Source organism: Ambystoma mexicanum, chromosome 10, assembly GCF_040938575.1.
Source record: "Ambystoma mexicanum isolate Mex_15411 chromosome 10, UKY_AmexF1_1, whole genome shotgun sequence".
NCBI classification, from domain to species: domain Eukaryota; kingdom Metazoa; phylum Chordata; class Amphibia; order Caudata; family Ambystomatidae; genus Ambystoma; species Ambystoma mexicanum.
Genome location: NC_090932.1, coordinates 846,041,279 through 846,968,153, shown reverse-complemented (window position 1 = coordinate 846,968,153; position 926,875 = coordinate 846,041,279). Strand labels below are relative to the sequence as shown.

General features: G+C 45.4%; 3 protein-coding genes across 4 annotated transcripts; 2 read left to right on the top strand and 1 right to left on the bottom strand.

The window, feature by feature from the left end:
• The first annotated feature begins 41,526 nt into the window (after positions 1–41,526).
• LOC138491789 (transient receptor potential cation channel subfamily V member 6-like) lies at positions 41,527–641,228 on the top strand. Its single transcript, XM_069618497.1, has 15 exons — positions 41,527–41,869; positions 122,547–122,638; positions 149,206–149,328; positions 189,890–190,030; positions 301,692–301,790; positions 316,984–317,156; positions 356,290–356,436; positions 388,572–388,775; positions 392,582–392,668; positions 396,945–397,021; positions 405,736–405,901; positions 553,284–553,350; positions 575,460–575,728; positions 619,220–619,329; positions 635,359–641,228. The coding sequence occupies exons 1-15, from the start codon at positions 41,730–41,732 to the stop codon at positions 635,510–635,512; spliced, it is 2,049 nt and encodes a 682-aa protein (XP_069474598.1). The 5' UTR covers positions 41,527–41,729; the 3' UTR covers positions 635,513–641,228.
• A 7,184-nt stretch (positions 641,229–648,412) lies between these two features.
• On the top strand, positions 648,413–650,985 carry LOC138492939 (uncharacterized). The gene is made up of 2 exons (XM_069620229.1): positions 648,413–649,093; positions 649,289–650,985. The coding sequence occupies exons 1-2, from the start codon at positions 648,934–648,936 to the stop codon at positions 650,983–650,985; spliced, it is 1,857 nt and encodes a 618-aa protein (XP_069476330.1). The 5' UTR covers positions 648,413–648,933.
• Positions 650,986–677,690: 26,705 nt separating this feature from the next.
• On the bottom strand, positions 677,691–926,625 carry SERPINI1 (serpin family I member 1). 2 transcript variants are annotated; one of them, XM_069618495.1, is made up of 9 exons: positions 926,344–926,625; positions 779,845–780,103; positions 743,645–743,875; positions 723,781–723,975; positions 704,709–704,913; positions 702,718–702,815; positions 685,612–685,698; positions 682,001–682,090; positions 677,691–678,000 (listed from the first exon to the last, which is right to left on the bottom strand). In XM_069618495.1, exons 2-9 carry the CDS (start codon positions 780,092–780,094, stop codon positions 677,924–677,926), a joined length of 1,233 nt encoding a protein of 410 aa, XP_069474596.1. In that variant the 5' UTR covers positions 780,095–780,103; positions 926,344–926,625; the 3' UTR covers positions 677,691–677,923. The 2 variants fall into 2 exon arrangements, with proteins under 2 accessions (XP_069474596.1, XP_069474597.1); XM_069618496.1 differs by lacking the exon at positions 926,344–926,625 and adding an exon at positions 840,138–840,230.
• Between the last annotated feature and the right edge of the window lie 250 nt (positions 926,626–926,875).

The following is a 926,875-nucleotide window of genomic DNA, read 5'->3' as shown; positions in this document are numbered from 1 at the left end:
AAACGGCAACAAAGATATAAGCCATCTAAAAATGTTGAGACCCCCTTCTAATTGTGCCCCCCTCTTGACAAAATCCCACCAAACTTTGCAAAAACATTGATATCTAGATCTAAAATCTTTTTGCAAACCTTTCTGCAGATTCATCAAATGGCACCACATTTATAAGCCTTTACAATATTTTGGGACCGCCCTCTAATTTTTTTCCCTCTTGTCAAAACAGCACCACACTTTGCAAAGCCATTCAGGTCTAGAACTAAATCCCCAAATTTCATGCAGTTTCATTGAGTGGCACCAAAGATATAAGCCATCCAAAAACTGCTTTTCACCAACCCTGTAATGCAGAAATTAGCATAGATGCCCCTGAACATTTCAGATGTTCGAGAACATCACAGGACAGCCCCGGGCATCAGGACTGTTTGCGGACGTCGGTGAAGAAAAACGCTAGTTTTTTGGCTTTTTATGGCCATATCCCATCCCATCCTCATCACCCCTCACCTCCAGAGAGATTGTTTCATTAGTTTGACAAGTGCAATGTGTTTTTTAATATGTTTTTACCATGATGTTCACGGACAACGGGTGCTGTCCGCGAATCCAAAATGGTGGGCATTTCCAAAAATCTGATGCACCTCACGCTTTTCACCATCCAGTTAGTGGGGGGCGCATCTGATGCCCGCAGACATCACACCGCCCTCTGGACCAATCGGTCTGCGGATTGAATAGGGAAGTGATTTCGCCGACTGAACCCAGATATCACAAATTATTTTTACCTACTTTTTGGTCATTTAAAAAAAAAAGACGACTAGACGGATTTACACCAAATGTACAAAAGCATGCTTTCGGGACCAAGTCGCCGCTCCTGAAGCAAATTTGGTCAGAATCCGTCCATCGGTTTGGGCTGTAGGCGTGAGCAAAATCTTTTTCCATTGCGTCTATGGGAAAAACCACACATTTTGGGACTCCTTTATAACCCCACCTTAACGAAATCGCATCAAACTTCGCAGAATTAATTTGACCGGGAAATATACTTATTTTGCAAAGTTTTGTGAGGATTGGTGCAGGAGGGGCGGAGTAATAAACTGCCCAAAAAGGGCTCTTCCTGAGCAACTTAACCATAATTACAGGGCCGCTACTACAGGCCCTGTAATATATGTGTGTATTTTCCATTTATTTGTTTGGAACATTATATTTTCAAGGGGATTTTTTCTATATCAACAGAGGCTGTTTTGGGTGAATAGTTCTTCAGTGCTGTGTATCGATTACCAACAGGTTTGTGAAGCTTTGGCTTACTGTAAGGAGTTTGGGAATGTATAACTAAACATTGAACTGAGCTCCCATCAGAGGTGCCAGCGTGAAGAGCTGGAGAAGCTGTATGTCCGGCCGGCAGTGTCGCTTGAAGATTCACTTGGCTCATTTCCCAGCCATGGAGTTGGGAGGGCAGGTCAGCCGGCAACAGAGATGCTCAGCCAAAAAATCCTCTGCTACTGCAGAGGGTAACAGGGTGTAACACAATGCTCAAAAAGCCATGCAAAAGCAATGGCGGTATATAAAAAGGGGGAGAGAACAAAATGTATCATTGCAGTTTTTTTAATGTACCTACATTTTTTTTCCCCAAAAGCCGTCTGCAATATTAAAATAATAACAAAAGCTCCCAAAATGCAAATCACTTGAGCTATTTAAAAAAAGATTATACTGACATGATTCAATGTATCATTTTATGTGGAAGATGCATGGTATCTTTCCAAGATGGATGCTCGTTTTGGCTTGTTTTCCAGAGAGCTTCCTTAGAGCCAGCAATCAAAGATGGCTGCCTCCAAGGAAGATCTCAAAGAGCTCAAAAAGTTCAGAGATGGCAGGAATGGGTGGGATTAGCCATAGGGATTACATTAGCTAGGGGCAGAGAATGTAAGGGATTACAACTGTGTTTCTCTCCTCAAATATCATTGCCAGTGGAAAAGCATTACAGACGCTCATTCAAAGCCCATCTTTGAAACTCTTATGTTAATGACACTAGTTTTGGCTTAAAGGTAGCGCTTTCAGCAGCACCTAATAGCCGAAACTAAAAATGGGTTGAAATCGTGCATTTTATAGCCCAGAATTCTAACACGTGGCTGAAACACCATACAAATTACGATCAGGTCCATCATGAAAAGAAAGGCACTCTATAACACATTTTCGTGTGTCTCTTTTTATTACATGCCCAACATATGCCAGAATTGCCCATTACAAATACATTTCATGATACCTGTGCCCAAATCAGAGAATGTGGGTGGTCAACATTCTAGGCCAGTGCTACCCCACTTTTAAGCTGGTTGTTTCCCCAGAAAATCACAACAAAGCATGTTAATAACATATGCCAGCTTTGCACTGCAAAACATGTTTGTTTTTGTTGGAAGTGCCCTACAATAGGCCGCCATTGCTCTGCAAAACACATTTTCTTGATGAAAGTGCCCAACAATGTGTTAGCATAGGCCCACAAAACACATGTTTATGCTGAAAGTGCTGAACAATATGCTAGCATAGCCATTGTAAAACACATTTTCATGCTGAAAGTGCCCAACAAAACATGTTGCCATATATTGCATGCTTTTGGTGTCCCAAAGGTTAAGATACATGCCTGCTGTGCATCAATTCGCCTGTAGTGACAGTGGCCCTACAGGCCTTTTATGTGGAATGGCACCCCCCTGCAGGAACAAAGTGGCAATATCATGCACCATACCCCCCATCACAGGTTTACTGATGGGGACTGCTGTGAATAACAGAAGTGCAGTGATGCCCCATATATAATGGGAGGGTTGCACACTGTCACTCATAAAAAGAGGCGGTCTCTGAGGACATATCAGGCTGGATTAGATTTAAGGAACAGTGGAATACCCTGAGCACATACACACAGCCACATCTACAAAACCAGTGTATGTGCACACACAGACACACACAAACCAACACACAAAGTCAAACACTCTGCGCTGTTAGATCATGAAATTACCCACAACCTGTCTGGACACCAGGGAGGAAATTTCTCTACAGCTTTTGGATCTACTCTGTTGGAGTACTTAAGGTTATTCTAATCTTTCTACACTTTATGAAGGTGATGTCTCAGTGAGTTTCTGCAGGTGTCCACCTAGGTTGCCACAGCCTTTACTGCATGAATGCAGATATTCCTAGGTCATCTCCATTGTACCCGCGTACTTGCACCGTCAACCTGCAATGCATGCTGCCATTGTTATGTTATGTTATTTGGCATTTATATAGCACTCTATATTTCATTGGTATGACCTCAAAGCGCTGTAGGTTGAACAACCTCGGGGACCCTAGTCCAGGTCAGTTGAGGCAATAAGGTATGAAAGGGTGCTTGGGTGCACCTATTATGTGCGCAGCTGATGCGATTGCTTGATGGAGCTGCATCCTAGCATTAGGTGTGGTGGTGTTTCATATCAGTTGAATGTGTGCAGTCTGGAGGATGGTCACCAAGACTGGGTTCTGGCTGCGTTAGGCCTATGTAGGACGCTTATGTGTGCAGCTAAACCGATTTCCGTGGGTATAGCTGCGTTCTAGCAGGGTGTTGAGGTGCTCATGGATTATTGTTCGTATGTCAGCAGCTAGGCCAAAATTGATCGAGGGGTGTAGTTGCGCTCTAATTGTGTGTTGGAGTAGAGAGTGAGCATAGTGATAGGAGAGGTGAGTGTCTGGGTGGGGGTTTTGATCTAACGAGCTTGCAATTCCGGATTTCCGGGTGTGATTGTGATTGCTGCGTTCAGAGTAAGCTTATTAGGGGCTTAATAGGTGCATTTAGTGGTGTCATTGCTCAGGATCTCATGAACATTTGTTTATCAGGTTGCAAGGTCACAGCAGCCTTTAGATGGTCTTAGTTGTCAAGTTGGAAAGAGACATGTTTTTAGAGCTTTGTGGAAAGCCATGTAGTCTTGGGTGAGTCGAATATGTGAGGGGAGGGGGTTCCACAGAGTTGGGGGCAAGGTTGAGAAGGCAGATCCTCCGATCCTGACAGAAGTGTAGGTTGGAATCACTAGAAAGAGGGCAGTGCTTCTTACAGTGCGAGATGGGAGGTAGGGTTTTATCTTCTCTTGTAGGTACGTTGGGCCAGTCTTGTGCATTGCTTGGTGGGCAATGCATAGGGTATTGAAGGGTTTGGAGAGCAGGGGAGATGTGGTCTCTGTGTCCGAGGGCAAGGAGGAGTTTGGTGGCAGCATTTTGGACTCTTTGGAGTTTGTTGAGATGGTATGCCGGTGCTCCCATGTATAAGGAGTTGGCATAGTCCAGTCTTGACATAACCACCATAACAGCGGCGAGTCTGTTGGGGTAGGAGAGGTAAGGAAAAATGTGTCTAAGAAGTTTGAGGTGGCATTTTAAAACATTATTGATCTGGCGGGAGAGGGTTAGGCCTGAGTCCATAGTGTAACCTAGGTTTTTGACTGTAGTGGATGGAGGGGGTGGTGGGCGGAGGGAGGCGGGCCATGGGAGCGGTTGCGGGAGAAGGGAAATATTGCCACACACCATGATTTTTGTTTAATCAGAGTTCAGAAGCAGGTGGTTGTCATCCATCGGTCAATATCACGGAGACAGCCTTCTAGGTCGGGACGTAGGTTGGGGCTGGTTTTGGGGATTTTTAGGATAATCAACATTGATCAACAAAGATTGTGGCACACTTACGTGAAGGTATCCATTCTCTGGAGATTGGAATGGCGATCCCAGCAACACCAGAACCACTTATGGAAATTATAGTTCAGTATTTCCGCACTTTATTCCCATGACACCAACATTCAGAGCGGACAGCTGTGGGGTAAAACCACAGAAAGCCAGTTTCCACGCTTTTCACTCAGACCCACAAGAAGAAGGGGGGACATAGATACGTCACAGGCAGCAGAAGTGTATGTTTCGTTCAAACACAGAAGCAGTGCAGCAAGGGCAGCTGTAGTGCAGCCTTCACTTGCACTCACTCTATGGGTACTGCATTAACAACAGAAGAGACCGCTCCTCTACCAGAAGCAAATAGCACAGACGGCATTAACATTGCTTAGCGCGCAGCAGCAGTGCAGGCTTCCCTCAGATGCAAAGAAATGCAGGTAGGCAGCATGGTTGAATCATTCCGCTCACACGCAGAACCGCAACAAATATTGACAGCACCTGTTACAGGTACTGGGTGCAAGAAGGCCACGGAGATAGGTCTCTATTCTTCAATCTTTATTCTTAACTAAACTCCTTACGCTGTCGCTCCTCCTCTTCCTGTCACATGGGTATCCCCCTTTAAAGGGCCAGTGCTACACATGACATTGGTCCAGAACAGCACCATTGCAATTTCTTTCAGATAAAGTAAATCGTATAGCAGAGTCAGCAACAGGGTAAGCTTCCCATATACGGAGAGCACGCGCAGCAAGAGACAGCAGCCATTCAAATAGCACTCACACACAGAGCAGACACAGCAGGGAGGGGAGCTGATTGAGCCTCACTTACACACCAATGGTTTGATTTGATGTGAGCAGATGCATAACGCGCAAATAACGCGCAAATCATATAGCACTACATCTGGGCGCAGTGTTAAAGAGATACAGAGATGGTGAAGTGTTCAAGAGATACACGCAGCACTCCGAACTGCACTCGCATATGGGAATGGGTCTGCACAGGGCAGGCTACAGAAATAGAAGCTTCCAGTACACAGAAACAGAACGTAGCAATGAACGTTCTGTCTGACACATAGGAGAGGTACAGCAGGAGCAACGCCAGTGTCATTTCTCTAAAATGCACAGCACAGGCACGGAACAGAAACAGCAATGCGCGATATGCTCCCATTAAGCAGGTGCATCACAGATATCAGCAATCTGCCCTGCACTGAAAGAAAGCCTGGCCATCCGCAAAGCAAGTTTTCCTCAGACAAATAAGAACATGCAACACTGGCTCCACAAATAAGGGCTTATTTCACACACATAGAACATGTACAGAATGAGGGTCAGCCATGCAATCTGCCTTCACACGGAGAACAAGTTCAACATGGCCAGAAACAAAGCAATCGTTCCCCCACCTCCAATCCCCATCTTAGCTGCGTCTCCCTCCCATGAAACCTAACCTCCGGAGGCTGTCTCCTATGTTGCTTTCCAGCTAGGGTTGAGCTGTGTTAACCCCATGCATACATATATACATACTTGCATACACACATACAAAGGAGGTACAGAACAATCAACAGCACTACACTCTTTCCTTGCACAAAAAAAAACAGGTACAGTGTGGGCAGCCCACGCTTCGCTTGCACACAAATCGGGGCAGTATAAGCCGCAGCATTACACACTTGCATCTTGCACAAAACAGGTACATCATGGCCAACAGCAATACACGCTTCCCTCACCCACAAATGAGGTACAACAGTCATCAGTATCGCGTGATTCTAATACACACTAAGCCGCACCAGCAGCACAAGCAACGGCATTGCCCGCTTCCCTTACACACAGAATTGGCACAGCGCCGGCAATAGCACTACATGCTTGCCTCAAATACAGGTACAGCCTGGACAAGGATTTTTACAATCATTTTAATAGGTATTTGTATTTTATTTATTTACATAGCGTGCCTGGCCCAAAGGCATCTGGGCGCATTGCTTAGGTTACAGAAACATAGTATGCAGCAAAACAGGAAAGCAAAGACAGCATATACTTTCAAAGTACTTACAAAATAATGACACAATAATTACAAGGTGTTTAGACAGAGTGGCGAGGCGTAGCATCGCAAGGCAAAAGAAAAGCAGTATAGGTTATTATGGCTAGTGGGATAGGTGAAGGCTTTAGGTGTCCTGTGCTATGAGCCACAATTTAGCTTTATTCTTGAAGGAATGGAAGGAGGGTTCAGATCTGTGTGGATTTGGTAGCAAGTTCCACAATTTGGTGGCAAGGACAGGGAAACTGCCCCCCCCCCCAGCTTTCTGAAGCTTGAACCTTGGTAGAGAACGATAGTGGGCTTGGGCTACTCTATGTGAGCGGCTAGAGTTGTGGGGTGGGAAGTGGTTCGCCAGGTATTTTAGAGCCTGGTTGGCCAGACATTTGTACGTGAGTGCAAGGGTTTTCAGGGAGATTCTTTGGGAAACCGAGAGCCAATGTAGGCTACATCTGGTGTCAGAGATGTGCTGGTTCCTTGGAAAATTTAGTGCGGCTCTGATAGCATTGATTTGGATTACCTGTAGCTTGCTTAGGTTCCGTTGACTGGTCCCCAGATAAAGTGCATTTTAATAAAGTGTTTTCCTTGAAGTTCAATGGTTTTTGATTCCATAGATTTATTTCCTCACATGGCCAGTGGCCACTGCCTACGGCTGTGCCCACTGTATTTTTTAGAACACTAACACACCACTAGACATGGCCATGGCCGGTGGGCAAGGCCACTCTATATTTTAAAACACTTGCGTACCATCACTCAAAGATGTTCATCAATCACAAACTGATTTTGACCTGTTGTGACCTGTTTTGACAGTGGTATTGTTATGTATAAAATGTTGCAGGCTTTGAGAACTCACAATGTTTTTAGGCAATGCACAGTGAGATAAAATTATTTGCTGTGGAGCTCTCACTTTGGTTAAGTAGTGTGCTTCAAGCCCCTTGTTTTATGGACGGTCTCTTGGTGACTGTTGTGATACATCGCACAACCCCAACAAACCACATTTAAGCAGCACTGAAAAGGTAAAAAAATGACCGACTGCAAGAATAACACATGCCCAGGTACTTTTGCCCCCATAGCGAAAAAATTAAAAGCTGGCACTCATGAAGTTACGTACAGTAAGTGAACATATATATTAAAGTGAAATATACAAATGTAGTTCATTATACCTTATGCTTAGAAGATAGTGTGCAAGACAAAATAGAATTGGACTTTTAAAAAGTAATGAACACCAGAAAAATTACTTGAGAGAGGAAATGTTCCAATAAATATGCTGGCAAAGTAAAAAAGGTGCTCAACTTTTAAGCCCAGCAATCTGTCGTGAAATATTTCCAGGAATACAAAATCCCAATACGAAACAAGTGCTTGTGGTCTTGTGAGTAAGTGTCTGCACTGGGAACATAACAACCTGAGTAAAATCCTGATAGTCTTGAGCAAGCTTTCCAACTTCAAAAAAACCAGAGGGGTTGTGTCCTCCCTCTGATAAAAAGTTGCACTGTCCGCCTACATGTGTCCTTTACTTGTGCCCTGAAAGGCAGCCACAATCAGGGGAAAATAACTGCCCCAGTGTCCAGGATTACAAACTCTCTTGCCACATCGTGGGCAAATACTCATGACTTACTTGCCCTCTGGTCATTTCCCCGCCTCACTCCCATGTCTGGCTTTCAACAATACTGCTTTATAAAGATAACTTGAAAAGTACACATACCATAGTCTCACTCAAATATATGAATCCTTATAGAACTATGTTGGGCAAAAAGTGTACAATTGTGGCATTATTCCCCCATCTTGACTGGGAGACTACAAATTCCAGAATGCAATTCAGCAAAAGGCAAAGCATTGTCTCTCAGTGTAAAACCTTTAAGGATTGACAGTAGCACGGTCTAAAGCATAATTTGGATGCCGTGTGTAGTGAGATATTTAAAACTATGAAAATATATGACATTCAGGACTTTGGACTGTCTCCCATCCATCCAGTAAACAGGACCCCAGCTTAGTTTCAAAGCAAGGATGGATCTGGCTCTCTCAGGCCATGTTGCTCTCAGTGGTCTTGTAGCATAGGCTTGTTTTTTAGGCAAAATTTCCTGAGCGGTCTGGCCCCTTTCTCGCTTTTAAGCTAAGCAGGGTCTGTCCCGGTTACTGCACTGTAGCTGTGAAAATATCAATTTTTTAAATTATGTATAAAAGATTGCATGCTTTGGGAAATCACAATGTTTTTAGGCAATGCGCAGTGAGATTAAATTTCTGAGGGTCATACACTTTGGTTAAGCAGCGTGCTACAAGACACTTGTTTTATGGCTGGTCTCATGGTGACTGTTGTGATACACCATACAACCCCCAACTAACTGCATTTAAGCAACATGTAAAAAGGACAAAAATTACCAGCTGCAAGAATAACATATGCCCAGGTACTTTTGCGCCCATAGCGAAAATCAAAAGCTGGCAACCTTGAATACACACACAATAAGTGAACATATATTTTAAAGTGAAATATACAAGTGTAGTTCAATTGACCTTCTCCTTAGAAGAAAAGCGTGCAAGACAAAATAGCATTCGACTTTAAAACGAAATGATGAACACCAGAAAAGTAACCTGAGAGAGGAAATCTTCCAATATATATGCTGGCAAAGTATAAAATGTGCGCATGTTTTAAACCCAGCAATCTCTCCTGAATTATTCCTTGGAAAACAAAATCCCAATACGAAACAAGTGCTTGTGGTCTTGTGGATAAGCGTCTGGACTAGGAACATGACAACCTGAGTAAAATCCTGGTAGCCAAATACTTACGCAAACTTGCCAACCTTCAAAAAATCCAAGGGGTTGCGCCTGCCCTCTGAAAAAACGTTATGCTGTCCACCCAGATGTGTCCTTTACTTGTGCCCTGAAAATCAGCCGCAGTCAGCGGAAATTAACTACACCAGTGTCCAGGATTGCAAACTCTCTTGCCACATTGTGGGGAAATACGCAGGACGTACTTGCCCCCTCATCATTTCCCCTCCTCACCCCCATTTCTGGCTTTCATCAATACTCTGCTTTATAAAAATAACTTGAAAAGCCCACATACTGTGTTAGGCAAAAAGTGTGCAGTTGTGGAATTATTCCCCCCATCTTGACCGGGAGACTACAAATACCAGAATGCAATTCAGCAAAAGGCAAAAAAAAATCTCTGAGTGCAAAGTTTTCAAGGATTGACAGTAGCATGTTTAAAACAAAATTATTTGGATGCCTATTCCTTCGTTCGCCTATCCATGCAGTAACTGGGACTGATCCTGCTTAGCTTCAAAGCGGGACTGGCCCTGCTTAGCTTCAAAGTCAGGAAAGGGCCGGACACCTAAAGCCATGTTTCTCTAAGTGGTCTTGTGACATTGACTTATTTGTTGGGTAACATGGCCTGAGGGGGCTGATCTCTTCCCGACTTTGGAGCTAAGCAGAGTCTGTCCTGGTTACTGTATGGATGTGACCCCTGCATTGCTATTGTATCACTGACCATAGGCAGTGATTTTTCAACCCTGACATCACTATAGCTGTAAAAACATATTTAAAAGAAAACTATAACCGTGGTTATGGAACTACAGATAGCCACGGCTCTCTGTACTTTCATAGCTGAGAATATCGGAACAATTGACTCGGAAATGCTTTCTTTCCCCCCCAGAAGTGCCCCCATCATCTGTGCCAGCTCTCCCCAGTCCCCAGATGGCCTCCTCAACTCCCCTGCCACCTCCCTCTCCCCCCACAAAACACTCAGATGTCGGCTATTCGTGCATGTAGCTGAGGTTACACAAAAGCTTTGTGTTGCAAACTCAGTCCCTAGTCCCCCTTCAACTGCCAAATTTCACTTGGGGCCTGATTCGGAGCCTGAGCTCGTGCTTATTATAGTGTGGAAAGCCGACATTCTCCCCTCCAGTTTCCAGCACCACCATTCTGCGGTGAGGGGAAATGTCATACTTTCCAGCAGCAAAAGCTGCCTACATTGATCGTTCACACAGTGGCACTGCAAGCATTTTCCAAAAGACTGACACTTTTCAAAAAGTTTTCTTAATCTTTCATTAAACTAGAAAAGTGGTACTGCAGTCTCAGAAATGCCATTTTTATAAAGGAAAAATTGTAAAGCACTTTTATCTCCTCTTATTGATGTGCTAAAGTTGTGCTCTTGCGAGCAACATCCCCTTGCAGTGGCAACCTTGCATTTCTCATGGTTGCTAAGGCTGTTGACAAGCAATAAATCAGGAGCATACTAAAGTCATGGCTTTGATGCCAAACCGCCACATTTATCAGAATATGGTGCTTTTAAAGAAATCGTTCATCCTTCATGGATGAACACTTTCTTGTTTTTGCATGCACCTCAGAATCGGGCCCTAGGTGCCCTCTAGCCAGCACCTCCCCCCCATTACCAGACTGATGGCATTTGCATTTTTTTTTAACCTTGAAATTGCTTTTTTTCTGTGTCTATTTTCCAATATCCTAGGCTATAGCCGTGGCTATCTCTCGCATTGAGAGGAAAAAGACTCCAAGAAAAGGCTGGGCCTGTATAGAACTGTAAAACTGTTTACAGGCACTGGTTAGGAACGGGCTCGTACTGGCTTATACGGAACTAGGGCCATCCCTAAACCAAAAAGGTCAAAATGCTTGTGTTGGCCCGTTCTTTTGGCCAGTGTGGGCCAGTTTCATAAGTTACTTCATCATGCTGCTAGTAGTTTTGACAAGAGTTACTGAAAAAAGATTCTTTAAAATGCACCATTTGCATAGCATTTTATCAAAAGAAACTCCCCTTGGGTAAATGGCCTGTCACAAAAGGAATGTATTGCCAATTGCAACTGTGGGCCACTTTTTCATTGGTGTCCGAGACAATTGTATGCCCCAGTCCTACCCTAGTTAGATAGCTGCGGTCAACCTTTTCTCTGCTTGCATCGTTTTATTTTTTTTAAGTTTAATGACGGTAGCCATCCAGGGCAATAAATTGGTTTTCTGGAGTGGACGTGTGCGCCATCTCATCTGAAGCAGAAACATCCGCCCAGGGTCGCAGCATTTCACACCGAAATGCTCGATTTAGACACTAGGCTACTCTTTAAGTAACAGACCTGTGCAGGATAATTAGCTTTTGCTCCCCAATGTAATAAACACATTGAAAGGGCGGGTGAATGTCTGTTCTGTAGTGACAGCTCTTCCACTGGACTCTTCTCTTTGCTGGAGTACAATGGCTTGAAGTTCTCCGTGATATTTGGAAGCTTAGGAATGTATCCTCTGCATTCCAAAACCTCTCGTTCTTATGCTCTCTCTGTCTCCCTTTTCTAGCATTCTCTACTCTTCTTTCTTCCAGAGTGCAACTTCTATTTTGTACTTTTCCCCACACTAAGGTGCTTGCTTGTGTTGTGCTTTTTTGTTATTGTGTATTTTAGTTTTTTTTACAAACGTTTAAACACATAATACATACATTATACCATATATAAAACACACAATCCCTACACAATTTCCTTAACAATCACTGTAACTAGTTCATTTATTAAAAGAAAATAATCCATTCATATTCCATCACAATGCTCTACTTTTTAAAAATAATTACCAGATATAAAAGGCTGCTGTTATTATATGTTCACTAGAAAAGATTATCACCCAAAATTGATCAGTCTCAATATCCTCCAATTTGTAAACAAAGGCACTATAGCAACGTTTATAAATCAATAAAAGTATCAGGCAGCTGGTAAGGATATGTCTAATAGTTTAACCACTAATTTTACACAATCTACAAAGTCTGGCTCCTGGGGGAATACCCTTCTGAGCCCCCAAAACCACATGAGCAGACAGTTCGTTTAACCGCATGCATAATATAAAATCTCCGATCTTTTTACTCTTACAATTTAAAATATACTTAAATGGGTTGGGAAAATAATAACCTTGCTCCACATATTCTGAAAAGTTGGACCTCGATGATAAATGCTGTAAGTGATGACCCCTATCCCAAAACTTAATTTTATTTTTTATTTTTTAAATCGCTTATAGCTACAGTTCGAATAAATGGCTTGTCCAGTTTAAAATCATTTTCATTATAAAAATCATAGATTTCCATTTCCCAATATCTAAAAATGAATCTGTTAATCATCTCTCCCTTAGCCAGGGAAAAATATTTGAATAAGCTCTCAGCATTTGTATTCAGGTCCAACAACTTAAACTTATGATAAAACAACCCACGATTCAATTTCCAGGATGATAAAAGCCTAAGTAAGACCCAGTTCACAGTTTATTGTTTCAACCAGGACACATTTCAGTAAACCAAGAAAATATTTCAAAATCTTTCCTTCCAGCCCGTGTAGCCAATACATTTCTTTTTTCATATATGACTCAAGGTCATATAGTATATCAGGGATAATGGAACTTTTATATAATTTAATTAACCCACCAAATGAATGTGCACCTCTATGTGTGACATAGGTCTTAATAACCCTTATTTTCTTAAGATTTTTCTTCTCAATGTATTTTCCTACACTTCTACATTCCACTGTGGAGTAATAGGTATCCCCAAGTACATATATTCTTTAATAACTTCTATCCGGGAATCATCAAGTCTCCAAACAAATGTATGATCCTTCCTCCTATTCTCTCTAACTATCATTTTTATTTTATGGACATTAATAGTTGGTCCCAAGATCCTGGATGCTACGCTGTAAACCTACCGCAGTCCTATCCAACAACAGCGTCTCATCAGCGTAGCAGAGCAAGGCCAGAGGTCTATAACCAAGCTTCGGAGGAAATAAGAGCACTCTTTCAATTTTGATTGCACACCTGATACAAATAAATCATAAAGAAGGGGTGCTAAAATGCACACGTGTTTAATTCCATGATTCATTTCAGCATCTGAGGATCTAGCACTTAATATTAACTACAGTATCCTCATATAATTGACTAATGCTTTCCAACATAGAATAATCATAACCCATCTGAAGTAATTATTGTCATAATAAATCTGGAGGGATAGAATGAAATGCTTTGCTGTAATCTACATAGCAGAGATATATCAGATGTAGAGTCTACAGCATTTAAGCTCTTTAGTAGCTCTCATCAAATACACCATTGGGAAGATATTATAGATCTTCCCCATTCCTTTCCGGAACCCTGTGTGACAAATATATCGAGTACTATTGATTGGACGAGACTAAGAGATAACCACAAGGACTCACCAGAAGATTTCTTCCTTTCCTCTCGGGTTGTTCGTAGAGAATTTCCGAAGGATAAGTAGAAAATAAGACCCTCCCTGAGTCCCCTCCTCCACTTCCTCTGGCAAAAGCTTAGAAGAGAAGAGGGGCCTCAGGGAAACCCTATGGGGAAGAAAACCTTGTGTCGTCGTCTGCCGGACTGAAGTCTTCAGATGGAAGGTGCAGCGAAACGGTTGTGTAGTTGTTGCAGAAAGGAGTCTGACCAGAAGGTAAGAGAGAGAGGTAAGTAAGTTGCAATTAATATTGAATAGAATAAAGAATTGGACAGAGGTTATAGTTACCCTTAAAAAGGACGTGGGTGATCTACTGTTCGAAGAGAGATAGTTTGGCACATTTCCTAATAAGTGAAGATTTTATTACAATAGTGAAAGAGGCAGAAACTAGGTAAATACCGGTAGACAGGATCTTTACCTGGGTAGGTGAACGTTATGACAACGGGAGACCTATGGCGGGTTTGTCACCAGAGCGGAGAGATAATGCAGTAAGTACGTCAATCCCCTTCAAAAAGTATAAACAAAAAACTATGTCAATTGAGGGCTTCGTCAGAGGCGTCTTTCAATGTACCACCCACTATCTCCTTTCCTCGTACCCGGCTCTCGGACTGGGTCCGCTCAATAAGTTCCCGACTGAAATCTGCATATGTGTGTGTGTTTGAAGAAGGGACCAAGCTGCCTTCAAGGGGAAGGATTCGGTCTTCGAGGTTGGGTCTGGACATAGCAACAAATGGAATAGAGGTTAGGAAAAAGGATGTAGGTTAGGTAAGGAAAGTAACGAAGAAGCGTACTATGTTCGAACTCACAAAGCACTGTAAACTTGGAGTAGCAACGCGTCCGCGCATTGTTGTCAGGAACAGATATGCCGGAAACCAAACAAGAGGGCGTGGCATGCCCCATACTCGAGGCAGCATCAACTAGTCCAACACCTTCAGGTACGGCCGCCATCTTGGAAGAAAAAATGGACGACACCCGTCCAGGGGACCAACGATGCAACAGGGACCAACGCTTTCGGAAGGGCATGACACCCTGTCTGTTGGTAAGATGGCAGCTCATTTGCATTAGTCCAAGAATTACATTTTTCCAGTATTCATGTCGAGAACATTTTGGATGGCAACAAACGATAAGTGCAGGGGTCCGTATGTGAACCCTTTTTAAAAATAGGAATTATATTCGCTTTTTTCTAAGAGGAGGGAGTTACACCCGTATTTACTATATCTAGGAAAAATCTATACAAAGTCTGTGCCCACATTTCCGGTTGTGCTTTAATTACCGCATTTGGAATGCCGCCTGGGCGCATTGCTTTCGATGATTTAGATTTTATTATAATTCTTAGTATATCCTCGATGTCGAATGTAAACCAATTATTTCAAAAAAGGTAGCAGGCGCTCCTCTCCAGAAAGAACATGGCATGATAACCTGTTCTGTGTTTTTTTCCCACTTTGAGATGAGAGTTTGCTGCCATGCTTTTTGCTCACTGTACCTTTCACAGATGGGAAATATCCATTTGCATATCAGTCTTTGTCCCGCCCACATGGGCAGTCCAGCACCGAAATGCTATGGCAATTGCCCTCTGAACAAGAGCAGCAACAGCAACCCCATATACGTGTTTCAGCCTTATTGGTCCTCATCAGTGAGGAGGAGCTGTGCCTTTCTGAGCACAGTGAGCAGGGAGTCCACGTCTGGTTTCCCCCAGGTAACTCAGCGTGACAAACCCCAACAAGTATTTCAAAAAAGGTAGCAGGCGCTTCTCTCCAGAGCGAACATGGCATGATAACCTGTTCTGTGGTTTTATTCCCACTTTGAGATGAGAGTTTGCTGCCATCGCTTTTTGATCACTGCACCTTTCACAGATGGGAAATACCCATTTGCATATCAGTCTTTGTCCCGTAGTCCAGCACCGAAATGCTATGACTATGGTCGATGGCTGTTGGTACTCTTGTTCAGAAAGGAATTGCCATAGCATTTCGGTGCTGGACTGCCCATGTGGGTGGGACAAAGACCGTCTGTGAAAGGTACAGTGAGCAAAAAGCAGATGGCTGCGAACTCTCATAGTGGGTAAAAAACACTGAACAGGTTATCATGCCGTGTTCTTTCTGGAGAGGGGCGCCTGCTACCATTTATGAAAAACTTAAACCAATTATGATCATATGAGTGATTTATTGTCATTAGGGTAGTTTCTTTTATAGCATTCATGGCACTCTGTTTTCCTCTATAAAAAAGGTCCTTAACATGACGCTTCCATACTTCTTCAGTAATGAGATGAGCAATATCATTGTGAGCTTTATTCATATATTTATTAGCGTAGTGCCAACATTTCATATTAGCTTTAGAATTTATGAGTTCTTGCATAATCGACCAGTGCATATTAAAATTAGACTGTTTATACTCTTTTATGTAATTTTTATGTTTTGTTTTACAAATTCGCAAATGTCTTCTTCATAGCTATTTTATCACGTATTAGGTATTTCTTAATTCTCCTTATTGGAGACTGATTTAGCCTCCTTTTATTAACTATTTGGACATCATAAACGTTATTTTTCCTATTACATGGGGGAACACATATTTTGCTGTTGGAGCACACAACCTCCTGAGCTTAGTTTATTTAATTCATAATGGAACTCATTTGATCTTTATGATATGATGTGATATGATATGGCATTTATAACGCACCTATACACAGGTGTTTCAAGGCGGGGCGAGGTAAGGGGGGGAACAGAGGGAAGAAAGAGACAACAATCTTACTAGGCCAGGTGACATTGCGATCGCGCCAGTGCAGGGTAAGGGGGAATGGGAAAAGTGCACGGGGAAAGGGGTAGGGGTCAGTGCAGTACATGGGATCAACAATAAAATAATAAATAGAATAAATGAAAGCAGTGCAGGTGTGCAACTGGTGGGGGAGGTACCTGGGCCCAAGATCAGAGGGTGGCCAGGTGACCAGTGCAGTAGCAGTTTCAGCCAGGAGATCAGCAGGGGAGAGGACGAGAGAAAGCAGAAGCAAAGAGGACGGTTTTGAGGGGCTTCCAGAACCACAGATGGTTCTCCTCAAGTTTCAGGGAGGCAGGGAGGCTGTACCAGATGGAGGCCCCAGCCGGAGAAAGAGATGTACCACCAACTCATTGCTTGGAGAAGCGACTGACCCTGTGGCAATTGGAGGCAGATGAGCGAAGAGCTCGAGAAGGAAGATATTTAGGAAGGTAGAGTTGAAGGTATTGAGGCCCCAGGCCACAGAAGGCCTTGTGGATGATGCAGAGGGATTTGAACTTAATCCTTGCAGCCACTGAGAGCCAGTGCAGAGATTTCAGTCCTGGAGAGATACGATCATTGGGCTTGAGGCCAAGGACAAGTCTCGGAGTCCTGTTCTGGACGAGTTACATAGGGCGGAGAGAAGAAGCAGGCAGATTTTGAAAGAGGCTGTTGCAGTAGTCCAGCCTAGAGAGAAGCAGAGATCTGGAGAGAGTGAGCTTCTGGGGGAAGGAGAGGAAAGGAAGAATACCTCTAAGGAGGTGTAGCTGGTAGTGTGACTGGTTAGAGATGTCAGAGATGTGAGGAGAGAAGGAGAGTGTGGAGTCAAAGATGACCCCAAGGTTTTTAGCCTCACCGGTGGGAGCAGGAAGGGAGCCAAGAGAGGCCGGCCAGAGAGCGACAGGAAAGGAGGGATCAGGTGTGCTGATGAGGAGAATCTCAGTCTTACTGGCATTAAGGCAGAGATCATTGGCGGCACACCACCCCTGGATAACAGACAGGCAATCACATATGAGTGAGGAAGAAGAAGTGGCAGAAGGGAGCCTGAAAATTAGTTGAGTATCATCTGCATAGCACTGAATGTTGGGGCAACAAGCGTCAATACGGTGGGAAAGAAGTGCCTGGTTTTGGTTGAACAGCTAGGGAGAGAGGTTAGACCCTGGGGGGACACCACAGGTAGAGATAGAGATAGAGGAGTGGATGGGCCCAGGTTGGACCTGGGAGGGTCGATCGGTGAGAAAAGAGGTCAGCCAAGCCAGGGCCTGTTCGGCAACACCCAGGTTATCACAGAGACCGTTGAGCAGGATGGCATGGTTGACAGTGTTAAAGGCAGAAGAAAGATCAAGTAAGATGAGGACAACAGGGGGTGTTGGAATCAAAGTTGGAGAGCAGGTCTTCACAGATGTTCAGGAGAGCAGTTTCCGTGCTTCTGGCAGCTCTGAAGCCAGAGTGATGATCATAGAGAAAACCAACAGATTCAGTGTGAAGATTAAGCTGGGAGATGGCCAGCTTTTCCAGGAGTTTGCCCAGGAAAGGAGTGATGGAGATTGGGCGATAGTTAGCCAGGCAGGATGGGCCGGCGGAGGGTTTCTTAAGAAGAGGGTGCACAAGGGAATGCTTCAGGGGGAAGGGAAGACCCCAGTGGCGAAGGAGTGGTTGCAGAAGTCAGCCAGAGCAGGGGCCAAGGTGTCTATGTGGTCCTTGATGGTTTTGGAGGAACAGGGGTGAACCTGTTTTGACAAGACTTTCATATATCGGACTTGTCTAGAAACCTTGGGCCTGATCACGACTTTGGCGGTAACACCGGCGGTATTACCACTGGCGGTATTAGCCCTACAGCCGAACTCCCCGGCGCTAATAGCGCCGGATCACGAGTTTGGCGGTAATGTAATTCCCCATTCCCCATTGAGCTAATTCGGGAATGCCCCATTCGCCATTGGGCTCAATGGGGAAAATTTGCGCTCTTACCGCCGGCGGATTTCCCTCCGGCGGTAATAGCGCAAATTTTCGGCGTATTTCCCCCAGCCAAGAGCTGGGGCGAAATCCGCCGAAGTCCTGATTTGGCGGACCCTTAAATCCGGCGGTAAAAGCGTGACTGCCGGATTTAAGGGTTACCGCCAAAGTCGTGATGAGGCCCCTTGTCTGGGGAGAACAGGGGAAAGTAAGAGAAGGAGGGAGGAGAGAGGGCCAAAGAAGGGCCAGAGGAAGAGCAGGGAGTAGAGAGGGAAAGGGGGTAGGAAGAGAGAGAGGACAGGATGTCCTGAGTTTTAGAGATGAAATGAGAAGCCAGGTGTAACGCTCACCTGATTCCCACGGAGGCGCGACCTGTTCTGGACTGCTATGACCTCTTCTAAGGTGATACCCAGGACTCGGAAGACGGACTGGACCGGACCCCCAAACCTCGCCTGTCTGGCCCGTAGAAGAATCCTTCTGTAGATGGAAAAGGGGATTAACTGTCTGCTGGATAATGTGTCGGATTCCCCCCTTCCCCCTCTCACACTCCTCGAACCCCCTCCGCGATTCCCCGTAGAGTCTCACCTTAGAGTCTGAAAGGACGAGCTCTCCATCCTGCTTCCGATGCAGGGGCGCGTTGATTTCTAGTTACTTCACTGGATCTCGGGTTTGGTGAGTATTCAACTCCGCTTGACTTTTCCGATATGAGGCCGTAAGTATTCAGTTGCAAAAGTTCAAGCCTTAATTGTCCGTTGTCCTTTTCTCTATTTCAGATGTAGGATGAAGAATCCGCGTAGAGGAATGGATTCGCCAAAAGTAAACTCTTGTGAGTCTTTTTGATGGATGATTCCCTTAGTGATCTTGCTTTCACCCACTAATGCGTGTGTCTTTTTCCCCGTAGGGGCCAGGGTACGGAAGTGCCAAAGAAGCGGCGCCGACCCGAGGTGAGGAAAGATTGTCCCAACAATAATCAGGTAAGTCTTAAGGTGGAAGAATCAGGCCTTCCTCAATCTGTTCCTTCGTTCACCTTTGTTTTGTCTCTTTTTCTCCTTAGGCGCTGAAAGGCGACGGATGGTGCCAATGGTCGCTGAAGAGCCTGAGGGCGCCTCGTGAAGGTGAGTGGAACGCGGCGCTGCAGCGAGCGATGCGATGTGCTTCTAAAAATAATAAATGTCTTTTCTCAGGATCGTCGGAGTGATGGTTCCGGACTCCGGATGGAGGTAGGTAAAGTTCAATTATTCACCTTTCTCTCCTTTCCTTCCTTTTCAGGTGTTCCAGGTTGCAGGCAGGCGTGGCTGGAGCCAGGATGCAGGAGCAGACACGGTGAGTGTCCAGCTGCTAGATACAGAACAACGCGAAGCGTGAGCTGCTGTCTGGGCGTGGTTTAAATAGCCCCCAAAGTAGTTCCAGGTAAGTGTACTTCCTCGGCCACGCCCGAGTGGTAAAATAGTCCCATAGGTAAAATAGTCCCTTTCAGACCTCAAGGAGGTCTGGATCCGGCAGCATGGTCTGCATCAGGTCAGTCCATCCAAGCACTCCCATAATGAACCTGGCGCCTGTGGTGCCAGGACTGATGCCTTCTATGAGCCTGGCGCCAAAGGCGCCAGGACCATGTCCAAAGAGCCCCTATAAGGGGTTGCTGGGTCCCTTCCTGGGGACATGATGTCTGCTTTCGGGGACACTGGGCCTGAACTGGCTTCCCGGGAGTAGGCATCATGACACCAGGGCCGTACAGAGGGCCTGGGAGGGGACAGGAGAGTTAGAAACTGCAGCAGGATTGGCCAGCTCCTTGCAGATTTTAATGAGTTTGGCCGAGTTGTTGGATGCTGCAAAGACGCAGACTTGGATGTGGACTCTCTTCTTGGTGTGGACAAATGTTTATCATGCTGAACATTGCTATCAATATATTGGAGCAATAGATAGTTACATTCTTCCACATGTTTCCCTAACCATTGTAGCCGCTTCATTTGGGTGTTGCAATTGACTTCTCCTAATAATACATTTTCTCTATGCCTGTAGTTGATATTTATTACCAAGCTTGGACAACAATGGTCTATACCCATTAAATATATTTTGGAAAGCCTGGGAAATGAAGATATAATCAATCCTTGATTTCTGTTTATTTCTTTTCCAAGTAAAAAGGCTCTCGAACCCCCCCACCCCCGGCCCCCATCCTGCAGGTCCGCCCTAGGGTTCAGAAACTTCATATGCCATACATCAAGGAATGTTGACCAAGTCACTTTGCTACTAAATACTCTAATGGACAGCTCTCAATAATCACCATCCATCTCGTAGCATGTGGAATTAAATTCTTCAACGATCAAATAAAGCTGCCCATTCTCATAATCAGCCCAAGTATTTAGAATGGCATCAATATATTTTTTCATTATTTTAGTTCTGAAGCCACCGGGTGGATTATACAAATTAACCACAATTATTTTAGATTGCTGTTTAAATCCTAATCCAGTTAAAATAAAGGCCAACACAATTTTGTTTTTACCATGGGGAGAGTATTACTTTACATTCAAATCAGCTTGTGCCCTATTTATGAATCCACCAGATGGCCTGCCCACCGGGTACTTGGTTGGCATTCTCTGCACTAATGTATAGCCGTCAATATAGCATGGATTTGATACCCAGGTTTCCTGTAGGCAATATGTATCAGAACTGATGATACATATTTGATTCCTTCAGATATCAATGCCCCATGGAAATAGCGTCTGTTCAATTCCTCATGGACACCCCTTCAGATGGTAGCTTCCAATTATTTTGATTCAAGGCTGTCTTAAAGGCATATCGTTTATTTTCCAATTTTTTAACCTTGCGCCCAAGATCAGATTTCACAATCCTGATCTACAATCAACAGAGGGCCCATATTGCAGTGTTCTCTTTGTAGTTGCTGGCATTTGAAGCCTTTGGCTTTTTAGAAGAACTTGCACACCAGTGTTATTCTAAGAATTATTCTGCAGGCGGCCTCAGGTTCAGACTCCAATTACGCACTGCATCAAGTAAATCATATTGCTCGACAAGTTCAAGATCTATGCAATGCAATGATGCAGGGTCGGGCGGGAGCCGGGACAACTGAATTTGTCATTTGATTTGTGTTCCCCTTGTTACATTGTTGTCTCCAATTCCCATGGTTAGTGGTTGCACTGCAGTCTTTGTAAATCAGTAATACATTTTTATAGGGCCAAACAAAACACATCGGACACTTGAAAATTGCCTTCCACAGCTCTGCCTTCAATGAATTCATAATGCAAAATACTGCTTTCAAAAAAGCTTGTTAAGACCGCACAAGCTCCTCTGGCCTTCACATCCCAGTACGGCTGCCACCGGCAGGTGATTTGTTGGGTTGTTGTCTATACATGGACCATGTTGCTGCACACACAGTGACACAGCCGCCCGCTAATCACTGGCAGAAACCTGATTATGCAGTTTTCTGGCTGCTCAGCATTGGCAATGTCACAGATTTTTTATTTTTTATTTTTTGCTTTTGTAGAGCGCATTACAGCCCGCGGCCATCGAGGATCTATAAACCGAATGTAAGAAGGCTTAATTCGGGGTTACAGGAAATCAGATGATGAAAATATCCACCTAAAATCAGAGGTCGAAGTGGGCAGGAGCGGTGCTCCTATACTTTCAATTTTTAGGTCTCACTGTTCCTATACTTTTATTTTAAAAAGAAACCGTTCTGGAATGGTTAAGTTTTAAAATAAAAGTTTAGAAAGAAGTTGAAGCTTGCACTTCAGTGCACTGCACTGAACATTACATTAAATAGCAGGTGTGGGTTTGAATTGTGTGTACGAGGGGACGGAGCGATGGGGTTTGTGTAGAGCGGGGGGAGACCAGCAGGGAACGTAGTTCCACTACTTCTTTTCATACATTTCGACCACTGCCTAAAACTACTAGAAAGAAACATGGAACTTGTACAAGCAAGAGGCGACAGGCCTATCACGGGAGGGGATACATTACAAGAAAGCTCTCCATTTAATGATGCACTGAGTGACATTGGGCTGAACCCTGGTCACAGGTTCGAGAAAACGCCACTATGAGCCCTTGTCCACAACATGCGGGTACTTTTTTGTTACCTAGGCTTGACTTTCATTTAGAATGGAATTCTTTTGCTGCTGAATAGGATGCTTGCCTTTCCCTAAAATAGAACTTCCTGTTGTGGGGCCTGGGCCGTAAAAGATGTGGACCCCCTAATTAGCATAAATGTTGACATCAGAGTCTTTAGTACCCAAAAGTATCATGGAAAGTTAAATCATGTTGCCATGCCTAAGGTAGTTGACAAATACACTGCGATGTCCAATATATGAATTGACAATATTAATATTTACCTATATGGCAATATCAGGAGTGAGGCATTTTTTTGAAGTAGGAGAGAGCTGAATACGTGTACATATTTCTAATTTTGGCAGATAAGATAATGGCCCTCATTACAAGTCAGGCGGTGGACCATAGTGCTATTAGCACCATGGTCCATGCCGGATTCCGCCATGGTGGATGGCGGAATTACCGCCCCATTCCAAGGTGAGTGGGGCAGTAATTCCCCATTCACCATTTGCCCTTCCCCATTCCCATTTTTGCCCCATAGGGCATAATGGGGATGGGGAAGGCGCTAATTACGGCACCGTAAATTACGGTGCTGTAATTAGCACCAAGGTCGCTTAGCGCCTTGGACTTTAACGCCTGCAAAAAGCAGGCGTTAAAGTGTGAATCAGGCCTTAACGCCTGACTTGTAATTGCCTGGGAGCACTCACTTTGGTTATGTGGCGAAGCCCGGATTTGAGAGCTGTCTGCAATTCAGGAACTTGAACACATCTCTTCCCAGATGTAATTGGTAGAAATACTGTTTACATAAGAGGAAGGAAGGAAGGAAGGAAGGAAGGAAGGAAGGAAGGAAGGAAGGAAGGAAGGAAGGAAGGAAGGAAGGAAGGAAGGAAGGAAGGAAGGAAGGAAGGAAGGAAGGAAGGAAGGAAGGAAGGAAGGAAGGAAGGAAGGAAGGAAGGAAGGAAGGAAGGAAGGAAGGAAGGAAGGAAGGACTCACTCCTATCTTTCTCTAGTAATATAGATCAGCAGGTTGAGTAGTCGCTGCTGCGATCTACGTGTTATCTGCAGGTGGCAGGTTCAAACCTGGCAAAGCCAACTCAGCCTTTTATTAATCTGAGATTGATAAATGAGTACCATTGGACTCCATGGAGAATTACCGGCAATGTTTGCTGGTAAGGTGCCTGAACTACCTCCAGCTATTAGCTGGAGGTAATTCAGGCAGTACCTCACCAGCAAACATGTAGTTGTTCGGTGTGGAAATGTGCTAGTATGTGTTAATACCTGCATGTTAATTTTGCACCGGCCAACCTATAATGAGCCCTAGAGTCTTGTTTCATGATGTAGGACTTTCAGCGTTGGTTTCCACATGCAGAAGAGAGGATGACTGCATTCCCAGAGATACTCTGGAGGCTTGGTGCCCCAACCTCGTCACAATGATTGCCGGCTCTCTGGCCGCAAATTCTAAGGCAGCCTACAAGAACACTTTCAGGGAGTTTAGGGTGTTCTTCCCAGGGCAAGGTTTGGGGTCCATCTTGCACAGTGATGCTCTTATTCGTTATTTGGAAGATGTGCCCATCCATGGGACGTCTGGTGGAACTGCATGTCATAAGGTGGCAGCAGTGCAGTTTTTTTGCTGGTTTTCAGGGGATTGTGTGACCATCAGCAAATTCTACTGTGTGCAGGGCTGTGTCCGGATGGGGGAGGTTGGATGTGATACAGAAAGATGTAAGGAGGCCTGTGGACCCTCTGAAGGTGGGTCTCTTAGTACAGAGCTTGGAGCAGATCTGTAGAAACAGATATGAGGCTATCTTGTTTAGGGCAGCGTTTGTGACCACCCTTTTGGGGCTTTTCAGATAGGGGTACTAGTAGGGACATCTACGAGGGACAGCACCAGGAGGTTAGTGCGCAAGGAAGTAGTGATTTCTGTGGGATCAGCAGTGCAAATGTGGGTGAAACAGTCTAAAACAGATCAGGTGGGAAAGGGGGTCCGAGTGTCTTTACACATGCATAGTGATGCTCTGATATGCCCCATTAGGGCCATGGCTGACATGCTTGCAGCAAATGGAGAGGTGGTGGCCCCTCCATTTCTCCACTAGGGTGGGTCCAGTGTGTCACGTTTCCAATTTACAAAAGTGCTCGAAAGGGTCCTTGCGGTGGCAGGACTGGAAGGGCTAGAGTCTGCCCTACATTTCTTCCAGATAGGAGTGGCTACCAGAGCTGTAGGCATTGGTCTGGAAGGGTAGCACATTATGAGGATAGGGCGGTGGAAGTCTAATACCTTTAAAGGTTACATTAGACACTACTTACCATGTTGATGGTAACACAGTGGAGTGGAAAAGGGGAGGGGGGTGGTGAGGGGCACTTCACATGTGCTGTGTTAGGGACCAACTCTGATCCGTGTGTTTATGTTTGTTCCTTAACGTTTTAATTCTTGTCACCATAAAGGATGCTGCTGGGGAGAGTGGTGTGTATTATTGGGTACTCATTCATTAAGAGGATGGAGCGAAGTATAGTGGAGCAGATGTACATATCCTTTGGAGATCCTACCCCCCTAACTCCCCTGTATTGGAGCCATGAGACTGTGCCCTGTCTAACATCAGCTCATGTACCAATACCGCAGTGAGTGTATGGAAGACGGTATCCATTAAGACAACCATATCGAATGTACTCTCGAATTGATGACAGTTTACAGGAGGTACTCCCTGAAGGAATATGAGAAAGAGCTAAGAAAATGAACTGGTGACGTCATAAGAAAGTGTGCACAACATCCATAAATACTGAATGAAGACAATGGGCCTCATTATAACTCGTCCGGTATGGAAACAACGGTGGTGGTAAAACCGCCGCCACTGTTGTTTCCATGCCGGGCGATCACAACTCCTGCAGGCGGACGAGGAAACACCGGCACCATCACGAGATGGTGCCGGTGTTTCCATGATGCCCATCCCCAATGAGTCCTACGGGACTCAATGGGAATGGGGATTAACACCATTCCGCCTCTGGAATTCCTGGGACACCGGGGTTTTAATGCCCCGGTAATTCCGGGAGTCATGGAGGTGGAATGGTAATACGAGTCCAGCGGTAACCAGGCAGTTTTCCTGCCTCGGTTACCGCCGGACTCGTAATGAGGCCCAATGTATGGATCCTTGAGGAGAAATGACGAAGTAAAGAATCAAGTGAACCTTAAAGGTTCCTAGTGATAGCCTCGACATTAAAAGCATCGACAAACCATAGCATAGAAGAAAATGCATTAAAAAAAACATCTAATGCATTTTTATTAAGGGGTGGTTCCCCCCAAACCCCTTTTTTAATGGTTTAAAAAACATTTTTAGTAAACTAAACCCTTTACTATCGAAAAAAATGCATGAAATGGTGTTTTTTTTAATGCATTTTTTTCAGTGCTATGGTTTGTCGATGCTTTGTTTTAGATGTAATGACCGGATACGAACCTTACAGTGTAAAAGAACATTACACAGTAAAATCTACTGCAGAAATCAGAAGTATAAAGAGTGTACATACGCTGAAACACATGATAGATCAAGTCATTGCATCGGCTAGCTACAAGTAGTGAATAGAATGCAGGCGGAGCCACCTTTGTACAGAAACTGGACATTGGTCTCATGAAATATGTAAGCCAAAGAACCATGGAGAAAGAATGAAAGGTTGTGTCGCAGTAAAATAACAGATTGATTGGAGCTGCGTTGGGAGGTTGTCTGGCCAGAAGTCAAAACTGAGAAGTTGAGGTCAGCTATCTATGCTGAATAGGAACATGTGTGCGGAGGATGAATCCTCTCACGTTAAGGTGCAAGAAAGAACACAAAGGATGCAAAGTCTTAATTAATTTAAAGCACTTCAAAGCTTGCAGAATGAAAAGAATCATGGTCTCTGGTCACGTGAGTCAAAGATGGGAATAGGGCTTCAACTTGGAGTTCCAGGCACGATAGCGAGTGCCCTCACTCCTGTTGCATTCCCAGGACAAGAATACTCTGCAAGGCCAAGTACAAAGAGAATTTCATGGCAGAAGACATGGGTAGTGAGAGATGTTGGGATAATTGGGTTATAGGGCAGCCTCATGTCCTATCTACTTGCACGTGGGTCTTGGCTAACGTGCTGCTAATTGAACCGAATGTTCCAGACATGGGACAAGCGTGCCTAACCAATTGTATTAGTCCGTATAACGAAGGACCTTATAGCTTGAGAAACCAATGAAACACTGTGTAACTGATTTTTCTTAAATTACACGTCTGAAGGGGTAGGCATTTGTTGTCCATCTGATATCAGACAGCCAATAACAAACCTAGCTCCTAGCCGATTCCATATCTAGATGTGTGCCTCACTTAACCAATCCCAACACTTGATAGGTTTTTCAATATTGCCAAGAAGTATATAATTGTATTTTTTGTGGAAATCGCAGAGAGAATGAGCATACGTCCGTTGATGTACATTGTATACTCCCTGTTTTAGATAATTGGTAATAAAACAGCAACTTGCCACCTTCTTGAATTTGTCCGGTTATTTGGACTCAGAATTATTCTGATGTAATCCCATCCAATAAAGATGCATGTTCCAAGGGCCATAAGCTCAGAAGAGTGTAAGAGTGTTCCAGTCTACTGAAGTGTCCCGGGCTCCCTGTGTGATGGATCAGAATGGGTGGCTTGCAGATTCAGCAGGTCCAACAGATCATTACAAAGGAGAGCCTGAGGTGGTGGCTGTCAGACCCAGATCTGATTATTCTGCACACCAGGGGCAACAACTTAGGTCCCTTGGGGAGGAGGGAGCTAAGGGAGGGGTTTGTGTCACTCTTCTCCTGGGTGTGCAGGCAATAATTGCATGGTCACAGGTCATACCACGGACGAGTTGGGGATGGGCCCGGTTGGCACGCCACTGGAACATCTTGGCGAGGAAACTAAACAATGAACTGGCATGTGTGGCATTCTGCCACAGGCGATTTCAGACTGTGGCCAATGGGCTAGTGAGAGGTCCTATATACTTTCACCAGGAGGGAGTACACCTGTCCGATCAGGGTACCGATCTTTTGTGTAAGAACCTTGTGGCTTTCATTCTCACAGCATGGGATGGAGAGTTTGTTTGTTTGTTTGTTTGTTTGTTTGTTTTTATTATTTGCATAGTACACCAAACCCGTGGGTAGCAGGGCGCAAGCAACAAGAGGAGTGTACAACTTAAGTTACAGAGCACGCAGTAAATGAATCCAACTAGGTTACAGTGTTGGAAGCATCAAACATTTGGACCAATACATCAAAGTATAAATTATAGGTGAATATGCAGAGTGTACAAGTTGTGGACATATCTAAGCATAGAGGTGAGAGGATATACAATTTATACACAATTTACAATAGGCGCGGCAGTGGAGGTGATTAGAGGTGTCATGTTCCTTCATCCAGCGGATGGTATTAGATCTGAATTGTGTGTAGGGAAGGTCTTCCCTAAGGGATGGTGGTAAGGAATTCCAAAATTGTGCTGCTTTGACAGGACAGCTATTTCCGCCAGACATAGTACGTTTGCATCTTGGGACATGGAGGAGGTTTCAGGTGGCCTTTCTAGAGGGGCGGCAGGAAGTCGGTCTGGTGAATCTCGTTATCAAATATTGAGGGGCCGCTTGGTGTAGGCATTTGTAGGTCAGAGAGACCGATTTAAGAAAAAATTTATCTTTTGTAGAAAGCCAGTGTTGACACAGATTCTTCGATGATTCCACACTCCACCCACTTTGACGTGTAATCAACCAATACTATAATATATATTTTCAGTGGCTGTAGGACTTCATAGAGACCAGCTATATCAATGGCCAGCTTTGTCCAGACCGAATCTGGTACAGTTATTGGTTGTAGTGGTGTAACTCTAGTTACCTTGCCCTTTTCACTCACCGCACAGGCGGAGCATTCCTTGACTAATGATTCTAATTCACCCCACATGTTGGGCCACCAATATGTCTCTCTGACTCTTCTCTTTGTCAAACTCCTGCCTACATGTCCTTCATGGGCAATGTCCATGATTCTCTTTCTCAATGCTGCAGGAGGAACAATGCGATCCCCTCGATAGACACATGCCTCATCACATGACATTTTGTCTTTAATCTTTTCCCAAAAATTGATCTCAGTCTGGACATCCTTCCAACCACTTTCAACCGCTTTCCACAATTGATTTTGTTCAGGATCTAGTTTTGTGGCCGTAATCCATTCATCTTTTCCAAAGCTAGGATGTATTTTTGCAATGATAAAATCTAAGTCTTGACCTTCTACCAGATTTTCACCACTTAATTGGTCATTACCCTCGCCAGCGCACGGCAGACGGGAAAAGCAATCAGCAACTATGTTTGTTCTGCCAGGAGTGTACTTTATGACCACATTATAACAGACTCACCACAGACTCTCACCACAGACTCTCCACAACAGCCAGTTGTACGATCTTCTAGTCTCTGAGATATGTGCTTTCCTCGGGAGGCTTAGGGCTGCTCTTAAGGCATTGTTTTGCAGGGTTTGAATTTTATTTGTAATGTATTTGTTACTGCCTACGTAGAGCGCATTGCAATAATCAAACTTGGATAGGATCAATGCTCTGGCTAGAGTGATGCAGTTGTTTGGTGAGAGGAATGGTTTGGATGCCCTAATGAGTTTACATGTATAAGATGTAGCGGAAGCCATTGCATTGACTTGTTTTTTGAAGGTGAGCGTTGAGTCTAAATAGAATCCTAAGGTTTTAACCTCCTTAGCTACAGTGATGATATTATTGTCAATGACAAAGGAGGAGTAGTTTTGACCTAATTTATTAAGGTTGGGTGCAGTGCCTAGGATAAGGAGTGCCCGGACCGATAGGCCCAGGTCCCTGTGGCAGTCCCTGTGGCAGTTGCTGGAGGGAGATATGGACAGTGATTTACCTGTTCAGGGCCAGTCATGGGGGTTATCTGCCTCTCACTGGGGAAGGAGGGTTTTCGGGCCGGTGGGGGTATCAGGGGCTGAGGAGCAGGGTCAGGAGGCAGTCGGTATAGGCATGAAGGATGGGGCCTCCTGATACCGCCCCCAAAGAGGGCATGGCTGGGAGGACAGAGGGAGGGGCTCACCGCCAAGCAGCACCCAGGGGGTAAGAGGGGACAACCTGTCTGAATAAATGTAAATCATTTGCTGGTGTTGTTTTCAGATTGTAATGTTGACATGTCACATTTGAAGGTTTGGTTTTTCTACTGTGAAAAAAATAAATGTGGCCATACAATTCCAAAGAATTGGTATTAGGTGTTCTTTCGCCTTTGCGCGCTGCCACCTGCTGAGCCCAGCTAGATGAAAGGGCGTTCTTGTGCTAATCTTCTACTGGGGGAAACCAAGCTATGAGTCGACATCTGCACCATTCATACCATCAGAAGGCAGTGGTCTCCCCTGCCTCTCACTCTCATCAGTTGTAAGCATAAGATGCACATCATTGAAGAAATCACTAAATGGTTCTTAGTGATAGCCTCGTCATCCAAAGCATCAAAGCCTCGAAAAGAAATGCATCGAAAAAATGTATTTTTAAAAAAAAGAAATGTATGGGGGTTCCCCCTACAAACCCTGTTTTTTTTACCCCTTAAAAGCCATTTTAATTTTTTTTTAAACTTTACCTATAAAAGAAATCCATTTTTTCAAGGCTTTTGCATTCAATGCTTTTGCATTCAATGCTTTGTATTCTAGGGAATCACTGGATACCTCACTAAATGCCTAATTTCCTAGAATGATTGGTCTGGTTAGGGACCAGAACCCTCTTTTTTATTAACCTTGACAACCCTCCGATCCAGGTTACCCATAGCAAAGGCATAGCTCACACAAGGGCCATAAAAGCTCTGGATCCAGACATTGGTGCTCATTGCAAATTTGCCGGTATCCTGGCTATAAATCTACCAGGATACCGGAAAACAGAAACACTGATACAGGTATTTGGCCCAGCGGTATTACCACCGGATTACGAGTGCCGGTGTCAGGTGTAAATCCCCAATGAATAGAGCCCCGTTGTTCTTCTGCCAGTGTTATTGGTGCTGGTGCCGGTAATGCAGGTGATTTTCTTACAGTAAGGTGCCGGAATTACCTCCAGCTGCACAAATTGGTCTATGCTACTTTTCGAAGAAGCCAAATTCAAATTGACCCATTTCACTCTCACATCAATTCCCTTTCCTCAGGAGTCAAATTGGAAGTGACATTCTCACCCCATACCCTGAAACAAATACTATTTTCCTCTAGAGCCGCATCTAAAACACCATTACCTTTTTTACACTGAAAAATAGAGCATACTTTTCTGACTCCTTCAAAGTATCTTTGTTGGCAGGCAGTACACATTCGGCTATCTAACTCAAGAGCCCTGCAGAAAGACACCACCCACTACGTACATTGTAGCAAATCCGGCCTCAGTAACCTATATTGTGGGACCGGCCCGATTCCGATTGGTCTCTTCCATGGACTTGTCACAACCATGCCATGCTCTCTCCATTGTTTCCAACACTCACATTTTTGATTTTGGCGTACTTCTGGGACACTTGTGCCACAAGGTTGCAGAACCCATTGTTGCAGAAGAGAGAGCGAGGTAATGGGGGTTCTTAACTGAGAATATCTGGTTGGCATAGCAACGGGCAATGCCATTGTATCAAACTGCCAAATAACTCAAATCTCTTTTCCAAACTCCTCCGCCATACTAATCAATGAGAATTTCCCTAACACTATTTGCTCCATTCAGCAGCTTTGTAGGAAGCAAGTCGGGTACCTGCCTTTCCATTTCCCAACTGTGCAGTGATTTCACATTGGGCTACTTTGGGCTGTTTTCGCAGACCATTTGGCTATTTTTGGGTGACTTTTAACAGCAGATGTCTTTTTTGTCCTCTTGAGGCTGCCTTTCTACAAACACTCACACAGCCAAAACCCACTCTCTTCACCCCCCACCACTCTCTCTACCCCATCCACCTCCCCCCCAAGTCACTCTACCCCCACCCACCCACCCACCCAACCATTTTGTAAGCTGGTTGGGTTTTGTTGGGCTATTTTGGATTACTTTGAACAAGTCTTCCTGAGGCTGCCATGTTCTTCATATTTTTTGTCCCCAACCAACTTCCATCACCCACCCTACCCACACTCTCTCTAGGGGAACATGGAGGGGCACACTGTAAACATAACAACATGGACACAAGGGAACCTGCTGCATATGCGCAAGTAAAGTGAAAATCACAGGTAAGCGCACTCTTGGGGATGCTGTAAATGGGCCTTTCACATCATGCCAGTTAGAACACACTATGAACACGGAGCGGCTGTGGGCTGGGGGAGCTGAATTATGGCTGTTTGTCTCAGGCAGACCGCCATCACTGGGAACAGCACCGGGTGATACAATCAAGGTCGGCGAGCCAGGCCCACGGCAACTCATGGCAGCTGGGGAAATCCACCATATCCGGGGAGGCACACGCATAGTACCAATGGCAGTTTCAAATCACCCTTTAGCCAGTGGGTATGGGAACAAGGATGTGGAATGAAGAGGTGCTCCGAAAGGAGCCAATCAAACGGTACGTTTTGGTGTCCGTGAAAAACAACAAGTACACAGTGTGCCTCATTACAAGCACGGCGGTAACCCTGCCGGTGCTACCGGCGGGTTGCTGCCGGATTTGCAAGATTTACCGGCGCCTGGATTGCCGGTAACACCAGGGTATTACAACCCCTGCGTTCTGGGAAGTCAGGCGCCGGTAAATTGTAAATCCCCATTCCCATTGGTCTCAATAGGAATGGGGACCACGGAAGCACCGGCACCGTTAACAATGGTGGCGGTGCTTCCGTGAAACTCTGCGGGCGGGTGCCGTTCCACCCGCCGGGTCTGACCCTAGTGGGCGGACGGCACCCGCTCGCAGAGTGGTACTGTGCCGGTCAGGTAACAACGGTGCCGGTAAGCTTAACGGCACCATTGTTACCGGACCGGCACAGTCATAATGAGGCGCAGCGTGTCCATAACAATGTTTGCAAGGTTTCCCATTGGAAAGGTGCAGTGTGAATGCCTCCCTTCCCACCAGTTCAGGGTGTCTCGTGTTCCTCCTTTTCTGGTGCAGATTGATGGCAGACAAATAAAGATCCGGCGGTCAGCACAATCATGTAATTACTAATGGCGAATAGTTCGCGTGGTGGAGCAGGAGGTAATGTGGCACCACACTGGGAGGGGCAGGTCTATTTTGCTCCAGAAATGGTCATCACCCAGTTCTGTTTCACTGTGTTATTTGATTTGTGTTTGCCCAGCTGTAAAAAACAGTGTTGCTTCTTGCCTGGTGTACACTCCTTTTTGGACTACTACTGGTAACTCATTGATTACGTTCCCCTAGAGGACTATACATTTTGGAGATCCCCGCAAGATTCGCAGTTCCCTCAGTCAACTGAGGGTATTTCAGCCACCCTCCCTGGGGGGTGCAGGTCCAGTGACCGCAGACCAGTTCCATGTGCAACACAGAAGAGGCCCTGCAGACACCGAGTTCACAAAGGTTTGCCTGGTCTCGAGCGCCGCCCACACTCGGAGGGAGGAGTGAGCCTGCATGGAAGGCTCGGTGCAGAGAGGACTCGTTGATCTTTAGGACATGTGATTGTATCCGTGCAAGAACACGCGGTATCATGGTTGCATGCCCACGGAGGAGGGAGGGACTGTATTTTATGGTGTTTAGGATGCATCCTCAAGGAGTGAGGACGATCGGCCGTAGTGGTAGACTCTAATGCACGCCACCCCGTAGCGAGTAGACGTGTATGTGTGCACACCTGAATTAGAGCAGGATAGGTTCTTAGTGAGAGGTGAACCCTGTTAGATGGGAGTTGTACTTAGTGCCAGTGATTGTATAGTTGCGTCATTTGGGAGAGACAGGTGTTATTTTACCATGCAGATGTTGAAGCAATGTTTGGAAGGAGCAGAGAGGGACGTGCATGTGTTAGTAAGTGCTGTTCGTATTGCTTTTGTGGTACTGAACAAGGTGGAAGGGTCACTGCCGACAGGTACCTGGTGTATAATAGTGCGCTTGCCATGCTAGATGTGAGCAAGAGAGGAGAGGTGGTTTGGTGCCTACCTACACTAACATAGGGAGAGGTGAGTCTGTGGGGAGGACCGTTGCATTACTAACCTGGAGTGAGCAAAGGTGCCTGGGTTGAAGGCCAATGTGTCAGATGAGAGTGCGTAGGCAGGCCTGGGGAGAAGGCTAGAGCGAAAAGGAGAAATAAGGGGAAGACGGGTGAGTGAGAGTGGTTGTTTTTGGAAGATGGGTATAAAAGGGAAAGGGGAAATAAATAAGGGGAAAAGGAAGAAGTGGGAGGAGGGGCCTAAGGTAATTAGGGTATAGAGGAGGGACAACTAAAAGGGGAGAGATAATCGCCTATCAAGACAGCCCCCTCGACCATGTGTGTGAAACATTACCCGAATATTGTGATAAAATACTAAAGTATAACTTCCTGTGGGTCCAAGAGACTGCAGGTCAGTGTTTCCATGCATTGTCCGGGAGGGAACGTTCAATAGTAAAATGTTCTCGGATTTATTAACAAGATATAAAGGCTCCAAGTTAAAGAACCAGCAGAATATATTGGGGCTCTGGAGACTGAATGAGGAGAAGAAGGGGGAGCCCACAAAGAAAGAAGGGGCTGAGGAAGGGGACCGGCCAAGTGCTCCGCCCCTCTTTATGGTGCCTATCCGACGTTGTGCACCATGACAGGGTATACAAACCTGCAGCAGTAGTGCCCAGAGGGGTAAGGGGGGGTGACAGGGATAAAGAAGGATAGAAACACCCGACGGGATGATACACACAAAAAGAGAGAGAGGACATACTCAGCAAACATTGAAAAGAGCACACGACAAAAGGTGGATGCATTATTTAGTAAGGCGGAGAGAGTGATTGAAGAGTAGGTATGGAAGAAGAACAGACAGAGAGGGGAAAAGGGGGATGGGAAGGAATAATTGTCAGGAAGGATCAAATTCAGGCTGGACGATGAGGAACAAGAAGAGGGAGAGGAGGAGGCAGAAGGAGAAGACAAGGATAGTATAGTGTCAGATGAAGAAGTAGGAGAGGATTTAGGTGATGGAGAAGATGAACAGTGGACCCCCGACCGGGAAAGGAGATGGGTAGGAAAGCAAAGGAGACGGGGAGAATTCAAGGTGCCCAGGAGGGACTGGACGTCCTCCCTTTGTAGCAGAAAGGAGAAGGTAAAATTAGGGCTGGCACATGCAACAAAGAGAGGAGGGGAGACAGGACCCTGGATGACACAGATGCCGTTATTAGAGAAGGGGAGAGGAGACACGCACTATGTACCAAGGCAGAAAATGGACCGAGACAACCTAATATGTAACCTACCCTTCCTTGTGGCTGTGGCCAGCACGTGGAAGAAAGAGACAGCCGGGGTGACGTTGGCAATAGGGACATGACAAGCTTATTTGTGGCCATAATAGGAGAGCGAGGGGATAAAATATGGGAGCAGGCAGGGTACAGGGGGGTGAAACTGAGTACCAATGCACCCTATGGGGCTCTGCTCAACAACTGCTGAGTGCACGTGTGGAAGGTCTTGGAAAGCATGAACCCAGATAGTTCAGACTTAGGGGCAGTCATGGCGCTCAAGATGGAGCCTGATGAAGACCCAGTACAGTATATCGAACAGGTCCAAAAACTTTGCACGTTGGAAACGTGGAAAGCCCTGGGATAAATGCATACCCTTGTTCTACCACATATTGGTCAATGGATTGCCAGCGGATGTCCAGGTGCCTCTGGGCAAGATTTTAGAAATAGAAGCAAAGGGATGGCCGGAGACACAGGTGACGGTAGTGCACTATTGTAAAAGGAAGCAAGAGAGCGAGAGGCAGGTGGCAGAAAATGCTACAGGGTCAGAAAACAGACTGGTACAAAAGAAATTGGCATGGTACACAATGGAGGGGACAATGTTCATACACGACACTGCCGCTGTGGCACCCGGCCAACAGGGAGGAATTCCTGTGGGGAACATTCTCCTGCAAGGGGGGAATGTGCCGCCCATGCATGCACCACAATGGGGCGCTCCGCAGCAGGGGAATTGCATGCAGTGGGGGTTCTTTCCAGGGCTCAAGTCGAGGGTACACGCGGGGGGATGGAGTCCACCCACTTTTTACAGAGGGTGGACTCAGTCCCCTCGAGCTCAAATGAGAAACACTGAATGTCCTCTTTGAATTTATGAATTACAGCTTGAACCGCAGACGTCAGGTTTGCAGGCTGGACACTTCACCACTGCACTATATAACCTGATGAAAAATAAAAACAACTAAAGGTGAAATGTCCCATTCCAGTACTGCAAGTTCCAAGGAAAACATTTGCATCGGTTCTTAGAGTTTAAAACATGCACACTTTTTAACTTTTCAAAAACACTATTAGAAGAAAATATTCTGTCTTGGTTTTGTGTGTTTGTTAAATTTATGAAAGGCAAATGTCATTCGTCCTGTGCAATTTGGGTGGTTATGCAAAGCCAATTTAATGAAATGTGCATATTTCACCTTGATATGCTCATTTCTGGCCACGTCACATCCCATTGCGTTTGTTGGTGAGTCCCCCCGCTATAATTTTTAGGACTTGACCCATGGTTCTTTCCAATGGGGAGACGGTACCCGCCGCAAGGAAGAGGAGCATACAGGGGAGTAGGTTTCAGGCTGTTCGGGCCATGCTTTATATGTGGGAACATGGGCATTTGGCGTGCACTGGCTCGTTTGGGCAACAAGCTCAGCCCCAGGCAAGAGAAATGCCACAGCAGCAGGGGTTTGTCGCAGCACAGCAGCAGTTGCAGCAGTAGTGCAGTTCCACCGGGCACAATTGCAGCAGGGGCACCAGGCCCTGCCCCAGGTGCTGCATCAAGCCCAAGGTGGCCCGACAGATGGCAGGATGGCACTTCTGAGTATCACACAAACTCCAGCGCCAGCGGTGGGAGGTACAGTTTGTGTTAGGGCAGAACGTGATACTTCACTATTCTTTCTGGGGTGAACATTTTCGGAGAAAACCCTTTTCCACCCCCCCTGCAGAGTAACCTCCAACAAGAAGGGGGGCCACAAAGAGTTTGAGTGTGTCTTGTCCTAGCGGTTTGCATTTTATGCTAAGTAAACAATTCCTTCTCATTGTTTATGAAACTATAGCGTTATGAAATATTAATAATAGTCTCCATTCATATATCGCTTACCACGAAGTTGTCTTAGTTTGCACAGGAAAACGTCTTTTAATGATACTACCGATGACGCCCTAGACAGGAAATACAGCTTTGTAGCAATTATGTGTGCACACCAAAAAAGTGCACATTTCTAATACCTTAATGTGCCGCAACATTTTTTAAATGCTTCTAAATGGCACAAAATATAGTATTTTACCAATCTGCCACTTATTCTAATTAGTCTGATTGGCAAATCTATGTCAATTTTTAATACTCAGCACCCACAGCACCAGCGGGTCTCAAGACTTTCACATCATTGATAGGAAGGAACTCCCTTTGTGGGTGATGCAGGCACAGTAAGGACATTGGACATGGAATCCTACAGGTTTTAGTAGATAGAGTACACATGTGTCACCATTGTTCCTTTTCCTCGCTGCAAAATTTGGAAATCAATGCCATGATATACTGGGGGCGTGTCTGCCTGGGCCACTGGTATTCAGACGTTTTTATGCCGAGTTCCGCCTTGAGTAAAAATGTTGTTCCAGAGCCCCCTTGAGTCCCCTTGAGAAAAGATAGTGTTGCTGGGCCCCCCAGATGCCTTATCTGCTTATATTTTCTATTAAAAGCAGTCACTGTAGTCACATTTGGAAGATATCCGCCTCCCTCACCACCACGCCCCTACACACGCTTTGTGGGTCACTCCCCCACCCACCAAGGGGGGGGGGGGGCAGCCCCACAATTGGAAGACCACTTGCCTAGGGTATCAAAGACTGATGGCATTTCTTGTAATGCTATTTTCGGTGACGTCACGTCTGAAGATGTCAATAGATTTTGAAATTGAGGCACCCGCACGACCGTTTCTGCACAGGGCCTTCTAGTCCCCAAGACAGGCGCCTGAGAGACATCCGCCAGGGCTGTGTTTTGTTGCCATGTAACCATAACAGTCCTGTGGTGTTACTTTGTATGATGTGCGTATGTTAAGTGCGTGTTGACACTAGTATTACCATCAAAGTGGGTCACAAATGAATGATGACGTGTGCCTCAAATAGCATCTGGTGCGCCTGCGCACCTAAAGTCTCCCATCAAACTGTTTTTTTTTTTTTTTAAGTTGGTCACCCAAGCTAATAGTGTGCCTTTAAACGTGTTTTCTTGGATAGGACACTGTGTGCGACGCACAGCACCACATCGAAGAAAGAATGTGCCCTGTTGAAGATGGGGAAGCGGAACGGGGAAGCTGTAAAGAGTCCTTTTCATTTTCTGTGGGGGCCGGAATGAAAATTAGCCAGATATGAGAGAGTGGAAGTTGGCGCGTTTGGGCGGAAGTGGAGGCATTGAGTGTGGAGGTACGGGTTGCCTTGCGGAAGTTGAGGAAATGGAGTGTGGGCAACCGTCCCGCATTTTGAGTCACTCATTGTCCCGGTTTTTTGGGCAGCCTCCCACGTCCTTCCCACACCTTGTCCAGTTCTGGGAAAAGACCTGACTGTGCTTACCGATCCGCAGTCTGAGAGCTCTCCCAATGCCCAGAGCAGACCCTTGTGTGTGACATTCTCCCCTGCGGGCTTGAACACCTCGCTCTCCGTCAGCAGAGGATTGCAATGGACGCAATTGGAGGTCGGTGACCGAGACAAATGATTGGTCCATTGAGGAGGGGAACTGTTGTCTCTTAAGAGCTAAAACAAAAACAAAGAGGTGATGGCTGAGAGGTTTAGAATGAATCTTAACCACTGGCATTGCTCTGGGCACCCTCCAGACCATCGTTCTTCGCCTGCCAAGCCATTACAGAAGGGGAAAGACCATATGCAAATCAGGCTTGGTCCCACCTCAAAAGGGGCAAGCCAGCCCGAACTGCTAGGTTACATCCCTTCTGCACGAGACCACAAGCATCCCCAAACATGTTTCGGCCTTGTTTGGCCTCATCAGTGAGGAGTAGCTTGGGTCTCTAGGCCCAGCAGGCACGGGACCCACGTCTGGGCATACCCGTCCCACTCGGGGTGACAAAGCAAAAACAAAGAGGTGATGGCTGGAAGGTTTAGAATGAATCTTAACCACTGGCATTGCTCTGGGCAACCCTCCAGACCATCGTTCTTCGCCTGCCAAGCCATTACAGAAGGGGAAAGACCATATGCAAATCAGGCTTGGTCCCACCCCAAAAGGGGCAGCCCAGCTCGAACTGCTAGGTCACATCCCTTCTGCACTAGACCACAAGCATCCCCAAACATGTTTCGGCCTTGTTTGGCCTCATCAGTGAGGAGTAGCTTGGGTCTCTAGGCTACCAATGATGGGAATTATGAAACAGCAGGGCTGCACCATGCTGCCGGCTGTTTTCAGACCTGAAAGCTTTGTGTAGGCTCACAATACTTTGCATGATGATACTGCAATCTTCATTCCGAATAGGGAAAATGGAGCGGTAAACATATTCTTTTTGCTCCATGCGTTAGTATGATTATTATATATTGTCGGGTTAGTTTGTACGTAAATTGTGTGCCCTTCAAAGCATGCTTTAAAATTGAATATTAGTAAAACTCATGAACGCCAAACGTAACAAATATTTATATGAACTAAAGTTGGGAAGATATTTGCTCAAGTGCTTGAATCGCAGACTGGGCCCTAATCGTGGCTTCATCACTCGACCAAAGCACATGATCCTGGGCAACTTCTTAAATCTCTCTCTGTCTTACCTAAATCCCTGTAAGTGGTTCAGTTTGCATCTATTGCTATTAGTAAAAGCCTCACTCATACTTTACTGGACTAATATTGACCATTCACATATTGCACACCACAGCGTTATTAGTCTCTTGGTTTACTTGTGGCAACTTCTTGTAATGGCATTTCCCGGGATGCCTTTATATGTGATGATACTCCCTGTAAGATCCTTTTTCTATGACGTCACTTCAGAAGATGTCAAGACATATGCAAATTAGGAGATTTGCATGTCTTTTGCTGCCTGTGTCTGAGAAATCAAGAGACTGGCCCTGGGGTCAACACTAACATGTCAGTGTCCTATATGCTTACTGGTCCTATGTTTTTTTTGTGTGTGTTGTATGTTTAAAATGTCATATGTGAAAAATGTTATGAAAAAAGTGTATAAGGGCGAGAGGGGTGTGAATGGCGGTGCTTTACACCGCCCTCATGCCGACTGCTTCTGTTATACCGCAGACTCTAAAGTTACACTTGAAAGCCATTTTTTGTTTGGACTATTAGGCGTCACTGTGCCACCTATAAGCCAAAATGATTGCTTTGCAGTACAGCTAGGGAGAACTGGCATATGGGGAGGGATACAAAGCTTGTAGGTGTTATTTGTCAATGTACCCACCCATTGGCTGTCCATTGCCGCCACGCCAATCCCAATAACCATTCCCACCCACAACACATAACTTGTTATCTGGATTTATTTAGATAGCCCTTTTACCCACTGCACCTTACATAGAACATTTTTATATACTATTATTATTACCCAATCGAAATTGGTATCAACCTCGGAAGGATAAAAGGCTGAGCTGACTGCGCCTGACTTTGAACCTGCGACCTGCAGATCGCGCAAAGATTGTGGCAGTGAGCACTTAACCCACTGAGCTATCCTACCAGCTATCACATCCTCCGGGGATCTCCTTCAGCTACATTTATTAAGCACCACCAAAGGTTGTGCTTGAAGTGCCTGCCAGCGTTTTATTTCAAAGCAGTCTTCTGAGAGTTAATTACTTAATTGGAGCAGTAAACACAGTCAGTGTAATAAAAATGTCAACCAGGTGTGCCTTTAGCGTCTTCATATTTAAGTACTACACATGTCCTTCAATGAAGTCCTGTTAAAAAAAAGCAGTGGCAAGGCCTATAGTTTTGGCTTTTGTATAAGTATTAGACAGTGTGTTCTCACTCACTGTTCCAGCCACCTGATTGCCTGAGTGCACTTGCCAGGGTGCGAATACATTATCTATATTGGTCGTCATGGAAGATACGGCCTTGTAAATCACTGCCAACGGACCAATGCTGACCTTGCAAGAAGACTAGTGGAGTGACTGCTGACATGCTTTGCCTTCTTAGCGCCGTTGAAGTCTTTTGGAATGAAGTACTACACCACATAGATATAATATCGAGCCTCTCTCCTTTCCAAGATCCCCTAGTTGTTGTGTGTTAGGCCTGATGCCACAAATCCCAGGGTTGGATGTTTATATATGAAATGGGTGTACGAGGCACCCATTGTAGCCAAAATAACAGATTTTAAGACTGTGCAACAGACCAATTAGACCTTCCTTTGAAGATTGGATTAAAAGTTTGATTACACTTTCTGCAAGGGAAAACGTATCCGTGCAAAGGAAAGTTAGGTCAGATGAATATGGAGAAATGTGTAATGTTTCTAATGAACTGTATGGATGATGTTCTCGAACAAAAACATGCTTTTCCTCCTTTCTTTGTTTCTCCCTTTCCTCCTTTCTTTGTTTCTACCTTTATTTCTTTCTTTGTTTCTATCTTTCTTTTCCCTTTATGTATGTTTCTAATACTATGTTATAATTATGTGTAAAATTGAAAAAAAAGTTAGAGAATACGTCCAGTTTGCTAATGTTTTTTATACATTCAAAGTCACCTTTATATTTTAAAAACATGAAATGGCCTTGCCATTTTTTTTCGGGAGCATGGGTCGTGTGCCGTGGCTCCGTGCTTCTAGCAGACCTTGCTACTGAGTCACCTGGGGCGGGAACCCCCGCAACCCTCCCCTAACCGCCGGCGTGTTGTTGTGTCAGGCAGATGGCGTGACACGCGCGCCCGTCTTGACTAAGTGCTTGTTTTTGGTCAATAAGACAGCGACCGTCCGTAACGAGTGCTTTTCTGTTTTGGGTACTTTAGTGGAACAAGCGACTTCCGGCGAAGGATGTGTTGGCAGGAATGCGGCAGAGCAGCGCAGGATACGCTATTCGCGGTTAGCAAGCACTGCTGCCTCGCGGATATGTGTGGCGGAATTGGACGGAGTAGCACGATATATTCCGTCACGCTTTTGTTAAAGGCCGATAATGAGTTCTTTCTTTGAAATGTTTCGAATATCCACAGCTTCGTCAAATTCCAGCACCAGGTTTTTAATGGGGTCCGACCAACTCTCAACTGTGAGTAGCAAAGTGTCAGTTCGCGACATCCTGGATAATAAAAGCAAAGAGTAAGTAACACCTCTTTATATAAATAATATATGTGTTCCTTTATTCAGTTATAAGTAACAAGTGTGTGTATGTGTGTATTGTAATTGGTTTGATTTCTTTATATTTCAATTTTGGTATTTGAGCAGGGATGGTGCCAGGGCCTTTTAACCTTAAAAGGGACCCCCACAATTGCCCCCATATTGCCAGCAGTCTACTGACACTGCAATATAAAAAAAATATATATTTTACACGTTCTGTGGCTTACAGTGTGCGCTTTGCAGTGCTCGTCTTACAAGTTGTGTTTGCTGGTGCCCTTCAAGCCATCTCTACCATTGGGGAAAACAGAAGTGTTATCACATCATTGGATTTTGGAGTCTGCCACTTAAGGATTGCGCCACATATTCAAAATCACAGAGCCCTTTATTCCTGGTTTACACGTGTTTCGGCTGCTCAGGAGCCTTTCTCAAAACAAAAAGGGCAACAGCAAAAATGTCATAATCCGTCTTATTTGCAATAGTCCCGGGTAGATCCCTCAAATGTTCTAACTTCAAAGTTCCTCGCGTCGGCTTGGCAACAATAGTGATCATTGCCTTTCAAGACTTGTTCCTCCACGTCAGCCACTTGATTACAAAGAAGGAATCATAGCTATTCAGCAGGCATTCGGTGCTTCAGCTCCCTGCCGTCTCGCCCACTCTGATAATTGGTGGCTATTAAAACTATCTTTATGCCCACCATGGGTGCTTCAGATTGCTTTCCGCTCTAAGCAAGGGGGCTCCCCCAACCTTCATGTTGAAATGGTCCCCCACACATCTTCAGCCAGTCCTATCTCCGTTCTACATGGAGTTGAGTGGGGATGGCATATTTCTAAAACACAGGGAGTGTGGCAGGCACTTTACAGTTTACAGATCATTTACAAGGACCAGGGGATAGGAGCATAGGGGGGACGGATAGAGAGAAGGTGGCACGGGATCAGAGCTAAGTGGCAAGCCTGGGTGGGTGATGATATGATATGATATGGCATTTATAACGTGCCTGTACACAAGTGTATCAATGCGTGACGAAGCAAGGGAGGGGGAACAGAGGGAAGACAGACAACGATCCTACAAGGCCGGGTGTCATTCAGATCGCGCAAGTACATGGGAAGGGGGCCAGGGGGAATGGTGATGGTTTATTCCAGTTGATATGCTGTTGGATAGACTCACAACGTATACTAGGAAGGTTCGTCTCTAGGTTTTTTCTCTTTTAGAGTTCAGTAGTAGCCGTAGTATGGTGAGAGACTGGCCTATTCATTTGGTGGTAAACAACTGCAACAACTGTACCATATTCTACGCTGCAACTATTACAAGAGAAATTGGTGGCCAAGCAAGATACTCAACACTTGCAACACTAAAGGTCCCCATGGGAAAAGCTGTAGGACTGTACATAGCCATCAAGGGTCGACTAGAGCGACCAATTTCCCAAAATGTGTTTGCAAGACACTTTAGACGTGGTGGTGCATCAGAAGCAGACGGTGGTGCGCCTGCTTTCCCACAGCCTCATTGCTCCCCCTCTTTTCCCCATATCCCTATTTCAAAGTGTTAAATGGAATTTTAACATATATTGTACACAAAATAAAATGGTGGGACTGTTACTAATGCAGGGCGCTGACCGGTAAGACGTCTCACCAGGGCCTCTCCTGGTATTTCTGAGACCCTGGGAAGCAAAAGTCATGCAGACCACTTAATTTGTATATGTGTTGACATCAATCGGAAGTCACAGATAAGGACATGATAAGGAATTTCATTGGTCTTGGTTACTTGCCATGATTAAGTCAAGAAACTAGTAACTTTGTAATATGCAATACATGAATGTTCACCATTATTATATATGAAGCAACTCTATAGTCTAATGGGAAACCGGGAGCCAGGCTTTTATAAAAGCAAAACCTGCAAACTATATCACTTCTAGGGGCTACCAATTTTGGCAGGTAACTAACTGTCAGTGAAACTGGGTGATCTGCCCAGCATCACAAACTTTGGTTACGGAGTGAAGCCCCGATTTGAGTCCAGTCTTTGATCAGGCACTTGACCACCTATCCACCCAGCTTTATGTTACCCAAATATTTCTTACGGTTTGGGTTTCAATAGCTTAAATAATAACACGTTTTATAGAGATGCCTAAAAACACACAAATCACATAACACACTAACTGGCAACATACAAAACTGGCAGAGAAACATGTTGAGCAAATAGCGTACGGTTACAGATTTATTTTTCCCCCATCCTGTTTAGAAGAATAGAGTAGCAGCAGGCAAAGTCACCTGAGTCTAAACAAATGTCCCTTTGACTGTAAAACTTGATTTTCAAGGCTTAAAAAGACACAAAAGAATGACATTAGTTCAGCTCCTTGTATGTATTGTGTCATTCAGCATGCCACATTATGTCACCCTCCCATTTCTTTTCACCCCACACTTGCACTTCTTAAGGGACAATGGAGCCTCCCCAATGGTCCCCTCATTGCCTGGTCTCTGCCATTGCACCAGCCACTAAATGTTACCCTTGAAATGGTGTACTGACCCACAGCAAGAGCTCAAGGAGAGCTACTGAGCTGCCCAGTGATTGGAATACCACATGCAAAGAGGTGTTAGCTCTGGTCATTTGCAAAGCCCGGAAAAGCTGATCCTGTGGCCGGCAACTAAAGTGGGAACTTTTCCCTGTCCCCGACAGGCTCTGGTCTCATGGCTTTTTTGTAATAACAAATACGCGGCTGTTAAATTTGTGGAGCAGTTGACAGTTGTCTCTGACCCCTCCCTAATGGAGCTGGGTGCAACTGCACTAACAGTGATGGATGGTGCAGCAGGACCGGGGCAGTCAGTGTCGGCAGTAGCTCACCATTGACAGACAGATCCTTGAACCCCCTACTCTTTTCAAAATGATCTGCACCACTCTTGAGAACATCGAGTTCACTCAGGTGTAACATTTGGTTTTAGTTATGGGTTGCAACAAACCCCCGATCTAAGTCTCTGAGCGCTATATCAGGTGGATCCTGAAACTTGGCTAATCCAGTCCCAGGGTTTGTATTCCGTAAGTTGTGCCACTTCCAGCACAGTTAAATGTAACAGTTGTGACCTTTCTCTAACACCTAATGGTTTGATCAATAATTTCTATGCACCACACCAATGTATGGTGTTCTCAGAGCATACGCACTACAAGAATGTACCTTCCATCACCTCCCAAGACTCACACTGCTAAAGTGTATCCATGCAGTTTATGGCTGTGATATTATTAAACATGACTGGCCTTGGCATTCAGGGCCTGCTAAAGATTTGGGACTGTGGGACGTTTCCTAGATAATAATGAAGAGATAAAGGAATGGAGGGAGAGAGTGAGTATCTCCAGATTATTAAATGTTAAATGTTAAAGGTATTTGTACAGCGCACCGTCACCAACAGAGTTTGTCCTCAGGCGCTCTGGCGGATCTGTAAACGATAAGGTGTGATGGGTCAGTAAGGTGAAGAGGGGTAGGATATTGAGAGGAGTGGTGTTCTGTTGGCAGCGTCAACTCGGTATACACTGGGTGCTGAGCTTTGGTGCGAGCATTGGATCGGTGTCAGTCCCCGTGTGCTGTTGGTGCGGTTTATATGTTGTTGCAGTGTTGTGAAGTGCGTGCGGCTTGTGTGAGAGATGGTTATGTGAGTTTTTTGAGTGAGATAAGTATGCAGAGAGTTTGAGTTTACATTGGTTAGTGGGTTGCCTGACATTGAACATGCTAACATTCACAGTTCTATCTAAGTGTGGGCATGCTAACATTCAAGTATCATCTAAGTGCGGCGTTTGCTGACCTTGACAAGTATATTAGTATGTGATGCAAGGCAACATCTACAATCCTGTCATGAATATGTTCAGTCTGGTGGTCACAAATCTTTCTAAGTATGCGTAGTGTGAGTCTATGGCAGTCTAGGTTGTGGGAAGGTAAGATAGAGTGGCTGGGGTTTTCTGGAGTAGAGTAATTGCTCTACTCCCCACCCATGCCACACTTACAGTTTTTGTTGGTGTCTGTTGACTGCTGCCTTCGCTGGCTTCCCCTGCTGACACCTGCAGACACTCTCTGGAGCCGCCACTGTAAGAGCCGCCCTTGGCCTTGGGCCCCTTAGCCGCAGGGGCTGCCAGGCAGAGGGCTGCCTGGGGGGGTCAATTAAGACCAGTGTGTGAACCAACCATGGGTGGGGAAAGGACCGGGAGGCAGGCGGAGGGAGGGGAAGAGGAAGGGGGGGTAGGGAAACAGAGGCTGCATGCGGGCCAATGGGCACATGGAGACACGGCCCAGAAATGGAAATAGGCCGTAAAAGGGTCGGGGGGTACTACAGCTCACCTGGGAATGCCACGTTTGAAATGGCGTCCCACGGTGCAGCTGACTCCTGCAAACATTGCTGTCCCTGGAGGACCAATCACGGGTGGGAAAGGACCAGGAGGCGGGCAGAGGGAGGGGAAGAGGAAGGGGGTAGGGAAATAGAGGCTGCAGGCGGGTCGATGGGCACATGGAGACACGGCCCAGGATTGGAAATGGGCCCGTAAAGGGTCGGGGGGCACTACAGCTCATCTGGGAATGCCGCGTTTGAAATGGCGTTGTCCCACGGTGCAGCTGACTCCTGCAAACATTGCTGGCCCTGGAGGACCACTCACGGGTGGGGAAAGGACCGGGAGACGGGCGGAGGGAGGGGAAGAGGAAGGGGGGGTAGGGAAACAGGCTTCACGCGGGCCTATGGGCACATGGAGGCATGGCCCAGAAATGGAAATGGGCCCGAAAAGGGTCGGGGGCACTACAGCTCACCTGTGAACGCCGCGTTTGAAATGGCATTGTCCCACGGTGCAGGAGATGTTTATTGGCCTGTGCACAGAACTAAGAAAAGCAGCCAGCAGGGACCTGAAACACTAATGGCCTGATTCATGAAGCATTTTCCAATGGGATTGCGCCATTCTAAAATGCTTCTGTGAAGCAGGCCCTGAAATGTCCACTAAAAACCTATTAAGCTCTCCTTGACAGCAAGGAGCGAATCTACTCGAAACCGGAGTAAAAAGGCAATGAGGTGACAAGATTGCTGCCGGATACTGCAAGGCCCAAGGGAGTTGATGTCCTGAGGGCACCAGCATAGGCAGCGTGTAACAGATCCGTGTGATTTTTCCATTGCGGAAACGTCCCAGACGGGAAGGTTCACATGAGAAATGTGCGCACCACCAAAGGTTCATAAATTTCCCATGCGAACATAATTTTAAAAACCCTACAAAACCCACACCCCCACCCACACCCACAACACACACCCTTGCACACCCTACTTACCTTTTAAACGCTCTTGTCGCAACAGCGCCAGTTCCCTTTCACTTCCATGGTCGGGAACCGGCGCCGCAGGGTCCTTTTGTTTTTGGGGCAGCTGCAGGGGTTTCCCCCCACAACCCCGCTCACTATACTGTGTAGTATAGTGAGTGGGGTGTTGCGGGGGACACCCCTGCAACACCCGTTTTTTTGATTTATTATTATTTTTTTTCTAGGGAGTGCTGCGGGTGTGTCCCCCATACCCACGCAGCCCCTGTTTTATTGCTAATTTTTATCTTTGGGTGTGCTGTGGGGGTGTCCCTATATAGTATTGTGAGTGGGGTGTTGCGGGGGACAGCCCCACAGTGTTTTTTTTAAATGCATGCCACCAAAGGTTCGAACTTTTGGTGTGCAACAGGGGGCATGAAGTTAAGGTGGCTTTAGCAGAATTTCAGGGGTTTCGTTGCTTTAAGTTCTCACCTTAACCTCCCTGCAACTAAAGTTTTTTCCTTTAATTTCAACGTTTTTTTTTACAATGTACTGCTCACCTTAACATCCCTGCAACTAATTATTTTTCTATATATATGATAGTGTTACGGGCTGGAATGTATTGGACGTTATTGTGGATGGACCTATACATTGGACTGAGAGAACTGCTTACATGCAGATTAAGGGTACCCAGTATTCTTACTTTGATGGCCTTTATGGGGATGTGCCTAGTGCATAGGAAACTGGACGGTCCTGGGTTTGGGTGCATACTTACACCTAAAAAAACAAATGGTCCTAAATATTGCCTGCCGTTTCTTTGCATGGCAAGCAGCGTTTACATGATGTCCTGAGGAATCCACAGGAATCCGAAGCATCCCGCCCTCCATGAACAATTGTGTGCACAGATTCTTTCGAATTTGTTTCATGGAGTGGATTTGAGGAAAGCAAAATCGGTCCTTCTGATCTGCTCTGAGAAACAAATCAATGAAAATCACATCTCGTTACAAGTTTGGAGGTATTCCGGTGGTAAATCTGCCGAAATAGCACAAAACATAATTACCATTACCGCCATTTTGTGCAGTGGGTTTACCCCAGGATTACAAGTAAGGCTCCCAGTTTTCCAGTATAAAGATTGATTTTATCTCAGTTTATGGTAGTGTGCTGCACTCGGTAGAAAGGTTTGTCTTGTCACATTCTGATCGCATTGATTATCCAATGACCTGCTCTTTCTCTTCATGCAGGCCTTTTGAGAGAAACCATAGGAGAGAGTCGACCAAATATCACAGGCTCTAGCAACGTCTGCTTAATTGATTCAAACACAGTTTGCCCTTTTCTACAGTTTCAAAGGTTTTTCTTCACACCATGAATATCAATCTTTAAGCCTGCGTCAAACAATTACTACAGGCCGGTAAACGTATCACAAATGTTCTTTCACTGAGTGTGTTTGTATTTTTGAAGTGGACAAACCAGATGAGTTATTTTAGTTTCACATTATATGTCTTTCTCATATTTGTAGTGTTTCCATTTATGATGGAGAAATTAAAGCTACAATAATTCTCCTTTTGCACAGACTCTGAAATATTTTGGTTTATCATTTGGTGTGTGTAATTTCCAAGTATGGTGTACAAAATATAGTAGATATAACTATTAGGAGGAGGGCTTCTGGAGCGGTCATTATCCATCCGACAACGAGCGCAGCAGAGCACTGTCAGAGCGGCTGTCAGGCAGGCTGTTGTCCTGCTAATGCGGAGGTGGAGGGGCGCTGGAGCGGTCATTATCCCGCTGACACTGATTGCAGCAGAGCACTGTTAGAACGGCTGTGGGGTGGGCTGTTGCCCTGCTGCTCCTCTGCGGTTTTCTTGGGCCTCTTTGGCTTCCATTTTCTATTTTATGAACTCGAGCACTGAACAAGGAACAAGGAGCCTGAAGACCAAAGCTGAACACTGCAAGGCTGAAAGGTTGGTCATGCTGCTGCCTGCATATTTCCTCACTGCACTATTTGTTCTAAATGGCTCTCTCCTTCCTCCCTCCTCCCTACCGTTATATATCTATGTAGCTACTTGAGGCTTGGATATTGGCACCAGGGAGCTAGTCTGGTGCTTCTATATCGATTATTACCGGCCAAAGGGGGTACAGTCAGTGGTTTACGGTCAACACAGATTTCTCTTTTCAGAAGCCTTGGAATGTTTAGTGGTTGAGTCTATTCTAATCTGTATGCCCCCATTACCTTCTGTACGCCCATGGGGCAGACTGTTGTTAAGACCAGGACTCTGGACTTTGTATTCCTGATCCCCCAGGGTGTTGTTTGGTTGAGGTTAGTGACTGCGGGTCTGGCCTTATAGCTACTCCACCTCTTACCAATTCTTATTTACCTTTACCTATTTATTCAATCCTATTTACTCCCACGTTTAAAAGTCTGGAGAAAACTGTTGGTGACTACTCTTAACCTTATAACCCAGTTGGCTTTTATGCTGTGTGGTGTCTGCAGAGATTTCCCTGATCGACCAAATCTATACTCTTACACTCTAGACCCATGTGCTATGAGCCACGGGGAAATGAAAAGGGACAATCATGCAGGAGGGAGCGGCGGGAAAAAAGCCCTTGAAAGCCTACTGCAAACACCCCACGCCCCACAATCAGCACTCACTGCACTCCTTCCTCAAGGAAGTTTCCGGCAAGTTGGAGGAAAAGATTCTACATGTAGAAAGAGCTCTTTCAGAGACCTTACGTGACTCCTGCCTTCAAGAGGGAGTTCTCCCTGTCCGAGTGTTTTTTTACTTGAAGGTACAGTTCAACCTGAAGGAGGCACTAGCTCGACATCTCCAGGTGGTCCAACTGACAACCCAATGAAAACGGGCTCATCTCAGTTGCCTACTATGCTAATACTAAGCTTCAGGCCAAAGCCTAGGCACCAGTAATTCTGCTGGAACTGGAACAGAATACTTTTACCTTCCCCTACTGATTTTAAAGGGCAAATAAATTAAGTGCATAATGGAGTTTTTAATTAATTTTAAGAAATCCATTTTTAATTAATTCTGTTTGATAATTGATGCTATGTTAAGGGGACTGAAAAACAAGGTTTTATTGCTTTACCATATGTTTAAAACCAAACTGTAAAATATTTCTAATCCTTTAATAACCTCTTGTAGAGGAGGACCCAAATAACGCCTGCACTCCAGTCGCCCATTTTGAAGTACCAGGAACGTTCACACCAAGATATGTGAAGTATGATGAGCAAATAAACCAGCAGAGAGCCGCAGTAGGGCTCTGCCCAGTGCCTATTTGGAGAACAACACCTGTTGAAGTACCGATACATAGAAAACCATGGACAGTAAGGTATCCATTGTGAAAACCCTACCAGCAAGTAAGACGAAATGAAGATAGCCTAAATACCGTCCCGGAAGAAACCACAAAGGCCTTAATTGAAGAAGAATGGTGACCTCACGAAGGCCCGGACAGATGATAAGATGACCCAAAGATAACACAAGAGGCAAAATGTCATGAATAAGGATATCATTAACCTAGAAGAAGAAACGATGTTGAAATATAAAGAAACTTAAGCTGTAAAGCAGGATGAAGTCAATAATCTGGGGTCCTATAGATAGTAGAACCAATGGGACGTCGTACTCTTAGTGACGTCTACAAGAGTAATGTTAGAAGGAAGGGCTTAGCCGCCCACCTGAAAGTGTTTAACCAATCCTCTCACTCCATTACCATATACAGATATAGTACGTATAGTAAAGTTACCTTTCCCTAACCAATAGAATTGCATGTTAACTTTTGAGCGTTACACGTCAATGATGACGAGTTTTGGGTATAAATGTTACTGTTTGTATGAAGTTCGCGGGAGTTGAAGCGAGACGGACTATCGCATCACTGTTGATTTCCATTTTTCCTCGTTTTTTGTACTTGTCATTAAACTGACTCCCCTTTGACAAACCATTGAGTTGTCCTTATTCATTGGTGTTGGATTAATATACCTGCACCCCCATCCATCTCAAAGGTGCAGCTATCTCGTCTTAAAGTACTGCAGAGCAAACCCCGACTCTATGGGCCAGCCGGTGGTCTCCCCAATACACTTAGTAGCAGAGGATGGTTATCGACTATCGATTATTTGACTAAAGTAAGACACCTATTGACCGTCGACATAAAGTAACTCTAGGTCTTCGGCAATATCGCAAGTCCTTTGCCATTCGGCTGAATAGACCGTGAAGCTCCCCGTAGACAATGGTAGCTTAAGCAAGAGTCTGCAGAAAGGGCCTAAAGGGACCCGTTTTCCCACACTTCCCTTCCCATTCCTACAGGCAGCTGAGCAAGCGAAAAGCTGAAGAAGGCAGTAACAAAGGCAGTGATCCCGAGGGTCCAGAGAGGAACCATGCGAACGGTGAGTGAAGCAAAAAATGTAATGCTTTGGCAAATAGTGAATGCCTTAGAACAAGTAAAGGGAAAAGGTAACGGAGGGTGGAGGGAAAACAAAATACAGTTAGAAGTAGAGAAGACTGTATATATATATATGGAGATAATGACTCGAGAGTAATAAAAGGTAAATGAGAGGGTACCGGGGTAGACACCCAAGAAGAGAGAGGGTACTGGGGTAGACACCCGAGAAGAGAGAGGTTACCGGGGTAGAAACCAGAGAAGAGAGAGGATTCGCCTTATTCCTGCACTTTAATATAGCGGCTAGAAGAAACGTGTACCCAAAGTCCCACATAATGGGAAATGAATAGGCTACCACAACATTTAAAGACGTCATGAAAGGGGTACATTTACACTTCATGAAGGGGTAATGATTAGAGGCAGAGATATTTGTGTCCATCTGGTGTCTGTCTAGTCTGTTAAGTGTCTGTCATATATGTTTCTTTGCTGTGACGTCATATGTACTGAATTTTTTTAAAGAGAACTGTTTTAAAATTTTTGCGATTTAATAGCTGAGATAAAATCACACACGAATTGTTGAGTTTTGAGTAGATTAGATTATATAACATTTTGAGAAAATTTGGGTTGGAGCTTGCAGTGGTTGGTGCTCGCTCATATTGTCAGAAGTTGTTTAAACCACACGAAAACATTGACAAGTGTTGTATAAGAGGAAGTGGAACAGATTTAAGCATGGAGGACATGACTCCATTAGCACACTTATGCAAGCAATTGCCAAAACACGCACCCAAGCTAAAGAAATATAGTACAGAGTGGGTTAGAGGTACCACCCACAAGATGTTTATGCCATGGCCACAAAACGGGTCTTTATCCAAAGCCATCTTACAGCATATGACGACATATTTGCACGCCACATATACAGGAAAGAAGTTAGAAAAACGCCTTGCTGTTCTCGAGTTGTGGAAAATGTATGAACAGGTAAAGGAGGACGAGCCGCCAACAGATTGGATACTTAATGTATTCACAGAAGGGGGTGAGATGCCTACTGCGCCACCTGCCCCGCCCAAAACGAAAATCGAAGAAAGTAAGGATGAGGGATTATACCCGTTAAGGGAATTTAAAGCAGCCATGGGGTACAGCAACCCCGCATATGAGTCACCTACACATTGTAGTGACAAGAATCAAGGGAGAGATAAGGAAAAGAATATCACCTCTGCAGTCCCAAGGGACAAGGGGAGACGCGATGATGAAAGGAAAGATCAGGCACAGACAAGTGCATCTCTCGACAAGGAGAGAGAAGGAAATAGATGGTAAGGGAGTGAAGACAGAACTGATAAGATAGCATTCACAAAAGACGAATTGATGGGAGGACACATTTTATTGAAACTTGATGGAAAAGGCATTGATGACGCGAGACAAAAGAAGAGGTTAGATGAGACACAGAGGAAGGAGAAAGAAAAAGAGTTAAGAGACAATAGGATGAGAAGGAAAGACAGACAAAGGCGAGAACAGCTATATCACGAAGAGCAAGAAAAACAGCTTGAATGCAACCCAAGAGCGGCCTACGATCAAGACAGACAGAAACAGCAAAGGTTAGAAGAAGAGCAAAGGATACGTGAGAAAAGAATAAGGAGATGAAGAGATGAGGAAATTAGAAAGGCAGATGAACATAGAAATGAAAAGAGAAAGGAAGAAGATAGGGTCCGAGAAGAGGCGAGGAAGCGCAAAGAATTTGATGACGACGTAGAACGTAAGCGAAGACAGAGAGCACGCAATCTTGAATATCTGGGGAGAGAGGTTAAAAAACCTGCTCCAGTAGTAGACTGGGAAGACATCGAAGAATTCTTTCCTGCGTACAATTCAGTACCAGGCACATCTAGGGCAAACATTGATGATGACTTCAGAAGCATCAGGGAAACGATCGATAGAATATATGATGAAATGGGGCTAGAACAAATACCCCAAGGTGGGGGGAAGACGAGCGCCTGGAAAGCACTCGGCTGTATGACACTGAGGAGCACACTCGAAGTAGTGGGAATAGAGAGCTATCCCTGGATAGATTAGAAATAAGCAGGAACAAGGAGATTATGAGAAGTTGCGTGAATTGGGGACAGACAGTCTCTGACTCCGAAAGGGAAGTGCGCAAAGAAAACGAGAAGGGAGGTAAAGTGAAAGGTGACTCCCAAGGGAAAAAGAAATAAAATGGTCAGACGTTAGTGAGTCTGCACCAAGAGCGTCAGAGTCCGCCACGCAGCCTGACCGATATGAAGAAGTATCTCACGGTCAGAGGGGGGTGTCTTTGCGGCGATGCAGGAATATTACCCCTGCAATAGACAGAAGAACAATGAGAGAAGAGAAAGAGGACTACGCATTCCAATTTCCGCCACTAGAGAAGGGGGGGGTAAGACCACAATATATTCCATGGCCACACATGGATAGAGAACATTTGAAAAACAAGCTTCCAATGCTGACATCGGGAGCCGGAAAATGGATACGTGAGTTAGAAAAAATGACAGGAGGCAACACGCTAGCTATAGGGGACATCAAAGGTCTCCTGATCGCCATACTTGGTGAGAGAGCAGACGATGTGTGGGCACGAGCAGGCTACCCTGGTGTAACCATAATTAATATCTCGCATGACAGAGCTCCATTTAACAATTGTAGAGCCGCAGTATGGAAAGCGCTATGAGTACTTTACCCAGATACTTCCGATATGGGAGCCATAATGACTCGAAAAGGAGTCAGAAGATCCGTTTATTTACATACAGAATTTCCAAGAGTGTGGGTGCTCGAAACGCATGAATCTTGGACGAAATCTATACCTGTGTTTTACCATATACTGTGCCAAGAGTTGCCAGAAGCGGTGCAAAAACAGCTCAAGAAATTGGTGGGAATCGAAGCCAAACTTTGGGCAGAAATACAGTTGACCATCGCACATTATTGTAGGCTATTGTAAGAAAAGAATTGCAAAAAGGAAGCGACTCGTAAGGGTGAGGGAGCGAAGTTGGTACAAAAGAAAGTGTCAAAGTATTCTCTTGAGGGAGCCAGATAACTAGCACAGCTGAATCAGGCATGCAGCAGGTGGCTAATCCACAGCAAAATAATCAGGGCAATACGGGATTCTATCCCAGGGGATGAGCATTTAGGGGAAGAGGATGGCAGAGCAATCAGGGAGGTTTCCAAAATACTCAAGGAGGCTTTCAAAATATGCAAAATGGTAACCAAGATACGTCAAATGGGCAAATAATCCGACCACCGCCAGTTTGTTGGCTGTGTGGAATGACAGGGCATTTGGCGCTCACATGCACAAGTCAAGGCATGATGCAGAATGGCCAAGGAACTGGAGCAGGCATGACACATCCACCTGCAGGTTTGCAGCAGGGTGGTGTACAGAATCACATGGTGCAACAACAGGCACAAGGAGCACAGCAAGGGGTGCAACCACAAAGCATGGGGAATTTTCCACAAGGACAATCCCAACAGGCACTGCTGCACCTATCACAGTCCATGAACCCTGGAATGGGAGGTAACAATGGGAATGGGGGAAATCCACCGGCATACGGTGGGCCGAACTTATATATAAGTTAGTACAGCTCACTGGGAACCCTGATGTGCTCTATCCTATCAGTGACAACAGACCCTCATAGGGAACCTAGGGTGGATGTCGTTATAGGGGGTAAAGAATATTCCTTCCTAGTTGACACGGGTGCGACACGCTCCTGCATACGTGAAGGCAGGTTTTCCTTGTCCGGCGAGGCCATAGATACTCAGAGTTTTACAGGAGCTAACAGTCAAGTTCCCTTTACAAACGCACTCCCAGTCTCCATAAGAGAGTGCGAAATGAATGTAACTTTATTATATTAACGTCAGACCCCAGTAAATATTTTGGGTCGAGACTTAATGACAAAGTTGAACATGACAATCTCGTTCACGGAGGAGGGCATAGTATGCTCTGATCCAGGAATGCACTATTCAAATGTATCCAAAATGGTTAGAGCATACTCAGGACACATAGCCATGAGGGCCATACCATTAGAGCCAGAAATCTTTGCATATGGCATGTGTGTGCTTATGGCGGGATTGCCAGGCTTTGCAGACAGGATCATAAGAACCCCTGATGAGTTTTTATTCAGACCAAGAATACCTATGCATGAGGAGGAGGGACAAGTATTTCCCTTGATGATACACACAGCTGCAGTGCGAGGGAAAGTAGTTTTGGTTGACGGTTACAATGACAAGGGCAGACAATGGTGCACGATAATTGCCATTGAAGAAGGATATCAAGTGACTGACGTCACTGATGATGATCTGTTTGAACAACAAGCAGAAATGGGAGAGACAATGGTGGAAGTAAGTCTCACCTTTTGGCTAAAGATGATTAAAAGAGAAGTACCTAAGAGAATGATGTTGGCACTAAAACGTCCTGAATATTTTGATAACGATATAGCTAAAGTGCCTGCCTCAGTATGTACTACCGGACCCTATGACGTGGGTCTCTTGAAGGGGGTTGGAGAAGTAAGGATTAAACTGAAACCAGGAGCAATTCTACCAAGAGCCCGACAATATCCCATGTCCAGTGAGGCAGATGAGGGGATTTTTAAGACAATTTCTGCCATGATGGACCAGGGCATCTTAGTGACGTCAGTGCCACCATGTAATACGTCAGTATATCCTGTCAAAAAATCAAAGGGAGGGTCTTGGCGTTTAATTCAGGATTTACGCCCAATAAATGATCTTGTTGAGGCCCAATTCCCTTTAGTCAGTAACCCGGCTACAATTCTATGTAATATACCTGTTGAGGCAAAATATTTGACAGTGATTGACTTGAAAAATGCATTTTTCTCTATCCCGTTGCACTGTGACTCACAAAATCTGACGTCATTCACATTCAGACAAATGCATATGAAAAGCATGAGGCTGCCACAGGGGTACTGTGAGTCCCCTTCTATTTTCAACAGAGTCCTGCAGATGGACTTTAGCAATATTGCATTAAAAAGTGTTGTCCTGCAGTATGTGGGTGACATCCTAATCTACATCACAACAGAAGAGCAATGCAGGCACGATTCTATTCAAGTATTGACTATACTGGCTGAGAAAGGATATAAGGTTGACAAGGAAAAATTACAATATTGTCAACAGGAAGTGCTGTACATAGGTCAGCTGATCTCACATGAAGGAAAGAAAGTGACCCCAGAAAGGGCTGAAGCCATATTGAACACGGCTAAACCGCACACGATAAAGAAGATGCAGAACTTTTTAGGCCTATGCAACTATGTCAGGGCATGGGTCTTCGACTACAGCTCTTACACTAAGCCTTTACTTCAGGCCTTAAAGAAGGCCCAAGTGACGAAAGGAAAGATCGAATGGTCTGAGACCATGGAGAAAGGGTTTGCCGAACTCAAAGAGCTATTTGCACAGCTCCAGTTCTAGGGATCCCCAATTATGCAGAGGAATTTTACCTGTTCTCACACACAAATGGCAGCGTCATGACGGCAGTGCTCACTCAAAGAACCTCGTTAGGGTACAAGCCCCTGGCATATTACAGTGGGAATCTGGACACAGTAATGAGAGGCCACTTCCCATGCGAACAAAGTTTAGCTGCCGCAGCGTTCGCCATCGAGAAGGCTACAACCATTGTAATGGGATGCTCAATTACATTGTACGTCGAGCACTCATTATTTGCCATTCTAGAGAAACCAAAGGGCACATTGAAATCTCAGAGAGCTTCAGCTTACGAAGTGATCATATCAATCCCATCGATTAAAATAGTCCGATGTAAGATAGTAAACACAACTATGTTCATAGCAGAGCCAATCACTGAGGGAGAGCGACACATGACTGTGGAAATTATGAAGAATTCTATGATGAAATCCCCAGGGTGAAAGAAAATGCCTTGGCAGGAGGAGAGATCGTCTTTATTGACAGGTCTTCTAGAATCGACCAAGGTGATGGGCAAAGATACACAGGCTTTGCTGTAGTGAAGCACACAGCAAATGGAGAATTTCGAGTGCTTCTTAGTGCACAAATACAATCTCATTACTCAGCACAGGCGGCAGAATTATTGGCGTTGATGCTCGCCATTCAGAATCACGCAGACCAGGAAGTAAATGTGTACAGTGACTCTGCCTATGTGATGTCAACAGTGCACGCAGGCTTAGCGCGCAGGAAAAGGAGGGGCTACCTCTGAGCAGACGGCACACCCGTGCAGCACGCAGCCTTATTGGACAGGCTGATTAAGGCACTACAGCTCCCAGTGGGCATAGTGGTCGTGAAATGCGCTGCCCACAGCAAGGGGACAGATTTTGTCTCACGTGGAAACCAAGCAGCAGACACGGAAGCCAAGCGTATGGTATTCAAAAGTAAAACGATTATGGAAGTGGAAGTTGCCTGTACCAATGAAAGAAAGTTGGTTGCATGAACAACACCTGAAGCCTATAACAGTCTTGGGCAAACGCAGTTAATGGAACTCCAAGGGGAGGCACCACAGGAAGAGAAAAACCTGTGGAAACGTTGAGGGTGTTCTTTAAACCTCTCTGACAGCTTGTGGCAACAAGACAGCACTGGTAAACCAGTAATGCCTGTAGCCCTACTAAAAATAGTGCTGGATCAGTTACATTACCGGCGCATATGACAAAGGAAAATCTAGCACCAACGCTCGCGGAAGACTGGTTCATACCGAATTTAGCTGACCATGTTTCATTCTTTGTGGTGAACTTCATGATCTGCCAGCAATTCACCGCTGTGCACACATTACAAGTTATGAGAGGAGTCATCCCTAGGCCAAATGGGCCTTTTCAGCACTTGCATGTCGATTACGTCGACATGATTCGGGTACAGATACTTAATTGTTGTGGTGTGTCCATTCTCTAGATGGATAGAGGCAGGTCCATGTACACACCCAAATGCTACCTGTGCGGCAACATTTTTAATGAGGGAAGTGTTCCCAACGTGGGGGGTATGCAAAGTCATGAGATCAGATAATGGCCCTCACTTTGTTAATACAGTATTTGAAAAGATTAAATTGCTGCTTGGGATAAAGCACAAGTTCTCGTCGGCTTATCATCCACAATGTAATGGGATCTGTGAGAAGCTCAACGGCTTGTTGAAAGAGAGAATAGCCAAGTTGAAGCTTACTCTAAAGAGGGGATGGTTGCACTGCCTTCCACTAGCACTGTATGCACTTCGGAACCAACCAGGCTCCGACTTCATCTTATGCCACATGAGATAGCCACAGGAAGAAGAATGAAAACTCCCCTAAGACCCCGAGATAGAGCTAGATGTGATACCCAGTCAACAGGAGAGGTTTTAGGGTCTGAAATGCAAAACTATCTGAACTACATGACATCTTGCCTTACTGTAATTTCAGACCAGCTGCAGCGACGACGAAAAGGGTGCAGCACAGGACACAGAAGGAGACACTGCAATAGACCCATTTCAAGGTCTACGTGTTCCACTCGTCTTCCCTGCAGACGCCGTCTGTGTGAAAAACCATACAAGGAAAAGGTGGGACGAGCCAAGATTCAAAGGTCCTTTCCCGTAGAGGACTGCACTCCATCCACTGTGAACCTACAGGGCAGGACAGGATGGACTTTTCTCTGTGATATCAAACCCTACATCGGAGAAGGTCCCCTGCCTGCACCCCAACGAGAGGAATCGACGAGCGATGGGGAAGAACCACAGCACGTGCAGACGAGATCCATGACGAGGAAGATGGACGCATGACCAGCTAAACAAAGACAAGGAACTTTTTACAAGTTGTGGCTAAACTTGGACACTTCCTCTAAGCAAAAAAGGGGATAAGGACATAAAAACGGACACTCTGTGCATCCTAGTGGCAGGGTGAAGAAGAAAATTGCACGTATAAGCTACAACTTATTCTGTTGATTTGAACCTTGAACTGAGGCACACTTAAGCCTTGATGAGAAAAAGACTATGCCAAATTTTGACCGAGGATATTTACATTGGAAGCAAATACAGTATCCCAATTCACTCAGTACCAAGACCCTATTTGGAATCACTTATGATGTCCCACAGTAGAGACATCACAAAGGACATGGTCACCTATTTCAACCTAGTGCTAAAATCATACCCGTCACTGGTAGGGAGGCTCACCAGTATCACAGACTTTTTACAAGATCCTGAGAACGAAAAGGCAATAAGGCAACTCCTCACTGTCATTGCCGAACAACTCATCCTACTCCTTGAGTACAGTGAGAAAGAATCAAATGTTCCCAACACAGGTGGAAATAAATGAACCTGTCAACACACTGTTCTTTCGCATAATCCAAGACTGTCCAACTCTTATTGGAAGAATGACAGGCACACTCACGTTTCTTCGAGACCCAGCAAACACTGAACATTTAAGTCATCTTTTAAATAAGATTGTCATGTTAGTCGCACTCCATGCGACCAGACAGTGCAGACATTGTTTACATCAGGGAATAAACATATGATCCTGAACCCAGCAAGACAGGACAGATGTCCCTGTCACAAGAAGACAGCAGATTGGCACACAATGTCCTCACCTTCATCAGAGATCCAGCTAATGTCGCACAGATGGGAATGCTCCTGCATGGAATCATACTCCAAGTGGAACTTTCCAATCATCAGAGAGATTATCTGAGGAGATTTAAAAAAAAACTTCTGCCGAGGGATAGATCGAACGAGCAGATTCAAGAACATCACTTGTTATACTTGTTATTTTTTCCATATTTCTTCATATTGATCAGTGTCCAATATGTCCTTAGGACTGAAGCAGATTTGAGGAGTGGACTGGGAGCTTACCTACTTCGAACATACATAGTAAAGGGACTTACTGAAGTATTAGTTTATTTGATTTTTTCCCCATAGTCTAGCAAAGGAACTGCATCCTGAAATAAAAGTCAATTTTTCATTCACAAGAAGGGGGACACTTGTGAAGCGCCTGACATTCATAACGATAAAATCTGAAAGACGATATTGGTTAAGGGAATATAATAAATTTGACATTTTGGCAAATGATCGAGATGGGGGTCCAGAGAAGCAACCTGGTCCTCCCACAAGCAGAGAGGCACCCTTGCTTCTCTGGAAGGAAATGCTGTGGCCTAACACATAGAACCATAATGGACTTATGTATCATACTTGTCATTATTTTTCTGTCATTAATGATCAGAACTGTATTCTTTATTGGTGCACACAGCGTTCCAATTTCAGTGCACCCACCTGATGATACACGCATGAAACCCACAAAAGCACCCAGACCTTACATAGTCATTCCAGCCCCTAGAAAATCTGATGGTAGAGTAAATGAACTTGAAATGAACGTGATTGATAGTGATATACACACACTTATGGTAACGAATGAGCAGGAAAGCCGGAGACAGGGTCGGCACAAAATGAATGAAGAAAAAACACTGACAACTACACACACACACACACTGCATGCACACGAAACAGGGCTAGTATCAATGACCGCAGAACCACAAACTAAAGCAGCAGAGAAGATGAGACTGCCTGCCATAAAAACCTTCTCAGAAGATAGTGTGAGAAAACAAGAAGAATTAAGAGAAAGACCAACAGAAGCAGTCATATCATAAACTCTTGAGAGAACAAAAGCCAACTCGGAAAAACTCTCTGCACGGACACAAATGATAGTAGACTTATTATTCCCGCACATAACCAAAGCAAGGAAACTACAAGAGGAAATGAAGAACAAAACAGCAGAGAATGTATTGACAAGCACACATGTTCTAACACAAGGGAGAAGTACCATGTCTACGGACCAGTGTCAGGCTGGTTGGCATGGGCATTTGCATGCAGCAGAGAAAAGATGCATGAGGACCAGGAAAGAGCTGCCAGACTCCTACCCACTCAAATGGCGCAGATTAAGAGACCTGCACCATGGACCAGGCTACCTGAGGATCCTCCTGCAAGAAAAAGCCATATAAAAGCATTCAGAGATGTAGTTATAGCGAACCACAGGAAAACCGTAAGAATCAAGAGTAGCATGCATGAAGATGACAATGAACTAAATGACTACGTGGACAGCACAGCACACCTGGGAAACAACTTTTGGTACCAGCACATGAAATAAATTGGAAGACGAAATTCAGAAGGTGAATGCTTTGTTTGTGCACTTCTACCGTACAGCATGGGGAAGTCCAAGATCTTCGTGGCTGTAGAAATCGATGTCCCAACAGCACACTATCTCTCACACATAGCAATGTGTAATACCAGAGGCCAGTTCATGGGAAGTGATGCCTCATTGATATGGGCAACTGAGACAGTTTATGCCGATGAAGATGATTATGTTCAGGACATTAAGACGAGAACCAGAGCTCACACTAGCAATCATGTGATCAGGTACGAGAAGCCTGCAGTTAAAGGAGCATGAATAAGATGGGAAGTGAACCCAAAACTAAATGTCCAAGGAAAAACTCCAGAAGAGGCTCAAAATTGGAAAAACAGAGGCTAAATGCAGATTTGGGGAACAGTGCTTTCACCAAACGGATGAGAGCAAGGAGTAGTGATATGCCGAGCATGGATGGTCCTGCAAGGAGGCAATCGAGAACTCACAAAGACTGTGGAAACCACTATGGCCTAAACTTACAAAATTACTAACATGGGTCAAAGACAGAGGAGGACCCTTGCAGATAGTGCCACTAGAAAGTCTGAAATTGTGCTTCAGGAACAATGGCATAAGAAAAATGGGGGAGAATCAAAACTGCAGAAACATTTTTGAGGCTCCAGGAATTACTCATGGGACTGCAGTGATCATGGATCATTATTGGGCATGTGGACCCAAAGCATACATCAGACTGCACAAATTGAAGGAAACTAGGCAGATTCATGGTGTGAGCAGTACTTGACCATCCGAGCAAGAAGAAGCATGGGTTCACACCTATGCCTGGCTGTCGCCCAGACAGAGATATCATAACTTTTTCTGACAAGAAGATACAGTTTCGAGGCCAACCACAGCCAACTAATAGACACATAGCCACTAGAGTAATGATTGATTGAAGGGAGGCCGGGTGAATCTTGGGGCACCCTGCACCTGGCTGACTATTCTGCATGCTGCTAAGTAAAGTGGAGATTATGCATTGGGTTGAAGCCAAACCAATCACCATGGACCAAATAATCTAGGGTCCTATAGATAGTAGAACCAATGGGACGTCGTACTCTTAGTGACCTCTACAAAAGTAATGTTAGAAGGAAGGGCTTAGACGCCCACCTGATAGTGTTTATCCAATCCTCTCACTCTGTTACCATATACAGATATAGTACCTATAGTAAAGTTACCTTTTCCTAACCAAAAGAATTGCATGTTAACTTTTGAGCGTTACAAGTCAATGATGACGAGCTTTGGGTATAAATGTTATTGTTTGTATGAAGTTTGCAGGAGTTGAAGCGAGACAGACTATCGCATCTCTGTTGATTTCCATGTTTCCACGTTTTTTGTACTTGTCAGTAAACTGACTCCCCTTTGCCAAACCATTGAGTTGTCCTTATTGATTGGTGTTGGAGTATATACCTGCACCCCCATCCATCTCAAAGGTGCAGCTATCTCGTCTTAAAATACTGCAGAGAAAACCCCGACTCTATGGGCCGGCTCGGGGTCTCCGCAGTACACTCTGATCAATATGTAACCCTGGATAAGCCTGGTAATGACCGGACATATAATACGCAGGTGAAGCCACCTTTCACTCAGGGTGGTGAAGGTGGGAATAGACCTAAGAGCTTCTCTATACATATCCTGGTAATCCTACATCAATTGTACCCATAACCCCCTCCTATTTTGTATAACTTGAACCCTCATCTGAGGAATGGCAGCTTAGCTGTCTATCCTCCATTTACCGCCAGCAGCATTACCATTAGTCTGTGTTGTAGTAGGGGTCAAACTTCTAATGAAAAAGGCTTGTTTGGATCATCAGTGTCCCTCGTCTACAAGTTAGCGCACTGGATAAACATCAGAAGGGGTGGCCCCAGTTCTGAACCGAACATCAAATTGATGGCCCATCGTGTAAACTGGGTGGGGTAATAGACAAAATCATTAAAGGAGATTGTATTGTGGTAACCTTTTTAAAACCCTTTATTGCTTACCACATCATTCATTCCTCTTTAGTAGTCTGTACATTAAGAAATCGATTGAAAATCATGCCATTCTATTTTTACCCGCCAAAACTGCTCCCAACAAACAGACTACTACAGAAGTCTATCTCACATTTGCAGATAGATCTCTAGAGGTTCACTCAAATCGCTGTATTGCGAGTAGTAAACCTATGAGAAGGGCCACAGACCCTCAGATTGCAGAGTTGTCCCCCTCTATCCAAAACAACACTGTAGCCCAGAATGATATCCTAGCTGCTCCCAATAGATATGAGTGTCTGTCCAACATAGAAGAAATCGATTGGCCGTCAATGCATCAGATTTCTCAATCTAATGCTGTCCTTTTTCATATGATTCTTGTAGAGTAACTCCTCAACGCTCACAATAGAAAAAATATAACACACTAGGGAAAAAGGCCCAGCACACCTCTTGCAAGGAGAACAAGTTTTATTTTCACAAAAGTGAGTGCCACCAAAAAACTCTGCTGCCATGAAGCGCTCTGTATAAAACAGCATAAACAATGGGTTATAAAGGTACACAGCATCACAAGTGACGTACATCTCATAGGTTACAAATCCAAGAAGCTGGTTGGTGTGACCCTATACACATATAGCCTGCTCCATACGGGATGCCAGGCAATTGCTCCCAGCGTCTTCTGTCCATCTTCTTCCACGTGGGGATCTTGTTCTTCTGTCATCGGGTACAAAGGCTCTAATTGGCAATTTAGATACACAATTCATTATTTCATAGCTTCTACAGTGCACCTGGTACCAAGGACATGATCGAGGCAGATACTTTCAAGGTTGTGATAACTTCTCAGAACTACGCGAACCCCCGCTCCAATTCCAGACACGCCAGGGCCTCCACACCTTTCCCACCCACGGCTTAAATGTATTACCTTTCCCCTGGCACCTAGCAGCACAAAGTACATGAACCAATGGTGGGGACAGCATGTGACCGCTCTCTGATCTTCTTGATCAATCGACCAATGTAGTGTTTTATGGCAAAGGGTCTTGTGCTCGTCAATGCACTCAAATGCATGTGTCCTGGCTCGGGCGTCCCTGGGACTTCTGCCTCAGCTCCCCAAGATTCGCCCTTTCATTAATTCTATATTAACAAACTCCCTTGCCATACTCTCAGCCTCCTCATACCACCATGTTCCTTTCTTGGGCACCCACACACTACTGAGCACAAACTTTCGAACACTTGAGCATACTGATCCGGGGTGCAAGCAAGATATATACAGCCCCCATATCCTTCTAAATCAACCCAGTGTTCCTCATAGATTTGAGGATCTGGTGGGGATTTAGTAACTCTTCCATGGGGAATCAATTATTTGCTCTTTACTCACAATGTGGGGCATATTTGGGTCATCCGTTTGTACCTGCCCATCTTTTGTACCGCGAGGTGACTGCTTATCCCAATTGAAACCATCAGCAGACCCAGGCAGCAGGCCCAAGTGAAAGGGGCCCCTAGGGGTCCCTCGTGATATGGAAACAAGGCAATAACCATACACGAAAAGATGCGCCAGACACGAGGTTCAAATTCCCAATGCTAGGGTTTATTGCAAGCAAAAATAGCCCCAATTGGCCAATTCTGGTCTCACGCCCCGCGACGTGAGTTTCCTAGACCTCGAGGGACGCAAGAGAGCGAATTACGTACATCAGTTACATATATACAAAATGCATATCATACAATCAGCTATGTCATGTTTAACACCCTCCTTTATTAAGTTTCTTTGAACTCGGGATGACGATCGACATTTCCGACGGGTATGACAATTATGACACTTTCGATGTCTATTCTAGTAACAATGTGAAATTTAGAAAGTGCGGAGGCATCTTTTAGTTGTTGAACAGAACACGGTGGTTCTGTTCTTGGAAGCAAACTGCACACGGGGGAAGAGCCACATTCCATGCTTTGCTACCTATGAGGTGCTATTCGTGTCCTGGGAGCCGACACGCTCTACAGGGTTTTGCGAAGGGGGGCCGCAGGAAGAGCATAATTCAAGCCTTTAGCTGTTTTATTCTAACATATTCTACCACAGTACAAGACTGGCTGGCAGCTGTGAAGTGATTAAATGCCCTGCAGCTCTCCCTCAAGGCTACAGAGAGGGAGCGTGGGCATTCCTTTCTGGGCTACTCATGAGGAGTTTTCAACGAACTCCTCAGTCCCGCGACCTTGCCCTTTCATATTCAGACAACAATGTTAACAGTTGAGCAGAGTAAGCAGAATCCGCAAGAATTGCACGCTTCAAAGCAGTTTTAGACAGAAAGCAATGAGCAATGGTTAACAAGCAAAATGGCGATTCTTGCTACGTTTCAAATGGCCGCTTGTTGGTCAAGCATAGCAGTCTATATTTCTATAATTCGGTGCATAAAACGGTTGACCTACGGCCATCAAGTTACGTCTGTCATTCAAATGAAGGGTATTCACTTTTCCAGATTGACACAGGGGGTGGCGTAGAGGTAATCAAGCTCACTGGTCTCATAATTAGCTATGCCTCAGGGACCATGAGGAGAGCTGAGTGCAACATGGACAGCGAGCATATGTCCCTCCATGATTGTGGGAGGTGCAGAAACACCTGCTGTACACAGACCCAGTACATGTCCATTACTGCTGCTGTTCATTTGTTGAGATCTGGAATGTTTCATGTCACATTGTACTTGTCATGGGTGCCTACAGAGATATCACCTGCATTGTAGAAGCACAGTTGATATTCTTCTTGTTTCTTCAGCTTCACTGGCTTCTCCTTTGCTTCAGTTCATGTTAGCTTTCCCATGTGCTGCCCCCATTACTCTTGACATGCTTCGTTTACCTCTGAATCACTTATTTTCTGTGTCCAATAAGTCTGCCTGCCATACAGCTTATCACAGTCTTTTCACTCCGATTGGCCACGAACCTCACTCCTTCTAGCTGCATGTATGGTCTTTGTAAGCAGTGCAGGCTTCTGGCATTATGGCACATCGCTGTTCACCTAGATCCATCAGCACAAGGTGTATGCTGTGCACTTGCTCCGCAACGTACATCGTGCTAGATGGACAAGACATTGAGCATCCAAAAGCAGAACCTCTTGCAGAATTAGTACCTTAGGGGCTCCCGATGCGTGTGGTATTAAGGAGTGTATATAGCACCTCCCATTTACTCTCTGAGCTCATGTCCACATACCAACTGTTACTCATTTCTGAATGGTGCACGTACTCTATCATGTTGAAACCTAATCCTCGAAATTCACATAGAGATAAACTAACTCCAATTTCTTTCAAGGTATTTATAAATGGGCCTTTAACATCTGTCACCTTGGGTATAAATACCTTGAAAGGAATTGGAGTTAGACTCCAATCCCTCTATTAACAAACTCGATTGTTAGAGAAAATCACAGAAGAATTAATAGTCACACACTATTTTTACTACGTGTTTATATAGTATGTCAACTTGGATGTGTTAATTGTTGTTTCAGGTTGTGTTTTAATACTATGTCTTATTAAATAAAGAGCTATGCATTTTTTCTAAATATTGTATGAATCTTTGAGCTGTCAGATTCTATCTACCTCTATACTTGATACTAAATAGTCACCTGCTTGTCATCATTATGTGACACATGTTAGCATTTGGTAATATGCAGTACACACACATTTGTAAATCTGCCAGAGGTCTTACATTCCTTTAAATGGACGGCCGATCGGGGCCGCCTGCTTGGATCAGAGTTGGGAATACCATAGATTTGACTGGGCTTTATTTGTTGTTGTTTTACTAACAAAGTCTTTCTGCAGAGGCTCCCAGTGCTATCCTTTATGGTTCGGGACTCCCGGTGGGAAAGAGCTCTTAATATGGATTTGAAACTGGCGTGGATACTTGTCCATTGTAGCATGAACATCCAACAACATGTAGTCAGAGAAGGGAAATACTTTGCGAAGATTTGTTTTCCTGTGCCCAAGCTTCATTTGCATACATTAAAGGCACAGAAATTGGTGACATGATTTTATGTAATCTACTGGGGTAAACTGAACTGCAGACAGACCCCTTGTGTAGTTAGTTCTTGGGTGGTTCATGTATCCACTGGTCTGTCCTCTTTTCTCTGTGAGTTTCTGTCTGATCCTTTCAAGTCAAGGCCATCTTAATGTGTTTTGGAAACCAGGCACAGATAACGATTTGGTTCCCCGGAACCAAAGGAATGAATGGACCCCATGACTAGTTCCCCTCTCCCTCCCTCACTACGCTGTCACAATTACAACCCATATCTTAAAATATTGCCTCCCTAGTCATTAAAATAAGTCAGGTAACTCCACCATCGCAGTTCCATGACTTGGCCCTCCATGCTAGATTGCGAATATAAAAAAAAGGGGGCATTACAAAAGCAACATTAGCTGTCCACAATGAGGGTATTTGTTTTCTAGCGTAGGCAATGGACACATTTTAACATTAACAGCCACAGGAAAGGCATACAGGCTGTATAAGATGCAGAATATGGATCAATATCATATGACAGAGGTGCACATGCCTGAGCAAAGGTGGAGAGCTCCAACTAGCATCCTAACAGATTGAACAACTGCTGAAGCATGGATGAAGGAGAAAGATTGGAAGCAGCAACTAATGTAGACATATCACAGCATAGCGAGTGGATGCATGCACCTAATCATAGAACACAAGGACATAGGCTACCCCACCTGTTTGACACTGGCCGGCAGTGTTTATAACACAATATGACCGATTATATCATTAGATCTGTACATGAAATAGAGAGCACCAAGTATACATTTACACATTTAACACATTTTATTTTCTGTTATGGGCCCTCATCACAACACCGGCGCTAAACCATGGCACTATTACTACCATGGTTGGTGCCGGTGTTGTAACGAGTCCGCCATGGTGAAATGGGGAAATACCGCCCCATTCCAAGGTTGGTGGGGCGGTATTTCCCCATTTCCCCATGGCCCTTCCCCATTCCCATTTTTGCCCCATAGGGCTCAATGGGAATGGGGAAGGGGACAATTATGGTACCGCAAATTGCGGTACCGTAATTGCCTGCGAGGCCCCTTTGCGGGCCCCTACTTTAACGGCTGGTCTAGACCAGCCGCCCAGGTCAGGTCCCGCAAAGGGACCTCGTAGTAAGGCGCTAAGTGGTTAACGGCGCCACAGCCCTTTAAGGCGCCGTTAACCACTCAGCGCCAGGGTCGTAATGACCCCCATGGTCTAAAAAGCCTGGTGAGGCCATTATACAAACAAGATCAATTTTGAACCCATCATTCATGGGAGTTTATACACATTGTATCATATTCAATATTCATATAATACACGGTTTGCAGTTTGCACTGTGGGGGTTAGTACTAGGCGTGACTTAGAATGTGGTTGTTATAACCAAAACATCTGTCGAGGCTGATGTTTTGGTTATAACAAACTAACCAGGCTTTTTAGACCATAACAGAAAATAAAATCTGTTAAATGTGTAAATGTATACTTGGTGCTCTCTATTTAATGTACAGATCTAATGATATGATAGGTCATATTGTGCTATAAACACTACCGGCCTGTGTCAAACAGGCGGGGTAGCCTATGTCCTTGTGTTCTATAAAATGTTACATACCCTCATGACAACGACCTCCCATATTAAAAAAGAGGGTCCTTACCTCTTAGATTTTGGAAATGTACCTAATCATAGACTGAGATTAGAAGAGGTAGTAGTGCTGCCAGGGGTGTGCTAAGAAGCAAACTCTGGTGTGCAATATACCAATGCCACTATCATTATATATGATGCATGGCTATAGACAGTTAAACCGGGAGTCTGTATTTTTTCAGACAGTGAATCCTGAGAAATAAATGACTGCTAGGAGCTGAAACTTTTAAAATAGTAAGGACTGGCAATTTTTACTTGTCAGTCATTATAAAACTGAATGAGTGACCCAGGATCACACACTTTAGGCCGAGTCTGGAATTTTGGCACTTAAATTCACTTTTCCCAATTGTTGTCAAACATTAAGTTTCAATTATTTGTCATAAAATAAAAAAAAAGAATCAGTGAGTAATATTTTATTTCGGTGAGTTTGCCATAAGAGATTGCAAACCAGAAAAAAACAGGTTTAAAACAAACAGACAATAAAAGGTAGAAGATAAAATGATGATTGTACATTTCTAGACTGATGATCAAATGCCAATGTCTTATCTACACCAAAGTAAAACTACAATGCATAATAAATCATTCACAAATAAGATTTACTTTATCGAAGTGCCATTAGGTCATTTCTACCTTTAACAGCATGTTTAAAATAGGTTTGCATGGTCCATCCAACCAATGGCATATCCACCATCAATACATAAAAGAGCAATTCGACAGATGAGGAATCACTGTTGCTGCTCATTAACTGCATCAGATCCTCCTTAGCAGCCTCGCAAAGTAAGCATGAATTGTCAGCAGCAGCACCGGACCACATGGCTGTGAACCCTCTAAGAGGTAGGCAATTGAATCTCGCTCCAGTTAACTGAGAGCGTTCATAATTATCATCAGACCTGGTTAAGTACTGCTATATGGTGGTGGAGAATATAGCTGTGGGTCTCTGGTTGAAGGTTTTCGCTAATTCGATGGATTCTCGTACAACCTTTGAGTAGAGCCGGAATTGATTTCATAAGTTAGTTATCATTGAATTGTTTAGAAGGTCAGTTGACCTAAAGCGTTGCTGTGCATTTATTTTTGTGAGCATTTTTTTTAACGTGCTTATATCATGGCATTGCCATTCGGGAGCTGTTATCTAGCAATGCGCTGATGCTAGAATTAGTTAAGGTTACTTTGGGGTTAATCCAATATCGCAGCCAGTGCAGCATGGGTTGTAACATTAAATCATCCTCAATAAAGTTGATGCACCACATAATTAGATGTGGAGTCTGGGAGCCCTAACATTTTCCTCCACAGAAAATTCCATATTATACAATTGGATTCTATGGGGGCGGCTCATTTCCAGTCTGGCTAAGAGATCCACAGTTGGGCACTTCTATGGTGTCTAAGGAATATATTTCATTATAAAGATTCGAAAAATTATTCACACAGGCAGAATCCTCAATGGAGGAAGCAGCACCATTATAGGTTTGATTGTAAAAAGGACCCTTCTTAACAATGTCTCAAAATGTTTGTCAGTCCTTTGTGGAGACGGCCACAAGCAGTGAGTTCCAGGCTTCCTTATCTAGCTACTTCTTCCTGGTCAGGATAGCATTTTTATATTGAGCATGTGCCGTTATTATATCCAATTCACTGGAGGATGGGCTTTTTAGAGTGAATATCAAGTGTTGGGTGTTTCCTCCTGGGCCCCTGACCTGGGTTCCCTTGGGTTGGGGGACCTTCCTCCATCAAGATTCTCTTGGCCCTTTTCCTTGTTCCTTGTTCTCCCCTCATTCTGGTTTCCTTTGGTATCCCATCCTGGTTCTCAGGCCCTTGTTCCCTTGCTTCTGGATCTCAGTTCCTTAGTTCACCTTTGGTCCTATGTCATTACCTAGTGTCAAGTCTTGGTTTGGGTACCTTGCCACCGAAGACTGACATCAGCTTACAGAGATCCAAGCTAGCCTCCTGAAACCAGCACCCTGTCTTTGGAGTCCTGTGTACTACATCTACTGGACATCAATTGGCCTTCCCTGCCAGTGCTTGCACTGTCCAGACCTCACGCTAATCAGGGAAGCGCCACCTCGTGACGTTGGGAGCCAGTCCACTCCCGACCTATTATTCCATCAGGTGGGTGTTGGGCTGGTTCCTCGCGTTACCGTTTCCTCACTTCAGCATTTAAAGACAGACTGGCTAACCCTATGCGTCCATCACCAGGAAGCTCATGTACGCAGCGCTCATGTGACACTTTTTTAACAGACATTAATGAAAGAGGGGAAGGGATTGAAGAGTATGAGAAAGTGAGGTCGGTTGGAGACACAAAAAGGGAGTTGCGGGAGGAAGACTGGGACACAGTGGATGAGTTAGAGGATGAATAGGAGATGCCTGTAATTACCCCATAGGTAGACAGCTTGTAGGATCCACAGTTGAGGAACAGATTTAGGCGGGCAGCAGTGGCAAGGAAAAAGGCGAGTGACAGGAAAAAGGGGACAGGGGGAGTAGGGACACAAGTGCTATTGTTGCACAAAGGCCCCAGGAAGGCGCAGTATGTACCTTGGGTTCAGATGGACAAAAACAACCTGATTAAGGGGCTCACACCCCTCGCTACAGTGGCTGGGAAATTGATATATGTGTTTGAAAAACAAACAGCTGGTATCCCTTTAGAAGTATGAGATATAAAAAGCTTGCTTGTAGCAATTGTGGGGGGTTCAGGCAGGAGACATTTGGGTTAAGGTTGGATACCCAGGAGTTAAAAAAGATGATGATGCACATGATGGGGTGCACTTTAACAACATCAGAGCGCAGGTGTGGGCTGCACTTTGGCGGGCGTAACCTGATACGCTGGACTTACAGTCCATAATGCAGTGTATGATGGGAGATAATGAAAACCCTGCTCAATACATTTTGAAAGCACAGTAGATGTGGAGGGCAGAGATGGTAGAGCAGTGGGATCGGTTGGTTCTGCTTTTCTATTTTGTAAATAAAAGGGGATTATCCAAGAAATTACAGAAAGATCTTGATAAGATTGTGGGTATTTAGGCGAAAGGCTGGGCTGAAATACAGACTATAATTATGCATCACTGTAAGCAGATCAAAGAAAGAGAGCAGGAAATTGCACAAAGGTTTTTTTTGTATAAATTTTGCAGTCCTTTGCGGCTTTGGTTTCCTAAATTGGCGATTTCTAACTGTGCAGTAATAAATGATTTGTTTGTTACCTGGATGCTGCACCTGTTGAAGTGTATATTGCGGCTGCTGCAATATAGAACACACTATTCTTTTTATTAGTACGCTTCCTTAGAGTGCGCTTCCGGTATTCCTTTCCAAAATTTTTTAAATCAAACAGAGAAACATCTTTGATCGATTAAACACATCTTTGTTTTTTTAATTTCCTTTCAAACAAAATTATCTTCTTCAAATAATTATATCCATTCAGTCTCTCAAACAAAATTATCTTCTTCAAATAATTATATCCATTCAGTCTCTCAACACATGTTTCTCCACGTTTAACGCACGTGGTTCATCAGGAGAGTTTTCTATTTACAAAACAACAAAAAGAAAAACATTTTTTTCTTAGCTATATAAACTACAATGTATTGTTTGTATATAACAAGTTTGGTGGTCGAGGCAAGCCACCAATATACATTTATCATACTCACCAGTTATTACAATTTTTTCTTTCCCTTTAGTTTAATAAACAATTGTCCTTTCTTAACTTCCAAACCAATTTTTTGGGATTCCTATAAAAACCAGAAGTAAAATAATATTTTTTAGGCTATGGTTAAGTTTAAGTAAACCCTATTTTTCCGGTGACATACAGTATCCCTTAGTTTACTCTCCTCACCTGGCATAGGTTCATTAACAGAAAGAGTTTCCCAATATATAGATCTACATCTTCAACCTCTAACAACTAATTTGTCATCATACTTGAGAGACAGTAAAACTCTCGACACGCAAAGCTTCTCTGGGGCTGTGGCAACAGTTCCGTTCACAGAAGGTGTATCCACCAAAATAGTAGACAAAGTGGTGCATGCACCTTTATTACATTCAGAAACCTCCCCATTAAATTTGTTAGGGCTTGATATCCTCAGGAAACCTAATTTGACCATTTCTTTTACAGATCTTGGAATAGTATTTGTTACCCCATGAATGTTTGCTGGGAGGGCAATGCCAGAGGAGGGGAGGTGGTGGTTCATGGCATTCCTGTTCACCCTGATATGTTGTTATGTTGGTATATGGAATTACAGTTTTACTTGACGCAGTGCCCCAGATCGGAAAAGTGTGTTGGCAGATACCATCTGATTTTATTTTATGACACGTTGTGACCCCAGAGCTTGTGGCAGGCAAATACCTTCACTGGAACTGCAGGGGTTGGTGGTGTCAGAGAAAAGGATTGTGGTAATTGGGACATATCCAAATGGGTGTGAGTGGTGAACTGCATTGTGTATTGAGCCAAAAATACTCCTGAAGGAAGTAACAGGTGCAGAATTGTTTGAGGATCGTGTTGATGATGCAGAGATATTGCTGGCTATTTGCATACCCTGTGAGATAGTGGTCAAATATCATAAAGTACAGTGTTCTACGATGGTCCTTATAACAGCGCCCCCTTTCACTGAAGACAATATAGCACAGGTCCCTGAGAGGTTATGGACAACAAACACCCGCAAATTGGCCTCTTACAGGGAGTGGTACCTGTTTGAATCACACTTAAACCAGGTACAGTGTTACCCCTGGTGAAACAATATCCACTGTCTAAAGAAGCAGATGGGGGATAAGAGATACAATTTCTGCACTTCTAAATGAAAGAATTATCATGTCCTCCGGCTCCCCATGCAATACGGCTATATAATCTAATAAAAAAAGGCAAAGGGATTAAGTTGGAGAATGATGCAAGATCTCTGCCCCTTGAATGACATTGTACAGGCCGAATTTCCAGTAGTTCCTAATCCTGCGACCATTCTGTGTGGCATACCAAAACAAGCAACACATTTTACTGTTGTAGATTTGAAAAATGCCTTCTTTTCCATACCTCTACACCAAGAATCTCCATATCTCACCATGATTATGCATGGTGGAAAGTGGTACAATCACACGAGATTTCCACAAGGGTATTGTGAATCCCCTAGTATTGACACCAGAATACTACATGCAGATTTTGTAAATATTTAGATACCCAGCACTATCATTCAATATGTGGACGACATGCTAGTATGCAGTGACAATGAGCAACAGTGCTGAAGGGACTCTGTCACACTATTACAGCTGTTAGCACATAAGGGATACAAAGTAGATAAGGCCAAGTTACAGTATTGTCTACATGAGGTTCTTTATTTCGGCCAATTAAAATCCGTCCATGGGAAGAACATAATACAAGAACGTGCTGCATCAGTGTGCAGTGCTCCCCAACTAAAAACTGTCATGGGAATGCAGAGGTTCCTCAGACTGTGTATTTACTACAGAGCGTGGATCCTACATTACACTGTTTACACTGGGAAGTTGTTGCAAGGCATTTATAGAGGAAAGTGCAAGCAATGGTCAACTTCTTGGGGAATCTTATCTTTTATTTTATTTATTTACCTGTCAGCAATAATGTCCTAGTATTGTGTCTGCCCAATACTAATAAATTATGTAGTTGCTCAGAGGGATGGTTTATAGTCATAATTTCGAAATCAAAAATTTCGAAAGTCAAAAAGTCGAAAAAAAATGTCGAAAAAAATAATGTCGAATTTATTTTTTATGATGTTTTTTTTCGAAATGGGGGGGATCCCCCCAACCCCTGTTTTTTCTTTTTTTTTTGTTTTTGCCTATTTCTTTTATATAAACTAGAGCCCAAAAAAAATATCGAAAAAAAAAATAATTCGACATTTTTTTTTCAACATTTTTGATTCGACTTTTTTGCCATTCGAAATTTTGTATTCGATATTATGACTGGACACCCAGAGGGATCATTTGTTGTTGCACCAGCTTTCAAACTTAAATAAACACTTGAAGTCAAAATTGTGATACAGGAATTTTCATCCAAATTTTGTGTCTCATTGGTCATGGCTGTGAAACGAATTTCTGAACCTCTCAAGACTTGTTAATCAAAACTTAAATATTTATATGGATGAAAGTAAAATAGAAAGACACTGATTACAAATTAGATTTGGTCTTAAGCTCACAAGCACACTTATTTTATCTTTTATCACTGGGTAGTTTGCATGTTTGTATCTATTGTTCTAACTCACCCTTATTGGTTTTCTGGTGCAAATAATCTTGCAAGTTAATATTCTGTCTTTTTCTCCCCAATATTTCTCCTTGTATTTATGGAGTTGTCTAAACATAATAGAAATACATATTGTAGAAAATGCCTCAATGATTCTTATTATAGGCTCATGCTAATGATGCATAAAAATTAAGTTATTTCTAAAATAAATGTTTCCAAAGGAAGAAGTTTTTGCTTGAATACATTATCAATAATAGTGCTCAAAGAGTCCGTTTTCCTCGTGGTTTGGAAACGCCGACCCACGGAATGGACCAGCATTTCAAAATGGCTGCAATGTATTTACTTACGTGATGATGTCATCATGTTGTTCTTTGTGATGACATCATCATGTTCAGTCTTGCCGCAGCCATCCCGCATTGAAGGTCTTTGATGCTGTTCCATAACAGCATACAAGAGACCCTGTTTTGAAACTCAAATTAGTCAATCATACCAGATCTACACTAGTACAATGTCAGTTCTCGTGCCAAATCTTTACAATAATTTGTAAGTATTATACATAAGGAAAAGGGATGATTTTTCCCATAAAAAAGATAAATGTTTCTGCCAAGAATGTGTAAACATGTGTATACATGCATGAGGAATTGCACAAAGGAAAGACATTTTTCCCAATAATATATGATGAAATCAGTACAATAAAACATTACCAGATTTATTGAGATGCTGGTGATATGATCTGTGTTGTGATTACTAGATAGCTATTTTGACAAAAATTGCACATTTTTGTCTTTTTAGTCGTGTCAGTCAATTTGTAATATATGTTTAAAGGAAATTTGACATTTCACTGTCCTAGTTTAAAACGGTTGCACATGTGTCCAATGAATTAATCGATCTGGCTTCTTTTCTTCTTGTAGCTGTTCTTTGTTTCCACCTATAGGTGGTGGATCCACTTTTTCTATACCGAAAAATGTAATTCCTTCTATTATTTCAGTAGGTTGTTCCATGTAGCAATGATTGGCCAATGGATACTTTGAGTCTTTATATTTTATGGCTCTGAGGTGTTCCATTATTCTTCATTTTAGAGCACGTATTGTGCTGCCATTATAAAGTTTGTTGCATAGGCATTGTATTCCATAGACAAGTTTCGTATTGCAGTTGATGAATTGCTTGATTTTCATAGTTTGGCCATTTGGTAGTTGAATGCTATCTTTTCCATTCTTTGAGGACATATTCCACAGCTACCACATTTTTGGTTGCGCAAGATTGGTTCGAGATTCCACATAGTTCATAGGTCCTTTGATTCTTGTGTAGGTTTGAAAAAGCTTGGGCTTATTTGATTTTTCGATGGTGGGTGCCTTACGATATGTAATTCCTGGTTCCTCATCTATGTATTTGATCAGATCTTGGTCTGATTTGAGAATGTTCCCATTCTTGCTCAGGATTTTTTGCATCACATGTGTGTCCGAGCTGCAGGTTGTGATTAGTCTTGATTTTCGTGTTGAATCTTTTAACTGCTTTTTGTTTGATTGCCTACAAGATCCGTTCTTTCTCTCATGTTGACCTTGGTCATTGCTTTGTTTCGAATGTTTTGATCATAGCCTCTTTGTTTAAAGGTTTCCTTTGTCATCCCTGCATGTCTCAAGAAATCCTCATTGTTGCTACAATTTCTCTTAATTAGAAGCAGTTCTCAATATGGGATATTTCTTATGATATGTCTGGGGTGATTGCTATTGGCATGTAGTATGCTGTTGCCTCCTTTTGGTTTTGTATATAAGGTAGTCTGAATGGTGTTGTTCTAAGAAATCAATCCTCTCAGTACGTTCATTCATGATCAAGTGAATGTTGTAACATATTTAAGAAGGGACCCTTTGTATCAGTCTCATATCATGAGGATGTCATCAATATAGCGTCCCCAAAAGAAAATATTCCGTTTTTCTGTGAATGCTGTAGGTCTCCATGCATGCCGTATTTCAAATGACCCCCCATAAAGAGGTTTGCATAGACCCCCCCATAAAGAGGTTTGCATAGTGCGGGGTGCTTTTGCACCCATAGCTGTTCCTTGTTGCTGTTGATAAATCTGATCATTGAAGCAAAACATATTGTTGTTGTCTGTAAATTTCAGCATAGATATGAGCATGTTGTTTTGAGTATGATATGAAATTGATTTAGATTTAAGGAAGTATTCTGTTGTCTGGATTCCCATTGGATGCTGAATGCTTGTGTAAAGAGATGTTACATCAAGTTTTACCAATATGTAGTTTGTTTCTCAGGAGATACATTTTAGCTGCTGAGTGACGTGTTTTGTATCTTTTATAAGTGAAGCAAGCGGTTGTAGATATAAGTCAATATTTTATTAAATTATTTCGGTTAATGGTCCTATCCCATTGATTATTGATTGATTATTGGTCTGCCAGGTGGGAATTTCATAATTCTTTTGTGGATTTTTGGAATAAGGTATGTGGTTGCCACGATTGGGAATTGTATATTCATTTATTGATATTCATCGTCTGATGGAAGTCCTCCTTCACACCAGGTTCTACTCATCAATTTACATTCATTAGTGAAGTCTGGGAGTGGATTCTCTTTACATGTTTTGTAACATTTAGTATCATTTAGATGATGTTCTGCTGCTCGTATATTGTCCTCCCTTTCCATAATGACTATATTTCCTGCTTTGTCTGCCATTTATTTTATTCATTCTGGATTGTTTCTCAGATCTTGGAGGGCTATTTTTTCCTTATTGGTCAGATTTTTCTGTATTTTCAATTTTTGTTGGATAGATAATCTTTAGTAACCACTTTTTGGAAAAGATCAGTTACATTATCCATTGGTAATATTGGAGTAAAACCGGAGCGGGGCTTCAGAGCTGTCTCCTCTGAGAGGGTCATGTCAATGCCTTGTTCTTCCATAAATCTTTGGACTTTAAATTCTTTCTCCATATCTTGTAGGTTCAATAATGTTATACTATCTTCAGTGTGATTGCTGGAAATGCTTTTTGAGGCACATGGCCTCCTAGTCCTTGTCCTACCACTTCTCTGTGTGTGTTTGCTCTATGTTTTCTGCCACTGAGGCCCAGCCTGGACCTCTGGCAGTGCAGCTCTTCATGTTTTCCTTTTGGTGAACAACACTCATTGCATACCGTTATGACACCCATGGGTGGGGGTACAGCCTTGTACCCCTTATGTGGGTTTCTGGGCACCAGGGTGTTGCCCAGAGAGCAGGGATGGGCTGGGAGCAGCTTCGCGCTGACTTGGCAGTGGCTCTGAGTGTTCTTCATTTTTGGGACCCCCAGGCACTGCTATAGGAATCAGTGGATTCATGATAGAAAGCAAGATGGCCACTGGGGACTCTTGGTTTCTATTGTCTTTTAACTTGTTTTCCCAGAGTCCTGGGAATCCCTGACTCTGTCCCCTCTTTCCGATTGGCTGTTGGGTGGAAATACCATATATGGTTCCGGGGCTGCCTCCTGTCCGTTTGACTGGAGCCTTCCCAGGGGCTGTGTGTTATGGGTACAGCCTTTCGGTGGGACCTGTGTGAATGGAGTCTGAATTGAACTCACATTCTGTGTTTTGGGTGTCTGGCTTCTGTGTGTCATACAATGGCTGAGACAGCTCTGACTGAAACTGACATGAATGCAGTGTAGTATGCTGAAAGAATGGGTGCTTACCCCAATCCACATTCTTTGTTATGAGTGTCTGGGTGGAGTGAATGTCCCGAATGCCTGTGAGCCTGATTGGTTGCCTGCCTGCATGAATGCCCTTCTGTGTGATTGGTTGACTGAGCCTGGCTCAGCCTGAGTGAATGGGGACCAAATGTGTATAACAGGGGACCTCTCACTCACTCACCAATTTGTTCAGAAGCTGAGCTTGACACTGAAGCTGTTCAGAAGCTGAAGTCGAAGCTGAAGCAAAAAGAAGCAGAAGCATTTTAGACACACGCAGAAACCTTGGAGTCGTTATCTCCTGTGTTTTCCCAATAATAAGGCTCGGGCAACCTACATGAGATTTCGACTCGGCTTACTCCATACAGGCTTCTGAATTTTCAAATGGCTTAGCTACAAAACATTTGATCTTGGATACAAATGCCGCTTTTGCGCAAATTGAAATGAAACGGAACCTTTGCAGCATTTAGATGTTTAGATGATAAGACCTCTAATTAACTTATATGAGTATGTTGAAGAAGGAGGGCACAACGAACAAAGGTGTGAGAGCAGAGTGCAAATGCAGGCAGCGAAGTTTCCCTGGACGTGTAACACCTGACGGAGGCGAAGCGAAAGAGAGACGCTGAGCCCGCTATGAGCAGGCCAGCTCTGAATGGCAGAAGGAGTTGCTGGAAGCCCAACATGTGCGAGAAGAGCGAAACAAGGTTGACGGGAGCCCAAACCTCGGTGGTCGTGTAACCATGAGGAGTTTGTGGTGGGTAGACGGTCCAGATGTGCTGCTAGGTCTGGAAAAGACCTGGGGCTACGCTGATGTCGGAACTGTCGGGATTGGGGGCTAGCTAGCCTTTTGGTTGTAGCACCTGAGACTCTCTCCGGGGCTACAACCAAAAGACCAGGGGCTATAGCCCCATTAGTACCCCCTAGCAACGCCTCTAGGTAGACCACCGTCCAACTACACTAACACCACCATGCACAAACCACAGCAAATGGTCTGTTTAGTCGCAGAGGTACTGAGGCCCTGTGAAGGAGAAAGAGAACCGCAAGACGAGTAGGGCGGCAAAACCAACTGGACCGTGCAGAGGAACAAAAGAGACAGTGCCAAGCCAATACAGACCCCGGAGATGTTCCCCTGGAGCACTGAAGGTAACTGGAGAATGGGAAGACCGGGAGGCCACAAGAGATGCGTTATGTAAGCAGGGATAGTCGTCCCGGTATAAGTGCCAAACACTTGAAACAAAAGCTAATGAACTTGAACTGTGTTAACGTGAGAAAAAGAATCACAGAAGATCCTGGGAGGAAAACCAGTAGTTCTTGGGGTCCCATTATTCAACAAGGAAAGAGTGGAATGTAACGAGGAGAAAACACTGTGAACTGAAAGACAGAGAAACCCCTAAGATAAATAATATACAGAACAGACCAGGCTGGAAAGAGCTGAACTATAATTGTCCAGAGAGCAAGAAAGAGTGCAATATAACAGATCAAAAACGCTGAAAACTGAAAGACAAAGAAACCCCGAAGATAAATGATATAAAAAAAGAAACCAGGTTGGAAAGAGCTGAACTATAATTGTCCAGAGAGCAAGAAAGAGTGTAATATAACAGAGTGAAACACTGTGAACTGAAAGACAGAGAAACCACTATGATAATAATACACAAAAGAGGTTGGAAAGAGCTGAACTATAATTCTCCCGAGAGCAAGACCAACACAGAGAAATATACTTTACAAGGACTCAAAGCCCATTCACCCAGATCCAAAGGTCAACAAAGGTTGAAGAAAGATATATCTAATGAGGAGAGAAAAGCGAACAATCTCTTGAGAGAACTACGAGAAATGAAAAAAAAGTAACGAGAGACTATTTAAAAATTGCATATTATTAAGAGAAAGAATGAAGACAACTGCCAGAAGCAACCATCAGGAGATGGCTGTCATTCTCCTGGACTTAGTTTGGGTAGAACATTGGTATGGTCAGTTTGGGTTAGTTTTGGACAGAGGACTTATTCCTTTTGGACTGACGAGCACCTTAGTTAGTAAAATAGGTTGGAAACACCCCGTAGTCATAGGGAAAGATAGGCCTTATTCTTTGTTCAAATTGGAGTGTCGGTGTCCTTTGTCTGATCCGCCACATATCGTAAAACAATATTGTAAATTGAGTGGCTTTTTACCTAATTTTTCAACATTTCACCCATTATTTTTAAACTTTTCTTAGTGAGACAACTTGCAAACCCTCCTTGGTTGTTTTGGGTTCTCTTATATTCATGGGAAACATTTATGCTCCTCCAGTTACAAAATTCACCAGCTTCCACTGGCCTGCCCTAAGATCACAAGGGCACTTAAAGTGCATATGCTGGAAGAACTTTGGAGCTTACTTGCACTGAGGACAAAGAGACCAGGACTCCTGGGAACCTAAAGGGAGTCAAAGGGCCTGAAGGTGCCTCAGTGTACTTCATCGTTCAAGGAAGGTGGAGAAGAGAGTGTCATATCTGCATGGTTCACTAGAGTAGAGCCCCAGAAGCATCCTGAAAGTCCATATGCATTACCTTTTCAACATTGCCTTTTGAGCCCTGAGCTATCGTTAGGTATGTTGAGCTGCCCAATACAGCTGGTTGAGGTAGCTGGTTTAAAGATCTTTATGCTGCAATGGAACATCTTTAAGACAGTTAACAACTTCAAGAAATCTAAACTGAACCTTCCACTTCAGGTCAAGTCTGTTGGAAGCTCCTGTAAGATCAGCTTGATAGCAGCACTTGTCGACTGGGTATCATTTTGAGGCATCCTAGGCACATTATCCCAAAAGACTGCTTACACTTGCACATCCCTACCTTATATAAAGTGCATTTTATTACGTTTTCCTTTTTAGACCTGTACGGGAGGGGGAGTGACCTCTGACCGGCCCATAGAATCAGAGCTCACCCTCGAGTACTTTAAGATGAGATAACTGCACCTTGAGATGTATGGGGTGCAGGATTCTCTTACTCCAACACCAATCAATAAGGACAACTCAATGGTTTGGCAAAGGGGAGTCCGTTTAATGACAAGTACAAAAAACGGGGAAACATGGAGATCAACAATGATGCGATGGTCCGTCTTGCTTCAACTCCCAACAATCTTCATTCAAACAGCAATAGTTATAGTAAAAATCTGTCATCATTTACGTGTAATACTCCAAAATTTGTCATGCAGTTCTATTGGTTGGAAAAAGTAACTTAAGTATAGGTGCTATATCTGTATATGGTAACAGGGAGAGGGGATTGGATAACTCTTATCGGGTGAGCGTCTATACCCTTCCCTCTACATTACTCATGCAAAACATCACTAAAAGTATGACGTCTCATTGGTTCTACTATCTACAGGACCTTAGATTATTTGGCCCACTGGGATTGGGCTGGCTACAACCCTAAGCATACATCTCCACTTTAATTAGCAGCATGCAGAATGGTCACCCAGATGCAGTATGCCCCAAGATTCACCCTGCCTCCCTTCCATCAATCAGTACTTTAGGGCTATGTGTCAATTACATGGCTGAGGTTGGCCTCAAAACTGTTGCTTCTTGTCAGGAAAAGTTATGGTATCTCCTGCTTTTTGGGTGTCATCAGACGTTGGTACCTGTTCGCGCCTGGCTGGTCACATGTTAGCACACCGTGAATCGGCTTTGTTTTCCTTCAATTTGTGCATTTAATTCTCCTTTTCGGCCACCACCTGCCTGGGCCCCCTTATCTCGACCTTCACGGGGCAGGCTGCTCTGCTCTTAAGTTTCGATTCTCCGTAGTTACTGTCTGTCTCCCTCTCTTGGTTTGACCTCGATTTCGCAGGCACGGCCTGCTCCTTGCTGAGTTTCGATTCCGCCATCTCTCCTGGCTTGCTCTAGCATACGAATCCTGGCCTGTTCGACCCTTAGTAACCAGTGTTAATTCTGCTTTTGTATAAAGTGGATTCACACTTATATAATGTGCTTCGTTGAGGTAGATATATAGTTGGCGCTTGCCGCTCTAGTCTTCTACTAAGCATAGCAAGCCGCATTGTTTTCTTAGCTTCTTGCGTTACAGGCCTATGTACAGGCGTTTAGCTGGTTGAATACTTTCATCCTGTTTTACAGTTACATTTCTTTATATTTCAGCATCGTCTCTTCTTTTAAGTTCATTGCATCCTTATTCATATCATTTCGTCTTGGTGTGTCGCCTTTTGGTTGTCGTTTCGTTCATCTGAACGTCTGTTCGGGCCTTTGTGTCATCACCATTCGTGTTCAATTAAGGCCTTTTGAGTTTCTTCTGGGATAGTGTTTGAACAGTCTTCATTTCGTGTCATTTGCTGGTATGGTTGTCTCAATGGATATCTCACTGCCCATGGTTGTCTGGTTATTGGCGCTTCAATAGGTATTGCTCTTCTGATTGGTACTGGACAGAGCCCTAGTGCGGCTCTCTGCTGGTTGGTTTGCTCATCGTACAACACATATCTCGGTGTGAATGTTCCTGGTACTTCAAAATGGGCGACTGGTGTGCAGGCCATATTTAGGACCTCCTTTACACTCCCCACTCTGGTTGGATCATCAACCACTTCTGCTTCCTCCTTTGGATTCGTCTTACTTGGCTCTTCTGTATCCATTTCTTCGTCTTCTGGTTTTGTACTTGATTGTGTGTAGGAATGTCTCTTTGGAGTCCATATTTTTATCACTCCTTTCAAGTTTCCTACTGTTTTCACATGTTCATCTTTATTCCAGGTCATTAGCTGACATTGTCCATTTGGGCTGCAATAGATCCATTTTCCTTCATACTTTCTTTTATTTCTTCGTCAGTTAGGACTCTGGGCTTTCATCCTGGTTCGACATCGATCATGATCTTCATCCCTATGGCTCTCTTTGCAGTTTTCTGGCATTGCAAGATTATTATCTTGATAACACAAAATCCTAATAGTATCCTCAATAGCAGGGCTCCCAGGAACTTCAATATGTCTGCCATACATTGTGGGACCCATGAGAATAGTGATCCAAACCAGCTGCCATCATCAACTTCATCAGTTTCATTGATCATCTGGTACTGTAAGTTTGTCAGTATAGCTGTGGCTTCTGTTAAAATTCCATTTTGCACATCGTGAGAAGGTATAAATGTGTAACACAATTCTCCTATTTTTGCACAAACACCTCCATCCATCACTGTGATCATATCAAGTACATATCTGTTCTGGAGAGTCATCAGCCGTATTGCTCTTAACTCTTCTTTAATCGCATTGAATCCTTTTATGGTCGTGTTGATGGTCTGCAATAATTCCCATCTGGTTATTTGCAACCATTTAGTATTTACTCCAACTTGGATCCTTGGCATGAAAATCATTGTGAATACTGATGAGATTAGGCTGTGTTCATATAGGATTGCATGAAATGCTCTTCTGATTTGGCAGAAAAGTAATTCTCTCTCTTCATTAGGGATACCAGCTCCACAGATCTCCTTTTCCTCGGGTGAGCAGCTTTTGGGAAACTGTCAATATTAAGGTCACTTTTCGGGATCACTAATGCTGGAACGTGGACATTCACTATTGTGCATATGCCTCCCCAGTTCTTTGGCAGTCTGATGTATGCTTTGGATCAACATGCCCAATAATGATCCATGACCACTGCAGTCCCATGCGTCGTCCTAGAGCTTCAAAAATTCGTCCACAGTTCTGATTCTCTCCCATCTTCCTTGTGCCATTGTTCCTGAAGCACAATTTCGGGTTTTCCAGTGGCACTATCTGCAGGGGTCCTCCTCTGTCTTCGACCCATGTCAGTAATTTTGTGAGTCTCGGCCATAGAGGTTTACACAACCTCTGTGAGTTTTCATTTGCTTCCTTGCAGGCTCCAAGGACCATCCATGCTTGGCAGATCACCACTCCTTCTTCCCATCCGTTGGGTGAAAGCACTGTTCCCCAAATCTGCATTTGGCCTCTGTTCTTACAAATTTCATCCGCTTCTGGAGTTTTCCCTTGGACGTTCAGTCTCTGGTTTATTTCCCATCTTGTTCCTGTCCCTTAACTTCAGGCTTTTCATACCTGATCACGTGATTCCTAGTATGAGCCCTATTTCTCGTCTTAATGTCCTGGACATAATCATCTTCAACGGGGTAATCTGTTTCAGTTGCCCATATCAACGAGGCATCCCTCCCCATGAACTGGCCTCTGGTGTTGCACATTGCTATATGTGACAGACAATGTTCTGTTGGGACATCAATTTCTACAGCCACAAAGATCTTGGATTTCCTCATGCTGTACGGTAGAAGTGCACAAACGAAGCACTCTCCTTCCGAACTTGGTCTTCCAACTTCTTTCCTCTGCTGGTACCAAATGTTGTTCCGTAGATGTGCAATGCTGTCCAGGTTGTCGTTCAGTTCATTGTTATCTTCATGTAGGCTTCTCTTGATTCGTAGTGTCTTCCTGTAGTTTGCTATAATTACATCCCTGAATGCATCTGTGTGGTTTTTCCTTGCTGGAGGATTCTCAGGCATCCTGGTCCACGGTGCAGGTCTCTTCATCTGCGCCATTTGAGTGGACAAGAGTCTGGCTGCTCTTTCCTGGTCCTCATGCATCTTTTCTCTGCTGCGTGCAAGTGCCCATGCTAACCAGCCTAACACTGGTCCGGTGTATGGCTGTATGGTATGCCTGGTACTTGTCCCTTGTGTTCAATATGCGTGCTGGATAGTACAGCATCTGTTGTTTTGCTCTTCAGTTCCTCTTGCAGTTTTCTTACTCTGGCTATATTTGGTAGTAGAAGATCTACAAACATTTGTGTCCTTGCAGAGAGTCCTGCTGCGGCCGCTTCTGTTTTCCGCAGTGCGTCTGTCAGTACTGCTTCTGTTGACTCTGCTCTTGTTTCATCTCATTTTTTCTCACCATCTCCTGTGAAGGCCTTCTGGATAGGCAGTCTCGTCTTTTCTGTAGCTTTTGTTTGAGGTTCTGTTTTCATCGACACTAGGCCTGATTCTTGTGCATTCAGTGTGTGCGCGTGTGGGTGTCAGTGCTTTGTTTTCATGCCTTTCGTGCTGACCCTGTCTCCGGCTTTCCTGCTCATTCGTTACCTCAAGTGTGTATGTATCACTGCTAATTACATTCATTTTCATTTCATTTACTTTACCATCAGACCTTCTCTGTACTGGAATGACAATATAGGGTCTGGGTGGCTTTGTGGGCTTCATGCGTACATCATCAGTTGGGTGCACTGAAACTGGAATGGTTCGGGCACCAATAAAAAATGCCGTTCTGATCATTAATGACAGTAAAATAATTATAAACACAATGCATAAGTACATTATAGTTCAGTAAGTAAGTCGGCAGCATTTTCTTCCAGAGAAGCGGGGGTGCCCCTCCGCTTGTGGGAGGACCAGGTTACTGTTCTCGGCCCCAACTCGATCATTTACCAAATGTCAATGTTATTGTTTTCCCCCACTCAATAATGTTCCTTGAACAGTTTGTGTCATAAAGTGTCAAGTGCTTCAAAAGTGTCCCCCCTCTTGCAGAAGGTAATTGTCTCTTGATGCGGGATGCAGTTCCCTCGCTAGACTATGGAAAAAAATAGATTAGACTAACTCTTCAGTGAGTCACTTTTACTGTGCATGTTCAATGTACGTGAGTTCCCAGTCCACTCCTCTAATCTGCTTCAGTCTACATGTTGGACATTGGTCAGTATGAGAAAATATGAGAAAAATGACTGCAAATACAACAAATAAGGTTCTTGACTCTGCTCCCTCGATCCGTCCCTCGGGGGAGAGTTTCTTCAGAATCTCCGCAGATAGTCTCTTTGATGATTGGAAAGTTCCACTTGGAGGATTATTCCATGCAGGAGCATTCCCAATTGTGCAATATTTGCTGGATTTCGGATGAATGTGGGGGCGTCAATTTCGATAAGCCTCCCCACTACTTCAGGGAAGTCAGCCACTATGCGGAAAAAGACGCTGTGCTCCAGTCTGCTGTCTTCTAGTGAAAGGGACATTCGTCCTGTCTTGCTGGGTTCAGGATTATACGTTCTTTCCCTGACGTGAACAATGTTTGTACTGTCCGGACGCATGGAGTACAACCAGTATGCTGATTTTGTTTAACAAATTGCTCAAATGTTCGGTGTTTGCTGGATCTCGAATAAAAGTCAACGTGTCTGTGGTTGTTCCGACAATAGATGGGCACTTTTCGATTATGCGAAAGAAAAGTGTATTGATGAGTTCATCTAGTATCACCTGTGGTGGAAGCAATTATGTCCTTATCACTGTACTCTGGGAATACGATGAAGGATTCCGTAATGACAGTAAGCAGGTGTCTGATTACTTTTTCGTTCTCAGGATCTTGTAGAAAGTCTGTGACACTGGTGACCCTCCCTGCCAGTGACAGAAATGATACTAATACTAAGTGGAAGTAAGTAAGCACGTCCTTTGTGATGTCTCTGCTGGGGGACACCATAGTGCTGCCAAACAAAGTCTTGGTACTGGATGTATCAGGATACTGTATCTGCTTACAATGTAAAGGTCCTCGATAAAAGTTTGTTATAGTCTTTTCCTCGACAAAGCTTAAGTGTGACTTGGTTCAAAAGTTTGTGTCAACAAAACGTGCTGTGGGTTATATGCGCAATTTTCTTCTTCACCCTGCAACTAGGATGCACAGAGTGTTGTTTATTTTTTTTTCCTTATCCCCTTTTTTGCTTAGGGGAAATGTCCAATTTAAGACACAATTTGCAAAAAGGGTTCTTTGTCTTGTTTTACTGCTCATGCGTCCTTCTTCCTCGTCATGGATCTCGTCTGCATGTGCTGTGGTTCTTCCCCGTTGTCTGTAGTCTCTTCGCGGTGGGGTGCAGGCAGGGGGCTCTCACCGATATATTGCTTAATGTCATTTTGAAAAATCCATGCTCTCCTGCCCTTTAGCTTCACAGCTGACAGAGTGCAGTCTTCCACAATGGAAGGACCATTGAATCTTGGCTCGTCCCACCTTTTCCTCGTGTGGTTCTTCACCAGCACACTATCTCCAGGGAACACAAGTGGAACACGTAGACCTTGAACGGAGTCTGTTGCAGTGCCCCCCTCGGTGTTCTGTGCTGCGCTGCACCCTTTTCGTCGTCGTTGCAGCTGGTCTGAAATTACAGTAAGGCTGGATGTCATGCAGTTCAAGTACTTTTGCATTCCGGATCATAGGACCTGTCGGGTTGGCTGAGCATCACATCTAGCTCTGTCTCGTGGGGTAAGAGGGGTCCTCATCCTCCTTCCTGTGACTATCTCGTGTGGCGTAAGATGATGGTCGGAGCCTGGTTGGTTCCGAAGAGCATACAATGCCAATGAAAGGCAGTGCAACCATCCCTTCCTTAGAGTAAGCTTCAACTTGGCTATCCTTTCCTTTAACAAGCCATTGAGCCTCTCACAAACCCCATTACCTACTGGATGATACGCCGATGAGAACTTGTGCTTTATACCAAGCAACAAGCTAATCTGCTCAAAGACTGCATTTACAAAATGAGCCCCATTATCTGATCTCATTACTTCACACACCCTCCACCTAGGGAACACTTCCCTCACTAGGAATTTGGCGGCACAGGTAGAGTTTGGGTGTGTGCATGGACCTGCTTCTATCCATCTAGAGAATGGACACACCACGACAATTAAGTATCTGTACCCGTTGCATACTTGAATCGTGTCGACATAATCGAGATGCAGATGCTGAAAAGGCCCATTTGGCTGGGGGATGATTCCTCTCATTACTTTTAACGTGTGCCCAGCGGTGAATTGCTGCCAGATTATGCAGTTCACCATAAAGAATGCAACATGCTTCGCTAAATTTGGTATAAACCAGTCTTCCGCGAGTGTTGCTGCTAGATTCTCTTTTTTTAGGTGCATCGGGTAATGCAATTGCTCCAGTGCGGATTCCAGAATGGTGGCCAAGGTGAAAGCAGCTTAAGCCTTCAGCTCCTGGCCTCTTCCCTGAAGACATTTATTGCTGATATGAATTCCAAGAAAAAGATACTGGAACCTGAGAATCCTACTTCTAAAAAACAGAAACAGATTGCAGAAAATGTTCAAGGGCAGGCCTGTTTATGTGTTCCCAGATTGCCCTAAGGAGGTGATGGAGGCAAGGAAGATCTTTAAAGGAATGAAAGAGCATGCCAAATCTCTGCAGATAAAGACTTTCCTGATCAGATTTAACAATCTGACTTTGGTTTTGCCTGATGGTAACAGATCCACTTCTGTCCCTCGGGAAGCCTCTTCATGGAAGATACATGCTCCTGATAATAATAATATTGCTGACTAAAATGGGAGGCTGCCTTTATTTTGTTTCATTTTATTGACGTTGTCAGTATAAAACTGTGTTTTTCTATTATTTATATTGGTTAAAATGGCAGCCATTAGTAATTTGAGTTAATGTTGCTTTGTTCGTGTATGGAATTTTCGTTTTGATGTGGCTTCATAAGATGCAGCTTCGAGTAAAGTACCTGAATGCAGTCCGGATCAGCTGACGTGCTCTGTTTAGCATTATGATCCTTTCCTGTTCCGGGTGTTGCTTTGTGCGTATGGAGCGGAGCTGATTGGGCAAGTTCGGGCCGCGTCTGTATCCGGAAATGGTGCTGCAGATCTGCAGAGTGAGGGCTGGAAGTCTTTTTGTGGCACACGGACCCCGCTGGAACTGGGGCTGACATGAGGGACAGTGAAGCAGTGCGTGTGGCTTGCACGCGGTCATGATGGTGCGGTGAGCTGGTGGAAATATAAACATCGGTGCAGGATCAGGCTCCGTGACTTTTGGGATGCGGAGGGGGAGGTGATGGGCTTTGTATGGCGCTGGGGGCTGGTGTCTGTCTTCAGCTGTCCCATTGGGCTTTACGTCGTGTTTTCTGGTGCCTCTTTAATGTTGCTTGGCGTCTCATTTTTGTTGGGATTGGCAACTTCCACGCTGCTTTTGCGGCCCGCATCGTTGTTTGGGATTCAACCTGCTGGTGCCTACATAGACGCCTCCACCTTCCGCCTGGCCGTCCTCATGATCCTGATGTTGGCATGTGAGTGGGGGTCGGATGCTAGCAAGGCATTATTTGGACTTCGGAATTTTTACTGCTTATTACCAGATGCAACGTTTAAATGTTGCCTCTTCTCTTCCATATGTCCTGTCCAGTGACCTACCATCACTGCGGCTGGGTAGACACAATTCATGTGTTAGGATCCTGACTTCTGTTCACTTCTCCATACGAGTGGGTGACTGGCTGAGCAAATGTTTGTAACTGGTGTATGGAGCCCCCTTTTATTTAGAGCAGACGTGTGTGATCATTGTGGATCACCACTGTGGCACAGCAGTTGTTTTTCGGGCACACGCTCTGAGGACATTTGGAATTGTGGACATTTCTTCGTTTGCTCAAGCTGCGCCACTGGCTCTCATGTCAATACTATGCTCATTGGAAACTTCAAATGCACTTACTTGCATGTTGCTATTGTTTATGCCAATGCTAATAGACAGATGTTGCTGTTTTTAATTGTTTAGTAGTGTGTTAGGGCTTGACAATTCTTTTACTTTTATTATTTCATATTGAGATGTTGCTTATCCATCCTGCTATGTTTGGAATTTGCTTGGGGTTTTATGCTGTTGCATTTGACTGCATGCTCACTTTTAGTACCTACTCCTAATGTGGCTGTATTGGGATTTTGGGATATTGCGGGACTGAAGGACTATGTGCGCATTTTGGTTCTTCTGGATGGGATGGGGAGGCTTGTGGGGACAGTGGTTATTTAGGAGGGGTTGTAACTCTTTTCATTTTGTATGGGATGTATGTTCTATGCACTTTTGTGGTACCAGCTTCTACTATGTACACTTTTTGGCTGGGCGGGGCAAGGGTGGGTTATGTCTTTTGTTAGGAGTGGTTTTGTTGGGGTTGTGATTCTAGTTTCTTCCTGTTTGATGTATTACCCATGTTTTGCTGACGGGTTTGTCATGGGATTCAGCGCTATGGAGTTTTCTTTTTCTTTGGGAGGTGTGCCGGGGGTGTTGGGTTGGTTTTTTCTTTGCACTTTTCAGCGTTGGTGTCCTTTTTCTGTTTTGAGGGGGTATAGGTTGGGTTTTTTTGTTGCTTTCTGTGTTTTTTTAGTTGGGGTCTTTTTTAGACTTTCTTCAATCTTTTGGCATGTCTGACATTGGAGGGTCTCGTCTTTTGGTCTCTTCTTGGAATGTCAATGAAATGAATAATCCTGTCAAACGGCAGAACATTTTGAACAGTTTAGAAGATATGCAGTGTGATGTTTATTTTTTACAGAAAACTACCCTTTTGTTAGAGGACATTGGGGTATTGCGTAGGAAATGGCTGGGTGATGTTGGTGCTTCCTGCTATTCCTCTAAGGGTAGGGGGGTTGTGATCCTGTTACGTAGGGGCTCTCCTATTAGAGTCCTGAAGACTAGTTGTGATCGGGAGGGAAGAGCTGTGGCTCTCCTGGTGGAAATTCAAGGTGTTCGACATGTGTTGTGCAATGTTTATGCTCCCTCTGTGGACAGTGGTTCTTTCTTTGGGAATGTGTCGCAACTGTTACTTGATTTGAACTCCCCCAATATCATTCTTGGTGGTGACTTTAATCTGGTTGATGATCCTTCGGTGGACTGTACTGGGCATAAAGCCATACAGAGAAAGGATACACATTTTTGCTCGTTTCGGACGTTGGTTAGGGATTTCGATCTGAAAGATTGTTGGAGGTTGTACCAAGGAGTATATGTTTTTTTCTGGGTCTCACAATTCATACTCAAGGATTGATGTGTTTTACACAGATGGTGTGGCGACTGCAAATCCTTTGCGTAGTCGGATAGGTTGCATTGCTGTCACGGACCATGCACCCATATTTCTGAATTTGTCTTTGAATTTTGAATGCTGTAGAACCTTTCAGTGGAGGATGAACACCTCTATTCTTCAAGATGAGGTTACTTTGGATAAAATCAGAACAGAGGCTGAATGCTTTGAGAGAGAAAATTGTTCTGATGAGCTTGGTAAAAGTATTACTTGGGAGGCGTTCAAATGTACGATGAGGGGTATTACTTTAGGCTTGTCGTGTGGCAGGAGTAAGAAACTGGCGAAGGTGTGTTTGGAGACTGAAACCCTTATTGCCGAGGTGATAAATGGTTTGGTGCGTGATCCAGATGACGCTGTTAAGAGAAGGGAGTTGAAGAAATTGTAAAAGGACTTAAATGACATTTTGAGTGCTAGAGCTGAAAAGGATTTGTATAGGATCAAATGTGCCTATTTTGAGAAGGGAGAAATGTATGACAGGTGGCTCGCCAACAGATTACGGCAACAGGCTTCGGAAGGGGCCATTACATCTATTAAAGATATGAATGGGATGGTCACTTTTGATCCGTGTGAGATTAATACTGTTTTCAAGGATTTTTACATGAACCTGTATGAGAATGAATCTGGTATTACTAGTTGCGGTGATTGCTTCTTTGATAATTTGAATGTTCCAAACATTTCTGATGAGGAGATGACTGGTCTGAGTTGGCCGGTGACTTTGGATGAGATTAGGACTGCTATTACCTGTTTAACTTCTGGGAAAACACCAGGGCCTGATGGCTTACCGCCTGAGTTCTATTAGGTTCTTCCTGAAGCGGCACTGGGGCTTTTGAGGGATATGTATATTGAGTCTAAGGAGGTGGGTTTGCTTCCAGAATCAACCAATCATGCTACCATTTCTGTATTTCTGAAAAAGGAAAGGCTAGTCTCTTAACTTGCAGCTATCAGCCAATAAGTTTCATAAATACAGATAACAAGATCATGGCTAAAGTACTTGCTTTGCGCATTGAGGATGTGATTCAAAGACTTATTCACACGGATCAGTCTGGTTTTGTCAAATTGGATGAGGACGTGGCTGTGTTCTCTCTCGACGCTGAGAAAGCGTTTGATCGTGCTAATTGGCAATGTATGTTTACAGTGCTGAGAGCAATGAATTTGGGTGATGAATACATTTCCTGGGTTTCCCTTTTGTATGCTCGTCCCATGGCAGATGTTAAAATGAATGGCTTGGTGTCTGGAACTTTCAGTCTTTGGAGGGGCACCAGACAAGGATGTCCGCTTTCACCTTTATTATTTGTGCTAGCCATTGAACCACTCGCTATTGCTTTACAGGGTGATTTGTGCTTGAAAGGTGTGTCCTTCAATAGGGTTGAGCAGAAAATATGGTTTTATGCAGATTACCTTTTATTAGTTCTATGGGATCTGGAGACTTCTTTGCCATCTTTGATGAACATCCTGGATCGTTTCCATGCGGTGGCTGGATATAATATAAACTGGTCAAAGTCTGAGGTTTTGCCAATTACTGGGAGTTGTGCTAAATCATTGGTGACTGGTTATGGATTTCAATGGTGTCTACGCAAAATGAAATACTTGGGGATTTGGTTGACTCCAGTGGTGAGTGATATGGTGGCGGTGAACTTGGGGGAGGCCGGTCTGAAGGGGCCCCTGAGGGACCCTCGCGTATGGAAACAAGGCACAATCACCACACACAAACTGATACGCCAGACACGAGGTTGTATTCCCAAAATCTAGGGTTTATTGCAAAGCAAATGGTTTCAGTTGGCAAATTGGGTCCCACGCCCCGCGACGTGTATCTACCAGACCTCGGGGGATGCAAGAGAGTGAAGATCGTACAACAGTTACATATATACAAAACAAACATCTTGTAATCAGTAGTGACAAGTTCAATACCGCCCCTAATACATTTCCTTTGAACTAGGCACGTTGATTGACAATGGTGACGAGTATGACACCTTCTAATATTCATTTTAGCAACAGTTTACAATTAAGTGAGCCCACAGACACAAGTCTTTGTTTTAAAGAACACAATGTTTCTGTTCCTGCAAGCAAGCTGCGTGTAGGGGAGAGACACATTGCAGGCCCTGTTATCTCCGGGTTTCTATTTGTGTGCTGGGGGTCAACTTGCTCTCCGGGGCTCTACAGGGCTCAGGAAAGGGGGGCCGCAAAGAAGAGCATAATTCAAGTCATTTAATGTTCGCTTGTAGCATTTCTACTGTGTTACCGAGACTAGCTGGCACCTGCTATACTGATTAGAATGCCTTGCTGCTTACTTTCCAAGGATATGTGAGGGAGGAGACTGGGCATATTCTGTCTGGGTTACTGCGTTATGTTTCAACATGTCTCTCGTAGCCTTGCGTTATGCATCAGTGAAGCAGAATAACATTTCAGCAAAGCAGTTTTAACATGGAGCAAAAGGCAACGTTAGAGAAAACAAAATGGCGATTTCAGTTACCTTAAAATGGCCGCACTTTAGTTAAGCTTATGGCTACATCTTTCTAATACTAAACACATGAGGCGGTTGGTCTTCGGCCAAGAAAGTACATTGCCTTACGATCGAGAGGTTGTCTATTTTTTCTGGACTGACATGTCGCGAGTTGAAATCTTCTACGCAGAGATGGTCAGTTTTGCGTTTGTCGTTGTGGGGCAAGGTCAACGCCTTGCAGATGGTTGCAGCCCCGAAACTCAATTATGTTTTGAGTATGCTCCCTTTGAAGATTAGTCCATATTACTGGAAATTAATTGATGTGACTTTACAGTCCTTCCTTTGGGACGGGAAACCTCCTATGCTTAAATTGTGGAAGCTGCCGTTACCTGTTGAGAAGGGGGGGCTTGGGGTCCCCAATTTAAGGCTGTATCATTTAGTCTTCTCTTACCAGTTTTTGCTTCCTTTTCTGAGTGATTCTATGAATGCTTGGGCAGTGGCAGAGGCGAGCTCATTGGGCCCCCTTGCCCCGCAAGCTGTGCTTACGACAGTTAGCAAGCGTGGTAGGAGATCTCCTTTGACTGAGTTTCTGCGGGATGTGTGGAAAGGCTTTCATGATATGTGTGGTTCAAGTGTTTTGAAATCACTGTCAGCCTCACTTTGGCATAATAAAGCGATCACAGAGGGTGGCAGACCTATATTTTGGCCGGATTGGTTGTTGGTGGAGTTCATTGGGTTAGTGATGTTTACAGAGATGGGGAGTGGGTTGATTTTGATGTGTTATGCGCAAATTTCATGATTGAAAATTTTTCGGTTGCAGATTACAGGAAATTAAAGAGATGCATTGGCGAGGTTGATGGAAACGAGTCTGTGAGCTTGGAATTCTTCACGGTGGCTTGTCAGTCTATTGCGAGCAAAGTGTATTGCCGGATTGTTGCTGGCTACAAATGGAATGTTGGTCTATTAGATGAGTGGAGTAGAAGGCTGGGTTGCGAGATCACTGCGGATTCGTGGCTTGAGATGTGTGCAAATTTGAGGCTCTGCTCGATCAATTTGTGTGAGCGCTCTAGGCAAATTAAAATTCTCATCCGGGTTTATTGGTGCCTGGAGAGGCTCAAGGGCAGAGGTATGACTGATTCTGATGTGTGTTGGTGTTGTGATGTGGAGGTTGGCACTCTTGAACATTTACTATGGGATTGTGCCCGGGTCAGGGGTTTTTGGCAGGAGGTTTGTACTATGTGTCTACAGGTCTTGGATTGCAGTATTGATTTGGATTTTAGGACAATGGTTTTGGGCAGTGGTGTCTTACTTGAGGATTTATCCATGTCTGAGAAAAAGTTCTTGTTTAGGGGTGCGTCAATTGCCAAGAAAATGATCTTGAGGGGGTGAAGCCCCGTGTCCCGCCTAACTCAGATGCTTGGGTTGATGAGATGGTTTCTTTGGCGGCTATTGAAAAGATGATTGAAAAGATGACAGAAGGCAGGGGAAAGTACACTTACATGCTAAGGTCTGGGATTTTTTTTTTAATATGTACTAGGGTTATTTTTTTTTTAATTCTCTTCTTCACCTGCAGTTAGTATCAGTTTCCTTTGGATGCAATGTTGGGTGATTGCACTATTTTAACTGATTTATGTGAGTTATGTGTTCTTGCGTAGCAAAATGTAAATAAATAATAATTTTTAAAAAAGCAATTGCTCCAGTGCTATCTTTAGTAGGGCTACAGGCATCACTGGTTTACCAGTGCTGTATTTTCGCCACAAGCTGTCAGAGGGGTTTAACGAACACCCTCAATGTTTACACAGGTTTTTCTCCTCCTGCGGTGCCTCCTCCTGGAGTTCCATTAGTTGCATTTGCCCAAGATCACTATAGGCTTCTGGTGTGTTTCGTGCGACCATCATTCTCTCATGGGTGCACGCCACTTCCATAACCGTCTCACTTTTGGATGCCATACTCTTCCGTGTCTGATGCGTGATTTCCGCGTGACACAAAATCTGTCCCTTTTGTGTGGGCGGCACATTTCACGACCGCTATGCCCACTGGGAGCTGTAGGGCCTTGATCAGCCTGTCCAATAAGGATGCGTGCTGCACTGGCGTGCCATCCGCTCGGAGGTAGCCCCTCCTTTCCAGCATGCTAGTCCTGCCTGCACTGTTGACATCATATAGGCAGAGTCACTGTACACCGTTACTTCCTGGTCTGCGTGATTCTCAATGGCGAGTATCAACGCCAATAATTCTGCAGCCTGCGCTGAGTAATGAGATGGTATTTGTGCACTGACGAGTACTCGAAATTCTCCATTCGCTATGTGTTTCATCACAGCGACGCCTGTATATCTTTGTCCATCACTTTGTTCGATTCTCGAAGACCCGTCAATAAAGACGATCTCTCCTCCCGCCAAGGCATTTTCTTTTACCCTGGGGATTTCATCATAGAATTCTTCATAATTTGCACAGTCATGTGTCGGCTCTCCTTCGGTTACTGGCTCTGCTATGAACGTAGCTGGGTTCACTATATTACATCGGATTATTTTGATCAATGGGTTTGATATGATCACTTCATAAGCAGAAGCTCTCTGAGATGTCAATGTGCCCTTTGGTTTCTCTAAAATGGCAAATAATGAGTGCTCGACGTATAACGTCATTGAACATCCCATTACAATGGTTGTCGCCTTCTCTATGCCGAACGCTGCGGCAGCTAAACTTTGTTCGCATGGGAATTGACCTTTCATTACTGGGTCCAGGTTCCCACTGTAATATGCCAGTTGTACCCCAACGAGATTCTTTGAGTGAGCACTGTCGTCATGACGCTGCCATTTGTGTGCGAAAACAGGTAGAATTCCTCTACATAGTTAGGAATTCCGAGAACTGGAGCCGTACAAATCGCTCTCTTGAGTTCAGTAAACCCTTTTTCCATCGCCTCAGACCATTCAATATTTTCCTTATTCACCTGGGCCTTCTTTAGGGCCTGGAGTAAAGGCTTGGTATACGAGCTGTAATCCAAAACCCATGCCCTAACATAGTTGGACAGGCCTAGAAAGCTCTGCATTTGCTTTATCGTGTGCGGCTTAGCTGTGTTCAATATTGCTTCAGCCCTCTCTGGGGTCACCTTCTTCCCTTCATGAGAGATCAGCACTTCCTGTTGACAATATTGTAGCTTTTCCTTGTCAACCTTATATCCTTTCTCAGCCAGTATAGTTAATAACTGAATGGAGTCGTGTCTGCACTGTTCTTCTGTGGTGCTGCGGATTAGAATGTCATCCACATACTGCAAGACGACACTTTCTAATGCAACATTGCTTAGGTCCATCTTTAGGACTCTATTGAAAATGGACGGGGACTCACAGTACCCCTGTTGCAGCCTTGTGCTTTTCAGATGCATTTGTTTGAACGTGAATGATCTCAGATCTAGTGAGTCACGGTGCAACAGGATTGAGAAAAAAGTATTTTTCAAGTCAATCACTGTGAAATATTTTGCCTCAACGGGTATATTACATAGAATTGTAGATGGATTAGGGACTAAAGGGAACTCGGCTTCAACAATATAGTTTATTGCTCGTAAATCCTGGATTAAACGCCAAGACCCTCCATTTGATTTTTTGACAGGATAAACCGCCGTATTACATGGTGACTCTGACGTCACTAAGATGCCCTGGTCCATCATGGCAGAGTTCGTCTTAATAATCCCTTTGTCGGCCTCTCTGGACATGGGATATTTCGGACTCTCTGCAAAATTGCTCCTTGCTTTAGTTTAATTTTCTCTTCTCCCACCCCTTTCAAGAGGCCTACGTCATATGGTCCTGTAGTCCATACTGAAACAGGTACTTTAGCTATATCCTCATCGAAATATTCCGGACACTTCAGCGCCAACATGATTTTCTGTGGCACCTCTCTCCTGATCATTTTTACCCAAAAGATGAGACTCACTTCAACCCTTGTGTCTTCCGAGTCTGGTTGTTCTCCAAACAGATCGTCATCGGTGACGTCAGTCACTCTATACCCTTCTTCAATAGCGATGATTGCGCACCATTGTCTGCCTTCATCATCGTATTCGTCGACCAATGCTACTTTTCCTCGCACCGCAGCTGTGTGTATCATCAAGGGAATTACTTGTCCCTACTCTTCATGCATAGGTATTCTTGGTCTGAATAAAAACTCATCAGGGGTTCTCATAGCTCTATCTGCGATGCATGGCAATCCTGCCATAAGCACCCGCATGCCATATGCGAAAACTTCGGGTTCCAGCGGTATAGCTCGCATGGCTATGTGTCCTGAGTATGCTCTAATCATTTCGCATACATTTGAATAATGCATTCCTGGAGTGGAGCATACTATGCTCTCCTCCGTGAATGAAATCGTCATGTTCAATTTTGTCATTAAGTCTCGACCTAAAATGTTTACTGGGGTCTGACGTGAATACAACAAGGGTACATTCATTTCGCACTCTCCTACAGAGACTGGGAGTGCGTCTGTAAAGGGAACTCAACTGTGAGCTCCTGTAAGACTATGAGTATCTATGGCCTCGCGGGACAAGGAAAACTTGCCTTCTCGCATGTACGAGCGTGTTGCACCTGTGTCAACTAGAAAGGAATATTCTTTACCCCCTATAACGACATTCACCGTAGGTTCCCTATGAGGGTCTGGTGTCACTGATAGGATAGAGCACACGGGGTTCCCAGTGAGCTGTCCTAGTGTATATATAAGTTTGGCCTATGGTGCCCTTGCGGATTTCCCCCATCCCCAGTGTTGCTTCCCCTTCCAGGGCTCTGGGTCTGTGACAGTTGTGGTGGTGCCTGTTGGGTTTGTCCTTGTGGAAAATTCCCTATATTCTGGGGTTGCACCCCTTGCTGCGCTCCTTGCGCTAGCTGCTGCCCCGTGTGACTCTGTGCAATGCCCTGTTGTGGGAATGCAGATGGATTTGCCATGCCTGCTCCCATTCCTTGGCTATTCTGCCACATGATTCCACACAGCCAACATACTGGCGGTGGTTGGATTATTTGTCCGCCTGACATATCTGAATTACCATTTTGCATGTTTTGAAAGCCTCCTTGATTACCTTGGAAACCTCCCTGGTTGCTCTGCCATCCTCTTCCTCTAAACCCTCTTCCCCTTGAGTAAAATCCTAGATTACCCTGGTTGTTCTGTTGTGGGTTACCCACCTGTTGCATGTTTTGTTCAGCTGGGTGAGTTAGCATGGCTCCTTCGAGAGCATACTTTGATAATTTATTTTGCACCAGCTGCGCTTCCTCACCCTTTCGAGTCGCCTCCTTTTTTCAATTCTTTTCTTGTAACAATCTACAGTAATGTGTGATAGTTAACTGTATTTCAGCCCAAGGTTTAGCCTCAACTCCTACCCATTTCTTGAGCTATTTCTGTACTGGTTCTGGCAACCCTTGGCACAATATGTGGTAAGACACAGGTATTGATTTTGTCCAAGATTCATGCGTTTTGAGCACCCATACGTCTGGATAATTCTGGATATAAAGTAGCGGATCTTCCAACTCCTTCATTTTACGAGTCATAATAGCTCCCATATCGGAAGTGTATGGGTAAAGCACTCGTAGTGCTTTCCATACTGCTGCTCTGCAATTGTTAAACGGCGCTCCGTTGTGCACAGTGTTAATTGTGGTTACACCGGGGTAGCCTGCCCGTGTCCACACATCGTCTGCTCTCTCACCAAGTATGGCAATCAAGTACCTTTCTGTCTATCGCAGGGGTAATATTCCTGCATCGCCGTGGGCCTGGCAATGTCCTCAGTCTGTCTACATAGGCTGGTGACGACACCCCCCTCTGACCATGGGGTGTCCCTTCATGCCAGTCAGACTGTGTGGCTTACTCTGATGTCCTTGGTGCGCACTCGCTAGCGTCGGACCATCGTACCCCTTTGTCCCTCGGGAGCCCTCTTTCGCGCCATCTCCCTTCTTCATTTGCCTCGCGCTCCTCCTCTTCGGAGTCGGACATTGGCTGTTCCCAATTCACGCAACTCCTTGTGTCATCATCGTTTCTACTGATTTCTAATCTGTCAAGGGACATTTTCCTACTCCCACTACTTCGGGTGACATCCTCAGTGTCGTACAGCTGAGTGCTTTCCAAGCGCTCGTCTTCCCCCTCCCCTTGGGATATTTGTTCTAGTCCCATTTCATCATTTATTTTATCGATCGTTTCCCCGATGCTTCTGCTGTCGAAGTCATCTTCAATATTTTGCTCTAGACGTGCCTGGTACTGAGTCGTACGCAGGAAAGAATTCTTCAATGTCTTCCCAATCTACTACTGGATTGGGTTTTTTGACCTCTCTCTCCAAATATTCGAGATCGCGTGCCCTCTGTCTACGCTTACACTCATTATCATCATCGAATTCTTTGCGCTTCCTCGCCTCTTCTCTGACTCTATCTTCTTCCCTTCTCTTTTCATTTCTACGTTCATCTGCCTTTCGTATCTCCTCATCTCTTCATCTCCTTATCCTTTTTTCACGTACCCTTTGCTCTTCTTCCAACCTTTGCTGTTTCTGTCTGTCCTGATCATAGGCTGCTCTCTGTTTGCGATCAAGCTGTTTTTCTTGCTCTTCGCAATGTAGCTGTTCTCGCCTCAGCCTATCTTTCCTTCTTATCCTTCCGTCCCTTAACTCCTTCTCTTTCTCCTTTCTCTGTGCCTCGTCTAACCTCTCCTTAGGTCTCACATCATCACTTCCTTTCCCATCGAATTTCAATAAGATTTGTCCTCCCATCCATTTGTCTTTTGCGAATGCTATCTCATCCGTTCTGTCTTCACTTCCTTTCCACTTCTCTCCCTCTCTCTCCTTATCGAGAGATGCACTTGTCTGTGCCTGATCCTTTCTGTCATCATCGCATCTCTCCTTGTCCTTCGGGACTGCCGAGGTGAGATTCTTGTCCTTATCCTTCCCTTGATTTTCGTCACTACTGTAGGTGACTCATATGCGGGGTTGCTGTACCCTGTGGCTGCTTTAAGCTCCCTTAACGGGTAGAGTCCCTCAGGCTTACTTCTCTCGGTTTCTGTTTCAGGCAGGGCTGGTGGCACAGTAGGTGTCTCAACCCCCTCCGTGCATGCATTTAATATTCAGTCTGCAGGTGGCTCTTCCTCCTTTGACTGTTCAAACATTTTCCAGAGTTCTAGAACAGCAAGGCTTTTCTCTAGCTTCTTGCCTGTATATGTGGCATGCAAGTAAGTCGTCATATGCTGTAAAACGGCTTTAGATAAAGACCCATTTTGTGGATTGAGTAATGTCTTGCATGCTTAAATCTGTTCTCTTTTCCTTTTATACAACATTTTTCAATGCTTTCCTACAACCTTAATACTTCAAACAATATGAGCAAGCACCAAACACTGCAAGCTCCAATCCAATTTTTTTAAAATCTTTAATCTCACCAATTTACTCAAAAACATCAATTCGTGTGCGATTCTATCACAACTATTGAATCGCGTAAAATCCTAATCAGTTCTGAACAACACAAAAAAGGGATTCCTTACATGTGACACACAATAGAACATGTACGACAGACGTTGAACATACTAGTCAGACACCAGCTGGACAATAATATCTCTGCCTCTAATTATTACCCCTACATGGAGTTTAAACTAACCCCTTTCACGACTTCTTTAAATGTGGTGTAGCCTAGTCGTCCCCTATTATGTGGGGCTCTGAGTTCACGTTTCTTCTGACCGCTATATTAAAGCGCAGGAATAAGGCGTATCCTTTATCTTCTCAAGTGTCCGTCCTGGTATTCTATCTCTTCTCAGGTGTCCGCTCTGGTATTCTTCATTCATTCACTTATTCTCGAGTCATTAATCCCTTATATATTTACAGTCTTCTCTACTTCTGATTACTTTGCTTTTCCACCTCCCTCTGTTACCTTTTTCCTTACTTGTTCTAATGCCTATGAGATTTGCCAAAGCACTCCATTTTTTATTTCACTCACCGTTCGCATCGTTTTTCTCTGGACCCTTGGGATCACCGCCTCCGTTACCACCTCCTTCAGATTTTCGCCTGATCCACTGCCCGTAGGAATGGGAAGGGTTATGGTTTTTTAAAACAGGTCCCTTCAGGCCCCACTGCAGTTTTGGATTAGTTACTCTACCATTGTCCACGGGAAGCTTCACAGTCTACTCAGCTGAATGGCGAAGGACTTGTGATATTGCTGAAGACCTAGAGTTACTTTGTGTCGACGGTCAATAGGTGTCTTATCAATAATCAATAATCGATGGTTTCCAACCATCCTCTGCTACCAAGTGTGCGGGAGGGGGAGTCACCTCTGACCGGCCCATAGAATCAGAGCTCACCCTCGAGTACTTTAAGACGAGATAGCTGCACCTTGAGGTGGATGGGGTGCAGGATTCTCTCACTCCAACACCAATCAATAAGGACAACTCAATGGTTTGGCAAAGGGGAGTCTGTTTAATGACGAGTACAAAAAACGGGGAAACATGGAGATCAACAATGATGCGATGGTCCGTCTCGCTTCAACTCCCAACAATCTTCATTCAAACAGCAATAGTTATAGTAAAAATGTGTCATCATTGACGTGTACACTCCAAAATGTGTCATGCAGTTCTATTGGTTGGAAAAGGTAACTTAAGTATAGGTGCTATATCTGTATATGGTAACGGAGAGAGGGGATTGGATGACTCTTATCGGGTGGGCGTTTACGCTCTTCCCTCTACATTACTCATGCAAAACGTCACTAAAAGTATGACGTCGCATTGGTTCTACTATCTATAGGACCTTAGATTATTTGGCCCACTGTGATTGGGCTGGCTACAACCCTAAGCATAAATCTCCACTTTAATTAGCAGCATGCAGAATGGTCACCCAGATGCAGTATGCCCCAAGATTCACCCTGCCTCCCTTCCATCAATCAGTACTTTAGGGCTATGCGTCAATTAGTAGGCTGAGGTTGACCTCGAAACTGTTGCTTCTTGTCAGGAAAAGTTATGGTATCTTCTGCTTTTTGGGTGACATCAGACGTTGGTACCTCTTTGCGCCTGGCTGGTCACGTGTTAGCACACTATGAATAGGCTTTGTTTTCCTTCTATTTGTGCATTTAATTCTCCTTTTCGGCCGCCACCTGCCTGGGCCCTCCCTTATCTCGACCTTCACAGGGCAGGCTGCTCTGCTCTTAAGTTTCGATTCTCTGTAGTTACTGTCCATCTCCCTCTCTTTGTTTGACCTTGATTTCCCAGGCACGGACTGCTCCTTGCTGAGTTTTGATTCCGCCGTCTCTCCTGGCTTGCGCTGGCATACGAATCCTGGCCTGTTCAACCCTTAGTAACCTGGGTTAATTCTGCTTTTGTATAAAGTGGATTCGCACTTATACAATGTGCTTAGTTGAGGTAGATATATAGTTGGCGCTTGCCGCTCTATTCTTCTAATAAGCATAGCAAGCCGCACTGTTTTCTTAGCTTCTTGCGTTACAAGCCTATGTACAGGCGTTTAGCTGGTTGAATACTTTCATCCTGTTTTGCAGTTATGTTTCTTTATATTTCAGCATCGTCTCTTCTTCTAAGTTCATTGCATCCTTATTCATATCATTTCGTCTTTGTGTGTCGTCTTTTGGTTGTCATTTTGTTCATCTGAACGTCTGTCCGGCCCTTGTGTCGTCACCATTCGTCTTCAATTAAGGCCTTTTGAGTTTCTTCTGGGATAGTGTTTAAACAGTCTTCATTTCGTGTCATTTGCTGGTATGGTTGTCTCAATGGATATCTCACTGCCCATGGTTGTCTGGTTATTGGCGCATCAACAGGTATTGCTCTTCTGATTGGCACTGGACAGAGCCCTAGTGCGGATCTCTGCTGGTTTATTTGCTCATCGTACGACACATATCTCGGTGTGAATGTTCTTGGTACTTCAAAATGGGCGGCTGGAGTGCAGACCATATTTAGGACCTCCTTTACAAACCATTTGCCTCTTTTTCCCTCATGCAGTACAGTTCCTATAGTATTTAGCCTGCAAATTCTTATTTATTTCCTGACAGGATTTCCCGTGTGCGTTCTGGTGCATAGGTGAGTTCTTAGTGTTTGTAATTAAGCTTTATATACCTAGCCAGAGGGCTTTATGGGGGGGTTATGCTCGAGTCTTTAACTTGGTGTTCAGGGCCCATAACTCCCCACATGGCCTGAGGGCATGATCTATAACGCTATTATGTGCTAAGGTGTCGGGAAAAAGAAATCAAAGGAAATCTGTCTGGAGTAGTTGCTGTAATCGCCTAGTTTCCACCAACCACGTACAATGTAATAAAGGAAAGAGGGGAATTAAATCCCAGCCGGGTCACTTCTGGTGGCGCAGCCTTGGAAGGCAAGTGAGTGGGGGTAAAACTGTAGAAGCCAGGCCGTGTCTGCCAGGTGCGACCCAGCAAAGCTTTAGGGGACTGAGTCAATCACCCCCCAGTTGGATTAAGGTAAGGTGGGGCAGGGGATTCAGAGTGCCTAGGGTACAGCTGCTAGGTGCAGCCTGGGCAATGTAGGGAGCAGCACTGGAGCTAGGGTGCTCAGCTTGCGCTTCTGTGATGAGAAAAGGAGCTCTTCACTGAGAGCCATGCTCTGCTAGCAGGGCTCTCAGTGCGTTGCTCCCTCTCAACATGGGAGCGGCACACAGAGAGCCCTGCAGCCAGTGCTGTGACACTAGGAGAATGACATAGCTTCCACCTAATTGGCCAATTTCCGGACCATGCAGAATTTCGGAGCAATACCGGCTCATATGGCCTGGAAATTGGTCCATTGGGCAGTGCAATGTTACTCCCTCAATATAGAATCTTTGACAGTGTTTGCTTAAAGACTGTAGTTTTATGGTACCTTGCTTGGACTTTATTTTGGTACTTACCATACTTATGTTGGGTTTTCGTTGCTGATCCACATCTTTGCAGATTGCAGCTTGCCCTCAGCTCATACTACTAAAATAGAGGCAAACTAGTATACTAGCTACTTATTCTGCTCTCTAACCCACCCGAATGAACCACGAGCTGAATTGTAGTACAGGTTTTGGCATAGCTCACTGAAGCCTTTGACACTGCTCCCTATTGTACTTATTCTGGCCAGAATAGGAATATTTCACAGAAGGGCTATTGGTTAATATGCTTTTTATGGGTATGGAAATGAAATCATTATATGATTAATGTGTATCCACCTTTCGATTATGATCATTTTTTCTCGGTGGTGTTGAAAATCACTTGCCTTGCAGAAATGAGCACAATTGGTCCAATTGGAGAATTTTAATGTCTCATCTAAAAGTATTCTTGTTTTATGCTTAAATTGTTTAGGTATTTATGGAGCAGTAACCGAGCATCTGAAAGCAGCAGTGGGCTGCAAGCAGAAGGGGAGATTCAGTTTTATAAATCAAACTAAGAGAGCTGGTATGGTTCCCAATACTTTCATAGAACACACACTGAATGCAAAGTGAACGGGCTAAAGCTCATAGCGGTTTAAATTCAAATATGATGTATTAAGTTTGAGGAGGAGAGGTTCAGGAAGTTAGTGCACACATCTTAAGTCATCATGGAAAAAGAATTGATCAAAAAGGTTTGCTGTTGTCTCCTTTCTGAATTAGAGGACGGTAGGTGGGTCTGGGTTGTAGGGCACTCTTATAGCAACGGGCCGCTCACATCTAGGGGCAGACATGGCTGGTAATGGCCTGCCAGCTGGAGTCTAAGCTGGTCCTGAACAAAGCGTGGGCCTTGGTAATGGCTTAAATCCGGCCTGCCCCCAAAAGCAGGGTTGTTAGCGATTAGCATTCCTAGTCTTGCGCTCAGGTGCTAATAGTTCTTTTGTCCTTTTTGTTTAAGAAATAGTTTATGTTCATTGTATTGTAGATGGGCCTAATTCCGATAAGGATGTACAAACCCAAAATGGCTGCCGGGAAAGGAGAAAAGGAACACTGTCCTTTTTCTTTTTCCACACTGTTCAGCGGGGATGCAGAGCCATAGAGGGAGGTATTGCAAGTCAGGTAAGTGTGATTAGGTTTGGGGGCGTGGAAGGGGCATTTTGTGAGTGAGGGAGAAAGGAGGGCCATGGCTAACGGCAAGAAGAAGATGGCTGAGGGGGAAGAAGCATTGATTGGCCATGGAGGAACATGGGCAGTTGTTGTGTTTACATACATATGTGTTATTAGGTAAACATGCATTGAACAAGTATTAACAAGGCAATATAGTTCTGAGTGTGGAATTGACCAATCACAATGTTCTGTTCATGTTTTCTATTTAGTGTTCCACTTAAGTCATGTGCATTCTTAGAGTGTTATTATTTGAGAGTTCTCTATGGAGTTCTGGATGTGTTCAGTTGGGTCCTGCCTTGTAAGGTGGTGCCTGCTGTCGCTTGAACTAGACTTGAATGAACAAGTCTTTAAACATCACATTGCCTCCAGTCTACTTTTTAACATTGGCGACGAGGATTTGTTCACGGACTCGGACGCTGATCCCAGCTACTCGATCTCGGTAATTACTGAGTTGCCGGCACTGGCTCGTCTCTGCCCTGCATCAGTGACAGCAGGCGAGGCAGACCTTGGGCGGAGAAGAAAGGAAGAAGCAGGCGAGGCCATCCAGGCAAGTCCGCTCGAAAAAAAAAAAAAAGGAGCCGTGAGGGAGCCGCGCACAGCTACCAGAGAGCAGGCCTGCTGTCCACTCCCTGCGTCGACTACGAGGAACATCGCGGAAGAAGAAACCGAACAGGCAAGTCCATATATTGGGGGGAGAGCAGCGGGGGAGTAGCGCGAGCCGTACTTGAGCTGCGCGAGAAGCTGCTGCTTCAGAGCAGGCCCCGCGAGCCGAGAGCGAGTTCCCCGCGAGCCCGCGAGCGAGGCTCCAACAGCTGTCTGAGCACTAGCTCCACCCCCCGCCGCCTCGCACTAGCGCATGCAGTCTCCAGATGACCTAGGCGCGCAGACACGCGCTACAGCACACGCAGTAGAGGGAGTGTCAAAGTGAGCCCCGGTCTCTATTGTGACACCAGTTGCCCAGCAACGACTCGGCACCATCTTCAAGACCCCGGTCTCCATTGTGACGTCAGAAAGAAAAAAAAGGGAACGCTGCTGTTACAACAAAGAAAAGATTTCGTTCCAGAAAAATTAATCATATAAAAGGAACTCAGTAGTCCTTACATTTCACACAGTGAACAAGGTTGACAGCCACCACAGCCACTTCCCACACACTCATAGCTATCCAGTTTTCTCATCATGGCAGCATCAATTCCTCCACCTACTTCATTCCTCAATGAACCTGGCCGTCCCCCCCTCAGGTGGGACAAGTGGAAGGACACATTTGAGAATTACTTGGTGGCAATGGGCGGTGATAGATTTTCTTCAGCTCGCAAAAAAGCTCTGTTAGTTCACAATTTGGGCACAGAAGGACGCAGGATTTTCGATGGGCTGACTGGAGACCAGATGTTGGAGGCGGGTGATGTGGATGAATATGCATTGGCCCTTAAAAAACTACAGGACCATTTTGAGCCCAGGAAAAATGTCAGTTTTGAAAGACATAAATTCTTCCAGAGAGTACAAGAACAGTCAGAGTCAGTTGAATCATATGTCGCCTGCTTGAGGTCATTAAGCTACTCATGTGAATTTGAGCATCTGACTGATTCTCTAATCAGGGATCAATTACTTAGGTGCACCAATAACGCCAGAATCCAAGAGAAGCTACTGGCCAAAGATATGAAACTGGATGAGGCACTCAAATTAGCCAGGAGCATCGAACAGACATCATTATATGTTAAGGAGCTAAAGGGTGACAAACAAAATCCGACCACCATGTCAGTCTGTGCATTAGACCAGAAGAAGAGGCCAAACATTCCCACTGTAAAGAAAGGAAATTGGAATACGAGAAATGCGTGCACTAGATGTGGTAACCCCAGACATGGTGCAAACTTTCCGTCGTGCCCTGCCAAATTTGCCGAATGCTTTAAGTGCAAGAATAGAGGACACTTTGCAAATGTATGCAAAGCTACTTCCATAAATTTCATCGAACCCAGAGTAGAGAACAGAGCCAGCATTGAGGAATCGGTCAGGAGAAATTACAACATTCAAGAAGTATCAGCCACCCAGGAACCAAGTGCCAAGTTTGTTTTCGAAATTTCAGCTATCTCAGGCGAGGCTAAAGGACCGGCAGACACTTTTCTGATTGATGGGCGCAGTTTAGTCATGAAAGTAGACACTTGTTCTCCTTGGACCATAATTTCAAGGGACACTTTGGTAAATATATTGAAGAAGGGTGAAGGGGCAATTAAACCCACTGATGTTAGAGCCTGTGGATATGGAGAATCTACAATAGAAATCTTGGGGGAATTTGCTGCATTCGTCAGTTACAAAGGAAAAGAATGCCAGGCAAACATTCTGGTAGCAAACAAGGGAGCCTCTTTATTAGGATGGGAAGAACAAAAGAACTTGGGTGTAAGAATACAGGCAAATGCTCCCCAGCCAATATCTATTGCTGAAGTGGAAGGTGACGTCTGGACTAAAGAGTTCCCTGAAGTGTTTTCTGAGAAATTAGGGAAACTTAGAAACTTTGAACACCATATCTGTAACGCTCACCTGATTCCCGTAGAGGCGCCGGTCTTGACTGGGCGTATACCGTATCTTCAAAGGTGATGTGTAACACACGGCTGGCTCTTTGGGCTGGACCTCTGTGCACTGTATGTCTGACTCGAAGGGTAAGATGTCTGCAGATAGAAAATATGGGATTAAGGAACTGGGTTATTGAATGTCTCTCTCTTCTTCCCTTTCTCTTCTCCTGTAGAACCCCAAAGGTTAACGCTCTCTCCTTAGGTAAGTGAACGCCGTGCTCTCCATCTGCCTCGGGGCAGGGTGCTGTAACCAGTTTCTTCACTGGATAAGGGGAGCAGGCCTCTTGACTTCAGAGGACTGCTGTCCATCGTTTACTGCATGAACGGTAAGTTTCGAGTAATTCTAATGTCTTTAAAGTCTTTAGTAATGATGTTTCTTGTTTTGCAGGGTTCCGGCGATGGCGGATGACGGGCTGAAGTGAGTTGAAGATGGAGCCCGTGTGATGAATAGAAGCGCCTGGAAGCACGTAAGTAAGCGCTTGTTGCCTGCTTCACGATGCGCTCTAACTGTCTTTTTATTTTGCAGGTACAAGTTCGGAGCGGCTGCAGGGTGCCGGAATACCCACTGGGTTAGATGTGGAAAGGAGTAATGGCACGTGAGTATTAAAGTTCCCCAATGTCTTTAAACGCACCTTGTTTTGTCTTTCAGATGCGGGATGCAGCGCCGAAGGCCTCCGGAGCGTGCGAACAGTTGGTAAGCTTTTGTCTTTCAGATGCCGGAATGCAGTGTGAAGACCTCCGGAGTGCACGAAGAGTAGGTAAGCCTTTGTCTTTCAGATGCCGGAATGCAGCGCGAGGCGTTGGTGACAGCCGATGGACCAGGTAAGTGAAGAGCTGTCACTGAAGACCGTAATGCTAACCTGTTCTTTCTTGTCTTTATAGGTGTTGCTGAAGACTGGATTCAGGATGGTAAGCCTTTTTCCTTAGGCCCAGGATCAGATGCAGAAGACACGATGAGCGTTCTGCTGCAGAGGATGCAGAATAACTCAAAGCAAGATTCATCCATCGGGTGTGGTTTAAATAGCCTCCTGTAGTGCTTAGGTGTCTCCTTCCACAGCCACGCCTAGGTAAGAAAAGAGTTCCTGCTTTCCAGAAGAGTTCCAGTGTTCTGAATCTAGGGAGTGGCTCCTGCCCCACCCAACAGGAAAAGTAGTTCCAAACAGAAGAGGATCAGAGGCTCAACTGGCAGGCAAGTAAGCAGCATGGTCTGCTGCAGGTAAATCCACCCAAGCATTATGAGCCCGGCGCTTCCAGCGCTGGGACTGGGCATATTTATGAGCCTGGTGCCACTGGCGCCAGGACTGGGTCCAAAAGGTCCCAATTGGGACTAGTTGGCACTCGGAACCTGGGTTATGGATCTGCTTCCAAGGGAGTTGGGAAAACCCTGACCTTTTGGAAGCAGAGATCATGACAGTACCCCCCCTCAAGGCCCCTCCCAAACCGGGCTTCTCCGGGGGTTTTGGCTTGTCAGGAAATGTTCGGTGAAATCTTTTGATTAGGTGAGGAGCGTGGACATATTCAGCAGGTTCCCAGGATCTCTCTTGGGGGCCGTAGCCTTTCCAGTTAATTAGGTAAAATAGTTTAGATTTGGAGATCTTGGAGTCCAGAATGCTTTTGACTTCAAACTCGAGTTCTCCATCAACTAGGATAGGTTTTGGAGATTTAGTTAGTCGGGTTTGAGGTTGCACGGGTTTTAATAGAGAGACGTGGAAGACCGGATGTATCTTCATGTGCGGGGGCAAGTCCAACTTGACCGCAACTGGGTTTACTATGGTAGTGATGGAATAGGGACCAAGGTATCTTGGGTTGAATGTGCGTGGCCCTTTTAGAGGTAGATATTTGGTGGATAACCAGACTTGATCCCCTACTTGATATTGAGGGGCTTCCTTCCGATTTTGATCTGCTCCTTTCTTGTATTGTTCTTTAGCCCTTTGAAGGTGAGAAACAGCTTCCTTAAAGGCTTGGGTGATTGTGGAATGCAGGTAGTCTACTGCTGGTGTTTCAAGATCTTGGAGGGGATCCAACTCCGAGGTTCGAGGGTGACTGCCGTACAAAAGAAAAAACAGGGTTTTCCCAGTTCCCGAATGGACAGAGTTATTGTAGGCATATTCGGCTATCCAAAGGATGTCTTTCCAAGTTTTTTCAGTTTGTTGCAGCATGCAGCGTAAATACTGTTCCAGAGTTTGATTGGTCCTCTCGGTTTGTCCGTCGGTCTGAGGGTGGTGACTGGTCGATAGTCTCACATCAATTTGAGCCGACCGACAGCAACTTCGCCAAAAATGAGAAATAAATTGACTACCTCGATCCGAAATTAGAACCGAAGGAAAACCGTGCAGTCGGACGATGTTTTCGAGAAATTCTTGGGCCAGAGTTGCTGCTGTTGGCAAGCCTTTGAGCGGAATGAAATGCGCCATCTTGGAGAATAAGTCCACGATTACTAGAATCGTATTGTATCCGGAGCATGGAGGTAGATCGGTGATGAAGTCCATAGAAAGCGTATGCCAAGGGCGAGGTGGGATGTCAATAGGGCGTAAGAGGCCTGCTGGTCTTTCCTTTTGACTCTTGTTTTGGGCGCATACTCCACAGGACATTATAAAGTCTCTGTTATCTTTTTTCCAAGACGGCCACCAGAAGTAGCGCTTGATCTTTTCTGAGGTCTTGGCCATACCGGGATGTCCTTCCATTAAAGAATTGTGATAAGAAGAGATTTCTTTTTTCTGTAAATCTGTGCTGGGTAGGTATAATCGTTCTTGGAAATACAATAAGTTGTCCTTTACTGCAAAGTCCTTTCCCTGCAGATGCCAATTCTGTATGTCTGCTGGAGTTACACGTTGCCTGGCTTTATCCTTAACTTCCTCTATGGATTCTGTGGCGATTACACCCAGAATTCTTTGTTCGGGAATGATTGGTACAGGGTTAGGGTTGATCAAGTGTTCTTCCACTCCCATCCGAGAAAGGGCATCAGCTTTACCGTTCTTTGTACCAGGTCGATAGGTAATTATGAAGTCAAACTCGGCAAAGAATAATGCCCAACGGAGTTGTCTAGAGGATTGGGCTTTTGCGGTTTTCAAATATTGCAGGTTTCGGTGATCCGTAATCACAGTAACGGTGTGTCGGGCCCCCAGCAGATAATGCCGCCAAGCCTTAAAGGCAGACTTGATAGCCAGAAGTTCCTTGTCAGTAATCGTGTAATTGATTTCAGGAGGCGAGAATTTGCGGGACCAAAATGCCACGGGATGCAACTGATTGGTTACCGGGTCCTTTTGTGATAGAACTGCCCCCATGGCAAGGCTTGAAGCATCAGTTTCCACGATGTAGGGGAGTTCGGGGCGAGGGTGTTTTAAGATTGGTGCAGAGATAAATTTAGTCTTCAAATCCTGGAAAGATTGTTCCGCCTCGGTAGACCATTCAAAACGTTTGTTTTTCTTTAACAAGGCAGTGATGGGCTGGACTATTCGAGAGAATTCGGGGATAAACCTGCGGTAAAAGTTAGCGAAGCCTAACATGCTTTGCACACCTTTTACGGAGGATGGTGATGGCCATTTGAGAACTGCATCGACCTTCTTTGAATCCATACGCACTCCGCCAGGTGATAATATGAATCCCAAGAATTCAACTTCAGTCACGTTGAAAACACATTTTTCCAACTTAGCGAAAAGTTTGTGTTGACGCAATCTTTCGAGGACCATTTTCACGTGTTTCCGATGTTCAGATTCCGATGAAGAATAAACGAGGATGTCGTCAATGTAAACAACAACACACACATCTATGAGCTCTCTGAGGACATTGTTCATAAAATATTGAAAGGCGGCCGGGGCATTGCAAAGTCCGAAGGGCATGACCTGATATTCAAATAGCCCATACTTAGTGCGGAAGGCCGTCTTCCATTCATCGCCCTCTTTTACTCGTACCAAGTGGTAAGCTCCTCTAAGATCCAGCTTTGTATATATGCATGCTTTTCTGACTTGGTCCAGGAGTTCAGGGATCAAAGGTAACGGATATCTATTCTTAACGGTGATCTGGTTCAGGGAGCGATAATCTATACAAGTTCTAAGGTCTCCTTCCTTTTTTGGAACGAAGAACAAAGCTGAAGAAGCAGGGGACTTGGAAGGACGAATAAACCCATTTGCCAGGTATTGATCCAGGTATTGTCGAAGGTGAAGGTTCTCAGGCTCGGTGAGGGCATAAATTCTACTACAAGGAGGAGTAGATCCAGGTATCAGGTCTATCTGGCAGTCATAAGACCTATGAGGAGGCAGAGAGTTAGCCTGATCCTTCCGGAAAACATCTTGATATTCTAGGTATTCGGGAGGTAACTGGGGAGTCTCTGAAGAAATTGCTGCCAGTGCAACACCAGGTGGAGGGTGACAAGTAGAGACACATTCTGGAAACTGGACCGTTCTTGCTCGCCAATCGATCAGAGGATTGTGTTTCTCTAACCAAGGTATTCCTAGAATAATCTGAAACTGAGGGGCCTCAATCACATCGAACACGATCTTCTCATGGTGTCCATCTTGACTTACTAGCGTCACCTCTTGAGTGGTATGCGTTACTGGCCCGGAGGCTATCTCCGTACCATTCACCGTAGTAATGACGTCCTTTACAGCCTTGGGACAAAGAGTTAGATTCATCCTCAAAACCATTTCATGATCCACATAATTGCCGATGGCACCGCTGTCGACGTAAGCTTCAATTGCATGTAATCGATCCGGATTATCAGGGCTAATGAGGACCATAGGTATCACGAAATGCGAGGTCACGGAACTGGTTTTCACGCTCGGCAAGAGGACCTCTATTCTTGTCGGGCGAGGTCGTTTCCCTGCTCAGAGTTTGTAACTTTGGTAACTGCAGCTCCTACTGCCTTCTTGGCAGGTTTCACCGGACAGTCTCAAAGAAAGTGCCCTGAGTTTCCGCAATAGAGGCATAATTGCAACTGTTTTCTCCTTTCCCGCTCCTTTTGTGTTAGAGGACCTTTCAGACCCCCTATTTGCATGGGTTCCCCGGAGTCTACTCCTTTGGAAGGAGTTGGCGGTTTGGAAAATACTCGAGCATCAAACTTGGAACGATCGGCCTTCCTGTTCTGCAGTCTGTGATCTATTTGAACGACTAAGTCTATATAGTCCGAACAATCTTGTGGGGGATTCACTACTTGGGCTAACACATCTTTGAGCTCTCCACGTAGACCTCTATAAAACAGCGTAATCCTTTTGTCCTCAGGCCATTGAGTTTCCACTATCAGTCTGTTGAAAGACGCAATATAAGACAAAAGGTCTTGATTACCTTGTCGCAACGAAAGAAGCTCATTGTCCAAGGCCTGCCCCTGTGAATGTCTTGCGAACAGTTTTTCCATACTGAACTGAAAAGCTTGAAAATCATGGAGGACCGGATCATCTTGATTTACTAGAGGGATCGACCAGCCTGCCGCATTGCCACTAAGGTACGAAAGCACGAAAGCTACTTTAGCTTGATCAGTTGGAAAGGCTGCTGGCCGGCATAAGAAATGCAACCGGCACTGATTGATAAATACTGCAAACCTCTTTGGGTCACCAGAAAATCGTTCGGGCGGAGCCAGAGGTACATTCCCAGGTAGGTTGATCTGCACTGGATTCATAGAGGATGTAGAAGGAAGATTTCCCCCAGATGCGGGTAACGGGGTCTGTCCGGCTTGTGACTGTAGCAATTGTCTAGCGAGATCATCTGTTCGCTCCTTGGAAATAATCAGTTCCCTTCTTAGAGCGTTCGTTTCCTGACGGGCTGCATGCACTTCTGCCCTTAGTTCCCCAAGTGACTGGGCTAGCTGGTCGGTATCCGAGGTTTCCATAGCGCCTGGATGGGAGTTATGTGGTAGGCTTTGCGTTCTGTAACGCTCACCTGATTCCCGTAGAGGCGCCGGTCTTGACTGGGCGTATACCGTATCTTCAAAGGTGATGTGTAACACACGGCTGGCTCTTTGGGCTGGACCTCTGTGCACTGTATGTCTGACTCGAAGGGTAAGATGTCTGCAGATAGAAAATATGGGATTAAGGAACTGGGTTATTGAATGTCTCTCTCTTCTTCCCTTTCTCTTCTCCTGTAGAACCCCAAAGGTTAACGCTCTCACCTTAGGTAAGTGAACGCCGTGCTCTCCATCTGCCTCGGGGCAGGGTGCTGTAACCAGTTTCTTCACTGGATAAGGGGAGGAGGCCTCTTGACTTCAGAGGACTGCTCTCCGTCGTTTACTGCACGAACGGTAAGTTTCGAGTAATTCTAATGTCTTTAAAGTCTTTAGTAATGATGTTTCTTGTTTTGCAGGGTTCCGGCGATGGCGGATGACGGGCTGAAGTGAGTTGAAGATGGAGCCCGTGTGATGAATAGAAGCGCCTGGAAGCACGTAAGTAAGCGCTTGTTGCCTGCTTCACGATGCGCTCTAACTGTCTTTTTATTTTGCAGGTACAAGTTCGGAGCGGCTGCAGGGTGCCGGAATACCCACTGGGTTAGATGTGGAAAGGAGTAATGGCACGTGAGTATTAAAGTTCCCCAATGTCTTTAAACGCACCTTGTTTTGTCTTTCAGATGCGGGATGCAGCGCCGAAGGCCTCCGGAGCGTGCAAAGAGTTGGTAAGCTTTTGTCTTTCAGATGCCGGAATGCAGTGTGAAGACCTCCGGAGCGCACGAAGAGTAGGTAAGCCTTTGTCTTTCAGATGCCGGAATGCAGCGCTAGGCGTTGGTGACAGCCGATGGACCAGGTAAGTGAAGAGCTGTCACTGAAGACCGTAATGCTAACCTGTTCTTTCTTGTCTTTATAGGTGTTGCTGAAGACTGGATTCAGGATGGTAAGCCTTTTTCCTTAGGCCCAGGATCAGATGCAGAAGACACGATGAGCGTTCTGCTGCAGAGGATGCAGAATAACGCAAAGCAAGATTCATCCATCGGGTGTGGTTTAAATAGCCTCCTGTAGTGCTTAGGTGTCTCCTTCCACAGCCACGCCTAGGTAAGAAAAGAGTTCCTGCTTTCCAGAAGAGTTCCAGTGTTCTGAATCTAGGGAGTGGCTCCTGCCCCACCCAACAGGAAAAGTAGTTCCAAACAGAAGAGGATCAGAGGCTCAACTGGCAGGCAAGTAAGCAGCATGGTCTGCTGCAGGTAAGTCCACCCAAGCATTATGAGCCCGGCGCTTCCAGCGCTGGGACTGGGCATATTTATGAGCCTGGTGCCACTGGCGCCAGGACTGGGTCCAAAAGGTCCCAATTGGGACTGGTTGGCACTCGGAACCTGGGTTATGGATCTGCTTCCAAGGGAGTTGGGAAAACCCTGACCTTTTGGAAGCAGAGATCATGACAATATCAAACTAAAGAACAATGCGCAACCGGTGATACACAAGGTTAGACAAGTGCCATTGAAGATGAGAAGTAAGCTTCGTGTAGAATTGAATGACTTGGTGGACAAAGGAGTAATTGAGCCCATAACAGCAACAGAATGGTTATCGCCGGTGGTACTAGTAGCCAAGGCAAATGGAAATCTGAGACTATGTGTAGATTTACGCAGCCTCAATCGGAACATTGTTGTAGAGAGACATCCTCTTCCTAACATATCGGAGACTCTCTCCACCCTGGGGGAACCGAAGGTATTTTCCATCATTGACTTGTCAGCGGCATATCATCAGGTTCCGTTGTCCAAAGGTTGCCAGCATCTCACAGCATTCATCACTCCTGAGGGAGTGTTCAAATACAATCGCATGCCTTTTGGTTTAGCCTCTGCTGCTTCTTTTTTTCAAAGCGTGATGGAGGAAGTGCTTAGAGGGCTAAGGAAAGTAACAGTATTTCAGGATGACATACTAGTGTTTGCTGAAAATGAAGAGGAACATAATGAGATTTTGAGGGCTGTCCTAGTGAGACTTAAAGAATCCGGTTTGACTGTGCAAAGGAAAAAATGCAAGATTGCTGTTAGAGAAGTAGACTATTTAGGTCATAGAATTTCTGGCGATGGTATTGCTCCAAAAAAGTCTCTTATTGATAGCATCAGCAGTGCTCCCCAGCCACGTGACAAAGATCAGTTACGTTCATTCATGGGGCTGGCGGAGTACTATCACAAATTTGTAAATGGTTTTGCCACCATCTCCACTCCGTTAAGAGAGTTGTTGAGAAAGAATGTGAAGTTTGTGTGGTCGGGTGAATGCCATGAAGCTTTTAGGAAAATAAAAGAGTGCATAGTACAAGCACCCTCCCTGGGAGGTTTTGTGTCGGGAAGAAAAACTGTGTTATCGGTTGATGCAAGCAATATGGGTCTAGGTGCAGCGTTGTCTCAGGTGGACTCTGGTAAGACTGAACATATAATTGCGTTTGCCTCAAGGCCATTGAAAGGAGCGGAAGAAAACTACTCTGTAATTGAGAGGGAGGCATTGGCGGTCTCGTGGGCTGTAGCACATTTCAAATTCTATTTATGGGGTCAAACCTTTACGGTAAAAACTGACCACAAACCTTTAGTCCAACTACTAGGTAGTGTGGAGTGGGCAAAAGGATCACCCAGAATTTCTAGATGGATGATTGAACTCCTAGCCTATGACTTCAAGATGGTGTACATAGCTGGTAGAGACAATGTAGTAGCAGACTGTTTGTCTAGGTTACCGGTGGAGGGCAAGGATTCAGAGGAAGCGTTGTTAGAGCAGGGCATGAGTATTGCTGAGGTTGAATACAATGCCATAAGTAGAGATGAATGGGAGATTGCTGATAGTGAAGATTCTATATTGAATCAAGTCAAGGTGTGGACCAGGACAGGGTGGCCCCACAAAAACAAGGTAGAAAAACAATTTGAATGCTTTTACTGCATAAAAGATGAGCTAAATTTATCAGAAGACGGCATAAAGCTCAGGAAGGGTACCAAAGTGATTCCACCCAGCAATGTCAGATCCAAGCTAGTGGGTATAGCTCACCAAGGCCATTTAGGGATGGGAGGAACCAAAAGATACATCAGAGAATTTTATTGGTGGCCGGCAGTTGACAGTGAAGTAGAGAAGTGTGTGAAAAACTGCAGAGAGTGTGAGAGGAGTGATAAAAGTAAGGTGGTGAGGGAAGCACCCATTAGACCTGTTAGTGTTCCGGGTGAACCCTGGAAAAAGGTGGCTGTGGACCTGATGGGCCCACTACAGAATTTGGGAGGGAATCTCACATACTTAATAGTGTTAGTAGACTATCACTCAAAGTGGATAGAGTGGAAGGCAATTAGTGAAGCAACCACGGCCCAAATGATATCATTTTTTGAAGAAACATTTTACAGGGAAGGCTTTCCCACGGAATTAATTTCAGATAATGGCGTCCAATTTTGTTCTGACAAGATGGTGGAGTTTTTCAAAAGGTTTGGTATAAGGCATAACAGAACAGCACTCTATCAACCCAGGGCTAATGGGCTGGTAGAGAGGGCAAACAGATTTGTAAAGGGAGGCTTGCAGTTAGCTATGGCGGCAGGCTTAGAGTGGCAGAAAGTGTTGAGGGAAATGGTTTGGAACTACTGCACGACGCCCCACACTGTTACTAAAGTCTCACCATTTATGTCTCTCAAGGGCAGGCAGCCGGGTACCAAACTCTGTCCAGGGTGGCTTGACTTGGCCAAGAGTGTGAATATCGATAGGAATAAAATTGTGACACTTATCAAAGAGGCCCAAAATGCATACAAGGAAAGGTTTGACACAGAAAAGAAATCCAAGAGTTTGGTATGGAGAGAAAGTGAAATTGTATATGTAAAAAATCCCAGGTTGTCCCCTAAATGTATCGAGAGCAAATTTATTGGGCCTAAGAAAATAGCGGTAGTAAGAGGGAATGTGGTCATAATGGAAGGTGGGGAATGTTGGTCCATGTCCAAATTGGTGAAATGTAATAACAATGGTCAAGCAGTAGAGGATGGAGAAAATAGTGATGGAGATGATAATGACAATGAGTTAGTGCATGAATCTGGAGAAATTAATAAGAGTGTTCAACAGGATACAAATATTAGTACCAGCACAGAAAGAAGAAGAGGTAAACCTCTTTGGTTGCGAGATTATGTACTAGAGTAAACCAGTGTTATTGAAAGGGGGAAGGTGTGATGTGTTTACATACATATGTGTTATTAGGTAAACATGCATTGAACAAGTATTAACAAGGCAATATAGTTCTGAGTGTGGAATTGACCATTCACAATGTTCTGTTCATGTTTTCTATTTAGTGTTCCACTTAAGTCATGTGCATTCTTAGAGTGTTATTATTTGAGAGTTCTCTATGGAGTTCTGGATGTGTTCAGTTGGGTCCTGCCTTGTAAGGTGGTGCCTGCTGTCGCCTGAACTAGACTTGAATAAACAAGTCTTTAAATATCACATTGCCTCCAGTCTACTTTTTAACAGCAGTCACTGTGGATTTCCACGGATGTTCCAGGCAATCTGATTGTCTGACACCTTTCCCCTGAATGCTATTGAATGGGTTGTGCATGCCTGTAACACTGTGATTGAGACAACCAATTTCTTCAATCATTCCTGGGTTTCCATGTCATTCAGTGTGTGCTCGGCATTGATGAAGAAGCATCCTGAGGGGGCTGAACGAAGAGCTGTTGGGTGAGGCTTTCAAACAAAACAAATTGAACACACTTCATTTTGTTGTTTTTAAGAGAATGCAATGAATTGTATGCATTCACCTATTCTCAGATACTATATTCCACGAAGAACAGAAATAACGAGGCACAAATGCATATCATGGAAAATAGTAATAGGGCAGTGAGGGTGATGGTCAGGCAGCAGGATGTGGAAGAACCGAGACAGCGTGTTGCCTCCAAGAATTCTCTGGATGCTTTTAGACAGACTTAAATGTAATTTGATTTATTTTGATGTCATTGAGAGTCTAGCTTGGTCGCGTTTGTAATTTGAAAGATGTGTTATGTTTGTTAGAGGTCTATGCACCTTTAAGTGAGAGACCAGGACTCCAGGTGGGAAGCAGGAGCGAGGAAAAGGAATGGGAGGAGCTAAAGACGGAAACGTTAGTTCCAGTGAGGTGTTTGAATAAAGAAGAGGTATTATCCCTCACATCTCTGGTGTTGCGTCCTTCTTCCATTGTGTGAGTCGATTAACAATGTTGTTCTGGGGCTTGAGTCTTTGTGGTCGTCCCTGATTTCAGTTTGACTAGTTCCATCTTGGGGATGGTTTCGTAGAATCAGTTTATAAAACATGTTTTTCCTTGTTGTTTTTTAAAAGGATCAATATATTGCATTTTAGTGGCAGCTATTGTTGTTATATTTCCTCTGTGTGTATGGTATGCCGGCCACTAAAGGCTGAAACATATGATGCTTTTCAAAGTTTTTTTGCTTTTGGTTTTATTAATTTCACACTCATGAGGGGAATGCCAGGCGGCCTTTATAAGATCTCTTATTGCCCTCAACTCAAGGCAATAAGGCTTAGTTGGGTATTGGTTTGGTATTTGTTTAAAATTCTAATTAAGACCTTGAATGGAAAGTTCTCTTCAGCTCAGCCAATCAGGATGCATAATTGTGGGCAAATTCTCATCACTATCCTCCAGTAGTTGTTTGTAATCCTTCTTTCCTCACAACAGGGGCGAACAGAACGCTTCATCAGAGCAGTAGTGTGAAAAAAGGGCCTGCTCAGCTGCCCTTCCGTGTCCCTCAACTCTCCTTTACTCCTCGGCAATTCCACTCCCTACCTCGATGTCGCCAGCTCACACTTCCTTCTTCCCTTAATGCACACAGTGCCGGTGCATCTGTCCTCCCCATTCCCATTGAGTCCAATGGGACTCGAAAGGGAATTGGGAGTAATTTTTCCCGGTGCCCGGCAAGGGGGAATTACTGGGACGGCCGGGCCTGTAATGCCCAGGTAAGTCCCCATTGCCGGGCCGCGGAAAAAAATTACTCTGGCGGCAGCCGTGACGTTTTTACTGGCACGGCTATCGATGGAGTCATAATGAGGCCCAATGTCTTTAACTTCTGTAAAGGCAGAAAAGAGCACATGCAGCAGAACCAACACACTGGGCCTCATTACGAGGTTGGAGGTAGCCATGCCATTCATACCGGCATGGCTACTGCCCAACTCGGGTCCGGCTCTGAGTCCCATGAAAGGGCAATTACTGGGCCATTCCGACCTCGGCGGGCCTGGTAATTCCGCTTGTGCGGGACCCGGAGCCGGTACATCCCCATTCCCATTTGAGCCCCCATAGGGCTCAATGGGAATGGGGAGGATGGTAGCAGCGGTACCGTTAATAACGATACCGTTGCTACCATCCTGTTCTGCTCACGGGTGCCGCTCTGCATGCCTGGTCTGACCAGGCGTGCAGAGCGGCATCCGCGAGCAGAACTCGTAATTGGAGGCATGGTAACAACGGTGCCGGTAGCACTACCGGCACCGTTGTTGCCTTATCACCACAATCGTACTGTTTAGTTTGTTGTTACTACTTCCATTTTTATTAAATTAACATTCCCAGTTACCTATGTGTGCTTACTTAATCCCCAAAATAAAAACACTTTTAGTGTAATGTGGCCTCATCATGGGTTTGGTGGTAATTTGGCTGTAAATCTCTGAATTACCACCAAACTCAATTACTGTTGCCACCACTTGGACCATGGCTTTACCTCAGGATTACAAGTGGGGGTAGGGCAGTGTAATTCCCCATTTATGGAGCCCATATGACTCCATGAGGATTTTTGGCAGAGTTACCACCAGTAAATTTACTATGTGGTAAATCCACCGATTTTTTGAGAAATGGGCCTCATTACGGGTCTGTTGGTAACCGGGCCGGTGCTACAGGCTGGTTACCTTCGGACCCGTAATATTTTACTGGTGCCTGATTTTCCAGTGGCACCGGCTCATTACAAGTCCGGCGGCCGTGAAGTCAGGCGCCAGCAAAGTGTTAAGTCCCCATTCCCATAGAGTGCCATGGGACTCTATGGGAGTGGGGACACGGAAGCCCTGGCACCATTAGCAACGGTACGGGTGCTTCCATGAACAGTCTGCCTACCGTGGCCACAGCACCCGGCAGGGTCATACCTGTCGTGCACAACGGCCACAGTGAGCAGACTCGATCCGGAAACAAGGGTGCCAGTGAGCTTAGCGGCACAGTTGTTACCAGACCGGCAAACTTGTAATGAAGCCCATGTGTCAGATTTACCTCCACCTTGTTGTTGGAGGTAAATCCTCCACTTTACCTCCACATTTTTCATTCGTTGGTTGGGTAAAAGTCACAGTATTTCTTTTACCACCAAAAAAAGTGTCGTAACGCAATTACTACCACTTTTTTCCTGTGCAGTCGAACTTGTAATGAGGCGCAATTATCGCTTGGGATAATGCCGTTTCCCCAATTTACAGCCACCATCTTCACAGCAGGAAAACACATGGGGTTGAGTCATTATTCAGTGATAAAGACCCCTCGTTTGGTCTATAAGGCTAAAATACATACTTACATAACATTTCAGAAGTCCTGAGTCATAGCCATTGTGTGAATTCGAGGCTTTTATACTGTTCGCAAGATTCTTGAGAGTTTCTCTTTTTGAATGATGGATTTTTCTTGAACTTGCTATTATAATTCATGAATCGGCTAAAATGCTTCCAGTTCAATTCAAATGTCGGTCGCTGGGCGGTTGGGCCAATATAATGCACAAAACATTGCTTGCACAGTCAGTTATGCATTACACCATGTGGTGAATGGATAGTGTGAACAAACACACAGCAATGATGCTTTGACAGATCGACTGGTTTCTAAAGTGTTATATAATATGTTATCCGAGAGTAAACATGGTGTACACCACCCTTGCATCAACACTCTTTTTTTTATTATAGAAAAGGAAGTATTTTATTCAAGGCGGCAAAAGAAAACAATGTTCAACTTTTGAAGAGGTTAATTGGAGAAGATATTGATCCATCCATCAAAGGTAAGAACAATATTGTGGCCAATCTTTCAAAAAGAAGATTTGTTCTACATAGCAATATTTTATATTTAAAATGCATTTGCAAAATATGCATAGTCAGCGCCTTGATGCTTAAGGGCTTAGTGCGCTCTACAAAGGTTAAAATAAATAAATAAAGAGAGGAAAGGATTGTTAGCCATTTCTTTTAATCTTTCGAGCAAAACAATTGTGTCTTGATTTGTGCCGACGAGATGCAGAATTGGTCAAAACATGCTAACCACTTGTAGTGAAGGTTTAAGTGAGGAACAGAAAGCTACACCTGACACATATATAATGTTTAAAATCATTCAGCAGATCTACACTGGCTAATCTCAGTAAGTCACAGTTTGCCCACCATCACATCTTGCCAGTCTTGCTTTTGAAATCAGTTTTCGATATTCAGAAGGGCTATAACTGAAAAAGCATTATTTTTTCCTGGTGTACAATATCATATAATACTAGATGCTAATATCAAGTCCAACAATATCCACTATGTCCTCTTTTTGTAACCGCCATATCTATTTTCGCATTATGATATCAGAGTCCATTGCACAGCACGGCGGTGCTGCTTAGCTAAATGCATACTTTACAATAATGAATCATGGCCAGCAGCAGTTCTGATTGGATCTAACACATGTTAGCGCTCACATATGAGACATCGGGATCCAATCCTGCGCCATAATTTTTTCTAAAATATGCCTCTTTGAAAGCATGAAGATTCGGTGATAGCAAAGGTGCGCTGCAAAGCGGACACCAGGTCAGTCTTCATGGTACACAGCTGGCAAACTGTCGGCCCTCTAGTGTGGAAGACTCGAAATGTCCGGTGGGGTGCTGGCCTGACTCATCCAGCCACTTGGAGTTCTGGAGGAGTGGAGGCATACTTTAGCTGACGGTGTGTGAGATGCTTTGATCCCAGTTGGTTCTTAGTAGGTGCAGGAGAGGATTAGGAAGCTAAGTCATTCCAGCCAACAAGTCAGTGGTCCGGTGCAGTCCCCCTGGTGCTCTGTGTGTCCCAGGCCTTGAGTCCCTCTACATCTAGAGCTCATGTCATCTTAAAAGTGCATAGTTCCCAGTTCAACAATCAAGGGCTGTGTCACTTAATCATTGAATAAAGAGGTTCACCAGAAATACACACCTGAAAGATATGCACAGCTGCTAGTCTACTGTACCCAGAGTGTAATTTCAATCCTAAATAATGTAATCTCCCTCTACCACATCACAGGGCCAATTACCCAAATCAGATCTCCAAAAAAGTCTTAATGATTTTCAAGAAATGTTGTCATCTACATTAACCACTCAATTTGATTTTTTCAAAGAAGATATTACCAAATCAATGGTGGATGTTTGTGCTGAACTGAGACTGTTGGATGATGGGTAGACACTAATGAGACCACTCTCCAGAGTTTAATGATACAATAGGAGAAGACGTTAGACAGATTGAGAGAACTGAATGGCAAGGCAGCTGAACTTGACTTAATATGGGAAGATTTGGAAAATCACTCTAGAAGAGATTTATCAGGATGAAGAATCTGAAAGAGGGAATGGAAGGAAACGATATGTTCAACTGCATGCGGAAGCTATTTTGAGAATTTCTGGATTCCTTGAATACTGAGGAAGTTGTCCTGGATGATGCTCACAGAGTTGAAAGATTGAATAAAAACATACTGCTAAACTCAGAGATAGTTTTCAATAAACATCTTTTTGGCATAAGGAAAGAATATTTTTCGAGGCTTCAAGCAAACACACTTCTGGTTTGTGAGTTCTGAGGTACAACTGCTACCAGATGTTACCCTGTTTACACTGCTCAAACATCAAGGCTTTCAGGTAACAATCAGCAAATAAAAAATAATAGGTTGTTTCTGTTCAGAATCCAGTTCACTCTCCAGGGCGACCTGAATTCACTGTTTTTTTATTTTTTTTAATTTGTTCTTGATTCTATTACAACATAACAGAACCTTTACAAAAAATGACATTGGGCCTCATTACACGGTAGGTGGTAAGGGTTTACCGGTACCGGTATTTTACCGGTACCGGTAAATCCTTACTGCCTTACTACGAGGTCCCTTTGCAGGTTGGGGAATTTAACGCCTGCTTTTTGCAGGCGTTAAAAACCAACCCGCAAAGGGACCAGTGGAGCTAATTACAGTACCGAAATTTGCGGTACCGTAATTAGCGCCTTCCCCATTACCATAGAGCCCTATGGGGCAAAAATGGGAATGGGGAAGGGCAATGGTAGAAGGGGGAATTACCGCCCTGCCAACCTTGGAATAGGGCGGTAATTCCCCTTTCCACCAAGGCAGTGCCGGTATTTTACTGGCATGAACCATGGCGCTAATAGCGCCATGGTTTACCGCCTACCGTGTAATGAGGCCCATAGTATCACATATTCATAACAGTACAATGATTATATATCATCTCAAAAGAAACAAAAACATCATTACGATCAAAGTTATTAAAAGCTTCTTAAAAACACTTATTATCATAAAAGATATTGGGCCTCATTAGGACCCAGGCGGATTTCGCGGTGCTAAATGCACCGCGAAGCACGGCGGAAAGCCGTCGATAGCGCCATGGGGGTTGGCGGATTTACCGCCCCATTCCGACCTCGGCGGAGCGGTAAATCCCCAATCCCCATTCTGCCCTTCCCCATTCCCATTCTTGCCCCATAGGGTATAATGGGAGTGGGGAAGGAGTTAATTACGCCACCGTAAAATACGGTGGCGTAATTAACAACGAGGTCCCGTAGCGCCATGGTTTTCTCCGCCTGGTAAAACCAGGCGGAGAAAACCTCCATGGCGCTAAGGGAACTCGTAGTACGGCGGACGGGTCCGCCGCGATTAGCGCTGGCGGAAACCCACTCCGCCTGGGTCCTAATGAGGCCCATTGTAATTCATAACGGTTATTTCGACATATAGAATTTCATAAGGAATCGGAAAGATATAACAGCATGGCACATAATTCCTTATATTTGTTAGGCATATTGCGTAAGGCTTTACAATAGGTCCCAAGAACCATGCTCAAGATGAAATAGACACAGCTATGATGTGTCAATTTGGCACTACCTGAAACTAACATGATAGTGTATTTAGTTAGACTTTCAGGCACTGGCATATGTGGCTAGTTCTTTTTCTGTCAATTTGCCGAACCTCACTAAGGGATAAATAAGAGGTTTGTGAGTGCCTTGCATCATTCTAGCCCATAAGAATATTAAACAGTCAGCATAGTTAACATTTACAAATTCCAAAAGTAGTGTGGTTCTTGTGTGCTTAAAGTGTGGACAATATAAAATCAGATGCTTAAGTGTTTCAATGGGTTCTACAATGCTTACTCTCAGATTTGGTATTGTTCTCGGCCAAGTTCGAAATCCTTTCTTTGGTGTAATACAAGTTTAGTTTAAACCATAAGTAAGCTTTTCACGTATGATTACAATGAAATAGGATTATGTGATCGTATCTAGGCATACGCTTCTTGGGAAATAAATAATATTCCTTGTGCAATTTGTATTTCCCTATTTGTTCAATAGTTGTGCACCAATCCAGTTCAAATAGCTTTTTTTTTGCATAATCTGGTCTAATGTGAACATCATCCACTGTGATATGGGCCTCATTCAGAATGGCCTGTAATTTGGCCTGGTATTGAACGAGAGATGCCGAGGACATTGATTCTATGGTTTTCCTCATGTCGACAAATAATGAATTAGTGCGGGGGTAGATTATTTTTGCGAAGTTAGTGAGGTGCCTCCATTTCCAGCGGGTGGATAATGCTATTAGACCTAGCTCATGTTTTAGCACAGCATTGGGCAAAGACATTGGAAAACACATAGTGCTTTTCAAAGATGTACCTTGTAATTGGTCTAAGGTCGGACCCATTTCACAAAAGCAAATAACTAGCGAATATAGAATAACAGTTTCGATTTTTAGGGTTAAGAACTCGTTAACAGGAGTTAAGGAAAATTTGCAGTATTTCGCATGGATTAGTTTTAGTTGTGATAGAAGCGGTCTGATCTTGTTTTTTAGTAGGTCCGTCCACATTTTGATAGAGTTTTTCTCCGATAGGTAATAGCCTAGATAAATCGTATCTGTAATGCAGGGGATGGTTGTTCCCATTCATAACTGCTGTTTTAGCAGGATTAGGGGTTAGATTATGTGCCGGAGCAAACTCTTCAAATAATCCTAGTTTGAGTTGTAGGCCTTCCAGAGTGGGGTCGAATATAATAATGTCATCGGCAAAAGCGATCCATTGAAGTTGGATGGAGCCAATTTTTACAGAGAACATGTTTTTTTCGTCCCAATGTTTGTTGAGGTCTGCAAGATACAGATCAAAAAAGGTAGCAGCAAGGTTGCAGCCTTGTTTCAAACCTAATCCAGTACTAATCGGTTTTGTAGTTCGACCCTCAGGTGTAATTTTGATTTTGTAAGAGTTGTTGGTATGTAGTGCTATGAACCAATATATTAGAACTTTCGGAATTCCCATATATATAAGTTTGGTCCATAATAGGTTACGTACTACACTGTCAAAAGCTGATGACATATCAATAAGAGCAATATAGACTGGATTTGCAGATGTTTTCTTTGCTCCTGCAATGGTAAGAGCCATTATAATAGCGTTTAACGTGGTACTCATCATCCCTTTCAGGAACCCTGATTGATATTTGGAGTATAAGGAATTATTTTCAATATATTTTTCCAAATCGCAGAGCAGGAGAATTGCAAAATGTTTTGCCTCAGTGTCTATTAGGGCAATAGGGCGATAGTTCTGTGGGAGAGAGGGATCGCCTTTTTTATATATTGGTATGATATTAGCGGATAACCAGGAGGCAGGGATAATACCCAGAATGAGAATGGCCTGAAATTTGGTCTTTAAGATCATGGCCCATAGGTCTGGGTCTGCTTTGTACAAGCAAGGGGGGAAGCCATCTGGACCAGCTGATTTAGAGTAGTGGAGTTTAGAAATGGCCCACTTGATATCTGTAATTGACCAAGTCAGGCGAGGAAGCTCATGGTATGATAGAAAAATGGGAGAAGTATTGTTGAATTTGTAAGGAAGCTGATATTTGTTTGTAATGTAGGTGTTCCAAACAGATTCTGATATGGAATTAGGCGTTGATGACAGTATTTGATTCTGATTGCTCTTAATTGTTCGCTATATAGTTTGTGTGTCATGTTCTGTTGTAGCTCTGATAAGTTTGCAGTTAGCTTCATTATATCTTAGTATCCTTGTGTGTTTTAAATTTTGTTTATATGCAACCAAGATCCGATTCCGCTGTGTTTGATACATTTCACTGGGTAATTTGATTTTTTTCAGCTGTCTCAGAGCCTTGTATTTTTCGCCTTACTGAGCTTTGCAGAGTGGGTCATATGAATGTGCGTGAGTAGAGTTAAGCACTTTTTTGCTAAAGTGTATTAACGCAGCATGGATAAGTTCAGCATATATTTTCTCCATTTCAACAGTCGGGTTCCCTTAGTAATGTTGCGGTGGCAATACTCAACGCTACTTATTTAACAAATTGCTTGCATACGCCTTGGCTCCATCTGAGAGAAATTTGCAAACAATCCATTTCTACCAACGCTGTAGAATAGTCAACTGCAAATAGAGGACAGTTGAGTTTCACCTCGCCCAGGATTTGTGCATGGTCTCCGTAGGTCATCTGGTTGATTATTAACGGGGATGATGTTAGAAGCAGGTTGTGTGAAGCAAATATAAAATCGATCGTTGAGGACTTTGAGTCCCTTGACCATGTCGACCAATGGGACTTTTGATTAGCTGTAATAATATCTAAGTCCCAATCACTTAGGAAGTTCCTCCATATCATTCCTCTGAGCTTGGATAGTGCATTTCTTTTGGAGCCTCTTAACTAATAATTTTTTCTGCAGTCACAACTGAAGTCTCCTCCTAATATTATTTCGACATCTTGATATTCGTAAGTTGTGAATTCCAAACAATTGTCGACTGTGTCGATCATATCTTCGGTCGAGGTGTGTGCAGGATTCCAGTAGATCGTAATTAAGATGAGTTGGCGATACTTAGGGATGTTTGTGTTTAGTAATATCGCTAGCAGGTTGTTTGCTTTCCAAATGATTTTTTAGCTGAAGATTAAAGCATTATCTACTGCTATCAGAACGCCTCCGGATGGACGGCCAAGAGCGGATCGTATGGCCAGTATGGAGTGAGTAGTATAGTTAGGCAGCGTGAGGGATTTTTCCCAAGAATTTCACGATTGCCTTCGAATCCTAGAAGATGGTGCTTTTCAGTTTTAATTTCTTGCTTCTTGTCAGGAGGTTGGTCCAAAGATTTTGTTGGAGGCTCAAAGGTATTTATATTGGACAGAACTCGATTTTCAGAGCATGTCGAATTTAAAGTTAGTGATTTGTTATCCAAATCTGCTTTCGTAGATCCGTTGTGGAGTTCTTTCTGCAAAATTTCTAAAATATCATGATCATTTAGCACTGGGGCGTTTTGGGCTTCCAGGATAGATTTACAAGGAGCGAGGCCGTGTACCGATATGCGATTGTTGACTGGAGAAGATGGTACATTGGTGAGGGTCGGCTCCTGATTTCTCAGTTGCGGGGGTGTTAGTTCAAGGAGAGTCAATGCTGTTAAAGTTCTTTCTTTCCCCTGTCCGTTCACTACTATCATTGGATGTATTGCGTCAGAGGGATAAATTTTTTTGGCAGTAGTTAAAGAGCCATTTGGTTCATTTGTACAAACTTCACTGTAGCTTTTCTTCGTTGTTGTAATGGAAGATTCCATGAGGGGCATGTCATCAAGTCGGGTGGTACGGCTTCTGGCACATGTTGGAAAGTAGTTATCCAAGTTCATTTTAGTTCCAATCAATTGTGTCGATAACTGAATGTTCAGAGACTTTGAGGGCATGGTCAGTGTTTTTGCTGGCACATTGGCTTTTTGATTTTCCGCCTTGGTTGTTGTTGTCGTATTCATAGACTCAGACCGGTTCATTTCTGTCTGTTTTGTGTTGGAATTGACAGATTGGATGTCATTATCATATTTGGCGTGTCAATCAGATTGGGTATTTTTTTCGTTTTTGTTGTTTTTTGAGGTTTTTTAGGAATGGGCTTTGTCGTTGGAATTAAAGCTTCTTGGCTTTCTTTGGAAAGTTGCTGAAGGTCAATATGGTCTTCGTCAGAAATTATATCAGTGGTAGTTGATGTTGGTGGTTTGATTAGATCGGTTTGATGTTTGGAGCCTTTTAGCAATGCGTCCTTGCGTCTTTTAGCATATCTTTTGACAGCTTTTAGGTGTAACTTTTTTGCTCTCCGTGACATGAAGCAGGAAATTTCATCAGTTGGTAATTCTTCATTGTATTCTGGTTTCATTTGTTCTAGTGCTTTAAGAAATTCAGTAGGACTATCAGCACAGTCATTAGACCGAGTGGATTTTGAGACATAATGCGCTATAGTGGAATTCATTTCTTCAATTGCTGCTTTTAGTTCTTTCAGCTCATTTTGACAATAACGCAGTTAGGTTAGAGGATGCCTCTGGAGGATTTAGGACAGACATTGAGGTTACATCAAGGCAGCATTGAATATTTTTATTTTTAAAGGTTGCCTGAATCGCAGGTTTCTGATTTAGACCTAGATCTTCTTTGAGATTTTTTAGAGTGTCGCTGCCACGATTAACCCTTCTATACGGTCCATTTTTGAGGACATATGTAAGAGCATTGCTTTGGTCTCCTTCAGTTCTAAATGGGTCAGATCATGCCCTTTGTCGAGAAGATCCAAGATTCGGATGATCACCGGAAAGGAGAGTGTTGCGCAGCGTCTTCCATTTCACTCGAATCAGCAGATGTTTTTGGCTGAGAGGCTTTAGCATGCATTTCATCAGTTTCCGGGGAATAGATGATTTGAGACGGACGAGGCTCTTAATTTATATAGTCGACAAGTTTGATGCTCGTGTCCAAAAAGCTTTGGGAATGCCTGGGCAAATGTGATTGAAATGACATGCGCTTTTCTACCTAGTTAAATACCACGGGAGTTAGAGTGCCAATGAAGCGGCACACAGCTTGGTCTAGAGCTTCCATTTTCTCCATGGTTAGGTCAAATTGCCTTTTGTCACTTTCAAAAAACAGAGGCGATTCTGAGCAGCTTCTAAAGTCATCGATGGCTTTGCGCACTTCAGGACTGATGGAACTAGTAGGTGCAGTAGGCTCAGAAAGTATTAGTGATGGGATACAATTGTGGACTTGAAGATTTCCCTGGACGTGAATTTGAGCGGCATGAGAAACAAGTTGGGGAGTAGGCGTTTCTTCTTTTGAAGTATTCACCACAGGGAATTCTGGAGCAACCGACTCAATGTATGAAGTTCTTCCGTGACATATTAGAGAATCGATGCTCGTTGAGGATAGTCGGAGGGCAGCGATCAGGTTTCCTTTTGCGCTTCTCAGTCCGCTTGCCATATTTGCTTTGCAGGGGGGCAACGCGGTTGCTTTTGTAAGAAGATTAGTACGGCTTGATTGGTACGTTTTTTGATTTAAAATCAAGGCCACTCTGGAAATTGGCTTGCAAGTGAATTTAATAGATGAGCTTGTGAAAGATGTCTAGAGCAATGGTAGGACACAGATTAGAAATACAAAAAAGCATACAATATAAACATAGATTTCTCCCTTTTTGTTTAATATTAAGTTGTTAGGGCAACTTGCAACCAGCTAGCCAGCTAAGAGCAAACAGCGCTACTTATAGCGCGTACTTAATGTGCACGCACAAATGCGCGCAGGGAGCAGTTTTTAAACACTTCCAGGTGTTTAAGGGGCGGGGCCAGCTATAATGATGAAAAAGAGAGAGAATATATAAGTAATAAATACTTATATTAAATTATAAAGTGTCAGTAGTAGCAGTATAGTATATACCAGTGTCCAGGCAATGTCCAGGCAATCAATGGAGTCTTCAGGTATTCTTGCACTCGCAGGGTAGCGGGACGGACCAGCAAACAGCGCTACTTATAGCGCGTACTTAATGCGCGCGCGCAAATGCACGCAGGAAGCAGTTTTTAAACACTTCCGGGTGTTTAAGGGGCAGGGCCAGCAGTGTCCAGGCAATGTCCAGGCAATCAATGGAGTCTTCAGGTATTCTTGCACTCACAGGGCAGCGGGACGGACCAGCAAACAGCGCTACTTATAGCGCGTACTTCATTCACTGGTTAAAAAGGAGGATGACTGTTGCAGTTTGGGTCTGAGTTTAACCTCAGATGTGACAGACACCTTACCAGCAGAGTCTGGCAGACACAGACGTAGAAGTGTAGAAAAGTGAGAATAAAGGAACAAAGAGTTAGAGACAGAGTCCCTGTGGCTACCTGATCATATATTATTTATGTATTTATTTATGAATATGTAGAGCACACAAAACACTCAGGGAAGGTAGGCACAGGGGCTCTCACCTGGGTTTGAGTAGTGGGAATCTCCCAGTCCTGTACATCCTGTACCTTACTGGGGAGAGGTTGGATTTGACCCCCTCCTACCTCATGACCAAGATACGTGACTTTCCCCTGAGCTATCTGGCACTTGGTGGCCTTGATAATGAGGTTAGCCCTTTTTAAGGCCTGCAACACTCTACCCAGATGTGTCAAGTGCTCTTCCCAAGTGGAACTGTAGACGGCAATGTCGTCTAAATAAGCCACACAAAAGGCTTTCAGCCCACTGAGAGCATGATTGACCAATCTCTGGAAGGTGGCAGGGGCATTCTTCAACCCAAAAGGCATGACCCTAAACTGGTAGAGTCCCTCTGGTGTTGAGAACGCCGTCTTTTCCTTGGCATGATCCGTCAGAGCTATTTGCCAATAGCCTGAGGTGAGGTCAAAGGTGCTCACAAATTTGGCAGCACCTATGGTGTCCACGAGCTCATCAGCCCTGGACAATGGGTGCGCGTCAGTTTTGGTGACGGCATTGACTCCTCGGTAGTCCACACAGAACCTCCAATCCTTGGTACCTGCCTGGGAACTTGCCTTGGGGACAAGGACCATGGGACTGGACCAGGGACTGGTTGAGGGTTCAATAACACCCAGATCCAACATCTTGGCGACCTCAGCCTGGATATGGTTCTTAACCGTATCTGACATTCGATAGCTCCTGCTCTTGACAGGCACGCTGTCACCAGTGTCAATCTCGTGCTTACACCAGGGTGTAAGGCCTGGCGTCAGTGAAAACAGAGAGGCATACTGCTGGAGCAAAGTCCTGCAGGCCCTCTGCTGCTCGGTTGTCAAATCTGGAGAGAGCTGCACTCCCTCCACGGAGCCATCCAGAGGGTTGGTATGCAGCAAATCAGGAAGGGGCTCACTCTCATCCTCTTCTTGCTCTGAAGCTAGCAAGAGACATGAGACTTCTGCTCGCCGTTGGAAAGGCTTGAGCCTATTGACATGGAATACCTGAGGGGCTACCCCTGAGACTCCCATGTCAACCAGATAGTTGACTTCGCCCATCTTGGAGATTATCCGGAAGGGACCAGTCCATTTATCTGCCAATGCCCGAGGCTTGGTAGGCTCCATCACGAGGACCTCCTGTCCCGGAGTCCAATCCACTTGCGATGCTTTAAGGTCGTGCCAGTATTTGTTCAATTCCTGGCTAGCCTTGAGATTCGCTGTTGCTTGACCCATCATCTGTGTCCTCCTCCGTCGGAGGCCTAACACATAGTCCTCCACTTGCTTGGTGGGACCGGGCGGGGTGGCTTCCAAATCTTCTCTGATCAAGGCAAGGGGCCCCCTCACGGGATGTCCAAAGAGTAACTCAAAGAGGCTGAAACCAACACCCTCTTGAGGTACCTCTCTGTAAGAAAACAGCAGGCATGGCAGGAGGAGATCCCATTTCCTCCTTAGGGGCTCTTCCAAAGCACCTAGCATGCCCTTGAGAGTTTTATTAAATCTCTCAACCAGACCATTGGTCTGAGGGTGGTAAGAAGTGGAGAACTTGTAGGTTACCCCGCACTCTTTCCACATGGTTTTCATGTAACTAGACATGAAGTTGGATCCTCGGTCAGAGACAACCTGCTTGGGGACTTCAACATGGGTGAAAATGCCCAGGAGTTCCCAGGCAACCACCTTGGCAGTAACAGTCTAAAGGGGTATAGCCTCAGGGTACCTGGTGGCATGATCTACCAAAAACAGGATGAACCGATGTCCACCTGACGTGGGAGGGTCAAGGGGACCAACAATGTCGATGCCCACCCTCTCAAACGGTGTGCCAACCACTGGCAATGGCTGCAGTGGGGCAATGACACTGCCTCCAGTCTTGCCAGACAACTGACAAGTTGGGCAGGTCCTCCACTTCTACTCCCATTCGAGGCCAGTAGAAATGGCCAGAGAGCCTCTGCTTAGTCTTCTTGGTACCAAGATGACCAGCCAAGGGCACCTCATGCGCCAACTGCAGTAGGAAGGGCCGGTAAACCTGGGGTACCACCAACCTCTTGAGGGCACCAGGTTCAGGCTTAGTGGGCTCACTAACAAGGAGCTCACCCTCCCAATAAATCCGGAAAGTCCTAGGCACCTCTCCTTGTGCCTGGGACAGGGCCTGTTTCCTCAGACCCTCGAGAGAGGGACACTCTCTCTGTTCTTTACAGAAGTCTGCCCGGGAGGGTCCCCCTTCAGCTAACAAGCATTGAAGATCGGGATGATCCTCCGGGTTGAGAACCTCTCCCACAGGAGAGTCTTCTGGCTCTTCTCCCACAGGAGTTGAGACGGGGTTTACCACTGGACCCAGCCCGTCCGGAGCATGGATCCCAATGGGTGCTGTAGGAACAGCAAGAAGAGAAGGAGCTCCCTCTACAGAGGTGGCCTTCTTGCTCTTCCTTTGTCGTGCCTTAGGCCGCGCCTTTGGCTTGGGTACCTGACTCACAGCCAGACCCGTTGTCACCTGTGATCTAGTGACCGCAGCAGCAGTCATGGGAAAACCATCCGCGATCAATCCCAACTCGACTAGATCGTTACCTAACAGAATGTTAGCAGGGACGTTGTCCTGAACCAGGACAGGAAGCTTTGCTGTCTTGTCTCCAATTACGAGTGTGAATCGGGCTACAGGCGATAATTTGGGAGGCCCACCAGCTAACCTGGTGGTTCTCAGAGGAACATCTACATAGTCCTCTGGCTTGAGCAGGGTCCTGTCCACCACTGTCATGCTTGCCCCAGTGTCTCTCAAACCAGTAGAAGGCTGGCCATTCAGAAGGACACTTCTCAAAAATCTATGGGTGTTCTGTGGGATAGTCGCCAGCACTTCCGCGTACTGGTCCCAGGCCCCAAGGGACACTAAGGAAATCTCTACGGGAGCACCAAAAGTGATTCCTGTAGAGGAGGGGAGGACAGTGGCCTCCACCTCAGACATGGGTTAAGGGTAGGTCAGGCTGACAGCCTGTACTCTGAGTGCCTTACCTTTACACTTGGAGTCACCCCTTTTGTGATCCAGAGCCCCACAGTCCCAACAAGTGTCGGGAGTGCGGGGTACGGTCTGGAACCACCGGGAGCCTGCTTTGCAGCAGGTGGACCACTACTCTTATTCCCACCCACAGATGACTTATCCCCACTAGATTTCTGGGTTTTAGGAGAGGAGGGTTTAGGTTTATTCGACTGTGACTGCTTTTGGGACTCCTCAGCTTTCCTGAGAGGCCCCCTTTTCTTTGTCCTTGTCCTTCCCACTGGAGTCCTTAGGGGACACCCGATGGGAGACCCACTTGTCAGCCAGCCTAGCCAGCTTAAGGGGATCCAAAATGTTCTGGTCAGCAACATACTGACGCAGCTCTGGTGAACAGGCTTCCGAAAAATGCTAAAAAAACAACAGGTGGGACAATTCAACAAAGGTTTTCACCTTGTAACCATCAATCCACCCCATCATATTCATGTGCGCAGCACTCACCCAGTCAACCCAATACACATTCTCTCTTTTCTTAAAATCCCTGAACCTTTTAAGGTATTGGGTGGGCGTCTTGCCAAACTTGGCAATCAAAGCAGATTTCATACACTCATACTGACCCCTTTCTTCCACACTCAGCTTCAGAATACAGTCATATCCAGTTTGAGGCACTCTGCTTAGCAAACACTTAGCCCAATCTCTTTTGTCAACATCATGAATTGCACACGCCATTTCAAACGCTTCAATCCATTGGAGGATATCAGAACCCTCCGAAAACACACCAACCAAATCCTTCATAAATTTAGTTGCTGGGGACCTGAAAATCGCTGAAGTCTCCACTCGAGCTTTCTCTAGCTGGGTTCTCTGACATTCAGTGTCCTTTTCTTTGAGTTCAAGATCCCTATTCTTGAGTTCAACTTGTTGAGCCAGCTCCTCTTTCTTAAGCTCAGCATCTATTTCCAACTTGCGATATTCAAAGGCCAATTTCATCATTAATAACTCAAGTTCCAAGGAATTGCTGCGGTTCGGAACAGAGGCCGCAGGAATGGCAGCATTCCCAGAAACAGATTCAGTAGAAACCCCAGGGGCAGAGTCCTCATTGGTTGCACCCCCCCTCATCAAGAGTTTCACCATCGGTCTGGTAGTCCACCAGGGCAGCTATCAGCTCAGCCCTAGACTTATCCACAAAGTCTAACTCCCTGGCTTCACAAGCACTCTGGAGAGCCTCTAAGCTCATCCGAGTCAATTTACCATTCGCAATAGACTCCATTGCTTGTAATGCATTTATTTGGTACCCACCAAACCTTAATCTAATAAAGTGCAGATATTTTGTAAGTGGCATGGTTTATACACTGATTCTTAAAACCATAAGCATCCCACCGCTGCCACCAGTGTAAAGACTGGTAGGGGGTGTCTGTAATTCTGCTCTCTATATGGTAGAGGAGAGGCACAGAAGACCCCAGCCAAGATTCTCTATAAGGTAGCAATGGACGAGCAATCAAGGCCTAGCTTCTCAGGAGGTGATGCAGGCTGGTTCTTAAGTACAGTGTAGTCCCTGAACCTCCACAAAGGAATGTCCACACACTGTATTACTGAAAACACAGTCTTTATATAATTAATATTCAAAGGTATGTACACGATCACAATAACGCACTTTGTACTAGAAAGTCAAAAATGATAAATATATACAATTCTAAAGTGGTACCACTAATGTTATCCAATCTCATTAAAGTGCATCAACTGTACGGTTAAAATGTCACACAGATTAATAACGAGGAAACCAGCAATAGAGATAGGCAGGAACGTAAGATGGTTGAAACAATAGGCAGAAAACTGGCCCCGTACCCTAGACACAGTTCTGTGTGGAGATCCCACAACCTGGGCAACCTGTAAAATGAGGATCTATCGCACAAGCCCAGTCCATATGTTCAGTAGTCTCACTTCTTCCTATTAAGGTTTTACCCCCCCAATGTACCTGGTGGAGTAGAGTTCTCCGACGATGCGTCGACCGATCCTTCTTGAGTGCCTCCCTTTCAGGCGGGAGCCACGGATCGTCGAGAGGTGTCGGGGAACTTGGCGTTCGGTGTCGGGGAATCAACGGCCCTTCTTGAGTGCCCTCCCTTTAAGGCGGGAGTCATGGGTCGTCGAACGTCCGACGGTTAACAGGGTGAACTACGTAGGGAAGTGGCAGCTTCGTTCCTAGCGGTGCTCGTCGACGACAGAGCGTTGGCGTCCTGCAAGGAAGAGGCATGCGGGGCACCTCGGTAACGATAGTTCTGGACCGCAAAGAGATTGATGAAGAACTGTGGCCCAGCAAGGGCGTCGAGTCGTCGGCGTCTCTGCGGTCTTTAGGTGGCGGGAAACCCACCGGAGGATGGCGGTCGTTGACAGTGGCGGACAACAGTCTGGGTGCTTCTCCTTGGAGTTCTGCAGCAGACCCCGTATCGGGTCGGCAGCCTGTCGAAGGTCTGTCTACCAGGGAGGTTGGCAAAGATCAGCTGTGCACAATGGTCCCTCGTAGCTCGGCAAGAGGGCGCCTTACCAGGTCCTCTCTGGGTCAGTCCTTGGAAACACATCAGCCTTCAGATTGCGAGGGAGAGCCACAGCACTCCTTCTCGTCCAGCGGGGGTTTCAAGGTCAAGCGTCAGTTACTCCAGTTACTCGTCGTAGTGGATTTCAGCTTCTGAACTCGATTCCTAGCAGTGAGAGGTCCACAGATATACTGTTGATCTCCCATTCCGCTGGGTCACACTCAAGCATCCAATCACGACTACGGGCATTCATGCAGGCAGGCAGCCAATCAGGCACACGAAGTATTCAGGCCATTCACTTCTCTCCAGACACTCACAACACGTTATGTGTATTGGGACAAGTACCGAGCCATTCAACACTCCAAGCTGCATTCATACCGGTTTCGGGCATGGTTGTATCAGTTATTGTGTCAACCACCAGATACTAGACACCCACAACACAGAATGCATATTCGTCACACACTCTATTCAGCCAGATCGCACCCACAGGAGGTACCCACAACATACATCTCCGGGAAGGCTCCAGCTAGTCTGGCCGGGCCTTCACAACAACACCATATACGGTATTTCCACCCAACAGCCAGTCAGGGGGAAGGGACAGAGTCAGGGCTTCCCAGGAGTTTTGGAAAACAAGGTATTGGGGAATAGAAAGCAAGAGGGCACAGGGGCCATCTTGTTTTCCATCAGGAATCAACAGATCCCAATGGCAGGGCCGGGGTATCCCAAAATGGAGGATACGCCGCACACCTGTCACATTCAGTATGGAGCTGCCACCAGCCCATACCCTGCTCTGCGTGCCACCCACAGGTGCCCAAAAACATACACTAGGGGCACAGGGTTGTACCCCCACCCATGGGTGCCATAAGGGTATCCCACGGGTCCGTTCACCAAACCAAAAGAAAGAGAGCTGCACCGCCAGGAGTCCCACATGAACTCCTGTGCGGAAAACATGACAGAACACACGATAAAAAGCAGTAAAGGACAAGGATACGGAGGCCCTGTCCCTCTGATGCATTTCCAGCATCACAGTGGGGAGGTAGGCTGTTCTACAGGTGTGCAGCAATAACTTGGAAGCTAGAACCTCAAGCTCTAGTGTGCTTGACCCTCTCTTGTTCCTTAGACATTTTGCAGCTTGGCTGGAATCTGTATGGTAAAAGTCCTGAAGTGTTGGTGTACCCCTATCAATGACAGTAGGTATATAATTAATGCAGTATTCATAAGTTGTTCAAATGTTGCAGGGAGGGATACCAGTGGCAATGAAGGGAGCAGATGGGCGAATATATCGATGTTGCTTTGCTGGCAAAGTTGTTGACCTATCACGGCACATTTATTGTCAGTAATCCCGAGTTGATCAAAATGCATATGTTTGTAAAATTAGTTTAGTGTGGTTGGGGTTAACAGAGTTTGAGAAATGAGTTCTCCTTTTTTCAGCTGCATTTTGGGTGGGAAACAGTGGACCTTTTCTATTTCTGGTTGGTGCAGGAGTTCTTAGGCTCTTCCTTATGGAAGTATTTTATTCCTAAAATTGCTTTCGATATATGCATGTCTGCATGCCACATTTCATGCACTGATATTATTGATTGTTTGGTTTTTACGTTGCTATTGATATTATTCTACAAATGAATGTCAGGTTCTTGATTCCCTTCTTACTAGAGCAAACAACTGATGGTTTATACTGTGGAAGGAACCCGATATCCTCAGTTTCTGGCAAACTTATTTGTTGTGAAGGGAGACACTTTATATATAAGAAGAAGCATTATTCTCAACATGATCATCTCTCGGAGTAAAGAAAAGCCTGTGAAAAGGTGTTAGTTTTTATAAGGGCGTGACTTACATGCTGTCGAAGGAAGGTATCTCCATGAGGGTTGAAAGAAAACAGCAATTGTGCCTCACTGAGGATATATTACACAGTGAATTAAGAACCTGTGAATAGGAACATGAGCAAAATTGCTGCCAGGCAGGTCTGAGAACATTGAAACTAGTGAGAGCCAGTTTAACATCCTTCTAGAACTGAGTGGCAGCTCCGCTATATTAATAAAAATGTTTATGAGAAAGGAAGATTGATAAACTATTAGGAACTAAGTTAAGAGGTATATGAGCTAGAAGATGCACAGAGATCATGCTGCCAAATGGGTAACTGATGAAGGGATGAAGAGATCCTGATTAAGACCGTTTTATCAAAATGTATAGGATTCAGAGGAGTCCTCCCTCCTTCTTATTTCGACAGTGGCGGTTGTTTAGAAGGTTTACGTGGCATCTCCCGATCTGTCAACCTACTACAGGTTCCATGTTCTAATCCCAGGCATATAGCTTGGCACAGTTAAGTGCCTCAGTGAGTCTGTTTGCTGATCCCATTCTTGCCACTTGCCAGACCTTTGTCAGCAAATGACCCCTGCAGTGAATACGTCTGTTGAAGTGTTAGTTGCCAAGGATATTTCTGTTTTCTGTCTCTGGCTCCTACCACTTCTCTATCTATACACACCAGGGACCCCAGTAATTGTCACCAGGCATAAACATTTTTTTACAGAATACTTCTGGAACCTCCTTAACCAATCAGTAGCAACTGGAAATGTGCCATGAACCTTCAAATCGGCATACACCAAGCCAGTCCTCAAAGGTCCCATCGGGAAACACGGATGACCTAACCAATTACAGAGCCATTTCAAACATCGTGTACCTGGAAGAAATCCTAGCGGATACTACCTTTCTTCACCTTCCCACATAGAACACTTGCCGTCATCTCCATTGTCATGTCAAGAATAGACTACGCCAACAGCATCTCTCTTGGAGTGCCTGACTACCTTACCAAAAAACTACAGTGAATATAGAAAGCAGAAGCAAGACTACGCCTCAGACTCACTAAGAGAGAACACATCACAAAAGTGCCTAGAACCATACGTTGGCTGCCAGCCCAAAGAAAGAAGCTTCTTTAAAACACTCTGCATAACCAACACAGCAATTCATGGCCAAGAAGTGGAATTAATACAGGGAAAAGTCTCCATCTACAAACCAAACCGAACACTAAGGCCCAGCAACAGTATTTGCCTCAAATCAAAACAATACTTGAAGCGGAAATTTGGTAGATCAGCATTCTCCTGCATCTTGGCAAAACTTTGGAATTCACTCCGAAGGAAATACGAACAACAAAAGACCACTTAAAATGCAGAAAACTGCTAAGAACATGACTTTCTAACTCACTGAGCTAAACAGGAAACACAGTCGAAGGAAAACAGCCAACAAAACACAGGAGAAACATTCAAAACAACCAAAATCTAATGATCTGAAACTTGGATACCTCAACAAAATAAAGCATTTTAACCCAAACCACCATAGAAGAAAATGGACCCTGCCAGGCCAACTTAACCATTGCATAGAAGGGCCAACTACTAACATCAATAACTAACTCTACTAAAAATGCATACTCACCCTGAAAAGCCAAACAAAACACACACATAACTCTACAACAGCTGAAGCCTAAAACCACCACAAAATGCACACAATCAGCAACACCCAACTAAACACAGCCCACTACAGAAAACGAAACTAATTACACACAAATGATCCCAGATGCACACATACAGCAAGCACCACCTAAACCTTAACAATGAAAAACAACCCCAGCACACAGTGACCGGTTTTTCCGAACTGAAGCTACCAACAGCACATCAAAGCTTTCTAGCACTTTCCCTCTTTATCTCACTAATTAAACTCTGCTTCCTTTTCAGATCCACCTGAGCATCTGGAGACCATGAAAATGGCAGTGCTGCACAGTATAAATCACAAGAATATAACATAACATCACTAATCCGATCTGCCAAGGTTCCTTCTCAAACTGAATAAAATATGCTAAATTGTGTGAGCCCATATATTGAGATGGATACAGCATTGTTCTTTGGGATGGTTCCCACTCAGGAGGGTCTCCAACCATGTTTTAACCCACTGTATCTTCCACAAAGGAGAAATATAAATTTGCAAATCAGTCTGATCCTGCCACAAGGGCTGTCAAGCACCAGCATTCTAGGCAATTCTCCTCTGAACAAGAGTACTAACAGCAGACACAAATATGTGTTTCTGCCTTTTTGGGCCTCTTCAGTGAGGTGCACCTCTGTCTCTCTGGCCATGTTAATTCTCAGTGGTTGGGCAGCCAACATTTTGCACATTTTAAATAGCTTTTGTTTCATGCAACCGAGAGCATGGAGGAGCAGGAAAAATTCCCCCGCAGGGAATTGAAAGTAAGAGAAGAGTGCTTTTAATCATTCAAGCACAAACAAAATACTTGATTTTATGGTACGGTATGGAAAATTATTTATTAAGCACGAATATTCACCTTACATAAGGCATTACAGCGTAAAACAAGCGGCTACAGATGAACCCAGCACCACGATAGACAGAACCCTCATTTACACATTGGTAACAAATCTCTAAGTTCTTCTAAATTTTCAGCTCAAGAATAGGACTGCATTAAAAAAAGATTAAAAAAGATTAAAAGATTTGTCAAAAACATTGGGACCAAGCCCTCCGGTAAAGGCAGCGGGATAGTGATACAAGATTACTCTGGTGACAATAAAGAAAATCGAAGGCACTATATGACAAACACACATTGTAAATTAAGCAGAGATCCGACTTTTAAAACTTAAAGAGCCTTGGAAACCACCCAAAATGTATTTTAAAACAATGTACAAGTGAACTATGGGGGGGGGGGGGTGGAAGCTCTGAAAAGTGTCAATCACTGCGCTTTTCCATGGGGTTCACTATTGCGTCCTGCAGCAGGCGAGTGGTTCCAGAAAAGATGGGGCCCTGGTGTCTTAAGTAGAGTTCAATTAGGTTGGACGTGGGAACTGAACTCAAGCCATGTGCTGGCACTTTGCTGTATCTGGACTCATATCTAAAATTAGAGCCGAGTATTGCGTAGAGGTTACATTCTAAGTGCTTTTATTAGCTACTTGTGCCGACACGTGTTTCGACCCAACAGGGGTCTTTTTCAAGACTGTCGTGATCGTGCGGTGTAGTTGTGTAGTGTGGAGCATCAAGGCCCCATGTGAAGGAACCCAGCGTACTTATTACAAGTTGGACAAGAGTGGCATTTGTGAATAGACACCCACATGGTGTCAAAACAATGGCGTTTAAACACGTTGCCACAGTTGGCAGTGATCGTGACCAATGGCAATTGATGATGATCAGAAATTGGTGTATTCAGATCTGGGAAAGAAGAATTTGTGTTCACCAACATGTTGCATACAGTAATGAAGTGGGTGAACGGCGACGATACGGATCACAATGTGAGTATGATTCATACCATGACATATTACTAAAACAAATTTGAAATTCAGAAACATTTAGGAAGTAAGGGGGGAGAAAAGGAGAAAAAATAATAAAAAGAATGAGGTCAGAGAGTTGGGAACAGAGATGTAAGACACAACTGTGCTAGTGATCATAGTGATTCGAGCATGCGTAGTAGTATGGTCTTACCATAGAACAGTAGGCAGTGATAGTAATAGTGAGCCAATTAATCAGGGCTCGGCTGTTTAACCTGTGGGATTGGGAAGGAATTAGATGGGAAGATATTGTCAGTTGGGTGGAGAAGAAGTGCCGTGCTTGGAGGCAGGATCAAGTGTACCTCCCGGACAATGTTTTGACAATGAGAGCGGGTGCAGAGCAATGTACCGTGCATGTGACCTGGCGGGTGTGCAATAATGAAGGCAGTGCCAGTGCTGGAGAACTAGTGTAGGAAAACGAGTGATGAGCCTGGGCGCTAAGAAGGCACATGCAGTGAGAAGTGCGAGTGTACAGGCTGGGTGGCAATAGGCAAGAAGCTCCAAAGTGGGAAGTCCTGGGTGGATCAGTGGGTTGCCCAGGCGCTACATGTGAGTCAAACTAGTTGGCTGGTCCGGTGGAGATGTGGTGGGTACCATGGTGACAGTATAGCTACAGGGACAGTGCATGAAAGTTGGTGGCCTCTGCATGCCAGGACCTGGCTTGTGAAGATAATCATGAAGTCCCTGGTAGGGAGACATACATGCGTGGGACATTCCTCTAGAGGTTGTAAGGTGACTAATTACTGCATACAAAAACCATATAGAGACGTGGAGCCAAATTAACGACGTGGTGACCAGGCTCCTCACACAACAATGAAGGACACTCATACAACAAAAGATCACCTCACGTCTTTGGTTACCCCTTAAGGTGTCCCCTAGGCCAGAGATACCTCGTGCTTTATAGCTAACAGATACTAAATTGACACATTATTTATATATCACTATTTTATTAAATCAACATCACATATCTTTATAACATTTTATAAAACACCTTTTCTAAAAATACAATAATTCCTAAAAATCCTATTACAAACATGTCTCATAAGAACCATACCCATAAATAAAGCAACCTGTGTTGTGCTTAATTCTGTGACATCCTACCTATACAAAGCTAAGTGTTGTATAATATTTTGAAGGAGAACACTCTGCCTCTAGACACACAATGGTCGGTAGCTATCTGGTTCCTTATAAGTAAAGGAGACCACCGATAACATCTAGCATTGGTTCTATACAATTCTACCCCAACTAGTGCTACCCGGGGGTGAAGACCAAATAAATTTATACTTTTTGTATTGTATCGTCACAAAATCACAATACCATAATTGCCCAACATGTTTCGTTCAACAATCCTGTTCACCACAATGTTAAAGAACTTCGTCAGGGGGACCATCTGTACCCTTCAACCTTCTCACTTCTTTTTATGGTTGGTTCAATCCTGCCCAACCCTTCGCTATAAAGGATGCTCTCAAGCTATAGCTTATTTTACAATATTTCTTTCTTAACCTGGAGACACACAAAACAAATAAAGGGGAATATAAACCAAAAATCAACAGTCAATAATGAGAAACATTCTTTGTTGTTGATCAACTTAGTCAGTGTCTAAGTTCACTATACTAAGGCTTACCGTGTTGTGCTTTCACAGAGTCACTCGACACCGGTATATTCAAGGGGAGGGTCCAAGCAATTATGCGGGACTACTCAATTTCTGAAAAACACAAAAAACAGGGCACTCGATCGGTGTATATCCAGAGTGAAAGTTGCACACTCTTACAAAAACAGTCAACATATCGACCATGGTTTATTCATAATGTCTCTAGTACCATCTCAGAGGATACCCAGGTCAACACTATTAGTCCATCTCAACCGTGTACAGTAACCTTAGTCTGAGTTACCTACTGTTACCTCTCTTCACTGACCAAAGATTATATGTCAACAACTGTAGCAGCATCACTCTTAACTTACTCTGTGGGGTCCATAGTAAAGTGTGCTACCACCAACACCCATATGCTAAACGCTGGGCAATGTCATTACCTGATGTCTGTATACTGTATACTGACAAGGAGTTCGCAAAAAACTGATGTCAGTGCGGCACCGCTCTTATTTGTAACTATTTCCTTAGTTCACGAAGCTGGCTTCCTTGCTTCTGCATTCGGGGTCGGACTCCCTCGAGCTCACTTCGGCATAGACACTATAACGTTCCGTTTTTATCGTCCTGTGTTACGCTCAAAAAGAGAGTCCCTAAAATTAAAGAGAAAAGTTCACAGGTGGAGAGTCAGAACAATCTATATCTATTTTACGCCTCAGTCACACACTTGCTGTTTCTATTTGTCCCACTCCTACCTAAATGGTATGAAGTAGACTTACGTTATCTGTAGCTTGTGGCAATCCTCTCGCTGTCCTGCTACAACATAGCTAACTCTATTATTCCCGGCACATCGCTTTAACCTTGTTAGCTAGAGTCACATGAATACTCTCCGTATCACGTGTCTTGCAGGCCATCTCGTACCACGTCGTTTTCCACGTCTCGTGTGTCACGTGTGCAACTTTTTTTGCCTTTGACGCTCCACAGCCTCTACACCTATGTGACCAGTCCCGAACGTCAATACAATCAATACTAACACGGGCGGCCTAAACTACCAACTAATTCATGGTCGGTAAGTATAGGCGTTGTATATTCGAGCCTTCGTGCCTAATATTCCGAGTATTGACCGCAACGCTAACAGTTATGGGACATTGTCTCGTGCACAGCTAGTTAATCCACTTGTTCCTTGACTGGCACTTGACTCTAGATTAGCAAAAGTAGTCTTCTGGGTTTCTCCCTGTCCGGGTTCTTCACACACATACATTTTTATAAGGTGTGTTTCCGGCTTGTTGACTAGTATGTATATATACCACATCATTGTGGGTGTGTAAATGGGTGTGAGTACCTCAGAGTGCAAGACACAAACCAAGTACCGTATATGTTGTTATCTAAGGTTGTTGTCACTCCGCATACTGACTCATCTAAGTATCGCAATGTTGACTTGGTCAAGGAGGAACAATCAATGTTTCCAACTCTCAAATTCATTGAGTCCTTTAGTGACTGAATCTGTGAGAACAATCAACCATTGTTCCTTATACTGCAATTTCCTTATATCTGCATCAGGGTTGCTTGTTCTATTTAGTTTCCACAAGACTGTCCATTTCAATTCATCTGCATCATGGTTCAGAATCATAAAATGATTTACCATTGGGGCTACTGTGTTGTGGTTGCGAATGCAACTCCTGTGTTCTCCTATGCGTGTGGTCACTTTACGTTCAGTCATGCCAATATAAATCTTTTGGCATGGGCACCATACTGCATATATCACATGTGTTGAGTTACAATTGGTGAATGTCGTTTGATTCCACAATTGTGGGAGTCCCAAATCCACCTCTTTTGTTCTGCTGGTAAATTTGCAGTTGACACATTTACCACAGGGGGCATGCCCTACTAATGTCGGTAGACCCCATGCTTGTGTGATGCTCAGTTGTTCTTTAGGTCTTTGAGAAATATCATTTCTAGTTATTAATTCCTTCAAATTAGGTGCTCTCTTGTACGCGCATAGTGGGCTCTCCAATGGACTTTCTCCACCTGTAAGTACGTGCCAATTCTTTTTGATAATCTTGATGACTTCATTTGTTTTTTCATTATAAGTACTCACAAACACAATATCATTTCTATTCTGATTTTTGGGACGATACTCTAATAGAGCCTCCCGATGGTTATTAGTGGATCTTTTGTATGCTCTTTTAACAATTTTTTTGGGGTAATCTCTATTCAACAGTTTGAATTTCAATTGTTCAGCTTCTACATGGAACGTCGAATTCAGCGTGCTGTTTCTTTTCAGCCGAATGAATTGTCCAAATGGCAGATTCTCTCGTGTATGTTTTGGGTGAAAACTATTGAAACTTAACAGGGCATTCTTGTCTGTTAACTTATGAAAAGGTTTAACTTGTAATTTATTCTGTGTTTTGTCAACCCAGATCGTTATATCTAAGAAGTCAATTTTCTCTGAGCTCTGTGTACAAGTAAACTTTAAATATCGATTCAGTTGGTTGATCCATTCAAAAAATTCCAGAAAAGAACTCACCGTACCATCCCATATTATCAAAATGTCATCGATAAATCTCCGCCATAAGGAAATCTTCGAGAAGAAGGGATTGGTTGTTTGATAGATATGTTCTATTTCGAAATTCTCTACATACAAATTCGCAGCCGTAGGTGCCACAGGGGAGCCCATGGCTGTGCCATGTATTTGATGGTATAATTCATTATTGAACATGAAGTAACTCTCTGTTAGAGCCATTTCTGCACACCACAGAATAAAACTATTGGGTGTGATTCCTGAGCTTCTTTTAGTGTATAATACATTCTCCAATACTTCGAGTGTATCTTGTTGGGGAATGCATGTATACAACGCCACAACATCCAGGCTAACTAACAATTGAGTTTCAGGATCAAAATTCACATGTTCCACGCTGTTTATAACATCAGTGGTATCTTGTAGATATGAAAACATATTGAGGACAAACGGTTTCAAAAATTTGTCAGCAAATTTTGCTAGTGGTTCCAACAATGACCCTATTCCAGAAACGATTGGACGTCCTGGTGGATTGAGCAAGGATTTATGAATTTTAGGCAAAGTATAAAACTTTGGAACCGAAGGTCTGGACACTATAAGATAATCATATTCCTGTTTACAGATCCAGTCTCTCGACAAAGCTTTATCGACTTTTTCTCTGATAAGGATGGATAGTTTTTCTGTAGGATCGTCAGTTAGACTGCGGTAGTAAGAGATATCACTAAGTTGTCGTTCACATTCACCAATGTAAGCTACCCTATCCTGGATCACCACTGCACCTCCTTTGTCTGCTTTGCGTATAATGATACTGTTATTTTTGGCCAAAGATGTTATAGCTCTCCTTTCAACAGTGCTTAGATTTTGAAATTTACGAGGAGTATGTTCTCTCTCTAAACAGGTAAGGTCATGCCATACTCTTTTGGTAAATACTACGGCCTCTGGGGTATAACTTGCTACCGGAGGATCGAAATCTGATTTTTTCTTTAATCCACTTTCATTCACAGTTTTTGCGAACTCCTTGTCCATAAAATACTGTTTCAAGTGAATCTTCCGGAGTAGCTGTTCTATCTCTATCCTCATTTGGAATTTATTATAGTGAGTGGTCGGAACAAAGCCCAACCCAAGGTTCAGAACTTTGTTTTCAACTGCACTTGGACTATAACTGGATAGATTAACTAATAGGGGTGATTGCTGCGGGTTCTGCGTTCCTCTGTTCCCCATTGATTCACATCCTCTCGCTCTTCCAAAAAAGAAACTGAAGATGTGGAGGCTTGTTGTTGTTGTGGCGGTGGGCCTGAGAAGTATTGATTGTATTATTGACTAATTACTGCATGTCTGCAAGAGGCAGAGGGTTGGGAGAGGGGTTGGTGCTGGTCAGTTGGCAGAAGGGGGAGGTGAGAGGCACGTATGCTTGCACGCATAAGGTGAGTTTCACATCAGTGGCGAACCGGTTGACAAAATGCCTGCGTTGGCTATGGCGCAAGGCAAGGTGGGTGCTGGGGAGGAGGCAGAGTCTCTGTGGGCCTTGGTTGGGTGAAGCTTACCTGTTTGGCCAGGGCAGCCACTGGCAGGTCACAGGGATCTTTTGATTCCCGGCCGCCATCTTGTGCTCCTGTTTTAGTAGCAAACTCAAGCATTGTAAAATATTTCTAAGGGCGGGTGGGCGTGTACTGAATTGCTTAGTTATGCAGAATTAAAGATGTTCCTCTTCGTTGGGGGGCTTTAAAAATATGTATCCTCAGCCTTTACAAAGTCAGGCCTATTGGCCTTGCCAATGCTTGTTTGAATCCAGGACAGCCAATGCTTGTTTGAATTCGGGACACCCTCAGTGGAAGAGTGTCAGTGCTTGAAGACGTGTGGGTCTGTTTAAGGCTTTTTTTTAGTTTAGTGTTATCACTCGCAGAGGAATGCTTAACAATAATATGTAGCTAAAAACGTTTGTCTTTATGTAATTCAGGATCTTTTGTTATTATATGAATGCACTTTGTTTTACCATGGAGTGGTCTTTTTTTTTTTTTTGAATGACTAAAAGGGGAATAATCTGCTCACAGTAAATGTGTTGAATTGAAAACTACATCAGCTTCTTTTTAACTCCCTAATCTGGAAACCAGAAATGGGATTTAAAAAATGTAATCGCATCTCTCCTACACATGTGGATCACTGTCCGGAAAGTCTGTACCAAATAAACAATGTCAGTCTTTATGGTAAAGATAATGGTAGCACACCATATATTACATTAAATTATGTATTTCTGTCCTAGGTGCACTAGGGGAAAATGTGTTGCATGTTGCAGCTCTTTACAACAACAAGCATGCACTAGTTACACTCTTGGACACTTTCCCATTCCTGATCAACACACCGATGGAGTCTGAAATGTACAGAGGTAATGTACACCCGAGCTGTAAGTATACATAATGCGTTAGATATAGAAAAGTAATATCCAAGGTGAAATAACATGCATTGTCTATTTGACTAAATAATAAAGCAACTGACACGTGGCTTAATTTTTTATTTGACAAACAATCTGGACTCTTTACATGTACATTCATGAATATGCTCACAGCCAGACGTGCAGACTTCCATTTGAACTAGGACATGCAATCAAAAAAGCCCAAAATGGAACCAAACTTGCAAAGACCTGCTTCAATATGTCTTCATTGTTCGCCCACAACATAGGCTCATATCACAGAGGCATTCTAGTTGTTAGGGTCCTCTTTGCAACAAAATGTCCTCCAAATCCTAACCATCCTCTTCTTCCAAGAAGGACAGCATGACCCAGGGGTATACTGTGCATGGAGAATGTATATTCTTGCAAAGCAAAGTCAAAATAATATTCCTAATTGACAGTCATCTTCCCCACCTCTTCCAAATCTCCAAGTCTTTGATGACATTGTTCTTTCACTTTTTCAGTAGTTGCAGACACTGCTTAAGTTATTCAGGCCCTGGCTGTCACAATTCGTTTGTGTTTGGGGCAGTGCCCAACAGCCACACCATGTATGCCTGCTCCCTCTACTGTGGCCCACAGAGATGATACAGGTATTGTCCCCACTAAAAAGCATCTATCCACTTGGCATTTACCCCTATTCTTCGTGCGGGGCACATTTATTTTTTTGCAGCAAGCTCTTACATTACCCTTAGGAGCCCATGTTCAGGTCACAGGGCTGTCATCGCTGACACTGTGACATATATGGTCCAGAGATGCGCTTGCATCAACTAAAGTTTGAATGCAGCGCTCAAGTGCCACTGGATTTAATTAGAGGTCCAATGCACACAGTCCAGCAATGCACAGTATTATCAAATGCACTTTATCAAAGCCCCCTGCAGGTTTGTGCTTGGCTTAGCATCCACTATAACCCCCATGTTACTCATGGTAAGTATAACTAAACGCATTGCCGGGTTAGGAATATTCTTTCCTGATAGGTGTTTGAAGAAAGGGAAATCAAAGATGCGTGTGACACAATCCTTTCTCTTGGGGTGTACTTTATTAATAAAAGGAAGGCGTTTTTTATTGAGTTATATATGTTGCTGCTCGGTACTTGGCAAGCGTGATGACGTGGCCACTTCACTGATATGTGATCGGAAACCGAATGTATCCTTCGATCCGGGTTGACTTCCTATGAACTATGGTTTCATTCTGGCTCAGTGGGCCACAGACCACTAATTCAGGGCAAGGGGCAAGACCGTCCCTGGCGAATGGGTAGAGGCTGAGGTTTTATTTAGAGGGGGTGTGTTGTTTTGCTGTATTCGATACACTTAAGTTGACAGTGGACAGAACGTTTGTGTGCGTTAGGTTGGATTACTTTTATGATGAAGATCTCTCGTCAGAGGACTGTTTTTAATTCCTTTTTGGAGATCATCAGGTTAGGTACTGACTATAGTCGAGGGCAAAAAGAAGCGCAGAAGAGATGGCTGTATAGCCTGTATTCCTTTTTAGTTTTGGCTATTAGGTGGATCTGTCACTGCTGCATATGGGCCAAAACTATAATCATGGGCAGTCAAAATAGGAGAGTGATGGGATGCGAGGGGGGATACACAACCTGTAAGCGTTGTTTTGATTTACCCAACGTTTGATGGCTACTCCCACCCACTACCAGCCCATTCCTGCCCAAAACACTTCCCACCCCTTTGATTTCTTTGAGCTAACCCTTTAGTATTAGAGAGATGCCAATGTTATTTCCATGCTGTCTTCTGAAGGGTAATGGCTAAATTGCAGCTATGAAGCAGCTTCTGGTGTAATAAAAATGTCTCTGCCAAGTGCGACATAATCCATTTGATTTATTAACAATAAGTGTGCCCTTGCATTTGTTCCTTGCACTAGATTCCTATTAAAACAAGCATTGACAAAGCAAACTGTTTTGGCTGTTATAGAAGTACTACATAGGAATTTGCCAGATACATCCAAAGTATGCCCAGGTTCTAACACCACGGTCCAATATTTGGCATCATCTAATAGCCAGGAAATGCCTGTTCTAAGCCTACACAAAAGCCAGACCAGTTGTCTTTGCTAATTCTTGTTTTCTTTTTCCCTGTATTTGGCATTCTAACTTGCCAGATTGACCTGCCCAGATGCAGTTAAACCTGCCCAAACATGTGCGCTATAAATAAATCAACTCAAATCAAATCTGTACCGAGTATTAGCAAATGTGTCAGAACATCATGTGATTCTAGTGTTTGCAGGTTGTTTGGCACTTTGCCCGAACACGCCTCAAACATTGCATTTGATATGCTGAGCCACTTGCAGCCAGTGGACGGATTTCATGGTGGGTTTGTCATCTAGTAGGTTTTCTTCAGATTTCGACAAAGGCTTTCTTCCTGTTTCTAAATTCGCTGCAGCGTTTGAGCTATGGTGCAGCAACAAACACTATGTTACAGAAATCTAAGCGGACAAGCTCGTTTTAGTTCAATTCAAAGTTTGTTTGGAGGAGTGGAAGGTCCCTTTTTAGCACCATTAGTGCTTATCTGAGATAAGAAGAAAATATCCCGGTCCCCCTAGATTATTTACTTTCTTTACCAAGTAATGTGTCATTGCGGGTGTTGCCACTTAACCCCTTAAGTGCCAGGCTATTATGCAAGTATATGCGAAAAGGACGAGCATACGAACGTATACAGGCATGATGAATGCATCATTTGTTTCAGCAGTCACCCTGGGACGCTGCAGGAGGAGGAGGATGGCCAAGGGCTGGATCTTCCACCCAAGGACCAGCCTTGTTGGGATGCCTAATGATCAGGTCTATGCCAAGTATAGGTTCTTCCCCCATATCATCCAGACCTGGTCATGGAGTGGGTAGATTACCTCATATCACCCACCCTGTGCTCCCAAGCACTGAGCCGCTTGCAAAAGGTGCTCACTGTACAGCATTTTTGGCTACTGGCTCATTCCAGCAGACCACCACCATAGTTGGTGGAATTATACAGGCCACGCAGTCTGCTGCCTTGTAAGTGATTTCAACCCGGCACTCCACCTAAGTCAATGCCTAGCGTGTGATGCACAGCTGGAACCCTTAATTATTTATTTTTGTCTATAAGTTCTTTTATTTCTGAATGATGTACCCTTATATCACGCCCCTCTCTTTGAATCCCCCCCAGTCTCACTGAACCAGGAAGCAGGCTGTTTGGCAAAGTTAAAATATTTATGGATTTCACAATATATATATCACACTATTTAATATTTATACAAGGATCACCAATGGGGTGATGTTACAATTAACAATCTCTTTAATCAGAAGGAGTATGGATAGGAAAAATAATGCAGCATAGAATAATACTTTGTGTGGGTTCAGTCAAACGCAATGTCACTCTTTCCCCCTTCACCCTCAATCCCCCCCAATATGCAAGATAAAGAGATGAAAGGAGAGAAAACAGGTTCCAGGGATACAAACTCAACAAATACAGTTTCAATCCCAATTTCCCCCAGCAAACTCAGAGAGAAACAGGAATTATTGCAAACAGGACAAATGCTTTTGAATGTGGCTTTGAATGAATGGGTAAAAACACTGAAAGATGGATTTAATTCACTAAATTGGAGTCAAAACTAGTGGGAGCCGCTTTGTATAGTTTCATATAAACACTTGTAATGATTATTGAATAACTTGTAGATGGAACACTTAATTCTAAGGTTGAATGCAAAGAACAGCTGTTTTACACGTGATGAAATTGAGCCAAACGAAAATTTGCAGCAAACCTTTCTGCACGCGGGAGCGAGATTGCGGAAAAATTAGAAGGAGTTGGAATGCGGTTTTGGATTCGTTGGAAAGCTGAGGATGTTAGCTTCAATTTGACACTTAATTTCATTTCTAGCATGCACGGTACGGAAGTTATGAAGGTTTTAGTAGTGGTCGGTTTTTCTCAGAAAGAGTCAAAATTTGTAAACAAGGTTGCGCTTTTTAAAATCTTTGAAACAAGTTTCTTATACTAGGGATTCTATGAAGATACAAGATACCCAACGGTACAGCCACCAGATCAGTGCTGCCTCTGTCTGGCTTTTGCCCGCTGAGACACTTGTCTTTCATCAGCAAATATATTAGCGCAAAGATGATTTTATCACTACCATTACCAAAGGACTATAGGAATGAGAGAAAGATTCAGGAAAGACAAAATATTTTCTTCAATGCAGTTCTGGATATGATAGAATGGGTTTGGATAGGATTACTTAAGGGTAAGATACTTGCTAGTGACAATTATATGCTATAGATATTCACAACTACTATTTGGAATGGACCCGTCAGGGATCTGGTCAAAGATTTCTGGACTGGAATTCTGTTAGCCCACTGGATAGGATTCAGGGCGCTCAGGTTCTGCACTCAGCAAGGCACTCTGGACACTGCACGGCACTCTGGACTGGATCTGACGGGTTGGTTCTGGGTTATAGCTATCTGGTTACAGCTCTGCTCTACTGTTTTAGATCTCTGGATTCTAGCAAGAGTTCTTGGCAAGAAAGCAGAAACAGCACAGCCAGGCTGTTCTTCTTGGTGTTCCCCTTGGAAGTCTGGGGTAAAACCTGGTTTCAGGATTTTAAAAGGCCAAGCTGAGAAGGGTTCAGCTTTGGAATTGGGCCTCTCTGCTTTCAAAGTTATGGAGCCTTGGATATGGGTTTCTCCTGCAAAGTGCTTTGCCAGCAATCAGTTGATGGGTGAATGTGTGTGTCTATCTAGGTCCTAAGCTGTCTCCATGTATGTATTTCCCAAAGGGATGTGTAGTCTGAATCATACTAGGCACAGCCTCTAGGAATCCTATTGGTTAGGGTGTGTCCTCTCTCCTGATTTGAGAAGAAATTCTGGCATCATGATGATGCTGTATTTTACAACCCAGGGAGAACCTCCCCTTTGTTTTTGCACAGTAAATCTCTTTTTCATATAAAGCATATTTACAATATTACCAACTTGCTAGCAATAACATATTTACATCACAGATTTAGTGGAGAAAGTATTCCTCTGAGTTCCATCTCAGTGAGAGCTTCGGTTCAGATTTGACAGTTTTTCGCGCTTTTGGTTGGGTACCTAATGTCAGATTTGTCCACATTTTTATACATATATGCGCATGGCATCTGGGCATAATCCTGTGAAGTTTCATATTTCTAGCATCATCACAATTGCTACAAAATCACAATTTATGTAGTCATGTCTCTGAACATAGCACAGAGTTCTGAGTAGTTTCAAAATGTGACCAGGATTTTCATGTTAACAACACTATATTTTACAGATGTTTACAATTTTGCACAGTTCTCTGTGAGACTTTTTCAAAAAGATGCTTTCTTGTGGTTTAAGGATACACATATCTGTCTGGCCCGCTGTCATGATTCCTGCCCCTCATGTCCCCAGCCCTCCAAGATGTCAGCCTGGAGCCAGGCCACGATCACCTACATGGCCCTCAAGGGCCTCTTCATCCCTCCAAAGACCGACTTGGAGTCAGACTTGGCGCTTGTGGCACCAGGCTCACTCACTCCCATAGGATGACATTGGGGATTGGACTTGTAGTGCAATGATGGGGACAAGATGGATGCCCCCACATATTTTGGTTCCCGGAACTGCATGTGCAGTCTAGTCTTTTGGGTGTGGTTCAGCCCAGAGACATCGGGGATACCCAGAGACTATTTAAGCCATGCCCAGGCTGAGAAACATGCTTTGAGTTTTCTGCACCTGCAGCGTGACACTCACTGTGTTCCGATCGGTCTCCAGTAGGCCTGCATCTTTCTTCTGCGCTCAGCTCCTGCAAGAACAAAAACACAGTTAGGAACAGCCGTACCTTGCGGCACTTCTGCCCATCATTCATCGCTCCTTCTGTTCTGCGGGAATCTTCGGCGGTGTCATTCCCATCCCGGCACGCTGCTTCCTAAGGAAAAGGGAAAAGAACAGAAAAAAGGCATTAGTAAGCATTCAGCAAATCTTCGCTTATTTTTAAAGACTGTACGAGCTTCAAACGCTTATCTGAATCCCAGCCGCTCTGGGGGAACTCTGTCTCCGGAACTTCTCATCCATCTGCAAGAGGGAAAAGACACTCCAGGTTAGCGTGGAAACATCTAGAGGCGCTGCATACCACGCTTACTCACTGCATTTCTTCTTCATAACCGGCATCCACACTGAAAACGTTGCGGCACCTAAAAGACACAGAAAAATAACTCAGTTCAATACAAATACGAAAGGGTCGCATCGCACATCGTGCTCTCACTCACCTTCAGTGCTACTCATCTCAGCAGCATGTTGCCATCCCCGGACGCCAGCCATCATCTAAGGAAGGAAAGGAACGAAGTTAGAGAACTGTTCAAAAGACTCATTATACTTACCTGTCGGACTCTTGCCAGTGAAGTAACTAGGCAGCAACGAGCCCACATCAATCAACGCGCCCCTGCATTGAAAGCAGGACAGAGAGCACACTTTCCAAGAAAACAAGGTGAGCTGTGGATCAAAGGGAGGGGTTGGACCCCGGGGAAGAAGGGGTTCAAGCACACATAGACAATAGGGAGTTAAACTCTACCAATCCTGTGTTTTAGGCCCAGTCTCCAGTCGAGTAGACTCCAGGGAAGGGTTTGAGGTCGTAAGAGGACAGAACAGGCTGAGTGACATCCCAATGGATACCAGGTGAGCGTTACACCCGCCCCCAAAGTTTTGCTGGGCCAAGAGCAATCCAGGCCTCTATTCCTGCTGGCAGGAGTTCTTGTTGACACTTGAATTTGCATTCCCTTTCAATCCAGGAAGTCTATTGTCTCTCCCCAGAGAAGCAGTGCAAAATCTCCTCCCCCTTCATTAACATCCAACTGAGTGTTCCTGGGGCAGAGAGCAAAGGAAGGTACCTTTTGGTGGGAAGGAGAAGGGTGGTGTGTTTCACAGTGGGGGAAGCTTCTTTGAAGTTTTGCTGAATCAAGTTACTTTAAGGCAAATTGTTACATTGTTCTCTGTTGAAATTAAAGTTATAATTTTAAAAACAGGCAAACATATCTCCAATTCCAGTCTTTTTCAACATAGAAATTAAATAGTGGCAACCTATATTGCTTTTTATGGCAAGTCACTTCTTTTCAACAGTTTCACTTTAATGTACAAGTTTAAACTGCCAGTGTATTTTAATGACAGCTTTGATACAGGCGGCCAGCGGTACTGCGCCCATATTCTGACAGATTTCCACCAACAAGCAAACACACTTTTTAATGTGGATATTCTCTGATAGATTATGCTTTGCCTGACATAGTGCGCTTATGTGGATTCCTTAAATAAGGTGATGGTTAACACCCAGTAAGGATGTGGATCTTTTCTGATGTTTGGGAACCATTATTTTGCAATTTTAACAGCCAAGGAAAAATGGAGTTTAGAGCACTTCTGGGTTTCCTTGCAATGAAGCACTGTCTTTTCAGGTAGTTCCATTTCCCTCTGTAGGCAGCCCAATGACTGGTTTTGGCAGTGTGGTCTCCTGCGCCACCACTGACACAGGCAAAGTGGATTGGCAGCCAACTTTTCCGATTTCACTGCGCAATTCTTCAGAGGTTTTTAGCGCGTATAGGATGTTTTGCGGCCATTCTGTTGGTTCTGGTGAAAACAGCACACAGTGATGTCGCAGGGCAGAGCCTAGTGGGTCAATACATCCCACAGCCTACACCAGGTGTTGGCAATAATAATTGAATGTCCTTCTGTCCGCCAGCATATCTACATGCCCAGAACACCTGCAGAAAGGCAAGCAGCAGTCCAGGATTTGTATCGGGTTGCGCACTTCCCAAAAATGCTAGGTGCTATTGATTGCATCCATGTTGCTCTACGTCCACCTAGAGCAACAGAGCACATCCACCGCAACCGGAAACACTGGCACTTCCTTAATGTTCAGGTTGTGTGTGATACAATTACAGAAAGAAGCAGGAAGACTCTGTTCTCTGGACCAGAGTATTACTGTAAATCACAAACCTGAAAAAATGTGTCCAGAGAGTGAATTATGTTAATCACAAAATTGTATCAAATTTTATTCACCATGATACAGACATTTTTTCAAAAAGGTCAGTTAATTACATATTAATTTACAGTTCATCATTATATCACATAACTAGACAGCAAGGATATACATAAAAACTGGCTAAAAATAGTCCACCACAATAAACATTCATAGTGCAGCATTCAGACCATACACAACACTCAGTGACATTGAACCATGTAACAATTGTTAAAAGGCATAACAAAATTGATTGACAATAGGGAGTGGGAAAAACTTTCCTCACATCCCATCTGGTTATTTTAATTTTTGAAATTTTACAAAAGCAGCAATAGAAATGATTAAAAACAATCTATCGCAAGGGTGGATCTAGGAAGAAGAATATTATGTAGACCACATCCCTGGAAAGTAGGCTGAACCGGTTGCGATGTAGAATGTACTTTGAACAACATTTTCATCAGGAGAAGGATGTCATAAAAGCTGCAAGGGAAGAGCAACACTGCATGAATTTGTAGCAGTGCCCTATCCCAAACCTAACTCTGTGAACAAGAGTGTCTACACCACGTGCTACCTGTTACTGTCCATGTGTTGAATAAAAGTTACATTCAATTGGGGAGTCAAAAGAAAGTCAAAGACAACTCCAACTACAGAGTTTTTAAATCCAGAGCAAGAGAGTGAAGCCCATAGAGCTGTGCTGGAAATAACAAGTGGGTTGCACCACAGAGAGATAATGGGGGTCATTACGAATATGGCTGTAAGGCCGACAAAGAACAAAATGAAACATAGTGCAGCTAACACATACATGCCGCAAAAAACTGAGATTCACGGGCACCCCTCAGTGACATACAACTCAAGGAAACAACTCATAAGACAACCATCAACATGTATCCCAGCACACACGCACAAACACCTGCACACTGCATGCAAAACAAACACACAAAACACACACACTGACAAACAACAACAGCCCCCACACTGCCTGTTCCCCTCAGTGACATGCAGCAATTGTGCATCTCACATATCCCCAATCACTAGACAATGGCACATACACAATGCACACATCAGTCAACATGCTGCATGAAAATGTGAAGACATCACATATGCAAATAACTGAGCCCACAAAAAAGCTGGTACCCCTGGAAGACTACCAATGGCACGTTAAGGCATGCCATCACCTGCATAGTATTGGGACAGTGCACTGCACAAAGTCATGGGAACACATATTACTAAACTCATGCATTGGTCATTTGTCAGGCACTTATACAAGTACCCCAAATGTTTCTAAGTGCACACAGGGCAACAGGTTGGGGTCAGGGGAAGGTAGCCAATGAAATACCAACAGAGATAAATAATAGGATCTATATCACAAACAAATCTTGACAATGGACCTCATTACGACCCGAGCGGTAACTATGGCGCTAGTAGCGTCTTGGTTGCCGCCTGTATTTTACTGATTCCGCCATGGTGAATGGCGGAATTACCGCCCCATTCCAAGGTTGGCGGGGCGATAATTCCCCATTCACCATTGGCCCTTCCCCATTCCCATTTTTGCCCCCATAGGGCTCAATGGAAATGGGGAAGGTGGTAGTTACGGTAATGCAAATTGTGGTACCGTAATTACCTCCAAGATCCCTTTGCGGGTCCAATCCTTAACGCAAAGGGACCTCGTAATTAGGCGGTAAGGGGTTAACGGCGCCGCCACCTTTTACGGCGCCGTTAACCCCTTACCGTCTGGGTCGTAATGAGGCCCAATGACCCTCATTACAACTTTGCCAGTCCGTAAACAATGGTGCCGGTAAGCTTACCTGCAATGTTGTTTCCAGACCAGCAAAGTACAAGTCTGGTGGGCAGGTGCCCGTGCTTCCCTGTTCCCTATTCCCATTGAGTCGTATGGGACTTAAATGGGAATGGGGAACAACATGTTACCGATGCCTGAATTACCAGCCTCCGCGGTTGTAATACCACGGTGTTACCCGCAAGTCAGGTGCCAGTAACTGTTTATGGGTCTGGCGGCTACCTGCAGTTTTACCGGCACGGTTACTGCCAGACCCGTCATGAGGGCTAATAACTGTGAGGGGAGGCACACCCACTACACCTTGTGAGTGTTCCCAAAGTGTGTGATCCTGGGCTACCAACAAGGCATACATTCATGCAACATAGAATTAAAAAGTCACTGACCTGTAACAGAGGCAGCAGGTATGAGATCGTGAGAATCTACCTAGTAACTCTCTCCTCCCCTGTGACAAAACCAGAGCAGGGAAGAGTTTGCAGGGAAACCCTCTCGGAAAGAAAACCCTGAGTCTTGATGGAATGGAAATCACATTCTCTGGCCTGTAGATTCAAGAAATGCTCTCTATGTTGTTATCGGGAGCTGGGTCTTCAAAGTATGCTGTAAACAGAAAGCCAGAAATTAATAGGGCTTTCAATCTGCCTACAAAGTGTTCTTATGAGAGAAATAGGTATACCTTTTGCAAGTGATACCAATGGAATAGCTGTGTAAGGATGTTGGTTTGCACCTCCGAACGTACTTCTCAGATATGGAAACCCTCGCACTGAGGAGGTAAGGCAAAAGGTGGAGCGCGAGGGTAGGGCGAGCAGAGGAAAGAGAAGAGAGAAGAGAAGGAACAAGACCCCACCTATTGGGAGAGATCCATATGGAATGCTGACGCATTTTAGCGGTTGCGATGGTAACGGTGAGACTGAGAGTCTCGATAACCGCTGGGAGGCGACTCGGCTGCCGCGGAAGAAGGGCGGAACAGGATAGTGTCTGTGAAATGGGGAGAGAGTTGTTACAGGTGCTGTGAGCAATGGATTGCTAGAGTATTGGAAGACTGGGGTGAAACTGGAATGGAACGTATCGAGGAAGGAGGAGTCTCCCGGATTTCTAGACAGGAAGCGGGTCCGAAGTAAGCAGGGTGAGTGTTGTGGGAAATGGAGGGGGTTCTGAGAAAGAGAAAGGAAAACACAGACGAGATGAACAAGCTCCTAAGAAAGGATGAGCTACGAAATACTTGGACTAGTCACAGACTAACAGACTGCAGCTATTGAAGCAGTAGCAACGCGACTCTGCACCAGTGGAGACCTCAGATAAATTTCCTCCAACGCCAGCGAGGAGTCACTCCTGCAGGACTCTCAGAGAAGCTTGCAATGCTGCACAACCTCTGTGGCGCCATCTTGGGAGAAACACAAAAGCGCACACCAATGCACTTCCATCTGCCCCACTTCGACCACCTCTGCCTACAGGGCATGACAACGTGCAAGTGTACAGGGGAGGGTGGGAAGGGAAAAGGTTCTGATTTGTTCATGGAGAACAGCTCGGGGTGAAGTGCTAAGAAAATAAAAGATAAACGTAAGTGAAATCTCCCATGGTGATGCTGAGCGTGAGCAAGTGCAGTATATACACAGTTGCTTTGATGATACATATGGGGGGTCAGGGCCCCAAGGACACATAAGAGCCCTGCACATCAGGCACACTACTATATGTTTAGTGTGGAAGAGAGAGGGAGAAGAGAAAGGACTTGAGGATTATTGTGAATTTAAGGAGGTCCTGCTCAAGTCGCAGACAGAGAGCGAGGCTATTACACAGAAGGCAGCACACAGGAAATGGATCCACCAACAGCCCTTTCTATACGAAAGTGCCTCACACACAGGGAGTTGTTGCCAGAGGAACATAGGCGTCTAGAAAGGGAGTATTTGATCAGGAAGCATTGAAGATAGAGTGGTACCCGGCCCCAGATAGCCCTCTGGATGATACTCAGGGATTACAATGTAATCTGTGCTGAGACTGTGAGCCACCAAAGGCTTTGTAGTGCAGGAGAGATGCAGCCCCTCGTCCTGAGGCCAATGATAAGTCTTGCTGCCCTAATCTGGGTAAGCTGGTGGGGTCGCAGAGTGGACCAAGGAACAATAAAGAGTAGGCTGTTGCATTAGTGTAGCCTAGAGAGAACCAGAGCACAGATAACATTGTGTCTCTGGGGGAAGGTGTGGAATGGTACAGTTACTTTGAGAAAGAAGAGCTGAAAGTGGGACTTCTTGACAATGTCCAGAATATGAGGGATGAAGGAAAGGGGGAGTTGAAGATGACTCCAAGATTCCTGGCTTTGGATGGGGGGGTGGTGGGTGAGCCCATGGAAGAAGGTTCAGAGTACATAGAAGAAGTAGGCTGCAGGGGATCCAATAGGGAGACTCTCGGTTTGGATGGTGCATAAACTGAGGTCATTGGCAGTGCACCAGGCCAGGATGGTGGAGAGGCAGTCAGGGTGAATGAAGGTGCAAGTGTGTCAGTAGGAACTTTGCTGAAGAGTTGTGTGTCATCAGCATAGCACTGGAATTTGTGGGTGAATGAGGCAATGAAGCGTTGCAGCAGGGAAATGTATATGTTAAAGACGCATGAAAAAAAATGTAGACCTGTAGGATGCCACAGGTGGAGAAGGAAGTAGGGTAGAGGAAGGGCACAGAATGATTTTGTAGGAATGGCTGGTTAGGAATGAGCTAAGCCAATCCACTGGCTGCTCATGGAGCATTTTAATGAGGATGGAATGCTTTACTGTGTCAAATGCAGATGAGATATCAAGGAGGATGAGGACAGAAGGGGATTATGAATTGAGGGATGCTAGCAGTTCTTGATGGGTGTTCAGGAGAGCAGTGTCTGTGGCTTAGGCAGGTTGGAATCCACACTGGTGTACATTTACACCATCAACAAGTACGTCATGGGCGTCCATTTGGGGGAGGGCAAACCTCTCAAGCAGTTTCCCCAGGAAGGTGGTGATTGAAATTGGGTGGTAGTTGGCTAAGCAGGAAGGCTCTGCAGATCATATTCTATGGTAGGGCGCACAAGGGAGTGCTTGAGGGAGGATGGAAACTAAACAGCAGCCAAGGAGTGGTTGCAGAGATCAGCAAGAGCAGGAGGAGATGTTGCCCTTGATGGTTCTGGATGAGCATGGGCCCACCTGTTTGGATGATACCTTTATGGAGTTGACAACTATGATCACTTCTTCTTGCTCACTGTTCTTAGAGAGGCACAGCTCCACCTCACTGACGAGGCCCAACCAGGCCAAAACACACGTCATGGGTTGCTGTTGATACTCTTGTTCAGAAGAGAATTGCCAGGCATTTTGGTACTGGACTGCCCTAGGGCAGGACAAAGACTGATATGTAGTGGACATTTCCTAAGAGGGGGAGGGTCAGGGTGCATGTCAACTTCCACATGGGTGGATGTAAAACAAAATAATAATAATAGCCCTCCATGGTCTCATGTATCGCACGGCTATGGTGGACCAGCAGGCATGTCTCTGCTGGTACCACCATCCTGGGTTGAATCAGAAGGTGGTAGTGGTGCTTGAGGCTGACCACGCAGTGCCCTGGCCTGGTGCTCAGTGGCAGCGGCCATGTGTGCCACTGATGAATGCACCAGCACACTGAGGGCTTGGAGGTCACCATGCATAGAGTTTGGTCAAACATGAAAATATTATGATGTAATGTAAATGCGAGACATTCCTTCAACATTAGAACTAACTTCATGAATGAGGCTGATTTGTAATGAAAAAAAGTACTCTATAGTAGCTAGAGCTAATTGATGATCTATAGACGTATATAATGCCTTGACATCCATTGTAGCCGAAATAAGATTTGCATTCCATTTGATCCCTTTCAGTATCTTAAATACATGCATCGTGTACCTCACATATGATTTCAATTTCAGAACTTCTGGTCTTAACAAAATATCTATGTATTTAGACATACTTTCTGTTAGCTAGGATGGCTTAGAAATCAGCCTCATTCATGAAGTCAGTTCTAATGTTGAAAGAATTTCTTGCATTTACGTTGCATCATAATATTGTCTTGTTTGACCAAACTCTATACAAACAGATTGAAGGTGTGGGGGGGGCTAACAACCTCTTTATGGGTGAATTTGAATATACTCATTTTAAGAACTGTCCGGATGTGGGTAACAAAGTATATAGCTGGATCAGGTGAATAGATGATATTCTGCTGATTTGGAATGGAACTGAAGAGGAACTTACTGAATTTAACAATTATTTGAATGACAACAGCTTTGGTATCAAGCTCACTCTTGAAATGAGCAGACAAAAGGTGACTTTTTTGGATTTGTACATCATAACAGATGGAAATACCCTACATACTCAAACCTTCAGAAAAGAAACTTAGGAGAATTTGATCCTTCAAATTCACCTCAGTGAACTGCCACAAGAAAAGTGTCATTGATAATATTCCCAAAAGGGAGTTTCTAAGTGCCAAAAGAAATTGCAGTAAAAATCGTGATTATACAGTAGAGACATTGGTTATGGAGGATAGATCTTTACAAAGAGGTTGCAATAAGGACGTTATCAATCAGGCCAAGATTAAGGCAGAAAAAACAAATAGAAATCTGCTACTAACATCTAAACCAAAAATATCAGATTAAGAAACTAAGATCAGAATGATCACCCAGTATTACCAAGACAATGCAAGTATCTACAACATTTAAAAAAAATATTGGCCAATCTTGCAATTAGATGAAGTACTGTGCCAATATATTGTTACAAAACCGGATTTTGTCTATACTAGAGCACCAACGCTCAAAACTATTTTGAGTCCCAGTTATATGGCAATCAATGTAGACTATACACAGAGAGGGGCATCAAGTGTCATGCCTGTGAAAGTACTTTATAAATGCATGAATTGTACCATGTGCAAATATGCCTTAAATAATGTGCAAAAATATGTGACACCGGACAAACAGAATATTAAGATCAGAGACTTAATTGTAGAACCAAATATGTAATTTATATTATTATCCATGTCTGCAACAAGATGTATGTTGGTTCAATCATTAGAGTGCTTCGCTTCCACATCAGAGAGCATTTAAACATGTCAGTTACAACAGGGAGAAGGTTACCCTTACATGAACACTGGGACAAGTTTCACCAGATGGACAACAGGGAGGAAATGAAGTTTATTGGCGTCAAACAGAAGAATCCTCAGGCAGGAAGAATCCAGACTGATCTGCAGATTGCACAGTAACATTATTGATTTGAATAAGGACACTGAGATGGACATTTTTCTTTAAGATATGTACATTTTAAGATATTATGAGAATGTGTAACTTAATAATGAAGGAGATCAAAATCATGTGTAAGGGTCTGGGGTGCCCTGTGTCCGGTACCATTGCACGGCATTCAGACAGTGGTTGATTTTACTCATCAAATTTGTCATTAAGATTCACCAAATCAAGTTCCTGAATTTCAGGACTAATGCAATATACCATAATGGACAATTACTAAGGACTGATTATATGTAGGAAAGATAATTAAGATATACACAATATTATGAATACACTAACTTGTAAGGTTCCTGGATATACGGACCAGATTTGAACTGTGACTCATGACCAGGTCGTGATTAGGATTCAAGGGCTTTTGACAAAATCTAATTATATTCCAGATCTGATTAGAACAGTTTCCAATCATTATTTTGAGATTATGATTTTTTTGACTCATGGTATTTTGGAATTGTGTACTTTATGAAATGTGATTATGTTTTTTGGCTTGTAAATTAAATTTGGTTTACAATTTGTGAATCGCTCAGGTTTTTGATAAACATGTATGGTATTTGAATTTCTCGCAAGATCGCTGTAATTTGGCTAGCCCTTTTTCCCTATATAATCAATCCAAAGCGCATAGGCTTCTGGGTCCACCCTTTCATACTAGACGCGTGTATGCGCAGAGGCGAATCCCCCACCAAAATAAGAAGTTTGTACGGTCCCTGAAGTGAACGAATTGCGTGGCACCCCAAAAATCACAGTATTCCATTCGTCCATCTACTCCCCTTTGCATGTACAGTCGGAGTTGCTTCTACACGTACTTATGTATCCCCGAACCTGGCGTGCTTAACACCAGCAAGCAGTGCGTGTCACGTAAGTTACGCGCTGAGTGCCTTTTTTTGGATTTCACATGTCCACGCAAATTGTTTCCGCACAAAGTCCTGTCACTCTGTTTTTCGGCTGGCTGTGGATTAATACCCGGAAGACCCACGCTCCTGCCTCAGAGCCATTTTCCCTGCCTCCTACTGCCCTGATCTGCCTCCTACCTAGCCATCTGCTGCTGCCTGTCCAGTGTGTGTGCCTGCTGCTCACCTGCACTGCGTTTCGAGTACCTGCTGTCCAGCCATTGCCAGTACTCCTGTTCTTGGCCCTGTGACCACCTCAGCTGCTTCATCAGACTCTCACCATGCCATACCACCACCACTGCTCCACAGCCCAGCTCCAGGACCACACTGCCCACCCACACCCGGCGCTACATCCAGGCCTGTGCCACTGCAGAGGTGCACCGTGCGCGCAGGTGCCGGCTGTCCCGTACCAGCATGCAGATCCTGGAGAAGGTTTACCCGGTGCTGCACACCCAGGTCTGCGAGTTGCATCAACATCTGGAGTCAACTGGTGATTATCCATGTAATGCTATGGTCTACGGTGCATGTGCCTGTTGCTGCATGTTGGCAGTGAGCCCCTTAAGCTTGCAACAAGTATGTTTCTGAGACAGATGTCTTCGTGCATGCCCCAGCCATTGTTCTCATGTGTGCATTGGACAATATGTATTTTGAATGAGATATCACTTGCATTGTGTGGTGTACTGCTGCCTTTAATACATGCACATGTTTTGTTACTTGTGTCTGAGACGTGCCCGTGTGACAAGTGTGACAGTTGAGGTAGTGTTGCTTGTGGCATGTGCATGCATGATGTTCATGTGTATCTGCTAAAGATGGGGATGTGTGACTGCCCATCACTCACGACTGGAAGCAACACATGCATTTGGATGTCTAACGTAGTCATGTAGAGGGATTACAGTTAACAGGACTCTGATGTGATTGCTCATCACACTGTTGATGTGTGTGCATGACATGTGTATGTGCTTGTTGCTGTGGCATGCCAACATGTGAATGTGCAAATGATGCATGTGTGTGCAGCATATGCTATTGATTCGTCGTGACAGTGGCAAGTAGCCTGATGTAAATGTCTGGAAGTATGGTCAGACATGTATATCCACATGGACATGGATGTGGATTGCATGTCCATGTGTGTGGGGGCGGAGATTGATGGTTGTTCCTTTGACTAGTCATGATCATGTAAATGTTGGTATTGCCAAGCACACATTTGTGCAGTACACTGATGTTCCTTTTCTGTGTCTCCTTTTCCACAGATGCATCTGATGAAGAGGGCAGAAGCAGTGCTGTGGAGCATGGCAGCAGGGATGCCTCCATCAGGCAGAGGCGCAAGGCCCAGGCACGCCCCCTTGAAAGCACTTATTTTGGGAGCGATGTGGCTTTAGCCGCGCTGGTGACATCAGGCAATGCTGCTGGGGGTACGTTCAAGAAGGTCAAGGTGGGAGTGAACTCCACACCAGCGGGGGGACAGGTGAAGCCACACAGGGGCCATCAATGGCAGAAGATGTCCCGGATTCATCCAGGTTGGCAGGGGTACAGGGGAGGAGGTGGCCATTGAAGCCCAGTCCATGGGGTCAGGTGGGGGTGTTGAGGTGGCCGTGCCTACTGCAGTCCTGAGCCTGGGGCATGTGGCTGTGCAGGCTGCCCTGGAGGTGCCTGTGCACATTCTTGTACCTGGGCCATTGAATGCAGCTAAATGCGCCGGTGGGAATGCCTCCACCCAGCCCCAGCCCCTGGTGTCATCTGTATCCACAAAGAGCAACACCCCTTTACCATCTGCTGTTGCCATCCGGGACTATGTGCTACCACTGCAGGCCGAGGTGGCGAGGCGTACAGCCATCATCCGTGATGATGTGCAGGCTACACATAGTCTGCTTGCACATAACCACAGTGAGGCATGCCGCCTCATCACCTGGCTTGCAACATGCCCGTTCCGTGTTGTGCTCCAAGGGCTGTTCACTGATACAACTCCCTCCTCATCTTCCTCCTCTGTGCGCCAGTCATCCTCCGGTGCCTTCCAGCCCAGATACCACCAGGGCCTCACCTGTGCATCAGACTCACCCACATTGCCCAGTCTGGTGGAGCCAACATCCCTGCCCGAGTTGGGAGTTCAAGGTCAATCAGCTGAGGTGGTCACCATGCCTACCCACACACCGACAGGGTCACCAGCAATGGAGGGACAGCAGGCACCTAGAAGCAGGGCACAGGCCGTACAAATCCAGCTATCGTCATCAGTCCAGAGGGCGTACACACAAAGCTGGCACCAGGCACTGTGGCAGCAGTTGGTAATCAGGAGCAGGCTACAATTCTCAGGGCACAACATCCAAAGGGGGCAGGTGCACAATGTGAGGCGGGAGGAACACGTGGACCTGAGGGACAGGATGTCTTCTGTGTTCCAGAGATATGGGCAGCAGAGTGGAGCAGAGAGGCAGCGGGATCAGGAAGCGAGGATTGCGTTGGCCAGGGTTGTGATTGCGCTGTGTCGGCCGAGGAGGCGGGCTGCCATCCTGGAGGCCACTTGCAGGGAAGCCGAGGTGATAGAGACACAGAGGCTGGAGACCCTGCAAGCTCTCAGTCAAGAACGGAGGCCTGCCTGAGGAGTGAGGATGTGGCGTTGGACTCAGCCCTGGTAGAGAGCCTGAGTGAGATTGGCAAGGAGGAGTTGGACTAGCTTGCTGCCTGTGTGAATAGTTATTTAGATGTAGGTTTCCTTTCTTTCTTTATTACTGTACCCAGACTTTTCAGACATTCCTTCCCCGTTTTTACTGTATATACTTCTTTAGGCCTAAGGATTTTAATTTTGTATATATTTTACATGGACAACTTTTATCTTCATTTGAAGATTTCTTCTGTACATATTTCTTCAATGTATGTTAAATGCCACGCTTTGTGCATTTCATTTGTCTGCCTGCCTGTTTGCTAGTTCTATTTTGAGCCAGTGCATCTCTCCATTGCAAGTCATGTGTCTTGTTGCGTGCATGCTTGTGTATTGCTGTTGCTGGAATGGTTGTGGATGGCAGGATGCACATGAGCCTGACATTTGGTGCTATGTCCATGAGACGAATTGGTGTGCACTGTAGATTTGGATTTGCATTGACCTGTGCTGCATCACTCTGTGTTTGGCATCAGTGTGGTTGGGGTGGAGGGAGGTGGGCTCACTGTGGGAGTGTTCCATGGTCACGTTCATAGCACATTACTTTTTTATTGTTGTGTTAAACACATGTCTTGCATACACCTTCACCAGCAAGTGCAGTCACACAATGCCTTCTCGTATGTGTTGGTTAACCCCTACCACTGGAATGCAGTAGTGGCACATATTTGATCTTCCTGAGTGGCTGCACAATTCACCAGTCTCTGCGAGTCATGTTCTCTCTGACTGCCCTAGCATCACCCATGCATGGACCGGCCATGTGATAGTTGCCTGACAGGTATTTTGCCACCCAGCTCACTCATGTTCAGGCTGTGACACGCCTGGCAATTGTTTGTGGATTTTGCAACAACTTTGGGTATGTTTGCTTCTGTCATGGGCACACATTCTGTCACTGTGCTGTGATGCTTTGGCAATGTGGCATGGGTGTCCAGTCTAGAGGGGACTGCCTGTGGGGGGTGTCACAGGTGAGGGGCATTGGGGTGTTGTGTTCCATCTGGAGGGGGCTGCCTGTTGGGGCTGTCCCCTCTGGAGGGGGCTGCCTCTGTTGGTGTCACAGGTAAGGGGGCTGGGTAGTGGTGTCCTGTATGGAGGGGGCTGGGTAGTGGTGTCCTTTATGGAGGGGGCTGCCTGTGGGGGGTGTCACAGGTGAATGGCTGGGGGTGGTGTCCCATCTGGAAGGGGCTGCCTGTTGGGGGTGTCCCATCTGGAGTGGGCTGCCTGTGGGCGGTGTCACTGGTGAGAGGGGTAGGGAACGGTGTCCCATCTGGAGGGGGCTGCCTGTGGAGGGAGTCTCATCTGGAGAGGGCTGCCTGTGGGGGCTGTCACAGGTGAAGGGGGTAGGGGGTTTTATCCAATCTGGAGGGGGCTGCCTGTGGGGGGTGTCCAGTCTGGAGGGAGCTGCCTGTGGGGGGTGTCCCATCTGGAGGGGGCTGCTGCTGGGGGGTGTCCCGTCTTGAGGGGGCTGCCTGTGGGGAGTGTCACAGTTCAGAGGGGCTGGGGGTTGTTGTCCTGTTTGGAGGTGGCTGCCTGTGGGGGGTATCACACATGAGGGGGCCTGGGGGATGGTGTCCCATCTGGAGGGGGCTGCCTGTGGGGTTGTCACAGGTGAGAGAGTGTGGGGGGTGTGTGCAGTCTGGAGGGGGCTGCCTGTGGGGGTGTCCCGCCTGGAGGAGGCTGTCTGTGGGAGTGTCCCATCTGGAGGGGGCTGCCTGTGGGGAGTGTCCAGTCTGGAGGGGGCTGCCTGTGGGGGGTGTCATGGGTGAGGGGGTCTGGGAGGTGGTGTCCATCTGGAGGGGGCTGCCTGTGGTGGGTGTCGCAGGTGAGGGGGTTTGGGGGTGGTGTCCCATCTGGAGGGGGTTGCCTGTGGGGAGTGTCACAGGTGAGGGGGGCTAGGGGGCGGGTGTCCCATCAAGAGGGGGCTGCCTGTGGGGTGTGTCACAGGAGAGGGGGGCTGGGGAGTGGTGTGTGGACTACAGTCATTCATGTGCAGTAGGGGGATGTGTGGACAGGATAGTTGCTGAGGGTATAGGAGGGAACTCACTTTTATGTAAGGGGTGTGGCCTACCCTTACGAGGGGGCGCACCAATTTGCTGAGGTACGGGCTGGTCTTGCGAGGGAGGGCATGTGTTTTCTTTGGGGTGTGGCCTTGGATTGCGAGGTGAGGCACACGATTTTGCTGGGGTATGGGCTGGGCTTGCGAGGGAGGGCAGGCGTTTTCTCTGGGGTGTGGCCTGGGATTGCGAGGTGAGGCACATGATTTTGCTGGGGTACGGATGTTAGGGAGAATTCTCAGAAATATGCTGATTTTCTCCACCTTAGAGATCCCCAGCAACTTTACTGGATTTTGAGGACTTGATTTTTTTATCTGGAGAGGTGAGACCCTTTTTTTCCAACTCTCTCATGTATTTTAAAATGATTTCTGAGCTTTGTGTTTCTTTTGGTTATGGAGCATGACAAACTCCATAGGCATCATCTTTTACATTGTGTCACGCAGCACCTTCAGTGCAGTCGCACATGGAAGTCTTTCAGATTTCCTAAAGGTTTAAATACCTTCTCTGGGATAAACTACTGTTTCCCAGAGCAGTAAAGTAAAATTGACTTTACTTACATTGTAACTTTCTAGACCCAGCACACACTATCTTACCATAGGGTGCTGGAGGAGTTACTTAGTATCCCCTTTGTCTAGCTTCTCATGTAACATTTTGATGTTACCCTTTCCTCACTGAATGGCTGATGGCAGTGGTTTAATTTTAACTACTTTGGTGTGCCTTTACAGCGGGCTGCGTTCACAGCTGCAGTAAAGCACCCAAGGGTGCCATTTTTGTCAAAATGGCCCAGTCTTCTTTTTCGCCATTTTTTGTTGAAAGGTCCTTCTTGAGATTTACTCTGCACGCCAAACCAGGTTTGGTCCCTTTGTTTGCTTTGCCTTTGGCGGGATTCATGAGTAAAGCCCGCCTCTGGCTCCAGGGAGTCTGGGCTGGGCAGAAAGTGAGGGAGATGCCCAAAACTCCCTGTGCTTAGTTCCCTAGGAGACCCAAATGCACTCACATTGGTTTTCCCGGTGAAGCCCTGCTGCTGTGCTGAAACTCCAAATTCATATTGACAGAGAAGCCCCTGCAAGGACGACTTCTCCCCTTGAGTTGGTGGGACCAATCAACTCCAAAGTAAGCCACCTGGACATTCTCTCAGTGCTGGTTGCTTTTCCACAGAGTTGCGGCTGGAAACCAAATAGCCAGGGAGAGGAACACCAGATAGTGTGCATTGCTTTTAAGTTGGCCAAGAGCTCCAGGAAGATCTTCCAGGCTCCCACGAAGCAGGACTGACCGAGCCTGAGCCCCCTCAACTGATTGCTGGTTGTGAGCGGTGACCATCCCATTGCAGTGCAGGAGTCCCCAGAAGTCCTCCCTCTTGTCCCCACGACTGAGGCCCAGGAACAGTGAGATCTGCAGAGCCGCTCAGGAACAGAAGTGATCTGCTGCACTTCTTCACTACAAACGTACTGTAAAAGTCTGAGAGAACTTACCTCATGTTGTAGAGTTTCTTGCATCTTCTACTACTCACAAGTCTTAACAGCTTGTGACCCTACATTCATTCTTCTTTTCTTCAAAGAATTCTAAAAACATTGTGAAAGACCTTTCCTACTTACCTACCAGAAGTGCTTCAGCCCATATAAGACTTCTTCCCCATTGACTTTGGCTTAGCCTGTTATAACTGAATGACTCTGCTTAGTGGGTCAAAAAGTATTTGCCTGCTTAAGAATATTTGTGATCTCTTGTTTGTTCTAATTACCTTTTCCTTTAACCAATTTCTAAAAGTATTCTAAATGCATCAGTAAGATATTAATGTCCCCAGCATCCTAGCTATTGAAGTCACCTGAGGGTGTAGGTTGTGACTGTGGGCCATCCCAAAAGGGACTTCATTGATTTTAGAAAATTAAGAGTGTGTTTTGAAGTGTATTTGAGTGTTACTTTTAGATTGCTCCCTTCTGGAGAAGGCTTACTCTAACTGACTGATAAATACATTAATAATTGTTTATTCAAGAAACATTGGGCCTCATTACGAGTCCGGCGGTAACCTGCTGGTTTTTCCGGCTTGGTTACCACCGGACTTGTATTACCATTCTGCCTCCGTGATTCCCGGAATTACCTGGGCATTACAACCCCGGTGACCCAGGAATTCCGGAGGCAGAATTCGGTAAATCCCCATTCCCATTGAGTCCCATGTGACTCAATGGGAATGGGGACCATGGAAACACCAGCACCATCTCGTGATGGTGCCGGTGTTTCCACGTCCACCTGCAGGCGAGCAGTGTTAAAACCGCCAGGTCAGACCTGACGGGAATGACACCTCCGCCTGCAGGACACCGAATCACCGGTATGGAAACAACGGTGGTGGCGGGTTTACTGCCACCGTTATTTCCAAACCGGGTGACTCATAATGAGGCCCATTGTGTGTAAGTGTTTATTTGAATACTTGTCACTTTGCATCTCTGTGTAACTCCCCTACAGCTCACATTGACCCCTCTTGAAATAAGCCTGGCTGCTCAGCCACACTACCAACTTGTGTAGTACAGACCTATACCAGAGGTTGGGTTCCTATAGCCAGGAGGTCAGGGTTGTTGTAGTGCACCCAAAGGGTACTGCATACAATCTTGCCTAACACAGGCTGCGCTTGCACGGGAGGGCACGTGTTTTCTCTGGGGTGCGGCTTGGGATTGCAAGATGAGGCATGCGATTTCGCTGGGGTACGGGCTGGGCTTGCGAGGGAGGACACACGTTTTCTCTGGGTTGCGGCATGGGGTTGCGAGGTGAGTCGCGCAATTTCGCTGGGGTACTAGATGCTGGGCCAGGGGTGGTGCTGAGGTTTGCGCCATGTTAGTCCTTTGACTTGCTTTTTGGTGTGCGTGGGGGGTGTTGTAGGCGTTCCTCATGCAGCTTGTTGTGACTTGCGTGATGGCTAGTAATGTGTCTTGGAATCCATTAATACGTATGGCGCGCAATATTTTCTCTGCGCCACAGCTTTTGCAGGCGCCTTTTCTGCGCGCGGCCCTTGCACCATTTCTGCACCAGATTCCATGAATCGGGCCCTAGGTCTGTCTCTGAGATAGCTTGGTTGAAATCGACATGAGCCTGTGCCCATTTTTCTATCATGGCCATCCTTGCCACTTTATATATTCCTCTATAGCTAGCTTCTATGTGTCTAATCTATCTTGTGATACTGCGTATTTACAGATATAAACCAGTAAGTTACTTCATTCTTCTTTATATCCATGATTACTTTAGCTTTATGTATATATTTCTCTTGGTGCTTCAGTTACATCGTCACTCTTAAGTATTTTCATATTGTTTCAGCATATGTTCATATATCTTCTTTATGACATCATTCTGCCCTGGTCAGATTTCACTTAATGCTCCATGATGTCCATGGTGCGTGCTGACATCCTTCCATGCGGCATCCTTCCACATTTTCAGTGCAAGGGTACATTCTATATGGCTATCTGAATGCATGTCTCTCATACACTTGATGCAGTAGTGGGATTACACAAGGGGTCCCAGCAATAGCCCTTCATCTGCTGTTCCAATATGTCGGTGGTGAGGGGGCAGGAACTAGTGAGAAAGCATTTACTTGCTCCTCTACATTCCCCCCTCTGGTCGAATCTTTGACCAAATTCTCTTCCTCAGCTTCCTTCCTTTTGTCTTGAAACTGTAATTTCTTTTGGATCCATATCTTTGTCACCCCCTCATGTGACCTGCATTTTTTATATGTTCATCCACACTCCAAGTCATTTGGCAGCAATCTCCATATGGTGGACAGAATACGCAATGTCCTACATATTTTGTACGATCCTTGTGGTAGTAGAACTTTGTTCCTGGAGGTACAAGAGTACTTTCTTTATATTCTCAGGGGTACTGGCTTCATTCTGCAATTGCTCTCCAGTTTCAGTATCTATATCAATCATTATCTTGTTTCCAAAAGATTTCTTAGTTGTATTCTGGCATGCCCCACAATGATATTTATAAGACAAAATCCTAGCAATACAAACACTAAGATTGCTAAGTCGCTTGAAGACATTCGCTAACTAGTTGGGAAACCACGAAAACAGAGATGTAAACCAATCATCCTCCTCTGTCTCATCTACTTCATCCACCATCTTTGTGTGCAGGGTTGACAACATCATTATTGCTTCTGTCAGGGTCCCATTTTCTTTATCATGCGCAAGTATAACATGTACGGCAAGAAGGCCCAATCTTGGAACACACGCCGCCTTCCATTGCTGTCATTAAGCCCAGGACTTACCTGTTCTGGATGGCCATAAGTCTGATTGCCCTCATCTCTGATTTCATTCAATCCTTTTATTGTCGTATTGATCGTCTGCAGAAGCTCCCATCGGGTGATCTGCAACCACTTGGCATTCAACGTAATCTGAATTACTAGGATGAAGATAGCTGTAAATATCACTGATGTTCTGCTGAACAGTTTATGCTCATCTGGAATATCATGATATGCTTCTACTGATTTTGCTGAGAAGTAATTCTGCTGTCTGCCGAACAATCTTTTCTTCCTTAGGTGTGTATCCATCTTTGGAAAATGTGTTATCTGCCAGTCACTTTGTGGTACTACCAAGGCTGTCATGCTTATCAGTACCAATGAACACACTCCTCCTCATTTGGGTGGTAATTTCATATATGCTTTTGTTCCACAGGCCCAATAGTGGTCCATCTAAACTGCTGTTCCTCCCTTCATGCCTGATACGTCAAAAACTTGGCCACATTTGAGATTTTATTTTCTCCAAATTTGATTGTGCCATTATTTCTGAAACATAAGGATGCATTCTTCAGGGGTGGTATGTTCAGGGGTAGTATTTGCAAGGGTCCCCGCTCATTGTCAACCCATGTTATTAATCGTGCAGTCTTAAACCATTAATCTTTGCATTCTTTCTCTGCCTTCATCACAGCTTCCTCCCATTGTTCAGTTACTGCTAGTGTTTTACACACAACCAATCCATCAACCCATCCTTCAGGCATGAGCATTGCTCCTTTAATTCATAGCTGGTCTCTTTCCTAGCATTCTCGTCTTACCTCCCCAGTCTTGTCTTCACATTGGAGCATCATATTTTCTTCTATCTTGATTCCTGCTCTATTTTTAACAGGCTGCTCATATTTTATTATTCAATGCTGAGATGCCTTTTTATTTACTCATGGTATGGATGCTGTTCTGCCTTGGAATTGTCCTCTTGTCAGACATAGTGCAAGGTGCACCAGACAATGTGCCTTTTTCACTGATACTTCTGTTGCTATGAATATGTAAGATATTCCCAAAGCACAAGGTATAAGGGAGCACACATAACAGATTTCATCTGACATTCTGCTCCCCATCTTTTTCATGTGCTGATATCATCGATGATTCTTTAAATGAGACGAATTGTCAAAATGCGTAGTAATATTTCCATGGTTTTCCTTAACATCCCTTTTAATTCGAGACCATAGATCTTTAGTTATATTATAGAAAAAGCTGTCTGTGCCTTTAGTGGGAACAATAGTAGTTCCTTCATTACCATCCTCCATATCTGTATTGTCCTTTTTGATATCTCTAAACATCATCATAATAAGGAGGAAAACACAAATCATAGGAAAAACAACATACAAGAGTGTGTGTAAAGTGTCTACAAAGGTATCATGAAAGATGAAATGTGCTTCTTTTCTTCTCGTGCCAGTTCTTCTGTCCCATTGTTCCCTGACCCTATCTAGAAAAGAAAAAAAAGTTCTCTTGCTTCAATGCGGGCAACTGCTGGAGGTGTCAGTGTTTCTCCTTTGTATGGCTTGATATCATGTAAATGCAGCCAAGCTCACCATCCTTTTAACTCTACTGCAGTGGGACTAACTTTCTCCACCTCGTAGGGACCTTCAAAACCAGGTGTGCTCTAGGTGCGCATGAATTTCCATACCAGCATGTGGTCTTCTGGATACAAAACAGGTGGCTGCAGAAAATCCCCTAAATCCTTGAGTTGATTGTCTTTGTCGCTTCTTTTTGACCCCTCCCTTCTGTTTTTGACCTGTTGAGACATGAAAGAAGTACTTGCAGTCATTGTTTTAGGTAATTGTGCATCTGATTACCTAATGCCTTCACTACACTGTGGGCATCAGTTCTTACCCAAGGTGGAGGAGCAAGTGGGGTTCTCATACAGCGTCCAGTCACCAACTCATGAGGAGCTAGACGGTGATCCGAACCAGGCTGATTTCTCAGAGCATATAGGGCAAGCGGTAGGAAATGTAGTAATCCTTTTAAGGTAATTTTCACCATTTGCCTGTGGGTGATAAGCAGTAGAAAACTTGTGGGGGAACACTTTGCGCACAAGGAACTTGGCTGCACGTGAGGCATCAGGGTGTGTTCATGGACCTGCCTCGATCCATCTAGAAAAGGGACATACTACTACCAGCATATATCTGTAGCCGTTGCATGTCTGTAACATATCCACATAGTCTATATGTAGATGCTAGAATGGACCATTGGGTCTTAGGAATTGCTCCTCTTACTGTTCGCAAAGTGTGCCCTGCAGTACATTTCTGGCACATGATGCGATTTACAATGAACTGTGCCATATGTTCTAACAGACTGGGCGAGAACCATTCCTCTGCAATTGTAGCAGCAAGACTCTCTCAATTCGTGTATGCTGGGTAGTGAAGCTGCTCCAGCTCTACTCTCAATAATGCTAGAGGCATAACAGGCTTTCCAGTGCTATCCTGTCTCCAAATTGCTTCAGTGGGGTATAAAGAACATCCCTGCTTTCTCTGTAAATCCTGTTCTTCTTGTGGGGCTTAATATGTATATCAATTAACTGGACAATAGATAGCATGTTAAACCCCTACTTTGCTAACATGCATCGTCCTGTCATCTGTTTAACATCTTCTACTTCAAGACTAGATATGGGTGGATAATAGGCTGCTTTTCAGGCCTCTGAATCTGCGGATTTGTTTCCGCAGGAGATTAAATCTGCTCTTTTGGAATTCGCTGCGCATTTTACAACTGCTAGAGTCAATGGAAGACTGAATGCTTCTATAAGCTTATTCAACTTGGCTGAATGTTGCACTGGAGTGACGTCTGCATGGAGGAAGCCCCTCTTTTTCCAACGTGACAAACCTACGTGTACAGTTGACGTCACGTAGGCGGAGTCAGAGTACACCATCACTTCCTCGTCTTCAAATCTCTTCAGGGCTTCGATGAGTGCCACTAATTCTGTAGCCTGTGCTGAATAATCCAAAGACAAACTCATACTTGTCACTACCTCGAATTGACCTTCTCGATTCAGCTTTACTACAGCTTTTCAAGTATGCCTTTCCCCAGTTGTCTGGACAATTCTTGACGACCCATCAATAAAAGCAACTTCCCCCTCCGAGGGCATTTTCTCTAGCCTGGGGAATATCATTATTACATTCAGTATACGTTGTGCAATCATGTACATAGTCATCATCTCCTGCTGGTTCTGCTATAAATGTTGATGGATTTACAGTCTTACATCTAACAATTTTAATGGCAGGGTTGGAAATAAGCACCTCATACCCAGACTCCCTTTGTGTAGTCAATGTACTTTTGGGTTTCTCTAAATTGCAAATAATGCATGGTCTACAAGTAATGTTATTGGGCACCCCGTTGTTATGCTTGAAGCCTTTTCAATTGCGAATGCAGCAGCAGCTAAAGATTGCTCACAGGGATCATGTCCCTTCATAACTGGATCTAAAATCCCACTGTAATAAGCCAACAGCTTATGTCCATGTCCTAATGTTGTTGTTTGTGTGAGAACTGCTGTCATAACTTTTCCATTTGAATGGGAAAAGAAATACAATTATTCATTATAATCTGGGATCCCAAACAAGGGGATGTACTGATTGCCTTTTTTCAATTCTTCAAATCCTTCAGTCTTCTAATCTGTCCATGATATTGTGCTCTTGTCCACCTGTGCTTCCTTTAAGTCCTTTTAATAGTGGTTAAATATATGTACTGTAATTGAAAACCCAGGCTCTGCAGTAGTTACATAAGCCTAGAAACTGTTGCATTTCCCTCACTGTTTTAGGTGCTATGGCTTTCATGATTGCTTCTGCTCTCTCAGGTGTCACTTTTCTTCCTGCATGTGAGATTAACTGTGCTATGTACAATACCTCTTCCTGACAGTATTTTAACTTATCTTTGTCTATCTTGTATCCTTTCTCTGAGAGTATAGTCATGGTTTCACTGAGTCTTCGCTACATATTTCTTGTGCCTCACTGCATACCAAAATGTCATCCACCTACTGGATTATTGCACTTTCAAGTTGGACATTACCCAGGTGCATCGGGAGGACTATGTTAAAGATCGAAGGAGACTCACAGTGTACCTGGAGCAAATGAGTATGTTTCAGGCGGGTATTTCTATATAAAAAGGAAGTCAAATCTTGTGAGTCTTCTTGAAGGGGAATCGAAAAGAATGCATTTTTTAAATCTATAAATGTGAAATATTTGGCCTTACATGGGATGTTACACAGTATTGTCGCAGGATTTGTAACTAAAGGAAACTCAGCTTCGACTATATTGTTTAGGAAGCAAATGCCCTGTATAAATCTCCACAACCCCCCTTTCATTTCTTTACGGGGTACACAGCCATGTTACATGATGAATCGGATGGCACTATTGTGCCTTGCTTCATTAAATTGGAAATTGTCTTAAATATACCTTCATCAGCTTCTCTGGACATGGGGTATATCTTTGCTCATGACAAAAGGGCTCCTGGTTTTAGTTTGATTTTAACTGCTCCTATTCCTTTTAATAGACCCACATCATATGGGATCATGGTCCATACAATCTTTGGCACTTTCTCTAAGTCTTCCTGGAAGAATTATGTTCTTCTTTTTACCAGCACCATTCTCTGTGATATTTCTATATTCTCTACTTTATTCTAATGAGTGAGACTTAGAGAAAACAATAGTTCATCATCTGAGTACTCATCTCTTAATAGTTCTTAGTCTCTCAAATCTGTCAACCTGTATCCTTCACTGAGGTCTATCACTGTTCTCCATCCTCTTCCTTCATCATCTGTCCCATGAAGCATCTCCCGCTCTTCTCTGACCACTGCTGCTTCTAATTCTAAGGGGATAATCTGCCCTTGTTCATCGTCCAATGGAATCTCTGGTCTAAACAAGAATTCATCAGGTATTCTCCATATTTTATCTACCATTCTGGGTAACCATGCGAATAAAACAGTCACTCGATACAAAAATACCTCTGGATCTAAAGGAACTCCTCGAAATGCCTTCTAGCCTGTAAAGGCTGATATAAACTCTCCCACATTCATAGAGCGTATCTCTGGAGTAGAACACACTATTCCTTTGTCGGTGAAGTATATCATCATGTTAAGCTTTGTCATCAAGTAACGTCCTAATATGGCGTCTGCCTAGAATATAGTAATGGCATTGACATATCATGTTCTCCTATAGAGATTGGTAATTCATCTGTAAAAGGAACTAAACTCATCACCCCAGATAATCCCTGTGCATTCATGGCAGTACCTGACATTGCGTATTTTCCCTCATGTACACAGGAACGAGTGGCTCCAGTGTCCACAAGAAATTAAAATGTCTTTCCTCCTATCGTTACCCTGACCCTTGGTTCCTCTTGGGGGTCTGGTGTTACCGATTGTACAGAAAACATCAGGTCACTCTGTGGGCTGTCCTATTGTGGGTATAAATTCATCCCCATACCTGTGAAAGGATTTACTCCTTTCACAGTCACACTCCCCAATTTGGGTGTGGGTGCTTGTTGGACCCCTGGGGTCATGTTCCATTGTGGTACTATAGCCTGTTGTGTCTGTGCCTCCTGGGTTGTACCTGCTGTACTTGCATGGGTGCTTGCTGTGGTTGCCCATGTAGCAATTGCATTTACAAAGGCGCTTGCTGCATGTGTTGGGGTTGCGGCGCATATGTCTGAGCCTACGTGTGATCTTGGGCATAATATTCCTGTGGTTCTGTATTATATTGTGGCGCATAACCCAACCCCCTCTTGGAGCTAGCCAATTCTGTTGCATGCCTCCTCTGCTTCTGCATGTTCTGGCTATGTGTTCTATTCTTCCGCAATTCCAACATTGTTGTGGCTGTCACCATTAAATCCTCCTCTTCCCTGATGGTTCTGAATCCTCGTCCTCCTCTCTTGCTCCATTCCCTCTTCCTTGTGGCCATATATTGTACCTGCCCTAATCTATGGGGTACACTATGTTGTTTGGCTGTGCTGGTTGTATATCCTGTATCACCACACCCTTGTTACTTGTCAATACCGATCGCTCTATAGCGAGTTTAGATAACTTTTTCTGGACTGACTTTGACTCTTCTTGCTTTCTGCCACCGGCTTTCATTTTTATTCTTCTCCAGTAACAATCGGCAGTGATGCACAATCATCAATTGCATTTCTGGCCATGGCTTTGCTTCCATTCTGACCTGTTTCTTTAATTGATATAATATAAAGGGTACCAGGTATGGTCTCCGTCCCCCCGGTAGAGAACTGGTATAAACAGAAAAATGGACCCCACACATGTGCACTTTTTCAATTTTACTGCGTACGCCTTCCTTTACTATTTTTTGTAAATGTATCTCTAATGTGTAACTCTACTCCATTTTGGAGTTTGGTATGCACTACTCTGTGGGTCTTGCCTCAGGAATCCTTAACACCCCTATTTGGAGTCTTTACTCTAGTGTATACCCTTCTGCCCCCCCTTGGAACCAGGAATCGAGGTATATACTTCTTCTCTTTAAAATATCCCAAAAAATCCTGTTACTTTTGTATGTATTATTCACAACACAATACCTCCCCTTATTTTTGCCACCTTTGTTTATTTATTTATTCATTTTTGTTAAGCGCGCAGCAACCCGGAGGCATCGTGGCGCTGGTTACAGACATCTTACTTAGTTACAGAATTGAAGAAAAATAATTGCAGCCATATATACAAACATATAAGGGGCATGCAAGGGTCAGATGAAGAAGAGGGTCTTGAGTGTTTTGCGGAAGGTGAGTAGTGAGTTTTCTGATCTGATGTCTGTAGGTAGGGTGTTGCAGAGCTTAGGGGCTATGTAAGGGAAGCCTACTCCTCCCGCTTTGGCTCTGTTGATGTGCAGAGTTTGTAGGAGATTGGTATAGTGTGTCCTGGTGGGTTTGGAGTGGGTGGGTTTGGATAAGGTTTGTGCAAGATATGAGGATGCTGATAGGGAGAGGCATTTGTGTGTGAGGGTGAGGATTTTGAAGCTGATACGTCCTTTAACAGGGAGCCAGTGGGCTGCTTGTCTGGCCTGGGAGATGTGTTCCCTTTTGGGAAGGCTTAATGCTGCACTGAGTGCGTTATTTTGAGCATTTTGAAGTCTATTTAGTTTTTTTTTTTTGAGGTGCTTGCTAGGAGTGTGTTACCATAGTCAAGTTTGGCGCCAATAGTGGCTCTGGAAATTGCAAGCCAGTTGGGCTTGGATAAGTGTGGTTTTACTGCGTTAATTAGTTTGGTAGTGAGTGCTGCGGTGGAGGTGATGGCGCTAAACTGTCTGGTCATGGACAGGGTGGAGTCTAGGTAGACGCCAAGGGTATTTACCGAAGTGGAGATGGGGATGATGGTGCTGTCTATGATGAAGTTAGAGTACAGGTTATCTAGCTTTGCTAATGTTGTTTTGAGTCCTAAAATGATGATTTCGGTCTTTTCTCCATTGAGGCCGAGGCTGTTGGCTGCCATCCAGGCCTGTATGGTGGTGTATATTGAGTGAAGTGCTTGGGCATCTCTGGTGTAGGAGCCTGTGAGTGGTAAAAGTACTTGAATATCATCTGCGTAGTTCGTACACGCGATACCTAGGGTGTTGAGCTTGTCGAAGATAGGCTTTGTGAACAAGTTTTATAGAGTAGGTGCAGTGCATGAGCCCTGTGGCACTCCACAGTGGATGGTGGTGGGGGCACCATGGGCTGTGTCTGCTAATACTTTCATTGCTACCCTCCAAGAAGGAGGTGATCCATTGCACAGCTTCTATGTAGAAGTTGGCTGAGTGGGTGAGGTGTGATGTGAGGTGTGATGATTGTTGTTCTACTTACATCCGTGACTCAGCTCGAGTCCCTCGGCATCAACTCTCCCTCAACCCACCAGTTTGCCTTTCATCCAAGGGCCACCTTCGGGGACCGGACAAGAATTTCATCAAAGGGGGATCTGCCAACCATATCTTCTTGCATGTGACTCTGCGCACCGATCTCCACAGGAAGCTCTGCGGTCTTCTGGCTAATGGCGGTAGCGGGCAAGCATCTGGGGGTCTGGATCTGACCTAGGTCGATTAGACCGCAACCATCCTCACAGCTACCAAAATGTGCTCTAGCACCTTGAAGCGTCTCGTGTGTTAGATAGAAGTACAAATACAGATCTCAGACCAAATAACCGTACAGACTCAAGGAATACAGCAAAGTACTACTTTATTCTATTTTTATAAAGCAGGGAGAAATGACAGGCATTGGATTGATGCATGCACACTCACACACAGAGGTCTTATACCCCAACATGCGTCATCTATGATGTCATCCTACGTGGCAAATAATAAAAACCAACTGAAGGGAGGGATTGGCTAGGGTGAATATGGGCCTCATTATGGGTCCGGTGGTAACCATGCCCATGCTACCGGCAGGTTACTGCCAGACCCGTAATTATTTACTTGCACCTGACTTCCTGGTAACACCAGGGGATTACCACTCTGGCAGTCTGGGAAGTCAGGCCCCGGCAAATTGTAAGTCCCCATTCCAATAGAGTCCTATTGGATTCTATGGGAATGAGGACCATGGAAGCACCGGCACCGTTGTTAACAGTGCTGCTGCTTCCGTAACGGCTTTGCCTACCGTGACCGATGTGCCCGGCAGGGTCAGATCTGTCGGGCACAGCGTCTCTGGCAGGCATACCCATAGTGTGCATGTCCGGAAACAATGGTGCCAGTAAGCTTACTGGCACCATTGTTTCTGGACTGGCACACTTATAATGAGGCCCTATATCTACTTATAGAACATATAAGAATGAATGCATCATTGGCTGCGCCATATCGGTAGGACACGCCTTGAACTACCTCTAAATACGTATAGTACTGGTTATAGCGGACAAAATTGCAGCGGATTGGTCTACGTAACATTGTATGTTATGTTGCCCCTTAGACCCACTGATTGGTTGGCATACTATCCCAACCTTGGGCTTTCGGCTCTTTAGCAACATGTACGTGAAACGAAACCTAGGTGCTTTGAACTGCCTCAGATTACTCCCAATTAATCAATTATCCCTCATCGGTCAGTCATAAACCAAGGTCTTCCATCTGTAGTTGACCTTGTAGCCTGCTCACTGTCCTGGAACATTTGAGGGAGTGTGAGCACACCACTATCTTTGTCTGAGGCTCCAATGAATAGCCCTTGTCTTTGACTTCTGAGTCACATGTGAAGAGACCACAAATGTGTCCTTTTTCAGCCTCCTATTTACTGCTATTTGATTCAATTATGCGGAGTGTTTTTGCTCCTCTTGGCCTCTAGAGACTTGCTCACTCTACCTTGCAGAGACTACATACTCTTTTAATTGTCCAATACTTTGGCTGTTGCAGATGTTTTCTTCTTCCTTAATCTAAGAGGAATGTCTCACATTCAGGGCTTATCCGTATAACTCCCCTTGTACCTTGCAATTATTCCTTAAAATGGTATCCTTGATCCTAGGCCAACCTCAACTCATCGCTGTTTTGCACACTAACTGTATTTTCAATGTTTCCTGATTCTGCACTCTTGATCTGTCTCTGAGGTAGCTTGGTTAAATTCGACATGAGCCAGCGTGCATTTTACTATCATGGCCGTCCTTGCAACATTATATATTCCTCTATTCCTCTATAGAAAGCTTCTATATGTGTCATCTATCATGCATTACTGCATAATTACAGTTATCAACCAGTAAGTTACCTTATTCTTCTTTATATCCATGATTACATTAGCTTTAGGTACATATTTCTCTTGGGGCTTTAATTACATTGTCACTCTTAAGTATTTTCATATTGTTTCAGCATAGGATCATTTATCATCTTTATGACATCACTTTGCCCATGTCAGATTTCACTTAACACTCCATGATGTCCATAGGTGCATGCTGACATCCTTCCATGCAGCATCCTTCCACATTTTCAGTGCAAGGGTACATTCTATGTGGCTGACTGAGTGCATAATGTCTCTCATACACTCGATGCAGTAGTGGGATTACACAAGGCGTCCCAGCAATAGCCCTTCGTCTGTTGTTCCAATATGTCGGTGGTGAAGGGACGGGAACTAGTGAGAAAGCATTCACCTGCTCCTCTACATTTTCTTGTGAACAGTTCTGATTCTTATCAGCTCAGAACACTGTGCATTCAGCCTTGATAGAATTTGAAAATGTATTTATTAAAATATTCACCTTAAACCTTCACAAGTGTAAGGGCAACTCATTAACTCAGAGGCCTGGTCCAGGTGGCCCATTGTTCTGTTAACTCAATGTGTTTTCGTGATAAAGACAAACAAAGCTATTCACTACACATTCCCAAGACAAGTCTCCTAGGACACCCAACCCATCCCCCATTTGATCATGCATGCAGGGCGAAAACTGAAGACATGAGCTTTCCAGACGTTTCACATTTAAAATCTAACAAAACAAGCATGTGCCCAGTCATGTTAGAAACCCATTTTTTAATACATTTAAACAGTAATGTATTCCCTATTTAAAAATTGTGCATGTACAAATCATTGTTTAATCACAACAGGCTTCTGCAGGCATTTGAAAAAGTATCACTTTTGTATTTAAAAAATAATAATTATAGATATATATTTTAAAGAATAAGCCGAGGTTTCAATTGCTGTTTACATTGGAAAATGTTTGACACACTTAGGCCCTTTCATATTTTTGGATATGCAGTTCCATGATTTATAGGGAATAATGTTAATATAAATTAAACCGATAGCGACTGTTCTTGTTTGCAGATCCCAATAATATACGTTGTATCAGTTCAACAAGCGCACAGTTTGTGATGACTGCAGAGTTTCATTTTGAACGGCGGCATTCAGCATTTTCTGTCGCCATTTAAAAGTTGGTAACATCCCAGTCATTTCCTCATGGGGGTAGGTAACTACCTGCATCCCATAGGATCACCCATTTTTATGATAGTTGGTGAGAAGCAGAAATCATGAATGAAGCAATTGATTATTTTGGCGCCTTTTTTCACCTTGCACACACCCCTACACCATGCCTACACATACTATGCATGTACATACACACACACACACACACACACACACACACACACTGTACATACACGCACACAGAGTACATGCACCCTCATACTGCACATGCATTACAAACTTCTCATACCTACTCAGGTACACTCTACTTCATGCCCACACTGCACATACACACTCATATGGCACACATGCCAAAAACGCAGACACATGCACACACACGTACGCACACACAATCACAATGCACATTCACCCACATTTTAACAAATTAACCCACACTTTGTACTATGGGTTTAGGCAAGCCAAAGCTGTTGTTTTTGTCAATCCTTGTTTGGTATTTTCTGGCATTGTGTGGAGTCCTGTCTCCATGGTGGAGGCTTACTCTCATTTATCTGGGAGTGTGACAAGCAAGAACTTTGTTTGGTGTAAGGAAGATTACCAATAAGTAATCCAACCATTGCTAAAGGGAGAAACCCCAATTGTCCCCTTATTTATTCATTTATTCATATTCAGGAGGAACAATGCTCTTTTGATCACAGAGGAACATACAATCCATAGTAAATCAGATTTGAGGGCAGCAATGAGCTTCTTACAATGGGGTGAGTTTGAGGAACATTCTTACCAGGTTGTGGAGGGACGTAAATGAAACAGTCACCAGGGGCAATACATAAGTGGACATACATAGATTATGGACAGTCCACATTGGATACTTTTCATTGTAGGTAGGAGCCACGGCCAGCTTTGCCTGGGATGTGGCCATGATGAGTGAAGCGCTAGAGTGGAGGCAGAGGCAGTGAGGGACAGAGGAATTTTAAAGCCCAGGCAGATAGGGTAGGTTAAGAGAGTAACTCAGAGATGAGAAGGTAGGTTTTTAGTTTGGTTTTGAACACATCTGTGTGGACTGTTTCTTTGATGTCCGGGGGAAGCAAATTCCATGCAAGTGGAGCAAGAAGAGAGAAAGAGCGGAAGTGAGAGAAAGCACAGGGAGGGCGAGGAGCCACAAGGGTAGTCGATGAAGCAGAGCGTAGATTACGAGAAGGCTTGTAGAATTAGATAGAGGAGCATAGATGCAATGGTTCCTTAACGTGGATAGATTTGTGAACCAGGAGAGGAAATTTAAATGGGGCCCAGTTTTTCGTTGTCAGCCATCCAGCCTGGTGACGGCACAAGGAAGTAGCTGTGAAGTGGGGGAGGTCAAAGAGAGTCCTAGCAGCAAAGTTAATGATCTTGGCGAGAGGACAGAAAGCATAGTTAGGGAGACCAGAAAGGATGCTGGCAGAGTAGTCCAGTTTAGAGAAGATAAGAGTGGTTAAGAGATGCTTGGTGGTGTTGAAAGGAAGGAGGTGCCTGATTTTCCTACTATTTAGGAGGTTGAGGCGAGCTGCTGTTCCACTTTTGGAGATGAAAGTAGAGAAGGCGAGAGAAGGGTAATAGATGTAGCCAAGGTTTCTAGCTTGAACAAGAGGCAGATGTACCAGGAGAGCTTCAGTCCATGTACGCACGTCACAAAGGTTCCTGACATCAAATTATTATGTAAAACTACACATGCCCATTAATTTTCTGCTTGCGATTTACTCCTCATGACACAGCTATTTTTATAGAATGTTTATTGAATGGCGCGTGCCGTCTGGGGTAGGCCCCAGACGGAACACAGGGGTGGATTTCGGCCCTCCCCCAGGCCCTATGACTATTGGTGTAAATTAGGAGGTGTATGAAATTGGAGTATGTCACTATTGACGTGGAATGTGGCCAGAGGCAAAACAAGGTTGGCCTGCATGGAGGCACAGTTCCTACTCAGAGAGATGGATGTTGTCTTGTTACAGGAGACCTCGTCCCAGGAAGAAATGAATGTGGACAGTTTCATCTCATACCTGGAGCAGGAGGAGAGAAATAAATGGGGGTTTGTGTGTTTTGGTTCAATCACATTTGTAGAGTGAGCAGGTGGCATTAAATACCCCAGTCCCTTTTATATTAATGGTTAAGATCCATAGACCATGCCTGTCAGACTAGTTGGTTGCCAACCTCTAACAGTCCTCACAAACAGTATGACAATAACTGTTTGGGTGTTCTAGCCGCAGTTCTGGAGGAGTTCGTCCCCCGGATAACCGTGTCAAATATGTGCCTGGTGCTGGGTGTTTATTTTAATGCAACATTGGGGGATGGGCCTGGTGATCTGCTATATGATGACCCAGAAGATGAGGTGGCGGGGATTCCCTCACCCATTATGATGGATCCCAGGCTCTGTGTGGAGGGGCAGCGCCTATGGCACTACCTATATGAGACAGGATTGTGTACCATAAATGGCCGATTTAGTGCAGACATCCCAGGTAGGGTAACCTTTTCCTCCTCTGTGGGAAGTTCGACAATTGATTATTTTTGTGTCCCAGTCAAGTTCTGGGATCACCTAGTGGGTTATGGCGTGGTAGATAACATCTGTAGTGACCACTTCCCCATAAAGCTTGATATTTGCTTGCCACCAAAAACTGTTTTGCCTAGTCAGGTGTATCCTTTGGAGGTGTCTCTGAATACCTTACGATGAAGACTTAAATGGAAACATGACATGCAGGAGGACTTATTGAAAAAGGCAATCCAATCCAGCCTGCATGAACTGGAGAAGTTGTCAGGTACCTTGGATCATGCAAACATATTAAAAGAGTTTGGTTCAATATTGACCAAGCTTTCCTGTGTTCTCCTGTGTCCCTGGTAAGCGAACGGGGCCTGCGAGGGTGGACTGGTTTGACTCTGAGTTTATTAAAGCCAAGTCGAACCTTCTTTCCACTCTGCGATGCCCAGTGGGCTCAACAAATGCTATTATTAGTGCCAGGTCCCATTATAAGAGGGTTCTGGCTACTTGGAAAAGGGCCATTGCTCTCTTTTCAAAATCCTGGGTCAAGCAATTTTGGGCTGCCTCGATGAATGGGTCACCAGTAGTGGGGTTCTTTCTCAGGTTCAGCTTTGATTTCGGCCGAGTTTGGTAATGGAAGAGCAGGTCCTTAATCTCCATCTGGTGGCTGCATACTCACTTTATGCACGGGAAGAGCCTATATACTTGGCATTCATGGACCTGAGCAAGGCTTTTGACAAGGTGAATCCTACAGGTGAATCGTACAAAGGTGTGGGATGTGCTCAGGTCCATGAATTGCCCTCCGGCTCTGGTGAGTCTTTTGGCCAGACTGCATGATTCTAACGAAGGCGAGTGTCGGGAGTGGTGCCAATGGACACTGTGCAGGTTTCTTTGCAGTTGAACTTGGAGTGTGCCAGGGTTGTAGGGTTGTGTCCTGGTACCTCTCCTTTTCGGCTTGTATATTAATGGCTTCTACAAACACTTCCAAAACTCTTATCCTGATGTATCTAGGATAGGTGGTCGGTCTATCCCGGTTCTTGTATACACAGGTGACTCTGTGTTGATGGCACGTACCCCGGGAGCCCTGCAGTCCCTTATTTCGGTTACATTTAGTCGGCAGTGATGGTCTGTTGGAAGGCAAGGCACATGGTCAAATTCAGGGCCATGCATTTTAAAAGTAGCGTGATCCCCCGGGCCGATCATTTCAACTACCTGAGGTCAGATTTCCAGCCATCTTCTATGCCACTGCCCAAACAACAAAGCAGAATGTGCAGTTTAAGCAGGCTCTGGATGGGGTTACCAGGGCTATGACCATGTTTAGAGCCAGACCAATTGATTTACTGCTGAATTACTGCATTAGTTACACTAATGTTAATGCTGTTGAAATAGTGGAGAATCATTTCTTTAAGAATCTGTTGGGCCTGCCATTGTCGAAGCCGAACTTTCGAGTATACATGGAACTGGGCTGTAGGCCAGTCGGGCATGTAGTCTCCTTGCAACCCGCCCTGCATTGGCTTAGGCTTTGGAGCAATGAAAGAGCTATTCTTACAACTGACCTGATCACCTCTATGATTGCCAAAGATGTTGGTGACAAGGTCCTATGGTTGTGCCATGTTACGGAACAACTGAGAGCAATTAATATTCCACATCTATTCCCTCCCCACAATGTGTTCTCCCGAGGTGAGATAAAAGTGTGGACTGCCCACTTTTACGAGTATGTGAGTATCAATAGAGTAAGTGTGGAGCTGTTGAAACCCTAGAAAAGAAGGCTAATGACCATCATGTCCCCTGGCGTTCAGAAATATCTGTTGTGGGCAGAATTTCCAACAGACTCTGTGCTTATAACTAGCGCACGTGTTTGATTGTGTCCCGTTACAAGCAGTGGTGGCGGTTTGGTCTGGGGGGGATGCCAATCTGTCTTGCCTTTGTGTGATGTGCAACATGAAGACTTTGCACATCTGCTAATTTTCTGTCCCGCATATGTGCAAGTGAGAGGCTCTGTTCTGCGGCCCTTATTGTTTGAAATGGATTTTATGCAATATCAGCCTGCCTTAACATACCTATTCTGGGCTGACTCACCTCATGTGGGTTGGTCCCTGCTCACACTCTTAAAATCAGCACTCTATCTGAGGAAAAGCCTGCTTAGAAGTATGACATGAAAAGAGAAAAGAGAATTAGTATGGCCATTAAAGTGTCAGGATGCACATTTCTATGGGCTTTTTATAGATTGTATAGATGTTATCCTTATTGTATTTTTTTTTATGGTATGTAATGTGCATTTCCAAAAATAAACATGATGATGATGAGAATGTTTCCTTTAAACAGAGCAATTTTGACTTTTTGTTTCTTTATTCAGGAGAAACTGCATTGCACATTGCTGTTGTAAATCAGAACGTTGCAATGGTGAAAGAATTATTGGCTCGCAAAGCGGACACAGAGAATGCTTGCGCCAATGGTAAATTCTTCTCACCAGGAAAAACTAGGAATTTTTATTACGGTAAGTGAATACTGAATTTAGTATGATCATTCAATATTTACATGCTGGACATGGACCAAAAAATATATTGTGGCACATTCCAAAATAGTGAATCTTAATCACTCTGTACAGGAATAGCTCTTAACCCTACGTACATACATTCAGTGGATTTTGGTGCTACCTGTTTATGTCCCACAGAAATCAAGCTACCCTTGACTCCCACGTAAACCACAGATCTCTAACCTAATGAAGATATCACCATCTTGGGTTTTACCAAGGTAAATAGGATGACGTCGTGGCTCGTTAGGCAGACAGGGACCCTCGAGAAGATTGAAGCGGAATTAAAAACCAGAGCCTGGCTCGAGGGAAATGCCCCATGCCAAGAAACTGAGGAGTCCAGAAATGTGACAAATTACTGCTTTCATTGATCCAAAGCAGGTAAAAGCACATAGATTTCTGCAGTGTCCAAATGCACTCTTAGCTCTTTAGAGGCAGGCAGTGAGGTTTTAAATTTATATGACCTCACAAACAAAAGTTACATTCATGGGCTCTAGGCGAAATGGGTTTGTTTAGGTGAAGAGTATAGGCATAATTACAGCCTATAGAGGACAAATAATCTGATTGTTCTGGCCACATCTGGCGGCCCTGCCTAGCACCACCCACAGGAGGTCAGTGCAAGCCTTCTGATTTTAGGAAATGTACCAGAATGTGAACAGAAATGATGGGTGGGGAGAATAGCCTCAGAGCACCGCCTGTTTCCCACTCATGTTGCCACCTCTCTCAATTCTCTGGCCTTCAGCAAGGACAATCTAGTCTCCACCTGCATGCTGTGGTACATATTTGCATCTTCTGCCTTCAGTTTGATTGGAACAACAGTTCCTGTCTGCCTCAAATGAATGGGCCTTGTTCCCCCAGCTTCAGATCACAAGTTCGGGGACCATAAAATCGATTTCCCTGCCTGCATTTATGAAGAATTTCAGCCTTCTGCCCTTGCATATGTTTCATCATTTATGCTGACTCGAACTCTCTCTCCATCAGTGTCCTTGGCAAGGCTGGGCATGAGGACTGCACTGTCAGTCTTAAAATCAGTGTGTCAGTCCCCCCTGTGTTGTAAGTCTTCCCAATTAATTTCAATGCAGCTCTGTTTTCCATTTTATTTTCATGGCTGTTCATAGTAATTGCTTTTAAGTGTCAGCAAGCAGTTCATGTGTGTTCGTTTGCACCTGGCTAATGTCTCTACGAGTGTGTTCAGCCATGTCGCCTCTTCATGATTACTTTGGTGATGTCATCCAGTTATGGTCTATGGAGCTGCTTCAGTTTGTGGCATCCATCATCTTGGGGGTGTGCTGGGGAGAGTTTGAGGCCCCCTCAACAAGATAATCTGAGACGGATATCTTCTGTTTGGTATTGCGCGGGATACATTTTGTTACGTATCTGTACATATATATCAAACACTGCTATAACGAAACACAACACCACTAAAATAAATACTGCATTAGAACCTATTTATTCCACACCTAAACAGTTCTCTGGATTAGCAATAACTTGAATCTCTGGATGAGATTTGCATTTTATTTCGAATTAAAAGTTTCTCTGTTTGCACATTATATGAGAACGCTGATGAAGATTTGAACTTTATTCCTAGATATACACATGAGGGAAATGTATGGAAGTTAAACATGAATAATGCTTTCTATCAGGCTGGTCTATTACTTCAAGGTTGGGGGAAAGCCCAGCTGTTTCCCAGACCTCTGTGTGAGGTTTACACAGACTATTTACACACAGGTATGAGAGGTCTGATAGGCCTTTATGCAAGCGCCTCAATGACTTTTGTTACTGAAACATTGTTTTACTCACAATTGTATGTTTGGTGCTGCTTTTTTAATTTTGGAAAAGTGATCATTGTTACTTCTTCAATCACTAATGCCAGTACACGGTATATTCAATTTCTCCAATATATTCTATTAGCTACAACATATTCTATTTAACTTCATTCATTAATAACAACGCACAGTATGTACAGTTTAGCCGACTTCATGGCCATGGGTTTCGCCCACAGGACTTTTTCAGGGCTAGTTCATTGAACTGCTACACAAGTCCTTTATGTATGTATGTATATATATAAATATATATATATATGTATATATATATATATATATATATATATATATATATATATATATATATATATATATATATATATATATATATATATTTGCAGAAGGAGAAAAAGATTCCATTTCTCCCAAGGGGGATAGCACTCACAGCAGTGCAGAGAACGTCAATGAGGGACACTTCCTTTGTGAGAACCAAGATTAATGCAGCATCAAGTCTGTTTGGTTTCCAGTTTTATTAGGCATCTGCCAACAATTAAAAGAGCACGGTACAACGCGTTTCACTTCTAGCTCGCAGCTTGTTCACATACAAGTGAGTGCTTAACCATCCGTGTATATATACAAACATTTGGCCAGTCTCTATGGTCCGTAATACACATTCTCCTTTTTCGCTTTCTAGTTTTGCCATGCAGATAGCTTAGGTGAGTTTTAGGTACAACACGGTGGCCATTTTGAAGATCGCCAGGGTTCCAATATTACAATGTTAAACTGGCCTTTGACACTGTAAAATTCATACCGCCCAGGAAAATAGACATGTAGTTGACACGTAATTTAAATTCTAAAAATGCAGCTAGTTCCCAAATATATAATACTTATATCCGAGTAAACCCGGGTAGGTATTAAATAAACCACAGAATACATTGAAGTGAGGATTGCACACTCCACTCTGCTAGAAATCATGCTTGCGGTGTAAAATGCAAAAATAATGCTTTAAATAGCCAATGCAAACCCTGAGTCAACCTAAGTACAAAATGCTATTAGGTATATTGTACCGATAAAATCGGAGGCGGACCTCAGTAATAAACTACTCATTACTAGAAGATTGCCTAATCAGCCATGTTCTAGAATGCATGTTAGTAACTAACAGAGTATAAGCAGAGGAATTAAGGTGCATAGTGCTCTAAAGTGATGAGTGCTAAAGTGCATCTTTGGCTATATAAAGCAATGAGATAAAGTGCATAGTGCATTAAAGTGCATGGTTATGTTAAAAACCATCTTATGCTATCAACTCTAAAATACGTATAGTTCTAGAACATTACTTCTTGTTGTAAAATGCAACGTTATATCTGCACATCCTCTTTCTAAAATGGGAAATAAAATCTTACACATGTATTGGCTGCCAATAATCCTCTAGGTTAGGGAGAAAGAAGGAGAAAGGAACCAACTATATCGTAAAAGCAACTCCACAAGCGTTTGTTTGTGACGGACAACCATAAATATGAGACTGGCCAATAGATCTCACCCAAGTGAATTAAAATATAACAAATATATAAACACAAATGACAAGTTACAATTTAAAACATTTTGGCAAGTAGACTTCATGTGATGACATCGCACGTACTATTGCACAAAATATATAACTGTTCAGCTGACTATGTAGAACCTTCTTTGTATAAACATCTGAATAATAAGGTTTCTACCAATTAATGAAAATTATATGAAGAACAGTATTGACAATAGCAGCTGACCAGAGACTAGAAGAGAACAATATATAATCGTTTGTCCCATAGCTTAAGTTCCTAGATACGTGTACAACTCCTCATCAAGATTATGTCCTTTGGGCTTTTTTGATTCAGAATCCAGAATGTATTTAGTCTCTTTTTGGTGCAGATCAGGTTCTCTGTTGCCCCCCCGTGGATTGGCTGTAATGTGGTGTAGGCCTAAAAATCTCAAACAATCCAATTTGCCCTGATGTGCATCCTTAAAGTGAACTGCCATTGGATAGGATGGGTCAGAGTTTTTTTATGGCTCGCATATGTTGTAAAATTCTCAGTTTAAGTTTGCCGATGTTACTTCCAATGTACCAAAGGTTGCAAGGGCCTAAGAGTCCATAGACCACAAACTCAATATATATATGATGAAAAAAACAACTTGATTAGCCTATGAGTGCTCAGTCTTCATGTAGCTGGTGCTTTAAGGTACTGAAAGCTGGCTTGCTTTCTAAATATACAAAAGAAAGTCAAGTCAAAGAGGAAAGAAGAACCAAGTCGACCAAGACTGGAGAAATATCACAATTTACTGAAAGAGATCTGACAGGACTCTTGTGTCTGGTTGATTTGGATCAACCAGCTGCATCAGACTATGATGAGAAAAGGCAGTAGACAATGAAACACCTAAAGAACAGTTTGGAATACAGACAGACATGACTTGCCCTACTCAATTTAGACCTAAATCAGTATTCTGCCCCAACATAACATGTGATGCTGTTGACACCTTTGAAGAATTGGTCATGACAGACTTACGTCAATTATCTACGAAAATCCTGTCCGCGAATAGAAACTTGAACTTTGCACAATACAGGGCCTTGGAAGCATTGAAACAGGACGATACCATCACTATCTGCCCATCTGACAAAGGAGGTGGGATAGTAGTTATGGACAGAATCAAGTATGAAGCAGAAGCAAGGAGACAGCTGGATGATATCAACAATTATGCCATGGTAGAATCTGCCATATTGAAAGACACTAACTTGCTTTACCATGAAAAGCTTCGAAACTGGTGTGTCTTGGGCCTCATTAGTGATGATGAATACTTTTTTCTAAACAACAGATATCCAGTCACACCTGTGATATATTTCAATCCTAAAGTACACAAGACCCTCATTGACCCTCCAGGCCGTCCAATAGTCTCTTCTATTGGTGGTTTATTAGAAAATACTGCCAAATATTTAGATTATTTTCTTCAGCCTTTTGGTCTGAGCTGCAGTTCTTTCTTACGAGATACCTCAGACTTACTAACCAAAATGTATAATATTAATTGGGAAGCCAATTATATTCTTGTCTCCTTAGATGTATTATCCCTGTATACTTCAATCAAACATACAGCAGGGATCGCTGCATGTAAGTTTTTCCTAGCTTTCAAGAACACAATATCATGCTTATTGAGATGTTAAGATTTTGTTTGGCACATAATCACTTTTTGTATGGTAATCAAATGTACACACAGGCCCAGCGTACAGCGATGGGGTCTTGAATGGCCCCAACCTATGAGAATTTATATATGGGTTGGTCGGAGACACAATGAGCTTGGACAGAAGAGTTGGAGCAATTCACACAACATGTCATTACATAGTACTGTTTCATTGATGATTTGTTCATCATATGGGATTGCACCATGTTGGAGTTAAATGAATATGTTGATATTTTGAATGACAATTAACTTAATTTGAAGTTGACCATAGTATCCAGTAGAACTGAATTGGTATTTCAGGATGTTGAGTTTAGGGTGATAAATAACAAACTGATGTCCACATTATTTAGAAATAAAACTAGTTCCAACTCAACTCTTAATGCTATGAGTCACCACCCTATCTCGCTTATTAAATCGATACCTTATGGAGAATTTTTAAGAGCCAAAAGAGCATGCAGTGATGAGTCTGACTATCAATCAGAAGCTAGACATATAAGTCAGAGATTCACTGCTTGAGGGTACAAAAGACAAACTGTGACAGAGAGTTATCAAAAAGCCCAAAAGGTTGACAGATTGACCTTGTTAACTCCTAGGAAAACCAAAAATGATAATGTCATCAGATTTGTCATGGGTTTTAATCATCAAGCAAAAAACATCCAGAGTATAATGAAAAAACACTGGAATATATTGCATACTGATCTGGATCTGTCACAAGTACTAGAACATAAACCCAGTATTACATATCGGAGAGCCCCTACTCTAAGAAATACCCTATCACCAAGCATGGTCAGTTTGGATGACAATGTTTTACATGGTTTCTTTAAGCAAACAATGAAAGTGGGATTTCATAAATGTGCTAATTGTAAAATGTGCAACTTCATATCACTGAAGCTGTTCACTAGTTGTAATGACTGACATGGAAATACAAGCACAATATAACATGTCTAACGAGATTTGTGGTTTATGTGATCACCTGTACATGCAAGCTTCATTACATAGGTTCCACTATATGACCACTGAAGCTGCAGATCTTGCAACATTACAGGGCCATCAAAAATTTAGATTTGACTTACCCTCTTACAGGACACTTTCTGGAAAAGCATCAGGGTAACATTAAGGAAATGTAATTTTTTGTTCTGGCTCATGTTCCCCAGCACAAGAGGTTGGGCAACAGAGAGTTAAAGTTGAGACAATTGGAAGCCTCTCTTATCTGCAAATACGACACTCTGAGACCAAAGGGCCTCAATATTGATTCAGAAATGTATGTGTTTTTACAATAATGTGCATTACTGTGCTCACATCAATACATCGTTACATTACAAAATGGAAGGTCATTTTACAAGATGTGAGGTGCAGAAATTGCACTTTTAGAAGCACTGGCACTTTAGACACTGATGCACTTTCATAGCACTTGCACTTTAATTATAGGTATTAAGAATTAAGATGCATTGGCATTCCACTCAAAGGCATTTGCACTTTATCCTTGATGCATTTGCACTTTATGTAATATGTGTTTAGATGGGAAATGCTGAATGTTAATGTTAATGTTAATGTTAAAGGATATTTGTACCGCACACTATCACCACCGAAGTGGTCCCCTGGCGCTCTGAATGGTCAAAGGTACTGCTCTTCAGTATACAAACATGCACATTTTCTGAATCACAGATGAGTACATCATAATTGTAATAATTGCAGAGCATATTCTGGCAGTTTAATGGTTATCTATGGTGAACTGTCTGAGTATAGCAATGAGGCTGGTTTTTTCGACTGCTGTGTTCTTATTTTATTGAACTGCCTAGTAGTAATGGGCATATTGTGCTGGACACCAGTACTAAAAGAAATTGGTTTTAGCTATATGTTCATTTGCGTGCTTCAGGATGCTGAGGTAACTGCATTGGAAGCGGCAAACAATTGAGAAGTGGCACTTGCCCATAATGATAGAAGGATATGGCAATCCGCTAATCAGGCTTCAGTAAGTGTCCCCTCCGGGACGTAAGGACGCATCTGCAACATTTTGTTTTCAGAATGCGATCTGATTTGAAAACAAAGCGCATTGGTGCGCGAACGAAAACATATTTTTTCTTAATTTAGAATTGTATGAAGTAGCAGTGGATCATTGCAGTGATGCGGACTCCTCCACTTTAATGATTGCAGGTTTATAAACAGTACCATTAGCGGGCAATATGCTTTTTTTATTAAGCAAATGGTACATGCACTAATAGTGACTTCTGGCTTAATGCCTAATGATCACGTGATCAGACATTTTTGGCAATTCAAGGGAGGAGTTAGCCTCATCTGCATATGAAACCGTTTACTTCAAAGAGTGAATGTTTGTTCTCACAAATGGATGTTGTATAGCCTGAGGAAGCCCAAGAAGTGGGCGGAACGCGTGGCATCAATCAACCCAGGAGGGTGTTAGACTTACTTTTCATCTGGTCTGTCATGTGAACAAGTGCTTTATGTTTTGCTCGTTTTACTGTGTTTGCACAACGTGGTTAAAATAAAGATTTTGAAATTCTAACACATTTGGTAGCATGGTCATGTGTGCTGGTACATTTTTATGCATTACTTGCTGTGGTTTTTTGTAGTGCTACAACCACAGAGAGAATGTTTTTTTTTTTATATATATATATATATATATATATATATATATATTTATTCGCATAAAACGCAACTGTTCCCAACTTGAAACCTTCGACAAAGAATGTGGAAGTATGGCCCTTAAGTTCCTACAAAGAGGTTACCCCAAAAAAGTGCTGGAAAGAGAGTATAATAAGGCATGAGAGAAAGATCGCTCTATTTTGTTGAGGTCCAAAGTCCCAATAGTAACCAGTTTGGAAACAGGAGATACCAGATTAGTTTTAACATACAGTAAAGCTTCCAATAATATACGTCATATAATGCATAAACATTGGCATATATTGAAACAAGATGAACACTTGCGAAGCATTCTGGGTAATAACATCAATATCAACTTCAGACGCTCTGCCTCATTTAGGGATAACCTTGTATCCAGTTATATGAGTCCCAAAATTGTCTCAACAGGCCAAAGCTGGCTGTGCAGACGGTTTCCAGAAATGTATGAAATGTAAAGCGTGTACATTTGCCAACAATACAAAAAACTACCTTCATCCAATATTACACAAAAACATGATCATTAAATCTCACATCACCTGTGAAACTGAGTATGTTGTGTATGTGCTCACTTGCTCTTGTGACAAGTGGTACGTTGGTAGTACTATTGGCAAATTGAAACTGAGGATACTGCAACACATAAGAGCCATCAAGAATATTGATCCTACGTATCCGATGGCTCTTCATTTTCAGGAAAAACATGGAGGCAACCTTCAAGGCTTCGCCTACTTTGGGATACATGCTATTCCAAAGGCACCTAGAGGAGGAAACCGTGAATTGCTCCTTAGACAAACTGAGACTAAATACATACTAGATTTAGAAACTAAGAAACCCAAGGGACACAATCTGGATGAGGAACTTTATACTTTTCTTGGGACCTAAACTTATTATCTGTATTTGTTTCATGTATTTTGAGGTTTTTCTTTTCATTTCCCCCCTTTTTTCCTTCCCCCCCGCCCTTTTTCTTTTACCTTCTCTACCTTGTTTGATGATGAGGAGATATTGTATTTAGTCCTGAATGTTTACTTTGAGACCCTCCCGTGTCACCTCTTTGCATTTTTTTGAAACTCTCTGGGACACGTCTAACATAATTTGTAGTTCCATTAGCTAGACCGATATCTATGGGATTACTTTATGTTATTTATTTCAATTGAACACAGGTCTTTATGCTATATTGTTTGTTGACACCACCGTTATTTCTCACATTAGCCTGTAGGCTTTAGAGTCTATCAATTCAATTTTTTAATGACAGTAATTGAATGAATTTTAGATTCCTTTTACCTCTAGCTATCTAATTTTAATGTTTTCTTTCTTATTTCTTATGAAGGGTGAGCTGTGTTATTTAGGAACTTTAGTTTAACCCGTAGTTATATTCTATTCGAGTGATTCTTAACGTGTCCCCCTCTTTTAATGCACATAATATTAGTTATTATTTTTTTGGTGTGATTTTCTAATTAGGGCTTTATCTTTCGTTGCAGTCTTGTATTTTAATTGTATCATCATTCACATGGTTGTGTGTATATATTTTGTTGATCCAACATTAAGGCTATGAATGCACTAAGCACTTTATATACCTTTGTATAGGATTTTTATGCTGCTATATTGCTATTTGCACACTACCCGTTGGGGTTAGCTACTGCGATTTTGCACATGCACTTGCACTTTATGCATCTCTACATGTGGTATATGTAAAAAGTAGCCCGTGATGCACTAAGGCACTTGCACTTTCATCAGATAGCCTATTAACAATATGATGTAAGGTAATCTTCTACATATGCTACAAGTTATATTGACACATAGCTTTTTGCAATTCGTTTTCAAATTGCAGGAATAAAAATTGCTAGACAGCCAGGACTGCGAACAGTTAACACTTTGAAATACATTGGTATTTTGTCTGCGTATTTTTGACATCAGAAAAACGTGCTTTAGATTAATAAATAAACACGATATACGCAGCATCACACATATATACACACCTAATAAAATGCACATCCAAAAAAACACACCAAAAATGTAACATGTGCAATTGGAGGACATTTTAAAGTTTAATATGTGTGGTTTACATGTTGAGAAAAGTGATATATCGCCATCCAATTTGATATGCCTAACAAATGTATTGTATGCAATTTAATGTTTTTAACGTAACCCACTGTGGTTTCAAACACTCTTAAACATGGCGGATTTCGTGTGAGAAAATGGCTATCATTGTGCAGGACACTCTATCCTTGTACACCATAGAGAATATACGGGTTTAAATATACTTCTTTTATTTATGCACCCTCATCGTGATCAAGCGGCCTGCTTTGCCGGCGAAACGCGTCGTCCGCATTTTTCTCTTGTCCTTGGCATTTCATTAAAGAACATTTTGGACGTTTGGATGACTGCTGGTCTTTTGCAACTCTGGGTCCAGTGTGGAATTACCACGTGGGTTCGTTTTCTGGAGTGCACTCCGTCAGCCTTATACTGTGGTACAAGGCAATTGTACACACATATATATATATATATATATATATATATATATATATGTACATATATATATATTACACGACCACGGTAGTGGCCGTGTAGTTATGGTTAAGTTGCTGTTTCCATAGGAAGAGCACTTTTTGGCCGGCTTATAACTCAGCTCCCCCTGGACGAATCCTCACCAGACTTTGCAAAAAAAGTATATGCGCCACTCTGAATTTTTTTCCAAAGTTCGGTGATGTTTGGTCCAGGGGGGAAAAGTTATAGGGGGGTTCCAAAACGTCTTTTTTCCCATAGACTGAATGGGGGGAAAACTTTGCGCACGGCTACAGATCAAACCGCTGGATGGATTTTCACGAAATTTGCGGCAGGTATAGGGGCTTGGTCCAGAAAGCGTGCTTTTGTAAATTTGGTGATAATCCGTGCAGTATTTTTCTTTAAAACGACCAAAAAGTATGTCTTAAAATAATGAGTGATATCTATGTCCGCTCCGCGGTCACACTTCCCTGTTCGCTCCGCGGACAAGATAACGATTGGCTAATCGGTTCACGTCATGAACGCGGACACGCAACGTCTCTGTCGATTGGCTGCTGTGGGACGTGTTCTGTGTCAGATTGTTTGGCTGCGCCCGACATCTTGGATCCGCCGATAGCGGAGCAACAACCAGCGTACACATGCTATATTTATAAAATTCGTTTGCTGTGTCACAGAGCGTTGGGACAGGTTCAGACAGTAAGACATGGGTGATCAATGCATTTGTTTTGGGGGTTGGCCTTCACGATGTATTTTCTATGGCCACCTTGTACGCACAGAAAATGAGGGGTGTAATAACGGTAGAATTTCAGTCCATGCAGTGCACAGGAAACTTTTTACTGTTGTAAGGAGACGCGTAGTGGTAGCGAACATTGAAAATGACAACATGCCATATTTGCAATAGTTTTTCTTATGGGTATTATTATATTCATTAGTACGCCGCCATGGGTGTGACATGCTACAGTGGTTGTGGCCAGGGCCTAGAGTTGTAAATTCTGGACGTGCAAGGCACTGCACACCCATCCCATGTAATATCTATGGACATACAGCTAGGAGTGAAGCCTCTGGCCAGACCATATCACAGCTATTGCTGCACTTGAACTATGCAACATCATTAAGATGGTTGTGGGGAGGGCGTAGCATTTTAGGAGCATGGCCAAAGGCCATGCTCCCAAAACCAACTTTGTATATAGTTAAATGAGAAGGCACAATGGTTCCGATATGATGTGGTGTTTCTGGCCAGGACCCAGAGTCTTGACTGCATGCCCAAAGGCCATGCACCCAAGACTGAAGTCATAAGCAGTGGAGTTATAAGTGAATATGGGAGTGGTATAATGCGTTAGTTGTGTGCACGCCCTAATGTCTTGGTTGCATGGCTGCAGACGATAGTCTCAACAGTAAATTTATAAGTAGCTAATTTACAAGGAACATGGTTTGGATATGCAGCACTGATTGTGGCTAGGAAGTATACTGTTTGTACTTTGGTCATAGGTTAGACACTGAAGATGCAAGGGCCAGCCTCCAGCCATTGCAGCATACTACTACCATAGATTAGACGTGTACATTCGCATGTGTAGAAAATGACTGCCAATATACTTACTCCTTACTTTGTTCAGAATCCACTTATATTTTTTAAATGCTTTTCGTACTTGGCAGAAGTATCCCTTTTTTAATTTCTGTTATAAAAGAAAAAGGTATGTTAGTCTTTGCATTTTATGAAAACATACTACATTGCATAATAGACAATTTACCTTTTTCTTTACCCTCATATTTAGTTCACAAACCAGTGTACTGTGCATTGTGCTCAGTTTCTGTGTTTGCTTTTCTGATCCTTGGGTCTGGGGAAAAAAATCCTTGTCGGATTTAAAAAAAAACTTCTTTTCCTATGGTAATAACTACTTCCTTGTTTCCTTTGAGTGTTTCCTTCATCTTTCTGATTAATGATATGTTTGTTGCATTCCTTCCGATTTCTAACAACAGTTACATACCAGTAGGCATATTGTAACTGTGCATTTGTTCCTACAGATCTGTGACATTCATTTATTTGTTGTGACATTCATTTATTTGTGTTGTTGTTACATACTGTTCCCTTCATCTTTCTGATTAATGTTATGTTTGTTGCCTTACTTCAGATTTTTAACAACAGTTAGAGCATTTGTTCCTACAAATCTGTGCTATCCATTTATTTGTGTCATTGTTATATCCTCTTGGTCCGTTAGATACCTATTGGCGTATTCTAACTGTTTGTCGTCTTTCCCATAATTTTTTGTCAATCTTGAAGTACAGATTATTTGTTACATTTTGCCTTTAAGAACATTAAATACGCATTTGTAAGATTAGCTTGCAATCTTTGCTTTAGAGTAATGGTGCTATCATTACATTCGAACCATCCACATTTCTTTTTAATGTAGGCAGTGTAGTGACCTGCATTGGTTGTAGTTCCTGCATGGTAGATTATACCTATTGTTGTAAAGGTTTTCTTTCCAAGTGATACTCAACCGTGTGTGAATCCAGTCAGTTTGCAGTTGTTTTTGGTACCATCTGCATTATAACGTAGAAACATAAGTATTATGTAGGCACTATGTCATTGTATCAGTAAGGTGGAGAGATTGTCTGAATTGCAAACTGTACATAATCTGCCATGGTTTGCATTCTGTACAAGTTGCTGAAATGGAATGCTTTCACAATTTGGTATGGAACCATACACTAATCGCTCATTTGGGATTTCTTCTTGTATCACATTGCTACAGAGAGTGCATGTATGTTTCCACATGTACGAAATCTGGAAGATTTCATTTACAGGTATGGTTTTGTTTTCCAATACTAATAGTCAGTACATTAGACATTCTTGTGGATCTTCTTGTGAGTTCAGAGTGAATCTCACCATTCCAGCACAGTCGTCCAATTATTGCCGTATTCCATGAACACTGTATGTGTTGTCAGGGTTGCTTGTTGCATTTCTATGAAGCACTAACATTTGCAAACACAATTGGTCTGTACTGTGCAAGTAAATATTGTTAACAATTGGTGGCAATTGAAATAGAATATTCATTGCTAAATTTGTATAGCAATTTACCCCACTTTCTTTTGTAAATTTGAATGTACTAGCTAGTTCTGTATCTGAGCGCATTTTTGGGAATTTCTGTTCCTTCTTTGCCGATGGCCCTGGTTTACATTCCCTAATAGGTTCTTGTTTGTTTGTGGTAATTGCTGAAACTTTAGCTTCTTTTCTTTTATTTGAGGAATTTGCTGTTGGATTCTGTTGCATTGCTGTTTCATTTACTTTTCTTTTACCACATTTTTACTTTATCTGGAACAGGATATTGTTTCAGATGAGGGGTGTACAGTGAACACAGTCTATTGTATTCTAGAACGCAAGGAATATCTGCTTTCACTTTCCTTGCATCAAAGTTCATTAGCAATAGACCGTCAAGTGTACGTAAGCGTGATAATGCTACATAGCTCATGCCTTCCTTAAAGACTGTATTTCCTATATCTGTCAATGCTTTGTCTAGGGTAAGACCTTGGGATTTATGAATGGTAACTACATATGCAAGAGTTAGAGAAAATTGCTCTCTACGTACATACATGTCTTTAAAGAGAAGAAATCGAGCAATTGAGCGGCCTATCCTTTTCACTTCTGAAATTTTATCAAAGCGAATATTGACAAACTGAATGTTGCTGTCACGTGGGTATGATTGAAAGCCAACAACTGTATCTAGTGCTCCATTAACTAGCCCATGCTCGACATCAAGGTTACGTTTAAGCATTACTCTACAATTTAAGGATAATTTTAATATTTTTTCCAACCCAGCTGTTTTGGAGATTGAATTTTCTAAACTATTTAGTCATGTTGTGGCTTGTTCACACATGGGTACTGTCATACCATGTACGTCTAGTTTGTCTGTGACGCTAATTTCCATTATTGGTTGCATTTCTTTATTTAACATTGTTTCATTGAATTTGAAACAGCTTGCAAGAGTTGGCATTAAGGCCATACAATTGACATTTTTGTGCCCTATTTGTTCCATAACATCAGTTGCACATGCATTATCACCATAAAGTGCATGAATGTGCTGGTTTTTCAATACAACTTGCGCTTCTTGCGATAGTACACCAACTCTAATACTTTTTAAGATGTTGGCATAAGTGAGATCTGCAGATTGCCGCATGTTCTCAGTTAATTCTCTGTATTGGAAATGTTGCCAAAGGTTGACATTACCTATGCTACCAACAGATCTCCGGCAGAGTTTGTGGCCTAAGGTTTTAAAAATAGGTTCACCTTTTACTGGTGTTAATTGTAAAAGATCTCTGAAAACAATAATGTGTTTCCCTGCAAAGAGTTCTTCGTTGTTACTTTTAAGTACTTCTTGCAATCTGAGGTGAATCAAAGCCACATTAGGTTGGAGACCATGCTCACTTCATCTATTAGTAGCATTTTCATTTGTTTTAATACTCTGCGTAATTCCATTGCATCTTCTGCAGAAAGTTTGTAATAGTCTAATTTATTTTGATGCTCTACCGGTAGCAGTAGTAATCGGTGTAAAGTGACACCGCCTATGTTGTAGGCAGCTAAACCTGTCGGGGCCATTACAACAGCTGACAGTTTGTTGTTTGTCAATTGTTGAAGGAAGTTGCTGATGATTTTTATTAAGAATGTTTTCCCTGATCCAGCTTCACCACTCACGTACAGCAGTATAGGTTTGTAATTTTGGCAGGTACATTATTTATTTTCGTGTTGTACACCATGTACAATTTGTTTTGTTACGTCTTCAAAAATGGTGCGCTGATCTTTGTTAAGTTTTGCTTGTTGTACATTTAAGTCTTCTGTATCTTCTTGATACTGATACATGGCGTTTTCTACTTCTGCCATAGCTACTTCAGCCTCATTTGCTATTAGTGGTTGTCCTAGTGGTTCTTGACTTCCTGTTACAGAAGGTTGACTACTGTCGGAAGAGTCCTTATCTAGTTGGGCCTGAAGTTCTTCTTCTTGTTGCTGCTCATTGTGTAACATTGTTTTGCACTGCGTAAAGTTCACATCAGTGATAGCGCTTTCATGTGCTTTGAAAGCATCTTCATAGCAGTCATAGTTTTCTAGTATGTCTTCCTCTTTTCTCCATGGTTTGAAAAGTTATAACAGAGACATCCAATATAGTCCTTTCTGTTGAGGAGTTTTTAATGACAATTTTACATGATTAATTAAGCTTTGTTTGGTAAGTTTCACTAAGTTCCTTCACAATCGGTCACTCTATATCTACGTTTGCTTTCATCGGGTTTTACAATATTTTTGTATGCAAGGTTTTGAGCTATGTGGTATAGACACTTGCTTTCCAAAGTGCTACTCCTGTTCGGATAGTATGTGTCCAGTAAATTGTTTTTTTAGAATGTCTTGGCTGTTGGGATCATTTCTGCCAATTGTTTCTATGTCCTCATATGATTTCAGCACTCTTTTTCTACATTTTGCAGGACCAAGACTTAGCCATACTATGTTGTCTGACTTACCATACAAAGCAGTACCGGTTATACGATCTGCTCCTTCGTAGGCGCCACGTTCTCTATGAGAGAGCATTTTTATGCCTAGGCTGTAAAATATCTGTGATAATCTTTTGTCTGATGCTAGGTCATCCCAGAGGTCTTGAAGCTCTGTTTTTTCTGCTTTTGTTAAGTAGGCTGTAACATATCGTGCAACAGCAGTTGAATTGTCTGCAATGAACTGCACATCTATGTTTGCATTCCATAAGAGGGCAATGATTGCATTGTAATCATTGAGATATTTTGATTCTTCCCTTCTTTTTATGTAATACGTGTTCTTAGGTGATTTACCTTTAACACTATGTCGAACTGAAGACATGAAGTTGTTTACTTCACCTGTTTCTGTAACTGGTCTAGGGATACCAAAGCAGCATTTGGTGTAGTATTTACCTTTGTTTTCGTATTTGCGGCGACAATATTTGCCACATTTGTGTCTTTGACATTGTAAAATCTGCCCATGCAGCTCACTATGTGTCTGTTGTGAAGGGAGTTCACAAGTGACATATTTTTGGATAAACTGCAAAACAGTGCTATCATTGTCGTGACCAAATTTCGGTGCACCTTTAATCCATAACAGCATGTGAACATGTGGTGCTCCTCTCGCTTGATATTCTTTTCTCCAAAAGAAGTGATGCACTTCTCCAAGGGGAGGAACAGTTTTATTGCAAATAAAGTGTAGCATGGCAATGAAACGATGATGGAAATATCTTGACACATTAACTGGATCTAGAGAGCAAAGTTCCCCAGGTGTTAATATATCTATGTTGTTTTTGTTGCTGTTTGCTATGAGTAGGAACTCATGTAAATCTTCTGATGCATATTCTGCACAACTTAGTGTAACAAACCAAGTCGGTGGTCCAAGGTTTCTGATCATACAACGCACGTTTCCGTGCCGTCGGAACCAGTATTCCTTTGTACCACGCATGTTTACAAACAAATTTGTTATACTTGATTGTAAAACCTCATCTTTTTCTTGTACTTTTTGTATTAACTGTGTAGCTGACATATTTTGAAAGTGGGTTCCAGATTTCAAAATATGTGCAACTCCGTAACATAGTGTTGCTAATTCACTTTCATACAGTAGGTGCAATACGTATTCCACATTTTGTCTAAATCTGGGATCTTGCGAATATATTCGGAAAGAGCGGTATTCTGATACCCCAATCTGAGTGGGTCTGTCATCGTATCTTCCACCTTTGCCAGTAGGAAATAGAAGTGGAAAAGCATGTGCTTCTATACTTTTTTCCCATTTACTCATTGGTGACCCTTTGGTTTGTCGCATTTGGTAAGTTTCTAGTGCATCATCTATGCTTTCATTGGAATGCAATGGATGAATTGTGTAATGGTCCAAAAGAGTGGATACTGTAGCAGGATCCAGAAGTTTAAATTATCCAGTTTCTGATGACTCTTGAATTATTTCAGTTGTTTCCTTTAAGCTTTCATCAATATTTGTTTCCTTGTAGTACTCGTTATTGTCTTTTAGATATTGCAATGCTTGTCTAACTTTATGTAAGTCCACCAGTTGTTGCCAAATTTTGTTGTCCTTTGTTGGTACACCATTTACCAAGACTATTAAAGAATGCTCTATTGAACGTTGCACTCCTAGAATGTGTACATTTTCCATTAGATCTAATGGCAAATAAACTACTTTGCCACAAATGCCTTTCACCAATTCAGAGGAAGGTAATTTTGCTGTTTTTGGATGAAGACGTATAATTGCTTGAAATGGGTGAACTGTTTGAATTATTATGCTCTCATACAAATTGAGTTGTTGCAGGATTTTTGGTAGTGAGAACAATTCCAAATTATTTGTAATAGCACGTGAAGGAGTGTGGTTGTTGTCTAAATTTGTAGTACAGTAACTGCAACATATTAGGTGTTCAGTTAGTTCATATTTAGTTTTCTGCTAAAAGGTAGGGAGCTAATTCAAACCATTTAGAGTCTTCATTGGGCCTCATTACGACCCAGGCAGTAAGGGGTTTACGGCGCCGTAAACAGCGCCGACCCTTACCGCCTGAGTACGAGGTCCCTTAGCGCCATGGCGAATTTAACACCTGCTTTTAGCAGGTGTTAAAATCCATGGCGCTAAGGGACCATGGAGTTAATTACGCCACCGTAATTTACGGTGGCGTAATTAACGCCTTCCCCACTCCCATTATGCCCTATGGGGCAAAAATGGGAATGGGGAAGGGTAAATGGGGATTGGGGACTTACCGCCCCGCCAAGGTCGGAATGGGGCGGTAAGTCCGCCAACCACCATGGCGTAAACGCAGTTTACGCCATGGTGGTAAAGTCACAGCCCAGGCGGTAACTTACCGCCTGGGTCGTAATGAGGCCCATTGTCTTGTATTCTGTATGCTATGTCTACATTTTTTGTGTTGCTTTTGTAAAACGTTCTGCGGCAACACACACATACATGGTTTGGTACTTCAGCCGATGACCTTTTAAATTTTACTATTTCTTTTCTGTATGTGTGTAATAGAAGGTTGCTATGTGCAGAATTGTTACTACTATGTTCTAAAACTATTGCATTTTGTAAGTGGCTTTCACTTTCAAAATACTTTCTCTGAATATGGTCAATTTCTTCTTGTAAGTGTTTGGGGGTACCATGTTATTTAAATTGCCTAATTCTGAAGCTGGAGTTTTTGCATAGTATATTTTATACACTAGATTTCTTACACTTGAATGATGTATTGATATCCTTTTGATATCATGGAAGGTGCTTTTGCAAATAGTCCCAGAAATGCAGGCTAATGAATGTCCTTGTAGTCCTGTGTATTTGCACACTGGACAAATATCCATATTTTGCAGCAGTTTCATTTTACTTTTGTCTTTACCTTTTATATACTGATTGAGGAACTGACGTAAAGATTTGAAAGCTTTGTTTGGAATGGCACACATTGATGTGCATGGCCATTTGTATACTGGACGGTGTAGTTCTGCTGAATCGAGAGGTAATTCTGAGTTTACAGAGGATACTTTTGTAAGCAGTGTTTCTTCTTCCATGGTGGTAGTATTGATTTTCTCATACCCTCGTCCACTGCTATGGATGGCAATTGTGTTTGTTTGATTTTGTTTGTATGCTTCTTCATTAAAATATGGTTCTGTGGTTGTTGTGTGACTCCATTCACCATCACAAACATTAAAGAAATTATTTTTGTTCACATTCCGTTTATTGCTGAGTTTCTTTTGTAGTTTGGTACTTAGTTTTGTTAGTGCTTTCATCCTATTTAACACTAATATAAACAACTTCCTTTTCAGAAGGATTGCACTGTTCACGAGAGCTTGTAGGATTAACTTTCTACGGTAGGTTTTAAGGGGTGAGGATGATTTCGGTCCTCTTCTTAGTAGATTCTGAAGGACTCTGTGATGAAACATTTTTGATAAAATACTTTTTTTTACTATGGGTTCTTGTTACACTATCAGGATTAGTAAGAGCATTGTTAGCTGTACTGGTAGCCGATTTTTTGCCAACATTTTTGTGTTTTGTGACAAATTTTGATGGAGGACGTAAAGTTTCGGTAGTTGAAGCTTCTTTTGTTTTGCTAACCGACTGCATTAGCTGGTTTCTTCCAACATTCTCTACAAACTCTACAACAGATGGATGCTTAGATTGGACACTTTTATTTTTATTTGCTCGACTTCTGCGTTCCTTTCTACTTAGTTGCTTTTTGGTAGGCATTCTTTGGTGTCTGTTGAAAAAAAGAAGCCATACTTTGGCCTGTTGTGTAATGTATGTGTGCTGTGTGCATGCGTGCATGAGTCTGTTATGGTGTGTGAATGTGAATTGGACTCTTGCAATGATTTCGGAAGGCTATTTTACTGTTTGCATACTACTACAATGTGCTTCAGATGAGAGTAGAAAGTGGGCTAGTGGTGACGAGAAGCATCACTAATAAACGAAATGCTATAAACTTGCAACAGCAACTACTTTTCTAAATCTAACCTTGTAAGGATTACATACGTTATTTGAGTTCCAAACACACAGGGATTTGTGCGCCATTCTGCCTGTTATTCTTTGTTCAATAAATGGATATTTGTAGGTAGAATGGATCACAAATCAATGTTTGCTTTGGTTCACAAATTAAACAAATAACCCATGCAGACTCTTTGAGGAGTAGTTACAATATGAAGGTAGTACTGTACTTACTTTCTTTTGCAAAATGACCAGGTTTCTTCGGATATGTCGTCTGCAGTGTAGATGCTGTTGATTCTTAGGAGAGTAGTCTTCACTGCAATTCAAAAAAACTAAATTAATTACTTTGTGTGTTGATAGCAGTGCTGATACTGCACACATACATTGTGCATCGTTCGTCAGAGCATTCTCCTTTCATATTTGAGCCCAGTGCATGTGCGCATTTCACTTCACTCTGTGCAGGCTTTGCATGGTATTTGGAGTATGTTACTTACAAGTCCTTCAAAATTGCTAACATTTTTAAGGTTATGAAAATGCCTTGTTTTTTACAAGGTGCCCTATCAATAGGAGAGAGGTTTGTAAGCGATAGGGCATGGTAGTAGATGGGAAAACATTTTCTACTTGCAATTTAAAAGCACGATGCCGAAAAATCGGGAGACCCTCAGAGGGAGATGTCACCACAGCAATCGGGGGCGCTTACTTTTGACATACCATTACATTGCAAGTAGCATTACTGTGGGCCGTACACAGTATACAACTCCAACATTTTCTAATACAAAATAGAGTTTTGCCGTAAATAGGCATCCTTGCATCGTTTGTATAGGTTATGCGAAACACAGTAAGAAGTTGTGCGGTTTGTGAATGATATATCAGACATCTTGCACTTAAAAGGGTGAGCATTGGTATGTATTGCCTATGCACATTAAGCAGCATTTTTTGTTTTAAATTAAATCATAAAGGTTGCACATGTTCTCCGATTGAAATATACATACCTGTACTCTATACTCATGCATGTGCGCATGCATGGAGCTGTACGTAGAAATTTGCAACAGTTGCACAGTAGCTTCTGAAGTAGGTGCTTTGCAATGATATGCCACTTCGATTCAGAATTATCGACAGCAATTTTAAAGTGCGCAATGTTGATGACGGAGTTACATTTAGCGATTTCCAGTGTGATTGGTGGATGGTTGTGTGACTGCTTAGTTGTGTCCAATGAGGCACTGGATTTGCTACCGCTATGGAAAGAGTGAAAGGACTGGGTAAGAGTTGCATGCCGCACGTGGGCAACGCTTGTCTGCGGGTAGGGCATGTCACCTGCGGGTTTCTACAGCAAATCCTGCATGGAAAGGGGACTGTAGGCATCAGCCAATCAGATATTCATATTACTCTTTTGTGTCAAAAGACGGTGCGTACACTGAAGATGGCAGAGGTGGAGAGGGTCAGGGTTTTGGTGCTTGGAGACATTTTTCTCCATGGCTTACAACATTATGCAGAGAGTAGGCATGTGGCACACCATTTCGATGTGAGAGGAGTGGAGGTGGCGTGGAACGCTGAGACTGATGCCAATGTTGCGGGAATTCTGCAAGTTTGCAGACACATACGTATGATGACCTCTCCTCATGTGGTAATTTTGCACCACGTTGCTTGCCATTTGGGCTAGGTGACTGCACGTACTTTGTTGGCAGATTTGGGACAGTTGGTTGAAGCACTCATGAACATCTTTCCAACTGCGAAAGTAATTTTTTCTGGTTTACTCCCTAGAGTACAATGGCACAACTGCCCAGATCAAAGTATTGGGAGGTGTTACATTAATCGCGGCATGCGTGCGTTTATTTTACGTGCTGGTATGTTTTTCTGCAGCCACGAAAACATTGTTCCAAGTAATACGGATTATTTTGAAGCAGATGGTGTGTGCTATCTTCTTTGGGAAATGCGATGTTCTTTTGGAACATAAGGCTTGCTTTAGAGAATGTTTTGTAATGGTTGTAGGAGTAAAGTAAGGACAAAAAATACAAAAAAATACACAAAATAACAGATGCCTGTAAGGTATCTGCCCAAAAATTAAAATAAACGGCTCTTTCCAGAGCCCACCTTAAAGGGGAAAAAGGGAAATGATATTTTAATGTACCGTCATCACGCTCTGATCCTATACATCAAATATGACATCACAAATATCATTGATGACATCACTGGTGACATCACATGTGAAAATAATGTTGACCTAAAGTCCCTGCCTACAAGGGGTAATTTCTATTATGTTGGTAGTAAGATGTGAGGGGTGATTGTGTAATGTTAAATATGTAATAACTACCTAACAATACAAGACTTAATACACACTTGTGCTGGTACAAACAATACATATGAAGACCCAATGAATATAAATCATAGGCACATACAGGGAAACTCAAGTAGGGAAGAAAGAAACAGCATCATGAGAAGGTTTATCTTCCTGCATACAAATTCATTGTGAGTTTGAGGCCTGCTATTGCCCCATGCATGTGCATCATGAGCTGAGACCAGACCCTAAGGAAAGTACTTTAACAACACACGGCAAGGTTACCGTTTTGATATACAACACCTTTTCAATTTTTATATTGTGCTTGTCACTGAATAAAACCACCTGGCCTACATTTTTCAATGCACCAAAATAAGTGAGGCAGACATGTGATGTCATCAGTGATGTCATCAATGATATTTGTGATGTCATATTTGATGTCCTGGGTGTTAGTCTTAGCAATGCAAGTAGATGCTGCGAGTTATGGTTGCGCTGAGCTTACCATAATGGGGGAATGTGCAGTGTTTTTTGGTTTCACTGTGAAGTCTAACATCCCTTTAACAAAGTTTATTTTACTGAATGTACATATATATATGTGGCAGGGAACGAAAACAAAGGGGCTAAGCATGTGATGTCATCAGTGATATGCAAATTGACAAGGGGGTGCTGGGAGTCCCTCTGCCAGACATTAGTCCTGGTTACGAGGGACTTACCCAGAGTCTTTAGCTCACTATATTTCACAGAGAAGAAATATCCCAAACATATCAGTCTTTATCCTGCCCTGGGGCAGTCCAGCACTGAAATGCTAGGCGATTCTCCTCTGAACAAGAGTACCAACAGCATCCCCAGACACGTGTTTCGGTCTGGTTGGACCTCATCAGTAGGGAGGAGCTGTGCCTCTCTAAGAATAGTGAGCAAGGGGTCCACTTCTGGATTCCCCGAGTAACTTAGGGTGAGACCCAAAGTTACTTAAATATGCAAATTTACAAGGGGGGTCCTGGGAGTCCCTCTGCCAGACATTAGTCCTGGTTACGAGGGACTTACCCAGAGTCTTTAGCTAACTATCTTTCACAGAGAAGAAATATCCCAAAGATATCAGTCTTTGTCCTGCCCTGGGGCAGTCCAGCACTGAAATGCTAGGCAATTCTCCTCTGAACAAGAGTTCCAACAGCATCCCCAGACACGTGTTTCGGTCTGGTTGGACCTCATCAGTAGGGAGGAGCTGTGCCTCTCTAAGAATAGTGAGCAAGGGGTCCACGTCTGGATTCCCCCGAGTAACTTAGGGTGAGACCCAAAGTTACTTAATATGCAAATTGACAAGGGGGGTCCTGGGAGTCCCTCTGCCAGACATTAGTCCTGGTTACGAGGGACTTACCCAGAGTCTTCAGCTCACTATCTTTCACAGAGAAGAAATATCCCAAACATATCAGTCTTTGTCCTGCCCTAGGGCAGTCCAGCACTGAAATGCTGGGCAATTCTCCTCTGAACAAGAGTCCCAACAGCATCCCCAGACAAGTGTTTCGGTCTGGTTGGACCTCATCAGTAGGGAGGAGCTGTGCCTCTCTAAGAATAGTGAGAAAGTCATCAGTGATTTCATCAATAACATTTGTGATGCCATCTTTCATGTTCTGGGTGTTAGTGTTAGCAGTGCACAGTGGTGATGGCAGGTATGGGGGCTTAGTTTACCATAACTGGCGAATTTCAGGGGTTTTTCAGTTTTAATTTGAACCATAATGGGGAGGTAGTTTTTCTTTTTAATGAAGTACACAGGTTTTTGGTAGGGCAACTTAACCATAACGTCCCCTCAACAAAGATGACAACAAAGAAATTCAGGAGACATATCCTAAACTGTTCCCTCCACAATGAATTATAATTATGTCTGGATGATGATCTGTCTCCAAACTAGCACAGAGAGGTACCAAGTCCAGCCACTTCATTCCACGCACTCCATGCCAATGCACTTCCACATGAGGGAATCCAAGATATGAAGCTACTCTACAGCGTTCTGCATGCACCTCCAACCAATGTATCCATGAGTCTCCCAAAATCCATGTAATCTGTTTTCTGAAACACACAGCCATAGCTATCTGTTCTTCTCTCAGAAAAAAGACTTTCTGACAAACTCTCTCCTTACACAACACACCCAGTAAACTTTACTGACCAATCCCTTGCTTTTCTTTCTCATTTGAATGCCTTTCCACCCCAAAATCCCTGTATGTAATACGCGATGTCCATGGACTACCGCCATACATATCGAAAAATCTGAGTGCGGTGTATTTAAATTTAAATAGTGTGCCCCATTTCCTCTTTGAGGTTGGCTCTGAAAAGAGCTGTTTTATTATAATTTTTTTTGCAGATGTTTGACAGACACCTTGGACAGCCCTTCTACCCTTTCTACTTCACTCTCTGTGCCATTTCCTCATTGGATACAGCTAAGCAGTCACACAACCATCCACCAATCACATCCAAGACCTCTACATCTAACTCCATCATCAGAGTTCAGGACTTCAAATGTATTGTTGATCACTCTGAGTACAAGTTTCATATCATTGGAAAGCAGCTACTACAAAAAACTACTGTACACGTCTCCAATATTTCTACTTGCAGCTACAGGCATATCCACATGCAAGAATACAAACTACAGGTATGCATATTTTCTGCACAGTACATGAACAACTCTTGTGAATGCAGATAAACAGAGTAACTGCCACTTAACCTGTATAGCCTATAAAAAAACTTACTGTCACTTTTCCCATCTGCTATAATCAACTCTCATTTCCAAACCTGTCTGCTATCTAATTTTTTTTTTACACACACTGCTATCTAAAAAATTATAATATTAAAAGATGGGAGAAATAACAGTATAATTATAGAAAAACACTTAGTAGTGTATTATAAAATGACACACAGTCGGGATAAGATTATGTATCTTCATACACTCACACAGACAGTATCATTGAAAATCTCCCAGCTGAAATAACACCACTGCTTATAAATCAAATTCTTCTACTTTATTACTCATACCTTCACAAATGCATACATTCCATGCTTCTCTATACAATTTCTACCATTTACCTTATAAAAATTGCAAAGTGAGTGTCATACACTTAGTATTCTACTCATTTGCAAAGCATATTGAAGTAACATATTGTAAAATATAAAGCCTGCACATAGTCAAAGGAAACTGCATTCACACACTATGTTCTCTTATCAAACAAGAATACTACTACAAAAACATACAAATAAACGTCTAAATTAACCTCAATGCTATAAACACACAAAATTACTAACTTCTTTCTTTTACAATTGCAGTGAAGACCACTCTCCTGAAAAGCAGCAACATCTGAAGTACAAAAAACAACTCAGAAGAAACCAAACAAAAAAAGTAAGTACAATACTACCATAATATTCTTACTGTTACTCAAACTCACTGTGCAGTTGATTCATTGAATTTGTGTGCCAAAAAACAGAGATACGTACACCATTCTGCTCACAAATCCCCATTTGTTAAACAGGGATAAACAGGCAGAATAGCACACAAATCCCTGTTTTTCGATACAAAAATAAAATAACTCAGCCCCTAGAATGTTACTATTACAGAACAAAGATGTCATCTGAACCCAAGTATAGTAACACACAAGTACAAGAACAGACTTCCCAACTAGTTGTAGCTGCCCAATGCACAATCACACACCACCACATACATCTTTATCATACTCACACACTCATGCACACAGCACACATACATTGCACAAAAGCCCAACCCATACCTTCTTTTTTTATCAACAGACCCCAAAGAATGCCTACCAAGAACCAAGTCCGTAGAAAGCAACGCAGAAGTAGAGCAAATGAAAATAAAAGTGTCCAAAATAAGCATCCATCTCTAGCAGAATTTGTACAAAAAGTTAAAACAAAAGATCTAATAGAGTCATTAAGCGAAACAAAACAAGCTTCCAGTACAAAAACGTTCCCTTCTCTTTCAAAATGTAAAACAAAACAAAAAGTGATTTACAACAATTCAGCTACCACTACTGCTAACACTGCTCCTATAAATCTTGATGTAGTGGCAAGTAACCATATCAAAACAAGTATATTAGAAAAAATGTTCTGCCACAGAGTCCTTCAAAATCTTATAAAAACATGACAGAAATCATGCACAACCCTTAAAACCTACCGTAGAAAATAAATTTTAGAAGCTTTGATAGGCAGTGCAATCCTTCTCAAAAGTAAGTTATTTATTTTAGTGTTAAACAGAATGAAACCACTAACAAAACTAACTACTAAATTACAAAAAAGACTTCTGAATAAACAGAATGTCAACAAAAATAACTTCTTAAATATCTGTGCAGGTGAATGGAGTCACACCACCAGAACAGAACCATATTTCAATGAAGATGCATACAAACAAAAGCAAACAAACATAGTTGCCATACATAGCAGTGGAAGAGGCTATGAAAGACTTAATAATACCATTATGGAACAAGAAATACTGCTTCCAAAAATGTCCCCAGAAAATTCAGTATCACCTCTCCATTCAACTGAACCAGAACGTCCAGTATACAAATGGCCGTGCACATCAATGTGTAACATTGCCAAAAAATCTTTCAAATGTTTACACCAGTTCCTCAATCAGTATGTGAAAGGCAAAGACAAAATAAAAATGAAACTACTACAAAATATGTATAGCTGTCCAGTGCGCAAACACACAGGACTACAAGGACATTCATTAGCCTGCATTTCAGGACCTATTTGCAAAAGCACCTTCCATCATTTCAAAATTATATCAACACATCATTCAACTATAAGAAATCTAGCCTATAAACTCTACTATGCTAAAAGTCCTGCTTTAGCACTAGCCAATTTAAATGACAATCTTCTACATGGTACAGCTAAAGATCTACTAGAAGAAACAGAGCATATCCAGAGAAAATATTTTGGAAGTGAAAGGCACTTACAAAATGCAACACCTTTACTAGCAACAATTGTACAGATGCCAACCTTCTACTACACACATACAAAAATGAAATACGAAATTTAAAAGTACATCTGCTGAAATACCAAACCATGTGTGTGTGTGTTGCCGCAGACATTTTTATAAAAGTAACACAAAAACTGTAGACCTAACATACAAAATAGAAGACAATTTATTTATTTATTTATTTATTTATTTGGATTTGTAGAGCGCACATCTGCCCGGGGGCATCGTGGCGCTAAGAATTCTTACTTGTTACAGGCATACATGGTGAGTATACAGATATACAGATTAGCATAGACGCGTTTTTTCATACATTTGCTGTTATTTCCATAATTACAGTGGTGAGAATACAGGTGAGGCGGGGTTAGTGGAACAGCGTGGTTTTGAGTAGTCTACGGAAGGCATGGTATGATTTTTCGCTTCTTAAGGCGGTGGGGAGTGCGTTCCAATTTTTGGGCGCTAGGTGTTGGAAGCTGGACCCTCCGGCTTTGCTTCTTTTGAAGGTGGGTACATATGTTTGGTTGGTCAGGTGTGACCTGGTAGGTCTAGAGGAGGTATGGAGGGTGATCCTTTCAGAAAGATAGGGTGGGGCATTAGCAGAGAGGCATCTGTGTGTGATGGCCAGGGATTTAAATAGTATGCGTTCTTTTATAGGTAGCCAATGTGCTTCTTTTCTGGCTTGGGAGATGTGCTCCCTTTTTGGAATGCTTAGGGCTGCTCTTAGAGCATTGTTTTGTGTGACTTGCATTTTTTTAATGTTTTGTGCAGATGTGCCCAGGAAGAGGGCGTTGCAGTAGTCCAATTTGGTACCTACTGTGGCTCTGGCTACATTCAGGCAGTTTTTAGGGGATAGGAAGGGTTTAACGGCGTTGATTATCTTAGTGGTTAATGCAGCAGAGGAGGCTACGGCATTGACTTGCCGTGTCATGGAGAGAGTGGAGTCTAGGTAAACTCCTAGCGTTTTTACCGCAGTGGAGACTGTGATGGTGCAGTTATCGACGTTAAAGGATTTGTATAGAGGCGGGAGTTTATTTAGTGTTTCTTTGGTGCCAACTAGTAGGATCTCTGTTTTGTCCCCGTTAAGGCAGAGTCCGTTGGCTGCCATCCAGGTTTGAATGGCTGTGTATATTTTAGTTAGTGCTGCGGCGTCTTGTTCATATAAGCCAGTAAGGGGGAGCAGGACTTGGGTGTCGTCAGCATAGTTGGTGTAAGCTATGTGGTGATGGTCGAGGTCATTGAACAGAGGGAGGGTGAAAATGTTGTATAGGGTGGGTGCAGTGCAGGATCCTTGTGGGACGCCACAGTGGATGGTGGTTGGGGTAGCGTTTGCAGATTCAGAAAAGACTTTCATAAGTCGACCCTCTAGGAAGGATTTGACCCAGGAGACGGCTTCCGGCGAGAAGTGAGCTTCATTTTTAAGTTGTGTGCCTAGAATGTCATGATTGACCAAGTCGAAGGCAGCAGATAGGTCTAATAGTAGGAGGAGAGCCGGTTTGCCTTTGTCCATGATGTCATTAAGTTGAATTTTAAGGTCTAGAAGGGCAGATTCGGTCCCATGCCCCGGGCGGAAGCCCGATTGCCTTTTGCCTAAGATGTGGTTTTCTTCAAGGTAGTGCTGTATTTGTGAGTAGGCGACTTTGTCGAGGATCTTGAGCAGGAAGGGAACTGTTGTAATGGGTCTATAGTTGTTGGCGTTTTCTGGATCTAGAGTGGGTTTCTTGAGAAGGGGGCGCACCCAGGCTTCTTTTAGGCTGGTTGGGACTGAGTTAGAGTTGAAGGATGCATTAATGAAGGATTTGAGGAATGGTGCTAGTGTCTCAACACAGTCTTTGACTAGTTTGGCAGGGCAAGCGTCGCCTTTGCAGTTGGAGGGTTTGATTCTGTTAACGATATCGATTACCTCTTTTTCTGAGACTTCTCTAAATTTAAAGGGTGTGATGTGACTTATCTTTTTGTTCTCAATCACTGTTTCCTTAGGGGATGCAGCTAAGATTTGCTGAGTGAGATTTTTGTGATGGTTTAGGATTTTGGCTTGGAGGAGTTCGATTTTTTTTAGAAGGGCGGTTTGTATGGTATTACACCAGGCTTGGTCCTTGACAATCTCTTGTGACTTAGTGGCCGGTGTGGAGAGTTCCTTGAAGATGGCGAAGAGCTCTTTGGATTCTGAGGTGGCGTTGGAGATTCTTTCATTATATGATGCAGATTTGGCTGCTATGGTGCTTTTTTTGTATTGGGTGGCCAGTGATTTGTAGGACGATAGTGAGGAGGCATTGGGTGCTTTTTGCCATACGTTGAGGGCTTTGCGTTTTTTAGTTCGTAATTCTTTTAGTTCTGTTGAGAACCACGTATTGGAGTGTTTGGAGTTTTTGGATTTTTTCTTTTGTAGGGGGGCGATGATGTCAATGGCAGTGCTAATGGTGGTTTTGTAGATATCTGCCAGTGCAGCTGGGTCAGATGAGGCAGGGAGGTTGTTCGTGAGAGGAGCTAGGTAGGGTGTGATGCTTTCTTTGGTGAGGTTCTTGGCGCTCCTGGCCATGGCTGGAATGAAGAGTCCAAATGGTTTGAATTAGCTCTGTACCTAATAGAAGAAAACAAATATGCGATAAATGACCCCTTAATACTTTGCACTTACTGCACTACAAAACTTGACAACCAAACTCCTTCACGTGCTATCACAAATAACTAGGAATTATTCCCACTACCAAAACCCCTGCAACAACTCAATTTATATGAGAGCATTATAATTCAAACAGTGCACCCATTTCAAGCAATTATACACCTTCAACCACAAACAGCAAAATTACCTCCCTCTGAATTAGTGAAAGGCATTTGTGGCAAAGTTGTTTATTTACCATTAGATCTGCAACGTTCAATAGAGTAATCTTTAATTGTCTTAGTAAATGGTGTACCTACAAAAGACAAAAAAAATGTGGTGCAACAACTGGTAGACTTACATAAAGTTAGACAAGCCTTGCAATATCTAAAAGACAATAATGAATACTACAAAAAAATTAATATTGAAGAAAACTTGAAGGAAACCACTAAAATAATTCAAGAGTCACCAGAAAGTGGTCAATTTGAACTTCTAGATCCTGCTACAGTATCCAATATTTTATATCATTATACAATTCATCCATTACACTCTAGTGACACCATAGATGATGTACTAGAAACATACCAAATGCGACAAACCAAAGGATCACCAATCAGCATATGGGGAAAAAAAGTATAGAAGCATGTGCTTTTCCTTTACTCTTTCCTAATGGAAAAGTAGGAAGGTACGATGATAGACCCATTCAGATAACAGCATCAGAATACCGCTCGTTACGAATGTATTCTGAAGATCCCAGATTTAGACAAAATGTGGAATACATATTCTAGCTACTCTTTGAAAGTGAACTAGCAACTCTATGCTATGGAGTTGCATACACATTAAAATCAGGTACCCAATTTCAAAATATGTCAGCTACGCAATTACTACAAAAAGTACAAGAAAAAGATGAGGTTCTACAATCAAGCATAACAAATCTGTTAGCAAACATGCGTGGTACTAAAGAGTACTGGTTCAGACGTCACGGATATTTACGTTGTATGATAAGTAACCTTGGCCCGCCCACTTGGTTTGTTACATTAAGTTGTGCAGAATATGTATGGGAAGACTTACATGATTTCCTACACATAGCAAACAAAAACAAAACAAACATAGATATACTAACACCTGGAGAACTTTTCTCTCTAGATCCTGTTATTGTTTCAAGATATTTCCATCATTGCTTCAATGCTATGCTACACTTTATTTGTAATAAAACTGTTCCTCCCCTCGGAGAAGTGCAAAACTTCTTTTGGAGAAAAGAATACCAAGCCAGAGGAGTACCACATATCCACATGCTTTTATGGATTAAAGATGCTCCTAAATTTGGTCAAGACAGTGATGCCATTGTTTTACAGTTTATCAAAAAATATGTCTCTTGTGAAATTCCATCAGAAGCAACAAATAGTGATCTTTATGCACAAATCGTACAATTTCAAAAACACAAATGTGGGAAATATTGTCGTCGCAAATACAAAAACAAAGGGAAATACTACACCAAATGCTGCTTTGGTTTCCCTAGACCAGTTACAGAAACAGGTGAAGTGAACAACTTCATGTCTTCAGTTAGACATAGTGTTAAAGGTAAATCACCTAAGAACACATATTACATAAAAACAACAGAAGAAGCAAAATATATCAATGATTACAATGCAAGCATTGCCCTCTTATGGAATGCAAACATAGATGTGCAGTACATTGCAGACAATTCCACTGCAGTTGCACGGTATGTTACAGCCTACTTAAGCAAAGCTGAAAAAACAGAGCTGCAAGACGTCTGGAATGAGCTATCATCAGACAAAACACTGTCTCAGAAATTGTACAGCTTATGCATAAAAATGCTCTCACATAGAGAATGTGGCTGCTATGAAGCTGCAGATCTTTTAACCGGTACTGCTTTGTATGGAAATTCTGAAAATATAATATGGCTAAGTCATTGTCCTGCTAAATCTAGACAAGGAGTTCTCAAATTATACGATGACATAGAAACAATAGCCAAAAATGATCCCAACAGCCAAGACATTTTAAAAAATAATTTAATGGACACGTACTACCCAAACAGAAGTACCACTTTGGAAACCATGTGTCTATACCACATAGCCCAAAACTTCACATACAAAAATAATATAAAACCTGATGAAAACAAAGGTAGATACAGAGTGACAAATTGTGAAGGCAGCTTAGTGAAATTTACCAAAAGAAATGTAATTAATCATATAAAATTGTCATTAAAAACTCCTCAACATAAAGAACTATATTACATGTCTACAACTTTTTAAACCATGGAGAAAAGAAGAAGAAATACTAGATAAGTATGACTCCTACGAAGACGCTTTCAAAGCAAATGAAAACACTATAACCGATGTAAACTTTACACAGTACAAAACAATGTTTCACAATGAACAGCAACACGAAGCAGAACTCCAGGCCCATCTAAATAAGGACACTCCTGACAGTAGTCAACCTTCTGTAACAGGAAGCCAATATCCACTGGGAGAGCCACTAACAACAAATGAGGCAGAATTAGCTATGATGGAAGTAGAAAACAACATGTGTCAGTATGAAGATAAAGAAGACTTAACTATACTACAATCAAAACTAAACCATGAGCAACGTAGCCTTTTTTAAGAAGTAACAAAAGAAATTGCACATGGTATACAACATGAAAACAAAGAATGCACCTGCCAAAATTACAAACCTATACTACTGTACGTCAGTGGTGAAGCTGGTTCTGGCAAAACATTCTTAATCAAAATCATGAGTATATTCCTTCAACAATTGACAAACAACAAACTGTCAGCTGTTGTCACTGCCCCCACAGGTTTAGCTGCCTACAACATAGGCGGTGTCACTATACAATGATTACTACTCCTGCCAGTAGAACACCAAAATAAATTAGACTATTACAAACTTTCTACAGAAGCTGCAATGGAACTACGCAGAGTATTAAAACAAATGAAAATGCTGCTAATAGATGAGGTGAGCATGGTCTCCAATCTAATGTTGGCTTTGATTCACCTCAGATTACAAGAAGTACTCAAAACAAATTACGAAGAGCTCTTTGGAGGAAAACACATTATTGTTTTCTGAGAACTTCTTCAATTGACACCAGTGAAAGGTGAACCTATTTTTAAAACCTTAGGACACAAACTCTGCCGTAAAACTGTTGGCAGCATAGGAAATGTTAACCTTTGGCAACATTTTCAATACAGAGAATTAACAGAAAACATGCGCCAGTCTACAGACCTCACCTACGCCAACATTTTAAAAAGTATTAGAGTTGGTGTACTATCTCAAGAAGCACAAGCAATATTAAAAACCCGGCACATCCATGCACTTTATGGCCATAACTCATGTGCTACTGATGTCATGGAACAATTAGCACACACAAATGTCACTTGGATGTCCTTGATGCCAACTCTTGCAAGCTGTTCCAAGTTCAATGAAACAATGTTGAAAAAAGAAATGCAACCAATAATTGAAATTTGCTCCACAGACAAACTGGACGCACATGGTATGACACTACCCAACACAGCTGGTTAAGAAAAAATAATAAAATTATCTTTAAACTGTAGAGTAATGCTTAAACGTAACCTTGACATGGAGCAAGGACTAGTTAATGGAGCACTTGGTACAGTTGTTGCCTTTCAAACATACCCACGTGACAACAACATTTAGTTTGTCAATATTCTCTTTGACAAACTATCAGAAGTAAAAAGAATAGTATGTACTCAGAGACCAATGTTCTCTAACTCTAGCATACGCAGTCACCATTCACAAATCACAAGGTCTTACCCTAGATAAAGCATTGACAGATATCGGGAACACAGTCTTTAAAGAAGGCATGAGCTACGTAGCACTATCACGCTTATGTACACTTGACGGTCTATTTCTAATCAACTTTGATGCAAGTAAAGTAAATGCTGATATTCCTTGCATTTTAGAATACAATAGACTACGTTCACTATACACCCCCATCTAAAAACCTATCCTGTTCCACAAAAAGCAAAACGTTGTATAAGAAACCTACTTCAAACAGAAATGCAAAAGGATCACAATGCAAATCCTCCAAAGAGAGTAAAAGAACCTAATACTTGATCAATTACTACAACCAAAGAAGAATGTACTACTGAAAGTAACTCAGATACTTCTTCAAAGAAGCAACACACACTCCGAAGAAATGACTTGGACACAGAACTATCTGGTCCATTCAAGTTTTCAAATGTAACTGGTGTAAATTGCTACTCAAATGTAGCAATAAATATTCTATTCCAATTGCCACCATTTAATAACAACATTTACTTACACAATACTGACCAATTGTGTTTGCAAATGTTAGTCCTTAATAGAAATGCAACCAACAATCCTGACAACACTTACAGTGTTCATGGAATGAGACAAGAATTGGACTACTGTGCTGGAATGGTGAAATTCACTATAAACTCACAAGAAGATCCACAAGAATTTCTAATGTACTTACTACAAGTACTAGGAAACAGAAATATACCTATAAATGAAATCTTCCAGATTTCATACATGTGGAAACATACATGCACTCTCTACAATAATGTGGCACAGGAACAAATCCCTAATGAACACTTTGTGTATGTATCCATACCTAACTGTGAATCCGTTCCATTTCAGCAACTTGTACAAAATGCAAATCATGGCAGATTATGTACTACCTGCAATTCAGATAATCGCTCCACCTTACAAATACAAACACATAGTAAATACTTAATATTAATGCTTCTACGTTACAATACAGATGGTACCAAAAACAAATGCAAGCTGACTGGATTCACACATGGTCAAGTATCACTTGGTAAGAAAACCTTCACAGCAGTAGGTATAATCTACCATGCAGGAGCCACAACCAATGCAGGTCACTACACTGCATATATAAAAAAGAATTCTGGGTGGTTTGAATGTAATGATAATACCATTACTCTAAAGCAAAGATTACCAGCAAATCTTATAAACGCTTATTTAATATTCTTAAAACCAAAATGTAATAATTTAATCTGTGCATAAACATTAATAAAACTTCAATTAGAATACTACAAACAGTTACAATACACCAACAGGAATCTAACTGCCTCAAAATTCTGCAACAACCAAACAGATAAATCAACACCACTAAATTATAAAAAGAAATACAGAGTTAGAATACGCCAACAGGCATCTTACTGCCCCATGATTTTGCAACAAACGAACAGATAAATCAATACCAATAAAATAATACAAAAAATAAACAGTTAGAATATGCCAACAGGTATCTAACTGCCCCAAGATTTTACAACATCCAAACAAATAAATCAACACCACTAAAATATAACAAAAAAATAAACAGTTGGAATACGCCAACAGGTATCTAACTGCCCTAAAATTCTGCAACAACCAACAGATAAATCAACACCACTAAATTATAACAAGAAATAAACAGTTAGAATACGCCAACAGATATCTAACTGCCCCAAGAATTTGCAACAACAGAACAGTTATATTAGCAATGTTAATAATATAAATAAAAAACTATAATCAGTTACAATTCAACATCACGTATCTAACAATCTGCAACAACCAATAGATAGAACATTAGCCAGAAACAAGTAAACACTAAAAACAAACAAAAAAATGTACCATACCATAACAAGAAAAGTTTTTTTTTAATCCAACATGGATTTTTTTTCCCACAGACCCAATGATTAAAGCAACAAACACAGAAACTGAGCAAATTGCACAGTACACTGGTTTGTAAACTACTAAATATGAGGGTCGAAATAAAGTAGAAATGTCTATTATGCAATGTAATAAGTCTTTATAAACTACCTACAATAACATGATATTTTGTTTTATCACAGAGATTGAAAAAGAATATCTGCTCCAATTACCCACGTCATGAAAAAATATATCCAATCACAAAAAATCAAACAGTATGTATATTATAATAAATTCAACTCATAAATACTGCTCCATAACACAACCATTGAAGCAAACATCTAACCATACTGCACAATACAAAGGGGGTAGTTCATAGTATTCAGTGCACAAGTGGCGCACGCGGCTGGCGCACAGTGTGCGAGTGCAGCAGTCTGCGCGAGCTGCGTGCGCCAAAATCTATTTTCGCACACAGCGTATTCATGGATTTTAACATCCAAAACCAGCCGTGGCGCCGAGCGGCGCAGCGACCCTGCAGCAGCGCCAGTTATACCCCCAACCCCTCCCCGTGCACCATGAACAGCGCACAAAACCCATACATGGCGCACAGGCCAGTGGACCAGCATAAAGCCCCCCAACCACGAAAAAGTCTGTAAAAATCCCTGCGCACCCCTTCGGATAGACATACCGCGCTGTGTGGGAAATTTTACACGCAATTGGCCCTGTGCGAGCAGGCTACATGCATTTCGGGGGTGCGCAGGAAGTTTCACACACGATTGGCCCTCTGCGAGCGGGGTACGTGTATTTCGGGGGTGCGTGGGAAGTTTCACATGCGATTGGCCCTCTGTGAGCGGGGTACGTGTATTTCCGGGGTGCGCAGGAAGTTTCACATGCGATTGGCCCTCTGCGAGTGGGGTATGTGTATTTCGGGGGAGCGCAGGAAGTTTCACATGCGATTGGCCCTCTGCGAGCAGGGTACGTGTATTTTGGCGGTGCGCGGGAAGTTTCACACGCGATTGATCCTCTGCGAGCGGGGTACGTGTATTTCTGGGGTGCGCGGGAAGTTTCACACGTGATTGGCCCTGTGCGAGCGGGATACATGTATTTCTGGGTGCGCGGGAAGTTTCAAATGCGATTGGACCTCTGCAAGTGGGGTATGTGTATTTCGGGGGTGCGCGGTAAGTTTCACACACGATTGGGTCTCTGTAAGCAAGCGGGGTACGTGTATTTTGGGGGTGCGCGGGAAGTTTCACACGCGATTGGCCCTGTGCCAGCGGGGTACGTGTATTTCTGGGGTGCGCGGGAAGTTTCACACGCGATTGGCCCTGTGCAAGCGGGGTACGTGTATTTCGGAGGTGCCCCAATGAATTGGCAGTGTGTGTCCTCACAGGTGTGCACTCTCCCCCCTCCCCAGGGCCTGCAGTCAGACCCCAACACAGGGGTACACACTGCACCCCTGGCCATGCCCCACAGGCAGCCCATCCACCCTGCTGAAGCCCCCCAGCCAGCCCACATGTCACCATGCACAAGTGAGCACTGACTTATGTCCCCCAGCAACCCCATCCACCCAGCATTGAGGGGCACCTGCCAGCAGGCCCCGACTCATGTCCCCCAGCACCCCCATCCACCCAGCATTGAGGGGCACCTGCCAGCAGGCCCCGACTCATGTCCCCCAGCACCCCATCCACCCAGCATTGAGGGGCACCTGCCAGCAGGCCCCGACTCATGTCCCCCAGCTCCCCTATCCACCCAGCATTGAGGGGCACCTGCCAGCAGGCCCCGACTCATGTCTGCAATGTACTGAACATCTATGTTTGCATTCCATAAGTGGGCAATATGGGCATGCGCCACGCACGATTTTAGCACACATCCCAGGATTTACACGTGCACGGACTTCCATGAATCGATGTGCACGGCTTCCGCACGCTTGCGCTGCGATTTTCATGCTTGCGCTGCGATTCGCACGCTTTCGCACACTTGTCCACGGATTTCAGCGGATCCAAGATGGCGGACGCATCAAAACAATACGATGCACCTCACCTCACGATGCACCTCACGCTTCATTCCAGCCAATCAGCGAACACGTCGCATGTTGGCGGACATGACGCAAGCTGATTAGCCAATCGGTGTCCTGTCCGTGAAGCGAACAGGGAAATGTGTCCGTGGAGCGGACATAGATATCACACATTTTTTGTGACTTACTTTTTGGTCGTCTAAAAAAAACTAGTGGATGGATTTTCACCAAATTTACAAAAGCACGCTTTCGGGACCAAGCCGCTGCTCCTGCCACAAATTTAGTGAAAATCCATCCAACGGTTTGGTTAGTAGGCGTGAGCAAAGTTTTTTCCCCATTCAGTCTATGGAGAAAAAAAGAAATTTTGGGACTCCCCCTTATAACTTTGCCCCCCCGGACCAAACCTCACTAAACTTTACAAGAGTGGGCCATATACTTTTTTTTGCAAATTTTGGTGAGGATTCGTCCAGGGGGAGCGAAGTTATAAGCCGCCCAAAAAGTGCTCTTCCGATGGGATTAGCAATTTAACCATAACTACACAGCCACTACCATGGCTGTGTAATATATATATATATAAATATATATGAGAAAGAAAGCAAACACGGACCGCATGGTCCTGTCTCTTAGGAAGCTGCACTCCCATCACCAACGAAATCCAAAAAATATCCTGCAGCAATAGCTTGTCCAAAGATTCAACCAGGGAAGGCCAACAACGAACGACTGCACTGCAACAGTTTGCTTTTTTTTAAAAATTCAAATTTTAATTCAATACATTTTACAATAAAAAACAGCTTCCCAGTAGCAGGGAGGCTAGCTAACGCATTTCGCCACACACCTGTGGCTTGTTCACAGTAACAGTAACAGTTCCCTGTTCTGGGAGTTCTTTTAACCCATGACACATCAATGAACACAGAAAAGGTGACTTACACAGATGCTAGTATTTACATTCCGCCATCTTAGAAAGTGCAAAGTGCAAAATATTTCATACTGCCCTCTTGGATAGTATTCATATGGACCTCTATTACAATTTGGAAGAGAATCTCTAGCTGATATGCAATGTACGTTGGATTACAATTTCATCAAAGAGATATTTTTTGATAATTTAAAATTGCCATGCGGCTAACATGAATAATTCAAGCAATGATATTTACGTCATAGTGACGCTACACATTATGGTATAGACATAAATAAAATCCTATAACCATTGCATCAAGAAAAAAGGCAATTATGTGACGTTTTATAGTCCTATATGCAGAAACAATTTTCTAATAAAGTATATATATATATATATATATACATACTTTGTTAAAGGGACGTTATGGTTAAGTTGCTCTACTAAAAACCTATGAAATTCAGTAAAAAAACTTTGTTAAAGGGATGTTATGGTTGGGTTGTGCTACTAAAAATCTATGCAATTCAGTGAAAAAACTTTGTTGAAGGGGCGTTATGGTTCCAAGTAAAACCTAAAAACCCCTGAAATTCACCAGTTATAGTAAGCTAAGCAACCATAACTCGTGCCACCACCGTACACTGCTAAGACTAACACCCAGGACATCAAAGATGAGATCAATTTTGCGTGGTCCAATGTCCACGGACCACGCAAAAGTCTGCAAATTTTTCTGACCAATCAGAGGCCAGTCCGTGGACCGAACAGGGAAGTGAGTCTGCGCAGTAGCCACAAATATCCCACATTTTTTTGCCTTACGTTTTGGTCATTTAAAAAAAAAACGACTGATGGATTTACACCAAATTAACAAAATCACGCTTTCGGGACCAAACTGCCGCTCCTGTCGCACATTTGGTGAAAATCCATCCAGCGGTTTGGGCTGTAGGCGCAACAGATATGTTTCCCCATTATGTCTATGGGAAAAAACGAAATTTTGGGACCCCCCCATAATTTTCTCCCCCTGGACCAAACCTCACCAAACTTTGCAATTCAGAGTGGGCCATATACTATTTTTGCAAAGTTTGGTGAGGATTCATCCAGGGGGAGAAAAGTTATAAGCCATCCAAAAAGTGCTCTTCCTATGGGTTTAGCAACTTAACCATAACTTTAAAAAAAATGCACTCCAAGCATGAGGTACTAAGGGTCCCAGAAAAATAACAAACTCGAATCAAGGTAAAGAGACGAGTTTAATGATTACGAAAAAATAAGGCAAAACACACACAGCAAACAAAGCAGGACGCCAAGGAAGGGTCCTGAATGACGCGTTTCGTGCTTCCCTGAGCGCTTGGTCACGTTAGGGGACCGGGAAAACAATCACTATACATATTGCAGTGTAGTCCCTCTCCCATTTTGCCTATCTCCACAGGTCAGCAGCTATGCCGTAAATCCAGGGCGGCCATATTGGACTGGAGTGAAATCCCACATATGCCAATTGTAGAGTAAGTTGGGGATTGCAGTATAGTACATTGCACATTTAAAAATAATTCAAGAAACATGTTTAAGATGTTGAAAAATGAATGCATCACTGTCAAAGAGAGTTTGAAGTCCATAGCTGCAGCATAAAGTGCAAGTGTATTTCTATGTAAACATATTGACATAGCAGCAAAGAAATGCAGCCCATAGCTACAACATAAAGTGCAAGTGCATTACTGAGTAAACATATTGACATAGCAGCAATATACAGTTAGACAGATCCATATATGTAGTGGTACTTTCAATGAAGAGCCATAAAGTGCAAATGCAAGAATGGAAGATCTCATAAGAAAAGCAACCCATAACTACAGCATAAAGTGAAAATGCATATCTATGTAAACATATCAGCATAGCAGCAATAAATACTCAGAAGGATAATAATCATAAAGTGCAAGTGCATATAAAATCCGGTATCTTCCTATCATAGGAATCCATATATAAATATGGATATCTGCTCGGGTGTGAATAAGAGCATTATACACCCTAAGGTCTAACATACAATCTAGACGTTGCTGAACCTTATAGAATAACATATACGGAGAAAAGGCAAAAAATGGGGTGAGGAATGCAATATCTATAGGAAAAATAAAAAAAGGGTGAGTTTAAGATAAACACATCATGTTATGATCACAAAATCACGTTCCCCTAATACTTCAGGAAGGCAAGACAGCCATAAAACCAGAGAGAAAATATATCAGGTAGAATAACAAAGATAACACAATTAAAATAGATAGGGCATTACCAGGCCAGGGCAGTGTATCTTATTGATATCTGAGAAAAGTAGTATTGGATATCCAGAATCCAAATCAAATAAACAGAAAGGGGAAAAAGGTAAGCAAAAAGGAGCAAGATAATCAGATTCCCATAAAGTGGGCGGAACGCGGGGCGTAAATGCAGCTCCTCATCAACATTGTGACCATTGGGGTATTTGGTATCAAAGTCCAAAATGAGCCTGGTTTCCCATTGTCTCAGTTTCAGGGTTCGGTCACCTCCTCTCATGCGAATCGGGACAAGGGCCACAGCGAAGTACGTAATAAAATGAACATCACTGTCATGTTCCTGCCTGAAATGTTTAGCCATAGGGTACGTAGTGTCAAAGTTCTTAATAGCTCTGAGATCCTGCAAAATTCTGAGCTTCAATATACATGTGGTAGACCCTACGTACCATTTCCAGCAGGGACATGCAAGGACACACACTACAAAAGGGGTGTCGCAGTTGATAAAATGTTTAATCCTAAATTCAATGCCTGTAATAGGATGTATAAAAGTTTTGCAGGCAGTATCATGCGGGCAGGCTTTACATTTTTGGCACTTAGTGAAGCCTTTTGGTAAGCCTCGTAACCAATTGGTCATGGTAGGATTTTTTTGAACAGGAGATAGGTAACTCGAAACCAGTCTGTCCTTTAGCGACGGTGCTTGTTTGTAGGTTAATATAGGACATTTGGGTAGTACTGGACCAAGATCTTTGTCGAGCATTGTAGAGGAGGTGCCGGATATGGCCTGCACCCCATCCCCTCAGCTCGAGGCACCAGGAGCATACTCGCCAAGGTATGTGACGTATGAGGAGCAAATGAATCAACAAAGAGCTGCACTGGGACTCTGCCCAGTATACATCAGAAGATCCATACCTGTTGAAGCGCCCATAACCAGACAACCCTGGGCAGCACGGTACCCCATCAGACAGCCGTACCAGCCGCTGATACGAAACGAAGAGTACCTACAGACGGTCCATGAAGAGACCCAAAGAGCCCTAATGGAAGGCCAGTGAAAATGACGCAAGGGCCTGAACAGACTTGTGAATGAACAAAAGCGGCTATCAAAGACAAGCACGCCAGTGCGAGTAACTACGAAAATTAATGGAATGGACACAGAGAAGAGACGATGTTAAAACGTGAGGAGACGTTGCTATGAGACAAAATGGAAGCAACCAACCTGTTAAACGTGTGTAAATAGGCTTGAAACGCAAGAGGCTAAAGAAACAATACTGCTTGCAATGCTTAGTAGAAGATTAGAGCAGCAAGCGCCAACTATATATCTACCTCAATAAGGCACATTCTACAAGTGCGACTCCATTTTGTAAAAGCAGAAATGTACCCAGGTTGCCAGAGGCCTGACAGACCAAGTTTCGTAACCCAGCCAGAGGCAAGAGAAGGAGCGGAATCGAAACTCAACAAAGAGCGGCTCATGCCTAGGAAATCGAGGTCATCTAGAGGAAGGGAGGAGAGCATCAGCTAACAAGACTCAAACTTCAGAGCATACCAGCCTGCCCCATGAAGGTCAAGATAAGGGGGGCCCATGCAGGTGGCAAGGCTGAAACAGAATTAAATGCACTAAAAGCTGGAAACTGAAGCAGATTCATGGTGAACTAACACGTGACCAGCCAGGCGCAAAGAAGTACCACCGCCTGATGTCATCCAGGATCGGGGATGCCATAACTTTTCCCGATAAGAGGCTACAGTTTCGAGGCCATACCCAGCCAACTAATTGACACATAGCCCTAAGATACTGATTGATGGAAGGGAAGCAGGGTGAAACTTGTGACACAAGGCACATGGGTGTCCATTCTGCATGCTGTTAATTAAAATGGGGATTTATGTCTAGGGGTGTAACCTACCCAATCACAATGGACCAAGTTCTCTGGAGTCCTATAGATAGTAGAACCAATAGGATGTCGTACTCATAGTGACGTCAATCACGTGTGATGTAGTGGGAAGGGCGTAGACGCCCACCCAATAAGAGTTATCCAATCCGCATGCTCTATTATCATGTACAGATATAGCACCTATACTTAAGTTACCTTTCCTAACCAATTGTATTGCATGTCGAGTTTTGTAGAATTAGATATCAATGATGACGAGTTTTGCCTATAACTATTGCTGTTCGACTGAAGTTCGAGGAAGTCGGAGCGAGACGGGTGGTCGCAACAATGCTGACTCCTAACTGCTTCCTTGTTTGATGTACTTGTCATTAAACGGACTTCCCTTTGCCAACCTACTGAGTCCTCATTATTGAGTCGTGTTGGAGTAAGTGAATCCTGCACCCCCAGTCCTCACATTGTGCAGCTATCTTGTCTTACAAGTACTAGAGGGTGCGCACTGATCTATGGGCCTGTCAGTGGAACCCCGCTTCTCTGTACACTTGGTAGCGTGAGGATGGTTTCGGCCATTAAATATTGAATATATAATACTAAGACACCTTAGACCGACGGCACAAAGTAACTTCGGGCCTTCGGCAATATCACGAGACCTTTTGCCATTCCGGCTGATTAGACTGAGAAGCTTCCCGTGGACAATGATAGAGTAAAATTTCAAAAACTGCAGTGGGTCTGAAGGAACCTGCCTTCCAAGCATAACCCTTCTCATTCCCACGGGCAACTAATCAGACGAAAAACCCTTTAAATGTTGGATGAGAAAGGGGCGGTGATCCCGAAAAGATGCGATTGGTGAGTGAAACAACAAACTCGCTACTTTGGCAAATGTCTTGTAGGCATTAGAGCAAGTAAGGGAAAGGTAACGGTGAGTGGCGGAGAAAAAATTAAAATAGTTAGAGGTAGAGAAGACTATATATATATAGGGGGTAATGACTCGAGCATAAGAAAAACAAGGGGTACCAAGGGACACCTGAGTTAAAAACGAAGGATTACCAGGGGGACACCCAAGAGAAAAACAAGGGGTACCAGGGGGACAGCTGAGATAAAAATGAAGGATTACCAGGGGGCACCTGAGATAAAAACGTAAGGATTCGCCTTGTTCCTGCACTTTAATACAGCGGTCAGAAGAAAAGTGAACTCATAGCCCATATAATAAGGGACACATAGTCTACGGTGACGTTTAAAGATGCATCAAAGGAGTTTGTTTAAACTCCATGACGGGGTATTGATTAGAAGGCAGGTATATATATGACCAGTTGGTGTCCGTCTAGTCTGTCAAGTGTCTATCATATGTGTTTTGGTGTACGTCGAATGTAAAACAATTGTATTATTGATTGTGTGAAATGTCAATTGGCTTTACGCGGTTCTGTAACTAAGAGGGAATCGCCAATGAATTGATAGTTTTCTGAACAAATTGATATTATAAATTTTGACGGGAAAAGATTGGATCGGAGCTTGCGTATTTGGTGCTTGCTCATACTATCGGAAGGATAAAATACTGTATAAACATTGTTGGTGACGAAATCAAAATGGAGGAAGTTACTCCACTTGCACATTTGTGCAAGCAGCTACCCAAGCATGCACCAAAACTCAAGAAGTATAGCACAGAGTGGGTTAAGGGTACCGCCCACAAAATGTTCATGCCTTGGCCACAGAATGGGTCACTTTCTAAGGCAGTTTTACAGCATATGATGACCTTCCTGCACGCCACATATACAGGCAAGAAGCTAGAGAAACGTCTTGCTGTTCTAGAATTGTGGAAGATGTTTGAAGAAACGAAGGTGGAAGAACCACCCACAGACTGGATACTAAATGTATGTACAGAGGTGGGTGAGACGCCTACCGTGCCATCAGCCTTGCCTGAGCCAGTCATTGAAGGGAGTAAAACAGAGGGGCTTTACCCGCTAAGAGAACTTAAGGCAGCCACGGGGTATAGCAAGCCTACATACAGTAGTGACGACAATAAGGGAAGGGAACAGGAAAACAGTATTTCCTCCGCGGTCCCGAGGGACAAGGAGAGACACGAAGATGAAGGAAAAGATTGGGCATGGAGTTGTGCACCTCCAGATAAGGAGAAAGAGGGAAATAACCGTAAGGGAAATGAAGGTAGAGTTGATCAGGTAGCATTCGTGAAAGACGAATGGATGGGAGGTCAGATATTACTGAAGTTGGATGGAATAGGAAGTGATGATATGAGGCCGAGGGAGAGGTCTGATGAGACGCAAAGGAGAGAGAGAGAGAAAGAGATGGAAGTAAGGGATGAAAGGACAAGAAAGAAAGATAGGCTAAGGCGAGAACAACTATATCGCGAAGAGCAAGAGAAACAGCTTGATCGCAGACAAGAGTTAGCCTGCAACCGATACAAACAGACTAAGCAAAGTATGGAAGAAGAGCAAAGGGTATGTGAGAAGAGAGCGAAGAGGTGAGAAGAGGAGGAAATTAGAAGGGCAAAGGAACGTAGAAACGAAAGTATGTGGGAGGTAGACAAAGCTAGAGAAGAAGCAAGCAACCGCAAGGAAGTTGATTAGGAAACAGAACGGAAGCGCAGACAGAGGGCACGGAATCTTGAATATCTGGAGCGGGAAGTTAAAAAAACCCAATCCTGTTGTAGAATTGGAAGACGTAGAAGAATTATTTCCTGGGAGCAGCTCGGTGCAAGGTATAAGTGGGACAAATATTGAAGATGACTTCGACACCAGAAGCATTGGGGAAACGATTGATAAAATATACGATGATATGGGGCTAGAACAGATATCCGATGGGGGAAGGGAAGATGAGCGCTTGGAGAGCACTCAGCTATATGACACTGAGGATGTCACTTGAAGTAGTGGGAGCAGGGGACTGTCCCTAGACAAGCTGGAGATTGGGCAGAACGAAGAAGATGCAAGGAGTTGTGTAAACTGGGAGTATTCAGGATCTGACTCCGGTGGGGAAATGGAGTATGTGGCACACAAGGAAGGGAGACGGTGCGAAAAATGGCACCCAGGAGACCGAGGGGTATGATGGTCAGACGCTAGCGAGTCCACAAGTAGGACACCAAAGTCTGCCACGCAGTCCGGCCGACATGAAGGAACACCCCACGGTCAGAGGGGGGTGTCAGCACCTACTTCTGCAGACAGATTAAGGGCATTGCCAGGGAGATGGCAAGGTGGGAATGCCACCCCCGCGGTAGACAGAGGAGCTATGGTGAAGGAAAAGGAAGACTGCACATTCCAATTCCCGTTGCTAGAAAAGGGGGGAGCAAGACCACAATATATTCCATGGCCACACATGGACCGAGAGAACCTAAAAAATAAGCTTCCAATGCTGACATCGGGAGCCGGGAAGTGGGTACATGAGTTAGAGAAAATGACGGGGGTGTCCCCTTAGCTGTAAGGGACATTAAGGGCCTCCTAATCGCCATACTTGGTGAAAGAGCAGACAATGTATGGAAACGGGCAGACTACCCTAGGGTAACCATAATCGACACTTCCCATGATGGAGCACCATTTAACAATTGTAGAGCAGCGGTGTGGAAAGCGCTGCGAACGCTATATCCAGACACTTCAGATATGGGAGCTATTATGACTCGGAAAATGAAAGAGTCAGAGGATCTGTTGATTTATATCCAGAATTTCCAAGACGCGTGGGTGCTCGAAACCAATGAGTCTTGGACGAAATCTATCCCTGTATTCTACCATATATTATGCCAAGGGTTGCCTTAACCGGTGCAGAAGCAGCTCAAAAAATTGGTAGGAGTAGAAGCAAAACCATGGGCCGAAATACAGTTGACAATTGCACACTACTGCAGATTGTTGCAAGAAAAGAACCGGAAGAAGGAAGCAACTCATAAGGGTGAGGAAGCAAAGTTGGTGCAAAAGAAACTCTCAAAGTATGCTCTCGAGGGAGCCATGCTGACAAGCCCAGCTGAACCAAGCATGCAATCAGTAGCTAACCCATCCCAGAATAACCAAGGTAGCGCAGGATTTTACTCGAGGGGAAGGGGTTTTGGAGGAATAGGATGGCAGAGTAATCAGGGTGGGTTTCGATGTAACCAGGGAGGCTTTCAGAATACTCAAAGTGGCTTTCAGAACACGCAGATGGGCAGTCCAGCTATGCCAGATGGACAGATGGCCCGACCACCGTCAGTGTGTTGGCTGTGTAGAATGACAGGACATGTGGCGCGTGTGTGCAGAAGCCAAGGCATGTGGCAAAATAGCCAAGGGATGGGGGCAGGCATGGTGAATCAGCCTGCCATCCCGCAGCAGGGCAGTGCACAAAATCACACAGTGCAGCAGCAGGCGCCAGGCCTGCAGCAAGGTGCACAGCAAGTGGTTCAACCCCTTGGGGCACATGGGGAACATACCGCAGGGGCAAACCCAGCAGACACCACCGCAAATGTCAGAGGGCACTAGCTCCGGAGGTGAGTCAACCCTGGGGTTGGGTGAAATCAACAAGTATACAGTGGGCCGAACTTATATATGAAATAGGACAGCTCACGGAGGACTCTGATGTGTTCTATCCTATCAGTGACACCAGACCCTAATAGGGAACCTAGGGTGAATGTCGTCATATGGGGTAAAGAATATTTCTTCTTAGTTGACACGGGTGCGATGCGCTCGTGCATACGAGAAGGCAAATTTTCCTTGTCCGGCGAGCCCATAGATTCTCAGAGTTTCACAGGAGCACACAGTAGAGTTCCCTTTACAGACGCACTCCCTGTCTCTGTGGGAGAGTGCGAAATGAATGTACCCTTATTATATTCACGTCAGAACGCAGTAAACATCCTACGTTGGGACTTAATGACTAAGTTGAATATGACAATCTCGTTTACAGAGAACGGTATAGTGTGCTCCACTCCAGGAATGCATTATTCGAACGTGTGCAAAATGATCAGGGCATACTCAGGGCGCATAGCCATGAGAGCTATACCGTTAGAGCCAGAAGTCTTTGCATATGGGGTGCGGGTGCTCATGGCAGGTTTGCCAGGCCTCGCAGATAGAACTATGAGGACACCTGATGAGTTTCTATTCAGACCCAGAATACCTATGCACGAAGAGGAGGGACAAGTATTTCCCTTAACGATACAATCTGCCGCAGTGCGAGGGAAAGTGGTATTGGTCGAAGGATATGATGACGAAGGCAGACAATGGTGTGCGATTATCGCCATCGAAGAAGGGTATCGAGTGACTGACATCACCGATGACGATCTGTTCGAAGAACACCCTGACCTGGAAGAGACGAGGGTGGAAGTAAGTCTCATATTTTGGGTCAAAATGATCAAACGAGAGGTGCCACAGAAAATGATGTTGGCGCTGATACGTCCAGAATACTTTGGTGATGACATGGCCCAAGTGCCCGCCGCGGTATGGACTACAGGGCCATATGACGTAGGCCTCCTGAGGGGGGCAGGTGAAGTGAAAATTAAACTGAAACCAGGAGCAATTTTATCAACAGCACGACAATATGCTATGTCCAGAGAGGCAGATGAAGGAATCGCGAAGACAATTTCCGCCATGGTGGAGCAGGGCATTCTAGTGACGTCAGAATCACCTTGCAATACAGTGATTTACCCTGTCAAGAAATCAAAGGGAGGGTTTTGGCATTTAATCAAAGATTTACGAGCATTAAACGATATCGTTGAAGCCAAATTCCCTCTAGTCCCTAATCCATCCCCAATTCTGTGCATCATACCAAATGAGGCAAAATATTTCACAGTGATTGACCTGAAAAATGCGTTTTTCTCAATCCCGTTGCACCATCACTCTCAAGACCTGATGTCATTTACTTTCAGACTAATGCGCCTGAAAAGCACGAGGTTGCCACAGGGGTACCGTGAGTCTCCATCCATTTTCAACAGAGTCGGCAGATGGACCTAAACAATATTGCAGTAGACAGTGTTGTTTTGCAGTATGTGGATGACATTCTGATCTGCAGCATCACTGAGGAACAATGCAGGCATGACTCTGTCCAGCTATTGACTATCCTGGCTGAGAAAGGATATAAAGTTAATAAGGAAAAGTTACAATACTGTCAGCGAGAGGTGCTGTACACAGGCCAGCTAATCTCTCATGAAGAGAAAAAGGTAACCCCAGAAAGGGCTGAAGCTATCATGAACACGGCCAAACCGCTCATGATTAAACAAATGCAAAGCTTCTTAGGCCTGTGCAACTATGTCAGAGCATGGGTCTTCGACTACAGCTCGTATACCAAGCCCTTGCTTCAGGCACTAAGGAAGGCCCAGACGACAGGGGAAAAAATCGAATGGACTGAGGCAATGGAAAAGGGGTTTGCAGAACTCAAGGGGCGATTTGTAAGGCCCCAGTTTTCGGGATTCCTAATTATGCAGAGGAATTCTACCTGTTCTCACACACCGATGGCAATTTTATGACGGCAGTGCTCGTGCAGCGAACCTCGCTGGGGTACAAGCCCCTAGCATATTACAGCGGGAGTCTGGACCCGGTCATGAAGGGCCACTTCCCATGCGAACAAAATCTAGCTGCTGCCGCGTTCGCCATTGCAAAGGCGTCATCTATTGTGATGGGGTGCTCCATGACATTGTACGTCGAGCACTCATTATTCGCCATACTAGAGAAGCCATATGGCACGCTGACATCACAGAGAACATCTGCCTATGAGGTGATTATCTCCAACCCATCGATCAAAATAGTTTGATATAAAACTGTAAACCCTGCTACGTTCATAGCTGAGCCAGTCAAAGAAGGAGAACCTATACACGACTGTGTGAATTATGAGGAATTCTATGATGAAATACCCAGGGTAAAGGAAAACGCCCTGGCGAGTGATGAAATCGTGTTCATTGACAGTTCATCAAGAATCGACCAAGACGATGGACAATGATACACGGGCGTGGCCGTAGTGAAACACCTGGCGAATGGAGAGTTTCAGGTACTCATTAGTATGCGAATACCATCTCTCTATTCAGCTCAAGCTGCAGAACTAGTGGCGCTGATACTCGCCATTGAGAATCATGCAGACCAGGAAGAAATGGGGTACAGCGACTCTTCCTATGTGACATCTACCGTGCATGCAGGCTTAGTACGCTGGAAAAGGAGGGGCTACCTCCGAGCGGACGGCCCGCCAGTGCAACATGCAGCCTTATTGGATAGTCTGATAAAAGCACTACAGCTCCCAGTGGGCATAGCGGTCGTGAAATGCGCCGCCCACACTAAGGGGACAGATTTCGTGTCATGTGGTAACCATGAAGTGGACACGGAAGCCAAGCACATGGCATCTACAATGAAACAATCATGGACGTGGAGGTGGCACGCACCCATGAGAGGATGATGGTAGCGCGAGCCACACCTGAGGCCTGTAGTAACATGGTGCAGACTCAGCTAATGGGGACTCCAAGGGGAGGCACCTCAGGAGGAGAACATTTTGTGGAAGCGTTGAGGGTGTTCTTTAAATCCCTCTGACGGGTTGTGGAGGCAAGACAGCACTGGTAAAGCAGTAATGCCTGTCTCCCTGCTAAAAGTAGCATTAGAACAACTACACCACCCTATACACATGTCTAAGGAAAATATTGCTGCAATGCTCGCAGAAGACTGGTTTACACCGAATTTAGCAGAGCACGTTGCGTTCTTCATGGTGAACTGCATAATCTGCCAGCAATTCACCGCTGAGCACATATTAAAAGTAATGAGAGTTATCTCCCGGCCAAATGGCCCATTCCAGCACTTGCATTTCGACTATGTCGACATGATTCAAGTATGCAACGGGTACAGGTATTTCATTGTGGTGGTGTGTCCATTCTCTAGATGGATAGAATCAGGTCCCTGTACACACCCAGACGCTACCTGTGCTGCCAAATTTGTAGTGAGGGAAGTGTTTCCTAGATGGGGGTGTGCGGGGTAATGAGATCAGACATAGGGGCTCACTTTGTTTCAGCTTATTACTTGGTATAAAGCACAAGTTCTCGTCGGCGTATCACCCGGAGGGAAATGGGAGATGTGAGCGGCTCAACGGCCTGTTAAAGGAGAGGATAGCCAAGTTGAAGCTCACATTAAGAAAGGGATGGCTGCACTGTCTACCACTGGCATTGTATGCACTTCGGAACCAACCCGACTCCGACCATCATTTTACGCCGCACAAGATAGTTACAGGCAGAAGGATGAGGACCCCTCTCACCCACCTAGATAGAGCTAGATGTGATGCCCAGCCAACTAGAGAGGTTCTGGGAACAGAGATGCAGGAGTACCTTAACTGTATAACATCCAGCGTCTCTGTCATTTCAGGCCAGCTGCAGCGACGGCGAAAAGGGGACAGTGCAGCACAAAACACATCAGGAAGTGCTGAAGCTGACCCCGCACAAGGTCTACATGCGCTCCTCGTCTTCCCTGGAGACAACGTGCTTGTGACGAACTTTACCAGGAAGAGGTGGGATGAGCCACGATTCAATGGCCCTTTCATCGTAGAGGACTGCACCCCTTCCGCCGTCAAGCTCCAGGGCAGAAGGGCATGGATCTTCATAAATGACATTAAACCTTATATAGGGGAGAGCCCTCCTGCTGCATCCAACTGCGAAGAAACCACAGACAACGGGGATGCACCTCAGCACGTGCAGACAAGATCCATGGCGAGGAAGAAGGACGCATGAGCTGCACAATAAAGGCAAAAGGAACACTGATTTAAACTGTGGCTTATAAACAAGACATTTTCTCAAAACAGTGAAAGATAATAAAGGTCATAAAACAAACACTCTGTGCGTCCCAGTTGCAGGGTAAAGAGAAGCGCATCCAAAGCCACAACAACATTGATAAAACAAACTTTTGAAAGCACGTCATGCCCAAGTAATACAAAGAATCAAGACTCTGATAGACTACAAACAAAATATTTTTGAGAGTGTAACACAGTATCCTGAAGCAACCAGTATCGAGACTTTGTTCACAGAATTTATGGTACATTCCAGCAGAAATCTCAAGTGGGATGTACTCACCTATTTTCAACTTGTGGTGTTATCTTATCCGTCACTCATAGGGAGAGAAGCCAGTGTCACAGACTTTATTCAAGATCCAGCCAACAAAAATTGATCAGGCGACTGCTTACTGTCATCACAGAAGCCTTCGCCGAGCTACCCGAGCACAGCGAGGAGGACACAAATGCTTCCACCGCCAGTAGACATTGATGAACTCACATTTAATTTGTTCTTTCAAGTAATTGAGAAATGCCCAGGACTTGTCGGGAGAACAACTGACACACGCACTTTCATCAGAGACCCAAGAAATCTAGCTAAGTTGAATCAGCTGTGGACTAAACGAAATCACCTTGTGGTAGTCCACGCAACAGGAAGGTGCAGAGACTGTGCGAATCAAAAGAAAAGCCCATGACCAGGACCCAGCCCAACATGACAAATGTCCCTATCCCCCTAGGACACCCGATTGGCGCACAATGTCCTGCTTAGACTAGTCACAGACTATCCGGAAATGGTGGGGAGGCCTGCAGATGTTGACGTCATCACCTTTCTTAGAGATCCGGCCAACACCCCACACATGGGCACACTCCTCCAAGGCATAATGCTCCAGGTGGAGCTATCCAACTTCCAGCGAGAGTACCCTAGCAGATTCCAGTAAGACTTTCCACCGTGGAACAAACCAAGGACAGAGACACAGTTCTTCAATTTTCAGTCGCAGGACGCATCGAGGAGAGCAAAAGACAAGAACTACATCATCCTATTTTTCTTTGTACTTATCTACTACTTTTCCTTATTTTATTTTTTTATTTTTATTTTTATTTTTTCAGGTTCGCTTTTGTTTTTATTTTTACTTTTATTTTTACAACATTTTATTTTTGTGTGATTTTTAGCAGTTCCATCTTTTCATTCCTTCGCATTGAACAGGTTCCATCAGGTCCTCAGGACCAAAACAAATTCGAGGAGTGCACAGGGACCTTTCCTACTATAGATATGCATAAGGAATGTGTTGTACCAAAGTGCTAGCCTAACCCTTTTCCATAGTCTAGCACAGGAACTGTACTGCATACCCAGAGACTACCGTCATCACCCACAAGAGGGGGGACATTTGGAAAGCACTCGTCACTTTAATAGTAATGAACTCTCGAACTACGAGATCAGAGCAAGAGAAGGAATAAATAACTGACTATGAACTCATTCGAAATGGGGGCCCAGAACATTAACTTGGTTTTACCCCTAGCAGAAGGGCGCCCCCTCTTCCCTGGAAGAAAATGTTGCAAATTGTCGTTCCGAAAGATTATGTGTATATGTATAATTATTATTGATAAGCAGGGCCGACTGACTGACAGTCCAAAAATAGCAGCACCACTCAGGCAATGAAAGATGACACCAAGGCAAATCCCAGATGGGAAAATCCGCTGCAAAACAGTCCTTTATTTTTCATATATCCATGGACAGAAGGGCAGCAGAAAATGCAAAGCAAATGACAACGCGTTTCACCCTTGCGGGCTTTGTCGGGTCTAACATAATAGAAAGAGGACTTGAGTATTTATGTGGTGAAAAGGTATGTAGTCCTGCTTTTATGTTGTGTTGGAGAAAGCTACTGCCTTTTCGTGCCACATAATCGCCATCTTGGAACATAGTGCAAAAAGACATCAATGTATTTGACAAACATGCATTTCATGGTTGCTAAAAAGCACATTAGAATTAGCACATGTATAATTATTATTATTGTTTTTCTGTCATTAACAATCAGAACTGCTTTCTTTATTGGTGAATGAAGTGTCCCAAGTTTAGTGCATCCATCAGATAATGAACGTCTGGGGCCTACGAAAGCACCCAGACCCTATATAGTCATTCCAGTCCCAAGAAAACCTGATGGTAAAATTAACGAACTAAAATTAAATGCAATTAGCAGTAATTTAGACACATTTGAGGTAACAAATGAAGAGAAACGCTGGAGACAGGGTCAGCACGGAATGAATGAAACCGCAGCACTGACCACTGCACACACCCACACACAGGATGCACGCAGACAAGGGCAAGTGTCAATGGCTACAGGGCCTCCAACGAAGGCTGCAGAAAAGGGGAGACAGCCTGCCGAGCAATCGTTTCCAGAAAATAGTGGAAGTGACCAAGAGAAGTCAAGTAAGAAACCCAAGAGAGAGGGCATAGCAAAATCCCTCGAAAGAACAGAAGTAGCCACAAAGGAACTCACAGAGAAAACACAAACGCTGATAGATTATTTGTTCCCACTCATAGTCAGAGCAAAGAAACTGCATGAGGAGCTGAAACATAGAACTGCAGAGACTATAACGACGAGCACGTCAGCTTGAACACTGCAAACAAGCACCAGATCTACGACTTAGCCACACGTTGAGGAGATGGTGAGCCAATGGCGGCCAGAGAACCTCGATGAAAAACTACAAGAGGAGAGGAAGAGAAACAAAAAACCTTTTCCTACTACAGCAATGCAGCAAAAGGACCCTGCTCCACGAAGACGCACAGAGTGGAAAAGCAGCACAGATGCATTGAGAGATATAGTCATAGCAAACTATAGAAAAACGCTGAGAATCAAGAGAAGCCCGTACGAAGATGACAATGAGCTCAATGATTACCTGTACAGCACAGCCCATCTCGGAAATAACATATGGTACCAGCACATGAAGGAAGTAGGACGAAGGCAATCAGAAGGAGAATGCTTCGTCTGTGCACTCCTACCATACAGTATGGGAAAATCAAAGTTCTTTGTGGCTGTAGAAATTGATGTCCAGACAGCACACTGCATGTCACATGTAGCAATGTGGAACACCAGAGGACAATTTATGGGGAGAGACGCCTAAATGATATATATGGGCCAACGAAAAGAACTATCTGGACGAAGACAGCTACGTCCAGGACATTAAGACAAGAAACAGGGCTGACACAAGGAATCACGCGATAAGATATAAGAACCCTGGCGTCAAAGGATCATGGATAAAATGGGAAATAAACCCAAGACTGAACATTCAAGGAAAAACTGCAGACAAATCTCAAATCTGGAAGAACAGAGGCCAAATGCAGATTTGGGGAACAGTGGTTTCCCCAAATGGATGGGAAGAAGGAGTAGTAATCTGCCAAGCTTGGATGGTCTTTGGAGCCTGCAGAGAAGCAATAGAGAATTCGCAGAAATTGTGCAAACCCCTATGGCCAAAGCTAGTAAAGTTACTAACATGGGTCAAAGATAGAGGGGGACCCCTGCAGATAGTGCCACTGGAGAACCTGAAACTATGCTTCAGAAACAATGGCACAAGGAAGATGGGAGAGAATCTAAACTGCGGACGAATCTTTGAAGCCCCAGGAATGACACAAGGAACCGCAGTTATTATGGACCATTACTGGGCGTGCGGATCCAAGGCATACAGAAGGCTGGCGAAAAACTGGGGAGGCATATGCACACTTGTGAACGTCCACATTTCCGTGCTAGTGATCCCTAGGAATGACCTGAAGTTGGACAGTTTCCTGAGAGCAGATGCTCATCTAAGAAGAAGGAGATCTGTGGAACTGGTATCCAGAATGAAGAGAGAAAATTACTTTTCTACCAAATCAGAAGAGGAATTCCATGCAATCCCATACAAACACAGGCTGTTCAGCCTCACCTCAACAGTATTCACCACAATACTCTTGCCACACAACCAAATCGGAGGGAATGCTACATGGTTGCAGATAACCAGATGGGAGTTATTGCAGACCATCAATACCACTATGAAAGGATTTAACGCGATCAAGGAAGAGCTGAGAGCAATCAGACTAATGACCCTCCAGAACAGACATGTGCTTGACATGATCACAGCAATGGATGGAGGTGTTTGTGAAAAAATTGGAGAATCATGTTGCATATTTACACCATCACACGATGCAGAAAATGGAACCTTAACAGAAGCCATAAGTATGTTGACAAACTTGAAAAACCAGATGAGCGATGAAAGTGATGAAGTGGACGATGACAGCTGGTTTGGAGACCTATTCTCATGGGTCACACAATGGATGGCAGACGTATTCAAGTTTCTGGGAGCCCTACTAGCAATGGTGTTGCTAGGATCCTGTGTTATCAAGATAATCGTCACACAATGCCAGAAATTGGCAAAGAAATCCATAGGGATGAAAATAATGGTTGATGTCGAACCAGGGTGGAAGCCCAGAGACCTGACTGATGAAGAAATAATAGACTTTGTGAAGGCCAGCAAATTTGTGCCAGAAGGAACAAAGTTCACATATCCTAAGAAACGAAAACGATATGAAGGAAAATGGATCTACTGCAGTCGAAATGGACAATGGGCCTCATTACGACCATGGTGCGAATGGGTTAATGGCGCCGTAAAAGGCTGCAGCGCCGTTAACCCATTAGCGCCTAATTACGAGGTCCCTTTGCGGGACCTGACCTTAACGGCTGGTCTAGACCAGCCGTTAAAGTAGGGACCCACAAAGGGACCTTCGTGGCAAGTATGGTACCGCAATTTGCGGTACCGTACTTAGGGCCTTCGCCATCCCCATTATGCCCTATGGGGCAAAAATGGGAATGGGGAAGGGCCATGGAGAAATGGGCAAATACCGCCCCGCCAACCTTGGAATGCGGCAGTATTTCCCCATTTCACTATGGCGGACACGTTACGATACGGCACCAACCATGGTGCTAATAGCGCCATGGTTTAGCGCCGGTATCGTAATGAGGGCCAATGTCAGCTAATGACATGGAACAAAGATGAACATGTGAACACAGCAGGGAGTTTGAAAGGGTGATAAAAATATGGACTCCAAAGAATCACACATTCACACCATCATATACAAACCCTGATGACGATGAACATGACACTGAAGAACCAAAGGAAATAAGTGCAAAAGAGATCGCAGAAGTGGTCGATGAACCGACCAGAGGGGGGAGTGTAGAGGAGATCCCGGGTATGGCCTGCACCCATCCCCTCACCTCGAGATACCAGGAGCATACTTGCCAAGGTATGTGACGTATGAGGAGCAAATGAATCAACATAGAGCTGCACTAGGACTCTGCCCAGTATACATCAGAAGATCCATACCTGTTGAAGCGTCCATAACCAGACAACCCTGGGCAGCACGGTACCCCATCAGACAGCCGTACCAGCCGATGATACGAAACGAAGAGTACCTACAGACGGTCCATGAAGACACCCAAAGAGCCCTAATGGAAGGCCAGTGGAAATGACACAAGGGCCTGAACAGACTTGTGAATGAACAAAAGCAGCTATCAAAGCAAGCACGTCAGTGCGAGTAACTATGAAAATAAATGTAATGGACACAGAGAAGAGACGATGTTAAAACGTGAGGAGACGTTGCTACGAGACAAGATGGAAGCAACCGACCTGTTAAACGTGTGTAAATAGGCTTGAAACGCAAGAGGCTAAAGAAACGATACTGGTTGCAATGCTTAGTAGAAGATTAGAGCGGCAAGCGCCAACTATATATCTACCTCAATAAGGCACATTCTACAAGTGCGACTCCATTTTGTAAAAGCAGAAATGTACCCAGGTTGCCAGAGGCCTGACAGACCAAGTTTCCTAACCCAGCCAGAGGCAAGAGAAGGAGCGGAATCGAAACTCAACAAAGAGCGGCTCATGCCTAGGAAATCGAGGTCATGCAGAGGAAGGGAGAAGAGCGTCAGCTAACAAGACTCAAACTTCAGAGCATATCAGCCTGCCCCATGAAGGTCACGATAAGGGGGGCCCATGCAGGTGGCGAGGCTGAAACAGAATTAAATGCACTAAAAGCTGGAAACTGAAGCAGATTCATGGTGAACTAACACGTGACCAGCCAGGCGCAAAGGAGTATCACCGCCTGATGTCATCCAGGACCCGAGGATGCCATAACTTTTCCCGATAAAAGGCTACAGTTTCGAGGCCATACCCAGCCAACTAATTGACACATAGCCCTAAGATACTGATTGATGGAAGGGAAGCAGGGTGAAACTTGCGACACCAGGCACATGGGTGTCCATTCTGCATGCTGCTAATTAAAATGGGGATTTATGTCTAGGGGTGTAACCTACCCAATCACAATGGACCAAGTTCTCTGGAGTCCTATAGATAGTAGAACCAATAGGATGTTGTACTCGTAGTGACATCAATCACGTGTGATGTAGTGGGAAGGGCATAGACGCCCACCCGATAAGAGTTATCCAATCCGCATGCTCTAGTATCATGTACAGATATAGCACCTATACTTAAGTTACCTTTCCTAACCAATTGTATTGCATGTCGAGTTTTGTAGAATTAGACGTCAGTGATGACGAGTTTTGCCTATAACTATTGCTGTTTGACTGAAGTTCGAGGAAGTCGGAGCGAGACGGGTGGTCGCAACAATGCTGATTCCTAACTGCTTTCCTGTTTGATGTACTTGTCATTAAACGGACTTCCCTTTGCCAACCTACTGAGTCCTCATTATTGAGTCGTGTTGGAGTAAGTGAATCCTGCACCCCCAGTCCTCACATGGTGCAGCTATCTTGTCTTCAAGTACTAGAGGGTGCGCACTGATCTATGGGTCCGTCAGTGGAACCCCGTTCCTCTGTACAGCATAATATATATATACAGTCATTTCATCATTACGTCCTGTAGTTGAGGTACATTGATATCAAGTTTATATATTGAATGCCTGACATGTTAATCACATTGCAATTTGAATACAATACAAATTCATGATATTCAGGGCAAGAAGGCAAGTAGAACAGAAAAAGGGAGAGAAAAGCATTAGGGCAAATTAGTGACACCCAGACAAAATGCCTTTTTCCTTTAACTGTTCCCCTCCAGACTCAACAAGATGCTGCCTCCTTAGCTGGTCTCCAGGGCTCAAAGCCGCAGAACATTGTACAACAATGCGATAGAATAACACTGATACAACTGGAAACCCAGAATATCAATGGAACTGTTAGAAGTGTTTGTATTTCTTTTAGAACAGGCTGTCATATTATAGAGAAAGGACTTGCAAAGTGGACAATAACAGAGCGAGGCGGGCTTTGTGAAAGGCGTCTTTACATAAGAGCATTGTCATTGTTGGATTGTATGACTTATATGAGGTGGTCAAGGGGTAAGAGCAGGAACATATTTCATGATTAGGGACTGCAGGGCATACCAACAATAATAGCATTGACAACCTGAGGCCAGTATTTATATATTTACAAATTACATAGAGTGAGTCTGAAGCCAGAATGCAGGAGAGGTGGGTCAGAAATACTTAGTTTGAATAGGAGGCTGGGGCCAGGGGATTATGGGTCTCCTTCCATTGCTAGCAGGTGGAGCTTTAGCCTCATTTCGAAGAATGCCACTGAGGGGATAGCTTGGAAAGCCAGAGGGAGAGCATTACATTGGAGTGGCGTAAGTGGGAATAGAATGTGTGCCGCTGACTCCTCCATTCCTCTGCGACGCTGGTTCCTTTGACTTACGTGCATGGAAACCAGGGCTGCAGGGTCCTTTTTTAAAAACGTTTAGTGTTTAGGTCACGAGGGACACCCCCACTACCCCTGATGCGATTGTAGTGAACAAGGGTGCGGGGGACATCCCTGCTCCCATTGTTCACTATAATGGCACCAATTGGGATATTTATTCAAAATGTTTGGCTGTTGGTAATTTTTGTACAGCTGAAATTCGAATAAATATTGCATTCGTTTTTTTTGTATTCAGTTATTTCTACGTATTCCTCCACAGTCACCTATGCTCTAGGACCATGGAGCACGGTAGAAGGTACTTTCTTGCGTCTTTCGCTTCCCCAATGCAACGCCTGTGGGCCCACGTGTAACCTGTTCTCAGACTGCCCCTGTAACTGCACCAAATTCGGCAAAGAAGAGTGGTGTTGAGCCATTTGCAGCACTGTTTTGGATCATGGTGGAATTGAGATAGATGGGACATTACAGTGCATGTTGAGCCAACCGTTTGGACACAATGCCTTGGCTTGGCTGCCTCAAGCATGGCACTGTGAAAGCTGCAACACACCAGGACTTCGGGTCTATGCTGGTGCAGGACACAACTTTGTTGTTGCCTTAGAACCACCTTCTCTCCTTGGTTGTTTTCGGATTTGCTTGATGACCTGCTTTATTTTTTAGGCTGTTAGGGCAGGTTTAGGTATGCAGGTCCACATGTGAGGTGTTGCTTGAAGCCCTGTGTCTAGCATTGTTCTGGGTCAGGGGCCAAGCTCAGTTGTAACTTTACTTTGGGGGATGTTTCTGTTTATTACACCTCAAATAGTTGTATTTGTGGTCTAGAGCCACACTTTGAGTACAGGCGTAGTGTGGAGTTTGGAGTTGCAAACTTACATATTCTATGGGGTACATGTTGGTTACTCTTGACTTTAAACACATTTTAATTTTCGAGTTACATGTTTGGGCATTTCCCGTACTGTCCCAGGAAGTACCTTACCCCTGTTGGAGGTTTATTGCACCAATGGTGTGGTGTCAGGTGACATGGCTGCATGTTTTCCATTTGCCAGCTGGGTTGATGAACGTCCAGTGCTACTGCATGTCTAGTGTTATGTGGTTATGTTTCTGGTGGCTCATGGTGTTTGGTGACGGGGTTGTTTGTGTGTGTTTACGGTTTCATGAGGATCTCCCGGATTGTTTGGTCCGTGTGTGTTGGTCACTGAGTTGAGCTATTGTCCAATATATCTGCTGCCAGGTGTACGGGTGTTCCCTTCCGTCGTGAGTGGGTGTGCGTGTTTTGGTTGTCGTGGTGAATAGTGGGAGGCTGTCTGAGATAACATGCCTTGAGTCACACTGGCGCATAGGTGTGACATCACTGGGAGGCTGGTAATATTGTTTCAGCACAGGGCTGTCTTGGCCAGTACACTCGGCTCGGTACCTATGGATGTGTGCATCGTAGTCTCTTTTGCCGACTAGTTGCAGGTGTGTGTGTTATCTGGTGACTGAGATGAATGTGTGAAAAGACGGATTTGTTTTTGTTTTTTGCCTGTAAGGAGGGGAGATGTAATGCCTGGCTGAATGTTGCTATGTCCTGCTGACCATCCATGAATGTTGATAGAATGTTGTTGCGGGTTCACGGCTGACAGCAAATGATCATGTTGATAAATGCTTGTTGTGCAAATGTTGTGAATGTATTAGTTGGGGCCTGAGTTGGAATGCATGAAAATGCTAGGTGGGTGGAAAAGCCCCACACATATACTATCCCTGGACTGCAGCCCAACCTATCTGATTGGGCCACTTTGAGAAGATTCCTAGCATGTACTCACGTGCTGATTAATTGACAGGTTCACAGTGGGAATCGCCCTTGACTAACGTGTACCTCCAAGCAGTTCCCATGACCATGTTTACCCATGGTCCTTCTTTCTGAATCAGTGTAACTCTTCTTTCACCCATCCCTCTGAATCTGTCATGAGTTGTGTTCCCTCTATTTAGAGCAAGCCCGAACACTGACATCACAGATCATTTCTGGGATCCTTAAATGTACAGCTGGGGCAGCCTGGTCAGCTAATGATATTTCATATGTGTGTGTTTTAGCTGATCTTTTGCTACTGAATTTTCTGCGCCCGAACCAAGCACTTGCAATCATGCTACCCAAAATGGTGCTCCAGGCAGCGACTTTCTCCCTTCTCTGTTTCCTGATCCTCCAAAATTGAGTACTACGCAAGGTTGTTTACATTCCCCCAAACATGGGGCAAAAATGGGAATGGGGAAGGGCCATGGAGGAAGGGGGAATTACCGCCCCGCCAACCTTGTAATGGGGTGGTAATTCCCCCTTTCTCCATGGCGGAGTCGGTAAGTTACCGGCATGGACCATGGTGCTAGTAGCACCATGGTTTTCCGTCTGGGTCGTAATGAGGCCATAGTGTTGAAAAGCAGGCTACCTCTGTCCTCCCTCCCTCAGTAAACACTGATGTAGGACTATGCCCACTGAGCGTCGATCCAGCCCTTGCCACTACTGCATTGACTGAATTCCTTCTGACTGTAGTGCTTTTGAGTTGCACAACTCTGGACGCTCTGATTTCACATCAATTCACCGACTATTAGTCGAATGCGGATGATTCGGTCAGAGAGGAGTCAACCCAAGTGAGTAAAGTCAATAGTTGGATGGTTCATGGTAGATATTGGATTGGCAAGTTTGTAGCTATGAACAATGTTTGCTTCAGGAAGCCTAGGTTAGCTTTCCTCTCTGGAGACAAAATAATGCACTCTATTTTAATTGCCCCGCCACCCCATGTCTCTCTTCTTTTTTCTCCAAATGCATGAATTTAGAATATTGGTAAAAGAGGCTCGTAATATTTGCTATAAAGATGAAACCATGTTTTAGAAGAATATTAAAATAAGGATGCACTATTCCCTTAATTTGATAATGGGGTTTATTTATATAGCACCTTAATCCAAAGCGCTTTACATAGTACATATGTACATACTATATCACCCAACCGAAATTGGTACTCATTTATCGACCTCAGAAGGATGAAAGGCTGAGTTGGCCTTGCCGGGATTTGAACCTGTGACCTGCAGATCATAGCAGCGAACGCTCAACCTGCTGAGCTATCTTACTTATCTTACCAAAACTTGTTTTTGGAAACTGATAGTGAATTTAACTAGGCTATACTAATTATGCGAGCACTTTTATTGTGTGAAGATGATGTATCAGTATTGTGGTGTTGATGTATTACACAACGCCAATACATGTGAAATAACTTTTATTGCTGAAGGGGAAATAGAAAGCATATTAGTGTTATGCATCTTGAGCTTTATCGCTCGGTCCGTCCCATTTCCAGTGCATATAGTTATGAAAGTGGAGGGAAAGATAGCTCGAAAGCGGATTGGCTCATATAATATTGAGCAACTCAAAGGAGTACATAACTTCCTTCTTGGGTAGCCCTCACCAGCAGCCAAACGTGATGTGGGGGGAGGAGCAACGATTCACTCATAAGCACATTGACAGACCAAAAAAGCACAAAACAAATTCAGGGTCAGCCAAAATATCGACTTCAGAAAAGAGACTCCCGCCCCCGTGTCAATGTTATCTCCCCGAGAAGACTCGTGACAGTGAAAATGCTTCGCACGCATTATAATAGTTTACGAAATCTTAACAAATGTGACATTAGTTTCTCTAGCCTTCAAAAACCTGCAATGAAAGCAGTTTTTAAATGCTCTTGCGCGGATGTATCTTTCACTAGTTGCAACAAGATACATTTCACCTTGTGGGCAGCCAACTGTTGCAGCACAATAAAAAGCAAGTTGCATGTGTGTGAGGACGCGAGAGCGAGGGGAGGATCTGGGCCAGTGCTCTAACATGGCCCATCAGAAATCAATGGGAAGTCCGCACTAACGAGAAAAAGACTTTTAGGGAATTTTCGAAAGTCCAAGAATAAAGTATTGTCAGTGGGATGGACCACGCACAGTCCAGCCTAAAAGTGTCTTTGCCTCAGTAGGAATCCGAGGGGAATCGAGGGGCTGGTGCCCTGAGACAGCAGTGTGATGTGAATGCAGACTGCTCCATCTCCTCTTTCTGTAGTTGCCCTTGTGAGATCTCAAGGGTGATGTAAACACCAGAAAGCTTACATCATGAATCTGGGTCATCTGATCATGCTCAGTGATGGGGGCAGTTTTTGGAGACAGGCAGGGGCACCTCCGTAATAAATGATTCAATGTCTGTGGTGCCAGGTATGTTTGTTTCATTGGTGTTGTGTTGATATATCCCCTGTATCAGTGTGAGTATCCCAGGGTTAGTATGGTGCATTTCACGATACATATGTATTTTTTAGAAACATTGGATACAAATAGCTTCAGTTATTCAGGGTAACAAATGAAAAGAATCCAAAAGAGGGGTGCCATGCCAGGTGACTTACAGCACACAAGACAACTGCACAACATTTTCAAGAGGCATCTGCTGAAAATAAATGCCAGCATTGATAATGTAAACCATTTTCATGAATGGTGCCCCCAAGATATACCAGCACTGCCTCTGGAAATCTTCTGTTCATGATGTTGAATACCCGCGTCTGCAACATATGCCAGCAATGCCCTAAAGAAAATATTTGTATGCTGCCGTTCCCAAATACATGCCATTGACACTGTATAACACTTTGATAGTAGAACCGCCACTGTAAAATACAATGGGGATCATTACAAGTATGGCGGTGCGGGCGAAAACTGGTGGTAACATAATTGCTGGCACTTTCCCCCCACTGCCATACTACGAGTATGGCACTGGAGTGGGGGATTTACCTCCAGCATGATGCTGGAGGTAAATTCTCCCACTTTCTGCCCAAAATCGGCAAAAGCGGTGGAATTACTGTGTCGGTAATTCCACTGGTGGTAATTCTGCCAAAAATGTCCCATAGAGTCCTATGGACTCTCAAAAAATGGAGATTAACTCTGCACTTGTAATCCGGTGATAATTCCTCTGGACCAAGAGGCGCTAACGGTAATTTCATTGGGCGGTATTCCAGTAGATTTTCTGCCAGAATACCGCTCAACTGGTGATGAGGCTCACGCTCAAGGTACTTCTTTTTCAGTGGTCGAAGTGGGTGGGAGCAGTTGGGAGTGGTGCCCCTTTACTTTTACTGTTCCTATACTTTTATTTTAAAAAGAAACTGTTCCGTGATTGTATCGTTTTAAAATAAAAGTGTAGGAAGCAGTTCAAACATGCACTTCCATGCACTGCACTGAACGTTCACTTAAACAGCAGGCACATTTGTTTGGGGATGTGTATTGTGTATGGTATGGGCGTGGTTCTGGAGTTTGTGGGTAGCAGGGCAGGCCAGCAGGGCACATAATTACACTACTTATTTTCATACACTTCGATCACTGTTCTGTTCAGAATATAAAACAGAATGGCCTGTAAAACACTTGGTCATACTAGAGGTTTTCACATATATGTCAATATTTCCATATTAAACTAGTGTCCCCAATATATGCCAGCACTGCCACTGTAAAGTACACGGTCATGATTCCTCTGTCCAAATTATAAAAAAAAACATGGCCTGTAAAACACTTGGTCATGCTGGTTGTGCCCAAATATATTCCAATATTGACACTGTAAACCCCTTTTATGATGGTACTCAGAGTTTATGCTAACAATACCACTTAGAAAGTAATACTTGTGCTGCCAGTGTAGCCATCTAACCACCCCACCTGCATTAAACCAACACCCATTACATTCACACACTCAGGGGTGGACTGGCCTATAGGGAACTCTGGAGATTTCCCGGTGGGCCTCTGCACCCTGGGCCTCTTTTGTGTGGCATTTCCAAATTTTCTCATAGGAAAAGCATTGGGCTTGCTGAAAATGTGTCATATGGGGCCACTTTGAACATTATTTCCAGGGCCTCTTTTGGTCCCCAGTAATTATTTCCAGGGCCTCTTTTAGTTCCCAGTCCACCCCTGCACACACTCACTCCATAACTCATTTACACACACATGCCGGGTAGTGACCAGGTAGTACAAATTAATCAAAAATCACAGGTAATTGAACCACATAGGTTTATTGACTTCTTCAGGTTATAGGCTCAAGGTTTAAATAACAGGATCAGCGCATAGGGAAGGCAGACACACCCAGCACCCCATTTAATTTAGCCCCGAGGTACAAACTGACACTCTCAAAACACTCAACAGGCAACACTCTCAAAACTGCACTCAGCTCCATGCAGGCCTGTCATACATTCCAGGTGCACTCATTCACAAGATGCAACAGCTCCCTACTTTCCACACAAAAACACAATACATGGGACCAAATGCAATACCTGTCTCTATTACACACACACACTACCACGTATACAGCCTTGATTAGATTGACACTCACTCACCCTATGAACACAAGGGAAACTAGCAGAAGGCTTGCACAGATTTCTGACTGTATAAAATAAGTTGAAATATGGAATAGAAATCAATATGAATTTCATACAGTTCAACCACAGGTCTGACTAATGTCGCTGGGTGGGTCAATTGAACACAAACCATAGAATTATGATGAAAACACAAGTAGGAGACCACTCATCCCTGCACCCGGTGGGGTGTATTTATCTGGCTGGTTATGAGGTACAGAATGTAGGGAATTACACTCTGTAACTGCTCAGGCCCTGTGCAATCAGATTTACTTTTCTCTAAAAGACATTCAGTAACAAGATAAACGGATGGAATGGAAACATTGGGTGGAATTACATTAATCTGAAGGACACCTCTCAAGAGCATGAGGTGGAATGGACTTGCAACTTTGAACACCAATTAGGAGGAGAAACCTGTAACTCTTCCTTCTAAAATGACTATTCAGCTACCATAACTATGATGGAATGGGGTTGTATTTCTCAAGGAAACGCCAAAACCTTGGAATTCTCTGGAATGGGATCACATTTTGTCCTAAAGCATCACTCAGCTCTACTGTAATAAAACACAGGTGGACATTTTATTTAACAATGTGAAAAACTGTGTTCTTGAATGCTCATTACAGACACAAACACACATTCGGAAAACTTTTCTTCATGGAAGGCACTATTATCCCTGCTTTAAATATGAAGTTGTCAATTTTATTTATTTGGGGAAAATACTTTCAACATATCTTAAGTCATAAAATGTGGTATGGCAACCGCACTTCCAAATAAGGAAACACTATGCTTCCATTAATGAGCATTCCTTAATCCATCCTTTGCTCGCCGATCCTTCCAAAAGAAATCGTCGCAATACCCAAATGTCCTGGTGTCCTCCCCATCTTGGGAGCTTGAGAATGGTGGGTGCTTCACCTGGTCCTTCGGGAGACCATGTCTATCCCATTTCTTGCATGGTCAGCTGTGAACTCTCCTCCACACTTCAACTGAAGTTGCCAAGTTTTCTTATTTTGGAGGCCACGGCATCCATGGCTCATTGTAAGAATGAGCTCTTGATGTCACCAAGTGATCAAAGCTTTCCTCTAGACTTCACGCTAAGCCGCATGGTTGACAAGGGTGAAAAAAGCTTTGTGATCATTTGACCGGCTACTGCGTGCGGCACACTTGCCTCATGCAGGCCTCTTTTAAAAAATGCACTGATCAGTCTGGAGACGAAGATGGGTCCTTGCGGTCTCAAGCGTTGTAGTGCTGCAAGGCACTGTGACTATGGGGGGAATAGAAGCAATGTTGGCTAGCCCCCATTTTTTCTTCCCACTCGACAATCTGTGAAGGCCTGTATACACATAGTTAACTGTTTAAATCTTGCATTGTAGTCTGTAGTAGTGGTTCTGGTAGAACCAGAACAGAGAACACTATGATGTAATTGTCGACTATAAAATGTGTGCAGGGTTCTAACCTTCAGTTGGTTCAGGTGGTCAATGCTGTCTGGTGCTCCATGGGGTCCTACTTATAAAGCTTGCTCTCCCTCTACCTCTAGTGTCCAGCCTCCTTACTTCACTGGTGATGAGTGGTCGAGAATGGTCACCATGAGTGGATGACCCACGGGAGGACATTTCAGCAGCAGGCCCATCACCTTCCTGGCCCATTGTAACCAGCAGCCCGTCAGCCAGCAGCACAACTGCACGGACAAGGGGTGACTGACACAGCTTTTCTCCAGCCACCCTTTGCCACGCAGTAAGTGGTCAAGGGGGGTTTTGGTCTGAAAAGTGGTCGAAGGGGGCACGTGCATCGCACCGTGTTGCCAACGGTTAGTGCGCAAGGATATTGGAGCGGCAGCACAGGAAGAGGCCTGCGTTCCCGTACGTCACATTAGAGGAAAGTACCTATGTACGGCTGCAGGCGTCAAGGGGTTGCCTTGTTGACCTTAGTTTCAGAGCGGCATCGGGACAGCTGGAACGCTCCAGTTTAGGGGACAGTGCTGCCACCGTTTCACTACAGAAAGGCAGTAAAACAGAAAGAAAAACAAAAGAAGGAAAGAAGGAGACATGTGTTGGGACAAACTCCCAGGTATACTGGAGGTCCACTAGGAGTTTGCGGACTCTTGGAAGGCCCAACACCTTCCCCCAAAAGGAACGTAGACCCAGACATACAGCAAGTTCAAACTGCGGTTTATTACAGAAAAACCAACAGGGATCAGTACAAAGATAGAAGAAATCCGAGGACCACACAACGTCTTCTGGCTAGCAGGCCAGTTTTGTCCTAAAGTTTTGTCATAGTGATGGTACAACCTGGGCCCCTCTCCAGGAAACCTATCACACTACTGGATTGGGTACTGAGTAATAGTACACCTATAGTGGACACTGTACATGTTAATCCATTGGCTCTTGCATGTCAGGTGGCTGGCCTGGTCCATCCCCAAATTGCTATCTCTAACAATGTTGCAGCGTGAGGGTCTTACCTTTGGTTCTTGCCTGTTGCTACCCACCCCTAGGAGCCTGAACTGTGATTGGCTAGAGCTGACCTCCCCAGGCCTGGGACCCACCCAGGTTCTCAGCTCATAGTGTACCTTCTCAAGGTAAAAAGAACCACTATGGGCCTCATTACAAGTATGGAGGTAGCCATGCCACTTTTAGCGGTATGGCTACCCCCATACCGGGTACCGGGTCGGGTTCCTTGAATGGGGAAATACTAGCCCATTCCGACCTTGGAGGGCCCGGTATTTCCCCATTCAAGGAACCCAGACCCAGTACATCCCCATTCCCATTTGAGCCCCTTAGGGCTCAATGGGAAGGGAGAGGATGCTAACAATGTGCCTGTTAATGACGGGGCTGTTGTTAGCATCCTGGTCTGCTCGCGGGACCCGCTAAGGACACCTGGTCGAACCAGGCGTCCTTTACGGGTCCCGCGAGCAGACCTCATAATGAGGCGGTAGGGGGTTAATGGCGCCGGCAGCTCTACCGGCGCGTTAATCTCCTACCGCCTTCCTCGTAATGAGGCCCAATGTGTCTGTATTGTAACTTGTGTGAACCACCTTAGACTATGAGAGTGCTTGTTCATCTCATGCAACACTTGTCCCATATTGCAAACATCTTTGTTGCAAGCTTCTGTCTGGCGGCGTGAGATCAGCTTTCTTTTAAAGCTCTGGTTTCTGTCCATTGTCTGAGCCGGCCAGATCACGTGTTCGGAGACCATGATTTGGAGCTATGCCACTCTGAATTATGAAGAATTATTCGCATTTATTGCAGCTTGTTTTACTGAAGTTCAGGGAATGGAATGTCACTCCTATCTGGTTGCCTTGGCAGCAGGTCCTATCTCACATGTTTGCGCTTGTCCAGCCTGAATTCAACTCAGCTCAGCTCTTGCTGAGAGGCTTGTGACCTGGTGTAATTTTCCTAGACCATTATATGGTTCCTACAGTGTCCATGCTATTCCATATTCTCCATATGTTAGTCACACTTGGCTCTGTCAGGTCCCATAGTTGCTCCTGCAGTTCCTTTCGTTTTTTTGCATATGAGCTTCTGCAAGCTTTACTCGCGATCTCTTGCTTCTTGCTGTTTCTGCGTTGCTGCGTTAAGTTAATGGCAAAATAATAAAAGCAATAGCAATATGTATATGTATATATCCTCTAATTATACAACTGAACACTTGTGTTCTTTATGTATTCGAAAGTGTGGTTGTGTCCCGAAGTGCAGATGGCATGTGTGCTTCCTGTCGAACTCTGCTAAGTCGTGGTGTCTCTAATGATGTCAGCAACATGGCTTCTCTGCGCTTTAGTCAATATTGTTAATTGAGGTCTCCGAGGAAGATTTGCACTGCTTCTGGTCTGTAGGGCTGGCTGAGTGGCTACCTCTCCACATACTTTTTGATCATTGGAGCACTAGGAATTGGTCTGAAATAGTACGGGCGTTCTGTGTCATATACCTTTTAGGAAGAGGAGGAGGGGGCACATGTGTCCATCCCTCTTCACATGGATGAGATACAAGGTAGCACATTTTAGCTGTCAATACTAAAAAAAGAAAAGCAGGGGAGACACTAGGATTAACGTGCATCATGCAGCAGAGCAATGTTAAGTCCCCTCGTGTGTTCTTAGCAAGCCATGCAGTGTGAGACCTGTAGGTAGACGCCTTTAAAGTGTACCTGATGGCTATTGGTGGTGCAACTTACACCGATGGCCAGAAGGAGGCAGCATTGCTAAATTCTTTAGGCACAGAGGGGCTCAGAGTATTCTGACATTTACCTGCTGAAGATGTAAGGATTTCGACTTCAGGAGGTGGAGAAGGGGAGACAGTCATAAGTCTGTATGAAACTGCATTGAAAAGGTTGGAGGTGCATTTGGTAAAAGACCTAATGTTGTACCGGAAAGGTATCATTTCTTTTCAAGAGCGCAAAGGATGCCTACGTCACTGCATTGCAATCCCTTCTAGATACTTGCAAGTTTGTTGGAGTACAGGAACAGTAAATAAGGGATCAAATAATGATGAAGGCTAGTAACACCAAAGTTAGGGAGAGGCAATGGAACGACAAAGACCTTCCTTCGGACAAAGTTGTGGCGATAGCAAGAGCCATCGAGGAGTCCAGTGCCAGCGTACAGATGGTAACTGAGAAAAGCACACAGGGAGATGCAGTGCTGACCAACAGAAAGGCTGTCAATGAACAAAGGGGAAAGGCAGAGGGACCAGCGAGACCAGAGGTACAGTCAGGCAGAATCTACAGAGACATGGAAGGAGCTTATGGGAAGCAACTTTGTAGGAAGTGTGGGTGGTCGAGACACGTGACAGGAGCAACGGCTTGTCCAGCTCTGGCAGCAGAGTGCAGACTCCTCAATGGGAAGGGCTATTTTGTCTGAATGTGTAGACTAAATGGGGGAAGCGGAGAAATAGGGGGAAATTACTACAGACAGTGTGTCAGGATGATCAAACCGGAAGAGAATGTGAACACCAGAGTTGGGGAAGGGGCATTGTTGCAAATACAAGGGGTGGAAAGTAAGGGGCCGTGGGACATGTTAACGGTGAACAGGGTCCAGGCTCAGGCTCACTGTATACTATGATTTCACCGGAAGTATGTGCGGAATGTTATGGCAAGGGCGTGGCTGACCTTAAGGCACCTGATATAAACGCCAGTGCGTACAGCCAGGTGCCAGTAGGAGTTCTGGGTTATGAGTGGGCAAAAATGTAATTCAAAGGTTGGTGTACAAAGGAGAAGCTGCACATTGCGCATAAAGGGGAAAGCATCCTAGCGTGGGACGAGCAAGGTACAATAGACATACATATTTGTCCTGGCAGGAGAGTATTTGTGCTGTGCGTCAGTGAAGGGGACAGTGATCAGCCCATGACAGGTATGTCTGTGGAATATTTAAAAGGCATGTATCCTTCAATGTTTGCAGAGAAATTGGGCATGTTGCATGTTTTTCTCATTAAATTATACTAAAAAGTTCAGAAATTACCCGGTGTTAGCAAGAGAAGCACTCAAGGAGGAGCTCTGAAAATTGAAGGATGCTGGTATAATTGAGGAAATTAGGTCATCAGAATGGTTGTCACCTGTAGTTTTGGCCTGGAAACAGGATGGTGGTTTGAGAATGTGTGTGGATTTGAGAGAGTTAAATGGCAGAACTTGGATGGACAGGCCTCCTTTGGCGAACATTAATGAGTTGTTGTCAAGCATGGGACAAGCGGCATGGTTTTCAACTTTCATCAGCATCTCACCAAATAGACCTACATATAGAATCACACCCTCTTATATAATTTGTTATGCCTTTCAAGGCCTATAGATTTTGCCAGATGCCTTTCAGTTTGGCATCTGCTTCTGTTGTGTTTCAGCGGTTGATGTAGGCATTGTTTGGGGACGTACCTGGAGTTACCTACTTTCAAGATGATATCTCAGTGTGGGGATAGAATGTATAGGAGTACAAAGTGAGAGTGCACAAGGTATTGAAGCTGCGAGAGATGGGGTTTGACCATTAAACTGGTGAAGTTTCAGGTGGGTGTGCAATGCATGACATACTTGGGGCACACCATAGACGCTGATGGTATAAAACCCAAAGAGAATTTGGCAAGGGTAATGAGGGAAGCACTGGCACCTGCTAACAAAGAGCAACTTAAGAAATGTTTAGATATGACCGAATACTACGTAAAGTTTATTCCTTCATATGCTGATAGGATCGTCAGCATGCGAGCACTATTGAAGAAGAATGCTGTTTTTATGTGGTCCTTAAAGTATCTGGAGGAATATGAAAGGATCAAGGAGGATGTCGACAAGGCTCTGTCAGTGAGTTCTTTCAATGCCAAGTTCTCGACACACCGTTAATGCGAGTGATGTGGGTCTGGGGGCTTTGTTGGTGCAATGGCAAGGAGGTCAGTATCGGTCCATCACGGTGCTTTTCTCTAAGGGATGCTGAGAAGCAATATGCTGTAATTGAGAAGGAAGCAGTGGCTGCTTGTTCAGCGTCCAAGCATTTCAGGACATTTTAGTAGAGTATTCCATATGTGATCAAGACGGATCACAAGCCTTTGACTTACGTTTGAACAATGAAAGGGTTGGAGTCAGTGTCCCACAGGATTGCTAAGTGGATAGTAGATCTTCAAGAGTATAAATTTGTAGTGCAGTTCATTCCAGGGAGCAATAATTTGGTGGCCGATTGCCTGTCGAGATTACCTTCCCGTTCTGTTGATAATGGTGAAGTCTTGGAGAGTGTGATTGGGACGCAGGTAGTGTGTGTGATGCCCCCTTTGGATAAGAGCCTATGGTAGAAGGAATGTGAGGAGGATGCCGAGTTGAGTTGAATCAGAGCAGGTTTGCAGAGAGGCTGGGAGTGTAGAGACATCACTAATGTGGGAAAAAGTTACATGAATATGGTGGGTGAGTTGCTGGATTCTCTCGGGAGGATAGCTCAGGGGCAACACGCTTGCCTTGAAAGCAAGACGACGTGGAGCAACACAGGTCCGATCCCTGGGTCTGCGCTTAGAAACCTCTAGATATTAAGTGCATTATAACTATAAAATTATATATATATATATATATGGGCCTTGGGGTATAACCAGAGGTGATAGATTGGTGCTGCCCACAAATTTGAGGGCACGGTTGGTGGGGTTGGCACATGAGTGCCATCGCAATACATCGTTGATGAAGAGGAGGCTTTGAGAAGAGTATTGGTGGCCCGGCATGGATGAGGGGGTAGATCCATTAGTTAAGGATTGTGCTATGTGTGCCACAAGTGACAAGAGCAAGGTTGTTTGGACACAACCCATGTTTCTGGGTTAAGGTACCAGGTGAGGTGTGGTCGAAGGTGGATTTTGACATCAGGGGTCCTATGGATGAATTAGGAGGAGGGTTCAGATTCATAGTAGTTTTGATTGATTACACTTCAAGGTGGGTATAAGCAACCACCATGGAGTCTGTGACAATGCACAAGGAGTTTTTGACAAAGGTGTTTGACAGAGAGGGTGTTCCTGGTAGCATGGTGACATATAATGGACTACAATTTATCTCACACCTCATGGCAGAGTTTCTCACCGAGTTTGGTATTAGTGATGACAGGGCAGCGTTGTGCAATCCTTCAGCAAATGGTTTGGTGGAGAGGATGAGCATATTCATTAAGGGGGCAACTCAACTGACTATTGCAAATGGTCTATGTTGGCAGAGCATGGTTTTGAAAGCCTTGAAGACATATTGACACAGCCGTCTACTTTAACGGGGCACTCTCTCCGTTCGAACTCAGGAGAGGCAGGAAGGCAGGTCGAAGCTCAGACTTGTGGCACTTGGAGGCGGGTCACTTACCGATGTGGACATGTTTGAGGTGTTGGAAAGGGTATGCCTTCACCAGGAGCAGATGAGGCTGAAGTGTGGTGTGAAGAGTCTCAATAATTTGAAGGTCGACGATGTGGTAAGGCTAAATAACCAGAGGTTTGTGTCTAAGGGATGTGCAGCATGGTGAAGGTTGGTACGGGTAATGTTGGTTTGGATGATGGTTCACGATGGACCAATAAAAGCATTGCGGTTCATGAGGGTGCACAGAGTAGGGAGTGCGATGAGTCAGTGTGCTGGGCATTGGAGAGCAGACTAGGTCATTGGTGTGTGGCAGTGGTTGCGAGGGCATTGGTAGAGAAGAGATGACTGGGTTGCAAGAGTGTGCGAGAGAGGAGGAGGGTGAGCAGACATGTGCAAGGGTAGTTTACAATGCAGCATTGTGCAGGGGAGAAGAAACCTATTTGGGATAGCAAGGGTGCAGAGGTGTGCACATTCAGGTCCAGGATGCCTCCTTTCAGGTTGAGGGATTGTGTGTGGAAGAGCTTTTAGGTTGCATGAGGAATGTTGGGTTTTCTGTGTGTGTTTTTCCCATGTGCAATGTTAGGTCGTGTGAATGTTGTTGTTTGTTCTTTGCATTTCCTAGTTGTTTCTCCCCATGTGTTGTTGAGCCTGTGTGTTCCGACCAGTTTGTTCATTGGGGAGGAAGAAGTGTAGTAGTGGTTCTGATAGAACCAGAGCATAGAGCACTGTGATGTAATTGTTGACTATGAAATGTGTGCAGGGTTCTAATCTGCAGTTGGTTCAGGTGGTCCCTGGTGGCTGGTGCTCCCTGGAGTCTGTTCTAATAAAGCTTGTTCTCCCCCCACTCCAGTGTCCAACCTCCTCACTTCATAGTCCTCTAAGCATATGAATTGTTGGGGTAGCTTAGTGAAGTGCTCCCACACTTTAGGATAACGAACAATCCAGGTTTTGCCCCCAAAAGCTTATACAATTTTTCTTCCCCCTAACTGCATATAAAGGTACTCACACAATAGAGGATGCCTAATTCCCCTCATGTAACACACAGAATGGGCATCGAGAAACTTCATTCAACAATTTTTGCATATATTTGAACACAAAGATCATAACAATACATCAATGAAAGAGTCATCAATTCAACAAATGTAAAACAATTATTAGAAGACACAAAATTCATGATAAGTAAAAAAGGGGACAAGACACATCACAATAAACATTATTAGGTGAAGACATTTAATTTCATTTCATTTAAAGTGAAAGACCAAATAACCAGACAAACTAAGAAATATTGCAAAGTACTACTTTATTCTCAATTTAATAAAGCAGGGTAAACTGGCAGACATCGGACTGATGCTTGCACACAAACAAACTTGATTACACAGAGGTCTTATACCACAATATGCATCATCTATGACATCATCCTATGTGGCAATCTGTAAAACCTATTAATGGGAGGGATTGGGTAGGCGAACATATCTATTTATAGAATACATATGGGTTAGTGCTTCATTGGCTGCCCCTTATTTGTAGGGCACACTTTGAATTACATCTAAATACATAGAATACTGATTATAGTGGACAAAATGGCAGTGGCTTGGTCTGTGCAACTTTGTATAGCTGGTTACCCAATAGACCCAGTGATTGGTTGGCATTCCCACCCAACCTTTGGACTTTCAGCTCGGCTAGCAGCACATAAGCAAACCAAAACCCAGGTGCTTGAGACATCAGATTACTGCCCACTTTCCCAATTAGTCCATCATCTCTTATCAGTCTAACCATAAGCCAAGGTTTTCCATCTGTAGTTGACCTTGTAGTCTTCTCTCTGTTCTGGGACACTCAATGGAGTAGGAGCACATCACTATCTTCATCTAGAGTTTAATGAATAGCCCTTGTTTTTGACTTCTGAATCACGAGTGAGGAGACCGCACATTTTTCAATTTTGACCTCCTATTTACTGCTATTTACGTCAATAATGATGGGTGTTATTACTCCTCTTGGCTTCTAGAGACTTGCTCACTCCATCTTGTATAGACTGTATCCATTAAGAATTGACCCATACTTGGCTCTTGTAAAGGTTTTCTTCTTCTTTAATCTAAGAGAAATATATCTCACGTTCATAGCTTATCTGTCTGCCTCCCTTTGTGCTTTGCAGCTATTCCTTGAAATAGCATCCTTGATCCCATGCCAACCTAAACTCCTCTTTGTTCTGAACACAAAGCTGTTTTCCAGCGTCTCCTGATTCTACGACCCGGGTCTGTTTTTGAGGTAGTTAGAATGAATCTTTACATGACCAACGTCCATTTTCCTATCTGGCTGTCCTTGCCACTTAATATTTTTTTATATAGCAAGTTTCTCTATGTCTCATCTACCTTGCGTTGCTGAGTATTTACACATATTTGTCAGCAAGTTACTTTATCTTTCTTTGCATACATGATTATTTTATCATTTTGCACAAGTTTCTCTTGTTGCTTCAGTTCATTGTCACTCTTACGTATTTTCATATCGTTTCAGTATGTCCTCATATATCTTCTTCATCACCTCAATCTGCCCTCATCAGATGTGACTCTGCACTACATGATTTCCAATGGTGCGTGCAGACATCCTTCCACTCTTTCAGTGCAAGGGTATATTTGATATGGTTGTCTGAGTGCATATCATCTCTCTGCCTCTTCATGCGGTATAGGGACAACCCAGAGGGTCCCACATGTAGCTCTTCTCCTGCTGTTCCAGTATGATGGTGTTGAGGGGGCGGGAGTTAGGGTATATGCATCTAACTCCTCCTCTTCATACCTGCTCTGGAGGGTCATCAGCCTGATGGCACTCAATTCTTCTCTGATTGCATTAAATCATTGTAATGTTGCATTGATCATCTGTAGCAGCTCACATCTGGTAATTTGCTGCCACTTTGTATTTACTGTAGTCTGGAGTCCTGGAATAAATATAGATGTCATTATCATTGCTGTCTTGCTGAAAAGTTTATGTTAATCTGATATGTTTTTATAGGCCTTTATTGATTTTGATGAGAAGTAGTTCTCACTTTATAGTGGGCGAAGAGTAAACAACCTCTTCCTTCTCTGGTGTTCATTAATATTTGGAAATTCATCAATATTGCTTTCACTCTGGGGAATCACTAATGCTGGAACATGCATTAATACAATGGAACATACTCCTCCCCAATTGTTAGGCAACTACATGTAAGCTCTGTATCCAGAGGTCCAATATCAGTCCATCAATACTGCAGTTCCTCCATTCATTCCTGGACTTTGAGCACCTGTTTGCATCCTTTATTGTCTCCAACAGAACTGAGCCTCCATTCCTAAAGCATGTTGTTGCATTCTTCAATGGTATTATGGATACTGGTCATGCTTCGTTGTCGACCCATGTTAGTAACTTGGAATACTTGGCCCAGGATGCTAAGCATCTGTCATTCACTAGTTGTACTATGCCTACTGGTTCTTTCTTCAATAACTATGCGGGCAAGATAATAGTCCATCTTCCCATTCGGTATTGGTGGCAACACACCCATAGACCAATAGCCAAGGTCTCTCCCAACATCCTGGTTCTCCTGATCTTTCAGTAATATCTCAACAATCCATCCTCTTCATCTCAGCAGTTTGTATTCGTTCTCCAATCTGGGATAGATACATATGTTTTTTGCTTGTCCACCCACCCTATTTTCCATCCTTTTTGTCTCGACATATGTATCTTCATATGGAAATGTTCCTCTTGATCGCTATCGTAAAGTTGCCCATTTTCCTTCGAATTGCCCTCTGGCTATACACGCTGCTAGGTGACATATGGCATCATCTGCAGGAATCTCTTTGGAAAATACTGTCTTTGCTGCATTCATGGCATATGGTATTAAGCAACAGACATCATCATTCATCTGACATTCTCTGACCAACCTCTTTCGTGTGCTGATACCGTAGGTTATTTTTTTAAATGAGCCAAATTATCACCGTATGTGTTTATATCTTCATGATCTTCCCCAACATTTGTTTTAAATCAAAATATATGCCTAGTAAGATTATAAGGGATACTGTTTGTGCTTTCAACAGGGACAATAGCAACAGTTTCATTGTTCCCGATTGTGTCTCACTTGTTTTTTGTAACATGTCTAAATGCCATAATAATCAGGAGGAACACACAAATCATACCACAAAATGATATCACAATTATTATTCCATGAAAGCTCATTTTTTTGATGGCAATGAGCCTCTTATGTTCTGGAGCCTCCTCATATTGTTTTCATTCCAAATATGTAACACTGTAATTCTTTATGGGTCAAACCTTTTAAATCAAGAACTGCAATATGATTGCTATAATTATTCTGAAAATAATATAATTATATTTTGAATTACCAAAAACGTTACTACATTCACATATCTTCTTACTAAAGCTGGATAAGACTGTAATATATATGTAAAAACAGCAAATAAGAATGTGTGTATCATTATTATATTTGGTAACATAAGATGAAAAGTTCTTCTCTTCTTTCAGCTCTGGAACACTAGAAACATTGTTCCTTTAACCTATCTGAAAGGTTCCAGGATGACTCAATCTAATTATTCCTTATTGAATGTTGAAAAATATTGGTCTCTATTTTTAGGTGCTGCTGTGGTCTTAATTTTCCTTGTCTTTACTGGTGTCCATTGAACGTGTCTGCATGTGCAGAACCTCTTCTCTAGCTTCACCATCGGTAGTTGCAGGATGGGTTTGATTTTCTCCTCTATATGAATTGATGTCATGCAAATGCAGCCAAGCTCTCCTTCCTTTTATCTTGGCAGCTGTGGTGGTAACTTCTGCCACCTCATATGTTCCCTCAAAGCCGGGTGTGCTCCAAGTGCATACACACTTTCGTACCAGCACCTGGTCCCCTGGGTATAGGCTTGGTTGTTTTATCAAATCTTCTGCTTCAATGGATTGTTTGTCTTTGTCGCTTCTCTTTGACTCCTTCCTTCTATTTTGACCTGTTGAGACATGAAAGAAACACTTGGGGCCTCATTACGACCCTTGCGCTCCCGTAATGAAGGGGGCCGGTACAGGACTGGCCCCCTTCATTATGGGAGCGCCGATTACGAGGTTCCCTTTGCGGGACCCTGTAAGGACGCCTGGTAAAACCAGGCGTCCTTTCCGGGTCACGCAAGGGGAAGAGGGAGGTAATAACGGGCCAGTTGTTATGTGCCTGTTATTACCTCCCTCCCCATTCCCATTGAGTTCTATGGGGGCTCAAATGGGAATGGGGAATTTTTCCTGCAAGGAGGAATTACCGGGTCCTCCTATGTCGGAATGACCCGGTAAGTCCTCATTGCAGGAACCCGGTAATGGAGCCCGGTTTGGAGGCAACCATGGTGTTAATAGCACCATGGCTACCTCCAAACTCGTAATGAGGCCCTTGCAGTCATTGTTGTTAGGTAATCATGCATCTCGTCACCTAGTACCTTCACTATGCTATGGGCATTCGTTTTTAACCTAGTAGGACGAGCAAGGGGGGGTTCTCATACAGCATCCAGTCACTAACTCATGAGAAGTTAGATGGTGATCTGAGCCAGTCTGGTTTCATAGGGAGTAAAAGGCAATAGGTAGGCAATGTAGCATCCCTTTTTTAGAGTCATTTTATCTTTGCATCCTTTCGTTCAATAACCCATTTAATCGTTCTCAGACATCATTCACCTGTGGGTGATAGGCAGAGGTAAATCTATGCTTAATGCCTATTAGGAGAATTATTTGTTCAAAAAGTTCATTTGAAAAATGTGGTCCATTGTCAGACCACAAAATCTCACACACACCCATCTTGGAAACACCTCATGTACAAGGAACTTGGCAGCGAACGTGGCATCAGAGTGTGTGCATGGGCCTGCCTCGATCAATCTAGAAAAAGAACATACCATTACCAGCATATATTTGTAACCGTTGCATGTCTGCAGCATATCTACATAATCTATATGTAGGTGCTGAAATGGGCCATTGGGTCTAGGAATTGCTCCTCCCACTGTTCGTAAAGTAAGCCCTGCAGTAAATTTCAAGCATCTGATGCAATCTACAATAAAATGTGCCACATGCTCTAACAGATTTGGCGAGAACCACTCTTCTGCAATTATAGAAACTGCAGCTAGACTCTCTCGAGTCATATGCGCAGAGTAGTGGAGTTGATCCAATGCTACCCCCAATAATGCTTGAGGCAATAATGCTTGATGCATAACTGCCTTTCCAGTGCTATCCTGTCTCCAAATTGCCTCAGTGGGGATAAAGAACACCCCCGATTCTTCCATAAAACCTTCTCTTCGTGTGGTGCTCGACCTTGTATGTCAATTAACTGGACAATAGACAGTGGGCCTCATTAGAAGGTTGGAGGTAACCATGCTGCTTTTAGCGGCATGATTGCCTCCATAACGCAATCCGGGCCCGGGTTCCTCGAATGAGGAATTACCGGGCCATCGCAACCTTGGCGGACCCGGTAATTCCCCGTCCGAGGAACCCGGACCCGGTCCATCCCCATTCCCATTCAAGCCCCCATAGGGCTCAATGGGGATGGAGCTAACAACGGGCCCGTTAATGACGGGCCCGTTGTTAGCTCCCTGGTCCCCTCGCGGGACCGAGTAAGGACGCCTGGTTTTTCCAGGCGCCCATTGCGGGTCCTGCGAGGAGACCTCGTAATAGGGCGGATCGGGTTTACCGGCACAGGCAGCTTTACTGGTGCCGGTAAACCCATTCCGCCACCCTTATAGTGAGGGCCAGTATGTTAAAGCCCTCCTTCAGCAATATGCATTGTCATGTCATCCGTTTAACACCTTCTATTTCCAAATTAGAAATGGTTGGGAAAAAGGCTGCCTTTTTTGCTTCTAAGTCTGCAGTTTTGTTTCCGCAGGAAATTATTTCTTCTCTTTTAGTGTGGGTTGCGCATTTTACGACTGCGAGCATCATTGGGAGTGCTAATGCTTCAATAAGATTATCCAATAGAGCCGCATGTTGCACTGGAGTGCTGTCTGCGCAGATTTAACCCCTCCTTTTCCAGCACGACAAACCTGCATGTACAGTTGATGTCACATAGGCGGAGTCAGAGTACACTGTCCCTTCTTCATCTTTGAATCTCTGAAGCGCTGCGATAAACACCACTAATTCTGCAGCCTCTGTTGAGTAATGCAAAGCCAATCTCACGCTTGTCACAACCTCAAATTCACCCTCTCGGTTTAGCTTTAATACTGCTGGACCAGTATGCCTTTCGCCAGTCATTTGGTCAATTTCTGAAGAACCATCAATAAAAACAACTTCTCCTCTGCCGAGAGCATTTTCTCTGACTTGGGGAATTTCATTTTAGTTTTCAATTTACGTTGTGCAATCATGTACATAATCATCCTCCCCTACTGGTTCAGCTACGAACTTTGCTGCGTTCGCTGTCTTGCATCTAACAATTTTAATCACAGGATTCAATATAATTATCTTGTATCCTGATGCTCTTTGTGTAGTCAATGTACTTTTAGGTTTCTCTAGAACCGCAAATCATGCATGCCCTACAAATAATGTTACTGAACACCCCATTGTTATACTTGAAGCTTTTTCAATCGCAAATGCAGCAGTGGCTAAAACTGCTCACAGGGATAATGCCCTTTCATAACAGGATCTAAAATCCCACTATAATAGGCCAATGGTTTGTGTTCATGTCCTAATGTCGTTTTCTGTGTAAGAACTGCTGTCATGACTTCTCCATTTGAATGACAAAATAAGAAAACTTTCATGATAATCTTGAATAACTAACTTATTGCCTTTTTTAATTCTTCAAATCCTTCAGTCATCTCATCTGTCCACCTTATTTTACTCTTACCCACAAGTGCTTCTTTACACCCTTTTCAAAAGTGTTCAAATATATGTACTGTAATCGAAAACCCAGGCTCTACAAGCTACATAGGCCTATAAATTGTTGCATTTCCCTCACTGTTTTAGGTTCTGAGGTATTCATAATTGTTTCTGCTCTCTGAGGTGTCATTTTCCTCCCCTCATGAGAAATCAACTGTCCTATATACAAAACTTCTTTCTGGCAATATTGCAGCTTCTCTTTGTCCACCTTATACCCTTTCTCTGAGAGTATGGTCATGAGCGTAACTGAATCTTCTCAACATCTTTCTTTTGTCTCACTACACACCAAAATGTCATCCACATATTGAACTAGTTCACTTTCGAGCTGGACATTACCCAGGTCCATCTGAAGGACTCTTTTAAAGAATGCAGGGGACTCAAAATACCCATGGGGCAAACAAGTATGTTTCAGGTGAATATGTCTGTTCAAAAAGGAAGCCAAATCTTGGGAGTCTTCATGAAGGGGAATTGAAAAGAATGTTTTTTTTAAGTCTATAGCTGTAAAATATTGGCCTTGGATGGGATGTTAGACAATATTGTTGAAGGGTTGGAACTAAAGGAAATTCAGCTTTGACTATATTTTTTAGGTGGCAAAGGTCCTTTAAAAACCTCCACACCCCTCCTTTTGAGTTTCTGAATGGGTACATAGCTGTGTTACATGGGGAATCGGATGGTACTTGCTTCATTAAAGAGGAAATGGTCTCAAATGTATCTTCATCCTCCTCTCTGGACATGTGCTATTGCTTTACATGTGGCAGAAGGGCACCTGGGTTAAGCTTTATTTTAACTGCTCATACTCCTCTTAATAGACCAAAAGCATATGGACTTGCAGCCCATAAAATATTTGGTAATTTCTCTAAATCTTCCTGGAGAAATAACAGTGTCTTTTTTACCATCACCATTCTCTGTGGTATTTTTTTATTCTCTACTTTAATCCAGTAAGTGAGACTTATGAAGAATACTAACTCATCATCTGAGTATTCATCCTTAAAGCACCCCTCGTCTGTCAAATCTGTCAGCCTGTATCCTTCACTGAGGGTTATCACTGTTCTCCATCCTCTTTCCTCATCATCTGTCCCACCCTTTCCTCTCTGACCACTGCTGCTTCTAACTCCAAGGGGATAACCTGCCCTTCATCATCATCCATAGGGATTTCTGATCTGAACAAAAACTCATAATGTATTCTTAATAGCGTATCTATCAATCTGCGTAACCACAATAATGAAACAGTCAGTCCATACAAGAATACTTCTGTATCTAAGGGAACTCCTCGTAATGCCTTCTGGCTTGTTATCAGGACTGGCTCTATGGGCTACGGGACCCGCTAGATGATCAGCTATGTCTTCGTCTTCACTCGAGTTATAACTTTTCCCAATCACCTCCTCCTCACCTGAATAGTCCAGTTTCTTCCGGCGGGTAAGTCCTATGTAAGGCTTCTTCTTTTTTTGAAGATAAGGTCTACCTCGGAAGGAAGCCACCGTGACTCCAAGACAGAGAAAAACCCACGGGGAATCCCCTCCGCGACAGCCAGAGGGGAAAAAGCCACTGGATGGCAAAAAAACCCTGGATCCGAGGTAGTCGTGAAGGCTATTGAAGTCGTCTGATCAGTAGTAGGTTGAATTGGTGCTCCGCCGATGCCCAGGAACCGTGAGGTCGGTGTGTCTCTGCAGACCGATTTGTTGGAGGAAGCGGGATACCGGTAAGTACCCCTCAGGGTGGAGGACAAGCGAGAACGGGAGAACCAGGGAGGCTGAGAGAATACAAGAGCGAAGAATGGCAGCAGGGAAACAGCACGGGAACCACAAGGGAGAAGGCAAGTGGGAAACAAAGAGAAGGGGGGGAGCCTAGCGGAAACAGGAAGAGGAGGAGTAAAAGGCGTAAATAGCAGGACAAGAACTGTCAGAGGGAAAAAACTAGCGCAAGCAACGGGGCGAGAATGAACACAGTTGCAACGCGCCGAGCCGCCGGCAGCCGAGTGAGATAAACAAACGGCGGCGGCCATCTTGGAAACAACTAGACCGTGTCTGGTGGACGGAGAAGGAACGTAACGGAACACTTCAATGGCGTCCCTGTTTCCACCTTCGCCACAAACGCCAGTCGCCGGCGGCAGTGACAGTATGCCCCCTCCGAAGGCTTCTCCCTCCCGGCCTTTCAGGATGCAGTCGGTGGAACTTGTGTAATAGTTGAGGAGAGTGAATGTGGAAATGGGGTTCCCAAGTATCTTCTGAGGAGGGATACCCTTTCCAATGTACGAGATACTCAAGACGTCCCCGATGATAACGGGAGTCACGTATCTGAGAAACTTCATACTCCTCAAAGGCTGGAACAGGCAAAGTCCATAACTTGGGGGATGCTTGTTTCCGGGTATTTGACACAAAGGGACGTAAGAGAGATGAGTGAAACACAGGGTGAATCCGCCTGAGTCCCCTAGGCAACTTGAGGCGGTAAGCCACAGGATTGATCTTTGAAGTTATCTCGAAGGGTCCAATGTAGCGGGGTGACAGCTTAGAAGGCCGAACCCATCGAGGAAGGAACTTTGTGGACAGCATGATCTTAGAGCTTTTGTCCCAGGCAGGAACTTGTTTCCGGTGTTTGTCAGATTGCTCCTTGTAATGCCTACTAGCCTTAAAGAGGCTCTGACGGGCCGTATTGTGGGCCTCCTTGATCTGCACGAGGGTGGTCTCCAATGAAGGGATGTTAGTTTCCTCCCAGAAGCCCGAAACTATGGACTGCGGGTTGAATCCGTAGGTACAGAAGAAGGGGCTAATCCCTGTAGCAGTGTGGACAGCGTTATTGTATGCAAATTCTGCTGTGGGGAGCAGGTCCACCCAATTGTCTTGCTGCTTATTTATGAAACACCTTAAGTACTGCTCTAAGGTTCCATTTAACCTTTCGGTCTGTCCATTTGTCTGGGGGTGAAACCCCGACGAAAGAGCTCTCTCCACGCCCAACGAATTACACAATGCTGCCCAGAATCTGGAGGTATACTGACTGCCCCTGTCAGAAATTATCTTTTGGGGAAGCCCATGTAGTCTGAAAATGTCCTTGAGGAATACGTCAGCCATGACCGAGGCGGACGGGATCTTTGCCAAAGGAGAAAAATGTGCAAGTTTCCAGAACGTGTCCACGGTTACCATTATGCAGGTACAGCCTCGGGAAACCGGTAACTCCACAATAAAATCCGTAGAAATGCATTTCCAGGGACCATGTGGGACTGGTTCCTGTTGTAACAGCCTCAACGGTTTCGAGGTGGTATATTTGCTTTGTAAGCACACCATACAGGATTGAACATAGGCTTGAGTATCGGCCTTCATGTTGGGCCAGATGAAAGCCCTTTGAAGAAGTTCCAGAGTGCCTCGTACTCCTCGATGACCTGCTGTCTTGGAATCGTGGCACCACTGAGTGACCCGTCGCCTGAGATTAATCGATGGAATGAACAGTCTTCCGTGGATAAAGTGCAACCCGTCCTTAGTGGTGACTGGTTGATTACCCACTTTGAGAGTAGGTTCGTGGATGTAGGCTCCTCGTACTTCCTCCAAAAAGCTAGACACTGTAGATATGATCCGAGTACGAGGAAACATAAGCTCCTTGCTGTAAGGGAAATTAACATCATCTCTGCGAGAGAGAGCATTGCGACTAGATTTTGAGAGCCAGGGATGAATGTGATGACAAAATCAAACTGGGCGAATAAATGAGCCCATCTGGCCTGACGGGTGTTATAACACTCTTGCTGCTTGAGTATTTGCAGATTTTTATGGTCTGTTCGTATCTGGAACGGGTGTAGGCTCCCTTGGAGCAAATGCCTCCACTCCACACAAGCCAGCTTCATAGCAAGTAGTTCCTTTTCTATGACAGAGTAGTTGCGTTGGCTGGGATTCAAAGTCTTGGAGAAGTAAGCCACCGGATGCTCGAGGTTCTTGACTCTCTGAAGAAGAACGGCACCCACGGCTGCTGCAGAAGCGTTGGTCTCCAGAATAAAGGGTAGTAGTTGATCTGGTTGGTTCAAGATGGGAGCTGTACAGAACTTGTGTTTTAAGCTGAGGAAGCTTTCTTCAGCCTCATTTGACCAGATGAAAGGACCCGTGGATTTCTTGAGAAGGGATGTAATGGGAAGAGTGAGTAAGGAAAACCTCGGAATGAACTTCCGATAGAAATTTGCCAGCCCCAAAAAACGTTGAATATCCTTAACCGAAGAAGGCGACGGCCATGACAAGATGGCATCCACCTTCCTTGGGTCCATAGTAACCCCTTTGTCGGATAGGATGAATCCCAAGTAAGACAACGAGGATTGAGCAAATGCACATTTCTCAGGTTTTACCAGAAGACTGTGATGTTGTAATCTGCGCAAAACATCCTGGACATGCTGAGTATGTTCCTTCTGGCTCAGTGAGAAGACTAAAATGTCATCCAGGTAAACCACTGTGTTAAGGTTCAGAAGGTCTGAAAATAATCGGTCCATGAATCTTTGGAAAATGGAAGGTGCATTGACTAGGCCAAACGGCATAACTTGATATTCAAACAACACATAGGGCGTGCGAAACGCCGTCTTCCACTCATCTCCTGTTCTTATGCGGAGTAGATGATAAGCATTCCGTAGATCAAGTTTAGTAAACACAACAGAGCCTTGAACAGCCTCTAGAATCTCTGAGATGATGGGCATAGGGTACCGATCCTTTATGGTCACTCTGTTTAACCCCCGATAGTCGATACAGGGCCGCAGTTCCTTAGTATCCCGTTTGGGTATGAAAAACAGAGAGGCCCCTGCGGGGGATTTGGAAGGTCTTATGAGTCCATTTGCTAAATTATCATCAAGGTAACTTCGTAGCACAGCCTTTTCCGATACAGAGAGGGGATACATCCTCCCAAAGGGGACCAACGCCTGCGGCACAAGGTCGATACCACAATCCTCTGGGCGATGTGGAGGAAGTTTGATGGGGGTCTGCACCTGAAAGACTTCTGCGTATTCGGAAAGAAGTTCCGGTATGCAATGGATGGAACTACTTTCAACAGCGGACATGGTTTTAACGATTTCGAATGTTGGTTCCGGAAGGCATTCTCATAGACAGAAAGCGGAATGAAAACTTAGTAGATTCTTAGACCAATCCACTGTTGGGTTGTGTTTCCGGAGCCAGCCTATTCCTAAGATGACCGGGAAGTGGGCCACCCGTATAATGTCAAATCTTATGGTTTCAGAATGCTGGTGAATGGATACCTGAATCTCCTCGGTGGTGTGAGTAATGAGTCCCGAACATAGGGGTGTACCATCCACTCCTTCAACCTTTTGGTCCTCTTTTTTCTCAATCCTAAGCAAACCCACCTTATCAGCCCAAAAGGTGTCAAGGAAGTTTCCAGCCGCCCCACAATCCAGTAGTGCCTGCGTCTCTACTTCTCTCTTCCGGAAGCGGAGTTTGATGGCTATAACCATGAGACGCAAATCTTCGCTCATCTGAGATGAAGCCACAGAAAGAGTAGTGTAGGAACAAGGTGCAGCCCCTCGATAGTCTGTTCCACTGACTATCGAGGGCGGTCGTTTCCCGATCTCCTTGGGGGCACATCAGGGCAATCTCTCAGCAGATGGTTGGCAGCTCCACAATATAAACAAAGATTTCCTTCACGCCTCCTCTTCTTTTCTTCGGCAGTCAACGGAGATCTGGTGGTTCCGACCTGCATGGGTTCATCTCTGGCGGGACGCGATGCAGGTGAGGAGGCTGACGGGGCGTATCCAAGAAAGGATGAGGACCTCGAGCCTTCTTCTTTTCGTTTTTTCATTCCGTCAGACGGAAATCGATTCTTAGAACTGCAGATCTAAAAAGGTTTCTGGGTGAGGAATCCGGGCAAGCTCATCCTTGAGCTCCTCTCGCAAGCCCCTGCGGAATATGGCGTACTGGGCCTGCTCTTGCCAACCGGCCTCTGCAGCGAGCTTCTTGAAGGTGGAGATATAGGATAGTAAGTCAGTACTCCCTTGACGCACATCCAGCAGGTCTTCGCTAGCTACGTGTGAGCTTTCGGTTCGCAAAAAGGTGTGTATCAGTAGTTCCTTAAAGGCCGCATAGTCCTGCAGAACTGGGTCAGATAGGGATACCAATGGAGTAGCCCATGCCAAGGCGTTTCCCGTCATGTGCGTGATCATGAAACCCACCTTGGAATGATCTGTGGAAAATGCATTCCAGCGGAAAGTGAAATGGATATTACAGGCTTCCAGAAATTCCTTAACTTTTCTTTCCGAGCCGTCGAATTTACCCGACACCAGGGGTAGTGGGGGTAAATCAGATGTCTGTTGTTCTCTTGCAGCTACTCTTTGCTGGAGCGCCACGTTGTCAGCCTTGAGTGTTTGGACTTCTGCGTTGAGGGTTTGGACAGCTGTCACTAGCTCTTGCAGTTGTTGTGGCGTAGCCATAACTTCTTCTTGGCGTTGCAAGCTATCAGGACTGGCTCTATGGGCTACGGGACCCGCTAGATGATCAACTATGTCTTCGTCTTCACTCGAGTTATAACTTTTCCCAATCACCTCCTCCTCACCTGAATAGTCCAGTTTCTTCCCGTGGGTAAGTCCTATGTAACGCTTCTTCTTTTTTTGAAGATAAGGTCTACCTCGGAAGGAAGCCACCGTGACTCCAAGACAGAGAAAAACCCACGGGGACTCCCCTCCGTGACAGCCAGAGGGGAAAAAGCCACTGGATGGCAAAAAACCCCTGGATCCGAGGTAGTCGTGAAGGCTATTTAAGTCGTCTGATCAGTAATAGGTTGAATTGGTCCTCCGCCGATACCCAGGAACCGTGAGGTCGGCGTGTCTCTGCAGACCGATTTGTTGGAGGAAGCAGGATACCGGTAAGTACCCCTCAGGGTGGAGGACAAGCGAGAACAGGAGAACCAGGGAGGCTGAGAGAATCCAAGAGCGAAGAATGGCAGCAGGGAAACAGCACGGGAACCACAAGGGAGAAGGCAAGCGGGAAACAAAGAGAAGGGGGGGGAGCCTAGCGGAAACAGGAGGAGGAGGAGTACAAGGCGTAAATAGCAGGACAAGAACTGTCAGAGGGAAAAAACTAGCGCAAGCAACGGGGCGAGAATGAACACAGTTGCAACGCACCGAGCCGCCGGCAGCCGAGTGAGATAAACAAACGGCGGCGGCCATCTTGGAAACAACTAGACCGTGTCTGGTAGACGGAGAAGGAACGTAACGGAACACTTCAATGGCGTCCCTGTTTCCACCTTCGCCACAAACGCCAGTCGCCAGCGGCAGTGACACTTGTAAAGGCTAATATAAGCTCTCACATGTTCATATAGTGTATCCCTGGGGTGGAACACACTATTCCTTCATCAGTAAAAGATATCGTCATGTTACGTTTCATCATTAAGTCATGTTAACTGGCGTCTGCCTGGAATACAATAATGACATCGACCTATCATTTTCTTCTATAGAGATTTGTAATTCGTCTGTAAAAGGAACTAAGCTCATCACCCCAGAGAATCCCTGCACATTCATGGCAATACCTGACATTGGATATTTTCCATCACAGACGTAAGAACGAGTTGCTCCAGTGTCTACAAGAAATGAAAATGTCTTGCCTCCTATCGTCACCTTGACCCTTGGTTCCTCTTGGGGGTCTGGTGTCACTGATAGTACAGAACACATCAGTTCACTCTGTGGGTCGTCCTATTGTTGATATAAATTCATCCCTCTGTCTGTGAAAGGATTTCCTCCTATCAAAGTCACGCTCCTTAATTTGGGTGCGGATGCTTGCTGAACTCCTGTGTTCATATTCCATTGTGGTACCATGGCCTATTGTGTCTCCGATTGCTGAGTTTGTACCTGTTGTGTTTGCATTGGTACTTGCAGCAATTGCCCTTGTGGCAGCTGCATTTGCAATGGCGCTTGCTGTATTTGTTGTGGTTGCAGCGCATATGTCTGAGTGTGCATGTGATCTTGGGCATAATACTCCTGTGGTTTAGTATTATATTGCAGAACATAGCCCCTCCCCTCTCTTGGAGCTTGCCAATTTTACTGCATGCCTCCTCTGCGTTTACATGTTCTGGCTATGTGTCCCATTTTCCCACAATTCCAACATTATTGCGGCTGTCCACCATTAAATTCTCCTGTTCCATGACGGTTTTGAAATCCACCTCGTCCTACTCTAGGCCCATTGCCTCTTCCTCTTGGCCAAACATTTTACCCATCTGGTCTGTGGGATACACTATGTTGTTCTGCTGTGCTGGTTGCATCTCCTGTGTCACCCCACCTTCATTACTCGTCAATACCTCTCCCTGTATGGCTATTTTTGATAATCTTTTCTGAACTAACTTCGCCTCTTCCTGCTTTCTACTTTCAGCTTTCTTCTTATTTTTCTCCCACATTAATCGGCAGTGATGCACAATCATCAACTGTATTTCTGGCCATGGTTTTGCTTCTATTCCCACCTGTTTCTTCATCTGCCGTTGCACTGGTTCTGGCAGTCCCTGACACAAAATGTGATAAAATAATGCCACTGTTTTATCCCATGGTACACGTATTATCAAGGCTCCATCTCTCTTGAATATCTTGAATATAGGCGACAGGGTCCTCATCCTCCCCTATTTTCATAGTCATAATCGCAGCCATTTCTGATGTATCGGGATACTGTACTCTGAGCACCCGCCAACCATCTGCTCTTCAATTATTAAATGCTGCTCCATCATGTGTCGTGTTCTGTGCAGTCCCACCTGCATATCCTGCTCGCTTCCAAATGTTGTCAGCTCTAATTCCTATGATGGCTGCTAACATGCCTTTTATGTCACTTATGGCTAACGTCATTCCTGATGTCATTCTCTCTATTTCATAAATCCATTTTGCTGTACCGGAAGTTAAACCTAGTAATTTACATCTTAAATTGTCTTTATCTATTTGTGGCCATGGAATATATTATGCTGGTCCTCCACTCCTTGTTTTCCAGACGGGGCTAGTCTTGCCTCTGTCTTCGTCCTGGTAGTGCCCTTAATCTACTCACATCCCCTGTACTTTGCGATCGTGCTTGTGGTCGCTCAGTATATGGTGTAGATTCTGGTGTTCTCTTTGAGGGTCCTATAAATCTGACATTTTTGCCCGTTCTTCATCACTTGATTCTTTTGAAACTCTGCATGCACCATGCCTTTGAACTCTCTCATTTTCTTCCCTTTCTTTGTCTGAAATTATTATGCCCCAACTTGTATGGCTATTATCCTTTTCCACATCATCAAGATCTAGTCTGCTTAAAGACAGCGTTCTGTGCTCATCTATTATGTCTTCATCTGACCTTCCTCTCATTTCCCTCATTAGAGATCCTTCTACGTTCTCTTGGGTTTTATACCCTTCTTTATCCCTCATTTGCTATTTAAATCCACAACAGTTTTCTCTACGCCTTGTGTATCACGCGCATAAGCCCATGTTGGTATTCTTGGTATCCCTTGCAGCTCCCTGCAGGGCTGTTGTGACCTTCTTTCTTCCTCAAGTCATTCTCATGCTTTGATCAGCACTATGCTTCTATGACATAGATCTATCTTGTCATCTTTTAGTCCACTGTTTCTGTTCCTTTCTTGTTCCCTTCTCCTCATCCCCCTCTCGCCTTCTTTGCAACCTATGTACTTTCATTCTTTACGCTTGTACCTCCTCTTGTGTCTTCTCTTCTAGCCTTTCCTTTTCCTTCTTTGCCACGTACCTTCTTCATTATTCCCTTTGCTTGCATTCTCTTTCATTCTCTTCCTTGTATGCTCTGTCTTCTTCCTTTTCTTTCTTTTCCCACTCATCTCTTTCTTCTCTTTCTCAGACCCCATCAATGCCCTTATTATCAAGCTTGAGTAATATTTGTCCTCTGATCCATTCATTCTGTACTGTTTTTATTCTGTTAGCTTTTCCCTTTATTTCCTCCTGTTGTTTGCCTCTTCCTTTATCTCCATCAGTCTATCTTGCCTATCTTTTCTCTCATCTATCCTTTCTCTCATCACGATGTTTACTTTCATTGTATGTCAATATATATTTGGGTTCTCTACTTTTGCTCTCTTCCACATTATCCTCACTACTGTAAATGGGGGGCTCATACCTCGGATTAACATACCCCGCCGCTGCTTTCAATTCCTTTAAGTGATCAAATCCCTTCTCTTCGGTGTCTACACCCTTTTTTCCAAAGGCGTTACAACCTCCCCCTTATGCTGATTTAGCATCCACTCCTTTTCAGCTGGATCTTCGTTCTCGCTCTGATACATTTTCCATAAATCTAAAATAGCCAACCTTTTCTGTAACTTCTTTAACTTGTATGTGGCATGCAAATATGTTGTCATTCGGCGCAATAATGTTTTTGATGACAAACCCTCCTGAGGTCACGACATAAGTGTCTTATTGGTCGTGCCTTCAACCCACCCTGAATGGAACTTCGTTATCTTAGATGTGTATCTTGGCAATGTCCTGTCCTGCATAGGTGTAGAAGTGGAGTGTCCCCCATCACTCTGAGCGGGCACCATCAAAAGCTGCTTATTTGTCCGAACATCCAAATATGTTATCCCCTTTTTAAAATAATTCTATGCAACAATGTTCGTTGTGTTCCTTCGTTTACACTTTCCATCCACTAGTGTCTCATTGTTCTATCACTGATTCTATTACTGATATTTTAAGCGTCCCTTATTTATTTATGTATTAATTTCCTTCGATTTTTATCCTCCTGATTGATGTCAATCTCTTGAATAAAAAATCTGATAATCACCTTAATTTTTACTATTGTTTGATATCTTTTAGTTTAAAAATGACAAAAGCTTTACACTAGCATATTAATAACCCCACACATGTGCATTTCAATAAATATTCCCTGCGTATGGCTTCCTTTACTATCTTTAGTAAATGTATCTCATCTCATTTTACTTCATCTTGGAGTTTGATAAGCACTCTTCTTGATGGCTTTGCCTCGGGTATCCTTAACACCCCTATTTGGAGTCTTTTTAGCGTGAATCCTTCCGTCCCCTTGGAACCAGGAATCAAGGTATCTACTACTCTTCTTTGTAATCCCCAAAAATCCTGTTACTTTTATATATTTATATTATTTACAATACAGTCCATCCCCCTTATTTTTGTCACTTCCAATGATATGATATGATATGATATGGTATTTGTAACGCGCCTATACACAAGTGTTTCAAGGCGCGACGAGGCAGGGAGGGAGGGAAACAAGGGGAAGACAGACAAACTATCCTACTAGGCCAGGTGTCATTCAGATCGCGCAAGTGCAGAGGTAAGGGGAAAAGGAGAAAGTGCAGGGGGAGGAGGTGGGGGGAAAGTGCAGTACAAGGTAAGTAGCGTAATAAAAAATAAATAATAAATGATAAATAAAAAGGGCCAGCTGGTGGCAAGTGCGAGGTAAGTGCAGAGCAAGTGCTGGGAAGTGCTGGGAAGGGGGATACAGTGGGTTACAGTAGGGATACAGTGACAGTCCCACAGTGCAGGGGGAGCCAGGGAGGCAGTGCAAGTGGAGAGTGGCTGGGCCCTGGACCGAGGTCGCTGAGAGTGGCCCAGATGCAGGTTTAGTGCAGAATTCAGTGGGGAGTTAAGAAGGTTTAGCAGGGGAGAGGGAGAGAGAAGGCAGAAGCGAAGAGGAAGGTTTTGAGGTGCTTCCGGAACCGGAGATGGTTCTCCTCAAGTTTCAGGGAGGCAGGAAGGCTGTTCCAGAGGGAGGCCCCTGCTGCGGAGAGAGATCTACCCCCAGCTCGTTGCTTAGAGAAGCGGCTGACCATGAGGGAGTTGGAGACGGATGAGCGAAGGGCTTGTGAAGGAAGATATTTAGGAAGAGAGAGTTGAAGGTATTTAGGCCCCAGGCCCCAGAAGGCCTTGTGGACAATGCAGAGGGTTTTGAACTTAATCCTCGCAGCCACTGGGAGCCAGTGAAGAGATTTCAGTCCTGGAGAGATACGGTCCCTGGGCTTGAGGCCAAGGACAAGTCTCGCAGTTCTGTTCTGGATAAGTTGCAGAGGGCGGAGAGTGGAGGCAGGCAGATTAAGATAGAGGCTGTTGCAGTAGTCCAGCCTTGAGAGAACCAGGGCTCGGGAGACAGTGAGCTTCTGGGGGAAGGAGAGGAAGGGAAGAATACCTCTGAGGAGGTGCAGCTGGTAGTGTGACTTCTTAGAGACGTCAGATATATGAGGAGAGAAGGAGAGTGTGAAGTCGAAGATGACCCCGAGGTTTTTAGCCTTGCAGGTAGGGGCCGGAAGGGGGCCAAGGGAGGCCGGCCAGAGAGCTGCAGGGAAGGAGGGAGTGGGTGCGCCGATGAGTAGAATCTCAGTCTTACTGGCGTTAAGGCAGAGGTCATTGGCGGCACACCATTCCTGGATAGCAGACAGACAGTCAGAGATGAGGGAAGGAGAGGAGGAGGCCGAGGGTAGCCTGAAAATGAGCTGGGTATCGTCCGCATAGCACTGGAAGTGGGGGCAGAGAGCGGCGATGCGGTGGGCAAGGAGTGCCTGATACTGGTTGAAAAGCCAGGGAGAGAGGTTGGATCCCTGGGTGACACCACAGGTGGAGAAAAAGATGTCAGAGAGGAAGGAGCCCATTTGGACCTGGGAGGGTCGACCGGAAAGGAAAGAGGTCAGCCATGCCAGAGCCTGACCAGTGATACCCAGGTTATCACGGAGACGGTTGAGCAGGATGGCATGGTTGACAGTGTCAAAGGCAGAGGAGAGATCGAGCAGAATGAGAACACAGGGAGTGTTGGAATCGAGGTTCAGGAGCAGGTCCTCACGGATGTTCAGGAGAGCAGTTTCCGTGCTTCTGGCCGCTCTGAAGCCGGATTGATGGTCATGAAGATTACCAACAGATTCAGCATGGAGGTTAAGCTGGGAGATGGCCAGTTTCTCCAGGAGCTTGCCCAGGAAGGGAGTAATGGAGATTGGGCGATAGTTGGCCGGGCAGGAGGGGTCGGAAGAGGGTTTCTTGAGGAGGGGGTGCACAAGGGAGTGCTTGAGGGGGGATGGGAAGACTCCAGAGGCGAATGAGTGGTTGCAAAAGTCAGCCAGGGCAGGAGCCAGGGAGTCGATGTGGTCCTTGATGGTTTTGGAGGAACAGGGGTGAACCTGTTTAGACGAGGCTTTCATAGATCGGACAATGTTCTACTTACATGCGTGGCTCAGCTCAAGTCCCTTGGCATCAACTTTTCCTCAACTGACAAGTTCGCCTTCTGTCCACAGGGCACCTGCGGGGACCGGCAAGAATTTCATCAAAGGGGGACCTGTCAACCGTATCTTCTTGCACATGCTTTTGCATACCGTCCTCCACAGGAAGCTCTGCAGTCTTCTGGCTAATGGCAGGAGCAGTCGCGCATCCGGAGGTCTGGATCTGGGCCCAGGTCGATTAGACCTGAACTATCCTCACTGCTAACAAAATGTGCTCTAGCACCTTAAAGTGTCTCTTGTGCTGGATGGAATTACCAATAAAGATCTCAGAACAAATAACCAGGCAGACACAAAGAATATGGCCAAGTACTACTTTATTCTCAATGTAATAAAGCGGGGGAAACCGGCAGACATCAGACTGATGCTCGCACACTCACAAACAAACTTCATTACACAGAGGTCTTATACCTCAATATGCATCATCTATGACATCATCCTACGTGGCAAACTGTAAAACCTATTGAAGGGAGGGATTGGGTAGGGGAACATATGAATTTATAGAATATATATGGGCTAGTACTTCATTGGCTGCCCCCTATCTGTAGGGCACGTCTTGAACTACTCCCAAATACGTATAATACTGATTTTAGCAGACAAAATAGCAGTGGATTGGTCTCTGCAACATTGTATAGCAGGCTGCCCCATAGACCCATTGATTGGTTGGCATTCCCACCCAATCTTGGATATTCGGCGTTCGGCTAGCATCATGCAAGGAAACCAATACCCAGGTGCTTGAGTCACTTCTGATTACTCTGCACATTCCCAATTAGTCCATTATCTTTATCAGTTTAACCATAAGCCAAGTTTCCAATTTGTAGTTGACCTTGTAGTCTTCTCTCTGTTCTGGGACATTCAAGGGAATATGAGCACATCACTGTCTTCATCCACAGTTTACTGAATAAGCCTTGTTTTCGACTTCTTAATCACATGTGAGGAGACCACAAATGTGTCCATTTCAACCTCCTATTTGCTGCTATTTGATTCAATTATGCTGGGTGTTATTGCTCCTCTTGGCCTGTAGAGATTTGCTTACTCCATCTTGTAGAAGCCTTAGCAACTATTCCTTGATCCCAGGATAACCTAAACCCCTATGTCTTATGCACAGTAAGCTGTTTTCCACGGTCTCCTGACTCTGCACCCCTGGTCTGTTTCTGAGGTAGCGGGAATTAATCCTTAGAAGAGCCGACATCCATTTTCCTATCATGGCCATCCTTGCCATGCTATACTTTCCTCTATAGCAAGCTTCTATATTTCCCATCTACCTTGTGTTGCTGCTTATTTACACTTATTGGTCTTCATTTGCATGCAGGATTACTTTATCATTTTGTACATGTTTCTCTTGTTGCTTCAGTTACATTGTCATTCTTACATATTTTCATATTGTTTCAGTATGTCCTCGTATATCTTACATGATATCCAATTGTGCATGTAGACATCCTTCCACACTTTCAGTGTGAGGCTACATTCAATACGGTTGTCTAAGTACATATCGTCTCTCGTACACTCGAAGCGGTATAGGGACAACACAAGGGGTCTCACATGCAGTACTTCAGCTGTATGAGTATGACGGTGGTGAGGGGGCGAGAGTTGGGGCTTACACGTCTACGCGCTCTTCTACAGTTCTCCCGTGTGTCTCTCTGACATTATCAAAATGGAGGATTACACTTGTCTACCCAATATAGATGTGAGTTTGCCTAGGTCTTCTGAGAGTTATTCTATCGCCACATCATTTTAAATGCCAACTTATGTTTCGAGTTAGACGACCTCCAACTTTACATGGTCAGCCTTCCTCGACCATTTTCTTGTTTTGTGACTTTCAGTATTTGTTGTGTAAATGTGTCAGAGCATCAATTTCTTGGTACATGTTTAGTTTTCGTGTTCTTTTTTGTGGGTTTGCTTAAGGTAGTCGCAAGACCACACACATGCCAACGAAGGCTTGTGCAGGCTTTCTTTCACTTAAAATTAAATTAAATGTCTTCGTGTTATCATAATTATCTTGATTATTGTGATGTTTCATGTCCCCTTTTTTAGTTATCATGAATTTTGTATCCACTAATAATTGTTTTACATTTGATGAATCGTTGACTCTTTCATTGATGAATTATTGTGATATGTCAGTTCAAATTTATACAAAAATGGTAGACTTAATTGGTTGATCTATTTAGTATCAATAAGTCACTCAATGATCATCCTATACTGTGTGCTATATTTACCCAGTACATTCCATTATTCAAACTGGAATATTCCTGTAAGACTAAAACTGATGCTATTGTAAAGGATGGTGCACCATGATCCAGAAGGTCATGCTTGGGAAATTGGATAAAATAAAAAGGTCCATAGAGAATTATCAGAAAGTCTGCATGTCAATAGTGAGCTCTCGTGAGGACTCTATTTCAGTCCATTGACTATCATGACCTTCAATTTAATCTGAGTCCTATATCAGAATGTGATCTAGCAGTGATCATTGCAAATTTAAAACTGACGAATTGTAAAGAAGATTCCTGTCCAATTTTGGTGATTAAAGAGTGTGCCCCCCTACTGCTTAGCACTCTCTGCAATTTTCTGAATGCATCACTTCCAGAGAATCATGTCCCCATAGAACTTAAGGATGCCTGGATCACCCCCTTGCTTAAGAAAACTGAATTGTGTTCTGCTACTCCTGCAATTTATAGGCCAATAATCAACACACCAGTTCTCTTGAAGATTTTGGACCGGGTGGCTTACCTACAGCTATCGGCCTTCCTGAACAACCATGATATCCTGAATAAATGGCAATCGGGTTTCAGGCAGGGTCATGGTACTGAGACAGTCCTGCTGGATCTTAAATCCAGATTGCTACAGTATATGGACAAAAGACAGACAATAATGTCGATGCTGTTGGATCTATCTGCCATCTTTGACCTGGTGGAGCATGGGAAGCTGGTTACAAGGTTAAGGGAGGTAGCAGTTTTTTCAGACAATGCTGCGCAGTGGATTGGAGCTTTTCTGAGCATCCGGTCGTGTAGAGCTCTAACTGAAGTCCCCTTAGCACGCTTGAATTGTGGCATGCCCAGGGAGTGTTTTTGTTGCGCCCTTAAGCCTCTGGGTCCCCTGGTGCACATTAAGTAATGTAAAGTAAAGATGGCATCTCCTAGACCAACAAACAGAATCATTTCCTGTATGAAGGAACTCCCGTCCCCTGCACACTATCAATAGCCCCTCTAAAAGAGCCAAACAGTTAAGGTATAACTTGTGTTCGCCCAATGGGTGAGGTGTGTTCATTCAATAATGTGTAGTTTCAACAGTTAGGTAGACAGTACATTTAGGATTTCTTAATGACAAGCATCAAGACAACGTTCTTTGACTTCTTCATATGTTGTTTTATTTTTCAAAAATAGCCCAACGTGTTACGAGAAAAACATCTCTTCTTCAGGGGTATATATATTCAAAATTTCAATCCAATCTATGAATAAATTTCAGAAAACATAGAGTTACTATTGCTGTATGAAACTTTGCTAATACAATGAAGATTCTCAAAAACTACTATTTTTATGTGTAGGTATGGACACCATCATAAGTCTTCTTAAACATACCCTGTGTACAATTATATATTGCATGCACACATTAGTGTCACTTTTTCAAATGTATACAATCGTTAACAAATAGTTCACCAAGAAGAAGTATAGTATTATACATTGTGACTTGTCTACATAATAAAAACAGGTACTCAAGTGAGGACCTTTAGAAGAACAGGAAGTTACCCCTATTCAGGTACAGATATTCAACAGTGCAAGTTATTGCCTCTAATATCTCAATTGTCTCTATGGTTAAATGATGTCAAAGTATGACATGTGGGACTCTAAAGAAGGGTGAATATTACTGCGTAGGGTAAGAGTGGGATCATACAACGTGTTATGGGAGGTAATGAATCTGGATTAAGTCAGGTTGGTGTTAAGGATTGTAGGGGCCAAGCTGCTATCAAATTTACTTAAAAGGGTAAGAACTTTTACCAAGTAAAGTAAGTAAAAGTCCCAGTCCTCTGATATGGTTGATGCAGGCTGGCTGCGCGGATAGGCTTCCGGAGAGTAGATCCCTCTTAGTGAATATCTCTGAACAGATGTCAGTATCTAGAGATAGAAAATGAGGTATTTTAAATGTGAGTCAAGGGGCTCGAGTAGGATGTAGACTTTTTAGTCTATGATAAAGGGGAGGGACCTAGGTCCATAGGTTGCTTACCCCAAGTGAGTGGGGCTGTATCCTTTAGGGACGTAGAAGTTTCTTGTACTAAAGGTTGTAGAGCCTTGTCCAAGCAGATGGCCAGTGGTTGAAAGATACTTTCAGTACCCGCTACTATTGGTCAGAATGGTGGATTTCTGAGGTTCTTATGGACCTTTGGGAGCACATAGAAGACCAGAGTTATCGGGAATTTTTTTATTAGGAAGTCTGTTGTGTGTTCCGATATCCAATCTGAATCATAAGCTTTCTCAATTGTCTCCTTTATTAAGGTACTGATAGACATGATAGGATCTTTGTCTAGTTTAAGGTATGTTCGTTGGTCCTCAAGTAGTTTAAGACATCCTTCATTGTAGAAGTCGATGTCCATTAGGACTAGAGCTCCCCCTTTGTCCGCCGGTTTGAGTGTTACTGTGATGTCCTGGGATAGTTCTTTAATCAATTTAAGCTGATGGTTCCTGATGTTCATTTTCTTGAAGTTACTGTACTTCAACCGTTTCAGATCTTTTTTTGTTTTTAAATTGAAAATATTTATAACAGGATGATTAATCTGAGGGTGGAATGTGCTTTTGTTTCTCATTTCTAGACAGTCTGTTTTCGGTCGTTGTTCACCTAGATCCATGAGACCATCAAAGAATACTTTAAGTTCCATCTTTCTGATGAGTTTGAAAAGGTTAACCTCTTCTTCGAAGTTGCTGGTGTTGTTTGTAGATATAAAGGAGATGCCTAGATTCAAATTATCCATCTGACTCTTCGTGAGTGTCTTTTTAGAAATATTCAGAATTATAGAGCCAGTTACTTGTGCTTCTGTTTTTGTTTCCTTTTTCCCTCTAAGAGTCTGTCTCCTCCTAAAAAAGGCACCTCAAGTAGGTTTGTGGTCGAAGGACCTGGTTGTGTTGGTATTGTTATTCCTTCTGTTGCTACTGGTCTCGCTAGACTCCCGTCTGTGGTTCTATCAACGTTATCTCTTTCACCACTTGTTGGATCGCTGCTATCTGAGCTATTCGTAGGTCCTTGTGGTTTTGTTGGTCTAGATGTGTAAGGTCTTGAGTTTTGATAAAATTCCTGCCACGAGTATACTATATCCCTCGCGTAGTCCAAGGTGTCTCTACAAAACCTCCTTATCTTCCGTTGTTCTATAACTTTTTTATATGAATCCAATTTGTTATTGGTGTCTTCCAATATGGTCTTCAGTTGTTCTCCTGTTTTTAATTTCAACAGTTGTAGTTTAACTTCCTCAATTTCCTGATTGATTGTTAATAAAGATTTTGATAGTTCTTCGATGGTCAGCAATATCAGGTCTAGCGAGCATTTATTAAGTATTTGCTCCCATCTTTTAACGCATGCTTGATTTTCCTTGCAGAGTGTCGGTCTTAGATATATCCGTAGACCTCTTAGTATGCGTTTGCTCTTGTAGTATTGTGCCAATGTTGAGGCATGGAGTTTTTGGGAAATCTCCCTTCGAATACGTTTTTCCAATTTAAATATTAGTCTCTCGGGATTGTCGTCACCCGTGCTCTCTTTATCTGTGTCTTTAATTAGGCCAAGGATCCGATTTGCCTTCTCTTCGCTAAAGGCTAGCATGGTAGCTGACTTGTCCGTTAGGGTGTTGATTTTAGAGAAGGACATCTCCTTGTTGTTATATTGAGGCTGTTATCTCCCCTGCACCTTAAACATATCTAAAAGTCTGTTTCCCAGAATAATCTATCTAAATAGTAATAACTATTAACCCTAGGTGTGCATGGTGAAAAAACTACATCTCCTAGACCTCACAATTTATTTGTGGGGAGAATGTCCTCAGTTCCTCATAACATAGAGAATGTCTTCCTTCGAATCGTAAATAGTAGTTGGCTCGGTGCACCCAGTATGGGCACTTCCATGGCTCTCACACCTCGGCCGGTGCGCCTTACAGTGCTGTGCACCATTCCCTCCCTCCTGCTGCACTCGCCTGCGGGCTGGCCCACAGCTGAGTGGACTCTCCCCTGGTCCTCTTTGGGGGCAGCACTGCAGCACGAGTAGGTGCCCGCAAACACATTGATGCTGTGGTCTAGAGCTTGATGCAGAAGCTGGATGGCACTTCTCTAGATGCAGTGATTTTCTGCAGGGGCGGTGTGTCTCACTGGCGATCCTCCCACAGCGATGCTCTGTTTCCAAGCAAACCCGCCCCCAATTGAAGTGACCTGGTAGTACAAATGAGTCAGGAGTCCCTGCTACTTGATCTATGTATGTTTATTGAGGTCTTTAAATTCCAGGTTCAAGATCTAGACATCAAGATGAGTGCACTGGGCATTTCAACTCATCCAGCTAAAGGCACCCCCTGACTCTTTCAGAACACATATACCGGCAACACTCTCAACATTCCATTCAGACTCATGCAGGCCTGTCGTACATTCCACATGCACACATTTACAGCATGCTTCTTCTGCTACAGTGTTAAGCAGCTTTCTTTCTTTCCTTCTGAATTGGCTTCACCGTGGATTGCAAAACGATATCTACTTTCTATGTTTTTTATTGATTCCATTGATGGAATTTTGTGTAGGGTGTTCTTGGTAAGTCTGTTTCGCACGATGTCGCTTGTGTCCCTTTCGGAGTGCCCCATCAACTCGGGAGAAACTCCCAAATCCCTCAATGATTACATTTTCTCAATTATGCTGGAAATACTGGCTGGCTTCTGTGACTTGGCTACTATTTTGGAAGAAGGGTGTGTCCGCCACCAGCCTGTACTCATTCCAAGCCGTCCAGCCACCGGAGGACTCTAACAAAATGGATGCTGTATAATGAATGCGACACAGCATTTGAATGCAGGAAGCAATGTCTGGTAAGGTGACTCATATCCATCATGGCAGCCAGTGCAAGGTCCTCTTTCGTTATGGGGGTATGGCCAAAGCAGTTGCATAGCAATAAGGGTTTTGTCCAGGGGCGTTGCTAGGGGGGGCTAAGGGGGCTATAGCCCCTGATCTTTTGGTTGTAGCCCCGGATAGAATCTCAGGAGCTACAGCCAAAAGACTAGCTAGCCCCCAGTCCCAACAGTTCTGACATCAGCGTAGCCCCAGGTCTTTTCCAGACCTAGCAACTCCCCTGGTTTTGTCTATGGCTCTCTATACGCGAAGGTGAGGGAACACGAATAGCCATCACCCTGAAGTCCGACACAACACACCTCTCTCTCCTGCTGCACAGGGTCCTGGCAATGTTGAAAGACGCAGCCTTTACTCAAGTGAAGTCATGCTGAAATACGTAGCACTTGGGATGAGTCTTGCAAGGCAACTGGCCTATCCAGTCTTGGTGCAAAGCTTTCCTAATTCTCACACAGCCAACAAGCAAGCTCTAAACCCAGTTCAGAGCCTTATATTCACACAGGTGGAAGGTGAGGTGAAATGGGGAGGCTTTTCAGGATCCACAGTAAGTGCATCAGCAGATCTAATCCCTACATATAGACAACCATTCTTCCACACACGTGCTGTTATCCTTTCAATTCCTAGCACAACAGGCTTAACCCTTTCACTGTCATGACCTCAGTGATTTCCTGTCAGTAGTGAAAGGGTTAAGCTACCAGTATAATGCTAGACATGCATCCAGGGTGGGCAAATAGATCCTGACTTGAATCCAGAAAAAGAGGCACCAACACAATGCTGAGGATGCAAATATACCCACACAATTCTGCAAGGTTATTCAAGATTTTAAACAATGACAGTCAAACATTAACTGCAATAAATCACTTTGCTGCAGTGCACAAGTATAATTCACAAATAGACTTTTAGAAGAAATCAACTGAGTTCCCTATTCTGCACAGGTTACTTGTGCTGCTTGTTTACATTTTGAAGGTTTTCCCACTTATATTGTCAGTCTCTCTATCAGGTATGATTTTATTGAACGGTACTTTCTCAGTAAAAATGGTTTCTCTTCTCCTTCGATTGGGTTCTCTCACTAGTTTTGACATTGCGATATTTCCGTGTGCCCACCCCCACACCCTGCTGCTCAGCATACCAGTATACCATCATTGATTGACATACTCTGGCAAAACACCCAGTTTATGACTAACAAATGGATTCAGCTTGATTTAGTCGCTGGAATATGGGCAGTGGTATAGTCACAACCTAGGACCAGCCATGCCCTACGCATATGTTAGGTATCAAATTATACAAGTCCCAGGGCTCTTTTTCTATCCCACCACACCATGGTGTCCCTCCCCATTCTGTGGCTCAAGATGTCTACTAATAACGCTGGTCATGGAGCAGGTTTACATGCACTAGTGTTGTTCACCAACAAAAGGCTGAAGATCAACCTGGAGAGATGCTGTGCTGGCATAATGATGTCATGCCTGGGCTGGCTCTGCTCTGCTGACTCCGTGGCTGAGTACTGCACACAGGTCTCTGGCAACTGTGCCGAAAACGTGCAGCTGCCCACGATCAGGGGATGGATTCTAATCCCAAATGTCAAGTACACCTGTCCTCACCTGCAGTTAATCGGCATCCACCTGCTATCAATCAAGTAGAAGCCCGGCGCTAGCTACCCAGTATACAAGAAGCTGCTCCACATTCGCAAAGACTCATTCCTTGGCTTTAAAAGCTGCACTTGGATCATCCCTTGTCCTTGGTTCATCCCTCTCTTTTCCTGACCTCCTACTGGATTATCCTTATGGTATCTGGTCATTGCATCGAATGCAATACAATCTGCCATACCATCGAAACAATTGCATCGAAAAAAAAGCATTGAATTCATTTTTTTTAAAGGTAAAGGGTTTAGTTAAAATGGGTTTTAAAGGTTAAAAAAGGGGGGTTTGGGGAAGAGACCTCCATTTAAAAACAAATAAAAAAATGCTTTCGATGCAATTTTTTTCGATGGAATGGTATGTCGCTGGTAGGAATTCGATGCAACGACTAGGAACCATCCTTATCTGTATGTGTTTATTGATTACTCTCTGAGCCATTTCTGGTATTATCCTGTTCTGTCTGGTATGGAACCTATTGCCACAAATTATTTCAGGATTGTCCTAATGTAGCCGGTGCACCTTGTTTTATTAAGCAAAAACAGTTTGGGGCATGTGTTTTGCTTTTGTGGTTTATCCCGCCAGCTCCTCAAGCTTCTAATACTTGTAGATTTTAAATCCAAGGCAGTGAGAATCCCGGACATGACACGAGGTCTGTTATTATATTCCACCAGCTGCGAGCTATGGGTGTAGTGTCCTCGTTCCTGTTAATCTTTCTATAGGTGATTTGAGGAGATCCCCAGTACACCCAGGTGATAGAGGTTGACAAAGCTGTATTGACTTGGTGTTATTACAATGGGGGTCATTACGACCCAGGCGGTAAGTACGCCAACTTTACCACCATGGTGTAAACTACGTTTACACCATGGTGGATGGCGGATTTACCGCCCCATTCCAAGGTGAGTGGAACGGTAAATCCCCATTTCCCATTTTACCCTTCCCCATTCCCATTTTTGCCCCATAGGGCATAATGGGAGTGGGGAAGGCGCTAATTACACCAAGGCGGTTTAGCGCCATGGATTTTAACGGCTGCTAGAAGCAGCCGTTAAAATCGGAATCAGGCGTTAAGGGTTAACGACGGCGTTAACCCTTAACGCCTGAGTTGTAATGAGGCCCAATGTGTCTATTGCTTCTGTGGGCCCAGAAACTGTTGACAACTCCATTTGTATCCTGGAACAGGTACTTAGTGTCTCATTGTGTCTAGTAATTTCTGTTGGTATTTTGTTTAACCAGTAGAATTAAATGTTTAGGACTAACTAGAAAGAGATTTATCTCTCATACAGAGCTCTTCCACCAGGGGACCGATGACAACCTGTTGCACCGTGATGCAGAAAATTGTGAGATGATGAAAGCTGTTAGAGTTTATGCCATTTACTTTTAATCTAGTGCAACTGTGTACATTGGAAATATAGTAGCAGCATGTTGCTTTTAAGTGCTTCTTTTGTTCAAATGATACGTAGTACATTGATATTTTTCCGCATCTGTCCTGCATTTTATATTTTTGGTCGTTATTGTTGCTATGTGTGCTGCTTGGTGCATAGATTGTTTCCTCCTTTGTCCTGCAGTATATTTTCTATGTAGTTATTGTTGCTATGTGTGCTGCTTGGCACATTCATTGTTTCCTCTTTTCTCCTGCAGTATATGTCTTCGCTAATTATGGTTGCTATGTGTGCTGCTTGGTACATAGTGTTTCCTCTTTTGTCCTGCAGTATATTTTTTCGATCGTTATTGTTGCTATGTGTGCTGCTTGGCATATTCATTGTTTCCTCTTTTGCCCTGCAGTATATTTTCTCTGTAGTTATTGTTGCTATGTGTGCTGCTTGGCACATTGATTGTTTCCTCTTTTGTCCTGCATTATATGTATTCACTAGTTATGGTTGCTATGTATGCTGCTTGGTACATAGTGTTTCCTCTTTTGTCCTGCAGTATATTTTTTCAGTCGTTATTGTTGCTATGTGTGCTGCTTGGTGCATAGATTGTTTCCTCCTTTGTCCTGCAGTATATTTTCTCTGTAGTTATTGTTGCTATGTGTGCTGCTTGGCACATTCATTGTTTCCTCTTTTGTCCTGCAGTATATTATTTTGGTAGTTATTGTTGCTATGTGTGCTGCTTGGCATATTCATTGTTTTCTCTTTTGTCCTGCAGTATATTTTCTCTGTAGTTATTGTTCCTATGTGTGCTGCTTGGCACATTCATTGTTTCCTCTTTTGTCAAGCACTATATTATTTCGGTAGTTATTGTTGCTATGTGTGCTGCTTGGCATATTCATTGTTTCCTCTTTTGTCCTGCAGTATATTATTTCGGTAGTTATTGTTGCTGTGTGTGCTGCTTGGCATATTCATTGTTTCCTCCTTTGTCCTGCAGTATATTTTCTCTGTAGTTATTGTTCCTATGTGTGCTGCTTGGCACATTCATTGTTTTCCCTTTTGTCCTGCACTATATTATTTCGGTAGTTATTGTTGCTATGTGTGCTGTTTGGCATATTCATTGTTTCCTCTTTTGTACTGCAGTATATTGTTTCGGTAGTTATTGTTGCTATGTGTGCTGCTTGGCATATTCATTGTTTCCTCTTTTGTCCTGCAGTATATTATTTCGGTAGTTGTTGTTGCTATGTGTGCTGCTTGGCATATTCATTGTTTCCTCCTTTGTCCTGCAGTATATTTTCTCTGAAGTTATTGTTGCTATGTGTGCTGCTTGGCACATTGATTGTTTCCTCTTTTGTCCTGCATTATATTTTTTCACTAGTTATGGTTGCTATGTATGCTGCTTGGTGCATAGTGTTTCCTCTTTTGTCCTGCATTATATTTTTTCTGTAGTCATTGTTGCTATGGGTGCTGCTTGGCATATTGATTGTTTACACGTTTCTCCTGCAGTATGTTTCTTTAGTAGCTATTGTTGCTATGTGGCGCATAGATTGTTTCCACTTTGCCATGCATTATATTTTTTCTATAATGATTGTTCTTATGTATGCTGCTTGGAACATTGTCTCCACTTGTGTGCTGCTTTTCTTTTTCGTTGTATTGTTACAGCTACTCCCTTGTCCAGGGCTTTTACTTGTAGCATGGTTAAAGAGAGCAATTATGAGGCTCGTAAATCATAAATAAATAGCAGTTCCATTCAGTGTCGGATTGGCCCGTCGGCCGATCGGCCCGTGGCCGATACAAAATCCTTAGAGGCCGGCGAGGGGCCGGGTTTCAAGCCCATGCCTGGGCCGGTCTCGCGCTGGCTCAGGGCTGCCTGCAGTGCTGATCTGCTCTGCATGATCAGGGCCTGCGGGCAGCAAGTCGGCGCGAGACTGACACCATGGCGCTGCTGCTAGGTGATTGTGAAGGAAGTGTTACTTTTTTACAAAACACTGGTAGTGGGTCGGGCTGGCCTCAGCCCGGCCTGCTACCAGTGTTTTGTAAAAAAGTAACAGATTCCTGCAACTGCTCGTCCTTGAAGGACCTGGGGCAGCAGCAGACAGTCTGATGGAGGAGCCTGGAGGCCGCCTGCAGGGCTGGGCTTGGCCAGAGGCACGATAAGTTGCTTTCAACTTTGCAGGAAGCAAGTTACACATTTGTTGCACGCCACTTTGCAAAGTTGAAAGCAACTAATATTGGCCATGGCCAATGGAAATGCGGCGAGACTCCGTGCCGCCACCACCCCTCACTCCCAGCCCAGGTCAGGATTGGAGCTGTAGCCTGCAGGAAGCTGCGCACAAATGAGGACCTTACCAGTGCCATGGGCGAGGTCGAGGCCCCTGTCTCCACACCACAGCAAGAGTCCCTCGACTCGTCTCTAGCAGTGCAGCAGAGGCCAGCCCAGGAGGGCACACAGGCACTCGGGCACGGGCGACCCCCCCGATCCTCCCTGCCCACACAGTCACCACCCCACAGCGTCAGCGGAGATGGAGAGACACCCTTGGCTGAGCTGAGGAGGTAAGAGTCACCGGCCGTAAATGTGGTTATGGGCGGTAAAATAGCTCAGCGGGTTGAGCGCTCACTGCTGCAATCTGAGCGTGATCTGCAGGTCGCAGGTTTGAATCCCGGCAAGGCCAACTCAGCCTTTCATCCTTCCGAGGTCGATAAATGAGTACCAGTTTTGGTTGGTTGATATTGTATGTAAGTATGTAAAGCGCTTTGGATTAAGGCGCTATATAAATAACACATCATTATCTTAATGCCCCCCCACCTGTCTCACTTTGTATCTCTTAGCTCCACACCCTGATAACCAAAGCTCCATTCTTTGTTGCCCTTCCATTTTCTCCCACTGCCTCCCCTTCACCCTTTTTGATCACTACTCTTACAACTCTCTCTCCACCAGTGCCCACCACAGCATCATTAGATCCCAGGAGCAGCAAGCTATGCTGTTGGGGTGAAAGAGGAACATTCCTGCCATGCATGTGGGGCAAAAACATAAGATAGCAACCCGCAGGGCATGCTCCTACTCACTGCTTGCCATGATTGGGCGTTGCTGTGGAGAGTTGTGACTGGCAGCTAGGAGCAAGGAAAGACTACTATGGTTGGCCTCTAAATCTGGTTAATGGACAATGCAGATGAAATCGGATGTTTTTGTTTTTGATGATTTAGGCACATTGAAGTCTATGGAGGGGTCTTGGGTTTGACGTGAGGGTGTAAATTGTCCAGGGCTGGTGACACCCACCCAAAGAGAGGGAATGGAGGTATGCACCACAGGGCATCGCAACTCTGCGTGATAAGTAGAGCGACAGACTGTGGCATGTTTTCCACACTGCATTCCACACTCTACTCTGCATGATTGTGGAGACGGGCACTTCCTTTTTTTTATGCTCAGACTCGAGCCCCATGTATCTGCAGTGCTGGATGGCAGTAGCTGCCGGTCTACGAGGTGGCTCATAAACTTCGCAGACCCCTCCAATTGATGATGGCCTGCAATGGAAAAACATCTAGCGTGGTCTACATCATACACACGAGGGAATGCTTGGGATAATTAGCAGTGGACTGGGGGTGGGGCCATTTACATCTCAAAGCAAATGTTCCATGTTGCTTTGGCACACCTTTGCTTGCTCATGTTGACTGTTTAGTAGTTTATTAAAAAAATACTCTTATCACAAATTTCGCCGTACTTGGAAAGCACCTGTGTGTGAACTCATTTCCAGAAAATGTTTTGGGTCATTGGCTGTCAGGCTGTCCCATAAAAGGGCAAAGCTGACAGGACCACTGCGGTCACATACATTCATGTTTGTTGTTTGACGGGGTGGATTTGCACCGCGCAGGCACAAAGGGGGCCAGTGTGTTGCTGTTGGGTGGAGGGAGGGGGCTACCTACGCTCTAGTCTGAGTGTAACATTAGGAGACACTCCTGGATTTTCCTTACTGGGGGTTGTTGTGTTCGAAGCCTAAGGTGCCCTTCATTGTTATTTTTTGCAACACCCTGGCAGCTCTGCCTTCTTTGGTGTTCGTTCGCTCGCCAGGGTGGACGGTCAGTGGGTTTCTGTGTGTGTCATCCATAAAAAGTGTGATTTATTACAAAGGCTCCTGAGTCCTCTCCCTTTCTCCTCCCTGTTGCTTCCACAGACAAGCTCCAGTTTCCTGATTTTTACATCCACTTAACACTAACACGAGACGCAGAGAGGAGTTGCTGAATGCATCATTGAGGGCACACATGTGTCCAACAGATGAGCTCTTCATGTATGTGGTTTGTGAACTATAAATAGTAAACACACTCCAGTATAATTGGGCCCAAGCAAGAAACATACCTTTTGAAAAAGAGCTCACATTTTTGCAAAAAACAGGCATTTTACATAATATTTTAAATTAGTGAATGTAATGATAACTGACGGCATACAGTATACATCATACGGACTACATGAGGGCCTGCTGCAGTGTTACGGATTGCTGCCCAACTGCCACTGCTAAAATGTGCCAATTTTTCAGTAATCATGCCATGGTAGCTATTAACTAACCAAAAAAAAGTTCCATCCCAGTCAGTGTGGGGGATGGGAATGGAAGTAGCACATCGTACTATTTAGAATAATGCACAGTCAGATTTGTAATGCAGTATCACTGCAAACCATATTCCCCGCAATAGCCTATGAGGGGAATACCTGATGCTTGGTAATCAAGCAGTCAGTAACAAGAAAGCACTGCCTCTTTAGCTGTAGTCCCGTGAAGCCATGATGCCTGAGTTCATACTCCAGCTTACATGTCAGTGTGATTGAACCTATGCAAAACACTTTGCTTCCATTGCCCCATTACTGAAAGAATAAAAAAAAAGGTGCAACGGATGCACCTTCTTTAAATGTTGCCTGCCTCTTGGAAATGTGGAAATCCTTGTGCCTAAAAGCTTGTGCTCAGTGTAGAAATATTTGACCATGCACATCAAGTGGCCATTGACTAGTCTTCATTGTGCCGCAATGAATGCCGTGTTGTAATGTGTCTATCTTTCCTATCTGCATAGCATGCTGTTCAGGATGTTTGTTTGCATGTATGAGGTAACGAGTGCTCAGAGTATGGAATGTCCTGTGAGGGTGCTGCTTTCCCTATTTTGCCAACCTCTGATCTGAAGCCCGAAAAGTAGATGCACGCAGTCTTGAAATGCGGCCAAATTTGCACAGACTTGCAGATGAACTTAACTGGTCTGCTATTAAATCTCAGTTACCAGTTTAATGGTATCCACTACATAACAATTGCTCAGTTTACTATTGCTGATTTGATAGCTCAGTGGGTTGAGTGCTTGCTTCTGCGATGTGTGTGTGTGATTTGCAGGTTCGAATCCCAGCAAGGCCATCTCAGACTTTCATCCTTCTGAGGTTGATAAATGAGTACCAACACAGGTTGGGTGATATTGTATGCATATTTGTTCTATAAAAAAGAGCTTAAGAGTAGATGCTATACAATAACATATTATCATTTGGCCTTGCACGTCTGCTTGCATTGATGATGGTTTGAGGGCCACTTTTCTTGATGCAAGGGGTGGGCCACTTTTTGAGGTGACCTTGAAGGCTGGGCCACTTTTTTGAGGCGAGGGAGGGCCACTTTTTTTTGGGTGTCCGGGCCTATTTCTTGTTCCAGTCCGACCCTGGTTCCATTAGGCACAGAATACTTTTAATTATCCCATTGAATCTTAATTAAAGTAGTGTTTCATGTGTGCAAGGGAATGCCTGACAATATTGCTGATTAGTTGTTTGTGTCTACTGTATGATAATGTTTCTATTTAGTGTGAATTTTGCTTGTGTGTTACAATTTTGGGTTCTATGTGAAAAGACCTAATTTTAAAGCTCTCAAGAGAAAAGGACCGATTTACAATGACCGATTTTCTATTGATTGAACAACCAGCATATTTGTATATTCAGAGAGTTCCACCCACCTAGCCACCCATTGATCCTCCATGCCTCTGACCACCCTCAGCCCTACCCCCACCCTCTCCCGCGGGATTTCCTTGAAATCAGGTGTTTTGCCACCCAAACCCCATCTCTCAGCCCCCACCCACTCGAGACTCGCCCAAACCAAAACACAGCCAAACGCACAGACTCAATTACCCGTTCTCCTCGTCCTGCGCGTCCAGGTCCCGCTGAACCTGTCAGCCACTGCGCAAACTCGTGTGCCGCAGGGGCGTGACAGTTCCATTTAGAAAGACTGCTCCATGCGGTCACGGAGCAGTCTTTCTAACTTGATTTAGTCTCCATTTGAAAAAAATAAAAGGTTGTTTGACCTAGAACGTATTTTTGAGCTGCGGCATGTAATGTAAAAACACATTATGGTGAGTGAATGCCTCCATTATAAAGGAACCATTTTGCTCACAAAATAGTGGTATTGGAAGACAGTGTAATTGTTTCCATGATGTTTTAGAAAGCTGCTTAGGTTTGTGGCACTCAGTATTATTTTAAAGCAGCAGCTAATATTTTGTGTCACTGCATTTCACTGCACACGTTTTGTAGAATGAATAGATGTACTATTTCTAAAAATGTTAAAAATAGTGTGACCGTTTTGTTTCCAACACCGTCGATCTGATCAACTTTGTCCCATGAGCTCTTTTGAGGGTCACTTTCTTCAAAGCGTAAATTCCACGGAAGGGACATGTTATGTTTGCACATATGTGCAAAACGGTCCAGTCATTTACTTTTCATCATTTACACTACAAAGTGCAAAAAAGAGTACACATAGCCAAAACCACCTGTACACCTTTTTTGCAGTTCCTAGAGCAAATAGTGTAAATGCATATTGCATGAATACATGGCAGGCAGCATTTACCATGGATTCCCTAGCCCTCCAATGCATTAACGCCAGCATCAACTTCAGATTCCGACCGTAATTCCGGTGGATTGGTACGTTAGTGCTGGAAGTGGTAATTCCACTTCATGCCTCTGCCCAGCCGTTCAAATGCATGCTTTTTACGACATGCCAGAAGGAAAAGTAGCCATTTCTGTTTTTCAGGATGGGGAACATTGATGTGACAAGTTGAGGTGCTGCTTAAATGAAAAATATGTGCTTCTCCAGGCAGTCTTGAATAGGAATAAAGTGGGGTGGGCTTAATGTCAAGGGGGGCAGACTTCTAGAGGTGGGGAGAAAGAGTGAACATGAGAGATAGCACAGTGAGGTCAGGGAACAGATAAGGTGAGGAGGGCTGGAGATCCCAGGACGAGAGGGCATGAGTATGATACGATAGGTTGTTTATAGCACGCGCAGACCCGGGGATCGAACCGTGGTGTTCGGTGTAGTCTTGCTTGCAAGGTGAGCACGTTGCTCCTGAGCTATTCTGCCGAGTAGCGAGAGATAGAGCTTGCGAGCCAAGGAGTAGCTAATCAGGGACTGACTTGTAGACAAAAAGAATCTCTTTTAGAGCGAGTGACTGATGGTGGGGAGCCACCCCACATGGAGGCGGTACCCATAGGTGGGTGAGAATCAAGAGAGGTTAGAAAAAATACCCTGGACATTTACAAAGCCAGACCTCTTGCCTTTTCCAATGCTGGAAATGTAGCAATTCAAATGTCCGAAACTCCATTTGCAGCCACTGGATACACAGAGATCATGGTCACCTGAGTTTATAGAAGGGTGACCCAGTTGATATGTATATTCAGTGGAAAAGGAATGAGGCGGTTGACAGGGCTGGTTTGAAAGAAAAGCAACGAGGAGGAGAAAGCAAGGAAAATAGGAAAGCAGAGACAGGCGAGAGCTTGATTTGAAAATACTGCACTAAACACAATATTCATGAATATGTAAAATAAAAGAAACGCATAGAATGACTCATCAATGAGTTCATTTCCACTCCCTCATCGGATTGCTTGTGTAATCGATGCTTTCTTTGCCAAATGCATTAGTAACTCAGTGTGTTCCATTGCAGGGGAATACGTGCTGTCCTTTGCTGCCTGCATTGGAAACGAGACGATTCTGCAACTCTTAGTGGAAAGTGGGGCTCCGTTGCACTCAAGAGACAAACAAGGTGAAGCAGATAAAAAGGAACGACAACATAATGTTATTGCATGGCCACCTTTTCCTGGTACCACTACAGTGCTACTACACATCTCAAATTTCACTCTGAAGAGGAGAACACATTTTACTGTTTGTTATGCGCATTGATGCTGTGTTTGCTTTACTTTTCCCTTGTACTTTGTCATGGTTTTGCCATGAAGGGGCAGCGGATGGGTTAATTATTCAGCGCTTGAAACCTTGTAGTTTCCATTTAAGCAAATGTGCAAAGCCAGACCTTTCCTTTCTTGGGCTGAAACTCATTGTACTTTAGCTTTGCTTATGCACTTTTGCCTTTCCCTTGGCTGCCTTCTCCCTATAGCAACCAAGGACACACTGCACATTCTCCTCACAGGCTGTGTTTGACTGCTGTTGCATAGACTAGCCTACTGGAGGGCATTGATATATGTGCTTTACTCGGGTCAGTAAGTTAGGGATGGGGGTTTTCTGAGCTGCAAACACGTTCTTGACCTGTTTACTGGTTTAGAAATGGCGGTAGGGCATTGTAAATCCCATTGCATTTACAGCTTCCTCCTCAGCCCAGACACGCCATGAATATATTGGCGCCATGTTTATAATGCATGGGGAATCTGCAAGAGTTGAGCAGGAATCTCCAAAGGCTTTACTCTTAGATGGTCATCTAAGAAGGTTCAATGAATGAGGAAGACCAAGGGGCGGCCTCATTACGATTTCGGCGGTATCCCGAATGAGATACTGCCCAACTATATTTGCGTTACCGCCCAACCCGGTAACTGTAATTCCCCATTGCACCCGACAATTGGAATTATTCCGGCGTGTTTACACAATGCTTTTAGCTTGGGGTAAATTCTCTCAGACTCATGTTTGAGCAGACCGTTAAATGCGGCGGTAATAGCGTTAGCGCCGCATTTAAGGGCTACCCCCCAACTCGTGATTAGGCTGGAAGTGTAAAAAAAGAATTAGAGGTACCCCAAACCTGTGCTAAGGAGTGGGGGAGGAAAAGGCGAGGCTAGGAAAGGTCTAATTGTGATTTTGTTGGCAGCCTTCATTGGACAAAACAGATTAACAGATTCCTTGGCATAATTGTTGGGAGAGCAGGCATGCATTTGATTATTAAAAATCACAGATAAGCTTTCGCCCCCCCCCCATTCCCCATTTTAGGGTTTATAGTTCTACGTACAGAGCATAGCAGTATATACTGGCAACAGAACATGCTGTACACGTTAGCAACTCCAACCTGTAATTCCAATGACCAAATAAGGTTAATTTATTGAGATAAGGAAAAACACAATTGAGAGCATGCACTCATAGGAGCTCATTTTGAACCCATCGTACATGGGCCGTGGTGGGTATGTACACCCTAAAAGCCTTGTGTAAAGCTTTTACGCAGTAGATATCCATCATGGCACATTTTCATGGTTTTGTATGGCAGAGAGGAGGGGTGGTAAGTGACTTGTGTTTCTGCCGCCGCCCTGCCTCTCTGTCATACAAATAAACCAGCACTTGCGCCCGCATGCATTGACATGCCGGGGCAAATACTGGGGATCCCTATGGAGTCCGCCGACTTTTTGCACTGGCAAAAAGCTGCCAGACTCAATATGAATTAATTGAAAATGCTGCCTGACATGCGTACATGTAGAACAGGATGATGCAAGCAAATCCCATGGGATCCAGGGCAAGCACCCAAGAAACAGCGTAGGGTACTTGCAATAAATGTGTCAGGCTGGGTTCGCTCCATGTGGTTCAAGGTCCTAAGTATGGTAAAGCTGATCTCCCCTAAGATTCTCTAATATACAGGCTCAGTGATACAGAACCCAACATGCTTCTTGGTTGCAGATTACACTCTAAGGGCTATGGCTTGCAGCGCGGTTCTTGATTCTACAGACTCAGGGTTATAGTGCCCATCTCTGTTCATCACTTCACAGTTTAAGGATTCTAGCACTCAGCTCACTTGTTAATGTGTTGCTTGCCCCTTGCCTAGGGCTTTCTTTGCCAGGCTGTGTTATTGTAGCCCAACAACTAATGGCCGCCCTCCTACGCAAAGGTCTCTCTCTTCTCTGGGATATAGCCCACAGAAGGCTGTTGGCTTTCTCTACTTCGCTGTGTGAACTTTCTGCCATTGTCCGAATAGCCCTTAGCAGGCTCTTTGGTTTCTCCTTCTATACTCTTAAGTCTTTGCTCTGCCAGAGTCTGATATACAGCACTCAGCAGGCTCTGGGTTATCTCTTCCTGTGTGGGTCTGGTGCCGTCACTCCTCTCTCTACTCCCAAGCCAGTGGCCTGGCCTGTGTCTCTAAAGGGTGAACCTTGGGCTCTTTACAGGGCTTCTGATTGATTTGATTCCATAGTTTTTCTTCTGATAGGCGGATCCCTCTTCTCCCATGTCTCACTGCCTGTGATTGGCTAGTCATCCTTTACAGAATTTCGCTGGCCAGAGTCTTCTCTGAATTATAAAGTCTTCCAAGTTGGAGTCGGTTAAGCATCTTCTTTTTGTAGTCAGTGTCCTTGCAGTAGGTCACGGTGGCGGCTGAGGGATTACAGGGTCACACCACCATTCTGCGGTCAGGCAGAGGCAGCATTCCAGGTATGCAACTCTGCGGTGTGATCCAGATTCTCTTGGTGACCCTGATAGCAGTGCCAACCACTCATGCATGCTGAGAGTTGGTTTATAGGCTGCATTCTGGCTGGCAAGCACCGCCCCAGTATTCAGCTGCTCTGCCATCATGTGAACATTCTTCCTGAAGGAAGATCCCTTACTCCAATGGCACACCTGTTTACCCCAGAACTGCACTATAAGAGGATGTTGGAGGCAGCTGGAATGAGGGGACACCCTCTAGAAATGCCCCACTTAGGCTTGACCAGAAACCGCTGCACAGACTCTATTCCCATGAAGGGGAGGCAGGTTAACCCGGGCATACAGTCTCACTAGAAAATGGTTGTGCGCTTTGGGTCAACTACAGAGCATTTCTCTCTGAGGCTCTAACACAGGATAGACACGGTGCAGAGGAGGGTCCTTTCCTTACCACAGCTGACTGGACAGAATTCCTATCATTCTCTATGCGCGGTTTGGTTCATGATACGCACGTGTGATGAGAAGTTTAATCTGCTATGACTTGGTCCAGGTCCTATATGGGAGATTGTGAATCTGATCCACCCCTGTGTGGGTCCCTACTATGTGAGAAGGATTGAGATAATTGTCAATAGCAAGCACCTTAACTGAAGAAAGCGATAGGTACGGGGTTCCTGGAGGAACGGTCTACCGCCCCTAGAAGCAACCCTGTCTACAGATGAGGTGCAACTGATGAGCCCCAGGTGTCCAAGTAGAGGAAAAAACCCAACAGGGAAAAACCTCTTGGTCCAGCAGAATTTTGAAAGGGGGTAATAGTTCTCCAGGCAAAGAAAATGGTTACGTCCTTTCCAGAAGCAGGTAGAGTAAGGGCAGGGGGAAGGGTCCCACGGAAGAGGAGCGGAAGAACAAATGAGGCAGAAGAGATGACTTGGAAGGAACAAAGCAAGATAAGGAACCAGAAGCAAAGGAAATGGGGAGGCACAGGGCAGAAAGAGACTATTGGAAGAATAAAGAGCCTAGAAACAAGCGTCCCAGTCGCAACACACCCGAGCAGTTGCTCGGATCGCAGATATCCGTGTTCCCTTCTGCGAACTCAGAGACTCGGGCAAAACCACCTTAAAAAAGTTCTAGACCATGTAAGGAGATACCCATACCCGGCAAGTGCCATGTTTTAGTGAACATCGTTCTGTTGGGCACCAGAATTTCCACAGACACCAGGAGCGCTGGTGCACAGGACACAGAACAATAACGGTCGATCCCTGTTGGGGCCCAATGGAGGGTTTGGAGAGGCTATGGGGCATCCCCCGTATTCCAGGTCCAAGCAGCTCTTCACACAGCTGGTGGGCATCCCTAGTGCCCATTGCCCCTCGGATCTCAACTAGCAGTGGATTCCACGTGACCTCTTCACAACGGCTGTCACCAGACTTTACACTCTGTGGCTGGAATGGGGAACAGCAGCCCTGGTATGTACGTCATAGTACACATCAGCGGGAGATGGTGACATCCAGTGCCATTTAACAGGGCGCATATAAGTGATTTTGATATATTTATATATGTATGCATATGTGGCATATGTGTTAAATTATGTGTATGTGTGAACATCTGTAATATCTAGCGTGTTTTTATTTGTCAGGTGTGATGTATTTATGTACCAGTTTATTTGATGTCTATGGCATACATTTCAATGCTAGTAAGTGAACATTGCAGTTATGTATCAGGCATGCAAAGCTTTTGTGGCCCAGCTGGGTAGGATAACATGGAGCAGTCGCACCCCACCAGACAGCCTGTTTGCATCACGATTGCTACCGACGGAACAACCTGTTGCTATGATGTGTTGTGATGCACCGCAGACATGGCGGAAATGGCACAGGTCCTTTGCATGGGACACTTTCCCATGTCTTCGAAAGAAATGTGAAACGAAGAAGCATCATAAGCAGAGGCTGCACTGCAAACAGAGGTGAAGGCTCCAGTTCATTCAAATCAGTATTGAAAGGATGGGCCTCATTACGAGTCCGGCAGTAACCCTCGTCACGTTTCACCGGCACCTAGCTTCCCGGTGCCGACAGGATATTACAAGTCCCGGAGGACCAGGAAGCTAGGTGCCGGTAAATGTTAGTCTCCATTCCCGTGGAGTCCCATAGTACTCCCTGGGAATGGGTTCACGGAAGCATCGCCACCATTGCTAACGCTGCCAGTGCTTCAGTGACGTCTCTGCCTACAGTGGCTGCTGCACCCGGCAGGGCTAGACCTGTCGGCGAAGCGGCTCCGGCAGGCAGACTCGGAGTGTGGCCGATGTATAGTTTTAGTGGATTACAAATTGTAATAGGAGGTGACCTTAATATAGTCCTAAATGCAAAGTTGGACAGGTGCATACATGCACGTCCCTCAAGAAAAAAGCAAACAAAGCAGCTCCAAACAATGATCAAACACATGAGTCTTTTGACGACCACTCTAATTGCAAGCAATGCACCCGTTCCCCACTGTCCACTCGTCCCATTACTAAATAGTTGTTTTCCCCAATACGAGGGTTAACTTGATAGTGTATCAATTGCTGATACTATTTGGGTGATACTATTGTGTTGCACCGCACATGTATTCAATCAAGAAAGATGTCATAGATGGTTTCGCGCATGGCTCCTCATTTGAGATTTATTGCCTTGTTACTGTTGGATGAGAAGATATCTTCAAGGTTTGGGGTGCTGCAAAAGTATACATTTGAGGAGCAGCATTTAGCTCCACTGCCCACAAGACAGCAGTACTTCAAGCAGAACAGATCTAGTAGGAAAAAGACCTCAAGGAAAGCCTTTGCAAGATCACCTACAGGCGATCATTTGCACCAGCTGCAAAGGGCACACAAAGACCTGAATTGTCATGTATGTTCTCAGGCTGTGTTCGCTGGAGAGACGGTTAGCGTGGTGAAAGCCTGAGCTTCTACCTGCAGGGACATTGACAAAAGCAATGGATCCAAGGAAGATTCCCTCAATTGTAAAAAAAGAAAAGCATTGGCACACTATTACTTGATATATTTAGGTAAATAAAGGCTTTGCACAGAATTATGAAGAGCTATAACAGGCAAGGATTCAAAAGTCTGTGCATACATTCGATGCACGCTACCAAGGTTGATGCATCCGTCACTAGGGTTAGAAGGCTAAAAGGCATTGGAAGAATTCATCAACTTGGAAGTGATTTACTTCAAGTGCTCGGATGGGATTTGGGAGCTCAGCTGTGGCAGATGATTTTCAATTCAATTTTCCCAAAAGCGCATGGATCCAATTCCTCAAACTCTACGCTCCTTCTTTAAGGAGCTGCTGGTACGTTAGGATCTACCCTTGCTTCACAGCCCCTATCCTCGCTTCACAGCTCCTATGCTTTTAACCAGAATGAATCCTACTGGAAGGCATTGCAAACCTCAACCCTACTATTAATTGATGGTGAAGAGACAGGGCAACCCCATACACCGCAATACATGTGGTAAAAAGCATGAGTACTTTTGTCTCAAAATCAATGTCATGAAGGACATTCTCCTGTTAGAGCAAATCACTTTCCTCACGGCTCACAGTGACTTAATCCTTTGACTGCTTTTGGGAGATAGATATATTGATTGGTAAAGAGTTATCTGTTCACCGCCAAGCCCCAGGGTCCACGAACAAACCCTTGTTTTTGGCTGCAGCTGTCTGGGTAAGCAGCAAAAGGTTTAAGGGTGTTTCCTTCTATGTCTCCTTTTACTAGTTTCGTGCTCCAGGGACTGACTGAAAACGTCTTGTCCCCCTGCTGCTGTAATATCAACTCTGCTTCTTACGGGGACATCCTCCTTCATTTCTTTCATTACAGAAGCATGAGTGTTCTGCTGCCCAAACCTTGGCACAATGGGACTCATTAGAAGTTTGCCGGTCCAGGACTAACGTGCCGTAATTCAATATACCACCACGTTTCCGTACCGGCAAAGTTGGGGTGACCTGGTTTAACTCCAGCCAAGAGCTGGAGGTGAATCAGACACCCCTCTGGCAAGCAACATCCAGCATTTCTGGCACCGGTATCACTGGTGCCGGTAATACCGGCAATCGCCAAGTGGAGTCCTATGAACTCCATGAAATGATGTTGTCTACCGTTGCCGGCACCTGTAACGTACTGGTAATCCTGGAAGATCAGGTGCTGGTAACGGTATTACTGTTTGCCGGTATCTTGGCAGTATTACCGCCAGGATACTGGCAAACTTAATGAGGGCCAATGTCTCAAGTGGAATCCTGTCAGAGTGGAACTTTAGCAGGTAGACTCCTCTGTCACCTGAGGGATTTCTTTCATCTGGAGGAAAACTTGCTTCCGTTATAATGACCCATCAGCTAACAGCTTGCTGTTAGGCTTCCTGCAACTTGCGACCGTGCCCAGTGCCCTAGAACAGGCAGTTGTGCAACATGATGGGGGCTCCAATGGGCTGCTTAGGCATAAGCAGTATTCCAACTGAATCCCATTCCCCCCGGAAAGCTTTACCTCAGACATGTGGATGGGGGTTTGGATTAGATATATAGAAGGGAGGGTGGCGGGATAGCAGAGTTGTGGGTGGTCTCCCTTCGTATTTTTGCAGTAAAAAGCAGTTTTAAAAAATATGAAACAGGATTCGGCGAAATGGGATGCGAGTAACTTTCATACATCCGGCTATAGCTAGATGCATCCAGGGAACATGCTTTGGCCATATTGCGGCAGGATGGAAGACGTCCCACAGTTGCCAGGGGCAACCACGCCGTAAGAACTGCCTAACAGCTCTGCCTCCTCAGTTCTCTCACAGAAACTGCCAACAAGAGAACAAGCATAACAAACAAGCAGAAACATAGATGTTTGGTTTGTGCATGAGTACATTCATACGCGCGCAACGGTCCCACAAGTCCAACACACATACCTATGTCTAATCACTAAGCCCTAGACAAGATCTTAGGACAGCTCTTGAGCATTATAATCTGAATTTCATACAAAGACCTGGCACAAGGGACCCCCCAACATCGGGTCTACGTAAAACACGACGTACTGTGACGTGCAAAGATCACTTCATCCATTGTCTGGTGTGCTTGCTATACACTAGTACTTCAGCATTATACATGCATTGTGGTAAATATTCTAGAGTTTATAGTACTTCCAGCCCCATCCTTTTGCCAAATGGCTGATCAGGCCGATGGAACAAAGGCCCCAGTCTTTAAATTAAAGAGATATACATGCATTACATGAAAGCTCTAAAACTCACTTCCCAGATGTGTCCTCTAAAAAGAAATGCAACCTTTCCAGATGTTGCGTGCTTGTAATATCCTCCTTCAGTCATGCCTTCACATTAAACCCTGATACTAAATATGATCATGAGTGGCAATAGCAAAAATGGGCCTCATTAAGAGTTGTGTGATATCTGGTTGGTAAATCCGCAGACTGCATTAGCGTTGCCGCCACTTGGTCCGCTAGTATTAACGCTGGATTACAAGTAGCGGTGGTGGTGCAAGTCTCCATTTGTTTTGAGTCCGTAGGACTCAATGGGGCATTTCCGGTGGAATCACTGCAGCGGAATTGGACGTAACATCAGCCGATTTACCTCCAGCTCAGAGCTGGAAGTGAATCCTCCAACTTTCTGCCCAACTCATAGTTGGGGGGTGTAATAATGCAGCGGTATACGGTAATACTGTCGCATTTAACCTGCACGGCCCAAATCATAATTAGGCCCAATATCTGTAAGGCTAATGAAGTGTTCATTAATGCACATTTAATAATATATTAGATATTTGATCATTCTTACTGGCAGATACCAAGCACTGTAATTAAACTACCCACCTTATTGCTGCTCAATGTAATGGCCTCAAAAGGATGGTAATTGAAACTGCCCGGATTCCAGTGCGTGGCTTCAGATTTGTCTTGGGGGGATAGCTCACGAGCAACGTGCTCGCCTTGGAATAAATCACATATCATTGAGGAAAGGCCTGTGAAGCGAGAGCTTTGTATGATAGACTCTGGTGCAAGAATTGTTGAGATATTCTAAAGCAGCCAAGCAGGTGCCATTGTTGTGAATTAATTGCATATATATAATCTAATGTACCAATGATATTGATGTAAACGTCAAGTAAACGTCAACCGTCTTTACATTGTACCGGTTACCACTATAGTGGCCACCCAGCACTGAGGCTTGCCCCCGCGGTTTGGCAAATTATGCCGCCACCATGGGTATCCTGATGGGAAACCGGGGAATAGAGGAGCAGGGAAGGGTGGCGTAGAACGGCGAATATTGACAATGAAATTGCAAGTGTCGTTGTTTGTGCTGTATGTGCTGGGATTTGTCTAGCGTGAATCTTGCTGTGAAGAAACATGGATTAAATTAAAAGGATAGGTTTAGGGAGATAAAAAGAGAGAGAAAGATTTAGGAATGGAGGAGGCACCCTAGTAACGGGGGCATGATCCTCTCCTCCCTCCGCCTTGGGTAAGGGGGAGGTTTACAGGAGGCAGGCCTGAAGGGTGGGAAGCCAACGAAAGCAAGGAAATGCCTGCGAAAGAAACAATAGGAAGGGGCGTGCCAGGCGGCATATAAGCTGCCGGCTTCCTTCTGCAGGAGACTCCAACTCGATCAGAAGGACGACCGCCGCATCGAAGGACCTGTCGTTTTCTCAATTTTTTTCCCAGCTCGAAGAACCTGTTTCCAGCCACCTGATCTGGAAAGAAGACGATGGAGATGCGGTACCTGAAGCAGTTGAGTCCCTGCCCAGAAGAAGCGCCACGGTGCATGAGCCTTGGAGGTTCCCTCGAGGTAGCAGTGTCGCGGGAATGAGGAGAAGCAGTCCGGAGCAGTGGCAGAGTCAGCGGCAGGTTCCACTGAGGGACGAGTGGTGAGGATGGTGCAGCGGTGAAGACAGCGGGTGCGCCAGCATCAAGATGGTGAGCGAGCGAGCAGGAGGGGCTGGAGGCGCACTCCTCCACCGTGTGGCAAATTACTTTGTTTTCCCGGGCCGCCGCTGGGTGAGATAATTGTTGAATCGACCTGCTGACATTGAAGCTGCAGACTCAGGCCGCATTTGAGGGTAAAACTGTAGTGCATAGTAGCAAGCGGCTCCGTCACACTGGGAGTCTTGACTCGCGGGTCCGGCAAACTGAATTATTGAACTCTCCGGCCTGGGCCGCATCTGGGTCAAAGTTGGGACAAAGTGTGCGCATTAGCAATTTTTGCCATGCATTACAGCAACACTGGTGACTTTCTTTCTTCTGCTTCTTATCAGTCAGTCGTATTTGGTAGCTGGGCCACCTGAAGGGGGAAAGCAAATTGATTAATGACACAGTGACTGAGGGATACATGGATGGAGAGGTCACTAACCTCCAAAGCAGCAGAAAAAGCGCACAGGGGGAATTCAGCTCACGTTTTATATACACTCTTGTTATAATGCTTTATGTGCAGTGCATGTGCCTGGAGAATACTGCCAGACACAAGGTATTGCTGTGCTGCTGCATCAAGTCAGGGACCACCATAGCAATCATTTGCTTGAAATCAAGGACACAGCATGTCAAAGTAATCAGAGCATCACCTTTGCAGTGCATGTGCCGGGAGGCTGCTGCTTAAGACTCTGAATGAGCCGTGGGAAAGCCGGAAGGATCTTCGCTCTTCTCAGGACCAGAGCTTCTTGGCGGCCTAAGCGGCAGGGGCGCTGTAGGTAGCAATGAGGGCTCAGCTTCCCTTGACTAAACGGCACTCCCTCAGCCCAGAAACACCTGCAAGGGTTGGTGGGGCTCAGACAAGAATGGATGAGGGGGTTTTGACCTACGGTGGACTTGGTTGGGAAAGGGGGAAGCAAGGTTTGGACAAGGAGCAGTCGCCGCACCTTCAGAACTATTTTCACAAAGTTTGTTTGCAGTGTTTTGAGTTTATTATATGGTGAAAATACATCAGCAACCTGTTTTATGCCAACAAAGAAAACATGTCTCATTCTGCACCTTCCCTGGGGGGGATATCAAAAGGAGCTAATAGAATGAGCAAATATGTTGGCACAAGGATGGACAAATGCCCAGGCTATGGTTCTGGGATTGGATTGGGATGTGTTTAAGTAATCTCTGGATGGATGGAGGCTTGTTTGGAGTTGGAAGGGGATATCACCCTCCACTCCAGCCCCATTGGGTTCTTTCTGGACAGCCTAGGCTGTCATTGAGGACAGTGTGAAGAGGGGACCGAGTTGAAAGGCAAATGCAGGAGGTTGAGAGCCGGACAGATGAATGTGGTGGCGGGGCACAGACCCTTCCTGCCAAACCTACTTGGCCAGCTTCTTAAATAAGACTGATCCTTTGGGGTGGTGTGTAGATGTAGCAGTGAGTCGCTGGACAGCGAATGCTCTGTGTGGCAGGGACTGCAGACTTGCAGCAAATGGGAGAGAAGCAGGACAGTCATCAGGCCCAAATGGAAGAACATTGAAGTCAAACACAAATGATTTTCATTCAAAACAGGCTGCCAGACAAGCAATCTTTCTCGCGGGCAACAAAAAACCAAGGATTAAGGCAGCAGGTGCTATTGCAAACCCAACACAAACTCAAACACGACCCAACGTAAACAATCTTAAGCACAGTCACTGCTGCATTACAGCCTATAAGAACGGATGATACCGTGCTGCACAGCAGACTCCCAGAATGGCCACGTTCTCAGCAGCAATAGAATGTGAGTTCAAGGCAGCAGATATGCGTGGAATTCCTTTACACACCTTTCAAAAGCACATCAGACTTGTGGAAATACAAAACATGTTGTTTCAAAACTGTCTCTCGAGCGAGGCACGTTCCACAACTGGAGGACAGGGGATATGTTGTGTAACAAGGCCGTTGTGCAGCGCTTAACGTTGTTCTGCCACGAGATGCGGAGGCAGACTTGATCGAAATCAGCAGAAAATAAAAGTTAGTATGAAGAATAATGTATTATGAGCCTGGGTGGGATGGGCTGCATAGTGCCTACGCTCAAGATATGTTGTTTGGGTGAGTGAGGAGCTGGAAATGAGCATCAGCCATTCAGTCAATGTAGTGATGCGGCTTGGACAAGGGCAGTTTGCATCGCATTGCATTTGATTGCAGCGGCAGGCTCTGCAAAATAGAGCAATGTCATTGAGTTCATTCAAATGATTTCGAAATAGCATTTCCATTTAGAGATGTCATACAAGTGCCAGGATCATCACATGCACGTCTGTGTCGTTGGTAGTTGGAGAAAGCAAAAGGAGGTTGAAATGCTGCCTCCCCAACCCATCCCCGGCTCCCCAACACATACACACACCTTAAATACAACATGTGCCTCAGGCGTGAGTGCACTTTTCATTTTAAAGTGCTCAGTTCCTACTTGAAAGAGAACTATTGCAAGGTCATATGGTGGTCAATGTGCCACTCTTAAGGATGCTGAACTGTCGATTTACCCTGAGATTGGCAATTTCAACATGCTAAGGGGGAAGGGAATACAGGGAGGGGAGGAGAAGAAAAGGATACAGAAAAAGAGGATTTGGAGCAACACAGTGTTATGCAGGTTATGGTTCTTAGACTGTCTCAACGCACTGGGGTTCAAAAGGAGAGTCAAGTGGGAATAGGGGCACACAAAACATCAGGGTCAAGGTCAAAGGTGTTTGCACACGGCACAACTTCCATTAGTGCGACCCCTTGTCTGAGTGTGTAGTCACTGCACAGCTCGGGGGTCCTGTCCAGGGAACTGTGTAAGATATGCTAGTTGCCTGTAAGATATCCTGGTTGCCTGTAAGATATGCTGGTTGCTTGAGTGGTGCTCTACTTCACTGTAAGCTTGTCTCACGGTGCTGAGTGTGGGGAAGCGCAGCAAGGGAGTCGCTGATGACAAAGCCATCAGTAGCACCAATGCCATAAGGTTTGCACTGGAGGGTCCCAAATGAACGCAGATGGCATGTACAAAGTTAGCCAAAAAAAAATGGTGTCTTAAAATAGTGATGCATGCAAACAGGTGAGATACATGTTATATGCTAATAGAGGCAGAACAATGTTAACAAACAATAATGTTAGCTGCATGAAATGAAACGATCACAAAAATAGAGACAATTCTATACTTACCTAATTCTTAACAGGCTTAAGAAAATAATGACATATTCGGAACATAAAAAGCAACATGATACAAAATATCTCAACCACACAGTGTGTTTGTTGTTGTCTTACGCAATGCACGTGATGTCATAAGTGCACAGACTAATACACCTTTGTACAGCAGTGTGATTTAGCTATTAAGTAGTTCTGTAAACATGGGCATTTTTTGGAATGCAAGTTGTATACATTTCATGATTGAGGTTGTTAAATGTTTTTATTTTTCATGTTTTTTGAATACACAGAACATGTAACACATTTTTTTAACACTGTTGAAAATTTTGTTGGAATAAAATGATCTCTATTTTTGTGACCGAGTCGTTCTCTTTTATAAAGCTAGCATTATTGTTTTTAACGCTGTTCCTCCTCTACTACTATATATTGTACATTTCCGGGATTAGAAGGATCCAGTGTTTTCCTGGGTTTCCTAGATAAGTTGGAGCCTCAAAATAGTGAAAATACTGTACATTAAAAAGGATGTAATGTGTGCTGCAAACATGTATCTGTTATTGACATGTGGTATCAGATGTCCTCTAGCACCCTCCAACACTGCACATACTAAGGCAACAATGACTTCCCGCGGGTGATACCGGGTGGTCTCTGCCTGCAATCCTAGTTACTAGGCCTTAGTGGAGCAAGTGCCTGTAACAAGGGTGGCGGACTGTTACTGTCACACGGCCCAGTAGGGAAGGGGTTACTCCCATTAGTATACCGTGTTGACTTTATATTAAACCACAAATGCCCTTGCGCAACCCGTTCACTCCTGCAAAACTAAAAACTACAGGTAAGATGGCCACCGTGGAAAAGCCATACAGGGGCTCCAGGAGGAGACCCTCTTCCATGTCCATGGCTGCTAAAGAAAAGATGCAGAAGAGCAGGAGGCAGGAGCGCAGGGGGCGTAGGAGGCAGTGGCATCAAGGGAAGTTTTTTCTAATAGTAGAGTAAACATTGTATGAAGGTAGTGCGGAACGGGGGACGGTGCAAGGGGCACCAACTTGCCCAGAGCATGGGTTTATGGGCTTACATCTTTTGATGAAGCCTGTGCGGGCTAATGTGATATACTGCTTTTTTAGCGTTAGCTATTAGGTGGCGCACCTATAAGCCACAACTATTACATTGGAGTACACCTAGGGATAATGGCATCTGAGGAAGGATACACAGCTTGTAGGTGTTGTTTGATTATTTCCCACCCATTGACTGCCCATGACCATGCTAATCCTGATGTCCATTCCCACCCACTTCCCACCCAAAACACATCCTCCTGAGATCTCTTTGAGGTACCTTTACCAAGCCGTATCATCAAACATTGTGCTCAAAGTGCCTGCCAGTGTTCATTCAAAACAGTCTTCTGAGATTCAATGACTTCATAAGAGCTGAAAAATGTACTACTGGTGTAATAAAAATGTCTTAACCAGGTCTGCCTTCAACCACTCGATTTATGAGCATCATGCGTGCTATTCAAATTAGGAATTGATAAAGCCAACAGTTTTGGCTTGCGTTTAAGTACTAGGCATTTTCCAGGCACTGTCATAGTGGTATTAACTGGCCATCAATGGTAGCATATAAGAGCAGTGCCTCGCAAATGCCTTTCCCATACCTACACCAATGCCAAAACTGTTGGCATTGCCAATGCTTGTTTGAAGTGCTGTTGCAGTGCACACAGTTAATCACACTCTTCAGATACATTGGGGGTCATTCTGAGTACGGCGGTAGGGGGTTAACGGCACTGGTAAGGATGCCGGTGCCGTTAACCCCCTACTGCCGCATTCCGAGGTCCCTTAGCAGGTCCCACTAGGGCCGGCTGGTTTTACCAGCCGCCCTTAGCGGGACCCGTTAAGGGACAATGGGCCTCATCACGACCCAGGTGCTAATGGGTTAACGGCGCCGTAAAAGGCTGCAGTGCCGTTAACCTATTAGCGCCTAATTACAAGGTCCCTTTGCGGGACCCGACCTTAACGGCTGGTTTTACCAGCCGTTAAAGTAGGGACCCGCAAAGGGACCTTGGTGCTAAGTACGGTGCCGCAATTTGCGGCACCGTACTTAGCGCCTTCCCCATTCCCATTGAGCCCTATGGGGCAAAAATGGGAATGGGGAAGGGCCATGGCGGCATGGGGAATTACCGCCCCGCCAACCTTGGAATGGGGTGGTAATTCCCCATTCCCGCCATGGCGGACACCGGCATGGACCATGGTGCTAATAGCACCATGGTCCTCCGCCTGGGTCGTAATGAGGCCCAATGGAGCTAATAACGGGCCCGTTATTAGCTCCTTCCCCATTCCCTTTGAGCCCTATGGGGGCTCGAAAGGGAATGGGGAATGGTTTTCGAAATGGGGATTTACCGGGTCTGCATAGGTCGGAATGTCCTGGTAAGTCGCCATTCCGACACCACAGACCCAGACACGGGTTTGGAGGCAGCCATGGTGCTATTTGCACCATGGCTACCTCCAAACTCGTAATGACCCCCATTGAGTTTACAAAAATGCGAGAAGACTGAGCAATACTTCAACTAATGCAGATTTTATTGTTTTTGTATTTTATTTCAGGAAACACTGCTTTACACATGCTGGCACTGCATCCCAATAGAAACATGGCTTGTAAAATCTATGAACTTCTGATTTCCCTAATTCCAAGCGAACAGGTGGCATATTTGGAAAGCATTGTGAATAATCGTGGGCTCACACCTTTGAAACTAGCTGCAGATGAAGGAAACCTAAAGGTAGGTGCACTGTGAGCTACCTTTAGTTTATTTCACTAAGTTACTTTCAACTGGATCCAGAGTGGTTTCATTCAGATTGGCACTGCCCTGCAAATCTTCCAACACTATCTAGGGTGGATCAAATGTTCACCACTTCTGGTGACCGTCCTGATTGTCACCAGTGAAATCATCCCCGTTCCTGGTTGGTGGGCTAGCGTCCTCAAGTTGAACACCTTTCCTTTTTTCCCAGGCCACCAAAAAAGTGGAGCATGCCATGTCTCTGACCTCATTCGAAAGGCTAAGTGATACGAGGAACAGAAGTACATGCAATGCCTGCATCTAGGGCTACATATTAGGTTGTGAGGTGGCAGAGGGTCGTAATGACTGGTAGTTATCATTCAAAGGCTTGGGCGAAATTGTTGATTGTAGTCAGTGGTTGAAGTGTAAACAAAATGTCGCTGAATGATGTTCCCTCTGCTGCACTCGTCTTTCTGCTCTGCCCACTTTTCTGTTCCCTCCACTCCCCCATATTCAGCGTCACTCCCAAGCACCCCATTCAAACTCCCTACCTGGTTCATTCCTTTGCTCCAACGCTATGTTTCTTGCAAGACTGAAGAAAAAGCCTGATTCATGGAATTGTTAGCATAGTTCAAAGTGACTTTGCACTGCTGAAAAGTGTCTTTGCACCGCAGACACAAACCCTGACTCATGGAACTGCGCAAAGAGAATTTTTGCAGTGCACAATGACTTTGCACTGACTTTACACTGCATTAGAAACATTCAAAATTGATTGATCCAGTTCCAGATTTTTCCAGTGGCTCAGAGTAACATGTCTACGAAGATGTAATTTCTGTCTGAAGGTTGAAAAATGCAAATTCCGATTGCAGGTCTTCCACTGGCTCAGGGCTGTGCATTGTGGGAGATGTAGTTTTATCAGGACAGTTGGACTATGCAGATTCTCTTTGTTTTTTTTAAATAGCTCACAATAGTGAGCTGTGGTAAGTTAAGTGTGATCATCTTGTGCATGCTACATTGCACTGATTAATGATAAAAACTTCTGAAGAGCAATTGCCACAACTGCCCATTACTGATTCCACAAACCCTAATGGCCCCAGTTGCTCACAGCATACTTCCTGACAATACTCATGTGCGCATTAATGAGCTGGACTGGGACGTTGGAGACAAAAGAAATAATTTAAAATGGCAAGAGATTTCTGTTGACTTTTTCGGAGAGAGCTTGTGGAACTGTGTGCTGTTCTACTGAATAGGTAGGTCAATACAAATTTTAAAGCATATTTATTTAACCAGGGTTATAGCACCATTAATTTCTGAAAAAACGGCAATGCCCACTACCAGACTTGGGGCCTGATTCATGGAATTATTTGCGTGGGAAATAGGGAACCTGCGCGCCAAACTGCGTGCAAAATCCTGTTTGCGATTCATGGAATCGATTGCCCAGGACTTCACCAGGACTTGCGTGGAGTTTGCACAGGCTCGGCACGTCTCTGCGAGCTGTCGAACACCTTGCACGAGACACCATGCACAGTGTGGGCGTGGCTTGCGCAGAGGGCTTGGAAGGGGGCAAAACACATAAAATGCGGAAGAACACGCGAAAAAGTGGGTACTACGAGGGACAGCCCGCAGCCAGTCCATCGCACACCCACAATTGCGGCAAACGATATGAATTCATGGAACCACCTGTGCAGCCCCTTGACAGGGAAATGGCCACGCAAATCCCTCGATCTCTACGCCACCCGAAGTCAGGCGTAAAGACACTTGCACATAGGAATCGCAGCAGTGCGTGTACGCAACCGGGGTTCAGATCTAACTTAGCGGAACGTGTATACAGTGTAGTGGGGTGCAGGAACGGTTTACGGTGGTTCGCACGCAGATTTTCGGAGTTTAACCCGAGTTACAAAGTATCATAGCATGTTGTCAGGGTGCCGACAACAGTTACGGGGGACCCTGCGCAGGGTCGCCAAGATGCACTCACTGTTTGAAGGGTGTGTGCATTTGTGCCCGTGGGATCACACAAAAGTAGCTGTTCTGGCTGGTTCTGCTTTGCGTGGGGGCATGTTGGGGGTTTTCCGGGTGCGAATTTCGAATTCAGTTACCTTGCGCAGTAAATTCCATGAATACACAGGGTGCGCATTTTTTATTCTGCATGCAGGCTCGAGCAGTGTCGTTCTTGGCGCGTGGCAAATGCGGGAGAAATGCACACATTTCCATGAATCGGGCCTACGCTTGGCTCTGGAAGTATTTGCAATTAATGATTTCAGATCTGCAGCATCTGGAAGTGCAGCATGGTGAATATTGGGAGATGTAGTTTCGGGTATTGCGGTATCCAGCATCAGAAAGTTTGACAAGAGCTAATTCCAAATGTAGGTCTTCCAGCAGCACACCTCACTGATGAATCCCAACAAGGCTGAAACACGTGTATGGGGTTGCTGTTTGTACTCTTGTTCAGAAGGGAATTGCCATATCATTTTGGTGCTGGACTGCCCATGTGGGCCGACAAAGACTGATATGCAAATGGATTTTGCCATCTGTGATAAGTACAGGGAGCAAAAAGCAATGGCTGTGAACTCTTAAAGTGGGATAAAACCACAGAACAGGTTATCATCCCATGTTCTTTCTGGAGAGGGGGGGGCTACTATCTTTTTTTAATTTGTTTTGCAAGGAACTTGGGGTTGGTCACCCTGAGTTACCTGGGGGAACCTAGACGGGGACTCCCTGCTCACTGTGCCCAGAGAGGAACAGCTCCACCTCACTGATGAGTACCAACAAGCCTGAAACATGTGTATAGGGTTGCTGTTGGTACACTTGTTCAGAAGGGAATTGCCATAGCATTTCGGTGCTGGACTTCCCATGTGGGCGGGACAAAGACTGATCTGCAAATGGATATTTCCCATCTGTGAAAGGTACAGTGGGCAAAAAACGATGGCTGCGAACTCTCAAAGTGGGAAAAAAAACACAGAACAGGTTATCATGCCATGTTCTTTCTGGAGAGGGGCACCTGCTACCTTTTTTGAAGAACTTCTAGCAGCACAGTACAGCCCATCTTGGAATTTAATATGCAGTATCTAGCTCAATGCCACCTAACAGAACATAATCAGGAAGGTCAAAACAGGCTGATTCCGGTCTAGGCCCACCCAGAGCTCCAAATTGTGCGAGATGTAGTACTTTTACTTTTGTTTACCACATGACTACTGGTAAAATGGCGGTACTCACAGCACGAATACACCTCCCATAATGTGCTAAGGGTGGCTGGGAGTACTGTGAATGTGAGCTGTTAATTGAGTTTGTCCTACAACCTTCCCAGCCACCAACCGAGTCTTCAATCACTTGAGTTCCGTGGCCCCAAGTTAAAAAGGGAAGAAAAACACGTTTTCACGTGAGTTGTGGTTGCTCACATAAGAGAACCATGCATAAACCCCTTCTTTCTTTCATAAGATGTATGCTTGCTTTGGACGCTGCACAGCACATTTTTAGAGATTTAGGGCCCGATTCATGGAAATGTGCGCAGAAATCGCGCAAGCGCAGGGTGCCGAGAAGGACACTACGCGAGCCTGCGTACAGAATAAAAAATGTGCACCCTGCGTATTCATGGAATTAACTGCACTAAGTAACCATTTTCGCAAGTCACGCCCGGAATGTCCCCAACACGCCCACAAGCAAAGCATAAACAACCAAACAGCTACTTTTGTGTGCTCCACCGGGTGCGAATACACGTACCCTTCAAACAGTGTGTGCAGTCCCCGCAAGCAGGCATTGATCTCAGGGACCCTGCGCAGGGTCCCCCGTAACTGTTGCCGGCATCCCGACAACATGCACATGGAAAATCGTAACTCAGTCTAAACACAGAAAATCTGTGTGCAAACCCCCATAAACCGTTCCTGCACCCAGCTGCACTGCTATGCGCACCCCTATGTTAGATCGGAACCCCCGGTTGCATAAGCGCACCCCTAATTCTGACATGCAAACCCACTTCCACGCTGCATATCCTATGAGCAAATGTACTTACGCCTGCCTTTGGGTGGCATAGTGATTGGGGGATTTTCGTGGCCATTCCTATGCCGAGAGGCTGCGCGAGTGATTCCAAATATATGTGTCATTTGACGCAAATGCAGGCGTGTGAGGGACTGCCTGTGGGCCGTCCCTCGTAACACCTACTTTTTCGCATGTTTCATACTCATTTTCTGAGTTCCCCCTTCTTCCGAGCCCTCTGCGCATGCCACTTCCACTCTCTGCGTAGTCTATCGCGAAAGGCGCTCGACGGCCGGCAGAGACATGCCAAGCTTGCGTGATGTCCACGCAAGTCCTGGAAAAGTCCTGTGCAGTCGATTGCTTGAATCGATGAACAGCGATTTGCGTGCTGAATGGCACGCAAATCCCTTATTTTCCAAACAAATAATTCCATGAATCGGTCCCTGCTTCCAAACCACTACGTGTTCCCTGTTTCGTGGAGTTTAATTTACAGCCTTTTTAGATAAGACAGCCGTTTCCAGACCCACATTGCATGCATTCCGTTCCCTCAGCCAGTAACATTTTAAAATGCTACTTTTGTTGCCTTCATTTTGTGAACAAACTGCACTGTGGCTTTCTTTTTACGAATCATTTCACACGGCACCATATGATCAAGAGATGGGACTTTGTGAGCTAAAACTTTGTTCCATCTCTGCAGAATATTTTCAGCCAGTCCAATAGAATATATCTGCATCTCGTGTTCTTGCTTTCAAAAAAGCCAAAAACACATCAATCTGCACAGGAACCCAGAATCTCCTTCAAATATTAAACGGTCCTCACCAAGAAAGCATGAAATTAATTGATAATAGTACGCTTGCAAATCCCTTACAGCCTATAAACCGAGGGGTGAGGGAGGTGGGGGGTCATTATTAAAGGATAGTAACCCACACCTAAATTATGCCCAGAGACAAACCCCCGGGGCTATAAATCGTGGAAGGGTTATTATCCTAAGCGTGGGTTGTAATGCTATTAGTACATAGTGATAAAAGCAATACATGTTTTGGTGGGGAGGTGAAAAAAAGTTAATTGGATAGTCTGTAAAGTATATATACACATGGATTAGTACATTAAATGTGATTATATGTTGTAGTATTTAAATAGGCGTGTCTTCATAAGTTTTAATTGCAAACGTGAATTAACTGGCAGTGGTTTATCGTGAGCATGCATTAGGTGTAAAGTAAAAATAAGAAGTGTGTCCGTAAGAAAGTGAATGCGTGTTTCCATGTTTTAGCTTCGTGTTAGTGTGGTCATTTGAATTTGCAATGAAAAGGAAAGAAAATGAGTGTCTTGTTAAAATAAATCTTGCCTGGGAATTGCATTGGTTTTTGCTTGTCTGCTTTTGAAGTTAGAATATTCAGAATGTAGCCAAAACCAGTAGCTACTTACTGCACTCCAAACATTGTGATTGCCTGAGAAGTGTCAATAATGATATCAATGTGCTAGTAAAAACTCGGTCAATGTGAGGAACCTCTATTATACAAATACTTTGATAAAAGTCAAATAAAGTCATATATGCTGTGGCATGCCCACCATAGGGTTCCAATAGTACCTTAACGCCCTCTGAAGAATGTCATTTTACTGACATTACATGTTATGTTCCCTGTTCCATCTCTTCACGCCACATACATATCTTTACTGATTATGTTGGAAAATCATTGCCTCTTGATGTATCAGGTAGTATTTCATCAACATTAAGCAAGCTACTGAATTCTGTAACCAATGCAATCGATAAGTAGATGTAGATCACCAGAACGGGCACAACCTCTAGTCAGGACAGGTGTATTATGATTGAATTCTTTCATGACGTCATAATCACAGTGTAACTAAGGTATGAACTGTAAACGTGAATAAAATAAATGGTGCCTCTTGGACGTATGTATGCACTATTGTGAATGTTCCAAATGCATTGTCAGTGTCTTCAAATAGTGGCAAGTTTCAGATAGCCCAGCCAGTAGAGCGCTCGCTTTGACATCCTTTAGAGCCTGCTGATGCAGGTTCGAATCCCAGCAGGGCCAAACTCATCCTTTCATCCTTCCGAGGTTGATAAACGAGCACCACACACTGTGGGTAATAATAAGCTGTGCTCAAATGCACAAGGGTTCGTAAATGCAAATTATTATTAGATATAGAGAAAACCTTGTCATCTAGTAAACATTTCATTGAACCTTAGCAACAGTGGTATAAAACAGCATTCAGCAATCATCTTGTATGTAGATTTGTAAGGATGAGTTCAGCGTCAGTAAATGAATCAAGCAACGGCAAATCCCAATTAAGATCACAATCAGAGTGACTAGAACTACATTCATTAGAGACATCAGAGTTGAGCATGAAATGGTGCAGACAAATAGTGTCTAATAGAAAAGCCATCACTGGACTTTTATATGGAATATTCTCTCGCAATAGGTATTGCCTTATATGCCTGATGCTCTGTATGGTTAGACGTTTAGATGTGGGCCTTGATAAAAGGAAGCAGACTTTCTCAGTAAGTGTCAATACGAAATATTCAGGAAATAATGTGCTTGTGCAAAGGCTGTGAATGAAAACCAGCCTGAAGATGCACATGGAACCTCTTGCTGAATGTGGCTATGTGGTTTGAATGCAGAGGTTGGGGGATTTATACTAAGGGGCCAATGTCAGCCGAGCGGCGCCTAAGTGGCATGTCACCAACCTGTATACCCCTTGTGGGTCCATATCCTCCAGATCCAGATAAAGGATTTAAAGGCAAATCAACGCAAGATATGTGTTTTTATATCAGGAAGAATATCTTCTCAAAAGTGCTCAAAGTCTTCCCAAATGCAGAACGCTTTTTCTGAGATGCTTAGTCCCAGCACCATATTGTGAGTCCAGCTGACTCTAAAGCTCAGAGCACACAGCATGTAGCCCTGAGGTGGAGCAGGCAATTGTTATAGTGAGTTCTCATGCTTGATTTGCTCAGACACGCGCAGCTTCTATTGAAAGGATCCAGCTCCCCTTTGGAAATTAGAAAGCATAAAGGTACCTTTTGAATTTGAGAAGAGGAGCACTCCTTTCCCCGGGGAGCAGGTTAGAAAGTTGCCTGGAGCTCTGGGGATTTTGGATTGCCTAAACATTTCTAGTTAAATGGAGTTTGATAACTACTGGCGGGATTCTAATCCGGAGTGCTTGGAATACATGAAGAATCCTAGGCAGGAACTGCATTATGACTACATATACTCGCTCCATCCAAGAGATTCTGATGTTGGCCATTGGTCGAGAGCAGGGAATAATCAGAGGGAAGCCCCAGAATAGTAGGTTGCTATAACCTATGACGGGACATAGTATGGACGTTCGGCTCAAATGAACCTTACTGCCAGGAAACATTTTCCTAATGGTATTCACCATTCGCCTAGGACGAGAAATCTCGTCCTTGGCACTTAAAGAGTTAAAGACAGACAGTGGTTGTATTTGTTTGTGTGTAACAAAAGTGAAGGGTTGTGCTTGAATACTTGATTTAAAAAATCATATAATCGGCAATGACTGCTAATTTGTGTTAAGAGGGAGCACCAAAGGGTCCTTCAATGAGCTCTTTCGGGCTGATTCTCCGGCCGGTGTTTCGACTGAGAGGGAAAAATTAAAGGAGATTGGGGTGGCCCGGTCTTGTTCCTCTATGAATCCGAATGCTCAGTGAAAGAAGGCTACTTGTCATAATTAGCCCCAAACCCACACTCAGTTAGGACCACCCTCAACACAGACCAATCAATACAGCTGAATGTTTTTTCTGCATGTGAAGTTAAAAGACAAACGTGTATCTTCAACGGCTTACACAGTTCAATTGCATTACTAAGTCTTCTTAGAATGTCATGAGTGTGCCTCTCAATTTTGGTGATATTGGTGCCAATCTGTTAGCATGGACATATGAGTACATTCTACCATTGTAATTTAGGGCATGGCATGATGTACATCATGGGTGTCCAACTCCAGGCCTCGAGGCATGTAAACATGTCAGATTTTCAGGATAACCCTTATTAATATTCAAGAGGCAAATCATGATTATTAATTAGTTGGATCCTGAAGATCCACCAGGATTCCGGCCCTGCAGGCCTGCAGTTGGACAACAACGATGTACATCATGCCACCCCCTTGAGGTCCTTAATTACAACAGTAGAATGCACTCATAAATCTTCAAGAGATTGAAAAGCAAGTTCTAGTCATTTGGGTGATTCCCTTCCAGAGCGGCAATCCTTCAGTGCCGCTTGGTCATACATATGGGATGGAAACGTGCACATCTAATAACTATAAGGCATTGATAACTTAGCCTGCTCTGTTGTATGTGTAGTCCCCAGCTTGTCTCTTACATTACTGATCCAATGATGGCACTGTTAAGCCACTGGTTTGTAGATCAATAACCAGTTGCCGCTATTTGAATTCAAGAAATAATACTGATTGGTTTTTGTTAGTCTGAACGTGGTGCCAGTTGCCCAGAGGAATGCCAATACCCTTTTCCCGTGCTTAATTGGCTGCTGATATTATCAGACCCGGTGACTTTGCTTTGTGTTTCTTTTTCAACTTAAATTTGACAAAATCCCACCATGGAGATCAGCAACACTAGCATAGTCCTTATGTACTTGTGAGTAGTTCATATAATTGCTTGAATTTAGGTGATGGTGAAATAGGAGATAGCATTTAATAATGTGATGTTACAGGACTTCTAACAATGATGTTAGCTTCAGATCTGTCCATGAATGAATGAATGAGGTCCAGCGCCTAACCACAGGAATGTTGCATGGGGACACAGGCTGCCAAGAAAATGCAGTCAGTCAAGCTATCATGGCTCAAAATGTTGCTTGCCTAAGGTTTAGGCCCGGTCTGCTCGCCACATGCGTATACACCATCATACTTTGAGGTTAATGTAACGAATGAAGTTCCATGGACATACAGCACGAAGCTATATAAACATGTGACATTGGGCCTCATTACACGGATGGCGGTGTACCATGGCGCTATTAGCGCCATGGTTCATGCCGGTAAAATACCGGCACTGCCTTGGTGGAAAGGGGAATTACCGCCCCATTCCAAGGTTGGCGGGGCAGTAATTCCCCCTTCCACCATTGCCCTTCCCCATTCCCATTTTTGCCCCATAGGGCTCAATGAGAATGGGGAAGGCGCTAATTACGGTACCGCAAATTGCGGTACCGTAATTAGCTCCCTCGGTCCCTTTGCGGGTTGGTTTTTAACGCTTGCAAAAAGCAGGCGTTAAATCCCCCAACCCGCAAAGGGACCTCGTAGTGAGGCAGTAAGGATTTACCGGTACCGGTATTTTACCGGTACCGGTAAATCCTTACCGCCATCCGTGTAATGAGGCCCATTATATTATCAACAAGCGCCCGGGGCACTTGAGGCAGCAGAGCACTCATGACCTGAACATATGGAAACCGAGGCAATGCCGCATTGAGATACAGCTTCAGAAGATAGTGTCTGAATGCTGGGAAGACTCGAGCAGGCAGACAGCAGAGGGAGAAGCAGCAACTGAGAAATCCCCTGGGGAAACACATGTGCGATCCTACAGAGGAGAACAACAAGCCTCACAAAGTAATCCCCAGACAAATAAGGACGATGCAAGTCCTTGAAGAGGTTCACATGTAAGAACATAACTCATTGGAACTGGTAAAAAAGAATGGCCAGGAGAGGATGAAGGCTTTTCACACCTGAAAAGCAAGGAGGTGAAGTTCGGGAACATTTATTTCTGGAGAGAAGGAGCCCAAAAAGCAACACAGCTGGCAGAGAGGATCCCTATCCAAGGAAAAGGAAGGATTCAGATGGGGGACTCCACCCGGAGGTCAAACTAAGCGGGAACTAACAGGTACTGAGTAACACTGTTTTTTTCTGTTAAATCGTGCCACTTCTTTTATAGCTATTTTTAAAGTCAGAATACTTTTCTTTTCGCCATTAAACACCTTTGTGAGGCAGAGGAGTAGGAGTAACTTCGTTCCTTAACATACAAGACGTTCCCTCCTGGCATTCAATATAGATTTATGGGAAAATGTGGATTTTGTTGTAGAACTTACTTACATTTTATCACATGTCCACCATCTGATGCAGAAGTCTGTGGAACTTTGAAAGCTTATACATCTTACAAAATCATAATAATAATTAATAAATCAACTAAAAGGTATATATAAAACCTTGGATTTTCTGCGATTTTAAAACTGGACTAACACAAAGTCATACCTTTTCTTTGCGCATGAACTATGGCACAAACCTGTAAAATACCGTAACAGTGGTGGTAATGTCACAGTAGTTTATGAAATGACCAAAGCAAAATGTGCACAAATTGCCAACATGCTTGTTCAATAATTTGTACATGTACCAATGGGAACACACGTGTTCCCCGCCCCCTTTCTACCACCTCAGTTGGTTGGAGAACCACTGCTTTTTTATCTTATAATTCAACCTGTCACCACTTCCCACAACTTCTACTCTAAAAAGCTGCCAGAGACCAAGGAACTTGCAAGTATACATAAAACAAAATGTATGAAAGAAAACACATTCGTGGCAAAAGCCTTCCAGCAACTGCCATAAAGACTGGTACAAGACTGTAAGAAGGAAGATTGACATAATATCCAGGAGACTCAATACCAGGTACATTCACAAAAGAATGGCGATTGGCCTGCTTCATGGCAGATGAACAACCAGATCATCCTTTGGCAAATGTGATGCCTGGGCTGTTGTGGGGTTCACCTAAAACTTCCAGGCCTTTAGGGCCACCGTGCCTCCCGAGGGACTGACTGATAACAATACGGCCCCCAATAGGTGCTAGGGTCCACACGGAAAATGGAATGTCCTTATCCACTGAGCCGTGCAATGATTTCTACACTCAGGGTATGTGGCATCCTCCAAAAAATTATTTCTTTTATACCAGGTCTGTAGGACTGAAGAAGGCTACTCGTTACACGTGTAACAATCTCTCTATATACATAAAAGGCAAAATGTGTGTGTCTGTTCAAAATGTTCAGCATACTTCCTAACATGCTACAAACCTGTGATTTGGCATGTGGGTAGGTCCCATGGTGTAGATAATGTAAAAAGTATAAAAGGTAAGCGGTCTGCAATCCTTACCTCTGCCATATGTGGAAATGTGTGTGTGTGTGTCTGTTCAAAATGTTCAGCATACTTCCTAACATGCTACAAACCTGTGATTTGGCATGTGGGTAGGTCCCATGGTGTAGATAATGTAAAAAGTATAAAAGGTAAGCGGTCTGCAATCCTTACCTCTGCCATATGTGGAAATGTGTGTGTGTGTGTCTGTTCAAAATGTTCAGCATACTTCCTAACATGCTACAAACCTGTGATTTGGCATGTGGGTAGGTCCCATGGTGTAGATAATGTAAAAAGTATAAAAGGTAAGCGGTCTGCAATCCTTACCTCTGCCATATGTGGAAATGTGTGTGTGTGTGGCTGTTCAAAATGTTCAACATACTTCCCAACATGCTACAAACCTGGCATTGGCATGTGGGTAGGTTCAATGGAGTAGATAATGTTAAAAGTATTGAATATAAATGTTTCTCTTTTTTTTAAGAGGTTTGCAATGTTACCCCTGCCATATTTACCCCTGCCATATGGGCCATATTTTCCCCTGCCATATGGGTCTCTGTGCCGTAGTTCTGCCACAGTTCTACGTAAACTTCAGCTGTTCATTGTTCATAAACTTTCCACACTATCAGTATTTTAGCTGACATTAGCTTCTGAAGTCATGCGGGTGACACAAAACAGTATTTCTGTAGTGATGCGGGTGACAGTGTGAAGGATTCTAACCGGGCGTCACACACCAGACCAGGACTTCTCCCTCAGCCTTAGATGTTGCGCGCAATTAGAATGCTTTTTCTTTCATTTCAAGGAATTCGAATTGAGCCGATACCCGACCCGTCTCACACCCCCTTTTACAGATACCCCGGGTCACAATGGACCATGAACCAGGCCGGTGGGTGGTAACACAATATTTATTTTAATTTCAAAGAAAATCACACAATTTTTATATTGGGCAGCAATCACCAATGGGGTGATAATTACAATGAAAACCACTGAAATACACTTAGGTAACCTTCTACAAGAACATATCCAAAGCACAAATGAATAGGAGCACTTTTTCAATTAGGATAGATAGCATCAGAGTTACAATTTCCCACTGCAATGTTCCCTCAACCCACAATTAATCTAATTCAAAATCCGACCTTCCCTCACAAATTAAGAGGCAACAATGGATTTTAAACCCTTTGCAATTGCCTAAAATGATACTCGGATTTCAACAAATAATTAATTATATATGTAATTAATTAATGATGTACATATGTTTTATCCCAGTCTCAGGGATGTCATATCACTAGCAACTATAAATTAAGGTATCACCAAAGGCATACAGTTCACAAAGCAGGTTGAAATTGAAAACACAGTGCAGTCAAACCAACATGGAAAAAGTTGGATTTCTTCTAGTTTGCAGTTTTAAATGTCAAAAACGTTTTTTCAGAAAAACGGATGAAATACTCTGAATTGGAATGCGGTTTTTGGGCTGGGAGATAGAGGCACATCGCAGGGACAATATAGAAGTGAAAGGATGGCTATGGGTGAAGAATTGAATGAGATTTTCAAGGTGGAATAAGGTTTTATTTTAGGAAAATAAAGCAGGTAAAAACGAAAATCAGTTTGGAGGGAAAGGAAAAGTTTTACTTACACCAGATTGAATGGCTAGAAAAGAGGAACGCCATGCGTGAATATAAAGGTTACGCTGCAGTTGTAACCCTTCACGCAGTGCACCCCTTTTCTTTAGGGAAAATTATTTTTTGTAATCAAAATATTGCTAAGGAGTTACAAGATGGGGTGAATGAAAGAATGGCGCTAACACTAGAAAAACAAGGACAGGGTGCACAGAGAATTAGAACAGTTTAGACAAGTTATCAAGGTATGGATAGGATTACTTAGAAAATAGGGCAAAGACAAAGGGGTCAAGATGGGGTATGCTATGTGTTGTTATGGGATGGGGAAATACTCACAGTTAGTGCTGGAGTTTGGAATTTGGGACAGCCAACCGAATTCTGTACTCTAAAGGTTCTGGTCACTGGATAGCGGGCTCTCCTGGCAAATGATAGCTGGGCAAAGGTCTTGTCATGGCACAGTGACGCCTCAGCTGGATGGAGCGGGTAAGCAGGGCAAACAGGCGCCACTGGAGAATCCCAAAGCGGGCTCAGCCACCTTTCCCCTTTCTCCCTGAATTTAGTGGGATTTTGTTATGGGGTTTTAGTGCTGAAGGGTGGTTCTGCCTGGATAGGAAGGCCTGGGTCAACTATCCCTTTTCTGGCAGCGGGGTCTGGAATCTTGCAGAGTGAAGGTGGAATATCTGGATACGCAGGCGCTGGAAAATTCAGGAGAGAGTGTCCTGGTCCTGTGAGCTCCCACCCTTGATATAAAAGCAGGTGACATTGCCGGTTTATTGTTGGGCAGAACTGAGTTAGGTCTACCACCAAGTCCCGGATAGGTCAGCCAATGTTGGTTGCCTCCTCTAGAGGCGACTCAGTTTATGGGGTTTTACTTTATGATGTACACAGCATTCCCATAGTCCTTTTTGCCAAAAATCAATCTGGACATAATTTACACATTTGTACAGTTGTGTCAATTTAACAAATTACATAGGCAGATTACATATTTTACGCAGAGTATAGCAGTCCAATTCTCACGGTTGCAGGACTTTGTTTCGTCCATCTAATAGTTTTTCGCATTTTTCAGTGATAAATATTTGACCTAAAATTCTATAACTTTATACATGGGTATAGATTATAATAAGACATGTAAGTATTGACTTTCACAGTGGCATCATGTACACTTCTCTCAGAATATCCAATTCTGTTCCCGATATGGCAGTGACACCTACCTAGTCGGGTCTAACAGCCACAAAAATTACATTTACACTGTTAACTTTTTACATTTCTGCGAAGTCCTGTTGCAGAGATAAAAGTCTTAAAATGTATTAATAAAATAGTCTTTGAGGCCAATGATCAGCATTGTTCACCATATACGGACATAGCTTACAAGGCTGCTCTTGAGTCAGCTTTGAAGCTCCCAGTAGAAGTTGGGGGGACGTGTGGTTTCCTATTTCACATGTACGTGTCACAGAATCTCTATTGTAAGAGGCCTCAGCCCAGCCAAAAGTCTGATGAGCCTGGGGTGTTTAGTGCTTTTGGTCCATTCAAAGTTTTCAAAGGTGGCAATTAACAGGCATATGTCCCAGCAGGTTATGGTGGCTCCTTTTGCGGGAATGCCTCAGTTTAGCCAGCAGAAAAACCTGTTCTGGAGCTGCCAAAGCAGCCAGCTAATGCATTTAATTCTTGATTTTATTTTATTTGTTCTGAATCAGAAGCAAGCCTGTTAAAATAAAACATCCCACATATGTTTCCCAGCACAAACCCCTTTACATTGTTAGAAGAGGGTAGGGCCTTATCCAACATACACTTTTAAAACAGGTATTTTTCCACCTCGCCCAATAGGTGTTTGGCAAGATGGTGCAGCCATCCTTTTGTTGCTGCAAAATGCAGTCTTGATGCAATGGTGCTCCAAATAGCCAGCACAGCCATTTGCTGTTGACTGCAGAAGCGCAGCTTGGTTATGGATGGGAATTCTGCTGAGTGGGTCAATGTAGCCCACAAATGGAAACAGTGCATCTCTCTTCATTAGTGTCAGCAATGACATTGTCTGTCACATCGTGGCAGATCTCTCATGATAATTACAGGAACTTAATTTCCCATGGGAGTTGATGAATGTATGCCATCTCAACAGTACAGCGCTTACAGCACTTCAAGCTTACACACTTCAGCCCTACACGTACAGAACTTATGTTGAGATCACAATTCTCAAACACAGTAATAGTCAGAAGGGACTGCCGGTACAAATCAAACTCACCATAACGGACAGCGCGTGGTCACCTCCATGTGTTGTTATACAGGTAATGCAAACAACCATGCAACATCATTATCTATACTCGGTCATTGAACAGACTTCGAACTAGGACAGAAGTAGGAATTACTGTGCGAAGCACGGGTACACCTCGAATTCTAAATACAACAGCTCTAAATTTACATTATTGCAGCTCTGCTTTACACTCACTTACCCAGCCAACCCGTTCCTGGTCTATTCCTAATGCACACAGGGATAAATGAGATCATGCAACAGAGTATGCATACATATAACATATACTTCATTCACTCAATATTAAGTAATTAATTAACACACCCCTTGCTGCCCCTCAGGACATTAAGAGAAAAATGAGTCAGTGTATATAGAAATAGGATTTATTGCAATATCATCTCCTAATACAATCTCACAAAATGTGACTCCTCACAGTCATATCACTATTCACCAATAAGACTTTTAGCAAAACACCCACTTGTGGGGTTGGACTGGGACAAGAAATAGGCCCAGTCACCCAAAAAAAAGTGGCCCACCCCTTGCCTAAAAAATGTGGCCCACCCCTCGCCTCACGACTCTTGACCTCTGATGTCATCACCGGAAGTGATGTCATTTGTCCCCACCCCAAAGTGTCATCCCGGGAAGCAATGCAACACGACCTTTCACCCCTTGACAAAACAGGAAGTGACATCAAACAGCACTGTTCCTAAGTACACTAAATTACTGTGAATCCAATCCGAGGTCCAAGGCCAAATGATAATATGTTATTGTATAGCACTTATGCTTAAACTCTTTTTTATAGAACAAATATGCATACAATATCACACAACCTGTGTTGGTACTCATTTATCGACCTAAGAAGGATGAAAGGCTTTTTGGAAAAAAAGAAACATTTGAAAAAAAAAAAAGTTTTTTCAATTTTCTTTTCTCCAAACCGGCCCAGGCATGGCCAGAAACTGGCCCCCACTCCCCAGGGACGAGTTGGGCCCAGCCACAGCCCGAAAGGCCGAGGGGCCAATCCGACCCTGCCCACTTGTTGTGGTGGACTTTCTTAAACCACAATAGAAAATAACCTATCTAATCAAAGCATGGGTCACCAATACAATATCAGAATTGTCTCTCAATTATTTGCATCTAAACACCTGCAATGGTGCAACCTCAGTCTAAATGCAACACCCGAATTGGTGCAAAGCTCTTTCACAATGCAATGCACCCAGAATGGTGCAAACTCTGTATCAATACATTTCAACACAATTTCATGGGACACGGTCCCCTGTATGTCAAGGCACTCTGTAACCTCTTATAGGAGTAATGCATCTCTTCTTAACACTATCTATGCATATGGGACTAAGGCACAATCATAAATAATAATTCACACTTGCTAGAAGCTAAAGCAATTCGTAAATCAAAATGCATGGCAAGAATAGGATTAAACATAAAATTGTGTTGCCGTGGCACTTAAAGATTACCCGTCTGTTTTGCTAAAGCAGTGCATAAACCACACATTAAGAAAGGCCTTCAGACCCTAAATGTCTGAATAACCAAATCACACTCTTCTGTGTGAGGGGACCCCTTAGTGTATATCCTCCAGCACTGTGGTGCTCTGGCTATGCCCCAGCCCACCGGGCTTTGGGCAGCATGCATGTCCCTCTGCAATCAATGCCAGCTCCATTCTGCTGATAAGCAGGTGTTTTTATAGAGGCCTACATAATCGACTTCCAATGGAGAGCTCGAAGCCAGTCCGAAATTTAAGGGAGTAGGCTTCTCCACGTTGTAAACAAAAACAAAGAGATTTTGTTTAAAATATACAAAATCTTTATACCTCTCCCGGAAGGTCTCACATACGTTTGCAGTGCCTTCCCTCTGCACATCAGGGTGTCCTCTGCTATAGCATAGTGCTTATTCAGCCTTATTTACAAAGAGCAATGGGCACGCGAGTTTGTCAACAAAGGCTCTAAGCTGCTCATAACATAAGCAAAAGCAAGTGTCTTCTCCATTTCAAAACATCTTTAGTTATGCCTCGAGAATCCGTTACAAACGTTTTCTTTGCACGCGCAACCTGCTGAGCCTGGCTTTTCTTGTTAAAGACGAAGTTACACACTGCTCATATATAATGTATGCAAAATAAGAATTTATATATGTTTCAGGTTATATAGGACCTTACTCCACAATTCTAGAAGCAATATAAATTAATAGCTAAGCTAGTTCAGAAAATACTTCACTTTTAAAAGCATTCTCATTTTAGATGAGGCGCTATGCATCTAGTGCCTTGTCCTAGGGCAAGTTACATGTCTTCTAAGCGCTGCTAAGCGCTGCAAGCTGAAAATGACATCAACTAACTCATTCTACAGGGCCTCAGCCCAGAATGCTTTTTCTACACCTGCTGCTTGATGGTCTGTCCCAAGTGGGGTGGTCTGGGCAAAGATACATGTCAGGGCCTTGTGCCCAACAGATTCGAGACCTTGAATATTACTAGAAGGAAGAGAACAAGGGCATTATTCAAGTTACTCACAATCAGTTGCCTTCCTGGAAACGTGTATGACCAGTCACACTCAGAACCAGATGAATCCCTGGGGGAGGATTTATTTATTTATTTATTTATATAGCGCCGACTGCCCATAGGCATCAGGGCGCTTATATATAGACATGGACAAGACTCAGAGGGAGCCTAAAAAGATGAGACGGGACAAAAATACATAAAGTACTGGTTGCCTAATTCAGGTAGGTCTAGACGGAGGGCTACTTGAAAAGTACAGTTTTGAGTTTTTTGCGGAACGTCAAGAGATTAGGCTCCAATCTAAGGTGCTTCAGCAATTTGTTCCAATTAACAGCCGCACGGTTGGGGAAAGCTCTGCCCATGCCGAGTTCCTTCTTGTGTTTCTGGGGAGTCATAAGCTCTTTTGCTTCTGATCTTAAATTCCTGGGAGGATGGTAGAAAGTAAGTTTGGACTTCAAGTAGGCTGGTGCCTCGCCGTATAGACACTTGTGAGTTAAGCACAAGGAGTTAAATAGAATGCGATCCTCTATTCTCAGCCAGTGGAGGTCCCGTCTAGCTTCATTGATGTGTTCGCTTCTTGCTTTCTTTTTGACCATTCTGATTGCATTATTTTGGACCAGCTGGAGTGTTTGGATGCTTTGCTTACTAGCTCCTGCCAGGAGGGCATTACCATATATATATATGAATACAGCCTATAATGTTCCTGGACAAGTTCAATCAAAGGATCAAGACCTGCAATACTGGGGGTCTGGCAGCAAAGATCTCTTCGGGGGGAAAGGGTACCCAGTCATTTTCCCGAAAATAAATCAGAGTGGTAAGTTTTACTGAAAGCCCAAATACTGAAAAAATACTGAAAACTGTAATTAAATTTATGTATGGTAGTGGGGTAAGTGGTTAAAAAGGGTGGGGATGGGGTTGGGTTGGGGTTTAAAGGAAAGACAAACAGGGGGATTGTAGGTAATCCCCCGAAATAAAAAAAAAAACATTTGGTACTTTTTCGGTATTTTGACCACTCTGAAAAGTTAAAACTCTGATTTTACCTTTTGTAAAATCACATATAACCGCGGGGAAAGAGATGATGCAGCTGTCATAAAAACTGAACGCAAGTTAAAAGCTCCAACATTTTACAAATCACTCCCGAGAAGGAACATGCCCCATGATTTGACAAATACAGTGGTGAGCTAGAGGACCCTGATCTGATTGCATGACTTTCCTTGATTGTCCATAAGGTAGAGCAATTCTATCACACTGGCTACACTCAAGTGACCAAAGATATAGAGGTATCCAGAGAACCTTGTGAAGAGAACGGGAACACTGCAGGAAGCATTATGGAAACTAGGGACATGAGAAAAAGGGAAGTTAGGTTTGTACTAAATCTTCTGAGATATATTTATTCATCAATTGAAAAACAACAGATTGTATGTTTCACAATAATCTACACCGGGTGTATACCTAATTGGAGGTTTAACAATCCTTTACACCTGTCGCATAGTGAGTAACACAAGCAGCTTTGCCTGCAAGGAATGAAGTGGCATCAAGGTGTGTTCCCCTGGTCTTGATTCTGCAATCCTCCTCTGCTAAAACCATATCTTGGAAAAGAGGTATAGCATCTTCATAAATTGATCATGTGTTTATCTCCCCAAACCTATGCACACACTGTTCTCCCTTAAATATCAATGTTAATGTCTCTGGAACCATGCTACAATTTCATTCAGGATTGAGTATTCCCTCCTGGAGCTCCCACTCCAACCTCTCCTGGTTTTTGTTACACCTCAAAGGGAGGGGTTTTGCGTAAGATGGCATACCAGACTTAGGAAGATATTTACTAACATGTTAGCTGTGCTGTTCAATAATAATATGATAGTCAATTGTGGACACTTGTTTAGGTTTGAGGTACTTCATGACACTGTGTATAAGTGTTTGACAAAAATAACGAGGAAAGGTTTATGTCCCACCCTCAAAGCCCAAACTCATGTATATAATTTTAGGATTGCCAAAGCAAAAAAAAGGAAGAGGAGCCAAACTAGACAACTTGTGACGGTGCATTGTCTTGGCAATCATTCCCTTATGATACCCAAGAAAATGATCTGCCAGCAATAGAGGAACTTTTGTAAAATGCTGACGGAAGAACTTGGCACAGCGGACAGCCCAAAAATTCTTCATTATTTGAAACGGAAAAATGCATCTTTGTTTTGGGAGCTTACGAATAGTGTAACCCAGGACAACCAGTCTGCCCATATTAATTTGATCAAGGAATCTGTATCGGTTTCCCTTTACAATAAAATGTATCAATCAAAGAACAGACAACATGCTCCAAGATTGATAGTGCCAAATTAAACAGATGGGAGGGAGGCTTTTCCTCGGATGATATCCTAGACACCATTCTTAAATCAAAGGCATCAAAAGCGCCAGGTCTAGACCATTGGGCACCCATTACTATCAAATATAATCCTGGGCTATAGACAGACATTTTGGCTAAACATTTTGACAATATCATTGAAAGAGACATCCGTCCCCCATCTTGGGACTTGTCCTACATAATTCCCTTGTTTAAAAAAGGAGTACACAGAATCCTGCCAATTATAGAACCATCGCTTTACTGAATGCTTGGAGACACATTTTTGCATCCTTTTTATTGAAAGAATTGGAATTTTGGATCAATAAATTTAACTTGCTTATTAAATTCCAAGTGGGGTTCTGCATGATATTAGGTGCATGGTTAAACAGTACTATCTTTGCACATCTCCATAAATCGTTGCAAGAGAATTATAGGAAAACCATTAATGCTGCCGGCATTGACATGGCTAATGCTTTTGTTCTAGTTAACAGAGAGAGATTATGGGTAGAACTACGTAGTTGGGGCATTCCAGAAGGTGTACTGGGTCTTATCATATTGTTACATGAGAAAACCCAAGACAAGATTAGGCTGAACATAGAATGCCTACTTTCCCTGATTATCAACTCTTACACTGGGTGAAGACAAGACGGCGTTCTCGCACCAATGCTCTTTAATTTGTACATAGCAGACATTAACAACTTGAGGGACACTCTCAATTGCTTTACTGCAAAATTGGGCTCTACAACCCTGCCTTGGCTTGCGTCGCCGATGAGTTGCTATTTGTTTACCCAACTCCAATTACCCAGCAAAGAAAGTTGGTTGTCTATACTTAGTATGCCATAGACAATAACCTTTTGGTTAACAGCAATAGGTCCAAGATTATTATCTATATGATCAAACCATCACCAAAACCATGTACTCGAGAGTCAGTGACTTTCAATTGGAAAGGATTACCTCTGTGAAATATTTGGGCGTCACCACTACAAATTCCTCTTTAATTCAATCACTTAAGGACACCATGCGAGCAAGGAGGTGCCCTTTGTCTGCTCAATTAAAAAGAATTTGCCTAAGCTTATGCACATTGTCTTTATTACCTCTTTTGAAGTTCTATTCTATGAAAATAATTCTGACATTAAATTATGGACAAGATACTGTTCTGTTTGACGTGGGTCATCCAAATCTTTCTCGAATGTATCATGTGGACACAAACCTAGGTTTAGCCTTATCTATGAATTAGAGACTCATTTCCCAGGAACTAATAGATGCATGCAGGAAGCTATTACTGTATGCTAAAATGATTAGACCACTGCCTAACTCTCTTTTTATTGACTTCCAGAAGGCTCTAGATGATCATTCTATTCCCTTGTTAATCAAATTTACATGCAACTGAATGACATTGGCTCAGACATGGGGGAGTTGACCAACCACCCTATAAAACCAGGAAGCAACAACACGAGAGAGACTGGAGACTTACAGTTGAGCACTTCAGTTCCTACTCCTTGTATCATGAATATTCAAAGTTCATTTGGAATAGGACGAGACTATTGAAATATATACACCCATGTTCATGCAACACCACTAGCGCCTACTACATAAGATTCAAGTTGAATCAGGTTCCTACCCTTGAATGTCTTGGGCCAAGAATAGGCTTAAGCACGGAAAGATGGAATGTGCAGTTCATGTGGGGTGGTTGAGGAACATTAGACAATAAAACACTTAGTCATATATTGCCCCCAAACAATACATTTGAGACTTAAGTGCTTAGAAGGATTCTTGGATTCCACCTTCATTCATGCAGGAGAGTGACTGTGGAATAGTCTAATGGATGGAGAACATATTTCCTTGATAATTTCACTTCATAGTTTTTTTTTTAAATGGTATAATTAGATTCTGTGTATTGTCAATGAAGCATATATCTATATAAGAATATCTTTTTATATGTGTATATAACATAATGTGATTTGAATTAACTGATGTTTTGTTTACCATGTTCTTTCTTTGTGTAAGGTTTTTCTTAAAACCAAATCACAATAATAAAAAAATAAAAAAAATATTAAGTAATTCAGAGGTTCTCAAGGTGATAACTTTTGCTTCAGAAATGTGCATGAATTCAGGCCATTTTCACCTGGGACTTGATTAACTTGCATTAACCATTGGTTCTGCTTTTGTCCAATACTTTGTTTGACCATGTATCCTTTTTTGGAGATTCCATATGAAAGCATTTTCAGGGGCGAGATTCACTATTAAGTCACTTCAAGAGGGGGAAAAACTAAGGTAAGAAGCAGGAGAAAAGACAATGTGATCCTTTATAGCTTGGGATCAGTTAAGTGCAAGGGATGAGAAGGGAGGAAGGTGTACAATCCAAGAGACACAGCATTACAGAGCAGGAAGTGCTAGAAGTGCCGCTGCAAGTCAAGTATCCTGGGACACGCAAAGCCCACCAACTATAAATAGCCCGCATTTATCCCTATAAATTCTGCATAAACTGCCTACCAATGTCACCAGTACAACAGCAGCAGGACTCACAAACAACAGTAAAGGATTATCCAGAGATCTCAATGTGTGGGGAGGAGGTGCCATAAGAAGGCCTCCCAATGTTCAATAATCCGCCCCAAATGTGTGAAAGATTTTGTCAATTGTAAGACCACGGAAGTGCAGTGCTTGATGAGCCTCTATCTGATGTAACACATCCCAGCTCCACAATAGGCTCAGTGAATGATGCACAATATTTTGAAGGAGATCCACTTATCCACTAGGCATCAGTGCAGGAATTTGAAGGCCAGTGTGATGTGGTTGGTCTTTGGGTCTCAGATCTAGGATCAGCCGAGTCTAGACTCGAATTACATGGTTTGAAAGAATTTTGGTTGTCATCAATACAAATTTGGAAAGAAGCAGAAAAGGAATGCAGGAGTTCTGTCAGTGGCTCGAGACAGGGCTTTGTAGGAGCCCACACACTATGATATTCAACTTGGAGAGGAAATAACCTGACCTCACTAACATCTTTCCATCTTGGAAAAGAGGCAATCATGTAGAGCACCAGCAACGGTGCCAAAGTAGTTCCTAGGTGACTGAGGCGGGTAGTATGATTTAATGTGTGAAATGCTGGCAACAGATCAAGCAAGATGAGGTTCACAAGGATGCCATTGGGGTGTATGTGTTGAGAGAGTTCAACAGTTCCTCCCTCATAAATCACAAGGCATTGTCGGTCCCTCTGGTAGGCTGAAAGCCAGACTTGTGGTTGTGTAACAAGATGTCCAGTTCACTGTAGCATAACATCTGTTGGGTGGCCATTTTCTAAATGATTTTCCCCATGGCATGGCTGTTGGCTAGTGGCCGGTGGTTGGGCAGGCTCATCAGATGCCTTCTTTAAGAAGTTGGTATTGTGGGTTGTCTTCAAACCCTGGTGAAACAACCAAAGCTAAGAGAGCTGTTGACTAATGCCACCAAGCGGGGTTCCAGAGAAACAACATTCTCCTTTATCATAGTTGACAGGCAGGGGTGAAACTTTTCTGAAGAAACCTTCAATTTATTTACCATTCTTGATGATTTCCAGCAGGTTCACATTGTTGAAAGAGGAGAAAATAGATTCACCGGAGGAGTGTAACAAAGAAGGAGGCTTGCATTGTTAGATTGTATCTTTCCTCTGAAAAAAGGATAACATTGGGGGGATAAGCGTGGCATAAAGAAAAATATGCAGAAGTGATCCTTGTTGCTCCCCAGGACCCACAACTCTCAGTTCACCTGAGTCCTCTTAAAATCCCAGATTTGCTTCAAATTAATGGAAGAGCAAGAGCTTTCCTAAGTTCCCCTGCAGAGGTGTGCCAGGTGAAGTGAACTGCAACAGAACTTTGGCAGCATGAGCCATAAATCCAACCTTTGTCACCAAGATGGTGCTTAGCATGGTCCTCTGCATGCCACCAACTTCAGCGCAAGAGCCCCGGGTGTACCTGATCTCCCTAAGCAAGCTGTCTCCGGGAGTTCAATGAATCCTACTTGTGGCTAAAGGTGTCTGCACAAACCCTCTGCTGTATGCCAAGTGGGATTGGGGACAGTGCCCCATCCCTGAGTGAGATGATGGTAGATCCAGGGGTGGAGCCACAGCACTGAAGAAGTGCTGTCCGGGCAAGTTAAGCAGATGAAGGGACACATCCACCTTGACAGGCGTTGTCTGCATGACCCAAGCAAAGAGAGACCAAGATAACCCTGTGGATTGATGCCCCTCACTTGAGAGACACTGTTACTCTATCTTGGCATCCTCTGGGACACTGAAAATGTGTATATTTTCTCACCACTGATAACTGTGCACACTTACAAGTGGCACATCTCAACCTTTCTTCTAGGCAAACATACAGTGTTGGTCCCTGCTGGTGAATTGTGGTAAAGCTTCTCTTTTGGGAGAATGGTCCCTCTACCTTGGGAGTTAACATTGAAATTCGATCACAGATTCTTCTATGGCTGTGAGATTTCTGGGGCCCTGATGCTTCCCCATCTACCCACTGAGTTTGTAATCCATTCCTTCGGCGGTCGAGCCTGAGTACTGGTACAATTTCATATACAGGTTTATGTGTGCTGGCTTTAGCGGGTCTCAGATTTTTCACCAGCTGTTCAAGTGCTTTAAGGGAGCACATTTCAGATCCTAACTTCCACATTGGGAAGTGGTGTGAATCCCGACACTTTTACAGATCTGATAGAGGGCATTCCTCTTACAGATAAAATCTCCATTGCACCCTTTCACTTCATTAGAGGCCCCACTGGGCGAGAGCCTTCATGAAGCAGAAGAACTCTGCATCAGCGCACATCAAATCTATGATGCTTGCAAAGGAAGAAGCAAGGCTGAAAAATAAGCTTGTTAGAACACAGGTTCATGCAGTTCCTGAAGGCAAGGATGTAGAGGAAGCATGAGCTCCTAAGTATGACCTGCACCGCTTGCTCTTAAACTTGACTAAAGAAATTATAGGAAGTGCTGCAGAACTTTCCAAATCTATCTAATACTTGAACAAGCATATCTATGGAGTCTTGTCTTAGGGAGGTGGAAGATGTTCTGTGGGAATAAGGTTATGAACATGAGTACCTTGATCATCAAGTGGACATACCGGAGTCTAAGTAGGAGGCAATTCTCTCTAATCAAGAGGACACTGAAAACAGATCTTGCCGTAACAACACCCAGGCCCATTGTATACCTAAACCGGTCCAAGATACTAAGTTGGAAGATTTTGTACAGAGCCTCTTCTGAAGCATCTTAAAGGGATGGTCTAGTAAAAATGTTTATTTAAAAAATAGATAGGCCACATAAAAAAAAATATGCTAGCATCCTCCATTTTAAAACTTCCTATGTAGAATTTTGAGCTATTCAAGCTCAAAATTCGAAAAAGCAAGCACAGGGGCGCAGCCATTTTGTGAAATGGAGGCCCTCCTGTGCTGGCTTTTGCTTTTGCGGCACTAATGAAGGAAAAGCCAGCCAGCTGTAGTAAACAAAGTCTACCGCTGGGTGGCTTTCCCTTCATTAGTGCCGGGACTCGGAGGACGCGGACCGGAGACCAGAGCAGGAAAGCTGCAGCTGAATCTCGGTAAGTGCTATTTATTTTTTTTACAAAAAATAAGCACTAGCTGCAGTTTTTTTTCTAAGTTTTCCGGGCTGGAGGAGCCCGGAAAACTTAGAAATAAAACCGCAGCTTTAAAAACATTGTATTTATGTTTGCGGTCGCTTTTGAAGCGACCGCAAACATAAATATAACGTTATTGTGTTGGAAAACGCTGCGGTTTTAAAACCGCAGCGTTTTCCAACACAAGCGCGTTGTGTCTGCCTGAATCTGCTTTCCCATTTGGGGCTCTCGGGCTCCCCACGGGGAGACAACGGAGCATTTAGCATTTCCCATTTGGGGCCCCAAATTGGAAATCAGCTGCAGGTAGAAACACTACGCGGCATGTAAACATAACTGCATGTGTTTCTGCCTGCTGTGGCTTTCACTTTGGGTCTCCGGTGCTCCTGGGAGCACCGGAGACCCAAAGTGATAGCCACAGCAGGCAGAAACACACGCGGTTGTGTTGGAAAACGCTGCAGTTTTAAAACCGCAGTGTTTTCCAACACAATAACGTTGTATTTATGTTTGCGGTTGCTTCAAAAGCGACCGCAAACATAAATACAACGTTTTTAAAGCTGCGGTTTTATTTCTAAGTTTTCCGGGCTCCTCCAGCCCGGAAATCTTAGAAAAAAAAACGCAGCTAGTGCTTTTTTTTGTAAAAAAAATAAATAGCACTTACTGAGATTCAGCTGCAGCTTTCCTGCTCTGGTCTCCGGTCCGCGTCCTCCGAGTCCCGGCACTAATGAAGGGAAAGCCACCCAGCGGTAGACTTTGTTTACTACAGCTGGCTGGATTTTCCTTCATTAGTGCCGCAAAAGCAAAAGCCAGCACAGGAGGGCCTCCATTTCACAAAATGGCTGCGCCCCTGTGCTTGCTTTTTCGAATTTTGAGCTTGAATAGCTCAAAATTTTACATAGGAAGTTTTAAAACGGAGGATGCTAGTATTTTTTTTATGTGGCCTATCTATTTTTTAAATAAAAATTTTTACTAGACCATCCCTTTAATACTTCTGTATGAAGCTGAAATGGAGCTCGATAAACAGCAAAAAATGTACTCGGTTTACGAGCAGTCTAAGAACTTCATGTAAGCCAACATGAGTGCAATACTTCCAACTGAAAGAGAAAACCACGCTAGCTGCAAGGCAAATGAAAGAAACCTTGTATGGCGATGCCAAAAATATGCTATTCCAAGGTTTGGCCCAAATGGCTTTGATGCAAAGGAAAGATCTTAGGATAAATACAATTTGGCTCAGAGACAAGCACATCCACAATAGATGGGACCACCCACGCAAGCTCTTGTTCACCTTCGACACGGCTCATATGCCTTCGCCAAGGAAGAGGAGGCATCCTTACTAATGCACTCTGAGTCAGACAACCCTCCACTAACATCTAGTTATCTGAAGCCACAGTGCAAGAAGGCAGAGAAAGGGAAAGGAGACATTCTGGTCGGAAGGTGGAAGCCGACAAGGGAAGCCATCACGGGAGTATGGACCCAGCCGTCTGCTGCTCAAGAAGTTACTTAATTGCCTTCTCTTATGGTTTATCCTCTATGTTTGTCTTCTGGAGACCTGGAGTAAATAACAAAATTTCTCTAAACCACAGAATATTTGATTATAATGTTTTTTTTTTAGCTGTCCAACTTGGTTTTCTTATGATCACTTATGGGGTGGAATGAGGGTCCTGAGTGGGTGAAGAAGGTTTCCACAGGGCAGGAATTTATAGAGTATATACATTGGCTCTGACCTAATTGCTAATACCCAAATGACAACCCTAAATGTTCAAGGCCTTAATTTACCATCCAGCCATGAATCCATACTCCAAAGACTAGCAGACACGAAAGCGTCAATAGAGTATTTACATGAGACACAACTGCAGCAACAGCACGATATGCAATTATCCCGCAGCTATTATATGAGTCACGATCCTGTTCAATCGGAAAACCTGTTTCATTAACAGCTCTGCCTGTAGAGACCCGTTGGGCAGGTGACTGATGGTTAAAGGTTCCCTAAATTAGCAAATGTTTTCGTTTATAGCAGTGCATGCATATAAAAAAACAAGACCAATTCTTCCTAGATTTTCTCCCCATGTCAGTGATCTTTTGTGATACAGAAATAATCATGGGGGAATTTCAACTCTACAGGTAGATAGGACTCTTCCTCCTACTTCGGCAATGACTTGTGATTGCCAAAATTCATAGGGACCTCTCATTAATGGAGACTTGATATTTCTTCAATGAAAAAGAGAGAGACTATGAGCCTCTTTACGAGTAAACCGGCAAGGACACAATGCCAGTAAAATGGCCAGTAGTTCTGACTCCAGCATTCTTTCTGGACTGAGTTACTCCGAGTCTGCCTGTAGGGGCAGTCAACTACTGGCAGGCATGACCTGCGGATAATTCAGGTCACTACCAACATACAAATAACTGAAGCACCAGCACCATTAACAATGGTGCCAGTGCTTCGGTGGTTCCCATTGCATGGAAACTTACCGCTACTGCTGGCACCCGTAATATCCCAGTAACATCACGATATCAAGCACCAGTAATGGTAAGTCGAGACTGTTAGTCCGGTGGGTTACTGGCAGTCTCATAATGAGGGCCTATATGTTGTAGTCTTATAAGCAAAATGGATAGTCTAGAATTGATGCGCTACGTGTGCCCTCCTAGAATTTCAGATATAGTGATTGGTCGAAGGTTTATATCTTACCACGAACCTGTCTCCAGATCTACACTCGTGGCCTGCCTCAAAACAAGGGGAGGCCATGGAAATAAAATGGCATGAACCTCTACGAGGCAGCAATACACACACGCACACACATTGCAGAAGCCTTGACCCGATATTTCGAGGAGAATGACTCCAGCGAGGTGCACCATAACACAATCTGTAAAACTGGGAAGGTTGTCATGAGGGGGAATTCATTAAAAAGTCAGCAGCCTTTCTAAAAGCAAAAGAATCATTCCGAAAGTCTTTGGGGGAAGCAGACAATTGAAATTTCAGCATAAAAAAGCAGGGTCCCAGAAAGCCTCTGTGCTCTGAGATTTGCTCAGAATGAGGTCGAGGCCCATTTGGCAGAGCGCTGTGCACAACCAATGCGAACAGCTAGCTGATCTTATAGCTCAAAAGGGCCACAAACCCAACAGTTTTTTAGCGGCTAAGCTAAAGAGTCAAAGATCACACAATTTCATTCTGAAATTATTTCACCAAGAGAGTCATAAAAGGTTCAGGGAAGGCGGCAAATTCATTGATAGAAACATGTTACAGAATCCTTATGTGCGGAGAGATGTTAGACACTTCATTGCGACCCAAATACCTACCCTCACTTTCTCTCCATTAAATTGCACAAAGTGGAAATAGAACGTCCCATCATAGCAGAGGAAACTGAACTAGGGATACAGTCCCTTCCGAGAAACAAAGCGTCCGGCACAGACGGCTTTACCAATTCCTTTCATAAGGCTTTTAAGACATGTTAACTCCCCAATTGGCTTACCTGTCTTGCTCAATTCTGAAGTCGGCCCAGCAACACAGTCAATGACCAAATTACTAACTATTCTAGTGTTGAAGTAGGGCAAAGATCCATCTGATTATGCAACCTACATTCATATCCCTCTTCTAAATTGCGATTGGGCAAAATTGGGCCATTTTTGCTTTACCGGCAGAAACTTCGCCCACATCTGCTCATCACTGACTTACCAGGCTGGCAAGGATGTTTGCAGGACTGGACAGAAAAGCATTTGCGAGAGTAAAATAGCTAATGTCAAAGAAGCGCTCTGATGTCCCTGGGTGTGTGGCGCTATACAAACAACCAAATAGAAATAGAATAGAACAAACATAGATATTTATTATAAAATTATAGATATTTCCTATTTTTTGAACATTTCGCAAGACCCGATATTGTATGGATGCTCCAGATCATGAAGCAATTATCTCTGCATCAGAATAGGAGACTTTTTCATGTAGCCAGAGACAGGGCTGCATTGTTTTAGATATATGACCCAATGCTAGTTGTGTCCCCTAAATGGAATCCATATAACCGCTGACAGTAGATGTGTTGGCATGCTTCTCAAGCAAGGTTCCTTTGATTTCTAATGGTGGTATTCACCAGCTTTTCAGATTTGGCTGATGGCAGACTGATAGGCCGGTGCCATTCCATTGACCATTACAAATGAAGACTTTGATCAATATCCTTGAAAATGTTTCTTTTTTGTAAAGGTAAGACAAAACAGGTTTTATGTTTGTCATAACACACCACTCCGAACATCTAAGAAGACTGAAAATCCTCCGGTGTTGTAGGGTAGCACGTCCTTTGCATTGTGGGCTTTGCCGTGTATTTTGCGGGTAGCAGACTGGTATGGTTATGGTTATTTTCAATCAGACAGAAATTCTATTTTTCAAGGCATTTCGAATGAATGTATGCCTGACCACGTTCCTCCATGTATCAAACCAGACTGGGAGGAGTGGTATGAAAGGGTAGCTGAAGAAATAATTTACAGAAACTTAACTACCACAACCTCCTATGTAAGGGTTTGCAGACAAACTCCGTATAGTAGGTGTGTGATTCAAGTAGTCTTTGGCTCACCTTAGAGAGACGAGCTGTGTTCAAATGCCTCATCTTCAAAAGAGGTGCTGGTGGGATGCAAGAGTAACTAGTTCTAATTGTGTGATGGTTAAGCATTAATGAACCTAATGTCGAAACCAAAATGTACTGCTAATATTATGAATTATTCTCCGATAACATCTATACATTTTCAGAATTAAAACAAAGAGGAAAGGAAAAACAATACATTTTGACCATTCGTTTCCTTAATAAAATCAATGTGATCCAATACTGTAACATGGGTAGATGGAGACCCATGTAAGGGAAGGGATCATTGAAAAATGACTTAAAATGTTTTCAGAGCAGTTAAGGTTCTATTTAGCAGCCCGAGTGGAAAGTGTTGGCTTTGTGTAGCTCCCATTTGAATACACTACTTAAGGTTCAGCTGGACCTGAACTTTCCTTTGAACACTGCGGTACAGTAGGCCAATTCAGGGGAGTTGCTAGGTCTGGGAAAGACCCGGGGGCTACGCTGATGTCGGAACTGTTGGGACTGGGGGCTAGCTAGTCTTTTGGCTGTAGCTCCTGAGATTCTATCCGGGGCTACAACCAAAAGATCAGGGGCTATAGAACCATTAGCCCCCCCCTAGCAACGCCCCTGGCCCAATTCATGAGTGAAATGGACCAGCCTGCGTTTAGGGGCATAGACCCGCTGGCAAAGGTTACCTTAAGTCTACTGTCTGAAGTTCAAAGCAGGCATGCATTACCTGCTGCTAGAAAAAGGTCAAAAAAGGCTCCATGGCTTCAGATCGATCAAGCCATAGAGCTTTCTCAAAACAACTTTTAAGGCTGAGAAGCCCCAGGTCAGGAGAAGGCCTCTGCTCAGTCCAATGCAAGATATTATGGCAATGGACAAATACCCCAGCTTCTCTCACTCAGTTCTTGGAATATTATAGCCATGGGGCTCAGGGGTTTTCCACGGGGGATGGTCATCTGTGGTGGTACAGGGGTGTTCCCAAATGTTGGATAGGCCCCAGGGCAACAGGAGTTTGTGGGCCTTTTTAGGGTAAAGTCTTTTAACGCTTGGAATATCTCCTAGTGGGAGCTAGCACTCGCAGTGGCCGAGAAGGATCCACCTTCGGCAGATTGGTGAGGCAGGTTGCTTCAGTTGGATTTCAGTTAAAAATCCAAACAAAAAAGGAAGTATTTTAGATGCGGTCACAAATCCACACATCTTTTCCGTACTGAACTGGGGGCAGCTTCAGCCAGCATTGGTTCTCCTCCTGTATAGGTACGCACAGGTATGGGAGCAGAGCACTGCAAGGCACCAAGAGCCTTTGCAAGCCCACAAACCGCTTTGATTCAGTTTCCTCTTAATGTCTTATGTGAACCAGGCACCTCGGAGCATGTATAAGGTTCCCATGCATTTTACCCCCAATTATTTCATCTCAAATATTTCATTGTTTAATGTTCACCTTTTTAAATTCAGAGCAGCAGCAAAATGTGAATATCTGTACATTTGTTATATTATATATTGCCTGCGAATTTATTGTTGATGAATATTATGCACTGAAAATGTGTGCTTTGAATATTCTGCAATGAAATCACTGGGTACCATTATAAGGAATCATGGCACATGCAGACGTCCTTTAACTGATCCTGGAAGGGTAGATGTGGATGGAATACATCTTTCTTTCTAGCAAGTGAAGGACAGCACATCATGCCTCGGCAAGGAAAATGGTTCATCTCACTATGCCTCTTGTGTGACAGAATGCAATCTATGAGTGTTTTTTTTATTTGTATTTAACAGCTTTGCAGATCAAACCCCCTCCTAAAGAGTATAGTGTGCACACGTGACCCTGCTACGAAAAGTCTGCTGAAAACCCCCAGCAATTGCTCTTTGAAGTGGTAACTGGTCAGGCCAAAGGTCACATGTTCATTCCTGAATGCAGCTTGTTGGAGCTGAATGTTTCAGAAGGTGGGGAGAGGAGTGGTTGCCTTTCTAATCAAAGGAACCCCCTTGCCCAAATCATAACGGTATGCTTTGAGGTCCCGATGGCACATTCATCTCTAAAAATAAGCCCTGCCTGTTTTGGCAGGGTGGCTACTGAGATTACACAGTTATACAACCACAAGCCTTGGATTTCATTTAAATTTTCAGTCTGTCGACTTGGCCTTGGCATGGCTTTGTGTGGATTCAGATCATCTGGGCTATGTTTCACCCATAATAAAACATTTGGATCTAGCACAAAGCGTTCTCTTTGATGCTCCTGAGAACGTATGTCACCTGCCTCTGGAGAACAAGAATCCTCTGTGAGGTTGGATGTGTGCTGGGCATTAAAAGGCAGCCAGCCAAGATGCAATGGGTAGCCCTCATCAGGCAGCTGATTAACACAGATTCTTTGGAGTATGCAGACAGAGGATGGGGTGGAGTAGCTTTGGAGAGATGTACAATCAACAGAAGGGTTCTAACATCTTGGATCTTGCTGGGCCTTTGCAAACGTCCTGCCCTCTCTCCTCTTCCTTACAGGAGGCTAGAAGGAAAACAATCAACCATGGCATTTTGCCTATATAAGGGCGGAGACAGGATCACTAGGAGTATAATCTATTCCAAAATCTTTTGCCAGAGAAATGAATACAAAAGTCTTCCAAAGAAGAAACAAGCTCTTCTTCCTACCCATCCCAAGGGGTCATTTTGGGTGATCTGCTGGCTGTGGACTAAGGCATCTCTGCTGCCTGATCACTGGAACTAGTATCCTGTTCACTGGAGGTGAAGGGTAATTAAGGTGCCCTGAGCCAAATTACCTGGCATGGGAGTGCAGAGAAAATGACTCACTTGGTCCCTGGAGACAATAGAGAGGGCCTCCCAGCAACCCATAAGTTGATGTACCACCCTGGGTCCTGATTCCTGCCCCAGTCCACTTGTGAGCTACATTGACTCGGACATCGCTTGCCTGTCCCAAGGTTTTTCCCACCATGTGGGATTGCTGCATGTGCACCGCACTGTGTGTTTTACCCGATCATCCAGCTCACAAACCCGATGCTGAATCACCACCTCAGAAAGCGCCTTGAAGCACAGCTTGATGCTGTTGAACCACAAGAACAAGAATTAAAGGTATTTGCAATGGTCCTGTGCCATGAACCCGCTTTGGAGCACCTTAATGACTTTTAAGACCCCACTCTGTAGCTTATTCCAAAGACATACTCTTCATTGAGAAATTTTTCTAGAACTTTGGTTGGACATTGTTTTATTTTGGGTCATTGAACTATTGTTGTTTGGGTCGCTACTGTGCCAGCTCAAATCCTCTTCTGAGAGCATAACCTGTCCTCAGTCTGTGCTAACCAAAGAGGCTAAAGAGGTATGCTGTTGTGTTGTGCCTTGCTCAGCTTTATGATTGCAATCATTGCTGGGTTGTTGGTAGTGTGAGGTGTCACGATTTTATTACATGGCACACTCCAGCCAGGGACTCCTTCCCCAACAATGAATGTGGTGTACAATAAAGCGCTTTTTATTTTTAATAAACCACAGGTTCTTTTGTTTAAGTAGGCCTCTGGAAGGCAGTGGCAAAGAGTAAGGACGCCTGCTAAGGTAGTGAAAACCCATTTTTGGAGCAAAATGGCAGAATCGGATTTTGATTATTACTCACACGGTTACTCACGACTGCTATGGGACAGGATAAAAGGAAATTCGTGTTGCTACACTTGAGGAGATAGGTAAGCTTAGAGACTACTAATCAGCACACCAGGCCAATGTGGAAATAAAGTAATAAAGTAGGAAAACCGATTTTGGGGAGAAAGCAAATGCAAAAAGAAAAATACAAACAGCAAATGGAAATTTGTTTTACACTGCATTTACAATGACAGGCAGCTCAGGGAAGGGGTATAGCTCAGAATAGGAAAATTGGTTTTCATTGACATGGACAGATACATATGGCAGATAGATTTGTAGGCAAAAGGGATTGCTTTCAATGGGACTATGGTTTGGGGTTTTCAATGGCACAGATACAAATAGAAATGTGTGGGGCAATGCACACAATACATGGGCAAATTCGGTGTTCAGTTACAAGGAGACTAATTCTTTTGAGGCAACACTTTAATGACTATGATTATTAAAGAAAGACACTAGGGACAAGGGGGTTAATTTCGAATTTTAACCAACTTGTACCGTGAATTTCAATGGGGGATTAATTGATTTACTTAAGCATATGCTAAGGATTTACACAGGTACTGAGAGGTTTACCAAAGGAAATATGCTAACATATACAGGCTAAACACAGATTCTTCTATGGGAAGGTGACTGAATTACACTAGCAATGTGAGGTTTTCAATGTGGTTTTCAATGGGTGCAATGCTACAAAAAAGAAGCGCTTATGCAATTTAGGGCTGGGGTTATTTGCTACTTGCAAAACGGTCAGCTGGATCTCAGGACCCTCTGGACAGCAAGGCAAGGGGTCTGGTCACAGCACTCTCCTTGGTATGGTTCAGCTGCCTCCTCTACGTCCTCCTTCTCCTGTCTACCCGGATTCTTGTGTGTCCTGACTTAGTACAGTCCCCCTTACATAGCCCAAATGACATCAGTCACTTTGTAATCTAGGGGGAGGTCTCTATAATTACCTCAACCCCTCAGATAGGACAGTTTTACCATTCCTCTCTCCGTCCCCTGGCATGATTGGTCCAAGGTAAGAGAGCACCATCTGCCTATTGGCATTTTATTACCCTTCTTTGTTCTCTTGGCAACTTTTTAAGAAAACCCGTTATGTCTCATAACTTCATATTTCTACTAGCCCCTAATACTTGCATTAGATATGCGGTTTGAGGGGGTCATAGGGAATTAGGTAATCCGATCGCCAACCCTGTACATGGTAGTATGGCACTTTGGCACATTTTTGTAATTTCCTTAAGATATATAATAGTTATGACTTTACAAATGATCAAGCATATTCCCAATTTCATCTTCCATCTTTCCATCAACTCTCATACTTGTCACATCTTCCGAGCAGCCAGAAACAAGTCTTCACTGGCCATTTCAGTCCACAAAGTCCTAGGAAAATGCACTATAGCTCTTAAAAACCACCTGGAAATTACATAAAAACATAGCATAATACGAAATTATTTCTCATTCTAATTGTTACAAAAATGCCTAAAAATGGACTCAGTCCTTTAATGTCAATTTGGAAGATCTGTCCCCCTCTGTGGGAGGAGTGCTTTAGCCCCCACAGCCGGTGACCAGAGATTTTAATTACCCCTTTGAAGTTGTCAGTTTGTCCTTGGTAGTGGGTGCAGGAGGAACTCACACCTTACACTTGGTTTTCTTGAAGTCCCCGAGCCCCTGCCTTCAAGTCTGTCAGAGCAGGGAGTTATAATGTACCCAGTACATCACATGTCAATGCTGGCTGATTCACTAGTAGTTGCGACTTTCAGTGGAGAGTGGGGCTTTAAATTGAGAGGTTCCTGCCTGAGCCCAAAAACAGTTTTATTCCTGTATTGTGAGCCTCTTCCAAGGTGATTGAAGTCTTGTGGGTGGGACATAATGTACATTGTTTTGTCAACCCCCTCCCCACAGCATTTTTCACTGACATTTCTGTGCAAGCAAAGCTATCCATTCACAGTGGCTTTTTAAAATATATATATATATTTTTACATGTGTGCAAGCTGTTTCTGCATCTGATGTTTGAACTCCTATCTTGTATGTCACAGGATTCTTTAATTTGTCCTTTTTGAGTGAGTTGGCATTTGCTGTTGGTACATTGACAATGAGGGGTAGGCCCCCTTCCACTGGGTTCTTTGATTTGACAATGAATAAAAGAAAAAGCCAAGCCGTTTTTCATTTGCAATGTTTTAAAGGCCAGATATTCAAGTGAAATGAAAAGCAAAAGCTGTGTCTGGCTGTAGGATTGCAATTCTTGCCCCTCATGTGAATGAAACGTACAATAAGGCCCCTTTGATGCAGTGCATAACTTCTTGTAATTCAAGTGAAACAATGCAGTGCAGGGCCATTTTTGGATTGCAGGGCTCAACTGCTTGCCACTCATGTGAATGAACAGTCCAATAAGGGCGTTTTTGATGGAGTGCATGACTTCATGTGACAGGGAAAGCAAAGGGTTTTTGGTGCAGAGTTTCAATGCAGTTTTTCAAATGAAAGAGTTTTCTTTTTAAGGCCTGTAAATGCACCCCACAGAGGCTAAGTATGCACTTTCGTCACTACTCTTTCTTGTACTCCTGCGGTGCAGTTGTCATTTCCTCTCAACTTGTCGCTATCCTGCATTAACAGATATATTTTAGTGACTGGTAAAAGCAACACTTTTTATAACTACTATATGGTTGAAAAAGATATTAATATAAAATTGTAAATTCCAAAGTTCTCTAGCAGTGTATGTATGTTGTGAAGTGTCAATTTGCTCCATAGAAAATGCTCTGACATCATGAAGTTAGAGATTTCTTTATATTGTAGGACCTATATTGTATTCAGCACAGCTCAGTGGCTGCTCATCTGTAAGGGTGGGGCATCTCCCTCGCTTGAGTGGCAGGCAACACAGTCCACCGGGGTACTTTATGTACACAGGAGACCGTGGTGTCTGCGTCTGACCAGCGACACATGGCCCAGCTAGGCATTTTGTTTTTGTTTTGCAATTCAGAGCCCTTTGGGTTCCATAAAGTACATAGGCCACAATAATGAGAGGCCAGCGAGGCATAGGAAGTCTGCCCCCACCATCTCTCATTATTGCGTTACCAGTGTAGATATGCTGACTGACATCAGAGGGTCCTCTCCTGTCAGTCACTGTGCTCAAGTGGAGAAGAGAGGCAGGCCATCCAGATCTGTGTGGCATCAGCAGCAGTGTGCAGACTGTGGAGGGTGTGAAAAGGTAAATGAAGTATGAGTTTTATGTGTGTGTTATATGTTTGTATGTATGTGCTCTTGTATGTTTATTTGTGTGTTTATGTGTCATTTTGCATACAAGGAGTTATCTGTATTTTGTATGAATGCATGTGAATGAACGGTTGTGTGCCTGCTTATTGAAGTAGAGGTGGGCCTCTAAATTTGTGGGTGGGGCTCTAGGGGAATGGTTTGCTTTATGCTTGATACAGAGTAAAGAATTCCATGTAGCATGAAGTTTTTTACTGTGCATCAAGGGAAAAGCACACATGATAAGTGTTATTACATGGCATAACTTACCTAATTTGGTGGCACCAGTCTGCATGTACTTTTTTGCTGTGGCATGGTTTTTATTGCTCGGAATCAAGTGTAACGCAGACAGGATACGTTAATTGGGTGTGCCAGTCTGCATATATTTTACTACTGTTTCATGACATTTTTATTGGCCATCAATGGTAAAGCAATCATGATAAGTGTTATTATGAGCCTTCACTGGCCTATATTGGTGGCACCATTCTGCATGAACTTTACTAATGTGGCATATCATTTTTTACTGGGTATCAAGCATAACACAAATATTATGTGTTTTTACATGGCTAGTCTGGCTTACTTTGGTGACACCAGTTTGCATATACATTGTTATTGTGGTATGGCACTTTTTGCTAGGTATTAAAGGGAAAGCAAACAGGATACATGTTGTTATGTGGCTACAGTGGCCAATATTGGTGGCATCATTCTTCATGTACTTTCTTATTTTGGCATGTCATTTTTTACTGGGCGCCAAGTGTAACACAAATATAAATGTTTGTACATGGCTGGACAGGCCTAGTTTCATAGTGTTAGTCTGCATATACATTCTTAATGTGGCATAGCCTACTTTATTGGGCTTCAAGGCTAAAGCAAACATGATAACTCTTATTACGTAGCTAGACCAGCCTACATTGGTGGTGTTAGTCTGAACCACTTGCTTACTGTGGCATGGCATTCTTTACAGGACATCAAGTGTAGAGCAAACAGCTAGACTGGCCTCCATTTGTACAGACAGTCGCATACACTTTCTTGCTCTGGCATGGCATTTTAACTGTCTGGAAAAACCAGCAGGAATAGGTTCTTACATGGTAACATTTGCATATATTGGTGCAGCCTGCAGGGACATGTAAAGATATGTTTTATACTGGTATATATTGTGGGAAAAGGCATTATGAAAATGTGTTGGAAAATTCTTGTGCAGACTGTTCCTGACTTACATATATTGTATTTTTTCATGTGCTACCATACAAAACCAATTGCACTCTGAATGGCTTTGTACCCAATTGTTCACAGAAAGTGTGCTACAATACATACCATTTTAAGCCATTATTTTTCAAATGTTTCCAGTGGGAGAATCCCCCCAAAACCTCAATATGTTAGTTGAGGCTCCCTTGCTGTGCTCAGTCACTCCCTCATATTCGGGGCAACATTTTTATATTAATTCCCCTAAAATTAAAAAAATCAACAGCCGCCACTTGGCAATGTTAGTAGGTTTCTGTGTCTTTGTGTAGAACATATCTAATTTTAAAGAGAAACATGCCGGCACTGGGGAAGAGGTTTTACATCCTTTCCCACTGTTGTTAAAAGTAACTGCTGAGGGCAATGTTTAGACTGTGCCTTTGTTACAAAAAACAGGCTTCCACAAGCAGGTGCTTTTATAGAAATGCCCAATACAGTTTTGAAAACAGCCATGCCTTGATTATTATGGATTACAGCTGTTGGGGGGAGAGGGGTTGGAACACCATTGTTCAGTAGCCCCTGAGGGTGGGAGAAAAACATAGACGGTGGGCATCAGTGGATGAAAAAAGCAGCATGCAAGAATCCCAAACAACCTGTGGGTTCTCCAAGGAAGCTGGAGCTCCTAACATACGCCCTAGAGATGTAAGGGTGTTGTTATCTTTAAAGGTGCAAGGTATGACAACAAGCATTGTTATCTGGCACTTTATAATCCGGAACGCTCTATTTTGTTAGCCAGAAATATTTTGTTATACAACACCCTTGATTGTCGGTCAACACAGCTTTTGCTGTAGTTAGTGGATTGTTAGAAAAAGGACAGCTCGCAGTTATGTATGCCTGCCATGTTGTAAACTCTGCATAGCATCATGCAATTCCAAGTATACAACATTTCAGCAAAATAAAGTTTCCTATTGGCTTTATTCCGCCTAAAAAAAAATGCTGCACTCTCTGGAAACTCGTAAATAATGAAGGAGTGTAAGAAAGCACCCAGGCCCCTTCTGGCATACATCACAGTCACTTCTAGGACACAGAGAAGGATGGTTTAGTTGTGGATGAGCCATATAACACTCTTACTCTTGAGGATTATTCCGGTTTATCGTCATTTTCACTGGGTGTTTGATTTATTTTACAGATGTTTGAGTATTTCATGGAGAGGCGGAAGAAACCCTACTGCGTGTTCGGGCCCGTGTCGTCCAGCCTCTACGACCTCACCGGGATTGATTCCTACGATGACAGACTATCCGTTTTGGATATAATATGTGGCAGCAAAAACAATGACGTGAGTTATTTTGTTCTGTTGTGCGGCGTGGGCTGCATTCGTCATCCTGTCCTCTTTCTGCTGCCTGCATGTAGCTCTCCCCCCCACTTCAGTTCGTGTGAAGCAGGCAGCGGGCGCAGCTCCTCTGGTGTCGGTCGATGACTCTCCTCTGGGATTCCTGCTGTTAATGGATATCAAAAGTGGACATCAAAGGCGCTAATTAGCGCCGAGGCTGAGCTGCATACAGAGAGACCTAGAATAAGCGGGGGATGAAAAGACAGCCGTAACCAGATGAAGAACATTGAAAAGCATTGGCAAAGCCAACAGTTTGGGCTTTTGTGTACGTGGGATCTGCATTTAGATGGAGTGCTTGCCAAATGCCTATCTCACCCCTTTGCAAGAGCCAAAACGGTGGGCTTGGCCAATGCTTGTTAGTTTTGGCTATTTAGGTGGCACTGTGAGCGCAGCCAATAAGCCAAAACTGTTGCCATGGGAAGTGAAGATAGGAAAGGGATGAGCTGGGTCAACAGACACACAGCTGCAGGCAGGGGCAGCCTTAGGGCAGGGCAGGCCGGTTGACCGGCCGTAGCGCCATGCCCCCGAGGGCGCCATTAGCCCCCTGCCACGCAAGCTCGGGGGAGTCTTTCAAGGGCTCCCCCCTAGCTAGCATAGTGGGAGAAGGCACGGCATGCGCCTTTTGTTATTAAATGCGCCCGTGGCGGTGGGGCGCATTTAATAACAATAACCATCAGCACACTATTCACATGATTACCTCCGACGCGGGAGCCAGGCGGTTTTCATTGGAATAGGGCACTCATGCATTAGCTTGATCATCCTATTCCAGTGATTAGCTCCCTGCGAGGCTCCGCAGCGAGTAGGTATTAAACAAAAAGTGGTGCATCCTGCCCCTCACTAACCTCCTGTTTTCCCAAGGGGCGTCAATTTGCCCAGGGCGCTGTTGCCGCAAAGGGCGCCCCTGGTTGCAGGTGTTGTTTGGGTTACCCTATTTGGTCGCTCATCCACCTCTGTCATTCACGTAGCCTAATGAACACATCCTGATTAGGGTGCTCAGGCTATGTGTGATCCCTATGGAAGGCTACGTATTACTGTACTTTGATAGCCTACTTCCAAGCAAGCCACCATCCTGTCTCGCCATGAACTGAAATAAAGTCTAACACAACTTGACATGGAACAAGATCTTAATAATAACCTTTCTGACATCAAGGTGCCAGGTCTGTTTTTAATTTGACCACTCCATCTCCTCACCTTCTGTTAGCAACAGCATTCACCTTTCCACACTGTCTTTCCTTGACTGTGCTGCTCTTGGCTCTGGCTTCTCTGTCACGGCATTAACATTTTGGAGTCTGACCTGGCGTACAAAGCATAGATATGCCTAGGCTAATGAGCCACCAATCTTCCAGGACTGCCCGAGCACACTCTCAGCCACTGATGCATCCATTATTCCATTGTGTACTAATTTCTACAGTTCTACAAAAGTGCCTTGGAAACACAACCAAATAATCTTTACCACATCTGCTTCCTCCCTTTTGCAGAGCCACAGTCGACCTAACAAGACTGACAAGCACCCATGCTATCACAAAGCATTCTTCCCCCGCTGCATCCTTTCCTCTATGTGTTCATAGTATCTACCTTCCACTTTCCATCCTTCTATCGTCCCCTGGCTCATTTTCTTTTCTCCAGAAGACTAAGGTCTGGATACTCCCGGAGAGGGCAAAGTCTGCCACTCCACGAACAGGCCTAGATGCTCGGAGGCTACTAAGGAGGTACAATGGCACATTACAAAAGCCTATTAACATACCACTACATGACATTTACCCACCCATTGACTGTCCATGGCCTTGCTAGTCACTATGGCCATTCCCACACACTACCTGCCCCTCACTGCCCAAAGCATATCCCTTTGAGCTAGCTGTGTGATTTCTGAGCAGCCTTCTGAAAGGTAATGTCTTTATTTGAGCTGTCATCTGGCATCTGGAGTAATACCAATGGCTTAACCAAGTGTGCCTTCAGCCACTTGATATATAAGCAGTATGTGCATCCTTGCATCTGTTGCTCGCACTGAATAATGGGCAAACACCCATATGCTGCATGTATTCTCTTCCCATCACAATAGTTTTGGCTTATAAGCAGCGCTTACAGCACCACATAATGGGCAAAACTATTTAATTTCTTTTTTGGGCTTCCTGTGTTTTGACAGATCATTCTTTTCTTGGAGTTTGCTATTAAGACATGCTTTGAACCCATGTCAGAAGTATTCCGCATCGCAATTTGAGGGTGAGGGAAACATCCATACTACAATGGAAAAGGAGATCGAAATGCAAAGTGGGGCATGAATGGAACAATGGGCAAGATCTGGGTGTTGCAATTTGAGGACGATAATTTCCTTCTTATGACATCAGGGCTTCTAAAGAGGTGCACTCCCACATGCACAGGAGTGCAAGCAATATGCCCCTAATCACATTAAGGGGGCTCCTGCTCCTCATCAAATTCATAAACAACTAGTCATTGAAGGTCTCCAAAGCCGGGAATAATCCCAGAAGGAAGTTTAAATACATGGCAGCAAGTGCCTGGTTGTTTTTATTTTACATGCACATTGAGTACCATTAAATTGGGTAATAATTACACCTGTAAGAAATGTGCTAAGAAATGGGGGTAATCGGGCCTGAAGTATTTACGTTCATCCTGATAACTTGTACATGGGAACAAGTAAGATTCCATCCTAAAGCATTATGGGAGGATAGCTCAGAGGCAATGCGCTCGCCTTGAAAGCAAGACGACGCAGAGCAACACAGGTTTGATCCTCGGGTCCACGCTTAGAAACATATTAAGCATGTTATAAATAACCAAATATTATGTTGGACAGGAATCTTTTTGGGCAGGTAGTGCTTAATAAAAAAGAATGCCCATTGTGAAGCAGCCTTTATACAAACGCGCTGTCTTTCTTTCATGTGCATAGGAGGCTCTTTTCTGTAGCACACTGGGACCTTATTTCCACTTCCGGCATTAGTGTTATGAATAAACAGATGAGGTAAAGCTTAGCTTTTCAGAAGGATGTTTTTTTCTTTAACTATGGTCCCTCCTACTAGACAATGAAATCCAGATGTATCCAGGGTCAGGTCAGTTTGACCCGTTTAGAAATGGTTCCATGTCATTTCATCGTCAGGCATTTAAAAGCCTGCAATTTAAACGTGTTTGACAGTTCATCGAACCCCCACCCCCCGCCCCCGTCCTGCACCTATTTTTAACTATACCCAACCCCCACAACCACTTATCTGCCCTTTCACACCCCCACCGTCAAGAATTTGATAAACTGTCAAACACGTTTAAACTGCAGGCTTTGAAATGCCGGACGATGAAAGAACGTTGTACCTTTAGAAACATACCCAGATAACAACAGAGGTATCCAAGCTTCTTCATTTTATGAGAAGCCAGGTTTCCTCAGTAAACTTCTACAGTGCCTAGTGCTGTCCATAGGCTGCTTCAGGGTGCTTATGCACCAGAGAAAAGCAAATGAAGTCAGAAATAGTGGAGGGAAAATGGGCACATGTTCGGCAGCAGGTTACGGGTAAGCAAGTATGAACAGGTGTGTCTTGTGGATGTACTGATTTTGTGCAACTTGCTTTAGTGATGAGGTGAAACTCCAGCAGAATCCAGATACCCCATGGGGCTCTTTTTGAGGCGGACGCACTGGAACCGCAATGCGTAAAAGCCGTGTGAAAGGCTTTTATGCATTGGTTTTCTGGTACACACCATTTTAATTGTATGACGGAGGGATGGGGCTAATCTAACTTACGGTTCCGACACTCCCTTCCTCTCCGCCATACAAATACCCCAGCATTTATGCAAGCATACATTTCTGTGCCGGTGCAAACGCTGAGTTATTCCTATGGAGTCTGTTGACTTTTTGTACCAGCAAAAAGCAGGCAGTCTCCATAGGGATACTTTATAACTGCTGCCGACATGGCAGGCAGCATTTACTCAATTTTCACAGAAGAGTGCGGGAGGGCAAAAGGCAGCATAAATGCTTGTATGCAGCCTTTTGCCCTTTCCTTTTGTGCTCTGCCATGCAAATAATGAACATATAGCAGCAGGGACCTGGCCAAGTTAAGGTGTAAACGTAACAGGTCCCCACCGTCAAATACAGTAGATCTCGCATATGAGCTCCTCATGTTCTCTTCTTTCAGGATGAAGGTACCACAGATATCAGCCATAGCTAGGACTCAGTGGCCTATTCGGCAGATATCTGATGATTCTGCTTGCGATAAAATCAATGTTTTGGACTCGGTTTTAACAGGCTGAAAGAAGAAGTTATGGTGAACAGGTTTAAGCAGATCACTTTGAAATAGATCCACTGTGGAGTGTCCTGAACTATTTTGTTGTAGTTCTTTCTGAATTAATTTGTGTGGTGGTCCCAAGTAGACGGCAAGTGGGAAGTTAAGCCTTCTGATGATAATGGCTCTGATTAGTACTTAGGGATGGGAAGCTGACTAAAATGGGATGATCTTCCGGGCCAGTGACAAGGGAGGCCCAGCAAATTAAGTCCAGAAATAGGTTGAGAAAAAAGGAATTGTACTTACATTGCTGCACCTAAGATGGTGAATGGTTAAGCACCCGGACAATAGGGGAGGGCTTTTCCCACTCTCCAATCCCTAAACCCTCTTACCCCCAATCAATGGAAGAGCTAAGCGACCATCGTTTTCTTCCTGCCATCAAACCACAGATCACTGGAACGATCACTATAACACCAGACTGATGCACCAGGCCATTTTTGGGGCATCTAGAAACACCTTGTTAGGGAGATTTCTGGGGCCGGCAGAGTCCCAGCTCACAGAAGGCCCTAACTCCTTCCCTGGTCCCAAGAATCCAAGGTCCACACAAGGAGCAAGGATCACTGTGGTTTATTTCATGAAACACACAGGGCGTACATGCATGAATGAAACTCAGGCATCTCTCGCCAATGCTCTGGCTCGCAGGCCAGTTTTTTGTACTCATGATGTGCTAACTGTCATCTAGAAACTGTCCCACAAAAACCTATCGGGCACAGGATTGGTTCCCTGAGTAGTAGGGTTAGTATGGGATCCTGTAGAGTGACTGATCATAGGATGTTACTGTGTCAGGTGGTAGACTTGGGGACATCCCTGAAAGTTGCTACTTTACAAAAGTTACAGTAAGGAAGCCTAGTGATTGGTTGGCACCTTGTGCTTTCTCCCCCGGTGTCCGGATTGGTCAGGCGGCGGGCCCCCAAGCCTGGACGACCTTCGTTCCCAGCCTGCAAGACACCTGCTCCCGGTACAGGTCCCAGTGAATGGCAACTATGTGTCTGCGTATTACAATAGTGTGGACGGCTAATGCCATGGAGCGTTCCATTCCTATAATACAAGGTGTCTGGAGGTAACCAATATGTTGCAGGTTGCCGCCTAGTCATGGAGCGGCTGCTTGTTCCCAGTCCTCGGAACTTGTCCCGTCCTCAGCTCAGTCGGGTCACGTGATTGGAGATCGCTCTCGCATGCTGAGTTGTCTCAGATGAGTGTATATTTGCACATAATATTCCTTGCTGCAACCAGTGTCATTTTGGCTCGAATTGTGGAATGTCGCTTTGCAACATGGTGGCCTTGGCAGCCTGCTGCTCACGTCTGGGTTTGTTCTGCTAGAACAGCACTTTGTAGCATGAGGTGTCTCTGGGTCCATTGCAGCCTGCTGTATTCATCTGGGGCCTACTATGGCTTGCTTAAGGAGTCCTCATAGCATCCATGAATTAGTGGGAGTCTTAGGTTGGTCACGTCCCTAGAGTGCCTTCTGTCCTTCCATAGGGTTAGTGGCATATACGCATCTGCAAGCATATTAAACAAGCTCTTCTTTGCTTCTTGCGTTTCTGAGGTGCTGCAGAAAACCTAATGATAACATAATAAACGTGCTAATGGTGTGTACGTGTCACCATCCTCTATCTCATCGAACTTTACATGTTCTTCATGTAGGTTGGTGTGTGTGGGTGTGTGTCAGTTGCGCTGGCTGCGCGTGTGCTTCATGTCTAACAGGACAATGTCGTCAGTGTGTCTCTAACGACTAGCAGCATAGCGGCTTTTGGCTTGATGCTGCCAGTCAAGTTTGTCCATGCGGTTGTTTCCAGGTTGGTCCAGTGTCTCTTCGTCCACTCCAGGCAATGTTGTGGCATGACAGGAACATATGGTCAGCCGGTAGGTTATCTTTCATGGTAGTTGTTCACAGCTGGAGCAGTCGGAATCAGCATAAGCTTGTAGGATCGACATCCATTTATTTATTTATTTATTCGGATTTATTTAAAGCGCACGTCAGCCCGGGGGCATCGTGGCGCTGTTACATGAATACATACATAGTCTGGTTACAATGGAAAGAAGATGGTTACAAAGCAATTTTCATTACAGGAAGCATTTCGTGTCGAACACTTTTCGTATCAGATGTGTGCGAGCTGAAGTGGGTGAAGGGAAGGTGGAGTTAGTTGAATAGCGTGGTTTTGAGGGATTTGCGAAAGAGATACAGAGATGGTTCTGCTCTGAGCGAGTTGGGGAGGGCATTCCAGAGCTTAGGTGCTATGTGAGGGAAGCCAATGCCGCCGGCTTTGGCTCTTTTTACAGTGATGTACTTGGAGTTGGTTGGCGTGATGACTTCTTCTGGGGCGGATGGAGGAGTTCTTGGTTATAGTTTCAGATAGGTAGGGGGGTGCTGTGTGGTTGATGCATTTGTGTGTGAGGGTGAGGATTTTAAAGTTGATCCTTTCCTTGACTGGGAGCCAGTGGACGCGTCTTCTGGCCTGTGAGATATGGTCAATTTTGGGAATGTGTAGTGCAGCACGGAGGGCATTGTTTTGCACTATTTGGAGCCTGTTTAGGTTTTTTGACGAGGTGCCTGCCAGGAGGGCGTTACAGTAGTCCAATCTGGCTCCTATAGTAGCTCTGGCTATGGAGAGGCAGTTGGGCGTGGTGAGGTAGGGTTTTATGGCGTAGATGAGTTTGGTAGTCAGAGCAGAAGCTGAGGCAATGGCGCTGGTTTGTCTTGTCATTGAGAGTGTCGCGTCAATGTAGACTCCTAAGGTCTTGACGGCAGAGGAGACAGGAATGCTAATACTGTCGATGATCATGTGCGAATAATCGGGGCTGAGTTTGGTTAGAGTTTCGTTAGGGGCTAGGATGATGATTTCGGTTTTGTCTCCGTTTAGGCAGAGACCATTGATAGCCATCCATGTTTGGATAGTCGAGTAGATTTTGAGGAGGGCTTCTGAGTCAAGGTCGTAGTCTCCAGAGAGGGGGAGGAGGACCTGCGTGTCATCAGCGTAGTTGGTGTACGCTATGTTGAGGGAGTCCAGTAAGTCAAAGAGGGGTTTGGTGAATAGGTTGTAGAGGGTCGGTGCGGTGCAGGACCCTTGTGGGACTCCACAATTGATAGTGGTGGGGGGGGCGCTATCCTGGTCAGAGTACACTTTCATGGCCCTGCCTTCAAAGAAGGATGTGATCCATGTGGTAGCCTTGTGAGAGAAGTGTGCAGCATTGGAGAGGTGCGATGTGAGAATGCTGTGGTCGACCAGATCGAATGCTGCAGAAAGGTCGAGTAGGAGGAGGAGGGCAGTTTTGCCTGTGTCCATTATTTTAGTAATTTGATTTTTTAAATCTAGAAGAGCAGATTCAGTCCCATGGCCTTTGCGGAAACCTGACTGTCTTTTGCCTAGGATGGTGTTGGTTTCCAGGTAGTGTTGGATTTGATTGTGTGCGGCTTTGTCTAGGATTTTAAGGAGAAAGGGGACGGTGGTGATGGGGCGATAGTTGTTAGGGGAGGAAGGATCGAGAGAGGGTTTTTTTAGGAGCGGGCGGACCCAGGCTTCTTTTAGGCATTGTGGTACACTTCCAGATGCGAAAGAGGCATTGATAAAAGCCGTGATGATGGGGGTGAGGTATTCTGCGCACTCTTTGATTACGGAGGGTGGGCAGATATCCCCTTTGCATGTGGAGGGTTTGATTTTTTTAAGGAGGTCCTTGACTTCCGTCTCTGAGACTTCTCTGAAGGCAAAAAGGGGTGTTTGTGAAGGAGAGTTGTAGGTGAGAGGTATGGGCGGGCAGGTGGGGGTGTTGAGAGCTTTGCGTTGGGAGGCTATTTTGTCTTGGAGTAATTTAACTTTGTTGAGGAGAGCAGCCTGGATGCCTGTACACCATGCTTTATCCTTGATGATTTCGTCTGGGCTGGAGGCTGGTGTGGTGAGTTCTTTGAATATGGAGAAAATTTCTCTTGATTTGGAACTGGCATTAGTGATTCTCTGGTTGTAGGATTCGGATTTAGCAAGGAATATGGCTTTTTTGTAGGTCAGAGAGATCTCTTTAAAGTCATTAAGCGAGGATTGGTTAGGCGCTGCTTGCCACCTGGATAGGGCTTTGCGTTTCTTAGTGCGTAGGACGGATAGTTCTTCAGTGAACCAGGAATTGCAGTGTATTGATTTTTTCCCTTTTTTTTCTTCTAGCGGGGCAATGAAATCGATGGCTTGAGTGAGTGTGCTGGAGTAGATGTTGGCTAGAGATGTAGGGTCAAGGGGGAATGGATGCTTGAGTTGCGGGGTATCAAGGAGAGGGGCGAGGTGGTGCTGTTGGTACTTCTTCCGGTTGGGGGGTCATCCGGGACTGAGGTTGAGTCCGAGGTTTCCCTTTTCAGTCCCCCCTCTGGTCGACTTGTCGACCACAACATCGTGGTGTCCTCTGTCAGCCATCAAATGCCAAACTTTGCTTATTCCGGCCAAATATCCATAGTGGTTGACATGGTCTTCGAACGACCAGTACATGTATACGCAGCCACATCCAGGCTTGCAATACACCCACTTCCCTACGTACTTTCTTGCATTGCGCAGGTTTTCTAATTTTATCGTAGGAGGGTACATATCTGCCTCTGTAATCTGCTGTCTCAATCTTTCTCATTCTCTCAGTACATCATCCATATGCTCGTCACTAGCCATTGCCATCAGCAGCTTCATTCCTACTGCTTCTTCAGTAGTTTCATGCATCTGGCTATACAGAACTTCACGCCAAAAAAAGATGTTAGTCCCATTACTAATCCTCCTGCTAACACCGTTAGGCCGTCAGATAGCCAGGATGGCACCCAAGACCAGAGGTATGAGAACCAACTGCTATCTTTCTTTGTGCCCTTTGATTCTTCTTCCATCTTCGAGTGCATCTGTGCCAACTGTGCTACTGCTACAAATAGAGTTCCATTGTATTTGTCATTTGCCGGTATGAATGTGCAGCAGGAACTTCCTATTTTGGCGTAAACTCCTCCTTCTGTTGCTGTGAAGAGATTCAGGGCATATCTGTTTTGCAGTGCCACCAACTGTATTGCTCTGTGCTCTTCTTTTAGTGCATTGAACCCATTCACAGTTCAATTTATGGTCATCATCAGCTCCCAGCGCGTTATCTTGAGCCATTTTGCTTTGGCATATGTTTGAAACCTTGGGTGTATCAATGCTGAGAAAAACATTGCATTTCTGCTAAATAGCCTGTGTGCCGGCAGTTTCGCGTCTAGTGCCAACTTCAGATCGTCCCCAAAGGTAGGTCCACCTTCTAACACTCCTAAGTGTCTTCTTCTTAGCTGTAGCATCAACTCTGGGGTCAGGCGTGGCTGTCAACGATCGCTTCTTCCTGCTTCCACCTTCATCCATGTTAGGGAAATTGTTTATGTTCACATGTGTTTACGGGTACCACCAAGGAGGGTATGTTGACGTGTGCCAAAGCATATTCCACCCCAATTCGGTAGTAGCTTCTCATATGCCTTAGATCCACAGGCCCAATAGTGGTCCATTAGCACTGCCGTCCCTGTCACCATCTGCAGGAATTTCTCTATTCTTCTGCATCCTCCGTTTTGTCCCACTTCATCTGTGCCATTGTGCTGGTAGCATAAGGCAGGAGTGGTCAGCGGAATGATTGTTAGCGGCCCATCTTCCTTATCCACCCATGTCAGCAAGCTCGCACTCTTGGCCCATTCCTTGAGGCACTTGTCGTTTTCTTCTTGCAGCCTTTGTTAATGTCTGCGCCTTGCTTCCAACTACTCCATCCTCCCATCCATCCTTCGTGTATACCTTCCCATATATCAATACTTGCGGCCGTTATCAGCAGACAGGTTCTCCACCAATTTCTTTTGCTCCCCATTTGCACGGCAGGTATTGAAGCATCACTTCCTTCCTTTCTCCTTTGTCTGACACGTCAGTGATGTAACGGAGGGCCTGTGCGTGCTGCCAGTAATTGTCCATAATAGTTAATGTCTTGACAAAGTTGTCCTCATAGGGAAAAGTTTCTTTAGACCTCCATCTTAAAATCGCTATCTTTCCCTGGAATCTTCCTCTTGTTTGGAACATTGCGAAGTACAAGAGGCATTGCGCCGTGGCTGCTCAGACCTCTGTCGCTACATAGGTCCTGGATGCTCCCATGGCATACGGTATCAGTGAGCAGACATAACAGCTCTCCCTCGTTGTGTCCTTACCAATTTTTGACATGTGTTTATACCACATGTTGTTAGCTATGTGTGTAGCATCAGTGAGGAAAGTATCTACTCCATTTGTATCAATAGCCACGCTACGTTTACCCCTCCTTACCTTATCACCAGTGTTGTCCATACCACCTGACACCGTTGTCCTTGCTGCTTGGGTTGGGGATATGTTAGTACTTGGTGCAGTGGAAACATGCAAAGCGTCATATATATACCAAATGATAGCTGCTAAAATGCCCACCACTAATAATGACCCCACAGCTTTTATCACAATTTTTATTATCTTTATCATTTTACCTGTTTCTCTGCCGACGTTGTAGCTGAAGAGATGATATAGTTGCCCGCCTTAAAATTGCGATAAAAAGCGTTATTGCTTTATTGTTAGTAATGTTGATATGCTTTAAGCTCTGCGCACCAAATAATCATTTAGTGCCCATATGAAAATGCCCTCCCATATCTTTCGTATAGATCTGTGTCTAAGAATCGGTATTATGTGGTGAAGATGTGTATATGTTTGTGCTAGGTACTCAAGAAATGCATAGTAATACATTCTGGGTGGTCTTGGCCTAGTGTGAGTGTGTCTCCTTATGTCATAAATATATTGGTGCGACAATGCTTCGGGGTAGTCAGTAGAGGGTAGCATCTACTATCCTGTAACCTTTATCCTAACTTATGTACACATCAACAATCGCAGTCGCAACAACCTGCATGTGCGAGAAAAGAGAACATAGAAATAGTGTTAACACAGTGTATTCCTAATGACACTGTGCGTGTTCTATGGTTAATTCTATCTTGACATTTTCAATCACTTCTGGCAGCGATCCTTGGCACACACAGGGAAGAATATTGTACGTTCTCTGGTATTCGTGGTCTTTTAACACTGGGACAATGTTCGTCTACTCGCCTATCTGCATCAAAGTGTCATGGGGGTTTTCAGAGGCTTGTTAGCATCTCACCAAGCGATGGGTGGCACGCCCTTTGTTTTCTGGACCTAGGGGGTCATCAGTACTAGTGGTATTTGGAATCGGGGCGCTGCCAATATCTGGGACGTTTCTTATCTCCGTAATATTTGCACTGCCAGTTTCTTTGAGGGCATTCTGGGGCTCAGTTAAGGCCTTGTAGCATTTGATATCCTGCAGGTGGTGCCAAACTGGCCGCCCCTCAATCTTCACTGCTATATCTGTGACAGCCTCGAATGTGTGGGGTCCTGTAAAGCAGGGCGCATTCCAGCGCCAGATGTAATTCTTCAATAACACTTTATCCCCCACTTTAAGAGGGAACTCTTTTGTTGGATCTATGGTGCTGTAGTCCTCTTGTGCCCCGTCCTCCGCCTTCCCTTGTGTCAGTTGGATCTGTTGAGAAATAAAAGAGGCACTAGAAACAAGTGAATTTACATAGTCAAACATTTAATTCCCGAAAATTTCTGCTGCACCTTCACAATCCTTTATTGCCCTGGTAGGAGGTGTTAGTGGGAGGCAAGTGCGGCGTCCTGTCACCATCTCATGGGGTGTGAGGTAGTGATCAGAGCCAGGCTTATTCCTTAATTCGAACAAAGCCAGGGGTAAGCAGTGCAGCCAGTTCCTCTTGGTACTTTGCTGTATTTTAGCTATACTTTCCTTCAGTAATCCGTTGAGGTGTTCACACATGCCATTGCCTTGTGGATGGTATGCACAGGCAAACTTATGTTTGATCCCTAACAGGGAGGTTACGTGCTGGAACATTTGGTTAGCAAAATGGGGGCCATTGTCCAACCGTAGGACCTCACAGATGCCCCATCTGGGGAATACTTCTTGTGCTAGGAATTTAGCAGCTCTAAGGGCATCAGCATGGGAGCATGGCACCACCTCGATCCACCTTGAGAAGGGGCAAACCACTACTATCATATATCGGTAACCTTGACATACATTGATCATGTCAACATAGTCAATGTGGAGGTGTAGGAATGGGCTTTCAGCACGGGGAATTGCACCTATTATTTCTCTTAGGGTGTGACCAGCTGTGAACTGTTGGCACGTCAGACAGTTACTGATAAAATTGGAAACATGTGCGTTTTAGTCGGGGCAAAACCATGACTCTCCAATGCATGCTGTAATGACCTCTTTCCGTGTGCGTGGGATGGTGCAGTTGTGTGAGGGCCACCTCCAGTAGTGCATAAGGCATTACTACCTTCACAGTGTTATTTTGCCACCATAAGGCATCAGTAGGGGACATTGAACACCTGTTTTTTACCCAGAGTTCCTTCTCGTCCATTGGCACGGCTGTCTGTAGTTCCATAATTTGAGTTTCTGGTAAATGGTTCTACCCCTCTTTCATTAGCATTTGCCTCACCCCTCCCCTCTCTTTTTGTTTTTCTTGCAGGTCCCATAGTTCTCCAAAATATGATGCATACTTTGCGTGGTAGTCTGCTGCCTCGTTCCCTTTTGATTTTGGGTCATCCCCATGTGTGTGTGTGCCTGGCATTTCCCTAGTGCTAGTTGCGCTGTGTATATGATGGCCTCTATTAATTCCCCTAGGAGGAGGGTGTGATGTACGGGTGTTCAATCTGCTCTCCTAAACCCTTTTCTCAGCCACCTCGCTAGTCCAGAATGCACTGTTGAGGTGACGTAGGCGCTGTCTGAATAGATAGTTACTCTTTTGTCGTCACATTCTCTAAGTGCTAAAATCAGTGCTACAAGTTCTGCCGCTTGGGCTGAATAATGCAGGGGTAGTCGGACATTATTAACTACTTCACTCATCGAGTCTTCCTTCAATCTGACCCCCGCTGCAACGGTTCTCCTGATACCGTCGCCTTCATCTATTGTGGAAGAACCGTCAATGTACATCACGTCTCCCCCCTCAAGTGCGTCCTCCTCTACTTTCCGTGTTCCTGTGTAAATTTCAATGGCCTGTGTGCAATCATGTGCGCATTCGTTCTCCTCATATTTTTCTTCTAGGAATTGTGCTGGGTTAACTGTTTTGCACCTTACTATCTTCAATTCTGGTCGGGACAGTATTATTTCATAACCCGTCGCTCGCTGTGTTGTGAGAGTGCTCTTTGGTTTTCGCAGTATCACAAAGAGGGCATGTTCGACATTTAGTGTAGTGGAGAACCCCATAGTTATTGGTGATGCCTTTTCTACAGAGAATCCTGCGGCAGCCAAGTGTTGTTCACATGGGAAATGTCCTAGCATTACTGGGTCCAGCTACCCCCTATAGTATGTAATTTGCTTGTATCCCATGCTGGTCTTTTGTGTCAGTACCGCGTTCATGACCAGCCCATCGGAGTGTGAAAATATAAAGAATTCCCTTTTATAATCTGTCGTCCCTAAAATGGGAGCCATAGATATCACTTTCTTGAGCTCAATAAAAGCCTCTGTCATTTCTCTTGTCCAGTGCAACTGTTTGTTGTTTCTCTGTGCTTCCTTCAATGCGTGGAGGAGAGGACATGTATATGTGCTGTAGTCAAAAACCCATGCCCTGCTATAGTTACATAACCCGAGGAATCGTTGCAGTTCACTCACTGTCTTTGGTTGAGGTGTATCTAATATTGATTGGGCCCTGTTTGGTGCTATGCTCTTCCTGTGTTGTGAGATGACCTGGCCGAGGTACAGTACTTCCTTTTGGCAGTACTGTAGCTTGGCCCTATCCACATTGTATCCCTTTTCTGCTAGCGCGGTGAGCATGTGTATGGAGTCTTTCCTGCACTCCTCTTCTGTGATACTGCAAATGAGAATGTCATCTACATATTGCAGTACTGTCCCTTTTGTTTGTACATTGGCCAAGTCCATCTGTATTATTCTGTTGAAAATGGAGGGTGACTCACAATATCCTTGTGGTAGCCTGGTGTGTTTCCAATTCTGGTTGCGGTACATGAAGCTCATTAAATCTTGTGAATCGGGGTGTAGTGGTATTGAGAAAAATTAGTTTCTAATGTCTATTACCATGAAACATGTAGCTTCAGCTGGGATGCCACATAATATTGTTGCAGGGTCCTGCTACTGGGTACTCTGCTTCCACAATGTTTTTTAAAGGGTGCAATTCTTGTATGAAATGCCATGACCCTCTATTCGCCTTGCGAACTGGGTACACCACAGTGTTGTACGGTGACTCTGATGGTACCAGAATACCTCTGTCTATCAGAGCGCTGATTGTTTCGTAGATGCCTTCGTCTGCTTCCTTAGTCAGGGGGTATTGCTTAATCCTTGGTAGGATAGCTCCTGGCTTCAGTTTTATCTGTACCCCTCCTATGCTTTTTATACATCCAACGTCATACGGACTGGTGGTCCATAGCGTCTCAGGTAATTTTGCTAGGTCTTCCTCACAGAAGAAAGGCAGAACTTCTAAGGCCATTGCCATTTTCTGTGCCACCTCCCTGTAAGTTATGCATAGCCAAACGTACATGCTCATTCCAAACATCATCTCATTTTTCCCCTTTGCTTGGGAGAACAGTTCCTCGACAGATACATGTGTTAGCCGACACCCTTCTGATAGTGCTTTATCTCTGGCTATGTAATCTGGGTATTCCATTTTCAGGAAATACCGCACCTCTCAGAGAGCTGGGGCGTGGCCCTCATTGCCAGGGAAACCTTGGCCATTAGGGAAGTTGAAGGACTGCTGGACAACAATAGCGACTACCTCCTATTAAAAATAACAGTCTCCCCCAACTGCACCATAACCATGCACATTGTTTACAGACCCCCAGGCCCATGCATCGACTTCCAGGACACCCTTATTTCTGCACTGTCTAACAATATCAAAAAGACATCACAAGTCATACTCTTGGGAGACCTCAACCTAGGGCTCAGCGACCCTAAGGATACCCCTGCCAAATCCCTCAAGAACGCGCTATCCAACCTGGCTTTAACATAATCTATATCTGACCCTACTCATATTAAAGGGCGCACCCTCGACTGGATCAGTCATCACAACTGCTCCATACTCATCACCGCCAACACCCCCATCCCTTGTTCCGACCACCACTACATCCAATTCAACATTGCAACCAAGAAAGCACCCCTCTCACCTCCACACCTTGCCCGGCCACCTACGCAAGGAGTTCACGTCTACTCACAGTTGAGAACTTAGCACCCTACCTTCTCAACCCTGCCTTGCAGGCCCCGTCTTCCAATAACCCGGAAACCCTAGCTAACACTTTCAAGGATGTCATCACCTCAGCCGTGGATGCCATCGCTCCACTGACCCTTAAAAAAGCCAAAAATGCCAAAAAAGCCAAACACGCTAACTCATGGTTCTCCAAAGAACTTCTTGACCAACGCGCGCAAAAGAGGATTGCCCTCTCCACATGGAAAGCCAACCCCTCCGAAGCCACCAAACAGAAATTTAAAGCCATCTCGAAATCCTACAAAACTAACATCACCTTAGCCAAAGCTGCCTCCTTCAACGCCAGGATTTATGATGCCAAGTCCGGATCTAAGGAGCTATTCACCATCTTTAGGGAACTGGAAAAACCATCTGCTCCCCCCCCATCAGTCATCAAATGCGACAAGTGGTGTAATAGTATTCAATCTGCCATGCTAGAGAAGCTTACCACTCTCCAAACTAAAATTTGCGGCCACCAAAAAGCCCTTTCCAGCCTCATTGCGAACTTGCACGCTGAACCACCCACCAAGACCACCGCCTCCCCACTATTTGACTTCAAAGATATCACTGAGCCAGAGGTCATCGCCCTGCTCAAGTCCATCAAACCATCCAACTGCAAGGGTGATGCCTGCCCAGCCAGCCTCATCAAAGACTCGGCATCTACCCTAGCCCCCTTCCTAACAGCCTTTATTAACTCCTCTTTCCAGTCAGGCCATGTTCCATCTGGACTCAAGGAAGCATGGGTATGCCCTCTCCTTAAAAAACCTTCGCTCGACCCATCAGTCCCTGGGAATTACAGACCCATCACCACTGTACCATTTCTGCTCAAAATCTTGCACAAAGCAGCATACCTGCAAGTCCAACAGTTCCTGGAAGATAACCGTCTCCTCGGCCTGCGGCAGTCTGGCTTCCACCCACGACACGGCACCGAAACGGCCCTCCTAGACTTAAAGAACCAAATGGACAATCTTAGAGACGCAGGCAAACCTGCTCTCCTATTGCTCCTGGATCTTTCCGCTGCCTTTGACCTGGTGGACCACAACACTCTGTGCCACCATCTAGCCACCCGAGCTAATTTCTCCACCAAAGCTTGTCAACGGATCACCTCCTTTCTCCAAGAAAGGGCAATGAAAGTCTTTTCTGACTCAGCCTCCGCCACTCCCATCCTCATCACCTGTGGCGTTCCTCAGGGATCCTGTATTGCGCCCACGCTATACAACCTCTTTACGAGGCCCCTGTTCAGCATCCTCGACTCCCTAGGCATCTCATATACTAATTATGTGGATGACACGCAGGTACTTATCCCTCTCACGGGCGATTACCTAACAGATACCATAACCCTCACCACCATTTACTCTACCATCCAGTCATGGATGGCAGAGAATTGGCTCTGCCTGAACAGTGAGAAAACTGAACTACTTCTCATCGGGTCACCCTTCACACTGGGCAACCTCGGAGATCAGTACGCCTCCTTCACCATCGACAACATTCCCATCAAGGTCTCCAACCACGTTAAGACACTCAGAGTCTACCTGGACTCTGATTTGTCCATGGACAGACAGGTCAATGCCATCGCCGCATCCTCAGCCTACTACTCCAAAGTCCTTAATGCTGCCAGGCCCTTCCTGTCCCACCTTAACTGCCTCACCATTGCTAGGGCAATTATCGGGTCATGGCTAGACTACTGCAATGCCCTTCTCGTTGGGACCTCCAACAAAAACATTGCTAAATTGCAGCTAGTCCAAAATAATGCACTGAGGGCAGCCACAGGTACCGCAAGAAGAGACCATATCTCCGAAATCAGAAGACAGGCACACTGGCTCCCTGTCAAAGAGAGAATTGTCTTCAAAACTCTCGCCCTCACCCATAAATGCCTTCACGAACTTGCCCCTCCATACCTGACACACAGAATCACCAAGCACACTGCCACAAGACCCTTAAGAGCGCGCCACGCCAATACGATTGTCACGCGAACAACGCGCAAGGTGCGCGCTGGTGGTTCCAGCTTCCCCACCCAGGCAGCCATGCACTGGAACGCGCTCCCACCCCATTTAAGATTGATTGAGTCACACCAAGCTTTTCGCAAAGCCATCAAAACCAGGCTCTTTGTTTAAATTGCCTCTCGCTCCACTATGAATATGCAAATGTCAGTTCCTGCATCTGTGCTTGTTCCTGTGCAACTATGAGACCTTCGGTCACCTATCTGTAAATCATAAGTCCTTCATTTTCTGTAACAGCGCCTCGATGCCTTATGGGCTGCAAGCGCGCTTTACAAATGCAAATAAATAAATAAAAATACATAAATAGTGCTATTGCGGCCCTCCAGGCTTTTTCCTCATCATCTAATGCATGCACGGCAACCCAATCGTCTTTTGCCACAATCCCTCCTATGTTAAATTGATACAGAGGCCCCTTCCTTTTCATCTGCTGGTGTCTCTGGGCTGAAGAGGTACTCACTTGGCCTCCTCCATACCTTTCCTGCAATTCTGGGCAGCCATGCGAGGGCCATGCCTGTCCTGTACTGGAAAATCTATGGGTTAACTGGCTCCCACCTCTGTACAGTCTGCCCACAGTATGCTTGGAGTATATTCCTGGCCATGAGCATGTTAATACCTGGTGTAGAGCACACTATGCCCTTGTCTGTGAAGGAGATGGTCATGTTCAGTCTGCTCATTATGTCTCGTCCCAATATGTTCACAGGTGCTTGTTTAGAATAAAGTAAGGGTAAGGATAAGTCATGATCCCCTCCAGATAAGGAGATGTTATCAGTAAAAGGAACCACTTCCCGAGCCCCAGAGAATCTGTAAATGTTCATGGCATCGCCTTTATATTTCCCCTCCTGCATACACGACCTAGTCGCCCCGGTGTCAACCAGAAAGGAAAAAGTTTTGTCACCAATAGCCACCTGTATGCAATGTTCCTCCGCAGGATTAGGTGTGACTGATAGGATGGGAAACAGCAGGTTTGTCTGTGGGCTGTCCCATTGTGGGTACAATGACTGTCCGTTTCCTGTGTAGGGGTTATGCCCTACTAGCGTCACCCTACCTATCCGTGTTACTGGCATCAGTGTCATTGGGCCTCATTACACGGTAGGCAGTAAACCATGGCGCTATTAGCGCCATGATTCATGCCGGTAATTTACCGGTACCGCCTTGGAGGAAAGGGGAATTACCGCCCTATTCCAAGGTTGGGAAGGCGGTAATTCCTCCTTCCTCCATTGCCCTTCCCCATTCCCATTTTTGCCCCATAGGGCACAATGGGAATGGGGAAGGCACTAATTACGGTACCGCAAATTGCGGTACCGTAATTAGCTCCCTGGGTCCCTTTGCGGGTTGGTTTTTAACGCCTGTAAAAAGCAGGCGTTAAATTCCCCAACCCGCAAAGGGACCTCGTAGTAAGGCGGTAAGGATTTACCGGTACCGGTAAAATACCGGTACCGGTAAACCCTTACTGCCATCCGTGTAATGAGGCCCATTGTATCCGTGCATTGTGGGGGGTTGTCCTGCATCTGTGTCAACTGCTGTACTGGTTGTACGTTTTGGGGCCGCTGTGCTGTCATTTGTTGTGCCTGTTGCTGGGGTACTTGCTGCTGTATGTGTTGCAGTACTGGCATGGTTTGTTGTTGCATCTGGGGTTGGGGCATGTTGTGCTAGGGCACGTTTTGTGGCTGTCCCGTCTGTTGGGTACTTTGCGGGTAATATCTGTTCTGTCCACCCTGGTGGGCCTGCTTTTCTTGCTAACCCCATCCTGGTTGCATCCCTCTCATTCTGCACGTGTTGGAGATATGTCCTAGTTGCCCGCAGGTCCAACATTGGGGTGGCTCTCATGCCTGAATCGGGAACCCCATTCCTCCCTCGCCTTGCCTCTGTGGAAATTCCCTAGACCACCCTCCTGGATGGTACGATTGTGGTCCAAATCGCTGTCCTCTGTGAAACCCTCCCCTTCCTCTGTAATTAATTTGGTAGCTGCCTATTCCCATCTGTTGTACGAATTGCTGCATATTAGTGTACTTTTGTGCCTGTTGAGGTTGGGTTTAGGGGTTGTGATGTTGCTGTCTGGGTTTGTGTAGCTGGGCTTTTTATAAGCGCTCCCTCTAGAGCATATTTGGACAATTTCTTTTGAACTAGTTTTGCCTCATCTGCTTTTCTATCTTCCGCCTTTTGCTTCATCTTTTCCTCCCACAGCCTACAATGATGTACTATTGTTAGTTGTATTTTTGACCACGCCTTTGCCTCCATCCCCACCAGCTTCTTCAAATGTCTCTGTACTGGCTCTTGTAATCCTTGTATCAAGATGTGATAAAATATTGCTATCATTTTATCCCACGGCTCTCAAGCTCTTGGATCTCCTGAATGTAGCTAATGGGATCTTCATCGTCACGCATCTTGCGTGACGTGATCGCCCCTATGTCTGATGTGTCGGGGTATTGTGTGCACAATGCCTACCATACTGCATGTCTGCAAATAGCAAATAGTGCTCTGTCATGTGCTTTGTGTGGCTGGTCACTCCCGGGAGCCCTGCCCTCATTCAAATGTCCTCTGCTGCGTCACCTAATATGGAGACCAGCAACCCCTTACTGTCGCCCACCGCCAACCTTTGTTCCCGCTGTCAGCTTCTCCATTTCATATATCCATTTCCCCGCCCCTCCACCTAGGGAGGTTAGCCGTAATCCAATATTCTCCCTCTCGGTGTGCTTCAAGGGTATGTACTGTGGCCTTGTCTCACCCCTCTCTAATAGGGACATCTGTGAAAAAACAGCCCTCTCTTCTGGCGTGCGTTTATGCTGCCGTAATTGAATCGGCCCTTCCTCATCCTCTCCTTCTGTACCTATGTCTGTTATCTGGACTGCCTGTGAGTCGTTCAGGGCGCTTTGTCTCCTGGAGAGCCTACCCAGTGAACATGAGTGCCCCTGAGCTTGTGCTATCGTTGTCCCATCCCTCCTGCACCCTGGGAGGTCCCTAAGCCTGTTCGTGTAAGGCATCTGTGGGACCGCTCCTTTGATTGTCTCTTGGTGTGCTCTCACCGCGTGTTTTTCCCTGTTCCTCCCTTCCTGTGTTTTACATTCCCATGACATTCCCATGCCTGTTCATGTTATGTAGAGTTTACTAGGTCCTTTGCTTCTGTCAACCCTGTCCTCTTCTTCCTCCTCGCTACAAAACCCATCAGAGAATGTCAGGATGCGTGCATGAGGGTAGCGTACTGTTTCAAGATCAGTATTCACAGTTTTGCATGCATCCTCCTCCTCCCGTACCCCTGAGCGTATTACCTCCGCGTCTACCACGTGTGTTCCGGCTGTACTCGCGCCACCCATTAGTGGGCCTATCATGTTCCTCTCAGCGTTGTTCTTCATTGCGTTTCTTTCTGTCCAGCTCCTCTTTTATAGCTTCTCTTACCCTTTTTAGTGCCCTCTCCTCCTCGTCACATTCCCTTGTGGTCTGTGCCAGTCTTAGCTCCTTTAATTTCCCCTCTTCATACTTACGTGTCTGCTGCAACAATATATTTTTCCTCCAGGATGCCATTTCTCGCTCTGTGTCCTCCCTTTCCTTTCTCACTGTGTCCCCTTCTTCTTCTTCTATCGCCACTACTTGCTTTGTCCCTTGCACATGTCCCTTCCCGCTCCTTACCCATCTCTGTTTATCTCTCTTTCTGTTCCAGCCCCTGCTGCTGTAACTCCCTTAGTATTACTTCCTTTTGTACCTTCGCCTCCTCCTCCATCCTTTGCTCCGCACCTCCCTGCTGCTGTGCTGTACTTATCACATGCTTTGTCTTCCCTCTGCACCCCGGTCCCAATTCCAACTCCTCTATTGTCTTTGCCGCACAAACTGCCTCCCCCTCCCCTATTGTGACCCCTTGCAATTTCAATAGCAGCTTTTCCGCCACCCACTCATCCGAGCCTATCCCTGCAAATACTGTTTTTGCACACTGCAGCCTTTCTTCATCGATGCCTAAGTTGTTGGTCCCTTCTCCCTTCCCTTGCTGCAGGGTGTTTGGGGCATACAGGGGTGGTTTATACGTGGGCTTGGAATATCCTTCCGCTGCCTTTAACTCTCATGGCTCCTTCACCCTGTCTAGGTCCCGTAGCAGATAGAAGCCCCATTCCTCCTCCTCTTCTGCGTCGTCGAAGTCGACACGGGGTGGTGCCGGAGGAGGCGTGGACGAATCCGCGCCTTACTCCTCCACCCACTGCACGCTCATTATACATGATCTGTCCGCCTGGAACATACGCCATAAATTGTATATCTCCATGCGGTTAGCTAACCTTTCCCCCCTTGTATGTGCTCTGTAAATGGGTCAGTAGTGATTGCAGCACGTCTGAAGAGAAACTGCTGTTAGGTGGCCACAGTCTTAGTCCCTTCCCTTCTGTACCTTTCCACCATAGTACACTATATTTGATGATGTTATCCTTATAGAGGGGCAGGGTTGTGCACATATGTTGTACAGGCGGTACCATTATCCCTGCTCTGTTATACATTTTCACCCCATCACCTTCCCGTGAGGCAGTACCAGTCAGCATTTTACCTGACCTCGAATTGAGTATTTCGACACTCCGCTGTCAATACAAATAGGAAGAAATGTGTTGGTTAGGGAATACAGTATATGTAATTGTCTCTTTTATTTTTCCTTCTAAGAGCTTCGGGGGCTCTGTACCTTATGCGGCAGACTCTCGTACTGCCCTGCCTTCACCAAAGCCGCTACCTCAATCATGCTCAGGCGCCGCCCACGCACTGCCATCTGTTCACCTGTCTAGCAATCCAAAAATACCAGCTTACTAGTGCTCCACCAACTGACAACACATGGTCCTATGGATTGGCCTATAGGTGACGTCACCAAGCTAATATTTGCATTAATGAAATGTGCTATTTCAACCCCATCCCACAACCCACAATGTTCCACAGCTGTCTTCCCACCTCCCAAGAGTGGAGTATACCCATTAAGTCTTTATCAACTCAATGTGATTGGACTGCACCCACTGCGTTGCCTGACGAATGAAACACCTCTCACCGGGGAGACTTAACCAGCCAAGTCACCTTCTGCACTAGATAGCTTCTGCTAATCTTCACGGGAAAACATCATCTACTTGCCGAACTAAAATGTCCAATTTATAGGAATCCGTTATATCTGCACGTACATTCAAAATCCAAGCTGGTCAGCGACTGACCCTACTTAATACAGGGACCTGTTGCTCCGCAACCTTAATACACATTAGACACAAAGAAGGGACTTAACACCTCCGCTCCGATCCCTACACTTTGGCACCTGTGCTCATTTTCCCTTTTCATCCTTTTAGGTTGCCACAGGGTTATCAAGAATCAAATTCAGATGCAAATGACATCAACACAATTGCATTGAAAACAATTTCAAAATGAGATCTGCCCCAACACTGTAAGTACCACGGTCTAAATGGTATTGAAAAAAATGACATCTGTAATGTAAGTCAATGGCTATATATTTATACATAGGTTAGCTCAGTTTCATTTCTCCATTTCCTTGAAACCATGCTGTCCAGAGCATCTCCATTGTCTGGACTGAATGTGGATTTAGCATGCAATAAACTGATTAATCACTCTTGTGAAGTCAAAAGCTGAGCTAAGGAATACTGCAGAGATTGTATCTCTGTCAACAGATGGTCTCCAACATCATGAGGCCATGCTGGCATTTGCCATGTTGTCCTTGTAATCTGCAGTTGACCACAATTCCGATCTAATAGTGTATATGTTTAAGCATTTCACCCATCCAGGCTGGCTCTGTGTTGATCTGGCCCGTCGTGAATAGCTGGTATGCTTGAGCCTCAAAGAGATCTCCCTTCCAGATAAGGAGCCCAACAGACCTGCAATGGGGGAACACATGAGAAATCTGCCCAGCAACCCACATGGCTCTTTCTTGGGCTCATTGGTGATTTACATGTTGCATCTGAAAATAAAATAGCCTTTTCCATTATTTAATTCGTTTTCACTGTGCAGTCTTTATTCCTTTTAACCATTTGCAAATCTCTGTAATTGTTCGATACATTTTTGAAACAGTGTATTTTCTTCTTGCTTTGCACAGCATTGATTTATTAATGGGGCAACATAAAATGAAAGGCTGCTGTTCATTTTGTCATTTAGAATGTGTATTTTCATCCTTAGCAACATTTTAAACTCCATACATTTGTGACTTCAGCTGTGAAATGCACACGCCTTCCCAGTCAACATGATGTCCATTTCTGTGTTGCTTAATTTTCAGGGTTAACAGATGTGTGGAAGTTTCAATGAAAAATGCCACTTTTTGTCTCTCAGCCACCAATGTGCCCATTCCATCTTCACATATTCCTTGTGTCAACTGCAGAAATACCTGTAATTGGATTTGCTAGGCACATTTAGCAGTATTGAAGTTTTAAGTAAACAAAGAAAATGGGGTCACGCGGGACAAACCACTAGAAAAATCAAGCAAGGTAAGTAACCATCAGTATGAGAGCCCAATGAGGGGATAGGCCAGGTCAAGGATAATGTAAAATCAAATTATCTTCATTATTCACATATTAAATCCATAACACATAGTACTGAATCCATGATAAAACAGCACAAAAACAGACAATAAATATTGAATATATACAGGTAAAGTGCATGACAGCCAAACATCCACCCTGCAATACAGGATGGACACAAAGTGCAGCCGTCGCCCCCCCCAAAAAGGAAGAAAAACAGTTATAAGAGGGGCGAAAACAAAAGAGCAAAAGAGAGAGACATAGGGGAAAAAGGGCCTAAAAAAGGAAAAGGATCCCCTGTGGGGTCCTGTTCTAATCCCCAGTCTCAAACTACATGCACTGGCCAAAAATCAATTATAAGTCCAGCTGGAGTAATTCAATCAATTTAGAATAAAAATTAGAAAATAAGAAAATGCAAAGTGCAAAATTACAACAACTCTCCAGCCTCTTATTCTGGAGTGGCATAATACATGGAAAAATTAAATTTAAAAATTATCAGACAGGCTTGCAGTGCAGAAATGATAGAAAATGCAATCTACAGAACTTGTCACCATTTCGACCTAAGCAGTCAACCACCGGTACCTAGTGTAGCTTCCACCATTCTCATGTGCTACACTGGTATCACTAAGTAGGTAGTTTCGACGACCTCAAGAAATGTCTAAGGAGTCTGTCTCTTTAGAAAAAGAGAGAGAAGGCTTCACAGTCGTCTTCCTCAGGACAGGACAGAAATGGTTATAGATTGTTGGAACAGCAATGGATTTATACAGTCAATGGGTGGACATCTTTATATTATTCCCTGTGTCCTTCCATAGCCTGAATCTTCTTCTGTGTGTGTGAATAATCCTTGCGTTCCTTCTTTATCCAATTCATCACTAAAGTGCATCAAAAAGTTGAAAAAAGGAAAAGAAAAAAGAAAAAACAGACATGTGACAAAGTTAAAATTGCACAGTTAAAAATCCTTGGCCTATCCTAGCAACCCCACAGTTACTCAATACAAATCATTACAGTATGGTTCTCATCAAGAATCCAAAAAGTACAATAATAGCTCAACTAAGAGTCATATTGTAGGACCCAGAATGGGATGGGGGATGTAGAAGTATATTACATCCCAATAGACCCGAGTGGATATTCAATTCGATAAATCCGACACACCCGGTGGCCAGGAAGGGAGAACCTGAATTAATAAGGAAACTCACTACAATCCCAGTGGCAAATGCATGAACCACCGGATTAGCACACTTAATCAGTCAAACATACAACAGAAAAGTCCAAACGTTCAGAAAAGGAAAAAGCCAGTTCCTCCTTGGTGAAGCCACAGGAAAAAGAAGACCCCTCGGTTCTGGGGCTAAAATCTCCTAGTAGGGTGAAGTTCACTTCATATGTTGAGGAACTCAGTGTTGAATTTCGCCAGATAAATTTCTGCGGGCTGAAGAAAAAAGAGAAAAGAGAAGGAAACAGATTGGAGCGCAACCAAAAGAGATGGAGTAGGAAGAGGCACATTACATCAATGGGTCATAAATCTATATTTAGGCCACCTCAATACATGTGTACATGTATCCCAGCCCTCATTATGTGTGCTACTAATCAGCTGTAACCAGCAAACCATAGTGGTGAAGGGTCATTGTGCATAGCGTCAATCACTTAAGGAAAAATAGAGGTTACCTGTGCCTCGTCATAATGTATCAGGCCAAACCTAAAATAGGCTAAAACCGGGTCTCACCAGAATGGATATAATTCATGGTTAACAAGCTAGCTGTTTAAGTGAATAAAGCTGTATCAAGTCAATTCACCCCCACCAAAAGTATCCCTGGTGGTAGAGTGTAAGATACACTAAATCACCAGTCATGATCCGGCCGTATAGTACAAGCCTACAACTATAAAAATATATGTCAAAAATTTCAGGTGCATGACGTCATAGGTGCGTGTCATTATATGGCCCAGGAAGAAGGTGCAGTTCCTTCCAGCACCATATGGATGTTAGTGTAAGGCACTACATAATAATCCCAGGCAACAAGAAGACACTGGGGCAAAAGAAGAAAGGAGGAAGGTGGCCATATCCATACCTGAAGACAGAAGAATTATCAATACACACTGCGTGGCATTCAATTTGGCGTTCGTCCTTGCCAAGATCTGAAGGAACTGTCGGATCAGCGTCCTAACGTCTCGGACGGCCCACACGTTCAACTGAGATATTCGGAAAGTGGACTATCTCCTACATCCGCTTCCTGAAATAGCGGACCCCTTTGATCACGTGGTCGCGGGTAACGGTCACGTGACAGAGAGTCCAAAAATGGCTCTTAAAGGGGCAAAGTCCTTTTAGTACAAATCCACAGGTGTACTGCAATGAAATCCAATAGCATCAGAGCCGAAGGGGGACCCCTGATCCGGAGCTCATTCAATTGCTCGGATGGACTTTAGTGCAACAGTCCATATGTGTATAAATGTATGTTTTCTACAATTGGACTAAAAACACAGGTATCCATAGACCGCATAACAGAAATCAGCAATGTAATATGCGAGGCGGAGAGGAGAGAGGAGGGAAAAAGAAAGAGAGTGATCCATGATGAATGCCGACCTAGATAAGGGTATTACAAATTCAATACCAATCAAGATATAGCCGTTGAAGCATAATGCATGCAGGGCTATGCGACATTACTCCATAAATTAGACTACATAATGCAAATGTTGCAACTTTACCATAATATAGGCATGAGCCAGCACGCACATTGGGTAAAAGGACATCAGTCAGCCTTCAAGTAATGCAGTGAAGCCACTCTTCTTGATGGTTCAAGCCAATGTGGTAGCTATCCGTCTGATACATCCACCACTGTTCCCGTTGGGAGAGTCTAGCTGCGGTGTTAAGTCGATCTGTCCCTACAACACGTTCCAGTGCCCACCATTGGAGGTCATCACACTTATGACCAAATTCCAAAAAGTGGGACACTAGCGGAGCATTGATGGTATTGGTGCGAATTCTCGATTTGTGTTCTGAAATCCTAGTTTTAATAGGTCTTGCTGTTTTTCCTATATATGATTTCTTACAGGGACAGATGATGACATAGATTACATTAGTTGAGTTGCACATGGTGTGTTGCTTGTGGGACCATACTCTCTCATTGATGGTAACTGTGGTGCAAGCCGTGGTGGATTTGCAGGCATTACAAAATCCATATGGAAAGTGTCCCAATATTGGTTGAAAACCCCATTGCGACTGAATGGTCGATTGCTGAGGGGTAGATTTTGCTTGATCTGTTTGTGAGAGCCAGTTTTTAAGATTTCTACCCTTTTTAAAGCAAACAATGGCGCTCTAGATCTGGGTTATTCAGGTGAAGGAGATGCCAGTGTTTATTGATCATTTTTTAAAACTCTTTATGATGAGAGTTGAAGGTGGTTGTGCACACAATACTTTGGGTGGTGATGTCGGCATACTCTGCCTGGTAAGTAGTGTATCACGATGTTGATATCTGGCTCTCTTACCGACCTGTTTCAGTAAGTATGGGGGGGTAACCTCTGACCGCCAGTCTGTTGGAAATAATGCCAGCCTGTGTGGAATAATCACTGGTTCTAGTACAGTTACGCCTGCCTCTCAAAAACTGCCCGTAGGGAATGCTCTCCCTAAGGGCTTGAGGATGAAAGCTGTCGAATCGTAGAATGGTATTACGGTCTGTTTCTTTGTCAAAATAGATCTACGAAAATGTGGTCTGTATCAGTCTTATTAGCCAGATCCAAAAATAGAAGCGAGATATTACTAGTCGACATAGTGAACTTCAGATGGGGATTTAAATTATTAATCCAGGGGAAAAAAGCAGTATAGTCCCCCTTAGTTGTGTCCCAAACAATTATTATGTCGTCTATATACCTCTTATAAAGAAGTATGGCTGCAGAGAAGGGGTTGGAATCATGTAAAATAAGAGACTTCTCGAATTGCCACATATACAGGATTGCGTAATTGGGGTGAAAGCCCCCCCCATCGCCGTGCCTTTTACCTGTAAATAATATGTATTCTTAAATCGAAAATAGTTCTTAGTAAGAGCTATCTCCAAAAACTGAATCAAAAATTCACTAGGAATATGTTGGATCTCTGGTGGGCTATCCAGGAAGCTCTTAATTATCTGTAGAGACTCAGATTGGGGTATATTCGAGTAAAGGGACTCTACATCCAAGGTTATCAACATCTCATATTACGGATTGAATGGTAAATATTCGAGATTTTTAATGACATCTGTAGTGTCCGATATATATGTGTCAGTGTTGGCTGCCAGAGGTTTCAGAAAGTAATCCAAAAATTGGTCCAATGGTTCTAGTATAGAACTAAACAAAGAGACTATTGGGCGATCCGGAGGTTTCATGGGATCTTTATGTATTTTTGGTAATACATAAAACAACAGGACCCTGGTCCCTTTGGCTGACAGGAATAGAAATTCCTTTTCACTGATAATTTCGGCCTCATGTGCGGCCGTACAGATGACACTTATTTCTTTACTGATCCCTTCAGTCGGGTCTCCACTTAGTTTATGATAAAATACAGGATTATCAAGTTGTCGCATAAGCTCTTGAGCATATTGGACAGCATCAAGTACAACAATACCACCCCCTTATCTGCCTGCTTAATTATGATAGTATAGGCTGCTTTGAGTTTTCTGAGGCAATCCCATTCTTTTTTGGAGAAATTAAAACTGGGTGTTCGTGGATGACTATCAGAACGTTTATACATCAAGTTGAAATCTCTAAGTACTGCCTTCTCAAAGATGGCTGTCTCTTCAGAGACCATATTAATACTTGGCGTGAAGGTAGATTTGCATCTAAAGGGAGTATTAGAGTCCACATCAGTTTGTTCTCTTTCATTCGTGCCAAAGCAGTCTCTCAGTCTAATTCTGCGAAACAGACTACGTAATTCAATTTCCGTGTCCAAGGCAGGCTTTTCATTCACCAGTGTGCCATGCCATAAGAACAATATATTTCAAATTAGATGCCTAAGGCCTTCCCTTTTGTGTGCTGAGGCTGACATTAAACCACATAGACATATCTAGACTGGCAGCGCTTACTTTACCATAGCTGCCCAGAAAAACATACAATTCCACAATAAGGACTGGCTTCACCAAAATGCCTGTCTAGCCAGTTAATTACACTTATCATGATTGCATTATCAGAGATGCCCAGTACAAAATATCAAGCTGCAGTAAAACATGGCTAATTTAGCTGCAGCAAAATGCTATTCTAGACACATAATAACACATATGATGCTTACTTCATTATAGATCCCCAGATAACTATTCAAAGATGAAGTAAGGCATGGTTAGACTGGCTGCACCCAAATGTCAGTCTAGACAGGTAATAACATAATAACATGTACCATACTTTATTAGAGATGCCCTGTAAAAATGTCATGCCACAGTAAGAAATTACTAGACTAGCTGCACCCAAATGCCACTCTAAACAGGTCATAAACAATTACCATGCTTACTTTATTATAGATGCCTTGTAAAAATGTCATACCACATAAAGAAATGGCTATACTGGCTGAACCCAAAGGCCATTCTAGACAGGTAATTACAATTATCATGCTTACTTTATCATAGATGCCCTGTACAAATGCCATGCCACATTAAGAATGGACTAGACTCACTGTACCAAAATGTGAATCTAGACACTAATAACACATCTCATGCCTACTATCACATATGCCCATTACGTGATAGTGTGCCCCCCACCTGTCCCATCCTCCTGACATGTCCCCTACCTCTCCAATCCTCCTCCTCCAACCCCAAAATCATCCCCTTGGCCCAGCATTGCCTCCATGTCCCTCCTTCTCATCCCAGTGCTACGTATGGGGCAAGGTACTTCATAGGCAAGTACTGGGACGAGGAAGAGGAGGACTAGAAATAATGACGATTACAGGTAAGTAATCTAGGTATTGAACACAAGCACACCATTCACATGCTCATTTACACTGCACCAATCCCCCATCCACTTACACTCACAGCCACCCATATATTATGGACATACTCACACACATTACATAATATACATATGCATACACACACACACACACACACCCTTTCATGCACGCACATTTACAAAAAAACACTTTCGTACCTTTTCCAAATCCATTTCTGCTCCGACAAGGAACTCGTCTGCAGACAGGCCTGTCTCCATGCTCCACGCACGCAAGAAACCAGCTCTGGTTATTGTCATTCGTGTAGCAAGGGAAAGGGAGCCTTCCATGTCCTGCAGGGTGCGGGGAAGGGGAGGGTTCTTTTTGAAGTCTAACTTCAAAAAGAAATTAAAACCGTAAGGGAAATAATGTATTTTTGTAGTTAGACTGACTTTCAAAAGAAATTAATCTGAAGAAGGCTCTCATATGACTGATAAGACTTCAATGTGTATATTCGCAATGTATTAAAGGCCAGACTACTTGCAGAGATTAATATACTTTAAAGCTCGTTTTCATGCTAGCCACATTGTGTCCACTTGCCACGAGGTTGCTGTCTGTTTCCTTTTAAATTCCCAAAAGGCAACAGGATGTTGTGCTTAATGGTGTTGAGAAGAGTAATAATCATTGGAAGGATTGCACCTTTTCTTTATCTCTTGTCAAAGCTCCTAAAACAGGGTTAAGCCACAAAACTGTTCAAATATATTGAAATGAATGTCAAGGGTACCCAGGCAATCTTTCCTCACATGTGGATCAAGGGTGTTGTGTGAGCTTGAGCAGGGAGTTTTAAACATTGTTTTACCACGTTTACTCTAACAGCTGCTTTCTCACAAAGATGAGATTGTTCCTGTCCCAAAACTGTGGCAATCTGGAGAGGGCCTATGTAGAAAAGTGCATTTGGGCAGATAAAGTGGACTTGCCTAAATAAAGCTCGCAGCCTTGTTATTGCTAACAAGATACTATATTGTCAATTTGTAAAGCATCTGTGCTGCTAAGACACCCGGCGTGTGTCCATGGTGCAGTCAGCTCCTTACGCAGGAGAGCCACACAGGTGCAACCTCTCTCTCTCCCGCGCTCCACACTGTGCCCCGCGCAGCGTGCCCTTGTGACGCAGGACAGAGCAACGCGAGCGTCACAGGGAGTCTCACTACAGCCTGCTACACAATAATGAACCTGGTCCATCATGCAGTACTGGCAATAGTTGTTCATGGAATTATTTGCGCGGTTCAAAGTGACTTTGCACTGACGACACACACTCTGATTCATGGAACTGTGCAAAGAGTATTTTTGCAGTGCAAAGTCAGTGCAAAGTTCATTTTGTACTGCAAAAATGACCACTTGCACTGACTTTGCACTGCTAAAATGCACTTTGCCCAGTTTTATAAATAAGGATTTGTGTCGGCAGTGCAAAGTTGCTTTTCAGTAGTGCCAAAGTGGTTTGGGGCTATTTGACCTAAAACATTTGACCTAATTACACCTGATGAATATATTTGAACTTTTTTCAGTCTAAAATGCGGGGGGAGACCACCCGCAACACTCCCCCCACTTCCCCTCAACCTAATCTATACCCTTACCCACCTCATATATATATTTAATTGAATTTGAGCGAATAAAAGGTCAAAAGATTTCGATCAAATGTTTTAGGTCAAATGTTTTTAGGTCAGTTATGGTAATACTGTGCTAAGTCACTTTGAACCGTGCAAAAAAGATGCCATGGATCGGGTATGTCCAAAGTCAGCTGTACTCTCGCATTGCCAAGCAGGCTGCATACTTTCCGACTCTTAACAAATGTAGACTTTTTAACACCTTTGCCTCGCTGTAGTGATCAGGTTGGCCCTTTGCCAAGCAAAGAGGCAACTCAAGGCTTGAATTTGATGCAGGAAAAGAAAACACACAATGTGGCGTTCTCAAGCTCTCAGCAACCTCAACAGTGAAATTGGCGAGACTTAGGGCTGTCTGGGTAGGCGGTGAAAATGGACGAGACTAGGTTGTGATGTATGTTGAGGTGTTCGGTTTATTTTCACTGTTTAAAATAGATCGATACGTTATTTTCTGTGACAAATTTCCTTGAGAAACTTTGTATTGATTCTGCATTAAGAAGCGCTGAACATTTTTGTATGTCTGATGCTCTTTATTGACAATTTCCTCAATGTGTCTTTATTTATCAAGGCAAGAATGCTACTGGAAATGACCCCTCTTAAGGAGCTAATGCATTATAAATGGACAAAGTACGGTTCTAAGTTCTTCCTACTCTGGACATTACTGTATATAACATACACAGTCATTCTGACAGTCTGCTGTATAAATCGTCCTCTGAAACCAACGAACGTTGAACTGGGCCAAGTAACCGTCATGGTCTCCAAAACCTTGGATGTAAGATTTATTTTTCAATTCATTGATAAAGATAATACCTGTGTCTTTTTTCAGTTGTCTTTTTGTTTTATATGTCCATACGTCTCCAAAATGTTTGCTTCTGCTTTGCATACAGATTTGAAATCAATGGATATTGTATTTCCGCATGCAGCTCAATTTTTTGAGCAATGTAATTTGAAGAGCCGGGGCCTGATTACAGAAACGTTTCACCGGTCCAAGTGCAAAGTTGCACGGTATTAGCACTCCGGCAAAGTTTGCCAATAAAACAAAAACAAAAAACAATGGGACATATTAGAAAACCGTTGCACCATGACAAGTGCAGTTTGGCATGTTGCAAGCAGCAAAGATATATTTTCACTGCATATTTGCACCAGTGCAAAGTTTGCCCTAGTGCTAATATGCAACGGTATTAGCACTAGGGCAAAGTTTGTCCTTGTTAAAAAATGCATCAAAATGTATCTTTTTGCAGTAGAACAATGACGAGAACTTTCACTATCATCCCTGGCGGCAATAGTAACTAGGGCAACTTTAATGCTTTATCAGAAGATTAAGGATCCATCTTCTCCAATGATTTTTTCCCTGGTCCAAGAAGAGCTGAATTCAGGAAAATGCAAACTCCTGGCCACTTGGGAGAATAGATGTAAATTAAACCTAGAAGCCTGTGGAAGTTCCATTGAAAAATTAGTTTTGAATCCTACCAAAACAAAAAAACGCTTAGAAGAAAGAGACTGGATTGATACGCTAGAGAAAGCAGCCACCTACAAACTGACCCAGCATCTACCCACAACGGTCAGAAAACTGAACGAAATACAACCGTTCCTCATTAGGCACCCAAGTAGGAAAACAAGATCTACACTTCTTCGTGCCAGGCTGAATTTACTGCCTACAAATAAGATTCTGCAGATAAGTGGAGCTTCCGTGACTAACAGCTGTCGTTTTTGCAAAGCAAACCAACCAATTGAAACACTACGGCACCTTCTTTTGCTAACATGCCCGGGCACAAATACATACAGATTCTCTTAATTCTACACCACTTGGAGAAAGCTTATTTAACGGAAGAAGAGCTGTGGTGGGAGCGATTAAGAGGGGGCCTTAGACCTTCATGGGCGATCGCTGCTACGAACATTTTGGATCTAATTTTTAAGGACAAAGTAACGGAGCTCCTGCCAGAAGCTTAGACCCCCTTTCTCTGTTTAAACAGCATATCTTACAACCTATAGAGGGTGTCGTTTTGATACTAACTTTGATATACTGTATTTCGAATTGGCACTTAATCTACCTCGGCTTCTGTTTCTTCAATTGATTTTACTACTTGCTTGTAAAAATCCCTTCGGTGATTATAACTCGTAAATAAAAAAATAAAAAAAGAACAATGTTTGCCCTAGTGCTTGTAACATGATAAACTGCACTTCTCCCGGTGCAAAGGTTTTCTACTGTGTCCCAGTGTTTTGTTAAAAATAGGGCAAACTTTTCCCTAGTACTGATACCGTGCAACTTTGCACTTGCACTGGTGCAAAGTTTCTGTAATCTGGCCCCCGGTGTTTAATAATTCATCATCCTTGAAAACATGTTGTATATTAGACATAACGTACCTTTTGCGTGTGGGAAATGGAGGACAAATTCGACATGATAATTAAGCTCTCACTCCAGTCCCGAAGTGCGAAACCCTTCCATCCATATTCCCTGATCACCTCTGCACACATTGCTGATCCCATTGTGACTTACTGCTACATTTATTTTCTTTTACTCATTTACCCGCCAACAACTATATCTATCCACATGGTTAGTACCGTACATGAATACACATCAATTTTAAATAAAACATTCCAGCCTAAAAGTCCATTTGAGGCACCCTCATCAAATCTAACATACCACAGAATCTTCTCCAGGGTCATTGTGACTGCCTCCTATATTTATTTTCTATTTGTCACTTACAGATAAATAAATAAATAAAGTACAGGCCATATTATACCTATTCACACTATGTAAAAATAGTTGTCTATCACAGTACAGTATACATTTAATTTTGCAAATTGCAAAATAGAGTACTCCAACCCAAAACTCCATTTGAAATAGCTTATATCCAATCTTATTGGAGATGCAATATTTGTCTTTACTTATCAACTGCTTTATATCACTGAGGCAGTGTCTGAAGACTAGAGAAATGCGTAATTGATGTTGGATAACCTGAGCAGGTGGGGCTAAGAAGTCAAGCACTACCTGTCTGGCTTTCCTGCTTTCAAAGTTATGTTTGTGGCATCTGGGCGAAGGACAGAAAATAGGTCCTTGGGCAAGTACCGCATGTCAGGTTCCTATACCTGCCTCCTTCCAATCTCCTGCTTTCCCTCCCGCTCCCCTCCGCTCCCGCATCATCCAGCAGTCTGCCTACTGCCACATGCCTCCCTCCCTGTACTCTAGTGCCATCGCCCCTCATCATTATCCCATCATTTCAATGCAGATCTCCATAAACTGCAGGCCCTGTTATTGATCTTCTGATAGGGATATGTGTTATTTATGATATGGGTACAGTATGGTACACAGTATTCAAATGAGATGACATGTCCAGACACACCAAGACAATCACATGGTGCCGACACTCCGTATTGCTGGCCATTGACCAAAATATGCAAAGTAGGATAGGTGACAAAATAATGATAGCACAAGGCAAATACGACCAACTTCGAAAATGTAGGCAAAGAAGCATTGTTAGAAAGTGGAGCTCATTCTCCGGCAAGAGAGGTGTGCCACGGGAGGGTAAATACAAGTCTGGCTTTCCACCTACTAGAGTGAAAACGGTCCCTTTTTAACTTAATTCATTTTACAGGTGCAGTTGCCTTCACTTCCAAACATTTTTGAAATTCAAACTAGCTAAATGAGAACTCATAAAATGACTTGAAGAATAATAGCTTCCGCTAAAATGGGTAGTTTAATTAATAGGCTGGGCAAATCAAGAAGTGTCTTATGAGCGTTCACTTAATTTAGAACACAGTAATCAAGCACACTTTAATCTGAATAGTGTATTACCATTAATTCTATCATCATCTAAATAGTTTACTTGACTGAGCATGTGGCGAAACGTTTTCCAATCCGTGCTCCAGTCAATCTATGACTTAACAGTAGTCAACTTGGATCAGCTGGTTTAACTAAGCCTCTCAGACTTTACTATGTAATATTAATTTTAAGTAGATGACAACAGAATTTTCAATATTTTATGTTACTATTATCAACCACGGTGTGAAAAACCATCAGGTTACTTGGATCGCAGGCTGAATCCCACAATCTCAGCCCAAATTCTGAGCAGCCAGATGGCTGCTTCCACCACCCAACATCTTCTGCCCACTCTCTCCTCCCTTCCCCAGGTGTCTCGGTTCCTTCCCACCCCCAAGCCCCACATACATGATTTGTTCAACGGCAACGGTGGTGTCACCACGGCTACCACTCTGTGTCCCTGTTGGCTGGCCCTGGAAATGGAAGAGGAGCTATCTATGGAGCCCCACTTTCTAGGTCCATGGCGGCCACCTTAGGTAAGTATTATGTTTGAATGAACGGTACATCTCAAGGCATCCCTTTCATTCAAACAAAATACATTGCTGTCAGCACTCCGGATTTCTCTTCAACTTTCTTTCAGCAGGCTTATGTTGAACCATAGAAATTTGATTGGTGTGTTTGTGTATGTGTGTGCGTGTAAGCGCACATGCATTTGATCTGCTACCGCATGCTGCTTTATTATAGTCCAGTCACTAATGACTAACATGTTTTACTTCACTATTCACTACGACAAACACAAGTATTTTTAACCATTTCAGGAAGCCTATTCTACACCAATGGACTTTCTAAGGATGAGTGGCGAAATCCTTGTTGTCCTTGGAGCTTTCTTTATTATCCTCACTGAGGTATGTTTTCCTTTTCTAATACCTGTATTATCTTTTCCTTAAGGCATACTTGTTAAGGCATCTTTGCACCTGGCAGGGGGGAGTCCAGGGGCCTGGCAGCCAATCAGGAATGTCGGCTTTACCTCATAGTATTGCCCGCATTCCGGGCCTCCTCAGAAGCTGGAGGCCACCATCTTCCCCGACTGGCAACAGTAAATCAGCCTGCGCCCACTCACCCCACACCACTAAAATTCCACCTCCCTACCTCACGTATCTGCAGCTACCCTTGCTGAGTCCCGGACCACTCTGTATTCGGCAATGTGGCAATGGCAACTATGGACATGGAAAAGGCGCTACATATAGCTACCAACTCCCTTGTCCATGGTAGAAATGTTTTATTTTTATTTTTTCTGCCATATCTCAACTTAAACAAATCTACTAGCAGCCTGGAAAACATGCCAGGATGCTAAAAGCAATAAACCCCTGACGGCGGGGCATTATTGGGTCGGTAATGCACCAGGACTCATGTTAATGCCCAAGTGAAGTGAGGGCCTGTAAACGTAGGCAAGGGCATTACCTGACCCAGGAAAGCCCCCCCCCCATCTCAGAGTTTATTGCTTTAGTGAAATTTCATCACAGAATGCCATTGGCTGTGCATAGCAGGGATCTACTGATCCTATCAGTATTCTCAATACCATGCATTTTGCATCAAATATGTATTTCTCAAAATGTTCCTCGATTGTGGAATCGTTTTTAAATGTATTTCACACAACCCAACGACCTATAAATAATTCAAACTCATATTGCTGACACAGTCACATGTTTCTCCTTAGTTACTGTCAGTAAACCAAAACAGCAGTCCTGCTATTGTGTGCATGCCCACTATTTAAGGCCACCACAGCAATTGTGCTCAAAGGTGCCAAGGTGGTGTTGGGTCACGTTGTGAAGTCATAGGGTCAATGCATATCAAGTTTCGGGAAGGTGTCCTACACTTTATTCCGCGTGGAGATGCCGGATGGAGGTTCCTTGCACCCACCACACCCATCGCAGACTTCACCTTGCAAGTCCTGTACGTGAATCTGCAAGCGTAGAGGTGCCAAGGTGCCATGGTAAAGAGCTCAAGTATCAGTGCGCCCAAAGATTGGGAATTCCTCTTGCTTTGGGATCTAAACCATTTCCTGTTTATATTTTGTGTGTCGACAATGCAGTTTATTAGCTTCAAACACACTTTTGGAAACAGCATTCAGCTGCCACTTCCTCCAGTTGTTCCTGGGAGAAGGTCTACATGGAAGGTTACACCAAGATAATTGTGTGATTGTGGATCTCCACTCCTACATTTCTCCTTATATGCAGATGTAATGAATGCCTACCAATGCCAAGAGACAAATCAGTTTCCAGCTAAAAGAAAACCTTATTTGCATCAGATGCACAGTCTTATGGCACAGTACAGTTTTCTTTTCAACCATCATTGGTTACGTCTCACGATTGTTTGATTATCACACTGATATCAATTCCAATAGTGATAACACCCAAGCACGATCGGACAGAGACACAAAATTGGCCCGCGCACGAATGAACAACTGCACCACACTAGCAGGTTGCACCTGCACTTTGAGCATTGCCGTATTGCCCGGTAGGCCAGTCCCGGAGCGTGTAGGCCAGTTTCTCTTATTCTGTGAGATATGTTCATTCCAGAGGAAGATATGCCTAATCAACTGGTAAGCCTCTGGGCGTAGGCAATAACAGCTCGAAGGGTGGGAAAGCCTGAGTTATATTCCCAAACCACAGGCGCGAATGGATAAGAAGGGCCAAGGGCTCTAGGAACAGGTGTGGCCCGTGGCCAAAGGCTATATCACCTTAGACACACCATGGGGTGGATACAGGTGTCATGTTTGGACACCGTAATGTATCTTTGTGCACCAAAAGCAAAGAGTGTAATAGTGTGAACATGCAAGAAAGTGTTCATACCTACCAAAAACTGTCAAAATGGCTGCTATGCAAATGATGGCAAGCACTTCTGGAAAGGTATCACCTATCAGTTTAAAAAGAAAAAAAAGCGACACAACGGATGAGGCAGTAGTCCCTGCGGCAAAAGCCAGACCAGTCACCAGGAAGGCATGTATTTCCAGCACTAGCGTGAGGGGAGGTGGTGGGGGGCTGGAGAAAAGGCGAGGCGGGGGTGTTGCAACCATATAAAGTGCCTTCTAACTAGGAAACCCAGCTCTGTGGGTGCAAAGGAAGAAAAAACGAGAGGTGGGGGCAGCGCACATATTTAAAAAAGAAAATCCCATACCGCCGTCCCGGGGCCTCGCCTATAGCACACTGTGGGCGAAAGACATCCGTGATCCAGGAGCTGTCTGGCTGCTGTGAAGGGCTTTAAAAGATCTGCCATGCCCACAAGATAGCCAGTCACATTCCTTTTTAGTTTTGACTCTTAAGTGGTGCTTTGGTGTGTGAGAGAAGGGCATGGAGGACGGCACAGCAGGGTGGTACTAAACATTCCCCAACATGGAATGCTGGGTTCTTTACAGGTATAAGCGTAATATTTAAGGCCACACAGTAACAGATGATTCAAGAATGAATGGCTTAATAGGTGATGAATAAAGGCCACACCCCTGGCATTATAGATAAGAAGGACACCTTTTCACTGCAGGCTCTGTGAAGGTAGATGTTATAAAGCAAACTGCTGAACACTGTATAGCTTAAGCACAAAACCTTTGGTAAGTACTTCTGTCTTCATTTATAAATCGAATTGACTTAACAGCACTCCAAACGTCAACGAATGATGGAAAATTCTGAGGGTTGTAAATGTAATTACTTGCAAGATTATTTTGTTGCAAACAGGTATGCTAATTAGCTGCCTCAGATCCCAGAACTATGCTTGCATTTTATTTACTGGGTGGGGGGGTTGGGGGGGACGTGTAAGGGGTGTGTGGGGGGGTGCTAAAGTGTCATTTCAACAAAATCATAGGGGCTTTACCTGGAAATTGCATGAGATGCCTTTTGAGTCCCAAGGAAGGATTGTTATGAAGCAACCTTCAGTGAAAGCTTGAGGCTCCAGTATACTCATAGGTATACTCATAAGCAGTGATCCGTGAAAGACGCATATAGCCCACTAGTAACACCAAGAACAGCACAAGGAGGTGTCCTAGTGTCAAAGGATCAGTGATCTGATTGCTTAAACACTGGGATTGCAAAGAAGATCAAAGTGGTGGAGGTCAACAGCATACACTTAGCTTCCTAAATTCCACCTCTCTAATGAACCCTGCAGATGGAAAACAGAGGAATCCCCTAATAAAATATAAAACAAATATTACGGTTTGATAAATTTGCAAACTGCCACCTGAACATGATGACTCGCCTTACAGGACTCGCCTTAAAGAGTATATAGCTGTGCTCCCAGGCTCACGCAATTAACAATCTACCATACAGTTGATAAATCCATATACACAGTGGCATATGGTGGTTGTGCATATATCGCTCTGTGGATGTGGGTGTTGCTGTTGCGTACTCCAAGCTTACATGCAGGAAATGCAGGAAAGCGATGCCACTGACCAGTGAGCATTACTACTGTAGTGTCTTCCAGAGCGCATTGCTGACTACCAGGCAGGTGCACCCAGGGATGATCTCCGCTTGCAGGCCAGTTGCATCATGGAGGGCACAATACAGACAGATATCTTCACTGACCACGATATGACCTGCCATGCCAAAATGCAAACATTTGTGTACTGCGCACGCCTTTCTGTGCCATTTGGTTTACATCCTCACCCATGCAATAGGGATGGAAATACAGGACCTGCAGACATACGGGTACCACTGGACCATGCACATCTGGATGCTGGGTGCATGCCACACAACCACATATGCAATCAGGCTGGGCTGTGAGACACTTCCAGCCCAGCCCTCATAATTCAAACTAGCTCCACTGGTCCAAGGGTGTAAAGATCAGTTTGCTGATCACATACTGCCGCCAGTGATTTTGTCAATTACCTCCGATCGAGTGACCTAACAGCGTAAAACATCTGGTAACCCTGTTTTATGATGGAATAACCTTCTTACACCACGTATTTTATCTGCCCTTTGAGGGTAACACTATAATCATGACTGGGAACATTTTACCAAGCGTAACCCACTTTACTCTCTGCTGCTGCCTAGATTTGGGGAATAATATCTCTGAATTCCAATGAATAAGCAAGCAGAATGGATTTCACATCACCATTTACATAGAATGGGCGTTTGGCGGAAGTGTAAAACGTGGCGTAAAATTCTAATCTGAACGTATTTCTCTTGTTTTTAGAGTCCACACATTTTCCGGAAAGGACTGACGCATTTATTTGGAAACACGATATCCGGGGGTCCATTCCATGCAATGATGTAAGTTAACTTTCATGTTAATATTCCATCTCCCTTTGAAGTGTCCTGTATCTGCACCTGCCAAAAAATACTATCAGACCTTTATAAATAGAGGCACTACTCAATGTCTGGTCAGATCCACCAGGATTAGCACAAAGGGAGAGCACAGACACAACCCCAAGGATGCATGTTAATCCTCACTAAGCCTTTTAAATAATTAAGTCATATAATTAAGCAATATTACCCTGCAGCTTTGGGCAGAGAGGGCTCTTATTAGCCCAAAGGGAGCTGGGGAGAAGGTAGAGGATCAGTGGGCGCCAAGGGTGTAGATGGCGGGTAAGGTAGGGGTAAGTTTCAGGTCGGCTGGGTGAAAGGGTACCGGCCCCAGAGAGGACACTGAATTAATTACTGTCCTCAAGAACAGAGCAGAGTTCTAGTCTGCACCAGTCCTCGCTGTGAGATGACGTGCTTCATTGCTTCTCTGCTGTGTTCATCGTTTTGCAGTGGTGTGCACCTTTAAGAAGTACAAGACCCACCACCTTTAAAAACTCCTTTTCAGTGCAGAGCGCGCGCGGAGTTCCGAGCAGAGTTCCAGTCTGCACCAGTCCGCGGCAGGAGGCGGGGAGTGGAGGCTTTTCGCCTGGCGCTTCGCGCTCTGTGCGGCCACTGCCCGATACTGAGGTAGGCTGCCAGCTCCTACTGCTACATCTGGCCTGAACTTTGTGAACACTCTAGAACATTTGGCCCGAATACCTGAGATCCTTGAGCAAACACTACCTATACAAGTCACACTGTCTTCTGTCACAAAGCGCCCCCCCTCCCTCCCTCCCGAGCCTCCCCCCCACCTACTGCCCCTGTCCCGTGCCCTTGGACAATGGAGGAAGACTCTGATCAATGACTTTTAAGAAGCCACGTGAAAAAAACCTTCTGCTCTCAAACTCAAACTCACCCCTGACTCCAAATACCCCTTCCCCACGGCCACGATGAAAAGTCCACTGAGAAGTCCAGTGGTCACGCTTGATTCTGCCTCCTCCCGAGGTGTTCCACTCCCCCGCAGAAAAGCGGCAACAAGGGACACACTCCGCCCACCTCTTTGCCCACCTCCTCGCCTGCCAGATCTGTACAAAAGAACTTAAACCCCCTACCGGCTTTAGGCAGTTCCAAGGAGCCACTTCCATCGCTGCCAACGGCCCTTTCTGCGATCCGCTGGCTGAGCCACCGGCCTTGGGAGGTGGAGTCTCCGGATCTGTTGCTGGTTCGCATTCAGACCCGCTAGCCAACGCCAACCGCCCCGTTACCGCTTCGGTCAGCGGCCCGTCCTGCGCGGGGATCGGAGGGTCCCCGACCAGGGGTCTGAAGGTGGAGGCGCAGGCAACCGGAGTTGTCCTGTCGCCCCAACAGCCATCATCTTTTGTTTCTACGCATGGCATTTGAGACATCCAGTCTCCACATGCCCTTTCAAACTCTTTGGAGACGTTGTCAGTGGCACAGTCCCACCTGGAGGCCTTGTCCCTCGGTCAGCGCAACAATCCGTCCAACGGCCGAGAGTTTCACGCAGACCTTCAAGAGAGACCTGCCCAGTGGACTATCACAGCTATGATGCATTCCGTCCCGGAGGACACAGCCGCAAAGTCCATCGATGCAGAAATCACACTTTCGGCGATTTATTAGTTTCATCTGCACCAGCACCTACATCCAGTAAGCCCTCGCTATGGACTACACCACACCTTGCTGTTGATGCTACAATGCCGACTCCCCATTCAGATCTAGCCACGGAGGATAACCCGGGCTCTGACCCTCACCTGGTACTGCAAAATCAAAGTGCACCTTCAAAACTCACCTCAGAGTCAGACTCTGAATCAGATTCCGATCACTGTTCCATAACTTCGGATAACTGCAGTCAAAAATCAAATCTCCACACAAACAAGAAAAGACCACTGTATAAAAAAAAGGCAAGCCAAAACTGAAAATTCCCACGACCCAAGGTCCAAGCACTAAACAACTCACTACAAAAAAAAAAATATACAAAATCAAGAGGAACGTAATGAAAAAAAACAGCAGACAGACCAAAAACACTGGTACTCAACCAGTACTCAAAAAACGGGGCCCTGGGAAAACCTCCTTACCAACCCCGCTTCTATCAAATGCCTTACAGAATTTTTTCAAGACGCAAGGGAAAAGGAAATTAGCAAATGATTCCGAACTTTCGGATGCAGAAATCCTGGAAGCTCTGGAAGAGACTCCACCTGTATTCAAATGCAAAAAAAACTATCGTCGCCCAAGACACTCACCCACCTGCTGCTGCGAGAGACTCTATTCAAGTCCCGCCCAGCCACGGAATTTCCACGCTGGAACTTCAATGCTCAGACAACACTAATCCAAGACAATTAATAGATTTGCAAGTGGGGAAAGTGTTAGCGCCTGACCAGAGGCCGGTGGACAGTTCATTACAACCTCCATCCATTGATGCCCGGACGAACCACCATGGAGTCTCAGACATTCTGGATCTTCTGCAGCCAAAAGCCTACCCAGCCCAAAGAGGGACTAGCCCCCACCCATGGACCAAGGTCCATTTAACTACCGCGAAACCCGCCTCCACAGCGCAAGACCCTTCAGTACACCCGTTCCTCTTAGGAGGCTCCGATACAAGTACACACATCTCCTCCCCAAGGCCATTCAACCCACTGGAGGCGGCCGGAACCAACTCCAGATGCAGGCACTCACTTGCGAACCCAACACTCACAGAATATAGGGACACACCCTTGAAGAACGGAAGACCCAATGACTTTCCTTCACCTGTCCATAAAGAGTCACCAAACAACAGGAAAGACATGAGCACGGTCATGTCAGCAAAACTATTGCAATGGCTCCTTTCTGCAAACTCTACAAAACACTAGGTGACGCTTCAAGAGACAATACGGCAACTTTAGCTATCATCCAGTCCAAGTTAACCTTTTTGGAAGGCTACATATCCACCATAGATGTGAAATACGATATTCCACAAAGAAAAAGGGACACGTCGGACCCAACCATGAACAACTCTTCGGCGTGCACTTGTCGCAAAGGCATGCCTCCCGAGTCTGTGGACCACAAATAAACACAGACTCCTATGACCAAACGGAACGACGAAATCGCTCCATTATTCCTTAACAAATCCAAATCAGCAATACCTGTAACCACGACATAATTGACCACTAACCCAGTACTTTCAAATAGCGCCGGACAGAATCAATACGTGGGCCAAGGGAAAAAGGCATTAAATTGGCCAGGAGGACCAACCGGAGCTTCCAACTGATCACTTCACATACCGTGAACCTGATCTGACTGTGCTGGCCTCTCAGTCGCACAAACCCACCGTTAATCCAGACTGAGCCATCAACCCGGCGGTCTCTGTGACTGACTTAACTCAGTCACCCAAATCAACGGCCGAATTTATGGACTCAAGCCTTCTATCTACTATGTCTCTCCATCTTGACCGAGAGTCACCTCCTAAAGGTAGTAACTCTAACGAATTGCAGAACATTTCCAACCCCTCCAACAGGTCAGTAGCCATACCTCATCCAACGACTGAGATGTTGGTCCAAAGACCTTGGTTGGACGAACTTCCGATAGCTCCTTCGAGATCATCGCCAGACCCACGGCGCAGACCTATTGCTAGAACCTATTCAAATGGATCCCCGCCTACTCGGTGCCTCATCCCTTATAAATTAACAGAAAACAGAGTGGCAGACTCGAACAGGGACAAACATACCCGTCTTTTTAAAATTGAGCAAATCTCCAGCAAAGCCAAATATATGATCTTGAACCGAAGAACAGTTTTGAAAATAACATCTTCTATAACTGGCCTAAAGAAATTGAAATCGGACGACTTCAAGCAGATCGAGCCTTACCACAGAGACAGTAAGGACAAAGCCTATCTGCATATCTACGTAACCGCAATCCAAGATCTGTCCCGACAAGCTGGAGATGAATTAAAATTATCAGGTCTTCTTCTGTCTGAAATAAAAACTTCAGCACATAAAAGTCACACTGGGGAGGAACACCCCACAAATAGAAGAAACCACGATCGTGGCCCCGTACGCCAACACTCCGCTCGAAGAGAAGAACTAAAGGCCCATTTCACAGACCCATTAGAGACGACCAAGGATCGTCGTGGATCAGACAAGTACCCCACTCGAACTGCAGCCTGCGACCTTGACTCGGGTCGTCCTACATATAAATACGATCGCACTAATGCGGCCGACTCATTAGACGCACTTCCCACTCGAGGCCGACAAGAGACAAGCAAGTACAGTCCGGCCAAGCGACCAACGTGCAAGTATCCTCCATACCAAAGAAGACAAAGTCTGAGAGCCCATTCCATTCACAGAAGACCACACAATCACAGAACCTACCGGCAGGACTCGCCTACTACGAAACCCTTAGATACAGCGGCTGCTCCAAAAAAAGCTTTGACCTCAGGCGGACCGTGGGACTGGATAAAAGGAGCCCTAAGCTCAAATCGAACCAGATAGCAATCACCAACTGAAGCCAATGAACCCTGTTATCAAAAGACTCTGACGTGGCCTCGTGGAACACTAGAGGACATGCCCACATAGCCGACCACAACGGTGTAGATCTGGGTCAGTTCGACATTTTCTGTCTCCAAGAGACTTGGCTTCAGGTGAAATCGTCAATGGACGGTTTTAAAATTGTGATCTCTCCAGCCGCCAAAGGTCTGCTAGGCCGTCCCTCTGCAGGCCTTCTAATCGCTGTATGGTCAGGGCAGAACCTAAAAATCATCCAGACAACAACTAGATCCTACGGGGTGCTAGCTGTTCTCATTGAGTGGAACCGTTTTGTTGAAAACACAAATCCGCGCACAAAGACATGCTCAACGCCTCCTCTCGCGCTGATCACCACATACTGGAACCCGCAAAGTACGACGATAACAGACTTCTGCCAATCTATGGCCGAAAGCATTGACGCCATCCTTATTGAATGGAACACCCCGTTTGTAATAATTTGCGGGGACCTCAATGCAAAGTGCACTCATCCGAAAGATCAATCTCTAGTCCGTGCCTTGTTCATGCAATCTGAATTTAGAGGACAAACCTGGATGAATCTAATGTCAACAAGAAAGCTACACAATGCTGTATGGATTTTGGACGGGCATCAACATATTCCGACCTGGGAAAGAGGTCAGTCTGCTGCCACCCTGGACTACATCTTCGCTTCACACCCATTGTGCTCAGAAATTAAAAACTACCAGGTGGTCAAAACAGCGGCGAGTGACCACAATATGCTAACACTAGCATGGTCCTCTACTGCCCAGGTGTCCAATCGCTACTCTCCCTTGATCGAGACCAACCCCCAACAAACTCGGCTCCGTCTCACAGCAGCCAATGTTAGAACAATGACCCAGCAGTACGCCGCAGAAGCTGAGGTTCGGCCCACTTCTGACACGGCGTCGAGACCGAACTACTACCTGCCTCTGTTGATCAAACACAAGAAACATCAGACAACTGGAAAGGTCATTCCTACTACCTATTGCCACAACTATGACAAATTGATAGCAGAAAAAAAAAGGCGCTAAGAAAACAAAAATGCAGCGCAAAAGCTGAAAATACTCAAGTGGCATGGGAATTGTGGAAAAAAGACCATAAAATCTACAAATCATGGATCAGGTCGCGTAGGGCGGCCTTATACCAAAACGACGCGGAAATAATGTTGAGAGCCCTCACGACTAAAAAAACAGCCGACTTTTGGGCCTTGATAAACAATTCCCAAGGCAACACAGGTACAAACATGATTAACTCAGTTACGGAATCAGTCTGGGTCGAATTCTTCACTGACCTCTTCGCCAGTCCGAGAGCATCCTCGAACCTTCGCCTGGAGACGACGCTAGCGCCCTGGGTTGACCTCTCTGCAAAAGCAGATATAAGTGCGGCCATTCAGAAGCTAAAACCATCAAGAGCTCCGGGCCCTTACGGTGTTACCAACATTGACTTAAAAAAACACATCAACGAATGGACAACCTTTGTCAGCCTCTTGTTCGAACACTGTAGAGCCAGCAGACAGATCCCACTATCATGGTCCAAAGCTACTGTTATTCCAGTCTTCAAGAAAGGAAGCCGGGAAGACCCGGCAATTATCGCCCAATAGCTCTTTTGGACATTATGGGCAAACTGTTTGCAACTCTCCTCCTGGACCACTTTCAACGCTGGGCGAAATCGGCCCCCAGCAGTGACCCCTTAAAGCTGGGCTTCAAGAAGAACGGTAGTACCACGGTGAATATTTTTATACTCAACATCTTAAAGGCAAAAATAAAACAGGGTGCCCCGACAGTCTATGCAGCATTTATCGATCTCTCGCAGGCGTTCGAAAAAGTTGACAGAATGCTTGTATGGGGAAAGCTGAAACACTGGAGCTGTCCGGAAGCTATTCTAAACCCCATAATTGTGCTTCACACCAACACTACACTCACTGTCCGGTTGAATAGACAAGGGACTCTCTCCAAGGAAATCCAAGCAAACAGAGCAGTCAAACAAGGCTGTCCGCTGGCCCCCGCACTCTTCGTTGCCTTTTTGGGGGACTTTAAAGACTCAGAAGCCACCGTTCGATGCTTCCCCACGAAGTTTGGAAACACACAGCTGTCCCGCATTCTTTATGCTGACGATATGATCCTTCTTGACCAGACGCCCATTGGCCTACAACGTCAGTTGGACAATCTGGCAGAGTACATGGACACCAATAACCTGTCCATAAACAAGACCAAAACTAAAATCATGATCTTCGCCAAAAACCAACATTGACTGAAAAACATCAGCTCTTGGTCAGTGAATGAAACCAAAATTGAAGTTGTTCCTCACTTCAAATACCTTGGAGTTATCATCGACGGGATGCCTCAAGAGTCCAAAATGCAAGAACATCTCTGGGCCAAAGCCAAAAATTTGACATCTCAATTGAGAATGATCGATCGAAAGTTTGGAAAATTTTCGCTGATTCCTGCTATTAATTTCTACAAGGGCAAATGGACGCTACGATCACCATGCCAAACTGGTTTTGGCCGAAACTGGAGGGATACATTTGGAAAACAGTCCTAGGCCTTCCAAACTCCATCTCCATCATGGCTGTCAGAAGAGAGCTGGGGCTCTTATCGCTGAATGCCACCGTCAGCGCTTCCTCACTGGCCCTCTTCACGAAGACTCTCTTGCAAGATGGCCTCCCTATTTTTAACATCATCGCTCAGGAGTTGGCCTCAACGAATTGCAAGGTACTTCAAAACTGGATACATCATCAAAAAAACAAACTTCAAGACCTAGCATGTTCAACAGAGGACCTAATTGCCAACCCACAAAGAGTAATCAAAAAATTGAAAATTCAAGACTGGATAACTACTAACGAACAATCATCAGCAATCAAGCTGCTGAAACACTTGCCACCTACGTACAATAAGTTAAAAACTCCTTTGGCGTATTGCACAAAATTTCCGGATAAAAAGCTACGTACCATTTGCTTAAGAGCTCGACTCAATCCCCTGCATACCAGAGAAATCCTGGGGATAAGAAGTCAATCCACTGCAAAATCCTGTAGACTGTAAAATCCCAGATTCTATTGAGAAAGTTTGTCACCTCTTGTTAAACTGTCCATCTCTAAACCAAGAACGCAGAGCCTTTCTGGCACCTCTATGGGTGGACTCCGTCTTGATAGAAGAAGACACGGGGTGGTGTCGCCTTATCTCAGGGGAAAAAACTTGTTGGGCCCTAGCCACGTCAAAATTAATGGAAGCTGCCTTCACCAAAATTAATGCCATTGGGCATCCTCCTACCACAACTGAATCTTCAACCTAATCGTACTCCATATCTGAGTGGCCTTGCTTGTCTTGTGGGCGCGGTCTTCCACAGTCATCCCTCTAATACGTGACGACCGGTACGAAAACCCGTCAAAGACTCCCGCCTGTTGGGCAACTGAATTAGCTCGATTCACCATTTGTTTAACACAAGGTGCAATCTTGCGAACTTGAAACTTTATAAACAAAGACTTGTACACTTCATGACTTCCTTCTTGTAAAAATCATTTCTTTGATTATTCACAAGTAAATAAAAAAAATAAAAAAATTGAAAAAATTACCATATCAGCGATAAGTGTCCGATGGCTCTCATTTCTGGTTGGCCGAGAAGAAGCCAATGTTCCACTTCGGGTGCTAATTATTGTAAACAGGCTCTGTTGAGAATAATTATATATGAAACGGGTTATAGATTACATTTCATGTTCTCTTCCTTTGTCTCTCCCCACTGCTCTCTGCAGCTGTTTTATTATTAACGGACCTGCTTAGTCTGGAACAGGTAAACTAGAGCAAGGGTCTCTCAGTCAGGTCCTCGCAAGCCCTAACCACACCAGTTGTTCAGCATAACCACTGAGTAACTGTCATTTAGATTGAAAATATTCAAATATATTTTGCGTTGATACCTTGAAGACAAGAAGTGGATTTGGTTCTTGAGGACTGGACTTGAAGACCTTTGGACTAGCATCTTCGAATTTGCAAACAAAGAGTCATATTGGGTAGGGAACCATGTAGGAAGTTGTAATGATTGAGGTAATGCAGTCTTCCCGAATCCACCTGAATCTTAGGATTTGCTGGTGGTCTGCTCCTCATATCAAACTTCCAACTCCTCATTTTGGGTTAAGTGACTTGGTGTGCTGAGTACGAGACGCAATGTAAGGTTCTCAATGTTTGTTTGTGTGTATTTTAGGATACTCTATGCGTGCTTCGTTGTGATCATCTTCATACTGAGGATTTTCAGCAGTGACGGCGAGAGCGTGGTCATGCCCATGGCTCTTGTATGTGCGTGGTGCAACGTCATCTATTTCGCTCGGGGTTCCAAGCGCCTGGGCCCGCTGTGCATTATGATTCAAAAGGTAGGTCCTTCAGAATCCTTAGCATGCTGAATGTGTACAGACCATCACTCACCTTCTTAGATGAAATACATGATTTGCCCTGAACATGTCAAGACCATCTCAGTGTCGTCCCTTTGCGGGGATGCCAATAACCTTGCATTTTTGCATGATGGATGTAGCATGCCAAGCATGCACCGCTCCCTGTGAAATTATTCATGCACTTGACAACACCTGAATCATATCCCAACCCATCGCCTCTCCCTTCTAGAACCCATTTAATTGTTTTGTGAACTTGGATGGACAAAACACACAATTCCAATCACTTATATCCCACAAGAAATCAGGCATGCAATGCAGCGGAAAACATCTTCAGATACAAATCTTCCTGGGCCCTGCTGTACGACTCATTCACTAAGGGGAACTGTGGTCATTTGGGCGATGAGCACACAATAGGAACATCATCACAGCCCAGAGCAATGTATGCTGATAAACAGGAAGTGCAATGTGTCCCTTGCTCACGCAGGTCTCATTTAGCAGAAGCAGACATGCACCCAACGTGGATATGTAGCATTTTACTGAACCGTTGTCAGACAGAATGTCAGTTGTCGGTAACTTAGAAAATGCAGATGTGTTTGTGTCTGTGAAACCGTGTAAACAGGTCTTCACTGAAGTTGCTGCTGGGAAAAAGCAAGACAAGCATTGAAACAGCCCATAGGTTTCGTATTAGATGTGGATTGGTATCCTGTCTCTGAGTACTCACACCTTTCACCAGCTATTGCCATCATAGGCCTTGGGAGTACCATCATTTCTCAAGTAGCGACATAATATACTCCGGTACCCATATGCCCGATATTTAAATGGCCCTATTTCAAGGTTGTTGGTATGAAATTCCCTAGGTCTCAGACCATTGCCCTCAAAACACAAGTATATGCACCATTGCTCTTCAATTGCCTGGTGCTGAAACCATTGCCAAGAATATATGTAGCTGGCAGACCAATGCCAGGTACCACTAAGTCCAGGTAGCATAGCAGTACCCAATTCTTGTATGTCCACTTAGCTAAGTGCCAGTATCAACTATGCCCAGCTAGCTTAGCACAGCCAGGTTCCAAGCCCAATTAGGGCATTAATGCTATGTTCGATTTTACCCAGTACCGTTAAATATCACTCTGACCATTTACAACAGTAGTTCCAGATTGCATTGACCCTAGTTAGCAACTTAAGGGCACAAGCCAGTGTTATCACAGTGAAGCCGGTTAACATTATGTCCAGAAAACCTACCAATGCCAGATCCCTGTATACCCAATTAACACTTCAAGACCAGAATCTATTGTGGCTGCGTGTGTGTTTCTAGGGCAGTGCGGGTACTGTGCTGTTCAGTGTGTGTGCATTGTACGGGATTGTGTCTGTAATTCTGGGGATGGTGCGTGCACGTGCAGTTCTGTAGGCAGTGTGTTTGTAGTGCTTAAGTGATGTGTATGCAGTGCTGAGGCACTGCATTTCAGTATGTGTGTGTATGAGTGTGTGTGTGTGTGTGTGTGTGTGTGTGTGTGTGTGTGTGTGTGTGTGTGTGTGTGCAGAGTTGAACTTATCAGTATGTGTGTGTGTGATACAGTGTGGTGCTGCAGTGGTGCATATAGAGTGTGGTACTGGGGATCTGTGTCTGTGCGTGTTTGCAGTGATTGTGGTGCTGTTGTATGAGTCTGTGTGTGTGTGTGTGTGCGTGTGTGTGTGCGTGTGTGGGTGGGTGGGTGTGTGTGTGTGGAGCTCAATTTAGGATTGTGTGTGTGTGTGTGTGTGTGTGTGATTGTGTTTCTCTGTCTGTGCCTGCCATGCTAGGGCGGTGCATATGCAATGTGGTTCTTGGGTCGGATAGAGAGAGAGAGGGTGTGTGTGTGTGTGTGTGAGAGAGAGAGAGACAGAGAGAGAGAGAGAGACAGACCGACAGACAGACAGAAAGGGGGAGAGATAGACAGAGAGAGAGAGAGATCGAGAGAGAGAGGTTAGCTAGAGGCAGCACGCAAACATTGGTAAGTAATCATACATTCCTTCCCAGCTTTGAGGCCTTCTTTCAAAGTTTTTATTAATTCACTGCATCCTTACATATTTGCAAGCCTATGTTCCATTTTTAAAAAATCATGTACAAAAGCCATGCTTAGGCTTGACAAGCTCTGTATGCCCTGGATCCAAAACGTTGGGAGTCATTGGGATTTGGGAGGAAGTGCTAAAATGTTTGTATTTAACAATCACCTCTGTTCATACTACCTTCACACAGGTGATTTGGGAAATACCTCCGGCGATTGTCCCATGGAATACCAATAAAGGACTTTTGAGGTGGGTTTTCCAAAATGGAAATCGGACGATTTTTACCTCCAGCCCACAGGTAGAGGTAAATATTTGAAAATGTCCCTGAAAGTATACACACTACACTCTACACAGAAGGCAAGCGCCGGCAAAAGAACATGTTTTAATGGGGCCAGTTCAAGGGGGAGAAGGTGGGCAACCATGAAGCCCCACACGCACCATTTTACACAAGTAATGCATAAAGAGTACGAAATGACACTTCTGTGCATTACCAAATGGATAGTGGTGGTATCTTCACCTCCTGTTCCTTATCTATTGCCAGCATCAATATGATGGTGAGAATGGACGAAATTACTTTAAAAAAGAAAATATTACTGGAATGCCAGTGGTAGTTATCCAGCAATACCATTACCACTACGGCCAGTGATAGCATTGAATTGGGGGGATTTTTCAGAATACCACTGGTGCAAGTGGTATTTTCCTCTGGTGCTACTCCCACTATAAAGTCCACCCAACTCATGATAAACCCTTTGTCATCTACTTGTTCTTCTGCTTCTTCGTGGATCCTGGTGTACATATTATTATTGTTCTCTATGAAGGTCTCATAGAGGGTATGGTGATGAAACTGAAAAAATGTGTGGGCCTCACTACGAGTTTGGTAGTATCTCAGTGGCAAATCCACTGTTATACCACCAGATGGAATTACCGTTACCACCACTTAGTCCTGTGGATTTACCATGGGGTTAAAAGTGGTGGCAAGTGGTGTAAACCCCCATTTTCTGCAGTCCATAGAACTCCATTGGGGATTTTTGCAGAATTACCACTGGTGGAATTACAATTATGCTGCTTTTTGGGGGATAAGTGAAGACCTTACCTCCAGCAACGAGCTAGGGGTTGATCCTACACTTTTCCTCCAAAAACAAAAAACGGTGGAATTACAACTATGTAATTCTGCCATTGGTAATTCTGACAAAGCAGGAAAAATTGAGGTAATGGAATTACCTCCAATTTTTTCCCACACTGCCAAACTCGTGATGAGGCCCCTGAAGGACATTTCGATTTTTTTTTTACTGCAAGCATCTCTTTCTCTCATACCCCATGTCATCCACGTCCCACACAACCTCAACTAATAATTAGGTAGTATTTTGAAGAAGCAGGAATTTAACATACCACATTTTTTACCATTATCAACATACCGATAATGAGCACCTGAGTGTTTGTGCCATCCACATTGAAAACGCTGCAACGCTGAACCATCCTCTGCTACCAACCTGTTGGGGTAGTTTTCCCAGGTATACCAGAGGTCGTCTGGGGGTCCATCCGACTCTCAAGGGCCCAACACCCTTCCCTAGAGTAAACGAAGGACTCAGCCAATGGCAAGTTAGAACTGGGAGTACTTCTCAATATTCCATGGTGTGTGTTACAGTTTTGTAGCGATCTTACCTCATCTCTGGGCCCTGACCCAAAAAACCTATCACCATACATGATTGGGTATTGAGAGTGGTAATGCCTATGGAAGCCTCCTATAGAGGTTATTCTAGTGGTCCTTACATGTCAGGTGGCTGGCCTGTCCAGTCCCCAAGAAACGATCTATTACATTGTTGCAGAGTAATGGGCTTACCATTGGTTCTTGCCCCTTGCAATCCACCCCTGGCTTTCTATGCAGTGATTGGTTAGAGCTGATCCCCCAGGTCTGGGACTCGATTCGGTTCTCAGCCCTCTGTGCACCTCTTCAAGGTGATGTGAATGATTATGTGTCTGTATTGTAAATAGTAGTGTACCACCTTTGCCTATGAGAGTGCACTCCTACGTTGCAACACTTGTTGCCTTCCTCATCTGGCTTGCTGGGATCGGCTCTGCTTTCCCACCACGGGTGAATGCCCATTGTCTGGCTCGGCTGCATCAAGTGATTGGAGACCACAAAATCGAGCTCTTGAGTTTGCGTTTATGAGGATTTATTAAGTTTCTCTGCAGCTGGTCCCTTGTCATCGAACATTTGGAATGTGACCATGTATCGCTGACTTTGGCTGTGAGCCTTCTTTGCACTCCGTGCAGCCTGAATCAGCTCTTCTCGTCTCGTACTCTGTGGCTCGAGGCCTTCTGTTATTTTCCTTAGACTTATAATATGATTTCTACATTCTCGTGTTATGCTAGGTAACCTATAAATTAGTCACACATGGTTCTACCAGGTTCCATATATACTTGTGTAGTCCCACAGGGTTAATTGCTTTAATCCTCTGCAAGCTTGCTCACAATCTCTTATTGCCTTGCATTTCTGCGTTACTGTATTTGGCTAATGAGAAAAATAATAAAAGCTTTGACAGTATGTATATGTGTCCGTTCTCTAGCTATAGAACTGTGTAAGCAAATGTGTGTTGCAGTGCCGGAGTGCGAGTGTGCTTCATGACTAACGCTGCTATGTCGTGGTGTCAAATGACGTCAGCATTGTGGCTTCTTGGTGTTTAATCGAGACTGTCCACAATCTCTGTTGTTTTCCCTATACCTGTACGAATGTGCACTGGATTGGGTCTGTATGGTTGATTGTGGGGATATCTTTCCATGTATGTGTAAGCAAAGAGTGCACTTGGGTTTCGTCCGGAATAAGATCGGTGACTACAAGCTTTCCTGGCTCGTCGTTCTGTCATGTTTCTGGGGATGAGGAGGGGCCTTCTTGGACCCTCTCTTGACATGTTTTCTGCACACGATGTAAACCACGCTGTGTGCAGGTGAATTATTCTTGGATTGAGAAGCTTTCATTCATTGATAGCTTGTATTTTGTGTCATACTGGTCAAACTTTGTGACAGTTTTGGAAGGTTAGAATGCACAGTCCTGTTGAAGGTCCAGTTTTGAGAGCATTTGTTTGTAGAGTGAAGTCCTTGGGACTTCTTCCCACAGTCTTTCCTCTCCCAGGAGTGGTGGCTGCAGATCGGTTGTTTCTGTGGGTTCCTGCGACTTAGTGCATCTGCTCATTCTCACTCCACTGGCTGTGACCTCCAGAGCACAATTGTTTTTGGTTGGGATTTGCAGTTTCAAAGCATTTTCTACTGTACAGTATTGCTTGGATGAAAATGCATGCATGCATTATGCGTTTCGGGTGCAAGCTTTCCGTTTGTAGTTAGTAGTTATGAGCTGTCCCTTTTGCAGCTCATGGTGGTCAAAACAGACTTTTTACGGGGATTGTGTTAGTTTAAAGATGATAATTGGATGGAATGTGCTGAAGTTTTTCTGAAAAAGGAATAGCAGTAAAAATAATATCGGTTTATTTTTTGTGCGTCATGGTGGACCCCTCAAGCTTCCGAGCGTTGTAATGCATGCTGTTATCATTATTACCTAATTTAACGCTACTCACTCATCTACATCAGAAGGATGAAGGGGCAAATCTGCCCTGCCAGGATTCGAACTTGCGAAGTGAAGTGCAGGTTGGCGCCATGTCGGGGGAGTGCTTACAAGCACGTAGTATGGATGTATGTAGCAGAGGTAATTTAGTGGACTGGTGTGACAGATGCCAGTAGCGGGTTTCCAGTTCTTTACTTTACGAATGTATATTGCGTAAACCATGGACCTGTAGGATTGAGGGCGCAACAACAACAAAAAAGACTGACAACAATTCAAAATCATAGAGACCATAAACCTCGGCGAGGATCAGACCATAGTTCTACCCTAAATATTTTGCCACCATTTCCACATATTGTATATTGTTACTTATGCACGCTTTCACCATAATAAATTTCTCTTCACTACAAACTGCCCAAGTTATGTTATGTTAAACGGAGGGCCGGCTTTAGGTATGTGCCACCCCGGGCGATCGCCTCGGGCGTCACATGGCGCGGTGGGTAAAGGCACAGCAGACGTCACATTAAAGTGAAATGCACCTGGAGCCGGGCGCTCCAGCACGGGAGCGGGGTGCTTTTTATTACTGGTAAACCAGCTTTTGGCAGCCTTGAAAGCCTTGAAAGGCTGCCCCATGCTGGTTTGGCAGTGGCGTTCTATTGAAGTGATGAACTTCCTGCTCCAGCTCGGGAGCAGGGAGTTAATCACTTAATTTAATAGAGCACCACTGCAGCTGGTTTTGCAGCAGCACTCTATTTAGCAGAGCAACAGCCAATGTGCAGGCACCTGGGGAGTGCCAAAGTTGAGAGGGTGCCACATTTTGTTTACTCGCCCCAGGCGCCACCAGCGCTAAGGCCGGCACTGGTTAAACAGTATTTGCACAGTGCAATGTTTGCCATTTCCATGGCTTCTTGGCACTGACTTTGTGTGAAAACTGTCTGACGAAGGAACATGGTCCTTCATGAAAGTTTGTAAACAAATTATGCAGGTTTACTAAAGGCTCCTAAAGGGATCAGGCTTTCAGGATTTATCACTGCATGATTGTTTCTTATGAAAAACAAATGTCACTTTCATCTGAGTGCTACAGTCCTCTCGCTGAAATTCTTTGACTAACCGTTATGCAGACCATTAGTTAAAGCCACTCCGGCTGAGAGAAAACCTCCATTTTGTACCTGACCTGAGACAGCAGCACCTGTACTGTGTTCATTTCATCTGCCTATGCCAAAAGGATATAGTAAAAACGTCTGCACCATAGGTGCTATCCGGGATCTACATGGGTTAGGGGATAATCACAGCTATGGGTGGAAATCGGTCGCCTTTCGTGGGGGGGTAAGTTACTGGTGGATGGGGGAGCTCTGCGATGGGTTGGGGCACTAGCTTTAACAGGTGGTGGTCTGTTATTCACCAGTTGTCTTCATTTTCAGAGGAATGGCTCCTCAGCGGGTGGTGTGGATTGTAGGCCGAGTTTTTATCGGGAAGGCTGGAGATGTGACGCAGACGTTTTGACCTCGAAGAGATCGATTTCAGTGTCGGACGTGTCCACGTGGTGGATCAGCACTGGAGGGGGGAGAGGGTCTGCGGGTCAGGCAGGTGAGAAGCACCATGATCAAGGAGAAGGGGAGGAGACACTTCCGCATCTGGACTTGGTAATCCTTCACAATGGTGGCAACAACCTTTCTGCACAGGGCCACGCGGCATAACGGGAGAGCTTGATCTCCTTGTTCTTGTGGATTGGTACATTTTGCCCTGGGGTGACTGTGGCCTGGTGGAAGCTATGGGCTAAGGGGTTGTCCGCCTGCCCACTTTACACGTCTGCACGAACATTGAACAATGAATTGGCCTGGCAGGCATGCGGCCATAGGCATTACAGGCTGATCTCCCATGGACTTGTGAAAGGCCGGGCCATTTTACACCTGGATGGGGTCCATCTGTCGCAGCAAGGGACAATGTTGTTGGTGCAGGACTTTATGGCATTTATCAGTGTGGCATGGTTGAGTGGGGAGTGCCCCAGACCCGTAGGTCCAGGTACCTGTGGCAGATGAGAATGAATGGAAATTTGGCCTTAGGGGGCCCCAGGTTCTCCGGGTCGGCTAGTGGGGTATTCAGACCAACCCACACCAGAGGGTTTTGGGCCAGTAGGGGCCCCAGGGGCCATGAGAGTGGGTCCGGGAGACATTCGATTTAGGTGCAGGGATACGGTCTCCTGGTGTGTTGTACTTCTTGGCAGCTTTGGCCCCTGCGGTACCTATTGCCCAAGAAGACTGGCGGAATAGCCAGGGTGACTAGTTTGGGGAGGCGGGCCAGGCCAGAAAGGAAGAGGGGACTGAACCATCTCCTGGGCGTGGGAGCAGAGGTAGAGAGCAGGGTTGCAGGGTTGCATTTTCGTAGGCTTCGTGGATCTGGGGGGCAGGCATGGCGGGTTCCACTGCAGAAATGGGTGCATAAAGGGATCATCCAAGTGGTGGATGCTACCTTGCTGTTTCCTGCTGTGGACCTGCTGACCGCTCGCTCCCCTGACCACGCACATTGGGGATCTTTCCCACCCATCCACCCTGTTCTCTAGGGGTGAGTTCATACTGGTTCTCGGAGGCAGTGGCAGTTGAGGACAGACTCTTGGGATAGAATGTTGGCCCTAGGTGGGCCCTGGTGCCCGGGAGGCCAGTGGGGTAGTCAAACGGGCACGCACGCAAGGACTTTGAGCTGGTAGGGGCCCAAGGGGCCGGTGGGATGAGGAGACACTTGATACAGGTGCAGGGGGTCCGGTCTCCAGGCAACACTCCTAGTTGGTTAAGAGCTTGGGAAATGGAATTTGTTTGGTGCTACGGGATGTTTTTTTTAAATGTCATTGATTGCTCACTATTCTTAGAGAGGCACAGCTCCACCCTACTGATGAGGCCTGACTAGGCCGAAATACGTGTCTGGGGTTGCTGCTGGTACTCTTGTTCAGAGGAGAATTGCCTGGCATTTCATTGCTGGACTGCCCCAGGGTAGGACAAAAGTCTGGGAAAGATAGTGAGCTAAAGAATCTGTGTGAGGCTCTAGCAACCGGGACTAATGTCTGGCAGAGGGAATCCCAGCACCCCCCTTGTTTTTTGATTGATTGTGTGTTGTTCTTGTCGGTGGCTTTGGCCCCTGCGCTACCCATTGAAATAGAAGCAGCAGATAAGAAAGCAATCACATGTGACTGGACATAGCTCTCAAGCGGCCCGGGTCATGAGTGGTAGTGTGAGTTAGTCCTTGTTGGGCTTGGATTTGGTCTTTTTGGGCATTCGTCCTGGGGCTGGGAAGAAGTAGGCCTGTTTTCCAGCCAATGAGTGGGCCGTTGTGCATTTTCCCCATTGCATTAAAATCGTTACATTAAAATCAATGTAGTGCAACGTGCCAAGCTTGCATTTAGCGTTTGGTGGGCATGAATGCACTTAATTTGTTTAATGACGCTAAACCTGTAACCCAGCTCATTGATATGCATGAGCTGAGCTGCGCATGACAACCTGAAAGCCTATTGGTCATGCTGGATGACTCACTGCTGTTTGTCTCTTGAGCACATGCTGGGAAGGTAACATCTGGACTGGACAAAGCACTTGCAGAATTGCGGATTATTAGAGCCAGCATTATCCTTGAGTCCTGGTCATAATAATGGGACTGGCTGCTGGCAGTAGTACAATGTAGGCCGGAATGCGTAGGGCAGCCTCCTGCAACCTGTGGCTCTCCAGATGTGTTCGTCTCCAACTCTATATATAAACAAGGTGCTCCCACACCATTGACTATGCTGGGTGTGAGTGATGGGAATTGTAGTCCAAAACACCTGGAAAGCCAAAGGTTGCAGGCCCCTGCCTAGGAGCTCCTGCGGTGGATGCACGAGGTTGCTGCTGCCAAGGTCTTAGCCGCTCGGGACACACTTCCTGTGACAGCACGGGATTGGCCCAGGACTGCAGGGAAGCCTGGGTGCCTGGGAGAGAAAATCAGGACTTACACCAAACGGCAGGTCGGCCCTGATATGATATGATAAGGCATTTGTAACGCGCCTATACACAAGTGTTTCAAGGCGCGACGAAGCAGGGAGGGGGGAACAAGGGGAAGACAGACAACGATCCTACTAGGCCAGGTGTCATTCAGACCGCGCAAGTGCAGGGGTAGGGGGAAGGGAAAAAGTGCAAGGGGAAGGGGAGGGGGGGAGTGCAGTACAAATAAGTAGAATAGAAATAAAATAATAAATAAATAGGGCCAGCTGGTGGCAAGTGCAAGGTAAGTGCAGACAAGTGGTGGGGGGGGCTGTAGTGATACAGAGACAGTCCTGCAGTGCAGGGGTTGCCAGGGAGGCAGTGCAAGTGAAGAGTGACTGGGCCCAGGACCGAGGTCGGTGAGAGTGGCCCAGTTGCAGAATCAGTGCAGTATTGGTGAAGAATTTAGCAGGGGAGAGGGAGAGAGAAAGCAGAAGTGAAGAGGAAGGTTTTGAGGTGCTTCCGGAACCGGAGATGGTTCTCCTCAAGTTTCAGGGAGGCAGGAAGGCTGTTCCAGAGGGAGGCCCCTGCCGCGGAGAGAGATCTACCCCCAGCTCGTTGCTTCGAGAAGCGGCTGACCCTGAGGGAGTTGGAGACGGATGAGCGTAGGGCTCGGGAAGGAAGATATTTAGGAAGAGAGAGTTGAAGGTATTTAGTCCCCAGGCCCCAGAAGGCCTTGTGGACAATGCAGAGGGTTTTGAACTTAATCCTCGCAGCCACTGGGAGCCAGTGTAGAGATTTCAGTCCTGGAGAGATACGGTGCCTGGGCTTGAGGCCAAGGACAAGTCTCGCAGTTCTGTTCTGGATGAGTTGCAGAGGGCGGAGAGTGGAGGCAGGCAGATTAAGATAGAGGCTGTTACAGTAGTCCAGCTTCGAGAGAACCAGGGCTCGGGAGACAGTGAGCTTCTGGGGGAAGGAGAGGAAGGGAAGAATACCTCTGAGGAGGTGCAGCTGGTAATGTGACTTCTTAGAGACGTCAGATATATGAGGAGAGAAGGAGAGTGTGGAGTCGAAGATGACCCCGAGGTTTTTTGCCTTACATGTAGGAGCAGGGAGAGGGCCAAGAGAGGCCGGCCAGAGAGCTGCAGGGAAGGAGGGAGTGGGTGTGCCGATGAGTAGGATCTCAGTCTTACTAGCATTAAGGCAGAGGTCATTGGCAGCACACCATTCCTGGATAGCAGACAGACAGTCAGAGATGAGGGAGGGAGAGGAGGATGCCGAGGGTAGCCTGAAAATGAGCTGGGTATCGTCCTGAAAGTTGGGGATAGCACTGAAAGTTGGGGCAGAGGGCGGCGATGCGGTGGGCAAGGAGTGCCAGATACTGGTTGAACAGCCAGGGAGAGAGATTAGATCCCTGGGGAATGCCACAGGTGGAGAAAAAGATGTCAGAGAGGAAGGACCCAAGTTGGACCTGGGAGGGTCGATTGGAAAGGAAAGAGGTCAGCCACGCCAGAGCCTGACCAGTGATACCCAGGTTATCAGGGAGACGGTTGAGCAGGATGGCATGGTTGACATTGTCAAAGGCAGAAGAGAGATCGAGCAGAATGAGAACACACGGAGTGTTGGAGTCGAGGTTCAAGAGCAGGTCCTCACGGATGTTCAGGAGAGCAGTTTCCGTGCTTCTGGCCGCTCTGAAGCCAGATTGATGGTCATGGAGACTATCAACAGCTTCAGCATGGAGGTTAAGCTGGGAGATGGCCTGCAGAAATTCCCCAAATATAAATAGAAAGAATGCTAAGGGGGGCATCATCGCCTTGCATTTGAAATTGGACCTAAGCTGTACGGGCGTCCGCCGCAGTAGGGTGGCCAGATTTAAAAAGTTAAAAAACCGGGACAGGACAACTAACATAAAAGTAGGCCTAACTATTGAAAGTGGCTCTCAAGGCACTACACTTCATTAGCGTTTGGAGAAAAAGGGGGATTAAGGGTTACTGTTCAAATAAACATATAATTAATTTATCACAAACGAACACTATCTTAAATTGTAAAATGCAACATTTCTTCGGTGTGAGATTGTGCATTCCTGCCTGCCAACTATGAAGACCTACTAACAAAGACCGGGACCACTGCAGTTTCCAATGGGAACATAATCTTGAGAAAGGGGGACAGAGCACCAAATACCGGGACAGTCCGGGCAAAACCGGGATGTCTGGTAACTCTACGCTGCAGGGCTCCTCTTACACTGATGATTGCAGGCTTCTACAGCAGTTTAACGTTTGCTGACTCTGCTTTGCTCTTGGTGAAGCAGAGCAGAGTCGGCAAAGTAAATCTGCATCGTGCAAGCCTTTTTTTTGTTGTTAATGCAATGTTGACTGACTAACTGCGCTGCCACTCCTGTACTACGGGCACATCATCGACAGGGGGTTTGGCACGATCAGGCAGCACGGGCACACCCTTCTCCCCCGCCTTGAGACTCGCTGGAACATTGGCACCCTTCCCCGACCTCTGATGATTGGCGCGCAAAACATGGTGTGGCTCCATGGCAGGCTAAAAGTTAGAGGAGCATCCTTGGACACAGCAGCTCCCATTTGATATTGTAGGGCTTCCCTACACCCCACCCCCTAATATCTACTTGCCAACATTCTGTGACCAAAAAGATGTAGGATTTTTGAAGTTTCAAAAATTAATAATTCCGATAACAATGACATCACAGGAAAACACTTAACATACATTGTTGGCACCATTGAAGCATTCTAAAATACACAACCCATCAAACAGCACAATATGGAAAGATGTTAAAATGTTAAAAATGTATAATTCTGAATGGTAACTTAACACCAAATTCAATTACCTAACTTCACAGAAGGTAACTTACACAGAGCTGGTGGGCAACGTTTGCCACTGCTCTGTAGCAGCAGCCCAGGTAGTACATATTTAGTGCAAGTTGAACACTGAATGACGTGGTGACTGATACCCCCCTTAGTCTGATAGGCAGATGTTGTGTGAAGGTGTTACACTCTGCAACTTGCCTTCGCTGGTGGTTCACCTAAAGGTTGTCCGGTCAAGTGTGCAGGACAGAGTCACGCAGCTGTCAGGTCAGTGGATCTGTCTGAGCCCAATCAACGTAATCACCTACCAGTCCACTGTACAGACAGACTAATTAATGTGTTTCATGTGTTGTCCTGGAGCTTGCCTTAGAGTCACATAAATGAGTTGCCACTATAAAAAGCAGTAGGATCTGTCACTGAAATCTGTAGGATGTAGGACTGCTTAAAAAGCAGTAACCTACTGCCTAAATCTGTCGGGTTGGCAAGTATGCTAATATAGGCTGGGCACCCCGTTCTGCAGACTCCAGTGCCCAATCGTCCCTTATCAGTATCATGCTCAGTGTGTGTGTGCCCTAAGCCCCTCCCAAATATCAAGAACAATGCTATCCAATGCACCCCTTGAGGAAGTCGAGCGTCTCCTCTTTCTTGCCTTCGTTCTGCTATCATCTGTCCTTTCCACCTCCCTACTCATGAATCTACCCCTCTTGCAGTGCTTTAAGTGGCATGCGAAATCGAGGAGGTCTCTGTAAAGGGGTGTGGCCTAAAGGCGGCACGACGCAATGGGCGGCAGGTGAGTACCAGCTCCCCCCACCAGGCATCCCTTTGCATCCATCTTCACCCTGGTGAGAGGGTGATGAGCCCTGCATCTCTCCCATAAAAGGATGCTTGGCCGGAGTCAGCTCCACATCTTTGATTCCTTAATGGTAGCCAGCCCCCAGCAGGCATTCCCGAGGGTGATCACTGAATCCCTAAGATAAAAGAATGCCTGGCACGGGCCGCGCAACCATTAAGTATGAAAAGGTGAGGCCACTAGAAGCCAATGCCTTTTTTTCCTAAAATCTGAAACTCTTGTGAATGACCCAAAGCTTCAGGCTTTGGTAAAAGAGACCATGGCTTCTAACGGTTTCGCCACTACAAGCCAAGACCTTTTTTCCTAAAGCCTGAAGCGCATCCGAATGACCGAAAGCTTTAGGCTTTAGAAAAAAGGACTTGGCTTGTAGCGGCCTCACCTTTTCTTATATAATAGGGGCACCAGCCCTCGCACATCTCTTGGTTAAAGGGATGCCTTGCAGGTGACAGGACAACCATTACGCAAGAAAATAGCTTTTTTTTCTATAAAGCCTGAAGGCTCTCGCACACAGCTTTACAAAAAAAGGCCTTGGCCTCTAGCAGCCTCATCGACAGAAGCTGAGAGGAGGACTTTAGGGAGCCTTGGCAGTGCCCCATCTCAGAACCATTTTTCAGAGAATATCGGGTCTCTGCCCCAATAGCCCCAGCCCACTTAAAGCCATCCCTCATGGTTCTCTCACAGGAACAACAGTCTAAAAGCCAGGAGAGGAGTCTTTCCCATAGGTGGTGCAAGAAAGGGATTGATTTATTACCCCTAATGAAAAATGGGCAGATGCTGTCACACACATCTCTTTTAGTGAGACCAATATTTAAATGAACCAGACCTCTCAAACACACACACTGCCACTCCAAAATGTGTTTTTGTTAGATATTTGTTCATGGGCATATAACCAAGCTTTATGTAAGTACCTCTTAGAAAGTTGTGCTGACAGTTGCAGATTAAGCGCAAAGTAAGCAACTACAATGGATCTGTTGCGCGAGAAATAGTTGAGTACATGGCCAGGCTAGGTCAGTCTTTTAGCTGTTAAGTGGTGTAAAATGCAGGGCTTTCATCATTTACAGGGATGCACCTGCTCACAGCCTAGGAATTGATTTTGCAGCAACCATTATTTACTTGGAAAAAAAGATGATCAAGATTGTTTGAAGCAGGTCGAATATCTTCATACCCGCACCTTGATCGTGTTGGCAGCTGTTTTCTTTCTCCAATGCAGAGTGTGCATTCATGTTTTAGCCTACTTTGTAACTACAATGCCTTTACTGCATCCCGATGTAGCCCCCAGCTCCTCTATGTGAGGCTTTACTGGAGAGTGCATTCAGGTTTGAGCCTATTTTGCAACTACAAGGACTTTTCTGCATCCCCGATGTAGCCCCCAGCTCCTCTGTGTGAGGCTTTACTGGAGAGTGCATTCAGGTTTGGGCCTATTTTGCAACTACAATGCCTTTTCTGCATCATGGATGTAGCCCCCAGCTCCTCTGTGTGAGGCTTTACTGGAGAGTGCATTCAGGTTTGAGCCTATTTTGTAACTACAATGCCTTTTCTGCATCCCTGATGTAGGCCCCAGCTCCTCTGTGTGAGGCTTTACTGGAGAGTGCATTCAGGTTTGGGCCTATTTTGCAACTACAATGCATTTTCTGCATCATGGATGTAGCCCCCAGCTCCTCTGTGTGAGGCTTTACTGGAGAGTGCATTCAGGTTTGAGCCTATTTTGTAACTACAATGCCTTTTCTGCATCCCCGATGTAGCCCCCAGTTCCTCTGTGTGAGGCTTTACTGGAGAGTGCATTCAGGTTTGGGCCTATTTTGCAACTACAATGCCTTTTCTGCATCATGGATGTAGCCCCCAGCTCCTCTGTGTGAGGCTTTACTGGAGAGTGCATTCAGGTTTGAGCCTATTTTGTAACTACAATGCCTTTTCTGCATCCCCGATGTAGCCCCCAGCTCCTCTGTGTGAGGCTTTGCCGGAGAGTGCATTCAGGTTTTAGCCTATTTTGTAACTCCTTTGCCTTTTCTGCATCCCCGATGTAGCCGCCAGCTCCTCCGTGTAAGGCTTTACTGAAGAGTGTTCAGGTTTTAGCCTATTTTGTCATTCTTATGCCTCTTCTGCATCTCCAACGTAGCCCCCAGCTCCTCCGTGTGAGGCTTTACTGGAGTGTGCATTCATGTTTGTGTGTATTTTGTACTTCTTAGGCCTTGTCTCCATCTCCAACGTAGCCGCCAGCTCCTCTGTGTGAGGCTTTTCCGAAGTGTGCATTCATCTTTTGAGCCTATTTTGTAATTCTTATGTTTCTTTATTTTTAATTTGTTGTTAGTGTTACAGTTCACAAGGAACTTTTCACTTTTACAAACCAATACAAAATCATTATTAAATTGCTTCAACAGTCCGCCTTTTAAAAATATTAAACTAACGCACAGCACCAAGGGCTGTTAGTTCATTTAAAAATTACAGGGCCGCACGTCTCTGTGCATTTTATTTACCAATAAAAATGTATTGTCATATTAAACCTGCAGAAATTAACCTCAAATCTTGTGTTAAATATTTAAAATGTAAGTCCTGACGATCAGTTAAGGATTGACACTCAACCAACAAGTGTTATATTGTCTCAATAGTCCTCTCTTCATTACAGTGGCAGCATATCCTTAGGGAGTGTTCAATCCGCTCTCTCGCTCCTATAATTTCTTTAGTCGGAAGAGATTTAGGCACATTCGCATACATTTTGTATGGAAGATTGGTGGGCCTTAGGATGTGAACACTCCTGCGCTTCGATCTAATTTCTGATGATCTGGAGATTATGTTCTGCAAGGTCACAGGTTTGTTGGGAGGGGGGGTGCCCGCACCTCCTTTGTGTAGTAAATTAGAGGGATCCTGGTTAAGTACTAATGTCTTGACATGAATAAATAACACTGAACTCAACACTGTGTGGATACTCATCCTTGTCAATATACCAAGTGTGAGGTAACCAGGATCCCTCTCAATCGCATACATTTTATATGTCACTTCTGATTCAGGTATTTCTGGAGGTAAAATGGCAATTCACCATATAGTCTAGTATCAATTCAAATCCCTGAATACAGGTGATAACCTCGTACCTCTCAGATTGTGTATATCCATCTCTCCCCCCAAAAAATTGTCTTGCTTTATCGGGAAACGTTATCCACATATCCCAACTTAAATCAAAATGTACAATATAAGCTTTACATTTTAAAATCCATGCATTCAGTGGGACATTAGAACTGTTACTCCTTGCTTGTTTCATGAGCCACCAAATCAACCCTTCTTCTGCTAAGCAGACGTTAACAGAAAGCTTTAGATTCCTCTAAATTACCCTTGAGGACAGTGAGATGTGCCCTAATTTGTATCCTATGACGGCAGCGTTTTCAAAACATTTCGCCAAAAGAGGCCTTCCACCTTAACCAGTATTTTTCTAAGTCAAATAACAATGTTTCTGGCCCATAGATAATGACAGGCACAACGTTTTTATTGTAATATTCAATTACATGTATTAGAGAGAAGTGTCCATATCTCCTGTCAATGTACGAGGTCGGAGCTGCCATTTTTATACATGCAACATATAAAAAAATAAAAAGGGAATTCAATTGAAAATTTGTTAACACCATACAGTAGGGAAAGATGGATAGATTAGGAAAACTATTCTTAAAAGGATGAAGCAAACTTTATAGAGCAAATGACAGGCACACGTACAGCTATGAGGAAGGCACATAGGAACCACAGTTTTCAGTGAAAATGACAGGGGTACAAAACAGGTAGACTCAGGGCAAAGGGATTACTCACAATTGAAAAACGGTTTGGGTTTAAGATGACAGATGGAAATGGGCACATGGCCAAATTGGTTTTAGCTCAAAGTGAATTTAATTCTTGGGGGAAAGCACTTTATGATTGTTTGATGACTCACAAGACACTGCGGAGAGAGAGTTTGTTTCGAATGCTAACTCACAATCCTGTGAAATAATGTGGACATTACTTGATTTACAGAACAAAATATACTAGGGATTTACTCAAATCATGGGAGGTTCTTCAATGGGAAATGACATAAATGCAAGGGCAAACAAAGGATTTTCAATGGGAACCACTACTAAAATACCCAAACAAATGAAGTATTTTCAATGGGAAAAGGACAATGGGAAAATGACTGAATTACACAGACACAAATCTCATAGGGGATTTCCTTGGGGGAATCTCTATGGCAATGCTGAATTATATAGGGCTTATTGAATCTATTGCTGGAGAGGTCTAGACTTACAAGAAAAGGGCTTGATGGACTTCAAGGGGGCCAGGGCTTCACTGCTTCACTGCAGGGACCATCAAGGGGTCAGTCAAGGCCTCTCTCTGTCCTCTACAAAGGTCCACCTCCAACTCCTGGCTTCTCTCCAAGATAGGCCCAGTTCTCCAAGGGTGGATTCAGATTTTGGCATCTGCACACCTCAAGATGTTTAGGGAGAGTCCCTCATTTGAGGCAGAGTGACCTATTTATAAGGCAAATTACATCACTGATTTGTCATCCTTCTTGCAAAATGTATAGGGCAGTGGTCAAGGGTCCCCTCCCATCTGCCTGCCGATAGGTCCAGAGAATGGGGGAGTACTTTGAGAAGGCAAGGGAGGATACCTCATCCATCATATGACTGGGACAATGGGCTGGGTCTGGATTTTGCACAGGGAAATCCCACATTATGACAAATGCCCTTTCTCATCATGTTATGCCACATATGACTACATTTTCAGACACTATAGTTTTTCGTGAATCAAATGATCCTACCAAGAAGTTTGTAGGTTATTCTATGTAGGTTATTCTATGGCAGCATTATGGGCTTTCCTCATCTACTCCCCAACTATATTCCTGAAAAATCTGGCATTCGGTGGGCGGGATATATTTTTTATTTTTTTTATTTTATTGTAAAACTTCAACTTGATAAAATTATATCATGTTTTTGTTACATTTCATCTAAAAGAGAGAAAAAAAAGTTAAGTATTTCTTCCTTTCCTTCTTTCCAACTCTTCCTTCGTATTACTCAGATCTCGGTCTCACAGAGTACTATCCGATATAAATGGGTTGTTTCCGATTGCGCAGTTATGCCATTCAGATAGGAACTGACTTTAAAGCTTCATCAAAAAAGTTAATTAAGTAACAGGACAGCTTGATGTTATGCCCTGCCACAGCATAGTCCCACCAATCGTCTGACTCATTGGATAGTGGTTTGAATTCCTTTAAATGTACTTCACGTAGTTTAGTCAACATGGGACATGCTGCTGCCAGATGTTTTAGAGATTCAACTGCTGATGTTTTGCAGAAGCGGCATTTGTTGTTGACTGTATCTTTGTTCTTACGCATCCAGAGCATCTCATTAGTGTTTAGAGCATTCAATCGTAACCTCAAAAATTGTGCCCTATGGTGGCGCGAAGGGCAGTCTGTGAGAAATTTTGGTTGCGAGTGTAATTTAACCATACTTCTGGAGGAAGGAAGGGTGGACTTGAGGGCTGAGCGGCTGTTGTACGTTGTAATCCAATCCCATGTTGCTAACTTCTTCTTCACGTGTTGTGGGCGCTGGATTAACTCTTCTTCAAGTATGCCTGCTTCAGCCATAATAAAGTTTAGCTTAAGCTTCCATGCATGAATCAGTACGTTATCCGTGGAATCTTTACTTGGCTTGAGAATGTTATATGCGGGAATAGAGGAACCAAGTAGTATCTTACGTAGAGTTGATAAAGATTTCCAGACGATTGTCATGTAGATTGAGTTCAGAGCTAACTCATATCTCAGTGCTGATATTGAGATGTAATTCGGAAGATTCAAGACACGTCTCCAAAATTTTCCTTCCAGACAGCTCCAGACTTTATGATCGATGTTCAAGGCAGCTTCACCGCCAAAGGTTATTGTTGGTATTACTTTTTGGAGGTAGAACATGATAACAGGCGTGATGGAAAATTTCCCATAGTCAAAGTTGATTTTGGCCGCTTGAAGACTCAAGATCTTTGTTTTAGCTATCAAGTCATCTATCCAGGCAGCTTCACATAGCGAGTCATTGACCATTGCACCTAGATAGCGGATCGACTTAACGACATCTAGGGCTTTTTGCTCTATAGGCCAACGGAAAGATTTATCTTTCTTTGACATGGATCGTCCAATGCAGATAATTTTTGTTTTCTCTGCATTCAAACAGAGCTCATTGGCGGATAGAAACTCTTGCAAGCGGGAGAGAAGATGTTGGAGGCCGATTTGAGTCTGGTCGACCAGCACTATGTCGTCAGCATAGACCAGATGATTTACAGTGTGACCATTAAGCTTGGGAGGAAAGCAATGGGCAGACTTTAGCCACTCTGGTAGGTCGGCTATAAAGAGTTTAAAGAGGTCTGCTGCGAGTGGACAGCCTTGTTTGACGCCTTTGAAAGTTTTTATTGGATCTGTGAGGTTGCCTTGTGAATTGACTCTGATTTAGATCGAGGTGTCAGAGTGCAGGGCGATGATGGGATCTAACAGATGATCTGGGCACTCCCACAAGCGTCATTTTGCCCATAATTTGGTCCGATTGATGGCGTCAAAAGCTTGTTGAAGGTCGACGAATGCAAAAAAGATTTTTTTTTTCGCTTCCAGTGCTGACAATTTTAGAAATGACAAAAGTATAAGGTTCATATCGGTGCCAACATTTTTTGTGAAGCCTAATTGTCTGGAGTCAAATTTACCAGATGAGAGGGCCCAATTAACCAGCTGTTGGCGCAAGAAGGATCCAAAAATCTTGCCAATAGTGTCGAGAAGGGTGATCGGGCGATAGTTCGCAGGATCAGCCCGACAACCCTTCTTATATATCGGGACCACTATTGCCTTGGACCAGGAAGAGGGCAGCTTCTTGCTAGTAGCAATCTGAAGAAATAGTTCGTGGATGAATTTGGCCCAATGTGATTTGTGCTTTTTAAGCATCAGATTTGATATTTGATCGGGGCCGGCAGCTCTTGAATTTTTTAGCTTAGCGATTGCAAATTCAATCTCTTCGCACGAAGGTATAAGGTCCCAACTGGAATTTGACGCACTCGGCGGGAGCGAAACTTCCAATGCAGAGTTTTCGTATAATAAAGTGAAATATTCACGCCATTTCTCGCTCGGAATTTCATTAGAAATTGAAGGATTGGATTTGGAGCGACCTCCATTTAAAATGGCCCAGATTTCACGTGTGTTTTTCTGTACCAGAAGTTTTAACATGGATTCTGCTCGTCCTTGATCGATTATGACAAGATGTGATCTTAACCAGTTTCTATATGATTGCCACCGCTTCTTCACTTCCAAAGCCTTACAATTCTGATCACACTGTGTTCTTTTGATTTGTATGAGGTCCCTCCTTAATGATTTCTTTTCCTCTGCTATTTCTAAACTATATAAGTGTTTCAGGATTGTCCCAAGGACTCTTGAATTAAGGGTTATCTGAGTTTGGTCTGTCAGAAGCGGTGTGTACTCTACTGTCTGAAGTACATTTAAGCTATGACTTAAATGGGCGATCATAGATCCGTTGGTTCTCAGTCGATTTCCTGCAGCATTTATTTGAAGTCGATCTAAGTGTTTTTCTGGCATGCCACAATGCTCTTCGCACCAAACGAATTGCAATAAGTCATGATCACTAGATGTCATCGGCTGCACGTTTAGAGAGATGGATTTTTCAAAAAAGTCAGACGAGGCCCAAATATAATCAAGTGTATTCGTCCGAGTCATGCTATGCCATGTTGGATTTGCGGGAGAGTCGCCCTGAATTGCTCCATTCAGCATGTGACAGTTGCGATCTAGAAGATCTTTGGCCCAAAGTTGGCCTCTCGGAGTAACCTCAGAATCCGGCAGCCGCACATTTGATTTGGAGAGTAGATCAAACTTAAACCAGCTGCAGTTTAAGTCTCCACCGATGAGTACAGAGACATTTTCGTATTTTAGAAAGGTAAGATCAATTTCATTCAATACTGACTGAATGAAAGATGAGGATGAAATCATAGCGGGATTCCAATATCCATTGATAATTAAGAGATTAGGAACCGTAGCTCTCAATGATAGTCTAATCAAAGTGCTTTGCACGAATGGATTAGGGTTTGTAGACGTCACCAACGTCCACCAATTCCAGATTTTCAAGAGAGTTATTAATCCTGCAAAAGGCCGGCCTTTGGGGTTCTTTCCAGCTGGATTTATTAATATGGAAAAACCATCACGTGTGGGAGGATCTCGTAGCCACGTTTCTTTTAAACATATGATGAATACATTCTCCAGAGATTCCTGGAATGTGTTGAATAAATGTGTGAAACCCCTTGTATTCCATGACAATAGAATTAGCTCTTGTTGTTTAGTTTGTGATCATTGTTATTTGCGTGGCCCATGTGGAAACCTTTTCAGGATATTAGCTCTTCTTTCAAAAGACTGATGGGTGGCAGCATCTAAGATGTCAGGTGATGAGACCATAGACTGACGCAGGGCTGATTGCTTGGCAGCTCCAAGGTTTGCCTCGTGATCAAAATTTGTTTTAGTCGATGAAATGGAATTCGAGGCCAATGGCTCGAGGGTGAGGTCAAAGCCATATACCAAAAGATCTTCGTTTGCTTGAAGTAGCATATTTTTTACTGCTGCAGAAGCTATATGAAGAAGAACATGATCAGAGGACATTTCAGAGACATATTCCACAATTTTGATGTCGTCTGATGTGATCGCTCGCAAAGGTGGAATGCAAGCAAACAATTTTAGAATATTTCCTTTATTTAAATTAACTTCGTTGCCATCTAAGTGAATATTTTGGAGGCGAAGTTTCCACTTGTATTTTTGTGTTTCCGAATTTCCGAATCCGGGGGCTCGCTGAGTTGGAGGCAAATGCGTTTTCAGCTGATTCAATGTTTGTTTTGGATTTAACCTCGAACTTAGTGCTTTCTGTGGAGCCTTTTTTGTCACGAAGGAGAGTTGACTACTGATTGGTCTAGCCTGCGGTAACCTCGAAAGATTGTTTGCCTCTTGGATTTTCCTCAAAGGGGGTTCGATAGTTCTAACGACTTGGTCTTCGACAGAGACAATGGTGGAATTCTCAGGATCAGCTGAATAGGTGGATAAATTGACTAAATCAGTTGAAGAGTCTGAGGAGCCGTGTTCAGAAGAAGAAGCGCTGGATGCTAAGCGCCGCCGTTTTGCCGAAATCTTTGAAAAGCTCAAGACAGTGCCTGCTGAACTTGTTGGAGGATTTCCAACAGTTCTCTTAGTAGTTATTGTGTGAGCTGGTCTGGTGAACAGACTTGTCTTCTTCGGAGTTGTTATATTTCTTATGAATTTTTTGACCTTTTGTTGTATTTGTTTCGGTGGAATACTTTTTTTTTGGATTGCTGGGCTTGTTTCGCAGATATCTTTTTTTGATTGCTTTCTGTCGTTGTAGCAATTGTTTTTGCAGAGCCTTTAAAAATATTGAAAGAATTTACTGTCGTTAAGGTTTGCAATGATTCAGTTCCTTTTAGCGGAATCGTGTGTGGTACAAGGGTGCTCACTTGCGGAACAGAGCCTTGTGCAGTCTGAGTTGGATCTTGAGCGTCCTGCATGGAAGCCAACAAGCTTGGTGGTAAACCAGACTGTGAAGATTCATTAGGAACGGTCACCAAATCGCTTCTCGATGGAGAATGACTAGAACCAGAAGATGTGTCTCGAGACACCGGGGCTCCACATACTTGAATGGATGTATTCTTTCGCATCCATTTTACAGAGTCCAAGAGGCCTTCCATTAAAGCATCATTTTGGCAATGTTGCTGAGCGGCTAGATCACTGAGCCTGTCCTGCCATCTCGTTGCAATTTCTGCATTAGTTGTCATTTGATCCTGTAGAAAGCTCGAGAAATGTTCTAACTTGTCAATTTTTGTTGTTAGATTGGATATTGCAGCACCTTGATCACTTATCGTGCCAATCAGAGACTCAAAGATTTTTGTAAATGGTGCTAGAGCAACCGCCGAGGCGGCCAACACATTGTTATGGATCTGCGAAAGTGCTTCAGATGAAATACCGAGCAGTTGTGGCTCAAGTTGCTGAAGTGATGAGGAGCAAGTTGAATTATCCAGATTGTACTGCGGATTAAATGTGGAAAATTTGTTAACAAAGTTTGTTGAATGAACCTCGTCGCTTGATTGAGATTGCATATGATGCAGAGTACTCGCATTCAGTGTTGGATTTCCATGTCGAGGAGGTATGGTGGATATGCTTTTTCTTTTAAGCTCAGCGACTCTTTGCAGGCGACTAGCACGAGCGATCGCACTCCGATCAAGATGTATAGGCAATAGATTGAGATTTTGTACTGGGAGTTGGGAAATACTTGGAATATTAAGATCGATGGATTTATCGTTTATGCTTGACATGGAAGGATGCCTAACATCAGGTGCTTGGCAAGCTAAGGCACTGTCGTTCTCAGGTTCGGTGCATTCAAGTACGACTTCTGAAGTAGCTCGACCTGCTGGTTTTAGTGTAATAGGGTCGATTAGAGAGCCACTTAAATTTGTTGTAGATGATGGACATGGAATATAAGCAGGGGGCTTCAAGACGTGTGTGGCGTTGATCGTGCCAGTCTGTAAGCCACTTGACTTGGCCAGAGAGTAACTAGAGAAATTCTCCTGTGACAGAGTGTTTCTGGCATTAAGAAGTAAAGTCGGCACCTTTGTGGGCATTAGTGGTCGATTAATGTGCAAAGTATGTTTGGTATTCGAATTATTCAACAGAGGATTTCCCAAGTCTAAATTAGAAATTTTAAGCAGTTCTTCGTCAGTCACTACATTTGAAAGAAGACCTTTTTATTTCCAGAGGTCAACACCATTTGTGAGGTTATCAGTCCTGAAAGGCACAGAAGCAAACAAGACTGAATTCATTGATCGCTCAGTTGGAGGAGCTCTCGCATCAGGCTGAGACACCCGAATGGCAGCAGAGAGGCTAGGTAAATTCGGCCGGTCGGCGCTAGCTGCTTGAAATGCAGCTGAGTCAAATTCGCTGGCTAACGCTCTTGCACAGGGATCGCCATTGGGAGTTGGATTGCATTCGAGATTGGTAACACAAGTGCCTGATGAATATTGGTTGTCAGGTTGGAATGCTGGCGCGTCTAAAAGAACGCAAGGCTGGAGCAATACGTTGGAGCCGTCATCTGGGGTGCATCGTTCAACAAGAGTCGATGATGGGGGAGATGTTAAAGGTTTAATTTCCCCAGTAATTATTGGGCTTTTTAGTGTTGATGAATTATTTGCAGCCATTAGCGCATGGCCAGTGGTTTTGCTTACCTTAGCCCCAGCAATGGCTTTCATCCTGGCCCAAGGGTTAGTCACGCGACGTTGCTGTGATGATTTTTTCCAGGTTTGGGGGCCGTCTGATAGCAAGGTCATTGTTTATCTCACAGTTGCAGACAGCAGTAAAGCAGCAAACAGCCAAACAGCAGTAACCACAGCAGACGCCCTTTACGCGGCCGGGCTTAACGCCGCAAGGGTGTGCTGAGCTCTGTTTTGTGGGCCTGGGTAGGTCACGTGAGCAGTCACGTGACAGGCACAGAGCTCCGCCTCCTCCTGGAAGCGAGCGAGCTAGCGAGTTGGGAAATGCGTGAGTTCTTAGAACTCCCAGCGCACGTTATCAAAATGCAGCAAGCAGCAAGAAAGTGTCCTCTCCTCACGGAAATTGCACACGCCGCTCGGCTGTGCTGAGTTCTGTTTTGTGGGCCTGGGTAGGTCACGTGAGCAGTCACGTGACAGGCACAGAGCTCCGCCTCCTCCTGGAAGCGAGCGAGCTCGCGAGTTGGGAAATGCGTGAGTTCTTAGAACTCCCAGCGCACGTTATCAAAATGCAGCAAGCAGCAAGAAAGTGTCCTCTCCTCACGGAAATTGCACACGCCGCTCGGCTGTGCTGAGCTCTGTTTTGTGGGCCTGGGTAGGTCACGTGAGCAGTCACGTGACAGGCACAGAGCTCCGCCTCCTCCTGGAAGCGAGCGAGCTGGCGAGTTGGGAAATGCGCGAGTTCTTAGAACTCCCAGCGCACGTTATCAAAATGCAGCAAGCAGCAAGAAAGTGTCCTCTCCTCACGGAAATTGCACACCGCCTGTTACACATTTTCTAAAATGTTGATGATTGTCACATTTCTGCAGGGGTCAATTTTTATATATAACTTTTGGTATGTTGGTGTCACCAAAATTGTATTCAGCCCACCAGATGTACCTTGTGGACAGCTTTTCAGAAATCCGCACATGGATATTTTGGGATGGATAATATGGATATTACACGATGAGAAATATGTCTCCCAATTTTACACAAAGGGAAATCAACTCCCTACATAACCCTGCCCCCACCTTTGCCATGTGTGGCTGTGATGTCAAGAGGGGCCCTGTGTTGAGATTTGGCCACTTTGCAAGAGCTTCAAAGTGCTAGCTGCCGGCTAAAACAAGTTTTATGGTGGTCTTAAGTGGTTTCTGGTCATAAAACCTGGAGGGAAGGAGAATTCCTACTGTCATTCCCTTCGCAACAGGCTTGGAAAAGCTGGTTTCACACTTGGAAGACACAAAACTTACTGGCACGCAGTTCCCTTAACATTCCCTTCTCAGCTGAAATTGCTTTTTGAGCTTGCATTTTAATTTGACATGAACTCTGGAAATGCACTTCATTAATACATTAAAATATCAGTGCAACACTGTTCCCTGCATACAGTGGTTACATGTAGGCAACATAATTACACTTTTCAGGGCTTTGATGCACATCTTGTTTTACAAAGTGTTACTTAAAGGCAAAATTGGAATGTCTTTTGTAGTTTCAGCCGTGGGAAAGACATTCATTTGACTGCAGCTGTTTAACCCAGATCAGGTTCCCAACATGACAGGAACCAAACTCTTATGTTGACAGTTTTGCACACATTTTGAGGAACATGTCTTTAACAGAAAAGGAAACACAGACTCACAAATTTTCTTTAAATCTTTCTGCCAAACTACATTCTGCTTCACAGTAACTGTAGTTCACAATGCTGCCATCCCATTTACGGTTCTGTGGATATTATTTCAGCTTTCTCATACTTTGGCAAATTATGCCATTGGTCTTTCCCTTCGATGAGGCAATAAAAATGTTTAGGCATCTCTAAGTTTGGACACCTAATTTTTCTCCTTTTCACTTTGCAATTGCAGGGCCTCAATTTGTACATTGCTTGCGCTGTGGTTACAGTGGCTCCAGTTGGGCTTTGTGATGCCCGCGATGGGTGTCCTGTGATGTCCGTGCTGACATCACAGGACACCCATCGCGGGCATCACAAGGCCCAACTGGAGCCACTGTAACCGCAGCGCAAGCACCAGAACCTTCAACCAGGACCCCACAGGGGGCTACAAGCCAGTACCATTGGCCTTGATGAAGACCGTAGGGTCGAAACACGTGTCGGCTGACAACAAGGGGATTCAAGAACCCCCCAATGTACTATATGTATATGACAACATAAACCAACCACTTGCACAAATAAAAGCGAAATTACATTGCAGTTAACAACGTGTAAGAACAATTCTTTGAAACCCATAAGCAAGATAGCCAGGAACGAACCCCCTTTTCTCCTACTCCAGTGAAGGCCTTTCATTTTGGGAAGCCCTCATAATGACTTCGGCCTTTAGTTATGGGGGTCAGGGCTATTTCCTCCCACAGATCCATCAATATCATATCACAGGTAATTTACTGGGGATCTATTTACATTTGGTGAAATGCACGCGCATTTTCAAATGCAGTTCCAATGTCTGAGACAAATAGGTTGAAAAACAACGGTGCCAAAAGGCAACCCTGCTTCAGCTCTCGCTCTGTTGTAATCGGGGCCTATAGATGTCCCTGCCTATTTAAACGCACTCAAATAGATGTGTTGGTGTATAAACGTATAATCATTTCAAGCAGGTGAGTTGGGCAACCCCAAGTTTCTAGCTTCATCCATAGCTTGCTTGCTGAGACACAATCAAAGGCCCTGGAGAAGTCAATAAAGGCAAAGTATAATGGCCATGACCTCTCCACAGCCTCCTTCTTCAAGAGGCTTAGGCTTTACGGAGTGTGCATTCATGTCCATCTAGCATTTTATTGCAGCTGCTCTTGTAACTGTAACTGGAGCCTAGCGGCTTCAGGGCTTTGTGCGCTACTATAAATATAAAAATAAAAATAAATAAATACTGTAACTAATAGAATTATCCACAATATGTTAGTGTATTTTTCTTTTTTGAGCGCCTGTAGAATTTACACTCAATGTGCCATCTGTTGTGAACATGTCTTATTGTTTGTTGAACAGGATGAGATATGTTGTGTGAAAAGCGTGATGATTCTACTTAGTTGCTGCATGACAGCACGGTGTGTGAAAATAATGCCCTTAGAAGAGGGAATACTTTGTCAGAAACAGCAGTGCAGAAAGTGCGGTTTCACAATGGCAGCAATGCTGGCCTGGTAGATGCCCAACCCCACCCAGCTGTGGCCATCCTGCAGTGTCTGTTAGTTAAAAAGGAAATTTCTGAACTTCGTAAAACTTATCAGCACTCCATGAATGGGTGGACGCCGTTAATTGCTTTGGGGAGCACAGCAGGGCAAAGCCTTGACTCTAAGCAGTCATGGAGAAAATTAACAGAATCTTTTTAATCTCAAAATTAACTTTTCTTTATAGTATTAAAACGCAAGTAGCATGTCAAACTGGCTGTATAATAAGAAAAGCTCTTACATGCATTCATAAGACGCAAAGAAACTATGATTTGAAGCAGTTCTCTTTTTAGCTTGTTGGAAAAACTGCAAAAAGATTGAGTACCTGCACCCACAAGCTGTTGAGCTACACTCAGCTGTTGAAAACCTGCAACGTGGTTGAGTGCCTGCACCTGCAAGCAGCTGAGCTAAACTCGGCTGATGAAAACCTACAAAATGATTGAGTACCTGCACCAGCAAGTGGTTGAACAACACTGCTGTTGCAAATCTGCAACATGATTGAGTACCTGCAACTGCAAGCTATTGAGCTAAACTCAGTTGATGAAAACCTGCAAAATTATTGAATACCCGCACCTGCAATCTGTTGAGCTAGACTTCGCTGTTGAAAATCTGCAAAACGATTGAGTACATGCACATGCAATCTGCTGAGTTAGACTTGGCTGTTGAAACCTGCAAAATGATTGAGTACTGCACCAGCAAGTGGTTGAACAACACTCTGCTGTTGAAAACCTTCAACATGATTGAGTAACTGCAACTGCAAGCTGTTGAACTACACCCTGCAGTTGAAAACGTACCAGTTTCCTATGAGCTGCTAGCAGGTAGCTAATGACCACCTCCTCTATAGAGCTGGCACTGAACTTGGGGGGGGGGGGGGGGATAGTACAGTGTGTCAATGCATCACATTACACTTCGACCTCTGTGTGGCTGGGACGAGCCCCTCTCTTGCTTTGCATTCATTGAAGCAAAGTAGCCCCTATGTCATGAACAGCTAATGCTGGCTTTATGACAGCAGCACTTTGCATCCTGTTATTTATAGCCTCACACCTATAAAGTGAAACACTCAGCAGCTTCACACATTTGTAGCTTTGCAGTCTGCTCATTTCCCACATTGCATTAAAATTCTTTTAGAGCAATAATATGAAAAGGGTAGGAGGCGCCCCTCTCTAGAAAGGACATGGCGTGATAACCTGTTCTGTGGTTTTTACCCACTTTGAGAGTCCGAAGCCATCGATTTTTGCTCACTGTACTTTTCACAAAGGAGGAATATCCAGGAAGTTACCTGGGGGAACCCAGACGTGGACCCCTTGCTCACTGTGCTCAGAGAGGCACAGCTCCACCTCACTGATGAGGCCCAACAAGGCTGACACACGTGTCTGGGGTTGCTGTGGTACTCTTGTTCAAAGGAGGTTTGCCTGGCATTTCGGTGCTGAACTGCCCTTGTGGGCGGAACAAAGACTGATATGCAAATTAGTATTTCTCCCTTGTGAAAAGTACAGTTAACATGCCATGTTCTTTCTAAAGAGTGGTGCCTGCAAAATGTTTTGTATTTTAGAGCAATGTTGATACCTTGCAGTCATTTGCTGCGGATCGGGGACCAGATTCTCAAAGATTCGCACTTATACAAAAAAGTGGAGCAAAGGAATTTACACAGGTTTTGGTGGTTTGCTAATAGAGAATGGTGTAAAAAGGTTTAGCCCCAATTGCTAGTATTTAAAAGCCTGTCAAGTGGCGCCCGCTTTGACATCTGTGCAGAGCCTGTTAACGCAGGTTCGAATACCGGTGGGGCCAAACTAAACCTTTCATTCTTCCGAGGTCGATAAATGAGCAACACACACCGTGGGTAATAATAAGCCGCGCTCAGATACCTGAGGGTTCGTAGAGCTATATAAATGCCTAATTATTATTATTAAAATGTTTTCACCCAGGGAAAATTGGAGCAGGCTGTTACACAGAGCACAGGCTATGTGCTCTGTGTAACATGAACAGAAAGGTAGCAGACACCTTTTTTTGTATGTTATTCAGCAAACATAGTACACAAAAACAGTCTGATTCATTTTGGCCCACACACCCATGTTTCTAGATAATATGTATTATGACAAAACCTGTTTGCTCTATTTTGTATTATCAAAGCATTTGCTCATTTTATAGCACCAGTGCAAATCTTTGATAATCTGGCCCCTGCAAGGAAGCACTTATGCGCTAGATGAGCCCCTGCACAATGAAATGACTGGCCCTTCTCCGTGAGATGCACGAGTGGGTCCGGGAGGCCTCATCAACCAGTGCACTTGCGGTTCACAGGCCCCAGTACATTCTGCGTGCTCAGGGGAGCGCATCCATTGGATAGCTGTCAGTAATGCAGCACCAGGGTAGAATATAGCATTAAACAGGAGACACGTCTCTTATACTGAATGTGGTCGCAGCCCATAACCGGCATTGTGTTGCATAAAGACTCAAGCTCTGAGTTATGTACAGACATCACAGACAAGACCACTGTCTGGCACCACCACCTCATCATCATCTTTTTAATTTCTTTGAGCAAGTTTTCAATCATGAGAGGAGAACTTGATTAGACAAAGTAATTCTAAAGAATGCATGGTGCTGAGCTGGTTCTTAAGGCATTGCCGGTGCCGTTTGCTGGCTCCCCGGCAGTGCCTGGTTAGGGGCCGGCTGACCCTGGGGTCCTGGCAGGATGTACACTGGTAGTAGACATTGGTAGGATAATGTAGTGATTTTGTATTATTTAATTTATTTCATTGTTCACTATTAATTTTATTTTCATGTTCGGTTCACTGTTTGCCCTTAATTACATGTTAATTACTAATGTTTATGTTTCAATTGTGCCTGTCCCCGTTCCGCCTACACGAGCTCATTGCTTTACTCCGGTGAGGTCGTGGAGATGGAATGCAGGCAAACGACAGTTGGTGGATGAGAGCCGGTGGGCCTGCTTGATTAAAACGTACCTGTAAATCACTCCTCCGAGTCCCGCTTCATACATTGCCGACGAGGACTTCCAGACGCAAAGTGGGCCCACCGCGCTCCTCCATAAGAAGAAAAGCGGGGAAGTCCCTGCCCCTACCGAGGTCTCCATCCCGGCTGATTGTGTGAGGATATGTGCAGCAATTTGCCGGGTTGAAGCCGGTGGGGTGCAGGCGGCCTCTCCTCCTGCTAGTGTAGCAGAGGCCACAGGGATAGCTGCTCCACTTCTTCAGGAGTTGCAGCGGCCGCAGAAGGACAAACATCTCTCTGCCGGACCCGGAGAGATTAGCCGCTCCGTCCACCTTCGTTTCGATAAGCCGTTCTTCCCACTTTTGTTTTCTGGGCGTAGAAGCGGCCGGCATGTCACAAAGGATGTGCCCTGCTGCCGGGTACCATAATAACTGATAGTGAGGGGCACTGGCATTGTATGCAACCGTATTGGAGGAAAGTTAAGGACACTAGCAAACACCTACTTTTCAGACAGGTAGAACCAGCGGAAACCTTACTAGAAATGCTATGCCTAGCGAATGAGAAGAAGAATTCAATTATATCCCAGCTGAACTGTGATAAAGGTTTCTCATATATACTTTCAACCTGAAGTAATTGAAGCACAAAGTACTACATTTGTGAAGATACTGCCTGTTAATAAGTGAAGATTTTGGTATATTGTTAATCTAACAATTACAATGGCAGCTGCAAGCATGCCTTGCCCACCACCTTTCCTGCCAGAACCCGGCACCCCTGTCATTAGGTGGGACAGGTGGAAAAGTTTGTTCGAAACCTATCTGATAGCTATTGGGGGAGACAAATTTGCCCCTGCAAGTAAAGAAGCAATATTATTACACAATCTAGGGACAGAGGGGCGAAGTGTCTTCGATGGATTATCTGACCCCACAGACATTGGACAAGGAGAAGAAGACCAGTTCACAGTGGCCATCAGGAAACTACAAGCACACTTTGAGCCAAAAAAAAATATCACCTTTGAGAGGCACAGATTCTTTTCTAGAAACCAAGATTCCTTTGAACCAGTGGAAACTTTCATTGCGGCATTACGCACATTAAATCATTCATGTGACTTTGGACCCCTAACTGACTCTCTCATTCGTGACCAATTAGTACGTTGTACTAGCAACAACAGGATACAGGAGAAACTATTATCGAAAGACTTATCCCTAGAGCAAGCAGTTGAAGTAGCCAGAGGCATGGAAGAGACTTCTAAATATATGGCCAGTATGAAGTCAGATAAGAGTAACAGTGAAGTGGAAGCAATCAAAAGTCGAAAGAGACAAACTACCGGTAAAGGTATAAAGTGTGTCAAGTGCAGTAGCAACCACCACATCTCTTCAAATCCCTTCTGTCTTGCAAGGAAAGCCAATTGTCTCAAGTGCAAAAGAAAGGGACATTTTGCTAGAGTCTGCAGAGAAAATTCTGTAGTGGAAAACATAGAAACAGGCATCAGGTGTCCTGAACAGGAGGAAAACACAGCGGAACAGCAAAACGTACAGGTCAAACATGTCTTGGAGATTGAAGACGTCTCTGGTGGAGAAAAAGGACTGATACATGTTTTCATGGTTAATAACAGGGTGGTCACGATGAAGGTTGACAGTTGCTCACTGTGGACAATAATGTCCGAAGAAACATTCTTGAATTGTGTTAGAGGCAACATAGAAGACTTGTGTAAAGCTACAATTGAACCGTATGCCTACGGCAATGTTAAAATTGAGCCATTAGGAAAATACACAGCTGTCATCAAATTCAAAGGAAGAAGTTGTGAGGCTGAAATATATGTAACTAAAGAAGTATCATCCTTCTTAGGTTGGAGTGAGCAGAAAAAACTAGGAATAAAGATACAAGCCAATGCGGAATGCCCTGTTATGGTTGCTGAAATTAGGGACCAGTGGGAAAAGGAATTTCCCAAGGTATTCACAGATGATCTTGGAAAGCTGAATGGATATGAACACCAGATCAAACTTAAGAGGAATGAGATATCGAAAATACATAGAGTTAGGTTGGTGCCTCAGAATCTTAAGAGTAAAGTGAAAGCAGAGATTGATTCTCTACTCCAAGGAGGCGTCATAGAGAGAGAGGAAGGTGCTGAATGGCTGTCGTCCGTGGTAATAGCAACTAAACCAAGTGGCGATATAAGACTATGGGCCTCATTACACGGTAGGCGGTAAGGGTTTACCGGTACCAGTATTTTACCGGTACCGGTAATCCCTTACCGCCTTACTACGAGGTCCCTTTGCGGGTTGGTGAATTTAACGCCTGCTTTTTGCAGGCGTTAAAAACCAACCCGCAAAGGGACCAGGGAGCTAATTACGGTACCGCAATTTGCGGCACCGTAATTAGCGCCTTCCCCATTCCCATAGAGTCCTATGGGGCAAAAATGGGAATGGGGAAGAACAATGGGGGAAAGGGGAATTACCGCCCCGCCAACCTTGGAATAGGGCGGTAATTCCCCTTTCCACCAAGGCGGTGCCGGTATTTTACCGGCATGGACCAAGGTGCTAGTAGAACCTTGGTCCACCGCCATCCGCGTAATGAGTCCCTATGTGTGAATTTGAGAGAACTAAATAAGAACATATTAGTTGACCACCATCCCCTGCCAAACATCAGCGAGAAGCTAGCAACATTGAATAAAGCGAGCGTCTTTTCAGTCATTGACTTATCACAAGCATACCACCAAGTTCCACTTTCTGAAGATTGTCAACATCTCACCTCCTTCCTTACCTCTGAGGGAACATTTAAATACTGTAGGATGCCATTTGGTTTAGCCTCGGCAGCCGTGGTATTTCAGAGGGTAATGGAAATGATCATGGAGGGAGTTCGCAATGTAGTAATATTTCAAGATGATGTTCTAGTATATGCTGATTCCAAAGATGAACATGATCAATTACTTAGGAGAGTATTGTCAAGATTGGGGGAGACGGGCCTTGCGGTTAAAAGAAACAAATGTAAGATAGCCATAGACAGTGACAATACCTTGTCTAGTCAAGGGGTAAATCCGAAAATGAGCCTGGTTGATGCTACTGAACATGCACCATGTCCATCAGATAAGGACCAAGTTAGATCTTTTCTTGGTCTAGCAGAATACTATCATAAATTTGTGAAAAATGTTGCCATCATATCTACACCTATAAGAGCTTTATTAAAGAAGGGGGAGAAATTCCAATGGTCCACACAATGTGAAATGGCATTTAAGGAAATTAAAGATGGAATTGTACGTGCACCTTCTATTGGAATGTTTAGTGATGACGATCGTACAGTGTTGGTGTTTGATGCTAGCATCTTGGGTTTGGGGGCTACTTTGCTACAATATGATTCTAATAAGATGGAGAGAGTCATAGCATTTTTCTCCAGAACTCTGAAAGGAGCAGAAATTAACTACTCAGCCAAGAGTGAGAAGCAATGGCTATGTTCTGGGCCATTAACCATTTCAAGTATTTTTTGTGGGGTAGGAAGTTCAGTGTGTGATCGAATCACAAACCTTTGGTACAACTATTCAATAGTGGCAGGTGGGCAGCAGGATCTCCAAGAATAAGTAGATGGGGTCTTGGACTTCAGGCGTACAATTCTATAGTGGATTACTTACCTGGAAAGAACAATGTTGTAGCTGATTTTTTTATCCAGGATGCCGATAGAGAGTAATTTAACAATGGGTGATATGAATGAGGATGAGTATGTAGTTGCCGAACTAGTGAGTGTGGACAAGGAGGAGTGGTCCAATGCTGAAGCAAATGACCAGGATTTAGAATTAATCAAACAATGGACCATAGATGGATGGCCAACTAAGGAGGTCCTTGATAGGAAGTTTGAAGTATGGTGGGAAATAAGAGATGAGCTAAGTATTGTAGGTGGTAGATTAAGAAGAGGCAGTTGTATAGTTACCCAGAAGGTTTGCGAAGGAGTCTTCTTGAGTTGGCTCACCAAGGTCATTTAGGAGAAGGGGCAACTAAGAGAAGGGTATGACATAGCTACTGGTGGCCCAAGATAGATAAAATGGTGGAGAACTTTGTAAAAAACTGCTATGCTGGTCAACAGAGTGACAAATCGAAGGTTGTGCGTGAAGTACCACTGAAACCTAATATTGTGCCAACCCAACCATGGCAGAAGTTAGTTGTTGACATCTTAGGGCCAGTTGCAGGTTTGGGAGATGGTTTTAGATATATCTTGTGTTAGTTGATTTTCACTCTAAATGGGTGGAGTGGGAAGCATACAGAGAAGTAATGGCCAGAAATTTAGTATCTTTCCTAGAGAAGGTATTTCTAAGGGAAGGGTGTCCATCCGAACTGGTCTCCGACAATGGAGTACAATTTGTATCTCAATTCATGAAGTCATTTTTGAAAGAGCATGGGATCAAACATATCAGGACTGCACTCTATCACCCAAGAGCAAACAGATTGGTTGAGAGGGTAAATAGACTAATCAAAGGAGGGATCCAACTAGCCATATTCTCAGGTCAAGACTGGAAGGAAATACTGGATCACATGTTGTGGAGTTATCTAACTACACCTCATTCCGTGACCAAAGTGTCCCCTTTTGTACCGCTTAAAGGTAGGGAACCTGGAACTAAACTCTGTCCTGGATGGTTGGGTTTAGCGGGTACTGTGGTGGTAGATAGACGTGCCATCATGAATCTCACTAAGCAGGCGTACGTGGTCAATAAAGAGTCTTTTGACAGGAGAGAATGTGTTAAAGACAAGGAGTGGAAGGTTGGAGATTGGGTTTTGGTGAGAAATCCTAGGTACTCCCAAAAGGGTGTGGAAAGCAAATACATTTGCCCCAAGAAAATTGTTTAAGTGCGAGGAAATGTGGTTGTCTTAGAAGGAAGTGAGGTGTGGTCACAAGGTAGGTCGGCAAATGCAAGTACAAGGGAAGAAAAGGTGGAAGATCAAGCTATTAATAAAGAAATGAACAGAGACAAAGGGCCTCATTACGCCACCAAAACTGGGTACGGGTTCCCTGAATGGGGAATTACCGGGACATTCCGAGTTTGGAGGGCCCGGTAATTCCTCCTACAGGGAACCCGTGCCCGGACCTTCCCCATTCCCATTTGAGCCCCCATAGGGCTCAATGGGAATGGGTGCGGGACTAACAATGGGCCGATTACGACTGCCCCGTTGTGAGCTCCCTGGTCCCCTCGCGGGTCCCGCTATGGATGCCTGGTAAAACCAGACGTCCACATCGGGTCCCGCGAGGGAACCTCGTAATCTTGCTGAATGAGATTAACGGGTCCGCCACCATTAGCGGCGCCCGTTTACCCATTCCGCAAGGGTTATAATGAGGCCCAAAATCTCGAAGGAAGAGTCTCTTGTTGATGAAAATGATAAAGCAAAGGGTGGAGCTAGTTCTAAGAGAATAACTCACAAACCTGGTTGGTTAAAAGATTTTGTAGAGTGAAATACCTGGAACTTTATTTTATTTTGTTTAAAAGTTTGGGGAAGGAGATATGTAGTCATTTTGTATTATTGCATTTATTTCACTGTTCACTGTTCATTTTATTTACATGTTCGGTTCACTGTTTGCCCTTAATTACATGTTAATTACTAATGTTTATGTTTCAATTTTGCCTTTCCTCGTTCCACCTACACAAGCTCATTGCTTTACTCCGGTGAGCTCATGGAGATGGAATGCGGGCGAACAACAGTTGGTGGATGAGAGCCGGTGGGCCTGCTTGATTAAAACTTACCTGAAAATAACTCCTCCGAGTCCCGCTTCATACTTTACAGATAACTTAACTCAAAGCTGCACATAGTTTGGTTGAGGTGCACCTGGCAAAGAGGCATCTTCAAGCGGTCCTCGGACTCGTTCTTCTATAGATACTCATCTTCCTCTCAGTTCATTGGCCTGACCTATCCAACACCAGCCAATAGAAAGACCAATCAGTAGCAGCAGCAGCCACACATCTGTAACCAGGGGGATGCAGGCAGGGTTGGACTGGGAACCGAAAGGGGCCCCATATTACACAGTGTCTGCCAATGTAGCCAGCAAGTCCAACCCCTCTCAGGGGTTCACAATCCAAGAACATCTCGGAAAATGGGAACAAATAGTGAATTGTAAAGGGCATTTTTCCCATTTCCCCTGACCAAAAATGTTTTAAGGAGGAATAACATATCAGATTTCTAACAAATTCCTTGGTTCAAAGGGTTGTGGGGCATGATGGGCGATCGAAGGAAGAGTGTGGGGTGACTGGAAGATAGGGTAAGAGGAGGAGGAAACCAGGGTACCCCGAACAAAGTCTCCCACATTGCAGTGGCCCACAGGGAAGTCTCCTGAATTTCCTGTACGCCAGTCCACCGGTGGAGGAGGTCATTCAGCAATGCAGCGAGCAGGTGCGCGTCGTAGCAGAGGTCGGGTACCATAATTGCAGAGGCATACATTGAGCACGGATGAAGACGTGATCAACTGAGCATCAGACTGGAGGAACTGGTAGAGACTGCGTGAGAAGACCAGACACTCGAATCAGTATCTCGGATTTGCACCTGTGGGCAACTTGATTTTTTTGTTGGCCACTTTTTTTTCTGCCCAGGCTTCTTTTTTTTGTCTCAGGAGGATAGGTCAGGCGCAACGTGCTCGCCTTGGAAGCAAGACGACACGGAGCAACACAGGTTCGATCCCTGGGTCCGCACTTAGAAACCTCTGGGTATTAAGCGTGTTATAAATAATCAATCATATCATATCAGTAACAACCCTGGTCCTGGTTTATCCTTTCATATTCTGGGGCGTGTAGTTTTGTTTTCCTCCTATGTATTTCACCCTACATTTACCAGCATGCCAAGCAAAATGCGAGGACAGGTTCACGGTCTCATGCATGGCAGGTGACGATTGTTTAGGTATTAGCACCCACTCTGTACTGATATTCCCAAGAGGATAACCCTGCTCTCTGTATTCTGCACGGGTTTTCATGCCCCATCTCTCCTGGAAATAGGTCTTTTAATGCAATTCAGTGCTAGCCAAAACCACCCACCCAATGTGCTTTAAAATTAGCAATGTATCATTAACAGTCTTAAAAACGACAGTGACGACAGCTTGGGATGCAAGGTGACATGAGGGGATGTGTGAGTAAGAGGGGAGCGTGAACAAGTTAGAGTGAAGAGAGCGGGATGTGAGAACCGAACTTCTGGGGTAGCACAGGCGGGGTCCGAAGAGGGGCAAATGATGAAACAGGGTGAGGGGGGGCGCCCCCTTTGAAGGGTGAGAGAGGGGCCGTGGCAGGGGGAGAAGAGGGGAACCCACTTTGAAGGAAGAAAACGGGGCAGTCCAAGAAAAGAGGTGCACTGAAGCGGCGATGGAAGGGTGGCGAGGTAAAGGCCTGAGCAGAAGAAAATGGCATGGGTGAGACATTGAAGCCTAACAGGTGCTAACCTGTGTCACTGCCCCAATATCACCCCGCTGTTATTAACCCCTGTTTCACGTGGGGTCTGGGGGGGGGGGTGTTAGGCTCATGGCATGTAGGAATGTGGAGTGAATGGTGGAAATCCTGGAGTTTTTAATTTTCAAATGCTGGCAGGTCCAGTAGCCTATCTAGACTTCTTTTCTTTCCATACTGCGGATGTTCAGCAGATGCACCAGCCCACACAGGGGGCGCTAGAGGGGCAGCTGGCATAGCGGGCCACCGCTCTACCCCCCCCCCTTTCCGTGGACTCACATCCTCTCACTGAAGGGGCGGAAGTGAGTGCATGAAACAGCCTGGCCTAGGGAGGCACTTAAATAGCCTGGGCTAGGAGAGGGCCAGGTCTCTCTTCCAGCCCAGGCACCAGTAGCCACCCTCCTGCCCAAACTAGTTTCAGAGATAGTTAGAGGGATAAAGTTTAGCCCAGGCACCAGCTGTTGCTGTTTTCCCCGATCCGGATTTGGCAAGATGTGGGCCGATGCCCTCCGGTGGACAGCCGAGGTCCGGCTCGAGCAGCGTCTCGCGCAAGTGTAGAGGTTGACTTGGCCTCATGGGGACAGTGTTTCTGCGGCACCGTGTAGGCGGCCGTTTCTATGCTTGTCCACAGTGCGCGTTGGCTTATTTGGGGTTTTGTTTGGAATGCATGGCAATGTGGTTCTATACAACGTGTAGTTTTCTGAAATGGTTCTGTTTTCCACTTGGGTGCGTGGTGCACCCATGCTCCCTGTACTGCCAGGCACTGTTTGGCCATGTGCGGTTTCTGACCAAATCAACGTGTGAACAGGCACTGAAATTGTGAGGAGTATGGCCTGGGTGGTCACCATGCCGCCGGTACTCTGTGTTAGAAGGTAGGTCCTGTTTTCATTGCGGTCCCACGAGGAGCGGGTTAGGTCCTTCTTTGTTTCAGGCCTGAGATTAATTTAGTGGGCTGTGGTTTGCAGCAGGAAGGCGGCCAGGCTGCGTATGGGTGAATTACTGGGGTGTTCACTTTGTTCCTTGGAGGCGGCAGTACCGCAGAGGGTTTGGGAGGTCATGTGCCGAGGCTGCATTTTGGAATACTAATTAATGTTTTCGTTCCCCAATGTGATTGTTCCTTGCAGCACGCTGTGCGCACCGTGAAGTGTTGCCGCCCGGTGTGGCGGTTTATGGTTGGTTTGTTCTTGGTTTATGCTTGGTGGTTTTAGCCAGGTTGGATATCGACTTTTAAAGGCGAGCACGGGGCTGGCTCACATGGCTGGCAGCCGCTGGAGGGGCATGCCGCCAGTGTTAAGTTTAAAGGGAGTGTGTGTGTGTGTGTATTATTATGGCACAGTGGAAATGCGCGTGTCTTGTAAGCAGGGCGACGCTGAGCAACATGTTTTGGACCATGCAAACCCGAAACGGGTTGGAATTAGGGCTGTACCGAACTTCGGCTTCGAGTCCCTATTCTGCCGAAGTTCGGCTGAAATACAGCTATCCGGCTTCGGCAGAATAGTTTCTGTTTAGGGACTCGAAGCCGAAGTCCACTTTCTATGATTAGCTGCCCTCTCCCTGTTTGGGAGATGACAGCCAATCATAGAATGTTTGACAGTGTTCAGGCTGCAGAAGCCAAACAAGCTGTTTGCCTATTGGCTTCTGCAGTCTGACCACAGCCTAACGTGTTGAAATAGGAAGCGAGGGAAGGGAACAGTTCTTCCCGTCCCTCACTTCCTATGCCAGCACCCGGACCCAATCACCAGGTAAGTGACGCCCCCCCCCCCTCATCACGGTGAGGCCGCGGGGCCTCAGGGAACCCCCGCGGCCTCACCGCAATAATGTTTTGTTTGTCGGGCCACCGGTGCAAAGCCGGTGGCCCGACGTTTATTTTGCATTGAGGGGCCGCTCCTACAGGAGCGGCCCCCCCAGACTCATGAGGCCGCCGGGGCACTTTGCCGACCCCGGCGGCCTCGGTGCCCCCCATCCCCCTCACCACGGTGAGGCCGCGGGGCCTCAGGGAACCCCCGCGGCCTCACCGCAATAATGTTTTGTTTGTCGGGCCACCGGTGCAAAGCCGGTGGCCCGACGTTTATTTTGCATTGGGGGGCCGCTCCTACAGGAGCGGCCCCCCCAGACTCATGAGGCCGCCGGGGCACTTTGCCGACCCCGGCGGCCTCGGTGCCCCCCACCCCCCTCACCACGGTGAGGCCGCGGGGCCTCAGGGAACCCCCGCGGCCTCACCGCAATAATGTTTTGTTTGTCGGGCCACCGGTGCAAAGCCGGTGGCCCGACGTTTATTTTGCATTGGGGGGCCGCTCCTACAGGAGCGGCCCCCCCAGACTCATGAGGCCGCCGGGGCACTTTGCCGACCCCGGCGGCCTCGGTGCCCCCCATCCCCCTCACCACGGTGAGGCCGCGGGGCTTCAGGGAACCCCCGCGGCCTCACCGCAATAATGTTTTGTTTGTCGGGCCACCGGTGCAAAGCCGGTGGCCCGACGTTTATTTTGCATTGGGGGGCCGCTCCTACAGGAGCGGCCCCCCCAGACTCATGAGGCCGCCGGGGCACTTTGCCGACCCCGGCGGCCTCGGTGCCCCCCACCCCCCTCACCACGGTGAGGCCGCGGGGCCTCAGGGAACCCCCGCGGCCTCACCGCAATAATGTTTTGTTTGTCGGGCCACCGGTGCAAAGCCGGTGGCCCGACGTTTATTTTGCATTGGGGGGCCGCTCCTACAGGAGCGGCCCCCCCAGACTCATGAGGCCGCCGGGGCACTTTGCCGACCCCGGCGGCCTCGGTGCCCCCCATCCCCCTCACCACGGTGAGGCCGCGGGGCCTCAGGGAACCCCCGCGGCCTCACCGCAATAATGTTTTGTTTGTCGGGCCACCGGTGCAAAGCCGGTGGCCCGACGTTTATTTTGCATTGGGGGGCCGCTCCTACAGGAGCGGCCCCCCCAGACTCATGAGGCCGCCGGGGCACTTTGCCGACCCCGGCGGCCTCGGTGCCCCCCATCCCCCTCACCACGGTGAGGCCGCGGGGCCTCAGGGAACCCCCGCGGCCTCACCGCAATAATGTTTTGTTTGTCGGGCCACCGGTGCAAAGCCGGTGGCCCGATGTTTATTTTGCATTGGGGGGCCGCTCCTACAGGAGCGGCCCCCCAGACTCATGAGGCCGCCGGGGCACTTTGCCGACCCCGGCGGCCTCCGGCCCCCATCCCCCTCACCACGGTGAGGCCGCGGGGCCTCAGGGAACCCCCGCGGCCTCACCGCAATAATGTTGTTTGTCGGGCCACCGGGCCAAAGCCGGTGGCCCGAGATTGTATTGCATAGGGGGGGCCTAAAAAAAAACAAACTATTCGGCTCACTATTCGGCTCCGGCCGAATAGTTGACAAACTATTCGGTATCCGGCCGAATACTAAATATGCTATTCGGTACAGCCCTAGTTGGAATGCGAATTTGAGGGTTTCTCTGGGATGGGTCGTGTAAAGGGGAAATGTATTAATTGGCTGGCTATGTGTCAATCAAAAGGATGCCGTAGTCAAGCAGGAATAATTCCTGTGGAATTACTGCGCAATTTCGAGGCACACACCCTGCATGTAACGTATCCAGGTGGCCTGTTCAATTGAAAAGAGGGGGCTGTTTTTCTGACAGATAATTGGTACCGGGCGCTGCAGTAGCTTGGAGGGGTGCTAGGATGTGGGTATAATGCATTGTGCATTTGGGTGGTGGGCGACAATTTCGGGAATGGCGCTCGGAATGTGCCGGTTTGATCGCTGGCAAGAGTTCCTGCCCGCTATGGCTGTCTGCTATGTGTGTTTGACCACGTCTTGTAGCTCGTGGCAACGCGCTCGTCTTTGAAGCAGGACGACGCTGAGCAGTACATGTTCCCTCCCGCACTTATCAAGGCGGGATGGAAATACAAACTTGTGATTAAGTCGGCTCTTGCACAACATAATTAGGCTCTAGGGGTTAAGGCTGTTGGTTGGTTTTTCAGAGATCACATTTTTAATTTTTGGCATCAGGCACTTTGGTGCAAGCAGCGATTGCATGTGCCAGGCACCAGGAGGAGCACACCAAGTTCAGTACGGAGAAAAGAATACATAAGAATGGTGGCGAGTGACATAACCTTGATGGCAATAGCTGGGGGAGCTTTTACAACTGAATAAGAAGCAGATGCTGCCGTTGTTTAGAAACGGACCGGGTGTGCATTAATTATGCATCACGAGAAGCGTAGTTTCCTTTTGGCGCAATGTTTTATATCAGAGCCAGAATTAATTATTAATGAAATGCCGATTGGAGACCATTGTACAACTTGTGCATTTAACATCATATTGTTTTAAGAGGATGGGTGAGGAACTTGTTTTTATGTTTGGCAGTGAGGAATACTCTGTTACGGAACTGACTGGGTGGCTCGTGAATGTACTTTGCAGTAGTCAACCTTTTCTTAACGCAAGACAGCTTGAGTAAGTTCGAAGGCTGGGGCTCGGCTGCGCGATGGATAGCGCAGCAGGCTTCTAAGTGAATTGCCAAAGTCACACAGAGGTTGTGGGTTCGGATCACGACAGGGTTGCCTAGATTGTCGTGGGCTTGTGGTAAAGTGTCCTGTTTCCGAGGTGTGAGGATAGCGTTCATTCCCAGGCTAAACCAGGGGAAAGCAATAGAAGGATAGCTTATTTCCCTGGAAGGTCCCCTCGGGAAGTATAGAACTTCCGTCCCCAAAAATAATGCAAGCCCAAGAAAGTATCGCTATAGGTTACAAATGAACCCTTAACACTTAAAGGAATTTGCTTAGCTGCAAGAAGAACAAAGGACCAGACGATAAGTTTGCTTGGGAGGACAGACAGTATTACATTTCTGGTTTGAGGCATTCATTTATTATTGTGACATGGCTGTATTACTTTGAGTAGAAGGGCATAGTGTCCTCTCGGGGTGTGTAAAGCTCAGATACACTGATGCTCGTTTAGCATAACATGTCATGTTATTAAGGGGGATATACGGCTTCACACGGGGTGGCAGAAGTGGGTAGACATTGCAATTTTGGAAGAATCAAGATGGGGCTTGAAAGTGTCTAGTGAATATGTTTAACGGTGAATGTTCGAAAGGTGTGTACGCTGGTGCGACGATATTTTATAATGCTGAAGCAAGGTATTAGGACGAGGAAAGTGTGCACAGCTCACCAGGTAGGGAGTTTTCGGAAAGGGCCCTGCAATGATGGAGGACGCTTGTATTAGCAACTTCATTTATTTAATATTTTATCAGCCAACGGGTTGCCCCCCGGAGCGCACTGTGTCACTAAAAGGGAGACAGGCGGGTATACATGGGTACATGGGGGCGTTCCTCAACAATGGTTGCTCACACTGCTGATGCATGGCCTTGGCAGGAGTTATTGGAAGTAACCTCATATATACTCTGAGAAGAAGTAAGTTATGTTCTGTTGAATCTCTGATGTGGCTTACGGGTTTTACCACGCTTCTGTGCAAGTGGAACAAACATTCCCATTTGCCATTTCACTAGGGGTAGGTTGGTCAAGTCTTGGGGGTAGCTTTCAATTAGGGGACTTGTAATAGTCAGACACATTTAACTGTGGCTTTCAGATATTTGGGTCGGTAGGTTTAAGACAAAGGAAGCACAATAGAGACGCATAAGGCAATGTAGTACCGGGGCATGCTTCACATCGCGCCCCTTTCTAAGAAAGGGGACTGTAGGCTCCGCTTTTTAACATGACAGTTAATTTGTATGTCAAGTTTCTTCCAGACGGGTGTCTATAAAATGGTATCAAGGTTTTGTGTTGATACTAAGACAGAGTATATACAACTCCTTGGGCTAATGCGTTGACAGTAAACATGGGTGTTGAGGCTGCTTAAAGTTTGGGCAACTTGCTGCATCTCAGTTGTACTCTTTGATGTGTGTTAAAGTAGATTGTGGGAAGGGCTTGTTTTGTTTTAAAAGGGAAATTGGTGGATTTTGGACTATTGCCCTTAGATTCCACCGACTGGGCAAGGTGAGTATATTTTGCACGAATAAAGAATGGACATGGGTGAATTAAGATAATATAAAAGGGCCAGTTTATTACACCATAAAAGACATGAGGTAGAATCGATATAGAAAACTGGGGCGGGAAAAGGAAGACATTGGAGCGACTAAAGGGGGCATCCCCATGTACTGTTGGGATGCAGCAGTGGCAGCACGGTTATAAGTAGGTCGGAAGTAGGTCATTATAGTTTACAATATACAGAGATCTATACAATAGTTGAAGGCTAATGAATGTGGGGTGATTTGATAAATTGGCGTCTTATGTGGAAGTTAGATTTGGGTACTTATGTGTGAACATGTGCTAGGTACAGCAGTAGGACGGTTTTAGGGGAGATACATAACAAGGAGCAGCATTTACTAAAGCCATTGCTGCGCCTGAGCATTAAGGGGCTTGCGTCAAGATTGCGGTGAGCGGGAACGAATTTGCAGCTTCATACAAACAGCTTTGGGGACGCCAACTGATGACAGGAATATGCACATTTTATTTTCATTCAGTGCATTTGGGACTATCTATGCATAAGCATTCGTATAGATCAGAGGTCTTCAAACTGTGGGGCGCGCCCCCCCAGGGTGGCGCAGCGGCATCCCAGGGGGGGCGCCAGAGCACAGCATGAAATGTAAAAAAAATAAATAAATAATCTTTTTTTTTTTTTTTAGATTGGAGGAAATGGGAAGGGGCAGCTCACATGGTCAGACTGGACCATAAAACGATCTTGGGCACCAATGAAAAAATGGCCAGCAGTTGCAAATGGATATTCAGTCATTTAGTCACAGACTGTCTGAATAGTACCCAAGGGGTTGTTTTTTGTTCAAATGTAAACCAATTGTGATATTTAAAGAATATTTATTCAGCAACAATGGTCAAAACTACTAGCTGCATAGTGAAGTAACTCCTCAAACTGGCCCACATTGGCCAAAAGAAGGGCCATTTTGACTGGCCTACGCTAGCATTTTGTATTTTTGGTACGGTCATCGCCCTATTGCCCTATAGGCCAGTCCAAGCCTGCCGGCTCATACATAATGGGTGAGGGGGCGTCCACCCCCTGGCCACCTCACCCATTATGGAGGAGCCGAGGAGCCAGCCCAGGGAAACACTGAGCACTCCCTCAGCTGCTTTTTCCAGCTGAGGGAGCGCTCCTGGGCTGGCTGAACTGTCAAAGGGAAACACTGTTTGCCTTTGACAGTTAATTTCCCCAGCCGCACATGATCACTGAGCCATGCAATGCTGGGGGTGTTTTGCTTCGCCAGCCTTGCATAGCTCATTGGAAATGCTGGCTGGGGCACTGCATGTATGTATGTGCGAGGGGGTGCTCCTGCGCCTCCTCGCACATACGGGCAGAGCAACCTGGAGCGGGGCATTTTAGGAACCACGCGCAGGCCCCTGCAGAAGGTTCATTTATGGAGATTTATTTTTTATTTAAATGTGTATGGATGTGTGTATGCTTGTGTTCTGGGAATGTGGTGGGAGCAGGATGGGCGGCAGCACTGGGATAGTGGTGGGAGTAGGGTGGGGAGAGCCCAGGGTCTGTACTCGGAGTAGGGTGCGGTGACGGCACGCAAAAGTTCATAGCGATTTCTAAATACTGTCCATCTGGCACTTTTAGGGGGGGCCTCGCCTGCCCAAACTTTGCTCAGGGGGGGCCCAGGCCAAAAGAGTTTGAAGACCACTGGTATAGATCAATACAACATGTATGGTTTGTTGGGAATATGTGGCAAACACGATCATGATAATACATGCAGATGGCATGGGGAACTCCCGGAAGGTCAATCCGTAGAGTCCAGAGACAAGGGAGCAGTGCAGGATGGAAGGGCAGCCGCTGGGATGATTCAGTCATTGCAATTTATGTTGGGCATGTACGGTCTAAAACTACTAATTTTGTTACTTTGTGTCACAGAATCAAGGGACCAGGGAGAGGTTTCACTGGGAAAGGGATTATGTGTGGCAACAGCACAGAGGGATTGGTAGGAGCGGCACCTGTAAGATGGGTACATGCATGCAAGGTGCAACATACTGATTAAGAGGGGACACTCCCAGAAGGATGATCTGTAGGGTCATTGAATGAGGAGAGCGATTGCCAAAGGAGGAGTGGTACTTGGACCCGATGCTCTGGGATGACTGCGAGCATACCTTACGGCCAGGAGCAGGTCCAGTAGCAGCGGATAGGCATGACTTTCTGTGAAGTGATGACTTCAGGTAAATGACTGGTGGGGACCAGCAATGGGCCATGGGCGTGGATGAGCGGTTAGGGCAAGAGGCTGCCCAGGCAGGGTATGGGGCACCCAGAATTAAGTACGGGAGAATATTTTAGTACAGGCGAACCGTTCATCAACGGGTAGGAGGTCTGGGGCTATGCTCAACACAGGGTTTGAGAGTTACTTCCCGAAAAATATCAATGGACCACCCAGTAAGTGGTAAGATCGGGAGTAACAGGTGTCCCCGGCGGTGGGATGAAGAGGTTGACATGCTTGGACCATTGGTTTACTTCAGGAACAGGAGATTGGGCAATGAAGATCCATTAGATCTTGCTAAGGTTGGTGTTTCATTAGTATGAGAAGGACAACTGGGGTTTCTTAGGAGTATGTTCGGTGCACTGAAAAGACAAGAAGGCTCATGACACCTAAGGGAATAGGGAAACAGGTTGCTATGTAGTGGGGGCATTGGGGATTGCGGGGGGTACCCCCAAAGCATGGGGAAGAAGCAAGGGCGGTCCTAGAGAAGGAGGCACGCTGCGGTCTTGCTGCGAGCAATAGCCGCTGGCTGCATCAGCCAGGAAGGGGTGAGATGGGCACTGATCCAACTAGGGACGGTTGGGACTCCTCAACAGCTGATGCAGTGGCCTTGTTCGCTCCGTTGAACAATGTGGGAGTGACTGAACTGGCAGTCGGATTCCAGGGTGGGCCGTTCTCACGAGTGCGGAAACCGAAGCGAGGACGCTCACCGGTTTTAAAATGAACTGAAAAGCAAGTGACTGAACTGGCAGTCGGATACCAGGGTAGGTCGTTCTCGCAAGAGCGGAAACGGAAGGCAGTAGGGCTCACCGTTTTGAGTGGGACTATGTAACACAGGATTGGCAAAGCCACCCGGGAAAGTATATTTTTGGGCACGGCAGACTTGTGGCCTGAGCAGGGCAGGACCGCCAGTTAGGATAACTCTAAGAAAGCAACCATGTGTTTTCCAATAAAATGTAATATGTTTTTCCAAATCACAAAAGGTCTCTGTCTCATCTCATTATGTGTGGACAATGTATATGTTATATTACTGGGTAGGGGGCCATGGTAGGGGTTTGTCCCACTATGGTGCTTGTAGTAGTCAGCCTCGGACTGAAGCGCAATGCCTGAAAGGCTGTTAAATTTGGCCACGGTGGGCCTTTCCTGTTTGGCTCTTTTTTATGTACCAGTCTGACTCAGCTTGTACATTTTTTATTTCACAAGTCCCACAATGTAATATAAAAAATAAAATAAACTACCCGGCTTACCTAACACCTGGCATGAAATAACTTGATAGCTCTGCATGAGAATATTCATAATTTTTCCTGTAAAAAGTGGGTTTGGTCAAATATCCTTTTTGGGTGTATGCGTCCATTTTCTGTTCCACATCTTCAAATTCGACCTCGCTCAGACATGCCTGTAATGCACATAACGTCACGTGTAAATGGGTCTTGTTGAGTGGAGCCCAAATTGTACCGTTTAAAAAAGCACCGAAGCTAAGAAACTTCGTAAAGAGCAAGTATCAAGTTTATCATGCGTGCCCGAAGCCTTTCTCCAGTTGATGATCGAGCTCGGATGGTGGGAGATGAAACCATCTTGCAACTAGAGAACGAGTTAAAGGTCAAGGAGAAATGTGGCCCCTCATCGAGACTCTTATACTGAAGTGACTCTCGCCAGAGCCCCAGCCCACATCCCCACACTAATGCTTCCCAGACCCATCTTTCTATGGAACATGAAGCCTGCGGAGTGCTTTCCCCATATTTGAACTTTTTTGCTGAACCGATATTATAGAGAAGCGATGCTTGGATTTGGATGGACCAGAAGAAATCTTACTGAGGCGCTGTTTGATTCCACCCGAGGAGTTCTATTGTAGATTCTGTAAGGATAAGCGGATAATTGAATCTTTGAAACACTGGTTGATATGCTGTGAAGCACTTTTACCTCTACATATTATGTATTTTAGAAACCTAATGTGGACCACTCTTATGTTCATAGTGAAGCGCTTTGGGTAAGATGCGTGGGGGGCAGAGGCACAAACAGGGTAGGCAAGTCACACCCAAAATCTGTAAAGGCCCACTCAGCAGGACGCCCATCGCGGGCATCACAAGGCCCAACTGGAGCCACTGTAACCGCAGCGCAAGCACCAGACCCTTCAACCAGGACCCCACAGGGGGCTACAAGCCAGTACCATTAGCCTTGATGAAGACCGTAGGGTCGAAACACGTGTCGGCTAACAACAAGGGGATTCAAGAACCCCCCAATGTACTATATGTATATGACAACATAAACCAACCACTTGCACAAATAAAAGCGAAATTACATTGCAGTTAATAACGTGTAAGAACAATTCTTTGAAACCCATAAGCAAGATAGCCAGGAACGAACCCCCTTTTCTCCTACTCCAGTGAAGGCCTTTCATTTTGGGAAGCCCTCATAATGACTTCGGCCTTTAGTTATGGGGGTCAGGGCTATTTCCTCCCACAGATCCATCAATATCATATCACAGGTAATTTACTGGGGATCTATTTACATTTGGTGAAATGCACGCGCATTTTCAAATGCAGTTCCAATGTCTGAGATAAATAGGTTGAAAAACAACGGTGCCAAAAGGCAACCCTGCTTCAGCCCTCGCTCTGTTGTAATCGGGGCCGATAGATGTCCCTGCCTATTTAAACGCACTCAAATAGATGTGTTGGTGTATAAACGTATAATCATTTCAAGCAGGTGAGTTGGGCAACCCCAAGTTTCTAGCTTCATCCATAGCCTGCTTGCTGAGACACAATCAAAGGCCCTGGAGAAGTCAATAAAGGCAAAGTATAATGGCCATGACCTCTCCACAGCCTCCTTCTTCAAGAGGCTTAGGCTTTACGGAGTGTGCATTCATGTCCATCTAGCATTTTATTGCAGCTGCTCTTGTAACTGTATCTGGAGCCTAGCGGCTTCAGGGCTTTGTGCGCTACTATAAATATAAAAATAAAAATAAATACTGTAACTAATAGAATTATCCACAATATGTTAGTGTATTTTTCTTTTTTGAGCTCCTGTAGAATTTACACTCAATGTGCCATCTGTTGTGAACATGTCTTATTTTTTGTTGAACAGGATGAGATATGTTGTGTGAAAAGTGTGATGATTCTACTTAGTTGCTGCATGACAGCACGCTGTGTGAAAATAATGCCCTTAGAAGAGGGAATACTTTGTCAGAAACAGCAGTGCAGAAAGTGCGGTTTCACAATGGCAGCAATGCTGGCCTGGTAGATAAGTGTGTGTATTTCACAAGGGCCCAACCCCACCCAGCTGTGGCCATTCTGCAGTGTCTGTTAGTCAAAAAGGAAATTTCTGAACTTCGTAAAACTTATCAGCACTCCATGAATGGGTGGACGCCGTTAATTGCTTTGGGGAGCACAGCAGGGCAAAGCCTTGACTCTAAGCAGCCATGAAGAAAATTAATAGAATCTTTTCAATCTCAAAATTAACTTTTCTTTATAGTATTAAAACGCAAGTAGCATGTCAAACTCGCTGTATAATAAGAAAAGCTCTTGCATGCATTCATAAGACGCAAAGAAACTATGATTTGAAGCAGTTCTCTTTTTAGCTTGTTGGAAAAACTGCAAAAAGATTGAGTACCTGCACCCACAAGCTGTTGAGCTACACTCAGCTGTTGAAAACCTGCAACGTGGTTGAGTACCTGCACCTGCAAGCAGCTGAGCTAAACTCGGCTGATGAAAACCTACAAAATGATTGAGTACCCGCACCTGCAATCTGTTCAGCTAGACTTGGCTGTTGAAAATCTGCAAAACGATTGAGTACCTGCACATGCAATCTGCTGAGTTAGACTTGGCTGTTGAAACCAGCAAAATGATTGAGTACCTGCACCAGCAAGTGGTTGAACAACACTCTGCTGTTGAAAACCTTCAACATGATTGAGTAACTGCACCTGCAAGCTGTTGAACTACACCCTGCAGTTGAAAACGTACCAGTTTCCTATGAGCTGCTAGCAGGTAGCTAATGACCACCTCCTCTATAGAGCTGGCACTGAACGTGGTGGGGGGGATAGTACAATGTGTCAATGCATCACATTACACTTCGAGCTCTGTGTGGCTGGGACGAGCCCCTCTCTTGCTTTTCATTCATTGAAGCAAAGTAGCCCCTATGTCATGAACAGCTAATGCTGGCTTTATGACAGCAGCACTTTGCATCCTGTTATTTATAGCCTCACACCTATAAAGTGAAACACTCAGCAGCTTCACACATTTGTAGCTTTGCAGTCTGCTCATTTCCCACATTGCATTAAAATTCTTTTAGAGCAATAATACGAAAAAGGTAGGAGGCGCCCCTCTCTAGAAAGGACATGGCGTGATAACCTGTTCTGTGGTTTTTACCCACTTTGATAGTCCGAAGCCATCGCTATTTGCTCACTGTACTTTTCACAAAGGAGGAATATCCAGGAATTTACCGGGGGGAACCCAGACGTGGACCCCTTGCGCACTGTGCTCAGAGAGGCACAGCTCCAACTCACTGATGAGGCCCAACAAGGCTGAAACATGTGTCTGGGGTTGCTGTGGTACTCTTGTTCAAAGGAGGTTTGCCTGGCATTTCAGTGCTGAACTGCCCTTGTGGGCGGGACAAAGACTGATATGCAAATGAGTATTCTTCCCTTGTGAAAAGTACAGTTATCATGCCATGTTCTTTCTAAAGAGGGGTGCCTTCAAAATGTTTTGCCTTTTAGAGCAATGTTGATACCTTGCAGCATTTGCTGAGGATCGGGGACCAGATTCTCAAAGATTCGCACATATGCAAAAAAGTGGAGCAAAGGAATTTACACCAGTTTTGGTGGTTTGCTAAAAGACAATGGTGTAAAAATGTTTAGCCCCAATTGCTAGTGTCTAAAATATTTTCACCCAGGGAAAATTGGAGCAGGCTGTTTTATTTACTATGTGCTCTGCGTAACATGAACAGAAAGGTAGTAGACACCTTTTTTTGTATGTTATTCAGCTTAGTACACAAAAACAGTCTTATTCATTTTGGCCCGCACACCCATGTTTTTAGATAATATGTATTGTGACAAAACCTGTTTGCTCTATTTTGTATTATCAAAGCATTTGCTCATTTTGTAGCACCCGTGCAAATCTTTGATAATCTGGCCCCTGCAAGGAAGCACTTATGCGCTAGATGAGCCCCTGCACAATGAAATGACTGGCCCTTCTCCGTGATATGCACGAGTGGGTCAGGGAGGCCTCATCAACCAGTGCACTTGCGGTTCACAGGCCCCAGTGCATTCTGCGTGCTCAGGGGAGCGCATCCGTTGGATAGCTGTCAGTGATGCGGCACCAAGGTAGAATATAGCATTCAACGGGAGACACGTCTCTTATACTGAATGTGGTCGCAGCCCATAACCGGCATTGTGTTGCATAAAGACTCAAGCTCAGAGTTATGTACAGACATCACAGACAAGACCACTGCCTGGCACCACCACCTCATCATCATGCATCTTTTAATTTCTTTGAGCAAGTTTTTAATCATGAGAGGAGAACTTTATTAGACAAATTAATACTGAAAAATACATGGTGCTGAGCTGGTTCTTGAGGCATTGCCGGTGCCGTTTGCTGGTTGGTTGGGGGGCGGCTGACCCTGGGGACCTAGCAGGATGTATACTGGTAGTAGACATTGGATAAGTTAACTCAAAGCTGCACATAGTTTGGTTGAGGTGCACCTGGAAAAGAGGCATATTCAAGCAGTCCTCAGACTCGTTCTTCTATATCTACTCCTCTTCCCCTCAGTTTATTGGCCTGACCTATCCAACACCAGCCAATAGAAATACCAATCAGTAGCAGCAGCCACACACCTGTGACCAGAGGGATGCAGGCAGGGGTGGACTGGGAACCGAAAGGGGCCCCATATTACACAGTGTCTGCCAATGTAGCCAGCAAGTCCAACCCCTCTGAGGGGTTCACGACCCAAGAACATCTGGGAAAATGGGAACAAATAGTGTATTGTAAAGGGCATTCTCCCCTACAAAGGAATTAAAGAGTAGTATAACATAACAATATCTGACTAAACATTTTTAAGGAGGAATAACATATCAGATTTCTAACAAATTCCTTGGTTCAAAGGGTGGTGGGGCATGATGGGCGATCGAAGGAAGAGTGTGGGGTGACTGGAAGATACGGTAAGAGGAGGAGGAAACCAAGGTACCCCGAACAAAGTCTCCCACATTGCAGTGGCCCACTGGGAAGTCTCCGGAATTTCCTGTACGCCAGTCCACCGGTGGAGGAGGTCATTCAGCAATGCAGCGAGCAGGTGCGCGTCGTAGCAGAGGTCGGGTACCATAATTGCAGAGGCATACATTGAGCACGGATGAAGACGTGATCAACTGAGCATCAGACTGGAGGAACTGTTAGAGATTGCGTGAGAAGACCAGACACGCGAATTAGTATCTCGGATTTGCACCTGTGGGCAACTTGATTTTTTTGTTGGCCACTTATTTTTTCTGCCCAGGCTTCTTTTTTTTGTCTCAGGAGGATAGGTCAGGCGCAACGTGCTCGCCTTGGAAGCAAGACGACACGGAGCAACACAGGTTCGATCCCTGGGTCCGCACTTAGAAACCTCTGGGTATTAAGCGTGTTATAAATAATCAATCATATCATATCAGTAACAACCCTGGTCCTGGTTTATCCTTTCATATTCTGGGGCGTGTAGTTTTGTTTTCCTCCTATGTATTTCACCCTACATTTACCAGCATGCCAAGCAAAATGCGAGGACAGGTTCACGGTCTCATGCATGGCAGGTGACGATTGTTTAGGTATTAGCACCCACTCTGTACTGATATTCCCAAGAGGATAACCCTGCTCTCTGTATTCTGCACGGGTTTTCATGCCCCATCTCTCCTGGAAATAGGTCTTTTAATGCAATTCAGTGCTAGCCAAAACCACCCACCCAATGTGCTTTAAAATTAGCAATGTATCATTAACAGTCTTAAAAACGACAGTGACGACAGCTTGGGATGCAAGGTGACATGAGGGGATGTGTGAGTAAGAGGGGAGCGTGAACAAGTTAGAGTGAAGAGAGCGGGATGTGAGAACCGAACTTCTGGGGTAGCACAGGCGGGGTCCGAAGAGGGGCAAATGATGAAACAGGGTGAGGGGGGGCGCCCCCTTTGAAGGGTGAGAGAGGGGCCGTGGCAGGGGGAGAAGAGGGGAACCCACTTTGAAGGAAGAAAACGGGGCAGTCCAAGAAAAGAGGTGCACTGAAGCGGCGATGGAAGGGTGGCGAGGTAAAGGCCTGAGCAGAAGAAAATGGCATGGGTGAGACATTGAAGCCTAACAGGTGCTAACCTGTGTCACTGCCCCAATATCACCCCGCTGTTATTAACCCCTGTTTCACGTGGGGTCTGGGGGGGGGGGGTGTTAGGCTCATGGCATGTAGGAATGTGGAGTGAATGGTGGAAATCCTGGAGTTTTTAATTTTCAAATGCTGGCAGGTCCAGTAGCCTATCTAGACTTCTTTTCTTTCCATACTGCGGATGTTCAGCAGATGCACCAGCCCACACAGGGGGCGCTAGAGGGGCAGCTGGCATAGCGGGCCACCGCTCTACCCCCCCCTTAGCGTGGGCACTCAGCGCCTTGCCTCCCCCCCCCTTTATCCGCCCCTTCTTACCCCCCCCCCCTCTCCTCATCAGTCATACCATGCAAGCGGTAGGAAATTTGACACGACACCAGTTTGGGTTGGAAGGTTAACATACCTCAGCAGCTTTATTTGCATAAAGTCTTGGAGTTATCTTACAGGCAATCCGTAATTCACCGTCACCGATACACTATTCCGAGTGCGGCTACCTAGGGCTTCCCCCCCCTCCCCCAATCGTCCTCGTCCGGTGGACGCCTCGGATTGAGCCCGGCCCTGGCTATCCACCTCTCTCTACCCCGGCCGTTGTTGCAGTCAATTTTTTGTGCTCCCCATTTCACCCTGCCCCATGCTAGGTCTTGTAGCGGGTGCCCGGCCCCCCGCACACTTGCCCCGTGTCCTAATCGGGCTCTAGCTAAAACCGGCAGCCACGCGGTGCCTCGCTAATGTTCAGGTTCCTATACCGGCACCACCACAAGTGCCCTTACAATTTCCTATACCGGCACCACCACAAGTGCCCTTACAATTGCCTATACCGGCACCACCACAAGTGCCCTTACAATTTCCTATACCGGCACCACCACAAGTGCCCTTACAATTTATTACGTATCCGTATTTGGGCCGGCACCGCCCTCCAATGCCGGCCCCCACTTTCTGCCTGCCTAGTTGGCCGTCGCTTGCGACGTCCATCTAACCTTTTCTTACCAAACTCTGCTCAGCTCCCCCTACGCCTTCGCGTTGTTCCGGTTATTGGTATCCTAGTCCTACCCCCGCTATGCCAAACCCCCCCCAGGTCTCCCTGCTGTGACCCCGAGCCCCCAGAAACATCGCAATTCCCTCTCACTAAAGGCGCCCCCCCCCTCCAACTGCAGCCTTAGCAGGTGTCCTCCCCCCCTTGGCTGGTGTCATATCTCTTCCAGATTCCCTGTCCCTCGTACTGTCTTCCTTTCCCAACTGTCTCCCCCATTCCCCCGGTCCCCTATGCTGCGCCCCGCCAGGCCCCCTCTTTCCTGTCCTTGCTGGCCCTCCTTGTCCGAGCTCCCCCCGCCCCCGATGCTCCTACCTTTCTTCCTCCCTCCTCCAGCTCCCCCCCTCTTGCCCCTCCCCCTTCGTGACGACTTACCCCTGCTGTAATTTTGGTCCCGGTAGCATACCCCCCCGTATTCCCTCTTGTTCCCCTCCAACCAGCTTCACTTGCTGCCCTCTTTTTAGTTTGTTGTTCGTTCCCTCCCCCCCCCCCGCAATTTGGGTCTTGGAATTGCCTCCCAAGTCCCCTACATCCCTCCCCTTTTTCCCCAGGGCCTCCCCCAAGCCTATTGCTCTTGGGGCGCCGTGCATCTAAACTCTTGGCTGCTCGTTCCCCTGTGGGTCTGCTGGCAGTGCTTCGTAAAGGGATCGCAATGTAACTCCGCTGGGCGACCTGTAAAACAAAAGAGAACATTATTCACATACTTTTTATCGGGAGGGTGGGTGGGAAAACGAACGCAGCTCCGGCGAGACGGGAAACCGAGGGAGGATGTGTGAATGCTCACACAAGCCTGGGCTTTTATGGCCGGCTTCTCCCCGGTTTCCCGCCCTGCCCCGAAGCTTTCGCGCCCTGCCGGGGGGGCGGGCCCCCCTTTCGTCATCATCCGCCCCCCCGGCGCATTTTTTCTTACAGGCGTGGGGGGAGGGGAAGGGCGGCCTGTACGGCCCCCACTAAGGGGCGGCGCCCGCCATGCCAGCTTTCGCTGGCGCGTTCGCCCGCCGTAGCATGGGCACTCAGCGCCTTGCCTTCCCCCCCCCTTTATCCGCCCCTTCTTACCCCCCCCCCCTCTCCTCATCAGTCATACCATGCAAGCGGTAGGAAATTTGACACGACACCAGTTTGGGTTGGAAGGTTAACATGCCTCAGCAGCTTTATTTGCATAAAGTCTTGGAGTTATCTTACAGGCAATCCGTAATTCACCGTCACCGATACACTATTCCGAGTGCGGCTACCTAGGGCTTCCCCCCCCTCCCCCAATCGTCCTCGTCCGGTGGACGCCTCGGATTGAGCCCGGCCCTGGCTATCCACCTCTCTCTACCCCGGCCGTTGTTGCAGTCAATTTTTTGTGCTCCCCATTTCACCCTGCCCCTTGCTAGGTCTTGTAGCGGGTGCCCGGCCCCCCGCACACTTGCCCCGTGTCCTAATCGGGCTCTAGCTAAAACCGGCAGCCACGCGGTGCCTCGCTAATGTTCAGGTTCCTATACCGGCACCACCACAAGTGCCCTTACAATTTCCTATACCGGCACCACCACAAGTGCCCTTACAATTGCCTATACCGGCACCACCACAAGTGCCCTTACAATTTCCTATACCGGCACCACCACAAGTGCCCTTACAATTTATTACGTATCCGTATTTGGGCCGGCACCGCCCTCCGATGCCGGCCCCCACTTTCTGCCTGCCTAGTTGGCCGTCGCTTGCGACGTCCATCTAACCTTTTCTTACCAAACTCTGCTCAGCCCCCCCTACGCCTTCGCGTTGTTCCGGTTATTGGCATCCTAGTCCTACCCCCGCTATGCCAAACCCCCCCCCAGGTCTCCCTGCTGTGACCCCGAGCCCCCAGAAACATCGCAATTCCCTCTCACTAAAGGCGCCCCCCCCCCCCAACTGCAGCTGGTGTCATATCTCTTCCAGATTCCCTGTCCCTCGTATTGTCTTCCTTTCCCAACTGTCTCCCCCATTCCCCCTGTCCCCTATGCTGCGCCCCGCCAGGCCCCCTCTTTCCTGTCCTTGCTGGCCCTCCTTGTCCGAGCTCCCCCCGCCCCCGATGCTCCTACCTTTCTTCCTCCCTCCTCCAGCTCCCCCCCTCTTGCCCCTCCCCCTTCGTGACGACTTACCCCTGCTGTAATTTTGGTCCCGGTAGCATACCCCCCCGTATTCCCTCTTGTTCCCCTCCAACCAGCTTCACTTGCTGCCCTCTTTTTAGTTTGTTGTTCGTTCCCTCCCCCCCCCCCGCAATTTGGGTCTTGGAATTGCCTCCCAAGTCCCCTACATCCCTCCCCTTTTTCCCCAGGGCCTCCCCCAAGCCTATTGCTCTTGGGGCGCCGTGCATCTAAACTCTTGGCTGCTCGTTCCCCTGTGGGTCTGCTGGCAGTGCTTTGTTTCAGGGATTGGCCTGTGATTCCTCCAAGACTCTCTGCTGGCTGCCGGCGGCAGAGAGTTCCCCCCCAGCCGGCACAGGGCACTTCCCCTTTAGTATTTGTTTTGCCCTAGCATGGCCCCCCCATCTCCCCTTTTGTTCATTCGTGTGGCTGTTTGGGAGAGATGGGAGGTGGGAGGGGGGCAACAACAGATCATGCTCGGTAGTGTTATTTGTGCCCTAACCCTTGCCCCCCCCACTTCGCTGTGTCAGGATCTGTACCCCTTAATATTATGGCTCCCTTACTCCCCGTTTCCCCAGAACAAGCACCCCCATTCCCCAGCCACTTTCTGCTCGGGGTGAGTGGACTAGAATGTGTGGTGCTCCGTGTGGTCTTGCCCCCCGGCCACGATGGCCTGTAGCCCTCCGGCGCGTGCACACTATTATGTGCCCCCGGCTTGGCCCCCCCCCCGAGCACCCCACTCCCCAGCGACTCTCTGCTCAGGGTGAGGGGGCTCGTAGTGTCATCGGCTTCCACACTAAACATACTGCCACTTGTGTATAGGCGTGTTATAAATTCCCTATTGCATAGACTCATGTGGCGTTTACTAGCAAACCTTGCATCACAAAATAGATGCCTGATCGATGCCCGTCCACAGCACGCCGCGCGTTCTTACCTTGCCCAGCGTACCACTTGTAACCATCCCCCGAATTACCTCTCCCTTAGTTGACCGTTACACCCGAATTGCCACTCCCTTCACTGACCTCACATGGTTAGAAACTTACAAAAACTCTGCCTAATGTCATACCGTTCTCTTCCTGCCATGCAGGCACAATCTAGTGTAGTGCCGTCCACTGTTTAAAGCGTGCAGTACCTTCAACCTACCGTATTGTAGTTCACCACCGGCCACACAGGCGCACTCTACTGAACATATGCCTAGACGAACGTACTTCTGTCTACAGGCTCAGTCAATTATGCCATTGATGCATGAAGGCCTGATCAACTTGTGATCATGCTACATGCAGACACCCCACCCAGTGCTCCTTTGCCATAGGCCCGATCTGCCGCATTTCTGCATGAATTGAAGGCATGTTTTCTCACTGTTCCCGTGACCTGTCCTTCTCTGCCGCCCTTTTATTCCAGCGATAGGAAGTGGCCACTAGGAAACTACTGCTCCCATAATGCCGTTCAACCACTTTCCGCTCTAAAGAGTCGTATTATATCTTAATACACAATACACATTGACTTTATACTGTGAACGCTGGTGGACTTGGAACCCAAAGGGGGCCCTGGCACTGATGTTCAAAGTGGCCCATACTACACATTTTCAGCAAGCCACAACCTTAGCCAATGTGAATATGTGAAATTAAAATTAGTGACCTCACAAAACCCGGGGCGCAGGGGCCTCCCCAGAGGCCAGTTCACCCGACCGTGTAGGAATTGCCACTGCTTTGCAGTGACCAAAACCATTTCCACTCCCAATTTTGTCCGGCAGAGTAGTGTCAAATACGGTAAGCAACTCCCTTTACGAGCCCCTAACACCATCTTTGTTTAATCCCAGCAGCCGACCAGTAAGGCGACTAGCCTGCCTGAACTACATTGTTCAGCCATAATACCTGGCAGCTTGGCAGCCAGCCCGCCAATGTGAAATCGTAAACCCATTGAATTTACAATGACCAAGAGGACACTGAACCTAAAATTGGTGTCTGAGGCGACAGGCTGTTGCCTGGTCCCTTTTCTCTTAACAAAAATTCGCTTCATGAACATACATAAAACAAATCAACAGTGACTGCCGCACAAGGTTGTGGACCCAAGGAATATAAGCTAACTTGCCCCACCTATGCCCATGCGGCAAACCTTTTCAGTGTCCACCCTACGTTAATGGCAGTTAGAGCAAGTGGCGCGGCAGCCAAGAAAAGAAAATGTCAGATAAACCCTAACCCCCATTTCCTTACACGTGGCCCGGCGCACAACCGCTAGGAACCCTCGAAACTCCATTTTTCTGCTTAAGAGTCCCTATCCTTATCATGCACCTTCCTTATCGCACCTCCCCATCATCCGTGACTTTGCCGCCCGCCCTGATCTGGTGCTTAAATTAGGGTATAAATATTCTAGCATACGCAGCTGGCATGCTCTTTTCTCTTTGAGTTCCCTCCTCCTCAGTCATAACCACCCCCATGCCATCCGCGAATGCAAAAGGTTGAGTTTGGCCCGCCGCCGGGATTCGAACCTGCGTTAGCAGGTTCTACGCGGATGTCACAGCGAGCGCTCTGCTCGCTGTGCCATTCGACCAGCTCCTGCAGATTCTGGCTCGCAGAGCAGACCAACGAAGCTACCCCAAACAACCGAAATTACATGGGCTCGGAATACACGCGGCACGGCGGCTCCGCCATTTTCCGTTCCCCAAATGCATTCCCCTCGCCGCGGTGTGCCCCCCCCCACCTGTATGCCTTCCTCCTTGCAAACCCCCCCCTCCCCAAATGAAGATTTCGTCTGAACCACCTCCCCAAGCCCCCGCGGCCCTGACTGGGGGTGAGCTGCAGGTCACACCCATTTAAGAAATTGGATCTAAAATTGCTATCCCTGCCAGGTGCATCCTGACACATTCCCACACCGCTGTGCCCGGGGGGGGGGGTGGAGGAGGGTTCACCATGCCCGTGCTGCCAGGTGAGCCGGTCAGCTACTCTTTGGTGCGGGATGAAACTCGAAAGGCCCCGGGACGAGCATCGCCTCGGGCATGGCACGGCTATCAATTCTTACTTTAAAATACGGCTACAAAAGAACGGGCTGCTTGGGGACCGCGTGCTGGTAAAAGAACTCGGCGGGTTGAAGTGGCTGCGCTCACATGTGTATAACAGCACCTGCAGGCATGTCATGTCGCATAGGCCCACCTCCGCATTTCATCACAGCGAAGTGGATACACAGGATGCCTACATTCGAGTTAAATGGTAGTGTCAGCTGGGATTTACATTTGAATACACACTTCGCGCTTGAAGCAGCCCGTTTCTCGGCACCTTGGCTTTGAGCAGCTGTGTACGAGGCGAGGCCCAGGAGGGGGGGGTACACCTATTTGGATCACAGGGGGGTTGTGCAGTGGGTTAAGACGCTTTTTTTTTTTTTTTTTTTTTTTTCTTCCCTCGCTGCTTGGGGTACAATTCGCAACAGAACTACACCTCACATTTGCATTTAAAGCACAACAACACACACATGAATCTAATTATTTTATTGTTGATATGTGAGAAACCAGCACGCTAGCGCCAAGCAGCTCTCACAGCGCTTCACAATGCGCCCTTTGTATCAGAAGGATCTTGTACGAAGAACAGTATGGTATGTGCGAGGTCTGGTGGAGGGCGCATTACAGAACCACTGATTGCAACGGTTTAGGGCGAGGGGGCTGTGCACATTTGACAATGCTATGAATTCCTGAAATATTAGTTAAAACCACTTTCCCACCAGCAATCTTATGAACTTGCCAATGCCTTCAAATGCCAAACTCACAGACACACACACCAAACCATTCACCCACCCACACACACCAAACCATCCACCCACACCACGATCACGGTGTGTGGGCTTGGAATACACGCGGCACGGCGGCTCCGCTTTTTTTTTTTTTTTTTTCTTTTCCTTCTTCTCCTCTTTCCCCAAATGCATTCCCCTCGCCGCGGTGTGCCCCCCCCCACCTGTATGCCTTCCTCCTTGCCAACCCCCCCTTCCCCCGCCCCCTCCTCCCACCCCACCCCAGCTCCTCATGGCCACCACTGTGTGCATGATGTTATTGGGACTACAGTGGGGCTGAAAGCCTTCTGGGTGCCCGCGGATGCAAAAGTTAGAATTAGTCCCGCCGCCGGGATTCATACCTGCGTTAGCAGGCTCTACACGGATGTCAAAGCGAGCGCTCTGCTCGCTGTGCCAGTCGACCAGCTCCTGCAAATTATGGCTCGCAGACCAGACCCACGGAGCTGCACCAAACAACCGAAAAGGAAGGAAGCCATCTCCCCTTCGTAAACAAGGAAACACTTGAGAGCCTCTCTTAAGAAGGGATAGTGCTCAGCAACTTGCTCAAAACCTGAACCTTTGGAGAATTCCTGAAATATTAGTTAAAACCACTTTCCCACCAGCAATCTTATGAACTTGCCCATGCCTTCAAATGCCAAACTCACACACACACACACCAAACCATCCACCCACACACTCACCCACACACCAAACCATCCACCCACACACTCGATCACGGTGTGTGGACTTGGAATACACGCGGCACGGCGGTTCCGCCATTTTTTCCGGCCCTCATTTACCGAGCCCCTGCAAACACCCCCCCTCCTCCCGCCCTACCCCAGCTCCACATGGCCACCACCGTGTGCATGATGTTCTTGGGACTACAGTGGGGCTGAAAGCCTTCTGGGTGCCCGCGGATGCAAAAGTTAGAATTACTCCCGCCGCCGGGATTCGAACCTGCGTTAGCAGGCTCTACACGGATATCCAAGCGAGCGCTCTGCTCGCTGTGCCACTCGCTGTGTCACTCGACGCGGCCCATGTAAGGCACACGGACGGACGGCGGGCCTGATGACCTACCAGCAGTTCGGAGGCCATCGTATAAGAATTAAACGCGGCAAGACATAACAGGCACTATAATGCGGAACGGCATCCACTAACTGTAGAAAATGCCCCTCTCCCCCCCAGAACCGGGGCCGACATCGACCCCACTCGCTCCCCCCCACCTTCACAACGCCGCGAACATATATCCCCAGTGCCTACCTCCAACGTTTGCTCCTCGAACCGACCGCTGCAGCACCGGGAACTTCCTCGAACTCGTACACGACCTCCTGAACCGACGCGATACCCGTACTCCTTCTGCCGACGCTGGAACGCCACCGTCACCACCTTCGACCCTGTCCCCGACCTCGCGACCACTGCACGATGCGGATGGCTGCCTGATGCGGAACGAACGCTGCTCCGACTGGCTGCCTACGACACGAAAAAAAAAGAACGCAGCTCCGGCGAGACGGGAAACCGAGGGAGGATGTGTGAATGCTCACACAAGCCCGGGCTTTTATGGCCGGCTTCTCCCCGGTTTCCCGCCCTGCCCCGAAGCTTTCGCGCCCTGCCGGGGGGGCGGGCCCCCCTTTCGTCATCATCCGCCCCCCCGGCGCATTTTTTCTTACAGGCGTGGGGGGAGGGGAAGGGCGGCCTGTACCGCCCCCACTAAGGGGCGGCACCCGCCATGCCAGCTTTCGCTGGCGCGTTCGCCCGCCGTTCCGTGGACTCACATCCTCTCACTGAAGGGGCGGAAGTGCGTGCGTGAAACAGCCTGGCCTAGGAAGGCGCTTAAATAGCCTGGGCTAGGAGAGGGCCAGGTCTCTCTTCCAGCCCAGGCACCTGCACCCACCCTCCTGCCCAAACTAGTTTCAGAGATAGGTAGAGGGATAAAGTTTAGCCCAGGCACCAGCTGTTACTGTTTTCCCTGATCCGGATTTGGCAAGATGTGGGCCGATGCCCTCCGGTGGACAGCCGAGGTCCCGCTCGAGCTGCGTCTTTGCGCGCAAGTGTAGAGGTTGACTTGGCGCCATGGGGACAGTGTTTCTGCGGCACCGTGTAGGCGGCCGTTTCGATGATGCTTGTCCACAGTGCGCGTTGGCTTATTTGGGGTTTTGTTTGGAATGCATGGCAATGTGGGTCTATACAACGTGTAGTTTTCTGAACTGGTTCTGTTTTCCACTTGGGTGCGTGGTGCATCCATGCTCCCTGTACTGCCAGGCACTGTTTGGCGATGTGCGGTTTCTGACCAAATCAACGTGTGAACAGGCACTGAAATTGTGAGGAGTATGGCCTGGGTGGTCACCATGCCGCCGGTACTCTGTGTTAGAAGGTAGGTCCTGTTTTCACTGCGGTCCCACGAGGAGCGGGTTAGGTCCTTCTTTGTTTCAGGCCTGAGATTAATTTAGTGGGCTGTGGTTTGCAGCAGGAAGGCGGCCAGGCTGCATTTGGGTGAATTACTGGGGTGTTCACTTTGTTCCTTGGAGGCGGCAGTACCGCAGAGAGTTCGGGAGGTCATGTGCCGAGGATGCATTTTGGAATACTAATTAATGTTTTCGTTCCCCAACGTGATTGTTCCTTGCAGCACGCTGTGCGCACCGTGCAGTGTTGCCGCACGGTGTGGCGGTTTATGGTTGGTTTGTTCTTGGTTTATGCTTGGTGGTTTTAGCCAGGTTGGATATCGACTTTTAAAGGCGAGCACGGGGCTGGCTCACATGGCTGGCAGCCGCTGGAGGGGCATGCCGCCAGTGTTAAGTTTAAAGGGAGTGTCTGTGTGTGTATTATGGCAGAGTGGCAATGCGCGTGTCTTGTAAGCAGGGCGACGCTGAGCAACATGTTTTGGACCATGCAAACCCGAAACGGGTTGGAATGCGAATTTGAGGGTTTCTCTGGGATGGGTCGTGTAAACGGGAAATGTATTAATTGGTTGGCTATGTGTCAATCAAAAGGATGCCGTAGTCAAGCAGGAATAATTCCTGTGGAATTACTGCGCAATTTCGAGGCACACACCCTGCATGTAACGTATCCAGGTGGCCTGTTTAATTGAAAATAGGGGGCTGTTTTTTTGACAGATGATTGGTACCGGGCGCTGCAGTAGCTTGGAGGGGTGCTAGGATGTGGGTATAATGCATTGTGCATTTGGGTGGTGGGCGACAATTTCGGGAATGGCGCCCGGAATGTGCCGGTTTGATCGCTGGCAAGAGTTCCTGCCCGCTATGGCTGTCTGCTATGTGTGTTTGACCACGTCTTGTAGCTCTTGGCAACGCGCTCATCTTTGAAGCAGGACGACGCTGAGCAGTACATGTTCCCTCCCGCACTTATCAAGGCGGGATGGAAATACAAACTTGTGATTAAGTCGGCTCTTGCACAACATAATTAGGCTCTAGGGGTTAAGGCTGTTGGTTGGTTTTTCAGAGATCACATTTTTAATTTTTGGCATCAGGCACTTTGGTGCAAGCAGCGATTGCATGTGCCAGGCACCAGGAGGAGCACACCAAGTTCAGTACGGAGAAAAGAATACATAAGAATGGTGGCGAGTGACATAACCTTGATGGCAATAGCTGGGGGAGCTTTTACAACTGACTAAGAAGCAGATGCTGCAGTTGTTTATAAACGGACCGGGTGTGCATTAATTATGCATCACGAGAAGCGTAGTTTCCTTTTGGCGCAATGTTTTATATCAGAGCCAGAATTAATTATTAATGAAGTGCCGATTGGAGACCATTGTACAACTTGTGCATTTAACATCATATTGTTTTAAGAGGATGGGTGAGGAACTTGTTTTTATGTTTGGCAGCGAGGAATACTCTGTTACGGAACTGGCTGGGTGGCTCGTGAATGTACTTTGCAGTAGCCAACCTTTTCTTAACGCAAGACAGCTTGAGTAAGTACGAAGGCTGGGGCTCGGCTGCGCGCACTGGCGTAACAGAGGCCCCCGCAACCCCCGCGGTGCGGGGGGCCCCGCCAGCACATGTCCTGGGAGGGGGCCTTAAAAAAAAAAAAAAAAGTTTCTTTTGAAATTCACTCTGCATTCATAAAGAACATTTCTGAAACAGAAATAATTTCTTTATGAAGGCAAAGTGACTACAAAAAAACTTTCTTTTTGAAGTCCTAGGCCCACCTACCCCATGACATGGAAGACCCTAGACTGAAGGCCTCCATGTCATGGGGCAGGGGGAGCCCTATGACTTCAAAAAGAAATAGTTTGTTTTTGAAGTCACTCAGCCTTCATTAAGAAATTATTTTGGTTATGGTTCGGTCCTTAACTGAAATAATTTCTTTATGAAGTTATAGTGGGCCTCATCACGAGTTGGGCGGTAACGCCGGTGGTATTACCACCGGCGCTATTAGCCCTACCACCAAACCCCCCGGCGCTATTAGCGCTGGATCACGGGTTTTGGCGGAACGGTTAGTGCCCATTCCCCATTGGGCCCATTCGGGAATTCCTCATTCCCCATTGGGCCCAATGGAGAAAATTTGTGCTATTACTGTCGGCGGATTTCCCGCCGGCGGTAATAGCGCCGAAAATCGGCTCAGAGATGGGGGAAATCCGCCAAGGCCATGATCTGGCGGACCCTTAAATGTGCGGTAATAGCACTACCACCGCATTTAAGGGTTACTGCCAGACTCGTGATGAGGCCCAGTGACTTAAAAAAGAAACAATGGGGCTAATTCTGACCATGCCGGTCCGGAAACAATGGTGCTGGTAAGCTCACAGGCACTGTTGTTTCCGGACTGGCATATTACAGGTCGGCCTGCTGGGGCTGCCGTGCCCGATACCGGCGCCTGATTTCCCAGCCGCCGGACTTGAAATAGCACAGTGGCACCGGGAAGTCAGGTGCTAGTAATTTTTTACGGGTCCGGCGGCAACCCGCCGGTAGCATCGGCACGGTTACCGCTGGACCCGTAATGAGCCCCAATTTCTTTTTGAAGTAATAGGGTTCCCCTCAACTCCATGACGTGTGTGTGTGTGTCTCTATGGTGAAAGGGTGCACACTCAAATGTATAGGTGGCTGCCTGTATGTGTATGGTGAAAGGGTGCACACTGAAATGTATGGGTGGCTGTCTGGGTGTGCCTGCAAGGTGAAAGGGTGCACACTTAAATGTATGGAGGACTGGGTGTGTATATGGTGAATGGTGTGTGTGCTTGTGTACAGGGGCACAAAAAAACCTTCATTTCGGGGGGCTTACCCTCCAAATGTTGGGAGAGGTGCTAACTTCACAGGCAGTGGGGATGGGGAAACTTATTTGTGTGGGGGCATCCAACTTATTTACGCATTTCAATGAGACTATTCTAGTGCAGATTCAATGTTACAAGCAGTTAACTCTCTCCTTTAAGTCTCCTTTTCCCTCTCTACCCTTCCAATCACTCCCCTGGCATGCAAGTAGTAAACCCACATCACAATTTCAATTGCCTAAACAATGTGGCATTTGAATGCAGGTACTAACAGTGAAATGCTTTACGTTGGTAATTGCTGGGTTCTTGTTAACAGCCAGGTGCTGTTTAATATCTGTGTCCTGTTCGGTCCGGCAACTGCTCTAAAGGTTAGCCAGGTTGAGTCAATATAGCCCAACATTTCAGGGGGGGGTAGTGCTGAAGCGCAGTCAACTCAATGGTGTTGCGCCACTACTTGTGTTTAATGCCTTGCTTACTCCTAGCCCTATTCTGCCTCATCCCAGTACTTGTGTTAGGAAAGATTTTATAATTGTATGTAATTTTCCCTCCATGTGGCAACCCCCAAACTTTTTGCTGTTGTTTTACACCCTGATCTAGACTTTGCCAGAGAAGCGCAGCCTTCCACCGCACTCCTCTGGGCTTTCGCTCAATTCTTTGATGAAACTGACATGCCCTTAAGACAGTCAGTACTGGGAGACTTCTTTTCCCTTAGTCCTTTCCTCATGTTGCAGCTTTTGTGCAACATGAAACAAGAGTGCACCGTAACTTACATTACCACGCTCTTGGGTCGCTAGTCATTCCAAAGGCCCTAGAAACTCTCGCTGGACTTATTATGAACTGTGCAAGTGTGTCACGGACGGGACTGGTGGCAGCTATCGTTTCTCTTGTGCTTTGAACCCTTTTTCGCCATTTTATCCGCGCTTACCGCGTTTGGCACAAATGAGTGGCCTGGCTCCAAAATGGCCATGCCACGAGGTTCTTTGTCCTGTCCGCTGACCGTCTTGCCCCTTCACCTTCCCCCAGGTCGAGCCGGCCCGGGGCAGTCCTTATTTGGTCATGCACTTTCCCACGAAACCCCAAAGATTTCTCGGGCTTCTGCATGCCTTGTGTGTGCCTCCAGGATGTGGGCTGGGATGTCTGGTCCCAATCCACATCCTGAGTGCCAGAGAGTCTGGAGTGTCCTGGATGCCTGGGACCACCATGGCCCGTGATAGGTCCAAGTATGGTGTGAGTGTTTGTGAGCAGATCTCCCATTGGGTCCTCTCTGTTCTGGCGCAAAGGGAACTTTGGATAAGAGGAGGCTGAAAATACCACTACCATGTCGATCTCCCGAGTTCACACCGAACAAGGGATAAGGAGCCAAGTATCCTGCAACAAGAAGCTGAGTCGAGGAACCACTGGTGACCCGCTGAAGGTTTGGCACCCTGAGCCGCTGTCGTCCTGCGAGGCCCCTCTGCCTCTGATCGTCCTAGAAGGTCTGCAAAGGCGCTTTGACCCATTGGAATAGTGGGATCAACTTTTCCGGGCAGCTTCATCAAACCCTGCAAGTAAACCTCTTCGGAAGTGTCCCTGGCCCAAACAGTGGGCTGACCAGTTTATGCAGGACGCATTGGTCTGTCACCGCCGCCATTTCGGGGAAGCCCTCAAAACTTGGTCTACTGCTTGCTCTGCATCCACGGCACCCTCACACCGAATTCGTACACTTGGCATTCCCAGGTCTGAAGTGAGACGAGTGCACCCGGACCAGAGTGAACGCGGTTGCCGTGTTGCCCTGCTGTGGTAACAACCTGTGCACGTCTGCTGCATTTGGGACACCCTCGACCCTGCATCCTGCTACGCAGAATCTACACAGTGTCGAGACGTCCTGATCATCGCAGCTGAACCTGCCAGCAACGTGAACTGAACTGGAGAATTCTGGGTCTGCCTGCATCGGGGACCTGTGAGTAGTCCATACCCCAACAGGTGGCCCCTCGCGCAGGAGCCCGTTTCTTTTCTAACGCTGTTGCGAAATAGCGACTCTATCCCGCACTCTCATCCTGCCTCTGCCCACAAGTCGAGGCCTTGCTTGAGTAGTGGGGACTTGTTCGGCATCGCTTCTTTCACCTTCCTGAACTGCCTGATATCCTTGAAGAGGCCCTCTTTTGTCTATTGGCACCAGCGCGTGCAGGTACTTTTGAGCATAAGGCTCCTCTCTTCGTAGGGCTCGGACTTCCTCCTAGTTAGGTGTATTTCGGATGTCGAACTGGGCCTAATGATTACTTGCACTGCCTGTTTTCCTCCCCATCTAGGTGGTCTACATATTACGTGCTCCTAACTCCTTAGACCCCTCGATCTTGTATATATATTGTGTATTGATTGTGATGTGTTGGTTTACTTTAGTATTATTGTGATTCTTTTCTATGGTCGATGTTACAAAGGCCTTGTAATAAATGTGTCTATATTTTTAATATAACACCTGTCTGGAGTAATTTGTAAGTGTCCTTGCTTTGTGTGCTCATTGAGGTCTTTCCTCACCCTCACCCCTTAGTCTTGACCGCCGCCATCGCTACCCTGATTGGTCTGGCTTGTCCAGAGGTTACCCTGTTCCAAGAAACTAGGCTGGCCTTCTGAACCTCTGCCCCTTCAGGCCAGAGTTCAGAAATCCATCTTAACATTATGTATGAGGCAGTACTTGTGTGTGAGGCACTCTGCCTCATACACAAGTACTGGGAAGAGGTAGAGGTACATGGAGGTAATGCCTGATTTAGCTACCTGTAATCTTCATCACTCCTAGTCCCACTGTTCCTCATCCCAGTACTTAACTATGAGACAAGGAGCCTCATACGTAAGCTCTGGGACAAGGAAGAGGGACATGGAGGTAATTCTGTGCCAAGGAGCTGATTGTGGAGGTTGGGGTAGTAGGTGGGAGGGAGAGGGAATGTGTGGGGGGGGGGCGGAACTGTGTGATAAATCATAATGGATGTCCATGTCCAGGCTAAGCAGGCATGATATGTGGTATTAGTGGCTAGAGAGGCATTTTGGTGCAGCCAGTCTAGTCATTCCTCAGTTTGGTATGAATTTCTTTTAACTGGACATTTCTGATAAAGCAGTCCTCCTAACTTTAATTACCTGGCTAGATTGGCATTTGGGTGCTGCCAGTCTAGCCATTTCTTACTGCGGCATTGTATGTTTCTAGGCATCTGTGATAAAATGATATGATATGCTACAAGTCATTTATAACGCGCATGTACACAAGTGTACACAAGGGAGGGAAGATAGAGGGAGGACAAGACAAACTATCTCACTAGGTCTTGTTTCATTGCGAGAACTAAAAGTACAAGGGGGAAGGGAGGGGTGGAAGTGCAAGTGAGCGGGGAGGGGAAAACAGGGCAGCAATGCTCTGAGTAAGTGCAGCCAGGGCAGAGTGGCTATTGGTTGTGCAAGGAGAACAAGGGACTGCAGGGTTACAGTTACAGCCCCTAAGTGCATGGTAGGCCCGGAGGCAGTGCAAGGATGACCAATCAAGGAAGAGCCTGGACTCAGAGAGACTCTGAGGGTAGCCAAGCAGCCAGTCGATAAAGCAGACAGGTAGGTCAGCAGGGGAGGGAGAGAGAGAGAGAAAGCAGCAGAGAAGAGGAAGGTTTTGAGCTGCTTCCTAAACTTCAGGTTGGCCGGCGCACGTTTGCGAGGGGTAGGGAGGCCATTCCAGAGGGAGGCACCAGCAGAGGAGAGAGGTCTACCCCACTCTCTGCCTGGAGAAACGTCTAAGCCTTAGAGAGTTGGAGGCAGCTGAGTGAAGGGCTAGAGAAAGAAGGTATTTTGGAAGAGCGCATTGGATTTAGTGTGGGCCCCGGCCCCAGAAAGCCTTGTGGACAATGCAAAGGTTCCTGAACTTGATCCTTGCAGCCACCGGGAGCCAGTGGAGAGATTTCAGGGTTGGAGAAATATGATCCCAGGGCTTGAGGCCAAGGGTAAATCTTGCAGTCTTGTTCTGGATTAGTTGCAGATGACGGAGACTAGAGGAAGGCAGATTCAGAAAGTGGCTGTTGCAGTAGTCCAGCCTAGAGAGAACCAGGGCTCTGGAGACAGTGAGCTTCTGGTGGAAAGTGAGAAAGGGAAGAGCCCCTTTGAGGAGGAGCAGCTGGTAGTGGGACTTCTTGGCGATGTCCGAGATGTGAGGAGAGAAAGAGAGTGTGGCGTTGAAGATGACACCAAGGTTTTTTGCCTTGCAGGAAGTCAAAGGAAGAGGGCCCAAGGTGGTCTGCTATAGTGAGAGAGGAAATGCAGAGGCAAGGGTCCCAATGAGAAGGATCTCCGTCTTACTGGCATTAAGGCAGAGATCGCTGGAGGCGCACCAATCCTGAATCGTGGATAGACAGTCAGGAATGAGCAAGAGAGGAGAGGAGGCTGAGGAAAGCTGAGTCATCCGCATAACACTGAAAGTTAGAGGAGAAGGTAGAGATAAGGGAGGCCAAAGTGGCCAAGTAGAGGTTGAAAAACCAGGGTGAGAGGATAGAGCCCTGGGGTATGCCACTGGTAGAGAGAGGTGGCAGAGAGAATGGAACCAAGATGGACCTGAGAGCGGAAGGGCGGTCCAAGTGGAAGGAGGTCAGTCACTCTAGGGTCTGATCTTTGATGCCCAGGTTCTCACAGAGTCGATTGATCAGGATGGTGACATTGACCCTGTCGAAAGCAGAGGAAAGATGAAGGATGAGAACAGAAGGAATGCTGGAATCAAAGTTAGAGAGCAGATCTTCACGGGTGTTAAGGAGAGCAGATTCCATGCTTCTGGCAGATCTGAAGCCAGACTGATGGTCATGGAGACAACCAACAGATTCAGTGTGGAGAGTAAGCTGGGAGATGGCAAGCTTTTCCAAGAGTTTGCTCAGGAAAGGGGTGATGGAGTTTGAGCGATAGTTTTCCGGGCAGGTAGGATCAGCAGACTGCTTCTTGAGGAGTGGGTGCACAAGGGAGTGCTTAAAGGGAAAGGGGAATGTTGCAGTGGCAAAAGAGTGATTACAGAAATCGGCCAAGGCTGGAGCGAGGGTGTCAATATGGTCTTTGACGGTTCTGGAGGAGCAGCGGAGCACCTGTTTGGACGACACTTTCACAGATTGGACTTGTCTAGAAACCTTGTCAGGTGCTGTCAGAGAGAAAGAGGAAAAAGGAGGAGGAGAGGTAGAGATGGCCAAAGGAGGCTGAGAGAGGAAGAGGAGATAGAGGACAGGATGTCCTGAGATTTACCAGAGAAGTGAGGGGCCAGAGCTTTACAGAGGGCCTGGGAGGGAACAGGAGAGGTATAGACCACAACAGGATTGACCAGTTCCTTGCAGATTTTAAAGAGTTTGGCCGTGTTGTTAGAGGCCACGGAGACAAACGCTTTAATGTGTGCGCTCTTCTTGATGTGTGTTATTTCTTTGAGTGGCATTTTGGTGCAACCACTCTAGGTATGTCTAAATGTGGCCTGTCATGCTTTACTATAATGTTATTACGTGTTTACACTGGTCTACATTGTGCAGCCAGTTGGACATGTTTTCATTGTGGCATGGCATTTTTAATAGCAAAGCATTAATGTTCCTGTGCACTGTTGGTTACTTGCATGTATTGGATTGTGTTACCCTACAAAACAATTGCAAACACTCAGACTTTATAGCCAATTTATCTCAGAAAGTGTGCTGTATATTACATTAAAACACATATTTATATCTTTCTCCTAGTGCAGTGTGCGGCATACCCCTTCAGCAGCACGTTCATGCGTATCACGCAAGCGTGACAATCTAGGCCGGTCCAGAGTGTGGCGCGACCCGTGATTTGTTTACCCAGTTGGGGGGCCCCCTCAGCATGGCTCGCAGGGGGGCCCCCACATTTTGTGTTACGCCACTGGACCAGGGTTGTTACTGATATGATATGATTGATTATTTATAACACGCTTAATACCCAGAGGTTTCTAAGCGTGGACCCAGTGATAGAACCTGTGTTGCTCCGTGTCGTCTTGCTTCCAAGGCGAGCACGTTGCTCCTGTGCTATCCTCCTGAGACAAAAAAAAGAAGCCTGGGCAGAAAAAATAAGTGGCCAACAAAAAAATCAAGTTGCCCACAGGTGCAAATCCGAGATACTAATTCGCGTGTCTGGTCTTCTCACGCAATCTCTAACAGTTCCTCCAGTCTGATGCTCAGTTGATCACGTCTTCATCCGTGCTCAATGTATGCCTCTGCAATTATGGTACCCGACCTCTGCTACGACGCGCACCTGCTCGCTGCATTGCTGAATGACCTCCTCCACCGGTGGACTGGCGTACAGGAAATTCCGGAGACTTCCCAGTGGGCCACTGCAATGTGGGAGACTTTGTTCGGGGTACCCTGGTTTCCTCCTCCTCTTACCCTATCTTCCAGTCACCCCACACTCTTCCTTCGATCGCCCATCATGCCCCACAACCCTTTGAACCAAGGAATTTGTTAGAAATCTGATATGTTATTCCTCCTTAAAAATGTTTTAGTCAGATATTGTTATGTTATACTACTCTTTAATTCCTTTGTAGGGAAGAATGCCCTTTACAATACACTATTTGTTCCCATTTTCCCAGATGTTCTTGGGTCGTGAACCCCTCAGAGGGGTTGGACTTGCTGGCTACATTGGCAGACACTGTGTAATATGGGGCCCCTTTCGGTTCCCAGTCCACCCCTGCCTGCATCCCTCTGGTCACAGGTGTGTGGCTGCTGCTACTGATTGGTATTTCTATTGGCTGGTGTTGGATAGGTCAGGCCAATAAACTGAGGGGAAGAGGAGTAGATATAGAAGAACGAGTCTGAGGACTGCTTGAATATGCCTCTTTTCCAGGTGCACCTCAACCAAACTATGTGCAGCTTTGAGTTAACTTATCCAATGTCTACTACCAGTATACATCCTGCCAGGTCCCCAGGGTCAGCCGGCCCCCAACCAACCAGCAAACGGCACCGGCAATGCCTCAAGAACCAGCTCAGCACCATGTATTTTTTAGTATTAATTTGTCTAATTAAGTTCTCCTCTCATGATTAAAAACTTGCTCAAAGATATTAAAAGATGCATGATGATGAGGTGGTGGTGCCAGACAGTGGTCTTGTCTGTGATGTCTGTACATAACTCTGAGCTTGAGTCTTTATGCAACACAATGCCGGTTATGGGCTGCAACCACATTCAGTATAAGAGACGTGTCTCCCGTTGAATGCTATATTCTACCTTGGTGCCGCATCACTGACAGCTATCCAAAGGATGCGCTCCCCTGAGCACGCAGAATGCACTGGGGCCTGTGAACCGCAAGTGCGCTGGTCGATGAGGCCTCCCTGACCCACTCGTGCATATCACGGAGAAGGGTCAGTCATTTCATTGTGCAGGGGCTCATCTAGTGCCTAAGTGCTTCCTTGCAGGGGCCAGATTATCAAAGATTTGCACGGGTGCTAAAAAATGAGCAAATGCTTTGATAATACAAAATAGAGCAAACAGGGTTTGTCACAATACATATTATCTAAAAACATGGGTGTGCGGGCCAAAATGAATAAGACTGTTTTTGTGTACTAAGCTGAATAACATACAAAAAAGGTGTCTACTACCTTTCTGTTCATGTTACGCAGAGCACATAGTAAATAAAACAGCCTGCTCCAATTTTCCCTGGGTGAAAATATTTTAGACACTAGCAATTGGGGCTAAACATTTTTACACCATTGTCTTTTAGCAAACCACCAAAACTGGTGTAAATTCCTTTGCTCCACTTTTTTGCATATGTGCGAATCTTTGAGAATCTGGTCCCCGATCCTCAGCAAATGCTGCAAGGTATCAACATTGCTCTAAAAGGCAAAACATTTTGAAGGCACCCCTCTTTAGAAAGAACACGGCATGATAACTGTACTTTTCACAAGGGAAGAATACTCATTTGCATATCAGTCTTTGTCCCGCCCACAAGGGCAGTTCAGCACCGAAATGCCAGGCAAACCTCCTTTGAACAAGAGTACCACAGCAACCCCAGACACATGTTTCAGCCTTGTTGGGCCTCATCAGTGAGTTGGAGCTGTGCCTCTCTGAGCACAGTGCGCAAGGGGTCCACATCTGGGTTCCCCCAGGTAACTTCCTGGATATTCCTCCTTTGTGAAAAGTACAGTGAGCAAATAGCGATGGCTTCGGACTATCAAAGTGGGTAAAAACCACAGAACAGGTTATCACGCCATGTCCTTTCTAGAGAGGGTCGCCTCCTACCTTTTTCGTATTATTGCTCTAAAAGAATTTTAATGCAATGTGGGAAATGAGCAGACTGCAAAGCTACAAATGTGTGAAGCTGCTGAGTGTTTCACTTTATAGGTGTGAGGCTATAAATAACAGGATGCAAAGTGCTGCTGTCATAAAGCCAGCATTAGCTGTTCATGACATAGGGGCTACTTTTCTTCAATGAATGCAAAGCAAGAGAGGGGCTCATCCCAGCCATACAGAGCTCGAAGTGTAATGTGATGCATTGACACACTGTACTATCCCCCCCCAAGTTCAGTGCCAGCTCTATAGAGGAGGTGGTCATTAGCTACCTGCTAGCAGCTCATGGGAAACTGGTACGTTTTCAACTGCAGGGTGTAGTTCAACAGCTTGCAGGTGCAGTTACTCAATCATGTTGAAGGTTTTCAACAGCAGAGTGTTGTTCAACCACTTGCTGGTGCAGGTACTCAATCATTTTGCTGGTTTCAACAGCCAAGTCTAACTCAGCAGATTGCATGTGCAGGTACTCAATCGTTTTGCAGATTTTCAACAGCGAAGTCTAGCTCAACGGATTGCAGTTGCAGGTACTCAATCATGTTGCAGGTTTTCAACAGCAGAGGGTTGTTCAACCACTTGCTGGTGCAGGTACTCAATCATTTTGTAGGTTTTCATCAGCCGAGTTTAGCTCAGCTGCTTGCAGGAGCAGGCACTCAACCACGTTGCAGGTTTTCAACAGCTGAGTGTAGCTCAACAGCTTGTGGGTGCAGGTACTCAATCTTTTTGCAGTTTTTCCAACAAGCTAAAAAGAGAACTGCTTCAAATCATAGTTTCTTTGCGTCTTATGAATGCATGCAAGAGCTTGTTTTATTATACAGCCAGTTTGACATGCTACTTGCGTTTTAATACTATAAAGAAAAGTTAATTTTGAGATTAAAAAGATTCTGTTAATTTTCTTCATGACTGCTTAGAGTCAAGGCTTTGCCCTGCTGTGCTCCCCAAAGCAATTAACGGCGTCCACCCATTCATGGAGTGCTGATAAGTTTTACGAAGTTCAGAAACTTCCTTTTTGACTAACAGACACTGCAGAATGGCCACAGCTGGGTGGGGTTGGGCCCTTGTGAAATACACACACTTATCTACCAGGCCAGCATTGCTGCCATTGTGAAACCGCACTTTCTGCACTGCTGTTTCTGACAAAGTATTCCCTCTTCTAAGGGCATTATTTTCACCCACCGTGCTGTCATGCAGCAACTAAGTAGAATCATCACGCTTTTCACACAACATACCTCATCCTGTTCAACAAACAATAAGACATGTTCACAACAGATGGCACATTGAGTGTAAATTCTACAGGCGCTCAAAAAAGAAAAATACACTAACATATTGTGGATAATTCTATTAGTTACAGTATTTATTTTTATTTTTATATTTACAGTAGCGCACAAAGCCCTGAAGCCGCTAGGCTCCAGTTACAGTTACAAGAGCAGCTGCAATAAAATGCTAGATGGACATGAATGCACACTCCGTAAAGCCTAAGCCTCTTGAAGAAGGAGGCTGTGGAGAGGTCATGGCCATTATACTTTGCCTTTATTGACTTCTCCATGGCCTTTGATTGTGTCTCAGCAAGCAGGCTATGGATGAAGCTAGAAACATGGGGTTGCCCAACTCACCTGCTTGAAATGATTATACGTTTATACACCAACATATCTATTTGAGTGCGTTTAAATAGGCAGGGACATCTATCGGCCCGATTACAACAGAGCGAGGGCTAAAGCAGGGTTGCCTTTTGGCACCGTTGTTTTTCAACCTATTTATCTCAGACATTGGAACTGCATTTGAAAATGCGCGTGCATTTCACCAAATGTAAATAGATCCCCAGTAAATTACCTGTGATATGATATTGATGGATCTGTGGGAGGAAATAGAGGGCTTCCCAAAATGAAAGGCCTTCACTGGAGTAGGATAAAAGGGGGTTCGTTCCTGGCTATCTTGCTTATGGGTTTCAAAGAATTGTTCTTACACGTTATTAACTGAAATGTAATTTCGCTTTTATTTGTGCAAGTGGTTAGTTTATGTTGTCATAAACATATAGTACATTAGGGGGTTCTTGAATCCCCTTGTTGTGAGCCGACACATGTTTCAACCCGAGGGTCTTTATCAAGGCTAATGGTACTGGCTTGTAGCCCCCTCTGGGGTCCTGGTTGAATGGTCTGGTGCTTGCGCTGCGGTTACAGTGGCTCCAGTTGGGCCTTGTGATGCCCACGATGGGCGTCCTGCTGAGTGGGCCTTTACAGATTTTGGGTGTGACTTGCCTACCCTGTTTGCGCCTCTGCCCCCCACGCATCTTACCCAAAGCGCTTCACTATAAACATAAGAGTGGTCCACGATTAGGTTTCTAAAATACATAATATGTACAGGTAAACGTGCTTCACAGCATATCAACCAGTGTTTCAAAGATTCAATTATCCGCTTATCCTTACAAAATCTACAATAGGACTCCTCGGGTGGAATCAAACAGCGCCTCAGTAAGATTTCTTCTGGTCCATCCAAATCCAAGCATCGCTTCTCTATAATATCGGTTCAGGAAAAAAGTTCAAATATGGGGAAAGCACTCCGCAGGCTTCATGTTCCATAGAAAGATGGGTCTGGGAAGCATTAGTGTGGGGATGTGGGCTGGGGCTCTGGCGAGAGTCACTTCAGTATAAGAGTCTCGATGAGGGGCCACATTTCTCCTTGACATTTAACTCGAAATCTAGTTGCAAGATGGTTTCATCTCCCACCATCCGAGCTCGATCATCAACTGGAGAAAGGCTTCGGGTACACATGATAAACTCGATACTTGCACTTTACGAAATTTCTTAGCTTCGGTGCTTTTTTAAACGGTACAATTTGGGCTCCACTCAACAAGACCCATTTACACGTGACGTTATGTGCATTACAGGCATGTCTGAGCGAGGTCGAATTTGAAGATGTGGAACAGAAAATGGACGCATACACCCAAAAAAGATATTTGACCAAACCCACTTTTTACAGGAAAAATTATGAATATTCTCATGCAGAGCTATCAAGTTATTTCATGCCAGGTGTTAGGTAAGCCGGGTAGTTCATTTTATTTTGTATATTACATTGTGGGACTTGTGAAATAAAAAATGTACAAGCTGAGTAAGACTGGTACATAAAAAAGAGCCAAGCAGGAAAGGCCCACCGTGGCCAAATTTACCAGCCTTTCAGGCATTGCCCTTCAGTCCGAGGCTGACTACTACAAGCATCATAGTGGGGCAAACCCCTACCATGGCCCCCTACCCAGTAATATACCATATACATTGTCCACACATAATGAGATGAGACAGAGACCTTTTGTGATTTGGAAAAACATATTACATTTTATTGGAAAGCATATGGTTGCTTTCTTAGAGTTATCCTAACGGGCGGTCCTAGCCCTGCTCAGGCCACATGTCTGCCGTGCCCAAAAATATCCTTTCCCAGGTGGCTTTGCCAATCCTGTGTTACATAATCCCACTCAAAACCGGTGAGCCCTACTGCCTTCCGTTTCCGCTCTTGCGAGAACGGCCTACCCTGGTATCCGACTGCCAGTTCAGTCACTTGCTTTTCAGTTCATTTTAAAACCGGTGAGCGTCCTCGCTTCGGTTTCTGCTCTCGTGAGAACGGCCCACCCTGGCATCCGACTGCCAGTTAAGTCACTCCCACATTGTTCAACGGAGCGAACAAGGCCACTGCATCAGCTGTTGAGGAGTCCCAACCGTCCCTAGTTGGATCAGTGCCCATCTCACCCCTTCCTGGCTGATGCAGCCAGAGGTTATTGCTCGCAGCAAGACTGCAGTGTGCCTCCTTCTCTAGGACCGCCCTTGCTTCTTCCCCATGCTTTGGGGGTACCCCCCGCAATCCCCAATGCCCCCACTAGATAGCAACCTGTTGCCCTACTCCCTTAGGTGTCATGAGCCTTCTTGTCTTTTCAGTGCACCGAACATACCCCTAAGAAACCCCCAGTTGTCCTTCTCATACTGATGAAACACCAACCTTAGCAAGATCTAATGGATCTTCATTGCCTAATCTCCTGTTCCTGAAGTAAACCAATGCTCCAAGCATGTCAACCTCTTCATCCCACCACCGGGGACACCTGTTACTCTCGATCTTACCACTTACTGGGTGGTCCATTGATATCTTTCTGGAAGTAACTCTCAAACCCTGTGTTGAGCATAGCCCCGGACCTCTTACCCGTTGATGAGCGGTTCGCCTGTACTAAAGTATTCTCCCGTACTTACTTCTGGGTGCCCCATACCCTGCCTGGGCAGCCGCTTGCCCTAACCGCTCATCCGCGCCCATGGCCCACTGCTGGTCCCCACCAGCCATTCACCAGAAGTCACCATTTCACAGAAAGTCATGCCTATCCGCTGCTACTGGACCTGCTCCTGGCCATAAGGTATGCTCACAGTCATCCCAGAGCATCGGGTCCAAGTACCACTCCTCCTTTGGCAATCGCTCTCCTCATTCAATGACCCTACAGATCATCCTTCTGGGAGTGTCCCCTCTTAATCAGTATGTTGCACCTTGCATGCATGTACCCATCTTACAGGTGCCGCTCCTACCAATCCCTCTGTGCTGTTGCCACACATAATCCCTTTCCCAGTGAAACCTCTCCCTGGTCCCTTGATTCTGTGACACAAAGTGACAAAATTAGTAGTTTTAGACCGTACATGCCCAACATAAATTGCAATGACCGAATCATCCAAGCGGCTGCCCTTCCATCCTGCACTGCTCCCTTGTCTCTGGGCTCTACGGATTGACCTTCCGGGAGTTCCCCATGCCATCTGCATGTATTATCATGATCGTGTTTGCCACATATTCCCAACAAACCATACATGTTGTATTGATCTATACCAGTGGTCTTCAAACTCTTTTGGCCTGGGCCCCCCCTGAGCAAAGTTTGGGCAGGCGAGGCCCCCCTAAAAGTGCCAGATGGACAGTATTTAGAAATCGCTATGAACTTTTGTGTGCCGTCACCGCACCCTACTCCGAGTACAGACCCTGGGCTCTCCCCACCCTACTCCCACCACTATCCCAGTGCTGCCGCCCATCCTGCTCCCACCACAGTCCCAGAACACAAGCATACACACATCCATACACATTTAAATAAAAAATACATCTCCATAAATGTACCTTCTGCAGGGGCCTGCGCGTGGTTCCTAAAATGCCCCGCTCCAGGTTGCTCTGCCCGTATGTGCGAGGAGGCGCAGGAGCACCCCCTCGCACATACATACATGCAGTGCCCCAGCCAGCATTTCCAATGAGCTATGCAAGGCTGGCGAAGCAAAACACCCACAGCGTTGCATGGCTCAGTGATCATGTGCGGCCGGGGAAATGAACTGTCAAAGGCAAACAGTGTTTCCCTTTGACAGTTCAGCCAGCCCAGGAGCGCTCCCTCAGCTGGAAAAAGCAGCTGCGGGAGTGCTCAGTGTTTCCCTGGGCTGGCTCCTTGGCTCCTCCATAATGGGTGAGGTGGCCAGGGGGTGGACGCCCCCTCACCCATTATGTATGAGCCGGTAGGCTTGTACTCGCCTATAGGGCAATAGGGCGATGACTGTACCAAAAATACAAAATGCTAGCGTAGGCCAGTCAAAATGGCCCTTCTTTTGGCCAATGTGGGCCAGTTTGAGGAGTTACTTCACTACGCAGCTAGTAGTTTTGACCATTGTTGCTGAATACATATTCTTTAAATATCACAATTGGTTTACATTTGAACGATTTGAACAAAAAACAACCCCTTGGGTACTATTCAGACAGTCTGTGACTAAATGACTGAATATCCATTTGCAACTGCTGGCCATTTTTTCATTGGTGCCCAAGATCGTTTTATGGTCCAGTCTGACCATGTGAGCTGCCCCTTCCCATTTCCTCCAATCTAAAAAAAAAAAAAAAGATTATTTATTTATTTTTTTTACATTTCATGCTGTGCTCTGGCGCCCCCCCTGGGATGCCGCTGCGCCACCCTGGGGGGGCGCGCCCCACAGTTTGAAGACCTCTGATCTATACGAATGCTTATGCATAGATAGTCCCAAATGCACTGAATGAAAATAAAATGTGCATATTCCTGTCATCAGTTGGCGTCCCCAAAGCTGTTTGTATGAAGCTGCAAATTCGTTCCCGCTCACCGCAATCTTGACGCAAGCCCCTTAATGCTCAGGCGCAGCAATGGCTTTAGTAAATGCTGCTCCTTGTTATGTATCTCCCCTAAAACCGTCATACTGCTGTACCTAGCACATGTTCACACATAAGTACCCAAATCTAACTTCCACATAAGACGCCAATTTATCAAATCACCCCACATTCATTAGCCTTCAACTATTGTATAGATCTCTGTATATTGTAAACTATAATGACCTACTTCCGACCTACTTATAACCGTGCTTCCACTGCTGCATCCCAACAGTACATGGGGATGCCCCCTTTAGTCGCTCCAATGTCTTCCTTTTTCCGCCCCAGTTTTCTATATCGATTCTACCTCATGTCTTTTATGGTGTAATAAACTGGCCCTTTTATATTATCTTAATTCACCCATGTCCATTCTTTATTCGTGCAAAATATACTCACCTTGCCCAGTCGGTGGAATCTAAGGGCAATAGTCCAAAATCCACCAATTTCCCTTTTAAAACAAAACAAGCCCTTCCCACAATCTACTTTAACACACATCAAAGAGTACAACTGAGATGCAGCAAGTTGCCCAAACTTTAAGCAGCCTCAACACCCATGTTTACTGTCAACGCATTAGCCCAAGGAGTTGTATATACTCCGTCTTAGTATCAACACAAAACCTTGATACCATTTTATAGACACCCGTCTGGAAGAAACTTGACATACAAATTAACTGTCATGTTAAAAAGCGGAGCCTACAGTCCCCTTTCTTAGAAAGGGGCGCGATGTGAAGCATGCCCCGGTACTACATTGCCTTATGCGTCTCTATTGTGCTTCCTTTGTCTTAAACCTACCGACCCAAATATCTGAAAGCCACAGTTAAATGTGTCTGACTATTACAAGTCCCCTAATTGAAAGCTACCCCCAAGACTTGACCAACCTACCCCTAGTGAAATGGCAAATGGGAATGTTTGTTCCACTTGCACAGAAGCGTGGTAAAACCCGTAAGCCACATCAGAGATTCAACAGAACATAACTTACTTCTTCTCAGAGTATATATGAGGTTACTTCCAATAACTCCTGCCAAGCCCATGCATCAGCAGTGTGAGCAACCATTGTTGAGGAACGCCCCCATGTACCCATGTATACCCGCCTGTCTCCCTTTTAGCGACACAGTGCGCTCCGGGGGACAACCCGTTGGCTGATAAAATATTAAATAAATGAAGTTGCTAATACAAGCGTCCTCCATCATTGCAGGCCCCTTTCCGAAAACTCCCTACCTGGTGAGCTGTGCACACTTTCCTCGTCCTAATACCTTGCTTCAGCATTATAAAATATCGTCGCACCAGCGTACACACCTTTCGAACATTCACCGTTAAACATATTCACTAGACACTTTCAAGCCCCATCTTGATTCTTCCAAAATTGCAATGTCTACCCACTTCTGCCACCCCGTGTGAAGCCGTATATCCCCCTTAATAACATGACATGTTATGCTAAACGAGCATCAGTGTATCTGAGCTTTACACACCCCGAGAGGACACTATGCCCTTCTACTCAAAGTAATATAGCCATGTCACAATAATAAATGAATGCCTCAAACCAGAAATGTAATACTGTCTGTCCTCCCAAGCAAACTTATCGTCTGGTCCTTTGTTCTTCTTGCAGCTAAGCAAATTCCTTTAAGTGTTAAGGGTTCATTTGTAACCTATAGCGATACTTTCTTGGGCTTGCATTATTTTTGGGGACGGAAGTTCTATACTTCCCGAGGGGACCTTCCAGGGAAATAAGCTATCCTTCTATTGCTTTCCCCTGGCTTAGCCTGGGAATGAACGCTATCCTCACACCTCGGAAACAGGACACTTTACCACAAGCCCACGACAATCTAGGCAACCCTGTCGTGATCCGAACCCACAACCTCTGTGTGACTTTGGCAATTCACTTAGAAGCCTGCTGCACTATCCATCGCGCAGCCAGTGGCGTAACACAAAATGTGGGGGCCCCCCTGCGAGCCATGCTGAGGGGGCCCCCCAACTGGGTAAACAAATCACGGGTCGCGCCACACTCTGGACCGGCCTAGATTGTCACGCTTGCGTGATACGCATGAACGTGCTGCTGAAGGGGTATGCCGCACACTGCACTAGGAGAAAGATATAAATATGTGTTTTAATGTAATATACAGCACACTTTCTGAGATAAATTGGCTATAAAGTCTGAGTGTTTGCAATTGTTTTGTAGGGTAACACAATCCAATACATGCAAGTAACCAACAGTGCACAGGAACATTAATGCTTTGCTATTAAAAATGCCATGCCACAATGAAAACATGTCCAACTGGCTGCACAATGTAGACCAGTGTAAACACGTAATAACATTATAGTAAAGCATGACAGGCCACATTTAGACATACCTAGAGTGGTTGCACCAAAATGCCACTCAAAGAAATAACACACATCAAGAAGAGCGCACACATTAAAGCGTTTGTCTCCGTGGCCTCTAACAACACGGCCAAACTCTTTAAAATCTGCAAGGAACTGGTCAATCCTGTTGTGGTCTATACCTCTCCTGTTCCCTCCCAGGCCCTCTGTAAAGCTCTGGCCCCTCACTTCTCTGGTAAATCTCAGGACATCCTGTCCTCTATCTCCTCTTCCTCTCTCAGCCTCCTTTGGCCATCTCTACCTCTCCTCCTCCTTTTTCCTCTTTCTCTCTGACAGCACCTGACAAGGTTTCTAGACAAGTCCAATCTGTGAAAGTGTCGTCCAAACAGGTGCTCCGCTGCTCCTCCAGAACCGTCAAAGACCATATTGACACCCTCGCTCCAGCCTTGGCCGATTTCTGTAATCACTCTTTTGCCACTGCAACATTCCCCTTTCCCTTTAAGCACTCCCTTGTGCACCCACTCCTCAAGAAGCAGTCTGCTGATCCTACCTGCCCGGAAAACTATCGCTCAAACTCCATCACCCCTTTCCTGAGCAAACTCTTGGAAAAGCTTGCCATCTCCCAGCTTACTCTCCACACTGAATCTGTTGGTTGTCTCCATGACCATCAGTCTGGCTTCAGATCTGCCAGAAGCATGGAATCTGCTCTCCTTAACACCCGTGAAGATCTGCTCTCTAACTTTGATTCCAGCATTCCTTCTGTTCTCATCCTTCATCTTTCCTCTGCTTTCGACAGGGTCAATGTCACCATCCTGATCAATCGACTCTGTGAGAACCTGGGCATCAAAGATCAGACCCTAGAGTGACTGACCTCCTTCCACTTGGACCGCCCTTCCGCTCTCAGGTCCATCTTGGTTCCATTCTCTCTGCCACCTCTCTCTACCAGTGGCATACCCCAGGGCTCTATCCTCTCACCCTGGTTTTTCAACCTCTACTTGGCCACTTTGGCCTCCCTTATCTCTACCTTCTCCTCTAACTTTCAGTGTTATGCGGATGACTCAGCTTTCCTCAGCCTCCTCTCCTCTCTTGCTCATTCCTGACTGTCTATCCACGATTCAGGATTGGTGCGCCTCCAGCGATCTCTGCCTTAATGCCAGTAAGACGGAGATCCTTCTCATTGGGACCCTTGCCTCTGCATTTCCTCTCTCACTATAGCAGACCACCTTGGGCCCTCTTCCTTTGACTTCCTGCAAGGCAAAAAACCTTGGTGTCATCTTCAACGCCACACTCTCTTTCTCTCCTCACATCTCGGACATCGCCAAGAAGTCCCACTACCAGCTGCTCCTCCTCAAAGGGGCTCTTCCCTTTCTCACTTTCCACCAGAAGCTCACTGTCTCCAGAGCCCTGGTTCTCTCTAGGCTGGACTACTGCAACAGCCACTTTCTGAATCTGCCTTCCTCTAGTCTCCGTCATCTGCAACTAATCCAGAACAAGACTGCAAGATTTACCCTTGGCCTCAAGCCCTGGGATCATATTTCTCCAACCCTGAAATCTCTCCACTGGCTCCCGGTGGCTGCAAGGATCAAGTTCAGGAACCTTTGCATTGTCCACAAGGCTTTCTGGGGCCGGGGCCCACACTAAATCCAATGCGCTCTTCCAAAATACCTTCTTTCTCTAGCCCTTCACTCAGCTGCCTCCAACTCTCTAAGGCTTAGACGTTTCTCCAGGCAGAGAGTGGGGTAGACCTCTCTCCTCTGCTGGTGCCTCCCTCTGGAATGGCCTCCCTACCCCTCGCAAACGTGCGCCAGACAACCTGAAGTTTAGGAAGCAGCTCAAAACCTTCCTCTTCTCTGCTGCTTTCTCTCTCTCTCTCCCTCCCCTGCTGACCTACCTGTCTGCTTTATCGACTGGCTGCTTGGCTACCCTCAGAGTCTCTCTGAGTCCAGGCTCTTCCTTGATTGGTCATCCTTGCACTGCCTCCGGGCCTACCATGCACTTAGGGGCTGTAACTGTAACCCTGCAGTCCCTTGTTCTCCTTGCACAACCAATAGCCACTCTGCCCTGGCTGCACTTACTCAGAGCATTGCTGCCCTGTTTTCCCCTCCCCGCTCACTTGCACTTCCACCCCTCCCTTCCCCCTTGTACTTTTAGTTCTCGCAATGAAACAAGACCTAGTGAGATAGTTTGTCTTGTCCTCCCTCTATCTTCCCTCCCTTGTGTACACTTGTGTACATGCGCGTTATAAATGACTTGTAGCATATCATATCATTTTATCACAGATGCCTAGAAACATACAATGCCGCAGTAAGAAATGGCTAGACTGGCAGCACCCAAATGCCAATCTAGCCAGGTAATTAAAGTTAGGAGGACTGCTTTATCAGAAATGTCCAGTTAAAAGAAATTCATACCAAACTGAGGAATGACTAGACTGGCTGCACCAAAATGCCTCTCTAGCCACTAATACCACATATCATGCCTGCTTAGCCTGGACATGGACATCCATTATGATTTATCACACAGTTCCGCCCCCCCCCACACATCCCCTCTCCCTCCCACCTACTACCCCAACCTCCACAATCAGCTCCTTGGCACAGAATTACCTCCATGTCCCTCTTCCTTGTCCCAGAGCTTACGTATGAGGCTCCTTGTCTCATAGTTAAGTACTGGGATGAGGAACAGTGGGACTAGGAGTGATGAAGATTACAGGTAGCTAAATCAGGCATTACCTCCATGTACCTCTACCTCTTCCCAGTACTTGTGTATGAGGCAGAGTGCCTCACACACAAGTACTGCCTCATACATAATGTTAAGATGGATTTCTGAACTCTGGCCTGAAGGGGCAGAGGTTCAGAAGGCCAGCCTAGTTTCTTGGAACAGGGTAACCTCTGGACAAGCCAGACCAATCAGGGTAGCGATGGCGGCGGTCAAGACTAAGTCTCAAGAGGGGTGAGGGTGAGGAAAGACCTCAATGAGCACACAAAGCAAGGACACTTACAAATTACTCCAGACAGGTGTTATATTAAAAATATAGACACATTTATTACAAGGCCTTTGTAACATCGACCATAGAAAAGAATCACAATAATACTAAAGTAAACCAACACATCACAATCAATACACAATATATATACAAGATCGAGGGGTCTAAGGAGTTAGGAGCACGTAATATGTAGACCACCTAGATGGGGAGGAAAACAGGCAGTGCAAGTAATCATTAGGCCCAGTTCGACATCCGAAATACACCTAACTAGGAGGAAGTCCGAGCCCTACGAAGAGAGGAGCCTTATGCTCAAAAGTACCTGCACGCGCTGGTGCCAATAGACAAAAGAGGGCCTCTTCAAGGATATCAGGCAGTTCAGGAAGGTGAAAGAAGCGATGCCGAACAAGTCCCCACTACTCAAGCAAGGCCTCGACTTGTGGGCAGAGGCAGGATGAGAGTGCGGGATAGAGTCGCTATTTCGCAACAGCGTTAGAAAAGAAACGGGCTCCTGCGCGAGGGGCCACCTGTTGGGGTATGGACTACTCACAGGTCCCCGATGCAGGCAGACCCAGAATTCTCCAGTTCAGTTCACGTTGCTGGCAGGTTCAGCTGCGATGATCAGGACGTCTCGACACTGTGTAGATTCTGCGTAGCAGGATGCAGGGTCGAGGGTGTCCCAAATGCAGCAGACGTGCACAGGTTGTTACCACAGCAGGGCAACACGGCAACCGCGTTCACTCTGGTCCGGGTGCACTCGTCTCACTTCAGACCTGGGAATGCCAAGTGTACGAATTCGGTGTGAGGGTGCCGTGGATGCAGAGCAAGCAGTAGACCAAGTTTTGAGGGCTTCCCCGAAATGGCGGCGGTGACAGACCAATGCGTCCTGCATAAACTGGTCAGCCCACTGTTTGGGCCAGGGACACTTCCGAAGAGGTTTACTTGCAGGGTTTGATGAAGCTGCCCGGAAAAGTTGATCCCACTATTCCAATGGGTCAAAGCGCCTTTGCAGACCTTCTAGGACGATCAGAGGCAGAGGGGCCTCGCAGGACGACAGCGGCTCAGGGTGCCAAACCTTCAGCGGGTCACCAGTGGTTCCTCGACTCAGCTTCTTGTTGCAGGATACTTGGCTCCTTATCCCTTGTTCGGTGTGAACTCGGGAGATCGACATGGTAGTGGTATTTTCAGCCTCCTCTTATCCAAAGTTCCCTTTGCGCCAGAACAGAGAGGACCCAATGGGAGATCTGCTCACAAACACTCACACCATACTTGGACCTATCACGGGCCATGGTGGTCCCAGGCATCCAGGACACTCCAGACTCTCTGGCACTCAGGATGTGGATTGGGACCAGACATCCCAGCCCACATCCTGGAGGCACACACAAGGCATGCAGAAGCCCGAGAAATCTTTGGGGTTTCGTGGGAAAGTGCATGACCAAATAAGGACTGCCCCGGGCCGGCTCGACCTGGGGGAAGGTGAAGGGGCAAGACGGTCAGCGGACAGGACAAAGAACCTCGTGGCATGGCCATTTTGGAGCCAGGCCACTCATTTGTGCCAAACGCGGTAAGCGCGGATAAAATGGCGAAAAAGGGTTCAAAGCACAAGAGAAACGATAGCTGCCACCAGTCCCGTCCGTGACACACTTGCACAGTTCATAATAAGTCCAGCGAGAGTTTCTAGGGCCTTTGGAATGACTAGCGACCCAAGAGCGTGGTAATGTAAGTTACGGTGCACTCTTGTTTCATGTTGCACAAAAGCTGCAACATGAGGAAAGGACTAAGGGAAAAGAAGTCTCCCAGTACTGACTGTCTTAAGGGCATGTCAGTTTCATCAAAGAATTGAGCGAAAGCCCAGAGGAGTGCGGTGGAAGGCTGCGCTTCTCTGGCAAAGTCTAGATCAGGGTGTAAAACAACAGCAAAAAGTTTGGGGGTTGCCACATGGAGGGAAAATTACATACAATTATAAAATCTTTCCTAACACAAGTACTGGGATGAGGCAGAATAGGGCTAGGAGTAAGCAAGGCATTAAACACAAGTAGTGGCGCAACACCATTGAGTTGACTGCGCTTCAGCACTACCCCCCCCTGAAATGTTGGGCTATATTGACTCAACCTGGCTAACCTTTAGAGCAGTTGCCGGACCGAACAGGACACAGATATTAAACAGCACCTGGCTGTTAACAAGAACCCAGCAATTACCAACGTAAAGCATTTCACTGTTAGTACCTGCATTCAAATGCCACATTGTTTAGGCAATTGAAATTGTGATGTGGGTTTACTACTTGCATGCCAGGGGAGTGATTGGAAGGGTAGAGAGGGAAAAGGAGACTTAAAGGAGAGAGTTAACTGCTTGTAACATTGAATCTGCACTAGAATAGTCTCATTGAAATGCGTAAATAAGTTGGATGCCCCCACACAAATAAGTTTCCCCATCCCCACTGCCTGTGAAGTTAGCACCTCTCCCAACATTTGGAGGGTAAGCCCCCCGAAATGAAGGTTTTTTTGTGCCCCTGTACACAAGCACACACACCATTCACCATATACACACCCAGTCCTCCATACATTTAAGTGTGCACCCTTTCACCTTGCAGGCACACCCAGACAGCCACCCATACATTTCAGTGTGCACCCTTTCACCATACACATACAGGCAGCCACCTATACATTTGAGTGTGCACCCTTTCACCATAGAGACACACACACACACGTCATGGAGTTGAGGGGAACCCTATTACTTCAAAAAGAAATTGGGGCTCATTACGGGTCCAGCGGTAACCGTGCCGATGCTACCGGCGGGTTGCCGCCGGACCCGTAAAAAATTACTAGCACCTGACTTCCCGGTGCCACTGTGCTATTTCAAGTCCGGCGGCTGGGAAATCAGGCGCCGGTATCGGGCACGGCAGCCCCAGCAGGCCGACCTGTAATATGCCAGTCCGGAAACAACAGTGCCTGTGAGCTTACCAGCACCATTGTTTCCGGACCGGCATGGTCAGAATTAGCCCCATTGTTTCTTTTTTAAGTCACTGGGCCTCATCACGAGTCTGGCAGTAACCCTTAAATGCGGTGGTAGTGCTATTACCGCACATTTAAGGGTCCGCCAGATCATGGCCTTGGCGGATTTCCCCCATCTCTGAGCCGATTTTCGGCGCTATTACCGCCGGCGGGAAATCCGCCGACAGTAATAGCACAAATTTTCTCCATTGGGCCCAATGGGGAATGAGGAATTCCCGAATGGGCCCAATGGGGAATGGGCACTAACCGTTCCGCCAAAACCCGTGATCCAGCGCTAATAGCGCCGGGGGGTTTGGTGGTAGGGCTAATAGCGCCGGTGGTAATACCACCGGCGTTACCGCCCAACTCGTGATGAGGCCCACTATAACTTCATAAAGAAATTATTTCAGTTAAGGACCGAACCATAACCAAAATAATTTCTTAATGAAGGCTGAGTGACTTCAAAAACAAACTATTTCTTTTTGAAGTCATAGGGCTCCCCCTGCCCCATGACATGGAGGCCTTCAGTCTAGGGTCTTCCATGTCATGGGGTAGGTGGGCCTAGGACTTCAAAAAGAAAGTTTTTTTGTAGTCACTTTGCCTTCATAAAGAAATTATTTCTGTTTCAGAAATGTTCTTTATGAATGCAGAGTGAATTTCAAAAGAAACTTTTTTTTTTTTTTTTTTTTTTTTTTTTTTTTTTTTAAGGCCCCCTCCCAGGACATGTGCTGGCGGGGCCCCCCGCACCGCGGGGGTTGCGGGGGCCTCTGTTACGCCAGTGCCCTGGTCCTGGTTTATCCTTTCATATTCTGGGGCGTGTAGTTTTGTTTTCCTCCTATGCATTTCACCCTACATTTACCAGCATGCCAAGCAAAATGCGAGGACAGGTTCACGGTCTCATGCATGGCAGGTGACAATTGTTTAGCTATTAGCACCCACTCTGTACTGATATTCCCAAGAGAATAACCCTGGTCTCTGTATTCTGCACTGCTTTTTCATGCCCCGTGCTCTCCAGGAAATAGGTCTTTCAATGCAATTCAGTGCTAGACAAAACCACCCACCCAATGTGCTTTAAAATTAGCAATGTATCATTAACAGTCTTAAAAACCCCTAGGGGGAGACAACCCAGCCCCCCAACTCCCACCCGTAAATTGCAACAGGCGTTAACAGTCTTACCTGTGTTGCATTAGCAGTGCAGGACTTAATCACGCGGCCCACACAGTGCGGGTCATCAACGCGCCGCAGTGACGACAGCTTGGGATGCAAGGTGACATGAGGGGATGTGTGAGTAAGAGGGGAGCGTGAACAAGTTAGAGTGAAGAGAGCGGAATGTGAAAACCGAACTTCTGGGGTAGCACGGGCGGGGTCCGAAGAGGGGCAAATGATGAAACAGGTGAAGGGGGTGTTACGGTCCAACACCGTTACAGGGACCGCGTCCCCTTTAAGAGGTCAAGCCCGTACCACGTGGGAGCACGTCACGGGAGCAGGGACGTTATAAAGGGGGAAGGGACAGACGCAAGGCAGTCCATGTATGTAATTGAATAAAGAAAGAGTTTACCTTCCACTCGGTGTGTCTGTCCTCCTTTCACGGGCCCAGTCCGGGCCTAACATCTGGCGACGAGGCGACTTACCAGACCACCGACTCCTCCTCCTTGGCTCATCGTTCCTGCTCTAATCCAGCGCCGCGGGCACCTTCCGGCCCAGCGCACGTGCCTGATCCCAGGCCCGACTCCTCCTTTACACATCGATCGCACTTCCGCGACTTGATTTCCAGCGAGCTACTGGGCCTCCGCTGTCCAGCACGCGCCTGATCCCAGGTCCGACTCCTCCTCCACACATCGACCGGCTCGATTTCCAGCGAGCTACCAGGCCTACGCCTCCCAGCACGTTCCACACCTCGAGCAGCTACGAGACGACGCCGAACATCATCCAGAGCCCGCCCTCCGCCCCCTCCGAGCAGGAGTGCTGTACGCAGCCCGCGAAATTGCACACCTACCTCCAGACTACAGTAGTCGCACGGGCCATCCACAGAGGCCCGCGGAACATTAAAGGTGGGTTTACCCATTACGCACCCGCACCGCGCAGACCGCGCCCTACAACCACGAAATGAGCTCGCCGCAGGCCCAGCAGCCTCAGGCCCAACAGCCGCCGAACGCCCCTGCAAGCGGCACAGCAACTACGGCATGGCGCATGCCGCCCCCATTTTCGATGATGCCACAGGCTGACAAAGGCCCACGGTGGGTTGAGTGGCTAGAGGACTTTAACACGTTCATTGATGCAGCGGGGGAAGACAAGTCCCCTCGGCTACGGAGCATGTTCCTAAATCTGGCGGGCAACGACATAAAAGTCCTCACCAAGACCATTCCTCCCGCAGAACAGGCTGACTTTCCGACACTAATTGCGGCTATAAACAGGAGGTTGGTTATTGAGCCGAACAGGGACTATGAACGTTACATATTCAACCTGTGCACACAGAGAGTTGATGAAACCGTCGACGAATTCATTACCCGACTACGCATAAAAGGGGCCTACTGTCAATTCGAAGCCTTCTCCCTTGACGAAGCCATCCAGTTGAGGGTCATCGAAGGATGTCTGTCTCAAACCTTAAAAAAGCAACTTCTAAAAAAGCCTATCTCCATAGAAGAAGTGAGCCAGATGGCCAGAATTCTAGAGAGAGTGGAGAAGCAGGCAACCCAAATCTCGAACACAGCGTCGACGAGACAAGAGAGAGCTGAAATCGTCGCAGCGATACACACCAGACAAGGGGACAAAGGCGCCAATCCCAACTACGCCATGACGCCGAGGACACAACGCCAATGCTACCGCTGCGGCATGGCTTTCCCACATGCAGGAGCCTGCCCCGCCATATCACAGAGATGTGGCAACTGTGGCAGGGAAGGACACTTCCAGTCGGTCTGTAGAGAAGGCAGACCATTTCCGACGCAAAAGTTCCCCATCGCCGCACAATTCAAAGCGCCCGTCAGGAACCCCCCACTCCAGACGTACCAACCACGCACATACGCCCAGAACCCAGGGAGATACGTTAGAGTGGTCGAAGAAGTATACCCCATGGACGACGGGCAAGAGCATGAAGGCGAAGAGCAAGTATCCCACATCAGAGACGAGTACGACGGACCTCCGGATCATTTCTCACAGTATGAAGGGGACTCACAAGGGAATCCACAGGAACTGGATCAATTTCACCTGAATGCACACGACGAATACGTGAATCTCATCATGGACGAAAGCGAGGCACGTGAAGCTCCCAAAATACCCGTTGACATAGCAGGCCAGCAGTTCTGTTTCCTTGTAGACTCGGGAGCCACCGTCAACATAATGGGCGAAAAAGAGTTCAACCAGATCACCAAAAAACCGCCCCTGACACCCTCGGCCTCCAAGATCTACCAATGGGGCGCTGCAACCCCCCTGCAGTCGATTGGATTTTTCAGCCGCCGGCTCATCCGTGACAACCAGTCCACTACGACAGACATACATGTCATTCGCAGCCCCACCAAAGGCAGATGCCTACTTAGCTACAAGACGGCGTCATGCCTAGGACTCATTGACATACATGTCGGCGAAAGGGACAGAATACGCTCGACTGACCCAGCATCAGAAACGAGGGACTCAATACTGTTTCTCTCCTCGGCACTCACCAAACCTGGAATGATGTCGAGTGCTGCCATCCTAAAAGAATTTCCTCTCATCTGCAAGGGTCTGGGTCAACTGAAAGGTCCGCCGGTGAAACTCCACATTGATCCCACGATTCGACCGGTCCCTCAACACCCGAGAAGGGTTGGTTTCCATCTGCAGGAGGCAGTGTCAGCAGAACTCAATCAACTCCTGACCGACGGCATAATTAAACCAGCCACGGGCCCGACCCCATGGGTGTCCCCACTGGTCATAGTACCTAAAGAAGGTGGGCGCCTGAGACTCTGCGTTGACATGCGCGTGGCCAATACAGCAATTCAGCGCGAAAGACATCCAGGGCCACGCATCGAAGATATGATAGTGCAGCTGAATAAGTCCACCCTCTTCTCGAAATTGGACTTGAACCAAGGCTACCACCAGATGGTACTCCACCCAGAATCCAGAGGAATCACCACGTTTGCCACCCATGATGGCCTATTCAGATACAAACGCCTAAACTTCGGCATTTCATCGGCGGCGGAAATTTTTCACGAAGCCATCAGACAGATCATACGCCCAATCAAGGGCACGCTGAACTACAGCGATGACATTCTAGTGTTTGGCCGCACCCGAGAAGAGCACGACACCGCCCTTCGAGCCACGTGCAAAGCCATTCAGGATGCAGGCCTCACGTTGAATGTGGAGAAATGCAGATTCAGCAAAAGCAAGTTAAAGTTCTTCGGTCACATCTTTTCGGCTGACGGGATGACGCCGGACCCCGACAAAGTGGCCACCATCTTCAATCTGCAAGCTCCGAAACAGATTGCCGACGTCCGCTCGTTCCTGGGCATGGCCGGATACTGCGCCCGATATATCCCCCACTATGCCACCATCACGGAACCCCTCCGGAAATTGCTCCAGAAGGACATGATCGTCGCCTGGACCGCCGAGTGCCAGGAAGCATTTGATTCCATAAAATTGTCCTTGGCCGAGGCACGGAAACTGGCCTACTTCGACCCAGAATGGCACACAGAAATCGTGGTCGACGCGAGCCCGGTAGGTCTCGGGGCCATTCTCGCCCAGACCAATGGCAAGGACGCTCACCCGCGACACATTGTGGCGTATGCCAGCAGAGCACTCGCGCCCCCTGAGGCAGCATATTCCCAGGCGGAAAAGGAAAGTCTGGCCGCAGTGTGGGCATGTGAACACTTCCATAACTTCGTCATCGGGAAACGGTTCACCCTCATCACAGATCACCAGGCCCTCCTGTCGCTGTTCGGAAACCCAAGGACGAAAATGCCCCCCAGGATAGAACGGTGGGGCATCCGGCTACAAGAGTATGATTATCACATCATTCACAGACCGGGGGGTGAGCATAATCCAGCTGACTATCTGTCGAGACACCCCTCTGGGACGTCAACGCCAAGACAAGGTGATATAGAATACATAAACTACGTCACTAACAACGCACTACCTCCGGCGATGTCACTCGAGATGGTAGCGCTCGCAACAGCAGCAGACCCATCCATGGCACTGGCGATTGAACTCACTGAACACAACAAATGGAAAGACTACAAGAGAGCACTATCGTCACACCCAGGAGCAAATCAAGACGAAGTAGAAAGGATTGCAAGGATCCACTCAGAGCTAGCCGTGCATGACGGCGCCATACTTCTCAGAGGGTGCAGAATAATAGTCCCATCGGCCCTGAGATCTGAAATCATCAGGACGGCACATGAAGGCCACAGGGGCGCAGACAACACCAAGCGCCAACTGCGACGACACGTATGGTTTCCCTACCTCGACGCCTTAGTCGACCGGTGGGTGAGAAATTGCATGGCCTGCCAATGCACAGCCAGAGAAGAGGCACCTGCACCTCTACAAATAACACACATCCCAGAGCGCCCATGGGAAAAGCTCGCAGTAGATTTCTACGGGCCTCTCGAAACAGGAGAATACTTACTTCTATTCATCGATGAACACTCACGATTCCCCATCGTCAAAAGATCACCATCCACAGCGAGTGGGGTATACCAGACATGATCAAATCCGACAATGGACCCCCCTTCTGTAGTCATGACTTCTCGAAGTTGGCGAAACACTTGGGGTTCAAGCACCAGAAAATAACGCCCCTCTGGCCCCAAGCAAATGGAATGGCAGAGCGGTTCATGTCATCGATCAAAAAGACAGTACAAAGAGCAAAGCTGGAAAATGTGGATCTCCACCAAGCTCTGTGCAGAATGCTCCGAGACAACAGGAACACGCCGCATGAAGCGACAAACAAGACACCAGCGGAACTGATGGTAAAATACCAAGTTCGCACGAGGATCATTCAGCACCCGATGAACAGACCGGACCCCGACATGCAACTCATAGAGAGAGACACACAGAGAAAAGAACGAGCTTGCACCCAATCCAATGAAAGGCGGAGAGCTCAGCAGAAGGACTTTCAAGTAGGAGGCGAAGTCTTAGTCCAACAGCCAATGGCGAGAAAGAGTGACTCCCGATTCTCTCCTCAAACGCTCCAAGTCACGGCTGTGAAAGGAACAATGGTGACCGCTAGAAACGAAGAAAGAGAGACGACAAGGAACTGCTCAAAGTTCAAGCTGGCAACAACGACCGGCCTTGAAGAACCTCAAGCCACAGATCCTGAGATGATGGCGGTGGATGCGCGAGACACGTTGTGGACGCCTCCTCGGTTCTTCCTCCGGCCAGGGACCAAGAGAACGGAGAGACCAGAAGAAGATCCTCATGAAGGTACCAGCGCTCGACCACAGCGGGCCATAAAGAAGCCAGCGCGCTTAGTTGAGGAATGTTGATCCGGACGCAAGGACATTTCGTCCGGGGGTGATGTTACGGTCCAACACCGTTACAGGGACCGCGTCCCCTTTAAGAGGTCAAGCCCGTACCACGTGGGAGCACGTCATGGGAGCAGGGACGTTATAAAGGGGGAAGGGACAGACGCAAGGCAGTCCATGTATGTAATTGAATAAAGAAAGAGTTTACCTTCCACTCGGTGTGTCTGTCCTCCTTTCACGGGCCCAGTCCGGGCCTAACAGGGGGGGCACCCCTTTTGAAGGGTGAGTGAGGGGCCGTGGCAGGGGGAGAAGAGGGGAACCCATTGCGAAGGAAGAAAACGTGGCAGTTCAAGAAAAGAGGCGCACTGAAGCGGCGATGGAAGGGTGGCGAGGTAAAGGCCTGAGCAGAAGAAAATGGCGTGGACTCACATCCTCTCACTGAAGGGGCGGAAGTGCGTGCGTGAAACAGCCTGGCCTAGGAAGGCGCTTAAATAGCCTGGGCTAGGAGAGGGCCATGTCTCTCTTCCAGCCCAGGCACCAGCAGCCACCCTCCTGCCCAAACTAGTTTCAGAGATAGGTAGAGGGATAAAGTTTAGCCCAGGCACCAGCTGTTACTGTTTTCCCTGATCCGGATTTGGCAAGATGTGGGCCGATGCCCTCCGGTGGACAGCCGAGGTCCCGCTCGAGCAGCGTCTCGCGCAAGTGTAGAGGTTGACTTGGCCTCATGGGGACAGTGTTTCTGCGGCACCGTGTAGGCGGCCGTTTCTATGCTTGTCCATAGTGCGCGTTGGCTAATTTGGGGATTTGTTTGGAATGCATGGCAATGTGGGTCTATACACGTGTAGTTTTCTGAACTGGTTCTGTGTTTTCCACTTGGGTGCGTGGTGGTCCCTGTACTGCCGGGCACTGTTTGGCGATGTGCGGTTTCTGACCAAATCAACGTGTGAACAGGCACTGAAATTGTGAGGAGTATGGCCTGGGTGGTCACCATGCCGCCGGTACTCTGTGTTAGAAGGTAGGTCCTGTTTTCACTGCGGTCCCACGAGGAGCGGGTTAGGTCCTTCTTTGTTTCAGGCCTGAGATTAATTTAGCGGGCTGTGGTTTGCAGCAGGAAGGCGGCCAGGCTGCGTTTGGGTGAATTACTGGGGTGTTCACTTTGTTCCTTGGAGGCGGCAGTACCGCAGAGAGTTCGGGAGGTCATGTGCCGAGGATGCATTTTGGAATACTAATTAATGTTTTCGTTCCCCAACGTGATTGTTCCTTGCAGCACGCTGTGCGCACCGTGCAGTGTTGCCGCCCGGTGTGGCGGTTTATGGTTGGTTTGTTCTTGGTTTATGCTTGGTGGTTTTAGCCAGTGTGGCGCTGCCCCGTGAGAGAGACGCGCACGCGGCGACGTGACGTTGCACGTCGCCGCGTGCGCCTTAAATAAACGGGGCGTTCCCGGCCGCGTCAGAGCGACCGGGGAGCCCGAAGCACACAGACGTGTCTGGTCTGAGTCTGTGGGTGGAGGGGCTCACGGGCACGCGTGGGGGCTCCCAGAGACCCCCAACAGTGGCGACGAGTGTTGGATGCCCAGGCCCGGCGGTGAGAGCGATCCCGGATAATTTTTCTCCGACGACGAAACATCCGCGGATGTTTCGTCTCACGCTGTGGCCGCGGACCATACACGCGGCTGGCGGCCATCTTGCGCACGTGGCTGAGGAACTTCCGAAAGCTCCGGTTTGGAGTCGGAAGACCATCCAAGCCCAATTTTTGTATTTGCTGACTGCGGGCAGCCTAACCCGCAGGCCCATGCCTGAATTTTGATGTTTTGGCCAATTTTCAGTCTGTAACGTCGTGTGGTAGCTGGAAGATGGACTGAGGTGGCTGGGCCTTCTCAGCCCACTCCATTTTTGAAGCTCAATTTTTGGGACATTTGGTTCAAGGACCCTCTTCAACCCCTTCATCATCACGTGGGTGATGGCATGCCCGCTCCTGAGATCCACGTTGGAACGAGACGCCTCAAGGTAGCTTCTTTAACCCTTTCATCATCACGAGGGTGGTGGCAGGGTGGAGAGAGGTGCAAGTTGCGGCCCTCAGGACTAGATCGAGGGTGCCTGTGCGCTTGGGCCCATGAGTGATTTCGGCGCCCTGGAGGGTGCGACTGCCACGGCCTCGGAGGATTCGCAGGACGAAAGCCTGGCAGATTTGTTTCAACAGAATCCCCCACAGTCAACCCCACATCCTGCGACGTCTGGGCTGCCTACACCCACGGTTGGTGCCGCTCTTCCCCCGAACCAACCACCACCCCTGGCCATGGCCCAAGCCAGGGCGCAAGCGGCCTTGCAGCCCATTCCGGAGTTTGACGCTACGGGTCCTCCGTCCAGCCTGGGCCCCCGATGGAGAAGATGGATTGGACGGCTGGACATGTACTTTCGGGCCGCCCAGGTCACGGACAATGACAGCAAGGTGGCTACGATGCTGTATTCGGCCGGAGCAGCTGTACAGGAGATATTTGAGTCGTTAACTCCGGTGGACAACTCCTATGACCAAGCCAAAGCCGCCCTCCTCGCGCATTTCATTCCCCTTGCCAACGTGGACTATGAGAGGTTCGTCATGCTCTCGGCCAGACAAAAGGAGGATGAAACGCTCGACACCTTCTATGGCCGCCTGCGCCGCCTATCCCAAGGGTGTGTGTGGGGGGATGCGGAGGATATGATGAGGACCATGCTAATCCAGGCATGTTCATCTGGCAAGCTGAGGCGACAGGTCCTGAGAGAGCCCGGACTCACCCTGCCCAGAATCCTGGAGCTCGGGCGGTGCCATGAGGTGGCGGAGGCCCGTGCCAACAAGATGGAGGCCGGATCCCGCGCAGCGAGGCCGGAAGAGGTGTGCGCTGTCTGGCGAGGCGGCAGAGGGGTGCGAAGGCCCGGTGGGGCTCCCAGAGACAGAGCTGGTAAGCCAGTGGAGTCATGCCAGAAGTGCGGCTATGACCTCCCCCACTCGTCTGAGTGCATGGCAATAGGAAAGATCTGCGGACGCTGTGGGGTGCCCGACCACTTCTCGAGGGTGTGCTGGGCGACCCTGCCTGTACTGATTCCGAGGGGACAACCCCGTCTGTGGACCCCTCGCCAAAACCGCCCGCCCAATGTAGCTCAGGTGGAACAGGCGGGAGAGGAGACGCCGGCGGAAGAAGCGGAGGAAGAGGATGAGGAGAATATCTTCTTCGTCTCCAGCATGGAAGTCCTCAAGGGGAGGAGCAGGAGACAGCCGAGATGCGTCGTGGAGGTGAACTGCTCGCCGGTCCCGGTGCTGGTCGACACGGGGGCCTCAGTCAATGTAATGGCGAGAGGACATTATGCCGCGCTCAACCCACCCCCGAGGCTGGCGACGCCGAGAGCCCGCATTTTTGCATTTGGTGGGCCGGTGCCCCTGCCACTGGACGGTGCGTTTGTCGCCAAGGTGGAGCATGACGGGTCGAAGATCAAGGCCCGCTTCTACGTGACTCCGGTGAGCAGCAACACCCTGTTGAGTTGTGCGGCAGCGGAGGCTCTTGGCATAGTGAGCTTCGCGTACTCAGTCTATTTGGAGGACATCAACGATCTGCTGGACAAATATGCTGACATCTTTAAAGGGATTGGGAGAATGAAGGGTGACCCCGTGAGGCTCCACATTGATGAGTCGGTGCAGCCCGTGGCTCTGAAACACAGGCGGATCCCGTTTCATCTAAGGGACCAGGTGGACAGGGAACTAGACAACCTGGTGAACCTGGATATAATCGAAAAGGTGGAGGGCCCCACACCATGGGTATCCCCTATCGTAGTGGCGAGGAAACCAAAACAGCCGGACTCCGTCCGGATCTGTGTGGACATGAGGCTGCCCAACAAGGCCATCAGGAGAGAACGACACCTGACCCCGACAATCGATGACATCATTGCTGAAGTGCAGGGGGCCCGGTTCTTCTCTAAGTTGGACTTACGAGCTGGATACCATCAAGTTGTCCTCCACCCAGAGTCCCGATATATTACAACCTTCACTACCCACAGGGGGCTCTACCGATACAAGCGGCTGAGTTTCGGAGTGTCGTCAGCAGCCGAGGTATTTCAGAACTTGATCCGAGGCGCTCTCGCAGACCTGGAGGGCGTCCTAAACATTAGTGACGACATTCTGGTCTTTGCCAGGACGGAACTTGAACATCTGAAACGTCTGGCCAAGACCCTCGAGAGGCTGCAGTCGCTGGGGCTCACTCTCCACAAGGACAAGTGCGAGTTCCTCCGCCCGACCATTGAGTTCTTTGGTTTCATCTTCAAGGAGGGCGGTGTATCTCCGGACCCCAGGAAGGTCCAGGACATCAGGACCGCGCGCCCCCCTGAGTCGGCGTCAGATGTGCGGAGCTTCCTGGGAATGGTAACATACTGTGGGCGCTTCATCAGGAATCTCGCCTCGAGGTCGGAGCCTCTGAGGGCCCTGACGAAAAAGGATACCACCTGGCAGTGGGGCCCGTTGGAACAGTCGGCGTTCGAGGACATCAAAGGCGCCCTGACAGCAGATGATACCGTGGCTTTTTTTGACCCCGCCCTGGAGTCCGAGATTGTGGTGGACGCCAGCCCGTTTGGCCTCGGTGCTGTGCTCACCCAAGTGGGCAGAGATGGGGGGATAAGGCCAGTGGCATATGCCAGCAAAGCCCTCTCCGAGACCGAACAGAGATACTCGCAGATTGAACGCGAGGCCCTGGCTGTCTTGTGGGGCTGTCGGCATTTTCGGCTTTATGTGCTGGGGAGACCCGTGACAGTGGTAACGGACCACAAGCCGCTGCTTCCGATCATGGCCGGATCATCTTCAAAACCACCAGCCAGAATCGAGAGGTGGATGTTGGCCCTTCTGGAGTATAGCGTCACCCTAATCTACCGGCCGGGTACCAACAATGCTCCTGACTACCTGTCCAGGCACCCGGTGTGTGGTGGAGGACCCGCACAAGACTCGTGTGCTGAGGAAGCCGATGACCACGTCAGGATGGTGGTAGAGGGTGCCACCCCCAACGCAATGCCGCTACCCGAACTGGAGAGTGCTGCGGCCAACGACGAGTGTTTCCGCATCTTGAGGAGCTTGATGCGGTCGGGGTCCTGGAAGTCCGTGCTGGAATTGGTGGCAGGGCGCACTCAAGAAGCTAAAGTGACCCTCGAGCAACTCTGGAAGGTAAAGGACGAACTGTCCTTCATGGAGTCGGGCCTGCTGCTGCGGGGCGATCGCCTGGTGGTGCCGGGCTCCAAGATCCATGAAGTCATCAACCTGGCACACCAGGGACACCAAGGGGCCGCCAAGACGAAGGCGAGACTGAGGCTGAAGGTGTGGTTTCCCGAGCTAGAGAAAAAAGTGGACGAATTCGTAGCGGCCTGTGTGTGGTGCCAGGCGGCCTCCCCAGTCCAGCGGGAGCCTGAAATTGAAGTAATGCCACGAGGGACCCGGCCGTGGGAGGTCGTACATGCGGACTTCGGATCCACGGCCGTAGGCACTCACTTCCTGGCCATTGTGGATGAATACTCCCGATACCCTGAGGTGGAATTCGTCGAGTCGGTGGCATTTGAGCACGTGGTGGGCGCTGTGGAGAAAATCTTTGCCACCCATGGGTTTCCCGTGACTCTGTGCTCGGATAATGGGTCCCCATTCCAGAGCGCTAGGTTCTCGGAATTTCTGGAGAGCTGTGGAGTGGCGCACCGGAAGGTGTCCCCGCTGTGGCCCCGTGCGAACGGGGACACGGAGAGGCTGATGAGGACATTGAACAAAACATTCCGGATAGCCCAGGGACAGGGCCAGCCCCTCCAGCGGGCGCTATACCAGTTCTTGAGAGCATACCGCACCACCCCACACGCCTCAACGGGGGTGGCCCCGGCTGAAGTCCTGTTCCGAAGGTGCCCCCGAGGTCTCCTCCCGGAGGTACATGAAAAGGAACCCGGCGTAATAGATGACCAACGGGTGGAAGCGGAGCGACAGGCAAGGACACATCAAGAGAACATACGGCGGGGTCTTCGTCCGCAGCGGCTGGAACCGGGCGACGAAGTGCTGATCAGGAATCGGCATCCCCACGGAAAACTCTCGCTCCCATATGAGCCGGAGCCGCTGGACGTGGTGGCAGTAAAGGGATCGATGGTAACGGCCTCGGACGGGAAGTCGGCTGTCACTCGGAATGTGAGCTTCTTTAAGAAACTGGGGGACTCTCGAGCTGAGCTCCCGCCTGACCCGGATGAGACTGTCCTCCCGGATGAAGATACCCCCCGGGGGGAACTCGTGGGGTCGCCAGAACGAGGCACTGGAGCAGCTGGGACTCCTGCGGCTGAGGTAGGCGGGAGGTACCCCCAGAGGGCTGGGCGAGGGAGACCTGCCTATCTCGGAGACTATGTGCTGGGGCCGATTGACTGTGGTCCGGAGTAAGGGGAATCGGGCGGCTGACATTAAAGGGGCATGGGCTCTGAGTTTGTAATTGTTATGTTGTGTGCAGTGCAATTTTTGGAAGTGTCTGTTGTTGTTGTTCCTCCCGGAAAAAGGAGGAGTGTGGCGCTGCCCTGTGAGGGAGACGCGCACGCGGCGACGTGACTTTGCACGTCGCCGCGTGCGCCTTAAATAAACGGGGCGTTCCCGGCCGCGTCAGAGCGACCGGGGAGCCCGAAGCACACAGACGTGTCTGGTCTGAGTCTGTGGGTGGAGGGGCTCACGGGCACGCGTGGGGGCACCCAGAGACCCCCAACAGCCAGGTTGGATATCGACTTTTAAAGGCGAGCACGGGGCTGGCTCACATGGCTGGCAGCCGCTGGAGGGGCATGCCGCCAGTGTTAAGTTTAAAGGGAGTGTGTGTGTGTGTATTATGGCAGAGTGGCAATGCGCGTGTCTTGTAAGCAGGGCGACGCTGAGCAACATGTTTTGGACCATGCAAACCCGAAACGGGTTGGAATGCGAATTTGAGGGTTTCTCTGGGATGGGTCGTGTAAACGGGAAATGTATTAATTGGCTGGCTATGTGTCAATCAAAAGGATGCCATAGTCAAGCAATAATAATTCCTGTGGAATTACTGCGCAATTTCGAGGCACACACCCTGCATGTAACGTATCCAGGTGGCCTGTTCAATTGAAAATAGGGGGCTGTTTTTCTGACAGATGATTGGTACCGGGCGCTGCAGTAGCTTGGAGGGGTGCTAGGATGTGGGTATAATGCATTGTGCATTTGAGTGGTGGGCGACAATTTCGGGAATGGCGCCCGGAATGTGCCGGTTTGATCGCTGGCAAGAGTTCCTGCCCGCTATGGCTGTCTGCTATGTGTGTTTGACCACGTCTTGTAGCTCTTGGCAACGCGCTCATCTTTGAAGCAGGACGACGCTGAGCAGTACATGTTCCCTCCCGCACTTATCAAGGCGGGATGGAAATACAAACTTGTGATTAAGTCGGCTCTTGCACAACATAATTAGGCTCTAGGGGTTAAGGCTGTTGGTTGGTTTTTCAGAGATCACATTTTTAATTTTTGGCATCAGGCACTTTGGTGCAAGCAGCGATTGCATGTGCCAGGCACCAGGAGGAGCACACCAAGTTCAGTACGGAGAAAAGAATACATAAGAATGGTGGCGAGTGACATAACCTTGATGGCAATAGCTGGGGGAGCTTTTACAACTGACTAAGAAGCAGATGCTGCAGTTGTTTATAAACGGACCGGGTGTGCATTAATTATGCATCACGAGAAGCGTAGTTTCCTTTTGGCGCAATGTTTTATATCAGAGCCAGAATTAATTATTAATGAAGTGCCGATTGGAGACCATTGTACAACTTGTGCATTTAACATCATATTGTTTTAAGAGGATGGGTGAGGAACTTGTTTTTATGTTTGGCAGCGAGGAATACTCTGTTACGGAACTGGCTGGGTGGCTCGTGAATGTACTTTGCAGTAGCCAACCTTTTCTTAACGCAAGACAGCTTGAGTAAGTACGAAGGCTGGGGCTCGGCTGCGCGATGGATAGCGCAGCAGGCTTCTAAGTGAATTGCCAAAGTCACACAGAGGTTGTGGGTTCGGATCACGACAGGGCTGCCTAGATTGTCGTGGGCTTGTGGTAAAGTGTCCTGTTTCCGAGGTGTGAGGATAGCGTTCATTCCCAGGCTAAGCCAGGGGAAAGCAATAGAAGGATAGCTTATTTCCCTGGAAGGTCCCTTCGGGAAGTATAGAACTTCCGTCCCCAAAAATAATGCAAGCTTAAGAAAGTATCGCTATAGGTTACAAATGAACCCTTACCACTTAAAGGAATTTGCTTAGGTGCAAGAAGAACAAAGGACCAGACGATAAGTTTGCTTGGGAGGACAGACAGTATTACATTTCTGGTTTGAGGCATTCATTTATTATTGTGACATGGCTATATTACTTTGAGTAGAAGGGCATAGTGTCCTCTCGGGGTGTGTAAAGCTCAGATACACTGATGCTCGTTTAGCATAACATGTCATGTTATTAAGGGGGATATACGGCTTCACACGGGGTGGCAGAAGTGGGTAGACATTGCAATTTTGGAAGAATCAAGATGGGGCTTGAAAGTGTCTAGTGAATATGTTTAACGGTGAATGTTCGAAAGGTGTGTACGCAGGTGCGACGATATTTTATAATGCTGAAGCAAGGTATTAGAACGAGGAAAGTGTGCACAGCTCACCAGGTAGGGAGTTTTCGGAAAGGGCCTTGCAATTATGGAGGACGCTTGTATTAGCAACTTCATTTATTTAATATTTTATCAGCCAACGGGTTGTCCCCCGGAGCGCACTGTGTCTCTAAAAGGGAGACAGGCGGGTATACATGGGTACATGGGGGCGTTCCTCAACAATGGTTGCTCACACTGCTAATGCATGGCCTTGGCAGGAGTTATTGGAAGTAACCTCATATATACTCTGAGAAGAAGTAAGTTATGTTCTGTTGAATCTCTGATGTGGCTTACGGGTTTTACCACGCTTCTGTGCAAGTGGAACAAACATTCCCATTTGCCATTTCACTAGGGGTAGGTTGGTCAAGTCTTGGGGGTAGCTTTCAATTAGGGGACTTGTAATAGTCAGACACATTTAACTGTGGCTTTCAGATATTTGGGTCGGTAGGTTTAAGACAAAGGAAGCACAATAGAGACGCATAACGCAATGTAGTACCGGGGCATGCTTCACATCGCGCCCCTTTCTAAGAAAGGGGACTGTAGGCTCCGCTTTTTAACATGACAGTTAATTTGTATGTCAAGTTTCTTCCAGACGGGTGTCTATAAAATGGTATCAAGGTTTTGTGTTGATACTAAGACGGAGTATATACAACTCCTTGGGCTAATGCGTTGACAGTAAACATGGGTGTTGAGGCTGCTTAAAGTTTGGGCAACTTGCTGCATCTCAATTGTACTCTTTGATGTGTGTTAAAGTAGATTGTGGGAAGGGCTTGTTTTGTTTTAAAAGGGAAATTGGTGGATTTTGGACTATTGCCCTTAGATTCCACCGACTGGGCAAGGTGAGTATATTTTGCACGAATAAAGAATGGACATGGGTGAATTAAGATAATATAAAAGGGCCAGTTTATTACACCATAAAAGACATGAGGTAGAATCGATATAGAAAACTGGGGCGGAAAAAGGAAGACATTGGAGCGACTAAAGGGGGAATCCCCATGTACTGTTGGGATGCAGCAGTGGAAGCACGGTTATAAGTAGGTCGGAAGTAGGACATTATAGTTTACAATATACAGAGATCTATACAATAGTTGAAGGCTAATGAATGTGGGGTGATTTGATAAATTGGCGTCTTATGTGGAAGTTAGATTTGGGTACTTATGTGTGAACATGTGCTAGGTACAGCAGTATGACGGTTTTAGGGGAGATACATAACAAGGAGCAGCATTTACTAAAGCCATTGCTGCGCCTGAGCATTAAGGGGCTTGCGTCAAGATTGCGGTGAGCGGGAACGAGTTTGCAGCTTCATACAAACAGCTACCGGGACGCCAACTGATGACAGGAATATGCACATTTTATTTTCATTCAGTGCATTTGGGACAATCTATGCATAAGCATTCGTATAGATCAATACAACATGTATGGTTTGTTGGGAATATGTGGCAAACACGATCATGATAATACATGCAGATGGCATGGGGAACTCCCGGAAGGTCAATCCGTAGAGTCCAGAGACAAGGGAGCAGTGCAGGATGGAAGGGCAGCCGCTGGGATGATTCGGTCATTGCAATTTATGTTGGGCATGTACGGTCTAAAACTACTAATTTTGTCACTTTGTGTCACAGAATCAAGGGACCAGGGAGAGGTTTCACTGGGAAAGGGATTATGTGTGGCAACAGCACAGAGGGATTGGTAGGAGCGGCACCTGTAAGATGGGTACATGCATGCAAGGTGCAACATACTGATTAAGAGGGGACCCTCCCAGAAGGACGATCTTTAGGGTCATTGAATGAGGAGAGCGATTGCCAAAGGAGGAGTGGTACTTGGATCCGATGCTCTGGGATGACTGCGAGCATACCTTACGGCCAGGAGCAGGTCCAGTAGCAGCGGATAGGCATGACTTTCTGTGAAGTGGTGACTTCAGGTAAATGACTGGTGGGGACCAGCAATGGACCATGGGCGCGGATGAGCGGTTAGGGCAAGAGGCTGCCCAGGCAGGGTATGGGGCACCCAGAATTAAGTACGGGAGAATATTTTAGTACAGGCGAACCGTTCATCAACGGGTAGGAGGTCTGGGGCTATGCTCAACACAGGGTTTGAGAGTTACTTCCCGAAAAATATCAATGGACCACCCAGTAAGTGGTAAGATCGGGAGTAACAGGTGTCCCCGGCGGTGGGATGAAGAGGTTGACATGCTTGGAGCATTGGTTTACTTCAGGAACAGGAGATTGGGCAATGAAGATCCATTAGATCTTGCTAAGGTTGGTGTTTCATTAGTATGAGAAGGACAACTGGGGTTTCTTAGGAGTATGTTCAGTGCACTGAAAAGACAAGAAGGCTCATGACACCTAAGGGAATAGGGAAACAGGTTGCTATGTAGTGGGGGCATTGGGGGTTGCGGGGGGTACCCCCAAAGCATGAGGAAGAAGCAAGAGCGGTCCTAGAGAAGGAGGCACGCTGCGGTCTTGCTGCGAGCAATAGCCGCTGGCTTCATCAGCCAGGAAGGGGTGAGATGGGCACTGATCCAAATAGGGATGGTTGGGAATCCTCAACAGCTGATGCAGTGGCCTTGTTCGCTCCGTTGAACAATGTGGGAGTGACTGAACTGGCAGTCGGATTCCAGGGTGGGCCGTTCTCACGAGTGCGGAAACTGAAGCGAGGACGCTCACCGGTTTTAAAATGAACTGAAAAGCAAGTGACTGAACTGGCAGTCGGATACCAGGGTAGGTCTTTCTCGCAAGAGCGGAAACGGAAGGCAGTAGGCCTCACCATTTTGAGTGGGACTATGTAACACAGGATTGGCAAAGCCACCCGGGAAAGTATATTTTTGGGCACGGCAGACTTGTGGCCTGAGCAGGGCTAGGACCGCCAGTTAGGATAACTCTAAGAAAGCAACCATGTGCTTTCCAATAAAATGTAATATGTTTTTCCAAATCACAAAAGGTCTCTGTCTCATCTCATTATGTGTGGACAATGTATATGGTATATTACTGGGTAGGGGGCCATGGTAGGGGTTTGCCCCACTATGATGCTTGTAGTAGTCAGCCTCGGACTGAAGGGCAATGCCTGAAAGGCTGGTAAATTTGGCCACGGTGGGCCTTTCCTGTTTGGCTCTTTTTTATGTACCAGTCTGACTCAGCTTGTACATTTTTTATTTCACAAGTCCCACAATGTAATATAAAAAATAAAATAAACTACCCGGCTTACCTAACACCTGGCATGAAATAACTTGATAGCTCTGCATGAGAATATTCATAATTTTTCCTGTAAAAAGTGGGTTTGGTCAAATATCTTTTTTGGGTGTATGCGTCCATTTTCTGTTCCACATCTTCAAATTCGACCTCGCTCAGACATGCCTGTAATGCACATAACGTCACGTGTAAATGGGTCTTGTTGAGTGGAGCCCAAATTGTACCGTTTAAAAAAGCACCGAAGCTAAGAAACTTCGTAAAGTGCAAGTATCGAGTTTATCATGTGTACCCGAAGCCTTTCTCCAGTTGATGATCGAGCTCGGATGGTGGGAGATGAAACCATCTTGCAACTAGATTTCGAGTTAAAGGTCAAGGAGAAATGTGGCCCCTCATCGAGACTCTTATACTGAAGTGACTCTCGCCAGAGCCCCAGCCCACATCCCCACACTAATGCTTCCCAGACCCATCTTTCTATGGAACATGAAGCCTGCGGAGTGCTTTCCCCATATTTGAACTTTTTTCCTGAACCGATATTATAGAGAAGCGATGCTTGGATTTGGATGGACCAGAAGAAATCTTACTGAGGCGCTGTTTGATTCCACCCGAGGAGTCCTATTGTAGATTTTGTAAGGATAAGCGGATAATTGAATCTTTGAAACACTGGTTGATATGCTGTGAAGCACGTTTACCTGTACATTTTATGTATTTTAGAAACCTAATGTGGACCGCTCTTATGTTTATAGTGAAGCGCTTTGGGTAAGATGCCTGGGAGGCAGAGGCGCAAACAGGGTAGGCAAGTCACACCCAAAATCTGTAAAGGCCCACTCAGCAGCGCTGCGTGGGCATTTACAGATGTTAATGTCAGTGTGGTGTAACCAACTACATTAGCTACAGGCCCCACTTGTTGCACAATCTTGGGGTTATCCAAATTCAGTTGGAATTGCTGTTACTGGCTTTCTAGGCGCATTCACATTAAAAAGCCAATGAATTCTATGACTATGTTTTATTTGATTATGTCATAAAGTTATGGTTATGTTATCATGACATTTGAAGGAATATCTTTTTAGATATACATGTGTGTTTTTTATTGCTCTGTATGATTTTATTAGTATTAGGTGAGATTGTTATTTTATCTTTTTTAGTAATGTTGTGAGTGATAATTAAGTGTGTATGCATGAACACATTTCAGATGTAATCAAAGTGCGGAAAGAGGTGCATGGCAATCCGAAAACTATATGTTGTGCAACACAGAGGTGTTGTTAAAAAAAAAAGTTCCAACTATATATTGTGCCTGTAAGAAGTTCACAGAATCAGCGACTACAGTCGGAGGACATCTTTTCTTGTAATGTGACTAAGGGAGTTAAATATGAACCAACTACTGTTAAGACTGTGAAAAACAATAACAGTAATGCAATAAAGTACTATAGTTAGGAAAAGACGAGAGGCTAGACGAGGCGTCTGCAACCTGTGGCTCTCCAGATGTTTTATACTACGACTCCCATGATCCTTCACCATTGACTATATTGACTAGGGCTGAAGGGGGTTGTAGTCCAAAACATCTGGGGACCTAAACGGTGCATACCCATTGACAAGACAGTGTATATTTAACACTCAAAAATAAATATCTATTAAATGTGTTTGAAAATATGAAAAAATAACGAACTATGATATAAACAATTCATTACATTAATGTGTAGGATAATGGTATTATAATTGAATGTGCATGTTTCAGTGTGCAGCAAAATCTAGTGGCAACCCTTCTTCAGGCCCTAAAGCCGCAATACGGGTTTGGTATTATAAATATCACTTATTGAAATACCACCTAATTATGGTTGAGAGTGCATGGGATATTTAACACAATAGGTACAAAGTAAGTGCTGCATGTCATAAATATGGGTTAGTCACCGCATGAAGTTAATTCTACGTTTCCCATACAGTACTTTCCCCATTTTATCAAACTCATATTTAGGTGGCATTTTAAAGATATGAGGTATTTAAAGCGCCACGAGACTAATTTTCCCCCAGGTGTAACGTTAATGAAAGACATATAAGCCTTTTGTGAGGCTTTTACGTCTTCTGTTCATGTTATGCACAATTTTCCTGGATGTGTATGGCAGAGAGGAGAGGCAGAACGCAACCGCTCCTCCCTTCATCTCTGGCCTACAAATCCTCCAGCATTTGCGCCTGCATGCATTTTCATGCTCTAGCAAACGCTGGGGGTCCTTATTGGGTCCACCTGCTAGATGCGTCAGCAAAAAACAGGCAGACGCCAGCGAGATCCTGGCAGGCAGCGTTTAGTACATTTGCACGACGGAGTGCAAAAGGGGAGGATAATGAGGAAGGCTTAAGACTGTTTAGGCCACAAAGCTTTCAAACCATGCAGAATGTTTGGATGTGTGTGAATGGGCAGGCAGAGCGTTGGCCACATGGATGATGGCCAATTAGGTCTGGTATCCCCCAGCACCTCCATATTGATGTGAAGTCCCCTTCCTTTTGTGACGGGTGCACCAGCAATCCTTTAAATGTACGGCTTTCTCAAACCCAGATGATCATTAATGCTATTGAAACGATGTGTACTTACAACAATGTATTAGCATCGCTGGCTTTGCATCAGGGTTGTATTACGAAACAAGCCAAACAGGTGTGAAAAGGAGAAGGAGGAATGTTAAATAAAGCAGAGGAAGCGCCAGTGGCTGGCCCCAATTTTTCAGAGAGAGAAAAGGGGCACATTTACATTTGTGTTGGTCATTTTTCAGGGAGCCAACAAAACAAATGTAAAAAAGGGGTAGAGTCACCATAAAAAGGGTAGTGGAGAGGTAGAGCTATAAAAAGTGAGTGCAGTGGGTGATGGGGGACCTAATTGGGGGACCTAATTCTTAAAAGCATACTAAATGTTGTTACACAGACCATTCTGGTGGCACTTTTTGTTAGCAGAGTTGCTTTTGAGAAGTTCAGTTCTGTTACAGTTTCTGACTCTTTATCCACGCAAAATAATTAGATGATTAGGGTAACCCTGCGCCTTCAGTCTTGCCCACAATATCACTGATTCTTGTTTGTAATCTGACATCAATTTGCAGTTCTATTTTAAGTATTTGACTATGGGAAGTCTCAGGGCTTTAGGGGGCTGAATTGTCTAGCAAAGTATTGCTGTCCACAGATATTCTCTATACATAATATATTTTGTCCAGGAAAATTCCTTGTCCGTTTTTATGACATGGTGGATATAAGACATTTTGTTTCTAAGATTTAAGCAGTCAGGGAATTAAATAGTACCTCATTTGCACCAATGAACAGTATAAAAGTATCACTGATAAAGCATGATGGGCAGTGCCATGCAAATGGCAGGGGTGCACGGTATGAATCTCAGTAATATTACATAATATTAGGGGTGTGCCGAAATTCGCCCTCAAGTACGTATTCGGCTGAATTCCTGCTGAAAATGAGATATTCGGCTTTGGCAGAATACTTAATTTTCACTCGAAGCTGAATAGGTTCCTTTACAAAATACATTAAGTACTGCTTTGACTGTGCCTGGAATCATTCAGGCATGTAATGTTAATCCTTCAAAAGCATAATTAAAAAATGCTGCTGTCACTTTATTTATTGACTGCAGACAGAGCACGGGGGTGAAAGTGCAAGCAAAGTCTCAACCCTTCATGTGCTGGACAGACAGACTTTAATCTGGTGGTCTGCTGGGGATGGGTGAGCTGAAGCAAAACATTCAATCTTTATAATGTGCAATGAGATGTCTCTGGTCTCCCTGTATTTTGCGGTTGGAAACCATTGAGTTGGAACAATAGTTTACAAAGTGGCTATTGCAAAATGTATTTTCTTTAGGAGCGTATTGATATGCTGATGACCTGCGTGAGTAATCTGAAAATTAAAGGTTCCAATCCACCAATTCCAATCCAGGTGATATAATTAAGTGGATTAATGTAACTGCCGCAGAGATCCAGGAAATTCGAAACACTCAGTAAAATAGCTCAGAAGGTAGTGTGCCTCCAGCAACAAACTGTATTCAGCCTGCAGGCTAAGGGTATGAAGCAAGCAAGATGGCTCAGTGGAAAATGTGCCTGCAGCATAGATGCGCTTGTAATAACGAAACATGGGTTGCAATTCCTTCCCTCCAACGGTCTCATGTTGACAAAATATGTCCCTTTAAATTGAGTAAAAGTGGCAGATGTTACTAAAGAATGTGGCTATCCAAAGGATTGGGAGTTTTACAAACACATATGTGCAACCAAAATGTCCCCATCTGTGGCAGCAGAAATATTCATCCCAACATCAGAGAGTTAAAAAGGAGGGATATGCGTGTAATAATGATGCGGAGATACAAGTTTACGATTTAGAAACATTGGACCAAATGGATGTACAAGTGAAGCAAATAAGTAAAATAAGCATGTACATGCCGATTAAAGATCGGAAAATCAGCACTGCCCCTTCCCTATAGGATCAGCCGAAAGCCATGGAGGACTCAGCATTTCCTATATATTTTTAGCTGGCGTATTTTACCATGCCCCAAAACACCACAAACATACCCCACCCAAAAAACAAAGATACATACTATCTATACATGAAATTACATTTTTCAAATGCCTCATTCCGACTCAGCGCCACAGGTAGAAAGCATGGCTTTAACATCCCAAAGGTTTGGATTCAATAGCACTTCAGAGGTAAGCAAGGTGCTAATTGATGTAATCACTCCTTTTGTGTTTCAGTGCCTTGCTGGAGCCAGAAGGCTATAGGCAGGGAAGTCCAAAAGGAACATTTGAAAGTAGAATTAGACACATCGCAGTGTCCCCTAACAGTGACTGCATACATGCATACTATACTTTTGGGCTAGACTTAGTTACTTGGGTCCTGCCCAACAAGCGACACCCATGAATGCACAAAAATACAATTTGCGCGGGTATTGAACAGTTTATTTTCTAATAATGTATTCCTTTCGTGGTTTACAAAACATTTTCTGTAGACAACCAAGAAGAGAAATGCAATAACTTATGGATGTACATATGTGAAAGTGTGTTTGTCATTTACAAAGTGTTTTCCTTGTCTACATAACTTTATTAAAAAGGCAACTATTCGGCTACCTATTCAGCTGCAGACGAATGTTTGTCCAGCTATTCGGTATTCGGCTGAATACTTAACTCTACCATTGAAACACCCCTAAATAACATAGCTAACATAATATAATATATTGCCTATATTTTCATTTGGTTATCTGCACTTGTGGTGCCCTGCAGATTGCCTGTCAGCAGGCACCTAAGCCTAAGGAAACGATTGTCTACACCTCTCCAGAGACTGCTAAAAATGGAAAACAGGTCTAAGGGAGTAAAGATGAACAGTGGGGAGAAAATCGGACCAAACCACTGACTGTACCGTGGCCTGAAAGACAGAAGAGAACAGAGTCAGCACAGGCCTCAACAATATCCAGCCCCCTGAACCATCTCAATGTCTTATGACAACAATTGTGTGAAAATCGTGAAGACTCCAACCCAGGAGGGTGAAAAGTCAAAAGTCCAGTGGACCTAATGGCACACAGAGGCAATGAGCGTTAGCAAAGTCCCAGTCCGCAAACCCAACACATGTGGACATTATGGCTGGCTGGTAAATTGGAGTCCTCAAACCCGATGGTAGGCAGATGAATGCGGAAATTCAGAAATGGGTTCTGGGGGAAAGGGACATGGATGAGAACAGAGGAGAATCAGAGTATCAATTCCCATGAAAAGCAATGGGCAGTTTAAATACAGGCCGTGTTCAGAAATCACCAGGCCAGGGAACAGCTGAATGTACATCATCAGCCATCTGAAGTCAAGATCGAAAGTCAAGTATGAGCTAAACTATCAGAAAACTCAGTTATATATCAGTGTAATGAATGTATAGGTTCCCATTCCAAAATGGCCATGTGAGATACTTGGTGAGAGTGAGCTAAACCTAAGCTTAGATGATAAATATTAACCCAACATGGCTGCCACAGACATCTTGTTGTTTTTGTGTGCCTGCTGTATGAAATTAGGTCAGAAAAATCTTATTGCCTCCTCCAGATCCTTCCAATCGATGAGGTACTGGTGTGAACGCGGGAATATACAGCAGTCAAGCACCTCTTGCACTTCATAGTCCACTGAATGATTCACTTCAATAGCAATAGAATGTGTGGCTACACTTCTACACAAAGGGCAGGGGCATGATAAGGAACAGTGATAAACAGGACCAATGTGCAGCTGCTTATGAATGGTGACACTATAGGCTAGCGTATTCATGAATTGAAGAATCCAATAGCTACCCACAAAGGGGAGAAATTATTTGCAATGCCCACGCGGGTGAAAGTACTTGGTGGCCACCCAGAACTCAGCATCAACTGTTAATGGGGTCTGGATGGCTTCAGATTTTCGTTTGTCTTCCTGCGTTTTATATGCATCCTTGGAACTCTGCAGATGTGTGTGGAAGGTTGCATGCATGGCTTTCAAGAAGAGGGAGTGGAAATTGCCCATGTTAGCCGGGGTGAGTATTGGTACTGGTTCATGAAACATGCAGGGCTAGTAACCAGGCATGGCATAAAGTAGGGAAAAACCACAGAGGTATGTGCCTATTTGTTATATGCAAACTCTGCAGCAAACAAAAAAACAGGATTCTTGGGTTTGAAGATACAATAGGAGTAAGTCTTGTTCTAATGTCTGAATCAATCCATTCTGTCCAGAAACTAGTCCGGGATGGTTACTAGATGAGAGACGGCATTCGAGGCCAAGAATTTCCATGAGGCTATGACAGAAGGAAGCAGTGAATTGAGTGCCACCATGCGATATTGAGATCAACACAACAACATGAATAGGTAACATAGTGTGAAAAAACATGTCTGCTTGTTTGGTGGCTATTGGTGCAGGGAAGGAAATGGGACCTTTTTTTCTAGGGCGTCTGGTACTACCAACACTAGACATTGAGGTCCAAGATGCGGGTCTGTCAGGCACTCGAAGAAAAGGGAGAGGCTGAAGCAAATCCAGCAGTTTTGATGGTTCATTCTTTGCTTGTGCAAAGACAGGACAGATACAAACAGAAGTAATCACATCCGGAAAGGCTATCGGTACTCCAAAACGAGCTCTGGACCAATGAAGCCGCTTCACTTTACCAGGATGGCCCAACAGTTTGGTGTTACTCCTGTCAAGTCCTTAGGGCTGAGGGCTTGGACTGGAGTCCCAGGAAGTGAATGAAGGGAAAACAGCAAGGTGGTGCTGTGGCTCTAACTTTGGCTATTAAGTTGGTGCTGAAACTGGGGAGCTAATTATACATATTAAGTCTCAGCATCTCTGCAGTTTTGGTGGCTGGTCTGGATTGGGCGGGTGTCTGGAGTGAGAGCATTGATTAGGAATATTTTTTTTAATTTCCTTGAGTGTACTTCCAGGCACAGACCCGTTCCACAAACCAAAATGGAGCGAGTCATGACTCCTAGTTAGGAAGCCCAGGGACTCTCCGGTTTGGAATCCTTTAAACATTCTGAACTGCCTTTCATTTGTAGATCTTCAACGATTAGCTGACGTGTAGGCTTACACGATTTCCAATAGGACTCAGGCAGACTACACTCGTAAATAGTTTGTGGGACAGGTTTCCTGAAATACTGGTGGAGTGCTTGCTTTTCATTTATTTTATAACAAGAAATTCGTTGACAAGAAACAGCTAATTTAAGACAAGCAAAAGCTAATTTAAGACAAGCATTTGTAAAGCCTAGCAAGATTAAGGGCCTAATCCATGGAATTGTTAGCGTAGTGCAAAGTGACTTTGCACCGGTGCAAAGTGACTTTGCACTGCCAACAGACACTGTGATTCACAGAGCAGTGCAAAGTGTATTTGTTGACAGTGCAAAGTGACTTTGCACTGCAAAAATACAGTTAGCATCGCTCTGTCAATCAGGGTTTGTTGGCAGTGCAAAGTCTCTTTGAACTAGTGCAAAGTCACTTTGCACCATGCTAATAATTCCATGAGTCAGATCCTAAATATGAAGAACAAATAAAATAAAGAAGATTTTAAAAGACAAAACCATTATAGCTATTTAAATAAAATAAAATAAAATCATGTATGACTAATGTATGTTTAAGGTTAATTTGTAGTTTAGGTTTATGCTTATTTAGTTAGTGTTCGGGATAGTTAGGATTAGTGGCAGCCTAGCTAGATGCCACTTATCATTACCACTAAGCATATGGGTTTACATAGGGTAACAAGGTTTTACAGCAAGAGATCTTTGTTGCTGGTGTGAGAAACCTGAAGGTGTCTCACCCTCTAGTCCCTGCAGATCTGTCATCCAGGGGGCCAGGACACGGCCATCGCTATTGGATCCAGTTCCTGGGGGTGGACCAGTGGGGGAGGATCACCTGGTTGAGGGGTCTTCGGGGAGTGGAAGTAGGAGACCAAAGGTTGAGACACGGTACCCTGTTCCTTGTAACCCCTTTTCCCCATCTTTCCCCGTAGGATACATAGAAGCTCTACCTCCCTGCCTCCCTTTTCCAACACAAACACTTTCGTACACCGTAACAGACAATGGGCTAGCACCAGAACCATATACCTGACATGTCTCAACACACGGGTCGGGCAGAGTCCGGTAATTGACAATAACCACCCACACCTGACGGCACTATACCTTCCCCACAGGGATAAAAGGCAGAGCACGAGAGCACACTACAAGCAAGGCCGACCGCACCAGGAAACAGCTACACCAAACTGGCAGTTCAAAAGGGGAAAAAAGGCAGCAGGACCAGGAGGGATGACGAAGGGGGAATTGCCCTTGCCCTTTTCAACTCAGTCCTGCGAAGACTCCGAAAAGGGAATTACAAGACCGAGAAACATAGCTGACATGTGGAACAACAGATGTCAATGGTGCACGTGGGCCTCCCGATTTGATAACACAGACGGGGCGGCATGCAGGCTATATTGGTACCATCTTTGACTCCAGCAGCAAGCCAAGCGGACTCAAGACAGTCAATGAGTCGGAGGAAGCTGAACTGTGTTTGAACCCAAGGTTGCAAGTGGCAACAATAGATAAACGCAAGAACTTGAGAACAAAGAACTTGTGTGTTTGAACTTTTGAGAAAGCCCAGAGAAGGGCCAACTGCAGAGTGGTCAGGTGCCGTAGGAGGGCTCAGTCGAGGGACTCTTGCTGGCCCTCGTGGAGTGAAACCATGGCGTGAAGTGTCGGAGTGGTCCTACAAGGGTCACGTCAAATCCCTTGAACACTCGAAAATCTCTGACCCATTGCCAAAGGAAAAACTAATACAATCAAATCCTGTATCATGATAAAACAAAGTGAACTGTGAGAGCAGCAGATGTGAACCTGATAGAGGGATGCCTGCGAGATGGGGTAAAGAGTAATACACCCATGAAAATTGTGCGACGAGAGTGAACCCGTACAAGGGCTGTCCGCAGTAAGGTGTTTAAAAAGACATTAAGACTCTTGAATATTGCAAGGTGCATTTGAACAGCCTTAGTCAACCTGACGGAGGGAGGCCCAAGTTGCAAGGAGGATCCGAGCACGGCAGATGGAGATCCGAGGGGCGAAGAGCAATCGCCCAAGGTGCAAGATTACTGAAGGAACTTTTGTTTGTTTGTTGTTTTGATCCATCAGGCTTTTTAAGGCAAGAGACTTTGTAGAAAAGAGACTTGGCCCCTGAAGGTTCTGGTATTGTTGAACTGAAATTGTGAACCTTGTGCTGGAGAGGCCCAGGAGTGTGCTGTCCTCAGAAGTCCCACCTTGTCCCATGCTAAAAACGTGGGGAAGGGAGACCCAGCCATACCATGCTGACTTATAATTTTGTGAACACTTCTTTCTTTTCTGGTGAACATTATCCCACACTCTTTTTGTAACTTAGTGGTAAGGATTGGCAATAGTTTTTTTTAGTATAGTTCCTTTTTATTTTGACAAGACGCCACTAGGACTGCCTTGTTATTAGTTGATGGCTGTAGCTTGCTCCCATCTTAGATTTAGGTTTGGATTAGGCGTTTATCTCACCCATTATAAAGTTCAATAAACCCACTTGAGCTGTGATCACTTGTCTGTCTTTACTATTGGCACCATGAGTCCCTTACACTGGATAATCCAGAGGAAGGCTCTTCACCGTTTCAGAACCTGTTTCTTTTCCTCATGAAGTACTATGGAAAAAAGGATACAGGGAAATTACAATCATTCTACCTAAAATTGATTATCAAAATATAAGGTCAAGACCAGTGCAAACTCCTGTGCATCCTCAGAAAATGTAATATTCATGTCCAGGCCTTATGCAGGGATGTCCAGGTGTATCATGCGCAGCTTGTTGTGGGCCAACTCAATGCAGTCATTTCCCCAAATGTTATGCAGCATTCATATGAGGCAGGCCCCCCACATACAACCTTTCTAAGCCCAAGCATCCAACTACCTTAAATATTCAACATGATTCCCTAACCCTGTACACACCATAAAAATGCCCCAAAACAAGTCAAATGTCAACAGTGAGTTGGCCCAGTGCCATCCAGGCAACCAAGGACATTTGGGTACGGTGGACCAGGGATCGATATATTGATGCAGAACACTAAGGATCTGATGATGCTGTCAAGGTGTGCTGTTCACATTTGTAATATCATCTAAGGTGGACACAACTGCCATGGTGGCCTGTGAGTCTAGTGGAGGCTCCTGGGGAGATTTCAGGACCTTAAACAACCCCACTTAATTATCTGTTGCTGAATGGGTGGAGTGGGGGCAGAAGGGGCCCCCATTATATGAGAGGCCATCTCTAAGCTTTCATCCATTATGCGTGGTGGGGATCTGAGCCACCCAGTCTCTCAGGGCAGGTAGAATGGAGATATCTAGGTTGCATACTGTGATGACTCCTTTGGAGTCATCACTAATCGCCAGCCTAAAGTCTCCTTCCATGTGGCCAGGGGAAGGCATCTGCTGCCTGATCCTGACCCTGGTGGTGGTATTCTGAGGGTGGATCACAATGGTAGACATGCAATATACTTCTCTTTATGGTAAAGAAGATCCATTAATTCCAGGGATTTTGATGGCTTTCTGCCATTATTCAAAACAATCTGATTCAAAAACCTTGAGAAATATCCTGCCTAAACATAAAACCATTCAGTTTTCATGTGGTAGATATGGTGAAGTTCAAACATGTGAAACAACTGATGTTTATGATGATTGTAGTTTTGTAAAACTGTTAAACCATGTGATGTAAAATCTGTTGACACTTCCTTGGACTCAAAGTCCCACAATGTCTCAAGTACTGTGACGAGGAAGAGGAGCAAGGCGTTCAGGTGGAGGAAATGTGACCTTGAGAACAATGTGCAGTCTAGTTGTTACACATCTAATCAGTTGTACAGGACGTTTAAAACCCCAAATCACATGCAGCTAATGGGACAGAAACATGGAAGGAGAGAAGGACTGTAGGAGGAGAAGCTCGCCAGAAGGCAGCTGGCAGCGTTTGGGATCGGAGGTGAGAAGCTCCAGACAAGCGAAATCAGAGGAGGTGCAGTGGAGCCGTGTATGGAGACACGGTCCTGTAAAGCTGCACTGGTCTTGGCAGCAGAGGCCGGAGGAGCCAACGCAGAGACCTAACAGGACTCTGTCACTAAAGAGAAGCTGGCCCCTTGCGAGTACATTTCAGCTGCCGCACAGTAAGTCGGCCTTATAGAGAAGGGGGCCCCGGGATGTGTGGATATGCTGAAAAGCATAAAGAAAGTACTTTTAAATACCAACCCAATAGAACTATGTGGAAAAGTTGAATGTGGAGCAATTCTCCTGATATAAGAGGTCAGTTGTGGGGAAACCTGGGACCAGCACAGTCTAAGCCAAAAGACATTGCTAAGGGAACAACAGGGGAGAATGTGGTGCAATTCTCCTGACATAAGAGGTCAGTTGGGGGAAACCTAGAACCAGCACTGCCAAGAGTCAAAGGAGAGTGTAAGAGAAGTAAAGAGGTACATTTTGTACAATAGTCCTGAAATGAGAGGTCAGATGGGAGGAATCTGGAACAAGCAATGCCAAGAGTCAAGGGAGATTGAAAGAGAGATTGAAAGCCAAAGCTTGAACAAGCCCTCAGATATTGGATGTCAGTTTGGGGGAAATTGGTACAAGTAACAGTTGAAGTTAACAAGAGAGTGCTAGTGAAAAGGCGCAGTTGTGTGATATTGAGTGAATGTGCAGAGAAGCCTGATAAGGATATCAGGTAGTTAAACCTTTTTGGACAAGGATACCTGGCAGGAGAGTACAACAGGGGATTTAAGTGAGCCACAAGGGGCATATTCCTGGCAGGAGAGTAGACCAGGATATCAAGAGCTTTCAGTTGATGAGTTTCCTGACAGGAGAGTGTACCAGGAATCTCACTTTGAATTTGTGTGTTGAAAGAGATTTGATCATATTGAGTTCTTGTTTCTTTTGAACATGTTGTCAACCAGAAACTTTGAAAAGACTTGCCTTTTGCCATACTTACATCTATGTTGTGAAAAAGTAATTTGTTTTTCCATCCTAAAAAGTAGTAACGTCTTTCTTTTACCTTATTCAAACCAATAATGTGGTAACAATACTTTGATTTGCCACTCTGAAAGACTGGGAGAAACTTCCTCTATTCCAAATCAGTCTCATGGAGGGAACATTTGTTTTGTCATCTTGAGGAGAGTATTAGGTAAAAGAGACATTTGTAAGACCTGTCAAAGACTGATTTTTACACAGAACATTGTGAATAATGTGCCTGAAATAATCCAGGGGAACGGAGCAAACCCTTGGATACAAGAAGTGTTGTGTTGAAGTTATATGTTTGAGTTATTGCACTTTTCTATTGCGTTGAACTTTTAAACATTTACCTTGCACATTTTGTTTGTATTTATTAGTTTGAAGGTCAGATTGAGCTTGGACACAAGTTCATCCTGCTTTAGTTTTAGTTTCATAGGAAGGGATACCCTTGTTGGGATAGGGAAAGTTAAACCTTTCTGTTAATAAAATGGCTAATGTTGAGAATGATATCTTGTGTCCGCCTCTCATTTCTGACACCTCGCAATACACATCTAAAGCACTTCTCAGGGAGGACAGACGTCAGCGAATTGGACTGTGCCACATAGTCATTGGTGGAACGAAGATGTGACAAGTCCTCTGCCATGTCCAGATCTAGATCAAAAGGTAATAAAATCAAAGGTGAAAAGAACAGGTGCCACCTTGCTTGTTGTGAACATTCAGACACTTCAGTGAATGCAAGACACATATATTGTTATGATCAGTTAAAATGGAAAGAGGGTAGCGAGTTCTTTGCAGGTAATGATGTCACTTTTCAAATGCATCTCGGATTACTAAGAGTTCCCTCCCTGACATAGTATCATTTCTTTCAGCGTTGGTGGGGGTTTGGAGTAAAAGGCCACAGTGTACAGTTCATGAGTGGATGGGCACTGCCTTCAACCAAAAAGTACATCCCGGGTGTTGCAGCACCATGTCCAAAACAAAAGCCTGTTTCGGTGGTCAAAGGCCTGCTGCATCTCTTGTGTCCCAAAAAATAGGGCATACTTCTTGCTCAAAAGAGTTAACAAAAATGAGAAATCTTGGATAAACCGGTTGAAACAGTTGCCAAACCCAATGAGTTCCTGGGCATCTTTTACCAAGATGGAGTGGGCCATTGCATGATGGTCTTTCCCTTTTTTGGGACCATGGCTATGGCATTTGTCGAGATTATGCACCCCAAGAATTCTGACAGTGGAGGCATGACAGATACATTTCATTCTGTTTTGTGTACAACCAGTTCTTAGCGGACATCAAGAACTGGCTTCACAAGGTCATAACATTCAAAATGTGTTATGATATTATCTAGGTATAGGACTAGGAAGTGAGATATGTACACCTGGAATATCCCATTAATCAATTGCACTTGTACATATTCATAAAACCCATATTTGGTTCATACGTAAGGCTTCCACTCATCGTCCTCCCGGATACAAAGTATGGTGAACACCCACCTGGCTTCGTAAACACACATATTTTGGTACTTGGTCTAAGAGTAAATGACTAAGCAGAGGCCTAGCTACCAATGTTCCCAGTTCCATGCTGAATATTTGAGCCAGTCCTGTTTTCTTTCTCACTGCATGGGAAAAACGAAACTACAAGTTCCAGTATGCAATTGGAAGCAAAAACCATGACTGGCACAATGTGTTACACATGGAACTGGAAAACTAGGCAGAGAGGCAGAAGTGGGTACTGGGTCTTCACCGTGATGTTTTTAGGTTTTGGTCATCTTTGCAGGGGCATCATTTGCTTCCTTTCTCTGTAACAAAAAAGGGGGAGATGCTCTGTGCAACCTGGAACGGTGAACATGACAATGTTGTAGCTTTTCATCTACAAACTCTCCTAAGTGCTTGTTCTCCTGTTATGTCGACAAGGGGGACTTTGAGCTTTGGGGCCCAGGCACAAACACAATCAAGAAGCTTCTGTGGGGTCAGTTATGAAACCAGCTGTTGCAATCCAATGTTGGAACGGGAATGAGTGCTTGCCACACTGAGAGTTATTGATCTATACATCTGCCTCATTGGCATAGCACATGCTCTTTCAGAAGGTGGATGTAAGCACCATTTCTGACTTCCCAAATCAAAACCTGTCTAAGGAAAGCCAATGCATGACCAGAATAACTCCGAACTGGGGGGCATTTATCAGATCAAAGGAAATTACTTCAGTGTTGCCATTTAAACTAGAAATAGTCCTCCAAACAGATAGGAATATATAGGAAGAGAGATGAGGGGTGAACCATTTGTGCCTTCTACAGGTGCCCGTTTCTGTTTCTGGATCAGACGTGCCTGTAATTTACAATCAGAAATGATATTCATAAAATTGCAAGCGGCCTCAGAGCCCTGCATAATGTCCATTGGAAACTGATCATGGTCAGTAAACTCAGCGCTACAGGGATCATGACATGAGGATCAACAGGATGTAGGGTGTATCTAGAGTTTTCAAATAAAGAAAACCCCAGGAAAAACGTGCTAAAAGGTCCCTGTGCAGAGCAGATCACAGTCCCCTAGATACCTCCCTGCAGATGTCATGAAACAGCAAAAGACACTGGACTGGACAAGGGCTCCAGACTTCCCTGAGATCAGCCACTGTACTAACAGAATAGACCTCTCGCAGTATCTCCATTATGATGGGCAACCATTGGGAACTCCCTGGAGTGGCCGTCCCAACATTTCTTGCAGGAGGCAAAGCATCGCTCATCGAACTCTGCCCTGTCAAACATGTTAGTACTGGCAACTAGAGGGATGACCCATGTATGCAACAAGCCTCGAGCACAATTTCCACTGGCAGAATCACACATAGCATCATTTATAGAGCGTATTACTGGCAACTTCAGAATTGACTACACTACCATGGAAGAACACTCTGTGACCAGAAAGCCTTTTCTACCACACATCCATAAATTTTATTTTTTGATAACAATAAAATAACTCCAATTCCACCTGCCTGAAAAAAAGACATTGAGGTGAAGAAATATAATATAAATATATTATTGAAAAAATTGTAACCATAGCCAGGTCCCTAATAATGTTCAAAATCCAAGGAAATCTCTGTGTTGGCAAATAGACATGGAGAGGGCATTTCAACACACATCATCAGCACCTGAGAAACTCTTCTTTAGGTTTGAAGAACGACAAACCTTGGCATCTCCATTTGGAGGAATCTTCTGATTCTGAGACACTGTCCTCCTTTCTAAATTACCAGTTTAGATGCCAAATAGCCAGAAATCAGAAAATTAACTGAGTTTGATTTGATTTTGGTTATTTGTACCATGCACTGGGAAGACCCAACTGCATTTCGGCACTGATCTTAAAAATAAGGCATGACGCACATAACTGATGATGCCTAATGAAGCCGAAACATGTCTGGGGATGTTCGTGTTATCATGCAGAAGGGATGTACCTAGCAGATTGAGCTGGACTGCCTCTCTTGGCCTGAGACCAGGTCTGATTTGCACATTGTCTTTTCCCAACTGTAAAGGTTTGGCAGGCTGAAGAACGATGGTCTGGAGGATGGCCCATAGCAATGCCAGAGATTATGGTTCACTCCAAACCTTCCAGCCATCACATCTTTTGTTTTGCATAAGTAACCATAAGGGGGATGGGAATGTCCAGACATGGGTTCCAAGCCTGCTGGGCCAAGAGACTTAAGCTACTCCTCAATGATGATGCCGAAACATGTCTGGGGATGCTTGTGGTCTCATGCAGAAGAGATGTGACCTAGCAGTTTGGGCTAGACTGCCTTTTTTGGGTTGGGACCTAGCCTGATTTGCATATTGTGTTTCACCAAATGTAATTGCTTAGCAGGCAAAGAACGATGGTCTGGAGGATTGCCCAGAACAAAGCTAGAGGTTAGGATTCACTCAAAACCTTCCAGCCATCACATCTTTTGTTTTGCATAAGTCACCCTGACTGGGATAAGTATGCCCAGATGTGGGCCTGGGGACTGCTGGGCCTAGAGACCCAAGCTTTTCCTCACTGATGATGCCAAAACATGTCTGGGGATGCTTATGGTCTCGTGCAGGGATGGGACCTAGCAATTTGGGCTGGACTTCCTCTTTTTTGGGTGGGATCAAGCCTGATTTGCATATGGTCTTTCCCCATCTGTATTGGCTTGGCAGGCTGAAGACTGATGGTCTGGGGGGTTGCCCAGATCAATGCCAGAGGTTAGGCTTCTCTCCAAACATTCCAGCCATCAACTCTTTTGTTTTGCATAAGTCATCCAGAGTGGGACGGGTATGCCCAGACGTGGGCCCTGAGCCTGCTGGGCCGAGAGACCCAAGCTACTCCTCTCTGATGGACCCAATGAGGCTGCAACATCTCTGGGGATGCTTGTGATCTCATGCAGAAGGGATGTGACCTAACAGTTCAGGCAGGACTGTCCCTTTTGGGGTGTAACCAAGCCTGCGTTGCATTTGGTCTTTCCCCTTCTGTAATGGCTTGGCAGGCTGAAGAACGATGGTCTGGAGGGATGCCCAGAGCAATGGCAGATGTTAGGATTCACTCCAAACCTTCCAGCCATCACCTCTTTTGTTTTGCCTAAGTCACCCTGAGAGGGACAGGTATGCCCAGACGTGGTTCCTGAGCGTGCTGGGCCTAGAGACCCAAGCTACTTCTCACTGATGACGCCCAGAGAGGCCTAAGCATATCTGGGGATGTTTGTGGTCTCGCGCAGAAGGTATGTGACCTAGCAGTTCACGCTGGACTGCCCCTTTTGGGGTGGGACCAAGCCTGATTTGCATATGGTCTTTCCCCTTCTGTAATGGCTTGGCAGGCTGAAGGAAGATGGTCTGGAGTGTTGCCCAGAGCAATGCCAAAGGTTGGGATTCACTCCAAACCTTCCAGCCATCACCTCTTTTGTTTTGCAGATAAGAATAAAACAGTCCTAGGAAGATAATTGGAAGAGGTGGGTTTTTAATGCTTTACGAAACAAAAATAAGGAGATGTTCCTTAACTCCTGCAGCAATTAATTCCACAACTTGGGTCCATAGATAGAGAACCACATGTCCCCTCTTTGATGGTAGTGGAATGAAGGTATCTTAAAACCTTTTTTCTTCTCTGATTTAAGTGATCTCATGGGCTGGTAGAGAAAGGTCCTATTCACAAGATAAGGCGGGGCTAGTCCATTTACACATTTGTACGTTAGGCAAAGGACTTTAAATCAATATTTTGGCTCACTGCCAAACAGTGCAATCAGATTTGATAATTTGGCACTGGGCTAAGCCTCAAGACCCTGAAGATCATTCTAACTGGTACATTTTGGGCTACTAGTTATCATTGAATCTGATATTTAGGAATGCCTATTGAAGTGGCGTTTACATAATCCAGCTTTGAATTAACTAAAGAGACAACCACTATTGGAACATCCACAGGAGCCAAGAAGTAAATCACTGGTTGTAATATTCAAAGGGTATAATCAATAAATTGCACCATGGTGTAAATTTGAGAATTACATCCCAAATCGGACTGGCAGTAACAGCCAAGGTTCTTAACCTTGGAAGCATAGATAAATGGGAGACCAAACAGCTGGGGCCTAACAGTATGATTTTTTGGGCCTAACAGTATGATTTCCGTTTTTTGTAGTATTGAATTGCAGTCTATTCAGTGTCATCCATTGTGCAATCTGAGCTGTGCAGTTAATAATGTTATCTAGTGGTGCCATCAGGTCTATGATCGCCTACATAGCTGATTATGATCTGCGTACAAGTGGAAAGATAGTTTAAACTTTGAAAGAATCTTCATCAGGGGCTGTAGATAAATATTCAAAAGAATTGGGGACAAGGACGATCCCTGAGGTACTCCACAGAGAACCTGGGATTCTGTGGATATACAATTTCCAAACTTAACACTTTGATGGCTATCCATCAAAAAGGAGAGAAACCAACTCAGTGCTTTATTAGATACTCCTCTCACATTAACAAGTGTCGCTAATAGAATATCTAAGTCTACAGTATGAAACTCGGCTGAGAGCTCCCTCATCTGTTTTTTTCAGAACATCATCCCACACCAAAATTAATGCTCTCTCGGTCCCATGCAGTGATCTGAACTGAGATTTATAGGTGTCCAAGATTTTATGTTTATCTAAATGAATCTGTAAATGCGAAGCCACTACTCTCTCCAACACCTTGGCTGGCCACAAAAATCCCGCAACTGGATGGTAGTTTTGCAATATTTCTGGGATGAGGGAGGGTTTTTTCAGTAAAGGTGTTACAATAGCTTTTTTTGCATTGTAGAGATAAACCCCTTCGCTCAGGGAGAAATTAGTAAACGCTGTCACAAAATCAGTCAGACATGAGGCACTATTCTTAGATATATATGCCGGAATTCCATCAGCCTCACAAATAGTAAGTTTAATGGTTAGCAGAAGGTTAAGTATAGTATCAGGGGTTACTTTTACAAAATCAAAAGGGACTCCCTTTGTGCCCATTTCTGCAAATTTCACATCTAATTTAGAAACTTTCGGATCAATGTCCTGTTGGATGGCCGCAATCTTTTGTTTAAAAAAGGATATTGAATTAATTTGACAAAAGGTCTGAGGGGACAAATTTGGAAGAAATGCTCGGGGGATTGATGACATTTTTGAATGTTAAAAAAAGCTCTCGAGGTTTATTTAAAGCTGATGCAATATTCTTCTGAAAAAAGGAGACTTCCACTGTAAAAAATGCTTTTTTATAGGTTTCTAATGCTAAACTCACAACAGCTTTATGTTTAGTTTCTCTATATTTTCTCCATTTCTTTTCTTTTTGTTTATAATCCTTATGTACATTTTTGAGATCTGGTGTAAACCATATATTATTAATTTTATTCAGACGTTTACGTTTTCTTGGTGCCAAATCTTTGCACATTTCTTACAGCTTTCTAAAGCCAGTAGTTTGTTTGTTTGTTTATTTATTTGTATAGCGCTCCTGACCCAGGGGTATATGGGCGCTTAAACATATGTTACAGGCAAAGGTAGGGAACATTTGTACAGTAGTGAATCATATGTATAGTTGACAAGAAAGCAGTTAGTGCATAGATAATAATAGGCAGACATAGTAAAGGATACATTCGTACATTAGGTATGCATACATACATGGTTGGTTATTTGTTGAGTAACCAAGTGATGACCTTAGTTCTGAAAGGTTGGAAGGTGGGTGTGGATTTGATATCCAGTGGAATGGTGTTCCATAGTTGTGAGGCTAGAGTTGGGAAGCTGGATCCACCAGCTCTTTTGAGGGAATATTTGGGCACCGTCAGTTGTAGTGTATTAGAGGATCTAGTGGTTCTGGTATTCTGTCTCAATGTAAATTTGTTAGTTAGATAGGGCGGGGCTAGGTGGTTAAGAGCTTTGTAAGTGAGGCAGATGGTTTTTAGGTCTATTTTTTTGTTGGATGGAGAGCCATTTGCATGATATTCTTGTAGCCGAGATATGTTCTCTTCTGGGAATATTTAGGGCGGCACGGAGTGCGTTGTTTTGTAGAACTTGCAATTTATTGATTACCGTTTTGTTGGCGCCTACATAAAGGCTATTACAGTAATCCAGTTTGGATTGTATGAGTGCTCTGGCTAAAGTGAGGCAGTTGTTGGGGGAAATCAGCGGTCTGCAGGCCCTAATTAGTTTACCAGTGTAGGCAGTGGCTGAGGCAGTCATAGTAATTTGTTTGGCGAGGTTGGTGTTCGTGTCTAGGTAGAAACCAAGGGATTTTACACTTTTGGCGATGGGGATGGTGTTGCCGTCAATGGTGAAGCTGGTGTAGCTGGGACTGAGTTTCCGGATGGTGTTAGGTGAGCCGACAAGGAGCAGTTCGGTCTTGTCATCATTCAGGCAGAGGCCATGTGTGGTCATCCATGCCTGAATGATGGAGAAGACTTCATTGATCCAGTTGGCGTCTGAGTTGTAATTGCCGGATAGGGTGAGGAGTATCTGGGTGTCATCTGCGTAATTAGTGTAGGTGACACCCAGATGGTCCAGCTTGTCGAATAGGGGCTTTGTAAATATATTATACAAAGTAGGTGAGACACAAGATCCTTGTGGGACACCGCAATTAATGGGGATAGGGTCGGCCGCTGCTAGGGGTGAGAAGACCGCATGGTCCTGTTGTCCAGGAAGGATTGGATCCATGTGACCGCAGAGTGGGAGAAGTGTGCTGCCGATGACAAGTGGTTGCACAGGATTTTGTGGTCAACCAGGTCAAAGGCAGCGGAGAGGTTGAGGAGAAGAAGGATGGCAGCCTTACCTTTATCTTTGAGTTTGTCTATCTGGCACTTGAGATCAACAAGGGCCGTTTCTGTCCCGTGTTGAGGACGAAAGCCAGATTGGCGAGTTCCTAATACATGGTTTGTCTCGAGGTAATCCTGGATTTGTAGATAGGCCACTCTGTCAAGAATTTTTAGTAAGAATGGGACAGTGGTAATCGGTCTATAATTCATGGGTATATCTAGGTCGAGGGTTGTTATTTTTAGTAGTGGTAGGACCCAGGATTGTTTAAGATTACTAGGGACCGAGTTATTGGAGAATGACAGGTTTATTAGTTTGGTAATTAAGGGGGAGAGATCCCTGGCTGCATCTTTTATGATCTGTGCGGGGCAACTGTCCCCCTTACAATTCGAGGGTTTCAAAGATGCTATAATATTTTGTACTTCAGGTATGGATACCTTTTTGAAAGTAAAGCCTGAGCTAGTGGCGGTAGGTGGAGGAGGGGTGGAACTGGAAGTAGGACCATGAGTGAGTTGTTGTCAATTTTAGTTTGGAGCCCTGAATTTTTTTTAGCAAGGGCATTCTGGATCCCTGTGCACCATGGTTTATCCTTAGTGCAAGTATCAGTGGGAGGAATGGGGTTTTCTAATTCCTTTAGGATGTTAAAGAGCTCCTTTGTGCTAGAGCTTTCCTGAGAGATCCTGGAATTGAGAGATTCTTTCTTAGCGCGTGTAATCTCATTTTTGTAGAGAGTGGAGATATTGGTGAGATTAGTTCTGTTATTTACTGAAGGCACTGATTTCCATAGTGCTTCAAGTTTACTTTTTTGTTGACGTAGAAGTTTGAGCTCCGGGGTGTACCATGTATTCAGGTGCGCTTTTGGTTTCCCTTTGCGCATTTTTACTGGGGCAATGATGTCGATGGCTTTGGCCATGGAATCATTATAGACGTTGACCAGTAGGTTCAAGTCAGTTGTAGCTGGTAGTGCGTTCAGAATAGGGGTCACCAAGGGTATTAAGGCTTCCGCTGTGATGTTACTCTTTTTCCTAGTTGGACAGGCCGGTGCAATAACAGGCCTTTTATGCACTAAATTGCTAGTATTAATGTCAAATGGGAGGAAGTGGTGATCAGTCCAGATGAGCTGTACGGGATCCTTCATGGTAATGTTGCAGTTAAGGGCGGTTACCCAGTAAAGGATTCTGCCCTTCGAGTGGGTGGGTTTGGAGCAGAGTTGTTGGAGGCCATGCTCCTCTAATGCCGTGGCCAAGGCAATGGCTGGGGTGTCGAGAGGGTCATTAAACCCAAGATTGAAGTCTCCAAGTATAAACATTTGTGCTGAAGGTTTGGAACTTTCAGCAACTAGTGAGGTGATGTCTTCCTCAAATGAGCCAGGTGGGCCCGGGGCTCTGTAAATTAAATGCAACGTGATAGTACTCTTAGGGGAAGTTTGTAATTTGACTGTGAGATGCTCACATGATTTAAGTGGAGGAGAGGAGGCTAGTCTAATATCAAGCGAGGACTTAAAAATGATAGCTACACCACCTCCTCGAGCGTTAGGTCTATCTGCTCTGAGGATGGTGTAGTTATCAGGTATAGCTCGGGTAAGAGAAGGTCCCGCTGCATCATGCAAGCAGGTTTCGGTCACAGCGAGGAAGCCCCAGTTGTTAGTTAGAATAATGTCGGCGACTTCTATGGAATGGGCAACTAGTAATCTAACATTTAGAAGAGCTTCTTTTGAAGTAGGAGGGGTGGAATTGATAGGTTTTACAGTGTGATTGTTAGTCTTATTGGGTAGTTTAGCTGGGCGTTTGCTAGTTCTATGGTGGGTTCTGGCACCAAGTCTATTGTTCCGATCGGTAGGGATGAAGGTAGTGGTTCGAGAGACAGTTAGGTCAGCAGTTATGGAGGTGCTGTAGTCAAGGGTAGGGCAGGATGCTCTCGTGTCGGTAGGGTTCCGCTTGGAGATATCTGAGTACTTATTGGCTGGGACATCAGAAGAGTGTCCGTGGCCATAGGTAGGATAGGCGGATTGTGAGACCGGGAGGAAGGCCGGTGTGGTAGGCAAGAATGGTGTGGCGCAGATGAAAGGGTAATGTCTTGGGCAGGCAGGTCTGGCTAGACCATTTTTGTGGGCTATGTAACTATTGCCAGTGCAGAGTATGTTGCTTTGCATGACACAAAAGGGGAACATGATCGCGGTAAGGCAGAGTAGCATGCTAGGGCTGGGGTGACGTGCAGAGGATTGGCGAATAAGGGGCATTGGTGACATAAGGTAGGCACAATACAAATCAGATGTGGTCTGGAAGCGACCATAGGGCGCAACACAATTCAAATGTGGTCAGGAAGCGACCATAGGGCACAACACAATTCAAATGTAGTCTGGAGGCGACCATAGGGCACAACACAATTCAAATGTGGTCGGGAAGCGACCATAAGGCACAACATAATTCAAATGTGGTCTGGAAGCGACCATAGGGCACAACACAATTCAAATGTGGTCAGGAAGCGACCATAGGGCACAACACAATTCATATGTGGTCTGGAGGCGACCATAGGGCACAACACAATTCAAATGTGGTCAGGAAGCGACCATAAGGCACAACACAATTCAAATGTGGTCAGGAAGCGACCATAGGGCGCAACACAATTCATATGTGGTCTGGAGGCGACCATAGGGCACAACACAATTCAAATGTGGTCAGGAAGCGACCATAAGGCACAACACAATTCAAATGTGGTCAGGAAGCGACCATAGGCACAACACAATTGAAATGTGGTCTGGAAGCGACCATAGGGCACAACACAGCTCACATGCACTGAGGTCACACATTAACTGGAGTACATCAAGGCACCTGAGTACGAAATCACAATGGGGGGCACACATGTACTGAGGCCGTGTAATGAAATCCCCCGTGTAATGAAGGCTGTGTAGTTAAGCCCTCTTGATCCCCAGCCCCTACCACTATGGGGGTTAAAGCTGCAGCAATCTTATCCACTCTTTTTCTAACTAGATCTCTCCTGGCTCGATACCATGTCAGGTGTTTTTTTTCATTCTTGGCCTGTAGAACCTTCGCTGTTTCCAGTGAATAGATTCTGACTAACAGATCAGACCAGGATATCAGCACTGTATCCACCATGGCAAATCTAGCTCCTCTCATTAATAAACTATCAAGACAATGTCCTTTCCCATGTGATGGAGAAGTTGCCACAAGGTTAATGCCATGACTCCTAGCAGTTCAGGCTGGACTGCCCCTTTTGGGGTAGGACCAGGCTGAATATGCATATGGCTTTTCCCCTTCTGTAATGGCTTGGCAGGCTGATAAACGATGGTCTGGAGGATTGCCCAGAGCTTTGCCCGTGGTTATGATTAATTCAAAACCGTCCAGCCATCACCTTTCTGTTTTGCTAAAGTCACCCCGGTGGGACGGGTATGCCCAGACGTGGGTCCCGAGTCTGCCGGGCCTAGAGTCCCAAGCTACTCCTCACTGATGACGCCCAACAAGGCTGAAACATGTCTGCGGATGCTTGTGGTCTCGTGCAGAAGGGAGGTGACCTAGCAGTTCAGGCTGGACTGCCCCTTTTGTGGTAAGACCAGGCCGAATATGCATATGGTTTTTCCCCTTCTGGAATGGCCTGGCACGCTGAAAAACGATGGCCTGGAGGGTTGCCCAGAGCTTTGCCCGTGGTTATGATTAATTCAAAACCTTCCAGCCATCACCTTTCTGTTTTGCTAATGCCATGACTCAAACAAAAGTTAGATAGTTTTGAAGTTGAGTTTTGAAGTTGTTTTATCATTTTGAGACTCTAACCATCTGTTAAAATCACCGGCTACAAGTAGACAAGAGTAGTTTAACGCAATGGTGGAGAGAAAGTTATTTGAGTAATCAAGGAACATAGCAGCTGGGCCCAGTGGTTGACAGTATTATAGTAATTTAACAGAAGTATTAGATGAAATAGTTATATTTGTAATTCCAATCTGGTAAACCTTGTCCCAGATTGGCTGTTCAAAATTGGAAATGATCCAACATGCTTTGTATATAATGGCAATTCCTCCCCCTTTTTGGTTGGGATGATTTGGCCATTTAATTAAATAGGTAGGTGGAACAAGTTTATGAAACATTGAAATGGAGCTATCAATAAACCAGGTATTGGTGATATATAACAGATCAATATTTTGATCTATCTTCAATTAAGTCATAGAGGGCCAATGCATTGGCTACATTTGCTCTAGCATTGATCAAGGCCATAGGTACATAGCCATTGCTATCTTCCCATGTCCCGTTTAGAGGTGGCTTGTAACTCATTTTGTGTAACTTGATTTTGTTGAGCAATCGCAGATTGATTGAGGCCAAATTTGGTCCAATTACAACCAACTGTTCCTTAGTTTATGTAGTCATGGTCAGATAGGGTATTTTATTTAAGCAATATGCCCCCAGCCGTGGGAGCATTACCGAGTCAGGTAATGCCTCGGGGCCCGTATTTATAAGCCTGAGTGAAGCAAGGGCCTTAATGAAGGCCCCGGGGCATTAACGGACTCGGTAATGCCCCCGCAGCGAGCGGCTCATTGCTATCAGTACCCCGGCCCGCAAGACCGAGGTACTTATAGCAGTCTTTTCTGTTCCGAAATGCTGCAGTGTTTCGGAACAGAAAAGAAAACAAAAATTCAACGAAATGGCCACCGGGAAAGGGAAAACGGAGTCCGTTTTCCCTTTCCATGGCGGCCTTCGGGAGCGAACGCGCTGGGAACAGAAGTGTTCCCGGCGCGTTCGCTCACGAAAAAGGAGAAATCAGAAGGTAATGGGGTCGGGAGGGTGGGGGGGAAAAAAAACATACCTGAATCCCAGGCAGGGGACGATGGCAGCCTCTCAGCCGTGTGGAGGTCGGAGCGGGGATAGCCCCGCTTCAAGCCTCCTCATTGGCTGAGGGGCTGCCACGCCTCTCCCCCCCCCACCAGCAACAATGGCGTGGAATCCCAGCCGAGGGATTCCAGGCTGGGAAGCGACCCAGCGAGAGCCAATCAGAATATTTCTTAAATTCTGGTTGACTCTCGCTGGGTACTAATAACAAAAAAAGCCCCCCCGTATTGCTATCCTATGGAAAAAGAAAAACATACCTGAATCCCCGGCAGGGGACGATGGCAGCCTCTCAGCCGTGTGGAGGCTCGGAGCCGGAATAGCCCTGCTTGAAGCCTCCTCATTGGCTGAGGGGCTGCCACGCCCCCCGCCGGTAACAATGGCGTGGAATCCCGGCCAGGTAGCGACACAGCAAGAGCCAATCAGAATGTTTCTTACATTCTGGTTGACTCTCGCCGGATACTAATAATAAAAACACTCCCCCGTATTGCTATCCTATGTTTAATATAGCTCCCTTATTGTTTAAATGTCCTGCTGCAGCTCTGTTACTGCTCTTACTTTAGAGCCGGTTGGAGCAGAAAGGAGAAATTGCTCACCTTGAGCTTCTCTGCATTCAAACCTACAGCGTTGTCCGCAGATCACAGAACTGGCCTGAACAGACCTAGACAATCTTCATGCTGACGCAAGCATTTTAAGTTCTGCACGCAGGGAAATGACAAACCCTGTGCGTCGGACTGATTGCTCTAGGGAATTGTGGTTCTCACAGTGTCCTGTGGGGACTACTAGTGTGAGAGTTGGGGCTAACAATAAGATACAGAAGCAGCTGCAAAGTACAACAATCAAACTCCGTAATAACAGTTTAAAAGTTTCAAAAGTAAAAATACATGGAACAATAATCATGGAAGCGATTCAATTTAAGAAGTAAGCGGAAGACTGGACCAGACATGCTATCGTTAAAAACAAATATTGGCTTCACTAGGCACTCAGTGGTGTTGCTCTAAAATACGGCTAATGTAGTTGTAAGAAGACCAACAAGAACAACATTTAATAGCTTTCAAAGAGAATATAAGAAAATTAGCAACCTTCATCTGTGCCTTAATGTGAGAGGCAAAATGAAGGAACTGACCCAGTGTAAAACCCAATGATTTAGCAGAAGAAGCAAAATAAGATACACATGGGTGTCATGTCATCAGCGCATTGATGCATTGGGTTGTCCCAGCCAGAAACCAGATCTCCCAGCACCTCCATGTACAAGTTAAAAATCATAGGTGGTAGGATGGACCCCTGGGGCCCAGGGAGGAGCCACGAATGAGCCATTCTCACAGTGTCGCCTCAGGAAATGACTTGTAATCGCCATTACACTAGCCTACGCGCCCACTTTCCAGTGTACAGACATTATCGCCCTGGCAACGGACCTAGTAGCCATCGATAATGCAGGCCAGACACTGCGAGGGGATCCTCCTTGCAAAGACCTTCATTTGCATTTAAAAAAGGAGTTGAAATACAGAATATAGGAAGTGTTGTTAGCAGCAGCTACGGAACACATTTCTTCTGTAGTGTACCGCGTATGCTACACACATCTCAGAAGGCAGTGCCACTTTTTTCTGATTTACTTAACACTTTAGGAAATCTGAAAAACGGAAATGCACGCAGTAATAATGGTGCACACACTGCACCCACAACCATACAAGTTTTGATTATTTGCAGCTTGAAAGCACGACAGCTCCCTTACAATCCTTCCACCTACCTCAAAATGGCAGTGCTGGAAACAGGAGGGGACAATGTTGGCTTTCCACAGTACTTTTCCCCAGGGATCATTATTTTGGTTTGTAATTCCTAACGTGTTCCCTCATTCCTATATCAGCCTAGCAGGGCAAATATCCTGTGTAAAAAATGGAAGGGTATTTTTTTAATGCATTTGGTGGGCATTGAGCGTGAGATGTCTACTCCTTTCATGAAACATGCAGCTCACCCGCATGACCTGATGGTGGAGGTGTGCAGTATTTATGATAACATCACAGAGATATGATGTTTGAGAAGTGTTGGATTGGTATGAGAGTGCAATGAAAACAAGCATTGGAATGCCAACAGTTTGGGATTTTGTCTGGGCATGGGGAAGGCAGTTGCCAGGCACAGCCGTAGTGGTATTAACTGGCCATTGATGGTAGCAGATGCAAAATGGTGCGAGTACCTGGGCATCTAACAGCCGTGCCTGGAAAAAGCCTAATACTTATACTCAAGCCATAACTGCTGGATTTGCCAATGCTTGTTTTTAACAGGACTTCAGTGAAGGACACACGTAGTGCTTATAAATCGAGGGGCTGAAGGCAGGCTTGCTAAGACATTTGTATTATACCAGTAGCAGGTTTACAACTCCAATTAAGTCATTAACTCTCAGAAGATTGCTTTGAAAAAACACTGTCAGGCACTTTGATTGCAATGTTTGATGGTAAAGCTTGATTATAGGGAGCTCAAAGAGTTTCCATGAATGGGTGTTTTGGAAGGGCAGGGTCTGGAATGAGTGGGAATGGCCATAGGGATTAGCAGGACCATGGGAAGTCAATGGGTGGGCACATAACCAAACAACACATACAAACTATGTGTCTCTCCTGATATGCCATTCCTTCCTATCTATACTCTAATGAAATATCTTTGGTGCCTAGGCAGCTCAAGCACCACCTAATAGCACAAACTAAAAAGAGCAGCAGCTCATGGTTTGGCGGCAGCATATGTTCTTCACCTGTGAACAAGGGCATGCAACATGTGGCTCTCCAGATGTGTTGGACTTTGACTCCCATGATCCTGTAACAGTGGGCCTCTGATAAAAGTAGTCACGGGAACAAAAAACAATCCAAAAAAGGAGCACAGACCAAGCAAGAAGTAACGCAAACTTATTGGACCCAAAACAGCTGGGAAGCAAGGTTCAGACAGCCTCGTGGAAATGAACTGAATTAAATGAGCTGTCAATGCCGTTCACTGCGGCTGAACATTTTATACATGGCAAACTACCATACAACATTTTAGTTACATTCTTAAGGCAGGTCACAGGAGCTGATCTGTGGGACTATTTCATTCCCCTATATACAAATATATGCTGAGTGACCCTAATTGGACAATACACTATTTGGCCACCATCACATTAACACCTCTCGTGACGCCATGAACCTTCCCACACCACCCCTCAATTACTTTATTGTGCTGATCAGTCAAAAACACTTGTTTGCTATTGGTTGGCAATGTCCAATGTACAAAATGGCTTGAGATGGCAAGGGGTGCGACATTCACACTGAGTCGGACCAATGGTGTACCCTGCGGACATCAGCGAGGACACTGTACAATGTTTCACCCTAGGGACACTGAAAACTCTCCCCGCTGATTAACTCATCTCATGCCTCATAACACTTACTCCAATGTTCTGGCTCCCCAGCTCCCTGCTCATGCCTTGTTGCCAAGTGTAGTCTGAAAAACTATACCACACCGTGGCTGGAGTTTAATTAACCATATTTCATTTCTATTTCTCTGCCAATTCTCCTCGTGCACCCATGTGCCTAGCTCATTGGCCTCGAAAGTATCTCTTACAGTGACTTCACTGTGGCTGCGTTCTCCTGGGAAACTTCAGCCAAGCAACATTTCAGCACACTGTTTCTTCTGAATGTCAAGAAATGCATACTACTTATCACACAAGGCCTGCACCTATATTATTATGAGCTGTCTGCAAGGAATGCTTTCCTAACGTGGGCCTACAAACAAAAAGGTTTCTCTACTGTTTACATATTGCTCAGATGCCCCCTACCATATACCCCCAAACAACATCTTGCACCCTCACCCGATACCCGCTCTATACAATTACGCCCAAAGCACCTACCCCTCATTGCATTCCACTATGGAACTTCTCACGCTTTACCTGCATATGTGTCACCTTAACCTAGCAGTGCTGCGTTCAATAACATCCCCAGCCCTGAAGTCACCCACCACGTTACTCTTGATGTCACCATGTTACTTGCACAACTGATACGTGCGCATCCCTTGGCAGCGTTGAATCTGGACCTTTATAACAATCCCTCACCATTGACTCTGCTGAAAAGGGGTGGTGGGAGTGGTAGTCTAAACATCTGCACAGACAAAGGATGCAGAGATCTAGTTTTGGGGACTGGTCCACAAGGGCGTTGTACTATCTGGTTGAGAAAGGATCTGCGTAGTTGGGGTGCATGCATCAACATGAACATAGAATAAAAAATGTGACCTACTGAAGGTAACCGTATTAGGATAGTAGAGGTTCTCAGCGAGTGGTGTAAAGATTTTCCAGAGTATATCTGAATAAACTTCGGAAAAGGTAAGGTCTTCGAGTACAGGATATTGATGAAAAGTGAAACCTTCCCTGATGTGTAAAAGATTTGGTCAATACCATACATAATGAGGAGTGAACACAAGCTACAATTGGAAGGTGTGTGTGTGTGTCTGTGTATGTGTGTCTACCTGAGATATGATATAATAGGTTATTTAGTACGTGCTTAATACCTAGAGGTTTCTAAGCGCAAACTCGAGGATCGAACCTGTGGTGCTCCGTGTCGTCTCGCTTCCAAGGTGAGCACGTTGTCCCTGAGCTATCCTCCCGAGACAAGGGAACAGAAGAAGGCCATTTCGCTTGACCGTTTTGCCTTGACGAATATTTCACATTTTCACAGAGGGAAGAAACACAACCTGAGACTAGAGTTTGAAGTTCTCAAACAGTATTTTCTTTACACAGACAAGGAGGTTGTATATTTTGTGGACTACTAAACCAATATACCCCTCTTGATGGGTCAAGCAATCAGTGTATTACCTGTTTTAAAAGAACCCTGTTGTCGAAAATAGGGAACCAACAGATAGACGCCCAGGGCAGTGTCTAACAAATTCACACACATCCTAGGGTTCGATAGTGTCCCTCTGTACTTCTTGTAGTCCAGGTGGGTCCAGTTCTCCAAGACTAAGATCATGGTTAGATATTGTGCTCTGGCTGTGTCACCTCGTTGGATGGTGGGATGGTAACAAACAGTCCTTGTACCCCTCGTATTCTCAGGTGTGTGGAATGGGCAGGTGCACAGTTCCCTTTCCTGCCCAAGGTGTCTCCTGGCCATGGCCACCTTGGACACCTCCGGTAGGTATCCCCTGACCTGATATGGTGTGGATAGAACTTTCTCCCTCCGATAATACCAATGCACTAATTCTAGTGTATTGGGTCAGTGCTGATGGCCCTCTCTTTGACATCCTACCAGTCTTTTTGGTCCAGCTGGCTCTGGGGATATAGGACCCTGCTCGCTCTGCCTACTTTTGAATATCGAGCGTTGTGGATGGAAGAGAAAACATGATGGTGTTTGCTTGAAGGAAACTCAAAATGTCCAAATGCAGTTACTCTATAATAGAGCGGGAGACATGGGCACTTTCGGGGACCACAGATTTTCTGATGTGTGGAGGAAGGCTAGCTTTGGGTCAACGCGTTTGTCTTGGAAGCAAGATAACGCAGCGCAACACAGGTCCCGCGCTTAGAAACCACTCGTTGGTATTAAGCATGTTATAAAAGAACAATTATTATTATGTATTTCCTATTTAGTAAAGACAGATCACAGAACAGTTCAGCTGGGGCTTTTTCATGTAAAGGGTAGAATGCACCTGTGCTGTCCTAGTTAACATGTATGGCCTAATGCAGATCATGCTGAGAAACTCTGCTAGGGCATACGCTGCATAAACTCTGCACAAGCCGGCAGATTGATCTTTGTGATTAACCAGGTAGAGCCAGGTACAAAAACTATTGCAGAGAGTGTAGTTGCCAATCTGGAAATTACCAACTCTCGAACTAAGAGTGGAATGGGGTGGCATGAAAAAGATAAAGAGCTCGGAAAACGCTAGGCATGGGATAGCAGAGGCATATCCTGACAAGAGAAGTATGGATTTTAAATGAGGAATCTGGTTTGTAAGTTCAGGAGGAATTTTGAATGTAGAAATTCAAATGTTCAGAAAATCTGAGAATGTGCCTACCAAAATGTTAATGATAGTGGTGGATTTGGCATATTAAAGTAATTTGATTAATAAACTTACTAAGACTACAATGTGTCAAACGTTCTGGTGGCCTAGGATACAAGCAGAAATGAAGGCAGTTGTGAGAAATTGTGTTGAGTGGGTCAGTAGTGACAGGTCTGGGTTAACCCACCGAACTCCTTTGTTGCCTTTGAGAGTAACTAAAGAAAAGTTGATGAAGGTGGATATGAACGCCATGGGAAAGTTCTGCAAGTTAGTTTGGGATTCCAAGTTAACCATAAGATTCATGGATTGCCACTCCAAGTGGGTCATGTGATACACACGGCATGAAGTGACCACACCAGAGATTATTTAGTTACTTAAAGAGGTGCTTTTCTCAGAACAATTCCCAGCAGAGATAGTTACTGACAGTAGGGTCCACGTTTCCTTAAGATGTCTGCTGTTATACATGTATGTAAGGCTCTGTACATTTCCAAGGGCAATTGACCAAGTGATTAAAAACAATGCCCATGTGGCTTTAGTAAACGAGACCTCGTGGAGGGATGTTTGAAGCAGTTAGTTTGGACAGGGACATACCTACCAGTGGTGCAAAGAAGGCAACTGCACTGGGGCCCCAGACCGAGGGCAAGTAGGAGGGGCCCAATCACACACAGTAAATGATCATGACACTTCAAAGTTCTTTGCAAAGTTTCCTCAGCAGCAACCTGTGTGTCCACCAGCGCAGTCAGCCCAAAGCAAACTCGAGATCCACCCGACTCTTTGCATCTCAAATTAGAACTTTGGTATTGTTAATATGTTTGTTCTTAATTAGCACTGGCATGCTCCAAGAGAAGAGCTGGGGTGAATCAGAGTTCGGTGTCACTTTCACACAGTCACAGCAGCATAGCAGCAGGTTGTGCAGTTGCTGAACTGAGCTACATAAGCCACTAGCCAGGGTTCAGAAATTGTGGACTGACAACTGGAATAATGTGTGGCAAGTAGCATACTTTCAATATTATTTGGCGAAAATGCCTTACTGTGTATCTTAACCTGCACCCTCTGCTGCAGCCTGTATAAGCACTGAACGTGTGCGTTATGCGGGCGTGTACTGCAATGGTGTAAATGATCCAGCAGCATTGGACACTCCTGTTCAGTTATTCAATTAGTTCTGCCGGGATAGGAAGACTGCATCGCTGGATTTTCTATCATGGCAGAATTCATCACATTTTTCGATCGCATTTTGTCGCAAATGTATTTCGCGGGGGGGGGGGGGGGGCGGGGAGGAGGGAGGGAGTAGGGTAATAATGAAGGTGGGGGGGTGGAGGGGGGAGGGCTGCAGAGGGTCTCACCCTGCACACATTTGCAATGCAATGTTCTATAAAAAAAAAAGTAAATGTGTTGCTTCCCAGTTTCACAATGGATCCCCTTTTTTTTTTATAGAAATGCAAACTTTTCAGTGGATTTATACTGAGTATCTCACTATAGACTGCATTGTTTTAGGTCCAGTTAATTTCTTTATAATGGAATTCTCACAAATATCTGGACGCATACAGCCTCCTCTATATAATGGAGAATTTTAATTAAAGTAATTTGTTTAATTCAAATCCGGTTTCTTTGTTATTTACTTAACGCCAATGCCTGGAGCAGGTTTTCTCGTTTGTCTCTGTCACCAAGAAAGAGTCAACACTATTTGCTCTGTTCTGTTACATTTTAGGAGTGTGCTTACAAGTTTGATTATCTATGTTCTACATTGGAACACACATTTTGAATGTGTGGCTAAACAATGTGTTTACATTTTGTATGGTATGTTTGCAACGTTTATATTTTATTGCTGATTGTCGAGGTCTTTGCAATAAAAACGTTTTATCTTTATCTATGAATTAATCGGTTCATGTACTTGGATATGTATTCATTGATTACACAAGAGCCAACCAGGCGTGACCATTTTTTTAATGATGTTTTAGTTCAAGCTACTGTACTACTATGTCACAAAAGGACTGACTAATCGTGATTTCATTGTGTACCTGCATGTCCTATTTTCTTGGAGAACCATATATTTGGTGCCCCGGGCATTGTAGAGAAGCTGTATTTGATATCAGGTGGCATCTATCATTGTGCACTGTCCCCCGACCCAGTGCCCAACGCAACTCAAACTACTAGTTTGGGCGGGGGTGTAGCTTTGGCTAGAGATGTTTGGATGGTGTAGGTAGGACGGGGCTCGTTTGCATTGCTAACTCCGGCTCCAGGCCAATCTTCTTATGTGACTAAACTTGGATCTACTGCCATACACGAACACAGAGATGGCCCCGATTATATCTCTAAAGGACAGGGAGCAAGAAATATGGTTACAGCCAAGATGGTTAAGTGAGGTTATAGATAAAGTAATACCAAGCTAATTGAAAAGTGGCAATCTAGGCTAGTGAACAGGAGTTGTGTGTTGGTGCACGTGTGATGGTATGTAATCCTCAGGGCTAGACGAGGGTACTTTAAGGTATATGATAATGTTTAAAATTGCCAACATAAGAGAAATGTGCAACTCATGGAAGGAGGCCAAGTGTGACGAATGAGGACAGTAAACCAGTATCAGGTGGTTCGGTGGGAGGAGAACAACAATAGTATGTATGATGGTGGAGGAAAATACAGGTGTAACATGAAGAACAAAATGTGCTTTTGTTTGACCGAAATGTGTGATGAACATTGTACATAACTGAATATTTTTGTTTTGATGCATCTATAACCCTTATATTATAGATAAAGAAATAGAGAAAGAGTTAGAGTTAGAAAAAGGGATGTAGATGTAATGTCAAGCTTCACTTCACACTGGACTGTGTACCTATACTCCTGTTTGCATTGAGTAAGGTGGTCTCCAAAGTGAAAACCACCTAAGAGATTTGGTGGGGTCTAGACCTGGCCTGACCTGGCCCAGAGAGTACCAACAGTATCATTCATTCTCTTTAGTTGCCTGGGGTCTGGTGACTTACCACTTAATTTTATGGGAGTATAGGAGTCACTGCCAGATTTCAGGTCATTTGAGGTCTCTATCTTCAGCCATCAACAATGTATTTGACGGAAAATAATTTCTAAATGCATAGAGTATGTTTTTAAACCAACATTACAAGAGAAAATGTAAATGGAACTAATCGTCTTGCAATGAGTCCTGAAAAGACATTTCATCCTTGTGTACCTTAAGGCATGGGTGGAGCATTTAAATCCCTTGGAGTTATATTTGGTAAGGCGCAGCCGCCTAATGTCAAGTTAGGCACTTTTGGCACAGTGAGATGTTTTTTGAGAAACATGTTTTAGGACCGGTCACTTTCTAATGTTTCCCAATGGACTACCGATAGAGTGGCCTTGTCTATGCCAGGCTTGTATGGCCTGGCTGGGACAAGGTTTGTATGGCCATGGTACTCAATATGAACCAGTAACTAATGTAGAACAACCAAGATGGGGTAAACCACTCGAAGCACGAAGAAGGTTGTTGCATTTGAGCAGTTCAATCTTCATCCAGTTGCCATTGTCAGGGCATCCACCCTCTACAGTATCCGTGGCGATCTTGGTGACTTCCATGGCGGCTTGCAGAGCACATTGTAACACAAAGACTACAATACCCAGGTCGCCATGTGCCAATGACATCACTACGCACTACACGCACACAGACGCCTTAGGTTTCCGATCAAGACGGAAACAGAAATAAATACCTGCAGTCTGTGTCCATCTGCGCTTCTCAACGTCTTCTGTACGGCGATTGGCTTACCGTTGTTTCCTACTGTTTTCTTGACTTCCTCGATCCAACCTCATTTCCAGTATCTGGATCCTGCTTTGCTATTCGATTTTGGCTGTGATGGCTGGTGATATTCTGGAATTCGACCCCTTGCTTCTGCTTCACGCACTACCTTTGCTGGGCGGATTTACTATGACGCCTGCAGTACTTGGTCCTTCTCTGTTTCCTGTAGATTGTGTGTTTTCTGGAGGACTTTTGTTTGGATTGCCGTTTTCTTGTGTGACTCTTTGTGGACTCTAAGAGTCTTGGATCTTTGCATTGCGTTGCATTGAGGGCTTGAATATGGATTATGAACTTTGCTTTCTGCAACCTAAACTCTGTTCCTTCCTTTTTGTTGCGTCCTCATGTCATCATGTCAGCACCCTCATATTTTTTTCACTTTATTTGGGGAACAGGTTTTCTCTACTATCTCCATTCTTTCTCCTAAATCAAGACGCAGGTAAGACAAGGGACCCAAAAGGGGTAGAGATGGAACTGGGAGCCCTTCCATCTCTGTTTTACTAACATGTTTTTTTCCCCTTGCAGGTCCACATAGAGTACCTTTGGTCGGTCTATGCCTTTCTGCTGTATCCCTCTTCCCAGATGTTTGTTTATGGCCTGGGTGGTGCAGTCGGGAGGAAGGTCTATTACCCACAAGAGCTTTATGAGCACCATATAATGTGACAGACATTCCCATTTCTAGCCCATAAACATCTTTTCAAAAAGGGCACTTCTGTAGTCCAAACGCGTGAACACCTCTCAGTACAACTTTACTCAAGACATTTTTCGGGATTCAAGCCCTGTCTAAGGCTGCTTGGATAGATGCACAGATCAGTGTGTCACTCACTGTATTGGTCAGCAACCTGGCATATGCCTTAAACAATAAAGGGGAAAGACCTGAGGCCTTTGGGAACCTTCAAGGATCACTGCCCACCAGAGAGGCAGAGTCCCAGACTCACCAGCTTGCTTCTGTCCTACAAAAGAGAAGAACATCCAGTTAAGAACGGGTTCCCTATTCTCTGACAGGCCCTGAAAGCAGTTCCACAGCCTGCAATGTTGAGTGGTGTCTAAGGCTGCTAACAAGTTCAAGATGGCTAGAACTGAACTATTGTCCCTTTAGATTGCCATTCAAAAATTATCTGTGCCACAGAGTACAACAAATTCAGTGCTACGACCAGCTACAAAACTGGGTTAAAAAACATCAAACAGGCCAACATCCCCCAGACACTGTTCAATCTAGGCAAATACCTCATTCCCCAAGGTCTAACCCAGCAGGCAAAAGTTGGACATAGGGTGATAGTTAACTAGCAAATCAACATCAAGACCTGGCTTTTTAAGGAGTGGTTGGACCAGGGAATTTTCCTTGGACACTGCCGTCCTCCTGATCAACAGTGACCTATTTGTGTTCTCTCCAAGTGAGGGGACTGATGGGCAAGGATTGAAATCAAACAGAATCAAGTACACATCATAGGTGAGTATGATGAGCTTTGTCCTGACAGATGGTCTGCATTTGGCGGTGGCAAGAGCTGTTTTAGTTGTGGGGCCTGAACTCAGTTAACATTGAATAACTCTGGTCCAGATGAAATCGATCTTGTCCTCAAAGAACCAGTTGAATTCACTACACCATTTCTCATTTGGAGCGACTTGGATGGTCACACAATATGGATACATTAGGGTGAGTGCCATCATGGTGGGTTTTTAAGGATGGTACCTTGTACTGGCAACCTCACAGCTATATAAAACCTATGCACCCTGAACATTCTGGCTTTACATTCCCATTTTGCAAAACTGCCAAAAAGGTTGGCTGCCTGCTGGCTTCAAACCAACCTGCACTTTAACTATTTCAAAAGGGAATGGAGTTAGGGGAATGTATAGAGCTTCCCACCTGCCCAAGTTGGAATTGCTTTGAAACATGCAGAACTCATTTATAAGAAGTTATATAACATACTGGGCATTGATCTAGATTTAGTTACCTTAAGAGAGGCAGGTTTTCATTAAGGAATGATTAATGCAAACAATCAATAAGACTATACCACACTAAACTTCACTTAAGAAAAACAGGATAATCTTAAAAAGAAAATAGAACAAAAAAGAAAATGCATAGATATCTCTAAGGCAGATCAGGGACATCATTTAGGGGTCACCAAAGATTGCAGCTGTGCCCATGGCCATGCCCTTGGTGCCCAATCACTCCTTCTGTCACCCCAAGGAGCAGAGGCAACGCTAGTGACCCCTGACATATTCACTTGAGTGTCGAAAAGTTATTTTTAATTTCAGACCAAAGTGTTTGACTTTTTAAAACACCTGTTGGCCTTAAACACATTACTTTGGGTTTGACATTCTAATGCTCATCTTTTTATTTGTGTGTTGGGTTTTTGTGTGACATTTTCGTATTTGTAGTTTGTTTAAGTTTGGCTTTTCATGTTTTATGTTTGTTATAAGTGGCAATATAAGCATGAGGGGACTGGGGGTGGGTAAGAACACCCTGTACAGATTTCCAAAGCACTTTCACACATAAATATGTACAGGCGTAGAGCAACAATTATTTTACCATCATCCATTAGTGAGCACTAGTTGACCCTCCAACCAAAATAGCTTCCCTCTAGATATTGGCTAGCCCTAGGTGTCGGTGGTGTGCCACCTGTCTAACCTGAGGGGACTGAGAAGAGGCTGACCCTATCGCTCAGCTATTGTAAAAACACATGCATCGCAAGGGGGTATATTTATATAAAATGTTCAACACAGGAGTCACAATTACGTTTAATATTCCTGCTCACTTGAACTCAGTTTCTAAAATGTAAAAATATGATATGTGGACCTAAGGGGTGCACATAATATATATCTTGGGTATCCCATCATTATTAGGACATTCCTCAGTGGTGTTGGTGGACCTGTTTTAGTGGATGGCAATGTTAATTCCACCTTCTCCAGGACCTTGGATGCTGCTAATGATATGATAGCGCCTTTAGTCTGATGCTGCTGGGTACATTGTCATATGTATTTAATTGGATCATGTTGAGCCATGGGAAATGATAAACCCTTTTCCAAGAGGGATGTCTGGTCTTGGTTGAGTATCAGGTCAGTGAAGTTCAATATGAGTGATCATTGGGCAGGCGGGTTGGTGTTCATGCCTGCTAGTTCCGCTCCATTCTTCCTCTGGTTTAGGGGTTCTGGGGCTGATTCCACCCTCGACCTCTGCTGCGAGTTACTCGCAGTGACTGTTCTTGCCAGCGACCTTGCCATCTGGCCCTTCCTCTCAATCCCCCGTGACCTCACTGTAAAAAAGGAACTGGACTCCAATTCTCAGTCGTGTTATTCCTATCTTGGAATTGTACCCTTCTCTCTGGATGGTTTAGGACTACTGCTGCCATGTTTGAGGTGGTTGGTCCAGTGTCGTCAGAACTAGCACTTGTGTGCGTAGTCACATGTGAACGTTGGCAGTACTCAGACTGCGGCCAATAAATGTTCCTGCGCTGTATTTTTTAATACTATGTTAATACAATTTACATTTCCATGCTGGGCCGTAACTGGTAGCCAAAGGAACAGGAAAACGCATATCCGCCTTAATGGTTGCCATCACAGGCGAAGCACTGCCAGCTACGAGTTTCAGGCAGTGCAGTGCCTCCTGACTGCCATACAGTAATCTCTATATAGTAGTAGGTTACAACTGTAACCACACCATAGTGTGGGATATACTTTAGCTATTTAGCTCGCAATTCTAAAATACTCATTAGGAACAAACAAACGCAAATGCTCACTCACGCTAAGGGTTGCCGTAGGAACCGCCATGCGCAACTAACCGTGTCCCTGCCAGCTATGAGCCGTTGGCTGCACAGTGCCCCCTGACTGTTATTTAGCAATTTCCATGCAGTAGCAGATTATAGCTGTAACCACATCATTGTGGAATACAGTTTAGTGATTTAGCTAGCAATTTCTGCTTTAAAAAAAAAAGTTAAAATATATCTGTGGTCCATTGGTGTCAAATCACAGTACATACCACAAATATCTCGGCAGAGACACACAGTATGGTGCACAACGGACCTTTAATGATTGAATGATGGTGTTAGCGCAGAGAAGCACATGGGAGGCCACACTCCAACACCTCCCTATTGCACGATCCCTAGCCTATGCACCATCACGCATGCGTGTCTTGGCACGCTCGAGATGCCGTTTCATAAAACGAGGGTCAGGGATGCCGCGCGCGCTCTCTATCAGCCGCACGGGTCATGCCCAATCCTTCATTTACTGAGATTAATACAGACAAGGTAAGAGTGATACTTATGGGCATTTATGACTGGCGGGTAGATCACCAACTGCCCCCTGGTCTTCTAATACCTTCCTGATTGGACTAAATAATACTATGCGACGAAGATCGCTATTTAAAGAAATAAATCTTTGTTGTGACCCCCAACCTACACAGTAATTTTGATCGAGGCAGCACTCTAGTTAAAATACAATTGACAACTAAAACACAGCTTTTTTACTATTTGTTGCTTTATTAAACACACACTTATTGTAGTTTGTTTTTCAATGTCACTTCCTGGGGTGTAGTCGGGGCCAAAGGTCATGTCCATCACTTCCTGCGATGTCATCCAATTACACTTCCTGTTATATCATTGAATGTGTGGTCTCTCCTACATTATTCCTGGCATCCTGGTGAATGTGCGTCCCTGAAGCAGGCTGGTGATATATTTTCAAAAGTGTGGATTAAGGGTTCTCACCAAAGAAGTTGCCACATATACAACTGTTGTATGCAGATAAGGACAACACAAGTCTGTAGATGTAATGTCTGCTTAAGATTTTCAAAAAGAATATGTCCAAAGCTCCCAGCCGTGATGCAGACCAACAGCAGACATTGGCTTAAGGCCAGTTTCTTTTACACAATAGAAGGCAACTACCCCATTGTTAACAGCCCAACAAACGAATTAGACTGTTACTGAGCAACACAACGTTCCCTCACCAACTTTGGTAATATTTGCTTAATTTATGCTTTCCGATACACTTGGATGGCCAATATATCAGACAGGTAAAGCCTTTAAAGCATGTGATTTATTTTTATAATAATATAATTGTGGCCACCTGCCCCCCCAATTATTGTATTTTAGAAGCATACTCTACGAAAGATAATGCTCATGCCATGTTCTTTCTCCTACGACTTGGTATCTCTTTCTTTTCTTTCCTCTTCCCCTGCTCTGTCTCTCTTTTTCGTATGTATCTTAATACAGTGTATCTGGTTTAATAGGCACAGTTCTTAATGATGATGTGACCAATTGATTGAACGCATTGAAGACTATGATATGCGGTGTCACAGAGATTGTGGTGCGATTATGTCTCAGCCGCAAGCTTGTGGGTGAATGAAAACTATCCGAGCAGTGGTCGCCCAATGGGTAAAGCCATAGCATGTGGATGAGCATGATACAAAGCCATGATACAAAACCATTCTTGTATTTGCATGTATTTATTTGTTTATTTATTTCCCTTTTTCTTAAGATGGTGTTGGGAGATCTGCTAAAATTCTGCATCATACTGATTATTGTCGTCATCGCGTTCAGTGCAGGTATTGTTTCAAGGTTTCAAACTTTGTACATCGCAGTCAGCTATCCACTAATACAAATGTATTTGCTGTGTAATAAATTTGTGAACAGCTTTATAATAAAAGAGCTTACTTATATTGCCAACTAAATTATAAAATACTTTACCCATGTACTGTTCTGTGTACTTGATTATATGCTACAAAGCACAGTTTCCTCTAAGTTTCATTTGCGCGAGGTTATTAAAAAGATGACTCGCCTTTAACAAGGAGATATCTGATTTGATATCTGCATCAATTATATGTTGATATTCTTTCTAAAAATAAATCAGACGTATATGAGTGAAAAAACAGTCGTTCAATGCATGTTTGCACTGGGGCAAAGTTGGCCCAAGTGTTAATACGGAAATGTACTAGCACTTGGGCAAACATTACCCCAGTGCAATAATACACTGAATGCATACGTGTCTTGCACTAAGGAAATGTTTGCCTTAGTGCTAATACCGCTCAAAATGATACTTGCTCTTCTGCAATGTTTCTGTAATATTACTGATGATGAGAGCACAGCCAATCAGATAATGACACCCTGGAGCACATTTAGAGTGTGGCATAAAATCCGCCAAAAGCCGCCGACGTATGCTTCTGCCATCCGCTCACGTAGACCAAAAGTAACCCGCTATATCATGGCCTTTGCATTGGCACAGAGATATAAACAGCAATGGCGGGTCTGTATTGATACGACGACGTAGGTCTGCCATCGCCATCGGAATATGTGACGATCTGACCGCCGGTCGAAGTGACATCAAACCCTTTCCATTGGTAGTCAGACTACCAGCAGAAGTGACGTCAAACCAGGGTCGGGCTGGGAAAAGAAATAAGCCGGGACACCCCAAAAAAAGTGGCCCACCCCTCACCTCCCAAAAAATTGACCGCAAACCATCATCCATGAATCGCGTCAATTCACTACTTTACAGAAAAAGCTACTGTTCTGTACAGAAAATGAAACTTCTGTAAACAACAGGCATGTAGTCCGCTTGCAGGCCTCATTGCTCGCTAGTATATGTGGGCCTAAGATGCCTCTGGTTCTTACTTAGTTCATAATGTACTATTGCACAACACACAAGAGCATCTTGTCGCAGCCTGCATATTTCCTAGTGACTTTTAACATCTTACACTTTACGTGGCACGGTGCCTCAGACAATCGCCCAACCCTGTATACTCCCTTATATTCCCCAACCTATATGCCCCAAATATGGCAACGCCGTAGAGCATTCTACCCCGAGCCTACACTGCGCAAGGCCCAGAAGTCCCACCCCAAGGATCAGGTGTGTGTGTGTGTGTGTGTGCACGTGCTGCTGTACCTTTGCGATTAAGGGGACTAGAGGAGGCCCGATTCCTGCTCCGACACTCAAGACACCCAGGGCATCCCCGAATAGAGGGTGCAACTGCCACCGGCCTAGAGGTTCATACAGATTTTCCAAGTGTGCTGGGTCATCAGTTCTTCAGTGGAAGAAGAAGCAGTTGGGAGCACAGGGACCTCTGGACCTTTAGCAGATCATGCTAATAACAGCAATGCACATACACATTAAATCATACATGCAAATAAACCAACATGCATTAATCCTCGCCACAGGGCAAGAATGGACTTTGCTTTGTTCTTTTAACAAGAAGCCAATGCACAAAATATATGCTTCAAGTTTGTGGAACGTTATTTAACAAGAAAAGAAAACACAGGCTATAACATAACAAATGCTAAACAGGCAACGTACAGAAAGTGTGCATGCAGACCCAATAGAGTGGGCTAAGGGCAAACAGATTTGTCCACCAAACTAAAGCGTTAAAAGCAATACGTAGTCAACTGGCTGGCAAAAACCAAAGATACATTGGTCTTGCATCAGCAGTGGGCAAAAACCCATACATGCTGCACACCGCTACCTGTATTATATTCAATAACAGCGTACACGCTGTCGCCGGGTGGCAGGACTCAGACAGACACAGGCAGCCACTGGGGCTGGAGTCCGTAATGGCAAAGAAGCAAGCAGCCAGCAGCAGGGCAGGCACTGCAGCTCCAAAAAACAATGGGCTGACGCCGCTCATAGCCACAGCATGTCTCTAGTCTCCTCCTCTGCTTGCACTACTCGACCAGCCAGGTCCAGTCCCAGTCGGCCTCCCAGCCAGGCAGCATGTGCTCAAGTCTGATGGGATCAGGCACACTCAGGCGGGGGCTCTACGTGGGACAAGGAAGCACACCTGAGGGAGGCTGGCGGGGGCTCCTCGCTTACTGCACTCACCCGCTGGTAGGCTGCAGAGCCCGACGGGATGTCATGTAGACCTCACTGCTTGGCTCCGGGGTCGAAGGGATGACGGACTAAAAGATTTCCAGGAAGATGAGGCGGGCAGCCGAGCTTCAGTTGAGCATAAAGACCCTCTCACACGTATGTGTGGCTCTGCACCTGACCCACCCAGCCAGCTGCCAGACCCAATGTGCATGGGTGACCTGGGCTGGCGCCGGGTTGGCGGGACACTCTGGCAGTGAAGTGTCACAGATTGGCTGCTGGGGCTGGCTGAGCGAAGCAAGCTCACACATCCAGGGCAGGCACCAGTGAGGCCAGGTCAGCCCGTTGTTCATGGTGGGAATCACACCTTGTGAAATTGACAGTCTTGGGTGCATGCCGCGGGGCGGCACCCCCTCAACCCCTTGACTTAACTTTTGTTTTGTGTCTGCTGGCTGCAGGCTGGCACTGCAGCCAACAAATCAAGGCCACCCTGTGTGCGAGGTCCACGGAAGTTTGATCACCCGCCCCCCATGACGGCCGCATGATGGGCCAGTCCGACCCTGCCTGCGGTGGTCAGATCACTGGTGGAAACAACATTGCCACAACCACTGCTACAGATCTCCAGCAAAGTCCCTGCAGGAGAAGAGAAAGAGGTTCACAAAGCCCAATCAGACACATTCCCAAATTTTGGAAATGGCAGTTCAAGGGCCCCACTGTTCACAGACACCGAATTGCAGGTGCTGGTGGACAACATGATGCCAGTAGAGGTGCAACTCCTTCCCACATAGATGCACATCTCAAGTGGCAGTGACAAGAGGGACATGTGGATGGGACTAGTCACCACAGTAAATGCTGTGTCCACTGTGCCACAAGAGAAGGATGACCTATGTAAGAGGTGGAATGACCTTAAGTGTGTCATCCGATATCGAAGGCAAAAGAAGTCAAGGACAGCACCAGTGAGGAGGGTTCAGAGACCATATTATGAACTGCCTGGGAGCAGAGGGGGATCCCCCTGGTTGAAGTGGAGAGTGTGACGGGTCTAGACGAGGGACATTACACTGGTGAGTGGACGCCAACACATCCTACCATACATATATGAACCATGCAGACACATATATGTAAAATCATACAGGTGCAGCACATGTCAAACATCACTAACCCCATGCCATGTGCACAAGCACTCACCCTCCGGCAACACCCATTAGACATAAATCTTCAATGCAACACAAAAACTGCCTGACCACAAGCTGGTGCGATGAATGTATGCTTTACCCGATGCAGGCAACACATCACAGAAGTCCAGTGGCCATTAAGCTGCACATGCCAAACATCAGAGAAGGAGCAGCAAGAGCAACACCACGGCACATTTCCAGAACCTCTGGCGAGACTATACATGCCAGTGAGAGCACTCCAAAGCCAGTAGACACAGCCACAGTGGATCATGGTAGCAGTACCGTTGCCACCCAGCCAGCGCCAGAACACCCAACCCAGGTTGCAGTGCCCATGACACAGTTGAGAAGGAAGGAGTAGGAACAGGAGGTGGCAGCTGCTGACCTTGTTGCCCAGGTGCCCATGCAGGAGGGGGAAGAGGAAGATGTTCATGGTGGCATGCATGAATGCCCAGATGACCAGGCAGAAGATTGGACCAACACTCCAGCACAGATGTCTTCCCCATGGCACACACCCACTACACATGACGATGTAGAGATCCATGACCAGACAGGAATGTTGAAAGCATGCTAACACAACATAGTCCACAAAGCCAGATGGCAGTCTGATGCATGCAAAAAACAGCTGGACATCCAGGAGAGGATCCTGCAACAACTGGAGTAGAACAACCAGCTGCCGAGACCCCAGAGACCCCAGATCAAGATTCAGGCATCACTCAAGTTATCCCTGGACAAGCACACATCAGCCATCATAGGTCTACATGACAAGGCAAGAGTGAGCCTGTACAGTCCACAAAAAGTAGGAGGAGGCTTGAGCAAAACAAGGCTGGTCTAGCAACATCAAACAGGGGATTTACACATGCTGTGTCTACTGTTGATATCCTTCAGCGTGGCATGCATCTAGACATGGTTCAGTGTATGGAGGCCACCAACAGGGCACAGGAACGGCTCAAGACAGTGCATGACAGAATCAATCATTCCAACAGGCCCTTTTACAGCAGCAGCAGGCACAGTTGTTCATGTGACATGCGTCATGAATGATATCCCAGGAAGCAAACCTCAACTTACACGTGCAGCCGCTTCATTCCCACACCAGCATCAGAAGATATTCCAGAGGGCCAGGAAGCACCTGCAGAGAAGAGATGGAGAAGTGAAATGGCCACTGCATCCACGTGTTATGCTGTGTTATGGCCAATTATTAAGCTCAATGTTCCCCCAATGGACATCTTGGCACTAGCTTAGACAGGGAACCGAGTAAAAAAAAGACTAGAAGAGATGCGCTTCGAGTAACCACCTAAAAGAGAGATGGTTATCTATTGCCCAAAGCGCACGGGGAATAGAATTCCTCAACTGGGCCAGAGCTACTGAAAAAGATCCCCCATGGCTGCCAGACAAGCCCTAAATTTGGTCACAGTCTCAGGAAGTGAAAGACCTAACCGGACCAAGATTTGGGTATCGTCTGCATAAGAGTAACACCAGAGGACATGAGAGAAGATGAGTTTTGTCTGTGGCCGGATATAAATGTTAAATAGCGCCAGATAAATGGCAGACCCTTGAGGGACCACACACGGAAGAACTGTGGGTGTAGAACGAAAAGGGGGGAGAGAGATTAGGTGCGATCAGAGAGAAATTAAGAAAACCAGAACAGAATGGCACTGAAGAGGCCAGCCCCGGCGAGATGATCAAGCAGGATGACATGGTCAATCATATGAAAGACGGAGGATAGATCAAGTAATAGTAAGGCACCATCACCACCTTGATCATGCAATTTAGACAGATTGTCAACGACGGAGACCAGAACACCCTCCATGCCGGCTGAAAAATCAGACTGAGACGGGTGAAAGAAGGAAGATTCCTCAAGAAAAGAGCTCAAGAGGGCAGACTAGAGATTCTAAAAGCTTAACCAGAAAAGGAAGAGGCAAAATAAGGCTTTTTGAAAGGAGGGACAATGAGGACATCTTTCAGGGAAGCAAGAATCTGCCTGGTAAGAAATTTGGTCTTAACAGCCTGTAGAACCAGAGGGGCAAACCAGGGCAAGATATCCGTCCAAACAGGAAGAGGAATAGGTTCTGTAGGGGAAGCAGGTTTCAACCTATATGCAGCTGCTATAATTTCCTCAGAAATGAATACAGAAACGTGTACCAAGAGTGAACACAAGCAGGGACAATAGCCACCACGTGAGGGTCCCTGGAACTTAGTTTAGAGGAACAGATGTTCACCTGGATTTTGTAATTATTTTCTACAAAATATTTCTAATGAGAATAACAGGGATTGAGACGGCGTATAGGCTCAGAAGGAACTGCGGATACAAAGTTCTCTAGGCTGGTGATGTGAAAAGTGGGCACACTTAGCCTGCAAAAATGGCTTTATGGTACACAGATGGGATTTGTTGCAGGGCAATGTTGGCAGTAGGACAATAATCCAGGCGCCATTTGCGTTTGACTTGCCCTTCTTGATGGCGGAGGGCCCGAAGCTGATCCTTAAACGAAGGCTCAGACGTGCGCACCTTACGTTTAGGCATTTTACGAGGGGCAAGAAGAACAGCAGTCACTAAAAAAGCATGCACAATGGTGTACAGATCCGGCGCAGCCGATGCAGCACAGCAGGCTTCCAGCTGGGCAGAAATATCATCACAAGAATCTGAGCGCCAGTTTTGACAGTGCTTATGTACAGGCTTAGTTGGTGTCCCATCCCAAGAGAACGGAATGATGGAGGGGTCTGACCAAGAGACAGGGAGTGCAGGACAAATAGTCACATCAGACTTGGGAGCAAAAATAAGATCCAATGTGCTGCCTAGTAGGTGAGTAGGACCATTAACCAACTGGGGAAGAGCCAATTCATTCATGGGCAAAATTAAGCTCAGAGTATTAGTATCAAGAGGGTCATTGAATTTAAGATCGAAATCACCAGCAATCAGAAGGTGAGAATGCAGAAGCTGTGGATTGGGAGCTAGTTCTAGGAACGTATCACAAAATGGGGCATCGAAACCTGGAGGACGGTCAAACTATCAAAATGTGGATAGACAAAGTTGGGGAGATAACAAAGCAGGCAAGCAATGCCACCATTTTGATGTCATGATTCAAGTCCAACACGGTCCCTAAAAAACGAGGGTTAAAAATAATTGCTACCCCGCCGCCCCCGACGAGGAGTAGCACGGTTTAAATTAAATGGAGAATGATAAAATAAGTGGGCAATAACTGAACCATGATAGGGCCAGAAGATTCGCTAAACCATGTTTCGATGGCACAAGTAAAATGAGGAAGATAATCACATAGTACATTGTGGCAGTTGGCCGCATGGGCCACAAGTGAACAGGCATTAAATAGAAAATATCTTAAAGATGGGGGCAGGAGTGAAAGAGAAGAGCGTTTAATAACAGGGGAGAAGCGCTCAGGGAATAAAGTAGAAGCGGGAGCCAGTTGCACAAGCATCTGGCATGAAAAAGTACATATAGGAGTACTTACAGGTACAAGGAGTATTTTCAGGCAGTATGCCCGAGACCCGAACAGACACAGACGGGCTAAACTTTGGCTAGACTTAAGCGCGACTTCGGCATGACTTCGGTGCGCTGGTGGGTTCCGGCTGCGCTTGTCCGCTGCGCTTCCGGATAGAGGGAGACCTAAAAATAAACATGATATTGGAGAGGCCAATCCGTGTGTCCCTGCAGAGCTGACAGGGAAGGCAGACTGCAGGGGATGTTGTGTGCCGATATGAAACAAATAGTAACTGCGCCAATCGGGAACGAGACCCTGGGGCGTCTAGGAGGTCAGGCACCCTCCTGCCGACTAAAGTGGCATACAAGGAATGGAAAAATTATTAAAATAATAAAGGTAAACCAACTGTAGAAATAAAATAAATAAATAAAACAGGCTGAATATAAGAAAAACAGTGTTTAGTCACCCGCCGCGGCCCAGGGTTCATTGTGACCATAAAAGGAAACAAACAGAACACAAAATAATTAATAAGTGAAAACAACAGAAATGAAATAAGAATAAGGGCCGTACACACACCGCTCACAGGCAGCAGCAGGGGGGAAACACGTTGTACCTGCTAAGATGGTCATAGTGCACTGCACAGTTCACAGAGATATTTCTATTGCATACGTATGTGAGGGAACATATGTGCTGCTTTGACCCATAGCCCCAGTTGGGCAGTATACATCGCAAGGAAGTAGCACGTAAGGTAGAGTGTGTGGGGTGCATCTGACCTCGCTATCCCATATGAGGTTTCCCTATATGACACTCCTGGAGGAGAACATGCGAGTACAAGTGGTAGATTCACCTACCTTGTTCACATGACCACTGTAAATCATGTTATCCTTCTATGTGGTAACTAATGTGCCTGTAGTGCACACATCGCCAACTACTGGATGTGGGCCTTGGGATGGGATGACAATATTAGCGATTGCGATCTCATAACTTCATTTCGGCTTAACGCCATAAAAGTTTTCACAACAAAGCATACATTTCAAATAATACATAGCCGACCCCTTACAGACATGGGCACAGTAAGATGACATGGAGCAAGATGCTCTTAGCAGACAAATAACTTCTTAACACAATGGGCCTCATTACGAGGTGGGAGGTAAGGGTTAACGGGCACCAGTAAGGAGACCGGTGCCGGTAAACCCTTACCGCCCTATTCCAAGGTCCCTTAGCGGGAGTCGCTAAGGGACCAGGGAGCTAATAACGGGCCCGCTGTTAGCGGGCCCGTTATTAGCTCCATCCCCATTCCGATTGAGCCCTATGGGGTCTCGAATGGGAATGGGGAATGGTTCTCGGAATGGGGACTTACTGGGTCCTCCAAGGTTGGAATGACCCAGTAAGTCCCTATTTCGAGAACACGGACCCGGAATGCGGTAAGGGGGTAGCCATGGTGCTAATGCCACCATGGCTACCTTCTACCTCGTAATGAGGCCCAATGTGGTGAATTCTGAGACTAAATCGAGCCCTGTCCACCGCTATAAGAACGTGGGTGGAAAAGGCCCAACAGACCTAAATCCCAGTGGGGCTGCATTTGCTCCAGTCAATAAACGCCCAGGTGGCTTTGTACCCCAGGAGTATGGGCTCACTGTGATTGCACTGCTTACAAGGGGGTTAACAGAATTAATAATGTTCAAAATGCCCCTAGTCACATTAGTTTCATGAGGCCTTATCTCAATAGAGTAGAATTTATCGTTCCCTCTGGCTTGAAGTCCTGAAACAGTGTACAATCTGCTCCCTGTGTAAAAAATGACAGCCCCTCACTGAGATGGAGCCAATGAAAACATGTGTTCCGTATTCCCTTACTTCAAGCTGCTTTGTGACCAATTTGGGTACACCGTGCAGACATACAGTCCTGGATGCAAAGGCCCCGATGGACCTAATTGGTTCACTAGCTAAATTTGATGTATTTTCATCCTGGGGATTGGTTGGCTTCGCCAGAATCCTATTGGACCTGGGGTTTCTGTTTCCTTGCAATCGACAGATTCGCCCCAATGGGCGTGGGGCTACTGGGTGTAAGGACCTTGTTCGGGCCAGGTGGAATTAGGTTATAGGTGAACCCTTTGCCCCTATGGGCATGTGCCCTGTTTGAATTAGCACTGTTGGCTTTACAGTGCCCGTTCACTCCCTTGCTTGTGTCAAGTAATTCAGTGCAGTGATCTTGAACTAATGATCCATCTGACTGTGGCTCATTTGACATGATCATCGCCCTTTTGTCACCCCCCTGACATGACATAGGGTTCCTGACTTCGGATGTCATTCCAACAGCTTCCCTTAGGGACAGGAGCAAATATTGACTGTCAAGAGTTCGGGGAGCACAAGACTGTGGCAGCAACAGCAACATGCCTTTGGCCCTGGGCCAATCTCCCCTTTTTCCACAGGAATGAAGGCTTCCCCTTTTGTGTTCGTTGATTGGGTTGATCCGACAAAACTACGTTGACGGCCCTGTTGCTTGCACCAGACTCCCCCCTAGCACACTAACCATGCTTGTAGCTTGTGGGCGGGAAGACTGGGGGAGTAGCCCGTCAGGAGTGGGGGTGAAGGTGGGAGTGGTGGTCGATTCATTCAGCCTGCGACCAGGGTTACTGTAGACAGGGGTAGGTGATGGTACAAAGAGACCAGCAACGCTGGGAGTACAATATTGCATGGTACACATGATCAGTGGTAGTGCAACCACACATGCTTGTATGCTATGCCATACTGCACAATGCTGTCATGGACAGATGTGGCGATTTGTAGGATGGAAAAGTCCCAGCTGTGTGCTGCTTTCTGTGCCACTATACACACCGCTAGAAGTAATCACGTATTAGTACCTGTTGCGTGGCTGTGTGTTTGTCTGAGTGTGTCGGTGAATGCTCCTCTGCTGGATCTCCACTGTCAGCTGCCTCATTCTCGCTGTCTGCATCTGCTGGCAGTGTCACACCCCTTCACATTGCAATGTTTTGTAAGATGCAGCATACAGGATGATGCTGCACACCTTTCCAGGGGATACATATGCGTGCCTGCGGTACTCTGCAAGCAGCGCCATCAGTTCTTCAGTACTGCACATGCACGTTCTATGTCATTGCATGACTTTGTGTGTACTCAATTGTAGTGTACGTTTGCATAACTTTGTGGATTTCATGCAGGTGTCACTAGGTATTGGTCTGCACGGATAGGCAGCATCACCTGTGGGTTAATTGGGAGACACATTTGCATGGCTATGTTGGATTTGTGACATGCTCATTGACAGTACAGTACAGGTATGCCCTGCTTGTGTTTCAAACGTTATCTATCAGCCATGTCCTCCTGTTGGTCATGCTTTGCATAATTTGTGGTACACTACTGTTCTGCATTTTTATGGGGTCATGAGCGGATCCAGGGACTCTTGCACATATGTGAGTGAATATTACGTTTGCATCACACACAGCAGTGACGCTCATGCTCTCGAAATCTTTCCTATTCCGAATCATGTGTTCATGAAGGCAACATGTGTCCCATCTATTACACCTACCATGTTGGGTAGGCCAGCTACACCATACAATTCTATCATGTTGTTGATGGTGGGGGCATTTGTTGGGAATATGATGTGCTCCCCCACAAGTGCAGTGATGATATCCAGCACCTGGGCGAGGATGCCTCTGAATACTGTCTGTGAGATGCCAGGTACACGTCCCGCAGAGGTTTGGAAAGATCCACTGGTACTGAAATTCAACACACTCAGCACCTTCAGAATAGGTGGAATGGATGTGATAATGTTGATCTGCGCTTCTAGATCAGGTCCATGATGGTCCTTCGGTCGAGTCTGTATATGGGCACTGTGTGCTCTGTTGAGATCACCTGCAGACATGCCCTTTGCCATCTGCAAAGTGCTCTGTAGGGTGCACAATGTTGGGTGTCAATTTTAATTCACCAGTGTGCATGTTAATGTGCGCTACATGCTTTTCATGCACACTCCATTTCTGCCATTTCTTCTGGTTGCATCAATTTCTGGCCCTACAGCATGTATTGTTGCATAGAGATGGGCATACTGTTCTTTCCATGTCCAATCTGGCCTGCTATTGTTGCATGCTGTAGGCCAGTCCATGTCCTTCCTAGCACTTTGGCCCCAACATGTGTATGCATTTCTGTTGCTGCACTCACCCGCCATTGTGTGCTGCATTGTCTTCTGGTTCTGCTCCGTCTTCAGATGCCCCCTCTCCTTCCTGTGCTGCCCTTCCCACTCGTGCTTGCTGTTGTCTCTGTGTATAGATGTGGATGGCCATTAAAGCTAGATGTACCCCTGCAATTGCCATTTTGTGTTCTGTGCATGGGCAATACCTCCCCTATTGCTTTTATGTCATTTCCACCCCATCATTGTAAATTATGCCGGAAATGTACGCCACAAAGAGTTGGTGGTGTAATTACTGCGTTTTATTGGCAGATACATGTACGCTGGAGGAGCGACTTTCTGACACCGGACCGTCATTATTCCATCAGCATTGTGGCGGTGCCATATTGGTGTTATGTCGGCGTATGTTATGCCAGTTTCACTGCACACGTGATAGGTGGAAATATGGCTGGCGACTGCAATACTGCTGCTATTACGATGTTTTTTCTGCAGATGTGTGATGGAAAGGCACTTTCCGCAATACTGCTGCTATTACGATGGTTTTTCTGCAGATGTGTGGTGGAAAGGCACTTTCCACCACACTCTAATTGAGCTCCTCTATGTTCTAGGGCTTGCCAGGACTCAGGGTCAGAGTTGAGCACAACACTGAACATAAAAACAGGAATTGGAGAGGACTGATATTCTAGCACGTTACACTGGGATCAACACATACAGGAAATAAAGTCTACATGCAGAACATGAGTAACAGACCTCGAAATACCACTGGACTAGCGTTAAAAATGCTTGTGGACTAAGGGCCTTCCAGGAGAACTTGGCAGCTGGGGACTGAAAACGGAAGTGGACAGAGCACTATGTAAAAGACACATGTATACAGGAACTATGCAACTTAATGGGACAGTAAGAAAAGGACTAAAAGGAGAAAAAAAACAAGGAACAAAGGATGAGATGAGAGTAATATCAAAGGGTAATAGAACATCGGGGTCCTCGGGAACCTCAGGGTCATCTTCGACTCCACACTCTCCTTCTCTCCTCACATCTCTGACGTCTCTAAGAAGTCACACTACCAACTGCACTTCCTCAGAGGTATACTTCCTTTCCTCTCCTTGCCCCAGAAGCTCACTGTCTCCAGAGCCCTGGTTCTGTCTAGACTGGACTATTGAAACAGCCTCTTTCTAAATCTGCCTGTTTCTACTCTCCGCCTCTGCAATTCATCCAGAACAGGACTGCGAGACTTGTCCTTGGCCTCAAGCCTAGGGATCATATCTCTCCAGTACTGAAATCTCTGCCCTGGCTCCCAGTGGCTGCGAAGATTAAATTCAAAACCCTCTGCATTGTCCATAAGGCCTCCTGGGGCATGGGGCCTCAATACCTTCAACTCTCTCTTCCTAAATATCTTCCTTCTCGAGCTCTTCGCTCATCCGCGTCCAACTCCCTCAGGGTCAGTCACTTCTCCAAGCAACGAGTTGGTGGTAGATCTCTTTTTTCAGCTGGGGCCTCCCTCTGGAACAGCCTCCCTGCCTCCCTGAAACTTGAGGAGAATAATCTCCGGTTCCGGAAACACCTCAAAACCTTTCTCTTTGATTCTGCTTTTTCTCCTCTCCCCTGCCGACTTCATGGCTGATACTGAAACAGCACTGGTTACCTGGCCACCCTCTGATCCGAGGCCCAGGTCCCCTGCACGGCAGTCGCACTCCTGCATTGCCTTTCTGGCAACCCCCACAATTGGGGACTGTTTTCTGTATCCCTACAGTCCCACTACCAGCATTTGACACCTGATGTCTGCACTTACTCTTGCACTTGCCACCCACTGGCCGTACTTTTACTTTTGTTATTTATTTTATTATCCCATGTACTGCACTGTCCCCTCTCCCTCCCACCCCTGCACGTCCCTCCTTCCCCTTCCCATGCACCTGCGTGATCTGAATGACACCTGGGCTAGTAGGATCATTGTCTGTCTTCACTCTGTTCCCCATCCCTTGCCTCGTCGCGCCTTGAAACACTTGTGTATAGGCACGTTATAAATGCCATCATATCATATATCAAGTAAATGAAGGGACAATGACTGAACGGCAGTGACCTATTTTGCGACTTTCCAAGTTTTACAAGACTTTAATTCAGCAGAATGACCTAAAAGAGTTACCCAGCACATCTAGAGGGGTGGGGGGGCAGCCCAGTAATGATTTATCTGTGTGATGCTCTACAGCACACATCCTCCTGGTCCCATAGGCTCCTTCGGGATAGGCCTGACTGAGCTTACAGCTAGTTTGAATCTGCAATATACCAATTTAGTGGTATTAGGGGATCTCAACTTACACTTTAATTTGCCAAGGCCTATTGAGTTTACTACTATTTTTGATAGTTTCTCGGATCTACACTTACACCAATTGATTCAAGCCCCCGCCCACTCTCATGGCAATACGCTTGATCTTATATTTGCTAAGGACGAACTGCTATGCCCTGGTCCCATCGAACCAGTGGTATGGTCTGATCATTATTTGGTATCTTGTACTTTTACACTTGTGAATCCCCCCCCCAAAATACTTCTACCAAAAACTATACTACACTCCTGGTGCTCGGTCGATGCTAAAGCTTTAAGCACCCAAATAGCTACCGACTGTGCCTCTCAGAGGCCATTATCTCTAAAATGTCTTTCCCAAACATTTCTGGCTGCCGCAGATCTGCCTGCTCCTCTTAAATTAATTCAAGGGCGTCGATTACCCCCTCAACCCTGGTTTACCGGCCACCTTAAATCCGCCTGTCTGAAACTCAGACAGCTAGAGTGGAAGTGGCTTAACAGCTATAACCCAGTACTTAGAGACTCCTACAAACTTGGACTCTCTAATTATTTGGCTGAGGTTAAGCTGGCTAAATCCTACTTTTTCTCAAAGAAAATTGAAGATGCCTTATGTCAGCCTAAAGCTCTGTTCTCCATTGTACATTCTTTAGCTTCCTCTGAATTCCTCACTTCTAGGGTTAAGCCCTCTCAAAAGCTATGTGACGATCTTGCCTCTTTCTTTATCACCAAAATTGATGGGATTCGCTCAAACATCGCTAAATCTTCTGCAATAAGGACATCAGTTGCTATTACACCTGCATCTGTCTCCTCTACTGACCAGTCAGCTAGCTGGTCCACTTTTCCTCTTTTTAGGGAAGAAGAGGTCTTAGCTGCCATCCTGAAAATTAAATCGTCATCTCCTGAGGATGCTATTCCCGTTGTTAATATGAAAAAGATAGCCCCAGATCTACTAACAGACATTACTTCGGCCATAAATGATTCATGCCAAACGGGCCTCGTCCCGCTGGAGCTCAAATCGGCCAGGGTTATTCCCCTTCTTAAGAAGCCCACACTTGACCCTACGGTCCCTGCTAATTTTTGTCCAATTTCTTTACTTCCCTTTCTGTATAAACTTCTGGAGTCTCTCATCACTCGCCTCCTGTCGTTGTTCTTGAAATCCTCTAAAATTCTTAATTCCGCTCAGGCTGGCTTTAGACCAGGGAGAGGTACGGAAAGTGTACTGGTGTCGGTACAAGACGATATGTCCAAACTTGTTGACGCAGGTGGAGTAGGTGCTCTGACTTTGTTGGACATGTCACCCGCTTTTGATACGGTCGACCATCCAATTCTGCTTTCACGTTTGGCTCAGATTGCTATGTCTGGCCAAGTTCTCGCTTGGTTTGCCTCTTTTCTCACAGATCGCACCCAAACTTTGGCCATGCCCCCTTTTCTTTCTTCTCCCTGCTCTCTTACTTGTGGTGTCCCGCAGGGTTCTTCACTCTCGCCAATTCTGTTTAACATATACATCTGGGCACTGGTCTGTCTTATCCGCTCCTACGGCCTCAATTGCTATTCTTATGCAGATGATACCCAAATCCTGATCCGCTTAGATCAAGACCAGGATAGGGTGTCGCTGTGCCTTCATGATTGCTTGAGAGCCGTAGGGGACTGGATGGACCAGAATTGGCTTAAACTCAATGGCGACAAAATAGAGGTAATGGTGGTGGGCTGCCCTCCGGACTCCTCACAGTGGACCTCACATATTTGGCCCTCCTCGCTGGGCCCGCTTCCGAGCCCAGTTGATAAAGTGAGAAATGTGGCCGTCATACTTTCTGCCACCCTCTCCGTGTCTAATCAAGTGACGGCTGTCTGTCAATCCGCCCATCACCAGATCAGGCTCCTTAAGAGGGCACTACCTATGATACCTGAAGCCCCCCCCCCCTTGTGGTGCTGCACTAGTGCTCTCACGCTTAGACTATTGTAACTACCTGTATTTGTCGCAGCCTTCTGGCTTAATACAGCGGCTACAGCGCATAAAAAATCTGGCGGCTAGGCTGGCCACAGGCACCCCTTATGGTGCCCATATCTCCCCAGTACTCCGCCAATTGCATTTGCTTCCGGTGGGTCAGCGGGTTCTTTTTAAGTCCCTGTGAATTGTGCACAGGGCGGTTCATAGCCAAGGAGCTGAGTTCTTGCAAGCAAAATTTATTCGCTATGTCCCTACACGGGCTCTGCGCTGTTCGGCCAGCAATCTTCTAGTTGTCGCTAAGTTCAACTGTGAAAGGATCGGGGACAGATCCTTCTCAATTGCTGCGGCTAGACTTTGGAACAACCTCCCCCCGACATTAAGAAGCGCCCAAAGTCATCTCGGGTTCAGAAGAGCTCTCAAGACCATCCTGTTCTCATTTTTCTTCCTGGCCACCTTTTGTGGGATTAGCTCTCTCTCCCCAGCGCCATGATGCCTCAGCGACCGTGCGCTCTATAAGTTCAACTAACATAACATAAATTCACGAGCCCATCAAACATTTACAGTAATATTCAAACAGCTGTAAACCACAAAAGTCTTATGAAACAGATAAAAGTAGACAGTTCACGAAAGAACACGACAAACTAAAAGAAGGCAAACAGGGTGGCAAAATGGACCCATCCCTCCATCTGAAGATAATGAAAGCAGAAACAGGCTGATAGAACACATCTGTCCTGAACCCACAAACGAACTATATTGCCTACGGATGGAATTTAAACCACATAAGAAAGGGTATCCATCTTATTTTGTGTTGGGGCAATACTCACCATGGACCTGGCTTCCACACGCAGCAGAGCACTATACATCTGTAGTGGTGACAGGCATAGTTAGCTGGTTACTGGGTGGATCATACCCTACAAAATAGCATTTTTCTGCCAGCCTACTATTTAGGGTAGCATAAAACCTGGGTCATGACCATCACCAATCCCTGAAATGCTTCCTTTTCAGCTGGATCTGTACTGCTTTCCCTGAACAAAAGACACCAGCAGCCTGATCCCAAAACACCTAATGCTGACACCAGTGTTTACAAATAACCAACCTATGCCAACAGTGAAGTACAAATCCTGGAATGGGCAGTCCTGCTCCTTATCCAAAACCTCACTGAAACCATTCCTCTCTTACACAATTGTCAGTCTGGTTTTCATCCTTCAAGTGTCATAGAATCAGCACCCCTGAATATAGGAGAACATGTTTCCCATCACTGAATAAGAACCAGTTGCTGCCCTCATTCTCTTTGTGCTTTATTCCATGTAGGACATTGTTGGACAGTGCAAACTCGTCATCTGCCTCCACTCAGAGAAAAGAGAGTTTTTTCATAGTGAGATATATTTAAAATGTTTCTTCTTTTCAGGTCGGGCACTGATATTCTGCCAGGTCTTCACATATGTTACTGCAGTCTTCATTTTTTTAAAGATTTTAGGATTGATGAATTTATCAACACATCACGTCAGGTCAGCTCCCTTGATGTGTGCCAGGATTGACTAACATTATTGCAAATAATTCATAGTTGAAGTTGCATGAGTTTGATGGCATGATATGCAAGAAAATCAGGGGCCTCCTATCTGTTTAAAATACTCTTTTCTTTAATACTTTTTCAGCTTCAAGAAAAATAGATTTTGACAAACCTACAACTCCAATAATACCTATACCAGGTGCTCCAGTTTAGTTTACAATGCTTTCCAGTGCAGGTTCTGAATCAGATATATAAACAGGTAGGACATTAGCATAAAGGGCTAGCTGAGTGTCCAAACATTTAGACCTGGGTTCTTCATTTCTGGGTGGTGCCTTTTGTTTCAAGTCTCCCGGGCTCCCCTGTCTCCAGCAACCAGCAATGCCACGACATGAAAATGCCAAAACACTAATGTTTCCAAACTCCTCTGCCGTACTACTCAATGTGGAGTTCCCTAACAATATTTGCTTTAATCAGGAGCTTTGTAGGAAGCTAGTTGGGTGCTGGGCTTTCCATTTCCCAGCCATGCAGTGATTTGCCAGGTTGCACTATTGGCCCATTTGCGCACAATTGGGCTATTTCTGGTCCCAATTGGGCTATTTCCTACACAGTTGGGATACTAAATTACGGGAGTGTCAGGGATGGTTGGTTTTTGGTCTATTTTGGGCTACTTTTGATGGCAGATCCGATTTCATAGTCGTATTGGTGCTGCTTCTCTTCCCCCACTGACCCACCCCATGCCCATTCTCTCTACCCTCACCCACCCCTCCCAATTACGGGCATGTGTGTTTTTTGTGTGTGGCTGTTTTAGCTAAATTCGAAGGCATATCTGTTTTTCGAGCCCTCCAGAGACTGCTTTTTAGTTTGGGCTATTAGGTGTCGCTTGCGGCATCTAGAATCTGAAACTATTGTCCTTGAAATAAGAGCTTTGGAGTGGAGAATGACTGCTTGTAATGCTTTCGAATGGAGATGACATATGAGGATGGACACATAGGGCCTCATTACGAGATGGGCAACAGCCATAGAGCTATTAGCTCCATGGCTGCCTCCCATACCATGCCCGTGTCCGGTCTCGTTCAATGGGGACTTACCGGTGTAATCCGACCCTGGTGGGACCGGTAAGTCCCCATTGAACAGACCATTCCCCATTTCCATTTGAGCCCCCATAGGGCTCAATGGGAATGGGGAAGGTGTTAATAATTGGCTCGCGACTTGCAAGCACGTTACTAGCGCCCTGGTCCCTTAGCGGGACCCGTAAGGGACGTGTGGTCAGACCACACGTTCCTTATGGTCCCCGCCATGGGACCTTGGAATAGGGCGGTAAGGGATTATCGGCACCGGTCTCCTTACCGGTGCCCGGTATCCCTTACCACCCACCTTGTAATTACCCCCGTAGTGTGTTGGTGTTGTTTGGTTATGTGTCCACCCAGTTCCCCCCATTTGTAGGTGAAACCTATGTGAATTTCCGCCCATTCCCACCCAAAGCCACACCCCTTTTGCACTCTTTCTTTGCATTTGTATTCTGCTCATGAGTTTATATTATTTGTGTATGGCTATCCACTGATTAGCACATTGCCGGCCTTTTGTTAGTGAACTAAGTTGGCAACGTTGCTGAATGGGGATGGAATTGCGGCCAGAAGAGGAACCATATATTTATTTTTTTTTTTACTTATGCAATCAACAGAATATTCTGGCTGTTTTAGATTTGATTAACATGAGATACGGAGCAGCACAAGGTGGAAACGCGCCAAGCATTTATGAGCGTGTTAGGCTTGAATGATGCCGCCGTTGGGTTTCTTGATGTTCTAAGATGGCCCCTGACGTTATGATATATGAGTCTCTTAATGACGAGTGTGTCCAGTGTTTGTGTGCACACGCACAGACGGCACGTCCCACCCTTACGTATGTGTGTCCATACAGAACATCATCTCTGTGTTTATTTCCCTCGCTTTTCCATTGTTTAATTGGTTTGACTAAATATGAAAGGTAATTAAGTTCCTGTTGTGGTAAGGGGCCCCAGCAAAGTGACTCTAACGCAGTCCACCTACGGAGTCTCAGGTTGTTCCACGGTAGGCTTTATTGTACAGTATTTACTGTACGTGTACAGTCAATCCAGTCACTGTAGTTATAAGTAATAGGAGACAGGACTGGGGAGGGGGTACAGCTACAACCATCACCGGCCAACCTCACACTCTCAGGCTCACTCCCAACTGATACCATGGAACGCTCAGACACTCAAAGGCATCCCAACATTCCATCAGGGATGACAGCAGACACTAGGAGAAAAGCATATGCTACAACATCTCCCCGCATACACCTTTCACAAACATATCAATCACATCTAAAACAGGGCGTGGCAACACAGGGTGCGGAACGTGTCCCTGCATTCTCCACCCATGCCGCCCCAGACAAGACAACAGCCAGGCCAACACTCACGCGGAACACCCAGGGGGTACATTCACTTTAGCATACACCACATCCATACCACTCAAGCACGCTGTAAACACCACGCAGAAAGGAACGTGATCACACTTCCTCCACCCATCACTCTGCATGCCTGCACAACCATCTACACCCCCTTACCGTTCACACAACACGAAAACAGGGAACATGGATAAGGACAACGCGGGAAACGTGCTCCTGGCAGCACTAAGGTGAACAGATAATTTTAGCTTAAACATAACTGAGTCTTGAGATTACCTTTGAAACGAGGAACATTCCGGAAAACTACATTCTCTCGAATTTATAAAATTGGATCCTTTACATTTGATGATTAACTTCAGCACTTTCCTGTTTTTTTCTCTTTTTTATGCTTGTAAACTAGCAACCATAATGCCATGTAGGGATTCTACCATCTCTGCAAAAATATAATGCACATATCTAACTGTCCGCTAACCATGAAGTGCTGTGGTATTTGATACCAAGACAAACTAAATAACTAAACACATATAGAATAGGCATAAACACATTGGGCCTCATTACGACCCAGGCGGTAAGTTACCGCCTGGGCCGTGACTTTACCACCATGGCGTAAACTATGTTTACGCCATGGTGGTTGGCGGACTTACCGCCCCATTCCGAGGTTGGCGGGGGCGGTAAGTCCCCAATCCCCATTTACCCTTCCCCATTCCCATTTTTGCCCCATAGGGCATAATGGGAGTGGGGAAGGCGTTAATTACGCCACCGTAAATTACGGTGGCGTAATTAACTCCATGGTCCCTTAGCGCCATGGATTTTAACACCTGCTAAAAGCAGGTGTTAAAAGCGCCATGGCGCTAAGGGACCTCGTAATTGGCGGTAAGGGGTCGGCGCAGCTAACGCTGGCGTAAACCCCTTACCGCCAGGGTCGTAATGAGGCCCATTGTCCTAATTCCTTTTTCACATTGGAGCGCTAACAACATTATTTATTTACATTGTTTGATTTTTAGTTGCGTGATTGTTTTGTCTTAGTTGCATAATTATAACGCACTTAAATACCCAGAAGTTTCTAAGCTTAGACACGGGGATCGAACCTGTGTTGCTTCGTGCGGTCTGAGCTATCCTCCCGGGATTATGTACGCGTGGGTGAATGTTGCTTTGACATCACCATTGTACAATTTGTCGCAATGCCCTGCATACTATCTATCATTCCATGGATGAGATACACATGCATATTAAACTAATCTGTTTGCAACTTCCATCACCGTGGTATCTATGGGTATAAAGCTGTCGTGTTACGCTGGGGTGCACGGCGTGATAATTCACATTGCATATGATATACTGTTTACAAGTAAAACTCAGTAACGTGAATACCACAAAACACCTTGTAAACACATTGGCCACAACACAGAACTTCCAAAGGGAGTACGAAAGACAAAGGCCAAAGAACATCATTACATGGCAGTACTCTAAGGTGACACCAGGACAGATGCTTATTTTTTACCCCCTCAACCTTTCTTGCTCAAAATTCCTCTTGCTCATCATCGATGGCACCCTCTCTCAATAGCTTCCTCCCTTGCTCTTTTCCCCTTCCCATTCTCTTGTACACATGCATCCCTTCTCCCATCCTCCTTTGAAACTTCGTACTCTGCTTGCACCCTGGTGCCTATAAATGCAAAATGCAAAGAACAGCAGTAAACACCAAAAACTATTGGGTTTGCCAATGCGTGTTTCATTGGTGTCTGAGAAATCTTTATTCCCCAGTCCACCCCTGGAGGTGGGGACTCATCACTGTGCTATTCGCCAAATTCTGCATCTGTGTTTCTGGCACTGTTTAAACTGGTTGCACACTGCCTGAGACTATGGAAAGGTGCAGGTTCATTAACACACAGGAGCCAGTGCTGCTCTTTTTGCATGGTGCAGCAGATTCCATGGAATACTGGTCTATCTGGAATAATTCAGGAGATTCCCTGAAAGGCTGGTGCCTCTGAAAGACTATGGGACATCCTCCCCTCCAGTTTTCAGCACCACCATTCTGAATTGTGTGGAAAGATTGGGGTGGAAATGTCATGCTTTCCAGCTTTAAAAGCTATTAACGTCTTTCTTTATGGGGCCAGCCTATCCACCAGCCAGATTGTGAGCATTTCTAAAATGTCTGCCACTTTTCTGATTTACAAATGTACTCTTCAGTAAATAAGAAAAGTGGTGCTGCATACTGAGAAAAGCCTTCGTTATAAATGAGAAGGTGTGCAGTAGCTGTTAACGACAACTCAGAGGTGCCATATTTGTGCTCCTTTTTTTTTACAAGCAAAATCAGGGCTTTTAGAAGGAGAATCCCCCTGCAGTGTGTGTCCTGCATTCTTGATGGTTGCTAGGGTTGTTGTCAAGCCATAAATCAAGCACATGCAAAAATGAAGCTTTGTTGACAAGCACAACATTCTCACTTTGACAGAATATGGTGGTTTTAGGAAAAGTTTTCTTCCTTCATGCAAGAACACTTTTCTGTTTTTGCATGCACCTCAGAGTGGGGCCCAAAGCCTGGGTCAACCAGATATTCTCAGTTCAGAAACCCCTGTCCCTCTGTCTACAGTCACAAATGGCAATTCATTCCTTTTTTGACAGATTCTTTGAGTAATAGTCAAAAGGTTTTTTTTTTTATAGAAATGTGTTGGAAATTGTGCATTTTAAAGAATTGTTTTTGAATAACACTTGTCAAAACTATAGCTGCACAGTGCAGTAACTCATCAAACTGACCCACATTTACCACTCAAAAAATAACCTACACTAGCCTGTTGGGCCTGTACTTCGGGCATTGCCCTGTAGGCCAGTCCGAGTCTGCCAACTTCCCACCACCAATGTTTTGATTCATTCAAGCCTAACTCTTTACAATAATATATATGTGATAGCTACTGTAAACAATTTGACTAACAATGACGTTTTCTTGTTGCAGCCTTTGATGTGCACTTCCAGGCAATAAATACAACATTATGCCCAAGCTTCAGTGACTTCCCAGTTACTATGTTCACAATGTTCCAGCTTATGATGGGCCTCATGGATCTCCCAGGGCCTCCAGAAGTTCCATTTCCAGATTTCATCATCATCCTCTACATGGTGTACATGTTCTTTGCATTCATTCTGCTTTTGAACCTGCTTATTGCACTGATGGGAGACACTCATTTCAGAGTGAACAACAAGCGGAAATCTTTGTGGAAAGCCCAGGTAAGACCTGAGGTTTTATAGTAGTAATTATTAAACCGGCTTGAGATTGTTTGGGCAAGATTGTATATCGGGCAATAGGATTGGTCAGGACCCTCCCTCATTCCTCTAATTTGTTTTGTGTCTCTGACTTAGAATGATCAAGTGTTGCTTCTTTTCCTCCTCCTTGCCCCCTCTAATTGTTTGATTATTTTCCCGGACATGGACCAAATTCTCAAAGCCCCAGTCCACTACTTTGAGGTGAAGAGGATTCATGCCGAACAGTGCACAGCTCTGTTTTCGACCTCCAGCTTCATGTAAGGTCTCTGCGTTTGTCGGAAAGAGCTATTGTATAATATGACTAGAAAAAAGTATGAATGCATGCCCCAGGGCCTCCATGTTGTGACAATAGATATGTGTGTGAACTACAAGTGCAGCAGCAGTGCTTTGAGTGCCATGTGCCAATATCCCTTTATGCACGCTCCGCCCCGGTGGTGTAGTTGTGAGTGAAGCCTCCTTAGCCTCTATGTCTGACCAAGAGCCAGAGCTACAAGGTGGTATAGCAGTTAGTGTGTTTTGCCTGTAAGTTTCTCTGATATATGGTGGACATTTATTCTGTCTCCTCTCACCTGATGTCTCTGAGACTACTTGGCACAGGAGATTGAGAAAAGGAGAGGGTCCCTGGAAGATCCTCTTTATGCCTGTTCCTGGAAACCTTTCACTGCACCTGTGTGAGCTCCCAGCTCAAGAGTACCCCAATCCTCACAGATAGTTTCTCAACTGTGACTATCACAGCAGGTGAGGTCTGGGAGAATTTGGGATTTTACTTATTCAGACTGATGAACTAGTGGCCGTACCAGTTCTAATATATCACAGCACTTTTTCCCTATACTGTTAAGTTGGCAGAAAAACAGTTCATGAAAGACATCACCATGAATGACAAGAATACCAACTACAAGATATTGAAGCCCTAAATGCAAGTTGCCATTACACTGTGTAGTGCTGTTGGCAACAGGAATTTACTGGAACCTAGAACCAGTTCACAATAAACCCTGATGAAGGCTGGATCGAATATAAATTTAAAAAAATAGATTAGTAGCAGAAACGAGTTATCCATTTATCTTCAAGATGGATGATATGTTTTATTTACTCCACAAAAAGCCATTAATAACTGTAGCAGTTGCTTGTTACATCTGAGTGAGACAAATAACATAGTTCCACTATTCTGATATCAAACACCCAATCAAACCTTCCTCACCTATCACCACAAGGCCCACCATGAAGTTATTTGGGTAAGTATTTCACAGGACAATTGTTTCAAGTTCACATCAGCAAAAATCAGAGCCTAAATTAAGCAACACTTCTGAGTGCACCTTGATGGTGCATACTGTTCTGGCTGGCCTTTAACCTTTAACTGTAAGAAATGGCAACTAATAGGTTAAGTGCATGTAATTAGATGAAATTGTACTGCACAAGCGTGCCTAGACGCATATTAAAACAGACCATGCCAGAAACGCAAATCTACCAACAGGATCCAGAACTTCATCACTGCAGGCCAATATCACCCCCAGGGAAACAGACAGATGAAAAGGAGGAAAAGTTGAATAACGGAAAGCACCCAGATGAAGGCAGCAGCACACAAGGACTGTAAAGAAGCTGTGTGCACGAGAGTCCTGGTCTTTTCTCTTGAGAGGCAGACCGTAAGAGACCCAGCTTACACTTAAATGGGTCATGCAAAGAATATCCGTTCAGCAACAACCAAAGCAACTGATCCATGACTGCATGAGCCTACAGCAACAAAAAAGGAAAGATTCACACCAATAGGATATCCATACAATCCCACTGTCTAAAAAAAGAGACCAGGGGGACTGTCAGTCTACACAAAAGGATAAACATAGCCTAACAGTGCATCCACACAAGTAGAACAGCTGTACCAGAACACAGTGATTATCATGGCCGGAACAGCCTTGAGCATAGAAAGAATCAAAGTGTATCAACGACCTGCTGAAACAGGAGAAGGGAAAGCCCTGATCAAATAAACAGTGAGGTAGAGTACTGGTCACGCAACCACTCAATTTCTTCAACAGGACCTTTTTCTTTATTGCGTTTTTGTTTTTTAAAGCAAAACCTTTCACACATCATAAAATGTATATAATTATAAGAAGAGACAAATGTCATCAATTTTAATCAATAAAAAGTAAAACATAATAAAGTGCACGTAATATTTTTTAAACAAATGTGGTAATTAGTCTTAAAAAGATTGAAAGCATGTCTAAATGTTTGCCAGTCTAAATGTTTGCCAGTACTAAGAGAATGTGGAACTCGTAGATCAGTCTATTCATAACTAACCCATTCGCACACACAAGTACAACACTTTAAATATTTAGAGCAAAATCTAAAGCACAGGTCACAAGTTCAATAAAATAGGCCTAGTAAAAAGATTCTGCGCTTCACCAAGTTGTTAATAACATCTGTAAGGTGCCTGTTAAGAATAGAGTTAAGTATACAGCATATAGCAATAAACAAAAAGATCAATATCAAGAAAAAAAGCATATTTAGAATCTACAAGGGGCTAGAATAAGGGATACATTTTCTCCATGCATCATCCTGGCCCACAAAACCTCTCCTGAATCTGAAAAGGGTAGATATACAAATGTACTAAAATGGCTGGATCTCTGTACCATGGTCTTATTGAATAGATTGTACGATGCTTTAACTACTCTATTTCGTTTTTGTCACCACACCATCTAGAGATTCTTTTATCTTTGATACCCAATCCAGGCCACAAACAATCAAGGATTGATAATTGGTGCAGTTTAAATCTGATATACCAGCTGCTCAATTTGTTACATGGGCACAAATAAAGTTATTTTGATGAGATTAACGTTTTTCTAATAAATATTGAGTATTCCGAAAAGCAGGGATACAAATTTACTTTGTCAATAGTCAAGCACCAATCTCTGACATCGGGGTTCAAGTCCTAAAAAAATAAGCGGGGGACTCTGACTTATGCAATGGGACATAACGTCAAAGGCAGTGAAGGTAAATTGAAAGAAATGTGCATATTAGTCTTTTTCCCAACTCAAGGAAGTGCACAGGACAAGTAGGCATTTGCCAAGATAGCATGTTTGCTTAAAACATTTCTTGCTAAATAGAAAAGGTACAGGACTTTTGTCTTTGAATGTGCAAGAAAACGTTTCCCATATAGCAAAGAGTCACTAGGAGTCCTATACAAGTATCCGTTTAGAGACTCTTGTGAAATCACGGCTTGGTTTCTTGTCTCTTAAGCGCATGACCTGTCTTCCAATCCCGGACACTCCTCTCTTTATAAAGTGGAGACAGCCCTTTCAAATTTGAAAACATTTGAATTTGAAAAAAGTGGTCAGACAAGGTCCACCAGCGAGTTCCCTCGATTTGAGCCCTGTCTGTCAGAGTTTCTTCTTATTTTTTGTAGGATTTACAGCCAATTCATTCATATCTGTACCCATGTCAGACAAAAATGAGTCTCTAGAGGACAGATACCATTATACAATTATAGAGAGAGTCTACTTTACATTCATGTAAGATCCTTTATAAAGTCCTCAAATAAACTAGACAAAGGGGGATCATGTTTCTTAACATATAGAGATAGCATTTTCCAAAGAAGTAATGTTTGACGAGATATAAGTCCCAACTCATGGTGCAAAATACAATTCGGAAAAGATCATGCTAATCCTAGGACCCTTTTCCACATCATCCCCTCCATGGCATTTAAAAATGGGGCAAAGATGGGTGCTAACCTTGCTCTTAAATTCAGATAGATTTTTTTTTAGAATAGTTTGTTGTATGGTGAAACCCAGATATTTAAGAGAAGAAAACTCTCCAATTTCGACTTCTGTCAGCCAAAAAGTTGTTTTCTATTGTTTCAGATCTCAATACTGACAAATTCCTTCATAGGCCAATTGTGGCTAAGTCAAAGAAAAGCAAGTCGTCTGCAAAAACAAGCCAGTGTAGTTTCAAAGAGCCCAATTGTACCGGAAATGAATTTATAGATTCCCACACGTTCTTAATATCTGAAATGTACAGATCAAAACATAGTGGAGCAAGGATGCATCCCTGTCTGAGACCAATGAAGGTATCGATAGAAGACTGTCCGCACTTAATCTAATCCTTATATTTGATTTATCATGGAGAAGTGCAATAAACTTCACCAATGATTCCGGCATGGTCCAGGTTCTATGTTTTGCCCACGCAGGAAGCCGCGCAGAGCGGACGTTGCTGTGACACTGCGCAGCCAACGCAGACTGGCGGCAGGACCATAACATCTGTGTGCTGGGTGGAGAGCCTGTGTAACGCTGCCAAGCCCATGAGTGTTGGAGAACCGCTCTGAGGTCTTTGCCGGTGAGAGACCAAAACGGCAGCCGTGGAGAAGGCAGCTGCATACGAAATCCCAGAACCAGCGTCCACTGTAGGAAGGGTCCACTGCAGATGGAGCAACCACCTTCCCCTGGGAAGGAGACCGAGGAATAGTACTGTGTACCAAGGAGAGGGAGGAGGGCAGCCGAGCTCCAGAGCACTACGCAAGAGGCCCTAAATATTAAAGACATACAAGTAAATCAAGGGCCACCGGGTCCTAGCGAAGAAATGACAATCAACTGCATCAAAGGAGTGAAATAATCCCCAAAAAAAGAGGGAAGTACTAGAAACCAAGCGATAGCATAATCCCTAAAAAGGGGTGAATGAAAAGAATATACCCTAGAAAGGGGAAAACGGAAGAGAGAATAAAGCCTTGAGAGGGGTTTATGTAAAGGACCAAGGGCAGTAACAATAACCAAGACCACAGACAGTGGCTAGAAACCCCTAAAACTCTTAGTTGAATCCGAGTCTATAGGTCCATGTGGGACCGCCACGAGTTATTCCACACAGAGAGTGGAAAGAACCCAGAGGGTTGAACTAAAGCAAAGTCTTGCACAGTTGAAATACATACCAGGTCAGGTCCTACACGCAGGTCAGAAGCTTGTAAAGTTTGCAAGGACCTGGATGGAGGAGCATCAGAGTTAGCTCTTTAAGCCAGCGGTTATGTCTCCGAATCCCAAAAGGGATAAGGCTCACAGAGGTTCCTTGAAAGCTGCCTGCATGGCTTTCCTCATTAGCAGTGCACCATGCCTGAATAGCAAACAGGAAATTAAGAATGAGAGAAGAAGAGGAGGCAGCAGAGGAGGGAAGCCTGAAGGAGAGCTGCATGTCATCCGCATAACACTGGAAGTTAGGACAGAAGGTGGAGATCAAGTGGGATAGAGGGGCCAGGTAGATGTTGAAGGGGATAGAGCCCTGAGGGACACTGCAGGTGGAGAGCGAGATGGAGAGAAAATGGCACAGTTGAACCTGGGAGGGTCGATCTGAGAGGAAGGAGGTCAACCAATCCAGAGCCAGGTCTGTGATGCCACATTAGACGAGAGCAAGGCTGGAAGGCAGGACCAGGGACCTATAAATGGAAGGGGTTGTTAAAGAGCGTGGTTTGAGAAGGGCTCAAAAGGAGACATCTGTCAAAGATTGAAGAAGGAACTGGAGCAAGAGGAGAGACCCCAGAGGCTGGAAAAAGTAAGACCCATGATGCTGGGATTATGAAGAGACAGAAGAGTAGGAAGAGAAAGACTCAGGTAGTGAGGAGAGAATGACCAAGTGGACTGAGGTGTGAAAGTCTCAGGGCCTTGTGTGAGGTTGAGGAGAGAGGGCATCTAGAGTGGAGAAATGCAGGTGCCTGCGGTAAGGAAGAGACAGGATATTGTTGAGAAAGAAAGACCCGAAAGGTTGAGGAGAATGGAACAAAAGAGGTTAGTTAGAGAGAGGGAAGAAAGAACCCCAGAAGGCTCAGGAGAGACAAATGCAGGGAGCTATGGGAGACGCCAAAGAGGTTGGTGAGAGCAAAACATAGTAAGCTAGGGGGATAAAAGGCACAGGCAGATGAGAGGATAGAGAACATCAAGGTTGGGGAGGGAGATCTGCTGGGGTGGGTAGGCGGAGAGCCCAGGAAGTTGGAAGATATATTGCAAAGTTTGCTCTGGTTACAAAATTGTCTCTGGAGGTGGTGGTGAGAAAATGTAACGATGGTGTGGTTTGAGATACCACGGGGAAGGGCATGAAGAAGCCAAACCCTAATATAGTGGTGCCTGAGGAGGAGGTGTCTAAAGTGAAGGTGGGGAACAGTGGGGAGACAATTAAAGAGAAGGTTGATCAGAGTGGAGAGATGAAGCTGGGAATCACTGGTAGTAGAAGAGGAAACGAAGATAATGGTGAGAGTAGATGAGCAGGAGGAGCAGTCAGGTATGTAGAGAAGATGCAAGGAGAAGCGTGGGATGGGTTGAACAATGAGTCCAAGGAGAAGCATCAAGGAAGTGCAAGAGAATCAAATATACAGAATGGAAGATGGGGCAAGGAATAAAAGAGCCCCCCCCCCCAGGTACAAGCTTTTGGTGTGACACTGAGAAGAAGAAATAGCTTGGGTTTAGAGGCTTTAGAACCAGTAGGTACCCACAAGTGAGTGAGGTGATGAGCAACTTACAGAAGACCCTGTAAAAAACTTAGGGTAGCCTCCTGTCTACCTATTGCTCCAGTAGTTAGTTTAAAGCCAGCTCCAGGGTTACACCAACTGCAAAAGCAGCTATATGACTCCGGTGTAGACTGGAGACCCAATAGAAGGAATTCCCACAGTATGGCTAGCAGCAGAAAAACATCACCAAGGAGATTACCAGAGTCTAACTACTTGTTAAAGGCTGAAACAACAAGGTGGTAAGAGACATGTTGTTTAATCTCTCTATGCTTGATTTGGGACACTGAGGATGTGCCCCCACATTTGTTTTAGTTTGTTAACACCACTGGGAAGGACCTGGGCTCAGGTCCTAATAAGACTTCAAAGAACATTTATTTTTGCCTTTTGAACCCTCCAGAGGCCCTTAAACATACTTTAGTGCACGAAAATCCTGACTATGTTTGAGTTACCTTTATTCTTTGCCCTGGAGGAATTGTTTTCATTTGTCAAAATTCCAAACCCGAGGTGTTGGGAAATATGTATCACATCTAGCCTTTATTTGACCCTTGTGCGCTTTGCAACCAGAAGCAGAGGACCTACATCCCAAGAATTAAGAAGGGAAGAGGCTTTCACACCACTGAGGCTGAGCCATGAGGGTATGTCCTGGGAATAGATCCCTGGATTGAGCATCACAAGACTTTAATGGTTAAAGACCAAGGTGAAGACATCTTGTTGTTTAGCAATATTTTCTTGAGTTTAACCTCGGGTGTAACAGTCCCTAATAAAATATGTACTCTTTCAAGGCTTAACTTTGGTGTCCACTTCATTTTAATCCTACTTTACTTTGGTGCCAAATGACAATTACGAGTATCAGTGCTCATGGTTGTACTCTAGTGTTCCTACAACAAGCATTGGCAATGCCAAACAGCCAACAGTTTTAACTTTTGCAGAGGTATGAGACGCATTTTCTTGTGTACCAAATCTTCTCTTAGGTCCCTGATATGTATGGTTTTTGGTTAAGAGTGCAGACAGTGTTTTAGCCCTCGATATCCTTCTTCTCATAATGCCCACAAATAGAGCCCATGCTATAAATCCACTGAAAAGGGAACATCTAGAATACTGCTCCCCTCTGGCAGGATGTCGAGCATGAGTCCGGTTTCTGAAGTTCTAAGGAGTGCGTGTAGAAAGCAGCGCCTTCAGGATGAAAAAATTGTTACTGTTGGGAATATCCAGGGTCCTTCCGTGGATAACACCTCTATTAGCTTAGAGCTGTCTAAGACAGAGGTTGGCTCCCGAAAGGATGAGGATCTGCCAGAGGTGGTACCAACTAGAGGGCTGCTCAGAAACTATGGTATTGGTGATCAACTCTCTGTGATGCAGTCTCCTACAAAGATCATGGAGAATGTGGTAAATGAGGTGCTTACCCATTCTCATGACCAATTGGACTCAAAAACCTGGCAGCTTATTAAAGAGAATATTATTTTTGACCTTATCCAATGTAAGAATGTTATGGACTTTGACTATGAGTAGAATCTTTTGACTACATCACACCTCAGCTTCCTCCAGATAGGGCTGATATAGCTTGCCAGACGGCGTTGCAGACCATGGATGTAGCTTGCCAAAGTGATTTGACTGTTCTACGGCCACACTCCAATATGCCGGATAGACTGGAACAAACTCATTTGATGAAGTGTGATAGTGGGCTTAGGGTTGGTTCTGAAAACCATAAAACTGAACCTACAGTGACTGGCCCAGCCGCTACTGTTATGATGACTGCCCCTGGAGTCTTAGCATCTATGAGTCCTTCATTTCGGCATATTCCTTTCCATTTTAAGGATACTGGAGATAGAATGGCTGACTTTCACTTTAAAAAAGAAATTTGCATCAAAAAATCTAAAATGCCTTTGATCTTTGATCCCGACTTTCGAAAGTTGGTCAGTGATCATAGAAATCTTGTCATCACAAATGTGGATAGACCGGAGAGATGAAACCAGAGAAGTGCTTAGAAACAAGGTCTTGTTCTGGTTGAGAGTAGAATGGACCCTGGATGTGTCGGAGCTCAAGATCGGAGACTCTTTTGTAGGGTTCAAGTTAAGGACTGGTATAATGGGGCTAAAAAATATTGTATTGTGGCCTGAACAATTTCCCTTGTTTCGTGAGAATTTGCAGAAATGTGAATTTTACATCTTCTGTGACAAATTACAAATGTAAAGATTATATTAGACTAATTATGCTTAGCATTAAACTATGTTCCTATCCAGTAATGTTATTTAGTAGCAACTTGTGGTTTTCTGTGATGTGTGCACTTATTATTATTGTTCTTTGTGGCCCAGCTGTTTCCGTTTTTGTTTGTAGCACCCATATGCCTCCGGGCCAATGTTGTGGCGCTATATAAATTAAAGGCACTGCCATAATGGAACTATCTGGCAATAAGATGGCAAAAGCTGGCAAATGGTGCTGGTACATGGGCTCATAATGGCATTAACTGGCACATTTATATCTAATGCCTGTACAAGAACCAACATGGCTGGCTTTGCCAATGCTTGTTTTCGACAATAATTCAGTGCAGGAAACAGATGCAACGACAAACATAGTGCTGATAAATCAAGTGACTGAAGGCACACCTGGCTGAGACAGTATTACATCAGGAGCTGGTTTAAATGTGCAGTTAGGCTATTATCTTTCAAAAGGCTGATCCTCAGAAAGCAGAGAGAAGGACTCAAAGAGACTAGTGCTGGGGAGAGTGTGTTTTGGGTGAGGAGATGCAGCTAGTGGGTGGGAATGGCCATGGGGACTAGGCAGGCAATGGGTGGCTAAATAACCAAACACTCACAAGCACTGTGTCCATCCTTACATCAAATCTTCCCATAACAATAGATGTGGTGTATTGGCACCACTTTCATCGTCACCTATTAGTCAAATCTAAAAAGGAAAACCAGTGTCCTACCGAGTCCAAAAACAGAACACCACTAGGACGGATGAGAATAGGCGGATGCAAAATGACTTTGGTTGTGGCTGAATTCCAAACCAATCAAATCGCTGAGGTCCCTTATAATTTAAATCCTGGGTAAATATCATCTATCAACCCGGTTAATACTTCACTGTATCCTGAGATATTTTAATATGATATGCTAAAACTGTACCCATCAAATATGCCTGTTCCACTTCTACTACTGTGCTGATATGTTGCATATTGATCAGATTGTGCAGGGAATTACCCCCAAGCCTTTCATTGGGGAGGAGAAATGTGCTGAAGCTCTGATTCACCATACATTCGATTATAGATACAGACGTCTCTCCTAGCTGGGTGAAAACCATCAATTACATAGCACCTGGTGTTCCTCTCTCATAACAATCACACATCATTGTATTTGGTCAGCAGACGGAGTCTGGGAATATTCTATTACTGAATAACTGCATGCTGTAAAACGGGTCTCTTTGTAAATAGTCCACAGCAGCACACACTCAGGTGCTCATTTCCCTGCAAGAAGGACCTTCTCACCCATCCCCCTAGATTTTAGAAACTGCATATGGTCATTTTTTAAATGATCATAGACCCACAGCTTTGGACATGGTATTAACATCTGAAGAGATGGTCATTCATTGGGCCTCATCACGAGTTGAGCGGAAACCCTTAAATGCAGCAGTAAAGCTATTACCGCCGCTTTTAAGGGCTGGCCCAATCACGAGTTGGCCGCTAAATGGGTTGATTTAGGTGAAAATCCCATGTAGTGCCCTGTTTTCAGCACAATTACTGCTGGCTGAATTAGCGTGCAGTATTTGCACCGAAAATGCCCCATTTGGTTCGGTAGACCCAATGGGGATTTACCGTTAACGCCCAACCCGTGATCCAGCACTAATAACGCTGGATCCGGTTGGCGCCAACGCAATTACAGTTGGATGGTATTACCGCCGGGATACCGCCCAACTCGTGATGAGGCCCACTGTGAAACTGCTAGTTAAGAGGGGTGACCAGAAATTGCTGTACTGCCTTACAAAATAAATGTTCAGTCTTAATAAATGCTACCGTCAGAGCGCCTAACAAAGAAATGTAAAAGGTAATTAGGGCTTTCCAGTTCAGGCATGTGGCAACAGCGCAGAGAAACTTATGTTTCTGCACCTCTGGTAAATTTGGAAAACAGCAAAAGTGTAAGTAACACGAAAACGCAATTATTTTTGATTTTTTTTCCAAACTCTCTAAAGGGCCCAGAAGAGACGTTTATGTGGGTATCGTTTCTGTTTTAGTATTTTGCCATTTTTATCCCAAATCATTTGAATAATTCTAATGACATTTTGAATGATGCTACAATATTGATAATCTTTGACCGAACCAAAGCCGAAGCACTGACAGTCTCATGACATTTTGAATGATTACGAAAAATAGGTTTTCATCAAGTTAGTGTGGTGAAAGCCATGGTAACCTTCTCATTACATTTCAAAAGGGCATTGCCTGTGGACAGGCTCCAACTGGTTTATAGGGCAACAGGGCAATGCCCGAATCAAAAACTTAAAATGCTAGTGTGGGACAGTTATTTTATGCCCATGTGTGCCACTTTGATAAGCTACTTCACCATGCGGGTAGTAGTTTTGACCAGTGTTACTGAATTAATATTTTTTTAAATGCAGAATTGGCCTCACATTTTATCACAAACCTCCCCCTTGTGTACTACTCATTCTGTCACAAAAGGAATGAATTGCCATTTACAAATGTGGGCCACCTTTTCATTTGTGCCAGAGACAATTGTATGTCCCACTGCGACCCTGCCAGTGGCGAATACTGAGGAATGCCTCAAAACAGGTGAAGCTGTATATGGATGGGGCTGTGGATGCGTTTCAACCAGCATATTGACAAGGGCAGGGGGAAAACCTAGGGAAGAGGTCCTTTTTCTGTCAGACCTGGGAAATAGCCTTTTACTATAATATATATATATATATATATATATATATATATATATATATATTTTTTTTTTTTTTTTTCAATGAAAAAACGTTGTTAAAGGGATGTTATGGTTAAGTTGCGCTACTAAAAACCTATGAAATTCAGTTAAAAAACGTTGTTAAAGGGACGTTATGGTTCCAAGTAAAACTGAAAAAACCCCTGAAATTCACCAGTTATGGTAAGCTAAGCAACCATAACTCGCGCCACCATGGGACACTGCTAAGGCTAACACCCAGGACATTAAAGATGACATCACAGATGTCATTGAGGACATCACACGTGCATTTACCTTTCATGAAAAGTCTGTACATGGGATTCTTATTGTAATGTTAATAAAAGTAGTGTCAAGGATCATTGGAATCAATATCACGAGGTAAATAGTGCATTAAGCAATTAATTAATCCAAATAGCATTGTATTATGAAGTTTTTGTCCAATAACTAAGGTACACATGTAGTAACAGACATAGTTTGCAGGAGACATGGAGATGCAATATTAAAAATCTTGCCATGTTAAATACTAAAATTATAAATGCTTTCTTATTAGAGTTTTGCATACTGTGAAACATTTAATAAGTACCTAATAAAACCCACTTACTACATTATTGCATTACTGCACACAAAACACAAACAGAAAACTACACATAAAAATATGAGCACATACAGGGAAAGTGAAGTAACGTAACTGATTATCTTCATGCACAGAATTGATTGCTGTGCTTCAAAGCTACTACTTCCCTATGTATAACTATCACATATTGTGACTAGGCCCCAAGGAAAGTAGTGTAAGTGCAATGTTTACAAATATGAGCATATCCAGGGAAAGTACAATAATAAAAAAATAGAACTATAAGGCAGTGTTGATAACCTTACTAAGCATCTTCATACATAGAAAGCATTGCCTTTTCCAAGTCTGTGTTTTCCCCTTTATATATGTTTCATATGCTGTGAGTGGACACTAAGTCAATTACTGTAAGTACATATTTGAAGTATAAGTCTACAAATATAGTACTTTTTAGAATTTTTAGTTCCTGACCGTTACTGGTCTAGATATATCAGTAAAGGTAAAAAGAGTGAGCCAGACATGTGATGTCATCAATGACATTTGTGATGTCCTCTTTAATGTCCTGGGTGTTAGTCTTAGCAGTGCACCATGGTGCAGCGAGTTATGGTTGCTTAGCTTAGCATAACTGGCGAATTTCAGGGGTTTTTCAGTTTTACTTGGAACCATAACGTCCCTTTAAGAAAGTTTTTCACTGAATTTCATAGGTTTTTATTAGTGCAACATAACCATAACGTCTTTTTCAATGGATGAAGACCACGAGCATCCTAGGTTCTCAAAGTGGGAACCCGGGGTGGTAAAAAAAAAGATTTTTCTTCCCAAATCGGTAAGCCTGTGGCGTACTGATGTAGGAAGGAAAATCTTTTACCAAGATGGACACCATGGAAAGGGAAGGCGGGATGTATAAAGAGAACACAACAGGGCGGAGGGTGGGGGAGGACACAGAAACAACACGGGCATGAGCGGGGGGTGGGAGAGGACACAGGCACAACACGGGGCATGTGCAGGGGTGGGAGAGGACACAGGCACAACACGGGGCATGAGCAGGGGGTGGGGGAGGACACAGGCACAACACGGGGCATGAGCAGGGGGTGGGGGAGGACACGAGCAGAACACGGGGCATGAGCGGGGGGTGGGGGGACACGGGCACAACACGGGGCATGAGCGGGGGGTGGGGGACACGGGCACAACACGGGGCATGAGCGGGGGGTGGGGGGGACACAGGCACAACACGGGGCATGAGCGGGGGTGGGGGGGCCACGGGCACAACACGGGGCATGAGCGGTGGGGGGACACAGGCACAACACAGGGCATGAGCGGTGGGGGGGACACAGGCACAACACAGGGCATGAGCGGTGGGGTGACACAGGCACAACACGGGGCATGAGCAGGGGGAGGGACACAGGCACAACACGGGGCATTGGCGGGGGAGGGACACAGGCACAACACGGGGCATGGGCGGGGGGTGGGGGGGACACCGGCACAACACGGGGCATGGGCAGGGAGTGGGGGAGGACACAGGCACAACACGGGGCATGAGCGGGGGGTGGGGGAGGACACGAACAAAAACAGGGCATGAGCAGGGGGTGGGGGAAGGACACGAGCACAACACGGGGCATGAGCGGGGGGTGGGGGAGGACACGGGCACAACATGGGGCATGGGGGGACACGGGCACAACACGGGGCATGGGCGGGGGGACACGGGCACAACATGGGGCATGAGCGGGGGGAAACGGGCACAACACGGGGCATAAGCAGGGGGTGGGGAGGACACAGGCACAACACAGGTCATGAGCGGGGGGTGGGGGAGGACACGGGCACAACACGGGGCATGAGCGGGGAGTGGGGGAGGACACGGGCACAGCACGGGGCATGAACGGGGGTGGAGGGGACACGGGCACAACACAGGGCAGGGGGTGGGGGGACACGGGCACAACATGGGGGGCATGAACGGGGGGTGGGTGGGACACCGGCACAACACAGGGCATGGGTGGGGGAGGACATGGGCACAACACGGGCCATGAGCGGGGGGGTGGGGGAGGACACAGGCACAACACGGGCCATGAGCGGGGGGGTCGGGGAGGACACGGGCACAACAAGGGGCATGAGCGGGGGGTGGGGAGGAGACGGCACAACATGGGGCATGAGCGGGGGAGGACACGGCACAACATGGTGCAAGAGCAGGGGGTGAAGGGGACACGAGCAGAACACGGGGCATGAGCGGGGGTGAGGGGGACACGGGCACAACACAGGGCATGAGCGGGGGGTGGGGGGGACACGGGCACAACACGGGGCATGAGTGGGGGGTGGGGGAGGACACGGGCACAACATGGGGCATGGGGGGACACGGGCACAACACGGGGCATGGGCGGGGGGACACGGGCACAACATGGGGCATGAGCGGGGGGAAACGAGCACAACACGGGGCATGAGCGGGGGGTGGGGGAGGGCAAGGGCACAACACGGGCCATGAGCAGGGGTTGGGGGGAGGACAGGGGTACAACAAGGGGCATGAGCGGGGGGGTGGGGAGGACACAGGCACAACACGGGCCATGAGCAGGGGGGTGGGGGAGGACACAGGCACAACACGGGTCATGAGTGGGGGAGGACACAGGCACAACATGGGCCATGAGCAGGGGGTGGGGGAGGGCAAGGGCACAACACGTGCCATGAGCAGGGGTTGGGGGGAGGACAGGGGTACAACAAGGGGCATGAGCGGGGGGGTGGGGGAGGACACGAGCACAACACAGGGCAAGAGCAGGGGTTGAGGGGGACACGAGCAGAACATGGGGCATGAGCGGGGGGTGGGGGGACACGGGCACAACATGGGGCATGAGCGGGGGGGGACATGAGCACAACAAGGGGCATGAGTGGGGCGGACACGGGCACAACACGGGGCATGAGCGGGGGTGGGGCGGACACGGGCACAACACGGGTCATGAGCGGGGTGGGGGAGGACATGGTCACAACACGGGGCATGAGCGGGGGGGTCACAAGCACAACACGGGGCATGAGCAGGGGCTGGGGGGACATGTGCACAAATGGGGCATGAGCGGGAGGTGGGGGACGCGAGCATAAAACGGGGCATGAGCAGGGGGTGGGGGAGGACATGGGCACAATACGGGGAAGGAGCGTGGGGTGGGGGAGGTCACGGGCACAACACGGGGCATGAGCGGGGGTGGGGGAGGACACGGGCACAACACCGGGTGGGGCGGACACGAGCACAAACGGGGCATGAGCGGGGGTGGGGGAGGACACGGGCACAACACGGGGTGGGGAGGACACGAGCACAAACTGGGCATGAGTGGGGGTGGGGGAGGACACGGGCACAACACAGGGCATGAGCGGGGGGGGTGGGGGAGGACACGGGCACAACACGGGGCATGAGCGGGGGTGGAGGGGACACGGGCACAACACAGGGCAGGGGGTGGGGGGACACGGGCACAACATGGGGCATGGGCAGGGGGGACACCTGCCCAACAAGGGGCATGAACGGGGGGTGGGGGGGACACCGGCACAACACAGGGCATGAGCGGGGGTGGGGGAGGACATGGGCACAACATGGGCCATGAGCCGGGGGTGGGGGAGGACACGGGCACAACACGGGCCATGAGCGGGGGGTGGGGGAGGACACGGGCACAACAAGGGGCATGAGCGGGGGGTGGGGGAGGAGACGGCACAACATGGGGCATGAGCGGGGGAGGACACGGCACAACATGGTGCAAGAGCAGGGGGTGAGGGGGACACGAGCAGAACACGGGGCATGAGAGGGGGTGAGGGGGACACGGGCACAACACGGGGCATGAGCGGGGGGTGGGGGGACACGGGCACAACATGGGGCATGAGCGGGGGGTGGGGGGGACACGGGCACAACACGGGGCATGAGCAGGGGGTGGGGGGGACACGGGCACAACACGGGGCATGAGCGGGGGGGTGGGGGGGACACGGGCACAACACGGGGCATGAGCGGTGGGGGGACACAGGCACAACACGGGGCCTGAGCGGTGGGGGGACACAGGCACAACACAGGGCATGAGCGGGGGAGGGACACAGGCACAACACGGGGCATGGGCGGGGGGTGGGGGGGGACACCGGCACAACACGGGGCATGGGGTGGGGGAGGACACAGGCACAACACGGGGCATGAGCGGGGGGTGGGGGAGGACACGAGCACAAACGGGGCATGAGCGGGGGGGTGGGGGAGGACACGAACAAAAACAGGGCATGAGCGGGGGGTGGGGGAGGGGGAGGGCAAGGGCACAACACGTGCCATGAGCAGGGGTTGGGGGGAGGACAGGGGTACAACAAGGGGCATGAGCGGGGGGGTGGGGGAGGACACGAGCACAACACAGGGCAAGAGCAGGGGTTGAGGGGGACACGAGCAGAACACGGGGCATGAGCGGGGGGTGGGGGGACACGGGCACAACATGGGGCATGAGCGGGGTGGGGGGACATGAGCACAACAAGGGGCATGAGTGGGGCGGACACGGGCACAACACGGGACATGAGCGGGGTGGTGGAGGACATGGTCACAACACGGGGCATGAGCGGGGGGTCACAAGCACAACACGGGGCATGAGCAGGGGCTGGGGGGACATGTGCACAAATGGGGCATGAGCGGGAGGTGGGGGACGCGAGCATAAAACGGGGCATGAGCAGGGGGTGGGGGAGGACATGGGCACAATACGGGGCAGGAGCGTGGGGTGGGGGAGGTCACGGGCACAACACGGGGCATGAGCGGGGGTGGGGGAGGACACAGGCACAACACCGGGTGGGGCGGACACGAGCACAAACGGGGCATGAGCGGGGTTGGGGGAGGACACGGGCACAACACGGGGTGGGGAGGACACGAGCACAAACGGGGCATGAGTGGGGGTGGGGGAGGACACGGGCACAACACAGGGCATGAGCGGGGGGGTGGGGGAGGACACGGGCACAACACGGGGCATGAGCGGGGGTGGAGGGGACACGGGCACAACACAGGGCAGGGGGTGGGGGGACACGGGCACAACATGGGGCATGGGCAGGGGGGACACCGGCCCAACCAGGGGCATGAACGGGGGGTGGGGGGACACCGGCACAACACAGGGCATGAGCGGGGGTGGGGGAGGACATGGGCACAACATGGGCCATGAGCCGGGGGTGGGGGAGGACACGGGCACAACACGGGCCATGAGCGGGGGGTGGGGGAGGACACGGGCACAACAAGGGGCATGAGCGGGGGGTGGGGGAGGAGACGGCACAACATGGGGCATGAGCGGGGGAGGACACGGCACAACATGGTGCAAGAGCAGGGGGTGAGGGGGACACGAGCAGAACACGGGGCATGAGCGGGGGTGAGGGGGACACGGGCACAACACGGGGCATGAGCGGGGGGTGGGGGGGACACGGGCACAACACGGGGCATGAGCGGGGGGTGCGGGGGACACGGGCACAACACGGGGCATGAGCGGGGGGGTGGGGGGGACATGGGCACAATACGGGGCATGAGCGGTGGGGGGACACAGGCACAACACGGGGCCTGAGCGGTGGGGGGACACAGGCACAACACGGGGCATGAGCGGGGGAGGGACACAGGCACAACACGGGGCATGGGCGGGGGGTGGGGGGGACACCGGCACAACACGGGGCATGGGCAGGGGGTGGGGGAGGACACAGGCACAACACGGGGCATGAGCGGGGGGTGGGGGAGGACACGAGCACAAACGGGGCATGAGCAGGGGGGTGGGGGAGGACACGAACAAAAACAGGGCATGAGCAGGGGGTGGGGGAAGGACACGAGCACAACACGGGGCATGAGCGGGGGGTGGGGGAGGACACGGGCACAACATGGGGCATGGGGGGACACGGGCACAACATGGGGCATGGGCGGGGGGACACGGGCACAACATGGGGCATGAGCAGGGGGTGGGGAGGACACAGGCACAACACGGGCCATGAGCAGGGGGGTGGGGGAGGACACGGGCACAACACGGGTCATGAGTGGGGGAGGACACGGGCACAACATGGGCCATGAGCGGGGGGTGGGGGAGGGCAAGGGCACAACACGGGCCATGAGCAGGGGTTGGGGGGAGGACAGGGGTACAAGGGGCATGAACGGGGGGGTGGGGGAGGACACAAGCACAACACAGGGCAAGAGCAGGGGTTGAGGGGGGACACGAGCAGAACACGGGGCATGAGCAGGGGGTGGGGGGACACGGGCACAACACGGGGCATGAGCGGGGTGGGGGACATGAGCACAACAAGGGGCATGAGTGGGGCGGACATGGGCACAACACGGGTCATGAGCGGGGGTGGGGCAGACACGGGCACAACACGGGTCATGAGCGGGGTGGGGGAGGACATAGTCACAACACGGGGCATGAGCGGGGGGGTCACAAGCACAACACGGGGCATGAGCAGGGGCTGGGGGGGACATTAGCACAAATGGGGCATGAGCGGGAGGTGGGGGACGCGAGCATAAAACGGGGCATGAGCAGGGGGTGGGGGAGGACATGGGCACAATACGGGGCAGGAGCGTGGGGTGGGGGAGGACATGGGCACAACACGGGGGGGGAGGACACGAGCACAAACGGGGCATGAGCGGGGGTGGGGGAGGACACGGGCACAACACGGGGTGGGGAGGACACGAGCACAAACGGTGCATTAGTGGGGGTGGGGGAGGACACGAGCACAACACAGGGCATGAGCAGGGGGTGGGGGACACAAGCATAAAACGGGGCATGAGCGGGGGGTGAGGAAGACATGGGCACAACACGGGGCGGGGGTGGGGGACACGAGCACAAACTGGGCATGAGCGGGGGGTGGGGGGACAGGAGGGAGAAATGGAAGAGCACATCAGATGTCCGCGGTCATCACGCAAGCCTCTTGCCCAATCCCTGTCCTGTCCATGGAGCGAACAGGGAAGTGTGTCCGTGGACCGAACACAGATATCACATTTTTTCTGACCTGCTTTTTGGTAATTTTTTTATAAAACTACTGGACGGATTTTCACCAAATTTGCAAAAGCACGCTTTCGGGACCAAGCCGCTGCTCCTGGTCCAAATTTGGTGAAAATCAGTCCTGGGTGTTAGTGTTAGAAGTGCACAGTGATGTGGGCAGTTATGGTTGCTTAGCCTACCATAACTGGCGAATTTCAGGGTTTTTTTTGGTTTACTGTGAACCATAATGGCACGGTTGAAAAGATTTTTTTAGTAAAGTGCACAGGTTTTTGGTAGGGCAACTTCACCATAACATTCCCTTATCAAAGTTTTTTTGAGTGAATTTTACGGGTTTTTAGTACGTCATTTTATGTATAAAGTCTTGGGAATAAAAAAATGTTGTACTGAATGTCACTGCTGTCATGAAGAGGCAAAAGAAACAGTGCCGCTGCCTTGCAAATAAGAAACGCACAAAATGTGTTGCCGTACATCTGCCGACCGATATTACCGTTGGTTGGCTCTTTGTTTATTACCGTTCGCAAATTGCCTTATTATCTGCCATTTCAAAAAGGAAAGCCACCCGTACACAAAGTAAACATTGCGTTAATAGCGACCTTTCACTGTGTAAATAAATGTATAAACAAAAAAAATTGCATACACTCCAAGTACTGCATATTTGTCAGTAAAATACATAGAAGCAATACTGTTTGCCAGTAATAGTCTAAATTGGCAATGCAGTAACGAGTGCTACTAAAAAGGAGGATTACTTGTTATAATCCGGGGCGGTTTTGTCGGGTCTGATTACAAAACAAAATCCTTTTTCAAGATGGCCACCATAGAAAGGGAATGCGGTTATTTCATACATAGTCCCTCTTCGCTTTCCATGGTAGTCAGCAAAAAACACAAATACGTGACGCAGAACCTTTAAATAAACAAACAGCGACATACAAACTAATATGTTAAATTTGCAAATAATAGAGTGGGTTGTAAAAGAAAACAAACATTTTAGAATTTGTAAAGTAGGTTTATTTTAAAATAAAACTGTCAGAGATCATCAGAGTAATCCCATTTTCAATGCAATTATAACAATGGTTGAAAGAGCGGCATCGCAAATGTTAAAGATGAAGAACATGTTTTTTTTTGCATACTAAAATTATGAGTTCTTTGATAGAGCAGGTGCTTTGTTTCCACAGTAATTTCCAAGAAGGCGTCATAACCTTGAGCCTACAGCACCATAAATGATGTAATGCTGCTTCGAGTAGCGAGTTCAGCGTACGGACAAAGCGGGCTTAGGGTATCGTCCCACATAATTGTTATACACAAGAAACCGCTCACAAGCAGTTGTATTTGACGGCCGAAAAAGCCCTTACTCGGCAACTGAAAGCCATGGCACGGACAATACGGCAATATGTACCTGGGGGGCAAACTTAACAAAAAGTACGTGTCAGTAACCAACCTTTACCAAAAATATTTCAAAAAAAGACACAAAAAATTGCCAAAGTAATACAGAAATGTAAGTGTTGAAACATGACCTTTCACTAAAATGTTTCTAATGACCATGTGTAACTATAGGAACAGTGTACAAACGGCGAGAATCTGCATGCGCCGTAAGAGTAGAAAAAATAGCAACTACACAGAAAGACTATAGTGTAGTCATGGAAGCAAAAATAATGTACAGTGTAAGAAAAATTACGTCTCGTGATTGCAAACAAGACCACAAGAACATGCAAAGTGATGCACAAACCTATGTGCACAAACAACTTTGCAACTAATAAATAGTAATGCTAAACAAGGATGAGTGTACTTATACCCTACAAATGGGAAACCTGTTCACTTGGCAATATTACAGGAAAACTGTAACAGCGCAGAAACATAATACCGCGGTTATATGGGCAAAATTAAAGTTTTGGTAATGTAAAAATAAGGGGTGGTTCGATGTAGAGTGGGCAAAAGTAAACTTACATTATATTTACTGACTCCATTCTGTTTCTGTAAGTCAGACAGCAATGTATTCGCATCAAAGAATCCTTGTGGACTGATATTGCATGTCCCTAACAAACTTTTCAAAACATAACCTTATCAATTGATATTTTTTTCGACCCTTTCATTCCTTGAATTTCTTGTAAAGTTTCAGTTTCGCTCAAGGTCAAAAAACAAAAGCTCCTTATACAGTCACTCAGATGCGCGGGTGTGTTGAGCATCCAACCAAAAAAGCAACTCATGTGACCTTCACCCACAAGGCACAAAAATTCCTAGTTTTCAACAACATATTGAAATGCAATTATGAGAACCGCTACTCGCATACACCTGCAGAGTCACTGTGTCCAGCAAACAGTGCAGATGGTGGCCTTAGTTTTCAAAACTTAGAACGGCAGTCTGACGGCAATATTATTCCAAAAACATTTCAACCCATGCGCACTAATTGGTAGTGGTACACTGAACACGGACTTGCATTTAAATGTATGAGGTTGGAGACAAGAAAACTTCATGTTTTCAGTTTGTGCTCCCACATCCCATGCCAACCCTCTGAAAGGTGACCTGCTGAAGTATTATTACATAAGTGTGACCAGTGCAATGCTGCATTGTTTTGTATATGGTTCTGGCGATGTCCTCGTACACCAAAACATTAATAAAAGATAGCAGGGGGACTGAACAAAGCTGACGTAGTTGACGCTGTTTCACAACCAATCATGGAAAGCGGCACATGTTAGTGGGCACAAACTTTTTCCCCCATTCGTTCTAAGGAGAAAAGAGACGTTTTGAGAACCCCCTGCCCTTATAATTTACCCCACCCCTGGCCTAGACATCAACAAACGTTGAGCTTTACCAGAAAGCCAATCCCTGGTGGACATGGTGACTTCAATGCAATGTTTTGTCCCTTCCAGTAATGGCCAGTACCCACACCCCGACATTGTGGCCACAAACCATACATAGCGCTTAACCCTTCAGAGACGGAAGCTGTACTGTTGATTTGTTATGTACATGACTACACTTGTTAAATATCAAAACACTGCCACATGCACAAGAGGAACCTTTTCGGTCGTTGTCAACCTTTACATACATGTGTTGTACATGCAGTAATTTCTTTCTGTAAAAATGGACGTACAAAACGCAAAGGAGTAGTCTTCTTACGTCTGCGCAAAATCCCAACAAACTCTGATGGCAAGCCCAATCACGTCAGAAATACTGCAAGCAACACCATTACCACTCACCTTTCGGCACATAATTTCATAAGTGGCACAGGAAAGGTGTGAAGATGTGTATTGGGAGAGTGTAACCATGTATTATTTCACAAACATTTCTGTACAGCAAACACTTTCAGTGGACCTTACCTCATTTTTTCTCCTTTAGAAAGATACTAATCATTCTGAAATAATGTTGGTTAATGGGGCATCTGGGTGACAGAAATTAGCCTGACGGCACTAAAGCATATGAGATGGGCCTGACCCTCACGAGCCAAAGCAAGTGGTATGCAATACCTTGCTCCATAACGTTCCTTGGCAGCATAAACAAATGCGTCCATAAGGACTTATGTGCCGTGATGCATCACCTACAAAAGAACACATTACGACCTGCAACGAAGCATGCCACATTTTGAAATAAGAGAGTAAATTTGTATAAAAAAAAAACACTAACATTGAAGAATTAGTAAAGTAGTTTTATTTCACAAAAAACTGAGCGAAATCATTGCCCTTTATAATTAGTAAGTAGGTTTGTTTCACAATAAACTGGGCGAAATGATCACCCTATTCACATTGCCATATAAGTAGTAAGTTTGTCTCTTTGGTCGACAATGAAAATGTTAATGGTAATAGCCACGTTGTTTTCACACAGAGAAAGTAAGTGTTGCCAGCACAGTAGTCGTTTTCCTCACACATCGATTTGCAAGACGACATCAATCGTTGTGATCTACACCAACAGAAAGGATGGAATGTTACTAGTTATGGCGACAGCCAACGTAAGGACATAGAGGTCCGACACGGTCATCCCACTGAATTATGACGCACAGACAACCGGTGACTAACAGTTGCATTTGACGGTTAAAAAAGCCATCACTCGGCAGCTGCCATCCGTGACAATCACAATAGGGAAGCATGTAGCTGAACCGGAAAGGGTAAATAAAACGTGTACCAATACGCAACCTTTGGAGAAACCAAAGTTGTAATACGTAACATTTTTAGTAAACAATTCAATAGGAGGAAATGTTGTGGGACCCTATGGACGGCGACAATGTGCAATCTCCATAATGGGAAAAAAATTTCAACGGCACAGAAAGCTGGAACGTCTTCATTTATAATAAAATGTTTTTTTCGAAGTAGCTGAGCGGTGAAAGTGGAAATAAAACGTGTATCAAGACGCAACCTCTGCAGAAAACAAAGTTGTAGCACATACCATTTTTAGTAAATACTAATTTAATGTGGGGGAAATTAGTGGCACCATACAAAAGGCGACAACGTGCAATATCCGTAATGGGAAAAAAAAATTCAACAGCACAGAAAACTTGTAAATCATTAGCAAAAATAAATTAAAAATGTAATGCCATGTCAGTATACAGGAGTCAAAAATGAATTTACATGATGTGGACCGCCTCCATTGTGTTCAATTCAGTCAGACAGTAGTGTATTTGGAAGAGTGCCTCTTCGGGAACTGATATTTCATGTTTCTAACAAACGTTTTTGAAACATAACCTTATCAAACAATATGTTTTTCAAACTGTTGCTCCCTACATTCTTTCTGCTCTTTCCCTGTAGCTCAAGGTTAAAAAACAAGTGACCCTTATGGGTGCCGACAAATATGTGGTCGTACTGAGCTCGTATTGAAAAGAGAACATCAAGTGACCTTCACTCCGAATGGAAATACATTCTCATTTCGCAACATATCAGCAGCTATTCATGAGAACCGCTACTCCCTTACACGTGCAGAAGTGCTGCGTGTACGAAATAGTGCAGGTGGCTGGCTTACATTTCAAACGATAGTACGCCAGTCTGACCGCTGTAATGTTGTTTATGTATTGTAACATGGACGCAGCAAGTTCATTTCGTGCAATGAGTAGGAAGTCCCACTGTACCGTATGACAGTGCTAACAAGAATACACCAATATTTGACTTTCTACTGGCACATCTCATTAACACTCACCTTTCGAAACAGTGATCCATAAGTGTAACAATTGCATTGGTGTCTTCTTCCTTTATTTATGTTGGCGGCGATGTCCGCGTACAACAGAAAACGAAGTAAACATGGCGGACGTATCGAAACATTATGACGCTCTTCACGCTGTGGCACAACCAATCAGTGAAAGCGCAACATGGTCGCGGGCAGCACGCCACGGAATAGCCAATTGTAATCTTCACGGATCCGCGTAGCGGACAGAGATATCACTAATTTTTAGAGACATACTTTTTGATCTTTAAGGAAACTACTGGATGGATTGTCACAAAATTTACAAAAGCACACTTTTGGGATGAAGCCTCTGCCGCAAATTTGGGGCAAACCTGTCCAGCGGTTTGGCCTTTAGCCATGCGCAAAGTTTTCCCCCCATTCAGTCTATGGCAAAAAGACGTTTTGGGACCCCCTCTATAACTTTGCCACCACTGGACCAAACATCACCAAACTTTGCAAAAAAACAAAAACAATCGGAGTGGGCCATATATTTTTGCAAAGTTTGGTGAGGATCCATCCAAGGGGAGCAGAGTTCTAAGCTGCCCAAAAAGGGCTCTTCCTATGGAAACAGCAACTTAACCATAACTACACGGCCACTACTGTAGCCGTGTAATATATGTGTGGGGGGGGGGGTTAAGTTAATAAAAAAGATGGAGAGGTATAGGGAGAGCACTGCAAGGGTGGGGGGTCTCCCCTTGCATATATATGGGGTAGAATTATGTAAAAAACACAAAATTAAATGCAGTACTTTGGGATTTGAAATTTTATTTTCGAAATAATCACGGATACATATCCAAGGCATGAGGTAGAGGTCATCAGGCGCAACCAATACTTGCAAATGAAAGCAGTGGAGATGGAAGAACAGAAGGAAGCAACCCCTGCCACATGACGAACTAGTGGCAAGCGAGAGGGGACCGGTGAGGAGATACAAAACTGCTGCCTCCAGAACCAGTGTTACCGTGCGTGCAATGCGGTCAGTGCTGAGCTTTGAGAGACACAATCAGTAAGATGTTGACGTTGACTGCAGTCCAAGAAAAGGAGACAGGGACAGCCCATGGGTCCACACTCGAGCACAGAAGCGCATGAGGTTGAGAACCAGAAGCAGTGTGAGCCAACGCGAATATCTGCCCTTTGGGACCGCGAAAATGGTCCGAAGCAGCTAGGAGAAGAAGCACACAGAGAACGTTTGCAGAGGAAATAATGCATATTGGATTACTACATTCTAGTTCTTCGAGCAAACTGGAAAAATGTGCATCCTTGGATGCGGAGTCCAAGTTCCTCTGGACGAACTGAAAATATGATTTTGTGAGAAAATGCTGCCCAGTGATATAGTGAGTTGGAGTTCTCAAAGCGAACCAAATTAACCACTTACTTAGAAAATGCTGCATCTGGGGTTATTAGGAACATGTTCCTAAAGCAAATGGAAAGGACCATTTGCTGAGAATACGCTTAATACTGGGATATTGAGATCAAATTCTCAGAATTAAATGTGTTGGAAAACTGCAGCATAGTAGGATATTACGTCAAAACTCCCAGCATGAACCGAGAAAGTAAATTGTTGAAAATGATACATGTTGGTATAAGAATTCCAAATTCACAGTAGGAAATGAAAAGGTGAACTCGTAGAATACTACTGTTTGTTGGGATATATAGTCCGGCTGAAACAGAGAAACATGACGCGGCAGGGTCATGCACAGCTGAGGTGTGCTGGCATGCTTGCACTGCCAGTGGCAAGGGAGAGAGTGGCTGCCAGAGTGGGAAGTGTGCACCACAGAAAATCCTCATATGGAACAGAGAGCTGCCTTAGAGTTGGCACAGTGGCACCGCGTGTCAAAGCAGCTGTGGTGGCTGGGTAGATCGCCATGTAGATGGAGTCATGGCGCATGCAGAGGGTGTCCCTGGCAATCCCCTGTGAAGGCCGGGGTATGCAGGCTTCTGCCCAATGTGTCAGCTGGGTGTTTTGCTGGAAAACCTGCCCTTTGACATAGTAGTAGGACTAGCACTCCAATCTCAGAAATGTGAAGTGCTTTGAAGGAGAAGCCCACTTGCTGTCAAAGGGGTTTGCTGCACCATGCTTGCTGTGGCAGGCATTAATGACAGCTTGCAATGTCATATTGCTCTCTGGAAATGGACTGGTTTCTCTCGCTGACCTCACCCCAATGTTCCATGAATACGGACACTGACTGGACTTGTGGCAGGGCCAAAGGCCTCTTTCCTGTGCATACTGACTTTTAAAGGTCCTCCAATAGGTGGCAGTGTGGTCCAGTCCTGTGCATACTGACTTTTAAAGGTCCTCCAATAGGTGGTAGTGTGGTCCAGTGACCTTCCATTTCCCAGGTGGTTCTGCATCCTCCTGGAAGGTTCCCTTCTGCTTGGTTAACCCTTTTTGTTAAACAAAAAGGGCGGCCCATGGTTTCCAGTATACTAACAATGAGAACTATGGGACTCAGACTGATCCCTGAATGACAGGTACACAATAATAGTCTTCTCCCCCTGCTGTCATTGACCTTGTTGAACTGACCATTTCTGCCTTTCTTTCTGTTCTTTTGTGCTTGTTTTACTTGCTTAGTATCACAAATCATGTGCCATCAATCTCATAACAACTTTGTACGTTTATCAACCACCTAAGTGCCTTCTAGAAGTTGAACAAGTGCTGTGTCAAATATAAAAAGCCATGTCCCAGAATGAACTTTGAAAGCCAAACGTGACATGACATCTTACTAGTTTAAGAGAATACATTATTGCTTAAACCTTATTACATTGCCCAATCATTCTTTTGACTCTAGAATGGGACATGCAGTACCTGAACCGTACATTGATGAGCCCGACGACACAGGTAGACAGTGCCTACAGACTAGTGATATAAATTGTCATAGGCTGATGTAAAGCTTCTCTCAGAACTGTCATTTAAGTCCTAGCATAGAAGCACACATTATCTTGCAATATTACAGGTAGTCACACTCAGCATGGTGCTGACTTTCTATTCCTTTTCTTTATTACATTCTTTCATGTGCTTCTTTTCGTGCAATGTGATTCTTGAAGGAGTTTACTTTAGCATTTTTTCCTTTGTGTGTGGTGTCAGGTCATATAGTAAAGCATAAGGATAAACAAGTGATGGCCTTTGTATCCTTGTACGAAAGCAGCCATGTGCCCAGAGTAGGAAAATCCCTTCCTTGAGGAAAAATATTTTAGCAGTTGAACTTAAATGTAATGCCAGTGAGTAACATTCCAATATGGGTTCTAATCAATGTGTATTGACATTCTTTAATAAACTCGATTTGGGCAAGCATAAAAAAACTTGATTGTAGTGGTATATGAATTATTGTGAAAGAAGGAAAGTATAATATTGATATACTAATTTATTAAAGTAATAGCAGAATTATAGGTCTGGTAAAGTATTGACAGTTAAAAACGACTTGTCATCATGGAGGACACTCCTCTTCTACACTTGTGCAAAGTATTACTGAGGTACACACCTAAGATTAGGAAAAATCATGCCGAATGGGTAAGAGGCACGGCTGACACAATGTTCATGCCTTGGCCTCAAGAGGGTTCCCTATGAAGAACAGTATTGTTACATATGACAACATACTTAAATGCTATGTATACAGGGAAAAAGTTACAAAACCAGTTAGGCATTTTAGAACTATGGAACATTTATCAGAGCGAGAAAGAAGACCCACCCGAGAAGGAGTGGAAGCTTAATCAGCATGAGGGGGAGGGTGCAAAACCCACGGCTCCTCTTTCTCCTTCTGAAGTCAATAATACAACAACTGAGAAACAGGGATTTTATGCTCTAAAGGAGTTAAAAGCAGCAGCAGGTATATTAATCTGATATATGCAGCCCCTGCTTATAGTAGTGAGGATAGTACAGAAGAAAGCAAGATTAAAGAACACAAATAGATGTCCAGTCATAGTAAAAATGAGGAGCGGAATGAGAGAAGGGACAGGCTGATAGAGACAGAGGAAGAGCCCAAGAGACAAAAAGAAGAGAAAGACAGTTAGTGTAGTAGCAACTGTACAGAACGAGTGGATGGGAAGACAAATACTACTCAAATTATATGGAAAGGGTATCGATGATGTTAAATAAAGAGAGAATTGGGTAAGAAAGGAAAAAGAACGAGAAAGGACATACTAAGATGACAAGGAAAAAGAGGAAGCAAAAGGAAGAACAAAGAATCTATGAAGAGCACGTAAAGGAGAGAGAAAAGATACAGAGCAGGACAAACATGAGGAAAAGGAAGCACAAAGATTGACAGAAAGAAGGTTACAGAGAAGGTGAGAAGAAGAAGAGAAGAGGAAGACTATAATACAGGAAAAGGAAGAACAAAAAGAAATGAGAAGTAGAGGACAAAGGGATGACAAAATAGATCACATCGTTAACCGAGGTGTAATATCAGTCAAAGAAAGAATAAAGGGAGGAAGAGAGAAAGAGCTGCACGAGATACCTAGAACACTGACATGGGACGATGAGCATGAGGCATAAGGAAAAAGATTGAGGAATTATATATGCAGATGAGGAAAAAAAGATGGTTTTGAGGCCAGAGGGAGGAACTCCACCGAGTGAAACAAGAGATTGATTAGATGATGAAGAAACAAGCATAGAACACTGTCCCTAAGCAAACTAGATCTTGATGATGGGGAAAGGGATAACAGTCCTACCAGTTGGGGTATATTGATGTCAGACAAAGAAAGGGAAGAAAACTAGAGAGTGCGAGGAGCGGGCACATGTGGCTCTTCAACAGATCCAAATGTAGGAAAAGGAGTGAAATTGTCAGATTTAAGAGAACCAGAAAGAAAAACACTGAAACCTGCATCATATCCTGAATGACCACTAGGACGGTTGCATAGTGTAGGTGAAATGTACCTGCCTTATGTAAGTAGAGTGGGGTAATTGCCAGGATGAAGATGAGTGGGAAAAACTAGCCCTACTTTGAAGACAAGAAGCATGGGTGGATACGATTGTAAAACAGGATTTACACAATTCCCGTTATTAGAGAAAGAGGGAGGACGACCACAATATATACCATGGCCGCAGATGGATAAAGATAATTAGAAATGCAAACTACCTAGTTTAACTTCAGGAGCAGGTGAATGGATTCATGAGTTAGAAAGAATGACATTGGGAATTACATTAGCAGCAGGTGACATAAAAGGCCTACTCTCAGCTATTCTAGGGGAGAGAGCCGACATTTGGAGACGAGCAGGATATGCGACTGTAACAGTACAAAACACGACACATGATGGAGTGCCAATTAATAATTGTAGAGCAGACGTATGGAAGGCACTTAGAGTACAGTATCCTGTTACATCAGATATGGGTGCAATTATGACACAGAAAATGGGTGAGAATGAAGATCCTGTTGCTTATATTCAGGAGAGTCAAGAACGTTGATGTCTTGAGATGAGGGTAATGACACTCCATTACAAAATCACAAAGTAATATCTTTATCTGGGGTTGCCTATATTCACTGCAACCCCCAACAATTATCATGGAGTGAATATACGCCCCAATATATGGAAAAAATGTACTGCAATTAAGCATTATATAATGAAGAAAGGGGGCTAACATTGCTGCCCTATTGGAGAAATATAAAGTTAGTATCATCCCAAGTTTATTAGATTGCCTGTCTGTCTTGGAGCAAAAGCATATCCAATGGCTAAAAGAAATAGAGGGAAGAATCCTGCAGTCAATTATAAATCTGCCTCAATCAGTCCCGATAGAAGCCTTAAGAATGGAATATGGTCTTGTATCATTAGAATCCTTATGGCTAGTTCAATGGACTTTGCTCTAGCTAAAGTTAAGATCTGTATCGGAGTCCCAAAATGGACTAATGAGGCTGATTGGGCAAGGCTATGATAAGGACACTAATAACACATTTTTGGTGGAATTACGCAAAACTGCTATGAATTTCCTCAAAATAATAAACATATCCAACGATGAAATGGCTAACATGACTAGTGCAGAGATCACTATTAGTAGGAAAGCTATGGAATGGGATATTGCATCTAATATTGAGAAATGGTCAATTAAGAAAAGATATATAGAACTTCCAACACACTGATTCATGCCAAATGCACCTCGTTCTTATTTGACTAAATTGTGCTCGCTGGCCTTGAAGCATCGTATTATATATCCGAGATTAAATATCCTCTGTAATATCTGGGTGTCTTTGCAAGAATTCCATATGAGAAACGTACCTGTCCTCTTTGCAGACACAAAATTTAATCTAGCCGCCATATCTTGACGCTCGGCCTGCTCTTTTTCTAAACTATGTTAAAGTTTATAGCTTAATGGTAAATCACAGACCACATTCGACTTGACCAATTCTGGAGCACTTTATATTTTGCAGAGTCAGTGGTAATCACATTAACAAACAGCGTATTCAATTTGGAAAATGGCTTTGCAGAAAATTGATATGGCTGCACTCACATCTTTGAAAATAAATGATGCTCTTGTACAATAATTAATCAAATTCATTCAGACAGCTTCTGGACTTTTATAAGACTTTGGCCCTACCTTCCAGCCCCTCTAGTGAAAGATGACACAAGTGTATTAGCTGAGATGGGATGGCTGATGGGCTCCACCACTGGGGACGGCTTAAATTCCTCATGTGGGACTAGGGATAAGCGCATACCTCCCTCTGGCCAGTCCTCCCACTGCCTGCTATACCCTGGGCGTGCCTTCCAGCCGCTGTGGTGAAAGGAGACCCAGGTGCAATATTTCAGGCAGCTAGTGTATCGATTGCAGAGTGAGCCACATGTGTGAACATGGCTTCCAGTTCTTATTGGGGCTTTAGGGCGGTACAGTCCCTCCTATTGGGCGGTCCTCTCTCTGCTTGTCAATCCCTGACCCAATCTCTGAAGTTGACTCCCTTAGTTTATCTGTTCCTAACGGTATGAGATTCTAGGACTTACTTGAAGGGTGACTGGCTGTCAAATTTACCATCCTAATTTAGCTATATTTATATTGGATTTCTGCACCAGTGTGGTGGGGAGAAGAGTGTGCAGGTGCTGCCATTATGCACAAATGCTGTTCCTCAACTCCCCTAAAGGGGCAGGTATGTCCATGGTCACAATCTGACTGTGTACTGACAGTGAGGCTGAGGGAGGGTGACCAGGGAATCCTCTGCATAGCACCCCCAGGCCCATCATCCACCAGGCTTTTTATGTAGTATCGGAACTCCAGATTATTTTTGGACTATTTAGAATGTCTCAGTAGGGATAGCGCTTGGACGCCTAAGGGCTTTGGCACTGTATAAATTACCTAACATAACACAACAACAGCCTCTCGCTGTATGGCACCTGAATTGCTTGGTCATCCCCCTTGAGTCCCTAAAATCAGCCAGGGCACTTATTCAAATTAAAAAATCAACTTCGATTACAGCAAACGTTAGAGGAGTTGGCAGCAAGGGCTCTGTTGATGGTGGATGGCTGCCTATATATGTAAAACACTATCCATAAAGAGGAGGAATTGTCTAGCACCATTGGCGGGTTCAAGAAAAATGTTAATTGAAATGGGCCATGAGGGATAATAAACATACAAGGTGTGACTTTTGCTGGCCCAAGATTGTTATGTTTATTTTATTAACGGTTGTGCTTGAACAAATCAAAACATTTATCAGAGCAATATGAAATAATCACAAAAAATATCCAAATAAAATCATAACAAACATGACAAAAATCCTCAAAAAAAAGAATGCAAAAATCAACCAGAAAGCAATTGGTACACCCTATTGCACGAATACATTCTGAACAACTTGCTAAACAAGGAAATGGTAGGAGTGAGAAGAAGATAGATAGTAAGCAGGTGACAACATGAAACATTTAACATATGATCCCTATGGTGATTTTTGAAAACAAATAAAAAATATTTGAATAAGACAGTACATGAAAGCAAATCCATTAACACAATTCTTATACATCATACAAACTGACAAAAGCTGACAATAAAATCATGCATCACATAGTCATTAACACCAAGTATTTGTGCATAAGCTAGCTGGAAAATGGCTTGAGTTATATCCACATGTGCAAAAGAAATAGATTATACGCATTTTAGTAGAATAACAGTCGACATACACGTTTCAGCGTGCATGGCAGAGCTGTAGGCCACGCCTTCATCAGGATCAAGGATAGATCATCTTAACCAGAGTTGGTCATAGGAGGAGCAGTCATATAAACTTTAGATATATTTCTAGTATTTGGAGGGTGTGGACTTGTAGTTTGAGGCCACAGATGTATATTGAAACTAATTCCATTCTTCAAAGCATGTCTTGGTAGGATTATGAAGCAAAGCAGAATTCACCTCAAATGAATAAAGTTGTGTTTCCGATGTCTCGCACAGGCCTCATGTTCTGTGCCTTTACATGAACGGCCAGCATAAAACTGCGGCCTTGAAAGCAAATTTCTGGGTGGAGAATCTGTGAAATCTAAGTGTTTTGTAGGGCAATTGAATGAGGCCTTTAAGACAAGTTGACTTCCCCTGAGATCTGAAATTTTAAAGTCCAGTTAAAACGTAGCGCCAGCATGAATGGCCTCGTCAAAAAGACAAATCCCTAAACCCGTTTTCAGCAACCAATAGAAGTCAACTAGTGGAGATTTTGGAAAATGTGAGGATTGAAATGTAACTTTCTACCATCAAAAGCCATTTGGGCAGCAGCATTTTGGATTTTGAGTAAGAAAGTAGGTGGTTTAAGTATTGCAATTGTGTAAGAGGGTACAGAAATTGCAATCGGAGAGTGTAAATCTGCATATTGTGGTGAGACCTATACATGGGGGTTGTAAGAGAACACTGTTGATCGGTTTTACTTTCATTATGGAAGATGACACAATGGGAACAGAGGACTTGAGACTCGGGCGTGGGGAAAATACAAGTACTTTTATTCTGATGTAATCGATGGGTATTACTTTCATCAAGCACCCATGATTCACATCCCTCACCAACAAAACCAGCCTACTTGGTACATAGGATGAAGAATGGGACACAATGTTATGACTAGGACCCCAGGGGTAACCCTTCCATGGGTTTCTCTCTCTCAAACTCAGTTTTCTTGGTTTTCCACATTCGGTAGATGTCTTCCTCCTTTATTAAAGGGATACTTGGGTGGTGAGAGAGGAACACCAACTGGGTCTAGAGTATGTAAACTCAAAACAGAAAAGGGCAATTTCAACATTACTGTGTCAGGATGGAGGTGTAAATAATATGTATGTACACTGGCTCCTATCTAAGAGAACCCATTGCCTTTAATACAGCACCAAAATCCCAATCCGTCAGATCCATTGCTCATGGTGTCTGCCATTGAAAGTCTCCTTCAGTTATCTCACAGTCCCATGGAGATTAAAGCACCCCAACATGTTTCTTCCTGGTTTCTTATGCTTGGTATTTGTAGGGTATGACTTTTTCGGAGGACTGTAGTTTTGGGCAAACCTGAATTTCTACCCCTTAGAGGTGCAGGCAATATATTACTCCCTTTCCCCATTTCCTCTGGAGGAATCCGCCCTCCACCTCGAGCCAAGGGCATCGCTTCACTCTAGAAACAGCTAGATGCTCTCTTGCACCTTAGAAGTTCTTGCTCCTGCCAAATTCCAGCCTCAGGAGGATATCAAATTCAAGTATCTTTCTCCTCTCCAGGATCTTGGCTGAAGACCCCTGGAAGCCATTCAAGCTGCTACTTCACATTGGTTTCTGGCTCCTGGGATACAGCCCTCTGCAGGCTCTCTGCACCACTCTTGCTAAACTCTCTCAAAGGCATGGTCTATTTGCCTTAGCCACCAACAGTTATCTCCCCTAACTGCTCTGGCAGCTAACACCAACGTTCTGAAAAGCCTTCTTAAATCCCAGACCACTGGCTTCTATTGACTCAATATTGGTAGTGATTGGATAGTGTTTGTCCTTTGCTGTGGGTCAGGGGATAGACTAGCATTCTGAGCATGTTACTGCTCCTCTTTGTATTGGTATGTGCAATGTATTAACCTTCAGTTTCCTACAGGCCAAAAGATGAAGAGTAGTTCACCATTTTTAAGTAGGGCATACATGATACGGCAATCTGTTGGACCTGCTCTCCAGCTTCCTGTTCTGTTTGTACCTTAATTCGCTCTTCAGCAACCTCATGTGGTTGTGTGTGGGCAAGCAATTAATTCCCTTCTTATGAATGTTTGTTTTTTCTCACATTCCAGGCGTGACTCAATAGATGCTGGAGCTTTGGGGTGCGCAGTGTCGGGTTCATACACTCCAGGATTTAGTTTGCTGTGGGAACACCAAGTGAGCAACTGCTCCGCTCTCCTCATACCTTCCCTTGAACTGCAAAGTTCTGAATTATTCTCCACTCGCTGAAGGTACTTCACTAACTGGGATCCCTCCTTGCTTCCCACATCACACAACCGATACTGGTTTTCTGTGGGGAGTTTCAACCTTGTTGATTGGCTTTGCGGTCTGCTAGGCACAATGAGATAGGAGGCTGAGTGTTAGATGGGGGATTCCGATGAACCACCTCTTGTGGTCACATCGTGTAGCAAGCAGCTTCTCACAAACACCATATTTCCCAAGCCTCCCTTCTGGTCTCACCTAAAGTGACACGTTCGCAATGCTAAAATGAGGAATTTGTGGAGGTTTTTTGTCTTTCAAAGAAAAGGTTTTCAGACCATACATTTAACAGACAATGAAATTAAACAAGTGTCCCAGGAGAGGGAGAATTGCCATCAAAATATCGGAATTAAGCAGAAGAAAATGTCTTCATACAGTACACAATTTATCCAGTTCCTATCAATTTCACAGTGGAGAAAACATTTCCTGGGGAAAACCACATTCTTACAAATAAAACTCCACCAATAAGGCCTTACATCAGGGGTCTACAATCGTTGACTCTCCAGATGTTTTGGACTACATCTACCATCAACCCTAGCAAGCATAGTCAATGAGTGCCGATGGAAGTAATAATACAAAACATCTAGGTAGTGACAAGTTGCAGAACCTCGCTTACATAGTTATTCGAAACACAGTTGTTCAGAGACTAAAGCACCAACAGCATTTCAAACATTGTCAAATGACCTTTTTTGTAATTGTGTATATATTTTTTTTTAAAAACAATTTTCTTTATTTTCATTTAACAAACACAAAACAAATAAATAACTCAACATTTGCTCTGGCACTTTCGGGTTTAAGTTCATAATGTGCGTTATCTGCTCGGGTCATTGTTAGGCGCCCTCCTCCTCCGTCGCGTTGTCCTCGTACCGGTCTGTGTGCTGCGCACGGGTGCGGGCAGGTCAAGTCTCCTCTCCTCCCGGCTCTCTCGAGTCAGTTGCGCTGTTTTCCTCGTCGCTCCCAAATAAGTCTTGTACCAAGGTATTCCACGCTAGTATTCTGGCCCCACTGTTCTCTTCTCCCCTCTGCGAGGTTCTGGTCCAGACCGGAGTTTCTGCTATTGCCCATTTTTGTAGGTCCGCCCCCCAGCCTTCTATCAATGGCCCTGCGCTTTCTTTCCATGCCATTGCGATGCAGCATTTCGCCAGAATTGTCATCAGATCTATCATTTTAGCTATATGGATCCTTTGCTGGTCGCCCCTCGGGAACAGGCCCAGGATGTAGGACGCCGGCGACCAAGCTCGCATATGGATTCCTGCCTTCAACGCCCTTTCCTGTATCGTATTCCAGAAGGCTGTCACACAGGGCATGTCCAGAACATGTGCACCATATCTGCCTGTTCTTCCTGGCAGCGGGGAAAACTCTGTATTTGTCTGTCCCCCCATATTCGACATTCTTTTAGGCATTAAATATGCCCTGTGCACTATGTAGAACTGCAGCTGTCTGAACCTTGCGTTTCTGGAAACTTTCTTCGCATATTGAAGGGCTCTGTTCCATTCTTCATCCGAGGGGTCGCTGCAGTTCCTCCTCCCATTTTGTCGGCTGTTCAGTGTCCGAGAATTGATGGTGCCCAACAATTGTTCGTAAATTCTGGACACGGTATGTCCCCCCTCTGATACATCGTACCAGGCGTCCAGCTGCCCATCCATGTCTTCCTCTTCCGGCATGGTCTCCCACCTCTTCCTTATTCCTTGGACCATGCTATTATACAGTATGAATTGGCCACTGTGTATGTCCTGCTCCTCCACCAGGGTCTGAAAGTCTACCCAATGTCCTTCTTGCCACAGGTCACCTACTTGGGCCACTCCTTTGTCTTCCCACTGTGTTCTGAACGTTGCTATGCTTGCTATACAGGTGTCTACCAGTCCCGCCAGGGGAATGTGCCTTGAACAGGGGTCTCTTATGTTCTGCACTTTCTATGCTCTCTTCCACAGTGCTCGGCCTAGTTGGACTATTCTGGGAAGGGTTTTTGCTTGGGTCTCGTTTATCCACAGTAGTTCTTTCAAATAGTATCGCTGGAGCGATGGTCAAGACAGTATTGCATCTATGGAGGGGTCTTCTCCCAGCCATCGGACCATGAATTGAAGTTGTGCGGCCAAGTAGTAACGCTCAAAGTCCAGGAGCTTGATACCTCCCCATTCGTAGCCCCTTTGTAATGTGCTCAGTGCTACCCTGTTCCTCCCTCCCTACCATAGAAAGGACTGTGTTATGGAGTGTAATCGTCTGAAGAATGACCTGGGGATGTTATAGGGGATATTAGTGAAATAATATAGGAGTCGGGGTAAAACTATCATCTTCATTAGGGCCGCCCGGCCCACCATCCCCAGCGGTAGTGTTTTCCAGAACTGCATTGTGTTCTCCATTTTGGCCAGGGCTGTCTGCGTATTGGCCATGTGTGTTTCCGCGGTGTCATAATACAGGTCCACTCCTAAATATCTGAAGGTGATTGGGGTCCATGTCAGGCCCAGACGTGGCAGCTGGTTCGACGTTGTCGCCCTCAGGCGCGCCAGGAGGAACAGTGAGGACTTCCCCCTTGCTGATGGTGATCCCCGATAGCCTCCCAAACGCTTCCAATAGGTCTGGTAAATGGGTTTGTGGGTCCCGGACGTAAAGCAGCATGTCATCTGCATATATTGAAATCAGGTGTGTTTCCCCATCTATCACTATGCCGGTGTCTCCGTACTCCGCCCTTAGGAAGGCCGCGAACGGTTCCAGCGCCAATATATATAGCATCGGGGACAGCAGACACCCCTGTTTCGTACCTCGCCCTATGCTCCACTCCCCCGAGACATGCCTCCCAGTCTTAACTCTGGCCCTTGGGTCGTTGTACAGCAACTTTATCCAGCGTAGGAAACCCCCGCCTATCCCGAAGTGGGCGAGCGCCCCTAGTAGCCAGTCCCAGTTCACTGAATCAAATGCTTTAATTGCATCTAATGACGCCACTGCGTATTCTCCCTCCTCTTGGTTCGTCCTGTCAATGACGTGATGGAGTCTCCGGAGATTCCATGCCGTGTTGCGTTCTGGTACATACCCAGTCTGGTCTGTGTGTACCAGTGTGGGTATCACCCTTTTTAGCCGATTGGCCAATGCCGCTATCAGTATCTTGGAATCCTGATTCATCAGAGAGATTGGCCTGTAGGACCCGCACTCGAGGGGCGGCTTCCCCACTTTAAGTATCGGGACTATTACAGATTCTGACATACTGCTCAGGAGTCGTCCGCACTCGTACGCCTCCTCCAGTGTCTCTAGTAACCTCGGAGCCAAGCTATCTTTGTATTTTTTATAGAATTCCCCTGGCAACCCGTCGGGCCCCAGGGACTTCCCTGTCGGCAACTGGGCAATAACCTGTCAATTTTTCCTCAGTAAGGGGGGCGTCAACATCTGGGCCTGCTCCTCTGACAGCCGTGGGAGTTTGATTTCCGCAAATGCATCCTCAAGGTCTCCCTCTTCTGCTTCCTGTACTCTGGTATATAGTTCCTCGTAGAATTGCGAGAACACCATATTTATACCCTCCTGGGACCTTTCAATCACCCCCCGACTATTTCAAATTGCATTTATCAGTTCTCGCTTGGTCTCCTGTTTGGTCAGCCAGGCGAGAAGTCTACCAGGTTTATCCCCTTCTGCGTGCAGCCTTTGTATGTACTTCCCATAGTCTAACCGCCCTAATCTCTCCCAGGCCGCCATACACTGTTGTCTCAGAGTGGTTAGGTCACCCGTTTCCCCCCCCCCCTCTCGCCCTGCCTGTGCTTCCGCTCTCTCTATCTTCCCTTCTATTTCATCCAGTTCAGCCAGGGTTTCTCTCCTAAGGCCACCCGTTTTCCCAATTGCCGCCCCCCTGATCACCACCTTAAAGGCTTCCCATGTCGTTCCCGTACTGTCTACACTACCCGTGTTGTGCTCAAAGTTTGAGGTTTGGATATAATCTTGGAAATCCCCCTCTAGGAGTGCTTCCGCCCCAAGTCTCCACGTGGGTATGGGGACTTTCCTGTATGTATGTGCCCATGTTGCTTCCAGTGGGTCGTGGTCAGATAGGGTTCGTGCGTGAATGTGTGCCCCAGTGAATTCGCCTAGTGTCTCTTTGCCCATGAATAAATAGTCAATGAGGGTAAATGTCCCGTGTGGGGCGCTAAAGTGCGTGTATCCCCCCTCACCTCCATGTACCTTCCTCCAGACGTCCTCCAGCTCGAGCTGGTCCAGTGTCTTCTGCAACAGCCGCGCTGGTGGTGCGGCCCTCGTGTTTGTCATCTGACCAGTCCAGCCTGGGATCCAGTGTGCAGTTCAGATCTCCGACCCAGATGATCGTGGCGTTGCTGTATGGGGCCAGCCGGGGTGGGAGTGGTTTAAAGAAATCTGTTGCATCGTGGTTTGGGGCATAGGTGTTCACCAGACACTTCCCGGTTCTCCAGCATTCCGTGTACGATGAGGACCCTGCCTTCGGCGTCCCTCTCCTGTTTGATGAGTTGGAATGGGCTACCCGGGGCAATCCGAGTCGCTACCCCTCTCGCATAGTTAGAGTATGTGGAGCTGTATGTCTGGCCGCCACATTTCTTGGCCATCTTGGCTTGTTTTTCCACCATCAGGTGGGTCTCCTGCAGCATTGCGATGTGGACTTTCGCTTTGTTCAGCCATGTGTAGACCCTCAGTCTCTTCACGTAGTCGTTTAGCCCCCTGACGTTCCAAGTCACCACTTTTAGTTCATCTCGGTTCCTGTGTCTTAGAGTTTCCTGCGGCCCGCTCGTTACCATTGGCCGGTTTAGTTTTCCCTTCCTGGCCTGCTGGCCTAGGAGGTCCGTCTATCATCTTCTCCCAATTATTCCCCTGGTAGCTTGCAGGTCTGCCTTCCCTCTTTACTTCCCCTGTCCTGGCGGACCGCCCTGCCACCCGTCTCCGCTTCTCTCCACCTCGGCCCTTTGGTGTTCCATGCCGGATTCCCGCACTTGAGTGCCGCCTCACTTGCGCCCTTGCGTTGTCTTTGCCGTGTCCGTGACCTCCTCGTTCTATGTTTGCCTCCTCTCGTGCCTTCTCTTAACAAACTTAACCACACTACTACAACTACTATAAACCAACGCCCAGCCTCCCTGCCCCTGCTCGGGCCCCGCCGCATTCCAGGTGCCAGCCTCGATCCGTGGGCGCACTCGTCGCAGTAGTACCTTAAAACTGACACTGCTAACTAGTCGCTACTCGGGGCCCCCTCTGTGGGTCTTGGCGGTCCAGTGCCGAGGCCTCGAGCTCCCGAGTTGATCATTAATTTATTTATGCTTTCGGTTCTCATTCTTGCCGCCTCTCGATTCGGCATGTGTCCTCAGTGATTGTCCACATCCTCATTCCCTTCCTTGCCGGGGTGCCTCACGATTCCCTCGACCCCCTCTTAGTTGTGGGATCCCCTGCTGGCCAACCACGCCTGGGCATATGCCGTGGTCTCAAAGATCTGTGTCCTCCCGTTGTGCAGGATTTTGAGCTTGGATGGGTAAAGTAACATGAATTTCACTCCCGCTGCCCGAAGGCGCTCTTTGGTCGGCCAGAACTGGGCCTGCTGTCTTTGCACAAGTGCCGTATAGTCAGGGTAGATGGTTATCCTGGCTCCCTTGCGCGTTATCTCCCCGCCTTCCCTTGAGAATGTCAGGATTTTCTCCCTAAATTCAAGATCTTCGCGATCATGGGTCTCGGTGGCGTGCCCGGCCGGGGTTTCCTGGTCAGTGCTCTGTGCGCCCTTTCCACCACAAAGCCCTGGGACAGGGTCGCTGCACCTACTTCCTGGACCAGTAAGTGCTCTACATAGTCTGTGGGGTCTCTGCCTTCCACCCCCTCCGGCAGCCCCACAATGCGCACATTGTTGCGCCTGGCCCGGCCTTCCGCATCTTCGACCCTGCGTTCTAGTGTTTTAATCCGCTCCAGTGCATCCAACATTTGTGACTGAGAGGTGGTCACATTTGCTGTATTGCTCTGCACCTGTTTCACTGTTGTCACTCTCTCCGCTAGGTTCCTCGTGTTCTGCCTGAGGAGCCCCACATCCACAATCACTGCATCCAGCTTGCCCTCTATTGAGGCCTTTAGCCCCTCTATGGTCTCTAGGATACTGCCCTCCACTTGTTTGAGCTCCCCTTAAGTGGCGTATGGAGTGGCCGTGTCCGCTGCCATCATACCCGGTTGTGCGTCCTCGCTCTTGCGGGCAAATGTCTCCATGCTTGTTTGCCTCCCTCTGCTGCCTTTCTGTTTCTCAGGAATGCTGATGTTTGTGGCCTTGTGTGTCTGTGCTTGGATGGGAGCGTTGTGCCCCTGGGCGGCCTCCACTTTGTAGTCGGTGTTCTCACTTCCCTGCGTGGGCCCTGCCGCTCCCCAGCACCTCCCTGGGCCCGGCGCGCAGCAGCTAAAGTCACTCTGTCCAGCTGCAGCCTCGCCGGGGCCAATACAATTTCCTGCCTCCGCTGTCTCGTCCTTACCGGGGGCTCCGGTTGCGTCTCCGCTGGTTGCTGCTGCCCGCTGCGCCGTTGCGGCCCCGGGCCGGTAGCCTGCTTGCCTTCTTCTGTCGAGGGTCAGGGTCTCCCCCTCCGGGCTGCCGCTGTGTGGGCATGCTCCAGTAGGACTTGTGTGCTGCGGGGCGCCCTGTTGCTGCCTCGGGCCGCAGGTGTCGTGCTCTTCCCGTGTCTCGGCCCTCCGCTCTCCTTTGCCACTATCCCAGGTTGCCTGCTCCTCCTGCACGCGGCGCGGTGGTGTGCGCCTCGTTCCAGTCAGGGAGGGCGGTCGGGTTTGGGGCCTCTCTCGATCTTCCACGGGTGGTGTGTGGGTATCCGGTGGGCAGCCATGTCCGGACCCCCGCGCCCAGCCGTCCGCATGCTCAGCTTCCACGGCCTTTCGGAGCACTTGCGGTTCCTCAGTGTGCCGCGGCCGCCATTTTGCGCCTCCACTTCACCTCGTTTCTGGTCTTTCCGACCTCAAATTTTGTTCGGGCTTTCGCCCGTGCGTGCCCTGGACCCTCAGGGTGCCGTTCCTTCGATTTGTTCAGGGTCTCCTGCCATTTTTAAGCCGTTTATAAGGATCATGTAGTGGATCACCCGGGAGCTCTTGGTGACTCGCTCACGCTTGCTTGGCCGCCCGTAATTGTGTATATTTATTTGAAATATTGGTCGTGGTTTCATCTCTGAAGTACAATATGCTACTGTAAGAACACACGACAGGATATGGCTTTGAAACAAAAGTAGTCTTTGACTATAAAACTGCAAAAATAAAAATATCAGGATATTGTTCTCCTTAAAAGGTAGTCCAAATACAGATTTGGTCTGGGGCTCCTTCGAGGATAAGGGCAGAATGTGGTTTTAGTCCTCATAAGCCTAACTCAGTTCTGAAGCTCCTTCTTTGCCTGTGTGTCTGTTCTGAAACAGAAGGGAGAATAACTTGTTAGTCCTTTCTTACTGTCTAGTTTATATAGGGGCTGAAGACTCCTAGACCAATCTGGACCCACCATACTGTGGAGCTTTGATATGCCCCCACAAGCCCCGCCCCCTTCTTTCCAGCACATAGGTTGCCATAATGGATACTGCATTGCTGTCGTGCGTATACTGCTTTTGGAACTTCCATGCACCAGAGTTTTAGGTAAGTGAAACCCAGCGTTATCTAACTCTGCTTTGTTTTCTAAACTCTGTGTCCTCTTAGATGTATGAGACCCCCAATCCGTTGCCTCCGGGTTCCCCACAAGGAGGATCTCCCTGCTTCCCATCGTCTCTGTGTTTTTGGGGAGACATGTGCATCTACACCCCGACGTTCTCTCCTGGTCCCGATGCCACTAGGCTTCCTCTTTTTGCAACCGCAGCCGCTGCATGGACGTTCAAGCCTCCTTGCGTCTGCTCCTCAGCTCCTACCCCAACGACCACGGCTCGTCTGCCACTGACAACACAGTGCTCTCCGTCCACTGCACCGGCGCTTGCTGGGGAGGCTGTCCCGAGTACGTCCTTTCCCCACCAGGCATTTTCTTCAGTGTCTTCGACCTCGCGCTCGGTGTTCGGGGTTGAGCCGTGATCGTTAGGCAGTACTTCGGGCGTGAGTTCTTCAGGCTGGAGAAGGCGCTTACAGCTACAAATAACTAAATAAGGGGTTATTGGTTTGTATGAAAACTTCTTCCTATCATCAAGAGAGAAATAACCTAGTTGTGATGTTTAACATCATGTATAAAGATGTCTATTCAGCTTGAGAGAACAATTGATGGCGATTGAAGGAAAATGGCACCAGTCATTATGATACGTAGGCTCACCCATCATCCAAGCACAGGGCCATTCATTTTGAAGTCTTGTGGGGAAGAAAAGGCAAACCCAAATCACCCGGATTTAAATGTGCTAGGTGTGTAATGTTGGAATATGAGAATATGGGGTTACCAATTCGGTGAAGCAGGTGGAGAACATAGAATCATAAGAACATAACATATGAGAAGGGCTGTTAAATTAGTGAATCTAAAGATCAATTAGTTGGTGTGCATACCCATATGTATGAATCAGCATGATACTATAGGACTCCGGCATGTCTAACTTGTGGCTCTCCAGATGTTTTTGTACTATGCCTCCCATGATCCCTCAACAATGACAATGCTGGCTGGTGCGCATGGTACTTGTAGTGCAAACTATCTGGAGAGCCAAAGATTGCAGATCTCCTACTATATGAGACTCATACTTAATATGCAATTGTTTTTTATCTGTACGGAGACTGATTCCACCATTTCACAAGTCAACTAATGAAAAAATAATAGACTAAGCTCTCCAGGCCATTGAGAGTGATTACACATTTCCACAAAGACGTTACAATGCCTGAAGAGAGAATTCAGTGTTTGGTAAGTGTTACTAAGGGTGTTTCCAGTATGAATGGAGAGTATCTTTCTGGTGGCACATCTGAAACTATGGGCTTGGCTCGGAAATCAAATACTGAGGACAACCTTGGGTAAAACAATGACATTCTGAACACAGAAGAGGAACAAGAATGAATCCTCGTTTCTGAAAGAATATATAAAATGATTACGTTATTAGAATTTTATTATCTTGGTTGTTTCCCCTATTCTAATCTTCATAATTTCTTTTCTTAAGATTGCTGCAACAACTTTATTGATGGAAAGAAAGATTCCAAGCTGGCTTTGGCCCAGATCTGGAACCCCAGGGGAGATTCTTGGGCTAGAGGAAGGAAAATGGTACTTAAGGTAAAGTGACACTGATGACAGCTATTAAAGCCATATATAGACTACTTTTACAGCCATATTATCATGATTTATTGTTCCTTTTTTACGTGCACATTTTTATTGATATAATTCAGCCTTCTCCTAGTGTATTGTTCTCGCTTATCCTCACGTTGTGACATCTCATCCTGCCATAAAAGTCATTTCTGTCGGTGAAGGTTTCAATCTAGACAGGCTATCAAAATATACCTTTGCGTTGATCTTAAATAGAAAAGTGCCTTGACATTCAAACGAATCCAAAGAACTTGATTCATGCAGAGGAAAGGAGACTGTTTTTGGTGGGGTATTAACATTTTAATTAATCACACTCAAGTAGCCATTTTATCAAGCTATGGCAGAATCAAGACATTCAGAATTGATACTGGACAGGATATTGCACAGTGCATCCACTCATGAGCAAACAGCAGGTAAAATCCCAGACACAGCATTTACATACATGGGGTACATTGCTGGCAATTACAGGTATTAGCACACTCTGGATTTTGAATTTATGGTATCTGTTTATAACAAATTGATTAATAACTCAAATGAAAGATGAGCTGAGCAGTAGTTGCGTTTGTAGCCAGAGATAATTTAACCCTACAGTGCACCATAGTGGAAATTAATGTCAGCATCATTGTGTGCCGGGTGCTAGCAACAGAAATTCACTATCCCTGCAGCAAAGCCTGGTGGATTTTTGGCTACTAACCACAGTTTTCCCATTGGGTGGCAGCATCATGAAATTGTGCCATTTCCCCTATGATCCATTTTGTAAATCAAGGTTCCTGTTCACAATGCATTCAGGTGTCATCAAGGCTGTACTCCTGAATTCCAGATCAGGGACTGCAGCAGTTCCACCATCTTCTGTCATGAATTTACCAATGAGCCATCAGGGATTGCTTAGCAAGGGCTTAGGACCAATTGTCCGATACCTAGTCAGTGAACTCAGCATCTTTACCATATGGGAGATGCCACTCCAATAGCTACCAGGGGATTTCTTTTACAGAAATAGTAAATCTGTGGTAGGTGGGGGGAGGCTGGTGGTGTTCAGAAAAGCAATCCTCACATGAATTTCCATAACTGCAATTGTAGAAGTCAAAGAAAGGCTTCATTCGAGGGAAAGCCCCATTTGATATTTCCGGCCTTGCAACCCACCAATTAGGAGAAGTAATTTCAGTTTAAAACGATAACATGTGGGCTACCAACTCTGAATATCTTTGGCATCAAGACCCTTTGGCAGTTGAAAGAGAATGTCTGCTTACCAAGTATCTCTACAGGACTGAATACTGTTTCCATAGGTGCTGAAGACCAAACATTTCCTAGACCCATGGTTTTTCCATGCAGAGTGCAGGTGGCCCATATATTCATGCTGGACCGCTCTCTTAAGTCAGCATCACAATGAATGTGCATATGGTTGTCCCCCCAAGGGGCAAGAAGGTGAAATAATGTATTTGCTGTGTATGACCTCAGAAAATTTTTTGAGAAGAAAAGTAATCTTACCAGAGCCATGGAACCATCATGATGGCACAGCTAACAGAACCGGAGCTTCAACAGATGCCACGGGTGAGATCAAAACACTGAGAAAGGAGTTTTAGGGAAAGTTCATATCGCAGCCTGTCATGAAGACTAACTTGATATAAGCTGTGCCTTTGGTAAATCTAACATATACGTGCTATTTTGGCAAACACTGATCAGTACTTATTTATGTCTTTAATCCTCGTTTCAGATGCTCCTTAGATTACCCTTGGCTAGTGGGTTACCCATAAGTGCAAAACTATATTATATTGAATTAATTGTGACTACTGATGGCACTATATTCAAGAAACACCTTCCTGTAGGAAAAGTAAAGTTTTAACTATACAATGGACCTCATTACAAGTTTGCAGGTCTGGTAACAATGGTGCCGGTAAGCTAACGGCACAGTTGTTACCGAACCGGCAAACTACGAGTGCTGCTCGCAGGTGCCTTTCTGCCTGCCAGGTTTGACCTGGCGGGCGGACCAGCACCCGCGAGCAGACCTCAACGGATGCCCTGGCACCAATCATGAATGGTGCTGGTGCATCCGGCCTCCCCATTCCCACTGAATCCAATGGGACTGAAATGGGAATGGGAGTAATAATTACTGGCACCAGGCAATGGGGATTTACCAGGTCCACCGGGGCTATAATGCCCCAGTAAGTCCCCATTGCCGGGTGCCAGTAAATTCATGACTCCAGCGGAAGTCGTACCGGTATTTACCGGCACGGCTACCGCCGGGTCATAATGATCCCCAATGTATTATTCTTTCAAAGTGATATGTTGTTAATTATGTATTTCACAATTATGAGCATCCCATGAATTTCCATTGAACACATTTTTTCTAAATAACAGGTTTCCATGAACAATCATCCAAACAAACCAATATTTGCACAACAAACAAACAATTCAGCATTTCAATTACATAGTCAATATTATGTTCATAACCCATAATTATACTAAAGCTCTTTCTGCCATGTGTTTCCAAAATTGACACTGTATAAGATAATGTGTATCATAATCTAAGTGTATGTTGAACACTTCCTCTACACATTTCGGACAATCACTGTCCTTCATTAGAACATCCCAAATTGTCTTCCTGAAAAGTAATACAAATAAATCTATTTCAGTCTCCCTCCAATAAAATTTTTATTTTTACTGTTAATAACCTCTCACGATTCTCACCAACCTTCGTGCAATAACCTGGATGATCCTTTATAGTCACGTGTGTAATGAATCCTGCAGAGTCATCCCAGAATCCCAGGCTAGAGCCTCCTCCTGTGTGGCCAGTGAAAGGCAGAAACTACCTGATCCCAACCCTGGGGGTGGTATAAAGGGGAAGGATCACATGGGAGGAGAAGGCTATCCAGGAAATTAGATGACTCCGTCAGGAGAGAAGTGGTACTCCTCTTCTTCGGAGGATGAAGGTTCGTGAATGCCTGAATATTTAATGGCATATTGTCACTGTAGGGGCTCTCCTCCTAGACTTGTCAAAGGTACTAAATACAAAAGACTTCCTTATGCATATGGAAAGGAAGTATATCAGAAGCAGGGAGTTAATGTCTCTACTTTTAATAGTATTGACTCTACATGGGGTTCTGTTTATAAACCTAAGAAAGAAACCTTAATTCCTTTAATACCTTCCATTAAACATCAGTCACAATCCCTTGAACAAAATGAATTAAAAGATAGTGAAGATGTTCATGTTAATTCAACTAAGAACATTATGGACTTCCAGTCCCATAATGCTCCAAGTACTTGGTCGAGGAAGAGGAGTCTGCTTTTACCAGACTGTAGCATGTGGTCTAGTGGCCGTAATATCCGACACCTCAGCGCAACCTTTAAATATTTAAAGGACCTTCAGGTGCGAGATGATGGGGCAGCAGGAGTATCAGGAGCAATGTGAAGCAGAGGACTGTTTTTTAAACCAGTAGGCAAGGGTGAAACCCTAATAATAATGAATAAACATTATAAGAAGGTGGCAGGCCAACTAAAGGATAAGGACACTTACATGGAGACTTATTTTGATCCAATTTATGAGGTCAAAAATCTCATTCAAGAAATATGGTCTGAAACATAATAGAAGGGATATATTACACATCACAAGAATTGTTTAACTCTAATCTCATCACTCCAGTATTTTATATATTCCCATAGATCCATAAAAACCTCCCAAAACCTCCAGGGAGACAAACCATAGCAGCAACTCATAGTATTTTAGAACCTTTGCCACAATACATTGACAAAGAGGTACAACCGATGATAAAAGGGAGCAGTATGTACCTTGGAGACGGTACACATTTTCTGAAGAAGCTAGAAGAGATTCAGTTTACACCAGATGCCGACATTCTTTTTACTATGTACGTTACTAGTCTCTACACAAATATTCCCCACAAAGATGGTATGGCAGCAATGAAGTGGCTTCGCCTAAACTCAAATGAATGTGGGGCTGATAAAGTGTCTGTCATGACTTTACTAAACACTGTTTTATTGAACAACGTTTTAGATTTAAAAAGACAGTTCTTACAAATAGTGGGGCTATCCTTGGGGGCACCCATGATGCCCGTATATGCTAACCAACGTATGCTACAATTTGAAACAGCTAACATTTTAAAAATTGAGAGACGGAATCAACAAAAAGCGTTTTGAGATGCATTGATGGCATTTGTGGGATTTGTCATGGTACTCCTGAAGAATTGCTTGAATTGTTATATGTCAATGACATGCACCCCAAAATTAAATGTACTATTCAATCTCACTATATGAATTGAGTTTTTGCATGTTGGGACATATGTTTCTACAGGCAAATTGCAAATGACAAATTACTCAAAGCTCACAGATAGGAACAGCCTGTTAGATACAAGTTTGCATTGTCAGAAACCTATAAAAACATATCATACAGCGAGTTTCTAAGATATAGAAGAATTCTTTCAGAACAGTCAGTATAAAAAGTGCATATTTGAAGAGGAAATTCTGTATAAGAAAGTATGGTGAGCAACAACTATCAAAAATTAAAGAAAAGATCAAGCGAATCCAGAGAGATACATTGTTTCAAGATAAACCTTCAAAGACAACCATCTCTGCTATATGTTGAAACTAGCTCTATACAGAGTTCAAGGATTAAGAACATTGTGAAAAAGAATTGGAAAATGTTGTTTCTAAGTAAAACATTGAACAAAAAACCGTTTCTGAATGTACCTACATTTGCATAATGGAAAAGTAATTCTTTGAAAGACTTACTGGTGAAGGCAGATTTACAGGATACTAGGAGACTGACCTCTAATCAGGGCATGCAGGTTTGCAACAACTGGCAGCAATGCAATGATATCAAAAGGACATTTTCTTGGTCATCCCTTCTCAGGTGAGAGAATTACTCTGGACCACCCATGCATATGTGACTTAACTAATATAATTTATTGGATCAGGCGCCCATGCATAATTTTCTGTGCGAGTATGACGAGGAGAAACCCTAAAGTGAGATGGACAGAAGTCAAATCTAAGAACGACAAATGACAAGTCACCAATAGTTACACATATTCTCGAAAATCACAATATAGCTCAGATGAGATGTGTCATTTTGAAACATGTCACTTTACCCAAAAGAGGAGGAAACATCAATTCATGATTATTGAGAAGGGACATTTTTGGGATTCATAAAATGGACGCATTGGCACCCAGAGGAAAGAATGTTGACTGGGATTTAACATGATTTTAATGAAAATATATGAATTTGCAGACATATATTGAATGTAATTTGATACTCTTCACTTGAATGTCTTAACTGTACTGAACAAGACTGTATATGTTGGTATAAATTTGCCTAACACCTTATATCAGAGCCGGGAAATTGAATTTGGCTGATTGATTGTGCATGCTGCATACGGGATGACGGCACCCATCATGCCATGACTTCACCATGCACGTTGAGTGCCTACAATTTGTAATAAAAGGATGCTAAGACACGCACATGGTTTAGTCGAGCGTGGTGATAACAGCTGTGCCTTGGAACAATACGACCAGGCATTTGATGCATGGATTCGTAAAAATGTTTTCTTTTTAACACTATGCCTGGTTTTATAATTCAATACAATGGAATATTTTTCCCATAGGACACAACGTGAAATAACCCTTTATGTCCTATTATAACTAATTGAAGTGGACCCATAGGTTACACATTGGAATAACCCTGAATGTCCCATGACAACTAAGCAGAATAGGACGGAGAAAAAATATTAATATGGGGTAACCTATGTAAATATTGCTACTTTTCTATGATTTTTTTTGTGAAACACTTGACTATAAAGGATCATCCAGGTTATTGAGTGAAGGTTGATGAATCATGATAAGTTAATAGTAAAAATAAAAATTTAATTGGAGGGAGACTGAAATAGATTTGTATTACTTTTCAGGTACACATTTTGGGATCTTCAGATAAAGAGCATTGATTGTCTGAAATGTGTAAATCAAGTGATGAATATGCACTCAGAATACACAATATATTATAAATTGTCAATTTGGAAACTCAAAGCAGAGAGAGTTTTAGTATAATTCTGGGTTAGCAATGTGATATTAACTAGGTAATTGATATGCTGAATTATTTGATTGCTATGCAAATACTGGTTTGTTTGGTGGATTGTTCAGAGAAACCTGTTATTTCAAAAAATATATGTTCTCTGGAAATTCATAATTTTGAAATATATAATTAACACACAACTTTGAAAGAATAATACATTGTGTAGTTAAAACTTTACTTTTGCTATACAAAGGTTTGTCCCGAGTAGAGTGCCATCTGTACTCACATTGAATTCAATACGATATAGTTTTGCACCTCTTGTAAATCTATGGTGGAACATGGGCTGTGTTATAGGCCTTAGCAATGGTTAAGTGGAAGCACATACTAAGTTTTGGGGTAGAAGGCTCCCTGCCCACACAGCCTGAATCAAACGACACCAGAAGAAAATCAGAAGTACTTAGAAGAGCAGAAGAATGGATGACAATCTTAAATGATTGAAGCAGCGTCCATCCTCCCCTGTAGAATGTTTGGGGAGGAAGTTAGCCAGCATTATGTGCCCGTCAAACTTCACTTTCGTATGAAGGTCAGGATAAGGCCTTATGACCAAACCCTCTGCCAGTAATGAAGATTATGAGATGTACATAGAGCCACAAACTTCATGTTCAGCAATGTTACAGGGATAAAGGAGAGAAGCTTCAGGGAAGCCTACTAAAGGGGGTTTAAAGAGAAAGGAATACAAAACACACAGAACACATAACCAAAGGGATAGACCAAGAGGGAAGAAACATGTTCAGCAATCGCAAACCCCTTTAGCATACTCGTGGTATAGCCCACCGCTACTCCAAGGTCATAACAGTTGGCTCTGAAGGCCCTGATGGCAGAAATATGTCAGTAAAGGGAGGAAATATCCAAACCTGTGTCGAAACCACTCTTGGAAAAACAACAGAATCATCAAATGATAAGTGTGAGGGGTAGATGGATCCAAGATTACCTCTGTGAGAGAGGACCAACCAGAACTATCCTTGTCCCTTCCCACTAAATCCTCAAGAGAACCTTGAAGAGGAGAGAAATGGAAAAATAAAGATAGGATGAACACAAAGAAGAGAAAGAGCACCCCCGCTCGCCCAGGCAGGGGGGTCTTTGGCCCTTGAACAAAACTTCCAAAGCCTTCTCCCACGATGAGAAGCGATTCAGGAACAGGACTACAACCATTCAACGGAAATACAAAAAGCCTTACAGTCCAGGGAGAAGATAACAGAGCAGAGGAAGGTACTGCAGAGATTGTCAACCTGATGTTCTCTACCCCAGCTAAATTACTGTCTGGTATAGAAACGAGATGCCTCAGTCCATTCTAGTAATAAAGTAACTCCCCCATTTTGATTTATGTAGGACTGTCATCCTGCTATTGGTGCATACCTGAACCGTATTCCAGTCTATCTTCTGAAAAATGATCTGGCTGCCATCAGAACTACTGTCGGGTAATATCAGTTTCAGGGCTTTTTTTGAGCAGACTCAGACCAAAGACCTTTAACAGATTTCTGACCATCTGAGCAACAAGGCCTTTATGGGAGAAATCCCATTGATGCAAGAGGTGGTATAACCTCAGGATGAAAAACCCACCGTCTTTGTTGGTAAACAGTGGTCTGTGCAAGTGGAGTAAACAGCAAACGGCAGAATACCGAGATGGACGACGTCCGTATCACCAACCAGGGAAGTCAGCGTAGGAGGCAGTGAATCAGAGAAATAGACAGGGCAAGTGTAACATGAGCAAAGGAGGGGCAAGCAAGGAAAGAAAGGACAGGAAGAAAGCATACGTTCAACAAAGGTAATTTGTGATGCACCGTTACAACAGTCAGCACTCCTGATATTCAGTATTAACTTCCTGAAGGCAAGCTACATCAGCGATGTAAACGCATTAAGGTGCTTGGCAGCCAGCCATATTGGAATGGTTATGATTTCTAAACTCAGCTCCAACAGTGCCATAGCTATCAGGGATGCATCCATCTGGATGGTTGCATGATATGATGCCTAGTTCAGTTATATCTTTCTTTGGTATATAAAAAAGAAAAGCTCCCCTTAGGAAGATGACTCCCAGATGAGCCCATTAGCTAAGTTTTCATACAAATAGTGACGAAGAGCTGTTCTTTCAGCTGGGGACAATCTTAACATCCTACAGAATGGCACTGTAATGTTTGGCGATAATGAATGGTGCACTCAGCTGGGCGAAGGGGAGGAAGTGTTTTAATGTTATCTTCCTTAAATGATATGATGTGGCATTTATAACGCGCCTGTACACGTGTTTCTAGGCGCGACAAGACAAGGAGGGGAAACGGGAGGACAAAATAACGATCTTACTAGGCCTTGTGTCATTCAGATCGCACAAGTGCAGGTAAGACGGAAGGGGAGAAGTGCCAGGGGGGCATGGAAGGGGGAAGTACAGTTAACTCACAAATGCAGCCAGCAGGTGGCTCATAAGTGCAGATATATGGGACTGTAGGATTACAGATACAGACCCTTAAGTGCTGGGGAGCCCAGAGGCAGTGTGAAGGCAACTGGACATGCAGGAGCCTGAGCCCAAGCTCAGAGGGTGACCAGGTGTCCAGTGCATGGAGCAATGAGGAGCATCAGCAGGGGAGAGGAAGAGAGAAAGTGGAAGCGAAAAGGAAGGTCTTGGGATGCTTCAAGAACCGGAGGTGGTTCTGCTATAGTTTGAGAGAGAAAGGGAGGCTTTTCCAGAGGCAGGCCCCAGCCGAGGAGATAGATCTTAGCCCCGTTCTCTGCTTGAGAAGCGTCTCACCCTCCGAGAATTGGAGATGGATGAGCAGAGAGCGCGAGAAGGAAGCTGTTTTGGAAGAGAAAAGGTGGTGGTAGAGCGGTCCCAGTCCCCAGAAAGCCTTGTGGATGAACAGAGTATTGAACTTGATCCTTGCAGCCACAGGGAGCCAGTGAAGAGATTTGAGAGCTGGAGAGATACGATCCCTGGGCTTGAGGCCAAGGACAGTCTCGCAGACCTGTTCTGGAGAAGTTGTAAAGTCGAAGAGTAAAAGGCAAGGAGATTTAGAAAGAGGCAGTTGCAATAGTCCAGTGTAGAGAGGACCAGAGCTCTGGAGACAGCAAGTGTCTGGGGGAAAGTGAGACAACGAAGAATACCTCCGAGGAGGTGCTGCTGATAGTTTGACTTCTTACAGACGTCAGATGTGAGGAGAGAAGGAGAGGGTGGAGTCGAAGAGGACACCAACGTTTTTAGCCTCACAGGAAGGAGCAGGAAGAGGGCCCAAACTGGGTGGCCTGAGAGAGAGAAGAAAGGATGGAGGGGGCGTCGCAATAAGGAGGATCTTAGTCTTACTTGCATTAAGGCAGAGATCATTGGTGGCACACCATTCCTGAATTGCGGCCAAGTAGTCTGGTATGAGAGAGAGAAGAAGCAGAGGTGGCTGAGGGGAGTCCGAAAGAGAGCAGAGTGTCATCTGCATAACATTGAAAATTGGAACAGAAAGTAGCAATGCAGTGGGCAAGAGGTGCCAGGTAGTTGTTGAAGGGTCAGGGGGAGAAGTTAGATCCCTGGGGAACACCACAACTATATAGAGATATAGAAGAGAGGAAAGACCCCAGTTGGACCTGAGAGGGTAAGTCGGTGAGAAAGGAAGTCAACCAGATCAGGGCTGATCAGTAATACCAAGGTTGTCGCAGAGGCGATTGAGCAGGATGGCATGGTTGACTGTCAAAACAGAGGATAGAGCGAGGAGAAAGAGTACAGAAGGCAGATTAGAGTCAAGATCGGAGAGCAAGTCTTCACAGGTGTTCAGGAGAGCAGTTTGTGTTTCTGGCAGCTCTGAAGCCAGACTGGTGGTCATGGAGGCAACCAACAGATTCAGTATGTAGATTAAGCTGGGAGATGGCCAGCTTTTCCAAGAGTTTGACCAGGAAAGGAGTGATGGAGATCAGCAATAGTTAGCCGGAGAGGAAGGATCGGCCGTGGGGTTCCTTATAAGGGGGCGCACAAGAGAGTGCTTAAGGGGAAGGGGATCCAGGGGCAAAGGAGTGATTGCAGAAATTGGCCAAGGCTGGAGCAGGAGTGTTGATGTTCTTGATGGTTCTGGATGAGCAGGAGAAAACCTGCTTTGACAAGACCTTCATAGATCGAACTTGTCTAGTATCATCATCAGGGGTGAACAGGGTAAAGGAGGAGAAAGAAGGAGGAGAGTTGGCCTCTGACAGGCCAGGAGTGGTTGAAGAGGAGGAGAGGGTGGACAGGATGTCCTGAGTTTTAGTATTGAAATGAGAGGCCAAGGTCGTGCAGATGGCCAGGGAGGGAACAGGAGAGGTAGAGCCTGCAGCAGGATGGTTCAGTTTCATGCAGATTTTGAAATGTTCAGCCACAGAGATGCAGACTTGGATTTAGGCTCTCTTCTTAGAGAGGACAGAGTCTGTACTGCCTTTGTAGCAGGCAGCAGGCAGTTTGTCAAGGGGTGCGCCCGATGCCCTCCACTTCCTCTCGTCCACTTGCGTTTAAGGGCGGCGAGGTCGGAATCGTACCAAGAGTTGCACTTGGGTTTGGGCTTCAAGCAGATCCTCATGACAGGGGAAAGGACATCAAGTGTTAGAGATAGAGTTATGAAGGTTATAGAGGGCTGTGACAGGGTGTGAGTCAGCTAAACGTGCAGGAGGAAGAGAGAAAGTAGTGGTGAAAGCCTCAACTGACGCACGCTTCATGGGACGGTTGACCGAGAAGTTAGGAGGCAGTGCTCGAGTCAGCGTGACCTATGGGGACGAGAAATTGAGGTGGGAAGAATGGAGAAAGTGATCACTCCAAGACAGAGGAGTGCTGAGAGGGTTAGAGAAGGGTAGGTCTAAGGAGATCAGAACATACAGGGTGAGCTCTACAGAGTGAGTCGCGCCAGAGGGGAGAATAGACAGAGAATCGCAGAGGTGCGAAAAAGTCCTGAAGAAGGGCTAGTAGCATCCAGGTGGATGTTCAAGTCTCTGAGGAGAAGTTGAGAGATAGAGGCAAGGAGCGAGAAGGAGAGCAGGTAGGCTCAGTAATGGTACACAAGGCCGGAATAGGTCCTTCCTGTATGGTTTCCTCGCTGGGTTGGACAGCAGTATTCTGGATGTTGGGTCGTAAACAATAAGCCATGTAAAATTCCGACCCCAAACATCAGGTCTAGGCAGTCCAATTGATGTATGGGTTATGCATCATTAGTCAAGGCATACCTAAAATCAAAGGAAAGCGAGCAGCTTTTATCAAATCAGAAATTATCGTTTCCTGATGTTGATGGACCCGTAACCTTAGGTTGGCAGTATTTTACGTAATGGGTCCACTTTCTAAAGGTCACCCATCAACCACTTCCACTGGTAAGACTGTCTGTTTTTTCAACAAAGTAATCTCCATTTGTTTTGCTCAGGCTTTATCCATAAAGACGCATGCTACACCTGAATCCACCATGGCTTGAATTTCAATGAATGTGCCATTTGGAAGAATGAGGGAGAGACATAACCAACAGGACCGTTGAGAAATATTGCGAGTGCTGAAACTCTACTCTGTATTGTTTCCTTTAACTTTCTTGACCCTCCCGACCCTTTGTCCCCTGTAGCGTTCCGGAGCAAGTAATCCCTCCTCCACGAAGAGGGGCTAAAAGACAAGCTCTCAATGTTCTGCTGACCTGCAGTACATACACAACCCCAAGGATCGTCTGTTTCTTTCATCTTCTGTAAGGGGCCCTTGAGCCATTCTTATTTGCATGGGTTCTGGTGCTTCTAGGTTTTTGTGACTTGTGACAGGGTAGGCAAACCGACACCTGACGCCGGCCCCCATGTTTCTATGATCTCCTTTCCTGCAAGCAGAAGTCAATCTGTAGTACCAAACGGATGAAATGTGACAGGTCAAGGTAACCTGGCTAACTCGCCCTATAATTCGTCGCACGTCCCCTTGCTAAACAAAGTAAAACAGGCCTCCTCTGGCCATGCTGTTTCTTGAGCCAGCTGTTTAAACCTTGTGACACAGGTGAGGATATCTTGGTTTGCTTTCTGGAAATCCAACAAGCGTGTGGAAGTGTCAGATCTTGGCACCTGAAAAGGACTCTAAAGGCTGTAGCAAATTATGCAATTATGAATTATGCAATAAAGAATTGTTGGTGGTTACTAAAGAGGTAGCCCAAGACAGAAAAAGTCACCAAACAGGCTTCCATGGATTCTTTGACACGTTTGGCGTCAGTTATATTCTCCACCCCCCCTCCAAACTCGCAGCTTGTACCTCCATTGTCAAGGTCTGTTTGACTGCAATGATGGGTTCCTGCACCTGAGCCACGCTAGATTGTTTGGTTTAGCGTGGCAATCTGTTATTCGCCTTACCAGTGGTCTGTTTACTGGGGTCCTCACGTTGCAAGTAGGGTCTGTCGCCTGAACCAGCCTGGACTGTCAATGAACAAGAAAGGCCGACCTGGGAACGGGGCCCAGCCCCAAGGGGAAAACTCAAAAGTGGAAAAACCCATAGACTTTGTTGGTAAATGGTAGTTTGATGGAATAGAGTATACAGCAAGATACAGAGATGGACGACAACAACCAGGGAAGTCAGACTAGAAGGCAGTGAATGGGGAAATAGACAGAGCAAGTGGAACATGAGCAAAGGAAGGGTGAGCAAGGGAAGAAAGCACAGGAAGAAAGCGTCTGCAACAAAGGAAAGTTGCGCAGCACTGGTCCGACTGTCAGAACTCCTGATATTCAGCTCAAACTTCCTTGAGGCGTGGTATGTCGGCAACGTATCCGTGTTGAGGTGTGTTGCAGTCGGCCATGTTGGAATGGTTGGCATTGCCGAACCCAGCGTCAGCAGTGCCAGAGTTACCATGGACACCTGGACGGTCACATGAGAAAGGGCTGTTTGTGGAATGCCTCATACAGAAACCAGACAAAAGGATGCCAGCCTTCTGGGAGACAAGGAACAGGGCTGCATTTGTCCTAGTGGGATGAGCAAAGATTTTTTCTTTTTTTCATTTTCTTTTTTTTCCCTCTTTATTTTAACTTTCAAAGATAACCACATTTCAAAAACAAACTTATGCATAAGAATAGTAAATCAACACAGTACAATTAGAACAATGAAGTAATAGTCAACTTGAAACAGATAAATATAAATTGCACAAATAATAATGTTCACAAAATTTTAGAATATTCAATAATTTGATAAAATATTGTCAATCAATAATATACAACCCAACACAAGACACACAATACAAGACACCATGAAACATTAACCCCCGACCCCCTACCCTTATTCTTAATAATATAACTATTAGTCAGACTAAACTCTGGATCAAGATTAAGCATAAACTTCATTAAAAATAATATTTCAGTGCTCATTGTAAGCTTCATCTCTATTTAATTTACCAAATTGAATTTTCTCAAAACGGGAAAGGAGCTGCACCTGTGCTAGCCACTCTTCAACACATGGTTTTTCCTGGTTTTCCAAACACGCAACATTTGTCTAGTAGCCACCAAGAGCACTTCAGTAATCCAACTCAGAATCACATATTCCAAATGCCGAACACAACTTGGGGATTTACAGCCATAGGAGTTCTTAGAAAAGAAATATTCCACACCATGTCAACCCTATCTAGGACATTGCTCCAAAAACCACTCACCTTTGTACAATTCCACAACAAGTGCAATAATGTGCCCTTTTCTTTCAAACAACCCCACCATTTATCACCATCACTTAGACCAAATCTATTAATTTTATCTGGGGTCCAAAAAAAGACGCCCCAAAATCCTCTGCTGAATGTAGCGTAAATTCAGGTCCACTTTCATTTTAATCGGAACTCTCCATATGATTTCCCATTCTTTCAGAGATAAATCCACTCCCAACTCATTAGACCAAGCCTCAAGTTATCCCAAGAATCAACTGAATGACTCAACCGGGAAGAGTTTCAAAATAATTGGACACCTTCTGAGAAGCAGCTACAATAAAATCACACCTTTCAGGTCTCCGAGTCAGCGGAGTGCTCAACATATGTTGTCTCTCAACTAAATGCTTTCAATCAATTATTCCTCCTTTGTAAGTATTCAAAAGCGTGCATCTCCTCTACATCATCACCCCAGATACCTTCTACCAGTAATATGCCTCTGTTGATCCAACTCCTCCAGCATAACATATTAATTTGTAACCCAGGATTTTGCCAGATGGAGGCCTCTCTGTACATAAATAATCCCTGCCCTCCCTGACCCCCACTTAAAATCATTGAAGAGACAACGTCCTTAGTAGCCATCAACCGTTTCAAAATTGAAACTTGCCTGGGAAACCTTCCAAAGGGATTCAAACTTTAAATAAGGAATGGTCTCATTCATTTTTTTTTCATTTTTATAGGCAGCGACCTACCGTGAAAGGATGTGCCAAGCACAAGGATTCTGATGTGGAAGTGGAACAATTCTGATCTGCTTTCCATTTATTTCCATGTAATCCGTCAGTACGATAGCTCAGTGGGTTAAGCGCTCGCTGCTGCAATCTATGTGTGATCTGCAGGTCACAGGTTTGAATCTCAGCAAGGCAAACTCAGCCTTTCATCCTTCCGACGTTGATAAATTAGTACCAACTTCAGTAGGGACGATACATTGGTGTAAATATGTACTCTTTAAAGCGCTTTGGCTTAAGGCGCTATATAAATAACTTATCACTATCATGGATAGAGTGCAACACCATCACTCTTCAATATAGGAGCTCTATAATCAAGGGGTCCATAAACGTTGTATAATCACACACCCGGATGTACTTAATGCACAGAAACAGGCTTTTACCTGCTTACAACATTTTAAAAGAAAAACGGACATCCCAATATCAAGCTGCAGGGAGTCCGAGCCTTGATGCCTTGTAAGAGAATACTCTACCTGCCAGACAAGCACGTCGACAACGTGGGGCCATCAACAACCTCCTACCACGTGAGGAGATGCACCAGGGGAGTCAATATCTCAGGAATGCAGAGTATCTTCCTGGAGAGATTTATGAACCTTATGCTAAATTCTCTTGAAAACAGGAAGCCAGAGAACTTAAGGTATGGCCTTCACGACCCCACTCCATGCCCCACAATAGAGAGCAGTCTTGTTGCTGTGGTTTCAACCCTCTAAAGCAGTGGTATCCATCATTTTGGTGCCGAGCCCATCCTCTTCCCCACACACCTCACAGCCGTCACTGTAATCCCTTTTAAAGAGCCGTGCACCCCTCTGGACATTTTCTGGGGAGACCTGGAGGGGCCAGCCCCACAGTTTGAAACCACTGCTAGAGCATACAGGTAGCCAACTGATTAGAGCCGGCTCATCATGGGCAGCAAACAGGCTCTTAAAGCTTAAAATGTGTTTGGGTTGGCCTGCTAAACTAGTTAGACAATGTTTGCTGTCACTTATTAGCATCAACACCAGTCAGGTTGGAATTGTCTTGTGGAACATTATTCCATCACTTAACTCAGTTAGGACTGCAGGCCTCCATCTCCAGTTAGAGGCCTCCTTCCAAGCATTTCGACTAGTGGCTCAGTAATTGCAAGCTCCGATTTGGCAACAATGACCTTGCTCGTATGGGCCACCACCCCTGCGCAAGAGACGTAGACAGCAGCAGGTCGGTTAATAGTAGATCCGGGTAGCCCTAGGTCAGTTCTCTTACACAATGTCCGGGGTGCTAATTGCTTTTTTTGTTTTGTTTAGAATGGTGAAAGGTTCATGTGGGGAGCGCAAAACTGCTTACTGAATAAAAACACAAAAAAGCTACAATGATAATAGCAAAGGGCACAGGGGGCACGGGGTCTAGCTAGATCCGAAAACTAAAAATTGGTCGTGTTTTTGGGGAGATTTGCCATGCGAATTTTATTCTTCATAAAACAGTATGGAAAGGAGATTTCTGCATGCAGAAGCCAGAAAAGTAAAGTTGCCAAAATAACTACTCCCTGCAACAGCATATATATTTTTGGTTACATTTTAAGAAAAGATATGACATTTCAAATTTTTTACAGGGTTGAAGAAAAAAATGAAAATTTCAGAAGTGGAGCAGGAATGGAAGAACATGGCACAGATATAAATACCCCTTCTGTCGCCAACGCCTGGAGCATGCTTCATTCAAACGTGACCAGGAACATTCGCAAAAATGCAGCTCTTGCAATGCCTTGAAAACATTATTGATCGTATAGACTCCAGTGACATTCCGTATCAGAGATGTATCTCAAATGCACGTTTGCAGAACACCAAAGCCTAGTCGATACCGTGTTTGTGTACCACGTGTCCCATTATTCTTGAAAAGGGGGAGGGCATTATATCTTGCAGACTAATTTATATGGGTGTGATGATGTAAAATCGTTGCATGAGGCAATACGCGATTGTGGTCATTGGTAGTACCAACGTTTTATAAACTGTAAAACCTGTGCAATATTTCCCAAGTGATTTGAATCCCCTATGTACAACGGATCCATTTTTCTAGTCTACCTATTGACAATGAGCTTTAGTTCATATCAGAATTGTTGGACTTGTTCTTGTTTATAATTTATTTAATGTCATTCCACACCTTACTTCTACCAATATTAGCCACTATGCAAAACTCTGCGTACAGGCATACATGTTAGAAACAGGTAAAAGCATTATTTTGGTAGCTCAGCGCCTCAAATAAAGAGGTTTAGAAGTAGGTTTAGTTTATTTTCAAATGGAGAACCTGGTCCGAATTAGCTACATTCCATAATAACGGATAGACTGTAAAAGGCACCAATAATTCTGTTCCGGTTTTTTCTGGATCTCACCAAGATAAATTAATCTTCAATAATGCACTGTAGATACGCCATTTTTTTTATGGTGGTGTTTATAAATAAAAACCTTTCACCGACATACATCAATACATATGAATGCAAAGAGTAGCCAGTTCAAAACATACAGACTATTAGTACAATCCTCATACATCAAATAAAAAACGTTGCAAACCCTAAAAGATAAGACACCCCCTCTATTGACTAAAACAGCATGCATTTAAAGTGCTAATGCAGTGCATTCAATAATTCGAAAGGTTTCTGCAGAAATCTATAAAGTGCTCAAACTGGCCAATAAGGTTGCCTTGCATCAGAGAGCACGATAACGAGTCCAATGCCCCTTCAAAATAAATATGGATAAATGTACCAAAATAAACTGCTCCAATGTCTTTCACAGCCACACAATCAGTGAACTGATGTTTTAATTCCTTCCTTCCTTCCAAGAGTGGGCAGCTGATTTAATTTGAAACACATGTAAATATATTGATATACGAATTCATCCTCGTCAAGTGAGTTCTTCATCTACGACATATAGAAGTACAGATGGTTAGCTATCAAGCACAGTATTATGTATTTGTTCCACCAAGGAGTTCCGAGTGACGATGAGGGCAAACCTTGAGCGGTCCATGCGGTCACTCAAAACTTTGATGTAGAATATACTCTGTAGTTGAACACTACTCCTCTATTATTTATGTTGTATATCACCTCACCCACAGCATTTTTCCACTGTATGCATTGTCCCTTATGGGCCAGCATTGCAGGTGGTGTAGAGTGAAGACACAAGTGGACTTTATGAACAAGAGAAACAAGAACTGGCAAAGCCAACAGATCTGACTCTTGTCTCATTGTGGGATGCACATTTTCTGGACGCTGTCATAAAGGTACTACCTGGCCATAAAATGGTAACAGCTGGAACATGGTACTAGTGCCAGAGCATATTATGCCAGGGCCTGGAAAATAACTATGCAAGAACAAGACTGTTGCCTTTGCCTTGAAGAGGGCGGGGAAAGTTCTCCCCTCCTATAAGATACATGACACGGAAGAAGGCCAGGAGATACTGTGATCGCCCATACTATTTTGAACCAATTCCTAGTGCTCCAATGATTGATAAGTATGTCGAGAGGTACCTACTCAGCCAGCCCTAAAGGCCAGGTGTGGTACAAGTTTACCCCAGAGTAGATGAGGAGCCCCAGACTCCAACTAAAGAGACCTCAATTGACAGTATCGATTAAAGCGCCAAGAAGCCATGTTGCTTTCATCAATAGAGACACCACGACTTAGTTAGACATGAAGCACACGTGCCATCCGCACATCAGGACACAAACACACTTGAATACATGAACACGAGCGTACAGTTCTATTGTTAGAGGACAGATACATATACATACTGTCAGTGTTTTAATATTTTGCCACTAGCTAAATGCAGCAACGCGAAAACCGCAAGAAGCAAGAGATCCTGAGTAAAGCTCGCAGATGCTTATATGCGAATAACCTTATGGAACTGCAGGAGCACCTATGGGACCTGACAGAGCCAAGTGTGACTAACCAATGGAGAATATAGTATAGCAAACATTTTAGGAACTGCATTATGGTCTGAGAAAATTACAGCAGGCCACAAGCCCCTCAGCAAGAGCTGAGCTGAGTTGAATTCAGGCTGGACAAGAGCAAACGTGAGAGACAGGACCCGCTGCCAAGGCCACCAGATACTGATGGAATTCCATTCCCTGAACAACAGTAACACTAGCTTCAGGAAATGTGAATAATTCTTCATAATTCAGAGATGCAGAGCTACAAATCGTGGTCTCCAAACATGTGACCTGGCCGACTCAGACAATGGACAGCAACCAGTGCGGGGAAAGGAAGCCTATCTCACGCCCCCAGACAGAAGCTTGCAACAAAGATGTTACAATGTGATACAAGTGTTGCACAGGATGAATGAGCACTCTCATAGTCTAAGGTGGTACACACAAGTTACAATGCAGACACAGTCATTCTTATTACCTTTTGCGGATCCCAGTCCTGGGGAGGTCAGCTCTAGCCAACCAAACATCGGTATCCTTGGGGTGGGTAGCAACGGGCAAGAACTAATGGCAAGACCCTCACACGGCAACTTTGTTATAGATAGTAATTTGGGGATGATTAGGCCAGCCACCTGACATACGAGAGCCAGTAGGTTAACATGTATCGTGTCCGCTATAGGTGGACTATTACTCAGTACCAATCCAGTAGTCTGATAGGCCTAGGTTGTGACATCACTCTGATGCAATTTTAGGTCAAAACTGGCTGCAAGCCAGGAGATGTTGAGACGTCCACAGATTTCTTCTGTCCCTGTACTGTTGGTCTTTGCTGTAATTAACCTTAGTTTTAACTTACTGCTTGACTGAGTCCTACGTTCCTTTTTGGGGTAAGGTGTTGTGCCTTCCAAGAGTCCGCAAACTCCTAGTGGCCCTATGGCATACCTGAGCGTTTATCCCAACAGCCTATGTTCGTTTTTAATTGAAATTCAGCACAAGGACACACAGACTGTAAACAAAGTGACTGTCAGCACAGTTGGTTAGAAAAAGTATTACATCGAGAGGTGATTTAGCTGGTATACAGCTGCAGTTAAGCCAATGCCTTTCAGAAGGCTGCTCAGAAGGCATAGTGCTAGACTCCGATCCTAGCGGCATGTGCTTTGGCTGGGGAGTGGCTAATAGTGGGCAAGAATTTCCACAGGGTCTAGATGGCCGCGGGTAGTCACGGGTGGCTACATAACCAAACACTCATGAGCTCTTTGACCTTCCTCACATAGCCCTCTCCTTTCTTCACTTCCCATGAGAATAAGTTGTGCTCATATGCAGTGCTTTCTGCGCTATGCAATAGTCAAAGAATTCCACGTTTCCTTTCTCCTCAAACCCCTAGCAACCCAAAAAAGAAATATCAAGCAGAGAAAATGCTGCATCCCTTTCTGTTGATTTGTACTCCAGAATCCTATGCAATGACGTCACAGCTGGATGACAGCATTTAGAAACGGAAACAGTTGCTACACAAGATTAGAATTGATGGGTTTGGCTAGGAACGTTGTGCTCAGACACAAGTCTCAAACTACCTTAACTTGAAAGTCACCATCATCCAGATAATCAGTTTTTCGTCCCAAAAAACTTTAATAGATTGCAATGGGATGCGGATGTTAAAAATAATAATTACTTTACATACTAATGCAGTGTTCCAGATCAGCTTTAGAAGTGGGAGTATTTTACTCCTATTTTTTAAAGTTAGGAATAAAATTATTTTTCAGGAGTAAAAAAGTAAATACCATTCCCAATGGGAATATTTAATAGGCAAAACAATGTTTTAACTATGGAACAAAAATTGCAAAATGTGCACCTAAACATCAGACAGTAATGACAGTGCTTCTTCCTGTGGCTCTGCGGTCCAAACATATCCATGAAGCGATATGGTTGAATGCAGAGGGGTGGGCTTTAATATGCCAGTTTCCTATTTTTTGTTAGGAGTTTCTTTACTCCCCATCTTTAATTTTTGGGAGCATTTGCCTATTTTTAGGGAGTAAAAGTGGCTGTTACACCCCTCATCTGTATGGCTGAATGCCCACCAGGACAACACCCTCACATGTGCATTAGTATGTAAAGAAAGCATTAAGTTTAAAACGGGCATTAAGGTGCTACGATTTATGTATGTACGCATGGGATTTTTAAAGCGAGACCCTAGCTGGGCAGAAACGACGCGCAATACATAGGGGGGGTGACACCCAGGTGGTAACAAGTAGGGTTACTTGCGTAGTAGAGGAGCTCAGATGGGTAGGGGGAGCAAGGGAGAAAGCAGGAACTGCAAAGCATGAGAGTTAGGATTGAGTGTACGTATCAGTGATTAATGAGTATAGGGCATTCAGGTCTTCCTGAAGTGTTGATTGGAGGGACCATTCTGATCTCTGCTGGTAACCTGTTTCAGAGTGTGCGTAGCTGGAGAATCCCCCACCTTTTTGTTCCTTTCTCACTGTCCTTGCTTAGTTTCCAGCCTTGCAATGTTGTGGACACTGGTGGTGGAGTGGCCTCAGGCGATGGTCCTTTTCTCAACCAGGTAGCTTAATGTTTTGGTTGCGACTGTTTTAGGGGCTAGGCACTAGAGCTCACTGAATATATGGGTAATTGAAGTTTCTGAATCATTTGATGAGGCATGCAAGATGGTTTACAGAAGGGCCACATGGGACTGCAACAATTAGGATTTTGCCCTGGCCAGATGGGAGATGACCAGGGCTTGAACAACTGTTTTGAAACATGAGGCAGAGAGGAAAGGCTGGAATTGGAGCATTAGTGCAAGCTGATATTATTCTGTATAAACAATTCTATAATCCTTATAGTTTCATGACAGTGGGACAAATCTGGATTTGGGCATGCTTGGGGGCCTTCTACCGGTTAACCAGATAACTTCTTGTCCGGAGAATAGCACAGGTGCAAAACGCTGGTCTTGGAAGCAAGACCACGCAGAGCAACAGAGGTTCGAATCCCGTGTCCACACTTAGAAACCGAACTCTGGTACAGTATTAGGTGCGTTATAAAAATTAAATTCGGATGTCTATCATTTCACTATGAACTGGTTTCTGGGACATTTATCATCACCGTAGTTTAAACACATGGGTGTTGTGGTGGGAAAAGAGTGAGGTCGTGACTGCAAACAATGGCTGAGTAAGTAGGTCCCATGAAAACCAAAATAGGGGTTGACAATTGTGGGTAAAACTGGGCAAATTACACAGAAGAGGTCTGCTGGTATGAATTGAGGGAACCAAGTTGGGGAGGGAAAGGGTCAATTGACTGGTTACTGTAAGATGAATCCAGATTTAATATTTGATAATGCAATATTGTCACTATATGGAAATGGGTTGCAGCGCATGCCCATGGGATTGTCTTGAGCAGATTTTAATTCCGGTGCAAAATATTGTACGTGTGCAGTGCATCTACTTGTGACCGACAAGGTTGCACAGAAATTGTGCACTGTTTGAGAAATTCTGCCTCACTGTACAATGTTGCATTTCTATAAATGTAGATGACTCATTGGTGTCTTGGTGGAAACTTTATAAAGCAGCAATGTAGAACATTTGTCTTGGTCGATCATTTATTTGGTTTAATTAGATGTGCTTTTTTCAACAGACCTAAAGTGCATATATCTCTACATCCCTACACATACTCATTTATTTACCTCTATTTCCTTCATTTTAGTTCACCCTCCCTTTAGTAATATTAAAAGGTGGTGCAGGCTGCCTGGACAGGCTCCATCCCCTGCTGCCCCAGCCTTTCCCACTACCCATATTCGGTACTGCAAGCAAATTCACAGTGATATCTTAGGAGTGTATAGAGGCCTCATCTGGTAGATCTATTTTGCAGAGCGGGCGAGTCGAACAGAGGGAAAGGGTAAGGCTTTGTTAAAAGTTGGATCAAATCTCTGTAGGAGCTTAGCCTGTACCGGATCGTAGGGAATACATGCAAGCCATATGGGAACTTTGAGAGTCGTTGGTTAATTATTGGAGGCTTGGTTTTGGATACAGTGGAAGGCCTGCTAGCAAGGGCTGGTAAGGCTAGTAAGAGCACGGATCAACATCAAGAGCAGCATTGCGCTGTACATGGTGTGGGTAGCCAGCATGCATTTGGGCTGTCATCTTTTAATAGTAGTGCAGTAATGCGAGCTGTGGTCTGTGCATCGGTATATTATCCTTGGCTGAAAAAGCCACGTTCTGAGAGATTTGTAAAATTGGAGAATTGTGTGGGCATTTCAAGGAGGTACCAGGATCGAGTTGGGTGGGTGTGTGACAAGAGTAGAATTTTTTGCGTGTCGTCTCTTTCTGGACGTTTTGTGATTTGAGCTGGTCGGTCGACTGGCTGTGCAAGGAACGTGTGCCACCATATATGTGGAACTTAGCCACCAGGTACATTGATGCGTTTACTCATGACTGCTTTGTAGATGGTAGATGCCGTCTTGAATAATATTCTGACCTGGAGAGGAAGCCAATGCAGTTCACATAGGACGAGGGGGGATTTGGTCAAATTTCAGCGCACCCGTAAGAAAATGTGCTGCAGCAAGGTGGACTGCTTTTAGGGGATCCAAGTGAGCAGCTTGGTGCCCATTTAGGAAGGCATTTCCACCATCGATGTGCAAGACCACAAGGGCCTGCACTATGGTCTGAAAGTCCTGCAGTGGGATGAAGGGTTTCATTTTGGAAGGGTGGAGATTTGGAGCCAGGCCATTTGGGCTTTCTTGGCTATGTATTTCTGAAAGGACAGGCTGCTATCAATGGTGAAGCCTAAGGGTTTTTCTGACTTCGAGAGTTGAGGATCAAATCCGTCTAGGTAACCATCATTGAGCCATTGTTGTTTAGCTGTAGGGGGGCTGTGGATTAATTCAGTCTTGGATGGGTTAAGTTTGAGGTAGGCAGTCAACCTCCAGAACTGGATGATGGCCAGTTAATCGCGGAGACAACGGATGTCCTGTGGGCTTTTTACTAACATGTACAATTGAGTATCATCTCCTTATTGGTGGATGCCTACATCTGGATTTTTGAGTGTGCCCAAAGGCTTCATGTAAAGGTCAAAAAGGATCAGTGAGAGGGCAGAGACTTGCGGGGCTCTTCAGGAGACTGAGTCTATTACAATGCAACATGTTCACCTGGATGACCCAGTGTCTTACCGAAGAGGTAGGAGATAAACCAATACACAGCAGTGCCAGAGAATCATATGCAGTTGTGAGTAGGGAGGGGAGGACCCAACTGAGAGGCTAAGGATGAGGAGGCATGAGTCGCCCTTATCCTTGATTTGTAGGGCATCATCCACCACATGATTGTTGACGATGCCACACTTAGGGCAGAACTCTTGATAGCCATTTTGAAGGTGTAGTTGGCCGATTCAGATGAGTAGTTGTGCAAGATTTTGCCAATAATTGGGAGGTTCGTAATGGGTCGGTAGTTGGCCAGGTCATCTGGGTCTAGTGTCCATTTTTTCAAAAGAGGTCATATGAGACTAGCCTTGAGGGCGTCTGGGAATTACTCTTCTAAGGGAGGCATTAATGATGCTGAGGAGTGCGTTTAGCACCAGGCCCATTAATTGTTTGATAATGGAGGCTGGGATAAAATTGGCAGAATAGGAAGCAGGTTTGAGGACGTCGATTGTTTACAGGAGGTCCAGGGGAAAGAGAATATAATGTGGTCTAAAGGGGCAGTGTGCATGCTGTGTAGCAGGGGGACCCAATGCTGTGGGAGGCCGATTCGATGTTCTGTCAGATTTTGTCTCGTTGCCAATAAAAGTTGTTGATTGTCACATTTTGCCCGAGTTGCTGGCACCTCTGAGCTGGGTGAGGGTTTGGTACAATTCTTTAATACTTCAAAGAGAGCTTTGCGCCGGATAGATGCTGCCGCGATGGTGGTGTAGTAAGCAGCTTTAGCCTGGATAATCGGAATCCTATGGTTGCCACAGAGCGTTCTGAGGTTGAGATCTCCAGGGTTACATTTTTGTGGCCCCATTACTCTAGGGCCGCGATTGAGTGCTCATTGGAGACAAGCCCAGGGTTGTACCAAACCTTGGTTTTTAAATTGGTGCCACTGTAGCAGGAGATTGGCCTGGAACATACTATACAGAGCTATGGGTTTAGCTTACCAACCCCCTCTCACATCGTCCTTTTCTTTAATTTATGTCCATCAGTCAGTCTACCATCATTCATGATGTAGGGGTTTTGCTCCCATCACTACTAGAGAGGAATGCCCATGGTCTCCCCTAAGTGGAATGTTACATTTAAGGTTTAAGGGTTGTACAGATTACTCTCGAGCCTCAGATGACGTGGACAGCTTTACTGGGTTCGTAGGTTAACGGCAAGTACATTAGGAGTAGGTATGTCATACATAAAACAAGTTAATAGGCGAGAAGCATCCACCGGTCCCCCTGTGCCAACTGACTTTTCTGGAACACAGCACCTACTGCATCACATTCTAGTCAGCCAACACTCCATTCCAAACTCAGACACACACACACACACACATACATACATACATACATACATACATACATACATACAGGAAATAGCCTCATAGCCAAAATAAGTAAACCCCAACATAGAAGCCCACAGTTAAAGGATGCACAGTCTGCTACCAGTGCCCCAGAAAACACTTGTGATCTGCCTTCTGCCTGTAAACCAGGATGTATGGAACAAATAAAATTCTTCCTTACTGGAGGAGGGGGTTTAAATCCCTTTACCTGTTTGCATGCTACCCGGTGTTCCTAACTCCACGCAACAACTGAAGTAGTTGGAGAGGTCTGCCATCTATCTCTAGAATAGTCTCACTGCAGCCCTTGGTGTATTGGTGGGGTAATTATGTCATTCAATAGCACGTGGGCCAGCGCTCAGTGGAAAGCCCCGTTTGTCTTAAACCAACAGTAAGCACTGAACCTTATTTTCATTTACTGACTTGCAGGGGTCCAGGGAGTGAGGAAAATCCGATATGTTTGAGGAATTATTTAGTAAACCCTAGAGACGGTGGTTACAGTTGCAATTGTTCACTTTGGGGCAGAAAGGACTAAAGTTAAACAAAAGAAAAGGGAAAGCCCAGGATTGAACAGTGTTTAAAGTTAGTCGACTGGTACGCTTACTCTTCATGGAAGAACGTCAACCACTCCTTAATGTACCCGGATATCATGGCCAACCTTGCCTGTCTCATTACTCTAATACTCCTGCTGCATCACTGTATTATCCACCAAAAACTGTATTGCCATACAATGCTTCCTTTCTCGATGTGTGCTATCAAAGCCCTCATACACACCATTCTAAGAGACTTGGCAGGTGGTTTGCCCTTTGCTATTTTAATAGACTGCATTTATTACAAAATCGTCCCCAGGCTCCATCCTAGGCAGGTACAAATCAATGCAATACTGAGAGTGTGAGGTCTAAACCATTTGTCTACAGCTACAACAGGTCATGTTACTCTACAACCTCACACAGAATGGATTCCTGTTCCATTACTGCCTCCTCCGTTTGTTGGGAGTGTCTCCACACTTCACACCCATAATAGATCATAAATGAAATGTTAGCCGAACTAATAGGAAATTAAACATAAGTAGTGGAGTAACCTACCTTTCATCAGCATGACAGGCCTTAACCACGCCCTAACCGGATGTCCCGCCCCTTGTGGTGTCCATGGCAACGCATGTCCCGCCTTAGCGGATGTCCCTGTGCTGTAGTGACGTCATGTGTTGTGTTGAGGGGCGTGGTGGTGTAGGAAAGGGCGTTTCCGTGGGGTGATGTCGTGGGTGATGTAATATTTTGGGAGCTAGGCGTGGTCTAGCAGGTGTGGTGACATCACGGGAGTGTCCCTGAAGTTTCCCTAAGGTCTAACCTAACAGTGACGTCATGGCTTGTGTTTAGGGCGTGGTGGTGTAGGAAAGGGTGTTTCCCGTTGGTGATGTCGTGGATGAGGTAATATTTTGGGGGCTAGGCGTGGTCCAGCAGGGATGGTGACATCACGGGCGTGTCCCTGATTTTTTGTAAGGCCTAACCCAATAGTGATGTCATGGCTTGTGTTTAGGGCGTGGTGGTGTAGATAAGGGTGTTTCCCGTTGGTGATGTCGTGGATGAGGTAATATTTTGGGGGCTAGGCGTGTCCTAGCAGGGATGGTGACATCACGGGCGTGTCCCTGAAGTTTTTTCTATGGCCTAACCTAACAGTGATGTCATGGTTTGTATTTAGGGCGTGGTGGTGTAGATAAGGGTGTTTCCCGTTGGTGATGTCGTGGATGAGGTAATATTTTGGGGGCTAGGGGTGTCCTAGCAGGGATGGTGACATCACGGGCGTGTCTCTGAAGTTTTTTCTATGGCCTAACCTAACAGTGATGTCATGGCTTGTGTTTAGGGCGTGGTGGTGTAGATAAGGGTGTTTCCCGTTGGTGATGTCGTGGATGAGGTAATATTTTGGGGGCTAGGCGTGGTCCAGCAGGGCTGATGACATCCTTTTGGGGTCAAGGTCCAGGGTTTTGATGAGATGATGTAGGTATGAAGTTGTGATGTCAGGGGGGCAGGCCGGTGGGCGTTGTGGGTGATGTAGTTGTGGGTCCACCCCTAGGGGTGGAGTATGGTGTATATATACAGAAGGAGCTCTGGAGAGAGGTAGACGGCGCTCTTGGGGTTTGCGCTAGTATGCATGGTCTGACCCTATGGGCTATGGATGTTTTTTAATTGATAAATATATTTATAAAACCTGTAAGTTTAGGTATATATATGTGTGTGTGTGTGTCTGTGTGTGTTTGGGTGTGTGTGTGTGTTTGTGTGGCTGTGTGTGTGTGTGTGTGTGTGTGTGGTTGTGTGTGTGGCTGTGTGTGGCTGTGTGTTTGGTTGTGTGCGGCTGTGTGTTTGGGTGTGTGTTTGGTTGTGTGCGGCTGGGTGTTTGGGGGGGGGGGGGTGTGTGTGTGTGTGTGTGTGTGTGCTTACAAAATAACAAAAGATTAACAGTTATAAAAGTTGCGCTGTGTTGTGGTAAAATGTGGTGAAGAAAAAAAAAAAAAAAAAAAAGCTTTGGTTTTTATGGATGAATCATCCAGGCAATGTAGAGTTAACTGGTGTTTTTAAAGAAGCTTTGTGACGCTGAGGGAACGATCAATATTTCGGTCGCACTCTGATGTGTAGCAATGGCTCATGTTTGTAAAAGAAGTCTTACTTTCGTTTTGTATGGAACATGGAATTTTAAGCCGTGTCATTGTATGTATTTGTAGAGTGTACGTGTACCATTTGGAAAAGGCCACGTCCGCAGATCTAAGAGGTTAGGGTCTTGTCTCTGACGATATACGTTTCTATGTAAATTGATATAAAGTGGGCTGACTAGCTAAACATTAAACAGTCTAGGTTATAAATATACCGGTAACAGGAAAGCTGCCTTTTCATTTACACTTTTGCGCCTGAAGTCATGGAGTTTGGAAACGAAGTAAGTGCATTTTTTTTTTTTTTTTTTTTATCTTTAAAAATGATTTAAGGTGTATAATTATTGATTCCTTTTATTTAGAGATACGAAGCACCGTCCTTTTACGATGAATTTGACTGCCAAAAAATATTAGACAAGGGTATGTGTATTTTGTTTTATAAGTGTAGAATTACTGTTATACTTGGAAAAAGGTAAATTGTTTGAAAGAATTCTGTGAATAAAACAAAAGGCAATGTAAAAGTAGGAGGTTCTGCAGAACCAAAAGAATTGTATTTAGGTTTGTGTATGAGGCTAATAAAGCTATACTGTATGTTTTATTTATATTAGATACGGCTAAAGATGAGAACATAGGCGCTTTACAAGGTAATGTGGATGCTTAAAACCTGTTTGTTGTGTGCCGCTTTGTAAAGGATATATGTGTGGGTAATCTCTAATATTGATTAGTTAGACACGCGGTGGAGAGCGAAGGACTTTGAGTTTTTGAAAGGTTTCAGGCATTCGTTGTTTTAGAATTGTGAATTTAAGAGTTTTAAATGTAGGGTGGATAGACAATTATTTGAGCCTATTCAAATAAAATATATTTTCTAGATATGAATGAAAAAAAAAAAAAAGAAAACAGCGGCCACATGATACTTTAGATAAAATAAAGATGTTTCAATGCTTATGGGACCCGTGCAAAGTAAAAAAAAAAGAAGCTGTATTTGACTAGCCAATCTATAATATTGATTTTTTTCTCTGACCAGGACACCGTGGATAAATATTGAACAGCAGTGTATAAATGAACAGGGCCATCGTAACTTTTTAAATGGATCATTTGGGTTACAAGTTAATGGCTTTTATGTAAATTATGTTTTAAGTAAAAAAGTAATACACGCAGGAATTTTAACAGGGTTTGCTTATAAGTGGAGGGTGCAACCTTTAAACGGTATTTTCAGTTTGTATTTGGCTATGGTGCGATTGTTACACTGTGTAAAGACACGATGCGACTTATGTATTTAGACACGTGTGTTTATACTATTGATTTTTTCTCTGACCAGGACACCGTGGATAAATATTGAACAGCAGTGTATAAATGAACATGGTCATTGTAACTTTTTAAAATGGATCATTTGGGTTACAAGTTAATGGTTTTTATGAAAATTATGTTTTAAGTAAAAAAGTAACACACGCAGGAATTTTAACATGGTTTGCTTATAAGTGGAGGGTGCAACCTTTAAACAGAATTTTTTTAGTTTGTATTTGGTTATGGTGCGTTTGTTACACTGTGTGAAGACACGAGGCGGCTTATGTATTTAGACATGTGTGTTTTGTAAATGATATTTTAGAGTGTTTTTTTATTTGAACACCTGAAGTCTTAGGATATCAGGGTTCAAGGTATAATCACATATGAATTAAAAATGTATGCTTATGTATTAACATTATAGTAGACCGTGTCTATGGGAAAAAGGCTTCCCGAAAGAGGAAGCATGTAAATGCTGCAAATTCTAAACTTGTGGAAGACACACAGACGTGTACGGAAGGTAATCCAATTAATTTTATAGTGGTGTGTGTGTGTTTGTGTGTGTTTGGCTGCAGTATGTAAGGATTAATGTTATAATGTTTTTATGTAGATTTACAATTGTTGGGAAAAGCAGAACATGTTGAGGGTCAGCCGAAAAGAAAGCGTTTAGAGGTGGATACGCATGGTACGTGATTTATGTTTGCTTAGCAGCTTTAAGGCTTATGATAGTTTATTTTTTATTTTTTATGGGTTTTGTATGCTTTAGAAGGAAACAATTAATAGGATTTATGAGCTTCTTTGGTTATAAGGAATCATACTTATGTTTTAGTTTTGTAAACATGTATCTGATTATGTTATGGTCAATTTTTTAGGGTCTAGTGTTGTGAAGAAGTCTAAAGGATTAGCACATGGTACCTCTGGATGGCAGGCCGCCGATCGTGTGAAAAAAACAGGCCAGACCTTAGAGCATTTTAAGGGGATTTTGAAAAGGACCTATTCAGGGGACAGCACGCAAGGTATGTTATTTATGCTTGCTAGCTTAAAAGATTAAAGGTTTATAAAGGTATCTAGGGGATATATTATTAAAGGTGTTTATTTGATTTCATTGTTTTAAAAGGAAGCATGTATTAGGTTATAGGATGGTGTATGTTTATAAGGAATAGGCTTTTGCTTCGAGTTTGTAATGTTCTTTTAATTATGTTTATTTTTAGGGTCTAGTGTTGCGCTTACGCCCTTTGCGGTCCCACCAACGACTCGTGTGAAGAAAACAGGTCAGCCCTACACAGAACACTTTAGCACAACAAGGGAGGGGGGTTATCAGGAGTGTTTGGGGCTCCAAAAATGTTTAAAAAACTCTAAACTAAGTTTGAAAAAAGATGTACGGTTTAAAGGGGTTCAACCAGTTTTAAATATGACTAACTGTGAAGCTGTGGAAGATCAAAGTATTCAGGTAACTCCGGCTGATCCCCCTCAGGTCCGGTCTGTTAGATGTGATAAAAAAACAAGGTCTCGTGTAAAGGTTATACCACCTATAGACCCATCAGCTAATAGAGCGCCGCTGGAGAGAAGAGGTTGTGGCGATATTACCCCGTCTAATGTGTTTTCCTCTTTAAAGGTAGTAGCCCCTTTAGACCCAATACAGGCCGTCGTTAGGGCACGGTCTCCTGATTATGGATACTGTACACCGCCCCATACCTATTCACCCACAATCCCCAGCAGTGAGAGGTATGTTGATATTCCCCAAAATTTAGAACCAGCGTTGGAGGTACCAGGTGTACCAATAGCCCCTGATTCTGAAAATGTTATAATAATTATAGACTCCCCTATAAAAGACCCTCTTGGAGATTTTCCTGCTTTAGACCCAATACAGGATACCATTAGGCAACAGTCTCTGGATTGTGGAGATTATTCAATACCATATACGTGTTTACCTACAAGCCCCAACAGTGAGCAGGGTGCTGATATTTTCCAGAATTTGAAACAGGTCCCTTTGGTACCAGATATACCAACAGCTCGTGCTTCTGAACCTGTTATAATAATTATAGACTCACCTGTAAAAGAGCCTATTGTAAATCCACCTCTAAAAGAGCCTGTTGTAAATCCTCCTGTAAAAGAGCCTATTATAGTTAACTCAGACTCCCACATAAAATTAGCTTGTGAAGAATTTATATATGCCTCTGTTATTTGTAGGTTAAATGACCCCCCTAAGCCGTTAGATCTTTCAAGCACAGGGCCAAATGGTGTAAACAAACGGATGTGTGCAGTGAACAATTTTCAGAAGCTTGATAATAAACCGTTGTCTCCCCGACATACTTTTAAACATGTTAACACATCAGCCGCCCGGGTGACGGTTCCCTGTTATAAAAGGGGTGACACTGCTAAGCGATTATTTGATGTAGATGTATTAAATAGTGAAAAAGGAAAACATTTACCAGGTATACAGAAGAAAGTAAACTTAGGCTGCCAGAAGTATAGATTAAAGCAAAAGGGTACTAAAAAAGCTTTAATTGATACACGTCGAGGTGTTTGTAAGGCCAAACACCTTTTGTTTAAGATAAAATCTAAAACCAATGTACTGGCCCAAGACTATAAAAAGCAGTCTTTAAAAAATAAAGCTAGGGCTGTTCCAAATCAGTTGACAATCCCTATAACAGCATTAAGGACGGTGTTAGGTCCTGGGAAGTCCACAAATGGTATAGATGTAATGACATCCCCTAGCACCATAGGGTATGGTTTGGAAGATGTGCATACACCCCCTAAGCCTGTAGACATACCACAATTATCTGTAAAAGGTACAAAGGCCTTGCGTTTAAAATGGCTTCGCTCGAGGAGACAGAGGAAAATGTTTTTGAAACTCTGTAAAAAAACAGTTTCTGTATCAGACGTGTCAGGTGTATCTGGAGAGTGAAGATCTAAATCTTTCTTTGCACGGCGGGTAATGATAGCTTTTGCTTTTTTTAAGCGTTTCAAAAACATTTTCCTCTGTCTCCTCGAGCGAAGCCATTTTAAACGCAAGGCCTTTGTACCTTTTACAGATAATTGTGGTATGTCTACAGGCTTAGGGGGTGTATGCACATCTTCCAAACCATACCCTATGGTGCTAGGGGATGTCATTACATCTATACCATTTGTGGACTTCCCAGGACCTAACACCGTCCTTAATGCTGTTATAGGGATTGTCAACTGATTTGGAACAGCCCTAGCTTTATTTTTTAAAGACTGCTTTTTATAGTCTTGGGCCAGTACATTGGTTTTAGATTTTATCTTAAACAAAAGGTGTTTGGCCTTACAAACACCTCGACGTGTATCAATTAAAGCTTTTTTAGTACCCTTTTGCTTTAATCTATACTTCTGGCAGCCTAAGTTTACTTTCTTCTGTATACCTGGTAAATGTTTTCCTTTTTCACTATTTAATACATCTACATCAAATAATCGCTTAGCAGTGTCACCCCTTTTATAACAGGGAACCGTCACCCGGGCGGCTGATGTGTTAACATGTTTAAAAGTATGTTGGGGAGACAACGGTTTATTATCAAGCTTCTGAAAATTGTTCACTGCACACATCCGTTTGTTTACACCATTTGGCCCTGTGCTTGAAAGATCTAACGGCTTAGGGGGGTCATTTAACCTACAAATAACAGAGGCATATATAAATTCTTCACAAGCTAATTTTATGTGGGAGTCTGAGTTAACTATAATAGGCTCTTTTACAGGAGGATTTACAACAGGCTCTTTTAGAGGTGGATTTACAATAGGCTCTTTTACAGGTGAGTCTATAATTATTATAACAGGTTCAGAAGCACGAGCTGTTGGTATATCTGGTACCAAAGGGACCTGTTTCAAATTCTGGAAAATATCAGCACCCTGCTCACTGTTGGGGCTTGTAGGTAAACACGTATATGGTATTGAATAATCTCCACAATCCAGAGACTGTTGCCTAATGGTATCCTGTATTGGGTCTAAAGCAGGAAAATCTCCAAGAGGGTCTTTTATAGGGGAGTCTATAATTATTATAACATTTTCAGAATCAGGGCCTATTGGTACACCTGGTACCTCCAACGCTGGTTCTAAATTTTGGGGAATATCAACATACCTCTCACTGCTGGGGATTGTGGGTGAATAGGTATGGGGCGGTGTACAGTATCCATAATCAGGAGACCGTGCCCTAACGACGGCCTGTATTGGGTCTAAAGGGGCTACTACCTTTAAAGAGGAAAACACATTAGACGGGGTAATATCGCCACAACCTCTTCTCTCCAGCGGCGCTCTATTAGCTGATGGGTCTATAGGTGGTATAACCTTTACACGAGACCTTGTTTTTTTATCACATCTAACAGACCGGACCTGAGGGGGATCAGCCGGAGTTACCTGAATACTTTGATCTTCCACAGCTTCACAGTTAGTCATATTTAAAACTGGTTGAACCCCTTTAAACCGTACATCTTTTTTCAAACTTAGTTTAGAGTTTTTTAAACATTTTTGGAGCCCCAAACACTCCTGATAACCCCCCTCCCTTGTTGTGCTAAAGTGTTCTGTGTAGGGCTGACCTGTTTTCTTCACACGAGTCGTTGGTGGGACCGCAAAGGGCGTAAGCGCAACACTAGACCCTAAAAATAAACATAATTAAAAGAACATTACAAACTCGAAGCAAAAGCCTATTCCTTATAAACATACACCATCCTATAACCTAATACATGCTTCCTTTTAAAACAATGAAATCAAATAAACACCTATAATAATATATCCCCTAGATACCTTTATAAACCTTTAATCTTTTAAGCTAGCAAGCATAAATAACATACCTTGCGTGCTGTCCCCTGAATAGGTCCTTTTCAAAATCCCCTTAAAATGCTCTAAGGTCTGGCCTGTTTTTTTCACACGATCGGCGGCCTGCCATCCAGAGGTACCATGTGCTAATCCTTTAGACTTCTTCACAACACTAGACCCTAAAAAATTGACCATAACATAATCAGATACATGTTTACAAAACTAAAACATAAGTATGATTCCTTATAACCAAAGAAGCTCATAAATCCTATTAATTGTTTCCTTCTAAAGCATACAAAACCCATAAAAAATAAAAAATAAACTATCATAAGCCTTAAAGCTGCTAAGCAAACATAAATCACGTACCATGCGTATCCACCTCTAAACGCTTTCTTTTCGGCTGACCCTCAACATGTTCTGCTTTTCCCAACAATTGTAAATCTACATAAAAACATTATAACATTAATCCTTACATACTGCAGCCAAACACACACAAACACACACACACCACTATAAAATTAATTGGATTACCTTCCGTACACGTCTGTGTGTCTTCCACAAGTTTAGAATTTGCAGCATTTACATGCTTCCTCTTTCGGGAAGCCTTTTTCCCATAGACACGGTCTACTATAATGTTAATACATAAGCATACATTTTTAATTCATATGTGATTATACCTTGAACCCTGATATCCTAAGACTTCAGGTGTTCAAATAAAAAAACACTCTAAAATATCATTTACAAAACACACATGTCTAAATACATAAGCCGCCTCGTGTCTTCACACAGTGTAACAAACGCACCATAACCAAATACAAACTAAAAAAATTCTGTTTAAAGGTTGCACCCTCCACTTATAAGCAAACCATGTTAAAATTCCTGCGTGTGTTACTTTTTTACTTAAAACATAATTTTCATAAAAACCATTAACTTGTAACCCAAATGATCCATTTTAAAAAGTTACAATGACCATGTTCATTTATACACTGCTGTTCAATATTTATCCACGGTGTCCTGGTCAGAGAAAAAATCAATAGTATAAACACACGTGTCTAAATACATAAGTCGCATCGTGTCTTTACACAGTGTAACAATCGCACCATAGCCAAATACAAACTGAAAATACCGTTTAAAGGTTGCACCCTCCACTTATAAGCAAACCCTGTTAAAATTCCTGCGTGTATTACTTTTTTACTTAAAACATAATTTACATAAAAGCCATTAACTTGTAACCCAAATGATCCATTTAAAAAGTTACGATGGCCCTGTTCATTTATACACTGCTGTTCAATATTTATCCACGGTGTCCTGGTCAGAGAAAAAAATCAATATTATAGATTGGCTAGTCAAATACAGCTTCTTTTTTTTTACTTTGCACGGGTCCCATAAGCATTGAAACATCTTTATTTTATCTAAAGTATCATGTGGCCGCTGTTTTCTTTTTTTTTTTTTTCATTCATATCTAGAAAATATATTTTATTTGAATAGGCTCAAATAATTGTCTATCCACCCTACATTTAAAACTCTTAAATTCACAATTCTAAAACAACGAATGCCTGAAACCTTTCAAAAACTCAAAGTCCTTCGCTCTCCACCGCGTGTCTAACTAATCAATATTAGAGATTACCCACACATATATCCTTTACAAAGCGGCACACAACAAACAGGTTTTAAGCATCCACATTACCTTGTAAAGCGCCTATGTTCTCATCTTTAGCCGTATCTAATATAAATAAAACATACAGTATAGCTTTATTAGCCTCATACACAAACCTAAATACAATTCTTTTGGTTCTGCAGAACCTCCTACTTTTACATTGCCTTTTGTTTTATTCACAGAATTCTTTCAAACAATTTACCTTTTTCCAAGTATAACAGTAATTCTACACTTATAAAACAAAATACACATACCCTTGTCTAATATTTTTTGGCAGTCAAATTCATCGTAAAAGGACGGTGCTTCGTATCTCTAAATAAAAGGAATCAATAATTATACACCTTAAATCATTTTTAAAGATAAAAAAAAAAAAAAAAAAAAAAATGCACTTACTTCGTTTCCAAACTCCATGACTTCAGGCGCAAAAGTGTAAATGAAAAGGCAGCTTTCCTGTTACCGGTATATTTATAACCTAGACTGTTTAATGTTTAGCTAGTCAGCCCACTTTATATCAATTTACATAGAAACGTATATCGTCAGAGACAAGACCCTAACCTCTTAGATCTGCGGACGTGGCCTTTTCCAAATGGTACACGTACACTCTACAAATACATACAATGACACGGCTTAAAATTCCATGTTCCATACAAAACGAAAGTAAGACTTCTTTTACAAACATGAGCCATTGCTACACATCAGAGTGCGACCGAAATATTGATCGTTCCCTCAGCGTCACAAAGCTTCTTTAAAAACACCAGTTAACTCTACATTGCCTGGATGATTCATCCATAAAAACCAAAGCTTTTTTTTTTTTTTTTTTTCTTCACCACATTTTACCACAACACAGCGCAACTTTTATAACTGTTAATCTTTTGTTATTTTGTAAGCACGCACACACACACACACACACACCCCCCCCCAAACACCCAGCCGCACACAACCAAACACACACCCAAACACACAGCCGCACACAACCAAACACACAGCCACACACAGCCACACACACAACCACACACACACACACACACACACACACACACACACACACAGCCACACAAACACACACACACACCCAAACACACACAGACACACACACACATATATATACCTAAACTTACAGGTTTTATAAATATATTTATCAATTAAAAAACATCCATAGCCCACCTAATCATAGGGTCAGACCATGCATACTAGCGCAAACCCCAAGAGCGCCGTCTACCTCTCTCCAGAGCTCCTTCTGTATATATACACCATACTCCACCCCTAGGGGTGGACCCACAACTACATCACCCACAACGCCCACCGGCCTGCCCCCCTGACATCACAACTTCATACCTACATCATCTCATCAAAACCCTGGACCTTGACCCCAAAAGGATGTCATCAGCCCTGCTGGACCACGCCTAGCCCCCAAAATATTACCTCATCCACGACATCACCAACGGGAAACACCCTTATCTACACCACCACGCCCTAAACACAAGCCATGACATCACTGTTAGGTTAGGCCATAGAAAAAACTTCAGAGACACGCCCGTGATGTCACCATCCCTGCTAGGACACCCCTAGCCCCCAAAATATTACCTCATCCACGACATCACCAACGGGAAACACCCTTATCTACACCACCACGCCCTAAATACAAACCATGACATCACTGTTAGGTTAGGCCATAGAAAAAACTTCAGGGACACGCCCGTGATGTCACCATCCCTGCTAGGACACGCCTAGCCCCCAAAATATTACCTCATCCACGACATCACCAACGGGAAACACCCTTATCTACACCACCACGCCCTAAACACAAGCCATGACATCACTATTGGGTTAGGCCTTACAAAAAATCAGGGACACGCCCGTGATGTCACCATCCCTGCTGGACCACGCCTAGCCCCCAAAATATTACCTCATCCACGACATCACCAACGGGAAACACCCTTTCCTACACCACCACGCCCTAAACACAAGCCATGACGTCACTGTTAGGTTAGACCTTAGGGAAACTTCAGGGACACTCCCGTGATGTCACCACACCTGCTAGACCACGCCTAGCTCCCAAAATATTACATCACCCACGACATCACCCCACGGAAACGCCCTTTCCTACACCACCACGCCCCTCAACACAACACATGACGTCACTACAGCACAGGGACATCCGCTAAGGCGGGACATGCGTTGCCATGGACACCACAAGGGGCGGGACATCCGGTTAGGGCGTGGTTAAGGCCTGTCATGCTGATGAAAGGTAGGTTACTCCACTACTAACATAAGCCCATTTGAAAATGGACTGCTGCACAGACAATGCTTCAGATACCTATACAAATGAGTTTATCTAATGAGAATGACATCCACCTTTTAAAGCTGCCATGAATAATGTCTATCTTTCTGCCAGCAGACCCAACTATGCCATCGTCTCCATTTTGCCTACATACTACTCCTACAATCCATGAACTTACTGCTTTCTGCCCAGTACCCCCTTACCAGGGACAGATAAATCCCTAGCCTTCATATGCCCACCAGTACTGCACTACATACTTCCTGAAGGGTACGATTGCTTTCACAAGTCTAGAGACCTGCTCAATGTCCTTCAACACTCCTCTTGTAAAAATCTATTAGCTGCCGCCTTTAGCGAGGTCAACACTCAGTCTTTAACTGGTGCAAAACCGGTCACCAACGTGTTGTGTCCCCATGGGAATTTCTCATGAGGATTTGCTTCCAGCACCCTATCCTAACTTGACATCTTAATATATCAAAACATCTGATAATATCATTGCAACCTACATTCAAACAAAACACTTAGTAAGAGCTTTAATAAGAAAACATCACCCAGACAGTCAACAGGCCCAAGAACACTACTGTTATCTTCTCACCCCCATTATCATTTCAGATTATTCTATCGTTGATCACCAAGCCCCTCTTGTTAAGGCCTAATCTAGTAACTTAATGCTCCTTTTCACTTCCTGGTCACTTCCTTGTCGTGCCATAGCTAAGTCTCTTCCACTAGGTTATCACAATAAGGGAACAAGCTTGACAAATGTCCATTATCTTGCATTCCACCCCCCTAATGTGCCATGTTCCAGTACTGATCCTGCCCTCACTACTGCACACAATCTGAAATTCTCCAGCCTCAACCCCATCACCACAGTGAGAGAACCCACACCTTTGTCCTCAATTTACCCACCCCAAATGATGCAAACAGTTTCATGATTTTTAGGGAAGGAAAATCTATGACCTCCAAATCAAATGCGCCATCACAAAATCGAATCTTGGCTGCAGGCGTTTCTTTTTTCTGCTTCTAGATGTTCATATGGCAGTCATGGAAACCTCAAGTGGGGGGCCCCAAAGGTCTTACAAGCTGAGCAGCGTATGCCAGAAGACGCCCAGCAACTCAGCAGCAGCTTAGGGAGGTCCCTTTTATAATTTGATCTGGGCTGCGTATGCCATTTGCAGCCAGGCAAAGATGGCAGCAGCATGGTGGCCCCACTCACTTCATCAGCGTAAGTCACGTCTGCCAGACACTGACCAAGGAGTCCCTGCGGGCCACCCATACATGGGACAGGCCCTTAATTCTTCATGGGGAGTGCTGCCTATGCTAAGGGCAGTCCGGGAGGCAGTGGTGAAGAAAGGCACTCCCTGTGAGAATGGGGAGCAATGTGAGCCAGTGACCGAGGTGCAGCACCTCAGCAGGCAACCACATGCCACAGATAGATGGAGCCCAGGAGGAAGTGGTGAAGCAAGGCGCGGCACAGCTTCCAGCAACAGGGTGTTGCGTTGGCAGGATCAACCAGGTACTTGTTTTTTTCCTAACAGCGCTGAGCAGAGTGCCAGCGCAACCCTCCAAGTTGAGGGTTGAGCTCAAGTGTTATAACAGCACTCGGCTCAAGCCACAGAATCTTTTTTTCAGTTTAAAGAGTCTCGTGCATGGCATTACGTGCAGAGGACCCTTTACTTTTTTTGTCTTCCTTTTTGTTTCTTTCCCCACTCAGAGGGTTACATATCGAACAAGATCAAATAAAAACCACTACAGTACCATACTCCTATTTGCTCTCACCTTTGAAAGTATTACAAAAGAAAGTTCTTCATCAATAAGATTTCCATTCATTGGTCAAATAGTACAGTCCTGAGAGAAGATAAAAATCTACGAAAAAGGGGGCAGGGAGGAATGGGGCGAGGAGTATGGAGACGAACACTACTTCGACAACCTTGAGCCGGGGAATTATACTAGCACAGATTTCTCTCTCTAGGGTACCCTGATGTGGCATCACACTGGCACAGAGATCAGCTTTCATTTCATGGTTTCAGTCTTGGCTTAGATATGTCTGCAAGAACCATCAACTGACCCAACAGCCAGATGGAAAGCTTGCCCATTTCCGAGGAGTTCCCTCATCTCATTCCCTCCCCCTCCCACCACCCAACTCAACAACATTGTTAACAGCTACGTGATGTCTTCAATGACAGTTATTAGCACAATCTATGACTCCATGTGCTATGACTCCATTCAATTCTTCACACCCTCCAGTCACTATTAGAGGTCACTGTGCCCACTTCCCGAACACCTTTGAGCATCTTCAACCTATTTCCAAAGACCAATTATAGCACACCGTACCTACCATAGAAAAAAACTGTAGCTCACCCATTGGTCTTTGCCACAAGAAGACTTTTAATGAAATGGGATTCACCGCTGCTTGCCTCATGGGACTTCCCGAAAAAAAAAAAATCTGCTAGTGTTACTCCTTATTCGTGAAACCATACCTTGATCCAAATGATCCCAACATTCTAAGACCAATTTCTGCTATCACTTGCAGTGCCAAGTTATTCTAACAACCTTGCAAGTACAATGCACTGTCTTGGCAAAAGATAAAAGGAAGTACAATTTGGGTAGAGGATTGTTGGACACAGATTGTCCGCTGCTTAGGTTGATAACAATGCTAATAAATATTCACGATGAAACTGTATGAATACTGCATCTGATTATAGTACATGCTGTTTTTTGTAATTATTAATTTGTTTGCATTTATTCCCGTCCGAAAGATGGATGACCAGCTATATCTCACATTTCATGAGCTCACGAACAATGTAAACTCATGGGTCTTGTGGTACTGGTACTTAACTCTCGGAATACATATGCCACTTTACTAATTGTGTAAATTCTCTGCCATTTTTTCTCTTCCATTTTGCTTTGCTTCACTCCCACCTCCCATTATAGGGTTTGCATAATAATCGGGTAATGTGAGATTGTTGTGGTTTTACCGACAACCTGATCAATAGAAAACAAAAAAAAGAATATTGTTGTAACAAGCTGAAACCAAACAATCATGAACCCACCTAGAGGAAATGTTCCATCATCGATGACTAGGAAGTCAAATGCTACCTCAGCAGAGGCCCAAGCTCAGAATGGTCTTCACGCGAGGACCTACAAGGCATTCCGGATAAAGATGTGAACATTGCTTTGGTCACCGCAAATCATTGCACACGTCTCAGTTACCTTCACTACATCGCAGAGACACTACCCCATGTTTTGTAGCGGTGTCCTTGCATCCAAATATTACACCAATGCACGTTTTTGGCAATCCCTACTCTTTTCCCAAGGATGAGTTTGCAATATGGTGAAAAGATGGGCAATCGTCCTCTCGACATCACAATTGGCAACTGAACAAAAATAAGCACATCAGTGCAAATTTACATCAAAGAAAGAATTATCTGGAAAAAACAATGAAAACTATTCCAAAGACAAAATTGGCATTTTTTCATCTTGATTTTTTCTATTTCCACATCATATCTTTATTTTATCACTGCATGCTCACTTCCTCAGCATGTTCTATGTACTGCTGTACCATGTAAGCCTGCACCTGATAGAACTATAACAAGAAAAACAGATGCACAAGATGGCAGCAATTGCAACGCTGAACTGCCATATTTCTCACTTCTCTCGAAACACACCTAGCTCATTATACAGACTCAGATATAGTTTATTGTCCATAATAAGAATTATGACCGTGATGCTGCAGAAAACATGGGACAATATAGCGTAAACTACCCATTCCATGGGCTATACTGGAGGGGTAACCGCCTGGCAACCCAAGGCCCGACCGAAGCGAGGCTGTTTAATGAGGGCACCAGGACATTACCCCCTCCCTGGTATATTGCGAGGAATGGGTAGTTAACGCTATCAGCACCCCGGGTTAACAAAGAGGTAACCTGGGGTGTTTAAAAAAAATTCTTTGAAAGAACAGACGCACACAGCGTCACGTTCAATGAATGAAAATACTAGGACAAGATGGCTGCCACAGATGTGGAAGACGAGGCTTCATACAGAGCCTCTCTTCCATTTCCACAGTGGGCAGGAAAGCAAGATGGAGGGAAGCTGCAGTGGTGGCGGGTGGCGCTGCCATCACAATCGTGTCCGTGGGGCTGGGAAGTTGGGTTGAGATTAGTTAAAGGATGGGAAGAAGATGGTAGTGCAGGGGGGGGAAAGCAGTCATTGGGTTCCACAGAACATGGGCTGAGAAAGGATCAGCCCGCAATCCAAGGAACTCGATTGGCTGCTCACTGCGCCCACGGTGCTAATACAATATAGTTCCAAACCTCTATTTGGTTGACACAAGAAGTTGGGTTGCAGAAAGCCCATCAGAAAAGGAACACCTGGGAAACTAAACAGTATGGTCTATGCCAAAACATGAAATTAGAAGTTCTCCGTCTTGAACTTGTCTTTGCCAGTGTCTGGAAGATAGCCCCAGTAGACTGACTTCCTCTCAACCTTTTTTGGACAGATACCTTGCCCAATGCATATGTGTAATCTGCACAAGTAGTACATTTGGAAAAGTAACAGACATTTCTTAACCACTACGTGCTGCATAAAGTAGCTGGAACTTATGGAAATATAGCGTTAGTAATGCATTTCAAGGGCTATATCGTGGGCAAACAGCCCAGCAGCTCAAGATCAAGGCCCGAACAAAGCGAGTGCATTTAACAAGGGCACATGGTTGTTTACCCCTGGTATAGCCCTTGGAACGTGTTACTAACGCTATTAGCACCGCAAGTTACCAAACTAATAACCTGGGGTGTTAAAAGAAAGAAAGGATTTGAAAATCCTGTGCAAATATGGCCGCCACGGTTGTAGAAGGCAGGGCTCCATACGGAGCCCCTCTTCAATTACCATGGCGGCCAGAAAAGCAAAATGAACTGAAGCTGTTGTGGCTGGTGCCGCAACAATCAGGTAAGTCGAGCTGGGGAGGAGGGTTGACAAGAGAAAGAAAAACTAAAAAGGGAAAGGAGGGCGAGAACAAGATTGCAGTCCAGGGTGGCTTCTGTGGAGCGTGGGCCGAGATGAGTGGTTTCAGCCGCGATCTGCGGAACCCGATTGGCTGCCCCCTTCACCCCGGGTCCTAAAATGATGGGCCCTCTTCTGAAAAGCAGTGCTGTATCTTGTAAGAGCCCCAAAGGTCTGAATCAGTTACACCGATGTTTCAAAATTCGACAGATGGCTTAACTGCCATCGTGGAAAGGGATAATTAAGTTAATAATTAACTCTGGCCTTTTGTTTGAGGGGCTATTTCGAATAGCTCATACATATGAGATGTTACCCAAAATGCATGTAGAAAGATTCTCAGATCAGAACCAAAATCCATACATCTAGGCGCAATCTTGTCGTTCTTGTTCAACCCATTTACTGCTGTATGCATTTTCCTGCAGTGTTAAATGCACTTAGTGGTAAATGCATCAGGTCAATAATGCCTTTGTCGTGAAGGATAAGGGTGACAGCCTACGGCAACATTTCACAATGGTGCTTAATCTATTGACACTGCCGTCCCCCGCACACCTAAAGGCTGAAAAACATCTCATAATAGTTTAATTGAATTTATAATTTTTCAAAAATATGATTTTCAAAAGGCACGTCTTCCAAGGGGAGTTTTTATTTTCAGAGGTCAATAAGTTGTTCTATGCGTTTCGTGGACCCATTCCCCTTCTTCAGGAGCTGAACTGTGGAAATAAACATGAACAGATGGAATGTCTCATGTTTCTAATATTCCAAGTCATCTTTTAGAATTAGACATGCAAGTAACCCTAAAAATCAACCTCACATGTTTACCGACCAATACTTCCACTACATAGTGATCCAAGTGCTCAATTCCAACTGTGTTTATGGATCACCACCTATCCATGGTAATGTTAAGCTCCATGGGGACAGTCCACCACCAATCTGACAGCTATAGAACTATACCAGCTGCTTAGAGTATCGCCAATTAGTACGAGGCAACATGTGTGGGCCATGTAACGAAACTGAAATCCTTAAAGCCCAAGTACAGCTTAAAGGTCACTCTCGCATACCTGACCTACTTCACAGCAGAAACCGACCAAAGTTCCCAATGGTATTTGGTGTGTATGAGAATACAAAATCAGAAAGAATGAAAAATCAAATGAAATTGACTGCAATCGTAGACTGCCAAAACAACCTGCTTAAGGGTTAAAAGAATACATCTAAGGTACATTTACTCTCACACATACCTTCTCAAAGCTTCCAATTGGCCACAAACCGATGCACACCTTTCAGCATGCGATCCCCATATTACGCAAGGATTAAAGCCAGTGAGGCGAAGTCTAATATATATATATATATATATATATATATATATATATATATATATATATAGGCTGAGCTACCATCACTGCGACCGAAGCTCCATTTTACCATTTCTGTGCCGCACTAGTGTGTCATTTCAGCATCTCTGGGTTTACAGAAACGGTGCCGGTGTCTCGAATCTTATATCAGGACGCACTTGCGCATGGCCTGGTCACGTGAAGTCAGGATGTGAACTACTTTGTATAGCCCATGGCGGCCATTTTAAGGGGATGAACTAGTTCCTTAGTAAGAATTAATTTAAATATACCCAGCCATCAGTATGCCATTATGAAAAAATACTGCATTAGTGCAGCCGTGAGTGAAGCGATTGTTACACAAAATTATGTTTTAGAAGGAAATTGATTTTAAAGGGAACAGTCATATAGATCTAACATGCACATTTCTCCTAAGCAGTTAGTGTGACTCAAGGTGTGGAAATGAAATAAATACATTGAAACCAAGGGTCACATAATATGGATGACAAAGATTAAATGACATTTATACTTGCTCTCTTTAGTTGCAATTATGGCACAATGACCATTTCATAATGTGCGTCTCCAAAAGTCACCACACAAATTGCATATTGTATGCTAGTTCCCTATTTTGTCCTTTTCACATTACAGCATATTCTGACTGTAAATTACATGATACAGACCTATAGTTCAGGTTATTCGTAAAATTAATTAATCATGTCAGTCCTATTACAACGTCACATTAGCATGTTTAACCCCTTCCAGGTGTGGTAGGTCATTACCAACAGAGGGGTGGAAACATATTCCACTCTATGTAGTACACTAAGCACATGGCGTCTACGTCAAGTTCCTATTCATAGTCCACAAAATAACATGCACTATGTAATACAATAGATGTTTGTTCATACTGGTACAGCAGGGGTATCCCCCAACCGGGCACACAAGGATTCAGATAAAACATTTCAAACTGAAATCTTCATTCATACACTGTATCCAACGAGTGTATCGAGAACATTTTGCTCTGTAGAAGGCGTGTGTTGAAATCGCCTCTATTCAGGTGTTTCACCACCTCCAGTATCATAATCTGGATTTGTGGAACTATGTGCTTTTACTCATTGAAATGTCGTGCCACGGATCACTTGATGTTCCCAGTCCCGATACTGGATTTATGTTCAATCCACCTTTCTCGTGCCAGTCTTGCTGTTTGGCCAACGTAGTAGGCCGCATGTGCATTTAATACAGTAAATCTCATCAGATTTCATCAGGTGACAAAGACATGTAATGCAAGCTTTTTTGCCTGTGTAATGACATTATTACAATTGCTGCATGCAAGGCAGGGAAAGGTTCCTTTCTTATGGGTGAGGAGGACCAGCTGCCTAGCTCTCAGTGGTCTTTCTGCACAGACCAGTTTGTCTCTCAAATTGCGCCCACGTTTATATGCCATTATCTGTGGTTTGGGGAATAATTTAAGCTGTTGTGGATCGTGATGAAGAAAATTTCAATTCTTCTGAATATTAGAGATTTGGCAACACTGTCTAGAGTATTTAGAGATGTATAGTAGTGGTCCATCAGTGTGCTTACATTTAGGCCTCAAGAAGTCTTTTTGGACTTTTTCTGCTCGATGAACAGCCTCACATAATACCTCTTCAGGGTATCTTCTATCAGAAAACCTATTATGAAGGTCTAGGCATTGAACACCTCTGGATCTGCTATAATCCTTTTCAACCTGAGCAGTTGACTATACAGTAGACTTAGTGATCGCTTTGGGATGGAAACTAGCATATTATAGTGGGTTAACATCTGTGGGTTTATGGTACAGTGATGTAATCAAGTTTCCTTCCGCTATATCAAATTATACATCTAGAAAGTGTAGGGTTGACTCCCAAATTTCCAGACTAAATTTTATGTGCGAGTAGATAGAGTTCAGATATTCAACAACAACAAAAAAATCCATTAGTTCTAGTATGTTCCCAATCCAAATTTCAAATATCATTGATGTACCTTTTCCAAAATAGTATCTTCTCTGACCAATGAGGGTGTTCCATTAGTTTTTTTCTTTGTACAAATGCATGAAAATATTCACAAATGCCATCGCCAAGCCCATGGATGACCCGATGCCTGGGCATAGCATTTTCCATTATATCTGAAAGAATTGTTGAATAGGATGCTGTTGGTGAAGTTAAATTATGAAATGTTTATTACCTCCAACTGTTTCGGAATGTAAGAGTATCCACTCAATAGCCTCAATCCCCTCATTATGTGGGATGGATGTATATAAACTGTTCACGTCTGATGAAAAAACGATACACTCATGTGTTAGATTTCCAATTTCATTTAGGCAATTTAAGAAATGTGTTGTCTTTCAAGTATGTAGGTGTATCTTGTACTAATGGTTGTAGAATTGTATCCTCATATGGCTATGGCGTCGAAAATGCTCTCCATCCCCACCACACTAGGTGTAAGAGGGGGTACCATCTGATTCATATGCATTTTGGGAAGCTCATAAGAAACTGGGGTAATTGGGAACCGATTAATGAGAAACTTCTTGGTTTTTCACTAATCGGTTCATTGTCCATAGCTTAGTCAACGACTGTTTGGATCAAAGTTTTATTTTCATCAATTGCATCATAGTACAACCCGATATATGTGGATTCATCTTCCAAAAATGTCATACAGCTCTCGTGATAAAAGGAGGAGTCCATCACAGCTATGGCACCTCCCTGGTCTGCTGGTTTCAGAGTGAGATAGTTCATCTTTTGCCAATTTTTCCACCTGCACCAATTGGGTATTTACAAGGGAACTTATTTTGCTAATTAACTAACGGCAACCGGACAGTAAAGCCATTTCACCCCCTGCCCATAGGGTGCTCTCCATAGATCATTCGTAGGTATTTACCCCTACGTGGGTCTTCCTGGAAAATAACTTACACACCCACTACCGAGGTTTCCAATCTTCCTATGAAGCCTTTTTAATTGGCTGGTGGCCTTGCTATTTCACCAGTCTCTGGGCTATATCTCCAAACTAGCATCTCTGACTATTTCTACTCGCTTCTTAAAGTACCTACACAAACACCAATCCGAGTTCTGAACCACAGGTTTCTCTAGCTTTCTTGTACCTTATTCCTTCTATGCAATTGGTGCTGCTGTTTTCCACTGCAGCACCTTCCGACCTTGCAGCAATAGGTATCCCTTATACGATCATCATAAAACCTGTCCTATCCCAACTTAAATCCCAACTTAACCAACAATTGTAGGATAGTCATCTTTCCTTTTATTTATATATATATATAAAAAATGCTTGAAATGTTCTTTGTTTCACTGCCATTGCTATCCTATAGGAATGGTCCATTCCATGCAATTTCTCCTCCTCCCAAATTCTGTTTTAAGGTTTCCCTAGTTGTGGTCTCCGCTATTAAAGATATGGGGCAGATGGAGGCTATGGGGAGGTGGATGGCAGAGGGTCTCGCCTCAAGATGCAGGCCGTTTGCATCTTTATTGGCACACCATGCAACTGTCTGCCTACTGAAGTCTTTGGGTATATTGACTCCAGAGTTCGCAAATTGGCCCTTTTTCCTATGTTCTCCCCTCCTATTTGAAAGGAGGAGGGTAGCTCCTGACCTCTGACCACCTGCACAGTCCTTGCAGGTAGTCAGTGGTAGTTTTTGCTTTGCATACAAACAAACTGCACACTTGGTTTCTGTAAATGCATGGGTATTGACTGGCTGTGAGACACTTCTCCTGGATGGTGCCATTGAGATACAATTGTTCTCCTAGTCTTTCCTTGGGCTTTCCTCTTTGAATGTCCTTCTATTCGGTCATTTTGAGGCTATCAACCTTTTTTTCATGGAACTGGGGCTGCCTTCTGAAGGTTGACCTGTGGCAGGATTAAGTCCTCTCGGAGTTCTCCTGTATACCCTTTCCAAGATAGATTAACATATATGGCGAGTCCCTTGCCCTCCCATAACCCAAATCCCTGAGGATGGTTGTTCGACAAGGGCGTTATTGATAAATCATAGTGCCATCGAGACATGCATAGCAGAGAGGCAGCAGGTGATGCTCTCTAGGAGGTAATGGGAGGAGGAGATGAAGATCTGAGAGTCATCAACAAAGAGGCAAAAACAGAAGTGATATGATGAAATGAGGTTACCCAGGGCCGTGTACAAGGAAGTGGAGCAAGCCAAGGACTGATGCTTGTGGGCAACGCCCTGCTGATATACAGGTGTTTAAGCGCCAAGTCCCTGCCCCGATGTCCACCTTCTGTTCCGTGGAGCCCCAAATATGGGGAGGCTCTCTTTTGGCACCACCTTCACAGACAGGTAAGCGGTCTTGCAGACCACAATCTACCAAAGGGCTAGCTTTCCCATGGTGCACACGTCTCACTGCAGCAGACTTGGTGATAACACGCTGCCGGGGTCTCCTACGGCAGAAGGAAAGCTTCAATGTTGTCTTTGGAGGGGGGGTGGGGAGGTTCGGCGGTGCCCTAATTCGAGCTGCATACGACAGAGGACTTGCACGCATGTCCTCAAGGTGCGGCAGCCATCTTGGAATCCTTGGTTGTTGATTAAAAAAAAATTAAACTCCTTTTTAAAAAGAACTATATTTTAATGAAAAGTTGCATAAGGTTATCTGTAAAAGGATTTTCACAAATTGAAACTTAAGTCTGCTTTCTATGTGTGTTCACTTACTGGAATGAGTCAGTAGTGCTTATATTGGTTGTGTGCAGTTTTAGTTCATTAAAGATCCTATTTTTATATAAATTGGACACATTTTGGTAACCCCTTACTATGGTCTGTGTTGCATCTGTGCCAACAGCTCTCTTCAAGAGTAGAGCCTACCCTCGACCCACATTACCAAAAAGAGGTAAGGGGTCAGGCTATAGCCGTTTCACCTTTGATTAATTTCACCTTTAGGATTTGCATCACTGCTGGTTTAGTGGTGGCATGGGGCAGCGTATGCGTTTTAGCTACTAATCTTTGTACTACTGCACAGCAGTAGCCATTTTATCACATTAGGCTACTTGATCACAATATGAAAACACTAAAGAAATACTTTAAGCCAGATCAAAGACTACCTTCAGTTGGTATGTTTGAGATTTTTATGTAACGCAACAGTGACCAAAGCACCTTATGGCACGCTTCTGACCATAAAGTTAAAGTATGATGGTGCAAAGCTCACTGCAACCTAGTTAAACAGAAACAATAACAGATATCAGCAGTGTTAAAAGCATGTGGGTCTGGTAACGCTGGACCAGGACATTGGCATAGGCTGTTTATAACTACAAGAGAGTTAACACTCGGGAACATGATCTATTAGTTGAGGAGGTTGACCAATAGCTTAAAAGCATCCTCTTTCCAGCAGATTTATTAATAATTGGTATTATAGTGTTGGACAAAATCCCTAAGTTAGCTCAGGTGTAAGATGCCATTACTAAATTACGCAAAGGACCCCTGGAATTACAAATGACTTCCTGCTTCCTTCTTGGATGTTCTGGCTTTTGAATTACTTCAAGTTCTATCAAAGGTCTGTGATGAAGTGGCACAGGGCTCGCTCATGGAAGCAGTGACAATTATTATCGCCAAGGGCAGCAGGCCTGCATCTTTCCCTAGAACATTTCTTGAATACCCTACTCTAGGCCTACGCTAGTATTCCAGCTTGGTGGCGGTGGTTATGCAAGGGTCAAACTAGGTTTAAGTCAAGTCTTTTAACATCATCCTACACAGGACTTCACTCCTCAATAATGTGGCCACAAGCACACCAGGACAGGTGTCAAACTCATCGGGCATCATCAGTTAGGAGTAGCTTGGAACTCTAGACCCAGCAGGCTCAGGACCCACTTCTGGGGTTGTTGTGGTCTCATGCAGAAGGGATGTAGCAGTCTGGGCTGTACTTCCCTTTGGGGGTGGGACCAAGCCTGATTTGCATATGGCCTTTCCCCTGTCTGTAATGGCTTGGCAGGCCAGGAACAATGGCCTGGAGGGTTGCCCAGAGCAATGCCAGATGTTCAGAACCATCCATGCCAGCAATCACCTCTTGTTTATTTACGGTCATTCATGTATAATAACATGGAGAGCATGGGTTTTTTGTTAATCAAGTAATCTAACAATACTTTAACCTTCAAAGGATGAACCAGACAGGGCTGCCTCCCTTGTTCAATTACAGGTAAGAACCCTGGAAACACTGGTGGAAATCATTAGGATGAACAATGATCTTCAAGTCGGAATGGCTGCTAGTAGGACCAACAATTTATCAGTCTAGGCTAATATTTTGGTGTTCAAAAGCAGAATGCAGAGCCCATGTCTTCGCGTGGAAGTCGAAAGTCATCAAGTATCTGGGAGTACTCCACTACCCTGCCCCAACCGACACAGGCAAATTCAGACTATGATCTGGAAAATGAAAGATCATAATTGGCAAGTGGTTTGCAATTATGTTACCTGGTGGGTTAATTGGACTCTATACACATAATTGCTTTAATTGTTTTGTCAGTTGAGCATGCTCCTGGTTACTTTGCCGCTGCAAGCTTTTAAAAAGTAGATTTGGTTGGCAACGTTTTGTGGAAAGGTAGTAAGGCTAGGACGGGGATTAAGAAGCTGAGGCTAGGAAAGATTAAGGTGGAGTTAGATGGTCCAACTAGGATTATCATCTGAGGCAGGCCTGAAAGGGGCTTTCCAATATCCTCATCCGGGCACAGCTGGTGTGGCTTCAGGTTGAGAAAGGGGTGTGTCCTCTCCTTGACCAGGAAGAAGTGATTGTCTGATTTTCTAGTTTCCTGATCTCATGGGTTAGGTTAGATGCAGCACCCACAGCATTACCAAATGTAGGCCTGCCAGGAGAGATCAATATCGCACAAAAGTATGCAGGTCCACAGCCTACTAATATCCTAGAAGAGGCAGCACTAGAAAGGCATATATAGGGTTAAGTAGGTAGGTACAATAGAATTCTACCGTATTGGGTGATCGCTGAATTGTACTGGCATATCCTATCAACAGACCTCGTCACTCAGATAGGGCGGGTGTCATCTTTGCAGCTAGACCTTATAGTTTGTTGCAGGCCTCTGTCAGGTTAGGTAATGTGTAGGATTCAATCACTAGGGCACGACAATCTTGGCTATATAACTTTGATGAAGCAGTATGCAGGCTGAATGGGCAAAAGCACATTGACATCGAAGTTGGCACAGATTGTCCATATACTTATCCAGATATCAATATTTTATACACACTAGCAAGGAGGGACCACAAGGATTCTGGTCAGCGAGATCAGGTTGAAGCCCATACACTTGTGCACATCGACTTCCACTGCCCCGAAGTCAAAGCATTCTGGCTCATGGTCCAGGTAGGATTGGTGAGGTTCTTTGAATCACATTTCCATTCTTGCCCACTAATGTTCTATTAGGTGGTGTTTTTCTTGGTAGGGCTAAAGACAAGTGACAAGGTTGTATATTTAACTCAATGTTAGCAGTAGCCTCCAAACAGCACTTCTCAGGTGCAAGCATTGTGCGATTAGCTGGATTGCTGGGGTTCACAGCAATAATGCAGCTGATTTATTAGAGCCCCTGGCACTTACTAATCACCAAACATCCAGTCCCAATGTATTCGTATCCAGAAGGCAACTGTGGTTCAGCAATATTTAGACTTGTAGAGCGGTCCTATCCATTTCATAAATTAAGACTGTATGCAGTACATGCAACTGTTTAGTTGTCAGTGTGGCAGCGGTTCCAAGTCATTTCATCGACAGCTCTTATTTTTGCTCCCCCCACCCCAATCACCCCTGCTCTATCACTTTTTTTTTTACTATTCCCGGCCCCCCACCAACCCTTTATGCCCTTTCCCACCCACCCCCTATATTTTGCAATCGTTTAAGCAAAAGATTTTCATTAAAAAACCTATAGAAGAAATTGTTGATGAAAGGATGTTGTACCGGGACAGCAACGACCAGTCAAGATGCATTAGTCTACCCCGATGCAACGTATTTTGGACTGTACAGGTGAGTGTGATCAGTTTGTTTTGCGAGACAAAGAAAAAAGTTACATTGCTATACAGAAACGTATGCTTTCCTTTGACAACTTGCTGATTTGGTTAAGCCATATGCTTTGTCAAGCATTAACCAAAAAAAAGCAAATACAATAAAAAAAAAATAATCTGTTTGCTGCACCACTTTCATCTCCATAGAAGAACAAGTTACCAACTGGTAACGTTATTTTGATTGGATGTTCATCCAAAGTATTCCACATCTTTGACATGTAATGTCCACAGCTGTGTACTTCGGAAACTTTTCCGGCAGAGGGTGTCCTGCGTCGGGTCGATGCCCCTCAAAGGCCTCCATCAAGGGTGACGTCACCAAATGTTATAAATAGGACGCACAGCGCCCGTAGCCTCAGTTTATGTTTTTTCCCTCCATAACGTGTGGCACCTATCCAATGCCTGCTTGACTGCACATAGCCTTGCGGAAAAGTAAGCTGTAATCTCATAGGAAATTCTCCAGAGGGGCAGGCTGGGAGGGTGATAATACGTTGAGGAACATCCAATCGAAAGAACGTTACCAGTTGGAAACTAACTTGTTCAAATGGATTGTGTCCTCCAACGTATTAAACATCTTTGACAGACTCCCAAAGCAGTACCAGAAAATGGGAGGGAAAAATTATTTGGAATACTTAATAAGATGGTGGAATAAAGAACCACCTTACCAAAGGCCATATCTTGACCATGTGTGGATAGAAGCCCATGTGTGATGCCCAATAAGAACTTCCCATTGTAGGGCTGTGGAAGTAGCCACGCCCCTAGTGGAATGAGCTTGCAACCCTTCAGGGGGGTCCTTACCCGCCAACCAGTAACATTGAGTAATGGTGAAGATAATCCACCTGCAAGGTCCGTTTGGTAACAGCCTGGCCTAATCAGTGTCCAGCATACCCCACAAAGAGTTGATCGTCCACTCTGACTCTGGACATCCTAGAAATATAAAAGTTCAGAGCTCTCCAAGGGTCCAACCTATGGAGTCGCTCCTCTTCCTTACCAGAAAGAGGATAGAATGACAGACTAACCACTTTCTGGCTTAAATGAAATTCAGACTCTACCTTCAGTAGAAAGGAAGGACGTACCCTCAGTACAACCCTATCCTTGTGAAACACAGTAAAGGGTGGCTTAGATGAAAGTGCCTGCAATACACACTGTAAGCAGAAGTAACCACAACCAAGAACACAGTCTTGAAAGACAATCTCAAAGGGCAAGAGTGCAAAGTTTGAAACGGAGCACTCATCAGGAATTTCAAAACCAAATTCCGATCCCAAACCAGCCCCTGGAGAGGGGACGGTGGGAACACATTAGTGAGCCCTTTAAGAAATTGGGAAATCAAAGGAAACTTAAAGAACATTCTTCAGACGAGCGCCACCAGGTAACTTTTAATGGTACCCACTTGAAGACCCCTGTGGGCCAAAGAAAGTAAGATAGACAAAACCACAGGAATGGAACACTGAAAAGGATCAACATTTTGTCCTCTACACCAGTCACAAAACTCATGGTCGAAAGCAACGCCTCCATCACATCATCCGGGAGGTCCCAATCCTTAACCTTCATGCTTGGTATCATAATGTTGAGGTATGAGAGTCCCGACCTCTGGATGGATGAACCTGACTGCCTGCCGACCCCCGAACACCCCCCCTTCCTCCACACAGGCGAGAGCGAACCGATCTTTCGGCAGGGAAGACTGCGTGGAGGTCAGATGTATATTTCTAGAAGGTCCGTGTACCACGATGCCCTGGCCCAATCCAGAGCAATGAGGATCATGTGGGATCCGAACCTCCTTAACACTTGAGGAATGACGGGGGACTGGAGGAAACACATACGGCAGTGGGAATGACCAATCCACTCCGAATGAGCCCTCAGAGGAAATTCCCTTGAGCAGAATCTCACACTTCCAGTTGGCACTGGTTGCGAAGCGATCCCCTTGTGGGGTTCTCCAAAGGGCGAAGATCTCCAGAAAGACTTCCTGAGTCAACTCCCACTCGTGAGAGATCGTGCTCTGCCTGCTCAGAGCGTTCGCCGCCGCGTTGTCCTCTCCGGCCTGATGAACTGCTGAGAGCAAAATTCCTTGCTGGATTGCCCAGAACCAGAGCTGCATTGCCTCTCTGCACAACAGGAATGACCCTGCCCCCCTTTTTTGTTGAGGTAATGCATGGCCACTATGTTGTCTGTCATGATCAGGACACTCTTCCCTGCAGAGATGGCAGAAAAGCCTTCAAGGCCAGCCTGATGGCCCTCAGTTCCAACAGGTTGATGTGGAGTTTGACTCCAGAGACCACCGACCGCTGGTGGTGAAGTCTTCGGCATGACCCCCCCATGCTGTGAGGGAAGCCTCCGTCACTACAGTCCGCTCCAGCCACGGTTGCTAAAATGGCTCACAGTTCATCAGGTTCCCTTCGTTGGCCCACCACAGAAGATCCTGGGAGACAGATTGGAATCAGAACGGGATCTGACATCTTGCCTGAGAACTGCGACCGCTGCAGGGATCTCATCCTCAGCCTGGGCTCTGGTACCAGAACAATACAGGATGCCACGAGGCCGAGCAACCTTAAGAATTTGAAAGCCAGAAGACACTGGGCATGTTGAAACTGGTCCACCATCTGCACAATGTGATGAGCCCTCACCTTTGGAGGCAAGCACTTCCCCTAAGGATGTGTCCAACACATCCCCGATGTACTGGAGCTGTTGGGAATGTGTCAGATGCAACTTCCTGAAATTTAGGGAGAAGCCCAGTTTGTGGAGGGAGCGGCAGGCGAGACCAAGGGGATCCAACGCTTGTTCGGGAGAACGCGCACAGATCGACCAATGTTCCAGGTAGGGGGTAGATGTGAATTCCCCTCCCAACCTGAGATACACTGCCACCACCACCATGAGCTTGGTGAAGACCCTCGGGCGGAGTTCATTCGGAAAGGCAGGGCCCGAAACTGAAAGTGCAAGTGCAAGTCGCCAGCCGCAAACCTCAGGTACTCTGTGCTTAGGATGAATCGGCACATGAAAGTAAGCATCCTGTAGGTCCAGAGACGACAACCAATCGTGAAGTTAAAGGGCCTGGAGGACGTAAGTGACAATCTTGAACTTGTCCTTGCTGAGAAGTTTGTTAAACCCAACGCAAGTCCAAGATGGGTCTCAATCCCCAGTCTTTCTTTGGAATCAAAATATGGTGAATACCATCCCTTGTTCCTCTCCGCTACAGGCACCAGTTATATAGTGCCTTTCTCCAGCAGGGTCAAGATTTCCTGCACAAGTAGCGGATCTGGAAGCTTCAAAGATTCCCTGGGGGACTGTCGAGGCCGCTGTAGGAAGGGAAGGTAGTAGCCGTGGGCAATGGTATCCAGAACCCACGCATACGAAGTAATGGCTCGCCATTCTTCGAGATGCTGAGACAGTCTGCCCCTAACCGGCGAACCATGGGACATGGCCTCAAGACTGTTATAAAGCAGCAGTGTCTAAAGGCAAAGAGGCAGTTGCCGGAGTGGCTTTGGCGCCTCTATTTCCGTGACCACCACGGGTACTTTTACGTTGACCCCTTTGACTGGCGGCTCCTCTCGTTCTACCAAAGGAGGAGTAGTAACGAAAAGAAGCTCCCCTCCACTGCTGTCCCCTAGGACGAAAAGGCGGAGGTTGATGCACAGCTGCGCTTAAAGATTTCACTGAAGCTTTTGAGGTCTGCAACCTCTCAAGGCTCACAGCCTTGCTGCTGAACAAATTACTACAAAAGTGATGGGTGGAAGGTTTTGAATTAATCTGTACCACTGGCATTGCTTTGGGCAACCTTTCACACCAGCGTTTTTTAGCCTTGCTGCGCCATTGCAAAAGGGGTCCAGCCAGTCAGGTACTGCCACCAATGGTAGCAGCCCAGCCCGAACTGCTAGGCCAGGTCCCCTCTGCACAGAAACACAAGCAACCTCAGACATGTTTCGGCCTTGTTGGGCCTCATCAGTGAGGTGCAGCTTGGTTCCCTATGGCGCAGCGAGCAAGGGACCCATGTCTTGGCATACCCTCTCTCCCATAGAGAGACAAACCGACTACAAAAGTGATGGGTGGAAGGTTTTGAATTAATCTGTACCACTGGCATTGCGTGCCATCAAACGGCATGTTCAAAAGACTGGTTTGCACATCCGGAGCATAACCCGACTTACACAACTATGCAAATCTGCGAATAACGGTGCTCACAGCCATGGACCGGCTAACACCGTCGACCATGTCCAAACCTGACAAGGGATTCACACATGACATCCTTGCCCTCTTGCACGAGAGCAAGGAACTCATCCCCTTCGGGAATATGCTCAGCCGCAAGAGAAACAATTCCACAGAGTGTGAAAATCTTGCCAAGTGGAGTTGGCCGATTTCAGCGCCATACTCTGCAGAAAACACCTTGCATGCCCAAACGCCGCCTGCCTCGAGGTGGCCGCAGCCGCCTGAACCACCAAACTCTCGGGAGTGGGGCGAGATGAAAGGTAGCTGGAGTCGCTACCAGAAGGGGGGTATTTTTTGGTTAACGATCTGTTAACAGCCGAAAGAGATTCCGGGGACTGCAAAGCAGCTGCCACCCTTTTCTGCAATGTCAGATGAAAAGGTAACACCGGGTCAGAGGCCGGACCTTGATCCAAAATGTCTATTAGATCATCTTGTACAAAAGCTTCAGGAGGACTGGACCAGCCCAGATACTCCATGAGCCTCCTATAGGATGACTCATCATGAGGCTCAGGCCTGCCAAATTCCACCTCCGGAGAAGTGTCCAAACCACTGCATGAAGAGATCGCCTGAACTCTACCAACTGTCTCCAGAAAATACAGGAGCCACATCGAAGTCTGACCGCTCCTCCTCCTCCTCATAGATGTCATCGAGAGGGAGGTACAAGTCCTGCCTTGGGACAGAAGAGGGCCTGGAGCCCTCCAGACTTGGAAGTAGCCTTCTTTGGACGATCACCAGTAGCGGGGACCTCTTTCGGTAAATTCCGAGCAAAAAGCCCCAAAGGCGCCGAAGGCTTTGGCGTCGATAATGGCGCTGAGGGCTGGTGCGAAGGCAAAGCTTCGACGTTGGTATCCGACAGACACGGCGCCGGCCTCGAGCCCTTACCAGGTTTCTTCGGTCTTACTGGACACGAGGACCGAGACCTGGAAGCACGTCTCGCGACTATCCTGAGCCTTGTCCAGACAGGACCTCGAAGGTTCCTGATGAGTCGCGTCGAGGCCCCGAGCCCGAAGGCGTGCAAGCCACGGATCGAGACCATTCCTTGTCGGCTTCATCAGAAGGCGCGGACAGAACCGTGCCCCGTGATTGAAAAGTCAGTAACATCTGCTCCCTGATGGCAGCCCATTCCTCCAGAGTCGAGGACTTTGTTGGACAAGCCGCTTTCCTCACGGCTCCATCCTCCAAGGAGGGCAGGGAAGGCAACCAGTGATGGCGCTTCCTAGAATGCTGAGACGAGGAGGACGAATGGCGGGAAGCACTCCAGGACCGAGACCCCCCCAGGACTCCTTCCGACGCAGAAAGTCGCCCCTCGAATCATTGGTGGACATCACCTTGGACTTAGATTTAAGGGACTTAATGGGTTTAGAACCCCTACCTACCTGAAGCTTTCCATTACGCTCCCGCAAGGCCTTAGCAGTCAGCGACTGGCATTTGTCGTGACTCTCTCCCAAGCACCACAAACAAATGCGATGCGGGTCAGTAATTGACATTTTTGACTTGCAGTCCCGGCAAGTCTTAAGCCAGACCGTGGAGTCAGAGGGGTCAAAGAAGACATTCACGAGGAACACACAAGGTGCGTCGAGTCTCCGAAGCAAACAGGTTTGCGGAAAAAAACGGAACTGAGGCTATGGGCACTGTGCATCCTATTTATAACACCCAGACGGAGGCCTTCAAGGGACATCGACCCAACGCCATTGACGCAGGATGCCCTCTGCGGAAAAATGTTTCCAAAGTACACAGCTGTGGACATTACATGTCAAAGATGTGGAATACGTTGGACACAATCCATTCGAAAAGGTCTATGGTGAATAACGTTGCCTCCAATAACGGGGTTATCAATTTAATGGTCTGTCAAATCAATGTAGCATTTCATCCCAGAGTCAGAAGGCAATGATCGAGCCACTGAATGCCTACAGACTTAATCTCCAAGTGTTTTTCGAGACAGAAATTGCTCAGTCTAAAAATGTACTTTATGCCTGCCCATAACACTGAACAGCATATGTACCCAGGATGCGTTTTTGTGGAGTGCTACACATTGCATGGCCGTCGCTTAATAGCGCTTTGGTTAGCTGGCAAAAGATGAGGGAATATTAGTAACAGATTGGCCCCGTTGCTAAGTGTGCGAATGAGAAGTTTGCTGGAGGGAGGCTGGATATTGCTTTCTGCTAGTTTAAACTGTCCCGCTGGCTAGTGAAAGACGTCCAACAGCACGTAGAACCTACCAATTCCCACAAACCCAAAATACAATTACGGTGTCGGCAGTATTGACTGTGGTGGAGTTTACACAATCACGGTTCTGCTAAACAGAATCTAGTACTACGCTTGAATTTTAATTTCAAACTGAGTCACCAGCTTCATCTCTCCGCCTCTTCCAACCAACACACCCAAGAAAGAGAAACCTGCATTTTTATTTTATGTTGTACAGCAGCAAAACATTTACAGAGTCCGCTTACACAGACATTTTTACATAGAAAGATATACATCACAAACCAGACCAGTTTTAATTAAAAATGAATCAGATGCCTTTGAAACAGCGGCTTACATTTAATGGTAAACATATCAAACAAGCGTATTCTTTGCACAGTGTGCTCGTGTGTTTATTTTTGGTTGCATGCTAAATGCTCATAGTGCTTCAAAATCATGGGCACTAATATTAAGCCCTTCTGGGTGCATCACACGTCCCATGAACAGGATGCATCCTAGAAAAAAAGAAAAATTTCAAATTATCACATGAAAAGTAATGCACAAACACAGATACATTTCAAACAATGGAACTACAACAGACAAGTGACATTTGTGCAGGAAATGTGTAGTCACATTGATATTGCAACATTATCCATGTGAAACGCAAAGGAACTGAGCCTACTTGTAATCAGCGAAAAGCATTGGGGACATGCAAAAAAGAACATATGCACAATGAACTCAAGACCCACCTCTTCAAGGAATGGGCTCCTCAGCACCTAGGCCATCATGCCGCCCCACGCGGCACCTGACTCGCTAGATGCACCCCGCCCCTCTCCTCCCAGACACCGGGCACAGCTGTTTCCCTCTGTATCCGACCCACTGCTGTATATTGGTTCTGTTACCTCTGAAAAGCGCTCCCTTATGCATCCGTATTGTTGTACACCTCTAAAGTGCTCTGTTGCTTCTCGGAGCTAGGTTCGCGCCCAATAAATACAATAATGAAATGGATTTGGTTTGTATGGAGATTATATACACCAAATTTTCTTGAAGTACAAATTCCAAAAAGGGAAACAAAAACGCATAAGGGAGAAGAAATACGAATTCATGGGAGTGGAGGGGGTGGGAGGGTGTTTTCTACCCCATATTTCCATACAACAAAAAATGAAAGCCGGACAAAAAAGTAAAATCACATTTTCGCACATTTTTGAAGAGGTCACAAAAAAAGCAATACACGCAAATCTGAAATGCAACCACGTGCTCATTCAAAGATGGACAGCGAAAGGGGACAAATAGCACCAGTCAGGGTTCCAGTTGGCTATGCATAAAACTGAAGCATACAACCATTTTATCACTGCATATTTAGCAAAACAAAGATCTATGGTCAATCTTAGGTTTACAAAATGCTCCACCAGTAAATAAAAAAATTCACTCTGGGCTTGACGCCAAATCAATTTTTCACCACAATTAGAAACATGGGGTAACATTGAACATATTCAGAATAGGACGAAGGAGGATTTCACTATGGGAAATTGGAAAACCCTCAGAGGCCACATTTCGAAAACAAATTACTAAAGGATTTTGAGATTTGTTTTCATGGAATTGAGGAAGGTAATGTATCAAGCAATACGAAAGGGCAAGGTTTGGCTTATTTTAAAAAGCTGTAGCCTCTATCGAACAATGACAATTCTGATTTGGCCAGGATATGGGCGCGATGAGCTATTGTGCAGCATCCTTATGTTTTTCCCTTTTTAGAAAGCCATCTTCTCTCAACACTCCTCTAAGGCTCCTGGTGCAGATGGTATTCCCGCAGATTTGTAAAGAAGTGAGTTAACATGGGGGCCAATACATAGGATTTTACAATGTATGACCTCTGGCTGGGTACCTTTGTGGCACACAGTATGGTTTGTGTCAATACATAAGGAATTAGAAATATACCAAGCAATTATCACCCAATTGGCTCTTCGATGCTCTGGTCAAAAACTTTGCTACAATAGTATTGGAAAGAATAGAATTTATTTTAATTGAAGAAAATCCGATTTCCCCCTGCCCAGGACAGTTTTAGAAAAGGCCAGGGTACAACCGATCAACGCTTTGATTATTTCTCATTAGATGAAATATGTGGTGCTAAAAGGGTCCGGTGTACCTTGCCTTCAATAGGTCGAAACTTTAGTATATTTCGAGAATTGATTGACTAGACCCAGATCTACTTTACTATATCCTAATAACATGAAACACTCGTGTATAGGCATGTTATAAATGACATATCATGGCTGAAGAAAGTGATGGGGTCAATATTCCCCTAAGCTTGCACTGAAAATATATTCACTGAAAGTTATACCAGATAATTATGGGGTGGAAGTATGGAGCGAAGCTAACCTCAGGCCCAGAGTTTTAGGACTTCTGCAACACAATCCACTCCATTGAGTTTCCTTTATTCTGAGGCAGTGGGTTTTAATATGGATGTGAAGACCGCTTTGAAACCAATTTTATATAGGTTATGTTTATGGACAAGACCCGATGTTGACGCAGTTTTGTTCAGTGATTTTGTAAGATCCTTAACACTCCCCTGGTTTGAGCACGTTAATTTCCCTGTGAATTGGGTTCCCATTTGTTACCTAATGATAATAAAGCAGGTAAAGTGTATATAAATATATACACACACAAACATCAAATCGAACCCAGTTGCATATTCATCAATGAAAACTCAAGGCTTGAGAACTACCTGGATCATATGTACCCCCTGCGCTAGCACTTAATATTTCGGTTTCAATTGCTCCCTGTATTGGGTTTAGTAGGGAAATGGGAGGGAGCAAATCAGCATGAATTGGTATGTTCTTGTGAACCTCAAAAAATAAAATGCACAAGCGTTTATAATTGCTATGTCCATTTTACCTGAAATTGAGGCGACAGTGGTTACTAAAGCAATATAGGGTAAGGACTCGAGAATGCCCATCCTTTGTCAAATTTGTGATGGAATGATATGTTGGTTAACTGCAAAACCTATTTGAAGTGCTTGCTGTTGAAGAAAGAAATTTAATCATCATATTTTGTTCTTTCAGGTTGATTGGGAAGTATTTCTGTAGTATGCAGCGATAGTATTCTACAGCTCGAGAAGTGAGGTTTTATGACTTGTATTTTAATGTGTACAATATGTATTTTTAATTGTTTTGTAATGCCATTGGTGACCAAATAAGAGTGCTACCACAGTCAGAAATCTACAGCATTTGGATACGAGGCAACAATGAACATCAATCACTCCATTGGGTTCCTCTGACCGTCAAACCCTACCGAGAATTTTATTGGGGCATCAGGATATTGATGGCTGTGCGCATGTTCAGCCATCATAAGGCAACTATATTTAGGATTTGCATACCAAGCACCAAAAACCAAACTTCTAGGTGCCTAATACGTTAAAGCGTTAATTTACGCAGCAGTACCATCAATCACCCATAGGGTTTTTTTGCCCTGTGGTTAAGCAAGCAAAGGAAATAAAATGGGAGCGCGAGGACCAGTGTAATCTTTGCAGCTTTAACTATATGTACAACGAGTGACAAATGCTCATGAGGTGGGAGTGGCAGAATCAATAAGCAGCAAATGGCACACTATGGATGGGCACAGGAGGGACCTGGCATTAGTCTAGGTTTGAGAGGCAAACCAAGCTAAATGTGTTGAGGTAGGACATGAATGCATCCCATTTGTAGCTTAAGGGGATTAGGTTTTGCTCCAAACATCTTCAATCTATGCCATTAACCATGCCTCCATTTGTGCTATTCATTCCCAAACTGTTCAAACAGGATTATTAACAGATTAGGTCATCTTCACTTTCTACATGTCACTAGTTTGTATTGCATGTGTGCTTGCTATATTTAGCTAACTAAGGGAAGTTGTGCAACAGTTTAACATTTTGGAATTGTGCAATTTAGAATTGGCTCTTAAATGCCACCCAAGCACCAACAGAAAAACTTTCACATGGGTTTGCAGAGGTGTACTATACTTCGACCCTGATGGCATACGTTTATTCGCACTGCAGCAAATCCTAGCAAAGTGATCTCTGCAAACTGTGACCCGACATAGATCCATATGGGACAGGAGCGAGTAGGGATGGCACACTCTCCAGCTGCCATCACAGGGAGGAAGAGGATGGAGGTACAAAGCAAAGACTGGAGAATAAACCCTTTGTGCAAACACAAGGGCAGGGGGACTCCGCGCAGATGGGACCGTCAGAAGTTCTGACACCACCAGGAAATATTGTTCAATCAGAGCATAGCTCGATGGTCAACCCTTTTCGGAGCAGGTTCCACCTATCCCTCTTCAAACTTCATCCCATGGCTGGAACCCTCTATAGCCCTCTCTCCAGATCCTCCAAGTGTACCCTTAATGTCTATCCTCCATTATTGTATTGCCTTGTTTTGAAGCGCTATGGTGCGTCTCAGCTAGGTTGAACCCATTTAAAACCACACATGCATACACACAAGGGAAGAGGTTTCAATGAGAAAACAAAATGTACCAACTCACCGGTTATTCGATTTCTGACCACTAAGAAGAAAGGGTGGTCCACAATCACCTGGGGGTACAGCACAGCCATTCTGCTGATGGCAATCATTCCTGAGGGCCATGAACATGTTGTCAATTAGTTAATACTGAAGACATGATACACAGCAATTCTCTACTTGCACTATGGCTGCAAACATAAATTTCACAAGAAAACAAACTTCCCCTGCTTCTCCAATTTGTCGCTTATAGATGCCCTATCGAGCCGCCAAGTGGCTTACTCACTTACAAGTTCAAACTCTTTATTTACAAACATATTGAGATGATTTCATAGTATGGTGGCAAATATTAACCTTTGTATTTCGAAATATTAAAACACTTTGTATAGAAAACATTTTATGTAAAAACCCTTGTATAAAAACATGCTTTGTGCCAATATACAAAATAGAAATTAATAAAATGTTCAATTATTCCACAAACATTGGTCTTCGGGAGTACAGAAGTCTTTTCAGGCGTAGTTCTTTTCAGATTTTTCAAAACAATGCAGTGCGGTCCCCAAGGACAAATCGGGCCATATGTCTATTTTTACCAGACTCTCACGAGCCTATCTGCTTGTTTTGACATCCATTTGATTCCCTGTGGGATTCAGATTATACACTATACCTAGTTTTTCTATTGCAAGAAATAAATATGTCTACTCAGCGTTTTAGCCTTTTATTCGCGGATTCGCCCATCCGTTGCTATCCCCAGGGAAAAAAAGAAAATGTAGACCTTCGTCAGGACAATAAAACTTGATTTAATTGAAATCCAGAATCTTCTCTAAAAACCAAAGGCGTGAATCAATTCTAAAAAGTATTAAAAAAGTGCCATGAGTTGGAGTACCTTGTCAAATGTGTGCGATTTCTACATAAACCGGCATCTATTAAGCCAACTACTGACCTTATTCCATAGTCAGTAGACTTTCTTCTAGACGCATCCCAATTCTGCAGCATCATCGTTAATTAATCTTTTCTATATATTAAATTGTAATGTGTATAAACGTTTATTTGTTCTTCCTTTGGCTGATGTTGGCTTTGGGTATTGCTTGTAGGGCTGGTGACCCTTTTGTAAGTACTTGGGGCCTCTGCCCCACTATGACCTGTGCAAAACATGCCAATACACCAACCACAGAACTGCCATAACGCAATCCAATCTTTAGGTCGGATACTAACCTCTAGAGGCTCTTATTTGATAAAGATGGTGGGTACAAAAATAAGGATAATCCTCAATGGACTCCGAGCAATTCTCAGTCAGATGTAGTCAATCTTGGAACCCTGCTAGAGAATGTAACTCTGGCGAAGGAGTGTAGGGCAAGCAGGAAATGGATCAGATATGACATGTAGATCTAGTGCCTATATGCAGGTCTGGCTCAATGTTTTCTTCCAGGGAAAATCTCTGCCCTTGCCTTTAAGGTTCACAGAATCCAGAAAATGTAGACAGCGGAAAAAGGTGGCCGCCGTTAACTGAAAATAGAGTTAAAGTAAAACGCAACAAGGGTAGGATGGTCTGATGTGCATGCATACTATTGAATATTCACAATCTTGTGTTGGTTGGTATTCCAAGTGACAAAATAGGTCAACCAGGGAAAGGTATGAAAGCAAATCTAACAAGTTTGGATATGGATTCCTCCTCCCAGCTGGACCATGGCACACTTGACAGATGCAGCAAAAGTTTAAAGACTGTATTGTATGTTTGCTGATATACCCATTGGCTCAGAAGCATGGTACCTTACGTGTGCCTATGATTTCACGATTGCAGTTGTAAGGGTGCAGAAGGAGACTGACAAGGTGGCAAGGTGGGTGGTAAAGACTTATTCTTTGTGACAAGAGAAAAGCCCATCTGTCCTCATTTCTTCGAGGGGTTTGCCTAGCTCAACTAAAGACCACAAGATCTGTCAGAATGTCGGTTTAACTTAATTGCTCACCGTCCTGTGTCAACATCCCTAGTTCTGACCCTATAAAGTAGATAAAGCTAAACTGTTAGTTGCCGAGGAGAAATACGCCGTTCTCCTAGTTTTGTGATCAAAGTTCAGGAATTTCAATAGTTCGCCAGGGGGAATGACTCCCTTCCTCTGGGTGGAAGCTTGTTCTTTTTTTCCACCACTTGATATCAGGATAATGAATCTCCCTACGGATGCTTTTCCTAATGTGCCAATCACACTAGACCCAGAAGCAATGCCCCCTACGGGACACTCCAGTGCCCTTCTTTCTTGAACACCATATAAAGTTCCAACAGTGAGTGGGTCCCAGACCCAGGTTCTTAGCAGTCCTGGTTCACTAAACTGCCAAGTACTGTCACGAGGAAGATGGCGTGTCTCTGAGCTTGGGGGTTCTGAACCAGAGTTTCTCTTCTCGGACTCTGCCTACTTGGTTCCATACCCTGCCAAATACTGCCATGAAGGACTCTTATTCTCCTGATTAGGGTTATTGACCCTGGTTTCAACCATTCTTGAGTGTGGGTCCCTGACCCTTCTCTGGTAGTCCGTGGAATTGATCCAACCACTGACACAAAGGAGTTTTCAGTTAACTTTGAAGCACATGAGAGGCAATCTGGGTGTCCCAACAATTAGACCAAGGGAGAGTCTGTAGTGTCTGCCTTCCTTCTAACCCAAAGTCCCCTCCGGGTCTCCCATACCTCTCTTTACCTTCACAGGATTGTCGGTACCTCCAGGGACAAGGGTTTACCTCTCTGCATCTGCGACGACAGTGCGGCTTCCCTCTGCGCTCCTCCCCACGTCTGCAGAGCGGCCTCCCTCCCTGCAGCTCGGCTTTGTTGGGTTTCTGTCCCCAACACTCAGGTCATTGCAGAACATGCGTTAGTCAGCTTCTTTCTGGCGTTCAGGATCGCTCCTGTAGCATCCAAGAAGAAAATCTGTAGTAGCTCTGCAGCATCCTCCGCGCTTCATCTCTGGTCCCCCAAGCGGGTTTGGAACACATACACCTGAGAGTTTCTATAGCTGCTGCATGTATTGGCTGGAATCGACAGGTATCTTTGTCCCTCTGGTTTTTATGCATTGCAGCAGGTTCCCAATTGGCTTGCAGAAGTCCCTCATCGCCACCGTTTTGAACTTGATACAGGCATGGTGCCACCTCGTACCAGTACGCGTGTGGCAGTACTTTCAGGTTCTCTAAACATTACTTGATAACAATACATAGGTTTACTCTCCAAGAAAAGGTTATTCAAGGAAATAGGTTATTCAAGGAAAGAGGTTAGAGTGTGTAGGGGCGTGTTAAAAGTGTTAAAAGGGCTGTAACCTAGATGGTCGTACTGATCCCTGGGAAAGGGGGCCAAGTCTCTCCCCATGAGATCCTCCCACATTAAACCATACCACGTGCAGCGGCCTCGGCTCTCTGGTCTCATGGGAAGAGGCTCCGTCTCAGGGAGAAGTGACATCCAGTAAATCCTCACAGTGTACATAACACAGCCCCTCTACATTCACCAGTTTACTGTGTTGCAGGAAAAAAAGATTGCCAATTGCTCAGATTTTGTAAAGTTGGCAGCACAAGAATGCATATCAATCTTTATCACATGAAATGTACTTGTAAAGGGTGTACCTTGAAGATCGCATGCACCAATTTAAGAAGCATTCACTGTACCTGACGCTGCTGCTGCTTCAGAACCCTCCTCATTGATTTCCAAGTATGCCTTGTGAACTGCTTTGGCAAGGTAGAGATCTTTCAGATCTGGTAATACAGAATAAATAATTAATTTCAAAGTCATAGGCCGCATAATGCTGCAAATATCTAGAAAGGGGCCTAGAGTCTATTAACGTGTATGGGTTTTGTTGTATACACATCTACAAAACTATGCACACCCAAATAAAGTGCTGCTTGAAATAATAGGACTTTTACACTACTGATGCATAGTAGTGTCCCCCCCCCTCCCCCGAAATCCCAGAAAGGGTAGCCAAATATTTCTTCGCATTCAGGGTAGAATTTAAGACTCCAATTAGGACAGTCCTCCGCGCATTATTCTCTGGTGTAGCTGTGGGACCTGAGAAAACTCAGATTTTCAACACACACTGGGTGGGAACCTCGGTCTGTGCACCCTCCTCACTCTTGGTACCACCTGCCTTTTGTGGACAGCTGCCTACAGACTTCGTGCTACCCCCAAACCTCCTGGTTGCTCCTTTAATCTACCATCACCTCCACACAATCACTGGGGCTTCACCTAGCATTGATTTCATTCATAGTTTTTCGGGATTGGTTGTGGGGGTGCTGTTACGTCCTCCTTTATCCAGTAGGAGAACAGTCGGGTCTAGTGAAAAGTTGAAGGTGCTAAAAGAATTCCTGAAAAGTGGGGTGGCCAAGCAAGTTTGGGTGCTTTTCTAAAGGGCTCCATCTAAAAACAAAACAAATGCGGTCACCACTCTGGTCTTGTAATATGCAAAAACCTTGTCAAACTGTAAATGCAGAATATGCCAGATTAACCAATGACACCAGGAGATGGACTGCACTTCTCTGAACTCGATCCAACTCCATTGGCTCCCTTTGAAGGCTCGAATTCTGGTGAGCAGCCACTGTTGAAATGGTGGATGGGGCACAGGGCCGGATGTACACAAGATTTGCAATGTAGCACAGAGGGGCATATTTACTAGAACTTTGAGCTCATCATCTCCAAGTGGAATGTTCACCATTTCTATGGAATCATGATGCCAATATCAGCCAGAGGAAAGTGGTCGTTTCACTTGGCAGGTTGCCCACAAGGAGCATCAGTGTTACATCACGCCCAAGACTACAATTGGAGCAAGTCTATGGCTCAGTGGCGGTTAAGCTTTGAGGCCTTCTTTGGCACCAGTGTAGTTTTGGGTTAGTTGAAACAGTATACAGAAAATAATTTCCTTTTATGCATGTGCCAGGGCCCAAACGCCAGGATCATCAATCAAGAAGGGTGAGGGAGGGCTTTGAATTGTGGCGCTTCCAAGAGCAACGGCTGGGACCAGGCTGGCTGGAAGTTCGAGGCCTTCTAAGAGCATTACATGGATGGTTATAGCAGTGTGTGGCTCGATCCCAGTTTGGCTGAGACTGGCCTCTTCCAGGAGTTTATTCGCATAATGCAGGCTGGTCTACACTAAACTACCTAGTTACAGTAACAATGTACGGTTAAGAGCATCAGGGTGATTTTGGTTCCAATGGGTGCGCACGATTGCCAACTTGCATTGTCAAGTCTTCTTTGACGCTCATGGACTGCCAAAGTAAACTTATTATTTGGGAATTTTGGAGTGCTACATGACACCTTCAAAGGGATTGTTGGCCTTGTGGATGGAGTCAGTACAAAACGTGGGCCTCATATTGATGTTGTCTAGATAAGACTATCTGCTGATGGCTTAATTCGACTTGAGTAGGAGCGACAGGTAGTCTTCTCCAAATGGTGGGTCGCAGTCCCCAAGCTTTTGAGGGGGATGCATTATGGTACACATGTTCTATGTTGATGCTATTATAAATGCAGGTCTACGGGTAGCTGAATGCAAAGAACAAAATCTCTGCAATGCGTGGGTGGCTCGGTCACATGTGACTATGAGCGGTATCGAGTATTTGAATGGCAGAGCACAGTTAAAATTAAACCTGCAGGAGGGGGCGTGGCTTGGAGCCATGGCAGTCGGACGTGCTCAGTGAGAGCTCCCGGCTGGTGTCACGTCGCCACGGAAAATGCCCGGTGAACAATAGATCTTCTTGAACCACTCTTCAGCGATCGACAGCTGAGATGCTGCGGAACACTGGGGCGGCATAGCGGAGCCCTACAGACGCGGATGGCAAAGATCCGCCGCCTGCGACACACCAAGAGGGAGCGCAGGACGTAGCAAGATGGCGGCCGCCCACCCTGCCCGGCACTAAGCCCGGGGCCTAGGGGCTGGATCGGAGCACCCCAGCGACTCGGCCACCACATCGCCCCGGAGGCTCTCCGGCTCCCTTCGGGGGCCCGGCTGCGCCCGAGGGTGGTTCCGGCTCTGGGGGCCCCTCCCCCGCTTCTCCTGCTCCAGGAATCGGCGGTCTGCCGTTTTACGCCAGCCCCACACACCAGCCGATCGATCGGGGCCGCGGTGCCTGGGCGGGGGCTGGGTGCCCGGGGGGCCTCCTGGTTTCCTCCCTCCTCCCTCCTGGATAATTACTTCGGCGACCACCGTCTGCCTCCCGCCTCCTGTGGGGGCAGACCAGCAAATTGAGCCGATCCGGAGGGCACCAAGCAGCTGCGGGCCGTCTGGGGACCCGGCCTCCAGACCTCCGGACCAGCGGTCCTGTGGAACGATCGGGGGGGGGGCCCCCCGGCCTGGACAGACCTGGACAGAGGCCACAATTGAATAGTCGCCCAGGGGCTGATGCGAGCTCGCCGCAACAGCCCCCGCCCTTTCCTCCTCACTTCGGCCACAAAGCCTCAACTCGAGTTACGCAGCCGCCTGGATCTGCCCGCTTCAGTGTGGACGGGGCCCATCCACCTCAGGGCCACGGAGGCCCCATCACCCAGCATACCTCCCAGGGGGGGCTCATCTCCGGAAGCAAGGCGAACCCGGCAACTAACGACCCCGGGGTCTCCCCACGCTTCCTACCCTGCAGGTTGGGCCCGCGCAGGGGTTCCCTTCAGCTTCTTCTTCACTCTCCTGAGCCCCTGGACTTCCTTTCGCCGCACGCTTCGGGCACCTCCAGGGAGGGGAGGTAGCCCCCCCCTAAAGCACTGCCACAAGGTAAGGCGGCACCTGCCGCATCTCGCCCTAACTGGACGCTCTGCTGACCCTCGGGCCTGGCTGGTGGCCCCTCCGCCCCCGTCGTAGCTGCAGGGGCGTCCCCGGGTTACCATGTCCAAATCGGGCAAAGCCGCCAAACAGTCGGATATTTCCACTCTATTAACAATGCCTCCTGCGGGGGGAAAAAAGCAAGAGGGGTGAACGCGTGGACACGGGGATGGGGAACGGCCTCCCCGGTGACCAAGCATCACAGGCGGTCACGAAAGCAGACCTCCATGAGCTTCTATCGGCCCTCACTAGGGAATTCCAGAAGGGCACTGAGGAGGTCAAGACCCAAATTACCCAGCTAGACAAGAGAGTGGGGGAGGTGGAGGCCAGAGCCGAGGAGATTGAGTCTACATTATGTGAGCAGAACTTTGAGATCGGAGAGGGGGCGGACAGGATCAGGGCCCTGGAGTGCAGGTGCGAGGCGCTTGAGGCCAGACAAGAGGATGCTGAAAACCGCTCGAGGCGGAATAACATTCGAATCCGGGGAATCCCAGCTGCAGTCTCGGAGAAGGAGCTCCCATCCTACGTCTCCGACCTTCTCCGCCACATTATCACCCTCCCAGACAACTCTCCCCTGGAACTGGACAGAGTACACAGGGCTAGACCCAGGCAGAGGTCAAATGGGGCGGCCGATGTCCTGGTCAGGATTCATTTCTACAAACTCAAAGAGGAGATCATGCAGGAGGCCAGGGCCATGGGCCAGATCCACTTCCGAGACTCGGAGATCGCCCTGTTCCAAGACTTAGCTGCTTCCACCCTAGCCAAACGAAGAGCTCTCAAACCTATGACCGACTGGCTACGAGAGCGCAAAATCCCCTACCGCTGGAGCTTCCCTTCAGGTCTCTCCTTCACTTGGGAGGGAAAGACTCAGCAAATTCCATCCCCGCGGGAGGCTGCAGTGTTTATGAATCCGGACCTGGGGGGGGAGGTCCCGGGGGACCCGGCCCGCTCCCCCGAGGGGGTCGGGGGGGGGCCTCTTGCTCCTGGTCCCGGGTGGTTGGCCGACGCAGGATGCGCGGCCCTCCTGTTAGGGGGAATAAAACCAACACCAACTGAGAGGCCGGTCTCCCCGGTCCCATGCTGATCCTCTCCAGAACTTGTCAACACACACTGGCCCGCCTTCCTGGGGGCCAAAAGGGCTACCCTAAATACTCACACTTATATGGCCTACCCGGGGCGGCGCCAACCTACCCTTTGTCCTCACAGCCGGGTGGGCCAGAGCTGCCGGCGGAGTGCTCTCTTGATTTGCAAGAACTTCACCACTACAGCATGAGACCCCGTGGTCTCCGACACAATTGGCGTCCGTGACCCAGCCGACAGCCCCGTTGGTAGAAGGCTGGTCTGGATACCTGTACATGTTAACTGTTTTAAGTTATGTTTTAGTTTATGTTGGTTCTCCTTGGTCAGGGGGAAAATGAGATTCGGAGTCTGGGCTCGGGCGGGAGGTGACGTGGAAACGAAGGTCAAAATACAAGTAATCGGAGCGCCCCCCTCCCCGCACGGCGGCCCCAAGGCAGTGGCGGAGGGTCCACTCAGCGCTGAGGAGGCCCCAGCTCTACAATCCAAAAGATGCCACATAAACCCGCTATCAATCCTACCTAATAATGTCTCAACCGGATAAGGAACTCTCAATGCTGACCTGGAACGTCCAGGGTCTAAACTCCCCCCGGAAAAGAAAGTCTGTGGAACACAGGCTCGCTCAACTGGCACCTGACATTGCTTGCCTACAGGAGACTCATCTCCTCAGGAGCGACAAACGCCGCATTGCCTTCCACCGATACAACAAAAGCTTCTTCGCTTCAGCAGATCTCAAAAAGAGGGGGGTGGCCATCCTGCTAAATCGGGACTTACCTTTGACCAATATAACCACCAAACGGGACCCCGAGGGCCGTTATCTCCTGCTAAAAGGCCTCCTGGTAGAACTACCCATCACCATCGTCGCCATATATTGCCCAAACACCGGGCAAAGCAAATTCCTGCGGAATCTCCTACCAACTCTGTCTGCCTTCAGAGAGGGTCAATTATTCATAGGGGGTGACTTCAACTTGACTCCCGACCCAAATCTTGACAAATCGCTCCCACCATCGAATGATGATTTCAGCAAAGCCCTGGCCATGGCAGAATTCTTAAGGGAAACCGACACCATAGATGTATGGAGACTGGCCAACATGGGGGAGAGGGACTACACTTTCTTCTCTCACGTGCACCTGGGATACTCACGGATCGATCTCCTTCTAATCTCAAGTAACCTCATTCCCTGTGTCGAAGCCATCCAAATCGGGCTCAGAGCCCTCTCAGATCATTCTCCAGTCACATTGAACCTAAGGGTATCCTGCCTTCCGGAGCCACCCCAGAGGCAATGGAAACTCCAAGAGCACATCCTCTCAGACATCGCAACCAGAACTGAAATTGCGGAAGCCCTTAAGAATTATTTCAGGGAAAACACTACCAAAGACTCATCGTTGGCTATGATCTGGGACGCCATGAAACCCGTCATCAGGGGCACGGTGAACGACTGCACAGCCCGACTCAGACGTCGGGATAAAGTACAACAAGACGCACTCGAAGCAGAGGTGGCAGAAGCGGAAAACACCCTTAAACGAGGCCCAAACAGGAAAGCTAGCCGCATCCACCAAAAGGCGAAACGTTCCCTAGAAATGCACCTGGCCGACAAAGCTGTCAGAGCGCTAACTTACACAAAACAGTTTTATTATGTGCACAGCAATAAAGCAAATCGGCTCCTGGTTCACAAACTAAAAAAGCTACAAACTAGAAACCTCATCCACAGCCTCGCTGATGAGCAAGGGACACTTCGCTACTCCATCAAAGAGAAAATGGAAATAATGGCTTCTCATCATAGATCGATTATGTCGGGTGCTCCCACCTCCGAAGCAGCACAAGACAAATACCTAGCTGAAGTACAACTTCCCCTCCCAGGTCCGCAACTTGAGGCCCTGGAAGCCCCCTTCTCGTCAGAAGAAGTCAGTGAAACCATAACCAAACTGAAAAACTCAACCCCCGGCCCAGACGGGCTCACGGCCCAATTCTATAAAAAGTTTGCATACATCCTAGCCCCCCACCTGGCTACCCTATTTAACTCATTTCTATCCTCAGGCACAACCACTCCTTCCATGGAAGAATCAATCACAGTGCTACTGCCGAAACCTGGAAAAGACCGGAGCCAGTGCACCTCATATAGACCAATCACCCTCCTGAATTATGACGCAAAAATTTTCACTAAAACCCTAGCGAACAGACTGGCCCCACTGCTCCCGGCTATCATCCACCCGGATCAGACGGGATTTATACCCGGCCGTAGCACCCACGATAATATAAGAAGAACTATCAATGTCATTGAATCAGCCAATAGGAGGGGGCAGGCAGCGATGGTACTATCCTTGGACGCACATAAAGCTTTCGATATGGTTGACTGGGGCTACATCCGAAATTCACTCGTTCATTACGGCTTCGGCCCAAACTTTATAAAATGGACACTAGCTAATTATCAACACCCCTCCACCAGTCTCAGAATGAATGGAGTCAGATCCGACACGATCAAAATCTCAAGGGGCACTAGACAGGGCTGCCCTCTCTCCCCCCTGGTATTCGCCCTCTCCATGGAGCCATTCGCGACCAGAATTCGCCGCAATGTAAAGATCCAAGGGCTGTCAATCAAGGCCCAAACATATAAAATCGCCCTTTACGCCGACGACGTCCTTCTCACCTCAGTCAAGCCAGAGGAATCCATGAAGGCCTTATGGAAAGAACTGCTAGAATTCGGGGACGCCTCAGGCTTTAAGGTCAACCTTACCAAATCTACAGCACTGAGCATCAACCTACCGAGCCAGCTAGTAGCAGACCTGGAGGAAAAATACCAGATCCCCTGGGCCAAGAAGAACCTCCCATACCTGGGGGTCCAGCTCCCCGGCGCTCCCAGCAGACTATACAAAGCAAACTTCCCGGCATTCCTGAGAGAACTCAGAGCTGATATCAGACGATGGCAAAAGCAGGAGATCTCATGGTTCGGAAGAATCACGGCCCTGAAAATGAACCTCATCCCCAGACTCCTTTATCAGTGCGCTGCCATACCCACCATGATCCCGAAACAGGAGATCCAGAAGCTACAAAAATATGTCATGAGCTATATCTGGGAGGGGAAACAGCCACGCATTTCGCGAAGGATCATGCTCCGGGGCCGTGAGACTGGAGGCCTGGGAGCGCCCGATGTGGCAAGATATGTGCTGGCTGCTCAGCTCTCGTCGGCGTTCGCCTGGCTCCCCACCACCTCCAAGCCCCGCTGGCTGGAGCTGGAGGAGGCCTGGAGCTCAAGTCCAATAACTTCGCTGCCACACCTAAAGGAACCCAGTGCAATCGGGGACATGGGTCCTCTAACGGCGACGGTAAATACTGTAAGAAGCTGGAAGACAGCAGCGCGACTCTGGAATCTACGCAGCACGACGGGCCCCCTCACCCCAGTCTGGGGAAACCCAGATTTCACCCCGGGCTGTAACCCCAAGAACTTTGGGAGATGGAAGAATGGAGGGCTGGAGAGACTGCAAGATTTTTATGAGGAGGGAAACCCCCTGGACTTCGAGGCCTGCAAGGAAAAATTTGATGTGCCAGAGAGCGAGAGATTTAGATACACGCAGCTCCGCCACTGGCTCTCGAACAGGGAGGTGAAACGCCATGGAAGCAGAGCCCTTACCGCCCTGGAACTCACCCTCACCGGTCCCCTGCCAAAGGGCAGAATCTCCACCCTCTATAAGCTCTTGGACAGAACCGACCCAGCACGCAAAGAGCCATACATGCTAAAGTGGGAAAACGACATAGGGAGACCTATCGAGGTGGAGGAATGGAACCACATCTGGGCTAGAGCGAACAGGAGTTCGAAATGCGTTACCAACAAGGAAGGTGCATTTAAGGTATGCTTCAGATGGTATCTGACCCCAGAGATACTCAATAAATGCAATCCCGCAATTCCCCCGGCCTGCTGGAGAGGGTGCCCAGACAAAGGCACACTCTTTCATCTACTCTGGACATGTCCCAGGGCCACGGAGTTCTGGAAAACAGTGCTGGACCACATCAACAAAATCACAGGCCTCACCATCCCTTGGGACCCAGGCATTGTCCTACTTGGATCAAGCGGGGCAGACCAATTCCCCCTCTCCGGGCATAGAGCAGAACTATGCTCCCATCTGCTCACGGCGGCAAAAATCTCCATAGCCAGGCTGTGGAAAAACCCAGAGGGCCCGGCAGTGCAAATGTGGTGGACAAAATGTTGGGACATAATTGCAGCGGAGAAAATCACTGCCCTACGACTCGGAAACAGAGATAAATTCTTCCAAACGTGGGCTCCCTTTCTAGACTTCACCCAACAATTTCCAGGCCTAGCACGACAACCCCCTTCCCTGCGTTGGATGGACAAAACCGACTAAACACAAAGGGGCCAAGGCTGTGCGGAGGTACAAAGAGGTCCAGGGTCTGGCCTGTCAACGAACCCAGGAATGAGGCTCTAAGGCCTAAACAATCCCACGCACTGCGAGCTGAAATCGATCAAGGGCCTAAAAGCTCACACAAAGTCCCCTTGTCACCCACATTTACCCCATTTCGGCCCACCAGGGCTAAACTAATCGCTGTCCTCACCCCAGAATCCCTCCCCTGACCTGTTGTTGTTATGACTGTTCTGTTATGAAGGACATTGTCCTTGTTGATTTAACACTTGCACAACTGAACTCAAGCGCGCGGCGCGCAGCGCCCAGCGCTATTTATGTACCTGCAAACATCCAACGCAATGCATGTATAAAACCAATAAAAATATATTTGGAAAAAAAAATTAAACCTGCAACAAGTTGATAACCCAAAGGTTCCAACTATACCACATGCAAAGAGGTAGGGGTGCATTCTGTACCGTTTGTTTGCATTCTGGTACATCTAGTTCCACTTTTCCATTAAACAGTTGAAGCTGTCAGCAGCAAAATGCAAGCAATAGAGGTGGGCCAGATGTGCTATTCACAAGTCAAATAGGACAGCCCGAGACGTCTGAGGATTGCATCATCAGGTAATGACCCAAACTGGTCAGGGTTGTGATTCTCCCACGTGTGGACTATTGCAACGCCTTACTGGGAGGTGCTAACAGGTCAGCTATCCAAGAGCTGCAAAAAATTCTGAACTCTGCCACACGCATTATCTTTCAGATGAACGGTCTGAACCAACTACTGCAGCTAGGAAAAGACTCCATTGGGTACCTGTGGCAGCTCTTGTTCAATTTAAGCTACTAATGATCTGTCACAAATGTATCTTTGGGAACGTTCCGGTATACCTTAACAACCGAGTAAGTACATATCATCCTCAAAGAAATTTAAGATTTGCTTAGAGTTTCTTCCTGAAAGAGCACCAGGTTAAACGTGCCAGGGACTTGCGGTGAGACTTCCTCGTTCAGGGGGCAAAAGCCTGGAATGCTCCACCATGTGAAAAACTGAAAATCTTGAATTTAGGAAGCAGTTAAAACATGCTCTTCAATCAACATGACCGATTATTAGGAGTTTGAGCCTCATACTCTTCTCTTGGCACCTGGATGCCTACGGGTTTTGGCGCAATACAAATAAAGTAACATAATTGTATGTTTTTATAACTGGTTGAAAGCGGTATGTAACTGGTGAAAAAAAATTGCAGCACTGCAGATTTTGACTGAAACAAGAGTTTGTACATATTAAAAATGTTTTTTTCTGAAGTTCTTTCACAAATTAATCAACTGCAGAATGTAGCGAGGATTTAGATCTTTTCACAAAAAAAGTTTCGCGGACCGGGCCCGTGCTCGTGCTCTCACTCCTTTTCAATTAATTGCTGCCACTGGCAGCAATACAGAAACAATGAAAGAGCCGAGCAGCGGCGGCAAGAAGCTCTGATGGAGGAACCCCATTTATGATCAATCTGAACAGGTCAGGACCCTAGTCACCCAATAACAGAGTAATCCAAGGGAGTTAAAAGGGGGCTGGCATGATGGATGTGAACAGGTTAATAGCTGCACCGTCCTGCTGCAGGTACAAAGGCTCACCAATGCAGCAGCAGGGAATAACAGGGTGCGGTGCACATGTTGAGGTGCTTTGAAGGATGTTCATCTGGCAAGGGTGTGGAAACCGTAACTTTTCTCATTTTTATTAAAAACAAATGTGGATAATGCATCTCAGAAAGGGTGATAACAAACAGCCCCTTTCATTAAACTCTGTGCCAAAAGCATAGTGTACTCATGTGCCCTGATGCAGTCTCCCCGACCTGCAGCACTTACTCTCCAGAGGCAAAGAGCAGGTTCAGAAATCACAGGTGGCCCGTCTCACAGCAGAGGCTGCATTTAAATCTGCAGCCCTTCTCCAAATACAAGAATAATGTGGAAATGTAGCCATACCAGAGTTTTGGCATTATAGCTGGTAGTACACTCAATTATTAAAACCCACATCTGACGCGTCAACCGGGAGACCATGCCAGCCAGGGAAGGGTTGCGTGTATTATGGTCAGACTGCCTGGCTCTGCTCACCAGCAGAACGGGCTGATAATCTGGCTCTCTGATCCTTTGCGAGGTCAGCAAACCTCTCCAGCACAGCAGCTTCCATCAGGTGTGTCCATGGGAAAAAGGTTGACGGACAACCCCTAAACAGGGTCAGCTTCGCACCATGGTGTTGCCTACCAAAAAGCCTTTGATGCATGGTTTAGAAAAGAAGGCCGGATTTGGCAGTCGTGTACAGCAGCTAGCTAGTCTCCTTCTGGGTTGGAAGGGAAGAAGCCAAGTACCAGCCTTCAGAGTGCCATGTGATACTAAAGAGGCTTGAAGTTGCCTTTCTATGGACTGCAATACGGAGATATACGGTGTGACTGGCTTTGGCACTTTCATTATATCTTTGATAAAGTCTTTCCTCACTTTCTTGCTGCCCATCTATATTAACGCATGCTGCAGCACATTTAAGCAAGAGAAACCAGCTGATGGATCAGCTAATTGAACCCAAATCAGAGCACCTGAAAGAAGATCCAATTGCCATGAACCTCAGAAATGTTCATGTATTGCGAAATTAGGCTGATTGCCAGTCCACCTTCCCTTTCTTGCTCAATGTTGGCCCCCAACCTGTGGAACGTCCTTCCGGCGTTCCCGAGAAAGATCTTGTATCATTTAGGCTCCTGCAAGGCCCGAATTTTTGTTTTAGATGGGTGGGGGTCTGGCAGATACACTCTTGTTTGGTGTATAGAACCCAGATGCCTTTTGGCCTTGCGCTTAAATGGTTTTACATTACAGATGAAATGAAATGTCGCAGGGTCACAATCCTGAATGTTTTACTGGGCAGAAAAAGTTGAAGGTCTAGAAAGGGTCCCTGTCCTCCAGCAACACGTGGATTACAAGCCTAAATTCATCCCTTTAAGTGAATCCATGAAGGTATGTACTGCCACAAGATGCTCTCGACAGACTGGATAAGAGTCCAAAGAGGAATACAGATACATGCTAGGAGTGTTCTAAAGAGGAATGCATACACGATTATGGCTGGAGAAGGAGGAGGGTGGAAGGTCAGAGGGAGGGGGGAGGGGGATTATGTATTGTAGATGTAGTCTCCAGGTTCCTCCATAGAGATAAGCAGATCAAGAAACGCGACACATTTAGTGACAAATCTGAACTTAAATGGGTTAAAACCAAAAGTCTCCTCTATACTCACTAAATGAAAATTCGACAGCATTAGCCTTTGTGTCATCAATCTCAGTTTCTGAGGATCACCATTTGCAGTTTATAATTCTTCATTGTTTGTCCTCTGTTAACTTCTTCAGAAAAAGAAGTTTGCTTTGAGGCCGGTTTTGACTGTCACAAGTTAGACTTTCTTATTTGGTTATATTCCTATCTTTCACATGCCGAAGATGGAGGAATCTGAAGGAGTCTGGGGCTGTGCTTATGGCCTGGCAACATGTTGCAGAAGGGATAGGATTGGCAGAGTCCCAGACTGCATTCCTCATCCAAATACCGGAAGATGTTCTTTATTCTGCAACATTCACAAGGACATTTCCAACAAAAATTCCTCAATGTGCTGCTTACTTTGTAATACACTAAATGCAGCAGCAGCACTATATATGCCAATTGTTACATAACCAGTAACAGCCTTTCTGGCACTTATCTTCAAAATGTAAAAAGGAATCTCCAAAACACTCCTGGGTTGAAGGCTCCTCTTCAATGCATATTCACCTCATTAGGGCTCCGGACACTTACAAAGAAACACTGGCCAAGCAAATATAATTTTCACATAGAAGGGAGATTCCAACTAGATCAAAATATAATTGAGCAACTCAAAGTCTAAGTGAACAAACAATTACTGGGAAGAAAAAAAAAGTAATTGGCAAAGCAGTCATTTTTGTCCCCATGACCTACAGTCCTGCCAAAAGGTCCCCACATCGCCATGTACTCAGATGGGACAGATGGCTGGATGTTGGCTTTTTGAGCCGATAGTAAAAGCTCAGTAATGCAGGTTAAGGTTAAATAAACTGCCTGCTCCCTTAGAGGGGAATCAAACGGCTGCAAGAAAGTAAATGGATTCTCCAATACACAGTAATGAAGATCAGTAAAACGGAACCAGATAGGCCGCACAGACCCAGCCAGATAGTACGGCTGCATCATGCAGATTAACTCCCAGGAAAGCCCAGCCCAAGCGAAGTATTACTTCACATCTCACTACAACTATCCCCATCAAGTAGCTAGCATGGCTCAAGATCTTCAAGGAACCGCTGTCTGGGTCTGCTTCAACAAGCCATGGTTCAAAATCAAACCCCTTTTAAAAGTGCTCAAGGTTGCTCCCATCTTCAAGGTCTCTAGTACCCGACTGTGGCTGTTCAGGGATTGAAGGTGCGAGTTAAGGACTTGCTCCAGTTTTTTGTGTATGTTTCAACAGCCCAGGGTTACCAATGACAGACTCTGAAAAGCATCTACGGATGACCATTGATGAGCCAAAGACTTGCTCCCGTTATTAAACATTTTGCCCAAAAGGGCAAGACCAACTGCTCAAAGACTACTGTGGTGGGGTTTGGTGCAGTATAAACACTGATCTAACATTAACAACAAAAACCCGAAACGTTTGCTAATTTTGCCAAATGGCAAAATCACATTTCTGACATACAACCGCTCCCAACTGTTGGTATTGACACCGTTTCCCTATGTACAAGTTGCCCAGATCACCATTTCCCTTGCTTGGGAGTCTGTTTGGGAGCAAATTGTATTCGGTTTCACAATCATTCCCCCCCCCCCCACTTTGCCTGGGCGGCAGAGGGGTCCCTCAGTGCTCATCTTTGGGCGCACCGATTCAGGTTTTTGACTTAAAGCATGAATGACTCACCTTCAGCTCCTTGGTCCTGGGATTTGGGCCCACTATGCATAAAGGGCTGGAAAAGCAAACGGTGCACCATAGCTTTATGGTAACCATCACATTACACAGGAAAACCTGAGCTGGGCAGCATCTGCAATCAGAATATTAAGCGATTCACCTTCTGACATCCTAATCTTGGACCCAGCCACTCTGAGTCAGCTTGGCAGTCCCAAAATTACTACTATTCAGGCACTTAACCGCTGTACCATAAATGGGCATTGCAGGTGTTTTAAGTCTACATATCCGACAGGATTGCCAGAGCAAGCTTTCAACCCCTCAAACACCAAACACTACTTGATCAGTTTTGAAAGAAAAATTCTGGTTTGGAATACCAATATCTATATTAAATCAACACAAACTTTTCTGTGCCTTCGCCCTAGAAAATATCCCATATATAGCAGACCAACACAACGCATTTTCACCCAGACTTCCTTTCCTGCCTCTGCAATCTTCCCTCCAATCTCCCCCCCCCCATACCTCTGCTTTACCTACCTCTTGCGCGCCTTCCCAACCATACCAAGGGCGGGGTCACAATACACCACACACAAGGAGCAGCACCTTAAAATTACTACAGTGGAGATTCAGGGCAGCACAAAAGCAGAGTGCCAGTGCAGTCGCACGAGTGGCGGTAACCTACTTACTGGACAATTAATCTAGCATTGCAAGGACCTACTATTCCAAATAGTGCAACTTCTTGGATGGAGTGTGCTCCCACTGGCTCACACCTGCTCACTGGAGTAAACCAAGCCTATTTAGCATGGGGGAGTCCTGCCGGGCATGTGCGCCAGCCCAGAGTAACAGATGCCAATTCCCGTCTGCCCCCCCTCTCCCCAGTCCCCGGCAAGGAAAGTGCATGGACCATTAAGAGCGTGTAGCAATGTGGAAGGGTTATACCGTGGGAGAACGCTGATCACCTGCATGCCCATGGAGACTGTGGATACCAAAGCAATGCTGCGGTCTGCGGCAGCAAGTGAAGAGCTGCCCCAGTCCTCGGAGACTCAATTAAACGATCACAGTAACCACCATCAAGGGAGTACATCATTTATCAGCTGTGAACTCAGACCCGCAAGCTGAAATAGTTGTGATTAGCAGAGGAGACCAGATACTGACTTTTCCAGTAACTTCTAGCTGTGTTGGTTATATTTTGGTGTAATGTAGTAGTTTAATTTGCAGTACTAATGTAAAGCGCATCATTAAAAAAAACCTGCCCCAGTCTACTTTCCAGTGTCTGGTAAACTATAAGTACAGTGGAGGCAAAAGAAGGATTTCATCTAGGACTGCTTTATAAGGCCCAACCTATATAATGTAGAGACTGCATTGCTTCAGCATGGTTTATAGCATGAGGGGATGGGGAATTTTGAAGTGCTGCCAGACTTGTCATAAGAGCTGCAATACATCCAGCTTTCCTTCAATGGTTAATAAAGATCATGGGAGAGCAAATTGGGTTAAAATCCCAAATCTGGATGAATTTTAAGCAAAGGAAAGGTTGTCATGCTATGAAGACTCACTATTTAAAAAGAGACGATAGCCCTCAAGTCTCATTCCTGGCTGCGTTCAAAAGATCCAGACCTCTGCAGCTGGTGGGAAGGGGTGGCTCTCAACCTATCTTGGTGCAGATGATTTGCGTGAGAAGGTAGATGGCTGTAATAATGGATCATGGCGAACTCCAGAGTGGCAAATGGATGTCGGGCATAGAACCGAAAAGCCCACAAATGTGGGTGGACTAGGAAAGTGGTAGTCGAGGGATTCTATGAAAATACTGGCCAGTGGAGCAACGGGGAGGAGCGGGGAGGGGAGAGAGACAGAAGGGTTTCAATCAAGGCGAGAGGGATAGACTGCAAACTCCCACACCTAGAGTGAAAGAAAGGAGCAAAGGCGCAAACAAAAATCAATGCGAGTCTATGAACAGAGCAAAAGCAGAATGTGTAAAGCCAGGGAAACTGGCTGCACATTCAAGCATTCACACCACATACGCATGGGCTGCCACTCTAGGGAATCCATTTGGTTATTGTGGCATGGTAAACCAAAGAACTATCTACATAGGCAATCACACACTATCGTCCTTATCAATATTCTGGGTTCTGTAAGGGTGTAGGAGTAAGTTAGACAATGGTGGCATTGTTGATTGCTACAGACTTCATGCTTGCCTGCAACAATAAGAGGGGTTTAAGGTGAATGGGGATCTCCTGGGTGGGTTATTCAAAAGTTAATTTCATAAAATAAAGTTAAATAACTGGTGAAAAAATAAACAGCCGAATGACCAAGATAATGCCTCCCTTCTCTGGGTTTCATGGGTTTGGGGCCCAGGCTCTCACTTGCTTCCTTCTGCATTTTTTCCACCTGGTATACTAGCCTACCAGGTACTGGGACTAGTATTATATTGGAGGCCTGGATTGCCTTCCCAACTGCTTCCACTTGGATAGTTATGGTCCACGACCCAACTTCTGCGCTTTGTTGCACTCTGCATATAAAGCATTGCTTGGGGCCTCTGCACCTCCTGTTGCACCCGTGTAACACTTTCCATGGTGCTTTCAGGGCTCTTCCCAATTCCCCCAGGATGTCAAATTGCTTTCTCGCCGGTCAGCAGCTCTCTCCACGCTGGACCCTCCTTGTGGTGGCGTGCTCCCATCTCGGTTTTCCTTTTCTTCGCTTCCTGCTTCCATAACCATGCGATTCCTCCAGGGAGGGCCCAACCTCAGTCTGGATCCTTCCTTGGCTTTCTACACATACATAAGGTCCGTATTGACTAGACTGTTCCTTCAGCTTCTGCACAGTGATCGGTATTGCTCTGTGCCTCTTCTTCGATATCAGTAGTTTTGATATTACTAGCTCCTTCAAAGTTCTCATTCTTTTGCGTCTCAGTTTTATAGTCTTGTAGGGTCATGTTCTACCTTGCACATTTAAATGTCAGATGAAGGGACTGGGTTAGAGGACGATGGGAGTGGGGTACTTCAATGCTACTTTCTACTTAGACTATCGCCCCATAAGAGATTTCCCCACCCATGTGATCCTCTTGCCTGCACCACCCCCAAGGGGACTATTGGATTGTGGCTGCACCACCCTAGCCCATGTGATGGGTCCTCCCCTATGGCAGAAGGGACGAAGTGTAAGGACTCGTCACAGGTCACATCACAGACCAACTGAAGCACAAATCTCACCCGTATATTCAAACCAGCATCACAGAATTAATAGCAACTTAACTACATGCATCACAGGTCTATAACCCATAAAGTAACAGTCAGCTCATTGCTTCAACATAGACACTCAGGCTTCACAGAAGCCCCACAACTGGAACACCCCAGAGTCCGAGCTACACATCAGATCATCAAGCATGGAGATGTAGCACAGTTAGCTCCCGTCCCAGGTGAAAGTTCACCTGACGGACATCTATTGACACTGTGGAACATGAAATATACACATATAAGCATCCAGGAGTGAGGCAGAAAATGGGATGACCCGTTTGGACAAAAAATAAAATCTGCAGGCTCTTGCCATAATAGAGTGAGAGTTTCTGTGCTTCAAGCAGACAGGAAAGCTGCAGAAAAGTCAAAGCAAGAGTATTATATAAAACGGACATCAAATTAAGGTCTAACCTGACATAGCAGAGAGGTCGGCTTTTGGACTGAAGACTTCCGCAATCCCCAAACCCTTCATCACATCCTTCAGGTCAATATTTTGCTCTATTTTGAACCTGAAAGCAAAGAAAGTAAAAACGTGAAACAAGTAAGCTGGACTACCGATACACCATAAAAGCATTTACATAGGTTCCTGCTGCTAAAAGGGACTATCGATGAATAACACTATGCACAGATGCAGTGTTTCATGAGCTGGGGAGGTTCTGTAACCTACAGACTGGAATGCCAGGAGGGCATCTGAGCTGCAAGGCATGTCCCACGGAAACGAATACATGGCAAGTTTCAAACCACAGCAGTAATTTCAACACATCACTGTAAATAACATGTTTGGAACACAATAACTATGAAAGGGAAGTGGATTATTTCGCAGATTCATTAATCACAAGATTATTTTAGGGCTTTAACCTCCACAATCAACTTCCCTTTGTCAGATAAACTGGGCACATTTTAGAAAACTCCCAGGGGCAGATAGGGTCATCATACAATTACAAGGCCAGGTGTACGTTTGTCCGATGCAGTCTTGCGCAGTAGAGACTATCCACTTTGCCTGTCGTCACCGCTAGAGGGAGCGGTTCCCTTAGGTATAACACTAAAAATGTCTCGCCTCATCCATTTTGGGCCCTGTACACGATTTTACACTAAATCTTCATAATATGAATTGCACCGTGGGGGGGTGGGGGGGGGATCTCCAACGTGTGCACCTACATACACCACGGGCCTTTGTCCAATTTATTTGCACCATGAAGTGTCAAAAAAGTGCCAAACCCAGCAGATCCAAGTTAACGCACTTTCGTTGCACTTTAGTGCAAAGTATGCATGTCTCCCACACTGCATGCATGAAGGAAAGCCCATGGACTACGGGTGCTTCAGGCAAATGCTATAGGAACCAGATACCTTTTCTTCAGAATGAAAAGGACATACTGTAGTAAAGCCATTTGGTTTTTGCAGGCAAAGCAGGAAAGGGAGGTGGAAACTATTCCCATTTTCTAACCCCACTTCACCTGGAAATAAGAAAGGGATAATCCTAGAGAGCCCAATTGGAACGTTAAACCAGGAGCAACCCTTTCACACATTGTTTTAACTCCTCTGTTTGCGCGCCAGGACTTCAAAAATGACCCCCCTTAATGGTACTATGAGTGCACATCACCCTTTGACATTAACATACCAGTTTAGAGGGCATCAAGGCTGTGAACCATTCTACAGAACTAAAATACGTGTCCTCTGCAATGCAGTTGGTCACTGGAGTGCTTATTCGGGATAAAGGTGGTTCGATATTTGGGAGAAAGTTTTTCTGAGTAGAGGCGCTGATGAAAATCTTGAGATCAATATAGGAACCTTGGATGCAAATAGAATTCAAGCACCTGCAACCTTAGGACATTCCGGGGCCTTTTTATTATTAGGTTGCCCAGCGGTCAAGTTTCAGAATAAATGGTTTGGAAACTGCACCAATCAGTTTAAAAAGTGGTGACTCCAGATCACTTCCACCCCATCTGGTTATGCCCGACCACCCCAAGGGGACCAGCTGGAGGTGTGGTCATGTGACGAGAACATTGCGGTGGCTGGTCGGTGTGGACACGGCTCTTGAGATGTGACCTTTGTGCCACCAAGTTCATCACAATGTTCAAAGAGGTATTTGACTAGATTGTCTGATGTGCCGGGAGACGAGGGTTTAGTATTGGTTTCATTTACAATGAGTTCTCCAGCCACCTTAGAACTATGAATGACTTTGAAAGTCCTTTTGACTGCAATTTCTTTTGTTTCACTTAACTTGTGAACAGGTGAAGCTGTGGATGCCCGATGCCAAAGTGTTGATGCCCAATAAGACATTAAACAGGTTTGTTCGAATGACTGACATTTAAAGATTAAGGCACATGTTTGACAATGAGGAAAATAAATGTTGACATGGTTTTGTGGAGGGTCAGTTCGGAACCAATAGCCAAAATCCTCACCTTGGCATATAAACTTCCACTTTTCGCTTTGTAACAGCCTTGGCCCATTTTTGAATTTGTTCAGCTTGGACAAGTGGCTCCAAGGTGGAGAGTGGCACTTCCTGCCTGGATAGAATGATCATCATGCTGATCTCGTCGCCTTCGTACGGCATTTCCAGAACTTGATAACCACCGCCAGCTTCATTAGATCCATCGCTGAACTCCCCTGAAACAAGACGCATCCAAACCATTAAACCAAGTCTACCCAAGTCATCAACCAAGGCTAGTGAAAAGTGGAGAAAACAAAACCTCATGATTCACCATGGGAAATACTAGTATTCAGCACTTTGAATAAGATTAAGGAACCTGGAACTAATATTCCGGATATATGTTTGACAAATGTGTGAACAAAAGACCATTTGCGTAAGCTGCCCAAACAAACCTAAATCTTAACGATAAAAGTATCAGCATTCCCAAAATATGCCTTTAAAGGCTTGCTTCCTCACAGATCTCATTTTACTTTTATATCCCCAGCGCCATCGAACCTTCAGAGACCTTTCAATCACGTGGTGCAATGTGGCTATGCTCACCATCAACCCCCAAGGCTCTAGAAAGAAATGCAAGGGTAGTACACATGGAGCCAAAAGCTTACAATGAACCAGTTCCTTTTTCTCACACGCTCAGCATGCCCCAACAAAGTATTTCTATGTGATGCCAGTTACCCCCAAGGCCTCTGTTTTTAAGCCCTCAAAAAACTGGAAGCAAGAAATTGGTACAGAGCAGAATATGAATGGCCACGACTCCCGTCAAGTCAATACACTAAAAAGTCCTTTAGTAAAACAGGTACCAAAGTAGTTTACCGCCTGCAATTAGGAAATTATTGTGCTCTTTAATTCCTCGTAACTGTCACAAAAAAGCCTGAGGAGTCAGGGAAAGAAATCTGAATCCTGTAGAACAAAAGGATGCAAGGTCCCCCGAGAGACGGAACATAGCAAAAAAAAAAAAAAGAGGAAGCAAGACAAGGTCCTATTCCCATAGTGAGTGTCTCCATTACTCGTGTCCTCAAGGAAGAAGTGGCGCTGCTGGGATGAGGAAACAAAGACAAAAGCAGTGACAGTTTCCCCATTAGCTCTCCAACTCCAGAATAGTGGGTGAAATTCAGTCAGAAAATGTTGCAAATGTCCATACTTAATCTCTTCAAAACAATCCTTTGTTCCAGAAAATCCATGTTATATTCCTCAATTTCCAAACGTTGTGTATACTTCTATACCCAGACACATTGTTCATAAAGATCTACCTCACTCCAAACTTCTAATTTGGACTCGCCACCTTTTACATGTACAACATAAGACCTCCTCTTGCAATTATATTGGATCTCTGCTTAATTTGATCCAGGTCATCCCTTCACTTTTCTGTACTTCCTTTACTGGAAGTATCCAGCAATACACTTAACCGGTTTGCATAGGACAGATCCATTGATAACACTCCTTCCTCACATTAACAAAATAAATAAATATTGCTTCTTCCTTCCAGGGACACATTTATGTTGCATTTGCTATAGTCCAATGTAAGAGAAATTATGGCGGGAGACTCTAGTTTAGAAGACCACACCAGACACTTCAACGATTCCTCCCACCAATTCGAAGGAGTCAAACATTCTGCAGTGCCTCTCAAAGTTAGTCAACGAGAAATCTAGGAGATTTAGAGGGAGCAACAGAGGAAGCAACCTGCAAGCTGGTAATGCATGATCCCAAAAAGAGTCCCTGGGCCAGGTTCAATGATCTGAGGTAGTCGGTGTCGAGATGGAATTCTAGAATCTGGCCGGGACAACAGATTTTAGGAGGCCACCATAGTTCTAGTGAACAGGGAACTCTGAGAAGTTAGTCAAAATCCAATCAATGTAAACGTGGAGAGCAGTCAAGGCAATTCTAGGGAGAGCAAGTTGGGTTAGGAGCCCGCAACAAGTCCATACAATTTAATACATAATTCAATTTAGGCATGTATATAAATACAATATTTATTCTAGGACCGCTACACACTGAAAAATGAAACTAGCAGGCAATATCAAAATACTCAAACATATATACATTCCCCATAGGTTCATAAATGCATTCAAATGTTGTCAAGCATACCAACGACTGCTTTCTGTGCCATCTACGTTTCCCCCTATTAGTGCTTGTGGATTGTGTCATGCATGTGCAACGCACAATAAAATAAAGTGTATACCTAGCGGACCTCAGAAGTGTTCAGAGGAAGCTTGGTCAACATTCAAAGTGTCAGTGCTTAAATTCCATACAAAATGGCAAGTGCTTAGATTTTGAAACGTGTCATATGCCTAGTAGCAACTATTAAATACCAAATATAAGCAATGTTTACTTAAGACATGGTGGCAACTGATTTTACACAATTATACAGCCATAAGCATTGCATCTCCTGTCAGCTTGGTGCGCATTAACTCAATGATAGGGCTGGATGTACCCACAACAATCACATGTAACCCAGCCCAGGAAGCCTCTTCATCCCCCTCAGAAGGGTCAACACCTTCTTGAAGGGAATTGTAACCATCCCCAGGAGGACCCCTCGGTACTGGTGCTTCAAAGACAGTCCCATCATGAAAGTGGCCACAACATGGTGCAGACTGCGGTAGAGATTGATGTAGGCAATCCGATGAGTAGTCCAGACCACATGGAAAGGGGGAGGGGTGCTCAGCATCTTGATTTTGACAGCACTCAAACTTCATTTTCTGGAGTCAATGAAGTCTGGGTACAATTTCAGCCAGGATCGGGGCATTAAATGGCTTCCTGTGGACCAATTGCTGTAGCATTTTGCCTACATAAAGATGGGAAACCCTCCCCTTAAGGAATTCATGTTTAGACTTCCAGATTAATCCTTTTAATCTTGAACTCTGTGGCTGATAAGTCCAAGGAAGATGAAAGCTGTTCTACCTACCGATCCCAAGGGCCTACTGGGAGGACCAGCTAGATTAACAAGAGCTCCTTTAAACGGGACACTGGCATCCAGGATGCTGCTCACTGGAAGAGATGCAAACCTGCAAGTGCTCTACAAACCTTCCTGGTTGGGAAGGGCAGAACTAAGGCTGCCTTGTTGAGACCCTATAATGGTTCTTCCAGCAACTACAGAAACAACGAAGTGACCATTGGATCTCCAAATCGCCTCTATGCCAATGTGGGCTCTTTTTGCGTCATCCAAGCTACTGCAAGGGAACTACCAGTCTCACACTGACAATCAACTGCATCTCCAAGTTTTGCTTGATACCAAAGCACTGTTGTATCAGCATTTAAGAACAGAGTTATCTTACGTACCAAACTCAGCACTATCTGCATGGTTAACAACCTCCTTGACCTCCAAGCAGTCGCTACTTCCTTACCCAAAATTCCCACCGGCTAGTCTTTGCTTCGCTGCAGCAGAGGTTGCAGGGTCTTCCAGTACTGCAGACCAGACACCACCTGCCTTCTGAGTGTTGACCAGCATGCCATTGCTGCACAGAACCAAATAATTTGGAACCCATGGTCACCACACTGGTTCAGTGGCAAAAGTACCTAGACTCCTGGTTCGACACCAAAAAGCCTGGCTCAACCTTCTGGAGTTGCAGGGTATTTGTAAGCTCCATTTTATACTTTTTTGAAGGCATCTTCATGAATTGAGATTTTACTACTAAATTCTTTGTCTGACAATCCTGGTCTATGCTTTCTCTGTGTTTCCCTTACAGTGGTGGGCTAGTAGGGTTTGTTTTCTGTAGTTCAGATGCCATTTATTATAGAAACTTGGACATTTTGATTTTGGAACCACCTAAATGTCATGGTGGATCCTGAGATTAAACAATTATACTAGCCACAGCCAATTAGTGTCATTGTTGGTCATCTTTGTGTCTAGTGATACACACCAACAGGTTAATTGTGTATTCATTTGTCTCAGCTGCGTTTTTCTAAAAATAGACAAGGGTGCAGCCAGCCCATGACCTTGATGTCTCTGGGAAACAGCCAAGCTCCTTTCTCAGAGGACAGGAAATCCCACACCGTAGTTGGGCAGGGATCAGAGGTTCAAAGGCAAGTGTATATCAGGACAATAGGTAATCATAACAGTGTAGGAATCAATCTTTTTGATGTAGGCAGTGCGACAGGCCTAGGGTTGTGGCCCGGTCAAGTGGGGGCAGGAGCCGAACACCCCTACAGGGTACGGGCATGAGGGCAGGCCAGCTCCCAGCCCCTCCTTACCATCCACGATGGCTGCAAGAGCACTGTGGGGACAAGAGGGGAGGACCGTGCAGGGCTGCAGCAGAGCACAGCAGGACAGGATGCAGACTGCAGGGCCACACCGAGCTCTGCCATGACCAGGCAGCCTACCACCCCCATAAACACAGAGGCTGCAGAATGCATTCAACAAGGCCAGGCGCATAAATGCCGTAGACGGTGACGAGGGCAGAGGAGCAGCCAGCAGCAGAATATCGCGGGATACGACATCCACGGCAGCAAGAGCAGAGGCTGCTGGAGACCGTGCAGCGGGATCACCCACTTAACCACCAGGGATCCTTTTAATAAATACAAGAGTCCAGAAAAACCATACCAGCAAAACCTCCACTAAACCACCAGAGACCAGATTACAAAATGATCTTCAAGAAGGCCTTCAGCAACCTTCTCTTGTGGACCAATAATGTGCACATGGGAGAAACGCTGCATGCCTGCGCGAGAAGGGCAGGCCTTACAAGCCTGTTCAAGCCTTTTGTAAGCTCTTCCCCAGAAGTCAGGTAAGTTGACCAATCCTGTGAGGGGGTGGGGTAAATGTGTTTAGATGATTCAGTATGGGATAGTTAGGGTAGAAAAGGAGGCAGAGGACACCCGAGACACCAGAGGAGACGAGAGCAAAGAAGTGCAGCAGCTATTGTTAGGTTATGTTACATGGCACTTGTATAGCACCTAATGCCACGGGTATGGCCTTGAGCTGCTGTGGGGTGAAACACCCTTCAGAAGACTATAGACTGATAAGATGTATGTTAAGAAAGGATTTCTAAAATGCATGCATGCATTTTTAGCTAGCACAAAAGGTGTAGGGAGAGCAGCAACCCATAGTTAAGCAGGTAAAAGAATGAGTGCTGTGGCAAATTGTCAGGGAAGTGGGATAGCCGGATCATTATGTCAACAGCTGGTCTGAATTTTCCATGGTCTCGGGTGTATTCTATTGTATTAGGCAATGTGTGTTTTGGGTCTGTGTAATCAAGTAGTGGTTGAGGTATGCAGGCAAGTGGGCTGTGCCCATGCAGGATAAGATGCATCAGTCTCTCTTCATTGGATCATCAAGCACACCATCACACCTGGATGACGCAGCTCGTCTTAAAGGCTTGTATGGGATGCCTTCAAAGGGGGTGGTGATATGTGCCCCCCCCACCACTCTCCCCCAACACCAGTCAACTCCTTAGGGGGCCCCAACATTCCAGTCAGGTGAGAAATCATTCCCCCAGGAGATGGGTGGCGTTATCAGGCTGTCGTAGGGAATAAAGCAAAACATGGCTGGAAGGTTTAGACTGAATCTTAACCTCTGGCATTGCTCTTAGCAACCCTCCAGACCATCATTCTTCACCTGCCAAGCCATTAAAGAAGGGAACTGAATCTGATCCCTTCTACACGAGACCACAGCAATGCCAGGTTGTGACCAAACAGTTTGGGATGGACAGCCAGTTGTGGGTTTGGACCGAGCAGGAGAAAAACAAAAGGTGTGGGAGAGGGTGCAGAAAGGGAGGGGAGGAACAAAACAAGCGACTATCATTACGATAGTGCTGGGGGATAGGAGGGGGGACAAGTAATGGGAAGGAGGAGGAGACAGACGACATTGCTATCATACTAGGTCCAGTGACAATTCTGATACAATGAGTTCTCAAAGGCAGACGGGGACACTGATGGTCCAGGGGCCAATTGTGAGCAGGATAAAAAGGTACAAACTGTAGGAAAGTCAGGGTTCCAGAGGATTTCTTGTCTAGCAAGTAAAAGGGACTTTGTAGGAAATGCCCTACATGCATTCCTGCGGTGAACGGTATGGGCGAACTCCCAACTACATGGATCACCTCCCTAGCCACACATTAGCAACAAAGCCTTTAGGTATGGTTTACCTCAAGCCACACAGTACCTCAGCAGTGAAGATGTTGCAGACAGATGCAGCAGCACAGGACCCGGTCTCTGGATTCTTGGTCGTGGTGAATAAAGCAAGGACACTGGATCGGTACTTCAGGCAGCAGTCGAGAGGCAATGCTCGTACCAAAGGATTCTTCAGGGCTTCTCATGGATTTGGGGCCCCTTTTCAAGGTACCAGATGAAGGACGGATGTCTGATCAATTTGCCTGGCTATCTCAGTCCAGAACTGAGGATGGGACTTCAAGGAGTGGAATCTTGCTTCAAGGGGTCCAGGTCTCAGCAATAATCGTTTTTCAGAAGACTATGCACAGCACACAAGTTCCAGGTCCCAGGGTATTGGTGGTTTGCAGCCCAGGAAGGTTACACCTCATCATGGGACAGCTCGAAATGCAGGTCTTAAGACTGATGTTCCCACCAGTCTATGGCTTTGAGTTGTCTTCAGGACTCCCGTCGCAACAAAGGACGGGTCAGCACAGGCAGCAGTTACACAGCAGGCACCACTGGTCACTGAAATTAGCTACAGCTGTCATTGGATTCAGCTCCAGTTGTCGACTGGTCTTCAGCTTCCAGAAGGAGACCATTTTCCAGCCAACCAGCACACAGGCTACATTTAACTTTGGGTGGGGGCGTGGTGGTGGGAAGGGAGGCCGGGGGGACCACCCTTCCCACAGCCAAGCCAGCCTCTCAATTAGAAATGGTTCAAGGCAGCCATGCCAGAAGACAAAGGACTGAAGTTCTGGCCACTTCCCTCTGTTCCTGCCTTCACAGACTCTGGAGCCTCAGCAGGCTTCTCAAAGAACTCCCACGAAGACAAAAGTCAAACCAGGAATGTACCCAGCCAGGAGGGCAGTAAGGCTAGGAAAGGACAAGCATACAAGAAATGGCTAAAAAATAAAGAATACAGCCACCATTCCGTGCACTACAGTGGCTGTGTACACAGCCTGAGTAAAAAATAAACAACATGAGTCAGTAGAATACATCCACAGGCATAAAGCTATGCTCGTCACTAAGCAAAATGTTACAGCAGTGATAAGGGGATACAGTGTATCCCCTCAAAACTCCACATAAGGTGGAGTGTGCTGAAATAAAATGTAGGATACAAATCTTTTCTTAGCTTGCAGAACATCAAGGCAATGTCGTCTTTGTCTGAATCCCCCTCCCCCTCTTATTCCCTCAGTCTGTGCTTGCAGACCCCCCCTTTGACCACCCCCACCTTCCTTCTCTTCCTTTCCTATTTTCTCCCCCGACGAGGACGCTAGTCACGTCCGATCTATGAAAGCCTCGTCAAAACAGGTTCATCCCTGTTCCTCCAAAACCATCAAGGACCACATTGACACCCTCGCTCCTGCCCTTGCTGATTTTTGCAACCAGTCGTTTGCCTCAGGATCCTTCCCCTCCCCTCTGAAGGACTCCCTTGTGCATCCTCTTCTCAAGAAACCCACAGCTGATCCTTCCTGTCCGGCAAACTATCACCCAATTTCCATTACCCCCTTTCAGGGCAAACTTCTGGAAAAGCTGGCCATCTCTCAGCTTAACCTTCATTTGATTCTGTTGGTTGTCTCCATGACCACCAGTCTGGCTTCAGAGCGGCCAGAAGCACGGAAACTGCTGTCCTCAATATCGGTGAAGATCTGCTCTCCAACCTTGATTCTAACATTCCCTCTGTCCTCATCCTGCTTGATCTCTTCTGCCTTTGACACGATCAACCACACCATCCTGCTCAACCTGCTTAACCATCTCTGTGATAATCTGGGTATCTTTGGCCTGGCTGACCTCTTTCCTCTCTGATCGACCCTCCCAGGTCCAACTGGGGTCTTTCCCCATCATCTATCTTCCTCTCCACCTGTGGGGTTCCCCAGGGGTCTAACCTCTCACCCTGGCTTTTCAACCAATATCTGGCAACTCTCGCTCACTGCATTGCGATTTTCTGCTCAAATTTCCAGTGCCACGCTGATGACAACTCATTTTCCGGCTGCTCTCGGCCAACTCCTCTCCCTCTCTCATCTCTGACTGCCTAACTGCCATTCAAGATTGGTGTGCCGCCAATGATCATTGAATGCCAGCAAGACGGAGATCCTCATTGGCACACCATCTCCATCCCTTTTCCCTCACTCTCTGGCCGGCCTCCCTTGGCCCTCCTCCTACCCCTACCTGCAAAGCTAAGAACCTTGGGGTCATCTTTGACTCCACATTTCCCTTCTCAGCCCATATCTCGAAAAAGTCAAACTTCCTACTGCACCTCCTCAGAGGTATTCTTCCTTTCCACTCCTTCCCTAAGAAGCTCTGGTTCTCTCTCGGTTGGACTTTAACAGCCTCTTTCTAAATCTACCTGTCTCTACTCTCCGCCCTCTACAACTTATCCAGAACAGGACTGCGAGACTTGTTCTTGGCCTCAAGCCCTGGGATCATAACTCTCCAGCTCTGAAATCTCTCCATTGGCTCCCAGTGGATGCAAGGATTAAATTCAAAACCCTCTGCATGGTCCCCAAGGCTTTCTGGGGCCTGGGTCCAAAATACCTTCAGCTATCCCTCCGCAAATAACTCCCCTCTCGAGCTCTTCGCTCCTCTACCTCAAACTCCCCCCGGGTCAATCGTTTTTCAAAGAAACGAGCTGGGTGTAGATCGCCATCTTCAGCTGGGGCCTCCCTCTGGAACAGCCTCCCTGCCACTTTAAAACTTGAGAACCATCTCCGGTTCCGGAAGCACCTCAAAACCTTCCTCTTTGCTTCTTCCTTCGCTCCCCTTCTCCCCTGCTGATCTGCTCTCTTGGCACTGTGCACCTGGCCACCCTCTGTCCCCTGGGCCCAGGTACCTGCTCACCCTGCCACCTTCCTGCACTGCCTTCTGGCCACCCCTTGCACTGGGAACTATCTGTAACCCATACAGCACTCCCCCACCCCCCCACCCCATTTTTCTTTTTCTGCACTTATTCAGACTTACCCAGTCTGCTGCCTTAAACACAGCACTTGCTGGCTGCATTACCACAGTTTGCCTCCATTTTCTATTTATTTGTATTCATTTTATTTATCTGCGCTGCTCGGCTCTGCACTTTCCACTCTTCCCCTTCCATGCACTTTCCCTTTCCCATGCACTTGCGTGTTCAATGTCACTGTGCCTAGTAAGATCGTTTTTATGTTGTGCTGTGTTCTCCTTTGCCTAGTCGCGCTCTGAAACACTTGTGTACGAGCGCGATACAAATAAAATATCATATAAGTTCTCCATGGTAATGAAGTGTAATAGAAAAGTTACAGCAACAGTGACAAAGGGGCTACTATGCATCTCCTCAGCACTCCATTTAAAGGTTGGGTGTGCGGATCTCACAATGGGAATTGTGCAAAGGATACAAAGTATGCTTCTACCCTTGGGAACAGTACTTCCAGCAAGGAACCCAAGAGAAAATAAAAGGAAGCCCAACAGGCTCCCCAGCAACACTGCACAGAAAATGCTGTGTGCACCAATTGAAAAATTTAGATACCCAAAAGGTTATGGGAAAGCAGGTTTCCAAAAATATGTATGAGTCGCAAAAAGGACTTCTGTGAAAAGAGTAAAAGAAAGGGTGAATGGGGATGGGCAGGAGGTTCCCACTCAGGAACACAGAAAAATAATCCACAAGTCCAACAAAAGTGCTGGGGATCTCACATGTGAAGGCGATTTGGCATAAATATGAAAATCTAACCCAACAATTACCACCCCAAACTGCTCGCGAGTAATGCCGACCTGGACATTACCTGCCTGTCCCAAGCTTCTTCGTGACCAGTGCAGATTGTGCATTCCCTCCTGCTCCTCTCAAACTAACCAACCAGATGCAGACTCTCTGCCTCAAAGCTCCTAAACCACTGAAAAGTAGTGCATGTGGTTCTGCCCCCCCGACCTCCCTTACAGAGCCCTAGTGACATGCAAGACCCTGCTCCTTACTTTTTGTTTAAAGACTAAGTGAACTTTAACATTGCTACTGAAATTCTTACCAGTCGGCAAAGGAGTTATACCGTGAATTCTGGGCCCAATTACACCTTTAGAATTGGGATCACTGCATGTGTAGTGTGGGGCAGGGTAGTCACTACTCATCCCTTTACTTCTGCGGAGCAGATGTCATTTCGTCATATGGAGTCAACTTCGTGAACAATTCCATCAGCTCTTTCTAGGACTGCCAAACAGGGGACATGGGCCAACTGACTCAGGGTTTTCACCCTGTTTTGGTGAGACTGGACCCAGAGTACACAGGGTTTCTTATTCTCCTCTTATGTTACTCCATGGCAGATCTTGCGTGATTTTATTTTGAAGAATGCACCCACAAAGGAGTACAGGTGGAGATATTGGGGAGTGGGAAATTGTCCTCATCCAGTCCCCAGGAGTTGATCACACTGGAGTCGAGAGTTCCCTAGCATTCTTTTTATAGGGTACTTCCTTTCACATTTGTGGTGACATCTGCAAGGATTTTGTGTGGGGCTGGGAGAAAGTGAGAAGCTAGACAGTTATTTACTGAAGTACCAGTGTGCATGGGTGCTGGAGTATCATGGCTAGTGGATAAGTGAGTAGGCCGAGAAGTAACTTGAAAATAAAATGGGCATATCAGCAGCTTTAAGCCATTCACTGTTATATGATCAATGACAATTTGGAGAAAAGAAACTTGGCAAGACTATTTTATTCTGGTCAGAAACCGAGGGGTTGGAAATTCAGGCAGCGCGAATGTTGCTGGGCATAGAACCTGGGTATTGCCTTAGATTTTGAGGAGACTGGCAGGGAATTTAAGGCAGAGGCACCATCTTGGCACTAGCTAGACAAGGGTGCTGGTAGAACTAGCAAGGATAAGCGAGCATTACTAGACCAATGGCGCACTCTAGCAATGACCAGTTTTTGTAGTCCTTACATGGTCTGCATTCCCGCTATGCTAGGGCTCCTCTACGCATGCCATACTGTATATTAGTGGAGCCTGTGCGATCCTGCGATTTCTCAGTCATTAGTGAACATGACCCTCATCCAATCCCTAGGCCCAAAACATGGATTCGGACAACTCCAAAGTTCCCACCATTATCTTGTAGTCAGTGTATTTACTGTGATGAATCTGTGGTCATCACTCCTTTCCCAGAGGCATCCTCATGAGGATGGCAGCTGCTACCCAATCCTGACCCTCCCTCAAATAGCCGACCATATGAGGGTTGGCGACCTTCATGAGGGGAGGTTGGTTTGAGACGATATCCATCTGACCCCTTGAGGGATGTCCCATCCATTCCGCATGCCTTAATGGCAGATTGTGGTAACCCCCTGCACCCAACCTCCCACAAGACTTGCTGATGGCATCCCACAATATCCTGTAATGAAATATCCTGTAATGACAAAGACGGACTATCTGTCTCATGTGTATGAGCCCTTTAAAGATACTGGAACAAGGAGGAATGGAGTTATAAAGAGCACTACTGCACTGAAGCCCACTCTGTGCTCTTAGTTGGGAGTGGCACAGTGGCAGGAGTTTTGAATCTCCAATAGCTGATGAAGCCAAAGCAGCCGACCAGAGCAGGAAGCTCCAAATGGACGGAGAAACGACTTGGCGAGAACCCGCAGAGGAGCATATCGAGGGCTGTGCAACGTGGCATGTCTGCTGTTCCCGCCAAGCAGACCAACCAGAGCCCTTGCGTTGCAAGGACAGTGACAACAGATCGCTGCCTCCAGACCACGCAAGCCAGCCAAAGAGCAGAGAAAGGACAGGACGTGCTCCCGACCTACAGCAGTGTTGTAGAAACCATGGAAGATCACAAAGTATGCCGAAGCAGCCGCACATAACTGGTGAGCCTGTGGGAGAGGGCGAAAAGTGTGAATAAGAAAGGGTCTCTAACTGGATATCAAAAGCGTGGCAAAGGCTGAAGCCTACAGTTTAATAGGAGTCCAAGACCCACACTCGAAATTAAGAGACTTGTGAACAGTTTGTAAGAAAGTCCTGGTAAGGGAGTACACCAGGCCAAACCAATTGTGTCAAACAAATCTTAAGGGTAACCCAGGACCTTGGCATTGTGAATTGAATGAACTGTATAAGTAAGTCCTGGTAGGAGAATATAGCAGTCTCATGTCTCGCTTCGGGAGCCCCCTTCTATAGGATCACTGGCAGCATGTCCACACGGAGGGTTTCTTCTCTCAACATGGCATCTCTTGCGTCAAGTGCAGGTCTAGTGGTCAGAGAAGGCGGATGCAGAGGCTTGTCTTCCTTCCTAGTCATTGGATCTGCCCCCAGCCCGGAAATCTACAAGACAACCAGGTTTCCAAGTGTTGCTACTGTTGAAGCAGACCGCTCCGTCAGTTAGTTCACCGTCCTGGGAGCAATTCTATCTGTCATTGTCTCTACGCCCTTCTATGCTTGCCAACTACTCACAGTTTACCTTTTTTTTCCACCTTTCCTGGTAAACATTTTGAATGTTTGCGGCATCTAATGTCAAGAAAACGCTCCCAGTACTGCTCATGTCATTACAGAGACAGACGCCGTGAGACTGGATGTCATCTTTCTGACAGAGAAGCTACTTAACAGATCCTGCAGATATTCCCTTCGATTCATTATATTGCTGGCGCATAGTTCATACGCTTTGCACTAGACTGTTGATGCAGTCGCAATCTCTTCCGGCTGCAGGATTAGACCATTTTCAATGAGATCCGTAAATATGAAGGATGTTTTATTGTGGAAGCCACCGCCTCTCTCCCCATCATTCCAGCTGTGTCCCTCCGACTAAACAGTCATCAGCAGCCAGATGTTGGATCACTAGGGTTTTGGTACCTGAGTTTTCCCTAGGGTTCTTCCCTTTCTGAGAATACCAGTCAGAGGGGGGTAAGGGCTCTGGGCAATACCTTGCATATCTTCCCTACTCTGCTGCAACTGTTAAGGTTAGTGTATATTTGAGCTATACTGTATTATCCCCAACACAGGCGGAGTCGAAGTGAATTGCAAATAACTGGAAGAGTGAAGTTCTCTTCTTAAGTTTGAAAGCACTAGGTAGTATTTTGGAACCTTTGTTTTGCTAGAAAGAAACCTGTGGAAGAGACATCGCAAGGAATTGTGAACACCATTTAAGTGGGAGCCTTTTTGTTGGAATTGCGTTTTGTTGAACTGGAACATGCGTGCACTTTTCAAGTCAAAGACATTACCCGTCGCACCTTAGAGTTCCTTTTAGAATGCGAGGGCCAAAATAGGATTTCAGACACAGGACATCTTGACATCACACAGACCCTTGTTTTATGTAGAAAGTCTATAACAATCGACTTGACTCCCCTGTGTCTGCGTCTCACTCCTTGTTATCACATTACACACAGATCTTCAGTTCTTTGAGGCAGTCAAATTGCATGCTGAAAACCATGCGCATTGGTCACAACAATTCTTAAATCAGGGCGTATATTACTCCTGTAACACAAATTGGTAGTTGGGTGGGACGACAGGTACCATTCCGTTTAACACAGAAGACAAAATCGCAATTTGATTAATACAAGGACCCTAATCCAACCAGTTGCCTTACAGGATTAGGGCCCTCTACTACAGATGGGTTTATTTTCCAAGGGCGAGGGCTTCTTGGTCTATAGTCACTTTAAAAAAAAAAACCTTGACATTTAGCCCCATAGGCAGGCACAAGCAGGTTATCTACAAAAGTTGTTGCAATGATTATTGGTTCTAAGCAATAAAACAGTTTATTAGAATATTACACTGCTTTGCACTAGAAAGAATATAGTGCATTCCTTGTACGGACTGAGAAAATGCTTTGTGTTCAAGTCAACCCTAGGAGTTAGCAAAAAATGTTGACATGGTCTTTAGTTTTTGCTAATGCCAAAAAGAACCACTTGGTGCAAGATCTATTGGTTTGGGGCAGAACGATGGCATTTGTTCCACCTGCTTCACATCTTGGCATTGTCATTTATTGCTAGATGTGAATGTTGCAATTTATATTAACTGCCTTGGTCATTCTGATAGAAACAACAAGATTAGTCTCCATGGAATAGTATTTGCTCGCTTTACTGATCATGACATCACCTTATTTTAAGCTTAGAGGAGGAAGGTAGCGGTCACATTAAACTGATTTATTGCAATCCATGGCCAGCAGAGCTGGGACAGTTTACTTTTCTGGGTCACAGAACACAGACAATGGAACTTGCTCAATTGAGTGAAACAGAAAACAAGCATTGGCAAAACTAGTATTTGGTGTGTGCACACAATAACAGATGTGCTTTTGGGAATAGGTGAAAGTGCATTTTCAATGTTTGTTCTTTGACTTATGCAGTAGTACAAATGGGACTAAAGAAAAAAGTGGAAAAACTTTTTGGGGGTTCACAAAGGTGTTCTGTATTTTCAGACATAGCAACTAACATGCCTGGAAAAATTAACAGGGAATAGAACTAAATACATACATTAAAATGGGTAGAGGTCTAGACAGCATTTGCACACACAAAGGATGCGTAAAGCTGTGCTGCACATGGGGAAGTATGCAGCCATAATAGCACAGTTGGATGGACTCCAACCCTTTAATAATGAATCCTGATGAGTTTTTCATTGAATAAAATCTATTTTAAGTGGACCCCCACCCCCCCGACCCCTTGCTGGACAGTCCTTTGGCCAATGTCACAGTCTGATCAAAATCTCAGTACTATTCATTTTATTGTATTTTTTACTTTTATTAGTACAAATTTAATTGGTTTTAAACATGCAACATTGAGCACATTCCACGGATAAGAACTAGAGAGTCAGACATAATAGAGCCAAATTATAAGCATCCAGAGCAACCGTTCTACATGAATTGAGTTTTCAGGCACACCCTTTACTGACCTCCCATTTGTTCCACATTTCTGGGACTTAGCTGAACTGAACTGTGTTTTAAACTCACATGTCCACGTCTACAACCCATTTGGGGCCAATTGGGCAATACAGTTTAACAAAGAATGTGAAGCCAATACTTAAGAACTAGAACAGAAGTAGTCTGGGGGGGCGGGGTGGTAGTAGTGAGCAGAACAGACAGTGTTGGATGTCTCCAACACTGCCTTAATGTCAAAAGCATGGTTCTGGTGTCCTATTGGATTCTTCGTTTGGTTCGATAGCTCAGTGAAATCCTTAAGACCTTCAGCCCTCGCTGCAGGATGGGTGCGCTTCACCCTCTGCTGGAGAAGTATCAGCGTCCTGGGGCCGGGATACGTAGTCTCGATATGGGATACCACCACCTCGACCTCATGGATCAGCCTCCTCCCTCAGTATGCAGTTACAACCATGTCCACACTTTGCCAGGATCCGCAAAAAGGTGCATAGTCTATTGAGGTAGATCTTAAGCTGCGCTGGGAAGAAAAGAGCACTTTTTTTCCTGGAGACTGGAGCTTCTTCTTGACCGAGTCTAATGATTGACAGGCTATCTGGACTTTAGCACCCTTAAAATGTTATTGGTCCTCTAGCAAGCGCCATCGGTAGCAAAGCGTTGCGGTTGAAATAGTTCAGTAATAATTGTCAGATGAGGCTGCTGGTGTATTCAAGCCTGTGGGGGACTGGGCGGCTCTGATGCAATCATGCAACAGAACATTTTTCAGAGACTCGTGGGTTTCATAAACTCAATCAGCAATTTTTCCAGTTACATTTACATGCTAGGACCCACCGATTTCTCGAGAAGGCCAAGGATATGAATATTATTTCTGCAGGCTCATCCCCCTCTCCTCCACCCGCCCCGCCAGTGACTTCATCCACTGCGTAACCGAAGAGCCAATGCTCTGGCCAGAGTTACATATTAACAAAGTGAGGTAAGAATCGGAGCCCTTCCATTGCCTAGGTTCCACAGTGAATTGCCCAGTGCAGGCACACGGCCATAGTTTCACAGGATGAAGCAGTGTTGAGATAAAGCAGCCCCCGCACAATATCACTCAGAACTTTCTTGGCGTGCTAGGATTGCTGTGGTCGTCACCCCCGCAGGTATCCATAAGTTGAGATGTTTGAGATGACAGCATCCAGCAGGAGAGGGCACACACCAGAACGCACCCGTGGGTTTTCCTGCACAGAGTCTGCTCCTCAATGGTCCTCCGCTCCGGGGAGCTCCCGCACCAATCATTCGCCCTGCAGAACTCCGGGTCCTCTCTGGCGCTGCCACAGGTACTCTCCACCCATCTAACATAGGCAGAGTGAGCAGGTCAGGTTCCACCGAAGATCCAAGTTCGAACAGTGCCATGATGGTGCTCAGCAGCAGGGGCACCTGCCACACCATGAGGTTCTTGATAGCCACCAGAGTTTCCCACGAGAATTGGTCCAATCATTCCAATGGCGTTCCCAGCTCTTCCAAACCTGGATTCTGCTGGTTTTTATAATCAGAAAAGGATATTCAAAAACAGGATAATGATGGCCTGGACAGAGCACAATGGGCTCACGTCCTCATCCGCTCGCTGCTCAACAGCATCCACCCAGTACTATTCTTTTTGCATTAAACTCCCAAGTTTCAGCTGTAACCAAGTCTTGTTATTTTCTTCGGAGATAAAGAAAATCCTTCCTTAACGCTCCTTTTCACACAAGGTGAAAGTTGACGGTTTCGTTTGGCCATGCTTGGATTTTAATAATGCAATCTACCTCGGCCTACCCAAGTACATTACTAGGATTCAAATGGTTCATAACAGCAGCTAGGCTTCTAACAAAGTATAGGAAATATGAGCACATCACCCCAGCACTTCATTTCTTCACCGACAGCCAGTGAAGAGATTGAATTTTGCACAAAAGTATGTGTGTTGTATTAGAAAGTCTTCAACATCCTATGGCTACTCCTTGGTCGGTAAAAATTGGCAGGTATACTACTGCCTGCTCCTTAAGATTAAAGGGTGACAGAAGACTGATCGCTCCAGGATACCAATAAAGTGCTGGCAGATGCTCCTTCCTGTTTCGGGCATTCAAACTCTGGAATTCTCTCCCCCACCGAACTTTGAAAAGAGAATCCAGCATGCTACCATTTCGGAAGAAATTGAAAACCTACTTGTTTAACTAATTTCTGTTATATTTCAGTAGCGCTGAGTAACCGCCGAGAGATTGCTGAGCTTTACAAAACCTCCACATAACAAAACGTCTCTGATCTCAATTAGAGGGCAACTCAGAAGCCCTTACCATGCAGCCCTGGCTTAGGGTATTGAAGACAGGCAGCAGGCCAATGTAATGCTTTTGGAACACTATACTGAGATTGCTTTAAAAAATATCACCTTTTTCCATCAGAGTACTTGTTTGATACTGCATTGACCCAAAGCTCCTTCAAGTGATAATGTGAGCATATTAGCTCTATTGCAAAGAAGGAAAATAGCTCAAGTGATCAATGCAAAACCTTCTTAAACCAATTAGACAACCTACATATAACCGTCCCGAATTTTGAAATGGTTGGTGGGCAAAACACGAATGTCTTTAGGGGTCTACAAAAGAGAAGAAAAAAAAAACCCATGTAGGGTGAAAAATTCGAGCAATTTCTGATTCTGCAACTGAGCAAGCCCTACCTCCACTTTTAACTTGCGGAGCACATTGTTTTGACCCTTGTGCAATTTTAAATGCTTGGAGGTGGTGTTGTGGGTAAACCCATTAATGAGGAATTGAAGGGCCAAGCATGTATACAAATGTTGCTAGTCATTGTAAAGCACCAAGGGCACGTTGTGAATCATAGCAACACTCCAAAATGCCCTTTCATGTTAACAGACAATATTCGTTCTTTAACTTGTGATAGCAAAGCCTGATGTAGGATAGCAATAGCAGTAGCACGATGGGCCATTTTATCGGAAACACGTCATTTAATGGAAAATTATGGCATTAAGTAGCCACAAGTTAACAGCTGGCAAACTGTGCTGGTACCAGGGCAAATGGCAGTGTCTGGCAAATGCCCGCCATATGCTTATACAAAAGTGCTTGCTGTCCTTGTAATTCTGCGCTGTAAAATACCAGCAGTTAGTATTAACTAATTGAACGGTGCTCTGTATTAGGCTCCAACAGAAACTTTAGTTGCTTTTGTTTATAAAAGCAAATTAGCTTAAATTAAAGGGATGGATAACTGAAAGGTTGACAGAGGATTTTACCAAGTTTGAGGATTCTCTACTTCCCTTATGGAGTAGAGCTCGGGTGTGGGGAGGTATAATTTTTATTCATTTCTTTAGATGTAGATTCCATCTAGGTTTGAGATTTCCACATGGCTGTGCAATGCAACATGCAATGGTGTGCAGTTTGTAGTTAGAGCTGTATGGTGCCTGAAGAAAGGGGGTCAGAACACCTACATCATTTGCAGACCACTAGGGTAAAGTGGTAAAGATTGAGCGATAGCAGTGGAAATGACCAGTCTGGTCCTGTCCACTCTTGTTTCTCTTAGAATGCCAGATCGGTTTCATGTTAATGTTAGTTTAGACATCCAAACACTGAGAATTTAAGCCTTGGATTACCATTGCCACTGCCGATTGATAGGTTTGACCCAACATGGCTTATAACAAGTTGAATTTCTACTAAACACTGCCCATCTATTGAAGGGGCAGTCTCTTGGATCAGGCTAATTTCTTTTAGCAACTGTCAGTCCAATCTCCACCTCCAAATGGATCAGGGATATGCGCAATCTGTCAATGTTGCAATGCTCATCACACAAAGTGCAGCTCGACGTTTGCCCTTGTACGCTCCCTGACCAGGCCCAAAGACTAAAGACTTTTCATTTTGTGCATTTTAGGCTGCAGTGTACCTAGAAACAGTCTACTTGAGATGAAACAAACCTGTATTTGAACAAGCTAGGTTATTTCTATTGTGCAGCTAAAGAACATTTCACAATTCAGGCTTGCCTAAAAGAATATTGAATACCAAGCTTGATAAACCGCAGCTTTCTAAAAACAGCAACTTTTCCATTTATCAAGTTGTTTTCTGGCAAAAAAATAAACATCTCCACAAACACTAAGCTATATAGCAGTGCCATTGTGAAAAGTCACCAAACGTTTGATTGGAAGTTGCAACAATAGTTTCTTACCATAGTAAAATTCTCCTTGCTGGTACATCATTGGAATTTGCACTTCACTTTCATCATCTTTAGTGAAAGAGAAGGTCCTTGTGTTCTCTGGTCTAAATTGCGACTTCCAACTGCCCTTAAAGTAAATGGCATTGACGAGGGTCAATCGTGTAAGATCGCTAAAGTCACTTGATGCAAAGAGATCTGTTATGCGGTCTGTGAAAAAACAAAAATGTCAAACACATTAACAGGTGAAATCTAGTCGTTTGTTGATGTCAGATCCACATACATTTAATAGTAACATCCTTAAAATAGATTGATCGTAAAAGCAATTCAATTACTATCAGAAAGTTAAACTCCACGTAAGCCAGTTCAATAATGAATTGGCTACATTGCAACAACAAAAATCTCATGTCAAATCAAGTTAATAGTAACAAGGGCAATTAGCCTCTAAGCACTTACTGTAAAATGGATATTTAAAGCCTGCATTTGTGCCACTCAATTTGTAGAAAAATGTGTCAGTGATCAAATGTGGTAACAGGAACCAACCTGGGAAGATAATGGTCTAACCCAGCAACAGAGAGGTTAAGCATGGCAGCAAAAAACCTGCTGAACAGCATCCAGTCTATAGCACCAAGGAACGTGAGAAAAACAGCATTGTGATCAAAACGTAAGCACTTGCTGGGTCAATGGAGTTGAAACAATTTGAAACAACGCAACGTCGACAAATGCAAAATAAGGTGGCGGGCGTGGGAGGAGTGGGGGTGCGAGAGAAGAAAGGGCCAGGGGGCTTTTCTTTAATCAGTTTCAGCATCCCAGCAGAACTGGACGGTCCCCTTTTAGAAACTTGGGTTCAGATCAATTTTCTGGACTGTCCCAGAAATGGAGACAATTACTGATGTGGCGTGGTAATATAAATCATAATACAGCGTCATCAGTATTCAAATCACGCACAATCTCTAGCAGTCTAGTCATTAGGGACTGGTCTATGTTTTGGCAATTTGAATAAAAAGGTGGGCGAATGCTACAATGGCAGTACCTTGAGTGGTAGATCAAAGGAGGTCACTCGGCTGCAGGTGAAACATCCAAGAACCATAGGTGGTTCCACCTGCAGGGACATTACATTGCAAATTTCTCATATGGCCACCACAAAATTGCTTAAAAATAGCCCTGCAACACAATCCAAAGAGACTGCGCATAGTTGAAGCGGACAGCTTTATTCTGAAAAATTCCATAAAAAGCATCACAAAAGAAAACCTTGCATATACCAAAAATACGCAGGTACAAAACAATTTAAATGCACGATATGGCATGTAAAATATGTTCAGCGAAATACACATGTTCCATAAGTACGAAATTATATATTGTCGTTGCCTTACCTTGTAATTCATGCACATTTCATAGGTTAAGACCAGATAAAACCAATATGCCAAACTTTAAATAATGGATTACTGATCTAGCTTAGTTTGCGTTTTAGAATATTTATAAGCCAAAACGTCAAATGCCAGAACTAGATGAGATACAACTACTTGTATAATCACAGCACAGTACCAGGACACCACCTTCGGTAACAACTGCTTTTAAACAAAGGAACTAAGCATGGTCTTCTTAAATTGATAAATATAGGACACAAGAGTAGAAAATGCCATATATCTTCAGTGGGGACATTGGCACAGTGGGCATGATGTAGAAAGATCGGACTTTCAGTTTTTAATACATTTGGCGAATGGTAAAATAGCCAAGCACCGTTTCAAATGGAGCTGAATCTGAAAAGGATAGGCTTTTAGAGAACTTTCAAAAGGAAAGTCTTGTTTAGATGTCCTAGTCAAGCAATGTTGGACACATACTTTAGATAGCAGGTCCTCCAATACACATTAATGGTAAGTGTCTTTGACAGTCTCGATGTAACCGTGCATATTATCTCCAGATTTGTCCCAGAGGCCCTGCCATTTTATAGCATAGAATAGCACGTGTATGTCTTGCCCAAGGCCATACTAAAGCTTGCATCAAATGTAATACCCAGAGCATGGCTGTTTTCCAAATACAGCCAACTCTAGTAATCCCTAGATACAAAGCAATAATACTGGTTTAATCTTAGCCATATATTGTATGTCGGTGTAACCCAGCTCCAAAGGTAAAGCTAGCTTTGGGGTACTATTTGCCAATTCGTTTTTTTATAAAAACACTCAACAAGTAAGCGACTGAATATTTGTTAAGCCCTAAATCCTAGCTCCATACAACACAGCTGAGGTTACTTGAGCCCTATATTACACCCCCATGCTGGGTGTTTTTGCATGTCCTCCAAAAGGTTCAGAAAAGAAAAGAAGTGACCTATTTAACATAATTTTGCAATATGTGGGCTCCACAAGCCCTTACCTTTTAACTGGACGTCCAAATAGTCATTATCTACACAATCTATCCTGTCTCTTATGAGAAATTATCATCCTCTTCATCTTGGTGCTATGACAGACCGGGATAATTGTATTATTAATACAGAGAGCCTTTTCTTCACAGAGAATAAAATGCTTTTCTAACTTTCAACTAACTCCATGGGTATCCTTGAAATTATAGCTGCATCATCTGCAAATCAAAGCGCTAGCTTCTCACCAACAAGGTCAGGGACATCCACGGAGCACTTGGAAAACTGTTGCTAGATTATTCACAAATAATGGAGAAAAGAATGGTGAAAGGCCACAACCTGTACACCTTGATTTACCTCAAATGGATCGGTGCATTCACCACTAGGACACCACCTGATATATGCAGTGTTCCCTTCATATACGTTAATGTTTCTGGTGCCATCTTTAAATCCTTCAAAGTCAACCATGATTTCCTGCGATCTAGAACTATTTTAAATCTACAAAAAAGGATTAACAAGTTCACCACTCAAGACTACGTACGTCAAGTAGCATAGCAGGTCTAAACGTCTGCTCAGTAGTCCCTACACCCTTTCTAAAGCCTGCTTGGCCGTTTAAATAATGTTCTCCTATCTATTAAGTCCACAAACGACCTTACATAAAGTTTCAATTAACATGGGCTTGTAGTTTGATCTCTTAAATATAGGGACGATTACAGCCTTGCGCCAGGAACTTGGCATCTCAAACAGAATTATAACATCCTTATGGTGTTTTCGCAAAGCCGATTGGTCAATCTGCGGGCTATACAAACTGTTATAAATCAAAGAACTATAATAGCACGGAAATGTTCTAGCCGCATACCCGAGTCGTCTGAGCCCGCACCAGCAACAGTTAATCTTTTTCTTGCATTCCTGTGTATGCCTTACGTGGCCCCGCCCTCTCACAGAAGTGATCGCACCGTTTGCTAGGTTGTCTGTAAGATCAGACCGCACTCTGCTACAACACTACCGCACTGCAGAAACGGCTACAATGGTCTACATTTTTCAACATTATATTACAACTATTAACTGCTAACTCTTGCCTGCATTCCCCACCTTGTGAAATACTGGCGAGTTACTGCTCACAGCTGCATTTACTTTCCTCGTTTAAAAACTCCCACCCCCACCCCGCTGCCAATTACAACCCTATAAATGCATTTATTACCCATTTCTATAAAATATATAGAGTGTTGCAGTAGCTATATAGACCCACAGCTCAGGCTGTACCGGGCGTTATGGAATAGCCCTCCCTTCTCTCAGGTCTTTAACTCAGTCTTCAGGGCACATAACATCCGGTACAGCCCTCGCTGCAGATCTACAAAGCTATATTAACACAAATGAAAAGCTTAGCTAATAGGACCCAAATCATCGTTTTAAAAAAAAGATTATAGTAGTCCATCCGGTCCAGGAGCTTTATAATTTTTCTGTGCCAATAGTGCCCATTCGACCTCCGATTCAATCAACAATGAATGGTCAGTGCCATTAAACATATGCAATATACCCGCCTCATAATCGTCTATACAAACTCGAAAATAAACCTCCTCAAACTCGTTCCACCAACCAGATCCAGCTATGGACGAGAACGCTCTTCGACTCAATTCCACTGTACCCGTGGTTACGATTTTCCAAAAATCTTTATTAAAACTATACATAAGCTTTTTCTAGAGCAGATAGGTTTCTTTTTCCCCTTATGGAAAATGTCAGGCTTATATTAATTCCTCGGAAAAAGTGTGCGTTTTAAGCACCTCCCTAAGGTGGCCTCAACCTTTTGCAATCACTATCTTACCACGGGAAAGAAGTGTCCCGTTTACTAGTGGTGCATGTATATGGAAAGGAAAAAACAAAAAATAAAAGATCAGTCTCATTACCATACAAGCGGCAATAAAAGCCAAACTATGAATAAAAGCAGAACGAGGGCAGTGTTGAGGAAAAGGAAAGTTCCCCGGCACGTGAGACATTAAGTTCAGTTTGAAAGATAAGAAAACCAGGTGAGAACAGATCTATATCTATAATATCTATAGAAAGCCAAGGATAGACATCACATTCTAATAACTTTGAAATTAAAGAAAAAGTAAGATGCGGGATAGGACACGAGTTAGAATGATGGGATAAATTAAATAGTCGATTTTTGGGGGACAAAGCAGTGGTTTGTTTGAGGATGGAAAGGAGAATTTGAAAGAAGCCCAATAATGATATCAAGGATAGTAATATTTGAGGGAGCAGCTGTGGATTACTCGGTCTAAGCAAAAGGACTCAGTCTTCTTATTCCCTAAAGGGGGGGGGGGGGGAGAATCAGGGGGGCATAAGAAGGTAGAAAAATGGAGCTAAGATTGACGATTTTAGAAGTAAAAGAGGAAGCGGGTGGGGTCAAACCCTCTTAAAAGGACAGTTTTTTTAAAGCGCTCTGGAGATTTAATTAATAACCATTTGAGAAAATTATAGGCAGCCCTAGGGCCGAACAAAATGGAAAATCATTGAAGTGGTGTGGCACCAATGAGGCTGATCAAGCAATAAAAGCCCAACTGTTGGGGAAATGGACCTTGAAGACCTGCACCAACCACCGTGTCCCTTAACTATGAGGAGAAACCTCCCGGACAAAGGAAAGGGCAGGCACTGACCGTCCAACCAGGCTCTTCTGCATTTGGTGAGAGGCGCTGGATGAGTTGGGCCCAGGCAATGCAGAGTGCAAACTCTGCAGCTGTGTTTGGAGGCTGCCGCTTGAGCACTAGAAATATCTTTCTGCAACAGACCCTGTGCATTCGTAGAGTGCTAGAGCGGAGCCCTGGGCGAGGGGTCCTCTAGCTGGCCGGAAAGGTGAGACTTTGGTGCCTAGCAGAGATGGAGGCGCTGTAGACGTTACTCAACCATATTGAAAGCCAGTTGATTTAGAACCAAGCTTTGGCCTTCGTAATGGGACTATATCCAAGTATTCCCCCAAATTCTATTGGTTTATCCCCATGCACATGAAGTTCTCCACATTTAAATTATATCTAGGTAGCAGGTATATTGGTCAATTTCAATAACAGCAGTGCTAGGGCAGCACCCATAAGTAGATGGACTGTTTACTTATCCAGATGTGCACTACATGGATTACTTAAAACTAAAAAAAGTGATTGGATGCAGTATAATAGTCCCTAGATCTACCCGTGCTCACGACAGTCAATGGCGGATCATGGAGCCCAACTGCACAAGATTTATAGAAATAAAGAAGACTTCGAAAATGTAAGATTCCCAAAAAAAAACCAAAAAAAAAAAACCAGGAAACGACAGGTTAAGAAGTGGCCATACACATTACGCCAAAAAACAAATGTATCAAGGATACATACAGATTGGGTTTAGAATGCGATCTGGCCATTAAAGAAATTTGGAATACAAGACAAAGAAAGTCATTCACAATGGAACATATGCACTGTACCCTGCTGGAGAAAAACAAGAGGATCCAGATAGCACAGCCTAACTCTATAAATAGTAACTGCAGTTCTACAAGATGACTAGTTACTCCAGGAGTCAACGAAATAAATGAGCATTTCTGGATTCCAAAAAGAGAAGGCCAGCAGGTAGATAGTCTATTTTGTAAACCTCCAACAAAGTAGTCATTAAAAAAAACATAGGGCCAAAAATGAGAGCTGAAACTTTAACTTAATTATTTATCTTTACAAAGATTTCTCAGTCTTCTCCAGATGATGCAGGTGTGATTAATTCAGTTTGACCCTTCTCCCCAAGGGGGAGCCACCTCTTTGGGAGTAGGGAGGTGATCCACTACACAGCAACCTCCCCTAGGGGACATGGCAAGCAAGAACCCACTGGGGAAGTCACCCTCCCCTAGCACAAGCAATGCCCTAACAGCAACACCCTCTACCCATTCCTTACAGTCAGACATGTTTATATGGAGACTAAACCTTAACATTATATGCAGGGTCACTTTAAGGTGAGGCTGGGTTTATGACCTGGATATGGTGCCACCTTTCACTGAACACCCGTACCAACAAGATTGTTTCTCCCAGTCCACAGAGGAACTAAAATCTACAATGAAGTCAAAGAGATGGAGAACATCTGTCGAGCAGGACGGTACTCAGCCAAGTAAAGCCACTCCAGATACGAGTCCCACGCAGGTGGGCGAAAGAAAGCTCTGAAGACGGTAGAATCAGCTAGCACCATTGGGCCACTGAGGCAGGGGACACAGGCCTCACCATCACAGCAAGCAGACAGCATTTGGAAAAGCAGAGGTCGCTAATTCCTATACAGGGAAGCTAATCCAGACTGAAGCCCAAGATGGGCGAACCAAAAAATAAATACTACGGGTGCCAAAGGAGCCCATAGCCTGCGAAAGACCAACTGAGGAATAGCAGGTGTGTGAGACCCATAGCCCGCGAGGGGCCAAGTCAAGAACCTGTCTGGTATCAAGAGGTGCCAAACAAGGAATTGAAGCGCTAGAGACGTCCATCACCAAGGACAGGTGAACCACAAAACCAAGAGGCCTGCATACACCCATAGCCTGCGCGAGGCTTGCTAATCAAGGAACCACAAGGGTCAGAAAGATCCAAAGCCCACACAGCCAACCGAGGAGCTCAGGAGGCGAGAGACGCCCATAGCAGCCAAAGAACCACCATAACCTGGGCCTTAGAAACCCATTGCCTACCAGATGTCAAAGAGAAGCATACAACCAACGACAATGAAGAAAACACAAGAGATACATACAGCTATAGCCAGCTAGCAGTTAACCAAGGAAGAGCAGGGGAAAAACGCCCATAACCCAAGAGGAACTACCACAAGTGGGGCTGGAAACACCCACTCCCTACCTGAGGCCAGAAACCCAGAGCATCATGGAAACATTAGATCAACATTCTTGGTAGTTGTTGTTTCAAGACCTAAAAGGACAAAGTCCAATGGCCCCAGAGATGGGATAAATGCAGGTACCTGGCAGAAGCCTTTGGAGTGGTCTGGGACATTTAAAGTTAAAAGGAAAGTCTTTTCAAGCAAAGAGTCTGCATTTGCTGTGAAGAGACCCTACAAAAGTCTTCAGGAGACTCATCCACTAGTGTGTGGGGAGGGAGGGTGAGAAACCAGCCTCTACAAAAGTCCCTGGGTGGAGTAACCCTGAGAAAAATCATCCGATTAGAAATCTTTTCTATCCTTTCTTTCTAGAGTAGGTCAGTGATAGGCAGGTTTTGGGCCGAGCACTTCACTTTCATTGGGATATTTAGACGAGAACCCTTTGTTTTTATTTTGTAGCTTAGGGAATTAATCTTAGCGATATGGAAAAGGTTATTCTTGACGTTTTCTAATAAATGTCTGTTTGAATCAGGTCTGTGTCCAAACTTACTACTACACAGGGTATTCAAGAACACATTTTAAGCTCTTCATGGATTGGACAATTGAAAATACTTTTGGTTTCCTGGGGCACTTGCTTTGCTTTAATGGGAACAAAACAACAAAAAAAACAAAAAAAAATAAAAAAAAGTCTTCCAAAATGTGAAAACCCCACTGATTGGGTAGTTTTTCATAATTAATGTGATTACATTGGAAATAATGTAAGGCTACAGTCTTAACGCAAGCTTCTTCTAGATGCTCCAGTACACCAGATTTCTTATGGAACAATTCTATCCCACCATGGAGAAAAAGACTGATCCAAACATTAGCAGTTTCGTAGAGGGACACATTTTAGGACTGAAGCTGAATCTTGTGGGTTCGCTCTGGTGGCAACCCACTTCTGGAGATACTGGCCAAAGCCCCATCAGGATACCTCATGCCAATTGAACCCATCAAACCCCCCACCAATTGGTCCCTTTTCACATGGCTTTAAACTGCAATAAATACTGTGGATGGCTCAATGCCCATCTGATGGATGTTTTCAGAGACCAACCTGTCTGGGGGTACACAAACAAGGTATCGAACACTACAAAGACATTGGAGAGTCTGTAAAGACATTGGGGGGGGGGGGGGTGTTCTAGAAGCAGAGCACCCCGGCCAAGCTTCTCTAAGTGGTAGCAATGGGCGAGCAATCAAGGCTTAGCTCTCAGGAGGTGATGCAGGCTGGTTCTTAAGTACAGTGTCGTCCCCAAGCCCCCACAAAGGAATGTCCACACACAATGTTATATACACACACACAATAACACTTTGTGCTCAGGCAATACTATAATAAAATTATGTACAATTTCTACGAGTTGACTCTTGACTCCTTTAAAATGCACCAGCTGCTGACAGTTGTAAATGACAGAAGGAAAACAAGTTGGGTTAAACAATGGCAGAATACTTGTCACTATCCAAGACACAGGTGTGTGATTCCCCCCCACACCCCCCCCCCCAACCTGGGCAACCTGTAAATGGAGTACATTGACAAGCCCAGTCCATATATTGTTTATCAGAGTCTTGTTCCCTTCAAAAATGTTCTACAACACCAATGTACCTGGTTTAGCAGAGTTAGTCGACAGATCCTTCTTGAGTGAACTCCCTTTTAAAAGGAAGGAGCCATGGAGGCAACAACATGGTCGGACCATGAACTACTGGTGGCAAACTGTTTGTTGCCTGTCTACCCGAGATCTTCGCGATGGCGGTGTAATAAGCTCCTTAGAGACCCAGTTTTTCGGGAATTCATGAGGAAAGAAATTATAGCATATTTCGAAACAAACGACAATGGGGAAGACGGATATGGCTGTGGAGCTGCGAAGGCCACCTTTAGGGGCCTCCTGATAGCTGAAGGCTCTAGGCGTAAGCGTGAAAGGGGCCTAGTTGAAAACAAGATCCGAACAGACTTGGGTGCCCCGAGAGCCAGGTTAGGCCTGCCCGGGGAGGATCGAGAGGCTAGTGGAGATTCAGGGAAAAACGCAGGCACTACACATGGTCCTCATAGGGGAAGTCATCAAGAAAGTGAGATTACACCAAACAAAGGTACTATGAATGTGGCGATAGAGTGGGGACCCTCTTGGCACATAGGGCATGGGGATGCAGAATGGAAAGAGGGGTGGGTCTTCTCAGAGATAAGGAGGGTAAGGTCTGCAAGGGTCGGGAGGAAATAGCAGAGGGCTTCGCCAATTTTTACAGCGAACTCTCCACCAGACAGGAGGGCGAGTCACTGGATGATATCCGGACTTACCTGGCTGAACACCCCCTACCCCGCTTGACACTGAACGCAAGGCCTTGGAGGGGGCTAATATCAGAGGAGGAGGAGGCAGAGTGAGCCATCAAGAGACTTAAGGCGGGAAAGGCCCCGGGGGTGAGATGGTTATACAGCTGACTTCTATAAACAATGTCAACCCATCTTGGTGAAGCCACTGGCCAAATTATTCAACCAAATCAGAAACCAGTATTCGAGCCCACCAACGTTTCTACATGCTCTTATCACTGTACTACCCAAGGCGGGCAAGGGTAGAGTAAGTCGTATAAACCTCTCGCTTTTGAACTTAGATGCCAAGATCTTTGCCAGAATTCTTTGCCAGAATCCTGGTGACTAGAGTGTTGCCTCCCCTGCCTAATCCACTCTGACCAGGCGGGATTCATCCTAAACAGACAGGGCTCAGATAACATGCGTAAAACCCTTCCATGTGCTCAGCTCGAGGACGGTCCGGGAGGAGGGCCGGTCTTATTGGCCCTTAACGCAGAGAAAGCCTTCGACAGGGTCAGCTGGGCTTTCATGGGGGAGGTTTTCTCTTCTCTGGGGATGGGGCCGAGGTGGCTAGGCTGGATGTCGGCGCTATATTCTTCTCCATCGGCCAGGGTGGTTGTGAATGGGACTGAATTGAGGGGGTTTCCCCTGGAGCGAGGTACGGGACAGGGATGCCCACTGTCCCCCTCAATATATGCATTGGTAATGGAACCTTGGGCAATCTCTGATGAGGCTATCAGAGGGGGTACGAATAGGGGATACAAACTGCAAGATTAGCCTATTCTCTGACGATGCACTACTCTACACCACAAGACCATACCAGACAGTCCCAAGGATCCTCCAGGGCCTGTCGCGCTATGGAGAACTATCAGGGTTTAAGGTCATCCTCGGGAAGTCGGTGGCATTCCTAGGGGGCGGTCTGGCAGACCTAGTTTACCTCTATGTGAGAGGGCTCCCCTTCAGACTAAAGAGGGACTGGTTCCCATATCTGGGGGTCCAAGTGACGTGATTCGGAGGGCCAATTCCCAGGTAACTTTCCCCCACTCTGGTCGGACATTAAAAAAAAAAAAAAAAAAGATGGGCGAGATGAAGTCTCTCCTGGATGGCGCGTCTCAACCTGGTGTAGATGGTGATTCTCCCCAAGGTCCTATTCCTGTTCCAAATGCTCCCCGTACAGGTGCCCAAGACATTCTTTACAGAAATAAAACAAGCCCTCCTGAACTTTCTCTGGTCTAGCAAAAAACACAGGATCTCCTATGAGTTACTAACCAGGCCAAGGGAAGACGGCGGGGTGGGGTACCAGGACGGAGACATACTATATGGCCTCCCAGCTGAGGGTGCTGATTGATCACTTTATCCCGGGGACGGAAAAGCAATGGGTGGCCATGGACAACAAGGTTCTTGCACCCGTCACACTGGAGGAATGGCTGTGGGTCCCAAGAAAGAACATCCCCAGAAGGGTCCTGAACCACCCAATCCTGAAAGTGTTATGGTCCCTGTGGAGGGAGGGAGGGAGGCTATTACCGCTTGCACACAATTTGGCCTTCTCCACTGAGTTGCATCTGGGCTCCCCCTTCATAGACAAGATAGCGTAACCAGCCGCATTCCAAAAGTGGTTTTGAGGCCGGTCTAAGCAGGACTGGTCACCTCCGGGTGGGGGGGCTCATTTCTTCCATTGAAAGACTTCGAGGAAGCTTTGGGAATAGGCACCGATTCACCATTCCGATACCTCCAACTCAAGGGAGTTCTTACCGAACCATCATGGGGCGACACCCTCAGGAGAGACCTAAGTGACTTCGAGAGACTCATTTCCACCCAGGGCTCTAGGGGGGGTGGGGTGGGATATCACACCTCTACAAACTTTCTGCTGTGCCCCCGAGACACCCTCCACCAGCGCGCACTCAATTGGGGAGGGACCTGGGGGAGGCGATAGACGAAAGGTGGTCTAAAATGTGCAGGCAGGCTCATCGTTCCACGGCCTCGCTGCCATTTCCACTGCTGGAAATGTAGGAAGGTAAAAAGTTGACTACATCCACATGTGGTGGAAGTGCCCAGTGGTCCAGACATACTGGGGAGAGGTACTATCTTCGATCAAAGGGGGGGGGGGGGGGTGTGCGGTGGGGCGGTTCATAGTCCATGGAGGGGAGGTCCCTGTGCCCCTGGCTCCTCTTTGGAATCGACATAGGGGTCGACCACGAGGGAACTCAGGGTCACATGTTGCAGGTCATGTTGGTAGCGGCCAGGTGCTGTCTGGCACAGAAATGGAGAAGTCCTTGCATGCCGGGTGAAAAGGTATGGGTCACGAAAGTACGGGCCATTTACGATATGGAGTTCCTCACTCATCTGGTAGTTGAGTCCAAATCAAATATGGAAGAACTATGGCTCCCCTTTTTGGAAAAATACAGATACCTGGCCTAGTTGGTCAACATTGCACTGGGGGATCCCCCTCCCCAGGCGGGGAAGGCCGCTGCCAACGAGACTAACTGAAAGCTGTCTAATGTTTGGCCCAAAACTTGTGTGCAAAGAGACAATTGAATAAATATTGCAACGTTCTTCACAAACTCGCTAGGTGGACTGCATAGGAGAGCTCGAACTGGGGGTTTGAGGGGGAGGGCTAGGCGGGATTGGTTATAATTGTGTTATTGAGACTTATGTTTATATAATGTTAAGACTCAAAACATCAATAAAATACGATTTTCAAACAAAAAGGCAGGAGCCATGGATCGGCAAGATCCCTCGAAGAATAGGTGTACAATGTTGTTGAAACAGCAGCTTCGGACTTCGCGGTGCTCTTCGGCGATCGATTGTGGACGTCCTGCAAAGATGAGCCGTGTGGTGCACGATGATAGTTTGTTGCCGAAGAGTCAATGAACAATGTATGCCCAGCAAGGGTGCCGGGTCATTGGCAGTTGGCGTCGGCGATCGGGACTAGACCACGACTGGCTCTCGGATCTTCGTCAGTCTGTGGACTTCGGGTTTCAGGAAACCTACCGGCAGATTCTCCTCGGTTCGTCAGCAACCTTGACTTTCTCCAGCGGGACAAAGCAGTCAACTGTGATGAGCAAGGGAGTCCTTTATTTCAAAGTGTCTTAGGCAATGGTGTTGCAGCTCCAGTCGACAAGGTTACAGCCGTCCTCGGTCGACAGTGGTGGCCGACAACGGCCTCGACGTCCTGGCGCTTCACTTCAGATTCCTCTGCGGTCCCAATCTCTGGTCGGCAGCCTTTCAATGACTGACTTCCAGGGAGCCTTGGTGAAGGTTACCTGGTGCATGATGTTCGCTCAAAGCTCAGGAAGAGATCTCCTAGACAGGTCCTCTTGGATCACTTCTTGGAGACACGACCGCTTTCGGATTGCGTTGAAGGAAAGCAGCAAAGCCTTCTTCCAGCTGGGCTTCAAGGTAAGCATCAAGTTTCGACTTCAGCTTCTGAACAATTCTGGTAAGTGAGAGGTCCTCAGGTATACTGTTTGGTCTTATTCACACTGCTGAGCAAGGCTCAGGCAGCCAATCATTCTTCTGAATTCAGGCATTCAGCAGGCAGGCAGCCAATCAGGCTCGCTTTGCATTCAGGTCATTCGTCTCCATCCAGACACTCACAGCAAGGAATGTGGACTGGGACAACTACCCAGCCATTCAGCATTCCACACTGCATTAATTCCAGTTTCGGGCAAAGCTGTATCATTCAGTGTGTCACACACCAGAAACCAGACACCCATAACATGAAATGTATATTTGTCACACATTCCATCGACCCGGGTTCCACCCTAAGGGAGTACCCACAAAACAGTCATTGGGAAGGAGGCTCCAGCCAGGGATGTCATTTTGGGGTCGCCAGACTTTTTTTTGTTGTTGTTTTTGTTGTTTTGTTTAAATGTAAGCTTCTGGGGTGCACCATGTGGCTCTTTACTTTTGGGGTGGTTGGTTTTCTTGTTCAGGCCCCTTAAAAAAAAAAATAATAAGAACAGGAGTGCCTTAAGTCTAACACTTTCAGCACTGACCCCAAATAAACAATAGGAATACCAAATAATGTGTCTTTCTGGAATTCTATACAATAATTGCTAGACTCTAAATGTTTATTTCAGGCACACTTCAGGGGGTGAGTCACTGATTTAGTCGGTTCTTTAATGCCTCATGGGTGTCTGCTTGCATTCACAGTAATTTGGCAATATAGGCCTATACACACACTGATCTTAAAGATACATATGTGATCCATTCTTGTATGAAATGTACATCACATAGTGATATCATAACCATATTTTTCATAGTGTACAATGCTATGTGAGGCCACTTCCTGTTTTGTCAACGGGTGAAAGGTCGTGTTGCATCGCTTCGTGATATTACTTTGGGGTGGGGCCAAATGACATCACTTCCTGTGATGTCCCCAAGGGTCATGTGATGTCACTTCCGCTACACCTAGAATTTTGGTGACATCCCTGGATCCCCCTCCTCCCCCCAAAAATATCATATAGAACTTCCACCCAACAGCCAGTCAGCGGACGGGACAGTTGGGGGTCGGGGGCTTCCCAGGACTTTGGAAAAACAAGTTAACAGGCAATAGAAAGCAAGAGGCCACAGGGGCCATCTTGTCTCCTATCAGGAATCAACTGATTCCAATGGCAGGGCCCGAGTATCCCAAAATTGAGGATTCTCAGAGCACCTGTCAAATTCAGCATGGCGCTGCCACCAGTCCATACCCTGCTGTGTCGGCCACACACAGGTGCACAAAAACATACTAGGCGTACAGGTTGTTCCCCCCTCCCATTGGTGCCATAAGGGTATCCCATGGGTCTGTACACCAAAACAAAAAAGAGGAAGAGGAAGAGCTGCACTACCAGGAGTCCCACATGGACTCGGTGCAGAAAATAACAGCACACCCACGATAAAAGGAGTACAGGACATGATGCATTTCCAGCATCAGAGACCAATGCATTTCTATAGACTTGTATGTTACGCTCTTTGTGGGGGGCTGGGGGGGGAACCACGGAAATCACAAAATTACAGATATGCATCCCTAAACTTGACACATTTTATAAATTAAGCTCAGTACTTGAAACACATTACAAAAAGGCCCATCAACTACAATGAACAAGCAAAATCGTTTAATAAGTGAAGAGATGGACCATTGGGAATTATGGTGTGCCTGCTGAAGTGTCAACCGTTCAGGGTCGTTGACTTATACCAACTGACAGTGGAGACAGGGTCCTTTTCAGGCAGCCAAAAATGCTCTTACTCTCCTACCATGGGATTCAGGACTTCGATGTGAGTTTGCCAGTGGAAAATCTTTAGCTTTCCAGCCCTGAAGGACTGGAGGGGCTGTGGTGACCTTCTGGTCAGCTTTTCTCGTCCAAGGCTCTGAAGACTTAGCAGCTCTCCATCCATCACCCTCCCAAGACTTTTACTGCTTTCCTCCAAGCAGCAGTCCATTCAGTCTTCCTCTTTCCAGCAGACACCCCTTCTATCAGGGTGCATGAGCAAGTACATCTGCTTCCTTCATGACCAGGACCTGGAATGAACGTTGCCAACACCCTTTCATGCCCATAAGCATTTGGATGCCATTTCTAATCCCTAATAGAATATTCCCCAGGCTACTGCACTTTCTTCACCAAGGTTCGTGGGACTCTTAATGCCTTGTTAGTTTGTTATGTTTTGATTTCATTGGTTGCATAAACTGATGCCAGGCTGTGCGTTTCTGAAGGCATCCAGTGTGCCTGGTGCCATCTTTGAAGTCTTTTGTCAAGTGGCCTCAGTTCTGTTCCATCCTGTAGTCTCCCTGCCTCCGCAGCTTGGTTATTCAAGTCAGTGAAGCCCTTTGTACCAGCATATGGTGTTCTGAACTAAAGTTCTATGGCTCATTAATGGTGGGGGTACACCTGGGAAGGATGTTACTGCAACCCTCTGGGAATCCTGGTGTGTGTATGCAATCCTGTATCTTGCACACAAAGTAAGCACCTCTCCCCGCTGGTGGGCCGCTGCACAGCTTAGTCCACCACATTAACCAAACGCAGCAACACGGATTCAGTGAGCGACTTAAGCAAACTGACAAGGCTCCTGTGAAAACCACTGCAATCACCCACTGAGACCAATCCTGGCCAGCCTTCCACTCCTCCCCCAGTTACTCTAAAAAAAAATCAGATTCTGCCGGCTCTTTCCACGCACCCGGGTCGGTAAGTGCCTGCTCCCCCTACAACCCCATAACCAGGTTGCCAGTTGAGAAAGCACCAGCCTTGGATTGGAAACCAGTCGGGTCACCTTTCGCCACGCTCCCCTCAACTCCCCTTCTAAATTACACTACATTGTTTTGTTTCCCTATTTTTTTTGCTACTGCCTCCACTTAACCACTCCCATCACCTGAAGCAAGGAAGGCATCTTTATGGCTAAATCAGAAGCCTATAATAGCCGAATCTGCCAAGCCAAATCCCAATCCAAAGAACTCTTCACCATCTTTAATGAACTCACAGCGCCGCCTACATCCACGGACGAAATTATTGAAGATGAAGCATGGTGTAACTGCATACAAGCCGCCATGCTAAACAAAATAGACCTGCTACAAAAAATTCAGAAACATTACCAAACCATTCTTAATCAAAACAAAAGCCAACTAGGGTCCTTGACCAACAGCAAAACCTTCAACTTCCCCAAATTCGCATTTAAAGACATGTCTGAAGCAGAAGTCAGACATTCTCAAACATCTCAAACCATCGCAATGTAAAGGCGATGTTTGCCCTCCCTACATTATTAAGGATTACACTGAGCCACTAGCCCCTCTCCTTACCGCGTTCATCAACTCTTCATTTAAAACAGGCACTGTCCCTGACAGCCTTAAAGAGGCATGGGTACGCCCCCTCCTAAAGAAACCTACACTTGACCCTTCCCAGCCCAACAATTATCGGCATATAACTACTGTCCCATTTCTGCTCAAATTACTAGACAAAGCCGCCCACATCCAGATTCAACTTTATCTAGAAACGAACTCCATCCTAGGAAAAAAGCAGTCAGGATTCCGCAAAGGATACCGAACAGAAACCACCCCGTTATACCTCAAAAATCAAATAGCACATATCCTTGACAATGGCAAGCCCACCCTCCTCCTCCTTCTGGACCCATCTGCGGCATTCGATCTAGATCACAAAACCCTCACTACACACCTCACACAAGATTCTCACTTCTCTGAGCATGCAGCTACCTGGATCACCTTCTTAGAGGGAAGAGCGATAAAAGTTTTTGCCAACACAGCAAATGTAGGGCCCACCATTATTCACTGTGGCATCCCTCGGGGATCTTTTAGTGCACCTATGCTCTACAATCTTCACTAAGCTTCATTTTGGCAAACTAGATGCACTTGGGAATCGCATACACAAACTATGCGGACGACACCCAAGTGCTTCTTTCTCTATCCGGATTATACTCACAAGATGCTACCACCCTTCAACAAATCTATGCCACTATACAAGCTTGGATGGCTACCAATGGCCTTTGCCTCAATAGGGACAAGACCAAGATTCTCATTCTTGGCCAAAAATCTACCCTAGCCAATCTAGACTCTCACTATGCCAATTTCAACATCGACAGCTGTATCATCCCAGTGCTCTCAACTGTTAAAACATTAGGGGTCCATATAGATGCCACTTTGTCCATGAACAAGCAAGTCAGCGCTATTGTCGCTGCACTAAACACCAAACTCATCAACACCATTAAACCTGTAACTAAGGACAACTGCCTCTATAGCTAGAGCGACCATTGGAGCCAAGCTTGACTATTGTAATGCTCTGCTTGCTGGCTCCTCCACAAAAAACAGACTCCAAATCACTCGAAATAATGCACTAAGAACAGCACCAAGTATTCCTAAAAGAGATCACATCACACAAGCAAGGAAATCCACCCACATTCAAACTTTACCACCACCCACAAATGCATCAGCCTCACTGCCCCTGCCCGACTCTGACATGCTATCGAGATCCACCTCAACCCGGCCGACAAGAACCTGCTACACTAACCAACTCACCATACCACGCATCCACAGAGCCAAAGCTGGAGGAATAGGCTTCCCATATTTAGCCCCCTCAAGTTATAGAATATACTCCCCACTGCACTGAGAGCAGAAACCTCCATGCTTTTCGTAAAAAACTGAAAACCACCCTCTTGAACTGACCTCTTGTTTACCCCTCTGGGTCTCCTCTCCAAATCCGCTATAAATTATCTGTTTTTCTATGATTCTAGCACGTTTGCCTGTTTTGACTATACAAAACCAAGTTGTATGCCTGCTATCCATGTAACTAAGTCATGACTTCTCTGTACTGCATATGCAACAAGTTCATCCATCTCTGTAACAAGCGGCACGATGCTCTCGAGCTGCTGCGTGCTTTATAAATCCAAATAAATATACCTGCAGATCAAAGATATGCAAATCCCTAAAAATCCTAACACCACCATTGCAGACTTGAGCCTGGAATTTACCTTTGACATCCGGAGCCTGATGTCCCCGCATCCGGAACACCTGCAAGCTACAGATTCCAAAGAGACCACCATCATTGATTAGCTGCACAAGGCAAGTATTCAGTCCACGTCGCCAGCCAAAGGAGGAATAAGGGCCCCTTGGGAACTAGCACCAGTCATCTTTGTCAAGACTGGGACATCTTTCGAGTTAACACTAGAGGATAACCCTGGGACCAGAGGCACAGACTAGACCGACATACCAAGGAGGAACAGATTAGCTGAAAAAACATGGAAATTGAAGTACTCTTTTCCAACAAAAGTCTCAGCAAGGCTGCACCATGCGTCACATGTTGCAGCATGTTGGAGGTGGTGGGAGGATTTCATTTTGGACTGTGCGAGAGGTGTCTGCACCTTATGGGTAGACCTTTGGGACAAATGAGCAGGAATCCTAGCCCCTACACTGCACAGGACAAAGTGAGTTGGCTACTGAGCAGGTTAGAGTGAAGTTTGATGCATCTCAAGTCTGCTAATCAACATGCCAAGGAAGGTCAAAAATAGGTCCTCAAATATCAAGCAGCCCAACTAGCAGATGCTGGCTTAGTTCCTTAAGCAGGAGAGAGAAAAAACAAAAATGATAAAACGAGAAAGCGAGGAAGAGAAAGACGGGGCATGGAGGATGAGAAAACAGGTGAAAGGGGAAGGATGGCATTGGTAGCTAGAGAAATGGGACCCATTGGCAAATGGCCAGTGGTAGGAATGCAGCATTGTAGGTTATTTTGCCCTGTAAGGCATCATCCAACCTACCCTCTTATGATCTCCCCACACACAGACCTAGCCAATAAAACATCAACACGAACCGAGCCACAACTAAGCTCTCCCTTTTTAGCCCCGTCTCAGTCTCCCTCATCAGCAGCTAACCAGACCCAAAGTGCTGTAGGCAATTAGATCTTGGGCTCTTCCCTATGGATGACTCAAGTTTCCCCACCAAACCATATAGAAAGCAGATTGCCACTGGAGAGCCAGATACTTCTGACATGCACCCATCAACAGCACAGGCTCTGAATCTGCCTTCCACACTGTTTCTCTTACAGAGCCAAGCACAGCAAGGCCACAAATAGTGGTAGACTGGCACTAAGCATGAGCGGGTGCGGGGGAATGCTCAGTGCCAAGATTTTGTTCATCCTTCTTGGCCAACACCACAAGAGCCTCCAGGAATCTGAGACTTGGACAGTGAGCACCAGCACACCCAATCATCTCTTCCAATGATATGCAAGAACCTTCCCTATTATAGGTATTGAGTTGGAGGCCGCCAAAGAATAGGAAAAGTATCTGCAGTCCAGAGTACCACATTTCCACACCAGAGTAGTAACATTAATGGAGAGTTAATTTGGAAGAGATGTAGGAGTATGCATCCAAAGAACCAGGCACAATAGGGAACGGATGAAGGTACACAATGTGTTTAATATACTCCCGGCTCTATAAGACTTGTGAGCCTCCATAGACCGCTTTGCAGAGCCAACTAAACGTGTATATTTCAGTAAAGTCAAACATTTGATAACATCCTGCACTCTAGTGCGGAGCTTGCCGACTGAACCCAACCCACAAGGAATATGTAGAACACAATGGACGTCTGAAAACCAGACCAACTTTATTTTATGGGTTTGATGAGCCTAGTGCAAATAAACTACTGTAGGTTGTGAAATTAATTTAAATTGCATCACTCCTTAAAATTGTTAGTAAATACATGTAGGTAAACTAAGCTCACTAATTCAATACATGTAGGTAAACTAAGCTCACTAATTCAGGAGAATGAACCATCGATTACCTTTTAATGCAAGATTGCTCAGAGTTAATAAAACATCCAAATACATACCAAAAATATTACACCAAGTACCAAAACCAAAAATATCAGTAATTTAATTGGAAAATGAAATCATGCTCCTCAGCCAACTTACTGTTAGTGTGGTTCTCCACCCAACCATTGATGTGGTTTGCTACAGACACACCCTGGCTGAAGTCAACGTTTTCTACATCTGCACGAAAATACTTTTTCATCATCTGGACAAACTTGTCACTGACTGGATATCCGTTCTGCAAATAAAGCGCGTTGGCAATTTTCATCACACAATGATTTTCGTTTGCAGTCAAGACTTCAGAAAGATTCTGTAAGTATGTCAATTCTTCACCTATAGAAAAACAGACGGTATTTTGATCAACAAGGCACAAATTACTGAGAATGCATTAAGACTAATGAATTATATGTATTCAGGGTTCGAAATTGAGATTCCATGAACAGGAGCTAAAACCAGCTTTGGGTGTTGCACATCAACCTGTAGGCAGGAGCTACCACAGGGAAACCAGGAGCTACCAGAGATGCTGCTTTAACTTTCTATCAATTTTTTATGAACCATTGTTTTTAAATGTATATTAAATGTGTTCTAATTCCTTTTTATTAACATTATCAAATACTCAGTTAATGTCACATTTACATGTTTGGAAGGCACCAGTTGGCCCTAGGAGCCAGAAATAGCTCTTAGTATGCGGTTGGTTTCAAGTTAGCCAGGCTCTACTATGCTAGAAGCAGGAACTAAATAGCTCCCAGCTACCCTCAATTTTGAACCCTGATATGGTTTACAATCTTTGGGAAATTCAGCAACACAGTTCACAGGTTATTAGAAACAAAAAGTGGAACACAAATGGAAAAACAAGAAAGTGAAAACATAAGTTCTGTCACAAACAAAATCCAAGCAAAGCTCAATACATACTATTTTTGTGTTTTTTACTTTATATTTAAGTTATCAGTTTACAGGCACAACAGGGAGGACAACAAATTACAGAGGCATACACATCAACAAGGTTGGCATCGGTGCAATCAACAAATTCAGGTTACGGCAGATTACATAAACAGACACAGGGGGATTGCAACATAGTGTTTCCATTCATTGACTTCTTCCCGGGCCAGGTAGGAGCGAAGGTTTCCCCAAATGTCTCGAGGTCTGGCATTGGCCGGCAGTGTATTTGCATGATGTTCCTCATTTTCTTGAGCCCAAGTCAGTGCTTTAAGCCATTCATCCTCTGTGTGGGGGGGGGGGATTTCTATTTTTCCAGTGTAGAAGTATGGCTCTTAACAATCATGCACCCCATGTTAACGAAGGCTTGGTTACCTCTACTTAATGTACTGGACCACAACCGAAACAGTGCCCCAAGTGGGCAATTCTCCAGAGGGGTGTCCGTTATGTACGACAACATCTACAATTCTAGACCAGAATATTGCCAGTTGTGGGTACTCCCAAAACATGTGGAGGTGATCGGATACTGTGCGATAGCACCTGGGGCCGCAGTCCGCTGCAGACGGGGCATTTGTCTGGCGGGGGTGTAGTATAGACGATGCAGCATCTTAAACTTAACCTAAAGTTAAGTGAGACCTTCTTGGTGAGGGTGCACATGTGCGCCCATTGGGCTTCTGCAAGTTCCGTCCCCAATTCCTCACACCAACAGGACCATGCCTTCGGGGATGCGGCGGAGGCAATGGCCATCTTGTCCAGCAACATTCTATATAATGTGGATAAAGTGTGTCTGCCATCTTCTTAATTAGCCATGTACGCCAGTATAGGTATTTCAGTTGGTTTGCTAGGGTAATCGAGACCTCTGGTTGCTACCAGAGTGGATTTGATACTATTGAAACAGATCCCCTATGGAACCTCCATGCCCCGGTTTCCAGGTCTCCGGTGTAATGAACTTCCCTTTGGGAAATAAGTCGGCCATTGCTCTGTATCCCATCTCCTCCCACCGATTCTTGATTGCCCTGTCATGCAGTGGTTGTAGCCAGGGGAAATACCAGAATGGAAGCCAGCGATGGGATGGTGTGGGTGCTTGGCCCCTAAGTTTGGGTGGGGGAGGGGGGGGGAGGGGGGGGTGGAGAGGGAAGCAATTGCCATGCTCAGTGTGGGTGCAACTGGGTCCAGCGTGGAATCGTCTTTATACCGGCGGCCTTAAGGTTGTTGCACCCAGCAGTGAGTGCAATTTGACATGCGGGGGGTGGGGGAGGGCGCGCTACACAACATACCAGTAGGAGGCGAATTGCGCCTGGGAGGCCATGCAGTACAGTTCAATGCACGGTGCAGAGAACCCCCCCCCTTCTCGTAAGGGTCCATTAGTTCTATCCATTTCTTCCGAACTGCCCCGGAGTGCCACAAAAATTGAGCAAAGAGTCAGTGTAGTTTGGTGAAGTAAAATTTGCCGTTAGCAAAAACTTAAGTCAATTTAGATATTCAAGTCATTAGTGAACTTGTGCACTTTGTTCTCGACTGCTGTGGCAGCTGTCAGAATTAAACTTCAGTAGTGTGGGACGCTCACTAGATATCCGCACCTCCAGATATTTGATGTGGTCGAGCGCCCAGCGATGGGGAAAGGCCCTCAGTGTTCTCGGGTGGAATCCGTGAGGGGGAATACTTCCGATTTAGAGAGGTTGATTGTAAACCCAGAAAACTGTCCAATGTGTATTACGTCCCACAGTATGGGGTCTAGATTGATGTGAGGGTCACAGATGCATAGTAGCACACCTTCGGCGTACAGAGACAATCTCCGGTCGGCCAAGCAGGCGGATGCCCCGCTGCTGCGCGTGGCTCTCTAATGTAGTCCGCCATGGGCTCAATATCCACGGCAAACAAGATGGGGTGAAGGGGCAACCCTGGCGGGTGCCTCTGTCCAGCTGAAATTGCTCAGATAAACAAGAGTTAACCACCACTCTAGCTACTGGCTGTCTATATAGCAATTGGATATAGCGTATCATGTTCGGGCCAATCCCAATTTTCTCCAGGACCACCCACAAGTATTCCCAGGACACCATATCGAAGGTTTTTTGCGCATCAATGGTAACCACCACTGCCTGTGCATGGGGTATAATCTGGCCATGACATTGAAAAGCCGTCTAATGTTGAGCGATGTGGACCTTCCCGGGATGAACCCAGCTTGGTCGGGGTGAATGAAATGTAGCATCAGTGGGAGTAGGCGGTTGGCGACTACTTTGTCGAGTATCTTGGTGTCGCAGTTCATGACCGAAAATGCTCTATAGGAGCCTCATAGTTCGATGGGCTTTTCCTGTTGGAGGAGTACTGCAATTACTGCCTCTCATAACGAGGCAGGAAGTAGCCCTATCTAGATGGATTCCTCCCATACATTGTGTAGAATGGGGCAAGTACCGCAGCATATTCCTAATAGAATTCTGCTGTTAGGCCGGCCGGCCCTGGAGCTTTCCCTTTGGACAAGTTGGATATAACCCCCCCCCCCCACCGACCCCATCATTTCTTCCAGTATAATGTGGCCATCGGGCGCCTCCCTGCTTTGGGCGTTAAGGCGCGACAGCGGTATTCGTTCCAGTAGAGCATGTACAGCATGGTGTCCTGGGGGACCCACAGTATACAAGTCCCTGTAGAAATCCCATAATACCCCACCACCTCAGCATCTGCCCACATGCGTTCACCCTTTGCATTAAGAATGGATTTGGCCCCTTTGTTCCAGTCTAGCCAGTGTCCTCCCGGGCCCACCTCCTTCCCCACATTTCCTGGCTGCCACGGGCGGGAGAAGTAGTGGACCTCTTGTGTCGCGTGCAGTTCAAAGGTTTCTAGTTCAGATCTGATTTGCAACAGTTTGGTGGAGGGGTAGCATATTCTACCTCCCGTTAAAGGGAGGATTTGGATTTCACCAGATCTCTACGTATACACTTGAGCACCCTGGCTTCCCTAGATATCGCCGTCCCTCTGATAAACACCTTGAAGGCCTGTCATCTGGTTCCATCAGTCGCCCACCCACTACTAGCAAAGAAATTGAGTTCTGCTTTAATGTCAGCACGAAAAACTAGGTCCTCAAGTGTTGCCGACTTAAAAGGAGCAGCCACTCCACCCATGCTCCTTTCGCAAAGTGAGGGATATCGGGGAATGATCCGATGGCATGCAGGGTCCGATAAGTGTCTGCAACTCTTCCCATCAGTGAACCGGATATTAGGAAGATGTCGATTCTGGAAGACGTAGTGCACAGAGGAGCAAAAGGTATAGTCCCTTGTGTGTGGGTGCAGGATACGCCGGAGGAGTGTCGCACAGACTGATATGCAAATGGCTATTTCCCATCTGTGAAAGGTACAGTGAGCAAAAAGCGTGTGCTGCAAACTCATCTCAGAACAGGTCATCATGCCATGTTCTTTCTGGAGAGGAGCGCCTGCTACCTTCTTTGAAATACCTCTTACCTTCTGATGGCAGTTGCAGTGCTGAGCGCTTCTCCCCCGATGCGGCAGGAACAGGATACCAGATGAGGGCTCACCCGCCTGGCAGCCCAGGTCCCTGTGCAGCCAGCAGTTGCGGTGGCCACTCTCCCCACGCGGGACAGGGGAGCCAGCCTCTCCAGCAGCAGGTGGGCATGGTGGCACCCTCTGCCTCATGCGGGGCAGGACTCTATGTCCCGGCCCTCTGCCACATCCAGGGGCCCTGTGCCCATTTGCTGGAGGCAGGGGAGCAGAGGAGCTGATCACCAGGTGGGCATCCACTCAGATGTAGTTGCGGGCCTCAGGGCACACAGCACCGCCAGAGCTGCAGGCTCGGAGCCTGAGCCACACTCAGTCACCGCACAGTATGGCCGTGCACGTTCCCGTTGGGGCCCCCCCCAATCTTGGGATCAGCTGCAGCCAAGAGTCTGAGGTTTGGAGGGGATATGTGTCGCTGCTTACACCGACAGCTTGCGACGTGTCAGCTGCTATATCTTGTGTTTTGCCGTCTTTCCACCATAAATCATTTGCAGCGCTGCAGAGCTCCCGGGGTATGCAGCCATTGCTCAACAGCGCACCCAAGCTCAATATATAAATTCTGCTTACAACCTTCAGCCCAGTGAGACACCAATCGTGGAGATGTTGCTTGCCAATGCATACAAGCAATTCAGTTTGCAGTCCCCAACTACTACATAACCTACAAAGTCTGGATTAAGAAAGTTGAGAAAGTTTGGAACACTAAATGTTTAATGCGTCCCTTTCATCTCCGTAGAGACTTCTAAAATAAATTTACATTGATGACAGAGTATGCAAATAAGGTCAACACATGACAAAGGAGCACAAGCCCACTGCCCCATTTTATCAAATAGGGGAAGGTTACTGAAACTCAAATGATATTTTCATCACTTCCAACCTGCAATCTTTAAATTTGCAAATGAGTAAAAAAGGTTTTGCTGCACCGTGCCAAACCACTGATATTTAGTTAAGGTGGGTGTCGCCGACTGCCTTTGCAGTGATATTTTGGCATTAATGGAACACAATCAAAATAACTTAATTGAGAGCATTCTAGATGGCTTCCAGTTGACAACTGGTATTGTACGTTCTAAACATTGTACAAAGCTAGTTACAAGAACCACAACATATACCAACTGGTTACAACACCGGACACATCAACAAGTGCACGGTTAAACAAATGGCATGGCGAAAATTCCCTAGTTATTTAAAATCATTATCTGCAACATGATTAAAACTTGCCATATTTTTTGCAACAAGAATACATAGATTCCATTTTTTTTTAAATTGTAAAACATATCTGCTAATGTACAAAACAGCCAAAACTAAATACATGGCGATTATTGGTTGTGGCATCCCATGCAACACATGTTAACAAGTGTTATCATTTGATATAATCTTCAAACTCCCAAGTTATTCTTATAACTGCTGAACCCATATGCATGCATTAGTATTGGCCGAACCCCAAACCCTCTCCCGTAATGATAGGCTCACAACTTGTGTGAAGTGTTGGCAATAAAAAGCCGTAGGATTTTATTGTACAGAAATTAGTTATGGCAAATACACAATATCACATATCATGATGGTATCATGCTTTTGGGCACCGGGTCCTGAGGTTACCCCCTCTGACCCGTGCCGCCACACATGGGCAGGTTGTGCGGCTGACCGTGTTCCCCCAAGAGTATGCCCTAGAGACAGCCCCTGTGAGCAAGTGTTGCAGTGATTTCCCGAAAGAAATGCTCCATGCCCTGGTTAGACAAATGGGTGCCGTTGTGGAGAAAGGTCTGGGTTGCCTAGTGTAATGGCTGGGTGTTTTATGAAACCCAGTCCTCTTGTCATACAGAATCTCTCTATCCCCCTGTTCAATTTTCTTCTGGATATGTCTATAGATTTGTAGCAGTTGGCCCCTAGCCATTTCTTTATTGGTAAGATGGCTAAGAAGTATATTTCAGTACCCCTCCAGTTGTGCGCAATGCCCGCTAGGGAGGAGCAGATTTCTTCGCATAGGATGCGTCTAGCCATGTTGACTAGGTCGTTGCCCCCTAGATGAATGATCAGGAATTCTGGGGGGTCCCTGTATGCCACCAATTCTGCTAGTGTTTCGTGGACGTCAGCCCACCATAGGCCTCTGTATCCCCACCATGAAGTAATGGTGTTTCTGAAAGGTGGCCCTTCTTTAGTCTCTTCTGCCCATCTGCCTGTCCTGAAAACGAATGAGTGGCCAACTATCCATGCTGATCGGAGCGTGGTCCTCGATTCACCCGTTTCTGTAGTGGTGGGAGGGGAAAAGAAAATTTGAGGGAGGATGGCTATATCAATTGTGGTCTGATATATCTTTTATAACAGTCTGACTTCCATCCCCCTATGTTTAGTTGTTGCGGTGCTAGACCTCCCTGCCGTGCTGCAGTGGCGGCACCTATCCTGAAGGAATGGGTGCCGAACTGCTTGGGATCCCACCCTGCTTTGCTGATTGCTTTTATCAGCAATCAGCACTCCTTTAAATTGGTAGCGGCTTAGAGCCAATGCATCCTTGTGGATTAAAAAACTCCCCCCATTTTGGGTCGTTGTGCGTAATAGAGGTTGGTGATGCAAACCGGACAGTTTGTTGCTTCATCAATGCAACGAAAGTTGATGGTTCTTTTTGCACCCGTTTGACTGTTGCATTTCTATGTTAACACTCTCCTGTCTCACCCTGACTTCCATGACACCCAGGCCGTTTGTGGCCTTGGTGCTGGAAGCGATGCGTTCTCCTACCCGGAAAGCCCCAAAGTAGGCTAGGAAAAAGGCTGTTTTAAATAACATTATCTCGTATGGGTGCCAACATATGGCTTTCAAATGGCTTGCTATCTGCACCAGTTTGCAGAAATCATGGGGTCGGCGGGTGTCCAGTTGGGCACCCTCTATTCTGCCCCATCCCTTCATTGCATAAGATATGAGGGCGTTCTGGGTGGGGTCTGAATCGCCCCGTATTTTTGTAAAATATGAAATTGCCACCAGGTGTCTTTTAGACGAGTCCCTTTTGAAACCTTGTTCCCGGGCCCATTTTAAAAATACTTCTCTTTAATCGTTATTAATTCTATGTGGTTTACATCTGTGGCCTTAAAAACTGTTTACAAACACTTACTGCACTTTGTTGCAGTAGTGCTTGCCACTGCCCTCTCTGCCATCTGCTAGGAAGCCTGTGAGGTTGTTGGCACCCGTTGGTGATGTGCCCGATTCTTGTTGGGCATCCCGGCCTGGGCTCTTAGGCGTTGATGCCAATGTGTTGGCACCCGTTTTAGAGGTGCCTGGTTTTCGTTGGGCATACCGGCCTGTGCTCTCTGGCGCTGGCGTTTATGCTGTTATTCTTGTCTTCCCATTATTGCCCAGCATTCTGCTGGTATTGGCGTCATCTGTTCTTTGGCGTGCAGCGCTAGCTCTCGGAATCTTGTCCACTGGAAGCAAGATAAGGCATCAGCAATGTTATTATCTGCCCCTGAAATGTGCTTCGCCTTGACTACGTTTTCTTGTAGTGTGACTGTTGTAATGGCTCATAATATTTTCAGTACTAAAGGGCATTTTGTAGACCTTCTCTTTATGGAGGCCACTACAGCCATGTTATCGCACCAGATCAAAAGTTCCGTATTCGCTAGTCGCCTGCCCCAGATGTGTAATGTTAGCCAGATGGGAAATATTTCTAGTAGGGTGATGTTTTTTGTCCACCCTGCTGCTTGCCAGGAATTGGGCCCAGTGTCCTGCCACCCATTCGGAGTCTAGTATGGCTCCAAACCCCTTGCTCCCGGCTGCGTTGGTGTACAGGACCCTGTTTGACCAGGTATTTCAAGGCATTCGCAAAAGTAAAGACCCATTGAAATCTGAGGAATTTTCCCCATGTTTCCAGGTCTTGTTTCACCTCTCTGCCTAGTCGGATATGCAAGTGTGGTTTGGTGAATGATTTGATTTTGAACTCTAGGCTTCTGGAAGATATCCTCCCTTGTGGTATTATTCTGGATGCGAAATTGAGGCTGCCTGCTAAGGATTGCATTTCCTTTACTGTCCCCTTTTCTTTCGTTATCAGGTTTTGTATTTTAAACAGGAGTTCTGCTATTTTTATTTCAGGGATTCTGCAGAGCCCCTTTGCTGTGTCTATTTCGATGCCCAGGAAAACTATGTTCGTGTCTGGCTTGGTGGTTTTTTCCTTCGCTAGGGGAATTCCCCACTGTGCGGCCATGTGCTCAAGTTTTGCTAAAGCCCTGCCGCATTCACCGGAGTTTGGTGGCCCCATGACCATGAAATCGTCTAGGTGATGCACTATTTTTGTCCCTGGTCTCTGCTTTAGGTAAGCAGATTGGAAAAAGGAACTGAATTGCTCAAATAGATGCCTCCCCATGGGGTGCCCAGTATCCTGTGCACTATCTACATAGAATTAGTTGTTAAAAGTGAAACCTAGCCATTGCTGTGAATCTGGGTGGACAGGCAGAAGTCTGAAAGCAGATTCGATGTCCAGCTTGGCCATCAAGGCGTTTCTGCCGCACTCTTGTATGAGCCTTACCGCTTCTTGGAAATGTGTGTAAGAAACGGCGGATTCTGTGTGTGGGATGCCGTCGTTTAAAGACTGGCCTTTGGGGTAGGAGAGATGGATAGCCTCATTCTCCCGGGTTCTTTTTTGGGGACCAGGCCTAGTGGAGATATTAAATAGTTCTTTAAAGGCATGCCGTCCCAGGGACCTATCCTGCCTAGTTGCAGTTCTTTCTTGATTTTGGTTTCTACTATCTGGGGGTTGTCCCTGGCTGACTTCAGGTTCATCGGGATGGTGTGTGACCCAGAGCCCTTAAATGGGATGGAAAAACCTTTGTTGAAACCCTGCCATAGTATCCTGCTGGTTTCTATGTCTGGGTAATTGTTTAGGGCGTCCCTAACGTTGCCCAGGTTGATGGGTGTTAGTCCTGGTTCTAAACTTGGGGTATCATTCTTTCTTGGCTGGTAGTCTGGTGTAGCTGCTTGCTGCATGGTCGCCGTTGGTTTGTGCAGGCGTGTTTGTACCAGCATTCTTTGCCCCATGGACACTGGTTTTTCCCCAAAATTTCTGCATGGGATGTTGGATTTGGCAGCCTGCTGTTTGTTCTGTCTGTGGGCATTATTTTTAGCTGCCCAAGGCTGGTTCTTCCGAAAGGGCTGCTCCCCTTTTTTGGATTCATCATCGTCATTGGATTTGTTTCCTTGCAAATTTTTGCTATTTTTGGAAGAATGCATGGCATCTTCTTCCTGGGGAGGTTCGGCGTTGAGGGTGTATAAATCGTTCTGGACTTCATCCCACTCAATGGCCAGCCTTTCTGACATGCTCCTCCTAAATCTGATGTCATATGCTAGCCATGTCTTCCCCTCTGGGTTACTTTTACTGCCCTTATTTTATCAACGTATGCCCACATCTCCCTACCATCCATGGGGAATTTTTCTTCATATATTGTTGCTAAGATGGCAAAGGCTTGTAACTAGTTGTCCGTTTTGTTCGACCTGGGCGTTTCTGGCATTAGCTTTTTCTTCTATCTTTTTGGGGTCTCTGAAAGAGTCTTTCCCTTTGCGTTGGGCTTCTATTAAGGAAAAGATTTCTATAAATTCCTTGGCCCATATGGCTTCTTCAATGTTCCATGCCAGGCATCTTTTGTATCCACTTAATATCTGTTTGGAAAGATTTAATTTTTTGGTCTATGCATTAGATTGTTACAATGTCAGTTGTATTGCTGCCGGTGTCCCTGTCACGCCAGTGTTGTCTGTGCTGGGGGTTGCCCATGCTTTTAGAGCACCTGCTGAGTCTGTTGCTGGAGTTGTGGAGGCTGTTGTATTTATAGCTGTGGGTGCTACTGGCAACTGCTGTACTTGTTGTGGCGGGATTGCTGTAGGTAGTGTTACGGGTGGGTTGACAACCGTTATTGTAGGTTCTACTGCGATGGTAGGGTTTGAGGGCCCCATGTTCCCTTGTGGGCGGTGTCTGTTTCCCCCTTACTTCTACCATTAGTTGCTGTAATTCCGCTACATTCTCGCATAGTTTTGACAATTTTCTGTTACCTTTTTTGGCGCCCTCAGATACTTTTCTCCTTTTTGATGGTGCAGAAAACTCATCTTGGCTAGGTGGGCTGGTAATTCCTTCCCTGGGTAGGCCGTACATGTTTTCTCTAACCCATCCCATCCGTAGTGCTCTGCCGCTTCAATGGCTGCTAACAATTGTGGTGATTTGGGCTTTTGCACTGGTGTTGAGGGTGCCCGTGCTTTCAGTTTGGGCCCCATGATCTTTTATGCCTGTAAGTTGTTGAATCAGACGCCGTCCGCGCTGGGCTGCTCAGGTGCCTCTCTCCTTCGTTCGCACTGGCTTAGGATGATTCCACAACACGCGTCTTTGTTTTGGACACACTCGCCGCTCGCTTTTCCTTTATGCCGAGATGTTGAAATTGACGCAGTCCGCGCTGGCTGTTCAGTTGCCCCTTCTTCCTTCGTTAAGGCGGCAATGCAAGTGCTTTGAACAGTACAATGTTCAGGAAGGAAAAAAGACTCTGCGATGTACAGCGAACTGCAAGATTTGCTAAAGAAGCAAGAAGATTTGGAAGACTGAGTAAACAGTGAACCTCCTGTTTGCTTCGGTCCCCGTTCAGGGTCCACAAACAGATTGCGTTTACTCTGAGCATGCTGCTCATATTTATAGGACCCAGGGAGGCCCTGGGTCTTTGTTGTGTATGTGGTGGGGGCTGCTGTTGTCGCAGCCCCCGGCCGGATAGCCGACCGTGTGGCCCCCCTGGTGGGGCCAGATCTTTTGAACCTGGGCCCTGCTTGATGGTTTTCCTTATTTTGCTTAGCACCTTGCTGTTTGGAGGAAGGGTGAGATGACTGTTCGCACCTTACCCTTCCGTGGCTTTGTGCTGCCGAGACTGCGTGTCTCCGTAGCTGGGGGGAGGAGAGGTGAGGAGCAGGCACAGAGAAGGGTGGGGCTGCCCCTCTCCCAGCTGCTGATGGTAACAGCAGTTACCCTGCCTCGCTTGTGGGATGCCCATGCAGCATTGCCCAAAAGCAATGTGATCTACAATCAGTGCGTTGCAAATTTAAGTTTTTTTAAAAAAAAAAAAAAAAAAAAAAACTCATCGCGCAACAGTTTATTAAAGGGTTAATCGAGCTCCACCTAGAAGACAATCTCACATATTCGATCACTTGAGATGGCTTTTTGAAATGAGTCACTCGTAAGCCAATCCTAAAGGGCTACTTTTTCTTTTCCTAGCTATTCAAGATGGTGTCATCGAACGTTCTTAATCCTTCATGAAGGTTGAATATATATATATAATATATATATATATATATATATTGATGTACCCATCACCTGTAACTATTTGAAACTTGTAAAGCGCTCAGATGGCCGAGGGCCCGGTGCACTCTATAAATAAATTGGTAAATCAGCATTTTTTAGCATGGCTAATAAGAATAAAGAAAGGACACCAAACTAGGCTCCAGCGCAGCTGGATAGGAGTGCACTTGGGAGGATTTCCAAACACAGCCCTCAAGCTTATTAATTTGAGGAAGTTCATAAAATAGCAACCACATACAGTATGATGGTGCAATGTCTGTTGTACATCTTAATGAGGGGGGGTTACACGGAATAAATATAAGGGGGATAAAAGGTTTCTGAAATAGCTGTTCATTGGAGAAATGTATGAATTATCAAAAACCATTTATAGTGTACAGATCTGTGCTACTACATACAACACAACTTGCATGCATGTTATAGGAGAGCGTTGATGGACCCACCCTTGTGGCATTAAGTTTTAGAGCTCGGACGAGAACTGTCCCCTTTACTCGGGATCGTAAATATAGAAAGAAATGGGCACTATATTGTCATTTAAGCCTTGCCCCTCCAGGCGTTGCCTCCCCAGATTCAGACTCCGACTGGTTAGCATTGAACGGCTCTAATCGACTCTGCACTTGGGGGATGATTTATATCACTTAAAGATGGTTTGCTTCTAGTGCTACTGAACACGGCTGGAAGGGGAGGGCAAGGGGAAGAGCCGAGGGCAAGAGTGAGGAGAGGGCAAAAGAAGAAGGAATAGGGGATAAGGGGGATAGGGAGAGAAAGAGGTACCAGCCCTGAAGGGAGCAAAAGAAAAAACTGAATATCCAGTTGTGGCAGCTTTGCCATGCACTTGCGCGTTCTCAATGTCACTGGGCCTAGTAAGATCGCCGTTTTGTTCTCCCCTGTTCCCCTCCCTTGCCTTGTCGCGCTCTGAAACACTTGTGTATGAGCGCGATAGAAATAAAATATCAATATCCCCACTCATCAGCTGTACTCCCTAGATACAAGAGGAGAGCACCAGATAGCCTGGCCAGAACAAGACTGCTGCCCGGGGCAGCCCTGCTAACATATGTATGAGCCTGTTACATTCCAAACGATGCAGCCAAAGTAGTAGAGTATGAGCCATTGCAAACCCAGCTACTAACTTTCTGGAAACTGAGGCATTTGCTTTGTTCCCCCCCCCCCCCTTCACCTACAACGGTTTGAGACTTGCCCTTAACAGGGAGGGCAAAATAAATGACAATGGACCTCCTGACAAACACCCACAGAAGGGCAGGTGAAATACCCATCACAGTTGCAAACATCCCAGGAGGTCTAAAGAGCACCCAAGGTTGAGTGAAATAAGCGAGATACCAGTTGTTGGGAATGAAACCTGAAAAGCAAGCCCAGCCGGTCCCAATACCAGGGACACAGCGGACCCCAAAGATCTATTGGAGTTGGAGAATCAAACTAGAAGTTGACCAGACTAAAAGGGGGAGAGGAGAGATATGACAGAAATGTGTTCACAGGAGGAGGCACAAGGTGAACGTAGAGGTTAAGGAGGAACCCAGAAAGTAACCCAAGAAAATAACTTATGAAAGATTTTCATTGCATGTGTAATTTTCCCTCCAGTTGTGCACCCCCAACGTTTTGCTGTGTCTAAACACCATATTCTGACGTCAGAGGGGCACAGCCTTCTGCTGCACTCCCCTGGGATTTACGCTCACTTCTGGGGAAACGGACATGCCCTTAAAGACAGTCAGTACTGGAAGATTGTTTCCCTTAGTCCTTGTTGCAAGTGCACAAAGTACCTTACAGTACAGTGCACTTGGGTCTTCCCATTTCTAAAGGCCCTAGATACTCAAGGATTTTTAGGAGTAGTGCAGATGGGCCTTGGACAGGGCTGGTGGCAGCTTATCTTTTCATATATTTTTAACAGTTTCCTGCCAGGTAAAACGCGGTTACAGCGTTTGGCACGTTAAGTGGCCTGGCTCAAAAATGGCCATGCACAAATATAGGTGAGATAAAGGCTACCCCTCCCTTTCACACTTTGAAGTATGTGTAATGCACAACAATGTGACAGGCCAATAATTACTGAGGGAAGGATAGGATCCAAGTATCCTGAAACTACAAGGCAGAGTCAAATAACCGCTGGTGACCCGATGGAAGGTTAGGCACCCTGAGCCTGCTGTTGTCCCGTGGGACCCCTCTGCATCTGGTCGTCCTAGAAGGTCTGCGAAGATGCTTCGACCCATTGGAATAGTGGAACAAACTATTCTCTGCACCTTCACCAAAACCTGCAAGTAAGCCTTTTCGGAAGTGTCCCTGGGCCAAACAGTGGGCTGACCAGCTTGCGCAGGACCTTTGCCCTGATACCGCTGCCTTTTCGAGGAGGCCCTTGAAACTTGGTACATCACAAGCTCTGTGTTCACGGCACTCACACCGTATTTTGTGCACTTGGCGATCCCAATTCTGAAGTAAAGTGAGTGCACCCGAACCAGAGTATACGTGTTAGCGTGTAGCCCAGCCGTGGTGACAAACTTTGAAAGTACATTGCAGCTGTGGTCCTCTGTGCCCTGAAGCCTGCTAGAGCAGAACTGGCCCGATCCATCCACCAGGAGCTGAGAAATCACTACTGCCCCGTTTGGAAATCAACACTGTAGCTTTGTCACTGAAAGCCGTGAGATTTCTGCATTTGAACCTGCAACCGAAGTGGACTTGATTGCCGAAGTTTGGTCTGGAGTGCGCTTTGTATATATGTAGATTGATAGGATTGTGTCGGCTTCGAAGTATTGCTGTGATTTTATTTGTGTGTTGAATCCCAAAAGGCCTTGAAATAAATGTATTTGTATTTTTAATATAGATACCCCAGACTGGGAGTGATTTGTAAGTGTCCTTTACTCTGTGTGCTCATTGAGGTCTTTCAGTCACCCTCACCACTCCTGAGACCTAGTCTTCACCGCCGCCAATGCTACCTTGATTGGTCTGGGTTATCCAGAAGGTTACCCTGTTCCAAAAAAAAAAAAAAACTAGGCTGGCCTTCTGAACCTCTGCCCACCAGGTCAGAGTTCAGAAATCAGTCTTAGCAATAACCTGGTGCATCTTAGTTGAGAGATTAACTCGTTGCATTTTTGCTGCGAAAACTTGTGAAGATTAGGGAATTTGTGACTCAATTTCTGTTGTATGCTAGGTGAAGCAGTTCGATGCAGGAATCAATAGTGTTTTGAGACATTGTGGGGCAGACTTTGGAACCTTTCAATTGTCAAATAGGGCGTCTCAAAAGAGCCAATGATTAGGGAAGTGATCAAAAGCATGGGGAGGTCAAAGATTGCCACAAGGGGACCTTCTTATGATGCCCAGACCATAAAACCTTTACCTCTAGACTATTATTTCTAGTCTTCCTCTAGGAACTGATGGGCTTTTTTTTTTTTTTTTTTATTTGTATATAATCCTTAAAGATTTTTTAACAAAGATTCAAGAAAAAAAAAAAGAAAACAGTTGAGAAGAAAAGATTTGTTCGAAAGGGACGGAAGAGACGGTGGGACTTTTCATTCAGTCTGTGCTGGAAGAAGCACGTTGAGGATGTATTTCATAATGTTTATAGCTGCCAACTGCCATGCCTGTTTGTCTCCGTCTAACAATTTGTTCCAACACGTTTCTTCCTTTTGAAGGGTAAAATTTGTAAAAATGTCTGTCACGTATCTGTCACGAATTTCTGTCGTCGCCGGACAGTTCAGGAGTAGGTGGCGTATGGTTTCCTTGTCCGTAGTGGATTTGCAGAGACGGCAGCAGCTGGACAAGGATTGTTGTCTAATCGCCAATATTTCGTTAGTTTCTAAATGGGCATTTACACCACCGTTGCTTGTGTTCTGAAATAAGTGGTCTCTCTTGGGTGGTGAGGGGAGGGGGACGGGGGGGTGCTCAGCCTACTGCACATCCTAATCTTGGAATAAATGTTTTTCGACAAATCTTTTAAACAGATAAATTACATAAATCAGGTAATAGTCCAACACATCAAGATGCCAGAGACATTTATATATTTTTTATTTGCCAATGAATTAGCTTTAAGACTAAACCAGAGATGTCAACTTTACCAATACACCCTCCAGCTTTTTAAAAATTGCTGACCATCTACAATTAAATTAACCAGAGGTTATGCACCAAATCACGGTCTCATCATTCCAATGTTTTCAAATAAATCTGCCACTTGTTTATACCAATTACTAAACATAGTAATAAAGTGTGGCATTGCAAACTTACGATGCACCCTGTCCACACTTTGCCACACTGGTACCACCAGTAAAGAGGACATTTCTGTTCAGGAAATATTTGCAAGAACACATCTAGAGTAACCCCTTGGTTTAAAATGGACACCCTTCACATCCCCTTCAAATTCAACCGGAGCATAATAGTTTAGTTTCAAAATGTGTAATCTCCAAAATGAATACCTCTAGCTAGGGGCGTGGCTATACAGTCAAAGTGCAGCCGACAATCTTTAATGGGGATGGGCAAATCCAGGGGAGTTGCTAGGTCTGGAAAAGACCCGGGGCTAAGATGTCGGAACTGTTGGGACTGGGGGCTAGCTAGTCTTTTGGCTGCAGCTCCTGAGATTCTATCCGGGGCTACAACCAAAAGATCAGGGGCTATAGCCCCCTTAGCACCCCCCCCTAGCAACGCCCCTGGGCAAATCTAAAAACTCAGTAGTTGGGGAATATGATAAGCTTAAGGTTACATTGGACTCATTGCCCTGAAGTGCATGAAGGTATGCTTTCAAGTCAAGTGAACTCCTCCAATCATAAGCACATCATTAACATACCACATCCGAAAGACCCAAGTTGATGTAAAGAGGATTTAATTTGAAGATAAAACAAATACTCTACCAACTCTTTGCCAGTACTTGAAAGTTCCTAGCCAAGCATTAATATTACCCTTCTTTCCAAAGAGCATTAAACCCATCTGGCAGGGTCAGGTGCTGGACCATGTCAGAAGGTGAGTGAGGGGGTGAGTGTTAAGGTCTTTGGGCAGGAGGCCTGCCAGGGTAAATGCCAGAGCCAGTAAGTTGGGAGGGACACAGCCCCTGGACCTTCTGTGGTTCTTGGAGGAGAGTGTGTGAAGATCAGAGGGAAGGGAGAGTAGAAGTGCAAGAAGCAGAGGCCCAAGAATATCAGGTGAGGAACAGAGGGAGATGAGAAGGTATGAGTAGAAGTAGAGCAGAAGTGGAGCAAAGAATAGTAAGATCAGTGACATCGCCAGGGGTCGCACGTGTAACACCTGGGGTCTGCTTTGCCCCTAAAAAATGGAAGCTCCTGGGGCTGTGGCCAGTGCCATGTGCCTTTGTAGAGTGGCTGGCTTTCTTGTTCAGGCCGCTTAAAAAAATGAGGTTCCACAAGTGTAACATTTCGAGAAGCGACCCTAAACAAAAGAATAGGAACAACAAATAATTGTTTTTTCTGGAATTATGTACAATTGCTAAACCCCATTTATTTCAAGCACACTTCAGGGGGCGAGTCACTGATTGTCTGTTCAAACACCTCAAATTCATAACGCAGACAAAAACGTCCAAAAAGCATTTAGAGTACGATAAACAACCATTTGGACTATGTATTTTGCTTTTTACAAGTTGCAGTTCTAGCACGTTTTTTCTGTCGTCGTCTCTGTAACGACCATCACAAGGCATTCTATCACAGTGACCACGACAACATCCTTATGCCTAAAAGTTTGTGTATAACACAAAGGGACCCTCGATTTCATTGTGCCACAATGAATGCTTTGTTGTAATGCGTCTATCTTACCCCATCTCCCGAACATTCTGTTCAGGCGTTCGTTTGCATGTATGAGGTAAGGAGTGCCCAGAGTACAGGATGCAGTGCGAGTGCGCTGCTTTCCCTGCGCTACTCTTAATTCTTTAATAGGCAGTTATGAACCCTCCCAATGGTATGTATTTTGCCAACCTCTGACGCCTGACAAATAGATCCACGCAGACTTGTGACATGTGGCCAACTTTGCACCAGACATGCAGATGAACTGGCCTGCTGTTAAATCTCAGTTACCAGTTTAATGATATCCACTACAAAGTAATGTGCTCCGACTTTGAGAACATGCAAACATGTAGTTGCTAATTTTACTACAGCCAGTAAGATCGCTATAGTGGGTAGGATCGCTCAGTGGGTTGAGTGCTCGCTCCTGCAATGTATGAGCTGCAGGTTGGAATCCCAGCAAGCCAACTCAGCCTTTTATCCTTCTGAGGTTGATAAATTAGTACCAACACAGGTTGCCTGATATTGTATGCATTTCAGTTCTATAAAGCGCTTATGTGCTATATAGTAGCACATTTGGCCTTGGAAGTCTGCATTCACAGTAATTTGGCAATTGGGCCCATACACACTGATTAACGATACATATGGTGATCCATTCTTGTATGAAACGTACAAGAGATTACAGTGATCTCGTAACCATATTTTTTGTAGTGTACTTCTGAACAATGCTATGTGATGCACCTTCCTGTTTTGTCAAGGGGTGAAGGGTCGTGCTCCATCGCTTCCCGTGAGGTCACTTTCGGGTGGGTCAAATTACATCACTGCCTGTGATGTCACAGGTCAAGGGTCGTGTGACATCCCTTCCGCTACCCCTGACATTTTGGTGAAATGACATCCCTGATCAGGGAGAAGAGTGAAAGAGCAGATGGGAGAGCGTGAGAAAGAGCACCTGATACAGGCAGTCTGAAATCATAATACCTGGGAAGAATCTACAGATTAGGGAACCCTTAATATCTGCGTGGGGGGGGGGGGAAATCAGCCATGGAATAAGCAGCAAGCCTCCAGAGCTCCTGCGAGTTCAAGCCTCAAAAAAGCATAATACATGCCTGAGCCTGGTGAAAGCAGACACCGACATCGGAAAGTGGCCTGAGTGCACCGAAGACTCAGTGCTTCAGAAATGGAAAAGAGCCAACTGCAAACGCGGCCGCGAAGCGCTCTGGACGTGTGCTGTCATGATGGCGGCGACCATTTTAGGAAGCCACAACTGAGCCCGACGTAAGAGACGCCCGGTAGGAAGACCCTCCCCCTGGGGACTGTCGGCAGCTGTGAGACGAAGCGGGAGAAAGGAGAAGCACCACTGAGGTGGTGGAGGGCGGAGCTGAGTCGAGGCAAGATGCAGCAACACCAAGGAGGTGAAGACATCAGTGGGGCCATGAGGTGTGGCCGAAGAACATTAAGTCTACCGGACCCACAAAGGAGAGCACCCTGCTGCTGCCGACGGCCCGGGGGCCCAACCCAGAGATGAGCCATCTGGATCCCAGCGTTGTCCCGGGCTGCGGCGGTGCCACGAATGCCGGATAGCGGCACAGGTGGCTGAACTACAGCCAAACTGAGGCTTCCACTCCGTAGCAGAGGAGGAAACCCTCCGCAAGCCCACAGACACGCGGAAGAGCAGGGGCACCCACAGAGGCGGGTGGGGCGGGGGGAAGAGAAGGTCTCTGGCTGTGCATCTGAGACGCACAAACCACGGCCCTACCAGTGAGTGTCACAGGGCTGGGCCACAGAGGGGGGAGTAAATAACTGCATGCAGGCAACGAACCACAGAGTGGGCGAGACCCAACTTGGCCTACTCAAACTGACTGACGAGGGAAGAGCACACCATCTACCTGGACTATGGGTGTCCGCTTAATAATCAAGCACCACCACTCAGTCAGCCAAATAGAGAAAGTGTTGTGCACATGCCGGACAAACCGAAAAGGGAGCAGGTCCAAGCAGACGAAGATGAAGGCATTTGCCCCCAAAGGGGAAGGAAGGGGCAAACCCCAACATGACAGCATGCCCGCGCAGACAGATTAAAACCAACTCCTTAAAGCTGTAGCTACGCTCCAAATGACCCTGGAAAGGCGGATTTGAGGGGTCAGAATTGATGTGGGGCTGCTGAGACAAGACGTCAGGGGGCTGGTGGAGAGAGTAGTCAGTTATAGCACAGGCAGGGGAAAAACAGGACAGACTCAACCCAATCGGAGGTCAGAGAAGTGAAAATGATGGTGACCGCACTGGAAAACAGGGTCGAGGACAGAGGGGAGAGCCAGGCACAACAACATCCGCATATTAGGCCTACCCGAGGGGATAGAAGGAAGAAATACCACAACATACGTAGAGGCCATGCTGCTGCAGGAAGTCTGAGTGGGTAACCGGTCGTAGGGCTTCAAGGTGGAACAGGCCCACCTCTCCTCGGCAAGGCCTCCCCCTGTGGCACCACCAAGACGCCTAATCGCAAAACTACTGAACTACAGGGACAAGGAGACAATCCTGGCATTGTCTAGGCAAGGAGGATTAGAGAAGGTAGCTTTGTACCCAGACTACACCTTGCAAGTACAGAAACAAAAGGGCAGCTTTTGGTCATACTGAAGAAAGGCTACGACAGGTGAATACGAGTACATGCGGATATTTCAGCCAAGCTAAAAAATTACTTCACAATGGCACCTCACACTTTGGCAGCACTAGCGGGGCACAGGCATGTATAATTGGTGGGAGTGCCCCCGCTACATGGGAGACAAGAAGCCGCTACCCGAGGAGCGAGGAAGGAGAAATTGACCCTACTTGAGGGAATTTGAAGCAATCACGAGATCATGACAAGGAGCAGGATGGGTGCTGCTGCCGGACTATGTGACACTTGGGGATCCCGGCTAGCAGACAGCAGGATTGAGGAGTAAGACTGGAGCTTCGCATATCCCAGCTGACCCTGGAGGACCCCTGTTGGAGTGCACCTGCAACTGGTGAGTTGGGGAGCACACTGGTTGAGACTGAGCCTGAATGGAACTAGCACCGTTGGGCACTTGTTAATGTTGGGGATTTTGTAATGTTGAATTGCACGCTGGACCACTCTAATAGGGGTGACGGGAAGAAAGTGCAAAATTAGAGGAACTGTGGGATGATGTCAGGGAGCACGCACTACTGGGGAGATGATGCACGAGTAAGAAAAAAGGGGCAGGAGGGTGAGGGAGACTCCCGAAATTGTTTTTTTTTTAAATAAAAAAGGGTGGACAAATGGGAGGCATTAAAATGGCCACCTGGAACGTGATGGGGCTTAATAGCTACATCAAGAGGAACAGGGTCCACACTTACCTGGTCAACAAAGGGGTGCAAGTTGCACTCCTGCAGGAGACGCATCTAACTGCTGCCAGGCAATCTATAATTAGGAAAAAACAGCACAGGGTAGTCAAGGGCGCGACATACTCTGCATACGCAAGGGGTACTCCTATGGGTTGCTCTCATGGTCCCCTTTAAGCTATTGGACTAAGTGCAACAGCGAAGGCCAGATGACGGTTTTGTATGGGCTCCTGGAACAGAGAGAAGTCTATTTAAACATACGCACCCAACCACAACACTGCCTTCTTCAAGTCTCTGGGCCCGCTGCTAGCACCATACAAGAGGAGCTTTGTGGCTGTGGGGGGTGGGTGAGAATACTTCAACTGCACCCTGGACCCACAGCTAGATGGATCAAACATGAAACGCAGGAAAAGGGCACCTGCCTAAAGCACTTGGTAAAGGTAAAGTAACAGGATGAGCGAGCTAAAGCTGAAGGAGGTATGGAGGTAGTTGAATGGGTTCAGTAGAGGGTACTCTACTATAGCCCACACGCAGTATATACGCGCATCGACTACATGCTCTCTGGTGCTGAAGCGTTGGGGGAATTTGTGGCGGCAGAATACAATGCCAGGGCACTCTCGGACTACACGCCACTGATAGTAGCATGGCAGAACACAGCACACAAAGCCCCTATGCCAACATGGCAGCTAAGAGCAGAGGCACTATCAGACGAGCACTACAGAGAGCACCTGGGAAGGAAGACAGAGGTATTTTTTACGATCAATAAGGGAAGTGTTGGTAGCACTTGTACCCTGTGGGAAATCAAAGTGGTGATTAGAGGGGAGGCAATCAGGAAGGCGAGTGGAATTCAGAAGGATCTACTGAACACAATATCCAGTATAGAGGGACAAATGGAAGCATTGGCAGAGGAAAAGGAGCAGCAGGGAGATTGAGAAGGGAGACACGGAACTGAGACAGACATGCATAGCTGCCTGGGAGAGACTAGGCAGGCACGACTACAACAAATGTGGAAAGACTACACGAGGAAGGAGACAACCCAGGCAAACTATTGGCTTGGTTACGTAGGGCAAATTAGAACAGGGAGATGATCAGCGCCATCAAAGATGAATGCGGCAAGGAGTGGAGGGGCCCAAGGGGAGTTCAACTCTGAATTTAAGGGATTTTATCAGAGTCTGTATGCGTTGGATGGGGAGGATAGGAGCAGAGGATATCGGGGAAGCATTGGGGGGGGGGGGGGTAGAACTGCCCCGGCTGTGAAGGGAGCAGGCGGACATGCTTGACGCACCAATTACAGAAGAGGAACTACAAGAGACTTCAAGTACATTACCCACAGGCAAGATGCCGAGGACATATGGGTTCCCATCCGAATTGTACAGGGAATATGCAGCGAAAACACATGCCTCACCGCCTGCAGATGGAGGCAGCATTCGAGAAAGGCATATTTCCAGCCAGCCTGCGGGAGTCAGTAATAATACCAATACTGAAGCCTGGGAAACCTCCATTAGAATCGATAAACCAGGACTGTAAAATACTGGCAGCACTATTGGCGGCCAGACTGAAAAAAGTGATCGGTACATTGGTGCACCCGGACCAGGCAGTATACGTCCCAAGCAGGAGCAAGTCTTGGAACCTGCGCAGATCGCACCAGGTTATAGAACAGACGAAGGGTGTGGACGCTGAATATGCAGTTGTCTCCCTAGACGTGATAAACACATTTGACTGTTAGTTGGGACTGGTTACATGCGACACTGATGTGCTTCGGAGTATGCCCGCGGTTCGTACGGTGGGTGCCGCTGCTATATAGCCAATCTTTGGCCAGAGTCAAAAAACAGGAAGACCCGTCTCAGAGCACTGGGAACTAGGAAAGGGCACAGAACAGGGGTGCCCCCTCTCCCCTATGCTGTTCATACCAGCGCTTGAGCCACTAGCGGTCTATTTTAGGAAGGAATACAAGGAGGCGGGCATCCCGGAAGGAGAAGACAGACGGTCTTGCTATATGCAGATGACATTCTGTTGTATGTGCTGAACCGAGGAAACCCTGCTGCATAGTCTGCCAGTACTGGACAACTTTGCGACGTCATCAAGAATCACGATAGGCGGGGGCGTGGTCAGCAGGCACAACATGGAGACGTGATCTCTCGGAGCTCCCGGGCCGCCAGCAGAATCCTGCTAAATCCTGAAAATGATGAGCAGATAATCATAAAAACACCAGCTAAGAACACAAATCTAATGCTACAGAACGCTGAAACTGGAAGGCAAACCGGTGGCGGGACAGAGGAATCTGCCTGAGAAAACACGGCGACCGGCACTGAAATGAAGCCAAGATGGCCGCCGGGCGCCAAGCCCCAAAAAAATGCAGCACAGTCTTAAGATCTTCCAGGGCAGACAGAACGGGGGCGAGGCAGCGGCACACTGACGCTGAGACGCACAATCCCAAGGTCGGCAGCTACCAAGCACGCTAACCTTCCGCAGCGCTCCACCTTCGCTGAGACGACCTGCGGGTGCCAGAAGGAGGAACCCCTAACATCCTAACATCCCTAAGGCGGACGAAGCGAGGGAGAGACGCCGCCCCAACGTAGAACTAAAAACCTCTGCGGCGAGCGCAGGCGAGAGTCCACTGGTTTCCCCGCTGTGCCCGTGCTGGAGGGGCGAAGACCGAGATTGCGGTGACTCCGGGAGAGAGGAGCCGCCCTTGAAGGCGGACTGCACTGCGGTCTTCCGGTCCCCACTGCAAGCAGGAAGCATTCAGTCACGTGCGCTCCAAATAACGGTCAGCACCTGCTGCCTATCAATGGGCTCCTGCTCCAAGAAGTCAATCGATGGAGCAAAACGAAGCGGTAAGGAGAGGAAGGCGGGAAACACGCACCAGACATTAGACCTAGCGGAAGGGGCAGCAGCCAGGGAAGGAAGAATCCTTGCCTGCCCCTCTTTCTATGCTGAACTTGCTCGCAAACTCTGACACCAGGCAAGCAAGAACAATCTCAATAGGGAGAAGAGAGACAACTAAACAGACAACCAACAGGCAGCCCACACAAAACACCTCAACACGATTCAGCAGGACGACAAGTCACAAAGTGGGCTGAAAAACCTAAGCTGAGACACACGAGGTGCAAAGTGGGGCTTAAGGGTTGGAAAGGCAGTACCAGAAAGGAATACAGGGACCAGAAAGATAAGAGCCTCCACGCAATCCTGACGATTGGAGGATACATCCCCAATCAACACCCACAACTAAGTTAAGGTCTGGAGCAATCCCCCACAAACAATCCACTGCAAAAACATATCTACAAGGAGACGGGAGGATTTACAGCAAGATCCTGTCACCACCCCAACAGACGGAGGCACCCAAGCTGCTTGTATTGAACTGGGCAGAACAAGCCGAGTACAGAAGGGCGAAAACCCCAAATAGATAGGAATGCAGCCGCTCTGACGGTCGGCGCGGCTGGGATATCACTATCTACACGAGCACAGCAGCACAGTGTGAACCACACATACACTCAACCCTGAAATTAGACCTGAAATTCTACAAAGCAGCAACGAACCAACACAAGTGCTGCAACGGCAAAGAAAAGGCTAAGAAAGCAGCCAATCAAAGCACAATGGAACAATACACAACCTTCACCCCAGCTCACCCAACGGAACCAAGCAGGTCCAATGTCACGCAAGATCACGACGAAAACCTATCCCTAAGAGACGTGATGAACACCATCTCCAACTCACGAGCCTCCATGGAAGTCAAAATGGATGTATCGGCAAGGAGGTCTCCCTACTAAGTCACAATCTCCAGAAACTATCGTCCCGCACTGGAGAAGCGGAGACGCGTATATCTGTAGCAGAAAATGAACTAAGGGGCATGGGCCAAAAAATGAACGCAGTACTGCAACACCTCAAGGTACAAGCCGACAGAGGGAGAGGGCAGCTCAAGAAGGAATAACATCCGAATTCTTGGCTTGCTGGAAAGAACAGAGGGAGCAAGCATGGAACTTTTTTTGGAACAACGGCTTGCCGACTCATTTGCTCCCAAAACCCTATCAATTTTTTATTTTTCAGTGGAACGGGGACATCAGGTCCCGACTGGCAAACTGCTCCCAGGAGGAGAACCACGAACAGTGATAGCTAAGATCCTCAATTACAGAGATCGTGATGCGGTGCTTCAAATGGCCAGGAAAAAGCGGGCGATAATATAACGGCTCCAAAATAGGCTCCTTCCCAGACTTGCACCAGAGAAGTGCAGAAATCAAGACAATCTTTCGACCCTCTCAAGAAGCCCTCCAGGCCCTGAATATGAAATACAGTCCATTATTCCCAGCACAACTGAAAATATACCACAATGGCACGACGATACACTTTACGGACCCAAAAGAAGCGTGGGCTTGGGCAGAGCGAAACCTGGAGGGAGACTGGGGCCAATGGAAACGGCAAGAAAATGGAAGAAACAGGCCGCGACAAAACAGACCGCCAGAAAAGCCGCCACGACAGGAGGCGGAAGCAATACCACAGACAGGAGACAACTGAACACAAGAAGTAGATAAATAATTTACCCACTGGGCAGGATCAAGTGAAAGCCCACCTGCGAGACATCAGCCGGTAAAATAAAAGCAACTCATAAGAATGCTGGCGGCCCACGATCTGACACAAATCAACCCCCCACAGCGCCAAGTGCACACTGCGGTATTCTTAATACCAAGGTGACAAGAAGCACTTAGCATAAGTTTGATTGTTTAAGTGTTTAGTTCAATGGGCGACAGAAGCTTCAGTTGGGGATGGAGTATGGGGAGGGGGAGTTGGGGTTTGCACAAGTTAATATTTGACAACAAGATCAGAACGGCTCGATCAACCACAGCGAATATTAAAGTTAATAGGGCATCCCAAATTGAATCAGCAAAAAATGATCTCCTACGTGAGCGATAGCTACCTGCACATAGAACCCCACTAAAAGATTGAGGAACTCAACCGGACCCAACACCAAGAGACTCCCATGACATGGAATGTGAAAGGGCTGGGCAACAGCATTAAGAGAAGACTAGTAATACAGTATATGAACCGACACAATACAGACATGGTGCTACTCACCGAAACGCACTTGGTAGGCACAAGCTGCCAATTCTTCAAGAGAACTAAATATCGGACAACGATCCACACAGGTTTCTCCATGGGTTTGAGGGGAGTACTAATACTGGTAAACAAGAGAACCCCGTTTCACATATCCAAGGTAACCCAAGACCCTGGAGGAAGATTTGCCTTCATACAAGGCACACTATGGAACCAAACCATTGCCATATTGGCAGTCTACTCCCCCCCAGCACTCATGACAGCCCTAATAGAAGACATCACGCCAATCATAGCCAACAATACAGCAGATACCTGGTGATAGGTGGTGACTTCAACGAGATTATGATCAGTGTGGATATCACACACACAAGGGCAAGAAACCCAGCAATACCGACCAAACGCGCTACTTTTACAACGGCACTGGGCCTGAAGGATGCATGGAGAGATCTCCACCCAGCGGAGAGACAATACACATTCCACTCGGGTGCACACGCATCATTGTCTAATCTGGACTACTACTTCCTCCCTGGCGAAAACATACATAAGGTAACGGATGCAACTCTGCACCGTCAAGGGATATCAGATCACTCCCCGCTGGCAATGCTACTCGAGACAGAAAGACCCCAGCCCACGCCGAAATGGCGATTGAACACATACTACCTAGGGTTTCCAGAACTGAGAGAAGATCCAGGAAGCGACTACAACATACTTTGAACTAAATCAAGACTCAATGATGTAGGGACAATTTGGGAAGCATACAAGGCAACTCTGAGGTGTGAGGTACTGTTAACGGCTTCAATTCCACTACAGCTAAGTCAATGCCTAGTCTGGGATGCTGATGGAAACCCTTATTTATATATTTTATGACAAGTTATAATCTGGATGATGAACCCTTGTATAACACCCCTCTCTTAGAATCCCCTGACCCCACTGAGCCAAGAAGTAGGTTTGTTTTGCAAATTGAAAAGGTTTATTTGAAAAATTAAACAATCACACTTTTATAATAAATATTTGATATCACACTTATGAGTATAATGTCGATCCACAAAGGACAATGTTATACTAGCACACTTATTTTATTACTTAGGAGTTGGTACGGAAAGAACAAGGTAGCTGGGAATGCTTTATGGTTTCAAGGAGATGCAAAGATGAATAAAAGGCAGTACAGAAATAAACTTGATATGATTTCAGCAAAAGATAATAGGATCACTTTCTCTGACAATTCACTCCCCCCTATGCAATGTAAGGAGATGGAAGTAACAGACAGTCTTCAGGAATACAATCACAGTACAATACGAATTCAGTTCTCCCCCCCTCTAGCAAGCTTAGAGAAACAGGGATGATTTTAAACACAGGCAAAGTACTTTAAAGGTGGTATGCAAAGAAGGGAAAAATATGTTAAAAATGATTTTAATTCCCTATAAGAGATTCAGGGTGGGTGATAGCTACTTCAAGTTAGTTCAGGATCACTTTAGCAATGCTCTATGAATGATTGTCAGGTTGCAAACAAATTTCAGCAAAGGAAAGCAAGAAGCTGCTATTTTGACAAGTGAAGAAATTTGAGCCAAATCGCGGCACTTTTTCCAAGTGCGTCGAGCGCGATTACGGAAAAGTATAATGAATAGAACGTCGCTTCTGGGTTCGTTGGAAGAACCTCGCTTCTCGCTTCTAGCACAAACGGTTCAAGAGATGCGGACTATTTCGTGAAGGTAGATTTTCAGAAATTAAATGATTCAAAATGGCAAAATGACACTTTTACAGGTTTAAAATCGGAGAAGGAACACACGATTCCCATGATGCAGTTCTGGACAGGTTCAAATGTTTTGAATCAGATTGTTTTAAGCTAAGAGATTGGTTTTGCACAGTTCTGGCTAAGTACTCACACTATGAATTTGAAATAGTCCGTCAGGGTCTGGTCAGCAGGTTGGACTGGACTCCGGGCGGGTGGTTCTGAAGTCACAGCTCCCTAGTTCAGCTCAGCTCTGCTCTGCACTTCACCGCGGTCTGGATCTCTGGTTCTGGTCTCTCTGGTTCTGATCTGGTCTGTGGTTCTGCTGTCGGCACTTCTTTCTGGGTCTGCTACCGGTTCTGGCAAAAGAATTCAACAGCTCGCCCTGCTGTAGAATAGTTTGGTTGGATTGCTGGATTCTGAAGGCCTGCTGGAAAAGGATTTAGCTGGTGGTCCAGGCCTCTCTGCGTGAAGGTTCTGGAGTGAATTTCTGGAGTTCTCCGTGAGCGTGCTGCGCAGGAATTCAGTTGAATGTTGGAAAATGAATGTCCCCGTCTGGCTTCCAGTGGCTCTTTTTATGTTTTTTGAAAATGGGTGTGGATGCTAACTTTCTTTGCCCAACCCACTCACGATTTGATAGGTCAAGGATTTCTCTTTGACCCGATTTGCAAAGGGAGCAGTGAGTCAGTCTTACAGTCTATTGAAGAAACGCCCCTTTGCTTTTACCTTAGAAAATCCTTTTCATAACTAAACATATTTCCCAGATACACAAGTGGTTGACATTACATGTACAGATTGCAGACGTTTAGTTGGTTTACCAATATCTGACGTTTACCAAAAATGGCACAAATGTACACCACCTTTCTACACATATTCCAGTAAATTTTCATTTTTCTAGCATGAACCCCGTGTCTGCAATCTCCATAATTCATGGGATTTTGCCTCAGAACATGGTACAGAGTTCTAAAATGTGCACAGAAAAATCACAAGAATAATGATAGTACTATGAATTATCCATCTTTTTAAAATTATGCTCTGGCCCAGAGGGGTGTGGTTTCCCAAAGCACATGGTGCAATTTCTGGTTTGTCCACTTCCTCCAACTCAAGTTGCTCACAGATGCAGCACCCCTCCCATTTCCTTCCAAGAGGAAGCCATTTACGACCCCCCTAATTTAACATTTGCCTGGGCCAAGGAAGGCTCATTGTTCAGTTTCCTGCAGCCCCCAGGTGCCACTCCCCTAATTCAATCAGAGAGGTGTCATCTCCTTTTGGCAGGGGCAGCAGAATGCAGCCAGGCCTGGGAACACAGCTGCTGATCAAGTTTCAACTCCTGTCTGGGTAGTTGTCAGGCAGATTTCAATCTCTTTAAGCCAGGCTTCAGCTAATGGTTCCCAGTTTTCTACATTCAAACCAAACTTTCAATTTTTACACATGCAGCTAGAACACTGATTCTAAGTTCAAAACTATGACATTTAAACAATTGCAACCTATGTGACACTCAAAAGTAGGTCACTCATTTATTCTAAACATTTCGATTTTAGTGGCTTGAAACCCAAATTCACTTAAGCTGCTGACATCCCCAGCTATTTTCAGTCCATACATTAGACAATTACTTCCTTCCCGTCATTTCAGAATATAGTTTTACATTGTATCCACCTCTTAGCAAGCCTTTCTTTGGCCTGGTTTGGGTTCATTTGTACAGTTTTACACAAGTGTCTGGTGGTTTTAAAACGCCGGCTTTCTGGTAGTGGTGAGCACCAGTATTGCACCCATTTTTGACATTAATAACAGATTTTGAACAGCACCATATTCCTTAGCACTGATTTCGCTCATGGCGCTTCTGGCCCCTCAAGCTCACACTGGTCGGTGGCAGGTCAGGCGACCCTTTTGGTGTGGAACCGTTTGTGCGCACACCAACTGCGCGGTTTTCCTGGATTTTGGCGCAAATGTGGGTTTTTCCGCCATCTTGGATTTCCTAAACCCACAGCACCAAATGTTGCAGCATAATAACTTGAACGTGGGTCAAGACACTCAACATTACTGAGCTGGACAGCTGCACACAAAAAAGCACATAGGCAAGAAGTCGAAGACGCGGAAGCAGAGATGAAACGCGCCAAAGCAAAGTACATAAACACTGGGGCAACTGAAGACAACACATCCCTGCTGGTGGCACAAAAGAAACTGCACAACAACGCACTGACCTGCGCGAAACAGGCGCACAGAACCATGCGCGCTACACTATATGAGACAGGAGACAAGGCCAGCAAGATGCTAGCATGGTTGGAAAGGAGAGGAGGGTCACCTCCAAGTGCGCCGCATACGCACTACAAACACAGAATGGACTTCAACCGACCCAGGCACCGCGGAGGCCTTCACAACATACTACGAGGCGCTATACACCCCTCCAACATCCCCAACGGATTCCAGTATACTGACACGCTGAACATCCCAACACTGAATGACACGCAGAGAATAAACCTGGAAGCAGAACTAACAGAGGAGGAACTAACAGCAGCCATCTCCCAGCTCCAAAATGGGAAAACTCCTGGACCCAACGGGTTCCCGGTGGAAACATGGAAGAAAACTGGCACCGGAGAAATAGCACCTCACATGCTTAAAATGTTCCAGCATTCAAGAGATGACGGAATGCTCCCGCCAGATCTAAGAAAGGCCAGTATAGTGGTGATACACAAAGAAGGCAAACCTCCAGATACATGTAGCTCCTATAGGCCGATCTTGCTCAAACACAAAGGTCAAAGTACTGGCGAAAATATTAGCCAACAGACTAGACAGTAATAAACTCTCTCATCCACCCAGACCAATGTGGCTTTATGCCGCAGAGATCCACACGAATGAACATCCATAGACTCCACACTGCCATTGAAAGAGCACCATCCTTACAAGACCCACTGGCACTCCCAACTATTGACTTTGGAAAAGCCTTCGACTCGGTCCACTGGGATGCCCTGTGGAGCATAATGGGTAGAATGGGGTTCGGAGACGCTTCACAGGCGGGGTCAAGCTCCTTTACAATGCCCCAACAGCAGAGGTCAGGGTGAATGGTTGGTCCTCGTGCAGTTTCAAGTTGGGAAAGGGAACTAGACAGGGTTGCCCCCTGTGCGATGTTCGCACTAGCAATTGAACCTCTAGCGATAATGCTGAAAGATTGTGTCATGAAAGGGGTTTTGCTGGGCCCAGGACTGGGAGGATAGAGTGTCCCTGTATGATGCTGATCTATTGATCTACCCAAGTGATCCAGCTGCCTCATGCCCCATCGCCACGAATATACTAAACACCTACGGAAACTTCAGCAGGCTAAGGGTTAATTGGAATAAATCCCTGCTATTCCCGATAAAGGGCATCGACGCAACAGATCTAGATAATTGCCCGTACAAAGTTGAAAAAGAGCAATTCCGATCTCGGGAAACAGATCACACACGACCTCACACAATACATAACCAAAAAACCTCCATCCAATTAGAGATAGATTTGTGAACGATGTGAGGCACTGGATGACCCTTCCTCACTCTACTGGGGAGAGCGGCCCTGTTCAAGATGCTGGCGCTACCCCGGTTCCTATATATCCTGCAGAATGCACCATTATACATACCCAAAACAGAATTCCGCAAAATAGACAAGGCACTCAGGAAACTTGTGGGGAGGAGGGCACCCTCGAATTGCACTGAAAACCCTAAAGCGCTCCGTGTGAGAAGGAGGTATTGACTCCCCCACTTACAAACTTACTATTGGGCAGCCCAGATGTCAGTAGTAAATGACATCCTACAATACAACCCAACATTACCACACATCAGAGCTGACAGCCAGGCGAGGCAAGGCACCACCCCACTTGAAAATCTTTACCAAAGAATAACACGGCCAGCCCCAAACACAACAGCAGACCAAAGAACACGCATCTGTATAGACGCACACAGGCACTTGGGATGGGAAGGGAAGGTCACACTGAAACAGACTGTGGCGAAATAGGCACCTGCCTGAACTCCATGAACTCCCCAAATGGCCAAACTGGAAAGCTGCTGGGATAAGACCAGAAGATAGGATACAAGATGGAGAAATCGTAACATTCCAAGCCCAAGACAAATACAACCTATCTGCTGCAGAACACTTTCACTACAGGCAGATGACACGCACTCATCACAAGTGAGACTTCCCCAACGTTCCAGAGTGCACTCCGATTGAGAGGAACATCGTGATGGAGCGAATAGTCAACACAAGCTCCACAATGTATAATACAATTACCTCATTTGCCACAACAGCTCACAGATCTAAAAGATGTGGGCCCAATACAACCAGAGGACTGGACCACAGCCCTCATGTACCCCAGAGAGACAGCAATATCAGCCATAATCAGACTGATACAACTAAAAATCTTACACAGGATATATTACCCAAGAGAGGCCTTACATCAGTGGGGAAGAGCGACGGATCCCACCTGTTTAAGGTGCCACCAATCAAGAGGAACATTCTTCCACATCCTATGGGAATGCCCACAAATCCAGAATTTCTGGCAGAAATGCTGTGGACCCTAAACTATTAATACTGGGGATAGATGCAGACATAGAAATATCCCGATTTGAAAAACTCATGCTCCCAACATCCACGGGCCTCGCAAAACGGAATCTGATTGATATATATTTTATTTCTATCGCGCTCATACACAAGTGTTTCAGAGCGTGACCAGACAGGGAAAGGGGAGAACAAAAACAACGATCTTACTAGACCCAGTGACATCGAGAACGTGCAAGTGCAGGGTAGAGGGTGAAGGGGGAGAAGTGCATGGAAGGGGGAACAAAAGGAGAGGGCAGAGCAAGAAGGAAAAAAAACAAAAATAAAATGGCAACAAACAATGGGAGTGCAGCCAGCAAGTGGCAAGTGTTGGGTTTATAGCAGCAGGCCATGTAGGTCTGAAAGTGCAGGAAGAAATGGGGAGGGCTGTATGGGTATAGATACAGACCGCAGTGCAGGGGGTGGCCCCGGAGGCAGTGAACGAGGGTGGCAAGATAAGCAGGTACCTGGGCCCAGAGGACAGAGGGTGGCCAGGTGCATGGTGCCAAGGGAGAGCAGAATCAACAGGGGGGGGAGGCGAAGGCAGACGCAAAGCGGAAGGTTTGAGGTGCTTCCGGAACCAGAGATGGTTCTCAAGTTTTAGAGTGGCAGGGAGGCTGTTCCAGAGGGAGGCCCCAGCCGAAGACAGATCTGCCCCCAGCTCGTTTCTTTGAGAAACGACTGACCCTGAGGGAGTTAGAGGTAGAGGCACGGAGTGCTCGAGATGGGAGGTATTTGCAGAGGGATAGCTGAAGGTATGTTGGACCCAGGACCCCGAAAGCCTTGTGGACAATGCAGAGGGTTTTGAATTTAATCCTTGCATCCACAGGGAGCCAATGGAGAGATTTCAGAGCTGGAGAGATACGATCCCAGGGCTTGAGGCCAAGGACAAGTCTTGCAGTCCTTTTCTGGATAAGTTGTAAAGGGCGGAGAGTAGAGGCAGGTAGATTAAGAAAGAGGCTGTTGCAATAGTCCAGCTTGGAGAGAACCAGAGCTTGGGAGACAGTGAGCTTCTGGGGGAATGAGAGGAAAGGAAGAATACCTCTGATACATCTGCGATGTGGGCAGAGGAGGAGAGTGTGGAATCAAAGGTGACACCAAGGTTCTTGGCCTCGCAGGTGGTGATAGGAGGAGGGCCAAGGGAGGCTGGCCAGAGACTGAGGGGAAAGGAAGGTGATGGTGTTCCAATGAGGAGGATCACGGTCTTGCTGGCATTAAGACAAAGATCGTTGGCGGCACACCAATCTTGGATGGCAGTTAGGCAATCAGTGATGAGAGAGGTGGAGGAGGTGGCCGAGGGCAGCCTGAAAATGAGTTGAGTGTCGTCTGCGTAGCACTGGAAGTTTTAGCAGAAAATGGCAATACAGCAGGAAAGAGTTGGCAGGTATTGGTTGAAAAGCCAGGGCGAGACGTTAGACCCCCTGGGGAACACCAAATGTGGAGAGAAAAATAGATAGGAAGGACCCAAGTTGGACCTGGGAGGGTCGATCAGAGGAGGAAAGAGGTCAGCCAGGCCAGAGCCTGATCGGTGATGCCCAAGTTATCCCGGAGACGGTTGAGCAGGATGGTATGGTTGACTGTGCAGTGGCCCAGCTGTGGGGCTCGGCCTCACCCCCACAATACGAGCAATGGGTAGCAGATGTAGACATGTGCATGCCAATGGAAACAAGGGTACACCACCAGGGGGTGTCCAGGGAGAGCGAATAAGATAAGGCAAAGATGGGAGGACAATTGAAGACACCAAGAACCTGTGGGAGAACTGATGAGCTACTGAAATCTACTTGATCCAAGAAACTGATAGGAGCCCACAGACTTAATCGTTTAACAGGTTTACTTGGGATGCATGAAAGCCAATCATTGAGAATGTGTGAAAGCCTGTACGTCTGACCACGTCATCTAAGTTTTAATTTGTTTTGATTGTATTTTATGAAAATAATAAAATGTCATTTTAAAAAAAGAATCACAATAAGCAATTAGGAAGCTGCCAAACTTGGGGGTTGTGCTGGGCGGTGGACACCTTCAGATACCTGGGGAGTGAACATGCACCGTGATCCAAAAGAGGAACATGACAATCATGTTGAAGGCGCTCCAAGGAGTAGGGAGATCTGTGGCTTTCTGGGAGAAACTACCCCCTTTCAGTGATGGGTCGGGTGGCGCTCCTTATTGTTACCGCACCCATTTTATCATTTCGTAAACATCCCCTATGAGATACCCAGAGAGTTCATCCGCAAACTGAACTCCACTGTGCAGGGGTTTATCTGGGGGAGCAAGAGGTGCCGAATCTCACTGGAGGTGCTACATAGGGACTACAAGAATGGGGGCGTGGGGGAGTCAGGGTACCGCACTTCGAGGCATACTGCCTGGCAAGGCAGCTGCAGTTCGTCATAGACTGGCTAATTAAGAGTCTATGGACACAAAACTACTGGGGGAGGTGGGGGGGTGTGGTCACACCCTACTACCAAAATGTGCTCTGGATCGAAGAATGCAGGCTTGGGAGGGTGCCTGGGTTGGTACCCCTGTGGCGCAGAATGTGGAGGCTGGTGGGGGAAACCATACCCATTGCCACAGTAGGCCCCAAAGTCACACGAAGAGCTCCATACTATCAGACACCACTGGGAACCACATGGGATAATCACGTTAGGAGACCTGACCCATGAGGGAAGATTGAGCTTACCTGACCTAGTAGCAGCATGGGATCCCTGGAGGGCAGTTATTCGCATACCAGAGGGTGATTAGGTTGGTAGCGAATAGGTGGCCAGCAGTCAGGGAGGGAACCACTGGAGAAGACATGCTGGAAACGCTATACGACCTAGCAGAAGGCAGCCACATTACCTCCAGGCTCTACGAATTGATAGACGCACTGAGTAAGCCAGAGCTCAGGACGAGGTCCAAATGGGAAAGGGATGTGGGGCGTGACTTTACTGACAGGGAACGGGCGAAGGTCTTGCTATACGCGAAGGTGGTGTTGAGAAACGCTATTTTTAAGCCAACAACTGTAGGTTACACAGGGATGGCTCCGCACGCCATCTCACGCTTCACAGGAGCAGGGGAGCAGAAATGCCTGAGGTGTGCAAACGAGAAAAACTACATAATACAAGTTTTGGTCGTGCCGGACGATTGTCTGCTTGTCCTGCCAAAACACGACAATCTTACGGGTGGCTGGGATAGATATGCCCGAAGTGGCTGCCGGAGGCAAGCTTACTGTGGCTGTTCAAATGGAAGCGCAACAAAACCCTGCTAGCCAGAACAAGACCTTCTCTGGGTCCTGGCTAAACGCTGGATCGCCATGGCATGGAAAATAGAGGGGCCCTGGGTGGAAGCATGGTTGAGACCTGGGGAAATGGGCAGAGGCAGAGACAATGGTATGGCACAGAGCACGGCGTAGGGGACAAAAAGCCAGTGATGACATTGCCGAGTGGAACGCACTGGTCCGAAGGATGTTTGCGCCATCAGATGCCCCCATGAAACCTAGGACAGTGGTACAAATGGGATCCTGGAGCCGGGAGAGGGGCGGTACAGATGGGGATTGGGATACCAAGGGGGCGGGGGTCTTTGTGGGGTAGCGTGCACAGTTAGAGGTTTTTCTTTCGTTGGGGGTGGGATCCGGGGAGGAAATGCTGGGCTATTGGAAAGGGGATTAAATGACACAATAGCGCCCACAAAACATTTGGACCCTGGATATGTAAAGAGACTTATGGTTTACATTGACAACGAGCAGTCAATACCGTTCATCTATCTCCATGGACCCAGGCTGCACAGAAAAGCGATGTGGGGGCGGCAAGGGGTTTGTGGTCTTAACCTAAGAAATATTCATTAAAAAAAAAAAAAAAATAATAATAAAAAAAACACAGAAAAGGGCATTTGGGCACTCACTTGAAATAGTATAGGTTATCAATATTTAGTTGTGAAGTACATTGGGGTTAGTAAGGGAAGACTAGGGTATGGGGGAGGAGCTGGTGGTGGGAATCTCTCCAGTTAGGTGGTCAATTTTACAAGCACCTTGACAGAAAAAGGAAGAAAAAAGGGGAGCACGCTATGTTAGATGACAAAAACTCTTGAATCAGGATTGGGATTCAGGCGATTTAAGCAAATCTGTGACACTACATGTAGCAATGAAAGCATTTCAACATCTTCACCAAGGTTGAAAGGGGGAAATGAAAACTGCTCACCATTTTTAAAGGCGTCATAGCCCATAGCATGCCGAATCTCCTTCAGAGTCGATCCACTGGCTCCAAGCTCCACCATTCCCAAAGCAACAGCAACGCTCCACGGAGAGAAGAAAATATTCTCGTCTTCTCCAGAGGCCCGCAGTTCATGGTAAAGTTTCACTGAAAATTCTGTGACTGCTTCATTGGGGGAATTTGCACCGAAAGCCACGCGTTGCCAAGCTAGCAAGGACAATATTCCAAGTAACTGCATTTTTCAAGCCTGCAAAATAAAAGCAATGCAGGTTTGAAATTCATGAACACAAGTCACAGGTCTGGCTTCCTGCCTAGATTTAACTGTCAGCTTTTAACAAGTTACATTTTAAAAAGGGGGTGGTTTTTATGTTCAAGTGTAGACAACACTAAGTTCAATCACCAAATCTGTTAAAAGCTATAGAAATGTATATGGTAGATCTACAATGTCAAAGATACTTGTCCGAACACCCTCAACCAACTGCCCTAATGTTTAGGCTTACCAAGTTAAGAGGAAACGACCATCAGTCTCTACACCAAAGAGAATGAGCAAATCAATGGAGGTTAACATGCCAGTGGTGAAGGAGCACCATGGGTCAAAGGCATCTCTTACAAAATTAGGAGACCCAAATGGTATATAAATGTCAGTTATCAATTTATAAAAAAAATGTAATCTCACAGCAAATATAAAAAATTTGCACAGTTGGAGAACCCCACAGATGATGGTTATGTAAGGACATCATAGAAAAGTAACTGTACATTGCGGTGCAAGCCACTGCCAACGGCTTGACTAAAAGCCTTTGACGCATGGTTGACACTGCAGGAATGGATGGACATTAAACATCCTGGGTCAGTGTGAAACAGTATTTCATTGCGTTTCCACAATAAACTGACACCTTTAACCTCTTGGACCTCCTGTGAGGATTCCTGGGTAAATCAAGGATTTGCCATCATCGTCAACCATGACCAAGGAGTGCAACTTAAGTAGCAACTGTAAAGTGCTGTTCAGAACTTCATGAAACCCAGTGCAAATTCTGTAAATGTGATCCAAGTGCCACAATTCATAAACCGAAGTAGGTAGCAAATTCAATTGGACGACAAGTTTATATGGGTGCTCTTGACCTTTAAAAAGAGCACTGTAGAGGAGGAGCCAAGTACCTCTACCGGACGTTCCACCCCTATTTTGCCTATATGTTGGCAACTGGAAATTGCGACATGCGGAAAGCCAATAATGGTACCTATATCACAAAAGGTCCTTGAAAAAGTATACATTTAGAAAACCTGATATGTATCCATGGAGAAATGACGATCTTCTGAGGGAAATTCTAGAAGAAGTGTGAAAACGAATGAAAGAAAAGACTGGTGGCATCAAGTGAAGTAGAGGTGACACACAGAAGAGTTGCAAATAAAGTAAGAATATTATACCTCTTATAGAAGTGGATGACGAAGTAGTGAAGTAAGCAACATTTGGGGAACAAATTGAAGATTACACGTGTGGAGAAGCACTGAAGAAAATGCAAAACCATTTGACAATTGTACAGACACTAACACAAGTAGACAAATCATAAGGCTGGCTATGTAGTTAATAGATTGCGGCAATGTGCAAATGTGCATCTATGGGAATGTATAGACTCTGGATGTTACACAATGCCCTGTAGCAAACTCGGACCCCGTGAATGGAAGTGTGGCGCAGCAGAATAGGATAGCTGGCAGCAAAGGAAGATTAGAGAAAGGTTTGCCTGGCCCAGTGTCAAGAGTTGGGGCCACATACTCAACCAGTTCTAATGTGAGAAGCAAGCAGAGTTCCTGTTTGAGGTGGAACGAAAAGTCACTAAGGGTGCCGAGATTTCTTCATTTAATACAACAAAGCGCTCAAAACCGTGGTCCTCAGTCACATGGTCGGATGAAACTAGACATGGGGCGAGCTACACAGAGACCAAAGATAAGGCCATGCCACACTCCCTTTTATTCTGCTCAGGCATAGTGAACCTCTGCAAGTCAGAGTTCAAAGGAGTTAATTGAATGGCAGACTGCAGGAGTGATGGATGTTGGGCTAATGGGTGGGGAAGGCATGTCCAGGCCAAACCCCCAGCACCTGGGGTACCAGCTTGCGTGCTGCTAGCAAGTGGAATATTCTAGACGGGTACAAGCGAGCCATCCAATCAGAGGGCCATGTATTAAGGAGCCCTATAGTTTGAAGAGACAATAGTATGTCGAGTATTAGACTGACACGGAAGAGGTCTTGCACTTGGGATGGGCTTAATCGTCCACCTGATCTTGAGACCCAATCACATCCCTTATCCCATAGAAATTATATGTACATGTTCCCCATTGACCAACCACAATCTCCCAGAAGTTCTTAGTTGCCGCGTAGTGTGATGTCACTTAACACATTTTTGCTATATAATTCGTCATGAAATGCATGGAGATCATTCTGTGCGACATCTGTTGATATCCGTTCTGCTTCGTTTTAAAGACTGGTTATTAAAACAGCTTTGACTTTTGCCAAAGTCGGTCGGATTATTGATGTACGAGTAAGATCTACATCCCCAACCATCTCAGATACCGTTACCTCATCTTAAAGGACCCGGTCTATAGGTTCAGTTGGTAGCAGAGAGGTTATCGAGACCCATTGACCAGTAAGCTCTTAAAATTGCGGAACATCGGGCGTCACTCCATATAGCTGGAAGAATGCAAGGTTTCCTGTGGGAGCGGCCGATATAGAAAACTTGCAAGTAAAGATACAGGTAGGATGGGCCCCCCCTTTCACAAAATCCCTCCTGGTTTCCACAGGCGCTGAGCGGACCAAAGGCGAAAGAGGCCGGTTGGAGGAGACTATGCCCAGTGTCAAGAGCCAAAAGGTGAGTGAATTGAGGAGAGGGGCAAATAAAGTCGGGACAGGCGATTGTGGTAATATTAAAGAGTAACTTGGGGTTGATTGAGAACATTTATGACGAGGAGTGTCTAGATAAGCCCAGTGTCCTACGCTAAAGGAGCGTCTAGTAGGAGTTGTCTCAAAACCCATGTGGGTAAACTAGGCTGTGCACAGATAAGATCTGTGAGAGGAGATTATTCAAACTCCTAACAGAGTAGTTTGGGCCAAGTAATAGCATCCAAGAGCACTGAGGAAGTAGATGTTAATCGACTAGTTTGTCTGTTTATGTATTAGAGAAAGTGAAGTGTCGAAGAACAACAAGGATGGGTTGTGTTGAGTAGAGACTTGTTTTAGTCATTATTGGCACCAACCGAAAAAACGTAGATTGGAGAAATATTGTCACCTAGAGGCTTTGAGTGGCGACTATTGGTGCACGATCATACTATTGTTTTTCTGAAACACTGTGTAAAGCAACGTATCGACAGTCAATGGAGACTTGCCAAAATGGGGTATGTTACTCCACTGATGAAGTTGTGCAAGCAAATGCCAAAAACACACCCAAGCTTCAACAGTACAGTGAGGAATGGGTTAAGGGTACCGCAGATAAAACATTCATGCCATGGCCACAAGGGGAAAATCCCTGTCAAAAGCAGTTTTGCAGCACATGATCACATACTTGCACGCTGCATACACAGGCAAGAAATTGGAGAAATGGTTAGTCAGCTTAGAGTTTTGGCAGATGTACCAGGAAGAATGAGAAGATCCGCCTGAGGATTGGATGCTTCATCAGTGCAGGGAGGAAGGTATTGAGCCTTCTGTCCCCCCCCCCCCCCCCGACGCACCTGAATTAAATGGAGCTAGTACAAAACATGAAGGATTGTATCCATTAAGGGAATTAAAAGCGATGATGGGATATAGTAATCCGATGCATGAACCCCCTGCTTATAGCAGTGACGAGAGTCCAGAAAGAGAAAGGGCTAAAGGAAAGGAGGTGTGACCTTTAAGGTCCTACAAGATAAAGCGGAGAAAAGTGAACGACCAAATGTATCCATAGATATAGAATGAGAGATTAAGAGATGGAAAGGAGAATGGGATAAAACTGACGAGGTTACGCTCATACAGAACAATGGATGGGTGGCAGAACAATGGATGGGTGGACAGATTGCTCAAGCTTGATTGGAAGACCATCGATGAAGTAAGGGGAACATCAAGACGAACAAAACAGGTAAGACAGGGAACGAGAGAAATGACTGAAAGAGGGTGAGCATAAAAAAGTAGACAAAGGCGAGAGCAAATGTATCAGGAGGAGCAACTCCGAAAGGAAGAAAGGGCAGACGAGCAGAGAAACTATGACAAAAGACAGAGCAATTGAAGAACGAGAGGCTAGAAAAGAGGAAGAACAGAAATTACAAGACAAAAGAATGCAAAGACAAACAGACAAAGAAGTGCATAGAGAAAACGAAAGAAGGGAAGAGAAAAGACACGAGGACAGGGTTAGATGGGAAGCAAAGGGAATTAGACGAAGAAATGGAACAAAAAAGGAGACAGAGGGCATGCAACCTTGATTGCATTGAGAAAGAGCTGATGGAACCGAGTCCAGTAATATCATGGGGCGACAGGAGTTCCTTCCATTGCAAGGAGCAATGTCAGGACCATCTAGGTTAAACCTAGATGAGAATTTCGAAATCGGAAGCATCGGAGATAGGATCGATAAAGCCAATCAGGAAGTGAGGACAAAAAGTGAGGCAAGGGAAAATAAGATTGATCCACAGGTATCCATTCACGAGGCAAAGAAGGAAGCCCATTTAGTCTTGAGCATAGAGAAATGAGAAAGATGATAGCCACACTAGTTGGGGACTAGACATAGACAGAGAAACGTTCCATGAGGAAGAGGGAGAACGTGCAAGCTAGTGGGAATGGAAGCAAAGCCATGGACAGAAATACAGTTAACTATTGCGCATCATTGCTGACTGCTGCAAGAGAAAAATAAGAAAGGAGGATGCTAGGAAACTTGAGGAAGCCAAGTTAGTCCAGAAGAAATTATCAAAGTACACCATAGAAGGAGCGGTACAGACAAGTGGAGAAGGGATGGAACGCAGCAAGCAATGGTTATGTCACAGGCGGGTAATTGATTGGATAAAGGAGGGACTGAGTTTGTGCCGAGAGGCAGAGTTACACGGTTCAGAGGAAGAGGTGGTTTCCAGAACAATCGGGGTGGCTTTCAAAATAACCAAGGCGGGTTTCAGAATAACCAGAGTATGCAAGGAGTGCAATTGAGAAGATTCCCTCCTATAGGTGGCATGACAGGGCACATCGCGCGAACATGTGGGAGCCAAGGGTATGTACAGAATGGGCAATTCTCAAGAGCAAGGGGGCGGGGAGAGAGCTTAAAGTTCAGCATATAGCTCACAAAATAGGGACTGGCTTTCCCAAGATCAGAGTTAATCGAGCATATGAGCTGCAAATGCAACAGGCTTTGCAACCACAGCAAGCACCATTGAATCCACCTCAAGGGTAGTTGCAGCACGCACACATTCAGATACAGCAGCGTGCAAACACAGGGCAGTTATTGACTCCTAGAGTACGGGGTGTCACTATCGCGGGAGGAAGTCCTTTCACAGGGACAGGAATAAGTAGGTATCCACAATAGGACAGCTCACAGGGTGACTTGATGTGTTCAGTAGTATCACTGACACCAAATGCTCGAGAGGAACGAAGGGTTGATGTTCCCATAGGAGGCAAATCTTTTTAAGTAGATACTGCGGCAACTCACTCATGTATAAGAGAGGGGGGTAAATTATCGGGAAATAGGATAAGTGCGCAAGGCTTCTCTGGTGGTACAAGTAGAGTTCCTTCTACTGATGAATTGCCAGGGTCTATAGGAGAGTGTGATAGGTCTGCAACTTTATTGTATTCAAGGCAGACATGTTAATATTTTGGGACAAGACTTCATGACAAAAGCTAAATATGACTATTTCTTTCACTGATGAAGTCATAGTGTGTGTTCCACGCCAGGGATGCATTTAAATGTGGGTGAATTTATCATGGCTTTTACAGGGCAGATAGTTCTGCAAGGAATGCCCAGAGGTTTTCCTTTATGGGGTGCACATTTTGTTAACATGGCTACCTGGCCTAGTGGGTAAGATTATAAGGATACCTGATGAATTTTTGTTCAGACCACAGATACCCGTGGATGAAGAGAGGGGGGCAGATTTTTTTCCCCTACAGCTGCAGGCAGCCATAGTGTGAGGGGAATTGGCCATACTTCAAGGACTTGATGACAAAGGCAGTCCATCGAGAACGATAATTGCCATTGGGGAAGGGTACAGATTGACTGACGTTACAGACGAAGATGGGTTTAAGTACGATCAGTCAGACAAATTAATATTCGTGAATGAGTATTACATATTGGATCAGAATAGAGAGAAGGGAGATCCCACAGTGAATGGTGATAGCATTTTTCCGATGAAGGCATGGAAAAAAGTGCCATCCTCTAAGGACTACAGGTCCTTATACCGTAGGGCTATTGAGGGAGTGGGAGAAGTTAAGATTAAGCTGAAACCAGGAGCAATTTTACTTCGAGCAAGACAGTATCCAATGTCTCGAGACAGATGAGGGTATTTAAGACAATCAGCTATGATGGAACAGGCCATCTTGGTATCAGAGTCAGTGTAATACTGCTGTGTACCCTGTGAAAAAAACAGGGGGGTCATTGAGTTTAATTCAGGACATGAGACCAATTAACCAGATTGTAGAGGCAGAGTTTCCTCTAGTTCCAAATCCTGCAACGATTTTATGTAGTAATCCTACAGGAGGCACAAAATGTCATGGTAATTAACATGAAAAATGGGTTTCTCAATCCCGTTGCATAAGTATTCAAAAGATTTTACGTAATTTCCCTTCCGCCAGACTAAGCTGAAAAGCACTTGTTTACCTTAAGGGTATTGAGTCTCCATCGAACTTTAATTGGGTCCTGCAGATAGACCTGAGCAATATTGATTTGTCAAGCATTGTGCTGCAGTACATAGATGATATTTTAGTTTGTAGCATGACAGAAGATGTGTAGTCAAGTTTCAGCTAATGACTATTTTAGCAGACACAGGATACAAGGTAGACAAGGAGAAATTACAATATTGCCAGGAAGAGGTATTGTATGTAGGTCAGTTAATCTCACGAGGGGAAAAAAAAAAAAAAAGTTACACCAGAAAGAGCTGAGGCGATCATGAAAACACCAAAACCGCACATGATAGTTTTTGGCATTGTGTAACTATCTTAGAGCCTGGGTATTTGATTATGCATACACAAGACCCCTTTTACAGGCTTTAAAGAAAGCCCAAGTGAATAATGAGAAAATCAAAATTGACTGACAAAATGGAGGAAGGGTTTGACGAGTAGAAAAAAAAGCGATTTGTACAGCTCCAGTTTTAGTAATTCGCAATTATTCTGAGGAGTGCTTCCTGTTTCGCACACAAATGGAACAGTTATGACAGCAGTGTTTGCACAGAGAGCCACACTTGGATATAAACCTTTGCCATTTTATAGAGCGACTCTAGATCCAGTTATGAGAACACTTTCTGTGCGAACAATCGCTGGCTGCAGCCGCGTTCACCACTGAGAAGTCTACAGGTATCGTGATGGGGTGTTCCATAACTTCATTTGTTGAGCATGCAGCGTTTGAGAAACCTAAGGGTACACTGACATCTCAGAGGGCTTCTGCATAAGAAGTAGTTTTTATCAAATCCAGCAATTAAAATAGTCAGGTGTTAAATAGTGAACCCTGCCATGTTTGTAGCTGAACCTGTGACAAAGGACGAGCAAGTGCACGATTGCTCGAATTACGAGGTGTTGTATGATGAGGTACCAAGGGTAAAGGAGAATACTCTAGCACGGGAGGAGGTTCTCGTTATTGGCGGGTCATCGAAAATGTATCCAACTGATGGAGAAAGGCATTCAGGTTCAGCTGTGGTAAGGCACAGAGCTAATGGGGAATTTGAAGTGGTAGCAAGTGCAAGACTACAGTCTCAGTTTTCAGCACAGGCTGCAGAATTGGTGGTGCTTATTGTCGCACTTGAGTATCGTGCAGGGCAGGAAGTGACGATGTACAGTGGCTCTGTCAAACATGCACGCAGAGCAAGCACGCTGGATAAGGAGGGGCTACCCCGGAGCGGACGGCACTCCAGTGCAACACGCTGCATTATTGGACAGGCTTATTAAAGCACTACAACTACGAGTAGCCATTGCAATAGTTAAATGCACAGCACAGACTGATTATCTCACACAAGAACGAAACTGCAGACGAAAGACCGAACAGGTTGCATATTCGCCTGATGTTCTTAGTTTTGATACTCATAATGTTAAGGAAAATATTATCACGATTAGGATTGTAAACAAAGGATTTAATCATTGGTCTAGAACGCAGTTGATGGAAGTTCAAGGTAGTGCGTCGGAAGAAAAGACGATATGGACAGAGGGTGTTTTTTAGCCCCCCCTCTGAAGCATTGTGGCGGCAGGACATCACTGGTAAACCAGTGATGCTTGTAGCCTAGCGTTAGAACTACACTACCTGCACATTTAACTAGGGAAAGCCTTGCAGCGGCTATTGGAGGATTGGTTTGTACCAGATTTGTTATACCATGCAATTTACTACATAAAAAGCAACGTGTTCTGTCAAAGTTTTACTGCTGGGCACACACTGCGAACAATCGGAGGAGTAATTCCTCGACCAAATGGTCCTTTTCAGCATTTACATATCGATTAGTTGACATGTTTCAAGTATGTAGTGGATACAGGCAGATGGTGGTGTGTCCCTTTTCGAGATGAATTGAAGCAGGTCCATGTACACACCCTGATGCCTGTTGCGCTGCAAAGGCTTTAGTCCGAGAGGTATTTCCTAGATGGGGCGTATGTGAGGTGCTAAGATCCGACAATGGGCCCCATTTTGTGAATGAAGTATTCAAACAAAATCAGTCTATTGCTTAGTATTAAACAAACGTTTTCTTCTGCTCATCACCCGCAAACGAACAGAATGTGAGAGACTCAAGGGTCCTCAAGGAGAGAGAATTGATAAACTGAAATGGTCATTGAAGGGTTGGCTGTATTGTCTGCCCCTAGCATTATATGCATTAAGGAATCAGCCCGGGTCAGACCACCACCTCACGCCCCATGAGCTAGTTACAGAAAGGCGAATGAGAACTCTGTCACCTACAATGAGGCATAAAAGTGATGCCCAGACAACTGCATATTTTCATAAATTAGCTACATGCATATTTAACATGTATGACTGCTAGCATCTGTTAGTTCAGATCAACTCAGGCGTAAGTGGTTTGGTCTCAGGCCACAGATGAAGACCATTTAGCAACCAAATCTAAAAAACCTTTGTACCAAAACTCTTTATTGGTGATCCCGTATTAATCTGCAACTTCACGAGGCAGTGGCATGAGCCCCTATTCAGTGGTCCTTTCATTGTGGAAAATGTTACTCCATCTGCAGTAAAAGTCCAAGAACAACGCGCATGGATTCACCTCAGTGACGTCAAGCCATATGCGCGAGACCGAAACACCCCCACCCGATTCGGAAGAAAGCCAAGAAGAAGCAGTTCAGCATGTGCAGACTCACACGGTGACCAGGAAGGACGCCGCAAAGATTATTTTTAAATGAATTTGGACTGGCTTCCCCAAACACTCAGATATAGCAGGAGTGAGACAGTAACTGTTCTTGTGCCACAAGAACATTGGACTTTAGAAAGTGATCTAAATGAAAAATGCCCAATCTTGATTTGGTTTTTAACGACTGCAAAAGGGAACAGTTCCCCAATTCGTTTTTCATTGAGTTTCAATACCCATAGACTCCTTCTCGCTGTCTTTGCTTTTAATACTAAGATCTTATCCAGCTCTTGTTCAGCGCAGCACTAACATTCACACTTTTGTGCAGGATCCTAAAAAATGGCCCTGAGATGAGAAGACTACTGGCAGCAATAATTAAGCACATTTGGCAGCTACCTGAGCATTTAACGAGGCTGCCCGATGAAAAGATTTTTTCCTTCCCAAGTGCACAGGCACAATGAGGTTTAGTGAGGATAATGCAGTTCCAGAAAGTGAGCAAATGCAACAACTCATGGAGAAACATCAATGGTGGGGCTTCATGTATTGGAGCAGAATGTTATATGATATGCATCAGTTATTGTTTTTCTATTTAGGCTAATGAACGCTGCTTAATTTGTTGGTTCCAAAAGGATAGAAGTCCCCGATTCTTCCCACTCCAGTGACCTATGCAGAGTTAGAAGTTGTAAGACGACCAAGGCCATATGTGATTGTCCCTACACCAGTGACATGTGAAGTCACCTATTTCTGTGACAAGTGTTACTATGATTCCTCCTGTAGGAAGGATGAGATCTGATTTACTCCATGAGCATTTTGCACGTGTTCTTTTGGAAAGCTACCCAAAATAAATGCAAGGGAAGCGTTAAACGATTATGTAGACAGTTCAGCACATTCGGGGAACACCATGTGGCATCAACACATGGAGGTAGGAAAGAGAACCTCTGAGGAGGATGGTTATGTTTGTGCTCTCCTACCATATGTTATGGTAAAGTCTAAGATATTCATAGCTATAGAGATAGACGTCTAACCGGCTCATTTCCCGACTCACCTTGCACTCTGCCATACAAGGTCAATTTCAGGGTCGAACATCATCTTTGGTATGGTCAAATGAATGGACAGATCCAGAAGGACGATTATGTGCAAGCTTTAAAGACGAGACCACACACCAGAGATCCTGTGATAAGATACAAACAGCCTGGCTTGAAGGGAAATAAAAAGCTCAATTGCCAAGGAAAGAATGAAGAAATAAGATGCAAGGAGAGAGGCCAGATGCAGATGTGGGGAACAGTACCATCTCCAGATCGTTAAAAAGGCATAGTGGTTTGCAGAGCTGTGGCAGTAACTGGACATCATGAACCAGTTCTAGAATGTGTAGAAAAAAGATACAAACCTCTGGCCGTGGCTTGCAAAGTTGCGGACATGGGTTGGAAATGAGGCCCATTGCAGATAGTGCCTCTGGCTACTGCAGAACTGCGCTTCAGAAATAATGGCACAAGAAATGCTGGAGATAAACAGTGTGGGTGAATCTTCTGGGCCTGCAGATCCAGAGCATAGATGAAGCTGCCTAGATACTGTGGAGCACTAAGTTCTTTGGTGATTGTTCACATTCCAGCACTAGTGATTCTGAAACGACACCTGAACATTGGCGAGTTCCCAAAAGCAGATGTTCGCCTGAGAAAGAAGAGATCTGTTGGACTCATCGAATAAAGAGGGAGAATTACTTCTCAGCTAAATCAATAGAAGCCTTTGATGCCATTCCCTATGAGCACAGATTGTTCAGCAAAACAGCCTCAGTCTTTACAGTTATCTTTATGCCTTGGATCCAAATGATGGCAAATGCCAAGTGGTTACAGATAACCAGATGGGAGCTCCTGCAGATCAACACTACCATAAAGGGATTCAATGCCATCAAGGAAGAGCTTAGAGCCATAAGACTGATGACACTCGAGACCACATATGTCTTGGACATGATTACAGCTATGGATGGAGTGGTTTTTGCCAAAATTGGAGAATCATGTTGCACATTCATACCTTCATGAGGACGAGAATGGCACCTTGATGGAGGCCATAACGCCGTTGACTAACTTGCACGTCAAGATGGAAGATGAAGTGGAAGACATTGCTGATGACCGCTGGTTCGCGTCAATCTTCTCATGGGTTCCACAATGGATAGTGAATATCTTCAAGGTCCTTGGAGCCCTGTTAGTGATGATCATTTTTGGATTGTATGTGATCAGAATAATAATCATACAATGCAAGAAGACTTCAAAGAAAGCAACAGGAATGAAAATCGTGATTGATTTTGAGTATGGGTTCAAGCCCAAAGAGCGGACAGATGAAGATATTAGAGACTATGTCAAGGCCAGTATTCATGCACCTGAGGGAACAGAATTCCTGTATCTGAGAAATCTTAATATGTGGGAAGATGGCTCTACTGCAGTACAAATGGACAGTGCAGTCTAATGACCTGGAGTATTGAGGAGGATGTGAAATCAGCAGGATGCCTGAAGGGAGTAATAAAGATAGACTCCAAAGAAACATTTCTTCAGACGAGGATGTCTGGATGTGAAATCTGATGGGAGAGTGGTTGATGATTCGCCCATAGGCCGGGGAGTGTAGAGGAGGAGCCTAGTACCTCCCCTATATGTTGGCAACCGGAAATTGCGCCGTGCGCAAAGCCAATAACGGTGCCGATATCACGAAAGTTCCTTGTAATAGGTGGCGCACCCAGGAGAGATACAAATAAAGATCATAGATCTTATAGAAGCTGATGAAGTTGTGAAGTGAGCAATGTTTAGGAAGCGAAATGAAGACTACACGTGTGAAGAAGCACTGAAGAAAATGCAAAACCATTTTACAATTGTACAGACGCAGTAACGAAATTAGACAAATTAATCATAAGGCTTGCTTTGTAGTGAATTCTCTCTCTCTCTACACATATATACATACACAAAAACACATTAGTTTTGGTAAGTTGTAACACTAGCAAAAAAAAAAAACACAAATTAATCACTACACACACGACCAACCCGCTTTCTCAAAAAACTTTATTCAATTACAAAAAACTTGTGCAACCAACACTGCATAATCGCTTAAGGGTTGGCATCTGTCCCATGCCTCCCTTAATGGCATACAGGTTATAAAACACTCACCCCACCAGGGTGGAAACCGCCACGCGTTTCCGCTTGTAACACCAAGCTTCCTCAAGCTTTTTTTCTCCATGTTCGTGAAAACACCATCATTTTTATAAAACAGGAAGAGAACCGGCATTAGCCTCCTCCCCATTGCTATTGTACTTTCCAATCACATGATCGCGAATGGCTGCAAATGCTAGCATGCAAGAAGAGCAGCCATCTATGAATGGTTTCATTATACGATAATTCAGGGTAAATGCTGACCCCCCCCTCCCCTGCTAAATACAGTTTTGGGGCATTTATGAGGCTAAAGGGTAAAGCTATCTGCCTTATGTCGGATTCTACAACCTTTCAACATATTTAAAAAAATTGATCATGTGTTTATGAGCGCAAAATTCATTAAATGGTTCGTTTTCATCCTACATGATGAATATCCAAACCAATACACCCCAAGGTTTGGAGTGTTTCAAAAAAACCTGAGTTAAGCGCAGTACATTTCCCATTTTGTATGCGTCATGACATGACCATGCTATGTGCACAATACACATTTAAAAGGACCCTCCTTTATAAATACCAATGTTGCTTCTCTATTGATCTTGGCACATCATCATGGGATAAAATATATGAGATGCAAGGTAAAATATAAGCATAAAAGTGCATAGTGCATGATTAACAGCGATCTACTCATTGACGTAGCATATACAAAGGAATAAAGTGCATTACTTAAAAAACTTATCAATGTTACATTCAAATTGACTGTCTTATAGAAAGAGTCCAGTTTAAAGTGCAAGTGCATTCAAACTGGGGCAAGCCAACTGTGTCCAGTTCATAAGGGAAGAGTAGCCAGCTAAAGTGCAGATATGGTCCCAGCACATCATCATGTAGTGGCCGATAATGTATGCCAACTAATGCTGTGATGCTACAGATAGCCATTCAACAAGGTCACATTTTTATGGGATAAAAAGTTAGAAAAGGATAAAAGAAGAGGTTGAAATCAACATTAGATCTCCAACAGTAATAACTTGCCAGTACATATAATTCTAAGTTACATACTAGAGCTAAACAGGTTGATACCTTTGACAGATTCATTGTAGGAACACAAACATTTCAGGGTCATTGTTGAGACCCAAGAGTCTTAATGTATCAAATTTGCATTTTAATGACGCCTCTAGCTGTCGCAGTTTGAGTTCCCAATGTCCGTCTCTTGTGTTGTGGAATATGAGCCAGCCCCAAAAATGACATTTCATCACCTTTATGTTTTGCTAAGAAATGTCCTGTGAGGGGGTTAGTTAAGACACCATTCTTTATGGCTCTGTAGTGTTGCAGTATACGCAACTTTAAAACTCCTATGGTTGAGCCAATGTAATGCAACCCACATGCGCATGTAACATACACTACAAACTTCATGGAACATGTTATTTTATGTTTGCATCTCCATGTCAGACAATTACAGCTAACAATTTTTTTTTTTTTTTTTTTTTTTTTTTTTTTTTTAGATACAAAGTTACACATCTTGCAGTTAACACATTTTCTAAACCCAGCACGGTCTTGTTTCAAAGAATGGTTTACAGGAATGCTCTTTTCTGTAATCACCATGCTTGGAGACAAGATGGTTTTCAAAGTGGGAGCTTTGCGATAAGCAACACTAGGGACTGTCCCCAAAGCTTCTTTGAGATCTGGTTCTGTTAGAAGGACTTTCCAATGTTTGCTCATGATGTTTTTAATATTGCTGGCTTGATGGTTAAAATTAGTAATAAATCTAATACCATCCTTTTTCTTAACATTGTGTGCTCTGAACAGTTCTGCTCTTCTGTTTTGAGCTTTCTCAAAGCAGTCAGCCACTACCTTCTTTTTGTACCCCCGTTTGACAAACCTTTGGCCTATATATTTGGCTTCCTCTCGATAGTCTGGTTCATTGCTACAGGCTCTTTGCTCTCAAGAACTCGCCATAAGGGATTGTGTTTTTTAATGCTGTGGGATGGTGGCTCGAGGCATGTAATGTAGAGTTGGAGCTGGTTTCTTTACAAAAAAAGTTTAGTTGTTAATACATTATTTTTGACAATAAACTTTACATCCAGAAAGACCAATGTGTTTCTATTGTGGACAGATGTGAGCTCAAGATTCAAATCATTAACATTCAAGATTTTAACATAGGTATGCAATAATTCTTCTGTCCGTCCCATATTATAAAGAGAGTCTATAAAGCGGTACCAAACCACTGTGTGTTTAGTGAATCCATCTCTTTCTTCAGCCCACGCTACTTGAGATTCCCACCATCCCATATAGAGGTTAGTGTAAGGGGGGACCATACAAGACCCCCATGTCCGTACCTTGTGTTTGTAAATGGAGGCCTCGTGTAAGAAGTAGTTGTGTTCAAAACAAAACTAACATTTCTAATAGCATGTCATTATGTTGTCAATGACTGATGGCTCTAGTTTCTAGATAAAATGTACAAGCTGAGGGGGCGCGGAGGTGTTCTAACGCATCTCGGCTCGTCTCCTCGCTTCCCCCCCCCCGGGCGAGGCCTATAGTACAAGGAGAAGGAAGGTGCGTGAGGGCCCCCACAGGTGCTTGGTGAACCCGCTTAGGGCGAACTGGAGCTTCAGGAATCAGTGTCGCACTGGCCTACACATGCAGCACACGGACTCCCACAGGCTGAGCGGCGGATCTGTGCCGAGGAGGTAAGGAGGTGCATGCCCGGGCAGACTGGGAGACTGAAGGTGTCACGGGAAGTGTGAGGCTGGGGAGAGCCCCTGGCATACACCCTCTCGGGCAGCGGAGTGTCCCCCGAGTACAGCAGCTCCCAGGCAGACGGAACGGGCACTCAGGGCCCAGTTGGGAGAGATCGGCCTCAGCAGGCCACACCGGGGTACAGACACGAGGGCTTGGAGATTGGTCCTCCCCGCGCCCAGCCTCTGGAACATTAAGTACTGCCTCTGCTCCGACGGGAGTGAAGTTATACAATTCGATGGGTGAGAGGGGAGCTGGGAACCCGGCGGAGGCGAAACCTATCCCCGCAGGAGTGCATTAGTCGGGGACTCGGAGCCCCGTTGCTGGGTCTCCGCTCCTCAGCTGACATTGGCCCTCGCCCCTCCCTGTGGCGTTATATGTGTGTGATAGTGGGTCACCTTGGGCACAAGCTTTCGGGGAAGGCCCCCACAGAGCAGGGATGCTTGGGGAGAGTCTATGAACTGGAAGGAATCCCTGCATAAGTTTCGCTGCACGCCCCCCGAGCCTCTGATGCCCCCTGAAATGGCAGCCCAGACGCAACAGGAATCTGCTGATACAAGCACAGTCACCAGGGGCATGGCGGCCCTACTGGAGGAAATTAGAGGCTTTAGGGCGGATATTGCTCTACGACTGGACACCTTGGATAAAAAAAGTGGACAATATTGACGACAGGGTTCAGGCACTGGAGAATACAGCTTTGAGCGACATCTTTGAGACACAGTTTGACATGGGGAGTTTGGTTGCTGGGGTTACAGTTATGGTGCGCCAAGTTTTCTGGCCTTTCTCGCACCCCTGGGGCTGTCTCGAGCCTCTAGGGGGTTGCGGAAGCACGGTGGGAGCAACAACGCTTGCTGTTCCAAGCATGGAGCTATAAGACTTGACCTGTGTTTTAATGGATGATTCACTCCAATTCATGACAGTGGGGTCATTAAATGTCTGCGGGCTCAACTCGCCTACAAAAAGGTCGCTAATTGTGAGGGAATTTGCGAGGCTGCGGCTTCACTTTCTCTTTGTGCAGGAGACTCATTGGGTTCGGAGAAAGGAGCCCAAGCTCAAGGCCAAGACCATTGAGCAGATGTTCATGGCTTCTTCCCAGGTAAAGAAGCGGGGGGTAGCTTTGTTGGTCTCCCCTGGGGCCCATTTTGTGTTTAAAGCCTCAAAAGCGGATCCGGATGGTCGGTACCTCATGGTAAAGGGGGAAGTGCAGGGCCGTTTGTTCACATTGGTCTGCATATATGCTCCGAATGAAGCGCAGAACACCTTCTGGGAGGGAATGAAAGGGATAATCATGTCATTTTCTGAGGGCACCCTACTGGTGGGTGGGGATTTTAACATGGTGCTTTGCACCCGAGAGGGACGGAAAGTCTGATAAACCGTGCCCCAACATCCGTCTCCACAAGAAATTGGCGTTGGCCTTCCAGGAAGTAAATGGGGAACTGGGTCTATGTGACACGTGTATACCCGAGTGGGGTTGGAACCCCGAGTACACATACTATTCAAAGCCACATGCTGCCTTCTCTCGTATAGATTACATCCTGGTTGATTCCTCGCTGCAGGGAGAGGTCTCGGACTCTGGTGTGGAGATCGTCCCATGGACGAATCACGATATGATAAAGATTAGGATTGGCCTTCCCACTGCCCCGGCGACCGGAACCCGGTGGAGGTGTAACGACCTCCTCCTGCAAGACAAGGAGATACACCAATCCCTCCTAGCAGCCATAGAAGATTATTTCACCCTTAATGACAACGGGGAGGTTGGTGCTATGGAAGTATGGGAGGCATTTAGGGCAACCATTAGAGGCACCCTTATTGGTATAGGGTCTGGCAGAAAAAGGGAGAGGGACCGTGAGGAGAAATTGTTAAAGGAAAAGATAGAGGCTATCCAACCGGAGGGGGAAGTTGAAAACACAGATGTTTCCCGGGCAATGGGAGGAACTGCAGGGGTTGCGTTCTAAGTTGGCGGACCTCCAGGTGGGACGAACGGAAAGGAAGCCCTCATTTCTGAAACAGAAGTATATGGAAAAGGGGGGAAAAGGCAGATAGGATATTGGCCTGGAGACTTCGAGAACTTAGGAACAGTAGGAGGGTGAATTCATTACGCACCCCGGAAGGGGACTCGACCGTGAGGGATAGCAAGATTGCAGAACAATTCAGGCTATATTATGAAAAATTGTATTGCTCGGAATATACGGGGGATGGGAATGATGTTGACAGTTTCCTAGACTCCCTTCCCATCCCGGGTCTTCTTCCTGACAAGGCTGATTCTCTCGAACACCCCATTTCCCCGGAAGTAATAGACACCATATCCTCATTAAAGAGCAGCACTGCCCCGGGGGACGATGGCTTTACAGTTAAGTTTTATAAGACCTACAGATCCACGCTTGCCCCATCCATGGCTAAGATGTACACTGCTGCACTGGATCAAGGCACCCTCCCACCCACGATGATGTCTGCTTTAATCGTAGTCCTGCCTAAAGAGGGCAAGGATCCCTCCTATTGCCAATCATACCGCCCCATATCCCTCCTTAACACCGATGTTAAAATATTGGCTAAGCTCATAGCGAATAGACTAGCAAAGCTCCTCCCTACTCTAGTACATGGAGACCAAGTGGGCTTCATCCCCGGTCGCCAGGGATCAGATAATATAAGAAAAATTCTCTGCATGAGGCATCTAGACAGGTAGTGGAGGGGTACCTTCTCTCGCTAGACTCAGAAAAAGCCTTCGACCGCGTCGAGTGGCCTTACATGGGCAGGGTTCTCCGAAAGATGGGTCTGGGAGACAATTTTTGTGGGTGGGTCGCAGCTCTATACAATGGTCCCTCGGCGAGAGTGCTGGTCAACGGAGGCACTTCAGGGCCTTTTTCCCTTTCTAGAGGTACCCGGCAGGGATGCCCCCTGTCGCCCCTATTGTATGCTTAGGCAATGGAGCCCCTGGCCATTATGGTTAGGAACGACCCAGAACTCACGGGACTACGGTGTGGTGATTGTGACTTTAAAGCTATCCTTATTTGTGGATGACATTCTGGGCTACCTAACAAATATTCAAGACTCCCTGCCCCGGTTATTTGATCTTGTACACTACTTTGGTTCCTTTTCTGGACTGAAAATAAACAAGTCCAAATCAAGCATCATGCCCATGGGCCCAGGGGAATCGAGACATCGGAAGTGACGCCGACATTCTGGGGGTTAGAATTGAACGGAAATCCACTAGGTACCTGGGCACCACCATCCCGAGAGATCTATCCCAACTATACCAGTGCAACTTCCTGGGGATCCTTGCTCAGGTTAGCAGCGACCTCAGACGGTGGGCACCCCTCACCCTTTCCTGGCTTGGGCGCCTGGTCACGGTGAAGATGAATATTTTGCCCCGCCTCCTCTACCTCTTCGCAGCGCTTCCAGTCGTGATACCCGAGACCTTTTATGAAGTGCTTCAGTCCCGTGTCCTCCAATTCATTTGGAACGGTAAGCGGCCGAGAGTTAAAACCTCCACCCTGACCCTCCCAAAGCTTAATGGTGGTTTTGGTCTCCCCGACTTCCGGCTCTATTATAAAGCAGCCCAACTCCGGGTGATGTTGGAGCATATGCGGGACGATATGGGAACATATTGGACATATGTCGAGGACATTCACACCCACCCGAAAAAAGTTAGACCTTTTGTGGGCCCCTCCTAAGGCTCTCCCTTCTCAGCTCAGAACACACCCCACACTGGCAGCCTTGTGGGCAGTATGGAAGCCTAATAAAGCTAACCACCAACTGTCTTCCTGGCCTTCCCCTTTGTCCTCGCTCTGGGACCCCCCCCCCATTGATCTGGGCTCTAGGGGTTTCCGAGACACTCAGGCCTGGTCAGACATGGGTCTGGAGAGGGTCTCTCAGCTCTCACGAAAAGAGGGCTTCATAGAGTAGGACTCCCTGATCGAGGCACTGACAGACCACCCACGGTCTTTGAATATTTACGTTTGAAGGGGATTTTGACCCACCCTCGCTGGGCTGACCAGTTTAGACGCTCCCTCACTCCTTTTGAAACTATCCAGGCTAAAAGTACAACTCGAAATGGTTCTTTATCTAAGTTTTATAGTGTTTTGATAACAGCAGACCTAGAAGGTAGACAACCCTTCAAAAAAATATGGGAGGAAAGGCTGGGCATCCCATTGGATGATCACACTTTGGAGGGCTGTCTTTAAAAGTATCTTTACGGGCTCTCTGTATACCGCTGCCATGGAAAATAGCTTTAAAATCCTCCATTTGTGGCACCGGCCCTGCTGTCCAAGATGTTTAGAGAAGTGTTCCCTTTTGCCCTAGGGGCTGTCACCAATGAGGAACCTGGTTTCACATGTGGTGGGGTTGTCCGTTCATACAGGTTTACTGGTCGGAACTACTTAGCTGGATTAAAGATATGGAGTGGTTTGGCCCTTCCCTACACCCGCTGGAAATTCTACTGGGCACTCCTATGCCGGAGACAATCGAATGTTTATCCCAAGGTCATTGGGCCATGCTATGAGCGGGGAGGCTGGCGCTAGCCCAAAAATGGAAGAGCGCCCTAGCCCCCTCCAAGGAGGAATGGCTCTGTAAACTTAGGTTGATTTTTGTATACGAAAAACTTACTGCAATAACAAACGATACTATGACTGATTTTCTACAGGAATGGACTGCAGTTCTTCTCCATGATGCTTGTATTTCTATGCGGTTGTAGAATGAATACTGAGCTGCTTTGATATGGTACTTGTTCTTACACACCCCCCCCCCCAAAGGACCCGAGATGTTCCTGTTCAACTGTCTTTTGGTCGGACCCCACTGTCTCAAGTGGTACCTCTAACAATCATGTGGTATGCAAGTGTTCTCCCCTAAGTTTCAATAAATTTGCAACACCTCAAAACTTGGCATGTTGATCTATTGGGGGGTGGGGTGGGAGGAGGCAAATGGGTAAGGGAGTTATTGTAAAAAAAAAGAGAAAATATCATTGATAATCTGTTTCATTTTGATTGTTTTACTGGTTGGGTTGGCTGTCCCTCCCATCCCTATATGTATATTGTCAATAAAAAAATTAAAAAAAAAGTGTACAAGCTTTAATGCCAGCTATATGCTTGATAGATGTGTAGAGCAAGACTACACCAAGGGACACATCAGGGGAGGCATGGGACAGATGCCAACCCTTTTTAAGCTATTATGCAGTTTTGGTTGCACAAGTATTTTTTTTATTTTGGAGTGTTACAACTTACCAAAACACTAATATATATATATTTATTTTCTGGAAGTTCCACAACGCACTTTAGCAAACTTGGACCCCGCGACTGGAAGTGTGGCGCAGCAGAATAGACTAGCTGGCAGCAAAGGAAAATTCGAGAAAGGCTTATCTGGCCCAGTGTCAAGAGTTGGGGCTGCAGAGAGCCTTGCATGTACTCAAGAAGATACAACAACATGAGAAGCAAGCAGAGTTCCCGTTTGACGTGGAACGAAAAGTCACTGTGGGTGCCTAGATTTCTTCATTTAATACAACAAAGAGCTCAAAACCATGGTCTCCAGTCATGGTCAGATGAAAATAGATTTGGGGTGAACTACACAGAGACCGGAAGATAAGGCCATGCCACACTCCTTTTTATTCTCAGGAAAAGTGAGCCTCGGCAAGGCCGAGTTCAAAGGAGTGAATTGATATTTTATTTCCATCGCACTTTTACACAAGTGTTTCAAATTGAATGGCAGACCACAGTAGTGATGGATGTTGGGCTAATTGGGTGGGTAGGCATGACCAGGCCAAACACCCAGCACCTGGGGTACCAGCTTGCCTGCTTGATTGCTTGGCATGCTTGTACCCTTCTGGAATATTCCACTCTGAGGGCCACGTATCGAGAAGCCCTATAGTTTGAGAAGCCAATAGAGTATTAGACTGACACAGAAGATGACTTGCACTTGGATGGGCTTAATCGTCCACCTAATCTTAAGACCCAATCATGTCCCTTTATACCATAGAACAACAAGTTACTCTTACCTGGTAACGTTCTTTCGATGGGATGGTCCGACAACGTATTCCATATTTATGACCGTAATCACCGCAGCTGTGCTGCTTCGGAAAATTTTCAGCGTCTGTGTCGATGATGTCAATACGCTGTCCTCTAGGGCCTACGTCGAGCCGACGTCACCGGAAGTTATAAGTAGGACGCCCATAGCCTCAGTTGTAGTTCTCCCCCCCCCCAAAACGTGGGGCACCAAACCACTGCCAGTATGACCACCGAAAGCCTTGCGGAAACGTAAGCTGCAATCGCATAGGAAATTCTGTAGCGGGCAGGTAGGGAGGGAGCGATATTGAAAAAGTCATCTGACCATGCCATCGAAAGAACGTTACCAGGTAAGAGGAGAGTAACTTGTTCTTCGAGGGGATTGGGTCCTCCGACATATTCCATATCTATGACAGACTCCCAAAGCAGTACCAAAGTATGGAGGAGGGAAACGAAATTTAGAATGCCCAATTAAATTGCAGAGTCAAGGACCGCCTTGCCAGGCCAGATCCTGCCCATGGATAGAATCTAGGGAGTAGCATCGTACAAAAGTATGGACCGAAGCCCAAGTGGCTGCTTCACAGATGTTACGAATAGGAACACCCCTCTGCAGGGAAGTATAGGCAGCCATACCCATAGTAGAATGGGCCCGTAAGCCTACCGGAGGGTCATTACCCGCCAGGCAGTAACATTCAGAAATTGCCAAGATAATCCAACTAGACAAAGTCTGCTTAGTAGCAGCTTGTCCCAAACGCCTTCTAGCGTAACCAATAAAGAGCCGATTGTCCACTCTACACGCATGTCCTGGGTCAATGTAGAAACTTAAAGCTCTCCTAGGATCCAACCTATGGAGCCTCTCCTCTTCCTTACCAGGATGTAGAGGATAAAATGCCGGAAGAATAACCTTCTGGCTTAAATGAAATTTCGACACCACCTTCGGAAGAAAGGACAGACAAACTCCAAGGACAACCCTGTCCTTATGAAACACAGTGAAGAGAGGCTTAACTGAAAGTGCCTGCAACTCACTCTGCGAGCAGAAGTGACTGCGCCTTTACATTCTTGTCCTTTGAGGCTGTTAACCCGTAAAACTGTTTTTAGTTGCTAACGGAGCTCCCATAAGGAATTTCAGAACAAGGTTCAAATCCCAACCCCTGTGGGCCAACAAACGTAAAAAAGACAGAACCACAGGAATGTCACATGAAAAAGGATCCACATTCTTAACTGCACCAGTCGCAGAACTTTCTCCAACAACAACTGTACAGGGACTTCGTCGCCGGCCATCTGCCCGAAAGCAACACCTCCATCACATCTTCAGGGAGGTCCCATCCTTCAGCCTTTCAGAAGCCAAGCGTGAAGGTTGAGGGATCTGACCTCTGTATGGAGAACCTGACCCCCCTCCCATGAGAGCATATCGTCTCGGTAGGGAAGACTATGTGGAGGGCAGATGGACAAGTCGAGAAGGTCCAGGTACCACGTCCTCCTGGCCCAAGCCGGAGCAATGAGGATCATTCGGGAACCGAACCTCCGCAGCACTTGCGGGATGACGAGGACTGGAGGAAACGCATACAACAGTGGGAAGGACCACAAACGTGTCTCTTAAGGCTCCTTTTGGAGGAAATTCCCACGAGCAGAACCTTTCGCACTTCCGGTTGACACTGGAGGCGAAGAGATCCACTTGAGGGGTCCCCCAAAGGGTGAAGATCTCCAGGAGAATCTCCTGAGCCAGCTCCCACTCACGAGATCGCGCTCTGCCTGCTCAGGACATCCCGTCTTGTTTTTGTCTCCGGCCAGATAAACCGCTGAGATCGAAACTTCCTGCTGGTTGGCCCAGAACCACAGCTGCATTGTCTCCCTGCACAGAGGAAGTGACCCTGCCCTCCTCCCCCTTTTGTTGAGGTAGTGCATGGCAACTGTTGTCCGTCAGAATTAGGACATTCTTCCTGCAAAGTCGGCAGAAAAGCCTTCAGGGCAAGCCTGACGGCCCTCCGCTCCAATGGATTGATATGGAGTCTGGACTCCGGAGACCAACAACCGCTGACTCAACTTGTTGGCCTGCGCTCCCCATCCTATGAGGGATGTGTCCATCACGATCGTTAACTCTGGCCAGGGTAGCCAAAACGGAGCCCCCTTCATCAGATTGCCTTAGACGGCCCACCACAGAAGGTCCTTGGTGCCTGAGGGCGGCACCTGAACAGGGTCCGGCATCCTGTCGGAGGACTGACCACTGCATCTTGAGGGCCCATTGCAGAGACCTCATCCGCAACCTGGCCTCTGGCACCAGAAGAAAGCAGGATGCCATGAGGACGAGCAACCTCAAGAACTCGAGAGACTCTGGGCGTGTTGAAACTTGTGCACCATCTGCTGAATGTGATGAGCCCTCACCTGGGGAGGAAAACACTGCCCGAGGGATGCATGGAGCACTGCTCCAATGTACTGAGCCGCTGGGCTGGCGTCAAATGGGACTTCTCTAAGTTGAGGGAGAAGCCCAGCTTGTGAAGGGAGTCGCAGGTGACGGACAGATGATCCAGGACTTGCTCGGGAGAGCGCGCCCAGATCAACCAATCGTCCAGGTAGGGGTAGACGTGAATCCCCTTTCCTGAGATACGCTGCCACCACCATGAGTTTGGTGAAGACCCTCAGGGCAGAGGTCAATCCGAACGGCAGGACCCGAAACTGAAAGTGAGTCTCCAACCACGAACCTCAGGTACTTCTTGTGCTTGGGATGGATCGGCACATGGAAGTAAGCATAGTTGAGGTCGAGACACCAACCAGTCCTGAAGTTGAAGGGCCTGGAGGACTTGAGAAAGAATAACCATCTTGAACTTGTCCTTCCTGGAGGAGCTTGTTAAAACCGCGCAAGTCCATGATGTCTCAATCCCCTGTATTTCTTTGAAATCAAAAAATAAGGGTAATACCATCCCTTGTTCCTCTCCGCCACAGGTACCAGTTCTATGGCGCCTTTCTCCAGCAGGGACTGAATTTCCTGCGCAAGGAGCAGATCCGGACACTTTAAATGGAGATTCCCTGGTGGATTGTCGGGAGGCCTCTGCTGGAAAGGAAGACAGTAGCCATGGGCTATGATCTCCAGAACCCACACATCTGAAGTAATGGCACGCCACTCTACAAGATGCTGCGCCAGCCTTCCCCCCCAACCGGCGAACCATGGGACATGGCCTCATGATTGAGCTGAAGCAGCTGCGGCAGTGCCTGAGGGCAAAGAGGCAACTGCCCAAGCGGCCTTGGCACCCTCCATTGCTGTCCCCTAGGATGAAAAGGCAGAGGTTGGCGAACTGCAGCGCTCAATGACTTTGCTGCAGCTTTTAAGGTATGCAACCTCTCAAGGCTCTCGTCAGCCTTGCTGCCAAAAAGATGTTCACCATCAAAGGACATGTTGAGGAGCCGGGGTTGCACATCAGGAGCAAACTGACTTCCGCAACCACGCAAACCTGCATATTATGGTGCTCGCTGGCATGGACCGGCTGACACAATCCGCCATGTCCAGAACCGACTGAACGGACTCACAGCATCCTTGCCATCCTGTACAATGGCAAGAAAACCATCCGTTCCTCCCCTTCGGGATTATGTTCAGCTGCCAATGAAATACAGTTCCAGAGTGTGCGTGAAACATGCTGAAGAAAACATTTTTTTCGCCCAGCCATCAAAACGCTTGTCGTCCCTATCAGGAGGGATGGCAGGGTACGACGCCTGCTTTGCTGGGGCCGTAGCCGCCTGCACCACCAAACGCTCCAGAGTGGGGTGCGTGGTCAAGTAACAGGGGTCACTACTGGCTGGGCAGTATTTTTCACGGCAAAGATTTGCTTACTGCCGGGAGACTCTCCGGGGCAGTCCAAGCCGCCGCCACCCTTCTTTGCAAAGCGATATGGAAAGGCAGTACCGGGTCAGTTGGAGGACCTTGGTCGAGGATGTCCATCAGGTCATCCTGCATAAAATCCACAGGTGGCGCCGACCACCCCCAAGTATTCCGTGTCCCTTGACATAAGGCGCCGGTACGAGGACTCAGCATGGGTGCCAGGCTCAGGCCTACAGAACTCCACCTCCGGAGATGTGTCCAGACCACTGGCGTCATGCAGCGACTGACGCAGGTCTTCAATCTGGCTATGACCAGACAAGCCTGTGAAGAGACCAGCCTGGATTCCCCCTGGAGGAGCAGGAGCTCATCTCCCAAGGCCCCGACACTGCAGAAGCAGCGGGGCCAGCCAGGAATCATCCCCGGATCAGCTGCTGTATTTTGGTAAGCGCCTCCACATTGCGCTAATCTGCACTGCATCTAAATTCGAAAATCCAAAATCGATGCCTAAATGCCCACAATTGCTCTGTGATGCCCTACTAAGAATTTAGGCAGCCCTACACCTGCCCTGCACCTGCAAGAGCACGATTCTGCCCTGTTTTGCAGCACCGAGGTACCCTTTCCAAGATGGCCGCCGCTTTTTAAGCTCGTCTCACCCTGTGCCCTACCAGGCACACAGCAGTAGTCTTGGGCTGCCTGATTGGCCACTCTGACTACATCCACTGCCATTGGGCGCCGGCAGGCGAAGCCGGCCCTCTCCCTCCAAGGCCCTCGGAAACAAGGCTGGTGCCTGTTCTCAGCCTGTTAACTGCCAGTACTGCCGTCTGCCAGACCCCCTGGTCTTTTAACTCCTACTGATTTAAGGTAAACTTCCAAGCTCAGCTGTATTTCACCTTGCTCACATAAAACGTGTACACGTACTCTTCCCTTGTGCCTCATGAACATTAGCGCAATACGGCTTGCACAAGAGACTTGTCCAGGCTACTGGCCAACAAATATCCCCTCTGAGGCGTCCTAAGTGACCACTACGCTTATACCATTGCTTTGGTGTGAATTACTACCTCTTCCGCTATTGTTCACATGCATGCCGCACGGCACTTTGATTACCACCCGTACAACTGTGATGTCTACCTACCAGCATTCGATTCTGTACTCCTCTAGGCGGCCCAGCCTCTGAGTCACCGATTGCATCTGCACTTCTACTCTTAGCCAGCAGTTAAACTTCTGCCTCTGAGACCTGATTGCATTTGCTCTTGTACCTACTTAGCATGCTTAGCTGAATCATTGCAATTGAATCATTGACTACACACATCATATTAGCACTTAGTATCTAGGTGACTCTTACTACCAGATTGTCCCTACATGCTATTACTCCTAGCATACATTGTGCTTTGTACTTGTTACCAACGGCTCTCACCGACTACTAATGTGGCACTTTAGATAGGCCTCCTATACAACTATGTATCTACCAGTGACTTACACAGTCCTACATCTACTCACCATGCTAGATGTTAACCTACCTAACACCCTGCCTCCGTTGACATCGGTAACACATCTGACTACATCTGTATCACGTCCATGTGACACTCATTAGAAACCTCAGACTCCGTGCCAGGCTAACTAAACTGCATGAACCTCCCCGTAGGTCTCTTCCCCCTACCAACATCAAAACTAACTTCCAGCAGATCTGCAATCCTCGCTATACCAGACCACCTCCTTCACCTAATTCCAATACCTACCCAACTCAGAACATTAAGCCTACTAACACACCTACTACTCCATCTCCCCAAGCCACAGAGGTCTCTAACTCCCCAACTATCGTTGGAGCACTCCTGAACGTGAGATTGCTTGTTGCCCACGCCCTTGACATTGCCGACTTAATTTCAGAAGGCAACCTTGACTTTCTCGCTATTACAGAGACGTGGCTACACAATGCAGCAGGACCCTCGCTTATGCTAGCCATCCCGGATGGCTATACAATTATCAGAAATGACCGAGAAGGTGCAAGAGGCGGCGGCATCGCCATAATCTCCAAAACCAGCCTCTCACTTAGACTAGTACCCACACAATCGATCCAATCTTGCGAGACCTTATCCGCTAAACTCCAGATAAATAATAATCAAACTCTCACCATCCACCTTTTATATAGACCCCAGGCCCCCTAGGCACCTTTGAAGAGGATCTCCACAACCTTCTCACTAATAACCTTAAACCTTGTTCTCAAATAATCCTCCTTGGGGACTTTAACTTAGGTTTCCATGATACCAAGGATACTAATGTAATAGTGGTAGCCAATACTATTCACGCACTAGGCCTAACTCAAAGAGTTGACAAGCCTACGCACCTCAAGGGAAGAACGCTAGATTGGATAGCTGACTAACTGCTCAGCCACTATCCTATCCATAAGACCCCTAGCTTGGACAGACCATTCTTTAGTGTCCTTTAACATAGCCACTGTCAGACCCATCCCCATAGTCCTTCCTATAGCACCGCCTTGCTTAACCAGAAATAAAAAATGCATTACGGTAGAGAAAGTGATACCAGCTATATTACCGACCCTCAATGCATTATCAGCTAATCTAAGCCCCAGCACTCTAGTACAATAATTCAATAATATGCTTGTCACCCTAGATAAACTGGCACCCCTCAAACTCAGATCAAGTAAACCAAAAGCCCACCTAAATAAATGGTTTACGCCACAGCTAAGAGACTTGCGCATCCTGAAAAGAAAAAGTGAAACTACCTGGAGGCTCTGTCCTTCAGTCGACAACAAAGCCAAACTAACCTCTCTCTCCTCACTCTACAAAAAAGAAGTTTGCCAGGCTAAACGTAACTCGTAGGATGACCGCATAGCCAACTCTAACTCCAGCATGAAAGAGCTCTTCTCTATTCTAAAGGAACTAGAGTCTCCTATCGCCACACCGGACGCTTGCACCAAGACAAACCTTGGTGCACAGATATCCAGCATGCCCTAACAAAATGACTACTCTCCAAAATAAAATCCAACAAAAAAAAGAAGTACTTAAAATTCAGGATTCGCCCAAAACCAATAATATATTGCCTCACAGTGATTCGTTCCACTTCCCTAAATATACCACCTTGGAAGTAGAAAAGATTCTCCTGCCGCTTAAACATTCCAATTGTAAAGGTGACCTCTGCCCAGCACAGTTAATAAAAGACGCTGCCAGAGAATTATCGCCCTTTATCACCAAACTGGTTAACGCCTCCTTTGCCTCAGCCACCATCCCTGCCAACCTTAAACAATCCTGGGTACTCCCCTAGACCCCCTCATCCCTACTAATTACCACCCTATTACTACAGTAACGTTTCCTCAAGATTCTGGACAAAGCCGCCTATAACCAAATTCAAAAGCATCTAGAACTACACAACCTCCTAGGAGAGAGACAATCGGGCTTCCGCCCCTTACATGGAACCGAAACTGCCCTTATTGACTTGAAATCCCAAATTGAAGAGTTGCGAGACAAAAGAGAACAGTACTTCTGCTACTCCTTGACCTCTCAGCCGCCTTTGATTTGGTGGATCATAAAGTCCTCTGTAGTCACTTAGATTCAGCTGCCCATTTCTCCCCGAAAGCCATCAGATGGATTGAGTCATTTCTGAGTGAAAGAACGATGAGTATTCTCCCCCTCAGCAGCAACAGATCCCACCCCCATCTCATGCGGTGTCCCCCAGGGCTCCTGCGTTTCCCCAACTCTATACAACATCTTCACCAAGCCCTTGTTTGATGATTTGGACCATCTCGGTATCACCTACACTAATCACGCAGATGATACACAGATCCTCCTCCCGCTTTCTCGGGATCATGCAAAGGACACGGAATTGGTGAACAAAGTATATCTTATCATCCAGGCTTGGATGGCCACTCATGGGCTCTGTCTGAACGATAAAACAGAGTTGATTATCCTGGGCACTCAAACTAATATCAAAAAACTAGGTCAGGAATTCTCATTTAACATAGACGGGAATATCATCCAAGTGTCCAAGGACGTAAAAACCCTAGGATTCTACCCTATCGCTTGACAAACAACTAAAATCCCTTGCCTCTTACACGTGCAAATTAATAAGAGCCGGTAAACCTTTCCTTTCCAATAAGAGCTGCTTAGTCCTGGCTAGAGCCTTAACACTCTCCAGGATTGACTACTGCAACGCTCTACACCGGAGCGAATAAAACTATAACGCAAAGACTACAAATATTACAAAATAATGCCCTGAGAGCAGCACTAGGCATAAACAAAAGATCCCACATCTCTGCCGCCAGACGCCACCACAACTGGTTGACCACTGAGAACAAAATCACACTTAAGATGTTATCCCTGACCCACAAAGCCCTTAATAACTCCGTCCCAAATACCTGGTTGACAAATTCCACAGGAGAACATCCCTCAGACCAACAAGAGCTGTCAATTCCAACTGCCTGACAATACCGAACTTCAGACTTAAAACGATCAGAGGTAATAGTTTTCAGGTAAAGGCTGCAAAGACCTGGAACTTGCTACCACAAGACGAGAGTGGACTTACCCTACCCTCGCTTTAGAAAAAATGTCATCGAACTCCTCACCTCGACTGACCTCACATGACCTATGTCACTTACAACCCTGATTGCCCTCAGTTGAACCTTGTATATTTGTAACTGTGTCCCATGTATATTTTGTAATTATCTGTGTCCTATGACCTCATGGTACTTTCTACTGAACATTCGGCCATGATGTAACCTGTAAAGTGATTGACCTTTCTCGAATTTGTAAACTTTGTAATTACTGTATTTTATATTGCACGCTATGCTCCGATGTAACCTGTAAGCTTTGCATTTTCTTGCCTCTGCGCCCTGCTACCCCTGGGTCTGGCGCGCATAAAAAGTGAATAAACAAACAAAATCTCAGGCACCTCCTCAGGCACCATACCTTCCTCAGACCCCTCATCCCCCTCAGAATTGGCGTCATCGAGCGTGGCGCCAACAACTTCGACGGCATCGACAGTCCTCGAGGGCAGAGCCCCGAGCGTGTCCTTCAACAGCCTGGGCGCCGATGGAGTCGACTGCTTCCTCGGAGGCGGAGCTTCGAGAGAGTCCCTAGACGCCAAAGGCGTCGATGTCTTCCTTGAAGACTTCACAGGGTCCGACGGTCTCGAGGGCGTCGAGGACCAGGACCTGGAACGGGCATGCCTAGAGCGACCAGCCTTGTCTGACCGGGACCTCGAAGGCGCCCGGTGGTCGCAACGAGTGCTCAAGCCCGAAGGAGCATGAGTGGTGTCTCTAGCACGCTCACGGCCGGCGTCTTTCGACGGCGCGGACGGAACGGAGCCCTGCGACGGAAAAAACGCCATCTCCTGCCGGAACGAAACCAATTCCTCAGGAGTGGAATACTGGTTGGGACAAGCAACACGCCGATGTGCGGAGTCCTCGCATGAGGACGGGGAAGGCGACCTGTGATGGTGCTTCCGTGAGTGCCTCAAAGAGGCAGAGTAATGGCGAGACCAACTCTTGGACCGAGACACCACCCCCCCGGACTCACGACGATACGGAGAGTCGCCCCTCGAATCGTCTAGTGGATCGTGACTTCCGGGGCTTGGCCACCCTACCCACCGACAGCTTCTTCTTACGCTCCAGCAAGGCCTTCGATGTAAGCGACTAGCAGTCGACAGACATCCGTATCGTGGTCCTCCCCGAGGCAAGCGTCATGCGTGTCAGTCAATGACATCTTGGACCCACAAACCCAACACTTCTTAAAATCCGACCGCGGGGTGGAAGAAGCCGAAGACATGTTAATACACAAACGAACAGGTTCGAAGAACCGAAAGAACAGGATTCAGTAGAACCGAGGTGCGCCGAGATCTCTGGAGCGAACACGTTTGTGGAAAAAACGAAACTGAGGCTACGGGCGTCGTGCGTCCTACTTAGAACATCCGGTGACGTCGGCTCGACGAGGCCCTCGAGGGCAGCGTATCGACGAAGGACACAGAACATTTTCCGAAGCAGCACAGCTGTGGGGATTACCGTCATAGATATGGAATACGTCGGAGGACCCAATCCCCTCGAACTCACTTTTGAAGACTTGTTATTAAAACAGCTTTGACTTTTGCCAAACGTCCTGAATTGGTCTGATCAAGAGGAGGGCCAGAAGGAGACAGACTAGAATTTTCCATTCTGTACTTATTTAAATATGAAAACTGTCTCACTTTGCCTAAACTATAGGATTCCCTACACAACAAAACAAACTGGGGGGCTTGGTTGTCAGTTGTGAAGTCCAAAGTAATGGTATGTCCTCCGTCCAAATCTTATCTGCTCTGATCCTACCACTATAATACTAAACTTGAGTCCAGGAGAATAATCCCCCCCCCCCTTCTCTTGGGGCTGTATTCTCAGCAAGTGTATCGATAAGTATGTTTAACTTATTGCATATTTCTACAATTCTCTTGATCTCTTCTCTTGGCTCTACAAGGTCCTCTTTAAAGGGTTTCCTTTTTCTTGACTGTGCACTCTTGTCTATATCACAAATTTAGAAGTCTCTTTATCCGACAAACTTGTATCCAGGATAGCATAAGCAATCCGGTTTATCAGAATTCACAATCCTTTATTATGTCACTGGTACAAGGATGAGGACCACAGTGATGTTTCTTTTTGTACAACTCTTCACTTGGAGTATGATGACCCAGTAATTATTCCCTCTTCGGGTTACTTTGCATCTCACTGGGGAGAGTAGGAGTATAGTATTCGGTATACACGTTAACCTCCCGGGTCTCCCGCTCTTACCTTCGTGGTGTTGGGACTGCATCACTGGGTTGGTAGTTCGCCTCTTGGGTTCGTCACTGTGGGTCAGGATGGCAACTCTAGTTGCCTCTTACTCTCTGCGACACGCTCAGAGTTGTTGCTTCATGCGTAGCTGCACAATCCAGAAACCACTTCCTAGTATTCTCTCCTCACTAGAAAAGTCTGGATGTCCTCCCCAGACACCCGTTCTCACTCTGCTCTCCAGAGCTTTGCTTTTTCCTGGTGCAACTCTGGCACTACTGTGGAGAAGCCACCATGAGTAGCAAACCGTGCCTTCTTCTGGTACTCTCTCGCTTTGCCGCCACAGTCCTTTGAACTTCCTGGGTTTCTCGCTCACTATGGTCTCCTCCAACTCCTATGACACTGCTGGGGCTTCCCCTGTGTAACATTATAGTTAATCTTGTGTTGAACTGGTGCTTATTGTTCAATTGGGTTTCTTCGTCACAGTACCAGACATGTATTTTTTCACAAATGTATTAGTCCTGTTCTCTTCCAACCAGGTTTCACTCATTTTGGTTGTTCAGTGATTTGGTCAGGGAGTTACTGTCAGAACGGAAGTCCTTGTCGCCAACTGTGGGGTGTGTGCGGTCTCTGCCGAGGATGTCCTGCTTACATGTACCACTAGGGAGGGTATCGCATAGGGGGCTCACCTCACAAGGAAATGCTCCCCTACCCCTGGGAAAAGTGACAGAATCCTGCGATTCGTCACAATAGGCTAAGCTAAACAATAAAACGAGTGACCATTGATGCTCATTCTGCTTTACCTCAAATAAAAGAAGCAAACGTGTCCTTCCCTGAAGTCCTGTTAAAAAGCAAGCACTGGCAAATCCAACAGTTATGGCTTGTGTATAGTCATTTGACAGGCACTGCCATTATATGCCCACGTACTTGCTCCATTTTACAGCTGCTTTCGTTCACATTACACTTTACAGCAGTGCTTCACAAAGGCCTTTCCAGTGTCTACAGAACAGCCAAAACTGTAGGCAATGTGAATGCTGGTTTTCTACAGGTAGCGCAACTGTCTGTATTTGCACATTTATAAGAAGCACACAAAACCCAGAGGAAACTAGGCGCTGGTTACAGGAAAAAAAAAAAAAAAAAAAAAAAAGGGGCGGGGGAAAGGGGATGATAGGATTAGCTGGAGGGAAGTCTTTAGGATGTTTCCTGAAGGCGTAGTATGAGGGTTCATTTCGCAGGTGTGGAGGGAGCTCATTCCAGAGTGCCAGCGGACAGGCTGTGAAGCTTGCCCACCCTGCTCTTTTCCTTTTGAATCTTAAGGTAATGTTTGTAGGCTAATCTGATAGACAATTAAAAAGCATTCCTCTACCAGGCCTAAGTGAGGTATTGTGGTGCCTCGTTGTTGATACATTTGTAGGTGATTGCGAGTGTCTTGAACTATATTCTGTCTTACTGGAAGCCAGTGGATGGCTTTCCTAGCCTCTGAGATGTGGTTACGACTGCTGATGTGGAGAGATGCTCGGAGAGCACAATTTTGAATTGTTTAAGTTTGTGCAGGTTTTCTTTTTTCAGAGGTTCCGCAAAATATGGAATTGCAGTAGTCCAGTTGAGCCGAATGGGGCTCTGGCAATTTCGAGATGGTTCTGGGTGGAGGAGATGGGTTTGCTCACATTGATGGCATACCCCAATGAGGAGGCAATGTGGATGACTTGGCGGGTCATGGTGAGGGCGGAGTCTAGGTGGACCCCTAGAGTTTTGACAGAGGGAGCTACTGAGATCTTGTGATAGTCAATAGTGAAGGATTTGTAGGAGTCATCCAATCTGATCAGGCGGGACGGTAGGCCAGTAATGTGGCGCTTGGTTCTCTGTTAAGGTTTTTCTCGTCGTTAAGACAGAGGCCATGTGCAGCCATTCGGGATTGGATGGTTTCATAGAAAATGTTGATGCAACGCGAGTCGGAAGAGTAGTCACCAGAAAGGCGTATGATCATTGTGGGTCATAGGCATAGTTGGTGTATGAGATGCTAAGGACGTCTAAGTGGTCGAAGAGGGGTTTGGTATACATGTTATATAGAGTAGGGGAAACCAGAGATCCTTCGGGAACACCACAAGAGGGAGGGACAGGGGTAGCTGAGGCTTCCCCCACAAACACTCCAGAAGATCTGTCGGCAAGGAAGGAGGCTATCCATTTAGCTGCATCCGGGGAGAAGTGGGCTGACGTGGATGGTACTTGGCAAAGGAGCTTGTGGTCAACAAGGTTGAAAGTGGCATAGATGTCAAGCAGCAGGAAGAGTGATAGTGTGCCCCTGATTGAGGTCAAGGAGGGCTGTTTGTGCCATATTTGGGGCAGAAGCCAGACTGACAGGATCCCAAGATGTGGTGGCATTCTAGGTATGCCTGGATTTGCAGGCAGGCAACTGTCCATGATTTGGAGGAGGAAAGGAACTGTTGAAATTGGGCGGAAGTTGGTGAGGATGGCAGGGTCTTTTTTTTTTTCTTTTTTTTAGCAGCGAGCTATCCAGGATTTTTTAAGCATGACGGGAACTAGGCCAGAAGCAAAGGAGGTTGATGGCAGTGAGGGGTAGTACGAGTTCCGCACAATATTTGAGGCAGTGCAGGAGTCGCCCTTGCAGCGCGATGGCTTAAGGCCTTCGATGTTGGCTAGGCAGGTGGGGTTGATGGGTTGGAACACGAAAGGGGGGGATTGCAGGCAGGAGGTGGAGGGGGGATGGTGCAGGGGTGGGAGGGCGTTAGGTTTGATTTTTATTTTTCCCTTGTAGTTGGGTTATTTTTCTCAGTGTCTTGGACACTGTTGCACCATGTATCCCCTTTGAGGAAGGCGGGGGGAGCTCGAAGTAGCTTTAGAGAATCCCTTGTTGTAGCTTGCTGCTTCGGAAGTTAGGATGGCTAGCAAACACATGGCACGGCTGGGGTAGAGAGGACTAGATCAGCCTTTGATACACCAGGTACAGCTAATGAAGCCTATCATTTACATAGCACGTGCCACAAAATGAATTGCTTTAATACATTCGCATTAGCGGTCCTTACCAAATACAATGATACTCGATTTATCAACCTTGGAATGATAAAGTCCAGAGTCAGAAACGACGCAATTCAGACAAGTGACTTGGCTATTCACGAATGTCGAAGGAAACCATGTAACTAAGCAATTCATCGGATCTGCACCAAGGATGGCGCAGCACCTTTTAACCTGGGGTACACAGCATATGGAGACCTGCACACACAGCAGATTGAGCGGATGCAGTTAAAAATGCAGAAAGGATTCCACCCACAACCCGAATGTTTTTTTTTTCCGGCATTCAAGAAAGTGATTAGGGTCCTCTCAGGCAGGCATTGGTGAAGGGTTGCAACGTACGCAAGAAGCATGGAAAGGAAGTTACTCAACAACTTCACAACTGTACAGAAATTTGAAACAGCCCAAACGGAGAAACTTAGGGTGACATTAAAGCCCTATTTGAACCCCGTAACCAGCGCTGTACATGTCACCAACATTTTTATTAGGGCCCGACATGAGATCGACCCTTTGCCTTAGCAGAGTTATCGCTGGTGGAGATTTATTTCCCACATCACTGGTGCGTTAAGATGGGTGTCCACGCGCGAGGTTTTGGCCAAGCCAGTCAGTGTCATGACGCATTACTATTGGTCTACACTTCTGTGGGATTCATGAGTATGGCATTAGTTGTAAAGTGATATGGGCGCCCACTTCTGAGAAAGAAGCGAGTTGTGAGATCTGGGTTAAATATCGCCAACACGCATATTTCTTTACCCTTCAAGAATGTTGCTTGCATCATAACTATGACTTAAGCACGTATGACAACAGACACGAGCTGCGTAGAGGACCATGCCACATATGTTTGAACACTCCTAATGCTGGCACTACTGATCGACCCACCTTGGTTAGCATAAAATAATTTTTAAATACCCCCCATTTAAATCGGAAAGTGCAGCGGTTTTAGCAACATAACTAGCCCAGCTATAATGGTTTGCAAATCGAATGCCCAAGTAATCAAAACTTGCTACATTGGCCAATTCCGTATTAGCACCAACAATGAAATATATATTTAGAATCCTCACTGTCCGGAATTATAAGAAAGTTAGATTTAGACTGGTTTATGAGCAGGCTCCGTCCTGTCCTGAAGCTACCATAGCCATCCATCAGGGTTTTTTTTTGCAGCAGGTGTTCTAGCAACCAAAATGTCATCCGCATACATCAAGGAGGGAAACAAAACCGCCTTCACGCGTGGCACATAACTCTACGCGAAGCTATAACTTTAAGGCCTGTGATATAGAATAAAAAGTAAGGGTGCCATCACAAAGCCCACGGTTAACATCTTTAGATATATTGAACAGCTTGGTACCCCCAATTCGGGCCAAACAATCGTTAATGCTATACGAACCACAGCGGTATTCCACGCATGCAAGGCTACCAGAACCTGTAAACGCCTGGTGGAAAGCCCAATAGTTAAGGTCTTCTGCTCGATTCATTAGAACCAAAGGGTGTGAAAAGGTCCATAAATGTAATGTCATTGTACTGTGACATTATTACATGCTTATTCACACTTATACGGAGTCAGAGTTGTTGGTAGTTACGTTGGCAGTTTTTTAATTTCTAGAGTTATTCGGTTGAACAGGTCAATGCAAAAGCATGAATGAATTCTCCTACTCTAGTTACATGACAAGATCATAAAAATGCATACTAAAAAGAAAGTGGTTTTCCAAAAGAGTATATCTAGGCGCTTTAACAGAATACGGTTACAGTAAGTGCTTCAGGTTACAGAAAACTAAGCATAAGAGGTGAATTACATTGTGGAACGTGCAAAAGGTAATACACTAAGTGTATAAGAGATACAGGTTGATGACATCCATTGGGCCTGGCCCATGTTGCAGGGCGGCAGCAGCACAGATACAGTCTAGTCAGTGGGCAAATACACGGTGCCTACCCCATGTTGAAGGACGGCAGCAGCACAAATGCAAAAGTCAATCAATGGTCAAGGTGGAGGCACATCACTGGCGACGGGGGGGGGGGGGGGGAGAAATTGCACACAGCATCACAGGCAACCAATGGGGGGATTGGGGTGCACACAGCGTACCCGAAGCGGACACGGAGCTGGCATGGGCCTTCGTGGTCAAGTGACGGCTCCTGCCTCCCGGTTGCGCTGATCTGGCCCATCTAGTCCGGGCAACCAATGGGAGAGGGAGTCGGGGCCAGGCCACAGAAAAGGCATCCAAAGTAAACCATACCAGCCATCTTGGAACGGCTGAACTGCACGAGGAAATCAGTGCACATGTAGCAGAATGAGTGGAAAACAGGTTTAAAACTTGAAGATCGCGCTTGTGCAATCATGCCTCCCACAGAATCAGATTATTTTTAAAAGTAAATGCTCAGACATGGCCATCGGGAGCAATGCATCCCACAATAGCCAGGTTTACCACTGCTGAGAGTTGAAGTGGCCAGAGAGCCTTGGGGGCAGGGCGACGGTCGCAGGAGCAGCATCAAGAGTGGAGCAAAGCAAAGGCTAGAGTGAAGAACAGCCCTTCATGTGTTCAGGTGCCGGCTCCTGCCTCCCGATTGCGCAGATTGGTCCAAGCCATATATATTTTGTTTGCATATTTAGGCAAATAAGAAGCATGCACATTAGGTAAATTTTAGGCATAGGTGTGTGACACGTGAGGGGAGTTTGCCTAAAGTCCACTCGATGTAAGACTTCATAAAACAATCCCAATGGCATACAGTCCCCCCCCCCCCCCCCCCCCCCCAACTCCTAGTATCGGTCTATTTTTACTCCTTTAAACTTGGTAGAGTGGCAGAGCAGTCGGGAGGAAGATGTGAGCTGTAGGCAAGTACACTGAACCTAGTTAGTAAGCAGATCAAATAAACACTTAAAATGGCTCGTGGGTATTACACATTTATTGGTTTAAAATATTTAGATCAAACCAATACACATAGGATAACAGATACCTTTCTTGCTTGGTAGTTGCTCGCAGTTACAGCGTTTAACACCAATGACAGTTCTACCGTACTATCGGTTATACCAGGCACAGACAAAGATATGTGTTAAGGAAAACAGTTGGTTAGTCAAACAGTAGCAGAGAAAGGTTATAGAGCCAACTAATGCTTTTAGAGTCCAATATCCAACTAGCAGCAAAAAAATCACTTCAGAGAGGGCTTAAAGTCTTAAGTTGGGAAACGGAGGATACTTCCTGTCTATTACTTAAGGATGACTGAAGAACATCGGGATCCTGTTAAAGGCCTCTCAAAAGGGACACAAGCTGGCAGAGGAGTGCATACCCTGAACACCTCTTCATGCACTCCAACACTGGAGCAACTTCTCGGGTTTAAGGTTAACAATACCCTTTCACATCCACAGTTCCATAGGTTAGAAGAAATGTTTGTGGCTGGATTCTCCTCTCTGCAGCAGCGATTGACCCGGTCTCTGGATTCCTTGGTCTGGTGATGAAAGTCAGGACAATGAATGGGATGTCTCAGGAGAGAGAGAGAGAGAGACATACGGACACTCTGGCATGGATTTCTTTAGCTTCTTTTGTCAGTGTGCGGTTTTGGCTGGTTACAGGTCTATATAATCAAAATCTGTTTAGTGATGCATTTTTGGGGGTGGGAGTCACCACCCCATACCCCTGTTTAACAACCCTAAAAGCCCACCCCAAACATTGCACAGAAAAATGAACCCTTTACCCCACCCCAAAATGCATTCACTATAAAGTTTTTTTGTTATAAAATACTCTGGATATTTGCATTCACTGTAACAGATTCGATAAACGCTGTATACTGTTTTGACGGTTTTTCAGCAGCACAAAGGACACGATTCACCCGGTTAGTGTTCTTTGATTCCTGGAGTCCAGCACTCTGGTGAGGGGATTTGGATGAGTCGGATTGTGTCTCTGGAGGTTCACCTGGAGCTCAGCAATGACGGATTTAGCCTTTCAAAGACGATGCAGTGCAATTGGGTTGGAGGTCTCCTGGTATTCGCGGTCTGCAGTTCTGGAGAGGCACAGCACCTCAGGAGATGGCTAAGATCATAGTTTGTCTAGGGGCTGGTTGGTCCCACCAGCCAAAGGGAAAGAGTTGTCGTCTTCAGAGTTTCTGTCGCATAGAAAACTGGGTCAGGCCAACAGTGGTCGCTTCAGAGTGTTGCAAAGTGTCTGCAGGCATCTCTGGTCTTCTTCGTTGGTTACTTCAGTCTCCAATGGTCGACTTGCCTTTCACCTCGGGAACCTCACCTTTTATTCAGTGTCACTACACACTCCTCTGAAATCTCCGAGCAGTTTACAGAAAGGCATATGGCTGTCCAATAAAGAAGGCCAGGCCCCTACTGGGAGCTGGTTCCATTCAGGCACTCAAGCAAAGCAGGGGAGTGAAAAACTCTTCCCACTTACTGCCTGCCCAGACACACTGAAGCTTATGTAGGGACACCCAAGGGCTCTCGCCAAAGGCAAAACACACACCTCCCCTCCAAGAATGTTAGGAGGCTGGCTAACAAACGACCCACGCTAGAAATGGTGAGAAAAAGAGGGGAGTCACCAAGTTAGTACCCTATTGTGCACAACCAAGACCGAATACAGTCTGCAGTAACAAAACAAAAAACACAGTAGTAGGTAGAACACGTTCACTGCCACCGGCCATAACAAAGTGGTCTATATGACAAAGGTCACCGCAGCAGAGAGAAGGGGGTATTAGGTATCCCCTTAGCATTCCACATAAGATGTGTGCCAATCTCTCATTGTATCCCTTCAAAAACATTATACTAAGTATCTCAAGAAATGGGATAAAGGGATAAAGAATTAATCTTAAAGGAAGCTGCCCATAAGGAGCTGTGTGCTACAAAAGTAAAATACAGATGCCTTAAGATTTGGAGAAAAGTGGACTCCATACTAAGTTAAAACACACAGAACCAATTCCCAAAGGTCAATTCCAAAGGGATGAGGGCTCCACTCATTCAGGACAGAAAGAAAAAGTTCCAGAAGTCCATGAAAAAGTCCTGGATGGTCTCACTAGGAGATGGGATGAAGCATACACATGAAAAATCTCCCTAACACTTGTTTGCCAATGGAAAATTGTTGCTGTTTTAGGATTAGACCGAACATTGTTATCGGGGGAGGGGACCCCTTTGTCCCACCCATGACATGCAGTCCCCCAATACGTCATCATACCTCCTTAACTCCCAAATAATGCTGGGAAATGGCCTGCATTCCAAATCAGTAAAAAGACTAGAGGGCGAGGTGTTCGGGGGGTGGTCGGGGGATACCATCAAGGGATCAATTAGCACCCAGGAAGGCAGATTAGAAGCACACAATTTAATGGACTGCAAGCATGGCTCAACATTTGATTTCGTCACTAGCCATTAGCTAGAATAATGGACTCTTGGAGAGTAAGAAATGGTGTGTTGTGCATGTGGAGAATTGATGGGGCAAGTGACTTTAGGACAAGGTTAATTTGCAACTTGACATTTTTACCCAGGGTTGTATGGAATAATCCATTTTGTAGAATACATGGCCTTTAAAGCCAATATTCGTATCAGCACTGGGTTATGCCAGATATTGATTCAGTTTTAATGTGGGCTTATTTTCCAGGTGCGATGCATATTGGAATGCAATTTGCTGCAAAGATACCAATTTTGCAATACAGTGCTCTAAATAACGCCCCCAAGTAGAAGATACGGATGAAAAATATAATCAGAACAATACAGAAATTAATTCTGGGCAAAAACCTTTCCGCTTGAAAGGATACAAGATTGCCCAACTAGAGCAATATTCATTTCTCTTAAAATATGGAAGATTCCATATTGCCAACGTTGGCCAAGCAGTACCGACAAACATTCAGAGAATCAGGAGTGACATTCGCATTCAACATATTTTAATCCATAAGCATAGTTCAAAGTAATCAATGTCATTCCAGTAAAATACTGGGTACATTTTTTTTTTTTTAACAGTACATGTCTTTTCACGTGTCCCCCAAACCTTCTGACCAATCTATGCACAGTATGAGGGCGCGTGATTGGCAGCTCAAATAAATTACTTCCTTCTAAGTAGTTGTCGAAGTGTATGCAAATAAGTAGTGGAACTATGTTCCCTAAAGGCCTGCAACACTGCCCACAGACCCCATCACAGCGCCCCCTCCCATGCACAAATATATAAAAAAAAAAAAACTAAACACGTGTGCCTGCTCTACAAGGAAACGTCCAACCTCTTTCTACATTACCGTTCCGGAACAGTTTCTTTTTAAAATAAATGTATAGGAACAGTAAAACTTAATTAAAAGTAGAGGAGCACCACTCCCGCCCATTTCGACCACTGTTTCTAAGTGAGTAGAACTGACTACTATTGCGCTCTAGTCCTGGCAGATAGGTAAGCGAGCCGAGCAGCTGGAACCTTGGAGGTTCTACTCCCAACCCCAAATAAATCAGAAAGACTGGCATGTTGAGTCTAGAGCTTTGCGCTAGCCTTAAAGCTGTAAAATTGATCATAGGATTAGTCAACACAAGTAAAGGTTTAATATTGATGGCTTGATAAAACACTTCAAACTGACTTAGGTAGGGCATTTGGTTGCAGCCAGCTGTTCAATAGGGGGTCTGGTCAGTAGGGTTACCTATGCTAAGCCCAATTAGGGGGATTTGGACCTGCAACCTTCACTATCCCAGATGTGTAGAGGGTGTGAGGTTTCCTTAGCCGACATACATCTGCTGGTCTTGAAGGCAGTAGTCAGACGGTCCATTTGCAAAAGCATTTTCACCTCAAACATTAGTTAATCATGCCATACATACATGCCCATAGATTAATCTACATTCTAAAATATAACAGTAGCATAACACCATTTCCCTTACCATAAAGCTCTGCAGCACACCATTAGCACTGATGTATGAAAAAGGCTAGCCATCCATCAGTCTTGGTCATCAAGTGCTTTTATTGATTATTTCTCATGAATCACTGTGCTTCAACTTGTACTAATGAGAACATTAGCCTTCACAAATCTAAAAATGAAACGAGTGGGTACACGCCTACAAAAGACACCCACATGATTTGCAATCAGATCTCTGCTGAACATCGACACCACTTCTGTCCCACGTTTCAGCCGGTTATGAGCGGTTGTTCGATAAATTGCATGCCATAATGCAAGACAATGTACAGCTATTTTCTGGTTGATGTAGGCTTCAATCACAGCCTTATTATTTCAAGCATGAACTCAGGATTCCAATGTATTGCATCGCAGAATATGGAAAGAAGTTGGTTGCATAAAAACTAAACTGACTGGGCTTCAAAGTATGGAACGAAATAAAAAAGTGGGATTCATGAAAGCGCTCAGTTTTTCTGTTCAACAAATGAATGCAAACACCACAACTAGCTCAACAATTTAAATGAATTTTATGCAAACAAAAACCTATCGGCTGTAGCAGAATAAATCAAACACAAAGAAGGAAAACTGGTGGAGGACAAAAGAACAGGCAAGCAGCAGAATACAAACACTCGAGTCATCTGAAGAACTACTTTTTCTATGGGGGCCCCAATGTAGGGACGCATGAAAACATGGACCGAAGTCAACTCATGGAACCTGCAGTCTCTACCCTATCTCAGACAGGAGGGGGCTGGCCACATTCGGCCTAAGAAGCAGGTACAATTTTGGGGTCCCTGTGGCATAAGCCAACAAAGCAGGGTACTGCAACTTCCAGAACAAATGAACACGACACCAACCTCTCGCACAAACATTCTAACGTGTATAGACATTACTTACCTTTTATGCAACATATGTCAGTTATGCTTGTGAGGCCGGTGCCCCAGGAAATCCTCCAACATGCCGAACAGTTTCACCTGTATATTGTAATTGGTGAAAAGGGAAAGCTGGGATTTGAGCTGAGGTTTTCTTGTGCCCCAGTTTACAATTTGACAGCATGGTACAGGTCTCCCCATCTCATCTGTAGTTTTAAACCAATGTAAAGAGGTGGCAAAGCTGGAAAATTCATTGTTATAGCCGAGCCAAAGCTGAACTAGAGGGGCCTGGCTTCCTGCCTCCCCAGCCCACAACACAAATCTATACCTAGTCCCAGTCTACCCACCCCCTCTTACAACAAAGGACCCTCACTTGGCATCTTGCCTGCATACCAGAACACATTATAGAAATTGTTAATGGAGTAAGGCTATGAACCCATAGGAGAAAGACTTTCTCCACAGATAGTGACAAAGATGGAAGCTAAGGATTTGAGCCCTACATTTCTGGGTCCAGTTTCCAAATTAGAAAGCAGGGTAGACTTCGTATTCTCCTTTTGCATCTTTATTAGGAAAAACAAAACTTTCTGCAAAGTTCTTATTCAAGGGCTAAACTAGTACACTTCAATAAATCCAGCTGTCAAAGGACCAATGCATCTACACGAGGGAAGCCTATTTATCAAAAGCATTGTGAAGCAAATGTATTAGAGTACACACTTGTGCAGACTAAGATTATAATAATGAACTCGCTATAATTATAATCCTATTCTATACAATTGTGTGCACTTTCAAAAGCACCAAGTCACAAAAGAACAAGTTACTTTCTTACCTGGTAACGTGCTTCCGATTGGATGTTCCGACGACCTATTCCACATCTATGACAAGTAATCACCACAGCTGTGCTGCTTCGGAAAATTTTCGGCATCTGCGTCGATGACATTGATACGCCCCTTCGAGGACCTCCTCGGACGGCTGACGTCACCCCATGTTATATGTAGGACGCACGACACCCGTAGCCTCAGTTGTAGTTTTTTCCCCAGCACGTGTGGCACCAATCGTCTGCCAGTATGACTACAGAAAACCTTGCGGAAACGGAAGCTGCAATCGCATAAGAAATTCTGCAGAGGGGCAGGTTGGGAGGGTTCGATGTGGAATACGTCGTTGGAGCATCCCATCGAAAGAACTTTACCAGGTAAGAAAGTAACTTGTTCTTCGAACAGACTCCAAAAGCAGTACCAACGTTAGGAGGTGGGAAAAGAATTTAGAATTTTAGAATGCCCAATTGAATTGCAGAATAGAGGACCGCCTTGCCAAAAGCCAAATCTTGCCCATGGATAGAATCCAAGGAGTAGTGTTTGACAAAAGTATTGACAGAAGCCCATGTGGCTGATTCACAAACGGGAACACCCCTCTGCAGGGCAGTAGAGGCAGCCACACCTCTAGTAGAATGGGCCCGTAAGCCTACCGGAGGGTCCTTACCTGCCAAGCGGTAACATTGAGAAATTGTCAAGTTAATCCATCTAGACAAAGTCTGTTTAGTAACAGCTTGTCCCAAACGCCTTCCAGCGTCACCTACAAAGAGTTGATCGTCCACCCTGACCCAGGACATGTGTGAGATGTAGAAACTTAAAACTCTGCTAGGATCAAACCTATGGAGCCACTCCTCTTCCTTACCAGGATGCGGAGGAGGATAGAATGCCGGAAGAATGACCTTCTGGCTTAAATGAAATTCCGACACAACTTTCGAACGAAGAAAAGAAGGACGAACCTTAAGGACAATCCTGTCCTTATGGAACACTGAAGGGTGGCTTAACGGAAAGTGCCTGCAACTCACTTACTCTGCGAGCGGAAGTGATCGCAACAAAAATACAGATTTCAAAGTCAACAGTCTCAAAGGACAAGAATGTAAAGGCTCATACGGAGTACCCGTTAGGAATTTTAGAACCAGGTTCAAATCCCAACCGGGCACCTGGAAAGGTGACGGTGGGAACACATTAGTGAGCCCTTTCAATCAAAGGAATTTTAAAATAACACTCCTAAAACGAGCGCATAAATATGGACGGCGCCGCCAGGTAATCTTTAATGGTACCCACTTGCAGGCCCTTGTGGGCTGACAAAAGCAAAAAAGACAGAACCACAGGAATGTCACATGAAAAGGATCCACATTCTTAACACTGCACCAGTCGCAGAACTTCCTCCAACAGCAACGGTACAGGGACTTCGTTGCAGGCCTTCTGGCCGAAAGCACCACTTCCATCACATTTTCAGGGATGTCCCAATCCTTATATCTCAACCTTTCAGAAACCAAGCATGAAGGTTGAGGGACTTGACCTCTGGATGGAGAACCTGACCCCCCCCCCCTTGAGAGCAGATCGTCAGTTGGGAAGACGGCGTGGAGGGCAGATGGACATGTCTAGAAGGTCCGGGTACCACGTTCTCCTGGCCCATGCCAGAGGAATGAGGATCATTCGGTAACCAAACCTCCATAGCACTTGCGGAATGACGGGGACTGGAGGAAATGCGTACAACAGTGGGAAGGACCACTCCACTACGAACGCGTCCCGCAAGGCTCCTCTTGGGAGGAAATTCCTGCGCGCAGTTCGCACTTCTGGTTGACACTGCTGGCGAAGAGATCCACTTGTGGGGTGCCCCAAAGGGTGAAGATATCCAGGAGAATCTCCTGAGCCAGCTCCCACGTGAGAGACCATGCTCTGCCTGCTCAGAGCATCCGCCGCCGCGTTGTCTCCGGCCAGACGAACTGCCGAGATCGAAATTTCCTGCTAGATGGCCCAGAAACAGAGCTGCATCACCTCTCTGCAAAGAGAGAGACACCTTTGCCCCCCCCCCTTTTTGTGGAGGTGGTGCATGGCCACTGTATTGTCCGTCAGGATCAGGACAGTCTTCCCCCGCACAGATGGCAGAAAAGCCTTCAGGGCTAGCCCGACAGCCCTCAGCTTCAACAGATTGATATGGAGTCTGGACTCCAGGAACCAACGACCATCGACTGTACTCATTGGCATGAGCTTCCCATCCCATGAGGGATGCGTCCGTCACGATAGTCTCCTCCGGCAAGGGTAGCCAAAATGGAGCCCCCCCCACCCCATCAGATTGCCTTCGACGGCCCACCACAGAAGATCCTGGGCAACAGAGGGCGGCACCTGAACGGGATCCGACATCCTGCCGGAGCACTGACCACTGCATCTTGAGAGCCCACTGCAGAGATGATCTCTAATACGCAGCCTGGCCTCTGGCACCAGAAGAATGCAGGATACCATGAGGCCGAGCAACCTCAAGAACTTGAACACCGGGAGACTTTGGGCATGTTGAAACTTGTTCACTATCTGCAGAATGTAATGACCCTCACCTGTGGAGGACAACAACGCCAGGGATGTGTCGAGCAATGCTCCGATGTACTGGAGCCACTGGGTAGGTGTCAAGTGGGACTTCTTTAAGTTGAGGGAGAAGCCCAACCTATGAAGGGAGTGGCAGGTGACTGACAGATGATCCAGGACTTGCTCGGGAGAGCTCGCCCTGATCAACCAATCGTCCAGGTAGGGGTAGATGTGAATCCCCCCTCTGCCCCCTTTCTCGAGATACGCTACCACCACCATGAGCTTGGTGAAGACCCTCGGGTGGAGGTCAATCCGAACAGCGGACCAAAAACTGAAAATGTGAGTCACCAACCGCGAACCCTCAGGTATTTCTTGTGCTTGGGATGAATTGGCACATGAAAGTAAGCGTCCTTGAGGTCGAGAGACACCAACCAGCCCTGGAGTCGAAGGGCCGGAGGACGAGAGAGTAACCATCTTGAACTTGTCCTTCCTGAGGAGCTTGTTCAAACCATGCAAGTCCATGATGGGTCTCAATCCCCCCCCGTCTTTTTTCGGGATCAAAAAATATGGGGAACACCAGCCCTTGTTCCTCTCTGCTACAGGCACCAGTTCTATGGCGCCTTTCTCCAGCAGGGATTCGATTTCCTGCACAAGGAGCGGATCTGGACTCTTCAAAGATTTCCCTGGTGGATTGTCGTGAGGCCTCTGCTGGAAAGGAAGACAGGAGCCGTGGGCTATGATCTCCAGAACCCACACAACTGAAGTAATGGCACGCCATGCTACAAGATGCTGTGCCAGCCTTACTCCCAACCGGCGAAGCATGGGACATGGCCTCATGACAGCTGAAGCGGCTGCGGCAGTGCCTGAGGGCAAAGGAGCAACTGCTCGGGTGGCCCTGGCACCTCGAGTACCCCGTTTTCCACCTCTGGTACTCCTACGTTGGCCCCTTTGACTGGCCGCTCCCCTCGATCTACCAAAAGACGAGTATTATCGAAAGTAACCTCCCCTCCATTGCTGTCCCCTAGGATGAAAAGGCGGAGGATGGCAAACTGCAGCGCTCCACAACTTCGCTGCAGCCTTGGAGGTCTGCAACCTCTCAAGGCCCTCTTCAGTCTTGCTGCCAAAAAGATGGACACCATCAATGGGCATGTTGAGAAGCCGGGCTTGTATGTCAGAAGCAAACCCAGACTTCTGCAACCACGCAAATCTGCACATCACGTGGCTGGCTGCCATGGACCAGCTGACACAGTCTGCCATGTCCAGACCAGACTAAACGGATTCACACATGGCATCCTTGCCATCCTGAATGAGGCCAAGAAAACCATCCCGTTCCTCCCCTTCGGGAATATGATCAGCCGCCAAAGACACAATTCCACAGAGTGAGTGAAACCTGCTAAGGCACACGGAGTTGGCTGCCTGTAAAGCCATACCCCCTGAAGAACACTTTCTTCGCCCAGCCGTCAAAACGTTTCTCGTCCCCATCAGGAGGGATGGTAGGGTACAACGCCTGCTTTGCCGGGGCCGTAGCCGTCTGCACCACCAAACTCTCCGGAGTGGGGTACGTCATCAAGTAGCAGGGGTTGCTACTGGCTAGACGGTATTTTTCCGGCAAGGACTTCCTCACTGCCTCGAGACTCTCCGGAGCAGTCCAAGCCGCCGCCACCCTTGTCTGTAAAGCCATATGAAATGGCAACACTGGCTCAGTGGGTGGACCTTGGCCAAGGATATCCATGAGGTCATCCTGCAGAAAATCCACTGGTGGCGCAGACCACCCAAAGTACTCAGTCACCCTCGACATGAGGCGCCTGTACGAAGATTCAGCATGCGTACCAGGCTCAGGCCTGCCAAACTCCACCTCCAGGGAGGTATCAAGACCACTGGCGTTGTGCAAAGACTGACGCAGATCTTCCAACTGGCTATGACCAGATAACAGGTCATCAGGAACCTCAACCGGTACCAAACCTTCCTCAGACCCTTCATCCACCTCAGAGATATAATCCAGAGGCTGGAATAAATCCCTGGATGAAGGCACCGGAAAAGGTTAAAATACAGGCCTCACTGACTTTTTCAAGGCCTTCCTCAGAGTTTCCACCGATGCACGGGGTACCTCCGGTAAAGCCGTCGAGGGCATTGGCGCTGAGCGGGTCCCTAGACGGCCTCAGCGCTGACAATTTCCTCGGAGGCGGAGCCTCAAGAGAGTCCCGGACAGACATGGCGCCGATGGCAGACGTCTTCCAAGAAAACCTCACAGGTTTTGCCGGTCTCGAGGGCGTCAAGGACCGGGACCTGGAGCGGGCATGGCTAGAGCGATCCACCTTGTCCGATCGGGACCTCGAAGGCTCCCGATGATTGCGCTGACCGCCCAAGCCCAAAGGCATGCGAGCGGTGGCCCTAGCACGTTCCCTACTGGCTGCTTCTGAAGGCGCAGATTGAATGGAGCCCTGCGATTAGAAAATCGCCCTCATCTCCGTATAAAATGCATCCCATTCCGCAGGAGAGGAATGCTTGTTAGGACAAGCAACCCGCCGTCTGGCGGAGTTCTCGGACGAGGAAGGCAACCGGTGACGCCGCTTCCACAAGTGCCTCCAGGAGGCAGAGGAATGGCGGGAACCACTCTGGGATAGAGACCCCCCTTGGACTTACGCCAACGATGTGGAGAGTCGCCCCTCAAATCGTCGGTCGAAAGCCCAGCGGATTTCGACTTTCGGGGTTTGGAAACCCTACCTACAGTAAGCTTCTTCCGCTCCCGCAAGGCCTTCGATGTTAACGACTGGCATTCGTCAGTCATCGGTGGCGTGGTCCTCGCCGAGGTACCAGAGGCAGATGTCGTGCGTGTCCGTAAGTGACATCTTGGAACCGCAGTCCCGACACTTCTTGAATCATGACCATGGGGTAGAAGACAAAGACATGATATCTTCACAAACACCAAGTCCGAAGAACCGATAGAATTAACAGAAGATCCGAGGCGCGCCGAGATCTCCAAAGTGAACACGTTCGCGGAAAAAAATAATCTGAGCCTACGGGCGTCATGCGTCCTACATAGAACATCGGGTGACGTCCGCTGTCGGAGGAGGTCCTCGAAGGGGCGTATCGACGTAGACGCCAAACATTTTCCGAAGCAGCACAGCTGTGGCAATTACCTGTCATAGGTGTGGAATACGTCGGAGGAACCAATCTGAAAAAAAATAGAAGAGCAGTCTTAATGAAGCATATGCATCATTTCTTCAGAAAAAAGAAAGTGGTTGAGCCAGTGCCACAATCTGGCACAGTGGCAGGCAGGTCAGATCTAGATCACAACCACCGTCAGCTTGCTGACCCACTTCTCCAGATGTATACCTCGGTCTTCTGTAACATTGTCCTCACTCACCCTCCAGTGTTCTTCCCTTGCAACACATCTTTGCTGCATCCCTGGTACTTCCATTTAACTTTCAGGCCTATGTTCCTTTTGCTCAATCGTTTAACCTTTATCTCAATCCCCTTACGCTGCACGCAATCCCTTCCCTTGCCCAGAATGCTCAGTCACCAATTTCCCCTTAATTGACCATCACACCAAGCCATTCCTTGCCCCCACCACCTTCTGTTGCCCTACTTCACTTGTAGACAGACTGATTTGCCAGTCAGACTCTCAGACACAAGAAGCTGTGGTTGGGATCTTGCTGGTAATTGCGGCTATAAGGTCGGCACTGGACAACAGAACAAAAACATTGAAGGGGCGGTACTCTTATTGTGCTCCCAAGTTGCACTTACTTGGAAATTCGGCTAAATATTTCAATTTATTTATTGTGCATTTGTAAGGCGCTTATACATCAAGTAATTTGTGTTTCAAAGCAGAGAAGACAATGACAAAATCACTGACCTAAGTATGGCGTGGTAAATGTGAAACTGGCAGTATTGGGCAAATACAGCCAATTTTACCATACAGTGTTTGATCGAATACCATCAGCTACATTGCATGGGGATAACAATATTTGAGGTGGACTTTCTGTAGTAAATTAATCTATTTTTACCTCCACCTAAGAAGGGGAAAAAAAAAAAAAAAAAAAAAAAAACTTTGCTGTACAGCAGGAAAGCGTGGTTGCTTCCCTTCACTAGAGGGATACACACTTTCTGAAAAGGGCCCTGGGCACATCTCAGATAGCCCCCCACACAATCCATGAAATACATAAAAAGGAACCGAATTTATCCTTTTTTGCACAAAAATGCAGGCACCATTGTGGGACTCTGTCATGGACAGCCCTCATGTCATAATTAGTAATTTAGAATGTGCTTAATACCCATAGGTTGTTAAGCGCGGACCCCGGGATCGAACCCGTGTTGCTCTGCATTGTCTTGCTTCCAAAGCAGCGCATTGCCTCTGAGATTTCCTCCCAAGATTCATAAATAACTACATCTAGCTATGGCTGAGCATTTACTAATCTGAGCCAATCCACTCAGTCACAACATAGCATAGGTGGTTGGTACAATTCAGGAATCCAATTCAATTATTCTGGAGCCATCTTGAAACAAGCATCTGATGAGTAAATTAGGTTGACCATCTGGGACATAATACAACATTTCATGCATCATTTACTGCTGCACCAGATATACAAGATTCATTCTGCACTGGAGGAACATTACAACAGTCAGAAATCAGTTTCAGATCAGAGTAACTCGCTCGTGCAAGACATTCATGCAAAGAGCAATCTGTAGGAGGTTGGCAAGGCGGTTTGCAGAGACCAACTAATGGCTTCAATTACGATCTTGATGCCACCACGCAATACACTGGTTTGCACGGCTCTCGGCTACACAGCAGGTCATTTCCTTTTGTTCTATCCAGAGGACTTGGGTTAACCATGCTTTTAGCAATTTACTGATTTAACATTTGCAGAAAATAGTAAAGATCTTCACATGAAAGTTCACACCAAACGATATGACCGATGAAAAAACAAAATCTAAAAACATTAACAAGCAAAGATGTTGGACACGGGATAAGCATTATGCATCGCTCAGATGATGCAAAGACTCCTCAGATACTAGACCACGTTTGTAGTACCCTCTGTATTCTGGCAAATAGCCACTTGGTCCTGGTGCATGGCTGCAATATGGAAAGGTCTGCGTGATATCCCATTCAAAATAGGTTGGCGTTACTGTACATGTTTTACAGGAAATCACTGTCAGGCGACACATCCAATATTAAGACTCTGAAGTGCCTTACTGTCACTCCATTTCATAGTAGCCTAAAAAGGCTGCCAGCGAGGGTGTAAGAAGCTTCTCAACGTCTCTCGCTCAGGGTTCCGATGCGAGTGGACATACAGCAAGTTAATGGTCCTCGGAATGTAGGCTCCTCACGATACAAGGTGAAAATCCTAGTTTCAGGGATAGGGCTAGATCGGTCTTAAACCCCCAGGATGGGATAGCTACCCAACCCTGGGCCATACAAAGTAGTTTTGCTTTTTCGACAGAGGTGCATCCAGTGTTCATAGAAAAGCTTCTCTAGCATCAAAGGACTGTTGGGCTCTGGGAGGCCATCTTTTATATTGGGTACAGTGTTCCCAGTCAATTGAAATGGTCAGGCCGAGATACGCTTTCCAAATGAATGAGCTTCTGCACGCTTTGCTGTATTCCCTGCAAGCGTCTGTTCTTCCCTGGGGAGAGGTTTTCACTGGTATTGGGTAATCCAACGTCAGTAGACAGAAAAGGGTAGAGCCTAAAACTTCATGTCAAAGCAGAACTTTTTCAAAGACAATGGCACTAACTGGAGACCCTTGCCACCTCCTCTGTCCAGTCACTTCTCACGCATCATCCAGCATTCAACTGAAGGTCATACCTTTTGCTCTGCTACACTATACCAGATCATGGGTGCAACCCTTTTTCAATAGCGCCACCCCCTCTTTCCCCCGCATAATCACAATTTCTATACCATTCAGTCTTTTGATAGGCACAAGCCCCATTCCATTTCTGCAGGGACTTGTTGAATCTGTTCATTGACCATTACCAACCAATTTGATACTCGCCCCCTCTCACCCCAGATGCCCATGCCAATTTCATTGTTTTGCCCATTCTAGGTTTGGCTGACCATTCTAAAAAGCCATGGTTAAAAAAGGAGAAAAAACACAAAAAAAACTGCCTACAATGTTAAAAAAACACTGTATAATAATTGAAAACTACACAGTGTAAAGCTAATTGGGCAGTTTTTATGCACATGTATGGTTGATACGCTTATGAAAAAAAATGTTTAACCTACCCAAAAATCAGATCTGAAGCAAACAAAACAGACTGCTGCAATATACATAGTTCATAGGAGAACAAAGCTCGTGAGAGTGAAGTACAAGAATTGTGGCGTCTAGACTAGCACAAACTGCACTGGTTTACTGCGGTGGTGGGGTTTAAGGAGGAGAAAGGCTCCTTGCTAATCATTATGCTCACCTCCTGCAGCCTGCAATGTAGCAAAACTGTATAAATATCTTGCGAGGAGCCCTTTGCCCCTTCTGGCACCATCGCATGCCTCCGGTGCCATGCTTGGTCAGGTGGGGGCTAGGTTAGAGGACCTGTGCAGTGCCAGCTAGTCTCTCAGGAACCCATGAAAGATCAGTAAAACATTTTTAACCACACTGCTCTACTGTGGTTTACTTTTCTGTTGTCTGCACAAACCACACTAGAGCCTTATAGAAGATAGCGAAGCACGCACAGAAACAAAGACACCATAGGTAGAAATTGGTCCCTTGGACCGAAATGCATTGGACATCCTAAGAAAGCGTATGTCTTTGTAATAGAAACTTAACATGTTGGAGAAGTTTTGTACAAGGAAATCTGAAATCCACAGAACTAAATGCATATTATCTATGTAGCAAAATTGTCCAACATAAAAGCAAACGATTTGGGATATATTCACGTTAGGTCCTTCCAGAAGTCTGGGGCATCCCAACCCAGACAACATTCTTCCGAAAGATTTTTCTGGCAACAAAACCAAGTAATTGTGCAAAACAAATATAGAATATTTGAGCATCAAATAAATTTTCAAAATAAAGCGCCGCCCACTCAACCCAACATCATCATGCAATGTTATGAGAGTAGTCCCCAGTAATCTGAAATGATCAAATTCTCCTGTTGTAGTATTTCTCACAATTTTAGCTTTACTTTTTGTAGCCGCCTCTTTGCTTAGTTTCAAGGGCTTTTATAATAAAACTTTTCCCCTGGTTCACAGCAGAACAGTTATGGACTTTTTCTGTCACTCCCTTTCTAAAAAGGAACCGTTCAACTTCAACGGTCCAACTTCGTCAGCTTTGGCTTCTCTTGGGTGTGCTCCTGGAAACACATGCTAGCTGGTCTTCCTTATAAAGCTGCTTGAATCCCTACTTCCCAACTCTGGATATTTCCTCTTGGACAGGCCATAGATCTTTGCTTACAATAACTCGTGGATTAAAGGGTTTTTACGGCTTGAACAACATTTTTGATGTCATGCCTCTGAACATGCTCAACACCTTTCACATTCTAGTGCCTTGTAGCACTACTACGGTTCAAATGCTTCTTTTGGTTAGGTGTAGCTTCTTTGGCTCAGCTACAGTACCTTCCAAAGTTGTCATAAGTCAGATTTAAATGTTTTACTTTCAATTAAGTAATTTGACCATCCTCAAATACAATTAGGATTTACACCATGCGCTTTTGAAAATGGCAGTTAAGTAGTCAGTGGATTATGCAATGGTTTTCAACAAATCTGTAGTATTAAACCCCGAACCCCCACAAGGGGCTGGGTGGGGCGTTTCCGTAAGAGATGGAAAATGCTACATTTACCTAGGCATATACTTGGCTTTGTCAAAACGTCCTGCGCATTTGTTACAGGATACACAAATAATGTTAAAAAAAATGAAACCTCCGCAGCACCGTCCTTGTTCCTTACAAGGTCGGTCAAACCTTGCCAGACCGATAAACCTGTTAGAACCAAACCGTGGCCCCATTCACCTCCCCCACTACAAGCAGTGAGCCAGCATTCCTCCAGGATATATTCAATATCAATCCAGTCGCTACCTTGCGGAAAAGCACTGCTCTCATTCTACTTTTAAGTGTAAATTATCACTATCCAAAGGCTAGTGCAGAGTGCAAATGTTGAAACCTGCTGCAACAAGATTATAGGACCATCAAACTCCTACCAAATGTTAATAGGGTGTACTGATAATAGGCAAGGATTGACGTAAAGGCCTAAGGGGGTTTCTCATTTTCATGGAACTCCTTCCCAGTCATTGTTTTGGACATAATGCATGCTTTGTTATACTAGCATTTTAAGAAGATAGTTCATATAATGTTCAGTTCATATAATGTTCAGTTCATATAATGTTCAGTTTAACTGAAAATGCCAAGTTGCTTTGTAAAGCAGCCAGAAATCCGACATGTAGCACTCTACAAACAACCAAATACACGTTAGCAGCACTCAGTTCATGAAAAGGTCCTCAACACCTAAAGCAGCCCTGAATATGTAAACAGCTAAGCCGACTACACCACCTCTATCCCATTTTCACTGGGCTAGCCAATTGCTGCCCAAGTTGAGAATGGAAGACAAAGCGGATTAGGCAAATTAACTTCTAGAAGAGGCCAGCCAAGAAGGAATCCAGCCTCTGTCAGGTCACAAGAAGGACGTAGACTCATGTACATGTGTATTAATAAAAACAAGAATACCTAACATTCCATACTTCAATGGGGTGTTGCCTAACAAACTAAGGTGTTAGTCAGTGTGTCTCAAAGATTCTGTCCACTGTCCGAACTAACCCCAACTGACCCTACCACTATCCTAACAACGAAATGCAGGAGAATGCAAGATGCAAAACCCAGCTGAAAGGAGTCAATGTTCCTCTTCCCGGTTCTATTTAATGAGTGATTTTCAACTTTTGATCAGTTCCTGCATCTTTCAGGATTTTATTGCATAGTTATGTTTTTTTTTTTAAACCTGGTCTCTGAACTTGTACTCCCATCTTGCTCCTCGTTAATGGTTTCTGACCGCTCATTATTCCCCTTTATTTTTCCTATAAAAAATAAATAAAGAGACGTATTCCCTTTTCCATACCGATTCTCTCGATTTTCTTCCCTTTCATTTAATTCACAATATTCTGTGTATTGTCCGTCATTGGACACATGTCGCTCCACCCTTCTCCTCGGATTCTGTAGTTTTGTTTTATTGCTCAATTCTGATGCTTCAATCAAATCCTCAAATTCCCTTGTTGTCAAAGTTATTCTCCAACTTCTCTGGGAAGCACCCAAGTAGTCCCATAACAATTCCCAATCTTCCTCCCAGGTCTCCCGTTTGCTATGGTACGTTCAGGTATAACAGTCACTGGGGCCACTTCATTTGGGGTTGGTTCGATTTTTCACCTCTCCGGCTTTAACACTGTGTAGTCCATTTCTTTTTTAGACGGTCTTCCAGTGTTTTAGGTGTCGGACCATTATGCGGTTCCAACCGCATAGTGCCTTCAGCGTAGTTTCACGCTACCACCCTCCTTTTCTCATTCCCTCCAGTTTACAGGATGCAGCCCGTCCAGCACTCGGCTTTTGGTACGAAAGCACTTGCGGGTTGAAGTCTCCTACCTTCAGGTACTACTTCGCCATGGTCCTTCCCTAGTGTACTCTCCATCTCAGATAAATATTTAAAGTGACATGCACTGTTTCTTGCTGACAGTAACAGTTCTTGATGCAAGTCTGCACATGGTATTCATAAAGCGGTGCTGCTGGGATATTCATTCGAAGAAAGGGGAGTCCTTGTGCCGAGGGGGGAGGACCTGGGGGGTAAGGGGTGGGGGGGGGGGGACTGGAGTCTCCCGGTGAGGTCCCTCTTGCCTCGCCCCTTAGGGAGGGTGTTGCTGAGGAGGCTCACCTTCCTAGCCTCACAGGTTCACCGGGGTTGAGAAGGTGGGAGGGCTTCCTCTTCGGAAGAAGGGATGAATTACCACGATTCGTCACTTCTACCACACCATCATCCACAAAAGGCCTCAAGAACTCCAGACAGCCCAATTGCAGGCACTGCTCACCAGGAGCCACAGTACAAATGCTACCCTCATTTAAGAGTACTCAAAACTTCTCACAGCTGGTCTATAGGACCTGCCTGTTCATGATTCAGGAAGATGAGAAGAGTGAGCGCTCATCATTTGTGCCTTATGTGATGAATCTGATGAGGTCATCATCCTTTCCCAGCGATAGCCTCTTCTCATGTGGCCAGGGGACAGCAGCAGCTACCTGATCCCCGACCCTGAGTGTGGCTGTGCGAAGGAGGATCACATGAGGAGAGGCAACCCTCAGCGGGACGGACAGACATCGGGTGAGACGTGGTATCCCTTCCTTTTAGGGATACCCCCTCCATCCCCAATGCGATTGCAGCATTAGAATCTTCCTGTATCCTGCAAAACTTGAATAGAACATTCAATCACCCATTTAGGCCGACAAATACAGCCAAAGAAGAGGACTGCCAGAAGGAAGATTACTAGACTGAACCAAAACGAACAGTCTAGTGCTTAGACCAAACTGATTGGCTCCCGTCTCCCTTGTCCAACGCAGGAGTTTAAAGTTACAACAGCTGAAGGCAAAAGAAACTCCTCCGGATGTGTACTCTGAAGACTTGTGCAGTCTGGAAGGCAATACAGGAATGGCAGGCAGGAAGACGATGTCGTCCCCATTCATGAGGGAACACTGAAGGCTCTGGAGTGGAGGTGGCCAGCAGAAAAAAGGCCAGCCCAAGCACTCCTAACCAGTTTGAAGAGATGGGAAGAAGGGACAGAGTCAGAACCAGAGAGCATGGCCAGCGAGAGGCAAGAAGGCTTTGTATCGGCTGCTTAGGAGTGTGCCACCGATAGACCGCAGAGCTGCCAGGACGCGAGAAGGAAAGGCACCAAGAATGGGAAGCAAATGCAGGCTTTGTTCCAGCATGCGGAGCAAGGACTTTCCGTGCTGTGGTTGGGGAAATGCCGCTCAAGCTGCCAATGCTGGAATGATGTCTGCCTTTGATTCCCATTCCTGACGCGCCTTTCCTGCTCTCTTCCTGGCAGCTCCACAGTCCATCAGCTATGCTCCTGTAAGAAGCCGGCTTGCCTCTCGCCCGAAGGGCTCTCTGGTTGAGACTGTCCCTTCTGCTCCCCAGCCTGGTTAGAAGTGTTTGGGTTGGCTTTTTCCGCTCACCACCTCCACTCCAGAGCCTTCGGGGTTCCCTCTTGGAGGGGGACACTGTCCTCAAGCCGGCCGTTGCCGAACCGCCTTGCACACTACACGTATTCTGGCTTTTCCCCAACCCCTTTTTATTTAATAAAAGTATCTAGCAGCAAATAGGACACTGTCCTGGTCTCATTCCTGGTTCCTCAACTTTAACCTCAGCCATAGGCATAATTGCAAATGGGTGCCAAACACACTGCAGCCAGGACTTACAAATTGCCAGATGTTGCCCTTCATTAAATATTTCCTTGGCTTTGCCTGCCATGCATTATTTTACAACACTACCTCAGTGAAATAGTACATTCCACCATTCCCCCCGCCCCCATCACAACCAGACCCCAGCAGACGTGTGGCACTCTGATCACCACCTACACTTACTCTTCAACTTTGTGTTAATTGCATTTACCATGCACACTGTCCACTATGGACTGTCAATTATGGGAGCGGGCTGCGATACTCCACTTTTAGGTCTGGCAGGTCACAACACTGATCAGACAATCAAGCCTCCAAAATTCAAACCTACACTTAAGCACAACTCAGACCCATCAAGCAATCATTTACGGACACATTTCAGACCTTGAAATAACCACAAACTACCCCTCAGGGGTTATAAACTTGCCTGCCCACAAGAGCAGTGTTGGCAAGCCTGTGTTCCAATCTGCGGCATTCTGCGTTTTGTAACGCTGTTGGAAGCCAGAGCGAAGCAGGGGCTTTAATGTTAGCCTGGGTCATTACCTGCCCCGGTAATGCACCCACCAAGAGGGGTCTATTGCCATTAGTATCCCGGCATGTTTTCAACTTGAAAATAAATACTACAAAACAAGACGAGTACCATGGATCAGGGAGAACAGAACTACATGTAGTCCATTCTCCCTTTCCATGATGTCCATTGCCATGTCGGACATGCACAGGGAACACTAGGGTTTCCGGAGCCAGCGAGGGACAAGGTGGTGTGCCAGTTAAGTGATGCAGGGGTGGTTAAATGTGGAAGGCGACCTGGGTAGCGCACTTATCTCGGACCTGGCGGTGGGAAGATGGCAGCGTCCAGCTCAGGAGGCGTTTTACCATATGCAGATTATGTACTTTAAACCCCCAGTTAGCCAAGAGTGCCTACGCACTAGCCATTTGGAATAGATGAGGGCTGGCATAAGTAGTGATTGTAGCTGGCCTTTAAATGGGTCAGAGCTAGTCAAGGGACATCATTTAGGGGTCGCCAGAGTTCGCAACTGCGACCTCTGAGGTCTCTCTTGCGACCTCTTAAAAATAAAAATTTTAAAAAAGTCACATTTTAAAAAAAAAAAAGTTACTTACTTTTTTTTGTAATGCAATCTCCTGGGCTGTGGCCAGCACCATGTGGCTCTTTACTTCTGGGGTGGCTGGCTTTCTTGTTCAGGCCCATTTTAAAAAAAATAAATAAAAAAAACACCAGGCGTGCCACAAGGCTAACACTTTCAGCATTGACCCTAAATAAGAAAGAATAGGAATACCAAATAATGAGTCTTTCTGGAATTCTATACAATTGCTAGACTCATTAAAGGTTTATTTCAGGCGCACTTCAGAGGGTCAATCACCGATTTAGTCTGTTCTTAAACGCCTCAACTCAGCCTTTCATCCTGCTGAGGTCGATAAATGAGTACCAACACAGGTTGGGTGATATTGGGTGTATATTTTTTCTACATTAAGCGCAAGTGCTATAACACATCATTAAGTCATGGACGTCCGTTTGCATTCACAGTACTTTGGTAATATGGGCCTATACACACACTCATCTCAATACATATGGCGATCCATTCTTGTATGAAATGTACTTCACATTATAGTGATATTGTAACCATATTTTTCGTAGTGTACAATGCTATGTGATGCCACTTCCCGTTTTTTCAATGGGTGAAAGGTTGTGTTCCATCGCTTCCCGCGATATCGCTTCGGGGTGGGGTCAAATTACATCACTGCCTTTTGATGTCATCAGGGGATCAAGGGTCGTGTGATGGCACTTCCGCTACCCCAGGCATTTTGTTGAAAGGACGTCCCTGGGTTAGACAAAGATATACACTTGAATTCTAGTTCAGACATATTGCCCAGAATTGAAACCCATAATTTTGAAATTATAAAATTGGGAGTGCAGTAATCTGCTTCTATAATTTCGGAGCCATTTATAATTCTATCAGGTAAGGGTTTAAGTTAAAACCAAACCACTAAAAGTTCACATAAATGAGTAAGCCTGTGCACAGTCTAATGTCAAGTATGAGAGAAGTGAAAGGCTTAGACCGTCACAATTATATGTATGTGTTCCAGCCGTGTTAATCATGCGACTAGAACTAATCAATATGAAATGTGCATGCTTAGCCCTTATTTTACACATCACTCCCTCGTGTGTGATAGAGATCAAGTGGGCGCTACAAAAACCACCTGATCTCAATAGCCTGACTCCCTACACCACAGAAACGCCTTTCCGAGTATTAACGAAAGTACCTCCACTTTCTTAAAATAAAGGGCCCCAGAAAGCAACCACTAGCGCTTCCTGTGAAACATTAAGTAGTGGATTAGTAGAAGTGAAATAACGAGCCTCACTGTATGGTGCGTCATTTATTCTAATCAGGCTTCAAAACTCATGGAAATCTGTGCATAAACTAGTCTGGCTCCAAATCGACTAGAGCTTATAAATTCAATTGAATGGTGACAATTATGCACACCGCTATGCCTAAGCAGGTACCTCCAAGAGAGGAATAGGCATTGACATAGAACCATAACAAGTCAATAACGAGAGGGGTGTGATACTTTTGAGGCCTCGCGCTTTTAGAACCACAACCAAATTAACATGGAGCATATACATTGCTGCTGAATTTTCACTCTTGAATGACAACCGCGCGATTTGGGGTGTTATGGGCTACTCTCCACTGGCTGATGAGAACCACTCATTCCCACCAGGGTCTCCACCCAGGCTTGCATAGATGCATTTGACCTCCTGGGTGGTTTACTCTAACTATGGGGCTCACAATTTCAGAAAAAGGTCTTCCATTGTATGTTGGGGCTCCATCGCCCATCTGAGGAGGGTTGGTGAGCCCCAAGAACTTAAGGGGACACCCCTAGTCCCAATACAGGTTTAGAGTCTTGCTTACATAAAAGGGAAACTGCACTCCTCCGTCTACATTACCCTTCACAGGTATCTTACCCTTTAATCCAAACTGGAATCAGATCCTGTCCTCCTTCGGTCATTGGACCAGGGTGATCTAACATTCCCTGTTCTAGAGCAATGGTTACTTGTAACGCGCCAAAGCATGCAGGCATAAGGGCGCAACAAAAAAAAAAAAGTTTGAGAGTCAGGACAGAAGTTGGCATGGAAATATAGCAAAAAAGTAGCTTTTTTTGGTTCCTCCCATGTTGCATAATCACTGTAATCCACACTACTCCCTGTGGAGAGAGGTTGCACCCTACATTCCAGGGAGGCTGTTCATTGAAATATAGGTGTGATGCAATACTTGGTCCTGGAAGTAAGAAACGTTAACCCCGTCCCAATCACCTAGCCCCTAGCTCAACAAGAAACAGGCTGTGGCAAACCAAAATTGCAAGCAGGATCAGATCCTTACAAAAGCTATACCATTTATGCCAGTTACAATTATTCCTCAAGTTTGTGAAATTCCACATGCTCTTCATTTAAATAAAAAGCATGAATTCACAAACAGTTTTATCCACATGATTTGCTTGGCTGGGAGGGGACTCTGGCGAGTAACTGAAACTAACAAGCTTCAATTACAGGTTAGTCTTAATTGACAGGTTTCCAGGAAAAACCCTACACAAAGACGGAATTAGGGCATCAATCTACATCGCCACATATAGCAAGACTACTCTCGAAAAAGTACACATCACTTAATAGCGGATTGTAAAAGAATATTAGGCAGAAATAGGGCCCCACTGTTTCACGACCCAAGGAATCTACAAAAAGAGCCGGCTGTTTAAAGGAACTCCAGATTGATTACTCAGCAAATCGGAGTTAGCGATTCATCAACATTCCTAGCAAGTGACAATTACTCATCTCAGTAAAAATTTAACAGAAGAGGCAGCCGAGTAGAATCACTGCCAGTTATGCGCAATCATACAATCTACAAGTTCCAAATTGAATGCAAAGTAGGAAGCCAGCCAAACAAACAGCAGGCCCCCAAGCATCACCGCAAAATAAAAAGTATACAATATTTCCCAGAAGAGCATGGATTAAAAAAAGTTATGGCTTGAATGACACGGAAGAAATCAGATTGGAATTGGTGCCATGTATAGAGAAAGATACCTGGGAGCACCAGAGTGTAAAATTAAAAAAAAGTGAAAGTAAAAAAATAAACACATTCAGCTTTCCTGACTCAAGAATATTAGTTTCCAAAGCTAACTCATCGCCCACCCAGCTACAACCAATGGCATTGCATAAGGACACAGCCTTCCAACTAAATAGTCCACCAATGGAACACAATTAGTAAACTTTGAGAGTGCAGGAGAATAAAAATATCAAGCTGCAAGCTACTAGGCAGTCTGGCGGCTCGTAATTAAGATTCAATAAACAGGAGCTAGATGTAGCTCCTGGGTATCCAGCATTTACCAGTGAGGGGAATGAGGAGCTAGCATTGCATCCTACAAATATAAAACTTCCACATAAAAATGGGAAAGTTTGTCTAATATTTACGACCCCTTGTGCTTTAAATGTTGTCTCGAGGGGTCCTATGTCAATTCATAAATGTTCCCAAAGTCAAATTCACATAGGTGTGTTTGTTCAGCATTAGTTGTCGTGGGCAGCCAAAGTAGCTCTGATAGATGTTGGCATCAAACTAACAAGGATCTTCAAGGCCACAAGCAGGAGCTAAATAGCTCCCAGCTGCCGTCAATTTCGAATCCAGATTCATAGGTCACTCACCACCTCAAATCTACAAAGACACATTGCACACTGTTGTCACCTGGTGGGCAGATATAATCCAAGCACAGACCAGCAGTGTGCCACTCCAGTATGCAGAACCAAGTAAGCTTATTTACAGTTCATTGGTTCCAGTTACTCTTAAATATATTAGAAGAGTAACTGAAGACATCTTTAATGTCCTGGGTGTTAGTCTTAGCAGTGCACGGTGGTGGCGCGAGTTCTGGTTGCTTGGCTTACCATAACTGGCGAAATTCAGGAGTATGGGGGTTGGTTTTACTTGTAAACCTAACATCCCTTTAACAAGGGTTTTTCCAGTGAATGTCATGGGTTTTACCAGTGCACGCTTATTTCCTACAATTTAGGAATCTCATACTTACTCCAATTAAGCTACTTTTTTGTCCAACGTTTCACCTTAAAACTCTGCCATTCCCCACCTTCTAGCATCATTTAGAACATCACAGACTTTCCAGACAGTGTCACGTGACCACACTTGCGACATAACTGCACTTCGCGAACAGTTCTGAACTGCTGATATAGGAACTTCAAGCTCAAAATGTACCCTTGCACAGCTCCTACACCTATTCTTAATCATTATCCATTAACAACCTAGCACAGAGCACATGCTTGAACAATATTAGCAAAACTGACATCTTAGAAATGGCATCAGCCATTACCATCCCTCCTTCCCAAGAGCCACCACCACCAGCTGGAGGACCTACACAACAAAAAAAGAGCAGTACTTCCAAAAACAAAGAGGACCAAAAAGGTGAGGTACAAGAAAAGCACCTAGAGAGAATCATGGGTGCGGCAGTTCCTTAAATCTACTAAAGTGAAATGCAACTGTCGCAGCCTACCTGGACAGTACTCCTAGAGGACCACCTCCATGCGCCGCCGCAACAAATCCAACCACTGCAATGTTCTCAAAGGTGTTCCTTTCTTTGGCAAGTAGTAGGCCATCTTCCTCCACAACATCTTGCTCAACTAATACTGTAACCACAAAGCCTACTTCTGTGGGACACAATCCCACAACCTACCTTACAAGCGATAAGAGGCTGCTGATCCATATATTTCAAAGACAACAGTTCTTTGTATATACTGCGACACACCACTCTGCAGGGGGGGGCAATTTCGAAGTGCTTTTGAAGCTGTAATCAAGGAGCACGGGAAACACTCGCCTACCTTAGATGCAAAACATGCGCGCAACATTTTCCCCTGTCCACCTGCCCCCTCCGTATCAGTGGTTGGTGCCTCTTCCCACATTTCCCTCCCTACCTTACTTTCAACTCTCCTTAAGAAATAAAAATAAATATTCCTTTAGGAACCACCTTTCACAGTTAAAAAAAAAGAACTAATTATTATAGACTCCATCTACTTTAGAAGTATCAGGACTCAAAATGCTAATTGAAATGGAGAATCTTATTGTGTTATGCTAATGTAAATAATGTGGCGTTAACCCCCATACATAAGCAGGATGGGGATAATGGCCCGGCAGTCCAAGTGAAGCGAGGGCAGATAACGAGGCTCCGGCCCTTTATTCCCCCATGCAACGGGCGATGAAGGTCATTAGCACCCTGGGTTGCTAAAGCAATAAACTGGTGTGCCAACAAAAACACAAATTAAAACAAAAATTGGTTTTCTTTCTTACAGCAGACATTTTAAAAAGCATTAGAAACTGGTCTGTTTACCAAGATGCAAAATCCATCTTAAATACACTAGTCTACAAATTATATGGACGAAGCACATTTGCTCCTGATTTCATGGCACAATTAACTGAACAAATTCTTAAATGCATGTCCTTAATGCGAACCCTTGCAAGCTGTAGTCAATTCAAAGAGAATGTTGAAAAAAGAAATGCAACCCATAGTGCTCATCACCTCCACAGGCAAACTAGAAGTGCATGGCATGACAACACTTCCTATGTGTAAACAAGGAACATCACGACTAAACAGCCGGTTTGAGGAAAATATTGACGTTGTGTCTAAACTGCTGAGTAATTCTAAAACGTAACCTTGACATAGAACAAGGTTTAGTCAATGGAGCAAACCCTAGATCAAGCATTGATGGACATCAATGCTTAAGGAAGGCATCACGTCTGTGTACACTGAAATGGTCTATTCCTAGTTAACTTTAATGCAAACAGTCAACTCTGACATTCCTTCCATCCAGGAATACAACAAGATACGGGCACTGTCTCCGCCCCCCCCCCCCCCCCCCCACACACACACACACATGCGCCCATCTAGATATGTACCATGTACCTCAAAAAAAGATAAGTAATACAAACAGAAGCTATAGCAGATCTCCCAAAAATACATAAATACTGCTAAAAAAAAACCAACTTCTGCATCAATAAACAACCACAAAACTGTTTACTACAAAGTCAAATGCGCATCCATCAGAAATTAGAAGAAAAAAAAATAAAAGTACAAATGTCTCTTCTCCAGAAAGATCTGCATGCCCAAACGATCCAGAAACAGAATTCTGCAGTCCATTTAAATTCAGCAACACAACTGAGTAAATTGTACTTCTAATGTGAAAATGAACACTCAATTGCCACCAATTGTTCACAACATTTACTTAAACGGCTCGGACCAGTTGTGTTTGCAAATGCTTGTCCTTCACAGAAATGTCAAATAAATTCAACAGTGTCTCAGGTATAAGACAAGAATTGGACTACTGTGCAGTAATGGTAAAATGTACCATAAACACAAAGGTAGACTTCCTAATGTACATGCTACAAGTACGGGAAACCAAAAACATCCCTTTAAATTAAATCTTCCAGATTTCATACACGTGGAAACATAGATGCACTCTCTGCAACCATGTTTCACAAAACCACATCCCTAATGAACAATCCATTTGTATATGGATCCATTTCACCAGGTTCTGCAGAATGCAAATCATGTCATATTATGCCCTTTTTGTTATTCAGGCAATCATTCCACCATACAAATAAACTCACATTGCCAATATGTCATACTAATGCTTCTAAGGTGCAATGCAAATGGTACCAAACATAACTAAGCTTACAGGTTTCACACGCATCTCTTGGAAAGGAAACCTTCACAACAGTAGGTATAGTATATCAGACTGGTGCCACAACCACTTCAGGCCACTACACTGCTTATGTAAAAAAAAAAAAAAAAAAAAAATTCACAATTTTTTTTAAAAAGAATTTTTAAACGAATAAGTAGTTGGTTTGAACGTAACGATATCTCCAAAACAGATTACCAGCAAATTTAACAAACGCATGCTTAATATTTCTTCCACCCAAATGTAGTCAATAAACTATAGCACAAATAACAGTTAAAATACACCAACAGGTATCCAACTACTTGAAAAACACCCTTCATTGTAAAACACGCAATCTGAATTGTTATATGACAAAACATCTAACTTCTAATGTAGATAATATGCCAACAGGTATCCAACTACTTCAAGCATTCCCTTAATCGCAACATCATCTTAATCCAGTAGGGATTCACCCCCCTCCTCCCCCAATGATTATTTAATGTCAAAACAGCAGTGTGTCATAAACTAATATTGTACCAAACATAGTACTTACAATGTTTTGTTTGAGGTCTAAAAGAGAAAATGTATATGTAAAATTGAATACAACTACAGCTTTTGAACTATCCTGCTTAACCAATTGTACCGTTTTTTCCACAGAAAATAAACCAGAGATTCCAGCTTCATAACGCTACACAACTAATAGAATGAAATACATGTTCTGACCACTATTCAATTATTCCACCATCATAAGTACCATATACAGTTCAATTACATCATTCATCCATATTACAAACACCTTCTACTCCCACTACATTACAATAATTACTATTACTACTGGGGTGGTTGTGGCCAGTGCACATATTCTTGGGGCCATGGCCTGTGGTCATGCCCCCAGAATCTGGCCACGGACCTCAACCACCACAATACAATGAACTATGTAACCAGTACATACCATACACCGTCAACTAATAACACTCAACCTGACCCCCCCCCCCGCTATTGAAATGAGGTCCGTGAACAACAAAATTGACCACGGACTCTGTAGCATTTCCAAACCCTTTTTCACCTATAAAAAAAACGCTCTGCATTACCTTCATTCCACTTGCCTAGCCTCTTCCAGCAATCAAATAACCCCAAATGTATTTGCTAAGCTGTCCGTTCACGTCGCTGTCCACGAATTACTGCGTTGTCTGCAGACAACTACGACACCTACCCGACCTTTTCTAACCTACAAAAATAGCCCCATATCTTTTTTCACTCGCCAACACTACACAGTCCCTCTTCCCACCACCAAATGACCCAGACTTTTCCCCCAGCACGACGACACTGGCGACTGTCGCAGATCCAACATGGCAGGCATTTCCAAAAATATGACGCTCTTCACCATCCAATCAGTGGGCGCATCCGATGTCCAGACCTCACGTCAGCCTCAGGATCAACTGGAGGCCCGTCTGCAGACCGAACCAAGGTATCACATTTTTTAACCTACTTTTTGGTAGTTTAAAAAAGATAAAATATAAACCAACTACTGGACGGATTTGGACGAAATTTACAAAAGCACGCTTTCGGAACCAATCCGCTGCTCCTGCCGCAAATTTGGTGAAAAGCCATCAAGCCGTTTGGGCTTTAGCTATGGGTTGAGCACCTTAACCATAACTACAGGCCCTGTAATATACATAGAGACGGCCCACTCACTGGCCATCCTCAAGCACACCAGCTCAGGCCCCCAACTGACACTCCGACCGTTCATTAGCAAACTCATCAACATTCCGAGCGGTCAATCACTCCAAGTGCCAACATTGGCGCCTCCCTCCGGAACAGCCTCTCCACCTCTATGAAACTTGAGCAGAACCATATCTGGATCCGGAAGCTGCTAAAGACTTTCCTCTTTGCTTCCGCCTTCTCTCTTCTTCTACCCTGCTGACCCTCCTGTCTGATACTGCACTTGTTACCTGGCTACTCACTGAATCAGGTTCCTGCCCTCCCAGTTGCACATCTGCACTGCCTCCTGGCAACCCTGCACTTGGGGCTGTATCTGCAACCCTACAGTCTGCCTACCTGCACTAAGAACTTGCTGTCTGCACTTAACTCCTGCCCGCACTCATTTTTTCAATGTTTTTGACCCTACGTCTTGCATTTGCTCCTCCTTCCCCCTTCCCCCTGCACTTGTGCTATCTCAATGTCACTTGGCCTAGTAAGAGCGTTGTCTTGTTCCCCTCTCCTGCCTCATTGCGCCTTGAAACACTTGTCTATAGGCGCGCTATGAAGGTCATATTGTTCCATCAGCATACATAGATGGCAAGTAGGACAACATTTAAACATCACAGCATCTCCTCCTGTACACACACACAACCATTTAGTCCAGTCCTAGTTTACCCTTCCACCAACAGACAATGGAACAATTTTTATGGATTAGGTTTATAGCTCAAAGAGCTTTATCATAATATACAAACATGCATTACATAGATAAAGTACTTACTATTGCAAATGTAAGTGCACCGTTAGGAACATAAACACGTACAGGCAAGACATTGAATTCCTAAAAGGTTTAAAATTCTTGTGAATATCTACCTTTACAAGTTCGACAAGCATACAAACAGACAAGCAACAGAAAAACAAATGTAAATCAATATTATACGTACACATATCAGTGTCCCAGATCATCGAATTCAACTTTCAGATTTGCATGGTTGGCTAAGACTGTCGTATTCAGTTTATACGGCATGTAAGCAAAGGCCTTCTAATCCAGACTATCGAGTGTATGTACCTTTACCCCATTTGTTTTCAACACTCTTCCAACCTTTCCCTGCTGGAGGACTTTGTTCCAAACATTGAATAGGGCTATATGCATGGATTTAGGCCCATTGTTCAAGCAACAACACCAGAAGGACTCGCTCTTGATGCGGTTTACTTAGTTGACGTATGGGCCAAGTACCTGTATGTAAAGTGAGCCATGTTCTTTACAGTGTGTGCTGGGCGGTCTCCAGATTGCCTGGTATGCAACATGAGCAGCAGCCACTCCCATCTTTTGGATTTCCGGTTCTAGTCCCGTGCTAGCTAACACTGGTAATCTGCCGATTCCAAGTAGTAGGATGAATCTATGCAGTTCTGGTGAAACACAAAGCTGGATATAGACTTGCAATTTTTTGTACCTATGAACAAGTTGGTCTACTATGGTGCAGTAGCAAACAAGACTAGTGAGATGGTCATCATTTGCACACCAATCCCATTGTTCAAGCTTAGGGGTGGATTTTGTTGTCAGTTCCTGCAGGCTGTGTTACCATACTGGCTTCCAACCAATAGTTTTAAAGCTCGCCAGTTTAAGATATGTCACTGTATTGGGGTATTCAAAAGAGTCCGTTTTGCCAATAGGCTTAGAAGTGGACAGGCTGCGGATTTACAGGTTTTTATATATATCAGAATTCTCCTTTTCATTGCAGGCAGCAATAGAAGCCCAGTTCTAAGTGGATAATTTCAACTGGAACACTTGGTCCAAGCCCCAACATTTTCCTCCAATATCTGCCCACAAGCACGCCTGGCTAAGCTAGATCCTTCATACAGATTGCACTTCCGTATTCTACGGGTTAGTAGCAAACACATTGTTTATACAGGGCAAGTATACCTTGGAAACTGATGCCAGAAACTGCGCTCACGTAACGATACATCATACTCTACTTCACTGTAGCCTTACGTTTTCTTGCTTCAATTAATTCAGCATAATCAGTCTTTGTGGTACTAGTTATTTGTAACTATGTACCTGCTCTACTGTCTTACCATCTATAACCAAGTTTGGGATGGGCACTCGTTTGTTAGAGAAGTGCATTACCTTGGTTTTCTCAAAAGTTCAGTATGAGCTCATGTTCCAGAGCATTTTTTTGCACAGTTTCCATAGCTCGAGGCCAGAGACAGTGTGGTCTAATATGACGAGTCTGCGTAGGAGAGACAAGAGACCATTGTTCCCAAAACTTAGGCCAGCAGGTGTGCGCCTATTCTAATGCTTTGGGTAGTTCCGATAGGTATATATTAAAACAATGGGGGGGGAAGACAGCACCCTTGGTTTTACAACTCTGTTTGCTCTCACCGGCGCCGACACCAAGCCCCTTTTGCCCAGGGCAACAGGCACTGTGGTGTTCTCATGTAGACTTGTAGAACCCAAAGGCAGGTCCTTAGGACATCCCGGGCGATTCATTTTGGCCTAGAGCTTACCCCCCCTCACCCCCATTAACCGTATCAAAAGCGGCCAGAACGTCTATCATGACCATGCATCTAACAGCCAGAGACAGTGGGCCGTACCTGAATCAGCACGGAAACCCATTTGGAAGTTACTCAATATGCAACTGAAGTCTGTCCATTTCGTTAGTCTAGCCAATATTATGGATGCAAATATTTGTCAAGTAGGGTCTAGCATAGCTAGCAGCCTAAAGTTATCTGGTCGTGTTCAGAGTCCATTCTTGTGAACTGGTACACAAATGGATCCCTGTCATGACTTGGGAATGGTCCCTCTTGGCAAACCTTATGCAATAAGATGTATAATTCACCCCAAAAAAGGATAATTTTTTAATGCTCGCACTGGGGCCGGGCACCCTAGAATCTTTTAAACGACCGATTTTTAACAGGATTTCTTCTATGAAGCAGCTCAGGTGAAATCGTATTCCTCGGCATGGCGCAGCTCAGGTGACATGTTCCTCCTCAGCATGGGAGCAGGTCATTCGTGCTAGATGGGTCGTAAAATATATTACTGATATATTTCAACCATTCTTGCGCCCCAATTGCACAGATCGTGAGATAAAGTGTTAGAGTTAAATGTGCTCAACAGTTTCCAGAGCTTACACGAGTGCTTGCAATAGAAATTCTCAGCGGTCAATCACTCCAAGCACTAACATTATAGATACAACATTTAATCACGCAAGTTTTTACTCTCCAAGAGTGAATTATAAATAGCCAATGGCAATGGCACATTTTGAGCCCTGCCTACGTGCCCTGCCCTACACCATCGCAGAAGAACAATGGGACCTTATCAAACGTCACCCATTAACCTAAAATAAATCTGCACCGACTATTAAGAACACATACAACACTGCAGCTTCCATGTTACTTAAAAATGAACAGGCCATATCCTATTCCACCCAAACTCCCACTCACCCCAAACCGAGATTGTTCTGACCCAGCAAGGAATGTCGTCTACCAATTACACTTTTAAATGCATAAGATTTACCTCTTTTGAAGAGATCAACAGCATTTATTATGGGAATTATTTTGGCAAGGAACTCGGAGGCCAATTGAATAGCCAGGGGAATCCTGCAAACGGGTACTTTGCAATACTATTTTGCTGTACAGGCAAAAAAAACATGCGATGGGTTAAGGGAAGAACACCGCCGGAGTAGAAAAACAGCAAGGCACAGTGAGAGGTTATATTACACAGGGATATATGCCGCACACAACACTGCCATTTGCATGGTCTCCAGACGCACTGGCTGACCCGCGAGAGGAGCAGAGAGGGTGGGGTGGCAGAAGAGATGGAAGATATAAAATAGCTTTGCTGCCGTCTTCATGTGTGCAGTTTGGAAGTACCCATACCATGTGCTGGTCTGTTTCAAGGGCATAGTGGTCTTTGTTCACATTAAGAGGCGCTTAATGCTGGCACAAACTGTCGGAGTTGACTGGTTTTACCGTGCTAAAAAGGGGCACTTCACAATTGGCTACTTAAACCTGCACAAAATGCGAGGAGTGTACCAGGCTGTACCTGCTAAAGAAGCAAAAAAAAATAAATAAAAGAATCTACCAAAAACGTACCCTATATACATGTAGACAGCCATGCGCCGCTGCGTGCTTCAAGAGCCAATGAGAATCAATATGAACTACTGACTGAAGCTTAATGAAAGTCGGTGCAGCAGACTAGTGAACCCCCCCCACCCCCCCAACCACTGTAAGATTAATCCTTTATGGGGGAAAAGAATCACCAGGAGCCTGTATAAACAGCACTGCATTGTAAAACAGCCAAAGCTGCTTTGAAGATTTTTTTTTTCTTTGGGCCAGGATCTGCGTATGGAGTGTAACTAAGCAACAGCATCCCACCAGAAAAGCTCAATTTAACCCGAGGGTGGGGGGTAAGGGTGAATAAAAATGTTTTAAAGGAGGATCGTCACTAAGCCTTGGTTAAGAGCGGAACCACAAAGAAAATCAGGATTAAAAATGTTTACCCGTTAGGATAAGGACCAAGGGGCACCTTGATAAGCACGACAAAGTGTAACAGAAGCGAAAGACGAACACAAAGATGCACCAGGACCAACGGAAGGTACAGTCCTGTATCCTGCATTCAGATGGCTTGCTCCATCTACACACTACCCTTGGATGTGCGAGACCATGTACATTTTATGTATTTTCCGCATTCAGCTGATCCATGAGGCGCTTGTGATCCTTCCAATAAAACATACTGGCGTACGATTAAATCAGTGCAGGCTTCCAAGGGCATCGCCGCCAGTATTACATGTATAAAGAAACCTCTTGCTCAAGGGAATCATCCGATACCAGTCAGTACATTTATAGCCTGATTCAGGGAGCGTTTTCATATGGGATTGCGCAATTATAAAATGCTTCCATTAATCAGGCCCTTCGAGTTTACACTGGTTAAGAGTGCCACTACCTGGAAAATGGATAATTGTTTAGCCGAAGGAAAAAAAAAATAAAAAAAAATAAAAAACGGTTAGTTGAGTGGATTAAACCACCCCCGTCAGTTTTGCCTGGTTTTAACCTTTTTTGGTTAAAGCGGTTTCGACCACGGATTTGAAAAAAGGAAGATACCTAGGGAACACATGTAAAACTTTAAAAAGTTAAATCCCAACAGTGATGGAACTCTCGAGAGATAAGATTTTGAAGAGGGAGTATTTTACTCTCTATTGTTGAAGTAAATTGTTTAAAATATTTAAATATCCAACCTCTAAAATAGCGTTATCATCTACACATATTCATTCATGCAAATTACAACATCATACATTTTAACCTCTAAAGTTACTCGCCAAATCTGGTAATATTAGATTTGGGGGCTGGGGAGGTTGATGGTATGGAGAAATGTTTCTCCCTTTCTTTGGAGTCAAGTATAACAAAAATGAATAAATGGCTAATGCGCCTCCTCTATGCAGTACTGACAGGTTAGCTTTTACAAGAAGCTTTGGCAAGTAGAATTTCATGGCTACAAACACGCACCTCTCCATGAAATTGCTCTTAAGCAATCTATAGATGGAATGGCATGGTCAACGCAGACATCTAAATCTGTTCTCCGAATCGTGACCGAGGGGTAAAGAAACACCATAATTCCTGGCACAAACATGGGAAAGGGCACAGAAGTCTACTTGCTAGGCGTTATCAAGAGGTGTTTAGGAGCCTTAACCCTACTGCGCCAAGCAAATAAGGATTAATTAGCAGCTGACCGTGTAGGGAAAAAAGTATAGAAGCTTAACAGGAGGAGGGTGGTAGGGGGACAGGGCGGGTTTGAGAATAATTTACAAGATTCTAGATAAACAGCTGCGATCATGTAATTGGGTTCCCCAATGTAAAGTGGCCATCCACACTTAAAAGGATTAAACATGCCATTTCAACAATCCTGCAACATGCCATACATTTTTTTTTTTTAATTTGTTTAACAGTTTCATTGTCTAGATAAGAGAAAACCTTTGCAAAATCAGGTCTGGTCAAAGCAAGTTCTGGTCCTTGATCCTTAGTTGTCAGGACAAAATTTCATCAGGCTTAAACAATCTAATGGCCTTCCTCTAATAGATTTAAGGCTTCTCGCAAACATTTCACTGCTGCCAGCGATACTCAGCTTTTTCCTGCTCCTTAGCCATAGCCACCATTCATCTATGGTCATGTTAGTAAAACCTACAAATTTTCCAAAGTGCTTTGTTCTGACCAAGCTTAATGAATGTCACGTCTTCCAGTACACACCCTGCTAGGCATTCTACAGTTTCACCAATCAGCCCGCACCTACCTGGCACAGCAGTCACCTTCCATCAGGGTGCTCGGAACTCACGAGCTCACACACAGAAGCGGCGACATTCCGCCAGACAAAGGAGAACACTGGATGGCATTCCGGGAGTTTTCCGACCCTCCCTTCGTTGGCAGCTGCCATGGAAACTCCCGCATGTTCTACGCCGCCGCCTGGGTACACGGAGATTCACGAGTCACGTGATGCGACAGCCTCGTTCATCTTGTATCACGTGACTTTCCGCACGCTTCCGTCATGCGCATCACATGACTACATCTAGCAGTTAAAGGCATCAGAAGCAGCGCTTCACAGCTGCTTCTCGTAAGGGCTGTTTGGCGTTTTGTTTATCATTGGATTACTAGGTACTACGACCACGGACTGCTGCACGGATTGCTTTTTCTCCCTGCATCTGTCACCATTGCTTTGGAACGTTGCTGTTTCTACTGGCTTTCGACTTCAGATCGGCTTACCGGACTGCACATCAGATCATCCTTAGCATGAACATTTTTGGCTCTTGAACTCCTCTGGCTTTTGACCTCGTTTTGTACTCTGGACTGCTACGAATTTCTCTTCTGCAATTCATCTTGGCCCAGGTGTTGATCTGCTACCCAAGCCTCACGGGATACCTGGCTCACAGACTCTGCTGTTGGTCCCCTGCTGTTTATCATCCCATTAAGGCTCTTGTTTACATTACACTTAGTGGTCAGGGGGTCCTTCCGGCGTTCCTGGTTCCAGATTGACGCCTCACTACACCTGTGGCCTCAAAGATTGCACAGGCAGTGATTGGTTTTTCTGCCTGTGTGGTACTTGGGGACAGAGGTATTTATTAATCTGCACGACCATCAAGATCAGAACAATGAATTGCAAGCCAAGAATAGAGCATTCCATAGTTTTTTTTTTTTAAAGTCAGCAAGGCTTCTGCGCCATACAATGATGGGACCACCTTAGGTTTGTAGATTTCCAGTACCGGAATCATGGAGAACCAACAAAAATCTGTGTTTAATAATCAGTGCCTGGTTAGTTAGTGCTGTTCCCTTTTTCACAAGGTCTAGGTTTCTATCAAACTTGGTGATACATACCCATGATCTACGATCTTTTTGTTCTTTAAATTGCTGTTAACTTAGTGTGTAATTAACATTTCAATGAATTGCTGTACATGTGTGATCTTTTGCTTGTTCTCACTGATATTTTTGGAGGTTATTTAGTTGTATTGTATATTTTATTAAATAAAGTTGGTTAAAAAAAAAAACTTGGTGATAGACCACCCACAGCCCACAGCCTAGGTATTTAAAGGTTTTCACTTGGTCTAATGCCTCCTCACCGATGAACCATCGCAGATCTGTTCTTGTAGCTTGGTTTCCATTCGTAATTTGCATGATCTTTGTCTTTGCTATGTTTATTGTTAAGTTGCTCTCTGAGGCGTACTCACTCAAGGCTTCAATTGTCTCTGGAGGCCAATTGCAGTTTGGTCCAGTATGACCAAATTGTTGGCATATAGTAATCAGGGCATCTTCACCCACTCTATTGAAGGTGCAACACATCTGACCTTATCCAATTGTTTGCACAGATCAGCGATGAATAAATTGACGATAATAAAGGGAGCCAGAGGATAGCCTTGCTTTACCCCACGATTTGTTGTGATGTCACGACAGATTTTGACAGAGGTATTTGAGTGTACACCTATTTGGGATATCAGATCTTCAGGGTATCCCCACTTTGTAAATTTGTGCCACAGACGTTCCCTGTGAATACTATTGAAGGCTTCTTGGAAATCAAAGGACAGATACAGCTTGCCCTTTGCCTTTAGGGTTTTATTCTTCAGACCTGATACAGATTGGGCTAACAGTGCCCAGTCCCTTAGGAAAACCGGACTGAAAGAAATCATAGTGGGTTAATTCCTTCAGCCATCGCATAAGTTTCTGCAAATGTAGTGTAGCATACATTTTGCCAAGAGCGTCCAGTAATGCAATGGGGCGATAGTTGGACAGATCGTGCCCATTCTTGAAGATTGGTATGATGTTCGATGTCGTCCAGGAGGCCGGGAGGGACTGGCTTGTTTAATTAGGTGGACGAGGTCTTCTTGATCGAATTCTAGGCACCAGTTTTCTGGACCTAAAGGCAGGGTTTGAGACTGGGTCTGGACTACAGTACAGGGTTTTGAAGCACTAGCTCCAGCCAGCTTCCAAGACCATTTATCAGAGACATTTTCCGGTCTAGCGAGACCCTCGCAAGTATGCCCCACGTTGCTGCAGAGGATTTAGAGACGATGGATTGCATCATTAACTCTGCTGCAGCAGAGCCCTTTTGTAGCCTTTCAGCCAGTTTGTGTAGGAGTTTTATCTTTCTGATCATTGGTTTCCACTCTTGCAGGGAATTTCTTAGCTAAACGAATAGCGGCCCTTAATTGATCCTGGGGAAGGGGATTCAACCCAGATTACAAGGATCCAGGTTTTTAAATATTATGTTTGAATGCAACTTATTTTGTGAAATTTAAATATCCCTATGTGATTTTTGTATGCATAAGTGTGAGGGACAGATTCTTGTGGATGTTCGCTTTTGTTCCTTTAGCCTTAGTTTGACAGGTAGGGAAATCCTGATTAGGTTAGTGAACGATAAGGCTTTTGTCTCACACGTATTTAATAAAATGGCTACTTGTGAAAAATTTGCCAAACTCGCATTTCTGAACCCTCACAATAGCCATAAACCAATGCAAAAAGGCTGCCAAAAAGGTGATGGGCATGAACATTGCGATAAACTTGGATACTCAGATAACTTCTTCTGTAACTCCGAAGCAGAGAGCCTTCTAGGCCCTCATGGGTCAAAACTGAGGTATCCTCCAGATCCCCATAATTACACAGAGCACTGGGTGAGTTGCGACATCTCTGGGGTGTGCAACTACATGCCATGTAGCATCAACAACTATGAGAGTCATGGAGGTGACCTGAGAGGGGGTGGCGAGTAAAATATGGATCCCACTGAGCCTTATTTGGGGGCGAGCAGAAGGAAGAGCATGGTGGAGAACTCGGGGACTGTTGATAGGCAGATGAAATCAGCCATAGCTTCTGCCTCAATCCAATACTGCGCAGGTGAGCAGCGTTACTCAACCATACCACCATCATCACAGGCAGGTACAACAAGACAGACGAAGCGGAGGATGGCAAAAGCAGTCACGCTGACGTATCAATAGGCGCACGCACTAGATACAAAGTAGACATGCACTCCACATGAACACTTACACTAGGTCAAATGCGCATTTACACATGAAAACATTAATATACCAACCACAAGACATACATGAAGAGAACTAACATAACCAATATATAAGCTGAATGCAACACGAATGACACGCAAGTAAAGCTCTTTAATATAGTGTAGTAGGGCAGACCCCTTTAAAATGTATGCTGCAGCATGCTTTTAAATAAACAAAAGCAATGAACTCAAATCTACAAAAATACAGAGCTGTGCAGAGCTCAAGAAATAGTTGGCAGTTAATGCCAAGGTCAGAAGGAGATTGGATGGGAACGCCAGATCAAAGAAACGAGATGGTGATTCCCATGACATCGGCAGGATACTCCCCAATTAATTCAATCTCATGAGAGCACAACCAACCTTTGTTAGCCAAAGGTAACGGCACAGCGAGCAAAAAGGACCCTATGGAGAATAACTCTAGCGTCCCTAGAGGCAACAGAAAACATGGCACACGCATCAATAGCTAAAACCTCAATAAAAAGGCGGTAAATCCACTTCATACACAGTCCTCTAGCACGTGACTTTAAGTGCCAGCAGAAGATGGGACACCTGTGGTCCTACCTAAAAGCGCACAAAGACCCAAGGTCAAGCACAGATTGCCCGAGCTCATGGTCTACTCTAAGGAATGAAATATGGTAATTTCTTTCATGGGCCTCTCCCCCACTACCACCTCTCTGGAGCATATATTGACGACCTGTCAAAATGTCCGAGGTGGGTTAGCAAGTAGCCAACCAATGAAATCCCTTTGTGTCATGCTGCCCACCATGTAGTATGCCAGCCAATTGGTTTCCTTAGAAAGGATGTATTTTTACTTTTATCAATATTGGGATGGTATCAGGAAGAACCATCAGATATCAACCCAATTAACTGTATAACCCCTAGGATCCATCACCTAACCCCTCTCCACTCCCCTTCCCCCACTCCTTTAGTAAATTGTTCTACTTATTGTGCCAATTATTGTTCCAATGACGTGACGTTTAATGTTGTAATTATGCTTCTCTCACTTTGTACTGTTAATCTGTAAAGCACTTTGGCTTAAAGCGCTATATAAATTCAATGAACATAAACATGATCCACATGAAGCCACATCCTTAACCATTCCCCGTAGGTTTAGTAAAACTGATGATGCGTCAGTGTTGCTTTGTATGAATTTGGGGAGAATCTACAATTTTGATGCTAGTTTTCCGTCCCTGCTTATTTGGACGAGTATACAGCTCAACTTTGCCCTGCACTTGGTCTTCGTCATGGAGTTTGGTTTGGCGTAATTCCAGTAGCTCTGGCATACCACGAACTCGTGGGCTCACAAGTGGTAGGATAGGGTTGGCTTAGCGTTGTTGGAAATGTTGGGGGGTTGGGGGGGGGGGGGAAGAAAGAGTCCCTGCTGTGTCCTCCGAAGGCTGCGGAGACGACTTGTGGAGAACAAGAACACGCGCAACACGGGAGCACCCTTGGAGAAAGCCCTGTCTGATCCCTGCAGGCAGCCCCATAGGGTGTGTAGAGTCACGGGCTGATAAGGGAAACCAGATGCCAAAGACCTTCAGCAGATCAAACGATGCAAGTAGGACATTGGCAAGGCACTACAGGGGGTAGAGAATTTGTTCTATATTGGGGAGTGTGATGAGAAAAAGTAACAAAGATAAAAAAAAGATGGCTTCTGACAAGGGCCAAGAAGACTACCACGTAAACCTCATAACAGGGCAAACATGAAAATAAATTGATAATCCCACCAGGAGATCGGAAGACAGCCATATTGTATTTTACTGTGATTTCTGGTGCAAGTTAACTGAGGCTTTGTAGAAGTGGATTTCTGTGCATTTGGGGAGGATGTAAAGTGGTGGCGTGGACAGAATGGTGTGGGAGCAGTGATACAGGGCTGCTCGAGGCAGCCATTTAGAAGGCTTGAAGGACACCAAAGTGGGGATGCTCGAAGGTAGTGGCGTTTTATTGTGCTGCTCCAAAGGATTTGACGCAGGAGGCATGGCCTCAAAGAAAGATGCAGAAAGTAATACATTAGTCAAACATTTGAGTGATGCAGGGGGCATGAAAAGGAGAAAAAGGTAAACGAGAACTAAATTAAGGTTTGAAGAGTATTGGCAAGTTGTGTAAAAGTATTCAAATGGGGCATACCTCAATTCATCTGTGTAAATCACTAACCTGGTACAAAGACAAAATCCTCAAGTACCACACCAAGTGGGATCAGGATACAGGCGGGCAAGAGGTTTATGCCCTGGCCGCAAGAAGGCACTCATTTGTAGACAGAACTGCAACACAGGTCTACATCCTTACATGCCGTACATAAGGGAAAACAGGATAGGTATACTTGAACTATGAAAAATGTATTTAGAAGACAGGCATCCACTCCTTCGTATTGGGTTGTATATCAGCATGATGAAGCATGCATTTTAGCCATTGTACATATTAAAAGCAGCGGCAGGATATACCAACACCCACATATGCGCCTATAGCAGTGAAGACATTGTAAGCAGAGAAAGGAATAAACATCCAGTCCACGCACATGTAGACTATGACAATCGCTGTGAGTTACAAGCCAGGCTGATAAGAAGAGGTTCAGAAAGAGGCAGGCAAAATGATAATATGGAGACAGCCATAGTATCAAACAAATGGGTGGGAGGACAAATAATGCTTAAGATGGATATCAGGGCATCGACGAGTCCAAAGAAAAGGCAAAGGACGTTAGAGACTTGCAAGAGAAAGAAGAGAATAGAATGGAGGACACGAGAGAGAGAAAAAGAGGCAGGAGGAGAGAAGAGAAATAAGGGATTCTGAAAGAAGCAGGGAGAGGTGCTGAAAGGTAAGAGGGGGGGAGATCATTACAGGGCATACAATCCCAGAAAAATTAGTGCTTAAGAAATTATCGAATCGGACGATGGAAGGGGCCATGTTAACAAACCGCAAGAAAATAATACCACGCAGGAAGAACAGCAAATGCAGCTAGGGCTCAATTACACACAGACGAGGGGTGAGGTAGAGTATTTGGGTTTCCAGCTCAGCAAGGGGGGCACCCTGGCTAGCGAGCCCAAACTACATAGTGGCCGAACAGGAGAGGTGCGGCGGAGGGGGGAGGAAGAAGGGGAGGGGAGGTCTGGGGGAGGACCGATACAGTAGATACGACCGATAATTATTTAGTATATTAAATGCTTACATTGAGTTTTAATTACTTGTCCAACACAGTCCGAAGATAAATGTACTGTAGATGTGTGCAGTCTTTCCTTTTGTATTATAATGCAGTTCCTTAATGTAACTCATGGTAAGATTAATCAACCAAAATAAAGTATGGATTGACACTTGAAAAAGGATAACCTATCCACCTTATTGTGTGTACCGCTGCTGGACAGATCAGTTCCATTTGCGGGATTACACGGCAGTTGTAAACTGTAATCCAAATTGGTCAGACCAGATTATCAGTGATACGATTTTGTCTTGGACAGTTACATGTATGTCCAGAATAAAAAAAAAAAAGCAACCATGCAAGTGAGTAGCTCCATCAAGACTAGATATACAGCTCTGTCGCCAATAAACGGCGATCTTAAATAATGGACTTCTGTGCTCTAAATTTCGGCCACTGTTTTGGCACCTTTCACTATAAACGACATGGCCTCACACAGAGCTTGGAGGGCAACACACCAATAATAAGAATGAACATCCTCCATTTGCAAATGATGTGTTGACTTCCAAGACACTAATGGGCTTTCAGTGCCATTTCACCCTTTAAAATTCCTTGTGCCTCAAGGTTGGCTGTATACGTATGTGCATGTCCCACCATCGGAGGTAACCCCTAAAAGTATGCATTAAAAATTGGATGATGCCTACCTGGAAGCGGTAGAAAACAGACTGTCTTGCAATGGGTTAGGATGCAAGATGGGATCCAAGCTGCCAAACCGCTTTACATGGGCGAGGGGGGTGCCGTGGGAAAAAGACTCACATTTCAGTGGTAAAGTCACAGGTCACGCAATGAAAATGTACAGACGCCAGGTGCCATTCCCATTGCCCTATGGTGCTCAAGTTGTAGGAGAGGAAAACTGGCCCTTGTTACTACGGAACAACAAGATATTTAAACGCTCGAGCCTTCCCGCCAGCACTCTTACAATTACAAGGTGTAAGAATTAGGTTATATGGGAGTCCAGTAAAGCTTTAATCTCCAGTGGATTGGTTAAGAATGTGACGTTTACCCTTTTTGACAGAGAAAGTTTATTATTATTAGTACAGCATTGACCAATGCAGTGGTTTCTCTTCCATGGGTAAAAACATACAAAGCTTTCTTTGAAAAAGTTGGGCCCAAGCCACTTACAGGAAACTCCAGGTCCGATTAACTGTTAGTCAAATCTGGCTTTTAAAAAATAGCAGCTGAGAGATTGGGATTCACTTGCAGTCATAAAGGCTTGCTGACCCGCGACATTGAGATCAAAGATTAAATTCAGCCTAAAAACTACGTGTGGTGTACAAGGTCCCAAGAAACAAATTAAGGGAAGTTAAGCTTGGGTCCACTACCACTTTGTGTTAATACGCCGCTGGAACGTAGAATATAAAAGCGAATAATGTTCCCCTTTGTTTGAATGGAAGAGCGGCCGGACGCCACTCTTTGTACTTGCGTTATATTTGTGCAAATCATCACTCCCTAGGTCGTTGTTGGGAGTAGCACAATATTTAGGTTGGGCGTGTAAACTCACAGAAACGAGGATATGGAGGCTGTATGTGATGTTTGCTTTTGTGGTTTGGTATAGCAGAGATTTTTTACGCTCATTTTTATAATGTGTGCTTCTGAGGAGTCTTTAGAGGTTTTTGGTTTGATGGATTCTGCCAGACCATATAAACTGTACTTTACCTGCTTTTTAGCAAAATCGCTTGCAGGTCCTGCATTTCATGCTCTGGTTTAAGTGTGCCCAGACAGCGATGACACTACATTAGAGGTCCTCTGTTAACTTTTGCAGCTCGCTCTAGTCTTAGCCAGAGATCTTCATTTTGGGCACGGATTGCTGGTGGCTAATGGGGGTGCGGGAGGAGGGAGAATTCAGCAGAGCCCCTTACAACCAGCTTGAAGGAGCTCTTATCCCGCTCTAGGATTAACACTCACTGGCCCAGGCCACAAGTCCAACAGGTAGCAGCACCCTTAGAAAACAATGGCCTTGGGACACAAATAGACACCGAATATTACAAACCCCATTAGGGAGTATTATGGACGGCTGGCCTCTTGAGGCTGCGACAAAGTCGCTAGCCTAAACTTGTGGGGGAGCGTGAGGGGGTGATGGAATAGTGGGTACACCAAAGGGGGGGGGGCAGGTGTCAACAAGCTGAATGATGCAGGGCCCTGTGGTAGCAAGGAGAGGACCGCCCGTCTACCACAACCATGCCATACAGAAGGCAGGATCTCAGACTGCCACCTTTAGCTGCTCTTGGCATTTTAAGGGAAAAAAGATAAGTCCCACTGAGCTACCAAGCCCTATGTGCTTAGCTTTTTCACGCAAGTGCAGGAATCGTCAATCTACAGATTGGGAGGGACATGAACTAGGGCTCAAAACTCCAGAGGCAGCTTGCCAGTCATCACACCAGGGATTCCCCTCCCATCAAGTTTAACATATAGGCTACGTAAGTCCTCCCCCAAGAACAAGGTAATTGTGTGACCACCAGAGTGTAGACCACGCAACAGGAGTGACTAGTCAAGTGGAAGCCAACCTCAGGAAGTGGGGTCCACCAGCAGCCCGAAAAGACACTTAGCTTTCCTCTGGGTAAAGGGTACTGAAGGCAGAGCCAATGTCTGCCATCCAAGGGAACGGATGAGAACATCCCATGCCCAATATCAGGGTTCTAAGACATACTCAAGGAAAGAGCCCATCACCATCCGAGCCAACACCCCTGGAGCCCCTAGAGGATGGCTGGCAGGAGCAAGGGCCTATAGAACAAAAAAAGGCAGGGTTTGTGCCAGAACACCTGCAAAGTTTGGCGAAATGGGCCATTTGGAAATGGCTGGAGAGGTAAACTAAGGGACCACAAGCAGGACACTGAAGGAGAGACCCAAAATACTGGGGTAAAGATTGGAGAGGCTTTAGGGAAATTCCAGAGACCCTAAGGTAGGAAAATAGCCAGCAGGCTGTGAAAAGGAGGGGTTCTATAGAGAAAGTCTGCATTTAGAAGTACAGCGACCCTGAGGGCTGAAAGAAGGAACTCGTGGAGGAGGTTGGGAGTGAAGTCTGGAGGGTGACAGTATAAGGGAGGTACAGAAAAGTATTAAAGTCCAAAAGAGTGACATTGGATGGGAGAGTAGATTGCTAAAGTGAGAGAACACAGGGTGTGGAGAGGAGAGGAGAGGGAGGAAAGCAATGAGTGGTTGGTGGTCGAGTTAAGGTGAAGGAGTGGAGAAACATTTGGAAGGAGGAAGGGCGAGAGAAACTAAAGAGGAGTGGGGACAGAGCCAGAAATGTGGAGACGGGTTGAAACATGGTGCACGCGTTAAGTGATGATACTTTGCGAGAACCCAGTTGAGACACAAAGGTAGCCGCCTTTCATCCTGCGTCTCCAATTCCTGCTGGGAAGACTCATCTACAGTGCGACTTGGCTGAAACTCAGGAAGTAACTGTCTCCCCCTCCTTTCCCCCACTCCCCAAAGCTAGAAACGTGTGCGAACCTGAGATTAGTAGCTTTGCTGCAGTGCTAATCAGCTATGAAGTCCCAGTGGTGGACACTCCAAACTGAAGCTTTGTTTCAAGAAACCCTTGCTTTGTTAAGCAGTGCCGAAGCAATTTACATTTTCCCGACCAACACTGACATTTGTTTGTAGTGGTAACTCAACCAGTTTGGTTATTTCGGCCCAATTTGTACACCATAACTACTTGTGTCTAACCTTTATGTGGATCCTCTGAACTGCGGGACAGGGCATGCCCCACCCAATAAACACTGATCATTCTCTGGAGACTTTGCTTCCGACTGCGGCAAACAGCAAGTTCCCTATACAAATGATGTGCCAAGGTAATGAAAAGGCAGAAATCCAGGCTGCTGGCTACAGCTCAGCTCCTTCTCAGAAACAGGAGTGCCGTTGTTTAAAGGTGCACTGTTTCATCCCCTGATCAAATTGTTCTCTTGCAGGACAAAACAAAAAACGCGCAAACAATGATGGCCTAAACTTATTAAGTACCAAAGAATCTGACACTAAATGTGGTCATGGTTGCACTGATGAAAGCTGGCCACCAGCTACAATGACGAGTTCTATGCAATGTGAAAAAGCATGACGGAACGCCAAGGATTTCTGGAGTCAAGCACGAGTGAATACAAACATTTATACCCACAATGAGACCAACTAAACACCAGTAATGCGAGACGTTGCACAAACCGTAGCTGGCGAGTCTGAACAGGCAAATCGTATAGCTTATTGCGCAAAGTAGAAAAGTATCATTGTTTAAAAGCACAACTGGTCCAAGCAGCACGAATACCTTCCCTACTTTCATCATACCTGTCCCATAGACCAATACCAGTGGCATTAATCAAACTGGCAACTGAAAAACTTTAAAAATAACATTCCTTTTGAAGTAATTTAACAATTATTGCCCGGGTCTATTCCCAGAAACCATGGTTGTATTTGAACTCAATAAAACAAGCCATTCTCACTTCTGCCTGCTTAAATGGTCTCACTCCGATTCATTATCCAAGACGTCCAGTCCTCTGGCTTTGGTTTGTGTGAGGGAAACCGTAGTGGTTTCACTCAAGATAGCAGCAGCTCAAAAGATTTGGATACATAGCTAGTTCCCCATGCAGATACTCCCTGCTCGCTTCTTTACGGCCATGATTTTCTAGTTCTTGCAGTACCCATCAGCAGTCTCTGCTAACCAACATTTTAGTGAGTCATCATTCTGGGTTACTGTCCCTTTTAGTACCATTCGATTTTCTCACCATCCCAGAGCTGCCAGCAAAGAGGTGCCAAGATTGCCTCCTTGATGGTTTTAGCTTCAGAACGTTCTTTCGCTGTGGCAACATTATGGATTCCTTACTCGGATATACCAGTCTTCAGTAGATTTTTATTTTCTTAAATGGGTACAACTGAAAGCTACTAGCCACGCTTCGTCACACCCTCATTTCTCCAGATACACACGAGCACACCATTTCTTACTCGCCAAGTAGTAGCCATCACTAGCCAATGGCGAGTACACATTCTGGGGCCATTTATTGGATTCACCATTCCCATCACGGACTCTGGTCTGTCCATTTTTTTTAACCTTTATATACTAAAAGGGTGTTCACCGTCTCAAAGATCTTTCAGTATTTTATATGCCCAGAAATTTATTTTTTACTGCCAAACCTATGACCACGGGGTACAGTGCAATTCCCAGAAAACAGCATGGACTTTGAGCACTCTCAAAAATGACGCAATGACATCGATGGTGACTCAATTCCCAGAACCATCAGTGACTTGCTTTACTAACCTTTTTCTCTTAAGTACAAAGCTTTGGGTTTTTTACTGCAACTCCCAGAATGCACCATTCACAGACTCAATGGCCATCTCATAACGCTTTGGCATTTAGTTTCCCAGAATGAAGCACTAGTTTACTTTGGTATGTTTAAAGCATCATCAATCAACCCTTCAGTCCATGACCCCCTTGAGGATGCTTGCGAGTTACCAGACCTAGAATCAGGTCAGATTCTTGCGGCTCATTCCCATCCACCTGAGCATCCACGGCCTTTCAGTTCCTGACCAGAGTGTCAGCCACTGTTGCTTCAGTTTGCCACTTCCCAGAAAGTCCACTGAGGCATTCCCACTGGTTTGCCAGCTGCTACATACTACCAGCATCTCACCTGGGCTGGGTATCCTGTGGCTCACCACAGTTCCATTCAATTCTGGATTGCCCCAAGCTTCATGCACTTATCACTAGCAGCACAAAGTACTGCGTTGAGACCGGTTGGGTGTGAGGAAGGCTGAGATCTGAAGAGCAACCCGGCCAGTCTGCTCAGCACAGGCAGAAACCCTTCTTCATTGACCCCAGTCACCTCATCTAGGTGAAGTAATTTCTAGGCAAACTCAGTTGGTCTTATGCTTTCAATATCCTATGCGGACAGCCTTCAGAGGATGTCTCGCCACACCTCTTTCCAGCAACCCAGAATCCACCCCCAACATCCAATTGCTATACTCATTCTCTTGACTCATTCCTGCCACGCCTCATGAGGTTCGTGTCTGTTGCCAGCACCAGCCTGGACAGGTAATTTGGGCGCCAGGGAGAATGCTACTCCTGTGAATATTGGAACCTTGACCCAGTCCACTCAGAACCTAGAAATGCCAAATTCCTGGTTATAAAAGTTACAAAAAAGAGGTTGCAGAGTGGTAAAGCCTCTGAGCCAGTCTGTATACCTACTGATGTGCATTAACAACACTTCGATTCCCCCCCCCTAAAAAATTGTAAACCCTTTCCTAAGCTGAACAGAACTCTATGCAATGCAGTTATATCTTTGGCAAACGCTGCTATAAAGATCCAATGCTGCCATACAGCGCCACCACAAGGATCAGCTGGCACACTACATGAGAAGGTAGGTGCTTAATAAGTGCAGGCCAACAGCTTCATGTTCAAAACAATTGTCACAAGAACCTTGTACTTGGGTCACATCGGAATATCGATCACCACTCACTTAAAATGCTTGGAGGAGACAGGGTGGATCTTCTCTAACAGTGCATTGCAGGTATGGGCATAACAAGACACCAAACAAGCTGATCTAACCTCTGAATGAGGCATGGTTTGCAATAATTCTTCATGACGTATTAGGATAGAAGGATGTCCTTGTCAATTATTAAGCATTTACTGTCTGTGCAATGGTGACCAGTTCAGCATTATTGCAGTTACTTGTGGGACTGCATTTGGCACAGAGACAGACATATCCAAACTCTTGGCAGAGCTCTACTCTGTTCAAATATCCCATTGAAATGTAGATTTGGCCAATGCCTTCTCTTGGTCACCCTGTAACCTAGGACAAAAGGAAAACTACATTTAAAAAAAATTTAAAAAAACAGGGTGCGAAGGGGTGCACAGCAGGCTTCAAACACGGAGACAGCGCAACCCTTTCTTTTCTTTCCCAGTTACTAATGTAGGATATCTAGGAAATGTGTTCTCAATCAACTTCCCAGCAAGACATTAAGTGGTTTATTGCATCAAAGCTCATATTGGCCCATTGTTTTTGTAACTGGAGCATACAGTGTGTGAATGCTCAATCACAAAGGGTGCCATTACAGACAAAGCATCTGATAATTCGCTGATGGATTTGTTCTTTTGATTCCTCCAAACACCCCCCCCCGCCCAACCCACCCAAGTGTGTGACTAATCAGTTCAGTCAACCTTGAAGGCAGAGACATCTTCGAGCCTAAACGGCATTTAATCAATCTCTTTCTCCAGCGTCTATCAGCTATTCTCCGTACCCTTGGCCATTAGAGGGGAAGCAAAGTGCGTTTAATCTCACCGACCTCTGAAGACACCAAAATACTTAAGTCAATATGGAAATCAACCCATCATTATCCAGGACAAGGATTACCAGCTTTAGAAAGCAACTCTGAATGCATTTTTCAGTTTCTCTCCCCAGGATTCCATACGGTTGGTTAGTCCTTTTGCTTTTCAAAGGCACCAAGATTGTGTTCATAGGATTACAGGTTTCAATGGATCAAGAATGTTGGCGGACTAAATCCTCCAAAGCTGCTGAGGTCAGTAAGAGCCATGATTGCAGTATGTCAAATCGCCAAGAATGGAGGGAAGCTAGGTGGCTTCTTAGTCCCTGGACTAAGCTTCCTCCCCTTATTTATTATCCCTCTGTCTTGACTACGAGGAGTTAGACGAGCCAAAAGGAAGACCTTGAACAAAGAGCAAAAAAATAAAAACCAAACAGACCAACTGAAAATCCATGCATCAGCCCCCAAACGGAGTGTAGAAAGCCTAGCCAGCCTTAGAAGGTCCGGTCCGGTGTCTTAACTTCACACCACTTCCATCTTGTTCCGACAACCAATTCATCTCGTCTCCTCCTTCCTCCACCACTTTAAATGAAAGCATGTTTCAGGCAAACGAAGGGTTCAGTTAGTCGTTATTCCCACCCTCATTCTAGAGGTCCTCCGCATATCAGACTAGCCGCAGTTACCAGTTGAAGTGGGGCAGGGGGGGTACAATGAGGCCTCATGCCTAGGCCTAGTCTTGCTCTCCACGTGTGAATCTAGGTAGTTATTTGAACTCAAGACATTGATCAGGATAAGCCAGTTATCTTGGCACCTCTGGAGCAGAAGGGCATGGGTGGGATGGTAATGGGTTTTGGGGGGGGTAATCCAGATGTGCTCACTGCTTGGAGAGGTACAGCTTCACCTGACTGCGGAGGCCCAACGCGGCTGAAACAGGTGTCCGATTGATGTTGGTAGCTTGGTTCTTTTAACCGTTCAGTCTTTCATCCCTTCAACCTACAACTGCAATCCATGCAACTATGTATTTTTAAGGTTTCATGGTTAGTCAAATAACCTTCAACAAGAAGATTAAGAATAAGAAAAACCATAAGAGGAAATTCATTTTTCCATTCCTCTTTCAATTCATACATAACATACAGATCGAACTGAAAAGGTAAAAGAAAGCAATTTAAAACAGAATATAAAAGAACACATTAATTCTGACCATATTAAAAGCAAGATCCTAACAGTTCCACATCTATATTGGCTCATCAATAAAATTTGAATTGACTAATAAAATCACTTTTGGTGTTTTCCATAGACCAATACTGAAACAATCAGCATGGACATGTTGTAAAAATCATCAGTTTGAATCCCACTCAAGGAAGACCAGGTCATATCCGACTGAAGGTCATCTGAATGCAAACAGTTTCCAAAACCCAAAATCGCCATCACCATTGAGGTTCTTTCAGCCAAACATTAGTTCCAGAAATTGTCCTCCCAATCATGAAGACTAGAGTATCCAAACATTAAAGTAGCACTGGTGCTTAGCATACAGGGCTGCGTATTCCATCACCAGATGTTATTGCAATCCCTAGGTATCAAATAACCCACAAAATCAACACAAAGCCAACTCACTAAGGACAATTTCATTTGTCAAATGCAGATTCCACCTAAATTTCAAAAACACTCATCCGACTAGTTGACTCAAGTAGATAGAAAAAGTGCTTTAGTTCCTTGCCTTTTGTGCTCTTTACCCAGGTGACCCAAAGATAGATAACCATGCAGTCTTTCAATGATCTCAGCACAGACCCCATTGTTGAGGACCTCGTTTACCCCCATGGGATTTCCAATAAGACTGGCTTCAACCAGCCCCAATTGATTCAAATAATTACTACAATAGGCCCTAAATTCACTTAAAAACCCCACAGAGGTGTGTGCTCGAATATCTAAATCGCAATACAGAGTGATCCACCAGACAGATTATGGTGTGATAAAGATAACATTTTCAAATTTGCTCTGAGAAAATTCGAGACCCAGATCGTATTGATCACTGCCAGGGGGGGCGGGGGAGGGGAACAGAGCTCTGCACGCCCAAGACGTCGCCATAATAGACCAGAGTGCTAGCAGCCACAAGAATTGAACTTCAAAGTGCCGGGAGCAGAGAGAATTTACCAAAGCGAGCATCCACCCAACAGCCGATTGCACAGGGACACCACTTTGGTTCTCATACACTCCCTTACTTCAGATTTGTGGGGCTTCCAGAGATTACGAAATAAAATAACTCTCCCAACCTCTTAACAGTGTCAGACAGAATATGCCATTGAAATGTGGCTGCTCTTTTTCCTTGGGCACTTCTTAACCTTTGGTTTATGCGGGTCAATCGCCAAAGAGTCAAATCATACATTTTAGAAAGCCGGTAATCAGGAATTGCAAGACAATTTCAGTGCAGTCAAAGATGAGGAAATCATTGGCATAACTCACTGGCAAAGTGTTCAATTTGGGAGAAACGAAAGCCACTGGTCCCAGGAAATCCCCCCCTACTCAGACATATACAAGTTAGACTGTGGTAAAATGCACCCCCTAACACATCTATAGGTGGGAACCCTTCTTGATGAAGACCCTTCCTTATTAAAAATGGACCCATACTACTAAGTGTTCATGGAGACCCCACAATCAATCTTAACAGGCCATGCAAGATACCCAATACTTGCAGCTTGGAGCTTGGATCACAGTAAACTCCCTGAATGCCGCTCCATTTCTTCCTGAGGCACAACCAAAGAGCATGAATGGCTCAGTCCCTGAGCTGAGTGGAAGGAGTCTAGGTTACCAAACTACTTTAATGATTATGCAAGAAGGCTTGATCAGAGACTGATATTGCCAGATCGGCTTCAGGAACTATGAGCTGTAACAGGATATTTTTGCAAGCATTTGAGTGCACATTAATACCACCCAGTACATTGGCAAATCTGTAAAGTGGAAGGGAGGCGTCAAGTTTGCCCAACAAAATCTAACCAGCATTAGATAAATATTTACAAAGTGCTCTGTAATCTGAGCTGAGGAACTAAGTAATTCTCTAAGGGATTTACATACACTGCCAAATGAACATGAACACCCGCAGCATCAATCTTCCGCAAGAAACAACTAAGATCACAGTGGGAAATATACATAGTGTCCCTTGATTCTCACTTTCCTCTCAGGAAAGACTGACAGCAGTCTTACTGTCTCTAGTTTGTGGCCGAATTACCAGGAATCTGATATCGAAACCCACTTTGAATATTCTCCTCTAGCTACAGCTGGATGGCAGTCATGGTCCTGCAGTAGTTTTGGGGAGAAGAGGAGAACGAGCACACTGGGCCCTACTCAAAGGAGGACAATAGTTCCAGTCTCCAGTCCTCTGCAAGTCTCTTCAGATACCAGGGTGAAAAGGTGTGCGCATGGGGGGGGGCATGGGGTCACCCCAGCAGGTTCTTCTCTGGGCCGCTCTGACAAGTAAAGGAATGGGGGGTGGGAAGAGAAGCGCAACCAATAGGTATCGACATTACCATCTGATCAGGCTAACTCCATGGGACAGTACCAGTCTTCGATTTCTAATGACAAAAGTCTTACTATAGCCCCATTTTCTATCCAGAAACTAGCCAAGAAGGGATCAGGTATTAAGCTAAACATAGATGCCCACCTCATGCCATACCAGGCAGAGCTGTGTCTCAGAGCATACAAGGTGGTACAAAGTTCCATATGCATTTAATAAAGGGGGGCTACCCCCGAAGCATTGGTATTAAAAATAAAATCCACTGGCTCCCTGGACAAGCATTAATATCAGTGGGCCCTACTATACCTCCTCTGCAACCCTTACACCCTAGCATATCTGGCCTGGTATTGGAAAGGGGTGGGGTGGGAGAATCTCTGCATCAGTGGCCCCAGCACCAGTACAGACAGTGTTGGCCCTTACAAATGGAGTCTGCACTCCTCCATTGACAATTTAGAACGGTAGGTGAGGAGTGTTAACGGGCCACCTCAGAGTATTGCCAGAACCAATCAGTGTCCTCTGGGTCATAGTCGGTCCTACTGCTCCCATCCAATGACAGTCATCTCCCTAAGCCCCTCCTCTGGCAGCCATTTTCAGATTTGGTAAGCACGTAAAGTGGCAGTATGAACAGAAGAGCCACAGGGGGAGGAGGGAGGTCAGAGGTCTAATTTGCATGCAAATTCATACCAGACCCATGCTGGAGAACAATAGTTACAGATAACCAACTTAAACCTTCTACAGCATGGCGTCTGGCATGAATTCACAGGCTCATGAATAACAAATACATAGCAGTACAACATTGCACAACACAGGAGGTGACAAGGCTCAAAAGAAGCAATTACACTTAGCCCTGGAACAGACTCACCTCAAGCAAACGGGTTGCGTAGCACTGCCTGGCCGACTCGGGACTCCTCTCTGGAACCAGTCGACGCAGTAGAATTTTGTGAAGGTGCGAGTGGACATCCACATAGCAGCCCTGCAGATGTAGAGCAGGGGCACACCAGACCACTATTGAACGATCGTTCTGGTTGAGTGGGCTGCGACGGCCGGGCAACAATCGGTTAGCCAAACTACAGTGCGTGATGCAGCCAGAGAGCGATCTCAAAATGAAAGTCTTGGACAAGGCCTTCCCATGGTTCACAGGACCAAAGTGAACGACAGCTGTGACGTCTTCCAAAAACTTTATGTGCATCATTTAGAACTTCAGGGCAAGCGCAACGTCCAGCAAGAACCTTTCTGCCAGTGACAAAGGTTTTTTGTGGTAAACATAGGTAGGTGGAATTCCGATGGAACCTTTCTCATGAAGGAGGGGCGCGTACAAACACCCTTGAGTCGTGGAAAGTCAGATATGGCAGTTTGCAGGATAGGGTCTGGCTCTCACCAACCCTTCTGGCAGAGGGGACAGCCACCAGGAAAGCTGTTTTCCATGAGAGAAACTTGAGCAGGGCATGTGTCACGCCACGTTGGAGACCGGGGTCCGCCACGCCCGCTCTTCCGTCACCTCCTGGCGAGTCTACCCGCGCTTCCGCGCCTGGGGGCTCGCCAGAGGGAGAGCGTTGGGTGTCGGGGCCGGAGGGCCACGGCGCATGCGCGGGAGACCTCTGTCTCGGTTCCGCGCATGCGCCGTGGACTGGGCTCGAGTCCTAGGAAGGGCTTGCCTTCCAGGACTCGCTTTGAGTACGCCGGCGCCCGGAGGTGAAGCGGCTTGTGTTCCAAGCCTCACGGGCGCCGGCGACCCATAAAAGGAGCTGCAGATCGAGGCAAGCCGCGTCTCAACGCGGTTTGCTTCGTTCTGTGAGCTTTCCTACCTGCTACTTACCTGAGCCCACCCTGGGCTGCCTGCTACCCCTCTGAGTTCCTCCCTGGTCCTGCCAGCATTCCTTACCCGAGTTCCTCCCTGGTCCTGCCAGCATTCCTTACCCGAGTTCCTCCCTGGGCCTGCCAGCATTCCTTACCCGAGTTCCTCCCTGGGCCTGCCAGCATTCCTTACCCGAGTTCCTCCCTGGGCCTGCCAGCATTCCTTACCCGAGTTCCTCCCTGGGCCTGCCAGCATTCCTTACCCGAGTTCCTCCCTGGGCCTGCCAGCATTCCTTACCCGAGTTCCTCCCTGGGCCTGCCAGCATTCCTTACCCGAGTTCTTCCCTGGGCCTGCCAGCATTCCTTACCCGAGTTCCTCCCTGGGCCTGCCAGCATTCCTTACCCGAGTTCCTCCCTGGGCCTGCCAGCATTCCTTACCCGAGTTCCTCCCTGGGCCTGCCAGCATTCCTTACCCGAGTTCCTCCCTGGGCCTGCCAGCATTCCTTACCCGAGTTCCTCCCTGGGCCTGCCAGCATTCCTTACCCGAGTTCCTCCCTGGGCCTGCCAGCATTCCTTACCCGAGTTCCTCCCTGGGCCTGCCAGCATTCCTTACCCGAGTTCCTCCCTGGGCCTGCCAGCATTCCTTACCCGAGTTCCTCCCTGGGCCTGCCAGCATTCCTTACCCGAGTTCCTCCCTGGGCCTGCCAGCATTCCTTACCCGAGTTCCTCCCTGGGCCTGCCAGCATTCCTTACCCGAGTTCCTCCCTGGGCCTGCCAGCATTCCTTACCCGAGTTCCTCCCTGGGCCTGCCAGCATTCCTTACCAGAGTTCCTCCCTGGGCCTGCCAGCATTCCTTACCCGAGTTCCTCCCTGGGCCTGCCAGCATTCCTTACCCGAGTTCCTCCCTGGGCCTGCCAGCATTCCTTACCCGAGTTCCTCCCTGGGCCTGCCAGCATTCCTTACCCGAGTTCCTCCCTGGGCCTGCCAGCATTCCTTACCCGAGTTCCTCCCTGGGCCTGCCAGCACTCCTTACCCGAGTTCCTCCCTGGGCCTGCCAGCATTCCTTACCAGAGTTCCTCCCTGGGCCTGCCAGCATTCCTTACCAGAGTTCCTCCCTGGGCCTGCCAGCATTCCTTACCCTCTACATCCGTTCCTGTGGACTAAGAATATATCTGCCATGCCAGAATCTTTGACCTCCGCTTCAGTTCACATGCTTTTGGACTTGATTCCATCGGACTCCATCCTTGCCCGTGATCGGCAACAAGACTGTAGCCTCTCCTGTCTGTGCTTGCACAGTCCCTTCCTCACGTTAATCAGGAGAGTGCTTTCCGTGACATTGGGAATCGGCCCATCCTCCACCCAGTATCAGTTTTTGGGTGGCGGAGAGGCTGGTCTCTCGTGCCACAAGCTTGTCTTTCGACAGGTTACAGACTGGCGACCTCGGCAAGATCAAAGACCAAGAAACCAAGTACGCAGCCCTCTCGTGCTTCCCAACTTGACAGCATGCTGCAGAGGCACAAAGGGGTGGGCCACCCCATGAGGCTCATCAGAGCCATGTCGAGTTCCCACGCCGGGGCAGGAACCTTCACCGGTGAGAAAGATCTGAAAAGTCCTTTGAAAAACTGAGGAGTCGGTGGGACCAAAGTGAAGATCTTCCTGGTGACCCAGTGCAGCAGGAGATAAGCGCGCCCCCCCCCCCCCACCCAGATGTACCTTGGAGGCGTGCGCCAGTCCGGCCTTGGATAGCAAGTACAACAGGATCTGTGGGAGCTGTGACCCTCAAAGGGGTAATCTTCTGTGACCAGCACCACGTAGCAAAACGCTCCAATTGTGACTGTAGCACTTAGAGGTCAACAATGCCCTTGCTTTGACAAGGACCTCCCTGCAGTCCACTGGCAACTCATATCCTCCAAACTCTAGGGCTGCAGGAGCCAAGCCCCCAGGTTCAGCGTTCTTGGGTCGTGATGCAGGATTGCGCATCCTTTTCTGCGAGGAGATCCGGAACCACCGGCAGCTTGACTGGAGGAGCCACCGACAGGCTGAGAAGGTCCGGTTAACAAATCTTCCTTGGCCACGCAGCGACACAGTGCGTTGATGACCCATAACAGGGGGGCCTGGAAATGCATACAGAAACGGCCCTTCCCACAGGAAGGAGAACGCGTACCCCAGGCTCTGAAGTTGGTGGAATCTTCTGGAGTTTGCCGTCACAAACCGATCGATCTGGGGCATGCCCCATTTGACAAAGATGTGGTCCACCTGATCCTACCAAAGCTCCCACTCATGGCAAACGCGTAACTCCCTGATGAGGGAGCCTGCAATGGTGTTCTTGGCTCTCGCTAGGTTAAGAGGGGTGCGGAATATCCCCTTGTCCGATAGCCCAGCGCCACAAGTCCTGCGCTTCCTTGGAGAGCAATGGGCATCAAGTTCCCCGTTTCCTGATGTAGAACATAGTGGTGGGACCCTCACCACCTTGCCCTTCAGAGACGGGAGGAATTACTTGAGGGCCCGGAACACTGCCCGTAGTTCCAAGATGTTGATAGGAGATCCTTCTCCAGGAGCCAAAGGGCTCCGCATGAAGACATCCGGTGTGGGCTCCTCAGCCTTCCATGGAAGCATCCGTGGTGACTCTCCTGGTAGCAAGGTTTGAAATCCTGTGCCCTGGCAGATGTTGGAGAGCATGCCGCACCATCCCATCACCTGACAGAAATCATCGTCGAGAGGGTACTTGTCTGGTTTCCGGACACCTGAACCCAGCAAGTGTCCCGGAACACTGTCGGCAACGTCCAACGCCACCGAGAGCGTGCTCAGAGGCTACTTCCGCTTCCTGGAGGAGAGCTATTGCCTCCATCCTCTTTTCATTGGGGAGCAACTCCACAATAGGCTCCAGCTTGCACCACAGCTCCCAGTCGTACCTGGCTAGGATCAAAAGTGCGTTGACCACCGCAATGTACATCCTTCCCCATGGCATCAATCCTCTTCCCCTCGCTTTTCGAGCGGGACCGAAGACGGGTTGGTCGACCCGCTTCCTTGTGGCTGCCGATACCACCAAATCCGGCGATGGTTGCGACCTCAGGCACTTGGGTGTGGCGTCTAGCACCCGATAAGTCTCCATACTGTCCAGTTGGCTGGAGCTGAGCAAAGGTTCTTCAAGAGGGCCAGGCCCTCGTCGCACATGTCATCGAGAACAGGCAATGCCATTATTGTCTTCCATGTGGCCTCAAGCCTCGCTAAAAGAGGAAACCACGAAGGAGCGTTTCCCTCAGGCACAAGCTGGAATATCTGAGGCTCTGTAGAGAAATGATCCCACATACGGCGGGGACACCCTGTGGATAATGGACACCCTGTGGATAATCTAGCTGCAGGGACTTTGTCTGCTGCAATAATATCTTAGTCATCATGTCCGTTTCCGTGTCTGCCAGGGGAGAAGGTGCCCGCTGTGGATCTGGAGGCTGAAATGGGGCAGTGATGACGCTTCTTCGTTGGAGGCCTATCTGGGTGATCACCAGAGCCGGGTCTGGGGGTATCATCCTCTGCATCTCTGACACCAAGGTGTGCAGGGTCAACAGAATGTCCAGGCACGTCCCTCGGCTGAGCTGGCAGGAATCGGAAAAGCCCTGCGTCGTCGTCCTCATGGACCGTGTGCAAGGACTCCTGGTCACCAGAGAAGCAGCACTCCGGAATAACTAATATCTCTCTAACCAAACTCTTAGCAAGGATGAAATCTCATTTCTGAATAAAGGCTTGTCCTTTGCACCCACACATGTCTATGACACGACTGATATACATATAGATCTTTTCAAATTCGTTCGCAAATTGAAATTAAAGAAGTATTTTGCAACACAAGTGTCACATCCCAAACAAGAACCAAAACCAATTAAAAGTGACATCACCATTGAGATTTTGCAGAACATTTATTGCCATCAGATCTTTCCAAGAACCACCAACGTATATGATACACCAACCACTACAAGAATTAAACATTACACCCATTTGTCTTATTACAGATGAATTGAAGCCTAAATCTACCCCACAGTTGAACCCTGAAAACATGATTTATGCCTTTTACAAAGGCGTCACTAATGACCTAGACAGGAGGAGGGCGACTAGGAATCACCAACCCAGTAATCAGAAACAATGAAATTTGGAAAAACCAATCTGAACCAGTCAGAACAATTGGCACTCAAGAACCTCAAAATCAACAGATTGTTATTCAGGAGGCTGATCGACAATGTTGTAATTATGAACCGATCTGACTACTTGACGATGGCCAATAACCATTTGAGAACCCCAGGTTGCTATGAACCCCTATTGACCAACCCCCCCCGACAGGCAATCCAGGTGGAAGTAGAGTAACAGATTCAAGCTTGGCATATGAGAGGCTTACTATCCGAGTAAGAAAAAGCATGGATGTGGATTAAAAAACCGACTATTCCCATAATCTATTTTTTGCCCGCAGTACACAAAACCTAAGATTCCATACCAGAGGGCAGACCCATTGTCAAGGGCATTGGTTGGAGAACAGAAAAAAATCTCTGAATATTTGGACTGCGCAATTAGACCTAAGGTACCCAAACCAAAAGCATATCTCAAAGACTCGGACACAATCAGAAGACTCAATGAAATTATATGGCAACCAGACTACATACTTTCAACATGGGATGTCAAGGCCCTCTACACCTCAGACATGAGGCAGCAATCCAAACTTTGAAGTACTCATTTAGAGAAGAATCGGTCTCCCACTACCTTTGTGAAAATGCTTAAAGAAATGGTATTACTAACCTTGACGAACATTTTTCTGTTTAATGACCATTATTTCAGACAAAAAAAAAAAAATAAAAATAAAAAAAAAAATAGGGGTAGCAATGGGGGTCAAATATGCCCCGGCCATTGCTAACCTCTTTATGGGAATGTATACAGTCACATCATTCAAAGAGAATGTTGTCATATGGGCCCGTTATATAGATGTTCTACTAATATGGAAAGGAACAACCGAGGAACTGAACCAATTCATGTTGAGAGCAAATATGAAAACTCTAGGAATCATCTTTACGGGAACCAACAGCAAAACACAGCAGCTTTCTGGACTTAATTTATGTGCAATACAAACGGCTTCTAACAAGAACTTTTTCGAAGACAAACAGAGGTCAATTTGACACATTTTACGCAACTAGCTGTCACTTTGGCCCAGTGAATAACAACATTCTGAAAAGAGGAGTTTATTAATGCTCGCCGAAACTGCACTGAGACCAATATCTTTGAAAACGAATGCAAAATACTTTACAAAATATTTAGAATAAGAGGGTACAATGCCAATCACATTAAAACAGCTTCTGCCAACGCACACAACCAGAGAATCTACTTTGACACCAAGAAAACCAAGTTTTGACATTAAATCTGATACTACCAAAAGTAGTGATGAATTTTACTGTAACAATTGAACTCTGAGTGCAATTCTACAGAAAAACTGGTATTTACTTCAACTAGATGAACACATCGGCAAATACATTGACGCTCATCCTTTGATCACCTAGGATCACAGACTCTGAAATCAAACATAAGCCCATCCATGCTGCCGGAAGAAGACAAACCCAAAGTGAGAACATGGCTAGACACTACAATGTCGGGTTTCAGAAAATGTGGGATCTGCACAATGTGCAAATATGCACAATACCCGATCACAGAAAACTTTGACACAAAAACAAGGATTCAAGACAATATTAACTGCAAATCCAAATTCGTGATCTATGCAATCATCTTCTGATGCCGCAAGATTTACATTGGCAGTACCATTCGTGAACTCAGGATACGAATACGAGAACACCTTTTCTCCATAGGCAGCCAAGACTGATCCACGCTGCTGGCGGTGCACTGGCAAACACCACCAATTGGATGATAAATGTAACATCAGGTTCATTGGGATGAGAAAAATACGCCCTGGCAGACGAGGAGGAAATTAGGAACTGCGCCTTAGACAACAAGAAGCACAAACTATTTGCCATTTCAGAGCCACCGCAGTGGGTCTGAACTCTGATAATGAGATGGAAGCCTTTCTGTGACTAATGTACCAGACTTTTCAGTTGATGTGTAATGCAGTAGTACACTAATTCAAGGATCACCTGCATTATATTGACAGCTGTGTATGGTTTGTGTATCAACTCAACCTTGTGACAAATGCATCACTGAGTGGCGCCAGACCGTACTTTTAGCCCAATGGGTCACGCCCTGTACCTACCAATAGCTAACCTGTGCCACTACCTATTCTTCACAGATGAGATCTCAAGCATACTTGCTCTTTGACCTTTGTATGCCTTTTTATATACCAATCTAAGGCGATAGTGCAACAGAGTTGATTACGATGCCTTTGTCATTTCCGATTTGGCATCTTTATAATTGCTCTTTCATTTTACTCCATTTTCATAACATGTTTACCAATTATTATTTCAGTAATGGCCATTGGAGTCATTATTTCACCAGAGGACAGCCTAACAACTTTGAAATGTAAATTTCAGGCATTGATATAGTCCACCTTTGCCTAATACCGAATTTAGCATTGGGCATTGGGCATTTACCAGTACGCAAACCTGAAACGTAATATCCTGTATCCCATAACATGCCGCTCAGCCTGCTGCATCTGTAATCATTGCAAGGAAAGCAGGACTGGTCGCCAGGTCGCCACAGCAACCACAGAACAAAGGAGGAGCGCAGCCTCTGTACAACTGTTGCCGATGCCAACGCTCACAGACGGATTTGCCTCTTGCGAGGTACACCCTAAGTCCCTCGCGCATTCAATTATCTATTCCGACCCGAATAGACCATATGGCGCATGCCGTATCTGAAACAGCATTGCACGAGCAGATTAGTTAACATTGTCAAGCTCTAGCTGAAACAAACCATTTTTTTTGTACTTGTAATATTAACGCGCTAGTCGCTCCGCTTGAATCCAATAACCATCCGTACCTTGCTATGTGAAGCGGAACATCTCTGTAAACTGAAAAAAAATCATAGCATGTACTCTACAATGTACACCTTTTATCTTGCTAAGAGTCGTGCCTCCAGAGTGTTTGGCCAAACGCGCCATTTCATAAAATTAAACTTACATTAAACACGCTCTATTGTAGTACAAGCTATAACCAATCAAGGGTAATGACCATTACAAGTACAATGCCGGCAAAACCCGGACATAACGCGTGTGTGCAGCTCTATAGCAATAGGCTTTCAGCCTTTAAATGCACATTATCAATGTATACAGCTTTCCCGATTGGGCAAACCATTAGCCTAAAATAATTAGGTTTCCTACAGGTGGGATTTAAGCCATGACCAGGGCTGTTACAATGTATGAACTTAGAATGTATGGTGACGTGCCGTGTTGTGAACGTTTCGTTTTCTTCGATCTAGAGTGTTATGATTCGAGGAGAACGAAACAGACATGACTCGGAGATAGCTGGCTGGCTGAGTAGCTTGCCGGAGACTTCTCCAGTAAAACTCAAAGTTGACTTCACGTCTACTAGTATTTTTATTATACTACAAATGGCGATGAGGAATCCTTGTAACAAGTCAAGGAGAGTCTCCGACTGGATGCGCACAAGTGCAAGTTAAAGGAAATACCTGCGTATGCTCAGCATTGGAATCACCAGGCCGAGGAAGTGATCACTCACAAGTCAAGAAGAAGTACAAGCCGAGGGAGATGACCATAGAAAGGTACTCTTTGGTGTAAATTGATGAATTTTACATCTGAAGCGACAAACACAGGAGGCATTTGAATGTGCGCGCAAGCTACCGAACGCTGCTCCTTTGCGGAACTCAAGTAACAGGCAAGTCCGATCTGCATGGATACGGGAGCGGATGATTAGAGGAAAGAACCTCACAACGTGATCGACGTGCCTCCATTTTTTTTTTCTTTGAGTGAGTTGATGATACCATGGCAACGTACAACGCTAGATAAAAATGAACGTTTTCACCGCATAAGCTGTTAAAGCTGGTGAGTGAGACATTGCTTATATTATATTTGTGTTCTGCTTATCTAAATAAATCAGCAAAGAGGAAGATATAAAGAAGAAGTGAAGCGAGCAAATTATAAACCTATACAATATCAACCAACATGCAGCGTGTTGTGGCTCCAATGAAATTTCTACCCCTACCGGGCAATCCGACATGCACGTGGGAACAATGGTTAGACAGTTTCCAAGTTTACTTAAGAGCAGTTGGGGGAGCCAAGTACAACAATGACGTCAAGGAAGCCACGCTACTAAATTGTATAGGTGCAGAAGCTTTGCGAATTTTCAGGACTTTACCAGAACCCAATACTGTTGAACTAGGAGCCGGGGACTCTGCCTCGAGCTCGAGGAAGTACGAGATTGCCCTAATAAAATTGAACAAACATTTCAGCAACAAAACAAACATTGTGTTGGAAAGATACAGGTTTCTTTCCAGGAAACAAGGCAAAAATGAATCGGTAGATGAATACATTGCTACTTTGAGAGGTCTCATATCGACAGGTGAATTTACAGGAGTTGCAGCTGAGTACATGAGGGATCAATTGGTGTTACATGTGGCTGACAATCGAATTCAGCAACGACTGTGGCAAGCAAAAAACCCATCTCTAGAACAAGCCATTCAAATAGCTAGGACGTTTGAATTGGGAGAGAAGTGCATGAAGGAATAACACAATAAAGATGTGCGGAGACATCAAATCTGTACACGATACCGATGAAAGGAAATGTTGCAGAGATGAAGCACTAAGTGCCATGGTAAAAAAAAATGATGAAGTCAGATTTTAGCTCTAACTCGAAACATAACAGAGAAACATTTCAAAGATGGCAAGGCAGGTGTTTCAAATGTGGTTGGGCAAAACACGCAAACAATGAGAAAGAATGCCCAGCTCATGCAGCTGAGTGCTACAAATGTGGACTTGTGGGCCATTTTGGAAAAGTTTGCCGCAATGTTAGGGGTAAAGGCAGATACAATCCACGTTACAACAGCATAAGGAGTAATAGCTATCTGAGCAGGGGAGCAATGACAACTGTAGGAGCACTTGAAGAACCAACCACTTCAGACGATCTTGTTGCGATTACCAGCTCATTAGAAGAGTGAGTACGCATACTTACTGTTGCGACCACCGGAAACTCTCTTGACTCCTGTGTGCCCATGAAGATAAATGGAGTTACAGTGCGAATAATGGTTGACACAGGATCACCATATACAATGGTTGATATGAACACGTTTGTAAATGTGCTGAAATTGGACATGATTAATCTCCAAACGTCCAACGTCAAGGCGACAGGTTACGGGAAGACACCCATTGATATACTTGGGTACAATTGGAATTTAAAGGAAGGAAGACATGTTGTAAACTATATGTAGCGAAAGAGGGTTTCTCAATAGTTGGTTGGTGGGAGCAGGCATCACTAAAGATCAGGATACATCCTTGTGAAGATGTTCCGATAATGAGTGTGAAGAGTAACATGTGTGAATCTGCAGAAAACCTAGCAAATTGTTTTCCCAAAGTTTTTAATGACAATATAGGTGCTCTTAAAGGTTTTAAACATCGAATAATATTGAAAAGAGGGGCAAAACCAATAGTGCACAGAGTGAGGACATTCCGATTGGTACAAGAGGCGCCCTTCAGAAAGAATTAGAGAAGTTATATGATCAAGATATTATTGAACCAATCGAGAGCTCGGAGTGGCTTTCCCCCATTGTTATTGTGAGAAAACCGGAAGGGGCAATCAGAATGTGCGTAGACTTCAGAGACCTCAACAATAATATATGGATTGACCGCCATCCATTGCCCAACATTGGGGAGATGTCAACCATGGAACCGGCAAAAAATTTTTCCACGCTAGATTTGTCATCTAGCTATCAAGTTGTATTGGATGAAGAGTCAAGACACCTAACATCTTTTATAACACCACTGGGGGCATTTCGGTACAAGAGAATGACATTTGGTTTGGCATCGGCGGCTGCCGTATTTCAAAGACTCATGCAACACCTATTTTCTGGTCTTAAGGGAGTATATTATTTTCAAGATGATATCCTCGTGTCTGATATGAATGAAGATCATGACGCCAAACTATTAGGGGTGTTACAAGTAATACAACAGAAGGGTTTGACTCTCAAGATAGACAAATGCAAGATTAAGAAAAAAGAAGTCACATACTTGGGCCACTGCATCAGTGAGGAAGGTATAAGACCCAAAGAGACTCTGATAAATACTATTTTAAAAATCCCCGATCCTGCAAGTAAAGACCAACTCAGGAGCCTGTTAGGGCTCACAGAATATTACTCCAAATTTGTTGACCACTATGCGGACAAGACCATATATGAGGAATTTGATGACTAAAGGCACAAAATTCGAATGGTCGGCTGAGTGCCAAGAGGAATTTAACAGAATCAAAAATCTGATTAATAAAGCACCAACACTCAAGATGTTCAATTGTGGGGCAAAGACTGTTATCAGTAGATGCAAGTAATGATGGATTGGGTGGTGTCTTAGAACAGATCCATGATGGGTCATGTGTTCCAATCGCTTTTGCTTCTAGGACCTTAAAGGGAGCAGAGAGAAACTATTCTACCATTGAGAAGGAAGCATTGGCTGTTAAATGGATTTTAGAACACTTCAAAAGTCTGATTTGGGGAGTCCCAATTGAATTGAAGACAGACCACAAACCTCTGATTCATGTGTTGAATCCCAAAAATTCTCACTTGACATCGCCTCGAATCAGAAGATGGATATTAATTATCATGCAGTATAACGTGGTCATAAAATATACTCCAGGTAGAACTAACAAAGTCGCTGATTGTTTTTCTCGCCTACCGTGTGTAGATGAAAATCTTCAATTGTCAAACGACGAGGGGATGAAGGAAGACCAAGATATGGATTCAATTGTTGCACAGATTCATCCCAGTTTTGGAAAGGAAGAGTGGTTGGCAGCTGCAGAATTAGATCTGGAACAAAAGTTGAGGAAAGCAGTGGTGGAAGGTTGGAAGAATAATCAGGATGAAATCAGAATATGGGAAAAGATTAAGGATGAATTGTCATGTGATGTCGTTTGTGTCTATCGGGGTGATCGCATTGTGCCACCTGTGATGTTGAGGAAAAAGATTATGGACATTGCCCACGAAGGACATATTGGGAGAGATTTGACGAAGAGAAGAGTCAGAGGGACATATTGGTGGCCGAATATGTGGGGAGAATTGGAGTCACTTGTTAAAGAATGTTCTGCTTGTGCAGCGAGTGATAAAAGTAAACTCACAAGAGCCACACCACTTCAACCGGTAAGAGTGCCCGATGCTGTATGGTCTAAGCTGGCCATTGACATTGCGGGTCCCTATGAAGTTTTGGAACCTATGAAGATTTTATAGTGTTGGTCGATTACACGTCAAAGTGGGTGGAGTGCGGAATTGTAGAGGAGTCCGTTTCTGCACACAAAGTGGCCAGATTTTTAGAAGAGATTTTCAGTAGAGCGGGTGACCCGCAGGAATTAGTTTCAGACAATGGGGCTCAGTTTATGTCGCATGAAGTTCAGAGCTTTTTAAGAAATTGGGCCATCAAACACATTACTACAGCTTTATACCATCCCATGAGTAATGGACTAGTGGAAAGGATAAATTGTTTCATAAAAGGGACAATTCAGTTGGCAGTGGTGAATAACTTGTCCTGGAAAGATACCCTCAAAGAAGCTTTGAACACGTATAAGGTCACCCCTCATTCTGTTACTGGGGTAGAGCCGTTTACCTTAATGAGAGGCAGGGTTGCCAATAATAGACTTAAGCCGGCTTGGTTGACCACTAAGAAGAGTGCCAACATCGACATGGATGAAGTCATGGAGAGAGTTAAGAGGAGGCAGGAACAGTACAGGAAACACTATGATCAGCATAAACATGTGAAGGAAAACGATGTTCGAGTTGGAGATTGGGTCAGAATAAAAGTCCAAAAGAATTTTGAAGGGAGAGTCCAGGTTGCGCAACCCTCAGAAAATAACCAGGTGTTTTAAGAAAACAGTTGTGCTGGATAACGGAGAGAAATGGTCTTGTGATGACATCACTATTGCAAGAGAAAATGAATTGAAGAACATTAACAACGCCTCTGATGAATTCAAGCAAATTGTGGATGAGAGAAAAATAGACAGAAGATTTGTGAACGAGTCAGCGTATGGAGAGGGTCATAGACCTTCATGCAGGAAAGTTAGGGAATCTTCAAGAGCCAGGAGAGTTACACGGAACTACAGAAAAGATTTCATTTATTATTAAACATATAATCCTCATATCCTGGGATCCAGGGACATCCTCTAGCGATCAGGTAATAGAGTGGAGATTGTTATGCATCACATGGTATACATGTTACCCATTTGTTTTTCTCCTTTCTTTGCCTCTCCTCCCCCCCCCCATTCCTGTTTCCGCCTGCTTACGCATTGCTGTATATAGTTTTAACCCCCATGTTTTGGAAATCTTGGAAAGGGAGATGTTACAATGTATGAACTTAGAATGTATGGTGACGTGCACGTTTTGTTTTCTTCGATCTAGAGTGTTATGATTCGAGGAGAACGAAACAGACAGGACTCGGAGATAGCTGGCTGGCTGAGTAGCTTGCCGGAGACTTCTCCAGTAAAACTCAAAGTTGACTTCACGTCTACTAGTATTTTATTATACTACAAGGGCAACCAACAATTCCAATGAGATAAACATTGAATGTGACATCCATTAGGTAAGACCCTCATTCTCATACGCTAGGCTACCAAATGCCTTTTGCCAATGATACCTAGCCTAGCTCCAATACATTAATGGACAATTGATTTAATTTAATTTCTCTCTTTTCTCCCCTTTCCCATGGTTCCTCTACCTGTGCACCTAAACAATCCTACCCATATTCCCTCCTTTTTTGTCTGTGCTACATTATATGGTATAATCCTTGTTTTCTTTGATTATTTTCTCCAATTATGTTATGCAAATGTGTGCTACTGTGATGTATAATTTAATATATACAGCGCTGATTGAAAAAGGCAGAGTTATCGCCGAAACACTTGTCTCAAATAGGGCACTTTGAATACACTTTAATTTTTTCACCATTCTTGTGTGTGGAGCATTTTTTTTAACTTGGTGCTGTCCCTCGGTGGAGCAGGGTTCTTACAACCCCGTTTACTTCTCACTCCTGGTCATGGTCGAGACATCCATGGATTGGGCCAAGGTTTGGGAGCCTCTTCGCCACACTCCATCCCCCTCCTCTTTTGGGGCTTGAACCGGGGCCTGGACCTGAGCCGGTTCTCCCCCTCCCTTTCTGGAGCACCAGCAGACTTTGCCAAAGTCACTGCAGCAGTGTCACCCTTTGGGGCACGGATACCTTCTGTGCTGCAGAGGCTACCTTTGCAAGGTCAGCGACCTTAGCTGTAGTAGCCGTCACCAACTCTTATCACAAAGTCTTAGCCTGTGCCGATTGGGCCTGCTTGGGCTGTTCGGCCCGCTCTTCCATCCGCAGCTTCTCTGACTTCTCCCGCAGTTTAGCTGGGTAGATTTCCTTTTCAAGGAGGAGCTGGATTGTCGGCGGACAATGAAGGCGGAGGGTGATGTCGATCGCGCCCAATCCAACTTGGCACCCGCTTCCACGGGGAACCCGCTGGACTCAGACTTATGGTTCTTGGCCTGTCTTGGGTGCCCACGGATGAGGCGCCCTCAAAGCCCTGAGAAGACCGCTCCTTAGACCAGCTAGTCCTGGGTGAGTCATGACCCTGCTCGGAGCAGAGGCCCTGGCGTTACGCCAGGCCGCCAGTCTACTGTGCCCATCCCTCGTTTTCTTGGAGAACCTGATGCATTTTGCACAACACCCCCTTATGGTCTGGTTGCAGGCAGTAGAGGCATTGCAGGTGCTGGTTTTCTACAAACACATTCTGTAGCCAGCATTTGGGGTACAGCTTGAAGAGGGATCTTCCCTCCTCCTTCATAATCTGAGGGCGTGAAGTAAGCATGATGGCCTAAAATCTCAACAATTTTCACCCTTGAGGGGCTCCGAAATTCACCAACAACGGATCCCCGCTGTCGGTAGATGAGCACACAGGCTCTTTTGGAACAAAAATTGAACCCATTTCCATCGAAAACACAAAGTAGCTCACAGAGCAAACTCGCGGACTCCCAACACAGACACGTCCAGTAAAAGTCTGAAGATGGCTGCCAGCAGAGGGGCTTAGGGAGAGGACGGTCATAGGATAGGGGCAGTATGACCCAGAGCACAGCGATTGGTTTAAAGGAGAAATCCAGTTTGTAAATTTTTACGAACGATTCCCAGCCTGCTCACGGGGACTCTTCATGAGCATGAGACTCCATGCCAGACCCCTGTGCTACATATTAGACCCCAAAATAATTTAATATCCACCATGCGATGCTAGATTGCAAGGGTAGCAAATATGTACTGAGCTCACCCTACTGATGCAGCCCAGGGAGGGAGCACACGCCTCTTCAGGCTGTGCATACGATTAGCTTTGTAACACCATTTAGGTCAAAATGCATTTATAGGCAGGCTGGAGGCGACTAAGCGACATTTCTCGGCACTGTACGTGTTCGCAAAGCAAACAAAACACGGTTTAGTCTACATGGTACACAGAAAACACGCACGCTCCGATGGTCTTCCGTTATATAGATCAGAGTTACAATCATTTACTTTTAAAGTGAATAGAAAGCATGTTGAAAGACAATTGGTTTTCACCATTAAAAAGAAGCATGGACAATGCAATTTGCTTTTTTAGCCATTTGTCAATTCCTCATAGAATTGCGATCTTGTTAATTCAAGAGCATTCAAATTGAGCCTATGAAGGATATTAAGAGGGAACATTCAATTGCCCACAAAACGTTCATGTTACGGGCATAGGCGTAACTTAAGTGGGGGGGGGCGGGCAGGGGAGTTTGTCCCCCCCGCCCCACCAACTTTCGTGGCACACCATTGTATCCCCAATCATTTGGCAGGTGCACCTTTCCTTTAGACGTCATGCCCCCCCCCCCCCCCAAAAAAAAATGTTCAAAGTTACTCCACTGGTTACGCGCAGAAAAATATAGCCAGCTTGACTAAGTAAAATTACACAGGCACTTCAAAACCAAATGTGGGGATCGTAGGGCGCACTTCACCATCTGGTATATGCTGAACAGAGCTTCTCTACTTGTACGTGAGCAGAGGTAAGAAGCCTGGTGCGATTTTTTTTGTACCTGCTTTGCACCGACAGTTCAGGCCTAACTTAGTTCAAACCTGGTTTCTGTGCAACATTAAAATGAAATGTCATTACAAAAAAAAAGTTTCCAATTACAAGTTTTTCTTTGGTGTGCCGAGTGAGACTGAAGTGTAAGGAGGCCACTCGGTTAAATCATTGTATTTTACATTTATTTCAGGGCACAACCCTGAGGCATCTAGGCACTAGTTAACTAAAGTGCATAGTGCATTAAGTAAAGTGCAAGAAACGCATACGAGTTGCAGAGTTGGGGTGTGTACACAGACTGGCAAAGCCTCCTGGTTGGGGTGCGGGGGAGTGGGCGGGGCTACATCAGGCGTGCAGACAGGCATAGCAAAAGCAGGCAGTCAGACAGGACAGGTTTCATAAACAGCACAAGGCTGCCAAGTAAGGCAGGCAGTTTCAGGCGAAATTCAGGGTTGGCATAAGGCTGAGTCACGTTAGACAGTATCGTCGAATTAAGGTTAGCAGAGCACGCCGACTAATTATGTGGGGAGTGTAGTTAGCAAAATACGGAAAACACGGACGGCACAGTATTTCGTGGAGTGCGGAGAGCAAAGAATGAAGACACTTACTAGAAGGAACATTGCCTCTAGTAGACGAGGTGGCCCGTTCGCCCCGGACAGAGTATTATGTAACAACCAGGATGGGGAGGGAACGAGTGTAAATATTCCAATGATGTATACATAATGTCCATTACTCGGATTAATACTTCCTCGTCTCAGTCCTTTAGCTAGCCTTTCCTCCCAGACATGCACCCCTCTCGGCTTCTATCCAAACTCCCGTGTGGGTGCACACATAGGCGGTGCAGATGGATAGGAGGAGCTACACCGCCTGCAAGTGCTGCACTGTCGCAAATCGAGGAGTCGTGTTTAAATGGAGACAGTCTAAATAAACAGGAGGATTCTCGATTGCGAAATATTCTAATATCCGAGAGATCTACACACTGCCGCAGCACTGCAATGTGTGCACACAGCCGAATCTGGCTTGCTGAATAGGCACGCTAACATTTGTGATCACTACATTCTCTGGACAGTAAATGGATTTACTGTGATGGGCGCATTGAAATCTGGCATGTTGACCGTTGTAACTGAGGTAGAATATATGCCCCACCAATACAAGTTGGCAAAATCAAACATTGCATGAATATCCAAATTGGGCATAACAGAATCTGTGGCACTCAGCTAAATGCACATAAAATCACCTGGTACTGTTCTGCCAACCACACTTATCCTGGACAGTGGTTTCAGTAGCTGGTAATTGGAGGGCAACAGTGCACCAACGTGTTAATACCTGGTACAGGCGTGATCTACTGGATTTTCTTACCATAACATTGGAACACCTGAGCCTTTGAAAGCATTCCCAAGTATATCCTAGCAAGAGCGGGAATGTGATCATTAAAGCATTGACCACATCATGACAAATGATGCGACTTCAAGGGTAGATGAGGAATAGCTACGAGTGGTGGGAGTTCAATGCTGACAGGATGCCAATGCCTGCAAATCAACCAACACGGTTTGCTTTGTAAAGCATCGTTTCCAGGGAGGTCCATTCCCCTTGAGAAGAAACAGTGTAGGGAGAGGGAAAGACCTCATGCTACAAAATTAGTTGTAAGAGATGGGACACATCGCAATGATGGCGACTTCTGGCAAGTCCGTGATAACATTAGACCTCGTAAGGTGCGTTCATGTTGCAGTTTTATCTTCACAGAGGATTATCTGCCAAGTGATCTTTGATAGAAAATCTGGTTCAAGTACGGTTGGCAAAGGGCCCTACAGTCACTAGTGTAGGAGCACAGTTTAGGCAGTATATTCACCTGGCCAAGGGCTGCGTACCATGTACTCAATATCCTGCCCCCTTTACAGTGGATTTCTAATTTGGTCAGATCCATTCCAGACCCTTGCCCAGAAAAGTACCATGGTCACTGTTGCAACATATGGAAACTGGATTATATAATCCACATTCGTGGTGGCACTGAAAGTGGCCTTGCTTCTGACAAACCAGAATAGATGCTGTATCCCCAAATACCTGGTGTTCGAACACTTGCTGCTATTTCTCCAACATTCCAAAACATGTAGCAGGGCACTCTAAAGCAATCAAACTGACCTTCAAGCGTAATAATTACCAATTTTGGAAAACATTTCTCCAATCTTTAGTCTTTGTATACCATTTGCAACATATGTAGCCGTTTGTAAAAACGTTTTCTCGCATTTGAATATTATTCTGCCAGCTTCAATCAAGATGCTATATTTTTTGGGCCACTGATATGCAATAAAAGGATTTGGAATATGTCAGAGGAGGTTCACTCTGTAAAAGATTAAATTGTTCAATGGGTCAATTTTAGAGCTAAAATTTGAGCACAGTACCTACCAAAGATCGACTTCAGCCGATTTGGTGATGCAAGACTAGCAGTCGACTGAGGTTGTTGGCGGGTTTGGTGTTTCCCTTACCCATCAGCGCTAGGTTGCTAGCGCTAGGTGCATCTGTAGATGAAGGCCATCAGTGGCCTTTGGAGGACGGGGGAAGGGGGAGGGGCAATTGAAGCTACCACCAATGTCTCTTCTTGGTTGATTTGTAGACCTTGCGAAAGTAGACTTTCTTTACCTGTTTCTATCTTGCGGTCCGATCCGGGAATATCTCAGTCTTCTGATTAAGATATTGTGACAATCAACTTCAGGGGTACCTATGGTCCAGGGGTGAATATCGGTTTCTAAGCCATCAATAAGCCCCACACCTCCAATACACCAGAAGGGATTCCAACAGCTTGGAATAAAAACATGCATACAAATAAAATGACACCTTGTCCAATTTTTGTAGCATGGACAGATCAGCAGGCTTAACGGTTGTGTCATGGTTAGTTGCATCATAACAAAAATACAATTACCCAATGCTAAAAAGGAGTGTCCAGTCAAGGTTGTATCAAACATTATCACAACAGTCTAACACCACTACTAAATCAGTGGGCAACGTGTACGAAAAGAAGTAGTGGAACTATGTTGCCTGCTAGAACGCCCCACCACAAACCCCCTACCCCCACCCAATACATACCCACACCTGGGTCCCGTCTTTCCTCGATTCTACCCCCCCACCACTGTGTAAAGGCGAAAGACACTACGAAAGAAAATGCAAAATTCATGGTAAATAACCCTATTAACTTATTTGTTGCCCCCACAGCATGCGGCTTTATGCACCCTCCCCTTTCTAATCACCCACCATTCGCACCTCTGAAGGGGCATGCTAAAGATTCAGGCCACCCCTGCCACCTACCCCTGAAGCAGTGCACTGAACGAAGTTTTAACTTCTTACACTCATTTTAAAATGAACTGTTCCGAAACGGGTTCATTTAAAAAAAGTATAGTAACAGTGAAGCTTAATAAAAAATAAAATAAAGTAGAAGCACCGCTCCCAACCGCTCCCGCCCAGTGTACTAAATACAACCTACCCTGCAAAGCAATACAAAGGGCAGACAGTTTCGGAAAAGGGATGCACTCTGGATACTGATCGGAAGATAGTCGATCTGGTCAATGGTCAATAACCACCACACATTAAGGTTTCTTGCCTTCAGAACAAAGGGTGAAAAAAGAAATTGACGCTAGGGGCCTTATGGGAAGGCCTCAGGGGACAGAACCACAATGTACCTTTCGGCTGTAGATATTCTTGCAGTTTGACAGGGTCGGCTTTAGGGCACTTCACAGGCTTCTGTGACGAGTTTGAGACGGGAGTCTGCTGCAGATAGCAGGCGGTTCGGCAAGTGAAGATAGAGGACAGCTGCAGGTTGGGCTATATGGCGGCTTGGGGTCAGGCATTGTTGTCCAAGTGCTGATCAGTGGTTCTGGTCTAGACGTCTCTGGTTTCTTTCAGCGACTGCAGCTTGACAACGGACAGCGTTGTAGTCATTTAAGGATTGAAGAACTCAACTGGCTCGAAAAAAGGCAGACAGTGGTAGATGCTTGTCGAGGGATTTCTCCCAGCTTCAATAGGCTTGTGTCATCCTTTAAGGAGGACGGGCCAAAGCTGAGGAGTGTTGCAGCTGTCTTGTCCTTGGTTGTAGGTTCAGAGACCTTCTGGCACTTTTTATCCAAGAAGCTTGCTGCAGAGCCTAGCAGTGCACGCTGTGTGCTAGGCGAGTTCTGGTTCTGGAGCGGCTTGAGGGTCCTCGTTCTCTGGGAGAAGTTTAGGGGGAATAGCCTGACCTTCCTTCACTGGCAGAAGAAGCAAGGCAGACTGTACCTTCAGCCAGGGTCCAAGGTCAAGTTCTTCCTTCTTGGGCAGTCTTCAGATCTGCTTAAAGAGGGGATCCAGCCCTCTTTCAAAGCCAAGTGGGCCACAGTGATTGGTGTATGCCAAGCCTACCTTACTGAACCAATCCTGGGGTCCCTACCAACAATTTTCTATGTGTGGGGTCATAACCAGAGTGCTTTGCAACCAGAAATGGTAAAGGGGTGAACACAGGAACCATGGGTGTCCCAGAATTAATACGGCAGAAACTTTCTCTTGACAAAGCGCTCCGAGCACACTTCCTTGTGATAACTGTAGGCAGTTTGTGCGCTCTACAAATACAAATAAATAACACCCATCTTCTGGTGTGTTGTTGATCAAAGTGTCCCTCTGGTTAGATTAAAGCAGTCTTCCTTGAAGCTGCAGCGAGACACGACTCGGGTGCCAGCAAACCACATTCCCATCTCCCCCCAACCCCCCAGTGGGGAGGCCTACTGAAAACAGGGCAAGACATGACAGTTCATGGTCATTGATACCTTCAGGGCAGGAGCTGGCTGCAGGTTGACAGTTCAATATGAAAGTTTGTTGGGTTCCCCCGCCCCAGTCTCCTTTGTTAACCTCTGCAGCCAGGCCCCATGTGGGCCGGTTTGAAGAACCCTCTATTGGTATGTTAATTGCAGCCACCAGCTGCAGGTGGTAACAAAAAAGCAGGGTAATTCCATGGAGCATATCAGTTAATCAGGCTGACCAGGACGGGGGGAGGGGGGCGGGGAGGTAGGTCCTTCCCCTGCCTGGAGATTACATAGTGCACTCCTGGCGGTCACAATGCAACTAAATAGGACAGCGGCGGACTGCACCTGTAGGCTTTGTCCACGCCAGAGTACACAGGTCTATACATTTGTCATGGTGCGAGCATAGGAACATGTGTGGATTAGCCCCACACATCTCCTGGGGTTGGTCTACCATCATTCCATTTAAACATGTTCTTTTTAAATGCCCACGCGGGTACATGGCCACCATGCAGATGGGCACATTCCTCACAGATATGATCTTGTGAGAAAGGTAGTTGTGGATAGGTGGCCTTCTGTAAGGCAAGCTTTTGTGGTTTCCTGGGTACGGTTAACTATGCAGATTATACTCAGATTCTCCTACCACTTACTGGTGATTATGATAAGGATTTGGCCTTGGTGAACAGGGTGCATCTCATCATCCAGGCATGGATGGCCACTCATGGACTATGCCTGAATGATGACAAAACTGAAATTATCCTTGGCACACCCGCTACCCTAAAAAAAAAACTGGGCCCCAACTACTCCTCTTTTAACATAGATAACCAAATCACAACCGCTCACGCAGTAAAAACTCTGGGTTTCTACCTGGACTCTACCCTCTCTTTCAACAAGCAGGTGAACGCGATGGCTTCTGCCACCACCTACACCTGCAAATTGATAAGAGCAGGCAAACCCTTCCTTTCCAACAATAGCTGCATCACGCTGGCAAGAGCGCTCGTGTTATCAAAGTTGGACTATTGCAACTCGCTCTATATTGGGGCCAACAAGGAAGTTATCAAAAGAATTCAAATCTTACAGAATAACACGCTTAGAGCAGCATTAGGCATTCCCAGGAGAACTCATATCACCAAACTCAGAAGGGCCAACAACTGGCTTTCTACTCAGGAGAAAATCCAGCTAAAAGTAGCCTCACTCGTTTACAAATGCCTAAAGAATGCCGCACCACGCTACCTCTCTGTGAGATTCACGAGAACAAAACCAACAAGACTCACCAGATCTGTTAACTCTAACAACATATCAACACCCAGATTTAAATTGTCCAGATTTAAATTGTCCAGAGTCGGAGGCTGTAGCTTCTGGGTTAAAGCAGCTCAACTTGGAACACCCAGCCACCCACCCACCCACCCACCATACTTCACAACCTTACAAGGTGGATTAAAGACGCAGCCAAATAACAGACTACCATCCTGCCTGGACTTATCCTGAATCTCTCTCCACTTCTGCATTTTGCACACACCTACTGCCTAGCAGTTACTGTCTGCTTAAGTTGAACTGTAAAAACATGCATCAGCACTCCTGTCTGTTGTGTATATATATTCTTTGTATATTTGTTTCTTTCTGCCATGTGTTTTTCCTGTAAAAAAGCTGTAAGTTGTCTTATAAAAATGCGCCCAGTTACCCCTGGGTCTGGTGTGCAATACAAGTAATAAAAACAAACGGTGGCTGCACTTACAGCCTATGGCGCACTGGAAGAAAGCAGTTGATCCGATGTATGCAACAAATTGGTCTTGCTGTCCCACATTTATTTGGGCTATGAAGGTTGTCTAGCAGGAGAGAATTTGTCCAATTATGCAACCAATATATTTGACTTTTCTATAAGTATTTGACTAAGAATGTCTATGCAGCCACGAAATCAGGTTGAGCAATAAGTAGAATTCACTGAGCCAAAAATAAAAATGAAAAGGCTGGCTATTGTGGCTGGTCAGACAACTCTGTTGCTTTCTCACTGTTGTATTTAATAAAACAAAAAGGTGAAAACACAACCTGCACTAAACCATGGGTGTTCCCTACCGAACAAAGCTAACTACAGTGCTCATCAGTTGTTAGTGAGAGGCCGATATCAAGTTTTGTCCAAACTAACCTATCCTGAACCTACCACTATAAGAACCACCAAAGCACAGGGTATTTGCTCCCTTCTCTTGTGAGCCGATTTCTCACCAAGTGCAGTTCAATAAAGTCATTGTAGGTAGTTCTTAGTAACTACTTTAATCAAATCTAGTTCAGACACTTGGTTCTGTCTCCTTCACTCAATTGCTGTCTCTTTCCTTTCTATTTTCTCCTTGATCCTATTTGGGATTATCCCATTCCTTTCATGGGACCATTATGTTCCTTTATCTGCCATCAAACCCAAGACTTCCTCTTTACTCAATGTACACTCTTCCTCTTGACCGGCACAAGTTTGCAAACTCAAATACTGGGTCTATTGTACTTTTTTCACTCTCAAGAATGCCTCTTCACTGGGACGAGTATGAGCGTTCCACTAACAATTCTCACTCTCCTCATGTACTCTTGTCAGCTTACCTCGATTGGAACGGTTGTGGGTTCCAATAATGATTTTCGCCTTCCTCATATGTTAAAACACTTTGTATCGACTGGGACGAGTAAAAGCAGGTGGTGCTAGTTAGTGTCCCGACACCCATACTTTGGCATACACTACCTACTCACATCAGAAATTAACAATCCATCTCTACATTAAAAACATTAGTGAAGGCCTGCCTATTCGACAAATACTACCAACATCTCGTGTCGGTCTGCTTGCATTGGCTGATCATTTTATGGTCTGCTCTCCTACCTATGTAATGTACAACAGTGTTACCCCGTGGTCTGGCCGTGTAAAAACATGCAATAAAACAGCCAATTCGGAAGAGAAAGTACCTTTTTACGAGTATATTTTAATATGCTCACTTTACAAAGCTAACTTTGGAACCAATACTGTCACATCTTAAATTGGCTTCAGGAAATGTGAACCTGCAATGTGAGCATGCTATCAAAACAAACTTGATAAGTACTCCGAGAAGCAGTATATAAACTGAAGATTGAAAGGAAAAAAGAAAATGGTCATTACACTTGGATAAAACATGGATTTACAATCTGCACACACCTCAATGTTCTCAACAACAATACTATCAAGGTTGATTCAGTAGTAGAATAAGATGTTCTGCCATTTATTTTGCGTATCTGAGTTTTGCACTACAAAAGAAGTTAATCGAACTTACAAAAGCAATGTTTTGTTTGGATTTTCTTTCCTAATTGTACTTATGAGCCCTGAATGAGCCAGTGTGACAAGGCCGGTGACGTGGTCTTGTCAAAGGGAAGACGACAAAACAGCCCTAACCAGGGGCTTGAACCAAATTCCTGCCCACATTTCTGACAGTATGCATCTATGAAGACCATATTCGCCACGATTAATCATCATCAGATACTTGCCAGCGTTTCTCATCGATCAGCAGAGATACTGGAAGATCAGCCAGGCAAAAGAACAGGGGACCAGAAATTAAAATTTACGAGAGAAGTTTACTGCTTCCCGTAGGTTCAATTCTCATTCATATACCAAATCACCTTCAACATCTACCTTGCCCTACTACCAGACTTGATCGCTGCCTTCTTTAACTGCAAGTGTTATGTGGATGACGCGCAACTACAACAGTCTCTCCTCCTGCTCTCTCATTCTTGACTATCTGCTATTTAGGCATAGTGCTCTGCTAACGAGCTCTACTTTAATGCCAGTAAGACAGAGATCCTTCGCATTGGGACTCAATCTCTCCCCTACACTCTGGCCGCCCTCCACAGACTCACTCAACCTCCTGTGAGGTCATCTTCAACTCTTCCCTCGCCTTACCTCACAGACCTTGCCAAAAATGACCACTTTCAGCTTCACCTCCTCAGAGGCATTCTTCCTTTCCTCACCTTCAGAGAAACTCAATGTTTCCAGAGCTCTAAACCTCTCGAGGTTTAGACTACTGAAATAGCCTCTTCCTCAACCTACCAAAATCCTGCCTTCGCCCCCTTCCACTAATCCAAACAGGACTGAGACCGATCCTTGGCCTCAAGCCGAGGGACCACATCTTTCCAGTCCTAAAATCTCTCCACTGGCTCCTGGTTGCTGCAAGGATCAAGTTCAAAACCCTCTGCATGATCCACAAGGCTTTCTGGGGCCTAGTACCCTGCTACATCAAACTCACTCTCCCGAAATACCTCCCTGCTAAAGCCCTTCAGTCTTATAGCTCCAAATCTCTGCAGATGTGATGCTTCTCGAAGGAGAGAGTGTTGGGAGGGGGGGGGGGGGGTATGGTGTAGCACCCTCTCCTCCGCAGGTGCCTCCCTATGAAATGGCCTCCCTGCCGCTCTCAGACTGCCAGATCTCTGCAAGTTACAGAAGCTTCTCAGGACCCTCCTTTTCGCTTCTTTCCCTCTACCCTGCCAATGCCGCCCCCCGCCTCTCTACGGGCTGCCGGGTTCCTTCAGATTCTTGCAGGGCACCAGGCCCTCCCAGTCTACGCCTGCACTTTTTCTCCTCTGAGCCCCTCCCCTCCCCCCCCAACCTGCAATTGCCTTTCTGGGCTCCCTACCCCTGCACTATCCTGGCTGGGCTTGCACCTCCTGAACCTTTCCAGCCCGTTCCATGCACTGCCCCTGCACTCTTCGCCCTGGCCTCCCCTGCCTCCCCCCCCACTTCCGTTTACTGCACTTGCGCAATCTGAATGTCACAAGGCCTAGTAGGACTGGGTTTGCCTCCCCCCACCACCAGTCTTGTTGCACCTTGAAAAGTGTGTATAGGCACATTATAAACCCTATAAATAACCCCCCCCCCAAAAAAATAGCACCTTTTGCTGGACTTGTAGATTTTTTTCCATAAAGCACACCTCCTCCCCACCACTCACCCCTTATTTAACTTTTTTTTAATCTATATCTTCCTATAACTTTTGGGCATCTACATTTTACTATTGCAGCACACCACACTTTCTGTGCAGTGTTGCTAGGGTACCCTGGGGCTCCCCATTTTCTCTTTGGTTCCTTGTGTGAGGATATTGGTCATCCTTTCCACAATCCCCATCAGCATACCCCACCTGGGGAGACACACGGCATCCCCTTTCTCACCGTTAGTGTAACTAAAGTTACTTAGCTTGCAGAACACATGTTAAGGGTATAGAGATTTTTATCCGCCCCATTTTATTTTGCGAGTTCAGCACACCCCACCTTATGTTGAGGTGGGGGGCGCGATTACTCTGTACCCCCTTTCTCACTGCTCCTGTAACATTTGTTACAGTGACAAACATACTATTGTGGCAGTGGCCACATGTTACTGACTTCTTACACGCAGGCTGTCTTTACAGCCGCAGTAATGCACAGAGGAGTCACCATTCTGCTAGAATGGTGGCTTCTTTCTTTCGCCATTTTAAGTGCGCTTTTCTTTTCTTGGTCCTCTTTCTGCCAACGGGGTGGCAATTGGAGGGGTGTCCTAGCTGTACTTTCGTCTTCGGCAGAACCCTTGGTGTCGCCCGAAGAGATTCCAGAGTGTATTAAGACAACGTGAGGGAGGAGTCAAACTCTGCTCACCTTTGTCTTCAGGTGTACCCGAGAGAATCCAGTTCCCACTGGAGCGGGGGCAGGGGGCTGGCTGTCCCAATGCAGGGGAGAGTTTGCAGCGGTTGTGTGGGTACCTGTATAACTGGCCTGGATCAGGAAGCTGAAGTCAAGTCGGCCACTGGAGCTGAATCCGATAGGACTGCTGTAGCTACTTCCAGTGACCAGAGATGGCTGCATTGTAACCGCTGCCTGTGCTTACCCCTTCTTTGATGCGACACAGTCCCCCCCCCAAAGACAACTCCGACCCACAGACTGGTGTGACCAAGCAGTCTTAAGACCTGCATTTCGAAGCATCTCACAACAAGCTGTGAACTTCCTGGGCTGCAAACTGCCAATACCCCGGGACCTCGAGCCAGAGTGCTGTGCAACATGTTCTGAAGAATGAATCTCACAGAAACTTTAGTGGATTCCTGTTGAACCTGCAGAAGCAAGATGTTGAAGTCCCACCAGAGTGCTGCACCAAGAAAGCAAAGACCTTCCTTCATCTGGTTCCTTGCAAAGAGCACCAGAATCAGAGCCGCGAGAAGCACTGAAAAATCCTTTCTTGGGAGCCTTTTTCGGTCTACTGCTGCTGCAATTTCCCTCAACACAACCAAAAATCCAGAGACCAGGTGCATAGTGAAGGAGGCTACAAGCTTCTGTGCATCTAGGGTGGTGATTCGGGTATTTGGAGTTGCCCCATACGGTTTGTCCAGACCCAATGCTGGAACGTATAGAGGGAGCCTTCTACGAATTCCCTCAACACTTTACTAACACTAAAGCCTGATGCTTGTTTAACGAGAAATCCTCTGGAACTCACTTTTGTTCAGTTCTGCCTTCCCCTGACCTGCCTACAGCTGGTTCCTGTACCACCAGGGCCCCCTTTGGCCTCTCAGAACACTCATGCCCTAGAATTGCCTCTGCAGAGAAATTATAACAAGTGTTGCAAAGTACTTGCTTGCCATGTGTTGGTGATAATAAGTTACCAAAGTGTTACAAGAGTTGCTTACTGCCCCCTCTGAAAGTATGCATCTTTTTTACTTGCCTTTGAATTGTGTTCCACTCTTCTAAAACGTAATGTTGGTGTACCTACATATTCCTGAAATAGAATATGTTTAAGGGTTTACTGCTAATAGGGGTTTACTTAGCTTGAATAGGTTAGTGACATTCCAAATGTTTAGGTTTTGCTTACCTTCACTGCATACTGCCTTTCAGAAAAAGAATTCTTACTTACCCTTGAATGGTTTTCCACTATTCTGAAAAGTAACATTGGGATAACTACATACTCCTGTACAAGGAATTACCAATAGGTTTTTACTCACCTTGAATAGTTTACCATTCTAATTGTGTAAACCGAGTTCTTACTTATCCTTGAAGTGCATACTATACTACCCCTCTGAAAAGTAATGTACTTTCTGATTCTATAAACTGAATAAGTAACTATGTACTACCAATAGGGTCTGCTTACAATGAATTGCCTATTGCCATTCTAAAAGTCTACTAATGTGGTTTTACTCCGTGAATAGCATACTGCCATTCCAAATTTAGTTTATGCTTCGGTTTACGTACCATATGCATAGTTAGTTGGAGGTTCTGTATTGCCCACAAGTTAGTTTTATAAAACCCCTGGGTGGACTTTAGAACAACTATGCCAATGCTGCTCAGCAACTGCCTGCTATGGGCAAACCGCAGCAATCAGGTCGATAAGAGCAGAGGAGGGAGTCTGCCGGCACATGCAGTGGTTGCAGTCTCACCACCAGTCCGCCAGAGTGGCGGGAGTCAGCATACAGATAAGCACCCACTAAATCACTAGTGACAGTCAAAATTGCTTACCAATATTGGCCAGGAAATTGACTCTCAAAGCAGAAATTGCTACAGATAACTAGGGACAACATTACACAGCGAACGACAATGTGGGCAGTGGGCTGGGCTTAAGTCTCTTTCAAAAAGCCAGATTGGTTCTCTAACCCCCGCCCCCGATCAGTGAAAGGGGAGTGTTAAAGGAGGAACAAGAAATAGTGTGTTTACTGGATGAAGTCAGTAGTGGAGGATGACTAGCAGGAGGAAGGAGCTGCAGTTAGGTGTTGGTTTAGGAGAGAGCGAGTGTGAGAGATAGACAGGAATGTAGTAGTCGGGGGGGGGGTGTGGGGAGTAGTGGAGAGGAGTAGTGGTGTGCAGAAGTGAAGCAGAGTGGGAGAAGAGTCAATGTCAAAGGGAGCAGCAAGGACTAAATTGAGAGGAAGATTGGAGGGACAGGAACAGAGATAGGTGGAGGCAGAGTGTAGAGTAGGGAAAGGAGAGTGTGGGCATGAAAGACAACAAATCTTACAGGGCGTCTACACGGCAACTTCCAAATCCCTGTAGAACACCAACATCGGGCTAGAGTACGGACAGCTAGGAAGTACCCGAGGAATTTAGCCATCTTTTAGGGATCAATCCATAGCCAAAATGTAGTAATTACGCAGTAGGGGAATTCCGTTCAGTATTACTAACTTGGGTTACAAACGCCTGGGTTAAGGAGTCAATACCAAGGGAGGCGGCCCAAGGGCCCACAAATAGTAGTAAAAACCCTTCGTTGAGGCTCAGTGTCACATGTGGGACACAAAACACTAGTGGGCAAAATAGGTGTATACTCTAATTCCATTACAAAGAAAAGAAACCACATATGCTGCTTTTGTTGAAATAACCAATTGATTTATTACATTATTCGATGGGGAGTTGGTGTATAAAAGCCATCCCCTCTCAAAACACTAATTCGGTTAGTTATGTTTTTGTGGAATTATATTGGACTACATGACACCAATACAGTTCCAGCGATATTCATTTTATTGAAATAAATGTAGCCAAGTCGTTTTGGCAACTGCTTAAGCTTCATTAGTTAGGAAAGTTTGTTACGGTTTTCCCCAAGACAAGGTCACCTGCTACCAAGGTGGAACTATCGTTACCTTTTTAATGCTCAGCAATTGTGAGGGGTATTTGACCGGCTCCAAGTGTCCAGATTTGATGAGACTCCATCTGGAACAGTCCTGTAGTCACTGACAGGAGAAGATCAAGTATTGAATAGTAGTTTAGACTTCTGTAATCTTATTTGGCCGTGTAGGCAGCCACCTATATCCTTTTGAAGGACTGAGGAAGCCATAATCTCTGAAGGAGGGCAGTAGATTTCCCTCCCCCCCCAGAAACCAATTTTCCAGCTTCTTGCACCACCATTCTAATCTACCAGGCATTTGATGATACTTACCCTATTGCCAATGATTGCCATTAACTACGGGCTGCTAAAGATCTTCAGCAAAGGCAATTACCACTTCATCAACTGCCCATGTACTAGCTCCATTGCTGCTGCCAGTGCTACCCTCCTCTGCCCTTCAATGCTGGTGCGCAGGACAGAGTGCCAAGATCACTGTGCTCGCCTGGGCAAGCACATCTCAGCATGCTCGCTATCTTCCACAATATGAGACCAAAATAAAAACATGTAAACAAAAAGAAAAAAAAAAAAAAAGAAAACCAGATGTGCAGCACCCAGTTGCTGTAGCTCACCATTATGGTGCTTAGCTTGCACGGCACAACCGATCCCTCTGCCAGCCAGTAGGTAGATGGCCTTAGTGCACCAGCTTCCCGCAACCAATTAAGACATGGGCTGTGGGAGAAGGGCATGCTGTTGCTTTCCTCTTTATGTGCCCAGAGAAAGAAGGCAGACTACATGCCTGGCTCATTACAGTGCAATACAAGTGAGCATATTGCTTGCACCGCTGAGACACACGAATCGGGTGGGAACACATGTGCCCTATCCAATGCATAACAGCAATAGATATTCTACACTTGGTAAACTCAAGCTATCTAATTAATACAGAGCAAAAAAATGTATATATATTGTATATGTTGATGCTTATCTGAAGCCCTATAAAGCGCTTTCCCACTGTAGAGTGGCTTCTGAACTGCAGTACCTGGAATTCTAGTAACGTGTGGGACCCGGCCTGACTGGCAGCGTCTTCCCTTCTACCGTGGTTTAGCAGGCTAAGTCTGTCAAAAGCTTCCAGCCATCACTCTTCAAGGTTGTATTATTTTACAATATGTACATGTTGAGACTTGACCTGAAAGTCCAATCAATCACTTTTCCACTATACCCAAAAGCATAGCGGGCGACTCAAGGACGGGCTAGCCCGCATTCTGTGCGGAAAAGTAGTTAAACTTACCAGGTACGTTTCAGAGGCCACAAAACCCAAATGCTCACATTGTCAACAATCACCGACACTAAACCACATGTGTTTTGACTTTGCTACACCGACAACAATCCAAGACAACCCAGCATGTGTAAAGAGCCTCTCTCAAAGTCTTTGCCTCGGCTCATACTGTAATAGTGATAAAAAGAATTCGGCCAGATCATTTGTTAATTAGCAGGATGCTGGTGTCAAGTAAAAAAGAATTACTGTGCTTGAAATCTCTGAAATACACATGGATTAGAAAAAACGCAAATTGCAACTGAACAGGTACAAATGAAGCTACGGTTTGCATTTGCAGCATATTTGTGTTCCCATTGGTACATGGGAGGAGCCATCACCGTTGTCCTTCTCCAGTCAGAGGGCTCGTACAACAGGCTTACCCTCACAGTATTACCAAGTATCAGTACTCCGATGAGGTCAAAGTCCATAGGACACGCCATGCTAGGTTCCCCAGCCATCCTTCCATGACTCCTCCCCTCTCCTCCCCCCTCCCATTTCTCTTTGGTCCAGCACACAAGTCACCATACCTCTCCCAAGCACTCTGCCCACATTAACCACCCTGTGGGACACCTAGCTCCATGTCGCCCAACACTTGGCTCTACCACACGACTGCCTGCCCGCCTTGCTGGGACAATGGAAGCCCCATGGTAAGTAGAAGGTACCCATTAGTTCCATTGTTCATTTCTGTAACTGCCCAGCTTCTGTCACAGCTGCCGTGCGATTTCACAACTTTAAAATAAAAAATAAAAAAACAACACTAGCTCTAGGAAACGCCAATGTGGAAATAGAAGTAGTTTGCAGTCGGACTTTACCAGAAGGCAACAACCCTCGTATACGATTAAAAGCCTTTCCTTCGCACAGGACGTGCGGTTGCGGTCATCACCTGGTAAAGGCCTTCTGCTTTTTCATTATTATGGATATAAAAATTGTTTATTATAAAAAACAAACAAGTATTCATTGTAGACAATAAATCTCTACACCTATTTCTGCTTCTATATGGAACTGTACATAAAGGATCTAAAAAAAAATTTTTTTAAAAAAGTGACCAAAATAACTGTCTGCAGCCCAATCCACTAGAATGGCTCATTGGAATTTGCCTCTGGCAAACAGATGGGCACACGACTGCATTCATCTGTAAAACGTTAAGGCAGAAAAATACAAAAGCCACACAATTTTCCCTCTAATCAAGGATGAAGGATTTGCAGCATGGTGCACCCCACAAAAAAAAGTGACATCTGATCATTAAACCTGAGAATAATAATCATGCCCAATTTACTATATTCGAGAGGGTCTCTGGTGATGGGTCGTAGCACCTTACATCCATCACACGCAGTATATGAAAAGAACCTGAAATCGCGCAAAAGGTTCCCCCGAGACCCATTAAAAATACATTTTATTGGGTTTTCAAACCTTCAAAATCGGAACCAATCGTACTACAAAAAAAGACCAATTTTTCAAGCATAAAAAAAAAAAAGAGATCAAAGAAGACGTCAAGGAAAGATCAGGGTGGCATAGAGGGGAATCAAAATCTGTACATAACAGCATCTAAGACAATCAAAATCACGAGTTCTAGTTACCCATATCATCACAATTTGCTTAGTTCCCCAGATCACAATTTACAAAAATTTCACCACAGACAAAATCTTATTAACAGAGGCACTATTCAGCATGGACATCCATAACTTTATCAACTCTTTCCAAGTTGGGGACAAATTCAACAAAAGATGTAACCCAATTCTAACAGGCCAGGGCATTTCACTAGAAGAGGTTTTAGATTTTCTATTGCACCACATTTTAAAAAAAAAGACACCCTAAAGGTTCAAAGGCTCCTTTATTCTAATACTAGTATTTAATTTGCATTAAATCAGAACCTCAAACGAATGTCTAATTAATATCAGGGAAGCTATACCACCAAACCGGCTTTCTTTGTAAGTTCCCATTACATGCACATAGAGCCAGTATTGATGTAAACAAACTCCCCCCCACCACCCCCCATTTCAATCCACTCAGTCAAATAACTAGCTTCACCCGAATGGGGTTCAACAAAGTCTGCAATAAATCCATTTAATCCAAGTCATAGATAAATTACTTTACATTCTCCCAGTGGGAGAATCCCGCCCCCCCTCTGCCCTCCTCGAGAGCCAGCCTCGTCTAAAGAGAAATACAACCAATCATCTTTAGAGCAGAGCAATTTCCAAAAAAGTGCCAGCTAGCCCCAGACAAATCTACTCTTTATAGACTGCATGCCTAGTTCCCAGCAGAGTGCCGCTAATGGCATGAATTTAGGCAACCAATACAAGGTAGGCCTCCATCTGTGCTTCAATGCTATGCAAATTAGCCAGCTCAAAGCTAGGCAACACTTCCATGCCATAAAGCAACTTTGGAACCACCATTCCATTCTAACGGAATTCAGTGTAAAAACTTTCCAAATTTGCTATTAATGTAAAACATTTGAGCATTAAGTCTGACAGCTTGGGCTTTCAATTGCTCTCAGATGGGTTACTGGTCGCATCATTACTTACAAACCCTAAATAGACATGGGACTCAACAACCTATTAAAGCACCAACCAAAGTTCTGGATCACCTTTTTTCCCCACTGGAGGCAACGATCTAAGATTGCTTGGGATTTACTTTCAGATTGTTCATATTCATGAAAGCCTTGAAAGCAGTCAGGAGGTGCTGCAAACCAATAGGGGTTGTGTCAAACAAAGAAATCATCCACATAAGCGAGCACTATTATTTTCAAGTCGCCAATTCTGGGCCCTATGAAAGATGCTTTATCAAGATGAGCCCAAATATCAGCAACTTAAAGGTTAAAGAGACAGGGAGAAACATCCCCGTCTCAACCCTATGAATGTATTGATTTTTCTATACGCAGAGATTTCTAAGCACGGACCCGGGGATTGAACCCGTGTTGCCTTGCTTCCAAGGCGAACACGCTGCCCCAGAGTTATCCTCCCAAGACTGCCACGTCTTTGAATCGAAATTTTCCTGATGGTCATGATTTCAAATATTTAAAAATGATGGGGCAGCTATGCTATCTATACGATTACGCAAACAGGGTGTGAACTTTTGGGTTCTGGTTAATAGTCTGGAGGTGGAACAGGAAAATGTTATTCCCATCATATTAGAAGATATACGGGTGACCCACTTTACGCAACTCTATGGCCGAAAGGAGAGCCTTCAATGTGGTGGACATCTATCTAAATCGGGCCTGTATTATCATAATCTGATGGAGATAAAGATGTTCAAAAGGCCATGGTCTACAGCCCACTGATCTAATGTCTCCAATAGTGTGTTCCTATTAACCATATCATAGGCCATGGACAGATCTAGTGACATGTATGATGCAGAAGTGTGTTTAGACCAAGCGGATTTCTTTATACAGGTTGTGACAGGACCATTACAGTCTGTCCCAACACCCCTTCTGAAGCCAGTCTGGTTGGCTTCAAGTAAACCCTTGCAATTTATCCAGGCTTCAAGATCTTTTAGTACCAAACCAGCAAAAATCGTACAGTTTGCCTCAAGCAATGCTATAATTGTCAGTGTTGTTCGGTTGCCCTTTTCATATGGGAATTATTCTCCATGTAATATCCCACTTCTACCTGCTTTGTTATTGATGCAATGAGAGTACACTGGCCCACATGGCAGGATCAGCCTTAAGGAGTTTGTTCGACAATTGGTTTAGGCCACATGCTTGCGACCCGCTAGCGTTCCGGACAGCATTTTCAGCATCCTCCATTGAAAAGTTTAATACCCATGATAAATTGCTCACTGCCACCTCGGGGCATTGAAGGCCCTCCTTTCGGCCATAGAGTTGCGTAAGGTGGGTCTTCTAAAATGGGGATAACATTTTCCTGTTCCACCTCCCGACTTAACCAGAACCCAAAAGTTCACACCCCGTTTGGGTAATAGTATAGATAGCATGGCTGCCCCATCATTTTGAAATATTTTAAATTATGGCCATCAGGAAAATTTCGATCCAAAGACGCGGCATAAAAATACCAAGAAAGCGAATAGCCCTAGCGGGCCATCAGGAAAATTCTGATCCACGCCCCAAAGACGTGGCATAAAACAAACCTAGCCTTGAAAAGGACCCTGAGGGGGGGGGGGGGTCGAAACATGCGTCAGCTGACCACTTGTAACAAAATAAACTACACTGAAGTCAAATCATATGTATAGATACCAAATCTAATAACCATCTCGAGGAGGTATCAGTACAAACTGGCTTAATAAATCAGAAGGCTTGCCTCCATCCCCCACCCCTTCAATTTATATAGATAGCCAGAATACCCTTACACAACTCCAACTGCTTGTTTCTGAACACAATTAACCCACCCAAGGGGCAGCTCAGATTACCTTTTAAGGATGGCTGCAACCATATTTGGACCCAATCTAGTGACAGTTTTGTCATAAGCCATAGCCTATAATAGAACAGGTCAATAAAAATCTACCCAAAATTAAATTAACCAAGTGGCTATGACATCTACTGTTCCATGACAAACAACTGTAAATCCCTATAACTAAAGCTGCAGTTTCAGATCCTTCAACTGTGAGCAATTCCTTTAGTGCAAGGGCAAACCATCTCCACTCATTGACCCCCCCCCCCCAATCATAATGCACTGATCTAAATTCAGAGTCTTTCCCTGTGGCCCCCCTTACCAGTTATCACTCACGGGGTCCTGGGTTCGCAGATCAATCCCCTTCCTTACTATAGTGGACTCCCTTTGCAGTTTCAGTACTTCGATCTATTCAATATTTCTGGGCACCCAACATGAAACAAGTACTCCAACATTAGCTTATTACAATGAGTCTCCCTTACAGCTTCCATTTAATCTGTGGACTAAGTCTATTTCATGGTCCCCCCACTCCTACCTGCATGGACTTTATGGGATCCTCACAGGGGCCGGTACTATAAGCCTCCTCACACGGGTCTACGGTTTGACAAGAGCCGCATTTCAGGATTGGCCTAATTTATGATGCTAGATTCACCCTACTCTTGTCAATCAAGATTTGTGGCTTACAAAGGTGGGCCCTTTCTTGCTCAAACATATGAAAGGTCACTCGAGGCCCCAGATGAGACAGCAGAGCCCCCTTATAATCCCCTCCTTAGCCCATTCATTTTTAGGGATCTACGGGCACCAGAGCTCCCAGACCAACATGAGTCATATTTACATTTGTCTTTACCCAACTAGCAGGGCTTTAATTACAGGTTCACAAAACATACAGGACTGGCAAGCCTTTCCAAGCATCCAATTTATTAGGCGCATTTAATGCCACACCCTCCCCATGCACCACCAACCCCACCTAGGTTCACTGTTTGAAGAGCCGTCAGAAGATGGGTCTTGAAACACAAAGCGTCCTACAGCGATTACGGAAATATGGTCCTCTTCTTTGAGTCCAGAACTAGTTAAATCTGGGGTAAAAACATCTATTTTCATCACATTGAGGCAAGGGCTTCTACCATTTTTTTTATTTTCCTTTTAAATAGTCAGGTACAGTACAAAAGAATTTCTTCCCCGGTTCCTTACCTTGGTCTTCCTTTTCCCCTTACATCGACCCTTTCCAGACAAAACAGTCGCTCCCTGTCATATTTCGCTCAATAACTCTGCTCTCACATGTCATTTTTTTGTAGTTTATAACAACCATAGGCCAAGGCTGTACGTCATGTATCCTTAATTGAGCCGATTGCAATTCCTTGGTTGACCTTCCATCATCACCATACTCTGTTTCAGCATCATGTGACCAAACCCCACATCACCTTGTTCAATCTTACTAAGGCTCTTGGCCATCTGGTTCAAAAGGGGCATACTGCACTTTAGGTTCATCTAGTTTACCAAGACCCATTTCCTTCACCATGGATTGCAATATTAAGGACATAGAAGACACCCAATCCTGCAGACGCATCATTTTAAACCGGTCTGTCGCCCCATTGACCTCAAGATTTGTTGGATTCTCCTCTTCAATAAGAACTTCTGACCCATAATGACAAGGGGCGTAATTAGAGACCCTGGGAGTTGAGGAAGGTCAATAAGTGATGGCCCCAACTGTTTTACTCCTGCCATTGACTGTTCATTGCCCAGTATTTGATTTTTCTATCGTTGGCGGAAGGGGGCCCAAAATCACTTCCCTGTGTCAAGGACGAGCTCTCTGGCACACTGGGCTAAGCTCGAAAGTACTCATCTATGGTTCGCTTTCCACCAAGCTTCTTTGACCGGCAGCTCTTAATTTGGCACTTGTAGAGCAGTCACTGTTAAAATAGCCGGCACCTGAAGCGTGGCCAGGGTGTCCAAAGGAGCAGACAAGCCATGTTCAGCTCTGTGCCACTTTCCCTTAGGCTCGCTACTAAAAGCAGCAACTGTAACCCAGAGTGCCACTGTGCAGCTCGGTCCTGTTGCAGAGTACCAGGAGCCCCGAGGCATGCACAGCGGCCAGCAACAGAGGATTTCAGCACCCCTGTGGCTCGTTCAGTAGAAGGGGGGGGCGTGTGGGCCTGCTACTTCGACCTTGGCTAGGCAGTGGCCTGGACATGTGAGGGGCAAGCACAGCTCCGCAATCTGGCCTGCAGCAGAAGGAGGTGGTGCAGGGAGCAACGGAGTGAGGGTGCCGGAGGCAGTCGCCTGCTAAAGCTGCACGGTGCTTTCCAGCCTCAGACAGGAGAAGGACCCTTCACTGTGGAACCTCCCAGGTACAGCCAGGGGGGCGGGCCATGCAGCAGTGGAGGCATTCCAAGATCCCCATGAGACCTGCTAAGAGAAATATAAAGGAAGCCTTTCTGGCAACAAGGGAAACCATTGCCTAGCCAGAACCCCATGGGCTGGAGAGGCGGTGATCACTAAAAAAAAGCAATTAATGGTTGGTTGTAAGGAAGGCATGGCATCAAAGTAAGACAGATCAAGGGCGTTTATAAAAACTGAAAAATGGGCGAGAAACACCCAAGCAAAAATTAAGGTGGGAGCAAGTTACAACCATCAAATATAATCATACATTCCTAGTGGAGTCTAGTCAAATAAAAAGGGCATATACTAAAAAAATAAAACTATTGACAATCCTTACTGCTATGTTACAAAGAGTGTGGGATAACATTCACAAGAAAAGAAAGTAGTGTTAAAAAAAGTCAGGATGTTATGGCCGGGGTCTCCCTTCCCCACGTTTATAGAAGGGACGAGCACAGCACACTCCCGGCCTTAACCAGCACGAGACAGTTCCTTTACTCAGTATCAGGTCCTTCTGTGGCCAAGTCTTTTCTTGTGCAAAGTCTCTTGCTTCAGAGGGCCCGATACGCCAAAAAGCCAAAACAAAAGTTCCTTCAAGTAATCTTTACGTAGGGTGAATACCGGTCAGCCTTGGATCCCCTCAGCTGGGCTCCGATCCTTCTCTCAATAGTCAACCTCCCTCAGTCGGGGTCAGACCACCCACTCACTGGACATCCCTCCTACAAGTTCACTCTGGTCATCACAATGTTCATGAGTGTTTTAACACTATGCAGGATTAATTTCCCTTGTTTTTCCAACCCCAGTCAGGCTTCACATAGTTCCATCATCACTATGCTTTCACAGGCATCCCTCAGTCAGGTACACAATTGCCCCAATAACAAAACTTCTGGAAAGTGTCAAGGACTTGCGAGTGTACAAGCAATTTGGCTCAACCCCTGTAGGACCACCCTTATACCGGTCTGCCATATGGCCTCTTGGTACATTTAGTTTGTTAATCATAACGTTTAACAGAGTCTTTGTTCAGGAGAGGGGTACCAGCCAGACACCTTCGAATGAGCGCCCACGGGGGACCCAAACACTCTTACTCTGGTACCAAGATTGTTCATACAAGACCTCTTGTCTATTTCATCTTTCGACTGTTGCTACTTGCAACCTTGAGCCTAACACAAGCCAGTGGCTATCAGCTTCTTCTGACTAGCTGGCTTTGTTGACTCCAGCAGCAAAAGGAGCCGCCAACAAGCTCAAGGACGGTACATCGATGGCCACCACATTCCCCCGCACTGGCAATCTGTGCAGGAGGGGGCCATGTACCACCTGTATCCATCACACCACCTGCGATTCCAAGTCTTACGTACCTTTCAACTGAGGCTTTGCGGGTCTGGGTTAAAAAGGACATGGGCAACTCCCTCCTTGATGTCCTTTCAGGTATCACCGCCTTTCTCATCTGTTTGAGCTGCCATTCTGGAATGGCTGCTTCCTTGTGCGTTCAGCCTTGCTCGGAGTGTGCTCTTGTGCTCTACCTTTTATCCCCAAGGGGAAGGGAAAGGGTCGCCAGGTGTGTGTATGTCTCAGTGACTGCCCGACTGCCTGACCCTTATGTTGAGAGGTCAGGTAAACAGCTCTGGTATTAGTCCGTTTTTGTTCACACTGTGGGAAAGTTTGTGTTGGAAAGGGGGGGGGGGTAGAGTTTCTAAGTATCCTACTGGGCAGGATGGGGAAAGGTATTATAGGGAAGGGGATACCATGTATCACCCTTCTGTGTTCTACTTCCACTCCTCGAAGACCCCCCCCCCCCTCACCCAATCCAGGTGATCCTCCCCCACTGGTTCACCCCCAGGAACTGGATCCAATAGCAATGGCCGTATCCTGCCCACCTGGTTGACAGATCCCCAGGGACTAGCGGGTGAGACACCTCCAGGTTTCTCACAGGTCCCCTCCCTGCAGCAAGGAGCCCGCACACCCCAACTTTGATTTCAATGGTGCACGACCTGAAGAAATCCATAGGAATTGGCCCCATGGAGGGACCCGGTGCTGCTCTGCTGCATTAGTAGCACTTAGCCCATACCTCAGCTGTTAAACAGGGGGACTCAAGGAAACAGGGGAGAGCGGACAATGATCCTTGAACGCAACATGTCAAAAGGCCCCAAACAGTTCAAGCCATCCTCCCCGAAATCGCAAATTTGCAGGGCACAGCAAGCAAGAAAGGGGAGTACTTGAGAAGGGCCTCAGAAGAGAGGTGAGGGGACAGCCCCCCACACCTCTCCCAACAAAGGATGTGACGCTTTCCATAGCGGCTGGGCTACGCAAAGACATCTCAGCTCTTAGATCTAAACTGGTGGCCATCAAGGAAGATCTTTCCAAAGCAATCTCTAAAACGAAAACTGAGACTGAAGATTTTTTTGAGAGAGGGCGGCAAACAACGAAAGGTCGATTGAGGAACTGGATAAAAGGGCCAGATCACAGAAACAGGATCTGCAATCCCTCGCCACAACAGGTGCGATGACCTGGAAAACCTGTCATGCAGGAACAACCTTCGAATTACATTTTTATCAGAAGGTACGATATCAGAGGCTGCGTTACAACGGTATTCTGAGCTATGCCAAGAGAGTGGGGTAAAATCATGGAGGATTGACAGATTCAACAGTGTGGGTGAGGTGAGATCAGAATGGCACACACAGGGACATGCTGGTCAAGTTGCATGACTTCAATAATAAGGAGGCCATCCTTAAAGAAGCCAGGAAACGGAAGGACAGAAGGATCGTCAGTCCAAATTTTCGAAGATGTTACCCAGCAAAATTTAGCAAAGAGAAGGGCCAAGAGACGCTCACTGGGAAACAATGCGAACGGAACACCATCGCTGGATCTACCCGTTTGGACTGCAATTTAATGGGAGGACAAGGTAGTCACGGTCTTCACAGTGGAGAAGAGGGCCTCCTTCATGGGTCTGGAACTGGGAGGAAGAGAGGAAGATGGAAAGGGGCCCAAAAAGGAGTGGAGGGATGAAGTTCGGAGCAGGAGACCAAAGGGGAGATGGCGCTGAAGGAGTAGAGTCACCAAGCAAATTTAGTCAGGATGGCTGCCAGCATTGGAGTCAACATATGTGAATAGAGCTCTGGGGGTGGGGGCGTTGATGCAGTTAAAGTGATGGGCCACTGGGGGTGAATTGTTATTCTATGTTACAGGGTCAGTTATGGTCACAGTGGGGGCACCCAGGGAGATTAGCTTGTTGGTCCTTCACTGGAAGGGTCCATACTAGGGGAAGGAATTCTCTGGGGAGAGTATGAAGGACTCAAAGGGGATTTGGCGGAAGCTGCTGAGCATGGGTGGAGGGTTGGGCGTCATGGCCGGGTGGAGGGTTGGGCGTCATGGCCGGGTGGGAATGCGAAGGTCCCAACGCAATTGGAGGGGGCTGTTTTTTATGAGTAAAGGCCCAGGCATAATCAAGTTGTAGTAGGAAATGTGTGGGGACTCAATTCGCCAAATAAATGGGTGCAATTGCTAAGAGTTAAACGGGAGGGGGCTTAGTTGTGCTGTAGGAAATCCACCTAGTGCTTTGGGATCAGAACAGACTATAGTGTAAGTATTTTCCATTGCAGTTCCAATCCAGTGCAGCCACCAAACACGCAAGGGCAGCGATTTTAATTCACAAGCGTGTCAATTTCAGAGTCAGCATCTCACCAAAGATAGGGAGGGACGCCCTTTCATTGTCAAGGGGTCCATTGGTGGCACCAGAGTGACTGTAGTCTCAAACTATGCACCAAATAGGGTACAGGAACACTTCATGTTAAAATTCCTACAAGTAGTGGAGAGTTTTGGGGATGGGATTTGTCCGATAGCAGGGGACTGCAACACAGTGATGGAAGGGGACAAGGACAGATCGTTGGCCTCCAAATACTCGCATGTAGGAGAGGAAGTTAAAACCGCCCTGGCAGGGATGGGCATGTGTGTTGAGACACTGACACCTGGGAGAGAGGGACTACACCCGCTATTCAGCCGTACACCAGTCGTGAGTGTGGAGGGGAAATTAAGCTCACGTCCATTGTGGAGGCTTAATTAGCTCCTCCTACAGGACAAGCTGTTAAGGGAGAATCTTGAAAAGGCCCTAGAGGCCTACTTCGAACTCATAGGAGCAAAACATTGCTAGGCACTCACTGGCATCAGGTAATATTATCCCCATAAAGAATGTCGCAATACGTCGGCGGGAAACAGCATAGGCAACATTATTTATGGGGATAATATCTGGGGTAAATGGCAGCGGGGGTGTCCCCTGCTCCATTTAAAGTAAATTGATGGTTGTGGCTGTGTCCCTCGCAGGTTCCATATGTATGTTGCCGGGGGAAAAAACAGCGCCATTCTTGCATGGTGACATTTTTGCGGGGACATTATCACATGGAACCGACTCATTGGTATCTCTAAAAGCAGAGGCCGGGGAGGATTTCGATATCCTCAGCAGCAGCGTGTCACAAGAGTAGGCTGCAGCGGGAGCTAGCGCTGCTTGGAGAAATTGAAAAGTGAGGAGCAGTGTAAGGCTGTGGATAGTAGGAATGGACAAGGGAGCTCAAAACAAGAAGGTGAGCTTACTATGTTAAAGGTGGACAAGGCAGGGCAAACATTACTAAGACAAACAAAGCTTTTATTAGAGGGGTGACAAAAAGGGGAATAAGATTTACCCGGTAGATATTGGATGATGGGGAGGGGACCCAAGCGCAAGGTCTTCCGGGATTTCTATCAAGCACTCTACACTAAGCGATTGGGTTGAAGGGAGGCCCCAAGAGATCTATCTAGAGGCAGTAGCTCTTCCAGTGATCCCTGAGAGAAATAAGATGTGGCTGGAAGCAATCATGGAGGAAGGTAAAAGCCCAGGGATGGATGGCCGGTCAATAGCATTTTATAAAGGAGTGTGGCGCACCTGCTCGTTGACCCACTAGTACATCTTTTTTAACTTGATAACAGGGTGTACATCAATGACTGGCCCAAATAGTGCTGATCACCAAACCTGGTAAAGACCCAGCCCAATATACATCTTATAGACCCATATCCCTACTTAATATAGATGTGAAAATCCTTACCAAAATACTAACCAACCTTTTGGCCCCATTCATGCAGTCCCTAATTCATCAGGACCAGACAGAGTTTGTACCCAACAGGGGGGGCCGCGGACAGGATTAGGAAAGTCACTTTTCTGCTAGACCGGGAACACCACACCGGAGGAAAGAGCAAACGGTCCTACTTGGATACAGAAAAGGCATTCAACCGAGTCAACTGGTCCCTTCTAGAAAAGGAATTATGCACGGTCGGACTTTGCCCCAATAGGATCAGGACGATTATGGCAAATTATGCTGCCCCCAAAAGCTAGGGTCAATGTGAATGGGGCTCACAGATACCATCTCTCTGGGTAGAGACATGCAGAAGGGGTGCCCTTCGTCACTCATCCTGTTTGCCTTAGTGATGGAGCCATTCACAGAGCAGATCAGGAAGTCCGAGCACATCACTAGGCATGGGTGTATAAAATTAGCCTTTTTTTGCAGATGACGCAATTCTCTCGATAACAGACCCTAAATGTGCTTAGGGTAGTCACGTGGTAACGGGATCGTGGCTGCATTCAAGGTTAATGTTAGCAAATCTGCTTGATTAGAACAGGTACTACTCCAGACACCTGGTTGCAACTCAGCAATTAACCCCGTTTAGTCAGGTGAAGGGAACCCTGCGGTACTTGGTATTAATGTAACTAGCAGAGGATGCACTGGGAGGGTGCAAACTACCCACCCCTAATTAGGCTAGTCCAACAAGATTTGGATTGATAGAGCAGGCTAAAGATTTCGTGGTTGAGAAGTCGAGAAGTATCAAAATAGTTCAAGAATCCTCCATCTTTTCCAGAATGTTCCACTAGCTCACCCTGGGGAGAAGTTGCATGCCCTCCAATGGATAGCTGTCACGGTCTGTAGTTTCTCCTCACCTGGATCTTCTGTGGAGCTAGATGCCTTGCGTCTCCTCCTTCTGTCCTTCTTGGGGTTCTCTGCTGCGTTGTCTGTTTTGGGAGTTTTTCCCTTCTTGCGCTCTTAGAGGTAAGGGCGGTCTCCTCCCGAGGCCACCTTGACCGTCGATAGGACCGACAGTCAGGTGAACCCAAGGGAGCCCGTCCCTCAAACAGGGAAAAAGCCTGAAGAGGCAGAAAAAACCCTGTGTAGCTGTATTGGCCAGGCAGAACGGAAGCAGAAGAGGCTGGTACTGTCTTACAATTAAATGAAACTGCAGACTTCAGTTGGTAATGGTAAATCTTTGGTCTGTCTCTGGAGGGGAAGGTAGGTAGCTCCGAGTATGGCTGAAGAATACCTAACCAATTAAGTATGGAACACACCGCTGACAGAAGGTACCGGAGGAAGAAGGAATCCGCCAGCAGTATGGACACAGAGTAAGATGCAAGAGAGAGAGGGAGAGAGCAATCTGGGATACAAAGTGGCTGACTCTGAACACCGCGGGCAGGTGCCGGAAAAAAGGAGCCGATAAAAAGGGAAACACAGATGTGCCACAAGAGGCTGTAGGAGGCACAAAGGAAACACTATCACAGAGGAAATCGGAAAGGCAGCAGCGGAGAGGCTGACCGAAGACACAGGAGAGGAGGGAGGAATTGGAGTGGGGAAAAGGACAAGATAGGCGACTGCGGAAAAAACTAATTCCCAGTCAGGAAGGCAAAGGAAAAACTGGAGCAGAGGGAATACAAAGAGGAAGCACAAGGTGAGCACTGCTACGCGGGCGAAAGTCCAAAGACCTACGAATGCGAGTTGCAACATGACTCGCGGGGGGCGTGGCCTATGTACCTGCAGCCCAAAAAAGACTAGCATGTCAAGCTAACCTGCCGTGCAACCTAATAGCGCCTCCATCTTGCCCATAGTTTCCACGGCCACGGTGTGACAATAGCTTCCAAGTTTATCGGGGATGGGGGCGTAAGGAGGCAAGGCTTGGATCGGTCACAGTAGATGGAGGGTTGGCCTCCCCAGATATACTAAATGCATTCTCTAGGGTTACAATGGAAGCGTGGGATATGATCCCCAGAAGAAGGGGTCATGTAACATTCCCCATAACCTTCCACACACATTCAAGGGAATAGAGATTTCAACCCAGCCCTCAGGGATAGGACGGTGGCTGTAGGAAAATAGGAGACAGTGCAAGGGGAGATCATTAGAACCATTGTGGACTTAAAGTGCCCTTTGGGCTATATGAAGGGGAAAGATTACGCTAGCATCAGTAGCGACATTGGCTCCAAGCCCAGTTATCAACCAGGGGTGACATGAGCACGCACAGTGCTGGATAAAATTCTATTGGAAGCCCGCGGGATGAAAGAAGAGAAGCTGGTGGGATGTTGAGCCGCAGCTTGGACCAGTTATGGCCAATTCAGCACCAATGGGAAATAGAATTGGGGAGGACCTTTACGTCTGAAGAGTGGGAGGGAGTATACTGCAATACATGGAATGAGTACAGCTGTATGCAGAACAGGTAGTTGCAGCTCAAGGTTTCCCATAGGTGGTATCTCACCCCAAGGTTTCCCATAGGTGGTATCTCACCCCCATGAAATTGTAAAAGTTCATACCCAGAGCCGACAAGAGGTGTTTGAGGGGGTGCAGGCAAGAGGGCTCACTGACATATTATGGCAACTTGTCCTAAATTGGAGAAGATATGGAAAGCTAGATAAGGTACTGTTAGGGATGTAACGCGCGGGCACTTACACCAGGATTCATCATGCTGGGGTGTGCGCAAGTAGATGAATGGGAGAGTTGGTGCTCAACTGAGGGTGGATTGTGCCATCGTGTTAGCAGTATAAACTAGTGGTAACTTCAATGTGGGGCAAAGCTGAGATTACATCCCCCCCCTCCTAAACTCCCAATCGATAGGCCAGTGGTTGCAGAGGCTACAGGACATAACAGCTATGGAAAAACGAACAGCCCTGGTTAGGTGGGGTTGCCGTTTGAGGCAATATGGGGCCCCCTGCTCGAATGGATTAACTCTGGCCTGTTCTAAACCTTGAGCACTGCAGGGAATGTTTTCGGGTGAGAGCTTGAGTCTGCAGTGAACCGATGCCGAGTGTGGCCCATGAACTTGGATATGATCTGAGAAGGACTGGAGCTGTTCTTGTTGGCAGCGATTCTGTATTTCTGGACTATATAAAACTTAAGATGAACATCCCCTCCCCCCCCCGATCTTCATTCTCTCAAATCATACATAGTCTCACGGGTTTGGTGTATATTTAGTTGTTGTCCAACTCCGTTAACGGTTCACCAAATGCACACAGCTGACTTACCTTGCGCATTTTGGAAGGATTGCTCAAATTACTCACTGCCCACTCCCTGGGCGAATCACCTGGCAACTCTCAGCCAGATCAGACAAGCCGAGTTAAGGGTTACACGTGCAAATGTGCGCAGTTGTTCAGTATGTACCCCCTTAGATTTGTAGTAGTAGGCAGGATCAGTGACAACGAAACAAACAAAGTTTTGAAAGCGCCACACTCCACCGCCTCTGCAGCCCGACTACTGCACTATGCATGCAGAATAATAATTAAGATTCCTGCTCCAGACCACGTAGCCTCTGATGCAAGTTAAAGGCTTGTGCAGTATCTCGTGTCAGTTCAGCCATGAATTCTACTGTGCTTTTCTGTTATCTAGTGCGTGCGATTGGAGTATGGGGAGTAGCCCTGCAAGTTCTTGGGCTATTTTTCCTTACTTCAATCCCTGAACGGGCAGAGTAGAGAACATAAGACTCTGGCTCATGATTAAATCAGGCGGCTTACCCCTGCTACCGCAACTTTGTTGTTGAAGATACAGGGCCCCATTACGAGTTAGGCGGAAAAATTCAGAGGTAAATCTTCTGAAAATAATTGCCCAGAGGAATTACTGTTACTGCCACTTTGTCACACAGAATTTCCACCCGATTACAAGTGGTGGGGGCGGTGTAATTGCCCATTAATTTTGGGTCCATTGGACCCAAAGGCTTTTTGGTGGAATTACTGCGGCGCTGCCGATTTTTGGCCGTCGAGTGGGAAGATTTACCTCCATGGTTTTTCTGGAGGGAAAACCTCCACCTCAAAACCAAAACTCATGGCTTAGTGTTAACATAGGCAGAAACTCTGTTTTACCACTTAACTCGCAATTAGGCCAACAGTAGCCACAGGCTTCACAGGTCCCAGCAACAAGCCACCAGCATGGTTTGGAGACACAAACATCTAGGAGGGCCCCTGAACTAACTTTACTTTATGCTCGTTACGCGCCGAAAGCCCGCAGGCATCAGGGCGCGGTGAAGCGCAGTTTTGGTCCTTTGCAATTTATGTCTCTCGATAATTCGCTGCGCTAAGTTATTGGAAAAGTCTAGTTTTCAGAGCTTTCCTGAATGTAGCGTAGTTTTCTTGTTGTCTTAGTTGCCTGGGGAGCTCATTGCAGTATTTGGATGCTTTGACGGGAAAGGATTTGCCCCTTCCTGATGCCCGTTTGGCTTCTGGGACGTTTAGGAGGCCAGTATCAGCAGGAGAAGTGCTTCTTAAAGTAGGCAGGCGCCTTTCCAAAGAGGCATCGATGGACAATCGTTAGCGCTTTAAATTGGACTCTATCCTCGATTCTGAGCCAGTGTAAGTCCCTCCTACTGTCTGATATATGGTCCTTTTGTTTCTTCCTTTTAATGATGCGAATGCCATCGTTTTGCATGACCTGGCATTTAGCTAGCTCCCTTTTTGACGCTCCCAATAACAGCGCATTTCCGTAGTCCAGGCGTGATATCAGAATAGCTCTGGCAATGGAGGCTGCGTTGATCTCATTAATGTATGGTCTGATAGCTCTTAGGAGACGCAGGTAGTACAGATTATTTTTATATAAGTAACTAACCTGTGCGCCTGATCCCAAGGAAGCTTCGACCATCATTCCTAGGGTTTTTATCTTGGGTACCACTGTTATGGCTGCATCTTTAATACGGAAATTCTTATATTGGGGATCTAGCTTGGACCTAGCTTGATTCGATCCAAATATCATTAATTCCGTTTTGGTGTTTAGGCACATCCAGTGCTTCTGCATCCAGGTGTCGATAATATTATAAACTTTCTCGATCTGCGCACTGTCCACAGCATGGTCTCCTGTTAACCCAAATAGTAGCTGAGTATCATCAGCGTAATTGGTAAAAATCATGCCAATTTTTTCTAACAGCGAGCAGAGGCTTCTTATATAAAGGTTAAACAGGAGAGGGGACAAACTGGCACCTTGGGGAACTCCAAACAGTATCGGGGTTGCTTTGGAGAAGTTTTCGCCCCAGTGTATTCGTGCCATCCTGTCCTTCAGGAAAGAGGCCAACCAGGCCTGTGCTTTAGTTGAGCACCCTACAAGTTTATCCAATGCCGACTGTAGCAATAGGTGGTCTACTAGATCAAATGCAGTGCTGAGGTCGAGCAGCATGAGTAACCCAGTCTTCGCTTTCTCTGTCAGTTCTAGCATATGTGTCTGTAGGTCTAGCATTGCTGACTCTACTGTGGGCCGCTCTAAAGCCAGATTGTTGGTCATGTAACGTCTGCATTTTTCAACATGTTTCTGCAGCTGATTGGTTGAAATTGGAGTTGGTAATCGGACGGAGGTTATTGGGGTCCTTGGGATCCAAGCCTGCCTTTTTTACAAGCGGTGTGATGGTCACTTTTTTTTTTAAGTCCTTCGGGACTACACCTTCTAGGAAGGAGGCATTGACTAGCCTTGTCAGTACCGGGGCAAAAAGTTTTGTTATCCAGGATGATCTTAGTGGGAAGAATGTTTTCAGCGCAGGAAGTGGGTTTCATGCTTGCTATTACCCTGCACATTTCTTCCTCTGAGACTTCTGCAAAGCTAAAACTTTCCTTTCCTACGGATAGGAGTTCTTTCTCATCGGGGGGCTCCAAACTGGTGTTCTCTAGCCAGGATTATATTTTTCCTGGCTTTGGTTATTTTTGCGGCAAAACCCGCTTGAACCCTTTCACAATCCTCTTTAGTGGGGATGTGAGGAGGGGAGAGGATTTTGGGCTTTTCTATGTCCTTAAGAATATCGAAGAGTTTTGTCGAGTTTGGGGCTGCCTCGATTTCCATGTTGTAGTAATTTGACTTTGCCTCTCTAATAGCCTTCCGGTACACTTGGTCGGCACGTTTCCAGTTCTCTGTCTGCGTGTGGGTCTTATGCCATACACGTTCTTGGCGCGTTTACTCTGTTTGAGCAAATTTATATGTTCATTAAACCATTTCGCCTTACAGCTGTTTTTCCTAACCATCTTGTTTTTAAGAGGTGCATAACAATAACATTCCACACAAAGCTAGAAAGCCCGATCCACCTGAAAAGATTTGAAAGGAATAATAGGAAGGTTAAGGTACAAAGTCAATTCACAAATCACCCATGAGGAACAGGCTTGCACTCGATGCTTTTAAAGCAAGTCTGGCTTAAATCCGTAGTAACTCACTCTAGTAACTTTTCTGAATCAACAGATTTAAGTCAGTAACTAAGTTGCGAATCGACCCTGATGTGCAACTTTCCCCAAATCATTGCTTCCTGTCCCCTTGCAACTAGGCGCAAGGCGAGGAGTCTTGAACGCTATGTTACAACTGGGAACCTGTACATTATTGGGTACAGTCAAATAGCGCAGCCTTGGGCAGGCGACATTAGAAATTTTATTTTTAGGGGGCGATTTGTAAAGCGCATGTTCGCCAAAAGGCATTTAGTGCTGTGGAGAAATTCAAACCAATGAAAGGCACAAATTGCGCGAGAGCGTGTGTCCATTCCGCTCTTCGCACAGTTTTGGGAAAAGCAACATTTTTAGTTTAGTTGCACAAGACAAGATTGATTTGCTTTTAACAATGCTGCTGCAGAAATGTATGTGCAATCAAAAACAAATTACTAGCGTAATAGGCACCCAGTTCTAAATGGATCCTACTGTATTCAGTTGCTCAGATATGTGTTTTGGACACAGATTACTGACTTACTGAGAATAAAACGACTACCCAGATGTAAGTCTCCATGCGCATATATGTGCCCAATGTAGCAAGTATAACCAAAATATAAGGCTCAGTTGAGCTAGTAGTTACATACATAAATCAATAGGTAAAGGAATGGGGGAGCCTGGGTAGGTAATCGAGGGAGAAGCCTACCACATTGACTAGGCATGTGTGTTTTGCCTTTGCACGCTCAGCTAAGCGCTTGGCTGGTGACTGGGACGTGTCTGGGGTGGGCTCTCAGAAAAATATGAAGAGGGCACATGCTACACTTCTAACCTTAAACAAGCCTGGCAATCATTGCAACGTCTGGAGCCCTCCACTATTGAGGTCTGCAGCACTGTGAGCACCAAATGCTTGCTCATTGGTAGTGGGCTAAAAATCACAAACTAAAGCAAACTTCTCAAACGTTAAAGATATTCAGTTATTGCTATTTATCTCGTATTGAGGGTGTTAGGTAAAATGTCAGTCTGTGCAAATTCCCCTTTAACCCAAGAGACGCCCAGAACTTTTGCTGGACTCTGGATTTTTTTTTTTATTTTAAACTCCGGAGTGGAACTTTTTCCCCACATTCTTTTTCTCTGACTGGGATTTTTATTTTTACTGTTTTGTGGAGTCTGGTAAGCGCCATGCTTTTTAATACAGGCATCTTTTGCTTTGCGACACCTAGCACCCTATGTGCAGTGTCACTGAAAAGTCCCTTGGACTGCTAAAAAATATATATATATATATATATATATATATATATATATATATATATATATATATATATATATATATATATATATATATTAAAAAAAATATGTGAAGCACGAACTACAGTTCCCAAGGAGATTAAGATAGAAGTTATCTTACTTACCGGTTCTTGTGTGGGTCCAGCACAAAGCACCCTATGTGGGGTGCTGGGGGTTACATTGTACCACTCATGTAATGTGTTACAGCTTAAATGGCTGGTGGCAGTGGTTACTTTTTTTCGACCGTGTGTAGTTTACTACTAGCAGGCTGACTTCTCAGCTGCAGTACAGCACCCATGGGTGACCCTTTTCTCAAAATGGCCCAGTCTTCTTTTTTCGCCATTTTACATTTGTCAGTTCCTTCTGGACTTTCCTTCTATCCTTAAGAGTATATTTGAGTCCTTTGTGTGGTCTTGCCTTTGGGCAGGCGTCAGCCCTGAAGCACCCAAGCCCCCAGTGTGTCTTGGAAGGCAGGAAGTGAGGGAGCAGCCCGAAACTTTTGTCTATAGTTATGCCTGGATGAAACCAGTCCCAACTAGGCGGCTGACTGTCCTGAGGACAGCCAGCCCCCAGGTGTTTTGGAACCACAGGCAGAGTTGACCACTGGAACAAGGAATCTGAGGCAGAAGACGAGCAGAGACACCAGTAGCACCTTCAAGGACCGCGAAAGCACAGGTTGAACCTCTCAGCTGCGCTTACCCTGTTTTCACATTGAAAGGGAAGACGCACCAAGGGCGACTTCCTCCCTTAGACTGGTGGGACCAACTAGCCTCAAAACCTCCTTTGTTTTGGGCCATCCACCGACGTGCTGTGACTGAGCTGCAGAATCCCAATATCCGGGGTACCTGAACCATTAGCGAGTGCATGGTCTTCTGGAGATCAAACCTGGCTGAAATTTTGCAGGCATGCACGAGGAACTCCAGAGGCAGGAATTCTTCACCAAAAGTGCCCTCACCAGAGTTCAGGACCAAATAATTGACGAGAATCCAACCAGTGATATTAGTTTCTTCTATAAAAAGGCACCAAAATCATAAAACCGCTGGAGTGAGCGAACCCATCGTCGACGATCCCTTCTCCAGAGTGCTGCTGTAGAATCCTACCAGAGGTTCCCACTTTCGTCACCACGACCAAGGATGAGGAATCATTGTCTGCAACGTTGCACCTAGAAGGAAGCCACCTACCATTTCTTCTTCACCTTCAAGGGAATGTGGGGTATTACCTCATGTCATTTTCGATGCTTTCTGGCTTGGAAAGTGATGTTTTCTTCAATTGAGAGTGGAACGCAACTTTTTTGAAGGCCTTACAGCTTGTGCACTATCAGGTAGGATCCCCTTGAGCTCCTGTGTTTCTTCCAAGAACCACTGAAACCTTTCCTCTGAAGATCTCCATCAGAACTGGAACTGTCCATTTGACTTTGGCTGTCCTGGTTTCCCAAAGGTCCATCTTCTTGATCCGATTGGCTTTGGCAATGCTGGTTCCTCCATAGGTTTTAATTATGAACACTTATTGCTAAGAAACTGACTGCTTATATCCCTCAGGGAGAGTATACTTGTTATTAACAGTTGCTAATTGTGTGCTGCCTAACTTTGAAACTTTCCCTCCCCATCTAAATTTTGCAAAGGATATATATGCAAATGCTGATACTGACCCTAATTGATGTCACGGTGTGCTTGATATGTAAAGCATAGAAAAAGTCAATCATCTGCATTGTTTCTAATATTAATTGATTTCACATTTGTTAGTAGTTGTGGCATTTTAGATATACTTGTGTATATATAAATATATTTTAATATAACTTTAAGTGAGTTAGCATTTACTTGGATACCTGTGTGAACCGATTTCTTTGTACTGCTCAGCCACTCTTATTGACTTGTGTAGTACAGGCCTATATTAAGAGTTGGGTCACTAATATATAAAAGAGTCTTAGGTCATCCCACACCAGTTGGACTTTAGAAAAAAAAATAAAAAAATAAACAAGTACCTAATAAATAAACAAGTACCTAACAGAAGTGACTGCCCATTTTGTTGCATCTGCATAAAAAGCTGAACGCCCCATCAAAAAAAGATCAAAAGCAGGAGACAAGCAGAATTCACAACGATCTGAACCCATGCCAGGTCTGGCGAGCGATCCCATTACTTTGAATTCTGGTACTTTTAGTGCTGCCTTTTATTTTATTGGTCACTTATTGTGCGCATGTATGCGTGTGTCTCAAGGAGCAAAAAGGCAAGGGGCAAGGAACGATCCTACTAGGCCTTGTACATTCGGATCGTGCAAGTGCAGTTTATTTATAACGCGTTTAATACAGAGATCTGTTTCAAGCACGGATCTGGGATTCAAACTCATGTTGCTCAGCGCGGTATTGCTTCCACGACCCACGCATTGTCACAGAGCTATCCTCCCTTCACCCACATGGAGAATAGAATAAACACTGCAGGGATACATCATGGCAAAGCCAGAGACCGCACATCAAGAACCGGATGGGGGAACAACCAGATAGCTCCTGCTTTGCACATTTTCTAAACATTAGGCCTCTGCCTCACACTTAAGCGAGTCTTTAGTTCTTCTACCAGACTATGTGGAAGTCTGATGCAACAGCCAAGATAACAGAGTGCTTGTTGTCCATACAAAGGGTCAAAGTTGGACATAGGGATTAAAGAGGAGGTGTGTGCATTGCAATTGGAAGTTGGATTGCAATAGGGGACACACACATAGGCCTTTGGTTATAACAACCACGCAAATAATGCGACACGGATCTGGCTGTAAAGGTCCACATTCATTTGAATATCGCCATCACTATCAAACAATGTTTGTAGTATTGATGGGGACCACCTGAGAGGTCCAACTCCAGAATGCCAGGACCCAGATTTACTTCGGTTCTACATATTATCTTGTTCAGATACGAGATCCCAAAAAAATATGGGACATAGGAGGGCAGTTTCCAGTGTCCCAGAACCTGCCCCCATGCCCATTGAGAGCCCAGGGTACCAGCACACTGACCCTACCGGTTGGCCTCCGGGACATGCGCCCACACCCTCAACTGGGTGAAACCAGTGGTAAAAGTGTACTGAAAAAAGTAGTGGAACTGTGGTTGCGGCAGGGGAGAGGGTTGGCGGAAGCATAGTGCAATCTGTGACATGGTGTTGCGGCCGGGGCATTGCTATAGGTAAGTGTCTTGTAACTAAGGATCCCATTACAACTTTACACTTGCACAAGGACATTAACTCTTTATAAAATGGTGAATATGGTCGTTAAAAGTATAGGAGTGGTAAACAGAAAAAAATGAAAGTAATGGAACACGGCTCCCGACCAGTACTGCTCACTTCGATCACCGGGTGAAACATCAGGATTACAAAACTCAACGCATGATGGCATTATGATGTAATCCAAACTGTTTGGGTCGCCGTCAAGCCACCAGGGTGAGGGGTCTACTCCCCAGAACCATTGTAGAACCATTAATTCTAGAGATCTCCTGCTTACTGTAGGGCCGTGAATTCTAGAGATGCCACAGCGGTTCGCCGAACCGCTGGCCACCTGGATGGTCGACCAATGCCATCAGAAACTGCAACCCTGTATGACCAGGAGGCACAGCGTGTCACTAAACTGCCCACTAAGGACAGCAGGCCAAAAAGAATACACTACTCTTCCTCACACTTCGGATGGGGGAAGGGAGTCTTTAGTTCTGCTTATCCCAGAATATGCGGGTGTCTGATGAAACAGCCAAGATACCAGAAAGGTGCGTGTTTGTCCACAATACAAAGGGTTTAAATTGGCTATAGGGATACGCTCATTGCAAGGCTGAAGAGGCTGCTGTTGAAAGATGGTAAACAAATAACAGCAGCGCAAAGACTGTGGGGTTGGGAAATGTGAGACCGGTGGTGAGCAATTATGAAGCAAAAGCAGACTGTCTCCAAGACATGCAATGCAGTCGAAACACACCCCGCAGACGCATGGCGAGTTAAAATTCCATGCAAAATAAATGCTACGTGCAACAAACGGCTTTAGGGAGGGAACCTTGCATGGATATACTATTGTTGAAGATCGAGTGAAGGAGCAAACCGAGATTACACTAAGCAGCACATAGTACGCCTATATTGGAAGGCGGACTGTAGAGCAAAAACATTGCATGTTCGAGGGGGAATGAGCGGCGGACCGGTTGGAACCACCACATGGGCCAGCAACTGCACAGAGACTGCAGGGGCAATAGGTTTCAGTGTGAAGTGGGTTTTTAAAATTAAAAGAAGAAAAAAAAGTCCCTGTGGGTGGGGAATAAATGCTGCAAGGGAACAGAGTACAACAGAAATTAGACTACTTTGCAAACACAGGCTGCAGAAGAGATGGTATGCAGGGCCAGGGGAAACCCCGAGGGGAAATACAGAGTGTAGGGGCAACCGCACACGAATTGCTGCGGGAAGCGATGCTTTGAAAAGGAAGGGGCCCCGCGCAGAAAAAAGCGAATGACTGCTGAAATAAGGGACTGCAGGGGAAAGGACTCACAGGGGGGGGTACGGGAGGGCTAATGACAAACAGTGGTGCCCCGAATTACACCGCATAACACCAGTGCAAAGGAGTGCGCCGACGCCATAGTTTCGGATGCAACAGAGCAGAGTCAATGGCGACGGGGTGGGTACCGGCGCGCGCTATTCCAAACATGCCACTGCCGAATTTCACATGCTTCCATGCCTGCTCCACTCTTCCCTTTTGCTTACAAAGTGCGAGTGCCTGTCATGGCTTTTCACGAAGTATTCTTACTGCCCACGTATCCTACTCGATTACGGCAGGATACATTCCCCCTTATGCCTTATAGTGGATACCACACACTACTAGAATGCAGACGGAATAATACCCCCACCCTCCTTCGAATACACCATGGGTCGATCAGTAACCCCGGACAGCCCCCTCCCCTCTCCTGCGCCCTTTCCAGTCAGTGCTGTGGGCTCTTGCCCGACGCGTCCTCGGCATTTGCGTTCCCAGGTAGCCGAATACACTGGCTTTGCTCACCTCCGGAGGGTGAGCATTGGGTCCCCCGGGACTCTTTCTTGCGCCCCAGTGCATAAGAGTACCACGGTCTGCTGCTGACCCTACAGGTGCACCTTCTTCCCCCATGTACCGGAGTTTGTGCTCCGTGTTGGTTGGTTTTCTGTCTCCGAAGGTACTCGTGATAGACTCACTGTACTCAAAGCCTGCCCACGAATCCTTCCCATCGCCCATGCCTCGGACTGCGTTACTATGCGTGTGAACACTAACGCTCCCCGGAGAGAAATGCAAGCAGTAGCCGAGGCAGCGCTCTTCGGGAGTACTCACGGCTCTGGCAGGAGACGGGGGAACGGTAGATTCCTCAGCCTCGGTCGGAAGGGAACCTACTGCTGGTGAGAGGATAGCGGGTGTGACTGGCGTACGCCTCGCGCTGCGTCCCAGATATCAGCACTCGCGCACTGACGGCGCAGCTGACAGATCACAAGCTCTTCTGCTAATCTATGCGCCCGCCCCTCCGGCTCTGCCATTGGACCCGCAGGCTGCGCACCGGGGTCACTCGCACACTGCAATGATTAACGTGGTCGAGGGGAGGGAAGGAAGGAAGGAAGGATGAGGTCAACAAAGCTCCTCCTATATGCAGGTTGGGCATTGCACCCGAACACAAATGTACACATTGAGCACACGCAGGCAGCGGGTTGCTATTGTGCCCTACCACATATATGCTGGCGGGCGTAAAAACAACTCCCACAACCGAACAAGCATTGCCAAAGCCAACAGGAGTGCCTGCTGAATAATTGAAAGTGGTCATTTTCAGTTTGGGCAAGCGACACCTATATCTATAAACCGAAATTATTGCATT

Excerpts from the sequence above, each read along its gene's own strand:
- SERPINI1 (XM_069618495.1), bottom strand. The coding sequence starts at position 780,094 with ATGCAGTTACTTGGAATATTGTCCTTGCTAGCTTGGCAACGCGTGGCT. Across the intron at positions 743,876-779,844 it reads CTATGACGCCTTTAAAAATG|GTGAAGAATTGACATACTTA; the intron begins GTGAGCAGTTTT and ends GTTTTTCTATAG. Across the intron at positions 704,914-723,780 it reads GCAAGGAGAATTTTACTATG|GGGAGTTCAGCGATGGATCT; the intron begins GTAAGAAACTAT and ends GTCTTGTTTCAG.
- LOC138492939 (XM_069620229.1), top strand. The coding sequence starts at position 648,934 with ATGGTCAATTTTTTAGGGTCTAGTGTTGTGAAGAAGTCTAAAGGATTA. Across the intron at positions 649,094-649,288 it reads TTCAGGGGACAGCACGCAAG|GGTCTAGTGTTGCGCTTACG; the intron begins GTATGTTATTTA and ends GTTTATTTTTAG.
- LOC138491789 (XM_069618497.1), top strand. The coding sequence starts at position 41,730 with ATGAGTTCTTTCTTTGAAATGTTTCGAATATCCACAGCTTCGTCAAAT. Across the intron at positions 41,870-122,546 it reads CTGGATAATAAAAGCAAAGA|AAAAGGAAGTATTTTATTCA; the intron begins GTAAGTAACACC and ends TTTTTATTATAG. Across the intron at positions 190,031-301,691 it reads AACTAGGAATTTTTATTACG|GGGAATACGTGCTGTCCTTT; the intron begins GTAAGTGAATAC and ends GTTCCATTGCAG.